The sequence below is a fragment of the Eretmochelys imbricata genome, chromosome 2 (assembly GCF_965152235.1).
Source record: "Eretmochelys imbricata isolate rEreImb1 chromosome 2, rEreImb1.hap1, whole genome shotgun sequence".
Taxonomy (NCBI): domain Eukaryota; kingdom Metazoa; phylum Chordata; order Testudines; family Cheloniidae; genus Eretmochelys; species Eretmochelys imbricata.
In genome coordinates, this window is record NC_135573.1 from 181,127,674 (window position 1) to 182,125,749 (window position 998,076).

Consider the following 998,076-nt stretch of genomic DNA (forward strand, 5'->3'; position numbering starts at 1 on the left):
TGATAAGTTTATGGAGAGGATAGTATGATAAGACTGCCTGCAATCGCATGTAGCCAATCTGCGACTGCTAGTAGCAACTATCCCAATGGCTGGTGATGAGACACTACATGGAGAGGGCTCTGAGTTACTACAGAACATTTACTCACAGGTGTCTGGCTGGTGGGTCTTGCCCACATGCTTAGGGTCTAACTGATTGCCATATTTGGTGTCGGGAAGGAATTGTCCTATTTGTCAGATTGGCAGAGACCTTCAGGATGGGGGGTGTTTTGCTTCCTCTGCAGCATGGGGCACAGGTCACTTGCAGGTTTAAACTAAAGTAAATGATGGAATCTCTGTAACTCGAAGTCTTTAAATCATGACTTGAGGACTTCAGTAACTCGGCCAGAGGATATGGATCTATTACAGGAGTAGGTAGGTGGTGTTTTGTGGCCTGCAATGTGCAGGTCAGATTACATGATCATTATGGTCCCTTCTGGCCTTAAAATCTGAGCCTCATCAGTGAATGCCCTAACCCCTGGGCTATACACGGTCTCTTTCTGTTGCCCAATAAATATTTTATGTGCAGTGGAATAGCTCCACCAGAAGAGATTGAGAGGGCTCTGTCCACCATAGCCCAGAGGTGGGTGGGAGGTAGGTGACTCAAGTTCAAATCCCTTCTCCGTATCACATAGAAGGGGAAATTGAGCCTGGGCCTCCCACATCCTGTGGGAGTGGTCTAGCCATTGGGCTACAAGTTACAAGGGAGACCCCACCTCATCCATTTTTCTTGAAAAAAAAAAAGCTGACCAACCATAGGTGCCTAGCTCTGGGAGAGGGCACACAGCTGTGAATCCTGAGTGGAGAGAGATGCCTCCCTCTAACCTAACTTCCTTTTGGGGGTTGGAGCATAGGTGGCTCCCCAGTCAGCATGCTATCTTTTGTAAAACCCATTTTTATAGGCACATGCATTGTATAGGGAGCCTGCATGCCTAACTCAGGACTGTGAATTCCCGTAGGCTGTAGGGCACCAAAAAATTAGTCCCACTTGTGTATCCCACCCTTATTGCCTATGTATGTAGTTAGACTGAGATTGTGGATTTTGGGTATTTTTCAGTGCAAACTTTGAGGATTTTGATTTTCAGAAAGTAGTGAGCACCCAAGGTGACTCAGATTGAGTACCTAACAATTGACACCTAAAATAATGAGTCATTTTTGAAAATCTTGCCCTTAGACTAGCCTTAGGATACAGTTTGGAAAATCTTGGCCTTTACTGTTAAATTCTCTCTGGAAAGATTTTGATGAGCCTCCCTTCAGATAGCCGAGATATTTAGAATATCCAGGAATAAGGTAATTCCTAAATTTCTTGATAAATTAGTTGGCTGGCACTCATTGTTGTACTCTCATCCCCATTCAATTAGAAACGCGTTATGCAGATTGTGGATGGAGGAAATATTTAATTTAGTAATTGGAAAAATTCTTACATTCCTGTGGTATTTCAAGGGCCACTCAAGCTAGTCGCAAGAAAATATTTTTGGCAGATCAAGTAGTAGCTTTAGCATTTCTGCTTCAGCATTTTTTCAGCAAAATCCAAGGCTGTACAAAGAATGCACCTTCGTTTACTACGGCCTTGCCTGCCCTCGAGACCTTAAATGCACTAACCATCGTTTGGTGACCTTGTTCCACGTCTTTTAGCTACATACACACAAATGCTTTTAGTAGGACACAAGCATCACAATCAGCATTTTGGTTAGACTTCCTTCAAGCAAGGCTAAGCACTGTATTGTGTTGCTATGACTATTTGGAAGAAGATTTCTTCACTGATTGTCAATTTAAATTCATCAAATATATTTTTGAAAGGAGAGAGAACGTGCTAAATCCGTTATCAAAGACACTTTTTTTATATCGTAATCTTTATGCTTCTCTAGTGACTTGTTCTCTTTGCTTCAGCTTCTGCTACCCCTAAAGCCTTGAAATCAGTGGGACTCCTTCCAGAATGAATGTGATGTCTGAGTAATGATGTCAGAATCTAGCCCTTAATTGATGAATTCACATCAACACAGCCCTGTGTGTTCGTATTCATAAGTCTTGGTCACTGTTCCCTCTAAGCTGTGCGCGCGCACACAGATCCTAAACCCTGTGCACACGGCGAAACACCGCGCACACAACAATTTGCCCAGAAGAAATTTTTTGCGCACATGGCCCGTCAAAAATTAGAGGGAACATTGCTCTTAGCGATTTACCTGGAGAATTGGCGGTTTCCTCCATTAGGTTTGTGCTTATGTAAACTCACAGCCTCCTTCCAAATGCCCTTTGTGGCCGCAAGGCAGCCCTGCAAGTGGCCCCTTGCCTCAGTTTCCCTCTTGATTCCTCAAATAAATTCAGAAAACCCCTCAAAGTATATAAATAGCTATTTGGGAGGGGTTGCATTGTTACCAAAAGTCTCACTACCATAAACTAGAATCCCCACCAGCACAATCCAAACAGTACATTTGTCCAAACAGTCCAACACCAAGTACAGTTCCGGCATCTCTCACCATTCCCCTCTAGCTGGAATGTTTCTCTGCCCTGTTTCGTTCCCAGGTAGGGTTCTAGCTCTTGCCTGGAGAAATCAGCGGGCTCACCCCTCCATCATTCCCCAGCCCTTCTGGCCCTCCAGCTTTGGTTCTGTGATGTAGAGAGCCCTCTGCTGCTCTCAGACATCAGCCCTCTCTGGCTTGGGAAAGTTTGTAGGTGACCCCCGACTACTTTCATGCCATCACCAGCCTAACCTGGCTCCACTGCTCAATCAGGAAACTCTCACCACTCCCTCCTGCAGGTGCATCCCCTCCCTGAAGTTCTCAGCCCAGATCTGCTCTTCCTCTAAGCTCTCTTTTTATTTTCAGGACTCCGGACCCTCTCCCTCTCTAAACACTGAGTTCTAAGCTCTCTATCTCAGGACTCTGAGCTCCCCTCTTAGGCTTCTGAACTCAGCGCACCCTCCTCATTACAACAAACATAGGCACACCTGGACTGGAACAAGAGAGCTGAGCCCAGTGACATTTAATAGGCCAGCTTCGCTATTACAGCTTGACATGAATTATTCAGAAGAAACCATTGAATGTGGAGCCTCCGACTTTTGCTGCTGTGTTCCTTGGAACTTTGGTTATGTGTAACCCTAAAAGCATCTCAATGCCAGAGGGCAAGTGGCTCCCTGGTTCTAGCAGATAGTCTCAGCTGATCTGGCCAGCTCAATGTACCCCAACTCACTGTTGTCATAATCTGTATCTAATTTGAACTGGTAACACTTTGGACTCTAATATTATCGTGTGTGTATGTACAAGTGATATGAACAATTATATATACGTGCTGGAACTATGTTCTTAAAATGTTTTTGGCAGGTAGGGCTTAGGGCCCACTTGACTGGTTCCACCCACTTGACCGTGTCTCCAATGTAAATTAAGCAAGAAGAGACAATGGCAAATAAAGGTAAATAAAGCTATCAAACTTGGGGGGGGGGCAAGGGGGTTGCGATAACCATGTACCTATTCTGATCTGGGGAGGAGACTGCAAAAATTAACATGGAATCAGCTCTCTAGTGGACACAGCAAGCTGAACCCCCAGGAGGGCTTTCTGAGTGTAGCGAGGGGGCATGGCTCCTTTGGAGACTGACAGGCAGGAGCCAGTACCCACCCAAGGGTGGGCGGTGCTGAGACAGACATGCCCACCCTGCCAGAAACAGAGGGATGGGACAGGAAGAATAAAAGGCCAGCCCTGCAGTTCAGTAGGGCTGGAGCCGGTAAAGGAGACAGATGCCTTCCCCCTGCAGCTGGAGTCTGAAGACAACCTCTGCAGCACTGAAGACTCACCAGAGCTGCCAGCAGACGAGGATGCTGAGGAGCTGCTGGGACTGCTGCTGGCCATATACCCCGGGGAGATGGAGGACACCCATGGAGTAGAGGTACACTGGAATGGGGATGTAGGAAGTAGCCCAGGGAGACCGGACTTTAGTCCGGTTGTGTTGTTACCAGAATCCAGGTCAGTGTGTTTCGGCCGGATCCCTGCTGACCCAGTGGTGCAACCCTCTGCCACTGTCAGGGCCCTACCTGGTGGAGTAGGGTAGGCCCAGGTCCCCCCTACTGCCAACCTGCCCCACCCCCTTCCTGGGGTGGCAGCTTCCCCATCTTTGGCCAAAAGGCCTGTGTTTGTCTGCCGTCTGCCAGAGACAGGATGTCAGACCATCCATTTGGGGCTCTGCCCTGCCTAGAGGGCCAGGGCCTGAAAGACTGCTAATTCCCCAACAACCTTGCCTAGATTGGGACTTTAGAGCAAGGGGGCATGGCCTCCAATGCACTCCTAAGTCATTTTGGCATCCTTCACCTGAGGAGACAAGGCAACCCAGTGCTTTGGTCTCTGTGCTGGAGCCTGGCTAAAGACAAACAAGCCATGTTGGAAGAACAAATGTGGTGAGAAAAACTGCTGTGAATGAAAGGCTATAGTTTAAGTTGGTTTTAGTTTTAGAAGCGTATTTTTACTTGTTTGTAACCATTTATTTTCCAGTGACTTTACTTGGTATCACTTGCATTTCTGGTATCACTTAAATCTCTGTTTGTTAATGAACTTAATCTTGTTTTCGTACACAACCATCTCAGTGCAGTGTTTCAAACTGAAGACTAAAATCCTCAGCCAAACTAACAGACTGGCGCTGTGCACTGACTCTTTAAAAGAGCAGAGAACCCAATAAGGTTTTGTGAGTGCTACAGTGAATTGGGCTGAGCACTAAAGAGGAGACGGTTTTGGGTAGGCTCAAGACCGGAGTGGCTGTTGGTGTCACCCTGCAGAGAAACCAGGCTGATGGGAGCCAGGGTGAGGTCACCATGCTGTAAGATGGCTGTTGGTATCAAGGCTCTGAGCCAAAGCTGCACAGACGCACCCATGGTTACACAGCAGACCTTACTGGTCTGGGTGAGCCCCATAGTGTCACGATGTGCCACTGAATGTATAATGGAATGTTGTGAAATGCACAGGACAGCAGTGATGGTATGTTGTGTCTGATTAACCGTGAAGCAATAAAATCCCCATTGAAATAAATCCTAAAGCAAATCCGAGGTCCAGTAGAACTGTTGAAATGAAACTTGGTCTTAATGAACTCAGACTGCACTTGGAACAAGATTGCCTTCCGCTGACTGTGTGTCTCCTGCCAACCACCCAAAAATAAACTATGGAAATAAGAGGCATGTGCAAAACAATCATTGCAAACTTAAAAGTAGGGTAGGATCTTGTTCTCTAATAGCATGGCCATGTCTCTTCTACAATCAGCTAATACACTTGGTTTACGTTGAGGAGCCATCTGTTGGAGCTGTGCACACTAGCTAGTATACATATACCTGGATATTCTGTCACAGATTGGTCACACTTGCTGCTCCTCTAGGTAAACTGGGCCCTTTAAAAACTATTCTCCATGCTAGACCTTGTTAATTGGAATTATTTGAAAGGGAGAACTGAAATGCACGTCAGCATCAGGACGTAGTGACTTGGGGAAAGCCTGCACTTCAACCTCCGCATCAGCGCAGCTTCAGTGCTGTAGCACTTCAATGAAGATGCTCTAGGCTGATGGGAGAGAGGTCTGCCATCGGCGTAGTTAATCCACCTACCCGAGGGGCAGTAGCTATGTCGGTGGGAGAAGCTCTCTTGCCAACAGAGTGCTGTCTACATGGGGCATAGGTGCTGGAACTAGCTGTGTGGAGGGGGGTTTAAAGTGGTTTCCATCATATAAAGGGTTTACAGTTTGGTTCAATGGCTCACAGCACCCCCACTGTACAAATTGTTCCAGCACCCCGGACACAGGGTGGGATGGGGTGGGGTGTTAGGTTGGTATAGCTACGTCACTCAGGGGTGTGGATTTTTCACACCCCCGAACAACGTAGTTACACCTATATAGACCTGCAGTGTAGACCAGACTTTACAGAAAGGGAGGCAAGCTCTTGTGAAGGAAACAGGATTGAGTCCATCAGATAAGGCTTATCTGGATATAAACCTTGAAGGAATCACTCCAGGTCAGTAAAGTGGCCATATATTGCACATTTCTTGAGTCCCCTCAGATTGTCTATATTAGACACCCATTATAGTAGACTGTCGTAAATGCATGGTATCTGATGATTAGAAGAGGAACATGCATACTGATTAAGACCAGTGGCTCTTGCCTTCTGTGTGTCTCTTAGACAATAAGCTCTATAGGGCAAAGTCTGTCTTTATTTTGTGCGTACAGTACACTGCTGATCATGTTGCTGATATTGAACAAATAATAAATATCAGATGTGTTTTGGGGTAAGCATTATTCCAAGCCTTACACATTAGCTAGGCATGGATGTCAGAGCAGGAATGTCACCAGTGTTCTACTTCTAGAGTGGGAATTCTGTTTAAATCTAGAGCTCTGAGTAAAAATCATATAGTATAGCGCAGGGTTTCTCAAACGTCATTTCATTGCGACCCCCTTCTGACAACAAAAATTACTCACGACCCCTGGGAAGGGGGACTGAAGCCTGAGCCCCGCCACTCCAGGTGTTGGGGCCGAAGCCCGACCCCCACTGCCCTGCAGGGGAGGGAGCAAAGCTTGAGGACTTCAGCCCTGGGCAGGGAGGCTGTAATCTAAGCCCCTCTGCCCTGGGCTGAAGCAGAAGCCTGAGCCCCACCACGCAGGGCTCAATCCCTCTGGCTTCAGCTTCCACCCTGGGTGGTGGGGCTCGGACTTTGGTTTCAGCACCAGCAAGCCAGCCCTGGCGACCCCATTAAAACGGTGTTGTGACCCACTTTGGGGTCCCGACCACAGTTTGAGAACCGCTGGTGTAGTGTAACCCACATGCTTTATACTCAGGACTTGACTTTGGCTCTCTCAGGGAGAGGGAGAAAACCAGTGGGGAGGAAACATGGATCTTAGTGGATGTTCCGTGTTTCTGCACATGTGCAGAGAGCATAGCAGAGCACTGGCAACTCAGCTAGAAGAATCCAGAAACATCTAGAACAGGGTGTGACAGTTACTAGACACGCTAAGTCGCTGTTTCTGCAGCTGTGTACATTTTGCTGGCAACCCACTTGGCAGGTCATGCACTAGTCACCCTCTCGGAACTGAACCAATCAGAGCACATGGGGCAAAAGGTTACAAATTACAGGCGCTAAAGTCAGCCCTTTGGACTCAGTGGCTAATCAAGGCAGGACTAAGAGATATGTCTGATGTCCTCATCCCTGCAGCACTTTGGATACAGGACAGTGATATTCTAGCTTTTATTTACTAGGTAAGCCCTCCATGAAGATAGTGTGTGGTCTACCAGGGTATTTGATGGACCGAGAAGGAGAGCTTGGAGGGAGCATTTGTTACCCTGGAAGTTACAGAGCCTGTGAAACTCACATTTGTTTGTCCGATAACTGCTCTAAACTGGGATTTTGTCTGTTAGTAAAGGTTTGTGAATTCTTGCCTGACTTAGTTGGGTTTATGGGGAGAAGATGGTGCCATATAGCATGACAGCCTTTTAGAGATCCAGCAAGTGGATATTTTATATGCTGATCCCAGAACCTGGACCACTTTGGATACAGGCTACAGACTTCTGTTTCACCAGCAGCTGAAAGGACCAGTCAGCAATTAACCCGAGGGCTGGAATGCTGCTAGCTGTGGAGATCCCCACACTGTTTGTTTGCTGACAGGGTTATGATGCGTTTGAAAGGACTCAGATGCTACCATTCTTCTCCAGCACTGTAGTGTCCAGCTGGCACACACTACATATTAGGGTCACTTTACAAAGAGTGACAGGTTTCAGAGTGGTAACCATGCTAGTCTGTATCAGCAAAAACAACGAGGAGTCCTTGTGGCACCTTAGAGACTAAAAAATTTATTTAGGCATAAGCTTTTGTGGGCTAAAACCCACTTCATCAGATGCATGGAGTGAAAAATACAGTAAGCAGTATATATATTACAGCACATGAAAAGATGGGAGTTGCCTTACCAAGGTGTGTGTGTGGGGGGGATTAGTGCTAACAAGACCAATTTGAAATATAAAAGGTGAGAAATCATCTCTGAGAGAGAGTCAGAAGGGAATGTGTTTTGATGCATCTGCTAATGTACAGAAAATATTACGTTGAAACCTTATACAGCCGTTTATCTGACCCGTTTATCTCCGTTTATCTGACCCTCCATTATTCGGCTGTCCGTATTAACCAAACAACCAGTGCGCACAGGTCCAGAAATGGGCAGTCCCTGCTGTGGCCGCTGGATGGCACTGCAGCCTCGCACTTTCCCGTTTTCCGGATTATCCAAATTTTTGATTATCCAATCTGGTCACAGTCCCAATTAGATCAGATAAATGGGGTTTTGCTGTATTTTAATGTTTGTAACAGAAGCAAAAGGGGGGGAAGTCAGTATATGGAGCCCCATGACATGTACCGTTTAATAACTTTGGTTTAAAAGTTATTCACAATATTCTAAATATTTACAATATTTTATACACTTTACAATGTGTTGTATGCATTAAAAGTTTGTTTTACGAAGGAAGTGTGTAGTACTTTCACTTTGACATTAACATCCATTTATCGGAGATTTCCTTCAAGAGCCCCGTGTCTTAACGCTGTGTAATGCTTTTTGAAAAATCCTGAAAAGATAGAACTCTGGCCTATGCTCCAGCAAAGACTTCGGCTCAGGGACAGGAAGAATGGGAGTGTAACAGTTATACAGAACATTGCCAGAGCAACCTGTTACAGTAGCAGGGCAATGATCCAGAGAGCGGTGAAGAGTAAACCCAACCACATGATGCACCAAACCAAGTAAGAGCGACAGGAATGCAGTGAGGAGATATTTTGGTGACCTGATAAATGTCTCATATGCATCAGTCACAGCAGGAAGTCATTACAAAAAAAGTGGATGAGTTATGGCTTAGCTCTAAAATGGTTTCCAGCGTGAGCTATTTCTTGAGTCTTTGGGGAAGAAAATACCCTTGGAGTTGTGGATTATCAGGGAGTAAGGGGAACAGACCTCAGGGGACAGAAAAGACAAGGGCCAAGATTTTCAAAGGTGACTAATGATTTTAGGTGTCCAGTTCAGACTTTCAGAAAGTGCTTTGAAAACCAGGCCTCTGTAAAGGTGTCTCCAAGTTGGGTACTCAAAAATCACCACTTACTTTTGGCCAAGAGTTCCAGAACCCTGTAAAAAGAAGAAACCAACCCCCTGCCACTGGTCCACTTCACATCAAGGTTTTACCACCTTGGTTACAGGAAATGTCTGAAGAGTTAGAGGTGGTGATGATGGTAAAGAAACATGGGAGTAAAAAAAGAAAGTGCTTGATTTAGATTTGAGTATTAAGTAAAGATCAGAAGGTAGAAAGCTGAAAGAAGCATTCAGGATATTTTTGTGTTCTGCCCATCTGTTTCAGCCTCTGAGTTGGTGGTATTTGTGACACAACACCAGCACATTCATTTTCCACTGGATACTCATCCAGCTTCCTCTTCACGTGCTGGTATTTTGCTTGATGGGGTTTGGGGATGTTGCCATGGTTTTAGATCAGCTCTAAATGGCAGACCTCTCAGGAATGATGATATGGCATTGGCCAATCATCCATAACTCCCTCAGGCACAATTATTTGGAGATTAACATAAGATCAGATGGGGAATAGCCACTGGTGCAGAAGCAAATCTGGTTGTTGTGTTGCTGTTCCAGGTAGTTGGACAGAGGGGTTAGTGCTGCCTAGGTAAACTTTGTATTAGCAGAAATCACAAACTATGTCAACTTCCCTTGTGGGCTCATTGTGTTGAAGTAGAAGATGAAATGTATGAGGGATGTGGTACTAAAGTAAGTTATGTTAGCTGTTGCTGGCTGGGCAGAGTTTTGTTTTATTTTACAGTAGCACTGTTGGCTTGCTTAGTCATTGCATCGGTATTGAACCAGTCTGCTATTTAAAATTTTCATAACATCCCCAAAATCCTGTTGTCCTTGCTGGGCAAACATAATCATCTCATGGCCATTGGTGCTGACACCCTCTATTTCTATATAGTTTTGGGACCATTCCACCTTTGTTGTTCCATATATTACCTGGCACAATGTTCCACTGCTTTCTTAATTATCTTATTACCGTCAGGTTGCATCTCCCAAAGCCTTTGGATTCCAGACAACTCAACCCACAGTCCAGGTGGCAGGAGTTTTAAATTCCAGCTGTACTAAACAAATAACTATGATTGAAACTATCTGCTCTGTGCACTCCTATTTATATTTCACATTATGACAGCAGTTCTTAAACTGTGGGTTGAGACCCCAAAATGAGTGATATCCCCATTTTAATGGTGTAGCCGGGGATGGCTTAGACTTGCTGGGGCCAGGGCCAAAGCCGAAGCCCGAGCCCCGCTACCTGGGGCCGAAGCTCTTGGGCTTGGTCTTTGCCCCCCCTCCCACCCCACCCAGGGTAGTGGGGCTTAGGCTTTGGCCCCTCCCCAGCCAGGGCAGCAGGGCTCGGGTGGGTTCAGGCTTTGGTCCCCCATCCTGGGGTCCGGTAATAATTTTGTTTTTGTCAGCAGGGGGTTGTGGTGCAATGAAGTTTGAGAACCCGCTATGTCTACGTTCCCCTTCCTGACCCCCTCCTGGGAATTTGTGAGAAAACAAATACGAGAAAGACCCAGCTAACTTTTACCAGACGTTTCCCAGATAAAGGCAGTTTTCTCTGATGGTCTTTATGTTGAAGAGATGCAAAAAGGAGAGTGTTCATTACAGGCCCACGGCCAGCTTCAGCACTGACCTGCTTTTGCTTTGATGGTCTCAAACTGTGTGTGTGTAAAAATTGGAGGTGACGGAAAAACAAAAAGGTTTAGAGTGTAGGTCATTTCAGATAACCTCGTGAGTATGGGAGACATGCACATTTCTTGAGTCCACAAGAGCAGAAAGGAAATCTCAGGAGAAAAGATCCTCTAACACGTAGTCAGGCTAGAAATATTCAGAGAGCTACAGAGGCAGTCCGTGCTGTCAGGAGGAGGATGTAGGCGTGAGGGACTTTACACCACTCCCTGTGTAAAGGTGGGATGAAAGGACGGATACCCATCAGCTATTTTTCTGCCCTGTTGATGATCTCTTCCAAAATATTCCCTTCTTTGTGTTGCACTGTCATGTCAGGCCAACCTTTGCTGCTGTCACCAGAATTAATTAGAGGGAGTAGAGGAGCAAAGAAGGACCATGTGAAGGTGAATAAAAAGGAAGCCAAAACCACCTCCTACCGGCTCATGTTTGTTGCAACTTAAGCTGTTAATGGATCCCTCTCCATCAATCTCTACGCCACCATTCTCTCTCCCTCTGTAGGATCAATCACAGATCTAAAAGATTAGGGGTAGCCTTAGCAGCAGATCCTTCCCAAAGTTGTTTGTCCAACTTGGAGTGAACCCTGTAAATGTAACGTCATCCCCCTGTGACTCCTGATTCAGAGCTGAGAGAAAAGGGCAAGATGTAAGGAGCAACCTATAAGGAAGAGAAACACAAAGCTGAGAAGTTTATGCAGCATACAAAAATGACTGACCATATTAAGCTTCAAGTTTTTGTTATAGAGAATGTTGATGAGGAGACATCTGGTTCCCTTATGGTGCCAGGGGAAGGAAAGAGGTCTGGGGTAATGTGACGTTATTGACATAATCTGGGACCTTATAGATCATCGTTGCAACCAAGGTCCTGTAGTGGCACCAAATCTTATATAAAGGGGGTCAAATGAGGTGTGTAAGGCAAGGTTATGGTTTGCTGATTATGATTATGCTGTGTATATGTGTGTATCATTTTCGTAGTTGAAGTTATGAATATTGCCTCTGTACTGTCTGTAGTTCAAACTTGTGCTATGCTTCTGGGTGACACCCCAGATAAGTTAGTGTCAGCTCTGCCTAGCCTGCTTGATGGCCCATTAAGGACCATCAGCTATACAATTGACCCACTGAGAGAAGGCAGACTCGCCTTATGACTCAGCAAGGTATGCAGGGACATGCCTGTGGACAGAACTCTGAGGTTTTTCCAGGCCATGTGATGGACAGCTTGTCTTTGGAACAAAGAAAGCAGAGACCACATGGCAAGAGAATATAAAAAGCTGCTGCAGCTCCTCCATCTTATCTTCAATCCTGCTTCTTACCTCTGGAGAAACTTTGCTACACTGAAGCTTTGAATGAAGGAGTGAATGACCCATCCCAGCTGTGGATGTACTCCAGAGACTTGATTTGAACCTGCAGCTTATTCCATCATTGCTACAAGCCTGAACCAAGAACTTTGCCATTACTGTATGTAATTGATTCATTTAACCAAGTCTAGCTCTCATCTATATCGTTTTCCTTTTATGAACCAACCTTTAGATTTTAGATTCTAAAGGATTGGCAACAGCATGATTTGTGGGTAAGATCTGATTTGTATATTGACCTGGGTCTGGGACGTGGTCCTTTGGGATCGAGAGAACCTTTTTTCTGTTACTGGGGCATTGGTTTTCATAACCGTTTGTCCCCATAACGAGTGGCACTGGTGGTGGTACTGGGAAACTGGAGTGTCTAAGGGAATTGCTTGTGTGACTTGTGGTTAGCCAGCAGGGTAAAGCCAAAGTCTTCTCTGTTTGGCTGAGCTGGTTTGCCTTGGTGTGCATAGAAACCCCAGCCTTGGGCTGTAACTGCCCTGCTTTAAGCAATTTGTCCTGAATTAGCACTCTCAGTTGGGTCTTGCCAGAATCAGCATTGTTACAGGTAACAAATGCAGAGGAGGAAACAGGAGAGATAGAGAAGCATTCAGAGGTCTCATGAAGAATTGTAAAGGAAGAGGTACAATATGAAATATCTCTATTGGCCTCAACATGGGTTCATCCATCCATAACAAAATTGATTGATTTCTCTTACAGCAGGGATAGCTGATATGAAAGCAGCAGGTCAAATGCAGTCCTATGAGTAGCTTCCCTTATCTTGACAACACCAAGGCAGCTTACAGAGAGAACCAGTCAACTGGGCAATATTTGCATTCTCCTAAACTAGACCATCAGGTTTGGATGGGTTTGTTTCTAGGGGAGTATAAATTAACTCTTTCCAGATGTGTATATTCCCAGCATCCCTACAATGAAAGTTTCATCCCTAAGGATAACTGGAAACTGAGTAACTGTAGAAGCTATAGTCCTGAAACACTGATAGAAATGGGACAATTTATAAGCATATATCCTCCCGGAACAGCTGCCTTTCTTAACAGAGTAAGTGTGGAAGGTACAGCAACCAGACTAGCATATTGGGACCAAAATAGTTATGAATTGTTTTTCCTAAATGTGTTAAGTGCTAAAGGCAATTAAACAACATGAATGCAGAAAATATTTGTAAAACCCTGCTAATTAGCGAATGACTGACATGAAATGTACAAGCATTACACCATTAAATATAGTGTGCTGTTTTAAGTCTTTTACAATTCAGTAAATTTAAAGTTATAGAAAGATACAATTTTGCTAATTAGGTAGATTTTATTCCCTTGTAAATGAATACATGATTTTGCTGAAGCTATTTGTTTACTATTGTCACAGCTCAGCAGGTAGGTGAGATGCATGGTTTATATAAATTAGCAAGATTGTTGCAACATATAAATAGGATGTAAGCATATAGCAAATCTAGTGCTTCAGTGTATATAGGGCCAAATCCTCAGCTGATGTAAATCATCTCATTACAGTCAGTGGAGCTACAGTGGTTAACACAAGTTGAGGACATGGACCATTATGTATGGCAGGTGTGCAGAGTGTGAATGTATATGTTTATCACACAATACCTACATTTAAAGAATATAAAGTTTGCAAAGATAGGAAATGCCAGAATTAAGATTGCCCCTGCAAGTGGGTTTTGCAGCTATTTGCTGATGACAGAGGAATGTTACGACTCAAGAATCTTGGGTTCCATTCTGCGTTGTGGAGGGGAGTGTGTTCTAGTGGTTATTGACCAGTGGTCCTCAAGCTTTGTCACCCCGCCCACCCCATAATCTAGTCTGTCCACACACCCCCAGGAGCTGTGGTCCGGAGCCAGGGCCATGGTCGGGGGCCAGGAACTGCGACTGGGGCCATGGACAGTAGTGAGGTCGGGAGCTGCGGCTGGGGGCTGAGGCTGTGGCTGGGAGGCCCCGACCCAAGTCCTGCTGCAACCCCTGAATGTTCCTCCACCTATGGGTCATGCCCCACAGTTTGGTGACTACTATTATAGACTTTTCTATCCCAGCCTCTCTCAGTCCCTTCTTCTTTCCCCTCCCCATCATGGTTCCTTGGCCCAGTCTCCCCCTCCCCAACTCCTTGGCCTAATCCCAGTCTCCATCACTGAGGTCCCTGCCTGAGTCTCAGACTTGTTCCCCACCAACACATCCTGTGTTTCCCTCCTCTCCTCATCTCAGTCTGCCCTCATACTCTTTGTCCCAGTCTCATCAGCACCCTAGGCTCCTCATCCAGTTTCATTTTCCCCTTGTTCCAGTCTTCTTGCCCAGCCGGTCCTAGTCCCTCCCACCAAGTCCAGCTCTTATCCCTTCTGCATTTGACTCAGACTGCTTCCTCCTCCACATGCCTGCTGTGCTCCTGCATGGGGAGCAACGAGAGCTTGGGAGCACAGGAGAGGCAGTCTGCTGGCTCTTAGTTCCTGGTCCTGGCACTTCAGCAGTTAGCAGAAGCTGGGATCAGCAACTGCAGGGGAAGTGCTACTCCGCTGCTACAGACAGTCTTCAGAAAATTTAGCTGCCAAATTCTAACAAGACCCTACTGACCATGTGTGAACTGAGCTTTTCTGGAGATGTGTAACTTACCCCAAATTGGAAAATCTTCACAAAAAGCCAAAGAGCAACAGAGTGACTTCCCTCCCTGCCCATTTTCAGGTCCCTGCTCCAAAGAATGGAGGTGCCAGAGCCTCTACAGGGAAATGGTTATAGGAATGTAACCAGGGTAAAGCAATATATTATTTCTTAATCTTGTTCTGATGAATTGCTGACCCATTTTTGCAGAAATTTCCAAAAGAAAAAAAAGTCAGCTGAGGCAGACTCGTTCGTGCCCGCCCCCACCCCCCTGCCCCCCCCGAAAATTTCAGTGCCAACAGTTAAATTTGGCTGTGTTTATGTAACTGAAAAGAGGTTCTTAAAATGGGAACGGACCCGACAATCTTAACTGTAAGTGTTGCTACCTACCCTGGAGAATTAAAGCATATCCCTGCCTCTATCCACCTATGGCATGATGGTCAAGTCACTTAAACCAGACCTTTCTAATTATGTTGCTCATTTTCTGTGTGCCTAAATTGAGACACGAGTCTCATTTCCAAAGAGCTGAGCACTCATAACTGCAATTGAAGTTCATGGGAGATGCAAGCAAACTTTAAATGTGTCACTGGTGCCGAACTGACGACTGAGCATCCCACACCTCACGCCAGAAGTCTGATTTGCAGGGAAAAGGAGAAGAAATTCCACATTTAGGAGAAAAGAAAACATTTTTTGTGACAGGGTGATTTCTTGTTTTAAATGGCAGTTTTCTGAGGTTGTTTAGAAGTGTGGAGTGTTTGAAGTTTGGGGGTGATGGGTTAGGGGGCAGAGTGCAGGTGAGATGGTCAAAGATGCAAGATAAATGCAGTTTATTCCATGACCAATCACCAGCAGTTGTACGGGTGGGTGTAGGTTGATGGAGGGTGTATAGTGGATGTAGATATATTTATTTTTGATAGACTGAGTATAATGTAGATGTTTTCCTTGTGTTAGGCATCCTCCCCCCACATTGTGTGACAGAGAAAATGAGTGCCTGTAAAGCACAGCTTCACACATAATGTAATCAACCTTTAGAAAAAAGTCTAGGGGTGCGTGAACATGTTCCAAAAAGAATATGAATCTCTGTGAGCCTTTGTTTTAGAAGTGAGCCCAAACTGAGCCTCTCTGGTCAGATTTAGCAGACTAAAAGACTTATAGACTATCCAAACGTTTGGATATTTATTCAAAGAAAACATAACCCCTGAACCATATGTCAACTTCACTGCAATGGCAAAATAAAGCAAATTACAGTTTGATCTACTTACAGTTCAGAGCAGAAATCTAAAAGCTGAATAATAAAAATAACCGCTTAATAGATAATAGCCGTTTAAATAATAACTGCTTAATAGAACTGACACCAGTTGTTCTCAGTTTAACATGAAACAGAGTTCAGTAAATACAAGAGCAAAGCTCTTGGATTTATGGAATGCACATCAGAACATACTGAAATAGGGTTGGTTTCTCAGTTATGGGTCCTCTTAATTTTTTTTCATGTGCCAACAGCAAGAATGTTTCCTAAACAAGATGGAATAAAATATTTTTTTGGAAATCAGTGACTGACATCAACAACCCAGAAGCCATCAGCAGACAACAAAGCAATCACATCGAATGCTTTGCCAATAGGCTACATGGCAATTGCCCTGAAAACTCAGATAGAAAAAACAAAGTAGACAAGACATCTCTAACAGTGTAAATGATCATTTCATTTTGGAAAGGTCAGCAGCCAATCAGAGACCTGAATAGATGCACAGTCAATGAAGCAGATGTTGAAAGGAGGTGGCAGATGGAAGAAATTCTTTCTTTCTCTCAGAAGAATAACAAGCTTGTCTTAAATATAATTTTAATTATTTGCAGCATTGTTGTAGCCATGTTGGTCCCATGATATTAGAGAGACAAAAGGTGGGTGAGGTAATATCTTTTATTGGACCATCTTTTGTTGGGGAAAGAGACTTCTTTCACCAACAGAAGTTGGTCCAATAAAAGCTATTACCTCACCCAACTTGTCTCTCTAATAATTTTAATTATTCCCATACTAGTTAAAAACTAGACTATATAATAGATTTGTGGTACAAGGTAGGAACCACCAATGTGGCTTCACGGTAAAGTCTGCAACGAGACAACCGTTCCAGGGTTTATTTTTTATATCCTGACGACTCTGTGCAGAAAGGACCTTTTGCCTTAAAATTTTTGGGCATAATTTCCAGCTACAGGAGAAATTTTCCCTGAGATTCCAGGAAAACAAACAAAAACCGTTCTGAGTTGTAGCAAAACTGCACAGAACCATGGTTTTCACTTTGGACAGTCTAGTGAGTGTACTTTATTTGTAGCTTATGCAGTCTAAAGAGGAGTTTTGAGTGTTCTGAACTACTTATAGTTAAAATATAGTATAGTATAGCCCAGACTGTGGCCCTGCAGTTTGACCTGTTTTGCATTGTCAGGAGGAAAAGGCCAGCAGGTTATTGATTCCCCAGTCATCTGAATGTTTGTAAATAAGAGGAGTCATGAATAAGCAGCAAAGCAAATAACAGGTTTTGTCCATAAGAATATTCCCAAATGCTTCTTGCTATGTTCATTTAGCTCTAGCCAATGCCTATGAGAACCGAAACTGGTAGATTTTACACCAGTCTATTTAGGAGCCATACTATATAGGCCAGTGTAATGGTTATTTGAGACAAGATTTGAAGAGAGTCAGTAACTCAACTCTTACATTGGTGTAAGTCAGGACTAACTCCCCTGAAGCCAGTGGTGCGTCACAGGTATAAAGCTGGCTAATTCCATTGACTTCAGTGGAGTGACTCCTGATTTACACCACCCTGACTGATATCAGATTCAGACCCCCAGAGACTTTTCCAGATGGGTCACCTTAACCATTGTAAGCATTTTAAGAGCAAAAATCACTTTCCTGAAAGCTGGATCATAGATTGAAGGAAGCGTGGCTTTAAAGTGGTGACAGATCCTTCGTTAATGACATAATTGTGGGTCTCAAAAACTCCACTGAAGAACAGTTTAATATCTCTTTTATCAGAAGATCTTTTGATAACCACAGAATCGGCAATCTTGATTGTTGTTGGACTTTTTAAAGGTATCCCAGATGTGAAACAATGTCCAAGTCCCCTGTAAGGTCTACGGTAAGGGTGAAGCGTTTCTGAAGGTGTTGAGGACATGGAGAAGTGGCCCAGAGAACAGAAACATAGTTTAGTTAAAGGGACACAGCAGGAGATGGCTTTCCATAGGGTCCCTGGGACTGGAGTACTGGGTGGGCCTGGGTCTGTCATCCCCTTCTTGCCTCCCATTAACCGCTGGGTATTGAATTGGGATACACACCTGGAATGGGAACTGAACTGTTTAGTGGTCTGACTGGAGAGCAGGGCCAGAAAGGGTCACGAGATTCCAGGAAGGAAGCCCTGGGGGCACAGCCCCATACCCGGTTTGAGGGACTATTTGAAAGCTAGCCCAGAAGGGGCTGCAGAACTGACTAAGGACTGAGCCCAGGGAGGACGGCAGGAAGATGCAGACCAACATAGGAGGGACAGTGTGTGAGGCCCCTATTGGACTATTTACCCCGGAAGGAGTTTGTGTTGCTTCACAGACTGACTCTGCGTGACTCGGCTGGAGGGCTGAGTTGCTGAAGACCCACTGCAATTAGAGAGCGAGAGTCCAGGAGCATGCACTCCGCCAGGGGGCGCTCATGAGAGGTGATTGCCACTCTGTTACAGTGCCCAACTTGCGATGACTAGTTTATTCAGAATACTTAGTGTTATATAGCACTTACTGTGCTCAAAGCACAGCTCCACTAACTTCAGTTGCTGCTGTGAGAGTTCAGCACTTCTGCTAAATCAGACCCCAGGGTATCAACATGAGGAACGCGCCATTTATGGACACCTCAGAAAAGTTTGGTTTAAGTGACTTGCCTATTGTCACATAGTAACTATGTCAGAGATAGGGATTGAATCCAGTTCTCCAGGGCAGCATGAGACTGTCCTTTCTCTTCCTGCAGTCCCCTGCCTCATTCTGAACCATTAAGGTTTAACAAAGGTACAAGCAATTGAAAACAGGATGTTATAATGGAAAATGTCAGGCAACCTTACTATTAGGCAGTGCTACCAGGCCTGCTTATAATAGTAATAATTTAGAATGATCAAGCTGTATACACCGTTAGCTTCTGTCACCATGTCAGTGTGGTTGACAGGGAATAGGAGTCTATCACTGCTACTAGCTAAAGAAATTACTCCTTTAGTTCAAATGCTAGAACTCGTGTTTTTAGTGTAGAAGGGCCCAGGTCCAATCCACTTGTGATAATTCATGATTGTAGTGAGTACGCCGTGTGGCATGATCAATATTATGAGAACACTGTGCTCATGATCTGTCCTCTTCCTCTCCTAATTAAAATGCATATCTGAAGAAAGAGAATATATTGGTGGTATCATGGGTGGTGGGTGAACCCCCATTCTGGGGGAGGCTAGCCTACCTGCCCTACTCCTTCCACCCGAGGCCCCATTCCCCTGCAGCCGGAGAAGCCCCAAGACAGCCCCCACCATGGCCAGAGGATCCCTGGCCTGCCTGCTCCAGCTGCACCCATCAGCCCCCGCAGTGCCGGGCTGGCCCTAGTGCACCACGAGGCTGGTTCCAGCAATGCCCTGCACTGCTGGCCACTGGGCCAGCCTGAGCACCACTCCAGGCTGCCAGTGGGTCCAAGCTCCAGGCCACCAGCTGCAGCTGAGTGAGTCCCCATCAGCTTGAGGGTAGAGGGGGAGGGAGGGCAGGGCAGGGCCTCGGGGCAGAACATGGACAGGGCCATAGCCTGGGTCAGGCCATAGCCTGCCCTGGCCTTTGATACTCACTGCCCACGGTTGGTATCAAATGTAGCTACTCTCGCCTGCAGTACTATACCATACCAGTTCTCAAAAAGAGGGTCATAAATTCCATCCCCCTACAATTGAGCTCCATGTTTGCGACCTCCAAGATGGATTATTGCAATGCCTGCTACTTAGGTCTGAGCACTATGGAAAGTAAAACTTAAATTAATCCAAAATACAACAGCCCTCCTCCTCTGCTACGCCAGCAGCTGAGAGCACATCAGGCAGGTATTCTGCTACCTACATTGGCTTTGCACAAACAATGGGGTTTTGGTGTGTAATCCCCAGCTGCTGAAATCAAGAGAATGATTTCATGAGAATCTCAGCTTTTTTTTTTTTTTTTTTTTTAGAAAAAGCAAATTTCCAGGCCTCAAGGATTGCAGCAAAAAGGTTGAAAACATGAAGTGAGTGCACCCTAAAGGCAGAGTGCATCCTAAACCCAGAAAGCAAATCAAAAGAACCCCAGATTTATTATTTTGAAATAATCTCATGTTTTGGGGGCCTGATTCATTTTTGAGCTCTGGGAGTTGGCAATACTGAGTACATCAGCCCTCTGGAAGCAGAAAGTATTGGAAAGCTTGTAAGAATGACCCAACAATTCAGACCCTTGTGAATACATCTATGAGATCAGGTATAAATAATTGACCACGGGGGGCTTGTAGTTAATTATTTTAGTAGAAAACCTATTGGCATGCAAATATTTTTCACTAGACAGATGCTTGGCCCACCTTCTTTTGTGACTAAGATGAATTCTTCATAATAATTTTCCTAATTCACCAGATATTCCATGACCTAGTATTTTACAAATGGGACTAATTAGATAAAAGTTTCTTCTCCTTATGTCCCTCCACTTTTCCTGTAACATCCAGAAGTTCTCCACACGGAAACCCTCGTATTCTTTTTTGGATTCTTTCCAGCAAAGTGCTGAAAAGGAAAAAAATTCCCTTAGCGGAAGCAGGACTTTCTCATGCTGAAGGACTAATTTAGCTGACTGGACGAAAACATTTCAGAGGGAAGCTTTCCTTTTAGTTCTGTAATCCAACTTGGTGCTGCATTTCTTGTACAGCCCAAACTCCCAGACCATTGTCGGGTTTTCTCAGTAAAATGCTCATACACAACAAATGAAACTGTGTTTTGTTTCCGTGTGCCCAGCATGCTACATTTTTTAGGTCTCAGGAACAGTTTGAGGAACCTAGTCTCGGCACTTGCATCATATAGAGCCTGTTTGCCTACTATCAACAGTCTTGCAATGGATATGTGTAACAAACTATGGCTGCCTAGTCATATAGATACCAAGATCATCTGCAGGGATTGAACCAGGTACCTTCACAAAAATAATAAGACTCTACCACTTGAGCGACAGGAGAACTCCTTTAGCTGTGAGACAGTAGTCAGTTGTTCCGTGATTCAGACCACCCACTAGCAGAAGACATGATTATATATGCTAAGACCTTGAATTATAAAAATCGTAACATTACATGATGTGATATCTTACCACAGGAGAGAGAATACTGTTGGTATCAGGTGTGGCTGTTTCTGAGGAAAGCAAGTATTAAGTGAGGGAAAAGACATATCACAATTATAGTGCTCCCATTCTTAGTATGAATTACGCCAATGCAACAGCTACTATATGGGTCATCATGAGGGACAGAACCTGAAACTTCCAGTGCTAAAAACTAGGCTGTCTGAACAACTGAATATTCAGTTTGGGTGCAGGGCTGGAAAATTAATTTTAAAAAAATTGTTTTGGGCACCACAAAACAAAAATGTGTTACATTTTTCAGATAAATGAAAATTTTGTTTCACATTGACCAACACGTTTCCATTGATCTGAAATGAAACATTGCACTTTGATTTCCGGGGTTTTAAAATGTGATTAAATGCTTCTTAAAGAAAGCTGAGGGAAATTCCAGAATGAATCCCCTTTTAATATGAAAAGTTGAAACATTTCTGATTTTTAATTTTTTTTTATCCCAACCAAAACAATTAGCCAAAATCGACCGGCATTTGTGAATTGTTTTGGTCAACCCAAATCAGGATTTTTCAGAAAAACACAAAACAAAAAAGGTTGGACAAAAAAGCTGTGTCCAAGCTATACTAAAACCGCAAGCCATTGCCAGTTAAACTACGGTAGCAACTCCTCTAGCTGCTATCAGTCATGAACTCATGTCCTCTGTGCGCCAGCTAGTAGAGGGGGATGTGTAGCACACACTGGACAGAGAGTCAAAATAGGTTATGGCCATCTTATTCAGTAAAGAAGGATGGCAGTAAGACAGTGCAACTAATAATGTAAAATGGAGGGAGAAAATGAAAAAAATTCCCCAAATGTCTGCTATGTCTTTGTCTTTTTTGCCGACTGGTAGCCAGTGGGAACGGGTGTGTTTTGTTTTTGTTTCCATAGCCCAAATTAAGCGATTAAGGAAGACATTCACAAACCTGTGTGTGAGAGAGATTATAAAATCAGTAAATAGGATATGTACCATTTCCATTATAGCTCCATCCCAACAAATGACAACTTTTTCTACTGGGAAAGAGGGAGAGGGTAGGCACAATGAAATTAATGCACTAGATTTTTATCTCTGGAGACCTACACACAAATCTTAGCTCACAAGCGATAATGGATTTCATTAGAATCATAGAATCATAGAATATCAGGGTTGGAAGGGACCCCTGAAGGTCATCTAGTCCAACCCCCTGCTCGAAGCAGGACCAATTCCCAGTTAAATCATCCCAGCCAGGGCTTTGTCAAGCCTTACCTTAAAAACCTCTAAGGAAGGAGATTCTACCACCTCCCTAGGTAACGCATTCCAGTGTTTCACCACCCTCTTAGTGAAAAAGTTTTTCCTAATATCCAATCTAAACCTCCCCCACTGCAACTTGAGACCATTACTCCTTGTTCTGTCATCTACTACCATTGAGAACAGTCTAGAGCCATCCTCTTTGGAACCCCCTTTCAGGTAGTTGAAAGCAGCTATCAAATCCCCCCTCATTCTTCTCTTCTGCAGGCTAAACAATCCCAGCTCCCTCAGCCTCTCCTCACAAGTCATGTGTTCTAGACCCCTAATTATTTTTGTTGCCCTTCGCTGGACTCTCTCCAATTTATCCACATCCTTCTTGTAGTATGGGGCCCAAAACTGGACACAGTACTCCAGATGAGGCCTCACCAATGTCGAATAGAGGGGAACGATCACGTCCCTCGATCTGCTCGCTATGCCCCTACTTATACATCCCAAAATGCCATTGGCCTTCTTGGCAACAAGGGCACACTGCTGACTCATATCCAGCTTCTCGTCCACTGTCACCCCTAGGTCCTTTTCCGCAGAACTGCTGCCTAGCCATTCGGTCCCTAGTCTGTAGCGGTGCATTGGATTCTTCCATCCTAAGTGCAGGACCCTGCACTTATCCTTATTGAACCTCATCAGATTTCTTTTGGCCCAATCCTCCAATTTGTCTAGGTCCTTCTGTATCCTATCCCTCCCCTCCAGCGTATCTACCACTCCTCCCAGTTTAGTATCATCCGCAAATTTGCTGAGAGTGCAATCCACACCATCCTCCAGATCATTTATGAAGATATTGAACAAAACCGGCCCCAGGACCGACCCTTGGGGCACTCCACTTGATACCGGCTGCCAACTAGACATGGAGCCATTGATCACTACCCGTTGAGCCCGACAATCTAGCCAGCTTTCTACCCACCTTATAGTGCATTCATCCAGCCCATACTTCCTTAACTTGCTGACAAGAATACTGTGGGAGACCGTGTCAAAAGCTTTGCTAAAGTCAAGAAACAACACATCCACTGTCTAAACAGAATCTCTAGTGGATTATTATCTACTTTAGAAAAATCCCCACATCATCTGGCATAATTGGCAGCCTCTGTTGAGGAAAATTGCAGGGGTACTGTGGGCCAGAAATGAGGTGCATCTGTGGGAGAGCTCTGACATGCCTGCAATTAGCTGATCAGATCAACATTGATGTATCTAGATTCACTGCCACAGATACAGAATAACGGAACTAAGACAAGGCTACTAGAGCTGCCAGTTAAATTTCATTAAGACTTTTATGAGGTATGCAATAAATAGCTCTTTATTGGAGTTTATCGATACTACTCTTGTAATATTACATCACTTCCTGTTTGGGAGGCAGAGGAAGGCAAAAAAAGAGAATAGAGAAGAGTGAGATAAATAGACAATAATAAGGAGAGTGACTTTTGAATAAAGCTGACTGACACCCCTCCCCCACCAAGAAAAACTTTAAATTCCACCCCACAGTAAATTCTGACATGTTGATATTTTTTTTTGTCCTGACTTGGGATAAAAAGTGGAAATATTGAAACTTTCTGTGGAATGAAAATGTCAGAACATTTTGTTCTGATATTTTGAATTGAAATGAAATTTCTCTGCATTCTCAAATTACACTGTTTTCTTTTGGATCAACATTAATCGTTGCATCCACCTGAGCTGCTGCAGTGCCTCATGGGAATTATAGTTCCTGGTTCTTCAAGCTACCATTTAAATCCAGTATACTCTCTTGAATGATGAAGTATAATAGGAGTTCAAAACTCAGGATAAGATTGCATTTTTGTCATCAATGACACAATCAAATTAGAATTTAACCAATAGTAAATAAAAACATAAACCTTTTTCGAAGGTCAAAGTCTTCTTTAAAATGGTATTTAGCACTTAAACTCTTAGTACTGGAAAATATTTTTTAAAGCCACTAGTTTTTCTGCATTGTTTGGTAGCAGTTTCCATCTGCAATCAAAGTAGATGGACCTGATTTTGTTGCCTTCTACCTTGTGCAGTCATTTATAGCAGCAGTGCAAAGTGAATACATAGTTGGTGTAAGTGCTACCAGACCAGAATCAGTCAATGGAACTACTCATGCATAGGTAGCACACACTAAAGTGTCTTGCTGAACTGAGTACTTATTTTCCAGCAGACTTCTATCCCTGTTGTAAGTGAAATTCCATCAGGTAATGGCATCTACATTCAGGTGGGTAACACTTGTTTTGCTCTGGAAAAGGATTAGATCAAGACTCACAATGTGCTTGAAGATGCATTCTCTCCTTTCCTCACATCTGGCTGCCAGGAGGAGAGTGAGTGAGAGGGGAACAAAGTGCCTAGATGTAACTTACTTCCTACTTAATAAGGAGCATGGGAGGTCTTAAACTGCCAGCAGCATCCTGACCAGAAGGATGTAATCTAACAGAGCTGTTCTGTGGGTTCTTTCCGGTGAAGATATTTTTCCTTTAGGAACATGTTTTCAGAGGGTAGAGCCCTGTTGGCTTTCCAGTTTTAAGTTTTCTTTCTTTGTGTGCAAATTTCTTAGTCTTTTTATTGCAGGGTAATAGTGTGATGTGTTTTGTATTATATGTTATGGTTGGAATATACATATGTAGTTATGGCCCATTGCTTAGGGGTTTACTTTTATCTATTTTGTGACGTTTTAATAAGTACTTAGTGAGGTCTGAGTAATTTTATTAGTCCTTTAATGCCTATTACAAGGTTTTAATTACAGAGCTACCATCAGCCACTCTTTCTCTGGAGCTATTGCTCTGGCAAAGTTGTTTTAATGTATCTTGTCTTATTTTAAAGTGTGGTTCTAATCTGAAGAGAGATGCCGTTTAACAAAACAAAATAAAAGGCTCCAAGTAAAATGGATCCACCTCCTTCCTTATAACCCCTATCATTGAAGCCATCTGCCCTCAGATTGATAGATCAACCTGCAATACGGGGGGATTTTTTAGATTCTTCAGTGTGATTAGCTACCCAAATAGCCATGCTGGCAAAGAACACCCACTTCTAGGGCTGGTTGGAAAAAGGCATTTTTTCCTGTGAGAAATTTTGAATAAAAATATTGGTTTTTCTATCTGGAATTTTTGAAATTAGTTGAATCAAAATGTTTGGGGGGTTTGTTTTTGTTTTGAACTGATATTTCCAAAAAAACCCACCTTCATTTAGTTTCAAAATGTTGATTTGAGACAAAATTTTGTTTTGAAATTTGCTGTGTGAAAACGTTTGTTTTGTCAGAAGTGACATTTTCCCACCAACCCCAGCTCTACCCCCTTCTATCTGTGGCTTTCTGCAGATCCTCTTGGACATGGATATGAGCACAGTGATTCATGTATTTGCAACTGTTACAATTCCTTATGCCAAAGATGGAAATTCAGTGCCCTGAGGAAGCTACAACTAGTCCAGAACACAGAAGCTCATCTGTTCATCAACCAGGTTATCAGGAGCACATAACCATTATTCACTACTCTGTACACTGACTCCTTATTCAATAAGAGTTCTGTTCAAGGTCACTGTTAAAGCCCTGCATTGTATTGGCTATTGCCACTTGAGAGAGTGCCTCTCTCTGGGCAATGATGACCTTGCGGAGTAGCTCCACTAGAGAAATGAAGTGTAAGACTTGATGCACAGGTGACAGAGCATTCACAGGAGCTGGGCCAAAACTGTGAAATTTACTGTCTTCACTGAATTTATGCTGTCTGAGAATTTGGCCTTTTACCTATGGTTCTCAGGACTCATGTGGTAGGAAGACCTAACTGGATCCTAAGAAGCTGATCAGCTAAATTGAGATGCCTTCTGTTTTAAACCATAGAACCTAATACAGAGATCTGTGCACAAAGTTTGGGTTTTGTTTTGAAAAAGAGGGGTTTCTGAACATATTTTCCTGTTGTTCTATATGAATAAATTCTAAGTATGTTTGAGCTCTAATTTTATTTTGCAACCTCTCAACCAGGCACTTCAGCTACTGAATCTCAGTAACAACAAATCAATAGGGTCCATATTTTCAAGTAGTACAAACCCTTTACTCCCTTTGAACATTTTCCATCATTGAAGCTGCCTCTCATTAGCCCACTCCCATGTTTCTCTACCGGGCAACACAGCTCAGCTCAAAATGAGAATAGGGAGGGGCAGAATCAACAGAAAGTGTTAATATCAGGCACTTATCTTAAATTAAAGGGGCATAAGACATGCTGATACCAGTCCCCAACCCAGTGTCACTGAGGAACCTACTACTGAAGGGACACATCAGGCCATTTAGTAATCAAACTGAGAGCCAGGCATAGCACTGAACAGCTAATAATGATGGCATCAGTAATATACTCCACTGAATAAATGGATGAAGAACCCAATGCAACAGTTGTTCCATCTACAGTCAAGGGAAAAAACCTTGAAGAAAGAAAGAACCTGCAGCAAGTAGTAACAGTTACCATTACTGGTTTCTAGCCTGATAATGCTGTGCTGATGATTTGCATTTCTGTATGTTTCCACAGTGGTGCGGTGATTTAATGCCCCAGATAACAATGGCACAGAGGCTAAATTGTTTGTAGGTTTGTTGCTATGATCTGGGAGAAAAGAAAATAAGACAAACTTTGGAACTCAAGCACAGATGATAGATACTGAAATACTAAATTAACCTTTAAACTCTCTTCTGAGAAAAAATAGAGACAGAGAAGCAATGCACACTCAATATTATTAACCTTGATAATCACAGAGTACATATAATCAGGTTTTCTTATGTATTCCCTAGCACATCTCCAAGCTGCTAATACTATATTTTGTTTACATTTTGCTCATCTGTCCTACTAAATTAATAATATTATGGTCTGAACCGGGGGATTGGTAGATATATTTTGCATAAATCTGGACTCAGTAGAGCTAAAAAGCATGAGTTAGAAATTTTCAACTCGCACATTATTAAGTTCACATGCCATTTTAGAGAAATTGTAATAAGAAGGCCAATCCCATACCTGTTGAAGTTAATGGGACCTTTGCCATTGGCTTAAATAGGTGTTGGTTCAGGTGCCAAATGACCATAGGGAGTACAGAAAGAAAGAAATATTGATTTGAAAATTTAAATACAACAGATCAAATATTCAAAAGAGCCGTATCCCAGCATCTATTTAATGTGCGTGCATATGCGTGTGCACACGTGCATGCTGAGCACTAATATTTGCATACACAGATGTGTGGGCTGCTGGTAGAATCGACCTAGGCAAAGCCTATTACTTACGCTTTTGCAGATGGAGGCTATTGCTTGAGAACTCGTCTCAGGATATAGAACTGCATGGGAAGGCACCCTCTTGGACCAGCCTTGAATTTGTGAGGTGATTATCTATCATTGATGCTGTATATAAAACAAGCTTCCCTACAGGAAAACATGCAGGAAGGGACAAAGAGGGATGAAATATCCACAAGGATCTGTTCAGTGTTGTTCTATGTTTGCTACATTGGGGAAGAAGGGGGGGAAAGGGAATTTTTCCAACCATGGAAAGAATTGTGGGGGCAGCTTACAAACATGAAGAATCCCTAGGAACCTACAGGATAATAGTGACATCTGCACAGAGGCCCTAACCTCTACCCCTGCTCCATGGCCTATGGGTACTCTTCCTGGCTTTGATTGCCCCACAAATATCCCCGCTGCAGAGGTGGCTCTGTGGAACAGGTCAGACAGCCTCAGGATTCCTTTCCTGAAAAATCTTCACAGGACCTGAGAGAGGGTGACGTACTTCACCAACCCATCCCCCTGCAAAGCAGGGCCATGCTGTCCTTGTCCCATTCACTGTCTCCTTTCTCCTCTTGAAGATCCATACCCCGTGGAACACCCTGTGTGAATACCTGGGAAGGGATGAAGCTACCACTGATACCTGGTTCCACACTTTTCTTGTTTACCAAGCATGATCTTAACACTGTCCTTGAATTATATTGAATATCATCATGACAAACATGTTGAGATGACAGACAATAAAATACAATATTTTGCCAAGCTCCTGTAGACTTACTGAATGACTTAAGACCACAGACATGTGACAGCCAATGCATGCAATTAACAAACTTTCTGGGAACAGCTGTCTCTATTAGAATTCTCATTTTTTCAAAATGTTTTAAAGGACTAAAAATAAGGGATTAGAATAAAAGTGCCATCTCATCCTTAACTTGCAGTGACATTGTAATAGTGAGAGCCATAAATGAGTTTAATAAAGATGGCAGGAGCTTTACAAATCCTTTTGGTTAAAACTTCAGAGTAAGTTAATGTAGCAACTCAAGAATGAAGGATGGGAAAAATCTGATCATACATTTTGCGCTAGCAATTAACTGGAGAGATCTTGAAGTATATTCTGCAAGTCAAACAAAGGAATTACAACGGTCAATTGAGCAATGTTTATAATTTAAACTGACTCACATTGACAGGAGTTTGCTTTAATTCAAAATGAAATGTGGACTCCAATTCAGATGTTCATGGTAGGCTTGTTGACTCTTGAATAAATGCTGCTCATGGACCAAAGCCAACTCTGTTGCAGTCCGGAGGAGAACTTGAATGGATTGGGCTGGTATAACCTTCAAATTATGACAAAATGACAAGACTGTGTGCTTTCTAAACCACACGGGTCATTTCTTTTCCTTGGAAAGTAACAATGTCTGAATATCCACTGAATGTTAATGGATGCAAATTGCACTAAAGATAGGAATGAAGACAGAGTAATAGTCAAATAATGATACATTCTCTAAAATGAAGAGTGTTTTAAAAAATTATGTCAACCCAACATGTCCTACAAAAAGTTACAGGAATGAATATATGAGCAAAGGACAGAACAAGGCCCTGGGAAGGGGGAGGGATGGATAAAATAGTTTTGAAAAAATTGCCATTTTTAATACAAACCAGTAGATTCAAAGGGCAAGTAATAAAACTATGCTCTTCCAAAGTACCCTTCCATAGCCAGATATCAACTCAATCATTGAAAGAGATAGTATACACAGTGCTAAAAGCCAGAGATGAAACTAACTGAAATCTGACAGAAGCAGGGACACTTATCTATCACTTCAAGTTTTGACCTCTTTAGTGCTGACTGAGAAAAATGTTATTACATCTGTTATTTCAAAAATATTCTATATATATTAATTTGCTTATTGCGCCAAATAAAAACTGGCATAGAGGCTAAGAGGCCCATCCTTTTGGTTGTGCGGAAAAATGTTTATTTTTTTCTCATGAAAATAAACAATTTTGTCCCAGTGTCATTGTTCTGTACATTTTTAAAAGAAAATGTTGGGATTATTTTCTGTACCCCTCCACTTTAGTAAACACCTTAATTACCATAAATCAAACTGTATATGTCTCTGTGATAACCATACAAACTTCTAAGATCAACATAAAGTAGCCCTCCTATGCCTGAAAGAATTAATGACTTTAATATTCTATATCTACTTATTGCAGTGTTTTACGTTGCTGTCCATCATCATAGTATCTGAGTATCTTCCATGGAACAGCAATAGCAAAGTCCTTACTGGACTTCCTAGAATCTCTGGCATTTCTCCCTTTTTGGAGTAACATCTCTGCTTGGAGTAGGGTTTTGATTTTGATTTTTTTAAGCTATTATTAATTTACCTTTTTAGGTGGATTTGTTTCAGGGACTGTTTGGGAGTTTCTTTGCATGAGGTTTAATTGGCATGAGGGGGTATCAATGTGGTGAGTGTCATTCTTATGGCGGAAATACCTTTTCAAAGTGTTGTGAAGACCATCAGATTCTGGATTTTCCTAGCTCCTGTCAATTTTGTTCCATAGCTGGTTTCCCTCACTGAGAATGCTTTGTCCCCAGTCTCAAGTGCTTACTCTTGGAATATCTTAGGCAAGTGTTCTGAGCCCTTTTGGGAAGCTGGAAATATCCCTTTGCCATGGCCTAATGTTCCTATTTCTAACCCTGCAAAGATGTGAAATGGTGGACTTCAAAATTGTGACTTTTTATATGTAGGAAAGCTATTACTAAATACTGCCCATCCTAAGCCTGAGACAGACATGATTTAGATGTGAGGTGGAGGGAACTGCAAACCTGATGATGACAGTATTTCTAGCAGGTTGATTTTTTTAAAAGTCAGCTGTTCGGAGCTGCTCAGGGAGTTGGAATATAAGAATGATTCTTGGTAGAAATGGACAGATGGCAAGTGAAGTGCATGATCAATCATTTTATCACTTAGATACCAGCTCAGCATATGTGGCACTTACGTTGTACTAAAATGTAAAACCAGCCTTTTGAATACTCAAAGGCATTGGGATGTAAGACTCAGAACACTTCATCCATTCATTGTTTGGCAAACAAAAAAAATCTCTTTTTCGAAGAGTCATGAGCAAAAAGATACCTACAACAAGGTTATAAACACTTTCGCTGTAGCTAAAAAACTCTCTGCTCAGAGAGAGACACATAATGGTCTGATTTTTATCTGAATCTTCATGCTGCATACAGTCTGCACAAGCCACCACCAACCCTGCAGCCTGCATGGTTAACTCAAGAACAAATGATTATCTAGTTTGCATGCACTGTAAGACTTTCAGATATCATGGATGCAGTTTAACAGCTGTGCTTGAGCAAGTGTTAGAAATATGGGTGGCATGTTATTTTAGCATCCTCTGTTCAATACTTGACTCTGCATTGGTATCTCGGTCTTCCACTTCCTGGTGTCTCAGAACCCGTCTGCAGCAGTGGCTTCACTCTGCTTTGTCCTTCTGGTGGTTTTCAGACTCTTTAGATTTCCTCTGAAGAACTTATTGGTGTTTCCTCCTCAGAGAATTTTCTCTTGAGTCTCTTGCCACTGCTCTCCATTGCATTGTGCTGGACTCTATTTGAACATAAGTTTTCAGAACAGTTTGGGCAGATGTTCTGTGCTTAGCACTCAGCTTTCTGTGCTTCCTGGAGCTGGTCCCACACTTTAATTAAAACTTGGATTAACAACTTTAAGTTTCTTCCTCTGGGATCCAAGTGCATAGGTAGCCCAGAGCTGGTTGAGGACTCCAGATGGATAGGGGAGGGATCTTTCTGCCAGCATCTGTTGGTGAGCAAGGGGAAATGACAGATTGGGCCAGGCCTTATTGACATTTTGGTTTTGTCATAGTTTGGGTCATTTTCGTTAAAATACAGTTCGGTTTTGCGTTTGGGGGCACTAAAATGGTACTGTCCCTGCTCAGAAGTGAAACGACAAGAGAAATGCACCAAAAGTGCCTGAGGTGATGAATTGCCATGGCTGAGACTTCTGTCAGGCACCATTGGGTAAGGGAGGCTGGACAGCGGAAAAGGGGAAGAGAGAGAGAGGGAAAGTAACTCCTGTTTTCTGTTGGAAGCGTGCCTCTAGCAATACAGACTCTGGAAGGGTCCTATAGACCACTGATCTCTTGCCAAAGACTCACCACAGAGGTACCTTCAAGACAGCAAGTGGCTTTGAGACAGCAAACAGAGATAAGCTGAGGTGGTTTGGGCCAAAGCTGCAGAGAACAGCGGCCTACCTGAAGGGCTCCAGCATGGCCCTCCCTAACCAGCGATCAAAGCTGACATCACATCAGTCGGGTCAGGTGATAGAGCCGCTGGAGCAGTCCAGGCAGCACTTCCCTTAGGAGATGGAGACTAACCTGCCAGAATTCTTGGACTCCTCCAACCTTGGACAACAAACTGTGCGTGGGAGAGCTGGGGAGAAGGGATATGGCTAGAATGTATCAGCCACTCACAGCTGCAAGAGGTTGGACCTATTGCTGAGACATCCTAGGGTGTGCGTGCGAGGAGTCTTGCCAAATAGTGTTAATTTATTAATTGCTGACTTTCCAAGTTTATTCTCAGGTCCCTGTACCCAATAACATTGTTTGTTTTAAACCCTTGTGATGGGAACCCTTACCCATCGATGACTCCCTAGGTTGTATATTTAGTTTCCCAGGTTTCTGGATGGGAGCTCAAGCCAGTGTTTTTTAAGTTTTCAGAAGGACTCCTAGAAAATTGAACCTGGCCTATTTTGCTGATGATGACACTTGGCAGAAGGGTTATGTATATTTTACTCAAATTGATTTATTATGGATCCCTCAGATTATCTTCTTCAGTATGCCTTGTTCTCATCAGCCCAGTCATCCAGGAATGCCACTTACAGGTAGCAACAAACAAGACTGATCACATAGCCTAAGGTTGCTGATACATTGCTTTATGTTCTCTAAAGATTTTTCTTTGATTGTGGAGGAATTCATTAGGGGACTTACCAATAGTTGTTGCAAAATTTGTAAAATTGTAGTGATTAAATACCATTCCTTATTGACCTAGTATGTATTAATAAAGAGATTGTGTGATTTCTTTCTTTATCTTTGGTTTGGGATGGTCCTTAGTTCCTGGGGGATTTTGTTCCACAGACTGGGACCAGCCCCCTAGAAGGTTCTTACTGTTGAAAGAGCCACTGGGCCTGAGGAGCAAAGTGCTTGACAGTGACACTCTTTTAGAGCTTGACACAATCCTGTAGATATCCTGGGCCCAGGCCATGGAGTGCTTGGAAGATAAGGACATGTCCAAAAGGATGCTGGATAGCCATTTGTCTTGGGTGGTTTAGTCACAACAAATCCTGCATCTTGGCAGGGGGTTAGACAAGCTGACCTTAGAGTCCCTTCTAACCCTATGGTTCCATGATTCTATATGCATGTCTTGAAATTTCACTGAGTGGGGGTGCTGTTTGGTTAATGTCACAGAGGCAGAGGTATGTGAGATAATACATTCCTTGGGAGAACAGGCAAGAGGAAAGATTAGGTTTAAGAATTTGCTTACCGACATCAAATAAAAATTTGAACCATTATCCCAACCTGAAGCAAACTAAACCAAAACTGATCTCTTTGGGGATTTTTTTTTGTTTGTTTGTTTTAAAGTTAGGAAAATGTTGGCTAACTTTCATTTTTCATTATTTATCATTTTCATGCTACTATGCAGGTCCTGGGTACAGCCAGAATGAGAAGTAGATGTGCTGAAGTACTATGGGAGATGCTTCTCCTTGTTTTGTCTGGCCTGATTGACAAATTGATACCAGGGCTGTGAGTAGATACTGTTGTCTTCTGCCTGTGACAGGGCAGAAGATCAATGAATTTCCTTTCAGACCCTGTCTTCAGCCATGAATGGAGAGCAGGAGGGGAAACGTTAGCTAGAAATAAATGGATTGACTGGATTAAAAAAAATTAGAGTAATCATTAGAAGGCTTTTAAAATTTTGCTTAGTTGTGTAGAACAACAAACAAACATGATACATACTCCTTAATAACCAGTTGTTGTCAGGGCTGGCATTCAGAGGTAGCAAGCGGGGCAATTGCCCTGGGACATACATCACATGGGCTCCCATGCCTTGCAGAAATCCAATGTGTGAGGAGATAAGGGAGGTCTGGTAGGGACCCATCCCTTTATTTCTTCCTCTTGGCCCCAGCGAGTCTGCCAGTCCTGGTTGCTGTAGTTCAAAATGATTCACAGGCATATTCCTGTGGTGTTTAGATGTTGCTTGTAATTATTAGAATTGGGAGCACTGGCTGTTGGGAGTCTGAAAGGACAGGAAACAGGAAGGAGGGGGAGGAGTTGAGAGGCTGGGAGAGAGTTACAGAGAGTGCAGCAGCAGCTTGGTAAAGAGGTTTCCACTTTGAAAATAAAGTCCTGTTGAAGCTTGTTAGTACCTTGCCTGGTTGATACAACAATTCCTTAATTAACTGATGCAAGGCCAGAGTGTGGACTGGTGTAAACTGGCATAATTCCACGGAATCTGATAGTTATGCTGATGTTCCCCAGCTGAGGATATGGCTCAGAATGAGAAAATAGCTATAAAGGTGTAACGCTGGGTTCCCAAAATGCCATTTCCATTTATTGTAGAGCGCTTTCTAGGAGTCCTTTCTTTGACTCCACAGTCAAGCGTGTTTAAAAAAGTATCTTACTCATGTTTTTGGGAGGTGAGGGAAGCATTTGTTGTAGTAATATTTCAGGCTAACTAATCTCCCCTACTGAACAGTGGTTGTCAACCTATAGCGCGACAGGAATAGATGGATTCCAAAACCTTCCTCATACTCAGGGGTTAAATGCCCAATGGCAAGCTAATTGTGCAGTATGCAGAACTGTTAGCTGGTATCACAAACACTAGGACACTGAAGTCTCTGCTTCCCGAAAAATCAAAAGCACATTTTTTCTCTCTAACTGTGTCACATAGATAAAAAAAATTATAGCCTGTGCATAATAATACCGGCTCACTCAGGCTTATAAATATATGTCCCTTCACAGCCCATTCCGCCAGTGTGGGCTCAAGCTAGGAAAGGCCACTAGACTCAGTTTGATCACACTCTTTCGTGTTCATTAGTGTGACAGATGGTTCAAACAACAGAGAGAGTCAAATGCTTTTCAAGATATCCATTCAAGTGTATGATCCTTTAAGAGTTTACTTTTGGGCCTTGCTTACAAATCCTGAAAGTATAATCTAGACGGATGTGTTACTTCTTAGCACTTCTGCCACTTCCCTGTGCTACTGCACAGCTGTATTCTTGTTTCTTAAGCTTTCTTTTCTCTTGTAACATAGCCATGGAGAACACTCCTAAAGAAGGCAGCCACCCTCCCATAATATCACCAGTACTGTATGACCATAAAGTAATAATATCATTGCTATGTATTTATTTTTAACTGACCCAGGCTAGTCAATTAACAGTATATTGCAAGTAATTAGAGAATCTAATGGTTCCTTCTTGGGAAGAGTGGTTTCCATCAGTTACCTTGGAAAACAATCCAATATATTTTTTGCCTGGAAGTTTTTCTTGATGTTCATCCTAATTTCTCTTATTTCTTAACTTCATCTGCTATAATACCATTTTCTCCCATCATCAACCATGTCTCTGCCTCATTGATTAGAACCTTCAAATATTTGCTGATGGGTATGATTGGCCTTACTTGTCACCCAAACAACCTTCACTTTGCCTGTTAGTAGATCCATTCAATAACCATATGATTATGACAAAGGCATTTTAATAATTTATGGTCCCAGATTAAATTAAAAGGAAGATTTGATTTTTTTTTCATATCATTTCTACATGGCATCACTACAGGGCAGAATTAAAGTTGTTTGAGCACCTGACTGCAGATTTCTATACTTAACATGTTTGGATTGCTTTGAAGTTTAACTTCAGTTCCGAACTTCTTGGCTTTGTAATGTTTCTTTTTAGAAATAATTACCACATTCAACTTGCATAGCTTTGCCATTTTTTGTCCAAGGAGCTACGTGAATTAAAGACAATGTGGCCAAAAAGGCTAATGCAATCCTTGGTTGTATAGTCTTGAATAGGCATAGGGATGTTATATTACCTTTGTATTTGGCTGGCGTGACCGCTGCTGGAATTCTCTGTCCCATTCTGGTATCCACAATTCAAGAAGGATGTTGGTAAATTGGGGAGGGTTCAGAGAAGAGCCACAAAAATTATTAAAAAGTTGGAAAACATTCCTTATAGTGGTAGACTCAAGGAGCTCAATCAATTTAGCTTAACAAAGAGAAGGCCTAAGGGGTGACTTGATCACAGTCTATAAGTACATACTTGGGGAACAAAACTTTGATAACAGGCAATTCTTCAATCTAGCAAATAATGGTATAACAAGATCCAATGGCTGGAAATTGAAGCTAGACGATTTCAGATTAGAAATAAAGTGCAATTTTTTAGCAACGAAAGTTATTACCCATTAGAACAATTAACCAAAGGTTGTGGTGGATCCTCCATCACTGGCAATTTTTAAATTGAGATTGGATGTTTGTCTAAAAGATATGTACTAGTTCAAAGAGGAATTAACTCAGGGAAGTCCTGTGGCCTGTGTTATACAGAAGGTCAGACCAGATGATCACAGAGGTCCCTTCTGGCCTGATCTACGATTCCTATAATGGACTTTTGATCTTAACTCCTTAATACCTTAATTTTTGCATGTGGAAAAATACAAATGTAAAGAGCTTTATAAATATTAACTTAAGTTGCAATGTTCAAAGGAACCTGTGGGGGAAATTGCTGTTGACCTGACCCCTTCCCATTCTGCAGCACAATCTATGCACTATATGCAACATATGCAAGAGGCCTACAGGCCTTTATCCTGTAAGACTTGGCTTAAGCTAAGTGCATTTACGTATGCTGGGCTGTGGCACTTGACTCAGATAATGGACTTGGCCAATCTCTAATTAGAAAAGAACCAAAGGGCCTCCAGAAGAGTCCCTAGCTGTCCATTACATGCACCCGCCACCCTGCAAAAGTCCCTAGTCAAAACGCTACCACAGCAAACTGCAGATCTTGATAATAACAAGGTGCATCAACACAGTGCTAATTATGAAACTGTCTTTCATTATCTCCTTTTAAGGCTTTATTAATAATGCTTGTGTGGTGAAAAATAACTAATAAGGAAATGTATCATTTGGCTTGGATTTGGACCTATATAAGATTGGTATTACAGGGGCAGGGTAGAGAGAGACCAGGGTGGCCCTTGCGTGTGACCATCTCTGTCTCCCTCTCCCTGCATGCTTGTATTCAATAAAAGGCCTCAGGCTGTTTGAACCAAACAGATGGTGTGACTTGTTTTCTACCACAAACCTAATGGATCTGAATGCATTTGAGTGCCTAAATCCCCTGAGGTATTTTGAAAATGTTAGCCTCAAGCCCTGATCCTGTAAAGACTTACACACGTGCTGAATTGTATGCACTATGAATAGTCCCATTGATTTCAAATGCACTACACACAGTGCATAAAGTTAAACAGATACATGAATCTTTACAGGAGCCAAGTATTAGTGACTTCTAATCATTTTATACAGTCCATCACTATCTAGCTATGCGATGAGTAAACAAACCCCACACTAGGGGACAGGGTGTTAAAGAGCTGCTCTGGGCTCAGTCAGTCCTGCCTTGCCACACCCACAAGACATGCACAGGCTGGAGGAGGAGTTAAAAGGGAAGCAGAGCAGCCCACTTGTGGGCAGAGCAGGGAAGGGGTCAGACCTTTAACTTGCAGCTCCTGAGGAAAGGGCTGAGAGAAGCCAGGATCTCTCCCATAACAACTGCCTGAAGGTTCCCCCCGCCCCCCGAGGGAAGGGAGCACATGATTTTGATCCATCCTGAAAAGGAGGCATTTCCCATCCCTCTATCATACTGGCTCAATTTGTTTGTGTTAATTTCCCTTGTTTTTGTTTATGGACGACCTCAGAAGGGGAGAGGCTTGGAAGTCACCTGGCTGGAGGGCCACATCACAGGAGGCATGCCATCGCCAGAGAGAGAGCTGCCATGCCACGCCACACCACACATGGCCACGAGGAGGAGCCAAGCGGTGAGCTGACCCTTTCACAAGCTTATCATAAGGTCAGAGCCACTCTAATAATTATTTTAAGAAATTGTTGTGGTTCTCAATAAAGCTGTGCAGGAACTGAAATGTCAATTTTGAGGAAAATTCCACTATTTTGAAATGTTTGTTTACATTCCCAATTGGAAAACAAAGAATTTTTAAATTTCCCATTAAATGAGATGTTTGAGAAAAATTCATTTTGGGGCCATCAAATTGTTTGTAGATTCAATAAAATTAAAGCATTTCATATTAGCTTTGACTTTTTAAATTTTTTTTAATATAAAATAAAATACATTTCTCAATGAAAAGTCATTTCAAAATGAAAAATTGAAATATTCTGTTCTGAACATGTCAAAACAGAACTTTTTGACCATATCAACCTTTTTTTTTCCTAACCAAAATGTTGTCAAAATGGACACATGCCCATGGAAAGTTTCAGTTTTGATGAACCAGCATTTTTCAAAGGAAAAATATTCCATCAGAAAAATTTTGATCAACATTAGTTCTCAACAACCTAAATGCAATATGCAATGTGGTAATACATTTGTGAATGTCTCTGTGCATGTATTCCATATATTTAACACCTACGGATTACTGCAAATATGCACCTGTCCCTTAAAATTTTTACAAAATATTTTTTTGCATAGCATTCTCATTCTGAACCATTGTATTGAACAGCTTGCTTTATGTTGCAAACAATTTTTAAGCCCCAAACAAGACTCCAGGCTGGGCTAGGGGGTTGGGGTGCGGGAGGGGGTGTGGGGTTCTGGCTGCGCTTACCGTGGCTCTGAGGAAGCGGCTGCCAGGTCCCTGCAGTCTCTAGGCGCATGGGCAGCCAGGTGGCTCTGCACAGGTGCTGCCCCCCGCAGCTCTCATTGGTCATGACTCCTGACCAATGGAAGCTGCGGAGCCGGTACTCAGGGCGGGGATAGCGGAGCCTCCCAGTCCCTAGCCACCCCAGAACCTAGGGGCCGCAGGGACCTGGTAGCCACCTTTGGGAGCAGTGTGGAGCCAAGGCAGGCAGGGAGTCTACTTTAGCCCTGGCTCCTGCTGCGCCACAGACTGGACTTTTAATGGCCCAGTCAGCAGTGCCGACTGGAGCCACCAGTATCCCTTTTTGAGTGGGCGTTCCGGTCAAAAACCGGACACCTGACAAGCATACAGTGGGGGCTCCAGAGCTCTCAGCTGCTGCAGCTCCCCGCTGCTGGCTCCAGAGCTCCCAGTTGCCTCGGGGGAACCCTGGAGCCTCAACAGTGGTGAATACTGGATAACAGTTATTTTTAGTGAAAGTCATAGGTCACGGGCTTCCATAATTTTTGTTTATTGCCTCTGACCTGTCTGACTTTTACTAAAAATAACCATGACAAAACCTTAGCCTTAATTATAAAGTGCATAGTGGTCCCCAATCTTTCTTGTGGGAATTGCCTATTGCTATTCCCAGAAGACTGTGGCGGGTGCCAGACACCCCGCTGCCGAGAAATGGCAACGCTTGTCGGAGGCATTTCGGCGCCAGGGTGTCCTGTGGGTGCACAAAAATGCCCTGGCAGGCGCCATGGCACCTGTGGGCACCGAGTTGGGGACCCTGGCATAGAGCATAGACGAGAATGAAGGGTGTCACACAAAGGAAACTGAATTCATTTTGTAGGTACCCTCCATTAGAGAGGCCTCTGAACTTAATTAGGAGTGTTCTGGTCTGGAAGATCCTGAGTGTTGCAATCCAGGCTTAATGAGAATTCTTTATGTACTATCATTTAACTATTTGGTCATTAAGAGAAATACATTCTTCTCACTCTGGTGGCTTCATAAAGGGCCTTTTAGCTTTTAATGTGAGTGACATTCGATACCTTGGGGGAGCGTATTATAACCCCCCTATTCCTCATTTTCATATAATCGTCATCTTACATATCAAGCATGCCTTGTGAGGTATCGGGGAAAGGTCATGATCTGCTGAAAGTCATTTCTCTATCCATATATGTGTATCATTAATGCATATGAAGTTATGAGAATTGTGTTGTATTGTTGTCACTAAAACATGCTGTGCATTGGGGAATCAGCCAGATATTAGCTCCCCAGAGGCAACAGCAAGGAAAGTAGCCAACATCCAGGTGGGGTGTCAATCAACCCATCAACAGCCATTGTCCAGTAAGGGAGCTACATACAGGTGATGACTCACCTGCATAAGGCTACACCAGGGGAATTGCTCAACCTTCCCTGTGGACTCAGCAATGCCACACAGACATGCCTGGACTTGTGTTCTACAAACACATGGACTGAGAGTATAAAACAAACAGAGTGGACACATACTAGGCCATTCTTTTGCCCCCATCCATGCTGCAAGCAACCAAGACACTGAGAAAACAAAACTCCAACATAGGAGATTGGCCCAGGTTTAAGGAACAAACCTGTACATTAATATTAACATAATATCCAGTAGGGTGAGAGAACCTGCTTAATCTAGTTGCTGCCCAGCCTAATAGGGTTGAGAGTTTAGACTGCATGCTTATATTTTCTTTTCTTTTGGTAATCACTCTGACTTGTTATGCGTTGACTTATAATCACTTAAAATCTATCTTTGTAGCTAATAGATTTGGTTGTTTATTCTACCTGAAGCAGTGCGTTTAGTTAGAAGTGTGTCAGAGGTTCCCCTTGGGATAATAAGCCTGGTACATATCAATTTCTTTGTTAAACTGATGGCTTGCAGCATCCAGTGGGCATAACTGGACACTGCAAGCTGGAGGTTCCTAGGGTTGTTTCTGGGACTGGAGATATTGGCTAGTGTCATTCGCTTGCAAGTAGCTGGGAGCAGCTTACATGCCAGAGGCTGTGTGTGAACAGCCCAGGAGTGGGGGCTCTCACAGCAGAGCAGGGTAAGGCTGGCTCCCAGAGTCAAGGATTGGAGAGGCCAAGCAGATCACCGGTCCAGATAACACCAGAGGGGAACGTCACAAGGTGATCTAGGGAATATGACTTATATTAAATTGTCTGTGTGTTGAATTTTGAAAGATCCAAAACTTTAAATACATCATGATTCTATTTAATCTTTGCCTCCTTTGGCTCATGTACATATATGTTTGTTTAGTATTAGCCACTAGTTTCCAGTACATACTGTTCTCCAACCATGTAATGAATAACGTATGGAGGATTACAGGTTCTTAGTCACCATTTCATAAAACCATGAGTGTTTATTAATTTACTATTGTGGCAAATGCCCCTTAATACTTGACTGTAACTAGTTAGTTTTTTAAAGATCACTGCTGTGGGATAATTTTGATATTGTGGCATATACTTTTAATGTTAAACAGTAGGGTTTTTTTTACTGTCTGGTATTATGTGGGGGTGAGGGAATGAGGCAGCAAAGAATAAGAGTTTATTTTACTGATGATTTGAACATAGAAAAGATCAGTTTCTAGATGTTCTGCTGAAGCTTTGCTGTGACCTGATAGTTTTAATGTCAGGCTTTATAGCCACATATTTCCATTCCAGAACAAGCTAATGGTTCATCTAGTTCAGTGTCTTACCTCTGGAAGTAGCCACTAACAAGTTTCAGAAAAGGTAAAACCAGCCTCATGACACATTTCACCTGTTGTGCACAGCTATTACTTACAGAGAAAAATTCCTTCCTTGCTTTATTTTAATACCTCAGTAAACAACAATGATTCAATTAAAGAGGGGCTTTTCTCTAATGATCCTGATCTTGTATTGAGCCCCATGCAGGCAGATTGCTGTGTTCCCATGGAGCTGTGTTGACGTAAATGAAGCTCCGTGCAGGCACAGGGATTTGCACATATGGACCTCATTGCAGGACTGTTTGCCATGTCTGTGTATCATGCACTTTGGTCCCAATCCTGCTCCCACTGAGGGGTTATTTACCACCATACCCTGGACAGTATGTGAAATCAGCCATCTGTGTTTGGGTGTGTAAACAGATAGAAATTGTTATACTTAGACTAAGATGTCACCAACAATATGACAAAAGTGTATCCGATGGACCATTCACCTAGCATAACTCTTCTCTAAATTGAATGTTGTGTAAAAAGATAAATTGCATCTGTTCAAGGAAATGCAGCAGTTTTTAGTGCAAGGTAAAAGGTGAATTCAAATTCTAAATCAGTCATGTTTCAAAGACCAACCGTGTTTATAAACAATCTAAAATTCCTGCTTATGGAAGCAGAAAATATCGTGGCGGTTTGTTTTAAACATGAAGTTTCCTGCATTAGTTTAATTTTTTCTGTTGAATATATATATAATCCTTTGGAACAAAATAGAGTGCAATGATTTGTTTTACTATTGTTTTTACAAAGGCTGAACATGATCATGATTTTTGGCAGTCCTTTAGCAGTTCTCCCATTTTTATGATGTTTTCCAGAGCAGGGGCACAACCAGAATTTTCCTAAGGAGAATGCCCAGAAAGTGCTGATTGGAGGGGGGGAGTATCTCTCTGGGGCTGAGCACGTCATGGAGTTGGCTCATTGCACAGAATTATAAGTAAGAAGGGTTTTCCCTTCTAACCATAATCCTGTTGTTGAGCCCCCATCAGGCCCAGGCCCTACCCATCACTCCCTGCCTGGGGTCCCCACGTCAAAGATGGGGTCTCCCTGCTGGATCAGCAGCCTGTATCCTCCAGCAGCTCTGCATTGTAGACTCAGCCCCCCTCGCAGCTGCAGAGGAACCACAGCAGCCCAGCCTCACTCCGTGGCTCTATGCTGGGCTGGATCAGCTGCAGGCAGGCCCAGGGTGCACAGTCCCACACCACAATGCCTGTGCCATGGAGCCACCCAGCCAAAGGGAAGCACCGAGGGCCACCAGAGCTGAGTGTTGTGTGCAGACGCCTGAGCGATGCAGCTCTGAAGCATTTGAGCCCTGGACAGCCTCAAGCAGGGCTAGGTGGACCCATTGCAGCTTCTGCCCTGAACCCTGATTTTCATCTATTCCCAAGGGGGTTCTGGGCCCCCTTAGGCCCCTCTTTGCATTGTGCCCATTCCAGAGAACACATGATATGCTCTGTTGTGGGCTGGCTGTAGTGGCAGATAAAGTTAATTCCACTGCACCCTCATCATAAAAAGTGATATGGCCAAGATTTTCAAAAGTGACTAGTGATTTACTGCCTAACTTCAGACACCTTAAAGAGGCCAGCTTTTCAGAAAGTGATGCAACCCATTCTCTGAAGACCAAGTCCCTTTAAGGTATTTCATAGAATCATAGAATATCAGGGTTGGAAGGGACCTCAGGAGGTCATCTAGTCCAACCCCCTGCTTAAAGCAGGACCAATCCCCAACTAAATCATCCCAGCCAGGGCTTTGTCAAGCCTGACCTTAAAAACCTCAAAGGAAGGAGATTGCACCACCTCCCTAGGTAACGCATTCCAGTGTTTCACCACCCTCCTAGTGAAAAAGTTTTTCCTAATATCCAACCTAAACCTCCCCCACTGCAACTTGAGACCATTACTCCTTGTTCTGTCATCAGCTACCACTGAGAACAGTCTAGATCCATCCTCTTTGAAACCCCCTTTCAGGTAGTTGAAAGCAGCTATCAAATCCCCCCTTATTCTTTTCTTCCGCAAACGAAACAATCCCAGTTCCCTCAGCATCTCCTCATAAGTCATGTGTTCCAGTCACCTAATCATTTTTGTTGCCCTTCGCTGGACTCTTTCCAATTTTTCCACATCCTTCTTGTAGTGTGGGGCCCAAAACTGGACACAGTACTCCAGATGAGGCCTCACCAATGTCGAATAGAGGGGAATGATCACGTCCCTCGATCTGCTGGCAATGCCCCTACTTAGATATCCCAAAATGCCATTGGCCTTCTTGGCAACAACGGCACACTGTTGACTCATATCCAGCTTCTCATCCACTGTAACTCCTAGGTCCTTTTTTGCAGAACTGCTGCCTAGCCGTTCGGTCCCTAGTCTGTATCGGTGCATGGGATTCTTCCATCCTAAGTGCAGGACTCTGCACTTGTCCTTGTTGAAGCTCATGTTGGTGTTACCCCCAATCACGAATCACATTAGAAAAGCTTGACCTAACTGCCTTTCACAATATTGTCATTTTTCAGCCTACTAATTCCTGTACTTTCAGTAGAGAGTCTTGTTGAAAACTGACTGTTTATTTTTGTAAAGATGATGAAAAATTAACTTGTTACCCCAGAATTTGACATTCTTGTGTGTACCCCAGAACTTAACAGTACTGCAATCAGACATTTTGTATGTTCAGCCACTGCCAGCTGAAAACCAAACATCACATAGCTAAGGAAATCTTAGGCCTTTGTGAGGCAAGGTCAGACAGCTGTAATTTGTTAATCAGAATGGGAGGATGGGATAGAAGTTGTCATAAATATAAAAGGAAGGGTAAACACCTTTAAAATCCCTCCTGGCCAGAGGCAAAAGCCTTTCACCTGTAAAGGGTTAGGAAGCTAAGATAACCTCGCTGGCACCTGACCAAAATGACCAATGAGGATACAAGGTACTTTCAAAGCTGGCAGGGGGGAACAAAGGGTCTGTCCATCTGTGTGATGCTTTTGCTGGGAACAGAACAGGTATGGAGTCTTAGAACTTAGTAAGTAATCTAGCTAGATGTGCGTTAGATTTCCTTTTGTTTAAATGGCTGATGAAATAAGTTGTGTTGAATGGAATGTAGATTCCTGTTTTTGTGTTTTTTTGTAACTTAAGGTTTTGCCTAGAGGGATTCTCTATGTTTTGAATCTGATTACCCTGTAAGGTATTTACCATCCTGATTTTACAGAGGTGATTCTTTTACTTTTTCTTTAATTAAAATTCTTCTTTTAAGATCCTGATTGCTTTTTCATTGTTCTTAAGATTCAAGGGCTTGGGTCTGTGTTCACCTATGCAAATTGGTGAGGATTTTTATCAAGCCTTCCCCAGGAAAGGGGTGTAGGGCTTTGGGGGATATTTTGTGGGGAAGACGTCTCCAAGTGGGCTCTTTCCCTGTTCTTTGTTTAACACGCTTGGTGGTGGCACCATTGGGTCCAAGGACAAGGCAAAGTTTGTAACTTGGGGAAGTTTTTAACCTAAGCTGGTAAGAATAAGTTTAGGGGGTCTTTCATGCAGGTCCCCACATCTGTACCCTAGAGTTCAGAGTGGGAAAGGAACCTTGACAGAAGTTATGAAGATAGTGAGTGAATAGCGACCTTGGTTATAGGTGCCCCTGATATGTTGTTGTTCTGGCTAGAAACACTAGAACTGTTTTGAGATAATTGTTAATTTGAAATTAGGAGAATTGGTGACCCAATAGAGGTTATTATACTGACCCATTAGAAGTCACTATAGGTTATGTGCTTTGTTAGAGTTATAGATTAGATAATAGTAAATACCTTGGAGCAGTCCGAGGGAGCTTTTCTTTGGGCAAGGAGCTGATATCTAAACTCTGCATCTGCTGGATGGAAAGAGGGTCCCGGGAAGCCTGGCTGGTGATTACTTGAAACCATCTCAGACTGTGGGTAACTATATCTGTGATGTCCTAAACCGTGTATGTGTGCTTAAAATCTAATAAATAGTAGTTTTAGATAAGAGCATGCTTGCTTGTATTCATCATTTATCAGACGGAAGTGCTGTGTTCCGATTTATTTTATTCCTGATGCCACCTGGAGAGAAACAGTGAAGTTACTACTGCTTTGGGTTCTGAAAACCCTGGGTAACAAACTAAACTCTTTAAAATGACCTGTAAAGATTATTGTGCTAAAATATGAGGAACTTTATTAAATTCCAGTAATAGTAGGCCCAATTTTACTCTTGGGGGAATTCTGCACCAAAAAATTAAAAATTCTGTGTACAATATTTTAAAATTCTGCAGAATTCTTCATATTTTATTTGTCAAAATAACACTATGTAATCACACCACTTTCAGTTATTTTGGTAATTTATTTCAAAATATCAGTAAGCAACTATGTCTGTAACAATTCAGACACACAGAAAAATTCCCCCAGGAAGAGAGAGTTAAAGAAACCCCTGTGACACTGCACCCCATAGTGTTTATAGCTATGATATGATTATGGCATAATTATGATGCATTTTGTACAAGATAGGTCATGTGAGGTATCATTGGAAAAGTTATGATTTGCTCAATATGAATATCCTGTTTGTATGCATGTATCATTTTTGTATCTGAAGTTTTGAATATTGATTATGTATCTCTATATCAAATGCAGTTACATCTGTTGACACCCACTAGACAAGATGTTTTCCATCTAGATATCTGGTTGAGAAGGGCCTATTTACGGTAATGAGCCATTAGGGAAAACAGTAGGCCTTAGGAGAAGCTTATCTCCCACCTGGTGAGCCTTCCTGAGAATGCTCCAGAAAGCCCATAAGTAATGGCTGCTATGACTCTGCAAGGCCCCATGACTCTGGACTCCATCTTGGGATGTCAGTGTTTTTCCACAAACTGAGTTTGGGACAAAGGGTTCCTACCATATGCAAAAGCTGTATAAGGCAGGAAGTGACATAATAGGGGGTTCTTCACTCCCCACGCAAGAAAACTCCTGGAAACACCTGACAAACAAAGATTGAACTGGGGGAAGTGCTGGACCCAGACTAAAGGGATTTCTAGCCTGTGTATGAAACACCTGGGGATTCCAAGCTGTAAAGCAAATGCAGCTTGTCCCTTAAGAATCTGCAGCCTGCTTGCATCATCTCTCAGGCTGAGAAACTGCTAGTTCATATTCATTCTAACTAGTGTGTTAGACTTAGTTTGTGTTTTTTGTTTATTTGCTAGGTGATCTGCTTTGATCTGTTTGCTATCACTTATAATCAGTTACAATCTGTCTTTTTTCAGAGTAGCAGCCCACTCACACACACGCACCAAAGAAAAATAAAAAAGAAAGACCTGTCTGGGAGGCTATGTCTACTCTACACCCTATGTCGGCATAACATCCTAAGCAACATAAGTTACATGGACACAATCACTCATGTGCACAGTTCTGCCATTCACCAAGGTGGGTTTTTTTATGCCGATGGGTTAGAATGTTGGCATAGAATGTTGTCACCAGACGCGTTGCAGCGCTGAAAGGGTAGACCTGGCCCAAGAGAAAGGTGGTATTGCTATTTTTAACTACTTGGGAGGCCTTCAGCTATAATGATTATGGAATTGTGTTTGGTTTCAGATAAAGACTGAGGCCCAGAGCTTGCAACCACTTACACAGGTGCTTAATTTTAATGGGAGTTGTTTATGTGCTTAAAGTGAAGCACAAGTGTAAGTGTTTGAAGACTGGGGGCTTAAATTAATTTGTCAAATGAAAATCTGTTTGACTTTCCCTGGGCCCCTCAGAATATCTGAAATGTTGATAATATATTTCTAAAATGTGCTAAGAATTTAAAAGTAGAAAATGTGTTTGTTTATATCAGAAAAGAAACAAACAAAACCTCCCAGGCTAAGGCCAAGTTCAGCCTGAAAAATGTCCACTCCCCCGCCCCCCAAGGTTGTAAATAACTGAAAATAGGAAATATTATCTAATCCTTACATGCAGTCTCTCTAAAGTGACTCTGTTATGAGGAATTGTGTAGCTTCATTGTTTTAATTAATCATGTGGCAAAAAACAAGATTTAACTGAGCTTTTTAATTATGGAAAGGATATTCTGATTGATTATCATGGTCTCACAAGAACATATAAACCATAAATAAGATGTCTTGTACCTCCTAGTTTAAAAAAAAAGACTACTGTAATACACATAAGCAAATAAGATTTATTCAGGTTTCTTTGCAGGGAGCAAGCTGTAAAGGATTATAAAAACTCATATGAACTATTTAAACACATCCCACTTATATAGGAGTGCAAATCTTGGAGAAGGAGAAATAAACTCGGATCAGAATTTATAGTACAATATACAGTGCAATAGAACTGATCAGATTACAGTATCATGCAAACATTTTATGATGCCTTACACCAAAATAAATATTGAAATCAGTATATCTAGCCCACCAGCTAAATCAGTAAGACAGCAGTGAGCTTTGCATTTGAGAAAACTAAGGAAGGAAGATTCCCTGAGAGTTCATGGAAGGGAATTCTTAATGATGGAAACATGGTGGATTACAGTCTATGGCCTAGTCCTGGATTTAACAAGACTGAACCATGAAAAGTTAATTTTTCAAGTTTATCTTAACTTTGAGGCTCCACCCCCACACTTCCCCATGATCCTCTAATTAATAGAGTTTGACTTCTGCCTCCTTCCTTGTAATTCGCCAATAGTCCCCTTGCTCCTCCCCATTCTCTGGGTTCCTTTAATGACAATTTCCTTATCTGTAACCTTCCAATAGATCTTGCAGCAGCAGTCAAAAAAGCTAACAATGTTAGGATCCATTAGGAAAGGGATAGATAATAAAACAGAACATATTATCATGCCACGATATAATCCGTGGTGTGCCCACAATTTGAATACTGCATGCAATTCTGGTTGCCCCATCTCAGGCAAGATATATTTGAATTGGAAAAGATATAGAGACGGGCAACGAAAATGATTAAGGGTATGGAACAGCTTCCATATGAGGAGACATTAAAAAGACTGGAACTGTTCAGCTTAGAAAAAAGACAACTAAGGGGGGATATAATAGAGGTCTATAAAATCATGAATGATGTGGAGAAAGTGAATAGGGAAGTGTTATTTACTCCTTCTCATAACACATGATCCAGGGGTCACCAAGGAAATTAATAGGCAGCAGGTTTAAAACAAACATAAGGAAGTACTTTTTCACACAATGCAGTCAATCAGAGGAACGCTTTCCCATAGAATGTTGTAAAGGCTAAAAGTATAACTGGTTCCAAAATGAATTAGATAAGCTCATGGAGGATAGGTCCATCAGTAGCTATTAGTCAAGCTGGTCAGAGACACAACCCCATTCTCTGGGTGTCCCTAAATCTCTGACTGCCAGAAGCTGGGAGTGGACAGCAGGGTCACTTGATAAGTTCTCTATCAGAGACAATGGGCTAGATGGATCATTGGTCTGATCCAGTATGGCCTTTCTTATGTTCTTCCATCACAGCAGTGTCTAAAGGTTCTAAATAGGTCAGATCCCCATTGTGTTAGCACTATACTAACACAAAGAAAACAATCTCTGTCCCAATGATCTTACACTTTAGATCCCTTCAATTCATCCCTCTCCTCTTCATCCTACATTTGAAGATTCTCCTGTTTTTGCACTCCAGGGTGCACAGCACATTTTAGAATGCATACAATAGTTTCAATGTATTGATGGCCTAGGACAAGCAGAGAGAGAGATGCTGCATCCTACACTGGGAACTCCAAAGACACAGCAGTGCAAGAACAGGCATACTGTGGGGATCTCAGGTTGGAAGAGGAGGGAGTTTGGGGTTTATCAGAGGTTCATGAGGTGGAAGGAAACTAGGTGGTGTTTAAAGGTAAAAGGGTGGGAACCACATTCATGCTTGGAGTCAGAGGGCTGAAGAAGGGGGAATTAATTTAAATTGGAACCAGTCTAAACCTGAATAAATATTTAGAGTCAGCTGTTTGGGTAGGATGAAGATGTGAGCAGGCTATAATTTTTTTCCCTCCATCCCTAGCCATAGTTAAAAGAGGAATCTTTAAAATATAGATGGGCTATAGAGAGCTTATCCTGAAAAGGATTTATATGTGGGTAACACGACTGTAATATCACATCACTGGTACATTCACTTTCAAGAATGTGTGTGGGAGCAGCAACAACAGAAATGCAGGCAAGGCCGGCAGCATAAACAGTAGTGCATAGAGTAAATGAATGAAAGGCGCTGTGAAAACTGGCACTACCGTCCACAGATGAGAGAGAGCCAAGCTCAATATAGTATTACTGTGCTTACCTAGTGCATTTACTAAAATGACCCAAAGGTATGCAAGAATGACAGCAATGGTATCCTATTCCATATCGCCCAGGTTTGTAACATGTAGGTGCTAGTGTTAATTTTGCCTTTGATACAGTGGATAGATAATATTAGCTCTTTATATGCAGTATTACATAAATGGCCCCATATTTGCTATAGAGAGTACCTAGCATACAGCAAAGACTGAGGTAAAGTTCTTTAGTTGCTGAAGGCAATTCATCATTTGTTAAAGGTGAACACTTGTACTAAATACAACCTTTGGCAAACAGTAATATTGATATGAATTGTTGATTTCACTGAGACTACTCACAGAGGTGTTTTGGGGATCTGGCTTTACATTGCAATTCAGAGGCTTCCCTATTTTTTTTAACAATGTAAGCCATCTGCACTGGTGTAGTTTTACAAATATTGCACTAGCTCTTACTTAAACAGGTGGGGCAAGATCAAGAGCTGTTGTAAATCAGTGGCATTCCAAAGCTTCAACAGTGCTACACCAGCTTATATCCCCTGATGATTTTGATGCGCTAATTACCCCCCTCCCCCGCCACCTTTTTGTACATGTCATAAATCGTGATATATAAAGAAACGAAAATCTCACCAATAAATTAAATTGAAGGTGGTATGGGCTGAGTTGAGATGATGCCGATGCTTCATTGCAAATGTATTAAATAATGTCTGTAATTAGCTCTAAATGCTCTTTACCAGTTACATCAGCTGGTAATTGTATGTAGCTTTGTCAAGGTTCCTTCCCCACTCTGAACTCTAGGGTACGAGATGTGGGGACCTGCATGAAAACCTCCTAAGCTTACTTTTACCAGCTTAGGTTAAAACTTCCCCAAGGTACAAACTATTTTACCTTTTGCCCTTGGACTTTATCGCTGCCACCACCAAACGTCTAACAGGTATATAATTGGGAAAAAGCCCGTTTGGAAATGTCTTTCCCCCCAAAATCCTCCCAAACCTTACACCCCCTTTCCTGGGGAAGGCTTGGTAAAAATCCTCACCAATTTGCATAGGTGAACACAGACCCAAACCCTTGGATCTTAAGAACAATGAAAAAGCAATCAGATTCTTAAAAGAAGAATTTTAATAGAAGAAAAGGTAAAAAGAATCACCTCCTGTAAAATCAGGATGGTAAATACCTTACAGGGTAATCAGATTCAAAACATAGAGAATCCCTCTAGGCAAAATCTTAAGTTACAAAAAGACACAAAAACAAGAATCTACATTCCATTCAGCACAGCTTATTTTCTCAGCCATTTAAAGAAATCAGAATCTAACGCATATCTAGCTAGATTACTTACTAAGTTCTAAGACTCCATTCCTGTTCTGTCCCCGGCAAAAGCATCACACAGATCGAGAGAGAGCCTTTATTTCCCCCCTCCAGCTTTTGAAAATATCTCGTCTCCTCATTAGTCATTTTGGTCAGGTGCCAGTGAGGTTCTCCTAGCTTCTTAACCCCTTACAGGTGAAAGGGTTTTTCCTCTGGCCCAGGAGGGATTTTAAAGGTGTTTACCCTTCCCTTTATATTTATGACAAGCTTCAACAAGATAATCTTTAAAAACAGATAGAAAATCCTGATATTCAGGTACACCACTTGGATACAAGCTGTACTTGGATACAGCTTCTCTGGAAATAGAGGGTTAAATGCAGGCTTGGCATAAGAACACGCAACTTTCCTTTATCCCAGGGCTGAATTTGGCCCATAGGGTGTTCAGTGAAAGAATTTGCAATGCCATTCTGAAATCCATATGCTATAGAGCAAGAATGAGATGTCAGCATTCTCCAGGCAGTACTAGCGGGGGTCTTGATACTTGCACTCTCGATGTATTCGGGCTTGGACAGAGCGTGCATCTTCTGCCCATCAGTTTGGTCTCTGAAAGTTCTCCCTAAGTTTCTTGCTCTTCTTTTCCTAAATAAAATAAAAGGTAAAAATTAAAATATAAAAAAAATAGAATTATCTACACACAATTGGTAAAGTTTAAAAATTGTATTTATGCCCCCCCTCCCTTTTATTTTATTTTATTTCAGTTTTTTTAAGGGGAAAAGGATAGGAGATATACAGCAGCTACTGCAATAATGAAGCAATACCCGATGGCAAAGGCTGTTGCTGAAGATGCAGTAGATGAGGGGATTAATGGCACTGTTTAAAGATGGTAGATTCTGAATAATCACAGATGCATAGAAGCATTCGTTGGTCTCAGGGAGTACTTTGAAGTCGTACAGGATATCAAAGAGAAAGTAAGGGCTCCAGCAGAGTACAAATGCTGCAAAAGTGAGAGGGAGATTTAAAATGCTAAAGTTAGATGGGGTGAGTATTTAAGAAGATTACCATAAAACAGATTGGCCACATATATGTTTGATCACACACACATCTCTCCCTATTTAAAAAGTCCTAGTTAAGGGATTAGTTATTAGATCTTCATATATCTGCTCCTTTATTTTTATTGTAATAACCATAATATATTGTGATTCTTCCAGTAAGTGTATTCATAAAGTGGTCCCCCTAGACACATCTAGGCATTATGAGAGAGCTACACAACTAAAATATAATCATAAGGATAAATAGATAGCCGATTAAAACATCATCACATACAGTGAATGGCTGTGCGAATGCTCCCCTGTGCTAACAGCCAGTGTAAACTCAGTCACTAACTAACTCCTTGTTAACCGCACTATGTTAACAAAATGCACGTAGGGTAAGAGACAGGACTCTCTTCTGCACTCTCACTCCAAACCACAGCAGACTTACTGCAGTTCTGCACAGTGTCTGGCAGGTGCTACAGAATGAATGCATGGGAGGACTCTGTGCCAGTTCAGCATAGGCCATCCCCAAAAGCAGGATTTGGGGAAGAAGAGGGAGGGTTGCAATAATGTTACATGCATGGTTCATGGCCCCTGTTCCAGTCCAGAATATCTGCCACAGCAGATATTAACAGGCTACAAAATTACCTCTTGCCCTGCCCACAGGATGGGGAATGGATTCTGTCCTACCCAGCCCCCATGTCGTGCCCCCCACACAAAGTGTGCTAAGTCAAGATTTATGTGGAGCCATTGGAATGGGGAATTCACCCCTACAGAATATCACTCACTGGCTGTGAATGCTTGTTTAGCTGTGGGCTCAGAAAAGAGAACACTGCCCGATGTCCAGGAATACTTCAAAACAAAGCAATGTTATTTCAGGCAAGATCTACACCAAAAACGGACATTGGTATAACTCCATTGCTCAGGGGTGTGAAAATTCCACACTCCAGAGCGATGCAGTTATACCCACCTAAGCACCGGTGCAGACAGTGCTAAGTCAACAGGAGACCTTCTCCCATCGACATAGCTATGGAGGTGGATTAACTCCACCGATGGAAGAGCTGCTCCCATTGGCGTAGCAGCGTCTTCACTGAAATGCTGTAGAGGCGTAGCTGCACTGGTGCCGCTGTGCCACGGCAGTGTGTTAAGTGTAGACCTGCCCTCAAGGGCATATCCTGAGCCCACATTTTGCCACCTTGGAATGTTGTTGTATTTCTCAGCTGACACTTGTCTGAGCACATTAAAGATATGCAAGTGTAAGCAGAGTCAGAATGAGCTCCACCCTGACATCTGGTGGTGAGGTGTGGCAAGTTGTGGAAAAGAACTTCAGGGGCTGATCTCATTTGCATAGGCACACGCACCCCGCCTAGGATGAGGCCATAACTGCCCAAATGGTCACTTTGGCTGTTGTGGGATCCCCAGTGTCTCTGTTATTGGGGCGGGAAGAATAAATTGTTATTACCCTGATTATGGGAACTGTGCTTGGAACTGTACTTGGCCTTTTGTTATGATGGAGGGACTCACCATCAAGTAAGTAGCACTCGCTAGGCAAGGGACATGGGTTCCAAAACTCTGTGAATTGAGAGAGACTTGAGACAGGTATTAGTACCTGGTGGTGTGGGCCCCTTTGTGAGGGCCTGAAACACCAATTGCACCTCTGTCTCTCTCCACTGTGGAATGTCAGAGCTAATTTTGGGTCTATTAAGAGTCTTGCTACAGGTACTGTGCTGAATTCACTTTGGCCTTATGGTGCACCAGCACTAAGGCTCCCACTACTATGAGCTGAAATCACTGAGAGCTGGAATCACTGAGCACCGTGTCAAGTAGTGGACGGAGCCGGAAGATCTAGAGTGCAGTGGTGCTGTTCGTGGATAGGCTGGTGGAGTGTTCGTGAGACGGCGAGGTGAGCTGTGCAGAGTAGAGCCGTTCGTGAGACAGCGAGGAGAGCTGAGCAGAGCTGTTCATGAGATGGCGGAGAGGAGTGTTCGTGAGACAGCGAGCTGTGCAGAGCGGAGCCGGTCGTGAGACAGCGGAGCAGAGCAGAGCCCTGTGGGGCCGTCAGCTTCAGGACACGTAAGGTGCCCCTTACCTCTTTCCCCCACACACAGGCACATTTTAGCCAGACTGGGGAGTAACACTATGCAGATGAACTTTTGAACTCTGGGGCTGGACTTTTTGGACTTTGGGTGATTTGTGGATTGCTGGACTCAAGAGACGTTTGGGTTCTGGACTCAAGAACCCGAGGGAAAGGATGTGGCCCAATTTGCTGGGGTGGGTCTTTGCTCATGGTTTGGTTAATGAACACTAGTTGTGGTGTTTCCCCAATTTAATGCTGATGTCGTTTACCTCATGTTATTAAAGATTCTCTGCTACACTGAGACTCTGTGCTTGCGAGAGGGGAAGTATTGCCTCTTTGAGGCGCCCAGGGGGTGTGTAAGATTTTCCCAGGTCACTGGGTGGGGGCTCGAGCCAGTTTTGCATTTGCTTTGATGAGAGGGAACCCCTGTGTACTGAACCCGGCCCTTGCTGCTATCAACTTGGCCTGGCAGAAGGGTTACACAAGGAATGTGCAAACTGCTTTCCTTTTATTTTTATATATATATATATATATATATATATATATATATATATATATATATATATATAAAAATAAATGCTGGGCATTAACCCCCAATTCCCAGCATCCATTGAAGTACAAAGCACAGGCTCTGGCTTCCTCTGGGCCCCGGAGGTGCTCAACCCCTCTGTTCTGCCAGTGGGTGCTAAGCACCCACTAATTTTTTTTTTCTGTGGGTGCTCCAGCCCTGGAGCACCCATGGAGTCAACACCTATGGTACAAAGGGATTTATGTACCTTTCTCGCTGAGGCTCCTTTGAAAATCCTAGTCAGACATTTTTAATGAGCATGAGCTTCAACATTCAGTAAGATTAGCAGCTGTTATGGACAGCCTTGTAGTGGCAGTAGACTGGAACAGAGGCTTTCTTTTATCGCCACACAGATGAGTTTAAAAAAGAAAAGGCTGTGATCCTGTTCCTGTGAAAAGCAGGATTCAGACATTTGTTTTTGGTCATTGCAAATGCCAGCACTAAACAAGCAACTACAGCGTAGTTATTTCCACAAAATAAGTCAGTATAAAAGCTGAGCTTGAAGAGAAATGGTAGGTAGATCTCTGAGTATGCTACCATGAAAATACCCATCTGCAGATGCGGGCGTGGGTGTCAGCTCTATAAGTAAATGGCTACAATTGTCTTCCTGTGTGGCACTGCGGCTAATCACAAGCCCTGTGTGCTGCAGCCTTTATTTATCTCCGTGCAATGTCAGTGTCATCATTCCACTAATATCCTTTTGTTTCCCTGGGAAATGAATGCAGAACAACACCTGCCCCAAGACCTCCGCTATGCTGTGAGGTAGGGAAAGCTCACTGTTCCCATCTGGGCAATCAGCATGCTTCTAGCATTGAATCAGATAGCTAAACTTTTCTCTCCTCGCCCCCTGCTTCCCAGATGTCTGCACTTCTTAGTCACAGCAGATAGAACAGTGGAAAATGAAGTCGAAGTTTTCACAGTCTCTTTCACAGTCTCTTTTTATGCGTGAATCATGCATGCCGCATATATTAATCAGGAACACCATGGGGTGTAAATATCTCCAAACGAGATCTCAAACCAGACAATGTCAACCATTTAATCCTCCAGTGTGCTTGTTAATTTAAATGGTAATACATAAATCCGACATTCGCTCATGAAGTCCAAAAGACTTCACCACAAGCAAGGACTGTGGAAGGCTCTGAACGCAGGTGCCACCAGCAGAGTTCCATTGTTCGGGAAGTGGGTAAGTAGATGATTGCACACTACAGAGCAGAAATCTGAGATAACCATGTAGGTCTATGCAGAGAGAGATGGGGGCAGATCAGATAAATGAGAAGAGTTGTAGCCAATGGAGCCACAGCCATACACATCCATCAACTACCTCCTTGTATGGGGGCGGAGGGAGGGTGATATTAAACATCCAGAGTTCTTTTTAAATGACTGAGGGTAAGGAGAGACAAGGTGGGTGAGGTAATACTTTTTTATGGACCAACTTCTGTTGGTGAGAGAGAGACAAGCTTTTGAACTTACACAGATCTGTTCTTCATGTCTAGGAAACTTAATCAGAGTGTCACAGCTCAATACAAGATGGAACAGATTGTTTAGCATAAGCAGTTAACACACATTTCAAGGAACCATTCAAGGTGAAGTGGCCTGTTAACATCCCTACAGTCATAGGGAGGAAAGAAATGGATGGGGGATGGGGGGGTGGGAGGGAAGTTGTTAAGTGGGTTACAAATTATTATAATAAGCCATAAACTCAGTATCTCTATTCAGTCCCTGACTTTTAGTGTCTATCAAAGTTATGAATTTAAACTCCCGGGCTTGTCTTTGGAAAGTGTTGTGCAGGTTTCCTTTGAGGATGAGGTCAGATGATACTTTGATAAAGTAGAAAATCTCATTCTACAAAGGAGTTGAGCTTATATCATAGAGATCAAAACTCAGTGTGTTTCCACTACATCACCTTCTAGTAAAGTCATCCTCTGGGCTCTACCCTTACAGTGCAAGTTAAAATCCTTCCTCTGCAAATAAGTTCATGTGGAACTTTCATTCTAACATCTAGCTCTGTGTGCAGGCCCCCCGACAGCAATTCCAGAGCCCAGGGCAGAACAGTCAGTGGGTCCCCATGCACGCACAAGCCATGCCCGCATGGATGCGGTCCTCCTGACATTTGGGCAGTGTGGTGCTGCGTCTGCACTGGCTGGTGCCCAGCGAGCTGCCGGTTGCGCTGCTGGTCACACTCTTCCGGCACAGCCAGGGCTTCCATGTGCCCGCCTGGGAGGGTTGCCAACTGTTGAATCACGCAAATCCAAAGAGCCTTGCCCCACGCCTGCCCGCCTGTTCCCTGAGGTCCCTCCGTTGCTCACTCTCCTCCACCCTCACTCACTTTCACCAGCCTGGGTCAGGGGTTGGGGTACAGGAGGGGTGCGAGCTCTGGAAGGGAGTTTGGGTGCAGGACAGGGTGAGGGGTGCCAGCTCTGGGAGGGAGGGGTGGAGGCTTTGGGAGGGAGTTTGGGTGCGGGAGCGGGTGTGGAGTGCAGGCTCTAGGCTGGGGCAGGGGGTTGGGGTGCAGGAGAGGGTCGGCGCTTACCTAGGGCGGCTCCTGAAAGCAACTGGCACACCCCTCTGTCAGCGGCTACTAGGCGGGGGGCATAAGGGGTGTCCACGTGCCACTTCCCACAGGCACCGCCCCCCTGCTGCTCCCATTGGCCACAGTTCTTGGCCAGTGGGAGCTGCAGAGTCGGCACTTGAGCTGGAGTCAGCACGCAGAGACCTCCCCTCCCCAGGGGCTGCAGTAACATGCCAGCCATGGCGTGGAGCAAGAGTGGGCAAGGAGCCTGCCTTAGCCCCGCTGCACTGCTGGCGGCGGGACCCGGGAGCCTCCAGGCCCTTTAAAATTGCCCGGGCCCCTGGGCAATTGTCCCCTTTCTCCCCCACCCCATCAGCGGGCCTGTCTGTGTGTGTGTGTATGTTTGCACAAGTCTTAGCTCTTGTTTAACTCCAGAAAGAGAGTAGAGTTCCTCTTTCTCCTTTTCAATGCTATGCCAGCAGGGATGATCTCTTTGCCAGTCCCCTTTATACCTCTCTCCTAATTTATCTGTGAATTAATTAAGGGTCAGATTTTGTTTGCTTTCCTTGTTCTGAGTAGTGCCTCACACCCCAAGCTGGTCATTAAATGTGAACGGAATATATATAGTGAGTGTGTTCATGTGTATATAACATATCTCCAGTAGTTGGATTTATATAAAAATACATGTATTTAAAAATATAATTACAATAGTTACATAATTGTGAGGATAAGATGAGAAACTAGACAGGGATGTGATATAAGTGGTATAGAGAAGGCATTTGCCATTAAAAATCATTATTTGGCTCTCTCTCGGTAAATGATTATTTGGCTCTCTCAGGCGTGGTAAATATTGAGGTGTAATGTAATAATTCATAATACTTAGCTCTTTATCATTTTACCAATTCAAATTAAGCTCTGATGGATGGTCTAATGGGAAATGAAATGATGCTCTTATTTCAGACCGCACTGAAGAAGTGTGCACGTCATAAAAAAGAAAAAAAAAATACAACAAACCTACACCCACATCCACAGCAGATGCAAACTGGAACTCTTCAGTAATTGCAGCCTAAAAGGTCATTTGCTGGGAAAACTGTAAGCAACTGAAAAGGAGGTTTAGCAGTTAAATGCCATCCTTATCTATTGCTACTCTGGCACCATAGTCAGCTCTGAAGAGGATCTGGAATTATTCTGCTGAATGTTATGGACACAATAAGCTCAACTAAGCAGTGACTACTGGAGCTGCTGCTGCTCCTGTTGAAGTCAGGGACACTTCGGGGCTCATCTACAGCTGATGTAACCTGTTTTGTTCCATTGAAGTCAATGGTGCTTCATCAGCTTATTTCAGCTGAGGATCTGGCCCTTGCAGGGGTGCTGGAGCAATGTGTATGGCTGGGGTGCTGAGAGCCATGAACCAAACTGTAAATCCTGAATATGATGGAAACCACTTCAAGCCAAGGGGTGTGACAGCACCCCTAGGTCCAGAACCTGTGGGCCATTGTCTTCAAGGGGTGCAGGTTTAGACTTGTAAAGGTGGAAACTAGTTTGGGGTAGGGACCTGTATTTTATTTGTCTGTAAAGCACAATGAAGACAGGTGCCGTTGTGGAAGTAATAATACACATACACTGGACAAATACCATTCCAAGTTAAAATCATTCACAATTAAACATACTTTCTAAATATCTTTACTATTTGCTGATGAGCCATTTATATTGTCTATAGCTAAAAGAGCAGTTCTTCCATAAATACATTGTAACCAAAGTTCTGGATTACAGTCAGTCAAATTCCTCTGTTAGAATCATAGAATCATAGAATATCAGGGTTGGAAGGGACCTCAGGAGGTCATCTAGTCCAACCTCCTGCTCAAAGCAGGACCAATCCCCAATTAAATCATCCCAGCCAGGGCTTTGTCAAGCCTGACCTTAAAAACTTCTAAGGAAGGAGATTCTACCACCTCCCTAGGTAACGCATTCCAGTGTTTCACCACCCTCCTAGTGAAAAAGTTTTTCCTAATATCCAACCTAAACCTCCCTCACTGCAACTTGAGACTATTACTCCTTGTCCTGTCCTCTTCTACCACTGAGAATAGTCTAGAACCATCCTCTCTGGAGCCACCTCTCAGGTAGTTGAAAGCAGCTATCAAATCCCCCCTCATTCTTCTCTTCTGCAGACTGTTATCATAGAATATCAGGGTTGGAAGGAACCTCAGGAGGTGATCTAGTCCAACCCCCTGCTCAAAGCAGGACCAATCCCCAATTTTTGCCCCAGATCCCTAAATAGCCCCCTCAAGGATTGAGCTGACAACCCTGGGTTTAAGCAGGCTAATGCTCAAACCACTGAGCTATCCATCCCTGCCTCCCTCTCCTACCGATAGCTATACTAGCTCTTTTCATTCTCTTTACCTGTATAGCTACCAACTGTATGGTTTTCACTTACCAAGAATAATTACTATGCTGTACTTGATAGCTTTAACTTTAGCCTTTGATATGAGCCCTCGATGGGTGTAGCTGGCACAGAATTTGCCATCTGGGGAAATAAGAGAGAGAAAGGTCAAACGCAGGACTCCCAATTAACTAGCAGGAAATGCAGGGGTCAATGGAGTTATAGAATCGGGCCAACCTTCCACTAATTCAAATCCACGTCCATCAGATGCTCAGCACTAGAACTGGACGGGAATCTTCTGAAAAACATTTTTAATTTTCAAAAATGCTGATTTGTCAAAACCAAAACTTTGCAGGAAAGGGTCAGAGATGTGATGTATTTTCCTATTTGAAACTTTTTTGGACAAAAGTTTCAAAATTATCAATCCCCATTTTGACATTTTTGAAATGTCAAGTGTTGTTTTCTGGTTCAAAACGAGTTTTTGTTTTGAAATTTTAATTAATTTATACTAAAAAAAAGTTTAAAAATAAAAAAGGTCAAAAATTAAACAAACCGTTTAAAAATTATCAAAATGAAACATTTCAGTTGACCCAATCCAAATATTTTTTTTCTTTGGATTATTAGTTTTGTTTTATAATTAAACATTTTTGACTTTTTGTCCTGATTTTTGGGGCAGGAACAACATTTGTAATCTCAAAAACTCTCACACAGTGGGAACACTGTTTCCTGCCCAACTCTACCCAGCACATTCTGATAATCAGGCCCATTTAAGGCATCCCAGGTAGGGCATCCAAAAACTGAGCCACCCCAAATCACTAGTCACTTTTTGAAAAGCTTGGCCCAGCTAACCACTTACCCAGCAACAACAATGCTACTTTACGTGCAATATTTTGTGAAAGATGTTAGAAATTGTCATAAAAAAAGACCTTGAAAAACACAATTATTCATTTCTTAAATGCATTTTATTAAAAAGAATTTTAAAAAGCTATGTTCTCAATTCCCTTAAATAATGCTTTTCTCTTTTTTATCCCTTAGGTAACCAATTATACATTTTCCCCTATTCATGTTTATTTAATAATAATTTCAAAGGACTTTTGTTGAACAGCTTCTCAGAAATGAAATGTGCTTTGAATTTAGAAGCCATGAACCTGAGTCTCGTCTCTTAGTTACACTAGTGTAAATCAGGTGCAACTCTGTGGAAGACACACTACTGTAACTGAGAGGAAAATCAAGTGCTATAATTGAATGACACCAAAATGATTACTATAATATACATGAATTTACTGTGATTATCCATTTTTCTTTTGTTATTATTGTGATATCACAGGTTTTGAACCCAGCCTGAGGCCTCCCCAGACAGCTTCTACATCCTGGCCTCCACCCAGTGTCTGCTGAAACCTGCTGGGATAAGAAGCTAGTAGGACTATAGCCTCAGCCAAGGCTCCACCCACAGGAGTCCTGACTGGTATTTGTCTGGCTCCACTGATTGGTCCAACCACGCTATTTAAGTCAAAAGAGGGGACAGGAAGTTTCTCTGAGCTACAAGGTAATTTCTTGGGGTGGTTGCATTTGAGTCTGCTTGTTCTCCTGCACCCAACCTTGTTCATGATTCTTCCTATGTTCCTGCCTCATTCCTGCCTTTGGTCCTGTTCCTACTGTGCTCCTGCTCCATGCTTGGTCCTTATCTCTCCTCTAGTTCCTGCCCTTACATCTCATCACCAGTTATCATTCTTGGCTTTGATCCTGGCCTCCAACTGCTGACCCAGACTCTGGCTTTACCCTTGGGTCTAGCATTTAGTCTGACCCTCAGCTTTGATTCCTGGTTCTGATTCTGACTTGACCCCTGGCTGTGGTGATGGGCAGTTGACTCTGGTGCAGACCCTTGGCTTCATTCCCCAACCTGGATGCCTGTTTTGCCCACTACACCTGACTCCTGCTCTGACTACTAGCCCAGACCACCTACATCCGGGTCCATGACAACTATAAGGTAAAATTAATTACATTCAATATAGTAAACACATTTTGGGATCATATTTATTAACTGACCTCTTGTCTTGTGTAACCGCAGCTTAGAAGTGAAACTTTAATGATCTCTTTGGTAATGGGACACTGTATATTATTGTCTTCTGCACTTCTTACAGCAAGAGCTTGTTGAGGCTACATAATTGGTGTAACTGGTAAAAAGGGTCAAGATGGCTTTGTAGCCAGTGAAAGATCCCATTAACATTAAATATGATAATGGGAGTTAAGGACTAGCCCAAAAAGGAGACTATACCCCTTTGATGAGATTTCTCTTTCCAGGCTACCTGAGCCTTGTTACATTTTGAATTTGGGGTGGCTGGAAATCTAAACCAGCCCTGTTCAGACTTGCCGAGGGGAGGGAAATCTTTGCAAGTTTTGTGATTGGTAGGTTTGATATTCTGATGCAATGTTGATTGTGGAAGCACCATCATGTCATGACTCTAGCCCATAAGTGTTCATTGCGCATGTATAAATGGGCAAACTTCTGTACATTTACATATTCAAGTTTGCATAGCTGAATTTACCTGATTTATGCATGTCAATGTGGGATCTGCTAGCATTAAGAAGGTGCATTCAAATTTTGAATGCATAATTTTGTTATTGGTAACCTAGAGTGTGCACATCAGAGTGGTATAATAATAAAGTGCCCCTCCCATCCAGGCATTCAGATTATGTTACAATTTGTAATAAAATATAATTAAAAACAGTTGAGATACCAGCATTTGAAATATGAGTTGAAGGTAAATCTCTGGAAACAGCAAAGGCCTATGTGTAATTGGAACCTCAGTTCAGGTGGTGTCACTGACTACACATTTTTGGTTTTATTAAATCATAGCTCTCCATCCTATCTCAGTACTGTGGTTCCACTTAATCTTTAGGGTTAATTGATTATTTCATATCACATACTGTTGTGAGTAGGGGAATGAGTAAGATGGTGACAGCTAGTGAGTAGGAAACATTCAGTGGCTGGTAGTTTGGGTTCAGAGCAAATAGCTACCCCAAAACTCTCACTTTTCCAAATCACATCAGAACAGTCGGAGCCTCTTTGGCCTATAGAATAGGGATAGAAAGCCTCAGGAGAACAGGTCTCTGTTACTTTTGCATTTGGGTATTTCTGATGCTGACTGGAATCCAGAAGTGCAAAGGCATATCAAAATGTAGCAAAAGTATTGTCCAAATGCCTTTTTTAAAAAAGTGTTGGTTCTAGATATGGAAGCTTTTGTGGGAATAGGGGATCTGACTTTTTTTTCCTCATCTATCCCCAGTGAAAATGGGCTCTCTGTCCAAGGAAAGAGGAAATTGTTCACAACTCATTTCTAACCTATCTGTACAAACAACCTGTCAAGGTTCCTTCCCCACTCTGAACTCTAGGGTACAGATGTGGGGACCTGCATGAAAGACCCCCTAAGCTTATTCTTACCAGCTTAGGTTAAAAACTTCCTCAAGGTACAAACTTTGCCTTGTCCTTGAACCCTTTGCTGCCACCACCAAGCGTGTTAAACAAAGAACAGGGAAAGAGCCCACTTGGAGACGTCTTTCCCCCCAAGCCCTACACCCCCTTTCCTGGGGAAGGCTTGATAAAAATCCTCACCAATTTGCATAGGTGAACACAGACCCAAACCCTTGGATCTTAAGAACAATGAAAAAACGATCAGGTTCTTAAAAGAAGAATTTTAATAGAAGAAAAAGTAAAAGAATCACCTCTGTAAAATCAGGATGGTAAATACCTTACAGGGTAATCAGATTCAAAACATTGAGAATCCCTCTAGGCAAAACCTTAAGTTACAAAAAGACACAAAAACAGGAATATACATTCCATTCTGCACAGCTATTTTACCAGCCATTTAAACAAAACAGATATCTAACACATATCTAGCTAGATTACTTGCTAAGTTCTAAGACTCCATTCCTTTTCTGTTCCCGGCAAAAGCATCACACAGACAGACAGAGCCTTTGTGTCCCCCCAGCTTGAAAGTAACTTGTCTTCTCATTGGTCATTTTGGTCAGGTGAAAGGATTTTGCCTGTGGCCAGGAGGGATTTATAGTTCTGTATACAGAAGGGTGGTTACCCTTCCCTTTATATTTATGACACAACCATTAAAAGAAAATAATCCCTCCAATAATAATAATAATAAGTAGACATTGGGATCATACCAAGACTCTGAGTTCAGATGCTCCCAAGGGGATCAAAAGTTAAAAGATCCACATCAGAATTTTATGGCTTTGGCCCATCTCTAAAGTCTAGACTCACCAATACAGTTGGAAACAATCACAGCATGAGGTTTACTCTTCATCCATGTGGTTCGAATCACAATGAAGTAAATGACACTACAGTTGGGGGAGAGAAGAGGGAAATAAAATAGCCATTGAGACTATGAAGTGCAGTGAACTTAACTAAGGCCCTGGTCCTGCAATGACCTCTGCACCTACAGAGAGCTCTGGTTGTTTGGAGCTAATTGCAGTATCAGAATTTAATACTTATTATCAGGAGATCTCAAAGTGCTTTACAAGAGAGGTAAGTATCAGTATACCCATTTTATAGATGGGTGGGGGGAGAGAACCAAGGCACAGAGTTGAAGTGATTTGCCCAAGGTCATGGAGCACATCAGTGGTGAACTGAGGATAGATCCCACTTCTCCTGAGTTCCTGGCCAGCATCTTGTTGGTTGTCTCATGTTTAGGGAAGGACTCGGTACAAAAATGTCACTTTCATATGAATTCTCATAGACTTTAAGGCCAGAAGGGACCATCATGATCATGTAGTCTGACCTCCTGCACATTGCAGGCCACAAAACGTCACCTACATACTCCTGTAATAGACCCATAACCTCTGGCTGAGTTACTGAAATCCTCAAGTCCTGGTTTAAAGACTTCAATTTACACTAATTTAAACCTGCAAGTGACTACTCCTGAGGGAATTCTGCGCCCAAAATTAAAAATTCTGCACCAAAAAATTAAAAATTCTGCACATCTTAAAATTCTGCAAAATTCTGTAAATTTTATTTGTTAAATAAATGTGGCGGCTCCAGCATGGCATTAAGGAGCACAAACCATTGGCTCTACAGAGGTGGGAGATCACTTTGCAGCTCCCCCTTGGGACATGGTCTCAGTGGTGAGGTTGCACCCAACCCTGGCACAGCACAAGGACCATGCCTGCCCTAGAAACATTGCAGGGCCCTGCCCCTCCATGCCAGGTGCACCAAGTGTGGGCAGGCAGGCTCAGTCCAACAGGATCCAAGTGTGGAGGGGATCCAGGTGTAGGTTGAGAGGGTTCTGTGTGGGACAATGTAGGTGTGGATGGCTCGGGAGGGATCTGGGTGTGAGGGGCTCTGGATGCATGGGGGGTTCTGGGTGCAACAATAATGGGACTCTGTGGGGGGGTCCAGGTGAAGGTGGTTGGGGCTTCTCCTGCACCCCAAATACCTCATCCCTGGCCCCACACCAGAACCTGCACCGGAGCCCTCACCCCCTGAATCCCAAACCCCTGCTCCAGCCCGGAGTCCCCTCCTTTACCCTGAACCCCTCATTTCTGGCCCCACCCCAGAACCCACACTCCCAGCCCAGAGCCCACACCCCTCCCACCCTAATCCCCTGCCTCAGCCCGGAGCGCTCCCCCTCCCCCCCTGCCAATGTCCATCACTAAGTCTGGTAATTTTGTCAAGTGTCTGTCATGCAACATGATGGTGCTGACCCCTGCCTGTAACTCCACCTTCCTGGGATGAGTCCTGAGTTGGAAGGATATGAGAGAAAAAAGCAGGTATATGGTTGTTTCCATTCTAGGACCTGATCCTGCACCCATTAGACAACAATTATGCAGCTTCAGAAGCAGTTGCAGCTGCAGTCCCTAACACACACACATACTTCCTGTTTCCTCTTAGCTTTTCTAAACTCAAAGACTGCAACTCCCAGCATGGGATCTGGATCTAGCAACTCCACAGTGAACTAGGCTTAAACTTGGGACTGTTTTTAATAGCTTTATAGAGATCAAGAAGTGTTTCACTCCTTTCTATCTTACGGCTCCATTAATAATAAATAACCATTTCTTTTATAAGTTGTCTTAATTTCAATTCACTTTCAGGTAGAGCTCGGAGAACAATGCAAGAGGCTTTTCTGTAGATATTCTCATTTTGAGATTTGCAATGGCCATGCTTGTATCCCTTTTAGGTTCATTTCTGTAGAAATTAGTCATCTGGTTTCCATGGGATAGAGGGTGGTGGTAGCACATTAGTGTGGCATAAAAAATGATTTTTTTCATAAGAGCAGTGGTTTGTCCTGGTTATCTTGTCATGAGATTTAATAAAACATATAGGATCAAATTCTGCCTTCACTGGCAAACAGCTGTGCAGCAGGTGTAGTGGGAGTTAACTAGTCACATGTATGGCATAAAGAACCTCCTTCCATCCCATGGCAGAGCACCACATTGTACTGGTACTTTCTGTATAAGCATGGGCAAGGTGCAAGTCTGCTGCTGGTGAATCCTTGCCACTGAAGACATCCTACATAGTCTAGTTTGTCACCTAGTCTCACCCATTTTACAGAAAATGATGACCTTGTAGGTCATCAAGTACATCCCAGTGTATTACATGGCAGCAGCTTCTAGAGCATTCTTGTGTGCGCACGCATTCTGAAACATGCCGAACCAATTATTTTGGCTCTGCGTTTGGAGAAGGGTATTCTGAATTAGGTATTCAGTCTAAAAGTCAGAATACCTGGATCCCAGAATCTAAAGCACTCTTCTGTAATCTTGTTTAGGATATGTCCCTCTGCACTGTATTTAATTCAGGGGACACTATTTGGTCAAAGCTGATGTCCATTGTGGGAGAGAAGTCTGAAGACCTGTGTTTATATCTAGTGCAGACTGAAGATGTGGATATCATATTTTAATGCAGAAATGATAACCCTGAGTCTCTAAGATTTCAGCCCCAAATAAATTGCATGCTACTTTGTCTACAGACAAAGAATGAATGCAAGAAAGAATGCAAGAATGAATGAGCCCTGCCAGGATTTGAATATGTAGTTGCATCTAGGTATACAAGATCTGAGGCGTACAACATCCAGTTAGTACGCTGAATTTCAATTAGTGTAATTATTCTTATCATGGCTACTATTACTCAGTTGTGCTCCCTAATGCCCCCTGGATTCTCCCCTGTGTATCTCACTGATGTTGAAATAAATGAGAGAACATGGCAAAAAATCAGAGAAGGGTAAACAGCTGAAAGGTAGTGGCTTCAAACAGTGTCACTGAAGGCCTTGAGCTACTTGATGAATCATACATAATGTGCATATATTTCTTTTTATCTGTGATATTCAAAAATCAGGGACACAGTTCACTGCGGGTAGCTTGTTCAAATATAGTTATACCATCAGTGATTTTCTTTTTGACGCTTCTATTTATTGTTTCTTTTCTAGACTCATACAGCAGGCTGTATTTGGGGATATTGGCTCCCTTGATTGGTAACGCCTAGATGTGCTGTAATGCTGCTAAGTTTGGGTTCCCAGGAAAGGAGAGGCACATCATTCTGGCTGCTTCCTGATGGCCGTTTTGTGGAGCACAGTGGCACCATGATCTCAGTTAGGGCTTTAAGTGCTATTGTCATACAAATTATAAGTACAGTTAGCTGTTAAGTTCCATTGGTGTTTGTTCAGCTGCAAAGTCATGGAATTATAAACAATTGTAAAGTTTTGTACTTTTCAAAAAAGTTCCATGTGTTATCAGCTGAAGTATTGGTTTTTGTTTTTTTCAGTTTAAGTTAACTGAAGGCTTCTGCATGTGTTCAAAGCCATGGCAAAATGAGAATGTATTTAAGGCACAGTCCTTTTTCTTAAGAAGGAAAAGCAAACAGAAAAGACAGTCCCAAAGAATGGGAAACAGTTCCCATTTGTGAGAGATGGCAGACAAAGAAAATAAAATACAGATAGGGAATGTAGTACAAAAATACAGCCATCTTTATGCAAACCGTGCACAATTCCAAGCATCTCTCAACCTTGTTTACCATCTCTTTGTATCAGCGTTCATGGTCAAGATATAAGTAGACTTTGTAGATGGGCGCACAACCTTGTAGTCTCAACCAAACTCATTTAGCAACAGACAAGATTTGCTCTACAAGTCTCTTGATATAGATTTAATATATCTGACAAGCCCCTTTCATAACAACCAGGGTGGTGACAGGAACTATGGTGGAATCCTGGCCCCTTTGGAAAAAACTCCCATTGACTCATAGACTTCACTTGGACCAAGATTTTTCCCTGTCTCTGGGCCTGCACAGCACTTAGCACAGTGGAACCCTAATCCTGAATGGGGGTTTAGTGGTGGGGGTTATAAATCCCAAACTGACTGAGAAAGGGTTGACTAGCGCCTGAGAACTCTAACCCCCAGCTTGTTACACCTGGAGGGAGTGTCAGCCTCAGGAAGGAGTTAAAAGAAAGGAGTTCAATGCAGTTGGGTGAAAGGGACTTAGGAGAGAGGTGGTCTGGCGTGCTTGCTCCGTGGGAAGGATGTGATGGCAGGCAGCCAGAAGGAGAACCTAAGATGGACTACACGCTGAGGCCTGGGGTAGGCAGAAATTGCTTGGTTCCTAATTTTTGTCTCATTTTTGAGATTTGCTGAGGGACGCCCTGCAAGCTGCTGCTCTGGAAGGAGAGTCCCATCACTTTTCTTTGATTTATAAAATGTCTGCTGGTTATGTTATGGTGTTAATGATCCTGTGAATCTGACAGGAAAACATTAATGAAAATTAAATCTACTTAGCTTTAAAAAAAACTGTTGTATTTTGCATCTGATAAATATACTGTGGTAGCAGCTCATCCAGGCTCCATATTTAGAGGCTCACATTACCAGTATGTTGTTGATAAACAGACTTAAATTAATTTTCTGTAGAATTGCTTACAATAATCATCTAAGTCTGTCTGTTGTTCCTTTTTCTCTGCTTAGTGTAACACCATGCAGATGCATGGCTGTATTATGCCTTCTGGTTGTTGGCAATGACTCAGTGTTTGTAAATCAGTTGACTAATTTGTTCACACTTCACAGACAAATAATTGTAGGTATAATAGGTAAGTGAACTGTCAGGCTGACATTATAAATGTCAGAATCTAGCCTCGAGGTGTTTAGATGGACTCAGAAGCAGAAACTACTCAATCAAAATCAATAAGCTGGCTTTGATATTTGTATTCCTGTTCATTGATTTTGCACTAGCCCTTTGTCTCACCTAGCCTCTATTTCACTCCAGCGTCTTGTTTTTAAACTCCATTTTCTTTTAAAATATTGATTATTTACTTTTTCTTTGCTTATTTTTTCCCTTGCTGCAGTCTGATTGTTCCCACTGATACTCTGATTTCTCCCCCCCCCCCCTCCCCAATCTGGCAGATCTTGTTCTCCATATTTCAAAATACTTTGTTTTTTTGTGAATTCAGACTTGTACTAAATAAGTGACTAGGTGGTGTTAATAGTACTCTTATATTTAACAGATTAAAGTACAGGAAAGGACAATTTGTGAGTTAAACCACTAAACTGAACCTTTCACAGATTCTGAATTTCTGGAGGCACTAAGTTCTAAACATCTCAAATGTGAGCTATTAACTATAGTGAAGCTCTGACACAAGAGTATTACAAGAAAGAAACCTTATCTCTGGCCCCTTTCATATGACATGAATGAGTCAAGGATTCATATGATCAAAGTCTCTACATCCACTGACACCAGCGGCTACTGTTTCACATCATTAACGGGTGTGCGTATCAGGCAATTCCCAAGAGGTAATTGGCACCTTTGATTCCTATTGAAGTTGCAGTATTCAGCATTTCTCAGAATCTGGGCAAGTGACTTCAGTCACAGTTGATGGCACTTTGTAGCACTAGACCCAATACGAGCCTGGACATGTCACTACTGCAGTTGTCTGATACTCCCGGTCATCTTGGTTTCAGGTAGGTTGGAAATACCACCTCCAGAATAGTTGGGAATTTTGCCTGACTAATGACTGAAGGAACAGGGCCACCCACTGTGGAAAATAGTCTGTTTTGTCATGTTCTGGCATGTCTGATTCTTACCTGACAAAAAGCAATAACTTAGGAGGAGCTTTTGTAATGGAGTACCTATAACGCACACACAGTTCATGTGCTTCGGGAAGAGGCTCCGATTACTTCTTTTTATATTTGAACTGGTTCTGGCTCATGCTTAGGGGAGATGAGTAAAACATTCATGCATTTTGGTGTTTTGTTGTGAAACTCTGATTTTCATGGTGTCTTGTAAGCTCCAAATTCAGCCCACTTTGCTGAAAGATTCATTAAACCTTGTGAATGTTTTAAACAATCCTGGGCTGATTTATGGTTTTGTGTTGAGAAACCTTTTTTTTTTTTTTTTTTGCTTCATAACCATAATAAAATTGAAACTTCAGTGGCGTAGGTTAAATTTTTCCTTTGAGTGTTCAGGTTTGTTCAAACCCTAAACTCACCTTGTAACTCAAGGTATACTAGAGTTTAGATTATAGATCATATTAGATTATAACTGTATTAAGTGTTGCCTACTGGGTGGTGGTTCTTTAAATAAATTTATAGAAGGGGAGGAAAGTAAAATAATATATTAATTGGTTGCTGAGACTGAGGTTCTGAGGAGATGAGATGTTAATTTAGGAACAAATCTTTCTAGATTTAGGTCACTCGGGACCTTTGCAGTATTGCCATCCCCAACAATGCAAAAGTCATAAATCCAGGCCCCAAAAATGAGCTCTTTAGAAATATGCAGATATTACCTTTGTTTACAGTTTGGTATCTGAGCCTTTAGGGTACACTCAGGTTATATTTTGGGGGCTCTTCTCTGCAACCAGGAGGGCAAGAAATGTACTTTGTTTAAACAAAAGCTTAGGTTCCCTTCAAGGGCTGGGGCATTATCGAGAACACCAACTATTCTGATACTTGTGATAGAATTGCAAGAGTTGGTCATGTTGCCATTGCCTCAAATTTCAGTGCCATGAAGGTGTTCCCATTGGAAGTAGAAACTGATGATTTTTGCAGTTTCCTTGTAAACAAGATTGCATCAAAGAAAATACCAAAGTCCTGCTTCTCCAAATGCAGAAGGGACTAAGAACAAAAGGAGTGATTTCTTAGTTTACAGCCTGAAGCCTCGTTGGCCAACGGACCTATAAGCTTTCTCCAGGGCATACACTGTGCTCACAGGTACTGCTTGGCTTTCTTGCCTCTGCCTGCCTCTCTCTCTGTTTCTGTGTGTTCTCTCCTTTCCTCTTCCTACCCTTGTCACAATATCCAGTGGAACCCTTTGACCACATAGTGCTAGTTGCTGGGCAGATTCTGTTAGGCCTTGTTTTAGATGTGATCCTTTCCCTTTCTTTACGTATCTTAAATGAGGATCTTGTATCTTGTTCGTGCATCAGTTTGAACGAGATTCTAATTCAACCCATAATAAGGTTTCACCCAGCTCAGTACAATAGTGGGTGCTATAAATCAGCTGCAGTATGAGAGAAACCTGAAAGATACGTACGGTAACTGGACTAGAACAAGAAAAAATTGTTCAGTCAAACTCGCATATTTATAGTGAGTTACATTGTGTCTGAAGACGTAAAAGCGTATCCCTTGGTTACACTTTGGATGTACCCTCCCAGACAATGTACTAGCATTCTACTCACTACGTTTCTGTAGAGTGAACAGTCTTTATAGAGATTCAGACAGAGTTCACTTAGAATGAATTGCACCTGATGGTGCCTTCAAAAATGTTTCAAATGTATCTGCAATGTTGTTGAATCAGAGTTGGTTTGAAAAGTAGATGAAGCAGGTGTACAAAAGTCTATTACAAAAATGTCCTCTCTCTATTTTCACGTTTTGTTGTAAAAATTCTTTTCCTAAGTAAAATGCAGTAAGTTGTCTGACTTCCTGTCTAGACCTATTCCTTTCTTCTGTGACACTGTGCTTGTGTGTTTGGTGGGGTGTATTTTAGTTTCAAGTAAAATTGTAAGACCATTTTTTACCTTAATAGTTTCTCTGAGCTGTCCTGAAGGAGATGGGGGTGGGGAATTTTAAATGGCATCTTGATTTAAAGACAGTTTTTCTGTGACAAAAGAAAAGCCCTGTTCAGTTTACTAAATTATGCCTCTCATTTTTATAATTACTTTCATGTGGTAAAGTACTATAGGAATATTACAGATGAGATACAAATTCCTCTCTCCCTCCTCCTTTTGAGATGGTGCCTTCTTTGTGATCAAATATAACATGCATCTAAAAGCATTAGCCTAATGCTTTTAAGTACATACGTGCATGAGAAATATAAGCTTTATGCATAGTTATAGTTATTTCAGAAATTCTTTGTGTGAATCTCCAGCTGACTTGGCTTCATAAACCCATCAACATGGCTCTCATAGGCACTTAGAACCTTTAACTAGGCCCTGATCTGCATCTGCATTGGTCCCGATCATCAGTTAGTACATCCAGATGCTTAGCACAGGCCTGGACGAGGGGAACAAAGGTGGCCCTAAGTAATTTTGAGTTCCCTGGATACAAGCGTCATTGGGGGCCACGGCAAGGCCTGGTGTCAGAGCAACCTTCACACTGCTCTACTCTATGATCTGCATCACACAACCTCCATGAGCCATAAGAATCAACGAATGCGGAGGCTGGAGCACGTTGAACTCTGGCCATACCTCCTCCCTGCCCCAGACTTCCCCCTTCATTCCACTCCTCATAAATGATAGGCCCTGTATGTTATGGGCTGGCATAAGCTTGCTCTGGCAACTCCACATGGGTGTGTTTTGAGGCCACATTTAAGTCCCCTCTATGCCCCCCAATAAAGCATTAAAGGGGCCTTAGTGGAACTGAGGGCCAGCTTCATCAAATTCAATGAGAATTTTGCCATTGTTTTTTTTGGGAGGAGTGGGGTGTGTGCATGAAATAGGATCATGCCTATAATACTGTGCAGCATTGGTAGTTCCTATTGTATATTGTGTGTGACAGCCTAGAACATAGCAGTTGCCACCACAACTTGTGTTTTTAGCTGATTCTTGAACACCACATTGACCCTAGCTGACTTCAGGATCTTCAGATCAGAAAGGGCATAAATCTTGGAAGATCCACATTAGGAAACCAGAAATGTGGGACGGGTCCAACCTCCAGGGCTGCTCAGACCACACAGAAACATGTTTGAACGAGCAAGATAACGTGTTGCAGTTCAAACGTTTTCCTTGTTGAGACATCACTGTGGCATGGAAGGTTGTGGAGTGGAAGGAGCCTTCATAATAGGGAGGCAATAATTTACCACATCCAATTTTTTGTTGGCCACCTTCACCCAGAGAAACACTTTTCCTCTCCTCCTCTTCCAACTAGATATGTAAATTGCTAATAATAGCAGAAAGGGTTATTTCCCAATGGCCACTAGCTATTTTGGGTATCAAAGTTTATACATTGCAGTTAGTGTAGATGGATTAGCTTTTTAAACTCCTGGGCTTCCGAGAAATAATACAATAGCTAAGGGTAGCTTGATACCAAAGTGATGAGCACCACACACAAAGAGCTTTTGCGGTTGGCAGTTGCAAAATACACTGTTCTCTGAAGTACTGAATTGAAACATTTTAAAAAACAACAAACTTACGGTGCATGGCATTTGGTGACCTTTATTTTGCTACTGATCTTATAATTTTATCCTGATGCTAATCCTCTGTAAAAGTGTTTATATTCATCTCTCTCTATCTTACAGGAAAATGTCATCAACATCAAGATATGGCAATAAAAGTATTTAAAAAAAAACTTTTTTGATTGCAAGGCAACCAACTAAATAAGTAAATAGAGAGCCCCATTTGCAGCACCTAGGACCTGATGTGAATTGGCCTTCCTTCTGCCATGAGTTTTACTTATGGTATTGCAGGGGTAAGTAGTAATGAAGAATATGGGTGTATGTGGAATTATGGAATGTTTGTGTGCGAGGAAGATTGACCTAGCCTAGAAGTTGGGAGAAGGTTCAAGTCCCTTCTCCGAGCCTCAGTTCACCTTCTGTAAAACAGGGGAAATAGCACTTTTCTACCTTGCAGTGCTTTTGTGAGAATAGAGGAAGATTTGGAGGTGCCTGGGCACTATGGTGAATGGGACCACACAAGTATCTAAGGTTGTATTCACGTATCCCATTTTCTTCTGTTCAGTGATTTCATATCAAAATACTGCATTAGCATCTTCCATACAAACTGTATCCACCAAAATTATAAGCTAAATAATGCAGTTACAAAGTTAAAATATAATTATATTAGCAAAGATAGTGATAAAATAAGAGGGATGGACAGGGGAGAAATGTATTTTCAGCTGATGGATCTAAAAATAGTGAAAGCAGTAGAGGAGCAATAACGTGTGTGCATATGTCCTTTTCTGAGATGTTGCACTGCTGGAATCTCCTGGAAGATTTCTGTATTAGGTTCTACATTGCCCTGGTGGTATCCTTCTCCAAAAAGCAGTAGGAAGTTGAAGTTTTTGGAGCTCTTATTTGATGCTTTCCATGTTGCAAACTCTGGCCTGAGCCAAAACCTTTAAGAATTTTTATTGAATGTGGTAGGCACATGCCAGTTCTCTGCAGGCTTCCAAAATATTATGTTTGGAATTAACTATCTGCAAGAGACCATGATATTCACCTACAGAACTGAAGGGTAATGTCTCTCAAGAAGTGTAACCACTTGAAATCAGTCACTGTGAGCTAATATGGATCCCTCCCTTACCCACACATGTTTGTCTATGTTTGGAGAAGAACTAGTCACTTAGCTCCACTGCTTAATTCTTTAGCTGGGTCTTCAACAAAAACAATAGACCATAATCAACTCAATGCCATTACAAATACCATCTGTAAATTTGTTTCAATTTATGTAGTTGGTCCAGTTTATACCAATGTCCATTTCAGCACTAGGCCCTTTCCTTTCAAAATCTAAGGGACAAATGTTATGCAGCACCTTTTTAAAATGGAAGACCATGTTGATTCTGGTCATTTCCTTTTCACTCATTGTCCTTTTCTTCCTTTGCTGCCTTTTCCTTTAATGCACTTTAGTGTCTCTTGAAGATGTGATTATTTCCCCCCCGCAACCCCAAGCTGGATTTTCACATGAATAAGAGTAAAACCACATGAGTCAGAATGATCTCTACCCTGACATCTGGTGCTGAGCTGTGGAAAAGGACTTCAGGGGCTGATCTCGTTTGCATGGGCACACCCACCCTGCCTAGCACGATGGACTGCTTGCCCAAATGGTCACTTTGGCTGCTGTGGGATCCCCAGTCTCTCTGTTCTTGGGGCAGGAGTAATAAAGGGTGGTTATCCTGGTTTTATTAATCAAGGACAGTAGAACTATACTTGGCATTTTATGACAGAGGGACTTGCCCTCAACTAAGTAGCACTCGTTAGGCAAGGGACATGGGTTCCAAAACCCAGGGAATTGAGAGAGGCTGGGTACAGGTATGTGTACTTGGTAGTGTAGGCCCCTTCTGAGGGGCCCTAAACGCTACTTTGACCCCTCCTCTCTCCACAGTGTAATAGAGCAATTTTGTTATATGCTGCAGAGCTGAAATCACTGACACCAAGGTCTAAGCATTAGACCTAGTTTGGGCTAGTGGTGCACCAGCACTGAGGCTTCCTCCCTCCTACCAGCTAAAAATCTGAGAGTTGAAATCACTAAAGAGCTGAAGTTGCTGAGAGCTGTGTTAAGTGGCGGGGGGGGGGGACTGAAGACAAGTTGGTGAGTGGACAGCAGAATGGCGAGAGCGGAGAGGAGCGGACAGCTAGTGGAGAGGAGCAGAGTGGAGTGGATAGCAGGACAGCTAGCGGAGAAACGTGGCTGGTGGTGAAGACTGCAGCAGAACCCCATGGAGAGGCGTGGCACTTGGCCATTGACCCAAACAGCGGAGCATATAAGATGCCCCCCATACCTCCCTCCACTTCCACCCAGGCTGGGAGGTAAACTCTGAAGATGAACTTCTGAACTCTGGGGGGCTGCACTGACCAAGGACAGAAACGGGGGGGGAGGGGGTATTTTGCTCATGGTTGGTGTTATGAATCCTGTTTATTGTGTTTCCCCAACATAATGCCGCATTGTTTCCCTCCTTTATTAAAAGGCTTTTGCTACACTCAGACTCTGTGCTTGTGAGAGGGGAAGCATCGCCTCTTAGAGGCACCGGGGGGTGGTATGTAATTGTCCCAGGTCACTGGCTGGGGGCTCGAGCAGGCTTTGCATTGTGTTATTGAAAAGGAACCCCTAGATACTGAACCTGGCCTTTGTTGCTGCCAACTCCGACGGGCAGAAGGGTTACCCACAATTCATATTTCCACTTTTCTGGTCTTGTCTCCCTGCCCCGTGGCTTCCCAGCCTAGGAGCTGGACTTGCTGACCACTTCTGGGGTGCAGTGCAGAGCCAGGACAGGTAGGGAGTAGTCTGCCTTCGACCCGCAGCACTGCTGACTGGACTTTTAACGGCCCGGTCGGCAGTGCTGACCAGAGCTGCCAGGGTCCCTTTTCAACTGGGTTTCCCGGTCAAAAACCAGACACCTGGTCACCCTAGAATATACTAAGGATAATGTTTTGCCACAAATTATTCAACAAAAGGAAAGATATTATTTGTGAAATATACCTGTAAGCACATTCCCACCTGTGACTGGAGTATAAGGTTTTGAAATGCAGACAAAGGGAATATGCCTAACTTCTCATTCATGAACCATGCTCTCCCCCCATATACAATTGCATTTTTAATATGATGTACACCAAGGATATTAACCCTAATTCAATAAGGTCTATCTTAATTCAACAAAGTTAATTTTAATTCCATACAATTTGTTCAGGATACTGTCAGTCTGTTACACGTTTCATTTGTTAATGAATTGCATGATGTGGAGGAGTGAAACCCATGTAATGCTTTTCTCACTTATATTTTAAGTTAGAAAACTAACAATGTTTAGATTCAAGTATGCTTGTTTAATGCATAATTCCACAGATGAAGGATAAAAAAAAAAAGAAAAAAAGCTATGATCTAGTTTCTTCCAGCACTGAGCCATAATTCAGCAAACATATCCAGTTCAGGAAAGCACCTAAGTACTTGCTTAACTTTGAAATAGGTGCTTAAATCCGATGGACTTTAATAGGGTTTAAGCACCTGCTTAAAGCTAAACAGGGAACAGGGATGGAAATGGATTTAAGCACATGCTGAAGTACCTTGCTGAATGGAAGCCTTATTTAAAAACATGTCTCAGTGTATTATATTTTGAAATATAGGTGTATTTAAAGTCTCCTTGCTTTCTGATTCTGACTAGCTAGATACATCTAAGTCTGACCTCTAGACACAGCATAAATTTTACAGTCAATGGATGATATCAGCCACTCCCTATGACATTCTATGTAATGAGAAGCATGCCAGCATGACTAGGAAAGGGATGTTTATATCTATGACAGAGGATGTAGGGGTTTTCCCATGGAAAACGTCGAAATTTCAGACACAATTTCCTGAATTTTAGCAGTTAAGACATTCCTGAACTCACAATTATTCCCTAGTTCTCTGTTTCTCTAGAACTTTGTCCTAGAATTGCACTTTAAAACATTACCCACAAAAGACACTATGCTTTAAATTGCTGTATATGTATCTTGTTTATCCTTTTTTGTTCTCTATCTTCATTCAAGTTTCATTCTTATTTAAAACTAGACTACCTTTAAAACACTAAAATGTTCAAGAAGAAACAGTCCTTCCTGGGATGAAAGAATGATCCAGCAGGTGACTTCCATCTGAGGCTTTGAAAAAAAAAAAAAGGAACAAATGATGACTGACTTTGTTACAGCTGTTCAATCTAGCCCAGAGGATGGATGGCTTAACAAAGTTAACGTGGCCATGAGCAGAATTCAAAAGTTATTGCTTTTCTCTAGAGAATGACTCTAGGCCAAGTTGTATCATCAAAAGCTTTGGTTGACAGACGCTCAGCTGAAATTGATGGTTTGAGCCACCTAAGATCTTACAGGTTTTTTTGTTCTGCTGGAGATGTCAATGGTTCTGCAGCTTCCAGCAGCAAATCTCTATGACTAAACAATAAAACTACAAAATGCTAATTGCCCTAGAAGCTACAAACACAACACATCAAGCGACATGGTCACATGTTCCCATCACTTTACATCAGCACCAACAGCATTTGGCTTACCTATGCCATACTGTTGCAGTCTGGATGAGATGATCACAACATTACCTGCTGCCACTTACGGTGTAATGAAACAAAAAGCTGATAAAGGCCCACATGCTTCTTGCATCATCTGTGGGATAGATCAGACGGGTACTACTGTATCTTAATGAGAATTGGTTGAGGAATACTCACGCAATGCTCTTCTGTCATGTCATATATAGGATGCCTCACCAATTTATGTGGAGAAAAAAGTTGCCACAGCTGTGCTTTTCTATTAACTTAATGAGGGACAGAGACAAGTAAGAAACCATCTTGGAATATTTCTACTAGAAGGCAATAAAAGAAAAAAAGTAAAACAACAAAGACTGGCTCCACTAGCCAGGAGAACTTCCTGCTATGTATCCTGGGACCGACATGGCTACAGCTACACTCCATACTGCTTCCTGTACCATTTTCAAAGCTGTTAAGAAATGTGGTTCAATGTCTAGAGCAGCAGCAGTGGTCTAGATTGTGTCTTTAACACCACAGTCTGCTGGATAATTACACATAGGACAAACACACTCTTTCATAGGGTGGAGCTGCTTGTTTCACTCACAGGTAGGGGTCTGTGTCTGAGGTTAAAGAGCTTCTGTAACTCTGGAAATTCCATCTGTCTATTCACTGTATGTATTTCCAAAATAATAGTTAATAGAAGTTAACCATGTGTTTGTGGTATTGAGGGAGCCTATTTAATGTTTCTCTTTCCCTGTTCTTTAGTGGTTTCCCCAGGCTTTAGGTAGATCAGAATCACGCCATTAACAGTGTCTTATGGGACAGGACTACCTGAGCTGTGCCTTTTAGCTGTGAACCTAAACTGGTCTTAGCCTCTGAGGCTAAGGAATCATAGACCTCTCCTGGGAACAGACAAGGAATATCCCCCAAAGCAGACTAAAACCAGAAGTATACTTAAATAAAGGAAAATGTATTAGAAAATTGACTCAAGTTCAAAGATGTAGGGAACAAAACATGCTTAGGTCTAAGGCTGCATCCAGCCTTGCCTAAGTAGGCCAGAAGCTCTGAATTTACAGTAAAGAAGTAAAGTATGACTTCTGATTCATAAAACACTCAGCCTGTGTCTGTTCTTCTTTGTCAGGGTCTTCTCTCTCTGACTGTTAAATCTGCCCACTGCTGCTGGTAGCCACCTAACCAACCTCTTGTATCCATTCTGATTGGCCCCATACTCTCCTTTGGGTGACTTACTGTACATTCTTCCTACTTCCCCACCTGAGGATATGTTCACACCGCAATAAAAAACCTACAGCACCAAGTCTCAAAGCCCTGGTCAGTTGACTTAGGCTTGTGGGACTAAAAATAGAAGGGTAGACATTCTGGCTCAGGCTGGATCATGGGTTCTGAGACCCACCCTCCTTTTGGGGTCTCAGACTGTGGGTTCTGTGACAGGTTCTCCCCTGGGGTGCCACCTGAAACAGGGGTTACCACTGAGCCCTTTGACCCACCAGCCTGGGCTCCCTCTCTCACTGGGCTTCTGTGAGATGCTGCAAGCCTACGCCTGGTCCTACACTTCCATCAGCAGTAACACAGCATTAACCCAGCTACAGTTACATACAGGCTCTCTGACCAGTCACTGCATGAAGCAACAGTCAAAAGGCTACAGCCAAGGTAACTCTAAGCTCCCCAGCTGCGCACCCCCTCTGGAACATAACCCCAAAATTATACCGTCTTGCAGTGCACAGGGATTTGTACAGTGTAAGCTCATAGAGTTTGCCCCGCCTCAGTTTGGAGAGGAATATACAACAGCCTTTGCCCCTTGATCTATGGTTTCCTATGCATTTCATTCAAACTCACTGGTTTAGATAAAGCAAAAACAAGTTTATTAACTACAAAAGAGAGATTTTAAGTGATAGCAAACAGATTACCTAGTAAATTAACAAATGGCAAACTAAGCCTAAAATATTAAAAAGATAGGATATGAATGAGCAAATTCTCACCCTGGCTGATGCAAGCAGGCTGCAGTTTCTTAAGGCACAAGCTACACTTGCTTTACAGCCTGGAATCTCCCAGTTTTCATACACTAGCTAGAAATCCCTTTAGCCTGGGTCCAGCACTTCCCCCAGTTCAGACTTTGTTCCTCAGGTGTTTCCAGGAATCTCTTTGTGTGGGGAGTGAAGAACAACAGATGATGTCACTCCCTGCCTTATATAGCTTTAGCATATGGCCGTAACCCTTTGTCCGAAACTCAGTTTGTGTGGAAAAAACTGACATCCCAATATGGAGGCCAGAGTTATGTGGCCTGGTTACATGTCCTTGCATACCTTGCAGAGTCATAGCAGCCATTACTTACAGGCTCTCTGGAGTATTCTCAGGAAGGTTAAGTTCTTCCAGGGTCCACTGTATTTTCTGATGGGCCACTAGCACTGTCTGGCTTCTTCATTTTTGTACCAGAAAGGCTAGTTGTGGGTGTCACCCAGAGTAAGCATGATTGAAATACAGATACATAGTCAGTATTCCTAACTTTAGATACAAAAATGATACATGCATACAAATAGGATAATCATATTCAGCAAATCATAATTTTTCCAGTGACACCTCACATGACCTGACATGTAGAAACGGCATCATAATTATGCCATAATCATATCATAATAATAATATCACTGTGAAGAATATATAGTGCAGTGTCACAGCGGGGTCTCAGATCCTGGGCTCCAGCCTGAGCCCAAATGTCTATACTACAATTTTATAGCCCCGAAGCATGAGCTAATAATAGCCATATTGCGCATCTCTTACTGCAGTGTAGATGTACCCTTAATCCATTGCCGTGCTTAAAGAGATTCTGAGCTATTAGATTTAATCACTTCAAGTTACGTTTGGGGCACTCCAGTTGATTGTTCAGATTGCTTCAATACACAATGTTAATGGGTCGCTATTCAGGCCAGTTAGCTTGCTGCCCTGCCTTTCCAACCAGATCAAATAGCTAATATAGCAGTATAGTTAATTACAGAAATATTGCCCTACAAAATTGCTTTTCTATTTCTATTTCTCTAACAAATAGGGCACCTCTTAGTCACTATCCAATGTCCCAGATGATACAAATAAAGTATCATCTTCATTGAACTGCATCCAGGCCATAAATGGCTGAAATATCCTGTTCAGATAATCATAGAAGTTTCCTCTGGCCTTAATCTGTCACACACACACACACCCCATCTGACCTGCTGGATAACACAGGCCTTGTACCCAGTGATTACTGCAAGTGAAATGGAAAGGAACAACTTTGTATCTGATTCTCTTCTCATTTACATGGATGTAAAGCAGGAGTAACTCAACTGAAATAAAAGGAGTTACACTGTAGTAAAACCAATGTGAGATAAGAATCAATCCTAATTTAAAGCAAGACATAATCAAAAATGAAACACTTGACCCAGGAATGGTCCTGTAAAGCAAATACATGTGGGGCCAGATCCTATTCCCATTGAATGGGAGAGCAGATCCTGAGCATGCACCTTTGTCCTGAAACCATTTGCTTTCAAAGAACAAACACAGGAATTTGCCATGTCAATAAATATCCATCCCCATAAACTGCACAGTGAAACTTAATCACTGATGGACCCATTCACATCTCAAAATGCTCTCTTGTTGACATCGCTGTGCATGGCTTACTAAATTCAGCTCTTTCTGTAGACTTCCATCAAGCCTCTGATTCAGTGCACTGAGAATGTTTGTGGGTCTGCAGAGACAACTCTGCATTCTTAGAAATAGTGTCATTGATAGAGCTCTATATTGGAACAGAAGGCTGTGTTTGAGGCAGTGACAGATACACCACATGGTTTCCTGTCTCCATGGAAGTTCAGCAAGACTGCGTTTTGTCACAGTTGTTCAATATCTGCACTGACTGGTTGATTCATAAGTTTGAGGAGGCAGCTGCTGTCATTGAGCTGAATACCATTCTGCTTTCAGATTCTGACTGTGTTGATATTGTCTTGTTGGCTTGTCTGGTAAATCATTGCAGCTGATGGTGGATTTGGTTGAGCAAGAAGCAGCGTGCTTTGTCTGGTTATTAATCAGAATAAAATAGTTCCTGGCCATTACCATCAAGAAGCCTCCAGCTCCAATATTAACTGTATAAATGGGACATTGAGCTTGCGGCAATGATCAAATAGTTGGGCAGAATCATAGACAGTTCTGGAGGATGCTTGCAAAATGTAGTTGCTAATATAAGAGAAGATGCTGCCATATTTCAGGACCTTTTATGGCCTCTGTGGGGACATTGTGACATCAAGCTTGCAACAAAGCTGCAGATCTATAGAACCACAGTTATATAAACTCTGTATCAATGCTGCCTCAATCAGCACTGGCTTAGTTTCGGTAGCTGCCTTAGTACAGACATTGGAATGAAAGACCAATGAATTGCAAAGCATGTGCATCAAGAAATGCTGCACAGCTGGTGATCACATGGGCTCCAAAAAACCTTCAGTGGCATGATAAGATTGCCAGTGTTACGAACTGAATAACTAGCCAAACCTCCATAAGGAGTTAGCCAGAGATCGATCTGGTTGATCCTTGATCTGCAAGGAGGCACGTCCCTTTGGGATTTGCCAGGATGATCCATTAGGTAATGAATGGTCACACGAGAGCTATTGAAATTTGTGTAGTGTGCATGCTGTCTCTCCCTTGCAATGCATACTGGGAGTGATACAGCCACTACTTTAATCTAATCTCAGTCCAGAAAGTATGTAGTTTACAACAGAATATTTACACTTATTTTTGCCATGCAGAAATGAACCAGTAGTCTGACTACTCCAGTATTCTGTCCTTGACAATGATCAATGGCAGATGCTTCACAGGAAGGCATTAGAACCCTCAAATCCTGCCTATCCAGTCCCTTAAGTGCAGTTTTGGCTATCAGGAGATCCAGGTCCTGCTGCAGACTTTCTGTGCGACACTGGGCAAGTCACATAACTTTTTTGTGGCTCAATTTTTCCCGGCTTGCAAAATGAGAATAATAATTACCTACTTCACTGGAACCTTAGAAAAATTTTAATTCATTCATGTTTTTAAAGCACTTTGAGATCCACAGGTGGAAGGTTATCCACAAGTATAGTATAAAATTGTATTTTTTATTATTATGCACCCAATTGTACAATACTATCATGGGGGGGGGGGAGGGAAGAAAACTTCCTTACCTCTACTGGTAATTAATTTTTGAATACACTAATATGGAATTGAAAGTGTCCTCACTCCCTAAGTTTCAGGGTAACTAGAGTAAATGTTGTTTCTGTTCTTTTATTAAAAATATTCTTCAATAAATATCAAGGGTGACAGCATATTATAAAGAGTCCTTTAAAAAGTCTGCAGTTATGGATAGTCCTCCACTTGTGGATTCTATTCTTGTCCAGATAAATGTTTCCAACTATTACTCTTGGCAAATTCTATGCAATATTAACTGCAGGGACTCATACAGTAGGAGAGACCCTTTAATAAACTTGACAAGTATGGAGTTCTACTCTGGATCAGTTATATCAAATCCATTTATTTAAAACAAATGCCAAATTAATTAGTTTTGAAAACTGCCTGCACACCTGCCAGCTAGATGTTTTCAGCAGGTATCCATTATGTATAGTATCCCTACCGGATTCTTACCTGATGATAATCAAAGGAATGAAATATACCAGGAAAGCAACCACAGTCATGTAGGGTATCCAGTAGTAGTCATCAGGCCAGATGGCCCAGCACTGCACTTCCACATTGGATAGCTGCCGTTTCCCAAATATAATCAGAGTCGGAATCGAAAACAGGAAAGAGAGGCTCCATGCCACCATGCTGAGAATTTTTGCCTGCCTTTCTGTTCAACAAATCCAAACAGATTTTTGTTAGCATAGGTCCTGGCCCTTCTGTGATGTTTCTTTGGACATATGCATCAGTCTAAAGAAAAGATGAGTAGGGGGGAATTCTAATTTCCAGGCTGATGCTGAAAGTGGAAGGAGCTTGTCAGCTAATTTTATGACTGAAATTTTTGATTTCTTTGTCACTTTTGTGACAGAAGTCAGTTGATGAAGAAGTCAAGTGCTATGTCAAAGACCCAGGTCAGTGGCAACAAGTCAGAAATATAAGCTTTGAGAAATACCACCTAGACAAAGAAGTTTCTTCGATGGTATGGACTTGTGCAGAAGTGCTCACTTGCCTGGGCAAAGCAAGGTTGAGGTCAAAACCATGGCATGTCAGAAACAAAAGAAGCCTTCGCCCCGCAGGTGGCAGAGGAAGGATGTTGTTACGACTTTAACCAGCACTGCAAGATGCAGATACTGAAGTTAATTTTGAGAGACTGGGCCAGCTAGTCAATGGAGCTACACTGACTTATAGCAGCCAAGGATCTCACTTACTCAGAATGCTGGAGGATTGCAGGAAGAAAGTTCTATAGGAAAATCATATCTCATACTGCCTAGGCACTCACATATTTTGACAAGTGTTGTTCTAAATCCCCAGATGACTGATTGTATGCAGAAGTAGAAAATCCCATTACATTGTGCCCAGCAGGAGGCTATTTTTAAAATCTATACTCCTTGAAGCTTAATCGTTTCAAAAGAGCACTATAAAAGTAAATAGAAGCATTTAAAAAATTTTTGGAGGCCGCCAACATCAGCTATAATGTTTACCCTTACTTTTAAATGTTACACATGATCAGCATAATCGAAGCTTGGTTATCTAAAGTGCTTTGAGGCAGATTTTCCACAAGCTCTGTTCTCCCTTCCAGAAAGTGACACATTTTAAGTAAAAGTGCTTCTAACTCACGACTGAGTAAGGACCTCCTCAGGATTTGGCACAGAGTTTGGGCTCAGATCCAAAAGAGACAGAGACTTCCTGAGTGAACGCCCTCTGATTTCAAGGAGGTCACTCATGAATCCAGCCATCACTAGCTGATCCACGCTTATCTGTTTCTCGCATACAAACATAATCCCCTGCCTCCCTTTAGCAGATTTGTTCTAAAATAAGGCACAGAGAATAAAAGCTTGAAAATTGAGTGGGTTTGTGTAGCGGTAAGCAGCCAAACATCATCTCTCTCCTGCACTTCACTACAAAGGTGAGATCTACCAGTATTGATTAGAGCCTAGTGTAGGACAGGTTGAGTATTTAAAAATAGCCTGGACGTTACTCAAAAATCACTCTGCTTTTACTACAGAATAAATCAGCCTCAAACAACCAGAGCAGGAGCTGTTCAGCCAGCTTCAATAGCGGACTAATTTAGAGGGAAAAGTCTTAGACATGCCAGAGGCAGCAAATTATATTCTCCACAAGTCTCTGAAACTCATTATTTAAAAACCAGAAACACGGAACTTAAATATGTATTTGAAGAAAACGGAGGCAAAAAACCTGTTGAAAATGGGTCTAGGCTAGTAAGAGCTCATTCTGTTTACATGAACATAGAGAAAGCAGGGAACTATATTTGTCCTGATTTTCCACTGCTTTGCTCCTTGTGTTGTACAAAGGAGGTGTACAGTGCCATCAAATGCACTCTGCATTCACTTTGCACATACATAAATGATTATGAAAGGTGCAAGGCAGTGGAGAATCATCTGAGCTCCTGCATTTTAAAGGGTTTTCCTTTTATTGCCCCCTGTGTGTTTATTTAGGTACCTTTTAAAAATGCCAAACATCCAGTTTGGTAGAACATTTTCCACTAAAATGAAAACAAGCTGTAGGTGCTCCCCACACTGAAAGAAACCCCCAACCTTTATTTTGGTGCCTAGTTCCAGCACCCACGTTTTAAAATATTGTCCTTCGGCTGACCAGTGATCCAGCAAGTCTGTGTCTAGTCAAGTATTTTAACATCACAGGTCTTTCAGAAGCAGCACCATCTACAACCTGGATCTGCAGAAACATCTATGTAAAGTGTCTTAGACAAAGAAGAAACACCATTGTAACTGTTAATGTTTCACTTCCTTATATTCTCAGAAGACCTGCGCTCATACATTCATACAGGGTCTTTTGCAATGCCCTTATTTCCCAAAATAACAAGCATCTCTCCATTAACATCTGAAGCATATAACTTCCTTTCAGTAGGAGTACAGTTTGCTGCCCTCCTGCTCTAAATTCAGAAGTACTGATATGTGGTTCAAGCTGTTCCTGAACAATGTTCTCCTGGGTCTAGAAAATAGAACAAGAATCCATCTTGCCTTGCCATGGGGAGTACTTCTGTATTTCCTTTTAATGATGTAACTTACACTGCCAACCTGTTTAGGAAATGTAATTAGTACAAACTGCTTTCTTGGTCATTTCTAGCAGCTTTCCCATCACAAGCACTGACTTCCAGATTTCCCCGGGGGTGCTCCACCCCCCAGGTCCCACCCTCACTCTGCACGGAGGCTCCTACTGTAACTCACACATTGTTGTAAGTGCCTCTTCCTGATGGACCCAGCTTTTCTGTCACTTGGACACGTATACTTAAAGCTGTGTGCAGCCACCTAGCACGTGGCTTGCTGTCTGCTGTGGATTGATGAGACTCCAACCCCTAGATTCCTTGTGACCTCTTCAGTGCCAGATGCATACATCTCCCATCTGTTGTCAGTTCTTTAGTGTGGGCCTCTGTGCAGGCGTATTTCTGTGTACTACAAAGCACAGGTGCAACAAAAGGTGCGGTCAAGTGTCACAGGGTCAACTGCACAGAACTGTTGGCTCATCACTTGTGATTGGGAGCCACAGATGGCAAATCACAGCACTGTTGGCAGAACTGGAGTTTCTGATTTGAGCTTTTACTGAATGTATGTATGTATTTATTGTTTTGGTAATGACTGGATTCCTAATCTTTGCGTGAACCCCTGGAAAGGGGACTTGTTCACTTAAGACATTCATCTCAAGACCTACAGGTCTCCAGATTACTCTTTTTCCTGGTAACGACTCCTGTGTTTGACAGAAGTGTGTTTTTGGCAGCACTTGAGAGGATCCTTCAGGGAAATTATAATATATACCCCGTGCAGTTGGTCCTTAATTAATACTGGATGACTTACTTTTGCACACTATGAGCCTCAAAGGCTAATGTTGAGGCTCATGGTGTGCACTTGGCAAGTCAAATGAGATTCTGATTGAGAAGGCGCAATGAGAGTTGCTGCTAATACCTCTTCAACGCCAAGAGTCATAGTTAGTGTATTTCAGAAAGTTTTAGTGGCTTTCAGTAGCAACAGCTTGGGATGCAAACCAACATAATTGTTTGGGGGACAAGGAGTTATTCATGCATTCATTCTTTCCCAATCAGATGTTCAGGAGAGAGATGCTGGCAGGCTAAACACCAGCTGTTGCCCAGGCTACGGGCATTGGCTAAAAACTGACAAACTCCTAGCTGGCGATCAGACCAGTTCGTCTGTCTGTTAGTTTTGCTCAAAACAGGTATTAGTCTTGTAAGAATGTATTTAGGGTTTAGACTCTAAGGAATGCTTGTAAATTGCTGCTTGTGTTAATCTCATTTGTAACATCAGTGTTCCCTGCTATAATAAAATATGTAAGTTTTGCTTTCTAACTTTGAAATTGTTTGCTCTGAACTTGTGAACCCTGATCCCCCTCCCACCCTCTGAACCGCTCGGTCCCAGCCCAGAGCACCCTCCTGCACCCCTAACCCCTCATCCCCAACCCCACTGCAGATCCTGCACCCTCAACCGGAGCCCTCACCCCCCCCACACACACACCCCAACCTCCTGCCTCAGTCTGGAGCCCTCTCCCGCACCTTGAATTATTTCTGGCCCCATCCCAGAGCCCACCCCCCCAGCCGGAGCCCTCACACCCTCCCGCACCCCAACTCCCAATTTTGTGAGCATTCATGGCGTGCCATACAATTTCCATACCCAGATGTGGCCATCAGGCCAAAAGATTTGCCCACCCTGGTATATACGGTGACCATATTTCCCTATGCTGAGTATGGGACACCTGGGAAAATTACTCATATTCAAGCAAGTTCAACAGAAATCCATCAGAAGTATGCAGTACAAATGTTCAAATTAACATCAATTTGACTGAGCCCCAGTTAAAAAGAAATACTGCATCACTGGATTCTTTTTATTTTCCTTCTTATCTTTAAGGCTTTAGGGTTCACGGGGGAGAGGTGACACACACATTCTCGTACACCTCTCTGACACGGCGAGGGGGGTGACCGACTGACCCGACCAGAGCTGCTTCCAGCCACAAGGGGGGAGTGATGACCTGGCCTGTCTCTTTGCAGAGCTCATCTTCTTTCCCCCACCCTCCGCTCCCCTGTGGCTGGAAGCAGCTTGACCCTTCCTGCTCCCAGCGTGTTGAAAGGCAGCTAACCCTTCCAGGCTGCTGCTGACCACCAACATAACCCAGTCGCCTCCTGTCCCCCCGGCTACAGTGCAGGCAGGAAGGGGTTAAGGCCGCATTGTGCACCAGGACCCCTGACTGCAGGGGCTTCAGCCAACCAGGCCAGAGAGGTGGCTCAGCAGGGGAGGGTGCCTAGGCGATGGCACAGCCCCCCCAGTTCCTGGGGTGAAGAGGGTGCCAAGCCCTTGCCCATGGGGCTGCTGTGGAGCTTGTAGGTTCCAAGGCGTGAACAGGCTGGAAATCTCCCACCACTCCAGAGCTTAGCTGAGCTGCAGAGAAGCTTCCCTGTGCCAGCACTGTGCAGCGCCCCAGGCTGGAGGGTCTTGGGCTTTCCTGGGGTGCTGGCCCAGCCAGAGGCAGTGGGGGAAGGAAGGAGCCTGCCGGCCAGGGGCTGGTTCTCCGCACAGTGCTGGGAGTGGGATACGCCTCTCTGGGAGGGCACATGGAGGAGCAACAGGGTTGGGGTGGGGGTGGGGAAAGGAGCTAAGCAGGGAGAGGACAGCAAGGGGGGAGCACATAAAGGGTCAATGGGAAGGCAGCAGAGGTGACATGTAACCAGCTGCCGTCTGGCACCTGCCTGCACTAGCCAAACAATGCAGCTCGCAGCCAGTACCAGCCAGCAATGGGACTGGGGGGGGCGGGGGGCAGGGTCCCTGTTGACTGAGAGCTTGCATGCAGGGAGGGCTGCAGGGGGAGTGGCCGGCCCTGCACACAGCATCTTCACCCTGTGTTGGGTTTACAATGGCTCCCTGGAGCCGGGCCCATGCTCAGAAGGGGCCCTGGCCTGCTCCGCTTGCACTGTACCCCGAGACCCCGCTGGCTCCCCCCACCCAACACTTGCTCCTCTTGGCCTGCCCGCCAGCTGGCTGAGGGCTCCTCTCTGCCCCCTGGCGGGACCCCAGTCTCTGCTTCCCACCACCTAAGGGGCCCCGCCTGGCTCCCCGGAGCTGAGCCACCTCAGACTGGTGCAGAAGCCTGACCAGTCTCAGCCAGGGTGTGTTGGTGGGGGAGGAGGGGGAGACAGTGCAGAGGGCTTGGCTGGGCCCCTCCAGGCAAGTGTGTCTTGAGGGAGCCCGGCCGGGGCAGGTCCTGGCCTGGCGGATTGCGCCACTGCCAAGTGGCCGGAGCGATTCCCAGCCCTGGCTGAGCTGCTGGCTCAGCCCGCAGACACAGTCGCCTCCCAGCAGTGCCGGTGAGTGTGGCCGGGAGGCAGGGCTTGGGGCAGTGGGTCTGTGGGGAATATGGGGGGGTGCTGGGCTGTGAAGGGATGGAGAGGATCTGTGTGTGTTGGGGCACTAGGGAGTGGGGGTCCTGTGGGGGGGGGGGTGTTGGGCAGTTGTGGTGGGGCTGTGGGCAGGGGTGGTGTTGTGCAGGGCGCTGGGGGTGGGGAGGTGGTGCGGGGCATAAGGGGCCTGGGGGGGCTCTGGCTTGCTTTAACCTGTAAATAATTCTTAGTTAATACACATCTAGCTAGTTTATAACAGGAATGGCTACAGGTGTTGTCTTTGGTGTACGATTTGGGGTAAGAGACTGGTCTCTTGGGAATGGAAGCAACCTAAACATACTTTTTCTATGGTGTAAGGCTATCAATGAACATTTGTAAAGCATGTTGAGATCCTTGGGTGTAAGGTACTATAAATATACAAAGGATTATCATAGCTATGCCCTTCCTGATTTCAGAGTGACAGTGCTTTGTTGTTTGTGTGGTTTTGGGCTGGAGCTCTGGCTCTGAACCCACCCTCTGCCCTAAGCTTCCGAGTTCAAGTCTGAATGTCTACACATCTATTTTTAGCACCCTAGCGTTAGCCAGTAGACCCGGGCTCTGAGACTTGCTGCAGCAGGCTGCTGCTTGTTGTGTTGATGTACCATAAGTGACTTGCCACAGCTCACAGGGAATTGAATCCAGAGCTCCCAAATCCCAGGACAAATTTGCTCTATTTTTTCAAGCTGTCCTACTTTTCTTCCCTGATATTATTTTTGCTCTTGGTACATTGATGCTCAGGGGGGGCATGGAAGGGGAAGGAGTTTTATCAAACCTTACCCCTCCCTTTCCTGCAGCAGAAAGCTGGATATAACCCATTGCATTTTTATTTTTTTAGTCTGTTTTTTAATCTGCTATACAGAGCCATTAGCCTCCTGGTTGGATTTTTTGGGAAGCAAGGCAATAGTCACTTTATGTTAATGGATACCTTGATTATTTGTTCTGGGATGGAGGTTTGTGCTTGGTTTAAATTAAGAAGAGCCACGGCAATAAGTTAAAACTTAACATGAACCAAAGATGTTCTTTTCACTAAATGATACAGAAAATGCATAACTGCTTATGTGCTGAGTTCTTCTACCATGGTCTAGCCCTTCATAACTGAAGAAGTTGGCAGTGTGACCTTTCCTTAATATCTATGAATCTATAAAATATCTTCCCTACTAATTATGAAGCCATCTCATAGGATTCAGTACTTAATTTGAAATTCAAAGCAATTCAAGACAAAGATTTGAACTAAATCTCTGATTAGAAGAAGGATCCCAATAATATTACATTTGGTAAAGGGAGACTCACACCTGAGACCTGAATGTTAACTCTTATTTTATAATAATTAAGATGGAATTTAATGCAGAATTATTTCATTGATACACCATGGCCATTGAGTTTCACTATCTTTTGTAGCTAAATATTTTTATAACTCTTGTCACCAACAAAATGAAGCTTGCATGGTGCAGTTCAGAAGAAGTGGTAAATCTATGTTCCTGATTCTGTATTGTATTTCTGTATTTGGTCATGGCTCTGATTTTCAGGAAGCAAGCTAGCATGCAGATAGCACCATTGAAGTCAATGAGACTCTGGTTATCTCCACTGCAATCACAGGGTATAATTGCAGCATGTGTAGACATACCCAAGCTAGCTCAGGTACTGGAGCGGTGAAGCTGCAGCAGCATGTGCTTCAGTGCAGGCTAGACACCTGAGTAATTACCCGGGCTTCAGGGTGGGCTTGTACAGCCTGCACTGGTACCACAGCTAGCTAGATTAAAGCTAGCTCCGGCAAGTCTACGCCCTGGTCTACACTAGGAGTTGAGGTCGAATTTAGTAGCGTTGAATCGATTTAACCCTGCACCCATCCACACGACGAAGCCCTTTTTTTCGACTTATAGGGCTCTGAAAATCGATTTCCTTACTCCACCCCGGACAAAGGGATTAGCGCTGAAATCGGCCTTGCCGGGTCGAATTTGGGGTACTGTGGACACAATTAGACGGTACTGGCCTCCGGGAGCTATCCCAGAGTGCTCCATTGTGACCGCTCTGGACAGCACTCTCAACTCAGATGCACTGGCCAGGTAGACAGGAAAAGGCCTGCGAACTTTTGAATTTCAATTTCCTGTTTGGCCAGCGTGGCAAGCTGCAGGTGAGTGCAGAGCTCATCAGCAGAGGTGACCATGCAGAGCTCATCAGCGGAGGTGACCATGATGGAGTCCCAGAATCGCAAAAGAGCTCCAGCATGGACCGAACAGGAGGTACGGGCTCTGATCACTGTATGAGGAGAGGAATCTGTGCTATCAGAACAGCCTCCCGGACCCGCCAGGTGGAGAAGGGACCTCTGGTGAGTGTACCTTTTAAAATAGTATACATAGTTTAAAAGCAAGCACGTTTAATGATTAATTTGCCCTGGCATTTGCAGCTCTCCTGGATGTACTCCCAAAGCCTTTGCAAAAGGTTTCTGGGGAGGGCAGCCTTATTCCATCCACCGTGGTAGGACACTTTACCACTCCAGGCCAGTAGCATGTACTCGGGAATCATTGTAGAACAAAGCATTGCAGTGTATGTTTGCTGGCATTCAAACAATATCCGTTCTTTATCTCTCTGTGTCATCCTCAGGAGAGTGATATCATTCAGGGACACCTGGTTGAAATAGGGTGCTTTTCTTAAGGGGACATTCAGAGGTGCCCGTTCCTGCTGGGCTGTTTGCCTGTGGCTGAACAGAAATGTTCCCCGCTGTTAGCCATGGGGAGGAGGGAGGGGCTAGCCACATGGTGGGGGGAGGCAAAATGTGATCTTGGAACGAAAGCACATGTGCTATGTATGTAATGTTACCAGCAAGGTTTACCGTGAAAGAGTGTACTCATTGTTCTGTAAAATGTGTCTTTTTAAATACCACTGTCCCTTTTTTTTCTCCACCAGCTGCATGTGTTTCAAGGATCATAGGATCTTTTCCTTCCCAGAGGCTAGTGAAGATTAGAAGGCGAAAAAAACACACTCGCAATAAAATGTTCTCTGAGCTCATGCTGTCCTCCCACACGGACAGAGCACAGATGAATGTGTGGAGGCAGACAATGTCAGAGTGCAGGAAAGCACAAAATGACCGGGAGGAGAGGTGGTGGGCTGAGGAGAGTAAGTGGTAGGCTGAAGAAAGGGCTGAAGCTGAAAGGGGTGGCAGCGTGATGAGAGGAGGCAGGATTCAATGCTGAGGCTGCTGGAGGATCAAACTAGTATGCTCCAGCATATGGTTGAGCTACAGGAAAGCCAGCTGGAGCACAGACCGCCGCTACAGCCCCTGTGTAACCAACCGCCCTCCTCCCCAAGTTCCATAGCCTCCTCACCCAGACGCCCAAGAACGTGGTGGGAGACCTCCGGCCACGCAGCCACTCCACCCCAAAGGATTGCCTAAGCAACAGAAGGCTGGCATTCAATAAGTTTTAACGTTTTAAACTTTTAAAGTGCTGTGTGGCCTTGTCCTTCCCTCCTCCACCACCCCTCCCGGTGCTTCTCTCCTCCACCACCGCTCCCGGGCTACCTTGGCAGTTATCCCCCTGTTTGTGTGATGAATTAATAAAGAATGCGTGAATGTGAAGCAACAATGACTTTATTGCCTCTGCAAGCGGTGATCGAAGGGAGGAGGGGAGGGTGGTTAGCTTACAGGGAAGTAGAGTGAACCAAGGGGCGAGGGGTTTCATCAGGGAGAAACACACAGAACACCGTGGCCTGGCCAGTCATGAAACTGGTTTCCAAAGCTTCTCTGATGCGCACTGCGCCCTCCTGTGCTCTTCTAACTGCCCTGGTGTCTGGCTGCGCGTAACCAGCGGCCAGGCAATTTGCCTCAACCTCCCACCCCACCATAAACGTCTCCCCCTTACGCACACAGCAAGCAGTAATAACAGTGGGAATATTGGTTTCGCTGAGGTCTAACCAAGTCAGTAAACTGTGCCAGCGTGCTTTTAAATGTCCAAATGCACATTCTACCACCATTCTGCACTTGCTCAGCCTATAGTTGAACAGCTCCTGACTACTGTCCAGACTGCCTGTGTACGGCTTCATGAGTCATGGCATTAAGGGGTAGGCTGGGTCCCTAAGGATAACTATAGGCATTTCAACATCCCCAACTGTTATTTTCTGGTCTGGGAATAAAGTCCCTTCCTGCAGCTTTTGAAACAGAGCAGAGTTCCTGAAGATGCGAGCATCATGTACCTTTCCCGGCCATCCCACGTTGATGTTGGTGAAACGTCCCTTGTGATCCACCAGTGCTTGCAGCACTATTGAAAAGTACCCCTTGCGTTTTATGTACTCACCGGCTTGGTGCTCCGGTGCCAAGATAGGGATATGGGTTCCGTCTATAGCCCCACCACAGTTAGGGAATCCCATTGCAGCAAAGCCATCCACTATGACCTGCACATTTCCCAAGGTCACTACCTTTGATATCAGCAGACCTTTGATTGGCGTCTGCACAGAAAAAAGGCACGGAACAATTGTCTGCCGTTGCTCTGATTTTTGTAGATGGGATTATTGGGAAGACTTTGTTATGGGTTCTGGTTCTATTCTCACTGGAGTATTTTTTTTTTTTTAATACCTGCAATCCAGTCATTCCGAGGGCCACGAAAGAGTGCTCTTTAGACACAGGTGTGGACCATATGTGCACTTTTCATTGTCATGGTTTGATTTCATTCTTATCTGGCACGATTACTACTTTACCAAACACCAATTTCCTATCAACTTTCTTTATACATTTAGGGCCTGATGCAAAGCCGAGTGCAGTCACTAGGAGTCTTTTTCCACTGAGGTGTGGATGGGACCTCTTTTCTCCCAGTCTAGAAAACAGTACCTCCCTCCTCCCATTCGCACTTCTACATACACATTTTTGTGACAAACCAGAACCCCTGATCTTGCAGATAGGAAGCTGTTTTCTTGCAGCAGTGCAGGCATGCATTCAGGGATATTAGTCTTTTAAAAGGTTTTAGCAGAAGAGCACTGAAGACTCATTCTACTCCAGTGTAATATAAATAGGTCTGTGATGACACCTGGGAACAGGGAAGTGGCACAAATTTATACTCCCAGATAAGCCTCTATTATGCTGTCAAATTGGCACCTGTGTCCATCACAGCTAGTGGAGTGTCTTTTTAGATCAAGGACCAAATTCAAGCCTAGTTCAAACAGATATTGTATTGAATTCAATGGAGTTGTACCAGCTTACTCCAGGGCTGAATTTGCCCTGAAATTACCTCACGAGAAGTCTTTAGTCTAAATGGAAACTCAATTATTGACCCTTCATCTTGCATTTGCATATCAAAGTAATGAAAACTGCTGGTCTTAACCCTACCCCTCACCCCAGTCCATATCCCCCTTCCCAGACAATACCTGTGATGGCTAACTGTGTCACAAAAAAGGTCATTCGGGATTTCCTCTTCCTCTTCCAGGTAGAGAGCAGCACACTGGAGTTTCCAGCAACTGTGACAATAAAGAGAATCCAAAGAGTAACCAGCTGTTCTGTCTGCATGGGGGGGAAAGAAACCACGCAAATGGATCAGTGAAAGTGACTTGGTTAAACAAGGTGATGCAGACTTAGCTATAACAAGCAGGATGGGAATTAATACAATGGGATTTAAATATGAGTTGACAATTGATTTGTCACTTAATCCCAAAAGTCTATTTTTCATCAGAAAATATTAAAATGCAGCAGTGTTTTTTTAAAAAAAACAGAACAGTGAAGTCCTGGTTTTAATTTGATAGCAGCTAAGTGTGTGGGGTGGGTGTAATAATTTCACAAAGCCATCAGAAGTACATCATCAAGTATCACTGAAATGTTTTAGCGTAGCAGCTGTGTTAGTCTATATTCGCAGAAAGAAAAGGAGTACTTGTGGCACCTTAGAGACTAACAAATTTATCTGAGGATACACTGTAGCTCACGAAAGCTTATGCTCAAATAAATTTGTTAGTCTCTAAGGTGCCACAAGTACTCCTTATCACTGAAATGGGAAGCAACCTTCAGTTTTCTTATGTTGCTCTAGTGGACCATTAAGTCTGTCTGACTACAGAAAAGAAATTTCCTTGAAGACACTAGGGAAATAAAATGCTTTGCTTTCTAACCCAAGCAAGTATGGGTCATGCAAGTACATCATAAAAATCAACTAATTATGTAAGATGCGGGCACTAAGTCTAAAAAAAGAACATTGCCCTATGGTACTAGTGGAATCTTGCTGTTCAGCTAAATACATAATGGCAAAATGTCCCCAAGAGGTAGTATGTGTAAAAATAATAGAAATGAAAGAAAGGTTATTCAAACCTTTCAATACCTCAAAGATTGAGCAACAAAAGTGACGGAAGGGTGAGGGAGAGAGAAATGCTTGTGTATGTAATCTGTTTTTTTTTTAACCCATTTTCTCATGCTGAGATATGGATACAATTTCTGCACCCACCCCCACTTTTTAGTAAAATGTCTTTCAGTCACTGGGGAGCACAAAGATCATGTTTTCTTCCTTTAATAGCCATGCCCCTCAGTTCTTACTTTTAAGAAGCACTGAACCTGGTGTTTAATGGGATTAAAATGGAGAGCAGACATAGTATTTACACAAACCGTTCATTCTCAAAAACTTTGCCACTTATGACGTTGCCCATGACAGGTAGATTGTACTCCAAAGGAGGATTGCGTTGTTCTTTGATAGCTTCTCTTAATACACTGGCTGTTAACTGCAGTCCCATTCATACTGGAGTGAACTTTTCATGGTATATAACTTGTCTGGTGGGAATGTATTGAAGGATCTTGAAGAAACAAGGGATTAAAATGTGGAGACAACAAAATATAGTGATCTAATCTTCCCCAGCCTCTCTACTCACGCAACTCCCATTGTTACAAAAGTACAGCTGGTCCGGATTTTAACCCAAATGATAATGTTAAAATTCAGGCAGTTCTTTGGCAGTAGGACAAGTTGAGATTTGGTTTTTAACCTAGGCAAGAGAAAGAAAATGAAACACTGGTTTTCCTTTCCCCGAGTCACTAGCTGGAACCCCAGAACGTAGGGCACTGGCAGCTGGAAATGAGGTGATGAGCTGCAGATGAACGAAGAGCTGAACTTGTAGCCCCCTCTGGTGAGATTGAGGAACTGCTGGAGGGGAGGGGCTGCTCATTGCCTAGGCTGCGGGGTGGGGATGGGATACACGAGGTTGCTGCTAGTGTTAGTGGCTCTCCTGAATTGCTTGGGGGGAATGGGGACAGGAGAAGGTCTCCAGGAAAAAAGTTCTTTAAGCAGCACAGAGCAGAGGGGAAACGTCTCTTTGACATACCTCTCTACACCACAGCTGAGCAGGGAGGAGCAAAGTGGGAAGTCAAGCCCTGATGACCACCGCCAGGAAGTACTCAGCCATGGGAGTGGAGATAGAAGTTTAGAAGGGAGCAAGGCCAGGTGCATCTCACGCCACGGAGCAGTGCTACAAAAAAGGGGAAGTTTTGCTCCTTCTAAACTTGTGTCTTGGGGTTTGGCTTGCATCTTCTGTGTCTGAACTGGTTCACTATTCACTAGATAGAACACAATAATCATAGGACTGCAATGGACCTTGAGAGGTCTTCTAGTCCAGTCAGTGGCTCCAGAACTGGGGGTGGAGGGGGGGCATGGCACTCCCACTTTTTGCCAAGGCTGACCCTGCCCCCTTTCCCTCCACTCCCCCTGAGGCCCCACCCCCCCAGCCAGGCCAGCGTGGAGCTCGGCCGGGGGGGGGGGGGGGGGGAGCCTGGGCCTGGGGCTGAGAGCAGCCCCCGGCCTGTATCCCTGCCCCCAAGACTCTCCACCCAGCCCAAAGCAGGTGGAGGGTCCGCGAATCTGTGCCAGCTCCCCACAGCTGCCGGCATGGCTCTCCCTGACCCGGCTCCAGATGGGGAGGTGGGGGCAGTGCCACGGTCAGCTGTGGGGAGCCACAGACTCTCCACCTGGGCTGGGGGCCTGGGGACATGGGCCAGGGGCTGCTCTCAGCACCCTACCCCCACCCCAGGGTGAGGGGGTGGGTTCCCTCACCCTTCTCCAGCTTGGCAGGGGTCAGAGCCTCTGGGGGAGGAGGCGGGGCCTTTGCGGACGGAGCCCCAGGGGGTGGGAGCCCCTGGCCCCCTCACCTTTGGGAAGGGTCCAGCAGCCCTGAGTCCTGTTGCCTACTTTTTAATTCCCTAGTTACTGTTTGGTTTCTTTATGGCTTGCCATGATGTTTGTTGGTGAAAAGTAACCTTTACATATTAGCTCATATTTGTCACTGAGGACAAGAGATTGACACAAGGGGTGAGTTCAGGATAGTGTTTCTTGCTGGGAACTGATATGAACTATGAATGAGACTCTCCCTTTCAGTGGTGCAAGTCAGGAATATTTCCTCAGAAATCAATGACGTTATGCTGGTGACGGTGAGAGCAGAATCAGGGCCTTTGTTACTAAAATCTTCTTGAGGTTTTGCCAAAAGAAATAAATGTGGATTTGAAGATAGAGGGGCCCGTTCATCGGGAGTACAAAACTCATTGAGCATAAGAAGAACAAATGCCATATAAATCCTATCCTGCTTAATTAAGGAGCAATACCTGACTGTTTGTAATTCAGTATTCTATGGAAATGGACAACAGAACTACCCCCACACAGATAATAACTCAGTTAAATGAAAGATGAATACAAGAGGGAATGTTTGCCTGACATTAAGATTACACAAAGGAATCAAATCAAGAAATAAAGCTTCTATTCTTCAGTCCAGCAGGGATTTACATCACTGAAAGAAAACAGAACAGGTACACTAATATGAATTAAGGGTCAACAATGTTCTGTTTTAATTATCATAGCCTTTGCAGGCTGACTTCAGCCTGCATTCAAAACTGCATCCCATTGACATCAGTGTGATCCAGGGAGGCATCTGGCGCTATGCTTACCATGCTAATGATGTATAAACATAGACGCTTTTCATGTAATTCACTTGTTTGCTTTTTAACAAAAATACTTGTACAGCAACTTCTGGCTAAGATTCTGAAAATTATTCACGCATCCCATAAATGGTCTCCATTAAAAATTAATTATTTCCCAACAGATGTCAATTACTACTTATTCTTCCAAAAAAAGGGGTGGGTGGGTTGGAGGGGTTGTCTCCCATACCACAGCATGACAACTCTTGGCAAATGGTGATTTTGTAAAAGGTGACTGCTGTAATTAATCTGCACATCACTTTGAGGTAGGTATGTATTATCAGCCACTGCTTACCGATGGGTACACTAAGTGACATGGCCAAGGTCACAAAACCAATCAGTGGTAAAGCTGAGCATGGCAGTCAGGAGCTCACGGACGTTTGTAATCTATTGTAACTACTACTGCTCTATGAGATGGAGTTAGAATGTGGCAGTATTTGTCACCTGAAGCTGCTATGAATATTTTGCTAATTTACTTTATGATTAAGAGCAACCTTTGCCCATGAACCAAATTAGAAAACTGCATCGGAAACAAGGGGGAACGCTGCAATTGGCCTTGTCCCGCATTTTGTATTCAGGCAAAATTCCATTTGACTTCAGGGAATTTTGCCTGGATGAAGACTGCAGGACCAAGCCCCATATGGATCGCTGTGGTTATTTTGGAAGTATGTTAGCTCTTCCACTGTACAGCATTTGATTCTGCTCAGTGTGTTTTACAAGGGGGAGTAGGTATCATTATCCCCATTTTATACCTGGGGATACAGAAGTGAAGCAACTTGCCCAGGGACCCACAGCAGATCAGTGACAGAGCTGGGAGTAGAAGCCAGGGCTTCTGCCTGCCAGTCCGGTGACCCACCCATTGAGCCAGGATGCCTCTCAAAAGTAAAATGCATAACTTGATTACTCTAAGTTGCCTTTTGGTGATGCTCTAATTAAAATGAATGGTCTTCACTCTATTTGCCCCCAGCATGGTCTAGGCAAAGGCAGTACATATAGTGTTGGAGAGCTGCTGCTTTTTCTCTAACACCTAAAACAGCGCCTGGCCTTTTGTCTCACATAACAGATGTGACTGGAATAGAAAGACAGAAATAGCCATCAATAATAGATGTCAACAATTTCATTTTCACAATACCTAGATCAGAAGTACCACTCTGCTGTGTTTGGGTAGGACGGATGATAAATGGGGACAGCCTTACTCCAGCAAGATGATTTACCCATCCCCACCCCTCCTCATAGGCACCCTTCAGGAAAAGGATAACTTGTTCCATTTCTGAATGTCAGCAACTAAGAAGCATTTCTTTTTCCATATGTATCTTTTCATGTAGTGAGTGTTCAAGGAATAATTACATAATTTCTGCACTTTCGAAAATTATCTAATAGAGATATACTGGATCAGTCACTGGTTCATCTTACAGTTACGTTACCGATGTGTGAGTAAGTATAAGCAGGTCTGAAGTGTGTAGATTAGTATAAAGGAATTTAGCCCACATGTCACAACTGCACTTAACCTTAACCTGTAATGAAATTGTCAATTCTGGTTAACAAGTGCACTCAGAAAAATTCCCTTGTACCTATTGCTGCTGCAGAAATCCACGTTCACATGTATGCACAAACGTACACAGCAGCATTCATGGAAATAAAGTATTTCTAGACATCAATACTTTCATTATTACTTAGCACTTTCTAAGTGCTGTATAAACATAAACTAATTTATTCTGACAATGCCCATGAACTAGGTATATATGTCATTGCCTCCATTCACAGACTGAAAATCAAAAGTGACTTGACAAAAGCCACATCAAGACTGATGGTCAGAACCAGGATTAGAACTCTGGAGTTCTGGCCCCTGGTCCAGGGTTCTGTCCATGAGATAACACAGCCTCCCAAATGTGTTTCCCCCACTCTTTTACAGGGGCACAGTGAGTACATTGGTGTTGTTTCTGGGCACACCTATTGCATTTGACATTTTAGCACTTCACTGAAATTTGTTCCTGAGTCGAATTGTTTAGTTTTCTTTCCCCAGCAGGTCACTCGTTGTTTTTGATGTGGTGCCTTACCATAGGAGGATTGGGCCTATTGATTTTTAGCTCATGCTAGTAATGTTCTATTACTATTATAATAATTGAGGGATTTATCAAATACTTAGGGGACTCTTTCCTTGTCTTCTTTTGAGGTCGATACATGCTTCAAGAGGGTTAGATCGATATTAAGGAAAATAAATTGGATGATGAATAAACCACAAATGATTCAGTGATTCATCTAAATTCATAATTCAAAAACCAAAATCTGTGCCCAATCCTGCCCATCCCACTGTTGGAGCAGTTCTCACTAATTGACTCTGTTTAGGTCCTTCTCATGGAAGTGAAGCATATTCCTGCCCACATGGATGACATAAATAACTTACCAAAATCACAGTAACAATGATAGAACAAACATAATGCCACCTAGCTCTTACAGAACACTTCACATTGAGAGATCTCAAAGTACTTTATGAAGGAGGTCTGTATCATTATCCCCATTTTACAGATGGAGAAACTGAGGCACAGAGAGGTGAAGTGAATTGCCCAAAGTCACCCAGCAAACTGGTGTCAGACCCAGGGTCTCCCAAGTCTCAATCCAGTGCCCTATCTATATTATTTTGTTTCATTTATAGCCCCTGGAAATGATTTGCATATTTCATTGTTTATTCTGATTTTCATAGATTCCTAGATTCATAGATATTAAGGTCAGAAGGGACCATTATGATCATCTAGTCCGACCTCCTGCACAACTCAAGCCACAGATTCTCACCCACCCACTCCTGCGAAAAACCTCTTACCTATGTCTGAGCTATTGAAGTCCTCAAATCATGGTTTAAAGACTTCAAGGAGCAGAGAACCCTCCAGCAAGTGACTCGTGCCCCATGCTACACAGGAAGGTGAAAAACCTCCAATCTGCCCTGGAGGAAAATTCCTTCCCGAAATGGTCTGCGAGACTGTGACTGTTTTGATGAAATTCCAGTGCAAACCTTCCTGGTTTCTGGCCCGCTTGCCTGCCAGACTCTTGAGCAGCCCACCTGGTAGACTGATGGTGAACCTGAGCTCCTGGCTGCAGGGCAGCCCACCAGGATGTACAGGAAGGATTACAGTCCAATCTCTTGTACACTAATGGAAATTTAGAATAATTCTACTGACTTCACTGGAGTTACACCAGCTCTACACTGGTCGGTCAACAATCAGAATCTGTCTCTGAACATATCCATCTATATCTCATTCATCATTATCTAAATGAGTACCTCAATCTACTTGTCTGAATTCATGATGGCACAGAGATCACTTTCAAAGGTAGAAATACCCTGCCATCCACAATACTGCATATATTTCTACTTACATATTTTAAACTGGGAACTTGAATGGTACCACATAGCTATCATAACAGAAGCCTGGCATGTATGCAGCCTGAACTTAAGTGCTATATAAAGGATGACAGAAGCCAACGCAATCTAAATTAAGGATGTCATTCATTATCTCACAGACACCCCAACCTGTTCCCTACATTCACATGGTACAGCACTGGAAAAAACAGAGCTGCACTTGATAAAATGCATTCATTCTTATCAGCTCCATTCTCAACATCCCTTTCACTGCCATGCTTGCCACATTCTTAAAAACAAGCTTTTCCTCTCCTTCAGAGCCCCACAAAGTGCAAAATCCAGTCAGCACCACTCCTGATTAAAAACAACTTTTTTTTTTTGTCTGGGGAGAGACGTGGCCCCAATCATTGGTGGCCCCGGGCCCACAATATTCCTGGATCCCGGGCAACACGGGCCCATATAACTTGCTTCCCTAATCGCTTGCTACCCCAGTGAGCATTTACCTGCCGTTCCTCATTGCGCTCCCTCGCCTGCACCGCTGATCGCTGCTGCCTCTTTAAAACACTAATTATTAACGTAAGTTATTAACCAATCAGGAGGCTTTTACTACATTATTACCCAACTGTAGTCGATAAAAATAATAATACTTGGTCAGTCATTTTGCTGTAAGAATAATTTTATATATTAAAAAGCTAAATATGAACATAGTATTATAGGAAATGAAACAATGAATTCACACGACTGTGGCTCTTTTGGGTAATGTTGGTGGCTAATTTGGCTCCTGAACCACAGAGTTTGAGGATTCATCCAGGATGAGGGAGATCTGGGCTCACTTCACCCCCTCACACACGTTTATTTGATGGGGAGATAGCTGTTCATATCCTATCTCCCACCTCTCAGGAGAATGCCATAACCACTGGGCTATGGGATATTGTGATGTGGGGGCTCGCTCAATCTCTCTTGAAGCTGTTCCACTGTGGGTAAACAATGACTATAGCCTGTTGCTTAGGGCACCCACCTGGGAAGTGGGAGACCCAGGGTCCAGTTCCCCACTCCAGTGACTATACACAGAGGAACAGCCTCAACAGGAGAGACTGAGGGAGCCCCACTTCAGATTATCCCATAGCTTTTATATCACCAAACGGGGGTTAGGGGGCTGGAGAATCGAACAGGGTTCTCCCATGTCCCAAGTAAATGCTCTAACCACAGGCCTAAAACATATAGGATGGGCAGCACCACCACCGCAAGCCATTTTGGGTATGTGCTCAGTGGTTCAGAAACTCCTTATCACAAGAAGTGACAGGTGTCTAACCTGTCTCATTCCAGGACAGGGGTTCCCAGCTGTGAATGGCTAGCAGAGAGAGGTGCCTCGCTGCAGCCAAGACTTAGGTGACTGTCTCCATGAGAGCGGCAGGGCCTCGGGCACACCCCTCTCATCAACACCTCCTCTTGCTAGTTTAGGCGACTCCCTGGCTAACATGCTGACTTCTGTAGATCCTATTCTTGGGCACGTCTCTCTCCCTGTGCATTGTACAGGGAACCTAGGCACCTAACTCAGGCTTTGGGGTTTGCAGTGTTGTTCCAGTGATTTCCTGGGTGCCTAAAAGTTAGGCTTTGAGACACTCAGCATCACAAGGTCAAAGTCCCTTTTTGGATCTGTGCCTCTACCGACAGATGAGATGGCAGGGGCCATGTAACCCCCAGACCTGAGCACCTATGATCTCTGCTATGAATGTATGGCATGAGAAAGTGCCTGTGTAACCCCATTGGGTGCTGCTGACTAGGAGGTTGCCAAAGCTCACAGACACCCACAGAAATATTGTATTCTTTGAAAGGGATGATTTTCCATCTTACAATGGGGGTGCTGAGAGCCATTGAATCAAACTGTAAACCCTCGATATGATGGAAACCATTTCAAGCCGGGGGGTGCAGCAGCACCCCTAGTTCCAGCACCTATCATATAAAGGGACGATAAATAACAAAATTCATTAATGCTGATGGCTTGTTGTTATCCTATTAACTGAAAATTGAAACCATGCTAACCTACAGAGAACAAATGTAGAGGAACTTGTATATTCAGTTGGAATATTCATGCTTTCAGATATCTGAGTACAGTATTATAAACTCATTAGGCAGCCAATTAATACAAGTTCCGTTATATGCCTCCTCTACAAAACACAAGATCTTGACAGTGATATGGGCATATATAGCCACCTAACAGATGGAATGCATTCACATACATCACACATGCAATCAAGAAGCACTTTCTTTAATGATCCCCCACTCCCAATTCCACAGACATTTTATTATGCAGCTCAACCAGAATGGAAAATATCCCAAATATGATCTGCCAAGTGGAAAACAGTTGCAGATACCCTTCTCTCTTTTCCATTGTGGATGGCAAAAGTCAACAGTTAAAGCTGATAAATCCCACTCAACGGGGATCAAAATATTTTTACATCATGAAGCAAGAATATCATTTGCAGCCTGTCTATGCTGCAGGGGGAGGGGGAGATGCTTTGCCTCCTCTCCACACCTTACAGTAGTTGCACTTAAAGTGTTGATTCATTTTCAAAGATTTGACTGGTTTGACAGATACTTTCTGTACTTTAAGCAGGGGCCAGGGGTGTTGGTGGACTCTCCAATGGCATGGTGAGGGGGAGAACGGTCTTACGGTTAAGGCAGCGGGCTGGAATTCAGGAAGGATCTGTTGAGTTCCTGGCTCTGCCACAGGCTCCCTTTCTGACCCTGTGTAAGTCACCACATTTGTCACAGTTTTCCATGTGACAAAGGAAGATGGTCAAGACAAAGGGCTGGGAGGAAGGAAGTATTATCCTATTTGGACAGTGAGCTGTCTGGGGCAGGGATTGTCTTAGTATGTCTATGTGTAGCATAGCAGAAGGCATCCATGATCTCTGCTATGAATGTGTGGCAATGCTTGTATTCCTCCTTTGTAAAACGAGGATACGTTCTGCTGTAGGGGTCAATCAGAATCGTTGGTCTCCAGCTTCAGAATTGCACAAACTTCAAGGAGCCAAGAGCATGCGAAGATGCGATAAGAGACTCCAACTCCTCATTCTAATTTGAGGAAGACATAAAATCCATCTTTTTGTGATGAGAAACTGAAAGCCGAAGTATAGATGTGCAATGGAGAAGGGGAGCGATTAGACGAAGTTGCATAACTTTCCTACTGTTTAGTTATCATGCATTAACTAGAGAGGTTATACATCCACTGTATAAAGGCTACGGAAACTGTGCCTACCCAGAGCACCAATAATCTGCAGTACTAAGTATGTTACCCTCCGCTGTCACAGTTCCCAAAATAGCAAGAATAAGCGTGCTTGGACAGAAGGGAGCAGGTCACGCTCAATCCTCCCTTAGTAAAACATAAGATAGTAAATAAATGTCACCATACTTCTCTTATGAAGAGGGATGTGGGATATAATGTGATGTGCACAATTTGCTTACCTCTTATAAGCAGAGTGAGAGAGGCCTTCCAGAGAGAAGGATGGCCTGCTTATAATGGTATGCTCCACGCCACAAACAGTGCACAAACAGGGAACAAGCTGTGTGCAATTTAAATCAGCCCCAGGATAGGCTGGAACTGCTCCTGGACATCAGAATGTGACCTATATTGGCAGTGGTCATTTCTCTTTGGGGGACAACTTGTACTGGCAACAAGCTGACATGATTTTTGAGATATGCCTGTCGTAAGGACTTTGTGCTCCACTTAGTGACGCTCATATGCACTGGTTTGTGTAGCAGGAGTGGGGGAAACTGAATGAACACGGTCTGATGGCTCCATCTGAAATGCAGAGATGGCTATGGATGTAGTCTCTGTTCCTGTGTGTTTATGCTGGGTATGTGCAATAGCATATTTCCACAGACTCTTTCTAGTTAGACACTTTCTGTCCAAGAAACAGATCACACCGTTCCTATCTATGGAAATCTGAAATGGGCTCAGTACAGGAGCCCAACCAGCTATTGGCCTCAATACAGGAGTAACTGGATGAAATTCTATGGCCTGTGTTATACAGGCAGTCAGATTAGCTGACCCAGTGCTCCCTCCTGGCCTTTTAAACAAAAAGCTATGAACCGTGAGTACCAGTGCTCAAGAGAGCACATTGTAAACCGTCCTTGAAGATAATAAGGTAATGGAGGAATAGTATGAGCAGAAACATGAGGTTTTTGAACCCTGGATAATCAAGTGTTCACGCTTGTTCCTTGTAAGATGTGTTATGACTAAAACCAAACTAGATATTAAAAACATTTCAAAGATGATTAAGGAAAATTCTGTTTGTAGATAATTGGAAGTGATAAAAAAAATCTCGTACAGTAAATAGAGTAAAACCACAAGGGTTCTCAGCATAAAGTAATAAAAGGAAAATCCAACACAGGAAAAAGGATACATTGTTTTGTTAAACAGTTTTAGAAATATAATTTGAGCCAATGTGTTGCTTATCCTGCCCTGAGCTAAGTTCTCAAAGTCTCTCATATCACTGAAAGGGGAAAAGCTGCCAGAGACTGATGCAGCACGATCATGATTACTTAGCTTTTCTTCTTGGTACAGACAGGATTTTTTAGGGGGGGAAATTGAAGATAAAGAAAATGTTTTTATTGCTATTAGGTCACAGGTCCAATCAGGGACATATAAGGTGATGAAAAGTAAATGGTTTCTGTAGCGGCAGAACTTGTACCCAGTATAGGTTACAATTTTAGGAGAAGGGTTTTCTATGATTATGAAAATGAGAAAACTTTGAACTCTAAATTGAAGTACTGCTCTGGGATAAGATGAGAAATTAATATCCTCCTCAGGAAGAGGATTCATTAGACATCCTTGACTTCAGAAGGGAAAAGGGGTGGGGGGGGGGAAATCATGTGTATATAGAGTCTTTGATTTTTCTCTACGGTTTATTCTTTTGGACGTACACATTGATCAATGTTGTTTAGCTATTTCTCATGACTCTTCCCTTTTCTTGAGAAGATAATCATTTTATTTTATTAATTTATAATAGACCTCCCCTTTGAAATGCCAATTTAAGTTAGATTTGGGCAACTGTAGGCAACACTATGTAAAATATTTAAGGTCTGCTGATAGATTAATTGAAGCAGTTCTTGTCAGCATTTATGTATATGTTCTTTCACTATTTCCCCCTGCCCTTCACCCCAGTATTCTAAACCGAGGAATTCGTTGGAAAGCCCTTGTTATTTCAGGCAGGGCCTGGCCATCCATGGTGTGTGAGGCACTTCAAGTTCTTGACAGAAACAGGAAACCCTCCCCCGTCAAAAACAGGAATAACTGCAACAGATTATGTGTGTTGTAGCTATTTCATAGCACAACATACCACTCTTTCACACTATCCACTATTACAATAGACACAGCACTGAAATTCACCACAGACACAGTAATGAACAGCAGAGGGCAGTTTCCCCTAATATAGATGCCTTTTGTCCCTAAATGCAACATGAAACTGTCTTGTTAATAGTCCTGGCTGGATTTCTTCCCCCTCCCACACCCCACATAGAAAATTTCATTTATGTTTTCAGTGGAAAAATTGATCCATCGTCAAAAAACTGAGATCTGAAAATTTGCTCATTTGTCCCCCCCAAATTTCAGTTTTCTGATTAAAATTGAAAGGAAATCACACTTTCCATATTATGTAAAAAATGTAACAACCTAAAAAACAAAAAACAAACACACACACAAAATAAGTTTCAATAGAACAGATATGACCAGCCTTAGTTGTTAATGCTATTTGCCATTCTGTAGGAATCTTCCACACTATAGGCATGGCACAGTGGAGTTTGGGTAATTGTTAGCTAACGTGTTAACTAAACCTGACCCCAACCATGTCTTTTTCCCTAGTGTTGACTCAGCTTACCATCTTTTACCTCCTAGGCTTGATCCAAGCCAGTTTGATTGAAGAAAAGAGAGTTGATCAATGTCTACACTAAGGAAAATGTTGTAGTGAGGTTGGGTTTAGCCCTTTTCCTAGTCTAGATACATCCTCGGGCACTGGTACAGTGGCTCACAGATCATCGGCTCCTTTCGGCGTCACAATGAAATGTGAGTATTTCACTGATAATGCCCAATAATTCTTGCAACGAATTTTCTCCTTAAGAAGCAAATTAGATACTTTGAACACAAGTGTGAGGATTATGGTACTCTAGATCTGGCCTCAGTGTGCTTTACGAAGCACTGAGGCACAGAGAGGAGGGTGACCTTGGGCAAGTCACTTCAGCAGGCCAGTGGCTGAGCTGGGAATAGAGCCCAGGTCTTGTGAGCCTCCACTGTCTCTCCCATACAGATCATTAGCATTTTCTAAACATTGGAAAAAAGAGAAAGTGTATTTAAGACAAGATGTGCATTGGGGCAGATCTTCAGCTGGTGTCAACTGTCATAGCTCCACTGAGGTATGAACTCACACCAGCTGAGAAATCAAATAGAAAAAAAAAATCTGTGCAGAGATTCAATAGAGTTAAGGGGTGTTTTATGAGAACAGAAAGTACATACATTTAGTGAATTTATGTTATGTAAGCAAGGCATGATTAAAAGGGCATCAAAACTGACATGTATATGGTTATCAAAAACTGTTTGAAAGGCTTTGAAAATAACCTAAACAAATCTCAGTCCTTGACAAGGTATGTATAAAACAGACCATACAGGGTATATCTAGTTCATATTGACATGTGCAATATTACAAATTGGGAGTTGGAACCACCTGACAACAAAACATGGTATTTATTACAATCCATACAATACTGTGGAACTGTTACATCTATAATTACAAATAGGCCTGATCCTGCTCACTTTGAAGTCAATGGTAAAACTCCCATTGAAGCCAATGGGGATAGTATGAGACCTATCAATTTGAATTGGGGTATAGTTTCTTAGAATGTGGCCAAATGGAAGATGCTTGTAGTCAACAGCTCTGGGGATTTGTTCCATTGTGAAGTCCATTCTCCCCAACCCCCACCCCCCCAAAATAACCCCGTGTTTCTATAAGAGGAATTTCACTACAACTACAGTTATGAATTGGCACACTGGAACAACTTGGGACTTCAGTCCTACTACACTGAAAAATGGAGTTAACTTATAGATAAGTTAACAAGAAATGGATTGCACAGAAATACCCCTGTGTCTCTAAGGTGTCTCATTCCTGAAGCCTACCCAATATTTCTATTGAAAATATCGTGCAAGAAGCAACGTAGAAGTGACTTACCAGCAAGCTCACCCCCACCCCATGACTAAGTGGAGCATTGCAGGACCTTCCCTCAGAGGCTTCCTTCTGATGGCTGCTCAGGCCCTCTGGTGATTTAGTTCTTCTAGTGACTCAGGTCACACACAGTCTCAGCCTTTCCAGGGCATCAATATCCAATACAATACTAGTCATCCATACAAAATCTTGCACTCCTCCTGGGCTCATCTTCAATCCCACTCTTCTTTCAGTGAAACAGGCTGCCAATCTTCTCCCGAGAAGAATTCAAAAACCTACATGAAACCAGGGCTGGATTTCCATTAGGCACAGTAGGGGCACTGGCATTCTAGGGGTGCCTTACCTCTCTAAAACAGTGCGCAATGCGAAGGTCAGCTGTAGGCTGGGGGCGCTGAAGGTGCTGTGCCTAGGGGCACGTAAGGTGTAAATCTGGCCCTGCATGAAACCAAACATATCTTAAAGCACTGCTGCCAACCCTGGGCTTCTGTTTTTAATCACCCTAAGTTCTCCCCAGCAACTTGTTCTTCTTCCAGAACACCAACCCATAGTCCCACCTCCCTGGAGCGCTGCCCTTCACTCAGGACCCACTCCTGTAACTTTCCCCATAGTTCTCTTCCTAGACAGCAGGAAGTCTAGACCCCTTCTTTCCTGGGTCTTTTCTTTCATTGCTAAGCTCCTTCCTTACATAAGTCTAACTCCTCCCCAGCTGGGTCTGATAAGAAATTAAGCCTGATACACCATCCGGGGTAACAAGGTGGGCTAATTGAACCTTGAAGTTCCTGTTAACTCTTTATCTACCAGTGTGGGGTTTACACATGGCATCACAGGCAGCTTGAGCCATTAAACTTAGGCCCAGTTCCTCAACTGGTGTAAATCAGCATAGCTCTATTGAAGTCAATGCAGCTGCTGAGATTTACATCCGCTAAAGGCCTGTATCACAGAATTCAGTGGGGATACTATAAAGATTCCTCACTGTAAACGGCCTTTGCCAATTAGTAAGATTTTTGTGAGGCACTGGGGATGAGATGTTGGTGATATTCTGAAGGTTAATGGGCATATTCCACATAATTTTATGTTGGGAACATGCCTGCTGCCAAAGACACCTGGCATGTTCTACAAGCTTTACCGAGGGAGAATTAAGTCACTCAAGCCTTTCTGAGTGGAAGATTCTCCTGGGATGGTTATAGGCAATTTCTGAGTATTCTTTGACACAGGTGATACAGGAGTTAAAGTAACAAAGTTCTAAAAGGTGGGCTGGGCTGGGCTGCTCAAGCATGAATCACTCCAAGTTGACTTCCAAGCTCAAGCGTGGCCTTTCGGGATGGCCATACTTCAAAACATGGTCATGCAGTCAAGCCTCAGATGGGTTTAATCAATGAAGGAGGGAAAAGCCTAAGTAAAAAAAAAAAAAAAAAGTTACCCTGAAGCTCAACACCAGGGCTCAAACTCAGGAATATGTCAAAATACAAGATTCAACTAGTTGTGCTAGAAAAATATCTGAACATTTTCTGATTTTACCCCATACAGCAAGATCCTGCAAGATGCTGAGTGTTATCAACTCCCACAAACTCCCATTCAAATAGAGGACACTCAGCAATTACTAGAATTGAGACATACATGAATTAAATTAAATAACTACAGTGAATGGTCACATTTTCTGTTTCCTTTCATAAACTTCCTTTCATAATTGTGCTCACAAGGCAAAGTAACAATAGGAGGGGAGGCTAGAGGAAAAAGAAATATGCTACATAGGAAATTACACCGACAGTCATTGAAAGTTAATCTTTTACTGTGCAGTCTTCTCTTCTTGTTTTGAATTCTAAACTCATCCTGATATTAATGAGTCATATTGTCACTATGAAGGAAGAAAGTTAAACCCAGGTAGAAATGTAATTGGTGAGGTGATGCCAATCACTCTTCATATCAGTAACTAGGGTTCTGGGAGGTGGTGTGAATAGAGTATTGTGAAGACTGTGACATCCTGATTCTGATCACAGATTATGAAGTGTACTGATTCTGAAGGAAAGGTCTTGCGTAGGGCTGGATGGCTAATGTAATTTGCCCAATTCCAAACTCATTCATATATCATTGGCTTGGAGTTAGTATGAGCATTTGGAAGTAACCTCAGGCTGGGGAGAGCAGTCTCTCAAGAAAGAGACAAGAAGGTGCCATTCAGTAGTCTGTGAGCCAGAGACAGTTTCCAATACTCTTGAGCTAAACTAGGGAGAAGTGAAACTCGCTGGGATACGAGTTAGTGAAGGGTGTTTCAAATTCAAAGCTACTAAAAAAAGAATTGAAATGTCTGTTATGAAAAAGCAAACAAAACAATAGCCTTACACTGAGTTTGTTTTAAAAAACCACTTAAATTTGAACAGTATCCCTGCAAGACACAGGAACAGTAGGAAACAAAATATAAAAATACCCTATTAGGACCAAATACAATGGGGACAAACCCAATGTAGTTGAGCAGTTTGTGACACTCTGTACCCCAAAGCAGCACCCTGGAACCCACAATTCACCACTGTCATATGATTATGATATTTTTGTACAAAGTAGGCCTTGGAAGATATCATTTTAAAAAGCTTAAATCTGTTGAACATAAATATCCTGTTGGATTGTATATGTTATTATTGTATGGGAAGTTATGAAGTTTTAATATGAGTGTCTTACTGAAATATGTTGCGAGGTTGGGAACACCCACAACCAGCCTTTCAGGTGCAACAGTGGAGCAGCCAGATGCTGATGATGGCCCATTAAAGGGAGTCCACACGCATGACTCTCCTAGGGACTGTGTACAATGGAGACTTCTCAGAGAGAGCACCTAGACAATGGAGATTGCTTGACTCACATCACAAAGGATCTTTCCAGCAAGCTAGAAAAAACTATAAAAGAGGGGAAGTGACATCATCACTTGGCTTCTCTCCCTCCACAACTCAACACCTGGAAACATATCTGGAGGACAAAGACAGAACTAGAGAGGTGGTCCCAGGCTGGAAAGGAGAATCCCAGCCTGTGTATTAAGGAATTATACCATCAGGGTGAGACACTGCTTGATTAAAATCCTGTCTAATTTATAGAACTCAGATTGCAATTTTATTTTTATCTGTATGCTTATTACTTATAAGCACTTAAAAATCTATCATTCTATAGTTAATAAATCTTGTTTTATATTTTACCTAAAACAGTGTGTTTTGGATGAAGTGCTTGAGAAATCTGCTCCATGTACAAACACTGGTGCATGTCCTCTCCACACTTAGGAGGGGGTGGATTGGGTAATAAACTTACACTGGTCAGGCTTCTGACAAGGGCAAGATGGTACAGCTCTGAAGTCCTAGACTGGGGAGCTGTGGGGAATTGGTTGGAGCCTCTCTATTGTTGGTTCATGAGTAGCTGGCAAAAGCATTCATGTAAGTCTGATGGATGTGTCCCTACCTGAGGATGACTGTGTAAGTGCAGAACCTGGAGAGGTTTGCAGCTTGTCACAACATCACAGTGTGAGAGGGAGCCCAGGTTGGTATGCCAGAGGTCTCAGCGGTACCCCAGTTCCAGATTACACCCCAGGGAGAGTATCACACAGTTCTCTTGGCATCCAGTCACTAGTAACCCTATTGGCAGGGTTCCCTTAAATACTGTATTAATTATGCATACTTCTAAAGCTAAAATGGTAGGTGCATTTGGATTTTGCTCTATTTAAGTACACTAGGCAAGTTCCAGGACATGGTCTGCTACTAACTCCATCTTCATAGATGCTAAGGAAGCTATTATTATAAAACACTGGATCTTTTCAAAGAACTTTATAGACAGGGGCCTGATCCTACGCCTATTTAAACCAATGGCCTAACTCCTTTTGACTTCAGAAGGGAGAAGGACGGGTCCCTTCAGATGATTATATGAGACCACACACAAGTCCTACCTATTTGGTCACAGCATAAACTCTGGGAAGGAAAAGAGGATGAATTACTTAAAGTTCATATGGACTGCTGGGCACCCCACTCCACAGTTCCTTCATAAATTAATTTTCCCCTCATCTCTCTCTCTCACACACACACACACACACACACACACACAGCCCTTCATTTATTCCCAGCTCCTCCAGACACATTTCACCACTATCCTACAACGTCCATCAGTAACCCTTTCCGAGGTCTACAAGGACTGATGTCTATAGACCACCAGCTTCTTGGTGCTCCAAATGAGACATTTACTCTACTAATAAGGGCATCTAGTGTTCATTGACAAAGCCTGAGAAGAGGGTTTATTTGTTAATGCACTGAACACGGTTAGAACACTTAAGGACAGCACCTTCACACATGTGACATGTTCCATATACTGTCTCAATCTTGTAGTTCATGATTTTCTGGAAAAGGAACAGCACATACTGAATCACTATGAATCTTTTAAGTCATTTCTCCTAAGGTCCTTAATATCCTGTTTAGTATGCAGCCAAGAAAAAGTTTTCCCATGAAAAGTAATTCTAGAAGGCAAAGTCCACCTAGCTTATCAAATCTTTCTAGACAAGGCTGTATATCATAGTCAAGATAGGCAGCTTTAGGTTAGAAACTACTTGGGATGGGATTCATAAAGGGATTAGGTGCCTAGAAAGTCAGAGGAACAACAGTGCACTCCACAAAGCCTGAGGCCATGCCTACGCTATGGGCTAAATCAGCACTGCTGCGATCGATGCAGTGGTGTCGATTTAGTGGGTCTGGTGAAGACATGCTAAGTCGATGGGAGAGAGCTCTACCCATCAATGTATGTGCTCCACCTCCCGAGAGGTGGACGCTATGTCGATGGGAAAGCATCTCCCGGTGACATAGTGAGGTGTAGACACTGATGTAAGTTGACCTAAGTTACGTCAACTTCAGTTACATAACTTATGTAACTGAACTAGCATAACTTAGGTTGACTTACAGCATTAGTGTAGACCAACACCGAGTTAGATGCCTAGGGTCCTATACAATGAATGAAGAGATATAGGTGCCTTAGACTGTGCTCCACAAAGCCATCACAGTAGGTGGGGTGCCACCTAAGCTTGCCAATAGAAGATGCTAATGACAAGAGTATGTCCTTATCCCCATCTTCCTCACAGAGCTAGACCCCTAACTTCAAGCTCCAGGGGGGCACATATCTCTGCTTTCAGGTTACGAACTGGAGAAGATAGGTGGCCAAACACCTAAGTCACATGCAATGGCCTGATTTGGTGGGTGTGATCAGAAGCACGAGGTTTTTCCTGGTTCATAAAGAATGAAACATTAAAAAAATGTTCACACTGTGAAAGTACAAAAGCTCCCCATCAGAGGCAAATTCCTCTGTGCTGACTTTGCCTCAGGCCTCTCTCAGCTCATGAAAGGGAAGAAAGAGCATCAAATGATGTAGAAAAGAGAAAGGAGACCATTAAATTGCAATGGGCAGGGGAGAACCACCCATGGAAGCACGGGGCCTAAGGGGAACGTGGGAGAACCTCAGACTTGAGGGAAGAGAAGTTAGTATTTTGAAACACTGGGACTGAGGTGAAAGGGGAATGGAGGGCCTGTAAGTAGTGAGGAGCACACATCTATACAGGGCAGACCAGGATAGGAGGGAATAGTCTGAGACACTCTCAACAAAGTCTTCTTTGATTCAACAGAACTAGGCTTACTGGCATGGCTTCCCCATACTAGCACGTGGCCTACACTGAACCATCACTCTCTCCAAGTGCCTCAGTTGAGTGCTGAAGGATGGACCCAAATCCCTTTTATCAGCTTCACACTGTTGCAGCCGTGTGGGTTCTCAATTTATCTACCACTTAGTCAGGACATGGCCTCTGGTGGAGACAGGTGGCCAAAAGGCTCCATTTCTGGACAAAAGGTTGCAATTTTGATTGGAACTTGTGACAGGCTGGGGGATTTCTGCACTCAGTTATCATAGAATATCAGGGTTGGAAGGGACCTCAGGAGGTCATCAAGTCCAAGCCCCTGCTCAAAGCAGGACCAACCCCAACTAAATCATCCCAGCCAGGGCTTTGTCAAGCCTGACCTTAAAAACCTCAAAGGAAGGAGATTCCACCACCTCCCTAGGTAACCCATCCCAGTGCTTCACCACCCTCCTAGTGAAAGTTTTTCCTAATATCCAACCTAAATCTCCTCCACTGCAACTTGAGACCATTACTCCTTGTTCTGTCATCTGCTACCACTGAGAACAGTCTAGATCCACCCTCTTTTGAACCCCCTTTCAAGTAGTTGAAAGCAGCTATCAAATCCCCCCTCATTCTTCTCTTCCGCAGACTAAATAATCCTAGTTCCCTTAGCCTCTCCTCATAAGTCATGTGTTCCAGTCCCCAAATCATTTTTGTTGCCCTCCACTGGACACTTTCCAATTTTTCCACATCCTTCTTGTAGTGTGGGGCCCAAAACTGGACACAATACTCCAGATGAGGCCTCACCAATGTCGAATAGAGAGGAATGATCACGTCCCTCAGTCTGCTGGCAATGCTCCTACTTATACACCCCAAAATGCAATTGGCCTCTTGGCAACAAGGACAGACTGTTGACTCATATCCAGCTTCTCGTCCACCATAACGCCTAGATCCTTTTCTGCAGAACTGCTGCCTAGCCACTACGTCCCTGGTCTGTAGCGGTGCATGGGATTCTTCCATCCTAAGTGCAGGACTCTGCACTTGTATTTGTTGAACCTCATCAGATTTCTTTTGGCCCAATCCTCTAATTTGTTTAGGTCCCACTATATCCTATCCCTATCCCCCAGTGTATCTACCACTCCTCCCAGTTTAGTGTCATCTGCAAACTTGCTGAGGGTGCAATCCACGCCATCCTCCAGATCATTTATGAAGATATTGAACAAAACCGGCCCCAGGACCAACCCTTGGGGCACTCTGCTTGATACTGGCTGCCAACTAGACATGGAGCCATTGATCACTACCCGTTGAGCCTGATGAGCTAGCCAGCTTTCTATCCACCTTATAGTCCATTTATGAATTCCATTTTATTTTATGAACCACTATTCGGAATGGTAACATCCATTTTGTAGCAGAAAACTGGCTATGGTTGAAAAGTTGAAATGGGGGCCATTTGAGGTTGATGGCCCTCATCGTGCCACCAGGGAAAGGTATCAGCCAAGCCATTGATCTTTGATGACCCTCCTAGGGCTGAAGCATGAAAAATCCCAACATAGAAGAGGAGTAGGAAAAGATGTCAAACAGATTTTCAAAACAGACATGCTCTCTATGACAGGGGGCAGACCATCACCAGAAGCAGATGACTCCGTGAGAAGTGGAGGCAGCTCCTGGCCTCCCTGAAAAACACTAACCAAAACCCCAAAGATGCCCAGGAATCCTGAGGACCCCAAAGGGAGGGATTGTGTTCAGGTGCTTGTTTTGCATAGAGCTGACACTCACGTATTTTTTGAAGAGTAAAGTGTGTGTTCTTTAAGAAGCCGGTATTCCTTGTTTTGCCTGTCACATGGTCCCCAGAGATTGGAGCTATAATCTGGAGTGCACATGGAAGTGGAACTCTGGGGGAGCATGCATAAGCCACTGGGGAGGTTCAGCTCTGGTCCCAGGGCTGAGGACAGTTGAATTGTGGATCCCACATCCCAAGGAGATGGTGCAAGATCCAGAAACAGAGGCAAATCTCTAGGCACTGCTCAGACCCAGTTGGCTTGGAAGCACATGGGATCTACAGGATGGGTCACCACAGCAGACTGGTGACAGGTCACCAGGGCGAAACTCAGGTAAAGTTGAAAAGGAGTTGATGGACCCCTCAAACAATGTTATGAGCAACCCATTCTTGATGGTTTGTTGTTCATAACATTATGAACAGTTCTAAAGTCTTGTACTTATTTAACAAATACAGCAACAGTTGCCTTAAGTATACAGATATGTAGTATTCATGGCCTGTTAAAAAAGTACTCATGTTATGCTCTACAAAATCTTACCTAGCACGTTACAAACAAAACCAAACTGCAGCTATCCTTCCCACAAAGGCACAATAACCAAAGAACTTAAAATACCAATCTCAGCCATTGCCCCAAAAGACAGAGAAAATGATGAATCTTTTAGCATTTCTATACTTCAGCATCTGGAGGCTATTTTGGACCAGCAATGAGGAAGTGTTAATACACTCAGAGACACTTTGGCAGAAATTTCCTCTTAGGAAATATCTATACTTGAAAAAACCTGCAGCAGCAAGTTTCAGAACCCAGATTAACTGACTCAGGCTTGCTGTACAGGGCTAAATATAGCAACATAGAAGTTCCCACTGGAGCTGGAGCATCATCAGCATTTCTCAAATGCAGCCACCAGCAGATATTTTGCAGGTACAACAGCCTTCTAGGCAGAGATGGGAAGGGGGACGGGGACAAAGCAGCAGCCCCTCCCTGCAGCATCCAGCTGGTGATTGCTGGTGCCACCAGCAGGGATCAGCGCCCTGCACCACGTAGCCTTGTTATGCTTATACAAAGCGCATGAGATTTCTTATAGGGGAGAAGGCAACACGCCACATTTATTGAGAATACAGCAGTTAGCATATGCTTTTTAGTCACAGACACACACACACACCCACCATGCACACAGTCCCACAAGTCGATGTTTCTAGTTACCAGTTCAGAGTCTGGATCAATCTAGTGGCCAGTCAGATTGGTTGCAGAGGGGAGCCGGGCTCTGTTGGTGGTGATCCGATGCTCCTGGAGTAGTGGCAAGACGAACTTGAAGTCCCATGGCAAAGCACCCAGTTCTTACAGTCTTTTCTCTGTTGAAGTTTATGGATTTTGCTGTGTCAGTCTGTGACCGGTTACTCCTTAATCAGTATGATCTTCTGATGTTAACATTTTAAAGCACCTTCGAGAGGGCCATTCTGTTCTTTTGGTTTAATTAATTGTCTTGTCTTTAGGGGTGCCAGCCTCCACTTTAGGGTTGTTAATCTGCCTTTTTTCAGTCATGGATGCGCATTGATGGTTTTATGGCTTGGATAAATTGGTTAATTTTTTTTTACTTCTTCTCCCTTGACCATCTGGCTTGGACAATAGCCTTTACACTTTTCTTTTTTTTTGGGGGGGGGGGGCATGCACTACTTATTTACACAAACAGTCTTTTACAGAGACCTTTAAAAGGTATACAAACAGCAGTGTTTTATGCTAAGCAAAAGACATTGTAAATTAAGCCTTGCTAAATTTTATAATTAAAACAATTTACACTGTGGCTTGGAGCTCTAATTTTAGCATTCCTCCAATTTTATTAACATAGACACAATACATGACCCTGTCTTTTACTCACTAAACTTTAAAACAAAGAAATGACTAAAGAGAAGTTTATAATGCATACAGAAACCAAGACCCCATCTTTTATAATACAGCTTATCCTAAAAACAGTGCCCCAGAGGGTCATCCCTTTTTGCTATTCAAAAAGGGTGGCTGTCAGGGTAAACTATGGTCTTTAATACAGATATAAAATCCTACCCCTACATACCCCCCTTTTGACCCCTCAAGAACAATTCTTGACTGGGTCATATTTTATATAATTGTTTTATAGCTACATATTGAGAGACAATTTGAGCTTGTGGTTGCAATTTAACAACTTTTTTTTTATTTAGCAACACATACGTATTATTTTAATTAGGCAAACGCTGGATAATACCAACACAATTAACAATGGATAAAGCGTAATTGACAATATACCTTTGGAAGTGGGAAACCAGCCTGTAAAAACATTATACCAATGATCTGCAGTAAGCTTTCTTTTAGAATTACCTCTTTTCATTATATTTTTATTTGTATGTGTTATTTGGAGAACTTGCTTTTTTACATCTTTTTGAGTTGTCTGCAACAACTGCGTTACTTTGGCTTTTAAAAGCAGATGATTAGCTAATTCAGGAACTCTGGGCAACACCTCTGGAGACACATGGACCTGGAGACACATGGACCTGGTAATGCACAGAGCTGGAGGATCCTGGGACTCTCCAGAGGGCCAGTGAGTTCCTGACCCACCTTCCTGGGGGTGGCAAGGCTCCGGCTTGGAAAAATTGTACACCGGCAAAAATTGGTGGCTGCACTCTGAGGCCACCAAAAATGTTGTTGTAAGAACCCCTCACCATTATTTTTAACTATGTAACATGAACCCAAGTTAGTTGACCTGTACTCTGAGACTTGCTGCCATTGTTTTTTGGTTGGGTTCTTTTTTGGATCGGTGTAGATGTACCGTAGTGACCAAGAGAAATCCAGCTTGAATGTCTTCACTGATGGCAACTGTGGCATTATCCCATGGAGAGAGAGAAACAGGTCTCTGGAATGCTGGTCTCAAGCCATTTATGGCTTTATAGATAAACAGTGTAAACTCCACCTGGAAAAAATAAGCAGTCAATACAGAACATGGAACACTGGTGTGATACTGCTGTAAGTTAATAGCCACTGATGAATTAACACATAATGAGGGCATGCTGCCGCTCCTATTCAATTCAGTAGCAAAATCGCTATTGACTTCAGTGGCAGCAGGAGCGGGCTTTTGAGGAGATTTAATATCGGTTGTACATAATGTACTGTGCATCTAGCCCAGTGTCATATCTCAGACAGCAGCCAATGCCAGATCCTTTGGAAGATGAAAACAATCCAGTAGTAAGCAAATGTGAGTTTATGCCTCCCATTAAGCATTCTCAGCCTAACCCCAAATAGGGAATTGGCATAAATTCTGATGCGTGAGATTTTATATCCCTTCCAAAACTCTTAAGAATTAACCATTCTAACTGGATATTCTTGTTACCCATATACATGTCCAATCCCTCTTTGAATCTTGCTAAATTCTTGGATTCAGTGACATCCTGTAGCAGTAAATTCCATAGACTAATTATGCTGTGTGGCAAAGTATTGGTTTTGAATTTGCCACCTTTCCATTTAATTTTGTCAGTTCCCTTTTGTCCTAGTATGGGACAGGACAGAAGCTCCTTGATCTACCTTTTCTATGCCATTAATTATTTTATACACTTTTGTCACTTTTGCCAGAAGTTGCGAATGAGTGACAGGATGGATCACTTGATGATTACCTGTTCTGTTCATTGCTTCTGGGGCACCTGGCACTCGGAAGACAGGATACTGGGCTAGATGGACTTTTGGTCTGACCCAGTATGTCATGTTGCCCTTCCACATCTCTTCTTCGAGTAAGAAATTCCAGTCATTTCAACCTATGCTCATACGAGAGCTTTCCTAAAGTGTACAAAATAAAGCTGTGTTTACTTTAGCAAATTGCTTCTCAATGATTGTGAAGTCTATAATAAAATATCAAAATATGTCAGCCTAATGAGAAGGAAGATACATTTCCTGATGTTAGTGGAGTTTGTTCTATTAAGGTATGCATAGGTTTTCATTAGAGCTGAGATGGAATGAGATTTTCCATTCACCAAAACATTCTGAGATTTTTGAAAAAAAAGTTTGTTCTGTAGTGGAATGGAAATTTGGTGGGGGGGGGGATTTTTTTCTTAGTTATTTGGGAAGCAGCAAGGGGTCCTTGGGAACCAGAGGTCAGGGGAGCCTTGGCTCTGCAGCAGCCCAAAGTCACGTAACCCTGGATCTGGGCAGTCTGCCTGGTGGGCTTCCCTAGAGCTGGGGACCTTGGAATCATGGGCTGTGAAAGAGTCATGAGCCTGAGAAGCCAGCTCTCAGGTCTCTATCAGCCTGCAGGTAGGCTGCCAGGGAGCTGGGCAGGTGAGCTGGCAAGAAACCAGGAAGAGTTTCTGCCTGTTTTCCATCAGAATTAACAAGGTCCCACAGAACTTTTGACAATATGGTGTTCTCTGATGGAGAAATATTCAATCAGACAATTTCTGACTGGCCCTAGTTTTCACATTTCTATATTTTTGCTATACCTCTCTGTACACCTCCCATTTTTCATACTACATGTTTCCCAGAGCAAAGCCAATACTTCAGCCTTCCAGTCTGTATGTATATGCAAAGGATTAAGCCAATCCACAGCGTGTCTCCATCAACAGAAGATGAACCAAAGATTTTGAAGTCTGATGCACTCACAGTTAAGTCAACTGCCCTATTCAGTGTTTCTGAACAAATTGTTCTTTTTAAATGCAATGATAGTCACTCCCATTCAATAACTGCGGTCCTAAGCAAGTCACAAGAGGAAGTGGTTAAGTGCAATAAAACAGAATATATAATCATTAAGTATGTTATTTAATCATGACTATTTGCACTTAGCAGCTTACTGACAAGATATAAAAGTGTTTGCTAATAGCAACTGTTCGAACTCATATGATTGCTATTTGTACAGTGCTAGGAACAGGTCTGAAGAAAGAGTTAAAATAATGTGGGACAGATGTACTGTACACAAGCAATGAGTCAGAAAAAATACTGAATTGGTAGACAAGGCACAAAAGTAGTTTTTAAGGGCCTGGTTCAGCAGGGCACATAAGTACGTGCTTAGCATATGGAAGCATATGTCTAAAATTAAGAGTGTGCTTAAATGTTTAACTGAATCAGTGCCTAAGGAAAGACAATGACATTTTGGATTATTTCCATCAGAGTATTCAAGACACTTAATATATTCAGGGAAATTCACAAGCAGTCAGACAAATGAACAGGTTTGAGTTGATAACAAATGAAACTGGCAGAGTTAAAAACCACTTTGTATAGCGGCATTCTTGCAAGTGGTCATTTTTCACTGTCAGCTAAAGCTGATTTTGCTCAGGGAACGTTTCAAAAGCCATTAATATATCAGTGAGCTAGTAAAGCTAAACCTTTTCTCCTGTCATATCAGTAATTTTCATGTGGTATTTGAGGGAAAACAATGCTGCATGAAACTCATGTAGAAAATATAGGAAATGATCACTTAGAACATCCAAACGTTTGTATGTTATAAAATCTTTTTATGGTTTTGTAGTGAGGCAATGACTCACTGGTGCGGCGCCTCCTGCTGGTCATCTCGGGAATTAGCTCTCCAGCTAAGGAGCGCCCTCTGCAGGCCAGTGTCTCACCTGCCGCTGGCACCCACTTCCCTCCCAGACCCCAGTGCCCCTCTACCTCAGGGTTCTTCCCCCAGCAGAAACCCACAATCTGGGTCTCCCCTCCCAGGGGAACCCCCAACCCTCTAAACCCACCTTGCCTCAGTGGCTATTGCTAGTCATCATCTAGACCCTGCTCACTGGGGCAGACTGCAGTCTGTAAACCACTCATCATTGGCAATGGGGTAGGACCTGCTGCCTTTGCCTATTCCCGGGCTACACCTTTGCAACCCCAGTACCTGTTTTGGCCTTTGACCAGGTCCACAGCCTCTGCTCCCTTTCCCCAGCACTGCTCTGTCCCAAGTAGCCAGGTCCTCCTCTCTCAAGAGCGAGCTAGCTAGCGAGAGAGAGAGTCTCAGCTCCTGGCTCACAGCCCTTTTATAGGGCCAGCTGTGGCCTGATTGGGGCATGGGCCCAACTGTGGCTGCTTCCCCAATCAGCCTACCCTACTGGTTCCCTGGGGCAGCCCTTTCCCAGGGCTCTTTTAACCCCTTCAGGGCCAGAGCGGGGTGACCACCCTGCTACAGGTGTCCAGGTGTGACACTTCATCCCAAATTCTTCATAGAAATATTATTATAATATATGATTATGGCATAACTAAGATGTATTTATGCAAGATGGGTCATGCGAGATATCATTGGAAAAGATATGATTTAATGAATATGATTATCCTATTTGTGTGCACGTATCATTTCTGTATCTGAAGTTAGAAATATTGGCTATGTATCAATTACAAGCGTGTTTACACCTGGGGAACATCCACCAGTCAGAATGCAATCAGTCTAGATGGCCCACTGTGAGGAAGAGCCATGAGAGAGAACAATAGGTCTCAGAAGATATTTTTTATCACCCACAGAGAAGTCTCCCTGGGGACGCTGCAAATAACTTTGAGTTATGGCTGCAGGTCATGTGATCACCTGGCACTGGACTCCATGATAAAATTAGTACTTTCCCGCTGACCGGGGGTGGGAATCATATTGGAAGACAAAGGATTCCCGGCATGTGTAAAACCAATTTAGGGCAGGGGGTGACATAATCGTGATTCGTTCTTCCCTGAATCCCCACCCAGGATGACTGCTGGAAACATCTAAGAAACAAAGATTGGGGAAGAAGGGGAGGGGGAGAAAAGCTCAGCCCAGGCTGGAGGGCTGTCTAGCCTGTGAATGAAGTATCTGAAACTTTAAGCTTCAGGCCAGTGCATCTGGCTTTCAAGAATCTCTGCAATCTGCCTAAAACAACAACATTTAGGGTGAGAATTGGCTACTTGTACCAGTTTCTTTAGCGACCTTAAACTTAGTTAGCATGTTTGTTTTATTTGCTCAGTAATCTGCTTTGACCTGTTTGCTATCCATTATAATCACTTAAAATTGATCTTTTGTAGTTATTAAACTTGGTTTTGTTTTCTCTAAAACCAGTTTGTGGAATTCATAACTGGGGGGCAAAAAGCTGTGCATATCTTCCTCCACATTGAGGGAAGGGGGTGAATTTCAATGAGCTTGCACTGTATAGTTCTCTGCACAGTGCAAAATGATACAGTTTTGGGTTACACTCCAGAGGGGGTGTGCACTTGAGTGCTGGGCTATTCCTTAGCTGACTTTCCCATGCAGAGCTGATCTCAGCATCTGTGTGAAACCGCAGCTGGGTGTGGCCCTACCTTTGTGTGTGCGCTAGAAGGGAGCTTGAAAGCCTGTCATAGCAGCACAGTCTAAAGGGAACCCAGGCTGGTGGATCAGGGAGCTCAGCGGTACCCCCGTTCCAAGTGGCACAGTGCGGGGAACCTATCACACCAGGTTTGTTGGGTTTCTTTTTCTAAAGAACAGCTTTTCTTTCATTACAATTTTCGTATTTAGCTCCAATAATCTCTCACATTTAGGTCTTTTACAGAATTATCTTATTCACCAAAACATGGTAATAGCATTTAGCCTTTCCATTATTTAGGGGGACTTCTTAAATATTCAAAAGAAATAAAGTTATTTACTGAACTAAAAGTACAAATTACAATAAAGACTGTAATGGAGAAAAGTAGGTTGAAAGAGTGAGAGAGAAGAGCTAGATTCACAAAAGGGTTTAGGTAGCCAACTGCCACTTAAGGGACCTAAATCCCAGAATCAGGACCCAGTGACATTCACGGAATCCCCAGTCAGCTGTCCCTGAACTTGTAAGAGCCTAAACTTGCCCTTAAAGTGCACTGCAGCCCCACGCCAGGCGTCCAGACCCAGAGCAATGCACGAACTGGGGGAAGATAGGCGTTCCTCTGCCAACTCACCCATAGGGTCTGATCCAATAAGCATTCTCAGACCTCACCTACTGAATTGAGCCCCTACTGGCATGCTTACAACTGGGGATGAGATGTGAGGAAAATCACAGCCTCCCCCATAACTTCCAGGGATCAGGGGATTTACGTGAGATGTGGAAGATCCTTGGTTCAAGTCCCCCCTCCACCTGAGGGGGAGAAGGGATTTGAACTGAGGTTGACTACCCCTTAGGTGAGTGGTCTAACCATGGGGCTATGGGAAAGCTGGTTGTAGAGCACCCTCAAACACTGTTTGAAGCTGTTCCACGGTGGATAAAATTGGTCAGTGGCATAAGGGAACTTCTTCCTGGGTTTCCCACCTCCCAGGTGTGTGCTCATTCTCCTGCTTGCTTGCTCTCTTTGCCCCAGTGATTCTTTTGTTATTTATTCACAGTGGCTCAGATTCGACAAGAGACAGCTGAAATAATTCTCACTCTTAATTTTTCCATGCCAGTGTCCAGTCAGACACTATATCGCTGTTACACAACCAGGGACATCCCAGAGCTATCCATGGTACAACTGAATCAGGGCTCCTATTGACAACTCGAGGGAAGCCTAACAGCCACACCTAATTGGCATATTATATGTACTTAAATACACTTAACTCTTGGCCTAATCCTGCTTCCATTGAAGTCAGTGGGAATTTATCATTAGAGCTGGATGAAATTTTTCAGCTGAAACCTCAAAAAATAGAGATTCATATCAGCCGAAATATTTCATGAAATCGTGTGGGTTTCACCAAATTGGTTCAACTGAAAAAAAAAAAAAAACCTAAAACATTCAGAAAACTCAAAACATTGTGATTTGACATTTTCTAAACAAAACATTTCAATTTGAAATGACTTTCAAAATTTACTTCAATTTTTATAAAAAGTTTACCATTTTAAAAAGCTTGAAATCGAAATGAAATGGTTCATTTCATCTAATCAAATGTTTTTATTAATTTGCAGAACAGCCAGCTCTATTTGTATTTTAGTTGAATGGGAAAAATAGCTGGACTCTATATTTGTCTGTACTTCATTAGCCTCAATAGCTGAACTGCTTGTTAGTGGAGATCATCGCAAGTAAAAACTTGAAACTTATCACGTAGTAGCAATGAGAGAGTTAGCAGTGGGCCACTTTTTAAAACTCCATAGCTTTTATCTGCAGTATTGTTGTGAATATTTTGGCTTTAGCAAAACTGGGTATTAGTATCGCTTCTCACAAATGCAGCAGTAAGTGAACATGCAGCTAACAACCTCTATCTGCTGTTGAAAACAGGCAATTAATATATCGACATTTACGAGTTAATAAAAACAGGACTTTTAAAATGTGACAAAATTATAGAACTGGACTAATTTATCCACAAAACAATTGATACCCACCGAGTACATAGTCAACTCACCTCTTCAAATCAAGTTGCAGTTCAGCATAAGTCTATTATTGCATTATGTTTGCTTAGTAATGGTGGAACGTGCTCCGTGAATATCAAAGTGTATATATTTCACTCGTGTAATAAGAAGCCAAGCAGCTGCAGGGGAAGATACCAGAGAAGAGTCATAAAATGTAACTCCTTGAATAAAATATGAGTCCTAAGGAAATATATAAATTTAAATTTATAAAAGAAAACTGGAAACTGAATGTTAACAGAAATATTTACAGCCCCAGAAATGCAGCAGGACACTGTGCAACAGAAGTGAGGATGAGTTGTGGAGAGGGGGGCGGAGAGAGAAAGACATTAAATAATCAGTACTTTGAACTCTGCACTCCTTGAGCTATATAAATTCTCTAAAACCAGTAAAAGAAAAATAAGTGTTATGCTCTCTGCAGTCATTTCTGAAAAGACTAAGTGCAAATGTATCATTATGCCTGTGACACTACAAACAGTAGAACCTGCATGGGATTTTAGTATAAATCTTCAAGTAACACTTTGACTGTATAGATCAGCTATAGTGGATCAAATTCTGACCTCAAATACATGATTTTAGTGGGTGCTTTTTGTGTGTATATGTCTATACATACAGCGCTGCAGTTGTACTGATGCGGATGCATCGCTGCAGTGCGTCTGGTGAAGACACTCTATGCCGATAGGAGACAGCATAAAAAAACAACCACTTGTGCAAAGTGCAGAAGCTATGTCAGCAAGAGAAGCTCTCCTGCCAACATAGCACTGTGCATATGAGCGCTTAGGTAGATCTAACTTATGTCACTCAGGAGGATGGTGTATTCACACCCCTGAGTGACACAAGTTATGCTGACGTAGGCTGTAGTTTAGACCTAAATTCCGTCTAAGCTCCGTGGTCGCAAAGCAGACTACCAAGAGCCGTGTAGAGGGAAGAGGTGCCTCTCCCACAGCCCCAGCCCTGAAACTGCCATGGCTGGGGAGAGACACCAAGGCTGCTATGGCCGAGGGAGAGGCGCCTCTCCCCTGGCCCTGCACTGCTGCAGCCAGAGAGGGCTGGGAGGAGTCCTCTCTCCCTGCTGCAGCTCCGGGTCAACCTGCACCCCAAACCCCTCATCCCTGGCCCCACTCCAGAGCCTGCACCCCCAGCTAGAGCCCTCCCCCCTCCCCCCCTGCACCTCAACCCTCTGCCCTAGCCCTGAGCCCTCTCCCGCACCCCAAACCTCTCATCCCTGGCCCTACCTCAGAGCCCAAACGCCCAGCCAGAGTCCTTACCACCCCCCAACCCTCTGCCCCAGCCCTGAGCCCCCTCCCATGCTCCAAATCCCTCAGCCCTACTCCCACCACACATCACCTCCATAATGATGCATATAACATTATGCACATGGATGTAAAAAATTAGAGGGAACATTGGTAGACATAGCCTGAGATTAGCTTCCACTGAATGGTATTCTAACACGGTTTGGGTAGAAACACCTTGTGTTAGAAGTGTTTAAGAAAGTGTTCTATTAGTGTATATGTCCTGCCTCCCACCTACTGTCCCCCATTCACCACTTCAAGGTGTGATAACTTCACCACTAAGAAAAACGCATCACATCTGGCCCATAGCTCAAACCCTAAACCTTTTATTCACAGAACCTTAATTCATGATGCTCCATGAATAGCCTGCTATCCTTTGATCCCTAATCCCTTTAAGATCCCTTGACTAGAGGGTGGGACTAACTCAGGGAGAACAGTGGCTTTAAAACAAAACAAAAACAGTTCCTAACTGACCAGAGGACCGAGTGAACAGGTGGTTTCATGCAAGGGAGTACGAGAGCCAGCTACACCCAAACACACACATTCTAAAGTTCTAAATTTAGGCCAATAAACCCCCCTCCTCCAAACAACAACAAAAGAAAAGAAAAAGTAGTAAAAAAAAGAGTAAAAATAATGCAGGCTGAAGTCCAGCAGCAGAGTCAGGAGGCTATCCAGTTTATTGCCCTGAATGCAGCAGGTACGATTATCTGCCTTATGGGCAGGTGGGTATGTGTGCATTCAGTGCAAGCAACTCATGGCCCTCAGACTGAACATGGGCTCTTGAGATCAGAGTGGCTGAACTGGAGGATCTAAGGAAGACAGAGAGGTCCACAGATGAGACTTTCTGTGACACAGTAGAGTGGTCCCACCCCCTGTCTGACAGCCTTTGTGCAGTTGAAGATGATTAAGGTCTTGAAGAAGGAAAAAAATCAAGCTGGAGTGGATGGAAATGATCCCATAGTTGGAATCCTCCTTCCAGATGATGTCATAGGATCCTCTCCAGGGGAGGGGACCCCAGTCATTCAGAAGAGACAGGTTATAGCGGGATTTGATTATTAGAAATATAGATAGTTGGGTTTGTGATGACCAGGAGAACAACATGGTGAATTGTTGGGTGCAAAGGTTGTGGGCCTCTTGAGACATCTAAAACAGCCTTACGTGCTGGAGAGGAACTGGTGGTTATGGTCCATATATGTACCAATGACATAGGAAAAGATAGGAGAGAGGTTCTGGAGGCCAGATTTAGGCTGCAAGGAAAGAGATTAAAGTCCCCCACAGTAGCATTTTCTGAAATGCTTCCCGTTCCATACACAGGGCCAGACAGGTAGAACTGCAGGGTTTCAGTGTGTGGATGAGATGATGGCATAGGTGGTGGGTATAATAGCCCAGGGAAGGCTGAGCCTCCCCTGGCACAGCCATGGATGCCAGACACCAGTTGTGGGGTCTGCAGTGCGAAGTTTTTGCTTATTATTATGCTCCATGCAGGTTCCGGGGCGGCTGAGGAGGCAGTATCTGCTACTCAGCTTCCCGGGTTCATCAGTAATCTCCCTGGACTCCAGAGAGATTACTCGGCTGCCCCGGAACCTGCATGGAGCATATAAAGAGCTCAGGCTGGTTGGTTGGTCCAGCAGAGAGACATTTTTCCCGGAGAGGTGGCTGGGATCTCAGGAGAGGAGGCGCAATGCAGCTGTGGGAGGCTCCAGCCACCCTGGGGCTCCTCCAGCCATGATGGGGGGGTGGGAGCTCAGGGCTCTGGCTGGCCTAGGACTCCTCCAGCTGTGTACGGGGCTAGGAGCTTGGCGCTCCAGCGAGCCCGAGGCTCCTCCAGTCACTGGGATGCCAGGTGGGGCTCAGGGGAATCTTTTGGGAAAGGAGGTGCCTATATAGGAAAGATGGGCTCCACTTAAACCAAAACAGAACCAGACTGCTGGCATGTAAAATTAAAAAGGTTGTAGAGAAGTTTTAAAACTAAGGACTGGGAGAAAGCCAGAGGAGCACACGGTTTGGACAGAGACATCCTTCAGGGATGATTTATTAAAGGGGATACTCTGTATCCCAGTAAAGAGATAGAAGTTGATAAAGTACAGGTAGGAATGGAAGAGAAACAGCTAAATAAAAAAGAGTTCCATTCAATTACATCACATGAAGGCAGACAAGTAAATATTGACAAATTCTATAAGGGCTTGTATACAAATGGTAGATGTTTAAATACTATAATGGGTGCACTTGAGTGCCTGGTGTTAAATGAGGTTATTGATATAACAGGCATCATAGAAACTTGGTGAAACAATGATAATCAATGGCACATGGTAATGGCCACAGGGACAAAATATGTAGGAACGACTGAGTAGATCATGCTGGTGGGGAAGTGGCACTAAAGGTGAAAGAAAGGAGAGTCAAATATTGCAAAGATCTTAAATGAATTAAACTGTACCACAGAATCTCTATGGATAGAAATCCCATGCTTGACTAATAAGAGTCTAGCAGGAGGAATATATTACCAGTCACCTAACCAGGATGGTGACAGTGCCTGTGAAATGCTCAGGGAGATCAGAAAGGCTACAAAAAACAGAAAACCCAATAACAATGAGGGACTTCAACTATGCCCATATTGACCAGGTATACTTCATCTCAGGATGGGATACAGAGATAACATTTCTAGACATCACTGATGACTGATTCTTGGAGCGACTAGTCCTGGAACCCACAAGAGGAGAGGCAATTCTAGATTTAGTCCTAAATGAAGCACAGGACACAGTCCAAGAGATGACTATAGATCAGGGGCAGGCAAACTTTTTGGCCTGAGGGCCACATTGGGTTTCCAAAATTGTATGGAGAGCCAGTTAGGGGAGGCTGTGTCTCCCCAAACAGCCAGGTGTGGCCCGGCCCCCACCACCTATCCGACCCCCCACACTTCTTGCCCCCTGATGGCCCCCTCCCCCCAGGGCTCCTACCCTATCCACCACCCTCTGCTCTCCATCCCCTGACCACCCCCGGAACCCCTGCCCCTGACTGCCCCCTGTCACCCCATCCAACCCCCCCCTCCTTCCTGACTGCCCCTCCGGGACCCCTGCCCCATCCAACCCACCTGTTCCCTGCTCTGAGCCCATCCGCACCCCCGCCCCCTGACCACCACCCCCAACTCCCCTGCCCTCTATCCAACCCCCCCGCTCCCTGCCCCCTTACTGCGCTGCCTGGAGCGCCGGTGGCTGGCAGCGCTACAGCCGGGCCACCCAGAGCACCGGGTCAGGCCGTGGCTCTGCAACTGCACTGCCCAGCCCCTGCTGTTCCCCTACCCCCGCAACCAGCAACGCGGTGCGCTGAGGCTGCGGGGGTAGGGGAACAGCAGGGGAGGGGCCAGGGGCTAGCCACCCAGGCCAGGAGCGCAGGGGCTGGGCAGGAGGGTCCCGCAGGCCAGATGTGGCCCACGGGCCATAGTTTGCCCACCTCTGCTATAGATGAACCGCTCAGTAATGGCAACCATAAAGTAAGTAAATTGAACATCCTTTGGGGGGGATGGGAGAATACCTAAGAAATTCATCACAGTGGCATTTAACTTCAAAAAGGGGAATCACCCAAAAATGAGGAGGCTAGTTAAACAGAAATTAAAAGGAACAGTCACTAGCATGAAATGCCTGCAAGCTTCATGGAAACTATTTAAAACCACCACAATAGAGGCTCAGTGTATATCTCAAATAAAAATAATAATTAAAAAAACCACAAGTAAGAGGAGCAAAAGAATGCCACTGTGGCTAAACAGAGTCAAAGAATTGGTTAGAGGAAAAAAGGTGTCCTTTAAAAATTGGAGGTCAAATCCTACTGATGAAAAGAGAAAGGAGCATAAACTCTGGCAAGTCAAGTGTAAAAGTTTGATATGTCAGGCCAAAAAAGAATAAGAGCAAATAGCAAAAGATAAAAAAAAATGCTGTTAGTTTTTGAAAGCATTTCGGAAGCAGGAAGTCTCCCAAACAATCAGTGGACAATCGAGGTGCTGAAGGAGCATTCAAGGAAGACAAGGCCATTGCAGAGAAGCTAAGATGAATTTGTTGCATCGGTCTTCACTACAAAGTGGGAACATCTGGCCAAGAGAGACTGTGAGCAGCCCAGTCATTGCCTGGCCAGTAAAGCATCCCCTTCTTGGTAACAGCTAGACTCAGACCCATAGATATGCAGGTCAGAAGGGACCATTATGATCATCTAGTCTGACCTCCTGCACAATGCAGACCACAGAATCTCACCCACCCACTCCCGCAATAAACCTCTCACCTACGTCTGAGCTATTGAAGTCCTCAAATCATGGTTTCAAGACTTTATGGTGCAGAGAATGCTCCAGCAAGTGATCCATGCCCCATGCTGCAGAGGAAGGTGAAAAACCCCCAGGGCCTCTTCCAATCTGCCCTGGAGGAAAATTTCTTCCCGACCCCAAATATGGTGATTAGCTGAACCCTGAGCATGTGGGCAAGATTCACCAGCCAGATACCTAGCAAAGAATTCTTTATAGTAACTCAGATCCCACCCCATCTAACATCCCATCACAGGCCATTGGGCCTATTTATCATGAATAGTTTTGTTGCTTACAAGTGCTCTATGAACAGTCTTTTAAAGTCCCATCTAAGGAGACTACTGTGAAATCCATAAAGACAATAAGAATACATCTGCATAACATCTTGAGTGAATTATCTGCAAGAACTTTTCTCTATCTTGAGAAACCAGTCTCACTGCAACTGTGAAGCTGATCTTTGAGAGCCCATCTTCTATTCCAGCCGGTAAGTAGGGGGGAAAAACAAGAGATTTATTGTTTACTGAAGTGACAACCTAGTTATGTTTCTCAGAACCGAGATGATTCTCAAAGTACACATCTGTACCAAAACCTCTGAATGTCTTAAATGTATGATGTGTACTTGTATTTTTCTAATTTGCCTAGAAGTTATGCTAACAAGTAATTGAGAGCACTGAGACCAGTGAAATGTATTACATTTAGGTTTGTACTATTTGTAACAGGAAACTGTGATTTCCCATCAGCAATAGTTACTGCAAGGCACTCTGTTTCAGTCTTAAAAAAACAGATTATGTGGACAAGAGAATTGATAGTTTCTTAGACAAAAAGAAAGAGCAGCTTTGAATTGTCTGGTAAGATAAAGATATTAATCACGATTTGAACCTTTGGTTAAAGTGTCATAAGACAGTATGGTAACATTCCAGAAAAATAACAAGAAGAGCACATATTTTATTTTGGGTTTAATATGTGCTAATCTTGCATATGTAAGGCAAAGCTTGATTACCAAATTCAGCTTAGCAAGTAATTTTGAACTGTGTAGACATTCTTTGATAATTAAGTAACTTGTCTAATTTTTTATAATCCTACTTTATAATTGAACTGACACAAGCAGTTCTTTATTTCCACTGGTATATAGCTGTTTATTTAAGAATCCATCATTTCATTTTGGCAGCAAAATCACCTACTCAGACTAGTGTAAAAAGAATAAAAGCTTGCCTTTGTAATAAGATTGTGATGTCCTTAAATTAACTGAACTGATTTATTATCTCTTGAAAGTTGTAACAGCCCACATTGAGTTTAATTTTTGACATTGTGAACACTATCATTTAACCATCTTTGTTTTGCTTTCTATGATTTTTATGTGTTTTAAAAGCTTTTTTGGGTAGTAAAACTCATACATTTATACTATTTCTCCAGTCTGCCTTATAGCTAAGGAACACTGATCCGATGAACAATAAGAGATCTAGTAGAGTGGTAACTAGTTAATTAAATGGATTTAACTAATGTGTTTTATAACCTCTCTCAGACTATCCTTATTAGTTCTATCCTTTTATAATAGCTAGCTGAAGGACATAATTTTACAATTTGGTCCACTGACATTCCTAGATCAGTTTTGATCACTAATATATACACAACCATATACACAACTATTTAGAATATAATTGTTAATCTACATTCTAAAAAATCTACAGTCATACAAGTCACTTGTCAGCCATTGCCCCCATTATATCCAGGTTCCTTTCAGACAAGCTCTTTCTCTATTACTGTACATGCTTGTCAGTTTCATGTCTGCAGATTAACAGCCTGATTCTGCATTTCTTCCTTAGCAAAGGAGAGTGCAAAACAGATTTGCCTTAACAGTGATTTTGGAGGGATTCCACTTTGTCACTTCTATCCTACCTAGTCTGTTTCCATTTACCCTGATTCCTTTACTTCAATCAGGCTACATTTCTGAGGAGAGTTTCTCCACATTTACTATCCTGATGCTAGCACTTATATGCTAATGTATTAAGAACTTTTATAAAGCCAAGCATCTGGAGTCTGTTCAGCAGCTTCACTTCTCCAGAGTTGACACAAATATTCTCTTCATTTGAAATAAACTCCAATATTTTAAGTGAAACTATGTTGAAAGTGACAAGTGCCACCTAGTTTTCTGGAAAACCATGTTAAAACTGGGAGTTTTCCAGGATTTCAGAGCAAACCTGTAAATGGCTTCAGATTGCTAAAAAGGTTTCAGGAACTTCAGTAAAACATCTGAAGAACAAACCACTGATGAAACCAAGTGGCTTTAGTGAGATTTCTGGTTTCTTGTCAAACTGTTTTGCACAGCCCTACTGCCTTGGGGAGGCAGTATCTGCTAATGGATAAGCATGGGACTTGTTGTCAGGAAACCTCACCTCTGCTACCAATTCATTCTGCAGCCTCGAAAAAGTATCTTTGTCTTCACCAGGTGAAGTGATTCTACCCCATTTTGCAGAGTTTAGTGCATTTACACAAAGCATTTCATCTGAAGATTGAATATCTACAAAATATGTATTGTATTAATTCACACTGTCATCCCAAATCTCATTACATCAATTGAGCATGATTGAAACAGAATCTCACCCTGGTCAGACCTCGCTGTTTCTTCAGTTTCCTCACTTCCACAGTGAAACAAAGGCACCACAAACTAATGCTTAATAATTCCTCTCCCTTTCTGAGTACTGATTTATTAATATATAAACAGTTCAACTTAAAAGAAGGAATGCCTAGCCCTCTTCTCCAGCGTCACCAGTTCATTTCCCCCCTCCTAAGCTCAGCAGTCCATTACACCCTTCTTAATGGTTTGGTCCTGCCCCTAACTGCAGGTAGCTCCAGCCAGGCCTTTCCTTCTGGCTGGTATGGAGGACTTTTTCCCCCATTCCCTCTAGATTTTCTGCAGGACAAGCTCACTCAGAGTGAATATATGCAGCCCAAAGAGCCCACCAGCTCCTTTGCATCTCTCCCATAATTCAAACTGCTTTTTATATAACTTAGCAGGCCTGGCCCTGAGACACATGTTCCCATTATGTGACCCACGGTCTCATTCCCTTCTTCTGGGGAGGTGGGAAAAGCCTGACACAGGTGCAGTTAGGCAACAACTCCCTTAATGGGCCACCTCACGCTGACAGTCACCCCTTTTCTTGCAAACACACAATGATCTGACCAGCCTGTACTTGTCCAGGTGTTTCTCTCTGGTCCACTAGTAAAACTCCAGGATTCTACTGTACTGCCCTGTTTGCAAAGGCTAGATTTAGAGGTCTGCACTTTCCCATATCATCTCTTGCTACAACATTAAATATGACTGTCAAGAGAGAGGCTCTCCAGAGCCAAGATAGCTCTCCTGCTACCCAGGTGGAAAAATTGGCTCTTTTATTTCCTCTGTCAGCTCATTTCAAATGCTGGAATGCAAGCCAGAAGCGTTCTGTAGCATTTACCTGCTGTAGAAAGCTCTTGAAATTGATAGCTCTTTTCCTTCCAACAACTTTTTTTTTTTTTTATTAAACACACCTAAAAATGAAATACTGTAACAAATCTAGCTCATTTACTCTTGGGAAACCTTTCCAACAACAGACCAGAAAAAACCAGTATATATTTCCCCCAATCTTATTCTTTTTCAAGCACGCTTTCTAAATACCTAGCTTTACACTAGTACCAGCTAAAAGGGACAGAGGAGCTGTACGCTGGAGAACTAAGTTATATTCACCAATCCAGCCCCAACGGACCGTTCTAGCCAGCTGAAGCAGTGGGGTGCACTGGACAGGCCCCATTTTCCACAGCCACACTCCTAGGAGGGAGTTGGAGTAAAGCCGTTAGTTACTGGTTCTAAGCTGCCTGTAGATTCCCCTTACACACAAGAAAGCCTCTAGGAGGCAGTTAAGCCAGCATTATGGCTCTGAGGATCCGGTCACTAGTCCGTTTCATTTTGGGCTGCTTGCTACTAAGCAGGATTCTGCCATCAATTTTTTTAAGAAACATTTTTAGTGTTTTGTTGACTTTCCCCCTATTTATTGTTATGACAAATAACCAGTGACCTACCACTAAGCCTATCTTGCCTGGGCAAGTTTATGAAATGAATCTTGCAGTAGTCAATTTACTTTCAAAATCTATACTGCTCCATAAACAAACCCGTCTGGGAACCAGGGTGGGTAAGTTGATTGTACCACTCACTCAGCAGAGTACCAAAGGTCAGTATTTCCTGGCTGAGCGAGTTTATATTTATTTCACATCTACGGAGCTACACAGTTGTTCTTTAACTTCTGTGAGTCTCTGGCAGTTCAGCCTGCAGTTGAAAGAACAAACTCTCAGAAAGCAACAGAGTAACATAAATGCTACCCCCGGCAGCATTACTGAAGTTATGCCCTACAGTGCCTTGTGTCCTCCAGAGAGACAGTACAGAAACAAACACTCTCTGTGGGATGCCACAACCCCCTGCTTCATCAGTATTCAACCTTAGGAAGCAGCTGAAATGCTTCAGTGGATGTTCAAAATTATACCACATTAGTGCAAAAGCCACTGGCTTGTACTGAGTTACGTGGGGTGGTTTTGGACACTGGCTGTGCAATCCAGCCACTGTTTATCCTTGTTAGTGAGGATTAATGAATACCTGTTGGTGATAACTTGCTTTCCAGAGGTGTGCCAAGAGCAAGCTCCCTTGCAACAGTTTGCAGCCAAGTGACTTACACACATAGCGTTTATTGACCACTGTTTATATGGCCCACAATATAATACAGAAAGTGTGATATCATGGTTTATGCAGAAGCTACAACACAGCAGGTCTAAGTGGCGAACTAGTTGGCAAAAATGTTGCAAAGGGCAGATAAAGATGTACTTAGAACCTATTCTCTTTGAGATCTCTTGGCATCTGGGAGTAGAGAGTGTGAATATCTGGTTCTCTTTGTTTAAAGGTTTAGGCCCACTACCCCTCTCTGATACATTGGTTGGCCATCATTTCCTGAGACTAATCCCATGGCTTTTTAGAACTACACAGGAGCTTCTTTCCATTGTGAGCTGCATCTGAAGGCATTTTCCCTCATTGTGGGGCATCCTACAGCAATATGTAAATAAGGGCCTGAAGTGGTAGAACACTCAAATTTTATGCCACTGTAACTCCACTGATTTCACTGTATTTATACCACTGTAAAACTGGAACAATGATGGAGGATCAGGCTCCAATCTATAGCCTTGAAATAATTAATAATTTCTCTTTGTCATCATTTCACTTCAAGTGGCTTTCAGGTATTATTATTATTAAACACACTGAGCTCTCATTATTCTTTGGATTGTTAAAGCCTAACCATATTCTCTCAGGTTTCTTCTTCATAATCAGAAAGAATAAGATATGAAATGTACATAAAGCAATAAGAAAACCTCAGAAACATCTTCATTTGTAGCTGGGTAGAAGGAACCAAAGATTCCCTTAGTTCATTATCTTGTCTTCTGGGAGACACAGCTACACTGTTTTTGGTAGGTTCTGCTATCTCATTCTGTTACGATGAAATTCATCCCAGTTCATACAGGATGGGTGTATATGCCACACTTAAGTCGTTAAAAGAGAGTTAAAGTAGTTCAGAGGCCTTGAATTGGCACTCTATAGATGGGTAGCTAACTTCTAATGCATATCCTCAGTAAGCACAGTAGTAGTGAACTGGGACAAAGGATTGCCTATCATTATGACTCTCTGGGTGAAAAGTCCCTTGGTGATCAGAGGGGTCATTTCAGAAAAATTCTGGGGAGCAGAAGGGGAGGGCTAAATTGTATCAGCATATAAAACACTATATGTTATTGCATTATATGCTGCAAAGTCAGGGGGTAAAAAGTGGAGCAGGGAGACCCATGAAAACTTGGGGGAGCAACTGCCCCCCTTGGCCCATAGCTAATGGTGCCCGTTACCACAAAGGTCAGATCTTGATTTTAATTTCTCCAACCGATCAGAGATGCGCAGTTCTGGGTTTGATCTGAGACCCCATCCTTTACTGTATGGCTGAAGCCAGCTGGAGTGGGAGAATGAGAGTTCATAGAAAGGATGCTTCACTGCAGAAGATGGTAAGTGTACAGACACAAGCTACTGGAACGAACTTTCTCCTTTTACATTTTAAAGATCAATCTCTGGCTCTGTTCGTAAGGAATTATTCTCCTATACATTCATGGGGAAGTGACTGGTCAGGAAACTTAATGAAACTGACAGTCAAAATGTCTATTAGAACCACATCTATTTGCATGTTGCTACTGCTCCCCCACCCCGGCTGTCTCTGAAGAGTTAGACATCATTTGTTTGATGTTACAATGTTTAATTTACTACATTCCTTGAGGGCAAGACTGGCTCTTGTCTAATGTGACTATGTAGAGGTTTCCTGTACAGGCTACCTGCGTGATGGGACTTAGTCTGGTGGGAAAGGAGTCTCCCTGTGGCCATTATTTCCTCTCCCAAGGGGGTGCGGGGCAGTGGTTATAAGCTAGAAGAGCTTTAACGCCATCGCCCAAATACCTTGGCCAGAGCAGCTGAGCCAGAAGAGAGGGAGGAATTAACCTGTGCCTGTGAAACAGCTCATGCAGATTCATTTCCCACCCACTCCCCTTATTCCAGGAGAGAAGCCAGGGACTGAGTCACTATTTCATCCCTGATCTGTTTTGGGGCTTCCTGCTGCCCTTTACTCTAGGCAGATTGTATGGTTAGAAATCCACCCCTTGATCATCCCAATTTTAAATTATTTGTTTTAGACTGACATGCTCAATCCATCCCAGAATGATTAGGCCAGATCTGGCTCACCTTAATGATATATTTTATCCATACATAGAGCTACATTAAAAGAAAATTAAAGATTCCAACTTCAAACACATAAGTCAACAGTTTGGCCCCCAATGTGTATATGCATTTTGAGTCTTATATTACATCAGATAATTTTTTCCCCCACAAGACCCTTGCCTCATTCACTACACAGACCTAATTGTGCTCAATTAAATATTCAATATTTTGTTTTCTCCTCATTGACCAGTGTGTGGCCGCAGACCTTATTTACTGTGGACTGTGCAAACCCTGCTCTGTAAACAGAATTCTTAGTTTCCTCATGGGTTTTTTTTTTTTTTTAAAAATGGTGCTAATCACTATAGTATCTGAATATTTGACAAGCATACATTAACTTGTCTTCACGTCTCTGTGACGTGAGGGGGTAGGGTTAGCCCAGTTTTACAAGGTCAAAACAAGCATCCATTAATTGTGTGTGCCCAGTTTGAGTCATCTGGGGCCTGAGTTTTTAGAATACTTGACACTTTCTATGTTCAAAGCTCAGGTCTCACTGATTTCAGATGCAGCTGAGTGCTCAGCACTTCCGCAAATCAGACCCCAGGGAAGGGAGGCGGGCGTCCATAAAATGAGCCATCTGTGGGCACTTGTGAAAAGTTTGGCGAGAGCAGCTTGCCCAGCATCACACAGGAACTCTGTGGCACTGACACAGGGATAGAAACCAGTTCTCCAGGGCATCATTCAACTGCCTTCACCACGATGCTGTCCTTCCTCTACCTACAATTCCATGCCTCATTTAACAAACACCTTCCGACTTCTGCAACAAGTGAGGCAGGGGTCCAACAGACAACAGTCTCCTTTACTACATAACCCTAATTTATGCCCAGAGCAGGTGCATCCTGTGCACTGAATAAGGCAAGGGTTCTGTGGGGGGAAAAAAAAATAGTGCATGATAACGTATTTAAAGACTATACCATAATGTATATATGCAAAGGGGGCACATTAAGATTGCATCAGGCAGCCTTAGTTCTGGCTTTTCCTAACAAGCCCTTTACTTTGCAATGTTAACAACGTTCTTTTAAACACAGTTTGTGTAGAATTGCCTTTGTAATTTTCCTTTAAGAGAAGACTGAAAACCCAGAAATTCCAACATGTGCCACTCTAGATCCCCACATAGGCATCGGCAGGGTTGGAACCTCTAGCTCCACCACACAGACCTCTGACTCTTAACCTAAAGGAGTAACTGATGGCAAGAACAGGTTGTCATCCTCTTTGTGGGCCAGCACCAGAGGGGATGACAGACATGTTATCAGGGGGTTTTACAGGTATTTTCTGACAGACGAGCAATGGTAAGACTTGGGGATCTTGGGTTCCATTCCAGGCTAACTTCAGTTAGACAGAGAGAGGTTGTAGCTTAGCAGGTTGGAGACAGGGAACAAGAAAAGAATATAGGGACAGTTGGGTATTTAGATGGGGTGCGGCAGGGGAAGCCAGGTAGGTAGGGATTTTAATTTAATAGGGATATCCTCGGGGTGGGAAAGGGAGACTGGAGAGCAGAGCATCATGTGGAACAGCCACCCAGCCCCAAACCTGATAGAGACTGAAGAGTCAGCACAAAGGGAAACTGAATCGGGTAACACGCCCAATGGGGAAGGGAGATGCCCAGATGCCCACCTCTTGGCCTTGCAGCAGCTTTCTTCAGCTACCTGAGCAGGACTGCATACGGCGGTGCAGGCTGAACTGGGACTCCATACGAGACCTCTGCAAGCTGCTCAATGATGACCTCAGATATGCCACACAGAGCCATGTCCTCTCAGTCCCTGTCAGGGTTACCACTTCCTTGTGTGTACTTGTGACAGGATCACGTCCAAGGGACATAGGACACTCAACAGGAATAGTCCGCTGAGGCACACCCTTGACTACAACTGATTTTCCAACCAACAGACGTATGTAGCGGAGGAACACGCAGGAGTACTACATGCAGCACATTTCCCATCTGTACTGGGGCAGTGATGGTCATACCTAGGCGGCCATCACATCCCTTGGCCCGCCCTGCTTCCCGCAGCCCCCATTGGCTTGGAACGGTGAACCGCAGACAGTGGGAGCTGCGGTCGGCCAAACCTGCGGATGCTGCAGGTAAACCCTTAGACCCTCAGCAATGCCCAAGAGGCAAAGGGTGTCTTCTAAGTTTTCCCTTTCAGTTTGTCTAGTGAGTCTAAGCTTTAAGGAGGCAGTTTCTTAATTGATTTCCCTGGCTTCAATGTCAGTCTTTTGTAGTTCATTTTCCAAGTGAGCCATTCAGGATTTTATATCACGTACATCTTTAGAGAGGCCATAAATATCTTTTGAGATTGAAGCCACTTGATCTGTGAGGAATTCTTTCAGTGCCCTGGTATCCTGGCCTCAGTTCTGCTGTGGCTTTGCGGTCTCCCACTTCAGCTGCTTCGGTGACTCAAGCTTAGCGCTTTGGATTCCAGTGGAAAAATGAGAGGCAACAAGAGTCAGCTTAAATTAATTAATCTCCTGGATAAACTTCAAACTTTTATGAATTTTTATTGCCAATTTGCTAGGAAGGCAATTATTACAGATGAATTGCTATGGGGGAGCGAGAAGGTCTGGGACTAGGCGGCCATCTTCCTCACGGGGACACACCCACACACTCATACCCTTTCTACCTCAGTAAGTGGGTTTCTTCTAAGTCACTTTTTGCTACACACCGTAATCCGTAATAGTTTGGAGATGGATGGCCTTGCTCTTTGTTGTACAGGAAGTATTCAGATTGCCCCTTAAAGAGTCCCAGGAGGTGGTTCTTCAAAGGGCAAAACATCAGCCTATTTTAAGGTGCTTATCTGACCCAGTGATGGGCTGCACTTACCAGTGGTACTGCATAATGATTAGGCACCTGGCTCATGATTCTCCCCCATCTTTAGCATCCCCAGCCAGTGGTCATTCTGACACAGCTGCAGTTTCTTTTCTGGTAGATAGTGACTCAGGCCTCAAGCCTGGGGGTGGGAGATAACAGCATCCTTATAAATATATAAAAGGCCAATCTCCCCCACACCCTTGCCTCAAGATTTATAGTGTCTCTATCCCTCTTAGCTCTGGAGGAGAGAAAGGAGGGGTTCTTGCCCCCTTTGTGGAATGGGAGTTGGTAGAGGAACCCAGGGCCTCCCTCTCCACTGGGTTCTGGCCCAGGACCCTAGGAGTGCTTCAAAGCCGACTCCCTGGGCTAACTCCTGTCACTTACCCTCTCAGACCAGGGTGTGGTCGAAAGCCTCATAAATGACCCACCAGAAGATGGAGTGAAGGTTTCCCCAGGGAAAGGCTAGTCCCTTCTCTAAGGCCTGGGGCAGCTGCCACTTGCAGCCATGATTCCAGCTGGACCCTTACGCAAGAGCTCCTAAGACAGTCTGACTTCCTAGCCTGTCTTCCCCATTCTGAGCCATTTGACACCCTTTTAAGATCCTCCACCCAAAGCAAGCTCTGCAAGTGCAAGCAGGCAGAGCTGCCTGGGCTCAGAACTGCTCCTTAACCCCTTTTGGGCCCAGTGTGGGGTTTATATACCCCATCACAAGCCTCCAGCAGCATAGTACCCGAGTGCCTCACAATCTAATATATATGAATACGCAGTACCCTTTGAGGTACACAAGTAGCATCCCCATTTTATAGCTAGAGAACTGAGGCACAAGAGATTAAGGACAAGTCTACACTGAGAATGCTACATCAGTACAGCTGCACCACTGTAGTGCTTTAATGGAGATGCTGTAAGCTAGTAGGAGAGAGAGCTCTCCAGGCGGTGAAGTTAATCCATATCTCCACGAAGCTGTCCCGCCAACGTAGCGCTGTCTACCGCGGGGGGGGGGGGGGGAGAAGGGAAGGGGTGTTAGGTCAGTATAACTACATCATTCAAGGGTGTGAATTTTTCAAACCCCTTAACAGTTATACTGATATAGATCTGTAGTGTTGACCAGGCTTAAGTGACTTCCCCAACAGCATGCAGGAAGTCTCTACCAGGGCTGCATATTTTCACAGATTCTAGGGCCAGAGGGGACCATTGTGATCATCCAGTCTGATCTGCTGGGTAACAGGCCATAGAACTGCCCCAAAATAATTCCTAAAGCAGATTTAAAAAAAGACAAGACACCCAATCTTGATTTAAAAATGGTCAGTGATGGAGAATCTATCATGGCCCCTGGTAAATTGCTCCAATGGTTAATTACTTTAGTAATTAACTCATAAAATACGAGTATCATTACTAAATATCTTTCTAGTTAATTAAAATGTTGCAAAATAAGTGTAATTATGTATATTTTAAAACATTAAGGACATTGTTAAAACAGCTTCTTAACTTTTTGAAAACTTGACTGTACACTTTTCTGCAATAACAAAGACCCCAACCAGCATCAGGGCACATTGGGCTAAGTGCTCTGAGTATCTGCTCCAAACAAGACAGACAGAAGGTGGGAGAAATGCACTAAAATCCTCATTTTGCAGATGGGTAACTGAGGCACAGATACATTAAATGACTTGCCCAAGGTCACACTGGAAGCCTGTGGCAAGGTTGTGAACTAAAAAGATCTGAGTCCCAGTCTCTTGCCTTAGCCATAGGACCATCCTTCCTCCCCTCTTTTGAAAGAATTCAGATGGAGAATTAGGGCAGGAAAACACTGCATAAACGGGTCCCTGGGGGAGTCCCTCTTTGGGGGCAAGAGCTCATTATGCAGGGGGAACCTCCCTGGACTCCGCTCCTTCCTCCATCTGCAGAGCTCAAGTGGATGTGCTTTTGCAGGGCCAGAGAAAATACAGGAACATGCCATTGAGCCAACATTCCCCACTTCCATGCCACCCACCTGCACACTCAGAGTCACTGTTTTTTGCTCCCTATGCTTTTGGGAGTGGGGGTGAGCCTTTGGCTCATGTTACTTAACCTGGGTTTCATTAGAGACATACAGGGGGAACACTGCACTATTTTCTCCCCTCCTAGTTATTTGGAGAGGGTGTGCAGCACTGATTATGATACCCATATCCCTTCGAGCATGCTCCAAGCAAGTCATAGCTTAAGAGAGAGTTCAGGGAGTTTGTATAGCAGAAAGACATCAAAATAAAGGGGAGAAAATGATAGATGTTCTCAACAACTTGTCAGGCAGCTGCTGTGAAGAGATTTCAAGTCACAGCCTGTTGCTACAGTCTATTGGGTTCACAGACACCCCCCCCCCCCCAAAAAAAAGGTTCTCTCCAGGTAACCTGATTTATCAGCAAAATTAAAGATGGTGCTGGACCCGTATTAAACGGAAACGGACAAGCATTAATTCACTTTACACTATCAGAGAGAGTTAGCATGATGACAGACAAATATATACGTTTTTCCCTTCCAAAATAGGACCAGATTCTCAGCGGCTGTGAACTGATGTTGCTTCATTGGCTCCTATGGAGTGAAGTTTACTTCAGCTGATGATCCGGCCCATGGTTTAGAATTCAGTCGTTGATAAGCTTCCTGAAACTTCTGCCTTTTTGTCTCAAGTTTTCCAGGCTGTGTTTTTGGGCACAGGATGATTTCTTCTAAGAGTTTAATGAGATGTGGCTCATTCATTGCATATCTTGTGACAAATGCTGTACAGCCCCTAAGGTCCACAGGACTTTTTAGGTGGGCAGAAGGGGTTTCCTTTGTGGATTTTGTACTCTGTAGGGAACTGGGCATTCTGATAATGCCTACCCCAGTAGAATTTATTTTTAATCCTTTATCATTCAAAAAGGAAGATTGTGAAAAAACTATGGTGGGAGAAGACTGGACAATCGCAAACACAAAATGACTATAAAAGATGCATGTGCAACCTTAGCTCTGCCCCCATGGCACACATGTAATTAAAGATTGTATTGTAACATGTTATATGGCCTAAATGCTCTCACACTGACTCCAGAATGAAGCCAGATTCCTAAGGCCAGATTCTCCATTGCCCTGCACTTCTTATAGTCATTTACACGTGATTAGAGTGGGTGCGATATGCTCCCTCTCTGTTATGGCAGTGTTTTACGCTTACTTCGCTGAGGTGTAAATACTAACAGTGCTAGGCAACTGAGAATCTGGCCCAGATACATGATGACATTTCCTCTGACAGAATGGGACAGCTCTGACAAGAACTCAAATCCTACAGAGGGTGAATCAGACTAGCCTGCTTATTTTGACAGCCAGACAATCCATAATCAAGATGTACCGCAGAAAGAAAAGGAATGAACATGGCAGGAGTCAAACATGCAAGTAGCGAGTAGCCACTGCACTGAAAACTTAATCTGAAGTGACTAGCACTAACGAAGCTTCAGTTTAGAGTCACTCATTCCATTATGCACATGTCCCTGTGTGTTTTAGCACATAGCACTGTATCAGCAGGTATCTTCCAGCTGTATTTCTCAGCTGCAGCTCAGCTTGTCAGTCAGGGATTGTGCACCTGATGCTAAGGGCTCAGTTAAAAACTTGACTTTCTGATAACTGCCACATTTCCACTGGCAGTAGTGGAAAAAAAAATCCAACTTTTGACGGATTCATTTGTCTTGTAAAATTCTATTTTTTTTTAAATTAGAAATTTGCAGAAGGGGAGAATTTTTAAGTGCTTATGAAAATGTACCACTAACAGCCATTCTCTGCTTGTTACATTACAAGTTTAGAAACACTTTTCAATTAAATACCAGCCCACAGTAATAAATTTATGAAAATGGCAAGTTATCATAACACTGTGTATAACAAACATTCCTTCTCTGCTACTCCAGCTACTCTTTGAAGTGCATCAAGCATCCTGTTTAAGGATATGCATAGAAACTAAGTATTTGATTTAGAGAATATTGGTCTGATTATGGACCAGTTGCTGGACCACCCCCCACAGGCTACTGTTTGCCACCAAAGTGGCACAAAGTGATCTTAAAGCTGCCCTGAAAAGGCAGTTGAGCCTTAGCCTGTTTCATGCTAGCCCATTCTGGCCCCTCCTTTAACTCTGGGGGTGTACTGGAGCCAATTGGAGGTGAAGCCTGGGTGCAATAGGGACCAGTGGGGACAGGACAGAATCATTATGCCCTCTGACAGTTCTCAGCTAGGGGACTATTCCAGCTAGTTGCTCTAGCTTGTGATGTGGGAACCTTGATCTTCACTTGTCCCAAGACTGGGGGAGACAAAAGTAGGTCTTGATGGTGGGCCAGAATTTTGCCATACTTACTCACTTTGTACCTATCACCACCACCCCATGGTCCCATTGGTTTCAGTGGATTTAGTAGAGGAGTAAAGGTACCACTCCTGGCGAGTGAGGGTGGAAGAACCTGGCCCAGAATAGTAATTTACATGCTGCCTGCATAAATTGGCAAAGTGGAAGAAGAGGTCAGGCTCTGATGGCTTTTGCCTCTTAAACAAACCCTCCTCCAACCCAGTGATTTATACAGTAGAGAGTTCATGAGTTTTCATTTTCACATAAACTTCTAATGGGGATGTAGAGAGCACTTGCTTTTCCATCCTACAATTTAAAGTGCTTGACCAAATGTTGCCATACGGATTAACACCATAATTCCACCCACCCACACACTTTAGCAAGCATCCTGATAGGACACAAAATGAGATATGGAAGGGACATCTTCTGTACTACTACTGAGCAGCTGTGAGCTGCAAGTTTTGTTCAATATTCGTGTCAAGTGTGACTGGAACAAATGCAGTAAATATTAGTCTATCTGGCCATAAACTAACTGTGTTAGTGAAAAGACCCTAGCTTTCCTTCATCTGAATGAGAAATGTAATGTGGTTTTGAAAACCCAATCATAGTTGTAATCGCCACATATCCTATGTGAGATGGGAATCCATCTGTTTTAGACATCCAGGACTCCAGGAAAACCGTAACTGAATATTTGTGCTAGGAAAAAAAAAAACAAACCCACACACATTTTTCCAGATAGACACCTTGAGTGGAGCAATTTAAAAGTCTGCTGGGAAGGAGACAGGGCCTATAACAATTAAATGACCCCATCACTATAAATTTTTAGTCAAATGGACAAAGCGACAGTGCTAACATTTGCTAACCCTCCCATTTTCTGAAAAAAATACATCAGGAGAGCTAGTTCACACAGCAAATAGGCTTATTTGTAATAGATTTCAGGCCCAGGTGGCTGCTAGGCAATTGCTATAGCAGCAAAATATAATCTTAACTTTTATTCTTTATTAAAATTCTCACCTAGTAGCAACGGACAAAGTGGAAGGAAGATCGGTCTCTAATTTAATCTGTCCAATACTGATCACAAAACTGCACTGTAATGAATTAGGTCAGAGGTGGGCAAACTACGGCCCACGGGACCGTCCTGCCCAGCCTCTGAGCTCCCAACCGGGGAGGCTAGTCCCCCGCTGTTGCCCCTCCCCTGCAGCCATGCTGCCGCGCGGGCAGCACAGCTTGTGCCCGCCCACCTCCCAGGCTTTCCAATAAGCCTGTCCTGCCACTCTGAGTGGCATGGTAAGGGGGTGGGGGAAGAGGGGGTTAGATAAGGGGCAGGAGCTCCCAGGGGGCAGACAGGGGGTGGTCAGGAGACAGGAAGCAGGCGGCTTGGATAGGGGGGTAGTTAGGGGACAAGGAGTGGGGAGGGTTGGATGGGCCTGTCAGGGGCAGGGGTGTGGATAGGAGTCAGGGCAGTTGGATAGAGGGTGCGGTCAGGGGACAAGGAGCAGGGGGGGTTGCATGGGAAGTGGGACAGGCCCTCCATACAATTTTGCAACCCCGATGTGACCCTCGAGCCAAAAAAAAAAAAAAAGTTTGCCTACCCCGAATTAGGTTATTGTTTTCCCAATCACTAACTAAAGTAGCATCTCTTTTTAGCCAGCGCCTCCCTTAATTTGCATAGAAGTCAAAGTTAATTCCTTTCTGAACCCCAACGATCATGGGATACGTAGTCCAATGTCCTTGTCCTCACTACAATATGCCTGCCATCTACACCCTTCAAAGCTGAAAAAACGGAACATAAGATATAATTCTGCAACTTAAAGCCATTAAATATTCATGCCTACAATAGTTTGAGCATCAGTGAGTTAGGAGCAGTAGCTAATACTTTTCACCAGCTGTAGTTAATCATTCAGCTTCCCAAGGTGATCTTATCCTGTAATTAGGACCTGGTAGGTTTGCTCCTAAAGATGTGATCACACTGGACAAGAGAGATAGACAAAAATTACAATAGACAGATTGCTCGCGTTTCAGCTCAGACTGGGTTTATAATTAGGCAATCCATTACTGATAAGGAGGTTTGTAGATGGGTTTATACCAGAGGATGTTGTGAAGGCCAAGACTATAACGGGGTTAAAAAAAAAAAAAAAAACCCACGAACTAGATAAGTTCATGGAGGATAGGTCCATCAATGGCTATTAGCTAGGATATGCAAAGATGGTGTCCCTAGCCTCTGTTTGCCAGAAGCTGGAAATGGGCGACAGGGGATGGATCACTTGATTACCTGTTCTGTTCATTCCCTCTGGGGCACCTGGCATTGGCCACTATCAGAAGACAGGATACTGGGCTCAATGGACATTGGTCTGACCTAGTATGGCTGTTCTTGTACCCCCATGTGTACCTTGATTTCTCTCCTAAGACTGTATAAGAAATAGTGCCGGTCTCTCAATGAAATGTTATGCAACATATTTGCAACTTAATTCTGGGCCATTTCACATTGTTGTAAAAACACTTTAAAAAAGTGTCATGCAAAATATCAGCATGTTGTGGATTTAGATGCAAAAAATGTATCTTTTGCACTTTTTTAAATTCTGAAGTTTTCACTTAAAATAGGGTGATTTTGGAGGATAATTTTGTTTATAGGAATTTAATTCTAATAAAAGTGGGGTATATTAGAGATTTCCCTCTCCTGCATCCATCATATGTTGCTGCCCTTTTAGATGGTAAGCTCTTTGGCAGAGGGACCATATCTTGTGTTTTTGAACAGCCCCTGGGACAATAAAGCCCCCATTAAAGAAGTATGGACTGGATGGATGCACTACAAGGTGGGTAGAAAGTTGGCTAGATTGTTGGGCTCAATGGGTAGTGATCAATGGCTCCATGTCTAATTGGCAGCCGGTATCTAGCGGAGTGCCTCAAGGGTCGGTCCTGGGGCCGGTTTTGTTCAATCTCTTCATTAATGATCTGGAGGATGGTGTGGATTGCACCCGCAGCAAGTTTGCGGATGACACTAAACTGGGAGGAGTGGTAGATAAGTTGGAGGGTAGGGATAGGATACAGAGGGACCTAGACAAATTAGAGGATTGGGCCAAAAGAAATCTGATGAGATTCAACTAGGACAAGTGCAGAGTCCTGCACTTAGGACGGAACAATCCAATGCACCGCTACAGACTAGGGACCGAATGGCTCGGCAGCAGTTCTGCACAGAAGGACCTAGGGGTGACAGTGGACGAGAAGCTGGATATGAGTTAACAGTGTGCCCTTGTTGCCAAGAAGGCCAATGGCATTTTGGGGTGTATAAGTAGGGGTATTGCCAGCAGATTGAGGGACGTGATCGTTCCCCTCTATTCGACATTGGTGACGCCTATCTGGAGTATTGTGTCCAGTTTTGGGCCCCACACTACAAGAAGGATGTGGAGAAATTGGAGAGAGTCCAGCGAAGAGCAACAAAAATGATTAGGGGACTGGAACACATGAGTTATGAGGAGAGGCTGAGGGAACTGGGATTGTTTAGTCTACAAAAGAGAAGAATGAGGGGGGGATTTAATAGCTGCTTTTAACTACCTGAAAGGTGGATCCAAAGAGGATGGATCTAGACTATTCTCAGTGATAGCAGATGACAGGACAAGGAGTAATGGTCTCAAGTTGCAGTGTGGGAGGTTTAGGTTGGATATTAGGAAAAACTTTCACTAGGAGGGTGGTGAAACACTGGAATGCGTTACCTAGGGAGGTGGTGGAATCCCCTTCCTTAGAAGTTTTTAAGGTCAGGCTTGACAAAGCCCTGGCTGGAATGATTTAGTTGGGATTCGCAAAGAGAAAAGGAGTACTTGTGGCACCTTAGAGACTAACCAATTTATTTGAGCATAAGCTTTCGTAAGCTACAGCTCACTTCATGCATGAAGTGAGCTGTAGCTCACGAAAGCTTATGCTCAAATTGGTTAGTCTCTAAGGTGCCACAAGTACTCCTTTTCTCTTTGCGAATACAGACTAACATGGCTGTTACTCTGAAACCTTAGTTGGGATTCCCCCTTCTCTGGGCAGGGGATTAGACTAGATGGCCTCCAGAGGTCCCTTCCAACTCTGTTATTCTATGATTTGCCAATTTCCCTGGGTGTTACCAGAAAACAGAACTGCTTATTATCAAAAGGTTGCAAAAGTACAAGGTGTTTTCATAAAATTGAGCCATTTCAGGAATTGTGCTCAATTTCTGAGGCAACCAACTATTCTCCCCCCTCACCCACAGTTAAGCATAAAACTCTGAACTTCAGTTCCATGCACACAGGTCTTCCCTACCCTACAAAGCGAAAGGGTACCCCTGCTAAAATCAGATAACTGCATCGATACTACCATCTTACAGATTAGGCACTGACTTCCTGTTTCCCCATAGGGGTGCTTGACCCCCACCCCCATGGCCCCACCCCTTCCCCATTCCAATCCCTTCCCCAAATCCCGGCCGTACCACATTCCTGCTCCTTTCTCACCCCCCTTCCCCCAGAGCAGCCAGGCGGGAAGCACTGGGAGGTAGGCGGAGGAGCGGGGACATGGTGTGCTCAGGGGAGGAGGTGGTGGGGCAGGGCGGGGAGCTTGGCTGCCAGTGGGTGCAGAGCACCCACTAATTTTTCCCTGTGGGTGCTCTAGCCCTGGAGCACCCACAGAGTCAGCACCTATGTCTTACAGGAGGCTGGGGCACATGCGATCTTAGTATTCCCATCATTGCATCAGGAGCCAATTTGCCACTCTAATATTAGATTAGGCCCTTTGGATGACATTATGCTGAAGACAGAGAGCGTAGGTATACCTAAACAGTGTTAAAACTAAGAGGAAACTGTTGCCATCTGCACTCAGCTAACCAAAGCTCCTTTGATAAGACAAAATGCAATGTATTAGTTACCAGTTGTACTACATATCATTAATTAATAACCTGTACAGTAGGTTAGAAGTGGATAGACTGAACAAAATCTCAAAATGAATTGGCCCCACACTCTGTTAGGTACACAGTGTTTGGGTAAGTAAGTATCTTTCCTCACTCTTAGGTCAGAGACCTCCTTCTGAAATCTGTGTCAGGTCTGTCAATTTCTGCTGGGCCAGCTGCTGTCTTCAAATGTAAGCATTCTGGAGCTTCCCAGGTCAGTGGTATGTACAATATTTTGTGGTTCCACCTCCTAATTCTTCAGAAGCCTGAAAATATATTACATTTAACTAGAACAGTAACCCAGAAGTACATCAAGCTGAGTGCCAAACATGATACCACTATGCCCCGCCCCCACCACCACAAGCCCCCAACCAAAGACATCAGAGACAGAACTTCTAGAAATGCAAAAGGGAAAGTTGGGGCATACAAAAAGGTGTAAAATAAGCTGTCTAGAGAAGGATTAGATCAGAAGGAGAAAAGGCTAAGAAAGAAAAAAACTCAAGATGTTCAGATTAGCTCCCAGAAGTTTGGATACTTATCTGAACCAAATCCTGAGTTTTAAGATTTGCCCATTGTTTCAATTATATATTTAACTAATCAGAACAAAGCTTCTACTTTCTATGAGTTCATGTGTGGTATTATAAACCACATTTGTTAACTTAGTCCAACCTTTGCACATGGTGCAAAGACATTTGGTGACCAGACATTTTTAGATCACTCATTTCTCAAGGGTTCAATAATAAAGATGCTACGGTTATGAATTAACTAGATTTAGGAGAAATCTTGTCTAAGTTCTATGTTATAAGCCACTGCTTACACAGTCTCCCTCTGTCAGCTACAAAAGGGCAGCCAAATAAAAATAAATGGCAAGCTGGTGTTATTCAGGTTCAGAAGAACATGCTACTGAAGTTTTGATTAAAAGTGAAAGAACAGTTGGTGCTCAAATTGAGCTGTTGCAGGTGGGCATCATACCCACACTTCTCTCCACTGCCAGGTGATAAAGGGAAAGACAGGTGGGTGGAAATGTTATTTCTCTGCAAACCGTAACTGAAGTCAGAACCCTTACACAGAAGGGTTGGTTCCCCTAGAACTGGCTATAGAAACACCACAACCAAGGACACTTGCTTCTCTTCCTACGCCCCAGTCCCTGGCTCTGAAACCACACTCACCTGCAATCCCGCTAATGGAGAGGGCAAAATCCATTACATTATAGTTTGCACCTGAAAGCAAATCCCTCCCTGACATGAAGGGAAGAAAGAAGAGATTTAACTGAAACTCTACCCTGAGTCCATTGTAACTTAGTCCAGTTTTGTCCTATGTTTCACAAAACAGAAACCTTACTTTAGTAAGTTTGTGTTGGGTTTAGAGTTCATACTGAAATCATGTGTACTTTCCTAAGGTTATGGTTTGGTTGTAAAAGTTTTATCTAGTTCTCAAACAGGCATGAAAAAAAAAGCAAGAGAGACCGCACTGTCTTTTTCTCTCTTTATATAATTGGAAGAGAAATCATATGGACACAGGTGGGTTCCAAATAATGATGTTACTAACTATACACAAATATGCAAGGCCTATCTATATACCCTGGACTGCTATGGCTGATTTCTGGCAGGGTCTAAAACGTAGAACACAATCAGTGTCACTAGCAGGCTTACAAACCAGTCAAAGAGATAGTACCCAGTTCCTGTAGATCTCACATCATTTCTCTTGCCTTCATTAGGCAATTTAAAAAGCAGAGTCTTAAGTCCTAAATTAGTCCCTTCTTCTACTGAGGTGTGCACAAGGGGGAAGTGTTTGGGAAACCACAGAGGTCTCAACTCAGAGCTGCTACCATGTTCTCCTCATTCACCTGATAATTACTGTCCCTTTTGAAAGAATAAATTGTAGCCACAGGAGTGGGGAAGGTGGTGTGGCCCTGCTAGCAGGAAGAGTCTGAGGAGCCACAGGCAAATTTAGTGCCATCCAACAGATGGAAATAGAACTCCATACACAGACTGCTTCTGGCTGACTGGGCAAGTCACTAATGTCTGTATGCCCCAGTCCCCCCTTCCCTATCTTCAAAATGAGGATAGTCACCCACTTTTGGAAAGCAGTATATGTTCAGATGGAAAGCACTAGTCATCATCCCTTCATTATTCCTAGCCTCCCTCAGCCTCTAGCACAGTTAGGCACTTTGGTGTTATTTGATCGCTCTGCGACTGTTTGTTACACCTTTCCATGGTGGACGGAAGCCATGACAGGCAAGAAATTGCTCAGGTCACTATGATCAACTCTGATAGCACTAGCTGAACCAAAGTGGCCTATAACTGGACAACATCAAACTTCCCCCAAAAGTTACTTTGGTTGAAACTTTCTGGATTTTCAATGAAAAACCAAATCAGAGTTTGTTTTTTCTTCTCATGTAACTTCCAGAAGACAGGGTGGTAGTGGGGAATAAAGTATGGAAAGGGGTGTGTGTGTGTGGGGGGGGTAGGTAAACAACTGTTTCAGCCACTGTGGTTTTAAAGTTTTATATTTAGGTTTTTATCTCATGATACATGCTGTCCCAGAGCCCAAGTCTCCAATTCTTCAAACTTCAACCAGTTTTCTGCTCCTCTGTCTGTTGCTCATAAACATTACCTATCTATTTCACAAGCCTTTTCAAGTTTCATTTACTAGTATCAGGTTTCAGAGTGGTAGCCGTGTTAGTCTATATCAGCAAAAATAATGAGGCTTCCTTGTGGCACCTTAGAGACTAACAAATTTATTTGGGCATAAGCTTTCATGGGTTAGAACCTTTGTTGGTTTTGGTAAAGTTTGGAAGTTTTCAAAAGATAACAGATTTATACCCCTCCCCTCATTTGTGATTTGGCAAACAGTTCCCCTTGTCTGACCAGCTGTAATTGATGTAGATCATGAGTGAAATCCTGGCCCCATTGAAGTGAATGGGGGCCAGGATTTCACCCATAAATCTGATCTTGAATAATGACCCAATTTTAAACAAGCTGTCGGAGTTAAATTGGCCATCATATACACATGATCAAAAATGTTTCTCATTTTGTTGGTATGTTATTCTGCCCCCCTCTACCTGTTCAACAAAGGCTATAGGTCTGTTACATGTCTCAGCTTGACTGCCTGGCTCTTTAGCTCAAACTATAGAGATTCATGCTATTAGCTCTGGAGGTCACCCATTCAATCCCCAGTATTAGCCCAAATGGTGTGGGTTTACCCAGCATTCAATCTGCTGTGGGCCTCTGATGTGTAGGATGAGCTTCCTCTGTCCATAGGAAGTATGAAATCCAGTGGTCAGTATACTGTATATATAATCTTATGTCTGACTGACAGAAGGGAACAAAAAACTCAGCCAGCACATAAACAGAGACAAGAGATGGCAGAGACATGTAGGCAAAAAATAGCAGCAAGGTCATACATGACAGATGTACAAGGACAGCTCTACTGCTGCAAGTCGTTTCCCAAGAACCATTGTGCTGAAGGGATGACCCCAGTGAGTCATCCCCCCACTTCAGATACACAGGAAACTGGCAATGACTGAAAGGAGCTCACCCATTAGTCACCTTCAGGACTTGGCAATGGTGATGCCAGAAAAATCAACCAAACAGAAAATTTCCTGAGAGCACATGGCAAGAGAAAGGAAGGATGCAATATAAAGCCACAACGTGGAAAAACAGTATATTCTTGCCTGGTCATTTAAGAGACTAGTTAAGTTAATCAAGATTCAGTTTTGTTGTCCGAAGAGATATGTTACAAGAGTGGTTTATAAGAGAGCTGTCTGTATGTAAATAGTTACTAGATAAGGCACCAGCTGTTGCCATTCAAGAAATTAGATTATGCCTGTTTTTTGTAGGACCAGTACATCTTGTTGCTATGCCAAGCAAATGGTTCTGTGTGCCTCTCTGAAGAATCTGGTTTGCAAACGTGTTTCTACAAGACTCAATTTTATAGTATCTTAAACATGCTTCTAGGATAGGATTATTGTACTCTACATAAACAGGCATATCAAGATTATAGCCCTATTCTTTTACAGCTAAAGATTAGCAAAGGTTTCAGAGTAGCAGCCGTGTTAGTCTGTAGCTGCAAAAAGAACAGGAGGACTTGTGGCACCTTCGAGACTAACCAATTTGTTAGAGCATAAGCTTTCGTGAGCTACAGCTCACTTCATCAGATGCATAGAATGGAACATATAGTAAGATTTTTTATAGATAGATCTATATATCTATCTATCTAACTATATGTTCCATTCTATGCACGCGCTTGCACGTGTGCACACACACCCCACACACAGAAGGTGGAAGTTGCCATACAAACTGTAAGAGGCTAATTAAGTTGAGCTATTATCAATAGGAGAAAAAAAAACTAGTAATAATCAAGATGGCCCATTTAGACAGTTGACAAGAAGGTGTGAGGAGACTTAGCATGGGGAAATAGATTCAATATGTGTAATGACCCAGCCACTCCCAGTCTCTATTCAAACCCAAGTTAATGGTATCTAGTTTGCATATTAATTCAAGCTCAGCAGTCTCTCGTTGGAGTCTGTTTTTGAAGCTTTTCTGTTGCAAAATTGCCACCCTTAAATCTGTTATTGAGTGGCCAGAGAGGTTGAAGTGTTCTCCTACCGGTTTTTGAATGTTATGATTCCTGATGTCAGATTTGTGTCCATTTATTCTTTTGTGTAGAGACTGTCCGGTTTGGGCAATGTACATGGCAGAGGGGCATTGCTGGTACATGATGGCTGGGTCGTTACACATATTGAATCTATTTCCCTATATTAAGTATCCTCACACCTTTGTCAGCTGTCTAAATGGGCCATCTTGATTATCACTACAAAAGTTTCTCTCCTGCTGCTAACAGCTCAACTAATTAGCCTCTTATAGTTTGTATGGAAACTTTAAACTTCTCTGTATGTGTATATATCTATCTATACATCTTACTATGTTCCATTCTATGCATCTGATGAAGTGGGCTGTAGCCCACGAAAGTTTGCGCTCTAATAAATTTGTTAGTATCTAAGGTCCTGTTATTTTAACATTAGCATGGTGTCCCTGCAGGATAGTAACACTTGTGGTAACGGCGCACAAAGAGGCAGGCTATCAGCATTTCCAGACTCACTTTTAGGTGGATTAGAATACAAACAAAAGGCAGTTTTCACAAAGCCCAGGACTTTTATTTTAAGATCCTGATCAAGAAACAAAACTGAATTCTTCCATCAAGACTGCCAGCGGAGGCCCCAGAACAATTTGTTTTCTATCCATCTTCCCACTACAGTATATTGTGAGAACAGACGGACAATGAAACAGATTACCTAGGGAGGTTGTGGAAGCACCTTCGCTGAAGGTTTTCAAAAAGAGGCTGGGTAGAGGTATCTCTTGGATGGTTCAGCCACAACAAATCCTGCACCCGGTGGGCCAGCCTTTATTCCACCTTAGTCCTGAGGCCCACTGGGGATATCAGTTGGCGGCTCCTTCATGGGGCTGTGAGCACAGGTGTGTACTTGGCACGGTTCACTCCAATCCCGGACACTTGCCCCTTTTGCGGCAGGAGGGAAACCCTGGCGCATGTCTATCTGGAGTGTGCCAGGTTGCAGCCCCTATTCCGGCTCCTCACGAATATTTTGTTAAGGTTTTGGTTGCACTTTTCTCCTCACCTCCTTATCTATGCACTCCCTGTCCATGGCCCCACTAAGTCGCGAGACCTCCTGGTCAGTCTCCTCCTGGCCCTGGCTAAAGTGGCCATCTATAAAACCAGCGTGAGGAGGTTGGCTGATGGAGTCTCCTGTGACTGCAGGGCCTATTTCCAGTCCTCTGTCCGTTCACGCCTCCGGGCAGAGTTCCTCTGGGCGGTGTCCACTGACTCCCTTGACGCCTTTGAGGAGCGGTGGGCGCTGTCTGGGGTTCTCTGCTTGGTGTCCCCGTCCGGTTCCCTTCGTTTGACCCTTTGACCGCACTCCCGTCCCTGTTGTTCATTAGTTGTCCCCTGTAATTACTTGGTTTCCCAGGTCCTGTGGATCTCCCCCTTAGGCTGGGGGGGGGATCCTTTAGCAGTTCCTGGACCCCAATAAGACAACAAATCCTGCTAGGATTTGGATTAGATGACCCTTGTAACCCTATGGGTCTATGATCAATCACATTTCCAAACAGAGGCCCATTAGGGATAAGAATCTAAAAAGGACTCTGCCACTTTAAGTTCTCTCCCACTCCCTTACTGTCTCACAAGACAGAAAACCTGCATACAAATCCTTTGACAAGAAAGTGACATTCTATGCTTTGGGGGAGCACCCTCTAACCCCCGTGTATATACAATTGTGATCTTGCATTTGAAGCATGCCATGTAAGGTATCGGGGAAAAGGTTATGATAAGGTGAAAGTCACTGTTCTATCTAAATATGTAGATCATTAATGCATATGAAGTTATGAAAAAGGTGTTGTGTGGTGGTCACTAAAATATGCTTTAAATTGGGGGAATCAGCCAAATATTAGCTCCCAAGAGACAACAGCAAAGAAAATAACCAATGTCCAGGCCAGTGTCAAGCAACCTGGAACAGCCATTGTCCAGCAAGAGAGCTACAATTCAATGACTCACCTGCATAAGGCCACACCAGGGGAATTGCTCAACCTTCCCTGGGGACTCAGCAATACCCACCAGGCATGCCTGGACTCGTGTTCTCCAAGCGCATGGACAAAAGGATGTAAAAACAGAACACAGTGGCCCCATGCTCGGCCTTTCCTCTTCCCCTCATCTATGCTGCAAGCAACAAGGACACTCAGAAGACTCCAACAGGAGACTGGCCCAGGTTTCAAGGATAAGAGTGGTGTCCTACGAACTGCAATATCCAGGGGGGTGAGAAAAACTGCTTAATCTAGATGTTGCTCAGTCTAATGGGGTTGAGAGTTTAGACTGTTTATATTTCATTTTCTTTTGGGAACTAGCTGACTTTAAGTGATTATATGTGATAGGTAAAATCTTTTAGTCAATACATTTGTTTACCTGTTTATCTTTACCAGTGAGTTTGCCTAAAGTATTTGGTAAATCTGCTCAGGTTTACAAAGGCTGGTGTATATCTACTTTCCATTGATGAAGTGGTGAACCAATAAATAAAAACTTGCACTGCTTATCTTGAGCAGTGCAAGATGGTATATTCCTGAGGCACAAGGCTGGGGGGATTCAGCTGGTGCCTTTCACCGTGTGATTGAGTGGCTCTTGGAGCATTCATGCAATCTAGCTGGGTGTGGGACTCCACATGCAGTTGTATTGAGTGATAACAGTGCCCGGAGAGGTTTGTTGCTTGTCACTAGCAAAGCATTGTGAGAGACAGTCCAGGCTGGAGAGTTAAAGGGGGCAAAGCAGTCTAACAGTCACAGGCTGCACCCAGGGATCCTGTCACAGAAACCTTATAGTAATTTGGCTGTGTAAACGCTGACATGGAGTGATTTCTTCCCCATAAACCACATGTAGGCAAAGCAGTCTTTAAAGCCAGAATCTAATTTATCAGACCAAATACCTCTATGCAGTCTGATATGGGGGGGTGGGGGGGAAGAGGGGGTGCAAAACAAAACCAACAATGTTTTTCTCCAGACAGCTTCAGCATCAAGAAAGGGGGGGTGAGGTGGAGAGACAGAGGAGGAGCCTCTATGATTAAGAGCCAGGCACTTTCAGGAGAAAGAGATTTATGGGAAGTGATTGAAGAGAAGTGCTGCATTTATAACAGGAAATTAAAATAGCAGGAAACAGAAACACACTGTGAATGTATATGGGAGGAGACACCATCTGAATTAAAACCCTCCAACTTTTTTTCTTCCCTCCAAAAGGACTAGTTTGTTTTTCCTCAGTATTCTAGCATAATAGGCAACAGGACTCAATATTAAGGAGTTGTTTTGACACTAATCTCTGTTGTACTTCATCAGGTGGTATGAAGTTGGAGTGATTTTTCTTCTTGATCAATGCTCTACCCATCTCTTTAGTTTTGTTCCCCAAATACTAGTGCTGAGCAGTGTCCATTTTGGGGTTGTCAGTTGGGAGCATAGAGCCTGATTGCGCTCTTCAGAGAAGAGGATCTAAAAAAGGTGAGGAACCTGCTTAACCTGCCACATTTGCTTCTTAGAGTTCCTTCCCATGTTTCCTCTTGAGGGCAGGAAGCTCCTGTCCATCAGCCCCTGCAATATCATCTTCTACCTATTTATCTTCAGTATCAGTTGCTTGATCTGGCAGTATACATGTGAGTGGAGGGGTGAAGTAGGCATTTCTGGAAGGTTCTTAGATTCAAGAGAATCTAGGTGGATGTCCTGAAGAAAAGCTATGGAGCATGAACAGAAAAAAAAAAAAGTCTATTGACATGATATGGCTGCTGGGGACTAAAGGGGGTTCTTATAACAGGGCCCTGTCAAGCTGTCCTACAGTGGCTTCAGAGCCCAGGTACCAACCTCAGGGCAGACTGTTAAACTCCAAGGCACAAACCTCACACTGATTGTGAATTCTATAGATTTCACTAACCAATCAAGTGCAAACTCCTCAGGCACTACAAGACCCTTAACCTGGAGTCTCCTTAGGTACTGTGATCTGTCTTGTTTATTTTGAGCTTGTCTTTCTGACAGATGGCTCCTTACAGCAGTGGTTCTCAACCTTTCCAGACTACTATACCCCTTTTAGGAGTCTGATTTGTCTTGCATAGCCCAAGTTTCACCTCACAAAAATATCACAGCATACTTACTGAAAAATTGCTTATTTTATAATTATGATAAAATGAGAAAGTAAGTCGATTGGAATTAAATTAGGGCTCTCAGGTGATTAATTCAATCATGCAAGTTAACTGCAATCAACAGCCCTAATAAATATTGTACTTACATTTCAGTGTTTAATAGAAAGCAGTATAAACAAGTTATTGTCTGTATGAAATTTTAGCTTCTACTGACTTCCCTGGTGCTTTTTATGTAGCCTGTTGTAAAACTAGAAGAATATCTAGATGTGTTTATGTACCCCATGGAAGACCTCTGCGTACTCCTGGTTGAGAACCACTGCCTTACAGCATGGACCACAGCAATATTCAGGTTACTCTAAGTCCCAATGGTCTTGTCACTTACTCCAGGACCCAGATCAATTGCACTTTAGATCTCACACCAAAAAGACAAAACACTAACAGATCCTATTTAAAAAAAACACTTTAAAGATTTTTTTTAAATGGGAAAAAAAAACCAAGAGTTATTTATGAGGTTAAAACATGTAAACACAAATGAGTTTATAGGTAAGCAACCGTTTTCATGTTCTCTCCACAGGTACTAATGTGGAGAATGGACTAGATGATACATCTGAGAGAAGGGAACAGAAGGAGACTCTGCCGATTGGAAGGTATGAGATGCACTGTCCTAGGGATGTGGGTTCCACAACCACTGCTCCCAAGAGGAGGAGGTGGGTGGTGGTGGTAGTCAGGGACTCTCTCCTCAGGGGGACTGAGTCATCTGCCACCCTGACCGGGAAAACCGAGAAGTCTGCTGCTTGCCAGGAGCTAGGATTCACGAAGTGACGAGAGACTGCTGGGACTCATCAAGCCCTCAGATTGCTACCCCTTCCTGCTTTTCCACATGGGCACCAATGATACTGCCAAGAATGACCTTGAGCGGATCACTGCAGACTACATGACTCTGGGAAAAAGGATAAAGGAGTTTGAAGCGCAAGTGGTGTTCTCATCCATCCGCCCCATGGAATGAAAAGGCCTGAGTAGAGACCGTTGAATCGTGGAAGTCAATGAATGGCTACGCAGGTGGTGTCGGAGAGAAGGCTTTGGATTCTTTGACCATGGGATGGTGTTCCAAGAAGGAGTGCTAGGCAGAGATGGGCTCCACCTAACGAAGAGAGGGAAGAGCATCTTTGCAAGCAGGCTGGCTAACCTAGTGAGGAGGGCTTTAAACTAGGTTCACCAGGGGAAGGAGACCAAAGCCTTGAGGTAAGTGGGGACATAGGATACCGGGAGGAAGCACAAGCAGGGGAGCGCGAAAGGGGAGAGCTCCTGCCTCATACTAAGAAAGCAGGACAAAACAGCAAGTTCTCAAGTGCCTATACACAAATGTAAGAAGCCTGGGAAACCAGCAGGGAGAACTGGAAGTCCTGGCACAGTCAAGGAATTATGATGTGATTGGAGTTACAGAGACTTGGTGGGATAACTCACATGACTGGAGTACTGTCATGGATGGATATAAACTGTTCAGGAAGGACAGAAAAGGTGAGGGAGTTGCATTGTATGTAAGAGAGCAGTATGACTGCTCAGAGCTCTGGTATGAAACTGCAGAAAAACCAGAGTGTCTCTGGATTAAGTTTAGAAGCGTGAGCAACAAGGGTGATGTCGTGGTGGGAGTCTGCTATAGACCACCGGACCAGGGGGATGAAGTGGACGAGGCTCTCTTCCGGCAACTCACAGAAGTTACTAGATCACAGGCCCTGGTTCTCATGGGAGACTTCAATCACCCTGATATCTGCTGGGAGAGCAATACAGCAGTGCACAGAAAATCCAGGAAGTTTTTGGAAAGGGTAAGGGACAATTTCCTGGTGCAAGTGCTGGAGGAACCAACTAGGGGTGGAGCTCTTCTTGACCTGCTGCTCACAAACTGGGAAGAATTACTAGCGGAAGCAAAAGTGGATGGGAACCTGGGAGGCAGTGACCATGAGATGGTCGTGTTCAGGATCCTGACACAGGGAAGAAAGGAGAGCAGCAGAATATGGACCCTGGGACTTCAGAAAAAGCAGACTTTGACAACCTCAAAGAACTGATGGGCAGGATCCCCTGGGAGAACAACATGAGGGGGAAAGGATCCAGGAGAGCTGGCTGTATTTTAAAGAATCCTTATTGAGGTTACAGGGACAAACCATCCTGATGTGTAGAAAGAACAATAAATATGGTAGGTGACCAGCTTGGCTTAACAGTGAAATCCTTGCTGATCTTAAATGCAAAAAAGAAGCTTACAAGAAGTGGAAGATTGGACAAATGACCAGGGAAGAGTATAAAAATATTGCTCAAGCATGCAGGAGTGAAATCAGGAAGGCCAAATCACACCTGGAGTTGCAGCTAGCAAGAGATGTTAAGAGTAACAAGAAGGGTTTCTTCAGGTATGTTAGCAATAAGAAGAAAGTCAAGGAAAGCATGGGCCCCTTACTGAATGAGGGAGGCAACCTAGTGACAGAGGTTGTGGAAAAAGCTAATGTACTAAATGTTTTTTTTGCCTCTGTCTTCACGAACAAGGTCAGCTCCCAGCCTGCTGCAACAGGCAGCACAGCATGGGGAGGAGGTGACCAGCCCTCTGAAGAAGGAAGTGGTTCGGGGCTATTTAGAAAAGCTGGATGAGCACAAGTCCATGGGGCCGGATGCGCTGCATCTGAGAGTGCTAAAGGAGTTGGCGGCTGTGATTGCAGAGCCATTAGCCATTATCTTTGAAAATTCATGGCGATCGGGGGAAGTCCCGAACAACTGGAAAAAGGCTAATGTAGTGCCCATCTTTAAAAAAGGGAAGGAGGATGATCCTGGGAACTATAGGCCAGTCAGCCTCACCTCAGTCCCTGGAAAAATCATGGAGCAGATCCTCAAGGAATCAGTTCTGAAGCACTTAGAGGAAAGGAAAGTGATCAGGAACAGTCAGCATGGATTCACCATGGGCAGGTCATGCCTCACTAATCTAATTGCCTTCTATGAAGAGATAACTGGCTCTGTGGATGAGGGGAAAGCGGTGGACATGTTGTTCCTTGACTTTAGCAAAACTTTTGACATGGTCTCCCACAGTATTCTTGCCAGTAAGTTAAAGAAGTATGGACTGGATGAATGGACTATAAGGTGGATAGAAAGCTGGCTAGATTGTCGGGCTCAATGGGTAGTGATCAATGGCTCCTTGTCTAGTTGGCAGTTGGTATCAAGTAGAGTGCCCCAAGGGTCAGTCCTTGGGCCAGTTTTGTTCAATATCTTAATTATCTGGAGGATGGTTTGGATTGCACCCTCAGCAAGTTTGCAGATGACACTAAATGGGGGGGAGGGGAGGTAGATATGCTGGAGGGTATGGATAGGATCCAGAGGGCCCTAGACAAATTGGAGGATTGGGCCAAAAGAAATCTGATGAGGTTCAACAAGGACAAGTGCAGAGTCCTGCATTTAGGATGGAAGAATCCTATGCACCGCTACAGACTAGGGACTGAATGGCTAGGCAGCAGTTCTGCAGAAAAGGACCTAGGGGTTACAGTGGACGAGAAGCTGGATATGAGTCAGTCTGTCCTTGTTGCCAAGAGGCCAATTGCATTTTGGGATGTCTAAGTAGGGGCATTGCCAACAGATCAAGGGATGTGATTGTTCCCCTTTATTCGACATTGGTGAGGCCTCATCTGGAGTACTGTGTCCAGATTTGGGCCCAACACTACAAGGAGGATGTGGAAAAAATTGGAAAACATCCAGTGGAGGGCAACAAAAATGATTAGGGGACTGGAACACATGACTTATGAGTAGAGGCTGAGGGAACTGGGATTGTTTAGTCTGTGGAAGAGAAGAATGAGGGGGGATTTGATAGCTGCTTTCAACTACCTGAAAAGGGGTTCCAAAGAGGATGGATCTAGACTGTTCTCAGTGGTAGCAGATGACAGAATGAGGAGTAATGGTCTCAAGTTGCAGTGGAGGAGGTTTAGGTTGGATATTAGGAAAAACTTTCACTAGGAGGGTGGTGAAGCACTGGAATGCATTACCTAATGAGGTGGTGGAATCTCCTTCCTTAGAATTTAAGGTCAGGCTTGACAAAGCCCTGACTGAGATGATTTAGTTGGGGATTGGTCCTGCTTTGAGCAAGGGGTTGGACTAGATGACCTCCTGAGGTCCCTTCCAACCCTGATAGTCTATGAGTTACCTTTTGAAATTTAAGATTGTAATATGGATTTTGCTTATTATAGAAGCCTCTGTGTCCTTTAGGGCTAACCCAGGCTAACAGCTGGAGTTCTTTCTTATGCCTAGAAAGCTTGCTCCCAGAGTCCAGGCAGCGAGAGCTCCTCTTTGTTAAGGGTTTTTATTCCCATCCCTGTAGCACTTCAGTGAAGACCCTGCTATGCTGATGGGAGAGCTTCTCCCATTGGCATAGTTAATCCCCCTCCCCAAGAGGTGGTAGCTATGTCAATGGGAGAAGTCCTCTTGTCTACATGGGGGCAGGAGGGTTAGGTCAGTATAACTGCATCACTCAGGGATGTGGATTTTTCAGACCCCTGAGTGACAGTTATACAGATGTAAGTTTATAGTGTAGACCTGGCCAAAGTCTTGTGTCTTCTTTAGTGTTCCAATCTAGTCCATCTAGTGTCAATGGACTTTCCTTGTCAGGCAGCCCATAACACCTTCTTTTGGAGGCCAGCATTTCACACAAGTTAATGTCTGTTGATTTACAGAGGCAGAGGCTTACAATGTGAATGCTCAAGTATTACAATATGGGATACTGATGTTATAACTGAGATAAATGAATCCAGGAACTCACAAACATTCAATAGTCTAAACACTGAACAGATTCTTATAATTCTAAGACCTATTTTAATAACATTAACACTCAAGTGAGCCAGATTGATTCTGGCTATGTATTTGTCAATATTCAACTAAGGCATGGACACCTTGACATGAGCTGGCACCTGATATGCCAGTATCAGAAGCCCTTTTAAACATTAACATTCCACACAAAAAAAGTGATTTTATTCATGATTTCTGAGATTGTTTAGACTGGCAACTGAACCAGCTTCCACCTTTCATCTATATGGGTCCAATTCTCCATCCTGTTGTACCAGTTTTATGCCAATGAACTCCATTAATTTCCCATCTACAACCCAGTGCTGGAAAACCGTACTTCCATGATTTCATCCATCACATATTCCCCTAAGGTCAACATGAACTACCCTGGAATACTCCTGCAGGATGGTTCCAAGTACTGTAGTTAATACCATTTTGCTCTCCCTTTCTAGAACGTAAGGGGCAGGATAAATGGCAAACTTGTGTAGGATTAAAGGACATTTGGTATTGTGTAGGTTACATACATTTGAAAACCATATGATGGCACCACTTTTCAAAATATAAACTTCTGGCCTTCTTATAGTCCACAACAAGTTGAACATGAGCTTTTCTAATTGCTTAAAATAGATTGCTGGAATATGCATCAGTGACATTTCAAATATATCATTTAATTATGAAACCATAATGAATTTTGATTGCTCTTACTGTGTCCCAGAGTGTGAGGTTCAGAGTTAACTAAGATAATTATCAGGCCTTTTCTATGTTATGTTCCACAATCTGGAGTTAATCATATATCCTCAAGAACAACGTGTACTTAATTCTCCAATTGATATTTCAGTTGTTGTAAAGAGCAGAGGGGCACCATTTGGTAAACAGATTTAGACTAGTTTTATTTGAGAAACTGCCAAATTTTAATCACTAAATCCAGGTCTTTAGATATAGATTTAGTAGGGATTGACAATTTACATGACGGTCATCTCCCTATATCAGAAGTTTCCTGACTTTGATTCTTGCGCTGGACTATCAGAGTGACAAGCAGGGATTTTAGGATTAAACAGAATAGCACAAGTCAGTCTGAAGAGTTCTGTATGCCATTATCAGCAGAGAAGAAAATCAGTATTGTGCACTGGGAAATAGATTCAATAAAACAATTGAGATTTAAATCCAAACCCACAAATTCAGCAATTCATTTAGTTTTGTCAGTCTTTAAGACTAGTTCAATGGCATTGTTGCAATCAAGTCTGCAAGGTCTTTTGTCTCCCATAGGATGGGTCACTCTTAAATGGTCCACATCTTGCCTCCCTGGCACAAATTATACCCAATTGCGCTCACAGTGATTTTAATCAAGCCTAGAGTGGATTCAATCTGAGTATTTTATGATCAACAACAAAAACTGCTCTGGAATTACTACATTTCTAAGGGTCTCTATTAGGCTTCCTCATGAGTAACTATAACCTTGTTCAGGGATGGTATTAATTTCATTGTTAATATTCTAGAATTGACTAGTATCTACAGATACTGGAATAGGATTGTATAACCTTCTGGAAGATCCTCCTCAGTCTGATTTCTCCTACCAGATTCTGCCTCCACCGTTGTTAATTTTTTCTCTTCAGTTAAGAGGTTAGGTCATTAAGGAAATGATAGAAAGCAGTTTTCAAATCGTTATTTGATTCAAACTTCCACACAGTTTTGTGGAAAGAAGCAAACAGCTTAATTTTATTGGTCTGACAGTTTCATTTTCTAATACAAGGATACCCTAGAATTGCTGTATTTTTTCCCTAATCAGTCAAGTGTGCAATTTACAAGCCAGCTTTCCAGCACCAATGAATTAAGACATATTCAGCTCTCAAATTCTTTATTTTGTTATGCTCTAATTTGGATGAAATGTGATGTGAAGTTTAGAAAAAAAAACACAACACACTTGGTCAAACAGTGAGGGGAAGTGGGAGTTGACCGAGCAAGTTATCATGTCTCTCTGTAGGCATCGTGGACCCAAGCACCAGCCTGGAATAAACGCTTCCAGTTCCCTGTATAGCCCTTTATTCGGCACACAAACAAAAAGCAACAGTCCAGTTCTCAACTGAGATTATAGGCCTTTGGAGACCTAGAGTCTGGACCTTCCACAGCCTGGTAAATGCCAAGGAAATGCAAAAAGTGTTTACGGCAATAGAGGTATTTCAATTGTATTCACTCTCTTCTCCCACTTTTTGCTCTGTGCCTTATCTCCATACCACTGAAGCGGACTGGGTAGTTTGCAGGGGTGTGGGAGGAAAAAAAAACTCAAAATGAAGAATTCATTTTCAATCAGTATTTCCAGGTTTTTTTGTGTTTCCCCCCTCCTCCACCTACCCCAAAAAAGTCTGAACCAAAATTCAGTTGCCAGAAACAAAGATTCACTGACAAAAAACCCAATAGTTCTAAAAGAAAATTCAAGGGGATTTTTTTCGGGGGGTGGGGGAGGGGGAGAAGATCTTTCAGTTTACACAGACATTTTCTGTGGAAAATAATTTCAACCAAAGATTTTCAACCAACCCCACATGCCATCCTTGCATCTCAAACAAGTACCCCAGTGCCTTCCTTTCATTAGTTCTCTCATTTCCAGAATCCTTCTTACATTGGTCCTCACAGATTAGAGCCATGATTCTCTGTTCTTGTAGCTAATTTTCTAGTGTATCATCTTGCCCCTCAGCTGAAGGCTGCTCAGTGCGGGGACTAGGGATGTGCTGGAAGGCATACAGCTTGACATTTTAGGACTAATTTTCAAAGGGTCCTCATCTTAGCCTCTATTTTGCACATGCAGCTTTGGTTGTGCTAACATATGCATGCCTGCTTTTCAAGCACTACCATTTACACCTGCAAGTGATCAAAGCTATCATCTTCTTGTGTAGGGGATAGTACTTGAAAAGTAATATTACACAAGTGTTCGCACATGTAAAGTTGAGCACATGCAATCCAAAATAAATTAAAAAAATTTAAACTAGATGAACCACTAGAAATATAATTATTGTGTGCAATTCTACACTGGGTGCAGGGAATTGGCGTGAATGATCGAACAGGTTGGTTACTACTAATGGAATCCAAGAAACAACTGATGCTGACAGACCAGGTGCCAGCTCATGCCAAGCCTGGAAACCAGGGCCAGCTCATGCATCGATGGAAGCCAGTTGTGCTTACCTGTGTGTGTTACCATTATAACACTAGATATTACCGGTTAAGTTGATAAGAATGTGTCTAGTGTTTAGACTTTATAAAATGCTTGTAGGGGATGCATGTACTGACCTTGCTTATAACCTCTCTAGCCCATGGTGTAAAGTTAGGAGTGTTTGTTCTGTAAATCTCTGTAATTGTGTCACTCAAACAGGAAAAGAATTAATTAAGGTGAAGGGCTCATTCTGTGTACAAGATGGCCCACTGAAGGCCGGTGGAGCATCAGAGGAGAGAAGCCCTGTTGATTGCATTCCTAACTCCCTTCAGGAAGAAGGGACATCCAGATGAACTCAGGAGAGCTCTCTCCGGTTGGCTTAGAGCATCATCACAAGTGGGGCAGCTGCGCCAATGTAGCAACTATAGAGCAGACCTGCCATGAATCTCCTTTATGTGATCTATACTCTGAAGGGCAAAAGATTCCTATGCATAAGCAAAGAGATCCCCAAAAGACATTTTGAACTGACAGCTTACAACAACTCTAGCACCTTTTGAATCACAGACAAACTCATTTGTGTATGTAATGTATATTAAATGTTTGCTTGCTTTAACCTATAACTAGTTTCTTTTTCCTTTAGTTAATTATTGCAGGATTGGCTAGATGTGTTGTCTTTGGTGTGAGATCTAAGGGACCAATTGACCTCAGGTGAGTGACTGGTCTCTTGAGACTGGGCACAACATGAATATTTTGTTATCTTTGGTGTAAGTGACCATTTATCACTAAGGTCAGTTTGCCTGGGTGGCAAGATAGTCCCCTGGGGAACTTCAGTCTGAGACTCCATGGTTTTAAAACAAACAAACCACACAACCCAACCCACAACTGTTAGTGATCCAAGAGTTCACATTTGTTACAGCATTGGTGAAATCTAATTATAGACCACCACCAATTTGGGATGTCTGCCCTGTTTTTGACAGTCTGCCTGAGGTTGGCACTCAGTCATGAGCCACTCCAGATAGTGTGACAATTAGGGAACTGGAATAACAAACAAAAACAGATCGGTTACTACTAATGCTAAGATACAGATATTTAAGCTTGAGCCAAGTCAAAATCAAAGCAAATGGAACAATTTAAGGGTAAGCCATTAAGAAGCAAAACATGACAGATCAAGATAAACATGTTTTTTTTCTTTTCTTTTTTTTTTGCAATAGAGTGCAGATTCCAGCTGTGAAAGGTTTGCTTTTTAGGTTGCACAGCCAAGATGTTAAGTTAATGAGAGATTTCAGTAATTAGTATGTCAACATAAATATAAGCCTGAACATCAAGAATCAAATATGCATAGACTTCTTTTGTTGGTAAAGTGGTAACTACAATAAAGCTAGTTAATTACAGTACACACATGGCTTTCATGTAACCTAAGTGGGAGAAACAACAGGAGCTTGAGCCTCGTCAAAGCAAACAGAATCAATAAAACAATTGCAAAGAGCAACACAAGGGTGATACAATCTCAAATACAGCTTTTGAACTAACCAAATACTTCCAAAAACCCTTCTGGTCAGACAGATAAGATCCAAGGAAAACTAATGAGATGGAACAGAACTGGGATTCATAGAAGCCCACAGCTGCCATTTTAATTTCCACAAAGTCATTTGGCTTTCATGTCTGACTTCATCTTTGACCTGGCAACCTACATCAATGCACAAACTGACTACATGTGTGGACATCTGAGGAGTATGTCTTGGAAGGATACCCATCACATAAAAGGCAGTGAAAAAAGGAGTGATGGACATGAATAACTGAAATAAAGTGGACATTTGTGAAAGGAAACAGATGCATAAACCTCCAATAATTCATGTGAATGAAATTTACACTGGGCCAAAACCTGAAGACCTTACCTAGTTTCTAGTCACACTTTAATCAGGCAAAACTTGAGGTCAACAAGTATTTTGCCTTCTGAATAAGGACTACCTGAAAGTTGAATAAGGACCTAAGAATCTAGCCCATTAAAAAGTAAAAAAATACAGAAACACCAGAATTTGACTGCCTGTATAGAATTAAATGGGAAGCAAAATACATTGACCGAGCTGAGGACAATCAAGCAAAACCCTGGAATACTTAGTAATAGGTGGACAGTGGCTCAGAGCTGATCAACGTGTGCACGTGGGGGAGGCGGGAGGAAATTCAGCCTCCTAGCCCATGTCACTAGGTATGTATCAGCTTTTAAAACTGAAACATATTAGTGCAATTTTCTTTGAAGAAGAACAACCACCACCACCACACATGGATGATGCTAATTTAACCATGAAAGCCAAGGTCTGTCCATGCAGTCTTTGCATCAATGTATCTGTTTCTAAAACTGATCTAGTTAAATCAGTGAGTCCTATAGATTCAAGAAACTGCATACATTTATTTGCATGTCCTCAAGTTCATGAGATCATACACTTAAACAACCCTGTTATTTCAATGGACTGTGCTTCAGATGTTTATGAAGATGGAGCTTTCCTGATTTGTAATAAGGGTAACAGATTTGGGGAGAAAGGAGAGAGGATCTGGTGGCTATATGGGAATCCAAAAAGGACAGAGAGGAGGAGGAGGGCGGGGGGGGTTCAGTTTACAGCTGGCTGAGGAAATGGAAGAAGGCCCAGAACTGGGTTATGGGCTCCCTAACCCCTGCCCCCCTCCAAGATGGACCTGACTGAGGGGTCCTGTTCTCTGTACCTAAAAGTTCTGTTTTAGACTGTGTTCCTGTTGTCTAATAAACCTTCTGTTTTACTGGCTGGCTGAGAGTCACATCTGACTGCAGAGTTGGGGTACAGGGCCCTCTGGCTTCCCCAGAAGCCCGGGTGGACTTGCTGAGGGAAGGGCACAGCATGGAAGGGGATGCTGAATGCTCCAAGGTCAGACCCCGGAAGGTTGAAGCTGTGTACGCTTCTTGCCCTGGTGACAGTATGCTCAGAGAGAAAGGAGGCATGCTCCCCCAGAGTCCTGACTGGCTTTGGATTGAGTAGTTACAGAGCATTGCCCTGACTCTGTAACAATGGGTATCAGGGAGACTAGAGAAGAGGAAGTTACAATAATCAAGACAGGACATGGTGAATTTTAGCTGTAGGGACAGAAAGAGAATGGATATGAGAGATATTCTGGAGGAAGAATCTGCAGTATTTAAGAATATTTGGATGATGTGACAAACCAAAGATGATCTCTAGTTGATAGAAAACATCTGTCTTACTTTCATAAGGTTGTCAGTGGATAAGTAGAGAAGAGGACGTGGAGGGAGAGTAAGGCCAGTTTTCACAGAATATCAGGATCGGAAGGGACCTCAGGAGGTCATCTAGTCCAACCCCTGCTCAAAGCAGAACCAACCCCAACTAAATCATCCCAGCCAGGGCTTTGTCAAGCCTGACCTTAAAAACCTCAAAGGAAGGAGATTCCACCACCTCCCTAGGTAACCCATCCCAGTGCTTCACCACCTTCCTAGCGAAAAAGCTTTTCCTAATATCCAACCTAAACCTCCCCCACTGCAACATGAGACCATTACTCCTCGTTCTGTCATCTGCTACCACTGAGAACAGTCTAGATCCACCCGCTTTGGAACCCCGTTTCAAGTAGCTGAAAGCAGCTATCAAATCCCCCCACATTCTTCTCTTCTGCAGACTAAATTATCCCAGTTCCCTCAGCCTCTCCTCATAAGTCATGTGTTCCAGTCCCCTAATCATTTTTGTTGCCCTCTGCTGGATGCTTTCCAATTTTTCCACAACCTTCTTGTAGCGTGGGGCCCAAAACTGGACACAATGCTCCAGATGAGGCTTCACCAATGTCGAATAGAGGGGAATGATCACGTCCCTGGCAATGCTCCTACTTATACAGCCCAAAATACCATTAGCCTTCTTGGCAAGAAGGGCACACTGTTGACTCATATCCAGCTTCTTGTCCACCATAACCCCTAGATCCTTTTCTGCAGAACTGCTGCCTAGCCACTCAGTCCCTAGTCTGCAGCAGTGCATAGGATTTTTCTGTCCTAAGTGCAAGACTGTGCACTTGTCTTTGTTGAACCTCAGATTTCTTTTGGCCCAATCCTCTAATTTGTCTAAAGTCCTCTGTATCCTATCCCTACCCTCCAGCGTAGCTACCTCTCCCCTTCCCCTCTACCATTTAGTGTCATCTGCAAACTTGCTGAGGGTGCAGTCCATGCCATCCTCCAGATCATCAATGAAGAGACTGAACAAAACTGACCCCAGGACTGACTCCGCTCAGTACCAGCTGCCAACTAGAGATGAAGCCATTGATCACTACCAATGAGCCCAACGATCTAGCCAGCTTTTTTGGCCATATTAAATTAGCAGGGAGATATCCATGATGATATGTTGGAGAGAGATGCAGAAATAGATGGAGACCAGTCAGGAACTGTCAGGTAAATTCCTAAATCACCAGTGTGAAAATTGTATTGAAACTGGGTGAGTGGCTGAGACCTTAAAGAGGCTGCTAACTACATAGAAAATGGCAATTACACATAGGTGCAGAATTTGCATCATGATTTCTCCACACAACCCCTGGCACCTTCAGATGACCAAGGAGTTATGCATGGGCCCCAAGGAGGATGCTGGCTGCCTCTGACCACACGCACCATCTTTGCAGAGTGCAGCAGGCTTCCTGACCAGGCTTGCTACAGTCAGAGGCAGGCAGTCATTTTAACTGCTCTTCTGGTTTAAGAAATAAAGAAGAAACCCATCACATTAAAAATATACATCTTAGCCAGAACAGCTAGGAGCACAACCCTTCAAGATCTCAACCGATGAGGCTTAGGCACCGGGCACGAGAGTGAGGCGGCTTCCAGTAAGCCAGCACGGAGAGCACACAGGCGTCTGGACGCGGGCTGAAAGCAAACGCGAGGCCTCGGGGGTGGCAGGGCGCGCGCTGAGGCGTCAGAGCGGGACGGGACGGGACGGGACGGGCGGGGCTCTCGGGCGGGAGCGCGGGTTCCACGCCGAAGGCGGCGTCACAATGGGTTGCCAGGCGCCCGGCGGAGGAAAGATGCAGCGGGGCGGGCGGCGCTAGCCGCTGCGGGGTGGCGGCCATGGCCGGCGGGTACCAGCTGTGGGCGCCCTGGTCGCCGCTGGACGAGTCCCTGCAGTGGCTGCGGGGCGCCACCCCCCGGCCGTGCACCAAGCACCCGTTCCGGGCGGCGCCGCGCGGCGGCTGCCCGCAGAGCGCGGCGGCCGACCTGGAGGTGCAGCTCTGCTTCCAGGGGCTCAGCCTGGTGCTGGAGCCGGGCGCCAAGGGGCCCGGCCTGCCGGCGGGGGAGCCGCGCCGGAGCGGGGCGCTGCGCAAGCCCCAGGCGGTGCGGCTCAGCGGGCTGGACTCGGTCTTCGGGCGGCTGGTGACGGCGCAGCCCCCGCGCTGGACCGGCTCGTTCCGGGTGTCGGAGCGCTCGGCTTTCTGCCAAGTGATCAGCCCCCGGCAGCGCTGGCCCCGCGGGCTCCGCGAGCCGCAGGTCCGCGTGGCCGTGGCCATGTGCCGCCAGATGCTGCGCGCCATCCTGCTGCTCTACGCCGCCTACAAGAAGTGCGCCTTCGCCCTGCAGCACTCCCGCTGAGCGGCCGGGCCCGGGGGCCCCGCCGCCTTCTGCCCCGGGCCGCTCCCGCAAGGCCGGCCGGCCGGCGGCTGCACCGATCGCACGTGGCTGCTCCGACCGCGCGGCTGGTTCCCAGAGCGGCCGCCGCCCCCGCAGGGCCAGGCGCCGATTGGATCGTAGCCGCTGACCGACGCCGCAACGCTGCCCTGCCCTGCCCCACGAGCGCCTCGGCTGGCCTGGCTCACGTTACAAGCCCCCTCCTGGCGCCTCGGAGGCTCTTTGCAAGGCGCTAGTCGAACGGCAGCCACCTAGTTGTGTGTACAGCTAATTTTGAAGGCGCTTCCAGTCAAGTTGAAACTGATATGGGAGTGCGGTAAATTCCTAATTTTACCATACAATGCCCAACAGTGCTGTGTTTACAGCTAACGCATGCAACCTAGAAGAAATGAAGGTTTGCATTACAAGATGGAATTTTAAAATATGCTGGCAACTAACATGCACAAGTTTTCCCTGCATAAAGTGCACCCTACAATATTTAAAGTCTAAATCCTTATGGTTTGTTTATACCCAAAAGGATGAAGCGTACACATGTAACTTTGCTTTCTAATGTTCAAACTGAATACTATTAATTTGGTTCAGAATTGGTCTAGGAAGGACCTCACAATCAAACTGAACCACTCCAACTTGATAGACATGCAGATTTACAGAATGAAATGTTTTAGTTAGTGGATACAAATGTGCAAATTTATCTTACAACATGTAAGAGTAATATTCAAATTGTTTGCAACCAACTGGACCTCTGCCTTGCAACATTCATAGTAAAATAAACCTATCTTATTGTTTGCTACTAATGAATGAAGGAGTTCACTGTCCAGCTAGAACATCTTAGACATGCAGTTTTCACATATAACATTTAAAGGATCCTTACTCGTTCACGGCAACTTACAAAACACCAAGACTAACAAGAGTTAAGTTAGTGGCTTCTTCCTGCGTTCAAAGTAAAAATTGTTATGACTTGTTTACAGCTTATGAACATACAAGAAATTCAGTTTTGCTTTACAGTGTTCAAAGTAAAATCTCTATGAATTGGTTAAAATTAATGGATGAGACCTACAAAGAAATGCACCCTTTACCTTACAACATTGAAGTAAACAACTCTCACATTGAAATATTTGTTCCTAAGGAATAGAGGCACTTACAACCAAATGAATAAAAACAATTTACTATGTATTCAAAGTCACTTATATGTTTACATCTAAATGGATGCAACTGATAAAAGCATTATACTTTAAAATATGTAAGACATTCCTTATGACTTGTTTACAGCTAATGGATGTAATTTACAAAGAAATGCACTTTTGCCTTAAAACATTCCAAGAAGAGTCCTGATAATTTGTTTACAGTGAATGGATACAACCCTCAAGAAAAGCACCTTTGTCTTATAACAGTCAAAGTAAAAATAGTTGTGATTTGTCTCCAGCCAATGCAGGCCATTTATTAAAAGTGCAACTTTTGTTTTATATCAAAGGTGTATGACATTTATAAATACACCTTTCCCTTTCATTCATAGGGAAAAGCTTTAATGCGTTCAGTTACTATGCATGTAACAAGTTGACAAGATAATTACTCGTCAGTGTTTTTGTGCTAGCTATGTTGGTGTTATCAACTAAAATGTCTCAACAGCTCACCGCTTACTTTCTGCTCAGTAAGTTATAGGGACTCTCTCCCCACCACCCCACTTAGGGGGCATTGGGGCTCCAGACCTATTCCTGTGATTGCCCATAGATCAAAAGGGCATTTTCTGGCAGTGGCAGTCATTAACACCCTTTAGCCCAACAATACTGGTCTATCCCCTAAGCCAGATATACCTTAGAGCCAGTCACTAACATGTATCCAGTACAGGAGCCCCACTCAGTATTTAAACAAAATACATTTCTATATTAGAAATTTAATCTGTTACATATACACACATGTAACTTTACCACTGGGAGTAGTCCCACTAAAATAAATAACTCACAGAGGTAAAGTTAAGCATGTACATAAATGTTTTCAGGATCAAGCTGCAAAGGAATAGGCCCTTTTGGCTCTGAATCAGACTCCCCTACTCCAGTTACCATTTCTGCTTTGGAGGAAAATGGTATCAGTATGCTGTGAAAACACACATATTGTATCTATTATTACACCTGAAAATATCTGTACAGGTGGAATAGGAACAGTATTCTTTCAATACCTCCCTTCCAAGTTTCCCCTGCAGGCTTCCGTCACACGATTTGTAATGTTAGTTGGTATGCTAGCTACTATATGCTACCAGACAAGACAAGTTTAGCAAAGATCCTAATGATACTGCCAGAGGCAGCCTCCTTTTTGGGCTCATCTAGTCTGCTGTCAGGTCAAGACTGTTTTCTCTGAAAATATGCAGGCTATACACACAGATTTTTAAAGCTGTGCCTAAAGATACAGACAGGTGCGGGGGGGGGGGGGGGGAAATCGCACTAGGCACCTGTCTGCACCTAAATACCTTTGAAAATCTGAACCAGAAAAATCTAACCCTGTCCCCACATTGCTGAAATACTACAGAATGGATTTAATTAGTAATGACTGAGGCAAGTTTTAGAATAACTTAACAAACAAAGGATGGTTTACTTTATACATTCACTAGTCATGCTGCTGTAATCTAGCCTGGCTGTATTCCCAGCTTGTCTCTGCAACTGGTTCTCGACTTCTGCTGCTACCCACACATAGCAAACAGGAACTGTGGCAGAGCATAAACACCTGCAGGATGGGTGGCAACTTTAATGTTAAAGTTTACCTGTTTCTACCACCCTATCAATTATTGACAGACAACTGAAAAGAGTGGCTTTTTTACCAATCCATGACAGTCACAATCAGCTAATCTTTTAATGCTGCATTGGCCTTAACCACAGCAGTGTTCTCCATGGCCATCAGACTCTGAAAAGAGCCAAAGTTACACCTCTGCTGAGATCAGAACAGGAAATTATTTATTTCAGCTAGGATAGAAATAGACTGATTGATATTTGCCTCCTAGCACTAGTTCCCAGTTGAGTGCCTGAGCTAGAAAGTTACTTCTTCCCCTTCCCCCTGCAGCACATACACACCAGAGAGAGTGCACTGAGAAATCTTATTACACCAGTAATGTTTTTTGATTGCAGCTGGTAAATAGTCCTGTCACAGTCAGGTCTGGAATTCCTCTGCAGTTTTACAAAATGGGGTTAACACAAACAACAAAAACCACACAACTGAATGTGTTATGTAGGGATGGCAAATTGCAGATAGGCACATTAGTAAATTTGTTTGCACAGCTTTATAGTCACAGGAAATCTGCAACTTAAATGACACAATGTGTTTCCCAATTTCATTTTGATACTTTCATCTATCAAAATGTCAGAAGGATTAGACTTGGCTTTGGCAGTGATAAACTGACAGTGAAGTGAAGTAGAGCATTATTGATTATTGCCTAACAGTGCTGTGATTCACCCACCAGGGACCCTTGTGTGCTGTTTTGTTACCTGAGGAGAACAGGATTTAAACAAAGGGGCAAAATCATCCAGCAATTGCAAATGGTGATTGGATGCAGGTTCATTTGCAAACAAGTGAAAGATAAGCATTAATAGGTTTGCCCAAGTTACTCTCAGAAACGTTAATCAGAGCCACCTTTAGTTCTTTATTGGTGTAAGTGGCTGGAGCTCTGTTGACCTGTGTGTAATTTTACAAATCTACACAAGCAGAAAATTTGACCTTTGTTTGGATCCAGCTGAGATGTTAACATGTTTTGTCTTATCTTCACATTCATCTAAGCCATTCATCCCCTGGCATACCGCAGAGATGCTAGCAGCATATTGACCACAAGCACAGTTCTCTGTCTCCAACTCCAGAGCAAGCAGCAGGTCCCCTCCGTACAGCTGGATCATACAGACCCCGTAGATACCCAGCCTGTCTGCTGGATCTAGGGCAGACTTTTCCAATAAAATCTCAAGAGTCTCAGGCTTCAATAGACTAGTCTGCTGCTGCTCTAAATCCTGGACTCTTTCCCCCACCCCCATATCTAGATAGGGCTTAAAGCATCTCTATTTTCAAAATTGATCTGATCAGGTAAATCTTTAAGTAGTTGCTCATTCCCCACCCCCTTTCCTCACCCATACACACTCTCCCTGGTTGTTACTGATGCAAAACACTCACTGAAGCCAGTGGGAGTTTTGCCCAAGTAAAAAGTGATTAATGACTAAGGGATTTGACCCCTAGTTTTTTGACTGTATTTCAAATCCTTCATTTTCTGGACACAAATCTATTGCAGATATTAGACTTCTAAATCAAAATCCAACTGGCAGGTCATCATGCATGTCTGTAGGCAGATGCAGAGGAAAAAAAGTCTAATTGTAGCACACTTCTCATTAACATACAAGAAGTGTAAATAAGGTGGATTTTAAGCCAAGTTTATAGACACTACTTCTGAAATAAATCTTAACCCAGCCACTAGATCTGCATCTGCAATTCAATCATTAGTATGTATGTATGTATGTATCTGTAACGGGTCAGCATCCGCCTCGCATGAGCGCCCCCTTTTCTCTGGCCGATATATCTACAGTCCGTCTTTTACTAGGGTGGCATCCACTTCTCATGGGCAGCCCCCTTTGGTTGGTTGGTTGTGAGCCTGCTTTTCTTTGTTTCTTATATCGGGGTGGCAGCTGCCTCTTGTGAGCACCGCCCCAGCTGATGGTTCTCTTGCCTGGTCTTCAGCAGCTCAGCCCTCCAGCCAAGCTGCCTTCCAGGGTATACAGTCCCAAGGTCTTATCACAACCCTGGTATGGGGCTAGAGCTCTTAGTGCTTCTGGGAGAAGCCTACCTTCTTCAACCACTCAGCCAGGGCCCATCTCAGTACCCACAACTGGTGGGGTTTCAGCAGGTCTCACTGGACTCAGTCTTCAACCAGACCAGTGGGGCCCATCTCGGTGCCCTCGCTGGCCTGCACAAGTTTTGTGCTCAGTCCCCCTGGACTTCAGCCTGCCCACCCACACTGACCTTCCACTGGTCTTCTTGCTCTTCCCACCAGCCAGGCACCAAATCTTCAGTAACCATCCCTGGGCTTCAGTCTTGGCTGCAGTGAGCTGTCCATGGTACTGCTGCTCTGACAGCCAGTCACCAAAGCCTCACTCCTCAAACACCACACAGCAACTGAACTTCTCTGTGCTGCTGCTCGTTTTATATAGGGCCTTCTGGTCCCAGATTGGCTGCTCCATCAGCCCCTCTGATTGGCCACTCCTGTGCAGCCATTTTGGCTGCCTGGAGGACTTCTCTCTGCTCTATTCTGGGACAGGGTGATGCAGTGCCACGAGGCCTCCAGCAGAGGGCCTCCGGGCATAGTCCACCCTGCCACAGGACCAAACCGTAGATTTGTGTATGCAAGTAGTACTTGTGCGTGCAAATTAAGATTATGTTACCTGCATGCAGGTGCCATTTCTTTCTAGAAGTGATCACACGAGCAAGAATTACTGGTGCAAATTCAGAGGCTCCTAAAGCTACCGCCATCACTGATCTATTCACGGTTGTCAAGTTGTATCTTTAGGGACTTCCCAAACCCATTACTCTTGCATGAGGGTAGGAAAGAGATAGCATCGGCTGCTACTGCCCAAGAGCTGTGTTTGTGCTGCATCTATTACCACCCCGGGGGAGATCCTCTGTGCAAAGCCCATTTTCTCAGCCCTTGCATAAGGAACCAGAATCTGGCCCAAAATAACAGATAAACTACTATAACTCAGAAGGAATGCTTAGATTTTATTACTGTAGTTAAAGAAGGCTTAATACTGGAGTATTACTGACTAGTTAACGTGTATGTAGAGAGTGTTTAAAAATATGGAATTCCACTGGCATTTAACCATGCAGAGGAGAATCAGGCTGCTGGGTGTCTTTTGTGAAACGAATGTGATGGTGATAGTCTGTGAGCAGGCCTGTGTTTCACAAATACCACCATCAGAACGAGCAACCTTCGTGGCAGATGCTGCAGAGACCAACTGCGGAGCAGTCCACCACTAATGAAATACCCTCTGATGTCAAGAGGCGATCCTTGCAGGTCAGGGTTGAGACACAGTAGCAGAAGAATACATGAGGATGCTCGCACTGCTGCTGCCAGTGCTAATTCAGATTCTGTGATGGATAATCTCTCTCTCTCCCTCTCCCAGATGATCAATTTGGTTCCTTTCATCAGCAGTAAATTCTCATAAAAATAAATTCAGTTAAAAATGACTAGGAACTTTCATTTTTAAAACAGAATCAATAAAACTTGTACAAAAACTAAAAGTGTCATTAAAGTTACATTAACAGTCCAACTCACTGCCTTTCCTAACAACATTCTTTTGGCTCTCAATCAAGGCAACGTATGTTAATATGTAATGGCAGCTGCTATATTTTAAGACGTATCTCAAGTTTTCGACCCTGTTGAATGTAAACGATCTCTCAAAATTGCAGCTCCATCCTTAACTTGCTAATGGGAATCAGAGAAAGGAAAGTGATTGTGTAAGAGTGCGATCCACTCGTGGTGTACCAAAGACAAAGACACTCCCACCCACAATCCAGAAGGGGTCAATGTACACCCATGCATCAGCCATATTGCTTCCAGTTTATTTAGTGAAGTAAAAGGGAACTGATATTTGAAACTACTTAGTTATATTGCTTGAATGAGTTGGTATGCATCATTTATTTGCATTTTCAATGCATGACCCATCATCTACTTATCTGGGGCTCTGGGCATAATACTAGTTAACCTTGATTAATAGATTTTGGAGGAACAAGCAAAATTAGGGGAAAAACACTCTCCCTATGGATTAATTTCTTTCTAAAAGTTGATAATAGCAACAAACAGTAAATTGACCTATCACACAAGATGGTGTTTTGGAAGGTCCATGGTTAGGCCCTGAGCTTGCACACATTCACACATGTTGTGTTCCTTTATGCAGAGTAGTCCCATTGAGTTCAGAGACCTTCATTGGCCATTTCAGAAGTGTATGCGAGATGGCACTTGTATATACTAAACAGTAATGGAAAGTAACAAATAATGATTAAAAATCCAAGTTACCATAATGTTCACATTCTATACCATGTGTTTTATTAATTTAAAATAAAGTAATTTAAAGTCTCCTTCATACTATCCAATACATTACTTGCACATCTTGAAAGTGTAATATATTTATACAATCCTCTTTTGGTATTATTCATTTAAATAAAAGAAAGACAGAAAAAGAAAGACAACTAAGTGAATGGGAATGGATAGACGTGGTGCATTGACAGAAGGAAGCAATGCTACACAATTCCATGTGCTGTAGCAGAAGACAAGAGATAAATATCAGTACTTCTGAAAACCAAGCCCATCATTTCTGAATGCACTATGACTAAAAGAACTGGGGAACGTGGGCCAGCTTTCAGGAGGGACCTAATTTGGTGTGACACCAGGGTTCAGGAATAGAAGCTGGGGCCAAGCTGCTAGCATATAGATTCTAAAGTCTAAGCACAGAAGACTTGCCTCTCAGCATGCTAAATAAAATCTTTCCTACAACCCTGCTGGCCTGGCTTATTGTCAAAAAATAATGAGTAGTTACAGACCCTATTGACTAGGAATTGTAGGTGCTTCAATTTATTTTATTTATTTTAAAAATAAAACCAATTATACATATTTATTCGTCTGAGTGACCTAATTATTTCAAGAATAAATACACATAAAGAACAGTTAAAAGGCAAATCTTTTTACTCAATATAGACAGCACACACTGATGACAAGGAAAGCACCATAAAGACAAACAGATGCCCTTTTAAAAAGGCAAATGATTTGCCCTATCTAAGAGGTTCCACTCACCGCCATAGCATACCTTGGTGTCAGGGTGTGGCATTGCAGGGGTCTTTATATCTAGCACTTCCTGTTGACATCTTCTTTGGCCCTGTGATGGCCTATTTTGGCTATACCCTCGAGCCAGGTCACCTCCTTCCAGTCCTGTGAACTCTTCCAGGCTAACAGAGTCCAGATAAACATCCAAACATTCTGTCCACCCCTCTCGAGCTGCATTAAAGGTCCCTGTTCTTCACCCCTACTCCTGGGCACTGCAGAGTTCTTTCTTTGCTCCATTGACTGAACGCTGCCTCACAGGGCTTTTCCCTGGAGGTCATTCTTCATAGCAGGTTACCCAACTGCCTCCCCTCTCCAAGGACTCTGGCAGCTTCTCCCAAGAACCACTCTGTTTCTTTCAGGCCTTATCTCTAGACATCCTCCAGGAGGCTAACCTGCTCCCTGTGGAGCTCTCCAGCTTACCTCCACCAGGCTCTTCCCAGATAAAGGAAATGGGGCTGGGTTGAGTGGGACTAGAACTGGAACCATTAAGCCAGGTTCAGCATGGGATCTGGTAAACTGAACCAGGCAGCAGAGTTGGAGCCTGGTGTACAGCAGGGACTAGAAGTCAGCAGGGAGCCCAGTTGCCACTTCTGGATCACCTGTCTCCTCCCCTGCCCACATTGGCTTTGCCGGTGAGTTGCTCCTTCTTGCCTCCCAGTTTCCAAAACTCATCATGAATTGTGTGCTCTGAATGCATCCGCTCTGAAGATGAATGAGGGTTGTGTAATAGAGGAAACTGGTGTCTGTAGAACCCTGCCTCATTCATGCAGAAGTTGGAAGGTGTGTCATGAATGAGGCAGCGGCTTGCTTGAAGAGAAAGGAGAGTCTCATGGCTAAGGCAGTTGAATGTGGTCCTGGATTCTATCCCTGCTTCTGCCCACAGAATCCCTGTGTGATGTTGGGCAAGTCATTTAAATCAAAATGTTCACAGGTGGCCCTCAGTTGGGTATTCCTCATTTTCTGGAATCCTATCGTGAGACACCTGAGGTCTGATTTCATAAGCACTGAGCACTCACAGCTGCTACTGAAATTGATTGCAACTGTGCTTTGAATAGATAATGAGCGAAAAAAGTGTAAATACTCTGAAAAGTTAGGCCCAAGATGTGTCAAACTGGGCCCCCAAAATCAGACACTCCTGACAATTTTGGCCTTAATCTCACCATGCCTTAGGTCCCCAGCTGTAAAATGGAAATAATATTACAACAAAAGAGTGTTGTGAAGATGAATTTATTACTGTTTGTGAAGCCATCAGGTACTATGTTGAGAGCACCACATAAACACCCAGGGGGAAATTAATCTGTATTCAGGGCAGGGACCACACACAGTGAATACGGATAAAAAGGAACATTGATTAACTCCTCATTTGCTGAATGAGGCAGGGATTCGGGAGGGGACAAGGGGGAAGAAAGTGATTGTGCAATTAAAGAGTCTGCCAGTATAATGACTACTTATGGCTGTATTTCCCAAATCTGAGTGCCTTATTTTGAAGCCTTAACATTTTTTTAACATCGAGGTTTTTAGATACAATAGCAGATAAAGGGGAAAATAAGACAAGTTAACACAATCCAAGCTTTCCTATAACATACACACTATTTCATAGGATATTGGAGCAGCCCCAACATGGCACTGGGGCTCATCCAACACTGGGGTTAACACTCCCAGGCATGACACAATGATTCCAAGCTCACTGGAGGTTTTATCTAATAACAAATGTCCCTAATTCTATAGCACATGCTATACCAACAGGCACATGAGTTTGAAGCGGTGAGTCTCTTACCTTCTATGTCATCCAGCCTTAAACCCTGTAGGTAAAGTCCCTCCTAGTGCAGGTGGACTCTGTTCCTTTCATAACATTTCCTTTCAAAGGCCTGCTTCCCTAATGGGGCTCAACTGTCAGCTCTGGCCTTCACGACTTGTGACTCCTACACTCCCTTTGCGATAGGGCAGGTATTTTCCCTTCTTTTTAAAGAATACATAGCAATTACAAGCCCTAATCCAAAACCCAAGTCAATAGCAATCTTTTCATTGACTTCAATGAGCTTCAGATCATGTCCATATAAGACTTTTCATTCTTAGATCTCAAACAAACAGTATAATTATTCCCCATTTTGCAGTTAGGGAAATGGAGGCACTGAAGGGTAGAGTGACTTGACCCAAGCAGGCCAATAACAGCTGTGAATAGGACCCTGACCTCTCAACTCCCAGTCCAGTGTTCGAACCAATGGATCACGGTGTCTCCTCCTCTCACAGGAGATGGATACATAAACCTCATCACAGATCTATTAGAATTTCTCATAAATCCTTGATGGAAAATAGTATCATTTGTTGCTTGGGGGTTGTTGTTTTTGCTGAATCAGGGCCTTTATGGAGACAAATAGGAAAAACTGTTGTAGGTGGTGAGTAGGAAATAATCAAGCAACAATTTTTATCAGTGTAAAGATAATAAATATGACATTTATAAGGGAATAGATAATGTTTTTGCAAACATGCTCTCTTAATCCTATTCTTACAAAATCATATTTGTACAATATTCTGCCAAAACTGCGTAGACACTTATAAACAAGCCTTATACCTAATGTCAAATTACATTTGAAAACTGTACAGTAACATATCCAGTACATTAATCTACATAATCACTTAGAATTCAACAGAGATATAAATTCTGACAACCTGTAGAAGGAGATTTAGTAGAATTTTAAATACATTTTATATGAACCTCAGGAGACACCACTAAAATTCTAGCAAAAGAAAAATAAGCGACTTTAAACATGCAATTGTAAACATCCCAGAAAAATGTTCTTTGACATTATTGGGCATTAACCTTAAACTGCATGTAAAATATCTCAAGTAACCAATATATACATTAGTGGCTCCAGACATCTAAGATGTATGCTACACAGTGTAATTATCCCTCCATTTTCTCTTTCTGTTAACCATTCTCAGGGTAATAAACAGCTACTCTAAACCAACAGGGAGACACAAAGAGCTTCAGTCTCCAGATTTGACACCAGTGTAATTCCATGGACTCTTGTGGAGTGACTCCTCATTTATATCTGTGTAAGTGCAAGGAGAATCAGGACCAAAGTTCAATTTGGTGGAGTTCAGATTCCTATATACACTTAGGCTCAGACTCTCAAATGTATTTAGGTGCCTAAGTCCCCTTGAGAGCTTAACCTGCAGCCAAAACCCTTCATATGAGGAGACAGTTTCTCTTCCACACCCATTCTTTTGCTTCACCTTTTTTGCCTCTGCACTACTACACATCCATTTAGGGCCCGGGCCAGCATTCATTGACGTCCCTGGGAGTATTTCCATTGGCTTCCATGGGCATTGGATCAGGCCCATGAAGATGACTAATATTGGAACTAAATTAAAACAATTAATTTCCTGTTTCAAAAATCCTCTTTCCTTCTTAAAGTTACACATATCACTTATTTCTTCCTTATTATATTAATTGAAGACCCATTTCACCTTCATGAAAATAAGTTAAATATAGCAAATTACTTTCAAAATATTTGCTCTTTCTTTCGCTCACACAGAGGAATTCAGCCACAACAAGAATGATGGTAACAAACTATACGCTGAGTTGAGATATTTTTATTCCACTGGAATAGTACCAGAGATTCAGGCTTGGCAAGAAGCCAAAGCCAGTTATCCTTAATAAGCCAAGTGATTTCTTGAAAGACAATTGGTTTTTTAGCAGTCAGGTCAGTAGCGTGGATCACTTGCACTACTACAAAGACTGGGATAGTCCTCCACTAGAGCCATGGTAGTGTTATTCTCAACTCAAACCAGTCTTACGCTGGTGTAATTACAGTGACTTCAGTGAAGTTATTCCTGATTTACACCCATGCAACAGCAGAATTAGGACCACTACATTTTTACTTTTCATCAGCAAAAAGTATGAAAATAAAGCTGGAAATTAGGCAGTCCAAAACCTTCAAGCACAAAATCATCAGATGCAATCTCTCCAACCCTTTACAACTTTAATGCCAACTAATGCTAGAAAACATCTGCAGAGCTGGAATACTCTAGCAGGTTTCAGTGGCATGCACCTATAAAAGCCCTGATTATAGAAATAATAATGAGATACCAAGCTATCATGGTATTATTGAGCCCAAGAGTTTAGGACTCGAGCCTGCCAGGAACTGAACACTCTGGCCCTGATCCAGATTGGCATCTCCTTCCTTTGAAGTTTTTAAGGTCAGGCTTGACAAAGCCCTGGCTGGGATGATTTAGTTGGGGATTGGTCCTGCTTTGAGCAGGGGGTTGGACTAAATGACCTCCTGAGGTCCTTTCCAACCCTGATATTCTATGATCAATGGGATTATTTATATGCTCAAAATTGTGCATCCTTAAATGTGCTTTCTAGGATTGGGTCCAGCTACTTACCTGGAGTTAGGGTGTCCTAAAAGGTTTCACACACCTTTTTCTGAAATATGGTACTATCTATCACTGGAGTCTATAGAGCATTGGCTTGTCAGGTCTGGCAATTCTTATATTTCGATAATTTCACTTGGACGCGCAAAAAAGGAATTATACTGATGCTGCTGGAATGATATCGTATGGTGTTAGGAATCAAATGGGGGCATAGTAAATAGTACAAATCCATAAAATATTCTGCTCTCCCTGAAAGCCACCGATCCCCTTCACAGGGATCTGCATAAATCATAACAAGATTTTTGAAAACAAATGAATGACTACTCAGATTCATAATTCCACACTTAAAATCTCTTACAATTTTTAAAATGCAGCTTTATGTACAAATTAACAGCTGCAAAGTAAGATCTGCATTGCTGAAAAACTTGTGAGCTCTTATTGTAATTATAATTGAACAACTGGGGATTGTTTTGTGATCATTGAAATATATATCCCATAGAGAACCAAAACATGCTTGTTATATAGCGGGAGCACCAGGCAGCCCTCTTTGAATTCTGCAGGCATATGCCTAATCCTGACCCAGGAAATAAAACCCTTTTCCTAACTTCAGATCTCTTGTTCCTATTTTGGTCACAATCCCAGCTCACAGCAGAACGTAAGTATGTCACGTACCATTTATGGAGGAGGAAATCACATGTTCAGATCTGAATTGAACGCATTCTCTAAAAATGACAGTGTAACTATGATGAGGAAAATTCTCCGATTACAATGACTAGGTTCTTTTTTCCCCACTCTTCTCTGACCCTTGCTTCAGTTTGCGCTGCTGCTTCTCTCATTGCCTTATGTTATTGCACCATCTTCTGAACACAGAGTCAAGGCTATTTCAGGCATCCAGGTATGGTCTGGATTTTACAATCTACTGCAGATAATTCTATGCAATTCTTAAATATGGTATTTGGAGCTCAAATACCACAGTGACAAAGGCACTAAAAATTCCTAATATGTACAACTATCTTCATTGGCTAGGGACAGGAAGATGAGAACAAAAGCATTGTGTAGTGTATGCCTTTTTCCAGGAAAAAAAATTACACAGGAAAATGTCTCTCTGAGTATGTCTACACTGCAATGTAAGCCCAGAGTTAGTGGGACTCAAATCATCTGAGCCATATTAGGGAACCCTGGGCTTGAGCATCTACATTGTCTTTTTATCCCTAGGTTAAGACTTTTCTGACCCATGCTCTGGGCTAGGCATCCACACTGCAGTGTGCAGACCCATGTCAAAGTAACCATATCCCAGTCCCTAGCACCTCCCTTCCCCCCAAAATGTGACTGCTCTAGCCCTAGGAATGAGGAGCTCTGTGGGAAATCTTTACTGCTCACCCTGCACATTACCAGGAAGCAGTTTGCTTTGCAAAAGGCTAGATGGGTTTGCTCTCCATTGCAAACCCAGGAGGCTCTCTGATAGCATGCTTGCAGATGGGTGATCAGAACACAATGGGTTAACGCTGACCTGAGTTGCTACCATTCACCAAGGGGTGGGGCAAGGTGTGTGTGCTTCCATTTTCAATAGAGTGGATTGCAGATTGTTGGGATAGACAGGACTAAGGAAGTTGTCACATGGAACTGTGGGATACCTGTAGCCAGACATCCAGCCCCCCCTTCTCAGACCAGCATTGCTGGGAACACAAGGGAGCCAAAACAACAGGGCACTTAACATCAATTCCAGCACAGCCTTTGAAGCTGTGAGAAGCACAGGTGTGCTGCTACAATGTGCCTCTGGGAACATATACAACGATTAGGCTCACAGCAGACAGAGAAGCTGTGACAGACATGGCTCTTAGCCCCTACTAAATAGCGTGATGCACACACCCCAACATCCTAGGTGGGAAAATATTTACCCTAATAAAAGGAATGTCCAGTAGTCGAAACTTATTGTTTCTCTCCCTTGAAAGTGTAAACTACTCTTGCGAGAGCTGGCGTCGCCCAGACAGACCAGCCCCAATTTGGCATAAGAAAGGAGAAAGAGAATAAAGGAGTACAGAGGTATAAGTATGGGACCTACAGCACTATGATTTTTGAGTGCTTTTCACTATCTATCTGCTGGTCAGATAAGTGACAGCCTCCCAAGGCTTCTGCAGCTAAGAGGGTCCCTAAGCCTTGTCCCTTATTCGTCTTTCCGTGGAATTGAGTGACCGATCCTGGCTTGGCACCGCTGGAATCGAGAGATGCAAGGAGGGTAAGAAGCACCCACACCTGATCTCCTATCTTTAGTGTACACATATTTTGAAATAGAGCTCTATACTTTGTTTTCTTTCTTTGGGATTGTGGCTTCAGTTTTGTAACTTGTTTGTGTGTGTAACATCTCTACATTTAAATAAGTAGGCACTAGCAATTTTGTAACCACATGATTAGAATCTAGTTTAATAAATTTCGGTAACCATTTGTGCATAAGCCTGACTTGTTTCTCTGGTTTACTGTAAAGCAGCCAACACAATCAAAGAACCTCAGCCATTTTGGCTATAAAGCCTGGCCATTAGGTGAGAGTACTAAGAGCCTAGCATTGAGTTGTGCCGCCTCCACGGGGCAAACTCTTGGGGCGCCTGTCAGTCAATCCTGACTGCCCACTGCAAAGGAGCTCTGAGCTCTAGCAGTTAAAGTCACGGGTGTTTAGGACCTTGGGGCATCCGTCAGCCTAGCCCGGGCTGCCCGCCGCGAAGGGACAGTGCGTCCTAGGGTTAAAGTCACGGATGGTATAAAACGGGCATAGCTGACACCTCACCAAACATCCTTGGCCATCGGCTAACAATACCTCTGGATGACTCCCAGGACCTGAGTCAAGCAGGGCTGCAGCTACACTGCAAAGCAATAGGGCTTGAACCCTGGCTCCCAGCTTGACTCAAGCTTGGACCTTGCAGGGTCCTGGGACCCTGGGTCAATTGCAATGTAGCCATAAGAGGGGTCAGCCTTGAGCCAGGGCTCCAGCATGGGCTTACCTTGCATACCCTCTGAAGCATTCTTCTCTCAACACAAGGCTTCCTGAAGCAGTGGAATCAGGGAACACAGGAGAAATGCATCCTAACTCTCTGTGTTTCTGTAAAGAACACATCTCCCAAATGTAGAGATTTTGTCAAAAATACGTTCTTAGGTAAGAGTCGTCTGAGGCTAACAAGGCTGAAAGGAGCTTCCAAGGTTTGACCATCTTACCACTGCATCGCCAAATTCTGCTGCTTAAATCTGATCCTTCTACTCTTCTGGCTTTGCATATTTATGGCACGTTACTCTGTCATTGCAATGGACCCCTAGTGTACTTTGAAGAAGGGCAAATAGAAGGTTTCTAACCAGACACCCAAAGTCCATTTTAGTAACACTAAAGTGTTGTGAGAGGCCAGCTGGTGCTCTCCAGTTGTTTGTACCTCTCCTGCACCAGAGAAGCAAGTTATATCTTCTAGGGTCGCTGCTGGAAATGTCTCATCTCCTGCAAGGAAATAGCTACCTATGGGTAGGATATTAGGAACCCTTTCATTACCATCTTTTCACTTTTAGCAGATTCACAACTTTTTTTCCATGTGAAAGACCTTGCCAGAAATACTGAAACATCTACAGAGGTTTGTGATACACCCAAATTATTCATTTTGAATAGTATTACCTCTCCATGGTTCACAACTCCCAGCAATGACACTGATTAGATCAAAAAAGAGCAGAAAGAAAATACAATTATACTAATGTATTTTGTCAATAAATTGAGACCCTTTGGAACAAAGGCAATGGCAAAAATTTGGGATTGCTTGAACCCAAAGCAGATCTTCTTACACTGGTAAATAACGCTCTGCATTCTACCAATGAGAACCAATATACCATTTATATTATATTTATGTTTTTAATCAATTGACCTCAAAGCACTTTACAAAGATGGGTAAATATCAATTCCATTTTCTTGAGATGGAAACAGAGGCACAGAGATTAAATGACTTGCTAATGGTCACATGACAAGTCAGTAGCAGAGCGAAAAATACAACTCTGGTCTCTTGACTCCCAGTCCTCTATTCCACCCATTGGACTACAGTGCCTCTCCATGGGCTTTTCTTTTAGACCATTGTTTCATTAGAACCTGTGCTCTCTTGAAACAGGCAGCAGCCTTTGAATTTGCACCAAGGCACACTAACAAATAGGCATAAGCAATATCAAGGTTTTAATGCACAAACTTGGTGCAGGTATCGGAGTATGATTTCTATCCAAGAATATCAAAACAGCAACCAGTACATTGTTCCTGATCCAATGGCTAAAAGTATGCTATCGTAATGGCATATTAAAGCTGGATCTGCTTTGCAAATGACAAAAACAACATCCATAGCCATATACCAGAAGTTTCCAGCTCTAGTGTACCAGGATTAATATTTCACAGCGGAAGGATGGCAGGAGTCAAATGAATTCAGCACCTCTGAGCAGCTCTATTAAGGAGGCATCTGTGGTGAAATTTTTGCTCCCGTAAAATTAATGGGAGTTGTGCTATTGACTTCAAGCAAGTCAAGACTGCAGCCCTATAATATTTTGGGAGGAAGGGGAAAGGCAAATAGCTTCTGCATTCTCAGCTGAGATTGATGCTGAATTCCTCAGCTGGGCGCAGGGCGTTACAGATGTTCATGTGGAAGTTCTGCTGACTAGAACCTTAACAGTGATACTCTGCCCAGTCATGCATGGGTCTCAGGGGAGGATGAAGCAGCCTCTTTCCCCCCATGAGCAGGGCACAGTACAGCCCTACCATTCCCTTGAGTACTAGGCAAAGGAACCGTTGGTACCCTACAGCCCCAGAGTGTAATAACTAGGAAGGTATGACAAAGCAAAGCTAAACTACGATGTATCTGAGATGATACACAGGTCAGGGTCCAAACTGAAGCAGTCTAGCCTAAGCATTTGTTTTTTCATAGAAACTTTGGGCCACACCTAGGCTTCATCTGGTGTAAACTGGCATAACTTTATTTACCGGTGGAGCTATACTGACGTATAGCAACTGAGGACATGTCTCTTTACCTTTCATTCATCGTGATCATTCAGAACAAAACCTGATGAAAAATCCTCAGGAGATGCACAGTATTCCCATGAGTAGTTTGTGTGTGTTGTGCTTAACCTTTGTTCATTTTTAAGTAAGTTTTATTGATGGATTTGTAAAAATAAAAAATACCCACTTAATACTAGAGCAGGGCAAATAACATGTTCAATGGATTAGCCTCACTCCCACCCCCACCGTGGAATATCCCAAACAGATTGCTATTTCCTCAGATTTAATTTATATTTGAATTTGTTAACAAATATCATTTCATGTTTTTACTCTATGGACTGATTGCAAACATTCTGAATTTCAGCAGCATTGCTACATTGTGTGATTGGTTAGATAAGTCACACAGTATTGTTTCTGTGTCCCGATTGGATGAGCACTTGCACATTTACAGTTTGGTTTCCAAAAATACTTGCATGTGTGACTTTGAAATTTGCTTTCCATAAACCCTTTTTGCCTGTAAAACTTAATCACTTGAATATTCACAGAAAAAACAAACACAGAGTGCTCATGAAGTGACCAAGTCAAATTTAAAAAATTTTAGACAAACATTCATGGAAAACTTTTGGATTTATTGACCCAGCTCTCTTTAACACTAGTGTACGTAGCATTTTGCATATGATTATGCTGTGTTAGATCTGCTTACCAAATAGCTTCACCCATGACACCATCATAACCATATATAACTAGAAACTGTTAAGCCCTTTTACTCAGAGTGAATTCAGACACAGTGAAGCTGCTGTTGAAGTGGATTAAAGTCCTGATTTTTCTTCCCAGGCATTATGAAGTGCAATTTCAATTCAAGTTAGAGAAGTTTCAATTATAGTGAAGTAGCGCTGAGGGGAAAAAAGGTTACTTCATTATAAGTTCACCTCAAATGCCTACTGAAGGTTCCCATTGATCAGACCCTACTGGAGGTTTCTATGGCAAGAGACATGTAACTTGCCCTCCCCCTGCTCCCCAGCTTGAGAGAGCCGTACAACATAAATTATGATATCTGGTGGACTCACATCTCACTGCATCTCCATTGGGAAGATTTCAGCAGTCAAGCAAACTTCACAAATCTATAAGTTAATGAAGATAGATGAAATTGGTGAGCGGCTGGTATTTATCATTTAACATTTTCTACATTGTTCTTTGGGAGAATTTGCCTTTGGGTTCTAAACATGCTGACCAATTAAATGAGTTACTAAGAAAGGGAGCCAACATTATTTTAAGTATCAAGCTGCAGCAAAATCAAATTGCATCTCACTTCACAATATTTAGATTTTGTTAATCCAATAATATTTCTAAGAATGTATGAAACAAAACCAATGGCTTAAAACATGGCAAGGGGGCTAAAGTTTTTTTTCTGTTTCTTTACTGTTCATTCCCAGTTAATGCCAAATATAACACATATAGGATATTTAATTTATTAAATAATAAGAGATCAGTTTTTCAATGGGAGCTGCTGCATGTTGAACACTTTTGAGAATCTGGCCATTGATTCTTTGGTTCTGTTACCAAAACAAATCTCTCTTTCTTGGCAGTTGGCCTATCCAGTTTTGGAAGTCATTTTATACAGTGATTCAATGAAGCATAAAATCCAATCACTAGCTTCTCTGCACCATTAAACCCTGTCACCAATCACTAGACAGCTCTGAGATAAACATGAAATATTCCTAGATAAATCCTCCATCTCCAGAGAAATGTGTTTCCTGTATAACTGTAAATCCAGGTTCTCTGTTGAAGATAATCCGGTCTGGCAATGCTCTGGCCCGAGAAAAATTTCCTGGGAAACTACAACTTTATGTAATGGCAAAGTCATCCAATGTTTTGATGCCACTATATTGTATTAAAAACACCTGTTTTATTTATACAATGACTCAAATGGCTTACAGATTAGGATCCTACAAATAATACATAAACTTTATAGCAAAAAATATACATAAAATAATTCATCCTTCCATTGTTTACATAAATGATGTATATTTCTCTGTGTGTGTATATATATATATGTTGTATTTATATTTGGTGTACAGATGTGTATTTACACACACACAGTATACATTATATATAAATAAATGTATATACGTTTGTGTGTGTATATATAAATAAATGCATATATGTGCCTGTGTGTGTATATATAGACACATAAATATACATACACACACATATATACACAAACATTGAGTATGTGTGTACTTTGCAGAATCTGCATACAAACAGTGCAGTCCTTCATTGGCTGTGAGCTTCAAAGGTATGAAAGATACCAACATTAAAGTCCTCAGATATAGAACTAATGTCACCGTTGTGGACAGAGGACTGGCTTGATGCATCTTCCTTTGTGATGAACTAAGTTTGCTGGACAATGGCAACCTGCAACACATGGCTTATTGCATGGACCAATCTCATTCCAGTTGTCACATGTTTTGACACATCCAGGGCCACAGGTATCATACACTGCACCATGTTTACACTGGGTTGCTGAAAGGCAGTTAAAAAAACAAAACACGTGATTGATAAAGATCACATGACTAGGATTAAAGATATGCCATTCTAATTACATTTTTTAAAACCACAGTGCAATCCTTTATCTCTATAACATGTTAGTCATAGTTGCAGATATTTAATAGAACATCATAGCATCAGAGACAATCATATGAAAAAGTGCTTTATATAGAGATTCTGCTATATAGTGCTAAAGATGAGCGTGAACCAAAATCAGATATCTAAAATAATCCTGATCTTTGTGAGAATTCTAATCCGGATACTAACTTCAGAGCTGTCTTTATCAGTATAAAGTGCAGAAACAAAATTCTGGATCCAGAATACCTCCAAACTTGGGTAAAATTCACATCTAGAACCAGATCTGAATTTTATAGTTTAGGCTTATCTCTGCTTTGACTGTATAGATGGTATAATGCCTTTCATCTGAGATTCTTGCAACATTTTACAAAGGCAGATAAATAACCTCATGATGTCCATTTTTCAGATGGGGAAACCAAGGAACCAGAAAGGTGAAGTCACTTGCTCAAGTTTCCATTAACAACCAGTGGCAAAGTTGACAGTGACAAGTCTTCCAACTCACAGGCATTGCTTTTAATTTCACTAATAGAATTGTACATTGCAGCAAGTCAAAACGGTGCTGTGAGTTCAACAGCAACACCACATGTTGGGGGGAAAAAACTCTGCTATCCACTTATATCAAGGGGTCACTGAGGTCAGTGCTTCTTATGTTTGGTGAGGCCAGTATGTGCCCCATGCAGTTGACATTTCAATGTATTTTCAATATAAATGACTATGCAGGGCTAAGCTACCACTACTAGATTAGAACGTTCAACTCTTAACATTGTATACTCTATTCCAGTATGGAGAATAATACATGGCTCAACAATAAATAAAAGGCTATTATTCTTTCAGAGGTCTGTGCTGAAGAAAGCACCATCAAGCGGTTTACAAATGGCAATAGACTCACAAGTATCCAGAATCCTATCTTGCTATTTACAGTTAAGTGGCTGCACAAAAAAGGTTGCTTCTCTCTTGAGAGGTATTACAGGTCCACTACTTTTTAAAGAATGCAAGTCACACCGATTCTGTTAGAGACAGAACAGGGCTAATTTTTTCCATGTATGGGGCTTAGAATGCCATTACAGCATTGCCATTATTCACAAAGAAAAAGCAAGCAGAGATACTCTTATTAAAATATAAAATCTTGTAGTAATGTCATGCTAAGGTTAGGACTTTAATCACTAAGGCCAGATCTATACTAAAAAGCTAGGTTGACCCAGCTACATGGCTCGGGGATGAAAAATTCTGACCTAAACCCATAGGTGTAGTTTGACTGCTATATTTTGAGGTGGGGAGGTGCAAAGTATGGGTGTGCCCCTGCACACACACATGTGCACACTGTAGCCATGGCTCACTGGCTCTCTCCCCCAACCTGGACTGGATACCTGGGCTGGTGGTGCTGGGGAGGGGGATGGGACGGCTTAATGATGGAGCCCCAGCTGCTGCTGGCTGGGGTCACTCTGGCACCAGCTGCTGTGGCAACATGGCTGCTCTGGTGCTGCTGTGGCCGCCTCCCTGCTCGTGCTACTGCCGAGGGGGTGTCACATGCCAGGTCCCTGTTTTCCCCCTGCCCATTCATGTATCCTCTTCCCTTCCCCTCCCCTTTCTTCTGCCCATTGTCCCCTGCCCCATTCCCTTCTCTTCCCCCTGCCCCATCCCCCTTTTGCTGCCCACTGTTTCTTCCCCCCACCCCACCCCTTGCCCTGCCCCCCTGCTCGCACTCCCTGTTGTATAGGAAACGGGCAGGCACAAGGACCCAGGAGGAAACATGACGGGGTGGGGGAGGCACAGCATGGGAATTAAATGATAATTACTGTGCAAGTGGAATACTGAAAAATACAATAGCTGACATTTAAACCTGTTTGGGCATTTCACATTTTAAATTGTGATTGATCCAAAACATTCCACTTTGACTTTAAGTCAACCAACAACTAAAAAAAAAGAAGAAAAAGGGGGAAAAAAGTTAAATATACAGTTAAAAACCTCCCCTGGATTGTTGACATGGGTCATTACCATGTAGACACAGAAAACAGAAGGGATGCTTTCATGTCCACCTTCTGATGCAAATACTTTTTAAAAATTTGAACACTAGTGATGTTAACTTTCCTAATATGTTAATACAAAACAAAAACTTACTATCAATGTTGCAAATAATACAGCATTTTGCACTATTACCAGTCCACTAGCATTTTTCCACTCATCTTCAAAAACATATGTTTGGCATTGCTGCTTATAATCTGGTCCTGACTTTAGGCTTTTAACAACTAGCTCCTAATTGTCCATATCTATTACTGTATTAATGGGAATTTACAGCTTTTAGTTACCCACTTGCAGAGAAAGTCTCTTGTTGTTCCACTGCACAAAAACACAGATATCAAATATGAACTTTTGAACCGCTTTGTTTTTCACTGATATCTGACAAATCTAGTTAAGATAATGTCTGATGTCTAATAAGAGCCCCAAACTGCTGCCTTTCTCAAGTCGGCCTCCAGCTGCTTTTCTGCATTCTAAAGTCTACCGAACTTTCTGAGTTAGGATTTCCAAATGTCTACAGAGTGCAGCTTTTTCTGTTATGGTTGCCCAGCCTTCCCTTTCCTGGTGTTTCTTAGGACATCCAGTCTGGGCCTCATTCATGGTACTTGTTGCTTACAATTTGGATTCATCATTTCAGGAGCATTCTTGCCTGTGGAAGGGAGGGGACCTGAACAAGCCCTTTAATTATACAGTTTTGCCTGTATTTCTAACTGCTCCAATGTCTATCAAATGTTCATTAAAAAGTTAGAAGCTCTCTCCTCTCTCACAGAGGCACACAGAGGAAACTGACTAGAGTAAGATCTAGGAGAAATTCCACCAGGGACAAAATTATTTGGGGGAAAAAAAATTGTGCACTTTAGACTTAAATTCTGCAAATGAGAGGGAACCAGGAGGACAAAACAGCTGGTTGAAACCAACATATAAGTGGAAATGATGACATCTGGAATCACCCTCTAACAACAACCCTTAATACACAGGAATCAACGGAGAAAATCACTTAGCTGACAAGAGCTCGTGAGAGCCAGTCCCTGGATGAAGTGGCTTTCTCAGTTCTGCTACCTGCACCTCCCTCCTTATCATTGCCCAAACCATGCCTTCCCTTTTCTTTAGTATTGCCACAGCCACCCCTTCACAGGGAATTACTTCCCCCTTACCAGACTGAATCTTCTACATATGTCTTCTGAGCTCCAGAGGCTAAAAGTTAATACTCCACTGCCCAAATACCTTTGCCTTCCCCTCAGTCATCCTGGCTAGAATGTTTCTTTTCCTTCTTCAGCCCCATAAACACCTCTCCTCTGTCTTCATCTGCCCCACTCTCTCTCTCTCACCTCCTTTTTCCCCACTCTGTCACTCCCTCACCAGCCCCCTCACTTCTCTTTCTATCCTCTTAAACCTCCTTCCCTTATTTCTCCCCTTCTCTCACCATCCCGAGCTCCTTACTCTTCCCCTCATATGCTTTCTTATTCCCCATATCCATCCTCATAGCTTCTCACTCTCCCCTCAACTCATCTGCTTCCCACACACCCCTTCTTGCCCTTCCAAATCTTCTCAATTTACACATTGGTCTCACCAACCCCTTCATACCATAACCCATCTTTTTCCTTTTTATCCTTTTGTAACAAATCTCCCATTGACTAATGTCTTCTCCACACCCTTCTCTTAGTGTCATCTTAGATCACCTGTGCACTGTATGCCTTAAACAGCAGTGAACATGTGCTATTCATTTAGAAAATGAGTAGCTAGAGGATCCACTTTCTGGTCAGAGGGGGGGAAAAGTGTGTAGAGAACAGAACATATATTTAGTCTCCTGCGCATCCCATTTGGCTGACAGTCCAGACAGCATAAGTATTCTAAAGAATATTATTTAGCCCTGAGCTAGGCATACAGCATTCTGGGTATAAGAATTGGCAAGCACACGAGACCTGTGTTTTATAACACACAAAAGAATAATTAAAACCTGACTTTATTAATAAGTACACTCCATTCCCATTAGAATACGAGCCTTCCAAATATCCTGCAGTCTATGAAATGTCAAACAGGAAATGAAAGTCACAGATTACTAAATTTTATGATATATATATTGTTTCATAACTAGAAATGTTTATCCCTAAATAGGACGAAATAATGGTAATGGTAGGGTTGAACAAAAGGCAGCTAAAGCTTAAAACCTTGATACTGGTTGTTGTTACCATAAGAAGTGTATGGAGGCACTTTATTTTTTATGAGGTCCCTGCGCAGTCCATACAGTTTTGTGGTATAAAATGTACCATCCTGACACCACCCAGATATTGATAGTGTGAGCTGAAATAAAGGTCAGATGATCAAATACAGAGTATCTGCTGGCCCGTGGATATTTGTAAATGGGAACAAGATTACCCTTTGGAGGAACTGTAGAGGCCCTTTGTGATTTGGGCCCCCTTAGGTCCTTTTGCAAATCTGAGCCATCACTGAGATTTTCAAATCCCAGGGAATTTAGAGACACAACTTCCATTACAATTAATGAAAAATGCACGTACAGATCACAAAGCTGGCTTTGAAAAAAGTCTCAGTCCTGGCTAGGAGGCCCAGATCCCAATGAGATTTGAGTGTCTTAGGCTATGTCTACAGTACAGCCTATGTTGGCATAATTTATGTAGCTTAGGGGGGTGGTTTATTCACACCCCAAGCAACATAAGTTACACCAACGTAAGTGTTCATGTCTCCCATCAGCATAAACTGTCTTCCCCAGACGTGCTGTCCCGGCACAGCTGCATTGGTACAGCTACGACACTGTACCGCTGTCTGTGGAGACATGGCCTTACTTCCCCCTTTGAAAAGTCCAGCCCCTATACTTTATTCTCACCTTCCAAATGGAGTATCAAGTGGAAACTTACTCAGACACATGCTACTTTCCTGAGGAGATCCCCACGGATTTTCAACCAAAAAAGCACGAAAAGAGTGCTAGTGTTTTTGAGGGGATGTTACAGAGCTGAGAAGTTTCTACAAATGTCCATTTTAATGACGGGGGGGGGGGAGAAGGGTTGTCTTGACTAATAGCCTTTCAAGGCCTTGGTAGAGGATTTATGGACACCCCTTGCTCAAAATGTTGTCTCAAGGGGTGTTTTGTCCTTAGAAAAGTTCTTATCTTTGATGACACTGTAGAAAAAAAGGCAAAACGTTCTATCACTATAGACATCCCCTTATTAAAGGAGTCTCTTTCACTGATACAGCGCCATTCCAACCGGCTCATGCTTACAGGGAACATTGCATTAGTTTCCCATTTGTGTCAAAGGAAGCAAGAGAGCATTAGCTGCTACAATTGTAAAAGTTAGGTTAGGCCACTGGTGTGCTGAAACCATTGCCTCTCATGACGACTAATGTTGTCTCATTGGTTCCTAATACTCCCCACTCTATCTCTACGTATAAAACAGGAGATGGATTGATTGTAAACTCTTTGGGGCAGAGGCCATCTTTCCATTCTGTTTGGACAGAGCCTATTACAGTGGGGTCCTCGTCTATTACTAGAGATCCTAGGCAGTCCTGCAGTAATAAAAAGTAAAGAGAATCCAGGCAGCTCATGAAAACAAGGCAAGGGCTGTTTTCTTCAGGCTCCAGTCTGACCTGCTACTGGATGCATCAATGGATTAAAATGACACATGTAATTAATGCTTTCTGGGGCCACATTTAGGGAGCAGTACATTCACATAGGCACATTCTGTCTGGATTTCTCTGTTCCTTTGTAAAGAATAATTAGAGATTTCAGGAGCACTCATATATTTATCTGTTTCATTCATCCCTTCCTGCTATTGTATCCTCCATGTAATGGAAAATTATGATGCAAGGGTAGACATTGAGTCACACAATCACCAGAATAGATCGCAGAGTAACAGCTCTTTGACCAGCAGAGAGTATCCCACTCATCTTTCCAAACTATAATTAAGCCTGCAAGTCTGTCATGGAGGTCACGGAAGTCACAGATTCTGTGACTTTCCAGAACCTCCGGGACTTCAGCAGCAGCCTTGGGCCAGCCGCACACGCTGCTGCCGGGGCATTCTCGGGCCGCCCCGCACCGCCCCTCCTCCAGCAGCAGTGGCAGTCCTGGGTCACGCCGCCACCCCCACCCCTGCACCTGTGGTGTCCCCAGGCCACCCCCTGCCCCAGAGCACCCAAGATTTAGTCAGGGGCATATAGTACAAGTCATGGACAGGTCATGGACCATGAATTTTTGTTAACTGCCCATGACCTGACCATGACTTTTACTAAAAATACCCCATGACTAAATCTTAGTCTTAACTATAAGACTTCCTGTGTCCCTGCAGCCTGGGGGACGGAGGGAGAGTGCCACTGCCAGGGGGAGAGCAGCCTCATTGCTGCTGGGCATCTCCATGTGCCTCCCCTCCATGTGTCATCCCTGGCAGCGCCCCATGTCATCTTTGGGAGCATCTTGTCATTTTCACCCACAATTGGGGCAAGATTACCATGGACAGTTGGGTACTGGAGATCATCCACCATGGATACACCACAGAGTTCCTCTCTTTCCTGCTGGACCACTGCCCCCCCCCCGCCTCCTCCTTGAGGACCCATCCCATCAACTGATCCTCCAACAAGAGGTGTATGCTCTGCTCCTCAAGGGGGCAACAGAGCCTGACACACTTCACTACAGGGGACAAGGCTTCTACTCACCATACTTTCTCATCTCAAAGAAGGGCGGAGAGCATCGTTCCAGTCTAGATCTTCGAGTGCTCAATGCATTTATTAAAAAGTCCAAATAAGGTAGGGTCATGCTGGCATTGATTATCCCCTACCTACCTGAAGGAGCCTGGTTCATGGCTCTCAACATGAAAGACGCTTACTTCCACATGGACATTCACCCAGCCCACCACAAGTTACTCCATTTTCAGGTAGGGCATCAGCATTACCAATTGTGGGTCCTCCCATGTGGCATAGCAGCAGTGCCAAGAGTGTTCACAAAAATCTTTGCCATAGTAGCAGCCCAGATGCGCTGCCTAGGCTACTCAGTATTCCCCTATCTCGACAACTGGCTCCTGGTCACACTATTGCAACAGGAAGCAACCTATGCAATCCTCCGTCTTTGCAATCTCCTGGGATCCCTAGATAACAGCGTCAATGAGGAAAAGTCAGTGTTGATACCTACATGATGATATATTTCATGGGGGGGGTGGGGCGACTTGACTCCAGCATGGTGAGGCTTTTCTCCCAGCAGACCGCTTCACAGCACTGACAGCCCTCATTGCAGATGTGAGTCGCAGACCACGCACCACAGTCAACCACTGTCTCTCCCTCCTTGGTCATATGGCAGCCTGCCCTCACATGACACCACACATACATCTCCATGTGCATTGTCTTCAAGCTTGGCTCTTCTTCATCTGCAGACCCAACAGAGACCATATAGAGTCCCGGGGGACCATTCCCAGGGCCATGTTGTCCTCCCTCACATGATGGTCTGACCCCTTCAAGCCGTGTACCTACCAGGCACCAAGAATTCCTGGGTCAACATGCTCAGCAGGACTCTGTACCTCAATCACGAGTGAGAGCTACCTGATGCCACACTCCTGTACCCCTGCATGAAGTGGGGCATTCCCCAGTTTCTTTGCTACTCACGAGAACCAAAAGCTGCCCCTCTATTGCTCCAGAGGGAGGACTTTAGGGGAGGACTATCAGGGCAATGCTCTCCTCCTCCCCTTGACAGGCAACCTCCGCTACAACTTTCCCTCCATTCTCCTCCTGCCAGAGATGCTATACAAGGTTCACCAGGACAGAGCCACCATTATACTCAAAGCCCCATTCTGGCCTTGTCAGTTCTGGTTCACGGACTTCCTCACACTGTCCGCCTGCACACCACTCCACCTCTGCACACTCCCAGGCACCAACTCCGTGGGTGCTCCAGGGCTGGAGCACCCATGGGGAAAAATTAGTGGGTGCTCTGCACCCACTGGAAGCCAACCTCCTCCCCCCCACCCGAGCGCGCTGTGTCTCCATTCCTCCGCCTACCTCCCAGCGCTTCCCGCCCAGCCGCCACCAAACAACTGGAGGGGGCGGAGTTTGGGCAGGGCAGGGGTGAAAGGGGGCGGGGCCTATTGGGAGGGGTGGAGTGGGGCGGGGGGGGTCAAGCACCACCGGCAGGAACAGAAGTTGATGCCTATGCATGGGCCCATTGCCACCACCACCACTCACTGAGCACGGTATCTATTCCACTGGTCTTCGACTATCTCCTTGCCCTCAAGATGTCAGACCTGGCCCTCAACTCTATTAGAGTGCACCTGGGAGCACTCACTGCCTTTCTGCCTCCTATGGATAGCTCCTCAGTGTTTATGCATCCCACCACTATCAGCTTCATGAAAGATTTACTCAACACCTTTCCACCAATACTAAAGCCCGCGCTGCCATGGGATCATAATCTCATTCTCTCTGCCCTCACAAAGCCGCCCTTTGAGCAACATGCTCATTCTCCCACCTCTCGATGAAAGTGACTTTCTTGGTGGCCATTACCTCACCCACACGAGTCAGTGAAGTCACAGCTATGATGGCGGACTCCCCCTACACAATATTCCACAAGGACAAGGTGGTCTTACGGCTGCCCCCTAAATTCCTCCCAAAAGTGGTGTCTGAATTCCACCTAAATCGGTGCATACACCTGCCAGTTTTCCACCCCAAACCACACACCTCCCCTACTGAAAGAGCCTTGCACTCCCTTGATGTCTGACGTGTACTGGTGCTCTACCTCCCCAGGATTCAACCCTTTTGCATTTCCAAATTAGTCTTAGGTACATCTGTGAATGCTACAACTCAGGCTGTCAATTATTCACAGTTAACTCACACCATTAACTCAAAAAATTTAATCATGATTAAAAAATTAATCATGATTAATTGCAGTTTTAATCGCACTGTTAAACAATAGAATACCAATTTAAATTTGTTAAATATTTTGGATGTTTGTCTACATTTTCATATATATATATATATATATATATATATATATAAATAAATGAGAGAGAGAGAAAGATTCTGTGTTATAATTGAAATCAAAGTGAATATTATTTTAATTACAAATATTTGAACTGTAAAAATGATAAACAAAAGAAATAATATTTTTCAGGTCACCTCATACAAGTACTGTAGTGCAATCTCTTTCTCATGAAAGTGCAACTTACAAATGTAGATTTTTTTTGTTACATAACTTCACTCAAAAAACAAAACAATGTAAAACTTCAGAGCCTATAAGTCCACTCAGTCCTACTTCTTATTCAGCCAATCGCTAAGACAAACAAGTTTGTTTACATTTACAGGAGATAATTCTGCCCTCTTCTTATTTATAATGTCACCAGAAAGTGAGAACAGGCATTTGCAAAGCACTTTTGTAGCCAGCACAGCAAGATATTTACGTGTCAGATATGCTAAACATTCATATGCCCCTTCATGCTTCAGCCACTATTCCAGAGGACATGCTTCCATGCTGATGATGCTTGTTAAAAAAAATAATGTGTTAATTAAATTTGTGACTGAACTCCTTGGGGGAGAATTGTACGACCCCTGCTCTGTTTTACCCACATTCTGCCATATATTTCATGTTATAGCAGTCTCGGATGATGACCCAGCACATGTTGTTCATTTTAAGAACACGTTCACTGCAGATTTGACAAAAGGCGAAGAAGGTACCAATGTGAGATTTCTAAAGGTAACTACAGCACTCAACCTAAGGTTTAAGAATCTGAAGAACCTTTCAAAATCTGAGAGGGATCAGGTGTGCAGCATGCTTTCAGAAGTCTTAGAAGAGCAACACTTAGATGCGGAAACTACAGAACCCAACCCACCAAAAAGAAAATCAACCTTCTGCTGGTGGCATCTGACTCAGATGATGAAAATGAACATGCGTCGGTCTGCAGTGCTTTGGATTGTTATCGAGCAGAACCCGTCATCCACATGGATGCATGTCCCCCGGAATGGTGGTTGAAGCATGAAGAGACATATTAATCTTTAGCGCATCTGGCACATAAATATTTTGCAACGCCAGCTTCAACAGTGCCATGAGAACATTTGTTCTCACTTTCAGGTGACATTAGAATCATAGTACAGAAAGGGACCTCGAGAAGTCATCTTGTCCAGTCTCCTGCACTTGTGAGAGGACTAAGTATTATCTAGACCATCCCTGACAGGTGTTTGTCTAACCTGCTCTTAAAAATCTCCAATGATGGAGATTCCACAACTTCCCTAGGCAATTTATTCCACTGCTTAACCACCCTGACAGTTAGGAAGTTTTTCCTAATGTTCAACCTAAACCTCCCTTGCTGCAGTTTAAGCAACATTGTAAACAAAAAGCAGGCAGCATTATGTCCTGCAAATGTAAACAAACTTGCTTGTCTGAGCAATTGGCTGAACAAGAAGTAGGACTGAGTGGACTAGCAAGCTCTAAAATTTTGCATTGTTTTATTTTTGAATGCAGTTTTTTTTTTACATAATTCTACATTTGTAAATTCAACTTTCACGATAAAGAGATTGCACTGCAGTACTTGTATTGAGTGAACTGAAATATACTATTTCTTTTGTTTTTTTTACAGTGCAAATACTTGTAATAAAAAATAAATATAAAGTGAGCACTGTACACTTTGTATTCTGCGTTGTAATTGAAATCAATATATTTGAAAATGTAGAAAACATCCCGAAATATTTAAATAAATGGTATTCTATTATTGTTTACAGGGTGATTAATCACGATTCATTTTTTTAATCACTTGACAGCCCTAGCTACAATCAATCCAATATACCCACATCTGATAGAGTCATGGCACATGCTATGCAAGCACAGGCCGCCACATCGGCCTCACGGGTGGACGTTTCCTGACAAGGCATCTCTCATGCACCTGTTCACCTGTTCATGACACACTATCCCAGCGCACAAGCAGCAGCAACACACATTCGATGGGACAGGCTGTACTGCAGACCGCACTTCCGCTGGAATCCTCGCACCCACCTCCGCACTGATCACTGCTCGTGAGTCACCCAAATGTGGAATACACTTAAGAGACCATCAGTCGAAGAAGAGAAGTTATCTACCTGTAACCAGAGGTTCTTCGAGATGTGTCGTCTCTGTCTGTATTCCACTACCTGCCCTCCATCCCCTTCGCTGAGGACTGCATTCCATTACAGTAAGAGAGAGACTGGAGAGGTGTTGATCTGTACCACCTCTTATATCCTCAGCTGGGAGCATAAGTAGACATACAACACACATGCGGGTCAACGGACACTGCTAAGAAACACTTCTGGATTCAGGCACAAGGCACACACGTGCACCCATGTGTGGAATATAGATAGGGATCTCACATCTCGAAGAACCTCCAATTACAGGAGGTAACTTCCTCTTCTCTGTGGAAATAATTACTTGCCATTAAAGCAGTGCAAATCACATGGGAACTTTGCCTCAGTGACCAAAATTAATGCACATGAACACTATATATTTCCATGACAAGCTGGGATTCTCTCTCTCAATATACCGATAACATACCATACTAATATGTGTGTGTGTGTGTGTGTGTGTGTGTGTGTGTGTGTGTGTGTGTGTGTGAGAGAGAGAGAGAGAGAGAGAGTGTGTGATTATATATATATTATAGACACACGCCTATAGCTTAGAATGTAGGCTGGCTGCTTATCAAATTTTAGCCTAGCCATTTATTGATTTCTATTTTTTCCCCTCCAGTATTATAATGATATAAAAAATTTCAATGTTCTTTCCTTCAGACTGTGCATTAAATTGCAACAAAGCAATCAGAGTATGCTTACCTGCACAATGCTGCTCAGGTTTCCATTGGACTTTCACCCCTTCTCTCTGACAGGTTCGGGCATAGGCAAGGAATGACTCACAATAGCAGTTTTTATGAACTGGACACTCACACATATCTGTTACACAGGACCTGCAAAAAACAGCCCAGAAACAAACAAGGAAAAAAAGTTTTGAAAAACAGCCCTCAAGGTTTGGAATTATTTTTTATATAATCATATACAGTTTAAAGCTGCAATAACCTGTGCTGGAGAAATGGCAAACAGGTTGGACACTTTTTACTCCCAAATCCACATAGAGGGTCTAATCTCTGCAGTTCTGCTATACTCTATTCTATATGCTCAGAGCTCCCAATTACATCAATGGGAGAGTCATATCAAAGTAGATAGCCCAGAACATGAGAGTCAAGAGCTGCCATGCAATGAGGATCCAAGGCTGTACGCTGCAATTAGGGAGCAAGGCAAAGACAATTTGTAACAAAGACAATTTTGTCTTCATAAAGGCTCCATCTCAGCTCTCCTGAATAATGTCTATTGCAACAACATTTAAGATTAATTCCCAGATTTAAGAGCATTATAAGGAGCAATGAAGACACACACAGTTACTATGGTATGAAGCCCTCAGGGTTCATGAAACAACTAGAGCACAGCAAAAATTTTCAGTTGAATAGTAAAATCACTAAAAAATGCAATTACAGGATGACAAAAGCTATTATTTAATTTGGCTCAAATTTGGCAAATACTTTTGGCCAGATAAATTAAAATTAAAATTTTGAAAATGTTAAAATATTTCGTTTTGACATTTTTTTATTTTTCATTTTGAAATGTTTTGTTTTGAAATTTAGCTAGAGTTGGTTTTAAAGAGATTTACATGTACAAATACCTCAAAAATGTAACAGCTAGAAACCTGAAAAAAAAATTTTTGTTTCAGTGAGAAAAACTGAAAAATATTAGTTTTGGCTTGAAACAAATCAATTTTTTTCTGCATTTTTCAGGTCGATCACCAAATCAAAACAAAACATGAAAAAAAACAAAACCCCAAAACCAAAAGCCACAAAACTCCCTAAGAACCAATTATTCATTCAGCTCTCAATTCAACCATCTTATTTCACTGAATAATCATAAACCATTGGAGTAAGTAAATCTGCTACTGCACATGTCTGTATACAAAATTAGCTCATCTAGAACATGTGTCAATTAGGCACAGGCTGAAAATACAAGAACTGATAAGAGGCAATGGATTTGCAAAGTTTGCCATTTGTGTATGCTTTATATTGTTGCAGTGTGCTGGAAACGTTAAGGGACTGATTTTCAGAGGTGCTGGGCACTCATAACTCTAAGTGAAGTCAGTGGGAGCCCGTGGCAGTGCTCAGCTATCTGAAAATCATTTCCCATTTTAGTATTCAGGTTCATCCCCTATTTTGTTCACTAGGATTAAAGCTATGTTTTAGTCACGGGTATTTTTAGTAAAAGTCATGGACAGGTCACAGGCTGCAAACAAAAATTCACAGGCCTGTGACCTCTCCATGAGTTTTATTAAAAATACCCACCATGTCTAAAACTTGGGCAGGGGTGCTCGGGAAGGGAGGAGGAGTCCAGGGGTGCCACGGGTGCGGGGGGAGGTGACCTGGGACCCCCGCTGGTACTGGGGGAGAGGTTGGCGGGGCTTACTACCAGCTCTGTCCCTGCAGCTCATAGACGGCAAAGGCAGGGGCCAGGACAGGGGCTCCTCTGCTGCTCCCGCCATAAGCGCCAGCTGCTGCAGCTCCCATTGGCGGGGAACCACAGCCAATGAGAGCTGCAGGGGCAGGGCCTGCAGGAGCTTCAGGGTGGCCCCCCACCACAGGTAAGCACCCACACACACACCCCAAACCCTTTCCCCTATCCCTGAGACCCCTCCCACACACCCAAACTGCTGCTTCTGGCAGCCCCTGGGCCAGCACCAGCTACTGCAAAAGTCATGGAGGTCACGGAAAGTCACAGAATCCGTGACTTCCGTGACAGACTCGCTGCCCTATGTACGATTCACTGAACAAGTTCCCCTTGATGAGTATCGTCCTACCACAGCATGCCCGCAAATCTTCATTGACATCCCAAAGCAGTGCTCTGAATGCATCAGGCACTGTTACTGAACATAAGTGGTTCCATCTTCCCCATATCATTTAGGAGGTATATCTCAAGGCTTGCCAACTTTCTAATGTCCGAAAACCAGACACCACAGCAGGAGCACAGGAACCTCCCTCTGTCCCTGCCTCGCCTCTTTCCCTGAGGCCCCGCCCCCACCCACTCCTCTCTCCCCATCCCTGGCTGCTTCCCTCTCCCCCTTCCTTGTCACTCGATCCTCTCCACCTTCCTCCCCTCCCTCACCAGCTGGGCTCCCTCTGCTCCAGGGCTGGGTCAGGAGTTGCAGCCCCTGATGCAGAGCCTGCCTGCTCACAAGATGGAGGTTGGAGGTGGCCCTGGCTTAGCAGGGGCTGTTGCGGGATGATGACCCTGCACCTCTCCCCCACCCACAGTAACCAGACTTTTGGTATCTCATCAGTACATCTGACTGGAGCTGCACAGGTCCCCTTTCGACCAGACTTTCCAGTTGAAAACCAGACATGTGGCAACCAATATATCTCATTTCACAAAGCAGATTCCTGATGTGCTATCACAGGAAATTACTGTTGCAAAGAGAGTCTGTTGTATTTCCTGAAGACCTGTTAAGATATCAAGATAGTTTTATTCTCTCCTAGGCATCCTGTTATCCTCAACTAACCTTGCCTTATCAGCTTTTACTATTATGTATAATTCTTCATACAATAATTATTATATTATTGATATCCAAGGTGTTGGGGAGTGGGGAAGGTAGGATCATGCTTGCTTATGGCAGGCTGGCTGTGTGCATGCTGAGTTTCCACTTCGGGACTTATAAAATGTTGCATTTGAGTCACTTCATCTGGTTTTGAGAACACAAAAATCACAGAGCTTCCTGCTGTGAGAGTTTCTGGCCACAGGGAAGAATGCCAGTTCCAACACCAAACCAGATCAGTTGCCTTAAGTTTAAGATAAGTCTCCATGCACAAAACAATGCGTCTAGATGAGCCAAACCCACAACTCCAGTTTCAAACACCCATAGACTTTGGACTAGTTTGGATCCAGATCCAAACAGCTCTAGTTCTTAGCCACTCCTTTCTGCCTGGATAAGCATCAAGGCTGGTATGGGTAACATTAAATATTCCCTAAGAAAGATAACATATGAGTGTCAGAATGAACAGTTCTCTAATTTACTCCACTCTTATTGGCTTCAAGTTATTTCTACTTCTGTGAGTTGTATAAACCTGGGAAGAGCTGATGGGCCCAATCCTCTGGTTTGGCTGAGGTACAATCACAAGGGGTATGTGTGTTGTTTTTGCTTTGTTAATTAATTATCACTGCTGATCATTTTTGTACTTATTTAACAAAACTAAAAGTAAACAAAACTGTATAAAAGTTAATATTCGTCCATCATCAAAATAGAGACATTTTTTCTAATGAGATTCTTTAGTAACAAAAGTAATAAATTAATATTGAAATTGTTTGTTTAAAAAAATCACTTCTGAAGCTACAACGGAGAAAGTATTTGACCTATTAGATAGCAAAATACAGTCACTACTTCCCTCTCGTGGTCCAAGCTGGGAACTCCAGGCAATCCCTTCGTGTGATTGAAAGGGCAGCTTTTTGGGAGAACTTCAGGCAAAAGATGCTTTTTCTCTGAAGCCCGAACGATTGAGAGAAAATAGGGTAAATACTCTGGGTCAGTTTTAAAAAAAATATTTTTCTTATATGTCAGTAAAATTCTTAATTTCAATCTTATTAGATTTCCATTGGGAGTTTGTGTTTTTGTTTGGTTTGTTTTAGTTATTGAAACTTCCTCTGCCAAACAAGCAGCATGCCTCCTACTCCCTGCCCAGAAAACAAACAAACCGTAGATTCTTGAATGCAATTTACAAGTTCTAACGCTGATCTGTGTCAAAAAAAAAAATCTTTGTGATGTAGACACTGATTTTTGTTTTCTTTTTTCAATTTTGTTGCTGAACCATGTCCTGCACTCCAGGGAATGATTTCAAAGTTCCGCTCACCTCCCCCATCCCCTCTTTGCATCTCCTCTGATTCTATCGAATAAATTAGGAGACACTAATAAACAGATAGCTATAGGGATGTATCTGGAGGCTTAGGGAGTGTCCGTGCCCTACAACTGAAGCCCAGTTTCACCCAAAGAAACACCATTTTCTTATGATAGTATATTCTCTAATAATGGAACATTTTGACTTTGCTGTCCTCTGAAGTGTTCCAATTCTATTCCAAGGTGAAAACTTTTGTTTAATTAGACTTAAGACTGAGTGTATACAGGAAGAGTCCAAGACATTTTGCCAACCAGAGCAGAAAACCTTTTTGGTGTCCCTCCCCTATTCCAGTAGAGCAACCAAGTCTAAATAAATAAATTAAAGGTGGCCAATCAATCAGTGGAGCAAAAGCCACACACCACACACCCAAGTGGCACAGCAATATAGCTAGAAGTTGGCACCCAGGCTGATGGCCATGATTGCCTGCCCCTAGACCAGCCCTGAGAGTACACATCAGTAACCTAAGATAAAAACATTACAGACGTATTGTAACATTCCCATAACCAAGCCCAGGAAATTCAGAGTTAAGGTTACACTTAAAAAAAAATCCAAATGTGTTAGGTAAGGAAGTGCAGTAAGGCAACCAAAACAGCCTTAATTTTGCGCTGTAGTGACACCATGCAATAAAAATATGATTATGATAAAGGCATTTTAATATTTGTGGTCCTAAATTAGATTAAACTGATTTTAAAGACACATTAGGGTTTTAAATATATATCTTCCCTTTCCCCCCACCCCACCTCCCCAGTTTCACCACCTTTAGCAGTACGACAAAATCCTACACAGGGATCAAAAACTACACAACATGGGGGTTAGAAAACAGCTCCCTGATGACACTACAAGGTGGTTCAGGGGCACACACTGGTTGAAAGAGCAGGCACACTGCCCTTATGTAAATTAATATAATTAGTTTATTTCTGGATACACACGCTCCCTGACTTATGCAATCGTTCCGTTCTGGAAAGCCTTGCGTAACTCGAATTTTGCGGAATATAAGTCGGAAACATATACCCAAACGTTACTCAAAAAACAAAAACAAAAAAACCTAACTCCTATTTCTAGCTTATGCACTTTTCCGCAAGTGCGAGTCTGCGTAAGTCGAGTCTTGCGTAACCCGGGGAGCGTCTGTACATACAAATAACCACCTATTGTCAAACCACCAGGCACTTGTGTGATATTACAAGAAACATTGTGTCCAAATTCATTAGGATGATCTCTGTAAGCATCAGAAAAATCCTGAATTCAAACAGGGCAGTGAAACTCCTCATTCTGTTCCTATAACCTTCGGTATACCCTGCAGTGTTCTCCGACTTCAGTTTGGATGTGCTGTTCTTCAGAAAGGAACCTTCTTGATAACAAGAAGTGATTAACTAATTTGTGGGCTTATGTAAATAATGGACTGGTGCCCGCGGCTGGAGTGGGACTGATCAATTTAGAAAGATACACCCCTTCTCTTGTCTACTACAGATGAGATTGCAGTGGAATGCATCTTTAGGTCTACCAAGTATGGAAATGGTATTATACAGGGCGAGAGTAAGACTAAATAGAGTTCAGAATGAAAAGACAACAGGACTTCAAATCTGCTTGCATTTTGTTCAGGCTGAGGAAGAAGTGGGTTCATTCAGGACCTAAACTCTATTCTTTTCTGCCTTAACTTCCTATATTGAGGATACTTCAGAGTAAACTGGGCCCTTTTCAAATCACTGGCCTGGAGCAGCCAGTTGTTTACTCTTTTGCTGGGGACAAATATTTCAAACTGGATTCCTTTTGATGCTGTATATACTTTGTGTGTGTGTGAGAGAAAGATGGCACTAATAGGGTGTGTATAATCACAAACTGTTGCAAGGGGAAATCCATGAAAGTGAAGGCATCCGGCAGCTGTCAGACACACCCTTGCGTTAGACAGCCCACATTGCTCCCACGTCTTCAAAGCAAACCAGAGGACTGCACTTCTTCAGCTAAAGGCCTTTTTCACATTAAACCATGGAAAGTGTCCAAGTCCCATAAGAGGGCAGAGAAATGAATCCTATGCTAAATGTACTATTAAAAAAGAAAAGAACAGAACAGAAGAGCAGCACAGTGGTTGCTGCTGCCTCTTACAATGCTGGGCAGTATTGAAATTGCAGATGTTTGGTGTTTTTCACTGAACATCTGCAGTTCCCTTTACTTCACAGGGAACAAGAAGTCAAAAAAAAAATCAATCACTAAGAGAGAATGTCTTTTTCATTTAATATTTTACTCCTTTCCTTTCACAACACTGATATGGTGTGTAGCACATATGAAAACATATCAGTACCTCCAAGCAAAGGCACTGCATAGATGAAAGGCAACATGAAAGTCAAGTTAAAAGACATGAACATTTTGGATTTAAAAACAGATACCAGCCAAATTGAAGGCCTAAATTTTAAACACCACATTTCCTTTACAGTGTGTAGCCTTCCATAATCTAACCCATACCTCAGTTAGACGGGTGGAAAATGGGATTAGCTGCACATTTACAAATTGAGAAGACCGTTCGAAGAGCCACCATTTCAAAGACAAGGATCATTCAGCAAGCCCAGCATCCTGGGAGATAGTTGTCTTAGGAGAACTCCATTTACTAGACTGCACAATCCAAGATTTAGTGGCTAATTTAACACCAGCAGTGAAGACATCCAAAGTCTATATGGCAGCCAAGCAAGTCACTGCCTTAATCACATTTCAGTGCTCACAGTTCAGCAACAAGATGCAGGACTTTTTTCCCTGATCCACAATGAGACCTCATTTTTCTTCCCTCATAAGGAAAAAAAGAAAACAAAATGGTTTCTATCAACATCAACATTGTTTTAAAATTGTTATAAGGGTTTGGTGGGTTTTGTTATTGTTTTAAACAAAGGCCTCTAAAGGGTTTCCATTATTTGTTGTTCCCAAGTACTGTATAGAAGGAAGCTCAGAAGGGAAGAGGATGCCACACCCAAAAATATAATAGAAATGTTCACTCTTTCGCTTTTATTCATGTAAATTGTGTGTGTATGTGTGGCTTTTCCCCTTTTTCTTTTTGGGTGTGTATGTGGGGGTGGGGTGGGTTGGGGGGACAATTACTCAAGTCTGAAGCTTGGTGTTTGGAGCTGAAGATACTTATTTCTTGAGTCTCTCTCAGGAAGATACTGACACTAACATCAGAGCAGCAAATAACTCATGCTGAAAGGTAATTTTGGAGCCTGAGCAAAATACAGAAGTCATTACATCATTCCCAATGCATTCAAAACACCTGCCTAGAGAACAGAACTGCCTAGTACGCTAAAGATTAGTCATTTTTCATGGGTCATTTCTTTCAAGACTAGAGTGCCAGATCTTTATCCCGTCTGGGCAGCTCCAACACTGAAGAACAGTATAAACCGGCCTTACATCAAGCAACTGGGATGTGGCAAAGTGACTCGCTATCCAGCACATCATCTTGGGGCTAAGTATGGTGTTCCAAGGTTTCTTCTCTGTAGTCCTGCCAACCAGATCTACTGGTGGTCCCTTTTTGCCCTGGGACTTCACCCTCCAGCTGGGTCACATTCGGTCTCACCCCTTTCGGGGTAATCTCAGTGCTTCACACCAGGTTGACAGCCCTGTCCAGGCCCAATATTCTTTCTGTCCCCTTGTGTTTGGGGTCTTCCCGGTAAGGCTGCAGGGAAACTCAGTCCCTCCCTCTACCCTGGGTTCTAGCCCAGGGATCCTTGTAGCAAGTGGTTAAGGGCACCCTGGTCACGCTTCTTTCCTGAGCAACTTCCTACATCAGCCTGCTTTCTCCTCGGGGAGCTCAATTTCTCAGTTGGGTAGGTGGGGTTGTCTGTCTCAGGGCTCAGACCTTAGTTCTAGTTCTCAAGGCAACAAAGGAAAGGAAATTAAATTAACTTCTCTATCCTACCAGGATCCTCCAGCCATCTGCCCAACCACTCAGTGCTTGCAGGCCACCCAACATAGCTGTGACTCTCTCCATGCTCTTTTCTGGGAGCAGAGGCTGAGAGATCTATACCTCCCTAGGCTGGGGCCTTCTGAACTCAGCTTCTCCTTCTCAAGGCTCCTCCTCCAAGACTAGCATGCCTGTAGGTGCACTGGGGCAAGGCTGCTTGCTTTTCAACCCCTTCTTACCTGGTGTGGGGTTTGTATATCCATCACATAGGGATTCCTCTGAAATGGGGGAATCCCCAGGTGGAATAAAGCCAGCATAACTGAATCTTCACTTCCCCTTTCTGGACCCCCAGCCACCAGGTTGCTGAACTTGCTCACTGGGAGTGTGGGAGCATAAAGGCTTCATGCAACCTCTCTCTCCTTGAGTCCTGTGTTGAGAACGGCTTGGCCAGATCTGAAAACTGCAGCCCAGAGATGTTTACTGTAGGGAGCTCTCATTCTTTTAAAAAGGGGCATTGGCTAGAATGTTTGAGAGTTCTGCGACTGTTCCTGGGAATTCCAGGTTGCAAAGGCAGCCGTGGTTTATAGGTTACAGTAATGGACTAGGAACCAGAAGGGTCTGGGATTCAAACTTATCTAAACTGCAGACTTACTGTGTGACCGTGGCTAAGTTACTTGAACTCTTTGTGCCTCAGACAGTCCAGATGAAAAATCTGGTGAGATGCAGAATCTCACTATAAACTGGATGCTGCATCTGAGCTGAAGTTTCCTGGGCATGTGTGTTACACGAATACACTTTCTACAGTTCTAATGTAACTTTCTGTGAATGCCAAGCTTCCTGTTCCATATATATATATATACATACACATACATACTTGGCACTCTGAGTTAGTTAAAACTGTAGAAGATGCCCCTATTCACCCTTCCACTGCCAAAGGATCCTTTCAAATATGTTCGTTAAAGGAGTTTTGTAATTTGGGGTATAAGGGTATATTCAAATTCAGTGATTTTTTTTTAACCTTCAAAGTCCTGGAAAAAACCTACAATGCATTTTGGATTTCTCAGCACATGCCATTCCTTTCAAAATATTTCTGGGTGTGCAATTTCAGAACCTGCACTTCCCATCCAAAATGTAAGAAAATATGCTATTTTTCAACTCAATGCAATAAATGCAGGCCAGTGTAAAACCTTTTAAATTTATACTATGCTGCGTAACCCATCCCTAAAAACCTACAATATGTGCTACTAAAAATATTAACCAAAGGCTTTCTTAAAAGTGCCAAGAACTATTATATATGTATTATTAACCTTTATACAATGAGAACTCTGAGCCAGATTTGCTTTTTATTGCTTTAACCAACAATACTCCGCATTAATCTTATAAAATGAATAATGAAATGCCCTGGAACATTTTCTAAAACCACACAAAATAAAGTTCTCAGGATTGCACAACCCTAACATGCACCTCAATCTTCTTTGAATCTGGAGCCAGTGTTAAAGGCAGTTAAAACAAAAAAGAAAAGAAAAGCCCTCTCATTTTCTCATAATAGTCTCCCCATGATGCACTGGGTGGGCTTTGTCTGTTTTGTGCTATAAAATCCAGGTTCTTGAAAAGGAAAGCCTGTATAAAAGCTCTTCAGTAAAAAACACTTGAAGTTGGGCTGAAGAAGACAATCAGGTCCCTACGCTCAGCCTCAGGCAGAATTCCGCCTGATTCGGTCAGAATGTTTTCTGGAGCTGCAGGGAAACACACAGTACAGCAGCAGATCCACCAACCTTTGAAACGGTCCATCAGGCACTTACTTCCATGCCGGCCAGCTCCATCAACTGGGGTGCAGGAGGTCTGGGGCCATGGTCCCACACTCATTCCACCCCTTTTCAGGACACAGGAGGCATTTTGTGCCCTCTTCCTCCTTGTGTGTATTGGTATAGGGCTGATCAAAATCTAGCTCTTAAAGGGAGAAACATCGTAAGGGGCTCCTCATTAAGAACATTTTTGGACTAGAGTAAGCCTGTAGAGTTCATATCTTAATGTCTTTCAGACAAGGGGCCAATAGCTGGGCACTCTGCAGCATGCCAGTCAAATCCTGCTTATCTTAATCTTGTTAGCAGTATTCATGCAAGTAGTCCCGTTAATTTCAGTGTAACTAATGCAAACAGGATTTGGCCCTCTGAAGTCATCTACAACCTAGATGTGTGGTTGAGATGAAGAGTAAAAGGACCTCAATAAGTCTGCTTTGGAGCAGGCATCTCCCTGATCTTGTTACAGAAAGGCAACATGCATAGGATATGTAGACCAATATAAAGAAAGAGAAGGGAATTTTACGACTCCCATCTGCAATACAGGAACTCAGTGTCTGCAAACCACATATCAGTTTCGCTAATTCACATCTGTGTTCATCTGTTTGCAAATATATATCCTAAAATGTGGTAAAAACTGCTCCAATGTTATGTCTGGTAATGCAGATAATGATGAGTATGTCCATCTGTAAAACCACATGGAGGAAAAATGATAGGAGGGAGCATTGCATATAAAAGCATATTTGAGTTCAATGATAAAAAACATAGGTCACCTCTTAAAGATCTTTCATAGGTCTTCCATAGGACCAGGTGTACCCCTTTCTCACACCTGACAGGTATTTTCTCGTCATCACTCCTCATTGGGGGTATAACTAGGATTGTAATAATTGCTGGACTCTTCTGGCCAAACCTGCCCCCCCCCCACATGCAATTATTTTGCAGTGTTATACCAATCAAAGTTACCTATTACTTATTCTGCTGTTTCAGGGTCTTATATTACATATATATGTATATGCTCAACACTAAGGCTGTTATCGCAAATTGCATTGCAGATGCAGAGCCACTGCAACATAATGAAATTTTCAGTCTCCTCTGCCAGGGAAAAAAAATCAATAATATTAAGCAGCCTTGGAAGTACATAATATGTATAACTTTATATTTTTCTCTTCGTCTTGGCTTGATTTTTAAAGCAGGCTTAGGGTTTTTGCAGGTACAACTAGAAGCTCTTTTTTGAAATCATGCTATCTACAGAGCAAGAGAGACATAAATATTCAAAGGCATAAAAAAGATACAATTTTTTCACACTCTGCAAACATGGTGGAAATCAATCAAGTCTTATCACTGCACCAGTTATTCTACTAGTCAGAAACCTCACCAGTGTATAGGGCTGCCCTCATTTGAAAAACGATGACAAAAGCCAGAGATTTTTCAGGATTTTTCTAACCAATTTTTAAAGCCTCAGAAATTGCTGGGAGATTTTTAAAGCCACAGCTCCAGTGAAATATAAACAAAATAAAGAGATTATTGCTATAGTGAGAACACTGCAAAGTTTAGATCCTCTATTTTAAAAAAAAGTCACAATAGATCATTTCCTTATTTCCATTAAAAAAAGAAAAAGAAAAAAGAAAGCAATGGTGCAGTATCTGGAAGTGCCCCAAAAAAAAAAAAAATACATCACATGCAATGAAAAGCAAAATGAGAGTAAGGAGCGAGAACTGTTTCCAAAATATAAACACAACTGAAGTTATCATCAGCTTCTGATGATGATTCACCGTGTTCATATCCTAGGAGGTCTTGTGATAGTAATAATAAACAGGTTGTCTAGTTTAAAGTCTTACAGTCATTACTCATTACAGCACCCTCCCTGACTTAACCCACACAAAATTAATGAAAATCAAACTTATTCTTCCTCTAGGTGGCTGCAGAGCATTTAAAAAGCCACGGTCTCCAGATGGAAATTCTATTTAGACAGCTATCTCTTTCTGCAGATAGGCCCTGATCCTGCTCCAACTGAAAACAAAAGCCAAATTCCCATTGCCTTTTCAGGAGCAGGCCCATACTGTATTTTAAAAGCTGTTTCATTCTTTGTTCTATATTCAGAATATTTGACTGAAAACAGGATCTTTTATTATAAGAGTCCATCTGATCCTGCTTACCTGAATTCTAATCCTCAACCATTTGTGTGCTCTATTTCTGACTAGTTTCCTGCAGGGTCTTGAGCAAGTCACTTAATCTCTCTGTGCCTCAGATTCTCCAATTGTAAAATGGGGATTATAATACTTACTTACTAATCTACTTCCCTGTGGGGGTGTTAAACTTAATTCACTGTTACACATGAAGTACATCGAGCACCTTAGACGAAAGGTGTGCATGTGGTACCAACTTGGCAGTAGTTTTTCTGCTCCCATGGATTTTTCCACAGGTGGGGTGCCTCAGGGCCCATGTCACCAAGAAATCATGAGCAGATTAACTCTCTGAAAACAAAGATCCTGTTTTCATGCCAATATCCCTAGCAAGAAAAGAGGAGAGAACAGGAAAAACATAAAATACAGTATGATAAATAGAAGGAATTTAAAAAAACAAAATAGGATCTTTTCAGCATTTTCCATTAAACTTTGGTTCCTTGCAGTGCAAGTTTTGGAATGCAATTCCTTCATGCCCTCAAGGTGGTCTGCATTTTAGTATGTTAGCATGGCAGCCCAGTTTATTCCTAGCAGAGCTACTGTGTGCGAAACATTTCCATCCAGATCGGCAGGAGTAACAGCCACATCTAATTTCTGCCACTGATTTTCAGAGCAAGAATTTAACTGGCTTTTTCCACATGCAAAAGAAGTTTGCTCTTTTGTGGTTGTTAAGTGATCACCTCACAATGGGTACAGTGCTGAAGAACAAAGCTGATGTAACATTTGGATGTATCTAACCTTATCCACATGGTGGCTACATCTCAGATGGGATACCAAAGAAAACCAACCAACAAGCCCACACACAGAAAAGAAGAGGAAATAAAGTTTATGGGTCAAGGGCAGGTGAGCTAGAATCAAGAGAGATTGCTGGAAGCTCATTCCCCCCTCCCTCAGACCCCGTTTATTGATGCAGTTTACAGCCAGAGTTTAGATAGGTGCATTGCATTAGGGAGAGAAGAAATACCAACACGAGAAGCCCTGGAAAGGGTGGGATGAGGGGAGGGCCACGTTCCTGGACACCAGGCAATGCTGGGAGGGAGTAGTGGGTAAGTGCTGGGTACGTTTGCCAAGTTCCACCCAGAACGAGGTTGAGGTACGTTTAATGGGGTTCTAGGAAGTCAAGAAACTTGTAGTGCCATACTCGTTGTGTGGATAAAAAGAGGGCTTGCTCTCCAGGGCTGCTTTTCTTGAAAACTTCATAAGCACCAATAAAAAAATTAACGAGCACTTCAGGAAAATGTTAAAATAAAGGGAAAATTGCCAGTTCTTTACCATTCAATTCATGTGTGTCTAGGAGTTTAGAGTTTTAGGGGCAGAGCGCCAGTGAGTGTGAACTGTCACAGTTCCAGGGAGAGCTGTGGTAACATACACCCGCTGATGGCTCTCCCATTTCATTTGTTAAGACTCATTAAAAATAAAAAGCAGCTACAATTTAATGTTCTTGTGGGGCTGGAAAGAGCAATGAGCAGATACGTAGGTCTAGTGGGGCAGGAAGAAGGAAATGGGACATATTTCATAACAAGAGAAAGAGTAAAGCAAAAAAGAGGAGAATGAAAGGCAGAAGGACTTCCTTGTTAAGGGCATGAACCCAAGAGATGTTAAGCTTCTCTCTCTCCAAGTAAACCAGTCAAGTCAAAAAGAGTTTGCATTTGGGTTGACTAGGTTTAGTTGCTGGCAGAAGGTATTGATATAGCCAAGTGTGAGGCAGCTTTTCTGACTGGAAAGCCAGCTGTCTACCATCTCTTTAAGGCATTGATCATTGTAATGCCTAGGCTCCAAGGTACAATTCCAAAATGTGAAGAGTGTGACACTGATATGATACTAGCAGAAAGGGCAGAGTCCTCAGAGTCAAACACCATGGGAACAAAAGACACAGAAAGAAATGGAGGCTAAAATAGAAAGGCCCATAGTAAACATCTCCAGATGCAGTTGTTTGTGGTGAGGGCTGAACCAGTGAGGAGGAAAGCACACACCCATGTAGCATCCAGCAGCCCAAAAAAGAAAACCAACATGACTGGTGTAGAAATATTCTTTGAGATCAAAAGTCCGGTAGCAATAAAATCTGCCTCTTGTGTTGAAAAATGTAGATGGAAGGAGGATGCACACTCTCACTCATGGGAACATCTGCTGGAAGAAGCCACTTAAGTAACCATGCAACAACATGGGAGAAACATCTGCAGTGTGTAGCCCACCAGCTGTGCAGGAATATCAATACTTCAGATATCTACAGTGCATTTCCTCTGAGTATTGCAAGCATTTTCCAAACAAGTTAAGCTTCACAACACCACTGTAAGGTAGATATTTAACGGAAGGATTTTTTTCATCCAGCACTGAAATGAAGCTGGCTCTGAGTGAAATGCAACACCTGTTTATCAACAGACAGCACAACCAAACCGTTTTCAGGATAGGAAGTAAGGAAAGTTCCATAGTTAATTCAAACAGCAGGAGAAATGTAGGTAGGCAGAATGTAATTTCTAGAACTGAAATTTAGCCATGTTATCGTGGATATTAACCCCTTTCTGCTGTTACAGGAAGTACAAACACAAGTTGTCAATCATTGGCTTTATGTCATATGACATTTCAATAAGAGCCCTGGGTATCTGTAACTAGTAAATAGTTAATAGGTGAGGTGCCAGGAGATGGTGCTCAGGAACATATGACATAGTTTCTGGGTTTTGTAAACCAAGAAAACTTATTTTTTACATTTCAAATGGCTCCCTTAGTATAGTTCTTTACATCAGCCTCTAAAAGGCACTTCCACCATCACTCAGGCTCCTAACTTCATACTGGGGGTATTGATTCAACCCAGATTTTCAGGGAAGAATGCTGTCACTCACCCCACTTCCTACAGCATTGTGTGTGTTTCTTAGGGTTTTCCTACCTGAGTAATAGCCTGGTCTGATCTTGCTCAGTTTGTGAGAGTGGAATATATGTCACTACAAGGCTGCAGAAAAAAAAAATAAGTTGGAGGAGACAACAAAAAGGAGAGTATTTATTTAATTACCAAAGACAAGCACCCCAGGGAGCAATCTGACTTCCACTGTCTGCTTCTTAGCACAACCACTTTTCAGGCTAACAGCAATGTTAGCATAGGAAGCAGTCTGACTGTGATGAGGAATGTGATGATGTAACAGGCAATGTAAAATGCACACCAACTCTCAATCAGATGGTGCAAAGTACTAATGGAAAAATTGTACAAAATATTGTGCAGGAGAAACCATCCTAAATGTTGGCCTCAAATCCAAAAAACTATTGTATTTCGATCTGACTAAAAGTCCTCGCTGTGTTTTCTGGGTATAGGTTGCACTAAAGTGTGGTATAGGAGGGAGCAGGTAGTTGCTAATACTTTATAAATGCTAAGAGACATACTGGTACTTTGGCTATCAAATGCATCTCACACATTCTGCAGTTGGAAACAAGTTAAACTATTAACTCTCGCACACATACATGTGCAGGGGCAATACCTGGTCTCAGATGAAGTGGTTAGCCTCAGCTCAGCTTCCCCCCTTTTCGCAGAGGTGTTCAGGGAAATTACATTAGTTGGCTGCTTGGGAGACTAATGCTGTTTGTTTCATGGTTAGAATTTTCAAGAGTGCTTAGTGCTGGCCTAACTCTACTTCGACTGAAGTCAACGGTAAAACTTCTACTGACTTCAGCAGCAGAATAGTTAGACCAATGTTGAGAGCCTTTGAAAAATCCCACCAGCATGGAGAAGAGTGGTTATACCATGGCTGTATACCTAGTTTCCTCATCCCATTGAAACAAGCAGTCTGTAACAGCTGCCCCCAGCCAAATCACTGCCTCCTTTTCTCAAGTGATGCATGCCATATATCTGTACCAGTTACTAAGCCCCTCTGAGCCCTGAAGAAGCACAGGAGCAACTTTCTAGCTTCAAATACTCAATAAAATGAACATGTTCTTTGGATGAATAAAGGGCTTTTTAGTGTATTTTCATTTGGTTGTTTTTGTTATTTCTTTCTCTCTTGCACATTGGTTTTCGATGTTCATTTTGTGTATGAGTTAACTATATTTTGAAGTTGTCAATAAAAAGATTTTTCTTCATTAAAAACACACTTTACAACAAAATATTAGGAAAGCAGCTCCTCCTCCAGATTTTGCTATATTTGCCAAAATCTAAGTTCCCTTGCAATGGTTCATGATTTCACAAATAAAGCTGTGTGAACTTTTTTTGGTCCACAGCGGAGTTCATACAAATCTTATTTTTTCCAGTTTTATTCTCCATACTTGTGTCCTTTGAGTTTCAGGTTCAAAAAAACCCCAGAACTCAAAGAGTAACACAGCTGAAACCACCAGTGTTGAAACCAGAGCATTCAGGTTGAAACCATAGTGTTGCACCATTTCGATTAGGCAGGATGTGATGGCATGGAGGTAATCCGAGCATGCCCCCTTCTGGTCAGGAATGGCACTGCAGGTGAGCACCTGCCTCAATTCCCCTTTACCAGGGCATAAGCAAGTCCAACAGGCTTTCCAGTATTAAAGAAGCCTCTCCTCAGAGGGTCTCATTATTTCACTGAAAAGGACAGAACAAAAACAAATGAAAGCTTCACTCAGCTATGCCACAGGAAAGCCTCCACCTCTGAACTAATCAGTCTCATGTCTTGCCCCGATAGCCACAGAGCGCTTTCAGGCTGAATTCCCTTCCGAGCAGAGACCCAAGCTCCAGGCATTTGTCCAGATGCCACTCATCCCCAGACTGTGCATCACTCTTTGCTAAGCAAGTCCCTAGTAGTCCCACAGGAGGTCCCACATGCAGTTAGTTCTCCTGGGCTCCTCCAGTCTGTTGCCTGGGAGCACTTTCTCTCTGGACCAGTTCCTTTTTGTGAGCCTCTGCTGTCCAGGGAGACCCCACTGGGCGTAGCTTCCTAACCAGCCCGGCAGTCCCCCTGAGGAGTGTCTCCCTCACCTCCAGAGCTTTGTCAATTCTGGGGCTTCCTAACTGAACCTTCATAAGCCTTTATGTAACTAGGCAAGGTGCTCCTTACCATGTAATTAACTCCCACCCAACTACTTAGGCAATTAACCATCCACAAGTGGATCTGGATTGGCTCATTCTCCTTAGTAGAGTCTGTTACAGATAGGCTCGGTACCTCACCCCGGAGGCCAGGTGCCCTGTGACACAGGAACATGAACCAAAACCCTAGATCCAAGAGCACTCCCACACCTACATCTAGATCCAAACACTTTGTCTGGTCTTTATCTCGGTAACAGACAAAACCAGCCCCATCCCTTCCACATATGCAAGGCTGATCCTCAGAAGTTTGACTCTGAATCCAGATTCATAGCTTGTATGTTGGGTCCATTCTAGTTTCCACCCTAAACCATAAATCAGCCCAGTTTCACTAAAAGTGGCTGAGGTTCTCTGAAGCCTCCAGGCTGGGATCTCTGCCACACTTTCCTTGCCCAAATGCTGGATTAACAATAAAGCATTAAATTTGTTTTCCCTAATTGAGTAACTTTGCAGCAGGGCTGGGGAGCTAGGGGGGAATCACATCATACATAGACTGTCCTAAATATCACCAACCCATGAGACTGCTAGCCCCAGGTCTTCTGCACAAGGTCTGCACTGAGCTTGAATCCCCCCTCAGAATCCCCTGAGACAGTGACCCTTCCCACTTTCCTCCCCATATCTAAACCTCTTTTACAGGGGGAAGGTGGAAGATCTGCTGCTGCTGGAAGGGAAGAGGGGATGGGGGGTCTCCCGCCAAAATAAACCCCTTCCAGGGCATTAAGCAGTCTGATAAACTAGCAGTTCTTAATAAGAGTCTTTAGTTCTGGCTCTGGGCCCCTTTAAATACTGCCATTTGCTCAGGTTTCTAACCAGCCTGCCCCCTTCATGGGGTTTACGCCACTTCTACCTGTGGTCAGCAGGGGAACCCAGGCCCACCCAATACGCCAGGTTCCAGCCCAGAGAACCTATAAACAACAGCCATGTCCTCCTCACTTCAATTTGTTGCTGCTGCTTCCCTTTGCTTCTTCTCATCTGGCACCTTTATCTTCACACCACAGGGTTAAAGGTCTCAAGTCCTTTCTCTCCCCCTGCATAAGCAAGTGCAGCAAAAACCAAACTCGGTTTATCCCTCAAATACCTGGGGGCAGGGGTGGGACAGGGCGCTCGCCAGGGCCGGCTCTACCTTTTTCACTGCCCCAAGCGGCGAAGGAAAATGCCACCAAAGAGGGAGCCAGAGGAGGAGCTGCCGCAGGCATGCCGCCAAAGAGGGAAGGGGAGGAGCTGCCGCTGGCATGCCACTGAAAGCCGCCGCAGTGCCGCCCTTTCCTGTTTGCCGCCCCAGGCACCTGCTTGCTAGGCTGGTGCCTAGAGCCGGAGCCGGAGCTGGCCCCGGCCCCGGCCCTGACCAGGATCCACCCTGCTAAGCCCCTGAAGCTTCTTTTATCTGAGCCTGCTGGGCTCTGATTGGCTGCTTCTGAGAGGCCTCTCCAGGCATGCCTGGAGGACCCACCTCCACTGGTGCTTTCCTGGGGCGGGGTATAGCAGAGCCTCGGGGCCCCCTGGAGGGAGCCGGAAAGGCCCGGTACACCTCATCAGATTGGCTGAATCCTGCGTGTCATTTTAGGCAAATCTTGTTTGGATTGTCCAAGTAAGAAGGTGGGTATTAGGGCTATTGCTGAACTCTTAATGAAAAAATGAACTCTTGTCTTGACAATGGAAGAGGCTAGCGCTGCCTGAATAGAAAAGGCTGCATTTTTCCAATAACCTTGTAAAAATCTGTTAAACTGGCTAAGCGTCATCAGTCATGATGGCAATCCCAACACCAATTTTCCTTTCCCTGTCCTCTGTGCAGGTCAATAAACCACATCTAATCATACAGATATTTTTCCACATGAGAACCAAACAGGGGACTGTAAGGTGAAAGGCTAACAAGAAATCATTTAGCTAGGTGTAGTTCTTTGTCCATGTACAAATAATAGAGCATTATATCATATTACACAGCTGACTTTGCAGGGTCCCTGATTCAAGAAAGCATCCCTATTCAGGAGAGCAGTTCAATACATGCTTAACTTTAGGCATGTACTTAGGTGCTATTCTGAATACGGATGGATTTAAGTACATGCATAAGGGAATAGGGGCCAGGCAGAACAATCTCACCTACACTGGGCTAGATTATGTCACTAAGTTATTGGTCTGCATTGGGACAGCAAGAAGTAGCTAGTAGGAAGTAATTATAATTAGAAGTACGAGTAATTATACCAAGGCTTGTGGCACCTTAGAGACTAACCAATTTATTTGAGCATAAGCTTTCGTGAACTACAGCTCACTTCATCGGATGCATACTGTGGAAAGTGTAGAAGATCTTTTTATACACACAAAGCATGAAAAAATACCTCCCCCCACCCCACTCTCCTGCTGGTAATAGCTTATCTAAAATGATCACTCTTTCCTTTTCTTTTTGCAAATACAGACTAACACGGCTGTTAACTCTGATACCAAGGCTCTGATCTAGAAGTGCTTGGGAAAGCAGTCCCTGTGCTCCCCCGTTAATAATTATTGGAATGATCTGATCCTTGTGTGGTATGTTTGGGGAAGCTGAGGATCCTTGCTTCCTTCCCAGGCACCCACACTAGTGGGGGACAATGTGGCCCATGTTGTATAGATTGAGGGTTCCTTCAGCCAGCAATGATTAATAGAAATCACTCCCCTTAGTCATTCCATTTTCTTTATTTGTTAATCATTTTCTAGGGCTCATTTCTAGTGAGCGTCCTAATATTTAGACTGGACTGTAAAGTCAAAAAACCTACACCAACATCTTTTGCTCTTGTGTCAACCTTCCTCCCAAAGCCTGTTCAGCAAATCCATCACACTCTGAACAGTCACATAACAGAACTGGACCATTCTATTCTAAATCCATTTTTATTGCTTCTTCCATATCATAGGAATGCACAGCACATAAATCAGAAAATAGACACACCAAGGATCAGAAAAGCAAAAAATATGTTACAGTTGTGATTTCCAGCTGTTGTTCTCAACTCTACATCCCCTCCCCAGCCCTCAGAGGCTTTGCAGTCTGGCATTAACCTCAACGCTGCAGTAATCAAACTGAATAGGATGCAGAATCTAACCTGTATAAATAACCTTTCCCACTTTCCCTCCTCAACCCCACCCCATTGCTGTAAAACTAACAAAAAATAATTACATGTAAAGCAATTGGGAGCTGTTACCAGAGATCTAAACTCTGCAGAACAAGCCCCCTCCATCTGTGCAAAGTCACTTCTGCCCTTTGCCCACTAGATGGGCAATGAAGATGGTGTGAAAAACCCCAGCACTGAGCCAATGGATAAGCCACCAGGAAATATCAAACTGTTCCAAGCATGACAGCCAGTGGAAACCACGCTGTAGAGTTCACAAGAAGGTCACTGCTTTAAGGTCTCATGATAAAGAGGGGTTTTTTTTTGTCTGCATGTATAAATTGAGGCTGGAGGCTCAGAGAAATACAGAGGAAAAGGGGAGGGGTGGAGTATAAATTAAGATCCAAAATACATTTTAAAGTGCTTTTTGCTTTGGAGATTCAGGCCCAGATTGTCAGTTGCTGGCACAATGTGTGCATCTGCAAAACCCTGTATCAGTGAGTATAAATGAGCATTTGCACTCAATGAGGTAATTGCACGGCTCTAAGTGTCTGTTTGTACGTGCTACTGCCTGATTGGTGTATACCCCTGAAGTCAGTGTGCACTGCAAGTGCTCAGCAACTCTGAAAATAACAGCCAACCAATGATGCCTGAATATGGATTTAGGTGCCTGACTTTGCAAACTTAAGTCTGAAGATTTTGCCTTATGTGTCTTGACCTAGTTCACATGATGAGTGCCAGAGCTGGGAATAGGACCCAGACCACCTGTGCTTCAATCACTAGACCACACACCCTGTTGTGAAGTGATGCTTACTAAAGACCTTTTATGTAAGGAACAAACACACTGTGTGTTTGTTTGGAGAAAAACTTCCTATTCTAGATTCAAGTTTAAAGTTTGGGGAACTTGGAGAAAATGAATCGGGACTCTCTCCTTTTCCGTCTCTAATTAGCACTACAGTCACATCTCTGCTTATGTTATTCTCTATTTAGTACCATAGGGTAAATATTATTACATTTAAAGTGTGTAATTTTCATCTCCTTTTCTAAATAACTCAGCCCTGGATTTCAATTGTATCAAAAAAACAAACAACTCTCTCCCCTGTGTTTTCTGCCAAAAGCTGTGTGCTCTGCATCAATGTCCTCTTAGGAGCTCATCCCAAGCTAAAACAACAGACTTAAACTATTTTGTGTTATGTAATTTGGATATGGAGTTAGGTTTTTCGGAAGTCAAATAGAAACATGACTCCAGCTCAGCTCCAGGTGTTTTTCTTGCTCTTCAGGCTGTGTTTTTTTGATGGCAATCCTCCATGTTTGAAGGCTGATATCCCATATGGAAACCCATCTCTTATACAGATGTGATCAGCCTGGCCAGACTTGTGAAGAAACACTGTGTGGGATATCTGTGATATAATACAAATTCAAATCTGAACCACCACCCAGCCTGGCTAAATTATTGAAAGTGTTCATTTTTGAAATTCCAGTTCCTGTTATTGCTAACGGATAATAAAATGTTCTTGCTGACTTTCCAGTAGGCTTGGTTTGGGTGTGAGCTGTTCTGGGTACTACTGGTAGCTACCTTTATATGTATACAACCCATTAAAACTCCTCTGAAATGTGAGACTAAAACATAAGTGCACTGAGACCCAGCGTAATTCCAATGTACATTGGCAAACTGTAAAGAACAAAAGAACCTGGAGAATGCAGCCCTTTTCTTTCCTCTCAGACTCTCTCACATATTTCTCATGGTGGGGGAGGGGGCTCTGATAAGAGAAAAAAAGGAAAGAGTAAAGAGCAGGAAATGACAAAGGGCAATTAAGGTTAGAATTAATTTCCTTAGGAGTCAGGCTCTAATGTTTCTACAATGCAGATGTAAAAATTCATCTGTTTAATTTTACTGTCCACAAATGGAGTGCTAACCACAGGCCTCATTCATTAACTTCCTAAAAAACATATTGGACAGCTACATCTCAGACTCCTCTCTCTTCCCCATGCTCGTGAACACAAATGTCCCTGGGCAGGCTGTCAGCAGCAGGGACCAAAGACAAGACCTCTGGATCTGGAAGCATGAGCCTCTATGCCAGGTTTGTTACTTCGTCACCAGTAGCAGACTCATAAAACTATATATTCCAGCCACTAGATGGAGACAAAAAGAAAAGGAGTACTTGTGGCACCTTAGAGACTAACCAATTTATTTGAGCATAAGCTTTCGTGAGCTACAGCTCACTTCATCGGATGCATTCAGTGGAAAATACAGTGGGGAGATTTATATACACAGAGAACATGAAACAATGGGTGTTATCATACACATTGTAAGGAGAGTGATCACTTAAGATGAGCTAATACCATCAGGAGAGTGGGTTGGGGGGGAGAAAACCTTTTGTAGTGATAATCAAGGTGGGCCATTTCCAGCAGTTGACGAGAACGTCTGAGGAACAGTGTGTGGGGGAGGAGGGGAATAAACATGGGGAAATAGTTTTACTTTGTGTAATGACCCATCCACTCCCAGTCTCTATTCAAGCCTAAGTTAATTGTATCCAGTTTGCAAATTAATTCCAATTCAGCAGTCTCTCGTTGGAGTCTGTTTCTGAAGTTTTTCTGTTGTAATATCGCAACTTTCATGTCTGTAATCGCGTGACCAGAGAGATTGAAGTGTTCTCCGACTGGTTTATGAATGTTATAATTCTTGACATCTGATTTGTGTCCATTTATTCTTTTACGTAGAGACTGTCCAGTTTGACCAATGTACATGGCAGAGGAGCATTGCTGGCACATGATGGCATATATCACATTGGTAGATGTGCAGGTAAACGAGCCTCTGATAGTGTGGCTGATGTGATTAGGCCTTATGATGGTATCCCCTGAATAGATATGTGGACACAGTTGGCAACGGGCTTTGTCGCAAGGATAGGTTCCTGGGTTAGTGGTTCTGTTGTGTGGTGTGTGGTTGCTGGTGAGTATTTGCTTCAGGTTGGGGGGCTGTCTGTAAGCAAGGACTGGCCTGTCTCCCAAGATCTGTGAGAGTGATGGATCGTCCTTCAGGATAGGTTGTAGATTCTTGATGATGCGTTGGAGAGGTTTTAGTTGGGGGCTGAAGGTGATGGCTAGTGGTGTTTTGTTATTTTCTTTGTTGGGCCTGTCCTGTAGTAGGTGACTTCTGGGAACTCTTCTGGCTCTGTCCATCTGTTTCTTCACTTCCGCAGGTGGGTATTGTAGTTGTAAGAATGCTTGATAGAGATCTTGTAGGTGTTTGTCTGTGTCTGAGGGGTTGGAGCAAATGCGGTTGTATCGTAGAGCTTGGCTGTAGACGTTGGATCGTGTGGTGTGATCTGGGTGAAAGCTGGAGGCACGTAGGTAGGAATAGCGGTCAGTAGAGATCCCCATGGTGTATGTGTGGGTTATAATATGAACCACTAGTGTGACTGGTAGAGCACGAGTGGAGATATAGGTGCTGCTTCTCCACCCACATCAGTTTTAAACTGGTGAAACTCCATTAATAGCAGCGGAGTTACTCCTGACTTAAGTCATTTTAAGTAAGAGGAGAATCAAACTAATAGATTAGCCATTGAGATGTTTCCATTCAAACAATGAGCTAGATCAATGGTCCCCAAACTTTGTACCTCATGCACCACCTTAACCCTGTCTAACTCCCCTCTGCCCCTGGAGCCGGGGCTGGGAGCGGGGCCGAGGCTCTGGGAAGAGACGACACAGACAGGGAAAGGGGGCTTAGGCTGGAGCCACAGCTGGGGGCAGGGGAGGGGCTGGGAGCAGAGCCTGCCCAGCCCCCCAAACATTCCTCGGCGCCTCCACTAGGGGGGAGCACCCCACAGTTTGGGGACCTCTGAGCAAGAATATGGAGCCCTTCCAGGCATGGATGAACCACCACAGTAAAGCCAGCTGGTCTCTCATGAGTAAATGCTCACTGGAGTGAGTAAGGACTTCACAGTCGTGCTCACTGCTTGTTAGACAGATCCAGAACAGAAGGAGAGTGATTCGTTTAGGCTAGCTCCACGTTTGGGACCCAATTATCATTTGAATCCAATCATTTGTCCAAGCTGTTCACATTATAGTCCCCTTTCCTGATGATGGCTGCTTAAATTTTCTCAGCGGGAGAAAGATCACATCATTGGTACTGGAGGCTCTTAGGATGTGTCTGACCAATGCATCAAAAGGGAGATTATTCCTGAATGCTAAAACCACAGTGGAAATTTGCATAGCAGTCCCATGACAGTCTCACCCCAGGACCAGAGGACCAGCATCTCTCAGCTGGGGCTCTTAGGCAAACACTTCATATTTTACACAGAGTGAACAAATCACACACACTGTGGTTCTCTAACACTCTTTAATCTTAACACAGCTGCAAGCCCCTTTCAACAGAGAAGCCTTCTGGGTGAGTCTGACCTTTGGATAGAGCCTTGCATGTTCTCTGTGGTAGTATTTATTGTTACCGTCAGGCAAATGATTCACTTTGTGAATAACCCTGGGAGGGATCTCTCCTTCCAGCAGTCCCACAGACTCGTAAATATGTTCCACCACCACCACCATCACATCAGTACTGAAACAGGGCAAAACAAGGCAGTAAAAGAAAAATGTTGTGACTCTCTGATATTTGCAAGCCGATTTCTGTATAGTCTGCATGCTTTGGAGCAGAAAGGCCAGCATTAAAGTTTACAAGCTATCAAGGGGATAAGTTTTAAAGTCGAGGCAACTGGTCTCATGTTAGACTTCTCAGGAAGAATAGTTATTACAGCTTTTTGGAGGCACCATCAGAAGGAAAGGGGGAAATGCACATTCCTGCGACAAAGAGGCACTTGGAAGCACCCTAACTCTGCAGGACACTCCTCTTCAAAACAGACACTGGGCATTAAAAAAAAAAATCAGCTTATGAAAAGCCACACGTCCCTTTGCCAATTTCGTTATGCCACTAGAAAAGGGTCTAAATATGTTTGTTACAACCCCCACACCAATATTATCATGATGGTTTCAGCTGATTCCTGCACAGATATGCAATAAACCTCCCCTGGATCATTCCACACTCAAAGAACAACTCAGTCCCTGCATTCAATCATCAAGGAGCCTAAATTCTTTCTAACACAGGGCTGACTTTATAATTTAGCAGGTCCCAAGCTGCCTGGGAAAGGAGGTGTCATGGAACTACTGAATAAGTTGCCTCCCCAGTCCAGCTACTGAATGGGAGGTTGGCTTAGCCCACAAAATACAATACAAAATACAAAGCCCCCAAACAATCCACTTGCTTAGGGTTAGCCCTGCTCTCAGCACCCACAAAGGATGAATCAAAGAGTTGGTTCACATCAGATTGGAGAGTTGGTTCACATCCGAATGGATAGCAGACTCAAGAATTTCATTAGCAGCAAAGCCTGAAAATGGAGAATGCTGCCAGCATCAAGCCAACATCTGTGAGCAATTATGTTAATAGAGAATGCGAGAAACAGTTGTGCTCAGATCTTTAGCAATGTACATAATTCAGGCAGCAGTCAGAAGTAGATAAAAATACATGTGCCACATATGTAGGAGTGACAGTTAAGTAATACATTGGTTTCATAAGCTCATGATCTGAATTCCTGGCTCAAGCTCATCTTGCATTCAGGTTTTCAAAAAATAAAACTTCCAGCACAGGAGCAAGATCAATGATTATCTGGTATTAGCTGTGCATTGTTCTGTAGGAAGTGAGTTCAGTTGTATCTTCTTGCTTCCTATAAAACATGAATTGACATCACCAGGGCCAGCTCCAGGCACCAGCCAAGGAAGCACGTGCCTGGGATGGCCCCTGTGGAAGGGCAGCATTTCGGCCAATATTGGGGCGGTGCTTTGGCAGCTCTCCAGCAGGTTTTTTGGGGGTCTTTTTTGGCTTGGGGTGGCAAAAAAGCTTGAGCCGACCCTGGACATCACCATAATTGATGCTAATCAGCCCATTTGCTGGAACTCTCAGAAGAGGTCAAGGACTGACTGGGCATGGAGAGTGAACTACCATCTGACCCCAGCCTTGAGAGACATTAGCTAGGTAGATGGAAGAATTCTTCCATCGACCTCGGTGCATCTGCAAGTGGGCTTTAGGTCAACCTAACTACATTGTATATGGTGTGACATTTTTCACAGCCCTGAGCAACGTAGCTAGGGCGACCTAAGTTTTAGGTGTCCACCAGGCCCGAATATTCCTCTCACAGAGTAAGGATGAAACACAATGGCAGGACAGCGTGGGGAAGCTTCCATTACTGTTATTTATACTGTACCTATTCTGAGGATAAATAGATGCTTTTGCTCCAGGGCTGCCAATACAGCACCTTCCATGAGCTCTAAAAGTAACGTATTAACAAATGCATCTTAAAGCTGCACATCCAAGTTTGAAAGGCTCCTTAAAGTAGATCTATAACAGTAACACATATAAAGGGTGTTAAAACAATTGTTTTCCTAATTAAGAAATGTGAAAATATTGTCCTCAGTAAAGATTTTTTTTTCTTTTAAATGCGGAAACTTGCATAGCCAGAGCAAAAAGTTACCATTCACTATTGTTCTCAAAACCAGTAAATGGATAGTACTTTTGCTCTTAAACCAGCCTCTTTTGGTGTGAAAATAAATATTGTAAGCCCTGCAGTAGTTGCTGTCATTTCAAAGACTCCCCATTGCAATGCCATGGTTTTTATGTTATATATGTTGTACAGATGAGTACAGCAAACTTCAGAGTAGTTCTGAAAATTGGAGGAACTACTAATTATACTGTAAACAGATTGCAATAGCATGCAAACTTCTGTTTTCAGTCAGGATCCATATTTATTGCGCCTTAGGGTAAATAATGAACTAGGTTCCCCCCGCAGTCAATGTTGGGTCTCAAGTCAATAAATCTTGATCACAGAATAGAAACCAGTAACTGCTTAATAACTTCTTCTTGGCTTTGATTATAAAGGCTGAAGGAAGATTTCAATCTCCTGGTTTCCTTTTCATATGGAAAAGCTTTTAACCATTTTGAAGAGTTTGCTTGCCTTTGGGCCCATCCTGATTATAGAACATAGGTATATTCCACCTACAATTATTTAGTACATACATACGTTCTTTACCTTGAGATAAGACTTTGAAACCAGTGACTGTATGTACTCTAAGGACAGTGAGGACAGTATAGATAATAAATAGCCTCTCTTTTATGCTAAAATAATTAACTCCAGTTTCTTATCCAAATTCCCCCTTCCCATATAAAACTGTTACTCCGATACATGGAGAATGTTGACAAGAATCCCTGTGGTATTTGGTTACCAGAAAGGGATCCTATATAAGCACTTTTTCATTTACAAAGAAAAAAATATGGACAGTATTGAGAGCAAAAAAGAGATATGACAGATGGATAAATAACATTCTCACACTGCTAGTCAGTGCAAGATTTATATGTGACTGGTAGGAGACCCACATAGGGCAAACTTCCAAAATCACATTGTAACCCACTATCCTGACCAAGACACCCTGTAACAAAGATTATGAATCTCTCTTATTGGCCAAGACTGCAGTGTGGAGATCAGTGTAGGCAAGTAAGAGAAGAATCAGAAGACAAACCACGTATGAAGTACTGTGGGCTTGATTTGCCACTGCATCACTCCAAGTTTACAATAGTGGGCTTCATTGAAGTCAATGGAGATACACTGGCATAAAATATTTAAAACAGAGAATCTGAACTTGAACTTTTAGGAATCCAGAATTCAAATGATAGGCATTATCTTTGCCAAATTCAAATGCGTTGTGAAACATAACCTGTAATTCACTGATATGCAGAAGCTGGTGAAACCTTGAAAACTCCAGTGCCAGATGTAATGACTTGAACCACTGTTATGTACTGCAATCTTTTTGCACTTCTTTCTACTGGACAGATTACTTCAGACCTTCTTATACAGTCCCCTCACTGGTTGAAATGAAGATGCTCCTTCACTGTGCCAGCTAAAGAGCTTTTTCTTTGGAGCCAAAGGTCATGACATATATTCCTCACACCATGTAAAGCATGGGCCTGATATTCAGAGGTGTTGAGCACCATAACTCCAGCTGAAATCACTGGAAATTGCTGGTATCTCTGAAAACCAGGGCCTATATGTGCTTAGCTTACCTTATATGGTGATTGTAAGCTGGTAAGCCAACTGAGCAAAAGAAAAATATCCCTCAGAGTCAGCAGGGGTAATGTCACTTTTCTCAAGGACAGCTTTATAAATCAGCCAAAGAACAACAGTTAACAAAACACGATATACATAGAAAAAATGTTCCAAAGTTTGGGCTTTCTAACTCAGCCACCCTAGTCTTGGATTCAGAGCCCCAGGATTCTCTCAGGTTGTCTCTCTTCCTGTTCTTAGAGCAACTGTTTTTATGGCCCACGCCTGGAGCACCTGGGTAATTACCAGGGACAGGTTACTGCCTTTGAATAAGGTTACTGTGTCATTGTAACAAACTGTGCCCAAGTTAAAATACTGGCACCTATGACACACTCTGTAATTTGTCATTTATCTATTTATTTTTGACATTTCACCTAGTCCTGGGAAGTTTCATAACCCATAAACATGCATAGTAAGTGGAGCACAAAGGTTTCGGTTCCTGTAGGACATATAAGCCTGTTGTTACGTAGACATTAAACATAAATTTTAATCTGATGTACTTTTAATAAGTTTCTGTTTGTGGGATCTAACAAGTAGCTTTTGAAGCAGCTTGGCTTTCAGCTTTGATAGAGCAAAATAACCTTTCACCTATTTCCCCAGGCAGGGTGACAGTTCTGTAATTTTTTACTGTGATCATGAGGTCTCTCAGGCCTTAAGAAAGTGTAAGCCTTGTAGTACCAGTGGACATCAGTAAACCTAGGTTCAAAGCAAATCTTACCACAGATCACTAGAGGTCACCCTAGGTATGTAAAGTTTCTAACCTTAACCCATTCTTTCCACAAGGGAAAGTATAAGCTGCTAAGTAAACTGCTTAGAGATAGAAAGACTAACTAAGACATGTAATCATTAGTATTATATTGGTTTTGGTTAAATGATTATTGACTAGGCTCATGCAATGATATTATCAATTGTTGGTTTTGAATTGTTTTCATACTAGTTAACCAATTTTCAAATGTACTGTTGTTAATTTTTTGATTTGATTAATTCCATTTACGTTATAACCTCAATCTGATTTTCATATTCCTTTAGTATTTTAGGGAAGTGTAATAAATTATTTAGCCTTATCATTGTTTATGCTCTTAAATAAAAAACATAAAACACACTGAATTGGTTTTCTCTGTTCAAATGACAATGAGGTAAAAACAACTTTAATTAAAGGGATTTTAATTAAACATTAATAGAGCATTTGACTCAGGTCCTGAGAATCCTATTACTACTACATCAGTAAAAACCAATGTTCTGTGCCAAAGGATTTAGAAAGAATTCAGGTTCCTCCAGACGCAAAAGAATCCATCTTGCTGTGGGTGCGATAAGCACTTCCCTACTCCTTAAAGAACATTTCTGTGGGTGAAAGTAGTTAGGAGTGTGGCTGTTTGGGATTCGGATTTTCTCAGTGGAAATAGCAGAACCCTGTGCTGTGCAATGACAGGCGCGACCATCTAGCAGACTGAAGCCTTGGGCTGGGAGCTAGGAGCACGTGTATTCTAATCTCAGCTCTGCTCCTGACTTCCGCTGGGGGTGGCAGGGAAGGGAGGCAGCATTAGGCTCTCATTCTCAATTTCCCCAACTTTAAAATGGGTGTGTGCTGAGACTAGATAAATTAATATTTGCACAACAGTCTAAAAATCTAAGGTGCTAAGTATGATCCCTCAGGAAATGAACTTTGTAAACTTTTTCTTCACTGCCATGGTACCCACTCTGTTCCACAGTCTTTTACTCTTGATATACACATACAGCACCTAACCCAACCACTCACTATCTCTGTAAACTGCATACCTCACTTGAGAGATGATGTACAAGTATCAGCTGTCTGAATACCTTACCACTTACAACAGCTTTCTCTGGGCTGGCCATATGAGAAATGACTTGATATTAATTTTCACATGCTGGGTTTGTTTTAGCTTTTATGCTTCAGAAATATTATATACACAGAACATTTGTTGTAGGAGTACACAGGAATGCAAGAGCATGTACGGCTTCAATTCCCCTCTCAACATTTTCACATTCCCCAACATATTTAATTTCAACTGGGCTAAATGGGAGGCAGGAGGATACTTAAATAGTCTCCATTGATGAATATTGAGACCTCAGGTATCAGTCCTGCTCTCAGATATGCAGAGCTACCATGCTAGAATCTTGTTAAATTAACTAGCGACAAGTGAGGTAGGTGATTTTACCACATACATGATGATGTATCCTTCCTCACTGCAAAACCCTCCCATTCCATTTGGGTGAGAGCAGGACCCAGCCTTTAATGTAAGAGTATGCTACATATTATATTATCAAGGATTAGATATCATGGCGATAAGTACTTTAGACAGATAAGTACTTTGGACATAAGAACCTTACCTCTATAGATCCTTATTTCCTGTATGCCTTTTCCCTACTCCTTTTGGGAGTTTATTTTGTAGCTGCTCAATACATTGGCTTTAAATAGGGGCTGAAATATAGCAGCTTTGCAGTTACGCATATTAAGGGAAAGGTAATAAAATTTCATGCTTTGAGATGTAAACTGTTTATTTCAGAGGCCTAAAATGGATTTTCTCTCCGATGTATGCCACCACACAGTTGGTCAGCTACATTTTGGATGGGCTTCACCTTTCTAGCACAGATATTGGCCTCTACCAGAGAAGGGATAGTGAACTTGATGTGCTAACATGTGGTATGGTGAACCCTATGGTTATTTATTTACTGATTTATGCATGGTGCCCATCACCTCAGCATCCCTAGATTTAGAATCAACAGGGTTTTCAACTTAAAATATAGTGTGACAATCAGGGTACAGGCACCTCATGGAAGAACAACGGGTCTGAACCTCAGAATAATTGAATCAACTGATTGTATACAATATTATTGTACTATACAAGTGTATCAAGTAAGGCACTGGTTTTCAACCTTTTTTCATTTTCAGACCCCTAAAAAATTTCAAATGGAGGTGTGAACCCCTTTGGAAATCTTAGACCCAGACTGTGGAACCCCAGGGGACGGCAGACCACAGGCTGAAAACCACTGGAGTAAGTTTGGGATGACACACTGGTGATTAATATCATTGTGAAATGTATTTATAAGCAGTATATATGGAATTATGTCTACCTAGTGAAATTATGCTTTAAAGTCTGTGACCAAACAAAGGCAGAAACAGGTTTTCTCCCAGGCAGGAGGGAAGGTAGTTATCTCCCTGTGTCGAATGTAAATTAAGCATTATGGAAGCCCCATTTACACGTGTGTCAACAGGAAGAGATGAACAGCAAGGGGTCATCCTGACTCCGGGGACAAAACACTGAGTTTTGGGAAATTTAAAGAGAAACAAAAAGCCATTTTGTCATCCATCACTTAAGGGACAAAGCACTTTTGGAATCTGTGAAAGGTGGATCCCCCAGCTATGTGGGCTGAGGATGGCGAGAACTGACTAAGTGAGAAATTGCCTGACACCAGGGTTGTAATCTGTTAAATTTTAGACACTAGAAAACATGTATTATTTTTGGTTTATTTGTAACTATTTTCTGTTTCTATTATCCTTACTTACCATCACTTACATCTCTGTTCTTTGTTGATAAACTTACTTTTGGTCTGACCCTAAATCATCTCAGTATTAAAGTACAGTGTGGGTCCTCAGCTATACTAACAAACTCATGTGTGCACCTTCTCGCTTCAGAGGCAGTGGACTTGCTAATTTCTATGAGCACCCAGTGATAGGGGGTGGATACTGCAGAGGAATTCTCTTCCAGGGGTTCGGGAACTGGGGTTCATTGAATGTTACCTGAAAAGCAAGGTTATGACTGGCAGAGTCTTGAGAAGTTTGCCTGTGAGGCAGACAGAATGGTGTGGCAGAGAGCTGACACTCAGTTTAGGTTCCAGCAAAGCTCCCTCTTGCTGAGGCAGAAGGGTAAAACACAGTGGCTTACCTGTTCCAGATGCCCCAAGAAAGCACCACAGAAAGGTCTAAAATTAAATTTTAAACACATAAAAATAAAATAAAGTAAAAATTCCCTGCAGCAGAAGTGTCACAGAGGTTAATTTAAAATGAGCCCAAGACCTGGGGTTTCTAGCAGTTGTAGCTAAAAGTCTTCTAAAACATTTAAGGGAGACTTGGGGTGATTTTCACTGCCTCTGATGATGTTCACCCCTTTTCCAGATAATGCTAAATCATCCCAGTCAACCATGTCATTTATCCGTGCAGCTAGCAACAATACTTCTGAACAGCAAATACTTCTCCCTTGGGTATGGATCAAATTGAACTAATTAGCAGGTTTTTTTTAAAAAAAACAAAACAAAACATTTTTCGGAGGGGAAGATTATCCCAAAGATCTCCTACAAGGTTTTCCCTCCATGCTATCTAGCTATACAAGTTGGATATTGCACTATTCTACCAGGACACCAAGGAAATTTATCAGAAATAAATATTTCCAGTAAGTGTACTTTACATAAAGTTTGTTTCCCAAATGTGTTTCATTCATCCTTGGGACCACTCATCTGCTTGAAGCGACATAAGGGTTTTGCTGGATTGGAGCCTTAGTGAGAAAAATCAAGTGGGGGAGCTCCCTGTTAATATACTGGTAGCAGTAATGCTTCTAGGGCATTTAAAATCCCGTCAATTGGGCTTTGGAAGACCACCATATGGAGCAAGCTACAGAAGTGCAGATTTTCCACTGTGAGCACCTTGCTCTCAGGAACCAGAAGTTCATACTCAGGAATCAAGTTGGATACACAATAGTGGAAGAGGCAATTGCTCAGGGTACCAGGGTCACGTAAGGATTACAATGTACAAAGCCGCTCCTTAAATTGCATCCTGAAAGAAAGAAGTAGCTAGGCTCAGCGCTGGTCCCTAGAGGTGTGTTCACAGAGGCTGACTCCACTCAAGAGATAATAAATAAATAAAAAATAAATAAATAAAATAAAATAATACCCAGCCCTTATACAGCCCCTTTCATCAGTAGATCACAAAGCACTTTACAAAAAAGGTCAGTATCATTATCCCCATTTTACAGATGGAGAAAACTGAGGCCCAGAGCGAGGAAGTGAATTCCCCAAGTCACCCAGCAGGCCAATTTCAAAGCCAAGGTCTCCTGAGTCCCAGTGCAGAGTTCTATCCACTTCTATACCAGCTGGATCTTTTTAAAGACTGCCCACAGTACAGCAAATTGTAGAAAGCTAGACTTGGGGCTAACATGCCATGGATGAGTGTAACAAAGTTTGCATAGGAGAGGAACAGTCGCAAGGTGAAATCTTGGCTCCACTGAAATCAGTAGCAAAATTCAAATTGACTAAAATGTGCCAGCTTTTTCCCCACAGGTTCCAAGCCAAGTGTAAAAGGAAAAAAATCACTGTTTTCCACCACTGTCACCAGGCCATCCAAAAACAGCAATACCACCAGTATAACTCCAAGACTACAAATCATAGTGGGAAACACTCTGGGAACAGAAAGTGCAGTCATGGCCTCAGGTTATTCCTGTAGATGTTGTCCCTCACCCACCATCAGGATCAATTTGCTCTTATTCAAATTGATCTTACACATCCACATATACATCCTCACATCTGTCAAACACTGGGATACCAGTGAGACATCATTTTATTACGAAACACCTGACTTGAATTTCACTGAATCAGGTAACAAACCAAAAGCCAGTGAAGATTTACTGGATATATGTGGTCTTTTGCAATAATCACATACAAACTGTGCACATAATTATTTGAAATAACCAGTGGAAAGAGAATGCCTCAGATTACACTCACAACCTATTAGAAAACAACCTCTCATTTAATGTATGAGCATTGTATCAGGTATGATCCCCATTATGTAATTAGAGTAAGCAAAGCAAAAACATTCCAGACATGCAAGGGAAGCTTCTCTGGATTAGAATCACAGAATAGTATGTGGTTTCATCTGGTTTTCCTATAAAATCTTTTCCTTAAAAAAAAATCTTTCCAAATAGGGAAGCTCAGAGTGGGTAATCAGAGAAGCATGCATTTTTCAGACTGGAAGAGAGCCATGGACAGTCCCAGGTGAATGGTGTTTGTCCAACACCATAGTCTGTCAGATTCCAAAGTTCTAGCCCCCTTACCTCCAGCCCCCTGCCTCTAACCACCCCACTCCCAAGACCTCAGCAGGAAGGGAGACATCTGCGAATCCTCTGGCACTGTTTCAATGTTTTACAGCTGTAATAACCAAAGACAAAAGTGTTTTCTAGCCCAAGATTCCTAAGGTATTTTTCTAAATAGATACAAGTGTGTGGGATTCAGTAGAGGGAATAATACCCCACCAGGGGAGGGGTGTGGGGAAAAGATGAAGGGGAGTCATGATCTGTGGATAATTGATCTCAACTCAGGTTGATTTATCTTCCCTGCCCACTCAGCCTATTTGTCCAAGTCCAAACTTCTAATCCTTAAATCTAAACAGTATTGCTGGCAGGTCTTGGCTATGTCAAATGAAATGAAAAATGCTGCAAGGAAGATGCTTACAACAGTGGTGATTTCTGTGTTTGATATACATGTAATAAAGTATATCTGTAGTACATTTCATTAGCAGCATCTCGGTGTGTGAATTTGATGCTTGCTGTTGGAATTTATTAAATGCATCTGATCCCACAAAGTTTGTGTTTTCCCCTCCATGCATTATTAGCCTACTGCAAGTACTGTATACCATGGTACCTCAGGCCTATATATAAATAAGACAATATGATATTTGCCAATATGCAGCCAGACCATAACAGTTGGCATTTGAGTGGTTTTGAAAGTGATCAGAATTCATATTCAATCACAAATTAGAGAAAATGGTCAAGCTGGATAGTCACCAGAAAAAAATTACTCTGAACCACAGGATTCCTAGAGGGGTTGTGAACACCAGCTCTTCAAATGCCTACACACTCAGATTTATTCCATTGCACATTTCACCAATGTCAGTCTGCAAAGAATCACTGCAAATCAGTAGAATGATTTAAAACAGAGTCTATATTTCGCTAAAGAAAACGAACTATCAAGCACTTAATGAGCCACATAGGGAAGGCTCCTAGGGTATGTTTACACTGCAAATAATTAAATAACTACATTTTAAAAAATCCTCACACCAGTGACTCTCAGAGCTCAGGTCAACTAATGTGGGCTCTTGTGGCTTATGCTATGGGTCTAAAAATAGCAGTGTAGGCTCAGGCTAGAGCCCAGGCTCTGAGACCCTCCAGACCAGATTTCAGAGGCCAGGCTCCAGCCTGAGCCCAAACTTCAACACTGCTATTTTTAGACCCATAGCAAGACTCACAGCTGAGACTGAGACTCACAGCTACAGTGTAGTTGTAATACAGCAGCTAGCTTCAAGTGTATGGGAGATCAAAGAGCTTGAGACAACTATGAGCATTTGCTTTGATAAACAGTGTAGACTCTATGATCTTGGAAACACTCTCCCCTACAAAGAACTGCAGCATCATGCCAGAATTTCCTAGATGGCAAACTTTGCAACATCCATTTCAGATGTACCACTTTTCAGAGGCAGTACTTTGGGTATTATGTAAAATTTTGGTCAGACTTACCAAGTACCAGTAGTACTCCCTGAGCTATCAGGACACAGTGTGTTACAGATACACCAATTCTTCCCAATCCTTTAATTCCTGATACTGCCTTGTTTATAGTCACTCTTCCAACAAGACTTTCCTTTGCACCGTTCCACTGGATGAGCATAGAGCATTGATTCCTTTGCCTCACAGATTTCAGTCATCAGATATAGAACTTCATGGTCAACCGTGAGTCTAGAATTTAGGACCTTTTGCTTCAAAACCACAATCCACTACCACTTAATGTCAAGAAAATGCATCATTAGTTGAAGTAATGCTAGGGCTTATGCACTATTTGTAGGCTAATCACTGGAGTGCCCATATAGCATAAGAAGATGAAAATTATGCCTATAATTTATGTTCTAATTCTGAATAACAATCTTCTCTCTTGTTACATGGGAATTCTTAGAATAACAGCAAAGTCTGCAAAATTAACTGCATTGAAGGAAATCATCTAATTAGAGTTAAGACTGAGTAATATCAGCACAGTCAGTTTGAATGTTTATGACAAGGGTTATAATTAAATAAATTGGCAGTTACTGAATGTATTTGATTAACTGATTGAATCAATTGAGGCCAATTACCATGTTATTAATCAACTACTGCTTTTCTAGACCAGACTGGATATGATTAAAAATAGAGATTCAGGGTAAAAAAAAAAAAAAAAATCAGGTCTTAGTCTCATGGCAATTTCTTTTACACAAGAGACAATAATAGGTACTGTATGTCAGTTTGTATGCTCTCGCCTATGGTTAAATTACAATATTAAGTCTTTTAAAAAACCTAAAGAGCTTGTTTATACAATCTGTATAACCTGGAGTAAAAGATTTGATTGTACACTGAGGCCCAGATATTTAGTAATGCACACTTTCATGATTTTTGCATGCTACCATAGCCACTAACTGTTATATACTATCTAACTGTCATTTGAGTACACAATCATAGAATCACAGGACTGGCAGGGACCTCGAGAGGCCTCTAGTCCAGTCCCCTGCATTTATGGCATGTGTGTATGCTTACATTACATTAGTTCTAGATGCAAACAGTGTGCATTGCTTTTTTGCAAGCACAGATCATATACATATCTAAAAATCTGAGCCTAAGTCAGTGTAGTTCCATTTTGACTTTGCATCTGAGTTACCCAGGACACTTACAAATATCCAGTTCAATAGATTAAAATGACAAAGGTGTTTTCTACCATTTAAAAAAATCTTTTCTCCATTCTTTACCATAATCTCTTGGAAATTTGAAATTGTTTCCCTACTTAAATGAATTTTCCTCTGTGGCGCTCAAACCCTGACAAATAGCCCTGATATTTACAGTGTTGCTCAGGAGCAGTGAACTACTAGCACTGCTTCAAAACCACCACAACAAAGAGCCATAAAACATTTTTGTTTCAAAAGAAAGAATTACAGGATTATTGCAAATCAATATATTAAAGGAAAAGTTTTAATCTTCAGCATAGTTTACAAATAAACCTAAATCCCCGCAACACCCTAATAAAGTGGGAATGAGGCAGAGGTGCTCAGTGACTTCCCATGGGACACCAAGAGTGTGTAAAGGTCAGGATCAGAACTCAGGAGTTAGTGGTTCCTCATCCCATATTCAGACAAATAGATTGAGTTTGTTTTTTGGACGGCTAACAATAGCATAAGCTACAGCTAGGAAAAAAGGAATCTTAAATTGAACTTGAGATGTCATCAGAGAAATCTTTTCAGTAACACAGGGTGAGATAAACATTTGAAACACGCTTTTCAGAGCCTTTTTTTTAAAGAAATCACACCCTAATTTGAAGTGTTCCTGCTGAGTTTATTTCTGAGAATTCTTATTAACAGCAGATAAGCTAAAGAGCAACTTACCGAAAATGAGGCAGTGTTAATGATGAAGATGAGAATGACCAAAAAAGGTTAACATTTGTGAACATGATATTACAAATGGAGAAGTTATGTAATGCATGATGATAGAGAATAATGAAGGCAATGATATGCAAATCCATCTGTCCAAGCTACTCAGTTGAAAAGAGCGCTGGATGGAAAGAAACAAGCAGACACATTTATAGTCCACCAGAAAACCTTGTTTCTCTTTATAAATGCACAAATGGAAAAATCTGAATAAAACCCTACAATGAAATTCTGTTTACAGATGTTGTGGATAGAGTCCGAGAGTGCTAAAGGAATTGGCGGCTGTGATTGCAGAGCCATTGGCCATTATCTTTGAAAACTCATGGCGAACGGGGGAAGTCCCAGATGACTGGAAAAAGGCTAATGTAGTGCCAATCTTTAAAAAAGGGAAGAAGGAGGATCCTGGGAACTACAGGCCAGTCAGCCTCACCTCAGTCCCCAGAAAAATTATTGAGCAGGTCCTCAAGGAATCAATCCTGAAGCACTTACATGAGAGGAAAGTGAGCAGGAACAGTCAGCATGGATTCACCAAGGGAAGGTCATGCCTGACTAATCTAATCATCTTCTATGATGAGATTACTGGTTCTGTGGATGAAGGGAAAGCAGTAGATGTATTGTTTCTTGACTTTTGCAAAGCTTTTGACACGGTCTCCCACAGTATTCTTGTCAGCAAGTTGAAGAAGTATGGGCTGGATGAATGCACTATAAGGTGGGTAGAAAGTTGGCTAGATTGTCGGGCTCAATGGGTAGTGATCAATGGCTCCATGTCTAGTTGGCAGCCGGTGTCAAGTGGAGTGCCCCAGGGGTCGGTCCTGGGGCCGGTTTTGTTCAATATCTTCATAAATGATCTGGAGGATGGTGTGGATTGCACCCTCAGCAAATTTGCGGATGATACTAAACTGGGAGGAGTGGTAGATATGCTGGAGGGAAGGGATAGGATCCAGAGGGCCCTAGACAAATTGGAGGATTGGGCCAAAAGAAATCTGATGAGGTTCAATAAGGATAAGTGCAGAGTCCTGCACTTAGGACGGAAGAACCCAATGCACAGCTTTACAGACTAGGGACCGAATGGCTAGGCAGCAGTTCTGCGGAAAAGGACCTAGGGGTGACAGTGGACGAGAAGCTGGATATGAGTCAGCAGTGTGCCCTTGTTGCCAAGAAGGCCAATGGCATTTTGGGATGTATAAGTAGGGGCATAGCGAGCAGATCGAGGGACGTGATCGTTCCCCTCTATTCGACATTGGTGAGGCCTCATCTGGAGTACTGTGTCCAGTTTTGGGCCCCACACTACAAGAAGGATGTGGATAAATTGGAGAGAGTCCAGCGAAGGGCAACAAAAATGATTAGGGGTCTAGAACACATGACTTATGAGGAGAGGCTGAGGGAACTGGGATTGTTTAGTCTGCGGAAGAGAAGAATGAGGGGGGATTTGATAGCTGCTTTCAACTACCTGAGAGGTGGTTCCAGAGAGGATGGTTCTAGACTATTCTCACTGGTAGAAGAGGACAGGACAAGGAGTAATGGTCTCAAGTTGCAGTGGGGGAGGTTTAGGTTGGATATTAGGAAAAACTTTTTCACTAGGAGGGTGTTGAAACTCTGGAATGAGTTACCTAGGGAGGTGGTAGAATCTCCTTCCTTAGAAGTTTTTAAGGTCAGGCTTGACAAAGCCCTGGCTGGGATGATTTAATTGGGGATTGGTCCTGCTTTGAACAGGGGTTGGACTAGATGACCTCCTGAGGTCCCTTCCAACCCTGATATTCTATGATTCTATGATTCTATGAATCATGTGCATTCTGTGAATATTTTTGTTAATTCTGAATCAAACTGTTTTGGTGATATTTACACACCTTTATAATTTGATTTCTGTAACTGTTCATTTGCCAATAATGTTTTGTTTAGCAGAATGTTCCTGGAAAATTGAAATACCATAAATTTTCAAGAAGGGTGAAGATTTATGTTGAAAAGGTTCACATGGCCATCTTGTAGTGTGGGTCAGGTAAAAAAAGAAATTAATTGACATGGAACTAATCATATAAAATACCAATTTTTTATTTTATTTTACAAGTTTGAATGATCAAGGGAATCCTCTTAGTTCATGAGAAATCCATGGGCTAAAATTTGTTTGCAAAACATTTGTCAAACATTTTTCAAATGATGAACAAATTTCCAAAAGTCACTATCTGGTTATGGAAATTTTGCTATTATGTAAAAGGGCCAAATCCACTTAATAAATTGTTCACAGCAAACTTTTCACTTGGTTCTAGTAACAGGTAATGTCTGCACTGAGTTTCATTAGGCATTTTGCTTTTGATTCTCATAGCTGTATCTGAGTCACCCTAAAGTCTGAAAATATGAATGCAAAGTTTCAGGAAACGAACTCCAGAAGAATTTGATGCTCAATCCAAATTACAGTCTTTTAAATTGTGTACCTTGAGCTGGTAAAAAATTTGCTGACAGAACACTTTTCTATCAGAAAATGCAAACTAGACTGAATTGAAACTTTCTGCAGGAACTTGTCAATGGAAACTAGCCTGGGCTCACTGGGCTGTCCGACCCCCAAACCAGAATTTTTTAAACTGTCCATACAGTGGAAAAATTCATATAGCCAACTTTTCATTTCAAATAGGAATGAAATTTTTTTTCAGAAATGTGAAATTTTCCATGGGATAGACATTCCAGTTCCCACACAGCTCTGTGTAAAACAGCCTTTTCTACAAAAGACATATACTTAAATCAAGCAAACTTTCATTGTGTTTCCAGATCTGACACAATACTATTTTCTAACGCAAGAAAAGGAAATCCACCATAGTATTTTGTGTTAGGATTCAAAGATCTTTCCTGGATGCCCTTGCCAAGATATAAATCATTTTCTTTCATGGTCTCAGAGAGTGCATTGCAATAAATTAATCACAAGCCACTTTAAAGGAAAGAGAAAAAAACTAAATGTGAAATGAAAGAGAAAATCTAGCTTAAACTTTCTGTGCCTGTTCTCTATTTTCATTTTCAACACTTACCTTTAAATAATGGCAAAAGTGAGGTAGGAATATTGTCGAAGTACGTTCAACACTTCTACTGTGTGTGTTAGCATTTCTAATACTCTCTGGTGTTCCCACTACCACCAACAACAAAATTAAACATTATAAAAGTTACAGATAGGACCTCCCTCATTCTTACATTATCTCCCTATCTTATGAGCCAGGCAATAGACTGAGGACCCAGATAGACACAGCCTGGAAACCAGGATATGCTGAATTTTCTAGCACTCCCCAGCACCCAGCCATACTCTGTTAGAGTAGATAAAAGGCTTTCAGTCTCCTCACAGAAGAGGAAGAAAGGCAATTCATGAGGGAAATACAGTAATTTTAAAAAGCCATTATAAATGAGCCCAGTAGTTCAGCAGATGTGCTCAAGTACAAAGAGCTGCAACTATGAAGTTAGTCAGTTCCATCCACAATCATGCAATTCTGACCCAGCTTGCTTTTATCTTTTATGTCAGGCGATCTAAAGAAAATAGGATTTTATTTACTGGGAGAGGAGCAAATAAACTCACGACAATTAAAGAGCAGAAATAATCTCTCGGTGGTTTAGGCCAGAGGCATTTTAATGATAAAAAGGCTTAGATAAATTACTCCGGCCAAGTGTCTTGGTTGCCTTCCCTTTTCCTTTGCTCCCAGGGTGAAACAGGCAGACCAGGCTCATTCTATTTACTGTATCCTTTTAAGCTCTAACACACACATTTCGTCAGTCAGGAAATGATGGTACAACTGTCTTAAACAAAATCAGTTCTAAGAAGCCCATGGGAAACGTGGAGCACTGTGAACTAAGTCTTGGTCCCATCAAAGTCAACAGGAGTTTTACAACTGACTCCAGCAATATGTTCTGTGGCCTTGCATTTACCCCTGCTCTCTTCTGTGGGCGTTTCAAACAGCAGTCTTCTAATCTGGCAATTATAAAGCTTTCTTTTTCAATTGTAGCTGCTCTATTGCACTTTCTGTTCCTATTTCCAGTTTTAGGACCTGATTCAAGAAAGCTGTTCAGCATGTGCTTGAGTCCTATTGAAGTCAATTGGAGCTAAGAACCTGCTTAGAGTTAGCACTTTCTTAAGTACTTTCCTGAATCAGGGCCAACTAAGTGCAAATTTGCATCACCACATTCCCACACAACAGCTCTCCACCAGTCCCCCCCTCACTCCTCGGCCGTCTGCACTTACCGATAGAACGTAGCATAAGCCATCGTTGAGTGACAATTCTGAAACTCCCAAGCCTTGAGTTTCTGGCATTCCCGATGGGCCCGAAGTTTTACCCTCACTGTTCCTTGGCACAGTTCAGGCACAGCTTTCTTCTGTGGGCGACTGCAGAACTCATTCGACTCCACACGCCAGGACTCAGCAAAGTCATCCACATCAAATTTGAAATTACCATCACCCCCTACCAGGTCATCTCTCTTGTGCCCATTATAGTTGCCACACAAGCCACAGAGTTTGCCTTTCAGATGTGGTGCAGCCATGACTTCGACAAAACTGTCTCCATCCCAGGAGATTTCCAAGCCTATTTCAGAGAGGAAGAAGAGGGGGAAAAGTTAATAACTAAGAGCTATTTGTGTTTATAAACGAGTTTATACGTTTACACTTAAACGAGTTTTGAAGGGAACCTAAGTAAAAACATTTGGTTTCCTTCATGAAATCTATACATGCCTCAGTAAGGGCCTCCTCTACAGTAAGTGCAATATTACTCGGATCAAAGATGATTACAAGGAATTGTAAGTGTTCGGTGGATCTGGATATGTTTGTTTTTCTGGTGGAAGGTACTTGATTGACAGATCTGGAGACGAAACAGAAGTACTGTAAGCGAAATCCTGACCCCATTGAAGTCAATGGCAAAACTCCCATGATTTCAACGGAGCCAGGATTTCACTCATTATGTAGGAAAAGGTGCAGCACTGGACAAACTTTGCCTATACCACAGCACATCACCAATGAGTTCTGGAGAAGCCACTTGCTCTAAAAGAGCATTCAATCCCTGCCCTCTCTCCTCATGTTGCCAACTGATAACTCCTTTGGATAGGGACATCTAGTCTGAGACCAACAATTCATCTCACGCAGGTCAATAAAGATATGTCCAATGGGTAACAATGTTCAGACAGTACCAACCTGAAATGGATTCAATATACTAACTAAAAGGGCTTAAGGGGTCTGTAAGCCCATTACCAATCCTTGACCAAACTCATCTTCATAAATTACCAACCCAGTTGAAAGGGGGAGAGGGACTGAACACTCACCCAGCAGCTGAGATCCAGGTGGGTCGCTACATTCTGTGTCTGACAGCACTTTCTTAAACCTAAGATTTTGCACTTTCAGGACATTGAATTTTAAATTGTTTTCTATGAGAAAGTATTATAATAAATCCCCACCATTTTGTTATTATTTTGGATAAAAAAAGAACATTGGGAGCTGCTAAGGTTCAACTCCCACCAGAAATTCTTAACCTTTATTTTAATTCTTATAGCCACTATCACCCGATAATCATACTTTACAAATACTTTACACTTATGTAGCATGTTTCCATGAAAGCAGAACAAAGCACTCAACCAACGTTAATTTCTCCTCCCAACATCCCTTTGAGGAAAGTAAGTATCACTATCCCTATTTTATTGGAAATGAGACATGAGCGAGAATAAATGACTTTGTCAAATTCACACAAGAAGTTAGTGGCAGAGTCCAGAAGACAACCTGGATTTCATTACGCCCAATCTTATCACCCATAATGCCATCTGTATTCCCCGCTATGTTTATGTATACAACTAACTAAAAAAACTAATCACTCCATTAAAAACTGGCACAGTTTCTTCTGTAAAAAGTTCTCATTGGCTCACACTACAGTTCCAATGTGCATAGCCCTCAAATAAAACAGGATATGCTTAAACGGTTATTGCAGTCAGAACAATGGCTGCAAAAGAGGTGCTTTGTCATTGGCATATATTGCCTTGGCCACACTCTGTCTTGAGACATGTAAGCAACAATGGTTTTGGGAGACAGTTGGCAAGCAAGATTTTGCAAGTACCTGCCCAATATTCCTCCCCACACAGGTTGTTTCTATAGTATGGTTTCTTATTGTGGCTCTAACACATTAGTGTGGAAGTAAACAATGTTACAAAAATGCTATGTCCTAATCATGTCTGAAAACAGTGCCTGACGTTGTAAGTTCTAGCATGGACAGGGCCTTTGTGTCCTCTCACAGTGGCACTCTAGTTTCCATGCAGTGTTTTATTCACTAGGCAGTGTAGCTTAGTGGCTAGGGCCATATACCGAAATACTGGAGCCCTGGTTCTATTCCTAGCTCTGCTGCTGGTTTGATGGGTGAATTTGGGCAACTTGTTTGCCCCTCTCTGTGCCTCAGTTTCCCTGTCTGGAAAATAGGGTTAACGATACTTCCCTCCTTTGTAAAGTGCTTTGAGATTTACCGAGAAAAAGCACTATAATGGGCGCTATGTATTTATTGTGCAGTTTGCTGACCAAAAAAAAAAGGCTTCACTATTTTTGACAAAGAGCCAGCAGAGCAGCAAGGAGGAAAAAGTTCTTTTACGCTGCTTCATGCATCAACAAGATTGCCAGACCACTCCAGCCATCTTTGTTTCTGACGACACTGCACAAAATAAAATACAGCTTGATTTTCAGACCCCATACAAAGCTTGCCCTGCTGGCATTTGGAAAAATCTTGCCGTTGACGTTTAAACCGAACCTTTTCCATATGGAAGAGTCACTGACATAGAATAAAGATTGAAGACCACGTTTACAGAATAATTTTTCAGAGCTGGAGATAGGACCGAGCCACAGAGTACAGATCTGAATCCAAATCGAAACGTCACCAAAGTTTGGGGTGCCCAAATCTAAGTTCTAGTTCATCTTGGTTTAGAACATAACTCTACTTTAAGAGTTTATGCTCAACTCATTCCATTAATGAGCTTCATGAGGCTGCTGACCTGAAGTGGAGTCACAAAGGGACGGGAAGGGAGAATGTCCCACACCCAACTAGTTCAGGAGTAATGCTAATTCAGAAAGGGTTAGATTACTCAGCCCTTACTCATGTTGGTGAGCACTTGAATTCTGAAAAATGGGTGTCTAAACTTGGTGTTTTAAGGCATTTCATATTTATTTTCCATCAGCAATTTGATGTCTAAAAAGTGATTCATTGATGTCAGTGGAACTACTCATGATTACCAGCTTTAATAAGGCTTGTGCAGCACAGCCCTAAATAAACTATTCTAAATGTTCCTGTATCCTTTACAACAGCGGTCACCAACCAGTCAATCGTGATTGACGGGTCAATCCTAGAGGATCTCCCAGTCGATCGCGATCTCCAGCGGCACAGTGGAGCAGCCACTAAGACAGGCTCCCTGCCAGCCCAATCCCAAGCTGCTCCCAGAAGTGGCCAGTGTAGCCCGGGAGCAGAGGGGCAGGGGTCTCCCTTCGCGCGCTGCTCCTGCCTGCAGTCACCGCCCCCGCAGCTCCCATTAGCCAGGAATGGGGAGCTGTGGCCAATGGGAGCTGTGGGGGTGGTGCTTACAGAGAGGGGCAACGTGTGGAGCCACGTGGACCCCCAGGGGCCAAATGGCGCATTGGCCCCTTCTGGGAGCGGCGTGGGGCTGAGGTAGGCAGGGAGCCTGTCTTAGCGGCAGCCACGCTATGCTGCCGACCAGGAGCCACCAGAGATAAGTGCTGCCCGGCAGGAGGCAGGCCGCACCCCAACCCCTAGCCCTGAGCCCCCTCTCAGAGCCAGCACCCCATAGCCCCTCCTGCACCCCAAGCCCCAGCCCTGACCCTCCTCCCAGACCCAGCATCCCATCCCCCTTGTACCGCATCCTGCACCCCAACAATTTGCCCCAGCCCAGAGCCCCCTCCTGCACCCCAACCCCATACCCCAGGCTCAGCCCAGAGTCCCCTCCCACACTGCGAACCCCTTGGCCCTAGCCCACACCCCCTCCCGAACCCCAACCCCTGCCCCAGCCTGGTGAAAGTGAGTGAGGGTGGGGGACAGCAAATGACAGGGGCAGGAAATGGAGTAAGTGGGGCGGGGCTTTGGGGAAGGTGTGGGGCCTCACGGAGTAGAGTAGAGTAGGTCTCAGGTTGCCCTTAAATTCAGAAAGATATCTTGGTCATTAAAAGGTTGGAGACCACTGCTTTACAATATTTTAAAGAGCTAGTCAGTGTGTGTTCATGCCCCCCTCTCTCTGAGCCCCATCCAGAGAAGATGTCAGTTACAGTCTCCCACTACAAATTCTGGCTCTTTAAGACAAGCTGTAGACATTTGTACTTCTAAATGTGTCAGTTCCTGGTTCAGTTCCCAGCGTTGACCAAGATGGCAACTGTCGCACTGGTAAAACAGGACTTTTCTAAAACTGCATTTAGTTTAATTACACTATCTCCTGATTTAATTTTCAGGTCTTAATGAACCTTTTGTAACTGTATAATGCTACATTTTTAGATTCATTATTTTTCAACCATTCAGTGATGCTTCTTTGGTTTTGATGAACAAAATGAAGATTTCTCTCTCTAATGGAGCCTTTTCTGCTTTTGGATAAGGAGGAATCGTGTTTATATTATGACATTAGCTAATACTGTAATATACAGGATATTTTCATTCTTGCCTGATTACACTGTATAATGTGTATCTTTTTGTTGGTGCATATGTGGAAATTTTCATTTATTTCAATAAACCAACTAACAAAAGGGATTATTCTATGGAATAATGTTTGAAATGGTCTCCTTGGCAAACAGAAACTGTTTGAAAGTATTACTTGGTGCCTATTTTTTTTTTTTCACTGAATAGATGAGTTTCCCATTCTCTTGGATGGGAGTCAGGGTGTAAGCAATTGGCAGGATTTGAAGCCAAAGGATGCAGCATCTGTCCCATCTGGGGATGTGCAGCATAGGAACATTTTTTGAGTTACGTTTTAGGGTTTTCCAATTTTCCCTTTTTTGAGGGATGCTAAACCAACTTGTTACTCAGCTTAACTTGGCACAGGATACTGAATTGTAAAAAATTCATTGTTCATTTATGCATGTCCCACACTGAGTCTCACTTGCTGGAGGCTCACATCAATTGTTCTGCAGAATTTTTCACAGTTAAAGTATCCTCAAGATCTGGCAGCCAAAATTCTGCTCTAAGGGTTTAGGTCCAAATACTTGTACACAAAGCCTCAGCAAATAGGATTTGTACAGAGGATCTGTGCAAGGTTTGTGCAGACAGAATACTCTCCCATCCTGATAGTAGAATTCCCGCATAATATCAGCTGTGCTCCCTTCTGTTTCCAACATGGGGATTTTAGACAAAGTCTCTACAAAACCACAGATCCACTACAGTACACTTGACCAACTATTTGCACCATCAGAGAGCGTGGCACCAGAATCGCTGCTTCCTGGTGCTCAATACTTTCCATCTCCCTGCACAGCCTCTCTGTAGCAAGTTCTGCCACTATGCAGAGGAGCCAGGTAGTTCTGTTGTTTTCAGATGTTGTTTGCCCAGGCAAAGAGGAATTGGCCTTTAGTGGTGTGTTCAGTGAAAGAAATCTGATCCTTGTCCATTAAAGCGAAGAATTATTCGGACTATAATTTGCAGCAATTACATATTATTCAGGACGCTGTCATATGTCATATTTGCACTACATCTTCCACCACAGGGACAAAGATGTATGCAGTTGTTTATTGGCCTTATGTCAACAACAAATGGAACAGCAGCAGGATTAGCTGCCAGTCGTCTTTGATTCAGAACCTCTCTCTGGGCTGTGGTTGGCTAATGAATTCCACATCACTAGAATTCACAGTGTTCAGCTGACTGCAGAGAGAAACCCTCAAGATGCTTTAAATTAGAACTTTTGAGTAATGGTCCTCTTGTGTACATTTTACAGACAGGCACAAAAATCTGCCTTGCCATTTTGAGGAACAAGCCCAGAGCTGGGATCCACATTATGCAGGGTTACATTTCCAGTGGATATGTGAATAGGTATCTCAATTCTCATCTCAGAAGTGGATGCTATGATACGTGTAAAATAATCATGCTAGCTAATGAGTATAACTGTGCCTCATGACTGTGACTGTATCACTTTATCGGAGGGACTGGTTTCACTGCTTTCACATGGCATTTAATTGAATTAACAGTAAATATTATTCTCACTGAAACAGTACTCCACTGTATAAGTGAAATTTCCCGGGACTGCTACCTACCTGATGTGTGCTAATGAGTATTTTCTTAACTTCCACCCTCTGTTTATCTATGCTGGGGTTCTACAGTCTCAGATCAGTTTATCAGAACAGCTGTATGCCCAATGGTCCAACATTTCGACAATTAACATATTTGCTAGGATTCAGCAGACCTGGGTATCTGCTCTCTCACTTCCTTATTCCTTCACAAAAGTTACCAGATGTTCTGACTGTTCCCATTTGTTCCCACTTCTGGGTCTAACAACACAAAGGAGACCAAACGCCTGGATCACAGCTCCACACAGATATGCTCTCATTCAGATAAAGAAAGAACACTGCAAGCAGCTGACGTAATACAGCAAGCCAGGGCCTGGTTTTTCAACTGGAGCCTCCCTTTTGGTGGGCATAATTTGGTATGCCCACTGAATTTTGTCCACAATTTTGCATATGCAACTCATTCGGTCTTTGCCTAGCAATTCACTGCAGTGTGGAATTGTGATTATATACACACTAACATGGAGCACAATTTTTTGCTGTCACCGAAAACATGAAGTCCTGTTTGAGAACCAGCTTCCTATTGTTCAGTGTTACAGCATGTCACATGGTGACCATAGGCAAACCATTTAGAAGTCACTGGAAGTGAAATTCATATATGCATTTACATACATAAACCGTCCATGGACAGGGTTGCCATTTGCAGAAAGTAACACATTCTGAAAAGAGAATCTGCATACAAATTGTAATTTGCAGATGAATCTCTGCTCTTGCATGCCTCAAAGGGATGTTGTAAGGTTGAATTAATTAATATTGATAGAGCTTTTTGAGATCCTCAAGCATAAAGCTCATCATAAGCACAAAATGCACATGATTATTGCCACTAAATTATTGTTTCTTCATGTTTGCAATTCTGGAATTGTTGCATTTGGAGATTTCACTAGATACAGGGGAGACACTACCATATTAGCATCTTTTATGCTTCTTCTAATGTTTCTGATTTGGAGCAAGCCCCACCTGCTTTGGTTGTCACTTTCAGCAAGTAACCATCCAAGTCGATCTGAAACTGAGGAGTCTCGCAAGGCAGTGATATCCGGGTCCCATTCCATTTCACTGTAAGGTGCTGCTGGAGGCTAATAGTGCTTCTGCCCAACACAAGGTCCACAGATTTTGTCCAGGAGAAAGAACGGGTCCGGCGGGCATCGTTTTTCACCAGCACCTGGAAGGGCGAGGCAGAGGAGGAGCAGTCTTTTGTCAAAACGTACTGACATGTTCCCTGAAAGTTAAATGTCCTTCCATCAAAAGTGTTGTAGTGGGGGTCTCCAAATACAGTGCAAACTCCAGGCTCTGCAGGTAAGTGAGAAACAAAAGCACCATCAAGACCAATTGAAGTCTGAAAAGCAGCAGTTGATAGGAACTTAAGAGACACAGCCCACCCTTATATGCCCAAAAGTTCACAGTTAGGTGGAAGTGGAGGGCAACTAATAATAATAAATGTTTTTTTTAATTGAATGACAAGCTTGTTGCTTTCTATTTTTTCAATTTAAACATTCTTTTCAGGGTTGGGAAAATAAACATCAACATTTGTGGAACTAGCTAGAAACAAAAGACAAACCGACCAGTCTAATTCCATCACTCAAGCTGAATGAAACATAGAAAAGAAATAAACAGGTGGGATAAACTATGTTAGATTATTTAAAAAATTTCAGTTCCAGCAACCAAAGGCCCTGATCCTGCAGTCACATCTTTGCCTGTGCCCAAATCCTTGTTTCTGTGCACAGCCCAGTGAATCACTGGGGCTTTGGGCAGGCACAAGGGTCTGGGCATGTAGGTTTTATTGCAGGCTGAAGGCGTTAACAGTGACAGAAATATGGAACATATATATGTTCCATGATATAATTTTAATTATATATATATATATATATACACGAGTTATATCCTACCTCATTGAAATCAATGGGCATTGTACCATTGACTTCAGCAGTTTCTGGATCTGGCCTTACATGCTTATATATTTATATACATAACATTTATATTATAGAGATAGACAGATATAGTTGTTTGGCCAGATTCATTTGTTTGTTCTGGCTGGCCTGCTCTGCTCCAGAGACAAAAAGTAGCTGTAAATTTGCCTACCAGTGAATCTAATGCCTACACATAAAATGTACTCTCACATTCACTATATAATTCTATAAAACATAATCTAACCACTAATATAATATATCCACTTTGATTTTTTAGTCAATATGGTTCTGTTGATACCTGGTTTAAGTCAATATTGGCTGAAAAACAAGCACTTTGTGAATATCTAATAGTATGATTTACTTACATCAATATTTTCTACAAATGTAGGACAAATTTCTGGCTGGTGTTTTCGTCTGTGAAGGTGTCAGAGAAGTCACAGGTCAATGGGGAGCAAAGTGCATTTTTTTCACCCCGACTATTATTTTTATAGATTTTTTGTATTGCTGTAGCACGTAGGGGAACCAGTCAAAGACTAGCACCCCACTGTGCTAAGCAGCACAGCTTCACTGATGCAGCTGCACTGCTGTCGCACTTCTGGTGAAGATGGTTCAAGCCGACAGAGAGCTCTCCCACCAATTTAGTAACTCCTGCCTCCGCGAGAGGTGGTAGCTATTCACTGGTGCTTAGGTTGGTATAATTTACATGCCTCAGGGATGTGAATTATTCACACCCCTGAGTGATGTAAATTATACAAAAGTAATCTGTAGTGTAGATATAGCCTAAGGAAGGGCTTGTCTTCACTAGAGGGGTAAGTCCACCTAAGTTACGCTACACATTGCTTAGGTCAACCTACCCCGGTGTCTTCACTTTGCTGCGTTGAGGGGAGATGCTCTGCAGTCGACTTCCCTTACTCTTCTCGGGGAGCTGGAATACCGGGGTTGACTGGAGAGTACTCTGCCATCAATTTAGCAGGTCTTCACTAGACCTACAACATCGACCCCTGCTGCATCAATTGCAGTAGCATCGATATCCCCGTAATGAAGACCAGCCCACAGATTCTAACTCCCCTCCAATGGGGAGGCTGTGTGTAGGCTATGTATGACCAGAGATACAGAGGAGACTTCAGTGGCAGGGTCTAGGGATTAAGGGGAATGGCTCATATATTTTAGAGTTTCCACCTCCTGATGCAGCAATAAACACTAGTAACACTACCATCAGCTGATTACTGCTGTTTCTGGCAGGAATAGTCTGCATAGCAAGGATGTACATGGTGCTGCAATCAACAAAATACAGGTGTACATTAATGCTGCTTTTGAAGCATCAACATACACCAGCTGAAGTCAATGAGAGCTGTAGAGGCTCGGCACCTCTGAAAATCATGCCTTACGAATTACCAAATGAGCACTAAAAATAAATAAATTAAGGAGCATTTTTTAAAATGTGGGCACCAACTTCTGTGTGCCTCAGTTTCTTCATCTGAAAAGGATAAGGATAATACTATTCACCTCAAAGGAGTCTTATTTTACCGATGACTAGTTCTATTGATTTCAAGTGACAGTTACCCATTTAAAGAATTATAGCATCAGGTTCTGATGCTACTGGTAAGTATTATATTAGCGTTTTGTCTTCATTCTCCTGGGTACCAATGCAATTATTTGCATAAAATTTATTTCCTTATTTGTTTTAAGAAATTAGATATTATTTCTATTCATGTGGGCAGGGAACTTCTAAGAAAATGAGGAAATCAGCAACAACAAAATAGCCTAAACCATGGGGAAAATTTCAATGAAAAGAACTGTTTTTTGTCTGTTTCTGGAGGCCAAGAATATGGGGTTATTGTACATATTATTACCTAGTGTCTTTTTTTATTCAGCTAAGACAGACATGGTTAAGAATCAAGACACAGAGAACAAACATCATTTAGATATGTGCCAGCTAAATTGTTAGTACTGACAGGATCCAAAAGAAATATTTGTTTTTAATTTCTAACATGTTATGCAGAGTAATGTTGTTTTATGTTATGTTACATCATGTCACATCATATGTCAACTTGGTGCAGTGCACTTACAATAAAAAAAGAATATATTCTGGGCTGGACAATTCAATGTCTGATGCAAATGTTGTTGTTTACTTTAAGAACTGAAATTTAAAAAGAGAGTTACCTAGGAATAGTCTAAATTATCTGCTACTACAGTGCCTTTGTATAAAATATTTCTGAAAGTTCTGTTAGAAATGTGTTTAAAAAAAATCAACAGTTTGCATGAGTGTGTGAGAGATTCCTCAGACACTAGCCAACAAGGAGGACTGAAAAGAAAGCTTAAATGCAGAGTGTAGCGGGATTGTAAAGGGCAAAGGACACAAAAAGGGTTCCAGCCACCATTTGTAGCTTGCTTCCCCTTCTTTCTCACTCAGAAGGGTTTTAATCACAGATTGTTTATGTTCTTTTCCCCCCCAAAGATATCCCCCATGAGACCTATTGGAAGCAGTGGTTCTTTAGTTAACAGTGTCTGAGCAGCCCTCTTCAGCAATACTGGACATGTAAAGGTACTAGCATAGTCCCCGTGTTTACATGCACACACATTTGGTCCTCACCTCTTAAAGACTTTGACCAAGATTTTCAGAAAGTTTGGGATTTTCAAAAGGGCAGAACAGAGTTAGGTGACTATCATCCAGTTGCATCCCTAATTCCCTTGGGATCCTTTGAAAATCCCAAATTAAGCCCACATTTTGACTCCTAAAAAATGACCTTATTTTCCCAACTGCTGAGTTCAGTAAGATCTGCTGGGTGGTTGACACTTTTAAAAATAAGATCACTTATTTAGCAGCCTAAACATGGACTTAGGAGCCTACCATTAGGCTTCTGCTGTTGAAAATTACGGCCTTTGTGTACATCTCATACAATATACTCAGTCTCCACCCACCTAAAGGATCTAAAATTTGCCTGAGACCTAGATCGTTCCAGTTCCTAGCAGACTGGCTTAAATTTGGCATTCATAAAGCAAGAGGTCATGCAGTGGGAAGCAGATATCCTAAATAAATTATTATTTAGCCACTGGAGTGAGCTCTGAGGAAACTGGTTTGGACATTTTCTAAGTAAAGAGATAGAGGGGAAAAAATAGACGTTTACTGGTTAAGGTGATTTATTTGTACATCTATAACTCATAAAGGACTCAGCTTTTTAAAACCAAAATGAAACTTTGAATGTAATTAGGCCAAATGGTAAACTAAGCCCTAAATTAAATGGGGCAAATTATTAACGGCACATGCACAACAGAATTTCATTTTTTAATTTAAAAATGCTAATCCCTATAATACTTTCATCATAATTGCCCCATGGTACAGCTTGATATAATGCACATTGTAGGGTGTTTTTGTCAAAAAAAAAAAAGAAAAAACAAAACAAAACTCCGCAGGAGAAGATATGGTCTAATTCATAAATAAAATTGCTATTCAGATTTGTCTAATTACGTACTCATGCAGTAGACCATGACAGCTGAGAAGTCTGTATCGGTAAATCACATGCAGTTTTTCTAGGTATTTAGCCTTGCAGTCTATTTTGTTGATACACACTTCCATGAGAGGAGTTTTTTAAAAAGTGATTACTATAAAAGGGAGCAATGTGCTATACTAAATTAAGGTACCAGTTGTTACTACCAGAGACTTGGATTCTAATATGACATGTCACAAGAATTTCGTGACCTCACTCTTGCCTATAGTGATGACTTGTCAATTACAAAATCACAGAGTGATTTGGCATGACTGCCACACTCTGCCCAGAAAAGGCCTATAACTGGAATAATAATGAATGATACTAGTAGACTTGTATAGCACTTTTCATCTGAAGATCTAAGAGTGGCTTTAAAAATCTTAATTAATGAAACCACACAGCACCAAATTGTGGCAGGTACAACAGGTAAATTGAAGTACAGAGAGGTTGTGGCTCAGTCATGATAGCAGACGTGATAACTGATCAGGATTAAAGCATATCCACAGAGCTGTGGTGGGAAGCTTTCACAGTGCCTATGCCCTCTACAACTTTAGCAAGTGTTGTGAGTCCTTCCAAGCAAGGATGAGAGATTTAACCTGAATTCCAAATTTCCTTGCCTTTAGTCTTGGGTTGAGGTTAGATTGTTAATATCATTTGAATGTAGTTTAGTGGTGGTTGCGGAGTATATGAAAATGATCTGGGTATAACATAGGATTATTAATTTATGGAACTGACGTCAGTGGCGCTTTTTGTAAACCAGGCCCAAAAGACCATATTTCATTACACTTTTACAACAGGATAAACTAAACTGTTGAACTAAACGACATTTTCCACTGGTCTGACCACTGTGTTTAATTAGTAATAACTGTACACCAGCCATGGAGTTTAGGAAAGGATGTGCCAAAACTAACTACAGTTAATCCTAGCAGCAATAGACAAAAGGGACTTACTACCCCTTTAGGAGACTAGGTACTTTTTCTCTCTGCTGCAAACTGTTTTGAAAAATACATTTTAAACTAAAAAAAAAATATGTCTTTTAACAATGACTGTTTTGGACCCAGTTTGTAGAAACTGGCTATGCACATCAGTACTCAGCTCTCCTGAGCACAGTGTGTTCTTGTACCTCCTGTGTTGTTTTTGCTTTGGGAAGTCACATCTGCTAGAACCACCAGAAATGTCTAGTGTATTAATAGGTGTAATGTGTGTACATCTTATCTTATCAGAAGCAGGCTGCTGTTGCAAGACCTCTGATGATCTGGCACTTTGCATTATAATTATACAGTTCGGAACTCATTAGTTAATTTTAAAAAAATTATTCTATAAAAGCTACGTTGTGCTTGATATTTGCCCCTCAGTATTGGGGCCAGTGCTGAGACACACCATCCCAAAGGGAGATCCAAGAAGAATTGTACTTTTAGTCGGCCCAGAGGAGAATGCCGACTGCACCAACTTTTAGGATAATGTAAAATGCTCCCATTTCTGCATCCAGGCAGCTCTGCCAGCCAGTGTGGGCAGAAGGGATGGGCCATAACTCCACTTCTGTCTGTTTTGGCTAGAAACTCTACAGCTGCTAGGAGGGAGTGCCGTTTTCCCAAGCCCTGTACAGAAAATGCCTGATCTACAGTCCATTGAAGTGAATGGAAAGACACTTACTGACTTCTGGAGGAGTTGAATCAGGCCCAAAATGCAAGAGGGGCATGGTTTCTTTAGCACTCCCCTGTCTGTGTACTTGCCCAGGGCCTGGCTACTCTGTTCTTAAGTAAGGTGTCACTTGATGAGCTACAGCTGGTACTTCAATAACAGCAGGTATATAAGCTTCACACTCTTCTTCACTGGTGAAGGCACTTGGCCTTTAGTTTCACTTGTGTTGAGGGTTATTGCTTACATAAATCACCATGGAGTCTTTTGTAACCTTCAAAAGTCATTTTAATCTTAATTTAATTATTTTTATTTTAAATAAAAATAGCAATTCCCCTGGCACCTGAAGAACAGAACACCTTGTAATTCAATGAAAATAGCTCTGAAAAAATGACTTCACCTTCTCCCCTTTATCCATCTCCAGAAGAAGGGCACACTGTCCATTTGCAAATATTTTTAGTTCAACTCAAGAAGGCTTTCAATGATAGTGAATTACGGGGTGCATCATCCATTTAAGATTTTAATTTACTTCCCTCTCAAATGATCCTGATGTTGCCTTACTACTAATTATTGACTAAGAATTTCTACAGGAAGCTTCCCATACGGTCAAGTCATGCTGTGATTTTGTAATTGACAAGGTGACCACTAGACGCAAGACTCAAGTCACCAAATTCATGGCACTTGTGAAAGGTTGTATTTGAACCCAGGGCTCTGAAAGTTTCTGTGCCTTTGAAATGAAAAATTTATATCCGTTAAAGCAAAACCTGCTTCATTTCAAGATCCTTCCATCTGCTCCTCTTTACTGTCTCTCATTCTGAGTATATGTCACATATTTCTATGACCAATGTCATAGAATATCAGGGTTGGAAGGGACCTCAGAAGATCATCTAGTCCAACCACCTGCTCAAAGCAGGACCAATCCCCAATTTTTGCCCCAGATCCCTAAAAGGCCCCCTCAAGGATTGAACTCACAACCCTGGGTTTAGCAGGCCAATGTTCAAACCACTGAGCTATCAATGTCACTCATTCTAGCCTTGGAGTACTGAAAACTGGACATATGGTAAGAGATATGTTGGATTAATTTATAAATACAGGATATTACCATGACACCAATTCAACCATAAATTCCTCTACTAAGGCCAAGTGGTGTTTATACAATTGCTCTAAACATGTCTAACAGCAATATGTTAAGAGTGCCTCAGTATGTTTGAGATGCATAGTGGAAGAAGTAATGACTTATTGTACATCATGTGTATAATTTGATAGCAGCCAACATAAATGATTATAAAGTACAGCTGATGGCAAATTTCAAAAAATTAAAAAATTTAGACAAAAACAGACATTTTCCATAGAAATTATGTTTAGTTTTTGGACTGCTCTGTTATAAAGTATTAAGGCCCTGATTCAGCAGTGCATCCCTATTCAGTAAAGCACTTAACCATGTGCCTACCTTTAAGTTAAGTATGGGCTTACGTGCTTTGCTGAATAGGGATGCTTAAATATTTTGATAATAGGGCTATGAGAGGGAAAGGATGATGCTATGGCTAAAGCACAGAATTATATCAAGAGGCCTGTGTTCCATTGTATTCCCTATCTCTGCCACAGACTTCCTGTTTGACTTTTGCAAACCTTTTCTGACTCCCACAAATCAACATGAAGGACCTGGAGCATGATATCTGATTATGCTTTGCCTTTCTTCATATCACTACCTTAGCTTAGATAACTGCAAATGTTATTTGATTCATTCTGGCTACAAATTTCACAGGAAAACTATAATTTATACTGTAAAGAGAGAAATGTTTCCTCTAATTTGACACACACAAAAATTGGTAATTGGAAGATTAAAAATTCCCTTTGACAGATATTTTATTTTTAATTTATGGGAGATATTATATTAACTCTGTCCCCTGCTAAAAGCGCCTGCCTATGCCTCCTCAAAAAGGAGGGAGATGAAATGCGAGCACGTTTCAATTGTAACATTTTCTTGATAGAATAAAAGAGAACTTTTAAAATGTGAAGAAGGAACTTACTCACTTTCAGTGCAAATAGGACAGCATCCTTTTCTGTTCAGGATCTTACCCTAATTGGGAAAAAAGATAGACTGGCTTAATGAAAGAGTTTTTGGAGCAACGACTGTTATGTTGTAACGCTGGATAAACCTTTGAAAATAGTTCAAGTTGTGTTTGAACTCAATGCCCTGGTTACAGCTTCAAATATCAGGTGTTAAAAACAGACAGAACTATTCAAAAAGCTTCCTGGCAGTCCCCTAAGAAATAAAATACTAAAAGGGTTCTCTGTTGCTACTTTTCTCTTAGAGAGAGAACGGGGCGGGGCGGGGGGGAATTTGTACACATGTATTCATGGCTATCTAAAGTAGACTAGTTGTTTTATATAACTAAGACTCCAACCTTTTCCCCATAAAATACATATGGTTCATTTCTGATGCAGATTGCTTGTATCCCTTCAGTTGCTTATGGGAAATCCCTAGTAAAGAGACTCATTCATTCAGCTACAAATACAAGGAAGAGATCTCACTGGTACAAATCAAGTTTATTCAAATTCTCTTCCAAGGATAAATACGGTGATATCCCTTACAAAATCATATTACTAAACTAGAAATAGTGAACCAAATTCTCTGCTGGAGCCAACGGGTGTACTATTTACATCAGCAAAGACTTTGGTCCAATATTAGTAATATTGAGCAAAGGCTCAATACACTTTGCCCAGGCCAAGGTTTTTTGGGTTGTGGGTGTGGGTGTGTTTAAATAGTTCTGTCTCAAATAGAAGTTGCTAGAATTAGGAAAGATGAGCTTTTGTTTGTGTGTGCACGCGTGTATGTGTTCTTTTAAAATCTTCACTGAATAAAAAAGTGGCCTAATTGATTTAGTTCAAATTTGCTGAAACTCACCTTCAAGTTGAGAATAAACATGGAACATCTCAACCTGGAAGGTGGATGTTTCTGAGGGTTTGTCCAACACAAAGAGTTAGTCTGCAGCAGGCTACTGCAGGGTAGATTCACAGCCCAGCTTGCCATGAACTAATTGTTTGTGTAGACAAACCCTTAGTGAAACCTAGAGTGGTTATAACGGAAACTGCTTTGTAAGTTACCCAGCATACCCATGCAAGGAGGCAAATGGAACTTTCTTACTCCCCTGCATTGGCTCTCCACATCACTGATAGCAGCTCATGGAAGGGGAGAGCAGCCTCTGAAGGGCTGCTACTCTGGTTGTCTTACAACTGGGCAGTGAATAGACAGAGCTTTGGCTCTGCCCTTCTCAGTACACCAGCCAGAGCAGAAGAACTGGTGAGAATGGAGAAGTAATCAGCAGCAGGTACCAAGCTCATGCAGGTTACCTCTCTCCCAGAAAATTGGGACAACCAGGGACCAGACTGTGATTCTGAGTCTCTCAAGCACCTGTTATAATAAAACACTTTTAAACACCTTTAACTAAATGCCATATAAACCCCCAAAATAATATACAGAGAGATTTAATTGGGCAACCCTTATTAGCATTAATGGGAGACATGCAGCTTAATGCCCATACATTATACTGAATATTCTTACCTCTCCGTTTCAATAAAAGAGTTGAAATCATCAGCCAAGCTGGAAATGGCAGGAATTCAAGTGAAATTGGAATCTGCAAGGCAGCCTGCTGAGCCTGGTTACTTGAGCCACTATGTTGGCATGGGATCCTGTTTTTGTCTTGTACAATAAGGAAGCCCATTATTGCTAACATGTGCTGCAAGAGTTCGTTAGCGCTGAGGGTTCCCTAAGGAGTGGGGTAAGTGATGTGATCCCATTTTTACCTATGAATATTTATAAGCAGACTGCATTCAAGTCTCTTTATTTTCTAGGATTTTTCTTCTTTTTCATGAGTTTTCAAGTCTATGTTTGAGGGGGGATTTTTGTAAAGGCAAGAATAATTAGGGCTTGAGGGGGGAGGGTTGATTGGTTGTGCAATAGCAACAGCTGTTGTTTTTTTGTGCCTTATTTGGCACTGCAGTAAAAACAGCAACTTTTTGTTTGTAATAATAACAGATGTGTATAAAATTAAACACTGTCTGTGCTTGGGAAGGGAGAACGTGTTGTGAATAAATTTTAAACTCACATGAAGTTCACGGGTTCAAAATTTATCCACAGAATCAAATCCTCTGAAAGGCTTCGTGTGCAATGAACTTAGCTCGATTAACTATTTCGTGGAAATGGTGCTCAAAGACAATTTTATGCTTCAAAATCACCATGTGCTTTCATAGTCGCATTGGAAGAAACATATCTATAGCAACTCAGCTTTAGCCCAGGCTGGTATCACTAATTAGAGATGTGATGTCCTAATGTCCTGGTGGTGTGAGGAGGACAGCAGCAAGGTAGAAAACGATAATGAGAGAGAGAATGGAGCTGGTATAAAGGAAGCAAAGAACTTGGAAGAGTAAAGACTGTGGAGAGGAGAAAGGAGTAAGTAAGGAGAATATGGGCTTATCTTCATGTACAGCAGTGCAGCTGAGCCCTGTAGTGCTTTAGTGAAGACGCTACTACACTGACAGGAGAGTTTCTCCCATCAGTGTAGTTAATCCACCTCCCCGAGAGACGGTACCAATGTTGACAGAAGAAGCTCCTGTTAACATACACCGTCTACATACACCGTCGACATACACTGTCTACATTGGGGATTAGGTTGGTATAACTGCATCGCTCAGGTGTGTGGATTTTTCACACCTCTGAGCAATGTAGTTATACTGATATATGTTTGTAATGGAGACCTGGCCTTAGAAAAGAAGAGGGTTAGAGAATATCTACAGGGACTCAATTCTGAAAAGGATGAGTTTACTCCATTTCAGTAAAGCACTTAAATACATGCTCAACTTTAAACATATGTGCATGCCTGTTGGCTTCAGCTGGACTACCCACATGCTTAAATGCTTTGCTGGATCATGCTCAGTACAGTGCAGAATGAAGTCCAAGGTAACAGAGGAAGTGCGCCTGCAGAATCAGTGATGAGAAAGTGGAAACAGAAACCATGAGCTAAAAGACTCACTGGAAACCCAAAGCAGGGCTGACTTTGCTATCAGTGTTGCTCGAGGGCATTAAAATAGAGACACATATATTGCCTCAGTGTGCAAATGAAAGAAACTCAGAAAGGCACTTCCTGAAATTATCAGAAATAGTAAAAGATTTGATACTAAAAAAAAAAAAGTAAGAAAAAATGTGTACACCTTGGGAAAAATGAAAGCAATGTCTCACAAAATGTGGCAATCTGCCCCCAGTCCAGACAATAATACAAGTGGTTACTGGGTATAAAAAACATATACAGCTTTACCGGTGTGAAGCCTGTTCCGAGTCATATAGAAAAGACCTAATTAATTTAGAGTTAGGTTGATGAATGAATCAATATTGCATCAGGAAAACTTCATGAACAGAATGCTAAAGCAGAAGAGTTAAGCTTTTATAAGTCAAGGTATAAATATGTAAGCTTGCCAGCAAATCCTTAACTCTTTCACCTTTGTATGTGTGCATTATGACACAGGATTTAATGGCATGCTCACATGAGGCCACTCTTACTCGCACCAAGCAGTGCCTTACTCCACAAGTAATCCCACAAGTGTGGGTCTAATGGTCTAGAGTGCTATTCAGAGCTAGTAAGGAAATCAAGGTCCTACCCATATTTTTTCTTAAACAATACAGTATTATCTTGTACAATTTTTCTTCAGCCTAGCTCATAGTATACTTACAAACTTGCAGCAAACACATCACTACCAAATCTATATCTTGTATTACGCAAAGTATAGCTTTGTGACAGAACAGCCTCGACACAAGGTAGGTTTGTGAAAGGATCAAATGAGTAATGTGTTATTTGCTTTAAAATTCCTTAAGGAGAGAGAGAAAATTAGAACCCAACACTATAGGGCTGCTTTCTCCTTTCTTCCTTCTAATATTCTTTATCCTGAAAAAAAAACTGAGAATAATGTGTTTTTACAATAGGGTGATGTTTTGGTGAAGGGCTGGTTTTTTGGTTGGTTTGTTGGTTGGGAGGTTTTGGAGCTGGGAAAGGCAACAGTGTTTGCTGCAGACTGTGAGACTTCATTTTGAATCCCGGGACAGGATGGCTTGGTTAGAACCTATTAGGAATGGAGGGATGGCACAGCTTTTCTTTTTTAGCCCTGACGAGGAGCTGTTTCTTGTTTGGGAACTCAGTTTGGGGCTTTAGTTTAAGCTCCGGAGCTTGTTTTAGTCTAGGAGTGTATCATAGTTCAGAAGTTCACTCCCGCTTGGAAGTTTAGTATTATTCAGAAGCCTGCAGCAGCCTGGGAATTTAGTTTAGTTCAGAAGCTTACTCTAGATTTGGGAGTTTACTCCATTCCTGAGAACCCATCCCAGTTTCAGAAGCTTAATTTGGATTGAGATTCCAACCCCAGCTAGAATCCAGAGCTGGTACAACTTAGTTAACAGTTTCAGGTAAAAGCCTTTCTATCCTAACAGGGATGTTTATTTCTTATAAAGCTGCTAATGGCATTTTGTAAGTTAAATTTACATGCTTCCTATGCTTCTTAAATCCTTTATTTTCTATATTTTTAATGGAGGACTTCTAACTCTTTTTGCTCTTTTTCCCTTGACTTCACTTATCAGTCTAGGACTCACACCTCTCATGATAGAACTGTAGTATGAAAATGTTGAAAGAGCATATAAGTGTGCCTCATAGATCAGAGAGTTAAAGCTATTATAAGAATGTATAAGGTGAATTTTCATGTGGCATTGTTTTTCTTAATTGATTGTATGAACAGCAAGGGCAACAGTACATTTATTTATTACCTTAATGGATCATTTCCAGTCTTTTCAATTCTTAAGTTTATTTAAATGAAATATAGTGTAATGTTGTATTTCGCAGACAGGTCGTATTAAATTACTTTAGCAACCTGAGCTCTGAGGAGCCGTAAAAGCTTAAATTGGGTAAATGTAGGACACTACAGAGAGGCACCAATTTTTTTCTGTGTTGCCACACTCCTAAGAATTCTCATAGAAAACTTGATGTGCTAGATAAAAAGTCTTCTGTGGTCCCTGGTATTCATTTCCTATGCACTCCCTAAGAACTGCCTGAGGGACCTCCTAATATTCCCAGAAGCGTTGCATTAGTGCACAATTTCTAAGGTATACAGTAGCAGAGCTTCTCTCTTGTGAAGCTTAGGAGGCCCATGGCAGAAGGACTGAACTCCTGTGAACCACCAAAAATTAGCAGGAAAAGATTGCCTCTACTGCAGAGAGTTCTGAAGGTTCACTGGTGCAGTGACCCTGCCTCTATAGCATTTGGAGATCCAAAGTACAAGCAAACACCTCTACCATTGCCCTGGGCTGTCAAAAACTCACCAAAACACATTCTTATTCACAGGAGTTTCTCACTGAAAATTTTATACACAGGTGTTTGTGACTAATATTTTCTCCTTTTGGCTTCCATGACAGAGAAGGAAACACTGAGAAGGAGTAATACTAATAACTTGGAGGGCTCTTCAGCAGGTTGTTTTTAAACGACTCTCTGCATAAGATGTCATTTTAGCTCTGCTTCTCCTGAAAGCTTGCACTATTAAAACTAAGTAATTTGTAAATAACAGGCATCCAAAACACAAAATGTTAGACATCAGCCCAAATGTTATTAAAGAATCATTTTTAAAGTAATTAAATAATAGGAGACTACACTAATCTTTGGATTCACTTCGAAATTTCACCAAAAAAAAAAAAAAATCAGTCTCCACCTTAGGAGAAAGTGATATAGTTTTGGTTGAGCTCATTCTCTGTTTCCATGCCTAACAAAATGATTACCCCCAGCTGTATTGAAAAAGTGAACACAACCTTTGCTGCACATCTCCATAGTACACAAGCATGATCTATTGACTTTGGCAACCTTGCTACACCAATAAAGCTATTGAGTATGTGAGAGAGAGAAGTAAGCCTGGGAGCAGAGAGAGCAGCTTTGGTTCAGATATAAAAGGGGGAGCAAAAGCACGGGAGCCTTCAGAGCAAAGAGAGAGGCCTGAGGACAGAACTAGCCTGAAAAGAGATGTTACAGTGCTTTGAGAATTCTAGGGACAAGGCGGGTGAGTTAATATCTTTTATTGGACCAACTCCTGTTTGTGAAAGAGACAAGCTTTCAAGCTTATACAGAACATTTCAGAAGTTGGTCTAATAAAAGATATGACCTCACCCACCTTGTCTCTAATATCCTGGGACCAACACAGTTTACAACAACACTGCACAAAACAATTGAGAATTCTAGTCAACTATAGACCCTAGAATTTTTGACGGTTCCCTCTTCCCCAGGCTTTGTGTACACCAGTTCGACTGAGAAACACTGACAAAGATAAATGAGGGTCGCGGGGGAGAACATATTCCATTAAAAACTCACATGAGGGCAGCTGTTGACTGGAATGCACTGCTTCTTGCGACACTCTGTCTTGCCTTTCACACAAGCACAGATGGTGCAGTTAACAGAGGACCACATCTCTCCGTCCTGCAGGAGGGAGAACATGATATAGCTATCAGCTGGGGTTGCGGAAGGAAGCTATTCCAACAATGTATCATTTTCATTGCACAGAAAAGCACTGCATTCCCTTTTGGAGTTACATCATTGTTTAGTCTAAATTATTATGAGGTGCTCATCCACACCCAGTCCGATTAAAGATGAAGATGAGCAGGGATTTCTTCCCTCTGATCCTTCAGGTTAGAAAATCATTCTTCCAAGTCCATGTTTTCTTTTTCCTTGAATGACCTGATTAGTTGTATTGTTTCTCTCACCAGTGGGATGTGATCACACCTATTGTGAATTTTCATTTAAGCTGACATAATTAGAAAAATCTGATTCATTACCTTCAGATAACTGACATGTTTAAGTTATTGCATGTTAAATCATTTCGTTAAGATGCCAGAATACAGTGAATTTATTCCCAGATGTGGCATCATTCTGGGTCCACAGGAATGGACAAATCATGCATTCTTATTCGGATTACTTACAGTGATTTCGCAGACCCTGGATCTGCTAAACATCTGAAAATGTTTAGAACAGATACAATACTAAACTACCCAAATGTATAGCAGGAATGGTATTCTTCCGGAAGACAGCCTGTGTCTCTAAAAATGTATTAAGTGGGCAGCAGAATGCTCTTCATATTGTTTTTAACATACTCAGGAAAGTATGGGGAACTGTCCTGGCTCCTTTCCACATGTCTTGGCATTTGACAAGTGCAGTTTCTAAATCATTCCACCTCACCCACATATAGTCCTGTGCTAGCCCATGGAGAGCCTGGCTGTGCAAGCCTTCTGTTTACAGGATGCTTGAGGAGGAAGGGCGAGGGGCAGGCAGACAGAAAGAGAGTAGAGGCAGTCCAAGAGGACAGAAAGTGATTGTGCATCCACCTACACTCAAGTTTCTCAGGGCTGGGATCAGAGGGAAAGCACGCTCAAATTTTATGATTTTTTATGCACCGCATGATTTTTAAGGGCTGTCCTGCTTTGTCTTTTATTCTGAGGTGATGCAGAATTGCCTAACTGTTTTGGTGCAGCGTAAGTTGACAGACACCAGCAAAAGAAATGATCTCCAAGCAGGAGAGCAATTAAAAGAAGACACAACCATTGCCTGATTGTGATCTCACACCTGTTGTACACTTATGAACTCCATTGACTTAGAATCATTCCCAACAGTTGTATAAAAAAGGTAAAAATCAGACCCAGTTCCCACACACCCCTTTTTTGTGTTTTTGTAAACACTTGTTAGCAAAATAAAATAAATCACAAGAAGCAGAGAATTTCATTTGGGTGCTCAAGAAGTAGATATTCATACCTGAAATATAATAGTGCCATTGTCTAAGTTCTAGTCAGATCAAATGTAGTTTCTTTGCACCTATTAAGCATGGTGTTTGTTCACATATAATTTACAGAATAAACATTTCTGCTACATACAAGTAAAACAGAATTAATGAAAAGCAATTTGGAATGAGTAAACTTAGTGTACTCAAGGGATTTAACATTTGATCTGATTCTCTTATTTCACAGATAGCCAACAAGGTGACAGAGTCTGTTCCAACACAATGTGAAAGAAGCTGCACCAGCTTGAAAAAACAAACAGGGACCTGGCAATATAAGAATTGTTTTGCAAGAAATCATTACAGATCTACAAATTTTAGTTGGGAGAGAAGGAGGAGATCATTGCTACATGGCAATGTGGGGTGTAGGAAGCACGGTCTGTAACATAGCTGTGAACTGTAATATATTCAAAACTTCCAGCTGTGACAAGCTTAGCACAGTTCCTACTGGCTCAACCTGGAGGAGGCTCCCTTTTGACTCAGCTGATAAAGACCACTGAAAAATACCTTTTCTATGACTATCAGAATTTGTTTGGGAAGGGGAAGCACAACCCTCTGATTAAAAATGCATTATTCAGCATGAAGCAGCAACCTGATTCTCTGTTTGGGGAGAGGGAGACAGCATGCCAAGTATAGAAGAAATTAATTTTAATTTTTTTCTGTCAGCAGAACTTACACAACCATAAAAAAACAACAGCAGATGGCAATTTTTTCAAATATTTGCCTCCAAGCTATTCTGTTGATAGATTCATAGACTCCAAGGCCAGAAAGGACCATTTTGATCATCTAGTCTGACCTCCTATACCACAGTGCCACAAATCTTCCCAAAATAATTCCTAGAGCACATATTTTAGAAAAAAATCCAATCTTGATTTAAAAATTGTGAGTGATGGAGAATCCATTACAACGCTTGGTAAATTGTTCCAATGGTTAATTAGTCTCACTATTAAAAATGTGCACCTGTTGGCAATAAGCATAATGAAAATTCTGCTAAAAAGCAAGCCCCAACACTAAGTTATAGTAATCCAGTGCTATTTCAGCTATTACAATGATACCTATTACTGAGCCACACCCAAAACATTACCCGAAAGATCTTGTTCCCGAATTTGCACACTTTCAGTTCGTCAGGAGAGACGTACGAGACACACTCCTGGCAGCAGTGTTCCTTGCTTTTATTGCATTCTCCAGGAGGTGAGCACTTCTTCTTACATACTACTGTAGAATTCTGAGCAAAAGGACAGAAGAAAAGCAAAGGGGACACTAATTTATTAGGAAAATTTTCACCCCCAATTGTAACATCTGCGTGTGTTGTGGTAATCATTTCCACCCAATGTAGCTAATAGCTACTTTGATCAGATCTGCTTAGAATAAAATATTTTATTGAATTCAGGAAATCTTTCAGAGTGTGTTTGTTTAATAATGCAAGCAGGGCCTAATTCTGAACTTGCGCTTTTGTAGTCATGTAAAATCTGACCATGTTGATTTGGTAGCCTTTTACATTCCCTTTGTCTGGATGTCAATGACCACACAAGGTACTTATCAGTACAGAGTAAGGCCCTGTAGTTCTCAAATCTTACAAACATCTCTCCTAGGCAATAAAAACCACAGCCCACAGCATAGGAATGTTGTTGCTGACTTACCCTGCAGGTACACATAGTGCAGTTGTCATAAACAAAAGAGGATCCATTGTCATAAACATCACTGTGAAAGAGGCAGCTTCCAAATGGGAGGTCAAACACTTTCCTCTGGCCTGAATACAAACAACAGACACAGAATGTGGTTGAAAGGATGCCTTGTTGTCAACAAAAATAACACAGCTTACTGTTCCCAGTCCATTTGGGTGTCTAGAAAGTTTTTTAAACAGTTCCCTATTCATTTAGCAGATATTAATCTGAGTAAAATGAAGAGGTTACTCACCTATAACTGGAGGTTCTTTGAGATGTGTGGTTCCTATCTGTATTCCACTGAGGGTTTAGCCATGTGTACCATGCATCCGGAGCCAGAGATTTTGAAAATAGTAGCGTCTGTTGGTCCATGCATGTGCCCTTGGTTCACCTCACGGTTTTGTGCAAGGTGATAATTGGATTGACTGCATCTCCAGTTCCTTCTCCACTGCAAATCCAAGGAAACCACTGCAGAGGGGCACAAGCGTGGGAAGTGGAATACAGATAGGGATCAGACATCTCAAAGAACCTCCAGTTACAGGTAAGTAACCCCCTCTTCTTCAAGTGGTAGTGTGTATTGTATTCCACTGAGGGTGATTAACAAGCAGTACCTAAGTCGGAAGAGGATGTGAGAAACTCAGACCTTAGCTGGTACACAGTGACAATTTTCTGCTCCCCTGGGGGTAGGCCTACATTTGGCCAGCATATGCCAAACCATTCTACCTGGCTCAAGGATGGCATTGTTGATTGGTAGATCGACTCTACCCGACACAAGTGAGTGAAGTAGGTCCAGCAGCTTACGCTGAGTGTCCTGGATCTCCTCCAGGGGAATGTGCAGCTCTCCAACCACTCTACACAGGAGCTCCTGGGACTGGCCATAGTCATCAGGGGATGGATGGGAAGCCAAAGCCACTGCAGGATCTGGTGAGGATGACAGGAATCTCTCCTGTTCCAGGGGTACTGTCAGAGCCCAACTGAGTGGCTCATCTTTCATTATTGGTTCCGAGCATCTACTCAAAGGTACCCAACACAGTGAAGTAGGTGAAGCCTAACTGATGTAACAGACGGGTTCCAAGGGTGGATATTGGGGCCAGAATCCCCAATAAGGCCAGCATGATAGATCCAGAGGGTGTTACAGAGGGCCTCACGACATAGTAAGCCAGTGGCTCTGTGGCAGCTGGAGTGGGGGATACTGCCACAATGTAGAAAGTCTCCATTGGTACTTGTAGTGGTGGAAAGGGATGGATGGTGCCTGTCCCTCATCTGATTCCTTCAAAAACAACGCAGAGACCAGTTCCATTGGCAGTACCGACAGAAGGAAATACACAGCTGGAGCCGGAGGCGGGGGGGCGGGGGGGAGGTGAGGATAAACTCTACTTGGAAGTAGAGGGCCCCAGAAAGTGTGAAGGCTTTGGTTCTCCCAACGCAAACACTTCCTGGGGCTCTGGGGCTTTTGCAGATCTCCCAGGAGTCAAGGATACTTTTTCAGTCTGCGGAATAAGTACAGGAGCACTGGTCTTCCTGGAGAAGATGGCTCTTTAGCTCTGATGGATGCCAATGTTGACTGCATGTGCGGGTCCACACCTGGTACCAGTGGATCCATCAATTTGTGTGGTTCCTTTAGATGTTTGTGTGCTTTAGGGCACACTCCGTCCCCATGACTGGAACTTGTGGAAGGAGTCTCTCTCTTCTTAGGCTTAGAGGAAGACTTACTGCCATGCTTATGTGAATGCTTCCTTACCTCCTGAGTAGGCCCCAGCATAGGGTCCGTATTGGTGGCACTGCCAGTTCCGGCCTCAGATTCAGTAGCTGGAGGTGCACTCCTGGCAGCTTCAGACCGATCTACAGGGGGAAGGAAGGGGGTTGCCTGAATAGGGTCCGAATCAGGTCTCATGGCAACTTCCATGAGGTGCTTCCGGAGGTCTCAGGTACAGCTGGGGAAAGTCTGGCAGACACTGCATATGGATGAAATGTGGGCTTCTCCTAAGCAGTAGAGGCAGCATTGATGTTTGTCTCTGACCGAGAAAGAACATGGGCAGGAGGCTCAGATTTTAAAGCTTGGGATTTTTAGCAGAGTCCAGTACCTGCACGTGGGTATAGGGGCAGGAAAGCGGGGGGGAGTGGGGTGTTCACAAGGAACTAAACTACCCCAGAAGACCCCCACTTCTACTCCTAAAACTACCAAACTACTAAAAACTACTATAAAAAACAATAAAACTGTAAACCACTCTAAAACTATGTACAATTGTTTATTTTTAAAGTGCATCACATGCAACAAGTCACTAATAGTTCTGACCTGGACCATGTGGCAATGAGAAGAAACTGGAGACAAGGTTGGTCTGTCCCACCTTTTATCACCTTGTAGTGGTGGAAAGGGATGGATGGTGCCTGTCCATGAGGAGAGCCCAGGCAGATTCATGGAGCAACTGACACTACTACTTTCATAATCTCTGGATCTGGATGCATGGTGCATATGTGTAAATGCTCAGTGTAATACAATAGGGACCATCACTCGAAGAACTACTTTTCCCCTAAGGGAGAGGATTTTAATATGAATTAGGACATGTTTCTATTAGAAAACCTTCCCCCGCCCCACCACCATACAAGTGCACCCGTGTACCTAAATCAATTTAAAATCAACCAGTCCATACCCCAAAATAAACTGCATTTATGTTTCTTCATTCAGTATATTACGGAATTAAACTAAACTGGTTAAAGCATGATTCAAACTGGTTTAATATTAGGAGTTTGCAATTTAGTTACACTGGCGCAAAAGTGCTATGTGCTAGACAGCCACTAAATGATTAGTCTCTGTAAAGATGTTTGATACACTCATTTATTGTAGCTTTATGTATTATGCTCAAACATGTCTACAGAAATTATAGGAATTTACAGAATGTTAAAGTTACCTATATTAATCAGAATGGAACCATCAAAAATAAATAAAGGAAAGGAAATCAGTGTGGAGAATATACATTCCACGAAGCAAATTACATGGCTTTGGAAGGAGTGGAGGAACGGTAATATTATGGAAATATTTTGTTCTCATGACACTAAGGGACCTGACAGCATAGGTCAGAGTAAAGTTTAGAGAAGCATCAATTCCCTCCCAAAGTTCTGCAACAACTCAGTCTTCCAACACCTTGCAATTCTGCAAGCAATGCAGTCTTGCTACTCCACCTGTCTCTCTTCTGTTCTTCAGATTCTGTTTTATTGAATTCTTTTGAACAGATGGACAATATATTGGTTCTCTGATATGAACAAAAATCCACTTAAGACTCAAATAAAATCACTAACCTCATCTTCCCTTTTGAGCAAAGCAAACCTACTCCAACAACATGCTTTCACCTACTTTTTCTTTGGTGAGAGCCAAGCTCTGATCTTGCAACCTTCTGAGAGTTTATCTATCTGTCAGACAGAAATCTGTCTGTCATTTCCAAGGAATAAAATCATTACTGCAAATAAGTGCAGCATGGCACTAACTTATTATTATGCCATTAATTTAGTTCTCAGAGTGGTGAGAAACCCATATTTTGGCATTTGGGATGCTAATAGCTGTCCAGTATATTTCAAATTGCAATTAATTTCTTTTTAGTTAATATCTGGTAAAGGAGTAAAACCACTTAAAGGAAGAGGCTTCCAGTTTGTCCAAAGATAAGATTAAATAGAAAGATAAACAGATAATAGAATATCTGTTTAATTAACATGAGATTTTCACAAATGCTAAAATCAGTCCCTGTTAAAAGAACGCTCTTGCCAAAGAATGCAGTGTTTAGCCCTGTCAGTCCCAGGGTATTAGCGAGAGAAGATTGGTGAGGAAATATCTTTTATTGGCCTAACTTCTGTTGGTGAGAGAGACAAGCTTTCATGCTTACACAGAACTGTTCTTCAGGTCTGGGAAATGTACTCTGAGAGAACCAGCTAAATACAAGGTGAAACAGATTGTTTAGCATAAGTAGCTAACACATATTTCAAGGGACTATTCAAAGTGAAGTGGCCGATTAACATAAGAACAGCCATATAGTGCATCTAGCCCAGTATGCTGTCTTCTGACAGTGGCCAATGCCAGATGCTTCAGAGGGAATTAACAGAACAGGGCAATTGATCAAGTGATCCATCCCCGGTCATCCAGTTCCAGCTTCTGGCAGTCGAAAGTTTAGGGATGCCCAGAGCATTGGGTTGAATCCCTGACCCTCTTAGCTATTAGCCATTGATGGACCTATCCTCCATGAACTTATCTAGTTCTTTTTTTAATCCAGTTATAGTTTTGGCCTTCACAACATCCCCTGGCAACAAGTTCCACAGGTTGACTGAGCACTGTGTGAAGAAGTACTCCTTTTGGTTTATTTTAAACATTCTGCCTATTAATTTCATTGGGTGACCCCTCCTTCTTGTGTTATGTGTTGGGGTAATTAATATCTCCTTACTCACTTTCTCCAGACCTTTCATGATTTCATAGACCTCTATCATATCCCCCTATCAGTCACCTCTTTTCCAAGCTGACCAGTCCTAGTCTTTTTATTCTCTCCTCATAGTGAAGCTGTTCCATACCCTTAATAATTTTTGTTACCCTTCTCTGTCCTTTTTCCAATTCTAATATATCTTTTTTGAGATGGGGTGACCAGAACTGCACACCGTATTCAAGGTGTGGGTGTACCATGGATTTATATAGTGACATAATGATAATTTCTGTCTTATTATCTATCCCTATCCTACTGATTCCTAACATTCTGTTAGCTGTTTTGACTGCTGCTGCACATTGAGGGAATGTTTTCAGCTGTGTTCCTCCTAAGCTATGTGCCTGCATGGCTACACAAGAGCCCATCAAGGGCCACACACCTTATTAGTACAGCCACACAGGCGTGCACACAGAGGCATAGCCACAGGTGGGCCTGGAGGATATGTAGGGTTAGGTGGGGAATATGTGTTGGGTGGGGTCTGTGGGGTGAGGTGGGGGGCAGTGATGGGGGAGTTTGGGGAGTGCAGGGCTGTGGCAGGGAGAGATTTTTCTCCTCTAGCTCTAGGGCTGCGGTGGGAAGAGACACCTCTCCCCCCAGCCCCTGGGCTATGATGCAGAGAGAGACTACTGAAAATTTTGCAGTGTTAATTTTCTTTTTATTTGATTTCATATTAAACAAACATCTTAAGTAGTGCACCTTGTTAATTATCCCCTGTTTTAATATTATTTCTTCTTCTTCCATACCTATGGTAACTTTTTAAATATATATATTATATCTAGGTTTTTTGTTTCTACTGGTGGCACACATCTGCACATTACTTCGATATTGGTGCTCCACATAACAAAATTCATTCCACATATGGATGGAAAAAATTAGAGAGAACATTGGTTTCAGAGAACTATCCATGATGATTCCAAGATCTCTTCCTTGAGTGTCAAACATACATCATTTTGTATGTATAGTTGAGATTATGTTTTCCAATGTGCATTACGTTGCATTTATCAGCATTGAATTTCATCTGCCATTTTGAAAAGGAGAACTTGTGGCACCTTAGAGACTAACAAATTTATTTGAGCATAAGCTTTCATGAGCTACAGCTCACTTCATCGGATGCAACTCACGAAAGCTTATGCTCAAATAAATTCGTTAGTCTCTAAGGTGCCACAAGTACTCCTTTTCTTTTTGTGGATACAGACTAATACGGCTGCTACTCTGAAACCTGTCATCTGCCATTTTGTTGCCCAGTAACCTAGTTTTGTGAGATCCCTTTGTAAATCTTTGCAGTCTATTGTGGACTTAACTATCTTGAGTAATTCTGTATCATCTGCAAACTTTGCCACCTCACTTTTTACCCCTTTTTCTAGAACTTGAATATGTTGAACGGCACTAGTCCCAGTACAGATCCTTGGGAAACCCTGCTATTTTCTCTCTCCATTCTGAAAATTGAACATTTATTCCTACCCTTTGTTTCCTGTCTTTTAACCAGTTATTGATCCATGAGAGGACCTTCCCTCTTAACCCAACTGCTTAGTTTGCTTTAGAGCCTTTGGTGAGGGACCTTGTAGGAAGGCTTTCTGAAAGTCCAAGTACACTATATCTCCTGAATCACCCTTGTCCACATGTTTGTTGACCCACACAAAGAATTCTACTAGATTGATGAGGCATGATTTCCCTTTACAAAAGTTATGTCGACTCTTCCCCAATAATTTGCTTTCATCTATGTGTCTAATAATTCTGTTCTTTACTATAGTTTCAACCAATTTGCCTGGTACTGAAGTTAGGCTTACCAGCCTGTAATTGCCAAGATCAACTCTGGAGTCTTTTTTAAAAATTGGCATCTTCTAGTCATCTGGTACAGAAGCTAATTTAAGTGATAGGTTACATACCACAGTTAGTAGTTCTGCAATTTCATTATTTGAGTTCCTTCAGAACACTTGGCTGAATACCATCTGCTCCTGGTGACTTATTATTGTTTAATTTATCAATTTGTTCCAAAATCTCCTCTACTGACACCTCAATCTGGGACAGTTCTTCAGATTTGTCACCTAAAAAGAATGGCTCATTAACACCCCTTCAGTCAGAAGGGGGAAGCAAAAAAAAAAAAAAAAGGTGGAAGGCACCTGCAGGGAGGGTTGTTAGTGGGAAATAGATAGTTGTAATAAACCATAAATCCAGTGTCTCTATTCAGTCCATGATTTTTAGTGACTAGGCAAAGTTATGAATTTAAGCTCCTAGGCTCATCTTTTGAAGGTGTTGTGCAGGTTTTCTTTGAGGATGAAGACTGATAGGTCACATATAGAGAGATTGCTTTGTGAAAAGTGTTTACCCACAGGTGATGTGGTGTGCTTGTCTTTTATCATTTTCCTGTGTGAGTTCATTCGAGAGCATAGAGATTGCCTGGTATCACCCACATAGTATTGGGGTATTTAGTGCCCTGGATGAGGTACACCACATGTTGTGATGGGCATGTGTGGGACCCATGGATCTGAAATGGTGTGTTGTGGGAGGGTGTGTGTGACGCTGTATGGAATCTGGGGGACACTTTAGGATATTATGAATACAAATATTGTAAAATTGCAATGACATATGCCAGGTATGCCAAGTAAGATATCTGAAAAACATTATAATTTGCCAGATATGATAATCTTGTTTATGTTAGTATCACCGTTTGTATTATGAGTTATAGATATGTATGTATGTCTATATTCAAACTTGGGCTATGCTTCTCGGTGACACCCCCAGACAGTTTGGCATCAGCTTTGCCTAGCCTGCTTGATGGCCCCTTAAGGACCATCAGCTATACAACTGATCCATTGAGAAAAGGCAAGGGATACACCTCATGACTCAGCAAGGCATGCATGGGCATGCCTATGGACAGAAAAGGCTTCCAAGCCATGTACTGGGCAGTTTGCGTTGGAACCAAAGAAAGCACAGGCCACATGGCAAAAGACTATAAAAGGCAGCTGCATCTTCTCCATTTTGTCTTCATTCCTGCTTCTTACCTCTATGGAGTAACCTTTCTACAAATGAAGTTCTGAACAAAGTACCGAATGACCCATCCAAGCTGTGGATGTGATCCAGAGGGACTTTCAAGCCAGCAAACTGACGAATACTGCTAGGAACCTCATGGACTTTGAATCTTTGCATGTATGTGACTGCTTTACCATTCAACATCTCTCTTCTTGTTCTTTCTTTTTTCTTTATAACAAACCTTTAGTTTTGGCTGGCAGCGTGGTATTTTGGGTAAGATCCAACCCTATACTGAGCTGGTAATGTGGCTGACCCTTAGGCGTCAGAAGAACATTTTCTATATGTGAGTAGTGTGACAAAGCTCTGTCCTTGCCTCCGTGGGTCCCGCATTTCCTGGTGGATTTCACTAGCCTCAGAGGCTCACTGTGACCCTCCACGTAGCCCTTCTCTCTCTAGAGACAAGGGTCGCAGTCTACTGAGCCATTTTCATCATAAGCCAGTGAGGGAGGTGAGGAGAAGCTATCCTCTCTTGCACAGTCTCTCTTGTCTCCCAGTCTCAGTGATTAACCGGGGGGGGAGGGGAGCCTGGGCCCACCCTCTACTCCGGGCTCCAGCCCAGGGACTCTAATAGTAACAGCTATGGTAGCTGACCTTTTAGAAACCTGACACATACAATTCCCTGGGCTACTTCCCCACAGCAGCCCCCACTTCCTCAAGCTCCACTTCACCCTTACTTCAGGGCCTCCTTCCTTATGCCTGATATGGGTGTGTACTGCTCAGTCTCTCCAACAGCACAACTTCCTCCCACAGCTCCTGACATCCACACCCACCTGACTAACTGGGAGGCTTTTAACTAGTTTCAGCCAATCCCTGACTGGCTTCAGGTGTCCCAATCAACCTAGCCTTCTCCCTGCCTTCTGAAAAGTTCTTAATTGGCCCCAGGTGTCTTAACTGACCTGGAGCAGCTGCCATTTAACTTATCCTGGTACCAGGGATTTGTTTAGCCTGGAGCTAATATATCTATCTCCCACTACTTTTCTATAGCCATCTGGCCTTGCCCCGTCACAGTAGAGTTTTAAAATAACTTCTCACTGTACTGGACCTAGGTGCTGATTGGGAGCCAAGGAACTGGAATGCAATAAAGGCGGCTGTGTGATTTCTTTTTTGCTTCTTAATAACCAGTGTGAGGGATCAGAAGCACAGTTTGTGACTGGTTGGAAGGCTTAACTTCAGTGTTACCCACCAGTCTTGGGAGTATCTGCTCTCTCTTTTGCAGCCTGCCCTGACCTTGGCATTTCCAGTGAGGGCTGCCCGAGGCACCCTGGGTCACAGAGGGTGTTGATCATTGTAGTAGTGGAGATATGTCTGTAGGTTTTGCATCTGTTCAGGCAGAGCATGGTGCCACTTTGAGTTGGTGTGTCCTGGTCTGTGGCGAGCTTGACTCTGATGATGAGAAGTTGGGAGTTGTTTGAAGACCAGAAGAGGGAGTTAAAGAAATATTTCTTTCATAATGGGGTCCCCATTGAGTATGGTTGTTGTTGTTTGATGATACCCCACATGGTTTCCAGTAGGGTGATAGGTGACACCAGGGGTGTACTCTCTGGTGCTGCAGTTTTATGTCCAAGCCAGGTATTTATGAAGCTTCTCAAATAAAATAAAATAAAACAAAAAGCTATGTTTCAAGCAGGCAAAACATGTTAAATATTATGAGATTCTGGAACAATCTACAGGCCTGGAGGCTCATGGGCCATGGCCCTTTGTGTTCTTTCACTAAGCCAGCCCTGGAAACAGGCTCAAGATTCTAGTATGGGATATGGCTGAGACAATAAAATCCCCTCTAACTGGGTGAGAGGAGTTGTATCAAGTCTCTGATGGTCCCAACTCTGTCAGACAGAGCAGACAAAATTAAAACCCAGATTCCCTTCATGATAGCTTGTTGCTATTCTTTGCATCTGAATTAGAGTGATGCACTGAGGATTATTGAATCAAGGTGTGGGTGGAGATGGTATGAACAAAATAAGAGCAAGCCAAAGTCTTAACCTTTTTCAGATTCAGAGTGGTTTGGAACAGTCTGCCTTCCCAAAAGGAGTCTGGCTCAGTCCTTGAGTCTCCACATCACAGATGCCTTTTAGACCCAGAAGTCTCTTTTCGGGAACCTGCTGCTGTTCCTCTTAAATTTGATATCTCCCAAATGTGTAGGAAGCCCCAGAGTGCATGTGCTCTGCGACTTCTCAGACATCCAGTAACAGAGCCCAGCTGAGAGACCACTAGGTAACATCAACTGTCCTCAGCCTCAAGGGAAAGGGTTTCTGGACTTCCCCTCTATTCAAGGTGCTGGCCGTTTAGAATGATGGCAAAGCAATTCTAAAAAGCTTTCTTGGCACTAGAAGGAAACAGCACTCTCTCCCCAGGCTGTACCTGAAGATCACGATACCACTTCTGGAACCAAAAGTAGAGGTGAGCTGAGGTGGGGAGTATCTGAGATTAGAGGTAAATACTTCATACAATACTTTACTAAGGGCAACTCATTTCTATTCCAATCCCTGTATTCTTTAATTTAACTTTAATACCTTGCATGTAGACAAATGGCCAGATTGATTCTTTCTGGTCCAAATTGGGCCCCCACCAGTGTCAACAACTGGAGGGCAGATGTTCCTCCCTCAGATTTTCATATTGTTTACATTGATTGATGTTCTGGGGCAAAAGAAACCATCTCATGCAAAAGCATGTACTGAGTTATCTTAATCCAACTGAAAAACTTCCCAGTTCAGACTATGATGCCCCTCCAGGGAGCAAACAATTACACAAATTAATAGGTCCCTATCCATTCTGACAATAGCTTTTAATAACGACACTTCAGCTGAGGGTCTTCCTTCGATCGCTATTTCCTCAAAACCAAATATGGGGAAACCAGCTTGAATAAAATAACAAAAGGTGAAGCATCTTTCTAGGATTTATGGACATTTCAATGAGCCGCCTCCCCCAATCTCACCCTGCTTTGCAAAACATGTGTGATAAAGGCAACATTCTTTTCTCTCACACACAACAAATTTCCCAGCTTCTCTCCCAAAATTTGTCCTTTGTATCTTTCTTCAAGACCCTACCATGTCTATTGAGACTACCTGTATAAAAAGCGGATTGTAGCCTTTACTACTAAGCATCACTAATTTTTGCTTTTTATTGGCTGTGAAATATTTGTATGAAAGCCACTATGCAGAAATATATTGCATTACATACATTATGCCTGTGAAAAGAACAACTCACCTAAACACTTGGGGCAACAGTGTCCAGAAGGAATGTGACTGAGATGCTGGGGACATGACAGAATGGGGCAGACTTCTCGTACACACTTTGTCCTGCCTCCCTATGGGAAAATAGGCTCAATTAGAAAAAAGAAAAAACACGTGCACACACACACACACACACACACTGGTGACAAGTCTTACAGAAGCCTTAGCAGAAGCAATATTTACCCACATATATGTCTGTTCATACCTGGCACAGAGACTTTATGCAACTGCCATACAGCACTTCCTACATTCCTTGCAGAATCTCTACATGTATTACTGTTTTTCACTCTGGTAAACAATGAGCAAGTGATAGCTGCACAAAGAGAAGTGCCTGGCTAACTGATTTCTCAATACGGATGTGGGAAAATCAGGTAGAATAAAAGCATAACCCATGAACCTTTCTTGAGGTTCCAAAAAGCCAGTGAACACATTTTTCACCACATATGCTGCTGCATAGGACTTCTGAGCTTGTCTGAGATAGGAAGCAGAGTTAAAGAACAAAAGTAAGAGGAGGATGGGTATTCTCCAAGTATTTCCACCACTTCAGGAATGCCAAGTAGCCACAATCATTCATGAAAGCACATTCTCAGTACAACTGTGCACACCCAAAAAGTCTGCACTGTTCAGAGAACAAAGAACAGGTAGTCAATGAGATAGAAGGAGTGTGGCAGATAGAAAGAGAGAGGAAAGAAGTGTATACTGAAGGAGCAGGAGAACGTAGAGGAGAAAATGAGAAAAAAGCAAAAGAGAAACAGCACAGAAAGTGTAAGAATAGAGAAATCAGTTGAAGGAAATCAACCAACAATATAGTGACAAGGGGGAAAGAGCAGAAATAAGGCAGGACTTGGTTCAGGGGCGATTTCAAAGGAAAAAGAAGTTGGTCTTGCAGATACAGGGTAGAGAAAGAGGCAAAAGCGTTGGGACTGGAGGAAAAAAAGTGAAGGTGACAGACAGATAAATATTCTTTCCTGAAACATTATTTATTACTTGTAATGCAGTAGTGATTCAAGGCCCTAGTTTGGAAGCCGGGCCCTATTGTCCTAGATGCTGTACACACATATAGTAAGAAAAGACCATTTGTGTCTCAAAGAGTTTTCAGTCTAAATAATATCCTGCTTTTTATTCTAAAAGGGAGATTTGTAGGGGATGGTGGGGAGTAGGGTGACCAGATCGCAAGTGTGACAAATTGGAACAAGGGGTGAGGGGTAATAGGCACCTGTATAAGACAAAGCCCCTGCCCCTGTGAAATTGGGACATCTGGTCACTCTAGCGGGGAGGGGATATTTTGGCTAAAGATGGAGAGAAAGAAAGACTTTTCCGCTCTCCGCTCTGTTGCCAAAACCTTTCTGTGCACATCTCAAGACCTCAACCAAAATGTCCTCCACACCCAGGACTGGTATCCAGGTTTTTCACTTTTAAAATCTGGCCATCTTTGTCCCATGAAGGGAATTCAGTTAGTTTAATCTAAATGTCCTGCCCAATCCATAATTTAGAGCAAAAGATTCAATCCACAATATACTCTGTATTTCTGGATGCTGCAATGAAAGACTTATGAGTAGTCCACAGCCATATTCCTTCAGGATTCTTCTCTGACCTCCCTTGAAACAGATGGAAAAAGCCATTCTTTTAAGAGTTCACTGTTTGAAATTATGGTACAAGACTCCACCCCCAAACAGTACAATAGTACAGTGAACTATGAGTGAGCTTTTATGTAGCAAGAGCAGACTAATCCATTCTGATACTATTACGAAAAAAATTAATGTACTGTCTGTATCACATACTGTAACAAGATTTCAGACTCAGAACTCTCTGAAAAGAACATTTTTCCCATCTGCCCCAAGGGGGCCAGTGAACTATCCTGAATGCACATGGCTATGGCCTGGTCATCATTCTTTCATTGCAGCATCCAGGATTACAGAGTTTATTGCAAGCTGAAACTGCTGATCTAAATTATGGATCAGAGAGGAAACTTTGACAAAACTAAATGAATTCCTTCACTGAGGATTCTTCTGATGCTCAGGGAATAGCTCTTTAGGAAGAAGCACAGGTGCAGAATGAGAGAATAAATCTCTCTCCCTGGCTCACGGAAATGGTGCTGTCAATCCATCAAGGGGAAAGCTCATAGAAGACAGAACCCATCCTGAGAAGATAATGTGAATGAGTAATTAGAGCATGGAGCCCTTGATCAGATGGGGGTGGGTGGAGGGAGAAGAACACTGATGCAGGTTAAGGAATGATCTAGTAGCTTGGTTGACCAGAGCCCTGCAATATGAAAGGGCCCCTTCCCACAGCCTCACCTACGGATTTTGTTTTCTGCATATACACATCCCCCAAACTGTTTTGCAGCCCCACTTCTTTGACTGATCAAGCCAAAACTCAGGTGCAATCCTTCATGGAGAAACCCCTTTCTAGTCTGTTCTGTTCTGCTTAGGTTTTTATACTACACTCCTCACAGTGCATTGAAGAGTTTAGGTGTGTATATATTTTAACCCACTGTATGGTTTCTGAGGTTAGCCTGTCAAGCCCATGTTCAGGGCTGAGTAAGGGAGTTAATGCAGTTTTGTTCATCCTACCTCAAATAAATTTCATCATCTCTGCATTTGATTTATAATTCCCTTGGTGAATCAGGAATGAAGATCCTAAAAAAGGGGGAGCCTCTAATCATAAATGTTCTCTTTTCCTCCAGATCACCTCAGCCCTGGCTCACATTTACAAAACAGCTTCAGTTCATCTCCTCAACAAGATTGGCTGCCGCAAAGCCACAATTGGCAAACATCCTCAGCTTAAATTATATCACATGGTACAGAAGGTCTGGTTATTTCCAGCTGAACCTTAATTAAATGGGGGATGGTATTATCCCCCCAAACACCTAAAAGCACCTCCTTCTGAAAATCAACCCCCCAAAAAGGTGTGGCAAGTTGGGTATCCAGAAACTAAAGCACCCAAAGCCACTAGCCACTTTTGTAAATCTTGATTGTCACTAAACATAACCAATATATAGGATATTACACAGAGGTCTAGGGGATATTTTATCATCAGGAATCTCACAAAATGTTGTTCAGAAAAGGCCCTAGGACATGTGTTTTCCACCAAACAGAAATATGTTTTCATTTGATAATAAGGGCCCTACCAAGTTCACGGTCCATTTCGGTCAATTTCACAGTCATAGAATTTTTAAAATCATAAATGTCATGATTGCAGATATTTAAATCTGAAATTTCATGGTGTTGTAACTGTAGGAGTCCTGATTCAAAGGGGGGTTGTGGGGGAGTCACAAGGTTATCGTAGAAGGGTCGAGGTATTGCCACCCTTACTTCTGCACTGCTGTTCATGGCAGCGCTGCCTTCAGAGCTAGGCAGCCAGAAAGAAGGACTGCTGGCCGGAAGCCCAGCTCTGAATGCAGTGTCATTGCCAGCAGCAGTGCAGAAGGAAGGCTGGCAGGGTATGGTATTGCCACTCTTACTTCTGCGCTGCTGCCTTCAGAGCTGGGCCCTTGGCTAGCAACTACCACTCTCCGGCTGCCAAGCTCTGAAGGCAGCAGTGCAGAAGTAAGAGTGGCAATACCATTCCATGCCATCCATGTGTGTGTGCTGCTGCTGGCAGCGGCGCTGCCTTCAAAGCTGGCCTCTCAGACAGCCACTTCTGCTCTTCGGCTGTCCAGCTCTGAAGGCAGCACAGAGGTAAGGGTGGCAATACTGTGGACCCTCCCCCAACAATAACCTTTTGCCTCCCCCGCCTCTCCTTTTTGGGTCAGGACCCCCAGTTTGGGAAATGCTGGTCTCCTCCGTGAAATATGTATAGTATAGGGTAAAAGTACACAAAAGATCAGATTTCATGGGGGGAGACCAGATTTCACGGTCTGCAACGTGTTTTTCATGGCGGTGAATTTGGTAGCGTCCTATTGATAAGTAATGCTAAATGGTTGTTTGTTTTTGCCTTTTATTTTTAGTTCCTTTGTGCTCAGCACCTTTTTCCATTCTGCTCACCTCTCCTTTCCCCCATCCAGGAATTTTCTCTCAAACTGAATCATGTCTGGCTTTTTATCACTGGTTTCTGATTCCAGCTGTTATGCTGTTTAGGTCCTAAGAGTGAAGCAACATTCCAGGTCTCTGCTACCCAAGATAGATATTCCAGACTTACATGTCATCATATGGTGTATGTTCAAAAAGACATAAAACAAATCAACCTATTTAATTTAAAATAATAGTAACTCCACCTGGTCTTCAGCTATTACAGAGAGTTGGTGAGTTTCAAGCTTTAAGAAAACATCAAAACCTGTACAATGCTATGATCTGGACCTTTATTCTCCTAAAAACACGTAGCATTACTTGTCCTGAGTTCAAAATCCCAGGAGGAGTCCCCAGTGCTTCAAACAGCATGAAAAGAAGTTGTGTATATATACAATATGTTGCTACAATAGGTCAAGAAAAAAGCAAGTGGAAAATAGCTTGTTGCCCTCTTTCCCAGTATTAACTTTGATTAACTGAAAATTCCTACAGAAAATTACAAATTATTTTGCTGTGACAAAATCAAATGGCTATATCCATAATACAAGCGAGAATAGGGAAAGTACAGGTTAAATACTATCTAGAGAAGTTAGAAGTATTCCGGTCAGCCGGGCCTGATGAAATTCAACCCTAGGATGCTTAAGGAACTAGCTCAAGCAATCTCAGAACCATTAGCAATTATCTTTGAGAACTCATGGAGGATGGGTTAGGTCCCATAGGACTGAAGAAAGGCAAACTTAAAAAGGGGAACAAAGAGTATCTGGGGTATTATAGACCAGTCAGTCTAACTTTGATACCTTGAGACATGTTCAAACAAATTATTAAAGAATTAATTTTTAAGCACCTGAAGGATAATGGGGTTATAAAAAATAGCCAACGTGGATTTGTCAAGAACAAATCAGTCCAAATCAGCCTAATTTCCTTCTTTGAAAGGATTATTGGCTTAATGGACGGGGTGGGAAGCAGTAGACATGATTTATCTCAATTTGACACTGACCCATATAACATTCTGTGACAGGGTGCTGGGCAAAGGGTTGCTGACTCAGCTCTCTATCACGCCAGCTCCCATTTAGGGGGCTAGATTAGAGATACCTGGAGATAACGTGGCCCTAATTGGGGAGGCGGAGAGAGCTGCCAGCTAATTAGCCTGGGACCGTATAAAAGCCTTGGGGAAGGCAGAAAGAAAGGGAAAAGGCAGGGAGTCTCCCTCTCCCTCCTGATGGTGAAGGGCCAACTGTATATAGTGAAATGGTGGTGGGAACAAGCCTGTGAATAAACTGCAGCAGTGGATACTAACCCCAGAGTCTCAGAGTGATTTTGTGGACTTAGCAGAGAAAGGAGCCAAGGGGCCCTGCTGCGATCTGCTACATGTGGGGGGCTTGTCTGGGATCCTGTGACAGAGCAAGTGTTTGGCAGCCTGGAGATGGAGGAGACCATGCAGTGGCTGGTCAAGCAGCAGGAGGAGTGCAGAAGGCAATGCAAAGTTTTCAGCAAGCCCACCAGCTGTAGAGACAGGCCCTGCTCACCTGGCAGGCAGAACAGCAGAACAGCCTGCAGGGCTTCATTGGGGAGCAGGATGGCATTGAACAGCAGCTCCTGCAGAAAGTGGTGAGTCCCACGGGAGGGGATGGCGTCCAGGCACTGGGCTTAGGACTGTGTAAAATGGGCCCAACAGATAACCGTAACACCTTCCTAGGCACGTTTAAGCAGGTAGCCGTGGGGGCTGGATGGGACAGGGCAACCTGGGCCCTGCGACTGGCTCCCTACCTAGCCAGCAAAGCCCAATGGCCTACTGGCTGTAAGTGAAGAATAGGCCAGGAATGAAGCAGTAAAGGCAGCTGTCCTGGTTTGGGTGGGGCTAGGTCTGGATTACCCAACAGGCAGACAAAGCACATGCTTAGGGCACCAGCAAAGCAGGGGGCACAAAAAAAAATGAGTTATTTTTTAAAACATTTGATATTTCAAAAAAAGCATCGAAGTAGTCATCATGGGAAAAATCAGAACTTTCTTAGACTTCCTTACACTCCACTACACACTCTTCCCCCGTTTTTCTGTTCTCTTTTTATTACTTATCCCCACCTAAACCAGGGGGGCATCCTACTAACGTAGACTGAAATAATGCGAGGAAATCAGATCCTGTCATGTAGTACAATTAATTTGTTTTATTACTGATATATTCTTCTGAGTTATACATACTTGATTTGTTTTCTTTCATTCATATATATATACATAAAAATAGTGTATGTTGTGTAATTTCGCATATCTACTTACTACACTATAATTGATTCACTTAAAGCTCATATGAAGAGGATAGGTGAAGTGTACAAAGTAGCATCAAGTAGATTTTTTTTTCTAAATGATATGGACTTATCTGACAAACAATATTAACAAGGTTCCCAAAAGCTAGTTGACTGCTACCCTGTTGACTTTAACATGAATCTCTGTGGAAAAGTACAGCAGTTTCACTATTATATGAGCGCAAAGTTAATGAAACAGGAAAAATGAAATTCCGTCATATTGATCTTCATGACACAATATTGAAAGAAGGAATACAATGTGTATTTCCAAATGTAGAGATCACAGTACATATTTTTCTAACATTGATGATTACTAACTGCTCCACAGAACGCTCTTTTTCTCAGCCGAAAAGAATAAAAAACCCTCAGAGAACAACAATGTGTCAGGACAGACTTGATTCACTTTCCCTATTGTGTATGGAATCGGACACGTTTCATCGAGTCAGCTTCAATGAACTGATCCAGAATTTTGCAATCAGAAAATCTAGAAAGAAGCTATTTTAATTTCAGCATACATGTACATTTTGTGTCATTTCAAAAAATAAAATTTTATTTTACAGTATAGTATTGTTTTTATTTTGAATTACATATAGGGGGCACCATAATCTTTTCAGTGCTTAGGGCCTCTAAAGGTCTTAATCCAGCCCTGGGTGGGGCTGTCTGTAGAGAATTACCACCAGAACTTCCGGTCGCTGAGGTGGATGGGGTGCGGGGGAGGCTGAGGCCCTGGGCATTTGCCCAAAAGTTAATGGACAGTGGGGGAGATCATGGATGTGCTCATCCTAGAGAAGTTCTTACAAGGCCTCCCCAAGAACATAAAGGTGTGGGTGAGGAGGCACCAACCAAATACAGTTGAGGTGACTGTAAAGCTTATGGAGGCGGACTTCCCCAGGAAGGTGGGATGATCGAGCAAGGAAGTGGAGCCTGGGAGAAGGCCCAGAGAATCCCCGCCCGGGAAGGGCCCAGAGAACAAACTAGAGACACCTGAGGGGCTCCCACAGGATCCAGACCAGCTGTCTACTGGCAGTGCAGGCAACTGGGATACAAGAAGAGGGACTGCTCACACATGGATAGCGCGTGGGCAGAGTTTTGTGGCTGGGCAAATGCTGGAGGGAAGGGGTGGAAGCTGTCCACCATTCCAGTGATGGTGGGGAGGAAACTTGGCCTCAGCCTGTTCTCTGGTACAAAGGAAGCTGGTGAGGCCGCACTGGTGGATTCCCAGTGTGAAGATGGATATAGAATGCATCCACTGGGATAGGAGGCAATATCCTCGAGGTTTGGGGCAGGTTTAAGTGGCCACAAGTCGGGGTAGTAAAGGGCCTGTCTTATCCGGTGGTAGTGAATTTGGATTGGGACCCCTTCCGAGGCAGGAGGGAAGGTGGGCAGAGGGAGAAAGCCCAAAATAAGAAAAATGGGAGATTCCCCGAGGAAGGGGGTAGAGACCCCCAAGCAGAAAACCCCTAGACAACAGAGCCTAAGAAAGGAGAGGGAAGCTATGGGCGAGATGTCCGCTCCAGGGTCCTCGACCAGAGAGCAAAGCCCGGTGGAGCCCCTTATTAGCAGACCCCCCCAGAGGAAGAGACCCTGTCACTGGGAGGGGGGTTAAGAACAGATTAGACAAACACTTGTTAGGGATGGTTAAGGTTTACTTGGTCCTCCCTCAGCATGGGGAGTGGGAGGTGGATTAGATGACCTCTCAGGGTCCCTTCCATTCCTACATTTCTATGATTCTATAACTCTGTGAATGATGCTAACTTCAAGGTGGAGCTAGCTAACGAACTCCTCACACAGTAGCTTCTGCTGAAGTGAACCTGTCTTTGACAAAATCCAAGAGTAAGCTTTTAATCATGTAGGAAAGTATGCTGTGGGATAAACAATATATTTATATTAGATTTATGAAAAATGCTGGTCAGAATCTAATTGGGGTCTGATTCTGGTCTCACTTACACTGATAAAAATCAAGAGGAAACGCAGTGAAGTCAATGGAGCTACAATAGTATAAAACTGGTGTGAGGGGAAAATCAGGCCATTTGTGCATGTACAGTGGTCTCACTTTAAAAGTGTTTAAGACTGTTTACAACTGTTTACTGATTCTATCGGTATGGCCTATCATACTGTATGTATAAGAAATATCTAAACAACAGGTAAATGGGTTCAAACCTGCAGAAACACTTTAAGTGACTGTATTATCATTTTAAAAACATACATTAATTGTCAATTCATGAATTGGCTGAAGGACTTTAACTCACAAAGCTAAAAAAACAATGAACCCCTAGACAGTCACCCAACACAAACAAACGTCTGTGTAAACTTTCTGTAGCTCCTGAGAGGAGAAAGAAGATATGATTATACGGGGTCTCTCAGGACAAAACTACCTGCTAATGCTTAAAATAACCCCCTGTCCTATTTAATGGAACTGTTATCTGGCATGCGGAGAGAAAAGGAATAACTGCTCAGGGCGTGAGCACTATTTAACCATCTGTGGGTAGCTGAAGTGAGCTGCCTTCTCTGCATTACCAGCTTGTTCCTGTTTCTGAAATGTACAGTCCTGCAAATCTGCAGAAATCCATGGACCATTTTTGCAGGTACAAATTTTGTATCTGCGCAGGGCTCAACCCTCAAACATATCAGCTAATGGAGCAAGCCTAATGAAACAGGAGTTACAAATGCTCTTGCCTGTAAGTCTGGATTTTTTTTTCCAAAGTAGGAATACTGTCATTACCTGAATCCCACCTGAAGATTTCTCTTACTTGCTTATGTCCCTATCAGCATGATTCCACTCACCACATTTACACCATTGATGTTGTCAAATTGGCATTGCTTTAACATATATTTATTATAGGTTTTAGTCTCCTGCAAGGACCTGGGAGCAGTTTAGAATTAACAGCAATCTGATTGGTTAATCTGTTCAGATTCACTGGGCTTCTTTTAGCCACTTACTTGGGGGTGAGCCTGTTCACTTGGGGGTGAGCCCTGATTGAGCCTTTACCCATCAACAGGGCCAGCTCCAGGCACCAGCGAAGGAAGCAGGTGCCTGGGGCGGCCAATAGAGAGGAGCGGCACTCCGTCAATTATTGGGGCGGCACGTCCGGGTCTTTGGCAGCAATTCGGTGGTGAGTCCTTCATTCCCTCTCTTCCACTTTGGTGGCACTTCAGCGGCAGGTCAATCAGGTTTTTTTTTTTTTTCTTTTCTTTTTTTTCCCACGGCTTGGGGCTGCAAAAAAGCAGGAGCCGGCCCTGCCTATCAAAAGCTAGTTTTGGTCTCTACCGGAGTAAAATCCTTATACAAAGCCCAAGACAGCTTGAAGATCTGTCTTAGTTTGTACATCGACACCTGTTGTGAATATAGCCTGCATCTGACATTGTTCTGCATCTCTAGATGTATGTATGTCCTGAGGTTAGAATAATGCTACTTTAATAGGTTTTCCCTCGAGGTAAAGAAAGCTTATCTGGGGACACATGAAACCTTTCAAACTTCTTGCAGAATGAAAGCTAAGAACAAATGTGTAACAGATCATCATGGGCTGAATCCTGATATTTTTGCTCCAATAAAATTCTCATTGAAATCAATGAGAACTTTGCCTGTGTAAGGATTTGGCCTTATAGTGACAAGGTGAACATAGATCAGAATCATGCCACATCTACAAATAATTTATCACTGCTCTTACCATCTTCTGAGAGTTAAAAAAGATATAATTCAGGAAGATTTACTGACCATTTGTGGAACACAGAAAATAACCATGGTCTATACAGTTTATATAGACCGAAGGAAGGTAATATTGAATTATGTATACTCAGACATGCACATACAGTTAGAGATGAGCCAACAAAAGTAACATTTTGTTTAACACATAGCCTACTTGAGCTTTCCTACTATTGGGGGGATATGGATAAAATAGGATCAATATCTGGATAACTCACAAGTTTGGTTTTGCAAAGCCAAAACCTGCATGACAAAGTTTTGGAAAAACAAAACAAAACCACTCTACTTACATTAGAGTGCTTTTAATAGTAAAGCTGCCTCAAGTCACAAGTAAACAAGTTATAGCTTCAGAATTTTAAAATACTATTTAAGCCATTTGTTTAGAAGTATCAAATGCTTGTGATGTATTTTTAAAAATCTGTGAGAACTGGTATTCATGCTGCCAGATAGTAAAGCTGTAGTACTACCCACACAGCATATTTATTAGTTGCAATAAACCACTTTGAACAAAGGAAGCAAACTGTTATTACTCCTCCTCCCCCAGTCATTAAGTTTAAATCTAAAGCAGAGGCAGCCAAAGTGTAGCCCAAAGGCAATCCATGGAGTTCTAAAATGGGGATCACAGCTGCCCTTCTCTCTAATGTTCAGGTGCATCCCGTGGAGACAACAGGTCAGATCTTTAACTGGTATAAATTGGCATAGCTCACTGACATCTATGGAGCTCTGCTGATTACACCATCTGAGGATCTGGCCTCATCATCCCAATGCTTTATTTTGATGCAAGTAGCCAGTCATATTGATAAATGTGTCACCTGGCTGTATTAATAGGAAAGTTAAACCAGTGGCTCCATTTTATGCAAATTAGCTGTGTTCCTGAGGTTCCTAGCAAGTTGCTGGTGTGGGTCTTTGATATCTCAAAGTTAGGACATCTTGACTTAAATTAACTATGAACTGACAAGCCTTCTTTTTTTGGAATTAATCTTTATATAGCTGCATCCAGCTGCTGAGGAATTATCTAAATTATCCATTAGCTAGTAATTTAGATCAGGACAAGCCTCTAAATTACAGTCATGTTTTCCAACAACCAACAGCAATGTGTATGAAGTGGCTAGTACCAAGAGCCAAATCAATCCAGCCACTTGTCAGCTCTTCCAATTCTCAAGAGCTGTGCTTCGGTGATGGCCGAGAGAAAAAAGCACTTTTCAGGTGTAAGTGCTGTTTGGTACTTCCTTGCAAAATGCATCCTCAGAACTTCAAACTATTCTCTTAGCAAAGAAGTGGAGCTAACCTGTGGCACACCAGTCTGGCACTCCATGCTTACCATCTTATAGTTGTCAGTATCCAAAGGACCTGATTCTTTCCTCTTGTTTAAAAATGATGTAATTTTATTTACTTTAGTAATATTACACCTGCATAAGTGAGAGATGGATAAGGCCAAGCATAGTTGCTTAATCTTGAAGCTCCAAGTTGAAGAGAGCATTCTTAAATATGAAGCCTTTGGGTTACACAGTAGTTCCCTTTACTTGTATGCAAACAGAGACAATGCTTCTAAGGTTTCACTGTTCCTAGAATTCTTGAACATGTTTGTGATACAGTCTTCCATGGAGACTTCTTTGTGGGTCATTTTAACAATGTGCATTTGCCCACTGGCCTCAGAATGGTTTTAGTGTACATCACCAGCACTTAATCACATTTCTCCAATCTAATATTGCTGCTTAGCAGTTTTGCTGGGAGTACATCGCAGCTGGCTCTGCAATCCAGCTGGAATTGAATTGGTTGTTGATCTAATAGCATAGTTACAAATATGGCAGTTGAATGGTTGGCAGCCTTCTTCTGCAGTGCATATATTGAGAGTTTTGGATCCACTAAAGTCACAGTGCAGATATTCTCCTTCACTGGAAGTCTCTAAATCCTCAGTCACTGATGGAATGCTGCTTTTTTCTTCCTGGGTAGCAACATTGGGATAGAAAGTGGTTTTGTTTCCCAAGCCTCTTGCACTGTTGCCCATAAGGTGGGAATTTTTCTTTCTGCCTTTCTTGTTACTTTTCACAGTATATTACTCCTGCTGGAATTCTGCGCTACTGAACAATGCAGACTTTGCACAGAATTAATGTTCCATATGAAATTTTATTTTTTTCCCCAACAGAATTTATTTCCCCCTAGCACTCCCCACACCACCTGGCACGGGCATCCAGGGCTGAGAGCGGGAGCATGGTTATATTGTGTTATTCTGACAAATAAAATTTGCCAAATTTTAAAATATTGTGCGCAGAATTTTTGGCACAGAATTGCCCCAGGAGTAGTATATGCACTGGACCATGTCTGCATTCTCAGCCAGACTGTCTCTAACCGGCCTCCTTTAGCTTGAGCCTGTGTACTTGTTCTGCACTAGTGGCTGTTGCTGTTTTGATCTTTTCCCAGGACAGTTCCGCTACCCTTGCTATTTGTAGTCATTTCTCCAGGTTAGATCTGTTTTTCCTCAACAGTCTCTCCTGTAAGCTGGAATCACATGTCCCTCAAACAATCCTGTGCCTAATTAGGGAATCTTTAATGTCTCCAAAGTTACCTGTAGATGCCAAAGTTCTGAGCTCTATAATGTAAGCATTTATTCCCACTTCTGCTTCTTGGTTTTGGGTTAAAAAATCCATTCTATAGTCTCATTCTGTCTAGGATCCAGTATTCCTCAAACACCTATTCAGCTGTTCCAGTGTTTCAGATATTAATCCTGATAACAGCGTCTTGCTCACTGTCATGGGGCATGTCACTCACCTCCAGACTGGCGCCTCCTTTTGGTCACTCTGGAGATTACCTCAAGGCCGACGCCACCCGTCCATGGCTTGCACACTGTCACTCCATCTCTGCATTTGCCTGCCACCTCAGGAACCACGGTGCCCTCTTCGCAGCTCAGCCCTCCGGCTGTGTCAGCATCCATGTTCCCCCTTCCAGGGTTAGTGTCTCAGCCAATAATCATGCCACTTCCCCAGTGGCGAGTGAGGGGGACCTGGTCCTGCCCACTACTCTGGGTTCCAGCCCAGAGACCCTATGGATAGCAGCCTCAAGCTGCAACTCTTTCCAATGCCGCTATGTTTCCCTGGGCCACTTCCCCATGGCCCCCAGCACCTTCTTCAGCCTCACTTAGAATCATAGAATCATAGAATATCAGGGTTGGAAGGGACCCCTGAAGGTCATCTAGTCCAACCCCCTGCTTGAAGCAGGACCAATTCCCAGTTAAATCATCCCAGCCAGGGCTTTGTCAAGCCTAACCTTAAAAACCTCTAAGGAAGGAGATTCTACCACCTCCCTAGGTAACGCATTCCAGTGTTTCACCACCCTCTTAGTGAAAAAGTTTTTCCTAATATCCAATCTAAACCTCCCCCACTGCAACTTGAGACCATTACTCCTCGTTCTGTCATCTGCTACCATTGAGAACAGTCTAGAGCCATCCTCTTTGGAACCCCCTTTCAGGTAGTTGAAAGCAGCTATCAAATCCCCCCTCATTCTTCTCTTCTGCAGGCTAAACAATCCCAGCTCCCTCAGCCTCTCCTCATAAGTCATGTGTTCTAGACCCCTAATCATTTTTGTTGCCCTTCGCTGGACTCTCTCCAATTTATCCACATCCTTCTTGTAGTGTGGGGCCCAAAACTGGACACAGTACTCCAGATGAGGCCTCACCAATGTTGAATAGAGGGGAACGATCACGTCCCTCGATCTGCTCGCTATGCCCCTACTTATACATCCCAAAATGCCATTGGCCTTCTTGGCAACAAGGGCACACTGCTGACTCATATCCAGCTTCTCATCCACTGTCACCCCTAGGTCCTTTTCCGCAGAACTGCTGCCTAGCCATTCGGTTCCTAGTCTGTAGCGGTGCATTGGATTCTTCCATCCTAAGTGCAGGACCCTGCACTTATCCTTATTGAACCTCATCAGATTTCTTTTGGCCCAATCCTCCAATTTGTCTAGGTCCTTCTGTATCCTATCCCTGCCCTCCAGCGTATCTACCACTCCTCCCAGTTTAGTATCATCCGCAAATTTGCTGAGAGTGCAATCCACACCATCCTCCAGATCATTTATGAAGATATTGAACAAAACCGGCCCCAGGACCGACCCTTGGGGCACTCCACTTGATACCGGCTGCCAACTAGACATGGAGCCATTGATCACTACCCGTTGAGCCCGACAATCTAGCCAGCTTTCTACCCACCTTATAGTGCATTCATCCAGCCCATACTTCCTTAACTTGCTGACAAGAATACTGTGGGAGACCGTGTCAAAAGCTTTGCTAAAGTCAAGAAACAATACATCCACTGCTTTCCCTTCATCCACAGAACCAGTAATCTCATCATAAAAGGCGATTAGATTAGTCAGGCATGACCTTCCCTTGGTGAATCCATGCTGGCTGTTCCTGATCACTTTCCTCTCATGCAAGTGCTTCAGGATTGATTCTTTGAGGACCTGCTCCATGATTTTTCCGGGGACTGAGGTGAGGCTGACTGGCCTGTAGTTCCCAGGATCCTCCTTCTTCCCTTTTTTAAAGATGGACACTACATTAGCCTTTTTCCAATCATCCAGGACTTCCCCCGTTCGCCACGAGTTTTCAAAGATAATGGCCAATGGCTCTGCAATCACAGCCGCCAATTCCTTCAGCACTCTCGGATGCAACTCGTCCGGCCCCATGGACTTGTGCACGTCCAGCTTTTCTAAATAGTCCCTAACCACCTCTATCTCCACAGAGGGCTGGCCATCTCTTCCCCATGTTGTGATGCCCAGCGCAGCAGTCTGGGAGCTGACCTTGTTAGTGAAAACAGAGGCAAAAAAAGCATTGAGTACATTAGCTTTTTCCACATCCTCTGTCACTAGGTTGCCTCCCTCATTCAGTAAGGGGCCCACACTTTCCTTGGCTTTCTTCTTGTTGCCAACATACCTGAAAAAACCCTTCTTGTTACTCTTAACATCTCTTGCTAGCTGCAGCTCCAGGTGCGATTTGGCCCTCCTGATATCATTCCTACATGCCCAAGCAATATTTTTATACTTCAGGGCACACAGGTGCTCAGTCCCAGCAGCCAGCCAGGAGTTCCCTCTCACTCCCCCAGACCCTGAAAGCAGCTCCTCTGTCAACGGTACTTGCAGTTCTCTCAGCCTTCCAAGGACACGCTCCTCAATCCCTGAGCTCCCAGCAGCAACTGACTACCTCTGGCCTTGCGGCCTTTTTTATCTGCACCTGCTGGGCCCTGATTGGCAGCTCCTCACAACCTCTCTCTGACTATTTTTTCAAAGTGGTGTTTAGGAACAAAGGGAATCTGCACAACTCTTTTAAAAGACCAGCCTGGGAGCTTAAATTCATAATTTTGCTAGACACAAAAAAACAGGGACTGAATAGAGAGAGATGGGATTTACGGCTTGTTACAAAAATCTGCAACCCACTAACAACACCCCACCATGTTGCTTTCCCCCCGATGACTGGAGGGATGTTAATGGGTCACTTCACCTTGTATGGTCCCTTGAAATATGCGTTTACTTATGCTAAACAATCTGGTCCACCTTGTATTTAGCTGTAACATCCTGAATATGTGTCCCAGACCTGAAGAAGAGCTCTTTGTAAGCTTGAAAGCTTGTCTCTCTCACCAACAGAAGTTGATCCAATAAAAGATATTACCTCACCCACCTTGTCTGTGGAAGGACGAGCAGTTATAGACTGGAAGCTTGAACAGGGAGACAGGGATCAAGGTGGGGCAGCATTTGGAAATGCGATCCAAAATGTGGGCACAAGAAGAGCTATTCAGGGCCCTGAAGGCAAGAACCAAGAACTTTAGATTGATGTGGATGGGGCGTAGAGAAGACATTCAAGTAATAGACTGATGCTGGCAAGGAAAATTATTTTGACATTTTAATAAATGTTTTAAGAAACATCAGTGAAAATAGAGGGAGGAGCTAAATTATTTGTGATTAATATCACTGTTGCTTCCATATACTCCGGAAATATCTGGTGTTTTACTATGAGCTACTGCAGAGTTATTTCTTTCTTTTCTGAAGAGAACTGTTTCTATAAAATTGTAATAGAACACGTTATATTAGAAGCTGTCTGTGGACAGAGAAATGACTACAAACCACTAAAAGCTTGCTCAGTTTACTCCTACCCCCCTCCAGATTATGAGAAAGTTAGAGTTAAAGCCAAGAGAGACTCCTCTAGCTTCAGTTTTTAGCTGCTCAGCAAAGTAGTGGCTTTGAAAACTAGATACCAGCCTCTCCCAGGAGTGAATTTTCCCCTGAATTATTTGGAGAACACTTTGTTTTCATTGGCACTAGGAACACATGAAGTACAGTTCAATGGATTTGCATAAAGTTTCAAAAGACTAACTTGATACTTACAATGTGATAGCCACTGTCACAATATATGTATATGAGTAGCACTCTGTTTCACTTGTGCAAAAGGTTGTTTTTCCAAGGATTTTTTGGTAACTTGTCTACCTCACTGCAGTATAAGATTTGTGATCTGCACTTACAAGAGCCTTTTGCTAATATCACAGCAGACATTATTCCTGTAAATTCAACATTAAGGCAAACTACCCAAATTACAGTGTATCATAATGGCGTGGTAGCATCACAATAGTTAATGTTGCATCACGACATCTGTTTAAAGGTCGACTTTTCTAGGTCCTCTAAAATTGCATGCTTAGTCTGATATCATTGAAATGTAGTATGCCTCAAGAGGGTGCATGGCAGAGTTAGTGTAATTTCAGCCAGTGGTTCCACAGACACTGCTACAAAAGCCTTCAGGCTCCACCCACGTTTGGAATACATATAGGGACCATTGAAGAATAGCCATTTACAAAGAAGTTTTAGGTAGGGTTTCTTTTTCTTACAGCTAAAGAGAAAACTATTGATGTGATGCAAGTTAAAATAGTCTCAATTTGTTGAGTTTTACCCAAGGTAGTGCATGGCACCCACTAAATCTCTGGGGACCCAAATTGAGAATGGTATTTAAGAAAATGTATATTTTTTACACTGTGCATCCACCAGTACAGAAAAACCACTAATTGGTTTCCATTGCTGCCATTTTATATTCTTTAGAGATCAACTTTTGTAAGCACTCTAAAAATCTGAATAGCGAGTTGGATTGCTTTGATATGTGGTATGCCTAACGGAGGCGTACAGTAGCATTAGTAATCCAAATTTGATGTCATTTGACCAAGGGGTTCCCAAGTTACAGGCCCTCCTAAAAATCATTGTTGCTTTGTATTGTTAAACAGAGAGATACTAATGACTGGATTCAAAGTAGCAGCCGTGGTAGTCTGTATTCGCAAAAAGAAAAGGAGTACTTGTGGCACCATAGAGACTAACAAATTTATTTGAGCATAAGCTTTCGTGAGCTGTATACAGCTCACTTCTCTAAGATGCCACAAGTACTCCTTTTCTTTTTAATGACTGGATGAATCACAGACCTCTTGATGTCTGTGAACTCACCCTTCAATTTACATAACTAAGGCTAAATTAGTCACAAGACCCCCTCTAAGAGAAAAAAAGAGTTTTGGAGTGAGGCCTGGTCTACACCAGTGGTTCTCAAAGCCAGTCCGCCGCTTGTTCAGGGAAAGCTCCTGGAGGGCCGGACCGGTTTGTTTACCTGCCGCATCCACAGATTCGGCCAATCGCGGTTCCCACTGGCCGCAGTTCGCCGCTCCAGGCCAATGGGGGCTGCGAGAAGCGGCACGGGCCAAGGGACATGCTGGCCGCCCTTCCTGCAGCCCCCTATGTATAGCCTCTTGGTGGCGATGTGGGACCATCAACTAACCCAGGCTCTGCAGACCCAAGTTCTAGTCCCATAAATCCTTACAGAGGACAATTATCAAATGATCCATTCCCTGTTGTCCAGTCCCAACTTTTGGCAGTCAGAGGTTTAGGGAAATCTGCTGTATGGGGCTGCATCACTGACTATCTTGGCTAATATCCATTGATGGACCTACCCTCCATGAACATACAGAACTGGGTTTTTTTTTTAACCTAGTTTATTTTTGGCCTTTACAACACCGCCTTGCAATAAGTTCCACGGGTTCACTGTACATTTATGTTGTTTTAAACTGCTGCCTACTAATTTCATTAGGTGACCCAGGGTTCTTGTGTTATGTGAAGGGGTAAATAACACTTTTTCTCCACACCATTCGTGATTTTATAGACCTCTATCATATCCCCCCTTAGTCATCTCTTTTCTAAGATGAACAGTCCCAGTCTTTTTAATCTCTCCTCATATGGAAGCTGTTCCATAACCCTAATCATCGTTGTTACTTTTCTCTGTACTTTTTTCAATTCTAATATATCTTTTTTTGAGCTGGGGCAACAAGAACCGAATACAGTATTCAAGGTGTGGGTGTACCATGGATTCATATAATGGCATTATGATATTTTCTTCCTTATTATCTATCCCTTCCCTAATGGTTCCTAACATTGTTAGCTTTTTTGACTGCTACTACACATTGAGCAGATGTTTTCAGAAAATTATCCAGGATGACTCCAAGATCTTTCTTAAGTGTTTACAGGTAATTTAGACCCCAATATTTTGTATGCATAGTTGGGATTATTTTTTCCAGTGTTCCTTACTTTGCATTTATCAGCATTCTACTTGCCCTTTCCACAGCTTTGTGGATTACCTTTCCTCAGGATTTGAAGCTAGGGTACCCAATTCTTTGTATGTAAAACCAGAACATTCTTATTGATTATAGGATTTTAGCTATTTCTCTTCTTTGTGCATGGTCTGCCTTGTATATAACAAAAGGAATGCTGTGCTTATGACATGATGAAGGACATTTATACACACTCCACTTAAAACATTTGTATTCCACACATATTACTGATGTAACCTCATGAAATATGGGATTTCATATATGCTGCTTCCTTAATGCACCCATCAAAGGTTTGTAATAACAGGAAATCCTGTTTGTTCCAAGCACTTAGCAAAGAGAGAGGTAAAAATACACTGCAAAGTGTTATGCCTACTTCACCAAGAGAAAATGCAACACACAAAGCACTTCTTGGAATATTTTATGAATCTTTGACACATGTACAAACTCAGCTTCCTTAGATCTATAGAACAATTATCACAAAAATAACTTCAGGAATCAAGAACAGTATATCTGAAATGTATATGATTACATTTTATGTAACACCATGGGATTTATAGACAGTCCATACAGTACCCTTACTAGTATAGACTGTGTCTAATTGCTTCATCGTGCACTAACTAGGGCGGTTACACTCGAAGAACAAGGGTTACATTAACTCTGGGAGCGGGCAGGTGCTGTTTCTACTGCTACCCTCCCTCTAGGATGTGATTAAGGTGAAGTAGCAAAATTTAAGCTTGGTTTTGGTTTAGATACAGGCCTGAGCAAGGGATGCTGTGGAATCTGCAATGCTTCAGGATTAGCCTTGAGAGGCGTTGGGACTAAGGCAATGTGGATGACAGGGGTGTGAAGCAATGCCTTCTGTAGACCCTGCTAGCCTTGTTTGTGTTAATGTAGTCCAGTTTGTAGCAGGGTCTACTGCGGTCAGTTACTATGCAACACTTGAGCGTGTGCTGTGGTCCCCACCCCCATAGGCCACACTGTGATGGGTCAAAGACAAGCCCGAAGGAATGCATCTGTGAGTCACAATTTCCTCCGCTGATTCCTCCTTGCTCTAGGGGGTAATAATTTGCTACTAGCCTGTACCAGCAGCAAATTATGTTCTATGCTGGACAAGAAATGTATGTGTGGTAGGGGAACCAAGGCTCTGCCTTCACTGCCAACTCTGAAACCAGCTACTCAGGGAAGGAAGTAACCTTCAGGCCCATATATAACATCCAGGTACACCATGTAGCAGTAAAGGGGGTTCTTATTCCCTATTACTACCCTGGCTGGTCCAAGTCACAGTCTAGCCTACAGTGTCCTTTTTCCTCTTCCCATTAAGTTTTCAAAGGCTTCTCAAATATATCATCACATCAGGTCCACTCATCATTGATAGTTTATTGTTGGGATTATATTGTTAATTACTGATTTACCGATTTCTCATTTGCAGTATTTTAATCGTAAGAGGTTTACTCTTTGGATAAACACTTCCATAATATCTTTGTGCTGCTGTCCATCTTATTAATACCTAAGGTGTGCACTGTACTAACACAAACATATGCACATTGCTTAATGTTATTTAAAGCTACTATTCCAAATACCGGGACTTTCAAGACCATCTGAACGATGGATGCCCAACTCCCATTGAAAGTCAAATTTCTTTAGGCATCTTTGAAAATCCCAACCCAAGTGTGACATTGCACCCCATAATGCTTTATGGAAATATGCTTATGAAAGTAAATATGACATAACTGGAATATGTTTAATGCTAGATATGCCATGTAACATATTTCTGCAAAGGTTATGATCTACTGGATATATTCGTCCTATTTGTATGCATGTAACATTTTTGTATTCGAAGTTATGAATATTGGCTATGTACTTGTTTAATTTTAAGTAGCCTCAATGAAGCAGTTGGTCAGCTTGCTGAGAAAAGACTATTCTCAGTAAATGCCCAATCAAGAAACACTTAAGCTAACAATAACAGGTTTCAGAGTAGCAGCCGTGTTAGTCTGTATTCACAAAAAGAAAAGGAGTGTTGAATGCATCCGATGAAGTGAGCTGTAGCTCATGAAAACTTATGCTCAAATAAATTTGTTAGTCTGTAAGGTGCCGCAAGTACTCCTTTTCTTTAAGCTAACAATGAATTTGGAGACACCAATCCACATCTGAGCTTTCCCGGGAATGTGGCCTGGTTGGTAACAAACTTAGTCATACATGGACATGAGACTTTCTCATGTGACTCCAAAACTCCATCTTGGAGCTGGATTCTGCATAGGAGAGAGGAGGGGGTCTCCACCCTCAAGAGACAGTCTATTTAAGCCCCTGGGAGACCCCTCCATTTTGTCTTCAGCTGGCTCAAGAGGTAGCCTCTCCACCCCTAAAGGACACCTGAAAGAAACTGGAACAAAGGACAGTAATCACAGGGGTGTGAGTGATTGCTGGACCCAGACTAGAAGGAGGCTACTCTGTAAAAGAAGCTTTTACTGGAACATCTCTGAGGGTGAGGTTTCATCTGTAATCACTTTCTTACTGTATTAGGTTTAGACTTGCATGTTTTATTTTATTTTGCTTGGTAATTCACTTTGTTCTGTCTGTTATTACTTGGAACCATTTAAATCCTACTTTTTGTATTTAATAAAATCACTTTTTACTTATTAATTAACCCAGAGTATGCATTAATACCTGGGAGGGGGGCAAAGAGCTCTCTATATCAGTGTTATGGAGGGCGAACAATTTATGAGTTTACCCTGTATAAGCTTTATACAGGGTAAAACAGATTTATTTGGGGTTTGGACCCCATTGGGAACTGGGCACTGTGTGTTGGAGACAGGAGCATTTCTTAAGCTGTTTTCAGTTAAGCCTGCAGCTTGTGTGGGACGTGGTTCAGACCTGGGTCTGTGTTTGTAGCAGGCTAGCGCGTCTGGCACAACCAGGCAGGGTTCTGAAGTCCCAAGCTGCCAGGGAAAACGGACTTAGAGGTAGTCCCAGCACATCAGCTGGCAGTTCCCAAGGAGTTTTCTATGATCCAACCCAGCACACCAAGCACCTAGAATTAAGAGATTTTCAGATAAGCAGGTGGACAGATGCATACTAATACAAAGAGAGCATTAGCCAACTGTCACCAGGCTAGACCAAAGCAGAGCACCTCAAAAGTGTACTTGTACATATGCAACCAATTTACACTCCTCCTTAAATGTCTAGGATTTGGGGGTCATGCCACATATCATAGGAAATGCAACTACTGGGAAAACTACAATAAAACATTTCTCAGATTTGATCCATGACCTCATTATCACGAGATAATAATAATCTTAATACAGGTAACAAACAGGGAAACAAACTTAGGTTCTGGTTTGTGGGATCAGAGCCTCTTCTGCTCTGTAAAGTCTGCATTGCACCAGTATGGTAGTGTGAAGTGGTCTTATAACAACCAGTGTAAGTATCCAGCTGAGGAATCCCCTTGCATTATGAATCCTTCGGTACTGTATAGCTGGCACAGATAAGGAGAAACAGAAACAGATACACACATTTCTAAATGAAATTTTTGCCAGAATTTATTAATTTGGAAGGGTAACCTTAATTAGTAGGACATATTTCTAAAAATGCCACTCATTTATACCCCTATTTCTTAGGTAAGTAGCTCTACTCAGATCTAATAGTTGTACAAATGTACATGACAGAAGTTCTTGAAGACTTTCTTTTCTTACTTTAATTGAATATTGAAAAGAATTTCCCTCTTTTTTCCCCCTGCATGTTTTCAGTGTTTCTAGTATTCTCAGCTGCATAATCTCACCATTATTAACCCTCCTTCTACTAGTTTTGGTCTACCAGTGCAGTGCTAATGGTTTTCTTGATAGTGTGAGAAGGTGTCCTTTAAAATTATTGTAAAAGGGAGAGAGAGGAGCTATCTGCTCTAACCCATAACTTTAAGTCAATGGTGAATGGCAGGGCATATCTTTCATAATGATATAACAATTATTATCACTATTTAAAAGGCAGGTCCATTGTATGAAACCACTGTCATATTTATTTAGATAAGTGCTCCTCTCCTCATCTGAGTGGAGGCTGATGACAGATCTGTTTTTAAGGGAAATATATTAACTCAGGATGTCAGCATCTGCTCTTTTTCAGCCTACCCTTTCAGATTCGCACTTCATTTTTCATCTATGAAGAAGGGTCTCCCCCACTTTTTACAGAGAATCTAAAAATACTGGTGTGAATTACTGATACTGAGGCCTGACAGTTTTATTAGGATGTCACTGGGGCTACATGTGTTAGGTCTGGTTAGATGTACAAAGTGGCTGGATTCAACAGGTTCATTCTTCTCCAAATGAGGGATGTTTGCACTCCCTCCCTTCCCTGCCCCCATGAGTTTTCCACCTGACTGTTTGAGACTTGCGAGTCAGTATATGCTGAATTAAGGTAGGCTTGTACAGGAATTCACTGGGTGACTCCTGAGGTTATTTGCAAAAGCACAAATAAAATATTATACTCTAGATTTCGCCCGAGGTTAAGATGAAGCCCAACCATTTAGCTTGGCCTAAGAGTCTGTTATCATTTTCATATTATTTTATTGTAGTAATAGTATTATAAATAATTTAGAGAGAGCTGTAAACTTGTATAGTGCTTTACAGAACACACAGGGCTGGTTTTGTGCACTGAAGGCACCAGACTACATTGTGGGGGAGCAATATGGTGCTTGGTTTGCCTCTAAGAGGCACAACCTCTACAGGAGGAAGAGTGCACGTAGCGGCTAGATCATATTCTCCACTCCCCACCACTGGACATTTTGCTGGCTGGTGTCAAGGGGACAGGACTGCACATTTTTGGTATGGTTAGCACTCTAAGAGATGCTAGAAAGAAGCAGTGAAGCAAGAGGACATAGCAGACCTTTTCCATTGTTAATATGAGTGGGCCAAATCCTGCAGTCCTTCCTCAGTAAATTATTAATGTATTGATATATAAATCAACAGTGTGCTAAGTGCTTTACAGAATGGTCTGAAGAGAATGCATTCCTGTACAGCACCACTTAACTCAGCAATCACTGATTCACCAATCTGAAACAGGCAGGTGGAAACTCATGGGGACAGAGGGGAAGCCCAAACATCGCTGAAGAGCCTTACAGTCTTAATAAGCAATATACAAACAAAGGCTGGGAAATGGAAGGCAGTGCAACTGAACAGTGAAGATGTGTATGTCATGTTAGTGCCTTAGTTTTTTCATTTGTCTGAATTCATTATGCGGGTGTCTTTCCTTTACTTGCATTTACAGGCTTGCTGGGAAAAGTGTATTTTTAAAGATAGGTCTAGAAGTAGATGGGTGGCAGAAGAGCGGGCTTAAATAGGAATCAGGGGATTCTATAGGAGGGTCTATGTGATTTCCTGTCCAAGGGAAATTAATATTAAAATATTAATTGTAATTGACATTTTAGAGTTTCCTTTTTGTGGCAATCATGTTTAGCACTGGCAAATCTCCTATTTCAGTGCCTGTTTAACAACCATGAAACATTTAATTTTTTTAAAAAATTAACTTCTTTTGATGAATTTTAAAGCAGTATTTAAAACAAACACAAGAGACACTGGATTACAGTGTCTTTTACTGTATTTCAAAGGCTCCAACATGTCAATTGCAATTTAAAAGTCTATTTTCAAAATCATGTAACAATTTACTTATGGAGAGAAGTGCTTTTTGCTTTACAAACTTTCATATTGCTGAGAGGCAGGTTTAGCTTTTTGTATGTATAAAGCATGATCCTAGAAGGACCTGGGTACCATTAACTCTGAGTCAGGTGGTTAGCAAAAACATGACATTTTGGGGAGAGGAAAAAAATATTACCATGTGTTTTGGGCTCTCTGTTTCTCCCAGGGCCTCTATAGTATCGATTGCCAGATGCAAACTGCATTTCCCTGAGCCAGCTAGGACTACTGTAAAGCCGACGAGTCAGATTTACTCAAAGATCTACTCTGGCATGGTCCCCCCAGCATGTGGGGGAAGCTTTGCAATGGTGGAAAGTGTCCACTACCTCTTCTCCGCCAGAGGACCTGAAATTGGCACTAGCAAGAGAGATGACATAGGCAGAGCAGCTGTGGGGTAGCACTGCTTAATCACATGAGTGCTCGAGCAAGCACAAATGGATCAGAAGACAGAAAGTAAAAAACACAAGGACTAAAGATTCATGCTGAAAGCCTCCCCCAAAATGCTGCCCCCTCCTTCAGACATACAAAAAATATATACAGATACAAGAAGCAAAAAAGGAGAAAAAATCTTTACTAAGGGCACTGAATAGATCCCATCACTCTTTCTATACAACATTTTGTTTTTTTCTAGCTCTGTTCTAAACAATCTGGAGTAATTGAAATAAATGTAAAGCAAGAGGAATTATTATGCATCCCTCTCCCCCCACCCCCAAATGTTAAACACTTCAGAAGGGCTCTTCTTCAAAGCTAAATGAAGCCTTCTCTGTGTTATCTCTTCCATCCGTGGCCCTCTCAAACATTCTTAATTCATTTTACTGCTAGTTTCAAAGAGTTTTCCAAGTTGGCTCAAATCCCTTTAAATCACATATCAACATTAGCAACAGAAGATATATTACTGTTCTTTTTTTTTTCCGTCCAAGAGGAAACAAGGAAGGATGATCAGTCACGTTAACACTACCAACAGCATGAGGCAACTACTGTATCTCAGTCAGACTCTGGACTCCTTGTATATTTTCCCCTAGTTTGATAGATCCTATGGCTTTTGTTTATTTTTTGGCAAATCCTAAAGGAGTCAGTCCACTCCATAATAATCCATTTAGTCAAGACAGGGCTGAATTATGTTTGCAGGCATTTTCTTTCTTTCCATCTTCATCCAAGTTTTAGTGCAACGCTCACAAAATTTAACTCAGATTTTTTCAAAGGCCCCCCAAAACCGCTAAATAGATACAATGGAACCCTGTTTAAGAAAGACCTCTGACAGGAATTTTCCTAATGCAGGGAATTCTTATGAAGAGGCATGATGCTTTTTAGTGTATGCCAGTGTAATTTTAGGGCCAAATTTAAACCCGTGTAACCAGGTGCCACTCTAATAAAGTCTGTTTTGAACACAACGAAGTTACAGTCACTTACAACAAGGCTAATTTTTTTCAATTAAATAGTCACCGTTTGCTCTTTCTAAAGCAAAAGAGAAAGAAAACGAACCTCTGTAAAACAGTAAGAAACCAATTAAAAAAGGATTCTACTGTTTTTGTATAAATTCTTTGTAGATTGCAGCATGCATCTGTCACATTTACAAATCCATAAAAAGAGAGAGAGCTCGTTCCTGATAGTGAAGCTTTTTAATTACAAACAGGGCTTCTCAATGGTATTATAGAACTATATAATGAAACAGCAATCCAACATGTCTAGCTATTTTTAAGTCCAATTAGACAAATAAGAAATCTTGCTTAGAGTATGCAGTATAGAATTACTAAAACTTCTCTCACAACATCCATCAGGAATTAGCAGAACCTTGAGCATAATAAAGTTAACTTTAAAATGTTTTGTAAAGCAATGTTTCACTATGTGAACTTCTTAAACAAAACAGTATATCATACTTCCTTTTCATGGTCCCAAGAGTTATGCCTGAAAAGAGATCAGCAACATCCACTTCTCTGTTTCTGCTGCACCAGGATTTGTGAAGAAAAGCTCTCCATACACCAAACAGTTCCTTAGATGGCAACGAATTAAAAGGAATGGCAAAGATGGGGGAACATGGAATAAATTTCCATTTCCTGTTGCTTGGTAGATAAGTAGTTTTATACCTATTTTACATGTAGGTAAACTGAGGAACCGGCAGGTTAAAGTCACACATGACTGAGTCAGAAATAGAACCCATAGACCGTATTCTCAGTTACATTTAGTAAAGTGAGCAGAAACAGCCACCTCAGAAGAATATAATCCCCTCAGAAACTTGAGATTCTATATGTAGATGACTTTGAAAACTCAGTGGTCAATGGGTTGTGTGACACTTCCTTGTTCTGAAGGCCTGACATAGGAGGCCTTCAGAACCTCATACATTTCCTCTATGATCCATCATCACTGCTCTTTTTTTATCTGAATGGTGGATCTCTATTGCATGATCTTCACTCATTCCATGTCCCTGACTCTTACTGAAGGCAACAAAAATTCTGGACAGGAAATGAGAAGCACAATATGCAATAGAGACTTTCTCTATGGATACCTCAGGAGTGCACACTAGTGAGGGTGATTTTTGCCCAAAGACAGTAGGACAATATGGTGGCTGAGTAGGAAGGTGATGTATTGGGCTTTTGTAATACACGTACTGCAAAAGGATTTCTTGTAAATCTTACCACAGAATACTGGACTCACCAGATTGTCTCAATCATGAGCCACACATAAGGAAAACTTGAAAGCTCAGATTCTCTACATAAAATTATTTACACCAAAGACTACTATACAATGTTTCTCTCATCCTCTCTCTCTCTCTGCGCCCCCTCCCTCTTTGTGTTCTTCACAATAGTTTTTCCCTCATAAACTTCCATTTTGATTTTATTTTATCATTCATCCCTAGGATTTTTCTCATTTGGATGAAACATAGTATTAAGCTGTTCTCTTTGCACTGCCCAGAGTAACTTTCAGTAGTAGTATGTCATCCAGCAACATCGCTGCAGGATTCTCCCTTGTGGAACCCCAGAGAGCTCTTTCCAATGTGTCTTGGCAAAAGGACAACTGGGAACTGAGCCACAGTCAGCTTTGAAAGTCAGCCCTCTAGCTGCGTCCTTCAGCCACCGTGCCACACTGGGCCCTTGTTTTCTCTCACTGAACTGTCTGTTCCATAGGAGCTGGATTTTGTATGATCGTTACACAGCTGTATGGAAACAGCTGAATTCAGTAGGCTTAATTAGAATAATATTTTGCACTTAGATAGGACATTTCCTCCAGGAATCTCAAAACACTTCATAACTGTGAGTTAATAAAGCATCCAATATCCTTGTGGGGCTTGGTAGGTAAGTAATTTTATATCCATTTTACAGGTAGATAAACTGAGGCACAGGCAGATTAAAGTCACACGACTGAGTCAGAAATAGAACCCATAGGCCTTATTTTCAGTTACGTTTAGTAAAGTGAGCAGAAACAGCCACCTCAAAAGAATATAACCTCCTCAGAAAAAGAGCCTCCCCAGTCAGCACAGATCTGGTGTAAAGGTTATATGCCAGACTTGTTCCCAGCCCCTGGAGTAATGAGCAGATGGGAGTGCGGCCAGACAGCACTGCACTAGAAATACTCTATATAAGATCATGAGAAACACCAGTTAGAGCAGCCTAGAGGTTGCTCTAATTACAGGGGGTCAGGCACTCTTTGCCCAGTCTCAGAATGTGGGGAGCACAAAGGTGATTTAAAGTTACTTTTTCCCCATCCCTGCCCCAAGCACAGGAATGGAGTAACTGAGAATCAGACCCTAGAATTCTTGACTCTCTGTCTCGTGTTCCAAACACTAGGCAACACTCTCTTTCTACAGGTATGTACACTAGAGCCAGCGCACTAAAAATATTGGTGTAGTCAAGGCAGGACAAAAGGCAAAAGGGGCTTGCTGCCTGAGTATGTACCTAGGGTCTCGGATAGGATCGTACTCCAGGTGACTGTCTCATCCTGCTGTTCATGCCACTGCTGCTACACTTCTATTTTTAGTCTGCTAGCTCAATCAAAGCTAGCATAGGTATGTCTGCTGAAGCTGGATTTACACCTCTAGCTCCAGTATAGACTTACCCTCAGACTCATCCTATGGGACACTTCTGTAAATAATACAAATATCTGCTCAGTCTCTAAGAAAACGGTGTGTCTGACTGATTCTTGAATGCAGTGCTAGTCTAGATGAGCCACACTGTAAATAAAACTGTAGAATGGAAGGAAAAAATATTCCACATGGCTTTAGAGCCTTACCCATGCTGCATTCTGTAGGGTAATAATGATGCAATTCCCTCAGAGTGCTTTCTTTCCAAAAACCATGACATATGTTCCCTCAAGTTTAACATTTTCCAGCTAGTAATTAAATGAGTTGTCAAGCAGTGCGTCTATATGTAAGTAGAGCCATTGTTTATTAACCCTCTGGGGCCCTCTCCTGAGCACTGCCGAGGATTTGACAAGCCTATCAGATACCAGGCTAATGGTATCATTAGCCATGTCATGTTCCCCACATCTGTGTTGCCCCATGGATCATGCATTAGGAAATGCTACCACTGCTAAATGACATTTGTTAAGAGCAGAGATGGACCCAAACCAAAACATCAGCTCCATGTTCTAACCCAGATCTTGACTGGAGTTTAGAAGCTCAGGCCAATCTCTACCTAAGAGTTCTAATTATATTATAACATTTGTACAGTAAACACAGCTGGTAAACATTAAGTGAGAATATTTATTATCCAAAGCTTATCTAAATCTCTTCAGTCTGGAAAAATCCTGATCTTATGCTCTCGAAGTTTGCCCTGAAAGTATTGCTTGCTTCTGCTGGGAGGGCAGCATTGAAAGAGCAGCCTGTCTCTCTCATTATTTTATTCCATCTCCAGCTGTAACCAGGAAGTGCAGAAGCAAGTGAAAAATTAAAAATAAGTTCAACCCTGTTTTTGAAGTTTAAATAAAAGGTTCTGCTGAAGTTCTGTACAATGGGACAGGTCGGTTCTTATTTTAATCTCAACTAACATTTCTATTGTGGACCCCAGGATTGGTGTCTTGAAGGTGTCCTCTTCTCAAAGCATTGGTGCTAAAACTTCTTGTTCTTATCAAGGCCCTTCTAACAGAATTCATTTAGCATCTGGGTCAATTTATGCATTTAGCAGACCATGGTACAGCAGAAAGATGATTTATGATTTTCACATCACTTGTACAAGAATTGAGACTCACATTCAGTTCCTCGTTAACTGAGCCAAAATAAAAGTAATTTCCACAGATCAGACAACCCAACAGACCTGTTTCCTAGACCAACCTAGGAATAGCAGGCAGGTCAGCACAGCCATGCAGGAGGTGCTAGTCTTAAGAGCCCCTAATATAGGATCCTGGAAGTTTCAGTACAAGTGTTTTTTATGCAGAGTACAGTAAGATTTGTATCCTAGTTTAAAGCAGTGTTAAATTAAGTGGTTTGTACAATTGGCTGGTGAATCTTGCCTATATGCTCAGGGTTTAGCTGATCGCCATATTTGGGGTCAGGAAGGAATTTTCCTCCAGGGCAGATTAGAAGAGACCCTGGAGGTTTTCGCCTTCCTCTGTAGCATGGGGCACGAGTCACTTGCTGGAGGATTCTCTGCTCCTTGAAGTCTTTAAACCACGATTTGAGGACTTCAATAGCTCAGACATAGGTGAGAGGTTTCTCGCAGGAGTGGGTGGGTGAGATTCTGTGGTCTGTGTTGTGCAGGAGGTCAGACTAGATGATCATAATGGTCCCTTCTGACCTTAGTATCTATGAATCTATGAGAGAGTTAAAATGGGACCGATGTCTCCAAACTAGACTCACTGTGGGGAATTTCCGTATGGCTCTTGTCTGGCAGAACAGCAGTGCCATTTTGGGAAGCATGAGTGTGAGTGAAGGACAGAAAAACTGAGCCAGGAAGAAAAAAAGGAGTCAGAAGTAGAGATTAGCAAGGTTATGGGGAGATGACTGAGCACTTCAACATAACTGGGGTCTATTTCCCTTTTGCTGGAGAAGTCCAATCTACAGGGAGTTCCAGGCAAGTCAGGGTTCTGAAGTGCTCTGTAGAGAAAGGTGAACTCTGCCCAGGAAAATTAAGGAACAACAAGCAGCATTTCTCTAAGTGACTGTTTCAGTCTTACTGCAGTAACATTCAGTTCTGTCTCCTAAACAAGTAGTTCTCTGCCTGTATGTTCCTTCCAGTCCTCCCTCCCTTCAGAGTGCACCAGTCACACCCCACTATATGCCACAGGACCATGCAGATGAGGTAACGCTTTGAAAATCGCAAAGAAATTACGTGCCTTTCATTACGAGAAGATAGATGTGTTTCTTCTCTGCTCTCCCCTTAACATGCTTGGTTAAGTATGTCTGCTTCATTTGCTACTGATAGATCCGTCTGTGTACTGTGCAATGAGCACCAGTGAAAAATCATTCTATGATTAAATACCTTGATGCAAATGGTTGTTTCTGTAACATGTCCTGCATTTTGAGGGGTTTCTTTTTTACAAGGTAAATAGTGCTATAATTGCTACAACTGTCTCATTTTGGACATTTCAAGGATGTTAGATTAATGGACACTATTAAGTACCAAAAAAGAAAGAAAGCACACTAAAAGGGAGACCATGAGAAAATGTAAAGAGATTAAGCATTCCAGAATGAAATGTACTTTTCTGTTCTCCTGCTGGCTCTTTGCCTGACTTCACAAGATCTTCATGTGGGGAGAAAGATAAGGTGTGAAGCAAGGGTCAGGTCTCTTCTGATGTCTCACACAAGACAAGCCACAACTGAGGAAAGAGTACTGCAAATAGACCTTGCATGCAGATGCCTTTCAAGAAGTCAGGAAGGGCCAGTCCCGGTGGAAGGTGAGCTCATACTAGAGCTCAGTTGGCTTGGTGCCTATTTTCTTCAGAGAAGGTGTTTCCAGTCCAGGGATATAACTAGGGTATAATTCACATGGACCTTTCCCTACTCCCTCAAAGTCTTCTTCATTAGGCCTGTAATTTAATGTAACTTGTAAACTTTTGTGTTTCCAAACAGCAGCAGATTACATTTTCCGCAGTTAAGATTGAATTTTTGAAAATTCAAAACAGTTGATTCTGAACTCTCTATTTCTCTTGTAAATTGAATAAGTGATATTTTAAAAGTTTCTTTTAATCCAAGGCTGTTCTCTGCTATTATGATAGGGCGTGTCAGAGACATGTCACACTTGGGCAGATTTAATTCTCAGATATTTAATGATACCTGCTATCTTTATAACTCTTTCTGTTGCTCTGTTGCATGCCAACACTTCCTGCCAAGTCTTGTTCTGCAAATGTGTTGAGATATTACTCAAAGATGTTGTTGTGGAATTGTTAGTGCAACAAAAAGGTGGATCATTAATATGCAAGCAACACTTCAGTGGTTAGGGCAGCAACATATATCACATTTGCAGCAGTCATCATTTGAAGGGACCCAATGGAAATAGCCTCTTAAGAATATTGCCTAATGATCATATATTTTTGGCATAGGGAGAAACTGGTTAGCTAGCACAAAATGATATGCAAAAATAAGACAAAATATATTCATTATCCAGCAGACATTACTCCAAGGAAACAATCATCTGGTGTAATGAAAGGATACCTCCATATGAAAGGAGTTGAATGGTCTGTCTTATGACTGATAGTGAGGGCTAACCCACAGATACGTGCACAAGGAGTTTCTTTTCTGGCAAGGACCAGCTTAGTGGTTCTTTCTGCAAACTTCCACACAAACATCTCTGTGTTTAGCTAACTTTTATTTTATGATGCTCTCTGTTTCTGTAAGATTGCCAATAAACATGCATTTTGATTCTGACCAACAAATTGGGATAGGTTAACTTTACAAGGACTGGTGCACTCCAAGCAAGCAAAAGTACATTAGCTTTTCAAAGGACATTGAACAAAGGCAAAGGAAGCTGTCTGGGTACAAGTACATGGGCATGGAGAAAGCTAAAGCATCTCTTCCTAAATAATGCCACAAAACGGCTGACAAGGGTCTCCCTGAGCACAGACAGAAGAAGGCTAAGGACCTGAACCAACCCTAACTGAAGTCAATGAGGTTTTTCCAGGTCCTATATACTGACAAATGAGCAAATCCCGGGTAAAGGGGCTTTGGTCCAAGTAAATTTCTCAAGTCCAACAGCGAGGGGAGAAAAATCCTCTTTCCTAAAAAGTACTTCATGACATTCAGAGGCATATAGTCTGCTTCAGTTGGCTGCTGCCGTTTATGGGGAGAAATAGTGCAAGTGGCCTTTTGTGTCTCCTCCTGCACAGAGTTTGGCTCTGGTGGATCCCTAGAGTAAATTAATCCCTTGGTCTCTTGTCCTTTCCCCAACGAGGCAGTGCACTAAGCTACCATGGTAGTACTACTACTTCACAGCTGCAGGAGCGTGAGTAGTTCTCCTCTGGAAACCTTCCATTAGCTGATCACCCTCTCCTTCCCATTCTGTTGACTTTCAATGGAACTGAGATGCCTAAGTCGCGCAAGGTATGTCTACACTGCAGTAAAAAACCCATGGCACCGCAGCTCAGAGCCCGGGTCAGCTGACTCAGGCTTGTGGGGCTGGGTAGCTAAAAATTGCAGTAGATGTTCAGGCTCAGGCTGGAGCCCAAGCTCTGGACCCACTCCCTTCGCAGGGCCTGAAAGCCCAAGCTCCAGCCCAAGCCTGAAAGTCTAGACCAGTGGTCTCCAAAGTGGGGTGCGCGCAAGACCATGCCTGGGGGTGTACGGCAGGAGGAGATCCGCCAAAGGAGCGCTGCTGTCACGGCAACAGCCACGCTCCCGGACCTTTGATTATTCGGCCGCATGCCGGTGGCAGCTCTTCTTCTTCTTTTTTTTTTTTTTTGGCGCTTCCCTAGAGCTTTTTTTCCCATTTCCCGCAATCCAAAAAGTTTGGAGACCACTGGTATAGACAGCAATATTATAGCCCTGCAGTCCAAGCCCTGCGAGCTCAAGCCAGCTGACCTCGGCCAGCCGTGACCTTCAGGTCTTTTATTGCAATGTAAACATCTTGAAAAATCTTACTCATTGTTTCTATTTTAAATTGGCCTTGTGCAGGCATTTAGGGTTTTTCACAGCTTGGCTTAAGTCTGGGGTCAAAGTATGCAGTCTTCATAAAAACACACATACGCATCTGTAAAATTGGGACCTTAGAATGCAACGTCACTTTATTTTGTAAGGTATCCTTCACAGACACTGTATCTCAAAACATTGCACAACCCAGTTTTCTCAGTGCAGCTGCCTTACCAAAACTCGTATTTAGACCGACAAAACTGATAGTTTTAGAAGTGCCAGTTATATGCACCTGTATTCCATTTGAGCATGCAGGCTCTGGATGTCCCATGAAGCCCCCCACATGTTAAAAATAACAGAGCTACAGAATCAAATTACACAATTTCAGAGTCACACTATACAAATTAAAGCAGAGGGAGAAAGAAGTGAAGAAGTCTGTGCAAGGGAGAAAATATACATTATCAGATGAGAACTGAATATATATGGGGAGTCAGTGAGGCAGAGAGATACAGGAAAGCTCCCACTTGACAGTAGCTGTGGTAGGGCAGGGTCTAACACTCGCTTGTGTGAAAGAATTACAGACTGATTACTGATTAACGTGTTTATATCTGCTTTTCAACACAAGTTACAAGCCACAGCTATGGTAATTATACATCCAATATATACCAGTGTTACAAACCACAATCACATATACCTACAGCCACCTCAGTCATAAATGATAATTAAACTGAGAACCTTCAGCACTAAAAATCGCAGGCTTTTACCATCCACAGTATCATTCCTCTAGCTGTGAAATAGTAGGCTTGTGTAGTTTGAGACAAGCCACTAGAGGGAGACATGGCCTCATTCATGACCAGTCCAGTGCCATCCACTGCTCTATTTCCCCCAACTCTGTTAATATGTCAGTTATGTCCCTGTACTGACTAGCATCTTTAGTGGTAATTATGAAGTTGCTTAATAAATGATTTCCCACTGGGCTAAACTTTAGAAGTCACAATCAGCTATTTTCAGGAGATTATTTGAATCCCCAATATCACCTGGACTACAGAGTCATCTGTCACACAATTCTGTGCTCAACAAAGCTCTAGTCTCTGCTTGACAGAGTCAAACTCCAGAAAGTAAAAATATTTCACTTAGTTTAGAGTCTGATTGTATGTCTGAAGCTGTCTATCAGTGGTTCACTGATTAATTATCTCAAGGGTTGGAATCTCCAGCCAGATTATTTAAAAGAATAAGGACAGGTAGCTTCTCCCTGAGTCGTAAACAGGGGACTGATTAGAGAGGGTAGAGCAGTAATGGTCTGTGAGTAGTTGGTCATTCACTGTTTTCCAAACATTACGCGAAGAGGGGAAGGGTTGAAAGAGGGACCTTTCCTTTTTATTTCCCTATCCCTTGCCAGCCTTGCAGCAGTCCTACTTAGAGCTTGCCAGCACTGCAGAGTTAATTTGACTTATAATTCTGGTATTGCTCCTAACTTGAGTCCCGTCCACACACAAAAACCCTTACTTGTGTATGCCATGGTGCTTTTAACTTGAGTTGGCTGACCTGTCTGGGGGTACAAGCTACAGCGTGAGTTAGTACAGCTGAGTCAGCTGCTAATCCAATCACTCTGTAGCTCACATGTCATTTTACAGTGTGGCTGCATTCACTCAAGCTAGGCTAACTTGAAAGGAATTCTTCAGTAAAGACAGATCTTGAGGTTATCTTCCTACAATTATGCCCAAAGCAGCCACAGTTTGGGACCAATTATGTATACTGCAGTACCTGTTTGCATGTCTTGTTATTATGCTTTGCTAGGAAATTTCATAAGAACGGCCATACTGGGTCAGATCAAAAGTCAAGTTAGCCCAGTATCCTGTCTTCCAGCAATGGCCAAGGCCAGGTGCCCCAGAGGGAATTAACAGAACAGGTAGTCGTCAAGTGATCCATCCCCTGTCACCCATTCCCAGCTTCTGGCAAAGAGAAGCTAGGGACACCATCCCTGTCCATTCTGACTGATAGCCATTGATGGACCTATCCTCCATGAACTTATCTAGTTCTTTTTTGAACCCTGTTATAGTCTTGGCCTTCACAACATTCTCTGACAAGGAGTTCCACAGGTTGACTGTACATTGTGTGAAAAAATACTTCCTTGTGTTTGTTTTAAATCTGCTGCCTATTAATTTAATTTGGTGACCCCTAGTTCTTGTGTTATGAGAAGGAGTAAATAACACTTCCTTATTTACTTTCTCCACATTAGCCATGATTTTATAAACGTCTATCATATCCCCCCCTTAGTCGTCTCTTTTCCAAGCTGAAAAGTCCCAGGCTTTTTAATCTCTCCTCAGATGGAAGCTGTTCCATAGCCCGAATCATTTTTGTTGCCCTTTCTGAAACTTTTCCAATTCCAATATATCTTTCTGAGATGGGGCGACCACATCTGCATGCAGTATTCAAGATGTGGGCGTACCATGGCTTTATATAGAGACAATATGATACTTTCTGTCTTACCTATCCTTTTCTTAATGATTCCCAACATTCTGTTCACTATTTTGACTGCCACTGCACATTGAGTGGATGTTTTCAGAGAACTATCCACAATGACTCCAAGACCTTTCTCTTGAGCGGTAACAGCTAATTTAGCCCCCCATCATTTTATATGTAAAGTTGAGATTATGTTTTTCAATTCACCCTTAACCATTTTATGCTAACAATTTACTGATTTAATTTAGTGTTATTTATATAATAAACAGTGTGCACTTTTTTAACTCAATACTTGTAACTAGAATTCATGTAGATATTGCCTTTTAATTTCCTAGTTGCTGATATCTCCTTCCCACTTGTCATCTTTTAATTTTAATGTAGCTGAAACCTGAAGCCCATATATTAATTCCCCGCACTCCAATGCTGCAACTATCCGCCTAATTATTAAAAATTACACGTTTCAAAAACCAGTGTCATTAGTAATCAAATTCAACAACTTTGTAGGGCCAACCCTTGAGTTTCCTTACTAGAGAAAAGAAGAGGAAGAGGAAAGGACTATTAAAAAGCATCACCCAAATAGCAAGGTGCAAATATGCATAAGATAACATTTTAAAACAAAGGAATTAGTGTAAACACATCAGAAAAAATGTCAGAAGTTAGTACAGTGCCTTTCAGTTCTGTAGATCTTGATTTAAACTGGTTTTAGATTGCAAGTGAAAATGAATTTGGTCAGCCTCCAAACTCAAACTTGAAAGCAAATTTTCAATGTATTTTTTTAAATCTCATTATTTTAATGATAATCTCGGGTCCCTGATTCATGGTTTTGAATGCTTGCAGTTGACAGTACTGTTTATTATGCTCATGCTTAACTTGAGCATGTGCCTAAATCCCCTGGAAGACAATGGAACTAAAGCATGTACCTAAACTGTTTTGCAGAATGGGAGCCTAAGTAAAGGTGATAATGGACAACTACCTCCCCTTCCTTTCCAGCCTTTGAATACTGTTAAGTGATACAATAAAACTTATTTGCTCCATGTTTTTAAAGCATTTTTGAAATGTAGTAGTTAAAAATATGTGGTGATGTGGGAAAATGGTTCAGTAACATTCGTACAGTGCTTTAAAATCCTTTTGTTTAGCTTTTATAAGGCGCTAGCAGAAAAAAAGGACAAACCCCATAAACTCCTTTGGACATAATCTTTTTCATTAAATGAATAATAGAATCATTATGTATGTGCAACAAACACTGAAACACTCCTTATTTTGGATTTTATAAAATGATTACAAAACAATAATGAAATGGCAATATGTGTCTTATTATTCAATATAGGTGCACAGGGATCCTTTAAAACATACAAAGAAAAAAAAGACTGGCAGTATTTAAAAAAAAAAACACACAAATCTCTATCCTTCTCTGTACTTGCTTTAAAATTAAGAGGAAAAAAAATGGTGCACTGCAGATCATTGAGTGCCTTTTTGATTCGTTTTAACTTTGCTTTAAGAGCAGCAATAAACAAGCCAAATGACATGTGTACACTAAAACCTCTTAATTTTTATGTATATAAAACCTTTTTAAAATTTTTCTTTCTGGACTTCAGCTCAGGACACATAAATATCCCAGAATGGGTCTCCATTGCCTACCAACCTCATATATTCAAGGGGAAGGCGACAGGGGCGGTTCTTACTACAATCAGTGAGATTAAGCTGTTCCGTTATGAGACAGTGGGCAGTTTCACCTTGTCCTTTCAATCTGGTCTGGTCTGCATTTTATTCTCTTTATAATTCTTAGCCCCATTACCAGCAACAATTCTCATTCTAGCAAGGTGAGATAATCAGCTTTCCCTTGAGAGCAAGATAGTTTCATTAGAAGGCCACTAGGTGGTGCTGGAAAACAAGATGGTTATACATTGCTCTCTATAGAGAAAGTCTCTGGGTCCTCATCTTGTAGATGCAATGTGTGCATGAATATATATATTTAGCATTGCACTAGTAATGTTATAGTCAAGAAGAATACTCTATATAAAAAAGTGTATTTTCAACCAGTCAAAAACTGGCAAAAGAATCCTTTCAGATCAAAATTTTCCATGCTCCATTTAGTCCGAGTAATTTTTTAAAGATTTTGTATAATATTTGACATTTGCTTTGCCCATTTTTGTTTTACCAGATAGTAAAACAATAAATTAAAATTCTAAACCCAATTCATCCCTGAATTAACTCTACTGAAATTAATGTAATAAACTAGGGCTTAAATTGTCTCAATGATTTGCAGAGGTTTTGTGCTCAAATTACCCGAAATGGCCTATTTTTAAAACCTAGACATAGCATAGACAACTCTTTAGTGACTACCAATCTCTTTTCCTAGTTAGGCTGTCAGAAATATGTAATAAAAAATTATATATTATTGAGCTTACTTAGTTGTCAGTTTCATAACATCCATAGTGCCTTTGAAATCTAATGTTGACGAAGAAAATTAATCTTAAAATGCTGGAATATTCCACTAGAGGAGCCATTTTTATTTTACTGTTCTAATCTCTTTGTTGCCATTTTGTTTCCCTAAGGTAAAAGATAAATACATTTCAAACTCCAACAGAAGAAGACAGAAGGGAATTGCATTAAGGAAGGAGTGAAATCCTGACTCCAGTGAAGTCAATGGGAGTTTTGCCATTGATTCCATTGGGGCCAAGATTTCATTCCTCGTCTTACTGCTACAGCTGCAGAACTCCCATCAACTCTAACAAGAGCTGAAGGTGTTCTCTTTCTTTTAAAAAATCAGGCCTTTTATATTTTGGTATCTAAATGTGGAGTTAAGAACATAACCTTAAGCAACCAAATTTAAAATTGTTGGCTTTAGTCTTTTTTAGTGTTTTTCCTCTCCGCTGAAATTTTGGAACCTTGTGTTCTCCAAGCAATTCCATCTATTAATAAGCTAAAGGAAAACCTGAGAGTTTTCCTATACTATAGAGAGGAGTGGGCACTCTGATTCTAATTTCCAGCCACTAAAAGAGAAACTGTCATTCCTTAAATGTATGCCGCTACAATTTTTTGATTTGGGATTACTTTACTATTAATTTTAGATGTTTGTAAAGAGGACCACATATAAAAATTAAATTTTTTATCCAAACACTTTTGAACTGTGGATATTTGATGAGAGGGTAGTTGCTTATTTACATTTTAAATGTTATTCTAGAATGGATACTTTCCAAATCTTATTTTTGCTCCCAGGTTGGAGAGAGAGGCTGGAGTCTGATGCTATCTCTGATGCAACTAGAACCAGGAATATAATTCTTCGTGAATGCATGCTTGATAAATTTGACCATTATTGCTCATAAATTGTGAAAGGGTGTGATTTACTCAAATGTATCCACTCTACAAAAATCACTTGTTTAATTCATTCTTGGTTTTTAGCTTATGCACAAGCAGATTTATTGCCAGTGTTTGAGAGGCAAAATTTGAGCTGTTTTGACTGGACACACTTGGTACATTACATATTATTTTTCTGTTCTCTGATTTGGCAATGGTCATCCCTAGGATCAGGCATCCTATGTGAAGAAAAATGATTGTTAATTTGAAATTTGCTTGGCAAATATTTTTCAATATTTACTTAAAACTTGCTGTTTCAGTAAACATTACTGCCAGTAAACTTGGTCACTAAAATATTCATAGGAAGCAAACGCAGTAAAAGAAAATTCATGTAGAAGTTTGAACAAATATTGGTGGAAATTTTGTTGCAGCATACACACCCAACTGCTCCACACATGTCATCAGAGCAATGAAAGAGAGCAGACAAGCAGAATCCCCGTTCAGTTTGGGAACAGAAATGTGCCCACCATTATCTCTTTCCCTAAAAATTTCCAGTCTGAGGGAACAATGTTGTAGGTTGTGTCCACACTACAGACCGCAGCACTGAAAAGCAAACCACATACACACTGCAGTGCATAGCTATATGGCAAAGAGAAAGCAGAAGGAAAAGATTTCAGCTGCTCCCCCTGCCACAGCCTTTCCCCCACTAAGGCAGTGTGGATGCAGCGGGGGAAAGGCTCAACCTTTCCCCACTGCGTGAGCATTTCCATGCAGAGGAGCTTCCCTGCTATCCCTCCCCCTCCCTGCCCGCTGAAACTTTTCCCTCTACCGGAGAAGGACTCTTGCAGTGGGACACTACACTGCTAAAAATAGCAGTATAGAGGAGAGGCTCATCTTGGGCCAGTAGAGAACACATAGAGTATGTACTCCAGTACTGCACCCTTCAGGCATACCTTTACTCTGACTGGCTTAATCCATGCCTCACAGTCTCCACTGCTGTTTATACCTGTGCCAGGGGGAGGCTATGCATGTACATGCACCACATGTTGCCAAAAGAATCCTGAAGTGTAAACGTACCCTTAGAGGATTTCACAGAAACTGACTTCTAGGGGCAGCAGTTTGATAAAATAAGATACATAGAAATACGTACCTAACCATACATTATGCAAACTTGATGTGCCTTTCTAGTCAATATACATATTATAAATATCCTAATTTGCCACAGTATCAGTGGAAAATGCTGCCAAAACAAGCAGTCATCTCACGGAAATATTAAACACTTGATACCATATCTGGCTTATTGTTCTCCTATAGCTTCTCCCAAGCAAGTTTTATCCTTTGACTTCACTGTTATTATGAAGACTCAGAAGTATTAGATAATTGTTCAGTATTTTAATCTTTGCTATACTCACTACCTCAATATTCAATATCACTGCCTACCCCCTGTCAAAGGAATCAACTGCTGAAACTTCAGGTAATGTCCATCTGAACACTATGTAAAACCAGTGGGACAATTCCACTCCCTGCACTTCAGAAGGCAGTAATCCTATAGCTGACCACCAGGAATGTAACACCAAAGTGAAAGAAAATGTCTTGCTGGTTTGGTTTCCTTCAGGTGCCAAAATTTATGGTTCTTGTTCACATTTAGCTATTTCACAAAATGTTTGACGTGATAGAAACAGATTCACGGTCAAAAACAGACACTACAGGAGAGACTAACCGACGTATTGTACTTGTAGGCTATCACGACTGAAGTCTGCTGAACACAAGGACAAACACATACACACCCTTGCCTTGATATAAATCTAAGGAAGCCTATGGGCACAGAAGTGTGCAAAAAGTCCAAGGGAGTTAAGAGTTGCCTTCAGGAGGGACCATCGGCTGGTTGCTGAGAGAAATAGTGCATCAGCAATTGCTACATTAGGATTGCTAGGATTAATTGCTATTCAGGAGAAGGAGAATTACACTGTGCAGTCTGGGGCCAAAGTGCTGATGGACACTAATTCCTCATACTATTTTGATTTGGTTATTTTGATTATAGATTGCTTTGTTTTTAAATTGCAGTGCAGCACCCTGAATGCTCTGGTGGGGGAATGAAGCTCATAAAAAGAATTGTATTATCGTAATTATTCAATGTTAAGATTTTAGACTAGCCCCCATTTTTTTTCTAGTGAAAAAATGTTATTGAAAGGGGCATTTTAAACTTCATCCTGCTCACAGCAAATTTCCAGGTGTTATACTCTGGAGGGAAAAAAAACCCAAACCCTGCCTATTCTGGGTAAATATGGGTGCAAACTGAAATATGAGATCTGAATCTGCTTGAAATTAGAACTCAGCCCTTTCTCTAGTTCTGGAACATTAATTTTGACACCTAACTAGGGCTGGTTGAAAGTTTATTTGAATAATTGGGTTTGTGACACTGTTTTTGTGAAAAAGTAGAAAAATTTCAACATTGCATAAAAGTTTCCAGCAGACAACCAAAACCTGTTTGTTTTTTCAATAAGTCAAAATTTTCCTCTGAAAATTTCTGTGAAAGTGATTTTGTGTATATTTTTTTTGTTCGCCAGAAAAAACAAACATGTTCCAACCAGCTCAAAACCTAATGTTGGATAAAATCAGAGAAGACAATACAATAAATGTAGAAGAATTGAATCAAGAACCCCTTGAAAACAACTGAACTTTTTGTCATTGACATTTCATTGGATGAGAGTTGTGACAAAATCCCAGTACTGTATCCCAGTACTTTCATAACTATGGACAATATACCTAATTATGAGCTAAACAGTGATGTGAAAAAGCAACAACAGTAATGTGGCCATGGAACTCAGTGTGGGGAAGATAGAACAGGAGAAAAGTAAGAGAAACAAATAAAGGAAATAAGATGATGGAAGCCATGCACCAAGTAACTTGTGAGCTCCTATATCTTGCCTTCAGACACATACACCTACAGTGAACTGCAAGAATAGTTCAATGCCAAATGTGTTGTGCTAGGTTAGCTGGCAGCCAAGCTTTACTCAAGATAGGTGCAAAGAGGAAAGATCAAATTATTGTCAAGTACTGAAGCCATTTTTTTCTTCTCTGTCTTCTGTACCTATTTCATTAGTTATTGAATAATTCTGTCTGCTTCTCTCTCAGCCAGACTGGTAGGATCAGTTACGTGCCAAAGTTATAGCATGTTGCAAACAACCTTTATCTTCCTGGCACATTAATTTTAAACTATTTTCCTCCACTGAGCTCCCAAATACTTATTGACTCCCATCATTAAAAGAGGCATTGAAAATCAGGAATAAATGCGTTAGCATAAAAAAAATGTCCATGGATCTCAAAGTGCTTTATTAGCATAGATTAGTCTGACATTCAGCTATGTCAAGGTTGGAACATAGCAGTAATTTAACAGCACACAACACTCATAAGACTGAAAATTAAAGAATAAAAGTAGTATCCCATTTAAACTATAATGTGAATTTAAGTAGCTAGAATGTAATGACAAGATGGAATTTGGCCCTGACATTAGAGCATAACATGCGTTCTTATATATGGGAATTTTAATGATCACAAGTGAACAAGTTGCATTTTATGTCTCATACAAAAGACTTTAAATCTGAACATTTTCAGTGCCTACATTTACTCAAATATGCTTTAAAAATAAATATGAAGCACTAGAAAGATCAGCCTTAGTGAAACCAAAATCAAAACACCCCAAACAACAGTGTATTTCCTCTAATCTTTAAAATTTTCTAGTCTGTGTAGATCAAAAGAAATCAGATATGAACTATATAGTGAATTTAGTTCACATATGAAAGTTCAATTTAGTAGCAATATCTGCTATTAAAATGTCATAGCGCAATTCAGAAGTGATGTGTACCAGTTTCAAATTATTAACTACTCCCGATCAGTTTATGATCACAGGGCTCAGTGGAGGAAAAGAAGCTTACAAGAAGTGGAAGATTGGACAAATGACCAGGGAAGAGTATAAAAATATTGCTTGGGCATGCAGGAGTGAAATCAGGAAGGCCAAATCACACCTGGAGTTGCAGCTAGCAAGAGATGTTAAGAGTAACAAGAAGGGTTTCTTCAGGTAAGTTAGCAACAAGAAGGAAGTCAAGGAAAGTGTGGGCCCCTTACTGAATGAGGGAGGCAACCTAGTGACAGAGGATGTGGAAAAAGCTAATGTACTCAATGCTTTTTTTGCCTCTGTTTTCATGAACAAGGTCAGCTCCCATACTACTGCACTGGGCAGCACAGTATGGGGAGGAGGTGACCAGCCCTCTATGGAGAAAGAAGTGGTTCGGGACAATTTCGAAAAGCTGGACAAACACAAGTCCATGGGGCCAGATGCGCTGCATCCGAGAGTGCTAAAGGAGTTGGCGGATGCGATTGCAGAGCCATTGGCCATTATCTTTGAAAACTCATGGCAATCGGGGGAAGTCCCAGACGACTGGAAAAAGGCTAATGTAGTGCCCATCTTTTAAAAAGGGAAGGAGGAGGATCCTGGGAACTACAGGCCAGTCAGCCTCACCTCAGTTCCTGGAAAAATCATGGAGCAGGTCCTCAAGAAATCAATTCTGAAGCACTTAGAGGAGAGGAAAGTGATCAGGAACAGTCAGCATGGATTCACCAAGGGCAAGTCATGCCTGACTAATCTAATTGCCTTCTATGATGAGATAACTGGCTCTGTGGATGAGGGAAAAGCGGTGGACGTGTTGTTACTTGACTTTAGCAAAGCTTTTGACACCGTCTCCCACAGTATTCTTGCCAGCAAGTTAACGAAGTATGGGCCGGATGAATGGACTATAAGGTGGATAGAAAGCTGGCTAGATTGTCGGGCTCAACGGGTAGTGATCAATGGCTCCATGTCTAGCTGGCAGCCGGTATCAAGTGGAGTGCCCCAAGGGTCGGTCCTGGGGCCGGTTTTGTTCAATATCTTCATAAATGATCTGGAGGATGGTGTGGATTGCACCCTCAGCAAATTTGCAGATGACACTAAACTGGGAGGAGAGGTAGATACGCTGGAGGGTAAGGATAGGATACAGAGGGCCCTAGACAAATTAGAGGATTGGGCCAAAAGAAATCTGATGAGGTTCAACAAGGACAAGTGCAGAGTCCTGCACTTAGGACGGAAGAATCCCATGCACCGTTACAGACTAGGGACCGAATGGCTAGGCAGCAGTTCTGCAGAAAAGGACCTGGGGTTATGGTGGATAAGAAGCTGGATATGAGTCAACAGTGTGCCCTTGTTGCCAAGAAGGCCAATGACATTTTGGGATGTATATGTAGGGGCATTGCCAGCAGATCGAGGGACGTGGTCGTTCCCCTCTATTCGACATTGGTGAGGCCTCATCTGGGGTACTGTGTCCAGTTTTGGGCCCCACACTACAAGAAGGATGTGGAAAAATTGGAAGGAGTCCAGCGGAGGACAACAAAAATGATTAGGGGACTGGAACACATGACTTATAAGGGGAGGCTGAGGGAACTGGGATTGTTTAGTCTGCGGAAGAGAAGAATGAGGGGGGGTTTGATAGCTGCTTTCAACTACCTGAAAGGGGGTTCCCCAGAGGATGGCTCTAGACTGTTCTCAGTGGTAGCAGATGACAGAACAAGGAGTAATGTTCTCAAGTTGCACTGGGGGAGGTTTAGGTTGGATATTAGGAAAAACTTTTTCACTAGGAGGGTGGTGAAACACTGGAATGCGTTACCTAGAGAGGTGGTGGAATCTCCTTCCTTAGATATTTTTAAGGTCAGGCTTGACAAAGCCCTGGCTGGGATGATTTAGTTGGGGATTGGTCCTGCTTTGAGCAGGGGGTTGGACTGGATGACCTCCTGAGGTCCCAACCCTGATATTCTATAATTCTATGATTCAAGAAATACAAATTCAGTTTCAATCACAATGGCAACAGACAATGAAACAAGCACTCTTACACTTCAGGGTCTCTCCCTCTCATATAATAGAACCTCTGAGTTTTGAACATCTCGGGAATGGAGATTGTTCATAACTCTGAAATGTTCGTAATGCTGAACAAAACATTATGGTTGTTCTTTCAAAAGTTTACAACTGAACATTGACTTAATACAGCTTCGAAACTTTACTATGCGGAAAAAAAATGCTGCTTTCCCTTTTTTTAGTAGTTTTCATACAGTAGGTACAGTACTGTGTTGTATTTGCTTTTTTTTTCCCCTGGGGTGTCTGCTGCTGCCTTATTGTGCACTTCCAGTTCCAAATGATGTGTGTGGTTGACTGGTCAGTTCATAACTCTAGCGTTCGTAACTCTGAGCTTCTACCGTACTTTTCATGAGGGGAAGGAGAGTGTCTAGCACAGTGTAGAGTGGCTCACACAGTGCTTTTGCTATTAAAAAACAAAAAACAAATAGCTAGGTGTGAATCTTAAAATCTATCCGAACCTCAGTATAATACCAGCCAAGTGGCTCTTGGACTTTTTATAAAATGTTTTGCAAACAAATGCTCTGATAATTGACAAGCTGTTGCTTTTATGACTTCCTACCACAACTTGTGGGAATCTTTTAGACCTAAATCAATTTTACAAACAAGTTGTCCCCTGAGATGTCATACACATTCAATTTAAAGCAATTCATAAAAAGTGCTACTGCAGCCAAATATAAACTCATTATGCTTTTTGGATACATCTAAGGCCCCCCTTCCATCTCCTGCTGGCTTCAGGGTTTTATTTTGTTTGTTTGTTTGTTTTTTAACCAGGTCCTATGGTTTCCTCACTTGCATGCCCCCCCTTTCTGCTTTGTTTTCTCTGGGAGACAGCTTTTTACAGTGTCTCAGAAGTTACAGCGAAGGTGTTTGCCGTCTTTAGGGAAGCCAATGAAAAGCATCCTCTTCATCACAGGCAGCCTATTAACAGCCCACTTTTATGGCCAAAACTTTGTGTACTTAATTCTTCTTTTTCAATCAGAGCAATCAATTCTGGCTTGTTAATTCAGAAGTTTTACAAACGACTGGGCAGATTCTCAGGTGGCATAAATTGTTGGCTCTGTTGAAGCTGAGGGAGCTTCAACAGCTTACACTTACTGAGGATCTGCCCATAGGACTTGTTGCCCTTTAGCATCATCATGTAAGGCCTGGGCTACACAGAAAATTAGGTCAGTTTAACTATGTTGGTCAGGGGTGCAAAAAATTCACACCCCTGAGTGGTGGTGTTAAGCCGACCTAAGTCCCTGCATAGTCATTGCTACGTCGATGGAAGAATTCTTCCATTGACCTAGCTACCACCTCTCAGGGTGGTAGACGGCTTACACCAATAGTAGAAGCTCTCCCACTGGAGTAGGTAGTGTCTACATTGAAGTGCAGCAGCTGCACTGTGGTGTTTTAAGTGTAGACATACCCTAAATTTTCAAGTGGCATTCAGTTTATAAACTTTAAGAACATAAAAGTATCTTCCCCTGTGTACTCATTTTGTCTATAGCATCCTTCAGAGGTTTAAATGAAATGAACAAGCAAAGGTCACTTATATCTCAGTTTTTATACCCCATAAAACTGCATTCTGTGTAGTGTCTCTCATGCAAGCCATAGCCCACAATGCTGCAGCAAGTTAAACAACACAGTTGCTGAGGTTCTGTCTACATGAAGGAAATTTACAGTCATGTAACTATATCAACATTGATACATCTGCTTCAAACCACTAAAGGAGGTGTGCTACCACGAAGCAGGGCTGACAGCTGTGCTGATTTATCTGGTAACATGCTGAAGAAAACGGCTCTGGTGTCGGCACCACTTTGTGTCAGTGCAGTGTATCTGCTTTAGACACATTGCCAATATAATGGCAGGTTTCAGAGTAGCAGCCATGTTAGTCTGTATCTATTACAGCCTCTTACAGTTTGTATGGCAACTTCCACCTTGTCTGTGTATATATATATATATATCTATCTCTTCTGACTATATGTTCCATTCTATACATCCGATGAAGTAGGCTGTAGCCCACGAAAGCTTATGCTCTAATAATTTTTTTAGTCTCTAAGTGCCACAAGTACTCCTGTTCTAATTGCCAATATAGTTACACCAGCATAAATTCTCTCAATGTAGATAGGGCCAAAGCTAAAATCAAGATCAATGCAGAGTGAGACAGAAATTATGAGGTGTAGGCAAGGGAGAAATGTTTTTTTCAGATGAGATTTGTGATAGCTTTGAGGCAGAAAAATACAATACAACAAGGCAGGAACTGAAAAGACGAATGCTCTTCTCACAATAGCAAGAGGACAAAGCTGGTGCTCCAGTCCCCTGCCTTTACTTTATCAGTGTACCCAGCCTTTGCTGTCCACCACTCAGCTTCTCCCTCAAAGTCCTCCGGGCTTTCTCCCATGTCATCCCACTGGACCACTCTGAGTCAGTGAATTTTGACAATTTGTGAATGTCATCTGAAAACTTTATCAATGATGATTTTATGGTTTCTTCCAGGTCACTGATAACAATGTTAACTAGCATAGGGCCAAGAACCAGTCCCTGAGGGACCCTACTGGAAAAAACACACCCACTTCATGAAAATTACACTACTGGAGCAACGTAAACGGGCCTTAGTACAAAGGAGAATAAAGTCCATAGAGCCAAAAAGATTTGTTTGGGTAGGAGCTGAATCAAATATGCGTATAAGTGGTCCAGGAAGATGCAGTGATCCACATTGTCAATGGCTGTCCCATGGTGAAGGTAAACAAGAGTGGAGAACAAGCCTTCATCAAAACCAAGTAGGCCATTAGTACATGGGAAAGAGCACTTTGTAAAAGATAGCCAGAGTGTAATCCAGTTTATAAATGGCCATGGATAAAGTTGTGTGAGAGGCACTGTGAAAGATGGGAGTAAAACTACTTTCTTACACACCTTCCTGAAAAAACAAACATGGTAGATGACTCAGCTGTAGTGACAGACAGAGCTGAGCAAATAACTGATTTTCTGATTTGGCGGCCAAACTGAAATATCTAAAAAAAAAAAACTGGTTAGTTTCAATTTGTAACAATTTTTCTTTTTTTTTCTGTCAAAACAAAACAAAAAAATATTGTTTGGGTTGAATAAATGTTTCAAATGGAGTTTCAAAACAACTTTTTCTTAACAAAATGTCAATCTGAAATGACATTTTCAAAATGAACCATTCTGAGATTTCATTTTGAAAATGCCAAAATGCAATGTTTCAACATTTCCAAAAGTTTTATTTGCCAAAAGTATTCACCAAATTTGTTCCAGATAAGTGAATAGCTTTGGAGTCCTGAAAAACGCATTTCTCCTCCACTTAGAGGCAGATAAGACTGGGAAATTCTTAATGGAAGCGATGTGGACAAAGATGGTTCAGTGCAAAGCAGGAGGGAACTGCTGATCACCTTTTAATTAACCACAATTTGGGGTAATAATAATTAATCACTTGTTTCTCATACCTAACCCTTTACCAGCAGTCACACATTCAGCATTTGTTTTTTAAATGCTGGCACTTTATGTCTAGTTACAGACTAATGATGCTGCCTGGTATGATTCTGCACAGATCAGTAGCATCTACAGGGCTCTGAGAGTGAGGGTGGAGGAGTCAGGGGTGCACAAGTAGAACATAAGGTCACAGGCAGAGAGATGCATCCTGGAAATGTATGCATAGTTGTGCAGGTGGTTTTGATAGGAGGGATTCGGCTTCCTTGACCATGTGATGCTGCTGTGGGAAAGATGATTAATGAGAAGAGAGGGGGGTCCACACATCCAAGAAGGGAAAGAACATCTTCATGCACCAACTTACCACCCTAGTGAGAAGGACTTTAAACTAGCTTCAAAGGGGGCAGCTGACAAAAGCCCACAGGTAAGCATAAAAACAAGGTGATCTTATACAAACTATTAATGTTGGGGAAGAAATGGAAAATTACAATAGGCTCACAGGAGCAACAAGAATGAAATGATTGGGAGAATCTACTCCACATCTTAGCTGTCAATATACAAATGCGAGGAGTATTCAGAATAAATAGGAAGAACACGAAGTGTTAGTACTTAACCTAAATTATGACTTGACTGGCATCAGAGAGACTTGTTGGGATAAATCTCATGACCAGCATATTGGTATAGAGAAGGATAGCTTGTTTGGGGAAAAAGGGAGTATGCGTTGCATTATATATCAAGAAAACACACTTGTTCTGAGGTCCTGAAGGAGGTGAGAGGAAGACCAGATGAAGGCCTCTGAATAAAGATAAAACGGGGAAAATAGGGGTGATGTCATTGTAGGGGGTCTACTATTGACCACCAAATCAGAACTAGTAGGTGGATGAGGCATTACTTGACCAAACAACAGAAATATCCAAAACACAAGACCTGGTAATAAGGGAGGGGAGTTTAACTATTCAGGCATCTGTTGGAAAAGTAATACAGCAAAACACAAATTTCCAATAAGTCTTTGGAATGTATTGGGAACAACTTTTTGTTTCAGAATCTGGAGGGAGTAATGAGGCGGACACCATTTCAGACTTATTCTGACCAACAGGGAGGAATTGGTTGTGAATCTGAAAGTGGAAGGCAATTTGGGTGAAAGTGAACATGAAATGGTAGACTTCATGATTCTAAGGAAAGAAAGGAGTGAGCAGCAGAATAAAGTAATGGACTTATGATTTAATTGGGAGTTGGTCCTTCTTTGAGCAGGGGGTTGGACTAGATGACCTCCTCAGGTCCCTTCCAACTCAGATATTCTGTGATTCTATGACTTCAACAAACTCAGAGAACCAGTAGGTAAAAAATCTAAAGGATAAAGGTGTTCAGGAGAGTGGGTAGTTTCTCAAGGAGATAATATTAAAAGGCACAACTGCAAACTATCTTGATGCAAAGGAAAGACAGGAAGACTAGTAAGAGACCAATCTGGCTCCATCAGGAGCTCTTTAATGACATGAAAATTAAAAAGGAATCCTATAAAAAAAATGGAAACATGGACAAATTGCTAAGGAGGAATAGAGAAGAATAGCAAAAACATGTAGGGACAAAAATCAGAAAGGCTAAGGTTATACCTAACAAGAAACATAAAAGGCAATAAGATAACTTTTTAAAAATACATTAGGAACAATGGAAAGCCAAAGTAAAGTGTCGGTCTTTTACTTAGCAGGGAAGGAGAGCTAATAATTGATGACATCAAGAAGGCTGAAGTGTTTAATGCCTATTTTGCTTCAGTCTTCAATCAAAAAAGTTAATGGTTACCAGATACTCAACACCATATTAACAAGAAGGAAGAAATGCAAACCAAAATAGGGAAAAAACAGGTTAAAGAATATTTAGCTAAATTAGATGTATTTAAGTCAGCAGAGCCTGATGAAAGTCATCCGAGGGTACTTAAGGAACTAGCCCAAGTAATCTCAGAATGTTTTGCAATTATCTTTGAGAACTCATCAAAAATGGGTGAGGTCCCATAGGACTGGAGACAGGTAAAACACAGTACCTATCTTTTAAAAAGAGAAACAAAGAGGACCCAGGGAATTAGACCAGTCAGCCTAAATTCAATATGTCTAAAGACAGTGGAACAAATTATTAACAATCAATTTGTAAGCACTTAGAGATAATAGGGTTATAAAGAAAAGACAACAGGGATGTGTCAACAAAAATCATACCTAACCAACCTAATTTCTTTCTTTTATAGGGTTACTGGCCTAGTGGATAGGAGAGAAGCAGTAGATGTAATAGATCTTGATTTTAGTAAGGTTTTTGATAATCCCATATGACATTCTCATAAAAAAAAACTAGGGAAATGTGGTCTAGACAAAATTACTATAAGGCAGGTGCACAACTGGGTGAAAGACCACACTCAAAGAGTAGTTATCAGTGGTTCACTGTCAAACTGGGAGGCATATCTAGGGGTGGGAGTGTCATAGGGGTTAGTTAGTCCTGAGTCCAGTACGATTCAATATTTTCATTCAGGACTTGGATAATGGAGTGGACAGTATGCTTATAAAATTTGCAGGTGACACGAAGCTAGGAGGGAGGCAAACACTTTGGAGGAAAGGATTAATATTCAAAATGACCTTGACAAATTGGATAATTGGTCTAAATTCAACATATGAAATTCAATAAAGCCAAGTGCAAAGTACTTCACTTAGGAAAAACCAATCAAATGCACAGCTACAACATGGGGAATATTCAGCAAGGTGGTAGTACTGCCAAAAAGGATTTGGGGATTACAGTGGATCAGAAATTGAATATCAGTCAACAAAGTGATGCAGCTGCAGAAAAAGCTCACATTCTGGGGTATATTAACAGGACTGTTGTATGTAAGATATGGGGTGTAGTTGTCCTGCCCTACTCTGCACTGGTGAGGCCTCAGCTGGAGTACTATGTCCAATTAGGGTGCCACACTTTAGGAAAGATATGGATAAGCTGGAAAGCAGTCCAGAGGACAGCTACCAAAATGATAAAAACCTTAGAAAACCTGAACTATGAGAAAAAGTTATAAAGCATGTTTAGTCTTGAGAAAAGAAACTTGAATGGGGACCTGATAACAGTCTTCAAATACATTAAGGACTGTTATGAAGAGGATGATGATCAATTGTCCACCATGTACACTGGAGATAGACAAGTATTGGGCTTAATCTGCATCAAGGGAGATTTAGGTTAGATATTAGCAAAAACTGCATAACTATAAAGGTAGTTAAATTCTGGAATATGCTTCCAAAGGAGGTAGTGGAATCCCCGTCATTGCAGGTTTCTAATAACAAGTTGGCTAAACACCAGTCAGGGATGGCCTAAGTAGCAGATTTATTTGGTCCTGCCTCAGCCCAGGGGGCTGGACTTAGTGAGGTCTTGAGGTCCCTTCCAGCCCTACATATCTATGATTCTATGCATTATTATTAAAGTGTTTAATTGTGTTTCAAATAAATTGTAGTTTATTTTGCTTGTATTTTTACTCTATGGACTTATTTTTTTGGTTTTTAACTTTTCCCCAAAGATTCCTTTTGGACTAAAAGTTCTCAGACTTGTTCTCAGACCTGCACTGAATTTTTGAGGGCAGTCTGAATGGCTAAACAGATACTAAAATATGAAAAAAAAATATATATCAGTATTTTTCCAGCCATTTTGTTTTTAAAGAAAAGATTGTTCAAACACTTTTTTGTACTTGGATATATCCAAAATTTAATGGATTTAAAATTTCAGACTTGGCACATACAGTAGGGAGTCTTCAAGGAGGAATGCATATTTTTCTAAGTTTGAAGAAAATTTATTGAATAAACAAATAATGTATAAACAAGGGGAAAGTCTCCTGCCCACTGTTTGAGGGGGTTTGGGGAGCAGGGGGGAGGGCATTTTTTGTTTTGCTGATTACAGTGCACACTACACCCTTCACCTTGCAGGTTGCTCTGCATTCAGAGCATTTCACCCATTAGAGGCAGTTCTCAGGACTGGGTCCCTAATGAAGCTATCTAGAAAAATAAACTTGCAAGTGTGTATCTACACAGCTACACAAGGTCCAAAACAGCCCTTGAGTGCCTCATGCTGTCCCTACATCCTAGTAAGGCCTCCCTCCCCTGCAAATCCCTTAGAATCTCAGGTATTAGTGCTAATTGTTCTCCATTTTCATTTTTCTATATAAATCTTTTTTATACTTACATTTCTGATGGATGGAAAGTGAATACTCTACTCTTACCAAAAACCCAACTGGTCACTGTCCCATTTCTGCACTAAGCTCTCTGTCCCCATACATCAAAAGATCCACACAATTTGGAGCTGCATCAGAGCACACCCAATGAATGGAACAGTCAGCAATGGTCTTAGGCACAACAACAACAACAATATGGTGGATATCTGAAACTGCTCCCACCAAATTGGGGGTTAGTTGAAAGATGGAGTTATGAATGGTTTGTGCCCCCTTCACTTGTCAGCTATAGGGATTTAAAAAAAAAAAATCTGCAAATTCTCAGAATCCCCTGTCCTCCAAGTTCAGTTCTTGTAGGAAAAGAATCACTTTTCGGTAGCTCTCAATATTTGTAAAATCAAACCATTATGGTATCCTGGCACTTTATAAATCAGTTATTAACTGACTGTAGATGTCTAAAATGTTAATATATGTGGCCTACTAACTGGTTTAGAACCAAATTTTCTCAGTGCAACTTCCATTTCTTTGTGCACAACTTTCTTCACACCATTTTTGCACACTAGCATTCCATGCGCATAAATGTCACACATTTCCCGCCCAGACTCACATTTGCACATGCAAATCAGGAGCAAATTAGTTTTCTACATATTAATTCTGCAAACTGGTAAAAATAGCATGAAAAATTTACACATCCACAAATGAGGTTGGGGTTCGGGCCACTTTTAAATTCTGTTCCTTATAGGCTCCAATTTCATGTGCCCCAGTTTAAGTAATTTAACACAGTCAAACTTCATTTGTTTCTAATCAATTCAGAAGACTGGCTTAGCAGGTGGGTATTGCCTGTGTGAAACTTAGCTGCTTGGAAACAAATGGCAAATATGTTTTTGGAAGACCAACATCAGTAACTGCTTCCCTGTGAATTCCATAGAAGATACCTATTCCCCATTCCTCCCAGTTCAGATATAGTACAACACTCAGCCATCCCAACAATGCAGTAATTCAGCCTCCAGTTGTTTTCCTTATGGGGTAACCTATTACCTCTCTCCCTCTCCCCCAGCAGGACATTTCATGTAAAACTGGTCCTCATCTGTTGCTACTCAATAGCTCTCGCTTCTCTCAGCATGGTGGTACCTCATACCTCCACATACCTCACATGCCAGAGCTCACAAAGCCTAGAGTCTGGGTAACACTGGTATATGAGTGCTTCTGCAATCAAAAGGACCTAGTTATGAGTTTGGAAAACTACTATTTAAAGATAATGGTAACCATGGAGAAGTTTCTCACACAGAGTCACTTTCTTGCCAAGCCTTCCCCCGCCCCCGCTTAAAAAAAACCTGCTACTTCAAAAGAAAAGACACTTAAGATAATTAGAGTCTGACTATTTTAATATAGGCTGTAAGAAAACAAACATGTAAGCCAACTTTTTTTCAGTATGTGAGCAGGAACTCACTCTCTTAGTCTTGTAGAAGTAGTACCTGAGAAATAACAGATTACAGTCACCAGTCCTTCACTTAAATAGGTGCTCACTGAGGGGGAAAATCTCCAGGTCTTCTCCAAAACACTCCACTGGCCTAAATCAAGAAATGAAGACTAATGCTAGACAGATGAATTACAGTACAACAGCTGGGTTTCAGTCTATGTGAGAAGAGATCCACATTATCCTGGTCACCTTTCCCCAAAGAAAGTGAGTCACTTCAAGCCAGCTCACTCCTGACAGGCAATAGAGTGGTGATACATTTTCATTTTCAGCAAAAAACATGAGTCACCCTAAGGACTAGATAGCTCAGTGAAGCGGTAATAGAATACAGAGTCTTTCATCTCCATGTCACCACTATGAATACAGCCTGATTCAACAACAACCCAAAAGTTATTAGCTAGTAGTTATTTAGTGACCCATGTGAAATGAATATGATGGTAGCTGTTGTTGTCTTGTCCTGTGATAATCAAATTAGGCCATGAAGTTCAAGTATTAGGGTGACCAGATGTCCTGTTTTTAAAGGGAGAGTCCTGCATTTAAGCCCTTCTACAGGTGTCCCTACTTTTTCTTAAAAATGGGCAAACTGTCCCATATTTTCTGTCTCTTCCCCCCACTCCCCCATCAGTACTGGTGGGTCCTGCTGCTGGCCAGATCCCTGCTCACCAGCCACCCACCCACCAGCAGTGGGGGTCCAGTAGCCGACGATGGGGGAGAGGGTGCAAGGCTGGTGGCGTGGCGGGGCAGAACTGCAGTGCGTGGGGCCAGGCCACTCCCCCCTGTTGGTTAATCAGCGCATCCCCCACTGCATGCCAGCTCTCGGCCAGAAGGAGCCCGCCCCCCCCCCCCCGTCCCGTTTCCAGCTGGCACTGGCTGCATGCTGAGCACTGTAGTGGCTGGTGAGTGCGGGCAGGCGCCAGCTGGTTATGTGTCGCCTCTGCTGTCCACCCATCGGCCCTTTACATGCTCCCCATCTCCCTGCCCTCTCCCTGCTTTGCTCCTTCACCACCACCACCCCCAGCCCCGCTGCTCCTCCATATACTCACCAGGTCATCAGGTATCTCACTCCCGCATACACCAATGTATGATGGAACCTATCTGGAGGTTTCGGTCCAATTTCAAGTAGAGAATAGCTAGCAACACAAATCGGGCTAAGTGGGGAGCCTTATTAGTGAGCTCAGCAGAGCGGATAAGGATTGAATATCCTTGGAGACTGAACTACCTATACACCCATGGAAATGGATTCTGTCTAGTTCAGAATTAAGAAACATGGGCGTAGCAGTGTGAAGAAGATTGCTCAGCCGCTGCCTATTCTGTATATTTTCTACAGATAAAAAGGACACTTCAGTCTCCAGTGCACTCAATCTGGCACTATTCTCAGGCACTAAATTCACATAAATAAATAAATAAACAAATAAACAAACAAACAAGTCATAATTACCCTCTCTTATGCTTTTTGGGCTCAGCCATATTCAACAGGCAGACTTCTGTTGTAAACAGAACAGAACTGTACCACTTCATTGGGTGAAGATGTGCAGGAATTCTGACTTTTCCTAACTTTGGAGTGCTTACATTTCCAACCTTAACATTTTTAAGATAGATTTTTGGAAGTAATATCAGTATAGCTGCTTTTGATGAATTTACTGAGTGCAGACCATCATTCAGAGAAGACAATACCCATTCTTGTTCTCCCAACTTTAATAGTTAACTTTAATCCCCTGGCCATTTATCCTACCAGCTATGATGGATCTATATTCTGGATCCCCTACCATAAGTCATTAAAAAGTTACGTTCTTAGTCCCTAGTTTTGTCTAACACTGAAATGTGATTGTCACAAGGTGTTTATATCCACAAGTCCTTTGTCAACACTACAAAAAATATCCTTGCAGAAACTTTTTTTCACTTTATTTCCACTCCTCTTCCCCAAAAGCCATGTGGAATAGTTCCAATCTCACTTCACAGTAGAAATCTAATTAGGAGTGAGGAAATACCTTTCATCTAATGAAGTCCTCACATGTTACAGCACATCACTCACAAGGCTGTTCCCATACTATCTCATGACTAGATAGGTATCTTAAATAAGACATCTGCTGACCACTCAGATAAGAGATTCACCACAAACCCCTTCTTTAAAGGAAAAGGACACAGAACAGGCAGTAAACTGCTATCACAGTTCTTAAGCTGGTCCATTGTTCACCTCCAATTTAAATTACATAGAAGGTAATATGGCCCCAAATTCTGAAGAAAACAAAACAGGCAAGAAGCAGTTAGGGGGAAGGGGTGGGGGAGCGAGAGAGATAACAATGAGCATGAGTTACAAAAGGAACACTGCCTTGTTACTGTGCGCAAGATTCAAAAGGGATTGGAGTTTTGTATGGATATCACAAATATCCGCAGCTGTTATAATGAAATACATCAGCCCTTCTTTGTAATGGATATTAAAACTCATGCTTCAGGGTTTAAGTCAACCTCTAATTATTAGAGACTATAATGAGATCTAGATGGGGGACAGATTATCCTAGATCTACCTGCTGCAGGGTTCTTGTACCTTCTTCTGAAGTATCTGGTGTGGGCCACTGTCAGAAAGAGGACACTAGCCTAGATGGACCTTATCCTAGCCCAGTATCCTGTCTTCCCAGCAGTGACCAATGCCAGATGCTTCAGAGGGAATGAACAGAACAAGGCAATCTATTGAGTGATCCATCCCCAATCATCCAGTCCCAGATTCTGGCAATCAAAGGTTTAGGGACACCCAGAGCATGAGGTTTGCATCCCTGACCATCTTGGCTAATAGCCATTGGTGGACCTATTCTCCATGAACTTATCTACTTCTTTTTTGAACTCATTATACCTTTGGCCTTCAAAACATCCCATGGCAATGAATTCCACAGGTTGACTGTGCGTTGTATGAAAAAGTACTTCTTTATGTTTGCTTTAAACCTGCTGCCTATGAATTTCATGGGGTGACCCCTAGTTCTTGTATTATGTGAAGGGGTAAATAACACTTCCTTATTCACTTTCTCCACACCATTCATGATTTCATAGACATCTATCACATGCCCATTTGATAGTCTCTTTTCTAAGATGAAGAGTCCTAGTCTTTTTAATCTCTCCTCATAGAGAAACTGTTCCATATGACTAATCATTTTTGTTGTCCTTCTCTGTATTTTTAACATTTCTACTATATCCTTTTTTTGAGATGGTGCAACCAGAACTGCATACAGTATTCCAGGTGTGTATGTACCATGGATGTATATAGTGGCATTATGATATTTAGTGTCTTATTATCTATCCATTTCCTAATAGTTCCTAACAGTCTAATAGCTTTTTTGACTGCTGCTGCACATTGAGCAGATGTTTTTAGAGAGCTAACCACGATGATTCCAAGGTCTCCTTCTTGAGTGGCAACAGCAAATTGAGACTCCATCATTTTGTATGTATAGTTGGGATTATGTTTCCCAATGTGCATTACTTTGCATTTATCAACATAGACTGTCATCTGCCATTTTGTTGCCCAGTCACAAGAGATCCTTTTGTAGCTCTTTGCAGTCTGCCAGGGACTTAACTATCTTGAGTAGTTTTGTATCATCTGCAAACTTGCCACCTCACTCTTTATCCCTTTTTCTAGATCATTTATGACTACAGTGAACAGTACAGGTCCCAGTACAGATCCTTGGGGGATTCAGCTATTTACCCTCTCCATTATGAAATTTGACCATTTATACCTACCCTTTGTTTCCTGTCTTTTAACCAGTTACTGATCCATGAGAAGTCCTTCTTTCTTATCCATGACTGATTACTTTGTGTAAGGGCCTTTGGTGACGGACCTTGTTAAAGGCTTTCTGAAAGTCCAAGTACATTATATCCACTGGATTGCTCGTCTGCATGTTTGATGACATCCTCAAATAATTCTAATAGATTTGTGAAAAATGATTTCCCTTCCAAAAGCAGTGTTGACTCTTCCCCATTATATTACGTTCATCTAAGTCTGATAACTCTGTTCTTCACTTTAGTCTCAACCAATTTTGCCTGGTACTGACATTAGGTTTACTGGACTGTAATTACCTTTTTTTAAAAATTGGCATTGCATTAGCTAGCCATCAGTCATCTGGTTCAGAGGCTGATTTAAGTAACCGGTTACACACCACGCTTAGTAGTTCTGCAATTTCATATTGGAGTTCCTTCAGAACTTTTGGGTGTGTACCATCTGGTGACTTATTACTCTTTAATTTATCAATTTGTTCCCAAACCTCGTTAAGGAGGTATATAATCTCATCATGACAAGGATGCAATTGCTAATCTCCATATACACAATTGCAAGACAAGGACAAGATCCAGGATATGCCCTTTCATAAACGTCAAGATCAAAATCCCTCTGGGGTAGCCCCAAGAAGAGCAGTTGGACATGGGTCTCCTGGCTTCTAGACTTAAGTTCTAATCCTTTCTCTGACACTGACTTGCTGTGTGATGCAGGGCAAGCCACTTAAATTCTACACCTTACTTTCCCCATGTTAAATGGGGTAATGACACTCACCCCCTTTGTAAGCCACTTTCAGGCCCACAAATAAAAAGCACTATATAAAAGTTAACTGTTTATAAGATGTCAGTCAACATATAGGAGAATTATCTGCATAAACACTATGGACAATAAGGATGAACTAGAAAAAAGTTTAGTCATTTCAGTGAGGGATCCAGTGGGATAGTAGGACAGTCGTTACAACTTGGGAAGTTTGAAGGTAACTCTATTCTGGGGCTTTACACTGTAGGTGGACACTCTCAGAGGACTTTCTCTGTAATGGGACAATTCCTAGGATGCTAAAAGCACAACCATACATTATTCCTTGCCCTCAGAAGGCTTATGCTGAGCCAGTTAGTTCACTGGTGAGAGCTGTGCCAACACAAAACCAACAGAATCATACAGTCAGGTCTACAAAAGGCAACCAAAGACAGGTGCCATGCCCATATTTTAATCATGGTGGTGAGGACTTTATTAGCCATCCACCTTTCATTAAGCAACATAACCCACAGGATAAGTTTATGCCCCTTGCCATATGATTCTGATATGAAATCCCATGCAAAATCAGTAGGACACATACAACAGATGTTGGCCAATAGATGTCATATGAAAATCCTGTCTACTGTTGTCTTATCTCTCTATAACCCGATCTCAACAAGAAACAAAAAGCTCTCACTCAGAACCAGCCTCCCTTCTGGACCATCAAATCCCCAGTTCCCAAATACATTGCTCTACCGTCTCAACTACACATAGCCATGAAAAGTATGCCAGCTTGGGAATGGAAGTAGTGCTATAGAAAGCAATTGCATAGTGAAATCTTCTAATAAAGCTTGACCTCCAACAATAAGAGGAGAGAAGAGTGTGCATTAGTGTTGCCTCCCCTATAAATATTTTGCAAGTTATGACAATAATAATATGCCTTTTGAAGACTGTAATGTTAGTTACAATATCACAGAGAAATACTTACAATACAAGAACACTTGGTGCATTTGTTTCCTTCCGGCTGAAATTCCTTCCCTTCATGGTAATGTCTACCTTCAAATATACAACCTGAAAAGCAGACTTTGGGTAAGTGTGACTTAGATTGGGACACTTTGTTACATGATTGTACTGTAGAATTATGGGGAAAGGAATTACTTTATCCTTTCAGTGATATGCATCCAACAATAAAATGTGCATTGCAGTGCAGTAACCTGTGTAAGCCTTGGGAGCCCTAAAAAGTTAGTTTGGTGCCAGGATGGAGGAGGAAGCGCTTTCATGGATTTACATAGAAAATTTCTTTCATGGCAGATACTTTGTGCCACATTGTGCCAGGACTCCCATTTTAATCAACTTCTGTTTACAGAAGATTTTACTTTTTTAGCAAGGTGCTTGTCCACATTAAATTTGGATAGAAATAATAAAAAATTAAACATACCAAGCCAATTATACCACTAGAGCAGCAATGGTCTCCTAGTTATATAGTCCTGTAAAAACTAATATGACAGAACAACCCTCCAAACTATCTCCTTCCTTTATTGCCTTGTCATATCATATGTTAGGCCTAAATAATCCCCTGCACACTCAACATAATCCCCATGTTCCTACTCCCAAAACAACCCCCTTCCTATCAATGCTGTGACATGTGACTCCTGGCCCCTCTCCATTCGCCTTCTATACATTCATCCCTAAAACATGAACCCCAGCCAGACCCTGCACAGCTGCCAAAACCTCTGGAATACCTCACACATGAAAAACCAGACAAGCTTAAACTGTTTAAACTCTTTCTTATACTATATCCCTCCCCTACTCCACAGCATTAAAAAATGTGTCCCAATATGGGTGTTAAAAAATATATATATCTATTCACTCTATTCCTTATGTCATTCAATACATTCTATTTTACTGGTCCACATTTCAGTAACTTCCTTCCTAATCTCTCCGTTATAGTGGATACTTACCAAACCCTAATAACTAGAAATATTGAGCACAGATGGAAGAGTAGAATCCCTAGGAAATCTTACCTGGACAAGTGGGGCAACACAGTCCCGGCAGCTCAGAAGGGTTTTTGCAATGGACAACACACTGCATTTCAGATTCTGTTACCACTCCTTCCTGAAACGGAACAAACCAAACCAAACACTATAATAAGGAGCAAAACTGGATGTACAATTAATGACATGATATATGCTGTATAGCAAAACCTTTTCAAATCCCTCTTTCTTTCTGTATCTGCAGGTCACTAATAGGATTCAGATTAATCCACACTCAAAAGAGCACTTGAATCTCCCTGACAACAAACATGAGATTTGTCCTATAATGCGTCAGGTAAGAAACCAAGAACCTTCTTAGGAAAAGGAATTCTGCTTTATCAGGGGTCCCCACCCATAGGAAACTTGGAAATAATCTGCCATGCAGCTTTGATGTAAACAGAACAGACACAAAGCATTCCCTACACTCTCCCCTCAGAGAAAAAGGGCTTAGAAAAGAGATTAAAGCATCTCATTCTGTAGATGAGAGCCTGTTATCTAAGATGCACCTCCTGATAGGTACTAGTAAATTATCATTTCCTACACTTCTTGTTGAAGAAGCCAAAGTCCTGCTGAATGAATCTGGGCAAGAGTATCTGGATGCAAAGTCTATCTTTTGTGAACACAGGAAACCTAATTTTCAAAACTTGAGCACATCGGGTAAATAGGATTATCCAATTTTGCATTTTGGACATTCAGACTGGCACTTAGACAAGTAGGTACTCATTTCACATGCCCAGCACTGATCAGACTATCCAAATGTAAGCTTTGAACATCTTATTATAAAGAAAATGTATGGTTATATGCTATGTTGCTCTTGTTTAATTGCAGCCCATAACATTCTCAATCTATGCACATTTAAAAACTGGGCATGCTTTCCTTTTACTTTTCCTCTCTAAAGAGGTTTTGTGGACACAGCCAGTTTTAGATGCCCATGAAAATCATTAATGCAGCAGGCGGGCCTTTGCAAAAAAGGAGCTAGTATCTGACTACCTGGTGCCAAAAGGTACCCAAAAAGATCCCTTTGAATATTTCCAGTCCCCTTCAAAATATTTGTGCAGAGTATTTAAACTTGGGCATCCACCTTATTTCTAAAGGCAGTACTGACATCAATGTTGGGTCCGAAGAAAATGCAGCTCTTAGTAAAGGGTTTTTAGCAGAACTTTGTATTTTTACCCCCGAAAGATCGTGATCACATCCATTTGTGTGGACAAACCTAGAGACTGCAGAAACATCAATTTGTCAGTTACCTGGCTTGTGTACACAAATGCAATGTGTGCGTCTGCAGATGAATACTCTTGTGGATTTTATTGGTGCAACTCAGGAAGGCTATCAGAAATGCAGCCCACTATGTCGACAAATCAGTAGCTCAGGGAAAACAAATGGGTTGTTTGTTAGATTATTTTAATTAGTATTCCAGATTGGTGTGTCTCTCACAAACAGGTGCACACTCATATTTTGTTAAAAGTCTAATGATTGCTGAGAAAAGCTAAATAATTCCAGTGTTCAGGCTAGCCCTCCATCCTTAGCTCATCCAGGTATGTTTTAGATTAGAATCTCAGTATTTAAGATAAGTAACTTTGTTGTTCTGAATGTTGCACTATAGCTGGTCACAACTGGATGAGTTAAGGACAAAGCAGCAGCCTTAACTCTGAACATGATCTCTTGTTTTTCTTGACTTAAGAAACTGAAGATTTTAAATATATTGTTTGGATTTAATACAAAAGATTCAGACTTTCACGAGAGAAAGCAAACAATTCTGCATTTGTTAACTTCATGACTTCCAGCCCTTACCTGACACTGATATGCAATACATGGATTAGCTGGGGCTTGCCATTTTATGGAGCTGTTGTAGTTGTTTCCTTCAAAAGTGCAACCTAGAGAAACAGAGAAGCAGGACAGTCTCTTACTTGATGATCACATGATGTTCTGGAAGGGAATTGGTAGGTTTTAATAGACAGATTTTCAAGCTCAAGCTGCAGAAAAGGTTCGTATAAGGAGGACAGAGCTCAAGGCCTACTGAGAAGATCTCCCCAAGTCCAGCCAGTCGTCCACGTATGGATACATTGTGGTGTCTCTCTTCCTGAGCTATGCTATGAGTACTTTGGTAAACACCCTTGGGGTGGCTGAGAGACAAAGGGGACAAATAAAGTATATTTTGATAATGTTCTTGGCCCACCATGAATCTTAGTATGTCCTGTGTGATAGGATTATAGCTATGTTGAAGAATGCATCTTGAAGACTGAAAGATGGGAACCAGCCCCTTGATTCCAGAGTGGGGATTACTGATGCCAGAGTAGCCTTCCTGAATTGCAACTTCTTTATGAGGTGTCTTAAGCCACATCTACGCTGCAGGCCTATGTCGGTATAACTACCAAGGGTGTGAAAAATCAATACCCCTGAGTGACATAATTATACCAACCTTAACTGCCCCCTCTGTGTAGACAGCACTATGTCAGTGGGACAGCTTCTCCCATCAACATAGCTACTGCATCTCAGGGAGGTGAATTAACTATGCCAATGGGAGAGCTCTCTCCCATCAGCATACCAATGTCTTCACTTAAGCCCTACAGCAGTGAGGCTGCATTGGTGCAGCTGTGCCAATGCAGAGTTTTAAGAGTAGACCTACCCTTAGAACCAGGATCGGTTGCCACCCTCCCTTTTCCTTAAGGATAAGAAGGCATCTTCTATAGAAGCCTTTCCACTGATACTGAGGGTGAACCTTCTCAACAGCCTGGAAAGAAAATAGCAAGAAGACCTTTTGTTATAAGAGAACCTAATGAAAAGGTATAGGGAAGGGTGATTGGGAGTAGTTGGTGTCTGGAAATGGACAGATAAAACTGGCATGTTTTTAAGACCACTAGTTTAGGAATTGGCTGTAGTAATTGAAGATATCTCTTTAAAAAAAAGTATATGTAAGGATCTTGGAAGCAATATTTTGTAAGAGTTAAAACCTATAAATAGTTCCATCTTCTAGTTCATAAATCAACAAGTAACCTAATTTAGAATTTACAATGCACAGATTGGCCAGTGTAAAGATGGTAACAATATCATGGGCAGGAGTTTAGCAATGTTCCCAAGGAGATGCAAAGAGGACCAGGTTAAAACATTAGCGTCACCTTAAATGACAGAACCATATAAAGATAATACCCTTGTGCATGGCATCACAAACCTGGGTAATGTGGACTGCTGTCACAGTTAAAGGGTCATATTATCAGTTGGTGTAAATCAGCATAGTTCCATTAGCATCAATGAAGCTATGGTAGTTTAAACTAGCTGAGGATCTGGTCTATAAAATCACTAACCATGGAAGAGATGTGGATCCAGGGCAAAGAAGCTCAAGTCTTGGTCTCAAGAATCCAAGCAATGAAGAATGCCAAGAGGATGGACTTGTTTTCCTCGTAAATGTGGAGGTTTAAAGTCAAATAAAGAGAAGTCTTTAACTATCAGTCCCCTTCATAATTTTAATCCAGGCAATTATTTTACTCAGATGAAAAGTGAAAAAAAAATAACTCAAGAGGCATAATCTTTTTTAAAAAATTAAAAATAGAAAACTAAGCATACATAGGGAATCTAAACAGCATGTTTTCCCTCAAAAAGTCATGAGCATATGGAATTAGTTTCTAGGAGAGGCCGCTGGAGTAAATGGCATAAAATGGATTTAAGAGACAACTGAGAAGTCTTTCTGGAGGAGCAAAGGATGTTAGGATATAGCAAAATAGAAGCCGGGTGGCGGCGGGGGGGAGGAATGGTCAATGTCACTCAAAAATTGAACAGGCTTGTAGGATCAAACAGCCTTTTCCTGTTTGTTAAAGATCATATGCTTTTTTAAGAGAATCCCTTAAAGCACTTATCCATCCAGTCTTCTGCTGCTTCCCTGCAGTAGTGCTAGTGTAGAACAAGCTGGAAGCTATGGCAATACAGAAATGACAGGTCTTTTTATGAAAATAGGGGCCCATCACAATACTGATTCTCACTGGTCAGTTGCCTCAGAGGGGGACTTTTATATGAAATATACAGGATTGCTGGGGGCTGGGGAAGGTCTCTTCAAACATACACTTTTTTAAAGCAGATCTGTATGGATAAGGCCTGATCCAAAGCCACTGAAGTCAATGGAAAGACTCCCAAAGAGCTGTGGAAAAGCCTTAGCAGGACAGCAAAAAAGGAATATACAGAGACAATAAAATGAAAGAAATTACGTTACATAACAGGCATAGATTATCTGTGCCCTTCCTCCTCAAATTCCACAAAAGTGGTTATTTATAAATTTGGGAAATTTGTTCTTCTTTTCAAAAACTTTCAGCAGTAAAACCTGGGATTCTTAAGATTGCCAGTACTATGGGTGGGAGCTGTTCTGTTTTCTGATAAATCTATTTCATGTGGGTATTTCATGAGGCAATCACCCATTCTCAGAAATACCAGGCAAAATAGAGCGATTTGAATAACTGATTTAACTATAATTTCAAATAATTTGATTTTTATTTATTTATTGTTTAAATCACTGATTTAAATCAGGGTTGGAGTTTTGTAAAGCTAATGTTAAAGTTTTAGCTATGGCATTTTTAGATTAACATTTATAATGCATTACGTTATAAATACTCCTCTTTAAAATGTCACTACTGGTACAGTCTCTTATTTGTCTTCCATAAAACTGTGATAGGCAAAAAACACAATATTGCAACTTAAGGCCCTGATGCTTCAATCACTTAAGCGGATAAGAAACTCTGCTCATGTGAAAGGGACTCAGATGAATAGTCCCATTGTTTTAAAGTTAACATGTGCATAAGTGTGTGCAGCATCTGGGACTAAAATTGTATTTTTTATTTAAAATGTCTTCGTGACATAAAACCTTTGTCACTTCAAAATAAATTGCCTAGTGTTAACAATGAGAACTTATTGAGACTCAACACATTAACATTGTTATTCTGAACTGTGTTGTACACAGAGGCCAACATTTTCAAAATAGGAGCCTAAAGTTAGGCTCCTAAAACCATAATTTGCCACCTAAAGGTGGGATTTTCAAAAGTACTTAAGTCATTTAGCATTTCAGCCTTCTTGACTTCTGGAAGTTCAATATGGGCACAGTTCTACATATTGCTGAGCACTCTGGTCCCCATTCACGAAATCACTTAAGCATGTACTTGATTTCAAGCACTGCAATGGAACCATTCACATCCTGCAAGTTAAAGACCAAAGACAGAGTGCTCAGCACCTTTCACAATGAAGCTCTATATCAGAATGTGTGACTAGCTGCAGTATAACTCCGGCTATTTGCTTATCAGTTTTATATGTGTGTGTGTGTTGTATGTACAGTTAATGAGACTCTGGAATGATCTTTTTCTTTATGGATGAGCATTTTAAACATATAACTTCTTAGTAGAAAAATATTTCTGTGCAAAATCTGAAAACAAATTAGGAAATTAATACAGGTAATGGCTAAAATTTTAGCAATTTTAAATTAAGACTCCCTTTGATTTCAGTGGGGCTAGGATTTCACCCTCAGTCTTTTTCTCACCTAGGAACCCAAGTGACAAATACTACTCCTATTTCAGTACATATCTGCAAACAAACCAGTAAATAATTTTATTTGGATTTAATCCTAGTTTGTTTTGATTTGACTACTCCACATTGCAGAACAGTGGACAGAGTTCATGTGTCAGTGATGAGAGGTGAGATGCAGACAGAGGTTTCAGTTGACCAGAATTTTGTAAGTGAAAGAGGCAAGGAGCCAACAAAGGAGGGTTGACATGGTCAGAGTATTGAGAAGATAGGATTGTTTTAGCTGCTGAATGTTGGAAAGATTTGAAGATGGGATAAAATCATTAAGGCTGGAGAGAAAGTAGTTACAATAGCCCAGGTGAGATATTCATATTCTTTTGACCTGAGGCATGCCCCTTTGCCCATAGTTGTGTCCTTTGTACTTCCCAAAACTGCACCCATAACACATTCTTCAAAACTAACAGAAAACAGACTACATACCAGCTAGTGTTCCAGACCCTTACTTTCAATACATACATCTTCCAGCTGACACTGCAAACAAAAAGCAGGGCCTTTTGAATCCACTTAATCATACTATGGAAGTTTGAGACTCTCCTGAAATCAGCTGAGTAAAACCCTTTCTGCTTCAATAAGCTTATTCATCCAGGTAGAATTCTGCCTACTACATGATTGAACACACACTATATTTAGCTCAGAAAGTAGCAATTTCTGAATATGTGCAATGTTATCAGTGAAGGTATTGCTTTCTCTTCTACACAATCACACACCATGATGGAATCCCTCTTTAAGATCCTAAAAGAATAATTCTCACCAGGAAACCCCATTAAGTCAACTTTTGCTAACCATTTATTATTTGAAGAGGGGAGGAAACCATGTATAAAAATCTAGGAACACCAGAGCTCAACTTAAATATTCAGTTTAAGTATTTAAATACTTAGTTACTTCAGATTAAATACATACTCAGAGGACAGCATAAAGGACCAGACTAGACTGATTTCAATGGAACGATGCTGATTTACCCAGTTAAGATTCTGACCTAATTTACAGTCCCTTCTACTTCTTCTCTTAGAAATGCTGGTATATTATTAATGTAAAATATTAACTTTCCGTTATCTGTGGTTTTGTTCCTATAAGCTACCTGGGTCCAAATTGTTCAGATAAGTCTTGGATAAGCATACAAGCTTTGAGTTGCTTATCTGAACCAAACCAAACCACTGAATCTTTTGAAGTTGGTCCATTGTGGTCTATTAAGTGAAAACTACTCAATAGCTGCTAAAGTAACCTGATAAAGCCAAACTGATAAGGACCGAAATCTAGACTATCTACATAATAAATGGAGGCAATATAGCTAAATTACCGCTTGTAATTTCAGTTATTACAGCTTCAGTTATTTCCTGGCCAGAGCCAGAAGTATAAACCAGAAGCAGAGCCAGGGATCAATACCAGAGAGACAGCAGCCAAATTTTAGAACGATAGGGTCAACTGGAGTCAGAAGCCAGAGGGGAGCTGGGCTTAGAACAAGGGCAAGCACTGCTGCAGGCATGGTAGAAGTTAAGCAGCCACTGGTGTGCTGTGGGGGCCGGGCTTATATAAGCATGGTTGCTAAACTAGCAGCCAGTCAGAGCTGTGGCCACTCTGTCAGTTCCAAGGCAGTGTAGCTGGGCTAACTGGTTGCCTAGCAGCAAAGTTAATCAGGGAGCAGGTCAGTATCTGGTCTGGGACCTGACAACTCTACATCTGGGAATGAGCCTCTCAGCCTGGGTCCACAGACTTGTATTGGTAGCCCTAGCATGCTAAAAACAGATGTATAGACATTGTCACTCATGCTAGAGCGTGAACTCTCAAGCCAACCCACCCCAGCCCCCCAGGCTTGAAAGCCCGAGCTCCAGTCCGGAGTCACAATGTCTACACAGCTATTTTTAGCCTGGTAGCTTGAGCTCCACTAACGCGAGTATGTGGACCGAGGCTGGGAAGCCCTCTCCCAGATACAGACATACCCTGTGTGGGTTGGCATGCTTATTTTGGAATGAGAGTGCCCTATTTTGAAATAACTTAGATCAATTTTTTACAGTTTTCCATTTAAATAAAGAATCGGGCGCTTTTATTCCAAGAGAAGCATGTTCTCACACAGATTTGAACAGATATAATTAAAGATGTGAATTACAACCGATTGAGTTATTTCTGTTCCATTTTACTGTGGAGACAAACTGGACAGTCAGTAAGGCACTCATCATCCCACTCCCAATAAGAATTTGAATGGAACTTTTTTCCTCCTGCTCCCCAGCAGCACGTGACAGTAGTACTCCAAAGAGAAAAAATGGGCGGGAAAAGATGGACTAGCATACTAAGGCAGTGTCCTCGAAAGTTCATTAAAAATAGGACTTTATTACTCAATTTGACAGTGCCCAACAAGATTCCAGCAGGAATTTGTGCTTATTTAAGGCTAATGGGAATTCGATAGACAAGTCATTTCCCATAGTCCCAGGAGAAAATATCAGATTAACATACTGTAGGTTGGCTCCATGTCCCCCATTTCTAAAGCATCCTACTTCTCCTATTTTTCTTTTTTCCCCTCCCCTTCTATTTAAAAAGTAACCTCTCTATTGGCATGAAAAATAAACATCAGGATAAAGAAAACAGTCATAAGACAGGTTTTATTTATTTTTTTGATAAATTATTCCTCAGGGAAAAGCCCAGACAAACTAGCACAGAAATATCAGATCAAGCCAAAAACCCCTTGCAAATTCAACTGTATGTCACTGACATTAAACCTGTCGGCCAAGTTAAGAGAACTGCAAATCCCATATGTGGATATTATTAAATCTATTTTCACATATTTCATAACGTTAAAGAGTCACTGACACCTCCTGGCAAATGCTGAAATCCTACGTAGAGAAAATTCTGCATAAGTAATGTAGCTAGTATTCCTCTTCTGTTTTTTATTTATGTGCAAAAAACATGTTTCTTAGAGGCTCATTTGTTTCTGCTGCTTATACCTCACTTGGTGTGATATCTACATGAAGAGCAGAGAGCCTGTGCAATGTCCTCCACACCATTTACACCCGACATTAAAGAGACAAATCCAGCTCCCTCCTGCATAGCCACAGAGTCCCTTTTTGCAGCTGAAACAGTGCAGTTCCATTGCATGCAGAATGTGGACACGGAGGAGCCACATACGGGGTAAATAGCATAGCATAACAGCATCTGGGTGTGGCGCCAGCACATGGGTGGGATGGGGTTAGGGATTTAATCTACATAAATCCCTCACTATTCCACCTCCTCCTATTCCTCATAGATTACTACGCCCCGTAGTAATCTATGAAGGCTACCTCAGCCCACCATGCATATATCCAACTCCGAACCCAGCCACCAGTGTGGGGTAACGGAGGATTTGGCTTAAGAATGCTCTGAGATCATATTTACCCCTAGTGCAGAGGACCACAACATTTCAATTTGAATTGGGGCTGCATGAGGGCCACTGATAAAGAGCCCTCTGCAGCCCTGTGTGTCAAGGAGTAGTTCTCCGCACTAGCCCTGCATAGTACAACGTGCATGGCAATGATGAGGGTGGGTCAGCAGAGAGACCATGGGATCTGCGTTACATGGCCCCACAACATTGCCCAAGAAGCTCAGTGATGTTACAGCTGCTACCATAGTGAAAGTGGACATAACAGAGATATAGGTCTGCCCTCTGCCCCCATTCTCTCGGCAGCTGAAATTCACTTTCGCAGATGCCCTGTATTTCACCTGTATGTGGGGTCAAATGAATTCCACTCTTTTATGATCCGACATGAACACAGTAAAACAACAAAATGTGTGATTAGAGCTCCAATAGTTCCTGAACTTGTACAGTCTCTAAACAATGGAGAATTTCACAGTTCATACAGTATGGGCTGCAATAGCGAAGCACAAAAAAATGAGATCTATCCACATGCAAAGATTGTAAGAGTCTTACCACAAAAGTATCGCGAGGTCCCAGAGCTCGGGCTCCAGCTCAAACTCAAATATCTACAAAGCAATTTGACAGACCTGCAGCCCAAGCCCCATGAATCCAAGTCAGCTGACCTGAGCCAGCCATGGGTGTTTAATTGCTGTGTAGACCTACCCACAGCAGCCAGAACCAGATGCTTCAGAAGAAGGTGTAAAAACACCACAGTAGGCAGATGTAGGATAATCTGCCCACCCCCTTCACTCTCCTACCCACAACTGTTAGGACTCATTCTAATATTTAATAGTTACAGACCACCTTAAGCCCTGAATTATGGAATTTAATATTCCTTCCAAAAATTTTGTTTTCGTGAATTATAACTCTAGATATTTTGATATTCGAGAAGGCTTGCAGTGTCATTGTCTGCGCTATAATCCAGTTCTTGTGGCAAATAGGATTATTCTTAATGAATATCAATGGAGCATATATGTCACAAACACTTAAATCATTACCAAATATTTATAAAATTAACCATCAACAGTGATCAAGTGCAGGACAGAACAAATTGCATATAAAGAAAAGTAAAAGCACCAGTCTCAGCCTAGAATAACTTAAAACATAATTAGCGTAACAAACCCCCTTTACCCTCCCAGCTACTACTCTTTGCATGGCACTCTCATAGCCGTCCAGGGGAGATGCACATTAGCAGGAACAAAAAGCGGAGTATGGCTCACAGTTATAGTACCCCCATCTTAACCATCTCCGATCCACTAATAACAAACTCTTATTCAGAGAGCAAATAATTTATTTTTAGAAATGGAGAGAGCCCCAAATTAAAATGACATCTTTCCAGGTAAATACGAAAAATCCGCCAAATCCATTTCTATAATCCTCAGTGACCTCATATGTTTTCATTAAATGTATTGAATAAAATGAGAGAAGAGAAAAGGCACTTCCCCCCCAACCCCCAATGCTACAGTGACAGGACATACTGGACTGGGATTCAGGCTGAAAACCACTGTTCTATGGTAACAAGAACCTTTCGCAGACCCCTTACACATAATCTGCGGACCGCCCCCACCACCACCACTACCACCAGGGTCCAGAGGCTGAAAACCACTGGTTTTAGGGTAATATATTGTTTTTATCTCAGCAGCTTTCACCTGCTACTAATTTTCTTTCTCTTTGCATAGGCAGGTAAGGTTTTTGTTGACGTTTCAGCGAAAGCAGAGAAGAACTGCTAGAAGACATTTAAATATCACACAAAAGTGTGCAATTAGTAGCAAGGGATCACTGCTCAGTATGCAGCTAGAAGAAGGAAAAATTCTCCCTCAATGTTTTGAATTCATATTATTTGTGTGTGCATAGGTATGCAGCAGAGTGCTCAGCTTGATGCACAATCAAATGCATAAAATCCCATTTTAAACTGCTGTGGTGACATGGACTACACAACTGGAAGTATTACAGCCCCCAAATCCAATCACGAGGTGGCCTCCCACATAATAAAACAAAACATCCAGATTTCCTGCCTATTTTTATGGTCATCACAAATTGTCTGAAGCTGGCTTCTTGTTTCATACACAAAGCCAATTTTGAAATTGTACTCCCTACCTTTTGTTCATGATATTATAGACACCTATATATTTTAAATGACAATAGCCAACCGTCCATTTCTCCATAAGGTTGGGAAACTGGCATTAACAAAGAATATTACAAGGGAAATGAGTAACAACCCCCATGTTTCAGTTGGCCAACACTTTTCATTATAAAAGATTCTGGTGACTTTTTGAGAAACTTTAACACCACTATTGTTTGCACCAGACCTTTGAAATTAGGCATGGAGAAATCCACTGGGCTCAAGAAGTGCCTTTTCTTTGTCCCAGGAAATGTTGTTCAGGTTTAACTGAGATATAAACTGTTAAAAATCATCATTTCACTTCTCTTGCTTGAGTTGCTCAGGAACTTTTTTTTTTTTTTTTTGGGGGGGGGGGGGGCTTAAACAGCCTACCAAAACAATATCTGAATACAAATATTCTGAGGCCATGTCCCATGCTGCCCCCAAAGCAGGGGTACATCCTGGGAGCTGTAGAGGAAGAGAGAGGGAAGTGGGATCCCCAACTTCCACCCAGACACATTACATGGCCCGAAAAGATCACACACCCCTTTGGGGGCCACCACATGGGACAGGAGCTCCCCCCAGCTTCCTGGGTGGAGGGCAAGAGAGACAAAGCAAGAAACCAGGCTCCCCACAAAGACACGTCCCAGAGGCTTATTTCCTCCCCTGCCCCCACCCCCCATCCCCCAAACAGGCAGAAGAGCCTTTATTTGCTTCCAGCTAATCCAGTTAGTTCTGTAGCTCAAGCAGTGCTGAAGGTTCAGGATTCAAACCTTGTTGATGATGTATGCTGTGGGGGGTCACTCCAATTTTACACAGTAGGGGTTACCTTTTTTAAAAACTTTTAAAATACTAAGAAATTACAATATATTATGTTATTTAAGTGTCAAAGCCAAGCTCTCAAGAGATAGGAAATTCCAGAATTTAAGGTCCCCCTTACAAACATAATTCTTCCCCTTGTGCATATGCATTATGATCAAGTTTTAAATTACATACTACTTTTTTCACCGAACCACTGCCTTATTCATTACACAGAAAAGACCCACAAGGAGGGAAAAATCAAGGTTCCATGGGCAACCTTACATTTTGTACTTCCTAACTTTTGAGTCCTTGAATTCATAACCTTAATTTTTTCATAATTTCATATGCAAGAAAGCAACCATCTATACATCTGGTATGAACATGGGGAATGGATTTCCAATCAGTTCAAAACATAGTTTAGGAACTTTATGCTGCAAAGCTAAAGCAAAATATAATTTATAGTTCGTGTCGATGAAACTTGTAACTATAAATTCATACGTTTTTAGGAAACATTTTAATTTCAGTGTCATTTTAAGGTGTGCCTCTCCCTTTCCTTGGCTTAAAAAAAAGTGTCAAAGTTTTAGACAAATCTATGAATTTGGGTTTGCCAGGCATGTTCAGAAATCTAAACTGGACCACAGAAGCAAAGCATAAATAGATCAGCCATCATATGTCTTTAGTCATCCAGGAAAAATACATATCCATCATGTCTCTTCTGCCTGAATTATAGAGTAGTCTGTTTTCCTGCCATTATATTTTTTCCGGCAGGGTGGTAGAATGTTTGCATTGGGGTTTGGATTTAGAATTCCCCAGCAATTTATTCTACCTCACTTCCCTCCCAAAGTCACCCCGACCACCCCTGGGGAATAAAAAAGATAAATTAAAAAAAAAAGAGAGAGAAAGTAAAAGCTGGCTGAATCGGAAATTCTTTACTTCATCAGCTGAGTACTACTGAGCAGTCTCTCAACAGTTTTACCATGTTTTATGGCACATTACCTCACTGTGTCACTATTAAAAAAAAAGACACTTTCTACTGATTTTAATTACAAAATGTATCACTTGTATCAGTATGGTAATTATGTAAAAAACATATTTCTTTATTACCACAATCCATTTATTGTATAGTAAAGGACCAAAAAAAAAAAAAAAAGAAGAAGAAGAAGTGGGAATTTAATAATTAGCTAATTCAATTTCTAAAGCACTTTGAAGAAAAATTATAGCTGAGAACTAAGCATGTACTGTTTGCATTGTTGCTGAGTTCCCTTTTTAGGACATTTTAGTTTAAATTATCACCAGATGCAAGTAGCTTTTACTAAAGTCTAAACTTTTTACAAGATTTATGGCTCATTGCTATCATGTATATTAATAGAATTCAATAACATAAAATACACTGTGTTGGTGAGGGGGATGTTTGTTTTATACAGAAATGCAGAAATAGCAGCAGCTGCCATGCTATTTTCTAAGCTGCACTTCTCTTTTTCTTCACTGAAAAAGAGGGGATAAGGGTGCTTCTGGAAGCATAAGGAGTAAGCATCTGCATATTTATTCACTTGTAGGAGACAGCAAAGAATACCAGCCAGTCAGAAACCTATGAGCCTGTAGGTGTGAAATCTCTAATACAGGGAAGAAAGGTTAGAGGTCTGCTTGAATGTTCAAACCAGCTATCACTTCACTTCTGACCACAGCAATCTCTTATGGATGTGGTGGGAATGATGGTTGGGTGGGGTGAGTAGGGGGCATCCTGGCCAACTCTTTACATTGGTTGATCGTGACAACAAACAATGAAAACATGCAGAAAACAAGTTTTGGAAAAGTAGTGAATATGGGTAATAAAGTAGCAGCAGCAAGGACTCTTCATCTTCTGAGGGAAATTTGGCAGTCCTGCCAAATGTTTGGAGTCTGTTTCACTAACTCTATTAAGATTTTGTTTCCATATAGTGCTTAGCCTCACATTGGCATCCTTCCTCTGGGAATAATAATATAATTTCATCATAATAATAAAGCACTACTAATGAAGTAGAAACAAAAATGTGTTTTAAGGTATTATGATATCTTGGAAACTAACTAATTTACATGTTCATATTATAAAACTATGTATCTCCCCATAACTTGGGGATTTCTTAAAATTACTGCCATTTTTGGGGCCACCAGTAGCCAGAGATGGAAAGCTTTAGTCTTCACTCTACAACTGGCAAAACAAATTCAAGAACTGAGAAACTTAAAAAAAATAAATAAAGAGAGAGAATATATGAAGGAAACTGCACCTTTGCATTGCTCACAGCAGGCTCCTCTCTGCTTAATGACCAGAGAACACTCCTTGGAAAGCACCGGACACTTCTCTCGTTTGCATGTCACTTCCTTATTCTAGACAAAAAAGGCAAATGCTGTTGAAAGCAAAAATCAAACATTTATTCTCCATTTCATGACACTCCAAAATTGAAATATGGGTTTAGGAAGTCACTCCCTGCTTGACAAGAGACCTTTGTGATTCAAAATAATCAAAAATTCCCTCATAGAAACAGACAGTATTTTTCCCTCATAGTACATACTGAGAAGAGAGGACGAGTGGGGGCGGAAAGCACAACATTAAAAGGAGATCTAACCTAGATAAAGTAATGCCAAAGGAAACGTGTGATTCCTTTTCCCATTCTAATATTACTTTTTGGTATACTGTAGAAATGATAATATTTTTGTAAATTATATTTCAAACTATTAGAGTACCTGATCCAAGACTTCCTTGTGTGAACAAAAATATTTGCTCACAACTGTCCAACAGTCCCGAGTAGTACAGTGAATTAAAGTGCAACCGTCTAAAGTTCCAAGCCAAATAATAACTCAGTTGGGTTTGAATGGATTCAGTTTAAAAAACAAAAAAGAAATATAAATGCCAAGTGAGGAGATATTTATGAAAAGTTCATAGCACAGGGACAGCTCTCTGATAATAGGGCTATATTAACAAAACTGTTTCAAGCATTTTCATTTGCTGTTATTTCTAAAGTGACAGCAGTTTTAAATACAATAAAACCTCAGAGTTATGAACACTTCAGTAATGGAGCTTGTTCATAACTCTGAAGTTTCGTAACTCTGAACAAAACATTATGGTGGTTCTTTCAAATATTTACAACTGAACATTGACTTAATAATTGACTTTGAAACTTTACTATGCAGAAGAAAAATGCTGCTTTTAACCATCTTAATTTAAACAAGTACAGAAACAGTTTCCTTACCTTGTCAAATCTTTGTTTTTAAACTTTCTCTTTATTTTTTTAGTGGTTTACATTTAACACAGTACTATACTTAGGGTGACCAGATAGCAACTGTGAAAAAATGGGATGGGGGTGTGGGGTAATAGGCACCTATATAAGAAAAAGTCCCAAAAAACAAGATTGTCCCTTTACAAACGGGACATCTGGTCACCCTAACTGTATTGCATTTGCACCCCACCCCACCCTTTTTATTTTTTGGTCTCTGCTGCTGCCTGATTGTGTACTTCTGGTCCCAAATGAGGTGTGTGGTTGACCGGTTAGTTTATAACTTTGAGGTTCTACTGTATACACATATACACACAGTTTAAATTCAGCCGGAGCCATCCAGAACGAAGCTCCGGTAAATATTTTCAAACCCATGGGAGCACCGGTGCCTCCCACAGGCTGAAGCCCTGAGCCCCAGGGCTCTGGGAAACATTCAGGGAGAATTTAAGCCCTGCACACACATAACAATGCACGTAGGGCCTAATAAAGTTAAGCACAGGCTTAACTTTAAATATATGCTTATGTCCCACTGCAGTCTATGAGAGTTAAGCATATACTTAAAGTTAAGCACTTACTTAATTATTTGCTAAATAGGTATGGGATTAAGCACATGCTTAGGTGCTCTGCTAAATGAAGGTCTTAATACAGCTACATTTATTTGGGATTGCTGCTTTGTTTGAACATCTCCCAGGGAACAGATTTCATGCCTCATGAGAGTAAATGATCATTAATGCTGCTTAATTGGGAGAGTGATACCAACAACAACAAATCCATTTACTGGTGATTCATTTGTCCAGTGCTAAAGGGTTAATCAGTGTTTAACTAGTTGTCATACATGGGAGATTCTAAGATCCAGTCACTGAATCCATAATTTGCAAATAAAGACTAAAAGATGATGTAATGAATAATTTGTATTCAGTAAACATTTTCTTCACTTAGGGCCTAATATTGCACTGTGCTGAGTAAACTAAAACTCCTTGGATTTCAATGAGAATTGAGGGGGTTGGTTCTTCTCAGGAGCAACTTAATACCTTCCAGTATTGGGCCCATAAGATTACTTTGCAAGTATAACTTTTGCATTCCCTAACATTTTTGTGTTTAAATATATCGGTTTCTACATTGTGTTAACATAGGAGTTCTGATTCTCCACTGCCTTTCACCTACACTTCACTGATGTAAATTACTACACAAAGTGCAACGCAGAAGACACCACTCCAAGGGTTATTTTTGCATTTCATTTACAGTACATATATAAATTTATACACTGCATAGCATACACACACACAGCCAAATACTCAGCTGATATAAATTAGTGTGATGACAGTGACTTCAATGGAGCAACCAATGGCCCAAAATGTTCTAATGTATCATCTCTCCGTGCATGGTCAAATAATTAAGAACAACAATTCTTTAGAAATATATAATTAATTATTCTATCTTTTTTGTTGTTCAGATATGAGCTGGCACAAAAGCAGTTAAAAGTTCTCCCTTCCTACCCCTCCCCCAAACTATCTATTTTGAAATCCTTCTCAACTCCCAATCCCCTCAGGAAAATCCTAGGAAAACAAATAAGCTTTGCAACATGACCTGAAGGCCATCAGATCTGGGCTCTGTCATTCCAAGGGGCCAAGCTGGTGCAGAACTTCCTTTAACAACCTGCCAGCAGTCCCAAACTCATTTAAATCAGGGAGCTGTTTGCTTGACCCCTCAGTTTATCCCATCTGCCTTGGGATCATGAGAGATGCAGGTTCCTAAACTGTTCAGGATCCAAACTACATAGGGCTTTACAGCTTAACCTCCACTTAGATAACAACTGGTAATCACCACAGATCACATATTTGATGTGTTCCATGTGGGAAATCCCACTTAAGTGGGCAGCCACAATCTGCACTCTCTACAATTTCCTGAGGTCCTCAAGACGTAGTCCCATACACTGCACGTTTTAGTGATCCTATTTTAAAATGACAAAAGCGCAGATACTGGTGGAGGTCTGTACCCCAAAGAAAAACACACAACCCTCTTGCCATGTGCCAATGTTGATAAACAATCTTGGCAATATCCCAGCCTTTCTTAGTAAGTGGTTGTTATGATTTATGTCTTGTCCTCAAACTGTTCAGAAATCAGATTATCCAAGAGGGTAAAATAACTGCATATTATACTGCCACCATCCTATAAAGAAAAGTCAGTGACCAAGCTGGAGGATACCACTGAATATACTAAGAAGAATTAACACAGGAATGTTTAGCACAAGGTAATCCATTGGTAGGGCCCTTCGTTTTCAGTTATTATTTTGTTCAATTTTTCTCAGGTATTTATCAGTGTTTATTGCCACAACAACAAAAACAGGTGACAATCAGTGTTAAAAACTATTAATAATTTTTCTGGGTAAATACTGGGGTTTATTTTGGTGGATGGAAAGACGGGGGGGGAAATATTCAGTGGATTAATGCTTTGAATTCTGTTCATCAATGTCATTTGCTGCAGAACTAAAACAGAACTCAAAACACAATGCCACCTCTGAGTTTAAGAAAACAATGTATCTAATCCCCAAATAAGACTTTTCATTTGAATAAACGGTTTCCTGTTGTAGACTTAGAACTATTGGTCTATAAATATTTACATTTAATAATTGGGCCACACCATTTGCAGCATGTACACTCAGCTTCATCCTTTTCTCCTGTTTTAGTTTTTTTTTAAACTTTTGAATACTTCCTTGTGTTCTGAAACGTATTCTGATATAGATTTTCATTTTCTTCCCACTTTAGAGTGTCAAATCTTTAAACTGTTATCTGCCAACAGCTTGAAATATGTACATGGTGGGTGTGAGATTCATCAGTACATTCAGATGAGCACGCACTTCAGAGCTTGCATGCGTGCCTGTTTGTTTATTGTGTGCATCTTCTAGACAAATACATAGTCTTATTTCAACAGGCAGCTTTGCATATACACACAGACTAATTTATTATCGTAATACATATATCTCATGCACTGTATTGTATTTTCCTAATAAAACAAGTTATTTTTACATGTTTGAATGATACAAAAGTAGGTTGAAAAATCAGAAAAAAATGAAGAACACTTTTTGTAAAACCCAGGAATTTTTCAGTAAAAATTGTTTTAAACTGCAAACGAAGGGGCTTTTCCATTGCCTAGTTAATAGTAGCTCCTCAACCTTCGGCTTTTCCCTATGATTGTCAACCACACTGAGCAACCCTAGAACTGAACAAGGGTAGAAAACAAACACATTTATCTTTTAAAGTAAAATTTTGCTACTTGAAATTCCTGTCTTAAATTTAACCCTCTGAAGTGAACTCCACCTATAATTACTAGTTCATTAAATGACACAGGTAGCCATTTACCAGATGCTAGTGTCTCTCTCAATGGATTTTATGGCTTAATTAGAGACTGAAAAAAATCAAAGAGGTAGAAAAATGTCAATCAGAAAACTGAAGCACAAGAGGCTCTGCGCACATCACCCCTTTGCCTCCTTTTGCTTCCTGTGGCCTTGCTCAAGGTGCTTGTGAAGGAAGATATAAAGCTTTTATTATAAGCCTCTGGGACTTAAAATCACAGCTTTATTCTTCTCACAGTCACTGTCTAATCTGGCGGGGAGTAGAAAGGGCTTGATTCTTACACCAGCATAAACCAGGAATAACTAGTTAAATCAATGTGAAATCAGCATAAATGAGAATCAGGCCCTAAAGTTGTTAACTAACATGCAGTTGTAGTCAGAAATATGACTATTGTAACAGATTGTAACTAGTGTGATAGATTCACTGACACACTACTCCAGTTTTGCACCTCTCCAGTGTTGCAAAGCAACTATAAACCTGGATTTAATCAGCCAGTTTTGCAATGCTGGATTGACACAAAGCAATCAGAGCACATTAGTGAAATTGGCTCGACAACTTCTTATTCAATGCAGGTTTCAGAGTAGCAGCCATGTTAGTCTGTATCCGCAAAAAGAAAAGGAGTACTTGTGGCACCTTAGAGACTAACAAATTTATTTGAGCATAAGCTCAAGTACTCCTTTTCTTTATTCAATGCAGTATGCCAAATCCTACTTTTACTTACACCAGTGTAACACCCTTGACTTAAACTGATTTGATCCAGGGTGAAATCAGTGTAAGTGGGAACAGAATCAAACCTACAGTATCTGCTACCTGTGAACCAAATCCTCAGATCCATATTCAAAACAATGCAGGCAAATCCTCATTTAGTTTAATGGAAGTTTGCCTCAGAAAAGGCTGAGTTAAAACTGAGGGCTTCATCACCCCCTCCTGTGAAAAAATATCCACTGGAGGAGTTGAAGGGAAGAAAATCTCTACACTAGACCTCTAGAAATTTTCCTGCTGAATTGTTTCATTGGGGGCAATGGGGGTAAGAGAGGATTTGCCCAAATATAATACAGGTCATATAAACTGATTTATAGACTTCATGAATCTCAGGGTATCTGCAGGAGAAAAGGGCGATCCAGGAAGACCCTGTGTATCCACGGGCCTCCTCTGCTCTGTGGCAATATAGCTCCATTGGAGCCATGCTACCAAAGCATCACCAGGTGGCAACTACACATGGGACCCCAATTTAAAGGGGGAATCACTATTGCAGATGGCAGGGAGGGTTACCAAAAAGGATTACACCCCAATTTGGATTACCTTTGTTCCCTGATTGCCAGGGGAATACTGCATCTCCTCCACCATAACTCTACATCCTGCCCACCCACTCCTCCCCTGAGCATACTAATTCCCTCTCCTCTCACATAATCCTGACCTTCCTCTGAGTTTGGAGGTGGCCTAGGACTGGAGATGGGTGTAAGGATGAGCCTTCTGCTTGCATTTAAAGGTGGTACAAATGGGTCCTGATTAAAGACTTCATATTTGACCCCACAAATCTGATTTAAATCTGTTTACTTCACTGCCAAAGACAAGTTTTTATTATCATTGGCACCATAGAACTAATAAAATAATGGCAGGACAAGTTGCATCCTATTCTGCTTCATGCATCATCAACATTTTCAGCTACATCATGATTGTAGAATCTTTATCACTGATGATGATGATGGAAGAGGCAGATAAGAACCTATCATGATCTTCATATTCCAAGATCACTTCTTAGATCTGAGAGTTAGAAAAGGCATATTAGCAAATTTGGGAAATAATCGAGAAGAAAAAGATAGTCCCAACATAGAATTTTACAGAATTTTTTCTGAATTTCAAAGTAATAATATAACCTATACTATTGAAAGCCTCCCTGTGTGTCAGATTTCTCCATGCACATAGAAAGGGGGGAAGCACCACTAACATCAAAATTCTAAAGGACAAACATCTTATGTCAAATTCAGCTATGACATTATTATTATTATTTGTATTACAGTAGCATCTAGACTTAGGAGACCTCAAGAAAGATCCAGGCCACACTGTGTGTACAAACACACACTAAGAGATAAAACAGAGCGTACAGTCTAAATAGCCAAGACTGACAAAGGGAGGAAAAAGGGAAGGACTATTTATTATATTCATTTTACTGATGGAAAAAAATCGAGGCACAGACAGACAGATTAAGCAATTTGCCTAAGGTCAGATAGGAAGTCTGTGGCTGAGCCAAGAATTAAGCACCAATCTCCTGAGTCCAGTGCCTTAACCATAAAGCCCTCTTGTTTTCAACATAAACAAGCATAATTCCCCTGAAGCTCATGGAGTTGCACTTGTTTCTTCCATGACTGATTTTAGCCCTTAAACTATTGCTGAATATACTGTTATAGTTCTTTAGTTTTTCATATAAGAGCACATCTTAGCAAAACTCAAGACCCGGGGGACTTGACGTGGAGGAAAGGGCTAACACTATTCATATTATTCATACAAGACAGAAGATAAAGCAGGGCTGGTAAATCATTGTTTAGTCTATTGTAGTCTATTATACAATGCAGATCTTCTAGGCCCATGGTGTGCAAGAGTAAGAAGATAAAACATTACCAAACAAGGAGGAATTCTTGAGGGGGTGAGGGGTTTCACCCACCCTTCCAAAATATTGCTTGTAACATGTACCACCAGTCTGCTTATTTAAATTTCTCTTTCTCCTCCCCATTAGTTTTGCAAGGGTGCAGCAGGGTGAGCCAGCAATTGAGCCAAATGGATTTTAACAGCAAGCCCTTTCCTTCCAAATAAGTTCCACCCTCTAGTAATCATAACATTTCATTACTTGTCCAAGCCATACATTTAAGGAATTGTTAACTAGCAGCATGAAGGAGAGCTATACTACCAAATCTGCATCTGTGTTGTCAACATTGTTTCTGAAGCTGTTGAAAGCTCTCAGATACTTTCAGAGGTTTTCTCTTAAGAACAGCAATATTGGACTGCAACATGCAGAAGCCATCTTTTATAAGAGTGTTTTTTTGTTTGTTTGTTTCATTAAAAGGACATGCACTTGGGCACTGAAAAGTGCAGCAGAGACACATAGCTCATATATATATATAAGCCATTTGCTAAATCAGAAACCTGGGAGTCAGTCAAAATCCATAATAGGATCCCAAGATTCATAATAAATAACTTGTAATTATAGTCCTACACAATAGTTATTTTAAACAGATGGTTTATGGATTCACATCTGGGATTTTTTTTTTAATTTAATGTTCATATACACTCAGAGAGAAAGGGAGAGAACATAACTAGACTGCATCTAGGTTTGTTTTATTAGGTTTGGGGAAAAAGTAATATTTTAAAAGGGGTCAAGCTGATTCATAACAATACCGCCACATCTGATGTAAGTCCCTTGTGACTACACAGCAAAGACATGTAGGGTTCATGCTCGGAATCTCAGGCTCACATAGAATAAAGGACCTCATGAAGGGCTGCAGAGTCTGACTGAATCTTCTTTCCTGTATTAATTGAGTCCAGCACCTGGAGAATTATATTTCTAACATGTTCAAGAGAAGTTTAGAATATTTTGTTTGGAACCCACTTTTTTTTTTTTCACATCTCCCAAAACTTGCCACTGAAATTCTCTTCTTCAGAGTAAGTGCAAAGGAGATGAAAATTCATTTACCTAAAAGATAAGTTAGGCAGAGGCTATTTTAGGCTAGAACTTCATGTTGCCTTTTCTGAAGCTTCCTCTCACCATAATTTGTTCATCTGCAACTTATAGCTCATATTTTTACCTTCCATCAAAGAACTCTGTGCATAGTACCCCATTCTAACAACAAAGTATATCAAGACTAACAGTCATAAGCTCATGTGGTACAGTAAAATAAAATGTCAACATGAAAAGAAAGAGTAAAAAACAACTGAATGTTTGGCAGAGACCTTGCACAGGACTTGTGCCAAACCACAGCTTGAAGCAGCAGCCAAATTCCTACTGGATTCCCTATTGGGTCTCTGCTGTTTCACAGAACAACCACTAGGAGGACTACTTTCTGTAGCCTGCATTTGGCTTGAGAAAATTTGGAAGAGAAAAAGGTCAGGAGTCCTTGTTTCTTGGTGGCTGCACCAGCGTGGCTACTTCTACCTTTTCATATTCTCTGTATGTGTGTATCTATATCTATATCTATATATCTGCTTACTATATGTTCCATTCTATGCATCCAATGAAGTGGGCTGTAGCCCACAAAAGCTTATGCTCAAATAAATTTGTTAGTCTCTAAGGTGCCACAAGTACTCCTGTTCTTTCTGCAGAGTGATCCAGTTGACTATGTTCTGAGTCCATTGTTTTACTGGCCAATATAGGGGTAGAATTGGCTGTAAAGTTATCACTGATGCTGATTGTCAAAGGGTAAATTTCCACTGTGACATTCTGGTTTGTTTGTTTGTTTTTGAGGCTTATATTGAATCATGTAGATTTTAAATATCTAATCTGTGCCTCTTTGTTGAACAGGAAAAATATTACCTAAACATTCATTTAAACAAAAACAAAAAGATCTGTGTGGAAAGGGAGAACAAGGAAGACTGACTGAGAAGGTTGATACCATGGGATAGAAATCTGATCTGACATTAAGGCCCAATCCTGCAGTTACTTCCAACCACTATTTACGTTATGCTGGTCACACTAATGCACTCTTCAGATAGTCTAGTCTTAACTTTATGCCTGGATTTCAGTGGGATAACCCACACAACATAAAATTAAGGACATGCTTTTAAATTTTTGAAGAATAGGAGATTAAGTGTATGCATTTGTCGTCTGAAACAATAATGTAAGTCACGCTGAAAGCCTTCAAACAAGGATAAAAATTGTCCTTCAAGAATTTGGGGTGAACTTTTCAAAAGCACCTATAAATTCGACTATGTCTACACTGCCACTTATGTCAGCAAAATGTACACCTCTCAGGGGTGTGAATAATCCACCCCCGAGTGACATAAATTCCACTGGCATAAGCACTAGTATGCACAGCACTATGTTTGCAGGAGAGCTTCTCCCACCGATATAGCTTCAGCAGCTCATTGGGAGTGGATTAAATTATGTTGACAGGAGAGCTCTCTCCCATTGGCGTAGAGTGACTACATGAGAGACCTTACAGCATCAGTACAGCTGCATCGCTGTAAGTTCCCTAATATAGACACAGCCTTAGGAGCACACTTCCCATATAAAATCAATGGGACAACTGCTCCAAAGTCAGGTGCCTTTGAAAATCCCACCCTTGATCATTTGGTACTGTTGCTTAGTTTATGATTCAGATTCCAGTTCTATAACCTTCTCTCACGAGTACCACTTACACAATCAAGTACTCCCTCTTGAGTTCACTGGGATTACTCTCTTCAGTAAGCCCTGCTCTGCATGAGTAAGAATTGAAAAATTAGGCCCTGAGTGAGAAAAGGGAGGCGAAAGCACTCACAAAGCAGTGGACTGTAAGAAAATGTCTCACCACTGACAAGTGGGGTAAGAAAAATTTCTCATTTTCATTGTTTCCCCTCAAATTTGTATCTAATTTCAATTAAACAAATGGAAGTTTTTGCAGGTAAAAGACACTAAAACAAAAATAAAAGGATACTAAAAAACGGTTATGGTGCAAAATGGAAAAAATATTTGTCTGTGAAACAGACAATTTTCTGCAAAAAACAATAACATTGTCTTGATTTACAAATTCAAATCTATACCCTGCAAACATTGAGGCACATGCTTACCTTCATGCAAGTGACTAGTTTCATTAACTGTAATAGGAGTACAAACATGAGTAAAACTAAGCGTATGCTTAAATGTTGCAGACTGGGGGCTTGCTCATAGTAAAAATGTTACCAGGTTTTCAGCATAAAGTTGTGTTATATTGATACAAATGATATTTCATCATGAATCAAATATGTCAACTCAGTCCTTGCAAAAACAAAATTTTTCCTCTTGTGAACACAAAACCACCTTTTTTTCCAAATACAGCACACAGTAGTTTCTTGCTTGTTTCCACATTTTCATAATCTCTTAGGCTCCTATGTCCCCAATGCCCAAAGCAGCAGGCCACTGTTGACATTGAGCAGGGATAGTGCTACAGATCTCTCCGCGGTGGAGCTCTGCCAATATCAACTACTCTCTTCAGAATTTCAGTTCTCCCCCAGGAAGCGCAATTAAAAACAAAGCCCTTGCTTGCTGAAAGAAGACCCAGAAATTTCACTGCAGATGTGTATTCCGCACCACAACCAAAAAACACAGTACTATGTACAAGTAGTTCAGTACTCACCACTCACAACCCCCTTTAGACCAAACATACCATTTCTGCAATGTACCTAATGTTCACCAGTTTGGGGAAATTGACCTCTGTGGTCAGTTGCAAGCCTGATTTTCCCTCAAGACAGCCCAGTGGCCTGCTATTGCAGCACCATGAGTAGGAGGAGCTTCATTTAATATGATCATTTATTTGTATTACTGTAACACCTAGAGGCACAACTGAGATCACGAGCCTATTATGCTAGACAGTGTGCAAACACATATTAGGAGATGGCTCCTATCCTGGTGAGTTATAATTACAATAGACAAGGTAGACAGACAACGAATGCACACAAGGGTGAAGTAATTTGCCCATAGTAGGTCAATGGTAGAGCCAGGAATAGAGCCCAGGTCTCCTAGGTCAGTGCCCTATCCACTTAAACATTTTTCCTCACTTTAACCTTTTACGTGTGATAGGGTCAAATCTTTGTCCCAGTGAAGTCAAAAGCAAAGCTTCTCACCATTCAATAGAATATAATATGAAACTCTCTGTCAATAGGGACATGAACCTCAGGTTTCAGTGCAAACTTAGCAGCATATACAGTAACACAAAATAGTATATATAAACTGGAAGGCAGGTAAAAGTTTGGGGGTAATGTTATGGTTCTGTGGGAACCAAACCTTTGACTTTCCTGATTTGTGTGCATTTAAAATTCTTAGCTACAATCTTCCATTAGGGTATTTTTTAAAATTAAATATAAATATGTTTTATATTCCTATTAAAGTCTACATCTGACCTCCTTTGTTAAGCACTTTGAGATCTACTGCTGGAAAGGGCTATATAAAAGTGCTAGGTATTAGCATTATGAAAGGAGTAATAGTAAATACTAAATAGCTCTTTGTCGATGCTGAATCTTATGCAAATTAGCAGTCAGTAAGACAAGTAGAACCTTGGTCAGATACGACGTGTGTCAGTTTGAATCTAAGTCTGTGACTAAGAAAGCAAATTATATTTTCCACAGTTATAGCTGTGTGTCTCTTGCGTATACTGTACAACTGTGCTGATCTAGCTAAACTGATACAAACCCCTAATGTAGATAAACTTAAGCAAGTTTAACCTTTGCTTAGAATAACCTTTGAAGTTTACATAGCTAAGTTCCAAATTACACTCAACTGATTTAAGCAAGGGTTAAACTGTTCCAAGTGTTTCTATGTTAGGGATTTGGGTTTAATAAGATTGGTTTAAAACCAACTGGTGCAAGTTTTCTAATGTTGACCAAGCCAAAGTTTCAAGGTCTATTCAATCTCTAAACCTTCCGTCAACTCTGACCCTTCAGCAGAGCAACCCTTCCACTTCTATTTCTTCCCATCTTGGCCCCATTACCCATGTTCTGTTTATTTCCCAGGGTTGGCTTTATTGCAGTAAAGTGAAGCACACCACCATGAAAATACAGAAAATGCTCAGAAACACATCAGCATCTGTCCTCAAGTTCAAGATTTCCCTTTTCTGATGAAGCCAGACATTGTGTTTCTGTTTGACCTATTACACCAAGTGGATGGTCCTTAATTTTTCTTTTAGTGCTGTAATGTGACTTTATTGAACATTTATTTAAAACAGTTCCATTAACTAAGTTATTTTAATGAAATAAATGTATAAATATATTGTCTGAACAATGACATACCCATCATTGTGTCTGAGAGCAACCTTTATTGCTTCTTGTATCTGACGTCTGCTTAGCTAAGCTTTTACACTGGAGATTCAGGTAGTGGCCTTTTGGGGCTTTCTTAAAGGCCAGAGCCTGTATGAAAAACTCTGAACAAAGAAGCCCCTGAAGCCATGCAGTTTTAAAAGGGTTTACAAAGCCCACTGGGCCTCCTAGCTTATTTTGCAACAAGTCATATCCCATGAAGAAATTCACTTCTGTACAACCCAAAAACAGAGTTAGATTAAAGAAAAAGAAAGAAAAAAAGATGATTCCCTGCTGATCTGCCTGGTCTTTTACTGCCCGTATTCTCTAAAGAAAAGATGTTCTGATGATATATTACCCCAATACATCACTAATTGACAGTGTTGTCATAGTATTGTATCCTTTAAAATATGATGTATGCCAAAAGCAGTAACAGGGGATACATAAGGGGTTCTTTTTATCCTTTAAAAATAATTTCAAAAAGACTTTTAAAAGTATGGTGTTTTGGATTTTGTTCAGGGAGTCCCACAATACACATACCTCACCCTACACCTCAAAAATTAAGAAGAGTCCTAAAAGTTTCCCAAAAATGGTAGATTACAAAAAAACAGGACAACAACAGAGAAGTTCTTCATTTAAGCAGGTTTTCAAATAGGATGAAAGTGCTTGAGGAACAGCCACCAAATAAAAATAGTAGTCCAAAAGAAAGTAGCAACAGTTTGTTTTCTAAGCACATGGACTCCAGACACTGCTGTTTTAGCCCTCTTCAAGTCTGTTAAGTGCTGACCCTGCTTTTTGTTTTCTTGCCTGTGATACAAAAAGAAATAATTATTCACTGAGGCTTGTTGAGACAAAGGGGTAGCAGTGTTGTGCCAGTTTCAACCTGGACTTTTTGAAGGAGGCGAGAATTTTCAGTGTCTTTTCTCTCAGGCCTTCACCGTGCAGTACCTCCTTCCTCTGCACTTCATAACCTCAGGTCAAACAGGACTGAGCTTTGAGCTGCAGTTATTAATGTCACATTGAGGCATCTGTGCTAATCACTGCATGGATAGCTTATCTCGGTGGCTGGCTTTTCAAAGGGCCTGATCCTCATCCAATTGATATAATGAGATCAGAGTCAGGGCCCAAATGAGGTCATGGTCAGAAAAGTGACTATGTAAAAAATGACACCTTATTTGACATGTCTTCTCCTTGTGTGTCTCTGCTTCATGACCACATTTTGTGGCTAGGCCACTGCTACTTTTGGGCTAGTTTGTGCAGACCTTACAAGTACTTTCACTGCAATCAATGAAACCACCAGTATGAGTTAAGAGGCTCAAACCTGGCTCTTTGAAAGAGAAATATTCAGAATGCCTTGTGGTGCTGAGCAGACCCAGGTAATTACGTTTTTATTTGTAAATGTTTCTCTGGAAAGAAAGTTACCGTGTCTAAAAGAAGAAACTAATATTGCACAACCATGTTCTGCCTGAAAAATTCAGTGGTTGAAATCACAGCCCTGCAGGGCCAGTCTCACTTCTGGAAAGCAAATTCCCTTCTCTTTCACACATGTACAAACAGAGTCTAGAATGTCTAAAGCTTATGAATCTCAATAATCATAATATATTGAGCAGAAGCAATACAAATATATTTTTCATAGACTGTGTTCCCTTTTCCTCCTCCCTACCCCTGGCTCCACTTGCACTGCTGGAAGTAACAAAAATACCTGTTTTTGACAAGTAAATGGAGCTGACATCAGACTGAAGCAACAGCATGAATGAGCTATGCACAATCCATTTCTCATCTTGACAAAGTGACTTTTGGTCACCGGTGGGACATTTTAAAGACATCTGCATGGTTGGCCTTGACCACCAGCAATTCTTACAGCCTATAAGGGGCCCTGTGAGACTGAGAACACAACCTGCTTTAGAACTGGCTCCTGCAGTTATGTCTCTTGATGGTTGTAAAGGCTGTATGATATATCAGGTGTGAATAAGATCTTTGCTAGCTGGTTATATTTACATAGGTATTGACTGCAGATAGCATCTTGTTAGCCCAAATAATAAGCCTCAAATGCCGGGAAAGGGGATTACGCATGGCCAAAAATCCACAGAGCTAGAAACCCAGCCACCAATGATTTTACCGTGTGGAATGGCACAGATTAGTCTGAAGAGCCAGAATTCACACAGCAATACTATTAGATAAGCAGAAAGGAAAACGCAGGAAGGAAGGGGAGGAGGAAAAGTCAGTCTGAAATTCAGAGATTCCACAATAATAGTGCACGAGAGACCTTAGTAACTTTAAGATGACATTAAATGGTATGTTAAATGGGGTGTGTAACAATGAGAACCCCTTAGACGTTTTAACATTCAGCCAAAAGAAATGAGGGCCCTAGTCATATAAGAATCACACCCACAAACACACAAGACTAGTGTAAAATCTTGAAAAGATGCTTAAAATCCTTAGAAACAGTGCTATTCAACATCTGGTTCTGGAGTCAAACAGAACTTTCATGGAGCGAAGTCCCATCTAGCTCTTCTCAGTATGCCTGAAACTATGCCAATCTCTAAAAAGCTTCCAATGCTGCCTGGACAAAACAGATAGCAGTGATCAGACAGGAGCCAATGGGACACATCTTCATCCCTCAAAAATGGCTGATTTCCAGTGAGCTTCCCTTTATTATAGGGTTCCCTTTTTTGACTCTGACATTTATACATTTCAGCATGTGGGTTGGTTTAACACACCAAGAGATTTGAGGGTGACAAAGAGACCCCTACTTTTATAAACAATAAGATATTGAACATAGCTCTGGCTATTGAACACATCACCCTGTCTAATTAAGAGAAGGTAGAATTTTGGAAATTCTTAATGCTGCTGCCACAGCTAGCATCGGAGTAACAGAGCTCTTTGTTTGGGGATTAGAGACCTTACCACACTTCCATCAAATTATGTACCAGCAACTGTATAGATGGTGCATTAGCACTGTGTCCTAAAACTCCTAATGTTAAAGTTAAACAAACCATACTTTTGCATGTGTACACTAGCTACTTGTTAAATCTCAGCATCATAATGTTTTTCCTTTCCCCATAGATGCCTAATGAGACTAGAGCAAAAGTCTTACCAAAAAAAAAAAATCGTACCTGTTACTCTCTCATTATTTTAAAGTAAAATTTTAAAATTTTCCAACATTCTTTCAAAAATTTACTTTAAAAAAATCCTCGTTTCCAGGCTAAACTATTGCAAGCTACATTTGCAGCCCAGAATGAATTTTTTTAGCATGAAAGCATTTACCAGTTCAGATCACTGATCCACCAATTCTTTTAGACTGACTTCAGCAGTAGTCAACATCAGATGTTAAAAAAAAGTGATAAACAAGAAAATTAGTTGTGCCTTATAAAGGAAAAAACATTTTCTTTCCCCAGAGGCCATTAAATAATACTCTGAATTATGTGATTTGATTACCGTTGTCAATGTCTTAGTTTGCACAGCTACATGTTAGGTTAATGGTCCTTTTTAAAATCCATTCCAGCCACAACATTTGACATGATGATACCCTCCTGTAGCAGTGAATTCCAAAAGGTACAGCCTGCAGGTGCTTCACTAACTGGTATCATGAAAACACCATCATTACCCAGCCTTCAAGCAATTGTTTATCAATTAATTCGTCTTCTTCTCCACCCCTCCTCAATTATACATAATCACTAGCCATGACTCAGTCAGACTAAAGAAACAAAGCACAAGATCAAGACAATCAAGATCTTTAACTCCTTGTTTTGTAGCTCTCCAGTCACTACTAGACCCTCTCACATAAATAAATAAACAAATATACAAACAAGCAGAAGAACAGCATAATCAGGCACAGTGTTTGCAGCCTTTGGGCCCTATCCATTTCCCATTAAATTTAAGGATTATGATAGTGAGTATGATCAAATAAAACCAGAAGTTTTAGCCTATGGATTGTCAGAAATCCAAATTATCAGGCCACCACTCCCACATTTCATTATTAAGATCCTGATCCTATAAAGTTTTAGTCACTTTAAACAATAGTCACCGTACATAAAGCTAAGCATGTGCTTTAAGTCTTTGCAGGATTGGGACCTGAGTACCTAGATACCTTACCAGGTATCATCATTAAAGAATTTAAATTGTACATATTCCAGTGTAGAGGGTCTTAAAAGAGTGGTGTTTCTGTTGTTTTTGACCACTACCTCTCTGGGATGGAAGTGGATAATTTAAAAATAAAGTGTGCAAATAATAATGCAAATATCATCTCTTTTTTTTTTTCTGTTTGTGAATTGTCTGTGAGCAGATTGCAATTTTCTGAAATGTACTCCCTATTCAGAATTATTTGTGAATTTCTTCAGTGAGTAATGCTTGCTCTACAGATTATTTGAAAATAGTTCATGGCTGAGACTGACAAAATTATAGAGGACTCGTTTTGATAGTCTAAATTTTCCAGATTATATTATTTATCTTAATAGTAAGGATGTATGTGAATAATGATAAAGGGAAGGTCCTGATGCTGATAATGTTTATGTCAATGGTACTGCTCATATGAGTAAAGTTATTCATTTGAATAAGTATTTGCAACACTGGAACCCAAGACAGTTATAGAGCTTCTGTAAATTCTCAGCTGTCATAATAAAAATGAATATGTGTGGAGTCTGATTTCCCCACATTTCGGGCTGAAAACTCATGAGAACAGGTTATGAGAATTTGACGTCATTAAACTTGGCCTCAACTTGATTCACCCTTGAACCCAAACTCTAAACTAAACTTGAACATTACACAGCTGACCCCATCTCTAGTTTTATTACTGTTGGAACTGGCTGAAAGATAGGGAGGAGCAAAGGGGAGGGAATTGCAAAAAGGTTCCTACTTTTTCCCTCACTTTTTACTGAAATTTATAAATTTCAAGATTTTTCTGGTTTAAACAGAGAGGAAAATTGTCAGAAAATTCCACAGAAAATTCTTCGATCTTTCACCCAAATTTTGACATATTCAGCATTTTCCAGCCAGTTCTAATTGTTTTGTCAAAAACAAAAACAAAAAACAGAAATTGTGGGGTTTTCGGTTTTTCAACAAAAATCCAAAAACATTTCAAGAAAAACTTCAGCAAAAACCAAACCTTTTTTCATTTTCATCAACATTTTTCACTATAACAAAACACATTTCCAACTCCAATATTAATTAACAGCACAGTCAATCTGCTTGGCCAATTACAGGAGCAAAACACTGTGGTATCTTCTTCTAAAAAAAAGTCTAAAATAGAAGAACATAAGAAATGACAACCTCAGACCGCGAGAGTGTAGGGAATGGACAAGGAACTGTGGGTAACAACAAATAAAGAAAAGGAATATTGTAAAACGTGCATGAAGACATTTTAAAATTTAAAAATAAGGTATAAGGAGAGAGAAATGCATAGCACTAGCATGGGGTTCAGCTTTGGAATGCTAGCTAGAACAGGTGGTTTTTAGGGAGAGATTTGAATAGGATTGCCAAGTGTCTGGTTTTATACCAGAAAGTCTGGTCAAAAAGGGGGACCCAACAGTGTCTGGTCAGCACTACTGACTGGACACCAAAAGTCCAGTTACCTGAGTAACCATCTGCAATCGGCTTCCATTCTGCCATAGGGAAGGCAGGACAAGCAGCTGCTGCTGGAGCTGGAGGAGCACTCAGGACCTGCGTGGCTCTGGCGGACAGAAGTATCGGCAGCCAACATCCAGGAGGAGGGATCCTCACACCTGTGGCATTTGAGGAGTGGGGCCAGTGGCCAGACTCATAACCTGAGTCCCCTTCTCAGCCTCTTTTGTGCCCTGTTCCGGAGTTCTGCCCTCACATCCTGCCCTGGTCACCCCTCCACCTCCAGAGCATGGCTCTCCCTTCCCATTCTACCCCAGTACCCCCACCCCTGGAGCGCGGTTCTCCCTGCCCTGTTCTGCCCCAGTCACCCCTCCCCTCTGGAGTGTGGCTCGCCCTCGAACCTCCTGCCCACATCACCCCTCCACCTCTAGAGCCCTGCTCAGCTGGTGGCAGGCGGGAAGTGGAGAGAGCAGCAAGTGACGGGGGGCGGGAGAAGATGAGTGGGTGGTGGGGCCTTAGGGGGAAAGAGGTGGAGCAGGGGGCGGGGAAGGTTCTGGCTCTCAGTGTCCGGTTTTCACAAATTAGAAAGTTGGCCACCCTGGATTGGAAGACTGAGAGTAAAGATGTGTTGCACACTGAAAGAAGGACACTGTTCCAGACACAGAGGATCAAACTAACTAAGAAACAAACAAACACACACACACACACACACACACAAGATATGACTGGGAGAAAGAGACAAAATGAATATGAAAGCTAGAAGAGTTAGCACAGCATAGGTCATGAGTCAAGGAGTAGGGCAATATAAGGGAGGAGATGTAGGCTGCACTTTGAAAGTGAGGGCAATGAGTTTGAGCTTGATACAGAAAGGTTCAGGGCCAGAGCAGGTTAAAAGGAACATTATTTTAGCTGCAGCCTGCCAGATAGAAGGAAAAGTCAGGAAGCATGAGAGGCAGCAGTTACAATTGTAATGAGGTACAAGATGATTGCATACAAGTACAATACGTTTTTTAATACCCTACTGTTTAGTAATGCAGGTAAAGATTTTTACACAATATAATTTGTATTATCATGACATTATTTGACTATGAGCTTAATGTAAAAAACAAACAACCCCCCACAAGCACTAGGTTTCCATTTCACTTGATTTTTGTTTAAATTAACTTTTTTCTTCCCTCAAAAATTTCTATTTAAACATGATGGGAAACTAAAAACAGTTATAAAAATATTTTTCCCCCACAGTATGGCAGCACAAAACTGAACACCAGAAACACTGATACTGTGAGTCATTACGTTATAGGACCAGACTTTTAAAAAGACTTTTAACAACTCAATGGAAGAAACTTGAAAGCCTATCAAATCCATGTACAGATACTTGTATGCCTTTAAAACTCCATTTTGACATTGGACCAGCTTTTTAATAATGTTGTTCTTATTGGCAATTAAAAAAAAGTGCCTTAACATAGACTGATCCATTTTGTACTTACCACAGAAACGTTCCAAAGACACTTGCAACTTATATTACATTTTTCCATTTAGTTTATGGCATTTCTGTGCCCCTCACAATTTACTGAATGTATTATTTATTCATTTTAATTATGATCTTTTGTACTCAAGTTTTCAGAGCCTTTACTTATGCGACAGCGAAGCTTTTTCCCATAATTGTTATACTGAATCTTCAACATACGTGCTGCGTTTCTATTGTCAGCTGCTGTCCAGTAGGGCTGTGCCAAGATCTGTAACCAATCCAGCACTGTGTGTTTGGCTCAGTGCAGCAAATTCATTGTTAGTGATGTGCAAGTAGTGAATTATTCACTATCCCAAATAGTCCAAGAATAACGTGAAATAGCTACTTCAAGCCTCACGTATCTGTTATTGCAGATTTATGGCACAGTTTAAACACGTTGTGTCACTCATAATGCATTACATCCTGTTGCAACAAATCACAAAGTGAATGTCATGATGCAGAATAATAAACTGAAATGTAAAGGCAAACACATCTTTGTGGGGAGTGCAATCTCACCAGGCAGTACAAAGCAATAAGTCAATCTGAAATGGATCCGACTGATAAGAGCAGGGCAAATGGGAAATTCACCACAATTCATCTAGTACTTGAATTTTTTTCAAGACACTTGGCAAGACTCAGTGTCACTCTCACTGCAGGGAGAAATGTGATGATTGGAAGCAACTTAAAATTTGTGAGGCACAGAGGATAACAAAAATCAAAACCTCGCTCCATCAAGTAACATATAACAAATAACAATAATTAACCATTTACAGTTTTATAGTGCCTTTCATCAGGTAGGATTCCAAAGCACTTTACAAACTTAAACTGATATTACAGACCAAATAGTAGCTGACAACAGAAAATAGGTCCGATCCCGCAAAGGACTATGTCACAAAAGCAGTATAATTTATGACTCTACACTGGCTATGAACAGGTCTGGCTGCATAATATATTCTCACTCAGAACCAAAATAAATTACATGTGAGGTTGTATGCAGGCAGCGTGGCTTGGTTAGGGTACCCATATCTGTATGTGGTAGTAAATATACATCACACCTCTCCTCAACTCCATTTGGGGAAGTCCCAAGGAGCAGACTTCTCCATATGTTTTCAGGAGAGCCGGAACTAGATGGGCCACATTGTGTCGTGTGTTTCTAAAGAGCGCTGGTTTGGTTTGTGTGCTGTTTGTCTGGCCTATGCACCCAGGTAAGCCAGAATCTAGCCTTATGCTGACTTACTGTATATGGTAGCAGAATTATAGTAGAGTCTATGAGCTAACTGCTAACTCATCCCTTTGCAGAGTCTACTAAACCAAATTGTTTCTACAGCATGTAATTAACCTTAGTTTATGATTTCAGTAAATCCTCGCTCCCACCAATATCTTTATATACACACACTGGCCTCCAACGTCTCTGGCAAAAAAATACACAGACACTCAGCTGCACCAGACACCATTTTTCTATTTAGGAAACAGAATGTATATTTGCCTTTTTTTTTTAAATTGGATAAAAGCTAATAAAACCCAGCATTATGTAGGGGCATGTTTGCGCTGGAGGAAGAGCCTTTCAAATACTGATCAAAACAACATTCTCTCACTATGAGTCTATGAGAGTTACTATTAAACCACTGTGACTGAGGCGCTTTTGTTTCTTTGGGTGGCGTTGTTTTTGTGGGGTAATAAAGTAATAAAGGGAGAGGATCATTCAAACTGACAGAAGATGCTCTTTTGGTAGGTTCTTTAGATGAAACTATTGAAATTATATTAAATAAAATAGGTATGAAATAATTGTTTGATGATTTTTTTTAATATACACTTTTCCACTAAAATTCATCTGGGCTACATTATAGCTTGACACAATAAAAATTGAATCCTGATGTACTAAAACACTGCCATCTTCATCAAACATGTGCTGAACATTTGCTCTCCTGATGGCCATCCACTCTCAGATATGGATTTGTGCAACAGAAACCAACTGGGATACTTACAGGTAAAGAATCCCGAAAATCCAGGTAGGATAACTTTCTTGCTTTTTTCTTGGGTGGGTTATTTTTGTTTGGTTTAATTTAATATTGGATCAAAAACATGCTGAGTTAGGTGGAATACTGATTCTTATAACACTGAATTTAACATAATTTTTATCAGCAAAGGTCAAATTCTTATACTGCATATTTGGAGTTAAAAGCCGAAATAAAACTCATGCCAAGCAAAGCTCTGATTTCTAGTTTCCTGAGATCCTGCCTCAAAGCTTTTCTCAGATTTTCATCACTGGGTTAGACTTTCTGGCTCACATTTATTTCCTTCTCTTCTGGATTTAGGTGATAAAAGGTTGAGAAGTACAATTACCACTCCTCAGGTGTAGCTGGCAGGTTTAAGGCAGGGGGCAGAGTTGGGGGAAGAAATGGAACTAATTTAGATGTGGTTCGTCAAGATTACCACTGGCTTTTATCAGCTATTATTTCATATGTGACATATACATTTTTCTTACTGATCCTGGGGAAAAAATACTCCACCCCACACTAAAACCCTAGTATTCTTGATAGCATAAGAACCATTTTTGCTGTAGGTCTAATACATGAGAGATAAGCTCCTGCAACCATCAGGCAATCTTTCAGAGTAGCAGCCGTGTTAGTCTGTATCCGCAAAAAGAAAAGGAGTACTTGTGGCACCTTAGAGACTAACCAATTTATCATTACCTGTCTAGGGTTTAGTCACCCAGTTCATTGTAATTAAGAACAACAGGCACTTCTCACCTATCCCTTTGAACTAGTATGCTAATTTTTTTTTTCACTTTAAAATTACATCCATCTGACTCCAGCCAACGAATAAGGTTATTCTTGGATCCCTCCTTGCTTCTGGCAAAGTGTTTTGGTTTACGCAGACGATGATGAATGAGAATGAAATTACACGGCTCTCTTCACCACCACAAACATCCATCATCATCCTCATCATCACCAGCACCACCACTGCTGCCATGAGCTCATCTCACCTTTGAAAAATTCAGAGCTCAAAAGTTTAATTCAGGATAAATTGATTCCGTTGGACTTTAAGTTTTTGCACTATAATTATATGCAGGCTCTCCTCTCACCTATTTCTGCCAGACTGTAGCATTTTTATGTCTTTTCCAAGCTTATGTTGAAGTATATATATATATATATATTTAAAGAAAATACTATGATATCAGATGTGAGCCTATTTTCAGCTTTAGACCACTTTCAGCCAAAACTCTGGACCAACAAAAACTGAGTTAAACTTGCCCATTTACTTTACTTATAACACAGTTTAACTTGAAATATTCCATGCACATTTTATATACAGACCATTCATATTAGCAAATTCTAATCTAAGCTTCCCTTTATATTCAGTAATAGTACTCGGTTTTTCACTTTCCTTTTAAAATCTTGAGTCTAAAGTACATATCTGAACTCTGAAAAACTCAAACCAGTATCCTACATGATAGGTCTTCATATTTATGTAACTTCTCACTAGCCCAGGTTTCACCTCTGTTCCTGAGTAGTCTCAATACTATAGTTCTGTCCATTGAATCAAAGTTACAAGGTCGTACTACCTGGTATGATCAAGTCCTTTAGTCTATGGGTATTTTTGGTTTGGTGATTTTTTTTCACATTAATAAACCTGATTTCCACAGATTTGTGAAGATATTTTCAGAATGGAATTTCTGCAGCTTGTATTTTACATTTGATATTATAGCTATAATCCCCAAAAGTCTTCAAGAATTTAATGGCAGGCAAAAATGAATGACCCCCTTGAACTGAATCAATACTTTGCTGGTGTACATATGAATATCATCAAATATATCTTTACCCATCATATCGCATTAAACTCATACATGTTCTTTAAAGCCTGGACTTCTTCTAGTCAACCATAGAGTCCACAAAGTTTCACAGCTTTTGTTTTCAGAAAGAGCAATATTTTAGACATTTAATTTTCAAGCATTAAGTTAGTACAAACTGATTTTGTAGCCAAATTCATTAATATGTACCTTTTTTTTTTCTTTTTTTTTTTTTTTTTAGTATAATTCAGTAGAACATACAGCATCATCTAGGGACACTTGGCTTCTTGTGTAAAATGTGAGTAATCATTTTTCCTGTAGATTTTCAATTTACAGTGACGATATTTTTTCTACTGTTGTTTCTCAGAAGGTTGGTTTACTTCATCTTTTTTACTACTCACTTCTGATATAGACAGTCACCTTCACCTGTTTATTATTTCTTAGTGTCAGGAAAAGTCCACTGCACTGTTTTGACACAGAAGTCCAGATCCCATTGTATTTTCCAGTTACTGCCAAAGCCGCCATATACAAGAAAGCAGAGGTAACTATTTTTAGTTATCTTCAGCCTGCTTTGCACCACTCCAGTGGCACAAACCAGACAGCAAGCAAGTCAGCTTCCTTGGTAGTTGGAATTTTCCTGACATACATGTATTCCCCAGGAGGCACAGGGCCACAGATGTAGGGTGAGTTGCTAGTACAAAGGGGAAGTCAGAGCACCTCTGAACTTCAGTTATCCCAACACGTGGAACTGCACTTTAAGGATGTTGCCAGCCGAACATAAGTTAAAGCTCTCAAAATCCAGAAGTCACACAGCTGGCATAAAGCCATCTTTTGCCCACCCAGAACTTAAAAGTGATCTCAGTCAGCAGACCCCAAAATGTCCTACTAACGCTGTAATTTGTCCTTCATTGTGGTGAGAAAATAAATGTTTGTTTGCTAATACTGCCATTATACTCTCCATTATCAGCTCACAAGGGAAGTCTTGTGGATGGAAAAAGATGGTCTTGTGGTTAAATCACTGGAGTGGGCACTAGGAAACCTGGCCTCGATTCCCTCTTCTGCCCCAGACCTCTTGTGAGACTTTTGTACTTTACATTTCTTGTCTGCAAAACTGAGGCTATTAGAGCAGAGGCTAAATTCATTAATGTTAGTAAAGATCTTTGAGATTACTAAATGGGAGACATTATAGAAATGCATAGTATTTTTGTGTAAGAATTCATAGTGAAACTATTGTTTTATAGTCACTTATAATGCCATAGTTTTGCTTCTTTACAGATTAGTTGCCTGATCCTGTAAACACTTAATACTAATGAGTAGTTCCATCCTGTCACAAAAGCAAAAGAGTAATTCATCAGATTTCACTTAGTGGAAAGATATAAAATCTTTTAGTTCATGTACTGCCTGAGAGAAACTGTTCTTTAGGCCAGGGGTTCTCAACCTTTTCCTTTCTGAGGCCCCCTTGATCATGCTATAAAAACTCCATGGCCCACCTGTGCCACAATAACTGGTTTTCTGCATATAAAAGCCAGGGCCAGCATTAAGGGGTAGCATGCAGGGCAATTGCCCAAGACCTCAGGCCACAGGGGGCACTGTGAAGCTAAGTTGCTCAGGGCCCCAGACTTCAGCCCCATGCAGTGGGACTTAGGCTTTCTGCCCTGGGCCCCAGCAAGCCTAACACTGGTTCTGCTTGGTGGACCCCCATGAAACTTGCTTGCGGCCACCCAGGGGTCCCTGGACCCCAGTTGAGAACCACTGCTTTAGACCAGTTTGAGTCAAAATTCTTCCAGCATTTTTTGCAATGTTCATCCACTTTGTTTTCATGCTATGTTAATCCATGTTTTCTAAAAGTGCATCGACTTAGTCAATGTTACAAACTATAAAGAGGTCTAAAAACAGAAATATTTTTCCCTGATGTGTTACTTTCAGTCTGACATTGAACTTCTTCATAAATTGTTTCTTCACTGCTACTAACTCCTTTCTGTTAGTTAGAGCTGTGTGGCAGATATTTGGGAAACATAAAATCTTGGACGCATTATAAAATCCATCTTCATGTATTTTTTGTTTTTTCTTTTATTTCTTTCATCTCCATGCCTCTCTTTTTTCCCCCCTTTGTCATTGATATCTAAAAAGTTATCATTGGGCCTGATCCAAAATCCATCAATATCAATGGAAAGACTCTAATTGATTTCATTGGGTTTGCTCAACTAAAAAGCATCCAAAATGTTTAACTGTGACACTGAAAGCCAGTGCAAGAACAGGGGATATTTCCTCAGGAAAGGATTACAAAGTAGTGTAATTGTTAACGACTATGGCAGCTGAATTCCCAGCACAAACGGCAGTGACATCCTCAGAATGACACTTTTTATAAAAGTATCATCTCTCGCATTATCTTCTTATTACAATCAGTCTAGTCAGGAGTGCCTTAAAATATACTGTGTTGTACTTTCAAAACTAAAGTTTTGGACTTTAAATCATCTGCATTTTTTTGCTTTACTAACTTGTTGTATCCCTCATTTTGGCCCATTTTTTCAACAGTCAGTATCTGTGGAAGTTGAAAGCAATATCACCCCCAAACTCCACATTTCAACCTCTTTGCTCTGCTCATAGGTATTGGCTATGCAGAAATCTTTTGTGCTAGAGCACATGTGACTTTGTGAAAATAATTCTCACCATGTATGCACATGATGAATGTAGTAATCAGTGAGTCTCACAATGTCATATTAAAGTCATTTATGAGTTTAAAGTCAAAATGATGATTCCAAGATAGCGAACTGGAATATTTTCTAGTTAGCTCAGCACTGAGATAACCTTGCATTGCATAAAGGCAACAAATACCCAAGATTTGATTATACAATGTATTCCTTTCTTTGTACAGTTACTTTTAGTACAGCCCTTAGTGTTCTTATTACCTGAAATCCAAACTTACCAGGCAAATGCACATTATGCAAGGATTGTCTGTGATAAATGGTATCTGTAGAACCTCCCCTTCATTTTCACATTTTGCAACAGATCCTGAGATAGAAATCAAAATAAAAAATACGTTTTCAAATTTTAATTCACTGGCTCTCTTCAGTATCCAGATTCCTAATTCTGTTTTAAACTCCTGTACAGCTCCTAGCCTTCAGTATTAAATCTCACCTGCTCTAAATAACCAAGAATACCAGAAACAAATGCACAGAAACTATTCAGTTTCAAAGGGGCAGTTTCTATAAGATCCTGATGAGAGCTGGTAAATGACTAGCCTTTTTATTCTGTACAAAATCTAGATTTTCCTACTGTGCCCCATTTACAGCAGAGATGTTTTTTTCTCCTCTCAGATGACCTATGCAATAATGAATATTTCATTAATAATAGGATACTTCTGTAAATGACCTGATCCAAAGCTTATTGAAATCAGTGGAAATAACTCCATTTACTTCAGTGGGCTTTGGGTCAGGCCCTTAGTACAGTACCAACAACTCAACACAGCACCTTTTTCTGACCCATGAAGAACAGACTGCCATCAGAGTCGATTTACAAAAGGAATCAAATTAGAGATATGGTCTCTACCCCGATTTGTGCTGTATTATCTCATGTTGGAATCACTTTTTGAAACCTAATACGTCTTGCTTGTTTTACTCGAAATTGACTCAACATTTTCCTTTATGCACCAGGTGTCAGTAAAGTATGTCCTTCAAGGGGGGGGGGGGGGCGGAAAGCAGCAGGTAGGTCTTCACCTGCCTGGATACATGTAATTATATCCTACTATCACGAACCTTTTCTTCCGAACTGCATTTTTAAAACAAATGAACGTAAGGCAAATCTAGTACGTTCAACAAACAATGCACTACATAATACAACAAACAAAGCAACGGCACTCATTTATTATTAGGATTTGTCATTACTCCAAGAGCCCTGGGAGGCGGGAATCTGGTTTGATGTCAAAGAGCTTCTGGGCTTGAGCAGGTCAAGGTTGCCCATCGTCATTAGTAAAATCCTTTGTACATGGGCACCGCTCCTCTTGCAAGCTCTACCTGCACAAGCGTCCCCCCGGGATGCACAGCGGAGCCCGTCCCTGGGATCATGCATCTGCTAGGCGCAGATCCCCGGCGCGTTTCCCCAGCCCCTGCTGGCCGGGCGTGAATCGCTTTTGCTTTGCCCTGGCGGGGCAAGGCGAAGAGCCGCTCTCCGCCCGCCTCACCCTGCCCCTGCCCGTGGGCGGCGGGACCGGAGCGGGGCGAGTCTCCCCCTTACCTGTCAGGAAGGAGGAAGCCAGAGACATCTGGCCCCACAGGGGGCTGAGCAGGAGCCAGGCGGCGAAGGGGGCGGCGGGGGAGCGGAGCAGCGGAGCCGGAGCCCTGCCGCTGGGGAGCCAGAGCATCGTCCCCTGGAGCCGAGCCCGGGCTGCGGCGGCGAGAGGGGCTCCCGGCGGGTGAGGAGCCGGGGCGGGAGGGGAGCCGGGCCGGGGATGCCGGGAGGGAGGAGGGGTCCTGCTGCTGCCGCCGCCGCCGCCGCTGCCGCTGCGGCTCTGAGTCTCCCCAGGGCGGCGCGGCGTTTCCCCGCCCGAGTGGGCTGTGCAGGGCGCCGCCGGGCTGGGCAGGGGGCGCGGATCCCGGCTCGCGCGCTGACAGGGCGAGTGGCTGGGCAGCCCGCGCTGCCAGGGAGCTGCCGCCGCCCCCTCCTGCCCCCGGCCCCAGCCCGCCGGCCACCTCCCCCGCCTCCGCCTGCCCCGGGCCCCCAGAGCGCCGGGGGCGGGAGAGGCAGAGCCCGGCTCCGCAGGGGACACTGCCCCGCCGGGGGCTCGGGCACCTGAGGGTCAGTGTCCGTCCTCTCGGCTCTGCCTGCACGGGGCTGTCAGCGCCTGCCCCGCTCAGCCCTGGCACCCGCACCCCTCCTCCCGCACCTCTCCACTTCCCCCTTCCCCCTCTTCCCGCACCTCTCCACTCCCCCCTTCCTCCTCTTCCCGCACCTCTCCACTTCCCCCTTCCCCCGCACCTCTCCACTTCTCCCCTGCCCCGTCCCCCTCCTCCCGCACCTCTCCACTCCCCCCTTCCTCCTCTTCCCGCACCTCTCCACTTCCCCCTTCCCCCGCACCTCTCCACTTCTCCCCTGCCCCGTCCCCCTCCTCCCGCACCTCTCCACTCCCCCCTTCCTCCTCCTCCCGCACCTCTCCACTTCCCGCTTCCCCCCCCGCACCTCTCCACTTCTCCCCTGCCCCGTCCCCCTCCTCCCGCACCTCTCCACTCCCCCTTCCCCCTCTTCCCGCACCTCTCCACTCCCCCCTTCCTCCTCCTCCCGCACCTCTCCACTTCCCCCTTCCCCCTCCTCCCGCACCTCTCCACTTCCCGCTTCCCCCCCGCACCTCTCCACTTCTCCCCTGCCCCGTCCCCCTCCTCCCGCACCTCTCCACTCCCCCTTCCCCCTCTTCCCGCACCTCTCCACTCCCCCCTTCCTCCTCCTCCCGCACCTCTCCACTTCCCCCTTCCCCCTCCTCCCGCACCTCTCCACTTCCCCCTTCCCCCGCACCTCTCCACTTCTCCCCTGCCCCGTCCCCCTCCTCCCGCACCTCTCCACTCCCCCTTCCCCCTCTTCCCGCACCTCTCCACTTCTCCCCTCTCCAGTCCCCCTTCGCCCGCACTTCTCTTCCCGCAACCCTCCTGACACCCCTTCTCCTCCTCCACCCTCCTCTGCCAGCATATCACACCCCGCTTCTCTGCCAGTACAGACCCCCCCTTCCCCAAGCACCCCCACACCTGCTCCTCTGCCTGAACCCTCTTTACTAAATCCCCATCCCTTTCTGGGTACAAGGGTTGAAGGTTATTCCCTATGCCTTCCATGTGCATTTGGAGCACTAAAGATGGGGTGGGGGTGGGGGGCGAGATTTATACTAAAGTGAAATAAAAATAGGAGAAACGGTTTGATCCCCACTGCAAGTGTAAACGGGGATTGCTGTGGTGAAGGAGGAGGTCACGTTTGGTTCTGTCAGTTTGATTCATCCTCAGCCCCTTCTTCCTAGTCTGGTTCGGCTGGGTTTGGGTTTGTAGGGGTGGGTTTGCTTGCTCTCAGTGAGCAGAAGGCAAGAGATCTGGGAAGAGAGGGGCTGACTTCTTAAATTCCACAATAGTCATTTATTTACTCGGTCTCTCAAGGGAAAAGCTACTCCACGCAGCTGCTCCAACCCGGAGAGATTTAGCACATCAGCAGCCGAGAGGACAAGAGAGGGAATATTCCTTCACACCCCAGTCTACCCATTGGGACCCTCCCACTGTACTCCCCCGCTGCCCCCTCTCTCATTACAGACGCCGCAAAACCTGACGCAGCCCAATTTCTAACCACCCCCCCACACACACACACACAGCCAGGAGGGCTGGAACTGCACCTTTGCAAACCCAGGCGGTCCTTTCTGGAGGAAGGCAGCATTAGCACACATGCGTTTGGGAAATGTTTCACTCTGTCCTTCCTTGACGACGATTATTTTTAAAAGAAAGCTGGGCTTTTGATGAGGGCTTTGGCCCTGGGTTGCCGATCATACCTTGTGTACTAATTTACACCAAATTAAGAGGGGAGTAAAATACTGTTGTTTTGACTGAGGAACGTTTTACACTCACTTTGCCTGGGTGTGAGTTACTCTACAAGGGGCAGAGCAATGGCAGATCTCCTTTCCTAAAACTGACCATGTGCTTTGAGTTCACTCCATGGCCATTCTTAATCTTCTGAGCTATTCCTTAACATTTTCCATTGCTATTATTAGCATAACCTCAGATGAAGTATACACATTCACACAGTATAATATAAACCTATACATACATGTAGTGTGTGTAATACATAGTTTTCTTCTAGGAAGAATCTTGAAACCTATCTCACAAATGATTCTCATTCAACTGCGATGTTTCATTCATGGAAAGGAAACCTCTTAAACTTGTTTGATGACACTTTGAAAAAGATCCTTCAGCTTGATATACCTTTTCCTTTCCTTTCCCGTCTCTCTTTTTTCCCTCTCAAATGGTTCTGAGTTTCAATGTCATTACGCAAAAGGGGGATTTGAGTAGCAGCAAATCAGGTGCATGACCACAGGCTGTGTGGATAGAAAGACTTTTTGTTACCCAGTAAAATACACGGTTATCAGATTTTCATGCTTGTTTTTAAAAAAGCAAGAACAATTACTATGGAAGCATGCATCTTTGTTATAAAATGTATGACAATCTGAAATTATTCATAGCATAGGATTTATTCCCCACATCCAGAGAAATATTCTCTTTTCCTTTCACTTTGGAAGGCATGTCAGAATCTACAACTGCAGAAGATGGGGACTGTCTAAAAATGTTATTCATAATCTTACAATGGTCACTATCAAAAACCCCATTGTATTCAACAAATAAATATTACTTAAACCCATATCTTCTACCCTCAGTCTGAATCAGATTCACCCTCAAGAACTATTTAGACGGATATACTAATCTAGGTGCCGTTATGGGAAAACCCAATGACGGGTTTTTTTAAGGTACTCTTTTTCCTTTCCTAAAACTTAAATGTCCATAATAATATTTAAAGATTACTCTGTATTATGTAACAGAAGTGATCTTTATGTAAATTTAGTGTATGCAATGCATGTAAGATATTTCTTGGAAATAGCTGTTTAGTAGTTCACAGAAGTTTAACTGCAGATCTCTGTAGATGCAGCTCTAGAACCACTCTAGAAGATGTTTTCATCAGTCTGAATGTTTTTCCATTGGACAGATATACAGAAGCTTTTGACAAACCTGCCTTTGCTTTCTCTTCATAATCAGCCCCTACCATTCCACTGCTCCCATTCTAGTACAAGAACAATATTTTTAAAGCAGCAGCATGGTAGAAAGTTTATTAAAATATCTTATAGCATATGTACTCCTGATAACTTCTTGAGTGACAGCTACTACTGGCAATTACTTATATATGTGGGTATAAGTAAGATGGGTCTTGTCTTCCTTACAGACTAAACATTCACTGAAAATTAATACTTTCTGGTGTGAGAAATGAATAAAAAGAGTAATTAAAGCACCTCTACCTTCAGGTTGCATAGAAACATCAGTGATATTCAAGTAACAGTGAAGAATTTGATTAAAGAGAAAATGTTATCTCATTTCATAAAATTTTGCTGTCGATAGGTAGTAACGGTAGATGAGGAAACACACTTACCTCACAACTTAACTCATTCTGTTAAACAGAGCAAGTCCATCTCTGCCTCCTTAAAATAAAGCATATAACATCATATATTTGAAGGAGAGCAGTAATGAAGTAAAAGAAATGAACTGGTTGCATAGAATTACCTTGTTTGGCCAAAAAATATTTGATCCTAGGTGCTACAGTAATATAAACAAACAATACAATAATCATTATTAATAATCCTGCCTGAAGATCTTTCAGCACATTAGTTAGGCCTAAATGCACCTCTCTGGTGAAACAACCTCTGAAACAAGAAAAGGTTGTATAGGAACTCTATGCGGTTCACCCTGCTGAATTCACAGTCCTGATTGATGCTCTCCTTAGATTGTTGCATTTGAGGTTTGCACAAAGTGTGCAGGGTGGTGGATTTCCAACTCTTCAGAGGCAGAGGATCTATGAGGAAGTGAAGCTGTAACCCTACAGATACCAACACATCTACACTACTTCCTGAGAGCCTCCTGATAGCATGGTTTTTTGAGAAGTCATGCTACTATTGACTCACTTGATGCACAAGTGCCTACATCCTCTTTAAGTTGTGAGGAATGGAAATAAATGCCGCTAGAAGTAGCATCAGTTGCCAGCTTTCCCAGGGATATTTCCAAAGGTGCCAGATGCTAGCATGCCATGCAGAGTGGCTGCTGTTGGGGTTAAGGTTCAGCCCAACATGGGAGAGGACTATGCCATATTTATTTGAGCATAAGCTTTCGTGAGCTACAGCTCACTTCTGTAGCTCACGAAAGCTTATGCTCAAATAAATTGGTTAGTCTCTAAGGTGCCACAAGTACTCCTTTTCTTTTTGGAAATATGCCATATTAGTGACACTTCCCCCCGTCTTCCTCCTTTCTGTGGTACAGGGTCACATCTTTTCCCCCCACTTATTACCTCATCAGAGGAAAACATCTTGCCCTTTTTACTCCTATTTTGGTATTATAATACATTACATAACATTTCAAATGCTACTGTCATTTGTATTAGTTTTTGAAGATGCATGCGTGTGAGAACAGAATTTCACGTTTCTTAGTAACATTCAGGAAGTGATACCTTTTAACAGAATCAAAGCCTGACACTAAAAACCAAATTCTGCTATCAGATGCACACAGACTATTCATATGTATCTAATGACATAACCACTTACTTAATTTGTAGGGGCAGTAACAGAGTCTCACCCTAACAAGAAAACATACATTCAGAAGAACAAATATTTGAAACATGCAGCTTTGTGTCTATGGAATGGCCATACAAACTGATGGAATTTTAGATATTGACATAATATATACATACATCTATCAACTGAATGTTTCGTGAGTGATGTTTTCCTTATGATCAGTAAATTGTTAATGGTGTTGGTTATTAGATTATGTTAATTCAGCTTCAAAGTTAACACCCATCTAAAAGTGACAGAATTCTAAAAGTATTATTAAATTAAAAAATAAAAAGGAAGTTCATACTTTCCTAAGTGTGAATCTGGTTAGTCAGCAGACTCAAAAACAAAATGGCTAGAAATACCTCATTCTTAGATTCTCAAGCATTCTGCAGAATCTCATGGAAAATCCGAATCCCTCAGTATTCATATATTTTTCTTGTGCCCATGGATTTCGATTGTCCTAGCAAGTCTCTTGTGTAGCGGCACTGTTGACGATCATATAGTGTGCAAGATCTTATATATCAGACATGCAAGTAAAGGAATATTTATCTTCACTGAGTTATTTAAAGGTACCTTATTTATTTTTCAAATTAGTAGTTTTCCAAATAAAGGAGGAAATATATCACTAGGAAAAATCTTTTGTAGAAGGCTATGGATACTGACACAATAGGCTGCTTCAGAGTTCTGTTCCACTGCATTACCATGTATTTACAGTCCTTTACAAAGCAAATGTGATGATGTACAGAGTAAATGCATATGATGCTTTTATAGGTATTTTAATTACTAACTTTTTATTAAAGATCAACAGAAATTGTTAACCAGACAAGTTATTTGCTTTAATAAGTATTTAAAGAGAGGGTGGTAGATATTTGTTAAGATGTGGATTATTGATTTGTCAGATGCTGTCAAATTCTTATTTAGGAAATTATTAGTAATCTTTAGCCACTAAAATCAAGGCATAGCATTCCAACTTTTTTGGTGATATTTTCATTGTGGTGGTTCATCAACACATGGCAACAATGAGATGTAATAATGAATTGTCATCATGTAAACATTACCCTGTCATGCAAGACATCACCCGTTAGCTATTCTGTGGCTCTCTGTGTGATTCCACCAGAAGGCAAAGTGGTTGTCTAGGTCTTCATGGCTGAGTACTACTAATCTGGGCTATGACCCTGCAAAACTTCCACACGTGCTTAACTTAAAACACATGAATAGTGCATTAATTTCAGTGGGACTACTCATGTACTTCAAGTTAAGTGCATTTGTAAGCATTTGTATGGTCAGGGCCTTACACCATATTTAAGAAGGAGCAGCACTTCTTGCATAAGTATTTGTTCTCCAAGACAGAAAGCCTATAAACACAGAGAAAGGCCTAAATACATAACAGGAGTTGAAGATATAGCTCCAACTCCCGTGAAATAATCAGAGAAATAAACTCATATGTGATCCAGTGAATACTCAATGGTTTGCTGAAAACTATGTCAAGACCAAAAATTACACAGAAACTAATCCAATTAAATTAAGTGCGAGTGCCAGAAATGAAGATACTACCAACATCTTAGCCCTGAAAGGGCCTTTGCCAATGCCACTTTCTTGAATAAATATTAGTAAATAATACCAAATAACTTTTTATCCTGGCATTTTTGAACAAACATCTGGCATTTACACAACATCTAATTCTAAAAATACATAGTGATGTATTAAAAATCCTTACGAATACTATTCAATGTCCAAGGAATGTATAGGTATATCTCAAAGTTACATACATGAGTTGATTTAGTTATAGTTTACAGGAAACCAAAAAGCAGTTGTTCCCCGAGAGGGATGGGTTACTTGCTAAATTTAATTGTTGAAATCATTACAATTTTTAATTATACAAATGCAAAAAAAATCAAATAAAACCCCCCTCAATATATTAAACTAGAAAAGTGATTTTGATTTAGGTGGGGTTGGGGGGGTGGGAAACCACGTCAATATGGAGACAATGGATAGTTGTCCTTTTACATCTCTCACTCACAGAGCCCAGAAAACTGGGTATGATAAGAGAAATGCTGATGCAATCTTAACTAGAAGTGCTAGCGGATGCCATTAAATAGGCCGCAGACAAAACAAACAGAATAAGCTGGAGCGTGTTTGTATTTCTTTTTGTTACTTAGCTGCTGTAAATAGTTTGTCTTCCAGGGATAATAAAAGGTGTTTTGTGTAAGTTACATGTGTTTGTGTTAGTTTTACCTTTGAGCATCTGGTGGGTCTGATAAAGGGTAAGAGTTAATGAAATAACACACTAAGTGACGTGAATGAGGTGCTTCTTTGTTCCGAAATTGCAGGACAGACTAAAGCCTACATTTTTCCAGATATTAAATGAGCTAACAAATGGCACAGGTGAGGAGCAATCTAGAAACGCTTTCTAGCATGGAAGGTTAAGCTATTTTAGATTATTATGGAAGCTTTGTATAATGACAGCTTCCTCACACGCTTGGAAGTCACCATGGCATAAGAAACAAGGCAAGAAGTTTATTTTAACACAATGTTCTCCTCCTTCCAGGATGCAACTTCAGCAGCAGTAGCCTTTTGCAACTGCAGAAAGGCAGTAGCTCTTACTCCTGCCAAAGAGAAGTCATATACAGCTTTTAAAAGCCTCAGTAGATCAAGTGACTATTTTTCAGGATATATTAAAGTCAGTTTTCACATCTCTCTTTTCTTCATTCAGTGGCTAGTACTGAAGAGAAGAATTTCTATGGGGTCTTTTTGACTGACAGCTGAAGATTTAAAAACTCTTTGAGCTGAGCTGATGCCCCAGTAATAAAATACATTGGGTCTGGTTCTCTTCTCATTCGTGCCAAGTTTGCACTGGTCTCCTGATTTGCACCCAAATGAGTGGAGGACAAAAAGGCTGATTAATTTTAAGTCATAGAATAAAAAGTTGTGGTTTGCTGATATTAACAGGCAAAGACAAAACCCTGTTGTGTGTTAGAATTGCTGGCAGATGGCAGTGTTGGGAGCCATTGGCTTAGCTCTGTGCAGCCATATGACAGAGCAGACAGGGAGCTGCTTCCACAGTTAACCCGAACCACAGTTCTGTTTGTAACAATCTAATACAAATGTGCCAATGTTTTATTCCTACATGGGTAAAAAAAATGCTCTCTTGATTTATTTTCAAGATTTACTATTTTTTTAACTCATCTGACTTTGAAGGCTAGATGCATTCAGGTTTACTGCCCTTGAAGTAGTATAATATATGTAATCTTATGCCAGAAACAAAATAAAGACTGTTACAATCCCTCCTGCCACCCTAATCTTGTTGGCCTTTTGGTTTAGATCAAGTCCTGATATGGCCTATTGAGTGACTGCACTATGCATTTACAGGGGGATGAATAGGTCGATCTAATTGTTTTTTTCCATCTCTAATTGCTGTGCTTTATGCAATACATGAGTGGATCTGGGACTGTGGCAGACAAAATTGGAACTAGAAATTAATAGTTACATACACTAAAGAAAGGAAAATAGCTATATTCAACTCCCTTCTCTACTATTCATCAAAGTCTAGAGCATCCCTTTCTACATAAAAACTTTTGGAAAAGGAAAATGTTCTTTAAAAAAGTCGGTGTGGTTTGCCTGAGCTTCTTTTCTGCCACAGCATTTCTCAGTCAGGTTGGGTTGAAGGGATCACTAACTGTGCTGGAACAGGGCTTGCAATGCCTCTATAGAATGGAGGTCTTCAGGATGCTTTGGCCCAAACCCTAAATTCTTTCCCAAGGGCAAATCTGTAAATATAGAAAAACGGATAAAGAAAAAAGTGAGATTAGTAACACATGAATAGCTTAAACTCGAGAGTGACATTTGAGTTATTTGTGACTGATATAAAACAATTAACTAACAAGTTTAAGGTTTCATAGACTTTAAAATTGGGTATGTATTTACATGTGGAATGTGCTATTTATTTTATCTTTAAATATAGACTCTGAATTCTCAAAGAAAGATCTTCAAAGTTCTCTGATTTTTATAAAAGTTTATTTAATGATAAACTTTCTTTAGAAGTGAATTCATATTTTTAATGAAATTAGATTTGAGAATAATAACCTATAAAACTATTTTTCAGTCAGTGTCATAAAGTTCAGTCTGACTTTGTTAATACTTTTTGATCAAATCCAGAGCATCCTGCAGGGAGTTATTCTAATTTTTACATTTATGGTAATTTTAATAGTAAATAACATAGCTACTATTAAACAAAACAGTTTTACTACATTGGGAACACTATAAAAACTGACCACCCAGCTAACTGACTAAATAATTTAGGCCCCAATCCTGCAAATTGTTACACACCTGGATAACTTTATATATATGAGCAGCCCTAATCAGTTTAACGAAACTATTCAAATCATGCGTGAAAAGGTATTCATGCAAGTGTTTGCTGGATCAGGGCCTTAATGTGAAAAAATGTATAAAGTACATACAGGCACAGAGAGGTTATGGCCAACATTCAAAAATGCCCACCAACTTTGGGTGCCTCACATTATGGGTGCTCAAGCTGGGACAAATATGGCCTGATTTTTGAAGATACCGAGACTGACAGCTATTGCAACTCCACACTATCTTTGGGGACCATTGTACTAAATTTATGAGCAGTTTAACTCCTGTAGGAGTTAAAAGTGTAGGGGGGGAATGATTAAAGTGGGTCTCTGAGACTAAACAACTCCAGAGAGGTACTACCCCAGTGTGGTTTGTATACAGTGGCTCAAGTTGAGTTTTCCAGATACTAGGAGACAAAGAAAGGACTTTTGGTAGAAGAGGATGTGCTTGGACTGGCACAGTGCCTTCATTTTGATTCAGCAAATGGACATGACGAGGCCCCAACGTTTGCTGAAGAGTTGGAAGGGATGTTGGCCTGTCAGACTCCCCGTGTGGAAGATGGATGATTTCTGATATGTTTAAAGTGGGTTTCAATCTGTTTATTTTTTATATGAATGTTTTCTCTATAATACCCGGTGAATCAATATGCTTGCTTGGAAGAGCTGTGTGGTATCGCTGGTAAAAACACTGTCATTGTCCTCTGAGAGAAAGCAACGCACAAGATTTGGCCTTTTGGCAGACTGGCTTGCTGGGGATATCAGGTGGATGGCAGGGATGTGTGCAGCCTAAAAACCCCCATTTAGAAAGGAGTGGGAGAAGGGTCCCTCCCTAGAGACAGGTGATGCCTAGAAACCTGAGACCTGACTGGCCTCTCCTGTAGTGGACCACAGAGGGGGAAATACAGAGACAGTTACCCCAAAACTTTGTCAGAATATCTTCAGAACATAAGAACGGCCATACTGGGTCATACCAAAGGTCCATCTAGTCCAGTATCCTGTCTTCCAACAGTGGCCAATGCCAGGTGCCCCAGAGGGAATGAACAGAACAGGTAATTATCAAGTGATCCCCCGCCGCCCCCGGTCACCCATTCCCAGCTTCTGGCAAACAGAGGCTAGGGACACCATCCCTGCCCATCCTGGCTAATAGCCATTGAGCCCTCACTGACTTCAGTTGGAGTTGTAGATCCTTAGTACCTCTGAAAATGTGGGCTTAGTTATCTTTAGATCGAGCACCCAAAACCTGAGGCACACAAGGTCATATAGCAAGTCAATAGCAGCCAGGGACAGAACACAGATCACCCAACTCATAGTTCAGTGATTTACCTCCTGGAGCACATTTCCTTCATAAGCACCAAAATTGCACACTGAAAAAGTGCAAAATACAGTAGAACAGTGTGGCGGAAGTTATTGAAAGCCAGATGCACACCAATGTAGGGGCTGGGGTCTATAGATTCAGGGCAGGGGTTGCATGAAAGCTATGCGAAGCAAAAAATAATTGAAAATTGTATTTCTTATCCAAGTGTTAGATATAATAAGAGAAACTGCCCCAAAGCCCCTTAAAATCTATCAAGCTATCTGGCATTACAAATCACATGTGGCTCGATCCTTCTGTCTGTTGAAGACATTTTACAAGATGCTACCTTAGTGCCCGCAAAGTCTATTGACTTCATGTGGATTTCGGTGATCACAGCACTTTGCAAGAGGCAATCAGCACATTGCAGGACTGAGATATTGAGCTTGCTCACAGGATGTTATCAGTACCGCTCAGCATACTGCATGTGCGTTCCTTGAGATTCATATTTAATTCCCTGCATATTCTTCATTTAGGTCCTGTGTTCATTTTTATGTTTTAAAATATAACATAAAATCAAAGCATCAAGCACCGAATTGTGGGGATAAGAAGAGGGCTGTGTCTGGTTTCATTAGTACAGTGACATGAACATAATTGTACTTTCTGAAGATCATCTTTAAGCATCTCACTATTAAACAAAAAAAGAAAACACCAAGACTAACCCCCTTCCAAATGGTAATTAATTGACTTCTGTAACGTTCTGGGAAGTGACAGTACATGCAATACATTGCTCAAACTAGCATTCAGTGAGTACTTACCACTGGCAACTTCTCAATACTCCATTTTTTGGATCAGTTCCAGTAGGATGAATAGACAGTACAATTTCCAAAAGAGAGGAATTTTTCTGCTGTTCTGAAGCATTCCAAGGATAGCAATCACCCTTCCGCTTCATAATTATAGGATTTCAAAAAGTGGTCATTTATTTTAAAATAGTCTCTAAGGTTTTTAAAGCAATTGTGACAGGATATATGCGGGATAAAATGCACACGTCTTAGGCAGATCTTTCTGCTGCTGGCCCTAGTGCAGAAAAGGATTACGAGAAGACTGAAGAAATAAGCAAGAAAACAGGTATCTGGAAACTATAGTTTAGTCTCTCTATGCAGACAAAAAACAGGTGAGGCAAATTAAGTATTTGTTCACACACGTAAGAAATACAATGGAATATTAATGTCAGTAAAGATATGCTATGCGGATAGACAGAGGACCCCCCCCCTCCCAATACAGCCAGATCAATTCACTTAGACCCAAATTTTCAAAAGTGGCCCCTAATTTTAGGTCCTTCAGTTTTTGTGTGCCCAGCTTGAGTTTCCTTGGTGCTGATTTCCCATTCATTTCATTTGCAGTTGCAGGTGTTTGGCCAAGTTGTCTCCAGCTCAGCACCTAAAAACTAAATCAACTGTCAGCTTTGAAAATGTGGGCCCTAGTGGATGCAGAACAGAGACTGAGCTAGACACAAATATGGCGGTGTTATACTATTCCTATCACAAAAGAGAAAATTTGTGATAACACATAGCAATTCCCCAGGGGAGCACACTCAAGAGTGCTGTGAATGGTTGCAAAGGGCCACTGTCAGGTGTGATGTAAACTGGCATTAGTGTGTATTATTATTTACTAAACATGCTTGGTGCTGTAAGTAATGGGAGCATGTAAAATAAGTCAATAAGGGCCAGTCTATGACTTTATACCAATGGCTGCTGTATGTCAGACAGGGAGATTCACACAGCAGAAGGAGTCCTTGGAGAGCTTTGGATGAATAAGAAGAAATTCTGGCAGCAGCTGGCTACCAGCTGTTTCCTCAGAGGGGAGTCACCTTCTGGAAGTGGAGGTTCACCCCTCTCGAAAGTGCAGTATGGACACCCACCGCTCGCTAGGCCAAAAGACGTGCAGGCCCATGAGCCTCCAAATTCTATTTCTCCTGCCTACATTTGGTCACCAGCTACTCAGCTGGTGTAAACTGTCATAGCCACAGTGGCTTCAACAAAGCTATGACAATTTATATCCGATGAGGATTTGTCCCCTGAACCTTCACATCCCTCAGCCCCAACTTCTGCACAGAGCCAGCAACCAGCAACAGTGTGGCCCTATATAACTAAGCAATGAAAAGGTAGGTATAAGAAATGAAGGTGTGGCAGGGTGCAGCTCTATTTTACACCCTCTGGTTGTTTTTTTCTTGCTAAAACTGCTTTTGCACCTTCTTGGTGAGTAAGTGACTCCCATTTACCTTACCCACTGAATGCTGAATCAGTGCATGGCGTACGATTGTGCCACGTACAGTCACTTTCTGACCAATTTACATCCATTGCACATTTTATCCCATCTTCTAAGACACTGCTGAATTTGGGCGTATAAGTAGCTACAAACCAGAGCAAAAGTGTTGCAGGCTGTAAAAGATCTGTCTTCCAGCTGCAGTTATTGTGGGAGCTCCTGAAGATTTACATGAGCGAGTGCAATACAGAGAAAGAAACAAACCCAGAGCTACAATAAAAGGTCAATGATCAGGATCAGCTCAGAGGCCCTAATCTTGCAAAGATTTAAGCACATGCTTAACTCAAATCAAAGGGCCCACTCACATGTTTAAAATTATGCACACGCATAAATCTTTGTGGGCTTAGGGTTTTAAAGTCTATATTTATGGAAAGGAAATTATGAAAGTTGTAAACAAGAATATTTGTACTGGAATTTTGATTTTAAGTTACTCAAGTCCAATCGAGGAACAGAAACAATTACATGTGACCTAAAATCTAACCAACACAGTTCACATTTTGTATAATTGAATACCCACAATGAACTTGCTTGTGAACAGTGTGTAGAGCAGTGGCTCTCAACCTTTCCAGACTACTGTACTCCTTTCAGGAGTCTAATTTGTCTTCCGTACCCCAAGTTTCACCTCACTTAAAAGCTACTTGCTTACAAAATCAGACATAAAAATACAAGTGTCACAGCATACCATTACTGAAAAATTGCTGACTTTCTCATTTTTACCATCGAATTATAAAATACATCAATTGGAATATAAATATTGTACTTACATTTCAGTGTACAGTATATATAGCAGTATAAATAAATCATTGTCTGTATGAAATTTTAGTTTCTACTGACTTGGCTAGTGCTTTTTATGTAGCCTGTTGTAAAACTAGGCAACTATCTAGATGAGTTGATGTAACCCCTGAAGATCTCTGTGTACCCCAGAGGTACACATACCCTTGGTTGAGTACCAGTGGTGTAGAGAACAAGAAATATTTGAAGAAATGATTTGGGCAATCGTATTAATAACTTGAGAAAAATATGAACAATGGACAATCAGGGCCAAAGGCTCCTCTAATTTTGGGTCTGTCTGTGTCCACTGTGAGACACATAGGGCCTGGCTGTCAAAAATATTCCAGATTAAGTCAGGGTGTGCTGAACATGTCCGGAAATCAGGACCTCTCAATACATTTCTCAAGCTGGGAACTCAGTATATGAGAAACCCAAAATTAGTAGCTAGTTTTGAAAATGTTGGCCTTAATAAGCAAAAAGCATGGTTCAATTCATCAGCTCTGTTACTCACTAGGAATTATTTGCTCAGATCTAATTTTAATTTAGTCCAATAAAGGTACCAGTTCACTGTCTCCGTAACTGGCTTACAAAAAAACAATGCAGCTACCAATTTTCTTCTGCTGGATGACATACTTGGGCCACAGCCCTTTAAAGAAAAGTACTATTTTAGAACTCATTTGGTTTGACATTTATTATTTTTCTGATGCTGGAAGCAATGTTATTCATCAGAGAGAAGAATAGCTACATTGTATTGCTAATGTTTAACCAAAATGCTGTCTTCATTTTACTGTAAGCTAGACTATTGCTTTCTTTCAGAGCCTTAAAATACATCTACAAACTGTGATGGATCAGTGAAATCACCATTTTATGTTCAATGGGAAACTTTTTTTTTTTTTTTTAACATTAGTCAGATGATTGCAAAAGCAAATCCCCATTTATAGAAATGTAGTTGACCAGAATAAAAGAATGAAAGCCTTTGAGGGGCTTGATGCCTTTATCAGATTAACAATTGAACCGTATGAAGAAAGATGAGCCAAATCAGATGAGCTGGTACAAAACAAAACCATTGGTGTACTTTCATAAAAACAAGTGGTGCCTCCTGGAGCACATAAGACGCTATACTACTTCAACTCCGCCCCATAACCTTACACCTTGTGTTTCTCACCCTTTTTAATAATTATGTCAGAAAAGAATTGGTACGGTCATCAGTTCTATTGATCTTTAATTAGGAATTAGTATGCAAAAATCAATTAAAACTGTTGGTTTTCTGGCAGTCCTACCACACGTTATTAGGATCCTAATATTCTAATGGACACTGTATAAAACCAGGAAGGTGAGTGGGTGGGGATGTGAGAGAGAGAACAAGCCCGAACAACAACAGTAAATGATTTAAAATATTTTACAGGAACAAATTATTTGTATTTTTGTGTATATGTGTCGTTGTTTTGGCCGCACTCAAGCATTCCATTGTGTGTCTTCTTCTATTGCCCATTGCTGCCAACCTGCAGACTAGGTTGGCTGGTGTCTTAAGGTTTCTTCCCACTGATTCTGGGGGAATTGTCTTGTCCAGATGGGACACACATTCCCTCGTCTTGTCCTGGGACAACAGTCATTGCAGTTCTGTGAAGCAGTCAATAAGGGAAAGTTTCAATCTTGCAAGATGATAAATGGGTGAGTGCATTCAGCACCTCCTAGGATCTGTCTATTTTTTCCCTTCTCTCATCCCTTCCAGTCACAATCCTGGGGCCAGTCACAGTCCTACGGCCAAATGCACAATACAATCCCAAATAGCTGAGCAAAGCACACTCCTGCCCAAACCCCACCCCTCCTCTTCCTGCACAGCAAAACAACACTGATTCTGCCACTAGGACTAGGGAGTCCTCCATGGCCACAAACACCTTCATGTATAATTTCTACAAAGAAGTTGCCCAGCCTCCATTAAGCAAGATAAACGCCCAGTCTTTGCCACCCTGTAAACAAAATATCTAGGTAGCTCCTAAACACAGAAGTCAAATATGTTACTCGCATGTACTCTTCTTTTTTGTATTGTTACATATTCAATCACATCACATGCAGCTTTGTGTTTTTCAGCAAGAGTTCCTGGTTACAATTAACAACATAGCAGAGAGAAGTAATTTTATTCAGGCACCTAGAAAAACAGCCCCCACCCCACTTGATAATATATGTAATAAACTGATATTTATGGATCCCAACTGTCTCCACCTCACTGTAGCATCAGGGGAAGGATACTTACAATAAACTCCTTTATGTGTCTGGCAATTGATTATGTTCATGGTTAAAATATGTTGTGGGCACTTCAAGTAACTATTAATTATTGAATGTTTGCCTCTTAATGAATTGGATTAACATCATTAATCGACCCACTTCTCAACATATTCCCCAGCTAAAATAGTACATCTATTAAGGAATAGTACAATACTAGTAAATGAATACAATACTAATAGGATATTTATTTCATTTCAGATGTTCCAAAACACATTGTAAACTTTGCCACACCAACTCATCAGAACTAGCAAGCTAAATAGGATTAGTCTTAGCTAGTATGTGGATGAATGACCCCTAAGGAAAATTCAGGGCGTTTTAGGCAGTGGTGCTGAGAGTACATTCAATAAGTGGCACTCTTCCCTCTGAATCCATAACGAGCCAACGTCCCTGAATGTTAGATGGCATTGTGCTGATGGAGGTGCCAACTTTGGCACGGCACATGAAACCGAGACACTAATAACGGGTGTGTTTATTTAGGAGAACTGTGCCAATTTTTAGAATAGAAGGCATCAGCCTGCTGTGCTGACCAAATTCTAAATTGGTCCATTGCATTTTGCTTACCAAACCTTCCTCCTGCAAATAGGTTCCTTCCACAGTTTCAGATGGAAGAAGATATTCTTCTTAACTTCTTCTATTGGATAGTGATGCTGTTGCTGTTCAGCAGGTGCCATATTTCATCCTGGAAATGAGACTGTTTCAGGAGGGAGTGAACTAACTCCTATACATCTATAGATTGTACAAGGGTTTGGAATTTTTCAGGCTAATAGGGTCTACAGAAAACGTAACCTTCCCCCCTGTTAAGCTGCAGTCACTTCTGAGGTGGAATGAAGTAACTGACTAATGGTGCACCACAGTATACTTCTACTGTCTTCCTTCACATCCTGTTGTAAATTTTACCCGGGAGAGCTGCACTTTTGAGTGACCCTCATTATTTATGTCAAAATATAATTAGGACTAATATTTATTTCTAGCTGTGCTATTGTGACATTCACCACCAATGAAAGAAGAGCTTGGGCCTGCTCCTGCTTCCATCAAAATCAATGGCAAAATACTTACGTGAATTCAGCAGACCTAGGATTGGGCTCTTAATCAGTTTGCAGTAATGGCTTCATATCAATGTCCTCCTCTCAGGCTCACAGATTGGCCAATAGCATTCATAATCAGAACAAAGGTTGTAGCTTATGTTGCATTAGTTGAATACAGTATCAGTCAGTACCCAGCTGGACAGCTTCTGTGGGTAGTGTTTTGAGAAGGATGGTCTGGACTGGTTATTCCTGCTAAGGAAACATTCCATTTCTCTAGCCTGCTCCAGGCGATGAATTAAAAGCTCTTACCAAACATTGTTATCTGTGTAATTTTCCTCTGGACTCAATTGTTTTTTTTCAAAAACAGGTGCTATGACTTTCCAAAGAAAGATTTTATAATGAAAATATAGCACTGCAGCAGTGCTGATAGACACGGCAGAAATATACTGTAGTCGCACTATACCAAGTCTTAAATATTACAAACGGGGGGGGGGGCAGATAAATAAGTTAGATTAACTTTAAAACAGGAAATTGGAGCAGACTGGTTGTTTCCCATGAGGAAAATGCTGTTTTGGCAGACTGAAGAGGAACACAGCAATTGCCATACGGGATCAGACCAGTGGTCCCTCTAGCTCAATAGCTTTTCTTAGACATTAGTCTATACCAGCTGTTTAGAGGAAGATGTAAGAAGTGCTGTAATAGGAAGTTATGAAATAAGCTGCCTAGAGGAAAAAAGTTTCTTCCTAACCCCTGTTAGTGTTCGACTTATGCCCTGAAGCCTGAGGGTTTATATCCCTTCCAGGACTCTTCGTTATTTATTTAGTCCTGATTATGATAACTGGTTAATTTTTTCAACCCTTCTCACACCTTTCTTAGTAACTGGATTTTAGACTGAAACTTTAAATGTTGTGTGTGTGTGTGTGTGTGTGTGTGTGTGCATAGAGAGAGAGAGAGCGCTACTGTAGTCACAAGCAGTGACTATGAAGGAAATTTCAAACTGTAACAATGATTGAGTGTAACTCCTAGTGTGTTATATTGCCCATCCAGATTCCTACAACACTGAAACATCTGGGAAATACCACAGTATTTAATAACAAGTAAAGAGTGAGGATATATCTCTGCTTTTGTGCACTTCTTTTGTGCTCCTGACCAGAGCAGATGTACAGACTACGGTGGCCAAGATGTGTTGCCAGAGGATACCAGGTCAAATCACGTAACTGTGTTATGCTTCTACCCTGTTACTAATTAAATCACTTGTTCTACATTTAATGCTAATAAAACTGCAAGATATCTGTGCTGTGATCTGTTGGTCACAGTTAAGACATATGGGCACACAGGACATCAGCAAAGCAGATATACCAAGACCCCAAAATAAATAAGCTTTCAGAACATTATTTTTAATCCCGTGTTTGATATTTCAGATTCTAAACTTCCTTTCACCTGGAAGAATGTGGAGTTAGAGGGTTGGTATAGCAATTCCTGACATTGTTTATTACATAAAATTGCAAGAACTTACAATACAGACGAAGATGAATTAGAGAAGTGATTTCAGACTCTAAATCAAACCATGTCTTTCAACCTTTACATGAATTATAGAATCATAGAACCATAGGGTTAGAAGGGACCACAGGGGTTATCTAGTCTCACCCCCTGCCCAATGCCATCCTGTCTTTAATTCATGATCCATAGCAGCATCTGAATGGCCTGTTTTCATAAAACTGATGTATCTGAAGACAGGGAAGCTCTGGATCACATTTGCTAATCATAGGGCCAATCCTGCCTTCTGTGAGATGCCGACGACCCCAAATCTTTCACAGCTTCCAACAGGAATTGAGGGCACTCAGTGAACTTGTCACATCATGATTCATATGAATAAACATGATCCACACTTTGCAAAATTAAGGATCTCTAGGGTTGCAAAGGCATTAAGTCCACTATAACATGCATGTGAAAACAATGTGTAAATATTGGAAGGATGCTGTGTTACAGGTTAGCCAGTGTACAGAAAGTTTTGTGTCAAAAAGTACTTGTAAACAAAGCAACAGCAAACTCAAGACTAATTTCAAACAAAGCCATAACAGAAGTTTGGAACAGAACTGTGCCATATATTGTGCGAATACCTTTGCAGCTTGTTTTCTTAAAAATATAGACTTTGTAAACAGGATATTTTGATAAGGAAAGATATTTATTAAGCATGATGCATAGACTGTAATTTTTTTTTCTACTGAAAGGATTTCACATGGAAATTACAATCTCTGCTCAGCATTCCTTAGTTCATGGCAGTAAATTACTTTTCATATGTAGTACAAGAACAAGTATAAGAACATTCAGATAAACCACTAATACAGTCTGTATAGTAAATGTTGAAGAGAAGAAAACACATACTATTATTAAAGTGAAATTCAGTTCCTTGAAAAATAGAAATTTTGTTATTCTTTGTCTTAGCTGAATACTATTTGGACAGAAGAATCAATGCGGGAACAGGCAAACCACAAGGGTCTGTTGGTTTGAATTCAGGATTGTATTCAAACCCCAAAAGATAAACTGAGCCCAAGTTTTCAGAAACTCAACTGGATTTTGGTCATTAGATGAATAATCCTATTAGTGTGTTGTTCTAAAAATGCAAGGGCAAAAAAAAAAAAAAAAAAGTAAAAGTCCTTGGACTTTTTTGTTCAGCAAATAAATTTTACAAAACGTGCAACTGTCCAAAGAAAATCTAATGTATATTTCATTTCATATTATGATTTATTTTAGAAAACACATTTAAAAGTGCCGTAGCTATTAACAATAAAAATAGTTGGTACCGCTGATAGGATGGTATTGAAATGTCACAATGCACTCACTAATTCGGCATTTAGATTTGTCTAAAATTGATTTTAACAAAATGATTGCTTAAACTTTGTTTTGCTCTAACAACCACACAAAATATAACATTCTCTTCAAATAACTTGATGAAGCATAGATACTCTGCATATGAAAGTTTGGTTGAATGAAAATAAGAAGTTGTATAGGAGTATTCATTTTATAGTATAAATAACTAGGATTCTACATAAGAAAATTGTATTTACATCCCAACCTCATTTTGAAATAATGTGGTCTACTTATTAGCAAGAGACCTGACAGGGTATTGGTGCAAAGTTCTGTGCATTATAGAATGACATGGCCAGTAAGATCTTTCCTTGCCTCAGAAACATTGATGTTGAGAACTGAACATTTGGTCCCCTGAAATTAGTAGTGCTTCCTTCGGATTTTTGGCTTGGATAACTTTTTCTTTAAAAAAGTATCTTGTAATTTCGCCTCGATTTTTCCCCCAGCCACAAAGATCAGATTTAAAAGAAAAAAATTCATAGAAAGTCTGAGCACTACTGAGAGCTTCTTCCTACTAGTTCCTGTTGCACTGTTCTTTAAACCACTAAATTGCAGTGACTTATTTCCTCTGAATTACCTGGATCATTTGGCCATGGGAAAAACAAATGGTTTTTGTACCCAGTGCAAATATCTCTGCTTTAAATCCTGATGATACTATTGAATGGCATAATTTAACATATTATAAAGAGACCATAAAATACTACTATGCACAAATTTTCTCTTTCTTTCTTTTATAACCAATATGATTTTCCCCCTTCAACAGTGTTATGGGTTGATTCTCTATAGAACCTTCCCCTCCCACAGCGAGGAGTAAAATAGGCAAACAGGAGCAACACTAACACAAACATGTTTCACTGATGTCAAACAAATGCAATTTAAAAAGAAGCATTTCCCATACCTCACCCGAACCTCTACTCACTGCTTACCCCAAACTCCCAATGAAGTCAATGGCAGTTTTGGGTGACTGGATCAGATCTAATAATGATAATTATTACCTTGTAATATATCCCACTAAAGCCCTATGGTTTTCTTTCCCACATATGGTATATATGTATATAATAGTACAGGATTCTTTGGTTCAGGATTCTACAGTGTAATGGCACTTCTACGGTACAGTGAAGGGATTTTTAATAGTAATTGCAGTTGATTTCTCTAGGTTACCTAGCAGCCACTGAGAGCACAGAAGAAGATTTGAAATCTGTGGTTAAAGTTTAAGCCTAATAGCTAAAGTAATTGATCAGTTCCCCATGGATTTTCTTCGGTCACAGAGGTGTGTATGGAGACTACAGGAGATTATTTTATTGGGCAATTTTAGCAGAGCAGTGGAGTCTCTTTACAATGGGTCACATACTGCTCTCCTGGGGAAAAACATGTGGGAGGGACAGAGAGGGAAGAACACTCCTGGAGGGGGAATCTTTCCAAGCCAGAGAGGTGGAGTTTCTCCCCCAGGGAGGTTTTTGGCCCCCATGAGCTGCAGCTCTCTGACAGCTGCCAGGGTACAGGGCCATCTGGATGGAAGCCCTGCAGCTTCACTCCAGCTCCAGGGCCACCTGCTCCCTGGCTGCTTGGCTCCATTTAAAAAGTCGACTAAAAAAGACAACCCTGTACAATTGCAGTGATATAAACATTATTGATACTCCTGATGGAGCAGCACCATGGAATTGCATGGGAGGCTAACGGGCAATGCACAATTGGTACAGGAAGGAGGAAATGATTTTTGGAGAGGGGGAGAGGGAAGGGGATTGAAAGTAGATTTTGTGCTGATGAAAGTTACTGGACTGCAAGTCCTGGAGAATAAACTTCCCTCTTTAGCCACAGATATGGGGCAGATAGTAGTAATATAAATTTGCAATTGTCAACCCCTGCCAGCAGATTTCACAACTGAGCTGGGGGAATCTCTTGTATGGGTGAGAAGTTAGAACAGTGAATCTCTATGCTGACTTAGGCTTTGGCTACACTATGGACTTTACAGTGGCACAGCTGTGCTGCTGTAAGGTCTCCTGTGTAGCTGCTCTATGCTGGCTGGAAAGAGCTCTCCAGCCAGCATAATTAAACCACCCCCAGCGAGTGGCGCTAGCTACATCAACAGGAGATGCTATCCCACCAACAGGAGATGCTGTCCACACCAGCCCTTTTGTCAGTGAAACTTATGTCAGTCGGGGGGTTGAAAAAACACACCCTGACCAACAAAAGTTTTGCCGACAACAGTGATAGTGCAGACATAGCCTAAACAACACAGGTGCCAAGTTTGATGACAGCTTTTGCAATGTGTATACTTGTCCACTAGGAAATAAGCTGAGATCAACAATTCATTTCATATATGCTGCCAATCAGGCTGGAAATTGTACTTTTGTACGATCCACCGTGAGGCCAAACCAAAAGGAAGCAGATGTTGGCTGCATATCTTCTACACTTGGAGCCAGGTCTCAGTTATTTTCAGACCCTTCCATACATCTTTACATTGACACTGCATCCATGTTACTCTCAGTAATTCATTTATGCGCCTGACATTTCAAAAATCTAGGCCAAGATTTTCAAAGATTTTGGGTGCCTCTATTTTAGGGTTTCCCATTTCTAGACACCTTAACAGGACTTGATTTTCAAAGGGGTCAAACTTTCTGAAAATCAGACCCCCTTTGAACTCTCTCAGATTGGGTTCACTCATAATCACTAGTCACATATGAAAATCTTGTCCCTAACCAGAACAGACTGATTCATAAGAATAATGGGTCTCAGCATACTTAATGCGTCAGTAAAAAGCACAGTAAGAAGATCCATGTGTTAGTGTGCTTACGGTAATTACAATGTAAACCTTATTCACATGACTTCTGTAACAGGAAAAGGGAAGGAGACATTTTGCCCTTGACATAACCATATTTTACACTGGTTTCAGAGTAACAGCCGTGTTAGTCTGTATTCGCAAAAAGAAAAGGAGTCCTTGTGGCACCTTAGAGACTAACGAATTTATTTGAGCATGAGCTTTCGTGAGCTACAGCTCACTTCATGAGCAGCAGTATAAATCAGGGAGGAGGGGGTTAGAGAAGCCTTGGTGGATTATCTGCCTTTCTTCTTGTGGTGAATTCACCTGTGTGGAAACTGTGATTGGTTTGCAGAGGTGGGAAGGAGATAGCTATTTTTTGTCCAAACTGTGACATTATGAGAAAATGGTAACGTGACCGCAAAGGGACAGGGAGTACAGAATATCTAAAAAATCAGATAAAACATACCATGAAACAAAGGTTGCTTTTAACTGTGTGTAAAATAGTCTTTGATCAGTCAACAGGATCTTTATTACGGGCTGATATTGCAGATTAACAAACATTTGCTATAACAGTTTGTGGTTAGGGATAAGTGGTTAGGCTTTATCCACAGAATGGATGCTAAGCCTTACAGTTGGCAAGAAAATCTAATCACTTTGATGGGAATAAACTTTTTTGTACAATTAGTGGGACCTTCTCCTTCTGAAGGCTCCATTCAGAATAGAGTAACATGGATTGGTACAGCTGCATTGTAAATGCTTTTGACATCAAACAGAAAAATCCTCCTGAGGATCCTCTTCAGATTTTCATGGCTTTTCTGCTTCCTCTAGTGCACCCTGCGGAAAATCTAAAGGAGAGAAAGATAGATGAGGATACTTAAAAATTGGATTATAGTTGGCAAGCATACGCAATACATTGTTGATTCCACCACAGTTTGGAAAAGTCTTGGTTATACTAGAGGAAATAATTTACTGCATACAAAAAACTCTATGCTAAAAGAATGTTAAAGTTGAAAAATCAAGCACTCAAAAGTTAGGAAATACCAGAATTAAGATTGCCTGTGCAAATTAATTCAGCCCTGTGTGCATATGCATTATGATACAGTCTTAAACTTACATGATCACATACCACTTTGTCCACAGGAAACAATAACCCAGGACACACATGTCAAGTAAATTTAAAATGCTACAATTGGTAGCATTTTACCCACAATTTGCCCAGGTATAAATGCCTACACAAGCTGCAAAGCAGTGGAGAATCAGGCACTTCGTTTATTAATAGAATGCATCTTTTTAAATGGCTATCTGTATATTCAAGGCTGACACTTTAGAGAGACTGACGTAGCAAACTACTGGTCTTGGAGAAGTTTAATGTATTGTTGATGCTTTTGTTTTAAAATGTCAACAGTACAACAGGAGGTGTGTCAAATTTGAATTTGATCTAAATTCACACCACAGCAAACCTGAAGGAAAGCAGAAATCTGGGAGTAAGTGGTCAAAAATTTCCAGACTGAAGTAAATGTGGAAAAAGAGAACAGTGAATAATCAAATTAAAGCCTGTCTAAACACAAACTTGCATGGTTTAATTAAACTGGTTTAGTGAAACCAGAGCAAACCCGTGTGGGTTTACTCTTATTTCAGCTTCAAAGTAGCTTATTGTGTTCTAACTTAAAACCAAACTAAACCTGGTTCAAGCCAAAATAAAAGAAATAAATAATCATAATAATGCCTAGCTCTTATATAGCATCTTTCAACCATAGATCTCAAAACACTTTACAAAGGAGGTCAGTATCACTAACCCCCTGCAATGGATAGGGAAACTGAGGCACAGAAAGTTAAATGATTTTCCCAGGAGGCCAGAGGCAGAGTCAGGAACATACCCCAGGCATTGCTTTGTCCACTCAGACACACGGCCTCCATAACCATGTCCACACAACCTTTTTCACCTGTTTAAATAAACTGGTTTAAAATTACACACCTTTTATTTAATTGGTGTAACTCTGTGTGTAGACAAGCCCTCAGATTTTCATTTTTTTAGGTTGGCTGTCTTTTGGTACTAGGGGATTTTGACATGTCAATGAATGGCTGGGCGTGAGGGCAAGAAGTTGAATGAACCTTACTGAGACTCAGAGCCTTGAGACTGAAACCTCAAAATGCCTGAAAGGCAAGCAGGGAGCAAGAGCTCGGGGATAAGACCCTGGTGACACAAAAGACCAAAGCTGTGGCTTCTTAGCAAGAGCTTTAATTCCCCAAGGAGCTATGAGGTTTCCCCTCACCAAATTGCCTATTGTTTAAGAGGACAATTAAAAATTCCATGTTGAGAGCTGATCTGGGTTTACAAAGCTCATCTCTGGCCTGGTAGCTCCTTGGTTCAAAACTGTTAGCATGTAGCATATGCTGGGGACCCACAGGGATCAGCAGTAGGCCCTGTCCCAGGTAATGCCTTCGTTAATGATTTAGAAGAGGAAGTGAGCAGCATGTTAATTATATGTGCAAATTATCAAAAACTGAGATGAGCTGCAGATACTGGAGAGGAGAAAGAAACACTGCAATGAAGCCTAGAGAGATTAACAAGAGGGACAGGAAAAAAAAGTCAGATTTAAATTGAAATACATTTGAGGAATAAACAATCTGAAACACACATGCTTCTGGGCGATAGGGACGCAGCAGCTGAAAGAGACCTTGAGGTAACAGATTACAGAAAACGAAACAAAAGTTTGCAACGTGATAGTAGGCCAAAAAAAGCCTAATGCAATTTAGAACTGCAAAGGCATCGCATCATGGAGCTGGGAGTTAATAGACCGTTTATGGATGGCTGTGCTGTGATCACATCTGAAATATTGTGTTCAGCTTCAGAAAGATATCCAGAAATTGGCCTGATCCAAAGTCCATTGAAATCAATGGAAAGACTCCAGGGACTTCAGTGGGCTTTAGCTCAGGCCCTCAAAGAACAACAAATATATGACTTGGTGACTGAAAACACTGCTTCGGAACAATCTTACAGAAGCTAATTATGCATCTAGTAGATTAGCTCAGAAACAACAAAAGGGTGGATATGAACTTGATAGTCTATATCTGAAGGGCATAAACAGCACGGAGAGAGTAATTATTTATTTTGGGACAGGAGGGTATAAGTAGTAGGAGTGGCGTGCAATGAAGACAGAGAACGTTTAGCTAAATATCAGAAAAAACTTCCTCACAGTGAGATATTGTAGTCTTCAGAATAGTTCCTCAAGGGAAAAGACTCATCATTTGGACATTTTCAATTAGACTGGATAGAAACCATAAATGCCTACATTTTCAAATGTGACTAGGAATTGTGGGTGCCCAACTTGAGACACCTTAAAAGTGTCTGATTTTTCAGAAAGTTCTGAGCACCCATCCTCTGAAAAATCATTTAAGAGGTCTCTATTTCAGCACCCAGAATTTGAGTCCTGAAAAATCATTAGATACTTTTGAAGATGCAGGCCAGAAAATGTCTGACTGTAGGGCACAGGTCTACTGGCAGGGAGATGGACTGAATGACTTAATATATCTTTTTCTTTGTGTCTTGACTGATTCTGTGCACTGATTCTGTGCAAACAATGGAAAATTAATCGTTATTTGGGATATAAAGTAACACCCAAGAGTCTCAATAACTATATTTTCATGACATTGTTTTCTTCATGTTGTTATTTCTAAAAATGGCCATGATAAATTATAGTGTTAATGATAAACAATGTAAATTCCGGAAATATATAGGAGATTATCTCAGACAAAGGTGCTAGCCTTTTCTGATATAATTATAGGTATGCAGAACAAAGGAAATTCAGTGGGCATAATTTATCTTGATTTCACATACCCTTTTGACACAGCACCAAATACAAATTTAGAGAACTTAGATGCTGTATGACTAAAAGTATCATGGAATAAATAAATTATGGGTGAGGTGCATTTATGTATGAGGTGTAAATTATGTCTGGTATTAAATTGTGCAACCGTCTCATGGAATGGTGTATTAAGATTTGTCCTTCAACAATGAAGTAGTCTTGCAAGCTATGACCTATACTTTTCTATGTGCAGTATTAATTAACCTGAAGAACCATGTAACATGCCATTGATTAAATCGGCATATGATAAATTATGATACAATGGATAATTAATATCAGGGAGGTTAATCATCAGCATGCTCTGGCAAGCTTATGCAGAAACACAAATATATATGTTGTAAGATTTAAAATACTACAGATCAGTGATTCTCCAGATCATTTAGAAAGAGTTCCCCCCCACCCCCCTCGATCAAGTCTTTTTCCACCCTCCAAGTCCCCCCACTGCATGGTTCTCAAAATGTTTCATTCTGCAGACTACCAATAAAGCATCCATGGACCACCAATCTCCCACAAAAACAGTCTGCAAACATGGTCATGGATAAATTTACATTAACTCACATACAAAGATTAACAATCTACACAGCTACGAACTGGGAAACCCTTACTTAGAAAATAGTAATGATGAAATTCACCCCTATGCTGTGCCAGCTCTAAATCCTCAAAATAGGGCTTAAGCATGGGAGTGATTTAAATCGGAGCATATATGATTTTCACCTTAAAGGAGTACGCTGGGAGTTCCAATTATCAAAAACTGAACATAATAGTATGTAAGAGATGCCATCCACAGCCGCTCAGTGACCGTCCTGAAAACCATTTTTTGCATTTGACAACTAGAAAATATCCCCACAATGTTCACACTGTTCTCTAGATATTTCATATACAAGCAAGTATTCAGAATACCGCAGTTATGTTAATTCACCGTCAACTGAAATGTTTTTAAAGGTGGTCATCAACTACAGAAATATCGTTTGTAATAACAATAAATCTATGCTTCGAATATGGAGTGCAGTTTTCAGCCCCTCATTATAAAAAGACTGAAATGTGAGAGAAAATTCAAAGAAGGGCAAATAAAATGAGAAAAGTGCTAGAATACAGCATTGTTGTAGCCGTGTCGGTCCCAGCATATTGGAGAGACTACGTGGGTGAGGTCCAATAAAAGATATTAGCTCACAAGTTATTACCTTACTCACCTTGTCACTCGAAAAGTGCTACAAGACATCTGAAAGATACTTGATAGAATTATTTATATGACTAGTGGGAAAAAAGCCTTTTAAACCAATTACAAATACTTGAGTGATATTGCAGAAGGGAAAGGAAAGGACTGTGTTCTGCAGTCATGAAGTGGTCAAACAAGGCATAATGGTGTAAAAGTTAAGACTGAAACATTCAGGTTAGACATGAGACAACATGTAAGAGTCATGACAATTAGGCAATGGAATAAACTGACTAGTGAGGTAGCTGAGTCACCTACATTAGGGGTTTTCAAAGATTCATTAGATGAAATTCTAGTGGAATTATCATAGAAGACGCAGAGGAGTCGGATTGGAGGACCTGAGGGGCCTTTTCCAACCCTATCATCTACGCTGTTATGATTCATTCCAAGCAGAATATTTTGGACTCTCATGAATTACTGGCTGAGTATCCTGGATACTCGTGCACATTAGTTTGCTCATAGCATGCATAAAACTTAGCCAAAAGCTGGTTTGGAAGTGCTTAATCTACAGTATTCAATACTTCCCAACCTCTGTTTCGTATGGTGACTCAGAGGCAGGACAGTTATAACAGGAGAACAAAAAGCTATTTTGGTTTTCGATTAGGTTCTAGAAAGGAGTCACCACTTCCCCCTCACAAAAGGGGAGGGAACACACAATTTCATGGACAGTTTATCTATTGCTATTCCTAGACCATACATGAATAGCCTCCAAATAAACCAAAGTTTTAAAGTCACTGCTTAACATATGTAAAAAGAGGGAAAAAGGCAAAGGTACCAAACAACCAAAGTTAATAATAGTTATTTTTGCTTCTTTGTTAGCAAGATAAAACTTAGACTTTTCCCAGCACCTTTTAGCCACGCTTGAAATCATCATGATAATTTCCTTCTAAGAACTCCATCCATCTATTGTTCATAATTTTCATTATCACTATAAAACAGTGTGAGCAAAAAATTTAACTTCCCTTTCCTTAACACGTAATCTTTCTCCCATGGACATATGCCAAAATGGTGTTTCAGCAAGCCTAAGAAAGTAACAATAATTTATTAATCCCAAGAAAACTGACTGAGTAGTTTGAAGTGCCTAGGGGATTGATATAAATTCATGATTTTTACTGTCATTATGAAGATAGCTCATGGTGATGGATAAGACCACACTATTTACCAATTGTTTCCTTTACTTCTTTAAGGGAAACGTCTATAGAAACAGGACTCAGATCTGTGTTCAATACCATATTATTGGAAGAACTGATTAAGAGTGAACAACACCCTCTTTGAGTCATTGGTTGATTATAATATTAATTTATAGATATATGATTTCATCATAGTGTGATGAGGGCTTTTGCATTTGAAAGGGACATGGTACTCGATGAAGGAGTGGGAAGACAAGACTGCCATATTCACAAAAGAACTATATAATTCAAAGTGTTTGTTTTACTTTTGGTCTGGGAAGTGGTGGCAATGAGAGCAAGGTCTTCATTCATCACCTTTCTGTCTGTCTTAGGGGACTGGATAGACCATAATATGGATAACAGGATACAGTGTTTTTCATCTCTTGGTCACTGATTTGAATGCAACTACTATGGTAGCTGCAGCTGATAGTCATGACTATTTGATATTTGTAGTGTTGTTGTATCTATGTGTTGATCCCAGGATATGAGAACGACAAGGTGAGTGAGGTAATATATTTTATTGGACCAACTTCTGTTGGTGACAGACAAGCTTTTGAGCTTACACAGAGCTCTTCTTCTGGTCTGGGAAAGGTTCTCAGAGTGTCACAGCTTTAAACACAAGATAGAATATATTGTTTAGCATAAGGAGTTAACACATGTTGCAAGAGAACATTCAAGGTGAAATGGCCAGTTAATACCTTTGCAGTTGTAGGACAAAGGAGGGTTAAGGGGTTACAGATTGTTATAATGAGCCATAAATCCAGTGTCTTTACTGAGTCCATGATTTTAGTAGTTATGAAGGTAAGCTCCCAGGCTCATCTTTTGAAGCAGTTGTGAAGGTTTCCTTTGAGGATGAAGACTGACTGGTCAGATATGGACTGACTGTTTTGAGGAAGGTGTTTCATAACTTTGTAATAAGTCAAGCTTTGTCCTACAATTGCAGAGGTGTTAACTGCCCACTTCACCTTGAATGGTGTGAGCAATGAGGGCCTGCAACTTGCCTGCCCAGTTGCCAGACAGTCAGTGACTGCAGCTGTGCCACAGCAGAACCCCCAAATTAGAGAGATTCATCTTATGGCAAAATGCCATCTTCCCAGAGATTGCTGAACTGCTTACTCAGTGCTCCAGTAAAGGATCTACATTTTAAACAGAATGACAAATTCATTTCTTTTTTGTTAGCAATAAGACTTTGTATTGTACATTGTTGGGAAAACATGACTTCTTCTGGAATTGTGGCATAACAAAATAGAGATTGTCCTCGTAATGGAAAAACATTCCCACCAAGTACATACACAAGAAACACCAAAAAGATGACAGGTATTTAGAAATGTGGTCATCTTTTTCAGCATATTTAGAGGACACTCTGTTTAAAATGTAGATCCTTTACTGGAGCAATTAAATTTATCGTGAGTTTCCTTATTCTGTTCTCCCTGACTAACCGATGTTCCACTGGAAACTCACCTTACAACTAGAGTTTCATCCCTTAATCAGTGAACGTCAGCCTATATTAAGATTTCTTAAAAGCTTGTTTGGAGTGCATCCTACTATCCTTGCACATTGTTTATATTCATCTAACACAATTTAGGGACCTGATTTGAAGCAACTACAACAGGGGTGGGCAAATTACGGCCTGAGGGCTGCATCCGGATCTTCAGACATATTAATCTGGCCCTAGAGCTCCCGCTGGGGAGTAGGGTCCAGGGCTTGACCCGCTCCGACTCTCAAGCCAGGAAACAGGGTCAGGGGCTTGCCCCACTCTGTGCATGCCGTGGCTCCGGGCAGCTCCCGGAAGCAGTGGCATGTCCCCCCTCCGGCTCCTACACGTAGGGGCAGCCAGGGGACGCCATACAGGGAACCGAGGCCACTGGGAGCTGTAGGGAGGGCACCTGTGGACAGGGCAGCACGCAGAGCCGCCTGGCTGCTCCTCCATGTAGGAGCTGGAGAATGCACATGCTGCTGCTTCCAGGAGCTGCTTGAGGTAAGCGTCACCCAGAGCCTGCACCCCAACCCCCTGCCCCAGACCGGATCGCCCTCCCGCCCTCCGAACCCCTTGGTCCCAGCCCATAGCACCCTCCTGCACTTCCAACCCCTCATACCTAGCCCCAGCCCAGAGCCCACACCCCCAGCCAGAGCCCTCACCCACCCCCCCACGCCTCTGCTCCAGCCTGGAGCCCCTTCCTACACTGCTGAACTCCTCATTTCTGGCCCCACCCCAGAGCCCACACCCCCAGCCGGAGCCTTCATCCCCCCCCACCCCAATTTCTTGAGCAGTCATGGCTCACCATACAATTTCCATACCCAGATGTGGCCCTCGGGCCAAAAAGTTTGCCCACCCCTAAACTAGAAACACAGTAACATTTTAGGCAAAATACCAGGTATGAACTAATGAGCTGCCATTGAGCACAGTACTCCTGCACCTCCATCCCTATTATATAATACCACGAAACGATAAGAATAAAATCAGCTATGACATGCTAAACTACATTAAAACAATGTTAAGGGTTTGATGTAAACAAAGGGAGTTAAGTTCTGGTTTAAGGCTGAAATTCTGTCTGTAAAAATCAATTTGTTGTGCCCAGGTTTTTTTAATATACATGATATATGTAGCCTCATGCAGTTTTCTGTGACCATATGGCATTATCTACTGTGATCTGTTGATTTAGTGGTCTGTTTTTTCTTACGATTATAATATAAAGATGCCAGAACTGAGGATTGGGGCCTTCTTCTATCTGGCTTTATAAAAACAGTAAGAGGCACATATAACACGCTAGGCAACTGGTTAAAAATACAATCAATATATTGAAAAGCAAAATGAACAGCAGCCACGTAAGTAAATCCCTCACTTTACCTATGCATCGCCTTCAGGCAGCATGGGTTTCTTCTGAAGCTTTCTTGAAGTATGCCATAAAGGTCCACAGATCTGGGTTCTTTTGTACCAAGGATTAGATTCCAAAGAAAGGGAGCCTCTCTTGGAGAAACCCCCTGCCAGCAGCCCCCTTATACCAAGGACAATGGGTCTAGCTTTAGTGACTCCACAGATCTCAAATGTGGAAGTATAGCTGAAGGAGAGAGGCAATGTTTCATGGAGGATGGTGCTAAGTCATGTAGGGCTTTATAGGTGAAAAAAAAAAAAGACCTTAAACTCCACCTAAAAACCCACAGACAGGCCGTGCAGATCATGGAGCTGTGGTGGAATACGCTTGTAGCAAGATACTCTGCTTAACAAGTGGACCACCACATTGATATGTTTAGGCTGCCATCACAGGTTTGATTGCAGCAAATGTAGACATCTTTAATGTAGATAGCACAAGTACCAATAGCTGCAGCACCATAAAATTTAGAATGGGCCAGCCACCCACGTAACTGCCCAGGTTCCCAGGTGGGCTTTTACAGCTAATGCTGCCATAGTTTCACTGATATTGGTACCCATACTAACTAGATTAAATCTCTCTTAGGTATGTTTACACGTGCTGCAATCACACCTCAGACTGCAGCATATGCACACTCCATATGTTGCCCCAGTTAGAGTGCATTTACAACAATCTAATCTGAAGATAACAATGGAATGAATTAGATGATTAAGGGAAGCAGTAGTTGGGTCACTGAAAAACATTTAGTTTGAGGCACAAATGCAACAAAAGTGGCTTTTCAAATAAGCAAGAATGTTGGTTGAAAATTTTCCATTTTCATCAAAGGTATTTGGGCTGTCATCAAAAAATTCAGTTATCAAAACAAACGAAAATCAGTTTTCAGGGTTTTGATTTTTCAATTAAAACCTGAACATTTTTCGAGAAAATCTGATGAAAAACAAGCAAAACAAAAAAATGTTTTCATCCACAGCTTTCACTGGAGACCCAGATTTAATTTCCAGTTTCAGCTAGAACAAATAGTTTTTTCCAAGTTACAAATGCCTCAGAAATGATTACAAAGAGTTTGCAGTGGAATGACTGAAAAGCCTTTTGTTTGCTTCCCATGCTGGTTTTGTGAATGTTGAGATTATTCTGGATGTTGGTTGATATTGGTATTTAATGTGAGGATAGTCTGGAGCTAATGAGGATTTTAACTGTGTTAAGTGTTGGAAATACACTCAGAGGGCTTATGGAATATGCATAACATAATTCTAAAAACATAAATGTGGCCACAAAAACATCACCATCATACTTCATTACACATGATATTTCACATCCAATACCATTCAGAATTGCTGATAAGCCTTATAAGAAACTATTGTCTAATTAATAAATAGTTATCAGATATAATAAGGAGGACCACATATGCCTCGATTAGACAGGCGCAAAGAGTAAGACATTTGTAGTGCATACGTAATTTTGTCTTTTCCTTGGAAGAAGTTATAATATATTAGCTATCTTACTTCTGTTAATTATTGGTTGTTCTGATGGTTTACTGTCTTCACCAAAAAGGTGTAAGATTGGACATCTGACAATGAACAACTGCTTTGTCTTCCCAGACAAGTGATCCCTATGATAGATAGGAAAAACTGCAGGGGTTGGTTACCTTTAGGGCAAGATTTTCCACTATTTCCATATGAATGGCAGTGAAATGAATGCTTCTTGTAGAAGCAGCCATCCAGTGCCTGCCTGAAGGAAGAGTCAAGACCCCTTAAGGATATGTGAATTACAGCAGTTTTCCCTTATTGGACCAACTTCTGTTGGTGAGAGAAGCATATTCCTCACCACCTCATATCTCTAATATCCTGGGACCAACACGGCTACAACAACTCTACATACAGAAATTTTTCGTTCATGGAGGCTGATTGCACTTCAGAAGTGACATCTGAAAACTTATGGCCTCCTTGTTAAAAAGTCTTACAACCCTCTTTATCCATCTAAGTCTTGCTCTACACTTAAAATTTAGATGGACCTAGCTACTTTACTCAGTGTTGTGAATTTTTCACCCTGGGGGTGTGAGCATCATAGTTAAGCCAATCTAGCCCCTGGTGGATTGATGGAAGAAATCTTCCACTGACCTAGCTACCACTGCTTGGGGAGGCGGATTACCTACATTGATGGAAAAATACTTTGTCAACATGGGAAGTATCTACACTATGGTGCTACAATGTCATAATTGAAGCACCGTTGCTGTGGCCACTGTAGAACCCATAGTGTAGATAGGGATTCCATGCGTCCAGGTTTTCCAGGACATAGCCTCTTTTTTGAGTTTCCTTTCTCTGTCCGGGTGGATTTTTCAAACAACAGGAAATGTTTGGGGCTTTTGCAGAGCAGGCAAGCTGCAGCTCGGAAAGAGCCCCGATTGGTCCACTTCCTGATTGGTCCTTCCCCTGCATCCACAGTTGATTGGTCCATTCCCCTGCAAGCCATAGCTGCCGAAGCCCGCCTGCCCACCCAGGTCCCAGCCCTGGGGAGGGATTCCCACAGGGAGGTGCTGACTGACAGCTGTTGCAGAATCCTGGGCTTGCGCCAGCTACCCTGCCACCATGACAGGGAGCGTCACTGCCTCCCCACCTCCAGTGAGTACCCCTGCCACAGGTACCATCCAGTACCAGAAGATGTAGACAAATTGGAAGAAATTCAGAAACAAGCACCATAAATGACTGAGTGGCTGATTTATTAGGAAACACTAAAATATGTGAGGGGGAGAAATCAAGTAACCGAATAGCAAAGAAAGATCTAGGAATTTAGTATTATGCAAAGGGGTAAGACTAGAAGTAGTGAAATAAATTCAAGAAAAGGCATATTTAGGTTGCCTAATGTACAAGTAGAGTCTCCCAAAGGAGGTGGTGATGAAAGCCACATAGTTTGGCACATTTAAAAGTTAGATAGACAAAGTGCCATAATGCAGAGAACAATCCTGCAGTGTCAGGGAGATGGTCAAGATGATCTAACAGGAGATTTCCAGCTCCTACTTCTGTACGTATCATTTAACAAATCCGAGGTGTTACAAATTCCTAAGTGTTTTGTAATGTGCACAGAAACATCAGCTTTTGCTTACCAGCAAGTTTTCAGGGAGTGAATACTCTTCAATATGCTGTTCTGTTTAACAATGATACATTATAGTGCAAGTGCTAAAATCATATTCAAAATTTCCATAGATTCTTCTGGAAATAACATTCAACAGGACTTTACCATTTGATGTCATTTTTCCTTTGGAATCTTGGGAAGGGTGGGAAGGTTGAGGGAAGGGAGGCTGATTTGGGGGAAAATGTGTCTAAAAAAATAACAAAGGCAAACTAATACTTGTGTAATATTTTCCCATCTTGAATTTCACACATATACTGTAGCTTAAAAGGAATGAGAAAAATGCTCTGAGACCTTTTTCCAAATGCAATCTTTTGATAAGTTCCAGTGTTGGCTTAAAAGCAAAAGAAAAAAAAAGGCACACATTAAAGTAATAGCTGAAAATTCTTCTATAGAGACTTTAAAACAAGCCTCTTTCTATTGTTTTTCCAAATACTATGCCTGTTTGTTTGGTTTTTTTGTTTGCTTTTTTTATACCATGATTTTTGGCTAAAATCCTATTTTTGCAAATATGAAGGGTGATAGAATTATGCTTTTAAGAACAAAACCAATAACACATTTTATATTTTTGTATCATATTATATCCCCTATTAACGGTGTCATAAAAATCAGTCTACTGAAAGACCGAGAGCCTAATTCTCCTCTCACTTGCACCACTTTTTCATTGACACCATTGACTCACTCATGTAAGTGAGAGGAGAATCAGACCCCTTATTTCTAGCTAAATCTTGGTGCCAGTGTCCGAGCTGCCAATTTCAATATTCACAGTACAACAGCAGTAGGTTATTTAAATATGATGATCCAACTAAGAAGTTCCCAAATCTGTGAGATCCTGGGTTCCTCCTGCAAGGTTCTAAGCACCTTCAGCTCCCATCACAGCTAACAGGAGTTGAGGGAGAATAGCACTTTGCAAGATCAGGCTCATTAGCACTTGCATAAGACTGGCTGAGACAAAAACAACAATTAGCGGAAGCCAATGGACCTGCACATAAGTCTCGGGAATGATGAAAGTAGCATTTTTAAATGCAGCATGGTTTTTCTCAGAGGCACAGGAAACAATAAAAGCTTAGTAGAGTTAGCATGCAGGGGAGCAATATAACTTTTATCGGTTTGTGGGATTTTGTGAGAAATAAGTCCAACTATTATAGAAGGGCTATTGCCCTATTGAGCTAACAAATTCAATGCTTACAAAATTTAAATACTTATACATTCACAGTTGCTTCAGTAACTTTAGTAATAAGTGCAGCTTGCATTCAAATATATGTTTTCCACTAACAGCACTGACCAGAATTATCAATATATTTTCTGCCATGAAAAAGAAGCCGTTTGGCTAAGTTACAACACTGCGAAGAACAAGAGTAAACAATTAGATTTTTGCTGATTATGAACTGTTCAGGATTATTTCCTTAGTAAGCAATAATGTGAATTAAGTATGTAGCCATGCCAGTTCCAGGATATTAGAGAGACAAGGTGGGTGAGGTAATGACTTTTATTGGACCAACTTCTGTTGATGAGAGACAAGCTTTCGAGCTTATACAGAGCTCTTCTTCTGGTCTGAGAAACTTAATATGTATTACAACAATCTATAACCCACTAACAACCCCACCACCACATCTGCTTTCCTCCCCTCCCCCCCGCTCCCTTCCCTTCTTCCTTGTGACTGGATGGGTGTTAATAGGTCATTTCACCTTATATGGTCCCTGGAAATATGTGTTAACTACTGATGTTAAACAATCTGTTCCATCTTGTATTTAGCTGTGACACTTTGAGGCTATGTCTACACTGCAATTAGACTCCTGCAGCTGGCCCTGCCAGTTGACTCAGACTCAGGCTAAGGGGCTATTTAATTGCGAGTGTAGATGTTCAGCTTCAGGCTGTAGCGTGAGCTCTGGGACCTTACCCTATTGCAGGGTCCTAAAGCCTGGGCTTCAGCCCGAGCCTAAACGTCTACCCTGCAAGTAAACAGCGCCCAAGCCCCAGAAGCCTCAGTTAGCTGACACGGGCCAGCCACAGGTGTCTAACTGCAGTGTAGATATAGAATCATAGGATTGGAAGGGACCTTGAGAGGTCATCTAGTCCAGTCCCCTGCACTGCTGGCAGGACTAAATATTATTACTACTTTGAGTAAATATTCCAGACCTGAAGAAGAGCGCTATGTAAGCTCAAAAGTTTCTCTCTCTTACTGAAGTTGGTCCAATAAAAGATATGATCTCATTCACTTTGTCTCTCTAATAAAGCAAAGGTACAGATTATTTACCAAATACCAGCAAAATGGAACTAACTGGCAACAGAAAACTTGTAATTTTGGAAACAATTTCTAAAAAATATACTGAAACTCAGGCTTCAGCGAGCCTATTGCTCTTCAATTTCTCAATAACGCTGCATTTATTTTCAATTTTTTTAGTGGATTTTTGAAAATCATCATCAGCCTAGGAAGATTCCAAATCACTCTGTGGTTAAAATGTCTCAAAACAAACTGTGAAGGAGAAAAAAATATTAATTTTAATTCAGGCCTGCATACTGCAAACACTTACACACATGCTGCGAACTGCAAACACTTACCCTAAATTTATGCACCCGAGTAGTTCCATTAAACTTAAAAAAGTCCAGTTGGAGTGTGTGGTTTGTATTTTTAAAAAATCAGTTAACTAATTTTATTTTTTTAAAATTCTGATATCAACATAACACTAGGGAATACTTTTTTTGTTTTTTGTTTTTATAAAATTGACAAAGTTGAAAGAACAAAGAGCACACTTGCAGGTCACAAGCCAAGGCCTCAGTCCTGCAAGTTTGTCCATATAGGTGGACGCCTTTGCCTACACAGAACTCTGCTGAAATTAGCTAAGCTCTGCATAGGTGCAGGATTCTGCCCGAACAGAACATCTTTACAGGACAGGGGCCTGACGGCTCAGCTCTACAAACAATAAAGATTTTTAGAAAATCTTTACAACTGGTAATATTTTCAGTGCTAAGCCCCACCCCAATTTCAATGATGACAAATAATAAAAAAACCCCAAACTAGAACACTACCTTTGAGCGTGGCACAGGAACCAGAAAATGTAACAGAGACTAGGAACAAATGCAAACTAATCAGTCTAGATTTATTATCCAAGCAGAATGAAATGCAAACTGCAAACCATGCGCAGACAGTGATGAAAGGCAAATTATATTTTTTAATATTCCTTAAATTTTACAGCACAAAGCAATTTATTAATAATGCAGGTAAGGATATGTTCTGGTTTCTTTTTCTTTTTAACTTTAAAAGACTTGATGGTGTTCCTTTAAGAAATACCCACCACATATATATTAAGTTGAACACAATATAATTTTGTTTAAAACTTGCTTTCTGTGGGAACTGAGGCTTTTATTTCTCTAAATTGTTCTCAAAGGAATCTTGGGTTTTACATATGGTATTTCAAGTCTCACTGTAGGAGATTTTTACATCAAAGTTCACAAAGAACTCTAAAGGCTCCATTGGAGTTTCTCAGAGTGACAGTTTAAGAAAAGATGTAACTAGAGATCCATTGAGACAGATTACATGACGGCAAAAATGAAATACAAGTACTGTAGATGAAGATTTATCAAAATCTAGCTGGTGGTAGCCCCAATGTATTTAGCCATAAAATCCCCCTACCACTGTTTTCTAATGTGCTAGATGCTACTCTCTCTTTCCCAGAAGCAGTTGCAGTTCAGAGGTGGTGTTGCTGTAAAACACAGTATTTTATGTTCCTATTGAAGGAAAAGCATTACACATATGTTAAATATTATAAAGTGAAGTTGTGAGAGTCAGTATTTTAGCCTTTTTAATCCCGAGATTGAATTGTTATTCTAACAGCCTGTGAAGATGGAAGGTAAAGAGAAGCAAATTACATTTTCGGCGATATTATATACATACAAATGACACACAACAAGCATAAAACATAGAAGTAATGTGCAAAGGAGTCACAAATAAGCAGTAACGTGAAGCAAAAACTGTATTTATCAGTTCAAAGTCTTATTTTATTTAGCACCTTCCCTTCCCCACCCAATCAGAGAGGCAAAAATATTGAAGTCCATTTGAAATAGGTGCAGAGACTGGCACCTGCTCAGTGTGGCACTAACGGGCCAAAGCATTAACCTAAAAGGCAGGTGAGTTGAGGATTCCCCCGAGCATGGGGGAATCTCCTGCTGGCTAACATGGACAGCTCTGCGGAACTCCCTCAGAACCCTCCTGATGTAGGAGGCATGACAGAAGGAAGCATTTAGGTTCTAAATTATGCTGGAGGATAAACTGACCCCAAATAGTCCCAGGTATCAGAGGAATGCAAAACTGGCTTTGTCCCCACTTGACTCAGGAGAGGATTTGGCCCATGTTATTTATAAAATATTAAGAATTTACAAAGCATTTATTATGGGAGTCCCCAAGAGCCTTTGTCATGGGACAGGACACACTGTGTGAGATTTTGTACTTATAGGGTATGTCTACACAGCTATTGTTAGCCTGCCAGCTCAACCCCCTCTATTGTGAGTCTGTCTACCCAGGCTCGAAGCTCACTCCCAGCTGAAATGTAGACATACCCATAGTGCACTGAGCATTTCTGCATACCCCATACCACAGTAGTTTAAACTTAAATATAAGAGAAATGATGACAGATAAGTGTGTAAAAGGACAGGAGTTATAGCAATAATCTTATGTGCTTTATTAAGTAGGTTTTGCTTGCTTTGTGGTAGTTGATTGCTATTATTAGTTATTTAATATTAAACAATATCATAGATACTGCAAAGTTCTACTTCAAAAACACATATCTCATGGCAATGGAATAAATACTTTAAAGGTGGCCTCAAGACACACAAGAAAACACAGGTTTCAGAGTAACAGATGAAGTGAGCTGTAGCTCACGAAAGCTCATGCTCAAATAAATTGGTTAGTCTCTAAGGTGCCACAAGTACTCCTTTTCTTTTTACAAGAAAACACAGTAGACCTGATTCCATGCCCCTGAGTCTTAACTTTCCTCTCTGCCACAAATGGTTAAACTTTACAAACTTGACCAAGAGTGTGGGTCAATGATAGATGCAACAAGAAGTAGCAGAGCAGGAGACCAGTTAAGAGAGTATCTGTGTTGCTGTGGTTTCCCTCAAAAGTTCTGTCTTTGCTGATGCTTGTATGGTTGTTGGAGTGCTTCCATTTTGTTTACTTGGGTCCTCATCCAATACCCATTGAAATCAACAGAATTTTTTTCACTGACTTCAACAGGTGCTAGATAGAGACGTATACTCACCAAGCTTATTTCTGGACATATTAATAATGTTTAGTCTTAATTTGACTTTGATTTTTGTATCTCATTTATTTATTTTTTACCTTTTAGCCTTTCCTTTGTGCCACAGCACAGAATTCACCAAGAGACAGTAAATTAAAGTAATAAGCTAGGCTTTTCCAGAAGGAAAGAGGACGGAAGAACTTGTTTTTGGCAAGTTTTTATTATGCCATTTTGACCTATTGAGTTTTAAATAAGGATACGGCATCTAGAGCCATGGGTAGGTGCTTTTATAAATAAAAAGGATTTTCAATTCATTTAAAATAATAAAAGCCTTTATCTTATCTGCCCTAAAGGGTTGTTCTCATCTGTCCACACTTCAGCCACAAAACAAGTTTTCCACACTGTTAGCTAGGATAATTTATGTTAGTTGGTGAGTTGTCAAATCATGACACAAACTGGCATTGGCTCCAGAGTGGACCACAAAGCTCAGTGGGTTATGCATCAAATGATGTCATGAGTCAACAGCAGTCTGTAGCTGATTGACTCTGCCTCACCAGTAGGTGTTACTTCAGCCATTAATACAGATTGTTCTGTGGACGAGGGGATATGCGTGTCTGCCAAAATACATAATAAATATCCACGTCAAACTAAAATCTGCCAGATTCTGAAAATATCATATAACACCCTGTTCTGTATCTGTAACAATGTCCAAAGCAATGTTTGAGAGAGCTTACTATAACCACACCTGTGTGTGCGTCTGCCACAGAGTTTGGAGTTGATTGCCACCTCACTTAATCATTCAAAGCAATGCTTGGCATTTTGAGTGCTATGATTTAGTGCAGCAACAATAATCCAGACCATGGTTTAAACCATTCCCAGCACATCCAAGACTGTTTATTAGCATTGGCTTCTGGTTTACTAGATATTTTCAACACTCTTAATATTGAAGTTCCTCCTCTGGCAGGTCTGAAAAGGCCAAAACTATCTCAAAAGAAGGCCTTATACTTCTCTCACCAGACACTTTATAACTGTGCTAAAACTTAAACTGTGTTAATTTACCTTTCCCTCATCCTGAAGGCAACTGAAGTGGAGAATGTTCAGCACCTCTCCAGGGCCGTCCAGCACCTTGTAACATTGGGCCCAAAATCTGCAGAGCACCTGAGCAAAGGCTGTATGGGATGAAACTCAACTACCCCTCCTCAACCTGTGAGCTGGCTGCAATGCAATAATTGCACATTTTTTTATCCCAGCCCATAATCTGAAATATCAGATGCTGTCACACGTCTAAGCAGACTGTTAGACTTATTGGATCTTTGACTCCTCTGCGTCGCCGCCCCCACCCCCCAACATCTTGTCCTTTGAACCTTGCCATCTGCTAGCATATTCTGGGTAGTCATGAGCCCCTTTCAGAGACACACAAAGGATGCAAACATCACCCTACATTGCCAGTCTTCCACCACACATTGCCCCTTTGATCGCATGGAAGAGCTTTGGAAGGTTTGTAACACAGTGGGTGAAATTCACCCTCCAAGCACTTGAATCCTCATGAGATAAAAACACGAAAGCCTCCACAGTGTATTTAAGCATACCCATGCCTTGACAGCCATCCAACATTTCACCACTCATTTATTAAGATTAGACAAAGAAAAGAAAATTTCCCCTTTAATAACTTAACATAGACCTTGTTCAGTATGGAGAATGATACCACAGAAAAGTCAGAGAAAAATTAGCTGGAGATCAAATGGGAAATATTTCAACATTAGTTTTCTTAAGAAGTGGCTTCATCTTTTTAATTTAATAATGTTCTTTACTAAATGTTTTCACTATGCTCTTATGAAAACTGAACTACGTTTTTGTCTACATGATACAGGAGGTGAAAAGGCAATGCCATTCAGTATTCCTTCTATATGTAATATGAAGCAATAGCATCTCTGCGTGAGACATTTGCAGTGTAAATGCAGTGCTTATGAAAGCATAGCGATTGAAAGCAGGTGGGGCACAGGACCAGGATTTCTCATCCATTCTATCCATATACTTCAGCTCACTAAAAATAATAAAGCCTCCTATGTTTACTCAGTCTTGTACTTGTTTTAAAGCTCAGCCACCAAATTATGCCAAATTATGTGTTGTCCAACTTGGACTGAACTGAGAACACTAAGCTCCTTTTCCTAGTTAACTGTGCTGTATTTATATGATTTCTGCATTACAAATAGACATTATTGATAAGAAAAGAGAAAAACAGATTTTTTTAAAGGTTTCAGAGTAGCAGCCGTGTTACTCTGTATTCGCAAAAAGAAAATGAGAACTTGTGGCAAATTTATCTGAGCATAAGCTTTCGTGAGCTACAGCTCACTTCATCGGATGCATGCAGTGGATTATACGGTGGGGAGATTTTATATACACAGAGAACATGAAACAATGGGTGTTACCATACACACTGTAACGAGAGTGATCAGGTAAGGTGAGCTATTACCAACAGGAAAGCGGGGGGGAGGAAGGGGGAGTCAGAACTGCTTCCAATTTTTTACTTCAGTCTTGGTACAAACTTAAAAGAATATTATACTGACAATAGAACTTAAGAACATATGTATTTATACACACATTATAATATATAATTATGTAAATTGCGTACACACAGACACACATGTACAGACTACCAAAGTCTATTCGATGGATATTATTTATTTTTCATCTTATAATTGGAAGCCTAATTTTTTTCAATTGCAAACATTATATGCTACCATCTAGAATGCTCATTAAAGATTAACAACTCAACAGTAAAACTTTTACTGCATTTGTTTTTTGCTAACTTAAAAACGAAGCAGGAGATAAGAGATTGTTTGCAAAATGAAAAACAAAGAACTAATAATTGTGGTAGAAATGTCTCAGAACAAAAAAAAAAAATCAAGCAAGGTGGCACATGCTAAAGCTAGAGATGGCTAGACTACTTCAAATAAAATAAGAATTTACCCAAACCTTCATACATAACTAGAACTGACCCTTTTTGCATATATGAAAAAGTCCAGTTAATTTTTTCATTATTTTTTATTTTCACTCTCACCTCCCATTCTTGTTGCGGGCTGGTGTCAGAAATTGAAATGCTGACATACAGTGAGAGAAGCTGGTTTTGAGATATTTCCGACTTGACAGGAAGCAGGATATATAAATAGCGCCAGGAAAAAGGCTGTTCTTTTGAGTTTTCTTGATCAGTTTTGAGGATCCAAGAGGTTGGAATAACCAAGCTCAGATGATTATCCAGAAGTTTGACTGTCACTGCTTACATTGCCTACAACATATATGTACTCGCTAAAACTGAATTAGAGGTGTTGGTTCGAACCCCTAGGAGTAAAGCTATTCAGAAAATTGTGTATTTGTCCCATGGAAAATGTCACCGTTTCCCAACGAGTTTCCATTCTGAATTGGAATGGAAAGTCAAAATATTGAAACTTTTAGCGAAACAAAAATTAGAATGAGTTTCAAATCAAAAATGTCAAAACATAGAATGTAGCCTTCTTGATCAAAATGCAGTTCAGAATCAGGCACTAAATCAGGCCTGATTCTCTCCTGCGGAGGCAGGGGGCAACATCAGGGAGCTATGAATAGCTGCTTGATTTTGAGGGTGGCCCTAGCCCCAGCACCACTTAGAGATGCTGCCAGATCATTCTAAATTGCACCAGTTAGGTAGGGTCCTGTGGGGAGAACTGTGAGGTGCAGATATGGGTCAGACATCGTAACATCTAGCAGAGAGTTCCTTTATGCCAGTGGAATTCTCTGCTGGGAATCTGAAGCCAGCAGAGAATGCTGCCTTAGCAGTGTGAAAGGGCTAGATCTCATTAGAGACTATTTCTGTAAAGAATGAAATATAATTAGAAATAGACTTTTTACTATTTTAAATGAGTATTTTGAATTATTAAAACCCCTTTATAACAATACTAATAAAAAGATAAACTGACTAAATGAATACACCAGAATGGTACGATAACACATGCCATTACTCTTCCTATATTCACATATTTTAAGACCAGAAGGGTTTGGATTATGATAATCTAAATTATGACCATCTAGTTTGCATAATAAAGAACACAGAATTTCACCGAGTAATTCATGCATCAAACCCGTAATTTCTGGTTGAGCTAGAAAGACATTTAATCTTGATTAAAATATTACAAGTAATGGAGAATCCATCATATCCCTAGGTAAATTGTTCCGCACTGTTCAAAATGTGCATTTCATTTCTACGTCTGAATTTTTCTAGCTTCAGCCACGGACATGTACTATGGCTTGATTCTACAATAATTAATCTGTATTTACGCAGATCAGTTTTATATTTTTATAAAACAAATGTAAGAGAAAGTCATGAGGAACTAAAAGATGTTTGAGGCATTTACAATAGAGACCACTTAATTCCATCTCTAGTGTCGTATCTCCAGGGTGAAGGATAATAATCCTAAATCTAACATACACTGTCTACTGAAACTGTCATTGCTGTGTTAGTCAGTGTGTTCAATTTGTCAATACTAGAGGGATTAAATCTAGACAAAATACATATCTGAGCAAATTATGCCCAACATGGATCCAGTTTCATCATTTGTCAGTGAGTGCTGATGGATCCAAGGAGATAAGTGATGACACCAGATGAACTCTCTGCACGTAGGTGCAGTGGATTTTTTTGTTCCAAAGCACAATAATGGCCTTACAAGGCCTATTAAAAACAATTCTGAAAGCCAATTGATCTTATCCACACAGAATCTTGGATTATTAACTCATTCATTGCCAAACAATTTCCAACATAAAATACCAGTATACTTTTTAAACAGAGTACTTCCCAGGTGTTACGTAAGGAATACCAGTCAGGTAGTTCTCATCAGCACAGTGGTGTATGCCAATCCTTTGGAAGATTGAAAAGTTGAGATCTTGAGAATCCTGGATCCATAAAGAGCTGGAGGCTGATCCTGTGGATTTACACTCAGAAACCCCCCACTGATTAAACTGGGAATTTTCTCCAGTGGAAGGACATAAAAGTGACAAGTCCCTTTTCCAAGGAGCTCAAAGTTTAAGTTGAGATATAACACTCACCTAGTCCTGGTTTACTGTTAAGAAAGGATCCTGTTAGCGCCTTCCCCATAGTGTCAGGAGTTAAGGAATTAAGAAGGTAAGAGATGAAAACTAACCAAAAGTGAGTTCTGAGGCGTGCTCTGAAGAAAGACTGAGAGGTTGGATGGCACATTGAACTAGGAAGGACGTTCCAGAGTTAGGGGCCATGTAAGAGGAGACAAAGAGCTGCAGGTGGGAGACCAGGTGAGCTGAGCTATACTCAAGGTGCAAGCATCTTGTGCAATTTTATAAAGAACAACATGTCACCCTGTTCATCCACAGACTAGGAACAATGAAGCCTGACTAAGTCATCTCTCACTAGAGGCCTAAAACCCTGAGGCTGATTCTGACAGCTACTCTACTGAGGGCACTATTACAACACCAAAAGCCAGCAACTTCAAAATTGAATACACTGACAATGGGACCAGTTCATCTGATTATTCTTCCCTGGCTCAAAATCAACTAGCTACTGTTGACTTGTTTCTAACCACTTCCTGGTTTTAGTTTGGCTATTTATTCTTACAACACCTGTTTTGTATTTGATTTAAAAAAATAAAAATAAACAAAATCCCCTGAAGGACAAACAACAGAGTTTGTAACCAGCAAGGCTAAGAGTTGATGCAATGCATCCTCTGGTGCTCAAACCACAGTCAAAGTGGTTGCCAGCTAACCCAATCTTTCTGGTTTGACTCATATGCTGAATTCTCTCAATGAGAAGGATTTGTCCCATCACTGAAATAGGAAACTGAATTAAAAGACAGCTGTGTAAACAATGTGAAAGTTTGTTCAAAACCAGTGATTCAGAGGCCAGTTATTTGTGGCATATCAAGAAAATTAAACTGGGAAGAGTCTTAAGTTTGCACCTCTAAGTCTGTCCACTGCTGCCCTTTTACATAAATATATATGCAAATGTAGAAATGGGTCAGACATGTGAAATTCAGAGCATGGTCTGAACTTCTTTGAAGACTGGAGGTGTTTGGAGCTAGAGTTTTATTTCAGGCCCATTATTAATTTTAAAAAAGTTGGTTGGTGAATTAAAAAAAATCCCCACCCTACCTATCACCTTTTAGTCACTATCAAGCTGTTGATGCTTGCCTCCAGTTGGCCCATGATGCCAGTTTCCATTGCCCATTTGTGAACTTTTCAAACAAGCACCACTATGCTTGGGAGGCACTCCCTATAAACATCTGCAAAGGTACCTCATTATCCATCTTCAAAACCTTCCTTTGCCATGATGCCTATAAACTTGACAACCGTTCGGCTGCTAGTGTGTAGAGACCACAGCCTATTCTGTTTACCAATATTGTCTCACTGTTTACTTGTACTCCCCCATCTGTCCGTAGTTATCTGTTGTTTCTTGTCTAATATCTAGGCCATGTCTACAGTACAAACGTTGGTCAATGCAAATTATGTCAACTTAAAGCTGCCACCATTAGTATATTATTCATGTGTGTGCATATGTAACCCACACACCTTCTGGGTGTGGTGTTCTGTCCCATCTAGTGACACTGAGACCACTTAGAGAAAATTAAATGAGTTTGCTCCACAGCATTAGCTAACACCTAGTTGGGTTTTAGCTCATGCGGTAGAGGCTCATGCACTGAGGTCCCAGGTTTGATCCTGCCTGCCGATGACCAGGGTCTGTTGGCATTTCACATATTTGGTTGTTTGTGTCAGCGCTGTGCATACTCACCAGGAATGCTTGTGTCAATGCGCCATGGTTAGTTAGGTATCCCATCATGCCACTTCCCAGCATTCAGCGCACTGAATTTTGGGAAATTTTTGCAAGGCATGGTGGGCCTGAAACAACTTATGCAGGGGTCACTGGGAGCAAGGGGTCAGTTCCCATCACGAAAATGTCTCTATCCCATAATGCAGTGGTTCCCAAACTTGTTCCACTGCTTGTGCAGGGAAAGCCCCTGCCTGGGCCGGGCCAGTTTGTTTACCTGCCACGTCCGCAGGTTCGGCTGATTGCGGCTCCCACTGGCCACGGTTTGCTGCTCCAGGCCAATGGGAGCTGCAGGAAGCGGCGTGGGCCGAGGGATGTACAAAACAATCCAGTGCAAAACAATTCTGTGTAATTGAAATACAATACAATACAAACTTCAAAAATAAATTAATGAAATGCAACGTTAACATTAAAAATGACAGAAAACATTCCTGACCATTTCAGATGCACATACACCAACCAGGGCTCCCAAAGGCTAGTGTCACATGGAACACTGGGGGGCACAGGGAGGTGCTAAAATGGAGTTCTCCTGTGACTGCAAAGAGAGGTGAGGCCATGATTGTTGGATCTGCAGGCCAACAAGAGTCTGTAGCATTTATGTTTGCTTCCTGAGCAGCCCCATTATGTCCTGATGCATCTCCTTCTCCTTTTCCTGCTGGGACTCCTGGGTCTCTCCTGTCCACTCTTTCCTTCTCCAGGCTGCCTGCTATATTCACTTTCCAGGCTGTCTGTTCACAGTCCAGTGCAGCACTGGCTTGCAGAATCTCACTGAACATGTCCTCCCTAGTCCGCTTCTTTCTCATCTCATCAAGGTTCAAGCATTCCACTTGGGTGTGGAAAGAACACCCCGAAGGCTGCAACAGCTACAGATAAAACAGATAGATATATCATTGAATTGACAATGGAAACTGAAAGATAAGTTTCAGAACTCCCTTCCCTTGTTCCCATAATCTAAACAAGAAATGCTTATTGACACTTCAGTTATGGAGTGCCTCTGCACAGCCCTGCTCTGCAGCCCCAGCCATGGTGAGTATTACCCACCAAGCATTGGGGGGGGGGGAGAAAATGAGGAGGAAATTGTTTGGTTGCGTGAAATAATAAAAAGCCCGTATACTGCTCGCCTGTTTACTGCAATGGTGCCAGTTTAAGTCATCACAGAGCGGCGTGGGAAAATGTCCTATCGCAGAGGAAGAAATAAGGCTGCCATTCCTAGAAACCTTTGGGAGAGGACTGCAGAACACCTCTAGTTTCATTAGGATCTCTCAAGAGGATACAAGGGACATCTGTATTCATAGGTGCTGGAGCACCCACAGGGAAAAATTAGTGGCAGCCAAGCTCCCCTTCCGGCTTCACCTCCTCCTCTGCCTCCTCTCCTGAGCGTGCCGCATCCCCGCTCCTCAGCCTACCTCTCAGTGCTTGCTGCCACCAAACAGCTGTAGCAAGCTCTGGGAGGGAGCGGGGAGAAGCAGGAATGTGGCGCGCTCAGGGGAGGAGGTGGGGCTGGGGTGGGGATTTGGGGAAGGAGTCAGAATAGAGGCAGGGAGGGGGTGGAGTTGGGGCAGGGACTTTGGGGAAGGGATTGGAATGGGGGCAGGAGGGGGCAGGGCAGGGTGGAGTCAGGGAAGGGCCGGGAGCAGAAGGGGGTCGAGGACCCTCCAGTGCCAGTAGAAGTCGGCGCCTATGTCTGTATATATGGAAACAAACTGGTTTGCATCCTGCCCCCCAATACCCCACACCCCTCCATAATACTTCGGGGGAATGAAAAGCAGGTAACAATGCTAATCTCTGTTTGTTGTACCACCACCTCCTCTCACATGAATAAAATGATGAAAAGTTAATACAGGAATCCTGTTAACTTGGGGTTGGATTGGACACCATCTTTACATTTAAACATTAGAAGAAAAAAATGCATGCACACACTTACCCAAGGTTTCTTCCCCTTCATCAGGCTCATCTGTTCTTGTTTGAGGGGACTGGCTAGACTGCAGTAAAGTCTCATAAAAACATGGCGTAGCTGGATGCCCCCTGTTCCATGGCATAGCATGGCCTCCCTCTTCTCTTCCTCCTTGCTGTTCACGATAGGGTTCTGTGTCTCAGGCTACACCGAGCTATTCACAGTGGTCTGCAGGGGGACGGTGGGGTCTCTGCCAAGTATGGCATGCAGCTCATTGTAAAAGTGACAGGTCTGTAGCTGGGCATAAGATCAACTACTGGCCTTCCTGGTTTTGTGATATACCTGCCACAGTTCTTTCACTTTCATTGCTGCTGATCCCTGTTGTATCCATTTGCCTGCATCCCCTGTGAGATCTTTTCGTAGATGTCCACATTCTTATGACTGGTCCATAGCTGTACCCGCACAGATCCTGGAGATCAAACATCTCCTGTCTACTCCAGGCAGGAGTGTGCCTAATGCGTGGGGCTGGCATGGTTGGTTGGGCAGTTGCATGCAACGAGAGATGGTAAGTGTGCTCACCCAGCTGGACAATCAGGAAAAGGCATTTCAAAAATATGCGGGAGAGGGGAAGTTAAAAAAAAGGGAGGGGAGGTGGCTTCCGGTCTCCGTGAACCCTGGGTAGTGGAGTTCACAATTGTGACCAGAGAGCCCACTGTCAGGCATTACGGTACAGCTGTGGGAAGACTTAACACTAAAAGAAGTCACACAGTGTCTACACTTGTACTGCGTCGACCTCAGTAGGTCGACCACAGCTCAATGCCGTTTGGGGAGGTAGTGTTACTGTGTTACCATAATAGGGTGCTTACCTTGAGCAGAGATACATGCACAGCTAGGTCACTGCAAGGCGACTTAGTTAACTTAACTTAATAGTGTAGAGCAGGCCCTAGACTGGAAGCACCTTGGGGCAGGGACTGTCTCTTTGTTCTGTGTTTGTAAAACACCTACCACAATGGGGTTCTGGTCCATGCCTAGGACATGTAGGTTCTCCAATAATACAAATAAATAATAATACATAATAATAATAAATAATAATTCCCACCTTCCATTAGTGAATATATTTTGTAAACAGCTGATCTCTTCCGATCCAATGTAATATTTAAAGTTTTCTCAAAGTTAGTTTCTCCTCAAAACAACTTAGTTAACTTTAAGATTCTTTCTTTCTCCGCAATTAGTCTTGAGTTTTTAATCATAACCCACTCTCCACATGCCCCTTTAAACAAATGTGTTTGGTGAGCTATTTTAACAATACTGCACAGGAAATGAGAAAACTCAAAGGCTAACATTTTCAGAGTTGCACTGGGTTTGTCGAAGGAGGTCAAGGAATTTAGGTGTCCAAACCCATTGAAATTCAATGGGTGTTTATCATCCTTATGTTTCTTTGAAAATCCTAGGCTTGGTGCTCAGTTAGCATGGTGATGTACCTGGTATAAAAACCCTGAGCATAACAGGACATATTGCTGCCTAGTGTTAGGCTGCTCAATACACATTTAGGAATCCAAATACAAGCAGCCTGATTGTCAAAGGTGCTGTATACCTGGAGTTTTTATGGACTTCAATTTAGGAATTTTTTGGAAACTCAGAACTCCTGAAAATCCAGGCACCTCAATAAAAATGGTCTATCTATGAATTAAGGAGCCTAACTTTAGACACAAAATTTTGAAAAATTTGGTTTAAGTGTTGTAATATAATATGTGACTGCACTGTCAACCTCCCCCCCTCCCTTTAAAACAGTCTTTACGCACACCTCCACACCCCGTCTGCCAATTTTGTAAGGTGGACACCTGGATAAAATTGTAGCTTTTCCAGTCACATGCTCTAGCTAAGGAGGATTCCAGCCCCCATTCCCCAGACAGGTTTCTGTGAAGAGATAATTCACTTAAAGGCAATGACCCCGCTGGCAGAAGCCCCATTGTTTAAGCAGGTGAGAGCCATTCAGTGCTGATGCTCTTTGAGTGTTTTATCACACCTTTGCAGACATAGCTCCTTACTATGCCAGGTTCCTGTTACCAAAGGGATGATCTAATTTACAGTGACTTTTACAAGTACAGCTAGCGTTCATAAAACCAAATGGAATTCATAACTGAACACAAACCTATTCCTCTAATGGTCACACAAACCATCTAAGTAATCCCCATATCTCACGTCTTGTCCCATTTCCTCCACACATTCCCTAACCAAAAGTTTAGGAACATGACATTTTGGGTGGATTGATCTAATTGGTCTAGAAGCTGCTGGGAGGGGAGAAAATCCAAACTTGGCTTATAATGGAAAACCAGCTGCAAGCTTGATTATGACGAGAACAGAGTTTCCCATAATATCACCTGCATCCCACATTTAAACGGCTTTCAATAAGTTGCTGAAAAGCAAAAGTAAGTTAATAGAAAAAATATTTACCTAAGAAGGAGGTAAACACAGAGGAACCCTTTTGCTTGTTGGTTTGCCCAGCACCCGGATGCACTAGTAAAATAAAAAATACGCTAAATGTAAGGCAAATGAAATCTAGAAAAACTAGGGTCTACATAACAGTTTCTTTTTATGTAAAGAAGATGTCATCACTGGGCAGAGTAGGAAAAACTTTCTGTCTACCTACAGGTTTCAGAGTAACAGCCGTGTTAGTCTGTATTCGCAAAAAGAAAAGGAGTACTTGTGCCACAAGTACTCCTTTTCTTTTTGTCTACCTACAGTGAGTTTCAACGGCCACTGCATTGCTGACCTATGAATGTTCTAATTCAACTTTCTGAAGCAAGCAGGGATCACCACAGGCACAATCCCTCTTTTCCCCTCCCCTCCTCAGTGAAGTTTCCCAATCATGACAAAAGTAGTAGGGTGCACATTAAAAGAACAGATCACTGAAAATTATGCCCCCAAAAGGGAAACATTTACCAAAAAGTCTGTTTGTATTGTGTAGCACTCAACAGAATCCCAAAATCCTTTATTGTGGGTTTAATATGGCAGTAATGGTAAATTCACATACAGGATTGATTAATACAGGTTTGAATGTGAAAGTTAAATAAACCGTCAGAAACTACAGTCCATCCTCTGTTGCAGTGTAAAGCTATCTGAGAGAATAGTACTACCTTGTGCAATGATCCCATCAGATGTCATAAATTCAGCAGGGTTGGACCGCATGGCAAATTTCCAAGTGAAAACTAGGTGCTGCAGGTAGTGCTATTGATGACAGAGCAGGTAACACGTTCTTCTCCGAATTAGTGTCAAACCAATATTGAGGCTTGCAGGTCAGAGAGAGATCTGTTACCTCTAGTAAACACAATCTATTTAATTAAGCTTCACAGCACTCCTGTGAGCTAGTCATGTTTTCAAAAGGACCACTTCTCCCAGCACTAAAATGTAGCTATATTTTGGATAACTCTAACAGCAAGTTCCTGATCACTTGTAGCCAAAGATTCAATGGCACTTTGTATGCAATTAAGAAGAGGGGTGTTCACCTTGGTATCCTGAACAAATTCCAACAAAGGTAATTCCTGGTACCTAGCTAGATTTTCCCTGCAGCTTCAATTTGATAGATTCTGCTCCACTTTCCCACCTAAACTGGTGTGCTATGTGCTATTAAATAGTTACCACATTCCACCCCAAGGATAGCTACATTTCAGTGCTTGGTGAAGTGATCCTTATTTAAATATTGCTTGGCTCACAGGAGTGCTGTGAAACTTAATTAAGTTAATGTCTGCAAAGTGCTTGGAGGTTCTCAGATGAAAGGTGCTACAGAAATCCAAAGTACTGTTAACCTTGTAGGGGTGGCAATTTGGATAAACTAAAAACCTACATAAAACTTCAATCAAAGCAAAGCTCATTAAGGTTTCAATTAACTTCTTGTTTTCATTTCCAAATACTTCTCAACTTTATTATTTCATCTTCAGCTGGAAGAACCAAAATATGATCAGCTAAAACAAGGAGTAACAAAGCCTTATACCATCCCCCTTCTGTCCCTTTACCTTATTTGTACTCTCAGTGGCCTTCACAAGCTGTTTTATGGTATTGCTTTGGAAGATCATGGCCTTCTCCATTCCTGTGAGCTGCTCTAAAGGCAAAATTACTAACTCACTAATAATCAAGGGCCTGTGTATTTTGTAGCTCAACAGTTTCAGCAGAATCCATCCCTTGCTGAAGAATTGTACTCCAGAATCTGTTTTCATTTTAAAAATTAAATGTCTAGCCCTCATAGCTGGAAAAAACCCTGGATAATGTGACCCAAGTTTGAAATGATATAGTGTTGTCTTCTCTATTATGCAGACAGCAAGAAACAATAGCTCTGAGAAGTGGCACTGCCTTAGTTATCTTTATGGATTGTTGTGAAATCTAAAGATTACAACCTATGTTTTAAGAAGTGACTAGTGATGTTAGAGAGCCTCAATTTCTGTGTGCTTAAACTGAGACACTTCAAAGAGGCCTGATTCTTTATGGGACTAACAGTTATAAGCGTCACCTTTTGGAGTACTCCATTACCATGCAAATGAGGTTGGTCATTTATATGCCCCATAGCTGAAGACAGATATATTTATAAGACACACACACAGTACACCAATTATTAAAATCATGTTATAGCATGTAAAAACTCATATCAAACAGTTTGCCACACAAGCTAATTAAATTCCAGCAATCTCATGAAAAAGCTTGTTCTCATTAAATTCCCAGCCTGATTTGCAAATCAAAGCAATATGGAAAAACATCCTAAACAGTGAAAAATTAAGTAAACCAAACTTTTAGTTATTTTGAGATTTGCCTGTCGCTTGCTATTTCCCTTTGAGTTCAATACTGAAGAAGAAAACTACAAAATCCTATGATCTGCCACAGGGCACCAGACTGTGTAGGTGCCTGACTGACCATGTGGCTTCTCCATTCCAGCATCACTCTATTTAGTGCAGATCAAGAGTGTTTAAATTCCTTCAATGCATTTTAGGGTATGACATCAACTTAAAAATAATTATGGTAGCATAGCACTGATGTGGGAAACCATTTTTAATCCTAGTAATGCTTGGGTGCCTATATGTTGTGTGGTAATTATAGAGGATGGAGAGGGCTTGATCAAAAGGAAGGAAATCCCAGTCTTTGTTCTCTATATATACACATAGCGTAACTGCATATACAAATTGATGTTTAGTTTGATTGACTATAGACTGAAGATATTTATGCCTCCTGTTTTGAAGAACAGAGGACAATCACATAGTATCATGCTGTGCATGAAGTGAAAAATTTTCAAGTATCAATTACCACCTAAACACTAAACCAAAATGACATTTAGTAAACTGCATTGCTGAACAAGACACAGCATGTTCTATATAGATGCAACTTTAAGGGTGGAAGATGGGTGTGATTGCCATAGTGGTTGTAGAATATACTGCTTTGGTGTGTATGCCCCGAAACAAACGGTGCCTCTACCACAATCTGGCACATCTTTCGCTGTTTCCCACTGTGGGCTGCAAAACATCTGTCTAGACAACTCTGTTCACAGAAAGGCAGGATGTAGGGAAGGAAGCCAGGAGACCTATCTAGGACAGTCCCCTCCTTTAAGTCAGCACATGTCTGCCACATATTTTCTTTCAAATACCCATCCATCGCATTTTCAAGAACTATTTATATCAGTTGCTTCTCTGTTACTTTCATTCTGGAGGCTGCACAGTATTAATAACCATCTGTGCCAAAGAGCAAGTCTGCCTGAATTCCTTTGCTACCCTGCCTTTCCTGAAGCTTGTTTGTAACCCCTTATTTTTGTTCTTGACTCTAGCTCAGAATAGTCTTAGAGGATCCATTATTTCAGTTCCCTTAAGAACTATGTCAACCTCAGTGGGATCCCCTCTTACCTCAGTGAGATCCCCTTCTTTCCCAAAGAACACATACTTAGTGCCTCTAGCATATTTTGAGTAACAGACCCCTGAATCACTGCATTATTCTGGTTGTCCTTTTGCTCTGCTGTAACCTCTCTTTCTGTATTTTTCCTCTTTTAAAACAACATGTGCCTCTACACAGAGCCACAGTTATTTCCCCCAGTTTATTCTTGATACCTGAATTTGTACATTGTAATCAGCGTGCCAAAGGTTTTTCAACTTTAATACAAACAGGATTTAGAGAATGCCTTTCATCCAAAGAACTCAAAGAACATAATACACACCAATTAAATGTCACTCCACCCCATGAACTAAGTAACCATTTACAATACCCCTCTTTCAAGGCAAGTAAGATATATCCATCTTACAGACAGCTAATCTGATGCACTGATAGAAAGTTAAGTGACTTATCTATGGTTGCACAACTAGGTGACTGCAGAATCACGGAAATCAAAAAATTAGTGTAATAAGCAGTGTTGTGGTTCGCTAATTCTCTTGTCAAGTATTTTGTAGGCATGGCAGCAGAGGTGACTTTTAAAGATGATTACATCAGCCTCGATTTATTGGCCCTCCTGACCTTATCTCGTGAGCCAGCTACTCTGTTTTAGCAGACAAACTTGAAAGAAAAGGAAAAAGTTGGTGGGAAGGGAGAGAACAGCAGCTAAGCAACAGCTGCAATAAAAGGGCCTTTTGTAGCTCTGTACTGCAAGTGAAGGTGTGATTGTAGCACAAGTAGGCATTCACATACTAGCTTTAATCTAACTAGCACAGGTAACAGTAGCAATGTAGCGGTGGAGGTCCAGGCTTCAGCACAGGCTAGCAGTGCAAGTATCTACACTGCAGCTGGGAGAACATAAGACGTGATTCCCTACACGGTTAGACAGACTCGCGCTAGCTCAGCTTGACTTAGTGCACTAAAAATAGCAGTGTGGGCCTCTCAGCACAGGTGGTGGCTCAGGCTAGCCTCGTGAGTCCAAGCCTGCCTGACCTGTTGGGGCTGAACTTGGGTGACTAGCTTAAGTTAACATCCACACTGCTGTATTTAACATGCTAGCTCAAGTTGTACGAGCACAAGTCTGTCTATCCACGCTGGGAATCACACCTCATAGCTGCAGTGTAGACATAACCCCCAGGGACCAGGGGTATGTATGCTGGTTGCTAGCCTGTGCTGAATATTAGTGCACCTTTTGGTTTATTGTGCTTCCTTGGACAAAAGTTTATGCAAAGAAAGCAACTATCGAGGAGAATGTGGTTCCTGCCTTTGGGACTTTTATACCTGTTAACAGCTGGTTAAGATGCCTCCAAGAGCCAATTTCAATATTGTACCACTAGAAGGACAAATTGGCAATTCTGTCAACAAAGAATACCAAGAAGATGACTAGTCTTGTTATTAGATGGGCAAAGATGAAACGTGCAGAACATTCAGCCGACAAAGGAAAGGTATAATGGAGACTCTTCAGGATGGGGAGTTTTCTGCCTTCCCTGCTGACAGAGCTCATCCAAAGCCTTTGATGAAATCACAACTACCTTGTCTCAGTTTCAGAAAAAGGCGGACTGCGGACAGTTTAATTATCACAGTACCATTATCATCAGCCGCAGTTTCACAATCCTGAAATGCTGCCATTCTCAAAAGCCATTTGCATGGAAAAAAAAATCCTCCGGACACAACAGACTGTCATGCTGCCCAAACAACAGAGTAATTCTCATACAATCCGACGCCATAACTAATTATTAAACACAAAAACAACACAAAAAGCCCATTATTTTTAAACAAGGAAACAAAGATGAAAATTTTATCCAGGAACATTAGATTTTAAAAAGAGTAAAAATATCCAAAAATCAAAACAGATCAACATTGTAAAGACTTCCTGCCCCCCCCTTATGCATTGCACATGCACTCGATTGATTCTGTCCCTAAGAAATTAGTACAAATGCTATGCATGTTCCTAACAAATGCAATAAAAATAATAAGTAATAAAACCAAACTCTGTTGGAGCCTTTTTGTCACTTTCACTTCATTTCACAGAACTCACCTGCTTCATTCATACCCTATCTTGTTTGGGGTAATCAAACCATATTTAATTTTTAATTTGGCACCTCTAAAGATCTTATTGATACAGTGCCTGTTAAGATAAGTGTTCCAGTGTTCTTTCGTCTTACCATTAGTCACAATTTCCTAATGCTGATATTTTGCCAGGAAGACAGAGGAAGCAGTTACAAATGCAAGTGATTAGTATGTGTGTGAGTACTTTGACACACAGTTTTGGTTACTTACTAATACAAATATTGAGCTGGTTTAAGGGCATCTTTGTGCCATTTTCCATCATTATAAAAATATGAACTCTTTGTAACAAGTTGCTACTAAACATTATTTCCTTGACTTCTATCGAGTTAGCTGTGCAAACATCTGATGTTTGTTATTCATCTTGTACTGCATTTTGGACATTCTAAAATCTTGGTAATCAAAGCAATATGTACATTTGTGAATGTTCTTTTAAGTCTACAGTGGCCATCATCAGACTATACGGTGATGCTAACGTGAACTAGATGTAGATTATTCTTTCTTAAGCAGTCCACCAGTGTAGTACAAGATCAGTATACAATAACTAAAATTGTATTTAGATAGCACCCAAAAGCATGTAAGAGGCTTTAAAGACAAAGAAGAGATGGGGGTAAAATCTTGGCCTTAGTGAAGTCAATTGCAAAACTCCCATTGACTTAAATGGGGCCCAGGATTTCACCCAGTAACTTTGTGTCAAAGATCTTACAATATAATCTTAGACAAGGTTCAATGCGTGAGACACCCAAACAGTGGAGCTAGAGATAGTGGAAGGGGATCATATAAAGGAAAGTAGAAGAAATAGGGAAAAGTGATGGCAGTATAAGTGAAAGGGAGAGAAAGAGAGTAAAGGGTGGAGGCAAGGAACTAAAGGACAAATTCAGGTGGCATGGTGGGGCAATGTGAGCATGTAAAATCAATGGGTGGCAATTAAACAAGTGATAGCAGAGAGTTAATCAGCTGGTGAAATGCAGGGTATGTGGGTGAATTTAATCAGATATGGTTACTGGAGGTTTCTAATAACAGGTTACACAAACACCTGTCAGGGATGGACTAGTTATTACCTAATCCTGCCTTCAGTGCCTGGGACTGGACTAGATGACCTACTGAGGTCCCTTCCAGTCCTACATTTCTATGATTCTATGAGGGTGTGGGAGGTAGTTCTGGGGTGATGAGTTGCCTGGTGGTGTGAACTAGTACTGAGCTGGCACAAGGGACTTTGTGGCTAGCACAGCAGTTCAAATAGCATCTCTGATCTGAAGTGGGAGGCAGGTCCGCTTCTTCATCCCTAGGGTCCTGGTCCTGTGTGGCTGAGGTGGTGGAATGGGGATTTTTAGCCCTCTGTGCAGTACATTTGGACTGGATCCAGTAAAGATGAGGCAATACTCTCAGCTCTCCCCTGGGAGCATGTGATATCAGAGGAACAGTGAACAAGATGAAAAGAATACTACTGGAGGCTGTGAACACTCACCTCCCTGCTCCTTGGATAGTGCCTCCTGCTTCTGGGGTAGCTGACCCATTTCAAATATGTCCCTGGAAGCGAGCTGCCGCCACTGGTGCGAGTTGGCAGCTGGGGTCACTCAGGACTTGTCTACACTACGAAATTAGGTCGAATTTCTTAAAGTCAACCTGTAGCCTCCGATTTTACAAAATTGATGGTATATGTCCCTACTATGCACATTCCGTCGGTGGAGGGCATCCCCACTACCATGGATAGCATCGACTCACGGAGTGATGCATTGTGGGCAGCTATCCCATCGTTCCTGCAGCCAATTGGAATTCTGGGTTAGGCTCCCAATGCCTGATGGGACAAAAACATTTTCGTGAGGTGGTTTGGATTCATATGGTCAGCCTCTCATGATGCACTTGGCTCCTCCCTCCCTCCCTTCCTGAAAGCAACAGCAAACAATCATTTCTGTGCCTAAGCCTGGGTTACTCATACAGACACCACAGCACAGCAAGCATGGATCCCGCTCAGCTGTACCCTGTTGTTGTGAGCGTGACAAACACCTCGCGCATCATCCTGCAGAATTTGCAGAGCCTACCCAGGAGCAGCCGCGCGGAAGAATGTGATGCCACGCAAATAGCTGTACTGGAAGCCATGGAACAGAGCAATTTGCACATACTGGCAGTGGCAGCTGGGCTTGTTGACACTGTGGAATGTTGCTTCTGGGTCAGGGAAACAAGCACAGACTGGTGGGACCACACCATGATGCAGATATGGGATGAGGAGCAGTGGCTGCATAACTTTTGAATGCATAAGGCCACTTTCATGGAACTTTGAGAATTGCTTTCCCTAGCCCCGAAGCACAGAAATACCAAAATGAGACCTTCTCTGACAGTTGAGAAGTGAGCGGCCTGTGGAAGCTTGCAACACCAGATTGCTACTGGTCAGTCGGAATCAGTTTGGAGTGGGTAAATCTACCGTGAGAGCTGCTGTGATCCAAGTAGCCAGAGCAATCAATTCACTTTTGCTGAGAAGGGTAGTGACTCTGGGAAATGTGCAGGACATACTGGATGGCTTTGCCATGATGCGGTTCCCTAACTGTGGAGGGGCGATAGACAGAATGCACATCCCTATCTTGGCACCAGACCACCTTGCCAAAGAGTACATAAAACCAGAAGGGCTACTTCTCAATGGTGTTGCAGGCGCTAGTGGATAACAGGGGCCGTTCCACCAACATCAACATTGGATGGTCAGAAAAGGTACATGATGCTTGCATCTTTAGGAACTCTGGTCTCTTCAGAAAGCTGCAAGAAGGAACTTTCTTCCCAACCAGAAAATTACTGTTAGTGATGTTGAAATGCCAATAGTTATCCTTGGGGACCCAGCCTACCCCTTGCTCCCGGGCTCATAAAGCTGTACACCAGCATCCTGGACAGCAGTAAGGAGCAGTTCAACCATAGGCTGAGCAAGTGCAGAATGGTGGTAGAATGTGCCTTTGGATGTCTAAAGGGGTGCTGGCACAGTTTACTCACTAGGTTAGACCTCAGCGAAAGCAATATTCCTATTGTTGTTGCTGCTTGCTGTGTTCTACATAATATCTGTGAAAGTAAGGGGGAAAAGTTTCTCGTGGGGTGGGGGGGCTGAAGCAGATTGCCTGGCTGCCAATTATGAGCAGCCAGACACCAAGGCAATAAGAAGAGCACATCGAGGCGCATTACGTCTCTGAGAGGCTTTGAAAATCAGTTTCATGAATGATCCAACACTGATGTGACAGTTCTGTGTGTTGTTCCTTACTAACCTGCCCCCTTTTTTGCATGTACTGCCCTGTAAACTAAAGCCCCACCAACCACAGTGTGCACAGTGAATAAAGAGCCTCTTGTACTCAATGCATGCATTTTTATTATGCTAACAAACACTGGACAGAGACAGCAATGAATAGCAATGATAACCAGATAAGGGCCTGATAACACAGGGAGCGAAGGGCAAGGACACATAGCTTATTACAACTGCACTGTCTAGCAATCAAAGCTGGGGGAATAAGAGCTTTCTGCTCCATGAACCATCCCCTGGAGTTGAGTTCAAGGGATACCGGAGCTTTTCACCCCCCACCCCCCGCCGGCTCATTCTAGAACGTCTGGGAGAGGAGGATATGGAACTTGGTGAGGAGGGCAGCTGGTTCATCACGGGGCGCACAGGGACTCTAAGGTCTAGCTGCCTTTCCTGCACTTCGACCAGATGCCTCAACATGTCTGTTTTCTCCCCCATAAGCCGCAACATCTTCTCTTGCATGTTACGCTCTTGTTCCCTGCTTGCTTTCCTGCCCTCTTAAGAGCGCATGCTCTCTGTGAGCCTCCATGCATTCAGCTGGGCCCTGTCAGCCTCAGAGGAACGCATCAAACCACAGAACATGTCTTCCTTTGTCCACTTTTTTTGCCTTCTAATCTGGGACAGTCTTTGTGCTGGAGTGGAGAAAGCACCCAGAGAAAATGTTGCAGCTGCAAGGAAAAGCATACATTGTTGAAAACAAAAGGTTAACTGTTGCAATGAATTAAACAATTCACAGCAGTAAATACATTCCCTGAGGTACTCGGCCAAATTTTGTGTTTTATAAGAAGAGCCTGCCAGTAAGGTACAACACGTGGCAGAGCACGAGGCCTCAGATTTCAGTCTGCAGGCAGGCATGGTAAGCACACATGAAAGGGTAGGCAGTGTGAGGGCACACCCGGGGACATTTTTTAGTGTGGCAACCCTTGGCGAATGAACAGGCTTTTCCGGGGAGCACCCTTTGTGTGGCTGCACTGGCCGCCACTGTATCCCAATTGTTTACCTCAAATTAAACATGAACCACAATTGCATTTAACCCCTGTAGTGTTATTACATGCGTGCGCTCACCAGAAGTGCCTTTCCCGCCATCACAGTCCAGCACCAGGGGGTCCTGGGAAAGGATTGGCTCCAGAGTTAGGAAAAGGTCCTGGCTGTCAGGGAGAATGGATCCTCTGCTTGCCTACTGCGCATTCTCCTCCTCAGCATCATCAACCATGCCCTCCCTGTTGTTTCCTGTGGCCGCCCAGGTCCCCCAGGGAGAGTGTTGGGGTACTGGTGGGGTCCCCGCCTAGAATTGCATGCAGCTGCTCATAGAAACAGCATGTCTGTGGCTCAGCACCAGAACAACTGTTCACCTTCCTTGTCTTCTGGTAGGCTTGCCTGAGCTCCTTTATTTTCACATGGCACTGCTGTGTGTCCCTGGTGTAGCCTTTTTCCCCCTGTGGCCTGTGTGATTTTGGCATAGAGTCAGCATTTCTTCTGCTGGTTCAGAGCTCTGCCTGCACAGACTCTTCTCCCCACACAGCAGTCAAATCCAGTGTCTCCTATATGCTTCACCCTGGAGCGCATTTGCGTACCTGGGCAGCCATGGTCAGCTGTGGTGGTGAGCTCTCCACGCTGGTCAAACAGGAAATGAAATTCAAAAGTTCCCAGGGCTTTTCCTGTTTACCTGGCTGAAGTGCAGTGGAGCTGAAAGTGCTATCCAGAACGGACACATTGGAGCACTCTGGGACACCTCCCAGAGGCCAAACAAGTCGAAATGCATTGTGCTGTGTCTACACTATCCCTAATTCAACCCAGGAAGGTCGAATCTAGTGCTACTGCTCTCATTGAGGTGGAGTACAGGCATTGATTTTAAAAGCCCTGTAGGTCGGCAGGAAGGGTTCTGTAGTGTAGACACGCACTTTATAAATTCAGCCTAATGCAGGGAATGTCAATCTAACAATGTAGTGAAGACCAGCCCTCTGTGTCCACAGAATGCTTTCCTAGCTGGGCTGGAGCAGGAGGAAGGCAAAAGAGCTTTCCTCACCTCACTACTCCCTAGCCTGCTGCGGCTTCTGGAATCTTACTGAGGATCCAGTGCCTTTTACAAGCCTTCCACAGCAGTGTTTTAGCGATCAGTGGTGGTGGCACATATGGACAGGCTTCCAGGACCTGGTGTCCTCTAGCTGGATTTGAGGGGGATAAAGTGTATATTCCCCTCCCTATTCTGTGAATGACTTCTGATACAGCAACTATCATATAACACAGAGAAAACTAGCAGCTCAAGAAGTCTGTTTGGAGTGCACCACACTACAAATATTTTCTAGGACAGATGGAGGCTATAGGAAACAAACCACACATTCTAGCACCCCTAAGGCTGCTACAACTCACAACAACAGCCAGGCAAGTCTCCACGCAGTCCCAGAGTCCATGGAACAGAAAGGTGGCTTAAAGCCCATTGACCACCACTGCCTTCCCCCTGCCCCACCAAGTCTATTTAAATAGTCTGTTGATTCTGTTAAAAATTGATACAAATTCTACTAGTTTATTTATTTTCAATTAGGCATTTAATTTAATTCACAAAAGGATTATTCCATTCCCACTTGGAGAGTTCACAATGACTATATATACCCTATTAGAAAACCCCTGTTTTGGTGGTGAGGAAGAAAAAGATATGTATGTCGTCCTCCCACCCCGCAAACACAGTGGGGGTTCTGTTCGAAATATAAACTTGATTCCAAGGTGACAGTTCACCTCCCCCTAAATCCAGATATGCTTTTTCTAGAAAGCCTAGAAATACCAAATTGCAAAGAGTTTAGAATTATATACAAAATAAAAATATGACAAAAAGGGAAGCTTTCATCTCTCATGGAAGCAAGGGCTGTTTTTGTTGATACATATGGAAAAAATTAGGCCCAATTATATGTTGTGCTTTGGCACTGGGGTTCCAACTTCACCACACGCTTACTTTTTTCCACAGAGATACCATTACAGCCAATTCCACTCTTGAACCTTTGAACTCAAACTTTGTAACACAGGCATTTTTGTTGTTAGATTACTTGTGCCCTCAATGACATGCTCTGTGTTACAATTGTACTGTATTTAGAGGTTACAACAGGGTGATCTGTATGGATACTCAAAACAACATCATAAACAAAATATATTTTTTGAATAAACCATAACCTACTGTAGCATAAGCTTGTTTTATCATGCATTTCTTTATGCTTCTTGTCCAAAAAAATTCACTCAAATGGTATTGGTACTGAATGAATGAATGAATGAATAAAAAGATGCTCATTATATTCTTTACTACAGTGAAGACATTTCTTTCCTTATAAGATAAATAACGTTCACGTGAATGAGACCAGTCTGGATTTTGAGTTTTATAAAACATCTGAAAAAGCAGCCACATGACTGAAATAAATGACATAGCTAGCCCTACAGGCTGGAAATCCTGGCAACTGATAAAAGAGGAGAACCTCCAGTCTTTCTGCACTAACATACTGTAGCAGTACACAAGAATATGGATTTATTTCCCCTGGGCCGCACATGGGCTAGATATCCTACACTTGAATATGGCCACAGGATACTGAGCTATGATATCATTATATCTGACACAAGTAGATAGGACGCTCCCACAAACTTACTCCACTCAGCCCAGAAGATGTGTTCATATTTAATCCACAGGAATGGCATACCCTCAACCCGAGACTGAAAAAATGACAATCCTCTAACTAATTCCCTGCACACACCCGCTCCATTTGAAGGTGCAGACTCTATTCCCTGGTACTGAGACAACCAAGTCCAATGGCTAAAGCCATACATTGCAATCCTAATAACAAACAATATTAGCATTTATCCTGAAGACACAAATAAAAAGTCCATATAACTCCACACAGACAGTTGGGCCTATGCATACAACATGATATACTAGATACAGTCAGACATGTTCCCTGCCCCAAAGAGCTTATGATCTAAGAGAGGTAAGAGAAGGCATGGAACAATAGATAAGGAGAAGAACGATGTGGGGAATTATTGAGGAGAAGTTTTAGGAGATATTTAAAGGAGGAAAGAAGGTGATTGGCAGACAAGCAGCAACAGAATATTTCTGGTATTTGGGGCATAAGTGCAAAAGAGAGACAAGGGGATGGGTAAGGTCAGATGATTAGGAAGAACCTCAAGAGTGAGGGTGGGTGAAGTAGAAAGCGACAGCAGTCATGTAGATGGGTGCAATATAATGTTGAGACTTAAAAGTGGAGGACAGAGAGACTGACTGTGGTAACAGACAGGAACATAATAATGGGATTCAAGGAGGTAGGATGGGATGATGTTGTCAGAGTGATGGGAGAGGAAAATTGTGTCAGAAACAGTCTGTAAGAGGGGAGAGGTGATAAGAGGAAGGCCAGAGACAGTCATCAGAGTCAAGTTAATAAGATAAGAATGTGGATAAAGTGAGCTGTAGCTCACGAAAGCTTATGCTCAAATAAATTGGTTAGTCTCTAAGGTGCCACAAGTACTCCTTTTAATTTTAGCACTGTAGATCATAAAGAAAAGAGGAGATTTAGGTGATGTTATAGAGAAAAAAGTATTGGAACTTAACAAGATAAGGACAAGAGAGCAGAAGAGGAGAGAGAGACTGAGATTGAGAGTCTGGGAGACAAGAAGAATATGAAGTTGCTACCACCCACTGCTGGCTTTTGAAAGGATAACTGACAGTGCTCCAAACCAATCCACATGCTCAGTAGAGTTTAGCAGGACTAGTCAATGGCAGCCCAGGTCCTCCAAATGAGTAAAAAAAAGTTTCACTAGATATTTTTCCTCATTACAACAGAGAATACTAAAGCATAGCTATCTCAAGAATTAACACCGATCTCATTTTGCTCACACGCTATGGAACATATGTGATTGGCCAGAGCTGCACGTTTCAGATTTGAATTGAAATACACATTTCCCCAAATCTTAGGAGTGTGCAGATCTGGGGTTTGGCTGGACCTATCTATAGTCTGGTGGAGGAATGAAATGCCTCCTCAGGAAAGTCAGCCAGCCAGTCAACCAACCCATCTGTCCTGCCACATCTTGATATATGATGTCTATCCAACTGCCATATTCTATGAATAATTGGTTCTGCCTGTGCTCAGAAAAGAATGAACGTTATACACAGGGAATATGGAGCAGAGAGAGCCAGTGAAAAACAAATACAAATGGCAAGGAAGAAATATTCTAATTGAAATACACATGGCATACCGTGAATACCATGCAGTTGAACTCTCCTCACTTTTAGGGGAGGGCTTGTGGGGGTTCCTCTTTTACACATAGATAGCAAAGGCTGCCTTTCAACTAGAAAACATTTTTTTTTTAAACTGAATCACCTGTGAGGAATAATATATACAAAAATTACAGGAAAAAGACTCAGACCAGTTTTGTGAATATTTCAAACCTCCAAAAATAATTCAAGAAATGTGCAAAATCTAGAGCCTCTCAAGGTTCACCAGGTTGTTTTGTTTACTAATCTTTACAGCACACTTTTCAAATAAATATTAGCAAACTTAGATGTGAATAGGGTTATTCCCTCTGTTTCCAACCCTACATGATACAGGCTATGGCTACGTGTGCACCGATGCAACCACGGTAAGCTCTCTAATGTAGCCACTCTAAGCTGATGGGAGAGGGCTCTCCCATCAACTTAATTAATCCAGGAGCAGTGGTAGCAATTTTGGTGGGAGGTTGACACCAGGTTGAGCGACATAAGTTATACCGACATAAGTGGTAGTATAGACATAGCCACAGAGGCTGAAAAACACCTGCTCCTGGAGCCCATGTTAGATTACACGAAAGTCATTCAAGCACAATCCTTTCCTTTGAAAACTAACAGTGACCTGAAACGTCAATGTAAATTATAAAAAATGATTAAGCAGAATATGAATTCAAATTGCTTACATGAATACAGTGTTCTGTCCTTTCCTGTCTCTCAAAGGAAAATATATGCGATATCTATGATCTTGATAGTATGGATAATATCATGTTTGTCTGGAGGTTGCAAAATTATTATGCTATTCAGTTAGTTGGATGGAGCAACATAGCATTCACTTTTTAGCATAATAATCCTACCAGGTTGATGCTATATTCAGACCTCATCTGTAACTAAAATAGGCCTTCATAAACTGATAAAGATATGAATCAGTAATTTCACTCTGTGAAAGAGCTGAGCACTTGTATTAAAAAACTGCACAGTGAATCAGAAGATCGGAATTTTAAACAAGAGATAGATAACCAAAACTATAGCAACTGACTTCTCACAATTCGATATATAAAGCTTCAATGCCACAGAATTTGTTATCCTAAATAAACAATAGAAAAAAATATAAATTCCAAAAGAACTGCATCAAAAACAAACAATTATCACGATGATAAACCCATTAGCAGAACAAAATCCGACAATGGGTGAGACACTACTAACTGCCAATGTTATAGTTTGTTTTAAAGGGCTACCAATTTTTTCCAACATAAAACTGAAAGAAATACACAATTATGTGCAAATGTACACTTTTCTATTATTCAGAAATAGGATGGCACAGTAATAACTTAAAAAAATACTGATAACACTTTCACCCTTATAATTAAATTAAGACAATGATTTTATATGGATAGCATTTTTAGAAACTTACATAACTGGCTGTTGATTTAGCAGTATTTAAAATTTTTAATGTCATTTTAAGCTGATTTGCAAAGCTCCCTAAGATAGTTAACTAACTGTCATTCATGACAAACTGAGAGACTAAGATCATTAATGTTCTGATTATACTTAAGCACATGCCTAACTTAAAGCCTGTGATTAGTCCCTTAGACTTCAATCATGCTTGAATTTAGGCATGTGCTGAAGTCCCTTGCTGAACTGTGCCCTATAATACTGGGGTGTCGGGGGGCAGAAACTATCTACAACTACTCTGTGCTGGCATATTTTAAAATGGAAATTCAGTGGAATACCCTCTGTACAGTGAGAAATGCCTCCATAGGAAGGTTGGATTTTAAGGCTTGAAGACTGTAAACGTTTTCCTCTGGAATTAAACAGAAGGTTGTCTACTCTCTTATTTACACTTATATTAAAGTCTCAGTAAGTCCCAACTCCCACAGAAGTCAATGGGAAAGCGCCCTTTGGTTTTAATGGGAGTTGGATCAGCCCCTAAGAGAACAATTCACTGTACTCCTGTTTTTTCTTTCCATGCTCCTTGGTGTCTCCAGACAGATGTGGCGTTGCAGCACTTTCACCCCAGGCCTGGTCTACACTACAAAGCTAGATTGCCATAAGTCGCCTTGCATTGACCTATCTGTGCATGTATCTACACTCAAATTTATCTGTAACATAAGTGCCCCATTGCAATGACACAGTAACACCACCTCACTGAACAGCGCTGAACTGGGATCAACTTACTGAAGTCAATGCAGCATGGAGTATAGACACTCTGTGACCTATGTCAACCCTAACAATCTTCCAGAAGCTGTCCCACAACGTCCGATAGTGACACTATGGTCCCAATTATGAAGGGATCATGGAAAATAGAAAGCCACCCTCTTTCCTCTCCTTTAGCTGCCTTTTCCTGATTTCCCAGGTTGGTGAGCGCACCTAGCATCTCTCCCTTGTGTGCAACTGGCCAACTGACCATGCCAGTTCCATGCACTAGACACGCTCCTGTCTGGAGCAAATCGAAAGTATTGGATCACCTGGACCAATGGGGAAAAGAGGCTGTGGAGGTACAGTTATGGACCAGTTGTAGGAATGTGGACATCTATGAAGAGACTGCACAGGGGATGCAGGAATACAACAGGGATCAGTAACGCTGCATGAAAGCAAAGGAACTGTGGTAGGCATATCACGACAGAGCGCAACCATAGATCTCCCAGAGAATACCGTGGATACCTCCTAGGAGCCAAAGACACAGAACTCTGTCATGAACATTGGGCAGGGTGGGACATGCAGCAGGGGGCAGCTATGCCGAGAGCCAGAATCTTTTTCAGACTCTGCTGCAGTCTAGCCAGTCCCACCAGACAAGCATGGATGAGCCCGCTGAAGGGAAAGAAACTGAAGGTAAGTGTGTACATACATTTTTCCTTACAATGTTTAAATATAAAGACAGTGCCTAGCCTAGCCTCAAGTTAGCAAGACAGATATAATAACTTTTCATTGTTTTACTCAGATGAGAAGGGATACCAGTACAGAGGTACAGTTGTTATCTGCTTTTCATTACCCTATAATGGTGCGAGTAGAAGACATGGAGAACAGTTTGTTTATGTACATAGATGTCCCTTGTATCCTCCTGAGAGATTGCAATGAAACTTTTATGAGATACTCCACAGTTGTCTCCCAAACGTTTCTAGGGATGGCTGCTTTATTTCATTCTCTGCAGTAGGACACCTTCCCACTCCACTTAGTCAGGCACAATTGCAGCGAACAGGCTAGTGTCATGTGGGCCAGGTGGCTCTGGGACATCATCAGCAGCTGTGCTCTGTGTGAATTTGTGACCCTCAGGAGTGAGATATCAGCTAAAATCACCACCACCTGTGGAAAATAGTACTCAGGACTTGTCTACACTTAAAATGCTACAGTGGCACAGCTGCTGCTACGCCACAGTAGTGCTTCAGTGTAGACACTGCCTATGCTGACAGGAGGAATTCTCCCATCAGTATAGGTACTCCACCTCCCAGAGAGGTGGTAGCTAGATCGACGGAAAAATTCTTCCATCAACCTAGAGCCATCTACAAGGCTTAACTACATTGCTCTGGGGTGTGGACTCCAAAACTGGAGCATCGATAAGCATGTCTTATTTAAAACCCTAATCGGAATAAAGAAAGGGGGTTTGGAAAATTCTCTTTTGCTCTCCGTTTTAACTGTAAACAGAATGATAAATTTGTCTGTTTTATCTATAGATGCTGCCATTATGGCCTTGACAGGTTCCCCCCCTCCACACCCACAGAATGTGTGACCCTGATGAAAATGAGAAAGAAGTGGATTAGGGACGACTTGTTCAGCAAGATCCTACAAGCCCATGCTTCATTGGACCATGAACAGAGGGTGAATATGGCAGACCACCTGGAAAAGGCGAGAGTGGACTGGGGAAAGGTCCAGGAGTCCCAACAAGAAAAAAAGAGCAAGTTGCACCTGGACATAATAGGGCTTCTCAGGAAGCAAACACAAATACTGCAGATTCTTGTGGACCTACAGGTCCAACAGTCATAGGCTCACTCCCTTTGCAGTCAATGGAGAACTCCCTTTTAACAACTCTCTACGCACTGCAATATTCTGTGACATCATGGGCTGCAACCCGATCCCTACCACTCCACATCTGTAAGGACAGTAAAGACAACTGCAGCTTCACTTACACTGAGCTGTAAGAGCCACAGATGATGTATGCATAGCCAAAATGGACTGAAATTGACAGGAATGTTTTCTTCTTTTCTAATTTTAAAGTTCTGTTCTGTTAGTTTATTTTAGAAGTTTGTCTTGTATTTTTAATTGCACTTTTTGCATTGCTTTTGGTATGTAATAAATTTCTATTTTTTGGAAATAAATTCATCTTTATTACTTCATAACATATACCTCAGAATGCTTAGTGATACTCAAAATGCCTACTACCTTAACTGTACAGGACCACAGAACTCATAGGTTCAGTGAAAAATACTGTGTAATAAGTATAAATCTACACCAAACACCACTCAATTCCAACAGACCCCTAAACTTCAGGGCTCAGTAGAGCACAGTCCACCATACCACATTACCATGGCTAACCATTAAAGTGCTCTTTCAAGGCTTCCCTCAGCCATATAGATCCACATAGAGCTCTTCTAATGGCCCTTGTGCCTGACTGTTCAAACTCAGAAGACAGCTACTCCACTCCTGCCCTCCACCCCAGTGGTAACTTTCTCCCCTTTGTGTCACAGATATTATGCAGGGCTCAATAGGGAACTATAACCACTGGGATGTTTTTCTCACTGAGATTCAATCTTGAAAGTAAACAGCACCAGCATCCCTTTAATCTACCAAAAGCACATCCAGCTCTCATTCAGCACCTGTTTAGGCAGTAGTCTTTCCTTGGTGTTGTCAAGGAGACCAGTGTATGTCTTCATGAGACAAGGGAGCAAGGGGTAGGCTGGGTCCCCCTGGATCACTACTGGCTTTTCAGCTTCACCAATGGTGATCTGCCAGTTGGGAGAGATTGTCCCTGCTTGCAGCTTTCTGAAAGATCCTGTGATCTTGGATATGTCGGTGTCATCCATCTTCCCTGACTAGCCAGCACTGATACTGGTGAAGCGTCCTGGTGATCCACCAACACTTGCATAACCATAGAAAAGTAGCCCTTTCGGTTGATGTACTTTGTGACAAGATGGGTTTGTGTCAAAATAGGGATATGTATGTCGTCTATCACCCACCACAGTTGGGAAACCCCATTGCTGCAAATCCATCCACTATTTTCTGCACATTGCCGAGAGTCAACGTTCTGCATAGCAGGACACAATTAATGGCCCTATAAATTTGCATGGAAACAGCCCCTTCTGTGGATTTTCCAACTCTGAAATAATTTCACACTGACCAGTAGAAAACCAGCATGGCAAATTTCCAGAGTCTGATCACCACTCGCTTCTCAAGTGTCAGTGCAGCTCTTATTCCAGTGTCCCTTGCATCAGAGGGCTGGGGAAAACTTGGCATACAGATCCAGGAATGCGGCCTTTTTGCATCCAAAAGTTCTGCTGCTACTGTTCGTCGTCCCAAACCTGCATTACGATGCAATCCCATAAGTCAATGCTCATTTTTCAGGCCCAGAAGCGGTGCTTTGTCATCTGCAGCTGTTCCAAGAATTCAACCAACAATCTTGAACTGGTTTTCACAATATCAGGATCAAATAAATCATCATGTCTTCCATTGTTCTGGTTCTTCCTGAGGCTCTGCAAATACTGGAAGATCATTTGTCCTGTGTTTGCAACATTCAAGACAATACTGAAGAGCCCTGCAGGCTTCATGCTTCTGTTAGAGATGGAGAACAGCAAAAAGTGCCATGTGGGTTTGTGGGATTTAAAAAAAAGCATTATGGATGGAGAAAGTTGCATGATGGGCACTTGACCCCTTGCTTCCAGCCATGTCTGAGTGACTTGTTTCTGCCCCACAGTGCATTGCAAAAATTTCCCAAAAGGCACTATGCTGGGCAGAGGGGAGTGGCACACTGGGATACCTACCTCTGGTACACTGCACTTTGCATCCTGTTGTGTACATGCAGTGCCAACACATGTGGTCAAATATGCACACACAGGAACAACAGACTAACTGCAACAGCTTTACTCCGACATAACTTGCATCGACGACAGCTTGTAGTGTAGACATGGCCTCAGTTTCCCCCACTGTTCTTTGGCCAAGTCCATCCATAAGAGTGTCCTGGCCCTCCAGCCAGACCACTCTGCAGAATCCCACCCCTTCTGGGGCCACCAAGTCCTTTTTCCTATATCCAACAGAAACGTATATAAAACAAACTTCCAGCCTAACTGGGTTCAGCTGGCAGCCACCTCATAGCATGCCTCTGCTGCTCTAGGCTGTCCTCCTTTCTTACCACAGGCTTCTGTGGGGACCAGTCCCACAGACCAGCACACTCCTCCCCTCACTCAGGGTTTCAGGCAAGCTACAGCGCCTCAAAGCCCCTATCTCCAGTCAAGCACCCAGCTCACCTCTGCTCTTCCCATCCTTCTTTCAGGCTGCTGCTCATAGAGTGGGATCTCTCTACCTCCTCTCCTCTGGGTCTCCTCCTCCTGACTGGGATCACCCAGTTTTTAAATGCAAAATATCCTTGCTCTCCCACAGCTGGGCTTTATTTTTAATTAGGCCAAACCCGCCTCCAGGCAGGTTAATTGGCCTTAAGTTCATATCAACCTCTTTCCAGCACGTGTGGACTAAACACCAAATCACAGTGCCATATTTTCAAAGAAACTACACTTTATGCACATAAAGTCTGTACAGTATTTGCAAATACAAATTGGGTGTTAGACATGCAGTAATATATGACACTTGAATATGCACAGCTAGGACCCTTTAGGTTGAAATTATTGCCTAATGGCTCAATAAAGTGACTGACAGTAAGATACAGAGTCAGATCTTTGACCTTTTAAAGGCTGCTTTGTGCCACTTTGGTAATAAAATCAGCTTGAGTGGCAAGTGGATGATTCCCTGCGTGAAAAGGAATCCTCTGGCAGTGTAAGGCCAGCACACTGGCTCCTGCACGTCTATCCATGCCATCCCGTCATGAGGAGGGAGTGGGATTTGCTGGGGGGAAAAGGATATGGCTGGAGTGTCCCTAAGGTGGCTGCTGCTGCAACAGCCTGTAGGGTCAAGGTCAGCTGTATGTAAACTGGAGCTGCCCTGAGGGAAGTGATTCTGGGCACCAAAAATTACTAACGAGCTAAGAGGATAACATCAGTGGCTGGCAACCCAGGTAAGTAATAAACACACTGTACATGCATTTGGGAGTTTTGCTTAGGTAAATAAAGACAAAGTAAAAATTTCAGGATTTGGTCCACTGACTGAATTTAAGGGCAATAGCAGTCAAATATTACCCATGGGTTTAAACACTTCTCTGAGAACATGCTCTTTTGGCTAAAGCCATGAGTAATATTGTTATTCTTCACTCGTAGCAATAAAAATGGTATAGCTACTCAAAACATCACCATATTTTATACAGTATAGATAGATATCATATATGCACACCATATCAATCAGTAGATATTCTTAAGCATGACTGAAATCACTACAGACCTGTTAAGGGCCCAGTTCCAGAAGGGGCCTTCAAATACCACAGAAAGTCAGTGGAAACTGAGATTGCTCAGAACCCCTCATGACTAGGCCTGAAAGTATTTGAACAAGACTGTCTCTAAGTATTAACTAATACTGTGATTCAGTCTATAAACTGGTATTCCCTGAGACCTGTGCATTTCAAGGAAGTCGGTTTGCTTTCTTTGGAGGCTCACAGAGTACATATACCTTATTTTGGAGAAAAGGCTGCTTGCTCCTGATCTAAAGTAACATCTATATAACATGCTCCCAGATACCACAGTGACTAGAGTGCCTTACATATGCCTGTAATAATCCCATGACTAAGTGATGACAATTTAACAATATTTTTGTGTAGCCCTGACACAAGTCTACACTGATAATCAGTTCATTATAATGAAGCTGTGAAAATAGAAGGGCTGTCCTTAATAGGCCTATCTGAGTATTTACCTATCCTGTACAGTGTATACTACATATTCAAGTAGTCTCCTAAAATACAGAGTTTAACAGTATTGAGCAAAATACAGAGTTTAACAGTGTTGAGCTACAGGCTTTCTTGAAAGATTTCTCTCTCAGAAACTCCTCTTTACAGAACAAGTTATATGTACTTTCATTCAGGCTGATTTTAACATCTATTTACTGTAACTTCTAAGACTGACAATCTTGTATTTTTGCCTTTTCTCAATCTTTTCAACCTGTCAAAGAACGAAAGTGTGGGTTATGGTTCATTTCACTGCAAGTGCCTAGAAGCCGCATTATATCACTGTCCCCCACTATAGAGTCTCTTGTTCTCTTTCTCTCTATTCATAAATGAAAACAGATGATCTCAATCAAATATAAATTCACAGAATTATGGTTTCCTTTATTCTAGTGGTATAAAAGTTTATGCATAATTGGCACAAAATTTTATCCTGTGGTTTAAACTTTTTTTTAAACTTAAAAAGGAACCATCCTGTTTAAGAACTTGATGGTTTCATTTAAATCCAGTCCATCATATTTTCTGATGTTAACAAATGTGGATTGACTGAACAGGACTGATTTGTAACACCATCCAAAACTCAGGAGAGCTCCATGGCTCACCTTTCCTAATTCACCTTTCCTAGTCTGAAGTCTAGACTATAGCAATAGATTGAGACAACCAGTGGTTTATCAGTAGTACAGCCATAAAACTTAGGGCCAAATTCTTCTCTCACTTAAATGAATGTAAATTCATAAATTGATTTCCATTCAATACAGAGCAGAACGTGGCTCTCAATTCTGCAAAGACAGTGTTAGTGAAACATACTTCTCTAGATATTTAATGTTAAATGTGAAATACACCTTAAAGTTTAACATTTTGGTCTCCTACTACCACTTGGATGCCAAAAACTGTCCATAGTTCTATCTAGTTAGGTATGGGTCAAGCAACATACAATTAGCAAGCCTATTACGTATTCCACAGACAACGCTAGTGAATGCCAATTTCAATAACTGACTGGCACGCAACTGTAACAAGTCCACTGTTATGTTTCCATTGGGCTTGAATTAAAGTAAACTTTGTGAAAGGAAAGACCTTTTACACTTGGCTCCAAAGCACAGGAACAGATCCTCAGCACATGTAAACCAGCATAGTTCCATTGACTTCAACGGAGCTACACAGAGTTATACCCATATACTGGCCTATAATGTTTTTGGGGCCCACAGCTCTTTTACTATCACAGAATTACTATTATAAAAGGGAACAAGGTAAGGTGTCCTTTAGATGTCATTCATCATGTATGTAGATAATGTTCCTAATACATCAATGTAAAGAAAAGGGTAACTGTGCAAGGAAGCATCTGAAAAGCTATTTCATGTTTACTTTTCCACAATTTACTTAGAGCAAAAAGAAGGAAACTTTCAGGTTTATTACAGTGTTTAGCTTATGTAATGCAGAAACAACAAACAGCTCATTCCATGCTATCACATCATGAAATAACTGACTTTTACCAATCCTCTGCACTACTTCAACCTAAATGGAACTCGCTCCATTGTTATCACTAAACATAAATTCACTTGATGCTGTTGCATCAGTGTGCATGTTCTGTATATTTGAAAAGTTACACATATTAGGGTGCATAATCAAACTGGAAAGATGTAATTAAAGTAACACCCAGTGAGCCAGATTCTGTATCCATTAGAGTCAACAGGAAATACTACCATTGACCAAACTGGGTGCAGAATCAAGCCCAATGTCACTAATTTTCACGAAGAGTTTTCAAATTTCAAAATTCAGCACCAGTAGAAGCAAGATCATGTTATTTGGTAACAAATATTTTCTCAAATATCCCCTCTGTTTAAGCTACTGTCAACTTTCTCTACTTGCCTGAAAATCTGTCCCAGGTTCCTATCCTAGCCCGGCTGAGTTGGATAGTGACTAACATGGTGACTAGTTTGTGGATGTGGATATACATGGTGTAATCCCAGTATGAGCTCCGCTCTCCTCCTCCAAGCCAGATTTTGGACCTGGCCTCATGCTTCTTTCTTAAGCAAAACTCTCTTTCAATTCAACGTTGTGACTGCTTCTCATTGAAACAAATAAGGAATATAGAATTTACCCCTTAAATATAATACAGGATCCTAAAGGCTGTCCTGTTTCAATTTTAAGCTAAAATTTACTTAAAACATATATACATATAAGTTTACTTAAAAAATAATATGAGAGCAGACATTACAATTACTATCAAGGCAGTTGCTTACGGCACGTTCCATCACAAATAGATTATAAATTACATTCAAAGGAATCTTTTTACTTTTTAATCTTCTCCCATTTAAAATAATTTATCTTTGAAAAATTATAACAATATGAACACACTTTGTGTGTCTGAACACGACAATCCTACTTCTCAGTTCATTTAAGTCATGCAGCCAAACATACCCCGTATTTAAAGCACACCTTGTTGTGTGGTATAAATTACAAAAATTATTATTCACAGCAAGTTTATAATAACACACCATTAGCATTAGGATAATAAACATGGTTAACAAAAGTTCTATAGTAGGCAAGGTCGTTGCTGCACCTTATATTAGCTAGCGGCATTTCAAGATAAACTCACTTTTTTAATAAAAAAATCCTAATCCAGAGGATTATAGACTTTTAAATGTGAAACTTTTTTGGTAGAAACTATCAGAGGAAGCAACTAAATGGATATGAAACAAAGAGAAGCATATTTTTTTTCTAGTTTAACTGTTGAATAGCCATTTTTATTTCTTACTTTCCAGCATATGTGAAAGTTGCTCAGTCAAGAAGTTTATGCTCTCCTAAACCTATATTGTTTCAAGAAAACAAAAACAAAAACTAAAGCACTATGCAAAGCCAGGCTATAAGTGAAATAGCAATTAGTAAAATGTGTTTCTCTGATGCAGAGAACATAAAAAACAAAAACAAAAAAATATTCAAAATGGGATAAAATTGCTAAAATATGAACCACATGAAACTAACCAAGGCAGAAAACTCTAAACCTGACCAGAATTCATTGTCCACTCTCCCATCCCTGACAGCACATGGGCCTCTAGGCCCACTACTAATGGAAATCATTAACGCCACCTTCAAAGAAACACAACTACTAACCTCCCTGCAATAGTCTTCTTCTTAGCATATGCACAACTTGCCTCAGGTTGCACGTGATGGGGATTCATCACTGAATTTGATCCACTGGTTGGATCATTAGCTTCCCTGGCCCGGGTACTGATGGGAAGTGCAATGTGAACGCTGATCCATACCCCCTACCCCCCTGGAACTATTGCTTAATCTCCAAACTTCCATTCTTAAGCAAAATTGTTGAAAAAGTGCCACACTCCAACAAGTTGCGACATCTGCCAACAGCTAGGTTGCTTCACAAATCATGCTCCAGAGCACTGCACAGCATGGACATAGTGTTAGTAGCACTAGAAGACAACCTCCTTATGGATATACATACAGGCTGTATCTTCATACTAATTCTTCCAGACCTCTCTACAGTATTGTGACTTGGTAATTCACAAGGTATCCAGCCTACATGATACAATGGAAGTAGATGGTGAGGTGCTAACATGGCTCCAATTATTCCTTTCTGGCAGAACCCAGAGAGTGGTGATGAATAGCTGCTCCTTTCCTATGTACAGACTTTCATCTGCAGGAAGAAGGTTTTCTAACTTGTTTCCCAGAGTAATCAGCCTGAGCACCTCATTGCAACAAGGCAAAGAGATTAATAGTGTTTCAAAAATGGTTTGGAATTTACATGGGCTCAGCCATGCAAATACTTATGCAAGTATCTTGACTTATCAGTGGAATTACTCACATGAGTAAAGTTACTCATCTGCGTAAGTGCTTGAAAGATCTGGCTCTAACGTTCTTCATGTTCTGCTGCCTGCACAAAACTTGCTGATTGTTTCATTTGCAGTTCTCAGTCACACAGCTTTTCTATTTATTTAAAAGAGCTCATGTGTCACTTGGCGACGCTGTATATTAGGGGATGAATCATGTCTGGTCCTCCCTCCGCAACCCCTCCATCTTCTAGAGTGATAGGGAAGGAGACTAGTCAAGTGTGAGACCACAAAATTAATAGAACAGTTAGTCTTTGATGTCTCATTCAGTAGTTTGTCAGAGACATTGTAAGAAAGCCAGAATTAGGTAGTTGGCTGAACTTAGGCAAACTGGCTAATTCAGTATATTGCAAATAGAGGTTTTAATTCAGAAGGCCTGCAGAATATAGTGTAACAATCATTACAAACCTGAGACAGAAGCCTAATTTTTACTCTTGAACTTAACCAACATTACCAGCCATAATTATTTGGCTTGAACATATTTTTAAAAAGTGGTTAACTACAGTATGGGCGTAATGGCATAAAGATAGCAGCATTTACAAGTCACAGGTTCTTTCCTTCTTCTAAAAAGGCTTGGATTCATAAGCCCAGGACTCTCTGATGTATGCCAGACTCTGATGCAGAGATGGTATATGAACTTAAGTGGTCATTTAACTTCTCTCTGCCTCTGTAAAATGGGGATAATTCTGAATATTCAACTGTTCTAGCTAAAGGAAGTTCAAAAATACTACAGTGAATTCAAACATCAAAGCATAATACAGGATGCATGTTTAATGGAAGCCAATATACTTCGGATATAGGGATGTTTGAGACTCAATTCACATAATGTCAGTAAAATGCCTTGACATCCTCAGAGGGAATACAAAGTGCAAATATTATAATTAGCATCAACTTAAATTTCATTATTATCTCCTATAGTAATCGTGAGCATGAGCTGTGACTTGGGAGTCATATAGCTCTTGACAGAAGTGTGCTCTCCTGTGACTTTTTTAACTGACCTTCTGTTTGGGTCCTGGAGGAAGTTTATGCTCTAAGCAGGACCTATCTATTTTGAGTCAGGATCCTGTAAAATGCTGCATATCCTCAATTCCCATTGACTTTATTGGGACTTGAGAGCACTTAGCACTGTGTAGGCTTAAGCCCTTTGTTCCTCACATTCATCTCAACCCTGACAGTCAAACTTGGGGACTTGGGAGTAGATGCAGTTCATTCACACACACACACCCCACCCTCCCACCCGCACATGGAAATCTTGATATTACACTGTAATACTATGCCTGACTCAGCAGCACCCCTTGGATGTCATCCTGAACTTCATGATATTCTCCCATAATACAGCCTCATTTGAAGAAACACCATGGGAAAACTGATCTGCTGTGAAATCTTATGTCCATCCTAACCATTTCTTTAAAAAGCTACATTGCTTTTCTATGATCACTCACTAGGCTTTCCATCAGGACGAGTAATTCTTCTTCCCTAATGACCTCTAATCATCTTATCAGGTTTTATATATATAATCAGCTTTTCCTATGATTTTGCCTCATGGGTGCTCACTCCAGTTAGTATAGAACTTTAGCCGTCAGTAGACTAACTAGCACGGGATGAAAGTGATTTAACTTATTGCCATTACCTAGTTAAATTGCCCTGTACCATTACAGTGTGGAACGGTGATTTGGGAGTTCCAGTAGCAGCACTCGGATGGAAACTGTTGGAAGTCTGTTATATGAAGGGCTGGAATTATTGGACTACTCCCATCGGTGCTATGTAAGCACTTTTAGAAGATGCTGGAGCTTGTTTCTTTACGTACACTATAAATTTTCAATGCCAATTTTAGACCCTAAAAGAAAGGGTTTGAGCCAAAGCCTCCAATGGGAGTCTTTCTGTTGAGTTCAATGGCTCAACCCCTCACCTACCTTACACAAAAAGATTAGGGAAAGGTTGTAGTCCAGTTTTCACAGCCACAAATGGAAGCCCAGGGGCATAAGGTGACCCCTTATTAACTTGAACTGGCTACCCATACTGCTGTTTGCAGTTGGGAAGGGGAAAGAAGCTCCACAAAGCCACTATGTTCCCATCCCCACCATGCAGGTACATGGGTGTGGATGGGGTGAGGAGAGGAAAAGAAGCCTTAGCTCCACCCCACACTCCCCCCAATACACCAGTCAGTATTGTAGTTGTGCCAGCCTATTGGCAGACGTACACTGCACTGGGTATTGACCTGGAGCAGTTTACTCCTTCCATGGAGCAGCAGGGAGACTGGGGTGAGGTTGTGACTAACCAAGTCACAATCTTCTTCACAGGCTGCTCCAGGGACAGCACAATAGTGTGTGTTCTGTTTCTCAGGGCAGACTGTTCCCTCATGACCTAGCTGTTACTCTGTAGTTTGGGCAAGAGTTTATATCTATTTATACACATTGTTTTTTAAGACAGTCTCTACTTCTGTGTGCAGGACCATTTGGGCTTTAGTGGGAGTTGAGTGTGGCCAGCACCTCCAGGAGTTGTTCAGGATCTTCTGTGATCAAGCTCCAAAGCTATTTCCACACCAAAGGGGCTGCAACTCTGATAGCTGGCTTATAAAGATCCTTTCTGAATAAAAATGATATCCATGAACATCTCGGAACAAGAGCCCACTTCCTTTTCAAAGCATCGCAGTCTGTACACAGCCTATGTACAAATATTATATTCTGATAAATAGGCTGCTTTAAAATAGCACTAGTCATGCTTTGTGCCTCCACTGTCTGGAATGCAGGCACATACAGTTTGGAGGCAACCTGCAGAGCCCGCACGCTGAGCTCTGTCCTACTGGTGTACTTCACATTTACAGTGTTGTGATGTGCATTTTTTAAAAACATTTGTTGTCCTGAAAGTCCTTATATACATGGAAGAAGCAGCATTCCTCCCACGACCATATTAGAGCAGAACCACTTCCCAATTTTATTTCTCTTTTAGATGAAAGCTGCTTTGAGTTTTAAGAACCTAAAAGATGTTGTCTTATTTTGAATAGGAAATTACACCCCACTATGACTAAGAATGCCTACAACACAGAACTTCGTCATACTGAGAGCTAGGACCCTCAGTCAAATACACACCAAAACAGTCATAATGAAGCACCGATGTATAAGAGAAAAATACAATGACGACACTTCAAAAATGGTAACATAAGTTTAAAATACTAAAATAGGGTGCATTATATATCTTATCAGTTAATGTCTTCGTTTAACAAAATATAGGAATTCTCCCTATCTGTGTTCTATAGAATATATATACATTATTCCTTTTAGTACCAATAACTTGAAGTAAAGTTCTGGTTTTTGTTTTTCTTTTTTTGGGGGGGAAGGGGAGCTGAAAAAGGTATATAATGTACTCTTGGAAATCTATGAAGGATTTTGATGAGTGCAGAATAGTAGAAAACTCAAATGGGTCTCTTTAAGGCCGAGAAGGAGATATAATGTAAATAAAATTTACATTTACTTCAATTAGAATGTACTGTACATTATTGGTAAAGTTCGGGTGGCAGGTACAGCTGATGTGTATGGGTTTATATTTGTGCCTATGACATATCTTCAAAATTAAAGCAAGCCCCTGAAACAACTGGAAGGCCTACTGTCAGTTTTGAAACCCCCTAAAGATAGTTCTAGGATCCTTCAAGTTTAATATCCTCATTTCACTCCTACATTACACTGGTGACATATGTTTATGTTATTACACCATAGACATGTCCTTCTGACATGCTAGGAGTTAATGTTTCTGCTTTCCAAAGAAAAAGAATGGCTTCTGGTTACCAGCTAACCAGTATAATGTGGCATGTTAATGCTGCTGGGAAATTATATGCATCACTAATATTCTTCTTACACTAAGGCCAATATTTTCTTTAGGTCTGGCATTTATGCTATACGTTTTTACACAAACGTCTCTGTAAATTCTTTTACATTATTTCTTCCATAAATCAGATCTAAGAACACTTTCGGTACCACAGTTACATACAATCCCTTTTGTAGAATTCCATTTAAAGGTCAGCTATGCTTGTTAAGATTTTTAAGGTGTCTGTTCCATTTAAATCGAGTTAAAAAAATGGAATGGAATCTACTACGAGAGAACAATCCCACATAAATGAAAACCATGTGCAAACATTCAACAGGCCAACTATGTAAAAACGTGTTATATACTGTGTTTATATGTATTTTATTCACAGACAAGGTTTGTATTAGGATTATATTGATTTCCTGGTGCACATGAATGTTAACTGTGCCATTGTACCATTGTGTATATGTTAAACCCCCTTCTCTAGCTTTAAATATAGACAACTATAACGTGGAAAGTTGACTGCTTCTTTCAAAAGATTATTTTAACTTATACTTGATTTATAATATATTTTGATTGGAGATCCATACTGGTAACCAGATTTATTTGCAGAATGTCCCTACATATAACAGACCAAATCAACTTCTAGATCTGAAAACCTCTGAACTTTGGATCCAGATCTGAATTTTATGGCACTGGAACATCTTTAATCAGAAATGCTCGCTGTTAAATTGCACCCAAATAAGATAATTTCCATCAGACCCAGACTGTACAATGTCTAATTTCCTAGTACCTGAGTGAGTTCAAAATCTGGAGGAGAGTAAGTAGGCTGAGGCTAAATCCAAAGATCAATGAGGTGACACAGGGAAAGAAATGAGGATACTACAAGGATCGGTCTGATCAAGTCAAACACTTAAGTATGTGCTTAATTTAAGCACGTGAATAATCCAATTTGATGAGACTACTTACATGGTTACAGACAAGCAAATGCTTAGGTGCTTGTGGAATCAGGGACCTAGTTCTTGTCCCATTTTTGGGCGATCTTGACTGCCCCATGTTTAAGAGCTTTACAACTTGGGAGAAGCTCACTCTCTTCCTGGGATCCCAGGCAGCACGAGTGGCTATTGGCCCTTTTCTCATCTGCTTCTGATTAGACCTTGTGAATTACCCCCTCACCCCCCATAATCTGGCCCCATGCTTGCATAACTCCTAGATTACATTAATGCAGAACACCGCATTTGTGTCTACCCTTGAAGACTTCACAGATGCTACAGAACACAGCACTGTGTGAGGTGCTGTCATCCGTAGGGAGCACATTACACAACTTCTCCTGGAATACCACTAGCTCCTACTTGCATCTCAGTGCAATTCAGAGGCATCACCTGGGTACCTGAGTGGCTATCTTTCTCCTCATGTGCCAAAAATGCATCAGAGGCATTTGATCTAGCAGGCTACAGAATGAACAGCTGGTTATAGGAGTTCTCAGTGTAGGGCCCTTGTCTCAGGAATTTGCTCTCCCTCTGAGTCCCAAAGAGCCAGAGGCCATTGACCTTTTCTTTTCTCAAGCCAATCATTTGACTGGAAGGGTAGTCTGGGAGATGGGTGTGACTATTGATTGCAAGAAAATATTTGTGGAGAATCTTCTTTTCTTGATGCTGTTTAACTAAGCAGCAATCATGAATATTTATTTAACTTTTATGCACACATCCTAAGACATGTGCAGTATAGAAGATAAAGTTTAACAACAACAAAAAATTGATGGTACCAATGATGTCACACAATGATGCATTTGCTGCATGCCTCTCACAACTGGTTAGCAGAGGCACTCAGCATACAAACCTGTGCTTCACTCCACTTTCATTTTTGCTTTGGTGATTGCTTTTAAATATAAATGACTAAACGTGGCTACAATACAGTACATTTTGGTTTCCATTTGTCAATTTTCAGCCAAATATGAAAGCCCACATCCTATCTAAATAAAACAAATCAAATGAAAGCATTATCCCCTTTCATAGAAAGTGCTGTAACTTGGAATTAAGGGCTTTGTTTCCCAAATAAACTGAAGAAAAAGAAATACAGCTGAGTACAATTTAGAACCTGATTTTCAAATCAAGTCTCTGTTTTTTCAGGCATAAATTGCACCTGTATTGACTTGCCAGGAAAAACCCTGAATAAACTGTGAGCACAAATATGGAGATTTTGAAAATCATGCTCTATTTTCCATACACAACATTCTGACCATGCTATTTCCCTTCCTTCATTACTAGCAGTCTATTCTGTTGATGTAGAAAAAGATAGCCAAACTTCTCATAGAATGTAGCTCAATGTAGCAATGAGGCCCAATCCAAAAAACGCAGCCTGAGCATTGATAAATTAGGTCAAACAGAGATCATAATCCAAATTTTGGACCAGCTTCTCAGCCAGCATAGATCGGCGTAACTTTAATAAAGTCAATGGAGCTACAGCTATTTCCACCAGAGAGGATCAGGCCATTCATCAGGCTACACAAAACACCCTGGATATTAAAATCCTGGGCCAGATCCTCCACTGGTGGAAAATGGCATAGGTCCATGTCTTGGGATTATCTCTCAAAAAATGGAAGGCCCAAGCAGTTAGATTTTCAACTGCTGGAAACAGATGTGGCTCAATGGACTTTCTACATCTACAATGATTCTACTCATTGAGATCTGAGCCTGTAACCTTTGGAAAGGACATATTTGGATCCAAACTCTGCTGCGTGGGCCCTTCTCTTTTTCACAGTGTAACCACTTGCTACTGGAAAGATTTTGAAATACTTGAAGAACACTGACAGAAACCTTTCTAAACACAGTGTGACAAAGTCAGTGCTAACAGATATAAGATAATGGTGAGGGCAGATATATCAACCCTAGAATGGTGAAGGCCCTATTCCCTATGAGTTGAAAAAAAGTTACCTCAGGTTAACTAGAGACACTTGAGGCCAGTTAAGGGCTGCTAGTGACCTTCAAAAACCCTTTGAGAGGAGTGGAGAGACAAGCTGCAGCAGGGGTAGTGGCAGCAGGAAAGAAAGGCTTCCCCTGAGTGGAACACTGTCTCTCTTCCCTATAGGGAAAGAAACTATTCTAACAACTGCTTGGGGAAAGACTGACCACTGGGACCAGCATAGTAACATAACCCCCCAGAGAGGGGGCAGGGAAAAGTATTGGTTTGGGGGTGGGTCGTTTTGCTTAAGAGAACTTCTTGGACCTACCCTGAGGCCTACCATGTAAACAGGGAAAATAAAAACAGAGTAAAGAGAAAAACTCTCTGGAGTCAGATTGATTTACTCCAGGCCCCGCCACCACCCATGGGAGAAGTGCTGAGGCAGACAAGGTATTTAGCTACAACAAAAAATGCACCACTAGGAGTGTTTGCCCTATTGTATAAAATTGTTTTGGGAACTCATCATGTCAAAATAAAGCTTAGAGAACAGATGGAAACATCACAGGAATTGATGCACAAATGTTGATTAATCAGTGTTAAGAATAATTATTTATGATAAAACTCTTGTCATATGATTTAACAATTGATAAGTGTTTCCAAATCACCACCTGTGTCAAGACTTTACCAGATAAGCCCTGAAAGCCCACCTCCTCACCTCTAAAAGCAACCTCTTACTTCGTCATTCTTCTGTTCAAATTGTAAATTCTTTTACTTGCAATGTTTCTTTTGTTTTCTTGACACTGTATTTAACAATTACTACTTGAGCTAAATAATAAATCAACATTTCCTACTTCCTCTGTTATATCTGTGATGTTTACAAGTTGAAACCTCCCATATGGGAAATGTATTTCTTGATGTAGAGCTAATAAATGCAATAGTTTTCCCTTTCATTTATAAAAGTGTGTCAAATAGCTGCCAAACTAAAAAGAAATAAACTCTTAAGTCTGGTTAAGAATACAGTGGCAGTACTGAGTCTGCCCTTCAGAAAAAAATTAAATATGGTGCATATTAACTTTCTCATATGCTGTCCATGTTATTTTAACATTTAGTGCCAATACACCTCTGTTTTGACTATTTCATTAATGAGGACAATTCATGCTGTGATACCATGGATGTTCCAATGACAGGTTCCAGAAACGGAACGAGGTGCTGATTGATACATCCTTATGCACTGTGTTCACATTTTAGGGCCAGGCAAAGTTCAAGATGCTTCATTTCTCCATATCTGTTTTGCCTATCCAAAATTAAAGAACTAGGATGTAGGCTTTCAATGGAATTTCACTTAGTGTCTCCATAAGTGCATTATTACACGATTCTCCAGTATTCCACTGAAGTATCTCTGCTCTGTGCTGAGCTGAAATAGCTGCCTTGGATGGCACTAGGGTCTCCAGTCAATCAGCAAGACAAAGTGTTGCACTGAGCCCCAATGCAGTACTTCCTCCACTGCTGGTGACACTGCATATAGACAAATTATGTCAGTTTTGTGGAGGGTGGCGCATGTGGAGAGAGATGGGAGAGAGAAGAGGGAACAGAGAAAAGATAGCAGTATATCTCCAATACTGATGTCTTTGTCTACATTTGCTTCATCCCTCTGCTCTGCTTTTTTTCCTGAACTAAATTGTAGGACAGTTGATAGCACCCTCAGAAAACATAAAAGACAAGCAAGGATCCCATGGTGTGAAGTGGTGAGTCCCACAAGAAGGGAGAGGGTATGCAATCCAAATATTTGATACAAAAATGTTTTCCTAAACATTTGGGTTCCCCAGATTGGCTGGTATTTGGGAATTTATTTTATGTTATTTAAAGTTGTACGTCCTTAATAATAAATGACTTAGGTTTAAAAGCCCCAGTTTACAGTATCTTTTGAAAATGGCTAAGCCACAGAAGCTGTCTGGATAGCAGCACATCCACTGTATGCCCAACGGTTCTATGCTGGCGATTCATACAGAAGTATTACTATTATCATACTGATAGTAATAAACACTAGGTTTAATTTTAAATGGGGCTTAAAAATCCATTTCCTTCCCTTACCATTTGCTATTTATTTTTCAGCTACTCAGTATTCCTGGAGAGTTGGAAAAATCTTAAACATTTCAACACTTAGCCATACTGTTGAAAACTTTATCTTTAACAGCATAATATTTCTAAATTAAAGTTTCTTGTCCGGAACTGACTAGGTAAATACATACCATGTATGTATATTTTTCTTTTCAAACTTCCATTTTAATGTATGTCTTTCAGTTTCAAATCACCAATTTATATCATCTGCATCAAGACAGAGACAGTGAAGGAACAAGCTTTTAATGCCAGAACTCCCACTTCCTACATCCCGCTCTCTTGAATGGCCCTTTCAGCAGCTTTTGGGCTTATGAGAATAATTACAAATAAAATGTTTTTCATGTGGATGCTGGTTTATAATACATACCAGTTCCAGTTCTGAGACCAGGCTATGCTTATAACTAACAGAGTAAGACTAATTCTCCATTTTGTGAGACCCCCTTAAACTCCTCTGGATCAGGCTACCACAACACCCTTGGTGTAGGGACAGTCCCTAGGTGGTGTAGGGTTCAAGGTGATTCAGAGATGAGGGGAAGGAAGCTTTGGTGGAGAGCTGCTGAGCTTAGGGCGTTCTCAGCTGCCAGAACAGCCCTTTGATGTGATAGGCAGCCAGACATAAGTTAGAGCAGCCCCAGGGCTGCTCTTACCTATAGACTCCTACTGTGATTTGATGTGTGGGTGAAAAGAGCTATTTGTGCACAAAATAAGTTTCTCTTTCTAATCATTTTATGCTGGAGTACAGAAGCCATAGAGCTGAACTCCTTAGAAGAATAACAAAATTGTCTGAGGGGCTGCAGAAGGAAAAAGGGCAATCAGTCTTTTAGCTGCAAATGGCCAAGGCGGACTGTTAATACATAGAACATAAGAACGGCCATACTGGGTCAGACCAAAGGTCCATGTAGCCCAGTATCCTGTCTTCCGACAGTGGCCAATGCCAGATGCCCCAGAGGGAACGAACAGAACAGGTAATCATCAAGTGATCCATTCCTTGTCGCCCATCCCCAGCTTCTGGCAAACAGAGACTAGGGACACCATCCCTGCCCATCCTGGTTAATAGCCACTGATGGACCTACCCTCCATTAATTTATCTAGTTCGTTTTTGAACCCTCTTATAGTCTTGGCCTTCACAACATTCTTTGGCAAGGAGTTCTAAAGGCTGACTGTGCATCGTGTAAAAAAATACTTCCTTTTGTTTGTTTTAAGCCTGATGCCTATTAATTTCATTTGGTGACCCCTAGTTCTTGTGTTATGAGAAGGAGTAAACAACACTTCCTTATTTACTTTCTTCACACCAGTCATGATATTATAGACCTCAATCATATCCCCCCTTAGTCATCTCTTTTCCAAGCTGAAAAGTCCCAGCTAATTTAGACCCCATCATTTTATATGTATAGCTGGGATTATGTTTTCCAGTGTGAATTACTTTGCATTTATCAACACTGAATTTCATCTGCCATTTTGTTGCCCAGTCACTCAGTTTTGAGAGATCCTTTTGTAGCTCTTCGCAGTCTGCCTGGGACTTAATTATTTTGAGTAGTTTTGTATCATCTGCAAATTTTCCCACCTCCCTGTTTACCCCTTTTTCCAGATCATTTATGAATATGTTGAATAAGACTGGTCCCAGAACAGACCCCTGGGGGAAATCACGATTTACCCTTTGTTTCCTATCTTTTAACCAGTTACCAATCCATGAGAGAACCTTCCCTCTTATCCCATGACTGCTTACTTTGCTTAAGAGCCTTTGGTGCAGGACCGTGTCAAAGGCTTTCTGAAAATCTAAATACACAATATCCACTGGACTCCCCTTGTCCACATGCTTGTTGCCCGTTTCTTTCAAATATAGTGCCACTCCCCCATCAGCACGACCTGTTCTGTCCTTCTGATATATTTCGTATCCTGCTATTACTGTGTCCCATTGATTAATCTCACGCCACCAAATTTCTGTGATGCCTATTATATCAATATCCTCATTTAATATGAGGCACTCTTATTCATCCATCTTATTATTTAGACTTCTTGCATTTGCATGTAAGCACTTTAAAAACTTGTTACTTTTTGGCTGTTTCCCATTACATGATGTAATTTTTTTCATTTGACTGTTTCTCATCAGATCCTACCTGTATTTTATCATCTTCCATACTCTCCTCCTTACTAGGACATAGAGAATCTCCATTTATAGATGCTCCCCTAAGGGATATCTCTATCTGAACCACATGCTCCTCCGCACCTGTCGGCTTTCCCCCAGCCCTTAGTTTAAAAACTGCTCTATGATCTTTTTAATTTTAAGTGCCAGCAATCTGGTTCCATTTTGGTTTAGGTGGAGCCCATCCTTCCTGTATAGGCTTGTCCTTTCCCAAAAGTTTCCTCAGTTCCTGATAAATCTAAATCCCTCCTCCATACACCATTGTCTCATCCACACATCGAGACCCTGCCTTTCTGTCTGTCTAACTGGCCCTGCGCATGGAACTGGAAGCATTTCAGAGAATGCTACCATGGAGGTCCTGGACTTCAATCTCTTACCTAGCAGCCTAAATTTGGCCTCCAGCACCTCTCTCCTATCCTTCCTTATGTCATTGGTACCTACATGTACCATGACCACCAGCTCCTCCCCAGCACTCCTCTATATACATAAGTATATCTAGATGCCTCAAGAGATCTGCAACCTTTGCACCAGGCAGGCAAGTCACCATGTGGTTCTCCTGGTCATCACAAACCCAGCTATCTAGGTTTCTAATGACTGACTCGCCCATTACTAATACCTGTCTCTTCCTAATAACTGGAGTTCCCTCCCCCGAAGAAGTATCCTCAGTGCGAGAAGATACCACATCATCATCTGGAAGGAGGGTCCCAACTCTGGGATCGTTTTCCTCTGCTCCAGTTGGATGTTCTCTTTCCCTGAGACTTTCATCCTCCTCAAATATTGTCGCCTCCCCGTTCTTGTTCATTCTATAAAGCCAATCAGTATTTTACTCTCCATCATACACTTTGCCTCAGTATTGTCTTGGCAGCACCCCTCTCTGACTCCCAAAGTAAGAAACAGGACTAGAGCAATATGGGGTTTATTTTTGAGATCTCATACCCCACAAGCAATAGATAGCAGCTCCTTTTAATGATAAAGTCATGGGCGAATCCAATTCACTAAACCGGATGGCTTTGGCCAATATACCACCTCTATTCATTGTAGTGTTATGCCTAGACCTGGCTGAATTTTTTTTTGTCTAAGTTCATGTCTACACTAGGGGATTGTCTACACTTAAAACCCTGCAGCAGTGAAGCTGCACTGCTGAAGCTACACTATTGTAGAGCTTCAGTGAAGATACTACCTATGCCATGGGGAAAGACTCTCCCATCGGCACAGGTAATCCATCTCCCCAAAAGATGGGAGAATTCTGCCATTGACCTAGCGCTGTCTACACAAGGCGTTAGGTTGGTTTAACTGTGTCATTCAGGGATGTGGATTTTTCATACCCATGAACAACATAGTTATACTGACCTCATTTCCTAGTGTAGACCAGTCCTAAGAGTGCTTTACTGGTATTGGAATAATACTATACTGGCAAAGCACTCCTACTGGAGATGCAGCTATACCTGAAAAGCCTTGATTTGGACTTGTATAGTAAAACCACACCCCAGCTATACTGGTAAAACAAGCTGTACTGGTAAAAGTGCTGCTTTCTCAGTATAGGTGCATCTATTCCAGACACTTCTGCCAGCACACCTATGTCAGTCAGTGATCACACCCTTTTCACACAGCTAACCAACATAGCTGTGCTGGCAGAAGTCTGTAGACTTAGCCTAAGATTCTGAGAAAGAATGGCTTTGAAACCATTTTTCAGAGGAAATGTTTGTTTCTGGTTTGTTTTTGTTTTTTCATTTTTCCTCTACCCAAAAATTCCAAGCCAAAAAGGAACAAAAAGATTGTCTCATTCTGAAAATTTTCATTTTATCTTTTTTGGGATTTCCCCCCTCCCCTATCTCTTACTTAATTTCTTTTCCCCCATGGGAATTTAAAAACTAAGACCTTGTCTACACTGGCACTTGGTCAGCACAACTTTAGTCGTTCAGGGGTGTTAAAAAAACGTGTCCCCGGACAACAAAAGTTTTACCAACTAAAAGTGTCGGGGTGAACAGCGCTTTGCCGGCAGGAGCGCTCTCCTGCCGACAAAGCCCCTGCCACTCGTGTGGGGTGGAAATTTTGTGTCGGCAGGAGATTTCTCTCCTGCCAACAAACAGCAGCTACACTGTAAGCCTTTTAGCAGCACAGCTGCAGCGGCACAGCCATAGCAGCACAGCCTGGTCACGAAAAGCCTCATAGGGTAGCCATAGCCTAACTGAAAGTGCTAGGTTTTTCCCTCTCTCACTCTCAAAAAGTGAGAGACAGAGAAACCAACAAACTGAAATACACTTTTTAAAAAAAAATAGAAAATGACAAAATTCTAACAAAACAGACTCTATTTTTTCCAATAATTTTCGCAAAAATCAAATTTCAACCAGCCCTTTTCGTGACTCATTTCTATGGGGGGAAAAAGTGGACATATATCATGGGACCCATCATTATTAACAAGTAGCTTTAAATTTAATAAACCCAATAAATTGCTGGAATAATTCCATTAGTTTCAATTGAATTACCCAAAGCATTACTTTGAATCAACTTGTCTAAACAACGTGATCTAATCTATTGAAGGTTATAAAAAGCAATAGCTTCTTAAAATTTTTGTTTTACTGAATTTGGCTTAGTCTAGAATGAATCTCAGTAAGACAACAAATATGTAGTTTCTTATAGTACTCAATATCTTAAAATGCAAAACAAAAATCTGGTACCCAAAAATACTAATCCTACGATATAACTGAGAAACCTACAGCATCTAAAACAGAATGGTTTTGTGAGATGATTATGGATTATAAGACTTAATCTGACTTTGGCAATTATTTTTTAACTACAAATGAATTTGTATAATTGGTCTATTTTGACTTCTTACATTCAACTATTTTGTTTTAAGGTGGCAGCAATTCAGAATGAACTCGTCCAATTTTTAAGAACTTGGTTTGTATCAAAGTCTGAAAAATAGAAACAGGACACTAAACGTTCTTTCCCTTGATACAATTATAATATTTTTCAATAACCAGTCTTCATTTTGTAAACATGATTGTGACTAGAGCTGTGATTAAATTGACAAATTATTTCATCAGTGCTTTCAAGAGAAATTAAAACTACGTTGCAGCATTTAGCGTTTATGGAATTGGTCTAAAGCATTTGATAATCTTGTCTGTGATTTCTTATGACACGTTATCTCAGGTTGGGTTTGGGAATCAAGTCTTGTCTCAGTTGGTTAAATCACCAAATGCAATACGTTAAATTTGATGGTTTTGTGTCTCAGTTTAAATCTGTTCCCAAGACTCTATTTTAAGCCTACTTGAGTTTATATAGTACAGCAATAATATAACGTGATAAAAAGCTCAAATTTCATTTTTGTGCTGATGATACGGGTTTGTATAATACTGATTCAGGTATTTCTCCTTCTATTTCAACTGTACAGATACATTTTGAAATTCACCAGAGGACTTCATAACTTAAAACATGTATTAATAAAAAGAAAACAAAGTGTAAGATTTTCTAAAACAACAACAAAAAGACAAAAGTTAGCAGAATGAATCATAATTTAAGAATTGCACTTTAGCTATTGCCCTCCCAAGTAATTGGAAGAACCCAAATTCCCTTATATTTTCTCTTTATTCTACACAATTAATGTGTCAAAATCTGACTGCGCTATGGGTGTGGTCAGATACAAAAGCAACATGCACTCACTGATCAACACCCAGTCAAACAACATAGTGCCTAAAATCATCTTTAAATCTATGTGGAATCCTACTGTCTTTTTAAAAGACGGTTTCAGTTTGTTTTATATTGTGTTCATTTCAGAGCTGTTATAGTGCTATATAATTTTCAGTTTCAGACAGCTCTGTGTACAGTATCATTTACACTCTAATCACAGCAGATTAAATTCTCACAGACGGTACAGGTACATCTGTAAATTATATTATGCAGAAAACTTTTTGTCTTTACTTTTTGCGAGTCTTTCACATTTCTGTAACGTGAAATATTGCTACAATTCAACATTGTCCTGACGAGTGCTGGGTTTTGCCAGGAAAAAATATCTTAATGGTTTCCATTGGAAAATCACAGTAGAATGTTCAAGATCATCATCTAACAAACACACATTATTTTATAAATATTTTGGAACTAAGAGAAATTAAAACTTTAAAAAAATTCTAGGGTAAGATTTGTAGCTACAAGCCCAGAGGAAAAAAAAAATCTGTCCCCCATATATGCACCTGTGTGTATAAACGTACACATACAGAGTTGCGAAAGGAATGGTGGTACCAAGGGACAAACTGTAGGAATTTGCAGTCTCCTGACAAGCCTGCCACCAAACTGCCATGTTGAAGAGGGGAAATTATGGCTGATACAGAAGTGTTTTTAAAAAAATTATGAACAGCCTCTTTGTACATGGACAATGTTCAAAGATGCTTTTGTAAACAAAAAAGAAAGAGGCTTTTCAAAACCTCAAAGGTAGCCACAAGGTTACATCCCTCAAAAATCCAAGGTAGCATTTGTAAAATTGCATATATAAATACACAGGGATTATGGCACTGATTCAGCAAAGCATTTAAGCATATGCTTAATCCCATTGACTTCAATGGGCTTTACGCATGTTAAATGCTTTGCTGAATAGGGACTGGATTACTCTCACATGCTCAAGAGTTAAATATATGCTTAAAGTCTTTTTATGCTGAAGGCCTCCATTCACCAAGGTACTTAATCAAGTGAGTAGTCCCATTAAAGTCAATGGGCCTATCACATGTTTAAAGTTATACCTTGCTGACTCAAGTCTCATACCATTGGCCTCAGGACAGCCTCCAGGAATTTACAATTTATTTTCACTTTTAAAAAAATAAAATAAAAATAAAATTAAGTAATACGAATGTTATGAAATAAAGATCCAAAGTTTAAAGTTCAAGTCATGCCATATGCCCTGTGCAAGGGCTTCAGAAGAGTGTGGTTGATGTTATGTACTACCATACTTAGACACAACAAGGAGAGCTTGTTAAATCGTTCAATTTGCTTGCTTTTGTCAGTTTCTGCTACAGACAGACTGTTTTTTATGTCAAGTGTGTGTGTGCATCTGTTACTTTTATACTATGATTGAACACATCAAAATTTTCTTGTTACCTAACTTCAGAAATGAAACTTAACGTAAGTAAACAAGCCAGTTAGCCTGGCATTTTCAACGGAGTGTATGAGAACTGGGTGCCCAAATTCCATTTCATTTCACAGGGATTTGAGTGACCAGCTTCTTCAGACTGCTTTGCAAAATGTAGGTTAGGTACATTTAGGCCTGGGGGTCATTTATCAAGAAAGTAACCATCTGAGCCCTACTTTAAAAAACCAAAAAAACCCTCAAAACCCCAAACCCCAATAAAAGGGGTGTGTGCCGGACAGGAGTTAGGAGAGGATTTAAGCTTCTTACATGCAATGATTTACATGTATCAACTTAACCTTAAACTTGAATATGATGTTTTCACAGTCACTACTTAATAACAACTTTATTGCTTCCCGTTAGAGGCCCCCACCACTGTCCCATGGCCTTTTACAAAAATTACACTTTGGCTCCCACACCTTTCCACATCACGGATCTACCACTGGATCACTAATCAAGCAGTTCTATCCACGAGCTGGTAACAGTTCAGAAGGAACTCAAGACTACAAAGGTTTGATTTATGTTCTCAACATAATATTTTCGTAGGACGTTATTAGGGGAATTGTGTGTGTCCAAGCTAACTGTACTGATTTAATGGCTCTAAAAATAAACTGCCACACACAGCTCACTCTCTCTGCAGAAAGGGGTGGTTTGAAATGGGGTCTCACACATTTTTCAGGATGTCTCCCGAATATGACTGAGATCGGCCCATTAATCCTAACAAGTAGCTTTTCATCCTTAAATTCAGTGTCACCTAAACTTTGTAGGGGAAGCCGCTGCCATTCTCATCACACATTGATATCAGGTAACATTGACACAACAAAGAATGGAAATATATTTGACAACTACTGTCTTAGTAAATACCAGTAAGAAAATAACAGCAGTATTTGGAGGTTAACCTCATGTTGTTTTGAAACATAAGCACTTTCCACCCAAAGGGCAGAAGTCAAGGAGGGTTTGATTGTGGAGTCAAAATAGTCCTATCGCTCTGTTATTTTAGCCTCCCTTTCTTCCTCCTGATTACTCCACTCAACATAATCTGCAGTGTTCAGTGATAAACTTGCTGGCACACAATTTATAGAGAAATAACACTTGTCTCTTTTTCAGCCCACTTATCTTTTTAAGCAGTCAAAGAAAAAACTATATATAGTGTCTCCCTGGCGTCTAGCCTTTTTGGGGGTGGGGGTACACAAGTGATACATCAATGTTTCATTGCAGAACAATAGAGAACCGTTATCCTTTCCACTTGAACATAATACATGCTTTTACACAGACCTAAAGGCAGCTAGCAATGCATGGTTGACTGTGTCAAGTAACTGCCAAGGGATAACAAGATCAAGTTATCATAGAACAGTATTTTTGCTTTGCCCATTTTGAAGGGACTAAAGGCATTAACTTTATGCCATTAATTAATAATTGGTATCTCCTCAATGGTTTAAATATAACAGGAGTAATTCCGGCAGCTGTAAAGAAACAAGTGAAGCTGAGACTAGCAACTTTTCTTATAAAATTAGATATTTAGACATATAGCAATTGCTTAAAGTGTGGGGATGGTCAGAAAAATGACTAAGAAAGAACCTTCTTTCTCAAGAAAGAGCAGGACATATTTAGTGAAAAATTCATGCAAAATTTGTCATAAATGCGTTCTGTGAAATTTTGGAGTAAATCAGTCCTGCTACTGACAACTCTGAACAACACAATTGTGTATGTCTCCCCAGAAAGGGAATAAGGATAATGATAATGAATATCTGTAGACGTATATAGTACTTTACAAATGCTAGTTATGAAATAGGTAGGTAACGTTATCCTCATTTTGCAGATGGGGAAACTGAGACCCAGAAACAGTAAAGCCAATATTTTTAAAAAAATTCTCACTTTAAATTTCATCCAAAAAATCTAGAATTTTTGCAGAATGCTCTCATTTTTCAATTTTTTGTGAACTTGACCAAAAGTAATTTTGGAGGAAAAAAGAAAGGCTTTGTCCTAAATATTGTACTCTCCTCCATACAGCTTCTTTTTCTCCATGTGTGTCCTTCAGTCATATCTGTGACAAAACCAAGTTTTTACAACTTGGCACTGCAGAATCAATATGCCGTACCTATAGATAAGCGGATTTTCCACATCACCAAAAAAATGTCTCACTAACAAAAATATCAGCTAAATTCTGATTTCAGAATTTATATTACTAGTGATGATGCATGAGCCAGCAAGAATCTAGAACACTATCACATCCCAGGCTGGAGTTACAGATCTGACCATTACAAAAATCCTCTTTTTTTAACCTGAAAATGGAATCAATTAGATAAAGAGGATTCCTTTAGAATGCCCCCAATACCTGGAATGATGTTAATGTATAATTCTTCTGAAGTACAAGAGGGAAATTTAACTTTTTTTTAAAAAAGAGAACTAAGGTTGGTGGGGTCGGGGCTTTGTTGGTTTGTTTTTAATTGACCTGTTAATGAATAACTCCTGCTTGGTTTCAAAACCAGACTTGTTCAGAATCTGTGGTCACCATCTGGCGGCCATCGAAGCCAGCCATTATAAAAATAAATTAAATAAAACTTAGTGTGCAAGAGAAAGATGTCTGCTGGCTGAGAGGATGAAATTGAGCACTTTCTGCAATACTTTCTGCCACAAAGGCCTCCTCCTACCTGCTTTTAATAGTTTTCTGACATAGAAGAAAGCACAAGATGAAATAAGGATAATGCTATCCTAAACCCAACAGTATAGAGAGTCCACTTACAATCAGTGGCAATATCTTGACTTGGCTCTTACATCAATAGGAATGTCTGTGCTCGTGTGCTGGCCACATGGAGGCTATGTAACTGTAACAGAGCTATGAAGCAATATCCAAGGGATCTATTTATATGTGTTTTTGAAGATGAGACAATTTATTAATATGAGAGTCCATGGGGTGCATAGCAGTAAATCTGTGTGTAAAATGAACACACTGATATTGAGTTAGGAAAAGCAACTGAATTGTTGTAATACTTAGAGCCTGACAAATGAATATCTCAAAGCTGCTAGAGCAGAATAGGGTGCCAAAGATATAAATCGAATACTGAATTACAATGATAACGAAAACTGTTTTCTAAAAAGTATGAGAAATGTTGATTTAATTCAAGCCTGAAACTCCTCTATTGTACTGAGTTGTTTTTCAACCTACTTTATGAGTCCCTCCTGTCTTGCAGTAATACTCTTTGGATAAAGGACATGAGCTATGTTTCATTATCACATAGAACAAAATAATTCATCAGAAGGCCAAAGAAAGGTAAATACGCCCAAAATAGTCCCTAAAGTAGAACATCACTAACTTTCACTTCACTTCTCTCAAAACCTCTAAATGTCTACAGTGGTCTCCAACCTTTTTACACCCAAGACCACTTTTTGACTTTAAGGGCAACCCAGGAACTACCCTGCCCCTTCCACAAGTCCCCACCCCTTCCCCAGAGCCTCGCCCTGCTCACTCCATTCCCCCCCCCGCCCCGCACTCTGTTGCTCTCTCTCTCCCTCCCTTTCACTGGGCTGGGGCAGGGGTTTGGGAGGAGGTGCAGGCTCTGGGCTGGGGCCAAGGGGTTCGCAGTGTGGGAGGAGGCTCTGGGTTGAGCCTGGGGCAGGGGATTGGGGTGCAGGAGGGGTGAGAGTTGCAAGCTCTGGAAGGGAGTTTGGGTACAGGAGGGGGCTCCAGGCTGGGGCAGAGTGTTGGGGTGCATGAGGGGGTGAGGGGTGTAAGCTCTGGGAGGGTGTTTGGGTGCAGGAAGGGGTTCCGGGCTGGGACAGGGGGTTGGGATGAAGGAGAGGTACAGGGTGCTGGCTCTGAGAGGGGGGTCAGGGCTGGGAGAGGGGATTGGGGTGCAGGAGCGGAATTGGTGTGCTGGCTCTGGGAGGGTACTCAGGGCAGCGGCAGGGGCTTGGGGTGCAGGGAGGGTTCAGAATACAGGCTCTGGGAGGGGGGTCAGGGCTGGGGCAAGGGGTTAGGGTGCAGGAGGGAGTAAGGGGTGCTGGCTCTGGAAGGGAGGTCAGGGCTGAGTCTTGGGGTGCAGAGGGGGTTCAGCATGCAGGAGTGGGTTTGGGGTGCTGGATCTGGGAGGGGAATGAGGGCTGGGGGTTGGGGTGCAGCCTCCGGCCAGGCAGCACTTACCACAGGTGGCTCCCAGTCACTGGCGCAGCAAGGCTAAGGCAGGCTCCCTGTCTCCCCCAGCCCCATGCCACTCCCGGAAGGGGCCAATGCTGGCAATATGCCCTGCGGGCCCTAGGACAGTGGTGGGCTTTTGGCTCTGCGCACTGCCCCTCTCTGCAGGCACTGCCCCCAAAGCTCGCATTGGCTACAGTTCCCCGTTCCGGCCAATGGGAACTGCGGGGGCGGTGCTTGCAAGCAGGAGCAGCGCACTGAGACCCCGCCCCATCCCCCCCCGGGGCCGCGCGGACATACTGGCTGCTTCCAGGAGCAGCATGGGGCCATGGTAGGCAGGAAACCTGCCTTAGCGGCAGTCCCGCTACACCACTGGAGATCGTGATAGACTGGGAGAGTCCTCAGGATTGACCAGTTAATCGTGATCAATGGGTTGGTGACCACTGGTAGGAAAACAGGCATTCTCACCACCTCTGCCTCTCAGCAAAGCTTTAATGACAGAGGGTTGCATTGAGATAGCCTATTGCTAAGACAAAAATATTTAATATATTAAATGAAGTAACACATTTCAAGAATGTCCTTGTAGTTAAGGCACCAGCCTGGTATTCAGGAGACCTGGATTTAATTCTGGCTCTGCCACAAGCTGTGTGACCTTGTGCACGTCACTTAAACTCTTTTTGTCTCAGTTCCCTTCCTGTAAATCAGAGATAATAAAAGTCCCTTTCTTCACAGCATTTTGAGGAGTAACTCGTTGTTTGTGAGGCATTCAGATATTATTGCATGAGGGACTTATCAGTAGAAAACAGATGTAAAGTAGGCTTGTCAAAACAAATGAGCTAAGTACATTTTGTGATGCATTATGCTTGATTGTTGAAGCAGTTTCTTTCACTCATCACTTAACCCTTACTTAATGCTGCCTCAGAGCAGAAGGATGGACTAGATGATTTCTTGAGGTCGCTTCCAGCCCTACATTCCTATGAGGGATCTGGATCACTAGGTAAACTGGGCACAAGCAAACAATGTACATTTTAATGAGAGTAAATGTAAATATATACATATAGGAACAAAGAATATAGGCCATACATCCTTATAGGATGGGGGACTCTCTCCTGAGAATCCATTGCTGAAAAAGATTTGGGGGTCATGGTGGATATTCAGCTGAACAAGAGCTCCTGGTGGGATGATGTGGTCAAAAGAACTAATGTGATCCTGCGAAGCATAAACTGGGGAATCTCGAGTAGGAGTAGAGAGGTTATTTTACCTCTGTATTTGGCACTGTTGTGACTGCTGCTGGAATATAGTGTCCAGTTTTGGAGTCCACAATTCAAGGATGCTGATAAATTGGAGAGGGTTCACAAAAGAGAAAACAAGAACAATTAAAAGATTAGAAAACAAGCCTTATAATGACAGACTCAAGGATCTCAATCTATTTAGTTTAACAAAGGGAAATGTTAAAGGGTGACTTGATTATGGTCTATATCTACATGAGGAGCAAATATTTAATAATAGGCTCTTCAGTCTAACAGAGAGAGCAGGGGCGTGTGCAGAAATAAAAATCTGACCGCTTTTGGAAGCATTCTGTGCCCGCTTTGGCCTTGGGGCTGGAGGAGCTCACTCTCCCCACCTCTGTCTCGGGCTCGGGACTGGAGGAGTTCTGTGCCCCCGCTGATTATTGGGGGGGGGGCATGCCCCTGCTTGCCCTCCGTTGTGCATGCTGCTGAGAGAAAGCTATAACACAATCCATTGGCTAGAAGTTGAAGCTAGACTAATTCAGACTGGAAATCAGGCATACATTTTTAACAGAGAGAGTCATTAACTACTGGAACAATTTATCAAGTATTGTGGTGGATTCTCCATCACTGACAATTTAAAAATCAAGATTGAATGTTTTTCTAAAAGATCTGCTTTGGGGAAGTTCTATGGCCTGTGTTATACAGGAGGTCAGACTAGATGATTACAACAATCACTTCTGGCCTTGGAATCTATGAATCTATGATTTGATCACACTGATTTGCAAAATTTGCATCTGCAGTGAATTAGCTAGTTATTAATCCCAATTACCCAGGTTTTGTTTTATTTATGATATATGTTTAGAGGCAGATCTTCAGATGGTGTAAACTGTCATATCTACAATGGTGATTAATAATTTACACCAGCTGTCTCTGAACCTCTAGCCACATCAACTTCGGGTCCTGTGTTACTCTGAGAGCGTAGCAAAAATCACAATGCATACAAGAGATCTCAGTCCCAAGGAAGGAAGTGTATTTAGAAGGTCAGATGTACCATCTCTACAGGACAATGGAGCCTATAGATTCTACAGAACATTACTGGCCATGGAAGATTCTGTCTGCCCTAACAGGTGCAGGTATTCAGTCTGAGGCAGGAAGGCTGAGTTGAGAGATGAAGGATTACCTGTAATCCCATGCGAAACAGAAGTAAGTGAAGATTGTTGGGAAGTTCCTGGTATTCACAGTAGGCTGCCCTAAACTTCAGAAAAACAACATTCACTGAGTGCTGAGCCAGATGCAGACTAAACCAAATTTTTTTTGGAACAGGAACTTCTGAATACCTTTCTCAGCTCTTTACTATGAGAACAGATATTTGTATTGAGAGGCTCCCTACAGTACTAACACTTGCTCTCGGACTCCTACAGTTATACACAGACGGAGCAGTTAGCACACAGCAGGTACCTATGGAGGGGCAGAGAAGAAACAGCAGACAAAATAGAACTACAGCATTTTAAAAGGTAACATCCATATTGTCCATTCCCTTATAACACGTCATTCTGAAACACTGAACAATACTATGGTTAGAGCTGACCCCATGTAGTATATTAAGAGTCCAGTTCATCCTTCTATATAAATAATGTAATAATTATACAAGTATAAAATTATAGGCAAGTTATTTCAAAAACAGATTCCTCTCAGCCCACCTTCTCCCTAAATGGCAGATCAATCAGACCTATAGTTTTGTGACCCATGTTTGATAGACACAGGATTGTGCCCTCTCAGAAGGAACAAGAGATAGCGAGGCTGGTTTTGTACAAACACTCACATTTTCCCAAATACCAAAGAGCATCTGAATGTTTGTTTCTCTTCATAACATATAAAGATTCATATGCTAAAAAATGAGAGGAATAAAGAAACTTACTGGCAAAATAAATTACTTTTAATACTTTTTTTGAGTACCTCTTTAAATTCCCAGTTCTGATTCTATGCAAGTAGCAAAAAGTCTAATACTAAGCTAGTGAACTCCAAACAAAAGCATTTTTCCCATCTCCCTGACAATATGCTTCCGCTTCTTAATTATTATTGACAAACACAGATGTAGCGGTTAGCACAGATTTTCAAGTGGGTTTATTTTCCTCATTCATCTCTACATTTTGTTCTATTCTGAATGGAAGAAATGGTGTTTTCAGTAGCTGCATGTCGAGTCAGCTGAACTTTTGCCCATCGTCTAATTTAATGTGATAATAAGAGTGTTTGCTTAATGATGACAGGCCATTATGTACTGGCTGTTCTTCCCATTTTTAATCTTTGATGTATTCAAAATTTGTCAAAACCTTACATCAGCACCCCAGAGAAGTGCTGTATATTCATCTATCTAGCTCAGTCTGTCCACAACAGCAAATAGTAGGGAAGTGGCAGCTACTAAAGTCAAGTTCAAAAGCAGGTCAGAAAGTAGCAGATCTCTGTAGTAAGGAGAATCTGTTGGCTCCAGCTTTTTATTGTACCACAAAACAACTAGGAAATTCCACTCTCAGTAGGACAAAGGCCTTTGTTGTACCTAAGTCAAGCCTAGCTGGTGTTGGTTCTGCTTGGAGCAGACGATTGGACTAGATGACCTCTTGAGGGCTCTTTGAACCCTAATATTCTAAGTCAAAGATGACTTTGTCACTTTTTCATAACTAAGCAGCAAAGAATAGTTTAAAAGTGATTATGCTGAGAAGACCCAGCAGTGGACTGAAGTGGCTGACAGAAGTGGAAAAAAAGATGTTCTCACAGAGGAAGTGAATCTGATCTCATTGAAATTGGTGTAAATCAAGAGCCACATCATCAAAGTCAGGGATGTTGTAGAGCTTATGTAAGATCAGAATCAGGGCCACAGTGTCTTGACTAGTGTGAGAAAAAATGCACCTTGAGTGGTGCACTCTGCCAGTCAGTCCAAAAAAGCTACAAAGGTCTCAAACCAGCTCTGGAAGGAGCCATATTGTTTTGCAGCCTAAGCCAACAGAGGTGGCAAGTGTCATTGCATGCCTCAGGGAAAAGATTAGTCACCATTAACTCTGCCAGATGGATTCAAACACAATTTTAATAAACTGGTTTGGTGGAGTGATTATTCTCGGCCAGTGCTGGTACAAAATGCTTTAATCTCTAAATGCCTCTAGCAATTAGTATGCCCCAATTCTATTTAATAAATAGCCATTTACCATGTGAAAATGCTAACTTTGTTGTTGTTGCTGCTGCCACAAACTGGCTAATTATTTCAGCTGCAAAGCAGAACAAGGAAGTAACCAATTTAGCCCTGTCTCTGGGTTCAGTTATAGTTGCTGTAGTCTCCAGGGTAAAACAAAACAAAACAAATTTAGAATTATTTTCAGTGCTGGTAGCTATTGTATGTTTGGACTGTGTTAAGGAAAAACTAGTACCAGGCTAGAAAAGATCTTATTGTCAGGCAACCTGGGAAAATCAAAAAACAAGCCTGGGCAAGTGAAATGTAACCAACTCACTACTTGCCAGGCAAGCTGCATTTAAATGGCACTGAAAAGGTGAAGAAATGCATGTTTTGCATATGTCCTGCTAAATTAATCTTCTGGCTCAGCTTGGCCAGTTCTGCCCCATATTGCACTTTTGAAGAGTATACATGTCTATAGTTACATCTACACTGCAACCAGGGGTGTAATTTGCAGCTTGTGCAGACATACTCACCCTAGCTTTAATTTAGCTAGCTTGGTAAAAATAAATGCAGGCTAGCAATGCAAGCACATAGAGGGGCCTGGTAGGCTTATTCAACCCATGCTGAAGCCCACACTACCATATCCTCACTGCTATTTTTGTGAGCTAGCTAAATTAAAGCTATTTTGGGTATGTCTACACAAGCTGCAAATCATACCCCCATCCACAGTATAGACGTAACCGTATTGTGTAATATTACTGCTACTTAGTACTTATTTACCAGATCTCCAGCTGCTTTACAAAAACAGTTAACACTATTGTTCTCATTTTACAAATAGGAAATGTGAGACACAAAGAAACCACAATTTTCTAATTGGACCTCAGATTTTGAACGCCCAGCTTGGTTTTCAGATATATTGAGCACCAGGTACTCTCACTGTCATAAATAAGCGTTATGGGTGCTTAGCACTTCTGAATAATCAAGCCCAAAGTGTTTCTGAAGTTTGTCACCCCAAAATTGAGGTATCCAGTATTAGAGGCCACTTAGGAAAATTTTGGCCTATGTAACTTAACATCACACAATGGCCCAATGGGAGAGATGGGAACAGAATCCAGCTCTCATGATTTACAGCCTGCTGCTCTATTCCCCAGACTATTTTTACTGCAGATGGTCCTGAGCCACAAAAGTGAAGACTTCCAGTCAAATTTTTCAGAATTCAATGGTGTTCTTATCTTGAGCTTTGGTTTGGCTCATTATAAAGTTAGAAAGTAGCCACAGCATTTGGATATGAATTTTCCAAACTTCAGTGCTGCTTGGATCTGGACTCTTGAATGTACTCCCTACTATATATTCTCCCCGGTGTTCAATTTGGGGCACATCTGGCACTTGGAGATATTTTCAAGGAAAATGAGGTGAGAGCCAGTTTTTATTTTCAGCCTCAGGTGACAACATATGACTGCCAATCAATGTACTCCATATTTTAAAAATTGTAGAATAGAATAATAGCTTGTCTTGGAGGGAGAGAGGAACAAAATGTTTACAGCTAATCTTAACTGAATATTAAAAAAAAACCACCTCCTTTTGACCACCACCAAAAAAAAAAAAAAAAAAAACCCACAAAAAAACCAGGGCAAAACCAATGAAATATGAGAAGTAACCTGCTGGCATAATCAAGATGAGAGACAAGTTACAATTTCCTCATTCAAACTTTTATGCCATATTGAAGATAATTTACAGTTAACTTATTCTCACTGTCAAAGATATGTCTCATTTCAGCAGTGCTGATAGAGAAGGGCTTTTAAAAATGTGAAGATCGTAAATCTGATCACAATTAAGGAGAATGAACGAATGTGTATTTTCCATTTACTTTCCACATGCATCTAATCTGGGAAACTGACTTACTCTGTTCCTGTTCGGCCTGGATACACGTCAGGTTTGTGTCTGAACTATTCTGCCTCACCCATGGCTTGAACGGAGATTGCCAAGGTTCATCAAGGCTGTTTCTAAGCTTTGGATATAGTCAGGAGAGCAAAACTCGTGGAATACACAATAGGGAGGCACCGAGGAGCTCACCTATAGTAACATTTTAATTTCTATTCAGAGCTGAAAATCAATAAGGTCTTACTAATTTCTATTTAAAATTTGACTAGAAATGTGTAGTATGGATATAACTTTACATTGATAATCTAATAAATGTAACAATCAGCTATTAGAGCCATTCACGGTATCATTCCCAGACTAGACAGTCATGCAAAATATTGTGCTCTGTCTCACATTGTTAATCATATAAACCACAGGGAAAACAAAGCAGGACTCAGTCAGCATTCCCTAGCAGAAAAAAACACTATACAGCTCACCAGCTTTAAGAAAGGAAGGTGGTGACTTCAAACCAAAAATAAAAATTATAGGCTTCAGAATCTAAATGTTTCTAAAAAAAAGAAACTGAAAACCAAGAGACTCTGATTGCCTTTGAATGATCCAAGTCCAGTATATGACTGGATGAGTTAGCACTGCTATATACAGTTAATCAGGATTGCTAGAGGTTGTGCAAGCCAGTTCTATACATCAGTGTGTAATTGCTGGCTAGTGTACATGTGTGTATCAATGCACTCTATTGGATAGAATGGCAGACCACTTTCTGTGCATATCAGATCTCTTTGCTAGCTCCTTTTGCCCATCAGGTTTTTAGAGCAAAAGGTTCTGATATATTTTCCCCATATAACATCTATGTGATTAGCTGATGATTGTGCCATGGAGGGCGTGTTCTAACTCGATGCCAATGGGCTTTTTACTCAATGAACAATGTGTCTGTCCGTTGAGGACAGGTATATATGCTCCATTGAGTATGACAGCCTTACCAAGGCTCAAGGAAATGAGAACACACTTATTAAAATGTAGATATATGTTTGAACAACAGCTAAAAAAAAAAAAATCTTATTAACAAGAAAATCCAGAAAAAATCCCTTAAATTTACCCTTCATTTTCTTTAATTACATAATATCTTATATTGGTATAGTTCCTTTCATAGGCTCAATGATTACAAAAGTACACCACAAATCATATACTGGGCTTGATTCTGATCTTATCTTTGTTCTCAGATACAGAGCTGAAAATCCAAGCGAATGGAGTTTTGCTGGAGTTATACAGACGTAACAGAGAGCAAAATCTGGTCCACTGATATAAACAGAGCTCCCTCTGATGTACACCTGTAAGATCCAAAATCAGGCCATCTGTACACACAAACACCACCACTGAAATGCAGCCCTCTCGGGGTGGAGAGTGGCATGTAATCAGTGCATGGCATGAGGCAGAACCATTGAGGGTGGGGAAATTTGAAGCAGCAAACCCCTCCTATTCAGAACAGCATTTTTTTCTGTCAACCAAGAGCAGTTTTGGGGGGTTCATCTACAATGGAATGCCATATAACAAATGGCATGGTACTCACTCTATATAATTCAGAAAAATGAAAGGCTGAATCACCTCTCCCAGGATTTGAATCTGAGGTTCCAGAGAGTCTAGTTATTCCAGAACTGACATTTAGGCCCTTGAGCTGCCTCTTCGTGGTGCTCATAAAATAAGCTGCATATTCCAGTGGGGAGTAGGGAGGCTGACTCATTCTGGCAGCATACATTCAATACATGAGTAACTTTCCCACTCAGGAAAGGAAACTCTCCAGATAAAGAAACATGTTAAAGAAGTGTCATAATCAGACCAGCCTTTGGTTCCATAAACCTGCAACTTCCAGGGACCTGAAAGGTTAGGGCTAATTTCATCTTCTTTTTTTTAAAGTAGGTTTATAGCCTTTCCCTCTCTAAGATAGTCTTTGCAACATACATTTATTGCTAGGGTTGAAAGTTTATTACTGATTTTTCCTAAATATTATCAGTCATTCACAATTCCCCCTCCTGAAAAAAATTCTTTGAGATAAGTAAAAGTCATGGGCACAGGTCCTTTGAAGTTCTGGAAAGATCTCATATGAGCTTCTGATGGTGAGCCCCATTAATTAGGGGCACTGTAAGTTCTCCCCCAGCAACTGCCTGTAGCTGAGCAGTCAGTGCAACTGCTGGCTTCAAAGAGGGACAACTCAGTTAACACAGTGATCCATTCACGTGAAACTAGAACTGAAGACAGAGAAATCCTGCATTTTAATCCCTGCTGATACTGACTCCCCTCTTTGACTCTAGTTTCCCCATATGTAAAATGGGGATAATAATGGTTACCTATGCCAAGGGAGGGCAGTTATGATTAATTAATGTCTGTACATGCTGATGTCAGTGCTGATATTCAGCAGAATGCTCACAAAATCATGGGGGTTGCTAGGCCCCCAGGACCTAATTTATTTGGACAACAAACTCTTGCAGAAGTTTTTTAAATATTGGCAGCTATTCAGTTTCAAGCAGGTAGTGCCACTTGTGTAGCAGGAGACTGAGGAGGGAAATAAAGATGCCCCCAACACATACACAATACTCACTCGTTTATAGAAAATGAAGCAATTACAGTCAGTTTGTCACCCAATAGATGTTACCTTACTTTCAACCAAATCCGCAGGGTGGCTCTGTGCACTGTGGTATTTTCATGGTGGACAAAAGTTGATTATGGTTATGGAGTGGGGGGAAACGGATTCGCAGGCCCATTCAAAAATGCTAATTGAAGTTCTAGCTATAGCAATATAGCAATGTTCTGGCCATGACAATATATAATGACAATATAACCTGCTCTACATACCTATACAAGCCCACACATAGAGACATTCACTTAACAGCTGAACTGTAGCTTTAAATAAGGAAATTCAAACTTTTACCTCTGACATGCACTGAACAGCACATTTAATTGATTCAGGAGGTGATAATTTTTATGCAACTGGGAATTTTTCATTCAAGCTTTCCAAAATTTATGGCCACGTGTTGTTTCATCTTTCAAAGGGTTTTTGAAGAGTATGGGAAAAATGCTACTGCAATTTCAACAGCATCTGCAACTACCACCATATTGGAAGCAATTTGGGGAGGCTTAGCTTTAGACTTTCTTCTGCTACATAATCAGTGACCTTCCCTTTGTTGTGTCTCTCAAACCTTTTTTTCATCAGACAGCTCAGCATTCAGGCAATACCACCTGAGCAGATGAAAGAACCCAGAAAATACTGCAAACATTGGTAAAATGGGAATGTGACACAGATGTCTCTGTGTAGCTTTTAAGAACAGATGACGCCATGAGGTGAAACTCATTCTCAAGAATAGCAAAGAAACTACTTTCAACACATCCTTAATGCTTAGAAAAGAGCATTTCTACTGATGGTGGTACTTCTCCCCACCCCACTAAAATGCTGATTTTAATATGAAAAAGTGTGAACCAGTTTACATTTTTTTAACTTAACAGTTTGAAGCATTTATCATCAATTGATTATAAACACGCTGATTACTAGGGTTGAAAGCCAGGCACATGGTTTTATTTCAGCCCAAAATGAAGAATAAAATCCAAGGTAAGTAAGAATGACACAAAGAGACCATCTAATAGTTTTCAGATGACCTTTCTGTGAAAGAGCTAGTACCATTTTCACTGACACTGGCCTACTGTTTACAGAGTTTTGTACTGAAATAAGCAGTTTCAGCATGCCATTTGTCATATTCTGACAAAAAGGAAATATGGATTTTATTATGAATGAGGAAGATAATTAAAAAGTATCAAAATCTGATTAAGTGTTCTTGATCAAATTAGTAGCTTTCTGATCTTTCCCTTTCCTTTTCGTGCATTTGAAACATCTACACCAACTTCTTCAAACACAGTAATTCCAGTTACCAGAAATCCATTTAGTTTTCTAGCTGTGAATACAAAAATTATGGGAAGTGGCACTAATAATGCTAATTGCTTCAAATTTGTGTATAATAATGTTGCTTACTACCATTAAAAATGTAAATAAAAATATTGTTCTCTCTGCCCAGCACTGATAATAATGACAGGCACTTTCTAAATACCAATTAGACTCAACATGACTAATTCTGTAACTGATAGAAAATGACCTTGGCTTCAGTATTCCAATGCGAGCAGCACAACAAATATGAAGAGATGTCACCATTCTCTTCACTGAAATATATGTGGTATTCCACAGAAGTGACTTCGATCATATTCTCACTTCTTACAGTGATTTTATGGTATTAATAGCCAATAATATACATTTAGCACAACATTTAGCCTAACAATTAAGTCAATGATCAACTACTGTGGAAAAAAAAAAAGAACAGTCACTTCTTTCTTAACAAAGTGTTTGGAATTGAAAACAAACCAAACCATGGTACAGTGAACTGTGACTCTGGCTTTAAACATATTAGCAAATATGTATCTCAGTCTCCCATTTCTCCCACATTTAATGAAGCACTGTATTATCCCCTTCCCTTTGCCGGTAGGTGGAACTTGAAAGCCAATTGTTCTGATGAGATATACTTGTAACCAGGCAGCACTCAAGGAGTTAACTTGTCTTCCACAAAGGCGAAGAGTTTTGCTGACCCAGTGAGAGATGGGCTGAACAGAATTCAATTCTGTTGCAGTCAACAGGAAAGTAGGAAGGAAAATAGGATTTAACAAACAAAGCATAAAAAGCCCACAGCAGGAAATCATTATTTGGGCAATTGTTCACTTTGTTAAGAGACTGGACTATATTAATATCTATCAGGGCACACTGCTGTGTTTGTGGTTCCTCTTTAGTACCACGTCTAGTCTAATTATTTACAAGGTGGTCATACTGGCTGGAGAATTTTGCCATTGTGTGGGATTTCCGAGGAATACATATGCCACTGATGCATAGTTTGGCACTAGCTTATTCTGGTTAAAGTTGAGTGGGTTGGCCAAAATTGAATCAATACTACAGGAAGCTCAGAATGCCAACAGAAGTGGTTTACAGAAATAGTTCACTGACCATTACATCTGCAATGGATTAAGCATTTAAATGGTTCGGTTTATAATATAGATATACGTAAATAAATGCACCCATATATTTTGATAATATATTTGCAGCTAAAAACCTTATAGGAATTCACATTGCATTATTTCACATGACCATTGAAAATATCTGATTTCTAATGTTTTACCAGACTTGTTTTAAAAATAATGTAGGTTTGACATTTCATCTAATATAACAGATGTTTAGAAAGGAAAATTCTACAAACTGCTAGAGCAGTCTGACATCCTAAACACTATTATGACAGCCAGAAATTAAATAATCTGGAGGAGGAGGTAAAGGATGACAAGTCATAACCAAGGTATTGCCTGCACAGTTTGTATCAGAGCAATTTTTTAACCTCCATTACCACAAATACTGTCATAAAAGAAACAGCACATGGTACTTATTTTAATACCTGTTTATATTGTAGCTCCAATTTTTTCAGGGGAAAAAATATTTATATGTCGGGCTGCGTTAAATAAAACTCTTTCAAGCTGCTTAAGCATTTGGGATATTGAGATGGATTAATGGTCAGAGTACAAGTGATGTAGTAAAAAAGGCTTATGGTATCGCTGTGTTCCACAATTTATCACAGTCTATAGCCTCAGCTGGTATAGAAACAGAAAATATGGATGGCACCCGACATTGTCCCAATGCACATCTCTCTCTGACCTGTCACTGCATCTCATTTCTCATCTCTTGTGGGGTTTATTAGGATTATCTCCCTTTAACCAGTGTAGAATTGTACATTTTCTATAATACACAGGGAGCCTGATACCCAGTTACTCAGAGTTGGAAACTGGAAGAAGCCCCATGTGTGCAGCCAACTGGTGAAAAATGCACCAGATGGACAGAAGCTAGCATTTTCCTCCTGACTCACTAACCCCTCTCCCTAAAACTCTGACTCTTCCATAAATATCTGGTCATCTGTCACGTCTACAGTGCTGAATAGTGCTAACATTTACCAACATGAGCAGCATGGTTTTCTTCTCTCATGGAGTAAGCTGTGACCATTTTTCACGCCCAATATTTGGCAATGTTCTAAAACCTCTCTAGATGTGCTCTAAGGTGAAATTCAAGGCTCTCCAAAGCACTTAAGCTCCACATGCAGACTGTGTAGGGATCAGCTAGTGAAGGAGCCATGCAGGATGTCTCTGCGCTCTCTTATTTTCTGTAGGAAGCTGCCTGAGCTGGCCTCACGTAGTGCCATTTAGAAAGTCACAAATGGGGTTGCCTAAGACCTCAGATTTAACTTTATGTAGATGCAGTGGCCTCAGGATCCTGCACAACTAGCATATAGGGACTGAACTGGTTGTTTCAGCCCAATCACAGCCAAAAGGTCTATACACAGTAAAGTGTATAGTGTTTACTTTATGTGCCTAAAAAGGATGGAGGATTGAGATAACCCTACGGGTTTGCAAACCTTTGAATTCAGGCAGTGCCAGAATTTCAAAACTTGCTAGTTATTCCATCCAACATCACAACTTGAATAAAATTCTGTACCCAGTAACATCAGTGTAATAATTCTACTTAGCCTGACTCTCCTCTCATTTACCGCTGTTTCACATGGGTCTAACTACAGTGATTTCCATGCAGTTACTCTTCATTTACATTGGTGTAAGTGAGAGAAGACCCAGGCCCAATGACATTATTTTGGATTTATGCTGGTGACACTGAGAGCAGAATTTCTCCCATTGCGTAAGGATGGAAAACCGAAGGTGACCTTTTCATATTACATCTTTACTGATGGTCTCTTCTGTACACAGTAGTTCAATTATAAAACTAAAAACTTGATACCAATGTTATTTTTATATAACCTTGCAATTTATTTGTTTAATAGGGTAATCTTATGGGTAAATTACAGAGCATTAAATATGTGATCTGTATAGATTATTACTGAGGACAACTGCCAAGATTTACCCCAACTATAAATACTCTCCTTTCAGGTAATGTGCTGTAGACATTTGTAAAATAATACAGTCTCATTTGTACAGTGAATTCTGCTGGCAGAAAAAGTGACATTACAGTTGAGAGGATTTTGAAGGACAGAGGAACTCAAGACGGTAACTGCAAATTTTGTTCAGTCAGGAATCAAGTACCAAAGTTATCTCTGGTGTAACTGCATTGCAGTTATATCGGGGGTGACTTTGATCCAACCTATTTTAAATTTTATGTAGCAAGAAAAATATTCATTCTAACTTTTAAAAGGGAACACATCAAAGTGCCACAGGCAAAAATCAAGCCTTGCTGTGGGAAAGAATGCTCTTCTGGTTAAGGTACTAGATTTATACCCCTGCTGTAGATTTGCATCCTGACTTGCAGTGCGGTAAAGTCTGGTGTAGACAAGTCCTTAGATTTGTGTATACCTGGAAGGGAGAGTGGAAGTTAACCATTTTTGTATATTATTTACGCCATTGCAGATTCTGGTCCCACTTATGTTTGCCAACCTAAATAAATATTTCAAAACAATGAAAAACACAGCAAGTTAAATCATAATTTCTGAGCTGTGGAAATAGCTATTGAAAACAAAAATATTAATACAGTGACCTATAGTGAGGATATTACTATGAATTATAAAAATGCTAACATCTGGCATCCTAATTAGCTATGATCCTGTGATACCTTCTCAACACTTAGCATGACCTTTCTTTCACTCAGAGTACAGAATCTATTTATCTTGTCTCATAATTTACAGCAAGATTTACTAGTATTTATCATTTAAAGTGTCTTTCCATTAACTTATTGGCTCTCGGTATAGGTTTATTTTAACTACTGACAATTATACTTTAATAGTGTTTGGTTCAGAAAACAAAACAACAGGTACTTCAGAATGAGGAGATATTGCCATTAAAAAACATAAACATATAGAAAAAAAGACGTTTGTTGTTGCTTCTGCTACTGCCCAAGAACATCCACATTCTCTATTGCAGGTGCTATTAAAACTTCACTACTCTGAGCATTATAACCTTAGCTGCCCCCCAACCCGCATGTCATACACATACACATTAATGAGTCCACCTGTCCTACATCACCGGTACTATAATCATTCTGCTCTACATACACGCACTATAATCCTTGTCCTAGGCATATAAACACTAGGGACCTTTTTCTCCCAGACCGCATGCAATTTGTCATCTCTTTACCAAACATATGCTGTAATCAATCTCTTCTTGTACTCATGGCACAGAAAACTTTCTCTTCCTTTTCTGACACACAAGGCATTTAATCCCTTTCTATTGCTTTCTTTTAAATTGCAAGAACCATCATGCTATTCCTCATACGCCTCAAACACCGTTTTCACATATTTTTCCACTAAAAGACTTAGCATTGTAAGACTTTTTTGAAGTTTTACAGGGGGGACCTTTCCAGCATTAACATTCTTGCTTTATTTTGTCTGCTCTTAATCCCACCTTTTTACCATACCCATGAATCCTTTCCTTCTACCAACACTGAAGACATTTGAACAATGAATTGTTTTAATGCTTATCATAGTGAAAAATAATAATTGCACACAACAAATTTCCATGTCAGATTCACTGAAATATTTCCACTGTGAGTAATGTTCTATGGGTTTCTTCTGGGATGGCAGCCTTTATGAAATGTATCTGCATGTCCAATTTGTCTGCAAAATAGAGTTGAAGGCCAGGCGGAACCACTAGATCACATAGTCTGATCTTCTGAATATCACAGACAGACAACCAATACCACCCAGCATCTGCACACTAAACCCAAAAATCAAAATTAAACCAAATTTTACAGCCCACAGGAATCTGGACCATTCTGTGCCACAGGGAGGGAAAAGGAGGGATTGAGATGTACCAGTGCTTGAGGCCCCTGCAACAGCAGAAAAAAAAATAGATGCAAAACTAGAAAAAAATCTAAATCAAAATGCAAGGAGCTGAAGCATTTACATGAAATACGCCATGTCATGCCAGCCACAATGCTAACTGTCTTTGATCTTTCTGAACTTCTGAATCATGTGTGACTAAAGCATCTTTTACCAAGAATTTCGGCCTTCTGAGTTAATGAAAATCCAGCATGCACAATTTATGGAAGCAAGGAACCAAACATTAAAAAAAAAGTAATAAAAAAACCACAGGAGCCTCTAATGGGAGAGCCCTCACCATCCGGATGAATCTATTAGTTCATATTTTTCTGGCAGATTTATTAGGTTTCATTTGAATTTCTTTGTCTTTCCACTAGTGTTTGTACAGAAACTCTTAGGAGTAAGAATGTAAAGAACAAAATGAATCAGCGCTGTGAATGCAAACCCAGTGAGTGATCCCAGCAATAATGAGGCAGCTATGGAAGACCCCACTTTCTCATTAAGCTAATATCAGCCTTATTTCTCAAACCAAAAAGCACTGAAATATAATAACACTTTCACAAAGATTGATTATGAAGAATTTTTAACCCTTTTTTTGCTTTGATGCTGCTACTCCGTGCAGCGTGACTTCCTTTGAAGTGCTGGAGTTCCATGGAGAGAGTTGCCACCTTCTTCATTTGCAGGCAAAAGGGAGAGACTGAAGAAGCAGTGAAAATGGACACCCGTGGATTAGATCCTGAACCACTGAAGTCAATGGGAACTTTGCCACTGACACAGACCTTTTAAAAGTTCCTGAGGACATGGGTCTTTTGCATCATTTCATCTCCACCAGTGCTGGCAACCTGGAAAGAGCTAATCTAGACAGGCTACCAGCTGCTGTCATAACTGTAATCACTATGTCATCTGAGGGCTAGTCTTCACTACAGAGGTAACTCCAGTTATTACTTGAGTGTTTCCCCTAACTTGAATGCTGCCTACACACAAAAATGCTTAGCTCCGGTGGTGCTTTTAATTCAAGTTGGCTGGCCTGCCACAACTTGAGTTTGAAGAACTCACTGACTGCTAACACAACCACTCTGTATAGCTGGAGTGTTATTTTTCAGTATAGCCACTCCTCCCACCCAAGCTAGGCTAACTTGAGAGGAGTTAACTCAAGTGTCGATAACTTGAGTTGTGCTTTAGAAATAGATGTCCCATCTATGCAGTCCTACACCCTCACCTCCTAAAATCATTAATATGGTTTAAAATTCCTTGTGGGCATCGAGATCCCTTGGTGAAAAGAAAGTTGTCAGTTCTAACATTTTAAGATCTTATAAGTCAGAAACAGAAAAGCCCTATTAGTTTACAGAAAATTCATTATGGTAAGGTATCCATTGGTAGTCATTAATGAGGTAGCTTTCTGGATTGCATGTGAAACTTGTAGAAATCATCACATATTATATATCCAGAAACAATCTTTTCTGTGCCTTTTCTTCCAGTTAGCCTTTCTTCAATTCCTCCTAGACTGTGGTAGGTCTGCCCAAGGGTTACAGAGAAAACAAGCAAAGGGAAGAAATGCGGATTCCTTACCACAGCAGCACTCTTTCTTTCCCAAGCATAGCTCCCTTGGTGAGTCATTCTCCTACTTGAAAACATATTAATATCAAAACCTATTTCTTCAGAGGTCAATCATAATGGATTGATCAGTTTAGTTTAAGGAAGAAATATACACCAGAAGGTGACCCAAAGGAAGCAAAATGGGCTTTTAAACGTAAATAATTTTCCTAGCCTAGCCAATGAAAAAGAGAATTCACAAGGGACTTGAGACACAAGGTATAATGCCCATTCTTTTACATGTATTTCTACATGTAATTTTCTACCTACTAAAAGGAAAAAGAAATGATATAAAAAACATTTTAAAACCTTGATTATTGCCATGCATATGGTCTCTTCAATGTCATTACAAGTCAGCATTTAAGGTTATTATGGTTTTCATTATTTCTCAAATGAATTCCTCAACCACCTCTCAAATTCACACTGATTTCTGTCCAGTTAAAAACCAGGCAGTATATAAGTAGCCTGTTTGTATAACAGCTAACTACTGTAAAATGCCCCACTGACAATAGACTGGATAGCTAAAATGGACTAGACATGGGCGATAGCACTTTTCCCCTCCAGGTGATTGGTCCAAATCTGACCTTGGTTGGTAGCGTCTTAACTTTGGGTGTTCAGTGACCTATTCAAATGACTTTGGTAGCCTCAGTCTACAATCCCAGTGGACAAGTAACCACATCACAACAATACTGTCTTATTGTTGTGCTAAGGAATTTAACAGAAAATAGGAACTTCTCTAAGGGCTTTTTAGACCATTTTATAGAATTTAATAGAAAATTATATTCTGGACTTAGATTTCTATGGGATGATTCAACCTTCCCACCTCCTAAAAATGGACATTGAGCTCTACTGCATTCTACAGAAATTGTTCTAAAAACAGACATGAGCGTATTCAATTTCTATTTAACTTTAATGGTATGTGTCCTATTAAATTATACAGAACTTTGCTAACAGGACTACCAAAACTGCACCCTTCTTGGCAAACTTAGATGCCGTCCAGGCCATGTTCAATATACAGTGGTGGGGTAATATGGAAAAACGTGTACTACTGCTGTGTCTGAATTTTTCATCTTCTTTGGAATGTCCCACAGAATTGAATAGATATTAAACTAATAGGGGTTGCATAGAGACTATTCTAAAAACCTACACAAATTAATAAAGAATGAGATCCTTTGTTATTTTTAAAAATCATTTGTAGAGAATTTTATGGCAGAGAAAGAATTTTATATTAAATTCTATAAGAGACTTCAAGAAAACTATAGAAATGTAGTCATTTTCTATTAAAATTGAGCACATGCTTCAGAGCTTTCCCAAATCACTGCCTAGGTTGTGTCAAAAGAAAGAAGCAAAAATCTGTTCTATATACAAACTGCACTGCACACTATGCTTAACATTTTCTCTAAAAATAAAGTGCAATTCTTTTCAGATTATTCTTTTTCACAGTGATCAGGAAGCAACTCAGACACTGCTCATTTCCACTCAGAAGTAGTCATGACTAGAGATTAATCCAAACTGCAACATTTGGATGTGGATGTGTGGAAGTTGGTTAGCTAATTAATGACACAGGTTAGCAACAAAATTTGGATACAGATCCAAACGCAAAATGCCCAAATCTGTAAATCTTGCTCACTTTGAATAGTAACTTTGGTGTTGATCTGCAAACACTTATGTGGGCAAATTTATGAAAAATTTTCAAAAGTATTCAGTGGTGGCCTAAATGTGCTCCCATTGAAATCAATTGACTTACCATTAACTTTGATCAGAGCAGACTTAGGCCAACACCAAGCACTTTTAAAAATCCCATCCGAAGTATTTCTTGGACTGGAGGCTCTCTCTACAAGATGGTCCACTAAGATAACAGTAGTACTTGCAAAGTAAGATATTACTCGATGTAAGGGTAACAGAACTGGGTGTAAAGTTTTGAGGTGTTGAACAGCCTGCAAACAAAAACAGCAACAAAACATAATCCAACACAAAGTGCTTTCAATGAACTTCCTTTTAATTTCCAATCTTTATTGTACAGTAAAACTGCGTTTCAGTGAAAACAGATAACCTCATTAAGTCTGTGTCTACTTCACTATTTTTTCCTCATTGCAGATTTTTAATAGCAAAAGGAGAAACAATCCATTAAATTTTTACAAGTTTTTATTAAAGTTCTTCTAAAAGATGAATTTTATTACACAGGACTGTGTAGTACACTGAGTATCATTTTATTTGAAGATTCACCAACTATCACACAGTATCCTTCATGAAATAGTAATTTGGAATATCATGTATGTGTTAAGTTACCATCTTTCTGGGAGCATTCTCTCATCAGCTTTTCTCCAGACAAAATAGATTTCTGACATATTCTAAAAAGTGCAGTGTTGTTGTAGGCATGTTGGTCCCAGGATATTACAGAGACAAGGTGGATGAGGTAATATCTTTTATTGGACCAACTTCTGTTGGTGAGAGAGATGAGCTTTCGAGCTTACACAGAGCTCTTTAAAAAATATTACCTCACTCACTTTGTCCGTCTAAGATTCTGGGTGAGTTTACAGCAAATAAAAGGAATAATACCTTTTGAAATCTGTCTGATTTTCGCTCCCTTTTATGCCTACTACACTGCCCAAATACACAGAAGCATTAATTAAGCTGTCACTGTACAAACTATTCGTAAGTGTAAGTCCTGGACCTAACTAGCACCACCCTCTTCTTGACAGAAATCATTGCAGCATTTTCACAATGTCTACTATCTTTGAAGATTTCAAAAGAAATGAAAAGGTTTCAGTGAAGAGCTGTTGTCTGTAAAAGAGAGCACACTTGCAGAGCTACAAGCAAATTTTACAAGGATTTTCATTTTCATTGAGGGGGTCAGTTCAGTTAACCCTTTATCAATAAAGCTTCCCAACAGGAATAAATCAGTTTTCCCATTTTAGATGATTCTTAGTTTATCCATCCCCCATACTTCATTGCTGTTGAAAAACTGAGCTTGCACTGCTGACTTGAATCTTAGGTCTCTGTTAATTTACTTGTCCTTTTTAAAGATTTCTCATATAGTAACAACACCCAAAACATAGAACAGTCAGGGAAACACATGTGAAAACATGTAATTATAAATATTCACTGCTTTCATACAGAGACCAGGACTTGAAATTTAATACTGTGTCAGCAGACTGTTTCAAAACTAAATTTACACACACTTTCATGATATGTAACCTCTGTTGTCTCACCCTTATATACTTTCATTTTCAAAGCAGAAACCAGAGCAATGAGAGGTTGGCCCCAGTTTCTTAAAATCAAGGCACTGGGCCAAATCTATCCCTGATGTAACTCCACAATTTGGTCCTTGGTGTTTTTCCCTGGGGAAAACACTTTTCCAAAATATAAAATTTAATCCATATCCTTCCCAGTCTGTGAATTCCTGTAGGACATTTGAACTCTTGCTTATACTATATTCCCTGCAATTAATGGAACTTAACACTAAGTCTCTGTCTACACTGGAGTTTTACTAGTATTAGAAAACCATTTTAAGGTGTATGTTTAAAAACACAGGCTTACCATAATTTGCAAACTCAGTGGTGACTTGGTGAAACCATTTTTAAAAAGTACTGAAAAATTGCTCTCAGACACTGCTGGTGATGTGGAAGGAGATGGTGGCAGAGAAGGAGAAACAACTGACTAAGTGAGGAGAGATTGGGTGGGGCACAAAAGGCATCTGACTGTGGTTCACATTCAGATCAATTACAAATCTCCCATTAGGTTCAATGGTGAATAATCAGGCCCCATGTGACTAGATTATGATTCAGGAAAGCATCTTTATTAAGTAAAGCCTTTAGGCATTTGCTTAAGTCAATGAGACTTCAGTACATACCTAAGTGCTTTACTGAATATTGCTGGTCCTAAGTATGTACAGAGCTAAAGAAAAGTTACATATGAGCATACATGTTTTCCTGAATCAGGCCTCGGGGAGGGAAAACATCAGCTGAGGAAAGAAAAGTGACTTTCAGTGTGAAGGAAAACAGTAATCTAATCAAGCTCATGACTGTAACTGACTTTCTGGAAGAAAAGCTTAGTTCTGGAGCAATTCAGACAAATGTAGGCTTGGCCTTAGATAAATTTCAATTTTAACGATTGTTTTAAAGCCTTTAAAGCCTTGCCTTTTCTATACCTAAATGACAGAGTGATGAACGGGAAAGGTAAAGATTGCTCCATTTCAAGTTGCAATCTGAACACGGGTGTGTTTTGAATGCAGCCTCCTGCAAGATGAATGCTCTGAGGCCAGACAAGACACCAACCAATGCATGCCTTCTCTGGCTAGAAAGGCAGCTATTTATTCCAAGACAGAAAGAATAAAACAAATGAATCCAGGACACGATTTCCAATCTGGAAACCAAATTGAATCACTTGATAGATGGACTGACACAGTAAAAAAAAAAAATGGACAGATCAGAAACTTTGTATGACTGGGGAAAAGAAAATGTCTGCATTCACAGTCCTAAAATAAAAGGAGTACTTGTGGCACCTTAGAGACTAACCAATTTATTTGAGCATAAGCTTTCGTGAGCTACAGCTCACTTCATCCGTGAGCTGTAGCTCACGAAAGCTTATGCTCAAATAAATTGGTTAGTCTCTAAGGTGCCACAAGTACTCCTTTTCTTTTTGCGAATACAGACTAACACGGCTGTTACTCTGAGTCCTAAAATAGTTATAAAAAACAGGTAACATTAATTAGGTAGCAATGTTAGAGTACCAAGTCTGGGCAAACTGTATAAGAACTCTGGGCCTTCCATCTGGAGCAGAAGACAAGGATTTAGCGGAGTTTTTTTAAAAATTGTGCCTAACTTTAACCCTGGATAAAACAGTGGGTTCAAATCTACATCAAAAGGCCCTACCAAATATACCGTACATTTTGAATCTCATCATAATACCACTCAACTCCCTATAATCACTTGCAGCATCTTTTAATCTAGGAATAGAAAGAGGGTCTTAGAAGACGGGAGTTGAGGGAGACAGGCACTAGGCAAAGAGAATCAGATTTTAATCTCTCATGATATAGGTACCTTGACCCACGCTAAAAGAAGGCAGTTGGTACCAATTAAAGATCCTTCCTACAGGAAAAAATGGAAACAGCTTTTCTATATGCATCAAAAATGCAGATTTATCATCAGAGTTGACAATATTTTTCTTTACCTGAGTTTGCGTGTGGATTCCATGTGAAAACATATGTTAGCCAAGATTTGCCGAAATGATAACAGATTGCAGGAAAACTTTTTGGCGAACATGGCCTTAAATTTCAGCTTTTTAACTGAAGGATTTGCTTCACTCTATATATATAAGGCCCATAAAGAGCTTTGAATATGAATAGTGTTATAGTGAATAATATTATTAGAGAAACCCTTTCTCATCCTCAGTGAAAGGTGGGAGGGGGGGCAGGCCAGGACATACAGAGTGACTGTTGTTTTTTTTAATTCGGAGCAATGTCAAATTGTTGGGATTTTTAAAATTTACTACTAAGTAACGGAAGCAAACTGAGCAATGCAACCAGTGGTTACCATTGTTTATGGGGGCTTAAGGTCTGATTTGGACTTGTATTTTATCAATGTTAAGAGTCATAAATAAAATCAAATATTTCCATTCAGCTGCAGATGTTGCAAATAGCTGCAGTAATGGCAGCTTAAGGCAGGATTTTGAAATAATCTTCTTAATAGAAAATTCTAAGCAAAGCTCCTCTCTTTGATATTATTGTGCTGCACAAAAGTAAGAACTACATTAAATCTGACAGCTGTAAATATTTGGTCATCCCTAAAAATGCAGGAATTGAATAAATGTTGTACAAAGAGGAATTGCACTTTAGTGGGGGAAAACAATTAGGTATCAGCTTTTATATCTGATATTAAGGTTACTGTGCCTGCTCCGTTGATGCCCTGATTACTACTCAGGACATGTATTAGGCACTCCAAGGGCCTTAATGGGCTTTGCATCAGGCCCTTAGTCTGTTCTCATGACTAAATGCTACATAAAAGATCCTGAACCACACAACAAATCCAGGCTCAGAATGAGCTTCAGTTCATTTTTAATGGCTTGATTTATCCTGATGGGTGTGAGGTATAATAAGCAATTCCCCATGATTTCATTAGGAGCTGTGAGTGCTCAGCAACTCTCAGGATCAAGCCATAAGTCATTGGAATGGGCTAATGACCTGGCAGTTTCAACACAGTATCAAAGCATATGACTCTGCATATCATATAGAAGGCTGTCACCACATGAGGCTAACGTGATTCATGATGCAAAGATTCAGAAAAGACTTTGAACCTTTTGCTCTTTAGATTGGATTTTTCTGGGTACTTGAGCATCAGCCCTATTATGTACTTGCTTCTGCTGTCTAAATTGCCAAAAAGAACCTAGACCATCAGGCAATCCTCAACCAAGTTTACAGAGCATCTGAGGAATCAGAAACTACACAGTCATCTGTTAACAGCATTTTAAGTGACTTTTCATTTTGGATAGCTGATGTGAATATGAATGTTAATGGACTACATGGGTTGTGGTACAGTGCAGTCTATTAATGCAAAGGCCAGGCAAAACACAGGTACCATTCATGCCAAATATCTCACTCTCCATCACTTTAACTTAGGTCTTTGGCAGAGGAAAGACTCATGCTTGAATACGACCATAAGAACGTAAGAACAGCCATACTGGGTCAGACCAATGGTCCATCTAGCCCAGTATCCTGTTTTCTGACAGTGGTCGATGCCAGGTGCCCCAGAGGGAATGAAGAGAACAGAATCAGCAAGTTATCCATCCCCTGTCGCCTATTCCCAGCTTCTGGCAAACAGAGGCTAAGGACATTTCAGAGCATGGTTTTACATCCAAAACCATGCACAAAAGGAGTTCGGCACTGAGAGTCTCACACTTGTGCAATAGCTCTCTTTCTCTCACTCTGGCAAAAATGAGTCAGAGAGAGTATGACTTTTTAGCCTAGTGGTTAGAGCACTGACCCGGGAGGTGGGAGACCCAAGACCCTGTCCCCCGATAGAATGACTTTAATTATTTGTCCAGAGTGCAACTGCTTCAACAGGAGAGACTACCCCAAATCAGAGTATCCCATAGCTCAATGGTTAAAGCACTCACCTGAGAGGTGGCAGATCCCTGTTCAAATGCCTTCTTCCTTTCAGGGAGAGGGGGATTTGAACTGGGGTCTCCCACATCCCAAGTGAGTACCCTAGCCACTGGGCAAAAAGTTATGAGTAAGGCCCTCTGACCATGCCTACCAGATCAGGCCATGCCACGTGTGACTTAGGTGGCCAAATGCTTGTCTTCCCCTGATTGGTGAATCACTTTGGGGCTTAGTGGGATATAGGCATTCAGGTACCTAGAAGGAGGCAGTATTGCACATGCTCAGAAGCAGAAACACAGGCACTTAAAGAACTTCTGCAGCAAAAATTTAGATGTTGAGTGAGTTTAAGCATCTCTGGGGTTCAGTGGGAGTTTTGTGCATTGCAGAGGTCCCAAAAATGGGATTTAGGTGCCTAAAACTGGGACTTAGGCATCTAATTCCTTTTGATAATGCAAGCCTCAGTTCATCTACTATTTCAGGTTTTGGCTCTCAGAATTCCAAAACAAAATAGCATCTTCAAGAATCTTTTAATTTAAAAATTAAAAGAAGACTTAAAAGTACATTTTTCCAATTTTTTAAATGTTCTTACGCATGGAAGTACAACGCAAATTAAAATTAATACAAATACTGGGTGCATGCAAAATGAGTCTCTTATGGAAATAAATGTTAAATATGATTGTTTTCAAAGTCATTTTGAGTTACGAAATTTGTCATTTTGAGTTAAAATGAGTTAATCTTAAAAAGAGATCTGAGAATTGGATACAATTTCATTGTTAATTTGATAGTCAGATTTTCTTTTCCCAAACTAACATGTACATTTTCCAGGAAAACCGCCTCTTTCAGGTTTCTCAGGCTGGGCACCCAAAAATGGAGGCACTCAAAATTACTTGTTACTTTAGATTGAAGTCATTTACTTATTACTTTGGTTGAATTCATGTGGAGGAGATATTTCTTTCAGAACACAGCAGAGGAAGTGATAGGATATCTAGATCCCCAAATAATTTTCTTCTCTGGAAGGGATAAACTACACAATTTTTATAATCAGCTTCCAAAGACCATGAACCAGATTCTGCCAACCTAGCCCCCTGATATCAATGGCAAAACTCCAACTGACTGCAAAGGGACAGCATTTCACTCATAGAGTAATACCTTACTCCATGACCAGTCCCACCACAATTAATTCAACAAGGTACTACTTAAAAAGAATACAGATGGTAGAAACTGGTCCAAACAGCTATTTTTGATCCTCAAGGAACTATAACTATTTTATTTATTCAATGTATTGATTTATCATTTAAAGTTTGTTATTTTAGGACGTGAAATCATGTGAGGGAGGCAGCATGATCTACTCATTGGTTCTAACAAGGCAACAAGGAGTTGTCCTGTTACATGGGTTCTAGTCCTGTCTCTGCCACTGACTTTGTGTGAACTTGCACAAGTCACTTAAATTTTGTATCTCAGTTCCTCCTTTTGTAAAATGAGAGCAGTATAACTTACCCATCTTTGTAAATCTTTGAGTTCTCTGGAGGAAAGGCACAATATAAGTAGGCTTGGCAGAATTCAATTTTTAATTTTTTTACAATTTCAATGGGTAATATTGATGTTTATTTTTAAGCATTTTTCCTAATCTTTATCTATTTAAATTTTTACAGTTCCAGGAAATTATGGGTATTAAGCATTTTTTTCTATTTTTATCAATATACATTTTCACAGTTGCAAGAAACTATGAGGGGAGGGCAGACAATAATTATTTTATGGGAGTAGATTTAAAGTTGAGGCTTTATAACCGTTCAAACACAAATTTTCAACTTCACATGTCAAAATACACAAATGAAATATCCTTAATCTCTCATAAACTCCAAAGCAGCATTTTGTTTACTTTTCCTCTCTGTAAATTTTGGTTATTATTAATGGAAGTATTTTTCGTCGGTTTGTGTGTGTATGGTAAAACTGACATTTACCGACATTTACTGATAAAAATCTAATCCTTCCAAACCTAAATCAAAGTGCAACCTTTTGTTATTTATTAAGGGAACTATGTACCACAGGCCCTCTCACTGTTATTTGCCCCCCTTTTCCTTTAAATCTATCATGAGAATTATTGATTAATAACCACATCACCTTCAGGCTGAAATATAAAATCAATATAAATATGCCTACGTCCCACAAATCAGCTGTCCTAAGCAGTGTGTTACCTAATTTTAGCTATTTAGCTTAATGCACCTCCACTTTAGTAGTTTTTAGTTGTCTAAGTGGATACACTTACCTTGACCAGTAATAATTCTTGTGGGTGGCATGTTGGTGTAAGTGCTGAGGTGCTCTTAGTTGTTGTTTATGAACTGCTCAGAAGTCATTACAAAGATCAACTCCCTCTTCTTTATATTCCAAAACTTGCAAACTCAATGCAGATTTCCAGCCCAAATGCTAGGACTAAAAAACTGAACTATTGTCTTAAACTGCGGGCTATTTATAGTAGCTCCATAGGGCAGCTGAACAAGGAAACTGCATCAACCAGGGCAATACTTGACAGATCACTCATGAAAACATCAGAGACTGACTGCTTTCAGCAATAACATAAAGACTGGTTTCAGAGTAGCAGCCACACATTCACTCAAAGGGTTTGTTATTAGGATTACTGTTACTCCGAATAAAGAGTGTGAGCTACTGTTTATGGTTATTCCGTACAAACAGCAAAGATCAAAAAAGGTGCAGTGTTAACATTTACTTTAGCTAGCTAAGATAGGTGACTAAAGATCCACTCTTTGCAGATAATAAAGGCAAAGCATGTTCAGAGACTGATGAGAACAGGTGTTGGAAAAAAACATGCTAAATTTTAAGAGAAACAAAAGTCACCATCGCCAGATGACACAGACATCCACAAAAACTGCTTTTGTCCATTTGCCAATTATTAATTTCATTTTTGCATTGCTAGGAGTTGAAAGCCAGCACAGAAAAACATCTGCATGTGTGCCTTTCTCAAGTACAACTCTTTCCATAGGAAAGCAGTAATGTAGTTAATGAGTTTCATTCTAAAAGGTAGGTTGAAGGGATGAAGTGGGCCCTAATTGTGAATCTGGATCCAGACTGAAATTTCAAATCTCCTAAGACCAAAAGCAATGCAAGCATTTGTGAACACAGCAGAAACCTGGTGGAGAGCGTGGTATGTTTATCTATGTGATTATTAGACATTTGTTTTCTGTGAACTTTAAATGTAATGACTGCACTATCTACAGAGAGAGGCACTATTTTATGTTCCGTTTAGTACAGACTGACACAGGTGTGCTCTCTTATGGAGACTTCCTATTTGTGCTCTTAATATCAAATATACTAGGATATAGTAGTGGTAATAAGCAACAAGTGCAGCACTGGTGGGTTCCAAATGCTCAAAACCCCAAAATGGCTTGGGATCAGGAAATTCAGGGATTAGGTAGATTTTTTCAAACCCAGTTGTTTGGCTCCTGTTATTTGCTAGAAGCATTCAGATCCCACTGACAACACAGAAGGTACTCAGCACATTGCTGGATCAGGCTATTAGCATACTTGGTAGTAGGGCTGCCAACCCCCCAGGATTGGCCTGGAGTCTCCAGGAATTAAAGATTCATTTTTAATTAAAGATTATGTCATGTGATGAAATCTCCAGGAATACATCCAACCAAAATTGGCAACCCTCCCTGGGAGGAAACAGATTTTTAAAGAAACAGAGATGGCTATGAGGACATTTTTTCTAAATTTTTATACAGTAACTCTGCAAATAGATGAGACCAAAAACAAAGCCAAGGAACATTTGGAACTTTGGGAAACTGAGTGTCACCACAATATCATTTGGGAAAGTATGCAATGAATTGACTGGCTGCCTTGCAAGTCTCAGTGCAGCTGATGATTTTAACAGGTGTCTTAACTACTTTTGCTGCCACACTTCCCATTGAACCAGCTCTGTTTTTACTCTTATGTGAAAAGCAATAAGCAGTGCAACACCCCCACCCCCAATCATTTAAACAATGTTGTCTTGGACACACTGCATAGTTAAATGGACTTTATTAGGACTTAATTGCTTTGGGTTATACCTAGAGAAAAATTATAGTTATAAACACAAAGAAAAAATATAAATGATTGGCTGAACTGGAATTCTGATGTCAGACTGCCATCAGACAGATCTATGAAAAACGGAGTGTTGAGTAGCAGCCTGATCATATCCAACATTAAAAAGGAAATTTATGGTATAAATTCCTTCTCACACTGCGTGAGATACTGTAGTTAGCTTTATATATACCTAGCTAGCTAGCTAGCTGTATATGGTTTCATATACTAGTAGCATTCAGAGCTCTGGTGCATCCAAGGCACTTCAGACAGCACTGAAGATGTGTGAAATAAAGATTACCATCAAGCAAGAACAGAAATTAATTCTAGCTTCTTTTTTGTTTTGTTAGTCTACTTAAACTAAAAGTTTTGGTTCCAATTAACCACATGCCAGTGAAAGTTGCTACTGTACAAGAACATTAGTACTTGTATTACAGGAGCACCTAGATGCACCAGTCAGGGATCCAGGCCCAGTTGGGCTAAACCCTGCACACACACACAATAATAAAAAAAAGACAGTTCCTGCACCAGGCCTTGATTCAGCAAAGCACTTCTGTATATGACTCATGTTAAGCACATGCCTAAGTTCCATTGGCTTCAGTTGCTTAAATGCTATGTTGAATAGGGAAGAACTGCTGAACTGAATCTCCCGAAGAGCCAGTCATGTAGTATCATGTCAGAAAGAAAATATATAATAGACTAGAAAGGTCTGGCTTTTCCAGTAATTGATAGCTAGTAAAAAGTTATTTATTTTATACTGTTATTGTTTTTAACAGCTGAAGTAATGGTTGAAAACAAAACCCAAGACATCTCCTACGGCAGAAAAAATATCAGATGAACATCACACTTTATAGAAAGTCTTGTTACAAGTCCTGAGAATGAGGCTGTAAAGATCACAACATTCAGTTCATTCAGGAATATCTCCAAATGGTAAGGTTTTATATTTTAAATTTCTCCAAAATGTGCAAATTTGTAAAATAAATACATAGAGACTGTGCCAAAATATGCACAACTCTTAATACTTTATGAAATGCATAATTATGAATTAGCTACCAGATGAGATTTAAAGAAAGTAGCATATAGTATACTATAAACAACTCCACAAAGAGGAACTGAGCAGTTTGAATTGGGAGAGTGAAGTGTCTCATATTTTCCTTATATAAAGGAATTCTTCCAATTTTCAAGGTTACATGTTCTTCAAATGGATTCAGTTCCAATATGGAAAGTCTAATGTGCTTTAGCAAATCTAGAGAGGTGTCTGATATCCACTTATTGAAGATTCATACAAACAGAGTGTGGACTAGAAGGTATTCTGCATGATCACAACTACCTTTGCATGGGAGGATTAAATACTGCCTTTTTTAATTGTCAGTGCTGGGGAGATATCAAGGTCATAAGTGTTCATCTCTTCTCAACTTTTATGGAAACTTCCTTCCAAGAGAGATAAAAAGAACACTAGATCCCAAGCCCCAGCTACTTGAGAACATCATCATTCACTACAGAAAGCAAGAATGAACTGCTGTGACATAGCATAGTCTTTCTACCATATTTAACTTTCTTCTCTCCTCCCCCAGCTAACTTATAGAAACTCTTCTAAAACTTGACTTGATGACATAGGCACTCCGATTCCTTTATACAATTACTGAACATTAGATCTCCCTTTATGGCTCTTTAGCCCCCTCACATATAAATCTTGTATTTTACACCTAGACAATATGGATGCCCAAACTCTGCTCTACAATAATGTTAATAAAGAGATAGCCCGCGCCTCAGGATCTACTTGAATTGCTTACCATATACTGATTCAACAATTCCCATTGAAGTTTTCCATTGACTTCAATGGGTTTTGGACTGGCCTCCAAATCTTCGCAACCAATAATCTAATGCTATTTTTTTTTTTTTTTTACTAAAACATGGAACCTACACACCAGTCAGATACAGTACATTGTTTCTTTTGAAATCTTTACTGCTGCTGGACAACCATCATGTAAGATGATTTGTTGAACACTGAAAACTCAAAACTCAAATATTACAAAGCTTCAAGTAACAGAAAAGGCCACAATTAAATAGCCTTATTTGCTATTGGCTACACAAGAAGTGTCTTGAGATCAGATCTTGAGGTTTAAAGTCAAATGCAATGCAAATCTTCTCTCACTGACACTTTCAGAGAAAGTAATTTAGCTGAGCAGATATTTATTTAACTTATGGGCAGCTGATTAAACACATATTATAAATTTGTCAGTTTTGTCACAGAGACTGTTATTCTTGGTAATATAATTGTCAAGAATCATACACGCACGATATAGTCAAACTTCAGCTACACTGCTGCTTGCAGGAGGATAAAGTGTCAAGTGGTATTTTGACTACATAGCATTTCCTGTGTACTCAGGAACAACAGATCTTTTCCCGATAAAGGACTACACATAGGAAAACACAGAATACTGGTAGAAATATGGCTTTATGAAGGAGTCAGACCTCTGAATCAGTATTTTTTCCTTTACATAGGACTTTGTATGTAGCACTGTTTCAAAGAGTGCTAAATATGAAACCAAGAAAGAGAATTTAAAAAATAACATTGTCTGTAAGGAAGGCAAAATTTGAATGTTTTGCCTCTACTACCTTTAAAAACCATAGAGATTGATCCAATTCCCATAGAAGTCAAAGGGAGTCTTTCTATTGAGTTGCACAGAAGCAGGCCCATTCCCATACTGATGATTAACACAGTAATAGCAATGATGGAAGGAACTCCGCTGGTGGTGAACTTGTGCAAAATTATCTAGATTTTTTATTATTTTTGCTTGTTCCCCCAGTAGGACTTAACTTTTCCATAACAAGGAAGGATATTATTGTATGTAGCTACAATGTCATTTAGGGCTCCCTTCCAGACATGTCCATCTACTTTTCACAGAGGAAATCAACCACCAAAAATATTCAGTCTGAAACAGTGCCATGTGAGAAAACACGCCATATTCAAAACAATCTGAAATATCAGTTTTGCTCATCAATTGCATTTTAATAGTTTTATGACAAACCGCATTTTGAAGTTGTGTACACACTAGCTGGCAAGAAGCTGACCGTAACTCATCAAGAAAAACATAAAAATGCCTAAACACTCAACTGATTCTCAGCAGCTGTATTTAAAAAATAAACCAGCACTGCAGCTGCTCAAATTAAAATTAAATGCTGATATTTTAAAAACTATGTAGTACTTGGAAAATCATTATGAAACAGAACAAGGCAGAGCACAGCAATGGAAAACAGGCTGCAATGACTACATGTGGATCTCACCTTTTCACATATTTTCCTAGACAGTTCTTGCTGCCTGCTCCTCCCAAAACTCCTTCTCTTTAACGTCTCATTTGTTTCCTTCTCTGTTTCATGTCTTCTTGAAAAGTTCCCCCAGACTTGGAATTCCCTCTCATTTCTTGTGGCCCAGTCAACCTCTGTCTCTTAATTCAAATCCTTCCCTCAAACTCATTTCTACCATAAGAGCTTTCCAACAATAATCCACTATGAATGTGCACACACAAAAACACACACAAAAAACAAACTAAAAAATAAATCTGGACAACTAAGAGATTAGAACCCCAAAATAAATTTTTTTACTCTGAGAGATGTCTGTCAATAGAACCACTGGGGTTTAAATATAAGCATGCATACATGTTTTTGCAGGATTGGGGACTTAGTAAACTCCTGAGTAGAGGGACCACATCATCTATGATTATACAGCATCATAAACACCAAGATCAACAAATCACTATTTTAATTTAAAAAGTAGAGAAGTCATGAAAAAGGCATCATTTGTCAAACATCACAATATTATGGCACTGGAAATAACCTAGCAATTTTCTATTCTAAGGACAGGAAAGCCTCAGTTTAACTAAGATCATGAGGCTACCTTTCCTAAAAATGGTTACTTACCTTTTTTATATCTGTTGTTCTTCGAGATGGGTTGCACATGTCCATTCCGCTGGAGATATGTGTGCACCAAGCACATCAACCCACAGATTTTTTTTCCCCCATAATGGCAGCCGTTGGGGCAATGCATGTGCCCTGTGTACATTCATGCTCCCAGCTGATGGCATAAATGGCAGAGCTGCCTCAACCCTTCCTCTGTTCCTTCAAACTGGAATCCAGTAAGCATAGACTCCAGTGCAAAAGGGGGAAAGGACGGGTCATAGTGTGGACATGTGCAACACATCTCGAAGAACAACAGTTACAGAACAGGTAAATTCTTCTTTGAGTGATTCCACATGTCTTTTCCATCCAGGTGACTCCCAAGTAGTTCAGAATGGAGAAGGGTTTTAGAGTCCATCTGAACAAGTACTGCAACACAACTATCCCCAATCTAGCATAATGTCTCAAGACTTGGGAGATAGCATAACAACTAGTGAAAGTAAGTACAGATGACCAAATTGCAGCCCTGCAAATATCACTGATGGGGACCTGACTCAAGAGTGCAGATGATACAGCCTGTGCTCTTGTACAATGTGTTGAAACTCTCTCAGGTACAGGAACTTCAGTGATGTCATGGCACAGCTGTATGCAGGATGAGATCAAGGAAGATATTCTCTGCCAAGAAACAGGTTGCCCCTTCTTCATTCTGTCAGCAAAAGAAATGAACAGTTATGGGGACACTCTAAACTGTTTAGTCCTGCCCATGTAAAAGGCTAATGCACTGCAGGCATCCATAGCATGGAGACTCTCTTCATCCTTATGAGAGTGAGGCTTTGGAAAAAAGGTTAAGTATATAGACTGATTAAGGTGGAAGTCCAACAGCATCCTTAGTCAGAAATTTAGGATGAACATGCAACTAAACCTTGTCCTTATAAAGGCCGTACATGAGGAGGGTCGGCAAATAATGCTTGAAGCTCCGCTATCCTCCTGGTCAAAGTAATAGCTACTTTTATGAAGAGATGCAAAAATGAATAAGTAGCCATAGACTTAAAAGGTGGATCTATTAAGGCCAAAACCATTCAAATTTAGATCCCATGCAGGTGTGGGTACTCTCACGGGTGGACAGAGCCTGTTCAATGCCTTCAAAAATCCTATCATTGAAAAAAAAATCAGATCTACGCTGATTCGCTAAAGGAGAATGGAATGTGGAAACAGGAACCAAGTGAATGCTCAAAGAGCCCTTTTCTCCCTTTAGGTGGAGTAAATATTCCAGAATAAACTGAGGGGAAGACTGCGTAGGAGGAGAACGCCACAGCTGGAACCATACAGAAAAAATCTCCATTTCATTGTGTAATTATATCTGGTGGATGATTTTCTGCTATTCAACAGAACGTTCGGAACGCTCAGTCTACGGAACGATCAGTCTCCTGAAGTGTTAACCATTGAACATCCAAGCTGGAGACAGGAAGCGTTGGGGTGCAGCATCTGATCAAGGCCAGGCTGGTGTTCTCAGGAGTAGAGTGGTGTGAGCCTCTCTGAGTTTGCATAACCATCTTTGAAATCAAATTAATGGGTGGAAAGGCATACAGCAGCTTATCCTTCCATGATAAAAGGAAAGCATCTGAGATAAAGCCCGGACTGTGACCTGCTCTGGACCAGAATATAGATGACACTTCCTGTTCAATTGTGTAGCAAACAGGTCTATCTGTGGTGTTCCTCAAAGATGAAAAATGGACTTGGCTTTATCCATTCTGAGGGACCATTAGTGATTCATGCTGGATGCTCTCCTGAAATGATCCGCCAGAGACTCCTAAACACCAGGAGATGTGAGGTGGTGAGCATAATTTGCGGCATAAAAATCCCAAAGTTCCATTGCCTCTTGACAAACACAATCTGACTTGGCATCTCCCTGCCTGTTCAAGTAGAACATAGCAGTAGTGTTGGCCACAAGGACTTGCACAGTACAACCTCTGATGCACAGAAAGAAAAGCCAACACACTAGGTGAATTGCTCAAAATTCTCAAACCTTTACGGGGAGAGAGAGTTCTTCATCTGGCCAAGTCCCTGAGTCTGGAGGTCCCCCAGATGAGCTCCCCATTCTAGAGAGGAGACATCTGTGACCAGAATCACGAAGGGCGGAGAGGAACAAAGAGACCCCCTTTGCATACAATCTGAGGTCCATCCACCTATCTAGGGATTACAAGATACCTGAAGGTGTGTGAGTGAACATGTCCACTGGTTGACAAGATGAACAGTAAATAGACTTCAACGACCCCTGTATGCCTCTGAGGTGAAAGCTAGCTTGCTGAGTTATGTGTGCACAAGCTGCCATATGCCCCAGAATTATCAAGCAATTTCTTATTGCTGTGCAAAGATGGCCCTCACAGGCTCAGGCCTCTGGTCTGCCCACTGCCAGATGTTTCACTACACGTTCCTGGATCAAGATCAGCATAAATAAGAAATGCTATGTTTAATACAGTATATAATGGAGTTATCAATCAGGAGCCTTGAAGACAAGAAGCTATTTTCTTCTTTCAAGGATGTACTGCCAACATGTATTAATCACTCCAGTAATGCAAAGTGAATGCAATTTTGCTCCAGAAAGCCTACCCAGCACCCTTTGTCTGACTTAATACCATACCTATACCACCAAAAAATACGTAAATAAAATGGAAAATAAAACATTATCTGAATTAAATATACCACACACAAAGACTTTTCAAATTACATTATCAAGGCAAATAAGACCATAACATCTACCAATAAAATTACTTTTTACCATGGCTAAGGTCAGGGGATACAGCAATAATACTAGGGTAAGCAGCCTTAACCTAAACTTTTGAAAAATAAGTGGGGGGAGGAGTGGAAACTGAGTTCTAAATTTTAAATAGGCCTCAGTCCAATCACTCATGAAGTTCTACACCTGCACCTGTAGGAGCAAATTATGGGGTTTAGCCATCTAACTACCTGATCAGCAGGTGTCATCAGCAGTTTAAATGGCCAAATCCCAAACTATGTCCGCTCAATTAATTGAGGGAGCAAAACAATGTGGGTACAATTAAACTGCAGGTGCAAATTCTCCCCTACAAAGTTAGAAGCCGTCTTTCAAAAGCAGCCCCCTCAGGGGAAAAGGAGAATTGCTTTCACTTTCCTTAAAATTTGCAGAACAGATCCTTTTACCCGCTGCCACAGGGCTTTTCTGTTCGAAGGAAATTTGAAACAAACAAATAAAATAATTCAAAATGAAAAAGGACCTATCGGAGGCATGCTAGTAACAGGTATGTTTTTTTTCTGCTGTATAGCTTTATGATGACACAAATCTGATCTAACTGAGCCAAATTAATCTATAAATCAGATTAAATAGTAACTCTAATTGAGGTTTCCACCCCCTGCACTTTGGATTTAAGTTATTAAATTACGTTTTCCTCCCCCTAGCACAGATGTAATATATTCTCCTTACAATCCAGCAATTCCATAAACCCATGAATTCTTTAATTAGTCTCTTTGCAAGTCCCAACACAGACAGTCACACAACCTGTCCAATGCGAAGAGGAGTACAAGAAAAAAAATCTCTCTCTTTATCCAACCCCCTAATTTCTGTCAAGTAAGAGCTATGAAGCTATATGGTGAAGTTAATTAATTATAAAGTCAGTTGGGGGTGTTTTTTCTTTTGGTTCCCGGATCTTTTCCTGATGTAGGTCTTTGAACTTCTGCCTGCACTAAGCCCATGAATCAGTGTCATTTACAACATGCATTAAGATAATTGAACATAGTAAGGAGGAAATGTATACAAGAGAGCTAATATTTCATGTAGAGAGGCTAATTTTATCAATGCAACAGTGCAAAGTAGACCTCACAGTTAGTGTCTTTGTGTTCAGAGCTAAACGAAAAGTTACTTTGAACAAACTGTATAAAAAGAGATTTCTTCCCAATTTTCTTTGTTTTGTTCTTATTGTGATCATTACTTTCCTGGACAATTAAAAAAACCTGAATTCTTCAACAAAGCAATATTAAAACCAACAAATAATGGTACATGTTTGAGAGAATAAACTATGAAGACTAGAGAAAAAAAATGTAAATATTTTTTATTTTCCAGCTGCAAAATGATTAAAATAATTGTTATACGTGTGTACACAAGCGCACATGTGAGCACACACACCAGAAATGGAAAATAACCTCTTCGTTCACTAAAAATAACCAAGGTTTAAAATCCAAAAATTATGGGAAAATAAAGATATATTTAAAAAACCCTAAATAGGTCCTAGCTGAGGTTCCAATCCAGGAAACAACCAGCTTTGAATAACTTTATGTATGTGAGTAGACCCTTGATTTCAAACTACTTGTATGCATAAAGTTATTGCCATGGGTAAGTGTTTGTAGAATAAGGGCTGTAATCAGCTATGCAAGCCAGCTACAACTGCATATGAAAAAACAAATCTTTACTTTAGACCTCAAGTTTTATCACAACCCTCAGTAAATAACCCCCAACACAATAAATTCCTTAAAAACTGTATTGTTGGGAAATACCAAGAACATGTTTTAAATGAATAAACTAGAATGATTACTTTAAAATATATATATATATATAATTAGACTTGGAAATCTCCATTTTTGGTATCATTTTCATAACTCCTTTTACCCTTCCATGTAAAATGACATAACAAAAAACCACTAAGCCTTCAGTTCAGATCAGGAAAAAGTGAGTTAAAGGAGAGCCTGCCCTTGCATTAAGGAGATGTCACTCTCTTGACAAAGAACTCTGCTTATCAGACAAATGTCCAAGGGAGAGTGCCATTGAAGAAACACTTTCTCCTAAAATAATTCCTGTTTAAAGAAAAGTTGTTTAAATCAGTGCTTTGTAGACACATAAATCTAAAGAGACATAGCTGCACTCTTACCCCTTCTCCATGGGCACAAGTTCCTTTAAATCAGATTTGAAGAAAACAAAACACTGATTAGCCTAAAAAGGTATAAAGTAAAAGACAACAGGAGCATAAGAAAGAAGAACAATTAAGATAAATGTATATCAGGTCTACATCCTACCTGGGCTTACACAAGTATATAAGCAGCAACATGTGTGTATGTTACTCATATATAGAATCATAGGGTGAAATGCTCTTGTGGTTTGGGGATCATGTACAAGGCCTTCAGCACAACTTACTTGTTACAAAGAGTGCATGTATATGGAATATGGGCAGAAGCCATGTAGTGTAGCCTGTGCGCCCCTTATACACTATGGAAATGGTCCCTGTGCCAACTCTTTCATACACTAGTGCAAAAACCTTGGTGGAGGTTGACTGGAGGGGGAGCAGAGAGTCATAGGATTCAAATTTATGCAAATCCAGAAGCCTCTAAGTGCTAACTGGTAAGGATGGGCTGAAGCTGACATTCCAGCTAACAGAAATTTATGGGAGAAGGAAAGAGAAGGGCAGTACATCAGCCATACACAGTGGACAGCATGCATTTCACTTCCCCAAACTCTTGACCTGAACGGATTATGATTATATGGTGTTTATCCAAGTGGACTGGATATTATACATACATAAACACACATACAAGAGAAAAGACACAGATGCACAAATCTCTCACAAGGGTTTACTGGGAAAAGAAATGTGGTCATCATCGAAGTCTGCAGATGGACACACAGCCATACCAAGTGAACGCATATTTTGGCCTCAGCTTCAGGTCTGAAATACTTAGACTCCCAAAAAACAAATGTTGCAATCCTGCCAGGGTCATTTTGGATTACCATAATGGAATGGTAAAGGGTATAAAAGTAGCTCAATGCTAGAGCTGGTTGGAAAATGTGGGAAATGCCAACATTTTGAAATTCATTTTTTGTTCCAAGTTGGAACAAAAAGGCAAAATTTCAAAATTTTTCACAGAAAAGAAATCCTGAAAAATCAAAAACAGAAAATTTGATTTGGAAACATTTAACGGTTTCATTCCGATGTCAGAACATAATATAAATAAAATATTAAATATAACTCATATGGTATTAGAATTAATATAAAAGTCAAACCAAAATGAAACTAAACAGACAGCTGCAGAGCACAGGAGCCAGCAAGCAGAGCTGTAAACAGGGGAGTTTGAGTGGGAGTTCTGTTGGAGGAGAAGGTATTTGTGTTTGGTTTTGTATTGGTAGTATTTGTATGTGTAGAGGCTTGTAGGGGCTTTGTGCTGGGAGAGAAGCTGAGCCCTGATTAGGGGGCAGGGCTTCTCTGACTAGGGGTCCTATAAAGGTAGCAGCCAGTCAGGCAGTGGCACAGACAGCTGCAGCAGAACAGGAGCCAGCAAACAGAGCCGTAAACAGGGGAGTTTGAGTGGGAGTTTGTCTTGTGGTGCTTCTGTTTTGCTGTGGGGGTGGTGTTTTGGTGTGGTTTCTGTTTCCCAGATTAACAGGATTTAGGTGGAAAGGCAATGACAGATACAGAGGTAGCAGTGGGAGTGACCCATGTAGCAGAAGACACAATGAAGATGACTGGATGTGGAAGCTGTGGTATGTACATGATCCTGGAGGGGGCACCTGGTAAGAGTTTTGTCTGTATGAAGTGCCGTCTGATAGAGCTGATGGAGGAAAAGATCCGAGGTTTGGAGATGCAAGTGGAAAGTCTAGCTGAGTTTAGGAAGGGGTTTGAGCAGATTATGGAGCAAAGATTGAGCAGATTATGGTGCTTCTCTCCCAGCACAAAGCCCCTACAAGCCTCTACACATACAAATACTACCAATACAAAACCAAACACAAATACCTTCTCCTCCAACAATAAATAGAGGTATCTGAAGGGAAAAGCTCAGACTTGCAGATGGAAGCAGGACTGGGGAATTCTGAGGGGAGACTGGGTGAGGAAAGTGGTCAGTGGAAGCATGTGACTAAAAGAACCAGGCAGAGGAAAAAATGGACTAGTGAAGGGGAAATAGAGCTCAAGAATAGGTATGCAGAGTTGGAAAATGAAGAAGGGGCTCAGCAGGTACTCACTGAAGGTGGAAGGGCAAGGAAGAAGAGAAGAGCGGCTAGTCCTATAGGAAAAGGGGAAGAGTTAATGGAGATTACACCAAATATGAGCCCCAGGAGGATACAGGATGGGTTAAAGAGGATTACAAGGGAGAATAGGAATGGAAAAAACTTGCAGCCAGAGGGAACAGGGGATAGACTGGAGAATAGCACCATCACTAGGAAAAGACAGGTCCATGTGATTGGGGACTCTTTACTGAGAAGAATAGATAGGCCTGTAACCAGAGCTGATCCAGAGAATAGGAGGGTGTGCTGTCTTCCAGGTGCTAAGATACGGGATGTAGACCTGAGGATGAAAAGGATTCTAAAGGGAGCGGGAAAGAATCCCCTAATTATCCTTCATGTGGGAACAAATGATACAGCTAGATTCTCGCTGGAAAGTATTAAGGGAGACTATGCTAGGCTGGAGAAGACGCTTAAGGAAATTGAGGCTCAGGTGATCTTTAGTGGGATTCTGCCTGTTCCTAGAGAAGGGCAACAAAGGTGTGACAAAATTATGACTATCAACAGATGGCTTAGGCAGTGGTGCTATAAGGAGGGCTTTGAGATGTATGGCCACTGGGAGGCATTCATGGATAGAGGACAGTTCTCTCGGGATGGACTTCATCTGAGTAGGGAAGGAAATAGACTTCTAGGATGGAGGTTGGCACAACTGACTAAGAGAGCTTTAAACTAGGAATTAGGGGGAGATGGTTGGGAGATGTCCAGGTAATCTCCACGCCAGAATTTAGCATTGAGAGGAAAGAAAATGAAGTAAGAGTGGATACAGCCGTGGGTAGGAGGAAGGGCAGTATAGACACAAGTCTAATAGGTTATACTGGTAGTAAAATGACCGTGCCTAATAGGGTACAGAATGTGAGTGAGGCCAAACAGCAAAAATTAAGATGTTTGTACACTAATGCGAGGAGCCTAGGTAACAAAATGGAGGAACTAGAGCTACTGGTGCAGGAAGTGAAACCAGATATTATAGGGATAACAGAAACATGGTGGAACAGTAGTCATGACTGGACTACAGGTATTGAAGGGTATGTGCTGTTTAGGAAAGACCGAAATAAAGGTAAAGGTGCTGGAGTAGCACTGTATATCAATGATGAGATAGAATGTAAAGAAATAAGAAGCAATGAAATGGATATGACTGAGTCAGTCTGGGCAAAAATTAAATTGGGGAAGAAAACTATTAGAGCCACCCCTGGGACAGTGCTTGGGGTGTGCTATAGACCGCCGGGATCTAATTTGGATATGAGATAGAGCCCTTTTTAATGTTTTTAATAAAGTAAATACTAATGGAAACTGTGTGATCATGGGAGACTTTAACTTCCCAGATATAGACTGGAGGACGAGTGCTAGTAATAATAATAGGGCTCAGATTTTCCTAGATGCGATAGCTGATGGATTCCTTCATCAAGTAGTTGATGAACCGACTAGAGGGGATGCCATTTTAGATTTGGTTTTGGTGAGTAGTGAGGACCTCATAGAAGACATGGTCATAGGGGATAATCTTGGCTCAAGTGATCATGAGCTAATTCAGTTCAAACTGAATGGAAGGATTAATAAAAATAAATCTGCAGCTAGGGTTTTTGACTTCAAAAGGGCTGACATTCAAAAATTAAGGAAATTAGTTAGGGAAGTGAACTGGACTGAAGAATTTATGGATCTAAAGGTAGAGGAGGCCTGGGATTATTTTAAATCAAAGCTGCAGAAGCTATTGGAAGTCTGCATCCCAAGTAAGGGGAAAAAATTCATAGGCAGGAGTTGTAGATCAAGCTGGATGAGCAAGCATCTCAGAGAGGTGATTAAGAAAAAGCAGAAAGCATATAGGGAGTGGAAGAAGGGAGGGATCAGCAAGGAAAGCTACCTTATTGAGGTCAGAACATGTAGGGATAAAGTGAGACAGGCTAAAAGTCAAGTAGAGTTGGACCTTGCAAAGGGAATTAAAACCAATAGTAAAAGGTTCTATAGTCATATAAATAAGAAGAAAACAAAGAATGAAGAAGTGGGACCACTAAACAATGGGGATGGAGTGGAGGTCAAGGATAATCTAGGCATGGCCCAATATCTAAATAAATACTTTGCCTCAGTCTTTAATAAGACTAAAGAGGATCTTAGGGATAATGGTAGCATGACAAATGGGAATGAGGATATGGAGGTAGACATTACCATATTTGAGGTAGAAGCGAAACTCAAGCAGCTTAATGGGACTAAATCGGGGGGGGCCCAGATAATCTTCATCCAAGAATATTAAAGGAATTGGCACAGGAAATTGCAAGCCCATTAGCAAGAATTTTTAATGAATCTGTAAACTCAGGGGTTGTACCGTATGATTGGAGAATTGCTAACATAGTTCCTATTTTTAAGAAAGGGAAAAAATGTGATCCGGGTAATTATAGGCCTGTTAGTTTGACATCTGTAGTATGCAAAGTCTTGGAAAAAATTTTGAAGGAGAAGGTAGTTAAGGACATTGAAGTCATGGTAAATGGGACAAAATACAACATAGTTTTACAAAAGGTAGATCGTGCCAAACCAACCTGATCTCCTCTTTTGAGAAAGTAACAGATTTTTTAGACAAAGGAAATGCAGTGGATCTAATTTACCTAGATTTTAGTAAGGCATTTGATACCGTGCCACATGGGGAATTATTAGTTAAATTGGATAAGATGGGGATCAATAGGAAAATTGAAAGGTGGATAAGGAATTGGTTAAAGGGGAGACTACAACGGGTCCTACTGAAAGGTGAACTGTCAGGTTGGAGAGAGGTTACCAGTGGAGTTCCTCAAGGATCAGTTTTGGGACCAATCTTATTTAATCTTTTTATTACTGACCTTGGCACAAAAAGTGGGAGTGTGCTAATAAAGTTTGCAGATGATACAAAGCTGGGAGGTATTGTCAATTTAGAGAAGGATAGGGATACCCTACAGAAGGATCTGGATGACCTTGTAAACTGGAGTAATAGTAATAGGATGAAATTTAATAGTGAGAAGTGTAAGGTCATGCATTTAGGGATTAATAACAAGAATTTCAGTTATAAGCTCGGGACGCATCAATTAGAAGTAACGGAGGAGGAAAAGGACCTTGGAGTATTGGTTGATCATAGGATGACTATGAGCCGCCAATGTGATATGGCTGTGAAAAAAGCTAATGCAGTCTTGGGATGCATCAGGAGAGGTATTTCCAGTAGGGATAAGGAGGTTTTAGTACCGTTATACAAGGCACTGGTGAGACCTCACCTGGAATACTGTGTGCAGTTCTGGTCTCCCATGTTTAAGAAGGATGAATTCAAACTGGAACAGGTACAGAGAAGGGCTACTAGGATGATCCAAGGAATGGAAAACTTGTCTTATGAAAGGAGACTCAGGGAGTTTGGCTTGTTTAGCCTAACTAAAAGAAGGCTGAGGGGAGATATGATTGCTCTCTATAAATATATCAGAGGGATCAATACCGGAGAGGGAGAGAAATTATTTAAGCTCAGTACCAATGTGGACACAAGAACAAATGGATATAAACTGGCCACTAGAAAATTTAGACTAGAAATTAGATGAAGGTTTTTAACCATCAGAGGAATGAAGTTTTGGAATAGCCTTCCGAGGGAAGCAGTGGGGGCAAAAGATCTATCTGGCTTTAAGATTAAACTCGATAAGTTTATGGAGGAGATGGTATGATGGGATAACATGGTTTTGGTAATTAAATATTCATGGTAAATAGGCCCAATGTCCTCTCATGGGCTATTAGATGGGGTGAGATCCGAGCTACCCAGGAAAGAATTTTCTGTAGTATCTGGCTGATGAATCTTGCCCATATGCTCAGGGTTTAGCTGATCGCCATATTTGGGGTCGGGAAGGAATTTTCCTCCAGGGCAGATTGGAAGAGGCCCTGGAGGTTTTTCACCTTCCTCTGTAGCATGGGGCAAGGGTCACTTCCTGGAGGATTCTCTGCTCCTTAAAGTCTTTAAACTACGATTTGAGGACTTCAATAGCACAGATATAGGTGTGAGGTGGTTTTTTGTAGGAGTGGTGGGTGAAATTCTGTGGCCTGCATTGTGCAGGAGGTCAGACAAGATGATCATAATGGTCCCTTCTGACCTAAATATCTATGAATCTATAAACAATAATGTCAAAATGAACTATTTCAACATTATTGAAATGAAATGACATTCAAAACAATTTATGTTGACAATTTTCTGTGAAACATATTTATTTCAACTAAACTGCATTTTCCAGTTGAAAACTGTTCCATGTAAAATTTTCGTAAGAACAGCCACACTGGGTCTGATCAAAGATCCATCTAACCCAGTATTCTGTCTTCTGAGAGTGGCCAATGCCAGGAGCTTCAGAGGGAATGAACAAAACAGATAATCATCAAGTTATCCATCCCCTGTCGCCCATTCACATCTTCTGGAACCAGAAGCTAGGGACACCATCCCTGCCCATCCTGGCTAATAGCCATTGATGGACCTATTCACCGTGAACTTATCTAGTTCTTTTTTGAACCCTGTTGTAGTCTTGGCCTTCACAACATCCTCTGATAAAGAGTACCACAGGTTGACTGTGCATTCTGTGAAGAAATGCTTCCTTTTGTTTGTTTTAAACCTGCAGCCTATTAATTTCATTTGGTGACCCCCCCCTAGTTCTTATGTTATGAGTAAATAATATTTTCTTATTTACTTTCTCCACATCAGTCAACATTTTGTAGACCTCTATCATATTCCCCATTAGTTGTCTCCTTTCCAAGCTGAAAAGTCACAGTCTTATTAATTTTTCCTCACAGTGAAGCTGTTCCATACCCCTAATCATTTTTGTTGCCCTGTTTTGTACCTTTACCGATTCCAAAATATATTTTTTGAGATGGGATGACCAAATGCAGCATTCAAATGCAGCATTCAAGATGTGGGCGAACCATAGATTTATATAGAGGTAATATGATATTTTCTGTCTTATTTTCTAGTGCTTTCCTAATGATTCCCAACATCCTCTTAGCTTTTTTGACTGCTGCTGCACATTGAGTGGATGTTTTCAGAGAACTATCCACGAAGACTCCCAGATCTCTTTCTTCAGTGGTAACCGCTAATTTAGTCCCCATCATTTTATATGGATAGTTGGGATTACGTTTTCCAATACGCATTACTTTGTATTTTTCAACATTGAATTTCATCTGCCATTTTGTTGCCCAGTCATCCAGTTTTGTGAGATCTCTTTGTAACTCTTTGTAGTCTACTTTGGTCTTAACTGTCTTGAGTAATTTTGTATCATCGGCAAATTTTTCCACCTGTTTATCCCTTTTCCCAGATCATGTATGAATATGTTGAACAGTACTGGTCCCAGTACAGACCCGAGGGGACACCACTATTTACCTCTCTCCATTCTGAAAATTGACCATTTACTCCTACCCTTTGTTTCCTATCTTTTAACCAGGTACTGATCCATGAGAGGACCTTTCCTCTTCTCCCATTACAGCTTACTTTGCTTAAGAGGTGAGGGACCTTGTCAGAGGCTTTCTGAAAATATAAGTACATTATATCCACTGGATCCACCTTAAAGAATTCTAGTAGATTGCTGAGACATGATTTCCCTTCTATTAACTTCAGTGGCCTTGGATCATGTCCTTATATACCATAGTAACATGCACCTTAAAATTCAGATAAGAGAAGATTTAGCTACCTATTTATTATCTACAGGCTAATTCCTGGGCCCACTGGAGGCAATGTCAAAAGTTCCATTAATTACAAAGGGACCCACAGTTCAGCCTGTTGGGCCCACTGAAGTCAATAGAAGTTGACAATACTCACCTCCTTGCAGGAAGCGTGTGGAACGTTGAAGGATCTGCCCCTTGGAAAAGAAAGGAACAAGTCTCTTTCTTTCTAATTCTAATATGGATGATGTCAATAACCTGATTTGCTGGAGAGACATTCCAAGTAAATTTAAGTCATTCTAAATAATTCTCAAATAGATCGAGATATAGAATGAAAAGCTATTTACATAAACTCAAAACACTCAAGTATAAATTGTCTCTAGAATAGCTTGGAGTTTCATTCCAGAGAAGATTAAAAATGTTTATAATTTAATAAGACCTTTTTCTTTAAAGTTTTAATGAATGAAATTTAAGATATTGGCAGCCTTTCTTCATTCATACATTCCACTCCTGTGAGATCAGTAGAATAGGAAGAGGGAGAAAAAGAATTATAATTAAGCATTTCAAATCATGGAGGTATGAGAAGCAGAGAAACTGTACACACACAGGTGTGTGCAAGTTCCTTTACTGTGGTGTACACTTAACTAAATACTTGGCTAAATATACATTCAGGTTGCAAACGTTTCACTTAGCACAGGTTTTGCAGATTCTGGAAGGGGATTTAAACTTCACTATTGATTGTCCCTTTCTCCTTTGAATAATCTGATCCCTTTTATTCATAAATAAATTGCATTTTTATGACCCTTGCAGCACAACCAACTTTTGGCAGCCCTAAAATTCTGCTCCCATGAGGACCTCTCAAGTACTTAATCAACACTATGCACTTACATATTAAATATATTTTAAAAATCACATTATGACCAAAGGTGGTAGTGGGGAGACCCAGATCATTGAGGTAAATAATGATGCTCTGCCTTAACTCACACTGCTTAGGAGTAAAAACAAAAACAAATAAAACCCCCACAGACTGGCATAAATTTGGGGCAGATTTGAATTGCATGGCTTTCTATATTTAAAATATAGTTATTTGAATATAATTTCCCTTTTATTATTTAAAAAAACAAAATGTTTCATAAAATGTTATTAAACTCTTGTTTCCCATGACACCAGAGGGTCCCTGAAGGCGCTATCAGGCAAAGCTCTGTTGTTATTTAGGACAGATGTATTGAAAATACATACAAAGTATGTTAGTATTTAGTTTGGCCCTGATAAATTATTAAATATTTTTAATATTATTTTCTCTGTCTTTTTATGGACTAACAAGTTGCCAAATTTAATTTTACAACAAAATCAAGTAGAGAAAATAAGCACACAAACGGGGTTAACTTTCATCCTTTTTGGCCTACTAACCATCACATGCCAGAGAGCCTGAGTCTGATCTCACTTATACTGATATAAATCTGGAATAAATTCCACTTAACTTGATGGAGGAACAAAATCAGTGAGTTGAGATTCCTGCCCAGAGTGTTTAGTATGATCCTTCCAACTTAGATATATTTCATGCACCCATCACCATAGCATCTAGACACTAAGCCCTGGTCTACACTATGGGGTTAGGTCGAATTTAGCCACATTAGGTCAATTTTAAAATGAATGCGTCTACACAACCAACCCTCTTCCGTCGACCTAAAGGGCTCTTAAAATCGACTTCTGTACTCCTTCCTGGCGAGGGGGTTAGTGCTAAAATCGACCTTGCTGGGTCAAATTTGGGGTAGTGCAGACGCAATTCGAAGGTATTGGCCTCTGGGAGCTATCCCAGGGTGCTCCATTGTGACTGCTCTGGACAGCACTTTCAACTCCGATGCACTAGCCAGGTACACAGTAGAAGCCCCGGGAAATTCTGAATTTCATTTCCTGTTTGGTCAGCGTGGCGAGCTCAGCAGCACAGGTGACCATGCAGTCCCCCCAGAATCGCAAACGAGCTCCAGCATGGACCGAACGGGAGACACTGGATCTGACTGCTGTATGGGGAGAAGAATCTGTGCAGGCCAAACTCCAATCAAAAAGAAGAAATGCAAATATATTTGCCAAAATCGCACAGGGCCTGGTGGAGAGAGGCTACAACAGGGACACACAGCAGTGCCGCGTGAAACTTAAGGAGCTGAAGCAAGCCTACCAAAAGACAAAGGAGACAAATGGTCGCTCCGGGTCAGAGCCCCATACATGCCGCTTCTATGATCAGCTGCATGGCATTCTCGGCAGGGGACCCTACCACTACCCCACCACTGTCTGTGGACACATGGAAGGGAGGAGTCTCACGCAACAGGGAGGAGGGTTTTGTGGAGGAGGAGAATGCACAGTAGGCAAGCGGTGAATCCATTCTCCCCGGCAGCCAGGACCTTTTCATCACCCTGGAGCCAATACTCTCCCAATGCAGGATCCCGGACCCTGAAGCTGGAGAAAGCACCTCTGGTGAGTGCACATTTGTAACTACAGTACAAGGTTTTAAAGCAATAGTGTTTAATGTTTGATTTGCCCTGAAGAATTGGGATGCATTCACGGCCAGTACAGCTACTGGAAAAGTCTGTTAACATGTCTGGGGATGGAGCGGGAATGCTCCAGGGACATCTCCATGAAGCTCTCCTGGAGGTACTCTGAAAGCCTTTGCGGAAGGTTTCTGGGGAGGGCTGCCTTATTTTGTCCTCCACGGTAGGACTTTACCACGCCAAGCCAGTAGCAAGTAGACTGGAATCATTGCAGCACAAAGTATGGCAGCAAATGCTCCTGGGTTTTGGTCACATTCAAGCAACATTTGGACTTTATCTTTCTGTGTTAGCCTCAGGAGAGTGATATCATTCATGGTCACCTGGTTGAAATAGGGGAAGTTTTGTAAGGGAACCGTAAAAGGACCCCGTTCACGCTGGGTTGTTTGTACTTGGCTAAAAGGGATCATCCCGGAGAATAACCACACGGTGGGGGGAGGGGTGAAGGTATCATCCCAGAGAATAGCCATGCGGTGGGGTGGGGGGAGGTGTGTGCTGTAGATCAACCCGAAAATTGCAGCCCCTCCTTTCAAATGTGAAACCCAACCAGCATTGCTTGCTCTGGGAAAGGATGGTGCTGTAGTTTGAAACCATTCCCACATGTTACGAAGGCGAAAGAAGACAACCCGCATACCAAAAGGCTTACCATGGCTGCCTGGAAACTGAATTCTGTTGCCCAGCCATGTGTGATGTGTCACCATACTGGCAGGAGCTCAATATAAAAGGCAAAATGCAACCTTGTATCTAAAGCACATGTGCTGTCTGCTGTGAATTCCTTGATTCACTGTGAAAGTCTCTCCCTTTTGTTCTCAGAAATGTATCATCTTAAATTTTACCTTTTTATCTCCCCCCAGGTGCAAATGTTTCTATGCTCCCCCTATCATCTCCGACCCTGAGGTTATCGCAGATTAGAAGGCAAAAAAACCACACTCGTGATGACATGTTTTCCGAGCTCATGCAACCCTTCCGCACTGATAGGGCACAGCTTAATGTGTGGAGGCATTCAGTGGCAGAGGCCAGGAAATCATTAAGTGAGCGCAAAGAGCAGAGGCAGGTGGCGATGCTGAGGCTAATGGGGGAGCAAATGGACATGATGAAGCATCTGTTGGAGCTGCAGGAAAGCCAACAAGATCACAGACCCCCACTGCATCCATTGTATAACCGCCTGCACTCCTCCCCAAGTTCCATATCTTCCTCACCCAGACGCCCAAGACGCAGGGTGGGAGAGGCTCCGGGCACCCAGCCACTCCACTCCAGAGGATGGCCCAGAGGATGGCCCTGTTATTCAAACAGTTTTGATTTGTAGTGTGGCTACAATAAGCAATGTGGCCTTGTCCTTCCCTCCTCCCCCAACCCACCCCACGCGGGCTACCTTGTCAGTTATCTCACTTTTTTTTTTTAATTAATAAAGAAAGAATGCATGGTTTGAAAACAAAATCAACAAAGGGGGCGGGTTTGCATCAAGGAGAAACACACACAACTGTCACACCGTAGCCTGGCCAGTCATGAAACTGGTTTTCAAAGCCTCTCTGATGTGCAATGCATCCAGCTGTGCTCTTCTAATCGCCCTGGTGTCTGGCTGCTCAAAATCGGCAGCCAGGTGATTTGCCTCAACCTCCCACCCTGCCATAAACGTCTTCCCCCTTACTTTCACAGATATTATGGAGCACACAGCAAGCAGCAATAACAATGGGAATGTTGGTTGCGTTGAGGTCTAACCTAGTCAGCAAACAGTATCAGCGCACTTTTAAACGTTCAAATTCACATTCTACCACCATTCTGCACTTGCTCAGCCTATAGTTGAACTGCTCCTTACTACTGTCCAGGCTGCCTGTGTACGGCTTCATGAGCCATGGGAACAAGGGGTAGGCTGCGTCCCCAAGGATAACTATTAGCATGTCAACATACCCAACGGTAATTTTCTGGTCTGGGGAGTAAGTCCCTTCTTGCAACTGCTCGAACAGCCTGGAGTTCCTAAAGATGCGAGCATCATGCACCTTTCCCGGCCATCCCACGTTGATGTCGGTGAAACGTCCCTTGTGATCCACGACTGCTTGCAGCACCATTGAGAACTACCCCTTGTGGTTTATGTACTGGTTGGCAAGGTGGTCCGGTGCCAAGAAAGGGATATGTGTTCCGTCTATCGCCCCACCACAATTAGGGAACGCCATTGCAGCAAAGCCATCCAGTATATCCTGCACAATTCCCAGAGTCACTACCCTTGACAGCAGAATATCAGTGATTGCATTGGCTACTTGGATCACAGCAGTCCCCACAGTAGACTTGCCCTTTCCAAATTGATTCCCGACTGACCTGTAGCAGTCAGGTGTTGCAAGCTTCCACAGGGCTATCGCCACTCGCTTCTCAACTGTCAGGGCGGCTCTCATCTTGGTATTCCTGTGCTTCAGGGAGGGGGAAAGCAACTCACAAAGTTCCATGAAAGTGGCCTTACGCATGCGAAAGTTTCGCAGCCACTGTGAATCTTCCCATACCTGAAACACTATGCGGTCCCACCAGTCTGTGCTTGTTTGCTGGGCCCAGAATTGGCGTTCCACTGTATCAACCAGCCCCACTGCTGCCATGATGTCCCAACTGCCACAGCCCGTGCTTTCAGGAGCGTCTGTGTCCATGTCCTCCTCACAATCATCCTTGTGCTGGCGTCTCTTAGCCCAGTTCTGCACATACTACAGGATAACGCGCGAGGTGTTTACAATGCTTACAACAGCAGCTGTGAGCTGAGCGGGCTCCATTCTTGCTGTGGTATGGCATCTGCACGGGTAACCCAGGAAAAAAAGCACAAAACGATTGTCTGTCATTGTTTTCACGGAGGGAGAGAGAGAGGGGCGACTGACGACATGTACCAAAAACCACCCTCAACAATGCTTTTGCCCCATCAGGCATTGGGAGCTTAACCCAGAATTCCAATAGGCAGCCGAGATTGCGGGAACTGTGGGATAGCTACCCACAGTGCACCGCTCCGTAAGTTGATGCTAGCCACAGTACTGAGGATGCACTCCGCCATCTCAATGCGCTTAGTGGGGACGTACACAATTGACTGTATAAAATTGATTTCTAAAAATCGACTTCTATAAAATCGACCTAATTTCGTAGTGTAGACATACCCTAAGCAACCTGGTCTAAATACTGTTTCTGTCTCAGTAGCCTTCTACCTTTTCAGTTAAAGTTAAAAAATATTATAAAATTTGTCTCTTTTTCTTTTCGTCAGACCTGGAATGCTGGAAACACAAAATCAAAGTTATTTGATTTTTCACGTCATTTTTTTTTCTTAAATTCAGCTTAAAATGAGACAGACATTATCTCGTGAAGGAAAGGGTCTGTCTTAGAACAGAAAGAATTCAAGGGAGTGACTGAATTCTCTAATAGGATGGCAGAAGCAAACAGGAGGCCTCACAGGAGGAGGAGAGCAGACGTGCAGCACAGACTTTTTCTGAGGGAGAGACGAAAGCAAAGTGAGGGGACAGATCTTTTGTGCTGGGAGATGCCTGTGGATGTTTTTACAGGAAAGCACATTCTACTTTTCTACAGGAGGAGAGCAGACCCCCAGGGATCTCTCTCACCATGATCCTAACTCCAAATTTGGGAGTGCCTGCCAAAAGTAGTCTCCTCGAAGACTCTTTCCTGTGGCAAAAGTCAGGCAGCAGACATTACTGCAGGTATGTTAGTAGTTTCTTAAATCTATTCTGTTTACAGTAAAAATAGCCAACAAGGATTTCTTTTGTTATAGTTGATAACCAAACACTGCACATATTGTAAAATCAAGCAAGCAGACGTCAAGTACATAAATCTGAAAGGGCATGGGAACACTGAAACAAATGTCGTAAGAATTACAGTCCACTTCCTATTTCTTTTGGGGAAGCTGGGGAGGGTCAGCACTTTAGAAACACCTCCGTTCAGGGAGTCATGAGGCTCCTTCACCATTTTAGAAATGAAAAAAAGAGAAAGCCATGAGGAAAAATCCCATAACAGGAAATAAATATTTACTAGCTGCAAGAGATAAAGTTACATCTTACAGCAGTCACGTTGCTGACATTCAAAACAGGGCTCAAGGGGGTTGCCTCTCCCAGAATTCCAGGGGCAGATATCGGAGGAAAGCCTGCTGGAAAAGGCCTTTTAAAATGAATGAATCCACAACGGAAAGTTTAGTAATAACCTGGAAGTCAAGGAGAAGCTGTTGGGAAAAGGATCTTAAATCCTCATCTTTGAGGACCAAGAGTCTAGGTGGAAGACATCCAGAGAGTTTCAGAGCTGGAGACTGACACACAATGTATTCAAGATAATTCACTGCACGGAATATATCAGATACTTTTAATTTATGAATTGTCTGTGAGCTGCTTTTTCACTACTTGAAATTATTTGCAGAATAATTTCTGAGAATAAACTCCTGGTCTATAGATTGTTTGTGAGCCAGCTGCATGTTTTGAGTATTCAATACTTGAAATTTGAGCTGAGTTAGCTACAGTTTTGATTGGTTATCTGTTAGTGTTTCTGTTCTGTGGTTGCAAGGTGTGACTTCTAGAATCAGATTTCTGGTGCAAATACTCACGTTTAGGACTTCAAACTTAGCTTTCCACATACACAGCGTGGGGCATACGGAACCCCTGGCATAGGGAGCGGGAGAATGGAGGATACATATAGCTCTTGAAATTTGTCTGAAGGGAGATAGGGGACACATATAACCCCTGATGTGGGGGAAGGGCATAATAGGGGGTATGGAAGGGAAGGAGGTATCGGAGGCATACAGAGCCATTTGCACAGGGGGGATAATGGGGGACCCCGGTATGGAGGGAGGGAAGAATGGGGATACAGAAAGCCCCTGGCATGAGGGAGAGAATGTGGGAGTTGCAGGGAATCTCTGAAATACAAGGGGATGCAAGAGTGGCACATAGGGTGCTTATATGGGAGAACGAAAAGATGCAAGGATCCCATAGTGTACATAATGAGCTCAGGCTACAGATGCAACACAGTGTCCGCCCCTCTAGTAATAAATAAATAAATACATAGTTATAGATAAGTTAAATAAATAAATAAGTTGCCATCACAATCCTTGTTGTATCACAATCCCTTATGTGACAATAAACACATAACATGACACAATGCCCACAAGATCATAGCTTCAGTTCAGGATCAACCCCAAAGAGAAGCTAACTGGTAGGACAAAAAGCTCTTAAACACACAGAACAGGCAATACAGATAATTGCTGGCACCATACATTGCTTTTGGTGTCAATATTCTGTGTTTTTAAGTTTGCCGTTATGTTGAAAATTCTATTTTATAGATCAGCCCTGCCATGCTGGAATCCACTAACTTGAATGCTAACATTGCAAGTATTTGTGAACCTGCAAAAACTAATGAAACACTGGATGTGACAGTTTATTTTAAGTCAATAATGGCTTCAGCAAAATTCTGGAAATCAAATGCAATTTAAGATGTTTTGTTTTTTTGTTTGTTTAGTTTATTGTATTACATTGTAGGCATCAGGCAGCTCAGCTACAATGTCCTTTTTACAAAGGGAATCAGAAAACAATGAGCAGTAATTCCAGATTGATTTTCAGTCCACACTCAGATGCCTGTTACCCCGCCAGAAAAAAAATTGAGTCTGTGGACCAAGCAACACATAATTCACATCTTGTTATCCAAAAGCTAAGATTTTGGCTATAACAATCCAGAGATGTTAGAGCCGTTATTTTAAGGCACTTGTGCATCGGTTCAGACTCATCTTTCATTATGCCACTACCTATCCCTCATTTGGAGTGCATGTCATAGTGCTAAGGAGGACGAGTGGAGCAGCTGGCCCAACTTGAGTTTCTCATGAGGCCTACAATCAATGCTTTTCTGGGAAAAACAAAACAAAGTTACTCTAGGAATACTGAAGGCTGTTTAGAGATTTCCCACCCCATGCCCTTGTGAGTCCAATAAGATTACACCTCTGTTTAGTTATGCATGTGCTAAGTGCTTTGCTGGATTGGGGCCTGTGTCCACAATTTTGCACTTGCAAGAAATTGCCAGGCAAATGCATAAATTAGTTCTGGCACAAGTGGCTGGTGACTGCAAAAATAAAGGCATGAAAAAAAATCAGGCTTGTTGTATTTACAGCAATGGTTCAATTCTATAACAAACTCAGTCCACAATAAACACAACTTATGCTTCTGTTTACTGAGGCTATGCGTACAACTGTTAGAGCAGAGAAACAGAAATAGCATCTTGGGTTCTAATCTAAGTGCTCACACTAAGTCATTATGGACTTGATTCTGCAAAGATTTGACCTGAATGGGAGCACTTACCTGTTTAAATTTGCTTTGCGAATTTGATTACACAGCCTCAAGTAATCACTTTTATTTGCTGTTTTACTAAATACAAGCTATAAATCAAGTTGAAAGATTATTCGACGCAACTGATGACAAGAAACTTTTGACCATGCTTATTTTTAAAAAGTAGTAGGCTAAGCAATATATGGTTCTTGTTGCTGGACATGTTCACCTTCTTATGTAAGGCAGCCTGAGCTGCAATTAACTTGTGCATGAGAAAAGTAAATGTGCTTTCACAGGATAGCACAGCTCCCTATTATTGCTCATGTGCAGCTTGGGACTTAGCATAAGGCTAGCCAGAACATTAATGCAGACACTAATCCTTTACTTTGGTCTGCTATTTAAAATTTCCTTTTTTTTTCTCTCTCTCTCTCTCTCTCTATGGTAGAGTTTCCCAAACTTTTGAAAGTTGAGCCCTATGTGAGGAAACTGAAGTGAGTCATGCATGCACCCAGTGCAACCTCACCATATGTTGTTAACGGCTTACACATCTGAATTTATATATCTTTTGCACGCTCCGAGCCAGTCTTTCAGCTATCCTCCAATCCTCCTACTTTCAGAAATGCTGGTTTAGATCTTCATAATATATTTCCTCTCTCTCTCCTTACATGCTTTGACGAGCAGTGAAATAGTTAACAACACTGACATCTAAAGTATCATCACTGGCATCTCAGTTAGCACCAGTGAAATGAATGGAGCTGTTCATACTTCAGAGCTATAGTTTCTGGCTTTCTGCAAACTCAGGCAGACCTCTCTGGATCAACTGCACTCAGGTCATACTGCAATAGGTTTTTTTCCACTATCCTAACACTTAGAGATTTACTTCTTGTTTTGTTCATTTAAAAAAAGGAAAAAAAAGGAAAAAAAAGAGGAGACTCCATGGCACATGTGGGAGGTCTGTTCATGCACACAGCATCCAGGCTGTCATTTGGTTCTGTCCCACATCTTTGAAACTACTGCTTTAAGATTGACCAAAGCAGGATTATCTTCTAGTCATAAAGCATGATTCTGCAAAAGGGATTCCAAAGTACTTTACAGACATCTCAGATCCATGTAAAAATTATATATCACATTGCACACAAAATAGAACCATCTTTGGGGAGAAGTGTAATAACTGCTTAAGAGCACCAATGAGACGTATAACCTTGATCTAGAACAGCAAGCGAATACCTTAGCCCAACTGTAACTATAAGAATGCATTTTACATATACAGACACTGTAATCACTTGTAATTACAATTATGTAATCACTGAAATAGGGTCAGAATCCTCCCTGCCTTCCAAGATACCAGAAAATTTTTAACAACCACAGAGAGTCAGGACCTTAGAATTTAAATCTCCTTGGAAAGAAGGCAACACCAGCACCATACTATCACCTCACATCTTGTGGGTATGCTGGGGCATTATTTCAACCCTGACTCAGTATCAATTCCTGAAAGCACCTCAAGTTTTAAGTTATCTCCCACCCAAGTAGTAGCCCTACTCTGTTTATGAGGTCTGACAAGATCACTGCCTCAGGTGATAGGGCTTCAGTGTTACTAACTGTGTCAGAAACAATTGCTGCTGTAGAGAAGAACATATGAAACAGCTTTTCAGTGTCCCCCTCGGACTTCGATGATATAGCAGGAAAGCATCCACTGACTGTATAGCAATGGGAATCCTGTTGCCTAGACATGAAAGCCTTGGGCAGGAGTACTGCAGTGCTACAGTACATTTTCAAATTGCAATCTTGTATTCCCAATAGTTAAAGGAAATAATTGTTGAAAACCTAAATTGCACTTTGGAAATGTTTCTGTATCATTCACAGTAATACTCACTGAAGTTCTCATGCTCTGGAAGCATCATTCCCAATATCACTGCTGTCAATTCTCTGATGATGTCATCACAAAGCTGTAGCGACAATGCTCAGTTTGGCTTTTTTAATGGCACTGATGATTCCCTACAAAATGAAGTGGAAAACCTATTCACAATTTCAATAATCCACTCCAACAATGAGCATGTGGGAACATGCTCCCTCATTCTCAGTCAGGCAGGCTAATAATCCTTTGAGAGACAGTTAATATTTCCATTCAAATATCTTATTTTTCAGAGGTAGCATGCTCAGCCCTTGCAGAGTGGAATAGATTTTAGTAGCTTCAGGTGCCTTTGTGCAATCTCAAAAATGGCTTTTAAAAAAGAAATATTTAAGATATTAGCTCATAATGTGGGAATCTGGGAAAAAACATGACTTCTGAAAGAAGCTCTTTTGGAAAATAAGCTACAGCACCTGCACAATATCCTTTTTCCAGCAAACATTTCCTAAGGATTTAGTTATTCTCTCTTTGTGTACATGTACAATGGCCAATGTTGACAAGATACAGAGGCGGCCTTGGCATTTTGTGGTATCCTGTAAAGCAGTTTTCCAGACCTATTCTAAACTTAACCAGTGCCTGTCCACCATAATCACACATTTACACACAGGAACCAGCGTCAGGATTCTAGGAAGGTAGGTGAAACTCAGATATTAAAGCCAGAAAGGACGGTTGTGATAATCTAGCTTGACCTCCTGCATAACACAGGCCTCAGAATTTCACCCAGTTATTACTGCATCAAGCCTAAAACTTCTGGTTAAGCCAAATGAATGTTACAATTTCCTAAAACTTAAAGTTAAGATTTTCAAAGATTCAATGGGGCCTAAGTTGGATGCCTCACTCCAGTTTGTATCTTTGAATATCAACTCCTAAATTAATCATTTTACATAAACAGATATGGTATAATGCTAGTAGGCAGCCACTTCCTTCTTCTGCCCATCAAGTTTATGTTAGGGTCCATGCACAATTGCCATTGTTCAAAAATCTTTTACAAAGGGTCAATTCAGGAAACAAACTGCGCCCCTGGCAATCACTAAACCCTCTTTGGCTACAAAGTTCGGTGGGCATTCTGGTGACTTCTAGGTGAGTCGGTGTTTTTTCTCTAATAATGTATCTACAGAACCCAGAAGCTAGCATTTTTATTAGTGTATATTTAAATTGTCATATTCACCCAGAGCATCGGATGGGTACTCTTCTACTGTAATTTAGTAACAGTTTCAATAAATATTAGCAAAAAAGTGTTCATAGCCAATCCATCCCTTTCCACAAACATACAGATATATGGGATGTCTGCCAAGGAAATGCAATAAACTAAACTCAAAATCATTTACTAACCTAAAAGTCTTTTCTTCCCTTTTTTTTTTTTTTTTTTTTTTTTTTTACCTTCTTCTATTTCTTTGTCCTCTTTTCTCTCTATCCATGCCTGGCCTCTTCTATCCCTAACCCATAACATTTTCTTTCTTTTTAATTTCCTATTCTTTCTTTGAAAAGCATCTCCTTTCCTCTCATCCTCTCTGTCATGTACAATGGATCTTCTATTGTCCACCCTGTTGCTCTCTCATAGAGGGCCTGATCCAAATCCTGCTGACATCAATGGAAGTTTTTTCCAGAGACATCAGTGAGCTTTGGATTGGCCGATCATGTTTTCAGTTTCTTTGTGCCCCACATTCTCATTTTTCTGTCTCCAGTGCTTTGCAAACAATTTTCAGAATGCCCCTATTAATCCTCAGATAACAAAGGTTACTCATGTAAATATTATTTTTTCTATTGAATGTAGAGATTCAGTCATTCCACAACATTTGGATTAGATTCCAAACATCCCAAAGTTCTAAGACTGGGTCTTAACTCAGGCCCATCTCTGCTAACAACATTGATGGGGAAAGGTGGAGATTCTGTATCTACAACCTGTCATCTGCTTCATTTTCTCAAGGCAGACAATTTATGAGGTTTCGCCTGAATCACCGCATAAAAGTGAAATATGGAATGGTTACTAGCCTGTTCCATAACTACTGTTCCTCAAGATTGTTACATGTCAATTCCACTTCAGGTGTGTGCACATCCAGTGCACTGTTGTCAGAGATTTTTCCCTGAGAGATACTGCTGGGGTGGTGCATGTGTCCTCTGCTGCCTCATGCTGCTGTGCGATAGTATGAAAGGCATAGCCACCCAATCCCCTTCAGTCATGTGACCCAGAAGCCTGGGGAAATTCCTTACTGTTGAACTTTCAGGTCTAAAGAAATAGCCAGAATTGTCTAGAACCTGGCCTGACAGAGGAAGGTCTTAGCTTCCATAGAGTCCAAGAGCGCTCCTATGAAGTCTATCCTTTGTACACATGATAGAATTGATTTTTCCTTGTTGATGAGCAATCCTAGCATTCTGAAGGTGGACTGAATAATGGCCACACTGGTCAGCACCTTGGAATGGCCTCTCACCAACCAGCTATCCCAGTAGGGAAAAACGTGAACTTTTGATCTCCTCAGGAACGCTGGCACCACTGCCATGCCCTTTGTGAACACACATGGTGCTGAGGACAGACCAAATGGCAGCACTGTAAATTTGTAGTGAAATTGTTTGATGAGAAATCTGAGGAATTTCCTGTGGCTTTAATATATTGTCATGTGGAAATATATGTCCTATATGTCAAGGGCAGCATACCAGTCACCAGGATCCAGGGAAGGGATATTTGAAGCCAGATGACCAATCAAAACTTTATTTTCTCTAGGTGTCTGTTGAGCTGTCAAAGGCTTAGTATAGGCTGAGGCATCCTTTTGCTGTTGGGATCTGAACATAGTGAAAATAAGACCCCTTCCCTCTGCAAAGTAGAGGCACTTCTTCTACAGCTTCCAACTGGAGGAGAGAATAAACCTCCCAAAAGAGAACTTCCTTGTAAGAGTGATCCCTGAAAAGGGACTGGGAAGGGGGATGGCAATGGGGGAGCAGAAATAAACTGAAGGGTTTATCCCAATTCCACAGTGCTTAGAGTCCACTGGTCTGTGGTGATTGAGGGTCCAAGCACTGAGGAAGTGAGACCGCCTGTAAGAGACACCAGAGTAGGAGAATCTGACAAACTGGACACGGGTAAGCTGTCCATTACAAACACGTCAAAATGGCTGCTCGGAGTTACCAGGCTGTTTGGGCAAACTGGCAGCAACTGAAGAAGCAGAAGGGGGTGGTCTCCTCCTTTAATTTTTACTCTTCTTTCTAGCTTGGTCCTGGTGACGGGGCATAAATGAAGTATACCAATGAGACTGCTGGGGGACATAACTGTTTCTTCTTTGGGGCAAGGATATAAATGCCCAAAGATCTGAGTGTATACCTACAGTCTTTCAGGAGATGCAACTTGTCATTGGTCTGTTCTGAGACCTGCGACCACCCGTCAAAAAGAAGATCTTGGATAGTTTATTGGACCTCATGAAAAAGACCCGATGACTGGAGCCAGGAACATCTGTGCATCGTAATGGCCAATGCCATGTCTCTAGCCACAGAGTCTGCAGCATCCCAGCATCCTGAAGCAAGATCCTGGCTACTAACTTTCCCTCATCAACCGTAGGGGAAGAACTCCAGTCTTGCCTCCTCTGGCAATTTGTCCATACATTGCAAAACATTAGCCCAGAGGTTAAAATCATAGCAGTCCCAGCAATGCTTGCTGTTTTCTTGAGCTGTAGCCCAGCTGTTAAATAAAGTTTCCTGCCAAAGAGATCGAGCTACTTTACATCCTTTGATTTTGGGGTAGATAATGGAGCTCTCATTAACAATTGAGACTACCACTCAGACAAGGGTGGGTGTAAAAATGTTCAAACCCCTAGGAGTGAACATATTGTCTCTGTTCAGTTCTTTTTGCTGTGGATGGGATGAAAGATGGAGTTTGCCACAGCATTTTAGTTGACTCCAGAATAGCCTTGTTAATGTCGAGTGCTACTTGACAAGGCCCCACAGAAGCCAAGATATCAACCAGTTCTGTCAGATCTCGCTTGAACACCCTTCACCTGAATAGCTAAAGTGGAGGCCATCCTCTTCCAAAGGTCCTGATGGGCCCTATATATGTCCAGCAGAGGTTAGGAACCTTCTGACACCACTGCCTCATGGGACAATGAGGAAGAGGAAGCCAAGGCTGGCTCAGGTGGAGCCTCCTCCAATTCTTCCATGGGGAAGTTCACCAGAGCAGATGGCTCCTGTCTGGTACCGAGCCCAGTACTAGAAGTGGCATCCTGCTGCTCTTGATGGGGCTAATGTCAACCTCTACTAGATGAAGTAGACCAGGGAAGGAGTGGAGATGGCCTGGAGGCAGGTGGCAAAAGGATTTAGTCTCATGGTACTGCATCAATGGGAAATGTGCAAGTGGGCTTTTAAAAAGGTTAAGTCTTTCTTCATGGAGCTGTCATTTACCTGAGTCACCCCAGGTCTCAACATTTAGTGCTTGATTTGTTCTAATCCTAATTTGAGACACCTGGTTAACTCAAACAAAATCCATCCTGTTCAAACTCACCCCTCAAAATGCTTCTAGACTGAACTAATGCAATCAGAGCTAAATTCATCCTTCTGCTGACTTCAATGGAGTTACACCAGGGATAAATTCAGCCTTCAATAATTTTCAAGTATCAAGTCAAGGAGGCTACAGGTCCTCAGTACCTTTGAAATCAGGCCTTTTTTTAAAGGAACTGAAACATGAATTTGATAGCTTAACTTTAGAAAACCTACGTTTAAAAACTGTGGCTATCATCTTTTAAAATGGGGTCAAATGCCATACAACCTAAGAATACACATTCATTAAACTGACTGTTTTGAAAAGTTCCAGCTCATTATAGACATGGCACACTATCCTGGACAGCAAGCACATTTTTCCAAAGAGCTCTCCAGGTTAAGCAAATCTTTCCTTCTACTCCATCTGACATATAATGCAGCATTGTGATGTGACTGATTCCTGTACTTCTAAATATGCTTTCTAATCTGAACAAATTAACCACTGATCTTACATACATTGAAAATTATCCTATGTATATCAGTGGTAAAAATCTCAAATATGCTCAACACCTATTGTAGCAGCTATGATGGCAATTATAATGGCAATCGTAGGGCTGCTCCAGTTGAGCTGCTTGCTGTAAAGCTTTTATGGATCCTTATCTCTGCCATTTGAAATGTCATCAGCTCAGAATTTAGCCCATATAAATAGCATAAATCTAAATATATAGCTAATACTGAAATCTTTATAGATCGGTCTTCTTTATAAAAAAAAGGAGATCTTTAAAAGATTTAAATAATCTTGAGCGCAGATTTTTAAGTATCCTCAGAGTCTGCCTCTTTCGGTGTTTTTAGGTAACATACACCAGTAAGGAGGTGCAATATGTAAATCGATAGAGGATCTGGACAGTTGGCAAGCAGACACATGAATCTGTCCTCAAGATTCCTGCTCTCCAGCTGTTTTTCACAAAAGCTAATACTTCAGGATAATCCTTTTCAGAGCTCAAATACATGAGAACCTGGGTACAAAATTTCATCCTGTACTGTCACTTTTTAATGAACCATCCTGGGGACTGCAGCATCATACTGTGCTAGACATTCTGAGAAGCCATGATTCAGGAAAGCATTTAAGCATGTACCTAAATTTATGTGTGTCAGTATTTCCACTGAAGACAACAGGACTACAAACATGCTTACAGTTGGGCATGTGAATAATTATCTTGTTGAATTCAGACCAAGTACTGTAATTTCATTTGTCTTGTCTAGGCACAGCAAGGAAAAGTGAAGGTCCAAGGCAATCTTTGTTTAGAAGGGCAAATTTGAAAGAGGCTCTTAAATTGCATCCACAGAATCTGCATGAACATTACCCTGCATTTATGTGGATAAAATGTGACAGTGTGTAAACAGGCATACAAATTACTGTACTTGCATACTTGCTAAGTGCAATTTAGGACACTACTTTGAAAATAAGGCCCTGAATGTCTTTGATTTATGGGTTTTATGTCTCAACCTTACCATTATTTTGTTATAGTTGTCTGTGTGTTTAATCAAAAGTAATAAGCCAGATGCTTCAAATTAAAGAGATTTAAAAATCTATTCCAGTCCATAACAATAAATTCTGAGACTGTTTTAGGTCTTAGAGACACTGATTATGAAATGATATTTATTTTACAAAATATAAACATATCCAACGAGAACTCTGAAATTTAATCTTTACGTCATCTAAATATTTTCATGATGGAAAAATACAGTTATTTAACTAGAAACTGTGGTAGCACAGTAGCAAGTGCAAACTCTGAAGCTCTGGATAGAAGTATTAATTTAGGGCTTGATTTTATGACTCTCACTGGGCTTGAGAGTCATACTTGCTCTTCTGAGTAGTTCCAGCTAAATATTTTTATACTGTATAAACAACAAAATGCAAATGATGGGCCACATCTGTCCCATCCTTACCAGGAATAGTACTTACCAATCAGAGTATGGGTAGCACAATCTGGCCCTAAAATCTGAGAGTAATATTTGTATTTTGTTGATTAGATTAAAATACTTAGAGGAGGCTTTGGTGAAATTTTCTGCAATGAGGGGAGAAAAACCTTACCACATGTGAACATTTAAACAGCTGCATGAGATGACACTTAACAAATCTACTTCAGAATGTTGAGAAATCCTGAATGGCTGGTGAGGAGGTAAAGATGACCTTCTGGCTCACACTGCTTTTTCAAAGGAAATTTTGCTGACTTCTGTGGAGTTATTCCTGATTTACACTAGTGGGAAAAGAGGATCAGGTCCTTTTTGTTCAAAGTGTGCTGTTAAAAGTCTTTCATAAAGCAACATGTTGTGCTGACATAAACAGAAAACAGTAAACTTGTTTGTCAAGCTAGTCTTGATGACTACAATCATAATGTGTCTGTTTATTTCTCTCTCAGACTCAGTATCTGTTTATGATGATTTCACTCTTCAAATAGCACCTGCATCAAGAGCGCTGGCTATATTCAAATATACTTTTTTACCAGGCATACATTTAGAATCATTCCCCATCATGATCCTTTACAAACCACAGTCAGCAGCTCATCTGATAACTGTCAAAGAAATATTACACAGTAACAGCTGACTGAAAGCTTGAGAATTAAGATTCACAGAACTCTGTCCTATTACCTTCCAGAATATGTGAAAACCTCTCCCTGAAATAAAATTGCTTTTGCACCAATTTCTTCATGAGCCTAGCAAGAAAGTAAAGTAAGAAAATGAAAGAGGGCAGAAAGTAAACAAGACAAAAACAGAGTTTGGAGGAAAGGCACTAAAAATCAGCACAGTAAAGGAAAAGGCACTGTTTTCCTATCACTTGTCTATAAAATGTTTCACTGATCATTCTTGCACCCATCCAAAGCAAAAACCACTGGAAAGTGCATCTTCCTCAAAACTACAGTAGTAGCAGTAGAGGAGCTAGTAGAGAGGGTGACCAACCCCGCTGGCAGCCTTAAGCCTTTCCAAGCCTATCCTATAACTGACAAAAGAAGGTTTACAACACGAATTTTCACATGGGATTGGAGAATGAGCCTTCCTTGCAGTAATGGCTCCTGTCCCATGGGGCTGAGCCCAGCTGCCCACTCCCAGCATTGCAACATGGTGCACAGGGTGTAAAGGTGCTGTGAACCCATTCACCATTTTGCAATGTCACTCACTCAGATTTGGCTCAGCCCCCCGCCCCTCCCTCCATCAAGGTGATTGGACCAAACTTAAATGGCACTGTGACCCTGCAAACCAGATTGCAGTATCCAGAGTTTGGAGTTGGGCCCAGCCCCGCAGGACAGGAGCCGCCACAGCCAGGTATATACGGAGCAGGCTCACTCTCCAGGCCACCACCAATGACCCATCACCCTTTCGCTCCCCCAGTTACAAAACCTAGGCCACTAATTATCAGCACCCATTTATGATGCTGTGGGCCTGATTCTAACCTCAGCTGTGGAATTACAACACACTAGTATTGTAAAAAAGCAGTGTGAGATTAGAATTCGGTCCAGTGGTTGATTTATTAGCTAGCCTTCAATAGTCTTATTTTTTTTCTTTTTTAGTGAGTATGGATTATTTACAGCTGCTTCACAGAAGGAGTGAGCGCATCCCAGTAGCAAAATGTGCCTCCCAAAGTGGCTCATTGATGGAGCCAGAACCATTTGTTCCCTCCTCTCACTGACTTGCCAGTAAGGGACTATTTTGGCTTCAGCCAGTGATATTAGGGTGGGGCTAATACTATCACCTATTACCCAAGTTGTCTTACACTCCCCATTAAAAGATCCTGTGTTCCACTGCTTATAGCTTTGCCAGACTTTAACCATTTGGAGTGAAATTTTCCATACTGGCTGTCTGTCTCAATCTGAATTATTATTACTGAAAATTTCGCCAAATGGTTCAGCCATTTCCAAGAATGAAGCTAAGGAAAAACTATGCTTTCTCCATGTTGAAAAATTCTTGACACTTTTTCTTTGAACTGTTCTACGGCCCCCATACTTTGGAGCAAGGACTTGAAATTGGGTTGGCCTTTGCATCAGGGTGCTTTTTGCCATCCCTGTGAAAATCCACCCAAATTTGGCTAATTCACAAGTCTTTGAAAAAATCAGTTCTCACATGCTCAGTAGACGTCTGCCAGAGCTAAATGGCTAAAATCTCCCAAGACTACCATTCTCACTGAGCACATTTGATCCTCTCACAGCTTCTGGTGCTGACGGGACTGTGCATGTGCCATCCATACAGAATGACTGAGCATGCTGTACCCCGGAACTATGGGGACTCAGAAGGACTTTTCCTATAAAGGCTGCTTTCCAACAGCTCTGGCCCAGGGTGGGGCTGGGCACTGGAACTGAGAGCAGAGAGCCTCTCTTTCCGGTATTCTCAATGAGCGTTCCCCGCTGGAACCCAGGTAGCGTGGAGAACAAAGCAGTCTGATGTGAATGGAGATGAGACAAATGCTGACCAATGGGAGGGAAAGGAATCAATTAGGACTGGAGTTGGGGAAGAAACTGACTGGGAGTTGTTGGGTGGGGGGGAACTGGTTGGACAAGGAGACTGGGAGCCAGGTCTCTTCCTAATTAAAGACTGTATCATAAAACATACACACAAGGGAGGTGAATTAAGGTTGTGCAGATTATCTTAATTTTGACATTTCCTTACTTTTGCAACCTTAATAACATTATTGTAACATTGTTTTGTGTGTAAAAACATTCTGTGATTCTGTGAATGACAACTGGTGTAAGTTCATTCATTATCACACAGAAAGGGCCCTAAAATTTATTCTTCAGTGGATATGGGCATTTATTTTCTCTAGTTCACTCCCAAGTTTTGTTTTTGTCATTTCATGTTTGAGAACTGAGCTTTGTTCCAGCTGGAGACATGTCTTTCTCCTGATGCAGAAGTCCTCGTACTGAGAGTTAGCCAACTGCACTGTCCTTTTGCTGGGCACCTTATGCACGCAATTAGTAGATTTCAACCAGTACACAACACAGCTGCTAAGATTCTATCTGGTACCACACGGAGCAAGTACATTACGACAAGGTTGGCTCAGTTTCGTTGGCTGGTGGTCAGAGTCTGCATTAGATTCAAGATTCCCAATTGACCTACAGAGCACTTTGGAATATCTCACCTTGGATTTGATCACGTCAATCCTTTCATTCCTACCTTCACCTCCTAGTGCCGTCTGTTACTGCAAACATTTGCCTTGGGATTCCCTGAATAGAAATGTTGGGCATCATGGCACCTGTTCACTCCAAAGCTGAACAGACACTTGTTCTCTCCTTTGCTTTCAACTGTTTGGCACCACATCCTCAATTATTAAACTGTTGAAGATTTTCTATAAAGTACCTTGAGATGTCTACGTATGATAAGATTCTATGCAACTTGAAGTTGATATATTAAATGAAACATAGTTGTCAATTGCAGAGAATAGAAGCTACTGTGCTATCATTTTTGCTGTCTCTGTGTATTTATAAGGCAGCGAGTCTGTCATGGAAAGTCACGGATTCCGTGACTTTCCATGACTTCTGTAGCAGCCAGTGCTGGCTCAGGGGCTGCCCGGCTCCTACTGGCATGGCCCTGCTGCTCCTAGCTGGAGGGGCCAGGGGGCTCCACTTGCTGCCTGCATCTGCAGGCCCTGCCTCCGCAGCTCCCATTGGCTACGGTTCCTGGCCAATGGGAGCTGTGCAGCCAGAGCTTGTGGCAGGAGCAGTGAGCAGAGCCCCTTGGCCCCTGTGCCACCTAGGAGCTGCAGGGACACACGGAACTGGGTAGGGAGCCCCAGCACCAGCAGGGGTCCCAGGCCACACACTGCTACCCACGTCCCCAGAGCAGCAGCATGGGTCCAGGGCCACACCCTGCTTCCTGCCCCCTCCCCAGAGCACCCACCGCAGCCTTGGGCTTCCCCCTACCCCAGAGCACCCAAGGTTTAGACAGGGATATATAATAGAAGTCACGGACAGGTCACAGACCGTGAATTTTGTTTACTGCCTGTGACCTGTCTATGACTTTTACTAAAAATACCCATGACTAAAATGTAACCTTACGTATGTATAACAAACAAAATCTCCAAGGAGACAGAAAGTAGAGCACCTAAACTCATGCCCAAATATTTGTTTTAGGCTCCTCCATAGAAAGGAAAAAATAAAATGAGAAAAGGGGTTTCCCTTCTCTCAGTATCTCTTACTGGCTGATCAGAGTTATAAAAACTCAATGTAAAATCACAAAGATGACACCTAAGATGCAAACAATGTTCATCTAGAGTTTAACCTAAACACCTTGGTCTGGCCTCTGTCACTGATGCTCAGGCTAAAATTCAGTCCAAAAAACCATGTACAGAACAACATTGCAATGCTGTGATATCATTCTCAGTGTTACTTTATGATTTAAGCAGCTCCCTTGGCTCTTGCACTTGGAGCAATTAGAATTTCCAGACAGGTCAGTGGCAAATATTTCAGGCTCATTATAGTGCAGCATGGCCGGTGGGCAGTCCATTCTGACCAAGAATGAATCAAACTCATTTATATAACACAGTTATAAACTGAAGACTAATTTAAAGCTTTCAAAATTTTCATTCAGTTTTGCATGGATCACCTGTCGTTCATAGAAAGTTATCAAGAATCAACTAAAGTCAAGTATATAATGTAAGGTTAAATTTTTGTCAAGGATTAGGACCTGCATCAGGACATGCAAGTCATATTACTGCCATTGTGGATGTTCACATACACTTTGCATCATGAAAAGGAGTACTTGTGGCACCTTAGAGACTAACCAATTTATTTGAGCATGAGCTTTCGTGAGCTACAGCTCACTTCATCGGATGCATACTGTGGAAACTGCAGAAGACATTATATACACGGAGACCATGAAACAATACCTCCTCCCACCCCATTCTCCTGCTGGTAATAGCTTATCTAAAGTGATCATCAAGTTGGGTCATTTCAGGCACAAATCCAGGTTTTCTCACCCTCCGCTCCCCCCCCCCCCACAAACTCACTCTCCTGCTGGTAATAGCCCATCCAAAGTGACCACTCTCTTTAAAATGTGTATGATAATCAAGGTGGGCCATTTCCAGCACAAATCCAGGTTCTCTCACCCCCCCACCCCCATACACACACAAACTCACTCTCCTGCTGGTAATAGCTCATCCAAAGTGACCACTCTCCCTACAATGTGCATGATAATCAAGGTAGGCCATTTCCAGCAGAAATCCAGGTTTTCTCACCCCCCCTCACACAAACTCACTCTCTCACCCCCCCCCCACACACACTCCTGAGAGAGTGTGGGCGGAGGGTGAGAAAACCTGGATTTGTGCCTGAAATGGCCCAACTTGATGATCACTTTAGATAAGCTATTACCAGCAGGAGAGTGGGGTGGGAGGAGGTATTGTTTCATGGTCTCTGTGTATATAATGTCTTCTGCAGTTTCCACAGTATGCATCCGATGAAGTGAGCTGTAGCTCACGAAAGCTCATGCTCAAATAAATTGGTTAGTCTCTAAGGTGCCACAAGTACTCCTTTTCTTTTTGCAAATACAGACTAACACAGCTGTTACTCTGAAACTTTGCATCATCTCTCTCTTCTGCCTGTCTGCTGTATTCTTATCAGCCTGACTGTTATTCAAACATACAAGAAAGCTATTCACTGAAACACACACCAAGCACAATCATAGAATTACAGGACTAGAAGGGACCTCAAGAAGTCATCTAGTCTAGTCCCCTGCACTCATGGTAGGACTTAGTATTATCTAGACCATTCCTGACGGGTGTTTGTCTAACCTGCTCTTAAAAATCTCCAAAGATGGAGATTCCACAACCTCCTTTGGCAACTTATTCCAGTGCTTAACCTCCCTGACAGGAAGTTTTTCCTAATGTCCAATCTAAACCTCCATTGCTGCAATTTAAGCCCATTGCTTCTTGTCCTATCCTCAGAGGTTAAGAACAACAATTTTTCTCCCTCCTCCTTGTAACAACCTTTTATGTACTTGAAAACTGTTATCATATCCCCTCTCAGTCTTCTCTTTTCCAGACTAAACAAACCCAATTTTTTCAATCTTCCCCCACAGCTCATGTTTTCTAGACCTTTAATCATTTTTGTTGCTCTTCACGGGACTTTCTCCCATTTGTTCACATCTTTCCTGAAATGTGGCGCCCAGAACTGGACACAATACTCCAGTGGAGGCCCAATCAGCACAGGGTAGAGGAGAAGAATTACTTCTCGTGTCTTGCTTACAAATACTCCTGCTAATACATCCCAGAATGATGTTTGCTTTTTTTTTTCCCCAAAAGTGTTACACTGGTGACTCATAATTAGCTTGTGGTCCGCTATGACTCCCAGATCCCTTTCTGCAGTACTCCTTCCTAGGCAGTCATTTCCCATTTTGTATGTGTGCAACTGATTGTTCCTTCCTAAGTGGAGTACTTTGCATTTGTCTTTATTGAATTTCATCCTATTTACTTCAGACCATTTCTCCAGTTTGTCCAGATCATTTTGAATGTTAATGCTATCCTCCAAAGCACTTGCAACCCCTCCCAGCTTGGCATCATCCGCAAACTTTATAAGTGTACTCTCTATGCTATTATCTAAATCACTGATGAACAGAAACAGCACCAGAACTGATCCCTGCGGAACCCCACTCATTATGCCCTTACAGCTCGACTGTGAACCACTGATAACTACTCTCTGGGAACGGTTTTCCAATCAGTTATGCACCCACCTTATAGTAGCTCCATCTAGGTAGCATTTCCCTAGTTTTTTTATGAGACCGTCATGTGAGTAAGTATCAAAAGCTTTACTAAAGTCAAGATATACCACGTCTACTGCTTCCCCGCATCCACAAGGCTTGTTACCCTGTCAAAGAAAGCTACCAGGTTGGTTTGACACGATTTGTTCTTGACAAATCCATGCTGACTGTTACATATCACCGTATTATCTTCTAGATGTTTGCAACTTCATTGCTTAATTATTTGCTCCATTATCTTTCCAGGTACAGAAGTTAAGGTGACTGGTCTGTAATTCACCGGGTCATCCTTATTTCCCTTTTTATAGACTGGCACTATCTTTGCCTTTTTCCAGTCTTCTGGAATCTCTCCCATCTTCCATGACTTTTCAAAGATAATCGCTAATGGCTCAGATATCGCCTCAGTCAGCTCCTTGAGTATTCTAGGATGCATTTAATGAAGCCCTGGTGGCTTGAAGACATTTAACTTAAGTTAAAAATTACTTAAACCTTTCCCTATTTTAGCCTCTGATCCTATCTCATTTTCACTGGCATTCACTGTGTTAGATGTCCAATCACCATCAACCTTCTTGGTAAAAACTGAAACAAAGAAGTCATTAAGCACCTCTGCCATTTCCCCATTTTCTGTTATTGTTTTTCTCCCCTCACTGAGTAATGGGCCTACCATGTCCTTGGTCTTCCTCTTGCTTCTAATGTATTTTTAGAATGATTTCTTGTTACCCTTTGTGTCTCTAGCTAGTTTGATCTTGTTTTGTGTTTTGGCCTTTCTAATTTTGTCCCTACATACTTGTAGTATTTGTTTATATTCATCCTTTGTAATTTAACCTAGTTTCCACTTTTTGTAGGACTCTTGATTTTTAGATCACTGAAGATCTCCTCATTAAGCCAGGGTGGTCTCTTGCCATACTTCCTCTCTTTCCTATGCAGTGGGATAGTTTGCTCTTGTGCCCGTAATAATGTCTCTTTGAAAAACTGCCAACTGTCTTCAATTGTTTTCCCCTTAGACTTACTTCCCATGGGTTCTTACCTACCAATTCCCTGAGTTTGCTAAAGTCTGCCTTCTTGAAATCCATTGTCTTTATTTTGCTGTTCTCCCTCCTACCATTCCTTAGAATCATGAACTCTACCATTTCATGATCATTTTCACCCAATCTGTCTTCCACTTTCAAATTCTCAACCAGTTCCCCCCTATTTGTCAAAATCAAATCTAGAACAGCCTCTCCGATAGTAGCTTTCTCCACCTTCTGAAATAAAAAACCGTCTCCAATACATTCCAAGAACTTGTTGGATAATCCGTGCCCTGCTGTGTTAATTTCCCAACAGATGTCTGAGTAGTTGAAGTCCCCCATCACCACCAAGTCCTGTGCATTGGATGGTTTTGTTAGTTGTTTAAAAAAAGCTTCATCCACCTATACTTTCTGGTTAGGTGGTCTATAGTAGACCCCTACCATAACATCATCCTTGGTTTTACCCCTTTTATCCTTACCCAGAGACTTTCAACAAGTCTGTTTCTTATTTCCATCTCAACCTCGGTCCAAGTGTATACATTTTTAATATATAAGGCAACATCTCCTCCCTTTTTCCCCTGCCTGTCCTTCCTGAGCAAGCTGTTCTCTTCTATACCAATATTCCAATCATGCATATTATCCCACCGATGCTCTGTGATGCCAACTATGTCACAGTTGTTTTTATTTACTGGCATTTTGAGTTCGTCCTGCTTATCCTTTTACATTTCAACACCATGTCCTTGATCACAAGGATGGACCAACAACAGAGAGAAGGGAGAGCCTGGCACATGTCCTAAGTTTGTTGTAGTCTCCTAACAGCGAAGGTGGAATTTTACTGGGCTGGCAGACTTTGTTCTGGAGAACTGATATATTTCAGATCAGAAGGACAGTTAAAAACATAACACAGGTTAAACTGAGTGTCTGTCAACCCTGACAGTATCTTTTTGTCTTATGCCCTGAAGTCAATAGGGAAAATCAGTACATTAAGCCTTCTACAGGTTTTTTTTGTTGTTGTCCTTTTCATAGTAGATTGTTATTCTGAAGTTCAGAATTCTGGAGTTCAGTTACATATGCACAAATTTTGCTGCAGTATACTGCATAAGACTTAATTATTTATAGACATGGAGGGCTAAATTTAAAAAAAATAGCCACCTAAATGTATCTTACCAAATCCAGACCAGTCTGGGTCAGCCTTTGCTTATTTCATCCACGTGGTCCCCCTGATCAAATGAATTCTATATTTTCCATGTTCCTCTTCTTACTTACCTTGGTTTTGTCAAAGCAATTATGTTATGCGTGAGCTGTATTGCTCTCTACAGAACCATGTAACGTCATCCTGCTCTCGGCATGTTAAATAAAATTAACATTATGTAGTTATTAGCTGACCTACATGCAGGACTCCTCCCATTGTATCTTTCACTTTTATCATATTATATATTGTTGCATCTTCCCTCCCTGTCTATTATTACAAGTTTTCCAATTAAAACATTTTAAGGTAAAAAATAGCCCTTAAACTCTGCTTACCACGGGGTAACTGTTTATGCAAAATACACATTTGTGAACAAAACAGTTGTTGGTCAGACAAACAAATCATGCATTTGTAAGGATACATTTTGTGCACACAAATATTATTTTGCACACATAATTCACCTGTTTCTGTTAACCGCACAAGGATTTTATAGATATCTATAAAAGGCCACATTGGGCTATCACAGGCCAGAACGGGTGCACAGACAGGCAGCCAATCAGAGAGGGCCTGAGGGGAGCCATTCAGGGCTGAGCAAGAGGCAGCCAATAAGGGCCAGGCTAGGCCCTATATAAAGGCTGCCCAGACAAGAGGCAGTGAGTCTGTCCCAGATCTTCATGAGGAAAGGTCTGTCTATTGAGCAGGAAACAGGCACCTCGGACACAGCAGTGCTGGGCAGGCTTGGGGGAGCATAGAAGGGCTCCAGCCTAATACCTGCCAGACTGTGGGCCCTGATAGAAAGGGCCTAGAGGGTGTGAAGGGCCAGAGGGGAAGTGGCCCAGGGACAGTTAGACAAGGGGAGAGAAGGAGGGCAGGGAAGCTGCCACTAGAGGGTCCCTGGGTCGGAACGCAAAGTAGTGGGCGGGCTTGGGTCCTCCCCTTCCTCCTTGTACAGCAGCTGGCCATGGAAGGGTGGCCATGACAGACTGCCACTGGCCCACGAACAGCGGGGCTAGACTTGAGGGGTTGTGGTGGGCCACTGCGGCAGGAGCGAACTGGAAAGACTGCTGTTAACCCTCCCCTGGAAGGGGGTGAGTGTGGACTTGGGGGCACTGCCGGAGGGCAGTGTCCTGAAGAGGACGCCGCCGAGTGAGGAGCAACGCGGGTCCGGACGCCACCAAGGCAAGGGACGGATGGGACACCGCCAGCAGAAGCTGCCCTGCAGAGGACAGAGCTAATTCCCAAATGTGCCAGCAGGAGGTGCCGCGGGGGTGAGTCCCAACCCTGTCACAGTATCTAGCCACGTATCGCCATTTAGGCTAGGTCTACGCTACGGGTGCTGCAGTGGCACAGCTACTGCACGGCAGTGATGCCGCCGTAGCGCACATGGTTCCCACAGTTGTGGACAGGGGTTTTCACCGTACGCAATCCACCTCCCCAAGCAGCAATAACTACAAACTATTTCTTCCATCAACCTGGCTGCGTCTACGCTGGGGGTTAGGTCGGCTTAACTGCAGTGCTCAGGAGGTGTGAATTTTCCACATGCCTGAGCGCCATAGCTATGTTGACCTGTCTTGAGTATAGACCAGGTCTTAGCATTTCAACTCCTGAGTGCACTTGCCATTCTTCTTCCCCGCCTTCATCATCCATTTAGATTTGTGCCATGACACCATCCTGGTAGTATGAATGTAAATTTATTTAATTCTAACATTCAACTTTCAATACAATGCTGTGGAGAAAAGTATGAATGACCAGTACACATTTTAATTAGATACCATACATATGTGTATACTAAAAGAATGCTGACATGTTTGTCACACTTTAAAAATCCCCATTCTAAGCAGATCTCTCAGTATTACCTTTCTGATGAAGTAAATTTTACCTTGTTTTAAAACTACACATAAAATAATTCATTAAGAAGAGTTGATTATATTTTAGAGAAACCTGAAAATAAATACAATAATAAACAAATCACGTTTAGGATCTCCTATGTTTAGAATGACTGATCATGAGAAATACGCCACTTAACAGGAACATAATTTAGTAAATAAAATGGAAAGCATCTTATGGGGCACTTTATTAAACTACAATGCATTTGTTTACCATTCTTACTCTCAAAATAAGTTAAGAAAATGTATCACTGTATGCAATATATTTTATATCCAATATAATATTGTTTGATATATCCAGTTAATATTTTTTCTGAAATTCTAGGAAGTCTTCCCACAAACAGTAGGTAATGACCAAAGTTTAATCAATTGGCACTACGTCCCAACAATAAAAACCTTAATTAAACTGAAATATCCTAACCTGCATTTCTACCTAACCTTCAACTTTCAGAAATGAGGTCAGGTTTAAAGTCCTCAGCTACCTCATACATATCGTGTTGTAGCACCAGATCTTTTCAATTCAGGGGAAGTTATTTACCTCAGCTAGAAGTCTCTACTCTATTGCCAGCAGTTCTGAAGCAAAAAAAATCTGAAGAATTATTGGACTCCATAAAATTATCAGATTTGATTGAACCAGGAAAAAATTAAAAGTATTTCTAGAAAAGTGCTGTTCATTTACTAACCAGAAACTTAAAAAACATAACTGGAAACACCTCAGTCAATTACTCCTTTTCCTGCAGACACAAAGTATGAGTTAGATTTGTTCTGTATTCGAAATACAAGTGAGTAATTTTCCTTCTCTTACCAGTTTTGGATTTCTGCTTTGTGAGGTGCTTGTGGTTGGTAAACATTGTTGTGGAATCCTGTACACCTGTCCTTTCCTCCAGGTCAGATTCTTGGATGGGAGTACAACCACCTAGTTGAAAATAGAATAGAATACCTTCATGTGGTGCACAGGCAACCAGAGCATGAACAAGAATAAGAGATAATAAACAAAGTGGCAAGAGTCCCAAAGAATGTATAAAATTGGAATGGTCTGCAGTTTAACCCTGGGTGAAAAATACTTTGAATAGAAAAAGAGCTACCACCATTCTGTTTAGTATATTGATTATGCCTTGGTGATTCCTCACTTTACTCATTTGTGCCATGTAAGGAATGTTTTAAACTTATAGCATAAATAAAACTCACTTTATACAAAGGATAGAAATAGGTCTTAGGAGGAATTGTGTCAAGTATCACATCGCTGGAAACTGGTATAGTAATAAAATTCTACAGTGAGCAAAGCCTGCAAAGACCATTAGTTTGCAATCAAGGCTGTCTCGGGATGATATTTTTTGGATGTGTGATTATACACACTGATTTTCAATACTTTCTACTGTAGCACCAAGACACATAGCACTGCCCAGCACCATACTGCCATGAGGGATGCTTGAAGTCAGAAGTGATCCCAGGATAGGCTGACATAATTTCTCTGCTGGCTCACACTTGTCTCTTCTTTAGGGAGACTTGAAGAAAGCCAGAAAACAAAGGAGAAGGAGACACCACAAGCTGAAGGGAGGAGGGGCAGAGCAATGGAAATAGGACTATGGGAGAAATATACTTCCACATTTCACATTTCCTTGCAGGATGTGTGTGGCTAAAACAGAAATGAACACCCATGCATCATCACAAAGCACTGGATGCACACATGATATCACACACAGCAAGCGCTATCCTTTTACATTTCAACACCATGTCCTTGATTATAAAGATGGACCAACAGCAGAGAGAAGGTGAGCATGTGCATAGCTAATAAGATAGCATACAGCATGAGTGTTGAACATGCTGTTTGTTGTTTTCAGTAGAAAGCTACATGAGCAGCTTCCATTACCCCTGTAGATCTGGAAGAAAGGAAGAACTTATGAAGTTACTGGGTTTTTACCCCAGCTCAGAGATGGTGGTCTTAAACTTTTCTCAGGGCAGAAGAGATGAATATTTTATGCATTTTCTCTTTTAATGCAGCTGTGCAGGCCTCTCATTTTGCTCAGCAGCTTCAAGTCAAACACTTGATCAAAAGTCCATGAAAGGCTTTGTGCTTAACTGCAAGCATATGGTCACCAGCTTAAAGTTAAGCTTTTGCTTAAGTGCTTTGAGGGATCAATAAATGTACAATACACTCTCTGAGTGGAAAATTAGTGCCCTCCCGAGATCACCACTAGCAAGCAAACAAACCTCTTCGCCTGGTGTTGAAAAATCATCCTTTATTGTCTACTGAAAGTGTGCATTTTTTAAAGCATCATATTAACTCCTAACTCAAAACGACAAAGATACTTACTGTATATGATACATTTCCACTGTTGTGAAAAGAAATGTTTTATTCCATGCCCCATGAATGGGATACCTGATTTGTGGCAATATAGCATCTCTCTCATTGCAAAATAAAAGAATAAAGCATTTGCAAAAATTAAATATGCCAGCCCAGTGGCATTGGAGAGCATACTGCCTGGCACAAGAACCAGCCTCTCCAGCAACTTGGAGACCCCTGCTTTTTAACACAGTGAAGATCGGTAATATCAGTTGGTGTAAATCAAGATGGCTCTGTTGAGTGCAATAAAGCTATGCTGATTTACACCACCGGAAAACCTGACCCAGCATTTTTGGTTTTCAGGAACAGGAGAAGGCATGAGCTACTCTACCCCAAATATGCCCTGCCAGCCGATTTGTGATGTGTCATGGACTCAATATATAGTTTCAGAGGTGGCTGAATCTCCTATCCTTTCAGTTCAGGGAGGAGGTTTGGGTGCTGGTGGTCAACCTAATGTGAAAAGAGAGGTATTAGCACAAGCAGAGATTCCTAAAACCTCCCACCTTTTGTTTTGTGGTGGATAGCAAATCTGATAACAGGAAATACGAACACTATGATATGTTAATATATTGCAATACATTGCTACCAAATAACACATTGTTAAATATAAATATACATCCATCCATCCAATGAAAATAAAGTATTTGTTAATCTCCAGCACCTCTAATCCCATCTGCAAACTCTGACTGTAAAATGTATAAACTATATGACTCAAAGAATTAGAAGGTTTCAGAGTAACAGCCATGTTAGTCTGTATTCGCAAAAAGAAAAGGAGTACTTGTGGCACCTTAGAAACTAACCAATTTATTTGAGCATAAACTTTCGTGAGCTACAGCAGAAACTATTCCTCTAACATTCAAATTAGGATACTTGTAATTTTTGTTCCTCAGATAAAATCTATCCTGTTAAACACTAATTTGTAAACACATGATAAATCATTCAAGATCAATACAAATAACAACCTGAGAGTGGTATCATGTATTAAACATTGAGATTATGAGTGAAAAATCATATAACCCATTAGTGCATATTGGGTTTCTGGAGACAAAAGAACTTTGAAAAGTTTGCTCTAAAAACTGAAACTCTATAGGTTATGTGGCCTTGAGAATTAATGGCTTTTGATGCCAAACTATTTCATTAGTCATTAGCACTATTTTCCAGTTGATGGTAACTGAATCAGAGTCGGAAAATGTCTATTTGCCCTTAGGCACCCCATGCTATTGGTTGGAAGGAAGCGGGACTTCCTACTCTTGGTTTTGATGTCAAAGGTTTGTTAAGATTTACTTGTCAACTGATATTGTCAAAATGTACCAGCACTAAAAGCAAAATTCATTTTTTCCATTACCTTACTTTTCTGATAGAGAACAGTGAGAAATGGAATTTCACCATTTAATCTGAGGGACTGCATAGGTTACACACAAAGCAAACCAGCTCTGAAAGAACTGGAAAACATACTATCAGCCTCATTTACAACACAAATTCAATATATTCCCTACTCTTCAACAGAATTTGTAAGTATACCAGTATTTATGTTGGGTCACTTTACCTGCTGTTTTATAAAAACAAGACATTATTACAATATTGTAAGTGTAGACACTGATCACAGCTGTACAAGACACAAACAAAAACATGGGGGTGAAATCCTGGTCTCACTGAAGTCAATGGAAGTTTTGCTATTTACTTCAGTAAGGCTGGATTTTACCCCTGATCCTTGAACTAAGGAGCATTTAAGTTAAAGATCAGACACCACAAAAGACGGAGATGCCACTAACTCTGAAATTTTTCTCCACACACTGCGATGATGGTGGCATTATAGGCATTATATTAATGAGGTTTACAATTTGCTCAGCTCATGAAATAAGTGAATTTTCAATAGGGATTTGAATGAAGACAAAGTGTGAAACTTGTGCATCAGGAAGGGTAGAGAATTATACCTCAGATTTCTCAGAAGAATGAAATGACAGATGCACTGAGGTTGGCATCACTGAAGGAAGGAAGAGGCAAGATGGGGGAAAAAATTGAGAATTTCGTTCTTCAGTATGTTAGATTGCTTAGGTCTAATAAATGGGTCAGCACTCTGATCACAGTAGCCTCCATTAGTTTTCCCAGCAACAGCTGATTGAGGAAATAGGGAAGAAGTAGCTAAACAGACAAGGAAGCTAGGTGAGTTAAGGAACTAACTGGCCCATCAGCTGATGAGCTTGATAAAAAAGCAGGAACAAAGCATCAGGATGTGGGAGGATAGTGCTAACTGTGCCCACGCTGAAGGCCATCCCAAGGAAGACAGATCTCTTTTCCTCACAGGGCCCTGATGAACAGGGGCTGAAGTTCACAGGGAATAGGATTGGTGTGTTGCACTGTGCAGATGTTGGTGAAGGGGAATAAATTATACAGAGTGGACACAAAAAGAGGAGCAATTCCTGGGGTGGCCAAGTACCAGGGGAGGGGGAGTGCGACACCCACCATATCACACAATAAGAGATCAAATTTTTCTTAACACATAAAAGAGATCTTCTGTAGAATACTATGGTGCTCCACATTTCCAGAACCACTGAACTCTATCGCCACAAGAATACATGGCTTTCTGTCTACCATGGACACCTTCAAGAAAGCAGAGGTGTCCACCCTGGTAAATATTAATTTTGTTTCAATGTTTTAGATACGTTATAAAAGACCCCGTATTAACAAGTGTGTTCTGACATATGATGCTGGCATTTTCAAGCAACTAAGAAAGTCCCATTGAAATTCAACGGTAGCTGGGCTCCTGTCTCCCGTAGGCACCTGTGAAAATCCCAGTCTGAATGCATACATACTATAAACTGACTTTCTTTTGTTTCTCTATGGTTTATCCTGCCTCCCTACCATATGGATTCAATTTCTACTGATTTTGGCACTAATGCTCCCTGTAAAAAATATCTAATGGTTTGCATATTAGATAGCTGTACTTTGCTTGTTATATGCATCCTTACTATGAGCCTTATCCCATCCCTGTAAAAACCAAGATGGATTTTGCTGTTGGCTTTAATGGCAGCAGGATCAGTCCCTTTGTATTTCCTGGAGACAGGAGGGAAACGTGTACTGCTATATGCTTACTGGGAAAATTTTCAGAAGTGCCTACACAGTGTAGGAACCTATGTCTCATTTTCAAAAGCAATTTAGGCATTTATGAGTCTAAATCTAATTGAAAATACATAGGATTAGGCTCCTAAGTACCTAAAATCACTTCTGAAAACGAGACTTAAATGCTTTTGAAAATTTTACCCAATGTCAATCCTGTGTCAAAAAAATACTTCATTTTTATGTATATATGTGCTAAAAGGAATACAATTTTATTCATAAAACACATTTTTTAAAGTAGGGATTTAACTCATTAACACTAGTTAACAGGGGTCTTTATTAAAGACTGAATGTGTAATGCTGCTATGCTGTGGAACCAAATCCTTGGATTATTTACAGATTTGATTGGATAAATTTTTCATGTAACATATATTGTTCTTACCACAAGCAGAGTAAATCCACCTAGAAGCTACATGTCTATACCTCCACTCACACAGGACAGAATTATTAATGTATGGTGTGTCTCTCTGCATTTCAAAATGGAAATGGTCCTGCTCTAAATTTCACTGAAGGCCATGGTAGTCATTCAACTGACCTGAAAGAGAGCTGGATCAGGCCCCACATGCACGGTGGTGAATATACAGATTAAACTGCACTTGATTCAGTTTTTACTCTTTGGAAACATTTTTCACTCCACAGGGCAAATATCACCAAACTGAAAATATCATTACACCTCCAAGTCCCTCACACCTTCGGACTGCATGAGTGCTAGTCAACACGTTTAAATCTGATAGATCTTAATCTTTACATTCAGAGAGTTATCTTTAAATTGTCATGTTTCTGTGTGTCCCTGCGTTGTGAATGCATGTTGTTTCAGGGGTTCCCACTGATCATCTATTTTAGCAACCTACTATTATGAACTTTTATCCATCCCAAGGACTGAAAAAAATCATAGTAGCATAATCATTCACATCCATTGATAATTATTTAAGTAAATTATATCAAGCAGAAAAGTGAGCTATTTACCAAAAAAGCAAGAACAGCATATAAATCTCACAGATTGGAAGTGATCCAGGTTGAGAAGTTCTCCAGATGTCAGTCTATAAACAGTGCTTTATGAAATGAATTTCCCCATTAACTGTTGGCAAGAACAGCACCTAGAATATGTTATTGCATTATGACCCACTCTTCCCCCTTTTCTGTGCAGCTGAATTCTTGTCTGACACCTCAGATCTTTTATCAGTTGTGATAAATCCAGCACTTTGGGCACGCAAACTGTGGTCAGCAAAATTGTTTGTTAGGGTACGATGTTACGGCCAAGTAATTGTGAGCTTTCTTCACTGAAGGAAATGAGACCGCTCTTGTTTATTTTCACTACATCTGTTTTTGTAACACATTTAGTTGGAAAGAGACACCCCCCCGCCCCCAAGGAAACCTAAACATATGATATCTATTTTTTCTTTAATTGAAGTACTGATAGTTTTGCTACGGGGTCCTATCACAATGTTTTTACACGCTAATACGGTTCTTAAAGCTCAAAAACAGGAAAACAAAAGTAGTAAACAGCTGTAGAAAATAAAGGAGCTTGGCAGGAATGACTATTTGTGTTTCCTCTTTTTTTTCCAGTTGATCAATATCTAAACCTTCATCAACAAAAAGTGCAGTCTATTATCCTCCAGTAGATCTCCTCTTCACAGCACAGAAGAACGATCTTTGATATTTGGACATGTTCTATTATTTTAAATTTTCACATAGCTATTAAACTCCCCAAAACAGACAAAGTCAGAATCAAATCTCTTTTCTGGAGGTTTCCATTTCCACTCTTACTTCTCTTCTGAATTCTCCTTCCGAGATTAACTCTTACAAGCGTTCTTACAGAAGGGAGAAAAAAAAATGTTACACATTCAGTCTCAGTGGCAAGAAGGCCAGCACATGAGGCAAAAGCTCTGTAAAAAGCAGATCTTTCCTTTCTATGAACACCACTGGAGATAAACTGAATAGCAAAACTATTTCACAGAAGAACTCCCAAAGTTCTGGGCAATTTCATATTCAATTACTTGTAGGCCTGCCTGCAAAACAGTAATCCTTCTCAAAGTGCAAAGAAACTGCAGTTTTCAATAGTGTTATAGTCTAGGTGCCATTGATGCATTAAAGGGTTCATAATGGTCACTCTGGTTGCATACTGTTTGGGGAGCAGAAGAGAACAGATTGTTCACTCTAGAGATTTCCCCTTTTCAGCATAGTCTCTTTGCAATTGTAAAGAAACAGAAAAAGCATGGGAAGCTTTTGCAAAAAGATTTTTATTTATTTAAAGATAGTTTTACATCTGCCTAATGGAAAATGGTCTTCTCATCAAGTTTCAGTGAGGGAAATGCTAATGGAATAGCTGATTAATCAGTTAGGTACTGCAGAACAAACCAAATTCAGACAAATTAATGTTTTTTCCACTGTTCCCAAATGATTCATGGAAAATGTTTCTAATTTTTGTGCAATTAAAACATTCTGCTGAGTTAAATATATAGTCCTAAATTACTGTGGACAATCTAAACACATCTCCAGTTGGGAATACACTGTGAAATGGTTCTGCTGTTTCCTTGTTTCGCTGGTTTGTTCACTGATTAACGTAGCCTGTACTAGTAGTTTTGGTAGATTGTTCTGTAGAAAACTGAGGCCTGGTCTAAACTACCAAGTCAGGTTGATGTAAGCTGCCTTGCATCGACCTAGTTGTGCACGTGTCTACACTTAAATTTGACTCCCACTGGTGTAAGCAAGCACTGATCCATGGTCAATGTACTGACGTCAATTCAGTGTGAGACTGTGTTAGCTAGATTGACCCTAACAGTCCTCCAGCAGCTGTCCCACAATGCCTGACATTGACCACTCTGGACACAAATGTGAACTCCACTGCCCAGTCACATAGACCTGAAGCCCTTCCACACCCTTTAAAACCCCCCAGATTTTTGAAATGCCCTTTTCTGACCATCCACCTTGGCAAGCACATCTAGCAGCTCTTCATTGTTGTGTGCAACTACCCAGCTAACTATGCTGGCTACACGCTCCAGACGCGCTCTGGCCTGGCGCAGACAGGAGATATTGGGCTCTCCTGGGCCTATGGGAAGATGTGGCTGTGGGGATACAGCTATGGACCAGCCATAGAAAAGTGGACGTCTACAAGCAGGTTGCATGGGGGAATGCAGGAGAAGGGGTACAACAGGGATCAGCAGCAGTGCCATGTGAAAGTTAAGAAGCTGCAGCAGGCATATCAGAACGTCAGGGAGGACAACAGGCAATCCGTTGCCAAGATGCAGACCTGCCACTTTTACAATGAGTTGCATACCATACTTGACATGCGACCGGGGGATCCCACTATGTTACGAGCCAAGACCTTTGAGACTCCACTGCAGTCCAATCAGTCATGGCAGTCAAGCATGGGCAAGCCTGATTCAGGGGATGGAGTCTCAGGTAAGTGTATTTCCCATTGCAGTGATGTACTAAGGATGCCTCCAACTTAACAGGACACCTCTATCAACTTTTCCTTGATTTACTCATATTAAAAGATATAGCATTATCTCTTTTCAATCCGCTGCAGAGTTAGGTGGGGGCTGGTAAGGCCATGTGGACCAGTTTGTTTATGTCCTTTGAGTCCTCCTTACAGATTTCAATACACTTTCAAGGAGGTACTCTGCAATTCTCTCTCAAAGTTTCTAGGGACAGCAGCCTTATTTCGTCCTCCACTGTAGGACACTTTCCCATGCCAGTCAGCGAGAACTTCAGCAGGCACTATTGCAGTAAACAGTCTAGCAGCATAAGGGCCCAGGTGACTTTGGAAAACCAGGAGCAGCTGAAACATGGTGCCATTACTCATTGCCATTGCCCTGTACTCATAGATTCATGTAACCAAGCAATTGCCTCCTCACTTCCCTAACCTCTCCTGGGTCATACTCACCACGGCTGGCTCTGAAGAGCAGAAGTGTCAATAAGCATGTCTTGTTCAAAACTTTAGGGAAGGGAGTTCTGAATCTTAAGTTTCGCTTACTGTTCTGACTATACTGACAATGGTACTTGTGTGTGTTTTATCTGTAGCTGCTGCCATTGAAGCCTTGAGGGATTCCCTCTCCACAGCTGCAGAATGCCTGACCCAGATGAGGAGGAGAAAGAAGAGGACTCAAGATGATCTGTTCAATGAGGTCCTGCAAGCCAGTGCTGCATCAGACAGTGAGCAAATGGCCTGGAGGGTGAATATTGTAGACAGCCTGGAAAAGGAAAGAGTGGACAGGAGAAGGGCCCAAGAATACATAGGTGCTGGAACTGGCTTGAAGTGGTTTCCATCATATGCAGGGTTTACAGCTTGGTTCAATGGCTCTCAGCACCCCCACCATACAAATTGTTCCAGCACCCCTGCAAGAGTACCAACAGGAAGAGGAGAGGGAGATGCATCAAGACATAATGGGGCTTCTCTGGCATTAAATACAGATGCTGCAGACTCTTGTGGACCTACAGATTCAACAGTCATGGGCTCATCTCCCTTTGCAGTCTATGGAGAACTCCATTTCAGTACCTCCTTACACCATCACCCCTACATTTCACATGGCACTGGAGGCCACATCTCTATCCCTTCACACCAGGGGCCAATAAGTACAATTTCAGCTTCACATACACTGACCTGAGAGAGCCACAGTTGTTACATGTGTAGCTAAAATGGACATGAATGTTTCTTCCCCTTATTAACTACAGTTTCATTAATTTAGTAAGTTTTAAATGTATTTGCTTTTAAATTGCACAGATTTTTCTTTGGACTGATTTTGTTACTCAAAAAAAATTCTATTCTTTGAAAAATAATTCATCTTTATTAGTTCACAACATATGCTGCGGAGTGCATAGCGGTACTGAAAGCACCCACTTGGTTTTGCACAGTGTGACACAACTCATCGGATCAGTGACAAACATAGGGTAATAATTATAAATGTATAGCAAGCACCACAAAATTAATACATGCATTGACAGCGTTATATTTATAGATGTACACCAAACACCACACAATTCCTAATGCCCCCCAAACTGCAGAGCCAGGTAGAGCACAGTCCACCACACCACATTACTGTGGTTTGCTGTTAAAGTACTCTTCCAAAGCCTTCCTGAGCCATATAGCTCAGGGTTGAGCCAGTAGCATAGCTGGGGGGCAGCAGCCGCTTCCCCCATCAAGCAGAAGTGGCACCTTTTTAATTCTTTGGCGCCTTTTAAATTTTTACTCCCCGGCAGCGCTCCGGGTCTTGGGCAGCGGGTCAGGCAGCGCTCCGGGTCTTTGGCAGTACTTCGGCGTCGGGTCCTTCACTCACTCTGGTCTTTGGTGGCATTGTGGCGGCGGGGAGGTTGTCCTTCAGTGCTGCCAAAGACCGGAGCGAGTGAAGGACCCGCTGCCAAAGACCCGGAGTGCCGCCGGGTGAGTACTAGTGGGTGGCGCCTTTTTTTATCTCCGCTCCCCCTGTTTTCTCCACCTGGCTATGCCACTGGGTTGAGCTCTTCTAATAGCCCTTGTGTCTGGCTGTTCAAATTCAGCAGAGAGCATCTCCACCTCCACCCTCTATCCCGGCGGCAACTTTCCTCCCTTTGCTCCACAGATATTATTCAGGACACAGGAGGCGGCTATAACCATCAGGATTTTTTTTTCCACTTAGATCCACCCTTGTGAGTAAACAATGCCAGCATCTCTTCATACCATCAAAAACAGATTCAACTTCCAAGCCGGTAGCTGAATCTTTCCTTCGTGCTCTCGAGCTGGCCAGCATGCAGCTTCATTAGCCAGAGGAGCAAGAGGTAGGCTGAGTCCCTCAGGATCACCACTGGCATTTCAACACCACCAACGGCAACCCACCAGTTGGAAAAGAAAGGCCCCGCTTGCAATGTTCTGAACAGTCCTGTGTTCTTAAAGATGCAAGCGCCATGCACCTTCCCTGACTATCAATACTGATGTTAGTGAAGCATCCGCAGTGATCCACCAAAGCTTGCATAACCATAGAAAAATAACCATCTGTTTATGCACTATGTGGCCAGGTTGACTGGTGCCAAAATAGAGATATGAGTGCTATATATCGCTCCACTATAGTTCGGGAACCCCACTGCTTCAGATCCATTCACTATGTCCTGCATGTTGCCTAGAGTCACAGTCCTGTGTAGCAGGAGACCATTAATGGCCCTGAGCACTTGCATGACAATGGCCCCCACAGTGAATTTTCCAACTCCAAAATGATTTCCCACTAACCCGTAGCAATCTGGTGTCGCAAGTTTCCACAGTGCAATCGCCTCTCGCTTCTCTACTATCAGTGCAGTTCTCATTCTGGTGTCTTGATACCAGAGGGCTGGGGTGAGCCTAGCACACAGATCCAGGAATGTGGCCTTGTGAATCCAGAAGTGCTGCAGACACTGCTCGTCATCCCAAGCCTGCATTATGATGCGACCCGAACAGTCAGTGCTTATTTCTCAGACCCAGAAGTGGTGCTCCATGATCTGTAGCTGCTCCATAAATGATACCAACAACTTTGACTTGGTTCTTGCTATGTTCCACAGCAATCTGGCCTCCACAAAAATTGTCATATTCCCTGCTGATTTGGCTGTATCAGAGGATTGTACATTCTGTGATTGCAATGCTCATGAAAATAGTGCAGAAGTGTGCAGGCTCCATGCTTTTGTCAAATATGGCAGGCAGCAAGGAGGGCCATGCGGGTTCATGCAGTTTTTTTAAAAAGAGAAATTAAGAGATATAGATGACATTATGGGATGGAGAAACTTGCATGATGGGAAATTAACCCCTTGCTCCCAGTCTCACAGGTGAGACTGGGAGCAAGGGGTTAATTTACGAGTCTTCCAATACCAATGTCAGATGTACTAACTAATGTGACACTGAATCATTCCCTTCCACACGTTGATAGTATTTAAATACGGTTCTGTAACACAGACGCAGCACAATTTAAAACCTGTGCATTGTGGACATAAACCATACAACCCAGATTTAAACCATAGTGAATTCTTTAAACTGGTTTAAAAATATTAGTGTGAATGGGATTTCAAGTGTCTACTGCACAGAATTTAATAACTTGATTGTTTGCAGCTTTCCTCCACCAACCAGACTTGTCATTGAAGAGCCACTTTATTGGTGGTGGTGTCATTTAGAAGGTATTATCTTCTCCTTTAAAAAATCAGGGGTTAATGTCTCAACCAATAAGAGCAAGTTATGGTAGCTAGGGCCTACAGAATGTTCAGTCAGCCTAAAATCTAAGTGCAGATTGACTAACTGGAGTACTGCAGGCAAGATGGCATGAACTTGGGGCAAATTTATTATCAGATGTTCTGTTGAAGAAATACTAAAATGTATCAGAAATCATTCTGCACACCATAAACCCCAAATTCAAACGTGGCTTGAATTTTTGCAGTCCTTTTTATTTTGTAGTGACAATTTAAAAAAAGGATCTTCTGGATACCATCTCATATATGATTTTAACTGATCTTATAGGTAGTACTCAGACTGAGACCACATGACTGAACAATTTCATCCTTTTGCATCATTTCTGCTGTGACACACTATGTTTTTAGAGAAGGAAAACAGTTTTGATTACAAGCACATTTTTGTGAAAGATAGTAAACATTCATCATCATCATTTCTTGTTATTTAACATATGTATTGCAATAGCACGTAGAGGCCCCAGAGAGGTCGGTGCCCCATTGTGCTAGGTGCTGTACAGATGTATAGGTTATCTGCACCAAAGAGCTTCCAATCTCAAAAAGGCAAATTTTGACAGTTTTAGCAAAGGTCTGATTTCTGTTTTATAGCTCCAGTCCATTATTTCTTTCAGTTAGTAAAATAAAATAAAAAATCCTGAACAAAGAGCTAAAAGCAAGTCCTGGAAAATCAAGTAGCTGAATTAAATGAATTATACGAGCATATGGCATGAAAATAGCTGGAAAAGAGCATCTCTTTACTCTACTTGCTCTGTCATTTGTTCAATTTATTTTTCTTTTGTACAACAGAGGCGCTGTCAACTTTATAAAAGTTGAAGCAGTACAGTAAATCCTGTGTTCCCCCCATACAAAAAGCCACTTTGTCTCATTCTTGGCATATTATAAAAACAGAGATTGCTTTACCAAACTGTGCAGGTTGTCTTGTATGGAGCTCTCCCTACATATCCTTTATCTCTTTGGGACTAGTAGATGTAAATTCATTTGGTGACATTACCAAGTTAAACCACCCTCTCTTGTCTGAAAAGATCAAGGTCAAGGCTTTCTAAAGTGGCTAGAGATTTGGGAGCCCAACTTGAGACACTTTAGGATGCCCAATTTTAAGAAGGGGTGTGTGCAACAGTGTGTGCAAATCAAGGTCCTTTAAGATGTTTCAGATTACACACCCCAAATCACTAGCCACTTTTGAAAAATCTTGGCTAACAATACTATATAGGACACTTGCTTGGCTGAATAATTAATAGGACTGTCAATCATAACAAAACAAGAAAAAATGTCTTGGCCTCATGTCAGTTTTCCATTTGGCTCACACATGACAATAATTGTATTTCATTAGAGAAATGTAGGGACCACTGCTTTGTTTTTGGCCTGGATTTCTGCCACTAAAGTTGAAAAGCAAAGTTGTGAATAGAAGAGGATATGAAAAGTCAGTCAGTGAAAGTCAGAGAGAGCAGAACTCCTTTGGCTAAACAACAGTAAGGCTAAGATTTTGTCACAGATATTTTTAGTAAAAGTCATGGACAGGTCACGGGAAATAAACAAAAATTCACAGAAGCCTATGACCAGTCCCTGACTTTCACTAAAAATATCCTTGACAAAATGGGAAGGTGGGTTCAGCACTGATTGCTGCTGGGGCTTGGGGTTCCTCGCCGCTGCGGTTAGTGGGACCTCTGGAATCCACTCCATGCAGTGGCTAAGCAGCTCTGGGGGGCCCCACCATCTGTGGCAGCAGGGAGCTCTGAGGGGGTATCCTGCCACCTGCAGTGAGTAGGAGCTCTGGGGTCCCCTGCCAGACTCCTTCTACCCGAGCAACCCTACATAAAAAAGGGCAACATTTGCTCATTGACAAAGTGAAGATTCTCTCTGACTGGAAATGACAGGTCACAGAATTTAAATCTTAACTTCCCTACTAGTTTAGAATTCCTTATCTTTTATTGATCCCACAGTAAATGTTTGGAAGAGAAGCTTTTGTTCTAGATCTCATTAATCTATTTGAGTACTAAGAGTAGATTAGCCAGGATATTATACTGTATGCCTCATACATTCCTTCACATAGCTATGACTTACAATATACACTGAAACTACATTGTGATCTCATTTACGTGCAAATCAGTAGACACAGAGGTTCAAGTTATCCACAGGGGAATCAATTTTACACAAGACATTGCTTTTAATGTGCTGGAAAAGGGATCAAAATACAAGGTATTTTTTGGCAGGAAAAGACCCACAGTTTTTATTCTGAAATATCGGGAATCTATTGTACAGCTGACCTGAAAGAACAAGTTCCCTACAAATTTTATGCCTTGATCACAGATTAAAATGATGTGGGATATGGCCCAAATCAGAAAAGAAATTGGTTTCATATAGTCCTCCTCATACTCAGAGAGCTTTACAAAGTAATTAGTTAAATAATGCAGTTCCTTTGTAGGAAACAAGGCAGACATTATATGTTACTATACAGCAATAACTCTTCGTTATAAGAACCTGTTTTACTGTTAGAAGGAATTTTAGTCCAGAGATCATTGTTATCTCTTATCTATAACTAGCAACATGATTATTATATAGATCTGAGCAAAAAGGACTGGCTTAACATTTTATCACGAAGACAGCTGGCTTGAATCTACTTTCACTTTCACCAGTGTACTCCAATTCATTTCAATGGAGTTACTCCGGACTTACATGGGAGAAGACCCACCCATCACCTCCAACAGCACGGCATACCTCTTGACTATAATCTCAATGTTGGTTGTATTATCCAACTACTAATTCAAGAAAGAATGCCAGTGTAGAATGCCTATTTGGCTAAATAATAGCCCAACATCCACAGAGGCTATTTCAGTTACATAAAGCTCATCAGTTTTAGAGTACAGACTGAAACAGTAGTAGCCAATTACACCTCTACCCCAATATAACGCAACCCAATATAACGCAGGTTCGCATACAATGCAGAAAGCTCCTACAAGCTGCTCTGAGCAGCATGTTAAGGGTGCCGGGTAGGAGCAGAGGGGTTGGATAAGGGGCAGAGGATCTCGGGGGTGGTCTGGATAGGTACCCCCAGGGGACAGGGTCTGGGAGGCAGGAGCTGTGGGGGGGCACTTTTGGGGGCCCCGCAGTCCCAGAGTGGCCCAGGGGATTAGCGGGGGGCTGGGAGCAGCCCGCTCTGCTTCCCTCACCCTGGCCCCAGCCGTGTCACTCAGGGAAGGAGGCTTGGGGGAAGGGATTCCCCCCGCACTCACCAGCAGTGGCAGAAGCGGAGCAGCCCAGCCCCAGCCCACTCCACTAGCTCCCAACTGCGGCACTCAGCTTCCCACCGCCGGTGAGTGCAGGACTTTTCCCCAACCCCCACCCAGCAACATGGCTGGGGCCAGGGCAAGGAAAGCGGAAAGGGCTGGGGCTGCGTCGCTCCGCTTCCCGCCGCCATTGAGTGCAGAGGGCGTCCTTTCCCCAATCTCCCCGCACCCATCGGTGGCAGGAAGCAGAGCCCCATGGCTGGGAGGTGGGGAGTGGAGTGGGGTGGGGCCATGTTGCTCCACTTCCCACCGCTGCCGATGAGTGCCTGTCAGTGGGCGGGGGCATGGATAGGGGTCAGAGCAGTCAGGGGACAGGGAGCAGGGCGGTTGGGTAGGGGGTGGGATCTTGGGGGTGATTAGGGATGGGGTCCCTCGAGGGGACAGTCAGGGAACAAGGAACGGGGGGGGCAAAGCAAGTTCGATATAACGTGGTCTCACCTATAACGCGGTGAGATTTTTTGTCTCCCAAGGACCCCGTTATATCGGGGTGAAGTATACTTTAATTTATTTAATAGATTCATACATTTTAAGGCCAGACGGGACCATCATCTAGTCTGACCTCGTGTGTCTCTTCCCTGAATTCATTCCTGTTTGAACCAGAGCAGATCTTTTAGAAAAACTTCCAATCTTGATGGAGAATAAATCACAATTCTTGGTAAATTGTTCTAATAGTTAGTCACTGTTTAAAATTTGCACTTTATTTCAAGTCTGAAATTATCTAGCTTCATTTTCTAGCCATTCGATCTTGTTATATCTTTGTCTGCTAGATTGAAGAGCTCTTTGTTATTAAATTTGTTCCCATGTAGGTACTTATGGACTGTGATTATCTAGTCTGATCTTATACATAGGCCATGAAATTTCATCGAGCAATTCCTGGATGTAGCTCAAGCACCCATCTATTTCTAAGAATATCTATCACCAGGCAACAAGAACTCAGAACTTAAAATGTAGCTGATGGGATTTTTTTTTTAGGCTTAAAAATTTATTTGCAAATGTATGCAAATACTACAAAAGGGGTACCTATCCATATCCTCGAGGTACCCTGACATAACTTTAAAATACATCATAAAAATACTCTTAGTGCAGGAGTAAAACGTAATATAATCCACTACCAAGTAAGCCAGACAACTTTAAAATGATTTTATTTGCAAAAAGAAAAGGAGTACTTGTGGCACCTTAGCGACTAACCAATTTAGTCTCTAAGGTGCCACAAGTACTCCTTTTCTTTTTGCGAATACAGACTAACACAGCACTACTCTGAAACCTTTAAAATGATTGTTCATAATATTTATCACCCTCTAGTTGCACATTTCCAGCTCAACTATCTATTTGAATTGAGGCATCCTTCGTCATTCCATACACATCAGATTCTCTCTTTGATCTCCAGTGGTAAATTTAAGGGCTGAGTAAATGTTCTTTGAAATGCACAGCATGGCACAGCTGCTTATTGTTACATGGAAGACAGTATGTCATTAAAATGGAAACTCAATTAATATAGTGGAACATCCCCCTAATCACAGCCCAACTTTGAAGTTACACCACTTTCAATGATAACTCTAATTTACAGTCAACTAGTTTTCTTCAAGTGCAACAACATTCAGCCTTCAGTTGAGGTCAGAATTAATAAAGCACGCCTTTCATCAAAACACCGAGAGCTACTGGCAATGGACTCTGCTGTGGTATTTGAAGTTATAATATACTGCAAACACCCAGCAGAGGGGCATCCTCCCATGTTAATCACATGAAACTCATCAAGTCTGCGGTTTTCATCATTCAGCTGAAGGTTTTTATAGCTCTACAAGAAATTATTTTAAAATTAATAATGTTAATTTAACCACACGTTTATTTATTTATTTATTTATTTATTTTTACTACCGAGTGTTTCAGCAACATTCTAATTAGGGAAGGGTGAACTAAATCTTTGCCCTGAACTGCAACTGAACCAAATCAAAAATATTGAGATTCAGGTTTGTTCAGCTTCTCACCCTCACCCTTCCTCCCACCCCTTTTCACCCTCTCTCTCTACTTTGTGGTTTCAGTCAGGAGTAGAACTACAAAAGTATAATGAGAAAGGCTATTCTTGATGTAGTTCCAAATGTGCCAGAATCAAGAAGCTCCTCATGCCTGTGGAGGAAAAATTCAGTGGACCCAAGTAGGCCTAAAACTTTGGTCAAGCTAACTGTGTATATAAAGCACAAAAAGAGAGTCAGGAAAATTCCAGTGTGGGGCAATTGCAGCAACATAGCTTAAGAAATATCACCCTAACAGCTAGAAATTAGGAAAGACCGTTAACCACAAAAGAACAACTTGTCAATAACAGGAAAAGCTTGTTTTTGCTAAACTCCAAGTAAGGCAAAGCTACTGTTGAAGCTTGCCTTATATGCCAAATAAGGAAAATGCTGTTGAAGGAAGTGCATTTGACAAATTGTGGTTTTCAGCAATATAAGCGCCTGTATTTTCTGTTTACGCCAGAGCAGCTCCGGCTGACTCTCCCTGTATGCGCATGCTTGAATAAAGGAACCTCAGGTTTGTTCTGATCCAAACACAACATGTGGTTAATTTTTCCATGACATGCCTGATTTCATTACATTTCCAGCTCAAATGCCAGATTAAAGTGTCAGAACTGGCCAAATTTGGATAAATGCTCTTGGATTCACAGATCTGGGCCTGGCACTCCCACCCTGAAATACTGGGCCTGAAAGCACCTACACCAGTTGCAGAAGCAAATGGCAGGGATGTTTGCTAACAGAGCTCATCAGTGCACCTTTAACTCTTAATGGTTTTAGGATACGCTTTATTTATTTAAGAATAAGGAAAGCTATGAATTCAATCCCTATGGTGTAAAACCTAGTGAAACTGAACCTGACATTTCCTGGATAGAGGGAAGAAACCATTGCCTTCCTCCTACTCAAATGCTATGGGAGCAAATTAAAAGCAACGGTCCTTTTCTTTCCTTCCAGAGATGGGAAGATGACAAGACTCCCTCCCCCACATCCAGGCAGGAGAAGATGAATAAAGAATCAGGGTCGTCCCACTTCTGTTTAATTTCACCCAGTAGAGTTATGAGACATAAAAATACTTTTTCTGCTGTAAAAAGCCATTAGGAACCCTTTTCTTTGCAAACACACCTCAAAAGCAGCTGCACTTTACAAGTTAAAACTTTCCAGGTTCCTAGTACTCTCTGTGAATCTTTGGCAAGCCAATCTGAAAACATTAAAAATAGAGGTTAAGTCTACACTGTGATAAAACACTCACAGCACCAAATCTCCGAGCCTGGATGACCTAACTCAGGCTGTGGGGCTTAAAACTGCAGCACAGACATTTGGGCACAGGGCGGATCCCGGGCTCTGAAACCCTGCAAAGAGGAAGGGTCTCAGAGCCTGGGTTCCAGCCCGAGCTCGAATGTTTACACTGCAATTTTATAATCCCTCATCCTGAGCCCTGTAAACCTGACCTGGGCCACCTGCAGCCATGCCCCGGGTTTTTGATTGTAGTGTAGACCGGTGGCTCTCAACCTTTCCAGGCTACTGTACCCCTTTCAGGAGTCTGATTGGTCTTGCGTACCCCCAACTTACACCTCATTTAAAAATACTTGCTTACAAACTCAGACAAAACACAGAAGTGTCACAGTGCACTATGACTGAATAATTGCTTACTTTCTCATTTTTACCATCTAATTATAAATCAATTGCAATATAAATATTGTACTTACATTTCACTGCCAGTATACAGAGCAGTATAAACAAGTCATTGTCTGTATGAAATTTTAGTTTGTTCTGACTTTGCTAATTCTTTTCACATAGCCTGTTGTAAAATTAAGCAAATATCTAGCTGAGTTGATGTACCCCCTGGATGACCCTGACATTCCCCTAGAGGTACACGTACCCCTGGTTGAGAACCACTGGTGCAGATATACTTAAGGTCCTGAGCCAAGTTCATTGAAACGAATAGAAAGACTCTTGTTGATTTAATCAGGTTTTGAATTAGGTGCTAACAGAGTTCAAAGTAATAGAAAAAATTAGTTTTATGCACATGAACAAAATATGAAATTCAAATTTACAGAAGGATGCTATTTTATAGCTCTGTGGAACGACAAATACATTACATTTACATTAACTACATAGGTGTGGTTTTATGCTGCTATTTCATTGTGGAATTTCACAGTTGCATATGTTTTCCATTATGCATCGGGCCAGATCTAAGGGCCGGTGAGTAGGGAGGCTGCCCTAAGTGCCAACTCCCAGGGGATACCACGCCACTGTGTGGCTCAGCCCTTATTTTATTTTATTTTATTTTATTGCACTTCAGGCTCTGATTGGCCAGCTGTTTTGGCTCTGTTGATTGGCCAGCATTTTTTTTTTCTTTTTTGGCTCTGCTTCTGTGTGAAGGGGAAGAAGGAGGTCAAAAATATCCTCTACTCTTGTAGACAAAATGGCTAGGGTTGTTCCTGGCAAGTACATAGTTAAATCAGAAGAGATACTAGAACGCTATTTTTTACCTTTTTAAAAAATACAGGAGTAAGATAGAAATAATTAATGCAATGTTAAAGCTGTAGTTTTAAATACTGATGTCCAATAAAACATGGAGTAAGAAATTTCCATCAAAAATCTCTAGGCCAAATTCTGTGGTGATGTAAACAATTTTGTAAGTTAAAAATTGAGGGTTATTCTGCACTCACTTGCACCTAGTTTAGACTGGTGTAACGCCACTGATTTCAACAGGGAGATTCCTGGTTTACACCACAGTGAAAAGAATCAAGCCCACTGAACCTAAATTGGTCAGAAAATGAACAAGTGGTGGTAAAGTGGCAAAGTTGTGTAAATTAGATATGCAAAATAATGTAACGTACACACGTCAAGGGGGTAGAAAAAGATGTTGTCCCAGGAAAAATAATTATCAAAAGACTTCTTGTACTCTACTTTAGCTCATACTGCATCATTTCTGGATTCCTAGATATACATCTGTTGGTGTAAATGGCATCATCTCTCGTTGACTTCAGCAAGCACTGTAGCTGCTTAGGCTGCTGCTATTTTGGTTCCCACAGAATGTCAAATCTGTGTTAGAACTGTTCTGAACACCCACTCAATACCAGATTAGTGCAATTCACTGTTCTCTTCCAACATATCTGATAAGACACTATACTATTTAAATTACTACAGATTTTTCCCCTAAATGCACTGCGTGAAATCCTGCCCCTATTGAATTTCATGGAAAATTTTCCACTGACTTCAGTAGGGACAATTATTCAAAAGCTAAAATCATCATAGTAATTTCAATTCCTCCACATCACTCCCATAAAGATGGATTTATACTTATAAGGTTAGATGTGTACCTTTATATACAGTAGACCCTTTGCATCCTGAGATATGCATAGACAATTCTCATTGCCTTAATTTTGTGCAAAATGAATGACTTACGATTATTAGGAGATCACGAGGACAGATACTACATGTAAATGGGCAAAGCTACACTGATGTCAATAGGGCTACACACATTTATACCAACTGAGGATCTGGCCTATTAACCTTGGCTTACCTTGGCTGGGTGTTTAACTCTAATCTTAATAATACAGCAAGAAAAAAAATGGAATCCAGCATCACCAAAGAGGTCTGCAGTCAGTCCTGGGTACTTTGCTGACTGGTGAATACTTGGTTTGTCAGACTTGATCCATTCTTACATTGAGCTGTTCAGTAAAGTTGTTGGGTTTTGTTGTTATTTTAAACCCTACAAGCATGTCTACCACCCTTGTTAGCAACATGCCCTTAACTAAATTAAGAAGTCATTATTAAAATCCAATTTTGGTTCAGTTTAAAAATAAAGATCACCTCACTAGTTACCACCTCTGAAATAACTGTCCATGTTTTCTATCTCTGGTTACTACTAGCAAGAATTCTGAAATAGAGAGTCAGAGTAATAAAATTCTTTATCACCATGCTGATTTTCTGTGGTTTTGAGCAATTAGATTGTTGCTTCTGATTCAACATTACATTTGCGCCTTGTCTCCCAAGAAAACAAAATATTACAAAAAATAAAGCATAATGACAAGTTTGGTTATTAGAGAAAAAATTCTTTCGCCGACAATTATTTTTACTGAAAGCCTGTATCAACATTATGAATCATTTGTGACCACTTATGCTTAAGCTGGACATATTAATATTTAATCGGTTTCAACACAGAGCTAGCAATAGGATTCCACACCCCAAGGCACTAATGCATTGATTCGAACTGTACTTAGATGAGGTGAGTTGGAATTGCAGTGCTGCCAACTAAATTTCATATAATACAACAAATGACTGAATCCCAAATCTCAAGCAGGATTTCTTCTTTTATTCATTATGCATGACCTTCTCTTCTTTAAATTATCCATTTTTTAAAAAAATTATTGCTTTAGCCCTTTTAACCTTCATATTCCTTCAGTTTCTAGCTTTTGCTAGCTGTAATATCAGCTGAGCAGTGGACTATTTTTCCAACAACATAATAAAAAGCTTTTCATGATACTGCATACTGATGTATCTTGCTACCCTTCCACCCTTCTCTATTTCCTTTCATGAGGGGAATATTGGGAAGATAAATATCCTTGAAAGTTGCATGAGGAAGAGGACAGACTCAAATCAGGCATGTAACATAATAATTATATCTGATGCATGCAGGGTGGCTGTGTGTTTCCCAGAAAGCTGGCAGCATTCCTTGTTCGGGGCCTGCACCTTCATCTGTCAAAAAACAATGCTTTGCCTGTTTTTTGATCTCGCCTGAATGAGCAGCTGCCAGCTGACCCCACCAAACTGACGTGTAGTTGGCTAAACACTGGTGCATCAAGGACCTTCGCCCACCAAATTTGGCTCATGTTAACAACTTACCCCTGCTGACCTAATCTTCCAGAACTTTCTCCATACAAGCCCTTGAACCATATCTCCCACTCACGCAGAATCAAATCCACAGGATGAAGGGAAGGGAATGAGGTTGCTTGGCTGAGGAGAGGGAGGATTGGAAATTCTTTTCTTTCACACTTATCTGAACAGTCCCCTGAACATCCTCCCTCTCTTTCTTTCTGTGTCAGGTATCCTAGCTTTTCACTTTTAAAATCGCAACAATCTAGTTGCACACAGTGTTGTAGGAATAGTTTACAGTCTGGCTGGAGCACAAAAATGCATTGCCTTAGAAATTTATTACACGAAGTTGTTAATTTACAGCTTGTCTTCAAACCAAACAGCAAAGAAAGTTTAGATATTATTTAAAGGTATTGGGGAGGCATTAGAACTTGGGTCTCCCACCTCCCACGTGAGTACCCAAATCATCATACAGTCACTCTCTTGCTCTCTCTTTGGAAAGGTTAGTAACTGTTGTTCTTTGAGATGTGTTGTACATATCCATTCGACTGTAGGTGACTCACAAGCAGTCCCAACTGGAGGTGGGTTCAGAGTTGATTTGAACAGGGACTTGCCCAAATTTAGTATTGTCTCTAGATTGTTGAGAGATAGCACAGTGAGAGGCAAACGAGTGACAAGACGACCGGCTTGCTCTGGGCAAATGTCCAACAGGGGGAAATTGGCCAGAAAAGCTGCAAGGGTCATTTAAGACCTAATCGAATGACCCAAAACTCTACTCGACAGCTTCACATTAGCCAACTGGTAACACAGTGAATACAACTGGATATCCAGGATTAAATCCTTTGTGGCAAAAGAAGACTGACCTTTATTCTGTCCACAAATGTAATAAATAATTGAGCGGAAAACCTGAAAGGATTAGTCCATTCCAGAAAAACAGTAAAGTTCTTCTAATGTCTACAGCATACAATCTCTCCTCCCCTCTCCTCCTTCTCCATGAGGCTTTGGGAAGAAAGTCACTAAGAAAATTGTTTGATTAATAAGAAAAGTGAAGACAACTTTCGTAACCAAATGAGTTGGGTGAGGATGAAGGCAGGCTTTGTCCTTGCAGAAAACCATATGTGGAAGATCTGATACTAGAGTCCTCAACTCCTCTCCTGGCCAACGTAATGGCTACTAAAAATGCTACCTTCGTTGAAAGGTACAACAAAGAGCAGGTTGCTAGAGGCTCAAAGGCTAAGAAGACTCATCTGCTTTGGTAAGACTAGATTTAGGCTCTATGATAGACTAGCGTTCTGCACGCATGGAAACAGTCTACCCAAACCCTTTAAAAATCTTACAGCCATCAGGGTGGAAAAGAAAAAAAGTTATCCACAAGTGAGAGAAATGCCAATATAGCCACTAGCTGTACTCTGATCAAACATCTGATCTTGATGTTTCAGGGACAGAAGATGTTTCTATTCAGCATGTGCTAGGCTAAGAACAGGGGAAACCCCTTTCAGTCTGAACCATTTAGTCAGGTAAGTAGTTCTAGCTGATTATTTCCTACTATTCAGGAGCAGACCCTGAACTTCTCTAGAGCAGGACTTGTCCCCCAACGTTAACCATGAAGCCTCTAGGTCGGGGTCGGCAACCTTCGTCATGCGGCCCATCAGGATAATCCACTGGCGGGCCGCGAGTTTGTTTACAATGACCGTCCACAGGCATGGCCCCCTGCAGCCCTCAGTGGCCGCGATTCGCCATTCCCGGCCAATGGGTGCTGCAGGAAGCCAGAGAACTGTGAACTGATAATAATGACTGCTGATGGTGAATCTCAGAACTTTTCTGTGGCTCTGATGAATTGCCCCATAAAAGTAAGTGTTCTTTAAGTCAAGAGCAGCATACCAGTCTCTTGGCTCCAGGGAAGGGATAATGGAAGCTAGAATCATCATCCAGAATTTTGATTTTTTTTTAGGAAAGTGTTTAGCTGTCTTAGATCTAAAATAGGCCTGAAATCCCCTTTTGCTTTCAGGATCAGGAAATATAAGGATTAAAACTCCTTTTCCTGAACAACAGAGGGACCTCTTCAATAGCTCCTACCAGGAGAAGTGATTGTCTTTTTTGTAGTAACACTGCCTCACGACAGAGAGGTCCCAGAAGAGGGATGGGGAAATTGAGGGAGTGGAAATAAATTGGAGTGCACCTCCCATTTCCACCATGCTTAGAACCCACCGACCGGCTGTGATGTGGACCCAAGCATGACAGAAGTAAAACAGGTGGTTTGCAAAAAATGGGGAGGAAAAGAATGGGTAGTCTGCTGTTGAGCCACCCACCAAAATGAGCTCTTGGAGGATGCTGCCTGCCTTGATGAACTGGCAGCTGCAGAATTAGAGGGTGGCAGTGGGTATCTTTCGTAACCTCTTCTCCTTGGCAGGTCCTGGGTTCGAGGTGCAAACCCCTGAAAACACAGGGATTGGTGAGGACAAAACATCATCCACTTCACTGTTCGGGTGGAAATGTCCAGGGATTTCAGTATTTCTCTAGATTCCTTGAGATTCTGCAGTCTCATCAATTTTTTCTAAGAGCAATGGCCCTTCGAATAGGAGGTCCTGGACTGTTTGCTGCACCTCTAGAGGGAGCCTAGAAGAGCGTAACCAAGATGAGTGCCTCATCGTGATGGCTGAGGCCATGCCAAGAACTGCAGAATCTGCCGCATCCAAACTCACCTGCAGAGCTGTTCTGGCAACCAACTTGCCCTTCTTGATTGGAATGCCTGTTTTGCATTATATGGGAGCTTGCCTATGAAACTGTAGTGTCCCAGCAAAGCTTGCTGGTTTCTGATACAAAGCTGTAACTCGCCTGTGGAATAAAGCTTCCTCCCAAACAAGTCCAGCTTCTGGGCCTCTTTATTCTTTGGGGTTGATGCCTGGTGACCCTGTCAGACTCTCTTACTGCTGCTGAGGGGGATGATTATAGAGGCACTTGAACCCATGAGGGGACTATAATACCTCCTCTCCATCCTTTTTGCCGTTGGCAGCAGGAAGCTGGGATCTCTCAAAGAAACTTGGTAGGCTCTAAAATAGCACAGTTAGTAGGGAGAGCTATTCTAGCCGGGTTAGCAGATCCTATCATGTCCACCAGCCTGTAGGATTTTCCCTAAACTTTCTCTGGGTGGATGAACATGATTATAGCCATCTTCCTCAGCATCCCCTGATGAGTCTTAAAAATCTTCAGTAGGCAGAGAAATAGGTTCTGCCACAATTGGGGATGATAAAGAGGATGCCAGTGATAAGAGGGGCTGGTCCTGAGAGGGGTCTTGAGTGTGCTTGGTGTTGTGCTTGGTACTAACATGCTTGAGTGTGCTTGGTGTTGTGCTTGTGGCATTGATGCTCCTGACAGGCAGTAGATGGAGCCAGCTGAGGTGGATGCAGGGACATTCTCAATTGTGGGGGGAACCCCCACAAGTTCCAAAAGGGCCAATGATATAGCCCTCATCCCCAACTGTGCATGGACCAAGGGTCCTTTTGGTAAGCCCTTTGATGTTAGTGAGGCTGAATCCAGGGCTTGCAGTGGTATACTCTTAATGGAAAGACTGGCTAGGCAGGGACACAGAGATCCAACTTCACACTGTGATGAAGAAATGACTCTTCTTGAGAGCATGGTGAAGTCATACCTGTTGGTACTGATAAGGACGGTTCAGTCTCTTAAGAAAGGGGAGCCAGGGAGATCATCTGTGGCTTTCCCCTGGATGGTACCATCTTCGTCAGTATCCTGATGACTGAAGCAGCTGGACCTGCCCAGTTTAGAGGTGAAGCTACTAACACCACTACCTTGGGCCCTGGAGATGGGAAAGAATCCTGAACCATTGCTTGCAGCGGCACCAAGAAGTTTAACAACTCTCTCACGGTCTCAAAGTCTCAGGAGTAGCACATTTGTCATGCACATGAACCTCCCTAAGAAATTAAGGCAGCTAGGCTGATTGTCTTGGATATTTTTAGTAAAAGTCACGGACAGCTCACAGGCGATAAAGAAAAATTCATGCAAGCCCATGACCTACCTGTGACTTTTACTAAAAATATCCATGACAAAATGGCGAGCTCAGCTGTGGGGTCCCCATATTGCCCATGGTGGCTGGGCAGCTGCGGGGACCCCGACCACCACGGGGGTTTTGGAACTGCAGGGTTTCCTGCTGCACGCGGTGGCTGGGAGCTGCAGGGTCCTCCTGCCGCCCATGATGGCTGGGAGCTCCCAGGGGATTCCATGACTTCCCTGACCTCCATGATAAAATCACAGCCTTACTGTTAGGCATTGCCTTACTGCAGGAGTGGCAATGCTGAAACCTGGAGAGCACAACATATCTCTGGTACCAGGGCCAGATCCACACAAACAACAAAATTATTTTTTTTACCACACTAACTAAATTACTAAACCACACTAATTATACAGGACTACATAAGTTACTATTTACACACTTGACTAAAGACTTGCAGAAGCAAGGAAAGGAAACTCCAACAACCATCATGGGCAGCAGGAGGGAACAGCTTGATCATTTAGATCTGCACAGGATGTGCCAGGCAGCAGCAGGCACACATGTTGTCCTGGCAGGTCCTGCTAAGGGAAAATCTCTCCGACAACTGTGCACTGGAGCACACAAACACCTACAATGGAATGGACATGTGCAATTATTCAAAGAGGACGTTACCTTCCTGTCTAATAAAGTATTTCTCACCCAATGATCAGTCCCTACAGTGCTTGTCCAGTCCAGAGAGCTGGTATTCACTTTTTATAAGACATTGGGAGAATATTTCCACCATAATGGATAACATATTGTGCTCCTTCTTCTCTTATACAATCCCAGACTTTTTGTTTCTTTTTATAATCAGGGTGTCATTAACTTCAGTTCAGTCCTGAGGATCCCCTGTTCAGAGTCTTTTTGTCTTTGTAAATGTTTAGCCCCTCATCTCCTCCAGACTGTAAATATGGGGCTAGGCTGGGTCAAATGATGTTTATTTTTCACATTCTTGATGGAGTTAGCGGATACCTGTGTCACCTAGGTGACATGCATTTTCTCCAACATTTAGGAACATAATATTCTACATTTTACATATCTCTTATAATATTTCCTGCATAAACATCTCACAATAACCATGACAATCAGCTAAGTCTTAGCTTTCGTCAGAGACCATACACGATCTTCCCCCTTTGGTGAAGTATCAAGAAGCTGGTCAGACACAGGTGTAATATGCCTGTTTGAGCATGCCCTTGTCACAGTGAGCATAATATGTGAGATGGGGTAAAGAAGAGTTGGAGAATTGAGGGAAATAGAACATAACTGGGTAAAGAGGAACATAATTAATGGCACAAACTACAGAGAAGGGTGCAAAACTACAATTTTTACCTGGGGAGACGCTCATTCCACAGAACCCTAGCCCGTAACAAACTTGCTTACTTAACTTGCTCCTCAAAACTTGTTAGCTATACCTGTGGCATATGAGCTACTTAAATTGAAGTTCATTGACAAGAGACTTCATTAACTCAAAGCCTAGATCTACTGAAGAACAATCCACAAACAAATGGGTGACTTCTAAGAAATGAAAATACCTTTATTCCACTTAAGGGATATAATTTTCTTTGCATATTACACCCAGAGGATAATCCCAAAATGAGGTAATTTAAACACTACTAGCCAAGAGAACCTAAGAGAGGGTTACCTGACTGTTAAATTCTCCCAGAGAAAAGATAAAGGTGCTCTGACGTCAAGAAAAAAAGAGATCAGATCTCACAGAGAATGGGACTCTACCTTTCTAACTACATTTTCCATTTTCTAACTGTACTACCAAAATGATTTAGAAAATTAATATATTTTCTGTATAATCCATATTATTTTCATGATTCCTCTACTGTGTTCTAGCTTTGTTAGTACAGTAAATTAAATGCTCTACAGGGTAGATAAAAATCAATGATTTAAAAAAAATTGGATTTTTTAAAATTTAAATCAGATTTTTTTTTTGATAAAATGCTTTTTGAGGAAAAAAACCTACCCAAAGATAGTTTTAATTAAGATACATTATAGCTCAAAGATATCTCATCATGGAATAGGGATTATAAATTCTAATTCTATAGTATGAGACAATATATTCATGTAATGTTTAAGAAAAGTTTTGTAAATGAGTTCCAATAGTTCATGGATTAGGGACACAATCTTATGGGGTTCAGTGGCTTCTCTATAGATTATTTAGGTTAATCTTTCTATCTATCCAATGGGACTCAGTGCTGAGTCTGGAAGATACCATCAGAGATGCTTAGTTTTGCAGTTCTCAGACTGTGGATTTGTATCTCCAGAGATAACATGCTTGTTAACAGCAAAAATGTTTTTAAATAAATAAATAAAATATAGAGATGAGAAATAACAGACCTCAACTCTATTGTCCCTCTGCAAATTTATATACACAGAGTCAATCCCTTACCTCTCTCTAAAAGTGCAAAGTTTCAAAAAGTTCAATGTACAGAAGATTGTTGGGGGCGAAATAGATCTGGACAAGGAGAAGAAGTCTGGAGATAAATGTGAGAAGGGAGGGACAGGCAGTAGAAACAAAAGTGAAACTGTTTGAGCAGCATATTCCAGAAGTCTTGAGGTCTTTCTGAGTATAGCCTTCATTGATTTGAGATCTACCCTATCATTCTCGCACTAGAAGGGAAAACCTATAATGGCAGTGGGCCGTAAAAGAGACCCAGTTTGGGAATATTTTAATGAAGTTCCTCTACCTGTGGGTAAGACAGGCATGCGTACAAAATGCAAACAGTGCAACAAAGAAATGCAAGGCCTGGTTGCCCAAATGAAATAACATCATGAGAAGTTTCAGAGTAGCAGCCGTGTTAGTCTGTATCCGCAAGAAGAAAAGGAGTACTTGTGGCACCTTAGAGACTAACAAATTTGAGCATAAGCTTTCCTGTCTAAGGTGCCACAAGTACTCCTTTTCTTTTTGCACCATGAGAAGTGTTCCTTCTCAGGAGGAAGCTGCACTGAAGATGATGAAAGGAACATGTCTGAACATGCAGGATCTTCAGTTACTGGTAACAGCCAACAAGAATGGACTTTTATGTAGAAATCCATGATTAAATCGAGTCTTCCTGACTAGTGATTTAAATCAATTTGATTTAAATCAAATCCACCCTGATGCTCCAGCTACAATCCTTTTTGACTGCATTATGTTTCAAGAGAGTTTGTTCTTGGCCTACCTTGTGAAGGCCAAAACAAGTTCAATACCAGAGATCCGCTAGTCCTTAATAGGTGAGACAAACTGGGATAGTTTGAAGAGCAGTTCCAATGTTGTTTTAAGGTCACTGCATGCCAAAGAATTTTGGAAGTGAGAGAAGCTGACTGTACCAGTAGAGCCAGGCATAGTGCAGAGAAGCACTGTGCAACTTCTTCTCACAGCTGTACAAAGCACTCCTAACCTGACTCTTAAACTTATATGTCTAGAGGTGAATGAGTGACAAAAGTATGTAACAGGTAAAATATAAACATACACATTTTCAGATCACACACTGATATGTGTGTGTGGATTTTAAACATTTAATCCAACAAAAGAGAAGGCATGAGAACATTTCAGTATAGTACAGTCTGAATCAAAATCTATTTAATATAGTTAGCAAATGCTAGATCAAAAATTAGTTGTCTTATCTTTATTTTATAAGCACAGAAACCCCACCATATGTATCAGCTGAATGTACAAGACAGAACAGGTTTTGGTTTTTTACAATGTACTGAAGATTATATCCCTCTTCCGTGGGAAACCTCAAGGTTCTGTCTTGGCAAAGTTATATGATTTAAAGGATGCTGGAAACAAAAATGAGTGAGAGTTTCCATTGTAATACTTTAAGTAAGTGAGCCACTTGAGCAGTGTCCAAAGAAATGTAAAATGTTATATTACTAGCTGTTTGAAAGTAAACATGGCACAAAAGGTTTTCTGATCTTCTTATAATATTGACCCTGATCACAGTCACCATACTCTGTAAATGAGTTATTAGTACTCTATTTGCCAACTTCAAATTTCAGATACTGATCCAATGCTCGACGCTCTCCAGGGTCTCTTTATTTATCTGAATTATGGGAGCAGGATCCTGGTGATTTGGAGCCTGCTGCTGGAGTACTTAAGTTTTCTTGGTGTTAAGTGTGAGGCTGAGTTGGTTGTAGGCCTCGGAGAAAGTGTTGACTATTTTTTGAAGATCTTCTTACGAGTGGGCACACGGGGCACAGTCGTTGCACGTTGGAGTTTAAGGACTGATTTAGTGATAGTCTCTCTGTCACAGAAAGCTTACACTGACAAAGAAATTCAACGCTGCCTTCAATGAGCCAGTGCAGTTTTCGGATGCTTGAGAAAAGAGGTCTTCGAAGATCATGACATCAAGAATCAAACCAAGCTTCTTGTGTACCAGGCCGTTGTTATTCCTGCTCTCTTGTACGATGCCGTGACCTGGGTCACATACAATAGAAAAGCAAGGGGTGAATTTCAGGGCCCTTGGCCAGTGGAGTTAACAATTGTGACCAGAACAGTCCCTGTTGCAGAGAACAGGCCATTGCAGAACAGCTGCTGGTGGAGTTTTAGGGTTGACACAGGTCAGACAATGTCTACACTCGCACTGCATCAACCTCAGTAGGTTAACCAGGGCTCCACAATGTTCAGGGACACGTTACTGTGTCGTAACAGGGTGATTATGTCAGTTGCAGACAAATCTCAGTGCAGATACATGCATATATCCGTCAACAAAAGTCAACTTATGTCAACCTAACTTTGTAGAGTAGGCCAGGCCTTAAATTCTTAAGTACCTTTGACTTAAGAACCTAAGTCACTTAGGAGTTTTTGCAAGTTACCCTTTGTTTTATTCAATAAGATGATAAAATTGGATGAGCAACATTGAGAAATAACAGATAAAAACCTGCCTAGATTGAAGTCATTAGGAGTTTTGCCATTGCCTGCAATGTACCAGGATTTCATCCATCATGTATATTTCAGCCTCCTTACATGCAAAATCCTTATATTATACAGTGTCACTGGCAAGTCTAATAATGTATATTTTAGTATAGTTTTGCGAACAAAATTTTAAACCCAATTTTTCTTTAACTAGATATAGTAGACAATTTTTAAATATGATTTATTACATTAATCTTTAGCGTATTCCAACACACTTTAAGAATTGCTAGAATGGGATATGAATCAAAGAGATGACAACCTACCCCAGCAAAAAAATATACTGCAGTCTAAAGTAAATTTGCCAGAAGCATTTAATGTGTAAATTGAATGAACTGATTAAAAAAAATCTGGACTGATAACAGTACATATCAGTACATGACAGTAGCACTGATATTAATTAAGAGGAGAAATCTAATGGGTACAGTAAAAAGAGTTTTGTTAGAAGAAAATAGCCAATCAGGTCTTAGCTACAATGTACATGATGCAGCAGAAGTAGAACTGTATTTCTGCATGCCCACAGCAGCGAGCAAACCACAAAGGGACTGATGCATCAGATCCCATTCTACAAATATTAACCATTTACCAGGGGTGGAGGGTGGGATAGGGGTTGTTTTAAAGTATTATTTTTTAAAGAAGAAGTGATAAACTGAAGACACGGGGGAGGGCGGGGGGGGGGAGGAGAATGAGTTATAAAAGTAAAAAATGCTTGGCATTCATTTTTTTCCAGAAAACATATGGAAAAGATTTTAAAGGGGAATTCGGTTTCATACTGGGGAGTAGGTATCTTGGGAGATAAGTAATCTCTATTTGGGTCAGATGCCTGATTTTAAGAACAGATTAGCACTCTTAGATGCTTCTCAGAACCCATGTAGAACACAACATAAAAATAAAAATGCACATTGATTCAGCAATAACACTTCAGCTAGAAAAGAGGTCCTCAAATTATGGTCTGTGGAGTACTTGTTAGTAGTCCACAGAAAGTTGGTTGGTCCATGGTGGTGGCCTCTCTGCCTTATTTGAAACTGCTAAACAGCATTTATATAAAAATAAAACATTAAATAGTTTAATATTACTTTTCCAGGTAAACAACTGCAAGAGTTCCTACAGAGATGTTCTACAATCATAAATGGGAGCAGGCAGTCTGTGCAATTGTGAATGAGAGGGATGGTGATCCATGAGGCAACCTACATTTAAATAGGTCTACACTACAGAAAAAGTTTGAGAACACCTTAGTTATATGTTAGCCAGAAGTCTGTTCCTTTCATCTAAAGATACAGATGGAAGAACCATTCATCTATGATTAAAGAAATTAAAGAAAGCCATTATCAAGTTATATTTTAAGATACCTGTTATAACTATGGAAAGATGAATAAAGCTGAAACTACTGTGCAGCTATAATACATACTGTTAAATTTTCAGTCTTGAGGAGTCCACAGTCTGTTCATCAAATACCCTAGGAAAAGACTATCTTCAACTGGGTAAACCTCACACCTGGCACAAGTGCAATTCCATAGACTTTAATGAAGTTACATTCACACTAGCTGACTTCCAGTTTCAGTAAATAATTTATAAAGTGCTCCAGCCATGTCAAATTGAATATTAAAAGCAAGTTACTACACAACACAAAGGAGAAAAATACTTGATTGAATAAAACAAAAACAAAACAAAAAAGAAAGGGAGGAAAAGGATGGTCCTAGTGAAAAACAAAAATAATCCCCTCACCTTTAATAGCATATAGTTTAAAGATTATTTTTTGTGGGGAGAGTTGAATCGAAGTAAATGTATTTTGGAAGATTTCTACACATTCGGACCACAGCAAAGTCAGGATCACCGACCAAAAACAAGTCATGGTGGTGGGTGGTATGAGACTGTAAATATAGCTCTATCAGAATGAGGCCCAAAAAGTCTTCACTACAGGCACGGCTGACACTGCTTAGGACTTTAAAAACCAACACTGCAAAATACATTAGTATTATAAGGAACTTGAAAAACTACAAAATTTGTTCACTGTAAGTAACCTGGATTTATACTGTAAATTCTCCCACCCACTAAACTTAGTGCATAACAACCTGGGTGGCCAACACCACCTTTCAACAGAACTTCTCTGGCCCTGACCCATACTAAGGATTGGCACAGTTCCCCAAACCCCTCAGCTTCCTTCTACCCCAGCTGTTTAGGCTTTGCCAAAGCCAACAAAGTGCAAGATGCAGCCTGATGTGACTTGCAGTTCTTTATGAGCACACTGGAGACTGGCTTCTGAGCACTTTTTGCCCTAAGTGCTTGACATACTAAGTCTTTCAAACAAACCATTTTCCCCCAACTTCATTCTTTCTATTTCATTAATTATTCCGACATTAAACCTCCATAACTCCACTAATTGAGCTCTTCAAGGTAGTCTGTTTTGAAAGCTTATGTATTTATTTATTCCAGCAAGACTTCTTTAAGGGAACTACACGCTGACGTGGCTTGAGAATAGAATATTTTGGAAATTAATATACACATTTCACATATACACATACCACATATGTTGAGGTGATATTCAATAAATAAATTGCACAACTATATAATAAATTGCATTTTATGCAATTTTGCCTATCTCATCTGTGCTCTGCCCACTAATTCATCTCTGTTCTAAATCTCTGAGCAGTGTCAAAGAACCAACATGTCAAAAGAATAAAACAATCTGTGACAGAAAAAAATTTCTATTTTTACCCACCTCCCAAAATGTGGAACCCCTTCTCCAACTCTTCCCCCCCCGCCACAGAAATGAACCCTGAGCCAAGCCTCAGGACAGTCAATATTCCATCCTATACTGGTGACCTTTTAAAAGTCAGATAAAAAAATGATTTTTCAGTTTCCCCATTGTCAGCTGAGACATATAGTGATTGCTTCCAGGCATGATACAACCTAGGACCTTAAAACATATTAAGCAATATTACTGTGTATGAAAAAACTATTTTAGATAATTTATATATTTACAATTTTCCTCCAAGGACTCCATACACGTGAATTCACGATAACTAATGAAGTCTGACTCTTCAAGCAGATGGCTATGAAAGTATCAGTACTTTATTTTATCTGTAACATTTATAAAACAGTTACTCTTTAAAATATACAGTATGTGCAGTACAGAATGCATAATTTTATGATATTTTCAGAGCAGATTTTATTAGCATTTGTTTAGAATTACCTCTCTACATCATTCAGGAGCAATGAGGATATCCCATATTCATGCAGATTAAGCCTTTTACCACACCAAATTACATTATTTCCATAATTATTATTTGATATTCATTTTACAGTAACAACCAAAGTCCTCAATCAAATCAAGGCTCTTTTGTGCAACTTGATCAAACACTTTCAAGGACATGTTCCCTGTCTCAAAGAAATATTTATATCTATACAGACATCTATAGATTTGTGTATGCATATATGTTTGGCATTCCACACAGCATGGAATGACTTTGAATGAATGCCAGATATTACAAAACAAAATGATAGGATATTCACAAAGATTATTAATTAATTATTATTATTATTATATTAAGGTAGGGCCCAAACTGAGCTATACACTTTTTGAGCACAGTGGTTGCCATGAAGAATCTACAAACTACAAAAATAAAGACAAATGAACAGGGAGTCCGCGGTGGGCGGGGGTGGAGAGGGAGGAGGAGATTACAACATGCAAACAAAGTATTCAGGCTGATGATAGGCATGCATCTTCACAATTACATGACTGTTGGTTTTTCTTCGACGTATAAGCACACTAAATTCCGCTCCCCAACATCCTCCCTTCACCCATTGAACCACCCACCAACCCTGTACCTGAGAGCTCCAGCTTCAAATACAGCATCCTTACATCCCCCACTCCTAATATATGAACCCCTCCCATCCTGATAGGCCACAATATGGCTCTATACCTTACCGAAAGTAAGTGAGCGGCATTTTTCAACAACATGCCACAAAATTCTTAAATTATGCACATTAAAGATCTTAGTCAATGTACAGACTCCCCTCATCTTCCATAGGCTTTAGATCATGTCCTAGAAGTTTCTAGTAGTAGCTTGGATGCTTAGAATTAGAAAGTTCCATACTTAACTGATTCATCTACTCCACAAGTTCCACCTTAACTAGAAAACTGTCCTTCTACTAGCATTCTCCCAATATTATTTCATCCCAATCAGGCGTCAATCTTTAAATTTGATCATTAAAACTTGCCTAATATTTTGAGTTTCTGATTAATTTGAACTCAGAAACATTAGGTTAGCCTGATCCTGTGTCTAAATTAAGCCCTGGTCTACACTAGGACTTTAGGTCGAATTTAGCAGTGTTAAATCGATGTAAACCTGCACCCGTCCACACGATGAAGCCCTTTATTTCGACTTAAAGGGCTCTTAAAATCGATTTCCTTACTCCACCTCTGACAAGTGGATTAGCGCTTAAATCGGCCTTGCTGGCTCGAATTTGGGGTACTGTGGACACAATTCGACGGTATTGGCCTCCGGGAGCTATCCCAGAGTGCCCCATTGTGACCGCTCTGGACAGCACTCTCAACTCAGATGCATTGGCTAGGTAGACAGGAAAAGAACCGCGAACTTTTGAATCTCATTTCCTGTTTGACCAGCGTGGCAAGCTGCAGGTGACCATGCAGAGCTCATCAGCAGAGGTGACCATGATGGAGTCCCAGAATCGCAAAAGAGCTCCTGCATGGACCGAACGGGAGGTACGGGATCTGATCGCTGTTTGGGGACAGGAATCCGTGCTATCAGAACTCCGTTCCAGTTTTCGAAATGCCAAAACCTTTGTCAAAATCTCCCAGGGCATGAAGGACAGAGGCCATAATAGGGACCTGAAGCAGTGCCGCATGAAACTGAAGGAGCTGAGGCAAGCCTACCAGAAAACCAGAGAGGCGAATGGCCGCTCCGGGTCAGAGCCCCAGACATGCCGCTTCTATGATGAGCTGCATGCCATTTTAGGGGGTTCAGCCACCACCCAGCCGTGTTATTTGACTCCTTCAATGGAGATGGAGGCAACACGGAAGCAGGTTTTGGGGATGAAGAAGATGATGAGGAGGAGGAGGAGGTTGTACATAGCTCACAGCAAGCAAGCGGAGAAACCGGTTTTCCCGACAGCTAGGAACTGTTTCTCACCCTGGACCTGGAGCCAGTACCCCCTGAACCCACCCAAGGTTGCTTCCTGAACCCGGCAGGCGGAGAAGGGACCTCCGGTGAGTGTACCTTTTAAAATACTATGATTTAAAAGCAAGCATGTGAAAGGATTACTTTGCCCTGGCATTCGCGGCTCTCCTGGATGTACTCCCAAAGCCTTTGCAAAAGGTTTCTGGGGAGGGCAGCCTTATTGCGTCCTTCATGGTAGGACACTTTACGACTCCAGGCCAGTAACACGTACTCAGGAATCATTGTACGACAAAGCATTGCAGTGTATGTTTACTGGCGTTCAAACAACATCCGTTCTTTATCTCTCCGTGTTATCCTCAGAAGAGTGAGATATAATTCATGGTCACCTGATTGAAATAGAGTGATTTTCTTCAGGGGACACTCAGAGGAGCCCGTTCCTGCTGGGCTGTTTGCCTGTGGCTAAACAGAAATGTTCCCCGCTGTTAGCCACAGGGAGGTGGGAGGGTTGAGGGGGTAGCCACGCAGTGGGGGGAGGCAAAATGAGACCTTGTAACGAAAGCACATGTGCTATGTATGTAATGTTAACAACAAGGTATACCCTGAAAGAGTGTAGCCACTGTTTAATAAAATGTGTCTTTTTAAATACCGCTGTCCCTTTTTTTTTCCTCCACCAGCTGCATGTGTTTCAATGATCACAGGATCTTCTCCTTCCCAGAGGCTAGTGAAGATTAGAAAGAAAAAAAAATGCACTCGAGATGAAATGTTCTCCGAGCTCATGCTGTCCTCCCACACTGACAGAGCACAGACAAATGCGTGGAGGCAAATAATGTCAGAGTGCAGGAAAGCACAAAATGACCGGGAGGAAAGGTGGCGTGCTGAAGAGAGTAAGTGGCGGGCTGAAAACAAGGCTGAAGCTCAAATGTGGTGGGATCGTGATGAGAGGAGGCAGGATTCAATGCTGAGGCTGCTGGAGGACCAAACCAGTATGCTCCAGTGTATGGTTGAGCTGCAGCAAAGGCAGCTGGAGCACAGACTGCCACTACAGCCCCTGTGTAACCAACCGCCCTCCTCCCCAAGTTTCATAGCCTCCACACACAGATGCCCAAGAACGCGGTGGGGAGGGCACCGGCCAACCAGCCACTCCGCCACAGAGGATTGCCCCCAAAAAAGAAGGCTGGCATTCAATAAATTTTAAAGTTGTAAACTTTTAAAGTGCTGTGTGGCATTTTCCTTCCCTCCTCCACCACCCCTTCTGGGCTACCTTGGTAGTCATCCCCCTATTTGTGTGATGAATGAATAAAGGATGCATGAATGTGAAGCAACAATGACTTTATTGCCTCTGCAAGCGGTGATCGAAGGGAGGAGGGGACGGTGGTTAGCTTACAGGGAAGTAGAGTGAACCAAGGGGCGGGGGGTTTCATCAAGGAGAAACAAACAGAAGTTCACACCGTAGCCTGGACAGTCATGAAACTGGTTTTCAAAGCTTCTCTGATGCGTATCGTGCCCTCCTGTGCTCTTCTAACCGCCCTGGTGTCTGGCTGCGCGTAACCAGCATCCAGGCAATTTGCCTCAACCTCCCACCCCTCCATAAACGTCTCCCCCTTACTCTCACAGATATTGTGGAACACACAGCAAGCAGTAATAACAGTGGGAATATTGGTTTCGCTGAGGTCTAAGCGAGTCAGTAAGCTGCACCAGCGCACCTTTAAACATCCAAATGCACATTCTACCACCATTCTGCACTTGTTCAGCCTGTAGTTGAACAGCTCCTGACTACTGTCCAGGCTGCCTGTGTACAGCTTCATGAGCCATGGCATTAAGGGATAGGCTGGGTCCCCAAGGATACGTATAGGCATTTTAACATCCCCAACAGTTATTTTCTGGTCTGGGAAGAAAGTCCCTTCCTGCAGCTTTTGAAACAGACCAGAGTTCCTGAAGATGCGAGCGTCATGTACCTTTCCCGGCCATCCCACGTTGATGTTGGTGAAACGTCCCTTGTGATCCACCAGAGCTTGCAGCACTATTGAAAAGTACCCCTTGCGGTTTATGTACTCGGCGGCTTGGTACTCCGGTGCCAAGATAGGGATATGGGTTCCGTCTATGGCCCCACCACAGTTAGGGAATCCCATTGCAGCAAAGCCATCCACTATGACCTGCACATTTCCCAGGGTCACTACCCTTGATATCAGCAGATCTTTGATTGCGTGGGCTACTTGCATCACAGCAGCCGCAACAGTAGATTTGCCCTCTCCAAATTGATTCCCAACTGACCGGTAGCTGTCTGGCGTTGCAAGCTTCCACAGGGCTATCGCCACTCGCTTCTCAACTGTGAGGGATGCTCTCATCTTGGTATTCATGCGCTTCAGGGCAGAGGAAAGCAAGTCACAAAGTTCCATGAAAGTGCCCTTACGCATGCGAAAGTTTCGCAGCCACTGGGAATCGTCCCAGACCTGCAACACTATGCGGCCCCACCAGTCTGTGCTTGTTTCCCGAGCCCAGAATCGGCGTTCCACAGCATGAACCTTCCCCATTAGCACCATGATGCATGCATTGGCAGGGCCCATGCTTTGAGAGAAATCTGTGTCCATGTCCTGATCACTCACGTGACCGCGCTGACGTCGTCTCCTCGCCCGGTATCGCTTTGCCAGGTTCTGGTGCAGCATATACTGCTGGATAATGCGTGTGGTGTTGAATGTGCTCCTAATTGCCAAAGTGAGCTGAGCGGCCTCCATGCTTGCCTTGGTATGGCGTCCGCACAGAAAAAAGGTGCAGAATGATTGTCTGCCGTTGCTCTGATGGAGGGAGGGGCGACTGACGACATGGCTTACAGGGTTGGCCTCAGGGAGCTAAAATCAACAAAGGGGGTGGCTTTACATCAAGGAGTATTTCAGGCAGGACTTCACGGAGGGTTCCAATAAGAAATGGTACACCTAAGTTATTATTCTTATTGGAACAAGGAGGTTAGCCTGGCCTCTGATTGATACATGGCTAGATTTACCTCGCTGCACCTTCTCTGTGAGTGACTACAGTGTGACCTAGAGGAATGAGTCCCCTAGACAGGGGAGGGGGGGAAGCAAACGAGTACAAAACAAATCTGGTCTATTTCTTGTTTTGATCCACTCCATCTATCTTTTACATCTTTGGCTAGCAGCAGACGGTGCAGAAGGACTGCATGCCATCCATATCTCATAGCTGCTCGGCAGAAGATGGTACAGTACGACTGCTAGCCATCCTCATCTCTTGCCTGCCCGGCAGAAGATGGTACAGTACGACTGCTAGCAATCCGTATCGCCTGCCTGCTCACCATAAGACGGTTCAATAGGACTGACTGCAGGACTAAAGAGAATGACCTGGTCAAGTCACTCCAAATTTAGTCCCTGCGCCCATGTCTGCCCAGGCGCTCCCAGCCAACGTGGCCAGGAGCACCTCGGACACGACGATGACGGCTACCAGTCGTATTGCACCGTCTGCTGCCACAAGGCAAGGGGTTGCTGCTTCTGTGTAGCAATGCCATACCACATCTGCCAGCACCCAGGAGACATACGGTGATGGTTACCTGAGCGGGCTCCATGCTTGCCGTGGTATGGCGTCTGCACAGGTAACTCAGGAAAAAAAGTGCGAAATGATTGTCTGCCCTTGGTTTCACGGAGGGAGGGAGGGAGGGAACGGGGGCCTGACGATATGTACCCAGAACCACCCGCGACAATGTTTTAGCCCCATCAGGCATTGGGATCTCAACCCAGAATTCCAATGGGCAGCGGAGACTGCGGGAACTGTGGGATAGCTACCCACAGTGCAATGCTCCGCAAGTCGACTCTAGCCTCGGTACTGTGGAAGCACTCCGCCGAGTTAATGCACTTAATGCACTTAGAGCATTTTCTGTGGGGACACACACACTCGAATATATAAAACCGATTTCTAAAAAACCGACTTCTATAAATTCGACCTTATTCCGTAGTGTAGACATACCCTAAGACTTTCCTAGCACTTGCATCAACAGAGCTGTCTTTAACTTTTCACTGTTACTCTGACAGGTATAACTGTTAAGGGTCAAATGAAAACTCATTCAGCAAGAGCTGCATCAGTGATAGTAACAGGCTTTCATTCATTCTGTTACTAAGATTCCAATAATATAACAGGATCAGTTATGGAAGACACAGACTCATGGGAGCTTCAGCACTGAATACTGTCTCAATGATGCTTGTTATGAAAATGGTGTTAATAGCCCGACACTGGGAGTCTCAGAAGCTAAGGGATCACTGACCCTATGGAAGAAAATGGGTGTGCTAAATGCTCAACTGAAGCACTTAGTGTAGTAAAAATTGCTGCAGTCAAAAGAAGGGGCTTGATGGCTGGAGCCACCTGACAAGATCCTACGGCCCCCAGGGGACAGTGGAGCTAATGGTTTTTTTTAACATTTTAAACCCAGGACCTGGAAAAATATTCTGTGGGAGCTCACAGGAGAGTCTGACTTTTCCTGTAAGTCTGTTTGGGTCTCTGGAGAAGGAAAAAAGCAGAAAACTAACTCTGACAGGGCAAAGATCCTATCCCAAAGGCTTCTGCAAACAAGAGTTGTCTGGATACAGTTTTGTTCCTATCACTGTCCAGGGAAACAGGACACACACAGATTATATATATACATACACACACACACGTGCATGTACAAACACACTGTACATAAATGAATTACACTAAGAAAATACCCTGACTCCTTGTCACTGATTTCTCATCCAAACAGAAACCACCCTGCAACACACTGAATTTCATCTTCCACTTGCCCAAAGGAAGTAACACACCTTTAAAACAGTTCAAATTTGTGTTATCTTGATTGCATTCATATAGGGCTGTTGGCCTATTTTTCCAGCCCAGGAAGGATGAATGGCAGGCCTAAAAGTTTGATCACGCCCTTCTTTCAAGGTACAGTTTATTCTTCAAACACAATAAAACAGTTCAATATAAGTTCCATAAGTACACCTGGCCTTTTCCCCTGACCCAGGTCTCAGTTCCTGAGGTAACTGAACCTCTGACCCAGTTACAGTCTCTTGAGGGCACCCCAATTAGGTATTAGACCTCTAGCCATCACCTTTCTCTGTCCCCCAACTCTCTTCCCCAAGATTTAGGCTATTCTGCAATTCACTGTGATAATGTCAGCAGGCTGGTCTTTAGTTCAGCACTTGCCATCCTGTCCTCCCACAGGAAATGACAGGGTTAACTAGTAAACAGCCAGTATTCATAAAGCAAACTATTACCTATTCAGAAAGAAAGCATTACAGTGAAAACAGATCATAATGCAACAAATAAGCTTACATGCATCCTTACCAGGTATCATCATCTCCAACATGAGAACCTGGTAGCTTTCAAAGTACTTTAAATATGGTAGCTAGTGATCAAATTTAGACCAACTTTAGCTAGAAATAGTTTTATTCTCTAATCACTTTTTATTAGTTAGAAGAAAAACATAATGGATCATATTTTATTTAATACCACAGAAAAAGAAAACATATTGTTCTAAGAACACATGGCATCAAAATTTCAGAAGAATATTTATTCAGTGGTTATCCTGGAATTTCTTAGAGGGAAAGGAAAGGCATTTCTCCTGGCCTCTCTCATTTCAGTGTAAAATAAACTCCAAATCTAACCAAAGGTACATTTTTTTTACTTTGAATATATGCACACATTTTGAATGAAGAACATGTAGTAATATCTTACCTGGCATGACCATCGTTTGTTGAATATTTGTGTCTGTACTTAAACATAAGCGACCACCTTTGGCCAATCTATCACAGAGCAAGGTGATGTGTTTCTTCAGCCTGCTAGTATCTTTGGGTATACTCAACTGACTGGTGAGAGTCAGGGCCTGTTCTTTAGAGCTCTTGGACAGACATGTTCTCAGCAAGTGAGAGATGGCAGCATCCACGCTTTCTTCCCAACCCTGGATGAAGGTAAACGAAACTAGATAAAATGAAATGTAAAATCCTCCTCCTGATTTTAAACATACTGACAAATAAATAAAACTCAAAATGATAAAGAAAAAAGTTTTAGACAATACTAATACATAAAATAGAGTTTTTGGTTTAATGAACTGCCATGAAAACAGAATTTTCAAAGTTTGTGGAAATAAAAAAATAACTAGTAAAACTGATAAAAATGAAATTTATCTCAAACACTAAAACTAAATGGGGTCAGAAAGAGAAATAGTTCAAATCAGAGGCAAATATCATCTGCACAGGAAAATTATGAGAAGGATGGTCAAACTGAATATTCATTAAATTACAAAAATCAGAATTTACTGTAAGCAAAACTTAGAAACAGATCTAGAAGAAATTATATGTAAACACAAATGTTACAATATTTACCAAAAAATTGGAGAGGGCAGAGCTGAGTTCACCCTATTATTTTGCTTTTGGAATTACCAGCTAATATTCCACAAATTTAGGAGGAAACGGTTATGTACTTTATATTTGTAAATAGCAGGAACAACATGGTGAGCGGGAAAGCATATTCATAGCTATCCCATGGTCCTCCCCTCCAAGGAAAATTCATTTAATTCTTTAGTGTTGAAGTTTATAAAGCACATTGCCTAAATTACTTTGGAGCAAATTCTGCCCTGACTTGTACCCAAATAATCCTATGTACAGTGGATTGCATGAGTAAACCTAAGGGCTGAATTTGTTTCGAAACCACACCAGGGTTTTCTGAACCTGATTTCTTTTGCATGAACAGCGAAAAAAATAATGATTTCTTTGACTAAAAATATTACGAGGGGAGAACGTGCAACCACTGATATAGCTTCTTAGAAATTAAATAAAATATTAGAGCTTTCATCTCATCGTGAAAATCTATTCTATAAAACTCTTCCATCTCTGACCCACATATTGGGCACTGAAATCTAATCACTGTTGGGATAGAAAAAGCACTAAAGCCAGCCCCTCCAGAGATGCTACAAAACATGACAAATTATAGAACAAAATGTTATACGTTTTGAGGATTCACTAGAAGACACAGATGTCCATAGTTATATTCTTGTCAAGTGTGCATCTTTCTCTACATCACCAAAGTTTCTAAATTTTAGACTGGTTCAATGAAAATCTTGGAAAGGTCCTAAACATATCACCCGCCTCTTCTGAGCCCAAGCATTAACAACTGGGGTAAGGGCCAGAACCTGAACTGGTGTCAATTTATAGTAACTGAGGATCGGGTCCAGTATTTCCATCCAAATAAGTTATAGAAATACAATAAAAAAGAATCATTTAAATAAGAAAACCAAAACACAAACCAGCTAAACTCAGGAAATTAAAAGTGGCTAGCATTCTGTCCTTAGCTCACACAGGTATGTTTTATTTTGTCTCACAGCCTTAATAATTTGTAAATCTAGTTTTTGTATTTAATTTCCATGTAAACCTGGTGTTTCAATAGACCATAAAACCACTCTTTCCAATTCAAGGATTGTTGACCTAATAAGTCAAGTCAACCGCAAAAGAGCCTTTATGATTGGCAAAGGAATATGAAAACTACCTCTAAATGAAATGTCTCTATGGAATTGTTTTTCAGGTGACTTTGTTCAATTAAGAGCTAATTGTCTTGAATAATACAGTATTTGTTAGCAACTTTTATAACTGAAAGAGCATGGAGGACTAAGGAAGTGGGAATACACCACCATGTATGGGCTGAAAAACAATTGAGGTCTGAAAGGGAAAAGTGTGCAATACTACTATTTATAATTACCCCCACAGAAAGGTCTGATTCAACACTCAGGCTCATAACACAGAACTCTGATTTTTTTAATAACCTATATGTTTGAGAGCTCACAGCAAACACTTATGTTAGGCAGGTTAGATGTGGGCAGTCTATTATCCTCCAGAAAACATTGCCAGATCTGCAACTTTTCCACAGTTGTTACAGCAGAATCACAAAGGCAGCATTGTTGAGAGGCCTAGGCACAGCACACAACTTCTTCCTATCATCATCTGAAACAGCCATATCAGGAAGACCCAATTTATTGAATATAATTTGTTCCGGACTTGCTGGAACAAACAATGCTACCAAGCGTCCTCTGATTTGTAGCCAACAGGGAAAGGTTTGTCTCCATCCTTTTGCTTCTGTGCCCAGATATAATGATAAGCTCACTTGGAAAATAGGGTAAAATAGCGTTTTAATACTTTTTAGCCAAATCAGAGATACAAATCTAGAATTTGGAGATTTAATCTGGATCTGTGATAATATGCAAGACTGTGAGCCCATAAATCAACTTGATTATCATACTCATTGTAAGGAGAGTGATCACTTCAGATAAGCTAATTACCAGCAGGAGAGTGGGGTGGGAGGAGGTATTGTTTCATGGTCTCTGTGTATATAATGTCTTCTGCAGTTTCCACAGTATGCATCCGATGAAGTGAGCTGTAGCTCACGAAAGCTTATGTTCAAATAAATTGGTTAGTCTCTAAAGTGCCACAAGTACTCCTTTTCTTTTTGCGAATACAGACTAACACGGCTGTTACTCTGAAACCTGTCATCAGTATATGTTATTATACATCTCACAGCCCCCATATAAACCATCAGGTGATTTCTATGTGTGAAAGTTAATGAACTGTGGATCTGGTTTTTGGCATGGGGGTGGATCTTAGATGCATAACCTTTGGATGACATCAAGGCCTTCCCACTCTCTTAACGTGGTGGAAGATCTAAAATGATGTTCTCTCTTAGGTAGATGATTATCCTCCTGTATTCCAAAAGGATAGGAAATAAAACAGAATCCCCTATGAACAGGAGCCTGGACTAGCTGGTGAGACATTTCAAACCTCTGTTGTCCGTGATCATCAACGTTCAAACACTCCTAGATGCCTCCTGCCTCTATATACATTACTCACAGATCACTCTAATGTATGAAGTGCTAAGGGAGGAAGTTAGGTAGCTGTTGTGCTGGAGTTGCAGTGTAGAAACTGTTCACCTACATCATACAGAGTTTCTATATGGACCAAGACTGACATTTATGAAAGCACCTTACTTTCAAAGCTGGTAAATTGGCCTAACTTTCAAAAGCACTTAGCACCCAACAGCTCCTGTTGAGTTTAATGAGGGAGAATTTCTGGCACATGGAAGTGAGAAGCATGGTTGTGCCCCAGAGTTTCCCTAGCAATAGGGCTGAACTGCCTCCTGCATCCACACAGAAAAGATCCAGCTGATAAGTGACAGACTGAAGGAGATATGATGATCCAGCTGTCTCATATGACTTTTATAAAAAAACCTCCTAATAAAGATACTTTATTTACTATCCATCCTACATACATTTAACATGAAAATTAAAAGAACCTATATGTGTTGCTTTTTAATTGCTAATCTTAAAGGTGGTTATCAAAAAAGTGGCTAACTGGATCTAAGGGTTTCAGCTGAGTTTATGCAGACAACCAGAAGTAAACAGTAACAAACCACCCATCCCATACTATTTAATGCTGTATTTAACTATTTGATTTTATCAGTGCTCCACACGGGAGCTAAAGGTTTCAGCTTTATTAACACCATTCAGACTATCCTAATCAGCATCAACACAGCCAAGCTGAGCCCACAGTTACTAATGATCTCCTTTAGAGGCAGAGTCTGTTTTCACTGATCATTTAAAATAGCAGTTGCTCAAACCAAAGACTTTCAGGCACAGGATGCAAGACAATCTTAAAGAAAAATTTTAATGGTGGACAATCAGATTGATACAGCAGATTACAAGAGATAGCTAAAAACCTCCCAGAAATACAATACTTCCTTTTATTTCGTTACCTGGTACCTGGACCACAAGCAATACAGCTTTGTACACATACATATACTATTAAGCACTTTGCACTACATCCCCACTGAAAGGACACAAATCATGACACTGAATACACACCAGTAAAATACTACAGGTTTTGGCTAGATTTTTGCTCCTGGAAGGCAAAAATTGTAATGATGCAAAATATGTAGAAATTTACTTTCCAGACAACAATTTTCAAGTTTTTAAAGGAAACAATATATCCAAGTCTAAAATGAATACAACCATAAGACATTAAGGCGCTTTAAACTCTGTTGATATCAATAGAACAAAAGTAATAAAGCTTAGCCCTACAAACATCCCAAAGGCTCTGTTTTGACTAAAAGCTACCCACATTTGTATACAGAAGGTCACCAAAATGGTTAGACACTCAGGATAAAGTTTTCGAGAGTGTCTAAGTGATCTAAGAACCTAAGTCCTGTTTTCAAAAGTCTTTTCAGTGTTGCAATCCCGAGTGCCACAAAGACTATACAGCTTTAAATATCTGGGATTAAATTATTTTTGAAAATGAGATGTAGGCACTTTTGAAAATTTTTACCCAGCTAATTTAGTGGCTGAAAGAAAGGAAAAAAGAGGTATTTGCCCTATTTGTGGATGAAGTATATTTTAGAATGCCTGGCACAATGCATTGTATTATTCAGTTCAAAGTACACAATTCATCTTCTTTGACCACAGAAATTATTTGAAATTTTGAAAGTTAATTGCATCCAAAGTTTTCTTGGTCTGGAACATACAACCTACCCATAAAAATATATCATTAAAACCTTCGGACATACATTGGTATGTGAGAATCTTACTATTGCACACTCTTTCAGTTCATAGTTTGAGCCACCCTCATTTCTCTATCAGGATTACACTTGCCACTCTCAGATTTGTCAGAACCTTTGATAAGGGCATAAGCATCTGGTGACATGGGCCTGAAGAGGCAATATTCATACCATTCCTCTCCAATGTGAAGGAGACGGATGCCAGGTGACATTTTGGTAAGCCTCAAGCCTCAGACATATGTGCACCACTCAAAGTAAAGGATACATTTAAAAAAAAAAAAACCCTATATTTATTTAGTTATTTCAAGAAAGATACGCAATAATAAAATGACATTCCCATCCTCAGGTATGCCCCAGTCTTGCAGTTGCCTTTTTCCTTTGAACCAGAAACTCCTAAGGCCCATTTACAGAGCCACATCCTACATTTCTAATGTTTAAACCCAGTATTATTTTCTTTATAGGAAGGAGCTACCATCAACAGCACTGATACTAGAGGCCTCAGTTCAGCAAAACACTTGAGCACTGCACCTGCATAACTTCATTCACTTTGAGCTTCAGAGTTAAGTGGGACTTAAGTATGTGCTTAAGTGCTTTGCTGAACAGCGATGGACATATTAATGGTAGACCTGGTCATTAGACCTCTCTCAGATGAAGAAAGTGTTCCATAAGTACAATAAAGTGGTGTGCATGAAGAGTGTTAGCTCTCCATTTGGAGACTGTGACCTATGGAAAGAGTGCAGAAAATCTTTTGGTCCCCAGTTCAGTGAAGCACAGGAGATTCATTGCATTTTTATTTTTTGTGCTGTGAAGCTAGAAACTTTGGCTAGTTTAATTATTTTTTTAAATAAAAATGCAACACATAACCACTGACCAGTCTTAAAAGACAATCATTTGTATTCATAATTATAGCCAGATCAGACTTTATTACAGTAAATATCAGTTTAAACTATTAACTGTGGTTATTTTTGCTATCTTTTAACATAGATAATAATCAAGGTGACTCAATTTTGGCCAACTGTTACAATTTTCCCCTCACAGAAAATAATAGCAAGGATTTCCTGTTTGAATGAAAGCTGTTTGCTCTCCACTGCATTTTGTAGTGTTTTTAATATAGCATGAAAACTATTTGACAGGTCAATGGAATTAAGCATTGTACAATTCAATACTAAATTGATTAAAAGGCTTCCTTGAATCTCCCTTCTAACTAGATAAAAGTGGAACATAAAGCAACAAAAAGTAAACATGTAAATGCCAAGTGAAGAAAATTCATTATTTAGCTTGCAGATTATAGCAGTGATGTTTTAAGAGCCAAAAATTAGAAATGAAGACAAATGAGCTAATGATTTGCTCTGGAAGAAAACACCACATTATTCTGCATTCCCCTACTCTTGTGATAGCGTAACACTGAAAGAAGAATACAAACAGAAGATTGTTTTGTTTGTTGCTGTCTCCTGAAAGTCTGCTGAGACAAAATGCACAGACCAGATATCATGTCTTTGGGAATGATCTAAACTCTTCAAGCACAAATGTTTGCCCACCAGATTATCAATATCAAAGGCTTATTCACAATCAAGTCTATAATATGGACAAATTATTCAGTTCACTGTATAACAATGTATTTTTAATAGATATCCCTATCACTCAAGAACTACATCAGCACTTCGTTTAAAAGTTTGGCTGTTATATATGTATATGCTGGAATCTATTCCCCCTCCCCCAAGCTGAATTCTTTTTAGAGAATGCAAATAAAGAGCAAAATCTCAATATAAACCATATGCTTGTTAATAATGTAAACCGCAAAAATAATGCGGGAAACGGGAATAAAATACAGTAAGCGCTGAAATTAGAAAACAAGGTTAGAAATAACATACCTGGATTTGAAAAAGTTGCTGGAGAAATTTATGAGCAACAAAGTTTGTAGTCATGTTAAGATAAGTATAATCAAACTTTATTTTTCATGACAAAAAGCTTTTATCTTAAGAGTCAAGTGGCCTGATGGTTATGCTGTTTTTGGATTTTCCTCTTTGCAGTGGTAGAATGTGGGTTTTCCTCAAAACAAGTCCATACATATACAATAGGCACACTTAAAAAGTTCTACAAGTTTGAAAGATTTTACTAGGTCTAATGGAATTCCCCATTTTAAAGATAAGGGATATCTCTGGAACTGCTAGAATATTTCATACTAACAGAATTCTTTAAGTCTTTCCACTGTACATGTATCAGACTCCACGTCTTGATGTGGATACAGCTGAAAGGCCCAAGTGTTGGTGCTTTCCAGTTCCACCAGGATAATCTCTGATAGTTTAAAGGGGGAAGGAACAAAGTATGTTCATGGACACAATTACAGATAGCACTCAACAGCAAAAAAGGGCAGCACTAGCAGAAAGCTACACTAGTTCCACTCTGTGACCAGATCTAGAGGTCAAACCAGATGGCCATTATCCATAATATCATTTAGCTATTAGAATTTCTACTTGAATTTGAATAATAGACTATTACTTAGTTTAAATTCTGACTCTGTTTCAACAGGTGTGGAAGTGGCATTATCAATTATATTAAAGTGAGGATAAACCTAGTCATGTAAGACAAACTAAAATCAAGAGAAAAAGAAGGAAAAACCCTGGCATAATAGTCCAAAACAGAGCAAGCAGGTTGCAGATAAATTTCTTTAATCAAACATAGCAGCAATAATATTTCATTTTCATTTATACCTCAGAGAAAAACCACACCTGAAGATTGGAACATTTTCTTTTCAGACAATCAGATCTGAAGTCTTAACATATTATCATCAATTATATGTATTGTGGTAACACCTAGCCCAGTCATGGATTAGTGCCTCACTCTGAAAACATATAACAAAGAGATGATCCCTTCCCCAAAGAGCTTGCACTTTAAGTATAAGACGAGAGGCAACAAATGAATATTACAAGACCACAGGGAAGTATACAGTAATAAGAAGACAATACAGGTTATCATGAAAAATCAGCAGCAACAACTTACTAACTACCTAACCACTGTCAAGTTTTTTGTAAGCATCATGGCAGAGGAGATTTAAGGAAGGACAGATTAAGAACCGGTGAACAAATGATCATTACAAAATAGGCCTAGTCTGAACCGTAGGCAGTCAGAATTCCCTTAATGCCTTCCTTCCAGAATATACTCTGAATTGGTATAAGACATTGCTTAAATCGCATGAGTACTCTGCATAGCTATTAAGTAAACTAATCTTCAAGAGTAACTATTTTCATACTATTTCAAGGAATCTGATTCCAACAGTAAAACCTAGAATTCTGGGTGGAGTGGGATTAAGGTCACACTTTTTTTTCCTCCATCAGAAATATGCCTGTCAATGCTATACAACTGGGATGTAATCAGCAGTTAGTCCTAGATTAGAAAGGGAATGGAATCATGATCTGTCCAATGGGAAAACACTCCTTTTCTACCACAGTGTGAAGAACAATCTCCGGAAGCTGACAAATATGAATTCATACTGCTTAGTAAAATGTGTACGAATGCCTATGGCAGCACCACATCTTTTGTCTAGGGGAGCATACATAGCATATAAATGCATATGACTCATTTTTTCCTGGGGAGTGTTCTTTACTTTTTATCAGTATCTTTGGTCTGGTATTTTTCTCCTCTAAGAAGCAACTTGTGGTCCACTATATTCTTTGATCTCAGTTGTAAGGACACGAGAAGTGAGACAGATATTTTTTGAAGGGCTCTAGTCCACTGACATGTATTTTGGGTGCTCTTTTTACACCCAGTTTGTCCCAGAGCCTCTCTTGAGAATGAGCAGAAAGATGAGCATCAATTTGGCTAGGAAGCAGAATGGCATTCTTAAATCTACCTTATTCTCATACAAGATCAGTACTAGCCTTCTATTGACTGTGCCCCTAACTCCCAAACAATTGTTGCTGTTTTGCCAATTGAAAAAGTGGTCTTGTTGGGAAAACTATACCTTATGGGAATACCTTAGTGATCTTGATGGAAAAATCTTGTAAGCTCAAAAAGGGGTATTGTACAACTATATTTACGTTCAAGAGCAAATCAGTTCACTAAGGTCATCAGATAATTTCCGAAGTGTGCAAACTGCAGGTATTTTTTAGAACTCTAGTAATACGAGGATGGCTAGATAGCACGTAGTACCGTAAAGCCTTTATCATGAAGTATCTGGTACACAATCCTGCAGAAAGTCCCACTTCTAGAAACAAATGGATATTCGAGATTGTAGGTTTTCTCTGTGCACCAATGCAATGAATGGTAACCAAATCAGAGAATATGCCATCTATGACGTAGCAACTCTTTTTCTAAATGAAGACTGTGTTAGTCGCATTTCTAGAGTAGGTTTATACTTCCATTCTCCTCTCCCTTTCAGTGATCTGTTCAAGGATGAATGGATTGAATGACCAGTCGGAACCTGATGTATCAAGGTCCAGTCTAGATAGTAATTTTATGGGTCCTTGCAAAGCTATCTGAATGTTGCTGTTACTCTGAAACCTGTCATTATGCAAGGCACTGCATTTAGCCGTATGGAGTGGAAATCTATCAACTGCATGAAAAAACTTGTACAGATACAGACAGACATCATCTTCCTTTCCAAATGCAAACAGATGGACATCGTACCAAAAGGACTGAAGGTAAAAAATCCATTACAATCTACATACCACACAGACTATGCTGACAGCTTGTGCCACACGCTCTCAAAGAAACTGCGGAATCACCTGATCAACATCCTCTACAGCAAACAGGGAAAGATTAAGAATGAGCTCTCAAAAATGGATACTCTCATAAAAAACCAACCGTCCACACAAACTTCCTCGTGGCTGGATTTTACTAAAACTAGACAAGCCATTTACAACGCACACTTTGCTTCTCTACAAAAGAAAAAGGACACTAAACTTTCTAAACTACTACATGCTACAAGGGGCCACAGCAATGGTTCCCTCAACCCACCTAGCAATATTGTTAACCTATCCAACTATACTCTCAGCCCAGCAGAAGCAGCTGTTCTATCTCGGGGCCTCTCCTTCTGCCCCTCCACCCCCACGAACATGATACAGTTCTGTGGTGACCTAGAATCCTATTTTCGACGTCTCCGACTCAAGAAATATTTCCAAAATACCTCTGAACAACATACTAATCCACAGAGGTCTCCCTACCAACACTACAGAAAGAGGGATTCTAGGTGGACTCCTCCTGAAGGTCGAAACAGCAGACTGGACTTCTACATAGAGTGCTTCCGCCGACGTGCACGGGCTGAAATTGTGGAAAAGCAGCATCACTTGCCCCATAACCTCAGCCATGCGGAACGCAATGCCATCCACAGCCTCAGAAACCACTCTGACATCATAATCAAAAAGGTTGACAAAGGAGGTGCTGTTGTCATCATGAATAGGTCGGAATATGAACAAGAGGCTGCTCGGCAGCTCTCCAACACAAGTTTCTACAAGCCATTACCCTATGATCCCACTGAGAGTTACCAAAAGCAACTACAGCATTTGCTCAAGAAACTTCCTGAAAAAGCACAAGATCAAATCCGCACAGACACATCCCTGGAACCCCGACCTGGGATATTCTATCTACTACCCAAGATCCATAAACCTGGAAATCCTGGGCGCCCCATCATCTCAGGCATTGGCACCCTGACAGCAGGATTGTCTGGCTATGTAGACTCCCTCCTCAGGCCCTATGCTACCAGCACTCCCAGCTACCTTCGAGACACCACTGACTTCCTGAGGAAACTTCAATCCATCGGTGATCTTCCTGATAACACCATCCTGGCCACTATGGATGTAGAAGCCCTCTACACCAACATTCCACACAAAGATGGACTACAAGCCGTCAAGAACACTATCCCCGATAATGTCACGGCTAACCTGGTGGCTGAACTTTGTGACTTTGTCCTTACCCATAACTATTTTACATTTGGGGACAATGTATACCTTCAAATCAGCGGCACTGCTATGGGTACCCGCATGGCCCCACAGTATGCCAACATTTTTATGGCTGATTTAGAACAACGCTTCCTCAGCTCTCGTCCCCTAAAGCCCCTACTCTACTTGCGCTCTACTGATGACATCTTCATCATCTGGACCCATGGAAAAGAAGCCCTTGAGGAATTCCACCATGATTTCAACAATTTCCATCCCACCATCAACCTCAGCCTGGTCCAGTCCACACAAGAGATCCACTTCCTGGACACTACAGTGCTAATAAACAATGGTCACATAAACACCACCCTATACCGGAAACCTACTGACCGCTATTCCTACCTGCATGCCTCCAGCTTTCACCCTGACCACACCACACGATCCATTGTCTACAGCCAAGCTCTGCGATACAACCGCATTTGCTCCAACCCCTCAGACAGAGACAAACACCTACAAGATCTCTGTCAAGCTTTCTTACAACTACAATACCCACCTGCGGAAGTAAAGAAACAGATTGATAGAGCCAGAAGAGTTCCCAGAAGTTACCTACTACAGGACAGGCCTAACAAAGAAAATAACAGAACGCCACTAGCCGTCACCTTCAGCCCCCAACTAAAACCCCTCCAACGCATTATTAAGGATCTACAACCTATCCTAAAGGATGACCCAACACTCTCACAAATCTTGGGAGATAGGCCAGTCCTTGCCTACAGACAGCCCCGCAACCTGAAGCAAATACTCACCAACAACCACATACCACACAACAGAACCACTAACCCAGGAACTTATCCTTGCAACAAAGCCCGTTGCCAACTGTGCCCACATATCTATTCAGGGGACACCATCACAGGGCCTAATAACATGAGCCACACTATCAGAGGCTCGTTCACCTGCACATCCACCAATGTGATATATGCCATCATGTGCCAGCAATGCCCCTCTGCCATTTACATTGGTCAAACTGGACAGTCTCTACGTAAAAGAATAAATGGACACAAATCAGATGTCAAGAATTATAACATTCATAAACCAGTCGGAGAACACTTCAATCTCTCTGGTCATGCAATCACAGACATGAAGGTCGCTATCTTAAAACAAAAAAACTTCAAATCCAGACTCCAGCGAGAAACTGCTGAATTGGAATTCATTTGCAAATTGGATACTATTAATTTAGGCTTAAATAGAGACTGGGAGTGGCTAAGTCATTATGCAAGGTAGCCTATTTCCCCTTGTTTTTTCCTACCCCCCCCCCAGATGTTCTGGTTTAACTTGGATTTAAACTTGGAGAGTGGTCAGTTTGGATGAGCTATTACCAGCAGGAGAGTGAGTTTGTGTGTGTATGGGGGTGGGGGGGTGAGAAAACCTGGATTTGTGCTGGAAATGGCCCACCTTGATTATCATGCACATTGTAGGGAGAGTGGTCACTTTGGATGGGCTATCACCAGCAGGAGAGTGAATTTGTGTGGCGGGGTGGAGGGTGAGAAAACCTGGATTTGTGCTGGAAATGGCCCAACTTGATGATCACTTTAGATAAGCTATTACCAGCAGGACAGTGGGGTGGGAGGAGGTATTGTTTCATATTCTCTGTGTGTATATAAAGTCTGCTGCAGTTTCCACGGTATGCATCCGATGAAGTGAGCTGTAGCTCACGAAAGCTCATGCTCAAATAAATTGGTTAGTCTCTAAGGTGCCACAAGTACTCCTTTTCTTTTTGCGAATACAGACTAACACGGCTGTTACTCTGAAACCTGTGGCTAAATTATTACATGGCCTGCCTTTCTGATAGGATATTCTTTTCTATCCATGCGAACAGTCTAGAATGAGAACAATTAGTTCCAGTTGTAATCAATCTTTATAAAACATCCATGTCTCCACCTGAATGGTACATGGAGGTAGGCCTTTTTTTTTTTTTTTTTTTTAAGGTTGATCCAGGCTATTAAGTTAGTTATGAATGTCAAAACTAATTACAGGTATCTGAGATAGTGCATGTATTTGCTCTGTTCTTATAGGTCCAGGACTGTTTTCATATTTTCTAATTTCTGCTGGAGCATGAAGAATATTTACTTAGTACTTCCTAAAGACCAGCTGGAGGAAATGCTTTTGTGGGCCATTTCTAGCAGATACGGAATAGTGATTAAGATATTTGAGTGGCTGATGTGCATGTGAGTGTATGAGAGGGTCTTTCAATACTGATAATTATCGGTATCTCCTTGCAACGTTTTAGGTAAGTTCCTTTCATGCCTTTGGTAATAACTGCAATAGTACGAGTCCATCATGACAGACTACCCCATATTAGGAGTATCTGTCTCCTGAGATTCATTGGCCAGTCACTGCATGGATCTAGGGTTAGAGGAAGCTTTATGGCTATATTTTGATTGACTTTTCACTCTCTTAATGCCCTGATCTAGTACTGCCTCTCTAGTACCCTTGGTCCTTTTTTTGGATAATGGAGCCAAGATGGACAAAAGCAGCTGTTGTATTCATTGCATAATCTGTGTGCGTTGAACTTCTTTGTAGGTGGCTTACAAACTATCTTGTTTTGCTTCCTTACACTGGAATCAGCTAACACCTCATTTATCTTTTTTTTTCTTCCAAAAAGCCTTATGCTGGTAAATTTGGCTGAAGTGAGGTGCTACTTGGCTTCTGTAGCCACCATCAAAGAGGTCTGCATGCATACACGCTGGTAGCTCTGGATCTTGCTGCAGAACTCAATACATCCAGCAGCGTGCCTGCCACAAATGAGGCCACAAGTTCAGTGATGCTCGATGAGATTTTCCTGACTTGGAGAACACATGTTGGACCATGATATATTTACCCTGGTGAAACAACCGAAGGAAATGGATACTTGAAAAGATACTCCTAAGGCCTCACAATGCATCTCAGGACAGCTTTTATTTTCATGGCAGTGGTGTCCTTAGGGAATCGCTTCCCTTCTATTATGATAATATTCTTTATTGGACCATCACTACAGCATCTACTTAAGGAAGCATGATGTATAAGTTTCTCTGTTTCTGGGACCTGTGAAACTTGGAACACTGCCGACTCAGACATCTGGATTTAATGGGTTGCTCCCATTTCCATTTCATGGCTTTTTCCACTGTCACAGGGAATCCCTATTTCTCCCTTTGAGTTCAGAGAAGCATTTACCTGTTGGCAGTTTAATCCTCTGAAAGTATATGTTTGGATTCCCAGACCCCCTATAGCCCTTTTTGCCATAGTTTTTAACTGTCTCAGGGTCTGACTCTCCTGGTTCTGATTCTGATAGTCTCGCCTTCCTTAGTTGAGAAGGTGAAGGAGAATGCCAAACTGGTCTCATGTCTTTACTAGGACTTCTTAGATTTGTGGGTTTTGCTATATTTAGATTCCTTTTTCTTTGTTTCTTGCTACCCTGGAGCTTAGCGGGTAGCCATGGGCTATCCTGTGCCCCTTTCTAAATTTAATCTGCTACTTCACCTGCTGGGTAGAAAGCCTAGACTCTGAGTATATCGAAATCTCATTTTGTTGAAAGATCCAGTCCAGAATTATTGAAATAGGTTGTACCATGGTCCTGGCAGCGTCTCAGTTCTTTGGCTTGGGCCAGAGTGAGAGTGCAAAGAGAACAGTACACCCAAATACGTTCCCAGGTCACATGAAGAACACTGAAGGGATTATTTTACAAAGTCAAGAAATCCTTACAGGCAATCAAGGACTGCTTCAGTTTTCTTAGTTTTATTTGCTGAGTCAAGTCCATTGAATTTTTGTCTTGCTGGGGCTGTTGATGTTGTTTGACGTACAGCAATCTCCCTGCCAACTGTACATACACTTGAGGGAGAACTAACATCATTATTAATTTATGAAATTAAGAAAGATGTTTTCCATGGACCAGGAAAGGACAAGGAATCTCCCATCGTATCATCTGTAAAAATGGCAGCGCTTTGCTGAAAATACGTGATAGTAATTTTGTCTATGATCTCAGGGATCATTTAACAAACTAAAATGTTTGCCTGATCTTCTAAAGCAAGGCTAAGATGGGGGGAGCACCTGGCTTCTTCCTTGGCCTCATTGGCAGACAACACTGTCTTTGTGAACTGGGATGCATGATACACGTTGCCAGATAAACATTTGTTGGGAAAAAATCTGCCCCCCAAAAAGAGGTGAAAATAACCAAAGGAGGGTTTAAAGCAAAAGGATGGCTAAGAATCCCTGCCATTTACCCTACAAAAGAAACAGTAGCCTATTGCTGCCTTAATCATTCCTGCCTTTAACGGAAGACCATTTGAAGACAGGTGCCTTGGTGACTGAGTTCTAACATGGCCTTCTGGAAACAGATCTGACTGCCTTTGGTTCTCAAAAGAGAGGACCTACTTAGCCATGGTGTATTAACAGTCATGAAACAAAATTTCACAAGATTGTTGAGAATGTTTCCATCTTATTTTCTCAAACAAAGCCAAAGATATCCAATTTTATTTAGATGTTAACATTCCATGGCAATATTTACAATTAAAGTACTGCAGCACTTTGCTAGCGTGAGACAGCCAGAAAGAAAAACTGACCAGTCTACTTTCATTGTCGGCAATTAATGTAATGCAAAAAAGTAAACTAACTGCATGCAAAAGATCAAGGGTAAAGTTATGTTTTAAAGTACCTTCAGTTTTAATTATTTTAAAAATATTATATAGGTAAGGACATTTTTGGGGTGTTTTTAATACTAATTTTAACCAGCGTTCATTTAAAACAGCAGTGCAATATACTGTACAAGATCATGCTGCTGACATTACCTTGGATCTACAGATCATTCAGTCAAGAAAAAAATATCCACAGGACTCTCCATTGACATTATTCTGACTTCTTTGAAATAAATGAAATCAATAGAAATGAAAGGGATTCCATTATGGACTGCAAATGCATGAAGATCTTTTGAAGCATATACTGGGAAAGAGAATTGTTGTTCACTGTAATGCATCAGCAATGTCACTAAGAAGTCTAGATGAAAATTGTTGTGAAATGCCACGGTGCATTGCACATTCAGCAGTTACTACACTTCTGTAGTTTAGGTAAAAATCAGACACTAAAGAAGATTAATCTAATTAGCTTAACAAAGAGAAGGCTGAAGTGACTTGATCACAGTTATTAAGTAAATACACACAGAGAAGATTTCTGATAGTTGAGGGCTGTTTAACCTAGCAGACAAAGACATAAGATACAATGGCTGAACACTGAAGCTAGACAAATATCAGATTAGAACTAAGGTGCTTTTATTTTTAGTAAGGGGTAATTAACCATTGGAACTTCTTTCCAAGCAATGTGGTGCATTCTCCATCACTTGAAGTCTTTAAATCAAAACTGGATGTCGGTCTAAAAGTTATGCTCTAACTCGACCAGAAGTTATGGGCTTGATGCAGGCACCACAGTGTTACACAGGAGCACAAACTGCATGATCATAATCGTCCCTTTTGGTAATAACATTTGTAAAACTATGAACATACATACCTGTCATAGGGTGGCCCTGCCTGGAATGATCCCCCTTGACAGGCCGCAGCATGACAGATGCACTTGCCTCATTTTCCCCTTTCAGAGTCCGCCCCCATGCCCAAACAATCCAGTTTTTCTTAGTACAAATGGCTATTGTGGGGTTAATTTAATATAACAGGCCAATGCATGTAAGCCATAAAAAGAGTCCCACAACCACCGTACAGAATTTCCCCAGCATAGCCCAAATAGTCCATGAAATGTACATGCCCAGCATCTCTCACCATGCTCTAGCTTTCAGGACATGCCGCCCTGGCATTAGGCCTCTACTGTCTCTCTGCCAAGACAGCCACCCCAACCCTTCAAGAGTGGAGTGAAACCCTACTCTTCATAGCAGGAACCCCCACAGCCTCTCTGCTGGGAGGTCATCTTAACCAGGTGAGCATCCCTCACTCCCCTCTGCCCATTTACTCTTCCCCTGGGTTCAGCTCTCTAGCGTGGAGATGTCAGCAGGTAAGCCCCTCTCTACTGCTACTCCCATCTTAAGCCTTTTCTAGCCCTTGGCTCCAGCACTCCAGCTTACAGCCAGCAGCCATCGCCCTCTGCTGCTACTCCTACCTTCAACCCTGTGAAGCCCTCTGGCCCAAGCTCTAGTTTGAAGATGTCAGCCAATGAAACCCTCTTGTTGTTCCCCTTGCTTTCAGCCTTCCACTGGGAAACATCTTCTGCTTCCTACCTGGACTTTCTACACTCCCCTAGTAGCTTTCACTTGCCTGATGCTCACTCAGCCAGCTCTGATTCACCAGGTCTGTCTCACTGGGTCTCTCCCTGACCTTTTATAAGCTGGATATTGCCCCGCCCTCTTAACTGGCCAAACAGGAACATCTGCTCTGGCTGAGGGAACTGGACCTACTTTAATCAACCCAGTCACAGCCACCCTGTGACAATACCAAATTAATTTGACGCCTGCAAAAGTTTGTTTTTAATTATATTTTTTATAGCAAGCAGGCAAAACCAAGACAACTTGTGGGAAAAAATATACTTTTCCCCTCCCCGCACCAACCACAGCGAGAATAGCAGATGAATGACAAAAAGACTGGAAAATACCAGAGGAGATAGCCAAAGAGGGCAAGGATTGTTTGTAAACCCTTCAGGGCAGGAAGCAGCAGGTGAAACTGTATTGTAATACAGGTTAAGTCACCACAGGATTTCACGGGTTCTACTAATCCTTCCTTTCTTGCCCTGCAGAGAATTTGTCTTTTTCAACTGTGTCCATGAAATTCATAGTTATGAATCAGAGTGAATTCAGCTTCATTTGACTTGGTATGTTTGTCCTACCTCACTCAAACCTCTATTGTGTACCATTTTCTCATGAAGCAAATTAACTATCGAAAGAGAATGATTTACAGATATTTATTGGCATTTACTGATTGTGCTCAAAATAAGTGGTGAAGTTCTCCCTCTACGGAGCTTCTGCCAAATATATACATCAAATACACAGTGTGTAGTGGTTAGAGTGCCTGGTCCACCATAGTTAGCAAAGAAAATCATGATGTCTTGGAGGGGAAGCTTAATATATGTAGGAACTTCTCAGTCAGGAAGTTCACTAGCTAGTGCTTAAGGCATGGCTTTTTGTGTTATATCCTTACTCTAATATGGTGTCAGAAGTAAGTGAATCCCTCTTTTAAAAGAAGGAATTTGGGAAAGCAAAGAGACTACCAGAGTGGTGAGTAAGTGGGGAAAATGGAAAATCAGGGAGGAGACCTGTGAAAGCTGCTCCATGAAGCAGACAGAGCCCTGTATCAGTGCAGCAATGGAGCCCATGGCTACGTAATCGAAATTTAATTTTGGCAACTCCTGCAACTGACCTTACTGGATCCAAAGAGCTGAGCAATTCCAGGTGGCTTTGGGTTTAACTGGCAAAGCACAAGCATACCAGGTAAATTCCCTGATATTTGCCAACGGTGAGATTGCTGCTGATATCCTATGTGCCATACCGACGAGGAAAAGAAAGAATAAACCAAAGTGAAAGAGGCTTTAGATGCCCATTTCATACATAGACAGAATATGATATATGTAAGGACCAAATTTAGTAGGAGGAGCCAGGATGTTTTTATTACTGCAGTTCATAGTCTTGCTGAACACTGCAAATATGAAAGATTAAAAGGAATAAAAAGAGACAAGTTAGAGTGTCTTTTATGCCAACAATTATGTAAAGCCCTGAATAAGCTTCCATCAATGGAAGAAGAAAAGACTTCTAAGAAAGATGTTAAAGTCTACAATGACTTTGCTTTGATAGCAATTCCAGCATCTGGGGTATATAATTGTTAACCCCACATTACCAACTGCCACTGCCTAGTGATATATCTTTGGAGTGCTGGAAAAATATTTGCAAAAACCACAAGTAATCTCTATAGGCCTATGGACAAAAGAAATACAATTTAAAATAACTAGGACTAAAGAGGAGTTGACAGAAACTGAATGGTGCAAAAAAATTGGGAAAAGACCGTCTCACTATACTATGGCACTATACTATACAATGACAGCTTTGGTTCTTCCATTCTAAAAAGTTGTTATAGAAGACATGAATTGGGTGAAGAGATCCCTGGGACTTGGTCCGGATTTACTGTAGTTCAACTGAACTCAAGAGTCTGGACTATACATATATGCTAATTAGTGAAAACAGCAAAGCTGCGATTCCTGATAGGTTAAAAAAAGGGTTATGCAAAGAACATTGCTGTCCAAAAAGTTTAAATCATTCTCCACAAGTTTTTAACAGCAGCAAACATTGGGGGAAGGAATCAAGAAATGTTGAACATTAGCAGCCCTGAGAAAATTGTACATATCAAAATTAATCCACTTACAACTTAAATTTAATCTTGAGAACTTTCAGTCACGAAGGGATCCCCTTTCACAAAGTGGAGCTCTTTGTGTTAAAGAAACAAAAATACGCAACAAACAAAAAGCCTATATCATATACAAATGCTAGGAGATTGCTTTTTTGTCAAATTAGTGATCCTATTCTCTTTCTTTCTCACTTACACCCAAAGCCTGTTCTAACTTCATTTGACATTAATTTCAATAGGACTATTATTTGGCATTTAATAATTGCTTTTGCCACAATGTTTTCCTCATGTTATTCTGCTTTAACATATACGGTGTCCATATTTTCTCTGTAACTCAGTAAGATCATTAACTCAAGTTCACAGCATTACATAACATAGTCAACTATTTTAAAAATAACTATTTCTACCTTCAAACATTTCTCTTTCCCCAAATTAAAACTGTAATATGAGATTAATTAAAGGTTGAGTGTGGAAACAACTTAGCTGGTAGCTATATCAAATGTAAAAGAAAAAAAAAGATAGCAAAAATCAAAAAGGCATCGCCTAGCAAACGTTAACTATAACATCACAAATTTGACTATAATAGAGAATGGGTGATTTTGTGCAGTGAAATTCCTATGACGACATTATTTGGTAAGATCATGGGAACCATAAAAATATTTATTCTTTGATTAGGTTCAAATAAACCACTACATTTATGAGGGTCCTCTATCAGTCATAAAATTATGCAGTTAATAGTGACAGAATTTTTTCCTTTGTAATTTTATAAACAAAGAGGTTTTTAATAACTGTAGTGATAAGACATCTGAGTCATCACTCAATCCAGACGCCATACAACCATAATATCACAACTATCCTGCACTGTATGAACCCTTTGAACCTTTTAAATTAGCCTGGATAAATATCCTGCCCTCCCAGAAGGATTTCCTATTGTAAACATATTCTCTATCACAAACTCAATGTGTTTAGAATCTCTCTCTCTCCAGATCAATTTAATCAAGACAATAAAAAAAAAAATCAATCAGTGGAAGAATAACTCCATGCTTTCTTTTTTTATTCCCCCCCCCAAATCCATATTCTTGTTCTCCTCTTTAGTAAGCTAATAATAAAAGAGATAGCTCTGCAAAATATTCATCAGTTCTATTAAAAAAACCCACAAATGTTTATTACCTCAAGACATCAATAAACATACTATGGTCATAGATTTTTTTCCTTCAAAACCACCCCAAAACACAGTTTTTAAAAAATACATTTTAACTTGTAAAATAGTGAGTAAAATAGCATAGATTATATATATTAAAGTATAATAGGGTGTACCATAGAGCTCCACTTTAACTGAAGCACTCTTAATTGCATATACGTTCTTCCACAATATCTTAAATATGGGCTCAATCCTACTCCAATTGAAGCCAGCGGCAAAATTGCTATTGATTTCAATGGATTTCAACCATGATTTCCCTCTATTGAGTTTTGCCTTCAGCTTCAATGGGAGAAAGATCAACACTGTTTGTTTTGTCAGACAAAACGAGCAAATTTATCACGTCAAATAACACTGAATTTTTAACATGCATCTTGCAAGGACAGCCTTATAGCCTCATTCTAGTGCCAACTCATTGAATTTGGTTCAGATCCTGATGTTATGTTCCTTGGACTAAGCAGATGTCGGGAGTTGTATGGAATAAAAGAAGGAATCACAAAGAAAAGTTTTGCTTTACTAGTACCAAACTAGATACTACTTCCACTCAAGAAGATGTCCAAGAGAATCTCACTTAGCACTCCTTGGCTGGATGGATGGAGTTTTAGTATTAGTATATAAAGTTAGCTAAAAGTATAATGATAGCCATGATACAGGGAAAGTCTACACTACAGTGCTACATCGGCGCAGTGCATCTGGTGAAGATGCACTATGCTGACGGGACAGTTCTCCTATCTACATAATTACTCCACTTTGGAGAGGAGCGTATGCTATGTCGGCAGGTAAATGTCTTCTGCTGACACAGTGCCGTGTGGACAGCATGAAACCTGCGTTGCTCAGGGGGGGCTTTTTCACACCCCGGAGTGACGTAAGTTAGATTGACTTATGTGGTAATATAGACCTGCCCAAAGCTCCTTAGTGATTGAGAAGGGGAAAAGATAGGTATTTTCAGAGACCTAAAGACCCTTTGGTTACCAAAGCACAAAAAAAAAGCACAACCTTAGTTTTCAGGAACTTTATTTTCAAAGAATGCACTATTCTTTTTATTTTGACATATCTTTGTAGGTGGCAAAACCAGACTTTACTTCAATTAAGAGTACGTGAACCATGATATAGTCTGCAACAGGAACTGTTTACTAGTCTGAGAAGCTATTTATTGTCAATGGGAACTCGAAACATTGAAATACTCTTATGCTAAGTGTCCAAATGAAGTGCCTGGCAGGTCCAGAAAACAAGCAGCAATCTCTTCTAAATGGAATGGCATGTATGAGAATAATGTTGACGTTATGGTTAGAAGAACTTTTTTTTTTTTTTTTTTTACAGTAACGGTATGTTCTAAACATTTTCCCTTTATTAAAAAAGCACTTTCTGAGTTTCGTGTTCAAGAAGCAGAAAATATTCTAGAGAGGTATATTGTATCCAAACTATCTTCTAACACATTCCACCCAAATAAAAATACAACAAACCATTGTGTAGAATTGTTTGAAGAGTAAATAAAAATTCTTCAGAGTACTTTCTTTCACCACAGTCCACTCAACTGCTTGTGGGGAAACCTGAACACTAGCTGGGAGCTTCTGTCTGTAAATACCCTTGGTATGTCAGAAGCTTCCCTCCCCACATCTAAACTTCTCTTTAAATTACATTCAGATTTTTGTAGTACCATAATAACTACAATATGGGATTATTTCAATAGTTCAGTAAAGGCTTCTTTTAAATTTCCAACCCATTATTTCAGGTTTACGTTTGTCATCCCAGCCTCTCTGCAGGATTCACATCCCCACAACATTTATATGTGAGGTCTTGCATCTTAACGTGGAAAATTGTGAACTACTATATCAAAACCACATCGAGATATATATTAAAGCGGTATCTCTTATTTTAAGATACATAACAGATTTTCCCATGTTGTACCAGAAAGTGTGTCAAAGCAATACAGTAGTATAAGCCCTAATGGAACAATAAAAGTGAGGCATGCAAAACCAGATAGTTTCCACTTTCAGGGGACTCAAGAGGAACCTTCTGCTGATTCAGCTCATGTGAATTTACACCCCTGACTTTTTCACTTTGAGTTTCAGGTTTCAGTAAGTCCAAACACCAAAGCCCAAATGCCCACTGTTTATCCAGGTTTGGGGTAAAAACTATGTGAAACACCAAGTTTCACTTGTTTTCTAGTTGAAACAACGAGTATTCCTAGGTGCGTTTGGAACTTAGCCCAAGCTTGCTAAAATGGCTACTGACCAGCCCAAAATTTGGCTATATAATGAAACCTGGATTCAGTTTACATTGTAATAGATCAGCACAGCTTATTATAATGTAATTGTGAATTAAGAGTATGCAATTTAATATTCAAATGGATTTTTAGATTTTTTTTTTTTTTAGTTTTCCATTCTGTTTTCATTAAATATATTTCCCCATTCAATTCTGAAAGGAGTTGTACAATATTGTCTCCATTTCAAAAAGAGATGTGTGTCAAACTTCTCTTCAAACTGTAGGATGGATTTCTTAATGGCAATGTGCTTTTCTAGTGCATGGTCTGTATGTTTACACACAACCATAGAACACTCAGACAGTTATACACATTAAACAAGTACAGAATACAATAGAGATCTGCACACACATGATATATTCACAGTATGGACTGGACGTGAGAATTTTACTGTTCAATAAGATTGTGTCCTGTAACTCATATCTATTATATAAACAAATTGTGCCATATATATTTCTTATTAATAAAGCACAGGATAATATTGTCACATTCTGGGGTACAATCCAGAACATGACAGTGAGGGGTTATGTCACTGCCTGCTCTGTAACCCTTAGTGCCTTAAAAAGGTCTGCTGCTGTAGTTCTCATAGGAGGATGCTGCCAGCCAGCATACTAGTCTGTACTGAGTGTCACTGGGTTAAGCAGCTCTAACACAGCAATCTACCCAGTCACACCTAACCCTGTTACAAAATTGCAGGAGGGTTTTGTCTGTTTACAGGACATAATATCAGAGAATATCCATAATTTACCTGTAGAACTGGAACAAACATTTCACAGTGACATTAATGACATGTGTATTATTAGATATCAAACAATATATTACATCACCTTTTACATAAATATCATGGGATCAGTGTGAACGGTGCAGTGAGTATGTCAAGCCTGACAAAAGTTGCTGACACAGAGTAGTGAATCACAAATGGGCCTCAGGACACAATTGTTTACGGCTCTATGTGGCCTTGAACAAGCTACTTAACATCTATGTTTTTTAGTATCTTCATCTATAAAATGATGCTATTTACCTATCCTGTAGGGTGCTATGAGGAATAATTAGATACTGGTGAAAGGCTTTGAAAATGTAAAGCACTTATCATAATCAGTAGCATGTAAGAGGAAATCTTTGTCCTGTGCTTTATTAATAAGATATTGAATATTACCGTTAACAGAACCTTTGTTCCTTAAAAATTCACTTGGTCTTCTTCTCCATTTGTCACTAATAACCCTTTCTTTATGACATTCTTTTCAAGAGTTCACCTTCTCCTGTTTATTCTCCACATGAAATTGTAATCCTAAATCCGGCCTGTGATGTCATAATTGACTGCTGTGGAAGTTACTACAAAGATTGTTTACAGGCAAAGGCTCAAAGGAAAAATTAACAGAAATATAGACTACTCTATGCCAGCAATATAGTCTATATAGTCAATATTTTCAAACATGCTTTTTAGTAGGTCTTTTAAAACAAGATGCCATTTTCCCATATCTGGAATCTGTTTTTAAGGATGTGCTATTTTAATCTAAGGCCTTGTGTAGGCTGGGGATTTGCCTTAGTAACAGCCAATGATGTAGCTGGTGCAGTCTAAAAAAGCTGCTATCTGCACAAGTGGTGCTTACCCCAAGCTTAAAACCAGGGTAAATCATAATATACAGCAACTTTGCCTATTTACAGTAGGGGTTTGCTCCAGTGCTAGACACAGACTATAACTGCAGCAAATCCACAATGCAGATAAGACCTATTACAACTCATTCAAACAACAACAAACTACAAAACTATTATCACAATTGCCACCAGCATTTAAATAGATGTATATACAGCTATATTAGATATATGGATATTTCCATTTGGTTTGACAAGCAAGGACTGGTTAACTTGCAAGTTAATTGGTAGAATGCAAACCTTGAGATGTTCAAATCAAAGGCTTCACCGCAGTTGATGAGGAAGAATGGATTTAAAGTAGACTCAAGCAAATCTTAAAACAACCCTTTTAAATAAAGTTTTTCAATACAGTATAGTGGGAAGGGAAATATTACATTCCATTATAAGGAACGGCCATTTACAGAACACATTGGGAAAACCAAGTTAATTAATCAATTCGTACTTTTCCACATATCCAGATTTTCAGTAAATCTCACAGATCCTTACCAGCTCTTGGGTATCCTGCATTAATGGCAAAAACGTAGCTTCCAGAATAGCAACTTGGTCAGTGCTGAGCTTCTGCCACAGACTAATCAACATAATCACCAGCTGGGTGGCACTTTTCAACTTTGTGAATGCCTGGAACATATTGGTTTGGTTTTCCTCTGCCGCATCTGCTAGAGCTATTATCTGCAAAAAATCACACACTTTTGTAAGATAGAATTATACCATTCTTAACACTCCACACTAAAATTACATTTGGCACATTGTTGTTTTTCTTTAGAAGGACCCGACGAACTTTGTCTTCCATAAACACAAGTCACAGACAGTATTAAATAAGTTATCATTTGTCAAGGTAATTTAAAATCCATGTGGCAGTGGGATTAATCAATAAATTCAGTCGGTGCAGAGAGAATTCTGTTTAATGCATATTCTACAATAAGGCACTCCCCAGGTTGATTCCCATCACCTAATGTAATACTATAGTCCCTAACCAACTGTAAATATTGAGGATTATACCACACATGATGTTAATCACTGTTTGACCAACATCCTTGTAGAACTCAGTCAAAAGTATTACATTTATTTTATTTCTTTTAAACTGTAATTTAATATGTCAGTTATTTCTATATGGAAAAAACTGCCATGTTTTTATTTTATTAGGTGGGGTTGTATGCATAGTATGGGCTAGTTCAGCATTATACCAATAATATAGATGCTCTGGTATGTGATTGGTTGGGTAATGTCACTTTTAACACCAATGTAAAATACTGGACTACACAGACCTTGAAAAGAAAATTCAGTGTATGCTTGCTTTAAATATCAGCTCCTTTTCCTGTAAACTGCCATGATATTTTTATCCTCTTCAGTACTCAGTGGAAAAAACTAGAAGCAGAACCTGAGAGGAAAACCTGAAACTACTCAATGGAATTTTACTAATATTAGATGTATTTTGTCATTACAGACACTACTGTCCATTTTCTACAAATGTATGCATGGCATTACCTTGCAGAAATGTGAGAAAAATAATATTTGTTTTATATATAGATTACAAAGGTGTAGAATCCTAAGGGCTCTATCTATGCAACTTACAACTGCGTTCTTCAGGATAATTTCCTATCATTTCAATGTAATTTTATGCAACAGCAACAGATTTTCCATGCTATACATAGATTGAATTTAAAGGAAATGAGCATTATCTGGTGGCTAAGGCTAAAAGTAGGGTTTGAGCCACAACTTACAAGACATATTTTAATCTCAGCTACTGACATTACATATTGCTACTAAGGGCTGGTTTTCAGACCATCTGCAGCTGCCATTTAAATCAATGCACAGCACTTCTTCAAAATCAAGCCCTTAACCTCTTTCTTCTTATGTTTACTCATCTGCAAAGAGACGATACCTACTTAACAGGGATGTCGTTAGACTTAATTTTGTAAAGTGCTTTGTGATGTTTTCATAAAAGGCCCTATATAAGTGCAAAGTATAATTAGAATTGAAACAGAATTAATTTACAAAGGAAAGCTAGGATAGCTCAACCTATTAAAGTTCAGCACTATGTGAAAAGGACAAATACTATACAATGTATCTTCAGACTGAAAACAAATCCAACCAGCTGTGAGCATTTGGTGAAGAAAAACTATTTTTAATGTGCAACACTGGCAGTACAGATGGGGGTGTTCCCTTTGGGTTTACAGGTGAACATGGAACTGAAGAAATAGTGCATTTTAGGAAACAACAAATATAAATTATTTTAAACAAAAAGTGTTGGTTGCTTTTGTTTTATTTTAAAGTGTACGTTTCCAAATTACATGGAGTACCCCAAAGACATCCAAGTCCAAACACTATATTAACTAAAGTCAAGTAATGAGGCAGACACCCAGTTAGCTACACTAAGGGAAGAAGCTCAACTCACAAAAAGTAGAGTGATATTAATCCCAAATGGTGAGAACTGCCCTGATATGCTCTAAAATTGGTTACAGGAAAGGAACAGCATCGTAGACATTAATCATATAGTATGAACAGGGTCACATCCAGTTCCTTTACCTCAATCTCATGGCACTGTTTGCATGCAGTACAGTCACCACATCACAACTGCCAGCCAACCACAGAAAGATGGCACAACGCCAGAGTAGCAATATGTCCAGGTAAAAAAAATCTACATGCTCACTCAGTCACTGAAGATGAACAGTGGGGGTAAAAGCTACATACGTGCTCTGAGGCCTCAGCAGGCCTCTCAAGAACTGGACATTAATTTTAAGTCACATTGCACTTGTTGCCCCATCATCACTCATAACTGCATTTTGCTCTGTATTCACTCCAATTTCAATTTTACTCAGTTTTGGAGTTGCTACACTTCCCAGGACTTTAATGAAAGTTCTGTCTGCTGCCTCTTTAAGAGAGGAATGCTTGTGCATAATCCTCTACACAGGTGACTAGTTTATCTATCCCACATCCTGTCAGACTCTTCCCATTCACTACCACTTCCTGTTCACTCCATCTCAAACCCTAACGTGGCTAGGGCACACCAAGAAAAGCCTAGTATTTCCTTCAAATCCTTCAGAAAGGATTTAATACACAGAATCTCTCATTCCAAAGATACAAAGCAAACCCAGAACCGCAGCCAGCACTGTGTGATAAATGCAGCACTGTTATGCACATCTGACCACCTCACCCATTAATCCAGAGTGGCTCTGTTTTTAATTTTTCTGAGACGACAACTGTAGGCAATTGTTCCTTTCCCTCAAGAACCCTCTCACAGGGGCACTAAAGGGATCTGTTTTTTCACCGTTCCTGTTCAATTGTTTTTGAGACTGGTGAAAGTGAGGAAAGAGGAGCAGAGATGTATTTTCTATGACACCCAGCACTATGACGCTATCATATCGTACCAGGCTAATGTTGTGTAATGAATAACTCAGAGTCTATATGAGCTTGGATGAGGGCTATGACTTAACCTAGATTAGATGCAACTAATGTTGGTGGGTTGGAGGAAGCAGCTGGAAGAGATGACAAATCTATCAACACCCATAATTGAGAAAGTGTGTCAGCCATTTGTAACCGGTGCACAATGTGAGTACCTTATTAGATCCCAAGTTGCCCATGGATGCCCAGATAATAGCTGTGGGCAAGATCACTTTCTTTTATTTGCACTGAATGAACAGGGTGGGATTTTTTTCCTCTCTGATACAGATCTTGCCACAGTTATCTACTGCTTTATCTTCAAAACGATACTTCAATATTACCACTATTGTAATGAGTTACATTTTGAGACCACTTGAAAACTAAAGCTAGTGCAAAATGAAGTATCCCACTTACTAAGTGGAGTTTCAGACCAGTACTCTGGGATAAGCACAAACATCAGCACATTGCTGTTTGAGAAAACAAGGTGCTGGTTTTAACTTATAGACCCTAAATAGTCTGGGCGGTGGTTATCTGAATTACACCCTGGGCTATCCTGCCTCAAATGACATCTGATTCACTTGAGTTTGAGCCCTTCAATAGAAATGAAAAGGACCTGTTGGCTTGGTTTTCTACATGAGGGATGTTCCACTTTGGAATTTGCTCTAAAACTTGTCTCAAAATAACCCACATTTGTAAAATTTTCAGTCAGACAACCAGGTTCATCTACTTCCCAGGATCTGCGGAATGGGATGAGCTGAATCTTAGCGCAGCTTGATTACCATTGCTTACAGTGAAAGGGTCTTATTGTTTGATGTTTTATTTGTCAATGAGGTGAGGCAGCCTCTTCCGATATAATTGTGAGTTATGTCCAAAGCAAGGGATGCATACTTTTTTATGTTTTAAAAATCTAAATAAATATCTAGAATAGAAAAGAATTCAATGAATAAATAAATGAATCCGCCTCCCTAGAACTACTTTTAACATGCCAAATCTCTGAAGAGTTTTAAGAAGGAGCTTTTTAAAAATCTACCTGCCACAAGAATGTTTTCTTCTTTGTCCAAAAATTACTCTGTTCTGAGAATCACAATATGCAATCTGGTTTTGCATTACTGAAAGGCTTAAATTCCTAAGGAGGCAGGGTGGTCTCGGGGTGTTGCAACCCTCAAACACATGCCAATGAAATCTTTATACCACACCATCATGTATTATACACTATTCCACCCAGCACTTACAGAGAAACCAAAGGCAAAAACAGCTTTTAAGTCTAAAATCTTCTGCTTATAGATGAGGAATTGCAAACATGTAGCTTCACAAGATCTGAAACATCTGGGATTATAAAGATTTTATTACCATAAAATAATATATGTCTACACTGACAATCTCAGTTTCAAAACCCAATCTCTATAATTAGATAGGGCAAAGGTTATAAGGAGAATACTCGTTGAGGTCTGTTCTGAACTAGATGTCTTAATAATATAGAAAGCAGCTGGGATAGTCTCCAGAATCTTTGCAACGCAATCCTCATCCAGATCCACACATGGTTTCACTCTCAATGTATAGGATTAAAAAAATAAACCTTTGCTTAGAGAGGAAAATGTCTTTGAACAATTCTTAAGACATCAGGTAAATGTCTTTAAAGGTTCTTCTGAGAAGCTTCACTCAGACCCTTAGGAAATTTCTAAAAGTACAGGTTCTTAGAACTTTTTCCAAAATCTCAAAGTAATTTCCACATTTTACTATTTCCTCTTCACCTGGATGTTATTTCTAATAACCATTTTACAATGAGGGAAAAATGAGAATCTTTGTCTTTGCAAACTGAGATTCTACAGTCTCCCTAGATTCCACTGTGATTTCTCTCTAATTTCTAAACTACCTTCTAGTTTATTTTTCTATCTGCTCATTGTTTCAGATAATGTCTTCTTTACCTTCTGTATAAACATACATAACAAAACAAACAAAGCAAGGAAACCGCTTCTTCACTTACAGTAGAGGCCTTTCTACATCCCTTATTTCTTCATGATTGCAAGCAAGCTTTAGCCCCATTGTCCCTTACTGCCACTAATACAGCTGTAGTACATGAACTTTCATTTGATCATACAACCTCTAGAAAAAAATCCATCAATTCAATACAAGGCCCATTATTGGATAGTCCCCTTGTTTTTTAGCAACACAAAGTCTTCACCCAAAAGGTAACCAAAAAAACAGGTTTCACAAAACCTCCATACTCAAAGCAGTAGAAGATGGGAAAGTGGCTGGCAAAGATCAAAGAGGCACTGGCAAAGGCCAAAAGCATAGCATCTCGTATAATATTTGTTTAAAAGTTGATCATAATTTTCTTTTCATTTATGGCCTTTTTTGTGAACTCTTTTCTGGCTGACCAAATTCTAACCCTGTTCCAATAAACCAATCTACAGTAAAGCGGAACCCTGCTTTTAAAAAAAGTTATTAATGGAAGCACATTGTAAAAAAGAAACAACACCCAAGAATAAATATTCTCTACATCAAGGTCATGCATTTAACACACTTCCATTAAATTTCACATTCACAGTTGGCAAGGGCAAAGCTCGACTCCAGAAGTGTTTTTATAATATTCTGAGAAATTCATAGACTTCACCCTCCATGAGTAATACCAACAAGATTTGTTCCAAATAATTTCTAAGTAAAGAGACTTTGTTATGATTTCTGTATATCATATTCACGTAGGAAGATGTGTCAAAGGTTAACTGCTTGGTTTTCCTGCATGTCACCTTTAGTCAGTACTTCATTTGTGCCGGGGCTTGTCAGGGCCAAGGCCTGGCACCTCTAGTCTTGGCAGTTTGTAGTCCCAGCACCTCTAGGCTTGCTGCATCAGTTATGAAAGTAAACAAATTGCCTGATCCCTGGCATCTCTTTCATTACAAATTAAGCACTGCCTTTAGTCCTTTGAAGAATGACTAGTGAATTTTGGGTGCTTCAATTTTTGGTTGCCCAACTTAAGACACCTAAAAGGTTCTGATTTTCAGAGCTAGACCCCCTACTCCTAAATGTACGTACTCAAAATCACTTTTGGAACAAAACAAATTGAGTGTATTTATATTATATATACATATACACACAGACACACACACACAGGGAGTTCTGTTTTCTCCAAACAGGAATGTTTATTTCTGTCACACAGGCCAGTTCTGGTAGGTGTTGATTTTCCACAGAAGTCAATGGGAATTGTAGGTATCTGGAATTTCCTAAAATCAGTGGTTGGTAGTTATTTATGTAAGGCAAGAGTCTTCATCAAGGAATGCATTAGAAGTATAATTATTCTGATGAGACATGGGCCCACCCATTACAAAACAAACAGTTATTGAGTATCGATTAATTCTGCAACCAGTGTTACTCACAGCCTATTGAGGGACTCCTAGTGGCCGGGTGTAGTACCCCACTCCTTTCTCACCTCTGGTGTCCCCTGCAGGTTAGCCTTGGTAGCTCCTTAGTGGCTTGATGCTTTGGCTAAGTCACAAAGTCCAAATGAACCCCTTAAAGAATTATTAAAGAATCCAGGATTCTGGATCTCCCTAGGGTCTTCAGCCCAGCTCTGGGCCTTTTAAATTCAGCCCTTTGGTACAGCTCTCAAATAAGCTCTGTCCCTTTTGGGGTTTATGCCACTTTATCTATGATGGTAGGGGAGTCCAGACCCACCTAATACTCCAGGTTCCAACCCAGGGACCCTATAAACAGCAGCCATGTATGGCTCAACTTCAACCCTCTGATGCTATTTCCATGGGACACTTCCTACTGTGCCCTTTTAGCTCCAGACCTATCTCAGGGCCAACATCCTCAGGTTCTTCTCCCTCTGCAGTCTCAGTGTAAACTCAGCCAGCCCTACATTCTGACTACTTTTCAGACTCCTTTGGACAGCCAGGAACTGATCTGCTAAGACCTTGCAGCTCCTTTTATATGAACCTGCTGGTGTCTGTTGCTAGCCCTTGGAGGACCAGGTCTCTCTAGTTTCCAAGATGGCTGCCCTCATGAAGTTTCTCTAGGCAGGCCTGGAGGACCCATCTTTGCTACTCTTTTCTTCCCACCTCACTGCTTCCTGGGGTGGGGTGTAGCAGAGCAGAGGGACCTCTAGCAGGGGCCACAAAGGTCTGGTACACCCTGTCACAGTGCCCCACAATTAAAACTTAAATTATGTGGAAGACTATTTGCTCACGCTGCTTCAGAAGGCAAAGTCATTCTATGTTTGGAAACAGTCATGCAAGCTGAAACACTGATCATGAGTTCATAGATCTCTTTTGAGAATTATTCTTAGACTAATTCCTCACAACATACCTACCACCAATATCTCCTTGATCCAACCCCTTTCTAGTATGTTTGAAGATAATTAGGTCAAGCACCTCATTAACTTAGGATTTTGTTGATACCTATGCTAATAGAAAGCATAAAAGTAGAGAATATAGGATGTCAGAGATTCCCCAGTTCATTCCTATGAAAAGAGATCACTTATTTATCACTAGACATTTTGGAGAAGGAAAAAGAATTCAATACTATGTCCTACTATAATTTTTTCCATGCTCTTCTAAAAATAACTTACCAGTCACACATCTTGTGTTACACATCTAGTGCCATTTTGGGTCACAAACTATGATCTTTTTCTGCCGAATTAATGTTCAATTTGTGTATATAGCACCTAACTACTATGATTGGCACACTAGAAATAAATACTATTAGAACAGATACGACTGTCTGATAGTATTGGTAATTTATTTTTAAAAGCTCTAATGCCCTTCACTTCAGAATACAATTTATTTTTCCATAGCCGCTTTCATGCAGAATACTCAAAGCTGTTTATAAAGCAATGAGATGAACACTAGCTGGAAAGAGTCTGTGTAGACAAGCAGACTCAACAATTAATGTGCACAGCACCTTGGACATCTGAACCTGCTTTATGAAATGTAGGCCAGGACACCATAGTCAAAAAGTGATCTTTATCTACACCCAGCCTACAAACTTCAGGCATTAATGTATATATTATTTCCAAAGGAGAGTATTACCAACACTTCAAGATTCCCATAGCACTGCACTGCATTACGTATGAGCCTAAGTTTTCATTTGGGACTTCAGCCTATGAATACCTTACCCTGAAATAAGAGTGCCAGTTAGTACCAACTGTGATGGTGCTTTTTGAGATGTTAGTATGAACCAGACAGACCATCAACCATTTCTCCTAGGAAATGCCACTAGTAGCAGCGATGTTAATAAGCAGCTGAATTTGGATAAAATGACTGAGCTGTTATTTCAACCATTCAAAGAAAGAGGTTACAAAAATCTGAAGGTGTGATACAATCTGGGTGCTTTAACAGCAGTGCACATTAGTCTTTTTTTTTCTTTTTTTTCTTTTTTTTTTTTAAGAACAATCATCAAGCAAACAGTTTTTCATTCACAAGGTTTTATTCCTCAAACCTCTTTGGTATCACTAGAAAGATTTCAAAGGGGTATTGTATACTATCTATAGGACAGAGATGGATTCTACTCAGTGGATTGAAAAAAGGGATATGATTGGTAAAAACCCAGACGAACTCACTTAACAGACTGATGTCAAGCAATTCAGTAAGAAGTCTCCACTATGGCTGGGCCAGGGGATATGAACAAGCCAGGCTAGTGAAAGCCAAGAATAAAACAAATCTGGCGTTCTCTACCTTATGTGAATGTATGGATACCAGTGGCACCAAGTATATACCTAAAGTAGGTGTTGCTGTGCTGCTCTACCTATCAATAAAAAAAATGAGAAATGTTCCATTTACATGTGGGCAATACTAAAGCACTTGCAACGTAAGTCTTGGATTTGTTGTATATTTGGTTTGTTTTTTAAATGTATTTTAGGATTTTATATTGTTGCCCATCACCATACTATGTGCCTTCCATGTAAAATAAATAGCAAAAGTGAAGTTCCCAGTTGACTTCATGGAGTCTCTCTGGCACATCTTTTTGCAAAACTATTTGAGATAGGATTTGGGGGCTTATGTTTAATTTTATTCATTTACCTTTATGTTTTTTGTAATTGATTATTTATTTCAGAGGCTTTTGCGGGGGAGGTTGTTTTGTTTTTTGTTTGTTTGGTTGGTTGGGGTTTTTGAGTAGAAGGGGGTGACTTAAGAAGGTATAATATAAATATACTTGAAAGAGGAACCTGCCAAGGTAGGGACTGTGCACTGGGAGGAGAGGAGGGAAAGTACAGCCCCCCACCTCACTACCCTCCTGGACCCCAAGGGGAGAACTCACACACTCTGGGGCACTAGGAGTGGTCTCTCTCCTCACCCCCAACAAGTGGACTTGGGAAAAAGCTGCATAGAGGAGTCAGCCAGAGACTCCAGCCGGTAGGGCAGAAGCAGCCAGAGCACGGACCTTGGGAGTCCCTTGGAGAACTTGCTACAGTTTTGACTAAATTTTCTCTGCTCTGAGCTGATTGTCTTTTTGCTCCAACCCTACCCCTTCATCACCAGCTCTTTACCTCAGAATCACTCCTCTAACCATCTTCTCCCTCCCAGTTCCCCTCACTTTCCCTTCTCTTCAGCTTATCCCCTCCTAACTAAACCCCAAAATAAGTAAGTAAATAAATCAATCAATCAAGGAACTCACATGCTGTTTGCTGCCATCCTATTGTTCACTCTGCTTATGTGTTTTACTCCTTTCCCCACCCTGTGTCTATCTTGTTCATTTAGAGTAAGCTCTTTAGGACAGAGACCCTTTTTGTTCTGTGTTTGAACAATGCACAGAAGGGTCCTGGGCCCTGACTGGGGTTCCCAGGCACTATAATAATAATATAAATATAAATAATAATAATACTAATAAACGTATCGAGCGCCCTCTTGCCAGCCTATCCACAAGTAAGTATCTCAGCCTGCAAGCAGGCAAATGCCTGTTAATTGTTAAAATAAAGGAAAGAGGGAGAATGGAAATAGATTATAAAATAAAGCAGTGGGTATAGTTTATTCCAAAATACACGTAATTCTTCCCAATACGTTCAAAAGTGAATTCTACTGTATATCCAAATTGAAAGGTGTAGTTATAAAATTAGTAGCTTATCTAAGGAAAAGAACATCTGGTACAAATTATATAGAACTTGAGAAGCCAGTGACTTACAATGAATCCTTTACTTATACTTTCAAAACAAAAATGTTAAGTACTGGGATGTGCCAAATTATGTACACACATACATGGAAAGAAACTTCTAATAGTCAATTAACATAGAGGACAGAGAGACTTTCACTGCAGAGTTGGTATCTGAATAAGCAGCTATCTAAAAAAAAAAGGTAAACCAAACATCGGATGGCTTTATACCACTGAATAATACATTCTGACCTTATGTAATAATGAAGAGGTTTTGCTTTTATTTTAAAGTATTTTGCTTTATTTATAAATCTGTCAAATCAGACGAATCTAAAACAGATATTTTCTCATTGTGTGTTAAATTCTGCAAAATTCTCAATGCTTTCAACTCCCATGAAGAATGGGTAGTTACAAGTTAAGGGTGCTTGATACCTCCTGGTTGTTATTTGGACCTTAATCCTACAAACATTTATTCACATACTTAACTTTAAGAATTATGGATGAAATCCTGATTTCACTAAAGTCAATGGGAGTTTTGTCATTGACTTCAGGGAGTTTGTCTACCCTGCAATAAAAATATATTGCACCAAGACTCAGATCAGCAGAGTCCCCCTAGGTCTGACCTCGCAGGGTCTCAGAGCCCAGACATCTACACTGCAGTTTTATCAACCCACAACCCAAGCACCGTGGGCCCAAGTCAGCTGACCTGGGAGAGCTATGGCTGTGCTGTGGGTCTTTTAGAACAGTGTACACATACCCAGTGAGGCCAGGATACCACTCTATGAGTAATCCCATTCACTTCAATAGGGCTATTCATGTGCACAAAGTGGAACCCATGAGTGTTTGCAGAATCAGGGTGTTAGATATCAGGATCTGGATGCTAGTGCAGTATAAAAAAGGAGATTAAATAAACAGATGATCAGTGTCTCACAGGGGTGTCTAGCACATAATGTTATCTCCAAAAGCAGTCTTTTTTTTTTCATACTCCTATTGTATTGTATAAATATAGCATAAATGTATTTTCTAGCTCAGCAAGTCCTTTAAAAGATTTCATACAAACAAACAGTAACATACCACCAATAATTTCATTTACATACATGAACAAACAAACCCTATTTCTATTCCACCCTAATGAAATTATGAAAATATCAATGCACAGATGCTGCCAGATCAAGAAAACAGGCTCCTTTCAGCTAAACACTGAAGTCCACGGGCTAAATTCCAATTCTTGTTACCCCCACCAAGGCAACCTCATTTGAAATTTTTTCACTTCTGCCTTATGCTACACAACCTGAGAAGTTTCCCAAGATTTCCAATGTGGGCTGAACACCATATAATTTCAAGTGAACTGCAAATATTGTGGTTCCTAATATAGTATCCGGAGGTAAGACCAAGGCTCATCCACTGTTAAATTAAAAAAAGTACACTGGAAACATTTTTTTAAAATTAGCAGTTAAAGAAAGAGCAGTAAGTTAATTAGAAGCTCAATATTTTCTACTAAATATAACTATATCCAGGACCTCTCTTTTCTTAATGATACAAAGCTTTTCTCCCCCCTATTTTGAGCTGTTTTTCAGGTCATCTGACCTAACAGTACTGTTAGTAGAAGCTTAAAAAAAATATGCCACAACTTTTGGAAATAGGGGTTTTCTCATATCAGTGCACAAGAACTTATTTCTTGCTTGCTTGAATACCTGACTTTGAAGAGAGGGTTATTCACCTTGTGCAGTAACTGAGGTTCTTCAAGAAGTGTGTTCCTAATGGTACTCCACTTCAGGCAATTTTGAGAATTTGGTCAAGGCCCCAAGATGCCTCCCACCCCCAACCCCCGAACCACGTGCTGTAACAACCTGAGCATTTCCATGAGTTGTATTTCCTATTTCAAATAAAGAATGGCAGTTGGAGGCCCATTCTATACCTAAGAGCCCTCAGCAAGTTAATGAAAGTACAAAGATCCTAGGCTCAGGGACACAAATACACCTAAAGTGGAGCACCCATAGGGACACTACTTGAAGACGAAGAGAGGGTTACTTATCTTGTGCTGTAACTGAGGTTCTTCAAGATGTATGTCCCTATGGGTGCTCCACTTTAGGTGTATCTGCGTCCCTGGGCCTAGGATCGGAGGTTTTTATTAGCAGGGCCCGTTTGGGCTGCACATGCGCTTTCCTGTCTCGTGCCACGTGAAGCACCCACAGGGATACTACTCTAAGAAAAATAAGAAGTATTCCCATAACTTGTTTTCTTGTTTGTTTTTTCCTGTTGCAAGCATAACCATTTCAATACAAAGAATGCTCTGGTCAAATGGAGATTTTAAATAAAAGTGTAAGACAGAAAACAGCACCTGTGTAAAACTCAGACAGCAAGAAGATTAGATTAAAATGTATTAGTAACAAAAGAAAAATGGTTTCAAAATATTCCTTTAAATAAAAGTGTGAATTTGGTGCTAATGCCAGAATGACAGCCACAGCCAGCCTAAAGTCTTTTATCTATCCACAGACCAGTTACAGCACTGACTGTGACAGTGCAGACTCCCTAGTAATGTCCAAATAATGACCCAGAACTCCTCCCTTTAAGGGTAGGAAAACTGTCCAACATCTGTGCCACACAATACTTGATCTCTCTGTCAATAAGTCTGCCAATTAGTGTCATCTGTGATGGTATTCATTTTTGTGACGTTGACACTGGTCTACTGGGATTTGGACCATTAACTCATGAGCCCCCAAAGATCTATCAGAGGGTAGTATCTTTCACTCAGCCTACCTGAGTTGGATTCAAAACAACAATCTAGAGGTGATGATCTACATACTCCATATTATCAATTTCCTAAACTATCCAGCCACTCTAAAAAATAAAAAAATAAAATAAAAAAACCTCAGAAAATGAAGCAGGGGGAAAACCCTATGTGAAACAACAGCTGCAACAGTCTTAATAACAGTTCTTCAGCTGGTAATCAAAAGAAAACATACACTCAGGGCACTGGGTCTCTTGCTCTCCTGATACAATCATGCACATGATATGTGTTCATTCATCCCTCTGGAACTGCGCCTTCTTTCAGCTCTGTTCTTGTAAGCTGGCAGAGTAAGAAAATTCTTGTTTCAATTCCCTAATGGTTCACAAGAACAAAGCCAGCAGGAACAGGATCAGATGCAGCTCAGTTCACATCACACCTGCACTGGCTGCACAACAAACTCAGCATACAGGGTGTTTGGTCTTCTAAACCTTTGAGTTTGGATTTCAAGTAGTACTCAAAAAAACACGTTTGTCTATGTGCTACAATGACACATGCCAAAAGGCTAGCATTTATCTTATTGTGGTCAGATGTGTTTACCACCAGGTCACTTGAAAGAACAATTCTGCACCTCACCATAAAAAGGTGCCCACTGCTGTGCAGTAAGTTAAATGCTACCATTAAGCACACACATATCTGTTCACAGGATCAGGGCCTTAGTTGCTACCACCATACTTCCACATATTTTCATTGTTTTACTTGTAATACATTTGGCACTTTCCACATACTTAAAATTCATGTCATATGATAGGATTTAATGATATACTTAGGATTTCTCAAAAGCAAAAAGATATTTAAAAAAGGCATATAATGATTGAGAATATTGGGGTTGGCCCCTTGCAAGGCCTGCAGCCTCATACCCCTTTCTTTAGTGAATGCCCTCCCGTAATCCTGCTTCCAATTCCCATTTATCGGGGAACTGGAATCCCTGTACTGGACAGTTGCTAAGTTATGACAACATGAACATATTATGACCTACAGGGCTGCTTTAGAGAAAATGGCACCCTGGGTGAACTTGTATTTTGGTGCCACCCCCATCACTCCTGGCCCCCACAAGCTCCCTGGGCTTACCCCTCCGTCCCCCCATCACCTCTGGGCCCCGCCGCCTCCCACAGTGTTTAATTTATATTGAAAGAGATGCCAAAGGCTAGAGCTCAGCCCTGGCACAAATTAAGCACTGGCACGGCAGCCTGATATTGGCGGGTGCTGGCCAGGCACCCAGCTCTGAACCTCCTGCATCACTGCAGAAGTAAGGGTGGCATGGTATATGGTGTATTGCCATCTTTCTGCACTGCTGCTGTGGATCGTGGTGCCTGATGCCAGCATGTAGCTTGAGGTAGGCTTCACACTGTCACACGGGGGATGCATCTTGCCAGAACCCACAGTCCTCCTGGCTCACCCAGGGCCCCATTTCAAATTTGGGGTAGGGAGGGAGGAAACTTTAATCATTATTTCAGGGATTACTTATGCACTTGAAAACTCTTAAGGTTTTTGCAGATAAATACTTAGGAATTAGCTGACAGGAGCACTGTATCTAATTGTTATATAAAGAAAGAAAAAATATATACAAACTCCAATTAAAGCCACGATTAAAGTTTATATTTAAATTTAGAACAATTAGGAGATAATACATCAAGATAGTCCCAATCCCAAGCCTTGAAGTATCAGTTCTGGAGCTTTAACACAGATATTAGAAACACGCGTTTAATACTTTGTACACTAACTTCAGTAGAGATAAATAAAAATAAATAAAATCTGTTTACTTTCTTTAACAGACACTCTGTGTTACTACCATTATCTACTCTATTTCAGTCACTTGTTTTTCACTAACAACATAATTTTAACACATGTAATTAAGGGTTTTTTTCTCTTTTATTAAGAAAGGGAATTTATTTTTATAATTATTTTGGCATTTATGTTTACTGATCACAATCATGTATGTGACTCACTAACATTTGACTCCATCATTGCTATTGGTATCATAGATGGAACTGCATTTATTTTCATGCAAATTTTAAGTTATTTTACAAATATAAGTAAAAATACAATTTGAAAATAAGCAACCTTCATCTGCCCAGTGTCTAAAGTTGTGTGTTTAGCTAATGTTTTTTAAACCGGTGCTGCTACGGTTAGTACAAGCTAAAGTTACATTCTAGAAGGATACTATTATTTGACTGTACCACTTTAAATAATGAATGACAAAGCACAATATGATAATAAAAGTAATAATGATAATTACTCTAGCCAGGACAGGTTAGGCATTTTAGAACTCACTACTCAAAGAATTAAATGTAAACATAAGAAAGAAATAAAATTATAAAGCGCACAGACGTGCCGGACGCCGCTTCCCGCAGCTCCCATTGGCTGGGAATGGTGAAGCATGGCCACTGGGAGCTACGGGGGCCGTGCCTGCAGATGGTCAACATAAACAAAATGTCTTGCGGCCCACCGGTGGATTACCCTGATGGGCCGCATGCCGAAAGTTGCCAACCCACAGCATAGACCGATCAAAAAATTAAAATAACAGCACTTTGAAAGAATAAAATTACCGAGAATGTATGTGCCTTGCAGAAGTACCAACAAGTAACAATAACAGCAACAACAATATAAGTATGTGTTGGGGGGTGAGTGTGAAAGAGTGTGTGAGCTCAGGGAGTGAGAGAGTTGTGGGAGTATGTGAGAGACCACGTGCTGCCCCTTTAAGAGAATGGCACTCACCAGTCTGAAGGAAAACTCCTTCAGACACAGCAGCAACTGCCAGCAGCTCCGTCCCTCTCTTGGTGAGCCCTGTCCCCACACGCATACCCCCGCTCAGCAGAGATGGGGTACATGGCAGGGGCGGCAGGGGGCACCCTGACATCAGCGTCCTCCGTCCCCTCCCCCCCAGCAGATAGGAAGCTCCCGGGAGCCTCTGCGGGGCGGCTCCAAGGCAGGGGGCAGGAGCCACGGGGCTGCAGACACCAGCAGAGCAGGAGGGGGAGGGGCACTCCTGCTCCAGAGGTGCCCCATTTATACCTGCTCCGGAGGTGCCCCCAGCCTTTACCAGTTCGCCTCTATGTAAGGCCGGCCCTGGATTTACTTAGGATTTACTTAGCCTACCCAACAGGTCCTTGGACGTTTGACAGGGGAAAAAAAACAAAAACAAAAAAAACACTGCCAAGGCCAGTCTAGCAATGAGGGAAACATTCCTTCTCAGACCCCCAAAAGCTACTAAGCATGATGCCCACAGCAAGGCCCCACCCCCACCCCATACTCTCATCCCAACGAGAAAGAAGAGAGAACTGTTGCTCCAAGGCATAGAACAGTGCCTTGAGCAGGGAAAAGAGCTTATCCTTGGGTACACGGGAGTCAATGGACTTTGCACTGTCCTATCCAGTTAATCAGCCAAGGATCCCCGCATCTCTTCCTAAGCCCACAAGGAAGCTCAGTACCCAGGAGGAAGGGAGAAAAAAAGTGCTGGCAATCCTAAAAGGGTCTCCAGGTTTTCTGACCTGCCTGCCCAGAAAAAGTCTCACGGGGAGGGATATAAGGGTGGGAACTGCAGATGGAAAGTACACACCACTGTTTGAAAATGGCTACAAACTACAAATATTAACTTTCCATCTGTTTCCCTTCGTTTTAGTTTTGTACAAGCCTCCCCATTGCCCAGTGAAGGTTTAGGAACAGTTTTATTGCATAATTTTTGGTTTTAACAAATCCAATGGCAACAGGCCATCTCATAAGACAATGCTGTAAGTGCCAAAGCAATTCAGTTATTGTGCGCACATTGCAACATTGTGAGTGGTTAAGAAGTCCAATTCTCAACTGACAATCCATACCACAGATAATGCAGTCAAAAGGTGCAGGGCCAGATGAAGCCAGTGTTAGGCTTACCAGCCTGTAATTGCCAGGATCACCTCTAGAGGTCTTTTCAAAAATCAGTGTTACATTAGCACCTTTCAGTCATCTGGTACAGAGGCTTGTTTCAGTGATAAGTTACATGCTACAGTTAGTAGTTCTGCAATTTCATATTGGAATTCCTTCAGAACTCTTGGGTGTATACCATCTGGTCCTGGTAACTTATTACTGTTTTTATTTATCAATTTGTTCTAAAACCTCTTCTACTGATGCATCATAGGGCGACAGTACTGTTGAAGAGTTTTCCATAAGATCTTGTATGGAGATTACACCCTCGGTGCTAGATGAGAAAGCATTACAAAGCAGCAGAGAGAAGAATATATTGAAGAGTTTTGATGCCAAAATATATCCCTGTTTGACACCACTGAGGATTTCATATCTGTCGGATTGATAAACATCATCATATTGGACTGTAGCCTTCATGCCATCATGGAAGGATCGAATCAGAACCAATTCTCTCTAGCAACTGGAAAAGGCCCTTTCTGCTGATCAGGTCAAAAGCCTTTGTAAGATCCAGGTAGGCCATGCAGAGAGATTTTCTTGTTCTTGACACTTTTTTTGCAGTTCCCTCAGTGCAAAGACCATATCGGTATGCTTAATCAAATAGTACCCTGAACTATGTAGAATGGGGAAACGGGCTCATTTTTCAAGGCCTCTGTCTCTTTCTCTCTCTGTGTTTGTGTCTGTCTGCGTATGCACACACACATCAACCACTAAATTGGCAACAAATGCTTTTAATTATTTTGGCTGAGATAAGTTTTCTGATAAGAAGAATTTAAATCCTAGAAAAAAGTTAAGCACAATTTGAACACTTTTATCTGGTTTCCCTGACATTTTAAGTTCATGCTCTCATTCAGTCAAATCTAATAGTTTTAACTTTGTTTCACCCATTACTGGTCATAATGATATTCAAGAGTTCATTCATGTTCTCTTTATTGTACTGTATCAAAGTTATCAACAGACAGTAAGTATGCTAGCCATTTACCGGCTACCCACTACTCTACACTACAAAAAATTCAGAAAAAAGTATTGCCCATTGGGGTGATTGAATAATTTGGCCCAAGTTCAGGAGTTAATTCATGTCCTTTTTTATTCCAAGTTAATGTAACTCAGGAACATGACCCAAAAGATACACTTAGGTCTGGTGAAGAGTAGTACTTGGTCTTTCTTTAGCATCTCCTGAGATTAACATAAGAGCAGCATTCTCTTTCACCTTAGAGAATCTATTCATCTTTTGAAGAGAGAGCATGATTAAAACAGGGATAAAAATGAGGAGAGCCTATGGAAGGAAGTTTGTTAGGAGTTCACAAGGTTCTATGATCTTCCATATTTTTCCTTGAGCTCTGAGCCTTCCTCTATTATTATTTTGTAGCTTGTCACCATTGTAAGTGGAAAGAGCTCATAATTATGTTGCTGTCATCTGTCACTGTACAGGGATGGGGATGGTATTTTAAATGCACAGAATTTGTGGTTTAATGGATGTCCTGGTAGGAAGAAGACTGCAGTTGGTTCAAAATGTGCTCTGCCTCCCTGGTAATCCTAAGCCATATGTCACAAAACGAAGGGCTGCCTCACAATGGAGGAATAATGGTGATCCATAGGACGAGTATCAGGTGACAAACCCACTTTACTGAGGCCAATTTGTTGCACAGCAAAGCAGGAGGAAGCTAAATTGTTAACTGGAGGACCCAGTGATGAGTTACTGAACACCACTTGTGGGGGAACAAGTCCTTAGGAAAACCTGTTGTGCTAAGGGAACATGAACCAAAGGCCATGCTCCTTTTCAAATGCAAAATTCCAAAGGGAAAATATAAAAGGAAACTAATTTCTCAAAGGTGGTGGTGGTGAAAAAATTTGCAAAAGGCTCTCTCAGCAGAACAGAAGAGGAAAAAATCTGCTCCCCCATATGGAGGCAAAGAGACTGAGGAGAATGTGGTGGGTCCAGCAAACATTCCAGTAGGAGGAACCTTTGCTTTAAATATCTATGCCTCTATTAAGACAGACTGAAAAGAAACATACAAGGTATAACTTTTGACCAGAGCAGTAGATCCAACACAGCAGAGACTGGCATTGTCCTTTCTGATTCTGAAAGACACTACAGTATATCAGATAGGGGTACAAACTATTTGGCAAGCCATGTACAGTAGAAACTCAGAGTTATGAACACCTCAGAAATGGGGGTTATTCATAACTCTGAACAAAACTTTATGGTTGTCCTTTCAAAAGTTTACAACTGAACATTGACTTAATACAGCTTTGAAAGCTTACTGTGCAGAAGAAAAACACTGCTTTCCCTTTATTTATTTTTAGTAATTTACATTTATCATAGTACTGTACTGTTTTTCCATTTTTTTTTTTGTCTCTACTGCTGCCTGATTGCACACTCCCAATTCCAAATGAGGTGTGTGGTTGACTGGTCAGTTCGTAACTCTGGTGTTCAGCTGCATTGCACCCATGGTGCTAGGGTCACTGAAACATAATCACCCAGGTTCAGTCCCTACATGATATATACAGGTTGCAAATGTTACAGATGTTTTCAGACATCAGCCTTTCTTCTCCAGGCAACAGTTTTAGAAATGCTGGCACTCAAACACAGATTATTAATAATAATAATAATAAAAAACCAACCCAAATCCTAAAACTCCCCAGGTATTTGTAAGATCCACATAAAGGAAGTTGTTTGTAATCCTGCGGCATGCATCCATGTGAAATACCTTCAAAAGACAATGAAATCTCATTAGACTCAAACTACACTGTCAGGAAATAAATAAAGTATACAGCTAAGTAACAGACTTCTAAATAAGATGCTGACATATGGTAAAATATCCCAGTGTAGAGGTTCTGTAAACGTCTCTGTTTTTAAGAAGTCATAAGTATTGTATTTCACACTAGAACATTTCCAGATTTGCTCCTTTTCCGCTCCTGTCCTCCTCCTCAAAAACATCTTCAAAAGTGGCCATTTACATTATTTTTGCTTTTGAAAAGCTTGTTAGTTATAATCTATCCAGCATTTGTTTACATAACTTGTGGTCATTTCACATACACTAATGAGAGAGCCTAGTGATTTTCAAGAAACAGCACTTTACTGTGCTTCATGAAATACCTATGATAAATAATACAGGTGCTTGCTTAGTAAAGAGTATTTTCTATACCATTTAGTATTCTCTTCAGGACAAAAGCAAAACCTACTGAACACAGAAATGGAATGACTAATAAATACACTTCATTGATCAGAAAACTCATGTAATTAGGAAAATCTTTCAAATTTCCATTAAAATTAAAGTACTGACATTCAAAACAGCTTTTTAAAAATAGTAACCGGATACCACATTGTATGTTATTAAGTTTATAAAAAAAATGTACCAAAACACATGTTGAACAAATTAGCACAACAAAGTACTTATTTTAGGCATATACATATTCGTAAACTTTTTTATTCTAAGCACAGTATGCTTTCAGACTTTAATTACCGTTTTGAGGTATTTCCATTACTTCCTATGTGGAAACCCTACTGTTAAAGCCCCAAGTTCTTTCCCATGCAGAACATCCTACTGAGACTTGGGTAGTTATAAGCACACACTGAGATTTTTCAGAATTAGCCCAGGCTCTGAAACCTCATGAGGGAGGAGGATCTCTGAACAAGATTAAGCCGAACATCTACACTGCTATTTTTAGCCCTGCAACCCAAACCCTGCAAGCCCAAATCAGCTGACGTGGCTCTGAGACTCTGTGCTGTAGGTTTTTTATTGCCATGTAAACATACTCTAGATAACTTAAGCCCTTACGTCCCACAGAAAATCAATGAGGCTTAGGCCCAGATTTTTAAAGGCATTTAGATATTGTGCTCCGCATTGCAACACCTAACTGATTTAGGAGCCTATGTCAACTATCAATGGGATTTAGCCTCTTAAGTGCCAAAAAACTTTTGAAAATGAAATTTGGGCTCCTAACAAGTTAGCCATTACAATGCTAGCACAGCAGTGCCCAAGGACCTTTAAAAATCTGGGCCTTAGTGCTACTGAAAATGATCCTTAGGCACTTTTGAAAATTTTACCCTAATTCTTCAACATTTGACAAAAGGGTTGGGTTGGGTTTCCATTTCCAATGCTAACAATGTTTTCTACATATCATAGAAGTAAAGCAAAAATAAAATCTGTGATATTAAGCCCCTCCGGGCCTTAGGAAGAATATTTTCATGGCCCTGTAGAGAGATCAGATTTTCACATAAACAAGCAAAGACCAATTTAATAGCTATTTATAATATATTAATCTATGAATGCAGATTTTGTATTTCTTGAACTAATTTGCTTGATGAATTAAAGTGGGTATTATTCTGTCTACAGTAAAAATCCTCTCCTAGAAAAGAACTCTAAAAAAAAAATAAAAAAAAAAATTCGTACACTATACTATCCTAAATGCCATGCCTTTAGTTTGTGAGCATTCATAATACTTATTTCAAAAGGTTTATTCAAAGATCACTTTGTTGCATTTTAAAAAAAAAAAAAAACTCTGGCAGGTCTCATCTCCTTTTCTGCAGAAATTGGACAACTTTTTGATATGACATTAACAGTTTGCAACACCATTAGCAACATTTGCTAAACTGCTTGTCGGGGAATCACACCAAAAATCAATTAGTATTATATGCATTTGTGATATGTCCACCAATGTATTTTTCTATTATTTATTAGCTTTCTTTCAAGAACCTTTCCAATGCTCTTACCCATTTTATAAAAATAAAATACAAAAGATAAATATTAAAACCCAGATAGGAACAAGAAATTATGTCTGGGACTGTCAAAGGAGCACAAGTTTGAAATTCTGGATTTAGTGAAGTCAATGGTGAAACTCCCATTGAGTTCAATAGGGCAAGGATTTTACCCCAAGTGATAGAATTTCAAAGGAATTTAGATGCCTAATTACCTCAGGACCCTTCCCCTTTGAAAATCTGACCCTACATATAGTGCTGTATTCTGTTGTAGTTTGTGTGTGCTGTCACATACATTTATCCACTACCAGGAATAACAGCACATCACTACCTTTTCCCATAGCCACTTCTTATAGGGGGTAGACTTCAAGTGGTGACAGAAGGATCCTGCCCCCTTCTTTTGGAGAATGCAGAAATAGGTACAGCTTGCACCAAACCCCTAAGGTTGGTCAGGCTCAACAAAATCACTCACAGAACTTTATTCCCCAGACGTCGGCCCTCCTCCAAGAAAACTCTATCCCTGGCCCCTTTAAGGTACGTCTCTGCCAATCAAAAATTCCTGAGTACAGGACAAATTGTCCTGAAAACAGCTATCATTCTGAGGTGGAAAGTAAAAAGCTGTTACAGAAACAGCGAGGATCCAAGCCATTTAGGACTCGCTTGTGGAATAATCCTAGCACAGCCATACATGGGAATGGAAGGGAATAATGATTACTTGGTCAGCCACGTCTTTGCTCTGGTTACTGGGAGGAGCACAGAGGTTGTGTGCCAGATGCTACCTCCAGCAAGCATGCAGAAAGAAAGCGGGTAAGGAGATGATGAAGCCTACCCCCCCCCCATTTGCTAGCAAGCAGAACTAGTTGGCTGTGCAGTGAGAGTAAGCTGCATCCTGAAAAATACGGTAGCAGTCAACTTTTCTCCCCTCCTCTCACACACTCTACAGCAGGGGAGCTGGAACACTTTTATAGTGGGGGTGCTCAGAGATCCTGAACCGAAATTAAACCCTGTATATGATGGAAACCACTTCAAGCCAGGGGATGCTGCAGCACCCCCCCGTACCCCTAGTTCCAGCACCTATGCTCTCTGGTGCACACAAGGTGGCCTGGGAAGAGGCACTGTGCTTTTCTCCATCTGCCCCTTACTCAGGCCATCGCATAAAATGCATCATCATCACTTAGCGAGCAATACCAATTTTAGCTTCTGGGTGGCACAGTATGCAGGTGTGGATCATCATATCTAAGTCTTTATCCAATGGAAATAAAGGTGCGGTGTATTCACTAGCCATAGATGGAAAAGGAGTTTAGGAATGATAGAACAACAGTGCACAGGTTCGCTATTAAAAACCCATCAATTATTAACAGTTACTGTATGGCAGTCTCCTCCACACATACCATTACTACAGCTTTCCCTTACACTTAGCATAGGAGATTTCTGTAGCATCTATCTGGTAACAGTTGACAAATGTCTTTTTAAGGCTTCTACAATGCTAACAGTAAATAGAATTACAAAATGTAATATAGTGTAATTAACTTTGTATTAAAGGTCTAAGTACACAATGATTTCCCTTATTGGGAACAACAGACTATTTAAAACTGCAAAAGCAGCCAAGAAAGTGGTTCAGTCCAAAGTAACCACATACATTTTTACTTCCCGTAAGAAATAATTTTTAGTATATTCTGTTTTGGATTCATGATCCATAGATCTCTAAACAATTCTGGTCAGAAACAAATTAAAAATTTCCCTCTACAATTATTAAGCAGGAATATTTCCTTTCCCAATGAAGCCAGACTGTCTAACTTAAACTTACATACCACATTTTTGTAACAAAATCAAAAGTTGCCCAAAGCAAACAAATAGCTTTGGGTTACTTGGGTTTAAATCATCATCTTCAAGAGAACATCAACAATATGAGGGCCATTACTTGGATTCTTACTGACCATTTGTGGAACACAACATTCCACTATTTCTAAAATATATATTATCAAAGAAAATGTATAAACAACCACATAGAATTATTTTTAATTTATTTTTTACTTCTCAGACCACAAAATGCTATATGCATTCCTAATATTAAAAAAAAATCTACTCCATTGTTAAACACTAGACTGTGATGAAGGCACATGGATTTTATGATGCTGTGAAAGAAATTAGCCACAGTTTGAAAGTGACATTTAATCACAAGCAATGGTTAGCAGAATTAAAATAGCAAGCAGTTCAGGAATGGAAATATTGTACATAGCCATATAACTGCCATAATAACTGCACTAAAGCAGAAAAGTGTTCTAAAAACCTTTGTAATTGGATTTAACAAAAATCAATATCCAGTCCCCACTAAGAATATGTCTGGGATGAGTCAATTCTTCACTTTTTTGACAAAGAGGAAAAACAATTTATGATATGGTTATGGTCACTGCCATGGTTGACAATATTTATCATATGGCTCCACTAACCATCCAATTTATATTTTCACTAGAGAGCGAAGCAGTAGTGGTTCAGAGGATGCTGTTAATGCTACTGAACATTCAGGGAGAAATGAACTGCGAGGTAAGAAGACACCATTGGTTCATATAAGCTCATAAATTGTGTTAAGTCAAACATACACCTGCTTGTCACTATATCCTGCAATCATCTCTTTTTACCATACCTCCTAAGCAGTAAAAGGTACATTACAAACTTTTTTCTCTCTGTTTCAACAGATCTTTTCAGATAGGGAGAGACAGGCCAACTAACCATATTGGCCCTACATGATAGGGAAATAATGAAAGACTCTTCAGTAGGAGAAACTCTGGGTTCATTGACAAGTTGAAGTCAATGGGAGTTTTGCCACTGACTTCAATGGGTCCACTATTTAACTCAGTGAATGGTCAACTGCATATTGTAAACAAACTACCAAATAAGTAATAGATGTTGAAGCAATCACAGCATAATGCAGTTTTATTGCCCATGAATGGCACACAGGTAGAAACAACCTATGCTGAATGTTCTCAGAATTTCAAATAAGGAATGCTTGACTAAAACTGATGCAGAAAAATCTGTGTGTGATGTCGTTTCAGCAGTCTTTTCTACTGAGTCATCACTCAGTAGAGAAGTAAAACACGCAGAAGCATAACAATTTTCTTGAAACATTTCAGATCCAGTATATCATGCAAACTGTACAGCCGGCACCAAATTCCTAGTTATTCATCTTTGATGTGCCAACATTTCAAATAAAGCCAGCTCTTCACGGACTGAATATGCCACCCTGTATTTGTAGAATCATCTATACCAGTGATTTTCAATCGTTTTTCATTTGAGGACCCGCAAAAAATTTTCAAAAGGAGGTGTGGATCCCTTTGGAAATCTTAGGCATAGGCTGCAGACAGGGGTCCATGGACCGCAGGTTGAAAACCACTAATCTACTGTAAAAGGTAAAGGGTGAATGTATATTCACATAGGGAAACCACTTTAAAATAAGATGGCAAATTTTTTTAAACAACAATATAAAAAACCTTTATAATTAACAGATCTGAAAATATTTTTTTCCATAGTTTTTAAGTGGGTTGTGACTAGCCAGAGGATATCCAATGTAAGATGGGATGTTAAGATTTTCTTTTTTCCTTTGTGTTAGCTTGATTTAGGAACTCCACAAAAAACCATACACTTTTACTTAGAAAAAGCCAATACTTACAGCCTGGTTCAGAAGCAAGTATGAATTCAGCAATATATGCTCTTGTCTTGTGTCCATCTTTCAACAGTTACTACTAAAGGGTATTCTGAAGATATAAGGTCCAATTAGCAGTTAAAACGTTTCTACTATAGACATTTTACAATGTGGGCGACAGACCAGGCACCACCATCTGAAGAAATTCAGCCATTTACTGCGGCACTGTTTAGCACATCCTAAAGATGAATGGAATCAAACAACAAATTCAGAAGTGCTAAGGATTAAAAGAGATATTTGTTTGTCTACTGTACTAAAGAAGCCAGAGTATTAGGCATTGTCTTAATATATTTTTTCACAGATTCATAGAGTTTAAAGCCAGAAGGAACCATTATGATTACTTAGTCTGATCTCCTGTATAAGGCAGGCGATAGGACTTCCTGATTTAATTCCTGTTTCAAGTCCAGTAGCTGTGGTTAAGCTACATCATAACTTTCAGTAAAAATCCAATCTTGATTTTAAAATTTCTGGAGATGGAGAATCCACACAACCCTTTGTATGTTTTTCCAGTTGTTAATTACCCTCACTGTTAAAAATGTGCACTTTATTTCAACTCTGAATTTCTCTAGCTTCAACTTCCAGCCATTGGATCCTATTGTAAATTTGTCTGCTAGATGGAGTGCCCTTTATTTTCAGATTTGCATTGCCCATATTGGTATGTATAGAGACTGATCAAATCATCTTCTCTTTTGATAAGAAAAACAGATTGAGTTCATTGAGTCTATCATCATAAGGTATGTTTTCCAAATCCTTTCAGTCATTCTGATGGCTATTCTTGGAACCCTCTCCAATTTTTCAACATCCTTCTTGCATTGTGGATGCCAGAACTGAACACAATATTTTAGTAGCAGTTGTACTGGTGCCAAATATAAAAGGTAATATAACCTCCTGCTTCTGTTTCTGAATATTCACGTTTCTGAATTCAAGGACTGCATTAGCCTTTTTGGACAAGCATCCCACTGGGAAATGACATTCAGTCAATTATCCATCTTGACCCCCACGTCTTTTTCACAGTCACTGCTTCCCAGGAGAGTGATCCTCATCCTATAAGAATGACCTACAATCTTTGCTCCTTGATGTAGGACCTTTCATTTGGCAGTATCAAAAGACATTGCTAGCTTGCACCCAGTTTACCAAGCAATCAGATTGCTCTGTAACAGTGCCCCTGTCCTCTTTGTTATTTACCATTTCCCCAAGCTTTGAATCATCTGCAATCAGAAATGATTTTATGCTTTCTTCCAGGTTATTGATTCAAGTACTAAATAGCACAGAGTCAAGAAGCAATTTCTGTGGGACCCCACTAGAAACACACTCCATGATAATTTCCCATTTACAGTTACATCTTGAGACCTGTCAGTTAGCCAGTTTTTAATCCATTTAATGTGTACCATGTTTCTTAATCAAAATGTATACAGTGCCGAACCAAATGCCTTACAGAAGTCCAGCTACATCAACACTATTACCTTTATCAACCAAACTTGTAGTCTCATCAAAAAATATCAAGTTAGTTTGACAAGATCTATCTTCCGTAGACCCATGTTGATTGAAATTAACTATATTACCCTCCTTTAATTCTTTGTTAATTGTGTCCTGCATCAGCCATTCCATTATTTTGCCTAGGACGGATGTCAGGCTGACAGGCCTGTAATTACTTGGGGCATCCATTTACCTTCTTTAAATATTGGCACACATTAGCTTTGTTCCTGTCTTCTAGAACTTCCCTGGTTTTCCAGGACATATCAATCAACATTAACAGTCCAAACAGCTCCCAGACTACTCTTTTAAAAATCTTGGATACAAGTTATCCAAACCTGCTGATTTAAAAAGTCTAACTTTAGTAGCTGCTGTTTAACACCATCCTTAGTTACTGTTGGAATGGAAAATATAACATCATCATCATGATATGAATACAATATTTGCCTTTTTCCCCAAACACAGAACAGAAATGTTTATTGAACAATTCTGCCTTTTCTATTATTACGGTATATCAGCAAAGCTCGTAGTGAAGAAGAGCAACATATCTCGTCCAAAGAGACATAATTTAAATCTTAAATAGGTATTTTAAAACCACCCAGAACTGATGAACATTAGCACAGCCAACTTAGGATTTCAAAGGAAGGGCTCCTTATAGAGGAATTGATTTCCTACCAGCAGTAATCTGCAGAGAAACTATCCTACTAACTAATTTAAGTGGAGGGGAGAATCAATAGGTTTCCTCCCTATTGTGGACTGACCTTTTATATTTATCGCCATCCTGTGTTTCTAGTCTGACTAATACTGCTTCTGGTCATTGTAATCCACAGAGAGCCATTTATGAAAGACAAGCCACACCTGTACCTGAAAGCTCTTAAAGCTTTCCCCTTAATCTGTGCTTTGGTTTTTAAAGCCTAAAGTTCAATTTAACACAGAAGCATGCCCACGCATATGCATGCACACAGAGTATATTTCATACAGTGAAAAAACCTAACATACCATGTATACAGTGTGAAATGTATTTGAAAGCACATTTGGCATTAATGATTGTAATGCTGATGGCAGACATCTTGATAAAATGGAAGATTATTTTGGACACTATCAGCGTAAGGGCTCATAGCACAGATAGCTGCTAAGCTTTGCATCTTAATTAATACTATTTCGGCTGCTGATGGTTATTTGGAAGCTTCAGCTAAACCAGAATACAATGTCTCACCACTGGAGTGAGCAAGCAGTTATGGGCCCATAACACTGCTCTGTGATTGTCACTGGCTACCTGTTTACCTCTAAGTGTAGTTCAGAATATTGGCTATGATCTATAAATCTCTAGATTGGCTAGGACACAATTCACTGGGAGATTTTCATTCTCCTCATGTCCTGCCATGGGGCTGCTGGTTGGTCTTGCTGTTGATTCCTGGAACTGGCTTCTCCACAGCTTAGAGAGGATACTTTCAGTGGCACATCAACAGCCCTGAAACCTGTTCTTTCTAGAGGACTGTTAGAGTTCTATTTGGGCAACTTTCAGGGAAAAGCATAAGACTTGCTTGTTTGGGCAGGGTTCTGATCAGCTTTATAAAGGACAAGAGGGTTGCTAATAAGAAGGAAGCTCTGTTCTAAGTTCTGTTGCGACTACTTTTATTGATGTAATTGTACAGTGATTTGGCCATAGACACCAATAAAAAATTCTAAACAAATACATTTCACATATGAGCTGAGTTTGGTTCCCATAAATGAAAAGTTAGTGCATTAGTGCACTATGCCACTTAATTCTTGGACAGCAGGAAAAGCATGTGTTTTAGTAGCACCTTTCCCCTCCTTTATCCAACCTTATTCTGACTCCTTTGGGTCTCACGAAGTTCTTTTAAATCTCCTGATTTAAAAAACAAATGTTATCTTTTAATCTTTTTTTTCATAATTCCATACCAACGATTTTATATTGCTTTAGGCACAGAACCAAGAAAGAAAGTTTAATTCAAGGGCAGCAATCCTCTATCAATTTAATCCATGGCACTGCCAAAAACAATGCAGACTGAGTCACAAGTATGATTTGTTCTCATCCTAATGCAGTTTCTAGTACATGATTTAGATGAGGGCCCATTCAACTAAACGCTGCTTACTTTCACTGTCAGGTTATAAGGTTTTGTAAATACTGGGTATGTTTGCTTAAATAATAAAAGAAATATGCTTGGAAACATATGCATCTAATGTAACAGTTTATTATGATTCAGGGAGAAGAAAGTGTTAAACTCACTGAAGCAGTACATACCTTATTGCCAAGCCTTGAGGGCAATTATATGACTTCATTTCCTGAAGTGGCATCACGTTCCTTATCAAAAAATTTGCACATGACCTTAGTTAAGACATGATTGCAAACAAAGAATTGGTTGGTTTTAAATGCAAATGTAAAACATGTCCAAGGTATGAAGTATGCCAAGCAGTGTGACTATAGATTTTAGTAAAGCAGAGCTGTTACAGGATTTTTTTTTTTAACATATTGGCAATATAGATAACAGGAAGTAAGCCATACTTTCTACAACCCATTAGCAGAGTTATTCTCTTATTAAGACCTTAAGGGTCATTTTTCACCTGAAGTGGAGATCTACTACTACTGAAGGTCAGTGTGAATGGCAAGCACATTTCTGAGAGCACAATTTGGTCCTAATTGTTCATACTTTAATTCCTTTATTTTCTTTAATTTAGGACAAGTTCTCGGTATCTCATTCTCTTCTCTCCAACAAACTTGCCATGGCAGCCTTGTTTTGACCATTACAGGTACCTCTGCATGTAGAAAACCCACTGACATCATAAAGAGTAAGGTACAGGAATTTAGGGTATTATGTGGAGCAATTCAGCTTCATCATTTGCAAATGCAAACATTATACTGTGACAAGAAGCCCAGTGTGGCTGGGGAACAAATGAGTCTATTCCTAAGTGTAAATTTCAGCAGATCATGGTAATAACTTGCTACTGGTGAAATTAAAATTCTTTGCTTCAGCTCTGCCCTCCTCCCCCTCCCTCCCCCTTTTATTTTTTAAGTACAGACAAACTGCCACCTTTTGCTGAATTAGTGGATAAAATAAACTTGCCCCTGAACAAATCTGATGTGCTTCTGTAAAGTTCATTACATTCTTTTCTCTTCTAAGGAAATAAAGTGCAGGTTGCCCCCTTAGCACCAAAGAAAAAAGAAAGAAACATAATAGTTTTTAATTGAGTTGTTTGCTCTTTGTTCTTAGCTGTCTTTATACTTTCAGAACAAACTTACTGCCTGCTTTTTAATCCTTGTCTAGGAGAAAGAATTTAATTTAATTGAAATGTTATGAGCTCTTAGCTTCTCAGGATGAAGGAGAAGGTAATGTCATTAGGCACATTTTCCTCTTTGTCCTCGTTTTTGGTATTAAGACAGTTTTAATGAGTATTTTAACGAGTATATTCCTGATTCCACACCTTTTTTCAACTGTTGTCAACAAGAAGCACTCCCCATGGAAACAAACAATAAAAGACTAACTTGACATCTTTAACAAAGGCTCTGTCCTTCAAAGACATTGGGTAAAGGACCAATTTAATTAGGATGGGAAAAGAAGCTGCCAATCAAATTTAGAAACGCTATTCATTAAATAGGCTAATAGATAAAAAGGGTGCCACAATTTCTGGAATGCAATCTCTTCCACCGCTCTAAGCAATACCTTACTGAACACAAAGTGCTAAAAGGATTGACATAATATATTTGGGGTGTGCAGGTTAGAAATGTTCAAATATTCCCGTGAATCACTCTTCCATAACACTTGAAAAGTAATGCTGATGCATTCCCCTTGGGCAAACACCTGTTTACAAATGAGGACATGTTATTAAAAGTGACTTCAGCTTCTTTTATGCTCTGTGCCAAATTCAGTGTTACTCATTTGGATTATGCCAGGACTGGCATTCCAATCCCATGTTCTGGACAATTAATTGCAACCTTTAGTTTCTCACTACTTATCTACTTTAAAACAGTGCCTGAAAATAGAGAGCAAGAGACAGCAGTCACATTTTCCACACAGAAAAATGATGCCACAAGTTTAGTTAACACAAATACACCCTCAAAACCTACAAATGAATGAGGTAAGTTAACTCATATACAGCAAGTCTAATTGATACAATGATGATGTCATACACATTTATAGTGTAACCAAATCCTTTCTTAAATATCAAAAGAATAAATAAATATGTCAGCACATCGTAGAGAAAACATTTTATTCTGAGAAATATGCGTCAATGGATGACATGTAGCTTGTATCATCAATAGCATTTTCTTCTGATTCAGGTATGCAGTTTAAATCATCTTTTTACCACTAAAACTTATTTTCACTATTTTTTGTTGATTCACTCATAGACAAAGGCTGAAATTACTTTTTAACAAACTCCAAAAAGTTGTGTGTGACAAGTACCATGACACTGGATTAATTTTCAAAGCTGGGTTTCCAAAAGCAGACTCCTAAATCCATATGTAGGCTTCTAAATAGTAGTCTGATTTTCAGAGGTACTGAACCTACACTTGGGCACCCAAATTTGAAAATTTTGGTGTCAGTATTTTTACTATAATTAAATTTTCATAGCATATGTTAGATTTACATTCATTTTTATAAAACCCATTTCTCCTTGGTTATCTCTAAGAGTTTTCTCTTTGTTTAAATGTACCTCCTGGTGCTAATAGATTGCACTAAAAATAAAAAACTACTGATGAAACATTCTGATACATAATTTTAGATATGGGGCCAGATCCTGGACCCCATGCAGCTGCTGGTGATCAGCTGGCACATAGCAACTGCAAGTTAACTACTGTATTCTCCCAGCATGGGAGATGTAGGGCCACTTTAGTGAGCTCTATGCCATGCCCTCGGATCCTCAACCTCAAGCACTGGAGTTATGACACCAGTATAGCCAGAGTCTGGTAATCCTGACAGAACCAAAGGCCCCATTGGGGCTAGTGCAGCCAGACCACTTTAGAGCAATCCTAATGCTTCTCTAATTTAGCAAGGGCCAAATTGGTTCGTGGTCAACTACTGGATTTGGAGAGGAGAATTCAGAATGGTGGTATACCATCACCTTTCTCCCCTCGCCTCAAGTCTTGTGCCAACCAGAATTCAGCAAGACCAAATACAGTATTTTGAGTACCTAATTATTGTGGAATACTGTTGATCTTATATTTATGTAATGATTCTTTAATTTCCATCTGACAGCTAGTTTTTGATGCTTCATCACTTACTGGTCAAACTTAAATTGTTAAAGCAGCAAAGAGTCCTGTGGCACCTTATAGACTAACAGACGTATTGGAGCATAAGCTTTCGTGGGTGAATACCCCTTTGTCGGATGCATGTATTCACCCACGAAAGCTTATGCTCCAATACATCTGTTAGTCTATAAGGTGCCACAGGGCCCTTTGCTGCTTTTACAGATCCAGACTAACACAGTCTAATTTAAAATCTGAAAAGAAATATTGTGAGGCCATTGCTCACAGAAACATCTGATATAATAAATCACTGAAAGTGTTAGGAGGAGATAGTACTAAAATCAATTCTCAAAAGTACATACCAAATCAAAGAAAATGTTTGTTTCCAAAAATGTTCAGAATTTTTCAGCAAATTGAAATAGTTTGGGGTCAACCAAAATTGCATTTTTCAGCAAATAAACTATTTTTCTGAATTTTTTTCCCAGCTCTACATATATTATCTCTAATTATTGCATGTGTTTTGACACTACAAAAGAGATGAAATTCCTCTATTAACATAATTTATACAATTTCGTAAAAAGCAAGTTTAGTTCGAGAGGTTCCTATTCCATGATATCACATCCCCTTCTCTACCCTAGGAAAGCAGAGACATCATATTTCAAAAGAGCATTGGGGGACTTTACCTTTTGGCAACCCCAGTATTTCCACAGTCTTTTACAAAAAATATATATTAACAATGGTAAGAAATATATTTTTCAAATATATTGGTTAAAATAGAATCTATTTTTTTCTGTTGCTCAGTGCTGTCATTCACCTAATTTAGGGAAATGGCCTGTCACCATATTATCAAATCTATCTGAAAAACTGGCATAACCAATGCCTGAGGGCCACATGAGCAAAAAAATGGACCAAATGGGAAATCTCACATCACCCCAGCACTCCAGACACCCTGCTACAGGGGAATAATTACTACTCCCTGGCGATGTCCGCTTTAGCAAATTAGTCATCTCTCTTCTAAACTAGAGCTGGGCAAACTTCAAAAGGTTCCAAGATTTGAATGCACATCTGAACCAGCCTATGTTCAGTTGCTTATCTGAAGCTTATCTGCAGATCCCTCACATTATCCTAACCTTCTTGAGTCTCCAAATCCAGGCTAGAAATATTTTAAAACAAAGCCTTTTTGTTGTATTTTTGACACCTCTGTTCCTGATCCCAGATGAAAGAGCATGAGAACAGCCTCTTTCACTGTATTTCAGTGCTTTTGAGTCCAGCTGCCAGACAGAAAGCAGAAGTGAAAACACAATATTGGATGTTTCAGAATCTCAGAAAAGAAAATGTTTGGTTTGAGTTCAGCTCCAAATAAAAGGGCAAAGTTCAAGACTGGGTTCTTATTTTTATCTGAAACAGTTCACCTATCCCTACTTTTAATCTCAACAAATTGCCAGATACAGCATCGACTAATCCGATTCGATTTAGAGGTTTGTCAATAATTACTTTTAAAAAAATTCAGACTGATTAGGGCAACAAGCATCTAGACATTTCTTTGCTAGGCCTGTTCAATTAGTTGAAACATAAACGCAAACCTGCCATAATGCATTTATGCTTTTCTTCCTTGCAGCTTACATCCAATATCAACCGAGAATCTCTGAGAATCTGCTTCACCCTGGAGCCTGACAGGTACTTACTGACATAAAAACCCTTCACATTTACCTTCTGCTTTGTAAGCACAAAGCACAAGAAAAAGTGCCAGTTATTAAATTATAATTGTATTTTTAAACGAATGGAAATTAATATAGGAAAGCCCTCTAAGAAAGAGATTATTCTTCTCAAAATGTTGCTTGAATTATTTTAAGAAGACCCAATTCATGGCCATCATTTTATTTATTCTTTGAATGAATGGGACCCTCTCTCTTCTTTAACGTTTGCCCTCTCCCCCAGTGCACAGATGCAGTTATCTATTAAAATAATTTGTATAGGCTCTTTTTCCCACTTGTCAATGAAAAACATTTTCATTATGATATGAATTTGCCCCTCAAAAGTTTTTCTAAAAAGCAAAGCCATAGAAAATTAAAACAATCATTTCTACCTGAAAGCAAAAGTTACATATTAGGAAGTTACAGGTTAAGAAGACCAAGCAGAAAAAACACTACCAAAAATCAGTTCCATACCACTCTTCTCTATGTATTTTCTGACATCTCAAACTAAACTGTAGTATCTCTAATTAGACAAGAATTGTTTACAAAAGATAAATTGGTATTACATTAATCCTTGAGTCTTGCATTCATGATTTTTTTTGGCTTACTTCTGCAGCTTGATTGTGAGCTATTACTACAGCCTGAGGCCTAATCATTTGGTTATCTTTATGTGTAAAATATACACATATTTCTTGAATCGTTGCAAAAATAGTTTTAAACAGACATATTAGCACACTGAGCTGTAATAATTAGGACAAATACTTTAATTGTATTCAGGGCGGATTATGACATTCTGAGGCCCTAAGCGATGTCAAAAGTGTCAGAGGCCCCAAACCTTAAAAAAATTAATTTCTAATTTTCACAGAAACGACACTGAATATATAAACACGAAAGCTTTATATTTGCATATATACAAAGGCAAAGTTGTAAAAATAAAATATCTAACTAAAACATGTCTTGCAATATGCCTGTTTGCATTATAAAACAGTTTCAAATTAACATCTTCGTCTATGATTTCTTAATTAGTAGATATGAAAACTTTATATCTACAGCAACACAAAAGCAGTTACAGTTACACAGACCATCTTACTTAATGGAAGAGGTACAACCTGCAGTATGTCTGTTTGCACATCACATTAATTTTCACACTGAAATTTAAAACATTTTCTTTCGTGATTTTTGGTGAGCAAAGTCATTGACGATATCCTCAAATGTTAAGTTACAGAGTTTGTCAGTTTTGATGCACAGAATACTTAGGGCAGATAGCTTTTCTTGCAGCATTTTCTAGGCAGACAACTCTCTTTGCATTTGCTTCTCTATCCTCTGTCTCCCCCAGGTCCATTAATTAATCTCGAGTAAACACCTCGGACACACAGAGTGACAACAAGCTATATGTGCAAAAAAGAAAGAAAGAATTTACCAGAAAAAAGACTGGTAATCCCTAGACAGGCATTGAGAAAGTGAGGAAAAAAAAAAAAAAGACGGTTAGTTACCTGTTCCATAACTGTTATTCTTCGAGATGTGTTGCTCATGTCTATTCCATGTTAGGTGTGTGTGCTTGCCACATGCACAGGTGTGGGAATCTTTTCCCTCAGGGGTATCTGTAGGGGACCAGCTCTGGCACCCTCTGGAGTGGTGCGCACATGCCATGGTATAGGGGGCGCCACTGGCTCCCCCCACCCTCAGTTCCTTCTTGTCAGAAACCCAGACAGTGGGGAAGGAAGGTGGGTCATAGAATGGACATGAGCAACACATCTCAAAGAACAAGTTACGGAACAGGTAACTGTCTTTTCTTCTTTGAGTGCTCGCTCATGTCCATTCCATATTAGGTGACTCCCAAGCAGTACCAATGGAGGCGGGTTGGAGCTCATGGATGTGTAGATTGCAACACAACTCTGCCAAACCCAGCATCATCCTTGGCCTGCTGAGTGATGGTGTAATGCTCCGTGAACGTGTGAATTGAAGACCACATCATGGCTCTACAAATCTCTGAGTGGGAATGTGTGCCAGGAAGGCCACTGAGGATGCCTGAGCTCTGGTTGAGTGGGCCCTCACGATCGGCAGCGGTGAGACCTGTGCTAGCTCGTAACAGGTCTGGATGCAGGAGGTGATCCAGGTGGAAATCCTCTGCGAGGACACCGGAAGGCCCTTCATCCTGTCTGCTGTCGCGATGAAGAGCTGGGTCAACCTGCGGAAAGGCTTGGTCCGCTCCAGGTAAAATGCCAGGGCACGTCTGATGTCCAGGGTGTGTAGCCTCCTTTCCTCATTAGTGGTGCACAGCTTGGGACAAAACACCACGAGGAAGATGCCTTGGCTGACACGGACAGAAGACACCACCTTCGGCAGAAAGGCCAGATGGGATCCCAGTTGAACCTTGTCCTTGTAGAACACCATATTCAGCAGTTCCGATGTCAGGGCTTCAATCTCTGACCCTTGTCTCACCAATGTTACCGCCACAAGGAAAGCAATCTTTCATGACAGGTGGGAAAGGGAATAGGAGGCCATAGGCTCAAAGGGCAGGCCTGTGAGCCTAGAAAGTACCAAGTTAAGGTCGTGGGACAGGAGCCTGGCCCTGCAGGAAGAATCTCTTGAGGCCTCTCAGGAATCTGAGAGACATGTCGTGCGAGAACACCGTCTGATCTTGGAATGGCAGGTGAAAAGCAGAGATGGCCGCAAAGTACACCTGATGGAAGAGAGGACCAGCCCCTGGTTCTTAAGATGAAGCAGGCAGTCTAAGATAGATTTAAGGAGGAGTGCAACAGAGAGATGCTATGCTCAGACGTCCAGTGGGAGAACCTCGTCCACTTGGCCAGGTAAGTTGCTCTGGTGGAAGGCATGCTGCTTTCCAGGAGGACTTTCTGGACCTCGTTAGAGCAGGCTCACTCCTCTTGGTTCAACCACACAGCATCCACACCATGAGCTAGAGGGAGGCATGATTGGGGTGCAGGTAGCGCCCATGATCTTGCGAAATCAGATCCAGTCGGGCGGGAAGGGGCCAGGGAGCGGTTGCCGCCAGATCCATCAGCGTGCCAAACCAATGCTGGCGTGCCCACGCCAGGGTGGTCATGATGACTTGGGCCTTGTCTCTCTTGATCTCTGACAGGACTCTGCCGATGAGTGGAATCGGCAGGAAGGCGTACATCAGGCCCCCTGACCACGGAAAGAAAAGGCGTCTGAGGGGGAGTCCTTGCCAAGGCCCTGCAGGGAACAGAACTGATGACATTTCCTGTTCTGTCTGGTGGCAAACAGGTCCACTCGGGGAGCTCGCCGCCTCTGGGAAAGTGATCGGGACACCTCCAGATGGAGCAACTGCTCGTGGTGAGAGAGAAAGGACATGTTGAGGCCATCTGCCAGCGTGTTCCTGATGCCAGGGAAGTGACAGGCCTCCAGGTGGATCTTGTGCTTGATGCAGAAATCCCACAACCAGAAAGCCTCTTGACAGAGAGAAGATGAGCGCGCTTCCCCTTGCCTGTTGATGTAGAACACCAAGGCCGTTGTCCATCAACCCTCTCACCACCTTGCCTGACAGATGTGGTAGGAAGACCTTGCAGGCCAAATGTACCGCCCTGAGCTCCTTGACACTTATGTGCAAGGTCATCTCCTCCAGGGACCATGTCCCTTGGATCTGTAGCTCGCCTAGATGCGCTCCCTAGCCGATGGTCGAACTGATATCGGATGCTTCGGACAAGTGGCGCAGGCTGTCAAATAAAACTCCTTCCAGGGCAGTCTTGGGGTCGGTCCACCATTGCAGGAAGGTAAGTATCACCGGTGGAATGGTAACAACTTTGTCCGGGTGATCTCTGGACTAGGAATAGACTGTCACCAGCCACTGGTGCAAGGGTTGCATCCTGAGCCTTGCACGGCAGACAACAGACGTACATGCTGCCATGTGATCCAACAAACAGACATACCTGGGTTGTTGCGAGCACTGGTGGGACATCTCTTGAGAGGAGGAGTGGTAACGCTGAGACAGGGACTTACAAAAAGGTCCCAAGGCGGGTTTACCCTTGGATCAGGGTAGCACCGTAGCTGGTGTGGATGGCACCGGTAGCACCAGGATATCCTGCACTGCCTGCAGGGCCTTGGGCGTCGACAGGACCTCTAATGACAAAGGCCTGTGTCACTGTCCGGCGTGGCAGGCCTGGGTCGGAAAGGGCTAGACCACTCGACCTGAGCTGGGGCCCAACTCCTGGTTGGAGGTACTGAGCTGCCCTCCTCGGGCCTTGGCTCCCCTCCTGCCCCTTGTGGGATGTAGGAGATCTTCCTCTCCTGGTCTTCTTTTACCACTTGGCAGATGCCGAGGAGGGGGATTGGCGCCGGTCTGTTGAATGTACCAGTGGTATGCTCCGCACCGATGCTGCGGTGCTCAGGGCAGAGTCAGACCTCGACTGCTCCGGTGCCAGAGTGAGAGCCAACTCCATTAGAAGCACTTTGAGATGGATGTCTTGCTCCTCCTTAGTTCAAGGTTTGAAGGACATACAGATATAGCACTTGTCGCTTATATGCAAATTACCCAGATGTCTTTAACAACTCTTATGCGGATTGCAGATGGGCATCGGGTTTTTTTGCAGCGATTGCAGGGCTTAAAGACTGGGGCATGCCCCGTCCCTAGGCTGAGTCCCATTTGGGACTAACCAAGTAAAATACACTAACACACTAATGGATAATTATTAACTATTTTACAAGAAAAGTTCGTAACAATGAAGGAAGCAAAAAAGCTAGCCAAAGCAGCAGACGTTTCAGTACTGTCACTAGCAGCAAGAAGGAACTGAGGGTGGGGGGAGCCTGCAGCACCCCCTATACCGCGGCATGTGCGCGCCACTCCAGAGGGCGCCAGAGCCGGTCCCCTATGGTTACCACTGAGAGAAAAACTTCTGGCACTGATGCATGTAGCAAGCACACACACCTAACATGGAATGGACATGAGCAAGCACTTGAAGAAGAATAAGCCTATATTCAAGCAAATATAATGATTATTATAGGCTTTAATAGCCTATAAATCATATATGCACATAGTTTGAAATAACTTGCTCACCAAGTACTCAGAATATTTTTATACACACACACCCCTTCACTTCTTTCAAAACCCTCTATTTATCCTTTCATCAGCACACGCTGATATTTACTGTGAAAGTTCCCAAAACTGATGGAGGGAAGCCAACACAAATTCATCCTCCTCAAGATCCACTCGACCCAAGTCCATAAAACGATTACCTGAAAACTCAATCATGTGAACCATCGATAGCACATGAAGTAGGAAGCGGCGTGCGCACTAAAATACACAATTGTATGTATGTACAGATCAAAAGAAAGAAAGAACATATTAATACTTAAGAAAACAAAGAACAGGAGCGAAAGCATTATACGACTGAGCATGCAGAACCATAAACAAAAGATGGCTGCTTTCCGGTTATTACCAGCCAAGGGGAACGCTGTACATGATGCCAATCCTAGGACGAGTCCCATACTACTATGAGCGTGGCAGGATTGCTTCATGACACTGCTGTCTCCGACCTCACATTTTTCCCAATTTTATTGACAGAGAGATTTATTTATTTATTTTAAGAAGTTATGAAGGCACAGTCAGAATTTTACCAGTAGCAGCTGGCCAACAAAACACTGCCTTAGGAGACTGACAGCAGACTTACTCGTAGAAATACTAATTTTACAAGTGAAATTATCGTTTTTTTTCTGAGCTCTGGCCTCCCGCCTGTCAATAATGAATAATTAGTGAAGGGTAAGGGTATTTGTGTAGCCAGATGTATATATTTTTGCCATATTTGAACAAAAATGTCTATATTTAGAGAGAACCTTCTTTTTACTAGATCTCCTTTATTTATCAACCAATTTAGATAAAATTTAAAATGGAGTCTTTTTTCTTTTTTAGAGGCCCCTCATATTGTGAGGCCCTAAACTGTAGCTTGCTTAGTTTATACTTTAATCCGACCCTGATTGTATTTTTCTGCTATAACAAAAATGATATAAACAATAAACCACTAGCTGCTCAGCCAAAATCTATACATGTTACTTCTTTTTTAAATGTACAATACTTATAAATAGTGTCAAATGTAAGAAATCTGAAGAATCATTTTATTACATTATAGATTTGTGAGATCACACATACACTTTGGAATAAATGGAATAAATAAAGAACAAGGAGTAAGATCCTCTATTTTGGCTGAGCTGCAATTGACACAGGATTAGGGGCTGGGACCAAATGGGATTTTAAAATACTTTTCAGATTCATAGATCTTGGAACCAGCTCAAATCTCAGCATAAATGAAGGCAGCCACTTACTACCAGCTACCCACAGCTCCCTGGGAGCTATTCAGGCAGCCTGATGTCATGAGGGCATAAAGATGCTATGGCCATGCACCTATGATGGGGTCCAAAACAGAGAATGAGTCTTCACTTCCCTCAGAAAAACTTAGGGGGGCTGACACCTCAGAGGTTCAGATCCATCAACTATTCATCATCTTTGCACTACTGGAGCAGCACAAAGCAGCCACTGAGGGCCAGAGATCTGACCAATATATACAATGTTGGAATACAGACATATGTTTGTAACATTAATATTAGAATCACACTTATTAGGTATTGTTACTGAGGTTACTCTGGAATGAGCTTTCGGATGGAAGTCAGGAATTCCTATGCTCTACTTCAGGCTCAGCCACTGACTCACAGGGTGGTCTTGGCACTTAATCTCTATGCCTCAGTCTTCCCATCTGTGAAATAAATGGGGTAACAATACCTACAATTCCTACCCCAATCTCAAGTAACAGACAAAATTACAATGTGAATTATAGAAAAATGAATAATCACATCACAGTTCTGTTAAACCCCACAATACCTTTTGTCTCTCAACAAAAGAGGTTCTACTATCGAAGGCTGAGCTTCTGCAGACATTGGGTGTTCTATTTGTTTAGTTAAGCATATTAGCAGCTTACTTAATTAAGAATACTTAATTCACACATTTGTGAAGTACCTGAAAATACCCTGTATACAAAAGGTGTTATGTAAATCAAACTAAATTGTATACTTTGGCAGTGATCCCCTGCAGTGTCACCTTTATAAGTCACATTTTAATTTTTTTAACGTATATTATAGTGTGTGTGTGTGTGTGTATGTGTGTGTGTGTGTATGTGTGTGTGTGTGTGTGTGTTCGTTCAATCTGCTCTATAAAAGAGGCATTCTTATCAAAATAAGCAATGGAAAAATCTATATACAGATTGGCTATCTATATTCATGTGTATTATATTTTTGGTGGATTGATAAAGCCTGTAAAATTAAGACAATATTGTTAAATATTCTCAGTATGCTGAATAAGTGATCAAGCCTACACTAAACCCAAGAAGCTATTTTCAGGAGGCATCCAAAGCTGTATTATAGTACAAACCAGACTTTTCACAAATTATTTTTTGCAAAAGTAGCCAATATATCTATAGCGCACACTTTCAGGGTTGGAATTCTGCTGCCAGAATTAGGGAGGCTCACTAGCATTTAGTTGACCTCCCACCCTGAGAAGTACTGGGACTCCTCCTTAAACTACTGAGTCTCAGCTCTGGCTAAATTCCAGCACTGCACTCGCTTCATAAATGTGCTTTCAGAGCCAAGACATCTGTGTATTATAGTGACATACAAGTTATAAAAGGGGTGTTTATATCCGACTTCAGTATAATGTGAAAGTTTAGCAGGCACAAGACAGCTTTACACAGAGCCTGGCCCTTACTTAAAGGCTTCATTGTATTTCAAATTACAGTACTCAGCAAGCTGAATTTATAAACTGATCACTTTTTTCTAATAATTATAAATCTCTCTTCGGTGTTTTGGATACAAGCAGATGGCCCAGATGTCAGAAAACATGGCAAGAGACCCAAAGATTGTATTATTTAATATATATTCTCTTCTGACAAACATTTCTCATTATTGTTATTCAGTTCAGCAAACAAGAAAGCAGGCTGCAGTTGATACAAAATGCACCAGTGCATGTGCTTAGCAGCAGAGACTTCTGTGACCACATCACTCCAATACTCAGCTCTCTGCACTGCTTCCAGATTGAATACAAAATCTAATTCAAGGTCTCTGCCCTGCCATTCAAAGCCCACCATAGGATTAACCCTAACTACCAGAAAGATGGACTCTCCCATTATAACCATAACCTCTTACATGGCAATGTTCCACTGGAACAACGACACTGCTGACAGATGATTCACTGGAGCTGGCCTTAAACTATGGAGCTCACTGCCATAGGAGATGAGAATGACCACAGGAGTCATCACTTTAAGAACAAAATGCAAAATTCAACTCTTCAGTTTGGTTTTCCTATAGTTACCTATACTCAATACAACCACACATGGTATTAAACACACAAACAAAAATCCCATTAATCAAGCTATTTCTCCTATCGAGTTGAAAGGAAGAGCAAGAAAGAGATGAAAAACATCTATTTTGAGATTCTTAGACACTACAGTGATGGCGGTGCTACTTGACTGGATGACTGAGTGAACTTCCTTCCAAGTATAATGAGAAGTGGAGAAAACAATTTATATACACGAGGCATTATTAGTTAATTAAAGAACCAGTAATAATGGTCATTTTCATTTTGAAAATTACGTTTGAATATCCAGTTGGTGATGTGGCAAACTAACTTGTGTTACTATCCCACAGACACCAGGATTTGAATTGAACAGCTGAGATTTTCAGCAGAGATACCAATGCAGAGACAGGCTGAAAGGGGAATGCCTGAGTAGGGATGCAAAAAACACTGCAAAAAGGCTCCTCAGACATTCAATTTCAGAGGATAAGGACTTTGTTGTTCTTAAATGTCCACAAAGTGCCAGGCGCATACAACCTGCTTCCCTTCTTGCAGTAATTCCTTGAGCTTTATTGCTAACTTTTCCTATTTCATATGTTAGGTTCCTTATATACATCTTTGCTTGCCACAAACTATATTTAAATATATAACCCTGTGTCTTAGAATAAATGCAGAACAATCAGTAAGGGGAGCAGGGTGTGTGTGTGTGTATGGCATTTTAGTATCATCGTACAATAACCTTATGATTATGATTAAGGGGTTTTGTGTTAGTTAATTCAATCTGGCACCATAGATTTTTAAAAACACATTAGATTTCTTTTCCCTCTCATGAGGTAACTACAGGTCAGAGTCAAAGTTGTTTGCATGCTTTAATTGTACATTTCCATAGCCTGCTTGGATTTCTTTTCAAATTAAACTTAACTCTGAATTTCCTGCTTGGTTTGGGGATAATTGCAACATTGTTGTAATTAACTGTACCCTAGATTACTGATATGTATTTTCAACCTTAACTACATCTTAATTTAGAGTTTAATATTGAAAATTTCATACAGAAACACAAACAACAAATTCAAAAAGACTGTACCCATGGGATATCTCTAATGATATGAAGAATCAAGCTTTATGCTTTACCCCATTCTGATACAGCACAGAGTCATCAGAGCATACTGGCCAGTTAAACTGGATTTTCAGCTGCTTTGTTTCCTCAAAGTAGTACACCCTACTTTCCCCCTTCCCCCAAATTCCCCATGCTTATTGCATCTTTTTCCATCTCCCTGTACACACTCCCAAATTCCACCTTGCGCTGTCCTCCACAATCCCCTGCACATATCACCGTTTTTTCCTCTTTCCTCCATCACTTACATTCCCATGTACAAATGGGCACACACACACAGTTTTCCCACTCCCTTCTACACTTTCATATTCCTATGCGCTTGCACATACCTACATTCACTACTTTCCCCCCTCCGTCCTGTTGAGCAGAAGTAGTGCAATGGATATCTTTTGAAAAGAAATATTTAGAATTAGTAGCTATTTTTCCATTATACTTCATTACTGAAAGTTTGAAGCAGAGGCTGCTGTGTGAAACCTTCTCCTTCAGAGAAACTCACAAACAATTGCCCTCTTTCAAAATCTACACCATCTCTCATTGTTCCCTAAGATGGTGACTGCCTATGTATTTTTCACATATAATGAAATAAAATCCTTGTTTTAAGTGCAAAACTCATCTCATCCTTAACCCTGGAGCCACAACTGGCATCTCAAACTTTATCCACTTTTTAGATGTACCAAATGTTAATGCAATTCCAAATAAATACAGGACTGTTAAAGACAGCAGTATTTAAACAGAACAGTCTACAAAGCATCTTCTGTAATCCCTTGGTCAATACTCAAAGCATCAAGCTTTATGAGACACCCCTGAAGCCTCCCTGTTTATAAAGCCTTGCTTACAGAAGAACGTCTCCCTCCATCTCAGACAGTATGACTACTAGCACTGTAATGAATACAATTATGTTAAGATCAAAATGAATGTAGTGTGAAGTGAAGATAGGGACAGATAGCTATCTATGGTCTTTCCAGCTCTAATGTAGTTGAAATGTGTTATGAGTATTCAGTGTATCAGTTTAAACATCTGGATTCCTTTCAGAAACCAAGAGGTAGACGGAGTGTCCTTGAGAGTTTAGAGCAGAGAAATAGGAGCAAGCACTAGTCTCTATTTCTAGCTCACTCACTACCTTGTTATATGGTTTGAAGGTTGCTCCTCAATTTCCCAATCTGACTAATGAGTATAAAAACGTATCTTCCTAACACAAGTGTTGAAAGATTTAATTAATAGCACTGTGCAGGAACTTGAATTTCTATTTCACAGGAAATTTAGCAATTGAAAATCTGAATGAAAACTATTTCAAAATGTCCCACAAAACTTTTAGAAACATTTAGAAAAAATCATTTAGAATATAAAAGACAGTCCAAAACAAAAAGTTGTTTCAGAATGAAAAATCAAAATGTTCCATTCAAAAAGAATGAGAACATTTTGACATTATTAAAATTCATTTCAATTTTTTTTCAAAACATAATTTAATTGAAAGCAACATGGGCCTGTGGAAAGTTTCAATTTTGACAAAACAGCATTTTCCCACAGGAACATGTTTCATCTGAAAATTTCTGAGCAGCTCTATTAATTAATTTACATGTAATGTGTTTTGAGATCCATGGATAAAAGGAGATAGATATAAATGCAAAGTATTATTTTAATCCTATTTAGAATAATAAATTTGGCAGACATCAGTGGAATTATTGTACTGCTCATTTATCCAACTTGAATATAGTCTTTGAATCCAAGCAAAATTTCTACTTGTTTACTTATCACTCTGTGCTGTTCTTTTGAAACTTTAATTATTTGGGGAAATGTTTCAAACAAAGTATATGAAAGTATTTCAAACACAAATTTGAGTATTCTCTTGAGAAATTTTTTAGAAGTTCAAACACTTCTATATTGCAAATAGCTTAGATACCACAAACCACAGTCTTCTTTTCATATACTATATATCATGACATGAACTATGGAAACAAGTAGTTTTGATCTTAATCTATTTCCTTTTCCTTGACAAACATAATATAGTAATTAGGACTGAGTGCTGTAGGACTGAGATGTCTCAGATTCAACTGTCAAACTGACAGTCTTGAGATTGCTCAAAAGAATATTCTAGTAGTAATGCAGGAAAATATTTGTGATTGATCCACCAACTGTCCGGAAGATATGAAGGATATTCTTTGAAAAGAGTTAGAAGGACTAAATATCAAAAAAGTACCTTGAACTATACCAGGGGTAAGATAATTGATTAAAAGAGTAGAATGACACCTGCAATTGTTCCTTTGTAAACAAAGGCTTCAAAAGATTATCAGATAGAACAAAGCATCAGTAGTTTACATTAGTTACAGCAAGCTGACTAACACTTCTTTGTGTTCTATATCTTCCTCAATGAAGAAGTTAAGGTGGAACAGTTTGCGGCTGCTACTCCAATATATTCTACCACAGCAAAGTGCTGCTCCAGAAAATAAATCCCTCTCCAATTAAATCAGTTCTACTACATTTTAGGCTTAATATTTTTGTGAGCCTCCACATTATGTCTTTTCCCCACCTGTAGTCAAGCACATGTACTCACAGTTCATATTGCTTTCATGGCTGGTTAGCTGAGATAGGAATATCATCACAGGGTGGTGTCTGGATGCAAAACTTGATGGAAACTAGATAAGACTGGGGCACTTTTGTTGAGAGATTAAACTGTAAAACTAGAAAGGTTCTTAGGCTAGACTATGAGACAGGGAGTAGAGCTGGGCAGGGAACATTTTTCTCATCCTGCAAGATTTTTCATGATTTCAAAAAATTTTTCCATCCCAAATCAGGTCAAAAAGTCAAAATCTCAAAAAAAAAAATTTAAACCAAACAGGAAAAATAAATCAAATCAAATCAGGTCAGATTTAAAAAAAGATTTCGTGTCAACAATTTTGAACTGTTTTGTTTCAATTTTGATTTTTCAGTTTTTACTACAAATCAACTTAAATTTCACAACAAAAAGTTTTTTTTCCCCAAAAAAGGAACTTTTCATTTGAAAATATTTTGAATTTTTTTCAGTATGTGAAATTAACTGGAATGGACTTATCCCTGTGAACAGTTTCGGCTTCAGTAAACCAGCATTTTCCAGCAAAAAATTTCTGACCCACTCTGAAAGGGAGAGACCTTAGGATGTAGAACAAAGCAGCACGTAGAGGGAATGAAGAATAGCAAAGATAAGACTGAGAGATGGTGGAGGAAAAGAAAGTAGAAAATAAAAATGAGACTGAGAAAAATAAGCAATGCTCCCTCCAGAAGAGGTTTAAGAAGGCAGGAATAGAGGTGTGGTGGACTCCCATGCATCTGACATGAAGGTGGAAAAGCTAAAATTAAATAAACTGGTAGAATAAAAAGGAAAAATATAAGTATTAAAATGGTTTCTGATTCAATCCCAAAATACATGAACTACCATTTCTAGGTGATCACCTCCTGTCCTATATGGCCAACTGGAAGTATTTGTACAGTATTTTTCAGTGCAAATAACCATTAGTAGGCAACCCTCTTTCTAATGTAACCAGCAGCAGCCTAAAAATAGCCCCTGTGGCAGCTTCTCTTATTATCTCATCTATAAGTTTCTGAAGATTCCTAATACGTGAATTTCTGCCAGTAAAAATGCATAGGAATACAAATGGAACAATCCCTCAACAAGAACTACAGTACCCACAAAGCTCTTCATGGGCCAGTTCAACCCCACTCCTTCAGCACTGTATCCTCACCATGTATTAACAGACCATCTCTTATAGGGTGACCAGACGTCCCGATTTTATAGGGACAGTCCTGATTTTTAGGTCTTTTTCTCACATAGACACCTATTACCCCCCACCTCCTATCCCGATTTTTGACACTTGCTATCTGGTCAGCCTAACCCCTTAAAACTTCATTTTTCCATTTTTGAGTGGACTATTGCTTGTGACACTGGAAAAGTGATGTGTGTATTTAAACAAGCATTTCACCCCTGCTCAGTCCATTTTCCGCTCCTACTTCGGCCTCCTGTGAAGCTATAAGGGCAATTTTGTGATGTTATAGTCATTTCTATTGCATTATGGGTTTGGGGTTATGACTTCACTCCTGGATCACATGCTAAATTAGTTGGATTGTGAGGAAGTAAGGAGTCACACACACAACTGCCATCACAGTAAAAGGAATGTTGAAAGTTACAGACAGTCTTCTTTGAATGAAAAGACAAGACTGGGGAATCCAGTCAAGTTTTCCATATTCAGAGGATAAATATAACAGTTTAATCCACTGACCTACTGCTTTAACTAATGTTATCCATAACTTTAAACATCTGCCTTAAATAGCTTTGGGCCAATGCAACATTATGTGAAATCACAGCCAACATTTTAGCAATCAAAATAACCTTGTGAAACACAAGGACTGCTGCAAAATAACACAAGAGCTGGGGATCAAAAGGCACACCTAAAATTTCACATCAAAGCAATAGCTATCCCTTCCTATTGACACCTCTGTTTTGGTGGTGGAATCAGCATAAGAGTTTGATGGGAGTCAGAGGCTAATTTCAGATTAATAAATAATATATTTATAAGGAACACAGCAATGGAGACAGAGCCTAACAAGGTTACAAACATTAATTAATGAAACAGAACTTGTAAAACAGAGAGGGGAGATTTACAAAGAAATAAAAACTGGAGAAAGAGAAGTGGAGAGAGAGAGAGAGAGTGTGTGTGTGTACTGATGAGGAAGTGAAAAGAAAATTAAGAAAGTGAACAGTGTGAAGAAAGGCAGATGGGGTAATAGGGAAGATTTCCCAAAGCTCAAAAATAAAATAAAATAAAATAAAATAAAATAAAAAATGTTTCGTTCAGAAGAAGGGTAAAAGTTGGGGGAGGTCTTATTTTAAAAGAACCAGTTCTCCCATTCATTGTAATTTATTAATACTAATACTTAGCTCTTAGATAGCATCTTACACAGATCTGAAAGAGGAAACTACAAAGGACACTGGGGTACAGAAGGGTAAAGTTACTTGTCCAAGACCACACTGTGAGCCAGTGGCCAAGCTGAAACCAAAACCCAGGTCTCCCAACTCCTAGTCACAGAGTCTAACTACTGCACTACGCTGCCTCCTAGAAGTCATTCATCAAACATCCTCTGCATACTTTTGATAATTTCTCCCTCAGGCAACGCCATAGTAAAACAGAATAATTAAGGATAATAGCATTATTAAGTCAACTGAGTGATGCCACTGATCATTTTCACGGGGAGCTGTAAACACTGCTAAACAAACATCTTATATAGCAGTGGTCCCCAAACTGTGGGGCGTACCCCCTAGGGGGACACAGAGGGGCCTGGGCCAATCCCCACACAGGGTGGGGAGGGAGCATCATCCAGCCCCACTCTGCTCCCTGCTCTGCTCCAGCCCGAGCCTCACCCTCAGCCGCAGTTCCGTTCCCAGCTCCGGCTCCGCTCCCAACCCCAGCTCCGATGGCCCCACTCCCAGGAGGCAGACAGATTCCATTACAGGTAAGCAGGGGCACGATATAAAACATTTGAGGACCACTGTTATATATTATACTCTTCTTCCTACTCTGAATCCCATGTCACATTACAAAATTTCTCTTATTCCACTGCTTACTCACATCTCTGAAGAGAGAAAAGTTCATTAAAACTCTTCTCATTTGAGTTACTCCCAGTGAACGCACAAACACTATATCACTACCCACAAGTCACAGTAACACAAGACTGGGTTTTTACTATAGCTAGTGGATGGTGGGAAGAAAGCAACAAATCTGATTTAATTCTTTAATGAGATTACAAGTTTGGTTGTAAAGTAACTGCACAGATGTAATATACTTAGACTTTTGTAAGGCTTTTGTTTTAGGACTGCATGACATTCTGATTAAAAAATTAGCACTATATATCAATAAATTACACATTAAATGAAGTACAAACTGGTTAACAGACCTCAAAATGTAGTTTTCAATGGGGAATCATCATTGAATTTGAGGGAGTTTATAGTGGAGTTCTACAGCGATTGGTAGTAGGCCCAATGCTATTCAACATTTCCTTTAAAGAGCTGGAAATATAAAATCACTGCTAACAACATTTGTGGATGATACAAAGATTGGCTGACTGATAAATAATTACGAGGACAGAGCAACCATACAGAGCGATCTGGATCTTTCAGTTGTGTTGGCCCGTTCAAACAAAATGTGTTTTCATATAGACAAATGTAAAGTTACGCATCGAGGAACAAGGAATGCAAGTCATACCTACAGAACAGGGGACTGTGTCCTGGAAAGCAGTGACTCTGAGAAGGATTTAGGGATCATAGAGGACAAGCAATTCAACATGTTCTCCCAGTGTGATGCTGTGGCAAAAAGGGCTAATACAATCCCTTGGATGTATAAACCGGGTGGCTCTCTAGCTGCAACATTAAAGGTGGGTCTCAAAGTCCTAGCAATAGTTTCTCCTGTTTTCCATACTGGGGTTCCCCTTTAGTTACTGCACAGAACCCCCTTGTGTTCTGGTTCCAGTGGACTGTTCCCTTTTTAATCTTATTTTTAGTTTATTATTTTCTCTTTATTTTTATTTTATCATTTACTCCTCTTATCGATTCTCAGGATTGCTGGCTACTGCTACCTGTTGCTTTAAATGGCGACAAAAGCAATCAATTAGAAGTAGACATTTTTATTCCTGCTGACCAGGAGCAGTTGGAGGGGTTTGGGAGGAGGCAGCCAATATGGTAGTTTGTTATGGCGTATCCTACAAGCTTCTATGTTATACTGGCCAGATTCTAAATAGATTGCCCCTGTAGCCTATAGGCATAGGTATTTGCTAGGTATGGCACAGGTATAAGTTAAGGAAGTAGTGTAATGTGCCTACAAGGCCCATAATGACAATAAAGTTAGGTAAACAAGGCATAAAGTGCAAGAAGTCTTTGCATAATCAGGAGTGATCTAAATCATAAGTTATCACAAGACAGAATGTTGTAAGGACTAAACTGCTGACAGGTAACCACAAGGTGCTAATTTATATCTGCTTGGGATATTTCAAGTTAGGAACATCAGCAGATGTCCGATCACAAAGTACCATGGTAACTAACTGGCATATATTGTAATAAGCTTGAAGTAAATGAATTAGTAACCTATGGGAGAAGGGCATCCTATCATTAGTAGGGTAAGGAAATACATACAAGGAAAAGCGGTGAAACCCCAACTGAGTATGTATTGGGCATAGTTGTATCCTAGCCTGTGTGCCCTGGGAGATGTAATTCTTGGGAGAAGTCAGGATGATGACCACTGGTGGTGATGAGGATGACTACTAACACTCTGGGTCCTTTTGCCAGGGATGGCATGAGTATATGGACTGGAGTGTTTGTGACTTTATTAATTGTGTTAATTCAACTATTGCAAATTCAAAAGGCTTTTCTTAAGTGTGAGTATTGCAACCATGTACGTTATGGGTTCCCAGCTGAACAGTAATTCTAATAATACTGGGCCTGATACTGGGACCAGAACCTAAACCTCAGAGTGTTAATTGTGAATTCGTAAGTGATCAACATAACTAATGCATAAAAAATTGATCAGGTAACACCCCTGACAGTGGTTCCTATTCATATGAAATACTTTCAGAAGTAATTGCTTATATGAAAGTCACATGCTACACAACACATTATAAAATTATGCTTTTTTCCCACTCTTCTGCTGGATCTCATTAGAGATGAAGCAGTAAAAATATCAACTAAATTGGTGGTTTATTGATTATTGAACCATTTTGTTGGATCATCTTTCCTCTTTGTGCAAATAATTTTATAACATGGCTCATTCTGCATTGTTTTTATTAGGATTTTGAGACATTATTTCAAAATCCGTAGTTATAATTAGCTTTCTGAAATTACACGTATACATGCTGAAGTTTATCAGGATCAAGTATCCTGCATTCTTAAAACACTCAATAACTCAATACCTCTTAACTAATAACTAAACAACCAATTAAATACAAAAAATACCTAAGATAACATTAAGGTTGCAAATCAACAAAATGGGGGGGGGGAGAGGTAAGACTTTTGCAGCAAATTAATTTACCCATACACCCTGTATTAAAATGTCTATTTAAAGAGTATAACAAGTAAGCAAACATTTGATATCCACAATATTGAAAAACTAGAATGGCTATAAATATCTAAATTTTTGCATCTTAATTCTTTCATTTAAATACATTTAAATTTGCAACCTCTGTGTTTCATTAACATAAGTTGTTTTTTTTTTTTTTTAACCAAGAAACTTGTATGCAGAAAAACACAAATGGAAAATGAAAAAGGGGTAAAGTGATGTAGAGACCATCTGGATTCATTCCCCCAAAGCATCTAAAAATAAACTGAGTAACATTTTGATGAGACATTCAGTACATCTCGAGAATACCTCAAGGGAAGACTTTTCAGTCTCCCTACCCCCATCTCTCCAGGAGGCCAATGTACTGGAACAAGAGAACACTCATAACAGATTCTGGTTCAGCTGAAGCAATGTCAGGCTTTATTCTGAGAATATAATGCAGCACTAGAGGCTGAGGAACCAGCCAGCTGCTGTGTTGAGCAGATGCTGACTGGCACAAGCTGAGTTTTTATATAGCTGAGGTGGGCAGACTATACTAATTCAATTACATTCCCTGCTCACGCTGCAAAAGTTCCTTACAGCCAGGGAGAATGCACAAATGTTCCATCGCCAAGCCTCTCTTGGAGGCAGGGTACAGGCATTCCTTTTTCCCCAGAGGGAATGGACACAGACACCCCTCTTTCTCTCTCTAAAACCTATTTTATCCCTCCATGGGATCTTTTCAATCTCTCTCTACAGTCTATTTCTCTTCCACCACAAGATCTCTCCCCAGCTCTCTCTAATCCTCTCCCTTCCCAATCACATTAAATCTCGTGGAGTGTTTGGATCAGATTTGCCTTGTCCCTGATTGCAGGAGCATAGCCAGATTTTGATTAATCTCCAGTGTGAGGCCAATAAAACAGTGGCTTTTAATACAGGTACCAGGAATGACCATACATATAAGCAAATAGCAAAGAAGCTGGCAGCACTGGGAATTTACCAGACCGGTGACCAGCTCAGGGAGAGGATTAAGTGGTTAAAGACCAAGTACAGGAAAACAAGAGTCCAGAACCACACCTGGGGCAACTCGCTGACATCATGCCTGTTTAATGCGTTTGACAGGGTGTTGGTACTGCACCACGCACAGAGCCAACAGCAGTGACCCAGCTAGCCGGAATTGCAACCTGCTGGCCCCAGAATCCAGCATGGGAACTGATGGCAGCCAGCAGCAGGCAATGAATGAGCCCAACGAAGTGACACTGCTGCTGACACTGGTCCCAGAAGAGACTTTGCTGAAGGAACAACCACAATGCATCCTGGGGCCGTACTTGGAGGAACCTTCTGATGCCCAAGGATCAGCCTGCTAAGGAACCTGCACCAGAAATGGCAGAAACTGCCCCAGAGCCTAGTAAATTTTGGACTCCATTTTCATGTATATCATTAATATAGGAATGAGAGAGATTTCTGTTCAATGAATCAACGCAAAAAAGTTATTACAAGCCCCAGCTAGCAGCATGTATCTGCTAATGGCAGGTTGTATACCAGCATGCTGACCTCCCTTCATTCCCGCCCCCCACCCACCCACACCATCACGTGGAATTCAAAATGGCAATTGGCAAATGCAAACTGTAAAAAAATGCCTTGAAAAGTGAATTTTCAATAGAAAAGCACACATATTTGCAAGCCCATTCCTGTTTGTTAAAATAATAAACTTACATTGCCATCCTTGTGAGTACACTGCTCTCTCAATGGTGTAATCACTCAACCGTGTAACGAGCAGCCTGAAAACACTGAACTAGAAGGGAGAGAGTGTAGAAATGTGTCCTCTTACAAATCTAGTCCGTTTGAGTTAAATGTAGTCCATGCAGTTCATAGGTGATTAAATAATTTGTCCCAAATACGACTGGGGTTTTAAAATTTGTCCATCTGTATACATCTTGAACGAGATTTCAATCTGCCAAACACACATTCAACAACCATTCTGCACCTGTTGAGAGTGTAAACAAACCTCCTTTTGCCAGGGCCTTTGATATCAGGGTACAGTTTCAGAAGCCAAGGCACTAGTGGGTAGGCAGGGTCCCCCAGAATAACCGTGGGAACAGTATCTCCATCTATAACAATGACATTTGGTGGGAAGACTGTCCCAGTCTGTCCATGAATGTAAACTCCTGACTGGTGAAAAACCCTGGCATCATCAACTTTTCCACTTCTGCCCAGGTTGATGTTCATAAATCAGCCTCTGTGGTGCACGAGGACCTGCATAACAATGGACTAATACCCTTTGCAGCTTATGTATTCATGTGCTCCTTGAGGAGGGCAAACTATGGGCACATGAATCCCACCAGTGGCTTCAGTACAATTTGGAAACCCCATTGTCTCAAAGCAAGCAATAACTTCAGGAATATCTGTTATGCCCGCCACTTTGGCATAAACCACACACCTGATTGCCTCAGAAACCTCCGCCACCACTTTATCCACAGTCAATTGTTGGTTGACCACAGACCTATAGCAGTCAGGAGCAGCCAGCTTCCAGGTGGTTATACCAACCTGCTTCTGAACCAGCAAGGCTGCCCTCATGCATGTGTCTTTATGCTGGAGGGCCGGGGCAAGATGCTCATGGAGCTCCAAAAATATAACTTTTTTCATGTGAAAGATCTGGTCCCACTGCTGGGCATGACAGGTATTCAAAAATGATGTGGTCCCACCAGTCTGTGCTTCTGTCCTGTTCCAGAAGTGACAGCCTACATAGGGGGCACCAGTAGCTACAGTGAGTGTCATGATCAACAGCATCCAGTTTGAGTCTGCCATGTCTGCATCCTCGTCCTCCTCCTCCTGCTCCATCATTAGCTCTGTCAGGTGCCTAGGGAGAGGCAGAAAATTCCAGAGAAATGTCCACCAGCATCTCACAGCAGCTCTGGCCATTTCCAGAAATGGGAGTGAAAGCACAAGTGAGAGAAGTTCTTCAAATGGTGCCTCCTCCGTGTTGCTGGCTCCGGTTGCTGAGTGCACACAAAACAAAATGATGGCTTGGCAGGCTGTTTAATGTGTTGATGGACTGTTCAAACTTCCTATAACTTACAGGAAGGACAGTCAAGCTGTTCCACGCTGCACCATGAACAAAGGGCTAGAGAGGACACATTTTGGGAAGATGCTAGGAAGTATGGGATACAGTTGGACGGACTCTGGTCTGCATAATGGAGTGTGGATGCCGGAGCCCCAGTCCGGTTTAAAAAATTCTCAACCTAGGGTTGGCAATCAGTGTAAATACTCAAGACTTGGGTTCTCAAATCCAGGATACACTGACCGAGCCTGAACAGCTACACTGGAATTTTATAGCCCCATAGCCAAGCCCCACGAACCTGAGTCAGCTGACATGGGCCAGCCACGGGTGTATTTTTTTTTACAGGGTACACGTATCCCTAAAGAGTGAGATCTTTTGGGGCATATGCTCCCTACTTCTCCCAGGCAGCTCTCTAGATCTGAATCAGCCTGTTCCTGCCTCCCGAGATGAAATCCCAGGAAGCACAGTCTCAAGGCTGCCAACCATTTGTCCTTCCATGACCTGTGCATCTTAAAACTTGGTAGAGATTTTTAGTGCACATGCCAGGAAGAGATTGTTTCACTGTTTATACAGCTGTTTGGAGAAGAGAAACAAATTTTGTAATTTTTTTTAAACTTTCAAACAAATTTCTTAAGCTATCCACTTACAATCCCATTCCCTTAGTACTGAAAAGATACAACTTTTTTTTTCAGACTAATCTTGTTAACAAGAGATTTTACTGATTTGTGGGTTGGATTTTCAGAGATGTGGATGCTTAGCACTCCTGAAAATACACCACTCTGGAGTTAAATCCAAAGCACATTGAAGTCAATGGGAAGACCACCACTGACTTCAGTGGGCATTGGGTCAGGTCCGTTGTGCACTAAAGAAGGATACAGTACTAATTTTTAACTTCTGGCAATGTGATTGGAAGAGAAGATACTCAGTGCAATCAAATGTAAATGATTATTCCAATTGAAGAAGTTCTAATTTCTTCATTTCGGCATTAAGCAGACCTACAGTATTGTTGTAAGCACTCTATGTGCTTGGCTTTACTGTATATCTTAATCATGCAGTCAGCTCCAGGGACCTACATAATTTAAGTGATCATAATTATACTGTAAGGATTATATGGATGGACCAAAACGTCAGACTGCTTTTACCAGAATGCTGCTTTCAGTTCTGTTTTCTTATTTTTGTAATGTGATGCTTTTACTTACTTGTCTGTTCTGATGATGAGAGCTATTGGGGAGATGGAGATACGGAATAATGACCAAAAACGAACCCAAGTTTGAGGCACAGTCTGCCTTTCACAGTTTAGTTTATTACACCACACTTCATTTCTGATTCTCACTGCACTAAAGGGGGGTGGGGGGGGAAGAGAAGTCTGGGTACTACCAAAAAGGTGCTGCTGCTGCTCTGTCTTGTCACTAAATGTGAAATGGGTTCTGAACCACAGCGTAAGTTTCTCTACAAAGCTCTTCACAAAAGATTACCTCTGTAGCATAATATTGGCATTGCTAATGGGATGAAACTAAGACAGTATGAATAATACATTACATGCACCAATCAATGTTACAGTGTAATGGACTGATGGAAAATATCCTTCAGGAAAACAGAGGAAGAAGTTCTGAACACAAATATTGTATGTTAATTCATTTATTTTCTTTCCTGGATGAAAACGAGAAGGAACTGTTGAAATGCTGACAAAAGAATGTAAAAGCAATATAAATGTTACTTTATCCTTTCCAAATTATTCATCTACAAATCATCCAGGGTAGTATTTATTATTGCTCTGAAGCTTGGGTTAGCTTCTGCCCTCTCTATATTTTATTCCTAGCGGTTTTTTAAAGAATCTAAGCTTTCCTAGCTTTTTAAAACTGTTTCTAATCATTCTGGTTCTGAAAATCCCCTTTCAAGACCAATGGCAGCTGGTGCCATACATTACTGGAGGAGCTGCAGGTAGAAAGCTGCCCCTCACCTCCTAACACCCCGTGCAAGTTACACACTCTCAAAGTGAAAGAGTGGGACACTGTGTTCAGTGGAACGGTGGCCCCACAAGAACATGTTCCAGGGAGAAATGGGGGAAGTTGCTTGGCAGTCTTCCCATGTCAGACCGAAAAGCTTACACTACAGGGCAGTTTGGGGACCCAGTATTTATCCCCTGGTGCTCCAAGTTTGCTGTTCTCTCCTAGTTCTAACCTCCCCACTTCCAATTTAGCGCTTACCCTCCTATTTCCCCCTTCTATCTCACTCTCATTCTCAATTGACTCTATTCTCCACTATATTCAATCCTGCACACTCAATCCATCCCCATTCAGCCTCGGAAGCTCCCTGCCCCGCACTTCCCTCTTACACAACACACCAGAAACATACACACTCAGGCTGAGAACGCTTCCTCTTCCTACTTAACAGCTCGACAGCTGAACCACACAGACAGTTCCAAACTCTCTCCCTTCCAACAACCCCAGGCTCAGAACAGCCAACGCCAAAACCCCCATCTTCCAGACTCAGGCCATGTCTATACATGCAGCGGCACAGCTGTATTGGGTGAAGATGTTCCATGCCAATGGGAGAGAGCTCTGTTGTCAGCATAATAAAATCACCTCTGCAAACAGTAGAAACTCTCCCGCCGACATTGTGCTGTGCACATGAGCGCTTGTGTCAGCGTACCTTATGTCGCTCAGGGAGATGGTTTATTCACACCCCTAAGCGATATAAGTTATGCCAACATTGGCTGTAGCATAGACATAACCTCAGAAAACTCATCCTCAGGCTCAGAACTCCTTCCCCTCCTACCTGACACCCATTATCACCAAGCTCAGAACTACTCAGTTCAGCACACATATGCTACAGGGTCTGGAGAAGCAAAAGCAGAGGCTGCAAGGAGCCCTGTGGTCTAAACAGTCCAATAGAAGATTATATTTGCTGCTCTGTGCCTCCTCCCCATTGCTACTTGCAGCCCATGTGCTACAATGGCTTAAAGGGCTGAAGATTGGAAGGAGCATGTGGTCTCTCCCATCATTTAAAAAAACTAAACTAAATTAAAAAAGGCCTTGACCCCACCCTCTCACTCAAATTATCACCCCATCTCCCTGCCCCACTTCATCTCTACACTCAGTGAGTGTACCGTCTACAACTGCGGTCTTCAATTTTGTCCTCTTGTTACATTCTAGAAAATGCCCCCACACACCCCAAATCTGGCTTCCACCCATACACTCCACTGAAATTACTCTCACTAAAGTCTTTAATGACCTCTTCCTGGCCAAATTTCAGAGCTAGTACTCCCTCTTCACCTTCCTTGGCCCTGGCGGCCTTTGACAATGTCAGCCATAATCGTCTTCTCAAAATCCTGTCATCCCTAGGCTTTTGTGAATCCACCCTCCTTTGGTTCTCTTTCAGAGCACTCCATCAGCTTCTTTCAGCTCATCCACCTGCAATGTTTTGGTTTTTAGATTGTAAGCTATTTGGGGCCAACCTGGTTGTGACTACAAGTCACTACTGCAAAATAAATGCTAAAATAATGGAAAATGTTGGGATATCTTAATTATAGGCATTGCTACCTGTGCCATCTATAATAATAGCAGCAACAGCCTCATACTCCACTTCAGTGGTGCTAATGTAAATAGTGCTCTATCTTTTTCCTCTGCCACCTGCAGTCCTTGCGCTGCCCCAATCCCAGTCCTAGGGCAGGATGGAGTAGCCTGGGCCGCTCTAACTTGTGTCAGCTGGCTAGAGTCCCCAAAGTTCCACTGCGGGCTATGGTCCCCAAGAAAGCAAAGTACATTCACTCCCCTCATCCATGCCCCAGAATCTGCTCCCAAAGGGGTTGATTGAGGCCCTTTGTTCTTTTTGAAATAACATAGGTAGTCCTGAAGCTGGAAAGGGTGTATACCACTGACCTTTAGCACTTGTCATGTATCCACATTCCCCAGATCACTCATCTTCCAAAGTGTGGCATTTGAGGAAATGATTCATAGCTTTTGGCCTCTAGGCAAAGTGGCTAGTTGATTGATATAATGTGCCTCAAGGGATATATAGACCTGTCTCGGTCACATAACTGTCAGTTCCTTTTCAACCAAGACCTAAATTATTGAGTAGTTCAACTCTCTAAGGGAGGGCTGGGTGACCGTAGATCCATAATATTTTCAAAGAATCCTTTTTGCAGGTAAACAACTCCTTAAGACCAAAATCCTAGAGGGAAGTCTCTATAGACATAATCAGCATAGAATAATAACTGCCGATAATGAAAAAAATCTGTGTAGAAAGAGATTTTTTTCATGACTTCTAAAAAATGAACTAATTTAGAGCACCACCCACTTAGATTTGGGGCCAGATCCTCAGGAGGTGTGAATCAATATAATCTCAATGGACTTCAGTGGAGCTACTCTGATTTACACTAGCTGAGCATGAGGTCCTGTATGTCTCAAAGTAACATTATCATAGGATCATAGAAATGTAGGGCTGGAAGGAGCCTCAAGAAGTCATCAAGTCCGATCCCCTGAGATATGCAGGACCCAAGTAAACCTACATCTTTCTTGAGAGGCGTTTGCCCAACTTGTTCTTAAAAACCTCCGGTGATGGAGATGCCACAAACTCTCTTGGAAGCCTGTTCCACAACTTAACTATCCTTATAGTTAGACAGTTTTTCCTAATATCTAACATAAATCTCTGCTGCAGATTAAGCCCATTACTCTTGTTCTACCTCCAGTGAACATGCAGGACAATTGATCACCATCCTCTTTATAACAGCCCTTAACATAGTTAAAGATTTATCAGGTGCCCACCTCAGTCTTCTTTTCTCAAGACTAAACATGCCCAGTTTTTCTAACCTTTCCTCGTAGGCAGGTTTTCTAAATCTTATATATCATTTTTGCTGCTCTCCTCTGGACTCTCTCCAATTTGTCCACATCTTTCCTAAAGCGTGGTGCCCAAAATTCAGCACAGTACTCCAGCCGAGACCTTACCAGTGCCAAATATAGCAGAACAATTATCTTCCATGTCTTACATATGACACTCCAGTTAATACACCCCAGAATTTTAGCCTTTTTCACAGCTGCATCTCATAGTTGACTCATATTCAATTTATGATCCACTATAACTACTGATCCTTTTCAGCAGTACTACCTCCTGGTTAGTTATTTCCTATTTTGTTGTTGTGTATTTGATTTTTCCTTCCTAAACGAAGTACTTTGCCCTTGTCCTGATTGAATGTCAACTTGCTGAATTCAGATCAATTCTCTAACTTGTCAAGATTGTTTTGAATTCTAATCCTGTCCTCCAAAGTATTTGCACTCCCTTCCATCTTAGTATCATCTGCTAATTTTATAAGCTTACTCTCTACTCCATTATTCAAGTCATGAATTAAAATATTGAATAGTACTGGACCCAGGACTGACCCCTGCCAAACCCCACTAGACAAGCCCCCCTAGTTTGACAGTAAACCATTGATAATTACTTTCGAGTATGACCTTTCAACCAGTTCTGCATCCATCTTACAGCAATTTCATCTAGATCACATTTCCCTAGTTTGCTTATGAGAATATCACGTAAGACTGTGTCAAAAGCCTTATTAAAAGCAAGATATATTACATGTACTGCTTTCACCCATGTATTAGGGCAGTAACCCTGTCAAAGAAGGAAATTAGATTGGTTTGGCATGATTTTTTCTTGACCAATCCATGCTGGCTATTCCTTATAACCCTAATATCCTCCACCCAGGTCCTCTTTGTTTCCCCTTTTGAAAGACAGTTACTATGTTTGCCCTTCTCCAGTCTTCTGAGACTTCACCCATCCTCCAGGAGTTCTCAAAGATCATTGCTAACGTTTCCGAGATTGCTTCAGCTAGTTCCTTAAGAACTCTTGGATGAATTTCATCAGGCCCTGCCAACTTGAATACAACTTATTTAAATATTTTTAACCTGTTCTTTTCTTATTTTGGCTTGCATTCCTTCCCCCCTTGTTGTTAATACTGTGTTGAGTATCTGGTTACCATTATCTTTTTTGTGAAGAGTGAAGCAAAATTGGTATTAAACGCCTCAGCCTTCTTGATGTCATCAGCTATTTGCTCTCCTTCCCTGCTAAGCAGAGGTCCTATACTTTCCTTCCTTACTGAGAATATCCCACAACCCCATGAGTCACAGTTCTTTCTTTCGAAGACAGAACATACAACAGTGGCAGTTTTCCATAAAGGGCATCTTTATAATGCCATACACCATGTCAACGAACATAGCAACAGTATCAAGGAACACAGCAAAAATAGCAACTGTCTAATTTTAAAATTATTTTATAACAAAAAGTAATAATTTTGCAAAAATACTGTGTTGCAAGTTTATATATTTAGGGTGAACAGATGTCCCAATTTTATAGGGACAGTCCTGATTTTGGGGTCTTTTTCTTATATAGGCTCCTATATAGTCTCCTGTCCCAATTTTTCACATTTGCTGTCTGGTCACCCTATTTATATAGAACTTTTTATGATTATTTTGTAGGGTTGCTTGCATGTCTAGATTAAAAGAAAGACAATTTATGTAACTGTTTAAACACTTATTAAGCATTCTTAGCAGCATTTGAAGCCCAAAGCCCTTGCTTAGACGTGAAATACAGACAAGAATGAAAGTCCTCAAACAGAAGCTACCTTATAAAGTTGGGTTTCAGAGTAGCAGCCGTGTTAGTCTGTATTCGCAAAAAGAAAAAAAGAGTACTTGTGGCACGTTAGAGACTAAAATTTATTTGAGCGTAAGCTTTCGTGTGCTACAGCATCTGATGAAGTGAGCTGTAGCTCACGAAAGCTTACGCTCAAATAAATTGGTTAGTCTCTAAGGTGCCACAAGTACTCCTTTTCTTATAAAGTTGGTTGTGAACGGTTTCCCCCTATTTAGCCAAAACACATGGTCAGGATTAAAGCTAATGTGTTGCTAAAAGTAGCAATCATTTGTGGTTTTTGGAAAAGAGGGGTAATTAAAAGGGACACTAATTATTAACATTTTGCACAACTACCATCAAAAACCAAAATACAGGAAGCACTTCTGACTGATTTAATTACAAAGTTGAAGCTAATATCGGGTTCACAGAAAGCCTCAAAGGTTTCAAGTGAGCCAAATTTTTATTTCACATTTTAAGCAAGTGAAATTCAAGGCTTTGCATAGTTTTGATAAAGAAAGAACGAATGCAAGTGAAATTAGGTGGTTTCAGGCAAGTTTTGCTTTGGATTTTGAGGTTTGTTCAAATTCAAACTCAGTGAGTATTTGTTCACAGCTGGTAGCAAGGAACAGTACAACAGATCATTTGAGACAGGGATGGTGTTTTTAGCCTTTGTTCATACAGCACCTAGAATGCTTAGGTTCTGGGCCATGATTAAGGCTTCTAGGCGGTACAATAATGCAAATGAATAATACTAATAAAAACAGTAATAAAAGTACCTTTTAAAACAGTATCAAAGAATTAAAATTAAATGGAAAAAGAATACCACAGAGCACTCCATCCATTCTGTGTACACCCACTACATTGCTAGGGAAAATATCCATATTTCTGCTGGAGTTATACCCATGAACTAGGCCCAACAGATGTACACACAAGATATAATATTGCATATTATTGTAATTATAATATTATTTAAACTTTGGGTTTTTAGAGAGAGAGAGAAAAAAAACCCCAAAGTTTAAGTATTTAATTTTCTTCAGGGCCACACTGTAGCTTTCCAGATTCTGTTTTCAACTAGATGTACAATGTATTCTATAAAACTTAGCAAGCAACTATCTTCTGCATATGAAAAATAATTGTCACAGCACACACATTTTCTCATTAGTGACTGAAAGATTCTTAAATGTTTTCCTCCCTTCTCCTTCTCTAAATCTGTAAAGTCTGGACAAAGCTGAGGTAGGAATAAGACATGATGATCTTAACACTTTTCTTTTGGCTCTGTCAAGTTTTAATTGGTGTGTGAAAGGTCAATAACTCATTCACTTCAGACTAGGGACTAGGATAAATCCAATAACTTAGATAAACAGCACATCAGCAACTACAGAACTTGAATCTGAAATCATCATGTTGTGCAATAGCTATCCTAAATATCTGCATGTTCTTATCACTCTAACCTTCGTCCTCCTTCTTTCTCACCCTGTTGTTTTCTAGACACACTGATATGCATTGTGTTAAGTTTAGACTGTAAGCTCTTTGGAGAAGAGACTGTGTTTTGTTCTGTTTGTACACCACCAAGCACAATAGGACCATGAACCTAATTAGGGTCTTTAGGAGCTCTTGTAATATAAATAATAATATTAATTATGAACATTTGGCTAGATTTGAGTTATATAATTATCTTAATGGGTAGATTCATGGAAAGTAGAGTTGAAGCTGGACATTCCTTTGAGATTTTTTGCATACACATTATAATTTTCCATTTTGGACAAAAATATATATGTAATTTTCCTCAGCTGACCAAGTACCTCCAACACTTATTAAAATGCCTTTTAAGACCCAATTTGTTTTTTGAAAATGTTCTGAAAGCCATTGTTAGCTTTAATAAGATAAAGAAGACTATATTTCTATGCAATATCTTCTCGATTCAGGTATTTAATGCCCAACATCAAAGCCAGTTATGCACATATATCTTCAGTAACTTAAGATAAAGGAGGAAATAAAGTTCATATAAGAGGTGATTTTTGTCAGTAGAAATTTTGCCTGAGTTAGAACTAGCAGGTCAGGCTCAAACTATGCATTTCAGCCTACAACCCATTATTCTCACTACATATTACAAGTTACTTGGAACGAGGACTGCCATTCTCTCTCTCATATACATTTTTAAAAGTCAATACCCAATAAAAATTTAGAAATCATTAAATCATTACATATTTATTTCTTGTAATATCTATCTATAATAGTGATCAAAATAACATTTATATAAAAGAACGAAATGCCCCTTCCTGTCTTAGCAGAGGAAGGAGTTGTTTGGTCAGACTGACAGTGGGATGACAATGCCTTGAAGTCCTAGTTAGAGGAAGTGCATACCTTCTTGCACCGGGACTTTCCTTCCTTCTCTCCTCCTTATGGCAAGAATGCACATGCACATCATGCATGAGTGGGGGATCAGGTTGGTGAGAGTGGAGTGGAGTCTTTAGCTCCCTTAGCCACCACTGGCCTCATCAGGGAGGAAAGGAAGATGACTGGTGATTAAGCATTTCCAGGCATGCAGCAGCCATTCTTGCTGCTTAAAGCTGGTCAGCCTATCGGTGGTATTTATAGCTGGGTTTCCAGGTTTGTTGTACATCTGACCAGAACACTTTTTAGGACCAGAAAAAAATGTCCTTCCAGGCAAGCCTGGCAACAGGTTTATTTTCCTTTTTCACAGCATCCCTCGAAGTCTGGTAGGTGAGATAATAAAGATAAGAGATCATACAAGTGGGCTGAATTATCAATTTAGCAAGAGGTGATTGGCTAGCAGTCCCAACACTCACCCCTTTGGATGCCTGGTGTGAGGACATTTAACCCTGCACTACACAATGCTTCATAAATTCTATGCAGTGGCATCAGAGTAGCTAAAATGAAAAAGAAGTAGCCCACGATTATGGAAGACAGTATTGTCTAATATATTGTGTGTGGGAAAAGAAAGCAGGAATTCCTGAATTTTAATCCCAAATCTACCACCAATTTGCCTCGTAGTCTATGATAAATTACCTCATGTGCATGTAATACAGGAATAATAATGCTTAGTTACCTAGAACACACAGGTGGTATTAGTATTTATCATTCCTGAATAGATCACTATAGATTTAACATGCTAAGTATTAGAAATTCATAACTCTTCAAATGAGTTTTTCTGCATTACTGTTTCTCCTGGCTAATTCTGGGTAAAAATTCTCTGTGTGACTTTCAGCAAGCTATACAATAGAGAAAACCTAGTTAAACATCACTCTTCTGATAGAGGATCTCTGTACTTGTTTTGATATTTTATAAATTGTGAACTTCTTTTATTCCAATTCCTTCTTTCACAACATTGCAAGCACTTGAAAGGAAAGCAAGGTTATATTTTGCTATAATTGTCTTTTGCTGCACTCTGCTGGAACACTGCATTTTCCATGTGAAAATAGTGGTGCTCCATATATTGTTTTAATAAACAATGTAAAATTGCACAGTCAAAGAGAACAACGTAATTCATTGTCTCAATTCTCATGGGAAATTAGACTTATTTTCAGCATTTTACATTTTTCAAACAAGGGTGCCTAAAATTAGGCATCCAAATGTATATTTATGTATCCAAATAAGAGTGGCTCAGTTTTCAAAGGTATTGAGACCCCTGCAGGTGTTATCAGCTTCAATAGGGTTTGAGAGGGCTGAGCCCTTCTGAAAATAAAACTACTAAATTCCACATTTAAGTCCTTTAAGCACTCAGATTGGAAAACGGTGGCCTTATATCTTTCATTTTGAATATCCCTTTTTAATTTGATAAACGTGCCATATTAAAAAAAAAAGTAACATACACATGTAAAACAACCTCTCATTCTTCCCCAAAACATAACAGTGAATGCTCACAAATCAGTATAGACTTAATTTTTACATAAGCTGATGCCAGACTTTAATCTTTTTAAAATTTACTAAATTTCACTGACCATATTATGCAAGATATAAGTTTTAGTCCCATTTGCTATATTACTAACTAAAACCTGATGAGGCTTGCTTGGGACAGAGAGAGGCAGACCCTCAGCTCGTTTAAATGGTCATAGCTCTATTGACTTCAATGGAGCTCTATTACAATTTACTCCACCTGAGGATCTGAAATGACCCAAACATGCCATGTCTCAAACTAAACATAACTTCCTTCTGGCATTCCCACCCACAAATATGCATCTGTGTTAAAACAAGGGGTGGATATCTTCTGATGAAAAGTAAATCTATTTGCATTGGCCCAGAACTTCATGAGAAAGGGGGAAATAAACAACAGATGCAAAGGAACAGAAACATGGCAAGCTTATTTCAGCAAGCTTCTGAGCACAATGAGAAAAAACTTTCACCCTGAGTCCTGTCATGGTGTTTCACACTGGCCCTGGTCCCAGGACACACGACATACTTCTCAATTTTTACTAATACCTGCTAAAATTATGTCTTGGCCTCTTTGCTTGGAAAGAAAATGACTCTATACTTTATACTACATAATCTATATAATCTCTTAAAGAGTCTTCATGGAGAAAGTTTTCCATGGAACATTTCTCTTGCAAAGAACTCTGAGGCAAAAATTGCCTCTTCACAGATTTTTTTGCTGAACTCAAAAAGCAGACCAAATGCAATCAAGGGTCAACAAAACACAAAAAACATATACGGATTGAAGAAATGGCCTCAATGATTACAGCTACCCAAACCCGAAAACAGTGCCAGTAAAAAAGGCGAACATGACAAAAATATTAATCAGAGAAACTACTGGCTTCAAAGGTTGAACTACCAACCTAAAATTGGGGAGACAAGCAGTTTTTCTGTAAACACACAGCTGGGAATTTGTTCCTATTTCTTTTGCCTAATAAAACAATTTAACAAAACATATGTAAGTTAATTCAGTCAGCGAAGACAATTTCCCAGAAAAACAAACCCAAACACTAAGGGCAAAATGTTCCTCTGGTCCATGAATGAATCAGAGCTGGAGGAGAACAGCATATGAATGAGGTGCAGTAGTTTTCTCTGCATGTTCCATTCCTGTTCCAAATAGGAAATTCTGCCTGCACTGAAAGTATAAGTATAAAACCCCACTCAACATGTAAGAATGGCAGAGAAGGGCAAAACAAGATTTTGAGCCTCTAAAGGCAAACTGGACATTCAGCCAACAATTAGAGGAATGATTACGGATAGCAGAGATTGGGTACTGAACTGGAATAGTGGTGGGGAGCTTAATCATATTGCAAATCTAACTAAGGAGAGCTCAAGGGAATGGAAGAGGAAGGGAGGAACCAACATGAATGGGGGGAAGCTATAGATATGCAGTTGGAAGGATGAGGAAGGGAGAAGACAGAAGAACAAATTAATGTGTATGAGGCACAGAGGAGACTGAAGCTGAATTGGAAAGAGAATATGATCCTGTACAAGGAATTGCAGAGCTGCTCCATTCCAGCGAGTGGTGGGGAATTGGGGTCAGACTAGTTCTACTGCTGATAGGGTGTGGTGGCTTCACTTCATCTAATGTCTGAATGAACCTCAGATGTGAGCATTCATGACTACAACACACAGATGGTGAGTGGGTTTTGGCAGGACATCTACCTTCCTTGAAAGCACACCTTATTACCTGGAGGTAATGCAGATTTGCAGCAAACAAGAGATTCCACCACTATGGATTCATAGTGGCATCCCAGAAGAGTGGTGAGCAAGATGTGTGGCTGCACACCTTTTACACATTTTGGGTACTTCTACACAGTAGAATTCTTGATAAAAATGTGGCCTCCACAGGAAGAAATATATCTAAACTGTGACGCACATCACCACAATCAGCTAAAACATTTGTCATGCTCAGTAAAAGATAGTGCTCAATAAAGCAAAAGAGAATGCAAAAATAATACACTACAGTATATGCTGGGTAATATTGTCAAGATCCACTTCAAGCTGTACATTGTGGTTTATAATGACTGCATATATTTCTGCACAACAAACTAAAATAGATGTGAAATTGAGATGAAACACAAAACTGTGGTCTTCACATTTAAAAAAATGGAAAAATAATTGTTCACAGACATTTTAATAAATTGTATACCTAATGACTACAACCAAAGAAATATCCAGACATTTCAAAGAAGAGTAGATAAAAAAAAAGAGTTATTCACCTACACTGTAGTCTGCTTTATATTTGTTTCTATAATGCAGATAGTAAAAACAATTTGTGAGAGCTTCACATAATCTTTAAAAGTGAAAAGAATCGTAATAAGAAGATAGTATATATTCAAGCTAGACAGTCTTTTTTTTAAAGTGAAGTAGTTTTTTCAGTTTATTTAAAGAACAGTTTATGCATTTATTAGAACATAATGTGTTCATTAAAGGGGAGAAAGTAAACAAAAATAGAAGATTACATGCAAAAAGCTTAGCTCAGTTTTTCTCTAAATTCCAAAAACCAATTAAAATTAGAACTGAGACAAGGACTACTGTTTTCTTTAAAATAACAAATATTCTAATTAACTAGCAAATATTTAACCCATGGCTAAAACTCTGCTCTTTAAAGAAAGACTAAATAATGAGGGGTAATTAAGGTAGCGAGGGCAAAAGGTTACTTATTTAGGATATTTCTACGGTAAGGTGTTTAAATTATAGGTTTTATTTAAAACGTATGGGCCAATGCACAAGAAAAAAATGCAATTTTAATGGAATGCAGAACAAATTAACATTTAAACATTATAATACGACTCAATTGTATAATGGGATTTTGCTAAGTGTCACAGACCAGAAAATAAAAGTAATACTCCAAGGTATGCTTGTTAACCTCTTCAAGCTAAACATATTATAGGCCTACTGACAGCTGTAAATAGACATATTGTAACATGAAAGACTCTGAATTCAAAGGTACCTAACAAGTTTAAAAAAAAAAAAAAGGTGTGCAAAAAGCGTAGCTGAACAAGATAAAAATATGTTGTTCATATCAAATTACCTTCAGACTTTTGTAAGGAGTTTCACAAAAGATTTCTCCCATTCCTCTGATTTTCATGGCCCGTCTCTTCATCAATCCCCCTCTATCTAACCACATGCTACAGCAACTTAGACTGGAGAGGACTACCTTCAAAGCCTATATGCACCACCTTCTAGATTGGTTAAAAGGCTTTCTGCAAAACACATGAAGTACTCTCTCTCCCTGATAGAGGCTGCCTCCACACCACAGTCAAATCCAGTTGACCTAGGGCCCTGATCCAGCAAAGCACTTAAGTAGGTGCTTAACTTAAAGAAGTTTCACTAGTTCCGAAATTGCACCACAATGAATTACCAGGGGAAAAAAAATAATTAATTATGGGCTCAAAGAAGCCATGTTAACAGGAATTTATTGCACATTGAGAGAAAAGAATACATCCGGAGTACCTGAAGGCTTATATGGTCGTTTAATCATTTATTGATGACTTATTAGTAAAACTCAGGTCTAAGTAATTCAGTGTAATTAAGAAAAGGTTGTAAGAATTATTCAGTACTAAACCATACAATAAATGTATTGCAAAGCAACATTATTCAGTGCTGAATTATGCATTATTGCATCTTGAATACAGTGTAGCATTCTTGCAAGTGCATCAAGAAATCTCATTATCCTTCATCACGTTTCAGAATGTCTAACTGCAAGTACATTTATTTTTAAAGGTTTATTTTTCACTCAAAAATAAGAAGAGAAAAAATATTTTATTCCACAAAAACTTTACTATAGCAATTATACAAAGATAATGGGATATACTGTTTGGTTTGTTTTCTTATTCCTCAGCCCCCAACATCAGAGAATTGCACTCACTGTTGAAGCACTAACAACCTTATTTTAAAAAAATGCTGTCTAAAATTGTCCACAGTGGGATAATTAAAAGCTTCCCAATGTGGAATTACTAACAATATGAAAGTTACTTGTCAAGCACACCTAAAATATGAGTTAGGTCTGTTAGACTATGCCAATTGGCAAAAATAAATTGAGAATAAGCTCCCCCCCCTTTTTTTTTTTTGGTCAGTTTACAGATTTAACTGACATTTTAGCTCCAACATAAACTTTTCTTTTTATTAAAAAATCTAAATTGGGAAAATGACCACACAAGTTAAGTTCTTCCTCAGAGAAGTAGTGGTGAGACCAGGAGTTTGAGCTGAGAGTGTGCTGATTTTAAGGAATGCAGAACCAGAGGAAGACAAAAAATGTTATAAATGTAGAGCAAAATCTGCTATTTAAAACTCTTTTTCTTGTAGTTCATAATAGGTAAGTGTTGGGTTATTAATTCCTACGGAGAGTTCTCTTGAGATGTTTTTCTTCAAGGATCCATAGTCCCGGATTATGTTGCATCTGGGGAGTGGCATCAAGAAAAATTCATTGTTCATAATTAACTAGAAGCAAAATCTATTAGGGTACCCATAATGAGTGCTATAATCATGATTTTATATACCATGTAGCTAGAGCACTGGATAGGGAATCAGGAAATCTGGGTTCTATTTTCTGGTCTGCTGGGTGACCTGGGGCAAGTCATGTCATATCTCCTTGCCTCAGTTTCCCCTTCTGTAAAGTGTTGAAATGATACTACATACACCCCTCGCTACAGAATCAGCTTTTCTACTGCAGTGAATGTGAGTTTAAAATGTTTTTAATACTTTGGCAGCCTGTTAGCGGCCCATCTACACTTTCCATCCATGCTGCTTTAGCAGACCACGCAGCTGTCTCCTTAGAATAGAAAGCAGCCCATCTTCCAGCATCAAAATGCCTGTTATTATGGTGTTCTCCCCTCTGCATGCAATCATGCGAAAATAAGTATCAAACAATGAGATTTGCTTCAGATTCTTGACACAAAACAGATATTGGGAGTAAATTTAGACTCCCTCATCTCAAACTTATCAAGCTTTGGCAAGATGCCAGATTATGCAACATCTGTTCATTTACTGTTAATTTTCTTTTCACCTACCACCAACTATTGAACAGAATACATCACAGAAAGTCAAAACTGATGGGTTTCAATGTTTTTCTTTGCTACTGTATCACAAGGGCCTCTCCACCGCTCCCTCAAAATCCCTTTGCATGCTAGCATAAAAAGAATTACCATGGAGCAGTGGCTGTTCTCCATGGCTGGGACCACTGAAAACTGATCCCACTGTCTGAGATTTTCCATGACCATTCTGCCCGGCTTGGCCAACGTGCAGCAACAATTTTCTGATTCCATTCTCATAAAAGACATGGATGTGCCCATTAAATTAAATATCTATTTGCAATAAACCTTAGAAAAAAACTTGAGTAATTCTCAATTCTGGGGGAAAAAATAAAGACTAAAAACTCTGCATATATTATTATGGGCTATTCAATATCATAATTTGGATGCTTGCTAAGTACAGGAAAAGATTTGTTATCCAGCATTTGGGGGAATGGTGGGTGCTGGTTAGTCAAAAATTCCGATTAACCTCAGAATTATACTTACCAATTGAGGGAGGCAGTTTGGGTATGGGAGGGGGCTCAGGACCGGGGGTTGGGGCGTGAGAGGGGGTGTGGGGCAGGGGTGCGGGATCCGGGCAGTGCTCCCCACAAGTGGCGACATGTCTCTGCTGCTACTAGGCAGGGGCGCAGACAGGCAGCTCTGTGCACTGCCTCTGCCCGCAGGCATTGTCCCCCGCAGCTTTCATTGGCTACAGTTCCCAACCAATGGGAGCTGAGGAGCCAGAATTTGGGGCAGGGGCAGCGCTTGGTGCCCCCGTGGCCAATCCTCCACCTAGGAACAGCAGGGATAAATTGATGTTATTTAATTTTAAAACCCTTCGTGCTATGGAATCCAGTTACCTGAGAGACCATCTCCAACCTTATAGCTTGTCAAAGCAGTTAATGGTGGCTAGGAGATTTGTAGACGGTTGCTCAGTGAAGCATCTCTGCCTTTGAAATTTCCTTTCTTCAGCATCCAACAGAACCCAGGTTTAGTGAGCTTCAGGAAATGAGCAAATGCCCCTTTATTTTGTTCAACATTTGATTGAATGTTTTGGTCTGCTCTTTATTTTATTTTTCATTATTGTATGCGTTACTTTGTTTACTTGCTTTGTTCTGGTTCTGCTGCGCTGTTCTGCATTTTGTATCAGAAAGACCTTCCCACTACTTGCTAGTCAGAGTTACTGAGGCTGCAGTTTCAGTGTATCCATCCCTCTTGAGGTAGCATTAGTAACTTATGCAAACATTTTTTGCAACTGAAGCACTTAGTTGCTATGGTAATAGAACTAGTACTGTCACAATTACTAGAATGAGTACATAAAAGACACAAAAATCTCCAATACAAGCATAAAGAGAGCTATTACCATTTCAGGCCAAAACACCCGAAAGGCTCTTTCAATAGGAGTTATCCTAAAAAGTTTAGGGGAAATTAGTTGAGATGGCATTCTGAATATATTGATATACATTCTCTGGACCAAATTATTTTCTCATTTACATTGCCATAAATCTAAAGTAACTCCTTTGTAGTCACTCCAGAATTACTTACTCTTGTGTAACAGAGTAAAATTTGTGTTTCTATGTCAAATACTGCTGCAGCTAACTTCTTTGGTAGCATTCATTCATTTTTTGTGATACTGGATATATTAAAACATGAGTCACAAAAAAAGGGTGGGGAAACAATGAACCAATGAAATGAAGAAATCATTTCAGAGAATGGAAAAAAACACTAAATGCATAATGATTCATACATAATACTGCATGAACGGTTGTCTAAAGAAACACTAAGCAATGAAGATTTTTAAATGTCAGCATATTCCACAAAGCTAAATGAATAAAATGATAAAACTTAACACTTCCTGAAAATTAACAAGGGAAATACAATTAATCTAGCCCTGTTCCAGGCTACTAACAGACAAAGGGACAATGAAAATTTCATGGTGACATAACTGGGTCCCTGAACTACAGATTAAACATAGCCATATCTCAAGAGGTTGGAATTAAAACAGACAAAAGTGAATCTTTGACTGGAAGAGTCAGAATCCTACTTATGTGTTAAAAGTCTTCCTCAAAGTACTCTACTACAATATACAGATCAAATTGTCATTGAAATATAATCTTCCACTGTGCCACCATTTAGAATTATTACTAACTTATTGAAAACAGATGTCAAGAATTCCTTGAGGCACTTGATTATAAAACTTCTGAGGCTGTTATCATCATAGAATAAATCATAACTGATCCTTGAAGGATGAGTCTGGTTAATAACCTAGAAAAGCAATACAAAGACAGACATTTATTGGACAAGGCTGAACAAAGTGTTGATCTTGAAATATGTAAACTGGAAGAAATTGGGTAAGACTTTAGACAGAAGCCCAGAGACCTTTAATTAATGATGTAATCAAGAAGCACACACTAGAATGAGGAGGAAAAAAACCATTTTCGGTGAGTAACTGACAGATTAACATGGAATTTTGAAACTGGTTTTGGGAGGATTTAGGAGGACTCCACAGCACCACTACATGAAAACACATCAGTCACAAGAGGAAAAAAGTCACTCATTCTACAAGATGCAGTGCCTTCTGCCAGGGATAACTTCTAAAACACCACAAAGGCACAAAAATACAGTGGTTCCAAAAGACGCTTCATTAATTGATGAATTTATATTTCATTAATTGACTATGATAAACATAGAATATCCTCACTAGTTCAGTAAAAAAGAAAAAAAGGATTGTGAAAGTACAGCTGGAGAACATATACCACCACAAGACAGGTGTAGAAGCTCCCTCAAGCAACACAGGGAGGGATACACGGAGATTAAATTCTGCCAGGTTACAGACATTTTCCATTTGAAGATGCACAGTTTCTGTCTATTCCTTCCAAGTATTTCTGAGGAGTTGGAGCACCTAGTCCTTGTAAACATCAGCTCACCAAGTCCATTCCAGCAGAGATAAAGAGCCAGGTTTAGAATACAGACAATGCTCTAATTGTATGGTGATCAGATGTAGTAAGATTGTAGCCTGGAGTGACTGACAAAATTATTTCATTTGTAGTGATCATTCAGATTTTCCTATCAAGCAAGGGACTGTGGAGGCTACACAATACTGACATCTCCTGTATCACAGAGATTAAATGAAGGAAATCATGCGCAAAAGTCTCGTTTTAAAGAAAGAAAAAATCCATTGCAGTTACGGTACTTCCTGGACTTTGAGCAGAGAACACCGTAATATTTTGTTTGGAGATGACAGAGTTCTTTCATCCCCACTTCGCAATTGAAAGATTACTTATGGATACCGCCATTCTAGTTAGTCTGTTATTGAGATTGGTTTCCTTAAAAAGGTAGTCACTAAAACGGATTAACTGTACGCAGCTCAACTCCATCTTTTGGCTTCCTGAAATAGGAAGTAAGATGAGCTATCGTATCTGTTGATGGAAATATCATGGCCTGTATGTCTAAGTGAAAGTGCACCCGGTGTTCTTGAGACTGGTTCTTCCAAGTCAGTTATGTCTGAGATAAACAGCAACTGAGTTCTTATGTGAATAAGGTACTGAGGATATATGTATGCCCAGTGATACTAACAAACACTTCACTTGAAGTAAAAAGTTGCCACATGGATACTGCTTGCCAAATTCCTGAAGGCTGAAGCTAATGCAAACTTACATCCCTTTGTTACTCTGTGCAGTGAATTGCTGGAACAATTAATATATTAGAGCTGAGACTGTGCAGGTGGTATGGAATACCAAAACTTTCTGCCTTCCCTTGCTGGCAGTAACAGCTGTTTCCTCTGATTTTGACACAATAAAAGGAGCATTGAATGTTTCCTGTCAATAATTTAAACTTCAGCAGTGTCCTAAACGTGGCACTCTATATGCTAATCTTCATCGAGAAATGCATCCAATGAAGTGAGCTGAAGCTCACAAAACCTTATGCTCAAATATATTTGTTAGTCTCTAAGGTGACAAGTTCTCCTTTTCTTTTTGCGGATACAGACTAACACGGCTGCTACTCTGAAACCTCTCCTGTCATGGACTCTGACGCCCCATTCCTGGGAGCTACTGTTATAGGAGCTGCAGATTAGTTCCTTTTTCACTCCATCAAATGTAGACAGGATTTAGCTCTCCCAATCTCTGCAGTGATCCAGTGATTCCTATTCCTATTGGTCTAAGGCTTTGGTACAGGATTTGACCTTAAAAGTGGTTACCATTATGTGGTGCCTCAGCACATCTATGCATTGGTTCGACAGTGCTTCAATCCACACAGGGTTAGCGATGCAAAACAACTGTAACCAGGGCCTTGAGGCTTTAACATTTTGTGCCATCAAAACACAGGTACATTTCACACAGAATACCTTGCTTTTCAGTGGTTGTACATGTTCCTCATAACAAAATACTTGTTTGCTCCAGTATTGTTCATCAGCTGAAGATAGTGCATTGTAAGCTGAAGAATGTTGTGTGAAGGTTTTGTCTGCCACTGGAGCAAGTAATTGCTACTGGAATAAAATACAGAATTCTTGTGCCAGCCATCTTGATATATACTTCTCAAGAGTGACCAGCATCTTTTGGATGCCTTTGGAATATCTCTTGAAGCAACTGGGGTGGGGGGGAAACTCTGATAACATCCTAATGAAGCCATACTTAAAGCTAAATAGATCCTATGCAAAAAGAAATATAATCCTATTCTGAATGCAGTAAAACATAGTACTTCAATTATTTTTAAATACCCACTAAGCTACTTTTAGTGGCTATTAAAATACTATATCTAGCAGAAAAAGCAATAAAGCAAAAGAAGCTATATATAACTCCTCAAAAAAACTGCATATTTAGTTAAACCAACGATTTATGTGTTAGGTGTAGATCTCAGTGATATTATCAGGGGAAAATGACTATTACACCAACGGGTGTGACAGATAGCCTTTGAGTCATGCATGGTGAACTCTAATGCTTTTGCTTTGAGGTAAAAGTCCTTATTAATCAAACTATGAATCATTCCAACAATGGCATGTTTCTGGGGCCATGTGTGTCAAAAGTATGAATCTAGAGAGACTACTCGATCATCTATGACTGGTTCTGAGGTCTTTATCAGTCAATTAATAGACAAGGAAAGGAGTTAAGTGGCTTGGGCAAAGAATTATGGACCTTACTGCCATTCTAAATTTATTTTAATGAATAAATGTAATGACTTTTCTAACCACCTCCATAACTTTTGTTCAGTGTCCTATGCATTGAAGGTCTAAAAAATAATCACAGCACATTTATCATTGAAGCTTATTTTATTCTATACTCTTCCAGTAATAACTATTTTAAAGCACTTCAGAAGTTGGATAATAAACCAGGGTTCAAAGTTCTCGTTTTTTAGAAACAGACAGACAAACTACATTTGTTTAAAATACTGTAGGTGACACATACTTATTTGACATCTCGCCAGCACCACCATTCACTGCCCTTCTAAGAGACTAAGATTTAGATATAGGCACATAAGGATCTTCCTGAACGAAATCAATGCTAGTGAAGCAAGCCAGGTGAGAGGAAAGATCATTAAAAGAAAGAAGCTCCTGATTCACACCTGTAACATCTTTTGTGTCAGCTGATCATGGAGTTGAGTTAGCAGCAGTTTTCAAAGTAGTAAATTACTGGCTCTAATCTCTGGATGTATGATGCTGAGAAAGGGATGTTTGAGAAAACAGATTTAGAAACTGAGTTAGAAATGGTGACCAAAACAAAGGTGAGACAGATGTCCATATGTAGCAAACTACAAACTCCATTTTGTTTTGTGAGCGCCATTTTATTGTAAGATTGTGCTGTGCCTATACTTTTGCCTTTTAACCTCCATTTTATATGGAAACCTCCCAGGACATTAATATAGAGGGACTCCCATTCAAATGGAGGCACCCTCCCTAAGACAATGAGCTAACTGTCCCCACGCTGAGGAACCAGTTCAACTAAGTCAGCTTGTAACCAAGCAATGGATCACCTGACAAGCAACATGAAGTCACTGAGGAGAGTAACCTGACAGCGTGGGACTGGAACCCTCTAAAAGGGCAGCTCTCTTCCCAGCAATCTTAGAAAGTGGAGCAGAAACAGGACCGGAAGCAAACAAGGTTGATCAGGAGCTGAGAATCCTGAACCCCCTGAAAACCGATTGACCAAATCCAAAGGGCTCTTGGTATGGTAAGGAAAGTGAGCCGGTACTTGTGTGCAAGTTTTGTTGTTTTTTATGGATCTGTGTACATCTCTTGTGCTGTCTGAGAGTAAAGGGTGTGTATGTGTTTATAAGTTTCTTTGAGGAGACTGTGTGTTGCTTGCTTTCACTGTCACATAGTCCATGGAGAGGGAAATAGTAAACCAGCAGGTCCACAGTTTTAGAGGAACTCTGGGAGTGGGCAACAGATACTGGGAGGCTTGTGAGAGCTAACACCAGTTTCAGAGCCTTGGAAACTGGTCTCCACTACCAAGAGGGAGTGTCACACACAGGATCCGCACCTGGAGTGCATATCTAGACATAGAGAGCCAGACAGACAGTGCCTAAACTCTGCCCAGCCGCAGCAAGCCAAGAGCACATGGGACACAAGATCTGAGTCCAGTACAGCAGCTTGGTAAGTGTAATAAAAATGTAATAAAAGGCAAAAGGAAAATTCCATGAATGTTTATGATTCTTGTATTCTCAAGATTCTCAGTCATTTGTCAGAGAATTGATAGTTTACATGCCTAAGCTATAATAGGAACTCTCATTCTGAAGTCAAGTGTCATGAAAACTAAACAGAAAAATAATGATGTAGCTAGGGAACAAACAAGCTATTTTTACAATTTTGCCTTCCCCTACGCACTGTTATTTATCATCCTAGATCATATAAGGTCAGTGGAAAATGGAGCATAAATCAAGGAAAGGGAGTGTGTGTAAATTTGGCATAAAGCTCCTCTTTCTACTCCCCTAATCTGGAAGCTGCTGTCTACCCCCATTATGGTAGTCGTTTAGTGCCTGGAATGTAAAACCAATAACAATAGCAAAATCCTAGTGGACTTCATGGAATCTCTGGCACTTCTTCCTTTTCAGGGTAAAAACTCTGGCTGAGGTAGGGATTTGATTTATTCATTTTAAGGTTGATTTGTTTGAGGGTATTTATTTATTTGAGGGTATAAACATTTATTTATTGCAGTGGTTTGGGGAGAACAGGGTATCATTGTTGTGAGTGGAAAGGCCTTCTTGAAGAAGAAAGTTCTACAACATATCCTAAAATCTATGGATTGGTCTAATCTCCTCTGGAAATTTATTCCATAGCCAGATCCCCTTTACCAAGAACGCTTTATCCCCAGCTCTTACATGCTTTGTCCTGAGTTCTGTGACTTGTATTGACCCTGAGAAGTACAAGTGTCTCAACTATTTGCTGAGGATGGTAGTCAGGGAGGTCTTCAAGATCGAATGAGGATTTCTTGAGGATTGGGTAAACTACTGCATTTTTCAAGGAGTTTGGAAGGCATGCTTCTCAGATAAAGGCATTGACTATTTCAATTAGTAGTGGGTACCAGGATGCATTTCCTAGGTTGTGGTTTTAAGAGCTTCTTGAGCTTCAGCATGCATGATTGGGCCAAATCCGGTCAGGGGCAGTAGAGTGGTGTGACGCTATATGATTGAATACCACTGATATTACCACTCTTATACAATTGCAACAAATCTTATATAAATTATGTCATGTAAGGTATCAGTGGAAAAGTTATGATTTGCTAAGTACGATTATCCTGTTTACATGCATCTATCATCTTTGTATCTGAAGTTAGGAATATTGGTATGTACTGGTATCTTATATATGTGTTGTATTCCTGAATAACACCCCACAGATAGAATTTACATTAAGGCCAGACAGCTATGTATTGATGGCCCAATGACACTTAGCTCTCACAATAAGCCAACAGAAGAAACTCGTTCTGCCCAGATAGCTCTTCCTGCAGACCCCTCAGACCCAAGGGGTTAACAACCGTCCCCTATGGTTCAGTAAAGCATGTAAGGACATGGGATTGCTCATGTGAGCCTGGACTCCATCTTGGGCCAGTAATTTTCCAGGCACCTGGGCTGTGAGCTTTGTTTGAGACAGTAAAATTCTAGCACATGGTAAAGTATATAAAAAGATACTTGAGACATCTCCATTTTGTCTCATTGCTCTGGATTGGATTTCTAACAAGGAAGCTTTGGGTAAGGACTGATGACCCCCAATATGTTTGAGTAATTCCAAAGAAACTCTTGTAAGATAGCACTTTATTATATCACTGTTATGATCTATGAACTTTGAAAAATCGCTTGTATGTACAGTAGAACCTCAGAATTACAAACACCTTGGGAATGGAGGTTGTTCATAACTCTGAATAAAACGTTATGGTTGTCCTTTCAAAAGTTTACAACTGAACATTGACTTAATACAACTTTGAAATTTTATTATGCAGAAGAAAAATGCTGCTTTTAACAATCTTAATTTAAATGAAACAAGGACAGAAACAGTTTCCTTACCTTGTCAAGTCTCTTTTTTTTAAAACTTTCCCTTTATTTTTTTAGTCATTTACTTTTAACACAATACTGCATTTGTTTTTTGGGGGATGGGGTGGGATATCTCTGCTGCTGCCTAATTGTGTACTTCTGGTTCCAAATGAGGTGTGTGGCTGACTGGTCAGTTCGTAAATCTGGTGTTCATAACTCTGAAGTTCTACTGAATATGATCATTAACCATTTTTAACTCTCTTCTTTTCTTTTATTATTAAACCGTTAGTTTTTAGTTACTAAAGGATTTGCATCAGCGTGATTACTGGGTAAGATGTGAGTTATATATTGACCTGGCCAAGTGGCTGATCACTTGGGATTAGAAGGACCTTATATTTAATAAAAATGGTTTTCAGTAACCAATCATAGAGTCTAGTGTCTGGTTGGTGAGCCAAGGGCTGCAATGGCCAGGGAAACTGTGGTGAGACAAAAGTTCACTTTTGTTACTGGCTTGGTATAATCTAATGATAGAATAACCATCATTTTGGGTTTCAGAGTAGCAGCCATGTTAGTCTGTATTCGCAAAAAGAACAGGAGTACTTGTGGCACCTTAGAGACTAACAAATTTATTTGAGCATAAGCTTTCATGAGCTACAGCTCACTTCATCGGATGCATTCAGTGAGTCTGCCCCATTTCTCAGTGATCTCTCCTGAAGTTGGCATTCTCAGCTGTGACCCACTGAGGCACAGTGACAAGTGAATAATATGCTGTGTACACAGCACTGATACCAGGCACAAACTGGAGCAGCCTGAGGGCTATTCTAACTTATGCCTGTTGCTAATAGCCCCATTGGCTCAAAACAGCAGACAGAGAATAGGCATAATCCCTGTGCCAGCAACAGGTGTCAGGCCCTTGGGAGCCTCTATGCTGGCTCTACATTGCAAGATTGTATAAAATTGTATGTTAGCATAGAATCATAGGACTGGAAGAAACCTCGATAGGTTATCTAGTCCAGTCCCCTGCACTGAGGCAGGACTAAGTATTATCTAGACTATGCCTGACAGGTGTTTTCTTAACTTCTCTTAAACACCTCCAATGAAGGAGATTCCACAGTTTCCCTAGATAACTTTTTCCAGTGCTTTAACTATCCTTACAGTTAGGAAGTTTTTCCTAACATCTAACTTAAATCTCCCTTACTGCAATTTAAGCCCATTACTTCTTGTCCTGTCTTCAGTGGTTAAGGAAAACAATGTATCACCCTCCTCTTTATAACAATCTTTTACATACTTGAAGACTTATGTCTCATTTTAGTCTTACTTTCTCCAAACTAAACAAACCCAGTTTTTTCAACCTTTCCTCATAGGTCATTTTTTCTAGACCTTTAATCATTTTTGTTGCTCCCCTCTGGACTTTCTTCAATTTGTCCACATCTTTCCCCAAGTTTGGTGCCCAGAACCGGAACAATACTCCTTTTGCAGTCTTATCCATGCTGAGTAGAGTAGAAAAATTTCTTCTTGTGTCTTGCTATCAATACTCCTGCTAATACATCCCAGAATAATTTTTGCTTTTTTTGCAACAGTATTGCATTGTTGACATATTTAGTTTGTGATCCACTATAACCCACAGATCCTTTTCTAGGTAGTCATGTTGCATTTGTTCAATTTGTATTTGATTATTCCTTCCTAAATTTAGTATTTTGATTTTGTCCTTATTGAATTTAACCCTATTTATTTCCGACCATTTCTCCTATCGGTCAAAATAATTTTGAATGCTAACCCTGTTCTCCAAAGCTTGCAACCCCTCCCAGCTTGATATCATCTGCAAATTTTATAAGCATACTCTCTTTACCATTGTCCAAATCATTTATGAAGATATTGAACAGAACTGGACAGATCCCTGCAGGACCCTATTTGATATGCCCTTCCAGCTTGATTGTGAATCACTGATAACTATTCTCCAAGAAAACTTTTCCAACCAGTTGTGTGCCCACCTTATAATAGGTTCATCTAGGCTATCCTTCTCTAGTTGGTTTATGAGGGGGGTCACATGACAATATCTAAAGCCTTACTAAAGTAGAGAGCTATCACATCTACTGCTTGACATGGCGGTTTCATTGTGTTTCACTTTTAAAGAACAACTATGTATACTATTGGCTTTTTAAGAAAACACCTGATATAAAAAGAAAAGGAGTACTTGTGGCACCTTAGAGACTAACAAATTTATTTGAGCATAAGCTTTCGTCACAAAAGCTCATGCTCAAATAAATTTGTTAGTCTCTAAGGTGCCACAAGTCCTCCTTTTCTTTTTGCGAATACAGACTAACATGGCTGCTACTCTGAAACCTGATAAAAAGCAACTATGATCTAGCTTGCAACTCTAATCAAGTTCATTAATTCCGCACCCCTGAACAGCACTCGCCTCATGCTAAAATATAGAATAAACAGATTTTTAGAAAAGTCTCCAGAAAGAGAAAGCTATGATACAGTGAGCTTTCAAAGTTAGATCTATGGAGCAAAAATAGTCCCTTCTGAGTCCACATGAAGAAGTTAATTTTAGAGGCACCACAGGCACACTAAATGTCTGTTATGTTTCTTGAGATTTGAGCAGAATGTGAAATTAATCTGAATTTTTGGACAGAACGTACAAAGCTAGGATGTCTTTGAACTCACCTTGTTTAACAAGAACAACTGCAGGGAATTTTCATTCTAGCCTTGTTATATTACAGCTTTTTTTCCATTAGCATACCTAACAAGAAGATTTGTGAACAAGCAAGACTGTTGAAACCTTGTCAAGCAAGTATTTTAATATTTAAAATGCCATGTGGCAATTCTTGTTCATTTCATGACTAAACTTGATATACAATCAGACAAAATTAGTTTCGGATGCAAGTCATTATCAGGATGTCAAACAACATGTTGAGTCTGAAGCTGAATCAGACAACTCTGAAGGTCTGGCATCTTTAATTGAAAAACAATATTCAATTAATTGTTGACAAATATCCAGGTTTATGTACATTTTTCCCGGCGTCCTTTTTGGCTAACAAATTTGCTCAGTTTCTAGGACAGATCCTCAGATGGTTCAAATGACATTGTTCCAGTGAAGTCAATAGAACTACACTGATTTACAACAGGTGAGAATTTGGCTGTCAGTGTTCAAGATAGTTTGCAGCATAATCTCACTGAGGCCACTGGGACTATTGGGATTATTCAGTGGAGTAAGGCAATACTCAACATGAATAAGAGTATCAAAATCTGGCCACTGGTGTATTCTGCACTGTCCTAAAAAGGCTTATAGATTTTTATGTATTCTTGCCAGAATGTACTTATGTATGATTAACTTTTGTTTATTTGTAATTTAATTTTATCCCATGCTGAATATAAATTTAAACTCTAGAGAATTGTTCCTTTGAAACAGAGTTGCTATAGGTAAGAGTGGAAACCAGTCTCCATCAGAACTCTATAATGCCTTATCTGTTTAATGCTTTTGCACTTGATTTTTTTAAAAAGGAAATCATGCAAAAAACACTACAGGCCCAATTACTCAGTCCTTACTCAAGTAAAATTCTCCATGATATTAATTGGTACCCCATCATGAGTAAAGACTGCATTTAAATCATGTTTGTCTCAGGAAGTTCAAAGTCAAGATTTCTAGAGACACACATACACTCTGACCTAGTGCATGTATATTAAAACGGGTGGGGGGAAACTTACTACATTACTAAAAAAATACCATGCAAGATCACATAGCATTCAGCAAATATGAAGAAACTGACTTTCCCCACATAACCATAGAAGTATTTTGTTAAGTCTGTGGTTCTCAAACAATATGCCACCAACACAACTTGAGTATGCCATGAGATTCAAGTTCACTGAGAAACACACACAAAAAGAAAAGAACTGTTCTTTCCCATATGTAGTCTAAGCTAGGGAGCAAGTCAAGACTGTACCCTGGAACAATATCAATTCCATCACATGAAATTCTCAGTGAAGATGGGAAATGGTCAGGTATATCTAATAGGGATAGAAATAGAGATATTTGAGCTCTGAAATAACCCTCATTCGCCTCTCTTCTTTCACATACTGATACCAGTAGTGAGGAATATAGGGTTGCAACAACATATAGAGACTTTTTTTTTTTTTTTAAGAGCCATCTTGGTTTCAGGATATCTGTGGACCTGGATGCTCTTTCCATCACTGGCTTATTTGACAGCAGACCACATGATGTTCTATTTTGAACATGGATGTTTGGTGGGGTTGGAGATTTAAGGCTTTATTTGTGCATGATTAAAAGAACAGAAGTTTTAATTAATATAACCTATTCGTGCAAAAAAGTATTCAAGTGTAAAGTTAAATTCACTGAAACGTAAATCTAAATAAATGCCTGCTCTAAAGTTCCATTGTTTAATGACACAATCAGTCAGTGCTCTGAAGACATGTGCAGAGTTCACCATCAGCCCACAATACAGAAGCACTGCCAGAAGATCTGCACTTCTATTGGACCAATCTGTGGATAAACGTAGGTAGGCCTCAAATAGTGAGGACATGAATGAGGACAGCATCAAAAAGCTCAACTCTTTTGCAAGGAATCAGAGTGGGCAACTTGCAAATATTTTCAAAACCTTAACAAACGTCTACCTGTGTTACAGAGGCCCATTGGTGCCAACTGCAAAGGATTCACCGTTCTTTACAAGCAACTCATGTCTCAGACTTGACAAACTCACTACACCTAATATGCCACTTTCATGGTATTTATCTATCTAGAGTAGTATGTGAGATCTCAAAGCTTGACACTTACCAATACTGATAATCATTGCAACATGCATATACAGGGAATATTTAAGGAATAATGTAATTATACTAAAAATTATGCCCATATGGTCTTAGTGTGAGTCGCTAGGGAACAGTATGACTCAGTGATGGCATTCAATTGGGAGGGAGTTATCACCTCTTCCTAGTCAGTGGATTATATAATGTTTTGCTCAATTGTCCATCATTGCACCAACCCAGCAAAGTCAATGGAAAACCATCAAAGAAACTATAAATATTGAAACTGCTTGGAAGTGAAAAGGAACTATATGGCTGTGAAGAAATAGCCCTGTCTGTGATTAAAGATAAAAGGCTGATTCAGTATAGCACAAGGTGGAGAGAAACTTCCATTAATTGATGAGGTACCTTGAATGAGTGGGGGTTCTTCACAAATAATTGGGTCATGGCCCCTTGGGTCCAGCAAATGCTACAAGAGACTGAACTTTGGGGTGAGAATCTATTTCCTTAGATAGGAAAGAGTACTTGAGTGGCTGAAAGCTAACACCCAGTTGGCACAGGCAAGACTCCCTTACATTGGAGACAGGTGGAAACAAGATGACTCACAGCCTTTGGTGCCCCAAGAATTGTCACAAGCTGAAAGAAGGAGGACTTCTTTGGGCCAATTATGTTGCTGTCAGGACAGATGGAATGGCTATAACGACAGGAACATGAAGGGACTGGGATCATTGGTGAAGGAAAGAAAAAGAAATCCATTGATACTGGTGACTCACTGCATTCTTCATATTAAATGCTGTATTACCACAACAGTGCCCACTGAACTTAGGTAAGTGTTTGGGCAGTTGTGAAAATGACACAGCCTCAAAAAGTAAACAACCAGAAGTCTCACCGTTTTTGGTTTCTTGCATAAAGGAACAGGCCATCAGAGCTAATTACTACATACAGAAGTAAGATGGCTTTCTCTTGGGGAATGTTCCTTGTTCAAAGTAAGGGAGAACTCATAGTATTTCAGGAAGAACCAATGTTTGTTGACCTTCTAATAGATGATTTTTTGGTGCCAATACTGCTAGTTATGTGAACCAACTCAATGCAAGTTTAGGCATATGGTAGATTTCATATGAAATTAACTTTTTGAAGATGACATTTAGATGCCGGAAGTCTGGAATCAGATATATTCCCATTCACTGCTGATGCAGACTTAACTGGAGAAACCTGGAGATACATTGGAAAGAGTAATCTATGACCAGCTCTCCATCACTGCAAGTAACAGAGTTATATTAGGTGAGAAACTCACATGAAACATACATGAAACATACATAAATCTGTTCAAGCTGTGATGCATGTGCAGACTCCCTCAAGGAGCAAAAACAACTAGCCAAGATAAACAGAGCATATGCTAAAGATAAAGTAGAGTGAATGGCATTGGACAAATTCTAGGTGCTTATAGAGAAAACACAGTGAAATTGTATAACTCAAGCTGTGTTACTGTGTTGCTGTTTGCAACTAAGTATTCCTGAGAGATTAGCTTTTCAACAAGGATGGAAATAAAGAACAACATAAGAGAACAACTGAAGTCTGGAAAAAAGCAACTGAGTTTGCACTAACAGCCATTGAACTCCAGTTCTAGCAACTCTAACAAAAAAGCAAGTTAGGTTTCCCCACTAATGGCAAGTAAGGACTTTTAAATTTAGAAAGGAACGGCTTAAAATGTGTGAATTAAAGTATGCTACCAGTCAAACAATGTAGAGAACCATTACATTAGGTAGTATTTCATTTTTTATAGTGGTCCAGGAGCACCACTATAAGTTATAGTGTTAAGTTATACAGTTAAGACTGAGGCAAGCTTACCATTTAATAGCCAATTTTTCCTAAGTTTTAGTCTATGTTTTATGGTTATGCGAGGAAAGATGTGCAAAGGAACAGAGTTAAGTTGCCATGAAATCCCTACATTCTGTATGATTAAAATCTTTACAATGAAGTTATGAATTCTGAGACAAATTCCTGTGATACACTACTCAAATACAGAAGGCCCAAAGACTCAAATATTTCAGCTTGGTTGTACAGGATCGACTATAGCACAGATATCACTGAAAGGGACTCATCCCACTCCTCACAAAAGATCTCTGCAGTAAAGCATCCATAATCCTCCCTATCCCTTCCCCCAAAATTGGCATTGTATGGGCATTCTAGACATGGCTGATGGGCCCCTGCACCATTTAGATCTACTGGGCTAAAATCCATGTGGACTAAAAGGACCAAATGGCATATCCATTTCTTCCCCCATGACATCTATTAGTGACTCCAGCTAACACATGAAAATCCTAACAATGCAGGTCAAGATGCCAAGATCTGGTTCCTTGTCTGGCAATTAAGACTTCAGCTATTATCAAGCTACAAAAAAAGCTTTTAGTTTGGATGGCTGAAAACATATTATAAAGACCACATTACCCTTTCAAGCAAACGCACAACGCAAGTGAGTATTACACACAACACACACAATTTACAAAAATACACACAGAATGCTTCAGTCTTGTTCCATATTCATAGCCTTTTTTAAGCGGACAAACCTTTACACAACCTCATGTGCTGCTCAGTTTTCCATACATTTGTCAGACAAAATCCCTTCTTAAAATGAGAGCTAATATCGTATCCTGCTGTGTTTGGTCCTTTCAACCACTGCTCAGGGCACTATAAATCACAGACACACAAATCCATCAGTTGTGACCCACTATTTTCATGGTAACCTCATGAGAGAATGACATTTTTTTCTTCTGTTGTTCATCATGATTTTATACTTTCCAGTGTAATAGCTCTTTTCTTCCAGTCTAAGAGAGATATGTAGCTGCTACAATTGCCAGTATTGAATCAAATCTATTACAACTACATTTATAGGACACTAATACAAAAAGAATAATTACACCAGACAAGATTAAACAGGAAGACAGAAAACACAATCAAAAGAAAACCTCTCACAATTATAGACAGTTGAAGGCTATCTATATGTTTTTCTCCCATCGTGTAGAGGTAAGATTGCCATTTCCTTATAATGGACCCATTAATAGTTTTATTATACACTGAGGCAGGATGTATCAAGTTCTACATCTCCAAGGACTAATAAAAAAAGATTAGATCATAAAAATGTATTTTTACAAAGGAAATAAGTGTGGTTTGATTAATTTTCTCTGGTTCAGCAGATTGTATTTTCACTCAAATAAGTAACTTTATATCTAATTAATTTGTAAAGCTAAAAATTAGCATTTAAATTCCACATGCATTATGGAAATCATGATTTAGAAGTTCATTCTGAATATATACGCCATGACATAAAAGGAATGCAAAGATAAAAGATTACACACAATTCATTTAAAACAGATACCAACATATTTGGGAAGTAAACTGTACGAATCATCATTAGGCCTATATTTCTCTCTCTCTCACACACACACACCCCTACCCCAGTCTTAATATATTTTATATGTATGTCAGTATAGCAATTCTCATACAAGAGAGGGAATAAGCTATACTACTATAAGGCACCTTTATAACTGTATCTACAGTAGGTGTTGTACCAGTATAACTATTTCAGTAAAAAGTCCAATCCATAATCAAAATAATTATACCCCAGTACAAAAACTTTAAGCAGACCAGGTCTACGTCCCAGTTAAAACAGTCTCTGTCTCAGACTGAATGAAAAAGTGTATAATGGGTAATACCAAATAAGCTATTCTCACAAACTTTAAATTGCCAAGTTCTAGAGGAAAAAGTTTGGAATACTTGTAGAAGCTGCTGTTTTTACAATCATCCTCTCCCCATTCCCCCCAGATCTTTATATTAAAAGGGTAATGGGAAAAGTCAAAGGCCAGAGTGTGGCACTTGGAGACAGTTTTGAGTTAGAGGCAGTGCAGAGTTACTGGAGCATTCCTGGGGCAGAAGGGCAACATGTGCACTGCTGCACCTTCACAAGCATGCAGCATACTCCTGGAAGTTGTGCAGGTGACATGGAGTTCTTCTCATTTTCTTTTTTCTTTTGCCCCCAGTAGTTCAAGTAGAGCGGTACCCTCCTGTACGCAGTACGAGCAAGAGATTTTTAGTGGGTACGGGGTACCGGAAAGACTAAAGGAGCAGAACGCGGCTTGCGAGGACATTCATTCTTTATATGGCTTTAACAGCACAATACATATGCTAACAGACTTAAACAAAGGCTTTGTTTAAGTTTGTTAGCATATGTATTGTGCTGTTATGATGGTCAGGAGACCTCAAGAGGGGAGGAGAGAGGAGTGGGGACAGAAGGTGTTTAAACAGTGTTTTTGATTCTGTTTCTCCCCATTCTATCCATGACATGCATACTGCATCACATCAAGTCCACATCATTAGAGGAATTCCTCTGCTTGCACGGACCAGAGGATGGTTAGATTCTGATGTCAGCCCAGTTCTACGGCCTGACAGGAATCACCTATGTTGTCCCCAGTGTACACAGAATTCTTCTTTGCATCCAAAGTAGTCTAAGGGAAGGTCTTCACTACCCGCCGAATCGGCGGGTAGTGATGGATCTATCGGGGATCGATTTATCACGTCTCAGCTAGACAGGATAAATCAATCCCCAAACGCAATCCCCGTCGACTCTGGAACTCCAGCTCGCAAAAGGCGGAAGCGGAGTAGACGGGGGAGCAGCAGTGGTCGACTCGCCGCTGTCCTCACGGCCAAGTAAGTCGACCTAAGATACGCTGACTTCAGCTACGCTATTCATGTAGCTGAAGTTGCGTATCTTAGGTCGATCTCACCGCCCCCCCCCCAGTGTAGACCAGGGCTAACATACATTTGGTTAACTGGAGCAGCAAAACAAAGAAAAAAAATGCCTCATTTTGCAGCTTTGTCGGTGAGAGAACTATAAGTGAAGATTATAATGCCAGACACTGATGGCCTTAAACCAGCTGCCTCAGGAATCTTCTAAGAACTTTGCTGAAAATATGTTCCTCATCTTAGCAACAGAGCTAAGACTTATCACACATCTGCCCACCTTTATTCGAATGAAACTCCTTCTGATCTGACAGCTCAGGCATTATCCATTTCATCCAGAACAATTTACAAACTTGGGATCTAATCCTGTAAACCCTTAGTCATTTGATCAACCCCACTGAAGACAATGGGACTATTTGCATGACTATGGACCACTTTTGGTAAGAGTTTCAGGAGTCTGTTCTGTTCCGTTCCTATAAAGGAACTTGAATCTCCCATTGAAATGCAATGTGTGGGTACAATACCATAATGTAGTTTAGGATACAGTTCTATTTAAAATTTATCTTTTAATAAGTCATACATATGCTGAAATGGCTCCTCACCCAACTCCCATATTCCATATAGACAGACAGAAATACTACATATTTGGGGGGAAGTGAGTAGTTAAGCATGTTGAGGTTTGTATATACAAACACCCATTTCATCACTGTACTGGAAAATATAGTTGAACTTAATTTTCTATGGAATTTGAAGAAAGTTTAACAGCACTAATTGTTTTCTGTGTTAATCAGTGTGTACCCGAAAATATTACATGCCTTCTAAGAGAAAGGCATCAGTCCACACCTACTGGCGAAAAAAATGCCTCCAACTGGTAGTCAGAAGAGTGCTGCAAGACACATACATAACCTCATGAGCAGAGGGCACAGAGGATACCCTCCCACATTATGACCAGCAAAACAATTAAATAAAATAAATAATAATAATAAAATCTCTAGGAACCAGAGGTTCGCAGATTTGCGAACCTAAAAACCTGTGTTATGCTTTAAACCAGTGGTTCTCAAACTTTTGTACTGCCGACCCCTTTCACATAGCAAGCCTCTGAGTGCAGACCCGCCCCTTATAAATTAAAAACACTTTTTCTATATATTTAACACCATTATAAATGCTGGAGGCAAAGTGGGGTTTGGGATGGAGGCTGACAGCTCGCGACCCCCCATGTAATAACCTTGTGACCTCTTGAGGGGTCCCGACCCCCAGTTTGAGGACCCCTGCTTTAAACCACCTCAGCACCCGGTTTATGAACATGAAAAAGTTAACTGCAAAGGAACACTTAAGCCCATTAACCTGAATGTGCGCCAGCCAGTGTGCCCTCACTGATTAAAGGCTCAATCACACTTGAACAGCTAAAAATTAACCTTACCCTTTTAGGCTAAACAGAGTTGTGTCATTGGCTTCATCTCTGTTGTTACAGAACAGATAACAAAACTGCAATGGGCCAGTGGTGCTGACACCACTCAGGTACACGGTGTGATTTTTCAGAATCTCTTTTGGGAATAGTCATGTACGTGAAATAGCTGGAACTTATGATTATGCTATTTCTATGCATGTATCATCTTGGTATCTGAAGTTATGAATATTAGCTATGTTTACTACATGTTTGCTCCTGTGGTAAACCCCACAAGGTGTTTAGCCAGCACATGAAAGGGACAAGTCAAGTTGAATGGCCCATTAAAGAACACTTAGCTCACAAAGGACCCTGAAAAACGACTGTCTATACTTAATGGACTTTTCCTGTGAACGTTCTAACTAGAATGCGGGTGGGGGTGATGGACATGTAACTTGCCCATGTGACTCCAAATACCATCTTTCACAGTGAGAACATATTTCCCTTCACTTGGCAGAAGGCGTGGCCCCGGGCTGGGTGGAGTAACATGCTCCCCCTTGTGTCCCTCCCATGGGTGTAGTACTGGCAAGAAATGATTTCTACCTGCACCACTGCTTGCTCCATTTGGGATACCATGAACCCTAGAGCAGTAATAAGAGGGAAGTGCAGGCACTGAAATTTTGTTCCACTTTTACCACCCAAAGCAGAAAGAAGAAACTCCTTACTCCTACCTCCAAGCTATGCTTCTATGGAAGGGCTAAGCAGTGTAGACCAAATGCTTATATTTTTTCCTATGGATTTCATTAACTCTGTCAACATGTAGATATGATGCTCTCATTCTTTTCAATTTTTCTACCTCTATTATAATGAAAGGTTTGCATGATAACATAGTTGTGAAAAAATAGCATTGCAACTGAACTGCCTTCCTATCTCTACATGCCAACTAGACAGGGCAATAAAAAAAAATGCAAACAAACTCTTCATTTGTGACTGACCACCAATGAAGAATAACAGAGTGACAGCTTGTCTCTCTCATCAACAGAAGTTGATCCAATAAAAGATATTACCTCACCCACCTTATCTCTCTAGTATCCTGGGACGAACACAGCTACAACAAAACTGCAATAACAGAGTTGCACTTAAATCTTATTTCCCATATCATACTAGTGGATTTAATATAAAAAGGATAGAGATGATTAATAAAACATAGCAAATGAAAATAATAAACCCTATTTCATGTAAATATTAGAATGACTTCATCAGTGGCATTTCACCAGAATATATACTGTGATACAAAGAAATTTAAGATTTTTGTGCTGACTTCCTCATTCATTCAAGGCTTCATCCAAAGCCCCCTGAAGTCAATGAGAGTCCCCCTGAAGTCCATGGGAGTCTTCCCATTGACTTCACTGTATGCTGAATCAGGCTACCACTCTTCAGTCCCATGGCAGATGTTCTGCATTAAAGAACATTACCAAATAGTTTAAAAATTATGGTCCTAAAATAAATAATTTTTCCCCCCAAAGAAAATTTTAAACACATTTACTCTTAGTTTAAAATTTCTAATGAAATTTTTAAAAAGTACTGTAACATTCATTCCAATATCACAATGATCACATGTTTAAGGGGACTTACAGTGTGAGGTTGGTGCTATTCCTATTTACCCAGCTCGACTTTTTCATTTTTAGTGATACATCACCTTCCTTCTGCCCAATATTTTAAGCAATTGTTATTACTTAGATACATTTCCTCAAGTAGTCCAGAGAAACAAAGGATTGAGAAGAAGTTGCAAAGAAGAAGAAAAGGGAAACAAGGTCAAAGCAAATATAGAAAATGTCACCAAACAATTCCACTTTCACACATTGTTTCCTTCCCTGACCCAAACAGCAAAATAAATAATGCAACAAAAACATCAATCAATAAATTGCTTTCCATTCTAGCAAAACTCTTTAGGGAGCTTCAGGACTCAACCAATCATCACTTACACCAATTTAAAGAACCAGCAGACAGACTAGTTAGGATATCAGTATTGCTTTGGGTTTGAACAAACAGATGCTTTGAAAAGTTTTAGTCTAAACCATTACAAAACCATAACTGCAGAAGTGGGCAATGAACCATGTTTTACTTTCTTGTAAGCATCGGATGAAATACCTAGACAGATTAATTACATGAGCAGAAGGCACGTCTCCTGCTCCAGCCTACGTAGGGTTAAAACTCATGCTCAGTCCTTCAGGTTTGGCTTCAACAACACAAAAGTTAACCTGGGGATTCCAGTGGACGAGAAGCTGGATATGAGTCAACAGTGTGCCCTTGTTGCCAAGAAGGCTAACAGCATATTGGGTTGCATTAGTAGGCACATTGCCAGCAGATTGAGGAAAGTGATTATTCCCCTCTATTCAGCACTGGTGAGACCACATCTGGACTGTTGCATCCAGTTTTGGGCCCCCCACTACAGAAAGGATGTGGACAAATTGGAGAGAGTCCAGCGGAGGGCAACAAAAATGATTAGAGGGCTGGGGCACATGACTTTTGAAGAGAGGCTGAGGAAACTGGGCTTATTTAGTCTGCAGAAGAGAAGAGTGAGGGAGGATTTGATAGCAGCCTTCAACTACCTGAAGGGGGGTTCCAAAGAGGATGGAGCTAGGCTGTTTTCAATGGTGGCAGATGACAGAACAAGGAGCAATGGTCAAAAGTTGCAGTGGGGGAGGTCTAGAATGGATATTAGAAAAAAAAACTATTTCACTAGGAGGGTGGTGAAGCACTGGAATGTGTTACCTAGGGAGGTGATGGAATTTCCATCCTTAGAGATTTTTTAAGGCCCGGCTTGTCAAAGCCCAAGCTGGAATGATTTAGTTGGGGTTGGTCCTGCTTTGAGCAGGGGGTTGAATTAGATGACCTCCTGAGGTCTCTTCCAACCCTAATCTTCTATGAAGGAAAGTCCTTTCACTACACCATGTGTAACAACCACCAAACTTTCACCAAAGTTTAGTTCTAACTTTAATTCAAGACAAATTCTGTTAATAAGAATGCTGTTATAACCTTTTCTGTCCAAGATGCCAGTATATTTTATAAAGTAAATCTAGTAATTTTTCAACAACACACCCAGCCCAAATCTCTATGCTAATTATTGTGATTTTAGTACCATATTTTCCTAACTTAAAAAAGCCGCTCTCCTCTGGGCAGTGTGAGAGTCACACAAACAAAAGAAAACAACTGACTGACTCTACAGAGGAAACAGTGAAACTGCTTATACAGAAGATGCTGTCAAATATACAAAGTAAATAGACCAAAGAGAGAAATATTCCTTTGCTCTCTTTCAGTTACAGTAGTTCTACATATAATTTCCAACATAGTAGATTTAAAAGTAAAATCAGTCAGAAATGTGATATTGAGTTGATTGCCCACACAAGTATAAAGTCAGAATGTGAGATCAAATACAGTTCATTTAGACTATTTTATTTTGATCACATTCTTAGGTCTCAAATAAGCAACTCTCAGGACACAGGAGGGCTGCTTGCCTATGCGAAGCCACATTGACTTCAATATGTGCAGCGTTCCATCCATGTGCTGAATCAGACCTAGTTTTTTTAAAAATTAGAAATTAATAATGCTATTTAAAAACATCTCGGAGCCATGCACCTACCAGGAGGCAACAACAAGGCAGGCTGAAAATGACAGACTAATCAGGTTTTCTAGAGAAAGGCATGAAATGCCTAGAAAGTGACTGCTTGGGAGAGAGAAGAGGAACATGCCTTGGGACAGTGATGACTCAGGCAATATGGGCTCAGGTAGTAACCAACACTGGGGTTTTTCTGTTGTGTTTTCTGGCAGGATAAGCCCAGTTTGGTGTTATTTGGTGTTATTTGTTTTTACTACTTTTATTGTAGCTCTTGCATTCTGAAACCTTGAGGAAATAACAACCTTTGAGGAACAACATGGTCAGCCTCAGATTATTTTGTTGTGACTGTCTCACCAGCCAAACCATTCCCACCGGTTTACAGTGCACCATAAAATATTTATACAAGCTATGAACTATAAAATATTTACACTATCCACATCAGTTTGGAAAGAACGATGTGCTGTTACGTTGGTGTGACCCAGGAGCAGAAATTCTGTGGTTGTAGATTAAATAAAACCACTGCAAATCATCTGGAAACTTGCAGAGAATATTAGGTTAAACAACTTACAGCTTCCTGGCCTCTTGGCTAGTAAATGTAACCAGGAAAATACAGCTTATGTGCTTGACACTGAGTTTTAGCAACAATGTAGTAGGTTCATAAACAAACAGCACTGACCTGTCGGTAAGTTCCTTCTAGCAAGGTGTCCAGATGTTGGAGGGGAGCAGGTGTTTTGTCTTTGAATCGAGTTAGTAATCGTCGTTCAATAGCTCTAAATTGTATGGCTCTTTCAGACAACAGTTCTTCAAATTTTTCAGCATTCAAGCGAAGCTATAATTTATGGAGTTTCAAAAACTCAGATTAACAGTCTGATCCAGTAGATAGATTTTTACCTTCAAAACACACATTTATAATGAAATGGTAGAATAATAATAAAATTCTTGGAAGACTTAAGAATATTTATAAATTCAAATAGCCACCTTCTATGGTCACAATGACTATATCAGCTTCTATTGGTGTGGTTAATTTCACATTCATCATGAGATCTACCAATGGGTTGCAATAATGCCAGCTATTACTGAAACTGAAAATAATTGTTGACAGCCACAGTAATCTGTGATAAGGCACAAAAATCTCTTGAGGTTTTATGAGAGGAGTGAAATTAACTTGTCACCACTAGCATATGAGGACTTCTCCTTAGTTCAGTATGCTGTGTCTGTGGCACATACGTAAAACGTATTAAATATAAAGCTGCATAAAAAGAGAAGGGTTATGATTGTCTTTGAACATGAATTAAAGTAATACATTCTACCTTTGCTGAGATTAGATTTTCTCTTTTGGGGAAACCTTCCCCCCACCCCCTAAATAGCCAAAGGTCAAGTGGTGCAGCCAGTTTTCTTGAAATAACCACAAAAACTTGGCAAAATGATATATCAAATATCCAGCCAATAAGAATTCATACAGCTATCTGTATAATGATCTCTCTATTTTATTTTCCAGTACATGTCCCTATAGCACAACAATCACATCACAGAAAGACATTCTAAAAACTGGTTTAGGTTTCAGCAGGTCCACCAAGCAGGGCCAGTGTTAGACTCACTGGGGCCCAGGGCAGAAAGCTGAAGTCCCACCGCCTGGGGCCGAAGCCTGGGGCCCTGAGCCCTTCCACCTGGGACTGAAGTCGAAGCCTGAGCAACTTAGCTTCCTGGGGGCCTCTGTGGCATGAGGCCCCAGGCAACTGCACTGCTTGCTACCCCCTAATGCTGGTCCTGGCTTTTATATGCAGAAAACAAGTTGTTGTAGCGCAGGTGGGCCACAGAGTTTTTTATAGCATGTTGGTGGGGGGCCTCAGAAAGAAAAAGGTTGAGAATCCCTGCAGTATTTTACCTTTGAAAAGAAACAGTATTCAAAGAGCTATTCTCTTTCATGCAGCTTGCCAAATTCTAACTTACCTGGGGCGGTGGACAGTATATTTGGTTTATTTTATTTTATTTTTTATTTAATTTACACAAGCTAGCTAAAATATTGGGGTTTTTTTTATTCTCATGGTCAGGAGGGAAACTGCAGGCTTTGTGCCTGGGCCAAAAAAATGTGTGTGATGATTTTGCAATGCTGCCTTAACAAAAGAGGTAAAGGAAAGTCAATATTTTTCAGTCTAAAGGGACTTTTTATGGTTAACAAAATGAGTCGGTCAAAACAAATGTTCATGGCTTCATTTTCATGGCATTAAATTGTTAAAAATAGCAAATGTAAATTGGCACATCACCAGCGACAGATCACAGAGCCAGTCTCACCATTAAAATGATGTGAATAAATGAGGAATTTAGAGCCAGATTATGGTCTACTCCTGACCATAGGCACAATATGGAGAATGCACAGAGTATCATCCCCACTTGTATCACTTGCCCAGTGAAACCATATGCTCCCCCAATCACAAGGGTTGCTCAAGGCTAACACATGCTCCACCTTCCAGAAATTAAACACAAAATAAGGGTTTTTAGAATAATTTTCAACAATACTTTACAATTTTTGATAGTAATGGCCAAAGTAGTGTGTGTTCAAGCTACTAGAGAATTTTAGGCTTTATTACATTTAAACATCACTGATTTAAATAATTTTGTATTCAGAAATTAACTTCCATAATAAATAAATGCTTACCACTAATACAGACCTTTTCATCTTCAAAGACCTTTATAAAAAAGTTAATTAATCTTAAGAGCTCTGAGATGTAGGTGTGAGAAATATGGCAATTTCCTGCCATATTTTTGGGAGACCTCACAGAATTAAGTTTAAGTCTTTTCAGAGTCTACTGTATTAAATTAATGGTTTATGTATTATTGTTGGGGGGGGATTGCATAGAACTTCTCACCGGGGGATGGGGTGGGGCAGGGGGGGAAATGGGACATATGTTAGACCTGTGGGTTCAAAGGACTATACTGAACAATATGACAGACAACAAGGGACTTTTGGAACAAAACTTGTTAAGTGGGTTTCCTGGGAAATGTCTAGGATGAGGTGAATACACCACCTTTGATTATGCAAAAACCCAGCCTTTTGAAGCTATGCCCTGAGGAATGGGCCACCTGCTACATGAGACCAAGATCAAAGGCCCAAGTTTTATAAGGGAAAAATCAAACTATTCATGGTTGTTCTGATTCTGAATTAGATACAGCTATGAACTTGTAACTGCAGGGAAAACCCATTGTGGATTTTGAAGAACTGATACCCACCAGAACACAAGTGTGGAGTTAGGATGACCTCCGGTAAGCTTTTTAGCATCCACATAGGTTTTTTTATTGTTTTAATATGTTTTGTCTGCAATGCTTTCACCTTAAGAATACATGTGCTAGCTTAGAAAGAGCTGTGTGGTAAGTTGTAACTATGGGCAATTACACTGTTCATAACCTCTAAGGAGAAAGCAAAGTGGAGATGCTAGCCTTCTAGGAAGTCTGGTTTGCTGAGGAGATCACTGTGTAGGCAGGGAACTGTGAAGCCTGGCAAAACCCCAATGAGGAGGGAGATACACGCAGGTCTCTACGGAAGAGAGGTGATGACTGAGGAGCCAGGAGCCTAGAGTGAATGCCTCTGATGGACCCTGGAAGGGGAATACAGGTGTAGTTGCCTTGAACTGTGAGAGTATGCAGAGACATAAATATCCATCTTCCAGATATGGAAGCTGAGACTGAGACGTTAAGTAACTTGCCCAACATCACAAAGGGGGCAAGCCAAGCTTCAATACAGTTGAATTGCAGGCTCTAATGCACTAGATCAGAAGCCCATCATTAAGGTAGCGAGGGGTTGCCCTGGTTAACATTTGGAAAAAACAGTAATACTGTGGAAGGAATTAGGGACAACTAATAGTGAGCAAAACTGACTATTAGAAAGTAATGACTTATCTATCAACAGCTTAAATATTATGAGACATACCTCAAAATGGCGATCAATTAGTTCAAAATACTCTTGTAAAGGAACTGAACCAGAAAAGGTACATGTGAAGTCTTTGCTATTTTGCTTCTTGAAATGTTCTTCAAGACGAAAAGCGAGCTCTTTTGTGATTAGCCAAAGGTCTTCTAATTGTTCACTCTGGATTCTATACCGCTCTTTAAAAACAAAAAAGAAGTAAAGAAAGATAAAGCCATATATACTAGTTCATATACTGTAGATAAGTCATTATATAAAAATTAGTCCAAGTTGTGAAATACTTCCAAAATCTTTAATAGAAGTCTTCATAAAAGAAATAATTTTTGTAAGTGTTGTTTAAGTATTTCTGGTATTTCATCTACCTAAGGTAGTTCTAAGTTACCCATCCTTGTGATTTTATCCATGTTTTTCCAACACTTAATAATAAAATTTTGCAGCCAGATTCCCAAGTTTCCAGGACCTGAACCAGGTCAGTTGCTTTATGCAGAACTTTAAGTCCCCAAAATATGATTTCACCAAAATAAGTACACAACTTAAAAGCTATTTCTTTTTAGTCATGTTATAGTCTTAATTCTACAAGAGCAACATCAGACTACTTACCTCCATATTTTGACTTTGTTGTACCAAGAGCAAAGTATGAAAGTATTTATTGCTTGAATGCTATTTACTGTAAACTAAGGGCTAGATCATGGAGCACAAAAGGGATGGAGAACTTCCCTATCATGGAACTTCCCTAATGTATGGGGAATCCCCTAATTTATGGGGAATCCTTGGGTGGTGGTATAAAGTTAATACAACTAGCTTTATGCTGTTCACTCCCACCACCCAGGTTTAATGAGCTCTCCTGTGCAGGTTAGGATGAGAGCTGAAACCCAATGCACTCCAATAAACAAGAGACCAGCACAGTGATCCCTACAGAACCTCTATTAATGAAATGTTAAGTAGCCTTTTGGATGCTCTGAGTTATGGTGTGGGTCAAGAATCAGGGAAACAAACATGTGGCTCTCTCAGAACTGTATGTCCAAAGATATAGATAAAACCAACAAACTAAATTCTACCCAGAAACCATCATGCAACAAGTATAGATCCCAGAGCAGAATGCATTGCAGTAAATTAATTTTGATAAAAGCATGGATTATGGTATTGAAATCTGTATCTGTAAGAAACAGCTGAAATCTTCTGGACAGACTGAGAAAGAGCGCCCTGCCTACATATTACTGGTAAACAGTGGTTCAACAGCAGTTAGAAATTTAATAATGCAACAAGAATGTGAACTTTAGGAATAAACAACAGATATGCACCCTCAATAAGAGGGGCAGATGCAAACCTTGCCATATCTTCCAGTTCCTTCTCCAAGTTTCACTTCAGTTTTATTAGGAAGCACTGTGCTCAAGAGAAAGATGCCGCCTCTATATTTATTTATTTACCTGATTTTTTAAAATGATGGGTTCGTGCACAATCTTTATAAAAACTACACAATGACATTTTATCAGTATATGATAATCCCTTCAAAACTAAATCTTTCTGAGCACCATCACCCATCTACAATATTCATCCAGATTAAACCCTGGAGAACAGGTACAACCTGCAGTGCGATCAGTGTTGGCTCATTTATGCTCTGATAAGCCAGCTGGGAAAGAGAAGTTACCAGCTGAAGATTCCCCCATTTAAAATTCACTGACTCTAGCCTCACCATGATTAAATCAGGTAAAATGTTAAGATTGAGCGCTCTTGGTGACCTAAACTGCTGCAGTATCATACAAGCAAAGTTGTGGTACTAGTGATAACCAGGCCCCATCTCATTTAAGGTCCTGACAACCTTCATTTAAATAAATATATATATATATAAGTCATGGCAATTTTATTTTGAATAATTACATTTTACATTACATCAACATTCTCACAACAGTTTCAAGCAGAAAAGCATTCTTCACTTCAACTCCTAAAAAACATCGTGTTGCTTTCCTAATGAAGAATGGCTGCATGCACCACCTCAAACGTTGTTAATTTAGATAATAGGGGAATTATATCAATGTATAGAAATAATTTGTAATGTGCTTTGTGATCCTGCTGGATAAAAGGTGTTAATGTAAGAATAAAATATTCAACCAAGACAAAAACCAATTATTGGCATTAGCCCATGTCATCCTTAACATCAAATTCACGTAGTTAAATATTTTAATAAGTTGCAAATCATACAGCTGACAGAAAGAAGCTACCACTTTTGATTCTACATCATATTTGTATGCAATTCTTTTCTCTCCAGTTTCTTATACAGCAAATCAACACTAATTAAAAGTAAAGAAAAGAAAATGCTGTTGAAAACCATATTTTTTTTTAAATAATGGTTATCCAGAGAGACGTTTTTAAACACTGCCGTATTTCTTTTCATTATTCATCCATCAATACACTGTCTGAGAGGAAATACAAAAGTGCAGCTGTGATGCAAAAGGTCACTGAGGTTTTGGATACAGAAAAATAGAGATTGTTTTTAATCAGTTTTTTTTTTACTTGTTAGCAAAGTTCATAGTAAAATCAAATGAACCAGAAGTTTTTAGAACATTAGTATACTTATTAAACATTTTCTCAAGGATCAGTAATCCAAGATTGTTTGACATTAACACTGGCGTCATTCCCAGAATACACATTTCACTGAAGGGAGAATGACAAATTCCGTTTACAAAGTTACAGGAAAGAAGCAAGTTTTATTTAAAAACATGTCTATTAAAAGACAAGAACACCATCTGTTAAAGATAACATTCAACCTACTTTCCATTTTTTAAAATCTCACAGTGAAATGGCTGGGCCTACTGGATATAGCATTGGATTTTGCCTCTTCTTTCCTTTTAATGAAATGAGCTTGGAAAGTTTCAGACCAAAACAACAGCCACTTCATTTATAATTGACATAACTAATACATTAATGGGTTAAAGTGGGGGTGGGGAACCACCCACCTAGTTTTCCCTAAAATAGTTTCAATACATTTTTGCTGGTCAATACAAACACAATCTAACTTTATTTGGGGCAAGGTAGTAATTTACTTTATGTGACTTAGTAGGTTATTTGGCTGAAGGAGAAGGTTAATTAGATTTGAAAAAGTATATATGAACAAGGGGAACTGAGAAGCCTTAATTGTACCATATCAATGCTCTCAAAATAGAAATTAAATAGAAGCAGTAACAATTAGCTGCATTTCCAAGTGCCTTTATAATAGTCAACCAATTTAACATTTAAATGTAAAAAAGCTTTTCCACTGCAAGTTACGAGTACATTTCTTTCAGAAAATTCTGAGATGGGAAAGCAGATCACTCCGAGGACTAATGGATTACAAACTCTTTCATATCCAACCTAGGATGAGAGTAACTGAAAGTGTTTAAAACTCAGTGGTAGTTTATCTGAAAGGAGTTCCATTCCAGTGCGTAGGAGACAAGAACCCATATCACAAAAAATGCCAACACAATTAGCACTATAGGCTTTCTCTAAACTAGGATAAAAAGGTTTAATTTTTAAAATATGTTGGCTAACACATTTTAAAATCTCAGTGCATACAAGGCAAGCTGAATTTTAACATACATTCCAGGTGAAACTCCAGCTCCTCCCCAGGATTCGTTTTGACGTGCTCTTTCTACATTAGGATTTTTTAATTCTTAGTTAAAATGGATTAGCTAATATATTGTAAAAACCAGACACAGTAGCTGGCATCCTTGTTTGCAGCCTTAATAAAGAAGCTATAAACTAAATGGGTGCAAAGACTTTCACCACCACTGCACCAAGTCCTTCCAGATCAGGACTGAGACACATTTAAGGTGGAACACAGGAGAAGTTTGCACTTCCTTTGTCCATGCTGTACTTGTTCCATCAGCAAAGGACTTCGTCTCAAAGCATTGTTATTTTCCCATGGTCTATCAGTTCATCTGGTACAGGTCACTTGCTCTACAAATTTTTTGTTTTGTTTTTTTTTAAAAAAAGAAAACTTCCAAATGATCTCCCTGAAAAGGAAAATTTTATTATACAAACAAACATAGCTAATCTATGATTTATGTGACAGGATAATGAGCGGTCCCTAACACTTACACATTCAGTCTGCACTCTAGGACACACACAACTTACCCATTCAAACACAACTCATTTTAATAGCATGATATTCTACCAAACAGCATAATTTTAAATGCATTTGTATTGTGCCATCTGAAAACAGGTCACAGGCCTTCCACGAGGCCCAAGCACGGAAGGCATTGAAGTACACCCCACTGGCCAACACTCAGAGCCCAGGGCTACGAGGTGCAGATCCACGCCCTGGTCATGGGAGCCCTGGGCGCATGGGACCCCCACAATGAGCCAGTAGTGAGAGTGTGCAGAGTCAATCGACACTACACCCGGCTCATGAGACAGCTCATGGTGTCCGACACCATCAGGTGGTCCAGACACATCTACACGGAACACATCACAGGACACTGCCAGCACCAGGTCGAGTAACTGAGAACGCCAACCAGGGAAATAACCCACTTCCTTCCCTGACGAACCGAGGGACTCAACCCACCCATGTACTTATTCTCTACACCAATACTGACTTGGATTCTTAATATATCCCATGGGTGGCATACCCGAGCCCATTTATCCCCACTGACACTTGAAAACTCCCACACCCCAATCTGGATCTATCCTGGTTGTGTGATATATATGTACCTCGTGAACCTTGTAACCGATACTTGCAATCCCGCATAACCCAAGCCCAACCCCAGATGTACAGTACCTTCCCTCTTAGCTTGTGTAAATTTGATTTTAAACATTAACTTTAATAAAATTTTTAAATCTATTATTGATTACCTTTGCTCATAGAAGCCCTGAGAATGAAATACCACTACATGGACTTTCCTTATGCATAATATTTTTTCAAAGTGTTTCATACACATTAAAGATCTTTTTCCAAGATACAACTTAACCAAAAAAGATTTGATATATTTTGTAGCTACTCCTGCCAATGTGAATTAGATATTAGCCATACAACAGGTTGCTACATGGAAAGTGGCATGAAACACCTCATTTGTTTTCAAAAGGCTTCCCAGACAAGACAAGAAAAATGATGCCTAGTCAGATTAGGGGGAAGAATAAATGTTTTAAATCTTCTATGTAGTGTGATCCTTACAGGTCAGGTCTAGGAAACAAATAAGGCAGTGTGGGAAAGTTTGTATTAAGACTGTAAGCATCATTCCTAGCTTGTGAATAAACAAAATCAGAATGGAGAGGAAAAACCTGGGGGTTCTAGTGGAAGGACTGAAAATCATGTCCTCACTAAATGTTAAAATACATTCAGCCTAGCCAGACAGATCAACTCATGTAATACAACAATTCCATAAAACAGGAATCTAAGTAACTGATTTTAACTTCAGTTTATAAGTAAAACTCTATTTACATATCCTTTAAAATCTCTGGTTCCTAGAAACTATTACTGAATGTTCCAGTTCTTTCAAACTGTTTAAATTCTACTGTCAACTTAAACAAATATTAAAAGTCAACAAACAATAAAACACAGCACACAAATACTGCACACAAACCTAATTCAAACAAATATGAATCCAATAAATGTAAAATGACTGATATTGTAAAAGGTCTTTAATAACCACTGTCCAGATGTTTCCAGTCTTTAATGGCTTTGATGGTGTTAAAAAGGTATTAAGTATTTTCTCACAGTTTAGAATGCCTTACCTTGATGCCACTGATATTTGTAAAAGCCATCTTGAATAAATGATTTTAAAAACTCATATTTCTTAGTGATTTGGATTATAGTAGAACCTCAAAGATTCAAACACCAGAGTTATGGACTGACTGGTCAATCGGACACCATGTTAAACTGGAAGTAACCAATTAGACAGCAGCAGAGACCAAAAAACCCAACCAAATACTGTACAGTGCCTGTATTGCATCTGAAAGGTAGGCACATATGGGCTGCCCTTCCCCACCCTTATCGCCATCCCCACACACAGGTCACCCACTTACAGCTAGACAGTGAAGATGCTGGGATTCACAGGCAAAGCGGTGAGCCCCTGCTGCCAAACCAAGACAGCCGGACCAGAAGCAGCACTGGGGTCTGCGCTGCTTTCCTGTAGAAGGTGGATGCTGATTTCATCCTCGCCCCCACCAGAGGGGAACGCACTATTTTCACCCCTCCACCCCGGCGAGGGGGAGGGTACAAGTTTGTCCAGGACAGGGAAAGACGCTGTCTGAAAGGAAGCTGCCTAGCTGCTTCTGGAACCTGGCCCAGAGTTTGAACTGCTGGAGCCAGAGATGGATTTTGTTCAGAGTTACGAACATTTCAGAGTTACAGACAATCTCCATTCCTGAGGTGTCCGTAACTGAGGTTCTACTGTAATTTTATTTGGATAAAAATATTGCAGATCAACAAACTAGCTTTACTGTCTGTCACTTAACCAAGATAGTGTTCACATATCATCCATTCTATGTCCTCCAGTTTGAACTCAGTAGTGTGCAACAAGTATTTTAGTTTTGAAATTTAGCATTTAGGCATGTAAAAATGCAGACAGGTGCCTAATCTGTTAGGAAAACACCTAACTCCCACTGAAAGTCAAGGGGCGTGAAAAGTTAAGTGGAATTAGACATCTAACCTGCTTGCGTGTTTTGTAAATCCCACCAGATGCCTATCTGCATCCTGAAGCACCTGAATACCTGGCTAAAAGCCCATTTCCTCTCTGAGATTTTTCAGTCTTGAATAAATACCTGTGACATTATAAAATTTATATGCAATAACTTAAAAAAAACCCCAAAATTATCTGGTGCCCTTTTAGTGGTTTTCAGAAAACTACTGTACAATAACTAAGTAGGATTTTGTTTAGTTTCAGCATTTCCTTGCTTCTCTAAAATATTATTGGAGGGTTCGGGGAATTTGCTCAGGGACCTACTATTCACAGTAAGAGAACTTCTGCGTAAAATTCCTCATGCAGCAACTAGTATACTACATGTGGGCAGATCCTTAGCTCGTTGAAATTGGCGTAGCACCATTGACCTCAATGGAGCTACGTCAACACACACCAGTTTATGATCTGGCCCATAATCTTATCTTAATCCATAATTCAATTATTTCCAATACTACTTACGTGAGGTTTTTGAAGCAAGGAGAGTGATTCTAGAACCAGTTAAGAACTGGAATCCCAGAACATTTACCTGATCTTCATCAGACTGATCAGCAAAGTCTACAAGAGAAAATTCAAAATGAACTACATAAGTATCTTGCTATAATTCAATAAAAGATTGCAGCAAACTTCTGATCCACATTAAAGGCTCGACTGTATTTGCACAGGTAACACATGTGAGGGAGATCTGCATACGAAGGGAGCCACACAAAGGCAGAGAACAGCAGCCATCCCTGTGAGCAGAGATTGCTTGGTCCATGCTGCCTTCAGGAAGTAAATAATCCAGAAAGGAGCAGAGATGAAGCATGGCCATGACCCCTTCTCCCAATGCACCAGCCCACAGAACATGACCAGGGCACTGTTTCAATCTGCAACATCCCCTAAGATAGTACAGGGTGAATCGACTGCAGCCCCAGAAGAGCTCCAGAATGCTCCCCGTGGGGAGATGCAATTCCACACTGCCCTCTATTCAAAGTTCTGTGGAAATTTCACAGATGAGCCCCACAACTGTATAACCTATTGGAAAAAGACCTTTAGATTTTAAGAGTTCAGTCTCATCTTTCAGTACGTAGTCATTCTTAACTATCTACCTTGTTAAATTAGCCACTATGCAATTTTACTACTGTGTGAAGTGCACTGTAAAGCACATCTGGTCTTAAAAGGGCTGGAACAAGGGTATTACATAACTCCACCATAATCGCAAAAAAATCAGAAGGAGGAGAGGAGACAATAGCCAATATGCATTAATGAACCCACACAAACCCAGTTTCCTCATAGATCACAAGAGGATCTAGTCAGCTCCTTATTCAGCCACTGTAAAAAAAAGATGAATTTAAAGCTACACAATTTGATGCACCCTTTTGGCCACAAGTCTGCAACATAAGTTTTAATTAAATACTGTAATTACAGGTGTTGTTCTGAACCAGTACAAATTGTTTTTGGGACTTTGGACAAATTGTAAATGTTGCTCTATGTAGATTTCTCTTTTTAAAAACAGTCTTATTACATTTTTCAATTTGATCAATAAAATATTGATGTGAATTGCAAAATTATAAAATAAAATGCACTATTTTAAAAAATATCTATAAAACAGAAACTCATAACAGAGAAAAATTTTCAAAGCTTTCAGGTAACACTGGAACCTATACTGAAACCTAAACGCAGAAGACACAAAAACCCAGAAAAGCAAGTCTTTATAGAATTACTTACCTGAAGCTTAAATACATTTGAAAATCAATACGTACATTATATTGCATATAAATAAAAGGGAAAATATTCAAACTTGAAGTAATGCAACATCACAGTCACAAATGAAGCATTTTGATATGTTGGTTTCCATGCAGTAAACCATAATAATTATTATAATATTTTAACAAAATTTAAAGCCCTACATTGATATCCTGATAATACATATCATACCTTTGAAAACTAAAGCCAAACAAAAATATTCAGCTTTGTATTTATCATTTGGCAATTATCTTATAATTACCCTATCATTACTTCATGATGAAAAATTCCGATCTGAATTCCTAACATTTCTTATGTTACAGACACATCACCATCAAAGTCCTACCTGGAAAAAGGTTCACAAGACTGACAGGAGGTTTATTGGTATCAATAGTTAGTTTGTGGTTTGCTGTTTTTGAAGGTTGAGCTGGAAAGCAAATTAACCGCAAGGGTAGTCTAAATTTGCACTGAGCAACTCTTGGTATTCCTGAAATGACAGAACAGATAGTTTGCATTGACAGTGACAATATCTGTATTCTGAGGGCAAGACATTTCATGACATTGTTTATCAAAAAGCTATATATATTTTTAGTGTAGATCAGGAACTCATTAAAACAAAATGGTCAAGCCATGCAAACGTTTGGATTAAGCTTAATTTTCAACCTAAACACGGTTTTAAAACTAACGATGAAAAACACTCTTGTAATGACAAATTAAAACTTAATGTTTTGGTTTCAGACTCCATGAAAATAGTATTAACCAAATCAATTAAAGCTGTATATCTGTATTCATAGTGACTATGTAGCACTAAAGAATATTATCCATTTGTACAGACCTTCAGCCAAATAATTCCACTTTAATATGACTGCGAGTTGTACGGCATATGCCTCATGTGTTGAATGGAGTGTATGGATACAGCAGCAATGTATTATGCACTCCTCTCAATTATCATGAAAACTACACACTTTTTCAGAATGTACATGCTTGTTTATTTGTCATACCATTAAACAAAATCTGTCCTCCATCAAATGGCAACAAGTTTTGGCTTAATAAAATACTGTCCAGTAGATGTTAACATTTGTCTAACCTTTGATAGAATATATAAGAAAGAAGGCAGCACATTGAAAAGATACCTTTTGATTTTTGCTTATGAAGGGCTGGGTGCAATTTCTAACAAAAACAGACATTTATACTTAAAAAATTAAATGTCAACTTTAAGCATGCTACAACTATAACTACAATGAGCTGCAGAATAAGCAATAAGACATTACAAATTATTACTGCATACCATGCTATACTACATTTGGCTAAGCCAGTGTAAAAGAATGCTGCATCCACTTTCCTCATCCTGAAACTTCGCATCTCAACATCAGTGAGTTATACAATCGATTTGAAAATAAAATTCTTAATTAAAATTAAAGAGACAAGGTTGGTGGGTAATATCTTTTACTTGGCCAACTTCTGTGGATGAAAGAGTCAAGCTTTCAAACTCCACAGAGCTCTTCTTCAGGGCTGGGAAAGGTACTCTGAGTAACACAGCTAAATACAAGGTGGAACCAATTGTTTAGCATAAGCAGTTAACACATATTGTGAGAGACCATTGAAGGTGAACACCTTTGCAGTCATTTTTCTGTGAGAGTTCATTTAAAAGCATAGTGATTGTCTGGTTTCATCCACCTAGTTGTTATTGGGGCATTTAGTTCACTGGATGAGATACACCACATGTTGTGATAGCCATGTGGAGGACTGATGGATCTTGAAACATGTGGCATGGGAAGTATTGATTATCATAGCAGTGGAGATACATATACAGGTTTTGCATCTGTTATGGCAGGAGCTGGTGGCACTTGGAGTTGATAGGCCCTGGTCTGTGGGTAGCTTGCTTCTGATGAAGTTGGCAAGATTCTGGGGTTGTTTGAAAGATAGGAGAGAGAGAGTTCAGGAAAGATTTTTTTCAGGATGTGATTCCCATTGAGTACGGGTTGTAATTGCTTGGTGATGCCATGTATGGGTTTCAGTGCGGGGTTACAGATGACATGTGCAATCAGTATTTTTTCCCCTGTATTGAAGCAGAATCCCAGGGTATTTGGGTAGCCCATTCCATAATGCAATCTACTTATCTCATAGAGTGTCCTTATTTGGTAAAGGTGTGTAGGTGTGAGTGGCAGTCCCTTACCGTGAATCTCCGACGGCAGCCACACCTCTTTGCTGTCATGCACCTAGAATGGCAGTCTGTACAAGGGGGAAATTAACCCACAGGCACAGTAGAGCAGTGAACAGTTCAGGGGCCCAGGCCCTTAGGCAGGGCATGGCACCAAGCAGTCTAGAGCAGCGGTCTCCACACTGGGGTGCAATGATCCCAGGGGGTGCGCAGCAGCAGTAGTGCCGCCGGACGGCACGTAGCAGTTTTTTTTTTTGGGCAGCTGCTCTGCACATCCACAGCTGGTGTTCCCCTGCGGCGGGTCTTCTGGTCTTCTTCCGTCGGCAGCGCACCTGCGGCAGGTCACCCTGGGGGTGTGAGAGCCAAAAAGTTTGGAGACCACTGGTCTAGAGCTCCAACCCTCAGGCAGGGTAGAGTAGGTAAGAGTCTAGGAGCCCAGTCTTCAAGCAGGCATGAGCGCCACACACAGTCTAGGGGGCGCTGGCAAGGGGTGAGCACCCCACACAGTCTAGCATCCTAGCTCAGCGGACAGTAGACTCTTACAGGCCTTCTGGCCGAAGCTGAGGAAGCTGCTACCCCAGGTGAAAGGGGGACGCAGGCCCACTCAACTCCACTGCATCCCAGCCCAGGGCCTTAACAGTGGCAGAGTGGTCCACCACTAGATCAGCGGGGATCCGCCCGCTGACCTTGTAACAGGCCTGCACTTTACCAGACTGTTGTCTAGTTTCCCTGGGCTACTTCCTACTCTCTCTAGCTTTGGTACCTCAGTGCAGTCAGAGTCGTGTGTCTCCTCAGGCTACACCATCAGTGGCAACCCCAAGAGCTCCTCAGCATTGGTTGGGTCTGGCAGCTTAAGCGAGTCCTCAGGCTAACTGAAGACTTCTGCGAGCTCCTGCATCAGCAGTGGGGAGAACACATCTGTCTTCTTTGGCAGATGCTGCTCAACTGAGCTATGGGACCCGCCTTTTATACTTCCTGTTCCCTCTGCTTCTGGTGTGGTAAGCGTGGCCTTCCTGGTTCTGCCCACCAGAGGCATCTGGCCGTACCTCACTGTCAATCTCGGTGGGCAGCCATGTCTCTTTGCTATACACACATCCCTCAAACCCAGCTCCCAGTCTCCAGGGCTGGTCAGGTCCCCTTCCCCCAGTCGTGACAAAGTGTCTGGATTGGTGTGCTCCTTACTGGTTCAATGTTGAATGGTAAAAGGCGAATGGATATAGAGTCAGGTACCAGCGCATTAGCCGGGTGTTGGTATCTTTCATCTGCTGGAGCCATTTCAGCAGCATGTGGTCTGTCACTACCATAAAGGGGCTCTCGAGGAGGTAGTGGTAAAGCGCTTCTAAGGCCCATTTGACAAGTAGAGCCTCTTTCTCAATTACTGAGTAGTTCTGCTCCCACGGGAAAAGCTTACAGCTGATGTATACTACTGAGTGCTCTTCACCATCAATGTCCTGCAAGAGGACAGCCCTTACTCCCACTGCTGAAGCATCGGTTTGAATGATGAACCAGCATGTAAAATCAGGGCGATATAGTATGGGCTCTCTGCATAGATGGTCTTTCAGAGCCTGACAGGCTACCTTGCAGTCAGAGTTCCACCGCACCCACAGTGGCTGGTCTTTGGTAAGCAGCCCAGTGAAGGGAGCAGCAATGGTTGCAAAGTCTGGGATGAAGCGCCGATAGTACCCCACTAGTCCCAGGAACTGCCAGACCTGTTTCATAGCGGTTGAGGCTGAGTGATCCTGGATCGTCTGGATTTTTCTGAGTAGGGGGGTGCAGCTTGCCTCACCCCAAGGTGTATCCTTGGTAAGTTGTTTCCTACCACCTGGCATTTCTTGGGACCTGCCCCACAGAGAGTCCTCAAGACAGCCGCCACCTGATTCAGGTGGTCCTCCCAGTGGTGACTGTATTTGACCATGTCATCCAGGTAAACTGCATCATACTCACCGTGGAGTTGCAGCAGATGGTCCATTAAGTGCTGGAACATCGCAGGAGGCATATTTTTTTTATTTTGGGGGAGAGGGATAGCTCAGTGGTTTGGGCATTGGCCTACTAAACCCAGGGTTGTGAGTTCAATCCTCGAGGGGACCATTTAGGGATCTGGGGCAAAAATTGGGGATTGGTCCTGCTTTGAGCAGGGGTTTGGACTAGATGACTTCCTGAGGTCTCTTCCAACTCTGATATTCTATGGTTCTATGTGCAAACCAAAGGGCATCTTGGTAAACTGGTACAGTCCACTAGGGGTGGCGAAGGCTGTCTTTTCCTTTGAGCTGGGCTCCAGTGGAAAGTTTGTCCAGTGGGATCTGCCAATATCCTGTCATTAAATCAAGGTTAGTAACATACTATGCCTCCCCCAGGAGGCCAAGGAGCTCGTCTACCCATAGCATTGGGTAGGCATCAAATCAAGAAATTGCATTAACCCTCCAGAAGTCTACACACAACCAACGGGTCCCGTCCAGTTTAGGGACGAGCACGATAGGGCTCCGCCACTCACTAGGGGACCGCTCTATGACCCCGAGTTCCAACATAACTTAGACCTCCTGTTCTACTATGACCCGCATGTGGCACAGGAGTGGTCAGGTCGTTCCACAGACAACTTCTCTGGGTTTGGTGTAGATGATATGGTGGATCTGGGTGGTCTCTCCCAGCACAGCAGTGAAAGACCTAGGAAAAGCCTCAGTAAGACATCTGGCCTGCTTTAGCTGGTCCTCTGAGAATGTATCCCTGAACATCTCAGGTCCTGTTCCCATGGGGGCCTGTGGCCCCAGTTCGGGTTCCGGTGGGGAGGGGGACGGGACGGGACGGACAGGATTATTAACAGCCCTTCCCTTTCGCACCAGGGTTTCAGAAGATTAACATGGTAAATCAGGCACTTCCTTTTTCCAGTCAGGCTGTTGGACCTTGTAGTTGACAGGGCCCATCTGGCGGATGATCTCATACAGACCCTGCCAGTATGCTAGCAGTTTTGACTCCTCTGAGGGGAGCAGTAACAAGGACTCAGTCTCCTGGTTTGAAGGTCCGCACACGTGTGCTCTGATCATATCCTCTCACCTGGACTCCTTGGGAAGCTCAGAGGTTCTCCTTCATGAGGGCCCCTACATGAGCCAGGCATTCATAGAGCTGCAGTACATATTGGCGTATGCCCTGGGCTCAGGATGGGGTCTGCTCCCACGTCTCTCTTGTGAAATCCAGCAATCCCCGCAGCTGGTGGCCATATAACAGCTCGAATGGAGAAAATTTAGTGGAAGCCTGTGGCACCTCCAAAACGGCAAGCAACAGGGGAGGAAGAAGTTGGTCCCATTGGCGAAGTTCTTCTGGGGGAATTTCCAGAGCATTCTCTTTAATGTTCGGTTGAACTGCTCAACCATACCATCCATCTGTGGATGGTATACGGATGTCTGGAGCCTTTTGATCCTCAAGAGGCTCCAGACCTCTCGGAGGAGTTGGGATGTGAAGTTTGTGCCCTGGTCCGTGAGGATGTCACGGAGCATGCCCACCCGGGCAAAGATCTTTAGGAGTTCCACTGCAATGATCCAGGAGGTGGCACCCCAGTATTGTACTCGGGGTACTCCGCCAGTGGCAACCCCAACAGCTCCTCAGCATTGGTTGGGTCTGGCAGCTTGGGCGAGTCCTCAGGGTAACTGAAGTCTTCTGTGAACTCCTGCATCAGCAGTGGGGAGAACACATCTGTCTCCTTTGGCAGATGCTGCTCAACTGAGCTATTGGACTCCTGTTCCTGTCCCCTCTGCTTCTGGTGTGGTGAGCGTGTCCTTCCTGGTTCCACCCACCAGGGGGCATCTGGCCATCTCTCACTGTCAATCTCCAAGGGCATCCATGCCTCTTTGCTACAAGATGGTTTTAAGTGTGTTACGGTATGGATCCAGGACTTTCTCCTCAAAGCATATTCTGTGTATTTAAGTGCCTGGCTGTAGATAATAGATTTCTTGGTGTGTTTGAGGTGGTTACTGGATCTGTGAAGGTTGGTATGGTGTTTATTGTATATAAGTTCCATCATTGAAGCTGATTGTGGTATCCAGGAACTTGGTGCTCGTGTTGCAGTGTTCTAGAGAAAATCTGATAGATTGGTGGTGCTTGGTGAACTTCTAGTGGAAATCTATGAGGTACTCTGGGTCATCTGTCCAGAGGATGAAAATATCATTGATATAGCTCAGTTATATCATTAGTTCTGTGGTGCATTTGTCCAGAAATTCTTCTTCAATGTGGCCCAGGTAGAGTTTGGCATATGGTGAGCCATTCTAGTACCCACGACTGTTCCCATGATTTGGACAAAGTGTTTGTTATGGAATGTACAATTGTTATGGGTGAGGATGAAATGGGCGAGTTTGGCAATATGCTTTGGGTGGATATCTGAGTATTGTCCATTATCTTGTAGATATTTGAGGCAGGCAGTGATGCCATCATTATGACAGAGATCAGAGTATAGGTGTCACCGTGCCTCAGTGGGTCACAGCTGAGGATGCCAAATTCAGGACAGACTGCTGAGAAATGGGGTAGATTCACACCCAAACTGGTGGTTATTCTATCATTAGATTATACCAAGCCAGTAACAAAAGTGAACGTCTGGATTACCACATTTTTGGTTAGCAAGACATCAAAAATACAGCCTGCTTAGGCATTCCAAGCTTTGGTTCACCACCCAGACACTAGATTTTATGATGAGTGGTTACTGAAAACCAATTTAATCAGTTAGAGGGTCCTTCCAATCCTAAGAGACTAGTCACGTAGCCAGGTAAATATGTAATTCAGATTTTCCCCAATAATCATGCTGATGCCAATCCCTTAGTAAGTAAAAACTAAAGGTTTATTAATTAAGGAAACTAATAAGAGAGTTATAAATGGTTAACAGATCATGTATACACAAGTGATTGCCAAGTCCTTATATCAGGTTTGTAGCAGTGATAATCTGGAATCACGCAAACAGATTGGGGGGTCATCAGTCCTTGTTTAGAGCTTCCTTATTAGAAACCCAGTCCAGAGAAATGAAGCACTAAATGAAGACAAAATGGAGCTGTCCCTTTTCATATCCTCTGCCATATGTATGGAATTTTACTCAAACGAAGTCCACAGTCCCTGTCTGTGGAAAGTTATTGGCCTAAGATGGAGTCCTGAGTCACATGAGTATATCACATGTCCTTACATGCTTTAATGACTCACAGAGGCAGCCATTGTTTGTATATGTTGGGAAACATGAAGAAGATTGGTTGGCCTGTGTAGCTCTTTGTAGCTTGAAAGTTTGTCTCTTTCGTCAACAGAAGTTAGTCCAGTAAAAGATATTACCTAACCCACTATGTCTCTATAATATCCTGGGACCAACACAGCTACAACAACACTGCAAACAACAATGGAAGCTATTGAATTTTAATTAAAATTGACATTCAATTAACACTGAGTTCCTGTTGGTAACCATTCATTAAATGAATGGTGGCACTGAAGAAACTGGCAAGTCACTTTTTATTCAGCTTCAATACTGAGTTATTATTCAAATGCATATTAAAGTTTATCTTTCATTTGGTAACGTAGTAAAGAAGCAGAGATGGACAGAACTGGCTAAAATCTTTGGCTAGAAACATACTGCTGAAAAATTACATTTGGCATTATTGGGACTCCACGACAATGGGAGAAAAATTATACTACATAACAGTAATACACATTTTTCTTAATAGATATGATTTCTTTTAATTTATTTTCAAATGCAAATCAGAAATTGTCAAGAATATGCACAAATGTAAACCAAGACTCAATGCTTTTGAAATTGGTAACAAGTCTGAAATATAACACTTGATCTTAGCTATAATAGAATAGAATATATAATATATGATGGAAGTCCTAGAAGCTATAAAATGGGAAGCCCTTGGTCTAATGAGCAGGCAGCTGCCACTTTCCTTTGCCAAAACATCCATCAGAGGAATCTTTGTTTTTTCATGTGGGGAAAGCCTGTGTATGCAAAAAGGTCTACCATACTGATACCGGTATCAGCTTCACAGTAACATCACCCATTCTCTCTTGAAGTCCCCTGATCTCCAAAACCCATTCCAGACAATTAGTTGGTCAGGTCTTAATTTAGCCTAAATGTTTAGCATGACCAGATTTTCAGAGGGAATAAACTAAGACCCCTTTCATGGCTGGGGTGGGAACAGAAAAGATGTGAAGGCAAGAAAGTGACATTTATGATAGTCATCAGGGAAGCATGCATGGAAGGTAATAAAAGAAAAAGGAGCTCAACCTTCCTCTCCTCAGCCAAACAATCCCCCTCCATCTCACCTCTTTTTCTTGCTGCCAATGATTTGTTTCTACATGCAAGGAAGGGCTGCTTCATGGACTTGTGCAGAGGCAAGGTCACTGGTAGGCTTTGAAAATCGGGTTAGGTATCAAGGCCAAGTAACAGACACACATGCATTCAGCTGGCCTGTTAACTTTACTAGAGCCGCTGGCTGGTAGTGCCTCCAGCACTTTATAAAAATCACAATAAAACTTGTTTACATAAAAACTGTCAGGGACACAGAGACAAGCCTTAAAAACTGGGGCATTCCAGGGTTTCAGGACACTTGCTTCTCAATCAACTTGTGAATTTTCAAAATGCTGACTTGAACAAACTTCACATAACTTTCTTACAAATCTCTCCACAATCTACTAGAAAAATTAGCGAAAAATCTTTGTTTCTCTCAATAATGACATAATACAAAAGTCTTGATATTAAATCTTGAAACATTTCAGAGGGTTGCCAACAAGAAATACTTAACAGAATTTGCCACAAAGATTTTGAAATACTTTCATATTGAAAGCAAGTTTATTTTTTTCTAGTATCATGCCAATTACTCTTGGATCTCCAGTTCTCAGTTTGCCTCATCATAAATAATATTTTTTCAACACGTGCAAAGGAAATGTAAATCAAAACTAAACATGACAGAACTTTACTTTCTGAAACAAAAAAATCTCAATTATCTCTGGCATATACAGACAGAGTCCAAAACTCACTGAATCAAAGGGAAGCAGAGCCAAAAGCTGCTAAAAAAATATATAACTAGAGTATAAAATTTATATTGGAGAATTCTTCCAGAACACTTCTTTGGGCGTGCTAGAGTAATTTTACATGGGAGCAAGGAAATCCAAAGAAACACCAAACTCTGATCGCCAGAACTGCCTTGATCCCTTTCTATTATGTCTGGTAATAGGCCTTGTGTCATCCTCATCTACTGTTATGTTATACTTTGCACACGTCATGTAACTTTAACACAGTAATAATGGATAACAAAACATATAAAATAACAATTTTTTCCCCGTGTATTAAAGCAGAATTGCTCATTGGTAATGTAACCAGAGCAGATCATATAAATACTATTTGTTTGAAATATGATACACTGTGTGCATGTAAGATATAAGTAAATGCATTAATCTTAATTATACCTTTATAAAAAGACCTTGTGTGGTGGAAGAAATAGCTGAGTCTGCGTTCAGGATGTTAAATATTCAAAGAATTTATGACCTTTCTGTTACTGACTGAGCTGAATTTAACTACTGCAGTACTCATTGTAGTAGCCCAAATAAAATCCTACCATAAATACATCCTCAGGTAAAATTCTGCAATCTTACTCATACTTGAACTGAGGGAAATATTGGCTTCAGTAAAAACTACCCATGTGAGTAAAGGTTGCAGGATCTGGTTCTTCATTTCTAAGAGATGTCTGATCCTATCAAATTACATTTAAAATAAACACATCTATGCAGTAAGGCAGAACTATTCTTAGCAGCAGTGATGGTTTGAAATACTCCTGCTTCTACTCTCCATCCTGGGTCCCATGTAGCTGACCTCACTCTCCAGAACAGATGGAAATGAACCAGTATTTTCATTGCAGCTACTCCTCCTGGTTTGTAGGGAGTGTTGCAGTGGCTGAATTGTGGTTGCATAGCACGTCAGCCTGTTCCCCGGGCTGGAGCCGCTCTATTTCTTGGAGTGCTTCTATTGCTTCAGCAAAACCAGGAGCAAAAGAGAGAGAGAAGGAAGGCAGCCACTAGCAGTCTCATTTACCTACTCACTAGTTGCAGCAGCTTCAGCTCTACCTCTCCCAGACTGCTCAAAAATGGATGGGTAATGAAAGAGAGGCTGAGAAGGAAATAGTCTCAATTTGGATTAATGTAAAAACACAAATTATGGAAGGTACAAGTTATTCTATGCATACATCCTATAGAGCACAAATATATACTTATTAATTACTCAAAGAGGTGGATGGGGCATATTGAACTCAGTTCAGCAAAAGCCCTTCTAATACGACAGTTCTTCAAACATATGCCCATTAAGCAACCCTATCTCCAATGGGAAATCGAACAGCTGGAGACTTCCTTCCTTCCCAGAAACTGGGGTTTCTCTCACCCAAAAAAGTAAATGGGGAATTTACAACCAATAAATTTCTTATAAAATAAGCAAAATAAATGCATATCCCACAGGGACTTAATATATGCTTTAAACATATCCAGACAACAGGGAGCCTACAAAATTCAAGAACTGTTCTTTTTCAGCCTACCTAGATGCTAGCTACCTTTCTATCCCTCTTTTATCCTCCTGTGTATTGTCATTTTCATAGCTGGATACCACTTGAAGCCATGATACCTGTCATAATCATGGCTACATTTTGAACAACATTTGTGCTAGTATTTTTAATCATCTAGAAATCAACTTTCAGACTTCCATAAGACAGTTCTAAGAAGAACTGGGATGAATGGAGGCAATTCACACCACTCTGAGAGCTACTGTTTCACTCTCTGCACAGATAACATGGCACCAGTTCAAATCCTGAAGGCTTTTTCACAATAAGAAAGGTTAAATGAAATAATGCTTAAATTCAGCTGAAGGTGATGAGCAATAGATAGCACTGTAAGGTGAAAGGTGGCTAAAGATACAGTAAGCAATCATAATATAATTGTATTTGCCATCACTGTCCTCAAGATAGAATAAAACACTTTAATATTATAGATTCCAATGTTATGCAGGTGTAAATGTATAATAAGTCAATTAAAAAATCATCATTGGTGCATTCTACTTTTCCTATGGATAACTCTCCCCTTACGTCTAAGCCTCAGTCTCTCCCATAATTCCCAGCAGTCATCCCTAGAGCAGTGCCAAGTTAGCACATTGTTCCAAGGAGGATATAAAAGCTTGTAAGAGTCACCTCCTTACATTCACAGTTCACTTCCAAATCTGCTTCATTGATAATCAGCTGTCAGTTAACACTTTGTCCAGTTTTAATATCTTTTCTTTCACTCACCTTCAGGATTGAGATCTACCGCATAATCAGCGACAGGAAGAAGGGAGAAAAAAAGCAAGAATATGTAAGATATTATTTAAAGAGGAAACAACGAAGAGAAGTAATAATTAACAGTTTAGAAAAAATAAATGTAACTTGTTAAAGGCAAAATCCAATAAGTGGTTTTTTTTTTTTAGTGTGTCTAAATATGTAAGACATAACTCTAACCAAAAATAATCAGGAAAGGCCAGATTCATCCCTCATGTAACTCCATCCAACTCAGTAAAAACAAATTAAATTCAACTGTATTGAATTCCACAGAGTTACACCAACCATAAATTTGACCCACAATGCTGGATCATTTAGACTAGGGGTAAAACCTACGGCACGCATGCAAAGGCGGCACGTGAGCTGATTTTCAGTGGCACTCATTCAGGTCCTGGCCACAAGTTGGGGGGTGCGGGGGGGGGGGCTCTGCATTTTTATTTAATTTTAAATGAAGCTTCTTAAACATTTTAAAAACCGTGTTTACTTTACATACAACAATAGTTTAGTTATATATTATAGACTTATAGAAAAAGACCTAAAAATGTGAAAACATATTACTGGCACACGAAACCTTAAATTAGAGTGAATAAATGAAGACTCGGCACACCACTTCTGAAAGATTGCTGACCCCTGATTCAGACAAACAAAAATCCATTCCAATGAAAGGTTCCTATTCAGATATAGTGAGACAACGAAAGAATATTTTTTCATGGACCTAAGTGCTATCTGAGGACTTGATTCTACAAACTCCAACAGGGATAGTGTGTTTGTATACAATTCTATTGAACTAGCCAAGCCTAAGATGCAACAGAACTTCTGAACCATTAAATCATTTATTTTATTTAATTATTTTATGCTCCTTGTGCTGGGCAAATTCCACAATTAAACACAACATGTTCAAGTGTGGTCCTATTCTAAAGTGATTCTGTATGAAATAGCTAAATAGTGTTCTATCATTACTGTATTTCAAAGATCTCAGGTCAAATATACTCTTAGATTACAAATATTTGTTTCCTAACTGCAAGGCCTACAAGCTCAATATCTGAAAGTCAACCTGGTATTTTTTCTTTCATTGTTATTAACTATTTAAAAAGTAAATAATTCATTACATAATGCAAAGAAATAACTATTCAGCTCATTCTCTCTTTGTTATATTGGCTCTGCAGGGCTAATAGGAGCAAAAAGCAGTAAAAATGCACATCACTAAAATCAGGGGGTATGATTCAAGAAACCCAAGACCAGACTGTGCAATTTACATATAGCTCTGTGCTAAAGGTTATCCGCAGACATGTCCACATAGCCCCAGACAGAGCTCTTAGGAAGGTACTGCATGCTCAGTCACTAGAAGCCATCAATCTCTGACATCCCTAGAGCGCAGAAATTGGAACTGTGTCTGCTGCTTGCACAGATGATCTGGAGCATGGGGCGGCATCCTTTGCTCTCTACCCTCTGCACACCCAGTTAATCTAGCCTGGAGAGGACAGATCTGTGTTACAATGAGCTATTTTTATAGTCAGATTTACAAATAAAACTGCACTTCTAACTGCCAAAATAGGTAGCACAAACACAGCATGTCCCCTTGAACTCTCCCAACCCATCACAGGAAAATCTTCTCCAGTGATGATCCATTCTCAAATTAATGCTTAACCAATATATTATGCTTTGCTAACTCAGGGTCTAATAGCCCATCAAAGAAGGGAAATCCCATAGCTAATCGTTCACTAGCAAAAATGTTTTGCAGACTCAGGTCCTTCAGAAAGTAAATCCCAGGCCTGCCAGAAGAATGCCTTGGATGACATCATGTTTAATTTCTTAAGGAAAACAAAAGATGTTGTCCTCAACACTTTTTAGTATTGTGTAGATGCATTTCTCATAGCCTCTGAAGAGGGCTATGGTTCTTGTGGAATCCAATGGTCCTTAGGCTTCCTGAGATCAAGAAAAACACTCATTATAGGAATGCTGCTTCCCATACTGCCTGACATACACATGGTAGTATGGGGAGTAACGAGCACATGAAACAAAGATTCCCTATGGGAGAAATGCCCTCCATTCTGTTCCTGCAACCAGTGGGGAAGGAGGAAAAGAGAAAGCAGACTTGGTGCCAAATCTTCAGCTGATATAAATCAATGTATTTCCACATACTCACTTTTACCAGTAGTATAAAATGTCACCCAGTTTTCTCCAAGACACACACGTTCTGACTGAGAATTAAACACTGTGTGTAGTAGTGGTTAAACATGAGACAGTCCTGACATGACATGGATCATTCAACTTAGCTCCTTGTCCTTGACATCTGATTAGCCAGCAAGATGTGCAAAGACAATAGATGTCAGAGCAAACTGACCTGTTGTGTCACTATGGATGGCCTGGGGTGATTAGGTCATTATAAAATGCAACAATTCACATTTTGTTCTTATTTATTCTAAACAAGTAAATCAATCATAAATGCTATTCCAAAGAGTAAAAGGGAAACAGGGTGAGGGAATAATCAGTCCCAGCAACCATTTAATCCTCCTCCTCTGTGCAGAGAGAGTAATTGTCACTTTTGTTGGCAGCCTCTGCAGTGAGGTCAAGGACTGAATGGTCATAAAGAGGTAATTAACTTCTCACACCCAAAGGAGGTCCCTCTCCGATCAGGATAGAAGCAAATTGCTGAGACAGCACATGGGAAGCCTGTTTCCCAAGTTGTAAATGTATATTGTTAACTCTGTGAACAGGTCAGGCAAGTTAATGGTGCTATATAAAATATTAACTAAAACAAAGGAGACCAAATTCTTCAGCACAGTACTATTAACTTTAAAATATTTTAAAGAAATTAAAAAGAAAGAAAGAAGAGCCATAAGGGAATCAAAACCTTTAAAAAGAAAAAAAACCTCTTTGAAATCTCATGTTGCTCACCTGTGGGTGTGCTATAGGAAGCCACAGCATCTCCTTCCAGCTCTGCTGGTGGACAATTCCCCTTCAGAAAGACAGACAGGGCTACAGCTTTAGATCCACATGACTCTACAAATAATAACAAAGTACATTAAATAAATATGGCCAAGTGAAAGAAAACCTAACATTTTCCAATATTTAAGGAAATATTTTTAGGTTAAGTTATATTATACATTTCCATTGAACTAATTCAAATCAAATCTGCACATAATTTTTTTCTTCAATATATATTATTAAAAGCAAAACAAGATGCTCCAATTCAAAACGCTCTTAAAATGCAACTGTGAAATGCCTCTGTGCAGCAAATATAAGATAGACTCAATACAAATGCAATTCTATATTGAGGTCATAGCATCAGGGCCCTCAGCCCTCTGTTCCTTAGGGAACATGCAGTAGGACCATAGGAATTGGCATTCCAGAAGAGACCAAAGATCTATCAATTCCATTATCCTGTCTCAGCAGTGACCAATGTTAGATGCTTTAGGGCAGGGCTGTCAAACATATGGTCCGCGAGCCAGATCCAGGCCCTAGGACACTTTTCTGGAGCCTGCAGCTCCCTCTGCAATTTTCAAAGCAATCCAGCCTGCAGCTGACAGAATTTCAAAGAGGCTGTAAGGAAGCCAGAGTGGGCAGTGCTGAGAAGGAAGCTTATGCCTGACTGGGCACAAATAACTGAACCTTCTCTCCCCTCCTGTTGCTCAGCAGAAGCTCTTTGTACTGGCACAGTAACCACAATACCACATATTTTTTGAGGTAGAGTGACCAGTACTGGACACAGGCTTGCAAATTAGGATGTACCATTACATTATATGATTGTATACTATTTTCAACATTATTTTCTATCTTTCTGGTTTTGCACACAATCTAACATTCTGTTGGGTTTTTGTGACTGCCACTCACGTTTCTTTTTTTTAAAACAGAGCATAATCATCATCATGTCAAAAGTTAAGCTTGGTGCATGTCTACTTAGAGGTCACTAAGTAAATCTTAGAATAAGGCTCAAACAATTCCAGATAAAGCAATACATTATAATACTTTGTAACAGTAAAAGAAGAATCTACCTAGATCATCAAAGATGAACTGGTCATGGGTCAGTGCTAAAGGAGGTTGTACACATATTGATAATTTTGTTTTCTGCACAGCCAATCTGCTCTGTAGTGTGATCTGAAGTTGAAAGTAAAAAAGTATTTATACACACAAGCAGCACATTAATCTACCTATGACTTTAAAACCAGCATAATTAGCAAAAATTATCACATTCAATGATGATTTGCACTTGCACAATTCCACTATAACAAGCAGCTAAGAAAACTCCATGAAAATGTAATGGTAGGCCTTGACAGCTAGTGAGAAGAAAAAAGTGAGATGGTTTATCAAAATTCACGCAAGACTAATTTATCTTATCCAATTGCAATACATTAGATTTGTTTTCTATTTTGCAAATATCCAGTTTGTTTGGGTTTTTCAATGTAAAATAATGGCAGTAGTCAATATAAATAGTAAAAAATTAGGCAATTATTTAAATAAGGTATTACTCTATATTTTTATTTCATCAAAAGGACTCTGTTTAGCAGCCATTATGTTCAGTGAGCACCAAATCATGGAATCCTTGTTTTTTTTATGGCATGGCAACGATAGAATCTACTCCTCATGCAGAAGCTGTTTTCCAGTGTTACATTACCCCTAACATGCATATATAACATACCTTCATTACATGTAATGTGGAGATTCAGCCTGGGGAAACCATATACATCTCAAGCAACCATGCTAACATCATTCAAAGTCAAGTTCACAGATAAAATGTATTGATAAAAAATAAAAACTTGTATTTATTCAGATTTTTAGATTTATAAAATGCATCCTATCATAGTTAGCATATATAAAAACATATTTTTTGCCTTTTTCCCAGAAAAATAAGGACATTTCCCGCAAAAAACAGACCATCTCCTTAAACAAGCTCTTCAAAAAACAAATGAGTTTTTCAGTGTCCTAAAGGTCTCCAGATTCAGGCTCTACCCGACTAGTGCTGGAAGCAAATTCCAGAATGAAGGGATCTCCACCAAGAGCACTCAAGACAGCAGCTGCAAGAAGCTAGTGTGAGCAGGAGCTGTCTCAGCTGCTAGTTTGAGTGTCAAGCTCATTTTAACTGTCCTGGAATAACGGGAAAATTAGCCAGGAAGAGGATAAAGATGAAGGTAATGAGCTAAGCTCAGGAAATAGGTACAACTTTAAGTTGCAGTCGTTGACTTAGATCTGAATTTAGCCCAATGTTTTTAAAATGTGCTTCAACTCCAGTTAAATATATCTATACACAAAAATGGCACAAAACTAAGTTAAACAGATATAACCTTCTTATAAACTGACATAAAAGTCCCCGTGGAGAGATTTGCAATGGTTTAGCTAAAACAATCTTTAAAACTATTTTGATGAAAAAGGTGCAAGTTTTGTGTGTAGATTGTCCATGCTTAGTAATGTTTGCAATGTTCATAAAAAGGCAAAGTTTGCTCCATGCTTTGAAATGTAAACCTCAATGAAATCAACAGAGCTGGAAAGGGCTGAGTTAATGTCTTTGCTGGTGTTAGTTTAATTAGTTTTCTGAGCCTGAGTATATCTATTTACATTGCGAAAGTTAGAGAAAATAGTGACACCTAAATTCAGTGGTAAGTTATATGTGAATACCATGTTTATAAAACAGAAATATCTTTGCAAATACTTTACTTTTCCTAAGGGTATATCTACACTACGAAATTAGGTCGAATTTATAGAAGTCGAATTTTTAGAAAGTGATTTTATTCAGTCAGTTGTGTGTGTCCCCACTTAAAACCATTAAGACCATTAAGTTGGCGGAGTGCGTCCACAGTACCGAGGCTAGCGTCGACTTCCGGAGCATTGCACTGTGGGTAGCTATCCCACAGTTCCCGCAGTCTCTGCTGCCCACTGGAATTCTGGGTTGAGATCCCAGTGCCTGACGGGGCAAAAAACATTGTCGCGGGTGGTTCTGGGTATATGTTGTCAGGCCCCCATTCCCTCCCTTCCTCCATGAAAGCAACGGCAGTCGATCCTTCTGCGCCTTTTTTCATGGGTTACCCGTGGAGACGCCATACTACGGCAAATATGGAGCCCACTCAGCTCACCGTCACCATATGTCTCCTGAGTGCTGTCAAATGTGGGACTGCATTGCTACACAGCAGCAGCTCATTGCCTTGTGGCAGCCGACAGTGCAGTACATCTGGTAGCTGTCTTTGTCGCCTCCTGGGTGCTCTGGCAGTGGGGGCTCCTGGGCAGACATGGGTGCTCCTGGCAGATCTCGGTGAGGTCTGCCGGGGGCGTCTGGGCGGACATGGGTGCTCCTGGCGGACCTCGGTAAAGTCTGTCAGGGGCACCTGCACATAAATGGGAGTGACTCAGGTCATGCTCTTCTTTAAGTTTTGTCTAATAGAGTCCTGCCTGGAATATTGGCAGAGGGATAGCTCTCCCAGCCAGCAGCACAGTCTACTGCCAGCCTACCCCTCCCTCCCTCCGTGAAAGCAACAAGCAACAATCGTTTTGTGCCTTTTTCCGTGGAGGCACCATATTGCTGTCAGCATCGTCATCCATCCGCTGCTTCTGCTGCCACTCTGCTCTCCTGCTCACGCCATACCACAGCAAGCATGGAGTCCGCTCAGATCACCGCAGCAGTTGTGACCACGCTAAACACCACACGCATTATCATGCGGTATATACAGAACCAGAACCAGCAAAAGCAGGTGAGGAGGCGACAGCAGCGCGGTGAGGAGAGTGATGAGGACATGGACACAGTCTTCTCTCAAAGTATGGGCCCCGGCAATTTGGCCATCCTGGTGGCAGTGGGGCAGGCTCATGCCGTGGAACGCCGATTCTGGGCCTGGGAAACAAGCACAGACTGGTGGGACTGCATAGTGTTGTGGATCTTACTTTCATATGCGTAAGGGCACTTTCATGGAACTTTGTGACTTGCTTTCCCCTGCCCTGAAGCACCAGAATATCAAGATGAGAGCAGCCCTCACAGTTCACAAGCGAGTGGTGATAGCCCTCTGGAAGCTTGCAACGCCAGACAGCTATCGGTCAGTCGGGAATCAATTTGGAGTGGGCAGATATACTGTGGGGCTGCTGTGATGCAAGTAGCCAACGCGATCATTGAGCTGCTGCTATCAAGGGTAGTGATTCTGGGAAATGTGCAATGGGATTCCCTAACTGTGGTGGGGCGATAGACAGAACGCATATCCCTATCTTGGGACCAGACCACCAAGGCAGCCAGTACATAAACCGAAAGGGGTACTTTTCAATAGTGCTGCAAGCACTGGTGGATCACAAGGGACGTTTCACCAGCATAAACATGGGATGGCCACGAAAGGTACATGACACTCACTTCTTTAGGAACTCTGGTCTGTGGGAACTGCTGCAACAAGGGACTTACTTTCCAGACCAGAAAATACAGGCCACCCTCATTTCACATACCAAGCACCCGTAGGGTTGGCCCTTTAAAATGGGTTGGCCATTTAAAGGGAGGGGCTGCGGTTTTCGGATTAACGCGCAGCACAAACCCAACTAACTCCGCCCCCCCGCCCACACACACACCCAATTCTTTGGGATGATCACTTTACCCCTCCCCACACCGCATGACTAACAGTGGGGGTGATTTCTGTTCAGCCACAGGCAAACAGCCCAGCAGGAACGGCCACCTCTGAATGTCCCCTTAATAAAAATTCCCCTATTTCAACCAGATGACCATGAATGATATCACTCTCCTGAGGATAACACAGAGAGATAAAGAATGGATGTTGCTTGAATGCCAGTAAACACCAGGACCATATGCTGCCATGCTTTGTTATGCAATGATTCCAGACTACCACAGCAGGCCAGCAGCATGTAAAGTGTCCTACCACGGAGGACGGAATAAGGCTGCCCTCCCCAGAAACCTCTTGCAAAGGCTTCAGGAGTACATCCAGGAGAACTTTATGGAGATGTCCCTGGAGGATTTCTGCTCCATCCCCAGACACGTTAACAGATGTTTTCAGTAGCTGTACTGGCTGCGAATGCATCCCAAGTCTTCAGGGCAAATCAATCATTCAACACGCTTGCTTTTAAACCGTGTATTATATTTACAAAGGTACACTCACCAGAGGTCCCTTCTCCGCCTTCTGGTGGGTTGGGAGGGTACTAGATCCAGGGTGAGAAACAGTTCCTGGCTGTCAGGAAAAACAGTTTCTAGGCTTGCTTGCTGTGCTTCAACCTCCTCCTCATCTTCCTCGTCCCCAAAATCCGCATCCCTGTTGCATGCAAGTCCATTGATGGAGTCCACGCACAGGGCTGGGGTAGTTGTAGGGGCACCCCCTAGAATGGCATGCAGCTCATCATAGAAGCAGCATGTCTGGGGCTCTGACCTGGAGCGGCCGTTTGCCTCTCTGTTTTTTTGGTAAGCTTGCCTGAGCTCCTTAAGTTTCACACAGCACTGCTGCGGGTCCCTGTTATAGCCTCTGTCCTTCGTGCCCTTGGAAATTTTTTCAACTCTTTTGGCATTTCGTCTTTTCGAACAGAGTTCAGATAGCACAGATTCATCTCCCCATACAGCAATCAGATCCAGTACCTCCCATTCGGTCCATGCTGGAGCTCTTTTGCGATTGTGGTACTGCATGGTCACCTCTGTTGAAGAGCTCTGCATGGTCACCTGTGCTGATCAGCTCACCATGCTGACCAAACAGGAAATGAAATTCAAAAGTTTGCGGGGCTTTTCCTGTCTACCTGGCCAGCGCATCTGAGTTGAGAGTGCTGTCCAGAGCAGTCACAATGGAGCACTCTGGGATAGCTCCCGGAGGCAGATACCGTTGAATTGCATTCACACTACCCCAAATTCGACCCAGCGAGGTCGATTTCAGCGCTAATCCACTCGTTGGGGAGGAGTACAGAAACCAGTTTTAAGAACCCTTAAAGTCAGAAAAAATGGCTTCGTAGTGTGGACGGGTGCAGGGCTAAACTGATCTAACACTGCTAAATCCGACCCAAACTCGTAGCGTAGACCAGGACTAGAACAAGGTGGGTGAGGTAATATCTTTCAGTTGATCAACTTCTGTTGGTGACAGAGACAAGCATCCAAGCTATACAGAGCTCTTCTTCATGTTTTGGTTGAGATCCTCTCCTGTGCTGCTAAGGTACAGCCAGAATTCACAACCCCACAGGAGAGGAATGGGGACTAAGATATTTTAGATAAGCTATTACCAGCAGGAGAGTGGGGTGGGAGGAGGTATTTTTTCATGCTTTGTGTGTATAAAAAGATCTTCTACACTTTCCACAGTATTCATCCAATGAAGTGAGCTGTAGCTCACGAAAGCTTATGCTCAAATAAATTTGTTAGTCTCTAAGGTGCCACAAGTACTCCTTTTCTTTTTGCGAATACAGACTAACACGGCTGTTACTCTGAAACCTAAGATATTTTAAACTACCTTTGCGCTTTCCTGATCCTGGGCAGCTACGGGGGCTGGAGAGGGCACTGGCGTAAATTTAGACAGCTCTGTCTAAATTATAGCAACCTCTGAGGGCTATCCAATGGGCTGAAACTCTGACAAGAATCCCTGAAGCACTATATGATGTTGCCTTGCATTTGAGGTCTTGCCCACCGAGGGCCGTCCTTACCCATACGCAAAGTACGCAGCTGCGTAGGGCATCTGATGCCCTGCACAGCTGCGTGCTGCTCCAGCTCTTCCTGTCCTGCCTCTTTCCACCCCTGCTCTGCCCCAGACCCACCCCCACTCCTGAGGAGTGTAGCAGGGCTGGGCCTGCACTCACTGGCAGCAGGAAGTGCAGTGACCCAGCCCCAGTCAGGCCCCCGGTGAGTGCTGGGGGGTGGTCCCCCTCTGCCCTCCAAGCCACCCCCACACGGAGGCCTTGGGCCCCACACACACATCCCGCGGAGGGCCCCAGAATTGCTAGGGATGGCCCTGTGCCCACCTCAAGTCCAGTCACTCCTCCATCACATATTGCAAAGGGGTCTTTTGGAGGCAGTCACTTTCCATGGTGCCTGTGTTACAGATCAGGGCAATGGCACCTGTATTCCCCCTCAATGGTCCAGCAATGGCATCCACTCTAAGACTTCCAGCTTCCCAACCATTTTCTTTCTTGTGCGAAGACCCACATCTCACTCCCTTCTGACCACAGTACTTCCAACCTGCACAGTTACCTGCCATCAATGCTTTATTACGAGCAGAGAACCAAGCAGCCAAAGCACACCTGCTTTCTTTCTCTTCAGAGACTGATAGCAGCATGATTGTCAACTGTTACAAATGCCACACCGTCTATACAAGCCTATTTTATTCTTAAGGTAAAAAAGGACTGCAGAGAAAACATATTAAAAACAATAAAAGATGTTTACATCTACATGCATGCTAATAAGCCTACCAAAGTTCACCCCAATCCTAACATAGATTCTGACAGGAGCAGTCTTTCAAATCCCCACCCAAGGGGATTCCTGTGGTTGCAAGTTTATCACAGCTTCAGCTCAGAATAAGAACCCAGTTTCATGGGACCTCAAAAGGTCCAGTCCTTCCAACCCTATGTTAAAAATTGGGGCTCTCTGGGCATCAGTGGTCCTGTCCGTTTGCTGGATAAGGAAGAAGGCCCTGAGACAGTTTAAAACTAGGCTATTTATCCAAAACTCCTTTCTGTGTCTGTTGGTCCCTGGAGAATCCAGTTTGAACTAGTAGATATACACCTCTCCAGGGGGGTGGCTTCAAAGGGCTGATAATGGTGGAAGTACATTAGCATTCCTCTCCTTCTAGAAAAGAGACATACAATTCCATAACAACACAAAACAGCAGCATTTTTAATACAGTGGACCAAAAAGGTATGAACCCTAATTCAGTAAGATCTAATTTAATTCAGTAAAGTTTATCTTAATTCCATAAGATTTGTCCAGGACACTACAGGATATTGTCAGTCTGTCAGCCTGCACCTTGGGAATCTTTTCCCAGCTGAAGCCTTTAGGGCTCTTTTTATGCTTCTCTGGCCTTTTTGGTGGCATAAAGGGCAACGGTGAGGATTTTGCCCATTACCTATTTTTACAAGCATCTATTTTACAAGTCTTTTCTGCTGGGCCAGTGGCTTTTTGAAGAATTAAATACAATCCTTATTTAGAACTCTAGTAGAAAAAATATGTCCACAAACTTGTTCGGTAATTGTTGTAACAGAACCCAAGGAGAAATTTAATTTTGAAAATTGTGCATAAACTTGTCAAACACAATCAGGAGGTTATCTTGTTTGAATTAATCTGACATGTTTTGTTATGTACAAATGTAATGTGTGAATAGTTTTTATGTTCTCTTACAGCGATAAGAGCCAAAGTTGATAACTTTGTAAATCATAAAATTATGAAATTCCATTAATTAAGAAGGGCTTTTCCATCACCTATATTTATTTTGAATGAAGAGCTTCTACTTAAAAATCAGTAAAGTAGGATGTAGGGACATCAGTGTGTTTATATGATTGGTAGTAACTATTAATTGTCCTGTAAGAAAATTTGATACATTCTAATTGATCTAAAGTTACTCCTGGGAATTTTTATTGCAACATCTTGTGTAATATAGATTGATTTACAGCATCAAATAAAACTTAAATGAAATTTATAAATCTACCCACCAAGTAGAGTCTATAAATACATCTTGTGACAAAGCTCTGTCCTTGTCTCCATGGGTCCCGCGTTTCCTGGAGGATTTCGCTAGCCTCAGAGGCTCACTGTGACCCTCCACGTAACTTTTTCTCTCTAGAGACAAGGGTCACAGTCTACTGAGCCACTTTTATCATAAGCCAGTGAGGGAGGTGAGGAGAAGCTATTCTCCCTTGCACAGTCTCTCTTGTCTCCCAGTCTCAGTGATTAATTGGGGGGGGGGGGAAAGAGGGGGAACCTGGGCCCACCCTCTATTCTGGGATCCAGCCCAGGGACACTAATAGTATCAGCTGTGGTAGCTGACCTTTTAGAAACCTGAGACGTACAATTCCCTGGGCTACTTCCCCACAGCAGCCCCAACTTCCTCAAGCTCCACTTCACCCTTACCTCAGGGCCTCTTTCCTTGTACTTGATATGGTGTGTACTGCTCAGTCTCTCCAACAGCACAACTTCCTCTCACAGCTCCTGACATCCGCCCCCACCTGACTAACTGGGAGGCTTTTAACTAGTTTCAACCAGCCCGATTGGCTTCAGGTGTCCCAATCAACCTAGCCTTCTGGAAAGTTCTTAATTGACCTGGAGCAGCTGCCGTTTAACTTATCCTGATACCAGGGATTTGTTTAGCCTGGAGCTAACATATCTATCTCCCACTACTTTTCTATAGCCATCTGACCTGTCCCGTCACAATCTGTAAATCTGTACTGATTTCCAACGGTGTTCGGCTTTTCCAGATTAAGTTATATTATGTGCATGGATGTTCTGATTAGATGAAGAGGAACAAGAAAAGTTATCTGCACTCCCAGTAACAAAACAGTCCTCCTCTACCCTTTCCCAAAAAGTTTACTATTAGCTATGATGGCATGCTGTCTTCGTCTAAGTTCCAACATAAGGGTGCATTTATGCACCAGTGTAAACTCAGCTGGAACCCAGCCATCCTGACGTGGTTCTCTAAGGCTAATAAAACATCCAAATGTTCACTAAGGCCCAAATCCAAAGCCCAGGTCAGAGGGAGTTTTCCGCTGACTTCAATAGACTTTGGAAAGGCCCTAGGCCATGGCTCCCCGCCCCAAAATATAGAGTAGATTGATTATTGCTCAGAAAAAAAATGCTTGAGGGATTTCTACCCTTAAATTACTGTATCTAATATTTTAGTCCTGCAGTTTTAAAGGTGGAAAAACATCTTTTATCTCACCTAGGACTGCCATCTATCCCTCGTTTTATAGAATTATCCTTTTTTCAAGTCTCTCATATTTGGTGCCACACAGAAATATTAATATAGATCCCAATTCAGCAAAATATATAGCTATACAATTTACCGTGAGCATGAGTCTTGTATCCCTATTCACCAAAGCACTTAAGCACATGCTTAAATTCCAGGTCCTGAAATGTTTGGCTGAATAAATACAGGATTACTCACATTCTTAAGAGCTTTGCTGAATCAGAACGGATTGACTTGATCAGTATGGCTATTTCCTTATTTTAATATATGCTTATCTTTTTTCATAATGTGTCCAGTATTAGCCAAGCTTCTCTACTGCATAAATTAAATTTTAAAAGTTATGCTAACCCAACATTAATATTATAACAGTTAATGTCAGAAAAAGTCCAAAAATGCAGAAGTTAAGGGTCTAGAGTTAATATTAAACTTATCCACAGCATACAAACAATATCCTGTTAGGCTACACATTTGGCCAGAGAAACAAGAACAGAAAACATTACTCATGAGCAACATGGTAACCTAGGAACCTTATCTTCTGTGCTTCCACACTTTTTCTGATTTTGCTGTTCCAAAGAGCTTGTCTACATTACAGAAGTTCCCTATTACTATCCGTAGCTGTAAGCAACGGCAACTGGTGCTAAACATAGTTTGTCCTTGTCTACACCAGCAGCCAAACTATTCAGCGCTATTTTAGCTGCGCCAATTGCCAGCAACAACTGTTTATTATTTGCAGTTGAGACAAATACTGCAACAACAACCTTTTTCATGTAATTTTGTGGGGTGGGATGGTTTGCTTATTTAAAAAAAAAAAAAGAGGAATTGCTTGTGGTTAACAATGTTAGAATTTAAATAGCCCCAATTAGACTTTGATGTGCACACTTCAGTGTACATGACTAGAAGTGGAGAGGGGCCAGTTCTACCACTAATACCGGTGCTTGGCTGGAGATAGTTTTCTAACAGTTTACATTGCAATGATTGTGGGTAAAATCTTGGTCATGCTGAAGTCAATGGCAAAGCCCCCAATGGAGGAGGAGGTGGGAAAAATAGAAAATTTATTTAAGTGAAAGTTCAGAAGTTACAGATTATTCCAGCAGAAATTACTGAGACCATAAAATTTGTGGCAACGGTGGTTTTTTTCATCATACATGGTTTTCTCCTCTTGCTGTTAAGACAGTTTTGTTGCAAATTTTATTGCCTGTGTTTTGAATGAGATGTTTAAAATCTCCCTTATGTAGACTCAGATCCTGCTAACCCTTCCTCAGAGTACCTTACTCTACAAAAGTCATCTACTTATGGTGTAAGGTGCTACTTAGAGTAAGATATCAGAATCCAGCCTATGATTTGGTCTCATCAGTCCCTGTGCTTCTCAGTCTGGAGAGAGAAAGAATGGGCAGAAATACAAAAAAGCAAGGCCTTCGTTTTGCTCTGCTAAAAATCTTAGAAGTTACTGTGGCATGTTCAGAAGCTAAATTACCATCAATTTGATTTAATGCTCAGAAGAAACGTATTGCGTGCACACACAAATCTTTTCTTCAAAACTAAGCACAAACATTAATCTTCACTGAGGACTATGACCACGTTCTTTCAAATTAAAACCTCTCATATTTTTGCTGTAGCTATAAGTAAATGCATGAATAAAAAGTTTACAAATAGGACAAATTCATTTATTTTTACTCTTTCATAACTAAAAAGACATTAGAAGAGATTTTGCTCAAACTTCCTAAAAAAAATTCACCTGTTGAACTGAAATGTTTTCTCTGTGCAAAGGTGAATATTTCTAAAAATTTCTGAGCAAACACACACAGGGTTCCAACAGAATGTAGTTAAGGATCTAAAACTCTGAGTACACCGTCAGGCACCCACTATGAAAAACTCCCAAAACTACTTCTTTCAACTCCATAGTCTTTACATATCTTTTATCTGACTTTTCCTTAAAAACAAATTAACACAGAAGATATATATATAACTTGCTGATCAAGCTACAATTTTGGCAGGAAGTTAGAAAAAAGTTCCCTTCCCACACCAAAAAAGGAGATAAAATTGTAAATATTATATATATATATATATATATATATATATATATATATATATATATATATATATATATATATATATATATATATATATGGCATTCAAGCTCTATTCCCATTTCCATGACATAAGTAAAAGGGACAACAAATGTGAAAGGTTTGCGGAGATTTGTTGCTACTGTTTTAAGTGTTACAGTTTGAGCAAAGCACAATACCTTTACTGTGACTGAAGGAACTGCCTCTGCTCTCACCTCACTGTCAATGGCTTGCTGTGAAGAAAAAGATGAAAACGGAGCAAATGCAGTATCACACATGAATGAGTGAACACAATGAATGCAGTATTACCCTTCCACCACCAACTAGCTAAATAGTGAGTTAACTGTAAAGAACTTATCACTCTGATGACAGATTGAAATACACAAAATAGATTTCTGTGCCCCTTCGTTAGAAAAGACAAAATTCCTGTTTAAAACTGCCCACAAAAAGGATAAGCAACGACCATGAATATTTTGTATATAAAAAGCTAATACATTTTTATATATGTATTTGAATATTTGGTACTGTTTTGTCTGGCATGGTTCCTTCCACTGAGAGTTTATTCAAACTGTGGAAACTCCTTGTGTTATTCTGTAAGGAAAGACGACTTCCAATCTGCCTACATATAGTATATATACACCACACCATAGCACATAATGCATAATCACCACACACTATCTTATAATCAAAATAAAATAGCATACTGTATATGTCCTGAATTTCAGAGAGAAAGAGAGAGAGAGGCTTTTTTATTGGTGTTTCTTATTTCTATTTCAATAAACAACCAAAAATTAGCTTGACCCTACAGTGCAATATTGTGCGTGCACGCACACACACACACACACACACAAAAGAATCCTTACAAAACTTAACCATACTGAAAGGTGATTATACCAATATATACTGCAGGAGATTATACCTTCATATGGCAAAAGGTTAAGTAAAACCATGCTTTCTGCCAGCATAAACAAGATACACTGTCTGCTACTTCCCTAACCCATGCATTGGGATTCACTAGCAGTGTCCACAGTGCACGTGCAGAATTCAAAAATCAATGGGGCTTCCTCTGGATGTAAGGATCCAAAAGGTGCTGGATTTCGATATGTTTCCTTTTTTCCTTCCCATGTAGTTCCTTACTGAATTTTCACTCTTTATGACCCACAATGAGAACCACCATGAAACTCTTTTCCTCACATGAAACTAAGACATACAACTGCCTCCAAGACCATGCTCAATATCACAGCTCTCTTTGCAGGAGAAGGTTGAAGCAGATCAGTTTGCATTCACAAGGTTAAGTGCATCAGTACAACAACAGGACAGTTTTCTATTGACCTAAGGAATCCCAAATCTGCAAGGTTATTATCACAACTAGACAAGACCAAACTGCCAGATCTCTGTCCTCTTTTTTGCACGAAGTCTTTCCTATGGACAACTGCTAAGACAAAGAAACGGAACATACATTGCTTAGCATATATTAATAATCTATTAAAACATTTTTGATAAGGAATATGACAGTTATACTTCTAATTATAAATATTAAAAATGCAGTTCCATTTATATTTTTCAAATAGCAAGTAATCCCAGTAAACACAGTTTTGCAGAAATACATAGCCAGAAATGACTAGTTAACAGCTGTTTTGGCACAGCATTGTACATGTAACAATTAACAAGTTGGGGGGACTGGTCCTGCTTTGAGCAGGGGTTGGACTAGATGACCTCCTGAGGTCCCTTCCAACTATGATATTCTATGATTCTATGTTCTGAGAGGTTTATATATTAAATTTTAGTGGAAAAAATAAAATTGGACATAAGAGATTTCAGTAGGCTGGAACACTACAACAGTACAAGATGACTGATTCACTTCTGTATATGTTAAACTGCACTGTAGCATCACAGAAGTTAGAATGGCAAAAGTCCATCAGGCCATCTTGCCAATCTCGCTGCCAAAGCAGGATCACTCCCTACAGGGTATCTGTGAATGCTTTGTGTAGTATAGTTTCAAATGATCCATGTAATGGGACTTCTACTATTTCTCTTCAGATCATTAAGTTTCTCTTCAGACTACTAACATACTGTAACAGAGCTCACCACTAGGAAATTATTCCAGAAACTCATCTTAAAATATTCCTTTGCTCAGTTTCATCCAATTTCTAAGGGCTAAGATAGAGAAACACAGTTATTTTAATTAAAACTATTAATCAAAGTGCAATGTATTGACATCTTTGCATCAAATACAATAAGATCTCTGTCAGTTACACAAGTTAACACACATTAATATGTCATACATCTGAGGTGGTTTTAACTATATTTTAGGGGCTTATACGCTATATAAGATAGATTGTATAAAAGAAACTGGAATGCTTGCCAAGCTGAAAAGTGGATCTGTTTTCCCCTCTCTCTCTCTCTCTCTCTCTCAATTATAGAAAATAAGTGAATAGTTATATTTGGCAACATTCTTCAATGCCTCATTCATATCTGTGGGAATGCAGATAAAAGTTACCAGTACTATTTTATTCAATAAGGATCCATATACATTAGTGCAGACCCTGCGTAATCAATCCCTCTACAGCCAAAAAGGCTTGTTGACACATGCACATATTCTATTTCTTCACATAAATACCGTTCCTCAAAGCCTATCCATGAGTTTTACCATCTGTAATTCAGCATAAAAAAGTATCAATTCAAGCAAACCTACAACAAGAATGCAACCCAAAGTAACCAGTGCATAGTGAACACAAGCAACTTGAAATGCTATTGAAATTGGTATTACAAAGACAGCCTTTCAAAATTGTACATGCCCTCTTGTCTGGGGCAAATCATATTTATTCATTCACTTTTCTTTTTCGACTTATAAAAAGAAAAATATCTTTAGTTTCTTGCAATGTCATCATCACAGTAAAAGGGAAGCAAGTAGATTTTGCACCTGGACTGATGAATTCTCATGAAAAGACTGTAAAGACAGAAATGGCAGAAAAGAACTTGATAGCAAAACCACTTCACATATTTGTTAACTACAAACTAACAAAAAAATTACTAAGATGTTGGCCGTCATGTTGTATACCTTCAGCTGTCAATCTATTATAAACGTGGTCTAGGACAGGTTTCCTATCTGGTTTATTCTTAAATGGGTGGAGACACGTATCTTATTCTGCAGCTGGACGTAGCAGTTTGTCATAGATGTCCAAGTGTGATATAAATTAGATTTAAAGCCTGCAGTCATCTGAGGTCACATTTGGTACTCTACTCTTCTGGGGGATGGGTAAACTAGTAGTTTACTAGTTGTGCAGCAGCATGATAATTTTCCTGCTGTACCTAATGTTCAACACAGGGGAGGTGTTCAGCTATTGCACCTACCAACACTCCACAGTCCCAAGGGGACATCATCTTCCAGCTAAGGTGAGTAGTCAGCTGCCAAGTGTTCACAGTGACATCGCCAACATATTCTAGCCAGGGTAATATACTGTTAGTTTTTAAAAGAGCACCAGCATGTACCCAACCATGCATTTACACATGCATCCTATCTAGACTTACTCCTGATATCCTTTCCTGGCTGGTAGCATCATGGGAACAGAAGGCACCAGAGAAATATCCCTGCTTCCTCTTCCAGTGTTGGGATTTGAAAAGGCAGATTTGTAATAACTTTGGAATGTATGTGGATTTCCAAGCCCCTCACCACACCTTCTAGATCTGGATTGGTCTGTTATACAAGAAGGTCCACATATTGCTTCACAGATATTTAGACTAAGTCTATGGAGGTTACTGATTAATTTGTGAGTTTTATAAAGCTTCTCATGGGGTCTGCAAATTCCCATCTGTAAATGAGGAAGACTTGGAGTTATTCTGGTAGGACTAGTGTTTCCTACCCAGGAAAGTGCATAGTTGCATGGCCTGATGACTTTTTTTGTGTGTGGAAGTGTGAGAACCTGTGGCTTCCACTGAAGTCAGTGGGAGCTGCAGGTACTCAACCTGTGTGAAAAGTAGGCCATTAATATAAAAGGTCATTTGGGGCTTTCATGTTTATTTCCTCTCAATAACCCCCATATCAAATGTTCTTAGTTTATAAGTAAAACTGACTAAAATTTGCATCCTTCTAGCTAATGCATTATCACCAGCAATAAAGATTCTGCAGATCCAATTCTGCCCTAAGTTGCATCTGTGTAGCCTCACAGTCTTCCCATTCTGCCGTCATTTACATCTGTGAACAATGGAGCTCATTGAAGATCATGGTGTAATAGAGAAAAGAATTTGGCAACTGAAATTTGGGTAGGTCTACTCTAGCCGCCAGACAGCGATCAATATATTGGGGTTTGATTTATCGCATCTAGTCTAGACATGATAAATCTGTCCCAAGCGCTCTCCCGTCAACTCCGGAACTCCAGTGCTGCAAGAGTCGCAAGCGGAGTCGACGGGCGAGCGGCAGCAGTCGACTCACCAGCATGAAGATGCCGCGGTAAGTCGATCTAGGTACATCAACTTCAGCTACGCTATTCTCGTAGCTGAAGTTGTGTACCTTACATCGATTCCCCCCAGCAGTGTAGACCAGGGCTTAGTTAATTCTGTAGATGTTGTGGAAGCCAGATTAGGATCCAGCTCTCTCTCCCCCCTAGCTGTGCTGTTCTTGCAGCACTAATCGCAGTAATAAAAAGATGTGATAGCTACTGACCAGACTAAATTCATACAGAACTCAGATTTATTCAATAGGGCATTATCTTTTTATATTTTGTAGTCACTTGTCATAGTAGAACCACATTTTGAAGTACAAGACTATGGTCCCTGCACTAGCTTTACAGGTTTAGTTTTGGTCATGTGATACAAATGAAAGGTAAAATTAGATGCCAAACTGCTCCCTTGTTGGTTTCTCTGCAACTGTATTAAACTACTCCTGGTAGTCTTTGTACAACACAAACCAAGTGGGTCATAAAGTGACTCTGGTTATGATCTATTTAGTTTCTTAACATAGGACAAAATACAAGTTTTTATAACATTCTGTCAAGAGTTGCAAATAGGTTAATATTACCATTTTATATAGTTTGCAACATTGTTTATTTTTCCAAATATTAGTAAGCAGTTGAAACCACTTGGCTACAACAATTAACACATTCCTTTCTCAGTTTTCCTATTTGTAAACTAGGAGCAACACTTACCCATCTATCTCATATGGGGGATTGTGAGGATGAATATCTGTACAGTGCTAGGAATAGCTAAATCACTAACTATTATTATTATTATTGTAATATTACCAATTTATTTTTAATGCCCGAGCCTAAGGTAATTTCCTTGTCTGTATTTGTATTACTGGGCATTCCCCAAATATCTGAGCTAAAGTCATACAAATCATTCTACGGGTCAAATTCTCTTCTCATTCATAATTGCAATAACGTAAGACCACTAACATAAATGGCTGCTTCAGAGATGTAACAGAGCAGAAAAACTGGTTTTGTAAGACTTTCCTATTTATAAATTTACTTACAGAGTCTACATCCAAGTCAGGTGAAACTTCTGCAGTGATTCTCAAATCATCATAATCTTTTTCAGATTTGGGCAAAATATCTGCAAGAAGAAAAGAAAATACAATGAACCTTACTTTAATAGATTGTGTGCAGTTATATTCCTAAAAGCAATTTCTACAGTGAATGGCACAAACCTTGCACAAAATGCACTTTTGTTTTTTAATTAAATGTTCCCAAAGCAGAACCTACAGCAAAAAGCTCATCAGCAAAAAATGTGGACTTCAGAGGCATCCCAAGTGCACTTCTTCCCAAACAAGTAGAGATCTATAAAGGTGACATGTTTGAAGTCCACAAGACTACCCTGACAGTACTGCTCAGAGAGCTGGATGTTCAAGTTCACTAATAATAATGCTCACAGTTCACTGGAAAATATTCTGTTATTTTGGGGTAAGAGAAAAAAAGTCTGTAAAAAAAAAATGCATTCATGGATTGTCTGAATATACCACCAAGCAAACCTTCCAGCTTTCTAGGATTCATACCAGTATCTATTTATTTAATCTTGGATCTCTTTACTAGATTGCCTTATTTCCTGGTTCACAGATGCCAAAGGATTTAGATACATCTCATAACAGATATTTCAACAACCACCTAACTCTAACCCTCAAGGATTATAAAAAGACATTAAAGGCTTAAAATATTTGTTTCAATCACATACATTGCTAATATATCTGTGATGGGTTGGACCCCCCTTCTGGGATGCCACCTGATGTACTGGAATTTCACTGAGCCCACACGATCTACTAGCCTGGGTTCCCTCTCTCTGTTTTGCTGAATTAGGCTCTCCGACCTCCAGCAGCAAGCACACACACACCAGCTGTAGAATCACAGAGTCTGCAAACAGCTCTCTATGAGAAGACTCAGCTAGGAAATCATCCAGCACTCAAGTTCAGCTCCCCTTGGAAAGTACACCCAAAATAAAGTGGTCTTACACTCTAGAGAAATCTATATAACATAAGTTCATAAATTTGCCCCCCCCCCCCAATGTGGAGGAAGATATGCACAACTTCTTCCCCTCCTCCCCCAGTTAGAAATTGCACAAACTGGGTTTAATAATAAACAAAACCAAGTTTATTAACTATAAAGGGCAGATTTTAAGTGATTACAAGGGATAGCAAACAGAATAAAGCAGATTACCAAGCAAATAAAACAAAACATGCATTCTAAGCTTAAGATCTTAAAGAGACTGGTTTCAAGAAATAATTTATCACCCTAAATGTTGTTTTAGGCAAGTTGCAGAGTTTCTGTAGCTTAGAATTCCAGTTATTTCTCTTTACAGACGAGACTCCTGCCTTGGCCTGGACTCAGCCCTTGCCTTTCCCACCGCTCCGTTCCTTTGTCTCTTCAGGTACTTTCAGCAATCTTTCTTCTTGGGCAGGAAGGCAATGGACAAGAGTCCTGTTTGCCTTATTCCCCTGTCTTACATAAGATTTACGTAAGGCGGGAATCTTTTGTTTCCCAGTCTTGACCTCCCACTCCTCCTTTCGGTAGAAAATTACTACAAGTCCAAAATGATATTAGTACCAGGTGACAGGACCACCTAACCTGGTAGTGTCACAGCTACATGCCAGGACACCTCTCAGGAATGAGAAAGATTAATATCTTCACAGTCTTCTTGTTTCTTCCTAATTGCTCATCAAGGCTCATTGCCTGTTGTCTGGGGTGTGTTTCCCAAATACACACCCAGTTGTAATTGTTACATAGTCGATATTCCTAACTTTACATACAGAAATGATACACGCAAACACATTGGATAATCACATTCAGTAAATTATAACCTTTCTAATGATACCTTACAGGACCCATCTTGCATAAAATATATCTCAGTTATGCTATATCCATATCATAATCATATTTCCATAAAGAATATGGGGTGTAACAACATGATATCTGACCAATGAAATACTGGAAAAAAGCAAAGAAGTTGTACAAGAAAGAAGATAAAGCAGTGAAAAGTGATGCAGGGAAAGATAAATGAAGAGAGGTTGAAGACCTAGTCGTTGAATCTGAAGCAGCTGCTATGATGGGAAGTCACAGAGCCATTTACAAAGCAACTATAACCCAATGAGGAAACTTCAGAATAGGAAACGGGCCAATAAAAAGGAAAGATGAAATAATGCTAACAACTGAGACAGAACTGAAAAGTAGATGGACAGAGCATTTCAAAGAAATCCCCAATAGATCCAGCCCCATTTTAGCACCAGACTTCAATGAAACATGCAAACCTGAGCACGTTCACATGAACTTTAGTCAAGTAAAGGTGTCAGGAGTACAGGCCACAATCAAGAAGCTGAAAAGCAACAAAGAGACGAGCAATGATCAAATCAGAGCAGAGACGCTAAAAGCATTTGATACCACCATCATAATGAAATTGACAAGCTGTGGAATGAAGTCTTGGAAAAAAAGAGACCTCCTTCTGACCAGTTGAAACATGGAATCATTGTCAGAATATCAAAAAGGGTGATTTTACTGAACAACAACTGGAGAGGAGTCACATTACCCTTCGTTGTAGGAAAAGCCTGTGACACTACACAGATTGACACAGGCAATGGATGCAAAGGAGAAAAATAGGCTGCATTCAGTCCTACAGGACCCCACCTAACGTCGTCAACATCATCACGGTCATGTACAGAAATGCCAAGTGCCCTGTAAGGGTGAACAACCAGATAACAAACTAGTTCAACATGGACACTGGTGTGAAACAGTGCTGCCTATGATCACTGCTGTTGTGTGGGATTGCCACAGACTGGGTAATGAAGAAGTGTACAGCATTAACAACATAAAAACTGGTATAAGGTGGTAAGATGGCAAATGTCTAGAAGACAGACTTTGCTGACAATATTGTGGTGCTGAGTGACACCCTCAAAACGTTACAAGTAAAGACAGACAACCTGGTAAAAACAGGCCACACGGTTCAAAATTCGTTATGCTAAAACAAACATCCTTGAAAGACAAATATCAAGCAGTACGAGAAGGTTACTCACCTCGGGCAGTAACTGAGGTTCTTCAAGATGTGTGTCCTTGTAAGTGCTCCACATCAGGTGTTGGTGCATCCTGGCGCCATTGATCGGAAATTTATGCTAGTAGTGTCTGCATGGCTCGCGCATGCGCAGTAGGCATCTCACAGTGCCATTGGTGCCGCATCTAGCATGCACGTGACTTGAGACCTCCAGTTCTTCTCTACCACAGAGTCCAAACTGCGAACTCCGAGGTAGAGGGGAGGACAGCAGGTAGTAGAGCACCCACAGGGACATACATCTCGAAGAACCTCTATTACTGCACAAGGTGAGTAACCTTCTCTTCAAGCGCTGTCTCTGTAGGTGCTCCCCTTCAGCTGACTGTAGAGCAGTGCCCTCAGAAGGCAGGAGGGACTTCGGGTTCATTTGAGTCATAGAGGTAAGTACGGTTAGGCCAACTATTGAGTCAGCTCTGGAGTCTTCAGTGACTGCATATTTCTCAGTGAATGTGTAGACAGAGGCCCAAATAGCCGCCCTACAAATCTCTAATATTGGAACATTGTTGAAGAACACTATCGAGGTAGAAATAATTGTGTTGAATGCGCGTGGAGGAGATCCATTTAGACAATCTCAGAGTGGATATTATGTAGCCTTTCAAACATTCGGTAACAAAAAGTCTAGGAGATTTCCGGAAAGCTTTGGTCCTTTCCAGGTAAAATGCAATGCTCACTTGATGTCCAATATGTGCAAAATGGTCTCTGGTGGAGTCTCATGAGGCTTGGGATAGAACATAGGAAGATGGATTGGTTATGGAAGGATTATGTCACCTTCAGTAAAAATTTTGGGTGTGGGCGTAACGTGACCTTGTCTTTGAAAGAATATTATGTAAGGAGGATCAGACATGAGCACCCTGATCTCACTCACCCATTTGGCGGAAGTAATGGTGACCAGAAAGGCCACTTACATGGATAAAGGCAGCAGGGTACAGGTGGCTAAGGGTTCAAATGGTGGTCTGGTGAGGTATTTGAACACCAGATTGAAAATGTTCCCTCTAAGTTTTCCCACCCATGTGCAGAATGAATTTTGTTATGTGCACCAATAAGGAGGTGGTGTGTGACACATCAACTCAATATTGGTGCACATAACAAAATTCATGTGTTGGGGGTTGGGCCAAGGGGTTCAGAGTGTGGGAGGGGGCTCAGGGCTGGGTGCAGGGGGACAGGGCTCCGGGCATCGAGATGTGCCCCTATGAAGACCAGACAGGGACTAGAGTGGATTTTCATTCGTTTATCAATAGTCCTAGATCCCTGAATAGCATGATCATCATCCAGACCAAATCCAGTGCTTCTTGTTGAGTTGGACCTTTGAGAAGGCAATCGTCCAGGTAAGGGAAAATCATTATTCCCTGTTTGCAGATATGCCACTACCACCACTAGGGTTTCGGAGGAAACTCTTGGTGCGGTGGATAGGCCGAAAGGTAGTACTCTGTACTGAAAGAATTGATGTCCTACCGTGAAACGCAGGAATTTTCTGTTATCTGGGTGTATAGTAATATGAAAATAAGCATCTTGGAGGTCAAGAGCTGGAAACCAGTTCCCCTTTTGCAGCGCTGGAAGTATCATGCCCAGTGTCACCATTTTGAAATTTTGAGTGCATATGAACTTGACTTTCCTGAGATCCAAGACAGGTCTCCATCCCCCATTCTTCTTCTGGGTCAAGAAGTAGTGGGAGTAGAACCTCTTCCCCATGTATTGCGAAGGTATTCATTCCACAGCACCTAGTTGTAGAAGATGGTTGACTTCTTGTCGTAACAGGAGCTCGTGAGAAGGGTCCCTGAAGAGGGATGGGGTAGGTGGTCGGGAGGTAAAAGGGATGGTATATCCCGATCGTATGATCTCTTAACACCCATTGGTCCATGGTTATTGATGCCCAGATGTGGTAGAATGGGCGAAGGCGGTATCAAAAACATGGGGATGGATCGGGTGAAAGCACTGCCTGGTGAGGGAGGTCATCCAGACCCTTGACCAAAACTTCAAAATTCTGGCTTGAGTGAAGCCAACTGAGAAGTAGACATTTGAGCTTGAGGTGCTCTCCATCACTGCGACCATTGGCGATGTCTTTGGTACTCATATTGTTGCTGTTGTTGTTGTCAGTTAGTTTCTGTCAGCACCGGTGGGGTCACTCTCGTCAGTGCTGACATTTGTGCCATCATATGTAGCATTGATTTAGTGGGCGCCATCGGTGCTGACTTGGTTTTCTCAGCCAGTGCCAACTGCAATATCAGTGCCAGGAGCGGACGCATGATGCCTGAGGAGACACTCGGCACCAGGTCCCTTATGGGTGAATTTGGTGCTGTGCAGGAAGCATGTTGCCATCTATGGCACAACACAGTCTCCTTTGTTCGGGACTTGGCAGAGCCAGGACCATCATAGGTGCTCACCAAACCATGTGTCTGCATCGGGGGTAGCAACCTGGCAGGAGACCGCCTATTTTTCCATGATGCTCTCTGCGGAGAGGTCTGTGCGCTCTTCCTCAGTATGTTAGAGGAAGGCGTGTCTCCTGGGAGAAGAGCCCAGAAAGGAGGTCCACTTGTCTGGCTCTGATTGGAGAGATTTCTTCATCAGTATCATTTTCAAGGAGAGATCTTGGTCACGCCAGGCTCTCGCATTCAGATTACCACAGTGGGTGCATTTTTGCAGGATACGCGTCTCCCCAAGACATCAGACACACAAAGAGTATCCATCCGAAACCGGCATTACTTCACAGCAAGAGCCGCAACACTTAAAGCCTGGGGAGTCAGGCACCTCTGACGGTTAACTGACCCCGGAGTGGGGACTTTTTTTTCCCTTAAAACTATCACCAACACTAACTATAATTTGTAAAAGATTAACTAATTATTTACACTTCTATCTTTTTTAAAGGTTTGGTGAGAGTAACGAACATGGTCCTTGAGCTCCGTCTTTAGCTGAGAAGGAATTGGAGGATTCAAGTCATGCACGCACTACGCACGGCACCAGAGCACTGCGAGACACCTACTGCACATGCGCGACCCAGGTGGACACTGCTACCATAAATCTCTGATAGACGGCGCCAGGACGCACCAACACTTGAAGTGGAGCACCCACAGGGACAGCACTCTAAGAAGATCACATTAGAAGGCTAACATATCAAGAAAGTAGAATAGTTCAGCACCATATTGGCCAATGGAGATCTCAGAAAGGAAGTGACATCAAGACACCCACTGCATTTTCTAAACTTAATAGTATACAGGAATCAAAGATCTATAACATCAGAACAAAAGAGAATTTTCAATTCAAACATTATCTCAGTGCTAACATGTGGCTGCAAAAGCTGGAGATCTACCAAAACATAAGACAGAAAACTAGACACATTCAAAAATAAGTGCCTAGGAAAGATTCTGGGCATTGGTTGGAAAGACTATTACCAGTGGAGAGAGATCCATGAAATCACCAACCATAAGTTCATTTCCACCAGACTCAGCAGGAAGCATTGAATGTATTTGGGGCATGTACTCCAGATCCCAAAACACCGACTCGCAAATGAAGCTGTCAAGTGGACACCAACTGATGTGAGAACGCCCAAGAGAAACCTTAAGAAGAACTTTTAGCAGGGAGGGCAAAATAGTCTAATCACAACACCACAGAGCAGATGGAAGCAGCAGCAAATGACAGAGAGGAATGCAACAGACTAGTTTCTGCCCTGTGTGCCTATTTTCACAAAAGGGATGTAGTAATAAATAATATGTACAGTATGAAATTATAAGCAGATTAACATGCATAGTATGATTTAAGAGTTAAAAGAAGGCATTTTAAGTTGCAGCATCTTTAAAATGGTGAGGAGACAGCCCCAATTTTTTAAAAAGTAATTTTAACTCCTGTCATAAATATAAAGGGAAGGGTAAACACCTTTAAATCCCTCCTGGCCGGAGGAGGAACCCTTTCACCTGTAAAGGGTTAAGAAGCTAAGATAACCTCGCTGGCACCTGACCAAAATGACCAATGAGGAGGCAAGATACTTTCAAAGCTGGGGCAGGGGAGGGAGGGAAACAAATGTTCTCTCTGTCTGTGTGATGCTTTTGCCGGGACCAGAGCAGGAATGCAGGTCAGAACTCCTGGAAAGAGTTAGTAAGCAATCTAGTTAGATATGCGTTAGATTGTTTTGTTGAAATGGCTGGTAAATAAGCTGTGCTGAATGGGATGTATATTCCTGTTTTTGTGTCTTTTTGTAACTTAAGGTTTAGCCTAGAGGGATTCTCTACGTTTTGAATCAGATTACCCGGTAAGGTATTTACCATCCTGATTTTACAGAGGTGATTCTTTTACTTTTTCTTTAATTAAGATTGCTTTTTTCATTGTTCTTAAGATCCAAGGGTTTGGGTCTGTGTTCACCAATGCAAATTGGTGAGGATTTTTATCAAGCCTTCCCCAGGAAAGGGGGTGTAGTGCTTGGGGGGATATTTTTTTGGGGTGGAAGACGTTTCCAAGTGGGCACTTCCCCTGTTCTTTGTGTAACGCATTGGTGGTGGCAGCGTTTAACCTAAGCTGGTAAGAATAAGCTTAGGGGGTCTTTCATGCAGGTCCCCACATCTGTACCCTAGAGTTCAGGGTGGGGAGGGAACCTTGACAACTCCTAACTCTTCAAAGTATTTACTTGTATCTTCTTCAGAATTACTTTTATTCCCTTATAGTAAGTCTATTTTAAAAAATAGGTTGCATACCTTCCTAAAAAACAAAAAATGAAACCCTCACATAACAGGAAAAAAATTAATATAACCTTAATTATGGGGTATCTATCAATACTTCCATAATCCTGTAAAAACTCTAACATCTAGAGTGCATAAATGTTTCAAATGTACTACAAATTAAATGTAGTTACCTGATCCACTTAATTGACAACATAGCCTAGAGAAAAAGATTTTGGTGAAGAAAGGAGTGTCAATTCAAATTTTCATGCTCATTTTTTAGAGCCAATGGGAGATGTCACATTCAAGTCCTTTCGTTATCTAGGCGGGGAAAAGACAGCACTTAAGAAGTTTCCCAACTCTCTTCTACAAGTAGAACTCAAGTATGCCCTATAGTGACCACTTGTATCGATAAGAGGACAGTTTATTCACTATGCCTATTCAATTCTTTTTGCTAAGATTTCTAAAAACATTCTTCTTAGTGCCCATTATGATGGTGAGAATTTTATCATATGGTCATCTCTACATCAGGAACTAGACTGAGATCACAAATCCATCTCACACAGATTATTAAATAGCTGTCAGATAGTACCAACTTTTGGTCACTATCAGCTGGGCTAAATTCAATTGGTGGCTAAGATGTGAAAGGCTCTATTCTCAATCATCTGAACCATCCAGAAAGCTCTCACAAAACGTAACAGTTAAAGTAATAAAGAACACAAGACCATTGCTCGCACATGAAACCACAAGACAGAAAAGTTAATGGTTCACTTTAGTTTAAAGGTTATGTATACAGTATGAATGACTGCCTATGTTCCAGAATCTTTGGTACTCAACTATCCCTGATTAACAGTTAAGAGTTTTTTCAAAGATATGAGAAAAAAACTAAATGTAACCCACAACATGCAAAAACTAAAAGGCATTTATATACCTCCCCAAGTGAAAGATTTCTGTTGTAACAGGGATTTTCTGAGAAGCTTTACATGCAATTAAAACGAGATCAAAACCTCACTAACATTTCTCCAGGAGACATGATTTGAACCTGAAGGTTCACACCTTGCAGTATGCTCAGCGTGCTGCCAGTCTGGGCTTCCATCAGCTGCCTGCGCTGCCGGTCTGGGATCCCAGCCGCCGGCCCCACTCATCCCGCTGCCAGCCTGGATGGACAGAACCCTGGGCTGACAGCAAGCTCAGCAGGGCCGGCAGCCGGGACCCCGGCTGACAGTGGTCGGCGGACAGAACCCTAGACCGGCAATGCAGGCAGCAGACGGAACCCCAGACCCGCAGCATGCTGAGCTGCTCAGCCCACTGCCAGCCGGGGTCCCGGCCGCCGGCCCCGCTCAGCCCGCTGCTGGCCCAGGGCTCCGTCCATCCAGGCCGGCAGCCGGGACCCTGGCTGGCAGCAGAGTGCCACTAAAAATCAGCTCGCATGCCACCTTTGGCATGCATGCCGCAGGTTGCCGACTCCTGATCTATAACTTGCAGAAGCAACCTCATGAATCCAGTAATGTGCAGGTACCAGGGTTTCATTTCTGACTTTCCTTAATAGGAACGATTTTCTTCAGTGTATTTTTAAGAATTCATTTACCTGACCCTGGCAGGCACTGAAACGTATTTAAAATACTGTCTTTCATAATTTTAGCTGAGACTATTTTTTCATAATTCCCAGTAAAATTGTACGCTTGTGATTCTCCAGGCAAGATAATTGAGTAATTTAAAAACTCAGCTACTAAAAATGTAACCTTGGATGGAACTGTTTCCAAATGCTGTGCCATAAGTTACACTACATTTGGTCAAGTAATTAGGTGTGCATGTAAATTCCACAGTTTGAAATGATCGCTTCTTTAGTGCAGTGCAACACATTTGTAACTCCTTTGCCATATTCAAGTATTTCCGATTTTGAAAGAGGTAACAGAAATGTGACTTTAACACAACTCATTCTTTGTTAATTTCACAACATTCTAGAAACCATGTTTAATAAAAAACAGAAAACTGGCAACACTTTTGTTCTTTCTGAAGCCTGAGAAGTGCACTAGACTATATTTGTGAAATTACTGAATTTTTCTTGCCTTTTTATAGGAGACTATACCCCACTGTCAGTTTTTTCTTTGAAGCACAGCACTAATAAGCTTGCTCTGAGATCTGACATAGGCCTACCGCAGGGTCCAACAGGCATGATGAAAACAAATACCTTATGTGTCCAAGAGCCACAGAGTATGGTTTTGTTTGCACATTTGTAATTAAGAGACAGTGAAATGCTTTGACCTGAATACATTTAATATTACATTTTCTGTGCACTGTTAAGTATGGTCAAAGTAGAACAATGACAAAAGTATGGAAAATTGCCATATAAAAGTTAGGTGGTTGTGGTGGTACAGTACAACTATATGAAGAACGGATGTACCTTGTGTTTTTGTGGACTCCTTGATGATTTTCTGAAGCTCTTTCATTTCTCTGTCAAGTTCTTCATAGTTTATTTCCCTAGATTCAACCTTAGGAGCCTGGAACAGAGAAGGATCGGTACCAAGGTAGGAACACTGCAGGTGCCCACTGTCACTCAGAGTAACTATAACACCTTTCAAATCTCTGCACAAAGAGAGACAAAAGCTCATTAAAAAATTGAGAGGAATCACACAATCAATTATAAAACTCTGATACTGTTTCTAACAGTCTGCCGCTATAATGATATTTTAAACAAATCTTTCTTTAAGATCATTTGACCAAACAAGAAACAAACACTTGTTACATTCACATTAATAATAAAAACAATCATGTTTATTATGACACTGTCCAGGGACCAAGCAAGAATGCTGCCACTGTTTTAGGCACTGTACATACATAGAATATGATAAAGTCCCTGACCTAAAGAGTTTACAAACTAAATACAGGGTAGTGGAAAAGGACAGAACAAACAGAGTAAATAATAGATGGTTGCAAACATCATGTTTGTTTTGGATTTGTCTTATTTAAATCCATTCAGTGATATTAGGTTAGGAGGAGGATTAGTTAAATGAAACGCCTAAGGAAAGGGAGGAATGAGACAGGTTGGCGCAAACAGCCAATCAGTGGAGAGACTGTTCAGAGTGCCAGTCTCTGGCAAGATACTATCTGCAGTTTCTTTCCCAAATATCAATTGGCTGTTTGGAGGGAAATGCGCCATACTGGTCTTAGCGCCCCCCGGGAGGTCTCGCTTGCACTGTTCTGGGTCCAGTGGATACTGGGGGCGGGTGGCCCTGGGTGGGCTCCATTTTACCCCCTCCACACTCCCAGAGCAGCAATACCTACTTGAACTGCTTTCTTCAACTAGTATACCAAATATTTTGTTCCATCTAATCATGTACCATACATATAAAACATCTTTGAAAAGTATTTAATAAGTCACTGGTAATTAAAGGAAAGCTGTCACCCATTCTGCTTAACTTGAAATTTGTTATAGGTAGGAAGAGGATTTTCTCAACATGTACTAAATAAACAGTAAAGCAATCCTGTTAATGTAAGGCAGTAATAAACTGGTTTCCATTCTACTTTTAAATTCTATATGTGAAACCAACTTTAAGGTTTAGTATTTTTAAAAATCATGATAAGTCACCACAGTCTTGGCCTGCAATATATTCTTATTCAAGTCTTAGGCCTCTCCAAAATAGACGTTGACATTGCTGTCAAATATGGTGATTTTCTGGTGTAGAGACTAGGATGAAACTACCAAAACTTCAGGTAGTTTCTAGATTCAAAGCTTCACTTAGATGATCAAGGCTAATGTACCATACCACTATACTACCTAGGCCTGCCTAGAAGATTTCATTATAACAAGTTCATGCTGTAATATTACTTTTAAGAAATGACTGAAATACTGTAAATCATGTACAGTAACTCCTCACTTAACGTTGTCGTTATGTTCCTGAAAAATGCGACTTTAAGCGAAATGATTTTAACCAAATCCAATTTCCCCATAAGAATTAATGTAAATGGGGGAAGGGGTTAGGCTCCAGGGAAATTTTTTTTTGCCAGACAAAAGGCATTATATATATTTTAAACATGCAATTTAATACAGGTATTAAACAGGCTGGCAGCCCCCCCCCCCATCAGCTCCCCTGCATCTGCCCCCCCCACAGCGCCTCCTGCCTGCGGACCCCGTGGATCAGCACCTTCCCCGTTCCCCCCGCCTCCTGCCCGTGGCAATCAGCTGTCTTGCAGCGTTCAGGAGGCTTGTGGGAGGAGTGAGGATGCGGCGCGCAGCCTCCCCCTCCGTCCCCTGCCTCCTGCCTGCAGCAATCAGCTGGTTTGCAGCATTCAGGAGGCAGGGCAGGGCAGGGAGGGAAGAGGCTGCGCACCACGTCCTCGCTCCTCCCCCCAGCCTCCTGAATGCCGCAAGACAGCTGATTGCCATGGGCAGGAGGCGGGGGGAACAGGGGGAAGGTGCTGATCTGCAGGGTCCGCCAGCAGGCGGGAGGTGCTGGGGGGGGGGCGCGTAAGGGGGCTGCCAGCCGTGGACAAAGCAGGCGGCCAAATGACATTATAGGGGAGCACTGCACAACTTTAAATGAGCATGTTCTGTAATGGAGCAGGGACGTAAGATCGAAACAACGTTAAGCGAGAGTTAAGTGGGGAGTTACTGTATTTGACAGCCATTTGAGAGCCTACCATAATATACCTTCCATTAAAAAATTCTGGGTTTATAAAAATAGTAACTCAAAAATAATGGTATTTCTCTGACGATTGGGCATTTGCATACACTACAAAGTTCAAGCTTACACATTTTGTTTAACCTTTGGGGGTTTTTTCAGGGGGGGAAGCAGGTTGTGGGTAAGGAAAAGGGTTATTCAAGTGTAAAATACTAAGGACTAGTACTTAAGTGTGACTAGGTCTACAGTACTAAATGGTCTGAATCAACTTCATTATTATCAATGAAGCTAAGTCAATATAAACAGCTGAGGACCTGGGATAATATGTTCAAAAGTAGCCTCTGAAACTGTAGCTCTCCTAGGTACATTTATGTTTGGCAATCATATATTTTATTGACATCTAATTTATGAGCCAAACCAAAGTTGAACACACAAATCAGTCATTTACACACTTAAGTAGACTGTTGCCTTTGCAAATGCAATTTGCCCTCACATAGCCAAATTTTGGTATACCCAGATATTTATACACAAAAAATCGTGAGCACAATTTTAGCAGCTCACTTAAAAACCTTTTGAATATCTGAACCTTAAAAATAAAACTATGCCCATTTCGGCCAACTGCTCTTTCAGTCATTAAGTCCTTTAAAGCTGCTACGGCTCAGAAATGAATGAGTTGTTTTAAGAAAGCAGCATAACAAGCAATATTTTTCCTTTGCTTCGGCTAGCTTTTTGAAACGACTTTATGCTCCTGCTGGGTCCTAAAATCTATGGTGTTTCATATTTATTTAAAATGAAATATCTACAATTATATGAAAGCCTTCTTAACGATTTTTCTCTTGTTAATTCTTTCTGTGCATTTGTGGGTACATTAATATGACAAGAGGGATGTAGCTAATGAGTTGTAGCAAGTGAATTATGATGTATTAATTTTTCTGTTGGAATGTTAGTCATCCAATCAGATTGCTTTATTTTCTCAGGCTTTTAAAATATTGTTTAAAGATGTATTTAATAGTTTTATAGCAGTTTCCGCATAGCTACTGCACCCATACAATATCCTGCAAAGGCCATTGCTTCATTTGGCACATTTTACACTCAATCTGCGATTTCAATTACTTTTTAAATTTCTTTTATTGACTGTTTTACTATACATCACACAACAGTCAAAGCAACACTGAATCTGAAGAGACACTTTAATAGTGAAGAAGTTAAAATATGAAACAAATTATTTTGGTATTTAAAATAACATTACTAAACAAAGCAACTCCTACACACATATGGGAATAATTTGAAAATCTACCTTTTATTGGATTCTGAATAATAATAATGGCATTTTTTTTAGGTCTTCTCTTAAAAAATATATTGTGAACAATTTGTTTTGTTACAAATTTAAATGCTTTCATATTTCCAGTCATACAATAACAAATCTGTAATTCAAATAGCTGGCTTCATAAAATTACAGATTCAACTACTCTGATTCTTATTTTAAAAACAAACTAAAACACTACTCCATCACTTTTGCCACAATCAATTTTTACATTTTTTTTAAAGTATTTAGAGTTTAATAGTCAATATAACTTATTTTCACATCAGTCTTTCAAGAATTACAGAAGTAGCTTTGTTAATTTGAATGATGGCAGTTGTAAACTGCTAAATTAGAAAATGCTTTGTGGTGTTACTTTTATTTGATTGTTATTTATCATTTATAAAGAACGGAATTCAGAAATTAATTCCTAGGCAATACTCAACGACTTTATGTCTGATTCTCATAGACTTTAAGGCCAGAAGCGACCAACATGATCATCTAGTCTGACTTCCTGCACATTGCAGGCTACAAAGAACCTCACTCACCCAACTCCTGTGACAGACCCCTAACCTCTGGCTGAGTTACTGAAGTCCTCAAATCATGATTTAAAGACTTCAAGTTACAGAGAATTCCCCATTTACACTAGTTTAAACCTCCACGTGACCCGTGCCTCATGCTGCAGAGGAAGGCAAAAAAAACCCAGGGTCTCTGCCAATCTCACCTGGGGGGGAAATTTCTTCCTGACCCCAAACAGGACAAAGCAGTTAGACCCTGAGCACGTGGGCAAGATGCACCAGCCAGACACCTGTGAAAGAATTCTCTGTAGTGACTCAGAGCCCTCCCTAGTGTCCCATCGCCAGCCATTGGAGATATTTGCTGCTAGCAGTTGTAGACCAGCTACATGTCATTGTAGGCAGTCTCTTCATACCATACCCTCCTTAAACTTATCAAGCTCAGTCATGAAACAAGTCAGGTTTTTTGCCCCCTCTGCTCCCCTTGGAAGGCTGTTCCAGAAAGTTACTCCTCTGATCATTAGAAACCGTCACCTAATTTCAACTTATTGATGGCCAATTTATATACATTTGTTCTTGTGTCCACACTGGTACTTAATATAAATAACTCCTCTCCTGCCTGGTATTTATCCCTCTGATATATTTATAGACAGAAATCATATCTCCCCCTCACACTTCTTTTGGTTAGGATAAACAAGCCAAGCGTTTTGAGTCTCCTCTAATAAGGTATGTTTTCCATTCCTCTGATGATCCTACTAGTCCTTCTCAGCACCTGTTCCAGTTTGAATTTATATTTCTTAAACAAGGGAGACAACTGCACACAGTAGTCCAGGTGAGGTCTCACCAGTGCCTTGTATAATGGCAACAACACTTCCCTATCTCTAGTGGATATATCTTGCCTGAAGCATTTTATGACTGCTTTCGCCTTTTTCACAGCCACATCACATTGGCAGTTCATAGTCATTCTGTGATCAACCAATAAATCCAGGTCTTTCTCCTCCTCTGTCACTTCCAACTAATATGTCCCCAACTCAGCAAAAATTCTTGTTAGTCCCTAAATGCATGATTTGCACAATTAAATTTCATCCCATTTCTATTACTCCAGTTTACAAGCTCGTCCAGATTACCTCCTCTCACTTTGGTCACCTTGTTGACTTCACTGGACTTACTCCTGATTTACACCAGTGTAAGTGAAAATTATAGATAGATTATAGATACTATAAACCATGTATCCAGAATGTCCCCAGAAAAGTTCCTCACTACCACTTTGCACCACTTTAACTGCAGCTGGGTAAAGTGTTTGATAAAACGAAGAATAAAGATCAGAAGAATGGACAGAGAAAAGGGCTACCTAACATGAAGGAATGGGAGAAAAAAAATGAGGCTTCAACTCAAAACAACCTGTTCATCTGAGATACTCTCTGAGGTTAGAGCCCTTGGCTGGGATTTTCAAAGAAGACCTAAGGGAGTTAAGCACCAACTACCAGTGAAATTTAATAGGATCTGGGTACCTAACTCCCTTAGGCTCCTTTGAAAATCCCACTCCTTATGAGAAGTCCTTGAGAAAGGTTCTAGTAAAGGAAGGAAATAAATGCTCTCATAGATAAGGCTTCCCCATCCTGTTCCATGGAGACAGTCTTAAAAAAAATCCATTTGTTCACACACATTGGAGTTATTTTAAAGATACTTATATTATGTATTTAAGATGAAATGCACATCAGTGATGAGGCCAGCACAAGGCACAGACAATACTTGAGTAGCACTGAAGTGGTGCTTTTTGACTAGTCCACTTTTTCGGTTACATGGCAGGTTTTGAGTAGTGATTTCAAAAGACTGCCAGAAACAAGTCCACTTAAAGAGACACATGGGTTGTGCCTGATGAAAGAAAAAAAAAGGAGAGATGGAAGTTGATAATGTCACATAGCATGGGAAAGGTAGAGGTCAAGTTAAGAATAAAAGGTCATGACTAATTAAAGTGAAGGCAAAATTTGGCTCGTTTTTACACATGTAAGACCAGTGAATGGGGAAGGGAGAGATTTCAAGGGGACAAGATCAGAATTTGGCCAAAATGTCACTACTTGGAATGCCAGCAGGACTCTCCAACTTGCAGTTCTATTATAATACTCTCTTCAGTCCAACATGGAACTTGGGGTACATTAACCACAAGTGAAGTGACAGTAACATTTTCAGGTACCATATGATTTTTCCACCTTTTGTTTCTGGCAAGTGCATTACGCATTTCTTAAATAATGATAAAATGTTGAATTAGAAGTAGTTGCCTATAAACATACCACACTGAGGTGCCAAATCAGGTATGAATTATTTTGTGATAGGGCACCTGCAGGCACCAGGAGCCTTTAAAATTTGCAGTTCAATCATCAAGGTCAAAGGTCGTTCAATGAAAGATGAAAAAAATCTTTCCAAGTGACAGAAGAAAATAAAGTGACAGGAATTGACATCCCTTTTTCCTATCAACTGAAAAAAAAAAATCCTGTTATGTTTGGGTCATTGACCAAATTACTACTGCCATCTACTGGTGATCATAATATTATACCGTGTAACAAAATGTTTCCATGCTACTGCCTGGAACCAAAGAGACAAATAAAGCAACTTGTAAATACAAAATGCCTGCTGTTTCAAATTAAATGAGTAACAGGATTTTTCATTTGTTTAAACAAGATCAGTATAATAGTCTGACAATCTATAAGTAATGAAATTCTAGCAATACAGTATATATAAACTGTTGTTAATATTTTCCATTGGAACAATAGACACAACACTGGCAGATTAGGCAAGTGATGTTAAGCCTACATTACAAATTAAAGATAATTTTATATACCACACTCTTAATTAGAAATATAGTGATCAACAGTAAATTTCAAAAAACCCAAATGTAATAATGTATTTCTTTCCATCAAAATATTTATCTAAATTCACAAAAGACCACTCATTTTTCCTCTGCTTTAAAACTCGTATCAAATTAAAAAGGCATCTTGTTGGAAAAAGAAAGCATTATGTCAATGTTACTTATGCCAGTGTAGTTAGTTTTACATCATGTCTTGATCCTCTCTTGAAAACACTGGATTTTAATTCACCCAAATACATTACTTCCAGAAGGAGCTCGGCCTACCAGCCTCCAAGTGTTTCAGAAAGACAAGCCTTTGTCATGTATAAGCTGAAACATACAAAGAACATTCTTCTAGTTCACTTAACAATGTGCAGTTGACTAGTCCTTCAAGTGGACAAATCTAAGGCCTGACTATGGCCCATCTTTGCTCTACTGTACAATCTATGTGCTCTAGTGTACAATCACTTCCACAGCGAGTGCACAGGGAGTAACAGGGTCTGCAGAGCCACTCTAGAAGATGGGAGATGGTAGCATAGCTCCACTGGCAAAGTGGAGAACATATGCTGTACCAGGTATAAATCTAACATATTTGTTCTCACCCAGGAGCAGCAAGGAGACTGGGAAAGAGATTTCAATTACCTAACTCAGAATCACCCTCCTCCTGGGCAGTTACATTACTCTGGGTAGCTTGTTAACTAACAACCTAGCCCTTAATTGACACTTACGGAATGAAAAAATTACAATGTGTGGTTTCTTGTATTAAAGGTTACTGTGTATTCAGATTAAAAAGTTTGGTTTGTTTTAAGATTTTGACACAACCTGACAAAGCAGAGAAAAGACAGGAAATTCAAAGGCATAGAAAACATGAAGCTTTAAACTATGATTTCTTTTTTGTTTCTTTGTCTATATGAGTTAAGGGCTAAGGTCTAGATCTTGCAAAAAGTTATGCAGATGTTGAGAGTTAACATTTAAAGGTCAAAGTTCCAAAATATAATTAATTCAGCAGAACGCTCATGACATCATCATATTTCAGATTATCACTCACTACTTGCAGTGCAGTAGCTAAGAGGGTTCGCTGCATTAGCAGAAGTGAAAGTAGATATGCAGTTTGATAAGAAAGCAGGAGGACTTTAACAAACAGCAGAGCCACCAGCCCAACCGTGCAAGAAACAGGACAAAAATAAAATTTATAGTGTGGTGTTATCCAGGATAACATTGGAGTTATCAGTGAGGAGAAAATAAAGAAGAACTGTGACATACCTAAAGAAAACCTCCCACTGCCTCACTTTCTCATGTTGCTGGAAAAGTAGTAGCAGACCCAGCAGGGAGCATGTGCAAACAACCCTACACTCTGCCTCTGTGGGAAGCCACACAGCAACTAGTATTCCTTCATCTGTGCCTCTTCCTCGGCTGCCTACAATCTGTGATGTAGGTCCAGAAGTCCCCAGTTGGCAGTCAGGTATATTACAGCTTCCAGGAGTCCCCTAGTGGCAGCATGTGTTAATGCACCCTATAGCAGATCAGTCACAGTATGCAGTACTTCATTGGTGGGTCCTAGTCCCATTAGCCCCTAATAATCAGCTACCTCCAAAAAAATATATATCATCCATCCATTGTCTCTCTAGTCTCCCCCTCCTTCTATAATTCAGTTACTACCATCATCCACTACACCCCGGGCATTTTTGCTATAAGGAATTGACAAGAGATGTAAAATATTGGATTGGCAAAAACCTGCACAATGTTTGAGAGTTTTTGATTATAACAAAAACCTCATTTAACTGCTGATAACAGATTAGCTCTTTAATATTAAGCAATATCACCAGCAAAACTAAACAACTAGCTATAAATAGGCCAGGGAAAAGGACATTCTGATTCACAAAGAGCCACCATGACGAAAGAACTATTACGTCAGTACATTTTACCATAAAAGATATTCTTAATGAGCCATAGCTATAAAATAAATACACGTCAAAAAAACAGTTGTGAGTTTGTCTTGATAATGTTCTATGTGAGACATGATATAAGATACAAAGAAAATGAATTATACATTTTACAAATAAAGGTGTAACCAATGACGAGTGCACTTACTTTGCAATTACATCGTAGGCCCTAATCCTGAAAAGACTCATAGTATTGCCTATGACAACTTACCCAGTACCACGCTGTACTGTCACCAGTCTGTTCAAAGTGGACCCACTAAGTGGGTCCTGTATGCATCCAGGTCGCCTGGATCTGAATAGAGTCTAGTCCCTGTTTCTAGCTCTGTGTGTATAGGGCACAGTCCCAGGCATTAACTCTTGTTTGACACCCTTCTTTGGGTTGTGTGGAACTGCCACCGAGCCACCCTAGACCATGAAACCACTACCTGAGACCTTCCAAGCTCCTCCAGCCACTTACAAACACTACCCCAGAGCTCCATCGAGGCTGTAGGGGTCTCTGGGCTTCTAGTTTAACTCTCTTGGGGACAACATGGCAGAAAAGAAAGGAGCACAGGCTTACCAAAAGAATTCCTTAACCACAGAAACTATACTCTTAAAGCACTCAGGAGTTGCAGGTCCTTGAAACAACAAAAGTCTTGAGACACACCCTCCCCTAGTCTGATCTCATCCTTCTTGTGACTGAAGTTTGTCAGCATTTCAGGCTGGGCAGAGTCCATCCTGCCCTCTCTCTCCTGCAAGTCCTGCTTATACGTGGCAATGGTTGGCTCCCCTGCAAAAGGGCAGAGCCCTGCACTTAAGTTATGCCTATACTGCAGTCTAAGCTGTGACTGCAGCTCAGGTAGGCGGCATACTTGCACTAGTTTTATCAGTGCTTGGATGGCTAAAATTAGCAGTATAGATGTGGCAGCGTAGTCTTCAGTGTGGGCTGTACAAGCCCGCTCAGAACCCTGGGTACCTACTTGTGTTGCTGAAGCCTGTGCCACCCCATCTATACTACTATTTTTAGCAATGCTAGCTTGGGTAAAGCTATCCTGGGTATCTCTACCTGAGCTGCAATCACGCCATGGAGTATAAACAGACCCTCTATCCCTTTGACATCAGTAGGATGCTCCATTACACACTTTTTCATCATGCTTGCACCACCTTGCAGACCCTGTACAGAAAAATCTTTGTTCAGTGAGTAGTTTAGTGAGTGGTGAGCCAGTAGTTAAGAGTTGTTCAAAATAGATAGCCCCAGATGGTTCTCAGTGATAGTCTTTCAACAACATGTCCAAGCATTTTTTTCAGGGCAGGACAACTGTCTGAAATACATTACAGTAAATTGCCCTTAGGCAAGTCTAGCCTAGTGTTCAACACTTAGTACAAAGTAGAGTTCATAATTTGGTACAGACATGTGCCATTCTGTCACACTGCCAGCCACAAACATTCAAAAATCATGCAATTTTAGAAAGTTAAAAATGTTAAATTTAGGATTCTTTTTATTTGTCTTCTTCAAGCTTTCCCCTACAAAGATCAAACTAGGAACTTGCTTTTTTATTTTCTTTTTTAAATAAAAGCTGAAAATCTCACACAGTCACAAGACTCCAGGAGCTAGGGCTTTAAGAAAAAAACATCAAATATCATGAGGCATGCAATTTAATCAGGAGAGTTGGCAACAATGGATGCTATTCTTTACACACGGCAAGTAGGCCCATTCAATTCTTCAAGTTCTACCTCTCCAGAAAGTCCTCAGACATTAGAGAATTCGCAGAGTGTAAAGTTAGGCACATATGGAATTTTCTGCAGGCTCAGAGCCCTACTTAGGTAAAGAAATACAATCACACCACATATTTTGTAGCACTATAAACAACAAAAAACAATCTTTTCAAAGAAGCCTTTAAAAATGGCAATATTTTGTACATCTCTAGCCAGTACGGTAGTAATTGCTGAAAAATATAAATTTAATCACTTTCTTCTTTCCTACCAAACATTTCCTTAAAGTGGAATTAGGTGTAAATGTAGAGAGAGCTTCTAAAAATCCTTGTGTTTAACTTCTCAGATCAGACAACGTATTATTATGGCATACTCAAATTAAAAAATACAGCCGTTCAGTTCATACTGTGTGTCATAACTGGCATCACTTCTGTTATAGCACCACCCTGCAAAAAAGTGGAAAATCTTTCAGCAAACTACAGACTTTGATTCCTGCAGTTTTCTTTCCATCAAATTGTGTAGTAAGTGTTAAGTTTTGCCATTTTTATATGGTGATGCTTTAGCAGTTGTGGTGATGTCAGTTATAATAAGGAATAACAGATGGGCTGGAGTGAAGAACAAAGTATTTTCTAGCATCTGGATAGCTGTAGAAACAGAATAAGTGGTGCTTTTATTTTTAACTCCACCCACTACTACCCGTTATTTGATTGCATTTTTACATCTTTTATACTTTCATTCAACTATAATCTTTCTTCATATTTTTCTCATTAACTTCAGTTCCTGTTGCCTTTGTGGTGTTTGCAGACACACAGCTGCATACAATGCATTCACCTAACCACACAGTCCACTATATTTTTGCAGTAGAGAACAAGTCATAACTTCAACTTTGAATCTGGACCAGGTTTACATTTTCTCACTCATAAATTAATCACACATTTTAATTTTCTTTTTAAAAAATTATTGGAAGCCTAAACTCCATAAAACCCAGCATATTTGATTTTTTTAACTAACAGTTAAACTTCATACTTTTGAACTACAGTATTTTGATTAAAACTTTCCATAAAAACGTGCTAGTCAAATTGCTAGACTACAATTCAGTTTCAAACTTACAGCTCAATCCTGCAGATGCACGTACCTCAATTCAGCTAAGAATTTAAACACATGCTTTGGTGAACAGGGATAGGCTGCTGAATTGGTGCCTTAAGCACATACATAATTTTACACACAAGTAGTTCCATAAAGTTATGTACGTGCTTAAACGTTTGCCTTGTCAGGGCCCACGTTATAATCATATGCATGAGATGAGGCCTCGTTCTGTGTGGCTACTGAAAAGTCTAGAAAGAAGCACACACATTTTACTTGTTCTAAGTAAAAAATACAGAAATAAATTATTACAGGATTTACTAGACAATTTTGTTATGTAGCTCTAGGAATAAAAATTATTGGAGTCTAAAACATTGCAAAGTTTAGTTAAATAATTTTGCTAGAAAGCAACTTTTTTTTATTTAGCCACTGACTCATAATAAAGTAATTTCCTAGTTACTAATTAATTACTTATAGGAACAGGTTTTTTTTTTAATTTAGAGCAAGTAGTAAGTTTATCACATGCTATGGCAGTTTCCTCTCAATAGTTTGTTTCCCTTCCACATGTAAGAAAATGAACATACATGTAAGTTTAAGTTCAGTGGAAGAGAGTATCAGTACCAGTCCCTTGGATGAAGGTACTCAATTTGTCTTGCTTTTTAGTATCATCCAACCTCATAGGGCAAGTGCCAGACTAGTCTGGGGATTTAGGAGGAAGCAAAGGACAGGAGCAGGCGGGTAGGGTAACATACCTCTCCTCTACAAATAGGCTTTTGAACCTGCAGATAAAGTGGCAAGAAAATTCTTGAAAGCAGCCAGTCATTCTCCCTGCTCTCATGGTCATAAGGCAATCAACCCCATAAGCACATCATGTGCACATAGTGCACATGATGACAGATATCAAGCTTCTTCTCCATTCCATACGCACTCTGCTTGGCTATGGTTATCATTGATGGATGCTCCCAACTGAGGACAACAGGGCTAGAAAACCAGAAACAAGTAGCAGAATGAGAGTGTGCACCAAACACATACATACAGAAAACAAAAATGAAAAAAAAAATAAAATCAAACCAGGCAGAATGATACATGTGAGAACAAGAAAAGGGTCAAAAATAAAAGAGGAGAGGTAGCAACAGCAAGGGCATGGTGCAAGGGTGAGCACATATTCACCCCAAAAGGAGGCTCCAAACAAAAAAAGGTTGGATGACTGAAGAGCTGAGGACAAGACTTCCTGCCTCTTTCATAGTTGTACCATAAGCGTTATGATGCTGATGTTGGGGAAAGCTACTGGGATCACAAAAGGAAAGCAGCTGGTAGGAGGAAGAACATATGATTTGGCCTACTGCAGCAGACTATCATTCCAGTAAATTGGATACTTGTCTCCAATAGTTGCCTTACAACTCTTCTTGCAATGCACCTAGCTGATTTTGCAATATGTACAGAAAAGGGGAAATTCCTGCCTGCAGTGATCAACTGGTACCATGAAGCACAAAATACGGCAAGCCTTATTTTATCATGTTTAATTACAATGCTGGTCATAAGAATATTCAGTCCTTCTGTAAATTCTATTAAGGGATAGATGGGAGAATTACAGTTGTGTGAACTATTTTAACTTTTCTCAACGTTAACAGCAAGAGCCGGTAAAAGGAGATGCTATAGCACAGCCAATACTACCCAATGTCTTGTGACAAAGACATAAAATGAGAGCAAAAAAAAAAAAAAATCCTTCCCATATAAATAGTATTAGAAAGAAATTTCAGATCTGAAAACTACTTTCTGTTGTCTTACAAGTTATAAAATTGCATATTGCTACTTTAGATTAATTTCTTCAGCCAACAATTCTTAAGTGATATAGTAGTCACTGCATTTCTACATTTGAGTCTGTAAAAAAATTCACCAAAGTTTTTACTACATTACTTATAAACTTCAAACAGATGCTTAATTTTTTACTATTCCTTAAACAGAGTCATGACCTAAAATATTAACACACTAGCCTCTGAGTAGATAACACACATGCGGTGGTTGGCTGATGCAGGTGTTCATACATTAAATATGGCACACCGTCATATGGGTTATGGCTCATCCCCTTGATAAAGAAGATGTACAGGAGGACTATGGTGGTCTTTTGGAGTTGAGTGGAGGGTGAGTAAGGATTTAAAGCACAGATAAGGCTGACTAGTAAGTTAAAGTGAGAGCATATTTGAAGAAGACAGAAAATAATTGACTAAACAAATGACTTTCAGATGCCAGGATGAGTTTGCTGGGTTGGCAATTAGGGGGGAAAGATTTTTTATTTGCAAGTTTACAAAGCAAATTTGATACAGTGTCAATGAGATAAACATGGAACCCCACAATGTCATTTTTTACAGCACCATTTTTCAGGAGACAAATATAGCCAGACTTGAAGTTCAGTACAGAATTAAGTCTGGTTTCACCTTCTTAAGCGGTCCTGGTTTGTTTTTAAAGTATATGCCCTACTTTTATTTCATGAGTTTTAAACATTTGAACTTTTTAAAAAGAAATATGTTTTTCCGCACCTAAAACGATTGATACATATTTATTACCTTAACTCCATCTTAAAAAAATTTGCATCTGGGAATTTAATATTTTAAGAAGTTCTATAGATACCTTTTCTTTTAAGGTAATAAATGCTTTCTATTTATTCTTCAGTGAACACACAATTCCATTATTAAATAAAATTATATTTACCTGCAAGATAGTGAAAGTAGAAGCTTGTACTCTAGTAACTTTTACTGACTTGTTCTTACCTGTTACCCCTTCTAAAAAGGAGCACTGAAATTTTAAAAATGCTTAATTCTTAATACTTAGTTCTGTGAGTTTACTTTTACATTTGGTTAAAGATAATCTCTTCCTCATGAAGGGCAAGTACAGTGCTTTCACTCATGGATAAAATACCTATAAAATTCACATGAGAGTAAATTACTGTCCAGATTCTTAACCCCAGATTTCCACTCTCAAGAGCAAGACAGACTGAATACTCCTCTTGGGAGCTTGCTGCATCTCATGGATAGTAAGGGAAAGGAAGAGGAGAAGCTCATGGTGTAAGGGCAGTAATGGGAGCAGCAGATGTGATATCCTGGCCAACTGCCTCCACCTCAAAGGAAACCCAATCAATCTGTAGCTCCTGTTGAGTAGTCAGAATTACTAATAATCTCTAGGGCTTGCTCAGAGTCCTCCAGTGTCTAGTCATTCTGAGAAGAGCTCCAAATCAATGGAAGTTTTGCCTTCACTTACACCAATGTAAAGTAGTACTAATAATTGAACAAAATTATTCCAAATTTATCAGAAATAGCATAAATTGATCCAGTGAATATACCACACAACATACCCAAAACTATATTTTTTCCTTTTAAAAACTACCTTTTTTTTGTTAAATACTATAGAAATGCTTATTAGCATCTATAGAATTTTTTTTTATTTTTTGCTGGAAACAAATCTAAAAAAATGAAACTTTTACAAAGTTACTTACTGTAAATTGCCTACTTTTACGGCTACAGGAATATGGGGAAGCTGAGTGGCCCACTTCAATGTCACATCCTGATAAACATGCAACATGTTATTATGGTTTCCAACCAGAGTGTTTATTGTTCCTTCAGACACTGTTAAAAACATAAAAACAGTTTTAAGACAACAGATGTTTTCATGAGCAAGTGTTTTCCTTTCAGGTTTACATTATTTTCCATTTTGGGGGGAGGGGAGGGAAACCCACTATTGCATATATGTGAACAGATTTGTTTTCCTTTTTATTTATAGATTATTAAGCAGTCAAAAAAACCCAAGAAAATTTCATAGACAATAACCAAAAATATATGTGATTAATCATCATGGACACCGATTATAATTATATCAGTGTGTGAAATATAAAAAGAAGTGCCGGAGACATTTCTGCTACTTCCAGAACTATCACTCATAAGGGTTAGTACCAGAAGTCCCTGAATGCCCCAAAAGTAAAATGTCATGGATTTGTCATCATCACTCTGAATGCACTGGTTTAGACATGGCACAACACACACATTGGTTAAGTAATTTTAATCAATCAACTGTCTATCACATGTTTACACAAGAAATTACAAAAAGTAAAATAAAGATGATTATGAGATTGTTTGTAAAGTTTAAATTAACTAATTTAATATAAGATTTTAAAACTTATTCTTTGCTATTCTGATACCAACATGGAACTATAGATTCTTAATTCTGGTCTTTATCAATTTGTCAGCCAAGCTTTATACCATTCAACCACAGAATCAGAGCACCTCACAAGCATTTATCCTTACAAGACTCCTGACTTTCATGCATTCTTGCTACATTTGAAGCCCTGAAAAATTAATTGATCTCAGCTGCTCTGAGGTACCACACAACATGCTTGAATACCTTAATCTTGGTGGACTTTATCTCTCTTCTGCCCCGACCTTACGTGCCTTATACTCTAATCCAGGCAAGATTTTGCTCTTTTTATTTATCCATAAGTGACTTGCAAGAAAAAGTAGCAAATAGAACACAAATTTAAGGAAACTTGATTCTTTCTGTTGTCTGAAAAATTATCCACTGCAGTTACAAAATGTCAGGTACAATTTGAATTCTACATAAGCTTTTATATTAATCCACAATATATTCAAACGGTTGTATCTTCCTAATGGAAAACATTCTTAGTTTTAAGTGTAACTATGTCAAAGATTCTAAGCTGAATTTTTCTTTTACAAACCTGAACAATAAGGAAGGAAGCAACTTGGACTGCAATCAAGTTTTTTCATGAATCGAATTTGCCCATTATCCTTAAGGCAAAAGAAATTTCTCTCGCCAAGCACAAAAACAGAGGAGGTCTGATTAAAGGAAACAACGCATATATCCAGTGCTTGCTCTCCAATGTTTAAAACCCAATCCATCTTCAAAAGAGAAAACATAACCAAAGATCAGTTAACAGCTATGTGTATAATAAAAGGCTTAAGAAGAAGGTTCAGTCTACATCAAACCAAATGAATTTTCAGCAATGTAAGTGAAAAGACACTTTGGGGGCGGTAAGGGGGAAAAAGGTAAAATGTTCTACATTTTAGATGCATATTATCTTCAGGAATGTTGTGATCTTCCTGATTCCAAAAAATAAAACACTGCTGGGGGAAGCGGAAATAAACCAGCCCACAAACATTTTATGAAATAAACCATAAACATATGCTATGCAATTCCCTCTGTAATCATATTTATTGTTCAAAAAATAAAAATGCACACATTGTCCCAAAACAAAAAAAAAGCTTTGAAATCTGGAAATAAAACACAAGGTTTCCCATTCTACTAACTACTTAAAGTCTACCTCGTCCTTTGTGTCTGCCCTTAGGTACTGATACGTTTCACCACCTTGTTTATCAGCTCCTATGCGAAGTTATATCCAAATCAATCCAAATGTGCTGAACAAACACTTGACTGATGCCAAGCTGGTTTAACAGGAGAGCTGATAAAATTCTCAGTTCAACTGTCCTGTATTTTGTGGTTTTGAATCACAACTTTCCACCACTCTGATTAAAAAAAATGAGGAATAACCTCCTTCACAAACATACTGGTAGAGCTGAGGTAATAACGTGCACCTTCCATTTTAAAATGCTAAAAATGGAAAGGGAAATCAGGATTATGTTACATCATCCACTTTTCGGAAAATTCTTTCTGTTCTGGGATCAACTGATACCTAGGCAATATGATGGGTAACAGAAAGATTCCATAAAGTGTTTGATTTTTTTTTCTTTTTGCCCTGTGAAATTCCAGTACTTTGTTAATTTGATAGATTCAGATTTCCATTAAGACTCCAACCAAGAATTATCAGAAATTACCCCCATAGGTCCTTCAGTTACTTTTATAAGTTTAGTGTCTAGCTTAATTTACAGTCCCTCACTGGTAAAATTGTATCATCCTCCGTTCAACACAAATTTCAATGTACTTCTGGTAGTGGGATCAAAGGTGAATTCATAATCTTTTTGAAAGCTCTATCAAGTGCCATCAGGAACATGGGGCATCAATCCTCCTTCTTCAGTCAAGTAACACAAAGGTTGATGATAGTTACAGAAGAATTTTTGAACACTCACAATGTAGTTCATGGCTTTTGTCTACCCTCAAGAATAGCTCTATATCAACAATCAATGTAGCTGAATTCCAGAGCCTACACAAGCTCATGCAGAGATTTGCACTGATAGAGCTAGTTGAAGCTTAGCACTGTTTGTTCTTAATTTAAGAGTGCAAATCCCTCATGTCCCTGCCCAGTGCAGCTACACCTATTGCTGGCCACCAGCTGCTGAATTGAGGCTACCCCTGAGAGTAGACAAGGTCTAGAACTGTGTTAGCAATTATTCCTTTCTCAACATGATTTAGGTAAGAGTTCTGGACCCTCATCCATCAGAAATTTGGGATGAGTGAACATGCGAAGTTCTCATTTTTTTCTGTCCTATTTTTATTGCCTCAGACAAAAAAGATCTTCTTGTACTTTTTTCTGCATTCTTGGATGACATCTTCAGCAATCTGCACATAATATTCTTTCATTTTCTTTTCACAGGCAGAGGCAATTGCACTAGTTATGCATTTCTCCATCTGTGTGGATACTTGTACACATTATCAGCTGGTATTGTTTATAGTAAAGTGTACTGCAATGCACTCTAAGTGGGGTTACATTTGAAGACTGTTCTTTGATGCCAAACATATTACAGAATACAGTCCTCACCTACTTAGCAGTGTTAGTCAAAGGGAACATAGAGACTTGTTATCCAAGAGCTGGTTCTCTACTTGCTTCCATGTATAATTCAAGGTGTTGACTTCGATTTATATAGTACAAAAATGTTTGAGTTCTGACTCTTCCAGAGACCACCTCTCTCCCCATGTGTCATAATGGAAGATGAGGTCAGCTGGACTACTTAAGCTAGCACTTTCTGGAGTATCTTAAATGATCAAGCAGTTGTCAGTGCAGTACCACCGAGGCGGGAATTCCTTTTCCCCACTAGTCCAAAATGGCCTGAGTATGTTAGTCTTAAGGCACGATGTAAGAGACATTAGTTTCCCAGGTTTTTCACTGCAAGGGTCGGGGGGGATGAGCGAGCTGGCTATTTGGGGAAATGTCTTTTTCCTAGTTAACTAGTGTTCTATTTAACGATATACATGAGCCCCCAACTTTAACAGGGTGCATTTTAGAAATCTAATAAACTAGTCATAAAAAAACTTTACATTTAAAATCTAAGCAAAATTTCATTTACACATATTTCAGTACTTTCCATCTTGATAGGAATTAACATGGAATTAACCCTGTTATGTTAATTTCTCCTCTCTTAAAATAGAGGGCTTAATGAGTATTTAGGACCCAAACCAAATAGGAATAAAATTTACTCGAGTCTTTCCATGGTCTTAAATGGAAGTTAGATCTGGCCCCTAGTGACAATACAGTGTTTCAATCTGTCAGCTAGTCTTCTCTCTTTTTAATATTTATCCACTGTAGATTATATTTTATGTAAAACAAACAGGTCTTACAACAAGCCTTTTTCCAGAACTCAGTTTTTGCTGCTCTGTCTCCTTTCTTTCATCAGCATCTGTTGCAAATGCCAGCACTTGGTACCTGTTATAAAAAAAATACAGATAGTATCTCTTTGCAGTTTATCAGTTTTACATCAAATGTTTAAAAAATGTTCACTATAAAGTTTATGGCAAAAGCAGAATCCAAAAATGTTGTCAGAAAATCTACTTTACAATGTATCTGTTGATATCATCATTCTTACAGAGCACATGCACTGAAGTATAGTATCTAGATAACGAGTTTTAAAGTAGTATTTAAAACATACTGTCAGATTCAGATTTTTTTACCTTAAGGATACATCCTTATCTAGTAGTAGTGGAAAATTTCAATTTTTTAACTTTATGTAACACAAACAGTCTGTCGGGGGCAGCATTGAATCGGGGACCTGCGGAGCTTAGCGCATGAACCTCTACAGCATAAGCTAAAAGCCAATGCCTGTTAGATAAGGCTGTAGAGCAGACTCATTTTATCTAAGTGGTCTCTGTGCCACTAGATAGGACAGAACACCACACCCAGAAGGTGCGTGGGTTACATTTACATTACCTTTTTTTCCACAAAAAAGTTCAGATTTTATTTTGTTTGTTTAAATTTAATGTTAGAGGTGGATGCTATAAACGAGAGAGAGGCCAGAGACAATTATAGCATTTTGAAAATAGGACCTTTACAGCAGTGAGAAAAAGTATAAACTTTCCTCATTTCAAATAATCTCTAATTTTAAAAAAAAACTTAAACTAAAGCTCAGACAAAGTAACACTTGCCTACCTTAGAGACATGTTTGAGAATTAAATGGTTCTATTCGGAAATGTGTCTGTAAAAACGGCACTGGATGAGTTGCATAGGTGTCATTTTATAACAGAGAGCCCAGCAAACTGAGTCAAGTTGGCTTCTTTCTTCTCACTCATTCATTATCAACAGTAATAAAAATTATGCAGGCCTACATCTGCCCTTATTTACACTTATGCAACCCCCACAATGCTCAAATTATGCCCTCAATGAGACCTATACAATTCCATTTCCTTCCTGGGTTAGCACTGGTGTAACTTAGTAAACAACCTTGTTCCTGTTGCAGGAGGAATTGAATCAAACACTCTCTCTCTCTCAAAAAAAAAAAAGGAGTACTTGTGGCACCTTAGAGACTAACCAATTTATTTGAGCATAAGCTTTCGTGAGCTACAGCTCACTTCATCGGATGCACAAGTACTCCTTTTCTTTTTGCGAATACAGACTAACACGGCTGTTACTCTGAAATCTCTCGCTCAGTTGGCTCTGCAGATCCAACAGGAATAAAAACAGTAAAAAAATATGTTACTCTTAACTCACACATGGGATAGATGGGAAAGAGTAAGACTTCCAGTTTTACAATCACTTTTCAGAGAAGCAGCACACTTTAAAGCACTTTGAGATTAAAGTGTAAAGTATTATCATAATATCATGAGCCAAACGTATCGAAAAGTAAGTGTAACAGGTATTCAGCACATAGTTGATTTTAGGCATGCATGCTAAATGCCTTTATCTTTATCATTTAGCACACAATCCTTCAAGTCGATAATTTTCTTAATACTCTAACTGGCCACTTTTAAGACATCACACTCCCTCACAAAACTAATCAATGTATTTTAATAATTTTTGTAAAGCTGTACCTATAAATTAGGGCCCACTACTGGGAACATACTTAATCAGCTCCTACTAAAATCAGGCTCAGGCCAACAGAGAGTTCCAAGTGCCACAATTCTCCCTGATGATTTCAGTAACTTAACATCATATTAAATATAGTTTAGTTTATTCCAAAACAAAGTTAAATACTAACACAATCAATGTTAACATTTCAGGTTTATTTCTGTATTTGTGGCAATGGCTGCTAAAGGATTTTTCTTAGTGGTTTTAAACTTTATTTTATTTTTACTAAAGAAGATTTTAAAATTTCTATTCAAGTTGAGAAACATAATTGTTCAAAAGCAATTTTTCTATGGCCTAAATAAAAAACTAAATAAATTGTTGTTGGAGCTACAAAACAAATATTACCATATCTCTTTCCAACTTTGCCTTCCACACAAGCAAAAACACTAAGTTTTCAAACTACAGAACATTTAAAATAGATGTTGCAGATTCTGAGGTGGGGGAGGGAGGGATCTCTCTTCACCACACAAGTGTTCAATTACATGATCTTAGGAACCTGACTTTATTGTTCAAAGTACTGAAGCAGAAACACTGGACCAAATACAGTATTATTTTACAATATAACATGGGGGCGATCTCCATTTTTCAGACCAGTCTCACACAAATCATAAAAGTGCATTGATATCTATGAAATGACTAACTGAATGACAGTTCCTTGTGACACTAAAATCTTAAAACCACAGAACCCACAGAGGGCAAAACAAACCTATCAAGCTATTTAGCATTCTTTCATGTCACATCACATGTAAAATAACTTAAATATGGAGAGAGAGGTTACTTTCAGAGCTTGAAAATAAGAATCAATTTAATAACCCTTGCTTGCTGAGGTGAAGGCACTGTACTGTACAAATCTCAGGATAGCAGAGCAATTCAGAGCAGGACAAATTGTTCCATGTTGCCATGTTAGAAAATACCAGTCTGGATGGCGGCATGTTGAGTTTGCCAAAATCAAAAAGACACATCATTTCTTTAAAGTAAAACATTAAAAATGAAATTTCTTGTGCTTTGCTACAGCTGGGTCCTATTTCTCCCTCACCTTTCAGGGCTCAACTGTGCATTCAGCTTTGAGATATAACTTATGTGTAACTCCCTTCCAGTATCCTCCCCTTAGTTTATATAGAATATTAGTAAATCCTACTTTGCAATGTACCATAATACTTCAATAATTATATTACATTATGTCTTTCTCTCAAAGTATTGTGGCACATTACATGTATCAAAATCCGGAAGGATCTCAAAGTACTTCACAAACTATACAGCATTACTAAAACAAACCTGTGACAGATATTGCAACAACATGCAGTATCTTTGGGGGAACACATTGTATTAAGTTTATGTATCACTGTAGGCCAGTGATAGCATGTATGATTCTGTTCTACTCCACAGGACAGAAATGAAAACGATGGATGATGATTAAGATGAATTGCTCACATTGTAAACACCTTCAGAGAGGTACGACCCCCTATGAAGGTTTGTGTAGACTGGTTCAAACTGGATTTTCCAGAGACCAATAGACAAAGAAAGGGTTTTTGGCATAAAAAGGCTGTATATAAATGGACTCAGAGTTTTCTTTCTGCAGCAAATGGACAAGGCATTCTGTCCAAGAGCCCCAGCCCTTGCAGAAGGGTCGGAAAGACTTTGACCTACCAGAATACCATAAGATTGATGGATGATCTCTGGTAAGCTTTTTGCATGTATATAGGAACTTATTGTTTTTATAGGTTTTGCTCTAAGAATAAATGCAGTTTGTTTTGTGAAAGCTGATTGGTAACTAGTGTACTCTGTTGTATCCCAGGAGAAAGCATTAACAACCACATGTGCTGGACCCCAGTTAGACCTGCTGGAAAAAAAAATCACAAAGGAGATGCAGAGGTACTGCAAGCAAGCCCCAATCTGAAACGAGAGACAACTGGGTCTCCACCCCAAGAGAGGTGATGGGTAGGAAGCCTAAAGCCATAAGAGGGTGCCCTCCAGGAAGACAAGGGGTAGGAGGGAGTGATCAAAGGCACAGTTAATCCTGAAACTGTGATAAAAGCCACCACTGAAGTGAATGGTGACAGCCAGGCAGACAGAGGGAAAGTTTAGCCAAAGAAACCAAGACGTCAGTTTTTAAAAGGTCTCATCTGGAAAATTCACAAACAGTAAATTCTACTGCTATCAATTATCCATCTTGGAAAGAACTGACTCATGCCAATTTTCTACTTATTTCACATCTTTATACCATTATACCTTCCCCCGGTCAATGCAACTGAACAAACTTTACAGCCTATTTAGTATCCAGGAGTCAATACAAAATATTCCCACTAGTAGAAAGCATAAAGGGCTCCATTAACTGAGTATATTGTTTGAGAGATAATAGAAATTCTGGTGCAAGAGCAGTAAATATTTATTGTGGCAGTAAAGCTCAAACCAGGTTGTGTTACCATTAGATAAATTGTACTCCTGAGGCATAAAATGCAAAACAGAAAAAAATGGCTATATTCCTCTAAATCCTTTGGGTTATGATTATCTCTAAAATCTTCATTCCTCCTCCCCCTCACAAAGATGATGCATTTTGGCTATAAGCCCTTATGATGAAGGAAAATGTGCATTTTTGGTCTTGAAAGCAGATGAACTTGTCAGATTGGAATGTTGGGTAGGAGTTTCATAGGAATCTGTATGCTTTATACAGATTAATTCTTGCCAAAAGAAAATTGCTAAACTAATCACAGTACCCTTAAACTATATCATTGATGTAATCAGGCCCAAATTCCTTTGCAGGAAGCATTTTTGCTTTATATGCGACTTGAACTAGTGACATGTAGGTAGAGACTACATAACTAGCAGATTCATAATCTGTGGCTTGCTATGATTTACGAGCACTGCATAGGGTAGTAGGAAGGGGAATTAAAAATAATTGGGAGGGCAGGGAATATTTCCGTTCCAACTTGCTGAAATATTCAGTATTCCCAGGGGAAGCCCATGAGGCAGACAGGAGATGGACAGGACAGCTACTTCAGTAGTAGAAGAAACATTGGACCTCTGGTCAGGAAACTTGCTTCCTCTACTGAAGACAGAAATTTTCTTATGTCTTCCAGGTCATTTTTGCGGAGGTGGGACCCCGAAGACTCTAGCAGACACCAGGTCGACCCCCAGGAAAGGGTCGGAAATTTCTCTAAGTCCTCACTCAGCCATCAGGTCAATCCTGGCTCCCATCCGGCCACCAGGTCAACCCTGGCAGCACGCACGTCTGACATCTGAGCAATGGCACCAGGTCACTGAGCTGCTCTAGAAGCAGTTCTTGACTACTCTCAGTAACAAGCAGCAAAAGAATGTAGGACATGGCAACAGATCAGCAATGACAACCGCAGTCAGATTGGCTCACAAAAACAGGGAAGAGATCACCAGTCTGATAGGGTGAATACTGTGGTTCTCCAGATCCATTTAATTATCCCTTTACAGGGGTGGAGAGTGAAAGAGATGCAAGGCGAGAGCACTTCCATAAATTTACTAGTACCAGTACTCCCAACCCCCTAGCTGAGTGTTTCAGTATACCAAACCCCAGAAGTCATAGCAGCCAATGCAGGTGCTGCAATTCTGGGGGAAGAAATCACAGCGGTCAAGTAGATGAGGCTTTAGCTGCCTTTAGGGGAGAACTTGAGAGACTCGCCTCAGTCAGGTAACAAGGGCTTATAAAGAACACAGCTCCCTTCAATGCAACCAGTGCTTCTGCAGGCCGCTGTTTCTGCACTGCAAAGTATAGGAGGACTTATCAGGTGTAGCAGGTGCTTTTAATTAAAGGTCAGTCCCACACAAAACTAGGGAGATTGCATTCCCCAAAAGAAGAGCAAGCAGGTTTCATCACATAGGATTTTTTACCGTATGTTCGTGGGATCCCTGGTGGCCAGTGCAGCATTATGGTATAGCACAGGGATAGGTAACCTGCGGCACGTGAGCTGATTTTCAGTGGCACGCACGCTGCCTGGGTCTTGGCCACCAGGCCGGGGGGTTCTGCATTTTAATTTAATTTTAAATGAAGCTTCTTAAACATTTTTAAAACCTTATTTACTTTACACACAACAATAGTTTAGTTCTATATTATAGACTTATAGAAAGAGACCTTCTAAAGAACGTTAAAATGTATTACTGGCACGCGAAGCCTTAAATTAGCGTGAATAAACGAAGACTCGGCACACCACTTCTGAAAGGCTGCCGGACCCTGGGCTAGCACATGGCAAGTCAAAGACTGCAGCAATATCTTTAATTGGACCAACGTCTGTTGGGGAGAGAGAGAAGATTTCGAGCCACCCAGAGCTCACCTACTTTGTCTCTCTAATATCCTGGGACTGACAACTACAACTACACTGCAAATACATTCTTATGCATTGAATGATCACTTTGAGCTATACACAAGTGAATTGGCCTGGCTTCCAGCTGGGAGTTTGTCAGTTCTCAGCTGATGTCTAGCCCTTGGCCACAGCTGGTACTCGGGCTGCCAGCATCACATCTGTTAGCACTCAATTGCCAGATTATGCATCCCTCTCTGAAAGAGAAAGGTCAGCAGTCCAGCAGCAATTTTAACACTTCTCAGTATTGAACTGTTATTGACGTAAGCCTCTAGGTACTACTGCAGTATAAAATATTATTTATTTATTTAATACTGGCTGCAATCCCCAACCCATAAAACAGAGTTCTGGGGTGTAGAATGATGGAAAGATGGGAGCTGAGCAAAACTCACAGAGAATCTGCACTGATCTATTTGCATACCTTCTCTGCAGGTGTTATCTCAAGGCCTTAGCAAATATTTGTTAAATGGATGGGAGCATCTATTGTTTAAGATCCCTTCATGGTAACTTATTTTTGATGTTACAGAGATGTGCTTCTCCTGAGCTTGACTAGGCATTTATTAGGATGCTACATCGCCATTACCGTATCAATTGATGATCTCAGAGGATTTTGGGGCAAAAAGGAGCATACTTCACACCTCCCCTTCTAAAAAACTGACCAGCGGTCAGGGGTACATGCATATGTGAAAACAGTGTGGTCTATCAAAGCACTGGCACTGGAAAGTACCTGCTTTGTTGCCTATCTATTCATGTGAAAGGCTGGGAGATTGGTGATTCTCTAGTGCTTTATGATGGTAATAAAAAGGATATTGTCACCTCTGGTAGGATATGGCCTGCAAAATATGGCACAATTTCATTTAGAACTGTTGTAGGTCATCAGTGCCTTGAGCATACCTGATATACAGCCTGCAGGCAGAAGGCACTCTGAATGCTACCATTCACACCACCAGGTAGATAGAGTGTTTAACTTATTGAGCAGGATTGGTCAGCTTTGTATAAATAAAGATATAATTTTGTTCTTTTATCTTTCCGAAAGGGTAATTCTATTAGCCCAGTACTCCAAATCCAAGCTTGGTCTCAGAAACATGAGTCTAGGAATATGTCCACATCATCTTGGTAGGGACAGGCCTCAATATAGGGCACGAGTTAGAGGCACTCCCACTAATATGCAAACAGGAGCAAAACGAAGTTAATCATACTGCGCCAGTCATGATCACACACATTTATCCGTATGTTATAGCCATATGCTCAACCTACTGTTGGATCTTACATAACTTAGTTTGTGAGCTTCCCAGAGAAGGGACTCGGTCTTCATCTGTGTTTATACAGCACGGGTCTTCTATACTGCATGGGGTTTATGGGTCCTACCAGAATATAATTAAAGCAGCAGCATGTATAATTCCCTCCATAGGGAAAAGTCAAGAGGGAAACTTGTTGATACGGCAACAAGACGTATGCAAATTGGCACCCACAACAACTGCATAGTTAAACCCAAGGACTTGGGATGCAGGCAACCTGTTAATATTTTAACAGATAAGAATTAACTCCTGTTAAAAGGCTAAAGTAGAGGATAGAGGATTTTAACAGAAAGATATGTATACAGTGTGTTCATTTGTACAGAAGTCAGGGTGGAGGCTGGCACTTGGCAATCACAGGTCTGTATTGTTGGGGTAATGCTACAGTACTAACATGTTTACTTAGCAGCAGCATGTTTGGAAAGTTGAATGGCACAGCTTCATAGCATTGCTTAACTTTTTGGCAGACTTGAACCATTTGTATAACTCTTTTCCTCAATCTTTCATAACATATATATTTTAAAATTTATTACCACTAGCTGTGTTGCTAATCAGTCATCTCCACTGAGCAGACTTTTATTGTGAGCTTGCACAAGCAACGTGGCTCGATGATATACTGCTTAAATTGACTTCTGCCTGGCTCTGATCACTTTCAAATTTTGAAGGGCTTTTGAATAATAGATTCTTTGGTAGCTGTCTACAATAATGATTCACAAAGGTATGCTGTCAATTATAGGGGAAAAATGAAGCTGTGCTAAATTGTTACTACTCAAAACTAAATACCAAGAGCTGAAGTACTAGGACCCTTGAGATTCACACAATAGTTTCTTGTTGCTTTCTAAAGCGATTCATAGATGCCTACTTCATTCTTAAACAGAACCATGAGGCCAACACATCCATAAGAAAACCCCTTTTATTTAGCCCAGTGATGTGTTGCCTGGAAACTTGAATGCAAAATACTAACATCAGCTAGGGCTGTGAAATTACTACATCTCTTCTGATTCTCCCCATTTAAGGTTATTCACAAAATCACTGCTCTCGTTTTTTCCTCATTTCCTTTTCTATACAAAACTCCTCCCTAACCTTTACCTTTGTAAACACTCTTCTCTTTAAGCCTTCTGTACATAACGGCCCTTGAGCTTGTAGCTCCCTTCTTCCTTCCACCAACGAGTGACCCTCTCTTCACTCAACTGCCTCCTTAAGACCACCAATAATACAAATCAGCAATCCTAATACAAACAGCTATCATCCTCTGTACACGACCCAACACTAAAAAAAGCCATCATGCTGCATTCAGATCTAACATTGTTCTGATAATCTGGTGTGTAACATCCTTAAACCATTCTGTTTAATTGTTACTTCCCTGAGGCAGGGACAGTGCTTTCCTCTATAATTTTGTACAGCACCAAGCATATGATACCCAATGAAACAGCAACAACGTATTTTCTCTCTTTCACACATCAATCTTTCACTTTCTTTCTTCACCCATCAATTTCATCTCCCTTTTACTGCCACTTCAGTTCTCACTGAGAAAGCACCTCACTCCAAAGATGATGCCATTCCCCATCAGTCACTCTCCATACTTAAAAGCAATGATCTATACCTCACTACATTATGACAAAATGTACACTATTCCAATCTAGGACATATTCAGACCTCACCAGATTAATGCATGAGTGCCCAAAGCTGAATGACCTCACTACACATTAAGCAGTGGGGACCTTTGTCAGGTTTGGCAGAGAAGGTGAGTTGCCCCTTTAAAGGCAGCTAGAGAGCCAGTGAGTTACCTCCAACACGGAGATAGCCCCATTCCAGGTCAGCATGGGGACACTGACCCATCCCCCCTGCAGGTGACCAGAAGAGAGGGGGAATATTTATGCCCACATCTGAGTAGTGAAAGCCCTCTTTTCACCTGGTCAGGTTAAGCAGCACCCATCCTCTCATCCATGAAAGTATTATTATCCACTGTGGGCATGACATTAGTTGCTCCTTTCTCAGGGGGCTGGGAAGGAATTTTTCCCTTACCACCAGATTGGCCAACATAAGGTAGGTTTTTTCACCTTCGCCCACAGTGGATAGGAGGCTTGAAGGAGAAAAGAACAAAAGGGGAGTTAGGCTGCAAATTATTATGTAAACTTGGGGCAGATATCCAGCGCAGGTACTCTGCAGGGAATTGATAGTGATCAGATTAAACCCTTTCCTAATCCATTTAAAGGAGGTATTCTTTTATGGAGTGGAAACAGTGGGAGGGGTGAAGGAATTCATAGATTCATAGATATTTAGGTCAGAAGGGACCATTATGATCATCTAGTCTGACCTCCTGCACAACGCAGGCCACAGAATTTCACCCACCACTCCTGCAAAAAACCTCACACCTTTATCTGTGCTATTGAAGTCCTCAAATCGTAGTTTAAAGACTTCAAGGAGTAGAGAATCCTCCAGCAAGTGACCCATGCCCCATGCTACAGAGGAAGGTGAAAAACCTCCAGGGCCTCTTCCAATCTGCCCTGGAGGAAAATTCCTTCCCGACCCAAAATATGGTGATCAGCTAAACCCTGAGCATATGGGCAAGATTCATCAGCCAGATACTACAGAAAATTCTTTCCTGGGTAACTCGGATCCCACCCCATCTAATAGCCCATCACAGGCCACTGAGCCTATTTACCATGGATATTTAATTACCAAAACCATGTTATCCCATCATACCATCTCCTCCATAAACTTATCGAGTTTAATCTTAAAGCCAGATAGATCTTTTGCCCCCACTGCTTCCCTCGGAAGACTATTCCAAAACTTCACTCCTCTGATGGTTAGAAACCTTCGTCTAATTTCTAGTCTAAATTTCCTGGTGGCCAGTTTATATCCATTTGTTCTTGTGTCCACACTGGTATTGAGCTTAAATAATTCCTCTCCCTCTCCGGTATTTATCCCTCTGATATATTTAGAGAGAGCAATCATATCTCCCCTCAACCTTCTTTTAGTTAAGCTAAACAAGCCAAGCTCCTTGAGTCTCCTTTCATAAGACAAGTTTTCCATTCCTCGGATCATCCTAGTAGCCCTTCTCTGTAACTGTTCCAGTTTGAATTCATCCTTCTTAAACATAGGAGACCAGAACTGCACACAGTATTCCAGGTGAGGTCTCACCAGTGCCTTGTATAACGGTACTAAAACCTCCTTATCCCTACTGGAAATACCTCTCCTGATGCATCCCAAGACCGCATTAGCTTTTCTCACGGCCATATCACATTGGCAGCTCATAGTCATCCTATGATCAACCAATACTCCAAGGTCCTTTTCCTCCTCCGTTACTTCTAATTGATGCGTCCCTAGCTTATAACTAAAATTCTTGTTATTAATCCCTAAATGCATGACCTTACACTTCTCACTATTAAATTTCATCCTATTACTATTACTCCAGTTTACAAGGTCATCCAGATCCTCCTGTAGGATATCCCTGTCCTTCTCTAAATTGGCAATACTTCCCAGCTTTGTATCATCCGCAAACTTTATTAGCACACTCCCACTTTTTGTGCCAAGGTCAATAAAAAGGTCAATAAAAAGATTAAATAAGATTGGTCCCAAAATCGATCCTTGAGGAACTCTACTGGTAACCTCCCTCCAACCTGACAGTTCACCTTTCAGTAGGACCCGTTGTAGTCTCCCCTTTAACCAATTCCTTATCCACCTTTAAGTTTTCCTATTGATCCCCATCTTATCCAATTTAACTAATAATTCCCCATGTGGCACGGTATCAAATGCCTTACTAAAATCTAGGTAAATTAAACCCACTGGTCACGCAATTACAGACATGAAGGTCGCTATCTTACAACAAAAAAAACTTCAAATCCAGACTCCAGCGAGGAACTGCTGAATTGGAATTCATTTGCAAATTGGATACTATTAATTTAGGCTTAAATAGATACTGGGAGTGGCTAAGTCATTATGCAAGGTAGTCTATTTCCCCTTGTTTTTTTGTTTTTTCCTACCCCCTCCCCCTCCAGATGTTCTGGTTAAACTTGGATTTATGCTGGAAATGGCCCACCTTGATTATCATATACATTGTAAGGAGAGTGGTCAGTTTGGATGAGCTATTGCCAGCAGGAGAGTGAGTTTGTGTGGGGGAGGGGGTGAGAAAACCTGGATTTGTGCTGGAAATGGCCCACCTTGATTATCATGCGTATTGGAGGGAGAGTGGTCACTTTGGATAAGCTATTACCAGCAGGAGAGTGAGTCTGTGTGGGGGGGGAGGGGGGGCGGAGGGTGAGAAAACCTGGATTTGTGCTGGAAATGGCCCAACTTGATTATCATACACATTGTAAGGAGAGTGATCACTTTAGATAAGCTATTACCAGCAGGAGAGTGGGGTGGGAGGAGGTATTGTTTCGTGGTCTCTGTGTATATAATATCTTCTGCAGTTTCCACAGTATGCATCCGATGAAGTGAGCTGTAGCTCACGAAAGCTTATGCTCAAATAAATTGGTTAGTCTCTAAGGTGCCACAAGTACTCCTTTTCTTTTTGCGAATACAGACTAACACGGCTGTTACTCTGAAACCTAAATCCACTGCGTTTCCTTTGTCTAAAAAATCTGTTACTTTCTCAAAGAAGGAGATCAGGTAGGTTTGGCACGATCTACCTTTTATAAAACCATGTTGTATTTTGTCCCATTTACCATTGACTTCAATGTCCTTAACTACCTTCTCCTTCAAAATTTTTTCCAAGACCTTGCATACTACATATGTCAAATTAACAGGCCTATAATTACCTGGATCACTTTTTTTCCCTCTTAAAAATAGGAACTATGTTAGCAATTCTCCAATCATACGGTACAACCCCTGAGTTTACAGATTCATTAAAAATTCTTGCTAATGGGCTTGCAATTTCAGGTGCCAATTCCTTTAATATTCTTGGATGAAGATTATCTGGGCCCCCCGATTTAGTCCCATTAAGCTGTTTGAGTTTCGCTTCTACCTCAAATATGGTAATGTCTACCTCCAGATCCTCATTCCCATTGGGGAATTGGGGCTCCTATGACTGGTATGGCAGGGAGTCAGCTCCACCTCCTTTATATACCCTTTGATTCTCATTCAAGGGGGGAGGGGATGAAGATAACAAGGTCCCACCAATGTCTTAGCTGGGGATCAGTATGAGTAAGGGGGAGGGCTGCCAGCAGCCCCCCCCCCCAGATATATGTAAATAATTATGGAATTACCTGCACTGTGCAGTTTTATCTGGCAGGTACTCCCAGACACTTAGTAATAAAGTTGCGGCCTAATTAAACACATCCAGTGTCTCCTGTCGTCCTTCTGGCACACCTGGACAACAACAATTCAAGTCTGAGCTTCAGGTGACAGCACCAAGAAAGAGATCTGTTCTTTCCTCTTTTAAAAAATAGATATGTGGTACAACATGAGTAAAAGCAAATAAAATATTATAGTTATTTATATTTTCATAGGTGGTGCTAATTTTTTTATCTTCAGTATATTCATGTTATATGATGGCAGTCCTAAAAGAAACCACAATTACTTATTTAATATTTATACATACTTGTAGCTCTCAACTTGTTGACAGGAAGAGACTGTAATGAAGGAATCCGTTCGAGAGCTGTAAGTTAACGGACCAGGCAGAAGAAAACTAGGTAGAAATCGGCCAAAAGCATAGCTTTCCTGTTCAAACAACATAAGCATGCCATCCATGGACTGTATGCATATCAAATCTCGACCTAAAAGAAAAGGAAACAAAGCACGGTTAATCACATATTAGATTTTTATGAAAATATACAGGCCTGAATTCTCATTTACACTCAATGTATGTGAATACTAATATACTATATTGGCAGCATCAAGGGGCTTTAAAGTAGGCATAAATGTAATTTACTCCCACTTTAAGGCTCCTTTACGCTGCCAATGACCTTAGAGTAACTGAAAATCAGGCCCAGCTTATTTACAGAAATTAACAATGAAGTTACACTACAGTTAGATATAAACAACACAGAACAGCTGTGACCCCCACACTAAACAAAGAGGAGGTGAAATACTGGCCCCATTGAAGTCATTTGTAAAACTCTCATTGACTTCAGTGGAGCCAGGATTCCACTCAAAATGTTCAAAGTTGAGGCTGAAACTCCATTAGCATTATTTATATGAGGCTAGTGTTCAAAGGTCCAGTCAGAGACCCATTGTGTCGAGTTCTGTATAAAGTTAAAAGAAGATACAGACCCTGTCCTGAAGAACTTACATGCGAAATAGACTAGATAGACAAAGCATAGGGGAAAGGGAAACAACACAGGAGTAACATGATGGGGTGATGGTTGACCTACTTTATGTTAGTTCTACTTTATTTTATTTTTAAATATATATTATAGGGGCAGAGGAGGTCACAAGGGGATTAGTTAACAGAGTAAGAGACTATGTAATAAAGAAAGGAAACTGGATAGGGAAAGGAAAAGTGGCAATGAGAAAGCGAAGAAGGAAGAGCAAACAGTGAATCTTGGCAGAGAGAAGAAAATATCCATAATGCATATAGAGAAAAAGCCACATCCAATGTCTTCACAGGGGCCCAAGCTGTGAAAATCACTGCAAATGGAGAATGGGTGGTTCCCACCTGGCTCTACCTCAAGGAGTGCTGCTCTCACCACCCCGGAAAGCTATTTGGCATATGGTACCCCATGAAGCGGGAGAATCCCCCTCCATTTTCAGACAATGCCTGGAAGAAGTTACTCCCTGCTTTAGTGCCCTACACACCATCCCAAACTCTTGCTAGGGAGCGGGGGAAGGAAATTCCTGACAATTCCCAGAAGCACTGCTCATCCTATTCCCCACCTGTTCTTTCCATAAAATAATTTAACCCACAAGTAAACTGATGCGACTTGAAGGACATCTGTACTTTGCATTTCATTGATTTTGCCAGTTTGGCTCACAAACCTATTACTTAAACAGATTTTTTTTTAATGTATAAATAATCCTCTAGAACAAAGAAAACTAAACCCTCCAAAAATTGTAAAAACATTATTTGCTAAAACTAAAACTAGTTAACTGTTTCCTTTCTTACGTAAATAATAATACATTAAGAGAAACCAAAAGATAGCAAAAAAATGAGTTTTCTGATTTGATTAATATTCTAATTTAACTGAGGGAACACAATTATTAAAATAAAATAAAATAAAATAAAATAAAATGACCCTAAGATCAAATTGTTAAATCTATCATGTCATTTCAGGTATTTTAAACGGTCTAAAATAGAAATCATCATGAAAACAATGTTAATATTATAGCGATTACATTTTCCCATTGCTTTTATCCTACCTTTATTTTATATTTTTAAACGAGGATTAAAAAATATTAAGTCTGTAGTGAGGCGTTAAAAATACTTGTCAATACTGAAATCAAGAATTCAGCTACAATAGCAGCTAGATCCTACTGGTCACATGTCAATTTCAATTACATGGATATAAATTCAGAGCAATAACTTTGAAGTCAACTGAGATCAGAATCAGGTTGTGGATTTAGCATTACATAAAGGAGAACATTAATTCAAATGTGCACATAGTTTTTAGCACCCATTCATACAAAGAAATCCACAAAAAAGGGCCCAATCAAACACACACTGAAATCTATGAAAATATTAAAGCCAATTGTGACAAAGTTCCTCCTCTACCTTGGTGGGTCTTGCACTTCTTGGCAGATTTGCTCGCCTTGGAGCTTCACGGCAGCCCTCAGCTTGGCCGTTTTTCTGAACCCACAGTTCAGGTCTGACCAGGAGTTGGGAGGTTTGGGGAAACCCGGGCCCGCCCTCTACTCCAGGTTCCAGCCCAGGGCCCTGTGGAATGCAGCTGTCTAGAGTGCCTCCTCGAACAGCTGTGCAACAGCTACAACTCCCTGGGCTACTTCCCCAGGGCCTCCTCCCAACACCTTCTTTATTCTCACCATAAGACCTTCCTCCTGGTGTCTGATAATGCTTGTACTCCTCAGTCCTCCAACAGTCCGTGTTCTCACTTTCAGCTCTTAGTGCCTCTTGCTCACAGCTCCTCACACGCGCACCATAAACTAAAGTGAGATCCTTTTTAAACCCAGGTGCCCCAATTAGCCTGCCTTAATTGATTCTAACAGCTTCTTGATTGGCTTCAGGTGTTCTAATCAGCCTATCTGTCTTAACTGTCTCCAGAAGGCTCCTGATTTTTCTGGAACCTTCCCTGTTACCATACCCAGGGAAAAGGGACCTACTTAACCTGGAGATAATATCTCTGCCTTCTATTACTCTCCTATAGCCATCTGGCCCGACCCTGTCGCACAATGTAAGTAGGTATTGGATCAAGCCCCTATCCTGCAAACATGTAAGTAAATAGTGTCATTTATTTCAACAAGACTACTCACATGCAAAGTTATTCACATCTGCAAGTGTCTGTGGGATTATAGCCTATGCATGCAGGATTAAAACAGGATCTTGATTTAAAGAGAAAAAAAACTACTTCCTCTTTGATGTCCTCCCCTCAGACCCTACTCCTCTAATATAGGGCCTCAGATATAGGCAACAACAAAAAAAAATCATGTCTTTTTCCCACTTAGACAAGTATTGTTATATAAGCTCACAGAGGCAACAGTTCAATATATGGCAACACTGGAGGTAAAATACATATGGAAAAATTATCTCCTTGTATTCTGATTCTTCAGAGAATTAGAGGCATATCAATGGTTATTTAAAAAGAAGCAGAGCATGCTAAGTAGTTAATGGGTTAATAGTTCACCTAAATTACTAATACATTACTACTTGATCTTTGACCTCCTGACTAAAAAAAGAGAATCAGTATTCTCTCCCCCAAGACTTGGATCACTAGGGTAAAAACTCTGAATCTGATGGCAAGTCGTCAGAGGCAGGTAAGGGGAGCAGAAGGTAAATAGCTACACCGGATCCCTTTTTTCCCCCCTTTTGTGACTGCCCATTCTATACTACTCTCAAAATGGTCCCTTCATCCTTCCCACCAAGAAGATCTGTACGTAATTCATTCAATTCCCATTAACACTGCTGCACACATTTGATGGGGAGGACATCTTTAAAAAAGGGAAGAAGGAGGATCCTGGGAACTACAGGCCAGTCAGCCTCACCTCAGTCCCTGGAAAAATCATGGAGCAGGTCCTCAAAGAATCAATCTTGAAGTACTTGCATGAGAGGAAAGTGATCAGGAACAGCCAGCATGGATTCACCAAGGGAAGGTCATGCCTGACTAATCTAATCGCCTTTTATCATGAGATTACTGGTTCTGTGGATGAAGGGAAAGCAGTGGATGTATTGTTTCTTGACTTTAGCAAAGCTTTTGACACGGTCTCCCACAGTATTCTTGTCAGCAAGTTAAGGAAGTATGGGCTGGATGAATGCACTATAGGGTGGGTAGAAAGCTGGCTAGATTGTCGGGCTCAACGGGTAGTGATCAATGGCTCCATGTCTAGTTGGCAGCCGGTGTCAAGTGGAGTGCCCCAGGGGTCGGTCCTGGGGCCGGTTTTGTTCAATATCTTCATAAATGATCTGGAGGATGGTGTGGATTGCACTCTCAGCAAATTTGCGGACGATACTAAACTGGGAGGAGTGGTAGATACGCTGGAGGGGAGGGATAGGATACAGAAGGACCTAGACAAATTGGAGGATTGGGCCAAAAGAAATCTGATGAGGTTCAATAAGGATAAGTGCAGGGTCCTGCACTTAGGACGGAAGAATCCAATGCACCGCTACAGACTAGGGACCGAATGGCTAGGCAGCAGTTCTGCGGAAAAGGACCTAGGGGTGACAGTGGACGAGAAGCTGGATATGAGTCAGCAGTGTGCCCTTGTTGCCAAGAAGGCCAATGGCATTTTGGGATGTATAAGTAGGGGCATAGCGAGCAGATCGAGGGACGTGATCGTCCCCCTCTATTCGACATTGGTGAGGCCTCATCTGGAGTACTGTGTCCAGTTTTGGGCCCCACACTACAAGAAGGATGTGGATAAATTGGAGAGAGTCCAGCGAAGGGCAACAAAAATGATTAGGGGTCTAGAACACATGACTTATGAGGAGAGGCTGAGGGAGCTGGGATTGTTTAGCCTGCAGAAGAGAAGAATGAGGGGGGATTTGATAGCTGCTTTCAACTACCTGAAAGGGGGTTCCAAAGAGGATGGCTCTAGACAGTTCTCAATGGTAGCAGATGACAGAACGAGGAGTAATGGCCTCAAGTTGCAGTGGGGGAGGTTTAGATTGGATATTAGGAAAAACTTTTTCACTAAGAGGGTGGTGAAACACTGGAATGCGTTGCCTAGGGAGGTGGTGGAATCTCCTTCCTTGGAAGTTTTTAAGGTCAGGCTTGACAAAGCCCTGGCTGGGATGATTTAACTGGGAATTGGTCCTGCTTCGAGCAGGGGGTTGGACTAGATGACCTTCAGGGGTCCCTTCCAACCCTGATATTCTATGATTCTATGACATTCAAGAATGAAATACGGTCTTGTTCTTTTCCCAGAGGTTGAGCTCAGTGCTTCTCAACCTCCTAAGAAACAAGGGAACCAAACTGCAGTACTTCATAGGGAAGCACATTGGTGCTACTAGATAGATGGGCACAACTTTTTTTTAAATTAATGTAATTTTAGGGGGGATCATGATAGGATTTCAACCAAATCTGAACTATTGCAATGGCCTATTTACCCTAAATATAGATTTCTAAATAAAAAAAATTTTATTCAAGCAGATTATTATTTTATTCAAGCAGAAGTTCTCTCTTTTCTTATCAGAGGGGTAGCCATATTAGTCTGTATCCACAAAAATAATGAGGAGTCCGTTGGCACCTTAAAGTCTTTAAGGTGCCAACGGACTCCTCATTGTCTCTTTTCTTAAAACCATAAACCTAAGATCTGTCTTATATTTAACACAACATATTTTGGGGGGATGATTTACTGACTGCTGATGCAAAACATATTTGTCTTATACCAACTGTTTTAATAAGGCAGCAACAGCACTCTGGTTTAACAAAATCATAAATCAACATATAGAGAATAATTTTCCTCAACCTTAGAAAAACCCCATATCCCTTATTAAACATGAAACAGAGCAAAATAGTCCATTAATCAAGAGGTCTATGATGGCTTCTAAAGGAAATTTAGCTAAGCTAACAATGAAAACCAATCTTCTCAAGTTAAATCATGCTAGGATCTGTACAGATCACCTATATTTTGTACAAAAGCATCTGTAACATGGAAATCATTAGAGCAATGTTCAAAAGCTCTCAGACTAACATTCTGCCAGCTACTGAAGTAAGCCAAACTAATGCCTTTCTTTACAACTGCAAGCGATAAAGACACAATATATCATACCATTTAAGCTATTGGCTGCAAGGTTCACTGACAACTTCAAGTTGATGATTTGGTCCCATCAGGTTTAATCTATAGTATATTAAAGTTTGTTTTATGTTTCCAAACGGTCGTACTACATTAATCTTTCCTGTTACTTTAGTAGATAAGAGTCACACACCTTTTTAGGAAATGTGAATTCTTTAATTCTGTTAACAGTTTGAAGTCAATGAACAAATGCTTCCTATTAGTAAATTCAATAATTTTAATAGAATTACGGTATGTGTTTAACATGTAAAAGCCTGATAGCATTTTCCAAAAAGTACAATTGTTTTTGAGTTATGAATTTCCTCAGGTTTTCTTACACTGAAACACATGTTTTTTAAATTATAAAGCAGGGTCTATGGCTTCTGTTCAAATCTAGATTTTATTGTTTATAAAATTAGAAACATATTTTATATTGTACACATTATATATGCATACACACACACACACACCCCGTATGTGGACAGCCAAGAAGTTTCTTTTGAAATTGTGTATGAAGTGGCTTTATTAAAAAGCCTTTCCAGTTACTTAACCTCTTAAAATACTATTTATATGGCTCAAAAGATCAAATACTTCATTTTATGATTTATTCATAATAATTGGTCGCTCATATTCTGAGGTATGTGGTACTCAAAGGGTTAAGTCAACCAAACTGATCACTGATCATAGTTGATAAGCATTTGGTTCATTGTTTAAAGGTCGAGAAGCTCTGAAGCATTAGCCAAGATCAGAGCAGATGATTTCAACAACATATGATTCAAAATGAAAAATTATATATTAATAAAGTAACATGCAATATTTGAACAAAAAAATCATAACCAAGGTGCTTGAATTCAATTAAAACCTGTTTAATATTAAGGGTCTCACTTAATTTTCAATTTTTTTTTCCATTTTAACACTGACACTATTCTTAACTAATGCTGCTTCAAAGAGAAAATGGCACAATTTAAGCTAAAGACAGTATGGCAGACAATGTTCTTTGTTCTACCTTTTGTCGGTTTAATAAACCAACCAACCATCATGGTAAATAAAGTACTTTGCACTAGGGTAGCACCTTCCATCCATGGACCTCAAAATGTTCTGCAAACTTTAAAGAATTAAGATACACAACATCCTTGTTATTCAGGTAAGTAGCAATATGCCTATATCCTGGTCCTGTTCTACCTAACTTTGGAGATGGGCAAACTGCAGTGGTCCATCTTTGGAGACAAATAGGGCATTCTGGAATGCCTTGAAACAAATGGCTAACCAGTGGACGATGATATTGATGTACTGGTAGGCTATTAAGCCATCTCCTGTCCACAGCTAAGAATACATTGCTCCCTAGTTGCCCCCTTACACATACACCATCTCTTATAGATCACCATGGTTTACCAATGACCTGCACCAAATGAAAAACGAGATGAGAAGATCAAAGTGTTAATGCCAATAAGCCAGGCTTCTATTCTGCCATAGTCTCAGTATTTGGACAGGTCTCTCAAGAAGAGATTCTAAAACAACTAGGGAAAATCTGTCAAAACATGAGAACTTCACTAGTCATTCCCTTCTTGTTTAGTGAAAACTTAGACTGAAAGCTCTTTGAAACCAGAACTTTCTTCTCATTATGTGTATGGTTTAGCATATCTGACACAAATATCTTGCAACGCCGGCTACAACAGTGCTATGCAAACGCCTGTTCTCACTTTCAGGTGACATTGTAAGTAAGAAGCAGGCATCATTATTTCCTATAAATGGAAACATTGTTTGTCTTAGGAATTGACTGAACAAGGAGGACGACTCAGTGGTGTTGTAGGCTCTAAAGTTTTACATTGTTTTGTTTTGGAGTGCAGTTATGTAAAAAAAATAAATTCTACATTCGTAAGTTGCACTTTCATGATAAAAAGACTGCACTACAGTACTTCTATGAGGTAAACTGAAAATACTATTTCTTTAATGTTTTTACAGTGCAAATATTTGTAATCAAATATAAAGCAAGCACTGTATACTTCGTATCCTGTGTTATAATTGAAAATGTAGAAAACATCCAAAAATATTTATAATAAAATTTAAATTGGTATTCCATTATTAACAGTGCAATTAAAACTGATTAATCACAATTTTTTTAATCGTTTGATAGCCCTAGTCTAAACAAAATGAAAAATCTTCTTAAAAATAAAAACTTGGTTTGGAAACAGTTCAGGTAAAACTGAGATGATGTCAATTGGCAAGGGGAAGAATTTTGAGGAACTCACACGAACTGTTATAACACCTTCAATAAAAGGCATCTGTACACTGTCAAGGTGGTACACAACCGCCAAGTCCAACTGGACTAAAATCTACTCAAGAACTATTAGAGAGCAGCAGTGTTTTTTTCATATTTAGCTAGTTGGAAAGCAAGCCCTTCTGTTTTAGATGCTGACCTGACTATTGTTATTCAAGCATTTGTCATCTCAAGATTAGATTCCTGCAATGTGTGCTCTCCCTAAAAGATACAGAAGGCTACTCAAAAATTACAAATAAGTCTGCACCCACTATTCCACCAGCCATATAAAGTGGCCAGACAAAAGCATATTGAACAACTCCTCAACTTTCTACCTTGGTGACCAATCAAATTCCAGGTTCATTTTACATCCTTGATCCTTAACTATAATAACCCCTAAAGAAACTTGTATCAATGCTAGCTCAGACACTCCCGTCATGGAGTTTCCTAAGAATTCTACCATTACCAAGGACAGGATTTGCCCTTCCATGGAAGAAGTTTGGGGCTGAAGTCTCTACTAGGTGCTTCTACACCAGCCCCAGTGCCCTCAGGCGTTGATCTCAGCCACAAAAGACTTCTCCACCAATTGCACCCTACAGGGGAAAAAGGAATAATGTGAACTTTTAAGCAGAGCCCATATGTGCTGCAATTAGGAATTCAGTTGCGTTACTGTAAGTGGGATTGTTGGGGTGATGGTGCATGTAATGCTAAGATCATGCTAAGATCCCCAGCATCTCAGGGGTTGCCATTTCCATGAGAAAAGTAGGAGCTACATGTATTCAGGCTCCCCGACACAGAAATCTCAGAGACAATCAGCTTGTGACTCTTAGTTTGATCAGGTCCTTCCAACTGCCTGTCTGCATAGGCATCAACTGCAGTATGAACATTTATTTCCTCTCCTTTCCTTTTGAACTTTTCTCAGCGAACATCCTATAGGTATCCAAGAACAGAAAATACTTATTCTTTATTTTAGAATTAAATAAAGAGGGGACAATCAACTTGGCTGAAACACAGTTAATTCCAAGGGTTTGGTGGGTAGGTGTTTCAAATTAAAAAAAAAAAAAAACACTATTTACATATATTTGCAATAATAAAAGAAACCAAAATACACAAAAGTTGGAGAAAAGACTGCATGCTCACACAGTATCTCTCCCAAAGCTCTAGAAGCCGGATAGCACAATGTCACAGTAAGAACCACTCACTATGATCTCTTGTACTATCTCCCCCAGTGAGAGGGCAGAAACTTTTCAAGCACTTATTTAATATTTCTCCTCTGTCTTACTGGCTTATTACAAAAGCATTTTTCAGGAAACACTATAGGATAAACTAGGACAATCCTATTTTTTTTTATTCGGTGCTCTGTGCTCCTATCTTGGCTTATTCCTGGTCAGGGGAGTAGAAACTCCATGAGTTTCAATCACTGAATGTCCTTTCTATTCTTCCATCTGTGGGGAGGGAAAGAAGAATTTGCATCCCCAGCTTCCCACAAATGCGGCATAGGTTTCAGCCCCTAAGCTCAAGGATCTCAAGAGTTCACTGGAATCATGGGCTGTCTCCATAGAGGTTCATCCTCTTGCCTTCTCTCCCTTTTCCCTTGGCTGCCCCTTGACAACATCACTGTGCTCCCTGGGTGTCCTCTTACCATCACTGTCCCTGAGACCTTCCACAATATGGAGGGGGAAAGAAACAGAAGTTAGTCCAAACTCAGTTTGCATAACCACACTGCTCAGTTTTAACTTTCTAAAAATCAGTATGCACAAAGAGAAAAAACATAGTAGGCAGAGCATCTTATTTCTGTCCACCTTGTCAGCTAACTCTGGCTCAATATTTATACTTTGCATTAAATGCTGCCCTCAGTTATCCCCATGAAGCTTCACTGAAATCAGCAGGGCTGCACAGGTGTAACATAGGACAGAATTTGGCCTACTTCTTAAGAAGACTGTTATATAGGTGTCTGAGCTACTGTCTTAGGCATCAGACACGCATGCACCAAAACATTCCAATGAGGTATGGTAACTGCAAAAATAAACCTGGTTTCAAGTGATCAGAATCCAGAGAAATATGTGTTTACACCATATTAATAGTTTTGTTGTCTTTTCTTGTATTTGAATGATAACACAAGATTTTTTTTTAAAAAAGCAGATAACTATTTAAAACCAAACAAAGGATATGCAGGAAGGTGGGGGACACTGGTACAAAATTATATAAATACACACACACACCCCTAGGTAAATATTTTTTTTTAAGTTTATTAGATTACAATACAAATGAAATCAGCCTGTTGATGTACTATAATTCTGTTGTTTAAAATACTATAAAAGTTGCCCCGAAGATCACAGAAATAAGAGATAGAAAAGACGTTAGATAATATGGTCCATCCCCTTACTACAGCAGAAGTGTTTTCTCTATAGTACACATTCTAACGTTTTGTACTTCATATTCTCCTACCATTTTAAAGGAAGGCATTTATTTCTATCTCTGGCTATGCCGTCACAGCTGTGAAAGAGCAATATTTCTTTGTTGTGAATAATGGGGGGCTTTTTCCACAAGCACCTAAAGAGATTTTTTGCTATATCCTTTAACTAACGAATACCCTAAGTTTTGTTTTTAATTATTTCTGTTTCTGTGACAACACTAAAAACCACACACAGACACACTACAGGCAGCAGTAATACTGTAAAGACGCTGATTCAGTTACTTTAATAGATTAAAAATAGGTGTCTGCACAGTTGTTCGTCCACATTTTTAGGGCAAGTCAGAAGTAGCAATAAGTTTTGATCTCACACAAATGATGAGATCTAAAATGTATGTTTACCATAATCTGTTAAATCATAAAAATAATAGATCACTAAGAGTAGAAATAAGATTCACAGAATACTCTTGTAATAGATAAATAGATACGTATAACAGTGATTGGGGGATATTATATTTATCCTCACGGTTCACAAATGAACCCCTTCACACAAACACCATTGTTGAAACATGTCTTGTTAGTACAGTAATATAACAGGTTGAAAGCCACATAATATTTACGACAAGGTGCTTAGAGTCTTCAGGGATCTTCAATGCACGTAGAATAGCAGGTAACCTGTATTTGTTAAAAAAGCAGTAAAAGATATTTAATCCATATAGGGCTTGATCCAGCAACGAGTCAATGGCAAAACTCCCATTGACTTCAGTGATGCAGCCTCAAGTTCTAAAGCAACTAAGCTTTTTGTTTGTCCTCCTTGCATCGTCTATATTATTCACTTCAAGTTTAGTTAAAATGCAAATTTACAATAGTCTGTTATATGACAAACTCCAATTATGAAAACTACTACAAGTAAAACAAAATGAAAAGTTCATACAAAATTAGATATTCTTCATATTCCAACTTTTTATAGTTCATTTTGTTTCCTTTGGCCATTTGTTTTTAATGTGTAACCAGTGAATGGGTTTTTTATGTTTCACTTAAAAAAAAGCAGTCTTCCAAAAGCTCAGCCAGAAATGTCCATTTCAAAAAGCTTACTGCAGCCAGTTGGCTTTGCCAGTGACATATTTATAAAGTGAAAATGTAACCCATAGTGTTCTCTACAGATCAGATGGAATCACTTAGTGAACTCTACATAGTTTCACCAGCCTCAAGAGGAATGTCCCTCAGCCAGCAAGTGTTACTTTAAGTATTAGTCCAGCTACTACTGTTTTGTAGTTTGTTATTCTAGCGTGAAACGAATATATTTGTGTCACAGGTTTTTTTTTTTTTATAAAAACATAATTTAATTTTAATGAAAATCCAATATAAGGGACAGGTGGTAGCTCTTTGAAACAAACCTGTAATTAAAGCTATTTTGGATCTGGAGTTCTTCTTGTATGTGAATGATTTCCTGTGCTCTCAGCCTTCCCCGTGGCACCAAAGCATTTTCATAAAAATAAATACATTATGTAATCACAAGGACTGAGCACCATGTGACAATCCGTAAGAAAACCTGCAGCATCAAATGGGATAAATTATAAATCAGAATAAGCTTCATAAAGTTATAGCTTTTTGGTGAGCAACAGATCAGATAACTCCACAACTCTTTAAGGAATGCTAATCAAAGGTGTCAGTCAAAAGCTCACTACAAGCAAGACAAAAGAATGGTATATTCAAGGTAAAAGGAAAGAGCAGTTGCCATTTTCACATAGTAATAGTTCATTTTCTTCACAGCTAATACTGAATCTAAGGGCTTAAAGAGTGCTTCCCTTAAGCATCACAAGCCTTAATTTACACAGGAAAAGGCAAACACAGGAAAAGGCAGACCATGAACCAATGCAAAAGTAACTATGGCCTTACTTTCCCACACACAGACTGGAAGAGAAGGCAGTCACCTGCTCTGGCATGGGAAAATGGGTCTTTTTTAGCACTGAGTTCTTAAAACAAACTATGCCTAGTAAAAAAACAAATCTTAGGTTACTTCCCCAACCCAATCCAGGAAACACATGTCCATGAGCATTCAGAAAGAATACTAAACAAGACTAGCTTGGTGGTTTAATGGCAGCACAGTGCACTACCACAAAGGGGATCGGAGTTCAGGACTTCAGCTGGGTTTCTTCATTCCAGGCAGACAGAAGTTGAGAACATTACTGAGGCAGTGCTCTGACCACATAGGAGGAGGGAAGGAAAAATGCCTTACGCCACTCACCAGCAATCCCCCTGGATGATGCAAGGAGCATTGTACACAGGCTCCTGCGGGACCTAGGTTAAGTCCACTTCTGCTAGGAGCACAGGTTACTACAACATGAGCCCCTGAAGCAGTAAGGGAATGAAAATAAGAGGAGCTGATGGGATTTAAGAAAAAACAAAACCCAGTAAAAACAGATACTGAGGAAATTAATGTATTGAACTAACATTTTTAATTATTTTCTAGTTTTTGCCTGCTACTATGGAATTGGAACTTGAATTACTTGAATCTTCATAAATCCCAACAAGGGACAAATGTTGGTTCTGCAACAGGTCAGCCTATTCATTAGCAGACAGGAAAAGACTACTAGTCAGGTTAAATGTGCTCGAAGTATCTGAATGCAATACAGGCAATCAGAATCAATCTCCAGCTTTGAGGAAAGGGTGTCTGCTGGAAGAATCCCTACATTTGGCATTCTACAGCCATGAGAAAAGCGAAACATCCACTGATCTAAATAGGTATTAGTTATTATTTGTTTATGGTAGCCCTCACAAGAGGCTAAGCATTTTTCAGACATTCAAGAAGAGACAGTCTCTGCCTGGCAAAGCACACACTCTCAGAAAAGACATTCAGATTGGCAGAGGTCATAAGACGAAGAACATCAAATATGGATTTTATTTTTTTTTTAAAACCAGTTCACTGTACACAGCATAATAAAAGCACATCTATAGAAGTGACTTAAACATGATCAAGGGAGAGAGTTTACATATAGCTGTGGTTCTCCTCACCACTGCCTGAGACTACAGCCTTCCTTGACTGTAGGTGGCTCACAAACCTCTTGTAGAAGTCAATTTTCTAGATAAGGTCCTCCCTCTTTATGGAGTGGGACACAATTACTATTTTCTGAGCTCAGCTGGCTTTATAAATAGAAATCTAATTTGGGGCACTTAATATATAAGTGTATGAAGACAGCATTGAGTGAGGTTTGGGGGGGGTTGTTGCATATTTGACCGGGCCATCAAGGGAATTTGTTCACAAAAGGTTACAAAAGGAATTTTAAAACTACATATTCTTTCATGTTTCTTCATCTTTAAAACCCAAAAGACACATACACTTAGAATTGTAAACTGAGAGACTGGAGCAGAGTGAACTCAGCTGACGTTCCTTTCCCTCTTCCCAGAAGGAGAAGTGCGCAGCTCAAAGACAGGATCCGTTATCATCTCCTGTCCCTCTTCGCCAGCAAGTAGCAGATCTCCACTTTCTCAGAAGGTGGGAAGTCTGATGAACCCAATGTACCTCGTGTGCCATTTTGCGATAGTTTTGCTGAGGAACAACTATTAAAAAGAAATATTTCACCTAGTTGTTTCTGTGACCCATAGACCCTTCAATGCCAACTAGAAAAAAGGATTACAATAATATCCTGATATGTACATTCTGGTTCATCAAAGATTTTCATATGATGTCTAAATTAAAATGCTAGTCGTTCTTCAGTATTGTTGTGAAATGAATGTACAGATACTATGTATGTTTCCTGAAAATGTTTTAAAGTCTGTACAAAGACAGAGTTGACATATATGTTTTCTGACAAATAATAATAATGTTTAGTCACTTGTCTCTCTGGTACATAAATTAAGCCTTGTAAGTTAACACAATGGAGAATCATTTACATACTAAATCAATAGGGAGATGTGAAATCTACAGGGAGACAGCACAGAATAATAAGAGACAGAAGAATAAGCTACAGGGAGATGTAACAAGAAGGCAAAAGTCACCACTTTATCATGCACCTAGGAAGTAAATGGGCAATACGTTTACATTCATGAAAACACGATCTCAAATCAGCCTTGGCTGAAATGCTGCAGAGGATATTTGGGGTGAGATCAACATATTTAGACTGGAGGTGATCCTGCTAAGTTAAGTCTAGTCTCCAGAAAACATGTTATAATTTTGTTTTATATGTAACTTGTTTCCATTATCCTTACTCATTCTCGCTCAAATCTTTGATAATAAACTTATGGTTGTTTTCACTATAAATGTATCTCAGTGTTGTGATATTAAACAAGGTGCTAATCCTGAGTTGACTCATACAAACTAGCGTGTACATGTCCTCTTGCGGACAGCTGACCTGGTACTTCTGAGAGTGTTCACTGGAAAAGGGTCTGACCACTACAGGGGAACGCTTCAAAGGGGCTCAAGGAGTGAGTACATCTATTGTTAACCTGCAAGGCAAAGTAAGGGCTGTTTAGTGGGATCTGAGATCTGAACACCCACATAAGAACAAGCAAGTCTCCCTCTTGCTGGAGTCAAGGGAGTAACAGGGTGACTCACAGTCCAAGGTTCTCTAAGAAACATCACAGTTTTGAATACAGATTCATTGACAAATTCTTCTAAAGGAGTATTGTCCCCTGTGGGTATAGTGAAAGCAGAAGAACTCTTCAAAAGGCAGTTTGTAATGCATTCTCTCACAGTTGTAATGGGGGGAAAAAAGCGACACCTTTAATTAAAGTGATTTAAGTTGAGCCTGAATATCACTTTAAAGGAATTTTGAATATCCAAACCAAGACATTTGTGATTAGAAACAAATCATACAATGTGATTAGACAGAGATAAAACTGAGGGAACAGGTAATCAATACAGACACTTTCACATCTAGGTCAGTTGTTCAATTATAGCCCAGGATAGTAATAACCAACAGAATGGAGTAACAGCTGCTTGCTGGCTAAATATTAAAGGCGTTGGTGGATTATGTCTTTATCACAATCACCACCATCACTATTCATTACCTTTTTGGTGGTCTGACTGGTCATGATTTAATGGGCAACGAACAATTTTTTACCTTGTCCCTCCAGAATGGGGTAGAAGCACACTGCAAATAACCATATGATCTTATTATTGTAGTCCAGCGTTGCAAAGGTCTGTTTGCCCATGCATGTATGACAGTAATTATTTTGACAGATCAGTAAGATGTCATGGAGTTTTTTCATTATCAATCGAATTAGGTGGCAAATGAGTACATTTTATGTCTGGATAGCTAAATTTTCATGGCAATTTTTCAAGGCTGTTTAACCCTACTGTACCTTATCCTACTCCCCTGTTTTTTGTAGCTTTCATTCACTAAATCATGCTTACAATCAGACTACAAGCTTTCTGGGGCAGAGACCATGTCATGTCATCTTCTTTCCTTTGCAAACACCTGGCATATTTTTGGGCACTATAAAAATGATAATTACTTATCACTGTCAATGTAACTCTTTGCCTATAGACCAACAGAACACTTCAACATCCAGCTCTTTCAATCCAGCACATTTTCAGAAGTACTAAACGTATAATTTAGAAAAAAGGCCCTAGTAGCATAACAAAGAGAAAACAAACAACACATATTGAAAAATAAAAATTTGAAGTCATATCCAACATTAATCTACAAATGTTCTTTTTAAGACTCCAACAGTCAATAGTGAATAAATATTTTAAAAGATTCATGATACCTAAGCCACATGAATTTGAGTAGTGGGACTGGCAAAACGCATGTACTTGCAACCTATTTAATATTTATTCCCACAAAAGGGCCAAAAGCCAGTTAGCAGCCACAATAAATGAAGTGGTCTACGCTTCAAATTCTGCTGTTGTGATCATCCAACATCAGCATTTTTCACCAACTCTTTTGAGGTTCTATATCAAATTCTAACCCAGCTATACTCATTTAGGTAAACAATCATCACCAGATTTTCGTAACAGTATGTCCATCAGTTTGCTTCATGCACCCTATTATTCAGCTAAATGGATCATCTATTTGATCCATTCTTAAAATCTTAAGTCAGCACTTCGCTCCACACACTGACAGTGAAATAAAGCTGTTTAAAACCATAACCTTTTTTCCCCCCAAGGCTTAGCTGCCTAACATTTCTACATACCAAACTAATTAAGTCACCTAGTAACTCTACCTAAACATTGTTTAATCTCTAGTTTATCTCATCACTACTTAATTTAAAAGCAATGTAAAATATTATCTACTTTATTTAAAAATCCCCAGCCAAGGATAGCATCTTAATTTAAACCGTGAAATAGCTTCATGTTCTGGTTTCCATTAATACTGGAAGTTAAATACGCAAATACTCCACTTTAATAATAATATATATTAAATGTGTGTTGGAACTGAATAAGGGTGTGTCAGCACTGGATCAAGCATTTTTCTTTCAACGATTAATTTATTCTTATCTGATATTATTATTTGTATTATTGTAGCCCCAGTCATGGACCAGGACCCCATTGTACTAGGTACTGTATTAACACAGAACAAAAAAGACAATCCCTGCCCCAAGAAACTTACAATCTAAGTATAAGAGACAACAGATGGATACAGACAGAGTGATAGGAGAATAGAAGGATACAATGAGACAATATAGGTCAGCATGGTATGCTGTGGTTTCACACCAGCAGCCTATCCATTGTCAAGTTGTTTGTAAGCATCAGAGCAGAGGAAAGTTTTGAGAACATATTTGAAGGAGGATAACGAGTTAGTTTTGCAGATGGTTATGGGGAGCTCCTCTCAAGCGTGAAGCACAGCCTGGGAGAGAACACAAAAGGTGCTTGTTTGATAATTTAACAAGTGGGCCACTGAGGCTGGAGTCATGGACTGATCGGAGACAGGAGTCCACCCTCGGATACTGAATGAGAGATGACTGGTAGGTTGAAAGTGAATACAAATACATATGTCTGATACAATAGAGAAGAGCAAGCCAGTGGTGCGAAGCAAAAAGAGAGGTGATTTGATCGAAGCAACAGGCTAAGAAAATTCTCTTTGCAGTAGCATTCTGAATGGATGAATGAGGCAAGACTGCATTTGCCAAGGTCAGAGAAAAGGCTGTTGCAGTAGTAGACATGCAAGATTACGAGAGCCTGGATGAGAGTTATAGCTGAATGGATGGATTGGAAAGACTGTATTTTAGAAATGTGATGCAGAAAAATCTGCAAGGTTTAGACATAACCTGGATGTGAGGAACTTGCACATGGCCTACGTGAAGAATGAGAAGACTCCCAGGGATCAACATTTTGAGGTTGTGGATGCTCGTTATAAAAAGCTTTTGCAATAGTCAGGAGTTAGGGCGATAGGAAATTCTCTGGTTTCAGAGTAACAGCCGTGTTAGTCTGTCTTTGCAAAAAGAAAAGGAGTACTTGTGGCACCTTAGAGACTAACCAATTTATTTGAGCATGAGCTTTCGTGAGCTACAGCTCACTTCATCGGATGCATACCGTGGCATCCGATGAAGTGAGCTGTAGCTCACGAAAGCTCATGCTCAAATAAATTGGTTAGTCTCTAAGGTGCCACAAGTACTCCTTTTCTTTTTAGGAAATTCTCTGGTTTTGGTCTACCAGGTTTTATTTTTATTAAAATATTTTCCCCAAAGTAAACACTCATTTCGCAACCAAAAATGGCAGTGTTATATCAGTATCAGCTGCTCTACCTCCATCAATGGAAAAACTGCATGAGGCCCAAACAAGAAGAAATATAAAACAGGTCTCTTACAACCACATGTCCTACCTTGCAATTTTTGAGTCCCTCAAGTCCCTGGTGGTCCAGTGATGGGCCCAACACAGTGTCATTATGGTCAGTAGTGTGCCAGGATGGGATGTCCAAAATTCCCAGTTACCACCCACACTGGCCTTAAGACAATTTATTTTTAACAAGATTTTTTCAAACAATATACGGACACATTCAGACAGATGCCACAATCAGCAGCAATCTGAACATGTGTAGCATTATGAGAGTTTTCCTCAAGGCCCTGGGTGACCCAGACGTGCTTTCATTTTTGCTTTTTTAGTTCCAAGAACTCCTCTCCCTAGTGTCCCCATAATCTTTAATATCTAGAAGCTGTATATTTTTGTCTTCGTTTTACAAAGTTGTCCCATTCTGAGAGTATGCTAAGATCACTTATTGACACTCACCCTCCAATTAAACTTTGAAATAAACATTAATCAAGAACAGAATTCTGCGTTCAGCTCCTAAAAATCACACAAGCCACAAAACAAGCAAGCCATGTCATAGAATCATAGAATATTAGGGTTGGAAGGGACCTCAGGAGGTCATCTAGTCCAACCCCCTGCTCAAAGCAGGACCGATCCCCGACTAAATCATCCCAGCCAGGGCTTTGTCAATCCTGACTTTAAAAACTTCTAGGAAAGGAGATTCCACCACCTCCCTAGGTAACGCATTCCAGTGTTTCACCACCCTCAGAATGAAAAAGTTTTTCCTAATATCCAACCACCTACACGTCTACATGTACAGCGCTGCAGCTGTACTGATACAGCTGCGTTGCTGCAACATGTCTGGTGAAGACGCTCTATGATGACAGGAGAGAGTTCTCCTGTCAGCATAAAAAATACATCACCCCTACAAGTGGCACAAGCTATGTCAGCAGTAGCTCTCCCGCCAAAATAGCGCTGTTACGCTAGTGCTTATGTCGGTGTAACTTATGTCGCTCAGGGGGATGGAATATTCAAAACCACGAGCAACATAAGATTCCACAACATAGGCAGTAGTGAAGACATAACCTCAGTGACCAAAAAGAATCACTCCACTATCTCCTCCAAAATATGCACTTTTTTGGTAGGTTAGCTGGCCAAAACACCTCGAGACCACAAAATAATCCTAGACTGGAGTACAACCATCAGAAAGTATCACTGCTTGAAAAAGAAGATGCATCAGTACTGTGAGAGAAGCACCACCATGAACCATGGTTTGAGAACCACCAGTTTAAAAAAAAAAAAATCTAGACGGCTGTGACATATTTAATAAAAAAGTACTACAGAGCCCAAGGATAGTCACTGATGAGTACTAAAAGAATTAAGAGAAGATGTACTGCTATCTTTACAAACCTACTTTTGATGGTCCTTTGAGGATGGATAAGCTCTCAGAGATTTAGAAAAGAGAAAAAGTGACTGTTTCATATGGGCGGAGGGGAGAAGGGGGCAACCCACAGAATTACAGCAAATCTGATGCTTGCTAAATTGCAAAACACAGATAAACAGGAAATGAATTTGTAAAAAATAAGGTGATATACGAAAGGTATGAAGTAATCAAAAACTAATCATGCCGAAGTAACTATTTCTTTGCAAGGTAACAATATACTGGATAAAGGAAATATATTGGACAGCATCTCTAAACTTTAGTAAGACATTTGATATGATCTTGCACAACTGTCTCACAGAAACTGAAGAATGAAGAAGGTTGACTACGCTATTGCACCAGAGAGAAGAATCTGGGGATTAGAGTAGGATGATGAATTAAATATGAGTCAACAATATAATGATGTCACCAAAAAGACAGATGCTATATTGGGTCATATTAGTAGACATATCCTATTAAAAACAAATGAGACAATTGTTCTTCTGGGCACTTGTTCGGCCTTGACCTGAGTACTCAAACAGCTAGAACCCTGTAGGCAAACTGTACACTAATAATGTACCCTTCACATTAGCAATGTACACCAACTGTTCACATTTGGGCACAATATTTTTAAAGAAAAATTACAAAGCAGTACACAGTTACATACTAAATTTATGAAAGGTTTGGAAAATAAGACTAATGAGGAAAGGGTAAAATAATTTGACTTTCATTCTAGAGATAAGAGAAACAAATGGGCCTTAAATTATTTTAAAATATGAAAAACATCTATGATAAAGACATAGGAATAATTTATTTTCATTAGTCATTGAGGGTCGTCAGATCAAAGGTCCATCTTCCAACAGTTGCCAATGCCAGGTTCCCCAGAGAGAATGAACAGAATAGGTAATCATCAAGTGATCCATCCCGTCACCCATTCCCAACTTCTGGCAAACAGAGGCTAGGGACACCATCCCTGTCCATCTTGGCTAATAGCCATTGACGGACCTATCCTCTATGAAATTATCTAGTTCTTTTTAATGGGACACTTTGGGATTAACATTAGCATAAAATACCCTATAATAACAATCCGACAGCAAAAAAATGCTGCATCATTCCAAGGAATGCTTTTAAAGTGAATTTACTACTTGTGAGAGGTACCAGACTGATAGCCATGCAAAGTGATATCTGTTTCTATACAGAACAGGACCAGCATTGAACTCATGAGAATGCAGAGTTGTGGAGGTTATATGAGGAATGTTTCCCATCCATCCCCACTGAGCAGCTGTCATGGCAAGCTAACTCCTTTTCTGGATAGTTTGACCTAACACAAAGTCAGAATGTAGGATTTTCAAGGGTATATATGTTCAGCACAAAAGCCCAGGATCATACTGTTCTGGATAGGATCTGAAAACAAACACACAAGCTCATGGATTCCTAGACTCAATTTTACACATTTCCTTGTACATTGTATTTATCAAGCTTATACTTAGTCTGTTTTCATTATTACCACTCCAATTAATAGCAGCTGAAATGAATGATGGCTCTAATTATATAGTCAGCTGGGATAAAATCCTGGCCCAATGAACTCCATTTGAGTTTTGCCACTGGCTTCAACAGGGCCAAAATTTCACCCATCACCTAAAATAAAAAAGAAGAGAGGGGGAACTGTTTGGAAAGAGTGAGGATCTTCCTCTTCCTTCCTGCAGTGAGGATCTTCCTTAATTATTTTCCCCATCACATGCTCAACTTACAGAAAAGATTATATCATCATTATTCAAAGAGAAAACACACCACTAATAGCCTTTCAAAGTTATGTTATATGGGGAGGCATTCAGGAGCAGAGATTGGTAGATTTATCCTTTGAACAAAATTCACAAAAGAATGAGTATACGAATAATCTTTCTTTATACAGAAGCAATTTAAAAGGAAGGTAATAGTTAAACACCCTGCTTCTTAAGAGAACTAGCCGATAAATCAATGTCCAAATTTATATCACTGCTCTATTTAAACACAGCTATAAGAATCATTTAACCTTACAGCATAAAAGTCAGTTGATAATTTTTTTTCTGACTAGCACCTAATAAAATTCATTCTTGCAGAATTGTGGAAAAGTTAAGTACAGTCCACCCTTCTCATAAAGTTTCCTGTTACAAGGTTGCATGGTTTACACATATGTTGTATTTTATTATTTAAAAAATTCCTCCTTATAGCACCCTCTTTGTTGTAACACTCAAATATACTTTGCCTCTAGGCCAGGACTATAATAAAAGTAAAATGAATTCAGACAATTTGCTGAGAAAAGCTAGGTAGAGGGAGGGAGTAGTGGATTTTAAATCTTTTTGCCTTCTTTTTTTGCTTGTAATTTTTTCATGCTATAATTTTTAATATTCTTTCTTTAAAACACTTTGTTTTTATTATTTCCTTTTATTTATGCAGGACCTGTGGAATAACTTCCAACAAATCTGTGCAGTTCTGAAAGCCATTTTATGATCTGGGAATCCTAATTTCAAAAATCAGTACACACTTGATCACTAGGATGACTGAACTTTACAGAAAAAAAAGGAGTACTTGTGGCACCTTAGAGACTAACAAATTTATTTGAGCATAAGCTTTCGTAAGCATATGCTCAAATAAATTTGTTAGTCTCTAAGGTGTCACAAGTACTCCTTTTCTTTTTGCCGATACAGACTAACACGGCTGCTACTCTGAAACTTGAACTTTACAGAGACTTTATCAACTTATTTCAAGAAGCTAAAGGAAGCAAGCTGAATTCACGGATCGTTTTAAATCCAGTTAGTACAAACACATTTTGTGCAACTAAATAAAAATGGAGTATAAACATTTTTCAGTGAAAATAAAGACATTATGCATAGAATTAATATATAAAACAACTTCAAATATACTTTATGTACACAGAGAAAATGAGCTCTATCTTATGTGTCAACAATTCCCACTAGTGGGGCATGAGCTATCAATGCATTATCTATTTAGTCCTTAGAATCAAGGCAACATTAAACTTTTATAATCTTTTTTTTAAAATTCATGAAGTATTCAAGATGTTCATATATGCAGCTCAACGTATCATTTTTTCCCCTCGCAAAAATCATAAAACTCATCTGACACTTGGGAAATGTTGCTTCCTATTATGGCATATGGCCATTGCCACATTTCATAGGCACTTTAGATAGAGACCTACGAGTCAGGCAATTAGGAATCACTTTGGAAGGCACAGGATCTCAGTATCCAGTTCTTCATTATTACATTCTCACTACATTTTTAGTTTATAAATGTATTGGCTGTTTTCCTGATTACTATTTGCTCTGGCACATCTTTGATTGCATGGATTTTAGGAATTTTTATTTATATCACAATATATAAGCCTATAGAAACTTCAAGCAATCATTTCATGATTTAAAAATGCTTCTGCACTCTTTCATACATCTTCATCAGAAATCTGTTCATCTTACTTAGAAACATCAATATCTCAAACTCATTTTCTATTATTAAAAATATTTATAAAATACTTTGGCATTACATAGGACTTTACTGACAGTTAACACATCCCTTGCCCGGAGAGTTTACAGTCTAATAGGCAGATTGTGGCCTGTCCTGAACAAGGCAGTATAGGGGACATAAGATGTCCCCTTACTTCTTTGCCCCTGGGCATCCTACTACCACTCCCTATATGCAAGGGGAAGCAGGGTCCACGGATCTGGTATATATCCCCCTTAAGATCTGTGGGAAAGGATAAGAGTGGAATGAGCCTTGATTCCAACCCCTTCCCACCATGTCAAGGAGCCTATGCTGAGACAAGTATAAAGTTGTGGCATTTTACTCTCTTTCTGGAGCAACTGGGAGACTGATTTCTAAAGTCACAATCTCCCTCCAGGACTGCTCCAGGGGAAGCACACCACCACTCTGTCCCTTACTATGAAGTAGATCACACACTGCCGATTTAGCCCTAAGTAAGACAAGACAAACAAGTCAAGACATAGAATAACATTTATTTCCATCTTAAGTATTGTTCTCAGAAGACACTTAACCTGGTATCCAAGCATCAGATTAGAGGCTGTGAAGATTACAGATAAAGAGGCACAAGGGACTGTGTGAAAAGCTTAGAGTTAAAGAAGAATTTGGACAGAGTGAGGGAGGAGAGAGAGTGATGGATAAGGACAGGATGACTGTTCCTAACACGGGAGCAAAATCATAGAGATAAGAAATAGAAAGCAAATAAAGTGGGGTGGGAGACAAGAGCGGAGGAAATCTTAAGGCAAAAGGAATGGCAAGAAATAGGGCTGAATAGTGGATAAGAGCGATTCTGAAGTTATGCAGGACAAGAAAGAAATCTGCACGAATTTCACACTAAAACTTACATCTGTATGCCAGAGTTTTTGTGAAGTACATTTCACTACTTTTTAAAAATCATTTTGAAGGGAGGTGGGGGAAAAGAATATAATTGCAATTATATAGTCTCCTCTATTGCATTAAACAAAGCAAAATTCATTGAAGCAGCTATAGAGGCATATAATACTTACAGCATGTTAAGTGAACACCAACCATATGAACTTTTCAAGATGATTTCAAGATCCTGGTGTCCTTTTAAAGCCCTTAATGGATAAGGGCCTAGCTAACAAACAGTAACAGTAAAGTTGAAGGGCCTCAGAGTGAAATTTGTGGGAGCTTTACATTATCAGTGGGGAGCTTTTGCTTGTGAACTGCATGCATGGCCCATATCTATCCACTTTTAACACAGTGCGTGGCCAGTTGCTTTACACAGGCCTTCTCTAAACTAGAAAATAATCCTCCTAAAAACAAAAACAAAACAAAAAAACCCCACAAGACAGCCACCAAGGCTTATTCAGTAAAAATAAAGGGCTGCTTTGAAAATAAACACCAAATAAACATAGTCCGTGTTGTCTACGAGCCACACAAAATTATTAGGGTTTTTACAACTGTCAGTAAAATTCAGTAAGCTTTTAATAATATTACAGGTTAATTTGAAAAATATAAAATTAAAATCCTTGATTGAAAGGCATTTTTTCCAGGGTGCTTCCCCCCCACTTTAATTAAAACCAGAGTTCACAAACTCTTTATGCATAGGGACTCCATTAATGACTCCCTGGTCCAGCTCCCCATATTCTCAGCTTACAAACTACAGCTGGTTTGTCAGTTGCAAGTGCTGGTCTGAGAAATCACCTACTGTTTGTTAAAATGGGGTTCTCAGCTACCCATAAGTGGGGTCTGCTGTAGGAGGACAGCTAGTAGCCTCCTATTAGGCATGGAGAGGAAAATTAGTCATTCCAGAGCTTTATTGGAGGGGCATAAATGGAATCAACGGGCATTTTTAAGGGGGAAGAGGACTGCAGGACAAAGATGAGAAAACAAGGCCTGGGAGACAGTAAGAGGATGCTGTCCCTCCCATCTTTGTCCAGTACATTGCAAGATAAATATCTCTAGGACACTGTAACTAGGCTTAAGAGAACACTATACTGTGGATGTAGGACTTCTCTGCTCATTCCACATGGCTATGTGGACCCTCATTTGTACTTTAAGCACTATATAAGAGTGAGGTGGTATTATTTAACCATGTATGTGTAATTGGTTAAAGTAGAAATGGTTTAATTCTCTAGTGTAGAACTATTCTGTCTGTTTCTCTCATACAAAGTAAAAGTGATGGAAAAGGGTATGAGAGAGTACAGTGGGAAAGAATGCAAATGTGTGAAAGTGGGAGAGCGTGAATGAATGGAGAGCAGGTGATAATGATTGGGGAGTATGGAATAAATAGAGAGGGAGTGAGACAGAGGAAAGAAGGAAGTGAATGCAGAGGACAGAGTGTGTGGGAGAGGACACTCAGATCTAAAACTTGGGCAAGGATGGTCATTTGTTCCACCCTCAGGAAAAATATTAGAGGAAACACTGCTCCACCAGACCTTGAAGTCCTCATATGCATCGTGCCCTGAACCAAGAACAGGTCTCACTTGGTGCCAACAGCCTCTGATTCATCTTTTCCATTAAGAAGCAAATTTACCCTTCATCCAGCTAAATTTCTTATATTAGTATGATATCTTTACTGCCTACTCACAAGCCTATCATAATTGATATTGACACATAAAGGTTGTTTATTACTGCTGTATCACACTTTGATACTATATTAATTTATCAAGGTAAACATTCAGAGTTTAGAAATTTATATCTAACAAGAGCCACAAAATTTAACATCGGGCATCAACATTACTATCTGGCATGCTGAAAGGTTCAGTTAAGCACTTTCCATCATTTAAACGGAGTATCTCCTGTGCTTACAAGTGTGGCATACAGACTATGCCCACATAGCAGCTGGGAGGTATAATTCCCAACACAGGTACATGCTAGATATGCCCTAGTTAGCCCCTAAAAATAGCAATGTGACCGGGAAGGCTCAAGTGAGTCCAAGCAGTGCGTATGCCACTGCAGCCATGGCTATTTTTTAGGTGGTAGCTCAAGCAGAGCTACCATGCGTGTATGTCTGCCCACATTGGGAATTGCATGTCCCAGCTGTTGTATAGAAAACTCCACAATGGCTTTAAATTAGCAAAAGGAACTACAAATATCCAGGGCCACTGCCCCAAGTGGTATATTGGATTCAAATTATGCAGCACTGCAGTAGAATCGGTGCAATATCTATTTATTTTCAAATTCAATTTCATTTCAATTTACTCTCCCTAACATTTCCAAGATGCTGAAAAATTTTCCTTAAATACATAGCCACACTGTTAATGGTGTCAGCTCTGACAGGGCATTTAGGTGCTAAAAGCCACAAGTAGGTGTGGCAAGTCATTTTGGTTTTTGGTGAGCAGGAGCCTGTTGAAGCTCTTTGGCTTTCTTGGGAAGGGATGAATTTAATCCTTCACTTCACCTTTGTGGGCAGAGGTAAGGTTACAATTTTGGAGGAGATGGAGGACTTCTTCATTCTTCACCCAAGCAAGACTTAATGGCAACCTGCAATATCACATACACACACTAATTTCTGGCACTACAAACCATAACGGGATTTTTCAGTTTAATGATTCTCCTAAAATGACTGGAACCGAAATAACTAACAATACTGACATTTAAATTATTCTTCTTAGAATTCAGACTGAACACCACACTAACAGTCCTGGGAGCCACTTTCAGAGATATTATTTAAAGTTGCTGGTAGAGTTAGGCAGAAATCACTGCATCAGTTTATACTGAAGATTATACTTGCAACCAAAAAGGTGAGAGGCAGGTAAGGTGTGGGTAAAATGAAAGCTTAGTTTCCGGAGCAGAAGTCTAGCCAAATCTGCAACAGTTTCCCCCCTCCCCGCCAACGGTTTTTCAGTAAGTGAAAGTCAAAAATTCACCTCCTCCCCTTTTCTACAAAAACCCCATAAACCATGAAAAACATTTGGTTTTAGTCAATAAAATACTTTCTGCGGAGCAGGTTTTCAGCAAAAGTATTTTTGTATTTTCCACACCTCATTAAGGTCTTACAGTAAATGCACCTGTAGAACCAGACCATCGGAAGTAGTGTTATAAAAGTGTAGCAAAACCACTGACTGTAACCAGAGGACCATCTAGTGGTGGTTGGGCCACATCTCATGCCTTTCCCATTGTGCTGTAGCTATTTAAGGCAAATATAAATATACACTGCTGTTCCTTAGAAATAAATCATCAATTTGTAGAGGGGCAACTGTGGCAGCTTCTTGAGTCTGCAGAGTTCCGAAAGCTTGATTCTTTGGGCGACAGGCCTGGGTATGAGACAGAAACTAAAGTGGTTGCATTAATTGATTCACTGCTCCTAGGAATGAATGAAGACAAAATGTGTCCAAGCAGACTTAGATTAGTCAGCAGCTTTTGATAACAATACTAAAGTTTTGTTAACTCACTAGTAGATCCTGGTAGGAATGGATAAAGTTGTTGTTGAATGACTCCATTCTTATACCCAGAGGACAGTCATGGGCAATATTTCCTCTGTCCCAGGAGTTCTCTCCTACAGCATAACACAAGAGTCCCCACCACTGTTACCCCACCAATTCCACATGTATATGTGGCTGACAGCATCAGTAAAGAAACATGGGCTGTACGGCATTCAATATAACTTACTTCTCCAACACATCTCACCGAGCCAGATCAACACAATAAATAATCCAATGTTACAATGAGTTTGAGGCTTGGACAAAGGCTAGCTGACTGCAACTTAGTCCAGACAAGACAGAGATAAAGTTCGTAGGTTGGGGGAAGAAGCCAGAGAGTTGGTAAAGCTTTTATTGGTGCTCATAACTGAAAGAGAGTCAATGCTATTTGTAAAAGCATATAATCAAAGTTTATTATTAGAGACTGACTTCTCTTGGAAGCCCAGCTAGTAGCGGTTGCCTGGAGCATATTTTCCCCCCACCTGGCAAGGTAAGTCATGCCTTTTCACTCTGATGTGGACCTTACCACACTTATCCGTATCTTTGTGACTTTGAGACACTTTCCTGTAAAGTGTTCTTTGTGACACAACACTTTGAGAACATGCAGAAAGTGAAGTTCACACAAAATGTGGTGGACCACTTATTACACAGAAAGAAAAGGAGTACTTGTGGCACCTTAGAGACTAACAAATTTATTTGAGCATAAGCTTTCGTGAGCTACAGCTCACTTCATCGGATGCATTCAGTGGAAAATACAGTGGGGAGATTTATATACATAGAGAACATGAAACAATGGGTGTTACCATACACACTGTAAGGAGAGTGATCACTTAAGGTGAGATATTACGAGCAGGGGAGAGGGGAGGGGAGAACCTTTTGTAGTGTGTCAACTGCTGGAAATGGCCCACCTTGATTATCACTACAAAAGGTGTCCCGTTCTCCTCCCCCTCCCCCTCTTCCCCCCCCCCTCCCCGCTCCTGCTGGTAATAGCTCACCTTAAGTGATCACTCTCTTTACTTGTGTATGGTAACACCCATTGTTTCATGTTCTCTATGTATATAAATCTCCCCACTGTATTTTCCACTGAATGCATCCAATGAAGTGAGCTGTAGCTCACGAAAGCCTATGCTCAAATAAATTTGTTAGTCTCTAAGGTGCCACAAGTACTCCTTTTTTTTCTGCGAAGACAGACTAACACGGCTGCTACTCTGAAACCTGTCTTTATTACACAGAGTTTCACACTGGCAGCACATTATGCCGGTGCTCCACAACTTGTATTAGCTACCAATCGGAATACAAGATAATGATTTCAAACCACCTGTTATTTTGACACTGCCTCTTTCTTGGGGTCACTCTACCACAACTGCCATCAGTAGAGAAGCTTGAGTTGGAGTTCCCCACTAAAAGGGAGAAAGTGGTTGGCAGTGCCCTGCAGAAGGGGTCTTCCACTTTGAAATTCTGATCAAACAAGTTGGGGCGTGAGCTCAAATTTGTCAACTTTCTAGACATACAGGAAAGTGCCTTTTTTTGGGGTGGGGGGGTCCTCTCAAGGAGAGGACTGGAGAGGTTTGGGCTCATTTTACTCATGAATATTTCTGTCTGCCCTTAACAATGTATTGTTATTTGTGTTGTGTGTTTTTATTTTATGGAATGGATGACTAGACACTCAATAGTCATCTAGAAAAATTTATGTATACAACCTCAAGTTAGGAACCACAATTTGTTTAGTTTCAATTCTTTTTATTTTCATCCTATAATTCACAGTACCTTTCATTCAGGGGAAAATATAGGAGCCCTCTAGTGGTTAAACACATGTATATTTACATAAAGTCAGATTTTGATACCCCCTACTCAAAATGAGTAGCATTAACTTCACAAATAGTCAAATTGATTTCTGAAAATAATGGTTCAGTAAGGCCCCCAAACCTGCAAACACTTACATATGTGCATAAATAAAGCATGTGCAAAAAAGTATTTCCAGGATAACAGGAGCAAAGCATTTAAAATTTGGCTGCAGAAGTTAACTGAAGACTGTAATATACTGAACAACAAGATGTCAGCTTAACATTTCAAAGGATAACATTACATAGACTTTCTTTTAAAAAAGATTTAATAGGGCAGATGGAACAGAAAGGGGAAAAGCCAAAAACAAACACACACACACATAGCAGTCCGGAGAGTAAAGAGGACTACTCTATTTTCATTGTCCAATCTCGGCAAAATGCATAGCATGACTTAAATGTATTAAAACAAGAGACATTTTCAACATCTGAATTATTACAAGGAAAGAAAATTTGGGTTTTATTTGTTTTTTAATATAGTTTTAACATAAGTGTCCTTATGAGCCAACATCCTTATTTCAACACTTGACCTTTAATCACCCTAGTATACTCTGTATTTAACTTTCTTATTTTAGGTTCACTGATGTGTTAAAAACAAAAGCAAAACAAATGACACTTCCTAACTGTTCTCATCCCAACTACTAATCTAAAGATGGCAGCACCACAAAAACTCCCAAAACAGAAGCTTACTAGCATTTTCAGAAGAGGCCCAGGACTGAATGAGCATCAAAATGAACTATTCTTGAGGCCCTACTTAATTTGCAATATTGAAAATCTTGCAATATTAGGCTTCCACTACAATTTTATCAGCTGCCTGGGGGGTTCTGCTGTCAGCCGGAGCCCCAGGCATTAATGACCATAATATTGTTGCAGCAAAATGTCCTGTTATCAAAAAAAAAATTAGTAGGCGTAACATAATACTTGAGTGTTTATATTGTTCCAGAAAATTTCTCTTAAACAAATAGGTCTTTTCTGGCTTTTTCAAATTACCACAATTAATAAAGGTCTATTATTACTTTTCAGCTATTTTCCATGTCTTGTCCGCAACTCAGCCACAATTATTTGACAATCATTCCGCAATTGAAGTAGGGCTTTAAGTATTCTTCGATTCCTAGACATTCCCTGCTAAATGTAACATAGCCCCAAAGTGGGAAAGCTTGCATATGCCACAAGCCCACGTTGTTCTTGATCAATAAATAAACTTTAATCCACAGGCTAAAATTCACTTAGAACTAATTTACCTTTCACACCACCAAATGGTCCATAAGTCATGTTGCAGGCTGTTCTCTGAAGATTGTGTTCATACATAAGTTTGATCTGATACTGGTTCCCATGTTCCACATTTCCCAAAGTTCCTATGAAAAAACAAGGAACAATATAGATGTCTAATTTTTAACTTGTGGTTCACATGAAGGAAAAACAGGAACTTTTTTAGATTATTTAAGAACATTATATGCTGAGGCCTTATCTATTATTAGTTGCTTTGGTATGGGTCTGAGGGTTGACAATGATATATTTTTAGGAAAGTGGCAAACGTGTTTATTATTTGTACATCAGCAGTACCTACAGGCCAAAACCAGGAGTGGAGTTCCATTATACTAAGCACTGTATAAAACAAAATAAGAGACAGTGCCTGCCCTGAAGAAGACTATTTGAGCAAAGGACTCTCACATCTTTCCACAGTATATGGTTCAGCCATGTAATCAGAATCAATTTACTCACCCAAAGAAGGCAAAACAAAATGTTTTGCATTATGATTCTGCAGTTCTAGGATCCAACAAACAAAGTATGTCTCGCAATTTGTTTCAGCCAAAACGTCTTAATCTCCTTAAGAGAGACTCTAAATTACGCCACATCAGCTCTTGACTCTGTTTTTGCAGTATGTTTCTAATGGTTGACAGAAAACTGATAATTACCCAAGTAGTAACTCAGTGTAGTGCTGGATGCTGCAGATGCCATATACATATTGTGTTAATCCCCAGACATGATAACTTCAAGCTCCTGCAGATAGATGCCTGGAGATATTTCAGAAGTATATAATCTACAAGAGCTTGAAGTTGGTATCTTTGGGGAATTAATAAAATTTGAAAAAAAATTACACTGTCAAAATTTGGAAAATCTCTTAAGAACCAGAATAGTAAATTTAGAACTGTGGTTGATGCAATGCTCAACAATGTAAGGACAATGTAATCTAAAATGGACCTTAGCATCATTTGAAGTGCCTATATTCCATGCTGCATCATCTAAACTGAATCCAACCATTGTTGATTTGAGCTTTTCTGCCTTGAGCCCTGCAGCTCCAAAAGTTTCCTCCCACCCCATTTTATACTATTAGCTGCCCCAGAACCCAGCTCTCCTACATCAACAAAGTGAGCACAAAGTTTCCAATAGTGAACAAACCTGTACACCATCACTTGTTCAGCTACAGACTACCTGACAGTGGATCCATCAGTAAGAACAGTAATAAACCTAACTTTCTGTAATCCTTTGTGAGATGTTAATATAGTCTGGTTAAGATTAAGGAGGATCCTTTTGGCCTACAAATTGGGGATTATTTCAAAAATCTCTAAAACTGAAGTCATGTTTAGCAACTATGTAAGAAATGTTGAAAAATGAGGCAAATTCATCATGTTCCAGTTTATGCAGAACTCCAGCAAAAGAAGTTTCTTTTGTTTTGTGCATCTTAGAGATCCAAGAATTCAGTTTCATATTTGATTACGTACTGCAAACAATACAGCTGCATCAGTTCTGTCACATTCAGACCTTCTACACACTAAAGGAGGGGAAGAATAAGCAGGTTTACCCTTTCATTTTGCTATTCTGGCCTCCTTGCCTTCACTAATTCATCTTCCCTAGAGCCTTTCTTATTTTAAAGCAAGTATCAAGCATTTAATGTTTAATAAAATTTAGTTCATTTTCTAAAACAATTATATTTACAGGGCATCTTTATCTGCCAACAGTTTGTTCATTAGAGCTCTGTGCATCAGCTTCTGTACTCAAAGTTGTAACATAAGAAGCTTTTATTGACAAACACACACTACCATTGACACACTTCTGTTGACAAACACACATATTTGCTTTTCCATGCACAAGTTTAATATTAATCTTCCACATGCGCTCTAAAATAATCCTCTGAATGGTAAAGCTAGTTACAAAGCTCAGAACGTGCCAAATGGTTCAGCAGCAGAGCTACTGCTTCCACAAGGTAGATCTGCAATATCACTCTTCAAGCAAAGGAGAACTTGGAATGTTGCAGAGGTAACACTAGTGCTTCTCTTCAAAGAGCGCAGTCTACATAACTACAACTCATTATTGCCTTGGCACAGAACAATTCAGCACACTCAGAGCAAGCTGCCTGCTCTCTATTAGCCAGAGGGTACATTTTATACATAATTGCTACTGTATGACAAAGAAGGACCAAAAGTGTGTAAGAGAAGAAACATCAGTCCAGAATGTTGAGAGTCCTTCAAATACTTTGATTGTGACTTTGTACTGTCAGTACCAGAGAAACTTCTCACTACATATGCCTAGTCAGACCAGATAGCTAAACTGATCAATAGCACACAAAAAAGGCAGACAGAGAGATAGACAGCTATTCTGGGCAGTATTTTTTACCTGAGACAGCATACACACACAGTTTTCTGCAATGCAGTACAGCCAGATGAAGTAGTTCAGTACCACTGACAATGAGGGGGGTGGGGGGGGGGAGAAAAAAAAAGGAGAAAATTTGCAAGTGAGTTTCCAGTAAACTGCAGCACTGAGGGCCTAATCTAGGACACACTAAAGTCAATGTAAAGCCTCCTGGTGGACTTCCCTGTGCTTTGGATCAGGCCCCCATATTCTCAAATGTTAATTACCAGCCAAATAAAATATTGTGCAACTAAACTATCTCTCAGAATTAAAACATCTGAAATTATATTTGACAGCTAATAGTTGTTAAGTTCTCAGTAGATCCTTAAGAGACATTTTGCAGATGTGAGCACATGAAGCAAGCAAGCTTTTTCTGATTCAGCGTGATCCTGTTATCTAACAAGCTAGTACTAATACTTCCAGTGAGAGTAATAGTAGGGGGCAAATGTGTGATTGTCACTTTAGATGAGCATCATTTGATAGATATGGATACTACTTTACAGTTTGTATGAGACACAGTTACTAACAGTAGACTGAATTAGTTAATCTACAATACAAAATTAAATACTCATTATACTAAGATAGTCACAATATTTTGTATTCTGTGCCCATCCTCGATACACAAACAATCTCATTTACTGCAAAGAAAAGAGCTCTTGCACTATAATAAAATAATTAATAATAAATAATTAAAAAGTAATAATAATAGCAGCAGCAGCCACCTTTGGCTAGTTCCGATACCATAAGACATTGCTGCATCTGTGCAGTACCTTCAAGAACACCCAATTAAGAAATGAATGGTGTTAAGAACAGAGACAGGCATTACTCTTAAATTGGCTTATAATAAATAAAATAGCTTGCAAAGCAACATGGCTGCTGCATACTTAGTAGACAAGTACTTTTTTAAAGAAGCACAGCAATGTTTATATGCAGCATCAGAACACAAGTAGAGGACATTTGGGGATTTTAATATAACCTAGACTAAGACTTTACCTTAATGAGCATAAACATTTTTTTCCATTTATGCTCTATACTATATAAATCAATAAGCAGATGAAATGCATAATTCAGAGTTCATGATTTTTTTTTTAAATGGCTGTAAGAGTCAAACACTGCAGTGCCAAGAAGTAGATGTTGATTCAAATGAGATAGCTCAAACCAAACCCCCGGCACATTACAAAATTGATCTAGATGGTCTTTAGGGAGGCAAGTTAGCTACTATGACAAATTAGCCTAAAGCCTCCTAATTAGTGTAATCATTATCAGCAACATGGACTGTTTACTTACGAAACAAATTTTCCTACTTCCACCTGGAGTATTGAATCTCGCAGTTGCACTTCCAGGAGCAAATCTTCAGCTTGCATTCCATCTCCAGGTTTGACAGGGTGAGGATTAAAGATTCGAAGATATCCAATATAGCTGCCAACAATTATTTTATCTGCAGAAAAATGTCCAACAAAAGGAAAATTAAAAATAGAGAAATAAATGTTCTGCATATGTGCTTAAAAGTGTACCCCTAAAATGATGGGATGTTTACACATAATTATGCTGATGTTCTGCATCCTAAATACCGAACTGACTTAAATATTTCAACAGTGAGAACGAGGAAGCGATAGTTCTCAAACTCCAGTCCAGTCTCCAAAATCCACTCTCTGAGTGTAGCCAGTACCTCCAAATGTTCAGTTCTCAAGTCTTAGAGATTTGGCAACGCTCTTCTCACCAAACAAGCAGCAGAATGTTGACTTTTAAAAATCTGGTAACAACAATGTTATAGGTGCTATCCAGATGAGAAATTGAAGTCTGGTTATTATTTTTTCAGGTCAATGTATCAAAAACGTAGAATGGGCCAAATTTAGGCTTGACATAAGTGGGTGAAACTCCCATTGACTTTAAAAAAGAAAAAAGGAGTACTTGTGGCACCTTAGAGACTAACAAATTTATTTGAGCATAAGCTTTCATGAGCTACAGCTCACTTCATCGGATGCATTCAGTGGAAAATACAGTGGGGAGATTTATATACACAGAGAACATGAAACAATGGGTGTTACCATACACACTGTAACGAGAGTGATCACTTAAGGTGAGCTATTACCAGCAGGAGAGTGGGGGGGAGGGGGGGAATAGTGGATTTGGTTCAGGATTCCTATAGTAATAATATTTATTATGAAATAGTATTCAATAAAAGTCAGAAAAGATTCTTAAGAAACACAAATCTGAAGTAAGTAAACAAAAATGATTACAGAAAGCCCCCTGTGCCTCAGGAGATCAGTTCTGCTCACAACCTCCAGAGATGACACTAACATTTATCTCCTCCAGACATCTATCTGCATCTGAGATGTACCAATAAATCCTGTCCATAAGTCACATGGACATACTCATAATATAAAAGACCTGACTGTTTCAGAGTGGAGGCAGCCAAGGTTTACCAGGCTTTTAGCCATTTGGAACAGTTTCACAGGACCCCATTTCACACAGGTGGAGAAGCAGGCAGCTATCTTCACCTCTACTGTAGCAAACAACATTCATGCTGCAATTCATTCAACTCAGAGCATGACCTCTGCCCCTTGCACTCTAATCTCTACCTCATCCATTTCTGTCACAATTTATCTGTATATCACACTGACAGATGAAGATGTAGTCATGAAGACATTTGTATGTCCCTTAGCTCCCTAAAGCTACCTCATTTACACGTTCTTTACAAAATATTTTTCTTACATTTGATAAACTTGCCTAAAGAGGGATTTTTTTTTCCTTCATCCAGATGGGCAGGCAGTCAAGTTTACCTCTTATTTTATTTACTTTTGATCAAATTCCATACCAAAGGGTACCCCATCAAGTGCTCTGGCCACCCATAACATATTTACAGACAACGGAACATAGTAAATGCAAAGTAAAACGATTGACCAAAGCAGCAATACTTCTTCCTCCCACCTTAGCACTATTGAATATCCAGTAATATGACCTATACAGTTTAAGCTCTTCTCCCCCAGCAACAGCACTTTCCCACTAGACGGAAATTCCACCTTCAATTGCCTCAGCTAATACCTGCTCAGAAAGATGATTTTTTGGGCATGCTACCAAACCTAACAAATTCCAGCTATTTCAAGACATTTCAAAGGAATAACCAAAATAAATTGGTTAGTCTCTAAGGTACCACAAGTACTCCTTTTCTTTTTGCGAATACAGACTAACACGGCTGCTACTCTGAAACCAAAGGAAAGGAGAACACTCTGTCAGCAGCTCCCTTTTTCTTTTTTTTGAAAGAACAACTGCGGGGGGGCAGGGGAATCAAGCGCAAGGACTTTCTGATTACAACTGCAGCAGAATGGCACAGAAAGGCAGTCTCAGGTAAGCAGATCCCAAAACATTTAGGGATTTATAGGTCAAAACTAACACTTTAAAACTCTTGGTAGCAGGTCCCAAACGCAACCCTAGCTACTTCAAACCCAAGCTGACATCAAACATAACCTCTCATGGTTGAGCTAGCACTAGCTTCATTAAACTAGCAGTTACTTTCTTGAATTTTCCACCAAAAGATGCCCAAAACTGTATTTTGCAATTATACTTGATAAGTGTTTTTCCCCTTCAAGTGTATGGCAATGTTTTCAACAATTCTTTAATACTGTACACACACTGAGGTAATATTAAAAATATGAAAATGGTGCCACATACTTGTGAAAAAATGCCACTTACATGTTCCAGGCTCTAGCAGGGTTTCTTGAAAGCAATGACATCATATAAAATGAAATGATGCATTCTAGAATATCTAAGTGAAGTCTGAAAACACAAAGAAAAGGGGCAGGGGACAAAGTGTAGTAGTATATGCCGAATGCCTCCTACTTCATCTCGTTAATAAGCATTTAGCACATGTTGCTGGAGTCAATAAAATTTTCAGGCATGTTTATGTCACCTTTAAAATCTGAAGGCCAACTCAGAATTTCTGTTTACCTTGTCCACTGCCGCTGTTGTCAACATCAGCTACACATAAACACCCTTGATCAAATTCTTCTTTTTCTCCAAGAGCTGTTGACCACCAATCTCGGGCTTTAAATAAAGACATTCTCCTTCACGCTAAAAGGAAACAGACTCTGGGGTAAAATCCATACTTTTCATATCAAGTTATACAGATCATGTTAGCTTTTCTAGGAAGCACAGTAACCTAAACTATTTTTGCTTTGATTCCACATCAGATCAGCACAAAAACAAATTAAATCAGGAATTCTAAATATTTGTGAGGTGATGTCCCTGTGGAACTCGTTGGCAGGGAATGTTGTGAAGGCCAAAAAAAACTGTAAGTAGGTTCAAAAAAGAATTAGAAAAGTTCATGGAGGATAGGTCAATCAATGGCTATTAGCCAAAATGGTCAGGGTTGCAACCCCATGCTCTAGGTGTCCCTAAGCACCTGACTGCCAGTTGTCAGGACTGGACCACAGTGGGATAGATCACTTGGTAATTGCCCTGTTCTGCTCATTCCCTTTGAAGCATCTGACACTGGCCATTGTCAGAAGACAGGCTACTGGGCTAGACAAACCATTGGTCTGACCCAATATGGCCATTCTTATGTTCTTATATCATCATATACTTTTCAAAGGTATACAAATGGAGCATATTTTTCAGAAACAACATTAGTTTGTACAAGATTCATAAGTTAATAATAATTAACAGCATATTATCGAAACTTAAGGTGGGAGATGGGGAGTCCACACAAAATCCAACAAGCAAAATTTAAAAAAAAAAAAAAAAAAAAAAACCACTTGGTAGGTATAAAAGTTCTGTTAGGTCTATTGTTGGGCCTTCAATCACACAGCTTAAAAACACTATGAAATGGATCAAGCCATAAATGATTTTACTGTCTTTGCAGGGCTCCTTGTACCTGACTATATCACAGAACCCATTTCAGGACCTGGACATCACTAACAAAAGACATTTCTCAGTCAAATACAAGAACAATTTTCAATTGTCAATACAATTTTCCAAAAAGCGCTCTTGAAAATTAATCTAAGCAGACTCCTTGCATTATTCTAGCACCTTTTATATGTCAAAGAATTATCCTTGCAGCTGCTTGGCAAGGTAGCTGTCCCTTTAAAAGAGTACCAGCCTAACACCATACAGGAGAGGGGATCTTTCCAAAGGAGGTTTCTCCTCTGATTCAAGGGATCAAAAGAATCATCAGCTTGGTCTAGTTTTCCTAAACAGCAGCTTATTTCTCAGAGCACACCAAGATAAAAACAAATCAGCATCAAGACCTCCACCGTATAATCGCGTTGAAGAAGATGCCCTCATTACATGAGTGAGGGACTCTGTCCAATAGTAGAAAAGCCGATTTGTGCCCTACCCCTGCTGTTATCTTGGGTGGAGGGGTGGGGAGGGGGTGGAAGAGACTGGAGAGAGGATAACTTTCGTAGGCAGTGTGATATTTATAAGATTGCCATTGTTTAAATCCATATGTTGTCTTTTTAAAGCTTGATTGAATCCCAATAATTAGATTTAGTTACACACCATGCAGAATACACAACAATTCTTGAATTATTTCTTAACTTTTTTTAGTATTTATTTTCACTTATTTTTTGGTTTGTTTTTTAAAAAAGAACTGCTATGATGCCTGTTGCCTTGGCACTCAAGCATTGTTGTTTGTATTTTTCTAATTAGAATAAATAAAACTAACACCATGCTAACCAAAACAGCCAACCTAAGGCCTGTTGCCTGTAGGGAGGGTATAAAGATCCAAAATATAAACTATTTAACGACTAGCAACAAAACACATACAAACCTTTAACTAAACTAGATAAACTTCTACTTTACATAAATCAACATTCATACAAAAGTACTACAGGGCATTTTACAGGGTTAATAACGCAGTCATGGGAGAGAGCAGAAGATGGGGATTAAATAGGATGATCTGGGAATTATTTTCCCCTAATGCCCTACTGACATCTTTTGATTATTGCCTCTGCTTCTCCTCACTGTAAGGTGAGTAGAGAATTTCTGAGCGAAAATAACAGGGAAAATATAAGCACCACTTTATATTTTCCATAGATATGGGAAGGGGTGACACTACACAGGGCTCCTCCATCTCCAGCACCCAGCCAGTGCAGAACCCGTACGTTTGCGAGCGTGGGCTTCGTCCACTCTAGTTTTAAAGCTCCCAAGCGAGAGGGCTGCAAGTTTCCAGGCACTGCACAAACCATTGCCTTGCATGAGACAACCGGGCTACTCACCAGACCCGTCCAAGCAGGGGCCTCTGCACCCCCAAGTACCTGTCCTGGAAACTGACCAGCAACCACGGCGGAGGAGGCGTCTACATTAGGGGTGTGCGCGAGCAGAGAGGTGCGGGTTCCTCCCAAGCTCCGGCCCTGGGGCTCAGCGGGTCCCCGAGGACGGAAATCAACAGGCGCCAGCCGGTTCAGCCCTCCCCGCTCGCAGCCCTGCCGACGGGACAGGGTGCGGGGTGGAGGAGGGAGAGCCGCTGCTCAGGGAGAGGCTGCAGGCGGCACCAGCTGCCCCGCTCCGCCAGCCGCAGCGGCCATCTTCGCGCCCGTTGTCATAGCACTTTAACAACCAACCCAGCTCCCTGAGAGCGGGGACCGGAAGCGGAAAAGGTGTCTGCCCCGGAGCGTCCCGGGAGATGTAGTTTGGAAAACACGAGAGTGGCCCTGATAGGGCGGGTGGGGTTGTACGATTTCCTGAGGGAGGGGAGAGCAGCTCCCCTCTTCCGAAAGCAGCCAGCCCCGGAGCCATTTCAGCTGCATTTCTCTTTTGACGTATGGAGAAAACGACGCAGTATGGAAGCGCCACAACCTGCCAGGGGGGAAGAGGGAGGCTGATAAAACTCCCCCTCTGAATGGTCTTTCCCAACGTCGTCCCCTCCTTCCCTCCTGCGTGGTAGCGTCGGGATCTCTCGGCCTCTGCCGCTCGCGGGCCCCGGTGTTGCTGTCGGGGGGACACCGAGACTTCCCAGCCCACCCTCCCCGCAGAGGGGGGAGCCGCCATGGATCGGACCGCGGTGGCCAAAATGGGAGCGGTGGCCAGCGCCAGCGTGTGCGCCCTGGTGGGGGGAGTCGTCCTGGCCCAGTACCTCTTCACCATGAAGAAGAAGACAGGCAGGAAGACCAAGATCATCGAGATGGTAGGTCCCAGCGGGACCGCGCGTCGCCCCGGACACCCTCCTGCCCCCAGCCCGGGGCCTGGGAGGGCTCCTACCCCCAGAGCTTGGGCTTGTCCGTCCTGACAGCCGCCTGAGCCCCCACGTGCCGCTGGCCGTCTGTTTCGGGCAGCTTCAAAGCCTGCTCGCCCTGAGTCTGTGGGGAGGGGGAGGAGGAGTCCAAATCCATCCCTCGGTACGTCTACATAGGCAGGTGTGTGGGGATTAAAGTCCTTCTAGATTCACGCTGGCGTGACAGGATCTGCTGGAATCCGCCGCTGGGCTCTGAGGCGCTGATGTGAGAACATCAGACTAGGAGGGGTTTTTGTGGTTTGCTTGTTTGCAAACTGGTCGCCAGGAGTGCTGGAAGAGTTTGTATAGTGAGGGTGTGGAGAGCCATTGAACCAAACTGCAAATGCTGTGTATGCTGGAAACCACTTCAAGCCTGGGAGTTGCGGCAGCTCCCCTAGTTCCCGCACCTAGGCTGGTTGCAGTTTTACAATGGAGTTGGTTGGGTGAGACGAAAAATGAGGGAGCGGCGAATGGAATGCTTGTGAAAGGCGTCCGCTCAACAGCTCTGCAAAGTGTAATGCAAAACTGGTACAAATAAGTGTATTATCCATGCAAGCTTCATCCATACTGCATCAGGCTCGTTCTGGAGTAGCCAGCTCCAGTAACTGTCATTTGCTGCCCATGGCATATTTAGTAACTAGCCTTTTTACAGAGGCACTTGACAAAAGTACCAGTTGTTAAGGTGGTTTTTGTGATATGGACACTTGTCCAGTAAGAACTGGACTGAGACCACCAACTTATTTCACACCAGCCCTGTATGATGTATCAGGGGACTGCTGCCACTAGATTCGATTTAAGGCCTAGATTTTTATAATTATTCATACATAATTGGTTCTAACAGATACCACAATTGTACATGCAAATAGTAAAATGTTCAGCTGTTCATTTGACTGTGCAATTACTCCCACCTGTATGTACAAATCACATGTTTATCAAAACATGAATCCCAGCAAAAATCCACTGTGTGCTATCACTAATCTCCATGAACCATCTCATTTCCCCCCCCCCCCCGCCCCAGTGAAAAATCTTTACATGCCACGTGCAATGTATAGAAAGTATGGGGTTTTGTTTTGTATGGTTTTGGTTTCCTGTTACAGCTGCTTGTGGAGGTATGGAAGTTGAGGTTTGTAGCTTCAGATAGCTCTACTTTCCTAAAATATTTGGAAAGAGGGTAGGAGGATTTAAATAAGGCTTTGTAAAATGTGCTATTGACACCGTAAATTAAAATTAATAAACTAAATTATAAATGCTATTTTTCTTAAATGTTGTTACTGGTAGCTTATCTTTGTTTATTGCTTATAGCAGTTTTGTAAAATTCAAACTACTGAAAATTAAGGCCCTGAACCCACAAACACTTAAGCAGGTACATAACTTTTCTTACATAAATAGTCACATTGACTTCAATTGGACTGTGATTAAAGTTAAGCATGTTCCTAAGTATCAGTGGCTAAAATAGTTTTTTTTTTTTCCCTTTAAATCTTTGCTGTTGGGTTATGTCTTTACAGGGGGGCGCATAGTTTTTAATTACATCTACTAACTAATGTGAAAACCACAGACTCCCTTGTCTTCACTAAGACTTTACTTTGAGTTAGCTAACTCAGGTTAAGAACACTCCTTTTCTTTGTTTTTTGCTTATCACTTTTGTTTGTAAGTGTTTGAAGGAAAACATAAGTTTCTGGAATGTTAGAATTAGAGTTTTGCAAATGAATTGATTAGAAGAGGGCAAGTGAGGTGGTCAGAGATGCAAAATAACTGCAGTTCATTCCATGGCTGCAGAGATAAAGGAGTGTATTCCATGGATATGAATAATGAGTATATGTGAAGTATAAAAAGTGTTGAGGTATTTAAAATAAGGGGGGGAAAAAAGAAAAAAGGTAACACTACTTTTTTGGGAAGAGTTGTGTTAGCTGTCAATTGTGGCGAAACAAAGTAATTCTGCCCCAAAGAATACAGGTCTTCCCAAATGAGTGGCAATAATGTTATACCGCACTACCATATATTTTGTTTATGCTATTCAGTGTTTCTCCTTTTGTATTCTGTTGTGGGTTTTAGTCTCTGCTTTTTTATATTTGATGTACATAAGTTACTATGGGAAACAATGATGTCACATTAGTGTGAGGGGAGCTTGAAGACCTCCATCAGTGCAGGATGAAATCAATCTATTTCATTCTGTTTGAAATAAGGAATGTATAATACTTCACACTTACATAACATCTACCCTTCAAGCATCTCAAACTTAATTACAAAGATTCATGAGGCTTCCCAACACTCCTTGAGGTAAATAAGCATTGTTCTATCAATTTTATAAATAGGTAAACTGAGGTGCAGTGGTTAAATCACTTGTCCAATGTGAGTGGCAATCAAGAAAAAGAATGTGGGAGTCCTGCCTCCTACTCTCCTGCAGTAGCCAGTAGACACACTCCCTCTCCGATTAGCATGACCATGGCGTCAAGAGCATGGGAACTTTGAAAGATGTCCAATATGATGGTCCATTTGAGAGAAGGAGAATTTTGAAGGGGAAGATTCTGAGCCTGATGCAAGTAGTGATTTGGAGAATATCTCTTGAGGAGCTAATGTTGGACCCACTCATGCAGCAGTGACCCTTAAAACCCTCTCATTACTGGTAATAAGAGTATTAACAGAACGGTTTTTAAATGTTTTTCATTTCAGTATTAAACATGGTTTAGCTGGCCAGTGGAGACCAGGCACTACCATTTTATAAACTATGTTTTAGACTAGTGCATATCTAGAATAATCATTTTACTGTTTTGAATGATACATTCCCAAAGACATGCATAACTAAAACAAGTTGGCATTGCCTGAAGACTCTTCTAAGACCCGTGTGGAGTAGATAATTAGAAAATGGTTTGTAAAACCGGTCTATTCAGGCCAGGAAAAGCATATTTACACTATATGAGCATGAACTGTCTTTAAACATTTGTTCTCCTAACTGGCTTTTTCCACCCATTCTAGATGGGGTCCAACTAGGAGTTGAGACTTCAGACATTCTGTTTCTGTGGTCCAGAGTCCAAAATGCTCTTTTAGGCATTTTTGTCAAGTTCTAGAGACCTATGGGAGGAAAAATATGGCCTCAGAACAAAATGCCAGAGTTCTGGGTTTTTTTTGTAAAATAGGTACAAAACCTATTCATATTTTCTCAGATAGGACTTTCTTTACCACAGTCAACTGAAGAATCAGTTTGATCTTCTCTTTCTACAATAGAACTTAGTCCAGTCAAGAAATGAAATTGATTAAACTTTTTTGGTTCAATACCAGTTTTGAAGTACAGCTTCTTATAAAACCTGGAAGGGTTGATGAAATCACCATTACTGACCTATCTTCTTTGAAAATTGATTCCTCATAGTCTTAATAATTATCAATAAAATGTGCTAACATTTGCAATTTGAGCTCCAAATAGTAAAGGTCAGGATTCAGTGCATCCAGTAATGTGATTTTTTTTTTTTTTTTGAAAGAACGTTAGGGCAGCACTAACTCGTTACCAACACATTTTTGGTGAAAGAGATAGGAGGGTAGAAGATATGTCTGTAAAACAGTAAAATATTTTTTCAGTGATACTGTTCAATGTTCAATGATAATGTTAGTTTAAAAAAAAAAAAGGTTCTAGGCATGTACCACATCAGTTGAGATTTTTTTTGTTATTGCTAATTGCAGTTGCATTGTAATAAGTTACTCACTGGCTCCATTTTTCCTTGAATTATTCAGGTGATAATCTAATGCAGGAACTAAATTGAAATCTATCTCAATGCTTTTATGACTAGGTTTTATGAATGAAATGGATGTTGGTTGGTTTTGCTTTTTTAAATTTATGTTCAAATGATAGAAAGTAAATTTAAATAAGTAATTTTCTTTTCATGAAAATAAACATTATTTCTTGAATAAGCTTTAGGCAAAAAATTGCTGTGGCGAAACAGTCATTCTCTACAGTAGGCTTCCTCCCACCCCCCTTTTGATTTTTACCACTAGTTGTAACAATGAGAGTACTAGCGTAGACCAGCTGCCAGTGTTAAAATCAGTATGTCACCTAACTTTAAGCAGGTTCAGATCATGGTAGTTCGTCTGTACTAGAGCTACTGTCTGTGGAAGTGAACTGGTGATTGTAGGTGACATTGCTGTGGGGGAAGGTCTACTCCTTGTGGATTAAACAGTCAGTGGCTTTAAATGCACATGCAGTGTTTAAGGTACTTTAAAGTATCTGCTAGACTTTTAGTCTGAGAAGACCACTATTTCTAGAAATTGAGGTGCCAGCCTGTTGACATTTATAACTTTTATTCATTGCATGAGGAAGAATACATCAGCTTCCTCCCTGCATTGATTTGGTGCCTATGCTACTTGACTTGACCAGCATTTCAAATGCTTCAGATAGGAGTAGTATGTCTTTCAGATGTCTGACTCTTTACTGCTTCCTGTCCTGATACTCCACTCTAAGAAAAATAACTAGGCAGTTTTGGAGAAATCTCAGCTAAGCTGAAATGACGGGGAAGAGGGTATTATCAGTTTTCTTTACTGGATTCTGTGGTTTTTAATCAGTCAGAGGAAGATATTAATTTTTTAAAATGTAGGGTTTTCCTTTCACTAGCTGGCTTAGGTGCAGTGCACACAATAAAACAGCAGATGGTACCAACTTGAATTTTAAAACCTTATAATACACTGTATTAAACTAATATGACCACTTTCACTATATATATTTTATGGAGGTATACAACTTCTAAACCAAAAAAAATAAAACTTGTCATTAAAGAAATGTACGTTTCTTCCCCACATCTCTGCCAACTATGCAAAAGATATTTTTATATATTTGATGGTATACATCCTTGAGTAGAGGTTTTTAGATGCAAACTAAGTCCTAAAACATAGAATTTGAAATGTTAAATTTTGTTTTTTATAAACTGTAGGTTTTCCATGATGATTTGTCAGTTAACACTCACAGATGCATAAGGTTTGCAAATACATAGGGGAAAAAAAGAATTTTATTCTGTTTTATCAAGAATAAATAAAATTGAATCATTCTATTGTATTAAGTTATATAATTTCACTGGATAGAATTAAGCTGCAGAGAATTCATTCACTGGTTGATTTTAAAGATGAAAGGGACTATTATAAACTAATCTGGTCTCCTGTATAACACAGGCTAGAGAACCTCACCAAGTAAATGTTGCATCGATCTCATAACTTCTGTTGGAGCTATAACACATCTTTTAGAGAGATATATGTAGTCTGGATTTAAAGACTTCCAGTGATAGAAAACCACCACACCTCTAAGTAAATTGTTTGTGTTTAATTACTCTCACTTAAAAACTTGAACCTATTCTATTGAATTTTCATCCTGATCTCTTATCTCTCTCTTTCCATTTCACTAAGACCTTCTTGCCTGGGTTTTTCCACCTTCTTTAACAAGATAACATTAAAACTTGAAATACTTAGTTTTGAGGTGTTCAGGTAGATAAGCCAAACTTACAGCAGTAATTCCTGCTTTAATGTATTCACTTTAGTTCCTATTGAAGGTGATGGGTGGAGCTGTTGTTTTTATGTTGGAAAGAGAGAGTATTATTCAGTTTTCAAAGACAAATACGGATTTTGTAAAGGATGGACTGTACTCTGGAAATGTGGTGAATCAGAGTTATATAGTGAAGGAAGCTGTTTTCTGTAGGATCCCTACCTTGCTTATTGCAGAAGCTGGAAGGTATATGGTGAATGAACCCAGAGACTGCAGGAAGAGGAAAAAATGGTCTCATGCTTTTTTAAATTTTTTTATTTTATTTTATGGAGTTACTTTCTTAGATAGTTGGAAATGTCACGTGAATTGGATATCAAGTGGCAAAAAAAAGCCACTGACAAAGATGATATTACAAAAGAATCTAGAATGATGACTATTTACAATTATATTTCCAGCAATGTAAATTACAGCTAATCAGAGTGGAATAATGTGGTAAGAGTTCGGGTTTCCTCTGGTTTCAGTGAAGGTCCTGTTCATTTTTGGCACCAAGAGACACAGAGCTTCTGAGACTACATAGTAATAATAATGCACTTGGTTGTCCATGACCTATGTCTTGTCTGTTATGCTTAAACAGTAGCACTGTGAGGTAATACTTGGTAAGATCTGTTGAGCTTCACAAATACTGTTACTATGTGAATTTTGAAATGGTTCTTTGTAGAGCCTTTCCATGGTTTGGTGTAAGACTTCTTTGATAGTTCTAGTGTTTGTCAGCGTAACATATGTTTGGGTCTTGAACAAGGCCTGTTTTTCATCCCCCTTGTCTCTCTCCTTTCCTTCTTTGAATACTGACTTTTTGATCATTCACATACAACTTATCCCTGGAAAAGGGACTATATTAAATTGAAATTATTTGATATGATGTTATTGTATAATGGAATGGGTTGAGAACCAAAAAGAATTTATGCAACAGGGCTAATAGAGGCTTCGACTCCTGGATGGACACTGCACCCAGGCTGCCCGTTTGGAACTTTGGGGGATTTGAATTTGTAGGATCGCTGGCTGGCTCCTGGAGACAGGGAGCAGGTCAGCGAGCTAGATTGACCATGAAGGGAAGCACTGTGGGGCTCCGATAAGACTAGGCTTTCCCTCCCAGTCCCTGAGTAAGAAGTAGAAGGGTTACTGAAAGCTGTTGTTATGGTGAAATTATGTTTAATCTGGTTAAATAAAAGTTGAATGGTTTTTCCAACCCAGAAGTCGGTGGTATAGTCAATCAGTGGGTTTTGAAGAGATCTGCAGGGCCCTTGAAATAGGGTTAAGAGAAGCAGCCAGGATTGCCCAATATTTACAGGTGAGTGTTCTGAGGGGTAGAAATGCTGTTTTAGCAACCCGGAGACACTTGAGTTGAACAAGGTGTGTGCCTGGGAAGGACCAGTCATGTGACACCTGTTAAATTGTACCTCATCAAGAGTGCAATGGCTTTTCTTGATTTTGTTTAGTTCTGTCCTGGTAACTTTGCTATTTTCTCAAATGTTGGAAGCAGATCAGACTGAATTCCAATTCCCAGTCAAGCTCTAACTTATCGTTAAGGCTCTAGAGTGCAGTTCAAAGCAAGACATATCTTTACGCTTGCTTAAAAATACTAAAAATTAAGAGTATGCTCATAGTAAGCTACAATTCTGACACTATCCTTAACGCCTAACGATTATGCATACAAATAGACAATTCTTGCTGACCCGCACCCAGAGAACCTTAAATTAGTGATATCTGTGTTGTAGTCTTCTTTGGATATCATGGTTTTAAGCAGGAAAGGTGACAGAAAGAAATATGTGTCTTCTGCTTTTATGTATTCCAAGCTAAAAAACAGTTGGATAGTTAAAACTGTAAATATTTTATTAGTTTACAACATTTATTTCTTAAAAGCAAAAAATCCCTGTAGCACTTAATTATTTCTAGACTTTCTGGCATTTAAGATAGCTGAAGTAGCCGAGATATTCATATACAGTGAATGCCATAAAAATGTCTCTGTCCTTAACCCTGCTTCTTTTAATATTCTCCCTCCCTGTTACAAACATATTAGTTACCATTTAGCAACCTAAATATTAATTATTGTAATAATAAACTGCATTACTATGGTCAACTGTTTTGATATTTTCTGCACCCGTAATACCATTTTAAATGCAGATATAGGATAATCTCAGGCCTTTTGTTCAAATGGACTGGGGTCTTTCTGTTGAAGTTGAGCATGGAAAAATTGTCATAAAACTGGAGAGGAAGGAGGAGACCAGGCAGAATAGCAATTCAAGAGGCCCCTGTGCACTCCCTGCGTGATACAAAAGGCAAGCTCTATTTCAGTTCTGAATAGCTGGTTGCAGAGGGAGTGTTCAGAGGCAGAACAGAGTGATTGGAGCAGGAGGACTTGACTCAGCATCTCCTGCTCCCCAGGTGGGTGCCCTATTGTACTACAGAGTCATTCCCACTTTCATGGATCAAGTAACCAGGGATACCTATGAAGCGGTGGAGGGGATACATTTCATCACCATCCTAACCACACAGAGCCTGGTTCCTTGGAGTCAGCATGGGAAGTGTTTCAGAGTAGCAGCCGTGTTAGTCTGTATTCGCAAAAAGAGTAGCTCACAAAAGCTTATGCTCAAATAAATTTGTTAGTCTCTAAGGTGCCACAAGTACTCCTTTTCTTCATGGGAAGTGTGAAATTCACCCTTAGTGTTACTGGATTATCTGAAGGAACTTTTTAAGAAGACATACTATAAGGGATCCTAAAAGATAAGAAAGGAACTAATTTGATAGCCTTAGTAGGTAACTTTATCTGTAATATGTTAACACCATTACATTCCTACACAAGTATTTAGCATGTAGCTTGATGTCTAGGACTGCATTGTGGATTAAACTTTGGACTGGGGATTTTAGTTCCAAATTGGGTCTCGCAGCTCTACTTTTCAAGGGTCAGAGTTTATTTGATCTAGATACAGCATTCTTAGACTTAGTGATTTTAAGCAGATTTTTTTTCTACTGGTAGATAAGAGAAAAAGAGAATCAGCAACAACCACTTCTGTGCAGACCTTAGGTAATCTAAATTTCACTCTAGATAAAGTCTTGTGTTGGAGGTGTGTTTTCTAGGTAAAATGCATTTACAAACTCTTTCAACATACAAACAAATAGATGTTTAATTTGGACTGTGACAAGTACCATATGTAATTAGAAATCTATGTGCTGAAAACAATCATAAGTGGTGTGGGTCAGAATTACATTTTTCTAGTGTGCAAGATGAATTTTCACATTTTTTAGTAATTAAATGTATGACTTATAAGGGCAGTAGAATATTTACATAACTTATTACCTTTTCCATCTGTAACTTCCATGCTTAGGTTTTTAATATTATAATATTGTATGTAAGCATTTATTCACAGTAGCAACCTTAAATGTAAATTTACCTCCAGTACAGGGTTTTTTTGTGTTTGCATGTTTTTGGTTGGGGGATGGAGGAAGTTCTTTGGCTGTAAAATTCCCTCTCTCCTTGAAAGACCTGGTGTTCTCTAACTAAAGGTCAGAACTGATCAGGTCTCTCTAACACTGCTGCTCCATTACCATACCAGCGTTAAAGGGAGCTGCTCAGTATTGATCAGGCAAGGATAGAAATGCAGAGAACTTGAATGTTAGGGAGTAATCTGTTAGAGAAAAGACTGGAAGAGGCAGGAAAGAGGGAACAAAACTAGAGGGAATAATTAAAAAGTGAAGCCATGCCCAGAAAAATCATAGCATTCCTGTCTCCATACAGGAGGAAGGAGAGTTGCGTCACCTTCCAAAATATAAATATTAAAGCCCAGCAGAAGTTTCTTCTTTGAATTTCACAGTTGGGGGTGGGGGAAAGAGAGAAATGGAGTGGAAAGTCTCTGCATAAAAGCAGGTTCTTCATTTATGGTTGTCTCTAAAGGGAAAGTTAAACCACCTACTTTTTGTATATATTCATACTCTTGGAGCTTGTGCCTTTGGTGCTGCACAGGAAGCTACTTTGATTGATAGCACTGTATACATGAAGCCTAAGGTTGAGACCCAAGGGCCAAAAGTATGGCTCATTTTATTCTTGCCTCAGTTGGGTGAAGGTCAGAACCCTGATGTCATACCCTTCAGCCCTTGGTCTCAGTAGTTAACTCTAGCTCTGTTCCATTTGGAGTTTCTTCCTGGCCACGGTTCTCTGCTTTTGCTCAGTTATTTTTGTTGCCATCCAATAATTTTTTTTCCTAAACATCAAGCGATACACGTTGTGGCTTGGTAAAATGTCACTTATTGACCAGTATTCCCAGTACTTACAGTTCCTGAGTAAAGGTCACTCCCAGATGTCTACTGATCACTAAGGGTACATACTGGTTTTCATTAGTAGATCTCAAAATATTATCATCCCCATTTTTCAGATGAGAGGGAAAGTGAGGTACAGAGTGACATGAAGTGACATGCCAGGGTCACCTAGTCAGACCTGAGAATAGAACCAGATATGCAAACTTTCAGTCTTGTGCCATATCCACACTGCTTTCACCCTTAGTCTCCTTGAGCCTTACCCATGGAACTCTCACGCCCAGTGAGATTCCAAACCCCATCTCTTGAAGAAATCAGTGAAGCCTTGTTCAGGGGCTCACCCATCTGGAGCTCATTAGAGGGTTAGGGCCTTAGTTATTACTTGCTCAGGGAGAGCAGTAGGGGATTAAAATTTTGCATACAAACTTACCTGAAGCTCAGTTCAAACAGTGTGTTATTCTTTAGACTTGGTAATTAAGTGTAATACCCAGTTCAGAAGAGAAATCCTGCAGTTAAACTAGTTCTCATCCTTATTTCCTTTGGTGGCTACTGCTAATAAGTCTACCAAGAATGGGGCTCTCTACTGTCAATACCCAAAGGAGAACGAAAGGTCACTCTTCCCAGAAACTGTAGTTCTTCAATTTGATTGCCAGTATAGCTCCATCCTTGCTTTTACAGAGATTCTATTACAAGTTCTAGGTAAGTGGAAGGAAATGAGGGACATTAATGCTGTGGTTCTTTTTTATGCCTTCAAATGATAACATGAGCTCTGTATGGAATCACAACACTTGTTGCTTTCTAGAAGGTTTTGAACGGACAATTGGGCCACATCTATTTTAACTACAGTCACTGATTAATAACTTTTTTTGTTTTTGTCTCAATGTAGGGTTGTTGGTTTTGGGGGGTTTTGTTTTGCCAAAACAAGAACTATCTTCAGTCATCCTTCAAGCACAGAGTAACTCCTGTCACCACTGTGACCTTAATTGAGGTTCCTTATAGCCTCAGTTTAGCAAGGTACTTCAAGCACATGTTTAGGCTGATTGAAATCAGTGGGCTACTTACCTTCTGAAAGTATGCACATGCGTCATTACCTTGCTGAAGCAGGGCCCATATCCGTGTGTAACCTAGGGTGACGGACCAATTTTTACAGAGGGGTGTTGCTAATGGAAACCATGTATTTGCGGTTTGTTATTACTACTTCAAGCCAGGGCGTATGGTAACACCCCTAGTTCCAGCACCATTGTGTGTAACATCACTTTATAACTTTAAGTAATTTATTAAGAAACTGTTTTCCACAGAGCAGCAATTAACTAGAAAACTCGTTATTTGTTTGTTACATTTCCCACAGTCATTTAAGAATTTTTTTTAAACTATTCTCTGTATATTGGAGAGTCTGTTTTGATTTGGAGCCACACAATTAGTCACAGCAGTTAAGTGGCTCCCACTGTGTACCCCTGGAAAAATCATGGAGCAGGTCCTCAAGGAATCAATTCTGAAGCACTTACAAGAGAGGAAAGTGATCAGGAAGAGTCAGCATGGATTCACCAAGGGCAAGTCATGCCTGACTAATCTAATTGCCTTCTATGACGAGATAACTGGCTCTGTGGATGAGGGGAAAGCAGTGGACGTGTTATTCCTTGACTTTAGCAAAGCTTTTGATATGGTCTCCCACAGTATGCTTGCCAGCAAGTTAAAGTAGTATGGGCTGGATGAATGGACTATAAGGTGGATAGAAAGCTGGCTAAATCATTGGGCTCAGCGGTAGTGATCAATGGCTCCATGTCTAGTTGGCAGTCAGTATCAAGCGGAGTGCCCCAAGGGTCAGTCCTGGGGCCGGTTTTGTTCAATATCTTCATAAATGATCTGGAGGATGGCGTGGACTGCACCCTCAGCAAGTTTGCAGATGACACTAAACTGGGAGGAGTGGTAGATACGCTGGAGGGTAGGGATAGGATACAGAGGGACCTAGACAAATTAGAGGATTGGGCCAAAAGAAATCTGATGAGGTTCAACAAGGACAAGTGCAGAGTCCTGCACTTAGGACAGAAGAATCCTATGCAATGCTACAGACTAGGGACTGACTGGCTAGGCAGCAGTTCTGTAGAAGAGGACCTAGGGGTTACAGTGGACGAGAAGCTGGATATGAGTCAACAGTGTGCCCTTGTTGCCAAGAAGGCTAACAGCATTTTGGGCTGTATAAGTAGGGGCATTGCCAGCAGATCGAGGGACGTGATCGTTCCCCTCTATTCAACATTGGTTAGACCTCATCTGGAGTACTGTGTCCAGTTTTGGGCCCCACACTACAAGGATGTGGAAAAATTGGAGGGAGTCCAGCGGAGGGCAACAAAAATGATTAGGGGACTGGAACACATGACTTATGAGGAGAGGCTGAGGGAACTGGGATTGTTTAGTCTGCAGAAGAGAAGAATGAGGGGGGATTTGATAGCTGCTTTCAGCTACCTGAAACGGTGTTCCAAAGAGGATAAATCTAGACTGTTCTCAGTGGTAGCAGATGACAGAACGAGGAGTAATGGTCTCAAGTTGCAGTGGGGGAGGTTTAGGTTGGATATTAGGCAAAACTTTTTACTAGGAAGGTGGTGAAGCACTGGGATGGGTTACCTAGGGAGGTGGAGGAATCTCCTTCCTTTGAGGTTTTTAAGGTCAGGCTTGACAAAGCCCTGGCTGGGATGATTTAGTTGGGGATTGGTCCTGCTTTGAGCAGGGGGTTGGACTAGATGACCTCCTGAGGTCCCTTCCAACCCTGATATTCTATGATTCTATGCATAACTGACTCTTCTCTTCTTTAGTACAGATAATGTAAAAGGCATTAAAATGATATAATAATTCATCTTGAATATTTATATGTAACTTTTGACCAACTGTAAGATTACACAACTGCTTTCATCCGCTGTTTTACAGTGGTGCTTTGACTTATGGTTCTGGAAATTCCAAATGGTTCAAAATTTGTGTTGGGAAAATGGCATATTATATACAACATACTGAGCCAAAATTTTAATGTCTAAAATCAGCCACAATGGGAATAGCTTTTATGGTTATGTCTTCTCTAATTCATTTATGATCATACAGTCATTTAAGTTGGAAAGGACGACTAATGGGTCACCTAATTATTTTCCTGCATCATATGTGGAGATGGAATTTTATTATCCCTGATAAAATGATATTGCATACAATTTTTAATACCTCATGTGAAGGAGATTCCTCACCTCCCTTGGTAGCTTGTTTTACTTTCTTGAATGGTTTGGTGGCATATAAACATCTTCTGAGTATCTAACCTAAAATTTTGTTGCTGCACCTTTTAATCCGTTCATCATACTTTGATTTTTACTGACTAATGAAAATACCTCTCTCTTCTGTATATATCCTTTCTTATTTTTGGACTGTTCTATCCAGACTTTCCCAGTTTAATGTGCCTAGTTTGCTTCACCTTTTAGGTTTTATTTTTTGAGATCTTTTTATTGGTGTTTATTTCTTTTGAAATCTGCCTCTCTCATTTGTCTGTTCTTTTGGAGCCACTGACTGAATCCTTTACTCTAAATGAGGCATACAAAGGCATACATAGAGCAGAATTATCTTGCTTGTTTAAGTTGTGAGGTCCTTCAACTTACGCAGTTATCTTCCATCTGTATTTGAGTCTGATTATTACTTTTGAGCCACTTCATATTTCTCTGAATTGTAACTTGTTGATTTCATCCTATTTCTCTAAAGGTTATGCTAAATTTTATCGTATCGTTATTGTCTCCCAGCATCTAATCATCCACAAATGTGACTAGCATAATCTCTGTTCCACACTCCAATTTTCTTGTAGAAAAAAGTAATGGTTTTGGATCCAGAACTCCTGCAGAACCCTGTTGGCAGCTCTATATTACCTCCAGTTACTTAACCTGCATCTCATTTCCCTAGGAGACTGTCAACTGAAACCATATCAAATATCCTGCTGGTATCAAGATACAAGTTTACTACTGCATATCCATTCCATCTGTTTTATCCATTAAGGTTGAAGGGAAGTTATGGTTTTAGATTGGCTTCTTATAGACTTGTTTTATAAATCTCTCTCTTGCTTGAATTTGGTATTAGAATAGTAAGGCTGAGTTGGCACTCTTCTTTCTCTGGAAATGATAATTCAAGCAGTTTCTTAGCATCTGAAATTCATCCACTTGCTAATAGCTGTTTCTTATGAAGTTCTTGAAAACTATGTCCCACAAATCTTAGTCTGTGTTTACAGAAATATGTTTTCTGATCATACATCTAATTTCTTAACATATTACAAAATTCTCTGCAACAGAAAGCAAGAAATGATATTGTCTTATTTAAGAAATGTGAAAATAGCTAATATCTATATGGATATACTCAGTTGTCCAACTATAGTATATCCACCAGAAAAAATAGTAAAGCAATGTACAGCTCCTGAGTGGAAATGGAGTATTAAAAACAAAATTCAGTAATCTCAAAATACCACATGAACTGAACATAAGGTAATAAGTTGATTCTAACCAAAAGAAAAGTAAATCTTACATAGAGCAATGATTCTCAACCTTTTCAGGTTGATAATTCCTTATTCAGAGCCAAATATTCACAACTCACTTTAATTTACTATAAATGTAAAAATCAAAACAGCAAAAAATGATAAATTGATCCATCTACATAATTTGTGGGTATGTGTTTCAAGAGGTTGACAGAATACGTGACCTTGAAGGGTAAAGAGATGTGGAAAATCAGATTATCTTTGCTTCAGACTGTTAATTTTTTTTTTTTATGCCTAGCAACCCCACAGTGCCATCATGACGCCAACTTTGCCCCAACCCCATCCCCTTTTTCCCCACTGGATCTTGACCTACTAGCTGAGAAACACTGACATAGAGCAACAGTGTAAAAATTCAAATTAAAATATATTCATAATTTTAAAATATTAATTGCAAAAACCAAACATTTCTGACTACTTATTTTTCTGTTAATTAATTTCCCAGAATATTTTGTACTGAAAGTGTGTTTCCAGAAAAATCTCTACTACTATAGTACTCAGCCAGAAGGGTTCTATTTTAACCTCCTCTATCTGCAGAAATAATTATCCCTCCCTCTGTGCTACTTAAATTATTTTAAAATGACCTTCAGTACTGAGAGAGTAAAGATTGTACAGAGGTCATGCTGGGCTTTGTTCATATCTCATTATAAACAAATAGTGATTTTAATTTTGTCTCTGTACAGAAGTTTGAAGGAAGTTTAGGCTAAATCCTGGTCCTACTGAAGTCAGCGTGACCAGGATCTGGTCTGTAATAAATAACCATGTTGCTCTACTGTTACCCTCTGCTGTGTGTGATGCTTTATTTCATTTACCCTGTGTCAAAGTAGCAGGTGTATCTGGCAACTATTTTTTTAAAACAAGGTCATTTTAAATTGTAGTGTAGGTCTTTCGTTTCTAGCTATCCCACTTTCATAATGTGAAAACACAACTGAGTTATCCTTTCAAAAATTTAAGATTGGGCACTCTTACTAATTTGAAATGTGTTGCTAATATAACATGGTAGCTTTTTTATTTGAAATGTATCAAGATTATGCTGGTTTTACATTTTAGTATTACATTTTTTATACAATGTACAAATTAAGAGCTAATTTTAACATTTCCGCTCAATCTTAATTCAGCCTGACTTTCAGCTCACTTATAAAGTACAGTAGTACTTTTTTAAGGGAGCAAGCTAGCGTTCTTTCCTCCTTAAATTCTTGGTATCATGAGGTTTATCTTTCCCCTCTAAACAATACCCAAGCAGCATTAGTGGTACTGATATCCCATCATTTTTTCCATTGTTTGCAATATCTGACTCCAGCACACTGATAATGACATCCTGTGAGACCTGTTTCAATCCATACCATTGAGCTTTAACATGCCTTCAAGGTGACACAGACTTAGTTAATCTTGATTCATTTCTGATGAACTAAAAGTATATAGAGTGAAGCCCTTACCTTAATACATATTCATATACTAGACAACTTTTCACAGTTTTCATAAGTATATTTGAAATATAAATCCTTGTCTCCATTATGGGCTGCAAAGTTGTCTGTCTTTATATTAAATAATTCAGACTTGGTCAAATTACTATGTATACCATGTTTCAGTTGAAACACATTCTTATAGACCATTTATAAACCAAAAGCATGTTAACACTCTCAAATCGATATTGGACCCTACAGAAGCTATAAATGTTTGTAAACATCTATGCAAATTAACCTTCTAAATCATAATGTGTAGCCTTTGGAAGGGATGCATTATATTTTGAATGTGGTCTGGAACAAATTTCCTGCTTGTGTAAGAATGCACTAACCTATGAGAAATAAGTTTTGGTTTTATTCAGTTCCTAACGGATAGAATGACCACATAACCACTTAGGGCCCTTGTTAGTAGTCTCAGAGGCAGGGCATGGTGGGCACCAAGAATGAACCATTGCCTATCCTGCAGGTAGTCCCTTTGGGTTAGTTAGACCAGTGGTTCTCAACCTGCAGCCCAATCAGCACACAACTGCAGCCCATGTAACATCCTCAGGGTAGTATTGGATGCGTCCCACAATGGTAAATAGGCTGACTAATGCGTACATATCAACCTGAGATTGGAATGCTACCATACAACATACACTGATCCACTCTACTATTTGAAAAATGTGTATCGATATTTTTTAAAATGAAGAAAATAATTACTTACTCTAAACGAAACTTGGCATTAGATGAAACTCTAGAATTTTATTTTTGCAACCTGCCTGGCTGCTGTTGTTCTCTCTCCCGTTGTGACAGTTGCAGCACCTTCTAACATTGTGTTTGTAGAGCCTATGGCTGTACCATCAACTGCCCTGATGTCTACGGGACAAGTTCTGAGGGTGTGAAAGAGCCACCAAAAACCTGAGGATATGCAGATTTTGGTGGGGCAATAGAGAAGCTTGCACTTGTCCTGTCACATTGGAACCTTTCACGATCATAGAATTCACATGACATTTATTTTTCTGAAGAGTCTGGAAATGAGACCGGGGAAAAAAATATTTATCCTTTACAATAGTTGTTTTCCACCTGTGGTCCACATACTCTCTCTAAGATTTCCAAAGGGGTCCACAACTCCATCTGAAATTTTTTAGGGGTCTGCAAATGAAAAAAAGTTGAAAACCACTGCTTTACAATAAGAAAATAATTTCTTTTCAATACCATTTCCCTCTCCAACCCCACCCTATTACTTTTTTCTTCATCCAGTTTGGCAATGGTCCTAATGACAAAATTGCTAAAGCATGTTAATAGAGGCTGTCCACCTCCCAAATACTAACAAACAATCCTCCTGGATTTCCTGCTTCATTATTGCATAGATAAGTTATGGCTCTGTAAATACTTAATTTCCTGTAATTTGTTTCTTCTACTAAATAACTTGCATATACCTTTTATTAATGAGATGTAGGGAATTCATTGCTGTCCTAAGGCACTTTTAAAAGATTTGATAGGAAAAGGTTAGAAATATACCAAAGAAATAGGCTTTTGCTTTGCAAAACAAGAAGTGCCTTACTCTGTTACAGAAATCCAAATTTGCCTGCTGCATCCATCAAAGCTGTTCATTCAGTGAAGGTCAAAGGTTCTGTTGTTGGTGCACCAGCTGATCGTCTGTAAGCTGTATCGCTGAGCATAACAAAGTGCTGTGCATTGCTGATGTGCGTCACAGGACCCTGGGTTTTTGCACAGGGATTAGTCAGGCTGTATTTGGAAACGCCCTCAACTGCACCTTGTGCTGCTATATTAGTGTTTCCCAAGCAAGAAGAATTTTCTTTCACTCCTTCAGCTGCTCCGGCAAACCCCTCCGGTAAGTGTGTGCAATTCATGTAAACAGAAATGGCACTGTCTTCTGTCTGCATTTTATAAGCCAGTATTATCAGTTGTGTGTTACTTATGCTTGCTTATTCTGACAGCTTAATACATTTTCTAAAAAATCAATGTCTGATAATGTAGACTTCAAAACAGCATTAAGGGAATAAAAAATGGTTGATCTAGTTATTTAATAGATTAATTTCTTATATGAAGAGGAATATTTAAAATGTGCATTGGTATCGTTTAAAATATGGGTAATTTCAAATTGGTCTAAATATACACTGTAAGTGTCCATGTCTTTAGGTGTATACAGCAAAAAATCATTTTTTATTTTTATTTTTTCAAAAAATCAGATAATGTAGCAGACCATTTCTTTAAGAGGTTTACTTGGTTTTTGTTGGCAGCCTGTATGCAAGCCCTGCATCTCTGGACGCTGCTTACCACATATGCTGTTGCAGTAGGACAAAATCAAGGACAGAAGAAGCAAGAGTGCCCTAAGCTCAACGCACAGGTACTCTTTTTAAATGCATGAAAAAAAGTGCTGTCAGTCAATTGTCCAAGAATAGCCTCTTAAAACATGCACTTCTTCCAAAAATGTCCAAGTCAGAGTCCAGTGCTGCAGTAAGCACAGAAATTTGTAACATATCAATCAATCTTATAAACAAAATTCTGAAATGGGGGAAAACGCTTTTGACTAATTTCCTGAACATTCAAATTTGTTTTCTTTTATTTCTTCTATTTTTTAATAAAATACATATTCCCATATTTAGTATGCTTGGGTCTTAAATAAAAACTTCTCCCTGTCCAGTTACACTACACTTTTTAGGATTCTAGTACTGTTGCAAAATATGCTACAAATTAGCATAATCAGCGCTTTGATATCTGAGTGTCATAACTGCAAAGATCAGGTTTTTTTCCCTCTTTGATCAGCAGTCTAAAACTATGACTTAGTAAAGCTTACTAGGTCACCAAAGCATTTCTTGCCATAGTATTTGAGGTATCTTACTTCAAAATCATATTTTTTTTACTGCACTCTTGTTTTTACTACACACACTTCAATTCCAATTTGGCTTTTTACAGCTACTAACTTTCAAACTTTAGAAGTTAGAAACTGAGGCTTTATGCCTTCTGAAAGCTGCAGTCTAAGTTTACAGATACAGCACTGGTTTATAGCTTTAGCATATTTCAAAATAATGTCCCTGCAATCATATCAAATGTGAAAAGGGATTAGGAGAAACTAAATGAAAGTAATCAAAGTGATGTGGGGTTTGTACGTCAGATTTCATGAAACAATTACTGTAGGTCATCAGGAAAATGAGATTTCCAACTTTTAGGTGGCATTAACCATGGTTTCCAAAATATCAGATTTTGAAACTGTCACTGGTATCTTGCGCTATCATTTTGGTACTGGTACATAACTGAGTATACGATAGCAAGTCCCAAGCCTTGGACCAGGATATTTTTAATTCCCTCAATAAATCTAATCACATAGTAATTTTTAAAATGCTAGTTTGCTTTTGCAAGTTGAGCTCTGTGAGAGCTCCTCTTGGCTTTTAAAATGTTACTGGACGTCGTCACCACCACAGCATAAAAATAAAATTTGCAGTTAACTTTTAGTCCTCACAACTCTGTTGCAGCTTCCTTGTTCAGAAATGGCATAAAGAATCAAAGTAGATTTTCTTGTTTCCTCTGAATTAAAAGTTGTTGTTAATTGATTTAGAATCTGGAAGATTGCCTAGTTTTGTTGAGGCTTAAATTGTGTCACACAATTCTGAAAACAAATGTAATAGCAGTTAAAATTCATGAGATTAGTAACATTCATACACATTAAAGCACAACTAATTCTTACCTGATTTAATTCTTGTCCAGGATCTTAACATTTTTGATGGCCATATGGTTGCCTTAGTTTTATTATAGGTTTACAAAGCGAATGCATACCAGCTTGCATCTCTCAACAAATTTAGTAAGAAAACAGCTAATTTCTAAGGCTCTTGACAAAGAGTACTAACACACATGGAAATAGACCTTACTCCATAAAACAGCCTGTGTACAATTCTCAGGTTGTCTTCTATTTTTATCATTATACCATCCAGGAGAGGAGGGAGGGTTCTAGCAGCTCTTCTTTTTGAGAAGCATGCATAACAATTAGTCTTGGCAAAACAAGCAAGAACTTTATATATACTAAGTAGTGTAGAGTTACAAGGCTATCAGTTTAAAAATACACTGCCCATTTTTCCATGAGCTCGTTCAGGGTATCTCCAGAACAGTGGTGTTTATAATCTTAGACTAGTTGTTAATGAAAATCTGAATTATGATTAATCTTGTTCAGGATGTTCACCTAGATCTAATTGTGGAATTACTTCTATGTCTCAATACAATTAATACTGAAAATAATTTTCTGTTTCAAGTCAGATTTTGAGCTCCTATCACTTACAGGTAATAAAATTTTTAGAAAAACCTCCTTCAGCCTGAAATATCCCCTGATTAGTCAATGGCCAAATGGGATTTGTTTGGAAAGCCTGAAATAAATCTGAGAAGCTGTTTTTGAGTTGTAGGACTTAAAAGAAATTGAGGTTTTTAACATTCTCCACACTGTGTCCCCTACCCGAAATCTCTTAACACACAAAAAGTATGGTCTGTAAAGTTCAAATAGTTTGTTTAGCTAGGCCTCAATGAGAACGTGCGCACAGAACCCCACATATATTAATAATGCTTTAATATAATAATTATCCAAAGTGGAATTCCTTAATTTTGGGGACACTGAATTCCCCCCTGGGGATTATATATCTGTCATTAACATTGCAGTTTTTAAAAGATTCACTTTATCTAAATCTTTCATTTAGTTTTTTAAACAGCTTGGTGTAGCCTTCCTTGTGACAATAGCCTTCAAAATGTAAAGGGGACCACCAATGTTCTCATTGAGTGACCTATGCAGTAACAAGAACCTCCCTCAAGATCTTGATCTATGCTCACCCCAAAACTCCAGCAAATGGTAGAGGAAGACCTGCTGTGGAATTTTCCCCTACTCTTCCCCCTTAAAATCAATATATTCCCCTCAGATACCTGCTCTTGGCTTCAGTGACTGTCAGTAGCCCTCCCCCAATATATTGACCAATGCAGCAAACCCTACTCTTCTTCTTTCCCCAAAAAGATGTAGCTTCATTTAGAGGGAAGGGAAGGATAACTCTCCTGTGGGTACTCTCTGAACACTTGGAAGATTCTGAAAGACATGCCTAGAGTAGTGGGTTGGTGGGGAAGCAATTTCTCACCTTCTCTCCCCAGGCCACTCTCAGTGCTCTGGTTTCAAGCCATAGAGGTACTGCATATTTGTCTCAAAAGTATGAATTGTAATTGCAAGTCTCATTTAAAATAGATGCTAAAATACTAGTCTCTGACCCAGATACATTATTCCCACAAGTTGTAAAGTCCATATCAACATTTACTGCCAGGAGAAATGTCTTGATTTTATACACCACTTCAGCAAAACCAAAATCCTTTTCATGATTCTCAGTGGGTGCAGAAAAGGTCTTTGACCAAGTATAATATTGTAGTGTATTGTGTTTGAGGCCTTAACTAAATGTGGCCTAGAAGGATGATGTCAAAATCAGGAAATTGCACAGTCTCACAGATATTTGTTTGTTAGTGGAAAACTACTCCACTCTTTGTTCTCTCAGGACACAAAATATGGATGTGTCTGACTCTGTTGCTCAGATAAGTATAATAGAGCGTTGTATTATTAAAGCAGAAAAAGGAATTGGTGGAGGAAACTGACAGTCATGCCTGGAGGATGATTTATTGAGATATTTACTTATCCTGTGTATTCCATTCCCAAATTAGTACTGTAGGTTTGAATTTTGAATCAGTTTTGATAAAATTGGATCACTCCAGTTGCAAGCAAATCCTAAATAAGCCAGAGGCACTTGTGCAGAGGATTGTACACTAATGAATGTTTTTTCCCCTTTTATATAGGCCCAAACAAGATCAATATCTGGGAATATAAATTCCCAATAAATCAAAACTAGTCCATTTTAACATTCTCCCTACTATAACAGTCAAACAACCTAGATGGATGAACACATCACTAATATTGTCAGGCTGGCACTACTTAAAATGAATTTTATCACTCATCTCCTGGATCAGCTCTCTAGATTTCCCCTGTAGTTTTAAGAACTTCATCACTCTCTCTCTCTCTCTTCAATAAACAAAGTTTTGGGAGACCTAAATCTGCCACCAGTTTTTTAAGTAGATTTTGTAATGTAACAAAGCAACTGTCACTAGAAGCACTGTTTCTATTTGTTGCTTTTCAGGCAGATTGGATTTCTGTAAGCTCTTTTATTCTATTTTGAAGCTTACACTTGGTGTCATTGGCTTCAATGGAACCAGGATTTTGCCCTTTAAATTTAGTATGAATTTTGTGATCAGATGTAATTTTAGTTTCTCTCTACCCCTCTCTACCATATTCTACCAGGGTAATGTAAATTATTTATATGCAATAGCAATGATGGAAAAAAACATGAATAATATATATAAATACCTTGGACACTATGTAAAAACAAACAAAAGAACAGGAGCATCATGCTCCATAAATTAAACACTAAATAAACTTAAAACTCTGTCTTTCTCATTAAGTAATTCTTCTCACTACATACCCATGTGTGAGATGCAGATCTAAAGTACAGAATGGTCCTGCAAGTTGTTACCCTTATTCTCAGAACTTGTCTCCATATCTTCTTTATACAAATTGTCTTCTACTATGGCTCTGTAGGACTGACGGTTTTCTGAATCTGCACTGTCAATTAGAGCTCATTCATCAACATGTAAGCTCACACACAACCTACCTCAGCAATGTCAGAATTGCCTTTCAACACCATCACCTTCTTTTACACCCTCGCCCAAAAGATAACTGTATCCTGATGGGCTACTCCAGTAACTTCTGCATATCCGCTATAGAATGTTCCAGGGCTGTGGATCTTCATTCACATCTTTATTATAAGTGTTAAATAGGAGTGCCTAACTGACTACTTCCATAAAACTTACTTTAAACTTCTCATATATTTCTAATCCTTTTGAAGTCCTGATTTCTTATGATCTTCATTGTTTTCTAGGCTTTCTATTTAGACAAGGTGACAAAAACTGAACACAGGATTCAAGATGGTGATATACCATCAATTATACAATTGCTCACAAGTGTTCTCTGTTTCTTGGTACCTCTTATTTTTTCAACCAACCAATACATCAGAATTTTTGATGCGCTTGTGTATATTGAGCTAACTCCTAGAGCTTTCCTGAGTGGTTACAGTTAATTCAGAATTTCTGTGTTCACGTGACTTTTTTTATGGGCTTTACCTTGCATTCCTATGTTAGTTCATTTCTGTATGTCTTCTGAATTCCTCCCAACTTGGATCCTCTTATCTACTCCAGCTATGAAGAACGTGAACACAAATGCAGCAAAAAACAATAAGCTCCATAGTCGGGAGCATGGGGGGGAAGGTACTGAAGTATAAGTCCTACATACTTTTCTCTGTAGTACCCAATAGGAAGCTAGTGATCACTTATAAAAAGTAGTGCACTTAAAATGTACTAAAACTAAAGTAATTCCATGGTCAACATATTTTAGTCAAAATGTAATAGCTTGTATTCTTATTTGTAATTAAATTATCACTTATAGTTTAAGTGATTAGTTCACTGCTTTTTCATAAATAGAGACGTTGGTTTCAACTATTTAAAGATCTAACATAACGCTGCCTGATAGAGACTTCCAATCTATTGAAGGACACAGATTGTACCCAGGATGCAGGCCTGCTTCTGCCTGTGAAAATATCTACATTACAGGATTTGGATTTTATTAACTAATATGAGTTGTCCTCTCTTTGGAAGTGGCACTTTTGTTCTGAAATATTGAGTATTGAATCTGCCTTTCTTCCTTGATTCTCATGTAGAAGCTATATTGGAACTAAAGGAGAAGCACAAGTTCTCAGCATCAATTAGTACCAGTGAGAGTGAGGTAAGCCACTTTGCAACATAGATGAGGCATGATGCTTTCTTTATGTCCAGAAATGCTTGCTGAAAATGTCATGCACTGAAACAATCACATTTTCTTCTTTAAGAACAGCCTTTTTTGGGCAGAAAAATAAACCTAGCATTTTAAAAGTATTTCAGAAACCTAAAAAGAAATTGGTTTAGTCCAAAGCAAAGCATTATCAGTGTCAAGATATTCGAACTATGCCCAGAGAAATCTCTGGGAATTAAAAAGAAGTTTAAATGTACCTCTCTCCAATCTCATTCCCTCTCTTCTTGGTAAGTAAGCCAGCCTAATAATGTCTGAAATATTACTTGCATAGGACAATTATATCATTTTTGCATTCCCTCCCTTCTAAACATGCACATCCATTTTATATAATTGAAATGGAAGGATTCAGAGGTGAGTAATCTTTCAGATTCCTGGAGTGAAAGAACCACAGATCAAGGCTGAGGAACTCTCTTCTTTCAAATACTGTAGGAATTCTCTTGTTCAGGCATAAAAATACCCATTTATTCCAGTTTGTCTATCAGCAATCCACAAACTGCAAAATCAATTTTAATATCTTCTGTAAAATGCCTCAGAAAAAGTTGAAAATTGTAATGTTTTGTTTCATACCATAAGACTCTAATTCACCTGATGTACTGACAATAGTTCTTGTGAATACTTTTTTATAGCTGAATTATAAAATTCATAAAATTATATGCAACTCTGGTGTGACTCTCAAAGGACTCACAAGAGGATTCTTGATTAACCAACAGATTTGACAAGCATTTTTTATGAAGAGTTTACTGTGTCCTTGTCAGAACTTTCATGATTCCCCATTCTTTATTTTTTCCTAATTTAACTTTCAGATTATCTAACACTGAATATCCATCCATTTAAAAGGGACAAGAGAGGTCCAGATGCTGAGTTAGACTGCACCACTGTATAAAGAGTGGTTCTCTTCTGAAATGTGTCTATATAAAAATGGCACCTTACTTACTACTCAACAGAACTTTAAGTGTTGTTGGTGATGACACAAAACAAATGTATCCGGATTGCAGTCCAGTCCAGACAGTTTTCTTGGTTATGTAGTGCTCACGAAGGTAACAGCATATGACACTGAAACCACATAGAAAATAAATCTGAAATGAGAAGGGGGTGGGTGTATATATGTGTGTGTTAATAGTGACGTTCCTCACCAAAACTAACTTCATGACCCATAGTGATCACTTGTGAGCAAAACAAGACAGTTCTAACTTCCTACAAAAGAATCTGAGCGTTCTGTCTTGGCAGTGTTCCCACCCGGAACCAGCCTGTTGCATGAGCAACTGGAAATGGATTTTTGTCATCTGAGTGGCAGTGCAGAGTTCTACCAGTTCTCAACTGGTATTGAAATATTTTGCCTATAATGTGCTCTCAGTATAGAATCCTACACACATAGCAGAGAGCTGGTGTAACTGGCTTCAGTATGTATCTGTAATAAATATTTGAAATTTTTATTAACTTTTGAGGAGCGCCTTCAACCACAGAAAAAATTTTGTAGTTTGCTTCGTAAATTTCTGTTAATCTTGGGCAACAATTGCCGTGCTGTGATGTTATTGCAAGTCTCAATTTTAGGTGTGCATTTTTTTCCCCAAAGTTTCTCCAAATCTTTTGATTACTGGTAGCATTGCTCTATTCAAAATGGCTGCCATTTCCTGTAACTTTTAATGGAACTGAAAGCAGACTCACCTCAGTTACGGTGAATACAACTTCCTTATAGTCTTTACAGGTGGTCTGCTTCTAGTAACAGTGATTACCATCTCTTCATTGTTTCCAATGGAACTGAAACTAGTCTGCCCTCTCAGCTATATGATTTGAAAACTGAGAGAGCCCAGGGAATGTGGGTACTAAAAGAAGATTGAGAGAGCAAGTGAAAGGAAAAGGAAGAAAAATATGGTAGGAGAGAATTGTGGGACATGAGGCAGAAGAATGAAAATAAATTACAAATGGAGATTGGGAGAGGGGCCCAAGAGAGGCAGAAAAATGATTGGAGAAGGAAAGAATGAGAGCTCTTCAATCCTAAAATAAGAAAAGTTACCCTCCTAACAGCTATCAGAACCCATTTGATTTAAAGTCTTTAGTCTAATCACAAAGCAAATTGGAAACAGTGCAGTTTGGGGGCAATATATGCCAGTTTCTTGTGATTTTTGAAGGTTGGCAGTAGAGGATAATGCTTTCACTCTGTCTAAATACAAATCTAAGAGTCATCTTAATTGTCAGTTACATTGTCAGCGTTTGCAGGATTTATTCCCCCTCTCCCGCCCCCGCCGAACAAAATAACATTTCATCATGGTGAAAATGACAAGAGTTCTGTTAAGAAGGTTGGTTTTCTTAGTTTTATTTGGGTTTTATTTCCACAGCAACTTATATATTTAACACACTGTGAGGGCTCATTGATGAGGGTAGAGTATGAGAGAAATTATTGTCAAGAACAGGAAAGAAGATCAGTGTTGCATGATTAGATTGATGCTCATCAGTCATCAAATAAGAATTTCTCTGGAAGCCCCATCAGTTACTTGAGAATCTAAGCTCTTTTTTACAAATATTTTTCTAGCTTTTATGTGGCAGAGATAATGAGCTAAGCATGAACTGATGCAGGCTGAGTTTGAACAGTGAATGAAAACATTAACTCATAGCCAGTTACATCCCTTAATTCCCATGGTGGTTACAGAAAGCCTCAGATGCAGGTGATAGGTGGTGCAGGTGATATCGCTGTGCATGTGTTAGGTGGTGCATAGGGACTTTGCAAGAAAAAGAGGATTTGGGCATGGTAGGAATGATGCTGGGCAGTGAACAGAGAATTCACAGGGTAAAAGCACCAGCGTAAGCAGTGCTTCAGCTTCTGCTACTAACTTTAGAGTCATAACAACACATATATGGAGCACTTCTGCTCACCAGGTTGGAATGACCACCATACCTTGATCGGTACTTTTGCCGCTAACGTAAATTATCACTGGCAGGGGAGACAACCTGCAAATATGCTCAAGGGGTTATCAGTTGAAACTAGATTTGGATTTGAATATAAATGTTCCCCAATAGTGCATGCAACCCATGCAGTTGGAACACTGTACTAACTCATGAAAACTTGTAAATGAACTAACTTTTACTGTACTTTACCTCTGCCCAAAGTCAAGTTCTTTTGAGCTGTCTCTTCCTCTCCCCCAAAACTGAATAAGTTGAAAACTCTGCCAGTAAGACTGCTCAGTCCTTCCAATTTTTCAAAAGTTAATGTGCAAAACTTCTGTGCCATCTCCTAACAGTACCATCTTAAGTTTTGTTTCCTTGAATTTACATTCATTCCAGCAGTACTGAAATGTGACCTGTTGTATCATAGAATGCCCTGTATGGGTTACTGTAAGCACACCTTTGGAGAACAAGTAATGTTTTGTACACAGTCCTCACAGTTATGAGGTGGATTCTGAGGTCAGTCTTCATAAGTGAACTGAACATCTTAGGAACAACTAAAAGCCATGATAAAACCATCAGTCTTAAGGGCATACAACAGCACATGACACACTCTCAAACCCACAGCTCTTTCTACTTCTTGGTGCCTTACTGCAGGTGGTGCTGCAGTAGCATATCTTGTTTCTCTTCTTCCTTAGAACCCTTTACTTTTCAGTTGATACATGGGGGATGGTGGAAACGGGGGAGTGGCTAATTGAGGACAAATCATTTGGGAAGCAGCATTGACAAGGATGAACAGAGATTGTATACACTTTGGGAACCACTAGCAGTCCTAGGGCATTTTTTTTTCTTTTTTTTTTTACTTCTCCATTATCCTACTCAATGTTACACAGAACTCTCTATATGTAGTACCTGCCCTTTAATGTTTAACAATTAAACATCTGTATTTATTTCCTTCTCTGTTCTATTTCTTATAGATGCCAGAATTTCAGAAGAAGACTGTCCATATCAAGGACCCAGGAAGAGTAGAAGAAATTATCTGTGGACTCATCAAAGGTGGAGCTGCCAAACTTCAGGTGAAAAATGGGATAAAGATGTGTGCAAGATATGAACAAACAATCATGCTGTTTGTTCTAGGCCAGAAAGTGAAATGTGTGTATGACAGGAGCCAAGTTTCAATAAGTCTTCAAAGTTGGGAGATCTGTTGAACTATCTCAGAACACCTCCTAAATTCAAGTGTATAACTTAACCATTTTCCATTAATGTCATTAAATAGTGAGTGACATAAGGTAGCCAAGTCAGGAGATGTCCCAACTGTGGATAATAAAAGGATAACTTCAGGACAGGATGCAAAAAGCATGTTATTTCAATGCATTACTCTAATTATAATATGATATTATATAATTGTGATTATTTATCATAACTGTTGTTCTAATTCTCTATCGTCACAGTAAAGTATTTCAGTAGAGTCTTTATAAGGAGACTTGTGATAAGTCTATTGTCCTCACAGCTATCGGTAGTGATCATTCAGATTCTAGGCATTTACCTTTACTGTGCATCTGTTTTATAACTTTTTTTCTTTTAATAGATTATTACAGATTTTGATATGACATTAAGTAGATTTTCTTACAATGGAAAAAGATGTCCAACATGTCACAGTGAGTACTTTTTATATTAAATGATTTTTTTTTAACTACTGCATGTAGTTTTCTTTCTTGTTTTTCCCTGTTATATGGAGATTTCACCTGCACTTGATTTATTTGAGTTGTACGGTCTAATAAATGAGTTTTTAGAATGTCTTAATTGCTCTCCACCTTAAAAACAGTTCTCAATCAGTGTTTCAGTATATCATGAGATCAAATCTAAATAACTCAGACTTGAAGTTAGAGTGCACAATGCCAGTAGCGTTATCATTGCATCAATAATTTAGACTTGCTGAAGAAGATTTTTATTGGTCACAGGGTTGTGTATGTTGTGGTATGCATTTTTAGAGTTGTCTAGGGTTATAACAATGACATTAGCAAGAGTCATATGGTTAAAACCCCCTGCAGCTCTTGGAAATTTATGCTTTACCCTTCTCTTAAAGCAGAGGAAACGAGGTAATATGTCTTAATGAAATCGAGCTGCTAAAGTTGTCAGGCTACAATAATATGTTGAGAAACTTTTCAATTTAAAAATTTAGAATAAGGGACATCAGTATTTTATTTTGGGTTTGTTTTTTTTTCTTCTTTCCAATTAAATGTTCTTTTTCAGTCCAAACTCTTGAAAGACAAGTATGCATTCTAGTGGGCTCTGGTATGAACAGTTGTGAGCAAACTTGTGGTACAGTAGTATATACTCAAACATTGCTCTTCAGCATTATACAAGGCATAAAAAATAAAAAGTTGAGAGAAATTCAGTCCTTTTGATGGAACTTCTTGTGACTTTTTTTAATAATCTTTTCAGATGTCATTGATAACTGTAAGCTCATCACAGAAGAATGTCGGAAAAAGGTAACCAGAAAATCAGTTAGCCATTGATCACTGGTACAGACTGATTCATTTCACATTATATTTTAGTTCTAGTGTGATCTAATTTATGCTGCACTGTAAGAAACCAGAAGTGAAACTCTGGCCCCGCTGAATTCAGTGGGAGTTTGTTCATTGACTTCAGTGAAGTCAGGAGTTTACCAACCAAGCCCTCAAATTGTTAACCTCGCATAATGTAAGTAAATGTATATTCCTATCAAAACTAGAAATAATCTAGTTTCACAAAATGTGCGGTTTACTTATGTTTCATCTTTATGTATACAAACTAACTTCTTGCACTCATCTGTACATCGGCATACAAAATACAATATAAAGCATTTCAGATTCCATACCAACAATTAGTAAAGTAAATCAGTAAAAATCACAGATAAACGGAGTTGATTATTTAGATCAAAGCATGGAGGTTGGACATGGAATAATCACCTAAGTGCTTTTTTATAATTGAAAGATCTTAAAAGTTCTGGTTTTCTTTTCAGTTATTGCAGCTGAAAGAAACCTATTATGCTATTGAAATTGACCCTGATCTTACCATTGAAGAAAAATATCCTTACATGGTTGAATGGTATGAGTTTATTTTTTACAGTTTTCACAATGAAGTAAGATTTAACTTTTTTGTTTAAAGTCTTTCTAAAATATACGGGCTAAAGTTGACCTATTGCTAATTCAGTTAATTTAATTCACCTTTCTTTGGGGAAAGTTGCACAAAAGAGATTTTGGTGTTGCTGACGCTGCTCAGCTGGGGCATCCTGAACAATGTATAATGTATTCCTGCTCAAAAATCAATGATATATTTGTGAACAAATTCACTAAATATAATTCCCCATGTTTTGGCTGGATACATATTTAATCATAACTTGGTCATAGGGTATTTTTAGAGTGTCTCACATTAGTAGATCATTTTAAAAATCTTACCAAGAATTAAATGTAGTATGCTACTACAGACAAATGAAATTCAGACTTAAATGCGAGCCTTACAATCCTTAAGTCAATGGAAGTTTGACTCTTTTTTTTTATTTATTATTCCTAGGTACAATAAATCACATACTTTACTTGTTGAACAAGGTTTACAAAAGGATAAATTTGCAGAAATCGTGCGGGAATCTGATGTTATGCTGAAGTAAGATTCTTTGCATGTCAGATCTATTTAAAGTGTTTCCGTGGACTCTACACTATTGCTATTATGCTTACTGCTCATATCAGGAAACCATTTTTGTTGAAAACTGTAGATACGTAATATTTTCAGAAGAAATTGGATGTGAATATTACATGACTCGTGTCTATTTTGCATCTGAAAAATACATTAACATGATATCAAAGATGTATTAGAATGAACACTTGAGATATTTGCAACTACAGATAGTCTACTGTGTCAGACAACTTTTGACATGGTGTCTTACATGGTTGTTATTCCTATAAACTTTCTGCCTCACAAATATACATACAGGAGAGGTTTTCAACAGTACCACAGGGATTTAGGCACTTGACTTTAAGCCTTTGAAAATACTAACAAAGTAGCAACAAGACAATTTAGGAATGTCTATATATTTTTGAAATAGTGGAATATTATTCTGTCCCTAAGAAGAGAGACAAGTTTAATAACCGGCATTCTTGCCCCAGTGTCCTTACTCTTACTGAGGCGCCAGTGTTTTCTCCTATATTCTGTGCTTTTCTATCAGCATTTCCAAAGAGATCTTCCAGAGAACTGGCTGTAAGTTTGGAATGTGTGGTGGTGTTTTTTTAAAAATCAGCCTTGGGATGCAAGAATTTAATTTGTCTGGATTTATTTATTCTTGCCTATGGTACTGGACAGTTTGCTTCAGTTTTTTACTGTTGCATCAGATAAGAAAAACCTTTTTTAACCACAAAGAAGCATTATACTAAGACTCTGCTTTTAAAGGGAAATGCACGTGCAGCATCTGTGCACATATATAAATGAGTTTCAGCTGCATGAATCTGCATCATTACAAAACACTTTCAGAATGCAGGCATTACCTATAACATACTATACTTGGCTGTACAAGCAGGAGCATATAGAATAGAAGCAGGAAAGTGATATACGGCATTAGTTGAACCATTAGTGGAATATTGTGTCCAGTTCTGGTGTCACTTTTTAAAAGATGTTGACAAATTGACAAAGGTTCAGAAAATAGCTACAAGAATGATTCAAAGTCTGGAAAACTTGTATTAACAGGGAGAGCCTAAAGAGGCTCAACCTATTTAGTTTAACAAAGAGAAGGTGTTAAGAGGTGACTTAATCGTGTATACCTAGAGAGAAGATTTCTGATAGTTAGAGAACCCTTTAATATAGCAGACAAAAGCATAACAGGATCCAATGGTGGGAAGAGTCTGCACTGTATTCCATGTGAGGGCAATTAACAGGGCTGTCAATTAATCGCAGTTCACGCATGCAATTAATTTAAAATAAATTAATGCATTTATTTGTAATGAGCGTTGATCCCATCCCAGGGCGCCATGTTCAGGGGGATGCCTCTCCTCCCGCTGCCCTGCTCCACTGCTGCTCCTCCCCCACCTCCCCATGGAGCTGCCCGTGGTCAAACTGCACCAGACCAGGAGCCTGCCTCCTGTCTGCTGTGCAGAGTGGGGTAGGAGAAAGGGGGCTGATGTTGGCGTGTCCCCCTACCCCCACTCATGTACCTGGTCACCACTGAGCGGGGAACAAAGGGAGCCTGTCTGCTGCTGGCTCATGAGCAGGGCTAGCCTTATGAGTGGGCGGGCTGGACTACCACCCAGGACACGGCACTCAGGGGGGAGGGCACCTCCTCCCCCCGCTGCTCTGCTGTCTGCAGCTGCTGCTGCTCCTACACTCCCCCACCCCTGCCTTGGAGCCACCCCTAGCCAAGCTGCTTGGGACCAGGAGCCTCCTGTGCACATGGGGTGGAGGGTGATACTGGGGTGTCCCCATTTCCTAGCCCATGTACCTGGTCTCTGCTGAGTTGGGGTTGGGGGACAGGGAGCTTGTCTGCTGCTGTTGCCTCTGGGTTAGGAGTAGGAGCTGCCAGCAGCTGCTGCTGTCTGAGCAAACATTCAGGCTGGTGAGTGCAGTGCTTAAAGAGACAGTGTGTTGAACACACTCAATCCAACACACAAACACAGTGTCTCACTCCCTGAACACACACACACACTTCCCCTCCAACATCCAAAAATATTTAATTAAATGGTATTCTGTTATTGTTTAACAGAACAATTAAAACTGCAAGTAATTGGGACTTTTTTTAATCTTGATTTAATTTTTTTAATAATTAGACAGCCCTAATAATTAATAATTGGAAGAATTTACCTAAAGATGTGGTAGATTCTCCAGCACCTGAAGCCTTTAAAACAAGATTGAATGTCTGTCTAAAAGATATATTCTCGCTAAATCAGAAGTTATGGCTCAGTGCAAGAATTATGTGGTGAAAGTCTATGATGTGTCGCTTCCCACAGCTCCCATTGGCCAGGAATGGCAAACCACGGCCACTGGGAGCTGCGAGCAGCCGTACCTGCAGACGCTAAGGTAAACAAAATGTCTTGTGGCCTGCCAGGGGCTTGCCCTGAACAAGCCACGAACCACGTTTGGGAACCCCTGGACTACATGATCATAATGGTCCCTTCTGGCCTTAAAAAACTATGAAAACATAAATACAGTGAAATGCCTAAGGAAATTTCCCCATGAAGTTGGGAAAGTCTTTTGAAAATTTACTTTTCATGTTTTGGGCAATTTTTTTCTGTGTTTTAGCTTGTATTTACATCCTGTTCTGCAGGGAAGGATATGAGAACTTCTTTGATAAGCTCAGTGAACATAATATTCCTGTGTTCATATTTTCTGCTGGGATTGGAGACATCCTAGAGGAAGTCATCCATCAGGCTGGCGTCTACCATTCTAATGTCAAAGTAGTTTCCAATTTCATGGATTTTGATGAGAATGTAAGTATGAAATACTACATTTCTGGAGTTGAAACAGGTAGGTAGAGGGATAAAGTGTGTATTACCCATATAATACAGCATAACACTCTAATTGAGCATGTTAATGCAGCAGATGCAGTTAATTGCCCTGCCATTTGGAAAAGGAGCACTGTATAGTCAGTCCTTGTCCTCGGTACAAAGCAAATAGAAGATAACCACCCACGTGGTTGATAGCTTACTTGTGGAGTGTTCTTGGGGCAGCATAACGGTGTGCTACCTTTTTTGCTCATGGCAGATCACCGATTTACAGTCTAACCCCTTAGCAATGCTTCTGCTCTCTGATAGTAATGAGTCTTGCATAAAACCTAAGAGGATTAAAAGAATAAATATTTGCCCAAAATAAAACATGTCACTCTGAAATTTAATCTGTTCTCATAACATTAGAAATAACTTTTAGCATTTGTTTAATAGGGTGTGTTAAAGGGATTTAAAGGAGAATTGATTCATGTTTATAACAAACATGATGGTGCCTTGAAGAACACAGAGTACTTCAAACAGTTAAAAGACAACAGCAACATCATATTGCTTGGAGATTCACAGGGAGACTTAACTATGGCAGATGGAGTTGCAAATGTTGAACACATTCTTAAGATTGGCTATCTAAATGATAAAGTAAGTAGTTTACATATTGGTAAGTTTGGGGTAGGATATTTCCTTCTAATCACACATACTGTGGAGCAGCAAAATAAAGATATTCTATAAAGCATTATGTACCTACTAAAGGGGTAACTTTAATATCTTCTACAGTTCAAATGTATTCCAAAGATGACACTCAAAGGGTTTCCTCACCTCACACCAATGACTTGTTAAAGCAGAAGCTTAACTTTCCCCCATCCTTTAGTATTCTCTTTACTGGAACTTCTCCTGAAGCAGCTGTCTTGCTGGGATATGAAATTCAGGGGCTGGGGAAAGGCTATAAAGTAATCAATCACCTTCATAGGCAGTGATTCTTTCTCTCCTTAAATTTTGTCCCTTTTTCCTTCAGTCCCACATCTGTGTCTGAGCAAACTTGCTATATTAAAAGCAAGAAACTTTCTCCTACTTTGGATGAGACCCAAGACTTCGACTGCAAAACTAAAAGGCACTTCCAAAGTGAAAATGCATTCCAAATTGAAATATATACCATATTCAAGGGGTGTAAAATACTGCCTGTATTTTCTTCTCATCCACTAATGACACAATAGAAGTCCATTCCCAAATCCTACAGCCTCTTCCTGTCATGGAGCTGCGACAGGTTTCAACCTGGTTTGTTACTCATTGACAACATCATTATGCATGAAGTCTTGAGTACAGCCTGCCATAAATGTATATTGGGGGAAAAAAAAGCCATATGTACTTGAGCGCCTATTATACATACTCTTAAATAAGTGGTTTGAATTTTAAACTTGCTTTTAGTCTCACTTCCACAAACTGTGGAACTCAAACCCTCAGTAGCTAGCAGTGGATATGCTTATTTCACCTTGATAATGAGGGGGGGGTGGGCGGGAGGAGACTTGATACTAGTTTTATAATGGTGGTGGACTTTTCTACATTAAAACCTGTTAACTGGGTGTTCTTCCCCCCTTCATTCATGCTGCTAACAAGGTAGAAGAACTTCTGGAAAAATACATGGACTCTTATGATATTGTTTTGGTGAAAGATGAATCTTTAGATGTGGCCAATTCCATCCTACAGAAAATCCTGTAAATTGCATCCTCAAGTCACTCTACTTTTCCTAATTGGACAACTGGACAGAAGAGCACACTTGTGCTATCTTAGAGATGTGTTTATTATCCATATTTTCTGAACTCTTGTAATTCTTAATTTAAAAATTTTGATCATTTTTGGTATCTAAAAGTAATATACAGCATCCACTGTCAACTGGAAGCTTTACTGTTCTTATGCCACCCCTCACTGTCTCTCACCTCTGCTCTGTTTTAACAGATGTAATTAACTTTACGGCTTAGAGGACATTGCAATTTGTTCTTTTAATCATGCATATGAGAGGGGTGTTTTAGAAATTGGAGATATTTTGTAACATTTAAGATGTAAACATTCTGTGATTAGCTAATGTGCAGGGGTCTGTGTTGTATTTTGTACAGTCCTGAGTTGTCTCTCACACAGACAGCTATATTCAAGAATCATAGTTGCACTTGAGGGCAGTGGTGTTATTTTAATGTGTCACAGTAAGTTTTCATAATATATTGGGTTTTTCCTGTGGTGAAAATGCTACAACATAAAGATGTCATGGTTCAGACAAAATGTTACTGTATGTGGACTCTAGTATCACTTTACACACTATTTTAAATCAAATCACTGATTTCAAAAACTTGCTAAAGTTTACTTTTAACTAAATAGCACTGCCTTATCAGTAACAGTTGAAAGTTAAGTGTTAGTCACCTGTAAAGTTTATAGTTGACTGGCTTTGGGTGTTTTGCACAACAGCTTTAGAGAATAGCTACCCAAAAAAATCTCCCATGGCAGGCTGTAAAATACAGTTAAGGGAAGCAGTTTGCTCTTTTGGTTACCTTTTAACATTTATTTACGTTCAGCTGTGCAGTGGGAGAATTACACAGGTAGCTTGCTTTTCTGGTGTAATCAGTACTACGCTTGAGTCAAAGGAAACTTCTCAGTTCTGTAAGGATAATTTTACAAACTAGCACATCAGCTCCCTGTCAGGACTTCATTCTTTATGCTGCTTTATATGTAGTAAATCACATCCCATATTATAACAATGATTCTAAATACCTCTAAAGTGACAAGTAGTGTACATACATAACTTGTTTTATCCTATTAATTATCTTTTGTGAACTTAAGTTTTGGTTTAATTAACGGTGCCATTACAGTTCATTATGTAAATCCTCCTTTCACAGGATTAACCATGGTGTTCACTCCTTGTCAAACTGACTGCAACATGAGCCCAGTACGTTATAGATGATTGCTACATCTATTCAACTCCTGTTAACAATAAGTGAGTTGGCCGTCTGTGTTTTTCCCCACCCACAAAGTAAAGGTAGTTCTTGAAGTGACTGGCCATATGGATTACACTTTTCACGTGCATGTCCCCTATGCACATAGGATTGGATTGTTTTGGCCAGCAGTGTCAGTGAGGCCACTCCGAGGTGTCCTTGTATCTGTCTCCTCTCAGGCGCAAAGCAGGCCCAACCATCCCTCTGTTCTCTTACCACTGCAGCAGCTCTATGCACTGTTAGGATTAGTAATGTTAATTAGTTCAGGAGTGAGTTGTAGTCTTTAAATTCTCTTGTGTCAAATGACAATCAGATATTTTGCTTGGAGGCTAGACAAGTATAAGGGATCCAGCACTATGATAGAAGCAAAACCCCCAGGGTTGTTAACCTGCTCCTTGTGTAACACTTCAGTGCCTGCTTACAGCTGGGCACTCATTCAATATGCTCTCTCTAATCAAACAAAAAGCTAGAGAGGCTTGCCTAAAACTTTCTCTTGGAGTGCTCTGTACAAGCCTTCAGATAGCAAAAGGAAGGATGTAGCTAGACCTCAGTTATTACATCCCTCCCTTTATAGTTCGCCCCAGTGACTCAAAACTCTGCCCCAAGCACCCATGCTCTGTTAACCAAGAGACCCTACTTGTTCACTTCCATTCTGGCACTGGTGACTCCTGAGAGGTGTAGGAAGGAACACAGCTTCAGAATCAGGTTGAGATGTTGGTTACCCTCTGCCATGCCTATGAAATCCAAATACAAGAGTCACCCTGGCCCTGACTCAACAGGCAAAAGGTAGCCAATGGCCAGACTTAGGTCCTTTTGGTGCATTAGTACTACCTGTTAAACATATGCATCTGGTACCCACTAAACTTGTGGACCACCCTTTCTTTTGCACTGACCTCCTTCATACCTTGCTCATTGACACCATCCCTATTGGCACAGCGCATATGCAGTATGGAGTGATTTCTATGGTCCCAATAGCGCAGCCACCCTTGCTAGGTAAGCAATCAGTTACAGAGACCTTAGTACTGACTCATTTCCCTCTAGAGTGGACATTAGAGCACGCCTGAAAGAGTAGCCCCACCATTGGAGGAAGTGTACTCCTTTTCATCCTCCTTGTTGATGTGCAGTAGGGACTCATCTTTCCTCCACGGGGATCGCACAGAGAAACATGAACTGCTCTCTCAAAAGGACAGGGCAAGGATTTCCAAGAACAGGCTGCTTGTTGTCCTCCATTATGTCCCACCAGTCTATATCCCAGCCACGTGCTTATCAACCTTTAACCCTGCCGATTAAGATATGCAATACCATATCTGCGAGCCAGTAGCTTCTGCCCCCTACCAGGGCTAACTCCCCTCCCAAGTGGCAATATAGATCTTTGCAGGCAGGTCAACTAAAACAGCCTCAGATACTAGAGACAAAGATCAGACAAGGGAGAACAATTCATCTCACCTGCAATTTCCTCATCTGCCCCTGATGAGGCAGTGAACCCCTCACCGTCTTCTCCAGTTGACTTATTTAAGTGGTTCCAAGATGTTAAAATGCATGGCAGAAGCTTGACCTACATTTGGGGGAGGTACAAGAGACCACAAATTGTTGGATGTTCTGCACCCTTCCAAGGGCAGTAGGCTCACCAAGGCAATACAACAATTACTGTAAGATAAGCAACCATTCTTTCCTTGAGTACATGCTAAATGGGGGGTTCAAAAATATTTCCATAAGAAGGGCTGCATGTTAATAAACTGAAACTTTCCTTCTACGATCACTTACTCTTGGGGGAATTCTGCCCACAATATTTTCAAATTCTGCAAAATACTGCATATTTTGTCAAAATAACACAATATAATCACGCCAGCTTCAATAATTTTGGTAATTTATTTCAAAATATCTGTCAGCAAGTATGTCTGTAACAATATGGACAACAAAAAAAGATTCAGAAAATGGTTTTTGACAAATAGTTTCCTTACTAGGCATATTAATACAGAACTTTCAGTAATAATTCATTTAAACTACAATACAGACACATGCTTCCCCCTCGGAAGCATTGAAAAGGCTTGAGGGAATCAGGGATAACAGAGGAGCTCAGGGAGAGGGAAGTAATTGCTGGGAAGAAGCCTGGGCGCTAACCTGAAGAGTTGTCGGATATGGGTGGAAGTAAAATGGAACGGGTTTTTTTTTGGAGGGGTGGGGGAAGATTGTTGGGGAGTCTCTCCCATGGAGACTCTGGCTGACCCCTAGCCTCTTTCAGGCAACTCTGCCTCTGTCCCTATGTGTCCCTGCACCCCCACTCAGTCATCCCTGTCTCCGTTTGGCCCTGCACCCTCACTCCCATTTGGCCCCCATCCCAGTGTAACCCCCCGGCCCCAACAGCCCTATGCTGTCCAACTCCCTCTATACCACCTGGCCCCATGCACAGGGCACTGTGAGGAACACAGCCTCTTCTCCCTCTCCTCTCTCTGCAGCTAGCTGCTCCTGACCAGGAGTGGCTGCCCTCTGTTCTGCCACCACAGCAGTCCCTGGTGGGCAAAAGGTGTAACTGCATCACCTCTCCCACAGAAAGTATTTTCTGCTGAGAAAAAATATTCTGCAGGGGACATGAATTCTGCATGTATGCAATGGCATAGACTTCCCCCCAGGAATAATTTCTTAACATTGCTGTGGCACCCACAAATCTTGCCTACATGGAAGATTAAGACTCATACTTATGTATTTTTTGCTTTTTTGGAAGGAAAAAAAAATTACTAGCTGCTTCCATCTTCCTTTTCCAATTTATTCTGATGGCTAGAAACAAGAACCAGCATTGTATGACCAGCTAACTGTCCACATACTACTCATCTCCAGAGCCCCATCAGGTGCTGAAACACTTAATTTTTTTAAAATTGTGCCTATAATTTAAACAGCAATTTTTTAAAAATTAGTTCTTATAACTTAAGATAGCTGCATGATTTATTCATTCAAGTTTCAGGGGAAGAGTTTAGTCATACTCCAAATTCCTAAACTAAATTTTCATGCACAACCAATATTTCCCCTTTTCTCCCCCTCCCCAATTGGCAGTACATTTAAAATGCAGGTGCTGATTCAGCCTGAATTAGAAAGTAGCATGAAGACCTAATTGCAGACAACAAATAAGAGTGGTTATACTGAAAGTAAATTTACTTAAGTTTTACCTCTACTCACCCTTTCAGTTCTCTTTTGTAAAAATCCAGGCTCAGATACCTGAGACCATCTATCACAAGTTTCCTCCCAAACAAGTGTGGCAGGCTACTCAAATGTTTGCATGCTACTGAAGATACACAGTAGGGTTAAATAAGTCAGAAAGGAAGAGTGAGTTAAACTCAGTGGGACATTGCCATGGGTCTGGCTATGAATGCCACACAAGATTGTTGCCTATTAGGTGAGGAGCTTAAGACTTCCATTTACTATGGTTAAAATGACAACTTGTCTTTTTGATGGAACTGTTACAAAAATTTGGATATCTGTACACACTTATCTGGTACTGCTCCCTACTTGGCATCTAGATCTGTAGGGCAGTTTTACCATTCTGATTTAACTGGAATTTTCAAGACCAACTGCAGGGGAAATGTGTGGAATGATTCTTAAAGGTTACTCACCAACAACTTCTTAAGCTGTGCTCACTGTACATTCTGACTACCCACCTGCCTTCCCTTCTTCCTGAGGGTTAGCACTGTGCAACTGGTTGCGTTATTTGGGTGTGCAAAATTGTCTCCACATTTTCAGTGCCACAAAAAGAGGAGCCCAATGTGCCCTGATTCCTTGAAGGTTGCTGTATAGCTCCTGTGTACCAAAGGCACCTTTTGTGAAATATGCAAAAGCAGTATATTTGAACTACAGTTACTAGTGAGCTATCTTTGTATTTTGAAACAAAATAGAGGAGGAAACTCTGTGCAACATCAGGAACTAAAGCCTCCATAAGAACACTGCTTTGGTGAGATGTTAATGGTTCTGAAGGGCCATTTGTATGATAATGCATGAGATTCCAACTGCAATCCATTAATACCTAGGATCTTCTACCAGGCATTAAAGGGCTAAAATTGGTCCATATCTAAGTAGTCAGTCAGGATTTCCTTGTAGTTTTTAACTAGGGTCCTAGCACCACAAAGCAAAACCTCAGACATAAAGGTAGTCTGGCTTTCACTGGGCATGGGGACATTAATAAGGGTGGTGTTTATATATAAATGTAAAGTTAGAGGAACTGTGTTTATTTTTCAGTACAAGCAAACGTCAAAGCACATTCTGAACAGGCACTGTTAATGGTGAGATCAATTTAAGAAACTCCAGACTTTCCAAAGAACCTTTATTAATATGAAGTACAAAACAGAAATATGTTATAGCTAATCAGTTAGAATTATTTTACTTAACTACTGTCAGCCCAAAGGGGTGTTCTCTCATCAGGGTTTTAGTTCCAATAATGAAACTGTATATAGATTCAGGATAGCAATCTTGCATATGGTGTGTGTATAAGGTTCTTGTTCTGATCAAGATATATTAAACCCTCCACCCCGGGGGAGGGGGGAGAGTACAATCTGTGTTGATCAATATTTTATATAACAAAAAAAACAATTATCCAGCATGTATCAAACCCAACAAAAGTTCATGGCATTTTCTGTAATTAAAAAATAGCAGTTTTTCAAATGAGTGTGCCAGAAAGTGTAAAACCAGCACCATTCATGTACAGATCAAGGAAAGCAGGTGTCTCACTTCAAAGCATATAATGGAAACATACACCTCCCTTTGTACTCTTCTATGACTAGGGAGGTATTTCTCTACTGTGTGTGTTGAGGAAAGTTCATGTCATTTTCCAGAAAATATAATATTTAATCTAATTGTATTTATTTGGTCTGTTTGATTAAAACAACTTGCTACATTTACAGATCAACTGGGTGACTGTACTGGCTTTAACATACAGTAGACATGATATAAAATTTAGTATTCATACCTTGACAGTGCTTTAACAGTCCTCTGAGAGTGAAGTGTTTTAGTTAAATAAGATGTAGGAATGTAGCAAACTTCTGTCACATATCCAGTAAAACCCATCATTACACATGTGGGCACAACTTAAAATACTCATTTTATTCACAGCTTGCCAGAATTTTCCAATGGCATGTCTAATAATTTATTTGTTTGTAATCTGCAAATGATAGATCCTACTGGAGATTATTAAAAGGGGCTTGTTCAGTTATTGAAAAGAATACATGCTTTCTAAAGGGGTACTACCAGTAACTCTAATCTGTTAATGCAGCAATTTGTTATTTTGCAGGTATGCTAGTGGGACATATTTTTCTGTTTGTTTACATACCTGTAGAATAACTTTAAATACAAAAAGGCTTTTTAAAGAACTAAAAAAAAACCAATTGCATATTTTCTACTTTTCATCCAACCAAGTGAAGTACATCATTCAATAATAAAATTGTGATTCTAAGCATAAAAATTAACCGTATTGTTCACGTAACCATGTTTGTCAGTACACTCAATCTCTTTATAAATCCCACACTGAGGCCCTTAATGTTTTTTTTAAAACGTAACTACCCATTCTAGCTGAAAACCTTCTCTCGTGTAATAACCCACTCCACATATACCGCCATGCATACATGAAGAGTTGTATACAAACACCTTCCCCAAATACGATCCCTTCAAACACACACACGCACATGCACAGTACGTCAAACATCTTCCAGTACACACACAGTGACAGTAGGTCAGCTCACTGGTTTTTTGTTTTGTTTTACAGTTCATCATGTCCCTCTGTGGTCTCTTGGTCTTTCAGTTTGAATTCTTCAGCTGTAATCTTGCCATCTCCATTTCGGTCCTGATTTGTGAACATATTTTTAACAATCTTTGCAGAGTCAAAGCCAGGAGCTAGTTTTCCTTTGCCAGAATCAACCTGAGCTTGAATGTATTCTGAAAACTAGGGAGAAAAAAAAGGTTCACAATGGAATAATTAAAACAACAGACTAAATGGATATTTTAGAAAGACCAACAATTAGTCCCATACTGCTCAGTACTAACTACCAGGGTCCTAACCACTGGAGGGGCGGGAGAACATATATGTTATTACCCTAAGATTTTACAATCTAAATTGGACAGATCAGACATGAAGTAAAATGTTGCTACACTGAAGTCAACAGAAGTTTGGTCATTCACTTCAGTGAAGCCAGGATTTCACCCACAATACAGACTGAAGATGGTTTATCTGAGAAGGACCTTGCATAAGAAGAGTTTTGAGAAGGGAAATGAATGAAAAGAGAGGGGTTTGGTTTTGTGTACAAGTATAGGGAATTCCAAGTGTAAAAACTGACATGGAAGCAAGTGCAAAGGTAACATTTCAATAAATTTTCCTCACACAATTTATTAATCCATTTATCTTTAACTACTTCTCCTATGACTTTAAAAAAACAAAAAACATATACCTAGAGCCATAGAAGGGCTGAGCGGGGGACTTGGGGTCTGTGGAAAAATTTTAAATCAAAATGGGGATCCTCGGGTTGCTAAAGTTTGAAAACCGCTGTGTTAGTTTATAGTTGTTCTAACACAATTGTGAGCCTCAGTATAGGTAAAGACTGTCATATTTACCATATCAACTGATTATGGAGTTAAGGCTAAGATTGTGTCACAGATATTTTTAGTAAACGTCACAGACAAGTCACGAGCAATAATGAAAAATTTATGGAAGCCCGTGACTGTCCCGGACTTTTACTAAAAATATCTGTGACAAAATGGGGAGCCTGGGTAGCTGCATAGAGCTGGGAGCTCTGGGGGTCCCCCCTGCTGGCTGGGAGTGGTGGGGGTCTCCTGTGCTGCCAGCGGCAGCCAGGAGCAGCAGAGGTCCCCCCTGCCAGCCGGCACTGGCTGAAGTCACAGAGGTCTTTGGAAGTCACGGATTCCGTGACCTCCGTAACTAAATCGCAGCTTTAGTTATCATTAACCCTGGGATGAAATCTTGTTTAACATGTAAATTAGCATGTGTTCTAACACAATCTAATATTCCAATGCAGGCATTTGAGCTAAGTAGGTAACCTTTAGATTTTTGTCTAAAGGCTCCAGGAAGTCTGATTCTTTAAAAGGCTTCGGCTTCCCTAAATAGTAACTATTTGCTCTTTTGACATCCATATTCTGTAACCTCACCTCCCCTGGAGGGATTAAGGAAAAAAACAGCCAGTAACAGACTGATCAAGATGCAAGTCCAGTATAATAGCACAATTTTGGTTAAAAATTTGGAGGCCTCAGAACCACCTTTTCTTTGCAGACTCTGGAGAAAGTTGGCTGGCTATCATGGCCTACAACTCTGAGACCCTCCTAACCTTTAAGTACAATTTTGCAGTTGCCAGGGGTAGCTTTGACAACACAAGAGACAAAAGGGAATCTCAGATAACTGGAACAAAAAACAGGGACAAGGCCTCTACCTTGAGCAAATCTTTTAAACCAATTCCATAGGACGCTTTTTCTAGTAGGAGGCTTTCAGGACTCCAACAGGCTCCCTTCAGATAAGTATGAGACATCCTGCCCTAGAATCCCAGTCGCCATATTGTCAGTTTAAGGGATTGAGAACCAGAGCATCCATGCCCATGCTGCCACAACTAAGATCACTCAAAAGCTGAAGAAGTGACTATAAAAAAAAAAAAGTAAAGAAAACTTTCCTGAAACCAGCTAAACCCCCACAAATTTTAACTAAAAACTGTGAACCTTTTTTAAACAAAAACTACTATACTGTTTAAGAACTATTTGCAAGCAATTATGTCAGCTAACGGAGAAAGGAAGAGGATCGTTGGTATTGCAACTGCTGTGAAAGGTGCAAAGAGAGTAAATAAGGGGTGACTAAAAGGGGTGTATGTACTTATACCCTCAGCCTATTTTATGCTGTCTCACGGAAACTGCACACCCTGACTTAGCTGCCAGTTCTGCTGACAACCAGTTCTATGACTAGGCAACAATATAACAGAGAACTTTCAAGTTTTCTGACAACAAGAGAGATGCCACCACACACTCCCCTAAACTAGGCCCCAGTTCAAAGGAAACTTTTCCACTGGATCAGGCCACTAAAGCGTAAAGTTTTTTCTCATGCAACTGTAGGTAGTCTTTGTCATGGGATTTGGGATCCAATCCAGATCAGTAAAGGGTTGTGTCACTATTTGCCCTACAACCCTGGGTGCCTTAAATGCTTTGCTGCGGTAGCTACCAGCCTGAGATGCTGACTGCCAGCCTACAAGCATGCAGGTCACACCCTGAGTGGCCGTGTGCTGTTCAGCAACTCTGACTCCAACAGCCTGTCTACAGCTGTACAGCCCCATCTGGCTTCCACCAGCCTTGGCTACCACCAGCAAGGTGACCCCAACATACCCCCAGCCCTCTTCTGGGCAATTCAGCGAAAGAATATCTTCATTTGTTCTTCTAAAGACACAAAAGCATATCACAGCTTATTAACCTACTGGGTAAACACACTTCTATTTAAACACAGCATTTAACTTATAGTAAAAATAAAACAAATTTATTAACAATAAGACATAGGTTAAGTGATGCCAAGTAAAAGGAATACAGTTAGAAAGGGCTACAAGCAAATAAAAGTGAAAACATGCATCTAAACATCTAAAACTTAATCTAGCAAGGTACAAGCTTTTTCAAGATGGTTTCTCACCTATATTCAGTTTCCAGAGATTTCAAACCCCTGCCCCTCTTTGTATGAAGAGCCCATCTTTCTCAGCTTGCAAGAGCTCTGTTCCCTTGTGTTTCTCTAGTGATGATTGCCAAAGATGGCTTCTGTCTTTGCTTACATCTTCCAAAGTTAAAATGATCTTGTTTTAAGAGGCAGGATGACCTCATGCTATTTTTCCCTTTCTGTGGGCTCCTCATCCCTGTGTGTGTAAGTGGGGCTTCCACTGTTTTGATTCCACCATGCTGAATTTGCATAGAAGACAGGTAAATAGCTGCCATCTGTCGTGTCTGGGAGGGAACCTGTTCCTTCCTGTTTGGCCACAGACTTTAACACCTAATATTATTTATCCATATTTCCTCCTATAGTGTTAATATATATTTATTTCACCATGATATTAATCACTACTGTGCCATTAGCATTCAGAAAAGACCACTCTCCAAACAGTTTTATAATACTGTATATTGTATACCAGCAGTTGATTCAATTGATTATCACTTGAGGTTCAGCCACCCTGTCTTTATAGGCCAATAAACCTTTAAAATGGATTCTTCTGAGGATTACCCCTGAAAGTAGGGTTTATTCAAGCTGCGAGGAAGGAGACATGGAGTCTGGTGGTGAAGGAAACTTCATGTTCTTTCTTCCCGCACTTGTTAGCTTAATAATTATGTTTACCTAATATGTAAAAATGGACCTTCACTGTCTTTTCTTGAAAACCAGGCTGCTCAGAGAATCAAATAAACATTCGTTTGTCTAAGGCAGACCTGGCTACCAGCTTCCCCTGACATGCCTCATTTAATCACACTTTAGTCCTAATTCCAACATATATCCATCTCTTAACACACACATTATGCAAGAATATTAATGCACAATAAGTTATTAGTTTTCAAATGATACCTCCCAAGGCATATATTGTAGAAAGGTTATTACAATTGTGTGTAGGGTGTAAATACAGGGTTACTTAGGATCACAGTCTTACAACAGAGAGCAAAGAGAATGGAACTATCACACTGCTGAAAGCTTTTTAAAAAGAGACAATAACATAAAATCTGCTCAGCTTCAAATAATGAATTAAAAATAGTTTCAGTTTTTACACCTGCATTTGAGCCCTCTAGACTCTCTTTTTTTAAGCAAATTTTCCTTTAATAAACAAAAAATGTCCCTTACGTGTTACCATCTAAAATACTGACACAAACAGAGGCAGGGAAACTGTGCACAAACTGCTGTCCAATGCAGCAATTGTACAGACTGACTAGATCATTTTCCCCCTCTAATCTCAGTTACAATAATCTCAGGTGCTATTTGTAACAATAGCAGCCACAAAACTTCACAGAGAAGTGTGATTTTCAACATTTACAAACATTTTGACCCAACACCCTTTCTCACATCTCCCCGCCAGCCCCTCTATAGATCGAGCTCTGGTACCAATAATCACATCCAAGCTTCTCCCTCCCCATTCAGTTCTGAAACACAACGTACATTACATCTATTCTGTAGACAAGAGCCTTTCAGCCCTACTGTAAGGGTAGGAATGGAGCAGCGATAGGAGAGAGGGAGAGAGAGATAATAGGAAGAAGGGGGAAAAGGGATTTATTCTTTTAACTTGTCTTTCTGCCTTTTGACAGCCCATATTGTTCTTGGTAGGGTTTTTTGAAAATTTAAAATGTAAATTTCATTTAAAATGGCAGCTTCCTGTTAACTTGGTAATAACCATAGCCTGGGCTGGATAAACTCAAAAACTTAAAGACAAAACCTGACATATCCATGAGCTTGATGGTGGTGGAGCTGGGGGGGTGGGGGGGGAGGCGCGGAGAAAAAAAAAATCTATGCAGGTGGTTTTACCCCTAAACTCACCTCCTCCAGAAAAACTTCTCCATTATTATCCTTGTCGATTTCTTCAAAGAGATTTGGAGAGACATCACCATGCCAGACAAACATGTAGCCATCAGGTAAACCAGACACTAGTTCCAGCAGTTCGATGTCAAAAACTAATACTGCACTACCAGGAACTTCTCCTTCTGTCACAACAAATGGCACAGTTAAGTATTAACTTTCAGTTAAGTGGCAAAAGGACAATTTAGGTTTTTTCACAATTAAAAAAACGTATCTATTACTTAAAGTGCAACAACAAACAAGTGCTTCACTAGGGGTCCGATCCAAGCCCAATGAAATCAATGGGAGTCTTTTCATTGACTTCAGTGGGAACTGGATCAGACCTTATATAAACAGCAAACTGGGGTTAGACCATACAAAATTTTATTATATGAGACACATGAAGCACTACATATTTGCCGTAAGTGACATATGTAATGTGAGTTTTAATCTTAAAGGCCCTGACTCGGGAAAGGCACATAAACACCTTTAATTTAAGCACTTGAATGGAACTTAAGCATTTGCTTAGGTGCCCTTCCTGAATAGGGATGCTTTCCTGAATTGGTGGCCTAGCCAACTTTAAATCCAGACACTTAATATAAAAGTTAACTTTTCCTTAATAACTGTGTCCCAAATTTTTATTAATAAAAAAAAAAAAGGTATATGGCAATATATGGCAGCTGCATATAGCCTCTAGCTACAGATACAAGACTGTCTTTGTTGTCTGATATATTTCCTCCACTGGGACTCTTCTTTGAGGAGACTGAATTTGCATGTTATTGGGTATTTTTTAAAAAAGAAAACAAATCAAAAAGGAACTTCTGTTCCAAAATGAATAAAGGAGTCTCACCAGATATGTAAGAAAATACTAACATATTCAGAATCATGCTAGCATTTACTCCAGACCATATATCCAATGTAATCTCAATAGTGTCAAATATCAACGACACATAATTTTGTAGAATTCTTAAATAAAAATAGTGTTTTTAATTAATAATTTTATGGTGGTTGTCTTGGAGTCACGTACAAATCAAAGAGGTGTTCAATTAATCTCTCAAATTTATTCCACATTAAACTCAGTGTGATGCCTGACGCTGAATCTTTATACAACAGAAGTTGTCTATGTTCTTTAGGAATCCAAATCCTACAAAGTCAGAATGGGCTGTGGTGATGCATCTTCTTCCATCAGAGCCTAGAGTTTGATATCATTAGGACACCATTCACCAAGTTCTTTTAATTTAAAAGGCCAATAACAACTCCATGTACTGGGAGCTGATAGTCCTCTGAAGTTTCTATGTTTTATAATCAATTCTTGGAGCCCTATAATGCCAAATTAAAGTCTCAATCCCACGAAGTTCCTCCTGCAGATTAACTCTATCCCATGCAGAGCTACACCGACTCCAATAAGACTGTGCACACGGACAAGCGGAAGTGCAGGCCCAAGTACAAAATTATCAAACAATCCATCATAATGCCTCACTTTTAGCACCTAGAAATGACTGGGATTCACAAATCCTGGGTTCAGCACCTAGGCTCCCTGTATAATGAATGGGAAAAGACAGGCACCAAAGAATGGGATTCACAAGAGGCAGCACGCTGAGTGAGGAATCGCCCGAGCTAACCAATGGGAGATGCAAAGGGAAGGCGTGTGCCCCAAGCCCTGCCCTTCACAGGGAGTTAGGAGTCAAGTCTGGACTGCAGGAAGGCACCTAAATCTAGTTTGGATTCACAGTTGTGAAACCTCTTCTGGAATCAGGCGCCTAAGGGGTTTCTTACAAGAGGAGGAGGAGCTCCCTCATAACTTTTAGCTCTGTAGTTACGGTACTCACCTGGGAGTCCCTCACTCAAGTGACAGTTCAGTGTCTAAGCCCTGGTCTAAGCTACGAGGTTAGGTCGAATTTAGCCGTGCTAGGTCGATTTTATAAGCAATGTGTCTACACAACCAACCCCATTCCGTCGACCTAAAGGGCTCTTAAAATCAACTTCTGTACTCCTCCCCAGCTAGGGCAGTAGCGCTAAAATAGATCTTGCTGGGTCAAATTTGGGGTAGTGCAAATTTGACGGTACTGGCCTCCGGGGGCTATCCCAGAGTGCTCCAATGTGACCGCTCTGGACAGCACTTTCAACTCCAATGCACTAGCAGGTAGACAGGAAAAGCCCCAGGAAATTTTGAATTTCATTTCCTGTTTGGTCAGCGTGGCGAGTTCAGCAGCAGAGGTGAGCATGCAGTCCCCCCAGAATCGCAAACGAGCTCCAGCATGGACTGAATGGGAGACACTGGATCTGACTGGTGTATGGGGAGAAGAATCTGTGCAGGCAGAACTCCGACCAAAAAGAAGAAATACTAATATTTATGCCAAAATCACACAGAGCATGGTGGACAGAGGCGACAACAGGGACATGTGTGAAAGTTAAGGAGCTCAGGCAAGCCTACCAAAAGACAAAGGAGGCAAACGGTCACTCCGGGTCAGAGCCCCGTACATGCCGCTTCTATGATCAGCTGCATGGCATTCTAGGGGGGGAACCCTACCACTACCCCACCACTGTCTGTGGATACCTGCAAGGGGGGAGTCTCACGCAACAAGGAGGAGGATTTTGTGGATGAGGAAGAGGAGGAGGAGAAGGCACAGCAGGCAAGCAGTGAATCCGTTCTCCCCAGCAGCCAGGACCTTTTCATCACCCTGGAGCCAATACTCTCCCCAGGCGGGATCCTGGACCCTGAAGCCAGAGAAGGCACCTCTGGTGAGTGCACATTTGTAACTACAGAACAGGGTTTAAAAGCAATTGTGTTTAATACTTGATTTGCCCTGAAGAATTCGGATGCATTCGCGGCCAGTACAGCTACTGGAAAAGCCTGTGAACATGTCTGGGGACAGAGTGGGAATCGCCCAGGGACATCTCTATGAAGCTCTCCTGGAGGTACTCTGAAAGCCTTTGCAGAAGGTTTCTGGGGAGGGTTGCCTTATTTTGTCCTCCACGGTAGGACACTTTACCATGACAAGCCAGTAGCAAGTAGTCTGGAATCACTGCAGCACAAAGCATGGCAGTGAATGGTCCTGGGTTTTGCTCGCATTCAAGCAACATTCAGTCTATGTCTTTCTGTGTTAGCTCAGGAGACTGATATGATTCATGGTCACCTGGTTGAAATAGGGGAATTTTTGTAAGGGAACAGTAAAAGGACCCCGTTCATGCTGGGCTGTTTGCGCTTGGGTAAAAGGGATCATCCCAGAGAATACCCATGCAGTGGGAGGTGCGTGCCGCACAGCCACCAAAAACCACAGCCCCTCCTTTTAAATGGCAAAGCCAACCGGCATTCCTTGCTATGGGAAAGGATGGCACTGCACTTTGAAACAATTCCCACATGTTATGAAGGCAGAAAAAGGCAACCCCGCGTACCCTTTGGCTTACCCTGGCTGCCTGGAAACTGAATTCTGTTGCCCAGCCGTGTGTGATGTGTCACCATACCCACAGGCACTCGATATAAAAGGCAAAATGCGACCTTGTACCAAAAGCACATGTGCTGTCTGCTGTGAATTGCTTGATTCACTGTGAAAGAGTCTCCCTTTTGTTCTCAGAAATGTATCATCTTAAATTTTACTCTCCCTTTTTATCCCCCCGCAGGTGCAAGTGTTTCTACGCTCCCCCTATCATCTCCGTCCCTGAGGTTATCACAAATTAGAAGGAGGGAAAAAAAAGCACTCGCGATAACATGTTTTCCGAGCTCATGCAATCCTCCAGCACTGATAGGGCACAGCTTAATGCATGGAGGCATTCAGTGGCAGAGGCCAGGGAAGCATTAAGTGACAGCAAGGAGCAGAGGCAGGAAGCGATGCTGAGACTAATGGAGGAGCAAACGGACATGAGGAGGCATCTGGTGGAGCTGCAGGAAAGCCAACAAGAGCACAGACCCCCCGCTACATCCACTGTATAACCGCCTGCCCTCCTCCCCAAGTTCCATATCCTCCTCACCCAGACGCCCAAGAACACGGGGGGGAGAGGCTCTGGGCACCCAGCCACTCCACTCCAGAGGATGGCCCAAGCAACAGAAGGCTGTCATTCAACCAGTTTTGATTTGTAGTGTGGCTACAATAAGCAATGTGCCCTTGTCCTTCCCCCCCTCCCTCACCCCACCCGGACTACCTTGTCAGTTATCTCACTAAGAAAGAATGCATGGTTTCAAAACAGTATAGTACCTTTATTTCCTTTGCCAGCTGTAATCAAAGGGGGGAGGGTGGTTTAATTCCTTACAGGGAATTAAAATCAACAAAGGGGGCGGGTTTGCAGCAAGGAGAAACACACACAACTGTCACACTGTAGTCTGGCCAGTCATGAAACGAGTTTTCAAAGTCTCTCTGATGCGCGGCATGCCTAGCTGTGCTCTTCTAATCATCCTAGCGTCTGGCTGCTCAAAATCAGCAGTCAGGCAATTTGCCTCAACCTTCCACCCCGCCATAAACGTCTCCCCCGTACTCTCACAGATATTATGGAGCACACAGCAAGCAGCAATAACCAGCAATAACAATGGTAATGTTGGTTGTGCTGACGTCTAACCTAGTCAGCAAACAGCACCAGCGAGCTTTTAAATGTCCAAAGGCACATTCTACCACCATTCTGCACTTGTTCAGCCTACAGTTGAACTGCTCCTTACTACTGTCCAGGCTGCCTGTGTACAGCTTCATGAGCCATGGGTAGGCTGGGTCCCCAAAGATAACTATTCGCATTTCAACATCCTCTACGGTAATTTTCTGGTCTGGGAAGTAAGGCCCTTCTTGCAGCTGCTCAAACAGCCCGAAGTTCCTAAAGATGCGAGCGTCATGCACCCTTCCCGGCCATCCCACGTTGATGTCGGTGAAATGTCCCTTGTGATCCACCAGTGCTCGCACCACCATTGAGAACCTTGCGGTTTATGTACTGGTTGGCAAGGTAGTCTGGTGCCAAGATAGGGATGTGTGTTCCGTTTATCGCCCCACTACAGTTAGGGAACTCCATTGCAGCAAAGCCATCTAGTATGACCTGCACATTTCCCAGATATTTCTGGATAACAGAACGTCAGTGATGCATTGGCTACTGGGATCACAGCAATCCCCACAGTAGATTTCCCCACTCCAAATTGATTCCCGACTGACCAGTAGCAGTCAGGCATTGGAAGCTTCCAAAGGGCTATTGCCACTTGCTTCTCAACTGTCAGGGCAGCTCTCATCTTGGTATTCCTGCGCTTCAGGGCAGGGGAAAGCAACTCTCAAAGTTCCAAGAAAGTGGTCTTACGCATGCGAAAGTTTCACAGCCACTGGGAATCATCCCATACCGGCAACACTATGTGGTCCCACCAGTCTGTGCTTGTTTGCCGGGCCCAGAATTGGCGTTCCACTGTATCAACCAGCCCCACTGCCGCCATGATGTCCCAATTGCCACAGCCTGTGCTTTCAGGAACGTCTGTGTCCATGTCCTCCTCACAATCGTCCTCTTGCTGGCGTCTCTTAGCCAGGTTTTGCACATATTGCAGGATAATGCGTGAGGTGTTTACAATGCTCACAACATCAGGGTAAGCTGAGCGGGCTCCATGCTTGCCGTGCTATGTCATCTGCATGGGTAACCCAGGAAAAGAGGTGCGAAACGATTTTCTACCGTTGCTTTCACAGAGGGAGGGAGGGAGGGGAGACTGACGACACGTACCCAAAACCACCCGCAACAATGTTTTTGCCCCATCAGGCACTGGGAGCTTAACCCAGAATTCCAATGGGCAGCAGAGACTGTGGGAACTGTGGGATAGCTACCCACAGTGCACCGCTCCATGAGTCGATGCTAGCCACGGTATTGAGGATGCACTCCACCAACTTAATGCGCTTAGTGGGGACATACACAATTGACTGTATAAAATCGATTTCTAAAGAGCGACCTCTATAAAATCAACCTAATTTCGTAGTGTAGACATACCCTAAGATGCTTTGTGAATCTAGCCCTTCTGCCGACAGCATTCCATTAAGACAAAGAAACATTCCTGACACATGGAGGCACTGGCGCCCAGTAGTGTCCCGTGGTAATCAGCACACTGGCCAGAATGTCACATTTTCAGAGCTATATTATTAAAGGTGGAAAATTTATTTCAACCAAACACTGTTTTGTTAAATTACTGGCCTGGAAAAGCTCCAAAGAGAGCACTTTAACACTACTGGATAATTTTAAAAACGTTAAAAAAAAAAAAAAAAAACCAATCCATATGTTTAAAAATAGTATTTTTCCTTACCATTTCAAGCCACTCGTACCCTCCTGCCCCAGAAATAATGAAAAACAAGACTAACAACACATATACATCAGTCGCTCAGTAGGTAATAAGTTACACCACCAGTTGTCTATTACGTTGCATTTACTTACCAACACCAGCTTCTCCATAACCAAGATGGGGCGGAATAACAACTGTTCGCCTCTCTCCAACGCACATATCTCTAAGACCCATGTCCATCCCCAAAACAACCTGTCCAGATCCCAGAACTATATTATATGTTTTACCAAGACTAAGCCTGAAAAATAAAAAAGAATTTTTACTACTTCCAAGTTATCACTCAAACTGTACAGTTTCTATATCAAAGTCCCTATGTGGCCAAAAATCAAGTTTACCCCTAATTCTATGTGCTTCTAAATAGCCAAGTGGTGTAGTTGCTGAGGTAACAGATTGTAGCTCCTATCTCATACAGACATCATCATCACTTGAATTAAACCTGATTAAGGATTTTAATCCTCCCAAATCAAATCAAACTCTGAAATACTTTGTCATTCAAAAAAGGGCTTCTTGCCTTGCAAATATCTTTGGGAAAAAACACTTTGTAAGCCACAGGCCTGATTCTGCAAAGGCTGAAGCACATGAGTAAGTTTACTCATACGAGGAATCCCCTTGGCTAAATAAATCCGGCTGGGATTTTCAGAGGAGTTTAAAGGAACCATGCATCAAACTGCCATTGAAATTCAATTCAATTTCTTAGGCTCCATTCAGAATCCCAGTTTGTGTGTCTAGTATATGAGGTAACTAATTTGAACCCCAAGGCAACTGAGGTCTTTATCATTTCTAAGAATCTTGCTAATATTTTAGTCCTATCATGTTATAAATTATGACTTGCTACTGGGGTCTTATTTCTAAGATGTATTTCTGTGGAGTGATAAACACATTATATATACTTTGTCTGCAATGTTGTTGTAGCTGTGCTGGTCACAGGATATTAAAAAGACATGGTGGGTGAGGTAATATCTTTTATTGGACCAACTTCTGTTGGTGAGAGAGATTCTGTACCTTTCAGTCAGGAGGTAATAATTATACCGCCGGTTGTTTATTAGGTTTCATTTACTTACCAATGCCAGCTTCTCCATAACCAAGAAAGGGCAGAATAGTACCTGTCCATCTCTTTCCAATGCATATATCTCTAAGACCCATGTCCATCCCCAATATATTCAATTAAAGATATTACCTCACCCACCTGGTCTCTCTTAAATATACATTATAATTCTAAAAGGCAAGTTTGCAATCTTGGGACTTTTTACTGGCACCTGTCCTTGCAGCATCCGAGTGCCCCTTTTTCTGTCAGTCTCTTTTGTCATTTTTTGCTGAATTGTGTGACCCTGAGTATAGAGCCTCTATAAGGAAAGGATGGATGGTCCTGTGATTAGGGCACTACCCTAGCACTTTGAAGACCTGTGTGTCAACAGATATGACAGTGCCCTGCAATAGCCTTAAAGGCCTGGCTTGACATGTGTCATTGGAGTTGGGTGAGGTGTCATTTCTTGGGAGATAGGATTAGGGAGGTAAATGTATCAGCTGGCTGGAAACAGAATGTCTGTACTAGCTAAGATAAGGGGAGAACACTCATGGAACCATTTACAATGGATAAAATAAATTCGGAATGCAAATAGAAAGTTCTACATTGACGTTGTGTGGAAGAGCATACTGTACGGGAATTGGTTCCTACAAAGCAACCAAGACAATCCCAAAACATAACATGCAGCGTATAGTAAATGCAATGCACTGTGTACATGAATACAAAGGTAGAGGTTTTACTGTGTAGGTCTGGATGTATGGTACATCCTATATCCACTGTGCTTGATTCTGATCAACTAAGCATAGCTTTGCTGCATGCCAAATAAAGGAATCTGAGTGACAAAATTGGAGTTGAACTGAGTTCTTGGGGACCCAAGTGGAAGGGGCTCTGGGAGGAAACCCCAACAATCCTGGGCAAACTTTATGGAATTAAGTTAAACCTTACTGAATTACGTTTAATATCTTTGGGGTCCATTGTATTGAAAATGCAAATTTTTGTATGCTATTTTGCGGTTGTATGGAACACCACTTAGGAGGAATGAGGATTTAATGCAATCTCTGGGAGACAAGGTGAACTTCAAAAGACTGTGCTGAACAACACAGCAGAGACAAATTGATCTTTTGGGACAGCAGGTACGGGGGGGGGTGCTATTGCAAACCTCCACCTTCTGACTCAGCCCTTACCCTGAGGAGGGGACCTTTGCTGTGCTGATCACCTGTTACAGTAGGACAGTTCAAAGACCTAATCTGGATTCTTCAGGGACTAAAAGACAAAGAAAGAACTTCTGTTTAAACAGCCTGGTTTTAAACACATTCGGGGCCTTCGTTCTGATCCAGCAAATGGACAGGACCTCTGGTCCATGGATGGACACAATCCTTAGAGATGGGCTCAAAGGACTGACAAGGACCAGAGCCCTGGTGGAGACTAGGGGAGGGAGGGGGGGACTCTAGTAAGCTTATTAGCATGCATGTAGGTTCTATTATGGTGTTTAATATGTTCTCTGTAACACTATTATCCTAAGAATAAATAAGTTTGCATAGAAAGAGCTGTGTGGTAGCTTAACAGTGCGCAATTGCACTGTTATCAGTCTCTGCAGAGGAAGCAAGCAGGTCTGCTTAGGCAGACTGTCTTTTGCTGAGAATAACATAATGAAAACAGGGAACTAACTGTTCAGCCTGGAAATACCTGGGTCAGGAGGTAGATAGATATAGGTCTCCACCCAAGAGAGGCAATGGCTAGAGTGCTGGAAGCCTGCAAGTGGGTGCCCTTGCAGAACCACTGGTGCAGTTGCCCTGAACCGTGACACAGTTCAAGTCCCTGCTTCACCACGGACTTCTTGTGTGACGATGGGCAAGTCACTTAGCCACTCTATTCCTCAGTCTTGCATCTCTAAAATGGGAATAATAACACTTCCCTAGTTCACAGAGATGTTGTGGGGATAAATGCATTAAATATTTGAGGTGCTGAGATATATGCCCGCCATTACCATATAAATTCCATAGAGAGATAGATATTGAGCAGTACAAGTTATAATGAAAGCTATGGACTATTTCTGGTGTTTATGTTCTTCTGTTAAAAAGTATTCCTTCCCTACCTCACCTCCCAAATAAAATACAAATAAGGGAAATTTAACAGTACTATTATTATTATTATTCAAAAAGATGAGGTATGCACAGAACTAAAAATAGAACAGGAGAATTTATTCAGTCATAGCAAACTCTATCTGAATTTACTTCAGCTCAATCCAAAATGTGGTTCATCTAAAATAATCTATTTTATGTCACAACAAGGAAATAAAACCAGACAAGAAGGATCAGGGATCAGTACAGCAAAGAGATTCAGCTGACCTTTGAGCGTAGGAGAGAAGGGTTGCCAGCAGCTTTTGCCTCCATTCACACTCCTAATGTGTACAGTAGGGAGGAAGTAAACATTGTCAGAACCCCTTTGTCCCCCAACCTGACCCACCACAAACATGATCACGATCCAACTGTTTCTCCATGAAGATCTCAGCTGCAACAGAACCTAATGAAACACCCTAATTCATGTGTATTTTGTTTATCATTGTGGTGACAATTTCTATGTTCCTCTCTCACATCCCTATTTCTGCTGTCCCCAACTCTTTCCCTTTGGTTGCTCTCTCTCCCCCGTTTTTTTCCTCCCCTATATGAAAAGATTTTATAGACATTGTCAGACAGGAAAAATAAATTGGTCCCATGTTCACATGAATATGTTAACATCACTGTTAACCTTTTTCCTTTCTGAATATCCTAATTGCTTTGTATGCTATTCATTTTGACCCACGCTTTCATAGTTACATAGACTATTTCGTATGCCAAGTGACGTACTTACGTTGAGTCTAACAATGTGCCATCCAGGAGCGAGGCGTTGTAGTGGTACTTCAGGTAATCCCCTTTCTTACTCAATACTGTGCAATTGGAAGGTTTGTAATGAGTAGTAATGTTGACAGAGTCCAAAGGGTTATGGAAGTCAATCACATGGATGTCAAAAACCAGTACTGCAGATCCTGGAATCTTTCCTAAATCGTAAGCAATCATATAAGGAGAAACAAACGGCATCTACGCAGGTACATACTGACCTCATACTTCACGCAGTGAGAATATATAAAATGTTGTGTCTTCTACTGAGTGATTTTGTTCTTGGTTTCAGTTTACATTTCTCAGGATTAAAGCACTGATTCACCTCTGCACACAACAACACAGATACAAGATGCTTCCAATGAAAGACACTTAAAATGTACAGGATACCAATCAAAATGTACTATATTAGCAGTCAGTTCAAGAAGTAAGGAAAACATTTCCATAATTCAAAGTTTCAAAACTATGCACTCTACTTTGCGTTTTTAATAGCACAGTGAAGTTGGAAGTTTACATTTTCTGTGACCAACTTAGCCACTTGATTGGTACCTCACCTACCAAGTCACTATTAAAGCAGCAAAACTGTATCAGAACATCAACACTTCCACCACGCACGGGCAACTGAATAGCAGCAGAAAAAGGGTTAAACTGCTTGAAAAATCTTAACAAGTATGTGCTTTTTCTCACACCCAAAGTATTCTGTGATTGTGTTACCAACAGCGATAGATGCATCCACAGCCACCAATAGGTTTCTTTGCTATAAATCTAATTCCCAATTAGCACAGTGGAATGTAGTCACAAAAATGAAACATTTCATAAAAAGTTATTAATGGAAAATAATGTTTTATGTACTGGGAAAAGCTTCTTAAAACACAAGCACACAGCTGCGATTGACTAGAGAAACCGACATATCACACTCTAGCAATACCCTTCCTAGAGGCGAGTGAGTTTTCACAAAGGAATTTTAATTGTATGTTATACATACACACATCCTTTGTTGTTACATGCATCCACTGTTTACAGCGGCGGCTTAGTTCTCCACAAATTTGTGGCTGTGGAAGCAATTGGGAAGAAAACTTAACACAGACAAATCCTTTAGCAGACACAGTTTATTAAGATCTACAGGAAACACGCTCTCACTGCAGAGTTTATAAACTTGCAGACTTCTGGCCCCCTAGTAGCCCATTTGTCTGAACCATAGATTATCCAAATAATTTTCATGTCCCCACCTACAGCCAGACAACTGAGACTGTGTATAATTATATCTAGCTAACTAAAATCATTTTGAAAACTCTGGGCCTAATTCTGCCACTTTTACGCCCTTTGACTACTATATTAATATACACACACCTTTTGAATACCAAAAGAAAGGGATAAACACTTCAGAGATTAGCTAGTTTTAATTGCTGTGAAGAACAAAGGAAGCAATACTTCCTACGAAAGACTGTACTGAAATAAAAACTGAGCTCACCTCTTCCTTCTTCTCCATATCCAAGATGAGGTGGAATTATTATTCTTCTCTTTTCCCCAGTGCATACCCCAAGCAAACCTTCATCCATCCCTGCGATCACATAACCTTTCCCAATGTAGGTGTCATATGTATGGTTCCGGGAATAGCTATAGAAAATATTTTGTTTTAGTGACACCAATATCAGTATCAGCAATTTTGTAACTTACCTAGTACTATAGCAAACTTACACATGTGTGTATGTTTCCTCTTCCCACTTTGTGACTGTAGTCTTTTAAATTGTTGTGTAACTTTAGCATTCTATTTAAACCAGTTAATTCCAGATACATGACTGTTCTAGTGCTGCAGCGGCACAAAGCAGCTACTGTGTAGCAGTGAATCTGGCCCATAATGTTTAGACAGTCAAAGGTGCATATTTTGCTTATTTATGATGCATAAACAGATATTGAGGAACCCTGGCTGTGGAACGTTTTTTGCAACAACATCTCTGCAGGATACAAAAAGTTAATATTAAAAGTCAAGAATTACCTCCCTAGATTTCTCTCCTTATGTATATAAAATTGAATGAAATTAAATTTTAATAAAAGTAACAGTTTTCTCCCCCTCAGTTCAAGCACTGCTTTAATCAGTTTTTATAAATAAGGTACTGGATTCATTTTCACCAGACATCCCTCATACTGTCTTATTTTGTAACAGCAATGAATAACTACTGTTAGAATAAATTGGTATCTGGGTGACTGCCACCTGAATCATCTACTAGAGGAATGGAGAGATGAATAAGTTCCAACAGGTTATATCCCTCCCTCCTAAACTATTGGCCAAGCATCAAAAGGCCAATCCCAAGCATTTGGACCAACATCTGTTACTAAAGAGAACAAATCTACCATAAAAGATGCTACTGCAGGCTGCACCTCTTGGAGGCCAAGTGCACGCACAGCCCAAGGGAGGAAGTGCAGAAGTGGTGTTAAGCCACCATAATGGCCCTGGGATGCTAGATGACAGTGCAGCCCCTGGTGTAATTTAGGCAACCCTGGCTGAGTTGCCTGTGAGTAGCCCTACAACTTAGAATTGCCCAGAATGGAGATAATTACTACAGCCCCACTCCTAACACACATCTCCTACCCCCAGCTTCACTCCTGACACATTCCCTATGCCAGTGGAAAAAGTCCCCCCAGCTGGCTCCTTTTGGATGATTAATTACACGTTAGATATTGTCCTTACTTGTAACTTCTGCAGGAAATTAGAGGAGTGGCATTGTAAGAATGCATGCCATTTTAATGAATAACTTTAATGAATAACTAATGTTTGTCAGCTCTAATATGATGTACAATTATTCAGACGCACAGGGTTACACAACATCTCTCAATATTTAGTCACAATAACCAAGATATAAATGTGAAGGAAATTTTCAAAAACTGAGTTACTACAGAAAAGATGAGACATCAGTTTACACTTTTATAAGAGGATAAAAATTTTGACAGGTAACACTGTTCCTATGCTATGCTTAAACTCTACAGTGTACTCCAGTGGGGAATATGCAACTCAGGGCTTTGGCATTCTATTTGCACCTCTGTCACTAATTATGACTCAATCTCTCTGTATCTCAGTTCACCTATTGTAAAGTGGATATCCTATAATTCTATTAATATCTCCCCCTGGGGAAGATAAATTAATACTATGTTTAGAAAGCACTTTGAGATCAGATTACAGAAGCCATAGAAGCATAAAGTAGTATTGCTCTATTTATTCTACAATGGTTTCATTGCAATTTTTAGCTGTTTGTGCCAGGTTTAAAATAAAAAACTTAAGAACATAAGAACAGCCATACTGGGTCAGACCAAAGGTCCATCTAGCCCAGTATCCTGTCTTCCGACAGTGGCCAATGCCAGGTGCACCAGAGGGAATGAACAGAACAGGTAATCATCAAGTGGATCCATCCCGTCACCCATTCCCAGCTGGGAAACAGAGGCTAGGGACACCATTCCTGACAATCCTGGCTAATAGCCATTGATGGACCTATCCTCCAAGAACTTATCTAGTTCCTTTTGGAACGCTGTTATAGTCTTGGCCTTCACAACATCCTCTGGCAAGGAGTTCCAAGGGTTGACTGTGCGCTGTGTGAAAAAATAGAATCATAGAATATCAGGGTTGGAAGGGACCTCAGGAGGTCATCTAGTCCAACCCCCTGCTCAAAGCAGGACCAATCCCCAATTAAATCATCCCAGCCAGGGCTTTGTCAAGCCTGACCTTAAATACTTCCTTGTGTTTGTTTTAAACCTGCTGCCTATTATTTTCCATTTGGTGACCCCTAGTTCTTGTATGAGGAGGAGTAAATAATTCTTCCTTATTTACTTTCTCCACGCCAGTCATGATTTTATATACTTCTATCATATCCCCCCTTAGTCATCTCTTCTCGAAGATGAAGAGTCCCAGTCTTACTAATCTCTCCTCATATGGCAGCCATTCATTTTTGTTGCCCCTGAACCTTTTCCAAGTCCAATGTATCTTTTTTGAGATGGGGCGAACACAACTGCACGACAGTATTCAAGATGTGATTGTACCATGGATTTATATAGAGGCAATATGATATTTTCTGTCTTATTATCTATCCCTTTCTTAGTGATTCCCAACATTCTGTTGGCTTTTTTGACTGCCGCTGCACATTGAGTGGATGTTTTCAGAGAACTATCCATAATGGCTTCAAGATCTCCTTCTTGAGTGGTAACAGCTAATTTTGACCCCATCATTTTATATGTATAGTCGGGATTATGTTTTCCAATGTGTATTACTTTGCATTTATCAACATTGAATTTCATCTGCCATCTTTCATCCTCTTGATAAGAGCTTAACCTTGCACACATTTTTCACCATATGGCTTTATAAATTGTAGTGTTCCCAGACACAGAGATTCATCTTATTAATTATAAACTGACCCATATTTATGTCCTTTTTTTTTTTTAATCACAGAGATTTGTTATTGATTTTAGTATTTTTTAAAGGAGGGAAGTAGGATGCTCTTGTGGTTAAGGCGCAGGACTAGGACTAAGAGATGTGGGTTCAATTCCAGGCTCTGCCAAAGACTTCTCATGTAATCTTGAGCAAATCACTTAATCTCTGTGCCTCAGTTCTCCAACTGTAAAATGGGGATATTTCTTTTCTTCCACCCTTTGTCAGTCTTCTCCGTTTAGAGTGTAAGCTCTTTGAGGCAAGGACTGTCTTCTACTATGTGTATTCAGTGCACCTAGTCCAGTGGGGCCCTAACCTCAGGTGGTTTCTTAAGCAATACTGCAATACAAAGCATTAACAACAACTCTTAATCCCACTGACACACTCAAAGTTTTGAATTACTTCTGATAAGGAGATACACCCTCCCCCTTCCCAACTACCACCTGAAACCCACAGGTCCCAGACGCTTTACAAATGGATAGGAAATGGGAAGAACTGCAGAGTATTCCTACTCACTAAGATTGCTTATGACAATGTTATAAGAAGCCATACACACACACACACACACAGAGTATACTGTACACATATAAACTGGAAGTAATAATAATTAGTTCTTATATACTGCTTTTTATCACCAGAGCTGAAAGTGCTTTACAATGGAGGCCAGTATTATCGTCATTTTACAAATGGAAAAACTGAGGCACAGCGAAGGAAAGTGATTTGCCCAAGGTCACCCAGCACGCCAGACCCAGTAATAGAACCCAGGTCTCCTGAGTCCCAGTCCAGCACTCTCTCCATATAATGTCTAGTAGTTTGGTTACCTGGAATCAAACAATGTGCCATCCAGCAGTGTGCCATTATAGTGATATCTGAGAAAGTCCCCTGTCTGGCTTTTTCGCTCACAGGATTCAGGCACTTTTTGGTTCTCAACAGTGATGCCATCTTTTGGGTTATGAAGATCCAGCAGAGCCACATCAAAAACCAGAGAAGCCTGACCAGGAATCTCTTTACCTACATGAGATGGGAAAGAAGCAATTAAGTCAGAGCAATAGTTCTAGAAAGAATTCAACTTTTTGATCAATCTATTTCATTATGTTTTTATTTATATTTTGTTTTCACATCCCAGATAGTAAATTTGGCTATTAGGACAATGAATTTAAAAAAAAAAAAAAAAAAAAAAGTTTACTGCAGAATTATGGCCCCCCCGTCACACAGCCAAATCTGCTTTCAGTCATCCATCCAATGTTCCATCAGGGGGTGAGGTTATCCTCTAATTCTTTGAATTCCGTTAATTTATTTATTCTAGGTATATTTATACTGAGCCCATTGTGATAACACCCAGTCATCCAAAATACTGGTCTCTCCAATTAAAGATGACAGAAGTCTATGTACAGTGTATGCATCTGACCAGGATTTCTGAATTAGTGAGCATTTCCACCATACTTTTGAGGGTGCGTAAATATATATAAAAAATAACAAATGGGATAGAGAAGATATACGGGAACTTCTGTTCTCCCTGTCCCATAAGACAAGGACAAGTCCTGCCTTGAGTGCAGGGGACTGGACTAGATAACCTCTCGAGGTCCCTTCCAGTTCTACGATTCTAAGAGGTCATTCGAAATTAAAAGCAGCAAATTCAACATTGATAAAAGGAATTACTTATTCACACAATGCATAATTAGGCTGTGGAACTCACTGTCACAGGAATTCATTGAAGTCAAGCAAGTTTCAAAGAGAGATTGGATAGTTTATGGATAATAAGAATATCCAGAGTTATAATTCATGATGATAAAATCGAGGAAGGGATATTAAACCTCACTGTTCAGCGCTAGAGCCAATTTCTAACTATTCAGGATCAGGGTGAGCCTTAATGTGGGGCACATTAATGTGGGGGACAGGTGCCCCATATCTGCCTTCTACAGCATTTTTGCCTCTTTCTTTGAAGTATCTAGTACTGTTCACTGCCAGAGACCAGATGGATAAGGAAGACCTTAGGTCTGATCCAGGATGGAAATTCCAGAACTGATCTGGGATATATTGTGAAGTAACACAGACAACTCTTTACCATCAATGATGGGCATGGATTCACAAACACTGGCTCAGATATGTGTGAGTGGAGCCCAGGAAACAGCCTACCTATGGACTGCTAATTAGTGAGACTAGCAACAAGAAATAAACAGAAACTGGGAACTCTAAGATGACTTTCCATTTATTAAGAGAAGTCAAATTGCTGTGGAAGTTGTCAAGAAGAAATAAGGAAGCCCCTGACTTCCAGTTTAAAAAGCACATGGAATTTATTCTTCATAGAAAAAATTACCTGTGAAGAAATTAAACTTCAGCATGTGTGTTATATATTACAATTAAGTCAATGCTAAGCACTCATCTGTCAATAAACCAGCCTATTTATGAAAGAGAAAAATACCTGTACTTTGCTGATAAGCCACATCCTGAATTACTTTTCTAAAAATATTTTCCATCCATATATAATTTGAAATAATGGTGCTTTCACAATGCCAACTATGTAATGCAAAGATCTGTGTTAGAAAACGGAGAGTTTGGGGTTGGAAGAGGGGCTGCCTTTACCATCTCCTTCTTCTCCATATGCTAGGTAAGGAGGTATTGTGATGATGCGCTTTTCTCCTACACACATTCCCAGGAGTCCCTTGTCCATACCAGGAATCAGCCATCCAATTCCCACATATGTGTCGTAAGTTCTCATCCGATTGTGGCTAAAAATTAAAACAAAGAATTAAGAAGAAAAAGCTAATATCACAGAGTCAATCAAAAAAATAAGGAAAATTAATAACCAAAAGCCACACATACAAGCATCACAATGAGTCACTAGAGCTCTTCGCATTTGGCACAAGGAATACAATTTACAACCTTCTGTTCCAAAAACACAGGCATCTACAACTTGAGCTAATGGAGACATTCTGGGTAACATTTTCCAAGTGCCTAAATGATTTAGAATGGGGTGGACAAACTTTTTGGCCCGAGGGCCACATCTGGGTATGGAAATGGAAATTGTATGGCAGGCCATGAATGCTCATGAAATTGGGGGTTGGGGTGCAGGAGGGGGAGGGCTCCAGCTGGGGGTATGGTCTCTGGGGTAGGGCTGGAGATTAGAGGGTGGGGGTACAGAAGGATGCTCCGGGCTGGGACCAAGGGGTTCAGAGAGCGGGAGGGGGATCAGGGCTGAGGCAGGAGGTTGGGGCACAGGAGGGGGTCAGGGGTTCAGGCTCCAAGAGGCGCTTACCTCAAGCAACTCCTAGAAGCAGTGGCATGTCCCCCCTCCAGCTCCTACGCAGAGTCGCAGCCAAGCAGCTTGGTACGCTGCCCAATCCACAGGCACCGCCCCTGCAGCTCCCATTGGCTGTGGTTCCAATGGGAGCTGCAGGGGCAGCACTTGGGGTGGGGGCAGCATGCGGAGCCCCCTGGCTGCCCCTATGCGTAGGAGCTGGAGGGGGGATATGCTGCTGCTTCTGGGAGCTGCTTGAGGCCACCCATGCATAGAACGGGGCAAGCCTCCCTGCTGGAGCGCCGGAGCGGGGCAAGCCCAGGACCCTGCTCCCTGGCGGGAGCTCAAGGACCATATTAAAACATCTGAAGGGCCGGATGTGGCCTCCGGGTCGTAGTCTACCCACCCCTGATTTAGAAGCTTCAGTTCTTTTTTAGAAGTGATTTAGAAGATTAATCTCAGAGTCAGATTTAGGAGTTTAAGTGCCTCATTGAGTTTTCTGTATAGGATTTAGACACCTGTGAATATTTTACCCTCTGTTATATTTCAGCATTGGTAGTACAAGCCTTTAGAAGGGAAGAATCTCACACACACACACTCTTGAGCAACTCTGACATTTGATCCTATAAAGAATGCTGGTACATACACATACAAGCAAGTGCACTAGAAAACACTAAAAACAGCTTTGGTGGAAGCCTTAAATTTACTAATCAAACAATTTATGAATAGCCTAGATTTTGTAAGACATTGGCAGCACAAAATTTCTTTCAGTTTTTCTGTGAAATAGGTTTGGCTCTTGAAAGCGTAGGATTAATTGCACTGGCTAGACCCTGCCTGGCAGTCACTGCAAAAGCTTCACACAAAGTTCTGCCAATATTCCAGGCAATCCTCTGTTGGAAAGCAACACACATTGGAAGGCTTCCCAAAAGAGTAGTTAAAAACCAGAAGACCTTGATCAGGCTAACCCCATTTTTAAAGTTCCAAATAACTAACCTAAAAGAAGACAAAAGTTACTGACAAAATATTACTAACTTTAAAACATAACCCTCCCAATGCCCACCCACAACAACTTCCATTCCTGCCATGGTCTCCAATTCTCACTCAGCATAATGTCCCAACATGAACTCTGACTATTATTAAAATAATACCCTCCATGAAACCCTAGTGAAGTACGCAGGCTGCCTGCCTGCTGAGGAATTTTAGAAATGGAGATGATACTTTATTTTCCTTAACAACCCTGTACAGTTTTGTACATAAAACTAGCACCACATACAAATATCAATATTAAAATTGTTACAAAACCTATTCATTTATTTTATTATAGAATAATGTCGTCATGGGGCGCAAAAGGGAGAGAAGCTGCCTAATGTGCATGGAGTAATAGGATATCACTTTTACTGGTTTAAGACAGTACTACATTCATATAATCCCCTAGAAACAGATGTGTATAACTCTTATGAAGCCAAGCTACTTCAACAGACTTGCAAATTCCTCTCTTTTATTTGGGCATAAGCTTTCGTGGGCTAAAACCCACTTCATCGGATGTTGCATCTAATGAAGTGTGTTTTAGCCCATGAAACCTTATGCCCAAATAAATTTCTTAGTCTCTAAGGTGCCACAAGGACTCCTCATTGTTTTTGATACAGACTAACATGGCTACCACTCTGAATCCTCCTCTTTGTTTCACAGCGTAGTAATTAACATCAGTTATATTATGCACTTGGGAAAAAAAGGAAAAAGCCTCCTTTAAGTAGCCCAGAACAGATGTATTTAAAAAATCCACAGAAAATTATTAACTCTTTACCTTGAGTCAAACAGAGTCCCATCCAAGAAAGTTCCATTGTAATGGTATCTTACAAAGTCAGACACCTGGATTGTCCGAGTACATTTTTCAGGCTTCAAATAAGTTTGAATTTGAACCTCATCTTCAGAATTCCAGAGATCTATCAGAAGTACATCAAAATGAAGCACTGCATTTGGGGGGATTACACCAGCTGCAAACAAAAAAAAAGTTCAAATTATCATCATGCTACCCTTTCACAGGGTACCAAACGAATATAAAATCATCTAACTTTACCTGGGCCACTGAGAGCATCACACGTCTGCCACCCACAAAGAAGTTTTCAAAAAAAGGTAACCAACAATAGTTTTATATTTATTTACAGTCTTATACCTTTATACTTTATAACTTCATATATTTACTAACTGGCTGTAATTATACCTCCAGGATAACACAGCAGCGAACAAAATTAAATCTTTGGTAAAGACCCAATCCAGAATGTTGCTGAGCTCCTCAACCCCCTATGAACTCTGCTAGAATTCTGCCTTTGCTACAGACGAGGGAACTTAACACTTTATAAGATCAAGTAACTATTTGATACTCAGAATATTCTCCTCCATTTGGGACTTGAAAATTTTACACATGAGCAGTGAGTAAGAAGCTTTCCTTGAGGAAACTGGGGGCTTACTTATAAAATTACACAGTCAACTTGAAATCTAGTCAGTTAAAAAAAAAATTAAAAACGTTAAGTCACTTCAGGTAGTAACAGTGGCTCTGAGTCTTCAGCCAATTTGTGATTTTTCAACAATTTCTTTTTTCCATTTAAATCACAGGATTGGAAGGGACCTCAATAGGTCATCTAGTCCAGTCCCCTGCACTTATGGCATGACTCAGTATTATCTAGACCGGGGTGGCCAATCTGAGGCTGAGAAGGAGCCAGAATTTACCAATGTACATTGCCAAAGAGCCACAGTAATATGTCAGCAGCCCCCCATCAGCTCCCCCACCCCGCTCCCAGCACCTCCCACCCACCGGCAGCTTCACCGATCAGCGCCTCCCCCTCCCTCCTCGATCAGCTGTTTTGTGGCATGCAGGAAGCTCTCGGGGATCGGGGGGAAGGAGCGAGGGCACGGCAGGCTCAGGAAGGGGTGGAGTGGGGATAGGGCCTGTGGCAGAGCCAGGGGTTGAGCAGTGAGCACCCACCGGCACATTGGAAAGTTGGCGCCTATAGCTCCAGCCCCGGAGTCAGTGCCAATACCAGGAGCCGCATATTAACTTCTGAAGGGCCACATGTGGCTCTGGAGCCACAGGTTGGCCACCCTGACTTAGACCATCCCTGACAGGTGTTCGCATAATGTTCTCCTCTCTCCTGTTTTGTGTGAAAAACCACACAGGGAGAAACTGACTATATATGTAATGTTGTCAAATATGCTAATCAAGCAATCTCAAAAAATAGAGAAAAATAGTTTGGCCCTGATCCTGCAAGTTCTTATGCATCTGAGTGCTCCCACTGAAGTCAAAGGGAATGTTTACATACTTAAAAATTAAACACATGTTTAACTGATTGCAGGATCAAAGCCGCTCTCTTTAATATTTTCGAGTTATGGTAAACAAAGGTGTTACTTATAAAAATAGTACATAAAAACAAAATTCACGTAAAAGTTTGATTTTTAAGCTGAATCCTCATTTTTACAATAATTCTAGCCTTTATGGTTGTCGATATAACTTTCCACACAAATATGACCCAGGAATAAGCTGATGCAGTGTTGTCTGTGTCTAGTAAAGTATGCGGAGTGAAGTTGCCTTATTACCATAGCATTGGCCCTGGACTTCACTGGTGAAGCCCCTGTATTTTAATTCTTTAACACTGAATGGCAGGTATCTGAAAATCGCCCTCTCACCCACCCAAAAAACATCAAATCAGGTGCAGTTTTTACAATTCTTTCTTATAACCTCAGATTTTATCAATTTAATTAAATCTCCTACATTCTATGCAACCAAATTATTTATAACCATATTGCCGTACTTACAAACTCCTTCACTCCCATAGGCAAGCTTGGGTGGAATTTTCACAAAACGTCTCTCGTTCACACACATTCCAACCAGAGCTTTATCCATCCCCGCAATAAGCTGGCCTTTTCCCACAAACGCATCAAATGTGGAACCCCTGTCATAGCTAACGAGAGGGACAGAGAGAAAGAAAAACATAAATGGGTTATTTACAAACTCCTCTGTGTCCATCTCTTGTCCTAGTTTACTTTTATCTTGTTCCGAGCTCACCCAGTTAGAACTTTACACACACCTGCTATGGAAAAAAGGTCTATAAAAATGCAAGCATCTCCTAAACTTCACTCCTTCATTTGACCCCGATGCAATCTCAGCCTGTTATCCCTCACACATGCTTCCATGTATTTTCCTCTGAATGCATCTGATGAAGTGAGCTGTAGCTCACGAAAGCTCATGCTCAAATAAATTTGTTAGTCTCTAAGGTGCCACAACTACTCCTTTTCTTTTTGTGGATACAGACGAACATGGCTGCTACTCTGAAACCTGAATTAAGAAGCAAATTAAACACTTTTTAAAAAGCAAGTAAAATGTTCCACATAATATACTTTTTGTTCATTCATTTTGACAAGAGTAGTTTAATTTTATAACACTTCAAAAAATACTGTTAAGTGCAATGTATGAAATATATTGTGTAAAATAATGAAGCCTTAGTAACATGAAATTTCATTGCTACTATGATATCTTTCCCGAGAAATGGGGGGACACTATTTTTGGTGCTAATTGTAGGATGTGCTAAATAGCTAATTTTTTCTCCTCCACACCCATTTCTTTGATATTAAGACTTAGACGAACATCAAAAATTTACAGATTTGCTTTATACAGCAAGCTTGCCAGTTCCAAGAATGTGACATATACTGGGAACTTATCTTCCAGTGGGATGATGTAGGAGTGTTTGGGGTAAATTTGATTTATAATAAAGTTTTCCATAAAATGGTCACAGCTGCACTGTAAATATGAGGCTCCCCGCAACAGTATAAGCCTGGGCGGCAAAAGCTTAACCACATTAAATTCAATACCAAGTGCTTGCTTTGATGTAGTAATTCAGCTCAGTTTATTTGAATGAATAAACGTTGCACTTATTTTTGTTTAACGGAAAATGGGAACACACAAACATGACAGGAAGGCAGTGAAGTCTCTGAAACATTCCCCATCTGCGTTGCTCCCCTGCCACTGCAAAGCCTTTATGTTGTCTTCAGGCCATTTTCTTCAGATAACAAGAGCATTAAACAAAAAAAAAGTTGATATGTCCTCCTTTCTGCCTGCAAGCAGCAGTCTCAAAACCAGCCAGGAGGTGGATATTGCTATAGTCAGGGCTCTACTTTCAAGAGTTTGCATAACATCACTTCCACAACACACTGAGGCTCCTAATAGTCCCAGGCCTAGAATTCCTAAACCGCTTGTAAATTCGATCTCCCTGTTGACTCCACCATTTTGCAGCAGCCAATAACTTTTCTTAGAGCAGACATTACTTGACACACATCATTTGCTTTCTACTGAACAATATTTCGCAGAAACTTCTAGAGAACTTATGCTGGAAAACACAATTTAAACAAGCTCCTAGCAAATGCTGTTGTTATATCTACAAGCACCCAATTAATAAGATTTTAAATTTATACGTTAAAGATTCTAAGTGAGAAATTAATACTTGTCATATTTTATCAATTGGGGAATGTATGACTGACTACGTCAAGGATCAATTTAAAATAGTAAAATACATAAAAATATTATGCATTCAAAACAGATCCACAGTATCTTTTAAAAAAAAAAAATTGTTTCGACAGTGGAACTGAGCAAAACTATACTAGCCCGGAACAGATCTGCATGACTAATTTTACTGACAGCTTCCGCAGATGACATTTGTTTTATTTCTTCAATATTCTATAGTTAAAGACAGACCTAAAACTCCAAATTATTTACAGGGGCATGGAAATAAGCACACATATTTGAAGAAGAAACAAAATGACATGAATTCTGTTTTTAAAACATAGATGGAATGTAACAGTTACTTCCGCAATACATTTTACAAGTCTTTATAAACGTGATTTGTAGCAAGGAGACATAACTTGGAAAGAGCTGTACAGTAAAAGCTTCCAAGTTTCATGAAAGTTTTCATCACTGAAGCAGAAAGCTAAATAAAACTCACAATTACCCATCATAGAAGCCTGCCTCTATTTAGGCTACAGAGGTCTTTTATAAAGCAATTTCAAATCAATACCTGAATATAGTTGCTCTAATTTCATTAATGTAGTCTTCTCTTGCACCTTTAATTTAAAAAACTAGCTAGCAGCTATAAGAATCATAATAGAAACTTGGTAATAAATAAATCGTAAGTATATATTTGATTCAATCAATCTTTAATTCCTATACAGTAAGCGTGAGCACCAAAAGGTATTACGAAAAACCTTAAAAAACAGGTCTTCAAATAAGCTACTCAACAATAAAAAAACTCTTCAATTTCTAGAATTGCTAACTTGATGGAATGCCAGATTTTTACGTTTAAAATTACTCTAAAACTATAAATTAGTAAACCGCAAAAATGTAAGCCACAATCTACCATCTAGAGCAAAACAACAGACAAATAGACCCAATTAATTTCTACATTTATTTCTGTCATATATATATTCCTACATGGATTGTTGCTTTTCATCAATATTGCTTACTAGTTATTAAAATAGCACCCACAGGATCTAGACAGGTTTGGGGCTCTATTGTGCTGGGGATTTATAAACACACGGGGCATGTCTATGATTCAAGCTGGGGGTGTGATTACCAGCCTAAGGCAACATGCCTGCAAGAGCTCTGATGAAGTTAGCACACTAAAAACTGAGCGTAGGGATAGCAGCGGGAGGGGCTAGCTGCCCTGAGTACATGCCTAGAGTGTGTCTGATGGGTGTGTATTTGGGATGGATAGCCCCTTCTGCTTCACATTTCACAGGCGCTTCCTCAGTCATAACCAGAAATAATTGGAAACCATTAAAAATATATGTTTTATACAGTTTATACACATACAATAGTCCCATATTTCCATGTAGCTCTCACACCTTTGTGCAGTGCAAAAAGACTTATTACTTCATATGACCCAGGGGATTGCAGGGGGGCGGGTAAATGAACCAAAACTACTGCCTCATCCAAGGCAACCCTGGAGCCCCAACCCACTCCCATCTGGAAACCACCTTCTCCAAAACCCCCGCACTCTCCCTAGAGCTCGCCAAACACCTACCTTTTATCAGAGAGAGAAAAAAAAATATGTTATACGGGATAGAAACCCTCACTCTTCAGAGCATAAGCCTGACCAAGCTGAGAGAACAACGAGGAGTCCGGTGGCACCTTGAAGACTAATAGATTTATTTGGGCATAAGCTTTTGTGGATAAAAAAAACCCACTTCTTCAGGCAGCGAGAGAGAGAAACTCTTAGAGGGAGCTTATTCCATAATTGCCCATTATGGGGATTGCTTCTTGCGCCTCTCTCCAAAGCATCTGATACCAGCCACTGCCAGAGACAGGATACTGGACTAGATGGACACTGGGTTTGTTTCGATCTGGGAATTCCTGGGGTCTCAAGGGCCCCACTTCAACCCCACACACAAAAAAAATACAACCCACCTGATCTCCTTCCCCCACATATCTCCCCGCCCCCCCAAAACAACCCAGCCCCCCTCCCCAACCGCTAGCACCCCCAGCATAACCCACCCCAGCCCCCTCTGAAAACGCCTAAGGGCCACTCCCCTCCCGGACCCCGCCCCATCTACTGCTGACCTCCCACACCCCAAACGCCCCGTGGGCAGCCCCTTCTCCCTGCAGCCCCCACCCCAGGCTCCTGTCCCGGCAGCCCCAGGCGGTACCTGGAATCGAACTTGCTGCCGTCGGGGAAGGTGCCGAGATAGTGGTAGCGCACGAAGTCCCCGCTGCGCACCGTGCGCGCGCACTGCTCCGGCACGAAGCTGCGCTCGATGTGCACATCCTGCCCGTCCCAGGGCTGTTCCCCGGCCGGCACCGGCGGAGCCTGGCACGCCACCCAGCTCACCAGCAGGGCGGGCAGCAGCAGCGAGCAGCAGCGGCGCCGCCTCGGCAGCATCCCCAAGCCCGCCATGCAGCAAGAGGGGAGAGAAGGGAGGACGGAGAGTGGGGGGGGGGGTGAATCCGAGGGGCCCTGAGAGCGATTCCCGGCCTCCAAGCGCCGTGCGGCCTCTCCTACGGCTGCTGTGAAATTTGCAAACGTGGTGGATGAAAAAAAAAAAAAAAATCCCAGCCTCCTACCTCCAAGAGGGAGGAGACAGCAGCCGAGGGGGGGGCTGAGGGGGGTGCCCGGGCGGGGTGGTCGGTGCACCGCTGCTGTTGCTACTGGGTAGCTGGGTTCTGTTCTAGGCGCTACGCTCCCGCCCAAGTTCTTTTTGTTACATGTGGTTCCTAAGTTTCGCTGCTCTCCTGGAAACAGGCCAGAATCCAGGCCTCAAAGTCCAGGGGGAAAGGGAGGGAGGGAGAAGAGGCATCACAGCACATCCCCAGAACCCTTCACAAGGAAAGGCTGGGTGCACATGGTGCTACGTGGCGTTGATTCTGAGTTCAGTGGAGTGTTGCTCTCCCCACCTCATGTGCCTTTGCTTCTTTCAGGCTTTAGATCAAGGGTTTGGTTTGGTTTAATTCCTCCAACGTACACTTTTAACTACTATGTTGAACAAGTGATCACAACCTTCATTCGTCTCCATTTCTTTACAAATGTATTCATGCATATTTAGTTCTTGCATCCTTAAAAAAACAAAAATTATTAAATAATATTTTCACTTAAACTGACCCCCAAAAGTATACTGCAATATTTTTCATAATAACTTACCGCTTGAATACTGCTTTTCAGCTTCAGATTCCATTACAAACACTAGCTAATCCTTGGAACATTCCTTTGGGCTTGGTAAATGTTAGAGTCCCCAGTGTTTTAAACAGCTGTGGAGATTGAGGTAGAGAGATTAAATGATTTGACAAAGGCCACAGCAGTATGTGTCAAAGCTGGAATCAGAATTAAGGCCAGATATAAGAACATAACAGACATACTGGGTCAGACCAAAGATCCACCTAGCCCAGTATCCTGTCTTCCAATAGTGGCCAATGCCAGGTGTCATCCATTTCCAGCATCTGGCAAACAGAGGCTAGGGACACCATCCCTGCCCATCCTGGCTAATAGCCATTGATGGACCTATCTTCCATTAATTTATCTAGTTCTTTCTTTAACCCTGTTATTGTCCTGGCCTTCACAACATCCTCTGGCAAAGAGTTCCACAGACATTGTGCGTTGTGTGAAGAAATACTTCCTTTTGTTTGTTTTAAACCTGCTACCTATTAATTTCATTTGGTGACCCCTAGTTCTTGTGTTATGAGAAGGAGTAAACACTTGCTTATTTACTTTACACTCTGATTCTGCAAACACTTATGCACATGCTTAACTTTATGCATTGTTGGTAGTCAATGGAATGACTCATATTGGTAAAGTTGAACATGTTCATTTGTGTTTGCAGAACTGGGGCTTTTGTCTGCAGAAAACGTTGGTAGACCTATTATTCCACACACACACACAAAGAGAAAGCAAGGCAGATAATCCCTTTTACTTGACTAACCATCAGTTTCTAACATGAGCTTTCTGGCTAGAATAGGTACCTACTTGAGGTACAGTATCACTTTGCAATGCTACTTATTTGGTAAAAAGAAAAGGATTACTTGTGGCACCTTAGAGACTAACCAATTTATTTGAGCATAAGCTTTTGTGAGCTACAGCTCACTTTATTTGGTGTTCACTGATCATACGTTTCATTATTGATCGTTACGGTAGAACCAAGGCCTAGTCCTGCAACTTAAACTTGTGCCAAAGCAGAGACCCATGCAAATCAGTGGGGCTTGGTGCACAGGCAGAAGACTGTCCATGTGCATTGTAAATTGTAGAATCAGGGTCTATGGGCCCAAATCCTCATTCTTTGTACACCCAAAACTCCCACTGACTCCACTGTAAGGTCAATTTTCCAATTCACCATTTTGTTTTGCCTGAGTTGTAGTTTGCCCTCCATATTGTTACCCCTTCTTGTTTGCCACTTGGCGCCCTTTCTGTTCAAGATGGGAACAGTGTCATGTGATCAGTGTTTTCAAAGTTTGGGTTGCGACCCAGTACTGGGTCATGGCATGTAAGGCCCTGGGTCAGCTTTCTCAGCACCCAGGGATCCTAGCAGCTCTGGTCAGCACCGCCAACCGTGATGTTGAAAGTCCCGTTGACGGTGCTGCCCAGCTAAGGCAGGCTAATGCCTACCTGCTCCGACACTGTGCTGTGTCCTGGAAGTGGCCAGCAGTGGGTCCGGCTTCTCTGCAGGGGGGGCCACAGGGCTCCGCACGCTGCCCCGAGCACTGGCTCCACACTCCCATTGGCCAGTTCCCAGCCACTGGGAGCTGGGGCGGGGAGGGGCAATGCCTGCAGATGAGAGCTGCACAGAGTTGCTTGTACACCTCCGCCTACGAGCTGGACCTGCTGCTGGCCATTTCACGGGCGCAGCACAGTCCACAATGCCAGGACAGGCAGGAAGCCTGCCTCTGCACCTTGGCTGCACTGCTGACCGGGAGCCGCTGGAGGTAAGTCTGCGCCCCAACCCTGTGCCCCAATCCCCTGCCCCAGCCCTGATCCCCCCCCAAAACCTGGAACCCCTTCCTGCACCCCAAACCCCTCATCCCTAACCCCCCCAGTGCCTACACCCCCAGCCCAGAGCCCTGACCCCCTCCCGCACTCCAACCCATGCCCCAGCCCTGAGCCTCCCCCAAACCCAGAGCCCCTCTTGCACCCCAAACTTCTCATCCCCGGCCCCACCCCAGAGCCTGCAACCCCATCCCAGAGCCCTGACCCCCTTCCGCACCCCAACCCCCAGCCCAGAGCCCCTTCTCACACTCTGAACACCTCATTCATGGCCCGACCCCACAGCCCTCAACCCAATCCTCTGCCCCAGCTCTGAGCCCCTTCCACACCCCAAACCCCTCATCCCCAGCTCCATTGGGTTGCGGCCATCAACAATTTTCTTCAACTGGGTCCCCAGAAAAAAAAAATGGAAAACCACTGATCTATGTAATCTGCCCAGAGATAAGACTCTATATAAGGATTGTGCGCACAGGGCTGTCCGCCCCAGTGGCAGCCTAGTGCCTATTGTGTCCTAGCCAAGACTATGAGTCAATAAAAGAAGATCTGTTTACCCATTGTTCCTGATCCCGTCGTGTTGTCGTTCCTGGTCCCATGCATTGTTCCTGTGTACCTGTCTCCTGGCGTTCCCTGTGGTTTTGTCGTGCTCCCAAACCTGTGTGTAGTCCTTGTTCCGTAGGAGCATCAGATATGGTGATGTATTGATCGCCCTGATTTATTTTTATACCTACCTGTGTTATTGTGAGGTCGTTGGCTTCAAGCCAATCTGTGGGGTTAACAGCTGAGTGCTTTTGTTATATGTTTATACTTGTTTGTTGTTGGTTGTGGGGTTCTGTTTAATAAATACCTGTTTGTACTTTATACCTACCTTCTTAGTATTCTTAAAGTGTTGATCACCCCTGGTGACAGATACGGGAGGACGAATGGATCTGTAGTGTGTATGTGTGTGGAGGGGGGTGTTGTGGTTAAATCCTTATCTCCTTTTGGTAATACCCTGTACTGGGTTAACACCATCATTTCAGCTACAGAAGTGAAACAAACATTAAATGCTTTAAAGATACTGAACAACTGTACAACATTTTTGAGGGTATTGACATAGTGCTCGGAAACAAGAGCTGCCAATCAATCAAACCTGAGAAATTGTCCTTGACTGAAGTGTCAATAGAGGAGATTTTGAAATAAATTGCTAAATTAAACAGAGTAAGTCCCCAAAACCAAATGGTATTCACGCAAGAATTCTGAAAAATCTCAAATATGAAATTGCAGAACTACTAACTATGCTATGTATCACTTAAATCAGCCTCAGTACCAGATGACTGGAGGATAGCTAATTTAACGCTGATTTTTTTAAAAAGGCTCCAGAGGCAATCCTGGCAATCACAGGCCAGTAAGCCTAACTTCAGTATCAGGAAAATTGGTTAAAACTATAATACAGAACAGAATTATCAGACACATAGATGAACACCATTCGTTGGGGAAGAGTCAACATAGCTTTTGTAAAGAGAAATCATGCCTCACCAATCTATTAGAATTCTTTAAGGGGGTCAACAACCATGTGGACAAGGATGATCCAGTGGTTATAGTGTACGTGGACTTTCAGAAAGCCTTTGACAAGGTCCCTCACCAAACTAAGCAGTCCTGGAATAAGAGGGAAGGTCCTCTCCTGGATCAGTAACTGGTTAAAAGACAAGAAACAAAGGGTAGGAATAAATGGTCAGTTTTCACAATGGAGAAAGATAAATAGCGGGGTCTCCTCAGGATCTGTACTGGGACCAGTGCTGTTCAACATATTCATAAATGATCTGGAAAAAGGAGTAAACAGTGAGGAGGCAAAGTTTGCAGACAATAACAAATTACTCAAGATAGTTAAGTCCAAAGCAGACTATGAAGGGTTACAAAGGGACCTCACAAAACTGGGTCGACGGGTCAACTAAATGGCAGATGAAATTAAAAGTTGATAAATGCAGAAGTAATGCACATTGGAAAACGTAATCCCAACTATCCATACAAAATGATGGGGTCTAAACTAGTTATCACTCAAGAAAGAGATCTTGGAGTCACTGTGGATAGTTCTCTGAAAACATCTGTTCAATGTGCAGTGGCAGTCAAAAAAAGCTTACAACACTGGGAACCATGAGATAATAAGACAGTAAATATAATAATGCCACTATATAAATCCATGGTATGTACAGTTCTGGAAAACTGTGCAGTTCTGGTCACTCCGTCTCAAAACAGATGTATCAGAATTGGAAAAGGCAAAGAGAAGGGAAAACATGACTGGGGTATGGAACAGCTTCCATATGAGGAGAGATTAAAAAGACTGGGACTGGTCAGCTTGGAAAAGAGATGATTAAAGGGGGATATGATAGAGATCCATACAGTCATGAATGGTGTAGAAAGTGAATAAGGAAGTGTTATTTACCCCTTGTGACAGGGCGGGACTCACCACCTTGGCACCTCCTGCTGGCCGTGCTGGGAATTAGCTCTTGGTTGCCGGTGCGCCTTCCTCTAGTGGTATCTCACCGCCGTCACTTCTGCTCCACCTCTAAGACCCGCGTCACTCCCTGGACCGTGGCGTTCTCTTCTGGTGTTGGATCATATTAAAGAAGTTCTGTATTAAAATCACAAATGAGTTTGATTCCCCATAGTTTAAATTCCAGGGTATCACTAATTAAGAGGTCTCTTGATCTCTTATTTTTACTGTTTCTCTCCCTCTCCCTGTGAAACTTGCAAGCTGCTAATTGTGTTAGTACATCCTAAAACAGAGTCTGTTCTCAAAGCAATACTTTGTAACAACTAGTCACACACAGAGAGACTCAAAGCGATACTTTGTAACAACAGCAACAGCACACAGAGACTCCCCGCCCTTTTGTTGTATTTATCTCACTTTGTTAACATTTGTGATTAAAATAGAGATAGAGGATGTATGTGGATGGATGCTTGGTGTGGATAATAACTGAATGATCAGGGAGGTGCCAGCCTAAGAATCCCGTGTCCATCAGCTGAAGAAGGCGTTGTGTGGAAACAACCAGAGGACCCCCGGAGGGCAGACTGGAATCCACCCAACAGCCTCAAGGATGGGAGAACCAAAGAACAAGATAACATCTGGCAGCACAGAGCCATCAGGAATGTGCCATCTGCTGATTGATTCAGCAACAGCATGATGAAGCAATTCCCATAGACTGGCATAGGAATAAATTCCTATAAAAATGGACTCTAGAAAGTGAGAACTTTGGGGTCTGATTCTGCAAACCAACTTCCAGGAGCATCAGATGAGCATCTGACAAGGCCCTGCTCCCTCCTCATGTCCAGGCCACCTGGCCAGTGGCTCAGCATAAGCAACTCTAAGGCTGGTAACTATGATAACAAACTTGCAGAACCTCTCTGTGTGTGTGTATGAAAGAATGTGTGAATAAATATGAAATTGAATGGAATGTTATAGCCATAACTAACTGTTTACTATGATTCTTTCTGTATTCACAATAAATGTGGCATTTTGCCTTTTCCCCTTTAATAAGATCCTGCTGGTTTTTATTTTATTGGTATAACACTGGGCACACACCTCCGGCTGTGCCCCACTCCACTTTCTCCCCGCATTGGGGGAACTAGTGGTCCATCCACTTGTCACTATGGCCTACTGCAGCCTTCGGTCTAGCCCCTCACCTCAAGGTATAAACTGCAGTCCGAATACTGGTCACCTGTGGCAAGTGGGGGGAAAGGAAGCTACTCTGGGTCCCAAACCAAGGACCCTATAGCCAGCAGCCACGTACTGCCACTCCTCCAACTCCTACCACCTATATCCCTTGGCCACTTCCCTGTAGCCCTAGCACCTTCCCAGCCCTTTGTATCAGGGGCCTCAGTCTAGCAATCCTCAGGCTGGAGCTCCCTATTGCTCCCCTGACCCTGCCCAGCACTGCTCTACCTAAGGTACTTCTCTAAGGCAGCCAGTCCTTCTATCTTGCACTCCAGGGAAAGACTGACTGCTCTGTTGAGCAGCCCTTCTTATAGGGCCCTCCCTGGCCCTGACTGGCTCCAACAAATCTTCTCCTGATTGGCTCTCTACAAGCCCTACTCCCACTGGTTGGGTTTTGCACAGCCTCCCTGAGGACTGCTTTAACCCTCCGTCTACCTGTGTGGGGCAGCTGCCCCATCACACCCCTTCACAAGAACCAGGGGTCAACCAATGAAATGAATAAGCAGCAGGTTTAAAACAAAAGGAAGTACTTCTTCACGCAACGCACAGTCAACCTGTTGAACTCTTTGCCAGGGGATGTTGTGAAGGCCAAAATTATAACTGGGTTCAAAAAAGAATTAGAAAAGTTCATGGTCAGGAACCCAACCCCATTCACTGGATGTCCCTGAGCCACTGACTGCCAGGTGCTGCGATTGACACTCTCTGTTTTATTTATTCCCTCTGAAGCACCTGCCACTGGATATTGTCAAAGGACAGGATAATGAGCTAGATACACCATTGGTCTGACCCAGTATGGCCGTTGTTAGGGTCTAATCGATAAAGAGCAGGGGGCAGCTGTTTGAAGACTGCCATATTTGTGGTCACAAATCACAACCTGCTTGCAACAACAATCCCATCCAGTGTGTGGTATCAACCTCACCAGCAACACCACCACATCTCACTGGCAGATTGCTGAAGTCGCAAACCAAACTCAGCAACCAAGAATGGGACCAATCACAAAGCATAAAATCAGGATTACAAAATATGACAATCATCATCAATTAAAAATCCTTTACAAAAAGAGATGATCTATTAAGATAAGGAAAAATACCAAAGAAAGAGAAAATATGCATCAGATATTATTTGTTGTGCAGTAGCACCCAAAGGGGGTAATCAGGTTGTAGACCCTATTGTGCTAGCAGTGGTGAAGTCAAAAGGAGCTGCATGCCCACAAATCTTGGCCATTGTATTTTTTTTAATTAGAATTTTTGTCCCTCCTTTGGCCCAGATACTCAAAGGTGTTTAGGCTCTTAATTTCCAACAGAAACACACTTGCAGTGGAAATTAGGATCCTAAATGCCTTTCAGCATCAGGGCCTTAGTATTTGCTTCACACCTGCTCAATTCTGTGCCTATCTTTTTTTCTTCCACTCTCTTCATAACAGAATGCAATAATCTTTAACTTTGAATTGAACGTTTGAAGCCATGATGTTCAAGTTAGTTAGACATTAGGCAAAAGGATTATTGCACACTCATCACTATTTAGTAGTGCCTGGGAATATTCAATAAAAAAAAGTCTCCAGTCCTCTCTCTTCTGATTTTGGGTGATTTAAAATTCTGTATGTACTCCATCTCTAGAGCCCTGCGTGGATACAAAATTTGTATCCACAGCCAATCCGTAAAAATAATCCGCAGACATAAAGAGGATATCTGCAGATTTGCAGGGTTCTAGATACAAAATTTGTATCTGCATCTGATCCATGATCTACAAAAATGGTCCATGGATATTCAGGGATCCGCAGGGCTCTATCCATCTCATCTTTCCAGTAGACACTGTATGAGGTTAAACTGTTGGGATATTTCTTATGCCAGACATCCAGTATGTTACATAATATGGCTGATTCACTCTAAGGCCTGGTCTATATTTAAAATTTATACCGTTGGTGAGGTAGACAAGGCCTAAGACCCAGGTTCTGTTCACTGCAGCAGATAGGAAGGTGGACAGGAAAATGGTTACTGCTCCCAGATTCTCAGGGAGGGTCTGTGCAATGGTGTACATTAAAGAAGCCTGGAAACTGCTGTAACTTACACTAGCTGGCATTGGTCCCTAGAGGACAATGTGTCAGCTAAGCATAGTCAGCAACATGCTTCAACCATGGCCCAACGCAATTCCTCCCCACATCTGGCATGCCCTGTGCTAAGGCCAAATAGAGGGAGTGGCATCTCCCTACATCAATGGATTTCTCAGCTGGACAGATCTGGCTGCTTTCTGACACCTCAGTGCTGCTCAGGCAGCATAAAGGGACTAGACCAGAATAGAAAGTGTCAAGTATCTTTGTAAGGGAAATTATTCTTACCCATTTAACTAGTTTCTCAAAGGGAAAACATTTAGAAACCCCTATTTATATGCTGGTTAGGAAGAACAAATGCATTGCAAATTAACTGGCTTTCCTGCCACTATTCTGGGTAATGCCTTCCATATTCTTCACCAACCTGAAAACCAGAATGATGACTAATTTCCTTTGGGCAGGAAGGTGAGCACAGACCTGCCCTGAAGTTACTACAGAAATCTATCCTAACGGGAGGATTGTCATTCCCAGACTTCAAAACACCGCACAGCTAGAGGGCATTCTCTACTGGAGAACTGTCTTTCAGGAATGCCAGTGGATAGACATGGAATGAGGAGTAAGAGGGGTAGAAGAATTAAAGCTGTTACATGAAAAGAACGCCCAAAAACATGCAGAAATTCCATCACATCCCAGCCACGGTTTTGCATTCCATGTAAAGCTCAAGCTAACCTAAGCCCATCCACCATGATATGGCACATCCACCATGATATGGTTTTGATTTTCAAATATAATAGGCAGGGGACCAAAATGGAGCTCAAAGGGCTGATACGCTGCCCCTGATTGTTTTGAGAGGCAAGCATTCTCTCCTTGGAACAGGTAAGAAAGAAAGTAAAACAGACAAATAATTTACCCTTCTCATAGTTACAGATGTTTTGTTACTCAATCCACTGTCACAAATTATGTACCAGAGAGCAGTGTTACCATTTGAGTTCACAGGAGATTTTCAAAAGGGCACGTGGCAAGAAGTTAAGACAGCTAACTGACATTTGCTCCTCTGAAAATCTCTCCAGATGCTACTTACACAAACTGAGTTTGGAAACCTTCAGGGAAACTACAGATGGTGTTGTGTTGTGTTGATGAATCTTCTCAGCATGAAGAATCATTTATGCTAGCATGGGAAAGGGAACTAAATGCCCAACTTGAGTCTGAAGTATGAAAAGATATCATTCTTGTGTTACTTGAGATCATGTTCTGTGTTTTTGAATATGCTTGAAATGAACTACAAGACTATAATAAGATGGTAACCCTAGTGTAAATGAAAATGCCTGTAACGCATCACATGGATAAGTATAGGAGAGTTTGACACCAGCAAGATGGGGGATGAATCTATGAGATATTCTGCTGCATAGCATGTGGATTTGTCCAGCATTCAACCACCAGTGGTTCTTAATAACCCATCATATAGCAAAGATTGCAAGACTGGCAATTCCCCTGATTCCTGAAGTTTGTGTGCAGTGTATGCTATGTGGGTAATGTGGTGGAGACAGTAAAACACTGGCTGAACTTTTAATGTCTTCAGAATGCTCTGTAATCTACAGACCTGGCAGAACATAAGCAGTCCTTTGTTCTTAGAAAAGATATGTCAAGCTTGGCATGCTACATATAAGTATAAACTGTGACAGGCAAATTTAGATAAGGAATTCCTACGTAAAAGGTATAACAGATATTTGTGAGGTACATAAAAAAAAAAAAAGAGAGAGCAATGAGAAACATGACTTCCTCTGAACTGATATAAATGCCAGATGAAAAATCTGTAAGTATCCTAAACACCCAATGTAATGTGCAGAAAGATGATATTTGTGATAATCTTTGGCAAATAAATGACTTGTGGGAAGAGACTCAAATTATTTGTCTCCTGCACAGATCTCAAATACTACTCATCTTTAAAACTCTTCTTGCTTTTTTTCTACAGGCACTCTGAGGAACAGTTCTTAGTTTATGTTTCTGTCAGTTCTGAACTGAATTTAAAGGGGAAAGGAAAGAAAAAAATTATATTCAACATTAATTTCTTTCTTTAGAATGTTTGTAAAGCATTTTGCGATTTTCTGATTAAAGGAGCTATAGAGGTGCAAAGTACTAATAGTGATTTTAAGTATTAAATATGATTTTATGATCATTTATTGGATAGAAATTCCAATGTGAAACTAAACATCAGGCTTACAGTGTAAGCTCTTTGGGCAGGGACCATGCTTTCTTTTGTGTTTACACTGCATCTAGCCCTAGCAGATAGTGGGCATTATTGCAAACTAACAAATAATACTGTACTAGTAGGTCAGCTGATTACTCACTAGGCTAAATTATCTTCTAGTTTCACGGGAGCAAACATCCTTCTCCTTTTTTCACTTTTGTGAAAACTTGACTCACATTAGGTCAAACTGTGGCATTTGATTACTGACACGCATTACAGCCACTGTGCTGATGGTGGTACAATTCCTTCCCAAATAGCCTAGTGCAGTGGTTATCAACCTATTTACCATTGTGGGCCACATATGCAGCTCCCTATGTATTATGTGGGCCGCATCCACACAATATGTGTACTACCTATATGTCCCTGAGGATGTCACATTGGCCGTAGCTGTGTGCTGATTGGGCCGCAAGCAGCTTGCAGGCCACGGGTTGAGAACCACTGGCCTAGTGCATGAGGGAACCGTGCAAGCTTTTCCATCAGTGTCTGCTCCCCCAAGTACAACCAACTTTTTCCATGGATGGAAGCTACGGGCCCTCCTTTTCCCCAGGGGTGCTGGATCAACTTGTATAGTGAGGGTGCTGAAAGCCATTGAACCAAACTAAACCCTGAATATGATGAAAACAACTTCAAGCCAAGGGGTGCAGCAGCACCCCTAGTTCCACCTCCTATGCTCTTCCCTGACTCCTCTGAAAGTTAGTCTACATCTGACTCGCTTCACCGATGCAGCTGCACTGCTGTAGCACATCTGTGAAGATGCTCTAAGCCAACGGGAGAGCGTTCTCCATTTGGCATAATAAATCACCTCTGCGAGAGGCAGTAGCTATGTCCATGGAAAAAGCTCTCCCATCAACATAGCGCTGTTCACACCAGTGCTTAGGTTGGTGTAACCTATGCCGCTTGGGGTGGGAGTGGCTTATTCACACTCTTGAGTGACGTAAGTTATACCAAAGTAAGTGGTACTGTAGACCTGGCCTGAGATGCTGTCTGTTCCCAAGGGGGATCAGTGAGGAGAGTCAAATCACTTCTTGGAATGCAAGAATAATAACTGTAAGTGAATCTTTCACAGGCATGTGGGGAGGGAGGACTCTTTGCAAACATTCTTCTCCCCTTCTGAGCTTTCATACAAACATCATTCACAATCTGGCCCACTGTGTATAAATTTATTATAAAATAATGCTAAACAATATCTTGGCATCACTGGAGTCATCTATCAGGGCTAGTGAGCATTAAGCATTTAAGGTATGAAAGTTTTTGCCTGCATAATTTGTTATTACAAATTATTTAAAATTTTCAGTAGTCATTGCAGATCCTGATATTACATACATATACAGCAAGTCTTGTGACCGATTTGTACTGGGGATTGCTGTTTAATCCTCCCAAACTGTCATATTCAGGAAACAAAAGCATAGGATCTTCTGAGTGTTTCTGTATTTCTGCTTGCTCAGCAAAGCAGTGTTTATCTATAGAGCAGCTTCCTTACAAAGGATGAACAACAGCTTTAGGGTCAGATTTTCTGTGTGTGCTTAAAGTTAGACTCCTGTTGGGTTTCAGCATAAAAGTGGCCTGATTTTTAGAGGTGCTGAGCACTTGCAGCTCACACCAGTGCCACGTGAGAACTACACCAGCTGAATTACTTTACTGGCTTGGGACCAGAGTGTATCAGAGCCATGTTGTGGGGAAAGCCAAATCAAAAACTCCTTATGCCCTTCCCTGATTTGAGAGGTGAGCAAGTGTCAGCTATAACCCAGTTCTGTTTGTAAAGTGCATTGGAATCCTTTAGGGTGAAAGATACTATGGAACTGACAGATATTATGTTATTGATGTTCATGTGAGAGGAATTACAAATAAACATTCTAAGGCAGGGGTGGGCAAAGTACAGCCCACGGGCCACATCCAGCCCTTCAGACATTTTAATCTGGTCCTCTCACCCCCGCCAGGGAGCAGGGTCAGGGGTTTGCCCTGCTCCAGCGCTCCAGCCGGGGAGCAGGGTCTGGGGCTTGCCACACAGCTCCCAGAAGCAGCGGCATGTCCCCGCTCCAGCTCTACTTGTAGGGGCAGCCAGGAGGCTCTCCGCGCGCCACTCCCCCCCCAAGCGCCGCCCCCTGCAGCTCCCATTGGCCAGGAACCGTAGCCAATAGGAGCTGCAGGGGCGGTGCTTGCAGATGGGGCAGTGCACAGAGCCACATGGCCGGGGCCACACCTCTGTGTAGGAGCTGTAGGCAGGCATGCTGCTGCTTCTGGCAGCTGCGGTGGTGGCGCCTGCAGATGGGGCATCATGCAGAGCTGCATGGCCGCGCCTCCACGTGGAGCCGGTGGAGGAAAATGCCACTGCTTCTGGGAGGTAAGCACTGCTTGGAGCCTGCACCTCCAGCCAGAGCCCTCAACCCCCACTGCGCCCCAGCCCCTCCCGTCCTCTGAACCCCTCGGTCCCAGCTCAGAGCACCTCCTGCACCCCAAATCCCTCATCCCCACCCCAGAGCCCACACACCCAGCCAGAGCCCTAACACCCCCTCACTCCCTCCCAGCTCCCTCTGACACCCTGAACTCGTCATTTCTGGCCGCACCCCCAGTTGGAGCCCTCACCTCACCCTACCCCACCTCACCTCACCCTCCCTCACCCTAACCCCCCATTTTGTGAGCATTCATGGCCCGCCATACAATTTTTATACCCAGATGTGGCCCTCAGGCCAAAAACTTTGCCCACCCTCAGCAAGTTTGCAGATGACACTAAACTGGGAGGAGAGGCAGATACGCTGGAGGGTAGGGATAGGATACAGAGGGACCTAGACAAATTAGAGGATTAGGCCAAAAGAAATCTGATGAGGTTCAACAAGAACAAGTGCAGAGTCCTGCACTAAGGACGGAAGAATCCCATGCACCGCTACAGACTAGGGACCAAATGGCTAGGCAGCAGTTCTGCAGAAAAGGACCTAGGGGTTACAGTAGACAAGAAGCTAGATATGAGTCAACAGTGTGCCCTTGTTGCCAAGAAGGCTGTCATAAATATAAAAGGAAGGGTAACCACCTTTCTGTATACAGTGCTATAAAATCCCTCCTGGCCAGAGGCAACATCCTGTTACCTGTAAAGGGTTAAGAAGCTCAGCTAACCTGGCTGGCACCTGACCCAAAGGACCAATAAGGGGACAAGATACTTTCAAAACTTGGGGGAGGCTTTTGTTTGTGCTCTTTGTTTACGCAATTGTTCTCTCTTGGGACTGAGAGAGGCCAGACAGAAATCCATCTTCTCCAACCCATCCTAAACCATTTCCATCCTGATTTTACAGAGATGATTTTTACCTTTCTTTTTTTTTTCTTTTTTTTTTTCTTAAAAGAAGGATTTTATTAAAAAAAAAAGAAAGGTAAAAATCATCTCTGTAAAATCAGGATGGAAAATGCTTTACAGGGTATTCAGATTCAGAACACAGAGGATCCCCCTCTGTGCAAAACCTTAAAGTTACAGAAAACAGGAATAAACCTCCCTCTTAACACAGGGAAAATTCACATAAAACAAAAGATAAACTAATGCGCCTTGCCTGGCTTACCTATACTGGTTGCAATATTGGAGACTTGGATTGGGATGGGTTGGAGAAGATGGATTTCTGTCTGGCCTCTCTCAGTCCCAAGAGAGAACAACTACATAAACAAAGAGCACGAACAAAAGCCTCCCCCCCACCCTCCCAAGATTTGAAAGTATCTTGTCCCCTTATTGGTCCTTTGGGTCTGGTGCCAGCCAGGTTAGCTGAGCTTCTTAACCCTTTACAGGTAACAGGATGTTGCCTCTGGCCAGGAGGGATTTTATAGCACTGTATACAGAAAGGTGGTTACCCTTCCCTTTATATTTATGACAAAGGTCAATGGCATTTTGGGCTGTATAAGTAGGGGCATTGCCAGCAGATCGAGGGACGTGATCGTTCCACTCTATTCGACATTCGTGAGGCCTCATCTGGAGTACAGTGTCCAGTTTTGGGCCCCGCACTATAAGAAGGATGTGGAAAAATTGGAAAGAGTCCAGCGGAGGGCAACAAAAATGATTAGGGGACTGGAACACATGACTTATGAGGAGAGGTTGAGGGAACCGGGATTGTTTAGTCTGCGGAAGAGAAGAATGAGGGGAGATTTGATAGCTGCTTTCAACTACTTGAAAAGGGGTTCCCAAGAGGATGGATCTAGACTGTTCTCAGTGGTAGCAGATGACAGAACGAGGAGCAGTGGTCTCAAGTTGCAGTGGGAGAGGTTTAGGTTGGATATTAGGAAAAACTTTTTCACTAGGAGGGTGGTGAAGCACTGGGATGGGTTACCTAGGGAGGTGGTGGAATCTCCTTTCTTTGAAGTTTTTAAGGTCAGGCTTGACAAAGCCCTAGCTGGGATGATTTAGTTGGGGATTGGTCCTGCTTTGAGCAGGGGGTTGGACTAGATGACCTCCTGAGGTCCCTTCCGACCCTAATATTCTATGATTCTAAGCTGTAGTTCATGATGAAATTGTCAAACGGCAAATAAAAGCAAATGGCTTTCAGCCTTCCCTTGAGATATGTTCTCTATATGCACTTTGTGTAAAAAAAAATTTCAACACCAATGACATATGTGTTCCTTACTTAATCATAAGACTTCCTGGTCAACTCAGTAACAGATTTGCTTTTGTCAGTGAAGAAGTTTCTTCATCACCTTGCTCTGCGGCTCTCGACATTCAGAATTTTCTTCCTGTAAGACAGAAAGAAAAAGAGAACAACAGAACTGTGAGTTTCAGTGTATTTGTTTTTCACTACATTGGAAACAGCTGCTGTAACCTGACATATTGCAAGTACATTAACGTAATGCTTAAGAGGTGTTAGGTTTGGACAGTGTCCCTTAAAGAGGGAGCTGGGTGAATTGACTCATGCCTGGTCAACTGAACCCCAGTTGGGGAGGGACAGCATGATATTTACAAGAGGTGGTTTTTACCATCCTCAGAAAAACTAGTTAATCCCAGTTTAAGACATTTTCTATTTTAAAAACTGTTTTATTAATGCATGCCACATTACACTTAGTTTTAGTTACATATTTAAATTATGGTTACATAAGGCAGGAGAGTTGTATATTAATTTGGGTTGTACAAATAAAAAGTAAAACTGAGGTGGGCATAATACTAATACATAATACTGAACATCAAAATGTCTGTCTACATTTTGGTTTGGTATTTTCTCAATGGAAGTTATATATGTCATGACAGGTTTCAGTTTTCATTATAATATAAATAAAAGTTGAAACCATTTGATTATATAAAAACAACAACAAGGCAGAGTTGTAAGCTTGAAGCGCTGACCAATCAGAAGCATGCAGAGTTGCAGACTACAGTCCAGGTCCATTTGGCCATGCAACGTTCTGTAGCAAAATACCAACTTGGATGTTGTGGATAGACTCAGCCTATTCCTCAGTTTTGAATGGACTGATCCAAAGTTTGAAGAGATTCGTTCTATGCTTGCTGAATTTACTGGACACTGATGCAATTATTTTTCCCAGTTTCCTGGTTTAAAACAGATGTCCTAAACTAGTTTTTCTTGAGACATTGCCAACCCTGCAGTTGGGCTATAAGAGAAGGGAAGCCTGGGTGAGTCAGGCCAGAGAATCAGTCAGGAAAGGGGCAAAGAGAGCAGACATGGCCCAGGGAATAGGGAGACAGGTCAGAAGCAAGAAGTTCCTGAGTGCCAGAGTCCCCTGGGAAAATCTCAATTGCCTGCTGAGAGAGATCCAGTGAGTCAGAGCCCAGGAGCCACAAGAAATCATGACCAGCAGGAAGTCCTCTGGGAGGGACTGGCAATGAGAACTAGAGGTCTAATTCTAATTCCTGAGCTGCACCCAAATCTAACCCAACCTGAGCACAGTTAACCTGTCCTGACCCAAGCATGTTGAGTCACTTCAGACCCAACCCAAACCCAACACTTACCCCTGAACCTGTGTCAGTGCTGCTTCCTCATCCTTGGGGCTTGGCCTGTCAGGGACTTCCCATGCTCCATGCCCATGGGCCATCTCTGGCTGCCTCCTTCTCCAGGAGGTCAGCGCAGTGGCAGCTACATGACCTGTTCCTGCCGGCCGCCCCACCGCATTGTGTGTGCTGCAGAGTGAGAGGCGATGTGACTCACCAGCACACTCACTTCACAGTGCACACACAGGACCAAGGTAGTGGTGGCCAGCAGGAGCGAGACACACAGCTGCCCCTATGATGATGCCAGAACAGGAGGTGGTGATCAGAGCTGAGTCTGCGTTGTTGTCAGACCTGATCCAAACCCAACACTAGTAGTCGGGTCCTGTTGGGTTGCAAGGTTCCAGTGGGAACATGCTGGAGGAAAAGGGGCCTTCAGGGAGTGAAGACCTAGCATCCAAGGCTTTGTGACCAGAGCACAGAACATTCCTGCAGGAAGCCATGAAGAACGAAGGACTGAGGGGTAAAGAGGAAATCCCCTGGGAGCTGTAGCGTAGGGTGGACTGAGGAACTGGCTTTGGTAACTTTGCCAATCTAGGGAAAACAGAACTTCCTGGAAAGAGACTCTAGGTGTGGCAGGGAGTCCTTTGTGAGCGAGGAAGAAGGACAACTTGTTATAGATAGGTTTTTGGACCAACATTTATTATATGTGTACATCTTTTATACGTGGAACTAACCAAACAGATACCTTGCAACAATTACCCATCTTCTCTGCTTTAATGTAGACGGATGGGAAAACAAAGAAGGAATGCTATAAACCATTTAGATAATAAATTCGCACCACTGCTGTTTCTACGATGCATTAGAGACAGTGGTGCTCTTTTAAGCACATCACCCATTGTTCCACTAGAATGCTGGCACTTTGTTAAGGACATACCAACTACAGATGCGGGCACTGAAGTTGGATTTTGCCCCATTTAACCAACACATTAGGCATGACTTAAACTTGAGGTGCTTTATTGCCACTGTCTGGTATGTTTTCAGATAATTATAAATCCCCTTTGGAAGGAGAAAAGATCTTTTAAATTGATCACTGATGTAAGAATTACCAAAGCTCAGGAGGAATTTCCTGCAATTGTAAAAGACTGGCTACCAGACAATGGAACTGGCTCCAGTCCTCATTGAAGACAATAGAAAAACTCTCATTAACTTTGTGAGCAAGCCTACATTTTTTCAGGTCTTGTCTCCTCAGCATGAACACTAATGATCATTTGGTGCATTTCATAAGAGATTGGCAGGGGTTGCCCAAGTATCCTCGGCTAACATTTCAACTCCCTTGCACTGTTGTGCAATGGGCTATTCGCATTTAAGTGCTACTGTTGCATACCGAGAATTTGTGAAGTACTTTGGAATCTTCAACATCGTTACTGAGGTAAAACTTGCACTGAAGTTAAAGGGAGTAAATACTTATCTTTGACTTAGTATTAACAGGAAGGGAGATGGACATAGATATAGTCCTACCAATTACAATATTACAAGTTTTAGACTAGCAACTATTCCTGAATAATTATACAGAATTACTTAGACTGATTATAGTAATTTATATTTAATGATAAAAATTAGAATCTTAAAGGGAAAGGCTCACAAAAATGGAAACAACAGTTATTTAGGTAGTTCAGAACCTCAGAGTTTGGTTAAAATGACGAACAAAGATTCAGAAACAGAGAGCTTTTTCAGCCTGTGGTGGCTCAAGGAGAAAAGCTGGACATTTTGGCTCTGATCTGGAATAGATCCTTTGATACTACCACTACATGTACTAAATAACTACTGAGGCAAAATCTCCACAGAAGATGGAGGGGGAATACACAAGCAATGAACTACCAGAAGTCTGGAAGACAGAATTTACAAAACAGCATCCAATCTTACCTGTTGTAAGTACTTGTTGCATAGTCTTTGTCTATTATCATGCCTTCTAAATAAAATCTCTATGCAAGCAGGGGGAAGCCAGGATCATGGATCTGGCTAGTGGAAGCAGGGAGAGACTGAGAAACATTTTTATGATATGTTCTATCATTTTACTCCAACCCTGAGGAAGCCTTTCTGTGGGGCACCCTGGCATCCAGATCTGTGTGCAGAGAACAGGTTTGGATTTTCCCCTCTCCCCAGACCTTCTGGGACAAAGTCTACAGCAACATGCATGGACAGTATGACACCCCACCACCAAAGCTAGGTGGCAGTTAAAGTCAGGGGAGCTGCTGACATCATGGCTCCATTAGGAGCCACTCCATCCAGGAGTTGCAGGGAATTAGTGGCAAGAAGGAGCTGGGCAGCACTGTGATTGTGAGAGGCCTTGGATGGATTCGCAAGACTATCATGGATCTTGTGGGTTCACAGGGCTAGGCAGTGGCACCTTGGCTTTTTCACAGGTGGAGAGGAAAGGGAAGGGACAGATTGCCCCACTTAATGGCAGAAATTATTTAGGCTGAAATTTGCAGTTTCCATTCTCCTATATAGGAGCAATCCATCTAGGGGAGATTGAGCCCCAAAGCAGCAAATTATATTTTTGTATTTATTTATATTTGCAAATGCTAGTCATCATTGTATTACCAATTGGGCTCATCAGTATAATAATTTGTACAGCTTAATAAAATGCTAAGGAACTACATAGTAATTAGGGCTGTCGATTAATCACAGTTAACTCAAGCAATTAACTCAAAAATTAATTGCGATTAAAAAAATGAATCACGATTAATCGCACTGTTAAACAATAGAATACCAATTGCAATTTAGTAAATATTTTTGGATATTTTTCTTCATTTTCAAATATATCGATTTCAATTACAACACAGAATACAAAGTGTACAGTGCTCACTTTATATTATTTTTATTACAAATATTTGCATTGTAAAAATGATAAAAGAAATAGAATTTTTCACTTCACCTCATGCAAATGCTGTAGTGCAATCTCTATCATGAAAGTGCAACTTACAAATGTAGGGTTTTTTGTTACGTAACTGCACTCAAACAAAACAATGTAAAACTTTAGCGCCCACAAGTCCACCCAGTCCTACTTTTTGTTCAGCCAATCGCTAAGAGAAACAAGTTTGTTTATTTTTACAGGAGATAATGCTGCCCTTTTCTTGTTTACAATGTCACCTGAAATTGAGAACAGGCGTTCGTATGGCACTGTTGTAGCTGGCGTCGCAAGACATTCAAATGCCTCTTCATGCTTTGGCCATCGTCCAGAGGACATAATTCCATGCTGATGATGGTCGTTAAAAAAGAATATATTAATTAAATTAATGACTGAACTCCTTGCGGGAACAATTGTATGTCTCCTGCTCTGTTTTACCTGCATTCTACCATATATTTCATGTTATAGCAGTCTCAAATGATGAGCCAGCACATGTTGTTCATTTTAAGAACACTTTCACTGCAAATTTGACAAAATGCAAAGAAGATATCAATGTGACATTTCTAAAGATAGCTACAGCACTCGACCCAAAATTTAAGAATCTGAAGTGTCTTCCAAAATCTGAGAGGGTTGTGGTGTGGAGCATGCTTTCAAAAGTCTTAAAAGAGCAACACTCTGATGCGGAAACTACAGAACCCAAACCACCAAATAAGAAAATCAACCTTTTGCTGGTGGTATCTGACTCATCTTCATTTTCATCATCTGTGTTGGTCCGCACTGCTTTGGATCGTTATCAAGCAGAACCCATCATCAGCATGGACGCATGGACTTTGGAATAGTGGTTGAAGCATCAAGGGACATATGAATCTTAGCACATCTGGCATGTAAATATCTTCCAACGCTGGCTACAACAGTGCCATGCAAACGCCTGTTCTCACTTTCAAGTGACATTGTAAACAAGAAGCAGGCAGCATTATCTTCTGTACATGTAAACAGACTTGTTTGTCTGAGTGATTGGCTGAACAAGGATTTGTAGGCTCTAAAGTTTTACATTGTTCTATTTTTGAATACAGGTTTTTATTGTACATAATTCTACATTTGTAAGTTCAACTTGCATGATAAAGAGATTGCACTACAGTACTTGTATTAGGTGAATAGAAAAATACTATTTCTTTTGTTTTTTACAGTGCAAATATTTGTAATCAAAAATAAATATACACTGTGTATTTGGTGTTGTAATTGAAATCAATATATTTGAAAATGTAGAAAACATCCAAAAATATTTCAATAAATGGTGTTCTATTATTAACAGCGCAATTAATCGTGATTCATTTTTTTATCGCTTGACAGCCCTAATAGTAATTAAAGATTACCTTGTAAATCCACGTAGTGACCACAAGAATAGTTAACCCTTAATCTGAATTTTTAAAGATATGGTTATTATGTACTTGTCTGGACAGCCATAGAAACAAAATGATTGCATACAAAATTAGAATATGTTTTAGATGTGTGTGTTTAGTACTTGCCACATAATAATCTGAGTCAGATACCAGTCCAGAGCTCTATCCAGCCAGAAATATACGCAGGTAAACAGATTCATCACCGTGTAATTCCACAGGCTCACATTCTACCCTCAATTATCTCCATACAATCCTATCAGCTTCTTTGGGATTACAAAGCTATATTTGCAACTGAATTTGGCCCAGTCCATATACACAATCAAACAAATTTTGGCCTCCGATATGCTCATGCAATTTCCATTAAATTCAATAGGAGTTGCACCCAGACATTTGAGGCAGGATTTGAGCTCAATTCTAGACCCATTTAAATAAAGGAGCATTCTGCGCTGAATTTACTGGAATCTCAATGAAGCCCTTGGCCCTTATTCTATAACTTACGGATGAAAAATTCAGCTTTTTTTTTTTTCAGGTAAAGATGGTTGTGGAAAGTCTCCTATTTAATGGCTTTAGCTTCCAATCCTCGTTCCACAACTGACAAATATAATATTTCTCTTGTAGGTTTTTCAAGCTGCCATTGCAATTGCAATGTTTGTTCTAGGGTGTTTTGGTGAAGCAGGAATTGGAGCACCATGGTGGTGTGCAACTATGGTAAAACAACAATAACATTACATAAAAACTAAGAATCCTTAATTGTTTGTTTCATTATTTAGCAATGAAAGAAATTAGCTCAGAAGGACCAAATCCTCAACTACTGTAAATCAGTTGAAGCTAATGGAGCTACCTGATTTACAGTAGCTGAGAATCTGGCTCCAAAATGTATAGCAAGAAAAGTAATCTTTCCACATTTTCTGTTGTCTTGTTTTTCACAGTTCCTTATATCTGGATTGTCCCTACTTATACTGGAGAAAAAACACTCAGTTCCTTGGGTGAGTGTAATGATCACAGTACCAGAGGAATCCAGGGCTTTTTCAGCAAAGGATAAAAAGAAAACCTGAAAAAAATGAATGTAAAATTCTAAATAGATTTTTGTGGGAGGGAGACTCTCTTCACATCTATGTATTTCTGAATGTCGCTTCAGTGTGATGAAACAAAACAATGTGTTTAAATGTTTAAGACATCTATGAACAAACCGAGTAGAAAACTATTCAAATCAAATTGAAGAAACAACCATTCTAATACCCCATCCTGCAAAGACTTACGCATATGCTTGATTTTACATACTGAGTACTTGCTGGTTACAAAGTTAAGCAAGTGCCATGGCCTTTGCAGGATCAGTGCTTATATTTACAACCCATCAGAATCCAAGGATGTAGCACAAGGACAAATTCTATGGCTCTCAGGTAAAACACTCTACTGATGACAAAGATGAGTTCTTAGAGATCAAGGAAAACTCTGCCAAAACAAATGAACACTACAGGCAGCCACTCATGGTTTCTGTGAACCTTCCTTAGAAGAGAGGTAATACAACCAAGGACCCGTGATAAAAAAAGAAAAAACTTGTTCATTGTCTGGTCCAGACTGAACGTAGTACCTGATCCAATGTCCACTGAAGTCAATACTTAAAGAATACTTTAGATCAGGTATTAAGGGTGTACTTAGCCCAGCCAAGTATAGGAAAATGTGAGGTACCAGCTTAAATTCATAAAACATTTTACAGTCTTAGAATTTCAGACCATTATTAACACTGCTTTCCAATCAGTTTGTGGAACACTTTGAATAAGTGGCTACACAAATACCTGTCATTAATTAAGGGAATAAAGGCTACTTGGTTCTATTTCTGATGCTCCCTCGGGCATATCATTTAATTGTTCAATGCCTCAATTTATCCATCAGTAAAATGAATATAATTATACCTGCCTCACAGGGCATTATGTGGCTTAGTTAATTAATGCTGATAATGCACTTTGAGATCCTCAAATGAAAAACACTAAATAGTCTATAGGAAAAATGTCACTTTGTCACTATAATATTGAGCATAAACAACAGCAGTGACTGAACAATTTATTATTCTCTGGAGTTTGCTTTGATTAGATCGCCTCAGAGCCCCTTTCCTCATGACACCAGTGATGTAAGTTCCTTTTATTTTACTTTAATATTTATTAACTGTATTTTTCCTTTCACATTTTATTAAACATCTTTGCTTAAGTAAAAATATTTATTTACAAAGCACTGACAATCAATTAATGCCTATGGAGCTATTCACATACTAAAAGTTAAGCATGTGCTTAAATGCTTTACTGGTTTGGACAGAGCGCTCAGAACCTTGCAAGACTGAATCTTTCATCTTTGACTTCTCTGAGACTGGGGGCTGGGGGGAAAGGATGCTAATTAATTGACAGGTCTTGCGAGGCACACACCTGCCCACTAGGAACTGGATTGAAATTAACAACTCATTTCACCCAGGCCACCAGAAAATTTTAAATTATTTCCATGGCAAGCATTGACCCACTACCATTTTGCCTAGATGTTATGTTATCCCCAGGGGTGTCATAATTCTACCATCCTGTGTAATTTAGATGACTTTTATTAGTCTAACCTGGTCCTGTAGAGGACAGTGCTTTCAGCATTTATATGTCATCCTCAAAACATTCTCGGTCTCTGTCACTGTTTTGGAAAAACATCAGTATATGATTCTGTAGGGTCCTGTGCCCATCAGCGTATACAATTAAACAAGGATACAGAGATGTTTATACAGCATTAAAAATTGTTTTCCATTTTGGTTCTAGCCTGAAAGATTGTTTTTCAATCACTACAGAGTGGACTCAGCAGAACTTGGATTAGCAGCCTTTGAGCTAGGAGTCTCTGTCTGGATTTTGTGCCTGCTGCAGCGAGCAAGGCGTGTACTTGGCGTGGTTCACCCCAATCCCGGACACCTGCCCCTTTTGCGGTGTGAGGGAAACCCTGGCGCACGTATACCTGGAGTGCACCAGGCTGCAGCCCCTATTCCGACTCCTCACAAATATTTTGTTAAGATTTTGGTTGCATTTTTCCCCTCACCCCCTTATCTATGCACGCCCTATCCGTGGCCCCACTAAGTCACGGGACCTCCTGGTCAACCTCCTCCTGGCCCTTGCTAAAGGGGCCATCTATAAAATCAGGGTGAGGAGGTTGGCCGATGGAGTCTCCTGTGACTGTGGGGCCTATTTCTGATCCTCCGTCCGTTCACGCCTCTGGGCAGAGTTCCTCTGGGCGGCGTCCACTGACTTCCTTGACGCCTTCGAGGAACAGTGGGTGCTGTCCAGGGTTCTCTGCTCGGTGTCCCCGTCCGGTTCCCTTCGTTTGACCCTTTGACCGCACTCCCGTCCCTGTTGTTCATTAGTTGTGTGCCAGCGTTAGCATTATTTACCACGTAAGGGCCATAATCAAAACTCGTATTTAAATACATGTATGTTGGCACATGCCACACATATTTAGCTTGATCTTACTTCCAGTGACGTCAATGACAGAACTCCCACTGACTTTAACGGGAGCAGGAATGGGACCCTTTACCATGGTCTCTCTTCTGTGCTCACTTATACCCATGCACTTCTCCTGACATTGTAAAGCACTGAGTGCAGAATCTGACCCCTACATATTTTAGGCCAGATCCTCAATTTAAGTCAATGGAGCTATGACAATTTATACCAATTGAGGAGCTGGCCCTTATACATATAAAGACTCTTAAAATTAGCAAAATGTTGGTAAAATTTTCCTCAGTACTTATGGATGAAATTCATCATAATGAAGAGGACCTGCACAAAGCCCAATCCACCACTTGAGTCCCATTCAATCCCAGCACTAAACATGGCAGCAAAACCAATGCAAATCGCAGATCTCCATCTGGTGAGCATCAGCCTAGCTAGTACATCACTTTTAGCTATTATCATTACATCAGCTGCTTATCCATGACACCTGATTCCATGTACAAATAAATATAATGAAAAGTTGATATTGTCTCTAGTCTACATTCTTCCAGATATCTTTACTGTAATTGCCCCACCTCAGAATGTTTGTCCTGCTTATACTGGTGCCTTAATCTAACTGACCGCAGAGGGCTGGTGCGCTCTCTGACTGAAAGAGAGGGGATGGAACATACATACTAACTACTCACTCAAGTCCCTCAGTTTAGGCCTATTAAATGGGTGTGAATAAAACCTCACAAGAGCCCTCTCCCCTGAGCTAACAAACTATATACCTCAGGGCACATTAAAGGTTTTCCCACCCCTTACCTGTCCATCTAATGCTTGTGGTCTATCCTGGAATCAGTTTATGAAGATCTGAAGTTGGGCTCTCAAGAACTATTTCTGCAAGATCATGATTCCAGGTGTTGGCTTTACAGAATGGTAATTGTAGTCTTTTCATTGCCAACAAACCTAAAAATTCTATAAGTCTCCAAGTTAAGCATGATCACAGAGATTATGCCTCCAGGATATGCAACAAGCTAGATTATTTTGTTAAAAGTTAAATTTGCCTCTAAATCCTTTCAATATACCATGGTAGAAGTAACTGGATAATAAATGAATACCCACAGCCCAGAGCTACAATGGCGATCATTCACTGGATGCACATGGAAAAATAGAACACATGATCTTTGGCACCAAAGACTTCAAACTGTGCCAAATAGAGCCTAAAATCACGTGAAGTGAAATGTACACTGCCTTTTCAGAAATATTTACGTTAATGAAGTTGTTACCGTGCCTGCTAGGACAAGCAGCACACCCTTTATCAAGTGCAGTGACTGAGGCCAGGTCTACACTATACATTTATATCAGTATAATTACGTCGCTTGGGTGTGAAAAATCCACTTTCCCGAGCAATGCAGTTAACTGACCTAACGCCCAATCTAGACAATGCTATGTTGACAGGAGGGCTTCTCCCATCAACACAGGTACCAGCTGTCGTGGAGCTGGATTAATTACGCGGATGGGAAAAGCTCTCCCATCAGGGTAGTAGTATCTTCACTGATACACTACAGCAGCGCCAGTGCAGTGTCAAGGTCAAGATCACATACATGATATAAGAACTGATATAAGAAACAAATATTTGCCTATACATGTTTTCTCAGAAGCATGTTATTCTTATATAAATTTGGCACTGTGTGGTGTTTTAACAATTGTCAATGAACAGCTCCCCCCACCTAGCACACCTATTTAATACCTTATTAAAACTGCAATGACTTTAAAATGGTACCTCATCTTTCTCTACTTACATTTGTTTAGTTTTTGCATTTCCCTGATTTACAATCACTCCCCCAAATCCAAGAACTTTGGGGTGTGGGAACGGTTGTGATCTAGATCCAACCTTCATGGCTCCAGCCTATACCTTATCCTCAGTGTGATGCAATGGACAGGCCATGGCTGGGGCTCGGAATCAGGAAACCTAGAAGCAGATTCACGCCTGCACTGGTGTAGACACTGGTACAGGGAGAGAAGAGAGGTGGTTATTCAAAAGCTGGGGGGTGGTGGAGGAGGATTTCAAGCCTCAGCACACACTCAGGGCCTTTCAGGAATGAAAAAGTAATGGGATGCAGGTCTGCCCTAGCCTGTGTCCATGCCCTCTCCTGCCACCGACATGTCCCCTTGCCTCCAGCAGACCTGCTGCACTCAGACTGCTACAGAGGTGGCAAAGTTCTGTGCCTGGGCTTGGCCTGAGCCTCCTCCATTTGGGACCCTGCTTTCTATTCTTGGCTTCACCACGGACTTGCTTCTGACCTGGGGCAAGTCACTTCACTGCTCTTTGCCTCCGTTTCCTCCTATGTCAAATGTGGATAATGATACTTGTGTCCCTCTGTAAGATGCTGGGAGACAGTGGATGAAAAGTGCTATAAAAGAGCTAAGTGTTATTAGTTACTATGAACTCTGCTGGGGTCGCTTGCCGTTATAGCTTTTAAAATATAAAGCAGACCAAAGAATATAAAAGAAAATGAGAGGAGCACGGGCACTATAAGCAGGGAGCCATTATCTCCAACTTGATCCTGAGGGACGGAGGAGGGGGCTCCTGACAGAGGTGCTGGCACAATTTGTATAGTGGGGGTGCTGAGAGCCACTGAACCAAAGTGTAAACCCTGTGTATGATGGAAACCACGTCACGCCAGCGGGTGCAGCAGCACCCCTAGTTCCAGCACCTATGGCTCCTGATTTGCTGGGGCGCACCTGCAGAGCTGGGATTGCAGGGGCAGGGCCTCAGACTGGGCTGCGTGGCTTTTTCTGTAGGGCCAGTTCTCCCCCTCCTGGCTCTCCTGCACTAGCTCCTTGCTTTGATCCTAACTAATGCGGAGGCAATAGCTCGCCTCCCCTTCGCCCCCACCCCAGGCAGCTTTCACCATTCCCCCCCGCAAACCCTTTAAGCCGGTGCCCCGTTTGCAAGGGGCTGAGCTCAGCAGGAGAAGGAGGGGGCGCTGCCCGGGATTAGCCAGGCCCGGCCGCCCAGAGGAAGTCCCTGCTTTGCCTGCAGCGGCTGCGGGGATGGGAAGTCAAGTGAAAGTCAACGCAGGAGCTGCTGCTGCTCGGCGCTGTGCCTCCCCTTCCCGCGGGCCGCCCGCGCCCGGGGCCCCCATGTCGCAGCGGCGGGGGGCGCGGGAGAGGGCGGAGGCCGCCGCCGCCGCCGAGAGGCGCCGCCGCCGCCACCACAAGCGGCCCAGGAGCCAGCGCGAGCCCCTGGCAGGCAGCAGCGGGGGCGGCAGGGAGCTGGAGCGGCACGAGCAGAAGAGGAAGAAGCGGGAGGTGCAGCAGATCCAGCAAATCCAGCACCTGGAGTCCTTGTAAGGGGTTCGGAGGGGGGGGGGAGGGGAGAGCAGGCGCAGAGTCCCCGCCACAAGCCCCTCTCTGGCTGGGCTGGGGAGCTGCCCGCCAGTGCCCCCACGCGTTGCTGAGCCGTCATTGCAGAGATGGGGCCTGCGCCGCAGGCCGCTCTCCGTTTTAGGGCTAGCCCCTGCCTCTGTCACAGGCTGAACCCAAACCCTAGCCCATCCCCCTGGTATCTGAGCGCCTCCGGTGCGTTTGCGAACAAATCATAACACTCTGCTGAACTGGGTCCTCGGGAGGGCGCTGGAAATCCGGAATGAAACTTGAGGGCGGCATTTGTTGCTAGCTCATGTATTTGGCCTTTATAGATAGTTAAAATACACCAATGATTTTATTTTATACATGAAAATTACAAAGGGGGTGGAATGGCCAGACTTATGGGAGTGGGACCATTTTATTATGTCACCTACTACTGGCTCCCTTCGAATTCTGGCTGATCCTTGCCAGTGGGGTGCTTCAAAAGTTTGATCTGGGTTTTTTTTTAGAGGCAATGGGTCATGCTCTACAGCTGCATGGAAATACCTCTAAACATGTTGTAAAAGCAATGTTCATGTGCTCCCAATAAAATCCTGTCTGGAAGTAACCCCATGTGCAGCCCAAGACCTTGTACTGTCAGGAACAAAGGTAACCAGGAATAATCAGTGTATGAAGCTGGAGTAGGAGTTTTATTTACAAAATCCAGTGGGACCTATCCCGGAAAATGCTTCTCATATGTTCCTCTTTTTGAGGAATGTCACTCAACTTAGTTCCAAAGTTACCTAAGTTCCCCAAAAAATCTGTCCCTTCACTTTTATAGTTGAAAGTTATAAATATTAGAAATGCAGAATCATTAAACTGATGCTATAGAGCTCTCTACACTGAGGAATCAGACCCATCGCGTTTTAACTTTGCTGCATGAATAATATTTTTATGGTCTCAATTTGGGCCATTGTCACACTTTGTGTTGTACATTTGGGCCTTGGCAGAGCGAGAGGTGTACCACTCTGTGGCTACTGTTGGGTCTAGTGCAGCGTCTGGTCGCTTTAGGGTCAGGGAACTTGAAGCAGAGTGGAAAACGTAGCCAGTGTTTCACCTGCGGTGCACAAGTCTTCTAGTGGGCCCCTGTGTGCAGTGACCTTCCAAATATGGCCCATTTTGTATAGAAATAGGTCCAGGATTTGTTGTTGTTGCTATGCCCACCAATTTCTCTGAACATTTTACAGAAGGCAGCCAGTCTGTCCATTCTCTATATACCTGTCCATGTGAAGATAGGTAAAAAAATTCTGTCACCAGTCCTTCCCCCAACTCCTTCCCTGACTTTCTATCTGTCCTGTTTGTTTTTTAAGTGTCATTTCGAAAAAAGTGTGGGACCTGTAGTTTGGCAGCAAAGCATGATCAGCAGGATCCCTTTGGAGTGAATGAAAAAATGTACAATGCAAAAGACTTAAGATGTGCTGAATGATTCCTCTGATGCTGTAAAATATGTAAAATTGTTAGTCTCTAAGGTGCCACAAGGACTCCTCGTTGTTTTCGCTGATACAGACTAACACGGCTACCACTCTGAAACCTGTAAAATATGTGTGTGCCTTAATTTATGAAAAGGGGGTTGAGAGGGATGGAAATATCATGGGCTGCAATCATAATTTAATGTTAATTCCTTCACAGTGGGAGTAGGGATTTCTTATTGTGAATTACTCCAGACAGTGCTTAAAGTGTTGCTATTGTTAAGAAGATGATCAAATGATACCTTGGCATTGAACACCCATGTGTGCATTGTCTCCATTGGTGTCTTCCAAGTCAGATCTGCCTACTGTATGGACAAAAACAAGTCTCTCTTTCTGCTGTCAACACTGCTGATCCAACATAGCTGCAGAACAGCCTCCTGAGTCATCAACAAAACTATCACTGATGCTGACTTCAGATTAGTTATTGGTGATGATGAATGTACTAGAGAGACAGTTTGATTATCCTGTATTAGGTTGAGCTTGTAGTGCTGGCAGTAAGAAAATTCTTGCTTTGACATTGTCAGTTGAGCATACTTATGACACAGTGTTTGAAAAAATAAATATGGAGTGGCAAGATGTCATTTTCCTTACCACAGCTAGACTTTCAAGATGAGAGAGTTGTGAATTTCTGGCAGCTAGGGCTCAATTGGATGCACGAAGCATCTCTGTAAAGCAGTATAATGAAGATGTCATTTCCAAGTAAACACACAAAATGAAAGCATGTTTGCAAATTAGAGTGAATTGTGTGATTTGCAGAAGACATTTTTTTTTGGCTGTTTAGAAACACCACAAGCATCACTTCACTCTGTTTGCATCTCTGTGTTGCACTGTGGCTGCTACACTTCTTAAGGAGTGTAATTAAATAAAGCTTTAAGCTAAGTACGTTTAAATTATATGAAATTTTTAATTTTATAGCATTGAACGGCTTTGTTTTGTCCATGTATATAAGTCTGATGCGAAGTTGTAGAAAATAATGTTAATACAACTCAGTGGTTTGAGCATTGGCCTGCTAAACCCAGCGTTGTGAGTTCAATCCTTGAGGGGGCCATTTAGGGATCTGGGGCAAAAAATGGGGATTGGTCCTGCTTTGAGCAGGGGGTCGGACTAGATGATCTCCTGAGGTCCCTTCCAACCCTGATATTCTATGATTCTATATTTTTATTGTTTTCCAGCTACGAGAAACCTCCTCCAGGGCTAATTAAGGTTAGTAAATTGTAATAAACGTTTGGTGTTTAAAAGAAATTGTAAACACTGGGTGGAATTCTGGGTTCATTAAAGTCAATAGGAGTTTTTCCATTGGCTTTTGGGGAACCAGATCCACCTTGTATGATTCCCTCTCTCCTTGCCATTAACATCACATTAAATTAGTATGTGATGTTTTGTAGAATTCCTCTTACCAGATTCAAAGAGTCATAATTTAGTGTTTGTAACTTAAACAAAAACTGCTGCATATAAAGGCTATTGTAATCACTATATTCAATTACAAAGAAGAGAAAATCAATAGAAGTTGAAATGTAATCATTGGACTAAATGGAACAGGAGGGAAGCAATTCAGCAAGAATATTCAGGCTTGAAGGGAAAAGTTAAGGGTAGCAAAAAAGAAAAATGAGTTAATGTTACTAAAAGGGGTTAAAGAATGAAGTTATTTTATGGATATAAAGGAGGAAGGGAATATAAGGGAGAAAGTGGGTCCATTAGTAAATGATGACATATACTTATACACTTGGGTTATTTGCTTTAAAAAAGGGTAAATGAAATAGGGGTTTTGTTTTGCTTACCATTTCTATAGGAAGATGAAACTAAGCCAGAAGACTGCATACCTGATGTACCAGGCAATGAACATGCCCGAGAATTCCTGGCTCATGCCCCAACTAAAGGACTCTGGATGCCATTAGGAAAAGAAGTCAAAGTTATGCAGTGTGAGGGCAAGAAGCATCCAAATTTCATTGGGCCTTTTTCTTTTATAAATCTTTTGACTTCAGGCAAAAAAATCTTGGCAATAAGTGACTATTCCAGATATATTGACTTCATATTGATATAATAGCAGCCAGTATCTTGAAGGCTTTTGTAGATTTGCAGACTGAATTTAATGGTTTGTTTCTCTTTATTGTACTTCAACTATGTAAAGATGTTTTCCATTAATGTTTTTAAACGGTTGTGAGCTGACTCAAGGATTCAGTTTGCTTCTGTTTTACTAAAGGTTGGAGATGTAAACGTTATGGACACAGAACAGGAGATAAAGAATGCCCATTCTTTATTAAAGGCAATCAGAAATTGGAACAATTCAGAGTAGTAAGTACAAATATTGTAGTATTGGTTGTATTTTTCATTAATGATGATGGCTAATCTTGCTAGTGAAAAGAAGTCTATTAGGTTATGGTCTATAAAGGATTTTTCGCTGTATCTAGTATCATATTGATGTTGAAACCTGACCATAATCCTCTTATTAGAGAAAAATGTCTCTCTTCGTACACAGATGTGATTGAATATATTACTAATTTGCAGAAAACCCACTCTTTAAAAGGAAGATAATAATTATTTGCATATAAATTATAAGTCTGCAAGAAACTTTCAACCATTATATTTCATTAATCTTTTCAACATCAGTTATTTATGATTAAATATCAATGAACTAAAACTCTATTAAATAATCAGCGGTGAGTTGCCCAGGTAACATTAAGAGATTTGGAGTACCTCTCATCAAATGAGTTTGTAGGCCAAGCTATGAGGAGCCACAAGAAAGTTAGGAAGTTGTTCAAAGAGTGAATAATGCAGAAATTTTAGAAATACCTTATCTGTAAAACTCCCATGTAATTTGGCATACATTTCACAGAAAAATTCTATCCTGGGATAAGATAGGGTATGTAAAATTTCAGGGGGATTGTTTAGGTAGAAATAGGAACGGGCGGGGTTGGGAATCAAATTTAAAATAGGAAGCTAGCTTCTTCCTTAACTGTGGACGGACAAAATGCCTTCCATGTATGGGATTTGAGTGCTGGTGCTTAGTAGGTATTCTCCTTTATGCTAATGTATAGGTGTCTCTGCAATACACTTGACCATAGAAATAGTGGTAGAGAAAAAACTGGAAGATTATTTTTATTACCATAGGGCCTAGGAATCCTCTTTATAGACCAATACCCCACTGTGCTTGGCGCTGTACAAACACATGCCTCCAGAAGCTTAGCCAAGAGACAACAGAGGATATGATACTGACAGATGGAGTATGAGGAAACAATGAGATGATATTGTTCAACATGGGAGGCTGTGTTTTAAGCACACCAGTGTACTAACTGTGGTCAGGTTATTTGAGGCATCACAGAAAAAAAGGGTTTTGAAGGAGGATAATGAGGAAGTTTTGCAGATGTTTACAGGGAGCATCTCATAAACATGAGAGGCAGCATGGGAGAAAGGACTATGGTGTTTGTCTGCAAATTTAACAAGTGGGCAGTGGAGGCTTGCATCATGGGCTAATCAGAGATGGGAACTGACACCAGTGAATGAGAGATGATAGAATTAGGGTGGAAGAACATCCTGAAAGGGAAGACAAGCCACTTATGTTTGAAGCAATAAAAAAGAAGGAGCCAGTGGAGGGATACAAGGAGGGACGTGACATGGTCAAAGCAATGAGCTAGGAGAATTATCTTTGCAGCAGCATTCTGAATGGATATTAGTGGGGCAAGATGGCCTTTGTCAAGGCCAGAGGAAAGGATGTTGCAGTAATCAAGATATGAGATAAAAAGAGCCTGAACAAGAGTTGTAGCTGTGTGGCTGGATCAGAAATGTCATGTTTTAGAGAAAAGAGATCTGCAAGATTTAGACATTGCATGGATATGAGGACCTAGAGGGAGGCCTGAGTAGAGGATGATATCCAGGTTATGGTTTTGACTCACAGGCAGGATGTCAGTGTTGTCCCCAGTGACTGAAAAAGGAAGCAATGGAGAGGGAAGGTTCAAATGTGTTAGAGGCATATTTAAGATTATTTCAGGAGTTCAGCAGAAGTTCTAATTTATTTATAACCAGTTTTGTGTCTCATATCACCATAATAGTTGAGCATCTATAGGAGATAGTCTTCAGCTGTAGGAGGAGATTTGTTGTGGGCAAGGAGAGCCCTATGCAGTCAGCTACATAGTCTTTGGATTAGATTTGCATAAACCTTTTCTGATGTCAAAAATCAGCCCAAATTCATCAAAAGGTTTGCAATAATGTCAGTGCATCATTGTGAATTGGGAGTTTGGGATTAATTGGGACCCTTCTATTGGAATAAACGTTTATTTTTGGATTGGATATTTTATTGGTAGGAAAGCGTAATAAATATATGTGCCAATGATAGTCTCTTTTACTGATATTGGGCTTTCAATTTCCTCTTTTTCAAAGGCACATGAAGACCCTATGTATGATGTAATAAGGGAAAATAAACGCCATGAAAAGGAAATGAGGTAAGTATGTCTTTGTAGTAAATAAAAAAAAAATTAATGTAAGACTTTAATTTGATATTATGCTGTGAAAATTAGATTGTATGGGCAAAATTTCCCTCACTGTTCAGCTCATCACCTCCAAACAAAAGTTAATTTTTAATGGTAAGCTTTATATTTTAATAAACAGCTAATGCAGAAGAGGAGATGTCATTTGTCCCTTCTTAATAAATACTTGCTATTTTACTTGCTTCTCGCTCATAAATTGAAGTGATTTATATTTAATGATTCCTAGAACTGCCTATTCAAAAAATAGACATGTTCATTTTTGCCAACATTTTCAAACCTGGAAGGCTCCTAAATCTATTTTTTTTATGTCTTTAGTAAAAGTGGTCTGATTTTTAAAGGTGCTGGGCACTCACAGCTCCAATTTACTTCAATGAGATTTCTCAGCAGTTCTGAAAACCAGGTTGGTTTTATTTAGATACCTCTGTAAGGATTTAGGTACCCATGTTTGAAAAATGTGGCTTTTATTCCTACTATTAAATCGTTATTCAGTAAATAGGGCAGCAGCGTTTAATTCTCTTTCTTGTTCCTTGCACTGGAAAGCATCACTGATGAGCAATGTCCAATCAACATTTGAGCTTAAGGGGTAGGGTTCAGTATAGTTGCAAGTGACCAGTTGCATGTGTTTAAAAAAAATACACACCAAGTTGAAATGGATGGTATCAAATAGAAGTAATCAAGCAAGTAAGGAGACTTTCCTTATCTGTTAAGAATCCATCTTAGTATGGAACTAAACAGGGGGGACTTTTGCTGGAGAAATTACCTGTTTTGCTAAAGGAGAACCTGCTTTTTATGTCAGTGATACCAGTGACTTCCCCCTCTTCATCATTGTAACAGAACCTCATAATTTATTCATTCCGGATTCCCCTGCATGTCAGTTAGTGGTAGTATAAAAATTGGTATGGGGGCATACTGATGGCTGTTGCCTCTGAGTACACTGTATACATATTAATATAAAAACATCAAATAACTTCTTTTGCTGGGTAGTAGTAGAGGCCCTCCCCTTATCAACCACCCCACCCACATGATGGAAAAACCCTTGAGTTGGACAAATGGCTGGCTGAAAATGGGAGCTCACAAAGCCGTAACTTGGACTCTGACTGAACATTGAAGGGAGTGATTTGCATAGCCGGGGATCCTCCCCAAAGAGAATCTGGTGACCAGTTCTCACAAGTCTACTACATCATTCACTTTTTTTTTCGGGGCGGGGGGGGCAGCATACTGCTGCACACATGGAGAAAGGATTCTCTTTCACATTAATTTTTGTGTATTTAGGATACAGCAATTGAAGCAACTGCTGGAAGACTCTACTTCAGATGAAGATGGAAGTAGTGGCAGCTCCAGTTCCTCAGAATGTAAAGAAAAACACAAGAAGAAGAAAAAGAAGGAGAAAAAGAAAAAGGAAAAAAAGAAGAAAAAGAAAAGAAAGCACAAAATCTTCTAAATCAAATGAAAGGTCAGAGTCTGACTGACAGCAGTCACCTGCTAAGTGCTTCTTGACCCCAGATTGTGAACTGTAAGGAAACATCCAAAGAATGAGGAAGAAACAACCAAAAAGGGCTTTGTAATAGTCTAGGAGAACATACAAACGGGTACGTCTAATGTCCCATTTGTGCCATCCTTTTCTGCCTCTCTGCAGTGGTGCACTAAGCAAGGATGAGCTCAATTATGGCTGTTTAACAAGGAATGGTTTTACTAGAGCATACCTATGTACTGTGAAACGTTGGATAATGATCATCTACCTTGATGGTTGATAAAACCTCTGTTATGCTGCCACCTGTTTTAAAAAAACAGCCACCCCCTCATGGACCGCTTACATATTTCAGCGGAGCCCTCTAGTGTGGTAATGTTTACCCCATAAAACAATTTAATTACACACAGAGCTTCACTGTAATGGGAATTGCAATTTGTACTGTGCAAAGCATTGAAACATGTTAGGACTTCCCATTTACAGCAAACAACAATGGGTGTTGCCATGTCCAGGCTAACTGTAATCAGGCTGTACTGTATCTTCCCCGCATGCTGATGGTCACTCTGATCATCCCATGATTGGCAGCTGGCAAGGCTTTAAAATGTGTGACATAAGGAAAAACCTATTAATGTTAATGAAGGGGTTTTACTTTCAGGCAAAAGTGTATTGTTAGCAGGGTTTATTTTTATTCACTTGAAGAAAAGCTCAGTTCTGTAATTTCAACATTATTTCTGAGCCCCACTCTACAACATTGACCAGCACCTACTCGTTAAAATAATCCTCTGAACTGCAAAATTGGGCTCCATGTGTGAAAATCTCTTGCTAAATAATAATAAAACTCTCCCACTAATTTTGCTGACAAAAGCTACCATGTTAGTTGCTTAGAAAGGAGTTTTCATGTTGGAAATGGAATGGGTAACAATGTTCTTCTGAGCATGGTTCACTATCTGTTTTGTATTGATACATGTTTGTTTCTAAAAAGGTTTGGGGAAGTAACTTTAAACGTGTTTTAATTTTACATATTTAGTAAAATATTTAATACAGTAATATTTTGTGAATCATTGTGAATACGGAAAAATACAAAGGATATTCTTGTATCAATATATGGAAGGAATTCCAGATGTTTTACAAGTGTATACAGTACACTTGGTACTATAGAAATGTAGCAAAGAAAAAGCAGGCTGGACACAAAGATACTTTGGTCAAGGACATGAGGACAAATGCCTCCTTTTACAAAAAAGGTCCATGGGATCTCTAATAATCTCCCAAGGCAGACAGGACTGGAAAGATCTGTACAACAGTAAACAGCATAATACCAGATATATCTGCCCCTGCAAGATGAATGGCTAGACTGATCTCACTGTGATGTGAACCTATGGTTGCAGGAAGTCTAGGTGTTTAAAAGTAACCTGCAAGAGAAAAAGGGATTTGTCCTGTGGACTCTTTGGAACTGCTTTATGACAATGAAAGAAGCCCTGAAAAGTGTTTTACTTTGAAAATACCAGAAATGTCAAAGCTGGTTTTTCTTTGTTTTGTGAGAGACCTCAGATATAGAATTGGAGTTTTCCCTCATTGGGAGGAAAAAGGTGTGTTTAAAACATGAGCTTGGACAAGGCAATTGTAGCTGCCCAAGGTAGACTCAAATGTAGGCTCCCCATTAGGAGTTACACTGAACAGCTATCACATGGTAAAGCCTTGTTTGGGGCAAGCGTGAAATCCTGACAGTGTTGACTTTGGTGGTGGTTGGATTTCACCCTAACACTTTAGTACAGGTTAAACCTGCACTTCTTCTTGGCATGAAAGCTTTCTGAGCCTATAATGGAAGGGGGTGAGAATGGTGAACTTCTAACAAAATACTTTTTTTTTTTCCCCTCGTTCATAATTTTCAGGCATTGGAGTTAATAGTTTAAACAATCTGAATAAATATTGAGAGGGGAAGTATACTAAGTAGGTGAAGTCTGCATAAACCTGCTATTACCGTTCTTCCAGAAAGATACTGTGGATAACTGGAAACAGGGTTGAAAAAACCCTACTTAGAAGAAGAGGCCTGTACTTTTTTCCTTGCTAGATTTTTATATCAACAGAAGCAAAGGGAATAAAAATGGGGACAAATCCATTTCTTCTCCTTTACAAGACATCCTCCAAATCTAAAGTATAGACCATGTCACCGTCATCACAACTGTGCATAATCCTCTCTTAAATCACAGCAATGTAACTTTTTAGATGACATTATCTGTATTCTATATTAAGTCCCAGACTGTTCCAAAAGCGGCTACGGAGTATCTTCTCTAATAGTATTTAGTAAACAAGTTGTTTATATGCAAATTTAATGTTACTTATTAGTGACTATCGACAGTTCAGGAATGCTCTATGGAAAGGTAACTGTGACAGCTGGCTAAAACTGCAGTTTCTTTGTCAGTAGCCTTGGCAGTCGGAACTGCCTGAGATTTGGCTTGATTGATCTCCTTCTTTACAGTGCTGCAGTGGAGATACAAGAATGGTCATCAGAGCATCCAGTTGCTTGCTTGTTTGCAGCATGGTTGAGGGAAGGTGGGTATGAGAAGCCACCACACAAAAAATAGGTTCTGGGAGATGTCTTGCAACAACTCCATAACTTCCTACCAGTGGCTACAGCAAAGCCAATCTTTAAAACGTAACAGAGGCTCTATGGTGGTTATTGCATCTTTCCTTAGAGTTTTTGCTTGGAAGTCTATCCTGAAAGCCATACTAAGGTTTCTTTATAAAACTTCTTCCCATTAATCCTTAATGTCCCCATCCCTTTCTGCTACTTCCTTGGGTATTTATCTTTCATAGAGGTGGTGCTGGTTGCCTCTCTTCTACTATAAGGGTTAAGCTTTGTTAAACATTTATTTTTAATATTTTTTCCTTAAAATATTTAGAAAGATTTTTACCTCTCGCTACATGTACTTTTTAAAAAATATCTTTGGCCATATAAACTTATCAGAATAATTATTGTTCTGTATGCAAGTGAGAATGTTCTCCCTGTACATCACTGTGGAACACTTAATAGTGATGGAAAAGAAGGGGCTCACTGACCAAACAATTGTTACTAGGAATCAACAGGTAGTCCTTTCTAATGTGATTTCCCCCTAAGGATGTGTTGTCAACCCACTACTATTTACAGTTTTAATCAGTGACCTGGAATATATCATAGTTACTGATAAAAAGTTCATACATGATACAGAAGTAAATAATGAGGATGACAAGTCACTGCTACAGAGTGATGTGACTCAAACACGTTTTAATAGAGTTAAATGAAAGAGCTTTACCTATAGGAATAGAGAACATAGTATTTACAAGGTAGGGAACTGTATTCTTAAAAACAGCGGCTCAGTTAAGGATATAGGAGCCACTGTACATAAACCAAACATGAGCTTCTAGTGTGATACTGTGACAGGGTAAACAGGCTGCTGTAGACAACATGACTAATATCACTTCCTGGCCTATAGCGTCTATGCTTGAAAAATGATAATTTGGAGCAGGCTTAGAAGAGCAACAAGATTAACTTCTTGTCCAGGAAATACAATGCAAGAGGCTACAGCAGCACAATCAGTTTATTGAATACAAAGTTAAGCGGCAGCTTGAGTGCAGTTTTTATATACCTATACAGGGAGAAGATGTTTGATAGGCCCTTAGCACATGAAGTCTAATGGATGAAAAATTAAGTCATGCAAATTCAAACTGAAAACAGTATAAGTAGGCATTGTTACTAATTGGCAAGGTATGTGGTACATTTTAGAGTTTTAAAAATCAAAATGGGATGTCTAAGATTCTCCAGTTCAATCACAAGTTGGGCAAAAGGCAGGTTTGGTATGCAGGTCAGAATAGACAACTAATGGTCCTTTCTAGCCTCGGGAGGAGGAAAAAAACCAACAACAATTGAATTGTTCCATAAAGTGTTAAACTGAGAAACGAGCATCTACCTTTGATTAACCATTTACTTATTTAAGGCACTTGACATCTTGGTAATTATTTACTTCAGAGACTGAAGCTTTTAACAAGTTTCTTGCCTCCAGTGCATGTAGATTCTGGTTTATCATGTTACTTACGAGTGCCAGAATTATGAAACATTTGCATGACTAGACAAATCAAGAGGAGTGTAGCTATAACATGTTTACCTGCTCATAGAGCTATGAGTCATCCTAGCAAACTTCCTGGTCTGATTATTTAGTTAAATATTTTTTCCTCCTGACCTGTTGTGGCACTACTAGAGAGCTGTAGAGAAGACAAAGATGTTTGGAGCAGGGATATCTATGTTCTGTATGCACTGACAAGATTCGAGCATAACAAGCTATTGAAAATTCAGTGAGAGGTCAGAGATGACTTTTGACATTCCGAAGTAGTTGATTAATAGCCAGCTAGCACAACAAACCAGCTACAGAGAATATGTGCTGTGGAAGAACTTTGTGTCTTACATATACCTGTCTTTCCTTAGCAGATCGATAGCATGCAAAGAGTATTTTTGTAAGTGGTTCTTACATTCTCTGTATTTAATTGAAACAGCTGTAGTTTGATCTTTTCACCCAGCTGCTAAGAACAAACAATTCTTAATCAACATTGAAGTGGGAGAAATTATATAACACCAAATATACATAAGAATTCTACATTCTGAATGTGAAAATGCAGAATTCAAATTTGACATGTCAAGCCACCACTGCCATAAGATTTGGTGATTATACCCCACCCACCGTCTGACAGAAGATTTAGCTAGCAACCCATAGCTTTTAGAAATTGAGTCAGGCAACAAGTCTGTCCAACAAGACATCCAATGATGGAATCTCAGGGGTCTGTTTGATCCTCCTTTGCCAAAAAAGGGGATTTTTTTCCTTCAGCGGTCCTACACGTGTAGGGTTTCTTGCATAGTCTGTTGAAGTCCCCAAAAGTAAAATGCACCAAAGCGATAGTTATAAGCCTGTATCTGAGTCACTACTGCCTAAAATGGCAGTATAGAGAAGTCTGTACAAACAGGCTCTTCAACTGATTTTTCTGACACTAGAATCAACAAGGTGATTTAACAGACACACCAAGCTCGTTAGGTACCTAGCTGAATCAGATACACTTCAGAAAGCTGTAGAACAGGGGTTCTCAAACTGGGGGTTGTGAGATTATTACATGGAGGGGGGGTCACAAGCTGTCAGCCTTCACCCCAAACCTTGCTCTTCCTCTGGCATTTATAATGGTGTTAAATATATAGACAAGAGTTTTTAATTTATGGGGTGGGGGGGGTTGTTGTACTCAGAGGCTTTCTATGTGAAAGGGGTCACCAGTAGAATTAATTTGGGAACCACTGCTGTAGAGGAACATCTAGTTTGGCAGGGTGTACTTCATAATGGCTTTATTCTGAACCGCTGCAATTTTGGTCCATAGCCACACTAGCACAGTTCTGAGCCATTTAAATTGGAAGGCCCTCTGCATCTCTTTTCCACATGTATCTACTCAGCTCCCAGAATCTACTGCATCAGAGATGTTTTGAAGTACCCCAGTAATTTGTTTTATTCCCATACAGACTGCCACCAAGACCGTTCAGAGATAGGTATTTTAACATGCAGGGAAGCTACTTGGAGTACATGTATAGGGATATGGTATTTTACAGCGATGCCAGAATTAAGTCATTTTTAGGATAACAAGAGAATTTAAGAGGTAAAGTGGTATTAGGCCAGGTGTACCTAAATTCAGCATTAAATGTAGTGGACATATGAGACAGATAGCTGCAGCAGTGGAGATGCTAAGACAGCTGAAGAAGTTGTCGCTTAAAACCAGAGTGCTGGGGATCACTTAACTATTAGAGCACTACAGTCTCCACATCTGCCAGGTTATCATTACATAAAGCAGCCAAGGGATATGAAATTATTTACTGTATATTAAAATTCTTTGGTTCAGGAATTCTGAAGAGTTGTTTTGTCATTAGTATTCTCCAGTGAAGATTAATCCTTCATCTAGTTTTCCTACAGAAGAGAGGACTTCAGGGAAAGTCATGGCTGTACTCCTGAAAGAACACTGACAATCATCCCCTCTGTTCTATTCTCTGAATATAGAGAAATTTCATTACCTGAAGTCCTGACCTCTGAAAAGCAGCATTGAATTTAGGGTTACAAAAACAAGCTTTGCAGTTAACACAGAGTTTAGAACAATATGGTAGGAAGATAGGCAGGTAAGTGCAGTTGCTTACCAGTACAGACAACCCATCCCTACCTTAAGGTTTTACTTCAGTATTCAGGAAAGAAAACCCATACATCAGTGCAATTCTGTTAGCTTTATTGCTTTTAAGCAAGTGTGCTTATGTACACTTTAGAGTGCTTTATTTCAAGTGTTCCTTTCATTTAATATAGTGTACTTCAACTCTTTACAGTGTTACGTCTTGCCCTTTAACTGTGCATAGTAGCTTAGAAAGATTTATACAAAAAAAAAAGCTACTGATGGACTCATTTGAAAGATTAAGAGACATGCAACCTCAGTATGTTTGTGTTCTTCCCCCAGCATTTGTAACAATAATCATATTTCCCCCCTTCATTTGTAATAGTCAGATTATCTTCTTTTGTAGAGAGACCTCTTTGATCCACATCCTAAAAAAAAAAATTGAGAGATTTTGTTTTTAACATATGCACTTTCCCTTCATGGATGCTTGTTGTAAAGTCTTCCTTTAAAAGAGGCATCTAGCAAGTGAGGTATACTATTGCAGGTAGTAAACTAGGAGTTTGAGACATACTGAAGTCCCACCAGCTCTGCAGACCTAGGTTCTGCAGCACAGATCCTGGATTGCATAGCACTAGTACAGAAGATTGGAAATTGGTTAAATATTCAGCAAACTATCTTTAAAATAATCAGTTAATATAAAATTCCTTGCATTACTGGTTTGATGTTAAGTTTTCTTATTTTGTGCCTTAATCTTGGTGCAGGACGATCAGGAATACATAAATGCATTGCAGAAACTGAAGGCAGCAGGCTGGAAACATGTAGCAGGGAAATACAGGAGGCAGTTTGGAACGTGCAAATTGACAGAGAATGCTCCTCCTAAAAAGATCAGGAGTGAAATATCACGGTGCACATCTTAACTCATGGTTAGGCTTTGGGACCGCACTGATTTGGATCAGTCGAGCACTTACACCTTTGAGCTAGAGTTTCAGGCTGTATACAGATTCAAATACTCCATTGGTTTATACTGTTCACATCAGGAGGCTTTATTGTGGAAAACCAGTTTCAGGTGGGAGAGTTTTTTTCCTTCATGCTATTCCCTGCACATGAACAGTCTTCTTCCTCCACTAGGTCAAGCAACTATGCTCTCCCCGACCAAGTGTCCCATAGGAGAGCTTCACATCTTTGAGCTAGCTTCCAATAACCATGGACCTCTACTCTTAACTCACAATGCTTTCATAAAGTAACATTAGAACATTAGTGTAAAACTAAAGACATATGCCAACTTAATTATCACTTGAGTTTGTTACCTCTCTATTTTGTCTTAACAATAAGAGGCCCTGCTCCAGAGCTTTGGATTTAAAAAAAAAAAAAAAAACCAACCACACGCAGCTATAGTACCATTAGTGTGCTATGAAATGCCAACCATTGTTTTTTAAAATAAAAATTTGGAAGCCTCTAGTTAAGGAGGGAAAGATGCTCTGTAGTAAAGAGTGACGGGTCAAAAGTTTTTTTTATGACCAAGGAATGTGTGTAAAGGAGTATCTAAAAAGGTCCTCAAGATTTGAATGTAGATACAGTAACTCCTCACTTATAGTTATGTTCCTGAAAAATGCAAGTTTAAGTGAAACGATGTTAAGCTAATCAATTTTCCCCATAAGATTTAATGTAAATGTGGGGTGTTAGGTTCCAAGGAACTTTTTTGGGGCAGACAAAAGGCATTGTATACTGTACAGTACTGTACTATAGTTGGGAAGTGCTCTGGCTTACCCCACATAGGTACAGCCTGCTGCAGGCAAAAACGCTAGGAAGCACCTTCGCAGCAGCGGCTTACCCGGAGAAGAACAGGCACTAACTTTGCTGGGGGGGGGGGCGTGCTCCAGACCCAATTCTTCCCACCTCCACTCTGGAGCATGCCGCATCCCTGCTCCTTCCCTCCCGCACCAAAGTCCTAAGTGCTGCCAAGCAGTTGTTTGGTGGTGGGGGAAGCACCATGAGGGAGGGGGCGGCAGCGGCTAAGAGGAACCTGTGCCATGCTTCCTTATGAAGTAGCTGTTCTTCCACAAAATCTTACCAGCCAGGGACAGAGCAGGCAGCCAAATGATGTTATAAGGGAGCATCGCACAACTTTAAAACGAGCATGTTCCCTAATTGGGCAGCGACATAACTTTGAAACAACATTAAGCAGGAGGACATTAAGTGAGGAGTTACTGTAATCCAAGAAGGGGAGGGGAGAACAAAACCAAAAAAAAAACAAAAAAAAAACTACCACACCAGTAAGCTTAGAGTTACTGCTAGAACACATCTAGTGTTTATGGCATGTAATAGTATGCTAACCTTTGCGTGCACTGGGTTTAGGCATTTCCCACACTTGAATGTCTTCTGCCTCACATCTTGTATCTCTACGTTTGTAAGGGGGTTTGCCTATCTTTTTCCTTTTTGGTTTATCCAAAAACAGATTACCTGAATGACCAAATAAAAGTAGCATTACTTTTTCAAGCAATTCAAAATATTTAATTTTCACTTAAAACAGGTTCACTTAAGTTCATAGTATTTAATAACTTTTACTCTCTTTACTGAAGCAAGGATTCTCTCTCTTCTCTACACACTCTTCTGCCACACTATACAATTAGCGTGGATCAACAGCTATAGCCAACATTCTCTAAAAGCATTCTCTCTGCATAGGCTAACATGAGGTTTAGCTGTAAAGTTCACCTGTCAAGAGACTAATAAACTACTGCTGAGGGTGCACAGAAGAGTTGTGTCTAGTTAGGATAGGGTTATAGAGTATCTAACTATGTAGCAATACATTGTCCTAGTAAAGTCTGCACTGATACAAGGCATCATTTCTTGCCACATTAAGATATACTGCTGTAGCTTTAAAATGAAAAAGTTTTGTCCACTACAACCACCCCAACTCTCTATATATGCAGACTCCTCCTCCTTCAGAGCAGCCAGATTTATAGATTACCTGAGCCACATCACAGAGTGGCAAGAACACAAACAAACATGTATTTCCTTCAAAGCAATAGTTAAAGATCCCACCCAAATAGCAAAGTATTCTGCTGAAAACAGTTTATTTGAATATTTAAGGGAAGAGGATCGGAGATGTGACAAGAAATCAGCTGTACCTTGTTGTTTGCTTTTGGTTGGGGGTGATAGGCTACCATGAATCAGGCTGGCAAATTTGGGTCTAGCGCCACTTCTAATCCAGTACTCATCAGCTGTCATCGCCCTGTTTTCCTTTAGTAACCTTACTAATTAAAACCAACATAGTAAAACATTTGAATAATATCAATAAGCATCTACTATAAGCAACATTACCATACTGACTTTACAGTTGACCTACAATACAGAGGCAAAATGTGTAGTTCACTGAGGCCAGTATTTGAAGATGCTTTTTTTTTTTAAATTTAATCTAATATTTATATGGATACCAATCACTGATAGCTGGGCAGCAGTTTATGTTGTTTTAAAATGTTGTTCATTAGACTCAATATGCATGTTTATCATATTGTACCTTTGTGTATTACCAAATTTGATAGATATTGTGAAAGGGCTGCAAAACCTCACATGGAACCAGTTACTGCTTGATTATACTAGTACATCATGGCCATTTATGGACATGCTTTTGAAAAAAGCAAGAACAGAATTACTGTAATTAATAGACTGATCACTAGCTAGTCACAGGAGCTCAGTTATCTGAAGCTGACTTTGTTTGTCTTTGTTTCTAGCTAAAGGAAATATTCTCTCCCAGACCAAGAGGAGTTTAGCAAAACTTCAAATTAGGTTTTTAAAAGTGTACTAGAACTATTTAGTGATGTTAAGATAAACTACTGCTTCCTTTTTAATCTAACTTGTTGAAGTGTCAATATTTTGGTTCTCCTGCAGACGTTCCTCTAGTTTTAAGCAAGCTAAGCAACTGCTGAGGGCAGCAGACTTGGCCCAGACACCTCTCTGTCATAACAGAGGGGTGGCTGAGCCAAACCTGAGTTGCATTATAAACCTGTGTGCGCCAGACTACACCACCACTCACTCAATCTGGCCTGGCCATTCTCCACCTCTCAACTGTAGTCATTACAGAGGAACAGTTGGGCCAAACCTGAGGGGGAGCATATGGATTTGAGTGGCCTCTACTCCCCTTCTATAGATACAGGAAACATGTTTATATCCACTTGTGTCATCAATTTATAAGAAAGTTCCCCCACCGTAGCTAAGCCCATTTTGCAACATGGAGGAATGGTATGGTAGCCAGTGTTTACACAAATTTAAGAGATTATATTTCCAAGATGCCATTTGACACTGGTAAACAAGAATGTCTTTCAATAAACTTAACTTGTTTGTTTATTTAACAAGTATATTATCCAAGTCAAAAAGATTAAATGGGGATCAAGCCACAGTGTTATGTGTTTACTAGCTGACATCACTTGAAGCTCAACCTGGGGTGTAAAAAAAAAAAGTTCTACTCTGTCTAGTAATATTAAAGATTTCAAATTTAGCCTTAGCCAAAAGTTTGCTGGCTATGCACAAGGCAAAAATAGTACATAAGAACGTAAGAGTGGCTCCACTGGGCGAGACCAAAGGTCCATCTAGCCCAGTATCCGGTCTTCTGACAGTAGCCAATGCCAGGGCCCAGAGGGAATGAACATAACAGGTAATCATCAAATGATCCATCCCGTCGCCTATTCCCAGCTTCTGGCAAACAGAGGCTAGGGCAGTGGTGGGCAACCTGCCGTCCACACACAGCCCCGTCAGGGTAATCTGCTGGTGGGCTGCCAGAGAGTTGGTTTACATTTGTATGGCCGCCCACAGCTCCCATTGGCAGGAAACGGCGAACTGCGGCCACTGGGAGCTGCGGGCAGCCTGCCAGGGGATTACCCTGAGGGGGCGAGTGCAGCCTGTGGGCTGCAGGTTGCCCACAACTGGGCTAGGGGCACCATCCCTGCCCATCCTGGCTAATACCCATTGATGGACCTATCCTCCATGAACTTATCTAGTTCTTTTTTGAACCCTGTTATAGTTTTGGCCTTCAGAACATCCTCTGGCAAAGAGTTCCACAGACTGCATTGTGTGGAAAAAAAAAAACTTCCTTTTGTTTTAGTAGGTTCACTATAGTTCTTTAACTAAAGGCCAGAAGTGCTACAATTCTCTAAGAGTCACTTAGGAAAGCGACAGCATTTTCTCTTTCTTAGCCTTCACAGTTTTAGGGATACAGCTAGCACTTAGAATTAGAGCGTTAACACAGGCTGCAAAGTATTCTGAATTATGATCCCACAGCACTTTTATCCCAGTCATATTAACTCACCTCTTGAAGACCTCTGTGAAGTTCTCGGATGCTCAGATCCCTCTTGTTTTGCTGTAAGCCTCTTTTTTCCATAGTACCCGTAATCACTGTACACAACCTCATCCTGATCCTTCTCACCTGATTTATAAGCCAGACCAGTGCTTTCACAGAACCTACTCTTAGTTTTTATTTTCTCCTGAGCAGGCCAGCTAATCAAGTGAGCTGGTATGGCATTTTTAGGTGGTTTCCAAAGCACCCTCTGTCCAATCTGTCTATAGAAACTGCCTTTATCAGGGATCAAGGGTCCATATGGAGCGGCTTCTTGAACGAAATATTCAACTTCATCATCTTCATCCTCGCTGTCACCCTCTTCCTCTGCCACAAAGTATTCTTCAGAGTCTTCAGCCTCTGACAGAGACAAACTCTTAGCAGCTTTTTTCTTTAGGGAGTAGATTTTCTTCTGACCAGAAGATCTAGGGAGGACCCCAATCTTTCTACCTCTGCTGGCCATCTTTTTAATCTTCACTTCTGAACAGCTTTTGAAGTTCTGGCTATTGACAATATTGGTCTGCTCCCTTCCTACCACTTCATCTTCATTAAGGGAGCCACCACTTTTAATTTTCTCTTTCTCTGAGCCCTCTGTACTTTTTGGGAAAGCGTACATGCTCTTCTGAAGCACATAGTCAGGGACAAAATAAGACACTGGTACATCATCATCAGTTGATGATCCTTCATCTTTAGAAGACATTTCATCAGAAGACAAACTGAGTACACTTTGACGATTCCTTTGTGGCAAACAAATATTATAGTTGTAGTTAGTGTCCATGTCATCCACGCAAGCTAGCCAGCTGTTAGAAGGAACATACTTCTCCATGGATTCTTCACACCATAAGCTTTTATCCGTTACATTGGTTGAACTGTGGCTCTGATTTAGCTTTTTCTGCTGTGGACTTGAGTCATGTGTTATTTCTGTACTGGATGGAAATAATCCTGCTTGCTGAACAAGGTTGGACTCCTCTTCAGAAGTTTTTGAAGCAGATCTTTTCAAACTAGATTTTTTAAAAAGTGTGTCCTGCCTTGCCACTAGCTGATCATTACAAACAGTTCTGGCCAGCTCAGCAATTTGCACTGCCCTGGCTTCATTTAGAGAAGATTTTACCCTTTGGCTTGTATTTCCCTGCTTTTCTGCGTCTAGTTTTACTTCATTATTTTGGACCTCTTTTTCCTGCCCATCGTCACCACTCTGCTTCAAAGAGAGAGCAGTTTTTCGTTCATCTGAATAAGAAGTGCATGACACCAATTCCTCCCCTTCATGAGGACTATATATTACCCCTTCACAAGAGCTAACAGAAAACAAGTCACGTTGCACAATATTCTCTGGGACTGGTTTACCACTTGCCACATCATACAGAGGAATAGTTTCCTTAAAGGACTTCCATAGCTGAATTGCAGGAGAGCCATTTCCATACTCTATTCTGACCTCTTCTTTCTCAAAAGCATAGCTTCCTGAAGGAATGTTTCTATACTGTGAAGAGCTGGAAGACCCCTTATTTTGAAGGTCTCTTTCTGGCACAAGAGAAGATCCAGATGAATCTTGTTTCACTGAAGTACTTTCAGTTTCTGTACCCTTACCAGAAGAAACACAGGCCATATTTCCTGCTTCACAGCCTTTCGTTTCTATACGGAGATCCTGATGCTTTTTTGGTTTGTTTTCAGGCTGTCTAGGATCAGTCTGTGTTTCTTTGGTCACTGTTTTTTTCCCAGGGCCACTATAATGTCTAAACCTTGTTGCATGATAAAACAGAGGAGAGGGTGGGGGAACATTAAAATAAGGTCTTCTGTTAACTCTTGTGTGCATGGGATGTTGTGGAACAAGATATCCAGGGTACTCATGTAGTGCAACAGAATAAAATGGAAAATATGGATTTCCACTTCTGAAACCTACAGATATTAAAGAGGGAAAAAGGAGAGAGAGATGCATTTGTCTACATAAACAGCACTATCTTCTGAAATAAAAGCTGAAAGTCATCCGAATTCATTAGGTACATAGGAACTGCCATGCTAGCTCAGATCAGTGGGCTATCTAGTCAAATATCCCACCTCCAACATTGTCTAGTACCAAATACTTAAGAGGAGAGTGCAAGAACTCCATAAGTTAGCAATTACAGGGTAATATGCATATAGGTTACATTTCTTCCTAATTCCTGAAGCATAAGATTTAAATTTTCCATCCAAACTGCTAGAGCTTTTATCTATTAAGTTATTGTCTATTGAATGCCTTTTAAGAACATCTCTAACTACAGTTAGAAATGTAATTAATAGGTGCATTGCTAAGCACTTATTGGGCAATAGTATGTACTCTTAAAGTATGTTATGAGCACTTTAATAAGATCTGATCTTCACTAGAAGTTTCTACTTGAAACTATGCAGTCTCATATTAGCCAAGACTAATCAGAAAGCCATCAATAATAAAAACAGCTACTGAAAGCCTCTTATGGAGTCAGATTTATACTTAATTACTAGAAACAAGACTGAAATAACTAAATGCACAAGGCAAGTGAAGCTAAGCTTCAGGCATAACATTCTCAACTCTCCCTTTGCCCTGCTATTACAGTACACAGGATATTTAAAAAAATCCCACTCAGTTTTTAGAAGCCTCCATATAGTCCCCCCATTTTTCATTAGCTTAAAGCAATGGACTTTTGGAGGATTGTGCTGTACAATTCAATAAAGCATTTGCAGTTTCTCTTGAGCCCTAAGTCGTCCCAGTAGCAAGCAGTCAATATCCCACAACAGTAGTCCCTGTGCCTATTAGGGAGAATGTGCATTATGAGGTCATACTTCTGATAGGATGTCAAAGCAGTAGTTTAGTTTTTAAGCTAAAAATCTTAGTAGACACTCCCAGACAATGCTCAAGTGACATTTTCCTCCACTTAAAATCCCTGACAATGCAGGCTTTGGCATGGAACCTTTTAACAGGCCCCACAGTGAGAGAAGTGTCCCAAACATGAAACTGGAAGTTGACTGACAGTTTCTATTTCAGCTCTGCCACACTCTTCCTGTAGGACCTCGGGCAAGTCAGTCTGTTCATCAACGCCCATTCTCCACAAACTGTAAATAAGAACAGGCACTTACCACACAAGGGTACTCATTCAATATCCATTAAGGTTTCAAAACCAGGACTATCTTACAAGTTCAGCTCTGAGTTATGTCAAAGTTTTTGCCTTGACTAAAGTTAGCCAAACTGATTTTACACAACGTTCTTCATAGACAAATGATATAGTAGTGATCCCATTGTAAAAGGGCTTTCCTATTGTTGCCAATTGCTGAAGCTGCCTGCTTCTGTTTACCAGACTCTTCCTAGGAAACTTACTCTTCTTGTCCAGTTCATTTGGTGTTGTCCCACTCGTGATACAGACATCAAAAACCAGTTTACAATATAGCTGAACAAACAGACAAGGAGAGCACATTTTAAGAGAGATGCCTTCAGTTTCTACACTAATTCTAGCCTCCATGATATTAGGGGAAATACAAAAGTTACACAACAGATGAAAAGTGCTTTAATATAAAATTTGCATTTCCTTCACTCGGGTAGTAATTTTAAAAGCATGTTTTCCTCAGATGGCTCTATTTTGCCTTACCTGGGGCAGGTACGCAGTATGGATTATATACATGACTGAGGTACCATGGATTTGGGAAAGGTTGTTGTGCTGTTGGCTGCGCATAAAAAAAGGGTCTTGTGTGGTTTGTGGAATATGGTCCATTTTCTGAAGCTGGAGCAGTGTTCATTTTTTAAGCTGAAAGACAAAGAGTGATCAGGATTTGCCACTTTAAAAAGTGCCAAGGGACATGTCAGATCCCACACTTCTAAACAAGTCACAGTATTGCAGGGATGAACAGACTAAAGTGTCCAAATTAAAAAAAAATAAAAATGTTCTCCTACACCCGTGCAACTCCATCTTGAAAATTTTCTACTTGCCTTCATTTCTGCCCCATTAGGGGCAAAGATACAAAGTCCACAGTAATATCTAGAGATAGGAAACCTGATTTTTCTATCAAGCCAAGAAGTTTGGCACTCAGCTGTCATTTGTCTTACTAGGAAGCCAAATGACAAAAATCAAGACAGTCTTTATGCACCCCACTTAGGAGCATATAACCCAAAAAAAAACCAAAACCCCCACCACACAACAAAAGCAAAAAAATCCACTCTTAAAAAAAAACAAAAAACACCCTGGAATCTAGAGAAGCCAAAACAAAACCACAACAGAATTTTTCTCTTTTCTAGATGAGCAGAGTTAAGCCTTCTTATAAATTATATACCACCAGATCCCTCTGAAACAACCTGCACAAGAAGCACCTTGCTGTCCACAATTAACTTACAACTGGTAAAAGAGGGGTTAGAAAGTAAGACAATTGGCACTAGCTGGTATGAAGTGAGGCAAACATTTTGATGAGCTAAAGACTTCATAAAAGTAAAATGACAATAAAAGTTGAACCAACAACCTGTTACAGATTGGTACACAGCTCACTCCTCAGGAGAAAGAAAAGCACTCAGGGCAGAGTCCTCTTTTCTTCAGATTCCATCTAGAACACAGTTTCAACACAGATTAACTAGCCGCCATGAACCTACTGCACTCTTACTGCACCCACTCTTCAAGACCAGACACTCAAACAGCTAGTTTGAACTTTGAAGAAAGCAAGCCCTACAAAGGTGAGCTATTCCTCCCCCACCAAAGTCCTCACAAAACTAAGGTCCATGCTGCTGCTTACAGCCCAGCAAAAGACTAACCACACCTTCACCTCACCTTGTTTATGGAACACAACTACCACTTTCCACTCCCTTCACCACCTGCGGCTCATTTAATAGTGATCCAGGGACCTTTTCCATCAATCAATGGGAGTGGTAGCCAATGGAGGGAGCAGGAAGAGCAGCAAGTGTTCCAACCCACAGGCAGAAGACTCCAGGTAACAGTACCCAAATCCTGCAAACACCTCCATGCATTTTATTTTCAATATGTATAAGAATTGTGAACTAACTGATGTAGATCACAGGCAAAAACAAAATATGATCAATCCTGAACTTAAAGTTGTAGTTCAAAACAGAATCTTTTTGTGAAAAAAAGTCCTCAGAAAGCATAAAAAACATTTGTGTCAAATTTTATTTGTTGATTTTATTGGTCACTGTTCATACTAACAAAAGTAAGAGACTAGTGGTTTTATATGTCAACACAGGGAATTAAACATCTGAAAATCACATCCTACCTGCTTAAGCAAGAGGTGTGTCTGCTCCAACAAAATATACTCCAACACTTGAAATGTATGAAAATTAATGATAGAAAAATGATTGGGATCCAAATCCAAAGTCTCTAAAAATGTGGGAATTTTAACTGTCACTTCATTGAGACATACCAGTGAATCACAGAGCACCTATTATTTTTGGCAGGCACAATGAGAAAAAAGAGAAGCATGATGTGAGGAGGGAGAGATATGGATAAATTGGAGTCTCTATGGCTATGTCTACACTACCCACCTTTTGGTGACACAGCTGTGCCGCTAAAAGGCAGTGTACAGTGTAGCCAGTCTGTCAGCAGGAGAGAGCTCTCCCGCTGACAAAAAACTGCCACCCCCAAAGAGCAGTGGTAGCTTTGTTGGCAGGACAGCTCTCCTGTCAGTTCACACTGGCCCTTTTCGTTGGCAAAACTTTTGTTGTTGGGGTGGGGGGGAAGAGGGGTAAGAAGTTTCACACCTCTGAATGACAGCTTTACCTTTCAGGTTCCAGTCTAGACAAAGCCTATATCTAAGTAGGGAACTTTCTCCCTACTTTTTTTAACTTGTCTCCTCACACTATGGTGGTCAGCTCTGTTTCCCCCAAAGTGGCCCCAGTCATGAAATGAGCTCTTGTATGGGCAGGAACGATGATTTCACTCTCCTCACACCTTCCCATTGGCTTGTTCTGTCCCTTAGTTCCAGTGTTTCCAGCTGTTTTGATCACAAGTCTCACGATATTTTTTAAGCCCCAACTCCTGGAGCCATGTGATCATGCAAGAGACTCTCTGCTTCCATTTCGTTTTCCAAAGTAAATCGCTGACCCCCCTCTGGGCAGAAAAGAAAGCTGGAAAATGTGAAGGCTGAAGGCTCAAACCCCAGAGGGTAGACACAGAGCACCGAACATTTATTATTTTGAAAAATCGGCCGGTTTTAAAGCCCAGTTCATGATCTTTTCATCCTTGGGCCATCACTGCAGGTGCCTTGCCTCCTCTCTCCAGGACACCCCAGCTATCGCTCCCCTGTAGGTTCCCGCCTTCCCTCTGCGGCATCATGTGCCCGCACGAGACAAGCGAGGAGCGGGGGAGGAAGCAGCGCGGAGACGGCGCCGCCAAACGCCCAGGCAGGGCTGGAGGATGGGGACTGAGGCTGGCGGGAATCGAAGCGAACCTCAGCGTCTCGCGCTTGCTACAGGCTGCAGGGGGCGCTGTTTGCCAGCAGGGGGCGCTCTCCGCCTTACCCCGCCCGCCAGTTTGATTTGAGCGCAGGCGTACTGGTCCCTTCTTGTGACCTCCTCCCTCCCAGCAACCCCCGCAATGACCTCCCCGCATCTCCCTGCATCTGCCCAGTCTCCCAAAAGCAGTCGGTTTCCGGAGGTCAACAGTAGCGCTGCGCGCCTGGGTCCCAGCCTGGCGCGCGTGAGAAACAGCGCCTGCGCGAAAGGGATGGGATTGGGGGGGGGCGGTGGTTCTCTCGCGCATGTGCGCGAGGAACGGAAGTGCGTAAGGAGGGCGGGACAGTGGGAGCGCGGCTCGAGTTCCCCGCCGCCCACAGCCGAGCGCGCGCATGATGGCGGGGGCGTGCGCCGCCGATCTTAACGGCCGTTGAGGGAGGAGGTGAGAACGAACGCGCGCGCGACCGCCTCCGTCCGCAGCCCGGGTTTGACCGGATCCTTCCCCGCGGGCGCTGAGGCTGAAGCGGAATCGGCGGCCGGAGGTTTGTCCGGGCAAATGGCGCGGGAGAGGGACACGGCGGCTGCGTTCGTCCCCCCTCCCACGGGAGGGAAGGAGAAAGGAGAGTGCGGACCTGCCTTCGCGCAGCACCGAGCCCCCGCCGCCCTCGGGCAGCGTCCGCTCCGCCGCGGCCTGTGCCGTGCGAGCGGTTCTGGGGAGTAGCCCCCGGGCTCTGCCCAGGGCCCCCTGGCGATGCTCCCTGGCTGGGAGGCCCCCGCGCCGCTGCCGTGTCGGGCTCTGTGCGGCCTGTGGCCTGGGTGCGGCCCCCGGGGCTCTCGGTGCGGCCCCGCCCGGCGTGGCAGCTGCGAGGGGCACCGGAACAGTCCGGCAATAACAGCCGCCAGCGCGGGGAGGAGGCAGCGGGCTGCCCCCGCCTGGCTCCCAGCGCGGCGGGCCCCAGGGGGAAGAGCGGGGGGGGGTCGTCGTGTGCTTTCCCCTTTTTCGGCCCGGCTGCGCCCGGAGACGGGGCCGGCTGCTCGGGGGATCCTCGCCATTGGCGGGAGAGGTGTAGGTTCGCGGCGGGTGGGCGATGCGGTGCCTGGGTAGCCCCTCTGCGTCGTAGTGGGCCGGGCGCAGCAGGGTGCCGTGCACAGGATGCCCATTGTCCGGGGGGTGGGGAGGATGTGAAACTTTGATTTGAGACCCTCTTGCCTGTAAAGCGGTGATGGGGAGCCTTTGGGGCGAAGGGCGCTGGGGAGCTAATGGCGCTGCTTTGTGGTCCGAGCGACCCTGGAGTAGGAAGGACCTCGAATGGCATCAGTGCCCAGGGCTGCTGCTTGCGGTGACGTCCAGGCTCCCTCAGTTGTCAAGCGTCGGGTAACTTGAGGGATTGCTAGTAGTGTTCGGCTTTAACTGGACTCTTATTGATTGCTGTTTAATATAACATACTGCTTCCTTTTCTGATGTGGCTACACAGCTTAAACATACAATATCCTAGCACAAGATGTAGAATAGTTTTGATGTCTTCCATCATGTGCAAATTATTTCCCCATCCTAAACATTTGGCTTTTGAGTTTTCCCTTCAGCAGACAGAAAATGATTGGACACATGCACTAGTGGCTTTTGAAAAAAATTGAAACTTGGTTATGATTTATAACACTATATCTGTTTTTCTGATTCTTCTGTTTTTATCAGATGAGCTGCAAAGCCAAAAAAAAAGAAGTTGACTCTTTTTGCTGCTTTGTGATATAATGAAAGCCCAAAATATTTATTTTTAAAATTTCCATTGGTCTCTTTACTTCAGAAATGTACTTGGGAAGGCTCAACTGAAGAGCAAATAGGGTTATTCCTATTCAAACTTTATTAAGGCTGAGAGGCTATAAGGATAAAGAGCCTTACAAGAATGTTGTAGTTAAGGAGTTGGGAGATCATCATTAAAAAGTCAGGAAACTTATAGTGAACGGTAATTATCAAGAAACAGAAGCATTTGAAAATTCCATACTACGTATTAAAATTACCTTATCTCTGCAAGTCATATAACCTGATCTGGTCATAGAAGGCATGCCTGTGGAGACACTTTAGTTCTTGTCCAATCATACTTGGGTAATTGTTCGGCTCATGGACACTCAAGGCCCAATTTTGCAAGATGCCGAGTACTACCCTCATTACCTTACAAGATTGGGACACTAAACAAATAGCAAACTCCACTCTGCTAAGGTGAATCTTTTAATTGGGCTGTATGATTGTGAAGAAGGGCTGTGTTGGTGCAGTTGCTGTTAAATTATTTTAGCTCTTACAATCTGAGGTCATTTATGGGGAGGATAAGATAGTTTTCAATCTTCAAATTTTTCTAGGACATCACTGACGGCAAAGTTTAAGATAATCTTAATTTCTGTACTCAGATGTTTGGATTTCTCGTCTCATTATCATACTGTTTTGGACAGTTCCAGAAGTTAAGATATATGATGGAGGTTCTGGAATTGAAAACTTCAGCTAGCCAAGAAGAGACTGGCTGTTAATATCCTAGAGCTCAAGGAAAGATAAATTCATTCTCCCCATTAATGATGGGCTGCCAGATCTGGACATCCTGACTCAGTGAACTAAGTCCCTAGGCAGGTTGGATCTTCCCATTGGATAAGAATGCTAGGAAGATTCACTTGTGGAGGTAGAAAGTCTCCTCTTGATGTAATCTCTGTGGCCAGTTGCCAAGCTGTCAGTATTCTCCTGTTTTCATGTTTGTGAAGATGTATTTTTCTCTAGTAAACCTCCTCCAGGTGGAGGAGAAAAAGATAGTGAAGAAACTGGCAACGGCTGGGTAATGTCCAAGCATGTTTTAAGAGTGGTGTGTATAATATTTCAGATACTCTGGCTCATATGATGTCTCAAAGTCCACTGTTAGGTCTTTGGAACTCCATGTCCTCCTCCTTCAGTATCACGATCTATCTGGTGTCTTCAGGTTTTAGGATGCAGTTCTACAAGAACTGATGCCATGGCAGTATCAGAACAGGCAGAGAAAAACATCTAAGGCATGGAACTGCTTCATCAATCACCTATTTCTTATTCAGTGGCGAGGCCTCATATTTGACATATTGCCCAAGTGTCCAGAGCTAGTTTTAACTTCTGCTTCTCCCTGTGCTCAACTTTTTGTCATGGAGATCTGTTGGCATGGTTGATTAATTTAAATGAACAATTTTAATCTTATTTAGCATTTGTATTTTTTCAGGTATTTTCCTTGAGAAGTTCCATCTTATTGGATGGTATAACTATATTAAAGCATATTGATTTGCAACTAAATATAGCTTTTATACCAAATTTGGTGATACTTTGTGAACTAGGAAGATACAAAAAGAAAAGGAGTACTTGTGGCACCTTAGAGACTAACAAATTTATTTGAACATAAGCTTTCATGAGCTACAGCTATACAGGCTTATTTAAGCAGTTATGTAGCTCAACATTTATTCACATAACTCTTACATTTTGTTAGAAGATGGCGAATGACATACTTATTTACTAGACTTTTTTTTTTGTGCTTATTTGTGAGCTGCATTTGGATGAAAATTGGAATTCTATTAAAGGGAAAACTGAAATTCATTTTAATTGTCTTAAATGTGCTGGATAATAAGAAAAACTAAGCTGGTCAAAACATATTTTGCTTTTAAAACTGATTTATTAAGCAGAAGAGGAGGTATTCATTGTTGTTAGTGAATTGATGGATTGTTCCTGGTCACCCTGGACCAGATTTTCAAAGGTGCCTAAAGATATGGATAAGTGCTTTTGAGAAATCTCATTAGATGCCTGTGCATATGTTTAAGGCACCTAGAATACCTTTGAAAATCTGGCTCCATGGTTTTCAAGTTATTAGAATTAGTAGATCTCATCCTTTCCCACCTGTTTTTTATTCATACATGAGAAGAGGGAAAACAGGCTTTGCTGCTCTTTCAACTGAGTCTGTTACTCAACTTTAACTGAACTTGTCCAAACAAAGAAAATATTTTCTCTGCACCTGCCTAAACTGAAACCAAAGTAATAAATTCAAATATTTTTCTGTTCAGCACAGCACTTGGTCCATTATAAAGATTGAAAATAACAGATACTTAATGCCATCCATAACAGTGACATGTCAACATAGAACTTGAGTTGATCACCAAAAGTTATGTATCTTCCCCTGGTTTTTTGCCCTGAAATACCTTAAGAAACTTCTTTGCCTTGAACCACTCTTTAAAACTTTTTTCTTCATATAGTGAGACACTTCTTGAAATCTAGAAAGATAAGTCAAGTGTAAAGTTAGGTGAAGCCATTTTGGAGATATTTAGTCACCCAAACGAAAATTAGAAAAAAGTAAGAGTATATTTTAACCCCATGTCCCAAATACCACTTGTCCTATAGTATAATTTTTTTCTGAAAAGATTAGATCTGGCATGCAAAACAGATAGACAGGTGTAGTTTTGTTGAAGGATGGGTGGGATGTAGGAAATATGATGAGTAATAATAGGAAGCTAGTTTCCTAAATATGGAAAGGCTAGCATCTCTAATGTTAAAATATTGCTGTTATTTTTAAGTACATAATGCAGACAAAAGAATTTTTGTTAATGCTGGGATAGAATACAAATCCTAAATTTATAGATGTTTGCTATCTTTATTATTAGCTGGAATAAATAAAGGAGTTCCTACCACTTAATTTTTTTTAAGAATATAAGGTACTCCTGAAAGAGGAATACAGCCATAAATATGCAGTATTGCCAAGTGAATCTTAACTTTGTCATCCAACTTTGATTTTCACTTTTCAACTGTAGAGATGTATTGACGTAAAAAAATTTTTTCTGTTCTATTTCATAGATCTAGGATCCTTAACTTGAAGAAAAATCATGTACAAACTATTCTGCCTTTCTTTATCTTTATTTTTAACCTTTAGATATTTTTGTACTTGTTTCAGTATTTTTTCTAGAAATGTGTGTATTGTGGTTAAAATTCTATTTCAAATAATGGCAACCATTTTAGGCAGGAGAACTGTGAAAGAAGAAATTGTGCTTTTAAAAGGTATTAATTTGTCAACCAATATTATTTTCTTGCTTGCAGCCACTGATCATGAGATGTTTCCACAAAATCTACCTCAGAGCTCACTTTTGCTCATTAATGTGCTGCACCATTACAGATCTCAGCAGGAGCTCTGCAAACACTCTTGAAAAAGTCTCGAGAGAACAGATTGTGACACCAAATCAGTGCGTGATGACCTAGTAGTAGGTTGAAGTCTGAAACATTTGTGATACAGCAGTCCAAGATAACACTGCCTAATGTATCGATATAATTTCTAAATGCTACAAGCAGCTCCTGCAGTTTCTTCTTGTTACACCAGAAACATTCATTTGACCTTTCTCCTGCAGAAAGATCCTTGCTTCTCTAATCTAGTCTGGAAATATTAATGGAACACAGTCATGTCTACTCAGGACGAAAGGCAGATCAATACCGAATATGCTGTATCCTTGCTGGAGCAGTTAAAATTGTTCTATGAACAGCAGTTGCTAACTGACATAGTGTTGATTGTTGAGGGCACTGAATTCCCCTGCCATAAGATGGTTCTTGCAACATGCAGCTCTTATTTCAGGTAAGTGTTCAAATCATGATTCATTCATTCAGTTAAAGGCATATTGTATTGTTTTGTAAGCAATGCTAGACGTACATAGTTAAAAATGAATGTACAGCCCATTTAAAGATTGTTAGTGCTGCAAATCTGAAGTGAATAGTAGAGATCTTAAATATTTCAAGTAATAGTAACATTAAAAGGTCAAAGTATGGTTTTCTAGCATCTTATGACTTATTCCAGCCAAGGACATTGCATCACCATCCAGCATTTGGAGAAAAGAAATAATGTTTCATCATCACCAGCCCCATTCTGGGGTTAATTCAGGCTGTGTAATGCAGTTCATTTCCTGTCTTCAGCATGTGGAACAGCTTTTTCCAGATAAGATAGACATTTAGTATATATTGTCCTTTCTGGTTCTAAAATAGGCTAAAGTGACTAGGGATTCCCCACTGAGAGGAGACCGTCCCCTCATCACCTTGCCCAACACGCTCCTTGTTCTCTTTGCTCCTTGAACAAGTGTCTTCTGCTCCTTTTAAATGCAGGAATTTCTGCGGAAGCTTACAACTTCATGTAATCCTTCATCCATCGGGATGGAGGATTAAGCATTGTTTTAATCTTGAGATTCTTACTGTGCCAGTGCTATCTAATCCCTTCCTGTGTTGCTAGTATAGTGTTAAATCCACTAGGTCCTGTTACGTTTAACCTCTTAAAAGGGGTTTCTCTTAGGTGCATTTTTTAGTTCTCTTAGAAATCTTTGTGGATTTCTCCATACCAAGTTTTAGAAAGAAGAACTAACCTATACTGGCATTTTGGAGCAGGCTTAGTCATGCATATTGATGCCACTGAAACATTTTTCTGTCTGTCCAGCCCTGGAAGTGAAAGCCTTGAAACTAGAATCTGGAACTGATTGATAAGTTAGTAATGACCATGGATCTTCTGTATCACTGGTTGCCAACCTGGGAGGTCACATACATCCTTCCTTTCTTTATAGCTAGCTAGAATTGGGTTGGCCAAAGATGGCAGTGATCTCTGAAGATGTGCTTCTGGAGTACTCTGTAGCGTAGGGGTTCTCATAACAAAATATTTTGTGGCCTTAAAGTGCGGCCAACAACTCTTGCAGGTAGCTGGTCTGACAAACCTCACCCTCTGTCCTTGCCTTCCATGGCCCTTCAACAAGAGCCTGCCCTGGGGAAGGTGGGTTGGGAACTCACCAGCTGTCTGCGGAGTCCCAGGCTCCTCATGCCCCGGCCAGTCGGAAGTGGGGGAGCTGCCCAGGGGAATGCCTTGGCAACCGAATGCCGCAGCCGCCTCCAGTGATGAGCTGCCTCCTGTGCCATGCACGCTGGCCCTGCATGTCTCCAGAGGAGCTGCCCAGAACCCCCAGCACAAACACCAAGGCAGCCCATTTCACTGCCCTTGGTAACAACTATTCAGGCGCAACATCTGGGCACTTCAGGGAGGAGCTGCTGCTTTCATAGAATATCAGGGTTGGAAGGGACCTCAGGAGGTCATCTAGTCCAACCACCTGCTCAAAGCAGGACCAGTCCCCAACTAAATAATCCCATCCAGGGCTTTGTTTGTCAAGCCTGACCTTAAGAACTTCTAAGGAAGGAGATTCCATCACCTCCCTAGGTAATGCATTCCAGCGCATCACCACCCTCCTAGTGAAAAAGTTTTTCCTAATATCCAACCTAAACCTCCCCCACTGTAACTTGAGACCATTACTCCTTGTTCTGTCATCTGCCACCACTGAGAACAGTCTAGATCCATTCTCTTTGGAACCTCCTTTCAGGTAGTTGAAAGCAGCTATCAAATCGCCCCTCATTCTTCTCTTCCGCAGGCTAAACAATCCCAGTTCCCTCAGCCTCTCCTCATAAGTCATGTGTTCCAGTCCCCTAATCATTTTTGTTGCCCTCTGCTGGACTCTTTCCAATTTTTGCACATCCTTCATGTAGTGTGGGGCCCAAAACTGGACACAGTACTCCAGATGAGGCCTCACCAATGTTGAATAGAGGGGAATGATCACATCGCTCGATCTGCTCGTAATGCCCCTACTTATACATCCCAAAATGCCATTGACCTTCTTGGCAACAAGGGCACACTGTTGAGTCATATCCAGCTTCTCGCCCACTGTAACCCCTAGGTCCTTTTCTTCAGAACTGCTGCCTAGCCACTCCGTCCCTAGTCTGTAGCGGTGCATGAGATTCTTCTGTCCAAAGTGCAGGACTCTGCACTTGTCGTTTTTGAACATCATCAGATTTCTTTTGGCCCAATCCTCTAATTTGTCTAGGTCCCTCTGTATCCTAGCCTCCAGCGTATCTACCTCTCCTCCCAGTTTAGTGTCATCTGCAAACTTGCTGAGGGTGCAATCCACACCATCCTCCAGATCATTAATGAAGATATTGAACAAAACCGGCCCCAGGACTGACCCTTGGGGCACTCCACTTGATACTGGCTGCCAACTAGACATGGAGCCGTTGCTCACTACCCGTTGAGCCCGACAATCTAGCCAGCTTTCTATCCACCTTATAGTCCATTCATCCAGCCCATAGTTCTTTAACTTGCTGGCAAGAATACTATGGGAGAGTGTCAAAAGCTTAGCTAAAGTCAAGGAATAACACATCCACTGCCTTCCCCTCATCCACAGAGTCAGTTATCTTGTCATAAAAGGCAATTAGATTAGTCAGGCATGACTTGCCTTTGGTGAATCCATGCTGACTCTTCCTGATCGCTTTCCTCTCCTCCAAGTGCTTCAGAATTGATTCCTTGAGGATCTACTCCATGATTTTTCCAGGGACTGAGGTGAGGCTGACTGGCCTGTAGTTCCCAGGATGCTCCTTCCCTTTTTTAACGATGGGCACTACATTAGCCTTTTTCCAGTCGTCCGGGACCTCCCCCCAATCGCCATGAGTTTTCAAAGACAATGGCCAATGGCTCTGCAATCGCATCCACCAACTCCTTTAGCACTCTCGGATGCAGAGCATCTGGGCCCCATTAACTTGTGCTCGTTCAGCTTTTCTAAATAGTCCCGAACCACTTCTTTGTCCACAGAGGACTGATCACCTCCTCTCCCCATGCTGTGCTGCCCAGTGCAGTAGTCTGGGAGCTGACCTTGTTCGTGATCTTTGCTATTTGCGATCTCTGCCCATGCTTTGGAGGCTGTTGTGGCCGCAACAAAATCTGCTGGTGACTGCTTCCCTCCCTTTGGGGGAGTCGGAGGCAGTCTTGGTGAGTTATGAAGTGCTTGGCGCGCTTTCATACACAGCCTGACATGGTTTTATCTTGGCTGATACTTCCTAACAAAATGGGAATATCAGATCCCAAACTACTCTAAAGGAGTGTCTTCCACTTCTTCCCCAACCCCTATTGCTCAGCTAGCTGATTTATGAAAGGGGAAAAGTGGTGTGGGAGGTTTTTTCTGTCCACTGGAACAAAGTACAGTGGTATTTTTTTCTACATGATTAGGAAACAGACCCTAATCTTGAAATTAAAATTGTCTTGAATAAAATCACCTTTAGCCTGAAAAAAAAAGCTTACAATCCACAGTGAAAATTACTGGTTGCAAGGGAAATGGCTTAAGGAGGCACAACAATTTTAAGGGGTACAATATTATGTGACAGGGTTGGGCCAGATGGCTATAGGAGAGTAATAGAAGGCAAATATATTAGCCCCAGGCTAAGTAGGTTCCTTTCCCCTGGGTAAGGTAACAGGGAAGGTTCTAGAACAATCAGGAACCTTCTGGAGACTATTAAGACTGGCTGCAGGTGTTCTAATCAGCCTATCAAAAAGCTGCTAGAATCCATTGAGGCAGGCTAATCAGGGCACCTGGGTTTTAAAAAAGGCGCTCACTTCAGTTTGTGGTATGCGTGTGAGGAGCTGGGAGCAAGAGGCACTAGGAGCTGAGTGTGAGAACGCAGACTGTCAGAGGACTGAGGTTTACAAGCATTATCAGACACCAGGAGGAAGGTCCTATGGTGAGGATAAAGAAGGTGTTGGGAGGAGGCCATGGGGAAATAGCCCAGGGAGTTGTAGCTGTCACACAGCTGTTCCAGGAGGCACTCTAGACAGCTGCATTCCACAGGGCCCTGGGCTGGAACCCGGAGTAGAGGGTGGGCCCAGGTTCCCCCCAAATCCTCCCAACTCCTGGTCAGACACAGGAGTTGTCGACCTGGACTGTGAATTCAGAAAAACAGCCAAGCTGAGGGCTGCTGTGAAGCTCCAAGGCGAGCAAATCCGCCAATAAGTGCAAGACCCACCAAGGTAGAGCAGGAACTTGGTCACAATATATACATTTTATCTATTTTATAAATTTTTAAATGCAATATACCACCAATCTTGACTTTCATATGTCTGCCTTTTTCCTGCATTGTCTTCTACATTCTTCCATTGTTTACTTGTGCCCCCCTCCATTTTTTAGATAAACTGTTTTACACATGCAGAATATTATGCTTTTTGTTTTGTAACTTCTGATCTTTCCTTTCCCTAATAGCTGTTCAGTCATGTGCAGGATTCAAAAAGCTTAGTCACCTAAAAGGACTAAACTTGCTATCCAAAAATTGATGGGGAAGCCCAACTGCCCAGAATCTTATCATATCTCTTTCCCTTGGTAAAGTTGCTGGAGAAAGAAATTATAACAAGGTGCTGTCCTTGACTCTTGCTCATGGACTCAGTTTCTGGTTGTTTAGATATTAAAGCCCTAGAATCTCTCTGGCTTCTGGAAGATTGGGGGTTGAGTGGGGAGCTCATCACACCCCACCCATTGCGTCCTATTAGTGGAGGAGGAAAGGCAATTCTGTCTCTCAACAATTTTTGATGTGCAGATTTAGTACTACCCTATTGGTAGTCCTAAATCAGTATATTTGAAAATGTAGAAAAATCCAACGATATTTAAATAAATGATATTCTGTTATTGTTTAACCGTGCAATTAATTTTTTAATCGCTCGACGGGCCTACTAATAATGCTTCTGTCTGCTTTCAGATGGTATTTGTCACTGGCTCCAGAGTTGCAACAATTCTAGAAATAACAAGCCATTAAATTTGGTCAAACACACATTGTGAATGGCTAGTAATGACAAGATGCCAGTGTTGGAAACTGTGAAAGCCCTCATAAAGTATTTGATTAGAATGTGCAGTCAGACCTCTTTCTAAGATGTGCTTGATTTATATATATTAGAATGGGAAGTTGGGCACAGGCTATGGAAGGGATGTAAGTTTTGTGGTGGTGTCACTCTTTCCCTATCTTCTTGGCTTTCATTTTAAATAGTCTTTTAAATCAAATCTTTATAATGCAAAGCTAAGGTTGATCTAAAGACAAACATTCACATATTCAAGTTTTCAACACTACCCTTAATGCTACACTGTGCACAAGCAAAATTATACACTTTTGTTGTAAATACTGATTTAATAAAAGAACACTTAAGTTTTTGTCTCATCAGCTGCCAGTACGTACAGTAACTAAGCATAGCATTTGTGGTGCTTACAACACTTGTCAGAATTAAATTAGGCAAGTAACGTAAGTGGTATTTATTATATATGTAAAGAAAGATACAAAACCATCCTCTTTTAGTGACTTTCACTTTTTAAAAACTTTAAAGCTGACCTTCCAGCCTTAGGAAGGGAGTTATGCAAATACTGATTTCTGAAAAACAGTGGCAGAAAAAACGTATGCCAGACTTCCAAATCTGAAGAGTCCACTATGTTTAACAAATAGTAAATAAGCCATAAGACTTGCATGAAAGGCAGTTGTACCCTTCTGTTGACCCAAGCACCTCTCTACGCCCCTGACCTAACATAAGTTAAGGTTGAGCCATATGAGTTTCTTTAAAAAACAAAATGAGAACCACATGTATTTTTCAGAAAGCGTTTTTTGCATTTGTGTCTAGTAGCTTCTGCTGGAGAACGCGCCTGTCCTTGTTGTAAGATGACGAAGTATAAAATATTTCTAGATTTTTCTGGCAAACTATGCAACCATGTCACGTCAGTCCCTGCTTATGGTTTAAAATGTACTCCTGGCGGAATTCTGCGCTACTGCGCATGTACATATTTAATAAGCCATGCACATTTTTTTCTGGTTGAGGAAAAAAGCTGCTGAAATGTTGCTGCAGTTCTGCCTTTTGCCCACCAGAGGGCACTGTTGCAATAGAACACAGCAGCAGCTCCTGGCCAGCTAGGAAAGAGAGAGAAGCACTGCGAAGGCAGCCAGGCTATCATGCCAGGTCAGGACATGGGCTATGGGGAGACACCGTGGGATGCTGGGGGGCGGGCGGGGGGTAGACAGGGGCTCATAAGGGCTAGTGCAGGAGGACAGACTGGGGCAGGGGCTGAATGGGAGTGGAGGCAGAGGGGGGAGGGAGGTGCCAGGTCACACAGTGATGGGGTGGGGGTGCAGAGCTACATAGGGACAGAGGGTGGCTCAGTGGGGGCACAGACATGGGGAGGGGATGCAGGGACACATAGGGACAGGTGGTGGCTCAGTGGGGGGCACAGAGACACAGGGGGAGTGTGTACAGGAACACCCAGGGACAGGGTGGCTTAGTGGGGGCACAGACACATGGGGAGGGGGTACAGAGCCACATAGGGCCTGAGGAGTGGCTGGGATGTGGCACAGAGCCACAAGGGGATTCAGGGCCACAGGGGGATGGAGGGAGTAGGTGTCTGAGTGGGGGTGGAGGGACACATGGACAGAGGGTTCAAGGACACATGGGGGTGCACGAACGCATGGGGACGGGGCAGATGTGCCTTACTGAATGGGAGAGGCTAGGGGTCAGCCAGTGTCTGCATGGGCGAAGCTCCCTAACAATCCCTCCCCATCCCCTCCCAAAAAATCTGTTCCATACTTTTCCCACCCGTACCCAACAACCTTCCAAGTTCACACCCAGGCTCCTTCCCAGCAATTTGCTTCCTTCTCCCTCAACTCCTCCCTTACCCCGACTCCCTCAAGCCTTTGCACTGCTTCTGAGGGGTGCAGGAAATGCGGTTCTGTATTGTAGTTTAAATGAATTATTACTCAGCATTCTGTATTAATATGCCTAGTGAGTATTCTATTTGTCAAAAAACATTTTGAAATGACCCAAAATAATTGAAACTGGTATGATTATATTGTGTTATTTTGACAAAATATGTAAAATTTTGCAGAATTCTAAAATCCAGAATTTTTAATCTTTTGGTACAGAATTCCCACAGGAGTAAAAATGATATGGTAGCTTACATAAACATTGAGTACTAGATTTTAATGTATAGAGAACATGGAAGTTACTAATATAATTGGAAAAACTTTGTTAAAACATTTATCTTAAATGCTGCGTGATCTAAGGTAAGTACTACATTAATGTAAATGGAAAATCACATTAGGAATTTTTAAAGTTGGAATGAAATGACAAGAAATTCTTAGGCGTCCTTCTCCTTTTTGGTTGGAGTGGCTAAATAACTAAATGCAGTTACTTAAGATTACAGTCTTAATGTGGTATTTTTCTCTTCAGGGCCATGTTCATGAGTGGGCTAAGTGAAAGTAAACAAACACATGTACATCTAAGGAATGTGGATGCAGCCACTTTACAAATTATAATAACTTATGCATACACGGGTAACTTGGCAATAAGTGACAGCACGGTAGAACAGCTTTATGAGACTGCTTGCTTCTTACAGGTAGGAACATCATGTGTATTTTGAGTAAAAATGCATAACTGCTTAATCTCTATACCAAAATATCTGGTTCTAATTTTTTCCTTAAATTTCAATTAAATACCCATCTGTCTCCTTTTTTTAAAAAAGAGAGAATAATTTTTAAAATTACTATCAAGTTTGTTCATTAGTGTGGGCAGCCATTACCAGAATAATCCCACAGCCTACCTATTTTTATGGTTTCTGAAGGAATAGAATTAAACACAATTTCTAGCACTTTACTTTTGTATGAAGCTAAGTAAAATGCACAAACATGTAGAGGGTCAAACAATTTGCATGTCAGGTAAACATGGCAGTGTTTTAAAAAAATCATATTGTGTAGTCAAATTTCATGTATCTTTCTGGGTGGAATGACGTGGTGTTGGCTCAGAAACCTGTTGTGACTAGCAGTGTCAGTGCAGCATTCTTCCTTTTTTGTATTTTTTTGCATCTTGTTTGTAGGTAAAGGAATAGGTCTTTGTCTACTGTGCTTAAGTTGTCTGGCTTTTTTTTTCTTTTTTTTTTGCATTACAGGTAGAAGATGTGTTACAGCGATGCCGAGAATATTTAATTAAAAAAATAAATGCAGAGAACTGTGTGCGGTTACTAAGTTTTGCTGATCTCTTCAGCTGTGAAGAGTTAAAACAAAGTGCTAAGAGAATGGTAGAGCACAAGTTCACTGCTGTGTACCACCAAGATGCTTTCATGCAACTGTCACATGATCTACTGATAGATGTTTTAAGCAGTGACAACTTAAATGTGGAAAAAGAGGAGACAGTTCGTGAAGCTGCTATGTTATGGCTGGAATACAACACAGAATCACGATCACAGTATTTGTCCTCTGTTCTTAGCCAAATCAGAATTGATGCACTTTCAGAAGTAACACAGCGATCCTGGTTTCAAGGATTACCACCTAATGATAAATCGGTGGTGGTGCAAGGATTATACAAATCTATGCCCAAATTTTTCAAACCAAGACTTGGTATGACTAAAGAGGAGATGATGATATTCATTGAAGCTGCTGCTGAAAACCCTGGTAGTCTTTACTCTTCTGTCTGTTATAGCCCCCAGGCAGAAAAAGTTTACAAGCTTTGCAATCCTCCTGCTGACTTGCATAAGGTTGGAACACTTGTAACTCCTGATAATGATATCTATATAGCAGGTGGGCAAGTTCCTCTGAAAAACACAAAAACCAATCACAGTAAAACTAGCAAACTTCAGGCTGCCTTCAGAACTGTGAATTGCTTTTACTGGTTTGATGCACAGCAAAACACTTGGTTTCCAAAGACTCCAATGTTGTTTGTTCGTATAAAGCCATCCTTGGTCTGCTGTGAAGGATACATCTATGCAATTGGAGGAGATAGCGTAGGTGGAGAACTCAACAGAAGAACTGTGGAAAGATACGATACTGAGAAAGATGAATGGACCATGGTAAGCCCATTGCCTTGTGCATGGCAGTGGAGTACAGCAGTAGCAGTTCATAACTGCATTTATGTAATGGCCCACAACTTGATGTACTGTTATTTTCCCAGGTCAGATGCTTGGATAGAAATGGCTATGAGACAAACTAGTAGATGCTTTGCTTCTGCTGCTGCTTTTGGTGACAAAATATTCTATATTGGAGGATTGCATATTGGCAGCAATTCTGGTATAAGACTCCCAACTAGCACTGTAGATGGGTCTTCCGTAACTGTGGAAGTCTATGATGTGAATAAAAATGAATGGAGAATGGCAGCTAATATCCCTGCCAAGCGGTATTCTGACCCTTGTGTTAGAGCTGTTGTAATCTCCAATTCTTTATGTGTCTTCATACGAGAAACCCACATGAATGAGAGAGCCAAGTATGCCACCTACCAATATGATCTGGAGCTTGATCGGTGGTCTCTACGACAGCATATATCAGAACGTGTGCTCTGGGACTTAGGAAAAGACTTCCGATGCACTGTAGGTAAGCTGTATCCATCTTGCCTTGAAGAGTCCCCATGGAAACCTCCAACATATCTCTTTTCACCAGATGGGGCTGATGAGTTTGAGCTGGATGGGGAGATGGTTACCCTACCACCCGTATAGCTCCCAAATTAGAGACTGCACACCTGCTTCTGGGCTCAGTTACCTTGAAATAGAAACTTTAATGAAAGAACAGGGCTGGAAATTGAAACATTGAACCTGTTTTTCATAATTGTATTTTTATGCCCTACTTAACATTTGGAGTCATTCAGTATGAATCAGTGACTTTTATAAGCAGATATGCTTCCATAATCTGAGATACTATCTGATAATTGAGAGAAACCTATATGTATATCATGAGCTTAAGCATCTGACTACTGTCTGAAGAATTAATTTCTAGTCCTATGAAGTCTTTCAGTTCAAGAAGAATCACAGCAGTTATTGTTGCTAGGATGGTATGTCACAATTGTTCTGAAAATATCTTCCAGTTATATTTGAACTACTTCTGGATATTCTACTTTAGTGCTCGTTATATAATTTTCAATGTGGCCTAAGTAATGGAATGTGCTGCACTTAACACCAATATCCGTATCGGTATAGTAACGTCATATAAAAGAAAAATAAACAAATCCCATGGATCTACCTGTGGTAGGAAGGGTAGATCTTCCTTTGTATGGTAACATGCAGGGCAAAATGACTGCGGGTTCAGTCAAGGTGTATTAAGTGCATGTATTCTATTTTCACTAACTTATACCTGTCTGTTTAGAATACAGGTCTTCCAAGCAGCTGGTGGTTTACCAGATGTGGACTTAAATTGCTGGGCTTGCAATAGGAATTGCCAGCCACTCATAGTGCGGGTCTGTGTGGAGCTTTAATCAATAAATGCCTCCACATTCTGTATTACAGTAACATTGGCTCATGTATAATACTTCCTGCTGCTGATGTATTTTTCCAATGTAAAACAAAGTTTTAGTGTGGATTAACCAGGTCTTTATTTTTTGTTAATTTAATAACAAGCATTACTGTAGTGTGATTGTGTATAGATATCCTTTAGCTATCAGGTTTTTTACTTTTTGGGGGGGAGCGAATTGTTCAGGAATATTCTGTACGCTGTGTGCAGGAGAGCAGATGACTAGTGCTGCTCTGGCATTAATCCCAGGAACCACTAGCAGTAGCGGGGCGCCGCCAATCTAACATGAACACAGGTGCTTCATGACAACCTTACTAGCATGTTCAGCTGCATCATGTTCTGGCACTGTATTTTGAATGACATTAATTTATTAAAAAAAAGACTGAATCTAAATGAGTTTTGGTGTGCTTTGTGGTGGGAAAGAGTATAGCTATGAATTTCTCTACTTTCGGCAGTTGGCTTGGCGATAGGAAGTTAGCTTGTTTAAGGGCTGTTAAGATGAGTCATGAGCCGTGCATGTTTGAAAGCTGTACTTGTTTAGTGAAACTGGAAGTTCAGCTTGATGACATATTTGAGATTATGTAAATTATGATTGAGATTATGATTGAGTAAATTCATGTCTGCTTACACCAAATTACCATATAATGCTTATCAAGTGTCAGAAGGAAAAATTGTGTGGAATGGTCTCCATAAAATGCTAATTCAGAAGTCCCACTATACAGTCCCACCGTGAGAGGACGGACTTCTTGATCTTCATAAACAGAATTAGAAATAAAGGTATACATTTCAAGAAATAACATGTACATTCTAATAGCAACAGTTTGATTTTTGGTTACATTGCTTGTGTACGTTTTTGGTGTAGTAGAGTAACCCTTGACTCTTCCAGCCATTCATGAGACCAGATATGCTTCTTAAAATGTTGGTGTTAAAATTCAAATTGTGGCTCATATATAGAACATATATAAAGCAGTTTCTATCCAGTGTTAATGTTTGGCATTTGCACCCATATTAATATTTCAGATTGGGGGCTTAGAAATATTTACACTGTCCCTTTGATTTTTTTTGCTGTTTAACTTTATCCCCTATGAACCAGATATTTCAAACTTAATGAGCAGCTTCCAAGTACCAAACCAGCATGGACTACAGGAAATTATATCTTGTTTGCAAAACATTATCATGTGGGAAAACATAACTATGAAGGTCTTGTCCTAAATACTGTGGCCGAATAAATAACTACCATACCACTTACTGTAGATAGAAGTGGTGGTAGCAGCTCTGTAGTTCAGGTTGCACTAAGATTTTTTACTTAAAGTAGCGATTTGAATAATCTTTCAGACTAAAATGAAAGCACTTAATACCAAATTTGGCAAACTTAAAAGAATTTTCCAAAGTATTTTTATGGATTAAAAAGTTGCTACATTTAATTATTCAAAAATAGATTTGTAATGGTCTCACCAATCTTTTCCCCTTTCTAATGTTTGTGTTGGCGACATTTTAAAACCCACACTTTTGGAACATACTACTTGTACTAGTTGCCCCAGATTTGTTTGTCTTCATTTGTCTTAAGTTCGATCTAATAGAGGCTGATGAAGAACTTTAATGTTGCTGGCTATTTCATTCTCCAGTACTGTCTTGACTGCATTTGTGCTCTGCACACAGCTTGCTGAACTAGGGAGATAGGCCTTAGCAGACACTGAAAGGCTGACCTGGTGAACCATAGGAGTTCATAAGCTGGGGTCATTTGCAGTAAGTGTGGCTTCACTTATTCAGGGCCTCTGCGGGGAAAGCAGTGGCTTTTTAGATACTTAGGGTGGATGCAGTGGGCCATAACCAAGTCATCCGGCTTTCTCCAGCCCCACCACTCTGTCACGCTTGCTGACTTTATTCATGTTAACATTGTGTAAAAGTATTCTACGAAATATTCCTCCTCAGATGTCACATTGCAGGATTCCCCAATACATCCAAAGCATACGTTGATAACAGCTACAGTGCATCACCTTGTATTCAGAAAATACGCATTTCTCCCTAATTTATCTGGCCTACATTTCAAGCCTCTGTCTGTGACTCAACTCTTTGAACTCAGGATTTTAGATGGTCCTTAAACAGTATATGATAACCATAGGGGGTTTTTTTGTTTTTTTTAAACCATGCCTTAGTGATCTTTAACTTAGTTTCTTGGTTGCCTTATTTAACCTTTTACTAATACATGAGTAACAGCCCTATTCAGTGGGAAATCGGTTCCCAAAACGTTCTAACAAGGATTCTCTCGTCTGCTTTTCTGGTTAGTTGGTTTTGATAGTTTGTTTGAACTTGTGCAAACTTTCACTCAGGATACTGTTTTAGTGTGGTTCAGTTGTGATTTTCCTTAAAAGTAAGGGCTTATATAACACAGCAATGAAGACTATTGTTACGTAGGTCATTTCAATTCATGTGGTGTTGGGAGGGCAGGATTGATTCTTCTCACAGTGAGACTCCATACATGTTACCTATCTCCACCCAAAGTAGAGAGAATGAGCTTTTTTAAGACATGCTGATTTTGGATCATACATTAAAGGACAACTTGTTTAGTCAAATAGCTTTTTGTTTTCATCCTACCTTTTAAGGAATTCACAAAAGGCTGATCTCAATAACCTACAACTGCCTGCAGTAATATCCAGCCCTTTTTTCTGATGCAATACAACCGGGGGAACTGTAGGTCTACAGAAGGGCATTTCTCAATATGCCATCAATCACTGGAGGCCAAGGTTTCCTGAAGAGCTTCTCCTATACAATATTTAATAACTTTTTAGTCTCATGGAAGAATCTTCTGATCTGGGATCTGACTGATGGATTAACGAACACTTTGGAAGCAAATAAAACATAGGGCTCATCTAAACATAAAAGGTGTACTGCTTTAACTAGCACGGATTCAGTTATACTGGTATAACTGTATTTGTACAGTTTATTCCTGTAGGGGAAGAGGAATAAGCTATACTCCTACAAACATTCTTATAAAAGCCCAAGGATGATCAGTTTAACTTTATTTAAACAAACAAACAAAATCATTTTCCTTGCCAAAAATTACACTGGTAAAACATAAGTGTAGAGCAGGCCTTAGTGTGATGGTGCCTAAATTGCTTCCCCTGTATAAGCCCTGCAACTGCTTCAACCGTTCTGATCTGCTGCAGTTGCAACAGTTGTCTTCAGCTGCTCTGCTCAACAGGTTATTGGATGTAAACCCTTACATTTTCTCTTCCCAGCTGTCCTAAGAAATAGTGGTGATACCTGCACCCTTGGTAGCAAAAGTGTTGAGCCCTAATGGAAAAAGACTGGTTTGCCACCCTTTGTTAGAGGTTTTCAGAGTCCAGAGTGCCTATCTAAGGATTGAATGACTGGTCTAGTCTCAGAAGAGAGCTGAGTGAGGTTCTGCGGAGATATGGAGAAAGGTAAGTCCTGTGGTTGGACCATAAGCAAAAGAGAGACCCCTTGCATCTGTGAACCAACAGAGCTGTTGAATCCATGGTAGCAGTCAAACTGGCCCAGCTCTGTTTTTGTCATCAGTAACAGCTGACCATTCAGGGAGTTATAGGGGTGCTGTGCTCCCAACTTTGGTAGCAGACATTGCCACAGGGTCTGTAGAGCATGCAGCCACATTCTGACCGTTCATTGGTGTGACTACTGGTTGGTGAATGCTCCGCTCCTGCAGGATGTTTCCCTGAGAGGGTGCTAGGCATGAGGGTCTCCTGGCAGACTAAATGAGAGTACTTGTGCTGCTGTATAGTCGTGTCCCAACAGAAAAAAAGGCTTCATTACTATCTTCTGTTAACAGCTGTGGCTATTCCTTCTCTATCATCTCCTAAATAAATCTCAGTCAGAATCCAAGCTTTATTCTTAGCGCAGCCTGGAGAATGTATGTTTTTCTAGAATATGAAGCTGTGGCACTAACTCAACTGGAGGAGGGGGGCAGGGGAAAGTTGATGCAGTTCCAGTATGCTCATAGAGGAGCAGTCTGGCATGGAAACTGACATACATCTGCTTTTGTGGGTGTGGTTAATCCATCAGTCAAGACCCAGAGAGGATTCCTTTGTTATGAGAAGACTCTTTCAAATTACAATTTTAAATAATTTTAAAAGAACTACAGCAGAAGGGAGGACTGGCTTTTTAAACCTGCATTGTTCAGGGAAGCATAAATGACCTTTAACTTCTGCTGTGTGGCGTGTCTCCTTAATCTTTGCTAATGGGTAAGACCTCCCACTTAACGGAACTCACACATAGTCCAATGTTGGTGGAGGCTCCAGGACTCAGCCCTGCCCTTCACCTCAAGCTACCCTGTTCTCTGCCTCCAGCAGTGGAATTAGTTGGTGGTTTATCTCCCAACCACTTTGTTTTAGAACTAATTTTTTTGTGCAGTAGCTAGTTCATTTCAGCTTCTAGCTCCTCTCACTTTCCAGAGGTGAAGAACGACCAATGTAGTGAAGCTCTAATCCTCTGGCATCTCTGGTACACCTCTGGGGCAGGCTTCCTCTGCCACTCACTGCAGCAGCCTCACAAGCACTGAGTCAACTTAAAGGTGGTATAGGCAGCTTTTCAGGACCCTCAGAGGGGAGCCATGCCCTGCTACTGAAAGCTGTCCACACAGGTTTTCAGTTGGACAGTTTGTAAATCCTTGATCTCTACTGAAGCCATGACTCCACAGAGGAGGCTCAACCAGGAGCATGAGCATAAGCATGCCCAGTGGGAGGAGAAATCCCTCACAGCCTGCTCAGGGGTCAGTCTTGCAAACCCTAGAGGCTCTGAGTCTCAGAGAAACAGCCATCAGGCGGCAGTTCACCTTGCCAATGAGTATGTAGGTTTAAACCCTGATATTTTTTAACCCTTTCTCTCCCCCTCCTCCCCAGAGTTTTAGATCCTTGGTTCTCAACCAGGGGGCTGAGGCCCCCTGGGGGGCCACAAACACGCTTCAGAGGGTCCACCAAGCAGGGCCAGTGTTACACTCACAGGGGCCCAGGGCAGAAAGCTGAAGCCCCACCACAAGGGGCTGAAGTCCGGGGCCCTGAGCCCCACCACCCAGGGCTAATGCTGAAGCCTGAGCGATGTAGCTTTGCAGGGGCCCTTGTGGCATGAGGTCGCAGGCAGTTGCCCTGCTTCCTGCCCCCTATCACTGGCCCTGGCTTTTATATGCAGAAAACCAGCTACTGTGGCACAGGTGGGCCATGGCATTTTTACAGCATGCTGGCGGGGCCTCAGAAAGAAAAAGGTTGAGAACCTCTGTTTTAGATTTTTCTCCTCAGAAGGTCAGCGCTCTATCTAACTCACTGCATGCTGGTTTTCAGCCCATGAACTCCTGCCCTGCCAGGGAAAGGGGCCTCCCTCTCTGCACCTCTGAATAGGCTGGCTCCACGCTGAAGCATAAAGAGCACTTCAGTTAGTCTGTGACAAGAACAAAGGTAGATGAGGACCCTATTCTCCATGCAGCTGCACCATTGTAGGATTACAAAGAGGTAAGTAAGAAATTCCTTCTCATATTCAAATTACTGCCATTTTCTGTGTAAACCTTGAAGTGGTAATAAGTCTTCCCTAAAGTATTTCTAGGGATGCTAGCCAGCCTCAAGAAACAAGAAAGCTCCTGGTACTATCCAGTAGTCTATTCCCCCTAATCAAGCTATTTGTACTAGTACCTCCCCTTGGCTGAGGGATCCTCAGATCAGGCTGCATGGCATGCTCTCTCCCTTCTGTAAAAAGGCAGGGGATGTACTGTGCACATACTAACCAAAAGCCTAATGTATAAAAACAAAGTAACTTCAAAAGTTTTAGTAACCTAAGACTGGTGCAGCTGCAGCTCCACCAGTGAGACAGTCATACCTTCAGAAGGGGACTTCCTTCCAAAACATCCTGTAGAACAAGAGTGGGCAAGCTACGGCCCAGGGGCCACATATGGCCCTTCAGATGTTTTAATCAGGCCCTCGAGCTCCTGGTGGGGAGTAAGGTCCAGGACCTGCCCCGCTCCATGTGTGCCATGGCTCCCAGAAGCAGTGGCATGTCCCCGCTCCAGCTCCTAAGCGTAGGGGCAGCCAGAGGGCTCCACATGCTGCGCCCCCCCCAGCGCAGCCCTTGCAGCTCCCATTGGCAAGGAACCACGGCCAGTGGGAGCTGCAGGGGCAGCACCTGTGGATGGGACAGCATGCAGAGCTGCCTGGCCACACCTCCACGTAGGACATGCCGCTGCTTCTTGGAGCTGCTTGAGGTAAGCGCTGCCTGGAGCCTGCACCCTTGAACTCCTCCCATGCCTCTACCCCCAGCCCTGAACCCCTCAGTCCCAGTGCAGAGCACCCTCCTGCACCCCCAACCCCACCCCAGAGCCTGCACCCCCTGCTGGAGCCCTCAACCCGCTGCCTCAACCTGGAGCCACCTTCTGCACCCTGAACTAATTTTTGGCCCTACTCCAGAGCCTGCACCCCCAGCTGGAGCCCTCGCCTCCTCCCACACCCCAAGCCCCAATTTCATGAGCATTTATGGCCCACAATACAATTTCCATACCCAGATGTGTCCCTCGGGCCAAAAAGTTTGCCCACCCCTGCTATAGAATCGTAAGTGTAGATGTGCCTCACACATTTCAAAGCCTCAGCTAAAGCCATTCAGACCAAAAAATTTTTTCTATGTTTAATAAAATGGCTCATGGACTTAGGGTATGTTCTTTACTTGGAATGAGACGTCAGTGGTTCTTTTATAGTCAAAACCTTGTGACAAGCAATGGCTCCTAGCAGGGGCAAGGAAGCTGTGTTACACTCATGCATAGCTATCAGTCATCCTAAACTGATACCCTGGGCCTCCTAGTTTACAGGTGAGAAGCTAAGGGAAACAGAAATTAGTAACTGAGAATACAGAAACCTCACCCCCCACTATAAAAGCCAGCATAATAACAACTAATAGATTGCTAATACAGGCTATTCAAGAAGTATTTATTTCCCTAGCAGAAGCAAAAATAGGAAGCAGATGTTTCCTAAGAAACAAATATTTTCTTCTACAAAAACTTCACTATGACTGACAAAGTAAGCAGCTGTGTACGAGACAATTCCTGTACACAACTCTTCTTCCTTCTGATCTACCCTCTTTAGCCGGAGTCCTAAGAAATGGCTGTTAGTAGCCATAGTAAGGCTCAGGTTATATCCACCAGTGTTCAAAATCAAGAACTGTTTGAACACAATACAGAGAACAAATTACCCAAGGGTCGAAGCAGGTATGGCTCTGGCCCAGATCTTACCCCTAAATTTCTTGTGATCTTTTGCAGCCGGAAGTTAAAATAACCTCTCACTTCCTACTCAAGATTCCTGTTTATGCATCTCAGCAGTGCATTAGCTCTTTTGGCCATAGCATCACACTGGGAGCTCACATTCAGCTGATTATCCACCATGATCCCCACATCTTTTTCAGATAAGGTGGGAAGGGATGAGATGGGGAGAGTGTGGGGGTCCCGGGCTAGGGGTGGGGTCATGTGGGGGGTGGTCATGGGTTACTCCCCTGACCCCCAGTTTTTACCCCACCCCCACCCCCCCAAAAAAAATTTCCCCACCAGTTGCTGTCCTGGCCCGTCAGGGTAAGCAGCTGGCGCACCGGGACACTTTGTTTACTTAAGTTTACCTCTGTGCCTGTGGAAACTCAAGGTAAACAAACCATCTCAACCCACCAGCAGCTTATCCTGATGGCCCAGGAGCCAAAGTTTGCCGACCCCTGAATTATAGGGTCGGTTTATGAATGGGTCATAAAAAAAATTTCCATTTTTACTTATTCATCTTGTGGGGGTTGGCTTATAAACGAATTGGCTTATGATCGAGTATATACAGTATGTCTAGTTTTTAATCAAAATGTCCTGCAGTACTAAGTCAAACACCTTATAGAAATCTAAGTATATTATGCCACCATCATTATCTTTATTAACCAAACTTGTATCTAAAAAAATTAATCATTTAGTTTGACAAGATCTATTTTCCCTAAACCCATGCTGATTTGCATTAATTATATTACCCTCAAGTCCATTATCTGTCTCAGGATCAATGTCAGGCTGACAGACCTATAATTACCCAGGTCATCCCTTTTATCCTTTTGAAAAACTGGCACAATATTAGCTTTCTTCCGAGTGCTCCAAGACTTACTGAAAATCAACAGTAACAGTCCAATGAGCTTCTCAGTCATCTCTTTCAAAACTCTTGGATGAAAGTTATCCAGACCTGTGGATCTCAAAGAATGTAACTTTAGTAGCTTCTGTTTAACAGTTGTAGGGATAGTTATTAAAATAAAGAATTAAAATGAGCTTAAGTTTGATTAAGGAAATAATATATTTGCTTTATAGTTTGTGGCTTGTAACCGAATAAGGCCTTAATCATCCAGTAAAGGAAGGCCACAAGAATAACAAGTCAAAAGACCAGAATGCAACGAGGAAAGAATGTCTGGTTCAAAAAACTAATAAAACAGGAAGCTGCAATAACCAAGACAAAGAAGAACCCTTCTCAAAAGCAAGCCCAGTTTTTTTCTCACATACCAGTGCTATCTTAAAGTGAGGCCTATGTGTAACCAATGGCAACAGAAGCAAAAAACTACTGGTAAGCAAGGAGAGGGGAGGAGACAAAGAAAAAAGGCTTAGAGAAAATAAACTGCTTCAAACTGTGTTTTTGCTAAAGCTAGAAAGTGGGCTGACGGGTATAGAGAGAGCCAGGAAGCTGAAAGTTCTTTATTAGATCCAGTCCAATTATGCTGAGAAAACCAGTGTGAAAAGAATTTTCTCCCATCTGGTCCTCTTGAAAGTATGTACTGTAGATAGTTATGTTTTGTTGTTGTATGGAATGTAGTAATGTTTATTAGCTAAGCTTTATGCGTGTGTAGAGCAACAGTATAGATAACATTTGGACTTACTTATAAAGGAATTTATGGTTAATGTTTGGTGTCCTGTATGATTGATATTCGTAAATTCCAATAACATCCTCCAGAGACGATAGTGGAATGGAAAATGTGTTATCGCCGTATAGCAAGACTATATAATTTGTTCTCCCCCCACGAACAAAAATATTTATTGAAAGCATCTGCCTTATTGATAATTCTACCATTTCCATCTAGTAATGGACCAATACCTTTATCAGGATTTTTTAATATTAGAAACAAAATTAAACTCATTGTCCTTAATGCTGCTGCCATTTGTCATTGTGTCCCTTCCTTCCCTTATCTATTTTCTACAATTCCTAACTTCTCATTTATATTCATTACTGTCAATTTCCCTTTTCTTCCATTTGTTAATAATTTATTTTTTACAGCTTCACTTCCTCTCTAAATAAGGTCTTTTTTTAAAACCTATTTGGCCTTCTTCCTTGATTGTGGCTTTCTGGTAATCTAGTAAAGCAGGGGTGGGCAAACTATGGCCCACGGGGAACCACGGCCAATGGGAGCTTTGGGGGAGGTACCCACAGGAGAGGGCAGTGCATGGAGCCCTCTGCCCTCCTCTCCCACAGGGACGTGGTGCCGTCCACTTTTGGGAGCGGAGCAGGGCCAGGGCAGGCAGGCAGGGAGCCTGCCCTGGCCCCGGTGCATGCTGCTGCCATGCCAGAGCCACTACAGGTAAGCAGCACCAGGCCGAAGCCTGCACCCCAACCCTCTGCCCCCTTCCACACTCCCCAGCCCCCTTCCCTGAGCCCCCTCATACAGCCTGCACCCCTCCTCTGCCCCAAGCCCCTTTCTGCACACCACACCCCCTCCTGCACTCCAACCCCCTGCCTCAGCCTTATATTCATGGCCCTTCATGGAATTTCCCCATGCAGATGTGGCCCTCAGGCCAAAAAGTTTGCCCACCCCTGTAGTAAGCTATTCTTAAACAACTCCTATTTATCGTTCACATTTTTTGGATTAAATTCTTCTTCCCAGCTGACTTGGCTCTCCGTTGTTTTCAGGTTTGTGAACTGGGCCCTGTTAAAGCACCAAGTATATATATTACTGATCTGGATTTTACTCTGCTTGAACCTTATAAATGTGATCAATTCATAATGACTTGTATGAAAGCTACCATTAATTTTTAGTTCTGTGATCAGTTCTCTTTATCGGTTTGGACGAGATCTAATTAAGAACTCCCCTGTGTGGGCTGCAACACTTTGAGTTGGGAAATTATTTATAATATAGGTTCTTGCCGACCCGCCGCCTGCTCAGTTTCTTCTTGCCAGAATACTCTGACAGAGGGGAGGCGGGCGCAATTTGGAATGGACATGAACAACACGTCTCGAAGAACAACAGTTACGAGAGGTAGGTAACCATTTTTTCTTTGAGTGCTTGCTTATGTCCATTCCAATTAGGTGACTCCTAAGCCATACTCTTGGAGGAGAGGGTCGGAGTTCATCTGGTCGTAGATTGCCGCACTGCCCTGCCAAACGCTGTGTCATCTCTGGACTGTTGCAAAATTGCGTAATGCAAGGTGAAGGTATGGATAGAGGACCATGTGGCTGCCCTGCATACATCTTGAATAGGCACTTGAGCATGAAAGCGGCATATGACACTTGAGCTCTTGTAGAGTGCGCCGTCAATGTCAGGGCTGGAATCTTGGCCAAGTCGTAGCAAGTCCTGGTGCACGATGTGATCCAGAATGATATTCACGGGGAGGAGATGGAAAGCCATTTCATCCTCTGTGACAGTGATGAAGTGCTGTGGGGACTTCTGAAACGGCTTTGTGTGCTCGATATAGAGAATGAGGGCTTGTCTCACAGCTAAGGAATGAAGCATGTGATCTCTGTTATTGGCATGCGGCTTGGGAAAAAACACAGGTAGGAAAATGTCCTGATCTATATGGAATTGAGAGACTACCTTAGGGAGAAATGCAGGGTGTGGGCATAGTTACACTGTATTTTATAAAGACAAGGTGCAAGGGGGCTCAGATGTCACCACCTTGAGTTCAGAGACCCTTCTGGCTGAGGCGATGGCCACGAGGAAAGCTACATTCCCAGACAGAGCAAGGAACATGTCACCATGGGCCCAAAGGGGGGGCCCCATAAGCCTGGTGAGAACTAGTGAGGTCCCAAGGAGGAAGAGTCTGCCTCACCTGTGGATACAGTCTATACAGCCCCTTGAGGAAGCAGCCTACCATCGGGTTTCCAAAGACTGACCTACGCTCCGCCCCGGGTGAAAAGCAGAGATGGCGGCCAAGTGAATCCTGATCGAAGAGGTTGCCAATCACTGCTGTTTCAAGTCGAGCTTGTAGTCCAAAATAAAACGGATCGAGGCTTGTCATGCATGAGTACCCTTCTGCATACACAAAATTGAGAACCACTTCTACTTGGCAAGGTAAGTGGCTCGAATAGAGGGCTTCTTGCTTCTGAGAAGGACCTCCTGAGCTAAGTCAGAGCATTAAAGTTCACACATAGAGCTTCCACTCTGTGAGGTAGAGGGACTCCAGGTTGGGATGTAGTAACCTGCTGTGGTCTTGTGTGATAAGGTCCAGGAACAGGGGAAGGGCTATGGGTCTGTCATACTGATAGGTCCAACAGCATGATGAACTAGTGTTGGCAGGGCCATGCCGGCGCTATGAGGATCAATGAGGTCCTGTCCAGGTGGACTTTGAGGAGGACCTTGTGTATGAGAGGGAAGGGTGGAAACACGCAGAGCAGGTGATTCGCCCATGACCAGTGAAACGCATCCGTGATGGAACCTGCCCTCAACTTTCTGGCATTGATATGCAGCGATAGTTCTGCATGGGACCACATGCTGTGTCCTGATAGTGTCCCGATGCGCTCCATACCTGACTGCCGAGGTGTCCGTGACTAACTCTAGAGAGGGCTGCGGTTTGGAAAAGGGTACACCCGGCAGACCACCTAAGCCTGCAACCACCAACCAAGGAATTCTAGAACCAGAAGTGGGAGTGAGACTGTTCTGTCTAGAGAGTCCCGACTGGGCTTGTACACCTGCGCCAGCCACATTTTTAGGGGACGGAGACGCAACCTGGCATGCTGGACCACCATATGCAGGCCGCCATATACCCCAGCAGTTTCATGCAGTTTCTGGCAGTGGTTGTAGGGAATTGGTGGAGGTTCTTGATTAATGTCCCTGAGAACTTGAAAGCGGGCCTCGGGAAGTTATGCCCTGGCTTGTGTGGAGTCCAGGAAAGCCCCAATGAATTCTGTCCTCTGCGTTGGGGTTATTGTGGACTTGGGCACATTTTAGCATGAGGCGCAACCTGAGAAAGGTGCCATGAGTGAGGGCTAGGTGCTCCTCTACTTGTGCTTGTGAGCTGGCCTTGATGAGCCAGTTGTGCAGGTACAGGAAGACTCGGACCCGATGTTTACAGAGGAAGACCAGCACGATGGCCATGCATTTTGTGAATACCTAAGGGACTGCCAAGAGCCCGAAGGGGAGCATCGTAAACTGGTAGTGCTGGGTGTTGATCAGAAACCGGAGAAAGCATCTGGGATGATGGAGAGGTGGAAGTACGCGTCCTTCAAGTGCAGGGCGGCGTACCAGTCCCACAGATCCAGGGAAGGAATGATGGAGGCCAGGGAGACCATGCGAAACTTCACTTTCTTTATGAATATGTTGAAGTTTCGCAGATCTAGGATAGGTCTGAGCCTGCCCTTGGCCTTGGGGGGATGAGGAAGTATCGGAAGTAGAACCCTTTTCCCCCAAACTCCTGAGGAACCTCCTCTATTGGCCTGAGAGCAAGGAGTGATTGCACCTCCTGTAAAAGGAGTTGCTCATGAGAGGGGTCCCTGAAGAGGGATGGGGAAGGGAGGGAACAGAATTGGATAGAATATCCTACCTCTACCATGCTCAGTACCCAGCAATCTGAGGTAATCTAGGCCCAGGCATGGCGGAAGTGGGACAGATGGTTCCCAAAGGCGGGAGAAGGATCCAGGAGATGGACTGGTGCTCCGTCCTCGGGCACACCTTCAAAAATTAGGCTAAGGGCCAGGAGGCTGTTTGGATGAACTGTGGCCCTGGTCAGAGGAGGATCTCGATGGCCTCCTTGTGTTGTTCCTGCCTGCCTGCTAGTTAAGTCCTGCCTTGTGCTCCCCACATAGAAGCACTGGGGAGGCTGGGGCTTGAAGGGCTTTCTCTGTGGAGAGGGGTGTGGATTCCCAGGGACTTAAGGGATGCCCTAGAATCCTTCAGACTGTGCAGCCATGAGTCTGTCTGCTCTGCAAAAAGACCAGCACAGTCAAAGGGGAGGTCCCGGATGGTATTCTGGACCTCCGCAGGAAGGCCCGACACCTGAAGCCATGAACTTCTGCGCATAGTAATTGCAGTGGCCACGGTCTGCATAGCTGAGTCCGCCGAGTCCAGGGTCACTTTGAAGGAGGTCTGGGCCACCATCTTACCCTCCTCGAATATTGCGGTGAACTCCAAACAGGAGTCCGTGGGCAACAACTTCTGGAACTTGGACAGGGAGGCCCAGGAGTTGTAAGCGTACCGGCTAAGAACCGCGTGCTGATTGGCGATACAAAGCTGGAGCTCCCGGTCAAATACACCTTGCGAGCAAAGAGGTCCAGCTTCTTGGTCTCCTGAGTGGGACCCGACTGTCCTTGCCACTCCCTGTGATTGGCGGGGTCCACCACCAATGTGCCTGGCGTGGGATGAGAGAAGAGGTGCTCGTACCCCTTCTGTAGAACAAAATATTGGCATTCTACCCCTTTAGCTGTTTGGAGGGGGAGAGGCCAGAGTCTGCCAGAGCACCTTAGTTGTATTTACAATAGTCTTAATAAGAGGAAGGACCACCTTAGAGGGGTCCTCAGGAGCCAGGATATTAACTGTTGGGTCTGAATGCCCTGTGTCGTCCTCAGCCTATAGGTTCAAGTTTTGTGCCACCCGGCAAAAGAGGTCCTGATGAGCCCTGGTGTCCATTGCTGGCAGAGAGGTAGTCGTCCCTGCCACCGCCTCATCGGGTAAGGAGGAGGAAGATGCCTGGGGAGTGATTGGGTCCTTTTGCCTTCCAGTTACCTGGTGGTCACTGGGGCAGTTTCAGGTGTCCTTTCTTGCACCGAGGGTGGGGCGACAGCTCCCATCTGAGGGTCAGATTGCCCCAGGTCTTCCTCTCGGGACGCAGCCTGCACTCCTAGATCCCTTGAGACCGATGTGGCCAATGGGGTCACGCAGTGTTCCAAGTCCACCGAAGTCACCCTTGGTCCCAGTCCCTGGGCTGATGGTAGACCCATGGGCTCCAGAAGGGCCACTGCACCAGCCCCTGCCCCTGGAGAGGCCATGACACTGTTGGCACCGGTTGGGGTGCATCGCTTCTCGAGTGGTGGCAGGAATGGGGCCAGTGTCTAGAGCGGTACCAGCTCTGCCTGGAGGCGTAGGATTCCACCTTCGACTCAGAGGAGTACTCAGATGCGGAGCAAGGCAGAGCAGCACCCAACGGTGCCGGAGATCAGTGCTGGGGCAAGGATGAGCAATGGCTTATCGTCATGGGCTTGCCCGAATGTCTGATGGGGGTGGTGCCGGTGCCGTCATTGTTTGGAGCCGTTGATGTTGCTGCCATGGTAGGTGCTAGTGGGCCCAGAGATTGAGCAGTCATGGTGGCTAGATCCCATGCTGCTTCAAATGTGTCCAGTGTGAAGGGAAGATCGAGGTCTTCTCCCTCCAAGTCCTCCTGCACCAGAGAGTCCACCTGCACCTGACTTGACAGCTGTGGGACTTGCAGGCCAGGTTTGGGGTGTTCAAACCCAGGACACACCCCACTGGTGTGCTGTGCCGGCAAGCAGCCCCTGTCCGCCGCCACCTTCTTATGTGGCACCGGCAATTGTGAATGGTGCTGCAAGGTGGAGCTGGGCCGTGGAGCTGGGGAACAGTGCTGATGCTCCTTACTGGAGTCCTTCCTCCGTGCCAAGGGTTCCCGCACTGATGCCAGCGCTCTGCGCACCGAGGCTGCCGGCGCTGGCTCCAGCGCTGGCTGTGGGCAAAGTGCAGCTTCTATTAGGAGGAGCTTCAGCCTAGAGTCTCTCTCCTTCTTTGTTCTGGGCTTAAAGCCCCTGCAAATCTTGCACCTATCTGCCTGATGACCCTCCCTGAGGCACTAGAGACAGGAGTTGTGCAGATTGCCATGTGGCATAGGCTTGAGGCACTTCTCACAGGGCTTAAAGCCCTGGGCCCGAGGCATGCCCCGGTCTGGGGAAAAGGGAAATCGGGGAAGATCCCCCAGCTAAGTGCTATTCAACTAATTAACACTAATGGGTAACTATTTACAACAGCTATTTGAAGAAAGAGGGCTAAGTAGGCACTTGCAATATGCAAGACCAAGGAGCTCCAACAACCATCACTAGCACTAAGAAGGAGTAGAGCAGGCAGCGGGTCGGCAAGGTCCGATATACACCGCCATAAAGGCACCACTCCAGTGGGCTCCACAGACGGGTACCGCTAGTGGAAAAACCTTCCAACAATCGTGCACACGACGCATGCACACCTAATTGGAATGGACGTGAGCAAGCACTCGAAAAATAATGGGTTTCCCTCCACATGGCAGAAGATATAAAAGGCCCTGGAAACCCCTCCATTTTGCCTCTATCCTGCTCCAGCCTCTCTTCCACTTCAGCCTCTGGTCTATTAACTTAGATTAATGGAAGCATTTTAACCAAGGAATTGAGGATCTTCCAGTGATTTGGAAGCAGCCAGAAACTTGACTTAAGCCAGCAGTTTATTCCATCACTGCTACAAGCCTGAACCAAGAACTTTTTGCAATTATTGTATGTGTTCGATTCCTTTAACCAGTTTTAACTCACCTTTCTTTCTTTTTATGAATAAACCTTTTGATACTAAAGGATTGGCATCAGTGATTTTTGGGTAAGATCTAAGTTATATTGACCTGGGTGTGTGGCTGGTCCCCTGGGTCAGAAGAACCTTTTATTTGAAGAGATTGGATTTAGAGGTGAGTGGTTCTTTAAAACCAGTGGTTTTGGTGGTTATATAAGAACTGGAATGCCTAAGGAAACTGCTTTTCTGACTTCTTGTTAGCCAGTGTAGTGAAACAGAAGTTTACTTTTGTTGCTGGTTTGGTATATCCTGTGGGGATTTAGCCACCAATATTGGGGTGTATCTGCCCTAGTTCTCAGCAGTTTGTCCTGAATTTGACATCCTCAGTTGTGACCCACAGTTGCAGAGAGATGGGAAGGATCTGAGAGACTATTGCTTGCACATTCTAAAAAAGTATCTTATTAGTTTTCAGTCTAACATCATAATACTGAACACATTGTAATCTCTCTCCCAAAAGTATGTGTATAGATGAAAATGAGTTTCACAAGCCAGGCATGTATCCCCTGGAAATTTCATTATATCTGCAAAAAACTATATTTGTTTTTACAGGGAGCACTTCCTAGTTCTTAATTCCTGTTCAAACTTCATCCTATCACGTTTCCTGGCCAAGTATAATAAAGGAAAGGCCAAAGCCACAAAAATCACCTATTTTTTATAATTACCAGGCTTTACAGCCTAAAGCAAGTTGAATTTATACTCAAATGGTAGAATTAGGGCAGTAAAATCTACTTCGCCTGGTAAAGAAAAGAGGAAGATGTGGTCTCAATTCACAGGGGCTTATAGTCTGAGGAGCCAAGTCAGCCATAAGATGTCTCTTAGACACCAGGTGCTTATTACAGAGCAGTGCAATCATTTAAGACATGAAAAATATTATGCAGGAAGATAAGATGAGATGGTGCTCTACAGTCATTCTTCCTCTCCTCAAGTCAATGTCAGATCTGCACTAATGGTAATCTCGTCATGGGATACCCACTACATAAAACCCAAAACCATCTCAAAGACTTGCCAGTGATTGTTGCTTAACAAAAAAAGATTACTTTAGCCATGAGGCTAGATTTTTTTCCTCTTTTACGAGTTTAACAGCACCTGTGTATGGCCAGTTTTCCCCTTGTTTATCTGGAGTCAACAGGGAAAAGATAACAATTTGAAAATGGTGATTATAGAAGCGGTGGAACCGTAGGGCAGCAGTACTACCTGAAACTGTTTTTCCAATTGACTAGATATGAAATGTTGTATTTAATTTGGCTCAGATGATTTTAACATTCTCCAATTGTACTTAACCAGGAGTCCAATGCTATTAGGTAGTAAAGATAGGTTTTATTTAAAAGAGCCTATTGTTGTGGTAAAAGGAGTGGTCGCCTGGCTGAGCACAGTTAAAGGGGCCTACAGATGTTACAGGTATGTATGCATCTCAAGTGTCAGTTTAATAAAACAAAAGTTCAGACTCACTTTGTCAGGTACTTTTTCCAAAGGTTTCAGAATAGCAGCCGTGTTAGTCTGTATCTGCAAAAAGTAAAGGAGTACTTGTGGCACCTTAGGGACTAACCAATTTATTTGAGCATAAGCTTTCGTGAGCTACAGCTCACTTCATCAGAGTCCTTAAGGTGCCACAAGTCCTCCTTTTCTTTTTCCCAAAGGCAGATTCTTATGGGACTGACCAAGAGTTTGAAAAAGCAGGCAATGGGATAGTCTGGGTCTACACTGATCTCAGGATCAGGAGGAAAGAACAGATTTGGGAGAAAGATAAAGGACCAGTGGCAAACAATCTGAAGGAGTGGATGCATGAGCCAATAGAATGAAGTAATGGAAATACTAATGAATGCTTTCTCCTTTCCTTGTGCCCTGAGAGAGATAGGATGGCAAAAAGAATGGTAGAGATAATGGTACTGCTTAAGCTCAGCAAACCTTGTGGTTGGTTTGGTGTTATTTGTAACGCAAAATTTGTTTACTTGTCCCTTGTTTCAGCAAATGAGTACTTAAGTGTCATTCACACTTCTAAATATAGAACAAAATTATGACTATTCAATTGAAGACACAAGTGAGCTAGTGCTTTAAAAGGTGAAACATTTTGCTAAAAATCTTACATAAAATACGTAC

The 998,076-nt window shown here is 41.1% G+C and overlaps 9 protein-coding genes and 1 long non-coding RNA gene across 28 annotated transcripts; 5 read left to right on the forward strand and 5 right to left on the reverse strand.

The window, feature by feature from the left end:
- Window positions 1–51,105: 51,105 nt before the first annotated feature.
- On the reverse strand, window positions 51,106–94,575 carry NPSR1 (neuropeptide S receptor 1). The gene is made up of 6 exons (XM_077808723.1): window positions 94,437–94,575; window positions 83,138–83,339; window positions 63,633–63,709; window positions 59,414–59,503; window positions 51,608–51,788; window positions 51,106–51,433 (listed from the first exon to the last, which is right to left on the reverse strand). The coding sequence occupies exons 1-6, from the start codon at window positions 94,573–94,575 to the stop codon at window positions 51,106–51,108; spliced, it is 1,017 nt and encodes a 338-aa protein (XP_077664849.1).
- A 76,782-nt stretch (window positions 94,576–171,357) lies between these two features.
- Window positions 171,358–171,876, forward strand: FANCD2OS (FANCD2 opposite strand). The gene has a single exon (XM_077809236.1). The coding sequence runs from the start codon at window positions 171,358–171,360 to the stop codon at window positions 171,874–171,876; it is 519 nt and encodes a 172-aa protein (XP_077665362.1).
- Window positions 171,877–191,463: 19,587 nt separating this feature from the next.
- On the reverse strand, window positions 191,464–382,950 carry BMPER (BMP binding endothelial regulator). The gene is made up of 15 exons (XM_077809237.1): window positions 382,824–382,950; window positions 381,517–381,602; window positions 355,439–355,538; window positions 343,126–343,208; window positions 341,326–341,416; window positions 340,290–340,372; window positions 280,708–280,807; window positions 269,990–270,099; window positions 269,434–269,574; window positions 266,897–267,001; window positions 260,541–260,586; window positions 252,434–252,763; window positions 245,438–245,774; window positions 203,538–203,668; window positions 191,464–191,645 (listed from the first exon to the last, which is right to left on the reverse strand). The coding sequence occupies exons 1-15, from the start codon at window positions 382,948–382,950 to the stop codon at window positions 191,464–191,466; spliced, it is 2,052 nt and encodes a 683-aa protein (XP_077665363.1).
- Window positions 382,951–405,863: 22,913 nt separating this feature from the next.
- Window positions 405,864–838,285, reverse strand: BBS9 (Bardet-Biedl syndrome 9). Of its 14 annotated transcripts, none has more exons than XM_077811045.1 (24): window positions 837,930–838,285; window positions 835,660–835,782; window positions 832,999–833,149; window positions 831,697–831,761; window positions 829,323–829,436; window positions 798,762–798,936; window positions 785,877–785,961; window positions 783,085–783,265; window positions 781,852–781,981; window positions 766,766–766,947; window positions 756,666–756,745; window positions 754,119–754,145; window positions 751,375–751,428; window positions 740,298–740,400; window positions 739,201–739,305; window positions 736,276–736,290; window positions 725,183–725,323; window positions 723,574–723,669; window positions 716,468–716,640; window positions 713,219–713,371; window positions 620,026–620,208; window positions 595,342–595,564; window positions 553,601–553,711; window positions 405,864–406,439 (listed from the first exon to the last, which is right to left on the reverse strand). In XM_077811045.1, exons 2-24 carry the CDS (start codon window positions 835,769–835,771, stop codon window positions 406,399–406,401), a joined length of 2,700 nt encoding a protein of 899 aa, XP_077667171.1. In that variant the 5' UTR covers window positions 835,772–835,782; window positions 837,930–838,285; the 3' UTR covers window positions 405,864–406,398. The 14 variants fall into 14 exon arrangements, with proteins under 14 accessions (XP_077667171.1, XP_077667168.1, XP_077667165.1 ...); XM_077811042.1 differs by lacking the exon at window positions 405,864–406,439 and adding an exon at window positions 443,164–443,696 and having other exon boundaries at window positions 831,697–831,722; XM_077811039.1 differs by lacking the exon at window positions 405,864–406,439 and adding an exon at window positions 443,164–443,696.
- A 121-nt stretch (window positions 838,286–838,406) lies between these two features.
- On the forward strand, window positions 838,407–874,219 carry NT5C3A (5'-nucleotidase, cytosolic IIIA). Of its 4 annotated transcripts, none has more exons than XM_077811056.1 (10): window positions 838,423–838,837; window positions 856,937–857,043; window positions 866,460–866,558; window positions 867,071–867,140; window positions 867,928–867,974; window positions 868,487–868,572; window positions 869,038–869,127; window positions 871,772–871,934; window positions 872,385–872,585; window positions 873,558–874,219. In XM_077811056.1, the coding sequence occupies exons 2-10, from the start codon at window positions 856,942–856,944 to the stop codon at window positions 873,657–873,659; spliced, it is 960 nt and encodes a 319-aa protein (XP_077667182.1). In that variant the 5' UTR covers window positions 838,423–838,837; window positions 856,937–856,941; the 3' UTR covers window positions 873,660–874,219. The 4 variants fall into 4 exon arrangements, with proteins under 4 accessions (XP_077667180.1, XP_077667182.1, XP_077667179.1 ...); XM_077811053.1 differs by lacking the exon at window positions 838,423–838,837 and adding an exon at window positions 856,253–856,527; XM_077811055.1 differs by lacking the exon at window positions 838,423–838,837 and adding an exon at window positions 862,472–862,536.
- A 6,439-nt stretch (window positions 874,220–880,658) lies between these two features.
- On the reverse strand, window positions 880,659–911,221 carry FKBP9 (FKBP prolyl isomerase 9). The gene is made up of 10 exons (XM_077809238.1): window positions 910,974–911,221; window positions 907,095–907,240; window positions 905,089–905,278; window positions 902,630–902,775; window positions 900,868–901,057; window positions 897,104–897,249; window positions 895,607–895,793; window positions 891,825–891,970; window positions 885,435–885,598; window positions 880,659–880,841 (listed from the first exon to the last, which is right to left on the reverse strand). Exons 1-10 carry the CDS (start codon window positions 911,219–911,221, stop codon window positions 880,659–880,661), a joined length of 1,746 nt encoding a protein of 581 aa, XP_077665364.1.
- Window positions 911,222–938,400: 27,179 nt separating this feature from the next.
- RP9 (RP9 pre-mRNA splicing factor) lies at window positions 938,401–947,310 on the forward strand. Its single transcript, XM_077811057.1, is given in 7 exon segments — window positions 938,401–938,787; window positions 941,487–941,517; window positions 942,104–942,233; window positions 942,515–942,606; window positions 944,689–944,750; window positions 946,068–946,224; window positions 946,226–947,310. Coding segments are annotated over 7 exon segments (807 nt in total). The 5' UTR covers window positions 938,401–938,491; the 3' UTR covers window positions 946,265–947,310.
- A 10,083-nt stretch (window positions 947,311–957,393) lies between these two features.
- LOC144260169 (uncharacterized) lies at window positions 957,394–961,489 on the reverse strand. Its single transcript, XM_077808724.1, has 2 exons — window positions 961,342–961,489; window positions 957,394–959,641 (listed from the first exon to the last, which is right to left on the reverse strand). Exons 1-2 carry the CDS (start codon window positions 961,487–961,489, stop codon window positions 957,708–957,710), a joined length of 2,082 nt encoding a protein of 693 aa, XP_077664850.1. The 3' UTR covers window positions 957,394–957,707.
- Window positions 961,490–964,459: 2,970 nt separating this feature from the next.
- KBTBD2 (kelch repeat and BTB domain containing 2) lies at window positions 964,460–980,622 on the forward strand. Of its 3 annotated transcripts, none has more exons than XM_077811059.1 (4): window positions 964,460–964,581; window positions 969,214–969,739; window positions 977,198–977,363; window positions 977,913–980,622. In XM_077811059.1, exons 2-4 carry the CDS (start codon window positions 969,570–969,572, stop codon window positions 979,446–979,448), a joined length of 1,872 nt encoding a protein of 623 aa, XP_077667185.1. In that variant the 5' UTR covers window positions 964,460–964,581; window positions 969,214–969,569; the 3' UTR covers window positions 979,449–980,622. The 3 variants fall into 3 exon arrangements, with proteins under 3 accessions (XP_077667185.1, XP_077667184.1, XP_077667186.1); XM_077811058.1 differs by having other exon boundaries at window positions 964,487–964,681; XM_077811060.1 differs by lacking the exons at window positions 964,460–964,581; window positions 977,198–977,363 and having other exon boundaries at window positions 969,576–969,739.
- A 2,869-nt stretch (window positions 980,623–983,491) lies between these two features.
- Window positions 983,492–989,143, forward strand: LOC144261463 (uncharacterized). The gene is made up of 3 exons (XR_013345281.1): window positions 983,492–983,660; window positions 985,548–985,715; window positions 988,562–989,143. It is a non-coding gene; the product is annotated as an uncharacterized LOC144261463 (long non-coding RNA).
- The last annotated feature ends 8,933 nt before the right edge of the window (window positions 989,144–998,076 follow it).

What these genes read in the sequence shown, in the direction of transcription:
- NPSR1 (XM_077808723.1), bottom strand. Translation starts at nt 94,575, where the DNA reads ATGCAGACAGAACAGCTGGTTACTCTTTGGATTCTCTTTATTGTCACA. An exon ending in GACACAGTTAGCCATCACAG is followed by an intron (nt 83,340 to 94,436) that starts GTATTGTCTGGG and finishes TTTGTTGAACAG; the next exon opens with AAAGGCAGGCAAAAATTCTC. An exon ending in GATTGTTTCCAACTGTATTG is followed by an intron (nt 59,504 to 63,632) that starts GTGAGTCTAGAC and finishes TTATTTCCCCAG; the next exon opens with ATGGCAAATTCTGTGCCAGC.
- FANCD2OS (XM_077809236.1), top strand. Translation starts at nt 171,358, where the DNA reads ATGGCCGGCGGGTACCAGCTGTGGGCGCCCTGGTCGCCGCTGGACGAG.
- BMPER (XM_077809237.1), bottom strand. Translation starts at nt 382,950, where the DNA reads ATGCTCTGGCTCCCCAGCGGCAGGGCTCCGGCTCCGCTGCTCCGCTCC. An exon ending in CTGTTGCCCCAAGTGTTTAG is followed by an intron (nt 270,100 to 280,707) that starts GTGAGTTGTTCT and finishes GTTTGTATTCAG; the next exon opens with GCCAGAGGAAAGTGTTTGAC. An exon ending in GAAAGTGACAACCAAAGCAG is followed by an intron (nt 245,775 to 252,433) that starts GTGGGGCTTGCT and finishes TCTCTGAAATAG; the next exon opens with GCTTGGAAATCTCCTGGGAT.
- BBS9 (XM_077811039.1), bottom strand. Translation starts at nt 835,771, where the DNA reads ATGTCTTTATTTAAAGCCCGAGATTGGTGGTCAACAGCTCTTGGAGAA. An exon ending in GTTCTGGAAAAAGGCTTGTT is followed by an intron (nt 783,266 to 785,876) that starts GTAAGACCTGTT and finishes TCTCTTTTGAAG; the next exon opens with ATGGATTGGGTTTTAAACAT. An exon ending in CCTTGCTTCAAAAACCTCAC is followed by an intron (nt 716,641 to 723,573) that starts GTAAGTAGTATT and finishes TTGTTTTTAAAG; the next exon opens with AGCGGTATAGAATCCAGAGT.
- NT5C3A (XM_077811053.1), top strand. Translation starts at nt 856,377, where the DNA reads ATGTGCGTCACAGGACCCTGGGTTTTTGCACAGGGATTAGTCAGGCTG. An exon ending in GTGGAGCTGCCAAACTTCAG is followed by an intron (nt 866,559 to 867,070) that starts GTGAAAAATGGG and finishes TTCTTTTAATAG; the next exon opens with ATTATTACAGATTTTGATAT. An exon ending in GAATCTGATGTTATGCTGAA is followed by an intron (nt 869,128 to 871,771) that starts GTAAGATTCTTT and finishes CCTGTTCTGCAG; the next exon opens with GGAAGGATATGAGAACTTCT.
- FKBP9 (XM_077809238.1), bottom strand. Translation starts at nt 911,221, where the DNA reads ATGGCGGGCTTGGGGATGCTGCCGAGGCGGCGCCGCTGCTGCTCGCTG. An exon ending in GGCAGCAAGTTCGATTCCAG is followed by an intron (nt 907,241 to 910,973) that starts GTACCGCCTGGG and finishes CCCTCTCGTTAG; the next exon opens with CTATGACAGGGGTTCCACAT. An exon ending in GGCACATTGTTAGACTCAAC is followed by an intron (nt 891,971 to 895,606) that starts GTAAGTACGTCA and finishes TTTATTTTTCAG; the next exon opens with GCTTAGTCTTGGTAAAACAT.
- LOC144260169 (XM_077808724.1), bottom strand. Translation starts at nt 961,489, where the DNA reads ATGAACACTGCTCCAGCTTCAGAAAATGGACCATATTCCACAAACCAC. An exon ending in ATACTGCGTACCTGCCCCAG is followed by an intron (nt 959,642 to 961,341) that starts GTAAGGCAAAAT and finishes TAATATCTGTAG; the next exon opens with GTTTCAGAAGTGGAAATCCA.
- KBTBD2 (XM_077811059.1), top strand. Translation starts at nt 969,570, where the DNA reads ATGTCTACTCAGGACGAAAGGCAGATCAATACCGAATATGCTGTATCC. An exon ending in ACATGCAGCTCTTATTTCAG is followed by an intron (nt 969,740 to 977,197) that starts GTAAGTGTTCAA and finishes TTTTCTCTTCAG; the next exon opens with GGCCATGTTCATGAGTGGGC. An exon ending in AGACTGCTTGCTTCTTACAG is followed by an intron (nt 977,364 to 977,912) that starts GTAGGAACATCA and finishes TTTGCATTACAG; the next exon opens with GTAGAAGATGTGTTACAGCG.